The sequence below is a fragment of the Paroedura picta genome, chromosome 6, assembly GCF_049243985.1.
Source record: "Paroedura picta isolate Pp20150507F chromosome 6, Ppicta_v3.0, whole genome shotgun sequence".
Classification (NCBI taxonomy): domain Eukaryota; kingdom Metazoa; phylum Chordata; class Lepidosauria; order Squamata; family Gekkonidae; genus Paroedura; species Paroedura picta.
Window position 1 is genome coordinate 79,409,781 of NC_135374.1, and position 1,153,433 is coordinate 80,563,213.

Here is a 1,153,433-nt window from a genome sequence, read left to right on the forward strand (position 1 = left end):
AATTGCTGTTCTAAAGTCCCTTAGTAATGTTTTCACCTAAGAATACAGGAATGGCTGCCACCTGCTTAGAAATTACTGTGCATGTTATGGCAACCAAAACTGTGACAGCAGTATGTATACTGTTATCACCATAATGAATGTGGCCATCATGTACAGCACTGTGTCCCAAACAGATGGACAAATCCAGGCTGACAGCAGTCATGCTAACTTGTGGCATTGGGGAGGGGGGGGGAAGGGTTGAGGATATGGGCTTTTTACCTTTTTCTCCACCAATTTTTGAGTATTGATAGTGGTTGGGTTTTTAACATTTCTCTTTTATGTGGGGTTTTATCTTTGATTTTAACCCATCACAAGATGGTTCCCCGATAGTGGCGCATAATAAATCCAAACAATAAATGAACAAATAAATGTGTTTGGGGAAAAATATTAGTCCAGATCTTGAACATAGACCATCTACAACAAATGAAAGTCCTGATAAGGTTCCCTTTCAATGCTATTTATTACATTCTATCTCTAGCTAAATGGAACACATATACACAAAGTGCTGTATTTATGGCAAGATATTTTTATTTTTGCAGAATACTTTTCAAATATAAATGACCACAATCATTCAGAAACTGTGACAAACATGAAATGAATACTGAGAAGTACATTATTTTTAACACACTGAAATAGTATTCATTTTGACAGCCAAACTCTTGCTCTCCCTTGACACTGTGGATACTGTCCATTGACCACTGCTACAACCCAGCAACACTTTCTACCAGGAAGCTCCAAAAGTAGGAAGAGTTTCATGAACACCGTTCGACTTAACGTACACAAACAAAAGCTGATGACCATTTTTTTTGCAAGAAATGTAAAAATGTTTACACAAACTGCTGTCATCATTTCACACATGAGTATAATGATGATGAAAACTGCTCTGCATGTGTGCTAATCATATACCTAGACAATGAAAAGCAAAAATAGGAAAGCCTTCTATTGTGGCATTCCAAAAAGAGCATCAGAGCTGCTGAAACTTTACTCCAACAGATCAAGAATTCAATAACTCAAGATTATTTCCTGATGACTGTTGGGAAATACTGACATATAAAATGGCAGCCTTTGTAAACAAATGTTTCTATTCCTCCTAACTACTGAATATAATGTGATTATCCTTTAGGCTTCCATCCCAGTTGCAACAATTTCTTCTTGTTAGCTAGTTTTAATATTCTGGGATCTGAATTCAAAACCGGACACACCAAAGGGATGCTATAGATCAGACACTGATGAGAATGCCAAACATTTTTATTTTCAGTTATGATTATGTTGCAAGTTTTTCAACCAGATGAAGACAGAGATGTGATTTACAAGACCAGATTTCATGTTAATTTAACATGCGTGGACATTATCAGAATTATAATTATCTGCAATATATGTTGCTTAATCACTATTGCAAAATAACAATGAAGATTTACTAGTCTGCATAAAGTTACCTCGATGTGTGTGCACCAAATACTGCAGGGAATGTGGATTTGTTTCTGACACAATGATGACTTTCTTTGGTATCAGGCCTCCTTAAGGCATTCCTAGATTGTAACTAAAACCAAAAGTTCGATATGATGGTGTCCTATATAAAAACTGTATAGCTTTTATAAAAAAAGAAAAGAAGGCTTGCTTTTTTAAGGACATAATTCTTTGGAAAACTGAAGCGGAATATAATAGCATAACATTTTCATACACTTTCAAGACACAAAAAGTGGCACTTTTCGGGAATTTAAGGTGACAGTTCAAAGCTAAGAAGGTTTAACAGAAATGCAAAAGCAAGGGAACTACTTCTACAGCTATACAGCCCCAGAAATCTGTGACATTTGATGACTGGATTCTAGTTCATATTGCCATTATACACATTTTAAAGGAAGTTTAGCAGTAGTGTGCCTCAGCTTGCACCCTCCTTTCCCCCAATACCAATTTTGTTCTGAAACAAGTGAACTTTCAGGGACAACACAAGGACAAAGTGGGAGACTATACTGGTTCCATTTTATACAAAGGCAATTAATCCAGTATTATAACTAGAAAAGTGGCAATGGCCTTAAAAACAGGCATGAAATGCAAGGCCAGAAAAGGCTACCAGTCCAACAGAAGTTAAGATTACAAAGTAAAATCATAAAAAATAGAATAGAAATAAATCAAAACTGAACAAATGAGAGAATTAGCAACAAGTTTAAAATTAAGAAATTCACCACTAACATTTTGTTTTAGATTTTAAAGATTGAAGTAGCATTCCACTTGGCTGAATTTGCATAGCAGCAGATGTGGAATCCTGAAAAGCCCTGGTTTTCATTCCAAGCAAAAACAAAATACCCAGCAGTTTTCTAGTAAAGAAGAATCATAAAAACACTGAAAATATACAGACTGTTTTCTGCCAAGGATCAGAAATGGAAAAGACAGGTAAAATCATAGCCAAAAGCCACACCATTTTTATTTGCTCCTCCAAAAAAGCTGCTTTTAAAGTTGCACCCAGACTGCATGAAATGGGTCCCGCTTCACTGGGAAATTAGGGCTAAATATCAGGTGCAAAAGTTGTTTTTTGTTTTAAATCATACTTTTAAGAAAGCGATATTCTGATGGACACAATAAAGCTTGGAATGTAAGACCTAGGAGGAATTCTAAGTAAATGAATAGTTCTTTGATAACTGGGATGATTTCCTGAATCCAGGTTTAAATGATTTCTGTAACATATGCATTAAAAACCTAATACTATATTACTCATTAATAAAGTAAGCTCACAAGCCCCTTTTTCCTAAAACAGCTAAATAGAGACCTGTCACCTTGTTCCTTCCCTCGTTAAATGGAAAAAAGTCATAAAAGACCTATTTGACACCACTGAAATTAGAACTATTTACTAATGCAGAATTAGAAAACGTGGGTGTACCCATGCAATGTTCAATGGCGTTTTAAAGTGTTTTTTTTAATCAAACATTGCAGGAGATACTTCAATTTCAGACAGTGCCAAAGATACATGTTACATTATACGATACAGACAGCAAAGCTGATTAAAAAGTGACAAATTGAGAACATAGTATTTTCATTTCAGCTATCAGAAACAAAACCAGCTCAATGGTTCCATTCTACTGTATGACAAATACTGAGTAACAAAATTTCAGTCTTTAAAATACATCTTAAAGTAGATATTTTCCTTCAAGGAAAACGAGTTACTATAAATAAATTACAATACAGTGAATTTGCCTGAACTCACTTTGTTTCTGTCTTCCAGCCTTTTAAGTCAAATAAAATGGCATAAAAACTGTACATGCTCTAACAGGATAGTTGATTTTTTTCCCCCATATAAAATAAGTTGTCATCAGAGATGTCATTTTCACAACAAGGAAAAACCAAGCCTTGCTGCAGTCACTATTATAAAATATATATGTATATATTTATATATATATATATATGTTTTTGTTTAATTTTAATTTTTTTTACAAAATGTGTATATTAATAGTCTTTGCACAACAATTTTACAAAATAAACTTAACTAGCCTAGTAACTTCATCTTAAAATAAGAACAAGCAGAGAAATACTTCATGTTTACAAAGTAACATATCATACATCATCAGCTGGCAGAGGAGGTATGTTGATCCTTGGCCTTGTAAAGAATGCCATCTTCTCCCTGCCGGTGGTGATGAGGAGAGAGAACGATTATGTTATGTTAGTTATGAATGATTAATGACAAATTACATAGGTAGCAGATCTCAACCGCACTATTATAACAAATTCAAACAAATCTGCCTAGGAAATTTTGCTTGCATTTTGTCTGTTTTATAAAACATCTATTTAAAGAAATTGCATAACCACCAATCTTATAGCTGTTTGAATTTCATGCTGTTAAAAGGGCCAACAAAGTTTTGCCACACTTGTCAAATCAACCACAGGCCCTCTAAAGATGCGAGGACATTTTTATTTTTACACTCTTCTCTACAGTTGCTTAATACATGTCCATTAAATGTAGGCCACTGGGCGTAGACTTGCAAATGTATCTATAAAATGTACATATATTTGTGCAAAAGGCAAACAACAAAAGGTAGAAACATGGGGCATCAGAAAACCTCACTCCTATATATTGTATCAGCTGCAAAGTAAGTGGTATTGTTCCTATTTTGATATTAAAAGCTTTGTCGTTTTAATGTCTGTGAAAAATCTCAAGCACTTCTTTAAATTCCCTTTTACTGAATGCTCAATACCATTTTTCTTTCATTGTTCTACAGTTTGCAATCCAGTCTTGTTTCGTTGTTTGCTATATGTCTTACCCTAGTTTCTTTGGCACTGTTTTTTAATTCTGGAATTCACCCCGAGTCTCAATGAAAAAGGCAAATATAAATGAAGTCAATAAATAAATATTTTTTAAAAAACATTTTTCCTAGCACTGGATCTCTCAACTCAGCTGACAAATTAAGATGGACCAACTAGAGCCATTCTACCTACATTTCTATCTACAAGGAAAGTTTTGCATAGAAGGATAAGTAGTCTGCAGTGAGTCTATATCAGCAAGAACTAGACTTTAGTCCAGTGTTCTGTGCCATTTATATACGTTGCACTATTCAGAATACATTTTTTAAAAGTACTATAAATCAAAGATCCAAACAGAATCTTATACATATAATGTGATTCATACTTCTGACAACATACTGAAGGTTCCAAGACTCCTATTGATGGAATCTCTCCTCCCCCCAGGGCCAATTGTTGCTCTTGCTCAGGATTCCACTGCCCTTCCTCCCTTCAACCCCTGACTGAGGGGAGGGAGGAGTTTCCAAGAGCAATGCAGGGGAGTCTGTGTGCATATGTGTGCATCCATTGGGGGGGGGGGGAAGCTTTCCCCTTCTGCCTAATCACTGGCTGATAGGGAGGCCACAGAAAAGACCCTTCTCACTTAAAATACTGCTGCAGTCAGCCTCCCTGCTCGAGGGCAGATGCAGCCAAGCCATGCATGTCTCTCCTCCACAACTCTCTGAACATTTGAGGCTTACCACGCAAGGCTGTTGAGTAGATGAAACTGGATCCTATTGCAGGGGTTCTTTTGCCTCCCGTTTCATCTGTACAACAACCCTGTGCAGCAGGCCTCGTTTCATCTCCACAACTACCTGCGTGGAATTTTTCTTCTGCACAGCAGCCCTGTCCAACCTCCAAAGTAGCCATCTTCACTTGGGAAGCTGATATTTATAATCTGGAGATGAGCTGTAATTCCAGGAGCTCTCCAGGGCGCACATGGGTTGGAAATATTCCTGGAGGTTTGGAGGAGGGCCTTGAAATGGTACAACACCATCCTCCAAAGTAGACATTTTTGCCTGCAGAGCTGATCATTATAATCTAGAGATGAGTGGCTGAGACGATGGTAGAGGCTTGCAGGCTGAGGATGCTTTCTTGAGTAGTGCAGGTATGTCCTGCTTGGGATATGGGCTTTGGACAGCCCTTACCAGCCACTGTTTGTATTTTGGGCCGCATGGGTCCTGTGAGTTCAGAAAGTGCAGAAAGATCTAAATAAAGAATATTCACAGCCTGAAACTGTAAATGATGAACAAGTAAATGGCTGGAGAGACATAGGAACTGAAGTGACTCAGTATTTGCCAGGAAGGTCCTACGAAATCAAATGCGGACAACAACAGGAACTGCAGTTGCTAGCAGTAGGCCTCAGGCATCAGAAGGGCAGACATCACCAGCTAAGCAACAGACTGTGCTAGCCAAGGAGTGTGTATGGCCACGTCTATTCCTTTTGAAGGGAAGCATGTGAGGGGAGAGAACTTTTCCATCAGTCTAACTTCCTGGACATGAGCTGTACTTTCAGGGAATCCTCAGACCTCACCTGAAGGCTAGCATTCCTAAGCCTCAATGGGGTACAATGCTACAGAGTCACTCCTCCAAAAGCAGCCATTTTTGCCTGGAGAGCTGATCTTTATAGTCTGGAGAAGAGCGGCAATTCCAGGAGATCTCCAGGCCCCACATGGTCTGGAAATATTCCTAGAGGTTTGGAAGTAGGGCCTCAAAAGGATACAATGCCTCCACAGCCACCTAACCAGCCACATAGCACCCCCTGACCTATTTCAGGTCAAGAAAACATTGCAGAGAGGAGGTAAGGCTGCCATATTGGTATAGGTTCGTATTCTGGAATTCCACACTACCTAGGTGTGCATAAACATGACTAGAGTCAAGACTGCTGTGCACAGAACTCCTCTTAGAGTGGCCAGCTTCTATGTGAGGCATTAAACCCACACCAAATCATGAGCTAGTGCCTGTTGTAACACAGAACGTAATGGGCTTTGCTACTAGTATATAATAAAATATAGCAACAACGAGAGCAAGTCTGAAGATAAGCATCTATAAAAGCTTTCCAAATATCTAAAAATATGCCCATGTGCAATTGTCATCTATATGCAATACATTCAAATGTTGATCAGGTTGGCTTACTGGGGGTGTGGGTATTTATCTTTTTAGTGTTGTTACAGAAGTCTTTTATTAAAGTAAGGGCACAGAGGGTCTGTTTTCATCGATCATTAGTTAATTTCTAGGAGACAGACAAATAGTACATAAAATACTCAATACCCATGAATATCTTTTCCCTCCTAATAAAACAGTAAGGGGTGTTGGGGTGGGCTCAGTCCGTGATGAGGAAGGGCAACAATTGGTCCCATGGCCCTGGACTGACAAGCGGAGGGGCCAATCGGAAGGCGCAAAGCGCCTTCCAATTGGCCCCTCACCAGGGCAGACCAAAATTCCATCTAGCCAGGGGCAATCTGGAGAAATGGCTGCCAGTCTGCTCCTGACCAGCAAAGGGAGAGGTCAGTAGGGCTGCCGAGGGGGATGAGAACAGAGTCTTGGATAGGCTGTGTCAGCCCTTTTCGCCCCAAGGCTGTCCTAACTGTCATGTCCAACTGTAAATTGCCTCAGAACCCTGACAGAGCTGGCAGGAGGCTGGAGAGTGCTCCCCCCCCCTTCAGGCCTGCTGCGAAGGAGCCTCTGACAGGCCCTGACTGAGGCAAGGAGGCCTTTCCAAGAGCAATGCAGGGGAGCCCCAGGGCATTCCTTTTGAGGGGGGGACTTTCCCCTTCTGCCAAACAGTTGCCTGACAGGGAGGCCACAGAAAAGCCCCTTCTCACTTAAAATACTGCTCTGGCCAGGGGTTAGACACAGCCAAGCCATGTGTCTTTCTTCTTTGCAATTCTCTGCAGGTTTGAGGCCACTGCACAGCGTTATTCTGCAGATGAAACTGGTTTTTTCTGTCTCCTGTTTCATCTGCACAACAACCCTGTGCAGTATGCCTCAAGTCTTTCAATTCAACAACAACAACCTGTGTGGGAGGCCTTAAATGTTTCTTCTCTACCACAACCCTCTCCAAAGTAGCCTTTTCTGCCTGGGGAGCTGATCTTTATACTCTGCAGGTGAGCTGTAATTCCAGGAGCTCTCCAGGCTCCACCTGGAGGTTAGCTACCCCTGGGTTGGAAATATTCCTGGAGGTTTGGAGGTAGGACTTCAAAATCGTACAATGCCTCAGAGTCCAGCCTTCAAAGGAGGCATTTTTCCTGCAGTTGGGAGTGAGTGGTGCAGGTGTGTCCCTCCTGGGCTATGGGCTATGGCCAGCCCTTACCAGCAACTGTTTGTATTCTGGGGCGCAGACAGGCAGACCAGCATCAGTCCTGTGAGTCTGGAAAGTGCAGGAAGATCTAAATAAATACTTACAGCCTGAAACTGTAAATAGGGAGAGGAAGAGAAGATGCTTGGAAAATGCTTTGAGACACCTGAGGCCTGTTGGGTTGCTGCGGCCCATTCCCAGTTCTCTCAGACCTCTCACAACCCCACATACCTCACAGGTTAACTATTGTGGCGAGATGAATGGAAAAGGTGTTTGTGAACCGCTTTGAGACTCCTTTGGGTAGTAAGCAATAGGGTACAAAAATCCATTCTTCTAAGGAACAACCATTAAAGAAGCATGTGGGCACATAACATTTTATCAACAGTGAAAAAATGGAAAAGAAGGAACAGGGTGGACACCTGTGTACTGTGACTACCCCATGTGTATTAGGGCAGAGGGGCATTTCGGAGTCTGTGGCTTAATTCACACAAGAAGGGAAATGATGCTGAACTGGGAGGAATTGGTTGCCATGTAATCTTCCCCTAAGAAGAGTCTCCAGTCTGATTTTCCCTTCACATATCTGAAGACATGGCTCTGGAAAGCTCATCTGTAACCACTATGCCACAATTCCAGAAGGTCAGTCTTCTCCCACACTCAACGAACATTCCAAACCACAGGTTCTTGACACCCATATCTCCACACCCATGCCCTCATTTGCCACCATGCCACCACAACCTCCCACAGAACACACACATTCAACCCCATGCTCTTACAGACTGGACAACTACTCCCCTTCCTCTTCCCACTGCCAAGCTCTAGCGCCCGTTGTATTCTTGGATACAACAGGCTTTGCCCCTAGTTCTAATATAAAATTGATATAAATAATTACTTCCAAATTACTGGACAGACCCAAAGTATATGTTTAAGAGCCACACCATGTAAACTATAACATCAGCAATTAGGCACATTACTTAGTCCTCTATTAAAAATGCACTGTGTTGTCTAGTATATTCTAAACATACATTTTTGCTGTATAAGTCATAGCTTTATATCCACATAAGCAACATATATAAAATTTAGGGCTATATTCCATTGCATGGTTTCTAATGTAAGGCTAACTGAGGGCCAATATGCAAAGTTCCCCCATTAATTTAGAATATTTACAAGTGGGGACCTGCAAGAAATCCGCAGGGAGTATGCATTCCATACCCCTTCTCAGGCAATCTTCCAATCCTTCTTTCTCCCCCCTCCCCACATCTGTCAGTCTTACCACTCCACTTTCTCTCTCCCTTTCTCCTCTCTATCTCCACCCTTTCTTTCTCCCCCTTTTTCTGTTAATATTCCCTCATACCTCTCCCCCGATTTACCTTGACTGCAGCATCAAAGCGATTTAACCACCGGATATAATTTTTTAACTTTTAAGGGTTTTTTGCTTATCTGGGGTTTGCAAAAAAACCTCTCTGTCAGTGTGGCCCAATGCATGGATTTAGATATCCATAGATATGCCCGTACTTGAGAAATAGATATATAGATATGTTATTCATCCTTTACAAATATGAGTTTACTATAAATCTCCACTATGGAAGACCTCTGTATATTACATTAATGGTGTTCTATATGACGAACTCATACTAAGTTTGCCAATGGAACATCATCTCAAACCACAGACATGTGTACATATAAACGTTATGTACAGAAGAAAGAAATAAGGTAATGAACAAGGCATGGGATATTAGCAATATAAACATCAGGGAAGATGATGCTCTGAATTAACAACGTATTAGCATATTAGAATCTGTTTGAAAGGATAAACTTCATAAGGGCACCTAACTCCTTACCGGAAGGTCTGCACCTGAATAGGTTCCTTCTGGTTTTGACCACGTAGCTGGTACACTTCTTTGGATGCTTTCTTGAGCAATTTTTCAGCTGCTTGTTGTTGACGATGTTCAAATTTGGTCTGTCTTGTCTAAAGAGAAAATAGAGGACACGTAAAAGCATTAGAATTATTATGAAAGCTTGAAAATACTTCCTAATGGACAGGAAAAAACTCTTGCTAATGAGCTCCACCAAGACACAGGAAAAGCACTTTCTCGTTCCAGTCCATCCACTGAGAGACTCCCAGATAAGGTAGAATATAATACATTACACACACACCCAAACTGAGGAGTAAATAAAATGCCAGTAACTGTTCACTTACTCCACAATTTGGCATGGAGAGATTCCTATCTCTGAAGATGGCAGCCACAGTTACTTGCAAAACTTCAGGTACTAAAACTACCAGACCATGGCCACACAGCTTGGAAAACCCACAACAACCCATTGACTCCAGATGGGAAAGCCTTTGACAATTAATTATGAAAGCTTGTTCTCTCCATTGGAAAGCATCCTGGAGTCATCTATTTTTCACACTCATGCTGAAAGCAGAGCAAAATAAATTCCATCCTAACCTACCAGCCTCCCCCAAATTCCTAACAATGTCACCATCCAGATGTGTGGCACATGTGTTTGAAGAGCTTGGCAATCCAAGGCTGCACAAAGACTGACATCTCTCTCTGACACTGAAATTAAACAGTGGTTCTGTAACTTAATAGTATCACTGTTGTAAAACTCTTGTAAAGCCCAGTTCCTTATCTCAGTTATTTTATATGCCATCACCTAAACCTGAGCAGACTCCATGGTGTCGTACCTGTCTCTCTGCCTCCTTCAGCAAATTTCGGAATCGTTCATCCCGAAGGACCCAGTGAGGCAGATCAGTTTGCCCTCTACGCTGAACATCCTCCAGGCGCTGCTGCAGCTCTCTCAGGATGCATATGTCCTCATTCAGCTGTCTCTGCTTTGTTCTGATGGCCTGGAGATCCAGCTCCAGGTCTAGGGATGTCCTTTCCATAAGGTCAGCTAAAGATGACCTACAGGACTGCTGAAATATTAATATAAAATTGTTACATTGTCAAATCCACTAACAAAAGAACTAACAGTGCTACACAGCTGAATACCAGCTGGATTTCTTCAGATTGTTTTATGTTACAAGACATCATTTAGCCCTCTAAACAAGCTAAATCAAGTCAACAGAAAAAAAAAATTGGTTCACTACTGCAACCATTTTCTTCATCATTATTATAATTCACAATTACTACATTGCAATATCATAATATTAAGAATATTTTAGTGAAGTCAAATCCCACTTTCTTTCCCCCAAATCAATGCTTCAACCATGCCAAACCACAGATGGTAACTTTTATGTTCTGTACCTGCTTATAACGCAGCGTTCGCCTTTCCAAGGTATTTCTGATGAAGGGAGACTTTCTTGGCAGGGTTGAACTGTCACTGTCACTTCGGTATAGCTGATAGAAAATTATATGACACATCAAGTTGTCAGTAATAGTCAATAGGAACAGTCAATAAGAAACGACCCTACTAGAGTCTATGATTCTTTGATTCTAGAGGTAGTATACACTCTAGGCATCCCAGATATCCTTTCTACCTAAAACTCCCCCTGCTCTTCTTCTCCTGAGGAAAGTGAAAACTCAGATTCTGACTGGTAAAGGGACATGAGAGGATTTTCAGCAACTGAAGAGCCTGAAGCAATCAATCGTGTGAAAATACAAATAATTCCTGGGCATCAGAGCTAGAGGAGGAATTTAAAGACAATGGTCCATGATTCTTCTTATAGCTACAGTGATCCCTGTAGTGTCTCTTGCACAATCTTTTCCTTCCTCCTTGCTTAAATGACATTGCATCTTGAACTACGCTAAAAACCAAAGTCCCCCCACTCCCCTGGCCCCTCCTCACCTCGCCCCCCCCACTACTTTGCTTACCTCGGCCGGCAGCAATCCGGCCCTCCTGGCCCTGGCATAAAGCACGTGTGCTACACCAGGGCAGCCTAGCATGCCCCGCCCCCGTGTGTACATGGGGAACGGTGGGGCATCATTCCCCGCCGCAACGGCATGGCGGCAGCGGGGGATAGCTGCTGCCATGCATAAAAGGTCCTTGTGTGTCCTATCCAGATGTATCATGGGGCAAGAATGAAATAGGAAAAAATGTACGCAGACATGCATGCATGCACGCACACAAAAATCAACAGATTGAGTTCTTAGTAGCGCAACTTGCAACCTGCTTCCAAAGCAAGTAGAAACCAATGAACAGACAAGAAATCGTGACAGCTAAAGATCTTCCTACCTACTAGGGAGAGGAGTAATTTTACTATTTACCGCAGGACAAAAATGATGTACAAAATAGCTTTCTGCTTAAAAGATTTTTTCCAGGTAACTTAGAAACACATATTCAGAATGTTCATATGTCCTGAGAATAGTTTTCCAATGTTTCAGACAGAAGATTTTCAGACTGAGATCTAACTTTGTGTCCTCAAACAGGAAAGGCTGTTGCTTTTAGGTAGGATTGTAGCAAATGATACAATATTTTATATATAATTCACTTTTAAGTCACAGTTCAAATTTGCTCATTGGAGGACAATGCCATTAAGTGATTTCTACTCACTCGACAAACATACTGACTTCGTGCACCAGGAGAGAATGTCTGTGAGCGAACAATAGTACTACTGCGAACAAATGCAGACCCTCTGGATCGATGGCCAGTTCTGCTTTTGTGAAGCAAAGCCATTTCTCCTGGGAAGAGATCTTCCGTGTTGGTCTCCTTATCAACCTATATCAGATTCAAAATCAAAACATTCAATTACAATTCTTCCAAATAAAAGTGCCACCCCATTTCATGCTGTTTATAATATCCTTTAATAATAGACTGCCAAACCCCAAAATCAATCACTAATGCACCAATAAAGAAGCATCAGTACAATAACAATAGCAGTGGTGGGAATGCCAGATCTCCAACCCCACTAACATGAAGATAATGGAACATATGCCACAGGTTAACATGAAGATAATGGAACATATGCCACAGGTTAAACAGGTTAACATAACACAGGTTAACATATGCCACAGGCTTCTCACCTAAACCCAAAGAGTCAAGCATCTAGAGAGATGAAAATGAGGCTATATTGCTTGTAAGGCCATACCAGATGACACCAAAACATAGACTGGCAAGATCAGGAAGGTAAAAGATGGAATATGAGAGACATAGTGACATAGGGTATGATTAGGATATGAAGCCCAGAGTTCAAATCTCCACAAGAGTCCCTGTAGAGTTACATTAGGCCAATGACTCTCTTTCAACTTAACCTTCTTTAAATAATTAAATAATATAAAGGAGGGCAGAGTCAAGCTGAATTGCTTGCAGGAAAGGTAGAATCAAAATGCAAGGGACAACTATTTCCAAATGTTATATGCACTTACCTTTAGAGGAGGAGGCTGGACTTTGCCAGAAGTATACTCATCTGCCTTAGCCACAAACATATGCAATGTCTCACCACAATAGGCCTCTGGGTAATAAGGACCGGTCTGCGTGCAATTACTACATCCACTGTCAACTGATTCTGCTTGCCAACTACTGTAGGCAAAAGAATGATAACAGAGCAGCTAAAATTTGTCTGACACAATAATTTGCCCCAAATGACCACAAAGTAGAATAATCAATTTGATAAAGAGGAATACTGCTGTTGCTTTGTTAGTGGTCAGATCCCTCATTACTCCTTACAAACACCCCTAGTTAACATTACCTGCATCCTGTTATTGTATTGCTCTATAACTGCATTTAAGTGTTGGAAATGTGCAAATGTGTCAGTTTCACCAAAGGCTGACCATCAACATCTGCACTCACACAGTAAGTAGGAAAATGTACTTCCCAGACAGATGCCATGCTTTCCAGGAGCTGACTGGATTCCTCAGGTGACATCATCGTCAGCCCACAGGGATACTTAGTCAGTACCCTTCCTCTCCCCTCCTAGGGGCAATCCCTATTTGCTGGTCAATAGTCCAATGAGCCTCTTGTGGCGCAGAGTGGTAAGGCAGCCGTCTGAAAGCTTTGCCCATGAGGCTGGGAGTTCAATCCCAGCAGCCGGCTCAAGGTTGACTCAGCCTTCCATCCTTCCGAGGTCGGTAAAATGAGTACCCAGCTTGCTTGCTGGGGGGTAAAACGGTAATGACTGGGGAAGGCACTGGCAAACCACCCCGTATTGAGTCTGCCATGAAAACGCTAGAGGGTGTCACCCCAAGGGTCAGACATGACTCGGTGCTTGCACAGGGGATACCTTTACCTTTACCTAGTCCAATTAGGACTCACCTACGGATCTCCATTCATCAGAATTAACAACTACCCCACCTGTACCCATTTCCTGTCCTGTAATCTCAGGGATATCAAGACACTATTTCCATTTTTGCAAATTTGGTCGATGTAACCAGGTATTTATCTTTTGCCTGGAAAACTCATCAAGGGTCCACCCAGAATAATCACAGGTATTATCCCTGTACTGGGAAACCTCCCGGACCTCACCTTACACATCACATGCTTCCTAGATAGTGACATTTTTATTTATATATTTATATTTACATTTATATTCTGCCGTTCCAGTACAGCTGGCTCACAGTGCATCACAACAAATGACATAAAACCAATAAACTAGATTTTAAAAACCCTCCAATTCTCCCCTCCCTTTTACTCCCTGCACATATCAGCCACTGACAATCTTTTAAGGGCTGGAGAGTTCAACCTTAGCCTTCAGATACAAATCTGGCTATTTAAGACATACACCAGAACCACTCTGTGTGTGTTTTCTGAATACTGTGCATACACCTGAAGCGCTGGTCACTTTCATAGTTTCTTCTGGACTTTTACACGTCGCAAAGGTTGATATAGTCTTTCTTTTCCCCTGATTATATCCCCCATTGCACCATCTCACCTCTATTTTACCTCTTGTGTGTGTGTTTAGTTTAAATTGCACACAGGTCTGTAAGTTTCATTTTAAACTTGCTTTAAAAAAAAATCATTGTTTATTTAATTTTAAATTGGTCTCTGCAAGTTTCTACGGAAAGGGCACCATTATACACAGATGGTGGATCCTGTTGTTACTCCTGTGTCTCCTAAAATTTGCCAATTCCCCCATCTAAACTCAAGAGACATTCCAATCAAATTTGGGTAATGGCTTTGTTATGAATATGACAAGTAAAATCAGCATGGAAGGTTATGAGATTACGATGCAGCAGCATCTAAGTAGTGACTCAGACACAGAGTACATGAAATACGACTAATTTTATGTCTACTTTTGTTCCAGCACTTCATGCTAACTTAATTATTCTAATACCTTTTATTTCTACTGATGTCCCCCCATAAGCATGTTACTGCTACTGTAAATATCTTTTCCCCTAAACACTTGACTTTGTCACCTCAAATCTGGAATAAAAAATGCTGTTGGCTTCTCTTCTTTTCTTTCAGATGTGTACTATGCAAGATATGACACCCTCTTTATCTGCATGTAATCTCAATCTTCATCTCTGCATGTTCTCTATCAGTTCTATTTTAGAATGTTACCTCTCTGACACAGCTTCAACCCGATCTTCCTTTTGTTCCATCTCTAGTAATTCCTCTTCTGTGTATTCCAGTTTCACTGTTTCCTTTGCTAGTTCTCTTTCTACAGCTTTCAGTTGAGCTTTGGTCTTAGCTAAGAGAGCAGTCACAGCATCCTGGAATGGAAAGTCAGATTCAAAACACATACTACACTCTTTCAGAGACAGAATCATAATGACAGGGAGAGGAAATTCTTCTCTCAACGGGAGAATTCCCAGACAGGCTGAAGGAGGCAGTGGCCCACCCCTTGAAAGCCCCTTGTGGGGGTCACCATAAATCAGCTGCAACTTGATGGCACTTTACAAACTCATAGGGAAGGCAGAGTGTGATCTGCAACAAATCGGTTGTACATAGCAGGATATGTTATTTCAGAGTTTCAATATGGGTATATTACTTTAGCATTTAGATACAGCAATGTGGAACATCTCAGATATTTCAGTAATCTGCTTTATTTAACAGTTTACCATTTTCACTGTAGTTTTGTTTTCAGAACCGTGAGCAGTGCTTTCTTCACACTTTGGATTATCTTTAGTCAATTGACAATCTGAGCCACTGAAGATTTGGATAGGGTACCAGTTAAGTTGCATCTCACTCGAACTCTCGTAGCCTGCAAGGCTGATCTGAGCAATGCCCTGTGAAAGTGATAAAGCAAGATGAGTCAATCAAGTCAATCTGCTGTCATTCGTGAAATTATTTCCCATGTATACAAGACTATTCCATAAAATAGAAAATGCTCATTAGAATGCTAAAAATATGCATTATTTTACAATCAGTACTTATATCCTGTTTACTAAGAGCAATGGTCATCAGCCCTGTGAATAATATAGACTGAGTTAGTTGCCTGCTTTAGACACAATACAAAATAATGATTTATTTTGACAATAGTTAGCTTGTGAAAATAGGATTCATCTCATAGGTCACCCAGTCCTCTACAAATGTTGGTTTCATCAGCTATGCTATTTTCCCACACATCTCTCATGAAGACCCACCACTCAAACCACAGAGTGGTTACTTATGGCAAATGGTAGGCCACAGAAAGACAAAGGTTTCGCCAATCTCACAATGTGCTAGAATGTCACACACACCAGAGGACAGAGGTATGGACAGCCAAATGGCTAGTTTTCTCTTCTTCTTGAGGCAGGAATATCAGAACAACTCAGGGCAAGGAAAGACAATGAGGACACAGGGAGAAAAAAGCTCTTAATGTTGGATGGGCACAAGGCATGAAGGACTAAGGTTTTACTTAGGACTTCACCATGCCCATGTGGACAATGGGAATTTTATCTACTGTAGATTTAAGAACTACTATCCTAATCAACATCACAGGATAAATACCAAATATAGGGTGAGAAGACTGCTTGTTTTTTTACTTTTTCTTTATATCCTTGTATACCCTGATATTTGGACAACCATATGCTATTTTTATTTTTAAGTTTTTTGTATATTATGAATGTTTACAGCCTGATTTTTGTTACACACCACGCCTATTCAGTCTTGATATCCAAAAGGCAGTGATGAGTACAGCTAATGGGCAGGCTTACCATGTCTAGAGCACATTGTAACAGGTCATCCTGGTGCTAACTTGTGGGAGCAAAGTGGCGGCATAGCAACTAGGCAGAGCCTTACATGACAACACAGATTCAGGGCACAAGTCTGTCTAGCAGGCTATACTCTCGGAGTTTCTGGTGGCAGCAATTATTACATTGTTTGTTGTTAGTGACCTGCAAGAGTAAGGGAAGCAGTAGCAGTGCCAAGCAGAAACTTGAGATGGCCATAGGGCTTGTCCAGAAAGGGCCCAGAAGGAATGGGATGTGGGAGTCTGCTCTTTCACCCCTTTCTGACATGTTATATAAAACCAAGACAACAACTAAGTGAAGGATCTCCCAATGAAGTTCAAGGTCCAATATGTTCTAACACATTTTTTTATTATTATACTAGTGAGAAGTAAACTAAGAGAAAAGAAATGAAGAGTTGCCTTTTATATGCTGCTTTTCTCTACCAGGAGTCTCAAAGCACCTTCCCTTTCCTCTCCCCACAACCTGTGAGGTAGGTGAGGCTGAGAGGGCCCTGATATTACTGCCTGGTCAGAACAGCTCTAACAATGCTGTGATGAGCCCAAGGTCACCCAGCTGGCTGCAGGTGGGGGAGCAAGGAATCAAAAACAGCTTGCCAGATTAGAAGCTGCCACTCTTAATCACTACACCAAGCTGGCTCTGTAAAGAAGTACACTCTTAATGTTTGACATATAGATAATGGTAGTCTTGAGTAGGGAAGGGTCTGTTTATAGTTATTTGGATTCAATTTCTAGATGCAAACAGATATTTATTTTTAAAAACTTATTTTCAGTACTATTTACATTCATTCTAATTCTAGTTTTTGTGCTTCCTAACAACAAACCAGTAGGGGGCTCTTTTGCTTTAAAAGCATGCGTATAAATTGGATTTTTTAAAAAAAATCTGAATGGCATGCAACAATTCAGCAGCTGTACAAGGCCATTCAGAAATACTAACTTTATTTCTGCACCCACACCAAAAAAGGTTAGAAAATATGTTAAATATTTGTTTTATTGCATTCATGGAAGAATGCTCTCTGGAGCTGTGTTTAAACAGGTGGATTGAGCATAACACAGAAGTGCTTAAAATAAATATAGAAAACAGTTAAATTATAGCAAATTATTCAAAGAATTCAGTGACAAATGCACATTTATAATCTGCTCTGTATTTTAAAAGAATTTATCAAGCAAAAAAATGTATATCTTTGACATTAATATCCTTCAGGCAGAGGATTATTTTAATGTTTTAAAGATTATTTTAGTATTTTAAGCAGACACATACATTTAGTTTTAATAACCGAAAGTGAATGTGTATCATAACCACACTATTCAAAATACTCCTACTACTAATAATAATACATTAATTATTTCATTTTATTTTGAAAAAAATAAAGAATTTTCTACTTGTACTAAAATTAGCTGTCTTCTTCATTAGTCAGGATACATTATCTGCAAACTGTCAAATTCAGGAAAAAATAGAACACATAGCTATTGCTACCCCTATAAATAAATTTACTTAAGAAAAAGGACCTGAGTAGAAAATTTATCCTTAAGTGGAAGCATGATGAGAACTTATATTTTGTTTCCTGTAGTGAAATTAGCATGGGCATTCCGTCATAATTTAAGGACAACTCTGGGAGGAAAACCACTATTGTACATACATTCTAATGTATTTCAGAGTACTTGAATGTCCCACAAAAATAAATAATCAGTTTTGAGGAGTCAAAGTCACTTTGTTTCACAACTTCCAGAGCTTGTTTCAAATACCTAAACCTAGATATAATTTTCACAGGAGATGTAAATTTCTTTTGTTTATATACCAGGACCTCATATTTAATGCCTCATACCAGTCTCTGAGGAATGCTATCAGGTTGTCTTTCTCTGAAAAGTAGGAGGGGCTGAATCTCTCCAGGGCACTTAATGTTTCCCTGGAGCAGTTTTTCTGAGGAAAAAATATCCTCTTAGGGGTTTTACCTCCAACACCCCCCAATCCATAACACAATCTAAGGAATGTACACCCATTGCAAATTGGGTTGATTTTTCCATGAGTGCTGTATGACAAAGTATTTTTTGTTTGCAAAAGGAACTGCAAGCAGTAAGTGGTTGTACTTTGTGAACAGACAGTGGTCCTAAAAGGAAAGAAAATCATAGAGGCAGTATTCTATGTATTCTGTCAAAACAAAATTCCACCAGAAAATGATTAAAGAAATTATTAATTCTCTTTGAAACACAGTCACACCACAAAGAGCACAAAGTAGTATTGTTGCTGTCAGTCAAGTCCAATTCTTGGGGATCCCGTGGCACAGCTAAACAGGATCAGCCGTGGTCAGTATTTGGTTGGGATTCCATCAAGGAATACTAGAGTCTCTACACAGATGCAGGCAACGGTCAGCGTGTCTGAATATTTTATTTATTTATTTTGATTTTTATACCACCCAGTGAACTGGCTTGGGGAAGTTGTATATAGAATACAATAGTTAAAACAAATATAATTCAGATTTAAAATTAATATAAAATGATTAATAAAAACAGGTTAAAAATATCAGCAACGGCAATTCCCAATCCCAAAAGACAAGCTATGCTATGGGGCTTTTTGCATGAAACAGGAGATATGTATTTACATGTATCTCTATCTTCCCTCTTTTTGCTTTATTGGAATAATATATGAATAATATATTTTACTATTTAGATATTTAGATTGCATTGTATGCTGCTCTGAGCTATAGGAAAGAATGAAAAAAAATGAAAATTGCATTTAAAGTTGTATGGGGGGGGAAGTAATACATCACTCAATTTCAGAAAGACATCACTTACCAACAATTCTTCTTGTTGATTCTGGCCAACTGAACATATGTAAAGCTGCAGTGATTTTAGTTTCAGGATACTTGACTGAACAGGGATCCGGAAAACCTCATTAAATATTAATGGTGTTTGGAATTCCAAAGCTCTAGAACAATAAGTGGTTGGTGTGCCAGACTCAAGAGATGGCAAATATATTCTCACATGTCTGTAAGCAGGAAAATAAAGTCAGCATTTTCAAATGGTCATTTTAAGTAGCTAAGTAAAGTGGTAAAAATATAATTCTCATTAATACATCTCAGAGTTCTCTTAATAGTATAAGAACAAGAACAAAGGTTCTGCAAATATTTGTATACTACAAAGAATGTACACAATTCTATGAATGGTGTTTACAAGTGAATGTGGACAATCCTAGATTAACTTTGTGAATGTCTGAGAGTATACAGGATTTACCTATTTAAAATCACAATCATAGAGTTGGAAGGGGCCATACAGGTTATCTAGTCCAACACCCTGTTCAATGCAGCATCAGCCTAAAGCACCCATGAAAAGTATCTGTACAGCTGCTGCTTAAATACTACAAGTGAAAGGGAGCTCATCACCACCCTAGGCAGCCTATTTTACTGCTTAGCTATTCTGACTTTGAAACCTTTTCCCCCTAATATCTAGCTGGTACCGTTCTACACATAGTTTAAACTCATTACTGCAGATCCTAACCTTGGCTGCCAAGAGGAACTTTCCTGCCCTCTTCTAAGGGACAACGTTTCAAACACTTAAAGAGAGTAATCATGTCCCCTCTCAAATGTTTTAATGTCACCTGTTCAGTCAAATGCTCAAGACGGAACAAAAATAACTGGCTCCAAAGATTCATGGACAGAGATAAAATAGCCATTATTGTTGTTATTTGAGTTCTAACTTGCCTTATGATCCTGAAATACCCTAAGGTAGCTTATACAGAATGATAAAATTGGGATGTTTCCATCCCTTCTGGTATAGCAAAATACCAAAATTGGCATCTCAGCCATACCCTAGTTCTCATGAGGGTCTTCCATTCCCCCCCCCAACTAGTTCTGTCTACCCTGATAACAACTATATGGTCAGTTGCAAGTCCTGTGCTCTATATGCCTTCCTATTTCAGTAAATGAACTGCTATATAACTGAAAAATACACACACAGACATTTAGAATCTGCTTGTTATACTTAGACATTTCAAGAGAGTATAGGTATGAAGCCTGCCACTATGTAGAAAATCAGTTATTACAACATGGAAACATATTTTCTGCTTACATTTTACAGCCTTCTTTCACAGCAAGACCAGTACAATTCATTAGTTGTAGCACGTGAACTAGTAGGCACTCGCTTCCACCATCATGCCTGAGGAAAAAAGTTGCCCGATGAGTTACCTGCCCAACAGGGGCTGCACAGAGACCATGCTGATGAAACATTGCTAAAACCCAAGATCACAGTTGGAGTCAAAATGTTTACTTTGTTCTTTAAATAAACAATAAATAAGCGTTTTTATATCACACCCTTCCTATGGAGCTCAGGGTGGGTATCAATACAACTACTCTATTATTTGAAGATATGCCTTGTACCTGAATCTGATAGCCAGGATACAAGAGGGATGTTGCGAATTTTACCACTAACATTTTTACAATGGAACTTACCACATTCAACAGTGTCAATCAGCATGAGTTTATCATTCAGTCTGTTCGGATCATGTCTAACTGCTGTAAACACCTGCTGAATAAGTTTCCATTGGGTTTTTGCAAAATTACATGTGTGCAACACCCCCCAGAATGTTAGTAAAATAAAGCATTTATGACATTTATACGATTAGTGGCTGATTTAATTATCAATTTAAACTACTGCCTGCTGAACACAGCAGTCAAGCCGCTAGGGTTAGGGGAGAGAACTTATTTGGGTTGTGTGAGATCATAATTGTTCAAAGCACCAATTGTGCTATTCTGGATGGCTACAAAGTAATACAACAAAGCAACCTGAAGGTAATGTCTTTTGGAACATTATAGACAGCCCGAATTATATATATTATCTCTTTCCATAGTCTCTAAAGTCACAACTCTTAATACTAAATATCTCATGTACACTGGCTTCAATTTGCAACTTGGTAATTAAGAGGAGCCTCTTGTGGTGCAGAGTGGTAAGGCAGCTGTCTGTAAGCTTTGCCCATGAGGCTGGGAGTTCAATCCCAGCAGCCGGCTCAAGGTTGACTCAGCCTTCCATCCTTCCGAGGTCGGTAAAATGAGTACCCAGCTTGCTGGGGGGTAAACGGTAATGACTGGGGAAGGCACTGGCAAACCACCCCGTATTGAGTCTGCCATGAAAACGCTGGAGGGCGTAACCCCAAGGGTCAAACATGACTCGGTGCTTGCACAGGGGATACCTTTACCTTTACCTTTAATTAAGAGGAGAATACTCACAGAAATCCAACTTGCATTTTGGGCTCTTCACTGACAGAATCACTGTACAATGATTCTTCAACATCCTCATTCCTAGGATGTAACGGGAAAAACAGATAAGAAATAAAAATCTAATCATAGAACAGCAGTTTGCTACCATTTGTAATGCATACTGTATTACAACAGCCACTCAGAGAACTACTTTATCTGGATAGGAAACGTTATACTGAACTTCCAATAAAGCTTAAATTTAAATTATAAAGCTGTTGAACTAGTGAATAATGAAACGGCCTTAAGAGTGGCAATCAAAATTCATTCACTGTGTCTTTTTTTTAAGAGTAATATATACATATCTAATAGTTATTATTATTTTATTTTTATAACCTGCCCTTCTCTGAGCAGCTTTGGACTAGCAACAAGAGTCTTAAAATTAATCCAAAATCATGTTTCCAAGTTAAAACCACCATGTGTATACATTAAATGAAATAGATTTTTAAAACTTTTAAGAGCCACTTATCTACAATTTAAAGTATATATACTGAGGGCATCACCATGCAGAAAAGGGTTTCATTTTGGTGGATAGGTTTTCTGATAGCCTTTTCAGGCAGAGAAGCTAGGATGTGTTGGTCTTATTTCCTGGCCTCAAACATAGGCCTGGTGGAACAGTTCTGTCTTACAAGCCCTCCAGAACCATTTAAGGTCCCAGAGGACCTCATCAGGAAGGGCTTTTCACTAGGCCGAGATCAGGGCTGAAAAAGCTCTGGCCCTGGCTGAGGCCAGTTTCTTTGGGGCTTCTTTGGGGCTGGACACCCTAAGTAGGTCCTGACTACTCAATGTTAGTGCTTTTGGAGGGTACATATGGGGGGAGGCGATCCTCAAGATACAAGAGACCCAAGGCCATTTAGGGCTTTGAATGTAAGGATCAAGACCTAGAACCTGATTCTGTTCACAATCTGGAGCAAGTTGGGAGAGAACAGGTGTAATATGCAATCTCCATGGCATCCTCGTAAGGACCCGTGCTGCTGTATTCTGGACCATCATCATCAAAATATGGTGCTATTCTACACAAAAGCTTTAACTGAACTTCTATGCTCAAGGATTAAAGGCTGGATTTTTTTTTTCAAATTCCTAAGCACTATCATCAAATTTCTAGGAATCCAAGAAACATGCTGCAGGGGCTGGAGATATCTATACAGAAATATATTTTTTTAATTATTCAGTATAGACGGCCTGAATATTAGATCCTATATTTGCACTTGCTGCATGTCCCCCCCCCCCGTTTCCAACATGACAGTGTTTTACAAATTTTTTGGGGGGGAGAGTTGCATGTAACATCATAGATATCCATTCATTCTTAAACACAGAAGGGGCCTCTCTTTCCAAAATACGGTCATTTTGCACAGCCTTCACAGTTAGCACTAAAATATAATATAGTTAGCACTATATTATTCCTAAACCCTTAAAAATACATCAAGAGAAGAGCTGGTTTTTTATACCTTGCTTTAAACTATCTAAAAGAGTCCCAAAGTGACTTACAAACACCTTTTCTCTAACCAAAAACAGCTCTTAGGGAACTGTGAGTTGTCCAAAGTCATCCAAGTGACTGCATGTGGAAGAGTGGGGAATCAAACCCTGTTCTCCAGATTAAAAATTACTGTTTTTAACCACTACATTGCACGGGCTCTGTGTTTTCAAAGGTAACTGATACTTTTAAAAAATTACTTATATGAAGTGTATTTTTAAATACTCTGATTAAAATGAAATTTGAGTTTAATATAAAACTATTAAAATTGAATTTGCTTTATGCTCCCCCAAAAGTATTAGCCAGCTGCCTGGAAACAGTGACAAGATGGCTCAAGCAGAATTATCTGAAGCTCAATCCTTCAAACGGAGGTCCTATGGCTGGATGGGAAGGGTCCAAGAGAGGAAGTGTGTCTGCCGAATCTCACTCCACCAGGAACCTGGGTATGATCCTGGATGCTTCCCTCTCCATGGAGGCCCTGGTCACAAGAGTAGCATGGCTGGCCTTCTACCACCTTCACCAAGCCAAATTACTAGCGTCCTACTTGGCCCCACAGTGATCCACATGACAGTCCCCTCCAGGCTAGACTTCTGCAACTTGCTCTACACAGGCCTATCCTTAACTTTGATCTGGAAACTGCAACTGGTTCAGAACATGGCAGCTAGGATCCTCACAGCAACACCATGGAGGTCCCACATCTGGCCTGTCCTCAAACAACTGCACTGGTTACCAGTTGAATTTCGTATCAGGCTTTAGGTCTTGGTAATTACCTTCATGGTCATACGCAGTCTGGGCCCAGTGTACTTGAAGTACCGCCTCTCTGCCTACGTCCCTCAAAGAGCTCTGCGTTCCCCCACCTCCAACTGGCTAGTGACCCCTGGCCCCAAGGAAGTCCTCTTGAACTCAAACAAGGCCAAAGCTTTCTCTGTCCTGGCCCCCAACTGGTGGAATGAGCTCCCAGAGGAGATCAGGGCCTTAATGGATCTAAAACAGTTCCGCAGGGCCTGCAAAAGCAACTCCTTCACCAGGCATTTTGTTGAGGTCGACCAAAACTAAATAACATCTACTGGGCCCCAAATCCCCGTCCCTTGAACCCATGCGACAGATCAGACCAAACATGGGCCTCTTAGATTGTTCACTACGTTGAATGTTATTTTCTCTGTTTATTGTTGTTATTACTGTTACTTTTCATTGAATATAATCAGTGAGTTTGATGTATTGCCTTAGGGGAGGGTGGTATACAAATGTCATAAATAAATAAATACTGCAGCTGAATCAATGGACTTCTCAATGGTGTTGCCAAAGCCTCGTTTAATTTGTCAAAAGCTCACATGTAATACATGACCAAAGGTTTTAGAGAAAGCCAGTAGGTAGCATTAAAATGGCTCTATTTAACTGAAAACAAATATGACCTAAGAGCAGCAAATGCATGGGTTGAAAAATGGAAGAGCTGACTAAATCACTGATTTAAATTCTTTTCTCTTGTTGATTTAATGCATTGGTTTAAATTAATTCATCCTGCTTTTTTACAATATTAAGTATTGGTCATGATTTAATAGTAGATATTTAAAAGGCATTTACCAAATATTTTTGTAGCTTACAGTTCCAATTTACAACACAATTATACACCTGACCTTTTGCTTAAAGCTTCAAACACGCCACTGTCACTAGCCAGTGAATAATTGGACAGACATGCTGAGACTCGCCTGGCTCTCCTCTCCAACCTTCTAGCACTGTCTTCACGTAGAGTCACAACTATAATATGGGAAAACAGCAAAGACAAGGTTACACTGAAGGTATTCTCAGCAACAAGCCAAACCTATAAACTCCAGAAAAGCAATCAGTACAAATTAAGCCATATCACAAATATTTTCAAAAATAGGTTTTTAAGCAGATCTCCATAATTAGGGATGGGGTGGGGGTGGGGATTGATTCATCATGCTCAAGCAAAGCACTATTGCTTTTAAGTCCCTCTGATTTCAATATAGCATATATTTCAATATAGCACAGTGAATAATTTTGTTTCAAGTTTATAACTTGAAATAAATACATTTATTTAGAATGTATATACCACATGACCAATCACTCTCATGAGAATTTCACAAACATAAAATCTGTTAGAAGGTATCCTTATACAACCATCAAGATACACGAAACAGCATTCTGAAATTCTCATTCAATAAATGATATAGACTACACATATGAAATGAGAATATTCAAAGATACACAGAAGATAGAGAAACTACTAGCTCCTTTTAACTTTGAATTAATTTTTGGTTATCTTGATTTTGGTTATCTTTAAAGTCTTTTAAAATGCATGAAACTGAAATTACTTGTGGTTTTTTAAAATAAGAATATGACATATGAACAGACAACTGTAACGCCAACAAAAATAGGCAATGCATGCAGCACATATTCTTTGAAGAATTACTCCAGTCTAATTTCAGTGACTTCAGACTAGAATAACTACACAAGAGTTCACTAATAATTTATCAAGGACTATATCTAAAGGCTACAAATTACCCACAAGTTCATATTTGGCAACAATTTACTTATTTTAAAATATATAGACTACAAATCCAGAATTTAAAGTATTGTGAGGATTTATTGAAATGTAATAATGGCCACAGTGTAATCACAATGTAAAATCTTTTACGATTTTATACAAATTGGGGCTAGCATTAATAGACCAAGGGCAGACTACGAGTCAACCAGATTTGTCTAAATACTAATCCTACACAACTCAGCACAACAGCATTTCAACAATAGCATTTCCTCCTCCCCAAACCATTTTGCAGCTGAACTTCCAATTGAGAATTCTATGCTGTATTTACTAATCCAATTTCTTACTATCCTGAGCAGAAATTATGAATACTGTAGGTCAAGCCCTGTTTTCTTAAAAGTGTTAACATAATTCTGCAGAATCATAGCATTTTTGTTAAACTGTGATGGTCAAAGAAAAAAAAAACAGTGAACTTATTCACCCCCCAAAACAAGCAAGCCATCATCTTGTTTCTGCAGAGCTACCATACCTTGGATACGATACATACTTGCATTTTGGTATATAAGGAATCAAGATGCAATATGGAAATGTCACAATTCAGGCATATTATCTGAGGAAAGGCACGGTATAATTGTAAACATAAACAAATGAATAAATAAAATGTTTCATGTGTATCTGACTTGGTGTTTGCTATGGAAATATCTAAACATCAGTGTTGTTAGTTACGAAGTCATGTCCGACCCATCGCGACTCCATGGACAATGATCCACCAGGCATTCCTGTCCTCTACCATTCCCTGGAGTCCATTTAAGCTCGTACCAACTGCTTCAGTGACTCTATCCAGCCACCTCCACCTTCATCCAGCTACCTCATCAGTACAATGGCCCAAACTCCAGTAGGTAGGAAGTAGCAGCTGGTGTATATATATATTTATTTAAAATCCACAGGAAAAGAGCTTAACAAGAACAGATACTACTTGAAATTTCAAGCAAACAGAACCCCCCTCCCCAAAAGCATTTAAACTAAAACACAAAAATGATGCACAAAAAATTGTCCACAGGTTCCCCCCCCCCTTAAGGTAGAATATGCAGAACCCATAAAAAAAGGGGGGGGGGAGAAAGGAGCTGAAATATCTGAGAGACTAGAAGTTTTCAGAATTTAAATAAATGTACAACATCCACTTTTGACATCACTTACTGGACATAAAACGTTATAATAAAAAAAGATACTCAAACTAGATACTCAAACTACACCAACAGATTTATCAGTAAATAGGAAAATATAATGATCCTGACAACATTGCTGTTATCTGTTTTAAATGTTTTGAATCATGTTCTCATCAAAATAATAACTACCTATATACACACAAACGTATACATTTGTATCCTCACCCATAGCTTATCAAGCACATTTAGGATAGCAACTGACACTTCAAAACACAAAACCTTCATTAGTGAATACCAATGAATAATGGCTTGGATCTAGCACAGAATTTCCACTTGTGCTAGACCAGAGTAGCCTCTTGCACAAAATCAAGCATGCATTTCCAGATGCACAAAATCTTGTGCAAGCCAATTTCTGGGTACTACATGGAGTAAAGCGCTAGGTGTTGTACAAGATCCTGTGAGAACTGAACTGCACTGTTGGCACTTGTGCATTGCTTGATCCAAGCCACTGAGTGCAGAGTATTTACATATGAAAACACTTGAAAGGGCTACAAGACTGTATAAATAAAGATACTGAACAAAAGCAATGGAGCAACATTCCTTCCTTCCTACACATGCAGCCAATGTAGAACAAAAAAGCATACAACACACAGGATTTTACAAGCAGAAGCGGGGAGGGGACACACACAATAATGAAGTCTAGGTTCACTTACAGCATATTTTTCTGTGGTGCCACAATGAGAAACAAAGTAAAAAATAATAATTTAAGTACAAAGTACAAACTATGAAATCTATTTTAGTTATACACGCAAGATTATTTAAGAAGTCTCTGAAACTTCCTAACTCAGGAAAAAAATATTAAAAGAGAAAGTTCAGAAAATATGGATATTATTAATAACAGTTCACATTAAAATGTGGCACTTTTCTTTCTTTGGATTTTGTACAATACATGGACTCTTAATAACAAAGGTATTTCTACAAACACAGTCAGTTGGGGGGGGACTTAGTTTCTGTAAGCAGTTCTTTATTTTAAAAACATAATTTATGGAAATTTTAATTTAAAAACCTCTAGACTGTGCTGCTATTTCACATAACCCAATCTTTGGCTTCTAGAAGACCAGCTGCATTCACATCATGTTTGTAAGCAAGGCATGTTTATTTATTTACTTTGCTTCACATATCCTGCCTTTCTGTGTAAAGAGGGCTCAAAGTGCCTTACATATTTATCCTCCATTTAATCTGCACAGAATAGGTAGGTTATGATGAAAGTATGTAAAGGCTTCATGTTTATATGAAGTGGTTCCTAAATAGTTCAGACCAACCAGCAAAGCCCCCCCCCCCCTCATATAACTTGGTCTGAACGACTGTAATAAAGTTTGAATCTAGCAAAGCCCCTCTTTTGGGAAAAGAATTACTGGTATGTTAATATATGAAAAGGATCCAAATCTGTGTATTACTAGCATACATCTAAAATAACTTATAATACATCTAAAATACATCTAAAAGAGCCTCTTGTGGCGCAGAGTGGTAAGGCAGCTGCCTGAAAGCTTTGCCCATGAGGTTGGGAGTTCGATCCCAGCAGCCGGCTCAAGGTTGACTCAGCCTTCCATCCTTCCGAGGTCGGTAAAATGAGTACCCAGCTTGCTGCTGGGGGGTAAACGGTCATGACTGGGGAAGGCACTGGCAAACCACCCCGTATTGAGTCTGCCATGAAAACGCTAGAGGGCGTTACCTCAAGGGTCAGATATGACTCGGTGCTTGCACAGGGGATACCTTTAAAATAACTTAGTGCTGATAACAGCTGAAGAAATGGAACTGTGGAGCAGTTATCCCTATTATATAACTAATACAGACAATAAGTCTATATTATACTTGTCTATTAGGAGGCAGCTATTCTTCATTGTCTACACCAATTTTAAAACAAATGGAATTAGAACATTTCAATTCTGCAACTCAGCGGTTGTACATGGTTTACTGCTCAGCAATTTCAATCCTTCCATCTGCAAGACATAGCTGGTGGTGTGGGGTGCCTCTGGATTGATGGAGTTGCTTCACTGGCTTGAACCAAAAGTTTGGTAGAAGAGCTCCATTTTGCAGGCCCTGTAGAATTGTTTTAACTCTGGCAGGGCCCTGATCCCTTCTGGGAGCTCATTCCACCAGGTGAGGGCCAGGACAGAAAAAGCCCTGGCCTTGGTCAAGGCCAGGCTAGCCTCCCTGGAGCCAGGGGTCACCAGTTTGTTGATGTTTGTGGGGTGTAATGCTCTCCGCAAGGCATAGGCAGAAAGGCAGCCTTTCAAGTACTCAGGGCCAAGACTGTATATGGCCTTGAATGTGATGACAAGAACCTTAAACCTGATCTGGTATTCAGCTGGTAACCAGTCTAAGCATGGGCTGGATGTGAGCCTTCCAAGGTATTCCTGTGAGAACTCTGGCTGATGCATTCTGTACCAGTTGTAGCTTCTGGGTCAGGGATAAGGGTAGACTGGTGTAGAGTGGGTTACAGAAATCCAGCCTAGAGGTGAACATCACCTGGATCACTGTGGTGAGATATCCTGGGTTTGGGTGGGGCACTAGAAGCTTAGCTTGATGCAGGTGTAAGAATGCTAGTTGTGCTACACTTGTGATCTGTTCCACCATAGAGAGGGAGGTGTTGAAGATCATGCCCAAGTTAGTGGCTGACTATGCTACTTGTAGCTGCACGCCATCCAGGTAGGGCAGTCACTTTTCCTTGCCAGGTCCATTCCTGCCAAACCACAGGACCTCCTTCTTTAAAAGACTGAATTTCAGATGGCTCTGCTTCAACCAACCTATTACTGCTTCCAGACATCCGGCTACTGAGTCTGGGAGTGAAAGAGGTGGCCATCCATCAGAAGGAAGAGCTGCATGTCATTGGTGTACTGAAGACTTCACAATCCAAACCTCTGTAACAGCTAAGCAAGAAGGTGCCTGAAGATACAGAATAGGATTCAGGAGCTGGATCTCCCCAATAGCTACTCTCTGTCCACGACTCCTATTTGTTGTAAATATAATGGTTCTGTCAAAATATACTTCCTTTTGTTGACTACAGAACTATTTTATGTCTTCAACTTTTACTTTTTCCTAACTCTCAGAGAGAGAAAAATAATATCCTTGTGCTAGGGTGCAGCAGTTTGGAACTCCTTCTCAAATACTGGGTATACTAGCAATTTCTCTTGCTTTGCAAGTGAGATACCGGTCCCCTCAATAAGGACTGTGGACTCATAACATTTTGGCATGAACTGGCTACAGCCTTTTATCCAACTGAGCGTGGCTTAGCATGGAAGGGAAAGGATCCCGCCCTCTTGTGGTCATCTGACCACAAGGCATGCCAGTCAGCAGGCTCCAACTCAATTCAGCAGGTTCCATTGGCTCTCTCAGCCTTGAACCCCAGACCAAAAGCCTGCTGCCTCATGGGAAATGGCAACTAGGTAAACCTGCTGGGCATACGCCTCTGGTGGCTTCCCCTACCACTCGGAAATGTGAGCCTACTCCAGGGCCCACATCCCCTTATGGGAGGCTCTGAACCTATGGCAGCCAGTGCACAAGCTAAGCCTCCTCCAAAAGATCCACTCCATGCCTATACCCGGAGGCTGTGACAATTAACAAGCAACTGCACTTATTAACCCGTAACAAAAATCCATTAAGAACAGTATAACGAGGGAGGGGGTGGGATACACCTCATGTCGCTGGGCAGGGGAGACAAAGCCAAGCCCTAACAGTCCATCCTTTTAATAGGATGTGAGGCTCAGTAACTCCCATGCCAACACACACTGCCTGGAGGCTGCTGGGAGCAGCAGTCTGTGCTCCTGCCTTCCCGGCCGCTGGCTCCCCCTCGGCGGCAAAATACCCTGCTTGTAAGTCTCTGGAGCTTCCATAGAAAATGGAGACATTCACACTAGGCTTGTGCACTTTGGCTACTTTTTCCTCAAGCCCGAGGTGGCCAGCGCTGCAGTGCTTGGGGATGGGCGGTGATGTAGCGGATCGCCAGTCAGCGCCTGCACACAGGTGCAGAGCTCTGCGCTTGCATTTGTGCACCAACTGGCATGCTGCCACTGCCCCTCCCCCCTATGTTGCTGCGCTGGCCGCCTCAGGCTTGAGGCCAAAGTGGCCGAAGCACGCAGAAGCACATAAGCATAATTCACACTGGCCAACCAGATGCCTCTTAAACACCTGTAAGTGGTACATGAAATCAATAGAGCTTACCATGCTATCAAAGTTAGTGCCCATCTATACATCTTGTGATACTGAAATTTATTTTGTCTGCTTTAAATTTACTTCAAGTTAGTTTTACGGGGGGATTCCAAGTGGGAGAAAAGTTCCCTATCCATTTTCTTCCCACCGGGCATACTGTTTTAAGCCTGTATATTTAACACTCCATCAGTCTTTTGTAAAATCTCCCAGCTTTTACCCTTCCTCATAGGGATGTACTCCACTCTCCCAATCATTTTAGTTGCCTTTTCCCCACTACATTTCTAGTGCTGCAATACTCTTTTTGAAATGGGGTGACCATAATGCTATTCAGTGTTACTAATGTGGCCACACAAGGCTGTTTATGTGGAATTGAGAAGTGTCAGTTATGTTTTACAGCAATAAAAAATTAAGGATGTATGTGAAGAACGATTATCACTCATCTGTCTGTTCAGTTCTAAGAAGTATTCAAACACTGAAAAGAATTTAGAGAAGAACTCCAAGGGATAATAAAACCATTCAGAGGTCAAGCCACAGGAGGAACAACTGAAGGAAAACAGTAAGACTACAGCAAGACAAAGAAGAGATGTAAGTTGGATTTTTAAACGTTTAAGAGAAAGTCAAAAGGAAGACAAGAAACCATTGTTCATTTTATAGACGGAAAACAAGCCTTAACTTATTTCAAAACACACTAAGAACTTAGACACTAAGTGCTTCCTTTATGGCAAGCAATTTAATCAATATAAAGAAACTAGAAAGACGAAAAGGGTTTTTCACTAGAGGTTTTCAAGAAGAATCAGTCCAGTAGTCTATCAAGGTTTTTAGTATGATATACCAGGCATTATGAGGATTGCACTCCTGTCCTTTCCAGCACATGAAAAGTAGAAATGTTATTTTTTGGCTTTGTTGCAAGAAAGCATAATAATGGTATCTCACAAACCACCAAAGAGGTGATCTCCTAATTAGTTGGGGAAATTAGCTTAAAGAGATATAGCAAGAGTCAGGTAACTGGGTTTCTACACCTATGTATAAAGGGATTGTTTCCTCAAGATAACTCTTCAAATAAACCAGGCTATGTTCATCAGAAAGGGTTTTATTTAAAAAATAATAATAATAATAAAAGGGCAAACACACAAACACAAAGCATACAGAAGGCTGGTGAAGAGTAAATCAGGGAGCAGAGGAGAGATAGCAATTTCAGGGAGGCAATATTTACCAGTCTCAAAGATAAGAGGTCCACAGAAGCAGCAGCAAAACAACCAGCGTTTCACAGGGAGAAGATAGGCCCACAAAGAAGAACACACTGGAGCAAAATGCCATATTTTATAGGGCAAGATATTCCCTGAGGCTGTCTGACATATTAGCCTCCAAAACAATGAATTGATGGATCTTCTGGGAGTGTACAATGACTCAGGAAGAATTTTGATGAGTATTCTGGAGAAGGACAATGACTGTGATTTTAAGATCTGTTTGGTTATGTAACCCATGGCCTATTTTATTAGTTTGTTGAAATTTTAAACCCTATTTTTATGTCTTATACATATTTTATGCCAATAAAAGGTTACTGACTGACTGTGATTGCTTTACCTGAGTTAAACTATAGGTGTTACCCTCTGGGTACTGATGGGAAAGCCATCTAGTTTGAGAAAAGGGGAAGTGAGACTGGAAACTGATGTAATTAGTCACAAGTTCTTGGGAGACCTTTTGTTCTAAATTATGTGTCTCTCTCAGGTGGAGAGGAGGTAATTAGCGGGTCACCTGCTCTTTCTCACACATTCTAAACTACATGTCTGACATCCATTTCTGTGTCCCACTGTGCCAGATGGTGTATTTGCACTTATGAGCTGGCTGAAATCTATTTGTGTCATTTTTGGCCAGCCAGTGTATTGTATTTAATATTTGTGCTGGCATTTTCTGAGGGACATCTATGATTGTCTAACTATAAACTACCTCTGAGAGAGAAGCGGGATCTGCCTGCTAACAATTTGAATTTCTCCAAACCTACCTAGCTTCATGCTAATAAACATGATTTATTATAGGTGCACAAGCTGATTAAATTTTATTCCTCCCACCCTCAAAAAGGGGCCTTGTGTCATTAAAATGACCTAAGGGGCTTTTTTGAGACAAGATATTTCATTCTATTAAAAGGATGGACAACTGAGGCTGTTCTCAGACGCACACACAAAAAATACACTCCATGGATGAACAAAGGTAATGCACCCTTTCCACTCTCCCACCAAGTCTGAACACTTCCTAAAGCAATAACCGTTCAATTGAATCACAAATTTTTGTGATATCAGAATTTTTCTACTAACTGGAATTCATTTTGCACCCACAATCTGAAATTCTAAACTGCAGATTAATCCTGATATAGATGTGTGGTAAGAAACAAAACCAAATTTGTTGATGTACTACAATTTTATGCAACTCCAGCAATTGTGCTTTATTTTAAGAAACAACGTGTTTAAGGCTGATAGATTACTTACCTCCTGAGGTTGGAATGTTTGCCAGCTGCAGTCCTTCATTGTCTGGAAAATAGTCATGAGCCTTAGATGACACTGTTTCTTGAGATTTGTCTTCACCCAAAACAGAAGCATGAGCTCGAAGCACTTCTAAGGCCCCTGTGCCCATCATTTCCTCATATCCTTCTGATTTTTGGGCCAATGGGGAATCCCGAGAAGCAGAGAGGAAGGGAGTGTCCAGGGGGGAGCTTGGAGGAGACAATGAGGACAGAGAGGACCGTGATGAGAGGGATGCCAGTGACAGAGGTGTATCCAAAGATCTTCTTTGTTTATTGAAACTAGAAGGTCCAATGGAGTCAACATACTGTATGTCTTTACTGGGACAATCAAATGGAAGTGCATCAAATCGCATGTGTTGCCCGTAGTCCACGATACTATCTGATTTCTCATACTGAGGAAGACCATAGATGTCTGTGAAGCTGACAGAGCTAAGAGAGCCCCTGCTGGAGGCCAGTGATCCACGGCTGGATGCTAATGACCCCCTGCTGCTGCTAGAAGATATTGTCAGAGTGCTGGCAGACAAGCTAGAAGACAGAAACACACATACACCTATTATTTATGGAACCAGTTCAAATAACAAAAATCACTTAATCAATCATTTCAGCAAAAAGAGTTAGCCAAGATTAATTCAGGAAGGTAGAATCATAGAATCATAGACTTGGAAGGGGTCACACAGGCCATCTAGTCCAACCCCCTGCTCAATGTAGGATCAGCCCAGAGCATCCTAAAGCATCCAAGAAAAGTGTGTATCCAACCTTTGCTTGAAGACTGCCAGTGAGGGGGAGTTCACCACCTCCTTAGGCAGCCTATTCCACTGCTGAACTACTCTGACTATGAAATGTTTTTCCTGCTATCTAGCCTATATCGTTGTACTTGTAGTTTAAACCCATTACTGCGCGTCCTTTCCTCTGCAGCCAATGGAAACAGCATCCTGCCTTCCTCCAAGTGACAACCTTTCAAATACTAGCCATGTTTGTCTGAAGTAGCAGAACAAAATTTGAGTCCAGTGGCATTTTTAGGACGAACAAAGTTTTATCAAGGTCTGAGCTTTTGTGTGCATGCACACTTGTCTGAGGAAGTGTGCCTGCACGCAAAAGCTCATGCCTTGAATAAAACTTTGTTGGTCTTAAGGGTGCCATTGGACTCAAATTTTGTTCTAAGATTAATTCATTTGTCTTTATCTTTAAGGCTATAATAACTGACAAAAGTGGCAAAAACACCAGGTAAGATTGGAGGGGGGGGGGAGGCACTTTGCGGTTAATTGTTCTTAGTTTGTGTTCCCACTTTTAAATGCCTGGGGATGAGAGACTTAAAGCATATTAAAATATTTTCAGTTTTTACAGCTTTATTGTCAGTTTAATTGATAAACAATCCTCTATTTGCCCTTGTTCACTATTAGCCTCCTTCTGCAATACCATGTTATATATTTATTAGAAGTAAGGCCATGCACAAGGGGGGTACTGGGTGATTTAACCCCCCCAAAAAAAAAAGATTTAAAAAAATACAAAAAAGCTACTCATTAAATCAATGAAATCTATTAACAATGGCACACGATAGACAAACAATAGAAAAAAGAGTTTAAAAAATCAAGAAAAGGTGTGAAGGAACTAATTTAGAAGTTTCACAGGTGTTCTGGAATGAATTGTTACACACACACACACCCTTTAACAATTCTGCGCATGGGCATGATCAGAAGATTTGTCTTTCTATGTCTTGAAAAGCCAATCAGGAACCTACTAACAATTCATTTTCCCAAGATAAATTCAGTGTATCTTAAATTTCAAAGATGGGCTAATAAAAAACTGAACAAACAGTAAATGTCTACAGTCTCAATGTCTCAATAAATGTTTATAGTAGCAATCATTACTCTAGCTATTCAATTGACATATTGGAAGTATTTTCAAAAGTTGCTGAGATTTGTCAGAAAACTACTCTTCAGCATATGGAGGTCATACATTTTACACCTTTACTTTGTATTGTATATTAAAACTTTTTTCAGGATTTATACACACAAGGGAAAAATGAATATTATTTCTAGCTCACTGAAATTACTTCAACATAGCTTCAACAAAATTTATTACCATAATTAACCATAGTTGCATGCCAATAAAGGTCTTCAGATTCTGAACTAACCATAGTAGAAGTCAGGAAAAAATAGGAATCTCTTCTGTCTTATTTAGGTTACAAAATGCAAAAATATAAAGAATTAAATTTCACTTACACCTCTAGAGTGATAGTTCTTTCTACGGAACTAACCTTTTCAACTGGGACTGTAAATAGGAACTTAAACGAGTTGCTTCTTCCAGCTGCATGAGCAGACAATTAGTCTTCTCCTGTAATAGTATCCTATAAAAGAGGAAAATCATCTTCATGCATTAGAAAAGCAATATCAAAAAAGTTATTTTTCCTTGATATCCCTGACAGTATAATTCCACTATAATTTTCTTAGGGTCTAACGGTGACACTCACATGGGCTTCAATGCTAAGACAATGGGTGATGTCAGTGTCGGGTGTAGTTTCCTCAGTGGTTCACCTGCAACTCACTCAAGCATCACATAACCTTGAGAGTGTTGTTTCAGGAAAGAAAATCTGTTACCTGAACACTCTCCTGCCTACCTCCATGCCCCACTTCCCTTGCCCCAAACTTATAAAGCAGCAGCAAGAAAAGGGTAGCAGAGACTCTTTGGAGGCCACTGCCTGAAGCCTTCCTTTCTCTGCTCAAGGTCCCTACAGTGTCACCAAAGCAGCTTATCTGGCACAAAACTATCAAAACTCCTTGTATCTAGGCTGCTGAGGGAAGGAAGGAAGGGCCTGCAAAGAAACCACAGTAGGGAATTTGTTAATGCTGTTGTGTCACTATCGGGTTAACTGTCAAAAAGGAAAGGGTGTTATGTTAAAGGTTTACTGGGGGATTGGGGGATGTTTGGAATTTGTCACTGTATCATTGGGATTCTGTCAAGAAGTTCTACTGAGGCGGTAACCTATTTTTGCATTTTTTTCTGTAATTGCTAAGTTTTCCACACCCAATTTTACACTGCCTACCCCTTGATAGATGATGTCGCATTTCAATATATCAGCTCATCCCTACCATATTATTCCTATCCCAGAACAGTGGTAGAAGCCAGAATGGGCTCTGAATAGGAGTCTGAAAGTGTTGATTAATAAAATCATTTTGAGTGAAGTGGCCAGAAAGTATATGTGGGGAAAGAGTAAACCTGACAGGCAATAGTGTTCAGTCTTGATATTTCTCTTACTACAGCCTCTATCACAATATCCTAATTTTCAGAAGCAAACAACCTTTAGTGTTTTGCTTTTATTTAAGAAATGTTTCAGAGTCAGACACTGCTGTTGGGGGTTCCTGGGATGCTTTTCATGAGTACGTGACTTCTTGACTTTCAAGGATAATATGAAAGATGACAAAACTGTTGAGTCAGACTAGAGGGATCAATAGTCTGATTAAGATAAACAATCCTTACAACGTTCCTGATATAGTTTGTAAGGAGCCCCAATACTTTCAATTATTTTCAAAAAGATCTGTAATAGCCTTACCAAGCGACCTATGATTGCAACTAGTACCTATATATTTGACGGTGGATTGGGATACAAGCAGCTCAGTTTCTTAAACAGACTTGCATAGTGTATACATTTTAATCTGTACCCTGTTGCATCTATAAAAAGGATCAAATTGCCAGACCTTTCAGCAGCACCATGAGAAGAACTGGCCCTAGCCTGCTGGATCTCAGCCTCCAAACGCCTTTTTTCATCCTCCAGACGTTCAATGTCTTCAGGGGATCGCCGCTGTTGACTGATGAGCTGCAAATCTTGTAGGAGAGCCTCTTTTTCTTTGATGAGCTGAAGACGATCCCTGTCTGCTTCTGCCATCCCTGGCCATGATTCATTATCTAACTGGGCCAGCTGCTGCTGGATATTGGACACCCTTTATTTTAAAGACAAAGAAATAAAGGTTAACAGAAGAAAAATGAACAAGAAAAAGTCCATTATTTTCCTTTCAATTAAAATTTCCACCAGGCGGTGCATTTTCGTAGATTTTTTTGCCATCAGGTCACTGCTGACTTATGGTGACCCTATAGGGCAGCGGTTCTCAACCATCGTATTGCTGTGACCTCAAATGTGCCAGCGGGGCGGTGGGGGCAGTGGACGCAGGTGCGCATGCAGTCACACAACAATCAGGAGATGTGCGTGGAGGCAGCCAGTGCCATGGCTCTGCCGCCGCCTGCCACTGCCTGCCGCCACTGCAGTGGCCACCAACCTGGCGACCTCGCAGAAGGGGCCAGGTGACCCCAATTGTGTTCAGAACCCCAAGGTTGAGAACCACTGCTATAGGATTTCAAGGCAAGAGGCATTCAAGGCGGTTTGCCATTGCCTGTCTCTGTATCCTTATCCTGGGCTTCCTTGGTGGTCTCCCATCCAATCCAAACACTAATAAGGGCCAACTCTAGTTATAGCATATATGGAGGATCCAACTCAGAACCACTAATCTGTGAAATCTGGCCTCAAAATGACCTCCTTACTTCAACATCATTTAAATTTATTGTAATAAATGCTGATTATATTCTTATTTGCTGTCCAGCCAAAAAGGAAGCACCTCTGAGAACACATAAGAAAGCTGCTGTCCAAACAGGTTAACAATCTACAATAGACAAAATTATGCACAAAATAATTAAAAACTAGATGGAATAAAAGGAGATGGCTGAATTAAAACCACAGCAATTTAGACTACCGTATTTGCTGGCGTATAAGATGAATTTTCCCACCTGAAAAACATGCCTCCAAGTGGGGGGGTCGTCTTATACGCCGGGTGCACTTCAGTTGGGATAGACATAGCTGCCCATTGTGGCCTCCCGATGCTCGCCCGGTGCCCATAGTTTGAGGTGACCAGAATTAAGGGACGCTGAGGCAGAGGTGGAGGTGGCAGCGCTCCCCTCCCCACTGGGCTCACCAACTCTGCTACTGTCTTGTGAACTCCTCCCGGCTTGGAACTCGTTGGGCCCGCCAAACTTGTGCATGCCCCACCTCGCCATAGCAGCGATAGGCACTCCCTCCCACAACATACTCTGAAGCGGGAGGGGGGAGAGAGAGAGAGAACTCCCGAAAGGCTGGCCGGGTGAGCCAGTGGCAAAGGAGTGGAAAGGAGGAGGATGCTGGGGGGGAGGTACCAGCCTCGGCCCCTTTTGCAGTTTCTGGTGTTTTGAAGCCGCCCCCATTCAGGAAGAGAGAGAGAGAGAGAGAGAGAGAGAGAGAGAGAAAGAGAGAGAGAGAGAGAGAGAGAGAGAGAGAGAGAGAGTTACCCCTCTCCTCTCGCCTTTTCTGGGGGAAGGGAGGTAATCACTAATCCGAACATAGTTTCTTGCTTTCTTTTCTTTTTTTATGGCTCTCTCTCTTTCTCCCTCTCCCTCCCCACTTCTGATGCTCTTTTACATTTTATTTGGTGTGTGGAAGAGGGGGTAGTCTTATACGTTGAGTATACAACAAACTCTATATTTTGAGTGGAAATGTTGGGGGGTGGTCTTATACGCCCAGTCGTCTTATACGCCGGCAAATACGGTATCTTAAACAGAGACTTGTGGGATGTTTGTTAGATACAGGAAGACAATTAACTTGTCAAACACCAACCTTCAATGAAGCCCATAAACAAGGAACCATAAGGAGAAAAAAAATAATTAGGGTGTGGAATGAAGATTAATAAACAAATCAGAACCAGAACACAATTGCTGATAACAACGCTATGCAAAAATCAAAGATGTAACATAAGTAAGACTGCAGCTGTTGCAATACTGTGGGATCAGGACTGTCAACTAATTGATCCAACCACCTTTATTATATTAGGTGATCATGCCCATGCAATTCCACAAATAGGGTTACTTAAGTTCTGAACCCATTGAGAGGTTAGACTGGAGAACTGCATAGAAGTGCAGCGAGTCTTCTACTACTTAACTCTCTCTACAGTCATTTACATTTAACAAATAAACACTGCATACAATGCATTAATTTTTAGTAAAAAATTTTCCTATTGAAAAAAGATGCTACACCACACACCACATACAAGTTTAACAGTGTAAAATTATTATGTGATGTGCTCATCACCCAGTCATGACACCTATATTTCTCCCTCACACCACTCTGGTTAAAACAAAGAGGCTGATTAAGAATTGTTTCATGTATTGAAGCATTTCAATTTTTTAGCATTTTGTTCATTTTAACCTAATACAGCACATTCCTGCCCCCACGCTGTGCAACTGCACTAGATATTTCATGAGCAAAGCACAAGCTGAACATAGAAATATTTAGTGGAGACAAAAGCCCTACAGAAATGCCAGCAGGCTGAGGGGAAGGAATGCATGATAAATGAAGAATGTGACCACAGAGATAACTGGTAGAGGCAAATGTGCTCTGAGCTATTCTCAAAGTTTTAAAATGTACTACTATTATATTTAATGATAAGAGTAACAATGTTGGGGATTGGGGAGAAAATAAAATCATAGTAATTGCAACTTTTTATTTAATGGAGATTTAGTGAAGATTTGTACATATTCATGGACTGGAAAGTAAATTAAAAGATGATTTAGCTGATTAAATATACCTGGAGTGGGGGGGGGGGCTGCATACTCATGAGAAATCATCTTGCTTTAAAAACTTTAAAAACTGATATATATCCTCTTTGTATATATCCTTTTTGTAAAAGTTGTATATATCCTATTTGTTGTATATACCCTCTTTGTTTGCCCCACCACTAGATTATTTAGATTGTTATTAGTATTATTTAGATCAGGGGTAGTCAAACTGCGGCCCTCCAGATGTCCATGAACTACAATTCCCAGGAGCCCCTGCCAGCGAATGCTGGCAGGGGGCTCCTGGGAATTGTAGTCCATGGACATCTGGAGGGCCGTAGTTTGACTACCCCTGATTTAGATTATTAATCAAGTCCTTTTGTATGTCATGTGCTGTCAGGCCACACACTGGATTCTATCTTGATCACCTGTTTCAAAGGGTGATATAAAGGCTGAATCTGTCATCATGGAAGTGGGGATTAGCCCCTCAGCCATTTGAGCACCCACCTGACCTTTTCCACCCACATGGAATTGGTCCTGGTGAGCACCGCTACAGCCCAGGGAGAAGGGCATTTACATTATTGTGCTATAATGCTCTCCCTTCAGCATGGGAAAATATAATAAGCTTCCACCCTAGAAACGAACTTGCTTATGCCAGGACAGTAACACTGAGAACACCGAGCATGTGGTTTTTGATTGCTGTATTTATAATCAATTGTGTCAGGAATTACTGTTTTCCATCTTTACTGACTTAAGGGCTCCTTCAAGACAAGGCAAATTAAAGGAACTCCTTTCGGATAAAAATAAGAATTTATCCCATATTATTGCCAAACATGCAAGACTAGCAATTAAATGTAGAAGTGCTTGGTTAAATATGTATAAGGGTTAGGACGGATTTACTGAATACATAAAATATTTGGGAACTTTTAATCAATCTTATATAGTGTTTTACTATTTTGTATTTTGTACTGGTCACTGACCGAAATAAATAAATGTATGTACAGCCCAGGACACTATTAAAGGACAGAAAAGCCCTTTCCTTCATGTCAGCTTCCTTTCCTCCTGATATTCACCACTGCAGGACAGGAGGAGAACAAGTCAGCTGGCACATGCAGAACAAGCAAAGAAAAGCTCTTCTTTTCCCACACAAATCTGCAGGCTTATTTTCACCCCAGCCACCACTGCTGCAGTCCAGGAATGGTGCAAGTTGGCTAACAAACACCATAAACAAAAGCTTGCCTATTTCCTTACCTCCTAGGGTAAGTGTGGGGAAAGGCAAGCTCTTTCTGTCCTTTCCCTTTCAAGTTTGAGGACTTCCTCTCAACCCCAGTGCCACTGCTACAGCCTTGGACCATGCTGGCCAGCTTGAATTAGTATGGGGTAGTAAGAGTGGGTAAAGACAGCAGTTGGCAGAAAGGGCAGTGTGCTATGCTGCCTGGGGCATTTCACCATCCTTTCCTTGTATTTTTTTTTAATTCTCCGTTTTTCACTGTGTTTGGGTTTTGTTTTCTTTGTATTTTTTAAAAAATCCCCTTTCCCCCCCTGTGCTTGGATTTCCTTTTTGCTTGTGATCCCTCCCATATTATATTGTTTCTACTGTCTAACTCCCCCTGTTCTCGTGTGTGTGTGCGTGTGTGAGAGAGAGAGAGGAGGGAGGGAGGTTCCTCCACTGGGCTTCCCTTCTCTCTGTTTTTATTCCTCTACATTCCACTCATGACAGAAGGGCTTGGATAAAGGGGACAGCCAGGTAAAGAAGCATTCTTCGGTTTTCCTTTCTCATGTGTACTAAATGCTTGTAAAATAAAGACAGATACAGCACAATCAGAGCCTCTTATTTGGCTCAATATGTATACTTACTTTGTGTGTATGCAAGGAAGTATTCTTAAGCATTCTTAAATCAAGGAAGTATTCTTAAATCATTTTAAAATGATGCATGAGTAATGAAGAACACATCCCAGCAAGATAACGAGATTTGGTCTGTGTTTTCAATAGGACTCTATGATGGCTAAATGTCAGTGGAATTCACTCCCTGACACTCCTGTGGCAGCCATTTTTGGGGTGGCTCTCCAGTGGCAGTCACTTTCTGATTGTGGCTACCACCCAACATAAGAACTTAAAAAGGCACCCAAAGGCTGAAAAGGGTTAGGGACCAGTGGTCTAGAATGGGGGTCCTCATCCCCCGGTCTGCGGCCTGGTACCGGGCTGCAAAGGCCACAGTACCGGGCTGCCGGTGGCCGCGCCTGTCTCCCCCCCCCCCGCAGCGAGAAGCTTGCCAGGCCGCTTCACTCGCGGCCCGGCTAGCTGCTCGCTGAGCGGGAGGGGGAAGAAGCAGGCGCGCCCACCAGCAACGCAAACACGCATGTGCGGAGCTGCCGCACATGCGCATTTGCTCCTCCTGCTGGCAAAAACGCACATGTGCAGCAACTCTGCGCATGCACGTTTACGCACAGCTGCCACGTGTGCGCGGCGCCTGGGCCGCCAGCTTTCCCCCACCCCCAGAGGCAGTCCTCGACCACAAGAAGGTTGGGGACCACTGGTCTAGAATACTCTTGGGAGTCCTTTGGGGGTCCCTGCGCCCTCATCTGGCTGCTCCTTCCTCGGGGTCCTCCTCTGGCCTCCAGTTGTCTCCTTTCTCCCATCTTCTCTCTTTGCCTCCTCCTCAGATTCTCCTCTATTTATTGTGTCAGTTGTTCCTTCTCACCTCCTTAGTCATCAGCTCTCCTCTCTTATATTAGACCCCAATTGCTTCTCTCTGCCTTCCTTTTATTCTCTGCCCCATTCTTACTCCTACCCCAAGCCTCCACCCCAAGATTTCAAGAATCTTCTGCAGCAACTCCATCCTTCCACTCTTCCAGATACCTAGTTGGTCTAGGTTTCCAGCTAGCCAGGCATGCAGCCAAAGCTTTGCCTGCCCCATTTATTTGCCTGCTGGGGCATGAGGCAAGCCTGGGGTTCCAGGGTTTGTGTGCTGGTTATAGCCAGGCTCCTCCATAGCCTGAACCACCCTGGGGCAGCCCCCCATGTTCAGAGGTCTCTCACACTTTTCTGGAACATGAGGGTCCAGTGATTGGGCTGTGACTTGCTGCACCTGTCCTGGCTCTTTTCCAGAAAAAGTCGACTTTACAGTGACTCGGCCCCTTGCAACTTGGGTGGAATAGCAAGGTGGCTCTTCCCCAATGGTTTCGGAGGACAGGACAGGAGAGGCACCAACAGGGTCTTTGTTGGTGCCTAGTGAGTTGGGGTGATGTGACTTCCATCATACAGGGGCCAGATCCTCCCATGGTGGCTGTAAGACGTCTGGGGCTCCCAAGAGAGAACCCAAGCAGACATCTAATTCAAGTTATTGGGAAGAGGACTGGACTGAGCCAGGCTTGCTATTAGACAGGAAATTTTATCAGTAATATTTCTTAAATAATCTGTGTATCTATAATGATATGCAAAATTGGCCAAACCACTAAATAATAATCAGTATTTGTTTCATTTATTTATATCTATAAACCACATCTTCAAAGACCTGTTTACCAATTTAAAGTAATGGCCAATCATGTTATTTCTTTGGATCTAAAATTTACTAACCTCTTTTGGGCCTCTTCATACTGTAGGGCCAATCGTTCTCTATCACCAAGCCTTGTTTTATCATCAAATCCAAACTGTGGTGATGGGAAAAAATGGGGAAATTATCACTGAACATGATTAGAGCAAGAACACTGTGCAGGAAACATTACCCTCAGAACCCCAGGTTGTCCAAAACAGAGTTGTAAGACCTTATTTCAAACTTCAGATAAATTTGGTTAAAGCTACAGAGAATATGAAACTTGTGCTTTCAGAGCCGAAGGTTCCCTAGCACAAATATCTACAGGTAATAACCAATGAAAGATAAGTTGAGCTCAGTAAAATGCTACAGAAAACTATCTGTATATATTAAAAGTTTATATGGTGTGTGTGTGTGTACAATATGAACTCTTAATATATAGATATTTTTCTGTAGCATTTTGCTGCATTTAAAACAGTTAAAATGTTTAGAGTCTCTTATTACCAATTATAATATTGTGGACTTCAATGAGATAAGGCAGGATAGTCAAACACAGAAAAGGTATATTTAGAAGTTTTGGTTAAATTTTTTTTAGATCTTACAAGGATTCCTCCCTCCATATGATTAAGTGCCAAACATATAACTCAGAATCTGAGTTGAAAGAAACAGAAGCATTAATTTAATCTTCCCCTTAAAAATACAACCAATCTGTGCTTACTTCAAACAATTTTTACTGAAGCCCTAAGTAAACTGAAAGAAATCCTCCTTCCTGCACAAAAGAAGATTTTTGGCTACAAGCCTTTTGTTCAATTAAAATAGGTCAAAAGATTTCACATCCTATGTGCCACTTTGTTACAGTGTACATTCTGAGCATAGTTAAGAGGAAAAAATCTCATACAGTAATTCCTACAGGCTCTTAGAACTTAACATGCTTCTTGTCATTGTACATGTACAAAAATTGTACATTTTTATTCCACTATTCTTCCAAGGGGCACAAGACAAGATTGCATTTTATTGCCCAACTACTGTGGAAGTTACTTCAGTTCTAGAACTGGTTCAGAAAGATTGCTATCAATGTAGACTCAAGAAGAGAAATTATAAGCATTTTTTTCTTTTCTAAATTATCAGTTTTATTGGTGCCTTTCACCTTCTGTGTTTACCAATACATATACCAATGTTGGGGTTAAATGCTTTTAAGCTTCAGTAACACTATGTGTGTAAACAGTCATGCAATATTAGTTATCTAGATGAGAATGAACTCAAGAAGGTATGAAAAACTATTCTTTTTATGTGCCCTACCCCTAAGTATATCCTAATAAGCCATCGCTCAAGAGCATGCTACCTTGGGGAAAACATTCTATATGGGACTGGTGGCAATGCAAGAACACCGTGGAAAAGCTCAAAAATGGAATTTGCTCTAATGACAAGATGAACAAAAAGGAATGGCCCAAGGCTGTCAAGGGAGTAATTTGTATCTGAGACTCTCAATCAGTTTAAGAAATAAGGAGTTCATCAATACCTCTTTATGGTAATTAACAAACAGCCACTGGTTGTTTTGTTTTGTTTTTTTAGGTCTCAAATTGAAGCTTCCTCTGGAAACTGTAAATGGGTTACCTACTAATTAGTTACAGAGACGAGATGAAGAAATAATTTTAGATGTATTTGCTAAACTGTTTTATTAATTTGTAAAATGTCTATAGAAATTTAGAGGTACCTGCCTTTAGAAATTTACCATCATTTTTTGCTTTTGTAGAAGATAGACAGGAATTAAATTCCTTTGGAGAATCCATATGTATTTATTCCTCTCTTTAACTGGAAAACTAATTCAAACTATAGTAGTTTATCAAAACACTCTTTTTATAAACTGCACATACCTCCCCAATGATGTCAGTTTGAGAACAAGCATCACATTGTTGCTGAGGTAAACAGGAGTCAGTGTGCAAGCTAGAATTATACTGAAGATCCTGCAGAGATTCTGAAATACAACAACTATTCTTAAATCCCTCTGTCAGCTTGGCCAGACTCTACAAGGAAAAAGAGAGTGAACGGGGTGAAGGGTGAGAAAGAAAAATGATCAGAAGAATCTATTTGTGGTTCAATAAATTCTTCTTTAAAATAGTAGAATTACTAATAGCTCAAAGATTTTTCTTATGACAGGATTATAATTATATAGAATGGGGTCCTTACTTACACACATACAGCAAGTTTTAAAAGTTATTGTACAAAAATAAACAATCTCTACAACTGGTAAATACTGCAAATTGTATTTAGTCTAGACAGATTTACCAAATAGCTCTACTAAAAAAAAGCCCCAAAGTAAACCATAGAACTAAAGGGAACAAAAGTTAAAGAACAAAAATATTATGCTAGAAGTTTCCCTTGCATACTACTGAGATCTGATAATAAGGCAGCTAATTCACCAGGGCAGAATATAATGTCAGGTGGCATCATCAAAAAGATATTTTCACCACTGTGGGTGGTGGGCTAATGTAACCCATACCTATGCAATTTCTCATATTTACCTAAAACTTTCAAAGATAAAGAAATGAGGCTTCTAATTTATCTTTTTTTCTGTTATATTACATCATCATGTCGCACAACACAAAGAGAAGTGACTTTGAATACGTATACCAATATACAGAGATTTCAGTGGAACTGAACCCCTTTACATAATTGGTAAATCGCTGCCACTTAGCATTAAATTCCGTCTCCCTCCTACACATTAGCTTAGTTATATCCATTTATTGCAAACATCTTTCAATGTTCCCATTTGCTGTAATAAAGTAATAATTCAAAAATAAAATCTCCATATGCCAACCATGAGAAAATATGTAGTGGATTCCATAAAAATGGAGTTGACCATAAAACCTAAAGATAAAGATGGAACACTTTGGAATTCGTCTTAGAAGCTTTTATAAATATGCTTCATTTTCAGAAAGCTGTCATTGCTGCATTTGGCAGCATGGTTACATCTTGCCATATTTAGACCTGACTAATCCTTCCTGACATGTCTCAAGACTCCTCTCACCTATATTTCGACCAAGTGTTGTCAAATTTTACAACAGCCCATTTCCCAAACACCCACACCAGAATGAATCATGTCTATCTAGTACAAAGCCACTGCCTACAATGGTCATGCTAAAATTACAAGGTGGTTTCTTTTCTGAAAAACTTTCCATAATATTGGTCTTATAACAGTCAATATATAGGTGACAATACATTTCAATGAGGCACCAAATCAACTCTACATAGTGTTTTAGCATTTTAGTCCAGCATAAAGAATGTATATACTGCAAGACTGTATATAAACTATACATTACTTCAAAGTAAATAAGTCCTTAAATATAGTCTTGCTCAAACACAGACTTGCTCTCTTTTCATGTAAAGTTATCTATCAGAACAATATGAATGTGAGACATTTACCATCTGATAGCAGCGTCCTTTTACAAATGCTGGAACTGTTTTAAATTATCTCCCGAAGCCTTAACATTCTGGAGAGGGGAGACCGAGAGAGACAGCAGTCTGCTTAAGGCTGCAAGGCAAATTTATAGCTGAGCTGATATGGTTAACCTTCTCTGCCTCGTTTAGTTCTATGCCTTACAACTGCTGAGCACACAAGCACCTAAAACCACTACACAAGAAGCGAAAGAAAATCAGTATGGCAGCAGGCAGCACAATCGGCAACCAAACCAGTCACTAATGTCTACAAGCATCTGCACTGACAGAGATAATTTCCCGGAAGCTGTGCCAGTGCTGGGAGCCATGATTGTCTCTTGTTCAGCTCTCTCATCTCTCTGTAAGACTGCTGAAAAGCACAGAGATGGAGGAAAGCAGAGTGAACAGTTAAGAGTTTTTTTGGGAAGTTGGGCACTTTAATATCTGCATTTATTCCTCCTCCCTGGCTGCTTGATACTCTGACAATTGCAGAGTATTTTAATTGTAAGGAAGTAGGTACATGCTTGATTCTCAGCTACTGAATCATGTTCAAATCTGCTCTTAAAAAGTATTTTCCTCTTCTGCATGCAACACCAATAGTAAACAATTCAGTTACAGGAAAGAAGAATGTGCTCAAACGTGTTCCGTTACACTAAGACGAAGCCATTTCCTTGCATTCCAAGGTCACCCTATTGTGCCTGATGTAAGATGGGGAAACTCTGAAGCAGGGTGTAATAGCAGGACAGTCTGGATCTGGGGTCCACATGGCTTGGTAGCATTACAACAACAAAAAAAAAACCAAGCAAACCCCCTGCATCTTGATCAGTGAGTTCTGGCATATTTCTTCCTTTCCCATATTGAGAATGCCCATCTGGGAGAAACCAAGTCCTCTCCTGCCTGACTTTGGTACCTACTGCAGGCATGAACTATGAACCAAGAAACAGTAAAAATCACACATTTCCATCAAGCTAAATAGCTAACAAAAAATATGTGATTATACAAGATACTTGGTGTTGTTAGGTGCGAAGTCATGTCTGACCCATTGCGACCCCATGGACAATGATTCTCCAGGCCTTCCTGTCCTCTACCATTCCCTGGAGTCCATTTAAGATACTAGTCTTGTATAAACAGCAAAACCACAAATATCTGGAGGTTTGAGCTGTAAAAATCTTCACATTTGGTTTTAAACCTTTTTCTCTCTCCTAGCAGAGGGCAGAGGGTAGGCAGAAGGGCAACTGCTTCCAAGCCTCACCCAAGTACTAACAATTTGTGCTTTAGAAATGCTAATAGACATGAAACAGCCAGCTTATTCCTCCATCTGGAAGCTGACTCCTAGAAAGGAAACAGAGATGTGGAAGGTGTAGAATGTACCGTCTTAGAGACTTCAGTTAAAGACCCACAGGGTCAAACACCTATAATAAAATCCCTTGGTATGAAGGATCCATTTTGGCTCATTTCATCCTGGGGAAGGAAATCTCATACCCAAGTTCCCATTGAAGGCCACCACTGCCATACGGAGCACACAAAGGGCTGGCTGCCTGAACTAAAATTCCCAGATAATGTGGTAACTTCTAAGCTAAAAGAGCCTGCTTAGAACAAGACCAGGTATGGCATGTACAGAATGAGAGCCAGAGAAATTGTGAGTTTATATCTTTTGAATGTCTTGCTCAGTCTGTTGCTGTGCTCAGAGTATATATTTGGACATTTTACTTTTTATAAACTCTTTACAGTTTTGAATGCTGGTGACTGTTCTCCATACTGCACAGACTGTCAGGAAAGAAAGGGTTGGCTGGTTGGTAAATTGCTATCTCTGTGCTGGCCCATCTAGGTTTGCTCTGGAGTGCGGTGGTGTTGCCAAACAAGCAAGTCTGAGCTGCTATCAGCCAGACTGAGATCAGAGGCAGGCAGAAAGCAGTCAGAAGACAAGCACCGAGCCAGAACGGGTGGGCGTTCAACAGAGTCATGGAGTAGTCCAAAGGTTGTTCAGGCAGGCAGAGATCCCACATGGTCATGAAACAGTCAGGAGGTTATTCAGGCAGGAGTCAGGCTGGGAAGTTGCACAGGATTCCAGGTGCGCAGACATGGATGTGATGGCAGTCTCATTCATTGCACGCAGATTGAGCTCATGGTGTCTGGGTTTCAAAAAGGGCTGTCTGTGGAACAGGCATGGATCCTGCAACAGCTTATGCAAAGAGATCTTGTCCTTCAGTCCTCATCCTGTGAGTACTATGCTTCCAATTCTTTACCATAATCAGAGAATAGCTGCACACTCCTTCATCTGAGACTTAAGTCGTACTTCTGTCTCTTCCTCCTTTTTTAAGAGGTTTGTTACTCTCCCCTGTATCCTCATCAAGCAGCTGCTCTGCCTCCTTTGGTCCCTCGTTTGCCTTCTATGTCATTTCTGACATAGGGCTGACTCAAGATAATTTCCCTGGGAGTGTGTAAGTACGGTAAGCCTTCCCTGCAGGAATTGGTTGCTGCATAGTGCAAGACACAGGCACTAAATAGAGTCACAGAATAGCAACAGAGTAAGGGAAGCTGGAGGAGCCTCTTGTGGCGCAGAGTGGTAAGGCAGCCGCCTGACAGCTTTGCCCATGAGGTTGGGAGTTCAATCCCAGCAACCGGCTCAAGGTTGACTCAGCCTTCCATCCTTCCGAGGTCGGTAAAATGAGTACCCAGCTTGCTGGGGGGTGAACGGTAATGACTGGGGAAGGCACTGGCAAACCACCCCGTATTGAGTCTGCCATGAAAACGCTGGAGGGCATCACCCCAAGGGTCAGACATGACTCGGTGCTTGCACAGGGGATACCTTTACCTTTACCTTTAAGGGAAGCTGGGAGCACCGGCTTTCTCAGTAGGTAATTCCTAAAATCACTAGCTAGTAGCAACAATATCCAAAGGAGAGAAAACCCCTCCAAGGGTTGGGTGAGCAGAAGCAGCAGCATGTCGTTGGATGGTGACTTGGGCAGCCACTGGCATCTAGATGCCTTGGGAAGGTTGAACAGAGCAGCCCTTGTGGGTCAGTGAGGTGATTCTGTCACAGTCACTATTAAGTAACAGAAAATTTCTTACCTGCATTAGGTCTTGCCTTTCTCTCTCACCCATACAAATAGCCTTTCTGATGGTTCGGAGTTCATTCATTATTGCTTGGGCTTCATCCAATTTATATTTCATATGAGCATTTGATATCTTACGATCAATCCTATCACACAAAACAAGAAACAGGAAATTTGCTAATTGTTGTTACTCCCATGAACAATAGCAAAGAGGGAAGGCTGAAAGAGGAAACGGAAATTGGGCCTGTCTTCCATTTCAAGTAATGGTAGTGACTGCAATATTCAATGGCTTTATGGTGCCTTGCAGGGGTTCTTCACTGTACATTTACCTTTAGTCTCTGGGTAGAGACTTTACCCCAAAACAAAAGGATGACTATGACGAAACCCTTTCAGAAAGTTTGTTACTATTTGTATCAAGTTTTGTATCAAACAAAACATTAATGAAACTATTTTCGAGCACACATGACCAAAACATTTAAGTTTTGTTACTAGAATTACATAAAATATTTAAAATTCTACTACATTTCAACTCACTCTTGCAGTGTCTCCACTCCTTTCTCTTTGTATTGCAGCTCTTGCTTCATCTGTGCTAATTCTCGCTTTAACCTAGAAAGCTTGATTTTAAAAAGAAAGGTCAAGGAGGAAAGTATTTAACTTAACAACAACTGTCTGTATCCCTTTCGCCTTTTAAAAATAAAGTCTTGTCATTTCCTAGATTAGCCACTTCCAACAAGCTAACAGTGAATATGACTGTCCCTCTTTCAATTTTGGTTTATTTTATTTATAGGATTTATACCCCTCTTTTCCCCTCTCATCCGGGCTACCAGATCCACAGATTAGTGACAACTCAGTCCAAATCTCTGGATAACTTCACTCAGTGGTTTCATGTAGACAATGACAAGGATAAAGGACCAGATGGAGCTTTGCAGGGCTCACAACAGCCTAAATGGTTTGATCAGCACCACCTTCTAAAATCTATCTTCTAGGCCTTTGCAAAACAGTACCTCCTAGTCCCAGCTTGGAAAAGCAGTCTAGAAAAAAATCCTGCCATGTTCCAACTGCCTGTGCCACCTCGTCTAGTCACAAGCCAGTATGTTACTAGTATGCAGGTAATACTGTATACAAGAGATATAAAATTTCTAGCAATTTTGAATCTGGGGGAGGAGGGATTCCTTCCCCCCCCCCCCAAAAAATGTTCAGAAAAAAAGAATTTTCGGGGAGGGGGGGATTCCTTTTTTATCAAACCTAAACTTTTTTTCTGACTGAACAACATAATTTATAAAATTGTTAGCATATATAGTTATACTATTTGCCGTATTTATAGACTTTTAAAGTATAAATATATTGCAGATATACACAGCTCTTGAAAAAACTACAATATGATTTGCTACCATACTGCATATATATTAATTTTTTGCCATCTGAGAGGTGGGAAAAATAAGTGGAAGGCAGAAAAATTCTGCAATCAATAAATGAGAGGATTATTTAAAAGGAAACTCATACAATCACAATACAAGAACTTGCAAAAAACTTGTGTTATTACATTTAAGTACAAAGAAAACATATGAAGAAGAAGACAACATAATTTTTCAAAGTAATAAATAGGATTACTCACTCTGTCACGTCGACTTGCTATTTCTGCTTTAATCTGGGATGGGTCATATTTGGTATTGGTTGAAAATCCAGAGAATGCTTGACAGAGGGAAAAAAGGTCTTCATGTTTAAAACAGACACTTGTAAAAGTGATATACAACAATATAATAGGATAAGCAAAAATTTTTAGTAGTTGGATATTATGTGCCACTGTCTTCTGATAAAGCTAAGATTACAACACAGAATCAAATAGAGGATATCTACACATCAGTCTAAACCATTTCACAAGATTCTGTTAAAAGCTATTTCATATTTTAGATGTGATACAAGTTTTCAAACTGTATTTACTTTAAATAAAGCAAAACAAAACTGATTTCTTCTAAACCCTACTTGTTACATCAAGCACTGTTATTATGAAAATAATCTTGTTTTCACACTCCAGAAAGGACTATTTTGCCCCCAAATAAACCAAATTCAGTTGCTCATAAGCATGAACTATCAAACTGAACAAAGCAATACAACAAAATTAAAATTATTTAAACTGTTAAGGTTTAGAAATACTGATTTTGTTGTTTAGAATGAATGCAGTCAAAGTCTACAATATGTGGTGAAAATTGAACAAAGATCCACAACAAGTCAATTCTCTCCATCGTGCTTAAATCACTGAAGCATTACAGCACTGAAACATTGAGAAGGCTTTGAGAAGAGTGAGGTAAAAAACCAACAATTCCCCCCCCCCAATATTCCTTTAATTCACACTGAAGTACGATAGAGTAGCGATCCCCAACCTGTGGTCCGCAGACCACATATGGTCCTTCGACTAATTGGAGGTGGGCCCCAAAGGACGCCTTCTCCCCCCCACCGGCCCTTTACTTCATCCCCCCCAGCCCTTTACAACACACTTCATTGTTGTGGCGTGTCTGTATCTTATTTTGAAGGGATGTTTAAACATTACCATAGCAATCAGAGAGCGTTAGGGCAGTGGTTGAGAGTAGAGGAGTAAACTACCCCCCCCCACCGGGCCTCAATAAAAGGCGTTGAGGGGTCCCCGGTGAGTGGTCCCCGGCGTTGAGTGGTCCCCGGTGATAAAAAGGTTGGGGACCACTGCGATAGAGCACTTATACAATGTGCTCTTGAAGAACTTTGCAGACATAAGATTTTCCTAGTGAGGGGCTTAAAATTATCAGTTACAAAGCACATATTTCCTTGCCATTTTTGAGACGAGCTAATTGCATTTTTGTATGACCATCCTAGATATGAAAATTAAGTTGAGCAATCATGTTGTGGTGACATTCATCTTAAATAGCTGTCAATTAACTGACACAAAACTTTTGCTTATTCCCCCCATCATTTTACTTTGTGAGGAACCTCAGAAATCTTTATTAGTCTATTCTGGGTCAAGGGTAAAAATGTTAATTTTTTAGAAATTTTGAAGACACAGAGGGAAAAAATGGGTTTTTCATTCTCCATCAGGAAAAATATGGAAAATTTAGGAAAAATTGAAATATATGCAATACTTTGTGTCCTATCAAGCCAAAATTAATATGACTGTTTTAACAAAATAGATTGCACCATTTATAATATATTAAAGCACATAAAATCGGAATAGTTGACATTTATGGGATTTAAAAGTTATAAATGCCTTAGTTCTGTACGAGCAAAATTGAAAATATTAATATTTGTGAAAAAAACTGTAAGCTATACTATCTTAGCACATGTACCTTAATTTTTGCTGTCTGGTTAGAGAACGTTAAGTTCTCAATGAAACTTTCAGTTTTCCTCTGAGGCTTTGGGTGAAGTTTCTGCCATATTTCCTGCAAGATAGGCCAATAAGCTACTTTTTACCCAATTTGTGGGTATATGTATCACAGTGGTTTGAGGGAGAGATTAAAAGATCAGCCACAAGTCATGTCAAAAGGACAACAGAATGCATGCAATTGTTGTAGGGCTCTCATTGCTTCCATGCTCCACTCATGAAGATAAGGCTCATTAATACATCTTAGATTAAAGAGTTATATATGTCTGCTCCCCTTGTCTTGAAATAATTCCACTCATTCTAAAACGGTCAATATTTCATAGAAATTTTTTTTCAGTATACCCAAAACTCCCAAATTTTGCATTAAGAAAACTGATGAGAGGGGGACGAGGAAAAAAACATGGTTTTCCCCAAATTTGTCCAGTTTTTATCAGCACATTTACATATTTAGTCAGATATGAGTAGAGTCAATTGGGAATTACCAGTCACTCCTAAGCATTAAAAGTAGCTCCCTATCTCTCCACCAGTGTTGCTGCAATCACTTTGACCGATTATGCATGGTGGCAGCTATGCCGAGCTGCCGCCGTGCCGTTGCGCCAGAGCCGAAAGCTCCGCCATCCCCCGATTATACACAGGGGCAGAGCTTCCAGGGTGCACGCAGGCTGCCCCAGTGCAACAGTCCCGTGCAGGCAACACGGAGCCGAAAGAGCTGGGCACACGCTGAAGCGCAAGCAACGGAGGGGAGATTGGGGGCATAGCCCCCCTGCTTCATGATGGTGGGGAGCAGCATGCTGCTCTCCCACCATGGTAGGAGTGGGAGGATGCCCCTGTCAGCTCCGCGGAGCCATGGAGCTGGCAGGAGCGAGAGGTGTCCCTGCAGAATCGCCGTAGGACAGGGGAGGAGCCCGGTGTGAAGGCCCGACTCCTCCGATTATGCACAGGGTGGCATGAGCCAGCCCTTGCCTGCGCCCGCTGCACTCCCGGGCCTGCGTAAGAACCCACGTTCCTTTAACACGGGTCTTCCGATGGCCTGAGTCGGGCCAGGCCTTGGATGGCAGCAACGTTAGGCATAATCGGGGATTTTCCCCGAAGCCATCGCCACCACGTTGGGCTTTCTGACCCACGCATAATTGGTCATTGTTATCCTTCCATTAAATGCTACCTCTTCTCTTTTGTGCAACGAAGGCAGCATGTGCACACACATACACACACCTTAGCTCAGAATATGACTGCACTGCACCTTTTTCCATCTGCTTCCCGTCCTTCACATATGCATATGCCCCTGCTCTGGACAGGAAAAAAGCATGCTATTGCCACTGTCCTTCAGCATCAAAGCTGCTCTTTGCCTCTTCTAGGGAAATGAATGAAAACTATATTTTTCTAATGATGGAAAAGCTACAATTTGAGGTGTAGAGATATGGGAAAGCAACAAAAGTAAGATTTCCTCACCTTAGGGCTATCAAATATCTCTAAAACTTGTAATTTTTAACAAGCCACCATTTTGTGATTAGATTCAGCTACGAAGTAATCATTTTTTGTGACTGATAGTTCCCAAAGTTCTTGGAAAAAACTGGGTAGAAACATCTTTGAGCCAACAGCTTGCAACTAACATATTTTAAGTTAATTAGCAAGAATAAGATTTGTTCACATCCACATCTTAACACCGCCCGTGGTGCCACGGGCACCACAGACTATATAAAAGGGTAAGGGGTTCTGGGGCGGGATGTGTCCGTGATGAGGAAGGGTCCGGATTGGACCCTTCCTCTGAACAGACAGCCATGTCAACTCCGACAGGACCTTTAGCTCTTATAGAGGCTCATTCCACCAGGTGGGGGCAAGGATTTAAAAGGCTCTGTCCATTCTGGGCAAGCACACTTTCCTACCAAACCACAGGATTAACATCTTGGGAGAGGGTGGGGGGTTGAGTTTCAGCCGGCTTTGCCTGAGGCATACCGTCACCGCTTCCAAACAACTGGCAAATGTTTCTGGGGGACAGTTAGGGCGGCCATCCATCAAGAGATAGAGCTGGGTGTTATCAGCATACTGATTCGGAACCTTAGAGGCTGAGCAGCAGAAGAATATACTTAATATTAAAATACAAATATTTATTCAATTCATGTACACATTTAAAAAATTTAAAATATCAAAATTAGTTGCACTATTGCACAAATCCAGGGCATATTGACTCATGGATAAATGACCCGATATGAAAAACCAAACACATTTCAACCCAACTTGGGGTCTTCCCCAGTGGTCTAATATTTAAATACATTCATGTAATGGAACAATGGGGACTATAAGGTGGAATAAATATTTATATTCTAATATTTAGTATATTCTTCTGCTTACAACCTCTAAGGTTCCTAACTTGTATACACAGGTTGGGTCATTTTGTTCCTCTTTTATTGTTCTCAGCATACTGATGACAACTCAGGGAAAAGCTCCGAACCAGCTGGCCCGGAGGGCACATAAAAATGTTGAAAAGATTGGCCCTGAGTGGGAGATATTCCACCTACAAGAAAAAGTCCAAGGGATCTGCCCAGCAACTGCTGATGAAACCAGACCATTTGTGGAATATTCCCCACTCAGGGCCAACTGCAGCTCTTGCTCCATATTTCACTCCCTCCCCCCCTTTTAGGTCTTCAGTAAATATGCTATTGCAGGGCTGGGGCAGCCCTTAGCAGTGAAACTGTGAAGCTGTGGAATGTTTTTACCCCTGCCAGCAAGAACAGAAGCAATGGAGGAGGTGAAGCTAGTGCTGGGCCAAGGCAGCACAAGAGCTTCCAGCATGGCCTACTCCACAGTCCCAGATGCCAGCGAGGGGCCTTAGCCTGCAACAGCCACCCCGACAGGAAATACAGCTGACTTGGTCATGCCTCACTGACACTGAGGATATTGAGTGCCTCAGCAGCCTTATGTGGCAAATAAACTGGGGTGAAAGGCAGCCAAGAAGGCCAGAGTGCAGGGCAGGAGGGCGCTGTGCATCATCATTGCCAGGATGCCCCGTAAGCAGTGGGTAGGAAGCGCTTTGTATTGAAAACAAGAGTTGCAGCTATTGGGAAAGCCTTTTATAAACTAGGTACCCAAAGCAACTCAGTGTGCTTGAAGGCATTCTTCCGTTGGTATAATAACAACACTTTAAAAGCTCCATGGATGTCCTCAGTCCAGTCAATCTCTTTCAGCCTATCCTATATCACAGAGTTGTTGTGAGAATAGGAGGAGAGACCACATTCCCTACCATATGCTCCTTGAAGAAAACAAGGGAGGGATAATAATTTTAATGAGAAGAAAGGTTCCTGTACACATTCGCACAAGTTAATAGGTAATGCAAAGTGAGAGAAGGAGGCTTTCTAAAACCTAATGGGCATTATTGCTAGTACTTCAATAAACACCTATGCACCTCTTACAAGCAATTCTTTTGGCTCAATTTTTCTTTTTTGGCTCAAAAAGAGTTACAAGCAGACCAAGAAAATTAAGGAAGAATCTTCATTCTCTAATATTATGCCTCATAAATAAAAGTATCCTTGTTCAAGAAACCTGTAATGGCTCAAAACAGAAGTCTCAAGGAACCATTGAAAGTTTTAAAAACTAAGGGAAAATATTTTATAAACAGACTGACTCATACTGTAAAGCATCAATTATAATGAGACTGCTTTTCCCAATTCTATTTCTGTCATCATTGGTGCCTTCTATATCTCGCACCACAAAACAAGGAACTTCACCTTCACAGAAAATTGGTTTGGCAATTGCCCTTGCAACATCAACACTGACAAAATTGAATATATGAATGAGGGAGGAGGAGAAGATGGTAATATAAGTTATTTCAATTAAACAATTGGTACAAAAATACGTACAGTATATAAAAATTATTTTTAAAAATTGGATTTGTTACAAGAATTAGTTACAAGAATTAATACTTTAAACTTTAAAAAAAAATTAATTGCATCTTGAAATACGGACCAACAACTTACAAGTGTGTGACGTTTTCTTTTTAAATATAACTATTTATTAAAGAATTTACAGCACAACATAAAGAGAAAAAGAAAGAAAAAGAAAGGAAAAGTACATAACAAAGATAGGAAACAGAAGAAATAAATGTGTGCCTTTTTCAATATCCATGAGACAGTATTTCTGTTTTTTTCAAAGGAACTCACGTTGGATTGGTGAATGGAAATGGTGCAGACACACAGATCCATTTATACCTGTGGTTCTTCATCCAGCCAGGAATACAAGCACATGAACCTGGAAATTATATATGAATTTAATTTAAGAAAATAAGTAAAACTTACAGCTCGTGTAAGAGCGGCTGTCATCCTCACACATTTTATGCAGTTGCTGGTATTCCTCTTGTGCTAGCTCAAAACGTTGCTGCTTAATTTGGTAAATTTCCTTTTTGGCATTAAGTGCCTCCTGGGCAACAATTAAATATTCTTTTAACATTCGCTCTTGCTCTCTTCTCCATTGCTCTCTTGGGTCCTCAATTTGGGTAAGTTCTGGAGAAAGAATAAATTAAAATATATTGATAAAAGTATCAAACACATGAAACAGCTATGCCAAACTATGCTAATATCCTGTGTGTGAAAAAAGGCCAACCCTTTGTACACAGATTTTTAATATGAATTATTATTTATCACCCTGCTTACTGAAGAGCCATAACAACAGATCCCAAATGTATTTAGTTAGGAAGAAGACTATGGTTTGATTCCATTTGAAACTAAAGTAGTTACTGTTGGACTAGGAGACTTAAGGTGGCCAAACAATGCTTTGAGAATTGCCCTGCAAGAGTTTGACTACTTTGTTCTATGCTTAGGCTACTTCTTTCAAAGAATATTCCTCTGTACTTGGAGGCTTCTCTGCATTACATCTTCTCCTACGTGCTACGTAACCCAGCACAGAATTCTAATTTGTAAAAGAAAGCACCCATATGCTCCCAAATGCTGAGAAAGAATAGAACAACCACATGCTGTATTCTTTTGACCTTGCCATCCTTTACCCTATCATAAGCTCTCACTTAAATCATGCTTGTTTCTTTTCCCAATCTATTCATTATTCGCCAACTTTAGCCATGTCTAATAAATGTTCTTATTCAATCATTCTTTTTTTTATCGTACTGTCCCTATTGAACTCAGGTCTTCAATGTTTTCTTCCAGCCAATCTGACTCCTAGACAATCTTGCTGGTTTCTAAACAACAACCAATACTGTATTCCTTTTGCGACTTAAAGAATCCCAAAGCTGCAAGAAAGAAAAGGAAATGGGAGAGACCCACCTTAAGAAAAATGCATTTTAAGCAAAGGAATTACCTCCAAAAAGAAGCAAAGGAATTATCTCCAGAAAGAATTCAAGATACCTAAACATATTAAGATTGCCAATTATATCTGCTGCCTTGCCTCCCTCAAAATACAGTATACTTTTTACATTAAGCCACACACTAAATGCCTTTAGTTAATAGAAAAATTTTTTTTCTGTATTGCAAGCACTGCACCAAATTTGGAAATTTCACTTATTTATCTTTAGCCAATGCTATAGTGTAAAAATATACAACTATGATTTCAATGAAATTCTCTTCTGTGATCACAGATTGAGAGAAAAACATATACTACTTACGATTTATATGGTCCATGTAATAAATACCAATTTGTTGATCATAAACAGTTTCCCATCCTAAAGGCAGTTCATCACCTACACAGTCAGCAAAGGTTAAAGGCTTCGTAATCCTACAACATAAAAAAAAAAATGAAGATGATCAAAAGTACGGCACTCAACTGAGTGACCACTACTGCTGCTTATGCAATGTGTACATTATGAACAACTGAGAAAAACCATGACTTGTACTTTAAAATAATCATATCTATTAATTACAGTATAAGCTACGTATACATTATAGAGATGCATATACAAAGATTCTTTGGACAGAAAGAGAGACAAGATTCTTTTATTTCCTTTTTCTTTTTCTAGGCTCACCAACTTAATTATTATGGCATGAATTCCTGACAGTTTTTCCTAATTCTAAGGAAAATGTGGTTTCACATCAAAATAATTGCAAGTGAAACCATACTTTTCTTACTTAATCCATTCATGTCGTGTATTGGAATATATCAGAATATATCAGAAATGTATTTCAGAAAATATTTCCAGAAGAGTGACTTAAGATGCCACCATTTCAACAGGGCATGATGTTGAATTTTGACAAAACTGTAACAAAATACCCATTGTTGTTAATAACATCTAGAAAAATAAGAATATTATGCTTATGAATAAAAATGAGAATGTCTTTTATACTTCTGTCACAAACTCTGAACATATTTGAAAATATACATTGAAGCTATTCATTTACATCTTTCTCCCAAAATACCATAGTCACCATCTCAAAAAGTGTATATTATTCATGCCTGAAAATTGCCAACACAAGAAACAGATAGGATAAATTAAATTCCTCTCTCATCAATGAGATCCGCATAAATTAAGATCTTGGATTATTCAGATACAAATTTGGATATTATGATGACCTTCATATTGCACTTTAGTTTGTTTCTGGATTCTGCATTGATCCACCATACAAATATTCAAACACTTGCACTTGAAGAGACACATGAAATCTGGAAAAGCTGTGATTGTAGTTTATCTGATACTAGAACTAAAGCCCATTGTAGCTGATACAATGGGCGCTAGCATGGGGGAAGGGGGAAAATAACAAAGACAGTGAGGTAGAAAGTGATAAAGAGAGGAAAAGAGAGTGATAGCAAGAAATATAGGTAGGAGGTAGAACACTTTAAAGGTGTTTTCTCTCATCAAAGGTGTTTTCTCTTTTAGTGCTGTACAAGATTCATATCTATCAAATGTATGTATTTATTGAGTTGATGATTTAAAAGTATAAAATCACAAGCCAAACTGAATACAGACCTTTTACTCCAAGGCACTCATTCAAGAATACATTGAAAGCCATAAGTGACCATTTTATCAGTTCATTACCAAGTGTCACATACAGTGTTCTATCATGAACTTGTTTTCCTTTTTCAGAAGTTAATTGGCCAAAAATAATGATTCTCTATGATATAATTCTCATTTTACTACTTAATTTTTATTTGTACCCCACCTGGTCAGCTCATGGCAGCTGACAACAAACTTAAAAATAAACATACAATTAAGTATTAAAACATTTTTTAAAATTAAAAAACACCTCCTTCTCCTGATAATTTGGGCCTTTCTGAAGGTTGGCCAGAGTTTGGGGGATTTTTATTGGCAGATGGGTATTCAGGAAGGGGTGGAAGCATCTATGACATTTTCCCTTTCTTGCAGGCTTCTGGAATGGTTTAAGACAAGAAGCTGGACTAGATGGACCACTAGTCTGTTCCAGCAGGGTTCTTCTTAAATTGCTATATTCTTCTATAATGACATAGTTGAAATTGGGTAATTATTTATAGTACTTCTGCATTACTCTTTACTGATACAATCTTCTAAATCTGTTGGATATCAGTTTAAGTGTTTAACAAAATCAAATGTACTTTACCATAAGATAAGCTATGTATATTCAGCCTGATTTCTCCAAGTAATATAAGGAGGATGCATGGAGTTTTGAGGGCTACCACTTACAAATTAGATCCTCACACTGATTAGATAATGAAATCTTGCCAAGGGTTCTTTATGCTAGTATTACGAACTCTTTGGCGTTGACAGAAGATTTCTCCCAATTTGTTATAATGTAGTAATGAAACTACTGTGCAACAGAAGATTAAGGAAAAACTAGTTTGCAAGATTGATCTCGAAGAAACTGTTTTACTTACTCTGGTTGAGTGACACTGTCTTTTATGGCTCATATGAAGATTTTAGGAGTACACTTGTACACAGCCTTTCTGTTACAGAAGCAGGTTAGAATTGTAACACAGCCAGCAGCACATTGTTTCCATTATATCACAAACTGTCTCCCTTTCTACACTCTGCTGACAAAGCTACACTGATTCATGTTGCTTTATCCTCAAGGCTAGCCTAGACTACACTAATATGCTCTGGCTTCTTTTAATTCAACTAATAAGCTTGACTATTAACTGAAGCCAGCCTGTACCAATGCATAACACCTGCTGTAGAATTACCTATTATTTCCAGGCTGGCTCTATATAAGGTGCTGGTTCTTACCTTCAAAGCTCTTCACAGCCTGAGACTTCAGATATGAATCTGAATGATTGTTTTTCACTGTATGTATCTGTATGCTAATTAGGCCCCATTCAATTGCTCATACTGTCTTGAGCTGAGAATATTTTAAATTGATATTGTAACCCTTTGAGTTCATGAATAGTACTGTTCATTTCTTCACAGTCTGGCACTAATCAATACCCGTTCTCTAATGACATCCAAAGATAATCTTGACAAACCACAATTGTCCCAAGAATAGTATGGTGTACAAATGAAAACAGATTATATGGGTCTGCATATTTTTATATTCAAGCATTAGCTAAATATAATAGACTGGTTTTGTGTATATGTTAAGGCCATTTTCTGTTTGTGCCCACCACACTGTTTCAGAATTCTGGAAGTGCTTGCAGGCTCAAAAAGTTTGGAGAATCATGGGCTAGAGCTTTGCTTTTTGTTGTAGTGATGACAATCAGGGTTACCTGTATATTTATGTACTTCAATTGTTACAGTTTTCACACATACTGAATAATGTGCTTTAGGTATACTTTGTGACTAGGATTTACTAAAACTGACCAATGGTGTGAAGATTCATTTTTCATGATTGTATATAAATTGTTTTTCCCCCTGGGGTTTCTCAGTTCAGTTCTGCCTCTTGTCCCACCATGCCAATATCATTCTTTTCCACTGCTCCAAACAGAAAAACACTCTATTTTGATCTAGCCCGCAGGCTGTTGTGTGGATGAAATAGAAGAGGAGTGATGTCGGCCACTTTGGGAGCCCTTTGGACGGAAGGGTAGGGTGTGAACAAAAATTGAGTCCAGTGGCACTTTAAGACCAACAAAGATTTATTCAAGGCGTGAGCTTTTGTGTGCAGGCACCCTCCCTCCGACAAAATTGATTTGGAGACATCAGTAAAGGGATGTAGGCCACCTTGGGTCCCCCTTGGAGAGAAGGGTGCGGAAGAAGCCAAGAAAACCAAGTGCAGGTGTAGCTGGTGCACCCCCCCTGCCCAGCCAAGCTGCTTGCCCTGCTGCAACCCCTGTGAAAGAGTCATTTGACCCCCAAAGGGGTCCCAACCCCCAGGTCAAGAACCACTGCTCTAGAGTTATGTTTCCACCATTGTCTTGAACACCTTGTCCAAGAATAGAATATTGAAGAGTTGGGCAGAAAAGAAAAACTTCACATTAAATTCGAGATGCCTATGAAGCATGCAATAGACTATATTTCATACAAAATATTTACTAGTTATCTCTCCTTGATTAAAAGTCTAAAGAGGATCAAGAAAGTAGAATGTTTGCAGGCACATTAAGAGTCACATAATCCTTTTCTAGGGTAAATTATAATCTTGCTACTTTGGTAAATTGTTTCTCCCTTGTTCTTTATATTCAAATCTGAAAATTCCACACATGCAAAATAGCTAGGTAAAAGTAAGGGATAAGATCAATACAGACAAAACTGAATAGGAACAGTCTGATTAAATCACTTAATTTATTAAAATGGGCTTATCTTCTATCTTTCCCTAAACTACAGTGACTCATCCATTTCAATTATCTGTCACGAGCAAGAGAGTTCTTTGCACGCAGAACTTTTCAGACCAGAATCTTTCCTATTAAATGGATGGTACCAGAGTGCATATATATTCTCTCATACTGATGGATTGGGCAGCCCAGCTAAAATGTAGAAAGAACTCCTGAAATTCCAAGTGTTTCCTGGAACAGATATAAACATGAAAAGAAGATGGGTAGGAGTTCCATTCAAAGTAGCTCCTAAATCCCCCCCCCCAATTTTGCTAGTGCTTGGGCAGCCAAAACTGTGGCTTTCCAAATGTCCAAGGACTACAATTACCATGAACTGCTGCCAATTAGTCATGCTGGCAGGGGTAGTCCATAGATATCTGGAGAGTCAGTCCATAGATATCTGGTAGTCCATAGATATCTGGAGAGTCAGTTTGGCCACCCCTCTGCTGATAGGACATGACTTAAACTGAAGTCCACAGAAATTGCTGCTCAGAAACTTGCACAATGTTATGTGTTATTTTAGTTAACCCTGATAAACAGTACTAAATGGATTTTGTATTTTTGATGACTTTGTATCTCACAAAATTACTGTGTTTGGTTGATTAAGCACCTTTGAATTACCTATGCTAGACAAGCCATGAAATGCTTTTCATTCTGGTTTCTGTGAAGATTCAGTGATTCTAATGCAATGGTATTACTATACTATATCATGTTGGAGTTATTATTGCTGTATTGTTATTGCTGTTGTCACATGTGTTTCCTTATGTTATCTGTACCTGTTTCCTGTTCCCTGTAAACCGCCTTGAGCCTTCGGGGGAGGGCGGTATATAAATATAAATAAATAAAAATACTAAAGGCGGCAAAATCCCACTCAAGGATAACTTGAGTTATTCAAAGATTATTGAGAGAAAAAAATCCAAAGCTATTTCACAGATCATCTATAATGCAATCTTGGACTTATCTCTAGGATATCAAAGAATGTGCAAGTATCATAAGGACTGAGAAGCAAATGCTGTTTGCCCTTTTTGATGTGGAACACATCATCTAGCGTGCCCTCTGAAATGGATGTGACTATGAATGTGACACCTGTAGCCCCAGCCCAGGACCACGCTAGAAGAGGCGGAAGTGGCCAATGCTGGCGGAAGTGGCCAATGCTGTAGCTGAAGTGGCGGCTGCAAAGTTTCCATGGGAAGAGGAGGAGGCCACGATGCCTCCGTGGACAGTGGCAGCAGCCACAAAACCTCTGTGAGTGGTGTTGGCGGACGCAAAGCTTCCATGGGTCTAGGTGGCTTCTGCGAGGCCTCTGTGGGTGGAGGCAGATGCCGCACAGCCTCTGCAGAACTGGGGGGCTGCCGCATAGCCTTTGTGGGCAGAGGTAGTGGCCATGCAGCCTCCGTGGGAAAAGGCGGCTGCCACAAATCCTCTGTGGGTGCAGAAGTGCACCAGCAGGCCCAGCCAGCACCACCGTAAGAGGTAAGGAGAGGGGGGAGGAGGGAGTCTGGATGTGTGTGTGTCTGGGGAGAGGGAGGGACACAGGACTAGGTCAGGGATGCGACTGATAAGGAGTGCAAGGGCAGGGCAGAATGGGGAGAAGGAGTGTGTGTGTGTGTGAGAGAGAGTTGGGCTGTCATTTTTTATAAATTGTAGAAGGCAACTTAAAGACAAAACCAGGGTTTAATAGTTTCCCTTATCCAGTTCCCTCTTAAATGAATATTAATTTCAGTGAATCCAAGGTGCTTACATTAATCATGCTATTGAACACTTTATCTGAAATGCAAGGGAAAGTTAAAATTTATTTTGGAATAAATACAAATACATTAAAGTTATTGGAGACTTCAGACTTGCTATAACTGTTCACTCTCAAAGAAAAATTACCCTCACACAGAAGTGCCATTAAGTAGCTAATGACAAGATTTAGACGCATCTTGCACATAAAATAAAAAATAAAGAGCATATTGTTTGCTTTACCAGTTTTAAAAACTAGTTTTATTTTAAGAAGGGATTAATTAAGAGGCTCCAATGTGACAAATGTGGGCAGACTGTTTGTCAGGATTATATCTGAATGCAGTATCAGGTCTTGACATGTCTTCATATATAGAATTCTGAGTATATTAATGAGTGAGAAATACAGATATAACAAAAACAATGTCAGTCTCCTGAAGTTGTAGCAGTAAAATATGTAACTTTAAAACTACATCTGCAGCATTTTCCAGACAGAAAGTAAGAGGAATAAAGGCCAAAACTGGAATATAGCAATTGTTAGTAAGAGATGAGAATGTATGAGAAGTAAAGGACAAAACTAGATGACGGCAATTGTTAATAATAAATGAATGACCCATTCATTCAAGTTGTTCATGGAAAGGTACCCAAAGCTGTTGAACAACATGCCTTTTGCTAATATTCTGAGTTCATTATTGAACCATAATAGTGTGCATAACACAGCCAAAATAGTGTGCATAAAATGGCCTCGAACTTCAGGTTTGTTTGTCTGACATTTTTTAAATTTTCCACTTATCTCTTTTGAAGCTGGCAAATATACTATCACAAGAAGGAAACATGGGGTAAAAGGTTTCTGTTTGACAAAAACTATTTTTAAAAAAGCTGCTTGCTGTCATTTTTTAAAGTCACATTCCAGAGCTGGAAACATAACAACAGCTTCCTTCACCTTTGTCTCTGCAGCCTGGCTAGGGATATATTCAAGAGTTTGAGGAAGGGCTAACGTACTTAGCCATATCTTTTTGTGTTACTACTACTGCTCATGCTGGAATATCCATTTATCTTCCAATAGAACTTGAATTCACAAACTCAGTGTAACAATCCACCAATTGACATATTCCTAACAAATTAAATTCCTAATTTATTGATATCAGGCATCATATACAGTGGTGACATACTAGGTTGGATCCAAAATGGTTATTTCATTGGCAGGAGCATCCATGATTTCTTGCTTGGTGGAAGCCCTATCCCCAATCGTGCCTCCAATATTGTTCCCAAGGATTTCCTCCCCCGCAACCCTCAGGTGGAACTTTTTTTGATGAGAAACAAAGGGCTGAAGAAAGGAGAAAACATGAGGTATGACAGCTATAGAAGTAATCACTCATCTACTTAACTCAGTGGAGCAAAAACTGCCTACAAGGACCAGACAGAGAAGCATTGATAAACAGGATGAAAGTGTTGTCAGTGTGTGAACACCTTATATTCATTGGCAGTGAGGTAGTAAATTGTATAGTCTTATTCATAATGCTGGACTACATAAGACTACAGTGAGGAACCTACTGTTTCTAGATGCTATTAGGTCCATTTCATCACTTGCATGAAATAGCTTATTGACCGATAAAAATTGCTGGTTATATTGTTTTATACTATGTAAAACTGTGCTAAACCAAAAAAGGAACAAAACCCAACCTTAACAGGTAGGAACTCAAAAGTTGAGCTGAAGAATAAAAATAATGTAAAACTTGTTAATTATTTATTATAGTGCACAATTAAAAACAGAATAAAAACTTCTTAAAAACTATACCGAACTAACAGCACATAGAACCAAGGACCAAACACGTTTCGACCCTTCCGGGTCTTCCTCAGTGGTCAAGATTATGATAATACACTCTATATAGAAATATACCTATATAGAACTCTCTAGAATGTGTAGCTGAATGGTTGAGTGGGATCTGTAAATTATGGCTCCAACCAATATGTGTAAATTTTATCCTTTTTGGAGGCCAATTCCTATGTTATGTCCCTAAAGTCACCACTCTTCGTTATCATTAAGTTCTGTACTCAGAGTGTAATCTCATGTGCGTCAGAAAAAGCTATGTAAAAACCATCTACTGTTCATGGGGTTTTTATATGAAAATGGTTGCAAAACATTGTAACATACATATTTTGTTGTCATATGAAACTATATTTACGTATTTGCAACTTATTTAGTAAAAACTATGGGGGGGGGGAATCATGTAATAACACCCCTTTCCAAGCTATCCTCCAATACTGATTGCTTAATTATAGTAGACCATAATCATTTGTGGCTTTGTCACCTATGGTAGCTTATTTGCAGTTAGTGACTCACAACTTCTAGCCCATTATTACTTCTACTTTGCAATCATCGTAATCATTAAGTATTCTGTTAGCAACCAAGCTATATTCCTGGAAATATTACATCATAATTATTTCTTTAATAATCAATCCTAAAGAAATTATTGCCAAAAGTCAAACTGTGAAGAACAAGTGGTCACTTTACCAGCCATGGAATTTCCGAAGTTTAAAGATTTAAGTCATTGTTTAGAATTTTGTATTAGGTAAGATTCCACTTTCTCCCCATTTACCACTTCCACTCTCTTCACCATCACCAAGTTAAAAATACACACTTCCGTTTCCTCCGATTATTTCCCTTGTAGTTCCCAAGCTCTAGAAGTGTTTATTTGGCATGTCAACTTCCTATGTTTGCATTTATTTTTTAAAAAGATCAGCACCGAGAATATCCTTCAATCAGGACTACCATAGAAATATTCATCCTTGAAATATTTTGTAGGTATTTTCCGCTGAACTTCACAGTACAGCAAGCTTCATAAAGGAAGTAGTTTTATATTGTATCATGTCCAAACACACAGTTAGCTGAAAATGCCTAATCTAACCACTTAAATATAATCCGTTCCAGCCACTATATATGACTCACACAGTGGTTAATAGTCTTTTCCAGAAATATTTTATTTTATTTATATTTAAAACATTTATTAGCCACCTTTTTACCTAGCAGAACTCAAGATGGTTTACAGGAAACATAAAATGCATATAATGTCCAAAAAAATGTATATCATATATGATTATTTAAAAGATCATTTAAAACCTCAGGACAGCCCACAAATAAAAACTACATTAGGCAAATGCAGTCATAAATAAAATGGTGTACAACTGCCTCCTACAGATCAAAAGTTAGGGGATCTGGCACTTCTCCCTGGAGGAGGCTGTCCCATAATTGTGGGCTGCCACTGAAAAGGCCCTTCCTCTCTCCTGCCTCCACTAGATGACCTTCTTCAATTGCTGGGACAATCAGGAGAACCTCTCCTTATTATCTTAATTCATGGAATGTAAGAGTAACCATGTCCTGCTCCAAGATGGGCAAAAATAATATAGTCAATTGGCTCAGGAGTGAATCAACAGCCAGTAGAATTGTTGTATTAGGGTCACATGCTCCCAGTAGCTTACTCCAGTAAGCAGTCTAGCTGCAGCATTCTGCATTACCAGCAGCTTTCGAGCACTCTTCGATGGTAGCCCCAAATAGAGCACATTGCAACAGTCGAGTCTACGTGTTACTTAGCATAGATCACTGTGGCTAGAGATCTGACTGAACCAGGAATGAAAAAACCTGATACACCAAGTGACGTTGGACTCAAGCACTCCAAGCTACAACAGTCACCAATCTAAGGTGTGTTAAACAGTACTCCCAAGATGCAAACGCAGCTTTCAAGAAGAATACCAGAAAGGAGAAATCTCCAGTATGCCTTTCTATTAACCCACAAAACCTTGGACTTGCCAGGATAAATTTTAAGCATGTTAACCCTCAGCAAGCCTAGTACTGTCTCCCAGAACCAGTTCTAGCATCAATAGCCTCTAAGGAACTAGGTGGGGGGAAAAGGCAGAGCTAGCTGTCATTCACATATTGGTGACATTACAGCCCATACTTCCTGACAGCCTGTCCTAGTGGCTTCATAGATACTAAACAGAATGGGAGATAAGAAAAATGTTCTTTGTATTAATCCTTATCCATGGTTCTTCTTAATATTTGTGAAACCAGTCAGGGAGTGGAGCGTGTCCTGGGTGCCTGAGCTGGAATAGGGCCCAGCCCCTACAGCTCACGCCTTCCCTTGCCAGCTGCTTGTTCCTCAACTCAAACATGCCACAAACACAGAAGAACAGACGATGATGCCCACCAGCCTGCCCAGTGCTTTGTGGGACTCTGCACAGTGACGGAGGGGGGAATAGCCACTGCCTTCCCCTGCAAAGCCCTGCGGCTGCCTCTGCAGTGCTCTCCCCCCCAAAGCCCTGCGGCTGCCTCTGCAGTGCTCTGCAGTGCTCTGAAGCATCATAGGAATGGAGGGGGGAATGGCCACCGCCTCTCCCCCTCCCAAAGCCCTGCGGCTGCCTCTGCAGCACTCGGTGGGTCTCTTCAGCATAACAGGGATGGAGGGGGGAATGGCCACCACCTCCCCCCGCTCCCAAAGCCCCACACCTACCTCCACAGCACTCCACGGAGTTCTGAAGTGTCGCCAGAACAGAGGGGAAAATGGCCGGCCCTCCCCGCTTCTAAAGCCAGGTGGCTGCCTTCGCAACACTCCGCAAGGCTCTCCAGCGTTGTTGGAACAGTGGGGAGAATGGCAGCCACCTCCCCCATCCCAAAGCCCCATACCTGCCTCCGTGACACCACACGGCCCTCTCCAGAGGGCCAGAGATGGAGCAGAGAATGCTCGCTTCTTCCCCTCCCCCAATGTCCTGTGGCCACCTGCAAGCTGCTGCAGTGGGGGGTAGAGTCCGTTGTATTTGGCATACAACGGGCTTATCTGCTAGTCTGAAAATAAAGTTATGATTTTATGGCTAATTTTTGCAATGAGGTATAAATTATGTTATAAATACCATAAAGAAAGTCACTTGTGTAAAGCTATTGCTAAATTCAGTGTGTGTTATTTATTGTATAAGTTCTTTCTTTCACATACTTTCTGCTTACTGTACAGAAACATGTAAGGTGATTGACATATGTGTGTTTACCTTCATCTTGTGAAAAGTGTATTACCAGGCATGGTCCCAATTAATGCCAGCTGTTTGGGTGGAAGGGAGGCTATTATAGCTCCCTTTGACCATATTATTCACTTATTTACAATTGGCAGGCTGTGGACCACGCTGGCAAATAGTACTCTGCCTGTGCATAGTGTTGAAATTTGGTGGAAATTTTCAGAATTTCTAGGAAATACACCACCAAAGCTCTAGTCACATCAACTGAAAATATTTGGAGAAACTATATCATCCCCACATGTGTTTTTATTTCTTTATCATTTTTCAAGTTTTTACTGGTTTGCTCCTTAACAACAGTATTAAGTGTGGGAATTATTTTCCTGTGTTCTCAATTGCTGAACAAGTTCATTATGAAATGTGTTCCTTAGCTATATGCCCAATATTAATTCTGCTAGGTATTACAACTCTATTTAGTTCTCACCCTCAGAGGCAAGATTTTCCCTCCATTTTCCCTTCCTGAGTTGCCCTAGTAATGTGTTCTCTTCTTTGTTGAAGAACTTTGACTGCCCCACCCTGTCACAGTATGATATTTTGACTGTTGGCTCAGTCCACGAACCTGAGGGAAGGATCAAGAGACCACTTAAACAGCATTCTAGACATTTTGAAATACAGAAATAACAAAATATTTTATTTAACCTATTGAGGTAACTCAATATAGTTAACTCTGTAAAATGAGTACATGAGCAGACTTTAGTTTATTGAATTTAAAACACGCCACTCCTGACCAGCTGGGTCAAGGCAGTTCAAGCCAAACAGTTAAAACACAAGAAAACGGCCCTACTCATCCTACCCTTACCCATTCCCCTCTCCTGTAAAGCACTGGAGTACATCTGCCACCTCAGATCTCAGGGTGGGGTGCTCAGAGAAGGGACCTGGTCAATGTTCTACCATACAGCCTAAACAAAATGTCTCATGGAAGAGCTCCATTTTACAGGCCATACAGAACTGTGTGAGCTCTGACAGGGCCCTTGGCTCTCCTGGGAGCTCATTCCACCAGGTTGAAGCCAGGCCAAAAAGGGAGAATGTGGTTTGGAAGCAAAGCTATGTTCATGCCCACCTGGGGTCCCTTCCCTCCCCCTTCAGACCCATCACTGACCATTTTGGGAGGGGGTCAACATGACCAGATATGGTCATATCACCCAATAAATGTTTAACACATTTTATATATGGGCTACAAGGTGCCATATGACAGTTGTGTTTTTTGCCACTACAGATTTACATGGCTATCCACCTGGACTTATCAAACGTTACAGTGTTTTCAACTTTTATTTTACTTGACTTTTCAAATAAAAAAAACTGCAAAAACTACCATGCTCTTGTTTAGGTAACATAGGGTATAACAGGTCTCCTTCTGGTCGTGTACATATCTGCAACTGGGTTTGAACAAAACAAAGGTATTTATTCTTATAAATACATAAATATAACAAACAATGGCATTTTCATTTACTATGCTTTGACTTACCCATTTTCTGTTCTTAAACAAGTATGTTTAGATTTGATAAGAAAGCCAATATTGCATATACATTAATTCCCCCCTGATTTTATATTCTCCCCCCAAAGTTCATTTCTGAAAGGTAGGGAAGGGCTAATTTTGGGAAACATGTGCATAATAAATTAACAACATTGCTCCACTTGTCTGCAGCAGGATATAACTTCTGCTGATGCTGCACAAGTCTTGGATTGTACCCTACCAATTAGAGAGACTACGATCAAACTGCCCATAGCAACCAAGTGAGTATCTAATTATTCCAGCAAAAGTACCTTATCCAGTGTGCAAAGGCTCTTTTTGGACTTACAGAAGAAAAAATATTATGATCTGGAAAGGGAAACAGCATGTATAGGACCCTGCCTGGCACACTGGAAATATTCTGCCTCAAGGAGCTAGTGCAAGCATACCATTCATTCCACACCTCATAAATGCCTTCTTGGAGTTTCTTATATCCAAAAACTTTGCTTTAACATTAAAGCTACAGTTTGTTGTAGCTCTATCCAGTTTGTTGTTCAGGAGTAATTTTTGTCTCCACCCCCCCCCCCAAAAAAAAAGCTAAAAACCTTGTTCAATAAAACCTAATAGAAATTCTTAGATAAAATGTTGGTTTAGGCTCCCCCCTCCCTCCCCCAACAAAAACCTATTCTTTTCAACTTACTAGCCAACAAGTTTTTGAAGATCAACATGGGCTGTGTTTCAATTGTGAACAGTACAATGCCACACAAAAATCTGTTTACAGAGTAAGTTTCTTTACAAAACAAATGCTTCCATTTGTTAGTTAGTTACAAAAGCTGAATAGTGGTGACCTTGATCATGAGGGGGAGGTCGTATTCCTACCTTAACTAAAAGATGTCACAAAGCTTTAAAAAAAAAAGATCACGTCTTCCTTTAAATATACATTTGCACCTACTCACAACCAAATCCATAGCCTACAAATTCACAATCCTGCACTTTGAAGGTTTCTATTCATGGAAAAGCAAAGAAAATGTGTTTCCATGGGCAGGGCACATATTTTCCATGGGAACAGAGCCATAATTTATTTTCAAATTTAAAACCATATTTTCATGCTTCAAGTTTCATCATAAAACAGCATTAAGCTGCCTTTACATAAACATAATCCATAATGCTTTAGGTTTTCTAAATCCTTTGAAAAACCTGCAGAACAAAACCCGTAAGAAATAATTATGCAAATTTCAAAACTCCTTGATGTGTTACTAAGCAAAGTTGTACTTATCTCTTGGTATGCTGAATATAAAATTGGTATATGAACAGCTTCCTATGGAGGTTATGGAAAATGTTACCAAAAACTGCAGCATGTGATATAAATGTTTAAGTCAAATTATGAACTTAAAAAAAAAAGTGATCTAAATGTGTTCATATAAACTCAGACAGAGGCCTGTCCTCTCCTCCACTAGCATAATCTTGAAAGGGAACTGATTCACTTCTCAAAAATGGCTACATAACCCCCTGTCCCCATTTATATCATGGAGTGGGACAGAAATGTAGGAGTGGGTATTCTGGTCTACGAAAAGTCCTACATGCATAAGGTTGGAGAGCGGTAAAGCCAAAAGCTGAGGACACAACCTACCCACCAAGCTTTATGTATATCAGTTTTTAACAAAGTCTTCCAATCCAACAAAAACAGAGTAATATGCGCTTAAATTTTGCAAAAGAAAAAACTATTAGATTTTTCTCTCATTTTTTCTGTATTTTACATTCTTTATGTCAAGGAAAAGAAGAAGAGTCAGTTCTTATATGCCGCTTTTCTCTACCCGAAGGAGTCTCAAAGTGGCTGACATTTGCCTTCCCTTTCCTTTCCCCACAACAGACACCCTGTGAGATAGGTGAGGCTGAGAGAGCCCTGATACTACTGCTTGGTCAGAACAGCTTTATCAGTGCAATGGCAAGCCCAAGGTCACCCAGCTGATTGCGTGTGGAGAAGTACGGAGTCAAACCCAGCTCACCAGATTAGAAGTCCGCACTCCTAACCATTACACCAAGTTGGAAAAGAACATTTTCCAAATAGATCAGTGGCAAAGGATAAATCCAGAACAACAGATTTTTTTCACTGAGAAGAAAGGTTACATTTCTGGTACACTGTAGCTCTTAAACACGGTATCAAACATTGACTTGAATCTCAGTTAGATTTCCATGGGTGCAAAGAAGAGGGAATATATGCCAATTCCTTCACGATGGAGCAGCCCAAAACACACCCTGGAATGCTGATCCTGAAGAAGCCCCAGAAATTCTCCGGGGGGGGGGGGGGGGTCAGTAGTCATGCCCAGGAAATCTAAGGTATGATCCAAACCTCTGTTATGTAACTTGCAGTGGAATCCTAGGCATAGACTTAGACTTCAGTCTAAATTCATTTGTGCTAAAGTCACTATGTATAGGATTCAGATGGGTTGTCATTTTGGTCTGAAGAAACAGAACAAAATTTGAGTCCACTGACACCTTTAAGAACAACCACGTTTAATTCAGGATATAAGCTTTTTAATACCCAGAATTAAATGTGCCACCGGACTCAAACTTGGTTATATGTATACGATTGCACTGCAAAGTTTTGCTCAGTCTCAAATTGTTGTAAGGCTTTAGAATTTGTTCATTAATTTCATGCTACTCCAAGATAAAGGCAATTTACGTGGAATGTATAGTATTACAAGCCACATGTTTTTATTTAAAAAACAGAGCTTCCTACTTTTGTTGATTGTCCTTTTAAACCCAGGTGTACTTAAAAGCGCTCTTCCTGATGACTAGCAAGCTCAGCTGTGTTGGCAGTGCTGACTGATTTTGTTCAGCTCTTTCTGCTCATATGGGAATTTGCTGGCCAGCAGTACTCTGAAGTTTTACCCTGTGTTTCAGCACAATTCCTTTATCAAAAACCTCAGCTATAAAGATTAAAATACATTCTGTATTGCACAGTAGAACAAATAAACGTCTAAGAATAATTCAAAAAACTGAGTATGCCAAGGACAAGCCACAGATAAGATAATTAGATCATTAAATGCAAGCAGCACTATTTTAGTTCATAGAAAATGACATTTAAAAATAATCCAACTATACACTCCTTTAGACCTATACTAAAAACTTCAAGATAAAAATAATTAAATCTTGGAAGAAATAACAGGTGCACACCTGTTACAAGCTTCTCCATGCTACTGCAGGGTATCCAAGTTAAGCGACAGGCAAAACCCTTTAAATTAATTACAACTTTCACAAGAAGTTCCCTAACCTGTTTTGTGCCTGAATCATGGAAAGGAACTTCAGAAGTATTCTGCTATAGACAACCATAAATTCATTTCCATTCCAAAATATCTGGAGCTATAATAGCAGCACCTAGAGAACAGAGGGTTTTTTTTTTAAAAAAAACTAATCTATCTAAAACATATCTATGTTAATTAAATAGCATATTTTCACACCTTACCATTATCACCCTATTTCCAATGGATATTAGTATCTTTCTAGCTCATACCATGGTGTTCCAACCATCCACTACAGATGCAATGAACTGATGCAATAAAATGATGATGAAAGGGGGGGAACTGACACTTTGAACATTATGCTGGTAACCTTATTCATGTAGCCTGAAAATTATAAATCTGGCGTTTCTCAGAAGGGAGAGGCAAAAGGATGGCAATCACCTATTCAAGGCTAAGTATATGCACAGCAGGTGTCTGCTCTATTAGTAAGAAAAAACAATAATGTATATAAGCCTAGTTTTTCAGCATCTTTTTTCACATTGAAAAAGCCCTCCTCGGCTTATATGCGAGTATATACAGTAATTGAAACAAAAGCCTGCTCCAGCCAGCCAATCGTTGCATTGCCTTTTGCAAAAGTGTACTGCAAGCTGAGCTTGCTCTGGCAGCTTGTAGGACATCAACGGTTTGACTGAGGGACTCTGATCTTTTTTTTCCTTTTGTCTTCAATGGCAAAAGGAATGGCAATGCTGGATGGGAGAGCCTGTGATGATGGAGCATTTCCCACCCTCGGCTTATATGTGAGTATATGCTGTTGTTAGTTGCGAAGTCGTGTCCGACCCATTGCCACCCCATGGACAATCAGCCTCCAGGCCTAGTATATGTTAGTATATACGGTAATTCAATTAATGTATTTGTGTCAAAGATAGCCATTTGTTTTTTCTTCTTCCCACCATGCCAAAGATGCAACCTGAAATCCACCAGCAATATCCTGTGCCCACTGAAAACAGCTAAGCAACCTACACAGGATGCAGACAAAGTTGCCTTAAGATCCCCCCCCCCCGCTAACACACCTAACCTACCCTTTTAACACATAGTGCAGTGAAGGGTTCTGGAAAACTGTGGTCTTATTTTCACTGATCTTGATAAAAGATTTTGCTATGGACCAGCACAACTGCCTAGGTCCCAATTACACTGGAGCAAGTGGGGGGGGGGAGTGTTCCCTTATGTAAGACAAATCTAAATATAAAACTGCAGTTATTTCTGGTAGAGTATCTTCCTTTGTTCTTTTCAGTGAAAATAATTATTAATTTTCACATTTTAATGGGAAGGATAATTGACAAATCTCATAAAATATTAAAGAATTTCTGAGGTACAGTCAAGACGGCAGCCGTCCATGTGCAATTTTTCTGACAACCCAAGAAAAAAATCTGTCTTATACTGCATCCTGAATTTCTTCCCCTTCCTGCTAAAAAAGCAGTACACAGGGAATATGATTCAAACCTAAGATAGTTTGATAGTGGTAATTAGGCATGAGGACCCCACTGAATGTATTTCTGAGATGTGTGCATCACATGCATCTCTATAAAGTTGCCTTGCCTGGGATTTGTTTTTATAATGGCAAATCTTTTGGTGGGTAGGAGTGGCATTTGATGATTTTGGGTATCTAGTAATGACTTAAAGATCTGAGAGGCCACTGGTATAAGAAAAAAAAACCCTGAAATGTTCTGAGGTCACAGAAGGTTACTGCTATATTTGGCCAAAAATTAAGCAGCCATCTCAATTTATCTATGAAACTGACAATCAACTAACATCACTCAAGTTTGTAAGCAAAGTAGAGGTTTTATTGAAACCAAAGGCAATTTTTATTGAAAAATTTCATCCAAATTTTCATCCAACACTCAATTTTTCAATGTGTGCTAAACATCCTATGCCAGTATTTGCAGTCTTACCTTGCCAAAAACAAGTTAAATAAATTAACAGGCCCAACTGAATACTATTTTAAATATGACATTTATGAAGTTGATCTTTTAAATGAAATTTTAATACTTTTGCATCAACTGATAGTTTAAGCATACTAGGGTGGATTAATTGCTGATTTCAAAGTTATGATGAATTCATTGTATATCCATTTAATCCTTTCCTGCCTTCTGAATACATGTTAACAGTGCACCTCACAGAACTATACAGTAACTTTTTCTTAAACCCTATAATATTAAAAAGTAGTGTCTTGCTCTACAAACTACTAGATGGGTAATTTTTATCCTATTAACAAAAGCTACAGTATAATTAATTAATAAATGCCCATCCTCCTGCATTAGTGTTCCTAACTAAGAGCCACACTAATCATCCTGCTATCATGAAGAAGCATTCAATATCTTAAAACCATCCTGCAAACAGCCATCTTGCAAACAGTGATCAGGCATGGAAACCTTAGTTGAATGGATTTCCCTTACATACAGGTTGTTATCGCACATGGCCAGCAAAGATTAGTGGCCTTGTAGTATTGTAGACTTGATTTGGAAACTTGAACAACGTTTCTTCAACCAGACAATGCCAAAATAAATATTTAAAGTACTTCAAACAATAAGCATCCGGGTATGGACTCCAATTCAATGCATTCTGTGATCCTATGACAGTGCTAATAAATAAGAAAAATCAGTAATGGCTATTTAATTAACAATCCTTAGAAATGTCTAGATTTTCTCCCATCACACCTAAAGTAGCTTGAAAATATATGGGCAACATCCAGTAGCATCTCCTGTTCAGAATAAGACTGAGGAAGATTTCCAGTAGGTGAGGTAGGATCCTTCAAATGCATATATAACTTCTTCACTTTGCCCCTGAGACGAAATGGGGTAAATTACACAATTGCCAACTGCTTTAATCCAACCTTACCTATAATTATCACCCAGTTACTTATGCATCTTGACTCTAACTAGCCAATCCTGTCAACTAACATCCCCCCCACACACACACACCATATGTAAAGCTTAAGGAAGTCTGTTTCTGTGTATCTGAAGAAGTGCAAGCACACAAAAGCTTATAACCAGAATTTAACTTTTTAAAAATCTTAAATGTGCTACTGGACTCAAATTTTGTGACACATATCCAAATGCAGCTTTCATTGGTATAGAATGCACATCACCCTAATACTATTATTCAAAAAAGAAATCCATGAAGTGCACACATCCCATAGCTATGTTCTGGGGTTGTCTTGTACATAAGGGCTGTAACAGAAGCACATTTAAAATACCTTGTAGCATAAATCATATTTCAGAATTAAAGAGCCAGCAAGTATTTCTCAAAGAATGCTACATGGCTATGGGGACTTTAAATTCTGAATGGGTATTGAAAAGAGAGAATTGGTCATTCAAAGCAATGCCCAAGGAACTAATTTGTACAGCTTATAACAAAATAATTTTTTAATGTAAAATTATTGAAAGTTGCCCAAAACTCCCTTCTCTCTTCTTTTTAAAGAGTAGAAACAGCACACACTTTTAACTGCACTTTTAAACAAAGACACAACTTAAACATTTCTAGGTCTTACTTAACATTCCATACATATTTTTGGTAAGGTAGTTCTGGCTGAAATTCAAGCTTCCAAGTTATGAAAGCACAAGTCAGCCATAGAAAACACATACAGATATTTCTTGTTTCATGGGCATGTAAAGTACTGGCAAGTGTTCTCAATCATTTTCTTAGACAAAAGGCTTGTGACCGGATGCACACTTACAAAATTATCACTTGCATGAAACAATGGACTATCAGATAAGGAAAACAGTTGTAATCTCATTGGAGTTGGCCCTAGTTAATATTTATCTATGCGCTTGTCACCATATTTTTAGAGCACACAACTAGTCCCATTTGGAAGCAGTGCAGATTACCAGCCTATGAAAAGCAACCTCACTGTCCATCAAAAGTTCCAAATCCTATCAGTCACTGTTAAAAAAGAATGTGCAGGATGAAGCTCAATTGCTCCTTTGTCAGTACACAACATTCCAACAGCAACTTTTGTGTACTGCAGCACAAACTGCACAACACACAGTACTTGGCAATGTGGAACTGAGAACAACTCACCTTTGTAGCACCCTACAAGAATACCAGCAGCTATAAACCCTGAAAAGCTGATGCAAACCTATATGCCTAATCTTTGGGACAATATTTATAATAAGATAGCAAGAATCAACAGCACATCAAGGAAAACATACCCCATTTGCCATACTACTTTAAGATGTTAGTACAAGCCCTGTGAACCACAGGATGTACAAGTGATTTGTCACTGCACCCATTTCTTCAAATTAATCTCAAACACACAGCAATTGTTCTTATCCCAATCTATTTTTGTTAACATTTCTTTATTCCTGTCATTGCTAGGCAAACTCGTTTATGTTCATCTCAGCAGGGTTCATACCAAAAAATGGAAACTTGGTCTATTACACTGCACAGAAACCATAGCCTCATTCCTAAACCACATTCCCTATGGGAAATCTTCCTGACAGCAGCTACAATCCTAAACAGAGCAGACACTGCTTGTTCTCTTACTGTTATCCTATACAATAATTACAAACAGGAGATAAGATGTTTACACAAAATATAATAAAATTCCTGAATAAATTCACATATCACTTAGCACCATTTCCCAGTCATGCCTGTGAACAACATCTGAGCAAGAGAATTTACACGATTAGCATCAAAGAATGTCTTTTTAAAAAGACTGCATTATCCCATCTATCATAGCATTCCACTCTTGGTGTTTCTTCAAGTAATTTCAATAGCATTTTACAACATGGCTTTACTACAGTTTTAGTCATTCACAACTGTCAAGTATATTTTTGAAAACCTAATTCAGTATACATTGACATCTGTGGGAGCATGTTTTATGGTCCCATTGGACATTACTATGGATAGTGCCTGGATTTAAACATACCTACTTAACGATCCAATTCCATTCATACTTGCTGAGAAGTTAATTCCATCAATTTCAATGAGGCCTATTTAAAATAACTATGCATATGACCACAGCCTCAAATTCTTTTAAAGAATTCTGTGCAAAGTTTGACTCTTACAAAACAGCATCAATATAGCATGACATGCACACAAAGCATTTATCTACCTTGTTATTATTACAAAATAAGACACCAGCAACAGGCACTCAAAAATACTTGTGCATGAAAGGACAGAGGAGTAGTTCGGATACCACCGGTAACTTAAAAGAAATAATTAGCATGAGAATACAAGTTAATGCAAATGATTCTATGTATATTTAGTACATATCCCTAATATCCCTAAAACATAACATATTAAGAGAAGCAGAATGGCTTATAACAAAACCAGTAAAATGAAATCAAAACCATTGTGTTGAACCTCTCCCCCCCACACACACACATTCTATTTCCTGCAGAGACTCAGCACAAAGACATTGAGGTGCTGATAACAAAGGCCCATTAGTTACCAAAGATCAGAGACTGATTCCTCTGCCCCCTCCAAATGTCAAAATTTTGAGAGGCATAAAAGAAGGGTCAGAGATCATGACTGTATAAGAGAGATCTGACCTTCAGAGGGAATTATCAATTTTTAAAGAGAACCTTAGAACTTCCCGAAGTCAGCTGTGGCTTGAGAATCTCTCAGGCGCGTGTCCAGAGCGAACAATGAGGGAAAGGACAACAACCACCCGGATTAACTTTGTTCACAAGGAACAAGATTTGGAGGGCGATATTACAGACTCACTGACTCTGTGGACTCTGCAAGGATTGTGGCACAAGAAGGGGCTCTTGAAACTGCCTCTGGGGAATGCCCCTTCAAGGTAACTGCTAGGCCAAGCCTCCCTGTGTTTTGCAGGAGGCGAAGGAGAACCCTGGGAAGGGCCCGTCAAGCACGCCGAGACAGCTTGTCAGATGCCACACCAGGGATGCTCTTTTCCGGGGCCCAAGGCTTCTCTGGCTCCCAAATGCTAAGCCTACAGGCTTCCTGCCGCCGGGCCGGGCCGGGCCAGTGAGGCAAAGGAAAGGGGAAGAGAGGGGGCAGCCCAGCCGCAAAGCAAGTTTCTGTCCCCCTTTCCCCGCAGCCGCCTAAAGGGCTCGAGGCGCGGGCCTGCGCTTCCTGACCTGTCCCGCGGGTCGATCCACGAAGTCTGCCGCGTATTGTGATCGATGTAGAAGACGCGGCCGTCGTAGTCTCTCGCCTCCTCCCAGCCCGCGGGCAGAGGCAGTTCCGAGCTCTCCCGGCCCCGCGGCCCGCCGCCGCCTCCCGACACGACCGGCGACTGCCCCGTCCCTTGTCCCATCACGGCCGCCTGTTGCTGCTGCTGCTGCTGCTGCTGTTGCTGCTGCTGCTGCTGCTGCCGCCGCCTCCTGCGCCCTCCGCTCAGCCACGGCATGGCCACGCCGCCGCCGCCGCCGCCGCCGCCACTCCCGGGCCGCAGCCTGGGCGGCAAGCGCTCTCCCTCCAGCAGCCCTTCTTCGGCCGCGGGGCCCTGGCAGTCCTGCGCCGCCTCCAGCCCTGACTAGCGAGCGGCCGAGGCTCGTGGAGCGGATCTGGGGCGGCCACGGCTGCAGGAGCGCCGCCGCGCCGGGCGCATCATCCTCTCGCTTTCCCGCCTCCACCCCTGGCCGGGCCCCGGGACCAGCCCAGCTGCAGCCGCTGCCGGCTGCTGTTCCGCGCACAGCCCACCCCGCCTCCGGCCGAGGAAGAGACCGCAACGCCACAGGCCGCCACCGTGAAATTCCCGCCCTTCCTTCCTGCCTGCCTGCCTGCCTGCCTGCCTCTCGCCCTCCCTCGGCAGCTCAGCCTCGCAGCGGCCCCGTCGGCTCCCTCAGCTCCATCCAGGCGGCGCCTGCCCCGCCATCTTCCTTCCTTCCTTTCCTTCCTTCCTTCGGCCAGGGATCCCTACACCCTCCGCCTCCCGCTCCGCCTCTTCGCTTCCCCGGGTGCTCCCAGAGCCGTCTGAAGCCAGCCCCGCTTTTCCCGTTCCAGCGGGAGGGCTGGCTGGCTGGCTGGCTGGGCGAGGCTCTGCCGCGAAGAAAGGCTAGGCAAGAAGACAAAGCGGCCGTAGAAAGTGGCTCCCAGGTCCAGAACTGAAGGAAATGAGGCACAAAATGGAGCTTTAGTTTGTTTTCAAAAGGTAGAATTCGGATTTATTGTAAGAAGCCCATATCTTTCCGCACTGATTCATTCACGTTGACAGTGGCTGATTTCAGAAAGCAGCATTCTGATTTAAGCTTCCTCACAGGAGAGCACCCACATCCTTGTAAGCTGCCTGCAAAGCCTCCAACCTGCCAGATGGTTCTCGTTTAAAGGCACCCTGTGTACCTGGGGGGGGGGGGGCTCAGCCGTTTGTATCTTAGGTACCACCAATTGCTTTATCAAAGAATCAGGGTCCCAACATAGAATCATAGAGTTGGAAGGGGCCATACAGGCCATCTAGTCCAACCCCCCACTCAATGCAGGATCAGCCCAAAGCATCCAAGAAAAGTGTGTATCTAACTTTTGCCAGTGAGGGAGAGCTCACCACCTCCTTAGGCAGCCTATTCCACTCTGTCTGTGATTTTTTCCCCCTGATATCTAGTCTGTATCGGTGTACTTGTAGTTTAAACCCATTACTGCGCATCCTCTCCTCTGGAGCCAACGGAAACAGCATCCTGCCCTCCTCCAAGTGACAACCTTTCAAATACTTAAAGAGGGCTATCATGTCCCCTCTCAATCTCCTTTTCTCCAGGCTGAACATTCCCAAGTCCCTCAACCTATCTTCATAGGGCTTGGTCCCTTGGCCCATTGGCCCCAGATCATCTTCGTCGCTCTCCTCTGTACCCCTTCAATTTTATCTACATCCTTCTTGAAGTGAGGCCTCCAGAACTGCACACAGTACTCCAGGTGTGGTCTGACCAGTGCCGTATACAATGGGACTATGACATCTTGTGATTTTGATGTGATGCCCCTGTTGATACAGCCCAAAATGGCATTTGCCTTTTTTACCGCTGCACAACACTGCCTGCTCATGTTTAGCTTACAATCCACAAGTCTCGTTCACAAACAGTTTTATTTAGAAGCGTATCCCCCATCCAGTAGGCATGCTTTTCATTTTTCTGACCCAGATGCAGAATTTTACACATCTTTATTAAATTGCAATTTGTTCTCATTTGCCTATTTTTCCATTGTGTTTAGATCTCGTTGAACTCTGTCTCTATCTTCCGGAGTATTTGCCAGTCCTCCCAATTTGGTGTCATCTGCAAACTTGATGAGTAGTCACTCCATCATTAATAAATATGTTAAAAAGTACCGGACCGAGCCCTGAGCCCTGAGGTACCCCGCTACTCACCTCCCTCCAGTCTGATGAAACACCATTGACAACAACTCTTTGAGTGCGGTTCTCTAACCAATTTCCTATCTACCTAACTATCTGGAAATCCAGATTGCAGTCCTTCAATTTATCCATCAGAACATCATGGGGAACCTTATCAAAAGCTTTACTAAAATCCAAGTAAACGACATCAACCAAATTTCCACGATCCAGCAAACCTGTTACTTGGTCAAAAAAGGAAACCAGGTTGGTCTGACAGGATCTGTTGGAGACAAATCGATGCTGACTTCCTTAGATCACCAAATTGTCCTCCAGATGTTTGCAGATCTCTCCCTTTAATATCTGCTCCATTATCTTCCCCACAATAGAAGTCAGACTCACTGGTCTGCAGTTTCCCGGGTCATCCTTCCTCCCTTTTTTTACGATCGGAATAATGTTTGCTCTCTTCCAGTCCTCCAGGACATCTCCAGTCCTGAAAGAAGTCCTGAAGATGATGGACAAGGGTTCTGCAAGTTCTCCAGAAAATTCTTTGAGCACTCTTGGGTGCATTTCATCTGGCCCAGGGGATTTGAACTCATCCAGTGCAGCTAAATGCCTCTCGACAGCCTCTCTGTCCATGTCAACCTGCCACCCAGACACTATCCCTCGGCTACTGCCATCTCTAGATGTGCCTAAACCCTTTGACCTGTGAGAAAAAACAGATGTAAAATAGGCGCTGAGCCTTTCTGCTTTCTCTGCATCCTTCGTTAGAGTTTGTCCATCTGCACCCAACAGTGGGCCTATTGCCTCCTTTACTTTACGTTTGCTCCGCACATAACTGAAAAATCTTTTCTTGTTACAATGGGCTTCCCTGGCCAATCTTAGCTCACTCTCAGCTTTGGCCTTTCTGATGATTGACCTACAGTGTCTAGTAACCTGTAAGTACTCATCTTTAGAGCTCTGTCCTTCCCTTCATTTCCTGAACATTTCCCTTTTCTTTCTTAGTTCCTCTTGAAGTTCTCTGTTCATCCAAATAGGCTTCTTAGGGCTCCTGCAGTGTTTTCGCCTTTCTGGGATAGTCATGGATTGAGCATGCAATAGCTCTTGTCTGAGTAGCGCCCACCATTCACATTGCTCCTTTCCCTTCCAGCATTCTCGTCCATGGTATGACACTCATCATATCTCTATTAAAGTTTGCCCTACGAAAATCCAACATCCGCGTCTGGTTACAAGCTTCCTTGCCTCCCCATCTCAAAAGGAATTCTATGAGGACATGGTCACTTCTCCCTAGGGTCCCCACCTCCTTCACCCCATCTACCAACTCTTGCTTGTAGAAACCATTTTTTATTCAAAGGATATTGATATGTTTACAGATATTCAGTTATTATATTTAGCAATTTTAGGACACAAAAAGTTAACTACTAGCAGCCCAAATGGTCACAGAGGGATAATCTGCTGGCAGGTCCTTCACTGAGGGGTTGAGGGAGAGCTAATTAATAATAATTGTTATGAAATCCTAGTATCTCACTGATCGAGAAATGCATTGTAAGGCAGTGTGATTCTCAAACATTTTGAAGCGGGGTCTCTTTCTAAATCATTCTACTTTTGATGATAAATTATATTACCTTAGGCCCAGCTAGGGTTTGAGGGCCCAGAGAGCTGGGTGGTATGAAGGGGGTACAGATAGAATAGCTCAGAAGCCTGTGTAGGGTCTTGGCGTTTTTGGCATCAGGTGCTGCTGGAAACACAAGAACAGGCTTATACTACAAAGCTGCCTTTTTGCTACCAAAGTGTGGCACTTGAATTGGGGGAGCATCTGTGCTGCCTTGCCAGGCTGCACCTACACAACTGGGTGCCGAGGCAGAGAGCCAGCCAGAGGCCATTCCATGAGATCAGGAGCCAAGTTGAGCCGGGTCACAAGCCAGGGACAGAGTCAAAAGCCAAACTGGAATCGGATGTCAGGAACAGAATCAGAAGCCAGGGCATGGTCAGAAGTTGAGCCGAGTGGACTTGGGGCACTGTCAGTATCCGAGCCAAGGGTCTGGAACAAGGAATATAGTCGGAAGTTGAGCTAAGGGTCTGGAACTGGGAGGCAAAGGAGCAGAGCTTCGCTGTGGTAAACCAGAACAGGAGTCATCTGGGAAGACTGGCAGGGAAACACTCCGCACACAGGGTGGAGTAAGCCCTTAACCAGAGGGCTTGCGACTGGAGCTAATCCTCATCGGAGGAAGGAGTTGCAGCTGGGCCCCATCTACCTGCCAAGCATGCTGGGTCTCTGCCTGGCTGGGCGCATGCCATTCATCATCTGGGACCTCCAGGGTTTGGTCTCCTGGCATCTCTGGGAGCATGTTGGACAATACTCTCAGCCCAGCACCCCCTGGTACCAGAGCCAGCAGTGTAGCCAGTATGGGCATTATACCATCCCTGCAGTATAACTGAGTCCTGGCCATCTTTTCCCCATCCTTGATATGACCTTTCCCAAACCTGATTTTCACATACCATTTGGTAAAGAACACCATCAAAGCACATTGTCAGGATGGGAACTTGCACATGACCCTGGGACCTGCCCACATTCTTCTGTTAGCAAGCTCAGCCCCCCCTCCCATGAATGGAGCTGCAAGGAAAATATGGGGATACTGTAGCTGCACCACACACTCTTCTCCTTTTCACGCTCCTGATTCCCGTTCATCAAGCACAATATCTTCATGTGAAAGAACACAGTGACCTCATATTGGAGAGGTCACAAAATATAACTACTTTGTCACTAAACCTTCTGTGAAGAGAATGTATTTGTAAACCAAGAAAAGTCAACTACCATGCTATTTATCCACATGTCTCCCTTGTACTGTTTCTTTGCCTCCACATTGGTAAGCACAATCTTCGTTGGCTGTGAAGAAATGGCTTTGTGAAACCTTCTTCCCTCTCTCCAGAAGCCCATTTTAAGCAGAACACAATGCTTCATCTAATTCCAGAACTCAAGACTCTCATGCAATTTCACTTTGGAACTATGGGGAGTTTTCCAGTCTTTTATCTATCCCTCTGGGTCTCCAGTGTGTATAGTCTGTGAAGCCCAACAAGGCAGGGAAACAGAACCACTCATGCACAAGGTTTCAATTCTCTAAGGCAGGGGTAGTCAAACTGCGGCCCTCCAGATGTCCATGGACTACAATTCCCAGAAGCCCCTGCCAGCATTCGCTGGCAGGGGCTTCTGGGAATTGTAGTCCATGGACATCTGGAGGGCCGCAGTTTGACTACCCCTGCTCTAAGGATTTCCTTAGCAGGCAAGAGGGAAATTATGGCATGTGGACTGGCAGCATGTTGGAGCCATTTGCATAGCATACAAGGACCCTAAGACATGGTCAGCATAGTTGGGAGGGGGGGCAGCAGCATGAAAAAAGACAACCCCCGCCAAGCACTGGCAGAACCACTGGGGGGTGGCTGTGTCCCATGTAATTGACCAAGTACAGCCATGGAATCCACAATCCCACTTTTTTTGCCAACACATAAAATCTCTTTTAGCGATAGTGTTGGAATATTCATCTGTTCTCGTCACTGAAGGAAAACTGAAATGTTATTGTTTGCTACTTTGTATACATTAGCTAGGGTGTTGTGGAATGAGAGATAGCCTGAAACACCCCTACACACACACATGTAGTAAATATTTCACATCCTAGGTCCCAGTATCTGGCCCAAATAGAATAGGTAGAGAAGTAAGGGGGGGATTCCTGCTCATCTTTGTTATAAATCTCGGCATTGTTGTGATACAAACATGCAGGATTAACTGACAAAAGATACTGGCCAAAATAGGAACTCTTTCCTGGATTGAAGCAATTAAGTCCTCAAATTTCAGACTGAGAGCAGATAGTTTTCCTTATGGAGACAAGTTGGCAGGATGAAGATGACCATTTGCTTATCTGCCAGGGAGAAGCACTTTTGGGATAGCCAGAGTAAAGGCTATAAAAACTGAGAACATGTGACTTGTTATAATTGGGTTAAGATTCAGGGCAAAATGTGTGGGAACTCAAACTCTATTTCAGGCGAGGTCAGAAAGGAACCCTCCCAGATGCATCAGCGGGGGTTTAAAAGTTTACTGCATATTGTGAAGAATGGGGAGAAATGGAAAGAAATAAGTGTTGCAGACTGCACTAGACAAGGCATGAGAGTAATATGCTATCAGGTTTTAAGAGCTCTGATCTCTGAGATTAAAGCAGTTCTGAAAAGGGAATCGATTAGGATCAGTACTTCCCGCAAGCCTGGAATAATTGTAATCTACTAAAGATGCTAACTGCCAAGGGGACACATCCCCTAATATCTGATGTTATCCTAGAATGCAGCTTAACATGAGCTACAACTCATTCCACAGTTTTCTCATTCAACACGAAAGAAGAAAAAGTAAAAATCTTACCATGTATCACTCATATATACTGGGCCCAAGATTACAGTCAGATGTGATTTCCATGCTGCCCAATTTGAATCATAACTGTGGCACATGTGGAGGCTGAACTCCCCTTCTCCAGAAGCCAGAGAGCCAGAGTGACATACTGGTTAAGAGCAGCAGACTCTAAGAGCCAGTTTGGTGTAGTGGTTAGGAGTGCGGACTTCTAATCCGGCATGCCGGGTTCGATTCTGCACTCCCCCACATGCAGTCAGATGGGTGACCTTGGGCTTGCCACAGCACTGATAAAGCTGTTCTGACTGAGCAGTAATATCAGGGCTCTCTCAGCCTTACCTACCTCACAGGGTATCTGTTGTGGGGAGAGGAAAGGGGATTGTCAACCACTTTGAAATGCCTTCTGGTCGAGAAAGGCAGCATATAAGAACCAACTCTTCTCTTCTTCTAAGTGGGGGGACTGGGTTTGATTCCCCACTTCTCCACATGAAGCTGATGGATGATGTTGGACCATTCATAGTTCTCTCAGCTTCACCTACCTCAGAAGGTGCCTGCTGTGGACAGAGGAAAGGAAGGTCATTGTAAGCTGCAATAAAACCTAACTCTTCTTCCAGAGATGCCACAATCCAAAACAAGCACACCACACCTGTATATTCTGTAATGTGTAAATCGTCCTTTCCCCAGCACTACTGCTTCAATCAAATTTATAGCGCCCTGAACCAGTTTTAACCTTTAAAAAAGAGGAGGTGCAATCATGGGTCATTGTGATCATCTGATTTGCCCTTCCATATACAGAACAATATGTACTAGAGAACATGTATATACAACTAGAGAGATGGCAGAGAAGCTAAATGAATTATTTGCATCTGTGTTCACAGATAGAAAGTGTAGAACCATGCCGCAGCCATGCTTTGCAGGAAGCAAGTTTGGAGACTTAGAAAGTTCTAGACCTAATGGGAAAATTGAAAGCCAGCAAGTCTCTAGGTCCTGATGGCATACAACCAAGAGTCCTTAGGGGACTCAAATGTGGGATTGTTGACCTACTCAACTGTATATGTAACTCAGCTCTAGAATCAATCACTGCATACTAGTAGACTAGAGAGGAGCAAGTATTAAATTATTTTTTTTTAAGTCTGTCCCAGATAAATTGGTAGAAACTGTAAGCACACAGAGAAACAAAACATGCTAAGGGAAAATCAGCATGGCTTCTGCAAAGGAAAAGCCTGCTTCACCAACCTTTTGGAGCACTTTAAGAAAGTGAACAAACATGTAAATAACATTGACACAGTAGACATTTTATACTTAAACTTTGAGAAGATTTTGGACAATTCACCAAAGACTCTTAAGTAAACTTAGTAATCATGGGATAAGAGGAAAAGTCCTCTTATGGAATAAATATTTGTCAAATGACATGAAGGAGAGAGGAAGAATAAATGTATAGTTCTCACAATGGAGGGAAGTAAGCAGTGGGGTCCTACAAGGATGGGTATGGGACCAATGTTATTAAATTTGTTCATAATTGAACTAGGATGGGAGATGAACAGTGTAGTCACCAAGTTTGCTGATGACACAAAATTATTCAGGATGATGAAAATCAACCCTAACTGAAGAGCTTCAGGATCTCCACAAATTGGGTGAGTGGGCAACAACGTGGCAAATGAAGTTAAATGTAGGTAAATATGTGATACACACCAGAATGGAAAACTTTAACTATATGCTAAAGGGATCTGAACCTGATGAAAGTGAGATGGAAAAGACCTTGGAATCATATCAGATAGTTCAGTGTAGCTCAATGTCAACCCAGTGTGCTACAGAAGGGAAAAGGGCAAATACTATGCATTAGGTTAAATGGATTGAAAAGAAAAAGACAGCCAGTATTATAATACCTTTTTATTGCTCTATGATGAACTCTTAATTGGAATCTGGTGGGTCATTCTGGTCAACACATCTTTAAAAAAGTATTGCAGACCAAGAAAAAGAGAGCCAGTTTGGTGTAGTGGTTAGAAGCACAGACTTCTAATTTGGCATGCCAGATTCGATTCTGCACTCCCCCACATGCAGCCAGCTGGGTGACCTTGGGCTCGCCACGGCACTGATAAAACTGTTCTGACCGAGCAGCCATATCAGGGCTCTCTCAGCCTCACTCACCTCACTGGGTGTCTGTTGTGAGGAGAGGAAAGGCAAGGCGACTATAAGCCGCTTTGAGCCTCCTGAGGGTAGAGAAAAGCGGCATATAAGAACCAAGTCTTCTTCTTCTATACAGAGCTACCAAGATGATCAAAAGGATGGAAGACCATTCCTATGAGGAAAGCCTGAACAGCCTGAAATATTTTCATTTAGAGATGACTTGTGGGGAACATAGTAGAGGGTTATACAATTATACATGGAGTAGAGAGCGCGGACAGAAAGAACTTTTTCTCCTTCTCCCCAATTACTAGAACTTGAGAGTATGAAGTTGATGGACAGTAGATTCAGGATGGGCAAATGGAGACTAGAGATTCATGAATGATGGGTTTATCAGGGGCTACCAGCCCCTTCTCAACATTCAGAGTCAGTAAACCTCTGTATTCTAGTGCCAGGAGGCAACACTGGGAGAAGGCCTCAGCTGCTACACCCTGTTGTTGGCCATCCAAAGAAGCTCATTGACCACTGTGTGAGACAGGATGCTAGACTAGATGAACCATTAGTCTTGTCCAGCAGGATTCTTATATATTAAATCACCTATTTCCCACTGAAATAAGTCCCTAGTTCTCACACACTGTCATTGAGGAGCTCAGTTTGTGACCAGACTGGGAAAGGGATCACATCAGTGAATTTTCATCACAGGTAGCATGTTAGAAGACTGCAAGTCCATAATCGTTATCCCTAATGTCCAATTTCTATATGCAGGGGTTTTAAAAAGACATGTGAAAGAATAGATAACAGGGACCAAGACTTTAGAAACATGGCCAGAATCCCAATTTGTAGAGTCCCATTTTGTCCAGGCGACCATATTTGGACAACTGGCTAATTGGTGTTTTGTTGATACTTCTGAAACCAGTCATGCTCTGTGAGTGAGCAAAGGAAGGAGGGAGCATGTGATAGATGCATTAAGCCACATTCATGTACATTGTGCACAAAAAGATGTTTGTTATGGGGACTGAATGTAGCCAATGACTTGTAATATGATTTTCAGAATAATAATTAGAGTATGTATTTAAAAGCTGGGTAGACAAAGGCCGCTGGATGCATATGATCTGAAAAGTGACCCAGTAGAAAATACAGCTGAAACATCCATCTGATGAAAAACAACAAGAAGTTCTCTCTCAAGGCTTTCTTTCTTGAATGAAATAATTAAATTTAATGTGGGAACATTATGTCATTGTGTATTACCCTTAAAGGTAAAGGTATCCCCTGTGCAAGCACCGAGTCATGTCTGACCCTTGGGGTGACGCCCTCTAGCGTTTTCATGGCAGACTCAATACGGGGTGGTTTGCCAGTGCCTTCCCCAGTCATGACCGTTTACCCCCCAGCAAGCTGGGTACTCATTTTACCGACCTCGGAAGGATGGAAGGCTGAGTCAACCTTGAGCCGGCTGCTGGGATTGAACTCCCAGCCTTATGGGCAAAGCTTTCAGACGGCTGCCTTACCACTCTGCGCCACAAGAGGCTCTGTATATATCAAAGGTATTACCCTTGCTATGATGTAAAGACAGCTTAAACCCTTATCAGTAACTGAAAATTATAAACTTACCCATCAATCATTGTTAACAATTCTGCTAAGAGAAGGATTACTATCATACATACATACATACATAAGACTTTATTGTTTCCAGCCATAGGCCATTACAATGCAATTCAATCAATATCATATCAGTTGATATAAAAACAGTAAAAGAATTAGAACAATACATGCGGTAGTCCATAGATAGGTTCTAGCTCTCTGGTGGCATAAGTTTGGCTCGAATTTTCCTTGCGGCTAATGCAAATACTATCATACAATAACATTCATTCTTTCCAAGTAGACAGTTTCAGTTTTTCCATATAACATGGGTGCTTCTTTCAGACTATTTAAATTTCTTTTTAAAGGCTTACTCAAGATATATTGCCATCCTGATAAGAGGTTTTCACACCCTATTTCACTCCCATAGCATAAAGAATGTATGTTTTACATCAGGCATTGTTCAAGACCAAAGCTTGTCATAACACGTCAGGTAACAACATTGCAATATCTATTTATTCAGATTTCTAAAACATAACAATATAAATCCAGCATGTGGATGAACCAGTCTAGTCGGTAAAACCACTGCCGTGGCTCCTTAGGAACTCGGGAGGGGAGGAGTATGGCATCTGGCTGTGTCTCATGCTCCTTTTTTCTGTGTTGCTCAGCTCTAAAAAAAAAAGTTTGTTTTGAGTGAAGGACTATTTTTCATATTAGAATTCTCAGAGTCCCCCCCCCCCACATTATATCTAACAGGAAAACCAGTCTGATGTGGTGGGTGGAACTTAGACTGGGGGGTGGGGGTGGGGACAGAAGATTAATCTACTCTCAGTTATGACATTGGATGGCTATAGGCAAGATACATATTGCAACAAAAATGATAAAAATAAATACATACACATTTTGCAAATGTGAGCAACATCGTGTGAGACCTGATGCATTTGTTGGGAGTCAACTTGGGTGCAGACAAGTGTAAAAAAATGAAAGTGGTGAACAGTGTAATGTCCAAAAATGCAGTTCTACATAACCTGAACTGTTTGGAAAGCCAGCATGTTGCAATATTCAATGTGCCCAGCTAGGAACAGGGAGGCCTAGATTTAAATCCTGACTTGTCCACAGAAGCTTGCTAAAAGACCTATCTAGGTCCATCTTGTCTCTGCCGCCTTGGCGCAGTTCTCCAGCTAGGGCTGGTGGTGAATACAGTGAAAACAGAAGCAGGGCTCATACCCACAACTTCCAGACAGACCAATCTCTCTTGCACACACAGCCTAACCTACTTCATAGGGTGGGGTGAAGATAATATAAAGAATTATATTAGAGCATGCCACTCTGAGTTCATTGGATGGAAGACCTGATAAAAATGTGATAAATTAAAAGACAGGTGGAACTTGCCCTACAAGGGATTGTGCTGATTCAGGAAGTAGTCATATTAAAGAATGCATATGATTCCTGATTTTTCTGTGTTAATGGAGCAACGTGGGAAGGCCCCATGCTATACCAGCTCCCTGCAATTAAAGTTATATAAGAGGGGCCATTGGAAGCTTATCCATAAGAAACATACCAGCCGTCTAGATTAGGTATTGTTTATTTATTTGGTGCCTTTTTAACCCACCTTCCCAGGAGTTCTCTGAGCACTTGTTTTATCTCCATAGCACCAAGTCAGGTATGTTAGGCCAAGTAAATTTCATGATGGGTAGGGATTTGAATATAGATCTCCCAGTTTCATCCAGAAGCCACTATATCACCAAATCAGAATACCTGAGAAATGTTCCTGCTTGACAACTCCAGAGGGTATTTTTTTCTGTCAGTCATTTCACTTTCCCAGGCATTGGAAAGGATTTCAAATTCTTTATATAAGCTGGTCCTGAACTTATGTGGTATTATTACTTTATTTATTGAGGCAAGCTGGGGCATAGAGACAGAGTGCCCAGGCTTAGTAGTAAATAGGCAGCATACTTGGTCTGTCTTCTTCCATTGCTTGAAGCAGTATTGCTTGAATGCAGAAACTTAGCTGGGTCTGTGAGAAAGCTCAGTGAGAAAAATGCTATCAGTTAATTACAGGAGGAATAGATTTTAGATCCCCTCACTTACAACTCTAGCTTCTGCCCCCCACCGTCTTCAATAAAGGATCCTGAAAAGGAATAAAACAACCATCAGGTCATGTTAGCCAGCCTTCTGGAGTCTCCTGTGCAAGTAAAGTCTATCCATAGCTTATAAAATTGGAACACTTTCTCCTATCTGTCTGGAAATTGTCAGGGAGGATACCAATGGATGACTGGTACAGTCCCTGATAATTTTGTTGCAATCGGATGGAAAATAAACAAAAAATACAATGCAAACAAGAAAACATGAAAATTACTAATGGAAATAAGTTTCTTGTGAAACAAATTAAAATGAGTAACAAGAAACAATAAATGAATGAAAAAAACTGTCTGTATGATAACTGTAATAAATATTAATGAGCAACACAAACTACAATAAACTGAAATACATTTTCTCTGTCATGCAGTGAGCTCAGGAAATATCTAGAAAGGAGAATGATTTTTAAGTTGTTGTTGCTGTTAGTTGTGAAGTCATGTCCAACCCATCACAACCCCATGGACAATGATCCTCCAGGCCTTCCTGTCCTCTACTATTCCCCAGAGTCCATTTAAGCTGATTTTTAAATACAGGTTACCGAATCTCAGTTGCCACCAGAGGCAGGAATCTGATGGTACTTCTGCATATTGAAAAAAAAAATAGCATTATGCCAGAAAAATGGCGTAGTGCTAAATATTATCACACCTCCAGCCATTCCTCACCTTCTTCCTGTCTCCCTTCTGTCTGCCACCTTTTTGTGCCTCTTACCCTCCACATGCCTGCTTTAGGTGGGGGAATAGAGCAACACACTTTCCATGCAACTCTCTTCCGCCTGTCTATCAAGCCAGGCAGCTAATCCCCTTTCTCAGTGTTTTAAAGGGACTGCAATGCCTGCTATTTTCTTAAATTAATACTTCTCCAGTAGATGCATAGTGCTTTTTATAATGCCACCCCTTATGGAATCATGAGCCATGAATCTTTAGAAAATTTGGCTTTGCCTGCATGACCAAATGCCTATTTGTTGCTCCAGGCAGTTTGTTTTTTAAAAAGTCCCTGGGAGAAGGGAGAGGGAGGCGGGTGCAAGGGGGGGACATGGAGGAGGAGATAGCGCTTCTTCATCTCCATACATTTCTTTAGTGTGTGGTCTGCTAGTTGCTCTCCTGTAGCTTGAGCTTTTTAGGTTGAGGAATCCACTTTATGCCATTCCCCAACTCGCGTGTTAAAATGGTCTATGTAGCTTTAAGTTTGCTGGCTGGACACAGGAGGTTGGCGACGTGCAAAATGCCAAAAATATAGCATCTTCATAAGGTAAGTATGATGCTACATTAATGGTGTGAGGAAAGTCCCTGACAGTTCAATATTGTTTGTTCAGTTCTTTCATTCCTGAGTTGTCACAAATTGGATACAGTTCTTGATTTTCCTTTTTTGGTAAATACTTATGCAATCTTTTTCTACAATGTTTTCAAGCTTAAGCTCTTTTCTAAAGAGATTACTACATGGGATTGTACAATTCTCATATTAAATCAAACTAGAATTTAAAACATTTGTCAAGTATCAAATAACTTCCCATTCAAAAAGGGCTCTTTTATGCCTTCTATTTCACATTAACAAATTCAAGATGACACAGTCCAGACTCTACACTAAAACACATTATTAGGACAATTCTGGATGCTACAAAAAGCATGCAAAACCACCAGAGTAGGTCTGTGACTTGAGCAGGGACTAAAGTCTGATAACTGAGAGCCAGCATGGCTCTTAAGTCTTCCACTTAAGAGTGGAAGACATTACCACCATATGCTAATGACACCCAGCTCCTCCTGATGGATGGCTGCCCTTACTCTCCCCCAGAAACGTTCGCCAGTTACCTGGGAGCAGTGATAGTGTGTCTCAAGCAGTCATCTGAAGCTCAGCCCTTCAAAGATGGAGGTCCTGTGGCTGGACAGGAAGGGTCCATCCGAGAAAGTGCGTCTATCCACTCTGGATGGAGTGCAACTATCAGTGGCCCACTCTGCCAGGAACATCCAAAAAGGGTTCAGCATTTCCATATCTGAAAAGATATTAATTTCAGTTGCCCTTTCTTGTACCTTTCCTAGCTCTTTCATACCATTTTTGAAATCACATGACCTCCTGCAAAAAACAGTCCCAAAGGCAGTCACTCCCTACAACTAAGTAAAGAACCTTGATCCAGAGCCTTCGGTATGTTCCATGACATATATGTCACTCCTGCACATAAAGGAAATTTTTTTTCCCCTAAAAATATTTCTTACTCTTGGAATATTGGTCCACCTCTTATATATTTTGAATAATTCTGTATTACCAAGTAGCAGACATGAGTAAACATCATAATAGCCTTGTTCACATGTTACAGTGAGTGTTCTAAAACCCAGCAGTAACAGATAAAAGACAAATTCAAATGGGTAGCCGTGTTGGTCTGAAGTAGCACAACGAAGAGTGCTTGCACTCATAAGTTCACACCCTGAATAAATCTTTGTTGGTCTTAAAGGTGCTACTGGATTCTGATTTTATTGAGATAAAGGACAAGCAAATGAACCAGAAATAAAAAATGTTTAGGTTCAGGAGTGCACAGACTAGATTCCGTGCAAACTAGAAATCTCAAGCTTGCAGGGTATCTCTGGCTGACTCTCCTCCACCTGCCCTATCTGTTTGGTAAGGATTGTAATTATGGGGTCCAGGTTATGGCCCTCCAAGGAGGGTGCCACCAGGAAAGTGCTTTCTGGGGAAATGACAGGTAGTCCTGACAGGTTCAGGGGTGTATAGAATGTATCCTGTGCAAGCTGGATACATCCCATCTTCATGCCCTCCAAGTTCTGCCACCCTGTTGCTTTGAAGTTCAGTAAACGTTTAGACTGAACAGAAACAGTCTGTCCAGTAATGTATCTGTTAATTATTTGAACTGCCATGGACAGCTTGAAAGCTCATGAAAAGTTCATGCCTCACCATGAACTTCACTTTGCAAATCACAAATCGGTCAAAATTTCCCATGAACTTTAGTTTGTAAGCTGATTTGTGCCTATCCTTAATCCCTCCTTTCTGGACTATGTAGTCATTCCAGTTTTTCTGTGCTTTAAAGCAGGGGTAGTCAACCTGTGGTCCTCCAGATGTCCATGGACTACAGTTCCCATGAGCCCCTGCCAGCAAATGCAGGAAACCACAGGTTGACTACCCATGCTTTAAAGTATGTGTTTTGTTTTGTTTTTAATTGTTTTGTGATAATAAGTATTAGCTCTCTCTGATCAAAAATATTTATCCTGAATAAACTATGTTGGTGTATAGCTTGTCTAAAGGCTATTTTGTAAAGATGCTGGATTGCATAAATAAAATAAGATTGTAATTTTGACAATATATGTTTTAGATTATTATTTCTCTGTGGTTAAATAGACTCCCAGTGGTCTCAAAAAAGTTTATTTTACCATTTATCTTGCAAGTAGTTACAAATGAGAAACTACTATATAAGATCAGCCATATTAATTAACAACCTTCTCAGTATGGCACACAATGAAACAATTCATGTGTTTATTTTATAAGTGGTAAAATCTGTGCACAGGGACTGCTATCTCATTTTTATGTGGAGAAAATCTGACAGAAAAATCCCTCATATAAAAATATCTAGAAATATCACATCAGGAAAAAGCCCTTCAAAACTACCAGAACATGGTAAATTTAGCCTTTTATGGATGGATTAGCTGTTTTACACAACCATCTCCTGATGTGAAAATGAGGCTATAAATCCATCACATGCCGATTTTATCACATTTCTAAAAAATCATTTTACTGGACTTCTAGCCTCATACACACATATCGGTATCATAATCACTGCTTAAAAATGCAACGCTGTGGAGATGTTTCAAATGCAAGTAATTCAAATGGCAATATTATGTTATAAACCTTTTTATTTAAGGGGGTATGTTTGTAAATTGCTTGTGAGGTACGAAATGTTTTTATTCAGTTACTTCAAATGTAATGACGAGGATACTGTTTACCTGTTTTATATTTCTCCATTCTCTGAGAATGTGGGAGTTCCCTGCAAGAGCTGGTCCATATTCCAATGTCACACTTTTGATGTTATGTGCTGATTTTCTATGGTCTTCCCTATACAAGACAATCAGTTCAGTACCAGCACTAGAAGTGAATTCAACATTACTTATTTTTGGTCATCAAAAGGGGAGAAAATGTATCCTTTCTTTCTGGACTGTTTCCATAGTTCTTACAGAATATCAGTGCTGCCAGCAGGAGAGCCAATTGCTGAGGCCTAGCCTTAGGATGAAGCAGGCGCAAAGAGGGGCAGTTTGGTGTGTTCTTTTGCATCATTCTGAAGACAGTGATACAGAAGATGGCTCAGTGCCATGATAAAGTTTTAATAATAATATTTATGAATTTTTATCCTGCCCTTTCACATTGCTCATTGAAGTGTTCAAAGCTGTGAATCAAATACATGACTACATAGAGTTGGCTTCTGGAGAAGGGGAGGTGGTTTGTATACCCTGCTTTTAACAGCCTGAATGAATCACAAAGCACTTTACAGTCACCTTCCCTTCCTCTCCCACAACAGACACCTTGTGAAGTAGGTGATGCTGAGAGAGCTCTGACAGGACTGCTGTGACAGAACAGCACTATCAAGGTTGTGACAAGCCCAAAGTCACCCAGCTTGCTGCATGTAGAGGAGCAGGGAATCAAACCTGGCTCGCCAGACAACTACACCATGCTGGTTAGGAGCACTGACTTCTAATCTGGGGAACTAGGTTTGATTCCCCACTTCTCCATGCGCAGCCAGCTGGGTGACCTTGGGCTTGCCACAGCATTGATAAAGTTGTTATGACTGAGCAGTAATATCAGGGCTCTCTCAGTCTCACCTACCTCATAGAATTCCTGTTGTGGGGAGAGCAAAAGGAAAGAGATTGTAAGCCGCTTTGAGACTTCTTCTGTTAGAGAAAAGCGGCATATAAGAACCAACTTCTTATCATCTTATTACAGATCTGTCCAAATCAATTTTGGAATAAGAAAATACTTTCCTGTCACATGAAATATTTTATATGACAGGTTATGCATAAATTAAAATAATACCATTTCAAATGTCTAAAGTCATTACTCCATTGGGAATATCATTTTACTTAATGTATAACAAATTGGCATGTTTTTTCCCCCTGTTACTTTATTATTACTCCACAGGGTAGGAGTCATCATTTATGCTTTGTTTTTAAAAAAATCCAATGGAACATCTGGAAGTAATTCATAAGAAATCAAGAAGACCCAACATGAAATTCAGTCTTTGTCAACTATAGTTACTCTTCTGCCAAAAAGCAGCTTGCTAAACAGGGATGGAATGTTAATATACATAGTCTAATACATACTATAAAAAGTGACAAATTGGAGGAAATGCATGGGGAAAATATTTAAAGGATTATAGGGATCAATATTAGCTTTGTCTGGAATTGTTTCTAGAAACTGCAGGGATAAAACCATATACAAATATCATTTTCTGCTGTCAACACTTGCCAGCTTTCATTACAACTTCTGATGCACTGAAAAAAAATTCCGTCCCATTCTTCTTTTAATTAAAATGAACTTACACTCTGATCTCCTTCCCCTTTGACTACTGCACCCTTCTTTGCTTCCTCTTTCACAATGTAGTCATCTCCCATATCAGGTGCATGCAGGAACCGAATCACTACATATGTGTATTTTAAGAAGAAACAGGGATAACACCACACAGTGCCAGTTGACATTTCATTCATTGCTCAAGTATTTTGCACTTCATGTATTTACATCCAGGTGAGAGCCAGCATGGTGTAGTGGTTCAATTGTTGGGCAAGAACCTGGGACATCCAGGTTTGAATCCCTGTTTTGCCACAGAAACTCACCAGGTGCTCCTAGGCCCATCACAATCTCTAAATCTAATTGACCTCACAAGGAGGTTGGTATGAGGAGAAAGTAGAGGAGGAGGGAATGATGTAATACATCTCTTTGAATCCAAACAAAGGAAAAAATCAGGATATAAATAAAAGCTTAAAAAAATTCCTAGGGCAAAGTCATGCAAGATCTGACCCTGAGCATGTGAGGAAATAAAGGAAACTATACCCATATACATGCTTGGTGATTCTGAGGTTCTGGGCAAATCTAAGTAATAGAGCCCCTTAATCACTGGGGGAACACAGCTGAAATTGGTTGGGGGGGCTGCAGACAGGGGCTGCTTCCTCTTCTGCCCCTGGCCAATTAACAGCATGGCTGTGGGAGGAGACACACTCACTGGATCTACTTTCTGCCTCCTGGGCTTAGCTTACATCTCTACAGCACTGTGTTACTGTGCAGTCTGTGACTGCCAAGTAGAAGTACTGTGGTTGGAAAAGCACAATGAAATGCCTTAAGCACAAAAAGACGGCTGATAGCACAATCCTAACAATAGTCACGCCCATCTGAGTCCACTGACTTCATTGAAAAGTGTAACTTTGTTTAGGATTACAGAATCAGGTCCTTGGAATTTTTGTGAACTTTGAGTGAAATGTGAGATCATTCTAAAATGATAATGGATCATTCAAAAAATCTTTTGTTTCCTCATTGCTGTTAACATTTTAGAACTGAATTCCACTTTATTCTATGTTTTTGCTCTACCTTTCAACATAGAGTGGATTAACTTGTTTTAGCCAACTCTAAAAGTAGCCAAGTGGACATGATTTCTGGAACAATATTTCCAAGTATTTCCAATAATTTGTTATGTGCGAAGTCGTGTCCGACCCATCGCGACCCCATGGACAATGATCCTCCAGGCCTTCCTGTCCTCTACCATTCCCCGGAGTCCATTTAAGTTTGCACCTACTGCTTCAGTGACTCCATCCAGCCACCTCATTCTCTGTCGTCCCCTTCTTCTTTTGCCCTCGATCGCTCCCAGCATTAGGCTCTTCTCCAGGGAGTCCTTCCTTCTCATGAGGTGGCCAAAATATTTGAGTTTCATCTTCAGGATCTGGCCTTCTAAAGAGCAGTCAGGGCTGATCTCCTCTAGGACTGACCGGTTTGTTCGCCTTGCAGTCCAAGGGACTCGCAAGAGTCTTCTCCAGCACCAGAGTTCAAAAGCCTCAATTCTTTGACGCTCGGCCTTCCTTATGGTCCAACTTTCGCAGCCATACATTGCAACTGGGAAGACCATAGCCTTGACTAAACGCACTTTTGTTGGCAGGGTGATGTCTCTGCTTTTTAGGATGCTCTCTAGATTTGCCATAGCTTTCCTCCCCAGGAGCAAGCGTCTTTTAATTTCTTTGCTGCAGTCCCCATCTGCAGTGATCTTGGAGCCCAGGAAAATAAAATCTGTCACTATCTCCATTTCTTCCCCTTCTATTTGCCAGGAATTGAGAAGGCCGGATGCCATGATCTTTGTTTTCTTGATGTTGAGTTTCAAGCCAACTTTTGCACTCTCCTCCTTCACCCGCATCAACAGGCTCTTTAGTTCCTCTTCACTTTCTGCCATTAGAGTGGTATCATCTGCATATCTGAGGTTGTTGATATTTCTCCCTGCAATCTTGATCCCAATTTGTGACTCCTCTAATCCCGCATTTCTCATGATGTGCTCTGCATACAAGTTAAATAGGCAAGGCGACAGTATACAGCCTTGCCGAACTCCTTTCTCAATTTTGAACCAGTCAGTGATTCCCTGTTCAGTTCTCACTGTTGCTTCTTGACCTGCATATAAATTTCTCAAGAGACAAATAAGATGCTCTGGTATTCCCATCTCTTTAAGAACTTGCCACAATTTGTTGTGCTCCACACAATCAAAGGCTTTAGCATAGTCAATGAAGCAGAAGTAGACATTCTTCTGGTACTCCCTAGCTTTCTCCATGATCCAGCGTATGTTGGCAATTTGATCTCTAGTTCCTCTGCCTCTTCGAAATCCTGCCTGTACTTCTGGAAGTTCTCGGTCCACATATTGCTGGAGCCTAGCTTGTAGGATTTTGAGCATAACTTTGCTAGCATGAGAAATTAGTGCAATGGTGCGGTAGTTTGAACATTCTTTGGCATTGCCCTTCTTTGGGATTGGAATGTAAACTGACCTTTTCCAATCCTGTGGCCATTGTTGAGTTTTCCAAATTTGCTGGCATATTGAGTGTAGCACTTTTACTGCATCGTCCTTTAAGATTTTGAATAGTTCAACTGGAATGCTGTCACTACCACTAGCTTTATTGTTGCTCAGACTTCCTAAGGCCCATTTGACTTCACATTCCAGGATGTCTGGCTCCAGGTCAGTAACTACCCCATTGTGGTCATCAGGGATGTTAAGCTCGCTCTTGTATAGTTCTTCTGTATAATTTTGCCACCTTTGTTTAATCTCTTCTGCTTCTGTGAGGTCCCTACCATTTTGGTCCCTTATCATACCCACCTTTGCATGAAACGTTCTCTTCATATCTCCAATTTTCTTGAAAAGATCTCTGGTCCTCCCCATTCTATTGTTTTCTTCTATTTGTTTGCCCTGTTCATTTAAGAAGGCATTCTTATCTCTTCTAGCTTTTCTCTGGAATTCTGCATTCAATTGGGTGTATCTTTCTCTTTCTCCCTTGCCTTTCACTTCCCTTCTCTCCTTAGCTATTTGTAAAGCTTCCTCAGACAGCCATTTTGATTTCTTGCATTTCTTTTTCTTTGGGATGGTTTTAGTTGCTACCTCTTGTACAATGTTGCGAACCTCCGTCCATAGTTCTTCAGGCACTCTGTCTATCAGATCTAATTCCTTAAATCTATTTGTCACCTCCACTGTGTATTCGTCGGGGATATGATTTAGTTCATACCTGAGTGGCCTAGTGCTTTTCCCTACTTTCTTCAATTTAAGCCTAAATTTTGCAACAAGAAGCTCATGATCTGAACCACAATCAGCTCCTGGTCTTGTTTTTATTGACTGGATAGAACTTTTCCATCTTTGGCTGCAGAGGACATAGTCAATCTGATTTCTGTGTTGACCGTCTGGTGATGTCCATGTGTAGAGTCGTCTCTTGGGTTGCTGGAAAAGAGTGTTTGCTATGACCATTGTATTCTCTTGACAAAATTCTACCAGCCTGTGCCCTGCTTCATTTTGTACTCCAAGGCCAAACTTGCCTGTTATCCCGGTTATCTTTTGGCTTCCTACTTTAGCATTCCAATCCCCCATGATGATAAGCACATCATTTTTGGGCGTTGCTTCTAGAAGGTGTTGTAGGGCTTCATAGAACTGATCAACTTCATCCTCTTCAGCAGCAGTGGTTGGGGCGTAGACCTGGATCACTGTGATGTTGAATGGTTTGCCTTGGATTCGAACTGAGATCATTCTGTCATTTTGGGGATTGTATCCCAAGACTGCTTTTCCTACTCTCTTATTGATTATGAAGGCTACTCCATTTCTTCTGCGAGATTCTTGTCCACAGTAGTATACCTGATGGTCATCTGAATTAAATTCACCCATTCCTGTCCATTTTAGTTCACTGATTCCTAAAATGTCGATGTTCAGTCTTCTCATTTCTTGTTTAACCACGTCCAGCTTGCCTTGATTCATGGATCTGACGTTCCAGGTTCCTATGGAATAAAAATCTTTACAGCATCGGACTGTCTTTTCGCCACCAGTTACTTCCACAACTGAGCGTCCTTTCGGCTTTGGCCCAGCCGCTTCATTCATTCTGGCGCTACTCGTACTAGCCGTCTGCTCATCCCCAGTAGCATATTGGACACCTTCCGACCTGAGGGGCTCATCTTCCAGCGTCATATCGTTATGCCTATTGGAACTGTCCATAGAGTTTTCATGGCAAAGATACTGGAGTGGTTTGCCATTTCCTTCTCCAGTGGATCACCTTTTGTCAGAGCTCTCAGCTATGACCTGTCCGTCTTGGGTGGCCCTGCACGGTATAGCTCATAGCTTCACTGAACTACGCAAGCCCCCTTGCCACAACAAGGCAGCGATCCTTGAAGGGGGTTCCAATACTTAAGAAATGTTAACTGCATAGAAAAACAACTGGCAAATCCTTAGACATTAATCACAGAAAACAAGGAAAATTCCATTCCTAAAAGCATACTTGTTATACTTCTCTTCTCCAGTAGGCCACTTTAGCACTTAATATGGGTTTAACTCTGACTGATGTCACAGGTTTCATGAATATTACCATATAGATAACAACTGCTGCCCCCCCCCCACATGCACTTATGAAGATACCTGACATGAATCCCAGAATGATAGTCCCTTCATTTTTGCATAATCAACTCTGGAGCCCAAGCTCTTCCCTGTTCACATGGGCTTGCCATGGCCCCTGCAGCGGTCTGAGGGAACATAGATTCTCCTGCATTCCCTTAGCCTAGGGCAAATGAGGGCCTGATCTGCAGCAGGCTCAGGTAGGGGCCTACCTGGCAGCTGCATCATGTAGAAACAGGGATTAACCCCATTTCCATATATGCGCCCTTCTTGGCCTTTTCCACCTGTGCGGAATCAGCCTGCACAGACATTCCAGCAAACAGGAATTATGACAGAAACAAAAAAAAATATTCGCAAACAATGGTTAACTGTGTCGCTACAACTGTTGTTACTGATCAACTGTTTGTTCATTCTATAACAACAGGTTCTCAGAGAAAAATGTTGCAAGTCATTGCCAGAGTTTCTTCTTTTCAGTATTGGAGAAGGAAATCCTACCATTTTAGCTTCACAGCAGACATGATTAGGAAGTTTGAAACACTTTATTAGTGTTTGTGTAAAAGTAATACCAGAGGACTTTTGCAAATTTAATTGCCACACAGATTGGTTAGGTACCTTTTATTTATTTCAGTTTCTGCATTTCAATGTAACTGTTGAAAGATTTCACCATAAGAAGGGAAGACCAAAATAGTAGTGAATTCCTCTCTTCCATTACTTAATATGCATCATATTTGTATTAGGAGCAACATCCATCAATAGTAAATCATAAGCAAAATCACTCCAAGAAAGATGATATTTTCTCTATAGCAATTATAATAATTTACAATTTTTTTTTCATCCCACCAGTATATAAGAATTTCTACAGCTGGAGATTTGAGGCAGACAGAGACATGCTTGTCTGAGACAGCCTGGTTGATTCATTTTGAAAGCCCCATTTGAAACTCACATCTTACAAGTCCAAGCTCAGGAGACTCATGACATAAATATTGTCTTAATGGGGGACAGGAACATGGAACAGTTGAACTGATATCGAGAAAGTGGGCAGGAAACTTTCTTTCTCTCAGAATTCTAGAATGTGAATTGAACAAAGGAAAATACTTTGGGGCTTTAGGAATTCGTGAGATATGACATTGCATTATACTGAATCAGACCATGGGCACATGAGGGTCGGTGTTGTCTACTCAGACTGGCAGCAATTCTTCAGGGCCTCAGGCAGAGGTTTCTCACATCCTCCAGTACCTGAACCCCAAGTAATTAGACATGCTGGGGAATGAACCTGTGCTGCCCCACCAGGCCGTATGCTGGGATCAAGTAACTACTCCCTTGATCTGGAAGCTGACACCAAGTTGTTGGGCAGAAACAAAGTCCAGTCCAAGGAGTTCAGTCCATGAGGAGAGGCAAAGCAGGAGCAGGGTAGAGTCTGGAGTGGAGAATATGAGGCTGTGAACCAAGATGAAGTACTTAGTCATACCATGGCCAAGAACCGGACAGAAGTCTAAAGCTGAATGAAGGTCAGGAACTGGAGAGAGGTCCAAAGACGAGCCAAGGTTAGGAACCAGAGAGAAATCCAAAAGCCAAGTCGAGGTCAGGAATCAGAGAGCAGACCGACAGACTTTCATTAGATAGTGCAGGAACCAAACGTCCAGGCAGACAGGCAGGAACTGCACGCATTGCACCAATGGAAAAACCTGACTAAGACTTCTCCTTAAGACTCTCAATACCAGGTCCAAAGTGCTTGCAGATGAGCTCAGTTCTCATCAAAGGAAAGGCCTTCAGCTGTGTGCCATCTATTGTGACAGCGAGCTAACAGCCTTGTACTTCACTGGTGAGCTGTCCCGATCCTCAGCTGGATCTTCAGTTGTCAACTCTGCATCTGCCTCCTGCGGTCTAGGATGGCACAGGTCTTGGCATTCTGCATAATGGTGTGCCCAGAGGTGCCAGTGGCACAAGCATGCAAGCACCTGGGACCTTCTACATACCAACCAGTTGCTCTACCTTTAAGCCATGACCCCCCTCTCTTTCCTGTCCTAGACGTAATGATGACTGCTAACTTAGTTTAAAAAGTAGACGTACTTACAGAGGACAGGTCTATGAATAACTGTGAGCCATGATGACAGAGAGATTATAATTTGAGACAATGAGAGACCAAAATCATTAGTGTCATAATCCACTCTGCCTCTTTTAACAGTAGCTCTTTAGCCTTTTGGTATTCAGATCAGAAAATAGCTCAAAATGTAAAGTCTGTTGGATAATGGTTATGTTTTAGAACAGTGGTCCCCAACCTTTTTTTTTCCACTAGGGACTGGTTAACGCTTGACAATTTTACTGAGGCCTCGGGGGGGGGGGGTAGCCTTTTGCTGTGGGACGTTGTCGCCGCCACCGCCAACTGAGCCCCTGCTCCACTTGCTTTCCTGCCTGACTTCCCACTGGCCAACGAGGGGTGCTGCCAGCAGCAGCTGCGCAATGCCACACCAAGGGGGAGCCTCAGCCATGGCAACCACTGAAGAGCACCAAAGGTGAGCCGGTGGCAGAGTGGCAGGGCAGCCCCTGAGGCAGCAGTGGGGAGGAGGACGAGGAGGAGCCATGGCCTGGTACCGACTGATCTACAGACTGGTACCAGTCCCTGGACCAGGGGTTGGGGACCACTCTTCTTGAACAGTGGTTCTCAACCTTCTTAATGCCGTGACCCTTTAATACAGTTCTTCATGTTGTGGTGTCCCCAACCATAAAATAATGCAAGTGTTCTTTCACAGAAATTAAACCAAAAGTGACCAATGTTGTGAAGATCCATTGTTCATGATTGTATATAAATTGTATATAAATTTGTGGGTGCCTTCAGGAGGAGCAGCAACAGTGGTGCCCCCCCCCCCATCAAAGGGGTCCCACTGCCCTGCTGAGCAAAAGGGGTGCCTGTTTTGTTCTGCTTTTTAAGATGGTTATTACTGTTCAACAATACATATTCTAAGATTCCTTGTAGAATGAGCAATTTCCTCAAGGAGAATGTCTTGTATGTAGGAGGGCTGAATCTCAAAATGCTTTGTTGTAAATTTACAGGTTATGTATTACACCGGATATGTCACACCTGGCGTTCTTCTAAAACAGAAGATTGTTTCCTCACAACGCACATGTATTGTTATATACACTGTAATCAAAAATAGAATTGTTAGGCACATAGAGGGACAAAACCTGCTGAGGCAACCTTTTTGGAGTTCTTTGAGAAAGTGAGCAAGCATGTAGACAACACTGACTCAGTAGACATTATATACCTGGACTTTCAAATGGCTTTTGATAAAGCACTTCACCATGAGCCAATTTAGCAGTCATAGGATAAAAGGATGAATTATCATGGATTTTGGTTAAATGACAGGAAGCAGAGTATCAATGGACAGTTCTCACAATGGAAGTAAGTAAGCAGTGGGATCTCACAAGGATTTATATTGAGACCAGTACTATTTACTTTATTAAGGAATTATGTAGAATTAGGGGTTAGTGTAAGTGGCCAAGTATGCAGATGACACGGAAATATTCAGAATGCTGGGAAATAAGGCTAATTATGAAGCGCTCCAAAAGACCCTCCACAGATTAGGTGAGTGGACACCCATGTGGCAAATCAAGTTCAGTGTTGGCAAGTGTAAGGTGATTCACACTGGGACAAAAAATCCCAAATTCAAGTATAGGCTAATGGGGTAAGGGCTGTAGCCACGGGCAGGCATGCCCATCATTCAATCTGACTTGCCCACCTTCCAGGACCCCAGCCCCAGCCTCCACTTCCTACCAGAGGCGACTCAACAGGAAAGATAAAGGCAGTGAGGCAGAAGCTCTGGGAAGGAAGGTGGCCGTGTTGTGTAAGTGCAGCTCTATAAAGGTGGAGCCTGCTGGAGGCCACTGGAGAGAGGGAGGAAGGGTGCCTGGCTCCCACCAGCACCACCTGCATCCTGGTGCATGGGACAGGGTAGCAGGGCCAGACACATCTTCTACTCAGGGAGGCCATCGAAAGACAGGCCTGTGTGCCAGTAAGGGGAGCTACTGAGTCATCACCAGAAATAATAGGTCTACCTGGAGAGGCTATGTTCATATGAATTTTAATATATATAAAGTCCTGATCTCAATCTGAATACATTTAGCGGTGTCATGGCTACATGGAGCATAATACAACTCATTATTCAGCTAGAAAATTTAGATTCATAACGCTCTGTGTTCTGTACAATAAATATGCCCTTTCTATCTGCTTCTTTTATTGGAGCTAAAGCCTTTAATGCTATTTTTCCATGGTGATTTAAATTGGTCCACATGAGTTTGGTGGTTCCCCCCCCCCCAGGGGTCTCTCTAGGTCTTTCAGTAACTTATTTCAAAGACCTGGATGGAAAGCGGAATAGAATCTGGAGGTAAGAAGTGTGATGGGGAATGAACAACAATGAAATAGATGTAATTTTTTCCCCTTTCACATTGTCAGTTTTTCCTGGTTGTTACCCATTGCTGGCCCAAATCCATACAAAGTGATGTGGGGACAGAGGTTTCAAACTGCATTGCTCCCATTTCAACCCCAAGGAATGCCATGCCAATATTAATCTCTTTTCTGTCATTCAGCACATCACAATAGTGTTCTTTACTTTCTTTCTTTTGCAGTTTTTCTTCAGTGCTTCTTCCTGCTGTGTTTCTGCACTCATTCTAATACTCTTCCCATCATGCGCAGAGTACAATTAAAATCCTTCTGATTTGAGAAGTTTTCAACTGAGTTCCAGTTAGCCAAGACTTCTGACTCTCAAGGCCTGGGTAAATCTGGGATTCAAAACCTTGGCTTAACTCCAATTTAGGAATCCGGTTTCTGAGGGGAAGTAATTCCAGTTTGTCGAGATGCCTGTATTCAGACATGCTGGCACACGGCAATACAAAATGTTATAAAAGTGTAATGACGGTCCAGTCTGTGATGATCTGTAGACCACCTCTGAGTCAGTCATTCGTTTAACTGGCACTGTAGGATTGGCAGCTTGCTACCAATGATCATATTCTCATGGCTTTAAAAGTGGACTGGCAGGTATCAAGAATGCTTTTCCAGGCATCCAGCACAACAACCCATCACTAGCTTATTTTCTGCATGACATCCAGTGGGTAACCTCCAGCCTGGAGAAAAAGCTAGATCTTCTATTCAACGCAAACAGAAATGTCCTGGGAGAACTAGCATTTGTTATTCAGGACAGTCCCAATATTGATATCTTTTTATAATAAGCATATTTAAGTATAGTCATTATCATTTATTTGAGTCTCTCTCCCTCTACTGTTTCCTCAATAGCACAACACAAAATATGAATGCTCCAAAGAGAGGGATTTTCTAATTAGTGGTTATATAAAACATTTATCTAATTTAGAAACAACTACTGAATAGTTGAACAAGATGGCTTTTTTGTGATGTTGAGTAACCCATTTCCTGCATTAAAATGAAACTGAAATGAGGCTTTCACAGACTATCATATTCTCTGGAGCCATTTCAGATCAGGAAAATGGTGCATGTGGACAGTTTAAATGTCTTGAGAGTTCCCAGTCAAATTGGCTTGTTTGCTTGGAAATTAAGTTCCCAGTTTGGACTTCCCCCTGCAGCATCCTTGTCACATCATTTCCAGCCCATCCAAAAGAGATGCCATGCTGACACACCATGGAAATTCACTGCGTGATTTTGGGCCAAACACACTATCAGCCTGACCTACCATGCAGGACTGTTGTGAAGACAGAATGGAAGAGAGCCACTCTGGGGCCTTGTTGAGGAGAAAGGCAGGGAATAAGCAAAATAAATGTTTTGAAGATTTTAAATATATATATTTCAGTTTTTAAAAATAAATATTTAGATGGAGTGCTGAGTTCTTTTACTGGAAATTGTAAAACAGGATTGTATTCGTTAGAAATGACCTGGGATATGATTGTGGGTAGGAAGATCCCTTTTAGGACCTCGAGAAAGGAGCAACAGGAGGGATAGCTAAAGAATTGACAGCTGAACAACCGGCAGATGGGAATATGATGTACTGAAGATACTTGGCCAATACTCCAAAATATAGTAAAGAAAAATAGGACCGAATGCTGCTTTCAGTGTTACCCTGAATGACGTCACTGGGCAGAGCCCCTACGAAACAATATTGCAACTGCAGTGAGCTTTGGAACTGGCAAGTGGTGGGAGGAGGGTGGGCCCCTAGGAAATAACAAAAATGAATAAACAGATGACACACTAGTATTTTAAAGAAAAGTTAAAGCAGACACATTTAGATATGAGAAACAATAATAGTAAATAAGTGGATAGAAAGTTATTTCCCCCTTGCAAATATTTATACAATTTCATTTAAAATATTTACCAGAAATGCTCAACATCTCAAGTGATCCTAAATGCTCATGTGTAATGCATTTTATGAACACATCCACATATCAAAGGCTCAAACGCTTAATTTCCTGACTACCTGTTTCAAATACTAGATGCCTAAGTTCACAGTAAACAGAATCTCCCCAAGGTACCGACTTTTCCACCTGAACTGCAACCCGGCTAAACTAAAATAGTCCTTTAAAAGTTGTTTTAATCTCATTGGCTCCAATGGGATTCCACACATTTTATTTCTAGCAGTTTACCTAGTTATGCATTTGTGCACAAAGCTGGAATAATTAGAACTGAAATCTGCATTTCTGTATAATACAAATGGCTTCTATTTATTTTTCAGCCTATCTGGTGCTTCATCTGAAGCAAAATTGGTTCCTAAATTGGCAGGGTCCTATAAAAGAAACAAAAACAGAAGATGCCTTTCAAATACATTCTCTAGCAGTTGTATTTGTCTTCCTTTGATGCCAATCAGATTCAATTGAGTGCAACTTTGACTTGGACTCCACCCTTTAAAAGAAAGCAGGTTCCCCAAAAATACCAATGGGCTTGATGTCAACATGTGCAACCCGCTGATCTGGAATCGGTCCCATAGGGATATGAAATGTCACTTCAGGTTTTGCTGGGCTTTTCTTAGTCTTGCCGCCTTCACAAAAACGTTTGTAGTGGCCAGAATTAAGAATGTTCAGGGAAGAACCACAACGTGGACAGTTTTCTGAGTCTTTGGAAATTCCAGACTTTAAAGGGTGTGTTTTTTGGCGTATGAACAAACATTTATTACTGAGAAAAAGCAATCCACTCACTATCTGTAGAATGGCAGAAATTAATCCAAGGTGAATAGCAATTCCAACAAACTGCTCCTTTGGATGAGAAGGCATTTTAAACGTCTCTGGGAAGATAATATTCTTCTTGTTCATGACCGAAAACATATTCCAAGTAACTGGAATTAAGATCAGTATTCCTGTGGTTAAGCTCAGTAAGCCTCCAATAGTAAAAAAGGTAGAAGTAATTTTATTTTTATTATCACTCTTGATAATATTCCAGAAGGCAAAGAAGAAAAAACCTAAAGCTACTGTCTTCACAACAGAACATAGTGACATCAAGTCCTGAGCAATAAAAATTTCCTTGGGAAGGAAGACGTGTCCCACATCAAATGTCTTACAGTGCACTTCAGCTTCAGGATCAGGGGAATATACTTCATAACAGACATCCCAGATCCCAATCCACATCACCCCAGCCTGATAGTCGATGGAGTCTTCAATGAGCCACTGTCTCCATTTTCCAAGTGTCGTGGCAGAAATGCACAAACCCCAGCCTATAGCTGCAAGCACAAATCCACACAACTGGAAGAAAGAAGCTTGGGCTAGGAAGCTTGCCAACTGGGAATCTTCACCACTGACGCCCATGTAGCCAACTGCAAGTTTACTGAAAGACAGAACATATTTATGGACTTACGCGCATGCATACATGTATGAACATCCAACATAGGTTGAACAAGTAGCAATAGGGCTTCTGAGAGAACTAAAGGGGGAAATCTGCAGGGCACGGGCCACTCAGGGTCATGGAGCCAAGCAAGTAACGTGATTCATTTTCCTATGATGTTTGGCCCTGAGCCTCAAGGCTCAAATGCTTTCATCAACTGTCTCCTAGTGCAAATATCCCTGGCCACTGAAAAGTATAATAATGGAATGTCTGTTTTATCATCAGTGAATAGCTCCAGGAAGAACTGGTCCTCAGCTTTGCCTTGCATTGGAATGCAAAGACTCCTGTGGACAGCAACTTGTAAATGTTATCCTCAGTGGAGTAAAATCTACATTAGCTACAAGGTTCATTCGAGTTCCTTGTCACTGTCTATCCTGCATCAGTGTATGAAAGGGAACATAAAGACACACTAAGCATCACTTATGAGAATCCTTTTTTTGGTGGGAGGGGAGAATAAGCATGTGGCATCTTTGTACAACAGTGTAATACACTTGTTTATATAAACCATGAATAAATGTGTCTGTGCATATGTGTGAAGTGCTATCAAGTCACTTCCAACTTATGGCAACTCTATGATTTAATGTCCTCCAAAACGTTCTGTTGTGAACAGCCTTGCTCAGGCCTTACAAATTGAGGGCCATGGCTTGATTGAGTCAATTCATTTCATGCTGGGTCTTCCTCTATTCCTAATGCGTTCAACTTTACTTAGCTTTATTGTCTTTTCCAGTGATTCTACTAATCCGGGGATTTTACAGTTGCAGCAAAGGGGCTGGCCACAGCTGCACAGAATTACTATATACATTTATTGGCGCCAAGAGGCATGTTTGTTCTCTCAGAACTCATACTGATGTTTTAAAACAAGTTAAAAAATATTCTCAGAGTAGAAGCCACAGGACCGTATTCAGCATCATGTCCTTTTTGTCTTTCCTATGAAACAAATTCACCTGACGTTGAAATGCATTTTCATTGGGTTCTAATGAAGAGTTCACATGGCTGAGAAATGCCTGTTTTGCCTTTCCAAAGGGAACGCTGGATTGGAGGGACATGTTAATACTGAGGTGATTTTGACTGCAAGCTGTCTCAAGCATGATTCTGAAGAAGAGGCACAGAAATATCCTAAATAAATTATAAATACTCCACCTGTGCCCCATCACCCTGATGAGTGCCAAAAATGCTTTCTAGGGAAGTTTAGATGGCATCTAAGCATTCTTAGAGTCAATCAATTCCAAATTTTGCAAAAGGTTGAGTATCAGGCATGAGATTACCAGAACATCAAAAGTGTAGTTATGACTTACAAAGATATGGTAAATAGTTTTATAGGCCTGAGAAGAACACTGTCCATTTGAGCTGCCCCAAAGTCTTATGCTCACTTAAAAGATTCTGTCAGTTCTCGTTTGCTAGCCCTATCGTGATACCCCATCCTAGAACAGTCAAGAAATGTAATCTGAATTTTTTTCTTCAAAAGAAAAACATTTTCCTACACATTTTGGCTTATTCCATAGTCCTCATTTCTCAAAATATAAAACATAGGCCAACAGATTTTCTTATGCTGATGCCCCCTCTCCGGCTATCCTCTGTCTTATGCCCTCTCTGACGTGCTTATATTTTTCCCAAGTGAAAGTGGAAACAATTTTACCTTTGGACCTTTAAAAAATGTAAATTTCTCAGGACAGGAACTAGGGACGTGCATTCAACTAATCTTAGCTGAAAACCTACTCAAAAATGCTTTATTGGTATTTTGGGGGTATTAATTCAGCCAAGTTTTTTTAGTACTATTTTTTTGGCTATCTAAAATGGCCATGCCCGAAGGATTGCCAGATACCCACAGTTGATGTGCATTTAAAGGGTTCTCAGTTCCTTTAAATGCAAAAGGCATTTAAATATTAAAGGGACTACATTCCTTTTAAATTTAAATACCTCCCCCTTCTGGACTCCCAGTCTAATCTTTTTCAAACTTTGGGAGGGCAGGATTGAGGAGAGGCACCAGCAATTATGCTACATACCTCATAAAGCAGCCCCCCTCCAAGACCTAGATACCACTCAGATCAATTCATTATAGTTTCTGGGGATCATTGACTTCAAGTATCCCCAGAGGGTACAATGGCACTGGAAAAATGCTGCAAAAATACCCAAATATTACCAAAGCTAAACATCATATTGGTATTAGAATTCGGGAATATCAGGAAATACCAATTTTGGGGGGTTTACTATACTCAAACCTTTAGAAATACAGGGTGTTTTTTTTTGCACACCTCTAATAAGAATCTTCCCTTTCTTTAGCTTCAGCAATTATTTAACATGCTGTATACATAGATGGCACAATGAGTGAACCAAATCCAAATGGAAACTTGAAAGCTGAATAATCGCCCCCAAGCTACTGAATCTTCCATGAAGTATACTGTGGATAAAGAAATCTGTCAAGCCACTATTACAAAGCTACACTGACTGAAATAATTTCTCCCAGGCCTGATGCAGTCACAAAGTATCTGGCATCTGGCAAGAGTCATAATTGAAAGGGGGTATAAGAACTTCAACATTGTTTGGAACAGGCTGTCGTCCCTTGAGAACTGTTATTATTAAATATGAAAGCCTGCTAAAAATGTCTTTTATTGTATTTGCTTTAGCAATAATGTTGTGAATAAGCTCCTGCCTACTTTTGGCTAAAATAAGGCTGTTCAGCTGAAATCCAGCAATACCTATAAAGAACTGGAAGATCTACATTCAACCCCTCTACTCTGCCCCAGAAACTCACTGGATGTCCATGGATATTTCACTCCTTACGGGAAATAGGAGGTATTTATTAACATATACTTACATATAATAGACTATCAGCCATACAGCAAAGGGTTCCCCCAATCATCCAAATGATCTGGAAGGAGATCTGTAGATGACTGGAGCTGGGTGCCATGGCAACTACTCTACAGAGTTCTGAGCCAGTTAGAAACCTGCCAACAATCAAATGACAATGCCAGGAAACCTGTTTGGTGGATTCTAGGAATTCCAGAATATCTAGAAGAGATTTCATAGTAGACTACCAAAAAGAATAATAGAATCATAGAGTTGGAAGGGGACATACAGGCTATCTAGTCCAACCCCCAGCTCAACGCAGGATCAGCCCTAAGCATCCTAAAGAAAGTGGTAAAATGTTGTCATGGATCAGGACTATGCCCCACTTAAGTAAGTCATGTTGCTAAAAATAATTTATATCGTACAAGTTGTAACATTTCATTTTCCCACATATAGAAAGGTCGACATCAAGATCAGAGACATTGAAAGCCTGTGTCTGTTAGTCATGCTATGGTTATGACGTGCAGAAGCTCAATGCTTTGCTACCTGGTATGCAGCAACCTAAAACTTTGTTTTTAACCTGGTCCTTTCAAGAGGGTTTGGGTTTTATGCCCAAGACTGAAGGAAACAAATATATTCTTGGAATATCATTGTTGTTGTTGTTAGGTGCGAAGTTGTGTCCGACCCATTGCGACCCCATGGACAATGATTCTCTACCATTCCCTGGGGTCCATTTAAGTTCGCACTGACTGCTTCAGTGTCTCCATCCAGCCACATCATTCTCTGTTGTCCCCTTCTTCTTTTGCCCTCAATTGTTCCCAGCATTAGGCTCTTCTCCAGGGAGTCCTTCCTTCTCATGATGTGGCCAAAGTATTTGAGCTTTATCTTCAGGATCTGGCTTTCTAAGGATCAGTCAGGGCTGATCTCCTCTAGGACTGACCGGTTTGTTCGCCTTGCAGTGCAAGGGACTCACAAGAGTTTTCTCCAGCACCAGAGCTCAAAAAAATCTCATAGGTGGTCCTAGAATAATAGAATAATAGAGTTGGAAGGGACATCATGGGTCATCTAGTCCAATCCCCTGCACTATGTAGGACACTCACAACCCTATCGCTCATCCACTGTAACCTGCCACCCCCTTGGACCTTCATAGAATCAGCGTCTCCGTCAGATGGCTATCCAGCCTCTGTTTAAAAATTTCCAAAGATGGAGAACTCACCACCTCCCGAGGAAGCCTGTTCCACTGAGAAACTGCTCTGTCAGGAACTTTTTCCTGGTTTTTCGACAAAATTTCTTTTGAATTTTCATCCCATTGGTTCTGGTCCATCCCTCTGGGGCAAGAGAGAACAACTCTGCTCCATCCTCAATATGGCAGTCTTTTAAATACGTGAAGATGGTTATCAAATCCCCTCTCAGTCGTCTCCTCTCCAGGCTAAACTCCTCTGGTGTTACATTGGAGATTACCAGTGTGATGTTAGCATACTTAGGGGATTTAAAAGAAACAAAAACAAAGCAACCTCCAAAAACACAAGGACACTAAATGCACTTATAGTGCCACTGAACTATGGCAATAGGAAGGCAAAGTACACTCTGAAGAGGTCAGTATGCCAGATGGCCATTAGGGTCAAGATATAGCAGGCAGCTGATGCTTGTCTGGTACCACTAGGGTGTAATGGACAGAGAAGACCCTTGATTCCCTCTTTTCCAGGATTCCATAAACAGAGACTTCTAAAATTCCTCTACAGCACCTCAAATTGTATAGAGCGGGTCAAGTTTTAAATCCAGACTCTAACTGCATTTTTCCCAAAAAGGAAGAAGATGTGGACATCAGAAACCTTTGTTCATTTGTTGCCTTGAACACCCCTATGGGACTGCTGTAATTCAACTGTGAATTGACGGCATTTTCTACCATCATCACCTGAATAATATGATTCAAAGCTTCCACTTAGCAGAAGGATACATTTCTAAAATTGTATCAATTAGACTATCATTCTGAAGTTTTTATGGCTACGAACCTAATATTTCAAGTTTTCAAAATTGGCAAGGCAAACTTTTCATTTTATAAAAGGAAAGGCCAACGTCCTGCTATGGTTTCAGTTCTCTGAAGTTCTGAAGCAGGGTCCATGGGACAAAGTGGTGCAGTTGAAACTGAAAATGGCTTGGAGAAGTGCGTGTGTAGCCTGTGGAATGGTTTCTGCTCACAGCGTCTGACAGCTCTGGCCAAATATTTATCATTTTCTTGTTACTGTTTCACTGAGTCAATACAATCATAACGAGGCAGCTAATTCTTAGTAAATGATATAACAATTTAACAACAACTTCGTAAAGCTCACAGTTGATTATGCAAACATTACATGAGTAAACTGAAAGCATCATATTTTATTAAAGTAAAATTTATGGGAGACAGTGTTCTATCTGAAGGCTGCTTCACACATTCTAGGTTATAAGAGCAGCAATATAGTCACAAAACATAAAGGTATAGTCTTCGTCATTCAATTGGCCATGTCCCCATTGTAGTATTTTAGAAAAAGAGCTGTTTTTTATACCCAAAGGAGTCTCAAAGCAGCTTACAATCACCTTCCCTGCCTCTTCCCACAACAGACACCCTGTGAGGTAGCTGGGAATAAGAGCTCTGTGAAAACAGCTCTAATAAGATGGAGACTAGCCCAATTTCACTCAGCTGGCTGCATGTGGAGGAGTCGGGAATTGAGTCCAGCTCCCCATATCAGAAGCCTCCACACTAAACCACTTCTTGATGATCACACAAAAGGAGCCTTGGGGAAGCTGCGAAAATCAGTTTTCATTTTATTTGAACTATGTACATACTGGACTTTGTCTCTTTACCCATAAATTGCAGGTGTTTGCCAGCTCAGAAGACTGAAGAAACAGCTGAAAGATTGGCTTAGATCATAACAAGTACACCAGACATTTCTTGCCATTGGCTTTGGATTCCATTTCAACCAGATGTTCAAAAGTACTGCATATTCCATATGGAAAGAAGAACTTCCACCCGCAAACATCTTTTTACTTTTCTTGTTTTAGTCCAGCAGCAGAGTTTGATAATGAATCTAACTGTAACTAAAGTAGGAAAACTTTTAACCTAAGTCACCAAAGCCGCATGCTTTTTCTCCTTTAAGAACAAGGTAGATTATTCCATGTACAGAGACAGATAACAGAGCTCACGATATACAGAAAAGTGGAAAATTAATAGCCACTTGGTGCACTGAAACACAATATTCAGTTTATTTTCCTTGGTCAAGCAAGGTAGTTTTATCAATAGATATGTATTTAAGCAACAAGTGAGTAGTGAATATGTACTTTTCCTCAAGGTTGCATATTCCAAAGATACAATGGGGAGGTGGGGCAGAATCTGACAATTATTTTTCACTATACAAAATAAAAGCCTAAAAATTGCAATGTCACATAAAGAAGAATTAAGAAATAAGCCATCACCTATGGATGCCAAAGGCAAGGAGTTAGCACCAGATTCTCTCTCACAAAGCAACAATGGAGCTATTTATAGAGTTATATACAGGACGAGAAGGAATCCATGTGTTGATCCCATCCAGTGAAACATCAAAAATTAATTTTTAAAATAAGAGAGAGCCAGAGACGCAGGCAGGCCAAAGGTGGTGACTAATATCACATTATGAAAAGGATAACATACAGTTATATATCAATCCCATATTGCTATCGTAGTAAGAATTACAGGTGTTAACTTAAAGCACTGTTTACAGATATATTGAAATTATATTTGGAGTCCACATACACAATCAGAACCATTAAAACAGTCTTTTAAAAAAATAATAAAGTCACAGGTAAAAGCTTACAGGCAGAAATCAAAACCCTTATTTTTAGCTTGGCCATATTTTTAAAAATTAGTAAATGAATTCCCAAACAAAATGAGCATAAGTTCAGAGACATGTAGCAGCATCTGGTAATGATAAGGGTCTTCTAAGATGAACAAATAAAAACAGAACTAGCATAAGAACCACCATTAAAAGAATGACATTCATGCAAGCAAATGGCAGAGGGTAGATTGCCTCAATAAACATTGATCAATGAGGAGAAAGCCCTATCAAGGACTGAAAACTGCTGTTTGTGAAATATTATATCTGAGAAGCTGATTATAATAGGACTGTGCATGGCCACCTAGTTTTTATTGAAATGATGAGAAGAACAGAAAGCAAAACCTTGGCTCGCTTTCAAGTCACAAGGCAAGAGTTACAAAAGAGGGATTTCTCATTTCCATGTAGCGTTTGAACTAATCTAATTTCTGAAGGAAGACATTATGGCAGCAGGGTTGAAGAGTGAAGTGTGGGATGAATTAATTTCTCAGCAGAACACAGAACCAGCCCATAAGATTTCAATTTATGCAATGGAAATGAGGCAAAGACAGCGGTAGTCATGTACAGAAAAGTTCCTTACTGTTTGTTACTACCTCCTCCTTATCTTCTATAGGACAGCTGAACAGAACCTCTTACTAATGTTGGAGCACTATTGGCTGGTATGATCAAAAATAAGTTCCGGATGATCCCAAGTTATGAAAGTCCCTTGAAAGGTATAATAGTTACTGAAATACATGTGAAGTGACTAAAAGTAACAGGTGGTATAGTGATTTTTTTAATGGGAGACTTGAGAAAGATGGCAAAAACAGCACTGAAGCAACAAAATGCCCAAAGGGCACAAGCTGCACAAAAAAGAGCTGATTCTGTGAAAATGGGGGGGGGGGGAGAAAGATGGCATGGTCAGCTAGTCATCTGAAGTGTTATCCACTGATTCTCTGGCAAGCAGCACCCAGTGTGGCATAGCAGTCCTACCTAATGGCTTAGATCTTGCACACATTCAGCAGTTGGGACCTTAATACTTTCATACAAGACAGCTAAAATAAATGCAACACTCCCCCTTCCCTCTCCTAACCACTCCCCCCATCCCGGCCCACACAGATATGAAGCAACTAATGAAATGGTAATAATGTTTCCCCACATTAGGACATGAAAAATAACAGCCCCACAAGCACATCCTACCTTAGAGTGTTTGGGCTTAGCTATGACAAATGGATAAGAGGTTTCTTGTAGAAATTATTTTGATCATTTTTGGAGAGACATTTCTTATGAAAGACTGTAAAAATAATCAAACGGACGTGAATGAAAATGTCCGTACATCTTACCAATCTGAATGCGATCAGCATGCATAAAGTTATGTTCTCTGCTGGATATGGCTACATTAAAAGAAAATCTCTCTAAACTCAGAAGTCCTGGATGTTGCTTATTTTGGAGGTTTGCGATGATCTGTAGAGCATCTGAAGAGAACAGAAACTATTCATTTACTTCTTTAACAGCCCTCCTCCGAACTGTTTTTATGCTAAGCTGCAGCAGATTCTACAATGCACTGAACCTTAAACACGGACTTAAACATCTGCATTATTTTCTAAAGACTGTATGCTAGAAAAAGCCATAGAAGATTAAACGTGATTCCAGAAATGCAAATAAAGCCAACGCAGAAACAAACCTCTGACATTATTGCTATTATAACATTTTCTTTTCAAAGGCTCCCCCCAGTGGTCAGAGATGCTGCATACTTGGAATACCACTCTAGTTACCCTGGTTTGCATCATTTAGGCCTTTCCGGCTGGAGGCTATCAGTCAGACATTTGAGCTGCTCGTCACCAAGCTTGATTTTGTCCTCTAACTCTCGCTGCTCAATGATGAGGGCAGATTTCATTTTGACAAAGTGCTCATAATCTGCAAGGTTTTCATCGCTCAGGTAATTGGCCAAAATGTCATAGACAATGCGTTCCCTTCGATCCAGGTTTTCCTTCAGCTCCTTCGCATCTTCATGCTGTTGTGTGAGTAGCTTCTGTTTCTCCACTAGCACCCGCTAGAAGGGGGAAAAACCAAAACCATTTGTTTTGACAGGAAAGCCTACCTCTAAAGAGACAACCCGGCCTTATCTCAGATGCGTACTCCGCAATGTGTCTGGTTACCAAAAAACCAGTGAGGACTGCAAACTTTAAATCTAATGGAAAATTCTTTAAGCCAAACATAATCTATGCAGCACGGGTCAAAATGAACTATATCTATTAATTATAAGATTAGCAATTCATAAAGTAGGGTTTCTTTTACATTTTCATCTATGAATATTGCCATGAATATAGATTCAAATGTGTAAAGATGATCCAGACCAACACTTTCAAGCCCCACTGATTTTAGCACATTCTTAATTTTCCCATTGCAATCAAGGTGAACAACATTCAAAACTTCACCCAGTTTAGGCCTAATCTCAGTTGAAATGTCAAGCCTTAGACTTAAAAAAGGGATATTTTAGCATGCTGTGTGGTAACCCCCCTCCCCGCCCCCCGCGAATGCTCCACTGCATCCACATGGTCCCATCACATCACAACTACTGTTGCTGAAGGTATATGAATAAATTATACCAAATTTTATCTTCAAAGGGCTAAAATATAAATGAAAGCAAAGAAAACGCAGGAAGAACAGCAACAAATATGGATGGGCATGATCCCCACAAAAGTAGTTCAGGGGCACCTCAGTGTTCTCTGTACCTCCCTCCTCACACTATTTCCATCATGCTGGCAGCCCCTATATCCTTTCCTTTTTTATCTCCTTCCCACCCACTAATTGATTTTTTATCTGTCCCCCATCATCAGTTATATTTATTTTTTACTTCATATAAAGTCCACCTCTCCCATGGGGAAGCATTGCAGCTTACATAAGTCTCCTCAATTTTATTTTCACAACAACCCTGTGAAGTAGACTCAAGTGGGTAGCTGTGTTGGTCTGAAGCAGTACAAGAAAATCAGAGTCCAGTGGCACCTTTAAGACCAACAAAGATTTATTCAAGGCCTGAGATTTCTAGTGCAAGCACTCTGAGCAAGTCTGAGGAAGAGTGCTTGCACTTGGAAGCTCACGCCTTGAATAAATCTTTGGTGGTCTTAAGGGTGCCACTGGATTCTGATTTTGTTGTCCTGTGAAGTACGTTAGGCTTAGAGAGTATTTTGGGCCCAAATTCCCAAGTGAGCTTCCATGGCAAAGTGAACTCTCACACCTGGCTCTTCTGGATCCTAATCTGAAACTCTAATCCAGGGGTAGTCAAACTGCGGCCCTCCAGATGTCCACGGACTACAATTCCCACAAGCCCCTGCCAGCGAATGCTGGCAGGGGCTTGTGGGAATTGTAGTCCGTGGACATCTGGAGGGCCGCAGTTTGACTACCCCTGCTCTAACCACTACACCACATTGGCTTTCATGGAGTGACTGCTGCTGAGCAGCTAGGCCTGGATAAGTCATGCAAATTGCATGGTAGCAAAATACCCAGTGGTTATTGCTGGGCCTGATCCTGAGCAGTCTACCTTTAAAGGCCAAAATAACCCTGGACAAAAGGTCCCTGCTCTGCCCTGTATGGACAAAAACCATAAAGGCTGGCAATACTATTGTGATTGCTTAGCAGTGGCCAATGAGGGCATTTGTTTTTAAAGCTACAGGCACTGCTGCCATCATTTTGGAGGGGGTTAAACCCCAATTTTATTAGTAGTAGTATTTTTAGATTTCAGAATTTTCCTGCAAACAGGGCTTTTCTCAGGTTTGTATAAAGATTTATCTTGTCTGTCCACGTCTCTGGATTTAAATATCACATATAGGGCCTCGATCTGGAATAAGCTCCCAGGAGAGCTGACGTCCCTGATGGAGCTCTCGCAGTTCTACAGGGACTGAAAGATGGAGCTCTTCTGCCAAGTCTTTGGTTAAAGCCAGGGCAGGATCTGGCCTCCTCCCTGAGCCAACGAGGTCATCTTGTTGTTCCCTATTAGCCCCCTGAGATGATTATACGTCCTCTGTTGAGCAGGGTTGTGGAAGGGTATTTTCTTCTGCTGCCTGTTTCTTGTAAGGGTTTTTGTGGTTTTATGGGGTTTTATTGTGGGGTTTGAAATGTTACCCACCACCAGCCAGCAATGGGAATGGCAGACTATAAGCCAAATTATGAATGAATGAATGAATGAGACAAAAATCAGACGGTGGCTTCTCAGAACAGAACTATCACAGCACACTGCCTTACCCGTTCTTCAGGAGAAGCATTTCCATCCAAATTGTTCAAGGCATTTTCCACACGGGCCAGCCGACCAGAGAGGGACAGTAAGAGGTTGACCACTTTGTCTAAGTCTCCAATGAACATCCGGAACTTGTCAAACTCATTTGGCTTGCAGACATCTTTCACAATGGCCTCCACTTCATCTCCAAGCAGATTGTTTGCCTGAATGTCTTCTAAGAGTGTCTCCCGAGCTTCTCTCAGCACCTGCAACTTTCGACTTATGCTATCTATAAGTTCTTGCTAAATTAAAAAAGAAAAGAAAATGGGAGGACAAGTCATATAACTATAACATAATACATCTTCTCCCTTGTCTATGTTTTCAAGATACTGTAAAGTTTAGATAGGGATGAGGATAAGAACTTGGTCACTCTGAGCTTGGTATGTATCCAAATATCTTATATTCTAATAGTCATCTATTACCCTCGGCTGTGGCAAGCTACAGCTGTAGATCGGGGCCATGTGGAGGCTCAAGCTAATATGAACACTAAAAGGTAGGGGAAGGGGGAGGAGAAAGCAGGGGGAACTGGCTTGGGAAAGAGAGAAAAAGGGAAGGATGGGGGATTGGCTTGAGGAGAGAAAGGGAGAGAGAAAAGAGAAATGAGGAGAGATTAGCTTGAGGGAAGAGAGAAAGAGAAAATCAGCTTGAGAGTGAAAATGAAAGGGGGGATTGGCTGAGGGGAGTGCAAGAAAGAAGGGCGATTGACTTGAGAGGAGAAAAGAAAGGGGACTAGCTTGGAGGAAAGAGATAGATGGGAGTATTGGCGTGGGAGAGAGAAACAAAAAGCAGGGTATTGGTATAGGGGGAGCAAGAAAGGGAAAGGAGAGGGAAGAAAGCAAGTGTGGTAGAAAGCCCCCTCCCTGCAAATTTTTGACAGGTCACCACTTGTAAGGGAATTTTTCATTAAAAGCTGTATGTGGTATGCCACCTTGGATTCTACAGTATCATCTTAAGCAGAGTTTCACCATTCTAGAATTTCACCCTAGAAGGATGTAGTACATCTGAGGGGTGGCACTAAGAGGGGAGAGGAATGAGGAATCACTGATCAGCTTGGCCTTCTGACGGGCTCTATGCAGATGGTTAACCGTGAAGGTGGAATCCATGAGCCATGGAGTGATTACTACTGATGTTGATGGGGTTGGGTAGGGTGGGAGGACTGTTTCTCTTACTCTACTTTTCTCTTCCCTCCATATTTTCACCTCATCCATTTGTTTGCTTGCAGTATCAAACTAACATATGGAACAATTCGAGGATAAAGTTATGTAACTCTACATGAGCCATACTGAATGTATTTTATTGGTGGAAAAGATTGCAACCCATATTTCTGGCTAACCTTGTTCTTGGCTGACTTATTAAAGACCAGATGAAATAGTTTTTAAATTTCACTGTCACCTTCAAAGTCTAAAATGGTGCAGTATAGCCTTTTGAGTCTCTGCTCTGTATATGAACCTGTAGGTATTTACTATTTATTTCATTTATAATGGGATTTATTAGCTGCTGCTCTTGGCCAGGCCGCCTCGCTGCAGCTTACAATTCTGATAAAACACAGTATTCTAAAACAATTATAAAAACCCAATTAAGAACCTCCACAAACATAACAACAATAATTAAAGATAGTGGCACAATCACAGAAACAACTTTTCTGGGAGGTTATCCTACATAGTTGAACATGTAGTTGAACACTACCACATGGATGAAGTAGCTCCAAGCCACAAGGGGAAAATGGCTTCTATGTGACACCAGCAACATCAAAAAGATAACTCTATTAACCCTATCATCTTTGAGGTAAACTGTAAAATATAGCTGAAACTTCATCCACAGCTTCAGATACTTGATAACAGCCAAAATGGGTTAGGAAGAAGACCATAGATTTGCTTAATTTTTGGACCTATGTACCTAAATCAGCTTTAGCTTACATAAATCAGTTACATTAGTATAACAATCCCTGAAGTCTCTTCTGTGGTTGCTTGTATTTTGAAATGCTGAATCACAGACTGAAAGCATATAAGATTATATCCACAAATCTGGGGGGAGCGGGGAGAAGGGGAAACAATATTCTATGCATCTCTCAGTGAACAGAAAGCTGAGTTGTCATAAGACTGTGTCATACGGTAAGGATAGATGGCTGAAACACCGCAGTTGGCCCTCTGCACCAGGATTAAACAAAACGACTGAGGTTCCTACAGCATCACTTCCAAAATGCTCAGTAAACACACCCGAGAGTCAAAGATTACATCTCAAGCAGATCAAAGGATAAAAAACAGCTTCAAATGACCTAGTGCTGGTCTAACAACAAACAGCAGTCTGTGGGCCAAAAAAAAATGGGACTCTTCATTATTATCTGGTGATTCTTTGGCCAAATACTGAAGCCTTACCAAGGTCCTAATACAACTAACATGTTTGCCTACATACATTTCTTGTAGCAATGAGGACAGATATCTTTCCCACTCTACGTCTTCCCTCCACCCGTTGTGCTGGTCCTGTTCTTCCTGGTGCTCAGTTGCAGGCTCCAGCAGGGTAAAGGCAAAGGGGTGCACTAGGAGTGTGGCACAACCAAAGGGGCTTGATACCAAGATCTGGCACCTGAGGCAATCACTAAGACACCTATACTGTTGGACAGAGCCTGCGTATTCTCCCCTCCCACATGTGCCAGTGTCAGCAAGCTGGCATCTGCTGCTGTATCCATTCTAGCTTGGCCACATTTACTTGCAGTCAGCCTGACTATGGCAAAGAGGCACCAGCACAACCTTCCCTCATAGTATTTGTTTAAAAATGTGAATATGAAGGTATGCTTACCTTTTTCTCAGACAAGTCATGGTCCAGCTCATCCTCAGAATCCTCTTCACTTTGCTGCTGCAGTTGCTGCTGCTGCATATCCTTCATTTTGATCAGGAGTTCTGCCTTGGGAGCAGATGTGCTATAGTAAGTGGAATTGGTTGTCAGAGGGATGGCCAAAGGCAGAGGCTGCTCCTCTTTCCTAAGAGAAAGTTTCAGAGAAAACACACCCGTGTTCGATTACGCATGTATATGTGGTACTTAATATCATTTTTGACAAGTCTGGAGTAGTTCTGAAATACAATTTGCAGGCAGTAAATTATAGGGTTAGAAGACACATGTTTAACGATAGAGATTTCTCAAGCCCTGACGTCTTCAATGAAACATCTGTGCCACTCAGAACCTAGCAACAGAGATGGGCAATTAAATGATTCTACCCAAATGTCTGCTTCAAAGTGCTGGTTCTGCTCCTTTAATTGCTATTCCCTAACTGTATGGTGATCACCACGTGCTACCTTTGATTATACAGGTGTCAGTCAAAAAGCAATGTTTAGGTGTTTGGGGGGGCTTCCATTGGTTCTGGCTACATAATCCCATAAACATACCTCTGAGTGAAAAATACTGCTGTTTGTTTCATTATCCACAGTGTTAATGCTTACAAGCTCTTATTACTGAAGTCAGCCTTCATTCAGCGTCAGGAAGAGCCATTGACAATTGAAATTATAGGAAATAACAGGAGAGGCATATCATAAAAGCAAAAGTACTAGCAATTATTTGACTGTTAAGCATAGCTGTGGTATTAGTGAATTGTAGATGTATAAAATTGGCTAGCTGCCAACTGAGAAAATGGTTTCCCACTTTTTAACAAAAGGTATTTAAACAGCCCTGTGTCATGCCAAGAATTACCATAGTCCAAGGAAAGATTGGATGATGTTCAGTGAAACTTACAACCAGTATCATACATAACAACTAGGTTGCCTCTTAACAAAAACCTTGAAAATGCCATTCTTGGTCAGATTCACAGGTGGAGGAAGCATGAGGTAAGCAAAGAAACTCCTATTTCCATAAGAAAAATCAAGACATTCATAACAGCCTGCTAGGAAACTAACATCAAGGCTTCCATCTTTGATTAGAAAATATTTAGGATCAAAAAACAAAGAAAGACACACCAAAGAAACCATGGAGTTGTAAGCAGATAATGTCTGGATAATCACAACTGCATTTTGATTTCCCATAAATTCTAATACAGCATTTCTAATTTCATGTAGGGTTCTTTTCAAGATCCCCTAAAATCACTATAAATAATAGTTTCCAAATGAATCTCTTCACATTGCTACAATCAGATTATTGGGCAAAACTGAATTATACATCCCCCAGCTACTCTCTTATAAGTGGTGGGGGCATGAGGGCTCACTTGCCATCTCTATCCACACAGCAAGTTCATTCCATCTCTCAATGCCCACATGAAGGTAGACCATTCAATTCACGACCATTCAATTCAATCGACCATTCAATTCACGAAAGCACATTATTGATTCCTGGATTTTATCTAAGAGCTCAGCCATACCTATATTTGAGCATGTACTGATTTGAATGTTAAAACCCCTATGGATGTTCAGAAGTGGGGCAGATAGAGAATACACAGGGAAACCAGGCATGTTTATGCAAGCAAACAAGGAACAGATTGCCTGTCTAGAGGAATATATTTATGAGAATATAATGAAAATGCCCAGTAATTAAGAGTTATCTATTTAATTAAAAAAATTACAAGCTTTTTACAGAAGCTTTTAAGGAGCCAGTGGAATATCAACTTAATAGATAATTATTTTACATTGCTTCCAATATTTTTATATGACAAAACAGCCATGTGACTTGGCCAAGTGGTTCTCAATAAAGACAAGTGGTGCCTTCAGTGACTTGACTTTTTTCCTCATCTAGCTGAGTATGCAATTTTCTCTGCAGTCCACCATCTCCAACTGGCCCCAAGGAAGTCCCTTTGAACTCAACCAGGGCCAAAACCTTCTCTGTCCTGACCCTCACCTGGTAGAATGAGCTCCCAGAGGAGATCAGGGCCCTATTGGAACTGAAACAGTTCCACAGGGCCTGCAAAAGGGCGCTCCTCTGCCAGGCATTTGGTTGAGATCGATCAAAGCTAAACAACATCTACTGGACTCCCAAACCTCCCTCCATTGACCCCGTATGACTGACCTGATCAACTATGGCTCTGTTAGATTGTTTACTTGTTAAAATGCTTTTCTCTGTTTATTGTTATATTATTATTACTGTCTTTTATTTGATATAGTCACTTTTAATGTACTTTTCTTTTTTTCATTCCATGTGAACCACCCTGAGCCTTAGAAGAGAGCGGTATATAAATGTAATAAATTCAAAAAATCATAAACAATGGCTGATGAATTCATGGAGCTGAACTTTCCCCCACTGTATTGAGCAGCAGAAAGAGACCAGTTTTTGTTTGGGACTGCCACTCCTGATGCATGGGAACAGCCACCCTTCAACTTACGGAAAGACATCCTACTTGCTTGAATGACTGTACCGAAACTTCAGTTAAGGATGAGAGCCGGCTGTATAAATCCCACATTATGTTTACTGCCACGGGCATGTTTTGGCTTAATTTCTGGTGTGCACTATGTCATCAACATGCTTTTAGGCCATGTTTGAGTGAAATCAGTATTTCGAGAGCAAAATCCATGTAAGCTTTGAAATATGTCTGGTTTTGTATATGATCTCCACTATGCAGCTTATAGTTAAACCAAATTACTACTTTATCTACCTCTGTGTACTTCATGAACTTGAAGAAAAAAAGTGTCTTGCCTCCTCCAAGATAACTTGCAATATTTTGCATATCTTCTATGTATCTGAATATTACTCATTTATATTTGTGTGTTTGGTTTTAAAATTAATAGAAGGCAGGCTCCTAGTAGCTGTAAGACTTAAATTGAACATCCATGGTTAGGAAGAGATATTTATCAGTTCCAGATGCTAGGCAAAGAGGTCTTCATGCTTTCTAGACTTTCTGGAGGCACTTGGCTAGACACTCTTAAAAATATTACATTGGATTAGATTAGCAGCCTATCTATATATTACAGAATTCCTACAACTGAAATGGTTGAACTTAGACAGATTTACACATGAATAGGACAAAATAAAGAGAATTACCAGTGGTTTGCAGGAAAGAAATCTCTACTTACTTGTCCTCTGCAGCTTTTGGTGAAGGAACTTTTACAAGAAGCTTTCGGCGTTGTTGTGCTTCTTCCAAGAGATGTTCATCTTTTGGAAAGATTCCCATCATTAGGTCCATTGTTGTTCTGATTTTCGCATTAGGGTCCAAAATATCTGCTAATGATTTATCCTTGCCCACAATCTCTCTGGCTAACTCCTCTGACTTCCAATCATCAATTGACTTTTCTTTGGCCCTCACATAGCTACCTGCATGGGCAAGAACATCACTGTCCTTCAAGTTGGTTCCTAGCGCTTCAGCAGACTGTAAATAAGGCAATCTATTCTTTTTCTCAGGTTCTGACTCCACACCTTGCCTTGTATAAGCACAGAAACGTGAGTAGGACTGTTCAGAGGTGCTGAGTGTCTTAATCTGATCTTTCTCCAACCCACTTGGCAAAGCAGGAGGCTCTATTGTGCTTGCAAGATTCTGTCTGCTTTCCTTCTCCGCATGGCTCTCAGAATGTACAATCTTGATAGGGACTATTTTTACCATCGTGTTGTTATCCATCACTCTTTCGATTCTTTGGGGAAGAAAACAATAATTACTGCATAAGAACATATAAAATAATCCAGCATATTAGAATCCTGGTTTATGGAAGAAAAGCATCTAAATTTGCCCACATCCCTGCATGTAGATATCATAGCAAATGGGAATTTGAATGGACAGTCAACTTTCGCCATCCAACATGCTATGGGGATAGTGACTACCACCCACCTAGACAGAATCTGAGATAAGATTACTTTCCATTTGTTTTGCCCTTTAAAAAATACAAACAGGTTCTTGTATTTCCTAAAACTACATGTACATTTTAAATAAAATAACAATGCCCTTTTAAAATCATGTGAGAATGGTCTCCTCTGCATCTATAGAGTTTTGTGAAAAAGACCGATAAGGCATCCTGAGAGACATAAAACTTTTGGCACAAACTCTAGATTTGGACATAGAAAGACCTTATCCTTGTGAAACCCTCAGTTACCTTACATTCCTGGCTGAGGTAATTGCCACCTTAATGGATGAAAAGGAGAATTCACAAGAATCTAGAGGTTAAAAAGGTTTATAAATTATTTGTGAATAGAACCAGGAATAAACTCCATTGAGGAACTGGTGAGATGACGGATGGAAATAGATTATTCAACTTTCTGACAAATTTCTTTGAATGGGGATGGGAGAAGAAAGGAAGTGTGCTCCCAATAGAATAGAAATAAATTAGCTGTCAAGGATTCTCACCCCTTATGTGGAACATCCACATAAGGGGCGAGAATCCTTGTTCCCTGCCCCCTCCCTCCCCCCCAACTTCCCTTACCTGCTGGCACATCTTCTGGAGGCGGGGGGCAACCCAGCGATGTGCAGTGCGTGTCTTGCTGGGCTGGCCCAACCCCCTCCAATCTCCTGAAGCTAACCCCACTCTTCAGACAGCGGGGCAGCCTTGGAAGACTGGCAGCGGCAATGCCAGAGCACTGAGCATACCTCAGTGCTCTGGCACTGCTGCCCATCTACTGCCATGGTCCCTGGGGGCGGGTCTATGGACGTCATGTCCATAGATTTCCATTGGGGGGGACCACACCAATAGATATTCCAAGTCAATAATATTTATTGCTTCTGACAGCCACAACTGTAATTTCAAAAGAAAGGTTTAATCAAAGCTACCATACCTCCTATGTTTCAATGTAAAAATATAAACAATTTATTACAGCTCAAATATTTAAAAAATGTTAAAAGAATATTTGTTGGCACACATTAAACATCTGGGTGAGTAGAAGAAGAAGAAGAAGAAGAAGAAGAAGAAGAAGAAGAAGAAGAAGAAGAAGAGTTGGTTCTTATATGCCACTTTTCTCTACCCGAAGGAGGCTCAAAGCGGTTTACAGTCGCCTTCCCATTCCTCTCCCCACAACAAACACCCTGTGGGGTAGGTGAGGCTGAGAGAGCCCTGATATTACTGCTCGGTCAGAACAGTTTTATCAGTGCCGTGGCAAGCCCAAGGTCACCCAGCTGGTAGCATGTGGGGGAGCGCAGAATCGAACCCGACATGCAAATCCGCGTTCCTAACCACTACACCAAACTGGCTCTCAGAAATAACGCATTTCAATCAAGGTCTAAAACAATTTGGCAAAACTGGTGTACTGACCCAGATGTTTTATGTGTGCCAACAGATACTCTTGTATGGTTTTTAAATATTTGAGCTCTAATAAATTGCTTATAGCTTTCTAAAATTGGTTTCATCCCTAACCTTTTTGGTTCTTGCCTGTTTTTCAGGTTGGGTTTTTGTTTCCCTTTATGTTACTTGTTCAATGTAAAAATAAACACATGATATACAAACATAAAACTACATATATGTATGCATATGCAAGCACAATATTTTGTTTGTCCTTTTCGGTATTGATTCCAGTTCTACAAAAATTCTTTTTGACATGGAATGACCAAAATTGTTTACTGTATTCTAAGTGATGTCATATAACAGATCTCTTCAAAGGCATTATTAGTACCTGCCATTTTTTTTTCAATTTCTTTTCTTATCATCCCTAACATATTTACTCTTGCAAAGCAGATGATTTTGGAACTTTCCAAAGGCCTCTTTCTTTAGTTAGCCACAGCTAGTTTAGATCATCAGTATATAAGAAGTTAGTATTTGGATCTACTCTGTACTTACGTATAATGACCTCATTTTGCTGTGTTGTTACCTGTTCACACAACCATTTTTAGAACTCTTCAGCTACTCTTTCGATTATCATGCTGAATAACTCATTGTCTTTACCAAACTTGGCTATCTGAACTTACCCTCGAGACAAGATGATTTTGGAATTAAATTAAATAGCACACTCATGCTAGAATTCAGCCTTGGGATGTCCCAGTGCTTACCTCCTACCATTATAAAAAACCACTCATTTATACCTACCCTCTCCTTCGTTTTCTTTGACTAGTTACTGATTTGTAGGATAACGCGTCCATAGCCATTTGTTGGTGACTGCTGTAAACACCATTGTTTAAAACACCTATAAAATAACTAAGGAAATTATTCTGAAAGTTGCCCTTCTCAATTTGACTAAAAACAACAAGTTATTTGAACCAACAATTAAGCTGTTAAGAGTTTACAGTCAAATGAATGATGTACTTGGAGAATGAGAAGGCTCAATGGAATTTCCAATGCTCAATTTTGGTTCTCCTTCATGCAAAATTTTACCCTATTATTTAATAACCCCCCCAGGCGGGGGGGGGGGAGGACAAGCAAAACTTTTATAATATTACTTAGTCCTTATTGTAGCACTAGTAAGAAAATGGTAGTCCATGAAATGTGCCCTATCATTTTAAAAATCACACTAGAAAATTTATTGCATAGACTAGATAGAGGTAAGGACAAATAAATATTCTAGCTTTAGATATGCAAAGTTAGGGGGGGTAGGGAGAAATACTTCTTACCTGGTGGTTTTTTGAGGACCCCTTCAATTTTTCCAGTGGAAAAATTGCAAAATTTAGGGGGCACTAAAAAAGCTCATATGAAACACTGAAAAAAAAAACAACACCCTATAATCTTTTGAAATTAATGGAATGAAAGATAATGTTTTTCCTCAAATGTGTAGTATGGAATGTTTAAAAAATAAGCCAGTCTACAGTATGAGATAATGATTTTTCTGTATACTGTAGACATAGGCAACATTTTCAGGAAAAACATTTTTATTTAAATGTAAATAATATTCACAACAATCAATGTGCTGCAATGTGTTTAATGGCTATCCATTATTAATGAGTTTAGAGTTTTTAATGTTATAAACTAGATATCCACAGATGCCGGTACTCCTACGTATTGTGACAAACATTCTCTTGTGTATTTCAGTGCTTGTTTCCTGCCTTCAGCTTTTATTTTGCTCCCTACCTCTTAGATGGCAAACATTAAGATACCTGTGGCATGTATGGCAGGATAAGATGCAGGAAAATAAATAATGCATTTATTTCAATTTCCTCAATTCTCTCCCCCTCCCATGACTTCAGCATTTCCAGATGCATTACATCTCAACTTAATATAGACAAATGTTAGTACCTTGTGGGATTCTCATCCTGGACAGCTACGGGAGGTTTGTCAGTTAACTTCTGTGGAGCAAACTGTGGCGAAGGGGACCTTGATGTTTCCATTCCAGGTTTTTGTAGGTAGCAATATGTCGAAGCCGGCACAGGTTCAGGCTTGATATGTGTTTTTTCTTCTAAGTGCTGACAAGCATTCTCTATGGATACCAGCTGTGGAGCCTCTGGCAGCTCAGTGCTTGTTAGTTTTCCAGAAACCTTCACAGTGTGAGGAGAGAAATGACTGGCAATTACACTGGAAGAAACAGGAGGTACTGACTGAACTGGCCAACTGGTAGCTGTCAGTAAAGACTCTGATGAGTCAGGAACTGATGCTGAAGAACTGTCCTGCCGTCTGTGTTTATTATCTCGTTTGGGTGGGGGAAGCCTCTGAGGTATAGGAGCATGTTTCTTATTCAGATGACCCAGCTCTGCTTGTAGGCTTTCTTCTCCCTTGCCTTGTGATCGATAGAGGTGGTTTTCATCTGTTGATTGCAGCTCAGAAACAGTTGGGGGCAGCACACTGTAATCTTTGCTTTTTTCATTCACATTTTCCTGTGAATACCTGTAATCGCTGGGCAATGTCCCAGATCTACGTCGGCTTCCTTGAGATAAAACAGAGGTCTGCCCTGTGTGTGAGGAGGGCCTGGTTGATGCTTTCCAGTTAATCCCCACACCAAAATCTGGTTGAGACGCTGGTCCTCCAGGATGGCCTTCTGGATATTCTACATCAACTAGTCTAGAAAAAGAAGGAAAAAACACTACATTATTAGGAAACTCTAATGATATTACTTATCAAACTACAGTGACCAGAATCAAGTACTCACACCACCACAACAAGAAAGATGTATTTCTCACGAAATTTGGATAAATCAAACAGTACCAGGTAGATTAAGATTATGCGGTGTTATGTATTGTGACATGGCCTTGAGTTAAACAAGGCACCACACGCCAAATAATAAACAGAGTTATTGGCCTGTATCCTCTCACTCCACCCTAAGAGACCTGCTTCCAATTTAAGTGAATCTTCAATAGGAGAAAGAGCTACTTAAATTGGATGAAGGTTCCATAGGCTGCAAGAATTTCCTGCAGTTTCAGGTAGGATACCAGGTAGGATACCTCCTGGATGCAAGTGAAGAGGAGATTGCTTGAAAGACACTTTTATCTGACGCTATATAATTATACATATCATCAAATTATACACAGATAATTAAAACAAATGATTCCCTTTGTATTTCCCTAAGCACGACATATGAACACTGAAACATATATTTAGATGGCAAGATACGACTCAATAAAGGGAGCCGTGGCCCTTAGCTTGCAAGATCTGAGCAGGATTCTTAACATTTTGGAGGTCATTAATTCACAGGGTCACCATAAGTCACAAACAGCTTGACAGCACTTAACAAAAGCAGATGACAAGATGATGTTATACTGTGAGGCACAAGACAGCTACAGTCTAACATCAATACAAAACCCAGATTTCCTAGAATGGAGACAAGGGAATTGGGTTGGGGAGTATTTTGTGTAGGGGGGAGAGATATGGAAACCTTTAGGGCTCAGGATCCTTTGGCCTTGAACTGAATACGCCTGTGGTTAACAAGAGATCAAAGCTAATCCAGCAACTGTAGGATGTACTCTGGGCTTGAATGTACACATCAGAGGAGAAAGAGCTGTGCAGCAGGAAGTGGCCCATTCATGCCCAGAACATTCTGCTGCACTGAAGTAAATGGGAAAGCACCCATGAGGTTTGTGCTAGCCCTGCAATTACTATCATTTTCCCCTACTCTAAATATATCCTTCAGTAATTCTTACTTAGTATTTTCATGGAAACATGCAGGAAAGAGATCACTCAACTTTCCTATGAACGATTAAGTGCAGATTTGTACTTAAACAAAAATTAAATACCAAACAAATTCTATAGCATGAAGGGTAAATTTGGCAAATTGTATGAATTTAGCGAATTTTCACAGTTGCCTGATTTTGTGTAAATTATCCTGGGTTTGCTAGTAATAGTGAAGAGTAAGGCATTATCAGCTTATTGCCACTGTAAATCTGATGTAGCCGCACTCTAGTTTCTGAATTTTAGCTGCCACTGACCACACTTTCAAGAATATTACAACTGCAATGAGAGAAACTCTTAAAAGTGAAAGCTGAGATAAGTGCATTCTGTGCCAAATATGGTATTTTTTCATTGTCATAAAATTGCACTGCACAGTGCAACCCAACAATGGATCAAACCGCACACTAGGCAAAATTTCTGCTCTGTCCCTGTACTTAGGAGCATTAGAAAAGAGGCATTCTCAATCATGGGGAGGGAAACTTAGTGTGCACAAACTCATGAAGGTATATAAAGCTGGGGAGGGGGAGAAGAAGAAGACCAGGTGTTTTATATCCTTCTTTTTACAACCTGAAAAAGTACCAAAGTGGCTCACCTTTCCTTTCCTCTATCCACACCAGACACCCTGTGAAGTAGGTGGACCTGGGAGAGCTCTGATAGAAGTGCTGTCTAAGGTTGGGCACTTCAGCATCTGAAGCAGCCGTTCACACCCAAAACAGCCAGCGCCGTGCTGCGAGGGGGGGGAGGCACGGGCGTTGGTGGGGGGGGATCCCCCGAGGCGCTGGCTGCTTCGGGTGCAAACAGCCACTTCGGATGCCGAAGAGCCCAACCCTGGTGAGAACAGTGATTAGCCCAAGGCCACCCAGCTGACTGCATGTGAAGCAGTAGGGAATCAAACTCAGTTCTACAGTTAGAGCAGTGGTTCTCAACCTAGGGGTCAGGACCCCCTTGGGGGTTGAATGACCCTTTCATGTGGGTCGCGGCAGGGCAAGCAGCTTGGCTGGAGGAGTACCGCCATTGTTGCTGACCCTCCTGCAGGCACCACACAACAGCCTTACGGGGTAGATCAAGATAGTGTGTTCGTCTATCTGGAGCATCAGAAAAGAGCGAGATCAGCATGCTGGGACAAGAGGCAGAGCTGAACTGAGAAACCCCAGGGGGGGGGGGAAACACAATTTTTATATATATATATATATATATCATGAACAATTGATCTTCAAGCCACTGGTCAGTTTCGGTTTAATTTCTGTGAAAGAACACTTGTATAATTTTATGGCTGGGGGTTACCACAACATGAGGAACTGTATTAAAGGGTCGTGGCATTAGGAGTTAGAGGCTGCTGCTCTTAAACACAACACCATGTGAGCTCTTTAGAGAGTGCTATTGGTCCTGCTTTCTGTATGTGTCCTGGTCCTATATGCAATGCTACACATACATGAATTTAAAAAGAAACAGTAGAAGCATTAGACATTTAAAAGGACATCTGAAAACCTAAATATAGTGACTGCTAATGTTTAAAAAGCTCAAGAACAAAGACAATATGCAACAAGGTCAAATAGTATTTGTGTAAGAAAAGAATGAAAGGCAAATAGAAATACCTCTGAGACTCGGAAAGAAGGCAGACTTGCTCTCTGCTTAGAGGAGGTTGGAGAGACACTGTGAGCTTAGAAAATAAGCTGAAACGGAAGAGCAAAAGTGATATAGGAACTCTGCTTAATCATAGATTAGACATTTTCTAGAGCTAGATCTATATGATGAATTAAGCTTAAATGTTAAAATCTTAGTTCCAAGGATGTAAGAAGTTATATTTTTAACAAATTCAAGGATGTTACGACGTCATTTATAACGTCACTATCATCAATTAATAAGATATAGATTATATGTATACTGATCCTTAATTGAAAGCATCCTTGCTGAAATGGTCCTGTAACTATTACATCGTATGACAAAACAAAGTTGAATCCAGTGGCACCTTTACGATCCACAAAGTTTTATACAAGGTATAAGTTTTCATGTGTATGTACCCATCTTCAGATACCTTATCTGGAAGCTTTATCCTTCTACTACCTGCTAGGGAAAATGTAACCGCTCTTGAAATCTAACCCCCAAAATACCAATTGACTAATGAGTAAAACGGGTGCATATTAGCCCCTTTTTATTTAATCTTTTAAAAAAATGATCTTGCACAGGTTTTAAAACTAGCAGACAGACACAGTCCTAAGATAGGTCCGGACCCATGTTCTTTTACTATTGTATAAGAATGTAAAGGTATCCCTTGTGCAAGCACCGAGTCATGTCTGACCCTTGGGGTGACGCCCTCTAGCGTTTTCATGGCAGACTCAATACGGGGTGGTTTGCCAGTGCCTTCCCCAGTCATGACCGTTTACCCCCCAGCAGCAAGCTGGGTACTCATTTTACCGACCTCGGAAGGATGGAAGGCTGAGTCAACCTTGAGCCGGCTGCTGGGATCGAACTCCCAACCTCATGAGCAAAGCTTTCAGGCGGCTGCCTTACCACTCTGCGCCACAAGAGGCTCATTGTTGTATAAGAATGACGTAGTGCTTTTATCGACCACATGAATTGGGCTAAAACACTTGCTATATCATTGTTTTAGATTATTGTGAGACAAACACTCTTACCTTGAATTGTGAAAAGTCCAAAGTAACGGTTTTTGAAACTAGCCAAATGGTGCATATAAAAAGTAATAATATAGAACAAGGTGAAGTGGTTTAAATATTTGGGAATACATGTTTGTTATAACACGAGATGGTCCACTCATAGGAAATTCCCTATTGAGGATACCAAGATTAGTATATCAGCAATTCTGGGCTTGCATTCTACCAAGGTGGTCAGCACATTCCAGCAGCTCTAAAAATGTTTAAGGCAAAAATGAGTGCCCAGCTCCTTTATGGTACCCCAGTTGGGATTAGCACCTTTAATCAGTCAAACTGTTTTCATAAAATCCTGGATTTATAAAATCCCCAACTGTGTCTCCTATGCCGGGGGTCCCCAACCACCGGGCCGCGAAAGCCCCGGCACCGGGCCGCGGCTCCCTCTCCCCGCAGTGAGAAACTTCCCAGGCCACAAGCTTGTGGTCCGGCAAGCTTATTTTTGCAGGAGGGGGGGAAGCAGGAAGTGCGGCCGCCAGCACAAACAGGCATGTGTGGCAGGTCCACGCATGTGCGTTTGCATCTTTAGTGCATGTGTTTTTATCTTGCTCATTTTATACTGGAATCCATTTTAAATACCTTAGTCCACTGCTTAGTAAATGCCACTCAAGAGGATCAGAAGGTATTCTTCTTAATGTCCAAACAATGCCCTGAGATAATTGAACTTGTGGCAAGATTTTTATTTTTAGCAATAAATTGATTAGAAATAATTGTGCAGGACGGAATATAATATACCCTAATAACTGTTTACATGAGCCTCCTGTGGCCAGAGTGGTAAGGCAGCAGACATGCAGTCTGAAAGCTCTGCCCATGAGGCTGGGAGTTCAATCCCAGCAGCCGGCTCAAGGTAGACTCAGCCTTCCATCCTTCTGAGGTCGGTAAAATGAGTACCCAGATTGCTGGGGGGGGGGGTAAACGGTAATGACTGGGGAAGGCACTGGCAAACCACCCCGTATTGAGTCTGCCATGAAAACGCTAGAGGGCGTCACCCCAAGGGTCAGACATGACTCGGAGCTTGCACAGGGGATACCTTTACCTTTAATCACTGTTACAATTGAATTAACTGAATATGTTAAGCAGATAATATTGAACATCGTTTCTTAATCATAAAGGCTACTGACTGACTGACATCTTCAGATACAATCAGAAATAATGTGCTTGCATATGAAAGTTTACCTTAAATAAGACTTTGTTGGTCTTAAAGGGGTCATTGGTTGTTCTGCTTATTCGGCTCTCCACTTGAATGTCTGACAAAGGAAGCTTTGACTCTTGAAAGCTTAGACCAGGGGTACTCAAACTGCAGCCCTCCAGATGTCCATGGACTACAGCAAACGCTGGCAGGGGCTCATGGGAATTGTAGTCCATGGACATCTGGAGGGCCGCAGTTTGACTACCCCTGGCTTAGACCCTGAAACTCTTGTTGGTCTCTAAGGTGCTACTGGATTTGAATTGTAATTATTATTGCAAAGTTTAACTATTATTGTGATACTATATTGTGAAATTGTGTAACTATTATTGTGATTAGTGCATGGCATTAATAAGTAAACCAAGTGAGAGTTTGCCAAAAACCAGATGGGAGGAAGGAAAGGCTAGGGAGAGGATGAAGGCTAAGGTGAAAGAACCTAATCTGAAGTTCTTCCTTCACTGCTGTCTCCTGTTACTTCTTCCCTTTTCTTCCGTGGTTTCCATTCACTCTTTGCTTCCTCTTTCCTTTCATTTGCATTTGGGCTAGATAGCTAAATGCCCCAACCATTTAAAAAGTTGCTTTCCTGCCTTAGCAGGAAACCTGACTGGAATGACTCATCCTTTCTGTGGGAAGGTCCCCACAACAATTTCAGGAGCTGAGGGCAGAGCTTCTCCTTGTTCCCAAAACAACTGCAGGGTCAAGGAAGCTGCCAGGCAATAGGGCTCTGAAGCAGGTTGGTCTGCTTTCCAAGAACTTTTGTATCTTGATCCCTAGTAGTTAATAAGCTCCCTAGAGTTTCCTGCAGTTGCCAGAGAAAGGGCAATCTCTGCTGGAGCGGAGGAAAATGTGTGACAATCCTTCAGTGGAAAATATTTATGAGTGAGGAATAGCACACTCTCTACTTAACTGACCCCTAATAAATTGTGATTGGACAGACCTAACACCTTGAAAGACTAGACAAGATGCATAGTTGGCTGCTGTCATCCACCACCTCAATTTCCCTTTCTGCAATAGGGTAAAGGAAATTTCTCTACCATCTCCATTTCCTGTTAGAATGAAACAGACTTGATCCAAGAAGAAAAGTGGGTATAAAATAATAAACAAGCAAGTTGTCTAACAGTACTGGGCTTATCCCTGCACTCTGCTATAAATGATGACAGGGTGCTAATACAGTATGCAAGCATTATCCTACTTTTGCAACTTCTGAACTACCCATCTACCACTGATAGACAGATCAAACAGATGAACAGATCAAACTTTTCTACAAAACAGAAAAAGCCTCAAGTTGGCAGGAAAAGATGAGATCTTAAACAAACAATACACTTATACACTTGGAGCTGGGGTTAAAACCCAGTCTCTGTAACTTTAACAAGCAAATGCCCACATTGGCCAATCCTAGGCAGCCATAATGATATATGGTCATAATTCAGGCCCTTGTCAATAAGAGAAGAGGGGCCTAGGCCCATTATGCACGGCCGCTGAAACGGCGATTTCGGGTCACTTGGAAAACGCTGAGGGGGAAGATGCGAATCACACTGGTTATGCACGGGACGGGGCGCGACGGCGGCAAAACCCAGAGTAACCCATTATTCACGCGGCGATTCCGGCACCGCTTCTGGTTGCGCCCCGGTCACCCGGAAGCTGCGTTTTCTTCCGCGTTTTGCTGTTGTGGCTTTTTCGGCGGCATGCACTGAAGCTGTGGCCGGCTGCAGCTGGCACCGTGCGTTATCGATGATTTTAGTCGCTGCCATTCCACTCCGAATGTGCGTTATTCCCCCCGTGCATAATGGGTCCTATAGAGACTTTTCAGGGCTATTTTGGTTTTAGAGGGATAAATCAATAGCAACCACTGGGTGACTTCTACTATGTGATTTCCATACTTCACCCTGGCCACGGAATTTGACCGGATACTACTGGGCCAGTCACACACTCAGGGTTGCTGAGAAGATAAATGGAGGAGTGAATGATGTCAGCTGTTCTTCCACTATGGTGAAAGGTGGGGTACAACAGAAGTAAATAAATAAATAATAAATATAGCTGTAGATGGCGGACAAGATAAAAGATATGTCTTTTGGAGGATGGAAAGTAGGGAATAAAGCAGGGGAAAAGGATATGATAGCAGAAGAAGAGAAAGAGGAAATACTGTGAGGATGGGGATGCATGGGGAAATGAGGTGCTTCCACAAATCTTTGCAGGTTCCCTATCAGGCAACTTACCCTGGACCTAGTAATTGGCATCACACTGCATAGTCAATGTTTTACCAGAGAGAGGCTAACAGAAGAGAGGAAGGAGGGAAAATTGTAGATGGGACATTAAAGGGTAGGCTGACTGATGGGTAGGAAGGAAGCAGAAAAAGGGGAGAGGCTGTGGAGGACTTCATGGAAGGAAAAGATCAGCTCCCTCCCCACAAGGGACTATGGAAAAGCTTTTGGTCCAGATACCCTCAGAAGCTACAGTTGGAAGGAACAGTTGGAAGGACTATCTGGTAAATAGTGTTTTAAAAATTTGGCTGGGTATTGTTTTATGTGGGATTTTAAATGGATGTAAACTGCCATGAGCCAGCTGGAGTTGTGGTCAATAAATCTAAGTAAGTAATAAACAGTGAGAGAGGGAAAATGAGATGTCCCTCACAAATCCTTCTGAGTCCCCAGCTTTTTTCCATCTATCATCTGAATAATTTTCGTCAGCTTTAGAAGATTTAGTCCGGCTTAAATCACTAAACTTAAGGCTTGCACTGCACAGGTTCAGAAACAGTGCTGATTCTGGGTTTTGAGGGGGCCTTGAGTAGAATATGTTCAGGGGCCTCCTTATGCTAATTATCAGCCCCCCTCATGCTTGCCTTTTCAACTACCCACCTACATGTCCCCTCCAAATGAGCATTGTTACCCTACCCACAAGCCATCCTACCACACATACTCACATCGACTGGGGTGCCCAGCTAATAAGAGTTGTGCTGTGTCACTCTGCACCACTTGCATGCACTTTCCCATCAATGCTGGGCTGCACAAGTACAGTTAATGACTTGCAAATGAATGAGCGGACAAGAGCCCAAGGATATGGGGCAGAGGACATGAACAGGTGGGTAGAGTTAGTGACAATGTGCCCTGCCAGAAGCTCTGGGCACCGGGAGCTGCTTCATCTCAGAGTCTGCTGACACCAGTTCTTGTATCATGCCTGCTGAGATTGGTGTATAATGTTTGAACTTCAAAATGTTAGACTATTTTGTTCATCATTCTGGCAAAACATCTTACCTTTAACACAAAAGGTGGTACACCTTCAGCCCAAGACGTTGTTCTCCAACTTAAGTAGCCCTTTTGTTAAAGAAAAGGCCACTTCAAGTTGAGAGGAAGAATCTTTCAGCCTTAAACGTTGCAAAGCAGACTGGGAGAATACAGACCACGCTTTTTATTTATGAGTTCTCAAATATTTGCTATTAACAATTATAAAACCATATTTACTAAAGGTTTTTGTAAGTAGAATACTGTTTGGAGCTTAACATGTATATTGTAAGGAGATTTAAGGATATTGACTCTCAAATCCCATCTTGTCATTACTTTTTATCTTGTTCTCCTCCTGTATGGAATATTATGCCACTGTACAAAGCTATCCCTCCCTATCTTGTCACCAAAGAGAGGAATGTTTTCATGCTTGCTCGGCTAAACTCATTTCCTTCTAATGTCTTCTTAGGTTAATGTCTGAACTGTATCCCTATAGCAGAGAGATTGTGTCTTCATGGACAACCTTCTTCCCCATCTTAATTTGGTCTGTCCTAAATTCTCTGCATATCGCTTTTGATTAACAATATATTGTCCAGTTTTCAATCTGAAGTGCATGAAATAACAATTGTTAATAAACTGCTTGATGGCTCTGTTCCTACACAAACCTCTTGCGGTCTTTTTAGGTAATGTTTCTAAAACTAATTACAAGTTCTTAGCGAAACTGAGTAACACTGTTTTATCATAACTATATTATTATGTATATTTAGCATATATTGTTCTTAAATGCCAATAAAGGCTTCTGTATTTGTACTTCCCCAATAATGAGTGTGCCCACATGGGATTCTGTGGTAGGACAGGTAAAATCAGCAAAAACTGGCCTCTCTTTTCCACTGACATGTATCTTCCATCAGTCTAAGTCACAGCTAGGAATTCTCTTATAAAACTGAAATTTCAGATTTTTCAGGCACCATGAAAGCAGCACAAGTATCCAACAGACAAAACACCACTCTACATTGTTATCAACAGCTGTAGATGCTGTTTTACAGAAAGGTATCATTTGCAGAATTAAAAACAAAGACATTATCTGTCTATCCATCTATCCACCCTTCCTCCAAGGAGCTTGGGGTAAGCATATAGTTTTCCTTTCCTCATTTTATCATCACAACCATCCCTGGGGTAAGTGAGGTGGGCAGACTGAAAACAACTCAGGGACACCAAGTAAATAAAACAGTGGGATGGTAGCCTCAGCAGGTGTCACGTTAGCTTGTTAATATTGCAGATCTAACTATAATAGGCTAGTTAACAAGATGCTGCGCAATGCACAGTCACATTACACTATAGTGCAATGGAATGCTGGACCTAGCTATTATCACACATTAGCTCCTGGGAGGGATTAACTGTGCCCCAGAGGGTTTTTTTTAATATAACCAGCCATGCTTGTGCCAAAGTTAAATACATTGGTTTACTGGAGCAAAGGATTTTGGAATTCTTTGGTGGTATCCTGTGCACAGTTTTAGACTACTGTCATGTCCATATGATCTCCACTTGTGGTTGCATCCAAGGATCAAAAGTATCATAACACTACTCATTCACATACTCATATCCCAGTTTTAGCAGAAATGTGAGGTCAAAACTCTTAATGAACTTTTATAACTGGGCAAAGATGCAGATTTCAGAATAACAGATTTGCAAATAAGGTTACCCTCCTGCTGTCCATGTTATGCAGTGTGAGTGGGATTTGAAGAATATGAAGGTGAGATCGGGGAGGAGGGTAACAACTCACTGTTCCTTCCACTGTAATGAATTAGTCTTGTTAAAAAAATCATATCAGTATACATTTATTTAAATGATACAGACAGATTCTAGGAATGTCTGATGCACATTTGGACTCGTGCTCATGCAAGGAAGACGAAAACAGAATTTGAGAACCATTTCAAACAACTGAAAAAAAAAGAAATATTTTGAAGCTGGATTTGGCATGCAAATCTGAGAAGGGCCTGTAAGGCAGCCTAAAGGACAAGGTGTACTATCAACAATGCATGCTTGAACAAGTGCGTTTGTCTCACCATCTCATCTACAATCTCGTTAAAGATCCTTCATTCAGTTGTCAGGGGCTGTTAAGCAACAGCATGAATGAAATAACGTTACAACTCAGATAGTCTTAAGTGTCCTCCTCTTATTAGCAAATGCTATATATTCAGGAGAATTAACAGTGCCAAGTCCCTTCTACAAAAATGATTAAACCTTATTACACGGACACACAAAATGGTTATAAGGAAAACATGGTTGCATTTGACATTGAAGGTGTTTACATTCTGGGTGGCACATTCTCATGCACACATGCCAATTGTATTACCCCTGAAGAGACTGGATCTTACTGTTCAGAAAGGAGAAAAGAAAGCAAGCTTCAAGCACCAGAAGAAACCAGAGGTAAAACCTGTAAAGTGTTACAGCAATGTTAAATACCAAGAAGTCCACTTTGAGGCCTGCTATTACTTTAATACTATAGCATAAACTTGTGCAGTTAAATATAATTCAGAAATTATTCATGTTTGAGGTCACATCCCCCCAAAGACCAATTCCCACAGTAAAAAAAACCCAAAACAGTTTTTCATAAATATAAAAAAGACAGTCTTATCATAAAGAGGAAGTAAAATAAAGATCTGGATTAAGGTTGCATTTGCACCTCTCATTAAGATGATAACAGAATTTATCAAAACGTTATATGATCATGATTATGACCATGTTTATTAGTTCTCCCGTTTCTTCTAGATATTTACACAAGAGTCTTCTAGATGCTTTCCTCCTATATACAAATTCATCCTAAAATGGAAATCACTTGTATTTTGACTAGCAGTTATCTCAGCCTCCTTCTTGATGGCTTGCTAGCTGTTAAGCTTAGACTGTGTGTTATAGCTCCTTCTTCCTCTGTAATGGGCAGCAATGCAAAACATACAATTCTAACAGCATATAAAACAGCATATTTCACTATTTGTTACTTCTAAGTGCTGGAAAAAATTCAACAGTTTCACGCCACACATTTCGCCAGGGACAGCTCCAGAGATGCAAGGCCAACCTTTGGTTTTGGGGTGCCTTCCCAGACATGCCTTTCTGAGAACCCATATATCTAACATGAACATATCTAATCTAACAAGAAAATAAACAACAGAAGTCACGCTCCTTTCATTTAAGCTTCTTCTCATATTTCTTCTAGTACTGGAAAAAATACATGACTTAAAAAAAAACATGGCATGCCATTATTTGTACTGCTGTAAGATACCACCTCAGAGCTACATTGAAAGAATGCTCCACATGCTGTACAACTGCGTTCCAAGCAGTAACAGTCAACCTTTATATGCCTGTATATCTATACTGTGCATTGTTTTCATGCCTTTCCCCTCCTCCCAATTCCACTTGACATCAACACTATTGTTTGGTCACAGCTACTGACTCAAGCTATTTGCATTAATTATCTCTAACGAGTGGTACACATTAAGTTGAACTGTTCTATGTTGCATAAGGAATAGAAACAGGTAACTCTTAGGGCCCAGGTTTCCAAACCACCACATCTGTGAGTGAGGATGCTGTGTACCAGCAAAGAAAAACAGAGGTGCATGGCCAGGTAAGCTGACAGCAAGCCAAGCCCCAGCAGCACTGCTGGTGCTGCAGAGGTTCACTTTGGACTGGGCTAGCAGTTGCCAGAAGAGTCTAAGACAGGCATAAACCATATACAATTTTTGGTTTACAGCATACACAATTTTCCTCCTGTGGCAAAAGCATGCAAACAAACACAAAGCAGAAGTATGTATAGTAATTAGACAGCCAGTGACCAGATTTTGTTTAAACTTGCTCAAATAATAGCTGCAACCACATAGAGAAACAGAAGCAACATAGGCAGACTCAGAGTTGCCTTTGTTTTGGCATATCAGTGGTACCAGAAAGATCTGTGTGTGTTCATTTACATTTGCAGTCACTCATGCAAATGAACATCTCATTTACTTTGGTGTTTTTGATGTGGGGCACTTCTTCTGGCGTGCCCCCTAGGATGGAAATGGGTACGGACATAATGTCTGTAGTACTGCCCCAGGGAGTGTGTCAGAAGAGGCCAGGAAGCTGGGGGGTGGCCAGGGGCAGCCGTGATGCAGCATGGGAGGAGGCCAGGTCAGTGCTGCCACAAGAGGTAAGGAGAGGAGGGGGGGAGGGAATCTGGGTGTGTGTCTGAGGTAGGGGGAGGGACCAGGGAGGAGTTTGGGGAACTGAGAGGGAAGGGGAGAGGGTCAGGGGGGAATGGGGGTCCAAGGTCACCTAGCTGGCTGCATATGGAGGAGCGGAGAATTGAACCCAGTTTTCCAGATTAGAGTGCAATATATTTAACTACTACACCAAGATGTGGATTCTGTCTCTGGAGATCTCAAACACTTTCCTCATAAACAGTCGTTTCATGAGGAGTTCAAGTCAAGATGACAATATATAAGGGATGCATTTAACAACCCCCTCCACCTGGGCAAACATATAAACAGTCTTAATCTTGCCTTTGCCTAGGCAGGGCAAATAAAATTTCCATATAGTAGTTTCAGATTCAGAAGCCAGTTCAAGAGGGAAAATAAATGTCCCTATCCTCATAACCTTGATCCAAGTAGGGGACCCACATGGCCTCTGTTCACAAAGAAAAGAATATATAGGGGCTCCCTGTATCTCATGCAAGATCTGAGGCTTTGGAGGTACAATTAAAACATACAGTACTTGAGTATTTTATTTTATTTTATGACTGATTATTTGTATACCGTCCATCCTGATAGACCAGCTCACAGTGATCTGATCCAGTATCAAGGAACTTCATATGCTATAGGCAGGTCTATTCATCACATCACACTTCTATATAACTTCTGCAAAGAATCCTAGGGTACTACTAATCCCTGATGTTTCTTCTCAGGCTGAAAACAAAAGTGGAAGAAATGGAAAACCAAGGGAGCACACTGCTAACTATGACACAATTGACATTAGGACTGTGGGTTCAAATTCTATCCTTTCTCATGCCTTGAACGTGCAAATGCATACAATCCTGTCTCATTCTCTAGAGATTTCACTTGAAGGCTCTCAGGTGGTACAGTTGGGAAATACCCTTTCTGACACCTGGAAGAGTCACTGTCCATCAAAACAATTAATGCTGGGATAGAGATGACAGTTATCTGAGTCAATATGTAGTACAAAAAGCTTGTATCTACACCTGGTGAAAGTAAACATTTTGGTCTGGGATAATATTTTTTTTTAAATCAACCTACAGCAGACATGCAGTAATGGGACAAAGCCAGTGAAATGCCTCTGTTTATGTCTAGACACATGACTATGTGGTTTTCCGGGGGGGGGGGGAGAAACCCTCACCAAATCCAGTCCTGCTCACATACACTGAAAATTCTAGCCATAGAAAATTCCACTTTGACTTTTTAAGTGATAAGATGAAAAGATGAAAAAGTACACTTCAGCTCCAAGTCTGAGGTTTCCCACTTCTGCTATTAAATTTGAGGGAGAGAAAACAATGCCAACATATATTGCCTTCAGTCAGTGGTATAAAAATGCCTTTGCTTATACCACGTAGTAATTGGAATTCTAAACTTATCGATTTTTATAAATATTCTCCTAGACTGCAGCTGAGATTTTGCCTGGTGTTAACTGATGAAGGCCACTTTAAGTCCCATCAACTGCAAGGAAGCGAGATACGAATCAACTGCCTGGAAAAACAACCTAATGGACTCAAGACCACACTCTCAAAGCCAGTGAACTAAGTGGTGCACCATCCTATGCTCAATAGTTAGAGAATTATGAGTCCAGTTTTATTTGTGCTGAGTTTTAAGAACTGATCCACAGAGCACAGGAAGTGAACAGCCACTCTGAGATGTGGGAAGGCACATTGTACAGAGCTCTCACAGGCATCTCAGTAGAGTTACTTAGTTACAGGGAAGGGAGAGAGAGTTTCATTTGAAAGCAGCTCCATGTTTTCACTTCCCTCCATATAGAATGCTTATATATTAGCTCACACCCCTTGCCTAAGCATGTTAGCCTTCCACATGAAAATTGGGTTGAGCTTGGAAGTTTCTCCAAACAAACAAGAGCCTGTTAGAATCAAGCTACCTGCACATAGCATTAAGAGGCACAGACCCAAGGATGCTATCAAAGCAGACACAAAAGAAAGTATAAAGTTATACAAGCAAGTTTATTCAATACAGTATCCAAATAAGTTCAAGACAGCTTTGCGCAGAGTACCCTTACAAATCTAGTTAACTTCATCTATACTTATAAGTCAGTTTACATGAAAACCTATGAAGTAGGTATGCTTATGAAGGTCCACATGAAGCAACACAAAACTGAATGTGGGTCTGTAACATACTAGTTCTTATCTGAGGTGTGTGCACACACAACAGATAAACCACACAAGTGAATTTTGTAGCCACACTGAGAACTATTTCATGATTATGATTGGAAGAGGCAGGCATATTAATGAGTGGCAAATTCACTTCAAGAGAAAGGACAGATCTTTCCCCCTGCCCTTGGAATCAGTGCCCTGGAGTTATGGATTTCAAACTTTCATTAACAGAGACATAAAAATAAGACTAGTGAGAACCTACAAGAAACTTGTGGAGAGTATGCATCCCTTCCCTCCTTTGCTTCCTTCCCTTTCCCCCTTCTCTAGCAATCTTCCTCCTCTTTCTATCCCCTGCCCCTTCTGTCAATCTTTCCTACTCCTCTTTCTCCCCCTCTCTGTATTTGTCAACTTACCCCCTTCTCCTTTGACGTACTCCTGTCAATCTCCCTCTCCCCTTCTGACAATCTCCCCTCTTCTCTATTTCTCCCCCTCCATTATCTGTCAACCTACGCCCCTATAACTTTTGCCTCACCCCTTCTCCAATATTCCACAGCCTTTTTGGGAGACAAACATAGTTTGGGAGTGCTAAAAATTAAATAAATTATATATCTAATAATACCAAGAAACATATCATGCCACCAAAACAGTTCCTGTATTTATGTGCATCCAATAGCTAATGTGATAAGAAATTGACACTATAATCCAATAGGACTTACTTAAAATAATGAGTTTATTATCACAGTGTATGGAAACTGGTTACTATAAACACATCCCATCAAATTCAGTAGGATTATACAAGTGTGTGCAAGCTGCAAACCTATACAGGCTGATTTGGAAGTCTGTGTCAGCAAACTCAACGAGATTATTTCCTAGTAAGTGGCTGCTGGTCAAGTCTCCCACATTAAAATTTTTCAGCAGTAATTTACTTGAATACCACCATGCCTGGATGGCTATTATATCAATACCTAAAAACAATTAAAAGGTTGTTTTCTTTCTCTCTTTTTCTTTTACAGGAGTGGGTCTTTTGATTCTTCAAAGAAAACTACAACCAAATACCCTCTACAAACCAGACAATCTTCTAAAGGTTTTGCTGTGTGTTACTCTGTGATAAAAATCAGCACTTGTGACAAATCCCTTGTTTGCATTTCATTATCACATTTCTGCTTAAGGGGAGTATCCTACACATGTGGTTGCCAAAAGATTTTATGCCAGTGGAATAAGCCAAGACAATACACAGCATGCTCTTTCAGTATCTGCAGGTCTCCCCCCCCCTGCAAAGCACCCTCATTTAAAGGAGCCCAGGCACACACTATAAATGGCAACTGCTATAAGGACAAAAGAAAGAAACACTTAGTGCTGCTGGCAATGGAATGTCATTCATAAGGAAAGCCTGGTCAGTAAAGTCAATTACACTCCCGCCCCCTGTTCCCTAAGTGCCAGTCTCCAACCCCCAATTATTAAAAACGACTGCATACATTGCTTCTTAGTCCCACATTTCCTTAGAATCCAAAAGCTCAGTACCTTAGCCTGTAATCATTATACATTGGAAACAGCAACTAAATACAAGTGAATAATGCAACACTAAAGAGGAAAAATATTCTTACTGAAAGCTCAGCCCCTACCCTGGAGGCTGTCAATCTGCAAGCAAGGAAAAATAATGGTTCTGCTTCCCTCTACCCCATGACCTATTTTCATCAAACAAAAACAGCCACACCTCACAATATCAATTTTTCATTCAGACTTGGATTTTCACTCACCGTTTGCTGCCAGCAACCTCCTTTGGCACACCCGTCCTCCTAATGCTTCAGAAAAATAAATCCAGATCTCCACCCGAACCCATACCCACACAGTAACAATTCTGCTCAGAGAGCTGCGAGTACAGAAATCTCATGTTACTAAACACCTAAGAACAGGCTTGCAGCCATGTAAATGAAGAGGGGAAAACACGCTGCAGATTTCGCAGCGGCAAACAAGCGTTTTTGAAAGGCGCTGCCTTCTAATTCCCTGTGCATTATGCTAACTGCAAAAACAAAAGCAGCTGAAAGCTGCGCACACAGTCAAATGCATCTAACTGGAATGGGAGAGTTTTCCAGCCACTGTGCTTATTCACCACCCCCACTCCTACTAAAAACCCTCAGGAACCAGAAGATCCATCTGAAAGAAAATGCTATATCATACAATGCCTCACCCACTGTAATATTTTATAGCAGCTTCCACAGGCAGGGACGTGCAAGCACACCTTGCACGTACAGACAAGGGCTGCAATCCTACCCACACTTAGCTAAAGGTAAGTCCCATTGAGTTCAGCAGGATTTACCTGCATATAATTGCGGGCAAGACTGCAGCCTAGGAGAACAAAAGATATATTGTATGCATGAACAGTGCAAAAAAAAAAATTCAGCTATGATCTTAGAAAAACTCGAATTTATGCACTATGTCAGTACTTCCACAAAACTAAGCCAAGGTTTTTAACTTACCAGGATGAATAAACAATTGCTCATATTTGTTTGGGATCAGAAAAGCTGCATCCTTGAAAATGCATTGCAGGGAGTCAGAACGGACTCTGCTCCAGCCTTTCCTTCACTGTCATACAGATGGTTTTGAAAACCATGCCTCACAACAGCTGGCTTGTTTTGGCCTTCTCATGTGACTGACAAGTTCATACAAGCACTGTCAACTTTAACCTCGGTGACAGAAGGCCCAGCTTGTACTATACATTATGTCATCAGAGATTCTTGACCTTGGAGAGAAAAGGCTGCAGACTTCAAAGCCTTGGCTTCTTTTCTAACCTTCTCAAAAAAGAATTTTGTAGATGCATTGTTTAGAGCTTCAAAAGAAGCATCAAGAGCCCCTAATATATCAGAAATCATATTATAAAGATTTTAAGCAAGCAGATAATATATTATGATATGTCATCTGAACAAGATCAAATAACTAGCTCTTGCTATTCAGTTAGCAGTTTTGAGTTCGTAGGAGATACAGCGGAATATGAAGAATGAATATGTTTTAAGAAAAGTACTTTGTTACCTTCATGATCTGAAAGGCTGATACGTAATCCCCCCCACACACATGCATGCACACACACACATGGATTCTGTCAAGAGAGACATGGAAAGGGTCCAGCAATGTGCAGGTAGAAATATAAGACTTCGTGAAGTTCTGCTTGCACAAGATTTTATACAGTGCCTTCCACTTTCACTCCTGTACATACTATAGTGCTTAGAAATTGGTTGCACAAGATCCTGCACAAACGGAAATGCAAGTGGGGACACAATATGCTGGATTTAGCATTGAACAGCTACAACAATCTTTTCCTTGCCTTTTTGCTTGTGTTGAATATGTATGTATTACAGGGGATAATGGCTTTACCTTGTTGTCTTTACATTCCAGAAAAAGCTATAATCTCCATGCAGTTCTACTTGCCTTTATCCTACCACTCCACTAAGCAAAACCTTCCTTCAACCTAAGGAAAGTTCCACTTCCTTCAGTGGTTCATCCTCCAACAGAAGAGTCACTACACTTGGAGAAAAGCTCTTTCAGCTGAAGACATTTCCTCTAAAGATTGATACCTCCAGCCAGTTGAAAGATTTGAAGGTCAGAGTCAGTTTAAGGATATGTGGGGTCCCTAGAAGAGCACAACTGCAGTGGAGGCAACCAGACTGGGGGTGGATGGGCCCCCCACAGTGAAAAGGGTGGCAGCCCAAGTGTCCTTACAGAGCTCCATCAACCAAGCTCACTTTTTACAAAAGGCCCTTGCCAAGCATATGTTGGAAAGAGTGAAGGAAAGGGGGCCTCCAACTCACTTGCTGCTGCTTCCTTTGTGGTTCCACACAGGAGGGGGCAGTGGAGGCAGAACTGAACATCCTGAGGCAGGGTGAACTTCCTGCTATCCTCCCCTCCAACATTCCATCCACCTCCTGAAGGGTGATTGGATGTTGGAACAGAACTCCCATAGGTTCAAGTGAATGGCTGTTTTTCCCTTCAGAGGTGGGACAGTTCCTGTCCATCAAACCAGGAACTACTCAGGAAGAAGCAGATACAAAGATAACACCACATTCATTCAACCTGGCTCATAAAGAACATTAAAACCCCCAAATATATTTGCAAGATTTGTAGTGGTCCCTGCATTAATATTAATACAGGCTTCCATCATTTTTCAAGATGTTATTAGAGTCGGCAAAAATAGCTGCTATGGGAACCATCGTCATAACTGCCCCATGCTTGGTTGATTTATAGCCTGTGCATCCATGTGCTATATGCACAAGGATCATAGGAGAAAAAGCTATCATAGGAACATTAGCTGGTAAAGTGGCCTAATGGAAAGTTAATAAGTGACCGTATTCCAGAAACTTAGAAAACTGGGGTAGTCAGGGCCCAATTAAGACATGCTGAGTTATGTCAAGCTTTAAGAGGCCTTATAGTGTTACCCCTTTCCCCAAATCTATTTAGTCTGATACCCTAAATTATACTCTACTTAAAAAATACTGTGTGTAAATCCACCTATGTGAGTAGTTTACAGTCTGTCTCAGAAGAGATAGTCTACCAAATGTATTTATCACAATCATAATGACATACACTGATGATGAAAAGAGCAGGCTGTTCATGAAGAAATTACTTCAAAATGAAACAAAAAAGGACTTCTGCATCCTACAATCCTGAGTAGAACACCTGAAGCAATTTAGTGGTATCAAGATATTTTCCAATGTAATTATCTCCCATTACATTCAGATTGAAACAAATCCGAGATTCAAATTTATTTTATAAGGTGGTGGAAAGTGCCATCAAGTCACAGCTGACTTATGTCAACCCCATAGGGTTTTCAAGAGAGGAGACATGATTGCTGTCTTTATTTTATTTATTATTGCATTTTTATATCGCCGTTCCCAGCAAGCTGGCTCGTGGCGGTTCACAGAAAGAAAAAAAAAAACAACCAAATCCGATAAAATATCCTCTTAAAAGCAATCCCCCTAACAACAGATAAGATGGAGGTATACAACATATCTAAAAAATCATTTCCCATACACCAGCCATTGGTCTCAGCATAGATGGAAAGTAAATTACTTGGAGAGATAGAATCGGGCTCCTGGTAAAATCTAGCACTGCAATAGGAGCCAGAGGGAAGAGGGGGATCTGATCATATACCCCAGGGCTCCCACCTGGCCTCAAGTGAACAACTGCCAGAAGAACTCCACTTTGCAGGCCCTGTAGAACTCAGAGAGTCCTGACAGGCCCCACAACTCGTCCAGGAGTTCGTTCCACCAGGTAGGGGCCAGGACCGAAAAGGCCCTGGCCTTGATTGAGGCCAGGTGCGCCTCTCGAGGCCCTGGACCTTCATACCTGCAGAGCGGAGGCATAAGCAGGTAGGCGGTTCCGTAGGTATGTAGGGTCCAAGCCACATAAAGCCTGACAGGTCAAAACCAATAACTTGAACATAATCCAGAAGCAAATAAGTAACTAATGAAGTTGTTTAAGTAGCGGCTGAACATGAGCCCTCCAGGAAGACCTGGTAAAGATCCGTGCCACTGCATTCTGTACCAATTGCAATTTCCAGGCCATGGACAAGGGTAGGCCCGCGTAAAGCAAGTTACAGAAGTCTAACCTGGACATGACCGTTGCATGGATCACAGTGGTCAGGTGCTCTGGGGACAAGTAGGGCGCTAGTAGCTGGGCTTGGCGCAGATGGAAAAAATCACTCCAAATTCCTGGCTTGTGGTACAAATACTGGTGATAACCCAGCCTATAATTTTGGACCAACTGGACAGGAGGGCCCTCCTGCCCAGATGTTAAATAGATGTTAAATAAAGCAGGCTAGAGTACCACCTCTTGTAGCATGCCGCATGGCAGTGCAAAGGGGTCAGATAGTTCATCTCCCACTGCAACCCTCAGTGACCTGTTCTTAAGGAAGGAGGTCAACCATTTAAGAGCTGTTCCTCCTATCCCTGTATCAGCGAGGCGTTTGGCCAAGAGCCTATGGTCGACCACATCAAATGTGGCCGAGAGATCTAACAATACGAGATTATTTGAGCCATATTTGAAAGGTTATCATTTAGAGGAGGGGCAGGGAAACGTTCCTGTTGGCAGCAGGGGACAGGACCCACAGAAATGGCTTTAAACTACATGTAGAACAATATTGGCTAGATATCAGGGGGAAATTTTTCACAGAGTAGTTCAGCAATGGAATCAGCTGCCTAAAGTCGTGGCAAGCTCCCTGGCATTTTTCAAGCAGTGGCTGGATAGATACTTATTGTGTATGCCTTGGGTTGATTCTGCATTGAGCAGGGGGTTGGACTAGAGGGCGTATATGGCCCCTTCCAACTCTATGATTCTATGAGTCTAGATGTTCAGAAATGGTTAGTCTTTGCCTGCCTCCATGTCACAACCCTGGTATTCTTTGGTGGATTCCCATAGTACAGTGGGTTGGACTAAATTCTATGATTCTATGAATGGCCACTAGGCCAGAAACCCTTTTAATGATTTTTATTCAACTGCAAAAGAATAGAAACACAAATTGACACAGCTGGGATCAATCCCCAAAAAGCACCTGTGCAGAGAATACTAAAATTACGTAAGATTAAATACCTTCTAGTTGGACACTAGGAGGGATGATCCCCTTACAAGTCAACCAATAACCTGGGGTCCCCACCCCCTTGGTCATCCCACAGGACCACCCTGCAGCCATGGAGCCAGCCTCCAAAAAGTTGCTGACCAGTTCCAAAAAGCTGCTTCCTTGCCTCCCGCGCCCCCCAGCCCTAAATGGTTTAAATAAACAGCAGCAGCTTCTTCCTTTAGCCTTGAGATTAGCCCTGAGAGAGGATTTTAGGAATTATTACGCCTCCACCTTCCTCTTTATTTCCATTTCAATTTTACTGTTTAAGGGTTTTTTTTTAATGGGCTCTGCATTGTATTTTTATTGGGTTTTATTGTGAACCGACACGAGATGGCTTGTCATGAGTGGCGGTATATAAATCTAAATCTAAATACAAATAGTAGCTGACCCTACTAGCTTCCAAGTTCTGATGATACTGGGCTAGTATTGTATATACTTTTATGTTAGTTTTTGAACCAAAAATAATTTCTCACACAACACTGCACTTTGAAGTAACGACACCTTTCATTTGAGATCATACAAAAATAAAAGCTGAAACATGTCATTTAACTGAATCACTGGTTGTCATTTTTAAAAAACTAAGTCCACCCTGCCAAAAAATAAGCTATTCACCAAAGTTCAAAAACTGACACTTTTTCTATGCTTATATTACTAATGATGATGATCTCACAGGACAAGTTTTTCTGTATTTGCTGAGAAACTCTAAGGACTGTTAATCAGAAGCAATGACTTTAAAAAATCCAGTTCCAATCAAGAATTCTGTTATATCTTCATATAAACTGGTTTGTACATTCTCCACGTAACCACAGGTAATGTCCACAGTGGAAAACATCTCAGATACTTCTTGCAGTCTTGTATTAACTGGGTTCAGGTTAAAGCAACATACATCTAAATTACTTTCCTGTCATATTTCAATGTAATTACAATCTCTTTTGTAAGGAGAGAGAGAACAATCCATCTACACAACTTTCTTACTGCAGCTCAAGTGACAGCATGGATAAGAATTGCCAACAATTTAAGTTCTAGGTGCTTCCCAGAATCTCCAATGTTAGGCACAATAGAAATCTCATAAACTGAGTAGCACTCCGGAATGCTCCTTCACTCCAGCTACTTCAGAACTGCATTCCTAATGACTTTCTTTTGTATTAAATGGACTTCCATGTTCACTCTTGCTTGGGAATGTAAAAAGACCCCAAAACTTGCTGGATAGAATTCAAGGGCCATCTAGACAAAGTTTCTTTGCAAACATTCAGATGCTAGGTGGTCTGCCAGAAACTGTACAGCAATTCACTGAAGGACTACTATCTACCTTCTGCTGATTCTTGCATGGCATAGTAAGAATGCCACGAATATGGCAATATGGCAGCAAAGAATGCTTTCCCTTACAAGATTTTTTCTTAATGGCAAAGATCCAAAACTGCATTAACAATTATTATTGAACATTGTCCATAGTGTTAGTTTAAAAAAACTGGTTTGGGTGAGAGGGGACTCTGGCAGATGAGGACTTTGGAGGGCAGGCTCTCTTCGAGATAAATCTTTAAGAGTTATAGATACTGTATTATTTCTTGTTTGTTGCCATTAAGGGCATTTTTAAACTAGCTGATAAATTCTGGAAAAATCATTGCTCTTAACTGCACACAGATAACACCTGTGGAAGAAATATTTTGGAACTGTTTTAAATTCATTCCAAAAAACCCTCACTTTGATAGCATTTATACATTCCAGAAATACTAATTCCACATTTCATACGGAATTTTTCTTTGAAAATAACCACAACCAAATTTCTAATGAAGAACATTAAAGGCAAACTGGTTTAAAAGTTGCTTCCCCATCAAGTTCATCCCAACCATAATCATTAGTATTCTAGTTAGGCAGAAATATCAGACTAATCTTTTGCTAAAGAATATGCTGTGAAGCCGAGAGTAAGATTGCTTACCTTGAGCTGCAGCTCCTTTCATCAGGTCTTGCTGGAGAAGGATAATGTTCTTCATCTTCACTTGAATTTTCTGTTTGCCTCCTCACTGCAGTGGATACTTCCTGCCAAAGATTTTATAACATGCTAAAGTACCAAATCATCAAATTTCAGTCTCCAGAAAAATATATTATTACACACCCCCTCATTTGTGGGTTGGTTGAAAGTCCATAATGTATCTGGTCTTATGCTGATCTGGCTTAAAACACTGTAGTATTCCACACAGGCTTGATGGCTTTGCAATTCTCGTGCTCAAATTACTAATTCATCTGACTGGTCTCGAAGGAAAGAACTAAAGGATTTGCAATTTCTGTTTGGCAATAACTGTTGGATATGGCACCCTGGACCAGATCAACTTTTGACCTGATCTGCCAGGGTTCTTTTGATGTGCATTTCCTAAATTTAAAAATAAGATCATAGAAAGTTAGGAAAGTATATGTGTCTGAGTAAGACTAATGCTAGACGCCATTTCTTTCTTGGATCCGTTTTCTGTTTCCTTTTTGGGCGGTACACATATGCTCTTAGTTTTGCTGTAATTGCAACATAGCTTCAAAAGTTGTTCCTCCTTTATTGGGCAGCCGTACGTATTACCTTGACTTCAGTGAAAAGACCTAAGTGTTGTTGATTTAAGATAACTAAGACCTTTATGCTCCAACTCTAAACTGTTTTTTAAAGATATGGGAGCTTTCACTCACATTCACAAACATATACATACATTTAATCAGGTCTTGAGTGTCCTAAATTGCTTGCAAGTAACTGAGGTTTTCAGCCACATACTTACAGAAAGCCCCTAACAGGGATTGTAAAGAACTGCCTTGCTGTCAGTTTGCAGCAACTGGTATATAGCAAAGTATGATATTCCACAGGGATCAAAAATCCAGAAGGAGGCAGCCTCACACAGCTATATGCAAGTAGGAATTGAACTCTCCTAGCAATCCACAAGAACTAGAGAGAACAGCTGCTGGAATGGTTGAAGCAGCTGCTCTTAGTCATAACAACAACTACCAAGGTGTAGTCATCTTCAGATAAGAAAAAAAACCCACCCAACCCTGCAACATTTAGTTGTTAGACCTCAATAACACATATCTCATGGTCAAATATTCTACTCTCCAGCAGATTAGAAATTATGCAAGATGGAGAACATGCAGCCAAAGTATGGATAACAAGCCCAAGCCGGTAAGAAAATATGAAAAATTAAAAAAAATGTTAGGGGTCTAAAATAATGCCCCCAATAATATTAGGACTCTTGGTGGCATCTAATGATACCAAGCAACGGAAGAAGATGAGTCAGGAGGACTGTAAGAATGGGAAAAGAGGGAAGGGTGAAATATGGGGTGAGATCAGTTCTGGAAAAGACAGTAGACATCTGAAAGGAGGCAAACAATAACAGTGTGTTTAGAGCAGTGTTTTCACCCTTTTGGCCATGGAAGACTGGAAGGAATGTCAGCTGGCCACACCTCCAGAAGTCATATGCCACTGGAGGTGACATCACCCAGACACTCCCGCTGGATGTGACATTAACAGATCCACTCCCTCACTGCAGGAAGTGGTGTTACCAGGCCTCTTCCTGTGGTATCAGAATTGACATATCTATTAGACCCACCCCATCCCCACCTACATTTGACTTTCACACATTGCTAGAGAAGCCATCTGGGGGGGGGGAGGGCTGACCAAACCCCGGAGGACATCAGGAGGCCAACGAGCAGGGCCAGAACTCCAGAAGTACTTTCCCATTGGTTGTTTTCTGGCACAGGAACTCTGGGGACTTGTAATTCACACAGCCTTCCCTATGTGGTGCAAGGGCTCTTGATGGCCTTTGCGATTTGGCCACTGTGTGAAACAGATTGGTGGACTGGATGGGCTATTGGCTTGATTCAACATGGCTCCTTTTTTGTTCTTATGACTAGTCTTATTCTTGGTACCTGGGGGAGCAACAGTGGGAGGGCTTCTGAAGTTCTGGCCTTGCTGCCGGACCTCTTGATGATCCCTGAGATTTGGTGACTATGTGATACAGAGGGCTGGACTGATCCATCATAGCCTCTATCATGTTCTTATAGTCAGTTGGCAGCCCAACTGGTCAATACCAAGTCAAGAGTGGGGCTGGCTTCTGCAAGGTTACACTGCAGAAAGGTGAGGAAGAAGAAGCTGGATCTGGGCTCTAGGTTTCTGGCAGAGGGAGGACACATCCTGTCCAGAGAGGTCCAGCCCCCTTGCTCAGGCTTTACTTACTGGAATGTGGTAGTTTTTGCAGGATTAGGGATTTGTGGATCATGCCTCTTTTCTGTGATAATGACGGGTTGTTAACATCAGATAAGGTTAAGAAACTCCTGGCAAGCATGGATTTAGGAACTATATTGCTTGTAGCCAATTTTTTTTTGCACATAATTAAATGTAAAAGACCTCAAGCACGATAACTGGTTGCTAATTTAAATTGCTTATTTTTTCTATAGGAAGTGTGACATTGCTCAAATGCTGTAGACCAGTGTTCCCCAACCTTTTTATCACCAGGGACCGGTCAACACTTGACAATTTTATTGAGGCCGGGGGGGGGGTAGTCTTTTGCCAAGGGAGGTCGCTGCCGCCTGAGCCCCTGCTCCACTTGCTTTCCCGCTGGCGCCCTGACTTCCCGCCGCCTGCTGGGGAGCGCTGCCAGCAGCAGCTGCACAGTGCTATTCCAGGGGGGAGCCCCAGCCATGGCAGCCACTGGAGAGCACCAAAGGTGAGCCAGCGGCAGAGTGGCAGGGCAGCCCCTGAGGCAGCAGCCGGGGAGGAGGACAAGGAGCTGCAGCCAGGTACCGACTGATCCACGAACCGGTCCTGGTCCCCAGACCAGGGGTTGGGGACCACTGCTGTAGACTAAATCAGCAACTATTAAAGTTATTAATAACTGATTTTTATAATATGTGTTTTTAAAAAGTTTATTATAATAGTTTCGACTGTTTGCTGCATTGGAGATTCTGAATTGGATGGACAGACAACATAAAGATGACTTAAATAATATTTTTAATTGTTCCAATTCTTCCATTTTGGGATAGATCCTTTTATAGGTATTTAGCTTTCACCTTTATAATAATTTGGTGCCATCGTAATCACACCTACTTTACCATTTACTCCCAAATCCGGATTCTTTATGAATAAACAACAGCACTGGCCCAGTACAAATCACTGGCAGACGCTATGGCTTGCTTCTGCCCATTAAGAGAATGGACCATTTAGTGGCTTCCTGTTCTTTTCAGTTCTCAGTCTGCAAGAGGACCCACACATTTATTCAGAAGCCTTTGTTAAAGGAACTCTGCTAAATGGATTATGGAAGTCCATGTACTTCATAGATAATTTATACCTCTATTCTTATTGACACTATCACCGAACCCCAACAGATTGTTGTGGCAGTAAAGGTAAAGGTATCCCCTGTGCAAGCACTGGGTCATCTCTGACCCTTGGGGTGATGCCCTCTAGCATTTTCATGACAGACTCAATATGGGGTGGTTTGCCAGTGCCTTCCCCAGTCATTACCGTTTACCCCCCAGCAAGCTGGGTACTTATTTTACCGACCTCGGTAGGATGGAAGGCTGAGTTGACCTTGAGCCGGCTGCTGGGATAGAACTCCCAGCCTCGTGGGCAGAGTTTTCAGACTGCATGTCTGCTGCCTTACCACTCTGCGTGTTGTGGCAGTACATTTAAATTTATTTGGCTGTAAAATAACCACTGATTTTCAATAAATTCCTGCAACCAAAAGGCAATCATGGGTGTGGGCTACAGTCAGTACACACCAACATAGTGGCATGGTACAAAGGTGAATTAAACAAATCTGGACTGACCTATGCTTATGATAAGACAGACCTGTGATCTTTTAATTATGACCACGACATTGTTACTCTGCCCATATTTATCCCACAAACTGAACAGTTTTCAGGCAGCATGACATGACTGCAGATAGTGCTGAAACAGTTTAGTATTTATTACTACACTTACATGGTTAAAAAAACATATATCTGCTTCTTGACAATGATAACTCAATTAATTCACAAATCCATATTCATGTCTACAACTGCATTATCATGTATTGACTTCTACATCTGAAACAGTAATCATAGACCAAATATCCCCTCTAAGTGCTACATAATCTAATGGAGGCCATTCTTGTATCCAGCACCAAACTGCAAAATTATGCATATGTGAATAAGCTCTATATACAAAGCAACCTCTGCTTTTACTGCAAAAAACTGATTCTGCAAATTATCACAAGAAATGCTGGAAGAAGAGCATCTATGAAAAGATATACATTTCACAGCAACAAAGGAGTGAACTGCACCCCTAATCAATGCTCATCACTCAGGCTTTGTAGGAAGTATACTAGGCCGGACTTGGTGGTGGGGTGAGGCTGAGAGAGCGCTGATATCACTGCCCGATCAGAACAGCTTTATCAGGGCTATGGTGAGCCCAAGGTCACCCAGCTGGTTGCATGTGGGGGAGCACAGAATCAAACCCGTCTCGCCAGATTAGAAGTCCGCATTCCTAACCACTACACTAAGCTGGCAATAAGTAGAACTTATTGCTGACAAAATTTTAGGATGAATACACAACGGAAGTAGAGACTGCAGTTGTCAATCAAGATAAATTTGTTTGAATTCAGCTCTTAAGTGCAGCTTTTCGTCTATACTTTTTGCATATATTTTCTAAGATCATCAGAAGTAGGAATAAAAGCAGCTCTTACCTGTTTGTGAAAATCAGTAGAAGGGGATGATCTGGATCGCTCATGTGTGTACTGTGGTTTCTCAAGCTGTTCATGACCAGCATCAAGGATGTTGTCCGCTGAATGGTATCTTCCTGAACTCCGAGTCTCTAAAGGTTTCCTCTGCTCTTTCCATGAAGCTTGATACTCTGCAAAAGTTTCTAGCCTATGAGGTTGTCCAGATTTTGTTTTGTGGCCAGTGTTAATGATGCTGTCTTTGGATCTGTTATAAGCACCAAGCGTACTTTCAATTCCAAACGAAGCTGCCCGCATTCTCCTTACATACCATGACCCCTCAGCCTCACTTTCATGAGAATTTCTGCGGCAATTACCAGGCTGTCCTTCGGGTCGACCATAAAGTATGTTTGTCTGTGAAGATTTCTGGTAGGCAGGCTTACTGGTTTCTTCAAAGAATTTCCACCTATCGGCAAAAGAACCTAAGGCTTCCTCAGAAGTGGTTGGACGGCGGCGTGAGTGGTAGCCATCATCTGAGACCCCCACTTCATTTATCTTCTCAGGCTCTGAATAGGATTTCAGCTTTTGTTCTGCTGTGAACCTTTTTCTACCACCAATGCGAGAAATGTGGTGGTTGCTAGCAGGTGAACTCTGTTTAGAAGACTGTGTAGCCTCATGGAAGCCAGATTCATCTTCAGAAACTAGAGCCAACAATGTAGAGTTATAATTATTTGCCTTCCGATCTGGAAAATAATCTGTAGAACTGGGTTCCAAGTCTTTGCGCTGGAAAGAGGTTGCCCTCAACACTCGGGCCTGAGCCTCTTTAAGATGATCTTTATACTCATTAGTAAAAGAATTTTCTGATGAAGGGTTCACCTTTTCTGCAGAATCAGGTTTCCAGTTCTCAGCAAATTCTTCTGTCTCAGCTGATTCCGCTAAGGTAGCTGTGCTTTTACTTTTCTGCAGTTTTGCTCTCCTCATCTGGATCTCATTTCTCAATGTGGTAGCAAAACGATCACTCCTTCGTACATTTTTACTAAGATGAACATCAAACGCAGGCTGTCTGTTAATTCCATTTTCAGCACCTTTGTCAGGCTGGTTTTTCCCTTCCTGGGCTAAGGAATGCAACATTGGGGTCTTCTGAGGTGAAATTTTGTCCTTTTCCTGACCCCATTTGAAATCTTTTGGGGCAGCATTATTACCTGATATTAGGGCACATTCCTGCTCATTAAAACTATTGTGGTTCTCAAAATTCTTAGTCTGTCCTGATTTTTCAGGGTAGCTAAGCTTTCTGGAATCTTCCACCACAGCAGTCCTAACATCCTCTTCTTTACCTACACAATGACTGCTTTTTTCACATGCATCCCGAGAAGGCTCAACAGGTTGCTGAGGTAGATAATATTTTGGGCTTTGGTTCATCATGGCTACAGCAGGATTCTCATGTGGTCTAGCAGAGGACTGAGAACCTATTCCAGAATTCCAACATTCATCTTTGAGCTGTATTGGTTTTGAGTTTCCCTGAGCAGGCTGTTTCATAGCCACACAATAGTAGCGACTTAGCCCAGTGTTGTCCATTTTCTCTTCAGAACTGATGTCAGAAGCAGCAGCAATACTGCCAAATGTCCTAAGTGGGCTAGATGGGAGGTTGTGTTTATTGGCTGGCCTTTCCTGAATGCCAGCGTAAGAGGAGAGGTGCCGCTGCTCTTTAGGCAATGCGGTGCTCTTTGTATTGCGAAAGAAAGTGCTTTCATCACTGTACTGGCGCTGATGGTGATGGCAGTGATGCCCATAAATGGACTGTGCAAACCGAACGTCAGTACTGGACAGGGATGAATGCAGCCTGTTGGCATGACCCACATTATTGTTGATTCTGTCACCTGCACCAGGCAAACTATAATCCAAACCGAGATCGGACCTGTATGCTGGGTTGCTGCTTTGTGTCCCATCTGAGGGCTTCTCGACTACCCTAGCAGATCGTTTTTGTTGTTCTGCAACTTCAGTATTCCAGTCAGTTCTGGGCTGAGGTCTATGCAGGGCTTCAAAGTGCTGGGTGCTCTGAATACCCTCTGAGTAAAGAGGGATATGGGTTCTTTCATGACTTCTTGTGGCAGCAAAACTATCGCTACGGAGGGGTGGCGGTGGGGGTGGAGGAGAGGGTGACTTTTTTTTCTCTGGTACATACCAAACAGGTCCAAAATTGGATCTCCCAGACCCAGAATACTTTGTATCAGAGTGATCTTCCAATCGGGGGCTCTTACTGTTGTTCTCATACTGTGGTGGAGGTGGGAGGCAGGCAGATTTATCCTCTAGTCCTCCATTATCACTTAGGAATGAGGCAGTCTTACTATTCCCTTGTTTGACAGTATCCCAGTGACTTACTTTGTATAGCACATTCTCAGCAGAGGCAACATCTACATTGGATAGCATGTGGTCAGGTGTACTGGAGCTGGTGGAAAAAGAGCCATAGGCTGAATCTCTTTTGCTGGGATTCCCCAAGTGATCAATGCTGCTATTGGATTTTGCAGATGTCATCTGTCCGTACTGATATGTTTGAGGTGTGTGATCCCAGCTGTCCATACTTCCAGCAGAGCTGAATTGATCTGAAGTGCGATGGAGATTTGATTGATCCCATGAGCTTGACAGGTCATGGGAAGACGAGCTGTAGCAAAAAAAAAAGGAAGAACTTTTACATTACACACAAGCAAAAATCCAATTCATTCAACAGCCATATTAAACTAGTAATATAAAACTGTCACCATTACGAAATTAAAATGAATAATAATTTGCTTATACTACCAACTGTATAGTTGCTTCTTTTAAAAGGCATGTAGGGTCATTGTGGAAACCTTACCAGCAGCTGAGCATGTAAACAGGGTTGCACTTACCTGTAACTGTTGTTCATACAGATTCTTCTGTACAGGCCCACATGAACTTGCCTACTATGGAGAGGTTAAAACCGCAAGAGGGTATTGAGTGCTGGAGCTCAACGAGGTCATTCCTGCCCAAAGGTTCATGTGGTCCAGGGACTCTAATGTTCCTACCTTCATTTTTGTAACACCATAGAAGCCAAGATAAAATGTGCAGATGGGCTGGAGAGAGGGTATGTGTGCCTGTACAGAAGATCCTCAATGAACAACTGTTACAGGTAAGCATAACCCTGTTTTCATCATCAATCTTCTGTGCAGCCCAAATGGGGATTCTAACAAACTACTCACCAGTGTCAGTTAATACTCTCATCAACTGAATAACAACTGGAAAACCACTTTGGCAACTTGAACTTCTCTTATGACATGCAGATACAACGTATAGTGGCGCACAAAGGTGTCTGTTGATCATGCTGCAGTACAACAAATTTCTATCAACGGGACTCTATCCAGGAATGAAGCTGAAGAAGCCATCACTCTGGTGGAATGGCCCAGACTCTCAAGAGGCAGGGAAGCTTGGCCTGGATATAACAAGGAATGCCTTATCTCCCCTCTCCCCGATAAGACCATGTTTGTGGGCCGGACAATGCACTGGATGTCCCATCAATAGAACTCTGAAACTGTAAGAAATCTGTTCAGACCACTAAGGGCAAGATGGGCCACCCCCCCCCCAAAAAAAAATCCTAGTTATCCACCAAGAAAAGGTGAGAATATAAGCTTTCCAAAGGTTGAGGTCCAGGGCCTTTTTCAATAGTATCCTTGTCAAGGAGAGTTTGAAGTGAATCCTGGGTACAGAATTATCTATTGCCCTCACGGTGGAAAAAGGGGGCATGTCTCAAAACCAACCTATAACCAAATTGAACTATGGACAGAACTCACTGGTCAGTAGTAATAAATTACTACACAGTTAGGAAATGGGACATCAGGGCTAGGGTCAGTCATAGAAAAGAGGCAGACTCTGAACCAATAGTTCCATTCTTGCTCATCAGTCTGAATCATCTTGGCACCATAATGGGTACGCTTTTTGAACACAACTCTCATCCATGATGACCCAGAAAAAGGAAGAGCATTCACCAGTCAAAGGTGGGGAACGAGGGGTGAGACAGCCCAGGGCTAGCCAAACAAGGAAATGACAGCGGAGCAGCCAGCTCAAAAACCTTTCCTTGCCAATACAAAAGAAACTGAGACTGGGACTCTGAAGCTCTGGAACACATGACCATTTGGGCTGGAATGTCCTCTGTCTCAGGCATTCAGCACACTCTGAAGGCTTTAACTTATAAAGCTTCTATATGGTAGGCCTTGCTCATGGGGTTCCACTGTGGGTCTGCACAGAAGACAATTTGTTCATGTATTAGGTACAACAAAGGGTAAGCAGGAACAGTACAAAATATTATACAAGTGGGACCCCACAAGGACATAAGGGAGGCCATCTCACATAACAATCTCCTACTATTTCCTCTTTCCTGAAAGCCCCATGGCCTCTCTTTCTCCTGCTTCCTTTTCTTCTAGGGTTGCCAACATCCAGGCTGGGAAATTCCTGGAAATTTGGGAGTGTAACCTTGGGAGGGCAACGTTTGGGGAAGAAAGTGAGCCAAGCAGGGTATAATGCGGTATAGTTAACTTTCAAAAGCAGCAATTTTCTCCAGGGTCTCTCTCATCTGGAGAACAATTGTAATTCTGGGTGCTCTCCAGTCACCATCTGGAGGCTGGAAATCTCAGTTCCCCTGGAGGAAATGGCTGCTTTGTTGGGTGGAGTCTACGGCATTAAACCCCTCTGAGAAACCCCCCCTACTTAAACCTCACCTTTTCCAGCTCCCAAGTGTTTAGGAATTCCTAACCTGAAACTGGCAACCCTCTTTCCTTTCCATCCTACTTTGACCTGCCCCTCTGTCTTCAGCTTCTGCCTCCACCTGGCAGCCTCAATCTAGGAAAACTGTAGCCTAATTGTGTGCTAATGACCACTGGACAAGGTCCATGTGGCATGGAGGAACCCTCCAGGACTTGTGAGGTAGCATTTGCCTTTTACCTGTACCCATATTTTTTCTTTCCGCCTTCCTGGCAACCCCCATCTCCTCATTCCTTTACCTGCATCATTCTCTCAATTTCAGACATTTACCAACTTACTTTTATCTGCCTCCCATCTTCAGTCATATTTATTATCTGTTTGCTTCATTTATACTCCACCTTCCTCCACAGTGGGAACCAAAGCAACTCACATTATTCTCTCCTCCTCCTCTTTATTTGCAACAACAACCCTATGAGATAGGTTAAGATGAAAGTATATGACTGGTCCAAAATCAGAGAATGAGTTTCCACAGCAAGATGGGGATTTAAACCTGGGTCTTCCAAAACCTACTCTTGAGCTCTTACCTGCTACACCACACTGGCTTCCATAGGGTACCTATTGTTGAACAGTAACTTTGTCTTTGATCTGGAAATTGCAGCTGGTGCAAAATGCAGCTGCTAGGGTCGTCACAGGAACAGCTTGGGAGGCCCACATCTAGCCTGTGCTGGGGCAGTTGCATTCATTACTGATTGCAGCCAGAATCAGGTTAAAGGTTTTGGTGTTAACCTTTAAAGTTTTCTGTGGCCTGGGCCCCACATATCTGCGGGACCACCTACCTCCTTATGGCCTGTGCAGGGCACTTTGCGCTGCAGGTGCAAAATTTGTTGAAGGTCCCTGGCCTTGACCAGTGCCTGGGTCTTTTCAATCTGGGCCCCAACCTGGTAGAATGAGCTCCCAGGAAGCTGACACCCTGATGGAACTTTCCCAGTTCCACAAGCCTGTAAAACGAAGCTCTTCCACCAGGTCTTCAGTTAAGGCCAGGGTCCCTCCCTGAGCTAGCCAGGTCATCAGGCTACCCCTGTGGTTGTCCTCCTGAGGCAGTTTTTAAGAAGTCTATTGAGCTGAGAGGAGGGAGTTTCTGTCACTGCCAGGGTGGATTTTAATGGGGTTTATGACTATTTTGTGCAATTTTTGTTCTGAGGGATTGCTGTTCTCCACCATGAGCCACTGTGTGGGACTGGTGGGCTATAAATTTAATAATAAACAAACAAATAAATTCATAAGGGATAGACCTAGCTGAGTCATGAAAATCAGGTGGTTGCTGCCAGGTTTAGATTTGCCAGACTTCAGGGAGGACCTGGAAATCTCTGAGAATTACAACTGATCACCATATAACAGAGATCTGTCCCCCCCCCACACCCGCCTCAAGAAAATGGCTGCTTTGGAGGACCAACTCTATGGCACGATATTCATCTGAGGCATCTCCTTTCCCAAACCCTGTCTTCCTCAGGTTCTACCACAAAATCAGGCATTTTCCAGCCTGAAGCTAACAACCTTAGGTTGAGGATACCAATGAAAAGCTATGGAGAAAGGATTCAAAATGGGGTTCAACATAGCACAGCAAATAAATTTATTTTAAAGTTCAATATTGCACTAAAGATAATAGTAACAAGGCTAAAAAGTTTTTAATAAATACATTATGAATCATCTCATTTTTAAAGATAAAAATCAAATAGGAAATATATAATGTACTTGCTAAGTGCTTTGTAAATTAGTTTTTTTACATTTTTTACTATTTCCCATACACTACAAGAAAGCAGACAATTTCAGAACAAATGCTGATAAAGGACGTTTTAAAGAGATTACACCTAGATCATGGTGTACTTGAATGAGAACAGAGAACATTTTTACAGCTCAAAAAAAAGTTTTTTTCTCTCTCCCAAGTCTTGGAAGTATCCTCACATAGGTAGTAATTACTGAGGAAATTTCAATGATCGAAATGGCAATTATGTGCCCTACCCATATCTTATTAATTGCTGTAGCAAGCACAGACAAAATTAGATAAAGTAGCTGTATAACAATTCCTCAGGTGTACAGAAGAAAGACTGTACATATATTATTGCCAAGGAACTGCTCTGGAATAGTGCATTTCAGTTTCTGCCTCCTTAGCCTTACTTTACTGAAGGAGAAAGTATATTTGTAGAAACGTCCACATGACCTTAAAAAGTTTTATGCTTGAAACCTAATACCTACAAGACAGGTCTAAAGAGAAACTGACAGATATCATCTCATCTGCATACAAAAGAATGCTGCGTACCAATGACCGCCAGACACGTGACACAGTGATTGTTCTCATTATGCAAGTTACTTCACACATGAAAAACTAAAAACATATTGCACATTGTTGGCAGTTAAAAGATATGAGCAAAATAAGGCAAATTATGTTCTTTACACTGGAGCTTGAGACAGGAGCTCACCTTGCATGATACCGGGAGTGCCACGAAGCACAGACACTGGTTGAGGACAGTCGTGATGCGGCTGTCTCAGGCTGATTCTCGGTAAATTTGGTTGCATGCCAGGAGTGAGGCCTGCAGGTTAGGTCATTTTTTCTGCAACAAGAAAACATACACATTTCCTTCATAAATGTTTAACCGACACCGATCAAAAACAAATCAACTTCAGATCTAATTAACAGCTACAAGAAGCATAACACAGAATAGTACATACTACTAACAGGTCACATGGGGGGGGGGGAGATGTTAATGTGGTTTTCTCTATCAATGTTTCCTAATGTCTTTGTAGGAACTGAATCACTATTTAGATTAAACCCTGTTCAGCAAATTAATGCAAGACTTCTGCAAACCAATTATGGCTACAACTTTTTAAAAAATTAAGAAAATAATAACACCCTTTAGTTCTGCCCACAATTAACTTTTTGAACAGGTTCTGGCTAGCTGCCAGCTCCGGGTCAGAAAATACTGGGAGATTGGGAGAGGGCAGAGTTTAGGAGGGGAGGGACTTCAGTACGGTATAATGCTACAAAGTTCACCTTCCAAAGCAGCCATTTCCCCCAAGTGAACTGATTTCTGTTACCTGGTGATCAGTTATTTATTTATTTATATATAAAATAAATATAAATTTATAACTATAATTTCCAGCTACCACCATGAGGTTGGTAATCCTAGTTCTAGCAGTAGGTTTATTTTACAGATTGGGTGAATTACCATATTTGATACCTTCACTCTCTCATTTGAGAAACCAAGGACTACCATCACCTTGTTGTGAAGCAAGTTTTTAAAGTTCTTCCTAACCCAGAATATATACAGATAGCTACAGTACTGTAGACTACAGAAGAAGACATGTGATATTTGATAGTGGTATTATCAGGTTACATTGCAAGATCAGCCTACTTCCCCCAAATTCCCAAAGCCCACATTTCCCATGGTGCTGCTCACAACAGCCCTCTTCACATGAAAATTTAGTTTACACAGACAAGCAACCCACTCCACAATCACATGGTGGATAAGGTGATTGTCTAGAGTTAGTTTAACTACCATTTCGTGTGGAATAATCAAGTAGTCTTCACAAGTATACATGGCATAAACAGAATAATAAACTACTGAATACATAAACAATGATGGAAGTACAAGACTAGGAACTGCAAAGTGGCAGCCATAGATTGTAAATAAAAGGTGAATAGAATCAACATACTCCTGGTTCACTGACAAGAGGTATGAAGTTTTCATATTAGAGCAAAATAATAGGGAATTTTAGAACCAATGCCATACCTCATGGAGCTTCTCAAAATCTTCGTAAGATAGCTCCTGGCCACATGAACATCATTTTCAGATGGCATTTCCGGTGTTACAATATCCACCACCAAATTCATCTTCCTGAGCAGCCAAGCAAGCAGAGGGACAGAGCAGACCAGGAATTCTCAGATTTTGCTCTACTGAACCCCCTCCATAAGTCAGAAAAAAGAGTGATATACAGATCCCTAACTGAAGACAGAATGATTAAAGGGAAAGGCAGGAAATATGATTTTGCCAATTTTTTAAGGGTAACTAAAGCTGACAGAATGCTAGAATAGCTTAAAGCTGATAAAAAAGAAGAAATTACCAAACGTATTGGGAAGGATTGATTATATCAAATCCAATCAAACAACAATTCTGCTGAAGGATAAAATATTGGAGAATCCTTCTCTAGCAGTATTCCAATTTCTCCATTCTATTTTTCAATCATAGTATTATGGACCGCTATTTGGGAGAAGATTGGCTTGGTCTTATTGCGTACATATAATGAATATGTTTGTTGGTCACTGCAAATAACACACTTTTTTATACGGAATTGTAAACAGTATGAACTCCTGTGGTCGTTATTTCCTGCTTTTTAAAGGTCATTATAATAGATAAACCTATACGTAAATAAATCCAAACTCTCATGGTGCACACAGAAAAAAAAGTCTGAAAAGAGAAAAAAGCAAGAGGTTAATAAAAATTTCAGAGCAAGATAGAAATATTGTGCAGGCAAGCAAAGTTGTTAATAGAACGGAATAATATACTAGATAATAATTGTGAATGCCAGAAGACGACCACTGGACCCTGCAACATCTTTGTCATTAGTGTCAAGAGTAATAACATAGTCTAAACGAAGATACCTGTGTAGGACCAAGCAGAGCAAACAGAGCTGCTGGCAGGGAAAAGGTAAGTACTGAAATGACAGGATGCAAACAAAATGTTTCGATGTAGTTTTTACACTGAGTAGACTGAAATACCAGCATCTCATGGAAACAGGCTATTTTGGCTAATGTTTGCAAAGTGAAATCAGCTTTGTTAATCTTAAACAGAAATATGCTAAACAGAAAAGAAAGCTAAAACTGCAGCATTGTTAAGTACCTTTAACATGATTACACTGGGTTCCCATCTAGCATTTCAAGTGAAATTCCTCCCTCTACTGGTCAATTTAAAAATTACATTAACAGTCTAAGAAACAAGTAAAAGAACATTATTATATACATCAGAGAAATGGCAGATATCTGAACAATTAATGGATGACATTCTGAAAAGTAGTGCAATACGCAGGTAATCATATAATACACTGCAGCCACAAGATAGATAAATTCTAATTAAGCCAGATGTAAGACTATGTATGTTGAGAACACAGATCAGCATAGTTTTTGAAACATCAGTTTTAATACCACGGGGGATATACCTATAACAGCAGTATTTTTTTCCCCTAAGGCTTTGTTCAGATCTTGTCTTTGCTTCAGTTTTTGTACATCCAATTCTGTTATTTCCTTGTCGCATCCTTGCTTAAGTAATCCTTTACTGACAGACCAGAGAAGATGCTGCACATAATCACTGCCAGTTTGGATAACTGTAGCTAGCAGCCGTCAGCTTTCTGCAACAGGTAAGAATGGTACCAGCAAATCTAACATGGCTCTGTTTTTAGCACTGAAGTCAGGGAGAGAAGAAGCACCTAAAATATCACATGCTCTTTGAAGCTGGAGACAATGCGTGAGTGCATGGCTAGGGCTTTTCAGCCCAAAGAACTAATTAAAATTCCTCTTTGTCTGACAATGCCATTGCTGTGGCTCAACAAGACCTACTAAATCACTCAATAAAACATATCACAGGTCAGTCTAGAAATATTTCTAGTCTAAAATGTTCCCCTTGAAATATATTAATTTCTCTGTAATCTAAATCCCTATTTATGTTCAGAAGCAGACATAACATTTCATAAATGCTTAGGTGACAGACAGGATTATGTTATGTTGCCTGCTCCTTCTCTGATAAAATCCATATTGACAGATCTTTTGCAAGTTACATTCATACTTGATGCTCTTGTTTGTAGTTTATGTACTTGCTTGTCAAAATTAGATATCAGGTATACTGACAAAACTATTCTTTGCTGCATTTTATATGCCCAGCTGTTCAAAGAAAATAGTACACCACTTTTTCCAGACCAATCAAAGAAGAATATGGTGATACCTGAGATACAAAGTACTTACCAAATGGCTTATGCCAGTCACTGCTGGCTGCATCATGGACACTGCAGATTCAGAATACATGATGAGGGGATGGAAGATGGAGAATAAGGGTTGTTGTTGGAATGAATGACAGTGGATGAATAAAAATATTTTGGAGCTTGTCTAAGCCATTCAGCATGAACAGCCCATCCCCCATAATAGGGACTGATGGTGCAAATCCTACCTGCAGAACTGTCAGGTAGCTAACCAAATGTAGCTCTGAACTTCAGGCATGGGAATATTCTGCTATTCTGCATCACTACATGCTTCTCTGTAGTCTTTCATGCACTGGCATGTATAGCAGTGGTTCTCAACCTTCCTAATGCCGCGACCTTTTAATACCTCATGTTGTGGTGAGTGACCCCCAACCGTAAAATTATGCAAGTGTTCTTTTACAGACATTAAACTGAAACTGACCCCATCAGGTGGCAGGAACTCAGGGGCGCCGGTGGGAAAGCAAGTGGAGCAGGGGCTCAGGCAGCGGCGACGTCCCTTGGCAAAAGACCCCCCGGCCTCAGTAAAATTGTCAAGGGTTGACGGGTCCACAGTGATAAAAAGTTTGGGGACCAGTCTTATAGACTGGAAAGTAGTATCATGAATCCTATTATTAAGTAGGTAGGATGCAAGCTGACAAATAACAGCTTGTTTTGAGTGAGGAACCCACAAGTTCAGAAGTTTAACGAGAGACTTGCAGGACAAATCTCATGGAGTAATGAAGCTACGTTCTTCATTCACGTTAAAATAAACATTTTGTATTGAAGTCCAGTAACCTGCAATGAAGTGACTAATTGACATACAAATAAAGGCAAACTCTGTGGGCCTCCTAAACTTGTTTCTCTCTACTACAGAAAACCTAACCAATCTGGATATATCAATCCCTAACCTATTCTGTTGTTCAACTAGTTCTAGGGGAAAAAACACATGTTGCATGAGCATATGTCAATGAAAGCACTAGTTACAAAGTTTTAACACATTTCTCTGCTAAACACTACCACAATATGATAAGATTTTAACAAACAAGAACTCTTAAGCACAGCCCAAAATATATTATTTCCTTGATGGAAGCAAGCTGGGGAAAATCAACCATTTAATTCCATTAAACTCAGCTGCAAACAATTATTTTAACTAATTTAATGTTAGATACTTGATCTGCAACTGCTCAGAGTTTCTTTCCTTCTTTGCTTAATTGAGTGCAAGGGCAAAATGCAGTCAAGCTGTTATTGGTCTCCAAGGTGCTTTTAACAGCAGTGGAGCTATAGCCTTACTGCACAATGTCTTTATATGGTAATAAAACACCTTGACAGATGGGCAGCCGACTGGTGCCTCATGTTTGTCTTCATGTGATACAGAAAATGAGATTCATGGCTGTGTATGGCAGGTCAGGCAGAACGTTTCCATAAACATCAAAAGTGTAAAAAAAAAAATGCGAGTATTTTTATAGTCAAGAAGTTTGTCTTCCTGTAGACTAAATTCAACCTGTCAATTAAATGGTTTAAATCCATGCTATTTGAAGTTTTCCTCAAAAAATAAAGCTGTAAACTCTCCTTGTCACTGATCCCACAGCTTCTACCTAAATAACAAAAAAAGCTGCTGTCCTGAGATGTCTGGTTCTTTGAGTCTCTTGTGAGGTTTATTTTTCAACAAAGCATGGAATTATAAATGAAAAAATATCCCATGAAAAACTGAAACATCTCACAGGACTGCACTTTCTCTTCAATCTCTACCTGATTAAGTAATTTGAAAAGTGGGATAATACCTAATACCCAACTTTATGTCTATTTCCATTACTCCAATGCTAAAGTTTAATTGCATTAATGCCATGAACAAAATAATCAGACCACTTTGTCCTAATCATTTGCAACTCCAGATCTAAAGTGAATTGTCATTCTTACAACTATGCTAGTGTGGTTAGGGACTGGTGCCACACATTAAGCTGAAGGAGGTGAGGGGGGGAAGAGGGAGGAGAGTAATTTCAACTAACAAAAATGAATGTGTAAAGCAACTGGGGACCCAGTTGTGGCTTGAATTATGGGAAAGCAGCACTTGAACAGCCAGTTCAAATTAAAGGAAATATTCATGGAAATAGGCATTAAAAAATCCTGTATCCAGAACACAGAACAATAAAATGTGGGTAGGAATGGCACAAAATGAGGAACAGCAACTACAACAACTTCATTATGCCAGCAAACAACAACTGAAAAGTCTGTTCCACCTCTTGATCATCCAGAAAAGGAGGTGATTGTATTTTATTTAAATACTTGGATTTTAAAATACCTAATATATATTAAAACAGAATATAAATTAACACAGTATCAGATAATAAAATCTGTTAAAACAAACATTGTAAGTCAGCCTCTTTCAGTCGTTAGCCCATGTACACTAATAACCAGAAACAGTATAATGTCTGTGGTAGAGACACACAGCTGGTATGGAATCTCTTTTTCCTGGTACATGAGCATCTCACAACACTGCACCTATTATGCTTCAAGAGAGAAGACCAGTGGCCAAAAGGTAGCGCACTGATGAATACTATGTGCATGGATGTGCATATGCACCTGATGCACAGGAGCTATCATGGGTGAGACAGATGAAGGACACAAAGTAAGACCAATAATTTGGAGACAGCTGTGTTTTCTGCACTTCAGAGTTCTCCAACTGCAGGGTTACTGCCTCAGCAGTCTTAGAATTAATCCATCTGTGTTTGTACAAACCAGCCATTCTACTGGAAACTTCTAATAGTTTCCTCTAAGTATATGAACCTGTAATATTCAAGGAAAAAGCATGTCTCACAACTTGTTGACTGATCTCACTAGAAGAGATCAGTTGAGCCTCACGCATAAAGAATATTGATTGCATTCTAGTGATTATAGACTGAGTGTATTAAGAGTAGCTATCAGTACACAATCCTGATTCACAACAATGCCAGGGTACTTCTATAATAACACAACATTATGAAGTGGCACAGGATATTGTCATGTGTGATAAGACGTAAAGGTGGACAGTATGTAAATACAATAAATAGATAATAAAAATAAAATGACTGCAAATGTATATCTCAGTATGTTTTTGTGTCAGGAGCCCTTGTTTACTTATAACTTTTCAATACAAGAGATGCTATTTGGTGGATGTAGTGAAACAGGTGTGTGAAATCACATTCATCTTAACACTAAAACATGGAATATATACTGTGTTCTAACATAACTGAGTTTGATGTATAGTTCCTTTACATTGTCCACCCTGAGCCTCCGGGGAGGGCAGCACACAAATGCAAATAAATAAATAAACATTTTTTAAAAAAGGAAATGGGGATAATAGCAGTTAGAAACCAACATTAGTCTTCGATCCCAAGCTAAACAAGTTAAATAATCATAATTGCTACTTATGTTTTTATCAAATTACAATCATGACTTGCTCTTTGCCATTCTATACTACAGTGATTTCTCACAGCTGTACATATTTAGATATAAAATTAAAAGAGACTTAAAAAAAAAACCTTTAATGCCTGGTTTAAATTACTCTTGTAATACAGCAATTAGCAGCAACCTCCCGCTAGCTCCCCAGCTTATTGTTTTGTTTTAATCCTCCTGAGTCATTGTATAACGCTTGGATTCTAAGAGCCTCACGTCAATGAATAGTTCACCATACAAAAACACTTGTTTCTTGAATGACCTTCTGTCAAGATAGCAAGGAGAGTGGCATGCTTTGGGGACGTTGGCATTCTGATTTCATAACAATCATTCTTCTCTTTTTCACACGAAGCAGCTGAATATTATGCCCAACACACCACGCTAAGAGACTAGCAGCAGGCATCCTAGAAACCAAGCTACAGGGAGTTTCTTCTGAACTCAATGTACTTCAAACACTCATTTCCTTTGCTATAAGAATCGTAAGAACCCACATGTCAGTAAGAGGAGAAGCATATTTTTGCATGCAAGGAAGAATGCCTTCAGTCCTGCTGTTGTTTTGTTTGGAAAGGAAATATCTGATGTTGCAGCAGACATTAGATAAAAGGCATTTAAAAATCAAATAGAGAGGACCACTTTCCTGTTTTGAAATACATGCTGCCTACTCAGAAACTACTAAACCATTTATCACAGTTTTGTCTTTATGGAACAATTTTAAGTTATTTCTTTAGTTCTTAATTTTTCCCACAATAAAAACTTCCATTGCTATCTCAAGTACAGATACATACCTTCCATCAATACCAAGATCAGCCAATCTAAGGTTGCTTAGATAAAAACAGATTCAACATTAGATACATTTCCTTGAATGCACTGACAGATATTAAAGACTGTGACTAAGGCTTTAGCAGGGCTCTCTCACACATCTGCTCTAATAATCGTTGCTGGCTTGGTGACTACCTTGTCAATGGACTATTCCAAGAGATCCCTCTGGAGGGGAGCAGGTGTAAAGAAGCCTGATGCCTAACTAAACAGCCGCCAGTTTAGAAACAACAGAGAGTGAAAAAAGCAAGTATGTACCACTTTCATAACTTGAATGATGACTGCAAACAGCATAATGAGACTGGACTTCGTTTTGCGTATCAGAAAAAAAGAAGCTGCAACCCAGGAAGAGAACGGAACCCCTGCAGCTCTCTAAACACAGCATGCCCCCTCCTGTTTAATCTGTGCGCCGCCTGCAAGTTAGCTTAGAGGATATAATTAGATTCACAAAGACATGTTACGGGTGCATTAATGTAAAGGGGGTTGCAATGATATTGGTTCTGCTGAGCAAGCACTTTGTAAATAATCCTTGCAGCACTCAGTCAAGGATATCAACAGGACTGAAAAACTGTATTCAATTTTTTCCTAGTGTCAGGAGAACTCCCACACCTCTATCAGTTCACAGAATGTGCAAAACCAAGAAGGTGTTTCGGTAAAAGGACTAGAACTGTGACAATATAGAATAGTCCAGTAAGATGTCTTTATAAAGGAACAATAAGGCAACTCATGAGACTTGCAGGGGAGGGAACCCCCTTGAAGGGGAGGGAACCCCATCCTTTTATCTTGCTTCTCCTGGCTCCCCAGTAGTCTTCTGTTGTTTCCCCTCCCAACCTCTGTCAACGTTCCTGCCTCCCCTCTCTCCCAGCAGGTGCTTTCCCTTTTTGGTCCCCTCTCGTGTCCTATTGGTTGTTCTCCCCCCTGCCTCCTCCTCCTAAGCTCACTTGGTTATATCTCTTCTCTCACCCTTCCCACTGTCTTGCCCACCCACCTGGCTTATGCAGCTACGGTTGCCACGGCTCCTTCTCTATTGATCCACACTAGGGCCAGTTTCAAAATTAGATATGATGATATGATTGTAGTGAACTGCTATCATTATATCATCTTGCTTGTACTGCCTTCCCTCTCTCTGCATTGTTGGAGCATACATGCTCTAAGGCAGTTTCTTGTTGGAAGAGTTTTCTAATTTTGTGACCCTAGTCCTATTTCACTGTATGTTTTATGATATACGATTACATTGGGATTTTTCCCCTTTCTTTTATTCTGCAATTTGTGCTGTTTGCGTTGCCTTCTAATTCTTCCACTCTGGTTCTACAGCATGGACGTCCCAGGTTAGTCTAATCTCACCAGACCTTGGAAACTAAGCAGCATCAGCCCTGGTTAATCCTTGGCTGGGAGACCACCAAGGAAATCCAGAGTTGCCATGTGCAAGCAGGGAATGGCAAACTGCCTCTGTCTCTTGCCTTGGAAAGCCTAAGAGATCACCACCAGTCCTACAGCATTATTCACTTCCTTATGTTCTATTATTGCTCTTATAAAAATTCTGTAATTTGCTCTCAGTCTCTGTGATAAAAGCAGGCTATAAATATACAAAATAAATATGGAAATATACCTCAACCAACATCTGTGCAATGATATAGTGCCAACTCCTCCTATTACTTTTTAAACTGAATACAAGTATTCTGGAAAATAAAAGGGGTTAACTGTTATCAGGAATAGTTTACTTCCTGCCTACTTCATTTCTTTCTCTGCACTGTTAATCTCCTGGAAGCACCATATAGTGCCAGATGGGAAATCTATATTTCTTAGGCTGTTGCCTGGTAACGACTGCAAGGTCAGTTCTTTGTTTCACAATTGCCATGGGACACTTCTGGATGATCATTAAAAATTCTGTTATTCTCTAGAAGCCCCCTTAAGATCAGGCAGTTCAAAGCCTTTTAAAAAATTACAAGTTGTTACTAGGCTCTTCCAAACCCTTTGTTTTTCCTCTCTTTCTTTATTTTGGGATGTGATGGCAGATTTTTATACAGATATCCCCCTCCCTTCTACCATGAAGTTCTTACACAGGAAGTTCACCAATGTAAAAACAAACAAATTTGGAAGTGCTGAGCTGTGGTGATACATTCAAAATACAATCACTGAACTTCTCTTTTAGAAGAGTTCTGCTATTGTACTTTCCCTTCCCACTATGAAAATTCCATTCTATATGGGGGGGAAAATTGCACCAGAAGGCTATGCAAATCAATTATTTTTGAATGCAAGTATGGCAGAATCTGCAATCTACTGCACTTTTGATGGTTTTGACACAACACTAGGGAAAAGGCTAACAAGCAAAATGTTTGGTTAGTCTAGTTACACCCCACCCCACCCTTGCTCAACTAACTGCCCACAGACTACTCACTGTTCCCCAGGTGCTATGCAGTATGAGCACATTGACAATGTAAAAGATACACTGAAGGTCAAGCTGTACTGAATTTCATGTGAGTGAGAGTTTGGGAAACTGTATTGGACATGCAAGACTTGCTATGTTGTGCTTCAACAGAGAACAAGTAGGAAAAAAGCACGGGCTACTGCAGTTTGGGAGTGGGGGCAGGGTTACCAGACCCCTGCTTCTCATTACCACTCCATGAAGTTTTTATGTAGGTGGACTTCATAGTAGGAAAAAAAACAGTTTTAAAAGGCCATTGGGTTGACAGGGCGATGTTACTTCTGGGGATAACCTGGAAATCAGTCAGTCAGAGGCTGTGGGTTCCTCGTCCTCAGACGAGAAGTTGTGCTCCCACCTGCTCAAAGTCATATCGTCAGATAGAGCAGGGAGAAAAAAAAAGGCAAAACAAAATGGTCACCACACCCATGAGCACACAAACTCACCACATGCTCTATCCCCCTCCCCAAAAATTCAGACCCAGGAGCAAACAGGTAAGGAAAGGCAAAAGGAGAGGTGGGGAGGCACAGGCAGCGGGCCCGAGCAGGAAAAGTCTTCTAGTAAGCAGGAGACACCTAGTCTACATACTCTCTCTCTCGAGGCAGGAAGAACACTGGTGAGAGGAGGGCGTTTCCCACCAGGGAGACAGGAAGTCTTCTTTTGACCTGCCTCCCTCAAAGAGAGATGGGAAATCACCCACCAAGCTGTCCTCCTGACCTAGACGGAGTTAAGTAAAGAATCCCATGTACAGCAAAGCTTTATTTCTTCTTTACCATCACAATTGGTGTGAAATGATGTTTTAACGATAGAGGACTGATACATTCATTCTCCAAAGAACTTCTGCTGGCATTCACACTGCCCAGAAATTACCCAATAAAGAGGATGGATAAAGGCTCATGTCATCGTACAAATATCCTTGTTCTGATTTATTTATCTCTCTTACAGGTGGATTGTTTTTAAACTCAGAAAATATAATTTTGTCAATTTCACTGATAAATAGTTACCCTTTCAATGGATAAAAATTACTAATAAATTATAGTATATATACAAAGTTGGACAAATAAAATCACATAACAGCCAATCAATTTAAACTGACGAATTTGAGAAGTACATTTAGCACTTAGAGCCATCAGTTTGACTCCAATATCTGGTTATTAATAGCAAAGAATATTCTTTGCTTTTAATCTGTAACATATCACTTGGCAACTCTGTGTGGCTTACAAAAAAAAGAAGTATGTTAATATTAAACAAATGCTGAAAACATGTGTGAGGGGGAGTGCAAACTGGATAAACAAGAAGAAAATGGGGATAGTGGATATGAAATCTTTAAATATTAGAGCCATCATTATTATCTGAAGGATGATTCCACTGAGCAAAAATTGTGATATGAAAACATTTTTTAGACAGTATATAGAATTAACTAGTGATTTGGTATCCAATTTCTAGTTTGGATCCAACAGAGCGTTTCCATAGATAGAAAGACGGGGAAACCCACTCTTACCCAAATTGTTGTCTGTGCCAGAGGATGTGACTTTGTAAGCTTCCTCCACTTAGGCACAACCAGGCATGTCACCAGGACAATTTATGTTGGGTCTTCTGCCTATGTATTCCAGGGTCTCAACTTGGGGCAGCACTTCAAAAAGATCAAGAAAAAAAATCTTATATAAGAAAAAAAAACCTTATTCCCCTAACAAGATAAATAATGGGAAAACGGGATGATAGGCAGGTAGACTTATACAAAGGTTTTGCATTTGTTCATTGTATGCAGCTGTTTTACTATCCTGCTTTGCTATTTGTGCCACTGTATTTTCCCATTCTCTATCTTGTAAGGGGAATAAAGATTTTTCTTATTTAAGAGCTATTTCCCCCTCCTAATTTTGAAGTTTCCTTTTCTCCAGGATTTTATCCAATAGGCTAACAATAAATTAAGCTGAGGGTGCTTTGGGAGAATAAAGAGGAGAAAGAAAACAGACCAGCTTGATTCTGAACAGAAATGATGGAGAAGAGTCTAGTCTGGAGGTAGGTGATGAAAAGGAAGTATGGAGATGAAATTCCAGGGTGCAAAGAAGAGGAAAGCTCAGTAATTTCAGCCAAAGGGTAAGAGTCTCGGAACTTAACTAACTATAAAGTTAGAGTGAAGGCTTGACTCTGAAACCAGCTACATCAAGACTATTAATCCAAGATCCTGGCACTATATTGCTGAAGCTCACAGAGCTGAAAGTTTCTGGTGGGGAGGCAGAATAATTACCATTAAACACTACCCCAAGCAGCATTTTGGGGGCGTTTTGAGCAGCAGCAGGAAGAAAGCAAGACAACTGCACTGTGTGGAAAGAAATCTTTCCATCCCTGGGAACAGTCTATTGGCTCCAGGGATACAAGTGAACATAACATGTCTATAGAATGCTTCAAACAAGGCATTGTACCAAGATGTTTTCTTCCTCTTTCTCCCTCCTCAGCAATTCCAATTCATAGTTTGGCTGGCACGCCTTACCATAATTTATGAGTTTGTGAATATAAGAAAAATACCAATACTGAGTAAAGCAGATGTTATCCATTTAACATTTACCAGCCATGCCTTTTCTTCAATATTAAGCTCAAGCAGCATAGTCTTAAAAAGGTAAAGGTAAAGGTATCCCCTGTGCAAGCACCGAGTCATGTCTGACCCTTGGGGTGACGCCCTCCAGCGTTTTCATGGCAGACTCAATGCAGGGTGGTTTGCCAGTGCCTTCCCCAGTCATTACCGTTTACCCCCCAGCAAGCTGGGTACTCATTTTACCGACCTCGGAAGGATGGAAGGCTGAGTCAACCTTGAGCTGGCTGCTGGGATTGAACTCCCAGCCTCATGGGCAAAGCTTACAGACAGCTGCCTTACTACTCTGCGCCACAAGAGGCTCTAGCATAGTCTTACTGACAGGCAAAAGGTTAATAAATGGAAATAGCTGGGATTCCCAAAGTATTTCAACATGGGTGCAAGAATTGGGAAATCAATTTTCCCCATTCTTCTCAGAACCCTGGCTCTCAAGCACCTTGCTTACAATCATGCATGTTAACTTTGCGTGTCTTAGAAAAAGTTGCTGAATTCCTTTTTCAAAGCTAACGTACATCAGTTACCTAAGCAGGTAATACTGAATCCAATGGGCGCAAACAGGAAAAGATAGAGCCCATTACAAATCTGTTCTACCTAATATTTCTGGTAAGGACTAGGTGGAGGAGCTGGTCTCACGGCTTAAGTGCCACTCAGTGCTTAATGCCCACTCAGAGCAGCTGTCCTGCCTGAGGGTTTCCTCCTCCAGTCTGCTTGCCTGTCTGTCCAGCCAACTGCCTTCCAGCAGGGGCCAGCCAACTGCCTTCTGTCATCCCCCCCTGACCCCCCTCCCTTCTTTCACTTGGCTCAGAGGTTGCAAATCCCTGCTGCATGAGAGCCGCCCCTGCTGGTGAGTTCCCTACAGCCTTTCCAGGTCCTGGGGGGAGGGAGAGGCCATCTGCAGAGTTTTTCCACCCACCCCCCATTCTAGCACCCACTGTATTCCTGAATGCAATGGGCTTTGTCCCTAGCATACAATAATGCATATAAACATGTTTCCAAGGATCAAGATACACTTCTATTCCATGTCTGCCTCCAGGCACCTGTTCAAAGCCAACATACTCTTTTTAGTAAATATATGCTGTCACAAGGTCTTTTGGAAGCACACCCTATGAGGCCCACTGTTTCCATTAATAACTACTGTTGCAAGACTGCAAGAGCCACATATCCTTAAAAAAATAACAGTACAGTTGATGTTCTTTTAGAATAAAATTGCTTTGAGGGTCATGGTTTTAATTGCATCACAACTGTGAAGAGCGTGTGCCTAAGAATATAATTTTTTTTAAAAAACGTTAACTGGCTCAAGAATGTAACTCTGGCTCAAAAATGTAACAGATGACAAGATTAAGAGTATGTTCTCTTCATGGTTGTTGAGAATTCTGTCACCTGGCTGTGACATGGAACTATGTCTAAGTAAAAACATTGTGTTTATTAATGTGGAAACTTAATGGAAAATTAGGCACATAACAGATGTAAGAACATAAAAATGACATTAAGCCAACATACATCACCTGAGTTTGGATTTAAATAACACCTGTATAACATACTCAGCAACTGTACTGTTTGACCCATGGCCCTTCCTTAATTGTGTGTGGACCTGCAACTTTTCAGCATCTTAGCCTTGTATTATGGTGGCTTCAGTTGTAGTATAATCCTTTCACCACTGTAACATACAGTTTTTGAATATGCCTCAGTTCAGATCCAAAAGCAGTACAGCAGCCTTTTCCATATCTGCTATATTCATCTGACTTACTGGGCCCTTAAAATGCTGGCAAAGTCAAGAATCTTGACAGCTAATACCCTAATCACTGTATCCCCCCACCCACATAATCACATGGCTCCTCTCCAGACAAGATGGTTATCAAAGAATGTGATCCTACTCTAACCAGTCTAGTAACCCCAAGGAACCAATTTACTTCAGGTCTTCTGGTTGCTTCAAATTACCAGAACAAAGTGCAAGACAAAGGAATAATACATGTGAAAGCCATACCATGAGGAGACAGTGTCAAACAATCATACTAATTCGAAATTGAGCTAAGGCAAAATGGACATCAGGATTCACTAAGCCTTGAAAATAATCATACTCATTTGGGCACATCTTCCAAGCAAGGGAGAGGCAAGGCAATTCCTGATCCCCCCTTCCCTCTGCAGACTTTCATGTCACATTTTTTCTACACTACTCTATAGGGTCTGTTTCCAGGAAGCAAACGAGAATGAAAAGAGAGAAGTGGGAATGATCCTGCAAGTGGAAGTCTATTCATACATCTTTGAAACAAACCCACTGAAACAAAGGCACAACTAAGACACACACTGTACTATGATGCACTGTATAGAAGTCTTCTAGTTGGTAGCAGCTGTCTGACCAACGTCCAAAATGACATCCATGCAACTGTAGTAAAAGTTGAGTAATAAATGTTAATGTTTACAAATCTCTTGTAGTTTCATGGACAGCATATGTCCTATCAACCTACCCTCATCTTTCTGTATATGCTGGTGATTTTAACAGGCACTGTGGAAAACAGAGATATATGGTTATTGATAAGAAAGGTTAGGCACTTGTTGACTGGGCTGAAAAACATAGTTTGCATCTGGTTTTTGGTGCTAAAGATAAGGGCACTTTCAGATCAGCAACATGAAATATAGAGACCAACTCAGATTTAACACTTTTTTTCACCTGACTATGGCCCTTGCCTGTATCCAGACATGTTCTTAAGGCTTTCCTACACAGTTGGCATTGACCCGTAATCCTCAAGCTAAGAATCCAAATATCAGTTGTCAGATCTTTTCCAAGACTGCAATGGGAATTTAAGAGGGTGAATTCGAAAGGTTTCAGTGAAGATCTGAATGGATGTTCTTAATGGGACTCTCCAAAACATAATAACTACCGCCGATTCGTTGGAATAGTTATATCTACAGCCAAAAGGCACATTTCTCGACTATCAGAAAGAATGTCTTCCAGGCTGGAGGGGTTGTGTCAAAATTTCGTCAACAGTATAGATCCAGAAGTAGAATATGAACTACTCTATGAACTGGACATGGCATAAAGATAAAAATGGACCAAACTGACTGTGAATATGGATTTCAAGCATGCTAGTGGGAAAGCCTGGAACCTGTTGAAAAAACTATTCAGCACTTGAGCGGGGAGGAGCATTCAATTCACACAGCGTGGGGCTCCTTAAATCTGCCAGCCTGCTGAATTTGGTACATGAGGTCACCTGTGCTCTAAGGAAATCTGGTGGTAACATCACACTCCCTTTCCCTACGTTTCTTCCCCTTTTGCCTCTTCCTTGGGGAGGCATATAGATAGGGCAGCGAGCACATATTTCAAAAGGCTGCATGTACTGAAGTTCCTGCCTCATGTGGAACTTTAAAGGATTCCCAGTATATGTTGCGTTAAGAAGTGAGTTGTTGGGGGGCCACGGTACCCATTTTATTATATGGAAAGATTTTCAAACTTATGACAGGGATGATTTTTTTTTGCAGCTAGCCATGAATTTAATTTGTTTTATTTGTATTTTGGCTTTCTATTGTGGAGACACCTTTCTTTTGTAGGACTGCCCAGTGCTTCCCTGACCAAGACCTGCTTAAGTATCAGTAAAATTACTGTATTATAGGCCTTCAGATCATATCCTTGGTCCTAATTTGGCTCTTTCAAATGAAAAGAACAAGGATAATATTAATTCGTATTATCCTAACTAGTCCAATTTAGCAGCACACTGCTCTTTACATGACAGGTTAACATAGCTACATAGCCATGTTAGCATTTCACAGAGAACCTTTACTTTTACCATAAAGGGGCACTGGCACAACTAGTTCCTTGCCATAGTTTTAGCTAACGATAAAAGTTCATGATTTAGCACCATGTATAAGTAGTCGGAGGTCGGTAAAATGAGTACTCAGCTTGCTGGGGGGTAAAACGGTAATGACTGGGGAAGGCTCTGGCAGGGCCACCCTGTATTGAGTCTGCCAAGAAAACGCTAGAGGACGTCACCCGAAGGGTCAGACATGACTCGGTGCTTGCACAGGGGATACCTTTACCTTTATAAATAGTAGGAGCCTGATTTCTGAGAATTTTGATTCTGAAACAAAAATTGCTAAATCTTCTCTCATAGGAACAGAAACGGACACTGCTGCCTTAATATTGCCTTTGCACCCTTGTTTAATTTCCCCACACTGCCCTAGATCTGCCACTGTGATTCACAACCCATATTTATTTGCTGAGTCTTGTATGAGAATAAACTGGGTGGGCAAGTGTCAGTGGCAGCAGCAGGAAAGAATGAGTAAGAAAAGCAGGAAGGATCAGACCCATCACCAGGCTCCAAAAGTACAATAAGCACAAGACGTAACTACCCTCTGAAGCCGTGGAAGCAAAAAAAAATGACACCTTTCATACCATGAGTAATTCCGCTCATTTAATTTCAGGCTACAAAAACTCTCTTTAGTTCAAAGGGATGCTAAAATTAGGCTAACGCTATGACATTTCCATTACTTTTCACAACTTCCTTTTGACAATCTTACACATGACTTATCCAAAGTACTTTTCAATATGATGTACTTCCCACTTCAATCAAACAATGAGCCTCTAACACATATAAAATGTATAATTTACCAACAACCTTTGAATCATATGCTCCAGTCCACCCAAATGTACCAATTAAATTAGCCTTTTAATAGAGCCTACAATTAGCCAGATGATTTTGGCTTACCTCAACTTCCTTTGATATAACTATAACCACAAAGCAAATACAGAATGTTCAATCCAAATAAGGAAAGGACCAAAATATGAAATAAAAGAAATATGTATTACAAGTATACAAACAGGAAACTCAGCCCCACATGAAACGTTCGTTTTAGAAAGATGTATGCACATACTGAAGTCCAAGTCAACACCTCCCAATGGGGAAGCTTCTGAAAGTAAGCACATCTGTAGATTCTGAAAGGACACAACAATGGGGGCAGATACAACTGCAGCAAGCAAGAGCCCTTAAATTCCTGGCCTATGGTAGGATTGCCAGACCTCCCCTGCCAGCCAATGAGAGACTGAGGGGGCAGGGTTGTCATCAGTAACCATATGACATCACTTCAGGGACACTGTGCCTGTCTAGGAATCACAGCAGCTTCTAGACAGGGGTGACATAATTTCTGAAGAAAACCCAGAAGTGGCACAATGTCTGACAGGCATTTTTAATTTTTCTCCCCCACCACTCTGCCTGATGGTGGGAAACAGAAACTGTGGGATTCCCTGCTCCCACTGAAGGACTGGCAACACTACCGACATGGATGTTGGCGCATGCAAGAAAGCAACATGCATGCTTTTAGCACTGGTGATACAGTACCAATTGCATTCACTCCTACTGAGAAGGTGATCCTGGACAAAAGCACCACAACAGTTATTAGCTGCAGGCAATATTAGGGTGTTTCCCATAAACCAAACTGCTCATAAATTTCTGTAACAACATTCTAATTAATTGGGATATTATGTGGCTGCAATAGTGATCTCCATCAGAGATCCACAACTACAGCATCCACAGCTTCTAAGTAGCCTTACTGATTGAATTGTATTATAATGGTATTCCATACATGATTAATGTAAACCATAAACCTATTCAAATCTCAGTTTAGCAAAAGTATTGGCCCACTTTATATGATTATGCATTTGTGAGGTTAATGTAGGCGAAGCAATTTGGCTACCAAGGTAAAGAAGTATCTTAAAAACTTACAATTAACAATAAATGTGCCTCAGTTTAAGCTTGTTGTGCAAAGCTATAAATGCAATCCTAAGAAACTAGAAGCAAGTTTTCCACTGAACTGTTCATACGAATGCTTACATAATAGCTCCCAGAAATCTTATATTTGATCAAAGGCAGAGAGACCACTGGAACTATTCTTATGCCAGTTTGGGTTTATCTGAGCTCAACTGGAAATTAATCCCAAGTTGTCAGTAAAATGTTTGTTATGTAAATTCAACACACTTTAAATCATTCAGATTATTTCTCAAATAATTTTGACCACATTTTAATTTTAAAAGGAATGAATTTAGGTTTTCTGTAAGATATTACGATGTTGTGAATTAAAAATGGTTTATCATAAAACTGTTAAAAAGGCAAATGTTTGCTTAAAGCCACAGGTTCTATTTTCTCTCCCTCCCCCCATTAGTGCTCAAGGTAGCATTTTAATGTGTGTGAGACAGAGTTTTCTGTCTATGTAAATATATGATTAACCCCAGACCTGTATCTGTTTTTTTCTTACCTAGCTTTAAGGAGGGGGGGTTGTTTGTTTTTTTAGGGGTGGAGAATCAGAGGATCCGTTTTTAAAGGGGGCATTGTTTTAAGTGATAAAAAAGCTATTAAAAGATTTTAAACCAGTAGAATAATGTTTCTTACTTGAAGAACGACAAATCCATGAACAGGGAAGATGATGCAGATAAATTCTGATGCAATGCACAGTAGATCTGTAGGCCTGCAGCATCGAGGAAGGAATGTAGGATATTTGTTCTGTCAGGAAAGTTTATGCCCTTATGTAAACTTCTATCAAAAATGAATGTCTCTAATTCTTCTACTTAGGAACTAAAGGAAATGAACAGAAGTGTTCTATTGTGCTACCAACTGAATTAGCATAAAAACTGCTTGCAACTTCTAATTATTTTGGTCAAAGACTTAAGAATGTTTCAGGTGTTTCTCAACAGTAAAAAAGTTGAGAAAGGCTAGTTTGAGGCACCTGGATACCTTTTTGATCACAGCTTCAATGCAAAAGGACTAATAGTGATTTTATATATAAAAACCAAATTACTTAGGCTCTTGATTATTGCGCCTCTTTGTAGTTCAGGTTATTATTAAGGCTATCAACCAACTAATTTTTGTTTTAGATGACTTCTATTGCTTAGATTGTGATTTTGATGTGATGCCCCTGTTGATACAGCCCAAAATGGCATTTGCCTTTTTTACCGCTGCATCACACTGCCTGCTCATGTTTAGTTTACAATCCACAAGTACCCCAAGGTCTCGTTCACACACAGTGTTACCTAGAAGCGTATCCCCCATCCAGTAGGCATGCTTTTCATTTTTCTGACCTAGATGCAGAACTTTACACTTATCTTTATTAAATTGCATCTTGTTCTCATTTGCCCATTTTTCCATTGTGTTCAGATCTCGTTGAACTCTGTCTCTATCTTCCGGAGTATTTGCCAGTCCTCCCAATTTGGTGTCATCTGCAAACTTGATGAGTAGTCCCTCCACCCCCTCATCTAGATCATTAATAAATATGTTAAAAAGTACCGGGCCGAGCACCGAGCCCTGAGGTACCCAGCTACTCACTTCTCTCCAGTCTGATGAAACACCACTGACAACAACTCTTTGAGTGCGGTTCTCTAACCAATTCCCTATCCACTTAACTATCTGAAAATCCAGATTGCAGTCCTTCAATTTATCCATCAGAACATCATGGGGAACCTTGTCAAAAGCTTTACTAAAATCCAAGTAAATGACATCAACTGAATTTCCCCGATCCAGCAAACCTGTTACTTGGTCAAAAAAGGAAACCAGGTTGGTCTGGCAGGACCTGTTGGAGACAAATCCATGCTGACTTCCTTGGATCACCAAATTGTCCTCCAGATGTTTGCAGATCGCTTCCTTTAATATCTGCTCCATTATCTTCCCCACAACAGAGGTCAGACTCACTGGTCTGTAGTTTCCCGGGTTATCCTTCCTCCCTTTTTTGAAGATCGGAATAACGTTTGCTCTCTTCCAGTCCTCCGGGACATCTCCAGTCCTTAAAGAGGTCCCGAAGATGATGGACAAGGGCTGTGCAAGTTCTCTGGAAAGTTCTTTGAGCACTCTCGGGTGCATTTCATCCGGACTAGGGGATTTGAACTCATCCAGTGCAGCTAAATGCCTCTCGACAACCTCTCTATCCATGTTAACCTGCCACCCAGACACTATCCATTGGCTACAGCCATCTCTAGATGTGCCTAAACCCTTTGACCTGTGGGAAAAAACAGATGTAAAATAGGCACTAAGCCTATCTGCTCTCTCTGCATCTTCCGTTAGAGTTTGTCCATCCGCACCCAACAGTGGGCCTATTGCCTCCTTTACTTTACGTTTGCTCTTCACATAACTGAAAAATCTTTTCTTGTTACAATGGGCTTCCCTGGCCAATCTTAGCTCACTCTCAGCTTTGACCTTTGGCCTTAGGATTGGATCTTGCAATTTATTGTTAAATACACTTGACCATTAATCACCCTGATTTCCCTACTAAACAGAGATAGGGTCATATAAATGATTTACATGAATACGTTATGATTAGTACACCTTGTAAATGGAAAATAAGCAAATAAGAGAGAAGTGTTCAAATTGACATTTCTTTCTTGCATGCTGTCTCCATGCTGGAAGAGCACTGAAATACACATTTACTTGCCTGCCATCTCTTCCACACACTGACAAAATAAAAACAGCAGAAATTGTAAGAAAAGCTGGGTAAAAATATTTGCACACATAGGGATCTTTTAAAAACACAATTTTTAACAACGCGAATGAAGGCTTATCCTTAAACTCTCTACAAAGTTCAGAACTTCCTATAATTCTGGCTTATTTTCTCAGTATGGTTCAACCTACCTTCCTTGGTAGCTACAGAATTGTGTATTACTGCAGATCAATAAAGAGAACTGCAGGAAGAAGAAAACAACAGTTCAACATCTGGGAACTTTCAAAGAACATCTGGTTGTTAAGAAAAAATGTAACAAAAATGTAATATCGTGAGCCAATAGATTTACGGGATCATCTTCAATATAGTACGCCTGGATAAAGACATCAGTACGCATGTTGTTTCACCAAATCAAACCAAGAAAATAGCATTTCAGTTCTGGAAATTGTAGATGGAGGAATGTTAAACTGACATACTGTGAACTTAAGTTTGCAGGCCAACGACTGGTTTGCCAAATGACTGTTTATGGGGCAAATATTTCTAATTGGGAACATTTTAGAAAATCTGTAATACATTAGAATGTAGAATATATATTTAATCTAGCAGTGATTTTTAAGACTTTGGGAATTTACTTAATTTGCCGTGGGGGGGGGGAGTTTACTATAGTTGATTGACAATATTGTCTCAAGGCAGATGCATGAGAACTAATAATATGATGTTAAGTGCCTTTTATGATGTAGTACATCTCACATTTCTATCTGCATTGCATGTACTACTTGTAAAAGCAGATTCACACATCACTATTGAGAATTGAACATCAACTGAGGATTTGGTAAAGCAGGTATCACAGACCAAATGTTCAATAATGAGTAACTGAACAATGTAATAAAGAATGATGTAGAAGTACATGTGTGGTTTGGACATACTGAAGTCATGGAGGGATAGCAAAGTCCACGAATTCCCTTCACCTGCAGCAGTCCAAATCACCCTCCAAACTAATGAGGTAGATCCATCTGTCTCTAATGCAGTTTTTCAGTTTTTCAAATTAGGACCTTTGACCACCCAAAAAACCCTTACACTAGAGACCACAGAAAAAAGCCATGTGAGACAGGTGCTGCAGTAAGAGGGGAATTGGTCAACACTGTGTGAAAAGGTTGGTGGGATCTGCCCCACTATTTCTCAGGGAAGGGTGACCCTCCAGGATAGCTTAGAGATGAACTGGAGGTAAACAGAGAAAAACTGTTTTCAATTCGTAGACTGGGATCCAACCTAATATTTTACCTAAAGTAAAAAATACTACCATGTCCATATGAAGACTAAATTAGTATTTTCTTCTAAAATGAATAGAAGTCTCCTGAGACAACTTACTTTGTCCCAAAAAAGTAAAGTAAGAGCAGTAAACTATTTGGGTACTCATTTATTTTTCTCCTTAGCCGGAGAGATACAGACAGACTAGCCACTTGTCATCCACTGAGCATATAAATTTGAACTCAGGTCTCCCAGGGCCATGTTCAAAATTCTCAGTAGAATGCAAGCATGTTTGATAATAATAATGCACCTTTTTTGCTAATTATCAGAATAATTAAATATACTTTATTATACCTTATAGTAGAATAATGGCTCCTGATATTTCCACAGAGGGCATAACAAATGGAAATGAGCAATGAGTGTTTTTTTTTTTTTTTTAAGAAGGGCATACTGCCACGTGCAGCGCCTCACTTGGATGTGTCTGGAGTCTTGGAAGCTTGACTACCCTACGTTCTCCTACAAATGGACCTTGAGCTTGTTTGGAGGTTCTAGCAGGGGAGTGCAGCTATCGTATACCCTTGACCGAAGAACGGTACACTCCTTCTATCTGGGATGATCGTCCTCTTCCACCGAGCGCGCAGCTTTGGGAGGGACGCACATGGAGCAGTGAGGGAGGTAGGGGACACCCGCCTAGCCAGCCAGATCAGCCGAATCAACCCTGGCGATCAATGGGGTGACAGATGTCGCAGCCAGATCACCCTCACATCCGAAATGAGCAATGAGTGTTGATGTCTAACTATGCAACCCTCTTAGTGTGGTCACCTTTTCTGTTTCTGAATTCCTCACAGATATCTGGAATACATTGCCCCATAAAGCTACACTCCATGACAGAATGTGCATTTTTGAATCACAGAATCAGAGTTGGAAGGGACATCCAGGATCATTTAATCCAACCCCCTGCAGGATGCAGGAAATTCACAAATAGCTGCCCACCCACAGTGACCCCAGATGATACCCCCCAAAAAAAACCCCCAGAATCCCTGGCCAATCTGGCCTGGAGGAAATTCACCTCCTGAACCCAAAGTGGCAACTGGCATTTTCCTGGGTATGCAAGAAAGGACCACAAGAGCCAAGTGCAAACACAATCACTTCCACACACCCATGTACAATTTGCCTATATTCAGCTTCATACTGCTTAAAGGTAAAGGTATCCCCTGTGCAAGCACCGGGTCATGTCTGACCCTTGGGGTGATGCCCTCTAGCGTTTTCATGGCAGACTCAATACGGGGTGGTTTGCCAGTGCCTTCCCCAGTCATTACCGTTTACCCCCCAGCAAGCTGGGTACTCATTTTACCGACCTCGGAAGGATGGAAGGCTGAGTCAACCTTGAGCCGGCTGCTGGGATCGAACTCCCAGCCTCATGGGCAGAGCTTTCAGACTGCATGTCTGCTGCCTTACCACTCTGCACCACAAGAGGCTCTTTCATACTGCTTACACATCTATGGTAATGGTAAAAACCATTAATATAACAAATTCAGTTTGTAGGCTAACATATATCAAGATGCTGAAGCTTCAGCAAATCATGAACAACTGCCAGTGGAGATGAGGTCTAGAATACTTCCCAAGAAATTTCACACATTCCTAATGGAGATTTATGTAAATACCTAAAGGTGATCAATAATCACACTGTGTGAAAGATGTCTGAATAGTTAGAACGAAACTTACCTTATAACAAAAGGTTACACAGCAGTGAGTTATGATGTTATGGAATGTCTAAATCTAATGGGCTGTAAATAAGGAGGTCATGAAAATTTCTCCATCATTTAAAAACAAGATAGATGCATTAAATCTTTTTTTTTTTCCAAAGCAGAAGCCAGGACAGAATCAAATTGATATGGAATGATAATATAGTCCAGATGTAGCTTTTTGCTATAATTTATTGGTTCTTATATGCCTAAATCTTTTGGTAGAGTTACTGAAGGTATTACTAATATGTATTTTAGTGCCATCTGCTTGAGTAATCAGCTTTTTCCATTGATCCTCCTATCTACACAAAAATATTTTGAAAACTTTGTTTCCACTAAAATAAAGAGAAATCAGTACTTTGAACATGGTACACCAACTAAGCGCCACCTTTGGAACGAAACTTACCTCAGAATCAAGTATCTCTGACTATACCATTCAAGAGGTCTTACAAATAATATAAAGCGCCCCCCCTTAAACCTCAAATATCTTTTTCCTAAATGGGGAGTTGATGATGTCCAGAAATTACTGAACCAGTTGGGCTTGGAAAAGGAGCATGAGAGAGAGCTGCTGGGAAGGCGTGTGTCCCCCCCCTTGCTAAAATGCTGGGGAGCATTAACTGAGGTTCTTTTGTGTGATGACAGTATTTGAGGGTGTGCTTGTAGCCTGAAGGTGAGTGATGTTTTGTTTGGGTCTTTATTCTGTTTTGTTGCCGATTGAGGAAGGTCTGCTTGCCTGAGACTGATTGCTAGCTGCCCCCGCTGCGGGTGCTGAATGGTGGAGTCTGTGGGTTTCTTGTCTTTAAGGCTCCTCCTCATTAGAGGTATGAGTCAAAGGATGAGACTTACAGGGTTCTTGGATCTACTGACCCTGCAAGAAGCTAAGAAGTTTTCCATTCTTTAGCACATGGTTTTTCTGGAAGAGGCTTCTGCTTGAATGGGGTGAGCCAGCTGCCTGCTACTCTCACTCCTGGGATGGAGCCGCTACTTTCAGCTATAAAGCACAGCTCAATAGAGGGCTGAGCCTATAAAAGGCACAGAGGATCCTGCTGGGATATGGTCTTGGGGCATACTCACAGTGCTTCAAATGGGGTTAAGCTTGGGAGTTTCAGTGTATGAGATCAAGGGGGAACAGAACCCTTCAAGTCCAAGTTTCCTGAGAAGAGACATACAAGGTCCACATAAGGAAGGAGGGTGGTGTGCAGCTGTATCTTCCCTGCTATGGAAGTCAGTCCTAGGTCAGGTAAGCACCCTACTTCTCTCTGACATCCTTTTACCAGACTAACATGAAATTAAAAAGTCAGCAGGTAAGTAGAATTATCAAGTGTTCTGCAGACAATGTAGGATTACCAACACACTGGATGGCAGTCGCCTGCCCACCTGTCACATTTGAATGGAGGCTGTGGTGCTTTCTCGGTGTGTTTCCTTCCTTCTTTTTTTCTTTGGGGGAGAGTTGACGAATGGGCTGCTTCTTGCCATGGCCTCGGAGTTCTCGGAGAAACCCCCCCAGGGCGGGCGGGCTGATCCATGGCAAGGCAACAGGCGTCCAGAAGTGCAGCCTTGATCCTGATGTGAGCTTTTGAGAGCCAGCGTGTCTGTGAATCCGAGAAGTGGAGCTCTGGATTCAAAAGCTGATGCTTGGTGCAACTCAGTGCAATGAGTGGAGCCAAAGAAATGAAAATGTCGATCACTCCATAGAGTCCTGGACAGCTCCCATTTCAAAACCCCTTCGAAAGCCCAAGTTATTATAGTTATCTTCAGGAACCGATGTTGTCAGGCCCTCATTATTTAAGTCCACATAGTCCTCTTTGACTCCGGGAAAATTTGTGTGGTCTATATATGATATTGCATTAATCAACCCGGTGGAAATTGACTCCAAAGACATCTGCCAGCAGGGTAGATAAAGAGGCAGAAGAAAAAAGACAGAAAGCCATCAAAGAGTTCTTCACCAAAAGCCTGATCGTTCTGTCTCCTTGGATTGACCACAACGGGAAGCAGGATCCTCCGTTTAATTCAACTAGTATTGAACTAATCAGCGCTTCCCCAATTGACAAAGAAGTAGATGGGCGCCTCGAGAAAGCCAACACTACTTGCCAGGCAGTATTATCGCTGCCAGTGGATTTCGACTTGGGAAAAAAAATTAGGTGCTTATTTTATCTCAGGAAAGCCCGAGCACATCCTCACTGAGGAGAAAGCTATTTCTCACTGAGAACAGAAGTCTGTCAGAGAACTTGCCCCCTTCGTCTCAGACCCCACCTGATGTCCTAGCCATGTTTAGGGGGACTCTGATCCACAAACATCTCCCCTGTTCACTGCAGAAGCCCTCTGAATACGCTGAGCTCAGGTTAATTTTCTTCCAGCCCAGTGCAAGGTAATATGAGGACAAGCAGTCTGAAAAGCTTAGCCATTCCCCCATTTCCTGAGAGGAGTCCTGCAAACCTCATTTCTCCATCCATCTCTCCAATTGGCATTCAGATAAGAAAGACACCGTCAGGACAGTTTCCTTTTCACTCTCCTGACATTCCTTCTAAGTCAAATTCTTGCCACCCAACAGAAGTCCTTTGGTGGCATGTTTGCCACTACAAAATTGTTTGCCCATGAGACTTGTGGTGTGCCGTGCCCCCCCCCCAGCATACTAGACTTCCTTTGTCCACCTGCCTTCCACTCCCGAGAGTGTTGATGAAGAACAGGAAGAAGCAAAGGGTTCATCTGGGGATGTCCCTCTCCTGAAAATTCGTCTTTGCCCACTGAACGGGGACAGCTTTGCTCACTGCCAATGCCTGGTGGTGGCCAAGGTGTCCATTTCACCGAACTGTCCTGGAACTCCTGCGCAAGAGTTGACCTTCCCCCATGATCTTGGCAGCTTGAATGAAAACTGCACAGTGGACAGGGCAGATGAGGAGGCGGCCCTGGATGTCCACTTGGTGAAGGGGTCGATGGAGAATGGCAGCCTGCCAGTGGCTGCCTTGAGTGTAGAAGGGTCGTGCATGTGCCTCTCACCACTGGCCAAAAGCAGCACTACACCCTGCGAGGGCAGCAGCATCCAGGTGGACAGCATCCAGCAACATCCAGACTGGTACTAAGTAGCCTTATGGATACAGCAGGAGCCCAGGTCAGTGACAGAGAGAACGATTCTCACATTTCTGACATTCAAGCAAGTGCAGTGTCTTCAAAACAAAGGGTAAACTTGTCCTGGGATACTGGATTGACCCTGACCCTGTGAATCATCCCGGCAGCCATCTTCTGGAAAGTCCTCAGTCAAAATGAGCGTGTGTCATAATTTCTGTTGCGCTTGTCCAGCCTGGACTTGAAATATTGCTGTTGGGAAACCAGTGGAAGTCTAAAATTGACAGAATGACTGATTTTGCCATCAGAGTTGTTGTTAAAGCAGATGACTCCTGTGTGGTTGAGTGGATGCGTTGTTTATGTGTGTGTGTGTAGGGAGGCAGGTTGCTGTCTTTCGTGCACAGGTGCTATTTGTGAGAACACACTACTGCTGTCTTAGCAACTACGCTCATGTAGACCGGAGGTGCTACAAAAACTGTGCCTGGGCAGAAATGGCCCTTCCCGCAAACAGCATCTCTCCCGTGTATGACTGTGTGCAACATGTGAGAGCACAGCATGTGGTGCTGAATAGGGCACCAGGGGCAAAGGAACCCATGCAGTGAAAGCTAGAGGGGCTTCTGTAGTCAACAAATCCATTTGTTCTTTGAATTCTCTTCTGTCATTGTTGGGAGATGGTGCGCAAGAGCGTACTTCAACATTAATATCTTCAGTAGTATCTACTGTATTCTAACATTGTTAAGACTTTTCCTGTTTTGTTTTTAATGAAAAAAATACTATTTTGTCAAGAAGCCTATACTAATGCTTGAAACCACCACAGCATTTACAGAAAGCATCCCACTTTTTAAACTACTGGATGAAACATTCCTTGTGCATAAAAGGTTCCGTAGTCATTTAACTTGGCTGGTTTGTTTAAAAAGATTGAAATGAAAATCTTGATTTACATAATAAATATTTGGATGGCAGCCATAAGAAGTACATGGAGCTCTTGGCTGTCAGGGAAGAGGTTTGTTCCCTTGAGGCTCCAATTACCAACCTGGAGAAGCTGAGGCAAGTTTGGGGAAGAAACTCTTTGGGACTTACCAGAACAGTCCAACTTCGGTACCAACAGCTATTCTACTGTTGTGGAGAGTGAGAGTCTCAAGGTCTCAGTGTTGTGACAGGGAAAAGAATTTAAATTGGTTAGGCACTGGAGACCTGGAGGCCTCTCTGCAGCCTGCTCTGTACCGGAGTGGTTGCAGGAGGCCCTGAAAATGCCATGCACTGGCCCGATTGGGCCCACACCAGCCTCCAGAGGCCTCTCTGCAGCCCACGCTATATTGGGGTGGCTGCAGAAGGCTGCAAAAATGCAGCATGCCAGCCCTCCGGGACTCCACTAGTTTCCAGAGGAACCTGGGATATGGGAAGGAAGGATCCTGGACCAAATGGCCCGATCCCACACAGCAAGGTCTGCTGGCCTGCCACGCCTTGCTTTCCCATTGTCTCGGGATCCCGGGACAGGATTCAGCATCTAATGGCCCAATCCTGTGTGGCTATGCCAGGTGGCCTGCTGCACCTTCCTTCGCCGCCTTCTGGCTCCCTCCCTCCCTCCCTCCCTCCCTCCCTCCCTCCCTCCCACTCTGTCTTTCTGCCTGTCTAATTTTTTCTTTTTTTGTGCCTTTCATACTTCCTCAGTCCCTCCATTTTTCCTGTCTTTTTCTAACTTCCTTTGTCCTTTCTCCTCTCGTCTTCTCTTTTTCCTTTCTACCTTTCTTTCTCTTTTGCCTTTGCCTTCTGCGACCAAGCATCCAATGCATTCCTGGGGGTACCAGGCTTTGCCCCTACTTTTTATAAAAGACTGGCAAATGGCATGATTCCCTTGTTAAAGAAGCTTTTGTTTCTGAAAGTTATTGAGTTAAACATTTTAAACATTCGTTGTCCTTCATCTGGTCAATGTTGTAACTAAAATAGGTATAAAGACTTTGTAATTACCATTATAATTAAGTGTAGGTAAAATTTATCATTAATTTAAAGACTGAGGCAATGTATCTGAGGCAAAGTATTTTATATGGTCAAAGGAAAAAGCTGTTCACTGTAAAAGGGATATAATATTGGAGCTTTTCTGAAAAATAAAACAAATTAGCAAGGAACACGAGAGCCGGGTGTGATTTTCATAACCAGCAACATTCAACAATATCTACTTACCTCAACCACATCTCTATTTCAGTATTATTCAGTATGATGATTCATATGACCTTACCTTCTCACTACAAGTTTCAGCATCTTGTGAGAACCTTTCACCAGACAGATCGCCTCCTGCCTGAACCCAGAGAGCGCCACATCATTGATGCTGACGATTTCGTCACCAGCCAACAACTTATCAACAGCTGCAGCTTTGCTTCCTTCTTCAATCTAAGAAAAAAATAAATTTGAAAAGGTAGTGTTTATCTTATTCTGTTACATACTTGTACCAATATGGCAGGTCACAGAGATAATAAAGGGTATATTTTTAGGGCTACATCTAACCAGCCACCCACCCCCCTGCGAGTTACAGGTGCTCTCTTCTTGTAGCTGTACAGGAGACCGGACAGCAAAGCATGTGCAAATGACTGTTGATATCTCTCTGAAAGATATTCGGGGCAATATATTAAAGCTGTGACGTTACAGCAAAAAAAAAATTTAAGTTAACAAAGACTGAAAGCAGGATATTTATTTCTTCAATCATATTAATCTGCACAACCTCCTAAGAGTCCTAAAACACAGGGTTGTAATCTATGATAAAATGCAAACAACATTAACGAAAAGCAGTTCTGATACATAAGTGTTGTGAGTAAAATTTTCCAAAATATTTTACACACACACACACACACACACACACATATATATATATGTATATATATATATATATAGGATTTATACCCCACTTTTGTTCTCTAAGGGGAACCCAAGCTGCGAAAATCATTCATAACCACCACACTGTGAGGTAGGTTATATTGCGAAACAGTGACAGATCTAAGGTCACTCAGCAAGCTTCCAGGGCACAGTAGTGATTCAAACCATGGGTCTCCCAGATGCAATCGGACACTCTGAACACTGCACCACAGCATGCTCCTTCGTGATACAGTCCTCTCCCCAGAAATACCTTGACTTTCTTATCAGAGCTGTAAGGGCTAGGCAAAACATTTTAGCAGGCTATCATTTCAGAAATCAAACCTTCAAAGACTTCTCACAGTGTTGGTTTAAGAGACCTTCTCGTAGGATTTCAAAGAATGTTCATTGTTACTTGTGAGATTACTTGTTTTGTTTTTTTTTCTTTCAGCCGGGAAGTACACTGACCACAAAGCAAAGAATTCAGTTACCCCCTGCGAGTGTCTTACATTGGCTGAGGGTTATGGCACATTCCACATAGTGCTCACTTCCCAAAGAGACTGGTTACAGGCGTTCAAAACAGTTCTGGAGGAAATAGCCAAGCCTGCTGGAAACCAAGAGCAATTTTTCCTCCCCCACAGAATAAATAAGGATGATAAAGGGACACACTCATGCAGAAGAAGTAAAGAAGTTAAAAGATTGTTTCTAGAGGAACATTATTATTTTTAAAAGATTGCAATAGTAGGGAAATCCAAATGCAACTGTGTAGATAAAAATTCAATCCACTTTTAACTACAAAATTAATCTCTAAAGAAATCTTCACAGAAGGGAAAGAATGCAAGGAATATAATAGATTTATTATATGTTTCTATTGAATCTGATCTTTTCCCCCTGCAGGCATATACACAGACCCTCTGCAATGTCAGATCACTGTTTATACCCAGACACTTTGCCCAAGAGCAAGGAAAAAACACACATTTTGCTTGCTATTGCCAAACGCCATCATGAAAGCTATTGCAACACTGCTTTGGGAGTACTAAAAGGAAAACATATTTCAGAAGAAGTAGTATTTACTCAAAACACACAAAGGAAAGAAACAGGAGGGGAGGGGAGAACAACCATGTTAAAAAAGAACCCACTTTTGATTCATATGGAGAACAGAATCTGGAGTATCTGTTAACAAGCTTGCTGGTTACAGGCAAACTAATTATGAATCAGAAAAACAAAACAATCATGAAGAAATCAGTTTCCTCCTACCATTCAGTTGCTGTTCCTTCAGAATTTCCCCATAATGTGTCTCAGTTATCTAGACCAGCCTGTTTCAACCTTGTGACCATGGAGGAGCCCCTGAAATAATTTTTCACACTTTGAGGAGCCCCAGAAGTAGTGTCAGCTGGGCCCATTATGCACGGCCGCCGAAACGGCGATTTCGGGTCACGTGGAAAACGCGGAGGGGGAAGACGCGACGCATACCGGCTATGCACGGGGCGGGGACGACGGCGGCAAAACCCAGAGTAACCGATTATGCACGCGCCGATCCGGGCGCCGCTTCTGGTTGCGCCCCGCTCACCCGGAAGCTGCGCTTTCTTCCGCGTTTCACTGACGCGGCTTTTTCGGCGGCATGCACCGAAGCTGCAGCCGGTTGCAGCCGGCTCCGTGCGTTATCCGTGATTTTAGTCGCCGCCATTCCACCCCGAATGTGCGCTAAAACCCCCGTGCATAATGGGTCCTGGCGACACCTCCCTGCCACACACCCCAGACGTAATATGTCACCATAATATGTCACCTCCCTGCCACACACCCCAGAAGTAATATGACATCACCGCCTAGGTAAAAAGGCTGGCTTGAGGAGGAATGAGAGGAGAGAGGCAGGAGGCAGTTTAAAACAGGAGTAGGCACGTAGCCTCCATCCCCTTCCAGGCACAGAAACCACAAGAGAACTGACTCACACTTGGGGGTGGGGGGGGGAGAGCAATGGAAGCAGCTGATTCTCCAGCTTGTGGTCAAGTCACTAACTGAGATCCTGCTATCATGCTCGATCTGTCTGGTCTCAACCATGGAGGCAACAGTATAGTATCAGTCGCTGTCGATTACGTCTGGTCTCAACCAAATGCTGGTGGAAGAGCTCCTTTTTGCAGGCCCTGCAGAACTGTTTAAGCTTCGTAAGGGCCCTGATCTCCTCCAGGAGCTCGTTCCACCAGGTGGGGGCCAGAACAGAGAATGCTCTGGCCCTGGTCGAGACCAGGTGGACTTCAGTCTTTAAAACTGAATCTTCAGTCTTTAAGAACTTTCAATATAAAGTCAAGGCCCTGGACACTCATATGAACCTTGGAGCTGCTGTAAGCCCTCTGGGATAGCCAGTGCCTGCGGTTACTCATAAGCCATGTCAGATGAGCATGCAAAATGATCACAAAGCTGGACTGATGTGTTGCTTTGGAACTACTGTACATGCTTGTTGTAGCAGCTGCCATGTTTCTGCATGTTCTTCCTGCTCCTTGTGTTCACAGGCCCTCTTTCTGACCTCAAGAAACAGCCTCAACAATTGTTTTTACCTCCTCTATTATATATTCACAGTTATGACTCCTAATATTATTTTACAAGCTAACCTTACTCAGCATCTTCAATGTATCCTGATATTATTGGCCTTCTAGGCTTCACTATTTGCTTCACTATTCTTCTCCAAATCCTTATTAATATAGTGCCTTAAACCATGTTCTTTAAAGGCATATTTTGGTAGGATGAAGGAGAAAAGTGAAGTAAAACAATTAACACTTAAGGTAAACAGCAAGATTAAGCCCAGTAGGGCTTTAAATACCAACAAGATTTCCCAGGTATATGCTTTCGAGAATCCTATAGGACAGTGGTCCCCAACCTTTTTATCACCAGGGACCGGTCAACGCTTGACAATTTTACTGAGGCCTGGGGGGGGGAGTCTTTTGCCGAGAGACATTGCCCCCACCTGAGCCCCTGCTCCACTTGCTTTCCTGCTGGTGTCTCTGACTTCCCATCGCTCGCTGGGGGGCGCTGCCAGCAGCAGCTGCGCAGTGCCACTCTGAAGGGGAACCCCAGCCATGGCGGCCAGCGGAGAGCACCAAAGGTGAACCGGTGGCAGAGTGGCAAGGCAGCCCCCAAGGCAGCAGCTGGGAAGGAGGACGAGCAGGAGCCATCAGTAGAAGCTTTAGTTTGAATGTACACTTGGATTTTAACGAGGTTATACTTTAACTTGGGTTTTTAATTTTAATAAATATTAATACTGAATTTTATATTGTGTTCTGCCCTATAGAGGCTTGAGCACATTTTCCTTATTTTGACCCTTTTTTGGGGGGTGTTCTTGACTTGAGTCAGGATATTTTCTCCTTTTTGTTGCCGACAATATAGTCTTTAAGCTGCTACTGGACTTGAACTTTGCTCTTCCCCTGCATACCAACATGGAAAGATCTGAAATTAAACTGATGTTAGTATTGTAACTTGCTACAAGACCTTTCTTAGGTTAAACAATACACCTTTTTGGCTTTAAATTTAACATTTCCCCAATCACCTTGACACAGAAAGGTAAGTCTTTTAAAATGCAGTAGTAAAATAAACATCACTTTTCCGTAAAAGCATCGTGGCCACCGGCATTAGAAAGAAAATCAACAGTATAACTATTACCATTTAATAGGTTGCCCATGATGTACAGATGAAAGCCAAGCATGGTCAAATTTCAACATCATATGCAAACCAGCTATGCATGAGTAGTATTCTGAGGAATGGCCACACAGAGAGAGGAGGAAAAAAAATAGCTTGCTGGAAGCAATGTTGCGTTCAGAGATTCAACATCATCTGACAAAATTAAACAGTTGCTCTTGGACACTGAAAAATCTGGTTTAAATATTCATTTAACCATGGCTACACAGAAGCCCTGTTTCACAAGCTACAGAGAATGCAAATACAATCCATTTCTTTTCCATTCATTTTTCTTGATCCATGTTTTGAATAATTCTCTCATTACATTCACTGCATGTAAAGCTGATTGTGCAATTGAAGCAGCTCATTCATCCAGGTACTGGTCCCCAATTTCATTTGTAAACTGAACACAGACCCGTTCATTGTTCCATACAAACAGGTGTACATGCAGGATCTACATGCATTCACTGTAAAATGTGAACAGGGCTTGAGAGAATTCTCCACATAGGATCGCTACTATTTTAATTCTGTGTAATGTGGAGATATAAATCAAAGACGTATAGATAAGGACAAATTAACAGCCGCTTACTTGCAAAAAATGACAATCAGAAAGGTACTTCACAATAGTTGCTAATTACTTTCTAAACAAATAAAACTGGTGGCTATAACATTTGATTGAGTGCCAAGATATTCTTAATTTCTAAACTCATTTTTTTACAAAACTGGAAAATTGCATACTTCCCCTGTTAAAGATGATTTTGATTCTGAAAGTTACTGAGTTAAACACTGTTTTCAACATTTGTTGTACTTTGTCTATTCAATGTTGTGACTTAGAGTACATGTCAAGACTTAGAAATTGCCTTCCTAATTAAGTGTAAGTCATTTTTAAAATTAATTTAAAGATTAATGTTGAGGCAATGTGGCCTGAAAGCTTCATCAATTGCATCTCATACAGCACTAATTATTTTATATGGTCAAAGGAGAAAGCTGCTCCCTGTAAGAGGGGAACTAGCTTAATCCAAAACTGGTAGCATAGCACATTCCAAGAATAGTTACAAGCCTATTTTCTAGGGCTGATAACTCCCAGGAGAGTGGGGTAAAGGGGATCATGTCTGCAGATTTAAAGAGATGAAGGTTGATAATACAAAAGTATCCAAAAAGAGTGAGCTCGAGAACGCCATTAGCTTATCAGCTTTCATTGGGTAAACTCAAATGCCAGCATTCTTCTATAGACACCTGTATAAACAACCAGGGGGCTGGGTGCAGAAGAGCAATGTCACAGACTATCTGGTTTCACAAAGTCTTTGTATCAGGTTCTTGTCCTTGGAGATTTTACTTTTTGTTTATATTAATTATACAGAAAAATAGTTTTAGCTAACAGCAGTCCTTTGGTATAAGCTATGACCTCATACAAAATAAGACAATCTTTCAGCAGCCAAAAAATAGATTTAAGACATCTGTCTTGCAAAAAAAATAAAAATAAAATTCTGTACATGTAAAACCATTTGATGGTCAGAGGTTAAGATCTGTATTATTAGTATTTGCTTGAATCCCACTTTCCCAACACTTTCTTCCCATTTCTGCCAAAGCTCACAGAATAGAATTAGTGTAACCATCTTGTTCTCAATCTAGATGAGGTTTTTGTAATAAAGATGGATGCCTCAGGACATTGTGGTTGACACTAGCAATGGAAACAGACCACACTGCCAGTGGATATGTCCAGCCTGGCTTTGCTGAGCCCTCACTAGGATGAAGATGACAGCATGGTGGATGACTGTCTGGAGGCTGAAGCTCTGACAGACCTGTGGGTCCTGGGCCCTCTAACTTCTAGAGGCTGTTAAGGGAAACACAACTAGCTGCAGCGTCAGGCCAGAAGCCCAGGTGGCCCATGAGCAGAAAGCAAAGGCTGATAAAGAAACCGTTGAAAGGAGTTGCTACTTACCAGGATAACCACAGGAGCTCCAGGAATAGACAAGAAGGAAAGCCTTGACAGAAGCCCATCTCAGATACCAAAGTACAAAGCTATCCTCTCAGGGGTTCCCATTTAGAAACAAGGATTTAGAAGCCCAAGCTTCTATCATGAGGTCTGGCAGGATGCAGGTCCTGTTTCCTGTAAGTTCTTCCAGACTTCAGGCCACTGTTAAAGCTGCAGGCTCTAGGTCCTATAAGTAGCCTCAGTTTGGTGCTGAGGAAGTGCTTGCTATCCCACTGACTCCTAGGGGCCAGTCTTGACTGAGGGCCCATACCTGCCTAGGACCCCATAACACAGGCAAGACAGGACCCCTGGCAAGAAGTAGAAATAGATCTTATATGAAGCCATAAACATTATTTTTTCGTTGCATCTGTTGGCTTACAAATCTGTGAAATGACAAAGTTGAATGATGCTTATAATTAAGAGAAAAATCATCATTACCGGAACTAAAGAGCTATACTGGGCTCCTGCCACTGGAATCCAGTCACTGGGATACAAGGACAGACATCATTGAGCACAAAGATGTCACTGGGATATTTGATTTCTGTTCCTTTTTGGAAATCAGCCGCTTGTCCCACACTTAGTGCTTTAAAAGACCCCTGATCTCAAAAATAGCATTTGAGATGTGGCTTCTGAAGCGGTGAGGCTGCTGATCAAGAGAGGAACAGAACATGGTGACCTCAGGACCAGGGAGATTTTAAGGCACGAGATGAGCAGAGGTGGTTTGCCACTGCAACCTCCTGCCTTCCTTGGTAGTTTCTCATCCTAGTTCTATGGCTAATCATGCTTTGGGAAGTATAACTGTGTACATGCCCACCCAGGGTGTCTCCCCTTCTGGCCCATCCATGAAACCCTTCCAGGGCCACGAAGGAAGTTGAGAAAGTCTGAACTACATGAAACAATCTTAGTGACTCCAGCAATAAGATATGGTACAATAAAATCTAGAATTAAGTTTTAGTTAACTGCCTAGAAGTCTGGAAGGAAGAATTTATATCCAAATTAACTGCTAACAAAACATGTATGAACAACACCAGCCATAACAGTCTAATATAACAGTTCCTTAGACATCTTGCTAATAAGCGTCTTATAATTCCTACTAGATTTAAAGCCCATTGTATCCGTAAATACAATAGGTGCTAGCATTCCCTTTCCTCCCCCTGGGCAGCCCTCCTTCCAGTCCTCCCCCCATCTCCAAGGCTCGGCAGGCATTTATGGGGCAGGGAACTTGGGCTTTGAAGCGGCCGGGGCATGTGCCAGGCCACCCCCCCACTGGCAAGGGTGGCACATTGGCGCAGGCGTCAGAGGTAGGCTGCCGGTGGAGGGGAGAGTGGAGGCAATGGGGCAGGCCGAGGACCCAGGTGCACATCCCTCGCCTACCTGGCTAGACCTCCATGCGGTGAGCTGTTCTCCAGCAGCCCCCCGCCCCAGGGAGGTGGACCCAGCAGCCGGGGCGATCCTGGTCGTGGTATTTGACGCAGGCGGTGAGCTGGAGGATATCTGGAAGGCAGCTGGTGGCAGCAGCCGGCAATTCGGATCTGCCAGCGGCAGCGGCCATGCCAAAGGTGACGAACTTCAGAGCAAGGCAAGCGGCGTCGGGAAGCAGTGTGAGTGTCTCCTGGGAAGCGGGTGAAGAGCAGGAGGGAACGTGGCGAGCGCGGCAGCGGCAAAGGGGGGCGAGGCCCGGCCGAATGGCGGCTCTGTGGTGAGGGCAGGTCCAAGGGGGAATCGGAAGGGCCATTGGGGCAGACCAACAAGTGGAGTGGCCAATCTATTGGCCTCTCCGCTTGTCAGTCTGGGGGCAAGGGGCCAATCGGGCGATTTTGATTCTGGACTCAGCCCACCCCAACCGCCCTTACTGTTTTATAAAGGGGGAAAGATGAAGGCCGATATCCAATTTGGTTTTTGGAACCAGTGATGATGGTGAGCTTTGCAAACAAATTCCTTACACTTATTTTATTAAAACTTGGGTTCCCTTAGTGCAAAGTCATTATTCCATTCATAAGTAATATATGAACATCTGAAGCTCTCTTGCATAAATTCAGACTAACTCAGCACTGTTGACTTTGATAGACAGTATTCTTTGGCATGGAAATGTGTTTCCCAACACCTACTACCTGAGATCTTAATTGTCAAGGCTGATTAAACTGGAACCTTCTGCATGTCAAGCATGGGATCTAGTCTACCACTGAGACACAGTTCCTCCAATGAGGCTGTTCCAGGCTGACTGCTGACTGCTGACTTTAGATCTAATGCTGACATTAGATGAGGTAGGCAAAGCTGCTGCTGCTGCATAATTTGCTCTTCATAAGAAACTGTCCTACCTTTAAGATAGCTAGAACTGATTGTTTTTAAAGCCACTCTTCACAAAACAATTCTCAGATTTCTTCTGCAGTCCAGTAAGTTCTCAAAGCCAACATGGTGGAGTGGTTAAGAGCAGTGGACTCTGCAGAACTCGGCTTGATTCAACTCTCCTCCACATGCAGCCAGTTGGGTGACCTTGGGCCAGTCACAACTGTTCTTGCAGAGCTGTTCTGTAGAGCAGGGGTAGTCAAACCTGTGGTCCTCCAGATGTCCATGGACTACAATTCCCAGGAGCCCCTGCCAGAAAAAGCTGGCAGGGGCTCATGGGAATTGTAGTCCATAGACATCTGGAGGATCACAGGTTGACTACCCCTGCTGTAGAGCTCTCACAGCCCTACCTACATCACAGGGTGTCTATTGTGGAGAGAGGATGGAAAAGGTGTTTGTAAGCAGCTTTGCAAGTCCTTCGGGTAGTGAAAAGTAGGATATTTTTTAAAAAGCTCTTTTCTTCATTACAGTAGCCAGGAAACTTGCTCTAGAGGTAGGTAGGAGGAAAAGGGTCAGGGGCCAGAACATCACGACACATGACACATGAAAAAGGGAAAAGGAATGTTCCTTGAGCAATGAGTTCCTCCCTGCATGGCCTTGCACTTCAATGTCCAAGCAGCATTGCATGAATACCCATGTGCAAGAACAAATCAAATTCAGAACTCTCTGAAAAAGCAACTCCTCCACTCCTCCAAATTTTATCCAACAGAAGCTTGCAATTAGCAAACCAAATTCAATGCAAGTATGGGAGAGGCTTGCCTATCACTATGTCTATGCAGCATACCTCATTCCTTGCCTCTACGCATACCACAGTTGACCCGGCCTTGAAATTAGCTAAACCACACTGCAATATATTTTATGAGGATAAACACTGTTTGCACTTCGCAGAGGCTCTTCAGGAGGGACAGATTACCTATACTTACTATCTTCCTATGTATGCAACTGGAAACTGGATCCAAATTTAGAGCCAAATATATTTAGATTCTACTCTCATGAAACGCATGTTCATGCGAAGAGCAGGGTAGGGCTTGGCAAATGAAGCTGCGAGGGGATGAATTCTTGTTACTCCAGAAAAACAAAAACGTTATGGGTCTCCAAGGCAAGAAAAATGCAAAACTAATTACTTTCTAGGGCTGGGATCTGCAGATCTATTCTGCTAACAGAAGCAGTCCCTCCTCCCATGCAAGAGCTCTCTGATCATGAAACGTGACAAACAGCAAGCTTAGATTCAAGTGAGTAGCTGTGTTGGCAAGCTGTAGCCTAAAGTCTGTGCTGTAAAATAAAGTACTAAAACAGTATGATATTTAAAACTATCTCAATTCCTTTTTTCTCAATTTAGTCACAGGCTGGAAACAATAAATCAGATTAAAATTGTAAATAATTAACACCCATAAATGAAATAACATTATAGAGAATCAACTGGTTTCTTCCTATATTAACAACTTGAACTTTAGTATATACATTGTTTCTATCACTATTCTATTATTTCTCTGGTTTGTATGTGCTCTGAAGACAATATATTTACATTTTTAAGTCCCCATTGTGGAAGAAACCGCTACGCTGGCAGCATAGCCAGGGAGTCACTGGAGCTGCACCAGACAAGCTGTTGAATGCCTCTGTGAGCCCTACTGGAGTAGCTCTGGGTGACCCAGCGAGGGAGGAGAGGCAAGGTCATATGGCTCGCTTAGAGCAGCTCAGGGAGATCTCTTGAGAGCAGGGTAGGCCAAAGCAGTTCCAGGCGAGCCACTAAGAGCAGTGAGTGGAGGAGGGAAGCTTGACTGGTCCATGCAGAGTACGTCTGGGTGAACTGGCAAGGGAGTGGAAGGAAGGAGGGCTGGCTCACCAGGAGCTGCTCCAGGCAAGCTGGCAAGGGAGAAAAAGACTGATGGGGCAGAGAAGCAGATACAATCAGATACAATAATAAGCTTGGGGAGCAAGAAGAAGAGTACTGAGGTGGGAGGCAGAGAGAGACTGGATAGGGGCAGAAACAGCAAGGAAGAGAGTGATGGGGTAGAGGGAAGAGAAAGTGGCAGGCATGGGGAGCCCTCGGAGAGGGCGGTATATAAATGTAAATAAATAAATAGATAAATGGGGGAGAGAATAAGAGAATGGGTGGCAGGATGGAGAAAGTGAGAAGCATAGGAGGAGGGGGAGAGAGGAAGAAAGAATAGTGGAGGGAATGCCTCCTCCCCACAAGTATCTCACGGGTCCCCACTTGTATCAACTAATGTTAAGCCAAGCATATCAATAAAGTTAATTATTTCCAGACTATATATGCTAATAAATAAGTAGTGGTATACAGGATAACGGCATATAAAATGTTTTTGCTCTTCACTCATTCATCCACTTCCCCACTATCATTTGCTGCTATTTACCAGTATGCTCAGTGCCATACATGTGACCCTGCACTACCTTCAACAGCAGCATTTCCTGCATGGACTCCTCCCTTTCTGAGTAAGAAAAAGGCATATAAAACAAGCTTTAAAAAACAACAACACAAAACCATACTTATTCTAACAGCTACTGCTGAACAGCACTGAATGCCTGGATTTCTAAGCTTAGGAACCCCAAGATACACAGTCCATATTTCTATGTACTGCTATGCCATCTCTTCTACAGTCCAGCCATCAATATAGCTGACCCTCAACATTTGTGCGAGTCTATTCCTGAGATCACCATAATACCAAAATCCATTAATATTGGGAAGCAGGTGGAGGGTGTCTGCTGCCTCTAGGAGTAGAGAACTGGCTCTCCTTCCTTCCCCCACCATATTCCCCTTCATGGAAGAAAATCTCTCCCAGGTAGACACCGCTACAAAAGCCACTTGGCTGGCCAGGCAGGCACATGGTGTGGCTCACCCAGTGTACACACTTCCTCCATAGATAAGCACAGTGCTAATGAGGTGGCGATCAACAGAAAGAGGGCCCAGGACAGTGCTCACATGCCTCTTCTTCCCCCCCCCCCAAGAATGTGGAGACATTTTCTCAAAATTATCTGTATCACACAGTTGTGCCATTAACTGCATATGAAAGTGAGATCATGAAACACAAACTGCAACTGGTGAGGATCCCAATTCAGATTTTCCTCATTGTGAATTTCAAAGACTGAGGCAGCAACACAAAACTCTCCATCTTCTTCATCTCTTCTCTTCTACCAGGTAAACAGAACAAATAGGAGGCTCCAAAAAGAGGTTAAAAAGCAAATAACATGATCAGGAGCCGCTGATTATTTTTCTTCTTCTAACACTACTCCTGTTCACCACTGTCATTCCAGTAGCCTATATAAGATGGCAGCAATTTTAGAAGGAAAAAAAACAGATCTAAAAGCCATTACAAATATTAACTACGCTTCCATATATCAGATATTACCTGTGTGACTTTTACTCTGAGAGGCTAAGGGTTCATTCTTTAGGCATTTATGGCTTGATTGCACCTTCTGAGAAATCACCATTGCTTCTTTTGAACTGATATTTTTTTCTGATCCTTCCATGCTTTAAAGAATGTTGATTGACCATGCTTCCAGCAAACCTTAAAATACTTTTGGTCAGAAATCACATTCACCTCCCAAGTTGTAAAATATCATAGCTTTTGAAAATCCATTTATGATGTCCAGGATTTAATTTTGTTTCTATGAACTCCTAGCTCCTGAGCTGAAAAACACTGGCCTAAACGTCATTCATTATTGTGGTTGAAATCTGAGATTTGCGCAATATTTTAACCACTGCATTTTCACTTGTGCTACGTTCATATATCATGGAAATTCATGTTCCTTCCAATCCACCACAGGAAAACCACTGTTACCTTACAACAAGGATTAACTAAAGTTAAAAGATATTACTGATAAAAATGTATTATAAGTGGGTGATGTGGTTTGGCACATGAATTAGATTTCTAAGAATTTGTTGGAGACTTGTAAAAAGAAGGCAACCTAACAAGATTATAAAACAGGGGTTGCCAAGTTAAGCCTCTATGTAAAAGGTGCCAGAGAACCCATGAAGGACACCTTTTAACCTATTCATGTGTGTGTGCTGAATAGGAAAAATACAGGAGAGGATGTATGCCTCCCCTGTCTTGATGGGGTGTAGATAGTAGCTCCACAGACCATCAAGAATCTGGGGGTATTCCTTGATGCCTCCCTTTCCATGAAGGTGCAGGTCACAAAGGTAGCTCGACATGCATTTTCCCATCTACACCAAACAAAGCTACTAGAGCCCTACCTGGCTCCAGAACACCAAGCCATGATGATCCATGCGACAATCCCCTACAGGCCAGATTACTGTAACTGGGCCTTCCCTTGATCTTGACCTGAAAATTACCATTGGTCCAGAATGTGATTGCCCAGGTTCTTACCAGGACCCTCTGAAGAGCCCATATTAGGCCAGTCCTCCAGCAGTTGCATTGGCTGCTAGTGGAGTTCTGGATCAGGTTTAAGGTTCTAGTTATGACTTTTAAGGCCCTGTGCAGTCTGGGGCCTGTGTATCTGAGGGACCATATCTCCAAGTAGGTCCCCTGAAGAGCTCTTAGCTCAGCAAACATGAATCTGCTAGCGGTCCCTGGCCCTAAAGAAGTGCGGCTGGCCTCAACCAGAGCCAGGGCTTTTTCAGCCCTGGCTCCAGCGTGGTGGAATGAGCTGCCAACAGAGTCCCAACTGACAGAGTCCCAAAAGGCCTGTAAAAAGGCACTCTTAAACCAAGTATGTGGTTGAGGCCAATACCAGCACTTGGGGACATTATTTAATGGGCCCACCTGCCTGTACTTTACCCCTTCCATGTAAATCTGGAGATTGTAATTTAATCCAGACCCCAGGTTCAGAGAGTTTTTTTTTTTTGTAATGGAGCAGTTTGCTTCTTGTAAGGATTTTTTAGCAATTGGTAATGGGGTTTTATATTTTTAGGAATTTTAATGATAGGCTCAGAACCATAGTTGGAGTGGTGCAGCCTAAAAATCTCAAAAATAAATAAATAGCCAGATAGAAACAAAAACCTGGTGAGGACCTGGCTGCAGTAGTTACTTTTCAGCAAAATCTTAGAATATATATTTAAAGGGCCAAAAGATGTTGTTATGGGGGAGCATTTGCTTCTATAATAGCTTTTACAAGAACTATCATCATGCTATCTGGCAGAGTCATCATTTTTCTCCTGATACAGAATACTACCTGGGAAACGTGATTTCCTCAAGGAACATATGGAAAAAACAACAAAAGGAAAATTAATGTGGATCTATTATACAGAAAGTTTGGGGTTTTTAAATCGCAATCCTGAACTCACTGATTTGGAATTGTTCTTAGTGGAGGTTCTTTCGAAAAAAGAAAAAGGAAGAGAATAACAAGCATCCAAGATTGACCGAGATAAAACAACATGATTAATCACATTTAGAACTGTAAAACCTGAATTTGAGTTTCAGATTTTGGTAAACCTTGCTTCCATTTCATGTTTTAAAACAATGTTTTAAAAACGAAAGCTCCAGACTAAACTTTTTGATAACTCATTGACTTCCTGCGGTTAAGAAATCAAGACATCACACACCAAAACATAATTAAATGGGCCTTGAACTGGGGACAAGACAGTAGATTAAAAGAAAAGTAATGCAAGACTGCTAATCTCAGGATGTGCATAGTTCTCTTTGGGACTGCATCAGAACAGCAAAAGGCTTTCAAGACTTTGTTAAATTCTTTGCAACAAGAAATTACTTCTTGTATTAAAGTGAGTGGGAGGGTGTGACAGTGACTTCATTTGCCATATTTTAATTCGGTAACTCAAATCAATTTAGCTCACATGACTTCAAGAGACCCACGAGGAGATTGTGACCCAATTCTCAAGATTGCAAAATTCACAGCCTCACATGAGCAGCAGCATCATGTAACATTTCCATGAACTTCTGCCCAACTGGAAACTCTTATCATCTTGTGGGCTAAAGAAAGTATGTGCATACTTCCCTGCATTGTGGAGTGTGAGATTCAGCATGGAGAGAGGTTCCCAAATAATTTAGAATTTAAACCGAAATCTGTGTTCTACAAAACACTTTAATCTCACTGTAAATTGATTAATCTACCTGGTTTCTTGTCATGCTCCGAATTCTAGAAGTACATGAGACTGAGATATTTTTCAATGCTTTTTTGAAGCCGAAAATGTAAAACCACTTGTAACTTTTCTTTATAGTCCTGGCTGTACAAACATTTTCTTCAGGGCTTAGCAATACGATGCTATGCCAGGTGAATTGGTTTAGACAAATTTATAATCCTGTTTGCAAATCCAGTACTTATAATAGGACTTGTGCAAATATTGAAACTGCTATTTCTCAAGCTTTAACTGTTCTCATTAATCTTTGGGTATGATGACAGAGCAAGTTTTAAAGCTGATTAATTTTAATTACTAATAATGGTATATTTTATGTAAGGGTTTTTTAAAGGATGTTCGCCTCCCCAAGACTGCTTTTTAGAGAAGGTGGCCTAAAAATGCAATACATAAATAGATAAGTAATCTCATTTTCTACACTCTGCTTATTATATGTCCAAATCCAAGTTTTAAAAGGTGGTCTTTAAAACTCCTTTATCTTGACATTGTTTTGACAAGCTATTCCTAGTCACTTCACCCACTCCATCTCCTTCTTCCTAAAGCCACCGCAAAAACGTGAGTTACATTTTACTGGGATATTCAGCATTACAATAATTAATGATTGCATTTACAGTACAGTCTTAAACAGAGTTAATACTAAATACAGTCAAGTCAGTGGGCTTAAAACACTGAAGCCTGCAATATTAGAAAAAGAGGCTATAATTAATACTGTTGGTTGATCATCAACCAATGCATGTTGAATCAATTTTTTTATAGTTGTATGTTGTTGTTAGGTGCGAAGTTGTGTCCGACCCATCGCGACGCCATGGACAATGATCCTCCAGGCCTTCCTGTCATCTACCATTCCCCGGAGTCCATTTAAGTTTGCACCTACTGCTTCAGTGACTCCATCCAGCCACCTCATTCTCTGTCATCCCCTTCTTCTTTTGTCCTCAATCGCTCCCAGCATTAGGCTTTTCTCCAGGGAGTCCTTCCTTCTCATGAGATAGCCAAAGTATTTGAATTTTATCTTCAGGATCTGGCCTTCTAAGGAGCAGTCCGGGCTGATCTCCTCTAGGACTGACTGATTTGTTTGCCTTGCAGTCCAAGAGACTCGCAGGAGTCTTCTCCAGCACCAGAGTTCAAAAGCCTCAATTCTTTGACGCTCGGCCTTCCTTATGGTCCAACTTTCGCAGCCATACATTGCAACTGGGAATACCATAGCCTTGACTAAACGCACTTTTGTTGGCAGGGTGATGTATCTGCTTTTTAGGATGCTGTCTAGATTTGCCATAGTTTTCCTCCCCAGGAGCAAGCGTCTTTTCATTTCTTTGCTGCAGTCCCCATCTGCAGTGATCTTGGAGCCCAGGAAAATAAAATCTGTCACTATCTCCATTTCTTCCCCATCTATTTACCAGGAATTGAGAGGGCCGGATGCCATGATCTTTGTTTTCTTGATGTTGAGTTTCAAGCCAACTTTTGCACTCTCCTCCTTCACCCGCATCAACAGGCTCTTTAGTTCCTCTTCACTTTCTGCCATTAGAGTGGTATCATCTGCATATCTGAGGTTGTTGATATTTCTCCCTGCAATCTTGATCCCAATTTGTGTTTCCTCTAATCCCGCCTTTCTCATGATGTGCTCCGCATACAAGTTAAATACGCAAGGCGACAGTATACAGCCCTGCCGAACTCCTTTCTCAATTTTGACCCAATCAGTGATTCCATGTTCAGTTCTCACTGTTGCTTCTTGACCTGCATATAAGTTTCTCAAGAGACAAATAAGATGCTCTGGTATTCCCATCTCTTTAAGAACTTGCCACAATTTGTTATGCTCCACACAATCAAAGGCTTTAGCATAGTCAATGAAGCAGAAGTAGATGTTCTTCTGGAACTCCCTGGCTTTCTCCATGATCCAGCATATGTTGGCAATTTGATCTCTAGTCCCTCTGCCTCTTCGAAATCCTGCCTGTCCTTCTGGAAGTTCCCGGTCCACGTATTTCTGGAGCCTAGCTTGTAGGATTTTGAGCATAACTTTGCTAGCATGAGAAATGAGTGCAATGGTGCGGTAGTTTGAACATTCTTTGGCATTGCCCTTCTTTGGGATTGGAATGTAAACTGACCTTTTCCAATCCTGTGGCCATTGTTGAGTTCTCCAAATTTGCTGGCATATTGAGTGTAGCACTTTTACTGCATCGTCTTTTAAGCTTTTGAATAGTTCAAATGGAATGCTGTCACCACCACTAGCTTTATTGTTGCTCAGACTTCCTAAGGCCAATGGACAAGTTATAGTTATATCTATAACTTCAAATAAACAAAAACAATTAGCAACTTTTAAAATTAAAGAAGATGGAGGAAGACTGGCTCTCCAATGGTCCAAGGTGAGGCAAACTCAATTTATGGGAAGAAACTCCTCCCTGGAGGCAACCAGGGTCACTGAACTTTTTTTTTTATTTTGTCTTATAATTTCTATCTTCATTTCTTTCTTGATCAGCTCTCCCTTTCCTCCTTCTCCACATTTTAATGGGGTAGTAACTATCAGTTTTCCGGAGTATTGCTGCCCCCCCCCCCTTTCCCACTTTGACAGCTACACAAGAGTAGAGAAAAAGCTGTCTTGGTTTCTACAGGGCTTGGTATAGGGATCATTATGGTGATTAACATCCTTTCTCTACTGCTCCAAACGAGAGTTCAGTTCCAGGGCCTCTGGCCTTGAGACAAAGAGGTTTGAATAAAGGTCTAAGCACTAGCACCCTGAAAAGGCAGGTGACACCCATCTCTGCCATAAAGAGTGCTAGGAAAGACACTTTTTTCTTCTTAGGGATATGTCTCTAATTATGTTTACTGGTTCCTCTTCTGGAACCTGAATACATTACTCAAAGCTCTCTCATGGTCTCCATTTAAGCCTATGGCCCCCTGGCCTTCTCAGGGACCATTTTTAAGATAGGTTTTTCTGGTGGGTGTCACCTCAGCCAGGACAGTCTCAGAACTCAGAGCCCTCTCAGTCGACAAAGAGTTCTGTGTTTCCCATAATGATAGGGTGAATGTTCCATCCTGATCCAGTCTTTGTATCAAAGATTAATTCTTCCTTTCATTAAGTCAGAAGAACTAACTGTCCCTTCCTTATCTCACAATCCTAAGCACTCTCAGGAAAAGGAGTTATTTCCAAATGTGGTTTTTTTTAATGCAATCTATTTAGGAACAGCCACAGTTTGTTAAAGCACTTACAAGCGTGAATAAATCTGATGCACTATCTCTAGCGTGATAAAGCCTTTTTGGCTTTACTGTCATCAAGAACACGTGAGATTTCATTATATATCAAATTACGATCAAATAGCCATCCTTCAAGTTGAGCAATCTCCAAACTGAATGCAGTGAACAACTTAGTAACTGAAGACTTCCATGAAACTAAACCATCCACCATTAAATCTCATGTGTGACACACTGCCGTGGCCTTACTTCTTCCAGCCAGGAGACACATTTCTAACAGTCATTACTGCATACACTCGGGGTAGGATCTTCGGAATGAAAAATAGTATCTAAATTGATTCTAAAAGAAAAGTTTTTGGAGAGCATGAGTGAGGTGTACCTCCAATTTAATTCTCCAAATGAGTTCACTTAAGGTATCACAAACATGGGAAACAAGGCTTTCATCAGTGGTACAGAATAGGTGAAGACAGCTACACCTATCCCCACCTCGGGCAATCCAACTTCAAAGTATTACTTTGTTCTTAACCGTAATTCCTGCAACAGAGTGATAATGACTATAGTACAGTGTTGGTAGCTGGTAGCCATATTTTTTAAAGAAAAAATTTGCATATATTTTGCCACTGCAAATTCCAGAAAGCCCCTCTAACCATCATAAGAATGGCAAGCTCAAATACTTGTATTTTTCATAAGAATTCAAAATCTTTTAAAAAATCAATTTAGGAACATTTTTTAAAATCTTGAAATTGCTGGGAGGGAAGTCTTAAACTTTAAAATGTTGCCCATTTTTTAAAACTTATAAAGAATTTTTAAAAATCTATTGGTCAAGTATGACTGAAGCTGAACAAGTTTTGTGGTTAATTTAAAAACTGAAGTGTCTGTATGTTATCCTTCCTTGAATAATCATGATAGTGTCCATGCTGTATTTAAATTCGAATGCCATTAGCTCTAAATACTTCAGTACATAGACCAAGCAAAGTGGTTGGTGGGAGAAATCACAACTGCCTATAGCCAAGAATTATATGTGTGACCATCTTGTTCTAGGATGGGAATGGGGACAGGCAACATGTGGACCACTCACAATCTCACAAACAACATGTCCACGGGGTTTGCCAGAACTCAACTTCATATCTGGCAGAGGGAAGTAGATGTTTACAACTCTCACTTCAAGCTCTATAGTTATTTCCATGGCATGAAAACACTCAGCTTTCTGTAACTGCCTCTACTCTTGATACCATGTCCAAATCTTGGCTAAAATAAACAACTAGAATCCAAGTTATTAGCCAAATTCAACTTCCATTACAGAATGCTCTATGTAGACTCCGTTGATAAATAAGTGTCATAACTGTGCAGTAGACATAAGTGAAATATACTCAGAATTCTACTAGTTGGTTTGATGGGACAAATAGCGTTGCTGGGTTCATGAACACACCAAAGACTAGGATCCTAACAATGCTTTCTCTTTATAAAAATCCAGTTGGAAAAAAAGGGAAATAATTGTTGTGATTTCCCCTCTTAGGCCCATTATGCACGGCCGCCGAAACGGCGATTTTGGGTCACATGGAAAATGCGGAGGGGGAAGACGCGACGCGCACCGGTTATGCATGGGGCGGGGCGCGGCGGCAACAAAACCCAGAGTAACCAATTATGCACGCGGCGATCTGGGCGCCGCTTCTGGTTGCGCCCCGGTCACCCGGAAGCTGTGCTTTCGTCCGCGTTTCACTGACGCGGCTTTTTCGGCGGCATGCACCGAAGCTGCGGCCAGTTGCAGCCGGCTCCGTGCATTATCGGTGATTTTAGTCGCCGCCATTCCACCCCGAATGTGCGTTATTTCCCCCGTGCATAATGGGTCTTACTGTAGATCACCACTTTACAACCTGCCTTTTTGGATGCCAACTGACCTAACCCAGGGAATACTTTTAGAGAACACAACATCCTGCATCAGGAGGAGATAGGAAAAGCTCTTCTCCAAGTGCTGGTTTTGGAGCACTGGATATGACCTAAGTTTAAATGTCATAAACATTAAATCTGCAAAAGGGAAAATAAACCTACCGAATATTCCACCATATGTGGAATATTCATATGTTCATATCAAAATGGAGCGGCGCGGACTTACCCATGCCGCTTGTGGGCTGGGGGAGGGCGGGCAGAGGAAGCGGCGGCTCAGCACCCTTGCTCCGGCTGGGAGCGCACGCTGCGGCTGTAGCGTGTGGGTGACGGGTGGGCGGGGCTACAGCGTCCTGAAGGGATGCTGGGCCATTTCTTTCCCACCTCTTTGCCGGAGCTTGGGTGAGCGATCCCACCCTCCCACCCTCTTTTTCTAATTGTTTGGGTTTGTTTGTAATGTTCTTGTCACAGCGTATGGAACACAGGAGAATGAGCCTATTTGGGGAGCTGGTGTGCAATCGGCCTCCCCTCGAAGACTGGGACCTCCTTAAAGGGGTGGTAGTAACGAGCGCCCAGTCTTCCCAGCGGGGCGGGCAAGGGTAGCTCGTTAATTGACCAGATAGCTCTGGAGGTAATCAAGGTGGTTCGCGCCCTTTGGCCCTCTATCTGGGCTATCTCCTGTGATTATGAAAATCTGATTTTAAGTCCGTATTCCCGGCAGGGAACATTGATGGTCTTATTAGATTTTAGGTGGGTGGGGCAGTTGGTAGACTGCCTAGGTAAGGCTCATTCACCTTCTGTAGTGCCAACCCTCCATGGGAGGTTGTTCTGATTAAAGCTGTGGCCATTTTAAGCCAACACTCGAGTTGCGTCTTCCTTCTGCCAGACTGGCCTCATACCAGCCAATATGCTCAGAACTCTCACCTTTGTGCTGTGCCCATAGTGGACTAAATCACCCCAACATATTATGCATTTAGTCTCTGACATGCTGTATCTTCAACTTCACAGGCCCTTATTTATTTTTATGTGATAAAGTGATTCATAAAAACTGCACAAATATCTACTATTTAGATTTAGATGGAATCATAGATGTACAGCTATCGCTCTTCTGAAATGTGTTGAGTCTTCTAAATAGGTATTTCTGAACTGGCAGAGATATCTGTATTGTCTACTCCAAGACAACGTATAACTGCCTGGTAAAATGACCTTGTTTTCTGATGGCATGCTGTTCCTCCAGCAGCAATGTACTGCTGATAGCTTACATGACTGCCCTTCGAATCAATTCTCTCTTCACATTTGTGTTTTAACTGTTCCAAGGTAAAACTAGGCTTTCGATTTTTGTCTGTCCATTTCTATTGTATTTTGTACTTATTGCTTATTATAGGTAGAAAATAAAATTTACAAAGGCTGGGTTAGATCTTGCTGTCCAAGCTGCATGTGATGACAGAGAATGTGTGTGTGGTTTCGGTCGTATGTGATAAAATCTTTGACGTATTTTCTACATGCTTAATTTCTTGTACAAATGTATGTGGGTGACAAGGGTATTATGCAGCTTTCTTAGATAATCCTCATGCCCAGCAGAAAATTCATTTCCTGCTTTTCCATTGTGGTGCAACCATAACTTGAACTACATTGTCCTTTACAATAGCCTGGTTTCCTATGTGGGAGTGGAAGTGGATTTAAGAAGTACTGCAATAGTGAAACATCTTAGATACACAGAACTGCCTCCTGACCTATCAGGCTCTGCCTTCAGATACCATTCTGATTCAGAATTTATGTGAAGAATTGACAGCTCTACTTTGGAGTGGCTTGTTAGGCAATGCAGACTAGTGTAACAGGGGAGACAAGTAGAGACCTCTGAAGCCCTGCTATACACACTAGCACTTGAGGAACAGCGGGAGCAAAACAGGGGTGGTAATTGGCTCCGACCAGACACTGTGGTGTCACTTCCAAAAACTATTGTTTGGGGTGAATCCCAAGAGTATCACCACACTGCAGGAAGACCACTTCTAGCTGTTCACTATAAGTGATGTTGGAGCATTAGTGAGACTCTGAACATCTAGAGTGTCTCTCCCCCGCATCAACCAGGGGTTGCCAACACTGGGCTGGCAGCCCTCATGCACATGTGGTTTTCCAGCACAGTGCTTTCAACATCTACTGAAGTGAAACTGAAATTTGGGAACCAATTTTTGTCAAGTTCTACACAGCACGGGATCTAGACTTTCAGTTATACCTCCTGTATGAACACAACCTTCTTTCTGCTGCTGGGCTATTAACTGGTAACTCTAATCCTTGATGTTAGAATAGAGTTACACTTGAACCTTTTATTCTTCTCCTGCAGGAAACTGGATATTTTCTTCTTTAGGACAATTAGCTAGATTAGAAACATGGACTAAGCATTTCAATTATATATGAAGTTAAGAATGCATTAACTTAGTCTGCAGTCAAATTTGTCCAATATTGAGTCAGAAGCCCCACTGATTCAATTAACATTCTGCATCTTACCTTGAAACGAGTACCAAAAACTGCTACCACATTTGATGAAAAGCTAACGATATTTCATCAGCCCCTCTACATAACACCTCTATGCTCCTTTCAAAACTTCAGGAAATTGCCACAGATTTTGTTAGTTTTCACGTTGCTACTGGACTCTTGTTCTTTTCTATCTTCAAGGTGTATGTGCCCTATTTGATTTGATACGGTTTCTGTACAAAATGCTTTAAAAATATGTATATACACAGTTTACTTGGCTTTATATCATATTTTGTTAACATACTTACAGACCACCCCATGTTATACCTTAAAAATTGATCAATTGAAAGCAAAATGACCATAATATGCCAAAAGCATTACACTCATTCCCAGTGCTTTTAAGTATACATAGAGAGCCAGCCAGTATAGTGTAGTGGTTAAGAGCGGCAGCTTCTAATCAGGCGAGCCAGGTTTGATTCTTCACTCCTCCACATGCAGCCAGCTGGGTGACCTTAGGCTCATCACAGCACTGATAGTGCTGTTCTGATCCAACAGTCCTGTTAGAACTCTCTCAGCCTCACCTACTTCACAAGTTGTCTGTTGCGGGGAGAGGAGGGGAAGGCAATTGTAAGCCACTTTGGGACTCCTTTGAGCAGTGAAAAGTGGGGTATAAAACCCAACTCTTCTTCTTCGTCTCCTCCCCCCAGAAGCTTCTTCAGAGTAACATGTTAATGAAAAGGCAACTTATGTGACAAAATTTTTGTTCCTGGAATTCATACAGCTGCCCACATATGAAGAACCTTTTTAAATAGCTGATGTGCACAGATCAGGATAACATAGATAAAAATATATATATTTATTTCCAGTCAAATGCAGCACAACTTGCACTGCTTTAGAAAGACCCCAACCCGCCAACACATCAACAATGGCTTTTTGAGTGAAAACATGCCCATTTGAAGCAATTTCCTCTGGAGACCACAAAATATGTTGAAAAAATGTGCACCGCAGGAATATGTAGGATGGCTTGGAGCAGAAAAATAGTACTATGCAGATTTCTACAAAACAAAGACCAGCAATGTAGCACAAAAGTACTACAGAAGATTTTATACTGAAGGCTAATGTAATACAAATATTTGGTTTGGCACGGCTATTATAAAACATTTGTTTAACATGCTAAAACATTCTTTGCTTCCCCATACTGGCTTTAAAATGAATAATTTTTACAAAATGTAAAAAACAAGAGCAGACTCTTTTTCATTAGAAACAGCTGAAAGTTAATTACACATCAGGCATCTCCTTATGAAAACAAACTTGTCAGAATCAAGGAGCGGCTGCAGTAAACTTAGCTCACTTGACAGAAGTGACCTTTCATGTGTAATAACAGCATGCTGAAGGTGGTTAAGGAATGTCCTCACAAGAGCTGGAGGCTTGATTGGAAACGTCAGTACCATACATCATTACATTGGAAAGTTCGCAAACTGTGATGGGGAATGACAGACCAATTAGGTTTCTGTTGTGACTGACCTTCCAAGGACTCACATTCACCAAGATGTACTCAGGGTATATCCAGTATACCCTGAACGCTGTGAGGGAAGACCGATGGAGATGGATAAGGTGAATTTCGGAGAAGCATAGCTGCATTACTGATCTTCTCATGGTGAAACCCATAAGGAATCACAGGATTGCCTGGAGCACAATTTGAAAACCACTGGCTTAATACTATTTTGAAAGCTGTTGAGGGATCCTGAGACTAGCCCTGTGACAATACCACACTATTTCTTACAAAGTTCACATCTGTTCACATGGCCCAGGGTGGTTTACATAGGAATGCTGTGGGATACATAGAACGTCATACATTAATAATGGTCACAACATATCAGTAACAATTCTAACAATAAATATAAGTTTAACAGGTTACCATAATTAACTTGTTGAACAATTTCAATAGAACAACTTTAACAGAACCCCTAGGGAGGTCAGAAACATTCAGATTACGGAGGGTATGACTTGAGGGGGACCGCCGGATGTTTATAGGTTGGATTAACCTCAGTCGAATGCCTGGTGGAGGAGCTGCCTTTTGCAGGCCCTGCAGAATTCTGGGAGTTTGGTCAGAATTTCTCCAACCCTATCTAAAACCAACAACTGTACCACATCTTTGTGGAGGGGAGTCCTCCTCTGATATTTCCACTTCCTCTCTACCAGATTCATGATTAGCTCAGAGTCTGTGAATGAATATTTCCTGTGATCCGCAGGAATTAGAGATGGAACATCTGCTTGAACATCTGTGCTGTGTTTGTAGGCCAGGCAGGGGCTTTGTTGATGTTCAGTATTTCTGCAGCCTTTTAGACTAGCATTGAGGGGATGGCCAGAGGAACTTCCTTACTATCTTCATGATGCCTCTATCTGAAGGGTCTGCTTGGGCTTTTTGCAGGGTTGGTATGTTGTTTTGTTTTTCTCCATTTGTGTGTTAAATTCCTTCAACCAAGACTGGAAGGAAAGAGGGAACATTAATAATCTCTGGTTCGTTCTCTGCTTGATGCCCCCTACAGGAGTCAGGGTCAAAACTTGCCACTCACCCCCCCCCCCCTCTCCAGACACTTTTCTGGAAACCGAGGTCTACTCTAAGGAGTTAGGTCTTCCCCAAGACACTCTACATGGAGCTGGCATTTTCATGCCAATTTCCACTTCATCTACCTTATGAGTTTGCAGCGTTTCATGGATTACAGCTTCGCCCTGGAGCTAAACAATGGTGTGAGATTACGGCAAGTGCTTATCCATGGCCTTCTTGCTAGGTTAGCCAGGCAGAATCATCCCCTGCTCTCCTTCCAAAGATATCACTATATCGGAAACTTCAATGGCTGAATCAACTGAAGACAAAACAAACTGCTAAGAAGGGGTGGAGAGAGGAAAGGACAGTGGGGTACTACAAAGTCTGGACAGTGGGGAAGACAAATGGGTAACAAATAATTTTGACAAGGAAGGTCAGGCACATGAAAAGGAAAAATCTTGCAGTCTTGCTGCTCTGTGAGAACTCTCCAACCTGTTACAAGGTAGTGCTGCAGCAGCTGCATTGGTTGCTAGTTGTGTTCTGGATCAAGATTAAGGTTTTCAAGTTAACCTTTAAGGCCATCCATGGTCAGAGTCCAGCTTATCTGAGGGACCATCTGTCACCCTATGCCCCATGCAGAGCATTACGCTCTGTGAATCTGAACAGACTGGTGGTCCCTGGCCCACATGAAGTAAGCCTGGCCTCAACCAGGGACAGGGTCTTCTTAGTCCTGGCCCCAACCTTGTGGAATGAACACCTGGAAAAGTTGGGGGCCCTGTTGGAGCTTTGAGGCTGGGTAGTGAAACATCAATCAGGTCTCTCCTCTGATTCCCCCTGCATTGGAACATGGGAGACATGTGCAGTCCATCAAGTGCCAGGAGGAGAGAGAGGTGGAGTGTGTAGAACTTGTGGGATTTTAATTGTATTCTATCCAGCTGATGTAAACCACCTCAAGTTGACTGGCCAGGAGTGGCAATAAACAAAAGAAATAAACAAACCAACAAATCATAAATAAGGCAAGACATACAGGAAACAAGATGCTCTACAGATATTTTCTTATACCAGCCATTCAGTATGGGGAGAAACACTGGACAACAGACTGGTTGAGCACACCTGGACCAGCTCAGAATCAAAGATGAACATTAACTACCTGGAACTGAGAGCCCTATGGCTTACTCAGAAGTTTTTTCACCCAGTCATTCTTCACAGGAATGTGCCAAAACCTTTTTCAACAAAGGAGGGTCAAAATCAACCATTCTATACACAGAAGCATTAAAAAATCTTATCCTGGGCTGAGAAAAATACCTGCAGGCAGAAATGATGGACACATTAATTCATCTGTAACCCAAAGAACTGCTCTTTACTTTTCCCAGTTCTTCCAAGAGTACTTGGGAAATTTCAAGGATCAGCAGACAGATATCCTCGTGGTAGTACCTCATTGGCCATGTAGGCCCTGGTTTTCAACACTCCAAGAAATGGATGTCCCTAAATGTGCAGCAAGATGGTCCCATCTAACATGTAGATTATTATTATTATTATTGTTATTGTTATTATTATTAGATTTATAGCCCACCACTCCCTTGCGGCTCGTGGCAGGTAACAATATCACAAATCCCCATTAAAACCCCATAAAAACAATAATAACATTGCCAATATTGCCGGCATGGCAAGAACGGCAGCTCAACTTCCCCCCCCCCCCACTACTAGCGGGTGGAGAGGAGGTCCTGATGATGTTTTGCTTCGGGTCCAGAACCCGAGTCCCCGGGGGAGGCATAGATCTATTATCAGCTCCTGGATCCAGGCTGGCTTCACTTGATGACTTGGAGGTTGGGAGGAGATGCTTCCTATGACTCAGATATGACCTGGAAATGACAGAGACCTTATTGACCTCTCAAAGAAATTCTGCTGACAGGATCTATAATGCCTCTTGGAAGATTTTCTCTGTTGGTGTAGAAGGAAGAACCCTTTGCTTTCTTCATTCTTAACCTTTCTGAATGATGATGTCAAGAGAAAACTCAAGGTGTTGATGTTATAGCAATATGTGGCAGTGGCAGCCTTGGCTATATTTTTTCCACAGTTAAATGGAATTAATATCGCTTAACACACTCATGTCATTCATTTACCCCCAAGGCATAGCATTAAGAAATCTCCTTCAGGGTCCTTTGGGTTTGGAAGCTCCAAACGGTGTTCTCTGTTCCTACTACGCCCACATTCAAGCTGCTTAGAGAAATTTCACTGAAGTGGCTATGCATTGAATACCCTTTATTTTGTGGTATTAGATTTAAGCACATTATCAGTGAGGAAGACAATGCTAAACCTTTCATAAGGACAAAGCCCACATTCATTACAAAGGTTAACTCTACGTTCTGCAAATCTCAGGAATTACGTCTTCTGACCTTCTGTCCAAACCCACAGCACCATAAGAAAGGATTCTGGCATACCTTAGATGTCAGAGAGACACTGAAGGGTTACTTTGAGAGAACCAATGTCTTTCTTAGAAACTCTGATATTTTATTTGTCTCTATATGCCCTCCAAGCAAAGGACAATGAATGTCTACTACTACCATTACAGCATGCATAGTTGGAGCCTATAAAGCACACAGAATTCCTGCTCCTCTGAGCATTATTATCAGCTCTGTCTGGAGCACTGCTACCAATGCAGCCCTAGTGAAACAGGTAACTGTTCAAGAGATCTGCAAAGCAGCAACATAGTCCTCTCTTATCCACCTTTGTTGAACACTACAAGACTAATTCTCATAGTTCAGGCTTTGGTAGAAAGGTGCTGCAAAACAACTCGAGTGACAATGACTCCATTCTGTCCAACTGAAGGCATGCTCTGGGAAGACCCAACCAAGATGTCTTCTGCCTCAGAGGGAGATCAGGGTACTGAATACTCACTGTGAAGATTCCTTCTGAGGTAAGGAGGACATCTTGTTTCTCCTAGAGTCACTGCTAGTAAGATGTCATGCAAGGCTTGACAGTCTTCCTTTCCCTTTTTTCTCTTTGTCTAGAGAATTGATACATCATGATAAATTGCTGATGGAGTCACCAAACTGGGAAGGGTGACTCCCACAAGGTCAGAGATAGGAAGATAAAAATTAGTTTTGCCACCCATAGATGGATGGTGGGAATCACCCAAAATGTTGTTCTTTCCTCAGAGGAGAAGGATCCTTAATGGTAGGTATCCAATGTTCCATTATGTCTGAATGATTTTTTTCTTTTTAAAATCTTAAAAATTTCATCTTCTCTGGATTTACAGCTTTAGACTTTTAAATTGTTGCACGGTACCCTCTCTTATGCCAATAAAGGTACTCTGACTCTGATTCTATTACTGAGATTATAAATGAAATGGTAGATAAATTGTTCTGCTTGGTTGCAACATTCAGCATCTACTTCCAGAATGGTGAATAAATTTTCCTTTAACAAACAAGGCTACTGGACAATGTGTATATACATGTATAAAATTTCATCCAGCATTCAGTTATCTTCATAGAACTTTAATGAATTCTGTCTTTGTACCAGGTCATAAAGAAACTGTTATTTTTTCTTCTACTGAAGTTAATGACAGAAGAGGAAAGGGGGGCAAGGATGGGATCTGAAGAAAAGACCAGTTTTCAAAGACATTACTCGATCTCCCACCCTTATCCTGAAGCTTCAGGCTACTACCCCAAAGTAAATCAAATTTCTGAGTTTATACAGGAATGTTCCGCCTGCATTCCGCATGAACAGCCATCCTTATCACCCAGGAATGTTTTCCTTTTGACTTCATAAATGTATAGGTGGTAGATTGAGGGGGTTTAATTCTGGGGTTTTATAAACAGCAGTGCCAGGAATTATAGAATGTTTTTGAAGCTCAGTATCTTGTGAAAGCATTCAGTCTACTGGGCAAGCAGCCTGTCCCATATGGCTTCACTTTTGACTTAACAAAAAACATCTAATTCCCACCCCCAACCCCATCCCCACCTCCACACCCTCCAGTTGTCTTACTCTTGTGCAAAAAGTAGAATTTGAGAATGATTTGTTAATGCCTTGTAGTACATTTGCTGTCTTACACCACTGCGTGGAAGGCATGCATCAATGGATGAGGGTAAAAAGAGCTTAAATATAATCTGATTTAGTGGGAATGCCTCCCTCTTACCTCACCCTTACCACTTCTGTTGTGTTGCCTGATAACAAGGCCTGTTATAAATGCTTCACCTCCTTTTAAAGAAGTTTATTTTGAAATATTTTTAAATACGAGGCAGGAGATTTGTCAGTAGCAGAACACATGCTTTGCACACTGAAGCTCCCCTGCAATTATAAGCACTGTCATTTAAGACATTTGGACGATTTCTGCCTGAGACCTTGATGAGGCACTGTCAATCAGAGTTGACAGTCAGCATAGATAACCACTGTTTTGACAGGCCAGCTTCAAGTTCACATGGAAATCATCCATCATTCTGTATATGGATTCTGCCGAACTACCTTTCCTCCTGATTCCCTTTCTAACAATATACTCTCACATATGCATGATATAGTTAAAAAACTGTATCATGATGCTGAATTATGGCAGTATATATCCCAAAAGGTTGGAAGCTTATTAGGAGGACTTGGTTTTTATACCCCACTTATCACTGCCCAAAGAGGTCTCAAAATGGCTTACAATCATCTTTCCTTGCTCTCCCCCACAACATACACCCTGTGAGGAAGGTGAGGCTAAGAGAGCCCCGATATTACTGCTCAGTCAAAACAACACTATCAGAGCTATAACTGGCCCAAGGTCACCCAGCTGTCTACATGTGGAGGAGTGGGGAATCAAACTCCGCTCATTAGATTAGAAGCTGCCACTATTAGCCATTACTCCACACTGAAAATAGTATCCAGTCACTACTTGCAGGTCTGCAGGCAATGTGAACTTTAAAAAGGCTGTAGAACACTCCACAAATAAGTTTTCTAGCGCTCCTGGGCAGTTTTAAATGTTACATATAAAAAACACAAGTTTTCCAGGAACTGTGCACTCAACCACTGCAGCTGTCCTAGCAATCTAGTGGATGTATGTTTCTGATAAACATCTCTTTATCAAGGCTTTTAATTTGGGGTCTTAACAACTTTTCAATGGTCTGCTTTGGTTTTATGAATAGGTTTCATGCTCCTTATATCTGAGGGTTTAGTTTTTTTACACTGTATTTTTAAATTGTAAACTGGCTATAGCAGAACTCTGAAGGAGCAGCATAGAAATTGTCTGAAGAGTGCTAAAGCTGAACTCAATGTGACAGCATCTCTGTCTACACCACTGGGTCTTCTTTCAAAATGCCTTGGGGGACTAAGTCAACCTAACCGTGTCCTGGCTGGGTGGATACCAAGACAGGCATCCTGCTATAGCATGTGGAGCCCCAGCGTGCTCCCTGATAGTAAACAGCTGACTCTTGTGTGCTGCATAAATAAACCACTAAGTAGAAATCTACTTAAGGGACTCTCAGAAAGATGCGACTTCGTAAATCAATATAAAGAAAAGCAACAATTTAGAAACCTGCTTGATAAGGATAGCATACAGAATGCTGAAAAACAAAGTTTGAGTCCAGCGTTATCTTTAAGACCAATAACGTTTGAGTCAAGGTATAAGCTTTCATGGGCAAGCTTATACCTTGAATAAAACTTTGTTGTTAAATGTGCAACTGGGCTGAGACTTTGTTCTGCTGCTTCAGACCAAGACAGCTGCCCACCTGAATCTATTTTTATGGAATGCAGTAAGCAGTTGACCTGAGTGATAGTTAAAGGGGAAAAAAGAAACTAACCTGCTACATTTTACCCTCTGAGCATTTCATTTTTTGGAAAGGAAAGCTGCCGAATGGTTTGCCCTTCTGGTGGTTCTGTGGGGTCACCTATCTGTCTGTACAATGCTATTTACATATGTCATTACACAATGAAATAGTATAACTCCAACCCTCCCCCCCCCCAAAAAAAAAGCCAGATTGTATAAACTGTTGTCTTCTTAAGAGCAGGTGGTAAATGACTATCTGAAAATATACATTAACAGTACAAACCTAAGAACACATTTCTGGGCTTAGGTCACATTAAAATACTTGAGCAGATTTCTAAGCAGACTTTCTTGGGATGGCTCTGTAAGTATTTAACTCTGCTAGCCAGTCTTGCTCATCAAGAAATAAGCTGAGAAACCCTAGGATCAAGGGAACATGGATGGATGTCTTCAACTACTTTTTCTGTATTATGGGGTGAAATCCACTGAAGTTGAAGCAACTGGCTTTAATCAGTGTGTAAAAATTGTAACTGGATTCTCTCCATCTTTACTAGTGCTTTTGATCTGAAACGAACGCCATGAGTTGCAAAAAAAAAAAAACTAACCACTCATAGAGCACAAATTCAGTAACCTATTTCATAGGCTTGGAATGTTTTCAAGTAACTTTGTATGTGTCCATTAGTGAACAATGACCTTGAAGTTAAGGTGATTTTTCTAGATAAATTCCAGGCAATTTCATTAGGTCATAGCATTGGCCATGAATATCTGCAGAACCTGTCAAGGATATAAAAGCAAGTTTAAATTTCTTGCAATCTGTCTAATATAAGTTTGTCATTTTTGCCACATATAGGGTGTCTGTGAAATACCTTTTTTGTAAGCAGAGCCTTAAATAGCTTTCTTTATTTTTTCCACATTAAATATTTTATTGTGCAAGGCCTGTAGTATATTAAATGTGACAATTCAGGCTGTGGTCACAAATTTGACCTGGACCAGTTTGCACAGTGCATATTTATCAAATAAAAACATATTTTAACAATTTAATAAAGTAGTAAGAATTTAATAAAGAATTTGATAAAGTCATCTGGTTGTGTGATAACCACTTAGCTATCACACTTAGCTATAACCTTCTCACTTCATAGCACAGGCAAGCATTTGGGTTTACATGTCATGAACTTATATCCTGCCTCTTGTTCTTTTGAAGAGACAATCAACACAAAAAACAATTATAAAGGAAAATACTGTAACTTCAGTACTTATTCTTACTATCCTCTGTCTTTATGCTGTATTCACTTCATAAGATATCTGGAATGCATTTGCTAGCAAGTGAGAACACCAGCATCTAGAGACTGAACATTACAGCTTTCATTTTAGATTCTTGCCAAATTGGTTGTTCAGATGCTGACAGATCTTAATTTTGCATGGCCATGATGTTGTGTTTGAATTGGTCTCTTAGTGGCTTTCATCAGAGACGAGGAGTATATCCCGGCATGTTTTGGGTAAATCTTCTTCCCATCATCCTAGGAAGCAGGAACTAGATTGCTTTTTCCATTCTTGATGGAAAGGAAGGCCTCACCCTCTTCAGATCTTTTGCCTCCTCAGAATGCACAGATTCTTCAAGCCCTGTGGATCACCAGTTTGTCCTTAATTAACAGGAGACTGGTTTTTACCTGGGGTGACATCCATATGGTAGATTGTCTTTTTATTAACTGAAGTTCACAGGTCCAAAGGAGTTGCTGCAGCTGCATTGTTTCGGGGACTCCCTTCCTTTCGTAATCTGCACCCCCCTAGGCCAATATCGCCTGGGGTCATCTATTCTGACACTATAACTGTGAGCAGAAGAGTAGAAGCCCCGCAGGGGAGAGTTGGGTACTGACTGTTGCCGCTACCATACTGTCTTGATTGTATTGGGTGTTAATGTTTTTTTATATTTTTAATGTAAACCACCAAAGCTGACCAGGCCAAAAGTGGCAGTCTATAAATTTAAAAATAAAATGTGCCTATTGCACTACATCCATAAAGGAAATAATCAGTTCTAGTAGCTTTGTCAAGATCATGAGTAGTGTGGATTGATTACAATTGATTTCCTAAGTCCCTTCTTTTATTAGCTTTGATCTGGGACGAGAATAGATGGTTGGATGTTGATAATGACTGCCAGATGTTGTAAGTGCTGAGTGGGAGAGAAGAAGTTCTTTTGAAGGCTGACAAGGAACCCATGAACTGAATAGTGATCCGTGTGTCAAGTTGTACCTTGCTTCTGATGTTAGATCACTAAGTCATCTAGCTAAGAATGTATATGGATCAATTTTTGTATCAGGTGAACAACGGGAGTTATCAGCATCTTGGTAAAGACTTGCATAGCCATAGCAAATCTGAAGGGAAACACTCCAAATTGAAATTGGTCTTCCCAAGACAAAACTGGAGATATTTTGTGTTCTGGGAAAAAAATGGAACATGAAGATAAGTTTCTGTCATGTCAACAGAAGTTACGATTTCCCCTGGCCTTAAGTGATTCAATGATGGATAGAAGGATTTCCACCATGAAACACCCTGACTTGACAAGCATGTTCAGGAACTTCAAGCCCAGAATGGCTCTCCAATCTGTTTCTATTTGGAACTGTAAAGACTAGATAATAACCCAAACTCCTTGGCTCAGGATGTCACCAGCTTTATGGAGAGGTGGTGCTGAACAGTATGGTAAGTTCTTTGACATTTCTCTGGTCTTTTGGAGAATGATGAAAGCTTGAGACATAGGAGAATTCAACTGTATGTACATTGAAGGTCCAAGCATCCACTTGGAACTGAATCCATTTTTCTTTGAAGTGAATTAGCCTTCCACCCATGCAGAATGTCAAAGGAGTCATGCTTTGGATTGCTTCCCTGCCCTGTCAGATCTGTCTGATCTAGGGCCAGGCTGTCTGAAGAATTTTGAAGAATATTACCATGGCTACCAAAGCAGGTCACTTTAGGACCAAGCTGTCCTCAGCAATCTCCTTTGCTGAATGAGGTGAACATTGGTCCTCTCTGACTGAGAAGAAGCTATTGTCTTTCCTATGTTGAGCCATTTATGAAAAAATGCAGCTCCCCTGTGCCCTTCACCACTTGAGAAATCACAGTCCCACAAATCTATGGCTCCCTGCTGTCTCCTCCAAAGACAGTACAGGAGAAGAAGGCTCTTTAAAGGCAGGAAAGGAATTGAAAGTGAAGTCAATGAAATATAAAGGGTAGCTCAAGGTGGAAGTAGTTGAAATAAAGATGAGGACAAGGGGTGCTTCACTCCCTTCTGAGGCAGGAATCAAACGGGGAAGGGTGACTCCCACAGGTCCGAGAATTCAGTAAGCATTGTCATAGGTCACTGAGGCTACTAAAATGTCAGCATTTCTGTTATCAGAATTTCTGAAAGAAATTCAAAATGGCAGATAGGAGTAGAAAATACAAACAGTATATCAAAACAAGTTTGACATATGTCCCTCACTTTGACCATCCTTAAAAGATGCATTCCGATCTATACTCATAATTAAAGTGACCTGAAACATACAAGTTGTGACCCAGCCACAGAATTGTCAGGAAGATATAGCCAGAATAGTAGGTGAGGTGAGACATTTCAAGGAAGAATAAACACATCTCAAAATATTTAGTCCCTACCTGCACTCTCAATTGAGTGACATAAGCCAGTGTGATGTAGTAGAGAAGTGTCAGATTTAGTATCTGGGAGACCCTGGCTTGAATTCTCACTTGTGCCACAGAAGCTTGCTGGGAGACCTTGGGCAACTGTGCATGCACACAGAAGTTTATACTTTGAATAAAATTTTGTTGGCCACTGGACTCAAACCATTCTCTCAGTCTAGCTTACTTCATAGGGTTGTTGTGAGAATAAAATGACATAAGTAACTTTGGGATCCCATTGGGAGAAAGGAATAGTATAAAATGAATGAAATAAATGAAAAAAATAGAGCAGAGAATTAGGAAAACTAACTGAGGAGACAACTAGACAGTCAATCCTACTTCACTGTACTATCTGAAGCACAATATCTGAAAAAGTGTGAATGAACACTAAAACTTATACCTTGAATAAAGCTTTGTCTTAAGGATGCCACTGGGCTCAATTTTTGTTTTATTCCTACTACTGTTAGAACACTGTGCCACACTGAACTGTAGGCAAATTTCATGCAACAAAAGATTCCATGGTCCTGTATAACTATTCCCACTTGCAAAACATATACCATTCACCTCTATGCATGGAACAATCTACTCGCACCAAGTAGCTATGCAGAAAGCGTAACATGCATAACTTACATTGTATTGAGAAAAATGCAAGCACGGAAGGGCTGGAAAACTGAATAATCAGAAAATGCTTGGGGGGTTTTACTCAAACAGCAGCACCATGTACCTCTGAGCTGGATATGTTCTTTTCAATAAATTCTTGATGCTTTCCATTATACTGCACTAGATTCCAATGATTTCAATTGAGCTCTAAAAGCCCTAATAAATACTCCAGGCAACAGGGGAAATGTTGCCTTCATCATGAGAGTAGATATTAAACCCACATATGGTTTTCAAACATTTTATGACACAATTCCAAGTTTATTTAGGTTACTGTTTTACTTCACTGCTATAGAAGTATTGGATTTTAATAGATTCCGGCATCAGGTGTCTTGGTGTGCTATATATTAAACAATGGACTATCATGCTTCAAAAATCCAGAAGAGATTCCTCTACTGAACTGCTTGCGTGCATTTAACAACCTCAGAAACATTATCCTGGTTACTTTAAGCTTCATTAATCTTAATGCAGTCCCACAGAACAAAACAGTTTCCTTTAACAGCCGGATTCTTGACCTTCTGCTGTTCCGGTGTCAAAATGGGGGTTGGGGTGGATGGGATACCAACCAATCACAACCAAGAACTGCAGTATTAAAAACACACACGTGCCACAAAATAGCCAGGAGAAAAGAAAAAGCCTTCCCCCTGCACCACCACCATGGCAACGGGGCCAGCTTGCACTCCTTCAGTTTTATGCCCTTGGTGCATTAGTAATTCAAATGCACAGAAAGTGTCTCCTCCCTTGGCAGTGTTGCTCTGTGACAAAGGAAATTCAGGCACACTACTTACAGATAGAGGCTAACATCAGATTTGCACAAGATTAAAAATTAAATGCAAACAAACAAGTGACAAAAATAAATGGTAATCCGTGCCAACTCTGCTTCTGTAAAACTTTAAATGCTTCTACCCATGGGTGCACATTTGACCGAGTGGAAAAAAACAGACAAAAAACACCTTATTGGTATTTTTGGCCTATTCTTTCAGCTGGAAACAAAGGAGAATATATTTTCAGCGATCAATCACTGGCAATCCTCCCCCCCCAAAATCAGGATTCTCTGGGGAAACAGGATAGCTGAAGTTAAACAGCTTTTAAAGACAGTACACTCCCTTTAAATGTTATTCAGGGTGAAGCTGCAGCTTCACAAACGGAAGGACCATGGCACCTTTAAATACCTTCAGCTCCATTATAACCTATGGGGACCATTATAGTCAATGATCCTCATTGGCTATAAAGGGGAATCTGAATCCCTGTGGGGGCTGTTTTTAAAGGAAGAGGCACCAAATTCTCAGTGTAGTTTCTAGTGGCTCTATTCAAAAGATTCCTCAAGTTTCGAAAAGATTGGACCAGGGCATCCAATTCTATGGCTCCCCAATCCACCACTATCCATCCACCACTATTTCCAATTGAGGGGGGGAAAGTAAAGAAGCAGGGATTGGCATCAAACCAGAAAGTTACTGCAGCAGAAACTGAAGGTGGGGAAGCATTTTTGCTGAACCAGTGCCACCATGGCTGTGCTGGGGGGTGGGGTGGCAAGCCTAGCACAGGGAGTGCATGCATTAACTTCCCAACAGAACCAGTGAATTATTGGATACCCAGCAGATCAAATCCAAGTTGGGGTATGTGTGCACGGATGATCTGCAAGCCTAGCAGTCAGTGCATATATGGAGAGCCCAGGAGAACCAGTGCCGCTGTGGCAATGTCAGCCCAATAACTCCAGGAAAGGAAGGGAGGTTGCAAGCCTAGCTTTGGCAATACATGTACCAAGTGCCCAGCAGAAACAGTGCATATACATAGCACTTAGCATAACTGGTGCAACTATGGCAGTGCCAGTTCAACAAATCCAAAACAGGGGTTTCCAAGACCAGGAAACCTCTTGCTTAGCCATAAAGAGTGCCAAGCAGTACCAGTGCAATGTACTAATGGACAGAAAAACTCAAGTGCCTTTCCTTAAACGCTTTCTTTTTTTTCCTCCATTCAAAACAATAGAGGATAGGAGCACCTTCTTTGGGCACTCTATGCATGCACTGATTCTATGCTCTCTGTACACGTGCTGCCTGTGCTGGGCTTGCAACTTTCCCTTGCTACCTGAAACTCAGCCCCTCAAAGACAGAGGCCCTGTGGACGAGGAAGAGGAGACCAGAAGAGGAAGTATGTCTCTCCAACTTTGATGGGGTGCAATTCACAGCTTCCTGAACCATCAAGAGCTTGGGGATAACCTCTGACATCTCCTTATCAATGGAGGCACAGGTCACAAATTTACCATCTGTGCCAGGTGAGGTTAGTAGCACCCTATCTTGCTCCAAGAGACCTAGCCACAGTGATCCATGGAATGGTTACCTCCAGATAGGATTACTGTAACTTGCTCTACACACGGCTACCCCTTGAACTTGATCTACAGATTACAGCTGGTGAATGCAGCTGCATGAGTCCTCACAGAGAGACCATATCTGACCTGCCATCCAACAGTTGCACTGGTTACCAGTGGAGTTCCAGATCTGGTTCAAGGTTTGGTGTTGACCTTTAACGTCCTATGAGATCTGGGTCCTGTGTATCTGAGCAACCACCTCTCTTCCAATATGTTCCCCAGAGAGTACTGTGCTCTGCCAAAATCAATTTGTTGTTTATCCCTGGCCCCAAAGACATTCATCTGGTCTCAACGAGAGCCAGGGCCTTTTTGGCCTTGGCTCCAACCTGAGGGAATGAGTTGCCAGCTGAGATCCAGGTTCTGACGAGTTGTCAAAGTACTGCATGGCCTGTAAAATGGGACTCTTCATGGTGACAAGTGAGACTATTGAGTCACAGCTGCCAAATGGCAACCCCATAGGGCTTTCAAGGCAAGATACATTCAGTAGTGGTTTGCCATTCCCTGCCTCTACGTCAGAATCCGGGTATTCCCTGGAGGTCTCTCATCCAAATATTTGCCAGGGCTGACCCTGCTTGGTTTCCTGAGCCGGCCTAGCATATATTCCAGGTCAGGGTTAGCTTAACTGGGGAACAATCAAAATAAGTACTCTTTTCATATAAAATCTGTTTAAAGTTTAACTTTTTTCTAAACATTTGTAATGTCTGGCCTCTTGTGGTGTAGTCACTAGAGCATTGGAGAAGGATCTTGGAGACTCAAGTTCAAACCTCAAATCTGCTATAGAAGCCTGCGGGGCTATCTTGGGCCATATGTACACTCGCAGTCTAAAACCTCACACAGTCATCGTATCGTAGGAATAAATATGAATGTTGTTTGGGAAGAAAAGTGGAAAAGTTGCCTTTTTGTACATTTCTAACACTAATGTTCCATGAATAGTAAATGATAAGTTGTTCTGTAACTGTTCATGTTCATTAAAGCAAAACTTAATGGGCACTAAACCTACTTCTGCCACTTCACCACAGCCTTCTCCGTATCTTTCCAACCAGAACCAGATTAACAAAATAATCTAAGGGAAATAACAGAAGGGAATGGACTAAATATGCATGGCATACTGATTTATAAAAATATTTTACAACATTAACTTGTCTTCCATTTTCTTTAAAAAAAAAAACATGTTTTTTTATTATCATCCTCCCAAACAGGAAATCTTCATTACCAATACGCTATATATGATTTTTTTAAACAAAAGCACATGCTGTGGGAGAGGAACACCATCTCACACTTGATGGAAGAATGCCATGGAGAATTTGACCTTAGGAGGGCAACTGGTATTTACTCTGAAAAGTAAACAAGCTTTCAAAACATATGCCTTCATAATGTTATGTACTGTGTAAATTTTATGTACTGTGTGAACGTAAATGTCTCTATAACTGCTTCAACAGCCAAAGCAGTTAAACTGAAATATTGATTAGAGAAAAAATAAAAGGCAATTAATACTGTTATGAATCAGTGATTCTTAGGTAAGGGTAAAGGTATCCCCTGTGCAAGCACTGGGTCATGTTTGACCCTTGGGGTGACGCCCTCTAGCGTTTCTGATTCTTAGCAGGGACCCAAAAACAGGAGATGATCTACACATTTTAGGAAGCATTCAACAGGAACTGGGATCATCTACGACAGGTAGTCAACCTGTGGTCCTCCAGATGCTAATGGACTACAATTCCCATGAGCCCCTGCCAGCAAATGCTTGCAGGGTCTCATGGGAATTGTAGTCCATTGGCATCTGGAGGACCACAGGTTGACTACACCTGATCTACGACATTATTCAGTACCTTCCCCACATTTCTATTTTCTTCTAACCGCAAGTGAAGGAGAGTTGTTCTATTCAGCTCACCTTAAGTTAAAATTCCAGACCCTAGATTTTCCCTGCACGCACATTAAGGATTTGGTTGATGGGCATCAGGAGGGAAATATGTAAGTAATTGTAGGGGGTCATTTCATTCCCCCAATACCCCTTTTTCCTCTTTTCTTGCCAGTCCCCATATCTTCTCTCGTTTCCCTGCTTCCTACTGTCCTATCCACTCAGAAACCAACCTTTTTTTACCCTGCAGCCATCAGCTCTATTTATATTTTACTTGATGATTTGCCTAACTAGCTGTCTCCCTGTGCTGAAGCAGGAAACGAACTGAGCTTTGCGGACTCCTACGAGCACAAACAGGAAGAAGAATTTGATTAAGTCCTGCTTTCCTGAAAGAACAATAGAAATCACCCAGAGGATATCCTTGCCCCCTCAGAGGGAGAAAGACTAACTAGTAGCCTACAGCCACCCACCAAGTTTTCATGGAATGGGGATTTGAGCCTTTCTACAAGATCCTAGTCTGACAATCTAACTCAGGTTTCCCAAAGATGGTACCATGGGACACTACAGTACCACAAAGGCCCTTAAATGGTACAGCGGCATGGGAGGTTTCAAAATAGTGGCTGGGGAGAGCCCTCCAACTCTGGTCCTGCTCCAAGTGAAGAGGAAAGAAAAAGGTTTCTTAATTAAAAAAAAATTCTACCCTTATTTGGGCAGGCTGACCTGCCTCCTCCCAAAGTGGCCAATGATGGGCCTGGAGTTGGTTGGAAGGGGAGGGGCCTTGGGCATTTATACCTTTGCTGGCCAAGCTAAGTTCCATGGATGTGGCAGGGAGGCATGGCCAGCTGACATCATTTCCTGGTACTTCAAAGCCTTTCAGCCACACCTCCACAGTCAAAATGTTGAAAAAAGCAGTCTAACTACTATGCCACACTGGATCTCAGTTTTCCCTCCTACCCTCTTCCTGGTAATCCCTATCTGAGAAAAGGCTAGCAAAGCTGCAAAAGCTATGCACTAGCAAATAGCTCAGGTGAGTTGTATCATCATCTGCCAGGCCCAGCCAAGATCTGTTAAACATCTTCATTATGCTGCATGCTAATTTACTGCCCATTCTCTACCTATCATGCCCCTGCCTCTGGTTCCCATGCAGCCACTGCTGTCAGAGCATGCACCCATACCTTGGGTTCCCGTGACAGCCACTGCCACTGCCTCCAAGAGCATGAGGTGGAGGGGGGAGGGCTGCGCGGTGAGTATCAGGAGCAGAATCAGCAAGATCTGAGCCCTGACAAAAAGGAACAACCAGGGCCCAGCCAGGCTGACACTTTGCTCTTTCCGTTGGCTTTGCCCTAGACTGCTCAAGCTCCGACAGCTCCTCAGAGTGCTTTTGGTGCTCCAATGAATAGATTTCTCAGAGCACCACCAGATGAGGGCACTTCAACAGAAGATGCCTGAAGCTCCAGGTGCATTCATCTAGTTAAGGAAGGTTACACTTAAGCAAGGCAGAAACCACATTTCCTTGTGGATGCAACCTGAGCATTGAGCCTACCCATCTCCCTGAACTCTGGTTCCTGTCTGCCCCTCTCTTCAGCAAAGCTCTGCTGGTTTGCTCTTCAGTTTCAGCTTCTGGACTTTGGCTCTGATACTCAGACTTGACTTTGGACTCAGCTCTTTCGGTGCCTGTACCCAGCTTGCATTACGACTATCTCTTCGGCTCACCCTTCAGATCCAGACTTGCGCGGTTGGTACTAAGACTCAGACTGGACTGGGATTTAGCTTACGGAACTCGATTTGGCCTTGGCTGAAGGTAATAAAACTCAGACTCTTGTCTAGGTGTGGCCGGGTAGGACAGCACAAGCTATGTGTTTGGTCTGATAATTCCCATTTCATTGTAACTAAGAAAGTGTGCACGCGTATGAATACCTTGAATAAAATGCTGTTGGTCTTAAATGTGCTACTGGACTCAAACTTTGTTCTGCTGCTTCAAACCAACTTGGCTACCCACTGAATCAATCTTCTGGAATAGGAAAGCAAATGAGGTGGTACCTATAACATTTAAGCTAAAAGTATTGTTTGTAGTATAGAATATTTCCACATGAAAAGAATATAGTAAGTAATTGGGGAACACATTAGAGCCCTCCTGGATAAGACCAGTTGTCCACCTAGCCCAGTATTCTGTTTCATGCTGTGGCTAAGCAGTTCTTCTGGAGACCCAACAACAACACTGCTGTCTTCCTCTGATTCTGCCATCTGCTGGCACTGGTATTCAGAGGTTTATTGCCTCTGAATGTGGAGGTTCCCTTTCATCATCTTGGGGAGTCCCCACTGATCCTCCATGAATCTGTCTAATCCACCTTTAAGCCATCTATGCCTGTATCCAGCACTACAGGCTGTAAATTCCACACTTCAATCATTCATTGAGTAAAGTAGTATTTCCTTTGTCATGAATCTACTGCCCATCAACTTCAAAAGGCTTGCTTCAAACCCCTGATCTAGCATTTTCTGTATTAAAAGGCTTTATCCTGTTCAGGAAATTAATCAACTATCTAATCTCATACTTGCTATCAGAGTGGTATGCTGAAGCAGTATGGTACACTGGATAAAGCATTAGACTGGAAAGAGAGACCACACTTCAAACGTTCTTACTTAGCTCACTGGCTGACCTTGGGTCGTAACGGCTCAATTTCACCTACCACGGAATTGGGGGGGGGCATATACAACATCCTGTGCTTCATGAAGAAGGGACAAAATTAAAATCTAAGGAATGAGGAAACAAATAGCTTTCCTTGATATTTTTTAAAATTCAACTATAACTGGTCAGAATATTTACCCCTTAAAAAGTCATATATCACAAATTAACGTCAGAAAATCTAAGGATTTTTGTTTTATGAGTGTTGAGTCCCACAAAAAATACTTGCTTATTGCCTATATATCTGTTTAGTGTGCACAAGTCTATACTAATCTTATGTGTAAATATATTTCTATACCCGTTGTCCTAGCATGAACTTTCAAATCATATTAAAACTTGTCTTTAATCTTGGAAAACCAACAACAGAAACAAGGCATATTTGAATAATTAATTTAGGTGCTGAAAGAATCTTTGATGCAAAGTAATATATTGCATCGTCTTCTCATCTACTTGCTACAAGGGGACATGTTTTAAGATCTACAATCTCTTCAAGATATGAATCCCAGTATGGAAGAAAGAACTTTTGCTTCTAGCATTTTATCACTTTCAAAGGAGGATGTATGCACAAAGCGACCACAGACTTTAATGTTTGTCTAAAGATCTCAAAGCAGACAGAGCTACAGCACAACTTAACTGTGTAAACAAGCCATCAAGGCACTTGAAATTCTTAGATTTAAACGGAGCAGTCACTAATAAGAACTACTGGCCTATGTTCCAGGTTAGAACGTATTCAAATCCTTTCACAAATGTCAAAAGCGAAGGAAAAGCAAGAACTATACGTTCTAGAAGAGCTTTAACGCTTTCAAGGAAAACGGCAAACACTCTAAAGATATAAGCAAATTCCCTGATTCACTTATGTCTCTCATAGTCAATTCAAGTATGCTTGTTTTATTCCTGTGCAATAATCTCACAAGGAACCCCCAAACAGCCACAGTGAAGCCAAATCTATCCTAGGTACAGACCAGTTAAGTGAGAGCGCCCCAGGGGTTCAGATGACTGCTGAAATCACTGGAGCCCACTTCCCATGTTGCTCTACAGGCCTAGTCTCTTTCTCCACAATAGAAACAGAAAATGATTGATTGATTGATTGATTGATTGATTGATTGGCTAGCTCCTGCATCTTACTCCTGCGCCCACTTCTCTGAAGGGGTATGGCACCACTTCCAGGGTTCCTGAAAGGCCGAAAAATATTTCAGGAGTTCCTCTACAATCAAAAGGTTGAAAAAAGCTAGTACAGACTGTTTCTGTTCTGATGAACACCACAACTATCTAGAAGTTTAAAAATGAATAGTATATGTCAGCCTTTCTCAACCTTTTTACCATTGAGAAACCCCCAAAACAGTCTTCAGGCTTCAAGAAACCCGAGAAGTGGTGTGATCATGCAGAATATAGTTGGGAAGCATAGCTGTGTAGATGCCCACTCAGGGCTCCTCCCATTTTGGAAGGGGAGGAATTAAATGTTTGACAATTTTTTTAACTCCCATCATTCCGCCTAGCACCCTATGCCCCCCGCAGGGCTCTGTGAGTGAGAATCTTCTGGTCGTTCCCGGCCCTAGGGAAGCACGCCTAGCCTCAACCAGGGCCTGGGCCTTTTCGGTCCTGGACCTCACCTGGTGGAATGAGCTCCCGGGAGAGCTGCGGGCCCTGTGGGACCTTTCAACACTCCACAGGGCTTGCAAGACGGAGCTCTTCCGCCAGGTCTATGGTTGAGGCTGGGGCTGCTGTGGTACATCGACTGCTCTCCCCCGGGCTTCTTCTTGAACATCGTTAACCTCCTTCTCCTCCACCCCCCCTTTTTTAGGAAGGGGGGTAGAAAGGGGATCTCATTATTGTGCCGCCATGTTGTGACATTTTAAAGTCTTTTAATGGGAGTTTTAATGGGGTTTTAGACACTGTAACCCGCCACGAGCCATCTAGGAGTGGCGGGAAATAAATAGAAATAATAATAATAATAATAATAATAATAATAATAATAATAATAATAATAATAATTCAGGAAACCCGTTCAGGGTTTAAAATGTGATAAACCTGTGATTGTGATTGAATTGTTATTACTTACCCTGAACAGATCAGGAGTTTGCTTTGCTGATCCTGTTCTATCTTGAAAGCCTGGATCTGCCTCCAAGAACATCTGCAGGAAGCCACCTCTCTCCCTTCCTTAGAATTCCAACTCCTCAAACCCCACCCTTCTCCACAAAGTCTTAGCACAACTTTTTAGTTCACTCCCATATCAAAACTAAGCCCACGCACAGGAAACATGGGAAACTTTCTCTAACTCAGCCTTTCTCAATGTTTTTTCACTGTTGAGAAACCCCTGAAGCATTATTCAGGCTTCGAGAAACCACAGAAGTGGCATGATTGTGCAGAATATGGTTAGGAAGCATAGCTGTGTACATGTCCACACAGGGGCCCTTCCCCTTCCCACCCCCTCCAAGCCCATCACTGGCCATTTGGGGGGAGAGGGCAGCAAATCAACATGACCATATATGTTTAACAAATTTTAAAAATATATTAAAAATTAATTAATCCCAGACATTCAGGAAACCCATCCAGTCATGGTTGAGAAGCCTGTTCTAACTGCATATCCTTCCTTCTCACTCTCGTATCAAATCTTAGACTACAATTTCCTCCATGCCTGATACTTTGCAAAGTACGCATATGTTGATAGGTCACTGACAGAGCATGCTAGAGAGTTAACTGATTTTTACAGTGCAGGATTTTTACATGGCAGGATAGAACTGTAAATAATAAAGACTGGAATTCAAAGAGCCTCTTTAGGCTTATTACTAGCTAGAATATATTGCATGTTTTTTTCTATTTTTTTCCTTTGATCTGCTTTATCACAAATTGCTGGAAATTAAAAGATTGCCAGATGAGATGAGGACTCTTGCTGGGGAACAAGACTAATGGCTTTTTGGGTTCATAGATTCAGTTTTATGATTTCAAGGGGGACATGACCTAAAACTAAGGGACATCATGCATTCCAAAAATCTCTTTATGTAAAATAGTAACTGAACAGCACAGCTAATGTTATGGAAACATATTGTCTCTCCCATCAAGCACTGAAGGTCTGTTGTGACAATGAAAATATCATGGGTCATGTTACTCTGTGATTTAGCCTTAAAGATATCTACAGGATTTGGTAGAGGCTGTGCATGCTACTGCAAGGCTGAAATGTTACACCTGGTCACTAAAAGATACCGAGATTTTGCATTTACAATGAACTTGTCTTACTTGCTTTTGATGAAATACTGCAAAGACAAGGACATTAACACACTGGAATGTATTTCAAGATTCAGATTTTGCAACACATCTGTCTGAAGGTCAAAGCATTACATCACTGGTATTTCACGTACTTAGTAACAACCTGTCTGTCTGCTTGCCATACCCTAATCTGTAAAAAGGAGGAAGGGAAACTTCTTTTTATTAGGATGACTAAACATGTGTATGAGTTCAAGTAGTTCCCTATTCCTATGGGGAAGAGGTTTTCATTGCTCAATAAGATTTTCAAATTAGCTAATGTTCAATGAAGCATGCTGGGAAGGCAACAGAGGAAATTTCTGAAAAAGGCTGGAGTACTAGAAGTTCCAGATTATATACAGAATTATGAACATATAATACGTACAAATAAAATACAAACTAAAAATTAACTGAATATTCACCCCCCGTGTGTGTATTTATGCACACCTTTTCAAAGCTCCTTTGAATACATAGACCTCCTTTATGTAAATCAGCAACAGCCAACTAATGTACATAGAAACAAAGAACAAGTTTAGATGGAAGAAAGATACAGGAGAATAGAGTGGAAGACCCAGAAAGCACTTTTTAAAAGTCATCTGAAGGCACTAGTAGGATACTGGAATATTTCATACTCTTCAGGTACATGAAGTTTATCTAAGGACTGCTAGTGAAAGCTTTGTGAGTGAATGTTTCTTCATACCAAAAACAAACCTCATAGAAAGAAAACAGGTAGAGCATTCACAATCATACAATCCCCCTACCAACAATATGAAGAGGTTTATGGCTCTATGATCACATTTGCTGCTTGTGAGAACTAAACGTGACATTTTTAACCTCTTATGTTCAAGAACTGTTGTAACTATGGATGGTAATGCCCTGATCCAGGTATGGGATGACCTGGGATTGCCACAAGCAGTTTTTTAGACACTTCTGCCCAAGCACAATTTCCAAGGTCCAACTTTCTTTGCCAATTTAAAAAGTCTGCAGTTATAGCTCAGTGCAATGAAAGCACATATAAATTATCTCATTTAACAAGAAGTTCAAGCTCACTTGAAAACAACTGTGGCGGGAAGAGAAGGAAAAAAACAGTCTCAAAACAACAGATACCTCAGTAAGCTAACACTTATTTCTGAATATTCAACCAGGAAATACACCAGCATCACTTCTGTTTCAATATGCTTGGCTTTCTTGCTTGTCAGAGATTTCTTTGTTTTACACTATCATTAATACGTCAGCAAAGTTTGAACAGCAAACAGTGCAATCCTAAGTAAGTTATATCATTAAGTCCATTGACTTCAATTCACTTAGGAGGGTGTAACTCTGTTTAAGATGGCACATGCCTCCTATACTCCACCCAAAAGCAATTTGAGCAATACAGGAAATAGAACTCCAGTTTGGTGTAGTGGTTAAAAGCAGTAGCTTTTAATCTGGCAAGCCAGGTCTGATTCCCCATGACTCCAAGTACAGCCAGCTGGGTGACCATGGGCCAGTCATAGCTCTGTTACAGGCTGTTCTGACCAAGTTCTCTCAGCCTCAGATACCCCTTTAGAGTATTTGTTGTGGGGAGAGGAAGGGAAGGCAATTATAAGCAGCTTTGAGACTCCTTCAGGTCATGAAGTTATAAAAAACTATTCTTTGTCTCTATATAACGAATAGAGTAAAAAGGTATTATCTCATTAAAAAGAATTAAGCTTTACTTCTTGCATTGCTCAATTTGCTTTCAGGTGAAGCAGTCTTTTTCAACCTTTCTATCATGGAAGAAGCATGAAAAATTTTCTAGGCTTTGGGGAACCCTGGAAGCAGTGACATGGAAGTAATATTAGGGAGCCAGCCAATCAACTGATCACTTACCATTTCCATTGTAGAAAAGGAGACTAGGCCTGTAGAGCAACTGAAGAGGGGTCCAGTCATACCTAAATGATGCCAGTCACCATTTGAACTTCTGGGAAAGGCCACGTAACCCCCGGAGACGCTCTCATGAAACCCCAGTTTTCCCTGGAACCCTGGCTGGGAATCACTGGGGTGGAGTATAAAGGGGTATGTATTACAGTGACATCTTAAGCAAAGTGACATTCTTTCCATGCCTTCAAAAATGCATAGAATCATAGAATAATAGAGTTGGAAGGGACCTCATGGGTTATCTAGTCCAACCCCCTGCACTATGCAGGACACTCACATCCCAATCGCTCATCTACTGTAACCTGCCACCCCTTTGCCTTCACAGAATTAGCCTCTCCGTCAAATGGCTATCTAGCCTCTGTTTAAAAATTTCCAAAGATGGAGAACCCACCACCTCCTGAGGAAGCCTGTTCCACTGAGAAACTGCTCTGTCAGGAACTTCTTCCGGATGTTTAGATGGAATTTCTTTTGAATTAATTTCATCCCATTCGTTCTGGTCTGTCCCTCTGGGCAAGACAGAAATACTTGAAGATGGCTACCATGTTTATGCTCTCAGAAATGATTATTGCTAAATTTTTTCCAGGAATTTGGAGCAGACAGTTGCCTATTTGAGAGATATAGGTAGAAAATTTGTATTCTCACCCAGAGATATAGTCAGCACATCAACACTCATGTAGTGCAGTGTCCTTCATATATTGTATACCCAGGACACAAAGTTAATATCCAGACAGCCACATGGAACCAATGAGCTGCCACCACATGATACTACAGGAAAGAGTTCACTGGTTATAAGTGGTGTCAAGACTAGGACCAAGACATTTAGGGACAGAAAACAAGGCAACACTATGACGGTTTATGCACTGGGAACTTCACTGCCCCAGCTCCTGTACAGGAGCACAAATCGGGTGGATGTGGCACACCAGGCCAAATGCTCCCCCATGTGGGTGCAGGAAGAGGTGGGGCAACCTACCACGACTAAAACTCTGCAGCACAGCATGAAACCTTCAGTGCATAATCAGTAGATGGTGCATTGTGGTTAGAAGCAACTCAGCACTGCTTGTTTTGTGACTATGCTACCTATGAAATTGTCCTTTGCTTTTTCTCTCTTCTTATGTAGCATAGCCTGACATGGTTACCCCAACCAGCTGCTCAATGCTTCTAGCCTATGCCCTTGGCATTACTTTCATTCAGAAAGAATCACTTTTGTGGGAAGAGGGAACAATGCCACAAACAATTATGCAGAACATTGGAGGATTAACTGGCAGGACTAGGGCATGACCAATAATTGTAGAGGTGGAGAGAGAAGGCATGGAAGATCTTTCGTGCGACGGGAGTTGGTCTCTAAACCTGCCTTTGCTAAGAAGTTCTCTATATCACAGAGAATTCTATTGGGGATATGATAGAAAAAATGGGATAATACATGCCACAGAGCTCCTATGTGAACTGGAATCATTCAGGAGAATGTTCCTAGAAACTGAGGAGAGCTATGATATAATGATCATCTAAAGAAGGGACTTCTATTAGGTGGTAGTGATGATGACAATAACATATTGCCACGCTCAGACATTGCCAACTCAGGGTGGTGAACAACAAATTTGATAAATCATAATAAAACCAATAACATTTACATAAAATTAAATCAATAAAGTTTAAAATTACAGATAGAACCACTGTCAGCATCAACCATTACAGAAATTGATAGTAATTTCAGACAGCAAAGATGTTAAAAGTACGGAGGAGTCAGAAGGAAAGGGGAAGAGGTCTAGAATTTATATGTTTTCTAACTAGCTTCAATCATAAGTCTGGGGTACTGCAAAGCTCACCCGGCCATCGCCTCTAACAGGCTTGACAGGGTATCTGGTGGTACAGTCGGCAGATGGCATACCAACCAGATGGCCAAGCTCTCAACCAGGTCCCACCCCAGGCCAACATACTCAATTCCTGGAATCTTTGGTGCTGGAAGGAAGAATCTTCCCAGACAAGAATGGCCTCCCCCCTCCCCAATCTGCAATCTGTGACTGATGTAGAACTGAGAACCCTAGGGAGCAAACTCTTTGAGGATGACTGTTTTGCCCTCTATTACCCATGTCTCCATCATGCACACCAGATCCAACTTTTTATCTACAAAGTAAATGTGTAGAGTTGAGGTCTTGTTATTGATGGACCCAGCATTGCACAACATCAATGATGGAGGTTGATTACAGCCCTTAGCCTCAACCCCTGTGTTTCTTGGGATGGGACAGAGGTTAGAAAGGCAATGAGCCTGCCCGTATTTCGGGTGGCTCCAGGAAGCCTAGGAGTTATCTACTGTATCTCACTGTCCTTCTACTGTCCAGCCTCCTCCCACTGCTACATCTGCTGTTACCCCAGATGCACAGAATACCTATCCCCTCCGGGGAATCCTTTAGTCCCATCCCATCACAAGAGTGCTGTTTCCCTCCAGCATTATTCAACCTGAATCAAAATGCCAGAAAACATCCAGTTTGGGCAGTTTTACTTGGTGGTTAGCCACCTCTTGTCAGATTGTATTAATCTATTTCCTCTACTCAGTTAACAATTATCCCACAATTATTCTCTTCTCATTCTCACAACTCATCCATTTTAACTTGTTTTGTAAACGTGATCTAATCACTTCCTTCCTCTAACACCTCATCTTACCCACATTTCATATAACCTTCTAATATCACACATCTCATCTGCCCAATCTTCATACAATGTCCTAACATCTCACAATACCACTCCCAAATAACCTAGCTGTATCTCACTTACACAGCCCCACCAGCACTTCTTATGGCACTTTCCTATCTCCAACTAGCCTACATTGAATGTCTTATTGCCATTGACAATATGTTTGCATTTTTGTCCAGTTCTTTGTCCCGCTGCATTATTTTGTTTTACTTGGAAACATTTACTGTTAGATTTAAATATTCTGCTTGCTGACTGACTGACTATTTTTTATCATTCCCCTTGAGTCTTAGTGAAAAAGGTAGACTACAAATGAAAAACAATGTTCTTGTTAATAGTTTACAGACCCAATCAGACGCTGTCGGAGTCCCTGCTTGTTTGACCTGTTACCATCCAAGGCTATACTGCCATAAAACATCTCTAATGGCTGAAAATAGAAAATATTATAGAATTTCACATTTTAATAAGCAAAGGTTGGGTCAGGCCTTTGGTATTTTCGTCCTGCCTCCATGTCCACTGCCCCTATAGCTCCCCCAATCCCACCATTTCATTTTCCAGTGCACATGCATGGCACATGCTAGATCATTGGTTATTAGTACACAGATGCCCTTATCAGCCATACAGTTCATGGACACATTAATTTGCTGCAGTCTTCAAAAAATGCTTTGCGTATTTAACACCATATTTCCTGGAAGAAAAAGGTAAAATATCCTTATGGAAAAATATATACAAATTATCATAAACTTTTGCTTATCTAGCTCGTTAGTGGGGGGAGGTATGAGTGTAAGTAGTTTTCTTTTAAGTTAAATGCTGCACTTGGTTTTCCATGGCTTCTAAACTATAAAATAATGAATTCCAGTCTTCATAAGAGAACAGATAGAATAAGCATATTGCCATATGAAAGATAAGACAAAAGCATTTGTGGTTTTACAACTCTTAAAATAATGTAACTCTATGAGTGGGAAGATATTGCGTTTCCTAGATAAAATACTTACGTAATCCAAAGCAAAGGGTCCCCCTCCAAAATAGTAACATATTATTAATCATTCAATTTCTTTCACTCCTAATTCAGAAAACATTGTCCTACAGAGCACTTAATAATATATCCCAAAACAGACTGGAGCAATATTTACACATTAGATTTTGAAATGACGCATGCTTTCAACTCTTGACTACTGGTAGTGACACAAGATATCCATGCTGGCAGAGCATGTCCAACCTGTTCTCAAAGAAGATACCATAGCCTCTTGTGCAGTTTGTTCTTGTCCTAACCCAAAACCTACTTTTCATAAAGGTCAGTGCAGACTACAGTTAATAACTTGAGATATAGCTCAATAATATGCTCGTACATGGATCGAAATCCAACTACTAACATAAGAATGACAAAACAGTTTGACACCTCTGCTGCATCTCAAACAACAGACCACCTTCACATTGCCTGGCTGGACATCATGGCAAGAAGCAGCTCACATTCCAGGCTTGCGTTCCACACCAATATGGCGAAGGCTTCCCATGACAGTGCCCTGTTGATGATTGCAAGTACTTGGCTGCAGATGCTCCTTTTGGCTGCCCTGATTTTGCCGCTGGAGGGCCTTCTGGGACACAGATCATTGGTCCGTGCACTTGAGCACTACATACTGCTTGGCCTTCACGGCAATTTTCTATGAGAGGCTGGTGCGGGTCAGCCTGCAAGACAGAATGCAGGAATCACCTGGATCTCAGGGACTGCATCCATGTTCCTTGGATGGGACGTCATGGCACAAGGCTCTTGTCACTGTCATGGAGATGCTCAACAGGATGGTCCTCCTGTGGCTACCATACTAATGATGCAGGGCTTGCAGCTTATTAAGTTAATATTGGAAGACCAGAGGAGCTTTGGCGCCCAAAGCAGCCAGTCTCTCCTGGCACAGTGAGTGTCGCGCCGTGGGGGGGGGGGGAAGGAGCAGGCGTCAGCACGCCGGTGGGCACACACACACGCAGGCCGCGCCTGTGTGTGTGCACCTGCTGGTGCGCTGACGTCCACACCTCCCCTCCCCACCGCCAGAGGGCCTGTAAGTCAGAGCTGTTCCACCAGGCCTATGGTTGAGGCCAGAAAACAACATCATGGAGATTCTGGCCTCGGTGTTTGAGAAGCCACCTACCTCCACAGATCAGAACACCCAAGCATCAGTAGTCAAACTGTAAGGTTTTAACTATGTTCCTAATGATTTTAAAACCCAACTGGTTTATTTTAGATAGCATTGTACAAAGTATTGTACTTCTTGTCATTTTATTGATGTTACCCGCCCTGTCTATTGAGAAGGGTGCGTTATAAAAGTGCTTACTCTTATTCTTGTAGAACAAGGAAAACAGAATAAAGGAAAGTATTTGATTACTGTATATTCTTACAAGTAGTCACAACAGTATCTGATGCTATTGACATAGTATGCTAGACATTTTGCTATCAGTACATTAAAACTTTTCTAAATTTCAGAATCCAGTGATTTCCTAATAGAGTATCAACAGTGTTAATTATACACACCTGTCAAGTTTCTAAATACATAAACAACCAACCCATACAGCTGCAAGCAATGAACTAGCCGAACATGCAGGGTGATGTATTAGCATTTCCCCAACATGGAAACTATGGATCTTCCACTACATGGTACCTTAAAAATCATTAGCATGTTAGGCAAAAATTCTGCAAGAAGAACCATTACACTAGAATGCTATAAAACACATTTCAAAACACATGCAGACTGACTTAATCCAAGAAATATACCGAATAATTTCAGCCATGGAAGTATGGTGATGCACAAGATACTATCAGAATGCAGAAGAGCAATCAAGCTCATTGTTTCCTGCTAGCAAGTGGATGACCAGCCTCAGTTCTCACTAAGCTATCCTGGCCCACAGGTACAGTTTATCTGCAGTGGCTGACACTCATCAGCCTCACAGGTACACAGAGCAGTGATTACCCCTCTGAAATACCACAGAGTGGCTATCTGCTATTTGTTCACAACTCACATGTTTTTATTTAAGGAGCAGAAGGGTACCTTTCCTAATGCTAGACTGGAGCTGTTGGTTTGGATACAGCCATTCATGCATGAAAGGTAGACGGTAAGCAATTTCCCAACGTTCTACTTCATTCCAGACTAATAAGCTGCAGTGAAAATGGACAAGGAGGAAGAAATGCAAAAGGGAGCTCTTCTGCCAGGCATTTGAGACCAAGCATAACCACCAACAACATCTGCAGGGGCCCTGCTCCCTCCCTCACAGAAATCCATCAATGCGTTCTGCTCCTGGACCTGTTTGCACTGTTACCATTCTAACAATTATCAGTGTTAATAGTTATCTATATGTTAAAGGACTGTTTCTTGTATTGTTGCCAACGTTTTATGTAAATTGCCCTGAGCCTCCAGGGAGGATATAATTAACAAACACATAAACACATTTAAGAACTGGCTGTACAAATAATAAATTGGCCCCAAAGATACCCACCTGGCCTCAACTCATCTGCCTGGTGGAATGACTTGCCGTCTGAGATCAGGGTGCTGACGGAGCTGTCATAGGTCCACAGAACCTGTAAGACACCACTCTTCCACCAGGCCAATGGTTGGCACCATACGGACCTCCCTCTCATTCCGTTGCTTCCATATTTTACCAACCTTACAGGCCACATGGGGGAGGGCTGGGGGGGGGAGGCTTTGTTAGCTGCTGATCATTTAACTGTTTTATTACTGCTACAGTTGCTGTTTCGTTGGTTGTTTTATCCTACTTAGTATACTGGCCCAAGCCCAAGAGGGGCAGTATACAAGTTGAGTAAGTAATAATAATACTAAAGTCCTCAATTGTGCAGAAGATATAAACAGTGAGATGGTACAACACACAAAAGATCAGGGAGAAACAAAGAAGGCTTATGCCTCACTAAATCTGTTAGACTGAAATCACACATGCATTTTGAACAGTGGGAATGTTGGAATGCCAGATCAACCTTTCCATATGGCAAGCACAGATTCAGAAAAACCAGCAAAAGCGCATTTGAACCCACCTTTCTGCTTTTCACACACCAGAAATACATGTACATTTAGAACTGCATTTTTATTCATACACAGAGCAGCAACAGAAAAATGATAGGAAAGTGAGTGCCTTTTATGTAAATGTAGTCTTTGCTTTTGGTAGAAGATTTTTTAATCGCAATGGAAAAACTGGGTTGAATCTTACCAGCTCTCCTCCTTACTATGAAGAAGAAGGGTACTATTGTGACCCCTTTTCCAGCTTTCTCAGAGATCACAGGATGCATGTGGACAAAAAGTTTTGTGAATAGGCTACAGTGAAGAATCGAATTGTGGGAAATAGCCCCTCCATCTTAACACTAGTGAAAAAGCTGGCAAAATCCAACCAAACACTAAACCCAAGTTATGTTTCATGCATGTTTTATTACAATAATGTTCACAGACGATAATACAGAAGATGGGAGGGGCTGACAAAAGGATTGCTGAGATAATGTATGTGATGGACTGTGAACACAGAGAACATAGCTTATAGTATATAGTGTTCATATTCCTGGAACATGATTTCCCTTCCTAAAAGATGCATTTGTACAAAATACACGCCACTCTGAAAAGTCCCTACAGAAGCACTGAGTGGTGTTTAATTCTCACATTGCAAATGCATCTGGCGTCTAGTAAATGCCTCATTTGCACTAATTATACCTGCGCACATTTTTTGTCACTTAGCTGATATGCACCATGTAAGTTAGAACTGTTGTGCTTTCTACAGTTACAATATTGCTTGAATAACTGAGGCTAGTGTTTTTTTATCACCATAGTAACACTTGCCTTGGTTGCTTGCCACCTGCAGTTGCTCCAGGTGCACTGCCCACCATTGTTCACTGAGACATGCCAACTCCACCTACATGTGACAAACCACCGGTTCTCTCTGAAATAGAACAGAGTGAAAACTGGAAACTGACTCTACAGCTCTGGCAAGTACTCCCTTATTAAACATTTATAAATGACTATGATGATAACCCAAAGGTATAATGGAACACATATTTGCCTTGCTCCAAGTTACAGACCCTGAGAAAAGCATTCACATTGCCACCTAAAAAAACAGCCATTAAAAACATACTAATGGCTATAAATGTTGCATGCATTAGCAGTTAAACCTCAATCTGGCTCCCTCCTAAAAAGAAGCAACAACCCTTTAGCCCGGAGATTGACAATCATTTGTGTACATTTATCAAGAACCTCAGGTCTCGTGTTTTACGCCTCAGTTCTAGCATGGGAAGCTTGCAAAAGACAGTATGCTAAAATGCATCATTCTTCCTAATAGTAAACTTTATGATCCAATGCCTACCAGAGGAATAACAGACAGGGACATCCACTCACCAGGTGATGGCTTTTGCAAACTCTGAAGCCTACTCAGGTATGCAGAAAACACTACATTCAATCATTTGAAAAAAAAACAGCCTATGAATATTATTGTTACTGATCCACCAAACAATGTTCTCTCAACAAATTCAGCTCTGGCAGTAGACCTGTAAAAAAAAGATAACCTAAGAACAGACCTTTAATACCCCCCAGCTACTCATCTGGGTATTCAGGCCAAGTTCATATATACCAAGTGATTTTCAGTCCCTCTCTGCTGTTAGTACATACATGTGAAAAACAGAAAAGTGGCTTTAAGTGTATGCTCATCAGATTTTTTATCAGGTATTTTTTTCATAAAGTAGTTCAGCAGTGGAATAGGCTGCCTAGGGAGGTGGTGAGCTCCCCCTCACTGGCAGTGTTCAAGCAGCAGCTGGACAGATACTTATCGTGGATGCTTTAGGCTGATCCTGCATTCAGCAGGGGGTTGGATAAGATGGCCTGCATGGTCCCTTCCAACTCTATGACTCTATGTTTCTAAGGTCGATTTGCATTACAATGTGAACGTATGGGTTCAAGTGGCTAGCTGTGTTGGTCTGAAGCAGCAGAATGAAATCCGAGTCCAGGTCTGAGGCACAGGAAAATGTTTATGCGGTTAAAGCAAGACAGAAAATATTTATCAAGATTACTGAAGTTTAGTTTCACTATCACACCAAATGAATAAATAAAATAAATAAAGTATCTTATTTTTCAGCTGAAAATATTTATGCGCTGCCTTTCCTATTCGGACCAAAGGGGCTGGAAGCATCACGTAAGCACTGATTCACATGGGCTCTGCAGATGAGTCAGCAAACCCACTTCCTCCAACAAATCAAGTTACACCTGGAAGCTCCTCTTGCAAAGTACTGCACCAGACTCAGCTTGACTCATTCACTGTTTATTGCTGTAGGCAGTTTCACTATAGGGCTCCACAGAAAGGAATCTATTTAACAATTCACCAAAACTCTCCAAATATGTACTGTGAACGTTTTACATTGTGTTACCAAGCCAAGTTATCCATTCAATCTTGCCTGCAACTTCAAAATATTTCCAAGTTAACTGGTCTGCTATTCCAAACTCTACTAATACAGTCTCCTATCAGTGAATTTTTAATAAAATTTAGTGTCATTTTAATATGAGAGAGAACAGAATGACTTCTGAAAAAGTTAACGTGAGCTTTAAAAAGAATCAGGTTAAATGTGTTCGTGTTGTTACTTCATGAAGGGGGCAAGATCAGTTACTAAACAAGGTTAATTTTCTTTTCAGAACTGTTTTTTAAGTAGTAAGCTTGTCTTTATTCACAGACGTTCTAAGAATAAATTGTAACACTTTCTGTGATAATACATGGGCAGAAGTCAATTCGACTTTTTCAACAGAATAAAAGCATCACTCCCCCAAAAAACAAGTGGCACTCATTTTTATAATAATCGACAAATACCCACTATTCAAGCTTCGTGTGTCAGAAAAGCAATGTAGCTTTTATTTATTTTAACTGTTCACATCCTGCCATACCTCCTTAAAATCCAGGCTAACAGAGAAACAATACTTTGAAAACACATTTTAAAAAGGTCCCTCAAGACAATAAAAAGAAAGATCCTCTGAAATAAAATAATGTCAAATGTCTTACTAAATGAATCAAGTGGCTTCTGCCTTATCTCTGCTGAGCTTCTCCAAAGAGCTGGACATTACCGTCACCAGACACACAGTTCCAAGGAGGGGGGAGCTCTACAAGGAGATAGCTGTCTGAAAAGTGCAGCTGGTCATGGGGGAGTATATTAGGAACATTAAAATGTCTCACAGAGCTGACACAGCATACACTCCACCACTCAAATAGTTTGCTTATGTTTCTTCAGGGATGTTTTGTTGTGGGGTATAAACAGAATGATCAACCATAAGCCATTTGGCTCTTTCTATTCCTCAGTAAGATACCAACAGGCACAACAACAGAAGTTAGTGGAAGCCAAAGAGAAAAGTTGGAGATCTTGGGTGTTCTCTCATAATCGTTCTTCTTCTGCCCTCACTCCAAGTTGGAAGCCAAACAAGAAACAGATAAATAGGAGGGACCCTCTGTCGTCTTTCTTGCCTAGCAAAACCTTCCTAAACTCTTCAACACTTCCAGGGTAGAAATAGGGTCTGGAGAGATGGGACTAAGGGATGTCAAGAAACTGCAGCCTATCAGCCCACACTTTGACACATCTTCTACACCAACCAAGGACCCAAAGACTACTGAGTAGACCATTTTTCCTAAAAAATTTACTCCATAATATAGGCACTTACAATATAAAGCTACTTGGACTTCCCAGCATTAAGCTTGATAGTTGCATTTTTCTTGCTCATTTTAATTTGCACTGGTCATTTAGTATTTCGTTAAAATAAATAAAGTTAAAACTGATGCAGCAGCTGATTTATGTATTTTCCATAAGAAGTTGCCTCAAAATTACCATGCATATTTAAAAGTATTTTTCAAAATTCTACACAAATTCTAAATCTTAAGATTGCATATTAAAATGTATTTCAACATAGACAGTATTTCCCTGCTGCATCATATAAGAGTGAACTTATTAAACTGTGCACATCCTATAGGCTTCACTGTACACATTTTATTTGTCAGGTAACTTCATTATTCTACAGCCTAAAACTAGTAACTGGAATAATTAGAAGGGGAAACGGCTATATTTTCAATGATGTTCTGTGGAACGGAGTAGTTTCATTTTTCTAATGTGAACTATTCTCAAATTGTGTGCATGCCCCATCTCAAAAACTACTTCACAGTTCTATCGCTGCTGAAAACAATTGTGTAATCTGCATTCAGTCTCAGTGCAAAAGGTGGACTATAAAGAAAATAAATGATTAACCTTTTTCACTCACAAATCATAACAAAGTATGTTGTGTGAGGGATGCAGTTTTTCTGTTCAAATCTCTTTTCTCCTGCTTTGTATCCACTAGGTATAATGTTTCTGAGGTGAATGTTTAAATTCCCAAACTACTATTTTTCTAGACTAGCCATGAATCTCTAGCCCTGTGAGATTTTAAACATTGTGGTGCAAATTTCTGCACTATTGGGAGAGGAGGGAACTAGATTAAACAGATGAAGCTTTTTTTGTACTTTGGTTGGGGCTGTGTCTGCACACATAATAGAAATGGTCCAGCTTAGTCACTCAGTTATGGGTCACTCCACCCCATTATTGGGGTTTAAGACAAAGTGTCTCAGCAACCAACACGATGATGCCAAAACATAGTTTTCTTTCTTCCAGCAGTTAACATCTGCAAACTTTTCCTGTGCATGCTGGTCACAGTGTACTTCCTGACCCTTTTCCTAATTCTGAATTTCTTGTAGACTAGCAAATTGGACTACTAATTCCTTTTAGACTAACAAAGTGGAAGCAAAACTTAAAAGAAACCAAACTGACTGCACTCCACAGTATTAAATATTCAACACAATGAAACTCTTTTTGGCATATCTTTTAAAAGTCAATGTTAGGTTTTACCTTCTATGAAGAATGATGGATTTTCCTGTCAATTGACAACAGATACATTGCTTTTGATGGTACTATTAGGAAAAACAAAAGAGCAAAAAAACCCTATGCAGGATAAAAAATTCTTCTCACATAGCACCATTCTGCCCACAGTTTTTCAGAAGCTGCAGGAAGTTTGAAGCACGTGGTGCACCAGGCCCTGGTCATAAATGAAAGCAGATTGCAGCTTTTCCCATATCAATAACCTGTCCATTCCCATCTACTTTCACCATTGACCCAAATCCTGATCATACAAATGTTAGCAAGACCATTGCTGTAATCAAAGGGAAGCTGAACTAGGATAATCTAAAAGATACATAACATTACTTGAAAGGGGAAAGTGCACTTTAAAGAATTGTATAGCTGCCTTCAACACAAACGTGCACACATATCATGCTGTTCTCATGCTATACCCATATATATATAGGTAATAATTGTCCAAATGGACCTAAAGTGTTTCATGATTAATATTAAACATGCAACAGTCACCAAAGAGAATTTGCACAATATGCAAATGTAGCATTTAATACACCTAATAATATCTACTAGAAAGCCTTCATAATCCCTCAAGCAGTATGTATTTGAAAAAGAAGAGTTAGTTCTTATATGCTGCTTTTCTCTACCGGAAGGAGGCTGAAAGCAGCTTAAAGTCACCTTCCCTTTCCTCTCCCCACAACAGACACCCTGTGAAGTGGGTGAGGCTGAGAGAGCCCTGATATTACTGCTCGGTCAGAACAGTTTTATGAGTGCTGTGTCCAGCCCAAGGTCACCCAGTTGGCTGCATGTGGGGGAGTGCAGAATCGAACCTGGCATGCCAGATTAGAAGTCCACACTCCTAACCACTACACCAAACTGGCTGTCTTTGGCCACTTTCCACAGCAGCTTCCTTTAAACAGATGTACTGCTCGTTATTGACTCTTTGAATAGCGAGAACTCTATGGGCTGAAAAAGTTAGCCTTTGAATTTCGCTATCTTGTGTCATTTACTTAATGCAATAACATTTCCTCTCTTTCATGTCAACTGCATTTTCCCAACAGCATTTTGATCAAAACCAGAGGGAATGCAAACACCTTACAAAGTGGCAGATTACCAACCAAGTGCAACTGACAATCCTATCCTGCTAAATGATTTACAAGGCCAACACTTGGAACAAGCAGGAAACAGGATTCTGGCTCTGCCCTTGTCCACTGGACGTTCATCCAAACAAGGACGCAGCTTCTATGCATGTGGTTTGTGTACGTATATTCCAGACCACATGGACACATACAAGTAACATGTTTCCCTAAGGTGAACACACTGGGGGGGGGGGATCACATGTGTTTCGCTGCAAATGAGGCCAGCAGTGAAAAAATACAAAAGTATTGTTACATAAAAATATGAAAAATATGAAAAACCATGTATTGATGGAAACAAATAATATGCTATCATAGGTAGGGGGAAGGGTTATAACATGTAAAGAAGAAGGGGGAAGGAAACCTCAAGGAAGTTAACTGCAGGGACAGGGAATCAATACATCTTCTAGAACAGTCCATTAACCCAAGTGATAAGATGGCCTATCCATTACTATCGTTCAGACCTTCTTTTCAATCTAGTTCTAATAGAGATGTAAAGGAATTTTGCTACCATGTTAGAAATAAGTGGGTCTTTATCTCTTGGAAAAAACTTAACTAGAGTGAGATGATAAAGATGAATGTCTAGTGTAGTGGGATAGTAAAGGTAGGATTAGATATTCATGGATTCTTTCATAAAAAGGACAATATAAGTTATGTGAAATTGTCTCATGTTGGGCATTATCACAGGGGCATACACTTAGCTCCAGCGGACAATTGAGAAACCTGCCCTCGAGGGAGGCTGAGGAGAATGAGTTAAAACGTGCTCTTGAGAAGGCCCAACGGTATTTTACTATTGAGATGTTTGTGAGATATGGAGCTGGAGTATTTCCTGACAATCCTTTCAGAGTGCTATAGATTCTAGGAAGAATTGAGAATTCCTCCTGAGAATCGAGGCCAGCAGATTTGTGCACTGCTTTTCCTATATGCACTGAGCATCTTGTGGCACAGAGTGGTAAGTCAGCCGTCTGAAAGCTCTGCCCATGAGGCTGGGAGTTCAATCCCAGCAGCTGGCTCAAGGTTGACTCAGCCTTCCATCCTTCCAAGGTCGGTAAAATGAGTACCCAGCTTGCTGCTGGGGGTAAACGGTAATGACTGGGGAAGGCACTGGCAAACCACCTCGTATTGAGTCTGCCATGAAAACGCTAGAGTGGGGTCAACCCCAAGAGTCAGACATGACTCGGTGCTTGCACAGGGGATACTTTTACCTTTAACCTTTCCTATATGCATCGGCATATATACATCATGTTTACCAAACACTTATACAGCTAATGAGGAATCCTAGAGGTCGAAAATGCTTCATCAGATGAAAAATATGACTGTTTTTTGAGCATACTGTGGTAAATTACATGCGTGAAACTGTTATCTGAACTCAGAAAGAGACAGTTTCTTACCAGGCACTGGGACATGCAGGTAGGTGGATTTAATGTGGTAAAGCAGTATGTAGGCCAAGTTGCTTCATACATTATCTTATGCTGCAAGTAATTGTGTAAAGCTGAATTAGGCCTGAAATGGTAAGCATGTTCCTGAGCTGTTTTACAGTGATGAGGAAGAAGGGGTCATATGATTAACGTTTTTCTCCCTATCAAATTCTAAGTAGAAAACAAGTTCTAGTCTAACCTTCTTTCTGACATGCCAGTTTTCTATACATTCTATACTATTCGGTCATGTGACCCACATCTCCAGTTGCAGTGTAGATTTACCAGTTTATTACCACAGCAACAACTAGGCCTAAGTGTCCATTCTGTTTACACAGAAAACTATCTTCTATCAGCCACTAAGTGCTTTTAGTTCTCAAAAAGGAATACTATCAATTCTCATTTCTTAAGAAAATATGCAAATTAATGTTTTTTGGCCAATTAAACTAAGCTAGATCTAGCCTTTGTGGTTACAGGTCATGTGGCTAGGTTCACTGAAAAAGTGGCAAGTAGATAAAAATCCGGGACATTCCAGTTAACAGTGGAGCAAACATGACAAAGCACATAAACTTGCAGAGGCACTCAAGAGTTAGGGAGAAAAGAGAAACAAATCTCCTTTGAAACTTTGACATTTCCCTATATCATAGGTCACAGTATCCCACCAACATGGCCATCCAACTGCCACAGTGACATGTGCAATCCAACCTATCCATATTACCTCAGAAGGCTATCCATGTTACCTCAGAAAGATGACATACTACATTCAATGGGTCTTACTTCTAGGTAAGTATGCATAAGATTGCTGCCGTAGCTCAGGAAAGGTGGGAAGAAAACTCTCTCCAAGAAAACACAACCATCTAATTCAGTATTCATTAAGCAACAATGAAACTAACACCACAAAGAATCAATAGAAGGTATTTCAAAACTTTTCTTTCCCCAGTTTCACTTCCCCAATTAGGCTACAACAACTTAAGTCAGGAAGTTATCTCGAAATGTTCAGTTTTAGATAAAACCTTGATAATCCTTCAATAAAATGTCTGTCTAGCAGGTGCGAAACAAAGACAGAAGCAAAGTGACAGTAAAAAGAGAAACTGTTCTGTGGGGAGAGAGGACTCAGAGGACACAGATCTGTTCCCACAAGAAACTGACCATTTTTAATGGACTACTTTTGTGCGACAATTCAGGAAATCCAGACCGGCAAATTAAGATTCCATATCATGGATTTACTTTCTTGGACACATTTGGATTGCGATTTTGTCCTCAAGAAGTGGATAAAAGGTAGACAGAGTCTCAATATGTATACTACTATCTATTCCAATGTCAGTGGCAAGTAGAAATTAACCAGGAGAGTTCCTGTAGATTAACAAACAGGTGGGTTTTGTGTACACAATCTCTTTACACCATGACTGGAAGTTATCTTAATATCTATGGGATGTATTCCAAGTACGCACTGGACCAGGGAGTATGAAACTAGAAGCATTACCAGTCATAAAATAATAATCCTCAACCATTTCCTTGTTCCCAATAAGGCTGATCTATAATACAGTTTGAGTAAACCAAGCCACTGTCCAATTACTTTTCTATTTACACTCTTTGTTTACACTCCCTTCCCCAACATGCACTGAGCATGTATTTAAGAACAATACTGGACAGTTTGTCAGCAACCGTCATATGTAGCCCTGCAGACAACACTCCTTCGTAACTGTCCTAAGGAAGTCAAAGGAAGTCAAGTACTGGGAAGAATTTCAAAAGTGTTCACCTGAGGGTCGATCCAAGTCCCAACTACGAAGCGTTCCCAGAAAGCCTCTTCGCGCACTCAGGTAACCGAGCAGCATCAGGCTCTGAAACCCACGGTGGCACCGCAGCATTTATTCACCAGTCCGATCATATAAACAAAAGGAGCAGGGAACCATACACGCGAGCGCACACCAGGCGTCACATACATACAACCATCCATCCATAAGGCACGGCGTCTCTCACCTTCGTGATGATGAGCGGCTCCCCGTGCTCTCTTCCTCCTTTTAGAGTAAATCCCCAGGGAGCTCCGCCAGTCAACTGTACTTCCACCAATTTGTACGGATCGACTCCCCTCTGCTCCCCCATCACTAACAGCTGCTGGTGGGCTTGTCCCTGGTCCAAAAACACGGGATTCAGCCTCGGCTCTTTGTCCGGAAATCGCTCCGGGCCGCTTCGAAACTCCACATTCTCCATGACGGCCTGAAATTGTCCCCAAGTTCCTTCCTAGCTCGACCCAGCGTGCCGCTGACCTAGGAACCACATACCTAACAAGACTTTCCAGCCAGCTCCCTTACGGGGAAGGAGGGAGGGCGGGAGGGCGGAGGAGGGGCGGAGGACGGGGGTTGCAAGCCCCGAACGCGCTCTGGCTCCTCCTCCCGAGCCCGTTTTGTTCTTTCAAACGGCAGCCCCCCAGCCATCCAACCCATCCAAAAACGGAGGAGGGCAGCCCACTACAGAACTGCCCGGCAGGAGGAGGAGCAAAGCGGCCCCAGGAAATCCATTTTCGCTTTCCGCACGTGTGCCTGGCTTCGCAGGTTTACCCGCGAGGGAGGAGAAAATGCTCGCCCCCACGGCAGAGGCGCCCGAGCCGCAGAGCGCGTGCAACTTTCCCAGGAGCTGATCCGAGTTTCGTTCCGGAGCTGTGGGCGGAGGAAACAGCCCGAGGGGCTGGGTCGAAAGCGACGGGGGGTTGGACTGCATTGACATTCCAAACAAAGGGCGGCGGGGGAAGAAGCGGCCGGCAGTGGCCCCTCTGCCCAAGACGGGACGAAGGGAGAGCTGTGCTGGGGGCGCCGCTCTCCTCGCCAAGATCCGCCTCTGGGGCGCGTTTCCACGTGGCCGCGGCGTACTGCCAGGCAGGGTTCCTCGGAAGCAGGCGGCTGCGCCCCGACGGCACTTTACACGCACACGAGTCGGCGCCCGCCCCGCGCGAAGGTGTGCGGAGGCATCGTCTCTGCCTGCTGTGCGGCCGCCGGGGCAAGGGGGGCGCGAGGCCACAGAGAGCCCTTGGCAAGCGCCCTCTCGCTTCCAAGTGTAGTGCCCCAAGGGCCACCGCGCTACGGCCAGCCACTTCCTCCCCCCCTCAGGAGGCGGAGCCCGCTGGACCCCCCCCCCCGGGCGCTTCCCAATGGCCGCTCCTTCCGCCGGGCTCGTGTCTGAGAGGAGCCTTGCTCGCCAGCCAACCGGCGGCGCTCCAGAGGTGCGCACCAAGCCACCTTTTATGATGGGGGGGGGGGGGGTCGTGCCGTGCCTGCTTAGCCGCCCAGCCGCAGAGAAAAGAGCAGTGGGGGGGGGTGGGGGTGCCCACCGTGCCCCCGGCAGCGGTTCTAGCGCCCCTGGCCTTGCGGCTTGGCCGCAGCCGCGCACTGAGTGATCCCGCGCGTCCTCTCGCCCTTTGAGCCGCCTGCGACGCAGCCGCCGGTGTCTCTCGGCCGAAAGGCAACCGGGAGTGGACCGCAGAGCCCCTCTAGCGGCTGCTGGAGAGAGGAGCAAGGGACTGGCGGCTCTGACGGGCGTCAAAGGGAGCAGGTTTAATCCCGGAGGGCTTGCTTTAAATGCAGGGATCCATCCGGGGGAATAAGGCGGTAAAACAGGGCATTTAGGAAAACTCTGACCGTTTGGGAAAGAGTGATTAAAATGTGGAATTTGCTGCTGGAGGATGTCGTGATAGCAACGTGAATAAACAACTTTACCAGGGACTACTAGCCATGGTGACAGAGGGGAACCTCCATGTTCAGAGAGGCACTAAACCTCTAAATCTCAGAGCCAGGAGACAACATCAAGAAGCAACATTTTGGCCTCTATGCCCTTCAGAGGAACTCAGCCACTGTGAAAGAGAACGCTGGGTGTCGTAGACCACTGGTTTGATCCAGCAGGACTCCTCTTATGTTCTTTCAGCTATCAGAACAGCTATCAGAAAGTGGAAGATTTTCCCACACTTTCTATTAGCCGGTGTTTGTATGTGAAGCAACTACTGGAATCCATCAACCCTGAAAAATGCATTCCATTCTCTGTTACAATATTATAAATGCAGGGACACCACTGGTCTATGTTGATAGTTTCAGGGGGCAACTGTGTCTAGTGGCACCTTGGAAACCAACAAGATTTTCAGGATAATGTGGGAATCATAGCTTGTGGGAAACACAGCAAAATGGAAAGCAGATGTTTGTCTGCACTTAGAAGAATGGGAAAATAATCTTGCTGAATATGCCATGATGGTGATAATAACTTATTTGAGAAACACATCAGTTACAAGATTTGAGAAGAGATGGGGGATGTTATGCAAATAGGAGTCAAATTTAGCATGAGAAGTAGTGTAAAATACTGTATACAGTTGTAGAATGAGAATCCTAAATATAACATGTTGAATATAAATGTAAGGAAGTGGATCTTGGGGAGAAACATTTTCTGTTTTCAACTAGAAGATATATAATAGTCCTCCCTTCTGTATTTTTGTTATGTTATCTGTTTACCAAAAGTACCAGTGAGTATGCAGAAATTGCAAAACTATGCAGTTTTAAGTATACAGCAATGATTACTAATTTAGTTGAAGAATAGATTAGTTACTAAATTTAAAATGTTGAATATAAATGTATCCCAACAGAAGTAAGTTTTATTGAATTTTATAAGCAGTATCTCAATAACCTATCAATGTAATGAAGGAGATGTTGGGGAAGAATATTTTCTATTTTATATAATCACCTTTTGCTATATCAAATTATATGTAATCCTTTTTCTTCAATTCCCCCCCCCCAAAATTGGTCTATCTCCAAGGGAAAAAGAGCCAGACTGGTTTTAAATAACTTAAATAACTTAGCATTAGGCTAAGAAGTTTTAGGATAATTATAATAGCACAAATGAGAAAACAGAACAACAAAAGTAAGTTCATGAATTAGCATATGTCCTAAAAAGGTAAAGGTATCCCCTGACCCTTGGGGTGACGCCCTCTAGCGTTTTCATGGCAGACTCAATACGGGGTGGTTTGTCAGTGCCTTCTCCAGTCATTACCGTTTACCCCTCAGCAAGCTGGGTACTCATTTTACCAACCTTGGAAGGCTGAGTCAACCTTGAGCCGGCTGCTGGGATTGAACTCCCAGCCTCATGGGCAGAGCTTTCAGACTGCATGTCTGCTGCCTTACCACTCTGCACCACAAGAGGCTCTATAGCATATGTCCTAGCACCCAGGTAATAGGTGACAAATCCAGGAAAGAAACCAGTTTGTTATCTGGTTTGCAGTTCCTGCCAAACCACAGTTCCTATGCAAAGGCAGCTGTTTGAGTTATCAGTATGGGATGGAGGCAGACCTGCCTGCTGCAAGGGCAGAACCTAAATTGATCTGTTACATATTTGGCTCATGCCTCTTCTATGGAGCTTAAGTTGGGCTCATAACAGCCCTGTAATTAGTCTGAGAGTAACCAGCCCAAGATTATACAGTGAAATTGTGGCACTGTGGGGATTTGAATTCTGGTTTTCCACTGAAGTCTAACTTCTACACCACACTGGTCCACAATCTGTACCTGACCAAATACAGACTCCTTACTGGTCAGCAGCTTTTGTTGGAGTTACTGGAACAGAGCTAATGATAAAAGAAGGTAACTCATAACACACGCTTTCCTTCTGCCAGGCCAAACACAGAGCCCCTTTGTGCTATGATATATTTGTCTAAGCATTTATTAGGGTGTTCCTGAAGGGATTGGATTCTCCCATTTCTCTCTTTCAACTTCCTTTTAACTGAACATTACATTTAAAAAAGAAGACTGTATACACACACACACACACACACTTGGGAATAAATCACATTGAACTCAGTAGGATCTAAACTTAAGAGGCTTAAGTTTCATACTTCTTCCAGTTACACATGTGTAGAATTTGATAGTATTTTGACTATTGTTCCCAAGCGGCTTAACATTTTTCATCTTGCACCAGTTCTGAGTGCCATTCAGAATAAATCTCCCTCTTGTGAACTCTGTGAAGGAGGCTACGGTAGTGAGTACACTTACAAGCATATATCCTATTGAATAAAGTGACATTTACTTCCGAGTATGCATGCACGGAACGGAGCTCTGTTCTAAGTTTCAGTTGTTTACCTCACCATGAAAATGTTTGTCATTCTTATTATATGCAAACCCTAAGTTTAAATAAGATTAATCAAAGTCACTTTTCCTTCTTTGGCTGTCTCTTTTGTCTTGCATCAGCAGTACTAAGACCATAAATAAAGTAGTAGTTCTGTAAGAGAATTTTCATGATTGATTATTAGAATGATGATAAATTAGTGTTGAGTGTTATTTGCTTAGCAAGAGGAAGTTGTGTACACATGCCTCATGAATGAGCTTGATGCAGGTATGATGGAAGGAAGGCTGCCTTTTGGTTCTCTCCCCCCACCCTCTGATAATCTGGGTTCTCAGATACAAATGCGTTCAACCTATTCCTTGTGCATCCTCCAAAGGCAATAGGTAAATTAGGAAAGCCAGATAAAAATTATGAAAACACTATTAAATTGCTTATTCTGAAGGGAAATTGGGATTCTGAATGTTAGGAAGCATTTTTCTGAATAGCAAGTCAGTAGTAGTAGTAGTAGAAGAAGAAACTTAATTTTTTAATAGCATGCCCTTCCCAGTTGGTTCAATATGGGTCACAATAAAATAAAACTTACAAATAAGTTTACACAGTTAAAAACAGTTAAAAACAATATTAATAAATTTTAATAAAGTATTTAAAAACGCCTCTAAAATCTTAAAGGTAAAGGTATCCCCTGTGCAAGCACCGAGTCATGTCTGACCCTTGGGGTGACGCCCTCTAGCGTTTTCATGGCAGACTCAATACGGGGTGGTTTGCCAGTGCCTTCCCCAGTCATTACCGTTTACCCCCCAGCAAGCTGGGTACTCATTTTACCGACCTCGGAAGGGTGGAAGGCTGAGTCAACCTTGAGCCGGCTGCTGGGATCGAACTCCCAGCCTCATGGGCAAAGCTTTCAGACGGCTGCCTTACCACTCTGCGCCACAAGAGGCTCTTCTAAAATCTTACTAAGGATGATTCCGTCATGTTGCGTGAGTCAGTATTTTAGAAATGGGGGTTTTATAGGCAGGGAGGACAGATGGACAAATTACTCTTTGCCTTGCTTTGGTTAGCCCTGACCAGCAAATGATATGACAGCGCTGCTATTCAAACTAAAAAGGGAAGGATAATACACTTATTGTTGTTATTCCCTTTTACCCTTTATTGTTGCAAAGGCCCTTTTAAAATTCCCTTAAAGTGTTTACATCTGGGCACTGGATCACAAGCTGGATAAACCTCAATACATGAATTTTAAATAGATAATTCCTTGCATTTGGGAATAGGAAGATGGCTCTTTCCACTGAAGGCTCTTTCCTTCCAATGAAAGCATACCAAATAAACTTAACAAGCAGTCCTAAATAACACAGCTCTAGAAAACACAATAAAAGGGCAATTTAAGTCACAATGCTTTTAGAATCATAGAGTTGGAAGGGGCCATACAGGCCATCTAGTCCAACCCCCTGCTCAACGCAGGATCAGCCGAAAGCATCCAAGAAAAGTGTGTATCCAACCTTTGCTTGAAGACTGCCAGTGAGGGGGAGCTCACCACCTCCTTAGGCAGCCTATTCCACTGCTGAACTACTCTGACTGTGAAAAAAAGGTTTCCTGATATCTAGCCCATATCGTTGTACTTATAGTTTAAACCCATTACTGCGTGTCATATTTGATGAAAACCAAGAACAACAACAATGTTGTGTCCATATTTTGTCCATTATGGCTGTATAATCCAAAATAAGAGTTAGCATTCCCCTATTACAGGGGTCTCTGGCCTCATGGAATCTGTGGACATTCTTGGAATTTTGAGAAGAGATAGTAGGTACTGCAACAAAATGTTAGGAGAGAACAGACACACAATGGCTGTCAGAAGGATCTCATCACAAAAATGCTGGAACAAAGGTGATGACACCTGAGTTATCCAATGTCATTTGGAAAAGCCAAGCTTTCAGGGAAGAAGCAATTGAGCATCAGAAAACACACTGGTAGCTGTCATGGTACCCATGGGCAGCACATTGGCTTGCCAAAAAACTTATTGAATAAAATTGTGTCAGTCTCTCTCTCTCTCTCTCTCTCTCTCTCTCAGAGTTGTGGTGAAGATAAAATGGAAGACAGAAGAACCAAGTAGGCTTCCTTGAGTTTCTTGAAGGAAGGGCAAGAAACATCACATTTTTGCTCCATTGTAGCAGCACCTATCATCAGGAACCAGGTGGAGAGGGGGCAATTACTTATTAACAGCAAGTGGCCTTAACAAAGTGGCATTGGCTGGGAAATAGCTAAATCACCCACAAACATGGATTCCAGTCATATGTTTCTGCTGTAGCTCAGCCATATAGAATTAGCATCTATGTCCCAGTTTGTATCAGTCAAAGCATGCAAAATCAGTGATAAAATTGTAATTAATGTATAATTAAGAGTTAGATAGTTTTGTACACAGAATGAATGTAGCTTTGGGATTATTAATCCAAATATAAAGGCTTATAGTGGGTGTGGAATTTAGCATTCCTTCCTGCTGTAAGCAACCTTTGTTAACTGAAGTTAAATCACTGACTTCATAGCCTATGAGACAACTTGAGTGATTTCTGAATGTAAACCTAACTGCTCAGCTAGCACTGGGCTAATCTCTAGTTAATTTGCAGTCAATTAAACACAATTTGTAGAACAAGCTTTAAACTGGGGCTGAAAAAAAACCCTTTTTCAGAGGATTCCTTCTGTCGGCTTGTGGTGCGTTCAGAGCTTGGACAGGTTTCCCTTTTTAATACATCTGTTGTGCAACTGGCAAGTTCTGAGTGAATGACTACCGATGCCAAGAGCGCAAGGGAACAAAAGAAACATGGTTAGGATTACGCTCTGTCCTAGCGAAGGCTCAAAGCCTGAGCTTGGTAGCTCCAGGGGATTTAGCAGCAGCAGCAGCAGCAGCAGCAGCAGCACATGATCCAGCCATCCCATGACTCTCATCACTGTAAGCTAAAGGGAAATATGAAAAAGTTCTAACTCCCTCCTGGAAACCAGAGGAGCTTCCACTTCATTCTATCTGTGGCCTTCTATTCCTATCCAGACTTTCTATGGCCTCGCCCCGATTAGAGACTTTTTGTTGCCCCAACCGGGATGCAGCTACACGACTGGTCTTGACTTTCCAACCGGAGGTCTTCTGTGGGGTTTGCATTGGCAGTGCATCAGCCAGTTTGCTGCTCAGCATCCTGCAGCTCCTCCCCAAGAAGGGGCAAGGCCCCCGGAAGATGCCTAAAGCCTCCTCTTCTACTACCATCCTCCTCCTCATTTCTGCCTGTGACATGCTCGGCTGCCTAGGTAAGCAGAATCCATGTGCCACACCAGGCCTTCAGCTACACAGTGGGGATTAGGAAGAGAAATGTACAGGATTTTTCTCTTTGATGGGATCTTAGTTTAAACCTTTCTGCTTTTGTGGTAAAGACTATTAGGGAATAACATGCCATTTCGATACTAGTAATCAGTAAGTTTTATTTCTGTAAGACTATTTTACTGAACTCATTCACTTCTCAAAACTATTTAGGACAAGTTTTCATGGGCAGCTGATTCTGTCTCCTGATTCAAAGATGCAAAAACCAATCTGTCTTGAATCTAAAATATGTAAATAGCTATTGCTGCAATCACGACATTTTAATGTTCCTTCTGTTCTTACTCTGCCCATAGTATTTATGTTGTCTCGGAAGGGTATTAGTCCAAATTCTTAGTATGAATGGAATTCTTAAGCTCTTCTACAACTAAAAGTATGACATTGACTGCAGAGAGTTACACACATATTTATACTAGGGACTAAGGATAGTTGCATTCATTAAAAAGGTATTTTTGAGAACATAGTGAGTATTTATTTGAAAGATTTATGTGATCTGAAGAGAAACCAGAATATATTTATTTGAAGATTCAGAAGAAAAATGGCAGCCATGTCACGTTTTAGATGTTTTAAATGTATAGTAAACGTTTAATGATTAGAACATTTATTTATTATTACAATTGTTGTATTTTCTTTTCAGCCAAAATAAATCTTAGAATAGCAACCAAAATGGTATAGAAGAATATATTGTACAGGTACTCTTGCTGGGAAGCTGTGATCAGAGACAGCCCCTGTTGCATGTGCCCTTTGGTTGGCTTCAAGCATACAGGAGACAGATTTGGTATAATTATGATGCAGCAAAGGAGATTTCATGAAAACCGAAAGGCAGCACAGCTAGCAAAGCAAGCAGTGGAACCTTTCTCCCTCCTGTGCTTTCTTTTTTGCATAGTTTTTTTTTGTGAAGAATTCTTCAGGGCTATACTAATTTTTACCTCTTCAGCATTCTGCTACCTAATTCCTACCTCTTACGTCATGGTTATCAAACTCATGCTTATTATATGTGATGTGTGGAATGGCTTTTTTTAAAGTCACTGCGGGAACAAACATCCTTTTAAGTTTCTCAGAGAAGACAGATCTCTCTAGAAGGATGAAATATAGTACTGTTCACAAGTCCTGAATAGCTTGTCAAAGATTGTGTGGACTGCTTGGATTGCCTAGATTGTCAACAGAGAGGTTTGTCTGTTTATACTTTGTCTGGTTCCTTTTTTCTGCCCCCATCTCCAAACCTCTCCTAAGGTTGACTGGTACCTTGCTATATTATTTCATTTCAAATAAGAACATAAGAAGAACCCTATTCAATCACACTGGTGATCTGTCTGGTTCAGCATCCTTTCTCACATAGTGGCCTACCACTTATGCAGCATTTTATCAGAGCTGACAAAATGTAAACAAAGAGGCAGTTCCCTATTTATATGATGGGGGTCTTCATTTGAACCCAAAAGAGAGTGTCAGACAACTGTCTTCCATAAATTAAAACTTCATGAATATTTAACATTATGAAAAACATGTGAAGTCTATCCAGATACGATTTGCTGTGTTCAGATCAGCTTTTGTATTTCCTCGCAACTAAACACAAGCTTATATTGGCTAGGGTAGGATGTACACTGGCTTCAACAGAACTCTAGTTATTTATTTAATTTTAATTTCTATCCCACCCTCTCAGCGAGCCAGCTCAGGGTGGTGTACATCGATGTTTCAATAACTTATAATAAGTTAAAAGAATTATTTAAAATTGAAAATTAAATTAAAAATTAAAAACATATTGAGCAAAAACGTCTGCAACCAGCAGTCCCAGTTCTAGTGCAGTCAGTTCTTCCAGAGCTAGTCTGGGGCATCTTACAAGTAGGGAGAACCCCCATAGCTTCCTGACACCACGCATAGCAAGCACAAGATCGATCCAGACAACAGGTAGCATACAGAAAATGTAAGGTCCAAGCAGCTTCAGCTTCCAGTGCCATATGCATATGTAGGATTGGTTTTTAAGTCTTGAGCTTTTAATCCCTGATTTATCTCAATTAATGAACTAAAGTCATAGTCTTCTCTCTGGTCAGTCATATGACTAAGACTGCAACTTGAAGTGGGGACTTGAAAGCAAACATGTGATTCCTGAGCTGCAGGAGCAACATGCCCTCCCTTTGACTTCTTGTGGACTTAGCACTGATTTCTCTCCTGGGAGGCTCTGCTGGTTTTAAGCAAAAAAGGGGTATTATGTTCACTCAGATTAGGGGTAGTCAAACTGCGGCCCTCCAGATGTCCATGGACTACAATTCCCATGAGCCCCCGCCAGCGCTGGCAGAGGCTCCTGGGAATTGTAGTCCATGGACATCTGGAGGGCCGCAGTTTGACTACCCCTGACTCAGATCATTGGTACAATTAACATTTTACATTGCGCACCACCGAAAGCTGATACAATTCTCAGTCTTCCCTTAAAATATTTCTGAGATCCTTTGGACGGTGCGGTGTCTTGGACCCCTGCTGATGGAAAGATTTGCAACATTTTTACCTGCTCCTTCCTGCAGCACCCATGAATTGCTGCTTCTGGAGGACAGAGGACCTTGCTTCCTGAAGCTGCATGATGGGGGGATTGGAGCTCTGCCCAGAAGGGGGGAAACTGGCAGGAATCCCCCCTCATTCCGTCTGTGGAGATCCTCTATAGGATTCATGCTGTGCCAAAACAGAATTAGCCGGTCATCGCATACTCATACTGATTTCCCCCCCCCCCCCCAATAGGTATAATCTTCAGATCAACTGTCTGGTTGGGGTTTCCAGGCTTCGTAGCAAACATATCTGTGGTGAACGGCACTGACGTGTGGCCTGCTGCCTTTTGTGTGGGAAGCGCGGTAGGTATCAAGCATCACCATGTGTCAGAACGATGAAATGCTACTGTGTGCTGCTAATCATGTCCTGTCCAGTTCAGGCAGTGAGCAGTAGAAATGACACAGTTGATTTGAAGACGTGCTTAAAACACAGTGTCCATTAAGTGGTCCCCAATAAAAAGAAATCTGAACATTATTCGAATATAATAATAATTATTATATATATTATATATTATTCTTATTAAATATATATTCTAATATAAATATAATAATGATAATAATAAATCCCTTTCTGCACCAGGACACAACTGAAGAATAATCAGCCAGAGTATGTGTCCAAACAGTAATTCAGAAGAGAGTCTGATGGTCAAGCTACCTATTGTGTAGGATTTTTATGATTTGATGGCTCTGCTGAGTCTTGCAAAGACCTTCTCTGCACCCAGGCTAGAATGGATTGGCGAACCAGTGGGACAAAATTTAATTAATGGGGGAAATTAATCAATAGGGCTGTGAATTAAGATCACATTTGGTAATTTTTGTTATAGTTATTGGACCTCAAATAAAAGGGGAGAATATTACAAGAGGTCCTTCTTCTATCAATCAGCAACAATTCTGAGATTTTTGTAAAATGAAAAAAACAAAAACACAATTAATCAATTGGCTAAACTGTAGGTGACCAATCAAAATGTCTTTTAAGCAGTTGGCAGCTTTTCTTTGCATTTATCCATTTTTTTCTACACATCATTGATTTTTTGAGATTAGGGAGAAGAAAACCGATGTTTAGGGTTGTAAGCAGTGTGATTAAATTGTGGCTCACCAAGAGCAGGTTGTTTGCCAGGGACAATGACAAATAAGTAAGACAAAATATAACGTAAAACAGAGAACTAAAGAGCAACGGTTGAAGAGAAAACTGGAGGGAGGGGGGAGAAGGTTGCAGGCCAACCGACATAAAAGAAGTATGCAGCAAAAATCCATTTCTTGCAGAGAAAAATGTCAGAACGTAAACACAGACATGAGAGATCAGTTATCTAGTTGTAGGAGGAAATGTGAATTATCCACAGATAAGTGCCATGGAATTCAGTTTCTTTGAAATCTTTATGTTCCAGTTTCCCATCAGTCTTTGCTATGGAAAATACATTGCAGAGTTATGTGGACATTATGGTGGTTACTCTTTACTTTTTATTTTTAGAAAAATCAATAAATATCTTAGATGTAAAAATAATTTCTTTTTTATACAAATGTGCTGATCCAAATAGTGAAGATCTGCTTGAGTATTACCAAGTAGGGTTGCCAACTCAGGATTGGGAGATTCCTGGAGATTTGGGGGTGGATCCTAGGGAGAGTGGGGTTTGGCAAGGCAGGGGAGACTTCAGTGGAGTATAATGCCACACACCCCACCCTTAAAAGCAACCATTTTCTCAAGAGGAACAGATCTCTGCAATTGTAATTCCAATCTCTAGGCCCCACCTGGAAGTTGGTATCACAAATAAAATTGTAGCACAGGCCTACCCATTCCATTGCATGTACCCAACCTCATGACTTGTGAAGCCAAAAAAAAAAAAGTTTATACCTAAAATGACAAAGATGTCATTGCCAGGACCCTGTGAAGCAGGGGTAGTCAACCTGTGGTCCTCCAGATGTCCATGGACTACAATTCCCATGAGCCCCTGCCAGCAAACGCTGGAGTGGGTGGGTGGTGGCAACATCATCCAAGGCTACATAGTCATGGATGCCGGTACCAGTATGCTGGCAGAGGTGGAGTGTCTATGCCTTAAGGGCATCACCTGCCTGGCACACACTTCAGCTGATAGTGAAGGATGCTCTGGGACTGGAGAGCTCTGTGAAGACCACTTGGGACACTGCCCCCTTCAAGATGTGATCCTTGCTCAAAACTTCTCACATTGCAACAAGTCTGCCCATCTGCTGCGCAAAATGCAGGAGGGGAGAGATGAGAAATTCCACCTATGTCATAGTGTGTTAACAGAGTGCCCAAGGCTTACAACACAATAGAGCTTATCTAGTATGCATGTGCAGGTAAGAATCAGAATAACAGACTCTTTATAAGCTAATATGGATCCTTTATTATAACAGTGCCAAGATGGAGAAAGCAGGCAAAGCATGGAGAAACAGTGTCAAAAACAGACGGATGGAAGTGTCCCTAAGTGTAACAATGTACACATCAAAGGGATAGCTGCAGAGCAGTAGAAAGCAACGATGTCACTGTCCTGGCCTATCTATATCTCTGACTCTCTTATAGTCCCCCTCTGAGATGTCTTGAGATGTCCATGGACTATAGTTCCCATGATAGGGGCTGATGGGAACTGTAGTCCATGGACATCTGGTGAGCTATAGTTTGGGCACACCTGCCCTAGTTCAAGGGATGGACCAGGGATTGGCCTCCATACTGAAGCTGGCTGTTCTTCCACATTCTCTCCCTTGGCAGTCAAACTGCAGGTGGGCATCCCCACCAGGATGCATCCTCTCTATATATACTGTAACCCCAGATATACTGTAATCCCATATACTGTATACTGTAACCCCAAATAAAAGGCAACATTGCTCTGCATTCAGGATGTGTGAGCTCTGCAAAGCCTGAGAACAACTTGCCTGCAAAAGTGTTCCTTGTAATTAAAAACAAAAGGGAGTTTATTCACAAGCCTTTCTCCTTTGCCCATGTTGAGCTGAGTCAAAATACCAGCAGCTATAGGCACACCCATACATCCATGATCACATTAAAATTCCCTATACAATTGTAGACCTGCACTTGGCCAAGGTAGAGCCAGTGGCTACTCCAGCTGAAATTTCCCACATGGCTCAGACTTTAAATCAGACTTTACCTCCAATACTGCACAAAGTTGTCCATGTTTAACATTTAAAGCCATATCTGATACTTTGGCTACGTATGTGGTCAAACCAATTTTACATATATCTACAACTTAAATATGTATAGACTATAACAGCTTTAGTATTTATAGAAGTAGCAATTTGGTGAATTAAATGTAGATGAAATTCTGCTATACTCACTTATACATCAGAGAAGGATATAGATGACATACCAATTTTAGTGGCCTTCATGCCTCTTGATGTATAGCTCAACATAGTTCATTAAATCGACCTGAACAAGCCATTTTTGAGTTTTAAAAAATGACGATGATGTAATTTCCAGCAGTGTGATTTGCAGGATATTTTCCCCTTCACAGATGTGGATCCAGCTCTTGTACAGTGCTGGGTTTTGGTGGCTGTTTTGCTATGCTGTAGACTCCTACTTGGTAGTTAGAAGATCAGCAGGACTAAGGTACAAAAATTATGTCATATAATATTTTTTAGGAATAGAACAATTGGTTGAATTCAAACAGTTTTACCATTGTGCTAGAGGGAGGAGGGAATTGTTTAACCTCTCAAAAGTCTCTGTTAGGAATCAGGGGACTCCAAACACACAAGTAGCCATGCAGGATGAGGCTGTAATAAAGAGACTACTTGGATCAATTTTCCCTTTTAGCCCAATAGTTTCAATATGACACAGCACTAGGGATGTCACTTCCAGTTTCAGAAATTCTTAGAGGATTTTTTTTTGAGAGGTAGTGACTAGGGAGAGAGACTTCAACAGGTTTAATATACCCTACAGTGTGCCCTCCAAAGCAAACTTTTTCTCCATCTCTGTAATCTGGAGATTAGTTATTCTGGAAATCTCCAGGCCCCACCTGGGGGTTGGCAACTCTGCAAAGCCCATTCTAGCTTGCAGAAACCAGACCTGTCAGATTTACTTTTCTTGGGCCTTAGTATATCTGTTAGGTTCAACTGTACCATCCTACCATTTTAATTTTTTTTCCATTGAAAGCGGGAACAACCATTTGGTTGGTTTTACTCTGCCTAATTATATTACAAAGTGTTTGGTCCTTGATGAAAGTTTGCCCAATCACATTGTTGACAATATATCTTAAATAAAAATAACATTGTACAAAGTCAGCCGCAAGATTAAACTGGGACTCCTCCTTTCTCTGAAACTGTAAATTATTTTGTCAATCAGTCTGTTGTTCACAAGAAGGAAGAAGAGATGGGTGCAATTTTGAAGATACTTCTAATATGTTTACCGTAATAACCCCATCATTTTGTTTCCTGTGTAATCTTTTTCCAGTACAATTGTGTTGTATCACATGATGACATGGGGCTTGGCAGTCCTGTTGTGTGTGGAGGGAATTGCTATGCTGTACTACCCTTCCGTTTCCAGGTAAGCATAAATTTGTCTAGCTTTTAGGATTGGCATGATATTTCTATAACTTATAAAGGTAAAGGTAAAGGTATCCCCTGTGCAAGCACCGAGTCATGTCTGACCCTTGGGGTGACGCCCTCTAGCGTTTTCTTGGCAGACTCAATACGGGGTGGTTTGCCAGTGCCTTCCCCAGTCATTACCGTTTACCCCCCAGCAAGCTGGGTACTCATTTTACCGACCTCGGAAGGATGGAAGGCTGAGTCAACCTTGAGCCGGCTGCTGGGATTGAACTCCCAGCCTTATGGGCAAAGCTGTCAGACGGCTGCCTTACCACTCTGCGCCACAAGAGGCTATAACTTATAGGCACATGCAATTTGTTTTTGAGGTTGTGTAGTTGCTTGGGTTCAGAAAGTAGCAGCTCAAAGGCCACCCACCTTAACTCTTCCCATGCCTCTTGATTGTGCCCTGCAAATCCTCTCAAGTTATTCCTCTACCTCCACAGCTGACCTCACTTCCGCTTTTGGGAAGGCTACTCAGGACATTTGGCACCCACTCTATTGGCTCTCACTGTCCCTGTCCAGGCACACATCACAAGAGTTCACAAAGTCCTGTTGAACATGCTCACCTTGGAGGATTAGGCCCCAGAAATTTTATTACAGAGGAGTGAGGCATTTCAGAACCAAAGAGACATATTGCTAGATGGGCCCTAGAGAAATGTTGTGAACTCCTCTCCAGGGGCAGGCCCCCAAGCTTTGCCATGACCATCATCTTACCTCTCCTCATTGTAGAGCTGGCCATGGGTTATGACTTAGTAAGGAGTCAGTGAGCAGGGGTTGGCTTCACTCTCTTGGCTCTTGTTGGTGTGGACCCTGTGAAGAAAAAGCATACATACAAAACTCACTGGACTTCTTTGAATTATCTCCAGTCAAACTCCTAAGGGCTAAACAACATACTTAAAGCAAAAGCAAAATTCAAATTCTGTGCTAATGTAAAAAGTATTTAACCCTTTCCCTCTGCAAGTTTCCTGAGTAGCTATCCCAAAAGCAGAAACGGGGCCAGCTGTGGAAGTGGAGGAACAATTTGGGAGGATTTAGAGAGCACAGTGAAGAGGCATGAGAAGGGTTGAGGCAACTCTTCTGCTTCCATAAATGACCTCCTCACCTGTGCATCCTCTGTTATGTCTGCAAATGTCAGAGTGAAACCATGCGCTTGCCAAGATCACCTCTACTTTGGTCAGAAACAAAAACTTTGATATCTGTGAAGCTTATTACGTACCGTAATTTGTCCTGTTGCCATTAGTGTTCATTTTCAGTTGCATTTACAGCCTTCTTCAGACATTTGTCTGCCTATTCAGTGGGCAGTGGGCAGTGGGATTGTATTTGCTGGCCCCACTAACAACAGCCATGCATTAAGTCAAAAAGTCTGCAACAAGGAGGCTGCATTTAGCTGCTTCCATATGATCAAGATCCTGGTTTTTGCAGTTTTACTGATGGTGTGGAGGAGGCCACGTTTGAACACACCCAGGGCTTGCTGGCAGCATTCAGCTAAATGCATAGGCATCTGGAAATGGGGCCAGCAAGAGAATTCCCAGCTCCCTCTATTTACTTTTGTTGAACCCAGAGACAGTAATTTGAAAAAGTTTTTCATATCCATACATTTTGTTAGCCATACACATGTACATTGAGTAAATATTTCGGCCCTTTAAAAAGAACATGAAACAAAATATCATTTTGTTAGCAGTTATTTTCCTTTGATTTGCGAAATTTCTGTTTTTGTTATAATAAAGTTTTTTTTTAAAGAAAATCTTTATTCACATTTCAGTTTAAAGATGGCATGAATAGCTATTTGAAGGGCCAATTCATTCGATCTCTTTCAGAGTCACAGCTCTACCAGGAACAGGAGTGACTCTGAATATACCAGCTAGTCTATAGGCAGCAGCACATGATAGATGTGCAGAAAACTGCTGAGCTGGAAAGTATTGTTATGGTAGAGGTAATGGAAGAGAATTCAGTGCTATTCCGTTCTTTCCTCAGTTGTGAAAACGGTTTGGAACATGCCATTCCTCATTATGTCACAACGTACGTTCCACTGGTACTTGTGTTGCTGGCCAACCCAATTCTTTTCAACAAGACAGTGACAGCAGGTAGGATTCTCAATGACAGTTTGGTTTTACTCATATCAATTCAAAACAAATATTAAAGATACTTACTAATAGATCACAGTTCCTTTTTGGATATGTACGCCATGAAACACAGGTAACTGGAAGAAAGAGATGCACTAGAAAATGAAAACTAAGTCCTGTGTAGCTCATGAATAATAATAAATCCACAGGCTGTTTAGTATGGTTCAAAGGAACAAATTAATTAAAATGTCCTTCACGCCCTTCTCCCAACAGAATGAACATAAAAGGGGTGAGGTGGCAGCAGGAGCACTATCTTTTGTGGGAGCCAAATCAGAAGGAATTCCTAGAAATTATGTGCTAGGCTGGCATGAACCAAGAAAGCACTGTCTATAAGGTCTGTAGAGAAACTAGGACAAGAGGCAGTGATGAGGCCAGAGAAAGGACTAAGGCAGAAGAGACAAGCAGGTTGGTTAGTGGATATTGGGGGTGAGACAAAAGCATTATGGGATGCTAGGAAAGGAGAAGCAACATTGATGAGGGATGGACCAGAACCAATGGGATGAAATTAATTCAAAAGGAATTCTGTCTAAACCTCCGTAAGAAGTTCCTGACAGTTAGAGCGGTTCCTCAGTGGAACACGCTTCCTCAGGAGGGGGTGGGTTCTCCATCTTTGGAAATTTTTAAACAGAGGCTAGATAACCATCTGATGGAGAGGCTGATTCTGTGAAGGTACAAGGGGGTGGCAGGTTACAGTAGATCAGCTATTGGGATGTGAGTGTCCTGCATAGTGCAGGGGGTTTGACTAGATGACCCATGATGTCCCTTCCAACTCTTATTCTATGATTCTATGAAAGCAATCTTTGGACTAGAACAGCCTTTCTCAACTTTTTTACAGGCTTCAAGAAGTTCCAGAAGTAGTGTGATTGTGCAGATATCCTGAGCTAGGGCTATAAAAGTTGAGGAAGTGTATCTTATAACCATTGAATATAGATACAACGCAGCATATGTATTAACTCAAATGCCATTTCCGGATAGTTGAGAAAGAAACCCTTTCAACTGAGAAAGGGTTAATGTGTTACCACATTGCTTGAAAGTACACAAAGGACTGGGAGAAACTGAATGAGGCTCTGTGAGCTTAGCCAGAATAGAAAGCTTCCAATATTCTCTGCATGCACTTTCTACTGTAAATTTGGTACTGCAGATATTGCAAAGTTTAGCAAAGTTTAGCTAAATATCCATTTTGTCCACCTCTAACTTTCTTCTCATCGTCATAATTGTTGCTGGAAGTGAAAAGCTGCCAGAAAATAAGAGCTGGCACATAGACTTTCTCCACTTTGAATTCTATGACAAGAATCCCTTTTCCATTATTCCATAACGAGATCACAATATTTCCTGGATCAGTTGTAATGCTCTCATCTCTCTGCTTGTTATAAGAAGTTTTGACTCGGATTTCATAATTTTTTTAATAGAAACTAGGTACAAATGTAACTTCCTTGGTTGAGTCCCACATCTTCATCAAGACCCACATTTGCTGTGTCACTTGCTCCACAGAACCAATGTACTATGTACCAGGCCAAAGCAATATAATCTCCAGGTGTGTTTTCTTCTGGGAAATCCTTTCAGTAGACAGTCTTTTGACATCAGTCTCTTATCTCTCTCGGAATTTCAATCCATTGGCTTAAACTAGGACAAGGAAATGCCACGATCCATGGAGGGCTTGTGAGGAGAGCAGGTAGAAGAACAAAAAGTCCCTGAGACCGTTTATGCACTGGAGATTTCATGTTGTGCTGCAGGCTGGCGTTTTAGTCGTAGCAGGTTGCTCCACCTCTTCCTGCACCCACATGGGGAGCATTTGGCCTGGTGCACCTCATCCACCCCCTACTTGTGCTCCTGCATGGGAGCTGGGGCAGTGAAGTTCCCAGTGCATAAATCGTCTGATAGAAACCAACATGGGGCTGAGGAAGAAAGGAAGAAAATGAGGACTTAAATTAGGCTGCAGAACAGGAGCTGAGGTAAAATAAGTTGACCCAGTCATCAGCTACACCACCAACAGTCATTGTTAGTTTAATGAACCTAACAGCCAACAAAGAAGCAATGGTAGGAGGAGAAAAGAGGCTAAAATGGGGAGAACCATGTACACTTCCTTGAGTTCCTTGAAGGCAAGATGGAATAAAATATGATACAAACATGTAAGAGTTTAAAACCTCTATGCCTATTCCATAACTAACATGACCAACATATTTTCCTTCTCCTTGCCAGTTGCTTCTTTACTGAAGGGCAGACAAGGGATCTATACCGAGAATGAGAGACGTCTGGGAACAGAGATCAAAGTCCGTTTTTTCAAAATTATGCTGGTCTTTGTTATTTGGTAAGATACATATTTCCAAATTTCAAGCTATATTGTGTAGAATCTCTATATTGTGTAGAATTTACTGCTTGGTTTTGTATCAGCTCCATACATTGGTGAATAGATGCTGCAGTGTTTTGCATATGTTTTGCCTATAAATGGAACAGTTACTTATGGCTTTCTTCCATATGTAATATATAACACAGAATCTCCCCTTCAGATCTGTATCAGAGTATGGCTTGGATATAAATGAGCAAATTTTAATTCAACTGTCTTCCTACAGAAAAGTAGAAAAGAATGGCTTCTTGGCTTTAGATCATACAAATGGGGTCTAATACCATATATCCTGTGTTTGCAGTTAAGAGCGAGTTTGGTGTAGTGGTTAGGAGTGAGGACTTTTAAGCTGGCATACCGGGTTCGATTCTGCACTCTCCCACATGCGGCCAGCTGGGTGACCTTGGGCTCACCACAGCACTGATAAAACTGTTCCGACTGAGCAGTAATATCAGGGCTCTCTCAGCCTCACCCACATCACAGGGTGTCTGCTTGTGGGAGAGGAATGGGAAGATGAATGTAAGCCGCTTTGAACCTCCTTCGGGTAGAGAAAAGCGGCATATAAGAACCAACTCTTCTTCTTCTTGGCCATGAAACTTAAAAATGAATGCAAATGCAATTATGTTTTGACAAACAAGTACAATTATGCTTTAAAAACATCAAATTACCTTTCTACCTTTGTACCCATCACAGCTGGTCATCAAACATTATCAATGAGAGCCTTCTGTTTTACCTGGAAATGCAACCCAATATCAATGGAAGCCCCTTGAAAAGTGTTCGAAATGCTGCACTGATCACCTGGATTATAATGGTAAATAATAACAATCTCATTTTTTAAATGTGCTACATAAACTATTAACATTGATATTATTACTCACCAATAGCATGTTAAAATCTTCATCCAGTTAGATGTTATCAGCCTTCTTTGAGTCTTGTATTGTTCAAAGGAGAAAAGTTGAGGATCTGTATGGTGCACTATGGGATTTGCCAGTCAAAAGGAAACCTCTGGCAGTAAATGGCTGAGCTACCTCAGTGTCACAGACACACAGGGCAGGCATGAGTGTCTTCTGCTGCCAGCAGCTGACTTGTTCTAATTCTAGAGTGACAGAGTATACAGGAAGGAGTAGGAGAGGAAGGAGACAGATGTAGGTGAACTGTCTCTCCCAATATGTCTTTGTGGACCAACAATGACCCCCCAGGTTACCATCTACTGGCTGTTTCCCCAGTTAAAATAGTGCAAAGGGTTTTGCTTTAGCAGTTTCCTGAGGAGATGATGGGGGAGCCAACGTCAGATGTTTTTAAGAGGTGCTGCAAGGCCATTTTATTCCCTGGGGCTTTTCATGTGGTATAGGCTACAGATATTTTGGATGGGGGTTATTTGAGTCTTTATTGTATTTTGTATGCTTTTAAAATTCACATGAAAACAGCCTTGAGCCACCAAGAAAAGGTGGGATATAACGATGGTTGCCCAAAAAATTAATATAAATGTAAAATAAATGAATAATAAATCAGAAATGAGGAGGCAGGATCTGAGGAAACGTCAGGCCAAGAGAAACAGGGCTTAATGGGGGGGGGGAGCCTTATTCTCTCTCTACCTTATGAGGGGGAAGAATGTGGAAGGAGGGTCCAAGGAGTGTCTGCAGAAAGCAGGAAACACACAGTCTCATGGTCTGAAGTAATTATCCCCCCAAATTTGGCAGCAGGCCAGTACTTCTTGCTGCCAGAATGACATGCAGACTTGTTGCTGTTTAATCCTTTGATACCCACGCAGTGACTCATCACTGCGTTTAGACCCAATCAGTCCCATCTATTGCTTTCCCTGGAGTTGTAGCATTTCTCTCTTCTGCATTGTAGCATCTGTCATCCTTATCACCGCCAGTGCTGCTTTCCTCTCATCTGCTTCCTACTCTTTCTTCCACTATCTCTTCTCCTAATGGCACAATAGACCTTCCATTACTTTCTTTACTTTACACGTTATCTGTCTCTGTACCCTTGATGTCACTGGTTCTTTTCCATTGTTTTGGATTATCTCTACTCAACACTCCCGTCTGTTCTCTCACATTCTGTATAGCCCCCCCCCTGCCTGTTTTTGAATTTTTCTCCCTTCACCACCAACACAGTCCTGTGCCTGCTGGATAACTAAGCTACAATCCTTCCACAATCCTATTGCTAGCAATTACACTTTCTCAGAATATGGACAACACTAGACAGTACTGGAGTCAACTTGGGCAGCTTCATCCAATTAAGTTCTTTGGCTTGTATTTCATCTATAATATGCAAGATCTAGCATGATCATGATTCCTACATGCCGTATCCTATCTTCTCTGTCATTCCTGCGTGCCTAGGCCTACAATCTGCTGACCTTCCACTTTATTCAAAGATTTACATGTTATCACCTGTCTGTTCTCATTCCTTTCTGATCTTCTCTAAGGATAGATTCAAATGAGTAGCCATGTTGGTCTGAAGTAGCACAATAAAATCAGAGTCCAATAGCACCTTTAAGACCAACAAAGATTTATTCAAGGCGTGAGCTTTCGAGGGCAAGCACTTGGTCAGTTCATAGTCTGAGGAAGAGTGCTTGCACTCAGAAGCTCACGCCTTGAATAAATCTTTGTTGGTCTTAAAGGTGCCACTGGACTCTGATTTTATTGTGCTTTCTGATCTTCCACAGCCTTCTGGTGTTTTCTGTGAAACACTCGTTCCTGAGGCTGCCCTTGCTGTACCGATGCCAAGACTCAGGGACAGCTCTGGGCAATGTTTTTGGCCCAAGGGAAAGGGAGCAGGCTGCATATTGTATTATATGTCTTTCTAAATGGCCATTCATCTCCTTCCGTGTCTTTTCAGACTTTAATATTTGAGTGTCCTGGTCTCATAGCAAAAAATTTCCTGGTGCCTAATTCTTTCCTGTCTCACTGTTGTAGGACTGACTAAAGTCCTACTTAATATAAGAAAGTTAAAACTGTGTGTCAAAAACAAATCAGGTATTCTTGTGTGAGCAGTGGCAGCCATGGTATCTCCTTCGTTTTTCTTGTCAGATTGTAATTTCCTTATACATCTTCCTATCTTCTCCATGCAACCCCACTTTGTTCTCATCCTGGAGGCTCAAAGCAGCTTATCAAATGAAAAAATACTTCAAGGGTATCCTATTATATTGTCACTGCTAAGTCACAAAGTTGTCAGTGCAGCTGATGGTTCTGCCAGCATGTTCCCTATGAGGACACAGCCGTGAGTCATGGACTAAGAGTAAGCCAGCCTCTGACTAAGCACAAATACCTGAAAGAGTGCATATGTTCAGCCTTGACCTTACTCATCCAGCACAAATTATTTCATGTGGCTGGGGATAAACGTGCTATTGTCTGCTGATAAATCAAAGGGCATGTCCTCTACATTCTAATCCTATTTTCCACATCACCTATACAGGAACTGATTACTTCTGGGTTGGTACTTTAGGATAAATGTAACTTCCAGAATATCTTGCATCGAGCTAGGAGAAGACAGGAATATGTGATGTCATTCCAAAACCTGAAGATTCAGATCCCATCACTAAAGGCTTGCAAGATAAGGAATGACTAGGACCACTATTTTTAACCACTATTCTTCCCTAACTAAAAAGCTCAGGCCACTACCCTGACTTTTTAATGTCATTCCCTGTAACTGATGGTATTTATTGAGGACCCAAAAAGATTATTCTACTTCCTCTGGCACAGTGGTCCCCAACTTTTTTATCACCAGGGACCGGTCAACACTTGACAATTTTACTGAGGCCCGGGGATAGTCTTTTGTCGAGAGACGTTGCCGCCACCGCCTGAGCCCCTGCTCCACTTGCTTTCCCACAGGTGCCCCTGACTTCCCGCTGCCCGCTGGGGGACACTGCCAGCAGCAGTGTCTAGGCAAATATTGGCCATGGGTGCCAACATGGAAAAATGTAATATATATGTCAAACTGCCATGTGGATTCCTGGTATTGCCAGCATTACATGAAGACACCATACCTTTCTCTGTCATTTATGCTTGCTTTGAGGTTCTGCTTCTCTCCTCCTGTATAGGCACATTTCTCACGGAAGCTCCGTGGGCAGGCCACCACTGCCTCAACAATTTCTATATCACTGACTTAAAAATGAAAAGAACTAGTCATCTGAGACAATTTTCTGCAGCTATATAGAATGTAACGCTGCAAAGGCAGAACAAGCTGGAACTCTGCTGCCACATAATCACTGAACTCTGAGCAGTGTCACAACTGTGCCATGCCTTGTACCATTTTTGGCCATGCTCTGTATTTGAACTGTGCTCTTATATACTTTACTTATTTGTGTATTTATCACATTTCTATCCTTTCCTCTCCTAAGGCTCATACGTCATGTGAATACAAAAGTGAATTGTTTCTTTAGGACTATTTCTGCCAAAATCTCGTAAGTTCATAATCATAATGATTTGCCTTCCCTTCCTGAGATAATATCTCCCTGTTATCTGTCCTCTAGGGAGTACTGAATCCAATGCAAGGTTTCCTCTTCACTCTGGCTTTTTACGGATGGACTGGCTGGAAAGTGGACCTGCCGTGGCGAAAAAGTGAAATACCCTGGGAGTCCCTGTCTACATCCAATGCTACTGAAAACACCTATGCGTTGCCGGGTGGGAACTCGGTGAATTTCCATGATTCAAAGAAAGCAGCTATTGCACCTAACCATCAGACAGATGAGACCTTAAGCATGCTGTCTGAAGGAAACCTTGCCAGTGATGATAGGCTAACTAGGAACTCTCCTGTCTACCAAGGCTGGTAATTTGCACAACCACAGGCCTGGTGAAAAATCAGTGTTTTTCAGTATTCAGTTCACATTTCCAGCTGCCAGTCCTCAAGTGTATAGTACTCCACCAGAGAGAAGTAAATATGTGACCCCAGCCACAAAGGAAACCGTTTACTTCTTCCTGTCCCCTTACCTCACTCACTGCCTACATCACTCTGTTTTGATTGGACTCTATTTCTAGCCCTTTTTCTGTACCGCTAGATGCTCTTCTTGAAGTGGGAGGGGATAAAATGCTTTAAAATGTCTGCAGGAACAAAAAGAAACGCAATGTTAATTTTCAAAAGAAAGTTACAGTGTATGGGATTACTGGAAGGTTCTTGAGATAACATAGACATTATTGGCATCACAATCTTTGGTTTAGCTTCTAGTGTAGCCTGTATGTCTAGCAGAATATAGTTTTATTTAACACACACATCACTATGGAATCATCTAATTCTGACTTTCCTGACAAGATGGTAAGGAGACTCTAAATAGCTGTTGCCTTTTATTAGAAATGTATAGAACAATCTGCATTTTATTTGTTGTAGCTTTCCTCTTGTGGTATATGGAAGACCTTGCTTTGTTGGAGCCATCTTATACTTCCCTCTGGACTTTTACTAACTTATATTTATTTTAATAAATACTATGGGCATCTTCTAGTACATGTTTGCCTCTGGGATGATTTGTATAGAAAAATACATGCAAGAAAGTAACATATTTTTAGAGGCTATTTGCAGATGGTAAGTTTAGGCAAAATCCATAACATTGATCCTGTTTTCTCCCCTTAATGCAGACCTTTAATGCGTTCTACAGAATACCATGTGAGAGAAACTCAAGAACCTGGAGTTCATCAATTTATCTCACATGGTATTCTGTAGAGAGGATTAAAGGCCTGCATTTAGGTTCACATATTCATGAAGTTAAATCTCCTGGGTTAGGCACTGGTTATATGCATATACCTTTCACCCTGCCATGGTGGGAGGGGAAATTGTCCAATTATGGTTGTTTGCATGAACCAAATGTTATGCTACATACATGGTGAGAGGCCTGCTCACTGCATTATGATGTGTTCTTTTCGTGATATCAAAAGATCATAGCTCAGTGGCAGAACACATTTTACATGCCAAAAGTCCAGGCTCAATCACTGGCTTATCCAGTTAAACTTAAAGAATATCATGTAGCAGGTTGGAGAAAGCCTCTATCCATTGCCAATCATGGTGACTCGTATGGGCTTAGCTAGACCTATGGTCTGATTCCATATAGAGCAGCATGATATGTAAATATACCAAAGAAAGGGCTATGGTAATTAGCCTTTTAGTGCTGCAGTAAGAAAGTTAAGTAAGTAAATCTGTAACTTTCAGAAAATAAAACTATTCTGTGCTTTTAGTGTGTTTCTATCATTGTTCTATTCCTGCCCAAGAATGAGCCCAGTTGTTACTAAACAAAGCGTCCAGTTTCATAATTTCTTCATGGCATGTATCCGTTGGGCACATTTCACACTCATGTCTCTTTACAAAGGCAAAGGCCTGGCCTCTGGGTTAGCTGTTCGAAATATCCTCCAGCAGACATTCAACAGCCAACAGTATGAGTCAGCAAACAAACAAAATGGACTGAGGAAATCTTGACTGTGTCCTTGCAACTGGTCGTCTCAGTTTCTAGCCTTAGCAAGAGCCAAGATCTATTTATTTCTCAACAAAAAAGGAAAAGCGGGACCAGTCTTATGACCCAGAATTATAGTCCAAATCTAATTCTTAGCCATGGTGCCTTCTAGACTAGCTTGCAATTTTCAAAGTGGATTGAGATAAATGGTAAAAGAACAACAATGACTTCGGAATTCTTTATAGGTGGCCCATGAAAAGACACTTCCACAACTAAAAGCCATGTCAGATAGGCTGAGTTCCCAAGCACAAAGAGTATCTGGTAACAACTAAGTGCAATGGTGGCAGAATCTCCCTCCAGTCCTGCTAACACCCTATAAAACACAAGAGACATGAAAGGATGGTATGAATGAGCAAGGGAAGCAAATCCTTTCCTCTGCCATTATATCTCAATGTGAAAGGTTTCCTTTAAAGCTATTTGTCTTCTAACAGGGCTTATCTATTGTCAAGCAATCTCATCTCATAAAAAAACTTTTTTTAAAGTTTAAAGAAAAAGCGTAGGTTTTGTTTGTTCCCATTATCTTGGCCAGATATGTTACACCTTACTGCTTTTTAGCAAGTGAGGAAAATAATTAGGCCTGATTTAGAAAGGGCCCATCGGATGAAGGAAGTGGGATCTGAGTCTTCCACTTTGTGTGTCCTCCTGATCTTAAACAATGCCATCTACTGCTATTTGTCCCATCAGGGAACACATGGAGTAGATATCAGGTGCTCATCATATGTGTGCTCCAGTGGGGCAGATTGTACCACCTGGGACTATTTCATATTGGGAAAATGGCAACAGAATATCCACTCTGGCCCTTACAGGCAAAAGCAGTTTTGCCCAAAGGCATGCTGCCAACAAATCTAGTTTAACCCTGAGCAACAGGTTAGTGTATGAGCCAATAAACTTCCTGGGTAAGAGTTTGACATGTGGTTGCTGGATGCTGGGGAAAAGTATCCTGAGGCAAAACAGCCAGGCTGCAGTGACATTTTCATTAGGTAAGGACAAGCCACTGGTATGTAGCCAGACTTGAGTTCCTGGGTCACTGAGTTTCCAATCCCAGCTCTGTTCCTGCTTTAATTGTGTCATGTGGCTATGTTGTCAAGACTAATAACGTTGCAGCGAGGGCACTTGGATCCTGGATAGGGGACTGCTAGAAAGTGGTGGACCAAGAGCTGAATATGATTGTAATACATTAATGAATTACATGGCATGCTGGAAATAGTAACAGAAACCACAAACATGTATGAACGTCATGCAATTTCACAGGCTGCTTTTTTGATAGTTACAAAGCTGACACTAAGTAATTAGGAAAAAAAACCCATTTCATTGGAGAGCTGAAAATCCCAAATTCCCAGAAGCAGAGCTAAATCTCATTTACACTTTTCTAGACATCAGTCTATAAAAGCACATTTTGAATAGATAGGGATATCCTGAAGACGAATTCAAGTCTCAACACCTTTGCCACAATTGACATGATTTAAAATAGCAAATAAGATATAACTTGAAAACAATGAGATATCAAAACATAAAATTTGTACATGTAGGTTCTTGTCTTTTCAGGTCAGATTAAGATTGTTCACAAGATCTTTCTGTGATTGAAATTGTGATGCCCCCCCCCCCCAGTTCTCCTCATGTGACAATAGCATAAACCAGGGAATCACAATTATACAGGCCACAATGATCCATGATTGCATCTAGGCCACACTGGTTTCTGCTCCAGGACATCATTGGCCCTCCCACAGCAACTGTAGTGTTCTGGCACACCATGGTGGGAACCCCAGGTACCTCATGGCAAGGGGGTGTGAGGGAAAAAGGAAGATTGTGAGTGATGGGGTTGTGGTTCCGGTCTGTGGGGATGCCCCTCAAGAGCCACATGGAGGCCACATGTTATGCATCCCTGCAGTTTGTCTCAACCTTCAATAGGTTTTCCATCTCATTGTAGTAAAGCGTCTGAATACCTTCAGGAATCCTGAAGACAATGCTTGTAGACTATTAGACTGTGGTATACCCAGTTTCAGGTCAAATACCATAAAGACACCATTAGTTTCAGGTGTCTTCATCTCCAACACAAAGTTTTAATGCAGAAGTTCAAGTTTATCTCTGTAACCTTATAGGCTGAGTTACCAGATCATGAGTATTCAGATGTAAATCAATCTTAAATGTGTAAACTGGGACTAGTGAACATTATTTGCTCTTCCCCTTTAAAAGCGATAGCTATTGTTTGACCTGTGCATATGTTACAATTCCATGGTGGCACTGTGGAAGCACGGAATCCAGCATCCACTTGTGGTGTTTGTTGCTGTTGGGTTTTCCAGGATGTGTGGTCGTGTTCCAGTAAAACCCACAGCAACCAGTTGACTCTGGCTGTGAAAGCCTTTGACAATTCAAGAACCTGTGGTGTTAAAAGCATATAAGTGCCAGGTGACGTTTTCATGGGGTTTGTGCATATGGATATAGATGGGGAGAGAAAATGGAAGGGGATTTCCAGGGATTGAGATAGGGGTTTGAATACTTTTGATCAGGAAAAACAGATTCAGTGCAGAAAAATAAATACGTTAAGCTTTCTTCAGTGGCCTAATAATGTATATCTTTAACCGCTCCTGTGGAGCGGATTAAATAGAAGGGTAAGGGCTGTCTGGGAGGAGTTAGGGTGAAACGCGGCTCCCCATTGGCTGCTTCGCCCGGCCGGGGACTCACCGCACAACTGAACTGGCAGCCTGCGCGGTGAATCCTCCGCCCAGGGTGCTCCTCCTCCTGCTTCTCTCGGCCGCTGGAGCGGCCTCGCCACATTGTAGACATGGCGAGGCCGCTCCTGCAGCCTGGAGAAGCCCTGGCTATGCTACGGGGTGGGGGGGGGGCGGCTCTCCGGCTTCTGTGGCCGGGAGAATCCCTCGGGATGCTTTGGGGTGGGGGGGCCTGTCCTCCCCCCCAAAAAAAAACGGCCCACCGAGCCACGGCCTGGGAAGCCTTCGCCCTGCCACAGTTGCCTAGCGCCCATTTTATCCCTGCCTAAAATGGGCTTTAGTTCTAGTTAATGGTATAACGCTCAGTTATGTTCCCAAGGATCAGGGACTCTTTTGAAAAGTATGAAGGACAAAGTTGGAGTCTACAGCAGAAACATCTTTCTTTTGCCAGGATATCAGTTTTCTAAGCAAACCAAATATACTGTATGACCCTTTGAAAATCCTTAGTGCAATCCTTGGGTGAATGTTATTTACCTTCTCTCACCTGCCATACATTATGGGGGTAGCCCAGGCTGAGAAAGAATGGCTTGGAAAAGTTGACATAATGAATTCATGAAAGGGACACAATTTCAGTGAGGGGGATGCTCTGATACACAGCTTAATCACCTAGCCACAAGAACATATAAACTCTAGTTAATATATGAAAAGGCGAATACCACAAAATGACAACCTCAGAATCTAGAGGTGAAAGCCTCATGAAAACTGAGGAGAAAGAATTGAAGAGCAACTCACACAGAGTTTTCTAATATCAAAATATAGCAATTTATTCAAGACACTGAATATGATCTGTTGATTCTCTCCTTGAAACAAATGAACTACAACACACAGGGTGATCTGCTCAGAGAGAAAGAGAGACAGAAAGAGTGAGTATGAGAGAGGGTGTGTGTGGAGAAAATGGCAGCAGGGAGAAAGGAAGGGAGAGCATATGTAGTTTCAACAGAACCTGGGAAATGCTGAAAAGAGAACCAAGCCTGGCTTCAAGTCTGACACAGACAATAAAAATTTAAGAAGCCAGAATTCAGAATTATCAGGAAGTGGCTGACAGAACAAATTCTGCAACTGACAAAGAACCGCATTTTTAAAAAACAAGGCAAAAAAGAAACAAAGACAAAAGTAACCCCCCCCTCAAAAAAAACCAAAGACGACCCTTATGCTTGACAAAGTGCACTTCACTTGGCTCTAAAGTTAGCTAGTTTGCTTTTTAAAGAACAAAAATAAAAATATCATTTCTAATCTGTGTGAGGGAACTAATACTTGTTGATCCCTTCCATGATCGGGTCATAGGATGCCCCGTAGTGTGACCACATTAAAGATGCAGTTGTCTCCTCTTTGGAAGAGCATGAGGAGCGATTCACAGTGCTGACCATCTCAGATAAATCCAGGTGCCATTTCTATAATATTCCAGAACTGTCAATGATAAAGTTAGCATAAATCCCCATATAAATCCCAATCTTGTCACGCTGGCATATATCTGGGACAGTGGGGCAGTGGTGCAGTCCACTGAAAACACAACAGCTCTGCCACTCTCTAGTATGGTGGCCCTCACATGCCCTGACTTGTAAACACAAAGGGTCAGTAAATGAAATAGTGCTTTTCCCATACACTGTGAATGCTAGACTTTGATCACATTTGAATGCTAGACTTTGAATGCTAGACCTTGATTTTAAAAACATCACTTGGAATAGAATTGCACACCCAGACCAAGGGCCACTTTGGATATATCTCACAGTAGTTACTGGGAGATATGAATCAGAATAGAAATATCACTTAAAAAAAAAGGAAACTAGATTTCTGAAACAAGTAATGATAATTGCCATCACAAAGTCCTGCCAATGAAACTTAAAACACGCAAGTCTTTTGTCTTTTCTCTTGCAGATGGCAGATCAAAAAGAAGCAGCACCTTGACCGTTGTTGTTTTAGCAAAATGCCTTTTATGAGGAGATAAAAGGAATACCGCATCTTTTAATGTGTATCAAGTTCCATCTGCATTGTTCTTTCAAATGACTAACACAATCCTGTCTACATCTGGTGGACATTTTAAGTTTCTAAAATTGTGTTTAACATAAAAATACTTTTTTCTCTCCAAAAATACACTGGGTTCTTTCATTTTTAAAAAAAGTCATTTTTCTCCTGTAAAAAGCTTTCCCGGCCCTGCACTCTTACATAAAGCACTTATTACACAATCTGATGAAAGTGCCCTTGAGACTCTAAGATCTGAAGCATGGAATAATTAAAAAAAGAGAGGAGGAAGAAGAAGCTGGGAGAAGAGGAGAAAGGGAAGAGAAAAAAACAGGAGAGAGGGGCAGTCTCTTACACCTTTTCATTTTACCCACCTGGCTGTATCTACTGAAGGCATAAAGGATGGGGATGGGGGAAGCCCCAGACCCGTCCCAAAAACCAGACTCGAAAAAGAGAAGAAAATATTTAGTTCAAAGCTAAGCCTGTGATCCTCAAGGCCTAATATTCCAGCTGATAGGGAAAAAGTCCACTGAACAAATAAAAGGAGTCTAGAAGTTACAAAGTGTTGTGATTACAAAGTTGCACGCATTGGTGGTACAAACTGGTCTTTTGAATGTCCTTTGGGAGAGCAACTGTAGTGTCCCAATTGGAAGGAAAAAAAATACTACACCACATGGAGGAGGAGGATTCTTCTTCCCATTTTGGTTTAATCAAAGCACTTTAGCTTTATAGGTTTATTATTATTTTATTATTATTTTTGGCACAGCTTCTCTTTTTCTCTTCTCTAGCCATCAGATCGAGTTCTTGGGGACCCAAACCAAACAGGCAGGCTTTTAGCTGGTGATGGTCTTCTTGCTTCCATAGGCTGAAAGTTCCAGGTGGAATCTTTCTCCACACCCTCCCCCCTAAGTGACTGTATGTTACTCGACTCCTTGGTGAATGTTATGGACAAAACATTGCAGGCTTCAGGCATCCAGGAGAGCTGCTTCTGTTCCACACTTCAGCTTCCCCCTCTCATTCCTGTTTGTTTCCCCCCAGTTCTTGGAGTCCTAGAGATGTCAAGAATATTTTTGAAGAATGCTTCTACCCACACATTCAACTGCTGGTCCATTTGCAATGTCGTCTAAAGCATTTACTTTCGCAAGTCTAGAACACAAACCTGAGAAGAAAGAGGAAATGACATGGTAAAAGATAAAAAACATGACTAAAATGTTATATGGTGATGTTACATTGTGTTCTTGGGATCCCTAGTAATAACTGAGAAAGAGAAAATGCTAAAGAAGGCACAATTCTACCTTCTCTAAGGGCTGCTTTATTTTCGCACCTGATGGAAGGTATTCTTTGCCTGGTAGAGAGGCAAAGATAGACAGGTAGAGATATCCATATCCATATGTATAAATAAATGTGTAATTTGGTCATTCTATACCAAGAATTCTAGTAAGATAATCCTTCCCCCTAAAAAAGGAGAGGGGTTGTTCAAGTCAATCCTGTGTGCATGACTGCATATGCAGCTACCGACAACCCATGTGTTGCCACCGCATGAAAAGGCAATAGTGCAGATTCATTTTTAATTATGCCATAAAGCCAGAATTCAACAGAGCATTTGGAAACTTCCCAATTTTTTTTAACATAGCAGGAATACATTTAAGAAAAAATCACTCAGTTTATTCAGTGGCACTAAAAGGGTATACTATGTACCTAGCCTAACCTCTCAGCTATATAAAAATTAGCCAGATATTTCAAACCACTGGAATATAGCCAGCTTCTCGGAACAAGATTTTACTGCTTCACTGTCCTGCTGCAGTATACTGAGCCACTTCCATGCCATTATTTTCCTGGGTTATCAGTGGACACTCAGGAACAACTTAGTGGGCGAACCAGGAGTGGGCGAACCAGGAAATATGTAGGATTTGCCACCCCCTCTTGCAAACAGAAAGACTGATCCAACAGAGGAACTGTGTGATTGGACACATGCTGCTGAATTCAATGGGATGAGTGTTACATTGAATACAACACTTCATACAGCTGCCAAAGTGGGTTCAGGCTCACAAAAACTCAAATCACAAGACCGTTGTTCTGTCTGCAGCAGACTAACATGGGTACCTCTCTGAATTCCGTTTGAAAGGCCCATTATGCACGGCCGCCAAAACGGCGATTTCAGGTCACATGGAAAATGCGGAGGGGGAAGACTCAAAGCAAACCGGTTATGCACGGGACGGGGTGTAACAGCAGCAAAATCCAGAGCGGCGGGCGTCGAGGCGTTGATTCGGAGCCAAGGGGAAGCGAGGCGAGCGTGCCGCTATGTCGGCAAGCGGGCGCCACATTGGAGGCGGACGCCAAGAAGGGCGGCTGCAGCCTGCGCAGGCGCAGCCCTGCCGGGTCCAACAGGCACGGAGGGGGAGGGAGTAAGGGCTGAGCAAGCGGAGGGGGAGGGAGCAAGAGACTCCACTGCTGCCAGATCCTCCTCAGCGCCAATGTGAGCTGCTGCCATGGATGCCGCCGTCCTGAAGCTGGACTTTGGGAGGGTTTCTGGTGTCTGTGCGTTTTCGTCCCCTTAGTTTGCTCTCAGTTCGCCCCTCCCCTTGTTTGCTGCCGGGTTTCCCCTGCCCCCTAGTTCATCCCATTTAATACTGTTTACCCCTCGCGTTTTGAGTTTGTCTTGCAGTTCACACTTGTTTGTATTGCTGTTTTGCACTGTTTTATACTGTTTTACTGTTTTATAAAGTTTGTCTGTTTGCAGACACCCCCTTGCCTGTGCTATCGTTTGTGGTTGGGGGAGGGTTTGGGAATTAGTGGGTGATCGGTGCGGTGGCCTCTGTGCCGTCCCTAGATAGGGACATGCTGCCCTCTGTTCCCCGCCGGTGCTCCCCTGATCCCCCTCCCCTGATCCCCCTCCCCTTTGGGCTCCCCGGCCGCCTTTCTGTCCCCGTTCCCTTTAGTGCCTTCCTGCCTGCCGCGGCATTCCAGCAGCCGCTTCGATTGTGGCTCTGCCGCTCAACTCGGAACTCCCTGGTTATGCACACGACGCCTTCGGCACCGCTTCTGATTGGGCCCTGGTTGCCAGGGAAGCTGTGATTTCTTCCACGTTTCGCTAACGCGGCTTTTTCGGCGGCGTGCATAGAATCTGCAGCCAGTTGCAGCCGGCACCGTGCATTATCGGTGATTTTAGTTGCTGCCATTCCACCCCGAATGCGCGCTATTCCCCCCATGCATAATGGGTCAAACCCAAGCACTCAACTGAGCTTTTTTCAGATGGATAAGTATACTTAAAGTTTGAATCAAAGTTCAATTCTGGGTATTTCTTGTGCATGAACTGGACTCCAACTTTGTTGTATTGCTTCAGACCAACATGGGATACCCGCTGGAAAGTGCACTTAAAAGCCCACATTAACTCAAGATCAGCTTAACAACACATAATTTTTTCTTTTGTGGGTTAAATTTAATAATGCTACATAAAAGCATGTCTACAAAAAGCTCACCGAACCATCAGATGCACTGGCTCCAACTTTATCTCCTCTAGCATTCCAGCAAACTTCAAATATTCCTCCAGTGCCTCTGTAGCTATGTACCAGAGTTCCACTCTAAGTAATAAAAATAAGCACAATAATCATTTAGGAAACAAATGTTTAATATTCATACTTTTACTGCAAGGATCATTAAGCAATAAACAAATTCTCATTTTCAGTCTTGGAGAGATTCTTTTTTATCTGATCAGACTTTTAGGATAGCCCAATCAAAAGGCAGATTCACAGTCTAGTTTCTACTATGCTTTATCATTTCTCTATGGAGCTGGTGGGTAAGATCACTGAAGATTTTTAGATGCTGATCATACCCAAGGCATTAGCTAACGTGAAATATTATCATCATCCTGAAATTTGGCCCATAAAAATGTGAAGTGTTTTTTTTTTAATTAAGCATTTAATATAACACAATGAGATTTACTGGGAAAGATTTTAAAATGCACATACTATTGCAAGGCAAGTTCATTTCAATTAACCTTTTAAATGTTCATGTTACTAAAAATAAAACTACCTTACCTGAGTATTCCATATATGGACACATTTGTCAAAAGACCCGCTTGCTAAGTATTTTCCATCAGGACTAAAAGCTACGCTGTAGACAGGCTCTTGATGTTTGGTTAACGTGTGAGTGCAGACTCCCCTTTCAACGTCCCACAATCGAACAGTAGAGTCAAATGAAGCGCTGTGGGAAACATTTAACACCAAAAGGTTTCCCAAGATACAGCCAAATTTAAATTCCATACAAGTCTCAGCAACATTTCAGAGGGTTAGGAAAAGTGTTTGTAGCTTCCCATAAAAACATATAATTTTGCACACATGCTTCTTGCCTCCCTCTCCTCATCCCATGCCAACAACTGCTGATCAGTGGCACACCAGATAGAATGTTAACTTTGAACTCTAATATCACAGTTCATTACTAGTCGTGGAGCTCAAGAGATAACTCATCAGTATCTCTCAGGGTCACCTGTCCTACAGAACAGTATAAAGAGAATAAAACAGCAGGAAAACCACTTATATGCTATGTAATGCAGAGAGAACAAAACCCAACCAGGAGCCAATGAGATCACGCCTCCAACCTTTAACAGGAACTGTGGACCGGGAAGCAGGGAGTCAGCTTTTAGAGTCGAGTTTCCACCAGTTAGGGAGTAAAGAGCAGAATTGGATGAAAGGCAGAAGAGGGCATTACAGGGCAGTGTTTGGATCAGATTATGATAAAAAGTGTAGCATAACATAAAAGTCAGCTTGGAAAAGGTTCTCTCACTCAAGAGGAATAACTTAAAAACAGGCAACCTATACTTCCATGTGGCACGTTTATATATTTTTTCCTTCCATTTTTGTCTTTTTTTCAATAAACATAATCCTTAATAAGTTTTAAAAAGCAGATTGTTTCTGTCCGGCTTCCTTTGCCCCTCAGTTATCAGCCACATGCTTGGGTTTTATACCAAAGCCAGAATTCTATCCCAGAAATCCCCTGGGATTCCTAGTGCAATGGGGAAGGTAAAATTTAGGGTGGAGATGCCTTCCCAGTAAAACACCTAGTAAAACACAATGGACTTCACATATCCGGGTTTTTTTGGCACATATGCTTCCCTGTGCTGTTTGGAATTAAAACCAAAGACTCACAAGTACACACACACACACACAATACAACATTATCTGATCAAATTGGGATGCGGAACATACATTAATTCATTGAATTTGTTTATAGCTTGGTAGAAGTGACTTGTAGCATTTTTTGCACGTCTTTCCTCCAAGGAGTTTAGAACAACACACGATTTCTTCTCTTCCATTTGAGCTATTATAACAACCTCATGAAGAAGGTTAGGCTGAAAGAATAACCAGCCAAAATTCCCACAGTCCAGCAGTCAAATCATTGCACCACACTGGCTCTTGAAGTTATAATATTGTATATACCTTGCTAACATAACATTGGAGTTTGGGTTGCTGGTGCCTGGTCCCGTCGGACTCCATTTGATAGTATAAATCTCTTTGTTATGTGCCTGAAGGTCATGTACGCAGGTATCTTGCTTCATATTCCATATCTATTAAAATCAGAGGAAAACAACATACTTGCAAGATATAATTTACAGTTTAGCTTACTGCTACTACACTTAATAAATATTTAAACACTGCATTAAAATCATCTAGGTAGAAAAAAGGAAGTATGCAAAAATTAGCAATTGAATTGAAATTGTATGAATTGTGGACCCATTATGCAGGGGGGAAATAACGCACATTCGGGGTGGAATGGCGGCGACTAAAATCACTGATAATGCACGGTGCTGGCTGCAACCGGCCGCAGCTTCGGTGCATGCCGCCGAAAAAGCCGCGTTAGCTAAATGCGGAAGAAAGCTCAGCTTCTGGGTGACCGGGGCGCAACCAGAAGCGGGGCTGGGATCGCCGTGTGCATAATTGGTTACTCTGGGTTTTGCCGCCGTCGTGCCCCGTCCCATGCATAACTGGTGTGCTTCGTGTCTTCCCCCTCCGCATTTTCCATGTGACCCAAAATCGCCGTTTCAGTGGCCGTACATAATGGGCCTTAGTGAATCTTTTACAACAGATTTGTAAAACACAATGCAGACAAAGGCTTCCTAAAAGCCTATTTTACCTTTAATGTCATATCATCTGAGCAAGATGCTAGAAGCATACCAGAAGGATCCCACTTGATTGCATTGACCTCGTTCTGAAATAAAAATTTCTTTCATTAGTAATTACTGCATACAACCAGCTTATCCAGAAGAGGGACCTCAGAATTTATTAGAATGACAAATAAAACAACATTTTACAGTACAAGTTTTCTTGTTCTGTTCATGAAATATAACAAAAATTCAATTCGGTGGCACATCCAAACAAAGTATTTTATATACAAACAGTTCTTTTCTGGCCTTGTCTTCTTAACATGGTATAGTTGAACCATCCATGCTATTTAAATTCCTAATTTTTAAAAAGATTTTCCTTCTGTGATTAAAGCTTCTCACTTGTGGAAATAAAGACTTATTGATGCATGAAGATTCGTGACTTCAAATCAGGTCTTAGAGACCATATATACCACATCAAATCAGGTGCCCCAGTTATCATGAGAAATATTAATAGGACAATTTATAAACTTACTGTATGGCCTTGAAAGGTTTTTACAGGACGATCACAGCCAAGCCTGCATACATGTATGCACATGTCAGTGCTGCAGGATGCAAAAGCAGTGTTATTCTGCCAGTCTACATCCAGAGCAGGGGCTGCAAAAGGAAAACCAAAAACAGACTATTCAGAAATTGGGCAAGGTTAAAGATACCCACGATGACTACTCTTGCTACCAATATCAGAATTGCTAACACGATTCTAAATGCCTGCCATAGCATGTTTCACTGCAAGGCTGAAGTAGCATCCCTCCGACAATAACATAACACTATGACTTGCAGCACTGGGTGGGTGTTCGTGGTACTGCATGCTCAAAGACCCCTAGCAAGCAAAGAGGAAAATTTCCCACCAGGTTACCCTCAACAAGCTATTTGTTTGTTTGTTATATTCCTATGCTGCCAATTCCAGCACAGCTGTTGCAAGGCAGCTCACAACAAATACAATTTACAAAATGAAACAATAAAATCCCCACCCCATGCTTCCAACCCCCATCAGTCCCAAAAAAATTTCCCCCGACCACTTTTACAAACTCCTGCAGGGCCCTCAGCCCATCTGGGAGCTCATTCCACCAGGCCGGGGCTAGGGCTGAAAAGACCCTGGCCCTGGTCGAGGCCAAGTAGACTTTACATGACCCAGGGAATTCCAGCCTGTTTGCCACTGCAGAGTGTGGGGTGTAGGGAGTTAGACAGTCCTTAAGGAACCTAAGTTAAATAATGGATTGTTACAATACAACACAATTTATTGGTATACAAAACCATCATTTCAAATGGATTGTTAGTTTATTAGGAACCCTACCAAGAAGCATCTGCGGAGGTTGCAAAATTATTCTACACTAGAGAGACGTAACTCCCCACCCCCATAAAAGTTATTGACTAAGAACAATTTATCTTTGTTGACCAGGTTGCTGTCAGCCCTACAATGACATACTATGTGTTTAAATGAAGATGTGATAGGAGTCATATCTATTCCACATAATATATTTCTGGTAAGGCCTTGGAAGAGGAGTGTGCCTCTTGTCTTAAATGCCACTCAGCGCTTAACAGCCACTCAGGGTGGTTGTCCCACCTCTGAGTGCCTCCTCTTCCAACCAGCTTGCCGGCTTGTCCAGCAGCCAGCCAATCACCTTCCGTTCCCCCATCCCTGACCCCCCCTTCTTCCAGTTCCCTCTGAGGCTCAGAGGCTGCAGATCCCTGCTGTGTGAAAGCTGCCTCTGCTGGTGAGTTCCCTTCCTGAGGGCCTCCAGCCTGAAGCCTTTCCAAGTCCTGGGGGGAGGGAGAGGCCATCCACAAAGTTCTTCCACCCCCCCCCAATCAAGTGCCTTTTGTATTTCTGAATGCAACAGGTTTGTCCCCTAGTATATACTAAAAAAGCTAAACAGGAAGGGTCATGAGTCAACATTGGAAGTTTGTGTTTCTATTTTCAACTCAAAGCATTTTTTACTAAGAAACCCTTTGCGGATTGATGCCTCCTTAGAAGAATTCGAGTTGGTTCTTATATGCCACTTTCTCTACCAGAAGGAATATCAAAACGGGTTCCAATTGCCTTCCCTTTCCTCTTCCCCCATCAGACACCCTGTGAGGTAGGTGAGGCTGAGAGAGTCCTGAGATTACTGTTTGGTAAGAACAGCTTTATCAGCCCAAAGTCACCCAGTTGGCTGCATGTGGAGGAGGAGCAAGGAATCATGACTGGCTCGCCAGATTAGAAGTCCGCACTCCTAACTACTACACCACACTGGGCGTAGGTAGAATCAGTCAAACTATGAGAGAAAGGCACCCCACTCCACTGCTAAGGAACCAAAGAATCCTACCAAAGGTTGTCTCTGCTGAAGATTAGCAGACTTCTTTTGATCTGCTGTTTTGTTGTGATGGTGTGTTACTTTGTTTAAGAAAACTGTGTGTGTTCTATTAATGTAAGTTTCTTTGTGTTTGGTTGAGATACAATTAGTTTTAAAAAGTTCAAATAAATATATAGGAGGCCAGTTACCTGAGTGGAAAGGAAACTGCTGTTTAGCTTCTCCTGTGTGAGCATCCCAAATTATTGTTGTCTGTATGGGTGAGGGAAGATTGGGGGGGGGGGGAACACACACACAAACATATACATTAGTGCCCGTCCTTTAGGAGAAAGATGGTTTTGCCTTGAAGCACAATGGTAACGACTGAAAACCTGATCTGTTCTAGTCATGTTCCTGATCCGTTCTAGTCATGTTCTATTTACCACCACTAGTCAAATTTAAGATTGGACTCAGTCACTGCAATACAAAAAGAGGTAAGACTGCTATGCACTAAAACAGAATTTTCTGGGTGGATTTGTAATCAGTTATGGAGGCATGGTAATACTTGCCTCATCACATGGTCAAATGCTACAGATACCGTAGTGGTCATGTGAGTTAAGGCACTTTATTATGATCCAAACCAGGTTTATGCTGTGAGAAGACAAAAACACATTGTGATAATAAACACAAACCATAGCTTGGCCATGCATAATGGAAAACTATGGCTGCTAAGAAGAAGTCTGGGAAGTTGCAAGGAAAAGGCAAAACTTAAATGCCTAGATCTGGTTAAAAAATGCCTAGATCTGTTTTTTTGTTAAGTATGAACCAAGGTAACATGTTAACAAACATACGGGTTTCAAATGCACATTTATGCTTAGAAAAAAACACAGATTTCAGGGGGTTTCTCCCATGTACCTTAATAAGATTTCCTACTTAGATCCCCATTAAACGCTGATGATAAAACAGTGCAGTATTCACAATACTCTCCAATGGTCAATCCTTCAGCATTATTTAGGATTCTGAAGTTTTGAGACACTAATTCCTGGCAATTTAGATCAAGAGCCACAACCTACATTCATAATTCTTAATTCAATATTTCATGCTAAATAACAGAATTGTGAAAAGTGATGTTCAAGAGGGATGACATTTTAATTGGTAGGCAGGCAAGAGGAATCAATTGCTTCCTACCGTATATTGTCTGGCCCTGGGATATGAATGTCTGCTAACGCATATAGACACACGCATATAGACACACTTCATTTTTATACCAGCAGTGCTTCTCCAAACCCTTTGATGGAAAATTCACTACACTATACAGCAAACAAGAAATATTCAAAACATGCTGCACATGGCACAGATTTACTATGTCTTAAGCAAGTAATCACTTCACTCGTTTTGATGAAATCAATATTTTTTAAAAATAACCTCGAGCTGAACAGAAAGGAAATTATGCTAAATCCCCCAAGAGCAGTTTCTACAAGAATTCAAGCAGTACTATGTAAAAGTACTCAGTATGCAGTCAGATTTATTCTAGAAAGTTAACATTTTCAACACTCACTTTGTCAACACCAGCACTTAAAATGTAATTCCCCTTTTTGTTCCACTTGAGAGCAAAGATGGGCCCTTTATGTTGACCTAAGGTGCTTGCAAGGTTCCCTGAAATGGACAAAGTTAACAGTTCAACAGAAATCAACCGGCACCACCAAAGCATTTGGATACAGCTTCTTTTGAATCTTACCGTCTTCCGTCCATATTCTTGCAAAGCCATCGTAGGATCCTGTTGCCAATAGCGTTCCATCACTCTGGTGGACATATCCAAGGGGAATCAAGGAAAGTTTTGTATAAGACATATGTCATGTGACTCAGCTGTGATACACAAATACACACGGATGTACCTTTCACATGTGAGTCGTCAAAACTTAACAGAAATCAGAAGCGCAGCCGGAGAAAGTAATAATATTAAACTGCTCCCTAACTAAAGGCAACTGCCTTGTTTAATGAGGAATGTGAGGTGACAGTTGTCCAAAATGAATTTTCTGATCTTCCATACATATATGTCAATGCATACATAGTCCCCATCTATAGTTGCCAGAGCTGTTGCCCTGCAAATTAATTACATTAAATGGGCTAAATGGACAATATGTAGTATGGACTAAAACCCTAATGCTTGTACATGATCCAGGCTTGTAAATGATACGTTTGCTTTTTTTTTGCTAACAGTGTTCAAATTTTGCTGACAATAATTTGAATCTGAAAAATTGCCAGTTAATTACCCAACCCAAATCTTCCCAGAAACAACACTTAATCCCTGGTGGTTTTGCCAATATCAGTTTTCATTCATTGCTCATTACTAATATGTAATTATTAGTAATTAGTATGAGTATACTGGTCTACCCTATAGAGCTGTGGTACGAATTATAACAAAACACATGCGAAGCACTATGAACTCTTAATAAAAACTTTCACTCATAACTGGACACTGCAGAAATCATGGCTTTCCTCCTAAAAATTAAAGTTCCTTATGTTATTTGTTTTCCACAGTAAATCATGCACCATTCCCTTATAAACAAATATAATACATGTTGTCATTCTGCAAAAGCATTTAACAAGCTCTTTATTGTTTGGCCAGTGCAAAATGGAAATTAGCTGTGGCTTTCTGTATGGAAGCTGGAAGAAAAGGTTGTGGGAACAGGCCTGTAGCCAGGGTGGTGTATGAGGCAGAGACAAATCAATCATTTGTCATGCTCCTCCAATCAGCATTAGAGGCTGTTATGAAATCTGTCACAAGTCTTCTGCCAATAAGAGAGAGCATTTATTTCCCTCCTCCCTTCCACGTTTTGCCAATGAAGGAGAGATTTTCCTTTTCTACTCCCACCTCCCTCCCAGGCTTTCCCAACCCTCCTCCCAGGCTTTTGCTTTTCACTTTGCTTCCTGCATAAATAAGTTGCTCCTGCTGTGCTCTGGAGTACACAAACCCAGTCATTTCCCCACCTTAGCCTGGTAGCTCATGCCAGTCATGGATTCTTCTGATCCACAGCAGACATTAATCAGATATTATACCACACACTGTATCCTCTGAAGTAGCCACTTTCTCCAGGGGAAGTAACCGCTCTGGTCTGTGAAAGCTCCAGGCCCCTACTGCATTCCAGCCTGCATATCTGTAGCTATCCTGAAGTCTTCATATAGCAAGTTATGTGGGGCCAAACCTCAGCAGGGTTTGTGGCTTGGGGGGGGGTGAGTGCAAGGGAAGATGATATTATAAATTAGAGCCATCCGCCCAAGGTCTCATTTCATGCTCAGAAGACAAAACAGATACTTTATGTGATACACTGGGGGGAACCCCATTTAGCACACTGCAACACAGGAAAATGAAAGTAGAACAATATGGAGGTGGGGATCTTCGTGCATTTACCAGACGCTGTTCATGAAGTGTAAATAAAAGGGGATATTTGGCTTTAAACAAAATAGATTATCATTTAACCTTTGTAAAATTATCCCTTGTAGTGACTTTTCACTACATCACAGCTCATTCATAATAAAATAAACAAAGTAAATAAGTAACTACTCATTTGCTCCCCTCTAATAAAAGTTTTCTGGCTACAGGCCTGGGTGGGAGCCAACAGCAATGTGAAAGAGGCATTTCAACTTCATGTCAGTTGAATCATGAAGTCTTTGGTTAATTCTGAATAATAATATTATTTAGGCTTTTACCCAAAATTTATGCTGAAAGACCTCTTATTTTGCAAGGGATGTTAAAATATTTTGGAGCTCTAAGGGGAAAGGTCTAAATTAAGGGGGAGAGGTCCAAGTGATTTCCAATTAGTCATTCTACAGATGCAGACCACAAGCAAATTCCAAATATCTCCTGAAATGATACAACCGATGTTTCAGGAGCACACATACGGAAGGCAATAATTTCCAGTGGGTGAGCAGAACTCTGTTCACAGTCTTAATTACCAGACCATTGCGGAATATGCAGATATACTTTCCATATACAGGCCCTCCAATAACGGTCCATCCATCCTAACAATGGTTCTTTTTCAAGTGTAAAATGAAATTGAGTTAGGATGGCAACACCCAACGGCTTTAAACTATTAAATGTTAGAATTAACTCACATTCCAGTCTAACGATGTTACATCCTTATTGCTGGGAACATCATGGCCTCCTTCTCTTATACAATGCCTCAAAACTAGTTGAGTGGAACTACCATTGCTGTTTTCGTTAAGATTCCATATTCGGGCTGTTGAGTCTCCAGACCTAACAGAACAAAATATATGTTAAGCATACAGAAATAGTTAGTTTCTGATAACAATATGTTGACTGTCCAAAAACAAAATGCTCAAACTGGTGTGTGTGTGTGTGTGTGTGTGTGTGTGAAAGCAAGCACATTACAGAATTCGAATCAGTATGACTCTAGTCAGCAACATATATACTCTGAAATCTGTTCTACTCACCCCGATGCTAGCAGATCACTGACAGGATTCCAGGCACAGATAAAGACCTCCGATTCATGGCCACGAAGAACTGTTGCTTTGTTAGGAGGAATTTCAACATCTCCATCAATTTCCATTGGCTTTGAATGATTATCTATAAAACGAAACATTGTAACATTTTATTGGCAGCACAACTTTAGTCTGTTCACTTTCTCAACTATGGTCTTACTTTATTTGATTGGTTTGTACTGGCCACATACAAATACGCTTTCCTTCCACAGTTTAAAGCAAAATTTAAAATGCTAATTTTAAGAAAAGGATTTAAATAAGTTCCACATCACATTCTATTTGGGATAAATTGCCGAGTGGCATGCACTACAAAGAATTTTTAAAATAAGCGACACAGTGATTAGTTTCCTATGCCTTTCTGTGCACTCCAAACCATGGAGTTAATGACACAGAATCTTATGGGGGGAAACCGCAAATGATTGCGTATTCAAGTATTATTTATATATATATGAATAGATATTTATATTTACAAGTTGAGTACTGTCATAGAAAAATATCTAAGAAAATGGCCTATGATTTGAGGCTGCTGGTTCAACAAGCTTCTCATGAGTCGGAGACCAAGTCGGATCACTGCTCTGTTTAGTTCTGAACTGTCCACGCTGACTGGCAGCTGATTTCCAGAAGCCTCTTACATCACCCGTCCTTTTTAAACAGGAGACGCCAGGGACTGAATCAGGGACCTTAACATGCAAAGTATCTGCTCTGCCTCTCAGCCACAGACCCTCATTTAAGTCCTTCTCACTGGGAAAGTTCCTCTTAATCTCAGTCTGGCAACTTTTGTATATTAATACTAGCCTATTTTACACATCCGTTTTAAGTATTGCTGTCATAATGTACATTAAATGGTTTGAATACTGAAAGAGCTTTGCAGAAGATAAATATTATTTGTTACTAAATATACATTTGAACCCTAATACTGGGATCAAAATTGGCAAACTGTAAGAAGAAAAGTAACTGATGTGAAAATAGTAAGCATAAGGGGCTGAAATCACATGCAGTTTGCATGGCATGGCAAATTTGCATGTTTGTATGTTACGTTTTCAAGTATCCATAGAATTCCCCTATAAGTTTAGAGCACTCTTTTCAACTATATTAGAATGAATCTTGCAGAAGGCTACCCAGTTTCAGAGCCAGCTTGGTATAGTAGTTAGAGAGGCAGCTTTTAATCTGATGAGCAGAGTTTGATTCCCCACTCCTCCACATGCAGCCAGCTGGGTGACATTGGGTCAGCCACAGTCCTGATAGAGCTGTTTTCACAGAGTAGTAATATTAGGGCTCTCTCAGCCCCACCTTCCACACATGATGTTTGTTGTGGGGAGAAGGGAAGGTGACTGTAAGCCACTTTAAAACTCCTTCTGGTAGTAAAAATTGGGGTATAATCCCTTTTTCACAGCTCACCAAGACTACCCAAATTCTAAATCCAAAATAGTATCTGGCTCTTTCTCATTGATAAAGCCAATCTTAATGTTTCAGAACAGGAGTAGTCAACCTGTGGTCCTCCAGATGCTGGCAGGGGCTCATGGGAATTGTAGTCCATGGACATCTGGAGGACCACTGGTTGACTACCTCTGTTTTAGAAGACTGTGAAACTGTATGCATTTAGATAATTTAATTTTCACTAGTCACAGAGAAAGTTACGTTTGGTCTAAAATACTGCCCATCGACATTCAGCTTCACTGGGTTTCAATTTGCCAAACTGATCCCAGGCTTTGAAATCAAATTATGCAGTGAAAGACTAGGAACTCAGGGTACTTAAAAAATAGGAACCTGAAGATACTGAATTCTTCTTTCAATAGACAGTTCGGACTGTGCTTTGCATGGAATCCTGTAATACAAACAGCCCTTACTGTGTGTGCGCGTGGAGGGACAGACAAGTCATACCAATCTGCAACATGGTTCAACTCACTTATTGCATGTGCCCCATTCTCCTCTCCATTCACAGTGGCTTCCCCATTCTTTGGTGTGTTCTGCTGCTGAGCAGCTGTTGTCGTTGCCGTCGTTGCCACTGTTGTGGTGGCTGCTATTGTGGTGGCAGTGGCGGCGGCTGCTGCTGCGGCTGCTGCGGCTGCTGCACTGGCTTGCTGCTGAGCTAATTTCTCCCTGAAAGCCTGCTGCCGGGTCTGAACAACATCAGGCATTACTGCGTCGATCAGAGATAGAGACTCTATAGGCCGGCCATCAAACACTGTACCATCCTAAGGAGAATAACGAGAAGAATAAGAACGAGAAGGTGAGACTGTTTCCAGGAAGGCTGAGCAACAAACTTGGAAACACTAAGCAAAATATAATCATACAGCAATGTGTGATGTTACCTTCCATTCAAATCAAATACACACACTGGACAAGGCATGGTATTTATCAGGTGTGTGCAGTGAAGGAAAAAACTCTCTGACAAAAACAATGCTACGTCTAGATGTTCTCAGAAGCACTTTACTAGAAAACATATGTTACTGGAAAACAATCACTTATGTATATTACAGAGATAGGTATACAGAGTTTACTCAGCAATACTGTGAATATATCACTCAAAAGCCTAGTGCAGAACTTAACATAGGCACTAAATAAATTTTATTTAAAATAAGTTTTATAAAATTTAATTCTATAAATTCTGGACAATCCTAACTGTGGGAAACACTGGTTTATCTACTTCACGATCCCAAAGGTACAACTAACAGCAATTAGACCATCTGGAAAAATTAGGAGTCAGTCAACTGATCAATCATGACCCCACATCAGAAAAAATAGGCTAGGTCCAAATATGGTTAGATACAGTCAATAGACATGCAGCCAACCAACTATAAGAAAAGACTAAAGATTCTTGCGCAAGCCACCTTTTAAAATAATCTTCTTGGGAGATGCATTCCTATCACAATTTTGAACCTGGACTATGTATGGCCATCTTTCTTGCCCTTGTTATTACTATAGGTTAGAGATACTCTCAAGACTCAGTCCAAAATACAGAAAGCCCCGAAATTACAGAAAGTTCCTAAGACAATTAACCAAATCTAGGCACATTTCTACAAAATCACATCTGGTTTCAATTAACTGATGCATTCATCTGGCCATTATCTGCAGTTATTAGTTTTGATTCTATACCACAGCAGAAAAACAATTTTGCTTTACAAAAAGACGATATTCCAGACCGTATGTGGGTACTGTAAGAGGGAGGGGCAAAGAGGAAAATCAAGAGGGATAGAAGGAATTGGGAAATGAAATTACCCATCTGCCAGACTCCATTTGTACAGATATATGAATGGCTAGAGATTTTAATTGTACCCTTTGTCATTCTTTTACAGTTGCTTCTTCAATATGGATTGGTAGCATTTGAAATAAAAAGAGTATTAAATCGTTTTATATGGAATGGGAAAAGGTCGATAAGAGTCAAGGTATTACAAGATGATAAAAAGTGTGGAGGACTTGCAGTTCCAAACATTAACCTATACAGGCAAGTAGCAGCAATGGTTTGGATAACAGACTGGATCAATGATGCTCAAGGAAGCAATGTCCAATTAGAGAGAATAGGCTCTAAAGAAGGAATCCAGAATTATTCGTGGTTTAAAACTCGTTGAGAACAATTCAGAAACAAGATGGGAGACATATTATGAGCGATAGTTTGCTAAGGATATGGTTTAAAAGACTAAGGTTATGGTTTAAAAGACCAAATTCATCAATCTCACCACTGACCTCTTTAATATGTCTTCACTATGACTCAAGCTCAAGAAAGAAAATAGACATCTTAAATTTGTGAGAGCATCGAGAACAAAATAATAACAAGTTATCAAAAAAGAAGGAAAGTCTATACCCTGGCTGTTATACTGTCAGTCTCAAAACTGAAAGCACTTAAAATAATAGGTTTAAATTACCAGCAGAAAGGTGGCAGATGGATATTAGGGAAGGAAATTTAATAGGAGTTCAGCAGTGGAATCAGCTGCCTAGGTAGGTGGTGAGCTCCCCCCCCCCACGGCAGTCTTCAAACAGGAGTTAAATGAATACTTGTCAAGGATGCTTTAGATTGATTGTGCATTGAGCAGGGGCTTGGACTAGATGGCCTATATGACACTTCTCAATTCTATGATTGTATGAATCGTAACTTAATTCCTGAAGCAGCATTTCCTGAAGCGGCATTTGGGGTTGAAGGAAGAGATGAGAAAACTGCTTCATAGGTGGAAATTATTGCACCACAAAATAGCTGCTCTGGATCCAAGCCTCTAGGCATTGAACTTGCATATGTGAACTGGTTTCCTCTTCCATATAAATACCGCAATGTAGTGACTGGAGAAATTACTATGCAACCTATTATGCGTGTTGGTATATTCCTTGCTTGGAAATTAGAGACAAAAAAAAAGATTTAATATTTACAGTTACATTTCATAATTAAGCTTTAACATCAAAGCAGCTGCTGGGATTAAAACTGTCAGTTCACATAGCTCTGAATTAATTTAGGCTCTAGTCAGGCAGGAGTATTTGCATCTGCTCAATATTTTGAAGATCATGTTCACGACTACAATCGCTAGAGGGATTAAGTTGATCAAGGATGAAAGCAAGAAGACATGCTTGACTGGCTGCAGTTTTTCTGACTCTGCAGGAACTCTCTGCTTTATAAATGATCCACAATAACAAGCTGTACTTATGGGAAAGGGGGCAAAGCATAGAGCAGATAGGATTTCTAGACCCTCAGACGGGGCAGGGATGGTCTGCCCTCCGATCCTGTTTTCCACCACTCTTCTTAGAAGCAATGTGAGAAAAATACATTTTTGAAAAAGAATTTGGGCTTCTGGTATGACATCATGTCTGGAGAAAAGTAATGTCACACCCCTCTAGGAATCACTAAAACTCTATGGTCATCCTGTAGAGTTTCTAACTGATTCCTAGTCACAATACAGGTCATTTCTGAGTTTTTCCTGGAAGTAACCTCAATCATCTAGGAATTGCTGGTTATTCATAGAGAGAAATAATATCACTTCTGGGTAAACCTGGAAGTTGCAGAACTTCTTGAAACTCCCAGAAGTGATGTCATGTTGTTGATGGTCATCTCCCTCAGTCCCTCACTCATTGCAGGAAGACTTTGGGATTCTTATGCCTTGTTTGCCTTCTAGCAACCTCAATTAGGTTGTGGAGTAGAACCAATTTTGAGATTGTGTCAGGTGTTTTTAGCTGTGAGAGTATGTAGTGAAAGTTGTAATGCTAGCTGATGAAGTTCTGTATGAAACTAACAATACCAGATTTTGTCTTTTGAATCTCTCTTCTGTGAAAACCAATTTCGTTTGTCTTCTGTTCTATGAAAATCAAGTGGTCTGACATTAAAGAATAACACACTGGTGACCTTGGACTTCTGAAGAACATTTATTTTTGCTAACATTCATGGACTGGGTTACCCCTACATACTAATTATAATTTATTCACTATGTTCTCCTTGTTCATTGTTCAGGCCCAACCGAAGAACAGACCATAGCTATAATTAATGCGAGTAAAGTCAACAGTATTTCTATACTATAATTAACACTTTAAATAGAAAGCACGGGGCAGTCTTTCCCTTCCCCCAACAGTCTCCTCAAATCCCTGAAAAAACAATGCTGGGAGTTGGACAACACTCATGAGCAAAATGACATGCAGCATGGAGGTCTACAGTGAAGAGGGGGAATTGGGCAGAACAAGCAAATAAATAATTCAGACTAACCTAAAGCATATTTATCTAGAAGTAACTTACTTTAATAGGATACTTTCTAACAAATATGTTAAGCTACCTAATCTGGAAAAGCTGGGACATCTACAATGGAGAGAAGAAATGTCACAGAAGTAAACCCTTCTGTGCCTACAAACAGAAATTTTAAAAAGTAAAGAAGCACAGCAAGGGTCTTCCTTTGTGACTTTCACATAAAAAAACTTTCCAAAGAAAATCTAGAAGTATAGAGTTCCAAATAAACTAGCCTTTAATTGAGCTGTTATCCATTCTGCTAATGGCAGCATTTTTTGTTTGAGGGGGGAGTATAAGGATCAGTCCACTGATATAAGCAGCTCTTTTTCCTATTGGAGAACACCATTATTAGCCTTAGACATCTGCAAATATTTTTCTTGATCACCATAATATATCATGAATGTCCTATCTGTTAGTATGCCAGGTTCTATTGTCCGGCTGAGTAAGAATATAATTTTTGTATAATTCATCACCATAGTCTGTGTCTGATTATGAAAGCACATTGGCAATACTTCCTTACATCATACTTCAGACAGATCTAAAGCATGTTTATTTGGGAGGTGGTTTCACATAGTGAAGTACCCAATTAAATTCATTTACTTCCAAAATAAGCATGCTTCAGTTCCTCGGGTAAAATGCTGAATCATCTAATACTCTTTAAAAGCTTCCATTAGCACTGCAAAGCTTCCACTACCATCTGAATTATATTTTGTATATTGATCACTCTAATAGTCTACCTGTCTCATGTACATATGTAAACAAGAACAATCCATTAAAAACAGCAGATGGAACTTATCTTACAAATGGGGCTTTATTAAACATAGGCAACATAACAGTAACATTTCCAAATAAATAAAGTAACATGGTTTGGCAAAAAATATTTACAAATCATATTTTCATTTTAGCAGTGAGAAACTAGCATTTAAAATGGACACTTCCTCAATCTCTAAATGTAATTCACTTGATTTTCCATAAGCAATGTCTTGCTTACAAACTAAGACTGTAGTAATTAAAACTACAATAGGACAGTCATCCTAAGCATGGTCACCTTTTAAACATATTGACCATAGTAGATTTAAAAGGGTCTGTTTTGGATTGCACTACAAACCTCTAAACACCAGCAGGCTGTGCTATCTGCATATTATATGCCGAACAGGTTTTAAAAGCAGCAGTGTGCCTGCATTCAAACAGCAGTGTATAAAAAGTTCAAGGAAAAAACTTCTGTTTGTAATGGGATGAATATGTTTTCATGCTTGTATGCTTTTCCTTTCGTCAAAGACTTCCTGGTTTCAGAAGCCAAACTGTGACTGACCATGACACTCAGAAGCAGATACCTGAAGATAACAGAATCTGTCTTCTCCCTACAAACTATGATAGTCACCAGGCAGTCAACTATGGATTAGATTAGTATCCCCGTCTATGGCCAGGATATAAATTCTAAATTGCCCAGGCAACTATATTTAGATGCCATGCAACAGGTGAAGATCCGTCAGCCGTAATATAAGCAGAAGAAAAAAGTCTCAAGCTGGCGATGGCAAAATGACTTGTTCCAATGAAAACAATGTTCAAAAAAATTTCAAAACAGATTCCTAGGTATAGTCTATTTTTGATATCTTTATCAGTGACATTCTCAATATATTGTTAATAACTCAGTCTTCTCTAAATGTATTCTTTTGGGTGAAGAAATTATAGAAAATAACTCAATCTCTAGTAATATTTTGCTTTGTATAGTCCAATCCCCACATGGTCATATATCCAAATTTATAAGTGGGAAAGATATATCCCCTGCTGCAAAATGATAAACCTCCTGATAGTTTAGAAAACATCTATGTCACGACGTTCAATAAAATACCACTGCCCAACAATAACATTCACATTTTAAAGTATTTTTCCACCTTCTGTGGAAGTGTGTTTTCAGGTTCTGGGCACCTGGGTATTGCAAAGCAAAATATCATCTATCACAACTTTTTTTAATTGTCGGACTACTATGCCAAGCTACACTGATATTATGCTTAGGGTATAAATGTCTCATAGAATATGAAAATAATTTTCAGGTTGTTGCCAAAGTATTAACCAGATCGATAACAAAACAGATGTGTTCAAGAATTCCAGATGATCAAATCACAGCACACTTTTTAAAGTTTTAAAGTGCAGCCACTCATGCCAAGACACCTTTGCTTCAATGCCTCCTCCTTGAATTTATCCATCAACACTTACCAGTATCCCACAGTCAGGAGGATCATTCTCAAACAGCAAGTGAGTCTTGGCTAGTAAGTTTGTTTAACCATCTAGAGAATCTGCGGAAACCACACTAGGCCAAATATCAATCTGAAGGCAGATGTCTTATTACTGGCAGAATGCCTCAGAGGCGGTGTTACCTCTTCCAATGGGGATAAAAAAAAATTCACCTCTTACACACAACCAAATTTTTTTATATAACTATCAAAGATGTTTTTGAGGTCAGGTACATGAGGGAATCAGAAGAGTTTGTACTGAGTTCATCTGTGGAAAAACAACCCTTTCAGATGCTCTCAAGGTTTAGCATCATCACCTGATGCTTCCTGTTTTCTTTCTGCACAAGGCAATGAAGATACTTACCTCATTGATGCTGATCTCAGCTTCCACATACTGCAGGCCTTTCTGAAGAATGGAGATGAGGGCAGCAGGTGGCACTAGTGTTCCATTGATGTTGGACTGGCTAATATGACTCTCTATTCCAAATGTAAAGGCAGAATGGGAGAAACCTGAAAGCAGGAAGGAAAGCCGTGATATGAAGTCTAAACACTCCTTAATGTGACAGGCATATATATTAAATAAAAGGCTGCTTAACTGTGACATGCCAACACAAGGATATCAAATTCACCAGATTGGGTCAACTGGCACACAGAACATTGCCTTCTCACCTTTGTTTAATTTGTAAACATACTTTGCAGAAAGGGTGCTGCTGGGAAAAATAATTTGTCATAAAACAAAGCATAAGAAAAACTATACCTTCTTTTAAACAATAGAAAGATGCCTTAAAAGCTTTTTATCACTACACAGGTTGGAGGCATTTGACAAAGGCAAAGGGGATGGAAAGGGGGGTGCCTCTCCACCCATTACTATCCATTTCTACAATAACAGTTTGACAAATGCAAAATCATATCCTTTCTCATTTTTCCCCGGCAACGTTGGCAAACAGCAAACTGAGATGCAAAGCAGGGCTTTTAAGAATCAGCATTAAACTCTTTGGATTATTGGATTGGCATTACAGTCCTTGAAACTAGAGCTCAAGTGTATGTATGTATGTATGTATGTATGTATGTATGTATGTATGTATGTATGTATGTATGTATGTATGTATGTTTATGTTTGTGTGTGTGTGTGTGTGTGTGTGTGTGTGTGAGAGAGAGAGAGAGAGAGAGAGAGAGAGAGAGAGAGAGAGAGAGAGAGATCAAGTGACAGTTGATTTATGGCAATCCCAAAAGGTTTTCAAGGCAAGAGATGTTTAGAGGTGATCTGCCACTTCCTGCCTCTGCATCACAACTCTGGTACTCCCCAGAGCCCTCTTATCCAAATATAAGTCAGTGCTGACCCTGTTTCACTTCTGAGAGATCAGGGCTCAGTTTTTCTATATGTGAAAAGATAAAGAACATGACCAAATTGCATTTCCCTCCCAACTCAACGCCTTCCCGCCAACGTTGAGGCATGTTAAAATGCTGCTAAAAGCTTCTGTTTAGAAATAAAGCAATTTATTTTGCCTCACACATCTGACATAAGAAATATTATGTTGGAATAAGTTGTGTTATTTGTTAAGGTGACATTAGACCATTCACTCACTCACTCACTCACTCACTCACTCTACTGCCTTCGCATAAGGCTCAGGGCAGTTTACATAAAACGTAAAGTTACATATCACAATCAGTCATGATGACAACATCTATAACAGTGGTTATAAACTGAGCAATGGTATTATAATAATTCATGTTACAACAATAACTTTAACTTTCAAATCATGATCCCATGGGAGCTCAGCCTGGGTCCAAATCGTGACAAGGGGTGTCTGAGGGTTAGTGGATATTGTTGGGTTGGCCAGCCTCAACCAAATGCCTGGTGGCGTTTTACAGGCCCTGTGGAACTGTGGGAGTTCAGGAAAGGCCCTGATCTCTTCAGAGAGCTTGTTCTACCAGGCCCTAGTTGAAGCCCAACACTCTTCTTTTGCCACCTATATTAGCAATCACTCCATTATCAATTGTGGAAAAGATCTGCATCTCAACACAAGTCCAGAGAGCCATCTGCACATTATGGAAGTAAGATTCCCCCTTTCTCTAAGGCCAGGGGTGGGTGGATGAGCAGCTAGGCATCCTTTGATCATGCCTGGATTCAGCACAACTGAGAATTCTCTCCCCCAACATTGCCTCTTGCCCTTCAATATTTCTGTTGTGTTTTGGTAACTGTGAGCTCTTTTGCAGGACATCTTACCACTAAGAAGTATAGTTAAAACCAGAATTAAATAAACATCCCCCAATTGTTCTGTCAAGGACTGAAAGTTCATTGCCCATCCAAACAAATCCCCTGAATATACTCTAACTATTAACGGTGTCAGCAAAGGGGTTATTCTAGGTCACTACGCTCCAAACGTTGCAAGCATATAAAGCTGTCTTATACTGTGTCAAGTCATTGGTCTGTACTGCTTGCCCCTGACAGGCAGTAGTTACAAGAAATCCTTTGTTCATAGAATCATAGAGTTGGAAGGGGGCATACAGGCCATCTAGTCCAACCCCCTGCTCTACGCAGAATCAGCCCTAAGCATCCTAAAGCATCCAAGAAAGGTGTGCATCCAACCCTTGCTTGAAGACTGCCAGTGAGGGGGAGCTCACCACCTCCTTAGGCAGCCTATTCCACTGCTGAACTACTCTGACTGTGAAATTTTTTTTCTTGATATCTAGCCTATATCGTTGTACTTGTAGTTTAAACCCATTACTGCGTGTCCTCTCCTCTGCAGCCAACAGAAACAGCATCCTGCCCTCCTCCAAGTGACAAACTTTCAAATACTTAAAGAGGGCTATCATGTCCCCTCTCAACCTCCTTTTCTCCAGGCTGAACATTCCCAATTCCCTCAACCTATCTTCATAGGGCTTGGTCCCTTGGCCCCAGATCATCTTCGTTGCTCTCCTCTGTACCCTTTCAATTTTATCTACATCCTTCTTGAAGTGAGGCCTCCAGAACTGCACACAGTACTCCAGGTGTGGTTTGACCAGTGCCGTATACAATGGAACTATGACATCTTGTGATTTTGATGTGATGCCCCTGTTGATACAGCCCCAAATGGCATTCGCCTTTTTTACCACTGCATCACACTGCCTGCTCATGTTTAGTTTACAATCCACAAGTACCCCAAGGTCTCGTTCACACACAATGTTACCTAGAAGTGTATCCCCCATCCAGTAGGCATGCTTTTCATTTTTCTGACCCAGATGCAGAACTTTACACTTATCTTTATTAAATTGCATCTTGTTCTCATTTGCCCATTTTTCCATTGTGTTCAGATCTCGTTGAACTCTGTCTCTATCTCCCGGAGTATTTGCCAGTCCTCCCAATTTGGTGTCATCTGCAAACTTGATGAGTAGTCCCTTCACCCCCTCATTCCAGATCATTAATAAATATGTTAAAAAGTACCGGGCCAAGTATGTTTGTTCCAAACATCTGGAATGTACTTGAAGAGGTTGAGGAAGCAGTCAATTCTGCCTAGCCCAGCAGAGTTGCTAAGAAATTTCTGTGTGTGAGTGGGGGAATCACTTATGGGTTCTGAGATTCTTGATATTATTTTAGGACCAGCACTGTGTGCTTTTGTGTGTTGCCTCTGGAATGGTGGCAAGAGAAGCAGCTTCAAGGCAGCATCCAGCACTAGGTCTTGACTGTCTGCTGAAACCCCTCCTTGACTTTTGCTCAGGATCCCAGAATAACTAAAATTGTCATGCTTTGTGTATTCACAACATAGACTGTCACACCTTTAAAATACATGCTAAATTAGAATGAGAACATTCAATATTTTAATAAAAATCTCCAAATATTGTTTACACCAAACGTCTATGATTTACCAAGGAAGAGTCAAAACAGTTCTGATAATTAATTTTGTATATATATCTCACACATATGCGTATGACTATTTTCAAATGTACGTAGATGCTGTGTTTACTAAAATACAAATTCATTTCTGAATTCATAGTGTTTTTTCTTTATGTAAAAACAGTGGAATTACTATCACTTAGAGGTTCTAAGGTTGCATACTCAGGAAATTCCTGGAGATTTTAGACTGGAGCCTGGAGTGGAGGGACCTCAGCAGAGTATAAATCCATGAAGTCCACCTTCTAAAACAGCTAGTTTCTCTAAGGAAACAGATCTCTGCCATATTTAAATACATTGAAATTCTGGGAGAACAACAGACACCACATGGTGATTGGCAACCAAAAAGAAGTTTACAACATTTTTTGATGTTGAAGTATTCTTTTGTACCCCGCTTTTTACTACCCAAAGGAGTCTCAAAATGGCTCACAGTAATCTACTCTTCCCCTCCCCACAACAGAGGCCCTGTGAGATAGGAGAGGCTGAGAGTGCTTTGAGAGAACTGTGACTAGCCGAAGGTCACACGTCTGGAAACAAGTGTAAGAATGGGGAATCAAACCCAGGTCTCCAGATTAGAGGCTGCCACTCTTAACCAATATACTGAACTGTCTCTCAAAAGATATCCTCACACATTAAAAAAGTTAGTGAACCACTAGTATATCCTATATGCCATAAATGAACGGGTTAGTTCACAGTCATTTCTGACATCAATTGTTCTTTATGCAATCACATGCACATATATTGCCAATATATGGATAAAGTACTGTGATCTGTGGATAGCGGCATACATTTTAATAGTTTCCATGGTTGTTGGAATATGCAATCACATAAAATTACGACATAATGAACTTAATTATCATATCAAAACTAAAGCTCCCCCCAGAGATCATGTCTGCAATACAGGGAATGTTATAACGATGATTTAGAATAAGAGCTAATAATAAAATATAAGGGATGTGCCTGAGATTTTTTTAAGGGAAACATTGAGTGCTAATTTTCACATTTTATAGTTGTCCAATCATGCGTGGGGACATGTGTATATGTATGTGGGAAGGTAGGATGAAAGAGTGTGAAAAGAACCTAAATAAAATTACTCAATTATCACCATGCTTTCACCAGCAAGTAAAAGCTAACATTACAAAAATAGAAGGGGAACAAATGACCATGCTACAGGGATTCTGACAGAAAGTTGTCAGGTTCTCCACTGGCTTAGAAGGAGGTTAAAAACTCTGAACTGAAAACATGCTCACCTGTCAAAATCTCCATTCATTTATAAGCTATGCCTGTTAATCTTTCCCCCCAGTAATAGTACCTTGTCACACGGTATATTAAATTGCCTTTGAAAGTACATGTAACCTATCCAACTAAGTCAAAGCTTTCTAGAAAATATTTCCCTGTTCTGTGTTGCACAACTTCTACTCCACTTTGAGGGTGGTTGTGGGAGAGATATGGAATCTCACAACATCCACCAAGTGGTCTTTAATATCAATTCACTACGTTATGTATTACTGGATGTTGAGAATCAAATATCTGTCCCTGTTAACCATACCAGCTTGGCCAGCTTGTGTTGTGGTTTGGAGCACTGACTTCTAATCTGGCGAATTGGGTTTGATTCCCTGCTCCCCCATGTGCCGCCAGCTGGGTGACCTTGGGCTCGCCACAGCACTGATAAAGCTGTTCTGACCGAGCGATAATATCAGGGCTCTCTCAGCCTCACCTACCTCACAGGGTGTCTATTGTGGGGAAAAGAAAGGGAAGGTGATTGTAAGTCGTTTTGAGACTCCTTCCGGTAGAGAAAAGCGGCATATAAGAACCAACTCTTCTTCTATTCATCAAAATACAATAGCCTGTACCCTACCTCTCAGCCTTCCTCCATAATAAAGACCTTCCTCCAAACTCACCAGAGAAATAACTACTTAAGAAGGAGGATTTCAAGCTCTGCTCAGTGAAATGGTACCATACAAGCCACCTTTTCCTCATCTGATTATGATCCACGAATCATAGACCTCACGTTTCTAAACTTCCTTGTAAGACTGCTCCTTTCCTAAACAGTATAGCGGCTCCTTCCTGTTTCTAGATCCTGCTGGTCCTGTTCCACTTTCCTCAAAACTGCAGTTTGCAAACATTGGAAATGTTGGAGGGGTGTCCACTATCAAAATTCTATCTTACAACCCAAACTAACAATTGACAAAACTCAAGTGCCATGAATGACCTGCCATTTGTCACTAAAAGTAGCCAACCTGCCTTTCAAGATGGTAGGTGGCTGGTCTATTACAGGCCCTAGTGAGAAAGATCCTCTTGGAGTCTGTGGTGGCTCTTTAGGAACTGGATGATGTGAGCCCAAATGTTTACCTCTATTATTGAACCTGTGCCAGCCCAGTTCCATAGACCCTGGAAAGGGCTACTGTGTAGAGTACTGCAACAAGTAAGGGTGCTGGTACAAGAGCCACGGGGTATGACAACTGTGATTGGTAGGATCTATACATCTGCTGAGACCTGTACAGAGTGGCAGAACTTGCCATGATGCCAAATGAATATGCTGTTTGCTTGTTTTTCTTGATTTGACTGTTGGTTGACAAAGGAAATAGTGTCACTCCCTCCAACAGGTGGTTTTCCACCTTCTGCCGGGTGTTAGGAGGGAGAGCTATGGAATGTGGCCAAGCATTCCTTCTTAGAATAAGTGCTGAAACCATGGCCCTGGAGGAAGGGTCAACAGTGTGTCTGCCTGAATTAGTTACTTGGATATGTGCAATGCTTCTACTTGGAGAAGTTTAGCTAGAGGTTGTTTGTCTTCAGGCAGAAACTCTATATAAGCAGCCATCTTTTCCCAGAGGAACAAGTAGTATCTTCCCATAATTGTACTATACTTGGTAACGCACAGATTGAGTGCAGCAGAAGAGTAAACTTTTCAACTACTTGCATCAATTTTTTGTCCCTCTCTATCAGTTGGTGAGGAATGAGCGCCTGTATGCTGTTTCGGCTGCATCTCCTCAGCTATGCAGGATAGAACCATAGGGTGGCTGAACAGATAGGTTCTTGTTGCACCCTGTATAAATTCTCCATCTTTTTGGATGGGGCAGCCATGCCAGCTGGTTTTAGGCTTGGAAATGTCAGCAAAATCCTACAGGAAACAGAAGACAATTATATCAGGTGACTCTGCATAGAGCTTGCCTAGGATCTTGTCTCAATGTCTTGGGTTGCTGGAGGTCACTTCTATTTCCAACTATTTAGCCATTTGCATCTGCATACAGCTTCAGGTCTTCATTAGGTGACACTGGATCAGGATCCCCCACAGTGTCATCAGGGTCCAATGGTAAGCCTGAGGTCAGACCAGAAGGGGAGTTAGCCTTCAAAACCTTTCTTCTGAATACAAATGTCCCATAAGGATTTGGGGGAGAGACTGCAGGAGGATCTCAAGCTGGCAGATACACAGTGTCACTATTCCATGAAAAGTGGTGACTCAATTCTGGAGGTTATTTTCATGATTGCCAGTTGCTCCATTCTTGAGGTCTAGGAGAAGGAAAAAATACGGGTAGCTTTACCAAGGAGGTGGAGGCACAGAATGCTGCCACAGTCAACTGGCTGCTGGAACTGCCAATACACCCTGGTCAGGCTCCATTTCCTCTCCTGAAAATGAATGTGCAGGTGAAGCATGTGGAGAAGGCGTCTGTGGTGGGGAGACTTCCCTCTGTTCCTTGTAACCAAAGATGGTTTGGCTGGAACCTAAGAGCTAATTGGTTCTGGGAGCAACTTGGAACTGGAACAATGCTTCTCCTTATGTTTTGATTTGGTACAGATGCTTTTAGGCAGGGGTTCCAATGCGTAGCATGCAGCTAGGTGGGCACGTGACTGGACCTGATGCTTTAGTTCTGTTCCCAGAACTGATGGAATCAAGATGTTTGATTGTGGCCTTGCAAGTTGGTTGGTTCTAACTGCTGATTTTGAAGGCAAATGTTCTTACTGGGGCAATGTTTTCACTGCCAGTTATTAAAGCAAGAAAGTTGCTTTCTCCTATAAGCTTGTCTTTTAGCGCACTACTTGATCAGAACAGGCTTTCAGGGTAAATTGGAGGCAAGTCATGCATGTGGCTATATGATGGGCCTCATCCAAAGAGAAAAAGCAGAGAAGGTGTTCATCTGAATGGGTCATTTGTGTACCGCACTGGGTACATTTTTAAAACAAAGCCTTCTGTGACATTTACCAAAGATGAGACAGTCCCCACGGAGCAAGGAAAACTAAAAACAAAACAAAAAAACAACCCTCAGTACAACCAGGGCTGAAGTGGCAATGAAGAAAGAACTGAGGGAAAAGGGGGGCTTCTCTATGCAGACCGTGTGATTGTTAGGTGGGAAGATGGCCTCTAATGAGCTCTGTAGGAGAGGGGCTCCCCTTGGAAATACCGGAGTAGTTGTAAGACAGCCTCCAGTGGCTGGCTGTGCAAGCACAGTCCTAATATGTGCCTGAACAGAAGATGGAAGATGAAAAATGTTTCAGGGTTGTTTTTTTTTAAGATTACGTTCCCCAGAGGATTTTTAGAAAGGAATGAAGAGAAAAAACACTGAACAACTCAATATAATTTAATTTGCATTTCATATTATGAATTTGAATAAGTGAGGACTGACATAAAAGCTTATGCAAAAATAAACTTGGTTAGCTCTTAAAGTTCATGATTTCTATTTTACTTCACTGAAAACAGTCAATCAATTCAATACATGAAGAGACAAGGTTTCATCTATATTGTATTAAGTGACAAATGACACCGCAGAGTCACAAACTCGCAATTGTAATCATAAACGATCTCTGGATATGAGAACATGTATTCCATTTCCTGTTCACATGGTTTCATAAATAGAAGTCAGTTGATGTATCTTTTCAGTTGTCAAGAAAACAGCTCCCTTTTAAATCTCAAGGTTGAGAAGGAACAGTAGCAAAGCCACTTGGCATCATATTTAACCAGTTCAAGTTATCTGTTCTGTGGATCTAGTCCCTAATTTCTGGGTTGTAATTTCCTTTCCCCACAAAATTTATTTTCCCTTTACAAAATACCCAGCAGAAAACACACTAAAAGCAGCAGGGGGTTCTAAGAACCAGAAGGGAGTCTTACAAAAATGGGGTTTGCTTTTATACTGACCTGGGCAGTACTTTGATTTTGAACATTTATTATTTTTTTAAAAAGTAAGTGTGATGATAATTTTTAAATACACTTGAAGTGTGACAATATATAATTGGAATTGTAAACAAGGTACAACTGAAAAAAGGCATAGACTGAAAACTGGAGTGCTATCTGGTTGTTAAAATCTGTGGGTAAGTGAAAGTGTAGGCAGCAGAAACCTATGGGTGTTATTCATTATTTTCAGAAATTGGTCTTGCAGAAGGCCTGAAACACATTAGCTTAGCTGTTTCCCAATACATTGCAAAGGATGCAGAAGAACTTGGGACTGAGGAGAGAAAACTTATCAACATCCTACCTATTTCTTCAGCCCTGAATAGTCTCAATTGCTCGTAATGTTTTTCCAAATAAAGAGGTATTCCTATTGACCAAAATATCTCCCACAGTACATCAGAATCCTGGGAGTGCCTTCTAACACAGAACTGGGGGTGGGGGGAGATGACATATCCTTGAAAACAGTTTCCCAATTCAACTTTTTTTTTTAATGGCAGTGGCAGACCACTTAGTAGATGCCTAACAAGACACACATTTCTGAAATCTTTTCACAACTCTTCAGAATAAAATTGACATAAATCATTTGAAGAGATACACTAATTTTTTTTGCTTGAAACACAAAGAACTTTTTTTTAAGTATTTATCAAACTCCAAAACACTCTAAACATTGTGGTGGCCTTAAAATGGGAGTTCAGTTGCTTGGCATGCCTAAATTTCACAGGTATAAACCTGGTTACTTGCAGACACACAGACTTGGATGGATGGGAATAATTCCAAAAACACTTTCACAAGAAGCTAGATTTGAATCCAAGCAGAACATTTGTATTGTGTGCATCATATTCATTTGGTCCTGAGCTCTGAAAGGAAATAACAGTTTCCCTGGCCAGCAACATTCCTTAAAACTAAGAGGTGTTCTCAAAGACTACCTATTTAACATTTATTTGTTAATAAATGTTAACATTTATTAGACACCTTTCCAAAATTGTCCAAGGCAATGTACAGAAATAAATTACTTGGAATATTAAAACAAACTGACACTATGACCATCATATGATTGCATTCATGAGGAATTTTGGGCAAGATCCGCTAAGGAACTGAATCCGTAGCCCCCTCCCTCAATCTCTTCTTTCACTTACACCTTTCACTGTGGGAAATGTTAAGTAACATCCCTTCCTCTTGTTCCAGATTGATATCTCTGTCTATGCATCTAAATATGAACACAAGAAGAACCATGTGCAGCGAGAAAGGATGGTATAAAAGTATGACACATGTAATTTTTTATAATCCCACCTTTCATGCAAGGAGCTCAGGGTTTTATCCCGTACATCTCCTCACAAATAAGAAGAAGAAGAAGAAGAGTTGGTTCTTATATGCCGCTTTTCTCTACCCGAAGGAGACTCAAAGTGGCTTACAGTCGCCTTCCCTTTCCTCTCCCCACAACAGACACACTGTGAGGTAGGTAAGGCTGAGAGAGCCCTGATATCACTGCTCGGTCAGAACAGTTTTATCAGTGCCGTGGCGAGCCCAAGGTCACCCAGCTGGCTGCATGTCGGGGGAGTGCAGAATAGAACCCGGCATGCCAGATTAGAAGTCCACACTCCTAACCACTACACCAAACTGGCTCAAACCACTACACCAAACTAACATGGTTGTTTCCCCTGTATCTCCTCACAACTACTCCATTAGGTAGATTGGGCTGCATGGCAGATTGAGGATTTGAGCACAGGTTGCCCAAGTCCTTAACCACTACCACACAACCCCATCCATTCCAACTACATGGAGGGACAGAAGAAACCTTCTCCTTTCCAGCTTGGTGTAGTGCTTAAGAGCAGTAGTTTCTAATCTGGCAAAGTAGATTTGATTCCCCGCTCCTCCACATGCAGCCAGCTGGGTGATCTTGGGCTGATAGAGCTGTTCTGACCAAGCAGTAATATCAGGGCTCTCTCAGCTTCACCTACCTCACAGGGTGTCTGTTGTGGGGAGAGGAAAGGGAAGGCGAATGTAAGCTGCTTTGAGACTCCTTTGGGTAAAGAAAAGCTGCATATAAGAACCAACTTTTCTTCTTCATCTCATGTATAGCATATACTATATATAGCATAGTATATAGAACAGCTTTGGCAACTTAACTACACCCCTTGTCTATTACTAAATGCCAACAAAATCAAAGTTCTTCAGTTTTCCTACTACTCCCTACTCCCACCAGCCTGGGAGACTTGGCTGCACCACTTACTTTCAAATAAAAAGGCATGAGGTGAGGTATATGATGCTTTGTGTTTGACAACCTTAATGCGATAAAACCATATAAAATTCTCCAAAGAGGGAAGCCCTAATTTATAAACTGGGTTGTCAAGCTCACTAGTATGATTAATTTAACAGCAACTAATCTCTACCAAATACCAGCAGTCTTTTTGCCTGGACAGTGTCTGCTAAATGGAGCCTTTAATTAATATAAAGAGCTGAATAAAGGCACTTATTCAGCAGGTTCAATCAATATAGTTGAAATAATAAATTTAAATGTGTGTTTTGAAATTCCATTTTAAAAACCAATACAGTATTCTAATCTATGTATTTTATAGATGGCCATACAGAGACCATGATTGCTCAGCCTTACCTCCCTTTCCCCATTTATAGCATACCCCAGTTAATACATAGCCTTATTTAGGCTTTTGACAAACCCACTTGCTTGTGACAGAACTGTAGAAAAATTATAAAGCAACCATTTTACATATTTTGTTTAAGTTAAAATAACATTTGACAAAGAACAACAGCTTACCTCCCCCCCTTCCATTTGACCAAACTACAAAAGCAGGCCAGCAAAATCTTTTTCTATGGTTGGGTACGAAGCAGACCCTCTCTTAGCAACACACCTGAACATTATCTTTCAATTTGTTCCTTGGGGGAAAAGGCTAACTGAGGTAATGGAGACAATACCCAGGTTCATTTTTAAAGCAAGGAAAATCATACTTAGCAGATTTCACCCTAACCAGTGCTCTGCAGTCAGTCATAACAACGCCTGTAAACAGCAGTCATGAATAGTCCGTCACTGTTGACATGCTGTAATAAGGGGTAGCAAGGTTTTCAAACACTGATATTTTCCACAGATGGTCACTGTAGCCTTTTTTAAAATAGTTACCAAGACAGTAAAGGATCCTTTTTTTGAATGCATCCTAATCTGGCATATTGCAGACTACCTTAGTAGGGTATTTAAGTCTTTTTTAAGAGCCAGTTTGGTTTAGTGGTTAGGAGCATGGACTTCTAATCTGGCATGCCAGGTTTGATTCTGCACTCCCCCACATGCAACCAGCTAGGTGACCTTGGGCTTGCCACGGCACTGATAAAACTGTTCTGACCGAGCAGTGATATCAGGGCTCTCTCAGCCTCACCCACCTCACAGGGTGTCCTGTTGTGGGGAGAGAAAAGAGAAGGCAACTGTAAACTGCTTTGAGACTCCTTCGGCTAGAGAAAATTGGCATATAAGAACCAACAACAACGGGCAATCAATCCAGAGCATTGCGAAGGGGGCTGTTTTTTTCGGGAGAAGTACCAAAATTGCAGCATAGCAGCTGGTACTTTTCCTCTAGTCTCTCTGTATTTGAAAACCAATTGGACCAGGGAATCTAATTCTATGGGACCCCATCATCTTCCACATTTAAATTCAAAAAGGAATGCTGTCCTCTTTTAAATTTAAATGCCTTTTGCAAGCCATGATGATGGTCTGAGTGAAATCTGAAGGTATTTAAAAGTCCCTTTAAATGCCTTTCCTATAATGAGAGTTCACTCCAAAGGCATTTAAAGATCGAGAGCCCTTTAAATGAACTTCAGCAGCAAGTATTAAGCAGTACCAAAACATTCCAAATATTTTTATGATTTTTCATGCTCAGCCATTTCAAATAGCCGAAAGATAGCTAAAAAAATCTGTCTTGATTAATACTTGAAAAATACCAATGTGGTATTTTTTCAGCTCAGATTAGCCAAATGCACACCTCTAGTCTGTTTCTTATCTGCAGGAAAAAATATCTAGGAGAAAGCAAGTAAACTACTTCTATTCAAATGAATAATTTAAAACAGTTTCTTCTTCTAAGAGTGCCAGATTTTAAATCCAAGTTCTATATAAAGATACACAGGACATTTAATAGTGTGATTCCATGGATTGTAAATTGACAATTAACTACAAGAACTGAAAGTGTATAGCCACTTTCCAAAATAATCCCTTCATGAGTATGTGCATTGGCTCCACTCATGGGTCACAACTTTGGCACACCTGGAAATGCTATCATGCTCAGCAGAGTAGGACAATTTGTTCCTCAACAAGTTCAAATCTGCAAATATCTTGAGAAGCAAACACAGGCCTTACAATATCACAGACAACAAAGTCTAACTTCACATATTTCATTCCTCCTCCTATTTTCTAATTTTTCAAATAAACGTGAATGGCTATTTTGTAATTCAGTATAATGGTGCAGTAATTTATTTCAGGCAATTTTTGAATAAAACTGGTCTCAAGCTGCTATACACCTATACAAGAAAAGCTGCTTCTGTATGTAGCAGGGGGGAGGGATTAAGGTTACATTCTTATCCATGGTTCCTCTATATATTTGTGAAACAGCCTGGAACATGCCTGGCTGTCCACGTTTGAATAGGGTCAATCAGGGTGCAGCCAGGAATGCAGGGTGCAGCCTGATTGTCCATGCCCCTATAGCTCTCTCCCTCCCTCCCTTTACGCTACTCACGTTCCTCTCAGATGCGCCAGAGACAGAGAGAGACACACAGAGCCCTGCCAGACAGAACACGAGCTCTCATTCCTTCCTATCACTCCTGCTGCAAGGGAGGCAGAGAGAGACACAGAGAGGCCAGCCCCAAGCTGCACACCAGCCCTCCTTCCCTCCTACAAACCAGCCCTAATTACCTGCTATGCCTCCTGCTGCAAGGCACACTGAGAGACACGCAGTGAGAGGGAGACTGAGAGAGACACAGAGAGATCTGCAAGTTATTGGGAGACTGTTGTTCATGTTTCTCCTGCATTATGTTCAGTTAGGCCCAGAAAAGCAAACTTTATGGGGGGGGGGGAGATATAATTGTCTGATCTATAAATGTCCCGCAGAAACTTGTAAATAGTAATATTCATAAACTTTTTAAAAAGCAGTCCTCAGTGGTTTAAACAATAGCCATTTACTAAACCCTTTGTGCAGTTTGCAAAACAGCACTGACCAAACTTGTTTCATTAAAAACTCTTGCAAGGACATTCAAAGCATGTTTGTAATAAAAAGTTACCTGACTCCTGGAGATAGCGATACACCAAGAAATTCACTTCGTCACTGGTTATGCTCATCTTAACCCCACCTCAATATGATGAGGTTTGCAAGAAGTGCAATCCACGCTCTGTTGAAAGGAAAAGTGACAAGCACAGTTCTGTAATGCCAGCATTTATATTGAAATTCATGCTTTTGAAGGAAAAATGGTTTTCTATGTTCACACATTCATTTACATTTGAACTGCAGTGGAAGTTCAGTAATATGAAGTGACTATAAAATTCTGAAGCACCCATAATATTTTTACTGTTCAGCAGAATTGTTAAATTTTTTCTAGATTTCTAGAGTTAGGCAAATGAATACTTAAAATTTCAAAAGAGCTCATACATATTTTCATACATGGCTTTGTTACAATGCTATATGACTATTACACAGAGAGAAAGCAGGCCATAGCAAAACAGGCCCTGGAATTCAAGCACCTGCTACAGAGGTAAATCTGTTGTTCCAACCTGTCTTCTGTGTTTTGCACTCTCGAGTAACCATTTCCTCCCTTGGTTCCTAATGTTTACAGTTCAAACACCTTCAGAGTCAAACTAGATATGATGCAGGAATTCCATAGTAAGTATTCTTCATGGTTATTTTCAATGAGAAAAAAGTAGTGATTGGTCACCAGTTCAGTATTGTGATGGGTATTGCCACAGGCAGGATTTAATTCTTCCTATTTGATTTTTTATAGTTGTATTTATTTTTCCATCCCATCTCCTAAGACTGGGGACAGGCTACATCATGATAAAATACATATATAAAATAATCTACAAATAAAAACAGTTAAAATCTAAAATAGTTTCATTTTCAGCTTCTCAGATCTTATACTTGCTGGAAAAGGAAGAGAGAGGCGATAGGAAGGCCCCAGTTCATACATAAATTGAGGCTATGGCATGGAGGCCAGTATAATTCTGTTGTTTGGGACCTCAACCATAGGCCTGGAGGAACAGGTCTCCTACACCATTTCCCTTTACTTCAGCTATTTCTGGTTCAACGAAAAAAAATACCATATGGGTACATGGAATAAATATCTCATTGCAGGATATATGAGAGGATGCGGGGGGGGGGGGGGTAGAGGGGAACTGAAAGCATCTCAAGGAAAATGGGTAATCTTCTCATGTAGTATCAGGGTTTCCAGATCCCACGGTGGAGGCAAGGGTCCATCAGCTGGCTAAAAGGGGGACTTACCAGTAGAAAGAAGAAAGCCTAAGCCATATTGCCAGAGTTGCACAGAAAGTGACATCATAATGCCAATGATTTCCATTTTGGCAAAAACTCTATGGGAGAAGCCAATTTTACAACACAGTCCTTCCTCTCCGCCCCCCCCCCCCTCCCCAGAAGATCATCATCCAGTTGTTGTTGGCATGATGACTTTAATTCCTGTGTAATGCCAGAAACATGGACTGGGCCTTTCTCTTTCTCCTATTAAGTTCCCCCCTGATTTCCCACCAATTACCTGGTGGGACATGGAAACACTAGATATTGTTGTGGTCCCCATCCAAATTTGATATTCCTTTTGTGGCTGCTTTTAGCTCTTTGAAAAACCATGGTAGAAGCTAATAAGTTATATTTGGCACATCTGATTTATCCCTCATACTACTGTGATGGACAGCAGCTAGAAAATTAGGTTCTGCATCCTGTAACAACAGCTACAGGTAGTGAGGGGTTAAAAATCCTCACAAGATTATATGAACCAGGTTAACAGGCTCTGAACCCTGTCACTGGCTAGCCACATCTGAGTGGGAGTTTTCATACTGGCTGTGAGCAGAAGGAAAGATAGTTTAATCTGGGTTGGATTCTGAGTCTGAGACTGGTCAGAGAGAAGTCTGACAGACTCTTAGCAGAAATACTCCTCAAAGGGGATTCTGTATCAAAAAGAGATTTTGAGTCAGAGATAATTCACACTGTGTTTGGTCAGCAAGAGCAGTCATTTAGTAGAGAAATAATTTGGGTAGACAGGTGTTTGTGCCCAAATTAAGCCAAAGTGGAAGGAGAAACCTAAAAAAGAAAAGAGTTGTTTCTTATATGCCACTTTTCTCTCCCTGAAGGAGTCTCAAAGCGGCTTGCATTCACCTTCCATTTCCTCTCCCCACAACAGACACCCTGTGAGATGTGTGAGACTGAGAGAGCCCTGATATTACTGCTCGGTCAGAACAGCTTTATCAGTGCCATGGTGAGCCCAAGGTCACCCAGCTGACTGCATGTGGGAGAGCGCGGAATCAAACCCGACTCGCCAGATTAGAAGTCCACACTCCTAACCACTACACCAAGAAGGTAAAATGCTGTCTAGATACAAGGGGGAATTGGGTATATCTGAGGAAATACGTATGTGTGAGGGTAGAGCTTTGGTAACCTCAGAAGATAGTGAACTACTAAATCAAATATTTTTGGGATAAACACCAAAGAGAAACCTCTGAATTTAAAAAGAACTTTAGCATCTGAAAGAAAATCCTATAAACATCTGGAAAGCCTTTAAACTGATTTGTGTATATAACCATGATTCCTCGTTCCAACTACCTTTTTCTTTGTAAATAAAATCTTTAAATAGTTTATTAGTAAAAGCATTATAATAAAGGGTGAGTTAAAAAAAGGCAGCTCAATACCTTCACATAAGCTCCCATGGCTGAATGAAGCCAAAGAGATCTACAAGTGACAAGGTGGGACATTAGCCTATTATGCACGGCCACTGAAATGGTGGTTGGCGGTTGCATGGAAAACACGGAGGAGGAAGAAGCGAAGCAAACCGCAAACGCACAGGATGGAACACAACGGTGGCAAAATCCAGAGCAGTGCTGGCTGCGGCCGACGAGGCGCTGATGCGGAGCAAACAGGAAGGGAGGCAAGCATGGTGCTGACCGAGGCTGGGCTGCCACGGCATGTGCAGGCACTGCCAGCGGAACCGAAGGGCACGGAAGGGGAGAAAGGAAGCACACCCAGAAGCCCTGTACACCACGGACCTCCCCGATTATGCACGCAGCCACTCCGGAGCCACTTCTGGTTGTGTCCTGGTCGCCTGGGAAGCTCTACTTTCTTCCACATTTCACTAACGCAGCTTTTTCAGGAGCATATGTCGACTCTGCGCCCGGCTGCCGCCTGCGGCGTGCATTATTGGTGATTTTAGCCACCGCCATTCCACCTCGAATGTGGACATTCCCCTCCGTGCATAATAGGCCAGTGTGAGAAAGCATATAGAGAGGTATTCCCTCATAACTACATTGTAACTGTTCAAGTTAGGTATCTTTTTCAACATTTGCTTCTTTGACTCACTTGGTTAAACACGAAAATATCACATGAAAAAACCCATGCACAAACGCTGAAGAATGAACAGATGATAAATATATAGAACAAAAATTTAAAGAATACTGTATATTTGCTTATTCAGCAACATGACATAGCATTTTGCATAAAGCAGAACCACATTATTCGATACTAGTAATCAAGCCCGCTGCAACTAATACAGTGGGCACTAGGTGAGGGAGCCCCCGGCAGTCGGGCGGAGTGTGGCTGCTAGGGGCTCCCTTGGCCGTTGGCCTGATGCGGCGAGAGGCGCAAAGCGCCTCTCACCGCATCAGGCTGCCGGCAAGGAAGCAACTTTCTTCCTTGTCGGAAGCGCAGGAATCGGCCGGGCCAATCGTCAGGGCTTTGCGCCTGCCGATTGGCCCGGCCGATGGTCTGTCTGGAGGAAGGGGCCAATCAGGCCCCTTCCTCATCACGGACTAATCCCGCCCTAACTCCTCCCACAGAGCGCTTAGCGTGTTAAGGATTGACACTAAAGCACCAAGAATGCTATTTATTTCTTCTTTGCAGCCTGCGAACCATATTGCTATGTCAGTCATGCAGTCAGGGGGATGAGAGACTAAGTAAGAGGGGATAGACACACAATAGGGGGATAGACACACACACACACACACAGCCAGCCCTTTGTGCTGGACTGCTGAAGAATTATTATTGCAATAGGAAATGTAGCAGTCACAGAGAGGTTCTGTATTCTTGGTGCTTGGGGAGATATTGTGGGAGAGCTTTGGACATTCTGGCCCTGCTGGTGGCATTCTGGCCTCCTGATGACACCTGGGTTTTGGCCACTGTGTAACAGTGCTGGACTACACAGGCCATTGGCCCTATCCGGCATGACTTCTCTAAAGTTGTCCTTATGCTTGAAACTACATTTGCTAAAACTTAACAAGATGCTGTTTTAGAAATCAAATAATTCTAATGTAACACAATATTTTTCAAAACAAAGCACAGTTTTCCCAGTTGTCAGACATGGTAGTATTTTCCCATCCTACTTTTTTCTTAATTCATTTTATATTTAAACTAGTAATTAAGCCCGCTGTATGCCGAATACAGCGGGCGCTAGAAACTGACCTTGGGGACCGCCGTCAGTCTGCTGTCTGCTGGGGACCGGCTCGGGCCGCGCCCGGGCCGCGGCCGCGAGCCGCGCCCGGGCCGCGCCCGCGAGCCGCGCGCCGCGCCCGGGCCGCGCCCGCGAGCCGCGGCTGCGCGCCGCGCCCGGGCCGCGGCTGCGCGCCGCGCCCGGGCCGCGCCCGCGCCCGGGCCGCGCCCGCGCGCCGCGCCCGGGCCGCGCCCGCGAGCCGCGCCCGGGCCGCGCCCGCGAGCCGCGCCCGGGCCGCGCCCGCGAGCCGCGCCCGCACATCCGGCCGCTTGCTGGCAGGGCCGCTGGTGGACTGTTTCTTCCTGGAACCTTGTTGGCCGGGAGCGGCTGCGAGGACGGCGGAGACCATTGTAAGTTGGGGGCGAGGGGGTGGTGCGCGGGGGCTGCGGCCTGCGTGGGTTCCCTCGGGCGTCAGGCCAGGAGCAACTGCAAGCCGCGCTGCGCGCGGCTCGCAGTTGCTGGGGCTGGGAATCAGAGGGAGCAATCGGCAGGCGCTTCGCGCCTGCCGATTGTTCCCTCCGATTGTCTGTCATGAGGAAGGGTCCAATCCGGACCCTTCCTCATCCCGGACACATCCCGCCCCAGAACGCCTTACTCTTTTATTTAGTCCGTGGCGCCCGTGGCGCCACGGGCGGTGTTCAGATCATATGTTTTTGAACTATTACGGGAAAATGGTCCATACTTCTTGTCCTTTAGAACAATAATCTCTCTCCTATGTCAGTTTTGCAATACCTATAGATCTCATACCCACAGTGTACTTTATGATTACAATCAAGATCACAATCAAGTACTTTATGATTACAATATTGCATTAAACTATAGAAAAGTAAATGGATAAATAACCAAGTACTTTAATAAATACATGGCATCTTTCTTTTTTTCGGCAACCTGTATAGCCGTTACTCACTGAAACTCTAACAATTCCTGTTGCTTATAGTAGCATCTGCTCCTTTAAGTCAGCTATGCTCATCTACAGGTTCCCTCAAGGCTGAAGGTCATGCATGAGTCTAGCAGATGTCTCTGCATTATTTATGTGAACAGTTCTTTGGAGCTATGCAGTGCTTTTATTTCAGTGCTTGAATATAATTCATCAACAATTCAGATTGATTTTCCTCCAACAGTTTTACAGTCATTGTAATGGATGACTTTTCAAGTCATTAATTTTATTTGTTGTAGTAATTTGTAGATTGTATAATACAGCTAATAACTAAACTTATTTTGCCTTGAGAAATAACAATGTCTTATTTCACCAGAAAATGTACCTTTATATTATTTTATTATATATTTATTTTATTACATGTTAATACCATCCTCCCTTGTGGCTCAGGGCAGTTTACAGTAATCAGGCAGTATTTCTTTGTTTGAAAGGAAACTATGATAATATTCTAATTAAGATTAGGATTACACAAAAATCTAAAAACAGAGAAATCACAACAAACATTTAAAAGCTTAAAAAGGAAATAATGGCTTTTATTCAATGACACAGAATGCTTCAAAGTGGCACAGATATCTGACATTATCTTAAATTACAGGAAAAATAGTTTTCTATTCACAATAATGGTTGTCACAATATAATATTGTGACCTGTGTTGCATTAGTTCAGTGAATCCACTTCAATCATTATATCAGCATACTTATTTTAGCAAGATCTATGCTGCCTTTCTATTTTCAGAAGATACAAAGTCAGCCAACATAAAAACAGCACACTGATCCTAAAAAGTCTTCCCACATAAACTAACACATTCACTAGCTGTGCAGTTGGTCAGGAGAACAAAGTGAATTTTGGCTGTTCATCCTTGAGAGGATTGGTACTAATTAGCAGGTTTTATTCCTTACTCCCCAAGGATGTTCTACCTCCTGGGTGACAACTTTGTACACTATGTTTTTTTAACTTAGAAAACTGATTTTTTTTTTGGTGGAAAAGCCAGTATTGGCATGGAAAATCACCATCTTCTAACATGTTTCCATCAGCTGAAATGCATACATTGAAGTCATTCACATAGCTGGGATGATGGCTATATGGCACCGTTATCTATGATAGTGGAAGAAGGCTGAAACAAAATTCCAGGTCTCCACTGGGGAACTTATTGTATACTGTTTGCCCTCAAGCATTACCGTAACTTATTTCTTGCCTATATTCCCAATAGATAGTATCCAAACAAACACACCTCAAGTTCTGCTTGTGGAATGGAACTTTTCTGCTTCCCTCTTTCCACAACATCCCTTCAAATGTAGTTCAGAGGTCACCCAGGAACACACTGGGCATGATGCTGGACATTACAATTGGAAGGTTGAATTGTTGAAAATTGCCATCTTTCTCTTCCACCAATGGAAAACAACAATTGGGTTCAAGCCAAAGGCGGTAAGAAGAAACATTTCAATTTCATAGCAACAGGATAGTAGATTGTAACCCTATATATGACTCTTAATTTCAGTACAACTGGAATGATTTGCAAGAATATGTATGTCACAAGGGACAGTTCTTGGAACAAGAAGGATTCCTTGACAGGCCAACGATTTTCTGAATCATTGAGATCCACACAATTGTGTCAACAGCCTGTTTCAACAAATCATTTTTACATGTTTGCAACATTCAAAAAGACCTTCCACTTATGAAAGTATGCTACACTGAAGCCAACCAAAACTGATGAGAATACTCCTAAAAGAATTTCAGAAATGCACAAGTACAGGTTTGGATTTTTTTTTTGTTCAATTATAGTTACTAATTTAAATGTGTTTTATAACTGCCATTCAGTCATATAATCTATTTTTGTTCTGCCACCGACAAAAGCTTTGCTAAATTAATTAGCAGGTAAGGGGAAATAAACTACTTAACCATACAAATTTTTATAGAATATCACAAACATCCTCCTTCAAAGCATTTTTTTTCTTTCCTTCTTCTTATTATGTCAATCACCTACAACTCGGGACTTCTGTTGATGATGTATTTGATGGCTATACTAGCCTCAAAGAGGACAGGCTCAGGATGATGTACAACAAGTAATCATAGCAAAACTAATTAAAAGCATATAATAAAAAGAGGTTTCAAATAAATTTACATTGTTTAAGATAAACAATGTCAACATCAGCAGACAAATATATCATTCAGCTATCTTAGAACTAGAATTCAGTCTGGAAGTGGCTTTAATAGATGCCCCAACCAAAAGCCTGGCACAAGAGCTCCACATTACAGGCTCTGTGGAACTGCACTAGTTCTGTCAGGGCCTCGATATCATCTGAAAGCTCATTCCACCCAATGCAGGCAAGGACAAAAAATACCCTGCTCCCAGTTGAGGCCAGATATACTTCCACAGATCACCAACTGCCTGGTATTCAAAGAATGGAGAGTTCTTGGGGGATGGGGTATAGGTAGAAAGGCGATCTTTCACCTATGTAGGGCCCAGACCATGAATGGCCATACAGGTAAGTACTAGAACATTAAACTTGTTCTGGAATATATGAGTCCTTCAAGATGGACTCGACAGCTGCATTCTGGACCAGTTGCAGTTTCTGAAGCAAAAGCAAACCCGTATAGAGCAAGTTACAGAAGTACAGTCTAGGTGCTTTGGGGTTAGGTAAGGTGGTAATTGATATAGGTGGTAGATGATATAACATCAGCCATGCTAGTTTTGTGGTTTGCACCTCCATAGAAAGGGAGGCATCAAAAATCATACCCATATTTCTGGCTGATTGTGCGACTGACAGCCACACCCCATTTGGCAAAACTATTTCAGGGTGATTGTGGCAGCCATCCATTAGTTAGTTCTGAAATCATTAATTTTGTAGACAGCTCAATGCAATAATTTCAAGGAATTTCACAATCAATAGCAAGTAAAAGATGAATTAATTACGTTCATGATAAACCCACACACATTTCACCACTGAGAGCCAAATTTTCCCTCCCTCCATCTCTACTGCCCATTGGACCGTGGTGCCTGCCCGGCCTTGACTCCCCCAATCCCCTCCAGGCCTTCCTGTGTCACTATAAGCAAAATAAAATTAAGAAAAAGACAGCAAGCATGTTTGTTTACTGCCCTGTTTCATACACAGTTTTTCTCTATTGTGTTGGTAATTTGCCACAACACCTACAACACAGCCCAAGGCCTCAGTTTGCTGACATAAATTCCCCTGCACCAACTACTTGCCATTTGCCAGATTACCTGGCAACCCTATTTTTCTGGGATACTTAAGCACGTTAAAATATAACCTTTTAGATTTAAGATAAAAGATTACTTCAGAAAACCCATGTCTCAGCTATGAAAATACTGTCATAAAGCATAAACTGCTGTTCCAGGTAACATTGGTGTGTATTAAAGCAATATTATTTTTCTTGGTTTATTTTTCAACTCTCAGCAGTTTGTTTGTTTTTTTAATAACATCACACTCCAACATTTAAGGTCTGAAAGCACAAGTGGATGTGTTCCAATTCCCTTTGCTCCATGGTGAAAAGAGTTTTTGCTATATTGATCTTCTTTTCTCTTCTCTTCTTGGCACTTTGCTAAGCAAAAAAAAAAAAAGTAATTGTGTTGAATCTACTTCATGACCTAGTTCTGACAGAGATGAGAACTCTATTTTCCTTTTCTTAAAACAACAACAACCTAGTTTTAATGTTTTTATGTACATGTTATATTAAGTAATCAAGCATGGGAGGGATTATATCTAAATTGATTTAGTCTCCGGGACAACAGGAGATTAAAAAAATGATCAGTGGCATCTCTAAAGCTGATTTTAGCCTATCATAGCAGTCTTCCAGCAGTGGCTAAATGTGAAAAGTACTTTCATGGAATAAACCATGATAGCTTGACCCTGCATGCGTTATTTGATTTGTATCACAGTTGAAGTATTCAGCTTTTGATATAAACATGTAAAAAAGATCTCCTGAGTGAGGCCTGTCACAGGCCCAGATAGGGTCATCATATTTCAGTAGTGGTCTTACCAAGGTGTTAAACACGGGACATGCATATGCAGCTGTACTTTCTATTTTTGAAAAGAAGACAACCAAGTGAAGCATTTGACAATTGCTAATTGATCCACCAACTTGGTTAAGTGAATCATATAACAGTGATTAATTCTAAAGTGTGAAACTAGATGTTATCTCATTAAATGTGTATCAGAAATTGTTTACAGAGATAACAAGAATGCAGAAGTAGACTAATAAAAGATGACAGTGCGATAAGCAGTTTGCTTAACTCCTCCCTTGCCTGCCTGTTATTTTTGACAAATTTTCCCTGGCCATTTTATTCTTACCTGAGATTTCTTGCAATTTCTAAAAGATTAAAGAGAAAACAATTAAGTGATAGTCATCTAAGGCTTTCTCCACAGGGGTTTCATAAAACCCTGGGATTTCTTGAGAACCCTGTAAGAGTTGGAAGCATTTCTCTGACTGGGTGGAAGTTAACTCTGAATATGCATATTTTATTTTTTTTAATTATCAGGTAGTATGTCCATATACCTTTCTCAACTTTTTTACTGTTGAGAAATCCCTGAAACATGGTCTCCCATCCAAATATTAACCAGGGCCAACCCTGTTCAACTTCCAAGATCTGAGGAGAAGGGGTAGCCTGGGCCATCCAGACCAGAGCACATCTTTACCTTTTTCAAAGTACTCCTTAGGTAGCAGGGACAAATGCAAAAAAGTATCTGATGAAGTCAAGAAACAGATTAACCAAGTTGCAAGACAGACCCAAAAGAGACAGTAACAGAACACCACTAGTGGTCACTTACTGACTTAATCTATTCTCCAGTTTCTTACGCATGTAACTAGCTCTTGACGGCAATTAATGCCCTCACCCTATCTCTATTTATAAAGTAACTAGTAATCAAGCCCGCTGCGACTAATGCAGCGGGCGCTAGGGCAGGCAGCCCCCGGCAGCCTGACGTGGCGAGAGGGGCTTTGCGCCTCTCACCGTGTCAGGCGGCCGGGCAGGGAGCCCCGGGCAGGACTGTATTTGCCAGTCCTCCCAATTGGTGTCATCTGCAAACTTGATGAGTAGTCCCTCCACCCCCTCATCTAGATCATTAATAAATATGTTAAAAAGTACCGTGCCGAGCACCGAGCCCTGAGGTACCCCGCTACTCACCTCTCTCCAGTCTGATGAAACACCATTGACAACAACTCTTGGAGTGCGGTTCTCTAACCAATTCCCTATCCACCTAACTATCTGAAAATCCAGATTGCAGTCCTTCAACTTATCCATCAGAACAACATGGGGAACCTTATCAATAGCTTTAGTAAAATCCAAGTAAACGACATCAACCGAATTTCCACGATCCAGGAAACCTGTTACTTGGTCAAAAAAGTAAACCAGGTTGGTCTGACAGGACCTGTTGGAGACAAATCCATGCTGTGCCCACCAAGGTACACTCAAGATGGCACATATTCCTCATCTGCCTACCACCCAGGAATCTAAATGACATCACCTATTTTTGAAGGAACTGATAGCCTATCAGGTTCATATTGAACTTCAAATGTATTTGTTAATAGATCCCATTAAAACTTAAAGCATCATGTCTACTTCAAAATAAGGACACACAAAGCAGCTGCAACTAAATGTAAAACAAATGTTGACCAGAAACAGAGCTCTTAACTTCTGTGTCCTTTTAGCATTAGTAAGAAGTGTTGTATCACTAGATCACAGTAAGCCATCTTCTGCTTGAAAATTCTAAAAAGACACAGTTGCTGAAAAGGCAATCTATCTTTTATCTGACCAGGTTGATAATGTAACATATAAAACCGCTCTATTTGCTTTGGTCGCAAGGAAAATAAGGGCCAATGTTACAACTGTTAAGGCAGCCTCTTAATAATCTTGTACTCTGTAATCATGTATACTGTTTCAGTTCTTTGGTCTTAAATTTTATATTTGTATACAGTTCCTTTTATTCTATTTTATTGTTTGTAAATTTGTATTTTATATTTTGTAAAGGCCTATGGCTATATACAAATAAATGTATCTCTCTACTAATGTAACACAACAATTTACCAATCATGTTACCATGTAAACATAGCTTTTGAAATATTCTGTTAATATGTATGCTGCAGAGCAGGGGTCGCCAACCCCCAGGGCCGCAGAACGGTTCCGGGCTGTGAAACCCTTGGTACTGGGCCATGGGGGGAGGGAAGTGCCTCGCCCCCCCCCCCGCAGCGCGGCACTCACTGCGCTGGAAGTGACCGGCCGACAAAGCAGCTGATTTGCTCAAGCCTAGGCTCGCAAGCACCGCGCTCCAGGGGGGTGAGGCACTATCGCGCAGGCGTGGCAGCTCCATGCCTGCGTGTTTGCTGACGCCCGCATTTGCAGGCACCCGGCAGTTCCGCGCATACGCGTTTGCCCCCACTGGTACGCAGGCGCCCAGGCCTCCCTCACCCCCCCCCTCCTGCAGACCTGTCCCCAGCCCGAAAAAGGCTGGGGCCACTGCTGTATAGCATTTGAAGTGATAAGAAACATTAATCCATGCAGATCACCACAAATACTCACACTCCCTTCTATATTCTCAACCTGCCTTGGATAAGCTTGCATGCCCTCATGTAAACTGAGGAACGAGGGAAGGTGCAGCTGTAGCCAACATCTTTGCTTTTAAACCAATCTGTGTCACCTGTTAATTAGCACTGTGGGTTACTGACATGCTCTAAGCAAAAAGATCAAGAACTGGATAATCAGATGCACTGATCTCTGAACTGAGTCTCTCATTACTGGATGCAAAAGAGAAATGGTGGGTAAACTCTGGAGAAGGAATAGATAATCATCCAAAATAAGTGGTATAAATAACAGCAAAACCCACAAAACTGAAACATAGTCTAGGAGCAAATAATATAGTTTGTTAAATATATAGCTTGTTCTGAGCCATATGTTACTCCAGTAATGTGTTAACTAAAATTGACTTTGCCCTTTTGAAACCTATTTACATTCTCATCAGCTTCCATAATAATGGCTGTTGGATAGTACTTTGGATTACTTTTTCTTAAGCAGCCATCTGCTTAATTAGACAATTATTCTGCTTGCTACCAAGCAATTTTATTTTATTTTATATTTTATTTATTTATTGCTACTCCTGGCAAGTGGCTAATGGCGGATTACAGTGTCGATCCTTAAGTACAATTGTTGTTGTTGTTAGGTGCGAAGTCGTGTCCAACCCATCGCAACCCCATGGACAATAATCCTCCAGGCCTTCCTGTCCTCTACCATTCCCTGGAGTCCATTTAAGTTTGCACCGACTGCTTCAGTGACTCCATCCAGCCACCTCATTCTCTGTTGTCCCCTTCTTCTTTTGCCCTCAAACGCTCCCAGCATTAGGCTCTTCTCCAGGGAGTCCTTCCTTCTCATTAGGTGGCCAAAGTATTTCAGTTTCATCTTCAGGATGTGGCCATCTAAGGAGCAGTCAAGGCTGATCTCCTCTAGGACTGACCGGTTTGTTCGCCTTGCAGTCCAAGGGACTCACAAGAGTCTTCTCCAGCACCAGAGTTCAAAAGCCTCAATTCTTTGACGCTCGGCCTTCCTTATGGTCCAAGTTTCGCAGCCATACATTGCAACTGGGAATACCATAGCCTTGACTAAATGCACTTTTGTTGGCAGGGTGATGTCTCTGCTTTTTAGGATGCTGTCTAGATTTGCCATAGCTTTCTTCCCAAGAGCAAGCGCTTTTTAATTTCTTTGCTGCAGTCCCCATCTGCAGTGATCTTGGATTTAAGTACAATAAAACCCTAATAAAAGTCCCATTAAAACATACAACAATATATGATACATGGCAGTAAAAAAATCAATGCTCCCCCCACAATGGCCTAACTGCCAGCCAGGCATCAGGGGGATCAACATCCACTGGTCACACCAATGTTGTTCAATATGGTGGTGGATCTTCCTTCAGGGGGCACATGTGATCTTCTAACTGCACTGGACTCAATCATAAAACTGGCCGAAGAGCTCCATTTTACAAGCCCTGAAGAATGCTGCAAGCTCCTGCAATGCTCACAGCTCTTCCAGGAGCTCTTTTCACCAGGTAGGGGCCAGGACTAAAAATATAACTTTTAAAACATATCTATAACTTTTTAAACATTCCAAGCAAATTCCTGAATTATACAAAAATACTCTTAATTATAAAAAACAGGCTAAATTAAGGCTTTGAAAAAGCCAAGATGGAAGTTTATTAAACATAATTTGTTTTTTTTAATTAATCCATGCATTGTTTCACCATTAGCACAATTTATATTGTACAGTCTCTTTTCAGATTATGATGTACTGACTCTCAACAGAAAGTGCTGGTGGTCGGAGATCTTTTCCATATTCCCTTTCCCACAGAAATATTTTCTGACTCTGGGAAAGATAATACTGGGGTTGCAGGATTCAAATGGATTAACAGTTACAAAAGTCATAAAGCTGTGGTAAAGAGAGGGAAATGGTCAACGTTACCCTTTCTGCCTCTTCCATCTGTGCAGCCCCACTGAGATAACGGGAAGAGGGCTAATTCATCCCCTTTGCCCTCTCTATTGCAGCTTCCTGATTACTTGACTATTAGTCCACATCCACCTGTGACCTTCGTAATAAATTCTCCGAGGTTATGTGAAAGGAAGTGTGGGAACAAAGGCACAATCTTTGTATATGCATATTTCTGGATCCAAGTTTGGCACCATAAAAATAGAATTTCAAAATACCGAAGACATACATGAACACACACACCAATTTTTGCTGCTAAAGGTAAAGATATCCCCTGTGCAAGCAACGAGTCACCTTGGGGTGACACCCTCTAGCGTTTTCATGGCAGACTCAATATGGGGTGGTTTGCCCGTGCCTTCCCCAGTCATTACCATTTACCCCCCAGCAAGCTGGGTACTCATTTAACGACCTCGGAAGGTTGGAAGGCTGAGTCAACCTTGAGCCGGCTGCTGGGATTGAACTCCCAGCCTCATGGGCTGAGCTTTCAGACTTCATGTCTACTGCCTTACCACTGTGCGCCACAAGAGACTCTTTTTGCTGGTACTCAGCCATAAAACCCGTCAGTAAATAGGGATACAGTAAGGATAATAAACACACAGAACAACAAAAACCAAGCACGGCCATCTATATTACTGCTCATTTTCCACATGTTTAAACAATAAGCCAAAGCATCCGCTTGCATGATAAATTGGTTGACCACATATTGGTCAAATAATTAGAATGAACTGGGACATACAGCATATGTTGTATACTTACTACAACAGATGCCAACATGACCATGTGTTCATCCCATATTTGGCCAATTTCCAATATAAATATTGAAATTATTTTCCTTAGAAATGAGAAGTTACGCAGGTCATTGAATAAGGCCAATCTAGTAAAATGGGTGTATGACTTCTTCAAAATACTGATTTAATTGTTTTGGTGCAAAAGAGGTCATGATGAGTTCACTGTTGATTTTTGTAATGCTGTAATTAAATTAAAGGGGGAACTCCTTATAAGCCAAACTTTTAAATACAGGAGCCTGGCTAAATCATTGCATAGCTCTAAAGGAATATTGGACAATTTGAAATGAGGACATTTGTAAGGCAAAGCCAATTTGCCACTTAGATTCTCATGAGGAGAACATTCTTTACTGCTGTAACCATCTGACCTATTTATGCCAAGTCAATGGGAATTTTACAGATCAGGGAAAGCAGACTTAAGGTTGCCTTCAATATTTTTGAAAGTCTCACCCTAGAAATGTTGTGTGGGAAACAGACATAATAAAGGATACCCTACCTAGACATGACTGATCTGTCACTTGCCTCTAATGGAACACTTATAGAATTATATCATTTGTCCCTTCTTTCCTCCAAGGAACATGAGGCAATGTCAGGTTTTTGTATAGTAAAGAAGGAGGCAAATACAACTATTGCAGGATGCCATCAATTTGCTTTGAAGTACATGCCAGACCACAACTTGCAAAACACACCTGATGTGTTGTGTATCAAAGAAAATACAGATAATCAGATATCAATGCAGAAATTAAGACAGTGACTCATCGTGCACTTATTTCCATCATTTTTAAAACTCGGTGTATGCACACTTTGCTGATCATGACTGTTTCTCTTTAATAAAGCATTGCTCAACTATCTTTTTCAACTGCCCCCCTACTTTGGCATTTTTCTTTTTGAAGCTTCTTTACCTAGGGAGGCCAGCTTCTGGGTAACCGATATCTAACCCCATTTTGAAACCTCTTGAAATGATGCAAATATGATGAGGATGGAGAAACTGATGATAATCCCTTTGCTGTGAACACATCATTATTTGCTTGAGTTAAGCCTTAAAACCAAACTAAACTAAACATTTCTGTTTCTCAACTTACATTCCCCACAATCAGGTAGCGGCTGTGGAGAACACCTTCTAAAAGGGGGGGGGGGGGGGAAGAGGCCAGATGGCCTCAGAATGGTATCGTGGGGGAAGGAAGTGTTCCTGCTTCACCAAAGACATTTTCTCTCATGAAAACCATACTGGGAGGGGTTATTTCCTCGACTTTGGAGCATCTATGCAGATGGAGCAGTAACACAGGAAATAATTTCCTCCAGCATGGTTTTCGTGTGTGGAAAATAGATTGGAGAAGGAAGCAGAAGCCCTTGGTACTATCCCCAGTCCATTTGATGGCTCTCTCTGTCTTTTAAAGAAGCTCTTCCATGTAGATTCTGTGTGGCTGAAAGGAACATGAGTTCCCCAGAGCCAACACATTAAAAGCAGGATATCTGAACCCTGTAGGGGTTGAGATCTATTAAATGATTGGCTTTCTTATGGTATTAGGGGATTTCCCTTTTGATAGGGTTAGTGCTCCTGTCAATGACCTAGTTGACCCCCAGTATGAAGAAATGACCTGGGTGGTTTAACAAGATCACCCTCAGGTGCCCAGTTAGCTCCTTTGTTTAATGAGTGATACAAGCAATGAAAAACAAGAAAGGTGGATAGAGCACCAATGGACAATTATTAGATATGAATCCAAAATGACAAAGGCTAAAACTCTAACATTCATTTTAGAAACACATTCCATGGTGGTGATTGTGGCAATTAAAAATACTTTCCAACCACCATTGTGTAAGCTAGCAGAGCTGTTCCAGTTGGTAAGAGGCCTGCTGGGATGGACTGCTCTGTGGGTCACCATGATTATTTTACTCAGTGCTTTGCAGATAAAATCTCTCTCCATACCACTGTGGCCTCTATGTTAGCAGTGACACAGTCAGAGTGTATATATTCCTACTGTCATGATGGTCAGTTCATCGTCTGAGGAACAGTGCTTGTACTCGAAAGCTCACGCCGTGAATAAATCTTTGTTGGTCTTAAAGGTGCTACTGGACTCTGATTTTAGAATGTTCACATGTTTGAGATGCTTTTCAGTTTATGTCATTTAATGATGTGGACAGGATCCTTGGCAGTCTGAGGCATAGCATGTGTTTGTATGATTTTAGTCCTTCCTGAATACTTAAATCTGCCATGGAGACAGCTGGCTGAATGAGGCTGAGCTAGGTAATGCCCTCTTATGAAACAGGCTATCCACGACTAAAGAAGCCTGCCCTGTACATGGGAGATTTCAGAAACTATCAGCCAGTCTGAGATGCACCATTCTTGAGCAAGATGATTCAGTGAGATTCCTTCAGGGATTCCTGGAAGAAGTGGATGCTTTGGATTGTTTCCAATCTGTTTTCAGCCAGGTTATGATCACTCTGACAGCACACTCCTGTGACAGGAAATGTTGGAATGAGCATGACCCCTAATTTTTGTGAACCTCTCAGCAGCTTTTGATACCAATGCTCATGATATCTTTCTGGATTCCTCTCAGGACTGGGACTGCAAGGCACCATTTTGTGATAGTTCTACCTGGATGGAAGATTTCAGAAGGTGATACCGGGGGACTTAAGTTCAGTCCCTTGGCTTTTGGGGACCCTCAAGAGTCTCTAATCTAGAGAACCAGGTTTGATTCCCCACTCCCATGGCACAGTGCCTTCTGTTACTGTTGCTCCCCTTTAAGAGTTCCTTGTCAGACCCTCCAAAAAATAGGGAAGGGGGTTCTGCACACACTTGATCTGCCTCCTCCCATCCATCATTGGATGTGGTTGAGACCTCGTGTGTCTATCCCGACTGCTTTCGAGACACTGTTATTTCTCCTCCATGGACTAGCAACCAGAACTCTTTTTATTTCTCCTGCTGCATCACAGTTTCCCCCTACCTTAGGTTGCTTGTCATGCCATTCCCTCTTCCCCCCATACAATTAGGCTGTCTCCCCTTCCTAGCTTATCATTCTTTGGTGGAGGCTATGTAAGGTCAGATCAGCCCTCAGCAGTACAAGTACTGATGCTGAGTTTCCTGTTGCCTCTGCCACTCCTGTGTTCTGGGTGAGCCCTGCCCCAGTCATCAATGTGCTGTTCAGCTTCCTTCCTGCAACCAGGCTGTGTATCATCCTGCTTGTCCTTCTCCCCACTGTAGTGATTGATGAGATCCCCAAATTGCTCTTTGATCCTGGCAGGCCTTCCATGTTCGGAGCCAATCTGTAAGGTCATCCGGAGATATGGGCTGGGTTGTCACCAATGTGTTGATGGCAGTCAGCTGTAACTTGCACTTCTAACCATTCCTGGGAAGCTTTAGAAACCCTGAACCAGTTCCTGGAGGCAGTTCTGGAGTGGATGTGGGTTAATACACTGGAACTTAATCCTGACAACAGTTTTACTAGTGAGTTGAAAGTCTGACCTAGGACTTAAGGTATTGGAACCTGACAATTCTTCATTAGAGGCTGAGAACACTATAGATGACAAAACCTGACAAACCCCATGTTGTCTGGGCCTTCTGAACCCCAGAGACAGTCAATAAACTTGCAGTGAGCTGTGGCTTCCAAGTCAAAAGCCCAGGAGGCTCAGGGGCAGCAGTCACCACCAAAACATGAAATTGCTAGGGGACCAAGGTTATCAAGAGTAGAGAACACAGAAAAACCAGGCAGAGGCATAGTTCCGACAGATGAATGCCTGACTAATAGTCCCAGAAAGTAAACATCATTGTTAGCTAAAGACTTCTGATCAAACTTAGAATCATAGAATCATAGAATAATAGAGTGGGAAGGGGCCTCATGGGTCATCTAGTCCAACCCCCTGCACTATGCAGGACACTCACATCCCAATCGCTCATCTACTGTAACCTGCCAATCCCTTGAGCATTCAGAGAATCAGCCTCTCCGTCAGATGGCTATCTAGCCTCTGTTTAAAAATTTCCAAAGATGGAAAACCCACCCCCTCCTGAGGAAGCCTGTTCCACTGAGGAAGCCTCTTGTTCTTATTCCACAAGGAACAATATGTGATGAGCTGCAGGCCTTTATCTAATCACCATATACTTGTAGCAGCATCCAAAAATGCTGCTTGAGGAAAAGTACGCGGGTATAACTTGCTGACTCCTTAATGAGACTAATTGAAATCCCAGTGCTATATGTTTTTGACAATCAGGTGTTCTGATTTATTTTAAGAAGAAGATATGTATTGACAAACAGATTTCACAAGGGCAGGTTCCTAGTTAAGTTAAGAAAAATAAAATAAGTAAAATAACACTATTTAGAACACAATAAAATCAGAGTCCAGTAGCACCTTTAAGGCCAACAAAGATTTATTTCGAAAGCAAGCACTCTTCCTCAGACTAAGAATTTCCTTTCTTGGATCCAAGCAGCCAAGACACAGGGTTGATGACATCATGACATTAACCCTGTGTCTTGGCTGTTGGATCCAAGAAAGAAAGTCTGAGGAACAGTGCTTGCATTCGAAAGCTCACGCCTTGAATGAAACTTTGTTGGTCTTAAAGGTGCTACTGGACTCTGATTTTATTGTGCTACTTCAGACCAACACGTCCACCCATTTGAATCTATCACTATTTAGAACAGTCATAATATTTTTATCAATGAGTAACCACACCTAAGAGCCTCTTGTTGCGCACAGTGGTAAGGCAGCAGACATGCAGTCTGAAAGCTCTGCCCATGAGGCTGGGAGTTCAATCCCAGCAGCCGGCTGAAAGTTGACAGCCTTCCATCCTTTCGAGGTCGGTAAAATGAGTACCCAGCTTGCTGGGGGGTAAACGGTAATGACTGGGGAAGGCACTGGCAAACCACCCCGTATTGAGTCTGCCATGAAAACGCTAGAGGGCGTCACCCCAAGGGTCAGACATGACTCGGTGCTTGCACAGGGGATACCTTTACCTTTATCTTTTAACCACACCTAAAAGAATCATCCACCCATAAAGCCTTCAAAAGATGCTACCATGAAATCTGCAAATGTGACAGGAATACTGGCAGTTCAACAACAACCCTTGCATCAGGAGTAACAGCAGCAATTAAAAAAGAAAGAGACATTGGGTTAGATACCAAAGACCAAGAACAAAATTCTGCTCCTTTCCTGCCTCTCTCTTCTTGCTACAGCACATAATAGACCCGTGGGATGATGGGCCCTTATGAACAGAATGGAGTTCAATAAAAGCAGAATCTATTAAAAAGGCACATTCACAAAAGTGGCTATCTGCTTACTTAAATGACACTCTGGATCCACCCAATGGAATAAAATTTCTATCAATGTAATTTAAATAAGAGGAGGTCCACATTACTTTAAAGATTAAAGATGGAGTCAAAAGGTGCAGAGACAGCCAGCTATTCTCTTTCTTTCAGACATCTGTTTGGCCTCATCTTATGAACCCCAAGTGAAGGCTAGAACACTGGGAAATAACCTGGCCCAAATGTAACCCTTGCCAGAACTAGAACAACTGACAATCTGATGAATCCAGATTCTTGCCTGACATTCAGTCTGTAGGAACTTTATTGGCATTAAGGCTTGTTTGGTTCCTCAATACAAGTCTGCCAATACCTGTTTATGCTTAAAATACACAAAAAGGTTCAATCTACTGACTGCTTGAACTTGTTAAGGCCAGAAAAATAGGACAACTTCTTGTACAGTATTTCACATCTCTTAAAGCATTAAAGAATAAAATGTATGAGGCTCTATCTATTGTGAACAGGGTGTGACTATTATGCCCCAGTTATTCCTTTTAAACACAGAGACATGGCAATCTATACTGCTGTCCCACTATTGTTTATTTTAAATGGAAAATTGGGAAATAATTTACCTCCTTCAAAAGAGCTGCAGCTTGTTTCTTACTAAGTTATCTGTTCAACAATCCACAATAACATTGCTTTCTTTTATATAAAAAAAGATAGGACAAGATCCATTATCTGCCATATGCCAGGAGAGCCAATGACAACATACATTCTTATACTGCTGAATTACATACAATTACCAAGTAATTTAAATTTTCAGCTTTTTATGCTAATATTTAAAGGTGAATTCTTCCCTTCGTCACTTATGTTTCTAATACTCTCTGAGACAGTAGTTCTAATTTAGGACTGTGTTAAATGAAAAAGTTATGGGAGGAAACGAAGTGTTACATTCTGTCTTCCGTATAATAAGGAAGGGTAAAAATGCAAATTACAAGTATATCCAGTTCTTCTATGGATCTGCTTACCTGGTCGTGAGACCTCTGAGCTGTTGAAAACTGCTTCTTGCAGGCTGGTGAGAAGAGTCTGGGGGTTTGAGTTACCATGGAGATCTCTACGTTTGACTGAGGAGAAATCTAGAACGAGAGGGCAACACCTGAAGTCAGATCAAGGTTGCACTCAAATATGCCCAACCCTTTCTCCTTCAGTTCAATACTCATTAATATCACATGACAGCATCATTTAAGCAGAATTGCTGGATTTTTACACAATGCCACCTTTTGAAGAATGCCTATTTGGTAACAAAGCCATCAAGCTATGATTGTTCATAGAGGTTCTCTAGTATAGCCAAGTGGTGAAACTAAAGTTCAGCATCTATGGCCAATTCTTGTGTTGCATTCCGCTATGAAAATCATGCATGACTTTGCGCTGCACATCCACAGTAACACCAAGAAGCTCCAGGATATTTAGCAAAGGTCCATTCTCTGGCTTCTTCTCATTTTCCTCAGCTGTTCTTTAATCTCAGGAGGAGATACAGTGTAGGTTCCTCCTATGTGGCCCAGGGACTTTCCGGTTACCCCAGGAATGAAAGGAGCCACAGCACAGTGGCTCACCCTGGATCCAAGGGGCATAGGAAAGGTTGAGGCAGGGCTCACAAAGCAAATCACAGAGATAAATTACTACCCAGACCATTTTTGTCTTCTGCTGAACTTTGTTATGGCTACCATAATTCTGTAGTTTACTGTTTAAAAATCATGGGATTACAGGCCATGCAAAGCAAGTAACCACTGAATTCAATGGAATATACTTCCATGCATTTATCGGTCTGCAGCCTCATCCTGATTAAATGCAAATAAATTACCAGCATCTGGGAACAAAACTAAGTAGTCTCTAAAAATTTAACACTATTTCTGTTTTCAGGGTTTATCGTTGATTTTATTAGAATAAGAAGAGTTGGTTCTTATATGCTGCTTTTCTCTACCCAAAGTGGCTTACAATCACTTTCTCTTTCCTTTACCCACAACAGACACCCTGTGAGGTAGGTCAGAACAGCTTTATCAGTGCTGTGGTGAGCCCAAGGTCACCCAGCTGGCTGTGGAGGAGGAAGCAGGGAATCAGACCCAGCTCGCCAGATTAGAAGTCCGTACTCCTAACCGCTATGCCAAGCTGGCTAAAGCAAATCAAACATGAGAGTATATATGTTTGCTGGAGCTGCAAATTGTTCCAAATATTGTGCGGATGCACATTTAATGTTCTTTAAATGTGCTACATCTACAAATTTTCCCAAAGAGAAATAATGATAAATAATGCCTTCCCCCCCCCAGTGACTTTTAATTAAAGTGGCAACCATCTACATTTTACCAAAGGCAACATTTATTTTCATATTAAGTAGATTTTATTGTCCTTCTAATTTTATATTTATGGCCAACTGACAAACATAACTGTTAATCTAGGAACAATTCCAGATGCACAAGTCATTATCATGCATCACAGATGAACCTGCAGATTGGACCAATCCTGGGATGTATTCACAGTACATAGAAACTTAACTATTAGCTAGTAGATCCATGGTCAGTTAAATTGTCACTACACAATTCTTTACGCAACCATCACAATTTTATGCCATTCTGCCATTAAAGAGCTGTGAAACAGGCTGAGAGAATATGACAGGCCCAAGAGCTTTAAGGTTGGGTAGGAATTTGAACTTGTGTCCCTCCAGTTCTAATCTGGCTCCCACTTCTATACACCACACTGGCCTCGAGTCATAAAAACTGATTAAAGAAACTTTTGGACGGTGAAAGAGATACTTAAGGAGTGTTTTGCCCAGTGCCCCTTCTCAATATATATCTGTCCCACTTGGGTGGGTTAATGTCCACTTACAACTGTCCTGTTCTTCTGCTTCTGCCAGCAGAAAAGCTCATAGGGTCTCTAACTCCTGTTATGCTTTTAACTAAGAACAATGGCTATACAGGCTGGTTTGATGGTTGTTATTGAAATCATGCTGCTCAAGTTATTAGAAACTCAGTCCCATCTGCTAAGCAAGCTAACTGTCAGGAAAATTTCTGCTCACTGATTTCAATTTAATTAGGAGTATCTGAACAATGAAGTGTACCAACAAGGCCCTGTAGAATCCAAGAACTATCCATAGCTCCAGAAATGGGAAATTGCCAAAACTAGCACAATTTCTTAGATTTTTTATTTTTAATTCCCTTCTCCTAAAATGATACAAAGAAGCTTACAAGGAAAGAAATATTCATATATCTCAAATAAGAACGGATAAAACAATGGTTTGTCTCCAGCCATGCAGTATCGAACATTTACAAAGTGGCAGCAATTTCCCCTGAGTCTTTCCCCCCACTTCAGATGCCCATTTTGAGAAATATGAGGGTTTGCTGACCCAGCCACAAAATTGAAGGGGAGCTCAGTGAGAGTTAGGCAATTAATGGAAATTTCTCCTTGGTCCTGTGAAAACTTAATTGACTTTATTGCATGGTAGAACATAGGGCGATATTCCATAATGTATACACAATAAAAACAGTCATTTAGCCTCAAATAAGTCACGAGGGTCTTGCTGTAATATTTAGGTACTGCTTAATTTATTTTTAAAGGCATTGTTTTGGCAGGGTGTGTTTGCATAGATTTTTTACAAAAAGACTGTCACCGAATAGATGAAACAATAAACTAATCCCAAGAATAAGGCGAACAAGTAGTCAGAAGGCAAGGATAAAAAAGAAAATGGGTTATCATTGCAGTAAGGCTTTGGCAGTATGGACAGGGAGTTAATCTGCCAAGCAGCAAGAAAGGCAGTAAGATCCTAGGAAGGATAGCAAGGGAATCAAGTACATAGCTGGGAAAAGCAGAATGGAAAGAATGAAGGGAAGGCAAAAAGATCCAGGAGAAAAGGGCATTCCCCAAGGGTACTATCTCTTAAAGCCAACATGAGAACTACACCTGCCACTGGTCTATTCTAGGGAAGAGGCAGGAAAAATTAGTCATTAGACCAGCTGGTTATCTAAGGCAACAGGTGATCGACAGCCCTATTGTGATGGAACAACTATGAATAGGGGGGAACCCATTCACAGCTGCCAAAGACCTCTAGTGTGATACTCAACACGCCTTCCATGCAGAATTTTATAAGCCCTGTTAACAGAATCGTTAAAAGATTTTTTAAAAATCCAAGTGGATCATTTCTGAATTACATTAACAATTAAAAACAAGTGTCCATACAAAAAGGAAAGGCAGATTAACTAAATTACTCATTGCCTATGCTTGGAATTGATTTTTAAAAATTTCTTTATAGCCTGCCCTTCTCCGCAATGTGGACCCAAAGTGGCTTAGACATTTTTTTCTTTCCCTCTGTTTTATCCTCACAGCGATTCTGTGAATGCGGGCTGGGCTAGGCATGTGTGACTTGCCCAAGGACACACAGCAAACCTCCATGGCCAGAGTGGGAATTAGAACCTGGACCTCATATTCGAGACTCACACCCATTTGAGATACGCAGGAAAAAACTGAACTGCTCCTGAAACCAAGCACAGGAACTAAATACAGTCCAATGATGTACAACGTGGTCTGTGCATGTGGCTGACACAGAGCTGTCTCCAAAGCTGCTGTAATTTCTGAGCGGTTTTAAAGAGCAGACCAAGAAGAAGCACATTAAAGTCAAAATTTTAAAGACGCTTAGGAGACTTTCAGAATTAAATAAAAGGATGGGTATGTACATACACAAGTACACATTCATAAAACGGAATTGTATATAAAAGCATAATCACCCTTTGCGTGCAAGTATGGAAAAAAATCATACAGTTGCTGAATCAGGAAATGGTTCAGAAGCTGAATTAAAATGTCTTCTGGGCTCTCCATTTCACGTCAGCTTCCTAGAATCTATCCAACGCAAGCCTGAAAGGATAATGAGTTTCTGAACACAAGCTCTAATGGGGCACGTTGCATCAAAGCTTTCAGCAATTGCCTGGATGCGGCTTCCCAGCAGTACTAAACAACTTAAATATAATTAGCTGGAAGCCCTATGGGCTACATTTCCCCAGTGGAATACCTCTTACACTAATCCATTTATCAGGCTGACAGATGACTGAATCATTGGTAATAGGGGCCCTATTCCATTAATACTGCTGTAGTCAAAATGCCAGCTTGCTGTTAATGCTTTTTTACAATTGCATCATTCTAGGGCAGGTAAACAAAAGAGATGTACAATACACCTTCCTTCCTTGAGAGCAATAATTATACCCGATTGACTGGCCAGATATACAAAACCATTGGAGAAACACATTACAAAAAATAATTGCTCACTTAACACAGGCTCATTATTCTGAAAATAAAAAGAAATTAGACAAGCTCCCCCCCACAACCCCATTTTTAATTAAAGTATAAGACAAGCTTTCCAGAAGGAAGGTTTCCACAAGTATTGTGCAACTGTATAGCCCAGTTCACTCTCTCTCTCTCTCTCTCTCTCACACACACACACACACACCCCTTCTGGAATAATTTCATGACTTTACTTATTTGAATGATAAGTAAGCTCTGATTTCATTCATACTCCCAATATAATAAAATTCCTATTTGCAGTGCCCCTGCCTTGGCATAGTTCATGTTAGGCATAGGCTTCTGCAAATAGCAAGGAAACACACATTTCTGGTGTGGGCTTTGATTAAATGCACAGATTCTAATAAAATGCACATGCATTTTCATGGAATGAGGTTTCCACCAAATCTGTAGACCTTTTTGGTAGTATTTGCAAAGGTAATTTTATCCATACACAAACAGCCTGTAGAATCAACCAGGAAAACTTAACATGAGCAAACAATTTATATCCAGGACGGGTTGAGATAGTATCCCCTGCATCCAGTGAATCATTAAAGCTGACTGTTTTCTGTAGGTTATGTTAAATATGCTAAGAACAAAATGTGACATTTCCTACATTAGTTCCAGGAGTAAATAGGCAGCAACATGTTTCAAGCGCTGCGTACAGCATTCCACAAATCATAACAGATATATTCTGAAGTGGACCTTTTAAATCCTGCCTGATTCAAGACAGGCCCATACTCTGTCTTGAACTTGGTCTGGCTTGGTGCCTTGTGGTGCCTTTGTGGATTCCAGTGATATATGGACTGTATAGTTGGATGCAACTGTGCGTGTGAATATGATCCTTCACACTGTGGATGTGATCTAGTGAACCTGGTTTGCACAGAAATACCTGGTGGGAGTTTAATATCCCCAAACAGCAACAATACACACCATGACAAAACGTGCTCCTGAACTGAAAAAGACAGGGTCTGCAGTTAAGTCTGAAAGCTGTTGTTAAATCAATGCCATGGAATATGTGCAAGTCCTCCAACTACCCTTGTCTACTCAGCAGACTAACAGTGTTACCCTAAATAAAGTTATAGAATCATAGAATCATAGAGTTGGAAGGGGCCATACAGGCCATCTAGTCCAACCCCCTGCTCAACGCAGGATTAGCCCTAAGCATCCTAAAGCATCCAAGAAAAGTGTGTATCCAACCTTTGCTTGAAGACTTCCAGTGAGGGGGAGCTCACCACCTCCTTAGGCAGCCTATTCCACTGCTGAACTACTCTGTGAAAAACTTTTTCCTGATATCTAGCCTATATCGTTGTACTTGAAGTTTAAAACCATTACTGCGTGTCCTCGCCTCTGCAGCCAGCAGAAACAGCATCCTGCCCTCCTCCAAGTGACAACCTTTCAAATACTTAAAGAGGGCTATCATGTCCCCTCTCAACCTCCTTTTCTCCAGGCTGAACATTCCCAAGTCCCTCAACCTATCTTCATAGGGCTTGGTCTCTTGGCCCCAGATCATCTTCGTCGCTCTCCCCTGTACCCTTTCAATTTGATCGATGTCCTTCTTGAAGTGAGGCCTCCAGAACTGCACACAGTACTCCAGGTGTGGTCTGACCAGCGCCGTATACAATGGGACTATGACATCTTGTGATTTTGATGTGATGCCTCTGTTGATACAGCCCAAAATGGCATTTGCCTTTTTTACCGCTGCATCACACTGCCTGCTCATGTTTAGTTTACAATCCACAAGTACCCCAAGGTCTCGTTCACACACAGTGCTACCTAGAAGCATATCCCCCATCCAGTAGGCATGCTTTTCATTTTTCTGACCCAGATGCAGAACTTTACACTTATCTTTATTAAATTGCATCTTGTTCTCATTTGCCCATTTTTCCATTGTGTTCAGATCTCGTTGAACTCTGTCTCTATCTTCCGGAGTATTTGCCAGTCCTCCCAATTTGGTGTCATCTGCAAACTTGATGAGTACTCCCTCCACCCCCTCATCTAGATCATTAATAAATATGTTAAAAAGTACCGGGCCGAGCACCGAACCCTGAGGTACCCCGCTACTCACCTCTCTCCAGTCTGATGAAACACCATTGACAACAACTCTTTGAGTGCGGTTCTCTAACCAATTCCCTATCCACCTAACGATCTGAAAATCCAGATTGCAGTCCTTCAACTTATCCATCAGAACATCATGGGGAACCTTGTCAAAAGCTTTACTAAAATCCAAGTAAATGACATCAACCGAATTTCCCCGATCCAGCAAACCTGTTACTTGGTCAAAAAAGGAAACTAGGTTGGTCTGGCAGGACCTGTTGGAGACAAATCCATGCTGACTTCCTTGGATCACCAAATTGTCCTCCAGATGTTTGCAGATCGCTCCCTTTAATATCTGCTCCATTATCTTCCCCACAACAGAGGTCAGACTCACTGGTCTGTAGTTTCCCGGGTCATCCTTCCTCCCTTTTTTGAAGATCGGAATAACGTTTGCTCTTTTCCAGTCCTCCGGGACATCTCCAGTCCTTAAAGAGGTTCCAAAGATGATGGACAAGGGTTGTGCAAGTTCTCTGGAAAGTTCTTTGAGTACTCTCGGGTGCATTTCATCTGGACCAGGGGATTTGAACTCATCCAGTGCAGCTAAATGCCTCTCGACAACCTCTCTATCCATGTTAACCTGCCACCCAGACACTATCCTTTGGCTACAGCCATCTCTAGATGTGCCTAAACACTTTGACCTGTGGGAAAAAACAGATGTAAAATAGGCACTAAGCCTTTCTGCTTTCTCTGCATCTTTCGTTAGAGTTTGTCCATCCGCATCCAACAGCGGGCCTATTGCCTCCTTTACTTTACATTTGCTCCTCACCAAATTGCACCCTTATGCACCCTTATTGCACCCTTATGCACCCTTAGAGATCTACTTTGCTTAGGGTTCAGCTGTAACTCTCTGAGATTGACATTTCTTGATGCACCTGAAAGAAATTAGACATTAGAGGCATACAGCACAGGAAATAAAGGACATGTCCGATGCTCAGAGAAGATGGACAACTGGACTGGTATCACTAGAACCATTGTATTTATTTTAGTACACCATTCACAGAGTATACACCTTGTTAGTGGAATAGCAACAATTATTTATTTTTGCTCAAGCTCAGGGCAGCTTACAGAAGTAGTAAAAATACAATTAAACATTAAGAGTTTTGTTATTTTAAAAAATAATAATTAAATATTAAATAATTAAACCAGTTGATTCAAAGCCATAAAAGAAGAGTCATAAAATATTTGCTCAAATGGAATTTAGTTGGATGGGTGGTAGATAGGGAGGTCAGCAAACAACAACAACAACAACAACATTATTCTTATAGCCTGCCCTTCCTGGTAGTCTCAGGGCAAATAACAACAGGAATGTTGTTTCTAGGCCTCAACCACAGGCCTGACAGAACAAATCAAAGACTGTCTGTTGCCCTCACAGAGAGCTAGACTTCTGTCTCATCAAGGGACTATTGAAAAATATTAGTTTTTCCACAACAAAGAAAACACTTGCTACTATCCATCACTGAGGCCCTGGTATAAGGGGGCCTAAGAGTTCCTGTGACAGAGAAGATCAGGTTGACTCCCCCTAACTAGGCTCAAATGCTTATGGAGGCTGAAAGGGTGGGGTGGGATTCATTGGATTATGAGTGAAATATTGTTTTATACGATTCTCAAGACTGTTGCTGGAAGATAGAGATTTCAGTGTGATTGGTCAGAGATTATGAGTTTGGTGCTGAACTCCAGGCAGTAAAGGGGATCATGAGGATGAAATTAGAAAGGGCCCAGCAGGGCTGGGGATTCCAATAACCAGAGGGTATGGCAGATATGGTGGCAGGGGGAGATATTGCAGTTGAAGAGGTAAGAGATGCTTTTTGCTGAATGCTGCCTGCTCTTGGTTTTTCCAGTGCTGAACACCACACAGCTATGCTTGTACCTCTTCTAATCAGCAGCCCCTCCCCAGAGATGCAGAGGCTAGAATTATTAACCCAACTCCAAGGGTGACGCTGTACAACACCAGGTCAATTTACAACAAAATTGGTCCAAATGGAATCGGAACAATAATATTTAATCTAGGGAGGCAAAACGAAAAAAGCCAATGTACTATACTTTGACTTTCCTAGCTTTAAGAGCCAGCATGATATAGTGGATAAGAGCAGCGGACTCTAATCTGGAAAACCAGGCTTGATCCCCCACTCCTCCACATTAAGCTAGCTGGGTGACCTTGGACCAGCTACAGTTCTCTCAGAACTCTCTCGGCCTCATCTACCTCACCAGCAGCCTGCTGTGGGGAGAGAAAGGGAAGGTGATTGTAAGCTGCTTTAATATTCCTTAAGGTAGAGAAAAGTGGGGGATATAAACCACTTCTTTGACAGAAGGTGAGATTGCTATTATGTGTTTACACAGTTCAGGTTCATAAGAGAACAAGGCATAATTATGGTTTACCTTCATAGACAGCAGAGTTAAATAACAGGGGAGAGGCCATTTTTACACGAAGCAGGGAAGTACATTAAAACATGGGATTTTAATAGGTGAATAGTTTCACCTGAACATAATGTGAGAAGTCACTCTTTCTTCCTTCTCCAGATGCTATTTAAGTCAGAGATTGCCAGGGGTGTGGTGAAAGGGACGTAATGAAGAGAAACTGAGTCAGTTACAAATAACTGCTGAGTCATCTGTCCTGACTCTTTCTCCAGGTACTATTTAGAATTGGGCTTGCCTACGTTGTGTGCAAACAGCATGGTGGTTAGACACGATCAAAATGGACACTGGCCAGAGCATTGCACAGATGAGAAAGGCACTTTGCTTAAATGTAAGATATTCCTCCATGGTAATTGATTTAAGGATGTGTGGGCCTTGTAGCACCAGATCAGGGCCCTTGTTACTTGTTGTTGGGTTTTTCTCCACTCCTAATCATGTTCCAGTTAACTCTTTACTATCCGTTTTACTACACTTTCTTTTGCTGATTCAGAGGAAAACAATAGGACAACTAAAGGAAATTCTTCAACACAAATAATGACCATCCAAACAAATGCCTTTGGGGAGGCATTTATCCTGTTTCCAACCCCCAGCACTTCAGCATACAACTTTTGTTCAGTTTCTAGATGTAATTTAGCCCTTAGTCATTACTGCTGGAATTGAGAGTAAAGCACTACAAAGGAAGCAAGGTGAGACAGCAGAACTTGAGTAAGACATTAGCTAATGAGGAGACCTCTGGACTATTTGCTTCCCAAACCAGAACACAGGCTTCTGGCAGCAAAAAAGAAGTGTGGCATGTGGGTGGCCAACTTGGGCTCTTGTTATTGATCCCCAAGTCAGCTCAGATCATAAATGTGTGTGTGTGTGTGTGTGTGTGTGCATGCCACTGTAGAAAGCTTGTGAAGCGCTCAAGTTCTGCTGGCTTCCTTATCTTATCACTGGGTGGTCAATGGCCCTTTTGGTGGGGGCAGGGACACATAGCACATGCCATACCATGTGGATAAACCAGCTATGACTAACAATGACTAAGCTTTCTAGTCAGGAGATCAGTTGTCACTCTGGGAGATTAAAGAACCCCAACCAGAGGTTGGCAACCCTATAAACAATAAGGATTTAACAAAATGAGAATTTTTTAAAAAGAAAATATTTATAGATAGCAAGTTCATACTGAGATGCTTGACAAATGCAGAATGCAAAGGCAACAAATATATTTCTGTTATGCTGCCATTTAAACTGCACTAAGTATATAACTCCATTTTTTTTCTTTTACAAAATGCTTTGCTTAGTTTGCATGGTAAAGTTTGCGAAAGAACATTAAGTTATCAGGAGTTGCAGCTTTGATATTTTTATAGAACAGTTTAGCCTGCGACATTCTAGATTTAATTTATAGGAGGTTCAGACTTTGTTGCAGAACTTCGCAGCTGATGCTCACAGATGTGGAAATTACACAACAGATTTATTTCCAGAATTTAAAACCAAACAAACACATAATTTATCAAAACGGAAACTAGGACTCCATATCTCATATAATCACTTATGTGCCAAAAGTTATGATATAAAGTATCTGAACAGATTGAAAGTACAATCCTAACAACAGTTTCCTGGAAGTATGCCACATGGATGAATCTATGTACAATTCTGAGTAGATGATGCTTAGGAAGGGTCTCTAAATAGAGGTCTTCCATTCAGTTTTCTAACTGAAATGTCTGAAGTGTCTCTTAGGAAGTATACATACACAAGTAAGCTTATACCTTGAATAAACTTTGTTGGTCTTAAAGGTGCAACTGGACTCAAACTTTGTAATGCTGCTTAAGAACAATATGGCTACCCACCTGAATCTATGTGAAATGTTTTTATTTGGCCAAATTGTAATACGGGGATAATGCTCACCTACTTTACAGAGGGGTTGTAAGGATTAGAGTTCCTTATAGATCACACAGACATTGGTTCAAAATCTTGGTGCTGGGTCCAAAGATAACCTTATTCAACTCCTTTTCTGAGTACAAGATTCCTTCTATGCATGCAAGAACATCTGTGGATCTAACCCAAAGCACATAAAGTGCTTTGAACACTATCAAGCATTCCATAAAGACTAGATATCATTACTACATACAGCTAAATGATGGTAGCAAGGTAACCATAGCAACATTCCCTCAGTCCCAGATGCCCTTGCAACCTGGTATTTCCATGCGGCTGTGCAACCAGTAAAAAAGCTACTTAGCAAGATAATGCCCTTTCTGATGTGAAAGCAGGGTTTTGGTCCACGTTTTTTGGTCTTACTTTATATAACAGTCATTTTTTAAGTTTCTTTAGCCATCTCATTCTACTGGTAACAAAAACCACAGAGCTTGTACATGCTCAGAGGAACCTCCTGTCCAGATTCAGCTTATCTGTGCATTGCTGTGAATAATGATAGTTGGAATAATATTTATTTATATGGCATCTGAATCATTAGGCACTGCACTCCACAAGTAGCTTCTTAAAACATAAAAAGCCCTGCCCAAATGTCTACAACCTTAAAAATATAATGATAATTAGATGTAGCTCCACCATTTGTAGATCCTGCGTATAATTCAGTACAATTACATTTATCCAAATGAACTAATCTAAACAAAGCAAATTCCTGCCTACAAGGTGAAAAATGGGAGCTGAGAAAGTCCTTTTAAGTTAGGAGAGACATGCCAAGAAAATAAAGATAAGCAGAATATAATGAGGTTTGTGCAGTCTAGAAGAGGGGTGTGCAGAAGGTCACTCGGGAGTGATCAGTCATTCTTCAAGCAATTAAAAGTAGCTCTCCATCCCTCCTTCAGAGCTGCTGTAATGACTTTCTTATCCTTCTCTTTAATGCTGGTGTTACCAACCCTTCTCCTCTTTCTTTTTCTGAAAAGCAGGTGGCAGTGGCAGACGTATTCATACGAAAATCAATGACAGCACCCGTACCCATCCGCCTCTCCTATTCCTCGTTCGTGCATGTGCATAGAAATCCTTTCTCTAGATGGAAAAGACTGTGTTATTAACTATCCCTTGGGCTTCCGAGCCCTCTCTCTCAAGAGCATTGGGGCCTTTCCCATCACCTGTTGAACTTTGTCCCCTCACCTGGTGAGGTGCCAGGAGAAGCATCAAACGGGCTGATTCAGTAACATTACTCATAGTAAGCAGATAGGAATTAGGAAAGCCAATGCTTCATTCTATTGGCAAAACTCTAGAATATATAGGCTACAGAGGTATGGCATAGAATAAAAGAAATGAAACAGAAAAAGGTTACTAACCTAACTAGGAACTTAAAAATATGAACAACTTATTCCCTTCCTCACTGGAAGATGCAAAAAGGTGTACATTTATAGAGAATGCTATCCTTTGTGTTGCCATGCTACCACCCACAGTCACAAGGACAAAGAAATAACAGCTCCTTTTCAATTTACCCTCCCACATATGAAAAAAGGTCTCAGCTAATCTGGGACAGGTTCTGGCAGCCTGGAACCACCATAAATCATTCAGCAAATAAAGAATTGCTAGCATATCAAAGAGATCATATGTTTTTCCTCCTGACTATGAAAACCATGCCCATCCTGCAAGATGATGTCTTCCCAGATCCGGTGCCACATAGGTACCAATGGTAGAAAACATGATCAAGTCACAAACGTAAAATGTAACAGGGAGATCACAGCGGAGCAACAAGACTTTATCTGCAAAGAAAGCTTGCAAAAGCCTCACAGCCTAAATCCAATTTTCTAGAAATTTGGCGCCCCTCCTCGAGGGTGGTGAGAGACCAAACCACCCTAAACAATTGGGCCGGGCGAGAGCTAACGGACGTAATTTTCATGGCAAAGAAATATAAGAACTCCACTGTGGAGTTCCATTAAGTGCAATTCTCTCCCCAAAGTAATTTAACATCTTTATGCACCCTCTAACCAAACTGGTTTGGAGTCTTGAGCTTGGTTGTAACCAATATGCGGATGAAATCCATTGTATTTCCTAATGTATGGCCAGCCAGGTACTAGTGATCACTGGCCCCAAAGAAGTGTGTCTGCTCTTAAATAGGTGGAATGAGCTCCCAAGTGAGATCAGGGTCCTGTTGGAACTTGAACAGCCCTCAGGGCCTGTAAGATGGAGCTCTTCCACCAAGCCTTTGGTTGAGGCCAGTGTAGATATAATCAAGCAATCATGGGCCTCACACTGTTCCCATGAACACACAGTTTCCACTGTTCCAGCAGAAATTTAAAGTTATGTTTTACTGTTTTAAAGTTTAATGTCATTCAAGATGTATTTTTAACTATGTTGTTAGCCGCCCAAGACTCCAAGTGAGGGGTGAGATATATAATAACAATAATATATATAGTTGGTTTGCCATTTCCTGTATCTGTATAGCAACCTTGATCTTCCTTGGTGGTCTCCTAGCCTAAGACAAATAAAGGTCAATCTCAATAAATGTCAGCCTTTTCTGCACTCATCAATGACAAAAGTGTGATTAGTGTAGAGGATAATTTTCAGCAGAAAGGGAGCTTAACCTGACCTACATCGACTTCCTCCTATACTAATGTGTACATGAATATACCCATCTGCTACCAGGCTATTTACTGTTCAACTAGGCTTACTCATAATAAAGAATCCAGATGAGAAAAAGGGAGATTTAAGGTGAACAAGAAAAATTCCAAGAAGAAACTATTTAATTAAACACAATTCCCAATGTAGTTAGATACATTCCTCGTAAACATGGTCAATATCAACAAATACAAGATAGTCAATATGAACCCAATTCCATCCACTAAAAACATAAACAAAATTATAACATTTTACAAAATTAATAACACTCATTATGAAACAAATGGTTTTGTTACTTCAACATGTTAGTAGGTCAGTCACATTTTTAAAGGAATATGAAAACAAAGTTTAGAGGCTGTTTATTCCACGGGCTCATATACTCCTGACCTGCAGCATATGCATGTGCTCCTAACCAAACTCACAGTGCTACAAGTCCTAACCTTTTCCTAGGAATACATCCTACTGAACAGACCTAAGGATTGCACTGTTGGACTGTAACAAAGCAATCCTAAACCCAGTCAATACTTACTGCCATGAAAGTGTTATTAGGATTGTTCTGTGATTGTGACAAGACCCATCAAAACCACAGCACTCATTAAATAAGCAAAGCACTTAACTAGTTGTGTAAAAGATGTAAATGACCTTTTTCAAAAAAGAATAATCACAAACAGGGTAAAATATTTTCAGTACTAAAATTTAAAAGGGACAGTACTAAAAGAATAAAACTTTAAAATGCCATGATGGGAGCCCCCAAGAAAGCACTGGCATTTGGGAGTCCCAGGTTTCCTTTCAAAGTCACTTCCACTCTTGCTTATCTGAAGACGTGCACACGAAATCTCATGCCTTGAATAAATATTTGTTGGCCTCAAAGGTACCACTGGCCTCACATTTTCTTGTTCCACTCTTACTGTAATCATCCAGGGCATCAGACCATTCACTAGCCTGCAGCTGATACAGTTTATGAGTCAGCCAGAGCCCAATGACACTCTAATTAGCAGCATGGGTCAGCTGGAGTATACTGATGGCAATAAACTTGATGCTATAGTACTGCCAGGTTTAGTACTCATGAGACTTTACAATCTGTGTCAGCTGGATCCTGGCATTGCACTGTGATTTCACCAGAAATCTAATATTGGCAACTCTATTTCTGTGTAATTATATATGATTGTGATGTGATCTTTTGCAAATTGTTACAAATATTTTCAATGATCTCTTTGCTTATAGGGGAGATGTCATACCAATGTTTACAAAATTAGCACCAAATTGACTTGGAAGCTCCTTTTTTGCACTCACTCCCTTTGCTATTGTATTTTTCTCCCCTTGCTAAAACCAAACATTTCTACACTATAATTTATTCTCTATTGGGACAAATACCTCATTTGTGAGCAATTATGTTCCTGTTTTTTACTACACTGCCAGGGAGTGGGGGGAGGAGTGGGGACTTAAGAACTTAAAAAAAATAGCAATACCTTCAAAAGCAGTATCAGGAAATGTAGATGAAGCCTGTTTGTCTAACTCAGGGGTAGTCAAACTGCGGCCCTCCAGATGTCCATGGACTACAATTCCCAGGAGCCCCTGCCAGCAAATGCTGGCAGGGGCTCCTGGGAATTGTAGTCCATGGACATCTGGAGGGCCGCAGTTTGACTACCCCTGGACTGATGGTGGGGACCTATGCTAGCCTGAGGGAGATTCAGCAACTGCTCAACAACACACACCAAGCTGCAACAAAGATTAAATTATGCCTGTCTTGGTGTCCTCAGTCTACCCTGCTATACATATTTGTCAGTACATAAGTAACAAGTAATATTTTCTACTGTTTGGTTAAGCCCCCCAAAGGCAACTCACGTACTCTGCCCAATTTGCACACACTGTGATAAATACAGCACTTTCAATCTGTTCCCTCTTCAGGATTGTATGATTCCAACCTGTGCTAAAGGGACTGCTCTTCTCATTGCCAACATTTAGAAAACTGTTTCTAAAAATGAAATAAAAAGTTTAAAAATAAAATACCCCACCTCTCCAAAGTGAGAATATTAAAACCTAAAACTCTGGAACTGGATCAGAATTGCCTGAACTGAGATATAGGTTAAATTTCAACTAAAAGGCAACGACTCTGAGTAGACCCCTCCCTTAAAAAATAATGTTTTCTTAATAATCTTTTGCTCTCCTTTGAGACTGTTAACCTATTTTAAAGTAAAAGTTCTGCTTAGACTTCAGGGAAACAGATTTCTCCCATTGACTTCAATAGATTCAGAAAGGCTAAACTGTGCTAATGACTGCACTGCTCAACATGTTTTGTCTCAGATTTACCAGTTTCCTAAAATTGGAGAAAAATTATTATCTGGGATAAAGTCAGTTTGGAGAAATCAGCCGGGTACAAAAATACCAAATAATGTCTGATAAAAGAAGTACAAATCTACTTTGTGCTCTTGCTTGAGAAACAACTGTTAAAATACACAGATCAAATGAAAGGTATCAGGAAAGGACCTAAGGGGCTGGATCTTCTATCATAAAGACACAGTAATTGATAGTGGGGCAATTGCTCAATCTAAAGTAGCACCCTTCTTCAAACTATTTAAAAGGGACCACCTCAGATCTGCTTATCTAGCCCAGTGGTCTGCAACATATCTAAGGCTGCGGACCGGTGTGTGGGGGGAGGGCGATCCGGCGGCCGCACATGCACGTATGCGTGGCAGGTCCGCACGTGCGCATTTGCAGCATGCACGGCTGCATGTGTGAAACTGCTGCGCATGCCCGTTTGCGGCCACGCATATGCGTTTGCGCCAGCAGCCCTGCTTCCCTCTCCCCCCCCTCACAAAAAGAAGCTTGCCGGGCCGCAAGCGAATCGGCTGCTTTGGCGGCCGCTTTGCTTGCGGCCTGGGAAATTTCTTACTGCGGGGGGGGGGGGGGAGAGGGAGCCGCAGCCCAGTGGTTGGAGACCACTGATCTAGCCAATATACCAACCTTATGGACGGCATTCATCTATCTGACGATCCAAGCAATTCCAACTGCAATCTGAAGGGGCAGATTTCTTCACTCCCCTGTTTCAGACTGGCTTTGTATCTGTGGCAATATGGCAATTGAGGACCCTACACATTGTCCTGTATTGTCCTTTCTGTGGTGACTGAGAAACAAATTTATTTGGAAACTTTTGCCCTTGCCCTTTCGGTTGTCAGACCAAGATCATGTCTCCACTAGAGTAGCCCTTTTTGCACTGGCTGCCAGGAAAACTAGGGCCAATTTATGCAAACAGCACTTCGAATGTCCGATGGTCCTCTCTTAAAATGCCAATCTTATTTCTGTATTTTATTGATCATACTATCTTAGATTTGATCATTTCATGCATACGGTTACATACCATTTGTTTGGTTATATCTTTTTGTACAATCCTGTTTTCATATGATTGTGACGGCCGATGGCCAATACAATAAAATTTAAACTAACTAAAAAGATAGGGTTGTCAACTCTTGTGCTGGGAAATACCTGGAAAATCAGAAGTCGAGGCTCGGAAGGCAATGGTATGAGGACTACAAGGACCATAGCAGTGTATAAATGTCATAGATTGATTTGGCAGTTGCCAGCATGTTTTCACCACATCAGATTCTGAATGCTGACTTTTAATTTGCACCTGGCTTAATGCATCTGTGGTTTTCTCATGTGGTCAGACCAATCACACCATGTGTTTTGCATTTTCGTCAGGAGAGTGGGTGGGACCACCATGGGTCATGCCCTTTTTTTGGTCTGACCCTGCACAATAATGCATTTGCACTATAATGCAATCAAACATTTTAAAAATCACCCCCCCCATCCCTTGATTCCTGTGGCACTTGAATCACCAAAGCGGAGAGCACAGTTCTTGTACGCTCAATCACCATGCATGCATGCATGCAGAAAAAGCACGCTGGCCACCATTACACAGCTGTTATCCGCACGAAAGTTAAAAACTGTTCCATTGCACCTTAAATCATGAAAGTAAAGTGTTTAGATGCCAGAGGGGGAGGCAGGAGAGGAATATGAACTCCTTGTTTTTGACTTAAAGTTAATGTTCTAGAGCGGGGGTCTCCAACCCCCGGTCCGCGACCCGGTACCGGGCCGCAAAGGCCATCGTACCAGGCCGCCAGTGGCCGCGCCTGCCTCCCCCCCTGCAGCGAGAGGGGGGAAAGAGGCCAGTGCGGCAGCCGGCGCGCCAGCGACACTAACGTGCACGCGCAGAACTGCAGCGCATGCGCGTTTGCGCCCTCGTGGCCAAAATGTGCATGCGCGGCAACTCTGCGCATGCGGGTTAGCGCCACCTGGTGGCCAAAAGGTGCATGTGTGGCAGTTCCGCGCGTGCACATTTTTGAGCAACTGCTGAAGGTTGGGGACCGCTGTTCTAGAGTAGCGATCCCCAACCTGTGGGCCGCGGACTACATGTGGTCCTTCAACTAATTGGAGGTGGGCCCTGAAGGACGCCTTCTCCTTCCCCCCGGCCCTTTACTTCATCCCCCCCAGCCCTTTACAACACACTTCATTGTTGTGGCGTGTCTGTATCTTATTTTGAAGGGATGTTTAAATATTACCATAGCGAAGAGAGAGCGCTAGGGCAGTGGTTGAGAGTAGAGAAGTAAACTACCCCCCCACCAGGCCTCAGTAAAAGGCGTTGAGTGGTCCCCAGTGATAAAAAAGTTGGGGACCACTGTTTTAGAGCAGTGTTCCCCAACCCCTGGGCCGTGGTCCAGTACCACCCCCCCCACTGCGCCGGGAGCCCAAAACTGCCCAGTTTTGTTAGCTGTTGTGGCCCAGAATAATTACTCCCATTGTTTTTCAGTGGAGTTCTGAAATTTGGTTCTTACTGCTTTTTTTAATTGAAAAAATTCAGGAGGTAAGGAAGATGCCATGGAGCAGTGATACTGGTGGTAAATAATACATAATCTAGATTTTAAATCATGGCACTTCCTGTCGAACCAACTTCTGGGATGTTCGTTATCGGATATAGCCACATTTTTAGATTTCTGAGAGAGTTGGTCACAGAAATTGGAGACCGAACTGTCCAGTAATTATACAGCTCCCAATGGGTCATCAACATTCATTAAGGAAAATCTTATCTTGCTAAACAGGTCTGATGCTAAAAGGTTGCTAACCTTTTGAATAATATTATGAGACTGCGTGAACATAACAACTAACTGACTTTATTCTGGTTTGTCTTATTTTTATGCCAATAAAGGTGGTTGTTGTTGCTGCGCTGGGAGCGATCGGCCGCTTCGGCAGCTGATCGCTTGAGCCTAGGGAAGAGGGAGGCCCGGGGACTGGGAAGAGGCCTGCATGTTTGCGCCCATTAGTAAGCGCCATACAGCAAGCGCTGCTCTCCCTCTTCCCCCCCTGGTCTCCGGGTCTCCCTCTCCCCCCCTGGTCCCTGACCTGAAAAAGGTTGAGGACAACTGTTCTAAGGACTTTAGGAAGGCCACTGAGGCATTTTTCACAACTGCAGAAACAGTAACAGCAACCCTACAGAACTGCCATTTTCTCCAAGAGAGCTTATCTTTATAGTCTGATGACCAGCTATAATTTGGAGATATCTCCAGGCCTCACCTAGAAATTGGCTCACTCTATGTAAGTATATCTCATCCCCATTGAAAATAAAACTACTGGTAGCAAATGTGGAAATGGGTTTGGTTGTTTTTTTTAATTAGTTTTTTTACACTGTTGGTGGGTCTTTCATTAAGCTAAAAGAATACTGGACCTTGCTCAGATCCTGCAAACTGAGAGCTATGGCTCCTTGACTAAGGCAATCTATCTCTTCTTGGGTTTTCCTCCTTCCCTGTTGCCTTCAACTTTTCCTGGTGTTATTTTATTTACTGGTGACTCGTCTTCTCATGTGATAAAATGCATGATCTTCAGTTAGTAAGACATTTTAGCTTCTAGAGGAAGTTCAGGATTCATATGATTATTAGAATGCCAAATATGTTAAAACTGGGGTATCCCATTTCTTCCTTTCTAAAACAATTTGAAAATAAGGTACTCTGTGCCCATAAGATATACCAATCTGAAAATAAGATACCCATAAATCACTCAAAAGTTACCTAAATATTGCTTTGGCTGGCTAAATTTGGAAGAAATAGACTACTTTTTCTCAACAAATAACGGGAAATTTCATTAATTGAACTAATAGACTAGATTATGATATAAATTAATGGATATTTGAATATTACTTTTATCTTGCCCAGTAATTGTGTGGCTTCTGTTGGGCTCTTGGAGCACTATCCCCCTGTAGAGATCAGGCCACACACTGTTCCTGTTTAGTAGGTTACTCCAATGACCGCTCTTGGCCTCTGACTGGCCTTGGCTAGCTTGCTTCCACCTCTGGGTACCTGAGTCTTGCTTCCTCTGTTCAAGCTCCTATCTCCTCCAGTATCACTCTCATCCTCCTCCATCCTTCAGTACTCTTTCGCTCTTCCATCCTTCAGCTCGTCTACTCTCCACTCCTTCCTTCGCATTTGACCATGAGTGTCCTTTTTTCCCTTCTTATATCATCCCACTAATTCCCACACCCTCTTCTTCTCCTCCCCCTAAGTTCTTAAAAGGCTCCTTCCTGCAACACCCTTTCCTCCAATACCCAGACCCCATCTGTCTTGCTCATTGGTGAGGTCAGGCTTGCCTAACCAGGGCAAGCCATGCAGCGGGTTTGTTGGGCTGCCTATGACTGGCTGGGATTTGGGGCTACTTGGACTCTGTCAGGGACCCCTTGAGTTCTTGCAGCCCTGAGTCCCGAGCTCCAGATGGGAAGCAAGGCTGTGTGACCATCTCCGCGGTCTTCCCCCTATTGGGGGAGGTTAGCCATAGCATTCTCTGCACCTGCTGGAGCAGAGATGGCCCACTGTGGCTGGGCTTTTTCCGTAGCTCTTGACTCCACAGCATGGCGGCAGCTTCCATGGGCTGCCCAAGCCTCAGATGGGGTGGCAGGGCTTCTGTGGCTTCAAGGTAAGCTGCACTACATTGCTCCCATCCTCAAGTGTTGGGAGGTGCGGTCTCCAGCAGCCCTGAGAGAAGTCCAGGATGTTCCAGATGCATCCCGGACAATAATATTAGTCAAAATACCAAATATTCTGATGTTCTCGTACTGTTAGTTTTTATCAACTTTTTTCTTTTCTTAATCTTTACAAGATAGATTTGAAACGTTTATGGCTTAAAGTAAAAAGGAAACTCAAATAACTAAAAAGAAACACTCTGATTTTAGTGTTCATCCTATAAATGTATTAAATCATTCTTATATCTGTCAATCCTAGAAATAGAAATCCAATATGTTTTTGTGGCTGATATACGAGCAAAGGAAATCATTTATGACCAGGGCACATATAAATATAATGCTAAAATAAGGAATACTATTAGCAAATTAAATCAATGTCTCTCACATTGAAACAAATAAGAGCTATATATTCACTACAACAGACACACACACTACTACCCCCTGCAGTCCTAAAGACAGCCTGTGAACTACTCATTTTTGCAATTAAGACCCAAGTGATAATTCAGTGATAAAATGAAATACAGTCCTTAAAAGGACAAGAATTGGCTACTGCAGGAAGGGCACTGAAGAAGGAATGCAACCTAGTAGGTATACTAAGCCTCCCTTCAGCCAATGTTCTGCCTGTCAGCATCAGTGTAACACTACATGTTACCATTACAGCAGATATTTTCCAAATCCATTATGTCTGGGATTGTTTTTGCAGTTGCAAAAAAATGTTGCAGAGGTCTTCCTAATATCCCACAGAATAACAAACCTTTTGCACAGAAATTAGGCCCTTAAGGATCAGATTCAAATGTAAACCCTGTTTGCCACATCTTTGGGAATCTTCAGAAATTGTGATTTCCCCTTGGAAGGCAATTAACGGCAATCCAGTGAGGATGCTCAGGATTCAAGTCTGCATCTCCCTCCATTCCTGCCTCAAGTTATATAGTCATAGATACATATAAACTCTGCCCCCTATCTCCCTATTCTCCAACCTTCCACTTTCTCCCCTCTGTATTTTTTAAAAAATTGAACATGATTGCATTACAACGCAAATTTTTAATAATAGTGCCCGCTTTCTGGGGAAAGGTCCAGAAAAGTTAATCATACGTCAATTAAACATTCTGCCCCCTGCCCAGCCCCATCTCCCCCTCCAGCATCTAAATGCACATTACTTCCACAAGGACACTTTGTAACTTTCATGCAGATAACCTGTTGTGTAATGACAGCCAACATGCTTTGCCTTCAAGCATGCATGGTTATTGAGTGCACATAAACATCAGACATCACCACTCTGCTTGGCTTATTTGAGTGCCACAGGAATTGAGGGATGTGTGGTGTGATTGAAAATATATATATTGCATTGCAGCATGAATGTTCAGACCAATTGCTGCACTCAATACTCCAGGTGACCAAGGTGGTATATAGCAGGACTATGACATCTTGTGATTTGATGTCATCTGCAAATTTAATGAGGTGTCCCTCCACCCACTTATCCAAGCTCTGTGGCACCCCACTGCTCACCTCCCTGCAATCTGATGAAATACCATTGACAAGTACTTGTCAGTTTTCTAACCAGTTCCCTTTCCATGCTAACCATCTGAAAATGCAGTCTTCAGTCCTCCAGTCCTGCAGTCCTGCAGTCCTCAGAACATCATGGGGAACCTGTCAAAAGCCTTATTGAAATCCAGGTAATCAACATCAACTGAGATTCCACAATCTAATAAACTCATCACTCAGTCAAAGAAGAAAACACTTGACTATGGTAGCTCAATCTAACAAAAAGGAAAACGGAGGGGGAAATTACCATCAAGGGAAGTGCTTAAAGCATCTTTCTTCAGTATGCCTTTCAAATGAAAAAATAATCATTTTTTTCAAGCTTATATTCCCTATCACTGCCTACAAAACACTACACCAAAATCCCTTAAAAGCATACATCTTTGATTTATTACAGCTAGTATAATGGTGCCACTGTACTAATCTAGATGAAAATGGCTTTAGTTTCAACCAACCACCTCTTCAGTGAGTACTTATAAATCTTTTGAAGAGACGGCTCAAAAATATTCATACTGTGCACAGGGGGCAAAAATTACATGCAATTGGCCAAGTGATTTAACAGACACCAACACTGGTGACTGGGTGATGAACTTTCGCCAGAGTTTGAACTCTAATACTCATTCAAAAACGCATACAACCAAACATATTTCTGCTACATTCAGAACCATGCTAATTGACGACTTAGGAGTACCATGGTCAGCTTCAATTCACCTTAATTAACTGCATAAATACCTTATAGCTGAATTTCCATTCTATTGCTGAATCCTGTTGACTCACAGAATGAAGGCTTGGGATAGAAAATAGCTGTAAGTGTGCCAGCAACAAATCAGAGAGTGCAACATTATGCCAGCACTGCATCAGTGTAGCTGATGCAATTCAACTGCACATATGGAGAATAAATAGAATGACCAAAGCATTCAATTTACTCTGAATCCTTGTGTCTCCTCACATTTTCTAGTTATATAGCATGAAATTGCTTATTACTGCTGCAGTCCCAGAGTGTCAATGGGGGACACCTACGAGCAGTTCCCTGCATATATTCTCTATTTTACCCAACTCTTTGATGTTTAAAAACTGCAAATGTTACCACACAATTTGCAACAACTAAACTCGTAAGCAAAAGTCTAGCAAACACTCATCAGTCTTCTCCAATAATTCCCAAAAAACTCTATGGTTTAGGATTATTTTTCTATTAAAAATAACATCAGACTTGTTGCTGTATTTTTTCATTACATGAATCCAGTACTGCAAAACAGAACAGCACAGGTACAGCATACACACCTGCACAATTCTGTATCTAGAGTCCCTGACATTTTGAGATTGTGGCCAAATCTTGAGTTCTGAAACAGTGTGGTAGGTGAAACCACAAAAATGGCTTCTACAGGAGGCAAAACTGACCATGAAATACTAGGAAGTGAGGTTATACCTAATTCTAATAGTAACTCTTCAACATTTCAAACACAACTATTGGACAACTTTTTAACTGAACATATTGTGTTCAGTATTTTGTTGCTTACATACAAGTTTTGGTCAGTCATGCATTGTGCTATGGTGGCAGCTGCTACTGGAGAACTTTTTCCACAGCCAATCAGATATCGAATGGCCAATCATGAGGTCGACTGGAACCAACAACATCTACTGGGCCCCTGAACCTCCCTCCCAGGAACCCATGCATCTGAATTGAACAACTAAGAACCTGTTAGGTTGTTATAGTGTTAAACTGTTATCTTATTACTATTATCATTACCATTCTGTTATTTCTATCCTTATCCATAGTTCCTCTATATATTTGTGAAACAGCCTGGGGAGTGGAACATGTCCGGCTGTCCAAGTTGGAATAGGGCCAATCAATGGTGCAGCCAGTTTTGCCCTGATTGGCCTTCCCCTGCAGCCCCCACCCTCTGTCCCTGGACTCTAGGCTCTTTGCTCTCAGACTTACTTCAGTGCCTGGAGCCGGCAGTAAGTAAGGGGAGAGGGCCCTGGGCAAAGGGTTGTGATGGAGGACCTGCTAACGAGGGCCTCTTGGCCTGCTAGGCTGGGCCTGTTAATGAGGGCCTCTTGGCCTGCTAAGCAGGGCCTGCTAATGAGGGCCTCCCGGTCTGCTGACTGCCTGCTAAGGAGCTCTGTCCCAGGCCTGCTAACGAGCTGACCAACCCTTGCCCGCCCCACTTGATCTGGCAGCGAGCTGCGGCCCAAAGCCATCTTAAGCTGCCTGGCGGGGGGGGGGAGGTATACAAATGTAATAAATACATACATTCATCATCTGACCCCTAAGAGAAAAGGTACCATCAGGTGCCATGGCACCTACAAGTACCACCTTGGGGACACTAGACAATTTCTGTAAACCAGGCCCTCATATGGTGTGGCTGGTCTACCTTAGAATCAAAAAATTGGAAGGCATCTAGTCCAGCCCCCTGCACAATGCAAGAACTCACAACTACCCCCAGTGACCCCCAAATGATCCCACCACCACCAAAAATCTCCAGAATCCAGCCTGGCCTGGAGGAAATCCAACTACCATTCCACAGTGGTGAACATCAATTCCCTGAGTATGCAAGGAAGGGCCACAAGAGACAAACACTGGTACATCCCATACTACCCACTCACTCACAATCTATAAGTTCATAAAATCAGCATTTCTGTCAGATAACTTTATAGCCTCTGCTTAAAAACTTCCAAAGGATAACCGACCACCTCCTTCGGAAGCCTGTTCCACTGAGGAACCACTCTATCAGGAACTTCTTCCAGATGTTTAGCTGGAAATTCTTTTGAATTAATTTAAACTCTCTTGGGCAACTGAAAACAACTATGCTCCATCTTCTATATGACAGCCCTCCAATTATTTGAAGATCAACTATTAGTCATTTTCCCTCCAGGCTAAACAGGCCAAGCTCCCTCAACATTTCCTCATATGACATTTCCTCATTCCTCTCCAAACCTGTGCTGCCCTAGCCTCCTGTACCCAATGGAAGTCTTGATTGTACATCCTTGGCCAAGAAATCAAACTCAAGTCGTCAGCTGAATTGCAAAGTCAATGCCTAGTCCAGGTCTTAGCATTAACCAGGCAAGTCAAAGTCCAGGGGTTAGCTCAGGGGAATGGTCACACAGCGAGATCAGGAACTGGAGAAGCAGAATTCAAAAGCCAAGTCAGTACAGATATCAAAACCGTAGTTTGAGAGCTGAGAACCAGGAGTTAAGAAACCGGGATTTAGTCAAGCAAAGCTTTGCTGAAGCAAGGGCAAGACAGAAACAAAGGTCACGGTGACAGATAAGTTCATTGCACAGGTTGCACCCACAAGGAAATGCTGTTTCAGCCTTGATTAAGTGCAACTTTCCTTAATGAGCTGAAGGACCCCATTTGTCAAAGTGCCCTCACCTGAGCTCCATCAACTTTGACAGCGCACCATGAGCGCATCATCTGTCAAAGTGCCCTCACCTGAGCTCCATCAACTTTGACAGCGCACCATGAGCCAGGTGCTCCTGCAGTGCTCTGGGAAATCTGCCCACTGTTATTGCATACGGTGCTCCAGTGAGCTATCTGGGCAATAGTGGGGTGCTTGTGTGGTCAATGGCAAAGCAGGCGAAGAGGGCAGAGTGTCAATCTGGCTGGAATCCAGTTGTTTTTCTTGTTCAGGACTCAGAACTTGCTGATCATGCTCCTGCACGTCGCCACTTAACCCTTCTCCCTCTTCCTCTGACAGCAGTGGCAGCAGCAGTTGCATGGAAACCAGAGTCAGGAAGGCAGGCTCTGATAGCAGTGGAGGTGGCTCCTACCTTGAGAGTGGCGGCAGCCGTGGTGGGACTGGATGGGGGGCATGACAAAACCTCTCACTATTTTCGCAGCCCTCCTCTGGACACACTCCAGTTTCTCTACCTCTTTCTTTAGTTGTGGTGCCCAAACTAAACACAGTACTCCAGGAGCCCTAACCCTACCAGAGCACAATAAAGTGGTAACATCACCTCATGTGATCTGGACACTATACTTCTATTAATAAAGCCCAAATTCCCTTTTGCCATTTTAGCTACCGAGTCACAGCGTTAACTCATGTTCAGTGTCTAGTCTACTAAGACCCCCAGATCCTTTTCACATGTAATACTGCCAAGACAAGTCTCGCCCATCCTTTACTGATGAATATGATTTTTCCTGTCTAAATGAATAACTTTACATTTATCACTATTGAAATTAATTTTATTCATTTTAGCCTAATTTTTTAGCCTATCTTGTATTCTGATGTGTGTGTTTGCTACCCCTCCCAGTTTAGTGTCATCTGCAAATTTAATAAGTATCTCCTATATTCCTTCATCCAAATCATTTATAAATATTCCCATGATCTAGCAAGGTAGTAACTTTCTCAAAAAAAGACATAAGGTTAGTCTGACATAGCTTGTTCTTGAGAAAGCCACATAGACTGTTAGTAATCCATCCACTCTAGCTGCTCAAGGGCTAACTGTTTGATGATTTGTTCTAAAATTTTGCTAGGTATAGACGTCAAGCCAGGTATAGACGTCAGTAGTTACTCGGATCCTCCGTTTACCCCTTCTTGAAGAATGGGACATTTGCCCACCTCCAATCTTCTGGCCCTTCACCTGTTCTCCAAGAATTTACAAAAATAATGGACATAGGCTCAGAAATTACATTTGCCAAGTTCTTTTAGTACCACTGGATGCAATTCATCTGGCCCAGATTATTTGGTTTCATTTAAAGAAATCAGGTGTTTATCAACTAACCCTACAGTGATTCTAGGCCACAACTCCCATCCCTCATCACATGAAATGATTTTGCCACTTTGAGCATTATTCCCCTCACAAGAGAAGACTGAGAAGTCACTTTCTTGTCCCTATACTTTTCTTACTTTGAATATAACTAAAGAACCCCTTTTGTTGTTTTGAGCATTTCTTGCTAGCCTAAACTCATATTGAGCTTTAGCTTTTGAAACACCCTCCCTACAAGCACTGGCTATCTTTAAACCGCCCGTGGCGCCACGGGCGCCACGGACTATATAAAAGGCTAAGCCGTTCTGAGGCGGGATGTGTCCGTGATGAGGAAGGGTCCGAATTGGACCCTTCCTCAAGACAGACAATCGGAGGGACCAATCGGCAGGCGCGAAGCGCCTGCCGATTGGTCCCTCTGATTCCCAGCCTCAGCAACTGCGAGCCGCGCGCAGCGCGGCTCGCAGTTGCTCCCGGCCTGATGCGGCGAAAGGCGCAAAGCGCCTCTCGCCGCGTCAGCCTGCTGCCCGAGGGAGTCCCCGGCAGTCGCGCGGAGCGCGGCTGCCAGGGACTCCCTGCCCCTTGCGAGCCCCTTGCCCCCGACCTGATCAATTGGGAGGCGCTTGGACCCTGCAGCCCGCCGCCATTACCGCGCTTCCAATCAACAGCGCAGGTCGCCTCCTGCCCGCGGGGAAAGGAGGACCCAGCCGCCGTGACTGTGCCGCCCGTCCCATGCAGCCATCGCAGCCGCCGCCCGCCGCGCCCCCGGCCCCGCCGCGCACTCCAGCCACCCGTCGGCACCTGCATCCTGCTCTACACACCGCCCGCTTCCACTGGCAGCTGCCACTCCACCGCACCAGCTCCAGAGACCCAGGTAGCCCTGCCCCTTGCAAGCCCCTTGCCCCCGAACAGATCAATTGGGAGGCGCGAAACGCCTCCCGATCCGCCCACCTCCACCTTCGCTTCGACCCTGCAGCCCGCCGCCATTACCGCGCTTCCAATCAACTGCGCAGGTCGCTGCCTGCCCGCGGGGAAAGGAGGACCCAGCCGCCGGTCCCATCGCAGCCGCCGCCCGCCGCGCCCCCAATTGGTCCCTCTCAGCAGGACTGACTAATCGGGAGCCGCTCAGCGCCGCCATTTCCTCGATGGCGCTCCGCCCACCCAGTCGTGCCCTTGCGCCGCGCCCTGCGACGCCCAGCCGCCGCACCGCTGCCGGAGCCTCAGCCATGCCTGCAGCCGGCCCACATGGCTGAGAGCCCCCCGCGCCGCCACCTGCCGCGGCCGCAGCTGGACGCAACCGCCATTGCACCACCGGCCTCTGTCCCGCACGCTTACGGGCATGCCGCGCCACGCCCCTATCGCATACTGTGCTGTCGGCAGGCCGCGTCCCCGCTGCGCCGAGGAAGTGAGCTCCAACGACACACCAACCCCGTTCTCTACAGCTCGCCGTGATTCCTCTCCCCATGAGACGGCTGCTTAGGGCTTCCCATTGCTGCGTTTGCAGCGAGAGCAGGTAACTTTACATGGCGAAAACAAACTGCTAACGCGGGACCCCCCCCCCCCCCAAGAACAAAAAGACGTCTTCGCTCCCGTTAGACTCTGCTGCGGTTCTGTCTACTTGGCAACAAAGTCAAGACCGCGGAGAGGGCAGGGACTTCGGTGGAGCCTGCACATCTTCAGGGATTCACACACGCAAGTTCACAAGCACCTTGAAAACAACACAGTCTGCAGCCCCAGGTACCTAGCGCCGTGGGGGGGGGCCATGAGCCACGCCACACCCGACTCGACTCGCGGCTTGCACACTCGCCCGCTCACCAACTCCAATGGCCGCCCCGCCCCTGCTCGCGCCGAATCCCCGCTAGCGCCCGCTGCATTAAACCTGCAGCGGGCTTATTTACTAGTTTGTTTATATTCCTCCTTGGTTATAAGGTCCTCCCATTTTCTAAGTGAGTCTTATTTTTACTGAATGCTTTTGATAGCTGTTTATGGAGCCACCTTGGTTTCTTTAGGTTCCTCCCAGTTTTTCTTCTCAATCTGTGATTGTGCTTTCAGTATTTCACTTTTAAGAAACTCCCAACCTTCTTGGACTTCCATCTCCTTAAGTTTTTCTGACCATGGGATTCTACCCAACATAACTTTTGTTTGTTAAAATTTGCTCTCCTGAAGTCCAGTCTGTATGTGTATCTATGTACAGCTTTTCTCTTCCCCAAATCATGAAGTCCAATATCACATGGTCACTACTATGAAGCACGCCCATGACTTTTACCTCATCAACTAGTTCTTCCCTATTGGTGAGAATTAAGTCTAAAACAGCAGGCCCCCTGGTTGCCCCTTCCACTTTTTGGGAAATGAAGCTGTCAGAAAGACAAGTCAATAATTTATTGGACTTTTCATTTTTAGCAGAGCTGGTCTTCCAACAGATATCTAGATAACTGAAATCTCTCAGGACCACTAGATTCTGCCTCTCTGAGAATTTTGTTATCTGGTCTAAGAGCATCTCATCCAAGTCCTCAGTTTCAAAATGTATCTCCTTATAACAATAAGCTCAGTTCTCAGAAGCTTAATAGGGTCAGCCCTGATCAATATGTGGATGGGAGATCACCAAAGCAACTGCTTCAGTTTCAAACTCAGGATGACAACAGTCTTCCAGACGCAAGGTCCACTGACCATGGGCCCTACTGAGTTGCAACCATGTAACAGGAATTTGTGAGACATTAGTTATATGACAGGAGAGGAAGACACCATCATATGACTTCACTGGAATAAAAGCTAGATAATGAGCTGTGCTCTAAGAGTAGAGTACAAGAAACCCAAGTTAAGCTACTGGTAGTGTACCATACTGAGGATAAAGCTAAGTGGCTAGGAGTCATGGAATACTCTTCATCACCACTAAGCAGTCTTGTGGGCTGCTCCTTGAGGGATGAAGTGGTATGGGTCATTCTGCCCCCTCACCCAATTCTGCTGCATGCAGTTTCTCAGATTTACATGCCACTCTTATGGTAAGAAATTCAGGATGGCAAAAATGGGTGAGGTCATCTGTTTTTTTCCCCCTCATAAAACTCCAATGAGGCTGAGTGTAAATGACTGGCCGAAGATAATCCGGAGAGTTTATGAGGACTTGATCCCAGGTCCATCCCGTCCAAGTATAACACTTTAACCATTACACCACACTGGCTCTTAGATCAAGACTTAAAAAGCTGTTTGCCAAAATAATAACATAAAAATCACTCTCCAAGTAGAAAGTTTATTGCAAGCAGCAAGTTTATTGCACGTAATGGCTTTGCTATCCTGCTGGTTTTCTGAAAGCATGTGCATTTTCAGCACATACAAACTCAGTTGGAGGAGTTAACTTCTTAGTCACATTCTCCAGCTGAATAAGCACTTCTCATTCCATTATTTATTTCCCAACATCTAATTCCTTGACATTTTCCAGGGTTTCAGGTAGCCTCTCAGCATGAAAGCCTTTCAATCCCTCAACTCTCAAACTGTCTAAGATATCAAAAGCAAACCTTTATTTGGTACTCTAAATAACAGAACATAAGAGGAAGAAATACAAATTAGCAATTATTTAAAACCTTAATCTAATCCAAATGTGATAGTGCGGATTAAATTCCCAGTGATTTTAGTGTTTCAAAATCAGCCAGACAGACATTCTATTACTTATTTTAAATGTATTTATAGCTATAACCTATAGGGGCAAATCCTTCAAAATGAAATACCATCCTGGAAATCTACCACATGAATCAGAGTGTTAATGTTCCCTAGGCTGCCCTCTTTAATATAAAAGAGATATTTGTGCTCATCCACATCCTTCTAAGATGAACAACATTCAGCTTTTGCTAATTATGGATTGCAGGGTTTGGGGTTGAATAGCACATATTTTAAGCAAAATTAATGTGGGACTGGAACAGGGAGTGTAGTGAGCCAAAGAGTTTGACTCAGCAGAAATGTACACATTTTAGTTTTTAAAAGCATAATGGCAAATAAGAACAATGCATTTTAAAAACTAGATGTTTCTTCACAATGGACTTTCTTTAGCCTTTACTTTTATGATTGATGTGCTAAAAACTTGTGTGTGTGTGTGTGTACATGTGTTTATAACGTATGTGTGTATGTATGGATGGATGTGTATGTATATATACACGTTTGTGTGTGTATACACATACATGCCATCCATTTTAATCTCTTTCCAAATTATGTGGTATAAAAAGAATCACCATGGTGGCCATTAGAAACTCTAGTAACCTTGAGATCTGAGTCCAGTAGCATCTTAGAGACCAGCAGGGTTTTCAGGATACAAACTTTCAAGAATCAAAACTCCATTTGTCAGATATGCCAAGGAATGGAAATCTCTCAGTCTAAATAAGGGGACATAAATCAAACCTTTAAAAACCACAACACTCAAAAAACAGCAAGAGAACACTTTAATCTTCCAGGTCATTTCACAGCTAATCTAAGAGAGTCAGTCTTCAAACAAAGACAATTCCAGGTGAGATTACAGTGCTAGATTGCTGACCTGCAGTTCATTCACAAGTTCAGAACATTGGACACACACACACACACACACACACACACACGGATGTGTGATTCTTCTCTCACTACAGATGCTAATTTTCTGTCCCCAAGCATTTCCCCTCTGATGTAATCAAGCTGATTAAAATATGAGTTGTACCTTTACTTCCTGAGTTTCACCTTAACAACACCTCCCTCACCTGTGGACTGAGAGAGAAGACTCAGTGATCTCCAGTCCTATTCCTATCAAATACAGAGACCTTTGATTGTTGAAAGCTTATATCCTGAAAATGTTGTTGGTCTCTGAAGGTGCTACTGTACTGCAGCCTATCCAGCAACCTTGTCCTTTTACAACCCATTCACTCTTCATGTTGCTACTAGTGAATGACAGAGCCATATATATCTCTATTTCAGTAGTCCTGTGGATTTAATATCAGGGCTCTCTCAGCCTCACCCACCCCACAGAGTGTCTGTTGTGGGGAGAGGAATGGGAAGGCGACTGTAAGCCGCTTTGAGCCTCCTTCGGGTAGGGAAAAGCGGCATATAAGAACCAACTCTTCTTCTTCTTCTTCTTAACCAGTGAGGGGGGCATCTAATGGGGCTCCCCAACTCGATACCCATAATGCTTGCCAACATCTTTCCTATAACCCACCAAGTGGTTTTAGAAAGTGGATGGAGATGGATGGGGCTTTCCCCAGCAGGGCTTCTGACTGGCGAAACAGATTAAAATAACATAGTTTCATTACCTCTCTTCCCACATGTACTTGGGCTTCCTCTGCTCTGGCTCCACCTATTACAGCAGCTGTTAAACCCATCGTATTCTGCCCTGTAAATGTAGTGTAAGGTGCCCAGAGGCTGATACTCCAAGCTCCCGGAGAAGATCAGGGCCCTGACGGGGCTTAAACAGTTCCGCAGGGACTGCAAGGAGAAGCTCTTCCGCCAGGCATTTGGTTGAGACCAGATATATATAACCAACAGCGACCAAAGGGCCCCTGCTCCCCTCCCCCCCTCAGAACGCCACCTATACACTCTGGACCTGTTTGTATGTTGCAACATTGCATTGTTTATTGGTTAGACAATTATAATGTTATATATGTTTACAATTATCAGTTATTATTGCACGGTTATTCAAATGTTTTATAAACTGTTCCATGTATTGTTCTTATGTTATTATGTAAACCGCCCTGAGCCCCCAGGGAGGGCGGTAAATAAATAAATAAAAAAACAAACAAACAAACAAACAAACACACACACACATATTATTATTATTATTATTATTATTATTATTATATTTATATTTATACCCCGCCTCCCCCCGAAGGCTCGAGGCGGCTTACATAAACCCGTCCCCTAAAACCATAAAATGACAATAAAAACCAATGATTTACAATAATTGTAACAGCGATGGCGTAGCCTACTCATTTGCTCTCCGCATCCTCATCTACGGTGGGGGGTGACGCTCTCTACCACCAGTTTGTGAGGGGGGGGCTGATCTTCTTTCCGCCCGGCCTCAGTTATAAGCCTGGCGGAAGAGCTCCGTCTTACAGGCCCTGCGGAATGCTGGTAATTCTCGCAGGGCCCTCAGCTCTTCCGGGAGCTCATTCCACCAGGTTGGGGCCAGGACCGAAAAGGCCCTGGCCCTAGTCGAGGCCAGGCGGGCTTCCTTGGGGCCGGGAACGACCAGTAGGTTAGCCCCCGCAGAGCGTAAAGCCCTGCGGGGGATATAGGGCAAAAGGCGGTCCCTCATATATGCTGGGCCTAGACCACGGATGGCCTTGAAGGTCAAAACCAAAACCTTGAACCTGATCCGGAAGGCGACCGGTAACCAATGCAGCTGCCTCAGAACTGGCTGGATGTGAGCCCTCCATGGTGTAGCTGTGAGGACTCTAGCAGCCGCATTTTGGACGAGTTGCAGTTTCCGGATCAAGCCCAGAGGCAGGCCGGTGTAGAGCGAGTTACAGAAATCTAGTCTAGAGGTGACCGTCGCATGGATCACTGTGGCCAGGTGTTCAGAGGACAGATAGGGCGCTAGTAGCCGAGCCTGGCGAAGATGGAAAAATGCCCGGCTAGCTACCTGTTTAACCTGTGCCTCGAGTGTTAGTGAGGCATCGATGGTCACCCCTAAATTCCTGGCCTGAGATGCGATATTAAGTTGCGTCCCGGCCAGAAAGGGTAAGCGCGCTTCCTGATCTGCCCCCCTACGGCCCAACCACAGAACCTCCGTCTTGGAGGGGTTGAGTTTCAGGCGACTCTGCTCGAGCCATCCAGCTACGGCTTCCAAACATCTGGCAAATGGATCTGGGGGGGAGTCCGGGTGGCCATCCATGAGGAGAAAGAGCTGGGTGTCATCAGCGTACTGGTGGCAACCCAGCCCATAGCTCCGTACCAGTTGAGCCAGAGGGTGCATAAAGATGTTAAATAATGTAGGAGAGAGCACCGAGCCCTGTGGGACCCCACAAGGGAGCCGGTAAGGGCCCGATACTTCCTCTCCCACGGCTACCCTCTGTGTCCGGTTTTGGAGGAAGGAGCGTATCCAGCGTAACGCTGTACCCCTTATCCCCGTACCGGCAAGGCGGCTCGCTAGCAGCTCGTGATCGACCACGTCAAACGCGGCCGACAGATCTAAAAGAACTAGCACAGCAGAGCCACCTCGGTCAAGCTGCCGACGAAGATCATCCAACAAGGAGACCAACACAGTCTCCACCCCATGACCAGGGCGGAAGCCAGACTGGTATGGATCGAGTGCCGAAGTATCTTCCAGGAACGCTAGGAGCTGGTCCGCCGCAGCCCTTTCCACCACCTTACCCAGGAACGCTAGATGCGCTACTGGGCGGTAGCTTGCAGGGTCATGTGGGTCCAGGGATGGCTTCTTGAGGAGAGGGCACACCATCGCCTCCTTCAGCACCTCAGGAAACTCCCCCAACTGGAGAGAGCAGTTAACAATATCCCTGAGCTGCTCACCTATCCGTCCATCCCTCCCCTTAAGGAGCCAAGACGGACAGGGATCAAGGGGGCAGGTGGTTGCCCTCATCCTCCCCAGCAACCCGTCCACTTCGGATAAAGAGAGCCGCCTGAAGCCATCAAACGTTACCTCCAAAGGCGGCCAACGGGCCTCTAGTTCATTAACTGTATTAACTGTAGCTGGAAGGGAGTGGCGGAGCGACAAGACTTTATCCGCGAAATGGCTCGCAAATGCCTCACAGCTGATGGTCAAATTCCTACTATTTTGGCGCCCATCTTCCAGGGCGGTAAGAGATCTAATAACCCTAAATAGTTGAGCTGGGCGAGAGCTAGCGGATGCAATTTCCGCGGCAAAGAATTCACGTTTAGCCGCTTTCACTGCCATCTCATACGCCCTCATAAACGTGCGATGAGATGTTCTTGTAGCCTCGTCACGGGCCTTCCGCCACACTCGCTCTAGTCGTCTCAATTCCCTCTTCTTCTCCCGGAGCTCCCCAGTATACCAGGGTGCCCGTTTGAGTCGAGGGCAGAGAAGACGTCTAGGAGCAATCTCGTCTATGGCAGCCGACAGGCGGGACTGCCAGTCCTCCACCATGGCCGCTAACGAGATGCCGGGAGGTTTCGGGTCCCGCAGAGCATTCTGGAAACCAATTGGATCCATGAGTCTCCTTGGGCGGGCAAAAATGCGCCCGCCGCCCAACTGGGGAGGGGGTGGGGTCTTGATCCGAGCCCGCAGGGCATAATGGTCTGACCATGGTACGGCCAAAGCTGTATCCAGAACCACCTCTATCCCTGCCCCAAAGATCAGGTCGAGGGTGTGGCCGGCCTGATGGGTGGGCCCAGCAACAAATTGCGAGAGCCCCAGCGTCGCCATGGCCGACACTAGGTCCGAGCCAAGTCCTGGGGGCAGCGCGTCCGCATGGACATTGAAGTCCCCCAAGATTATAAGCCTGGGGTACTGCAAGGCCCAGGCGGCCACCGCCTCCAGCAGGCTCGGCAGGACATCTGGTTGGGCGTTGGGCGGACGGTATACCAACCAGATGGCCAAACTCTCGACTGAGTCCAACCCAATACCGACGCACTCCACTCCCTTGATGTCTGGGGCCGGGAGAGCCCTGTAGGAGAAATCCTCCCGGACCAAGATTGCCACCCCCCCTCCCCTTCTATGGACCCGGGATTGGTGCAGGACCGCAAACCCTGGGGGGGCAAGTTCCTTTAAGGCGACTGTTTCACCACCCCTCGCCCAGGTCTCAGTCACACACGCAAGGTCGGCCCCAGACTCCGCGAAAAATTGTTGCAGAGTTGAGGCCTTGTTGTTGATTGACCTTGCATTGCACAGGACCAAGACCGGGTCCACCCTTGCCTCCTCCCCCGTATATCTGGGGATGGGACGGAGGTTAGAAGGGCAGCGAGCACGCCTCGGGCGTCTGCCGTGTAACCACGGCTTGGCCCAAGGACTAACACAAGTGCTCTCTGACCTTCTCTTGTCTAACCTCCTCCCCCAGCCATATCGCCCTTGACCCATTATGGACGAGATCCCGGCCCCAACTTGGGCCCCCCCTCGTGGTGGTACCCCTCCAATCATACTCCCAGGGGAACAAACCCTCAGCTAACTAGCTGCCCTAGAACCCTAGCACTAATACTCCTAGGTTGCACTGAATATCCCACCCTAGCCCCCCCAACCCAATTCCACCCACTAAACCCACCCAACATACTGGTTGGGGGCCCTGTAGTAGAAAATGTAAGTAGGAACCTGAGAGGGCTTCTGGAAAGGAATCTCATTTTCCCATTTCTTTTTCCCCTCTGCTTCACTCAGTGGTGCTTGAAGCCCCTTCCACCCACCTACTAAACTTCCTTGGTTTTCCCTCTGGTGGCCTCCTCCTTCCATCCCACCTTTTCTGATCCCATCCTCCACGGCAGCTTTTCCTTTTTACTCCAGTTGCTCCAGCTGTACTTCTGTTTCCTCCCTTTAGCTTTTTGAATCTCTCCACACTTGGCACTAAAGCTTGAAATCCTCAATAATGTTGGCTATGGGTTCTTTCAGTGTATGGAAAGTGCTGTCAAATCACAGCTGACTTACGGTGACCCAGCAACAGGCTTCCAAAGCAACTAAAAAGCCAAGGTAAATTGCCTTCCTCTGCAGAGTCTTGGTGGTCTCCCTTCCAAGTACTGACCCTGCTAAAAACCTCCAAAATGACCACTGAGGTTTTCCGATGTATTCTTTACTTAAAGAGGCAAACATTTCTTCTAGGATTAGAATGCTTTTCTAACCACAAGTATTTTTACCCTTTGTATTTTTCGGCAATCTGGCTTCCTACAAGCTTGTAGAAAAATGACATGTCTGTCTGTCCAAGGCCCTATTGTGTGGATTTTTTAAATCACACCACAAAGCAGTTCTTTGGCTGCTTTTGCTTTGCAATCAGATCAGTTCAGTTCAGTTCAGCTTGAACTCAAGTACATGGAGGAAAATCATGTAATTATACGCTAGAAATTGATGGGTATATGCAACAAACTACTCAGGCTGCCATTGTACAACATGAACCAGCTATAATGAAGTTGCCATATTGCTAGAACTGATCTTGTGAATCAGCCTTTAATCCACAGCTCCAAGTTTTCTTCCTTTTAAAAAAATGGAGACCTTCCTACACTGATATTTCTTATTTGCCTTGAGGACTAATGATAGTGACATTTAAACTCAGAAAGAACATGATATACTTTTCTTAGTAGTAACAAAAATCCAATCAATCAACCTGCTCCTAGCAAGACCACAGTGGCAAAGCATTTTAAGGAAACCATAATACATTGAAATGGCACTATTACGGATTCATCAGTTCTACAGTGACTGCTTCTGCACCTCAGGATATATCCAACTGTTAATGCCTTTTAAACCCCCAAATGGCCTGATTCTTTGAATGATAAAGCTTAGTATTGGGAAAAATGATACATTTTCAAGAAAAACACTGAAGCACTCATGTCTGCTTCATGACTATGCTTAATTTTTTTCAATCTCTAGAAAAAAATCCAATTTTGTACCCTTTAGTCTGCTCAATCTACTCCTACTCTGAAACTTATGAGCACTGCTGTAACAGATGTGTATGATTTTCACACAGTTGGAGTGTTTTTATTTATTTTAGGATAGGATACTACTCAGATTTTCTTGTTTGAAATTTGTAGAACTTAGAGTGAGATAATGACAATAAACTTGGGATGCTTTAGCCCAAGATGCTTTTACTAAAAAGCCCTTTCCTATTCTTATGACTCTATATTTTGTAACATGCCCTAACTGGGTTTTTAAAGGCAAAAAAATCCTAGATATGACTCTCAATAATAAAACAATAGCTTATAAGATTTAGGCACAAATTGTTGATTTGCAATAATTCACTGGAGCTCAGACAATCAAAATGTGGGTAACGAATAATTAAAATAAAATTTAAAAATTGCTAAATGTACAGCCCACATTTCCAGGAAAACTTCACATCTTCTGCTACATGTGCGTGCGTGCACACACAGACAGACACACACACACATTTTTATAAAAAGTTTAACAAAAATGAGTACTGCCACAAGAGTGTTAGAAGAGGAAATTACTTCAGGGTAGAGCAGTCTTGCACAATGTCCTGCCATTTCAAGAATAGTTTCTTAGTAAAAAAAAAAAAAATACGGATGTGTACTTTTTTTCTGCATGTTTTTTATGCTTTGCATGTAACGCTTCAGAAAGTCTTGAAGAGGAATCTCTTTCTTTCAAAGAGCTTTGCATATAATAACTCAATACCTAAAATAGATAGCTAACTTTTTAGTTGTTTTCAGCAACCACAACTGATAAATCTATCCTTTCTAACATTTCCGAATACCACTCTCAAACCTTTTCCTCACTTTGAATTAGCCCTGCCTTACCAGTTGCCTGGTGGTGAAGCAAATACCCAATTCCTCTTGACATTGGTGGTGAGTCAGGGCAATCCCAGGCATGGCCCAGTTCAGGCCCTCTGTTGCCCCAAGGCAAGAGAACATGGATATATTTGCATTCCCTTTTGTACCCTGGTGGCAACTTGGCCTATACTGGAAGGGAAGAGTCAGGCTATCTAGACCCACCTCCTCCCCCGACTACAGCATCCTGGAAGGGACAAAAAGTGTCCCAGGTTGATATGCAGTGCTATGCAGCACTGTGGAGCCACCAGGGACATTTTTTTGTTTGTTTAGGACATGGTATTGCATCCCTAGGCAGTACTGCATTTGTAAACAAACAGCCTTCCCTTCCACTCCCCACAATAGACATCCTATGAGGTAGGTGAGGCTGAGAGAGCTCTGAGAGAAACTGCTGTGAGAACAGTTTCTAGAACTGTGACTAGCCCAAGGTGACCCAGCATGTGGAGGAACAGGGAATCAAACCCAGCTCGCCACATTAGAAGCTGCTGCTCTTGACCACTACACCAAGTTGTACAAATTTGCCATTGGCTGACAGAGATGTCGCTAGAGCACAGGCAGAAGAAGCTGTTGCCTGAGGATGGTGTAAGTCTTTTTTGACTTGCTCCTTGACTGTTATGGGATTATTTTACTTTAAATTTGGACCTTCTGGCAAATGGCTTCTCAGAGCAGTCCAAGGAAGAAAAAACTCAGGTATTTTCTACATGGAGAGGTAATTGTGTGGTTAATAAGGTTTGCAATTTCAGAAGAAAGGAATACTTTTGTCTTCTGTGTATTCTCTCTCTCTCTCTCTCTGTGTGTGTGTGTGTGTAGAGGGGAGTGACACACTGTACCCGCCCCCATCCCAAGCAGCCCTTTCATCCAGGGCAACTGATTTCTGCAGTCTGGAGAGGAGCTTTCATTCTGAGGGTTCTCCAGGTCCCACCTGGAGTCTGATGCCCCTGAATAGTGGTGGGGATGCTAGCCTCGAGCTTGGACTTGGGAGTTCCCACTTCTGGAGTTTTTAAAATCTGAAGAATATTTCAGGCATTTCTCAATGGTAAAAAGTTAAGAAACGTTGACATAGCATCCGTAATTGAGAAACCCTCTGTAAGCTCTTTGCCAAGCAATGTTTTCATGTTTGATTGTAACATCCAACTGTTTTTGATTTATTCTGATGTTGAACTGAAGAACGTACTGACTGAAAGGTGATCAGTTCTTTATGCAAATATTGAACCAGGGGGTCCAATTCTATGGGCACCCGAAGAGGGTGCCTCCATCGTTTCCAATGGCAAGAAGAACAAAGACAAGAACTTAGATTTCCCCCCTTGCCACAATAGAGGATGGATGGGGGTACACTCTTTGCTTTGAACCCTCTGGTTCAATCTTTTTGAAACTTGGGGGTGCTTTTGAGAAGAGGCTTCCTCATCTATGCTGCAAATTTGGTGCCTCTAGCTCAGCCTTTCTCAACTTTGTTACCATTGAGAAACCCCCAAAACTTTCTACAGGCTTTGAGAAACCCCAGAATATGGTTGGGAAGCACAACAGTGTACACACCCACCCAGGGCTCCTCCCTTTCCCACACTCTCCAGGCCCATCATTGGCCATTTTGAGAGGGGAGGGTCTACATGAGCATATATGTTTAACAAATTTTAAAAATATAGAAACACTCACCCATTTGAGAAATCCTTTCAGGGCTGTCAAGAAACCCCAGGGTTTCACAAAACTCTGGTTGAGAAAGCCTGCTCTACCTCAACTCCCTGCTCACCCCCCCCCCCAAGACCACACGACAGACAAAAAAGGGAAATTTCCCATTGACTTTAATGACACCATAGGTTATTATATCTAATCAATTTGGCCGAATCTGAGTCAGGAAAGGATGCTTCGGGTGCTTTACCGTCAGGCTAAATCAAATTGGACCAACTCTAAAATGGTTTGAATTTATTTTTGCACATGCCTAGTAGCCACTGAGATATGCTCCCAGATGGTGAAATAACCCTGTTAATCAAAATTATAACTGTTATGTTCTAAAATTTGTGTTTTAAAAGTCTATTCACTGTGCAATAAATGGTGGTTCTTTTTGATAATAGCAGCATTCTGCTCCATCAGTTTTAACCTCTTGCTATAAACTCAGCATTATTCCAAGATGAGATAACTGTCATAAAGAATCCCTTGAAATACAAAAATTGTCTCTACTTTGTTCAGTATTCATACTGATACCTACAGACAGAAGAAATCCTAGGGAAAAACGGAGTGTCTGCCAAAGAAAGTTCCAGCCCAGCTGCAGGCACAGCACTTTATCAGCCTATGTGTCTGATTTTATTTCTAAACTATATCTGATTACATTGCCGTATTCTCAGATGCATCCTTGGAAACTGATAGCATAACTGCCCTCCTATTTTTCCTACAAGGGTTGACCTCTGCTGACCTTATACCAAGACTGTTTGGTGTTTACCATATGTAACCACTATCAGCAAGGGAGGAAATTCCAAGGCCAAGGTTTTACCTACTACACTTGCAAGAAGCTTCTCAAATAAATAACATTCTTTTCGCAGATGTTTCATGTTTCCCTGAAAAGAGATGCCAGAGTCATGGAGTTTGTCTAACCCACCAAGGAGGTGTGACCCTTGGTGAAATTTTAACAAGGATACTCCTTGCAAGGCTTCATAAAAAAAAAATTAAGCCAGAAAAAAACAGAGGTGTCAAGGGGAAAGAAAACACAATACACTTCCTCACACAGCCTTTTATCCAAAATGACCCCCTAAAAAAACAAAACAAAACCAAGCTTGGAGCATTCTGATCCCTGAGCAAAAAATCGTAGCTTTGAATTCCACTGAAGCACCTTTATTTGATAAAACAGTGTGAAGAAATGTTCCAACCTGTTGTGAAACACTGCGCTCTGTGCTAGAAAGGAAGCAAAGGGTATAATGAAAAGTATGCAGGCATTACTGTTTAAAGGTATACAACATAATTTCTCCCTATTATTTTGGAGTTATTTACTGATCATAGAATCATAGAGTTGGAAGGGACCTCATGGGTCATCTAGTCCAACCCCCAACACTATGCAGGACACTCACATCCCAATTGCTCATCTACTGTAATCTGCCACCCCTTTGCCTTCACAGAATCAGCCTCTCCGTCACAAATAGGTTTATCTGCAATTCTTGAGGACTGCTATAAAGCACATCACTTTAAATGACCAATTCTTTCTTTGTGATGCAGGAGTATTTTTCAATTGAACACGGAAAATAAACAATAAAATAAATCCATCTTCAAAATTTTATCTCTGGAGTTTGCAGGATATAAGGCTGTGGAATGGGAATCGACTACATTGTGAAAGGTATGTGTGGGGTGGTTGTACGGGAAGAGACAACATGGTCTGATGGTCTGATGGTTGGAGTGTCAGACTAGGATCTGTAAGACCCTGGTTGAAATACCCTCTCTGCCATGAGAGATTGTCAGGTGGCTTTGAGCTGGTCATAGAAACTTAGCCTAAGCTGGGAGGGTAAAATGGAGGAAAGAAGAATAACAAAAACTGGTTTTGGTCCAGACTGGGGAAATGAATGGAGTTAAATAAATATAAACCAAGTAAATAAATGGTGCCCTATTAAAATAAATTAGTACCTCCAGCTTTGAAATCATTCTCCAATTCCATTAAGAGACAGATGTGAGCAATTATTGCTTGGCAAGAGGGAGGCATTCTGCACATGTTCAGACTGTGGGCATTTAGAGCAGGGTTTACTCTAAAATTTATTATGATTCTCTGTTACCCCCCCCCCCCCCCAGTGAAGGGTAGTAAGGCTTACAAATGATAGATTGTATCCTCTGATCACATTAGCTTTCTGCCAGAATGCTTTTTTCTCCCTGCAGTGAGACATTTTGAGGTACTGTATTTCCATCCTTCCGAGGTCGGTAAAATGAGTACCCAGCTTGCTGCTGGGGGATAAAACGGTAATGACTGCGGAAGGCACTGGCAAGGCCACCCTGTATTGAGTCTGCCATGAAAACGCTAGAGGGCATCACCCGAAGGGTCAGACATGACCCGGCGCTTGCACAGGAGATACCTTTATCTTTATTTACTCAACAGAAAGACAACCCTGCATGTAATATGATCCCTAAAAATGCTATACACATTTTGTTATTGTTGTTGTTTGTTAGTGGACATATCTAACTTGTAACAAACATAAAATGAGCCCCAGCATTTGAATAACTACTGTATAAACTTGCCTGATCCTTATATCCTTTCAGGGCTTTAGCATTAGATTTTTGGGACGGTGAAGCTGGGAGTTTGACAGGTGTTATTCATTAGTGAATGAAAGGTATTTTTCACATGATCAAAGGCACACATTTTTTTCATATAAATTAGTCACAAAAGACCTGGAATGCTCAGGCTAGCCTAAGGTGACCAGATTTTAACATTGGTAAAGCGGGACACCATTGACCGGGGGGGGGGGGGGTCTTGGTTTAAAAATTTGGTCTATATGGAGCAACAAAAAGTTTCATAGAACACATAGAATGCAAAATTAGTAATATATATATATTTAATTTCAACAAAAGTACAATTTGCCAGGTACCCCCAGATGTCCCTCCAAAAGTGGGACAATCTGATCAGCTTAGGCTAGCCAGACATCAGATCTCAGGAGCTTAGTAAGGCTAGCCCTGGTTAGTACTTGGATGGGAGACTGGCAAGCAAGTCCAAGGTTGCTCCTCAGAGGCAGGCAGTGGCAAATCACCTATGAACATCTCCATGTCTTAAAAATCCTATGGTTCACCATAAGTTAGTTGCAACTTGATGGCACTTTACACACACACAGTGTGTGATGAGAGCAAGGCTGAGCTCAGGGCTAGAACTCCCTGGAACACAGGTGAGTAAGGAGACTACCATTTCTCTGAAGGGAAATAACTATACTAAAACAACTATATTGTTTCTGTATTGAGGTAGTTTCCAGAGAGATTTTAAATTATTTTACTATCAATTTAAACACACAGACCTTGTACCTAAACAGAATTACGATGTTTGTAACATTTTTAGGAGTAATCTTTAACCCACTCCTAGCAGAGTGAATTAAATAATCGGTTAAGGGCCCCGAGGGTGGGCCCTGTCCGTGATGAGGAAGGGTGCCCATAGACCCCTTCTTCTGGACTGACACTCGGAGGGCCCAATTGGCAGGTGCAAAGCACCTCCCGAACCACCCCCCTTCCAGCTTCCCTACCTGCCGCCACTCGCCGCCATTTCCTCGATCCGATGCGGCCCGGACGGCCGCTGCCTCGCAATGCGCCCTGCCGCTGCAAGCTGCCGCGGCCTCCGCAATGCCTGGGCCGCCCCCACACCGCTGGGAGTGCACCACCTGCATTAAGCCTGCAGCGGGCTTATTTACTAGTTATAATATATTTTATATAGCAATCATTCAATCTTTGATTTAATTCTGAGCACATTCTGGTAACAGTACAAAATGCTATGGTTTTATTTCTCAGCATGATAAAAATAAAGCTAGTTGTATTTTCTGTAACGGCAATTTAGATCAGTATTTATCTCTGAATGAATAACTAAAAAGAAGATTTTATCAGGTAATGAATTCTATTTCTAACCATTTCAGTGCTGCAGTATATTGTCTTGTATTTCCCATCTCTCTGGTTAATGATCTGAGCCTTATTTCTCAATACAGAAAGCGACTTCGAGTAAAACACCAAAACTGGCAGCAAAAAAGCTTTGCGCACTGAAAACAGTGAGGAACAGAGGGGCTTCCAGCAGTACCCTCATTCCTGCCTCCAAATTAAAGGCTGTTCTTAGAGAAGTAGGAACTAATTCAAATATATATTACAGGTATGTTATACCTCTACATCATACTGCTTTTAGGGTATGATACTAACCAAGGGCATCCAGGCCACTCTAAGTCTTTTCTTCAACTCCTGTTCCTTCTGAGTAGCTTGCTTCAGGAAGTTTGGAGGATGTGGTAGTTGCATGATACCATACAGCAGTGGTCCCCAATCCCCGGTCCGGGGACTGGTACCGGGCCGTGGAGCAGTTGGTACCGGGCCGCGGCTCCTCCTCGTCCTCCTCCCTGGCTGCTGCCTCAGGGGCTGCCCTGCCACTCTGCTGCCAGATCACCTTTGGTGCTCTCCGGGGGTCGTCATGGCTGGGGCTACCCCTTGGAGTGGCACTGCGCAGCTGCTGCTGGCAGTACCCCTAGTGGCTGGTGGGAAGTCAGGGGCGCCGGTGGGAAAGCAAGTGGATCAGGGGCTCAGGCGGCAACAATGTCCCTCGGCAAAAGACTACCCCCCCTTGGGCCTCAGTAAAATTATCAAACATTGACCGGTCCCCGGTGATAAAAAGGTTGGGGACCACTGCCATACAAAACAGCCTTTTCCAACCTTTTGACTGTGTAGTAAGCCCTTAAAGATTTTCCTGGCTTTGAGGTAACTTGGAAATCATGTCAGCTGCTTGCATCTCCCTGCCATCCATGCTGCAGAAGATAAGAGCTAGGTCCCTGTTATCACCCACTCCCAAGTCCCAAAGCTGCCCAGTTTCTACCCACCGACCTGCCCCCAAGCCCCAAAACTGCCCAGTGGCCTGCTCTGCCTGCCACGGAGACTAAAATCCAGGCCACTGCATGCGAGTGGGAGCTATGCCTTTGTTGTGAATTTGCAAACAGGGCTGTCTACATTAGTATTTGAATTATCACTAGAAATCTTTTAAATCCAGCGGCACCTTTAAGACCAGTGACGTTTAATTCTGGGGAACGCTTTTGTGTACATGCACACTTTTTTAGATCTCCTGTTTCTTACAGTGGAACTGAACAAATTAATAATAATCTTTCTTGTTTATCTACAAGAAATCTCTCAAAATATTTTTAAATATATATATATTTGGGATGGCTTCCTTCCTACCCAGGCTCAAAACAAGACATCCTTTTACTAGCTTGGCCAGAATCACTGTTTTGATTAGAAAACCTTCGAAAACTAAGTCATGCAGCATGACTTATGAAGAGATCCTTCATAAAGTATTCACAACAGCTAAATGGGCCAGGAAACAACCTTTCATGCTCAGTTCCTCATTTTCTCCTGCCTGGTCAGCTCAAGGACAGCTCTGGAAAAACAAGACTCTTTTTCTTATATATTAAGCTAAGCAAACCAGATTGAAGTGCTTGATAAGCCACTGTTCTGTTTCATGCCTGCAGGGATCAGAGGGGGAAAACAACCCAGCAGCCACAAACAGGTAGCAACCACATCCACTTTCATACTTCCCTGGTGTGACTCACAATTCAGCTATGGAGAAAGAGGGGGGGAAGAGATCAAGAAACAATGTGAAGCCAAGTTTCAATTTAATATTATCAGCGAATATGTACAGCTAGCTCTTTTTACAATATCATCTCTTGAAAATTTCACTGCACACAGCAAACACTTCAGTAGATGTTACAGCCAATGTGTGCAAACTACTTGGGAGTATGGGTGATTTTATTCCATGGAAAGCACATGGCATGGTGGGACCTGACTCATAGATTGCTGCTCCAACAATACAGTGAATTGTTCCACACAAGCTGCTATGTCTAACAGCCACCATCTGTAGCAATTAAAGTGAACTCCATGGGAGGCAACAAAGCCTAAGCCAGTTCTTATTTGGTCTCTTCATATAAAGGTAAAGGTATCCCCTGTGCAAGCACTGGGTCATGTCTGACCCTTGGGGTGACGCCCTCCAGCGTTTTCATGGCAGACTCAATACGGGGTGGTTTGCCAGTGCCTTCCCCAGTCATTACCGTTTACCCCCCCAGCAAGCAAGCTGGGTACTCATTTTACCGACCTCGGAAGGATGGAAGGCTGAGTCAACCTTGAGCCGGCTGCTGGGATTGAACTCCCAGCCTCATGGGCAAAGCTTTCAGATGGCTGCCTTACCACTCTGCGCCACAAGAGGCTCATGGTATATGAAGAGACTCTTCATATACCATGCGGCTAAACTTAAGTGACTAATAAAGGATTTCTCAATCAGGGTTTGTGAAACCTGGGGATTTCTTGACAGCACTGGAGGGGTTTCCCAAATGGGTGAGAGTTAATTTTTTTGATATTTTTAAAAAATTATTAAAACATTTACCAGGTGATATAACCATATATGGTCATGTCAACCACCACCACCCTGCCAAAATGGTCAATGATGGACCTGAAGGGGTTGGGAAGGGAAGGGGCTCCAAGAATGCATACACACAGCTATGCTTACCAATGAAATTCTGCATGATCGCACCACTCCTGGGGTTTCTCAAAGCCTGAGGAATTTTTCAGGGGTTTCTCAATGAGAAAGGCTGAACTAACATGTGGCAGTGAACCATTCAGTTCCACATGTGGTTCAGGAAGTTTTACAGCTGCCATGTGCAGTAAATTAAAGCAATATCAGTTGAAAATGTTCATGTGTTACCCATCTTTTATTTCATCCCTCAGTATACTTTGTCCTTCACCACAACGTTCAAGCAAAACTATGCCTCCAATCTCAAAGAATCTAGGTCCCCCCCAAGGAGAATGCAGCACAGAATACTTGCCTGTAACTGAAAACATCCTCACCCAGAGCAGATCATGTAGGTGTGCAGATTGCCCACTGCCAGTGATTTCTACTTTGTGGCAATGAAAACCAATTCTGTCATATCTTCAAACATAGCACACACAGGCAAATGTACCTCAGACATGTAATATCCCTCTCTTTTATAAGCAGATGACATGAGTTCTGTTCTCCCTTGAAAACCGTCATACCATGAACTGGTAAAAGTGCCTCAAAGAGATCATCACCACTCATCCCTAAAATTGGAATTTTGTTTTTCAAGATGGAAGGAGGAAGGCAACAAACCACCTGATAAACCTCAAGCAAAATCTGGAATTTTACCCATACATATAACATACATAAGCTCTTACCCCTTTCATTAGTTCCTTGTGTACCCAGCTACTGTCTTTGTAGCTGGCCAGAAAACTAGATAAACATGGAAGTTAAATTAAGCCCAACAACAGCTTTTCTCATATCCAGCCAAATGAGAGATGTTTTGCAGCAGTACACAGACTGAGCACCAAAATAGCAACATCTCAGAGACAGATGTGTAGAACCATTACTGCCCTGCATCAAATTGCATTATGCTACTATCAAATCTGCAAAGCTAATTATGGCAGCATATTAATTGGGCACTTGGCAGTATGAACTGTGTGTTGACTTTTGTTTTGAGAAGCATTAAGGCTTGTTTTATTTTTAAAAAGTGAAATTAATTTTTTTTCCAGAGGATTACAACTCTTTGGTTTTGTCACCTCGGCAGAAAGCTGTATTTACACAAACCAGACACCTTTAATACAGTTCCTCATGTTGTGGTGACCCCCAACCATAAAATTATGCAAGTGTTCTTTCACAGAAACTAAACCAAAACTGTACAATGGCGTTAAGATCCATTGTTCATGATTGTATATAAATTGGTTTGTTTGTTTTTTCTGGGGTTTCTCAGTTCAGTTCTGCCTCTTGTCCCACCACCCCACCAATTTGCTCTTTTCCGCTGCTCCAGACAGATGAATGCTCTATCTCTATCTACCTCGCAAGGCTGTTGTGTGGATGGTACCCCCCCAGCCAAGGGTCACTCGACCCTCAAAGGGGTCCCGACGGGTTGAGAGCCTCTGCACTAGATATTTTGAGGTAGGTTTTCATGGTGACAGGAGTGGCTTAAAGTTTAGAAGCTGAGGATAGTTCTGTGCATAGAAGAGTCTGTGCCCAGTAGGGATTAGGCCAAACCTCCCTTTGTAGGCCTCAACAGCCTTAGTGCTTGGAGGGGAGGGGAGGTATTGTTCAGCCACAAACCTTCTTTATTCCCAGCTCTAACCATAGCCCCGTAAGAGAGGAGCCAACCAGCATATCGACATCCTCCTTACAAAGGGAGCATGTCTGCCCAAAAGGAATCTTCATCTTCTTACAAGCGAAGCAGAGTTGGGAAAGAAGGCAGGTTGCACCTTTCACCAACCTGCCCTCCAAAAGGAATGCCTACTCCCTTCCCTGTGCCACCACCCCATTAAAGGCAAACTGAAGAAAAAATAAGCATCTGAGTATGAGACCAGCTAGCAGCCGCAGTTATTAGAAGCCAGTTAACAGGTAGAAGTCCCAAGCTAGTGAACTGCAGAGGTAGAAATGAGGAACGTGTATACCCAAAGATGCAGAGAATTGGTGGCTGAGGAGGAGGAGCCTGCCCTCTGGGCAACAGCAGTTAACTGAGCATTCTGGATACTTAAGTACCATATAAAAAAGCACTTAATTTCCTCATTACTTTTCCTTATTATAGAGTAGCAGAAGGGTTACTTTTGGATTCCATACTATGTTAATCATAAGAATGTGCCTTTTCTTATCCAGTGCACTCAGCTCATAAACTCTTAAAGTTGATTGAAAAATACATTTTAAAGTTAAAAGATGTTTTAGCAAAGATTCAACAAAAGAGGAAACAAAGTCACCCAACCTGTATACACAAGCTAGGAACCTGAAAGACTGAGCAGCAGCAGAATATATATTAAATATTAAAATGCAAATATTTATTTCAAAATGTATACAAATATACAACATAAAAACATCAACATATATCACGCACTATGCAGAAATCCAAAACATTTTGACACATGGATAATTGGCAAGTCATCAGAAAACCAAACATGTTTGAACCCCTCTTGGGGTCTTCTTCAGTGGTCTAATATTTAAATACACTCATGTGATGTAATAATGGAGACTATATGGTAAACAATATGAATGAAGAGGCTCCCACACTAATAAAATGTATCCAAATATCTCTCTTACGGTCATCCAATTAGAATATTTAGTCTTCAAAGTGCCACACTTATTGAAGCCCTCTTTCAGCCTGAGTGTTGTCATGTGTCTCACAAAAGAAAAAGCATGATAGACCTATACAACAAATGAGGAAAACAGTGTTCCTACTATGGGAAGGAGACCTCCCACTGGCAACCTGCTCTTGCTGCCACCGCTCAGAAAGGTGATAGGAGAAAAACCAAACAGTTCTTCTTGGACTAACTACATGACATCACTTCTGGGGAATCCCAAAAGTGATATCACACCTCTCCAGGAATTGCTGGAAACTCTATAGTAAAACTGACAGTTCCCTCTATTCCCCACCCAGCTGGACTTTCATCAGTTGCCAAGCCATGATTGCGGTTCTAATGAAAACTCTCATATGGACAACCGTTACCAAGGCACCTATGAAGTTAAAGTATAAACAGATGTAGCAGTAAATGTTGCAAACAACTTATACAGTTTGTATGCAAATCAGATGGTAAGTAATATATTCTTTGAGGATCTGAAAGTCCTAAGAAAAGTTATCTTCCCTCTTCTCAAAATCTAAGAACATTATAGAGGACAGGAAGGAATATAATGAGCTAGCTGGCATAATTAAATTCTCACTAAAACACAAATAAATAAAGATGGGGATGACAAAGCTTTCACGCACAGGGATTTTGTGTCCAATACAATTTTGCATAGAGGTCTATCACCCTGTATATTTATTTGGACCCTCAAAACATCTAAGAACTGGCTGATGGGTAGCAACATTGTGCTATAAACTGACATTTAAAGTGAGACTGAACACTCAGATGGTAGGTTTGCAGTTGAGTCTAAGTAATTAACAGCCACAGCTTTGAAAGCAGTGTCAAAAATGAAAATACAACACAGCATTCCATTACTGCTTTTAAACGTACAGGTGTTGCAGTAACCAGATTTCCAGGACTCTTGACTTTTATCTTCCTTCATTTGTTCCCTGTTGGCTCGCTTGTCAAGCAAGCACCAAAGCTGCATGAGAATTATTTCCATTTGGACAGCTGATGCAACCATGGAAGTAAGGGAGGTTGATTCTTCTAAAGAAACTTTCACAGACCTGTGATTAGGTGGCTGCAAAAGCTGCCACGATTCCTGCATGACTACAAAAACTACTTGTTATAAAACCAGCCAAACAGAAGGGAGAGGGAGTTATGTGTTACTGTGGGCCAGTTAACAGTAAGAATCAATAAATCAAACAAGATTCTTATAAATTCTGTCACACAATATGGTCTGATAACACCCACCTCCAATACATGGTAATAGGTTCACTAGATACCTAGAAAAATCCTCCCATGGTTGACAAACTCAACTTTTTGAAATGAGGTCTAAGAACTACTGCTGCTCAGGAATACAAATGCTCCTTTAATCAACAGAGGCAGCTGTGGCCACACAAACCCCACCCTTGTGGTTATTAAAAGGTAAAAGTGATCTAGATAGATTTTCTGGCAAAATTCCACATTGCATTGTTTCAGCTCCTCTTTAAACAAGCAATACAGCCTTCTATAGTCAGAAAACCCTCTGACCTACCCAAACACAGACAAGATGGGACTTTAAAAACACACTTATTCTTTTCAACATTTGTGTTTTCTTTGATCCTTGAATTGGATGGAGGGAAGTCAAAAAATGTGCCTTATTGTTTCAGCAACATCCTACACTTATTCTCTTCATAAACAATTTCAATTTCCTTCCCTTCTCAAAAATATATTTGTGCACAGAAAGGGATAGAGAACAAGTTTAAATTTAAAAACTTCAAAACAAAGCATCATTTACATAAAGGAGTTTGTTTTACTGTAGCCAATTATTAGCATACAGAAATAACAATCTTTTTAGTTAACCTTACTAACTGTGGTCACCTTCAAAATTCCTTAGCGAAATTTAGAATGGAGGTATGTGTGAAAGAGGAAACTCTAGCCCAACTTTTTATAAATTAGAAGAATAAATGAATTTGTTCTCTACATCTCAAACCAGGAAAAGCATACACTGATTTCAAAATTCCCAGAATAAATAATCATAATAAATAATCAACAAATATGGTTTGCCAGACATATTTCTGAATGGTTACCCAGAGATAACCAAATCAAGCAATAAAGGAGCACTATTAATGTTTACGTGTTTCTGCCAACATAATCAAGATATAACTATCCAATGCAGAAGATTTCTAAGAGCACCATAAGCTGTGAAGGTCACATCCAGATGTATAGCCATGGTAATTTTAAAAAATACAGAAGCAATCATTAAATACCTTTGTAAATGTAATACATAAGTGATAATTTTTCAATGAATAACTAGAGATAAGAATTAAAAACTAATCCTGACAAAGTAAAGGACTATATACAATAAAATTATAGCATTACAAATAATTTCTAAGGCCCAAACATAGGTAAGATGTTTGGTGCCTCCATGCGCTTGCGTAAGTTCATGAGTCTGACTCTTCTAGTGATCCCCAATGTATCACAGTCTCTTTTGACATTCTTGCATTCTCAATAACAGTTCATGTAGAAACCACAAATCATTATAATTGCATTATGGTGCTATTTATTCACACATACACAGTTATTTATCATACTAGCTTAGCTAAAATTGTGTGAAGTTCACATGTTATTAAATGGACACATTTCAACATTGTGCCTGGGGCAGCTCCACTCACTATATCGTGCAATTCTTTTTGTTGCTTTTGCTCCAAAGGCCTCACTCAAGAAACAGACCAGACAGAGAGCAATGAATTTACCAAATCAAACTAGAAACCAAAAACATGTTTTAAAACTCTAGTATTATTGTCTTTATGCAAGTGCCCATTCCTTGCATTCATTATGCTGAACCAGCAAGTACAGACACCAGAACCTCCTCCTGCATGCCTCCTTTGAGCTGTAAGGCAGCAGAAAGATTTGAACTACCAATTTAAGCATGCACTTCACATTCCTCTTGAGAGCTAGGGGTGCAGGAGGTCGCTTCTTTGGACCTGGAGCTCAGCAGCTTCATGCAGATCTGCTAAGAAGGAAATAGATTTATCCACCACCTTTCACCTACTGCGTAAGGAAATCTACCTTGTTGGAGGTCATAATGTCTGTTATACAATAAAACAAAGCATTAAGGAAAATTGAGCATAAACTAAAAGAAACGGAAACAACAGAGGTCGAGGAATTGAACCCTTTTCAATTCCTCCACCTCTGTTGTTTCAACCCTTCTGAACCCTTTTCAAGTAACAGACACCCCTCACCAGAAAGGAAGACTAAGTCACCCCTCCGCCCAATACATGGACCATGAAAAAATCTAAATTTGCATGCAGCTTACAATTAAGTACTGTGTGAGGCAAAGCACTCCTGATTCCTCCTAAGGATTAATGTGTGGCAGGCTAATTTGATCTTGCAGGTATTGCTAATTGGGCCTCTCTGCCTACATGGCCCTTATTAACTTCAAGGCCAGAGTTAGAAATGGGATAATTGGTTCATCATGAAAACCTGTGGGAGAAGGAGAATCAAGAGTGATTAGGTGATTTTCTAGAGAGTTCCAGCAACAATATATCCTCATTGGATTGTCATTATCACCTGGTGCAAGTTGGCCCAAAAGCTACAACGGGGCATAGTGCTCAGAGAAGGCTAGTTTGGATTATGATGGACTAAGGGTCTGGTTTTATGACATGCTTCTATTGCAATGGAAAACAGTGAAAAAAATGCTTAACCTACAGCCTTTGACTTTGGGACTGTACGATTGTGTCATCTAACACAGTTTTTAACACAGTTTTTAACTGTGTTAGATAGTTCCGCTAGATTTTCTTTTCTTTTTGCTGTATAGTCTTACAGTGGTGTGTTGCCTAGAGATAAAACCATTTCTGAATATTATTCAAATAAACTATGTATTTTACAAGGATTATTTTCTTGTATACCCTAGCTCTGAAAACCCACAGGACTCAGGCACGGAGCCCTTGACATACTATCATAAAAGAACCCATTATTTATAACTTTTAAAATGGGAGGTCATTTTGCATTCAGGATAGCCTTCCTTTGGGTAAAAATTTTACATTTGTGACATACGCAAACCTGACTTCTTCCCATTCCCTCACACTCCTATTTCCCCTTGCATGCTGAGTACAGTTGAAATGTTTCAGAATTTGTAAACTTGTGTTCAAGCATGTAGGAATCTGGAAAAATTAAAGTTTAATTTCATTTCCCAAAAACCACAGTTCAATTCTGATTTGAAACTGAAACAAGTCCACACATATACATGAAACAGACTATCAGCTCAATAAACTCAGTATTGTCTACCCAGGCTGGCAGAGGCTCTCCATGGCATTTCTGCAGGCAAAGCACAGGCTCTTCATCCGTGCCACTGCACCTACCCAAGAATTAAAGGACGTTGATTGTGCTAGGAGAGCATTAGAAATACTTATGAATGCTTAGAAATAATTATGAATAACCCACACTGCCAGGTTTGAGAGTGTAAGTGTCCCATGCCACAGCAACCTTCAGGAGCGCAAGAGGTAATATTATTACCTATTTTTATTTTCAATAACTGAAGAAGAATATAATGAATGACATGTTGTATGTTAAAGAAAAGGGAGGAAGAAGGACTCAGTAAACTGGACAGAGTCATCAAATAATGTGTCTCCTCCAGCAGATACTTCCATACCTAGACCCCTTTGAAAGATAAAAACAATCCTGATCTTAGCAGCCTACAAGAATAGAACAGGCATGGTTACTGTGGAACAGGTTGTTTCAGATGATTGCAGTCAATGAGTCAAGGCATATGTTATACCTGAGCCCCTATGGTCTCCTTTGAGCACGGGGAGAAGGTAGGAGGACAGTATATACAGTTGTAAAGTATATTGCGTTGGATTATGGTGGTTATCATATTAGATTTATATTTACTTTTTAAAAAAAACTTTGCTTCCACTTCCTTTCAAGAGCTGGGTTTCTTAAGTACTACAGTTTTCAATTTTATCAGGCCAATTTAAAAAAACAGTTCAGTTACTCAGCTGTGTTCCACACATATCTTAAAGGCAACCAACTTTCTGCCTAACTGTGCCAGAACTACATTCCCTCCTGGACTCTCCTAGCATGCACACACACCAAAATCAAAAATGAAAAAGAGCATACCAGGGTTTTGGAATACAAAGGCGTTTTCCCTCCCCTTAATTAACTTGGTTCATTTGTTGGGATCCGTTTAGCCAATCTAATTATTTTGATTCCAATTTCCAGCCTTATCAGGAGCGCAGTGGTGCAAGAAATAAAAGTGCCTGTCTTCGCCATATGTGGTGATCTAAAAGCTAACTGCTTCTCATTTGCTGAGCCATCACTGCATGGCCCAGGGGCCCTGTCACAATACAATTTACACTCAGTCTTCTGGAGCTAGCTGGGGAAGGTTTTCCGCATGTACCAAGGCTGAGCCTTTCATATGTCATTTCAGATATGCTGCTGCTTGTTGCCTCATCTGTCACACCACAGCCTATTCAAGCAAGGAGAAGTGTGCTAGTGGAAAAGGGGATTTAAATGCCTCCAATTTTTTACTACTAAAGGGGGAAGGTATCATCAGACTGCTTGATTTAACATACTTTTGAAACTTGTCAAACTCTGGAAGGGTTCTCATACTGAGGTCAATTTTGGCATTCCCACAAAAATAGAAATTGGGCAGGAGTTAATTTTACACAGGAAAAGCCCAGTGCAAATTTAGCCTGCCAGCTGTCACTTAGCTGCCATATTTACTGGTCCTATGCCTCACATAATTAAGCTCAAAATCTTTTGTTTCATGCACTGTCACAGACACATTTTGTGTAAGACTACCCATTGCCCACAGGATAGTCATGGATCAAAGTGGCTACATTTTGGCTAATGGTTTCAACTTATTTAGTTTCTACACCAATACGGAGCCAGAAGGGCAGGTCCTATCTTCCCTTCCACTGGAGACCTTTGTGCCTCCTGAGGTCAGCAAGCCTCCAGGAATAGTGCATCAGGCAGTCTGCAGTAGAAAGAGAGAAAATCACAAGAGCTGCCCTTCCAATTTCCTCCAAGCAGAAGTGATTTCTGCCAGTGAAAATGGAGAATTGGATGCAATTAAAAAAAACAAACAGAAAATAAAAGGAATAATAATAATAATATAATAGTGGTAGTTATTATTACTCTTATTACATGAAGTTCTACAGTGCTTGCAAACAGAACCACCTGCATTTTGATGCAACTCTTGCGGGCTTTTATTTTTATTATAAAAATATCACATGTTTGGCAAGTTGTCTGGCCTCCCTGGCGATGATGAATGCAGCAACAGACAATTTGCTGTATCTTTAAAGAAATGGTCAATTCAATTACATTGCGCCAGTAGCTCTTCTCTCCTTCTTTGCCAAATGTCTTTGCTGTATCCTGCTACAGACAGCCCATTTGTATTCCAGCACAGTAGGGCACTTGTTTTATTGACGCGTACAGCTCTACTTAGGTGCTATCAACAGAACACTATTTCAGTTTTCTGGCTTTTTACCTGCCTGCTCTCGCTCTCTTCCACTGGTAATTAGGATTTTCAGTATTACTGTTTCTAATGAGTATGTGTTGCTAATTATCTGCCTGAAACCCAGCAGTTATCAACTATGACAACAAACTACATTAGTGTCCAATTTCAGATGTGTGTGTGTGTGTGTTTTTTTGTAGCAGCAGCAGTTTCCATTTTAGAGGATTTAACCATCGCACTTAAAGAGAAGCCTCAGATTCTCCCCTTGAGAGCATGCCACTAATTGCTTCTGTTTTTTCAGCTATTACTAGAGCTGGTTTTGCTCAGAAGGATCAGTAAAGATGCTTTCCATATATCAAGGTACAAAAAAACACAGGCAGAAACAATGTGAGAGCCACGTCAGAAATCAGCCTCTTAAATTCACCTGAAAGTAACATACTCTACTTTCTCTTCCATTCCCCCCTCCCTTTTCTCCGACATTTAGTCAAGGGATACCACTTCAGCAACACAGTAACCACAGTCTTTTTTTAATTTACTTGGTCAGTGAGAAAACAGCACCTGCTCTCTGCTACAAAGCTTCCCTTTGTGCAAAAAGGATAACAAAGTGTGTCTACAGTGTTTGATTGGAGCCAAGCAAGACCCAGAGAAATATAAACCTTATCAATTTATCACAGCCATGGCATCATCATAAAGTGACCCGTCTAGTCTCCAGAAATCACTTAAGACATCCAACTTCTAAACAAGCTTGTAAAACTATATATTGTTCCCTGAAAAACAACATCTACTTCCAAAGCCTTCACTTGTGGTCGTAATCAATTATCGCATTTATGACCTTGTAAAACAGTAGTGTCTATATATTTACACACCAAGGCCAAGCATGGTACTGGCTTCTTTGCCCAAAAGAGCCAACTACTTATGCCTTCATTCTAAGAAATCGTTAACTTGAGTTGCAAGCTTTCACTGATTTAATTGAAAGAATAATCAGTTACAGCAATAGCTAATTAACTGAGAGGTCCAAATGGAATGCGTCCCTCACACAACTAACCAAACTGGAAGGGAAACCAGAAAACAAAGCTTTTGCCAAACAGAATTACACTATTTCAATCTTATACTCAATTGCTTGGGAACAAACCGTCATCAATTCCGCAAGATTTACTTCCAGGATTAGACTGCTCAAGTAATAAATGTCACATTTAACCTAAGCAGCCAAGAACATGGCCATTTGTTTTGAATCCAAGGGATAATAGGCAGCACTCCATAAATTGCACAGAATCACAATACAGTGCAATGCTATGCAGCCTTATTCTAGTCTATATTCATTTCAATTGACATATAATGGATTAATTTTGCATATGACTGTATTGAGAGTCAGCTTGGTATAGTGATTAGGAGTGTGGACTTCTAATCTGGAGAGCGGGGTTTGATTCCATGCTCTTCCACATGCAACCAACTGAGTGACCTTAAGCTCGCCAAAGCAGTGATAAAGCTGTTCTGACAAAGCAGTAATATCTGGACTCTCTCAGCCTCACCTACCTCACAGGGTGTCTGTTGTGGGGAGAGGAGAGGGAAGGCAAATGTAAACCGCTTTGAGACTCTTTCGGGTAGAAAAAAGCGGCATGTAAGAACCAACTCATCTTCGTCTTCGTTGTTTTACAGTTATTGTAATGTTATTCTACGGTGATAGGGATAACATAGTCGTATAAAATATTCTTCCTTGAATTTTACTTCACTATGTTAATCTTACAACCCCATAGTTTTGCACATTTTTGTTCTTTTTGAACAACTGGGCCCAAATTATATCAGAATACATGAGTAACAAAAGTGTCCAGTAGTCATTGATCTATCACAATTGTAATCAATACCACTCACACACCTATCAATGTCAATATAGACAACAAATGAGACCTTAATTACACTATTGCCTACTCCAGGTAAAACATGGAGAACTATGATTTCCTAATTCACTGATAAATGAGCAGTAAATGTTTAAGTGCCCACTTTTATGGAGATACCCCAATTTTTCTTATTTAATAAAAACTGAATTCCATTATGTAGACTAGGAAAGTCAAACCAACCAAAGTTATACAATTTTAATGAGCATTGCTTTTGGTTTATAATGTCCATTTTAGTTACGTAAAAGGAATATAATTTCAACAATGTACTTACTCTGGAAAGGTATGCTGCCAAATTTCCAGATTCCTCCAATTTCCACTTCAGGACAGTTTTCTAATTTTAGATATCCTGGTATAGAAATAAGGGGGAGAAAGTTTTTGAAATATATATAAAGAGAGAAATAGGCTATGAATTAGGATGGTGAATTACACTATATAATTCCACAATGTCAGCTACCATGGTAAAAATATGACTCTTTTCTCCAATATTACACCATAATTCAATTATTCAGACTATAGTAGGTTATAATTATCAGCCAAATGAGAAGGCTGAGTTTAATGTGTGAACGAGTACTGATTGAAATGGAACTGTCTGCACTGCAATCTCCATGGAATTAAAGATATCACAGCTATGTACATTTCATTTTCCTTATACCAGTTCCTTTCATACATCTTAGCAACATGATTTTCAAAGTAGATACTTGACACTGTTTATGATCACCAACACACGCAAAATGGCACTGAGTTAGATCATACAAAGCACACCTACTTGGACTATTTCACCATAGTCCTTCCCATCTTATTTCAACTTGCAAAACGCTTATGGGGTGAAGTGCAGGGTTCCAACATGGACACAATACATGCAACTTCAATAAGGAGGCAGAACAGGATAAAAGCACACATTCTAGCTCTTTTGTTAGCAGAGCTTCCACTGGTGAAATATGAAAAGAAGAAATGTTGCTCATTTTCCCCTACCCTTCATAGCAGCCTACTGTGTCACCAGACTTTTTCATCTATGTATGGATCTCCTGATATCTGGACTCAGCGTTTCACAGGTCAAAAGGGACTGCAGAAGAAGAATGCAGAAGGAACCATCCTTCATTTCCCAAGTGCCTGCAACTCACAGTCTTTGTAGGATACAGTCCATTATGCTCCTTACCCACAATTACCCGCCTCACCGACACCAGAATACAGGGAACGGCTCTCAAATGCTGAATTCCTTCCTCCAAGTCCCACAAGGAACAGTCCTCTCTCCTATCTTATTTAACATCTTTATGCGCCCTCTGGCTCAACTGGTGCGGAAGTTTGGGCTGGGCTGCCACCAATATGCGAATGACACCCAGCTCTTCCTCCTGATGGATGACTGCCCTGACTCCCCCCCCCCCAGAACCCTTAGCCAGATGTTTGGAAGCAGTGACAAGAATCAAGCAGAGTTGCCTGAAGTGCAACCCTACAAATGATGAAGGTCCTTGGTTAGGAAGGGATCATGGGAGGAAGCACAGCTGCCCACCCTGGGCGGTGGAGATCCCACATCCGGCTGGTACTACAATAACTTGGCTGGCTCCCAGTTGAATTCCAGATTAAGCTTAAGGTTCTGGTAATCACCTTTAAGGCCATACACAGTTTGGGACCAGTGTATTTGAGAGACCACCTCCCTGCCTATACCCTCAAAAGAGTCTTACACTTCACCACCTCAAACTGGCTGCGGATCCCTGACCTCAGAGAAGCGCATCGGACCTCAACAAGGGCCTTCTTGGTCCTGGCCCCCACCTGGTGGAGCTCCCTGAGAAGATCAGAGCCCTACCTGAACTTCCACAGTTTCGCAGGGCTTGGGAGCTCTTCTACCAGGCATTCGCTTGAGGCTGACCGACTCAGAACACCTGCTGGTCCCCCAGTCACCCCCCCATGACCGAAAGAATTAACCTCCCAACATTACTGTTAATTGTTATTTATATTATAAATGTGGTTTTGTAATCTTTTGATGCTTTATTGAAAGTTGTTTTGATGTTACAGTCTGTATAACATTCCATGTAAGTTATATAATGTTCAGTGTAAACCGCCCAGAGCTGCAAAGAAATGGGTGGTATAGAAATAAACAAACAAACAAATAAGGATTGCCAGGTTTTCCATGGCCTCCAGCAGGGAACAGAGTGCCAGACCCAGATGGGCAAGCTTCTGGTAATTTGGGAATGGTGCTTGGGGTTGACAGGACTTCAGTGGGGCCCAGAGTCCACTATCCAAATCATCAATTTTTTTCAAGGGAACTGACTTATGTAGTCTAGAGATGTGCTATAATTTCAGGGGATCCTCAGATCTCACCTGGAAGCTGTAATTCCTATCCAAAGATGTGGCTGTACATTCATTTATGCATTAACTTCACAGTAGCTGCCAATACGGGGCTTCAGCAGCTCTTTTCATTCTTATACCATTTAACAGTACTGTTCATTTTGGAAAATACATAATGATTTAGTAAAACCTGAAAGTAAATTCTGGATTATATAAATCTATACATTACATCAGGGCGAGAGAATGATCTCTCACAATATAACTACAACATGGTATAATTTAAAATATAGAAACAAAATTAATGTTGGTGACAAGTGACTGGACATAGGAACATCTAAGTTTTATATTCTGGCCTTTCATTACCCTGGTTTTTCCATGTAATCAGAACAAAAGGCTTTACACAGGCTCTACCATGTGTTTACATGGATTCAATTTTATTTTGGAATGGAGACCAATTCAGTAGTCCTGTTAAATCATCACTATGACCAGCTGCTTTTTTCTGACCGAATAAGGTAACCACTGTCCCCCCCCCCAACAGAAAACAAAGTTATTATTTAAACTGGAATAAAAGTTTTTGATACCAGTGTATCTATGATGAATACAAAATAGTATATTTAGAATGAAACAAAATTACCGCAACTAAAAGAATGAAAACATACATATTTGCATTTTTGCCACAACCAGCCTAAATGAAATACACTACAACACATCGTTGTAAGAATTATTTTTTAAACATTTCGGGAATGTCCATTTTCCAGCTGATTAAACAACACAACCAGTTTTTATTGCAGGTTGATCCAGGGCTCAAAGTAAAGGGCACCGTTTCTAGATGCTATTTTGGTCCAGGTGCACTACTTTAACAGTGATTGGAAAAAATGTTTAGAATCCTTCCCTGTAACAATAAGAACTTTTCCTTATAAAATGATATCTCAAAACTTTCACAGAATCAGACATAAATAAGTTAGATTTCTGCTCTGATAGAGACAATGCTTCTAAATCAGAGTTGGTTCTCCATAAAACCACTAAGGTGTCTCCTTGGAGCTCCTCAATGCCATGCCACATGGCCTTCCCTCTTTCTGCCATTAGAGACATCCCTTCCTGAACCCAGACCCCCTCCCCCACTGGTTGGATCCAAGCCAAATCGCTACAGTAACACTGGAGGGGCTTGGCTTAGAGGTGACCACAAGAATAACATAAATTGATTAAGCATTGGGTATATCTTGTTTGAGCCATCAAAATAACTTGATCTTTCCCTGTTTCCAATCTATTTAACAGATCTGTTTTTAGAAGTGTCAATTATACTTCAGTATCCAAAAGCATAATTGTAAGCCAGACCTAATTAAAGAGAATTTAAAAGGGTATACAATACATTTTCTGGAAGGCAACTTTAATTTAAATATTAGTTGCATTCAATTAAACCAACACATTTTAAAAACTTGATTCATATACTGTGTTCATGCCCTGTTTGTAGGTTTCCCCATTAGGAAACAAAATACTGGACTAGATGAACATTTGGTCTGACACACCGAGGATCTTTTATTACTGTCCTTGTATTTTCATCTTTCAGAAATGGTATTGCAGAGATATTTCCTAAAGAATCTCACATCTAAGATAAGAGCCTTGCATCCAGACAATCCCTCTTAGGATCAAATGCATATATTCTTTTCCTCTAGTTTCACACTACATCAAGCTCCTGTGATTTGTGGTTAAATTCAGGTAAGCCACAAAAGAATTTGGACAGCTGTGAGCTGCAGAGCATCCATGAAAAATATCAGAAGAAACAGCCTAAACCTTCAGGCATTTTAAGGCCAAGGGGTTTTTCCCAGTTCTGGCTAGGGATTTTACTACACATCCTGTCATTACAACTTCCAAGATCTAAGATCAGTAATTTCCCAAGGAAAGCTGCCTGCTATAAAGATCATCAGAAAAGATCAGCAACACTGGCACTATAACCTAATTCTTCATGAAGTGAGCTTTGACTCATGGAAGTTTATACTCTGGAAAATTTTCTTGGACTTTTAAGTTGCTACTGGATACATTTGGTTGTACTACCAAAATGACAGCAACCAAAATCTTGAAGCCTCTCCAATCAAGAGGTTTCATACAGCTGTCCACATTTCAACTATTGCATACCCTAATTCCACTATGCATCTGAAGAGGTTCAGTTTTACACAGGCCATATTTATTCACTAGATTACATCCTACTTCCAATTCCAGTTGGAGTCCTTGCTAGGTGAGTTAAGCTTCCTCTGGTGTGGTTTAAGGCAGTGGTCACCAACCTTTTTATCACCAGGGACCGGTCAATACTTGACAATTTTACTGAGGCCTGGGGAGGGGGTAGTTTACCACTGCCGCCTGAGCCTCTGCTCCACTTGTTTTCCCGCCCGCGCCCCTGACTTCTCGCCGCCCGCTGGGGAGCGCTATCAACAATACCTGCGCAGTGCCACGCCAAGGGGGAGCCCCAGCCATGGTGGCCGCCGGAGAGCACCAAAGGTGAGCTGGCGGCAGAGTGGCAGGGCAGCCCCCAAGGCAGCAGCCGGGGAGGACAAGGAGGAGCTGCGGCCCGGTACCGACTGATCCATGGGCCGGTACCAGTCTCCGGACTGGGGGTTGAGGACCACTGGTTTAAGGTATCTGGTTACCCCAAGCAATGAAAGCCTATTATCATTTCCTTTGTCTCTAGTGGCTGGGAGTAAGCCAATCCCCTGAAGCTTTAACAATGACTTGGGGATTTAGTTTAGATCCAGCCTCGCATTACAAGTAATGACAAATGACGGAATGGATTTGCAAGCCCTTCCGTTCCTTCTGACTAGAACTCTGAGAGTTCAGAACAACCCTGAAGCTTCCACTTAGCAATGTATTCCTTCCCCTCACTTTCCAAGGGTGCCAATAACCAACTGGGTAACTGCCACCAATGACTCCTAAAAGTATCTCCTGTCAGATATGCATCTAACACTCTGTAGTTGTTTTGCTATTCAGAGGCCCTGCCTAATTATTGCTCCTCCCACTATGCTTCTACAAGTACATGCAAGTGAGCTCTATCACAGTTTCATAATCTTGAGCTACTGTGCTCCAGGTATCGTGAGTTTCTCTGCTCCCCCCACCTATTGACATACTTTCAACAGCTAGAACAAATAGGCATGGCAAGATCAGGCACAGAAAGGTCAAAATATAAGCAAGTTTAATAAAGGAATACATGTATTCTGTTCAAGTTATCAAACTTAAGAAATAAAGACAAGGTGCAAACATGCAGTCCTGTTTTCTTTTTAGGACAGGCAAACTTTACTTGAAGTTGCAGTAGGCTAGAATTCATCATTATCTTTGATCTCTAAGCTGGATCTTCTCTCCATTGTCCTGTGCCTCATGGACAAGATGGAGTCCCTAGATGAAAGCTTAATCCATCATGGTTTGTGCTCATCCAAGGCTCTGCTCAAAATATCCTGATAATTTATAATAAACTTTGGCGGAGGAGTCTATTTGGCTGTTAGCAGTCTGTCCCCCTTAGGTGTAACCTGTGAGAAGGACGCACATTAGTAGCCACTGGCCTGTTTCTGTCAGTGTCATTAGCAAAGTTGAGAGCTCCATGGCCCCACTCTTTTTGCCAGCTATGTGGGCAGTCAGGCTCCTAAAAATGGACGCGGCATAGCACAATGAATACAATATTGGAAGGAACTCCCAGGCAGAGAACTTCTAGGTGGTGGTGTTTCTCTGCACCAGTCATATTCTACATTCAGCTTCCTATGCTACCAGCAAGTTGGGTCTGAACTGTCCCTGCTCAGTCACACCCACTGCTTCCTTCCACACTGGCCATACCAAGCTATAGCTTGGGCAGAGAACCAATTCGGCACTTTCTACTGCTGCTTCTCATTTCTGCTTAATTTCTCAAGGTTAGTGAGAAACTGTCTCTTTATCTTATCTAGAGTACCATATATACTCACATATAAGCCGATCCAGATATAAGCCGAGGCACCTAATTTTACCATAAAATCTGGGCAAACTTATTGACTCGCATATAAGTCAAGGGTGGGAAATGCAGCAGTTACTGGTAAATTTACATTAATTGAGGCACCAGTAGGTTAAATGTTTTTGAATATTTATTTCAAAGAAAAACAGTAAACTAGCTCTGTCAGTGCAAAAGAGGGTCAGCAAACCAGAGCAGAACAACAGTACCCAAAGTTGGCAACCTCCTACAACAAGTACAACAGCTACCAAACTGGGAGAATGGGCTACTCTACGTACAGCTACAGTACTCCCCCCCCAGAACGAAACACTGAAATAAAGAACTGTAAAACTCAACACTGAAAGAACTGCAAAAATCAACTTAAAAAAACACAACCCCAAGAAGAAAAGGCAAACAATGCTGCCCCTCAGAAAAAAGAAACATTAGGAGAAACAGTAAATCCCAAAGCAGCCCCAAAACCACCCTCACCCCACCCCACCCACAGAAACCAAAGGAATACTTTGGAAGAAGTAAAGGCAAAAGGAAAAAAAAGATCAGAGTCCCTCAGTCAAACCATTGCTGTCCTACAAGCAGCCAAAGCTAGCAAGCTTCAGCTTGTAGGAGGTTTGCAGAAGCAATGTAACGACTGGCTGGCTGAGAGCAGGCTGTTAGTTCAATTACTGTATATACCCGGACTTTTTCAATGTGAATACTGTGCTGAAAAACTCGGCTTATATACGAGTATATACGGTATGTGCACGACCCTATAAAAGAGCATCCATTTAAGGTAAAATCAGAGTCCAATAGCACTTTTAAGACCAACAAAGATTTATTCAAGGTGTGAGCTTCTGAGTGCAAGCACTCTTCGTCAGACTAAGAACTGGCCATCATAACAGCAGGAATATATAAGCAAAAGTTAATCCTGTTAAATTAGTAAACTGTGTCACAGCATCCAAACACATTCAAGGTAAAGGAGGATGTGTTACTCTTCTCTTCCCCTGCTGCATGCAATGCAACCTTGACACAAATTCTACCTATGCAAACAGCACATGACTTCAGAAACTAATAACTACAAATACAGAATATAATGCATACCATATATCAGTCTTTGCAAACAAAGGAAAATAGTAGCTATAAGCAATTTAACATTCTATAGAAAACATTTTGGGTGTAATAAAGCTTCAGGGAACCTAAACTGTCTCCTTTAAGATTCCCGAAAAAGCCTGTCTTTTTGAATTAGTTTGCTGCTTTTCATACTACCAATCAGTTGTGACTTTGTTGTTATTATGTTCAAAATTGCTGTTATTCTTAGTAATAATGCGACATTGTGACACAGCAAATTATTTTTCTACTTCAGATCAGATCGGAATTGCCTGCCTGACAAAGGCATTGAGGGTATACAAATGCAGCCTTACTGTGGAGAGGCATTAAGGCCTAACAATACACAGTCCACAACAGCATACTAGATTACATCTGGCTGCCAATAGTGGTTGAAACTAGGTTAGTTTGCCTCTGGCAAACAACGCATAGTCTAATTTTACAAGCAATTCAACTTCTTTTTTTGCAAGACATTAGGGTGATTCTGAAGAAAGTGATACTGCTACTGCAACAAATAAAAGTATAAGAAGTTCACAATGGAATATCGCTGCCACATGAATTCCACAAATAGGGTGTCATTAACACATGGAGGGAGGGTCTTCTTTTCTGTCTATGATATCTGTCTTCCCCCTTCGAGGTGCCATTTTGAAAAGAATACATGTCCTGTTTTGCTCTATTCAGTGCAGGTGTGCCTATGTCACCAATTAATTTAACAATGAGTCACCAACTAATTAAACAATTAATTATTAATGAAGGTGCCTTTCTTGTGGTGGTTCTGGCACACCTGGTAACGTTTCATGTGGCCAAAGCTGACAGCATGGTTCTTTCCCACAAAGTCCCTACCCTGGCTTAGGTATTTGCTTCAGAAAGATATGAACAACAAAAGAGGGAACAAAATAACTCAACCTGTTATATAAGCTAGGAACCTAAAAGGTTGAGCAGCAGAAGAATATATTATATATTAAAATGCAAATATTTATTATAATTCATGTACACATAAAATATTAAAACATCAACATTAGTCACACACTATTGCAAAACTCCCCAAAATACTGACACTTGGATAAATAACAAAAAAAAAAACCCACACTGTGTTCAATCCGTCTTGGAGTCTTCTTCAATGGTCTAATATTTAAATACACTCATGTGATGGGGGCTATAAGTCCCAAAGCTCCAAAAGAGAGATTGTGTGGGAGCCTCTTCATTTATATTTTTACCACTATCACTAAGCCTCTATCAGCTTAGCGCATCTAGCTACTGGAATTTTTACCCATTCCTCAAAATAAAATTGCTTCAACTCCTTCAAGTTAGATGGGTAGTGTTGATGTACAGCAATCTTCATGCCACAGATTTTCAATTGGATTGAGGTCTGGGCTTTGACCAGGCTACTTCAGGACATTAACATTCTTCCCTTTAAACCATCTCAATATAGCTTTAGCCTTATGTTTAGGGGCATTGTCCTGCTGAATGTGAAACTTTGTCCCAGTCTCAAATCTCTGGCAGACTGAAACAGGTTTTCCTCAAGACCTCCCTTATACTTAATGTCATCCATCTTTCCTACAATCCTGATCAGTTGTCCTAGCCCTGCTGATGAAAAATGTTGCCACCACCATGCTTCATTGTGGAAATAGTGTTCTTGGGATGATAGTAAGTGTTTGCACCATGCATGGCATTTCCCATGCTGGCCAGTAAGTTCAATGTTTGTCTCATCTGACCACAGAACCTTCTTTCATGTGTTTGGAGAGCCCAACTCCAAATATGTATTCTTATTCTTTTCTTTAAGCTATGGCGTTTTCTCCATTATGCGGAGTATATGGCTTAATGTGGTCCTATGGACAGATACTCCCATCTCTGCTGCAGATCTTTGCAGCGCCAACTTGTCTCTGACCTGTTTGGAGTATTTTTTGGACTTCAGGTTGCTAGTTTAGTGGTGATGCAGAGTCAGGGCCTTTCAGAACAAATACAGATAACTTGTGGTGGATCATGTGTCACTTAGATTGCACTTGGACCCTAATTAACTCATTTTGTGACTTTTGAAGTTGTGGTTGGACCAGATCTTATTTAGGGGTGTGATAGTAAGGGGGAATGAATACTTATGCACATTTGTGATTTCTGTTTTTCTTGTCTTGGGTACTGTTTGCGTTACAATAAAAATGATTTTGTACCTTCAAAGTGGTGGGCATGTTGGGAGAATCAAATGGTGCTAATCAAACCCAACTTAGTTCCATGTTGAAATGCAGCAAAACAAGACAAACACTGAGGGGTGAATATTTTTGCAAGTCATTGTACTGCATAGCGATAAGAATCTTCAAATTAGAAGCATGTATTCATTTTACATGCAAAATATGGTTTCAAGCTTTTGTCACCCGCATGACAAAATTCTACAGAATAACTTCAATACAACATTTACACTTGAAATTGGAATACTAATAAGTATTTTATTGGTATAGGTAAAATAAAACACTGTGTACCTAACTGTCTGCAAACTTTGTGGAGAAGGGACTTTTCCACTCTCACTTCCAGCCTACTGAATCCCTTGGAATGACACTTAATAGCACAAGGGTCAAAATAGGGATCTTCAGGAGGAGAAGAGAAAAAGACAGAAATTGTTATAGAGTTTTCAGAACTGCATGATTGTGTACAGGACAATATAAAATATACAGTATAGAGTAACCATCAATCTTTAAACAGCCCCGTGGCGCTCCGCGCCACGGACTGAATAAAGCAGTAAGGGCACTGTGGGAGGAGTTAGGGCGGTCCCTGTCCGGGATAAAAACTCGGAGGGGCCATCCCACCCCAAGCAGGCAATGGGGAGCCACGCGATTGCCTGCTTCACCCGCACAGACAGCCACGGGTGAGCGGTGGGCCGTGCCGCCTTCTCCCGGCCGGCAGAGTGGCCTTGCCGCGTCGTAGACGTGGCAAGGCCGCTCCACCGGCCGGGAGAAGGCTCGAGAGAGCCTTGGGGGCCGGGTGGGCCAGGAGAATGCTCGAGAGAGTCTCGGGGGGCGTGTGGGCCTGGCCGCCTTCTCCCGGCCACTCCGCTCCGCCGGCCGGGAGAAGGCTCGAGAGAGCCTCGGGTGGGGGGTGGCCCCGCTTCCACGCAATCTAGCGCCCATTTCATTCCTGAGTGAAATGGGCTTTAGATCTAGTATATGTATAATGGCACTGAAAACTCCCAAAGGTAAATGAGAAGACATGTTAACAAGTACTGGCTTCAGGGTCAAAAGCTGATGGATACTGTCTGACCTTTCTAGTTACAATCCAGAGACAAAAGATGAGCATGATGACAGCAAGCTGTAGTTATGGGGGATTCTGGTAGGCCATAAGGGAATTTGTGAACTTGATAGTAAACATTTTGATGTAATATGGCAAGGTCTGCTGGGAGAATGATGTTAGGATTATCAGCTTTCCATGTATACTCTATCTCCATGATCATCATAAAGAATAACAGTTGGTTACAAGAGTTGCAGGAGCCTAAAATTTAACTGGAAATTAGGGCATGTGGTCAAAGGACAGCCCTAAAGTTCCAGAGTGTACTCTGGAAAATCTCATGGTTTCCTTGACCTCATAAAGATTTTAAAATTCCTCTTCTAGATTTGTGGTGTTCATCCCCAATAAGAATTTTTCCATGAAGTATACTGAACTTTCAGGAATAGAAGTTTATCCAGTTAAGTCAGCCAAACTTTGTGTCTCTCATTATAGTGAACGCCAGACTGTATATTCACATAGCATTAGTACTATACGCCAGACCATACATTCCTTTAGTATTTACTATCATTAAATCATGCCCTCGAATATGTAAACTTTCAAGAATGAAAAGATAGCCCTAATTAATGTCAAATGCTTCCCCCAAAATTTGTTGGCCTAGATTGGAAGACTATACATTACAATAACATAAGGGTAGAAACAGGAGTGCCCTGGAATATGTATTAGTAAGTGTGTGCTCACAATTGCTAGGTAAGGGGAGGGAAGTGCAAAAGAATACACAATTAATAGTTGGTTTCCAAAATAAAGGCCACAGCTTTCACTGTTATTCAAATGAGTGAAGTCAAACAAAGAATATGGGGGTGGATCCAACAGACCATTTCCTTCCCATCCTCCAGTCAACCAACCACTTTTTCCTGGGAGGGAAAACTTTACCAGCAGGCCCACCTGCAGAATCCGAGCGAAAAACCTGTCAAGCGCTCCCTATGCAACAGGCCTGTTGGTCCGCCGAAAAGGTGAAGCTTAGGAGAAGCCCACGGTTGTCAGCCTCTATTGTGGTCCTCCTTAGCCACCTCGCCTTGTGCGACAGCCATCTCCCCATTCAGAAAGACACCATTGTCCATGCGCGTACTCAGCCTCATAAGGAGCTTCCCAAAACTAGGCAGAGCCCAGCCCGAAAGCTCAGGCTCAGCCCCAAAGGATTTGACCCCAAACCAAAAACCCGCCAACTGTGACAAAAAAACAAACTTGAATACAGAAAATAAAGTTGAAACTAACAACAGACATAGGGAGGGAGAGAGGAAACAGCTTACTCCCATTGCAGCAAGCTGCAAAGGTAGGCAGGATACAGTCCTGCTCCTCCTTTTAACCCTGCTGTGTTGCCCAGGCCACACCCCCAACCACCTGTGATTACTCAGGGCCTGTCCAGCCTGTTTCCCACTCAGCGAAGCCTCGCAAAAAGAGAGCCCGCCCACCTGGAGCCCTTCCCCCTCTACAACATTGCTCACATGCCCAAGGAAGGTAGTTTGCAGCCATATTATTAATTGATCTGACATGCAACAGAAGCAGCCTGCTAAACTCTGGCAAAACTATTCTTATAAGCTCAATGATTATAAATCCCCAAGTATGTTTTGGAGTAGGAAAATACTTTGAGTCCAAGAATATATAATAATATCTATTACACTGAGCAACTTGCAAACAAGGATGTGGGATGGTATAAGTATTCGATAAACCTCAATGTTGTAATAGTTGACATTTAACCTTCTTTGTACCTAAATTCCAAGCATCAAAGGAAACAAAATTAAACAGATTGCATATCTACATGTGAAATCTGAGCCTAAGCTGGTGTGGCATAGAACTTTCTAACTTTCTGGAATGCTTTTAGCCTCAAGGAAGCACCTCACTGGTTACTTTAAGAATTCTAGGCCTGCAGTGAGAAAAAGCCCCCAAGACTTATCTAAGGGGGTCATTGCTGCTGCGGGGGAGGAACGCCGAAAGGGACCTGGCTGGTTGGAGAGATTGCCCAGCCCTGGCATCCTCTGAGCAGTGTGTGTGTTGGCATGGCAACAGGGGGTGTGGCTGAACTGGGCATCAGTTAAACAGATGGCCTGACATTGCTTGGCCTCTTTCCCCCTTCAGGGTGCCCGAAATCGCAAAACCCACCCTCCCTCCCTGTTTATGAATTGTTTGACTTTTTGTTACATGTTGGGTTATATTATTGATTAATTGTCACAGCCTGCGGAAGTGGAACATGGAAAGGATCAATTCTGGGGAGGCCAAGCTTGCGCACTGTCCTCTCCTAGATTTGGGGGTCTCCTTAAGGGGTTGTGTGGATGCAGAGCCTGATTGAAGGCTAGCATTTCCAGGGGGCAGGAGAACCCAACAGAGGCTGGTGCCCAGAGGGGTCACTCCATGGTGCCTCCCCCCTGTTTCAGCCTGCCATTATGTCCGGGTTTTGGAGCTGGATAGCCAAGGCAAGCCGTTGAGGGGCAGGCTGTGGTGGGCTTCCTTGTGGTAGGGTAACCACTAGATGGCATGATTCTCTTCCCATGCTTGCCACGCTCAATGTTGAATAAAGGCTGTGGCCAAATATTTTATGCCAAATTATGGTTGTCAGTGTCCTCATTAGGCGGTCAATATCCCCCTGCAAGGCAAACAGAATCATCCATAGCTGCACTATTGCAGCCTCTCCACCACAGAGAATCATCAACCTTTCTCAATTATTTTACTATTGAGAAATCCCAAAAACATTATTCAAGCTTCACGAATCCCCAGAATTGGCATGATCATGCAGAATATGATTGGGAAGCATAGCTGTTTATATATCCCCCTGGGTGCCCCCCTTCCCATTCCCTCCAGGCCTATCATTGGCCATTGGGGGGATCATCATGACCATATATGGTCATATAAACCAATAAATTTTTAACAATGTTTTTAAATATATACAATTTAATTAACTCCCACCCATTTGGGAAACCCATCCAAGGCTGTCAGGAAACTCCAAGGTTTCACAAAACCCTGGTTGAGAAAGTCTGCTCTAAGTCAACTTATTATGGATGGAACTATGGAAGCCTATTTCTTCTTTCTGGATAGATTTGGGTTATCAGCTGCCAAGCAGTGGATTTTAAGAGCTGTCATACAAATTGACTTCATTTTTCATACTTCATGGGGCAGCCTTTTGATTCTTCTTTTGCATTCATTCTATAGTGACTGATAAATGTTGCCAGGCAGATCAAGTAGTAACCATCATATCTCAAAGATATTACTGATTCCACTAAGTGCTAATCCATCTCAGGCAGACATGGCACGTTACCCAATTCATAAGTAGAATTGCAACTGTGACAACATCATGTGGGGACTGTCACTGGAGATAAATTGCTGCCCTCTCTAGAAGTCTTTGTCTTGACAATACAAAAGTTATTGCTTTTTGCATATCTAAGGTTGAGGCACCTTCTCAATTGCCACAAGTACAAAGGGGTAGAAAAACGAGTCATTATCAAGCAATTAACTTAGAAAAACATCAATATAAGAATCCAGTCCAGGCCATTTTAATTGGAGGAATAGATGAACAAATAACTTCAGTATGGCTCAGATGACAACCTTGTACATTAACTGAACATGTGAGGGGAAACAGCTGGCACATTATGGTGGACCCACCTCATTGCATCTGATTTTATTGTGCCACCTCATTACTACACAATTACCTTGTCACTTACAGTGTGCAACTACATGAATAAAGTGGCCAAGCTAATGCTGTTACTCTGTGATGAGGAATGCAGTGTTGATGATCATGGGAAGAAGGCATTCTCACAGCCGCCTCCTCCACGTGGTCACATCCTGCAGATAACCTGCAAGCCCATAGAGGCAGGGGGCAGGGCCACAGTGCTCCTGCCCACTGTGGCATCTGCACTGGGCTTATGTAACATTGCTAGTGAACGCTGGTAGCAATATTGCACAGATGAGACTGAGGATACCTTACCAGACAGCATCTTAACTCACATGCCATTTAAGATAATGTATGAAACAGCTGGGAGATATTGTCTGGAGATAAAACCAAGATCCATTTCTCCCTTATAACAGAATCTGCCAGTTCTATAAAAATCCTAGAAAAATGCATTAAATGTACAAAGCCTAATAAATTAAAACTTCGTCCAGACAAGGGTAAGATAGTATTGCCAACGATAAAACTACTCAATGCCTGAGGAGGTACACTCCCCCTAAAACCCAAGCTGGAGGAAGATACGCTGAGGTCCTAAAATGCAGGTTTAGGAGGCCTCATAGTGGTACCAAAGATGATAATTATTTGGTGGGTTTTGTATTTGAGTACCCCAATTCTAAGGCCCTAAGTTAGTAGTTTGAACATAAATTCCTGTCTGCCTGATTCATAAGCAGATTCATAAACTTGGAGTTGCTACTAGATCCTTGCCTTTTAACAGCTTTGGTCATGCTAAAGATATTAAACATTTTTCTGACCCCAGATTTAATCTTCTTTCACATCATCTCAACTTTCTTATTGGATGCTTGTTCACTTTAAATAGTGTGATTGTGGTTTGGGACTTTTGTTTTTCAATAAAAATCTTTTTGAGTTAATTTCAAAGTCTGTGTCTGTCCGAGATTTATTTCTAGGATCTTCCTCTTGTATACATAGGTAGATGGAAACATCTCACACATTACTCCCCTCTCTCAGCAAATATCCTAGAATCAAAAATTCAGGAGACAAGTTTATTTTAGGCAACAATAGGGTAGGGAGCATTGGAGATGAGTTTATGGAATCCAAGGGAGCAGCAGCCCCAAAAATTTGGAAAGGACTGCCTTAGTCTTAAGACAGTTGTCAAAGCAATTCCAAGCTTCACACACACAAAACAACAATGTTTTTTTTTAAATACAACTGTTAAAAATGAATAAAATAGCCCAGCCTGCCAAACCTGCTTTCTCTCCACCAACAGTCCTCTGAAATTAAATCCTTTTACAGGGCATCTTGTAGGGATGGTATCTTGATGTTGGAGAGCCAAAACTCTATATGAGATGTATGCAGGCACTATGAATCCCAGTTTGTGCATCGGAGGCCACAAAGGATAAGCTTAGTTATACTTTGTTGCAAATATAGAAAACAAGGTTCAGAAGTTGGGGGTAAAGTCTATGAAGCACTATCATTACAGTTGCTTCCAAATAATTAAGATTTTTGTTTAAATGGGCTTTGCAGTTTATTATTTTACTGCTGGTGATCTTAAAATTCTTTTGTGCTGACCTTTTGAAAATGGCATCAAATAAAGCTAATGAATAAATAAAAACAAATGCAGAGTCTGGGAAACGCATATTCTAATAGAAGAATGGGGCATGACAGGTGGAAAAGGAGTTTAAAGGACCAGGAAGCAGGTGATGTGAATGGCCTCTACATGAGACCCTGGAGAACGGCTGCCAGTCTGAGTAGACAATGCTGATTTTGATGGAAGAAGGGTCTGATTAATGTGTTCAAGGCAACTTCATGTGCTCAAAGGAAAGGCTATCATGCCGATTCAGAGCACAACTGCTGAAGTTACATCTTAAAACTAGGGTGTGATTGTTCCTACAAAACATTTTGCACCTGCATTTTAAAGACAAACAGGGATAATATATCCAAGCATACTTAATATTTAACATAAATACTACCTCAAGATACTGTGACTACATATTAGTGCATGTTAGGAAAAGTCTTGTTTCTACCTGGGATCCTTAGAACAGTAATTTTCAACTAGGGCTACCAGTAACCCCAGGATTACTTCATAGCCCTAGAGGGGTTACTCAAGTTGTGCGGTGGGGGGGGGGTTACTGTCAGGAGGACAGAGTGTCTTTCTGTTCAGCTGTCTGGTCTGTGATGGCCTTGTTGAATTCACAAACAATGGAAAAGGAATGGGAGGGATGAGCTGAATCTACTGAACTTCCAACATTGGCGCCTCTCAGCTCCCGCCCCCTTTAGAAAGTCTTTCTTCTCAGAGCCCGTAGGTAGAAATTGACTGGAGGAAGGCTGCTGTGAGCAAAAGGATTAAGATATTCAAGCATGAAAGGACTGTGTTCCAGGAAGGACAGCTCCATTTTACAGCCCTGCAAAAAGCTGGTAAATCCCACTGGGCCCGCAGCTATTCCGGGAGCTCGTTCCACCAAGTGGGGGCAAGGACCAAAAAGGCCCTGGCCCTGGTCGAGGCCAGACGCACCTCCCAGGAACCAGGTATGACCATCAAATTTGTGCCTGCAGAGCACAAAGCCCTGTGGGGAGCATAGGGCGCAAGGCGGGTCCCAGACCACGGAGGGCCTTAAAGATTAAAACCAAAACCTTGAATCTGATCTGGGCAGCAATCGGTAGCCAATGCAGCTGCCTCAGCACAGGCTGGATATGGGTCCTGCATAATGTCCTGGTGAGAACCCTAGCATTTTGTACCAGCTATAATTTCCGGATCAGGCGCAAGGGCAGGCCCGCGTAGAGCGAGTTACAGAAATCTATTCTGGAGGTGACCGTTGCATGGATCACTGTGGCTAGGTGGTCAGAAGACAGGTAGGGCGCTAGTAGCCAAGCCTGGCAAAGATGGAAAAATGCCTGGCCCGCTACTTTTTTGTCCTGAGCCTCCAGAGTTAGTGAGGCATCTAAGGTCACTCCCAAATTTCTGGCTTGGGACGCGATGGGCAGTTGAGTCCCGGCCAAAGTGGGCAAGCGTGCTTCCTGAGATGCTTTTATGACAGCTGAGATGTGGTGGATACTTCCTTGTTTTGCTCAGGCAAGATACTGCATCCACAAAAATGAAACTTTCTTGTTTACCAAGCATTTTATTTTATTAGTGAAGTGATGATGCCATGTACACTGTAAACATGTGACTTCCAGGTGCATGACAGGGAGATGTAGCCAGCTGGCATCACTTCTGGAGTTACCTGAAGCCTGAAGAATATTTCAGAGGTTACTCCATGGTCAACAGGTTGAAAAAGCCTGCCTAGAAAGTATATTCCAGGCTGACAGTACTAAGCTAGATGGACTCAAGATCTCAAACTGCGTAAGATAGCTTTTATATGTGGGAAGGATCACATAGGAAGCTAATTCTCAAATAGCTAAGATGTCATACTAGCTAAGCCAGTACAGTGGCAACTGGAGATAACTAATATGTACTCTGATTCCAGGAAGGAAAAAAAAAAGATGTATTCCAAGAGAACCAGAATCAAATTACATACTATTTCAGGCCCTAAAAAGACTGAGAGAAATCCTGATCCACAAGCTCTACTACAGATTTCCAGGAAGGAACACTAACATGCAAAATGTGATTTTATACATTTTATCAGGAAAGAAGTTTGATGGATGGGTCTTGCTCTTCAATATGCATAGCATACGAATTGTAGCCCAGTCAAAACTGCACATGCTACAACACTTGAACTCTGGGAGCAGCTGTGTTCCCAGATCCCTTTCCCTGATACAGGAAATAAACCTAGAAATAAAAATAAGACAGGGATGCTTCTGTACAAGCAGATGTTCTTGGTTGCTTCCCTTTGTGCGAACAAACTGGGGAGGGGGGGTTAATGTTTCAAAGACTGCTTTAAAACACTGAAAGTTCCTTGATGGTATAAATAAGCAGGAAAACCATCCTTCATTCGTGCTTGTCAAAACAAGCTCTTTATACCTTTGTAGTTATCATCCACTGTTTATACTGCAAAAGTTTGGTACTAGTCTTATAATTGTAGAGCCACGCCATAGGGTTCTTCTAAATCAAAAGAAACTAGATAACTGAAGCATTCAACTCTCCTGGCATCTCCGAAGTGTTTTATTAAAAATGGAATTTTGAAAAGCATAATCCACCAAGTACAATAAATTGTTTAAAAGTTATCTTTATTAAGCAATTATCTAATAATTATATGCCTGAGAAGAACTTTTCACTTCTTGCCAAAAGAACATGTGGCCACATACACAAATCACAGTACTCTTAACTACAAATTAAAGCCATGTTATCACTTGTCTTATTAGGATCTTGGCTTTCATTCACATAAATTTCATTTTGGGAGAAAGGTTGGGTGATGGACAGCTATGAGGTAACATCAGGCGAAGGATGCTACAGAAGCCAAACTCTCCATTTGTCCTAAATAATGTTTTTTTGATTTTGGCAGGAATAAATTCCTGAGAATGTTATGCTCTGCTAAGCTCAGCCAAGAAACAAACTTGTGTTTCAACACTCAATATATACCTTATAGCCTAATGGAAACTTTAAAAGACCACATTTTCCTTCTCAAGGCAAAAATTTCAAAACAGATGTGATAAAGATCTTAACAGCAGGGGAATAATATAAAATCTGAATCCCTTATCCTTGCTGGAAATGATCTTGTCCTCCACAGTAATAGCCTTCCTTGTTACTAGCAAAACAACTGTTGTGCCTTTCCCCAACTCAAGTTTTTTCCTATGAAATCCGCATTTCACTTTTCCACAGTGAAGAGAGACAGACAGACAGACAGACAGAGGCAGAGAGAGACAGGTCAGTGACCACATATGAGGCTGGATCTAGACAAAATGTTTCAATGGGAGAATGAAACTTTCCTGCCTCCCCACTGTCACTGCAGCCCACTGATCTCCACAAAAATGCTGCTCCTATGGGAAGGGACAATTGGTAGAAACTGCCAACTTAGTCTGGATCCGGCCCATTGAGAGTAATATGTTAAATCTAAAATGCATTACAAAATGTCCCAATTTCACTGTATTTACAGATTCAAGCGGACAGCCGTGTTGGTCTGAAGCAGTACAAGAAAACAAAATCAGATTCCTGTGGCACCTTTAAGACCAACAATGATTTATTCAAGCTGTGAGCTTTCGAGTGCAAGCACTGAAGAGTGCTTGCACTTCAAAGTTCACACCTTGAAAAAATCTTTGTTGGTCTTTAAGGTGCTACTGGACTCTGATTTTGTTTTGTCACTGTATTTATGTTAGTCTTCTATAGCAATACACAAAAAAGAATATTGTAGCACATTGAAGATCAGTAGTATTGAAGAACGAACTTTTGTCAGACTCTAAACTACTTAACTGATTCCAAAGTTTTTTATTCTGCTCTTTCAAAGACTCCCTAGAAACCAAATCTGACAGTCTCAAACCAACACAACCAAAGAAATTACGTACACTTGATTCAAGTGCATCAATAAATAGGGCATGACTTAGTCAACGAACCCTCTATTTTAGCCTGATTTTACTTGTACACATTTCATCTTTTAAAGCAATCAGTAAGCATAAGGCAGTTCATCCATTTCCCATAATCTCCCTCTCCATGGGAAAAGACTCATAAACCTGTCTAAAGTTTGAAGAAACAAGTTTTCTCAGTTAGCATATTATAAAAATTCATGTGGCACATAGGCTTGCTAAAAGACTCAAATGTGCGTTCAGTTGCCATACCAGCAAATAAATTCATCTCAAAATTGAGTTTCATGTTTTAGTAGAGTTACCACACTGAGTGGTAAAGCATGTGATAGAAAGGTATGTGACATTTAGAGTGACATGATACAAAGAAGCCAGGCAGTTATGATATAATTAATGCCCCGGTTAAGATTGTGGACAAAAGACCAAGAATACTAGAAACAAGAAGCAACCCAAATTGGGGAAGGTATACATATATATTAGAGCCTCTTGTGGTGCAGGGTAGTCAGGCAGCAGAAATGCTGTCTGAAGCTGTCTGCCCATGAGGCTGGGAGTTCAATCCCAGCAGCTGGCTCAAGGTTGACTCAGCCTTCCATCCTTCCGAGGTCGGTAAAATGAGTACCCAGCTTGCTTGCTGGGGGGTAAACGGTAATGACTGGGGAAGGCACTGGCAAACCACCCCGTATTGAGTCTGCCATGAAAACGCTCGAGGGCGTCACCCCAAGGGTCAGACATGACCTGGTGCTTGCACAGAGGATACCTTTACCTTTTATACATATATCGGCGGAATCCTAGATTCAAGTTCAGTAGCACCTTAGAGATCAATAAGATTTTTTGTGTATGTTATTTTTATTTTTCAATTTATACCCTCCCCTCCCAATGTGCTGGCTTAGGGAAGCATTTGGTTTTTATAACATGGATAATAAATACAAATTTTATTATTAAATATTAAAATTTAATATTAAAATTTAATATTGAATATTAAAACTGTACAATCTGAAAACAATCTTGTCAACTGTTTGGCCCACTGGTTTATTTGGAGCATTTAATTTCAGGGGGGTATCTATGTAGACCAGGCTTTCTCAGGGTTTCTTGAAGGCCCTGGAAGGATTTCCCGAAAGGGTAGGAATTAATTTTTATATATATATATATATATATATATATATATATATATATATATATATATATATATATATATATATATATATATATATATATATATATATATATATATATATATATATATATATATATATATTAAAAAAATTGTTAAACATATGGGTGATATGGCCATATATGATCATGTCAACCTGCTTTCCCCTCCCCCACATGGCTAATTAGGATGTGGGAAGTGGAGAGGCCCTGGTGAGCATGTACCCAGCTATGCTTCCCAGCCATATTCTGCATGATCACTTCACTTCTGGGGGTTCTCAAAGATTGAAGAATGTTTCAGGGGTTTCTCAATAGTAACAGGGTGATGTAGAGGGAGCCCAATCAATGTTTAACCAAGTTGTCTTTGTGTTCATTGGCTCCAACCAAATAAATGACTCACGAAAGAGCTCCATCTTACATGCCCTGCAGAACTGATCTATAGTTCCATCAGGGCCCTTAGCTCTTCCGGGAAATCATTCCACCAGGTCAAGGCCAGAACCAAAAAGGCCCTGGCTCTAGTTGAGGTCAGAGGTACTTCTTTTGGGCCAAACATCACCAGTTTCGTCAAACTGGATAATTTGATGTCCTTTGTGGTACACAGTCAGTCAAGTGGTCCCTCACGTACGCTGGGTCCTGACCACATATGGCCTTGAATGTTAGCACCAATACCTCAAAGTGGATTCAGAATTAATTGGGCTAGTGCAGCTGACTCAAAGCATGCTGGATGCTGCTCCTCCATTGTGTATGAGTGGAGTCATGGCACTGGGTTCTGCACTAAATGTAAGAATGTAGTTCACGTGCTGCCAGGTGCAATCCATGTAGCACATGTGGCATTTCCAGGGGCTTTGCACAGTGTCTTCACCCCCATGGATAAGGGACATCATCAAACTTGTACTATATTTGGCCCCACAAATCCTTAAACCACTCCTATGTACAGCAGTTAGCAGAAACGGGCATACATATTAGATGTTATCAGCAATTCATAGTGCTGTCACCTTTAATCAAAAAAATGGCTGTAACTAAACCTGATAATTCAATTAAATGTGCAATGGATCAAATCTGCAGATTTGGAGTATACTCTGGATACAAAATAAACAAAAACAAGACTAAGATAATGTCATTAAACATGACAAAGGAAAAAGACCAAATGCAAAGAATCATTGAGATGACTGCGTTAAAAAACGAATTAAATAGTCAGGTGTGAATTCTACACACAAGACATACAGAGATGAGAAAAAAATAAAAATCTCTTGGTTAGGACAGATATCAACAGTTAAAATTAATATATTACCTAAGGTGAATTTTTTTGTTTCAAATATTACTGATACATATTAAAGACACATTTATTAAATCTTGGCAAAGAAAGATAGGCAAATATATATGGAATGGGAAAAGACCAAGGGTAAGACTCAAGGTATTACAAGATGAAAAAAACCATGGTGGTCTTGCACTTCCAAGTATTTTTCTATACAAACAAGCAGCAGCATTGGTCAGGATAACAAACTGGATTGTTGATCCTAAAGGAAGCCATCTAAATGTAGAGACAATGGACACCAAAGAGTGAATTCACAATTACCTATGGGAAAAGAAATCCTTACAAATGTTCCAAATACAAAGTGGCAGACATAAAACAATAGCTTGCTAGTTTTTATACCCACTTCTCACTACACAAGAGAGTCTCAAAGTGGCTTACAATCACCTTTCCTTACTTTCCCCACAACAGACACCAGGTGAGGTAGGTGGGGCTGAGAGAGCTCTGAGAGAACTGTGACCGACCCAAGGTCACCCAGCTCGCTTCATGTGGGAGAGTGGGGAATCAAATTCTCCAGATTAGAGTACACTGCTCTTAACCACTAAACTGCACTCGCTCTCAAGATAAGTGTGCTCCTCTCCAGCTGTCCCCAAAATAAAAACGACTCTTAATGGTGTTTCAGAGTTCCTATCACCTTTTTGGTGTGCAGTATTTGCTTTCCTACCCATGTAATCCTGTTCGCATGTTTTTTAATTAGACACAATGGGAATATTTTATTTGTGCATTGTGGGTATCCAGCATGCCATCAAATCAACTTTCTGGTCACTCAAAAGCAGAAAAACCTAAGGTTTTAAAGCATACTTATAAAAGCAACTTATCACTGAACCATCTTTTAAAAATCTATTTTTCTCATGTTAAACTAAACATGGCAAAGGATTACTGACATTAATTATGAATTAATTATGAATTAACTATTCTGTAAATTTGCTCCATGACAAAATAAATAATGAGGGACAGGTAGCAAATTCCATATAAATACAAAGGGAAGTCCATCAAAGACGTGTATTTGCTCCACACCTAAATGATTTCGCTCCAGGCCTACAACACATAATCATACACATATCATGTTTGACTACTCGGCCAATATCTGCTTTATATATGCTGCTGATGATGATGACCTTATTTTGTTGCCAGGAACTAAGACCAGTCTAAAATGTTCCATTAGAGCAGGCTTTCTCAACCAGGGTTTCATGAAGGGGATATTAAATATCTTAAAACAGAAAGTTACCTCAAATAGCACTAAAAAAGTGTTTCTGCGTTCAAGGAGCCCAGTATATCCCAGCACTTTTAAAAGCTTAAAAGATCCTAATAATACCACAAATCTTATACGGATCCCAAATTTGATTCCTGGGCCCAAAAGAACAACTTGAGAAACTTCAATCTATCATTTTCCAAAAAATATTAACTCTGTCACCATGTATCTATCGCCTCTGCTAGCTGTAATGATGTGTTGTCATGCCATCTGCTAGCTGTAATGAAAAGTTTGCAATGCACCTTAGAGTGTGGGAATTATCTTGTGCAAGAACTGTGTAATTAATAGCTACCACTCATTGTATCTGAATGGCAATTTAACTAGTAAATGTGAAAAATCTGGGTTTTCCCCCGAGCATTTATCTTTCTCTGGTGACTAAAACAGAGTTCAGAAAACATTCTACGAAACATTTATGCAATTTCACATTGCCTAGATCTCAAGCAGTAATACCAGTCCAGTAATACCAGATTGTCGTAAACAAATGTCAGCGGAGTCAAAAGAGGGTGGGGATTGCAGTATCCTTATCCAGGCAGTTATGCTATAGACTTTCAGTCTATACATTTCCAAAGGAGAGCACTGTTTGATTGCACTGGTTCTGTCAGAATGGTTCCGGAAGCAGTAACAATTCTGAGTGTGTAGACATAGAGGATTATTTGAATTTGCTGCCAAATGTATGAATGCAAAATGTAACAATACTTCAGCTCAATGCCAAAGCCTCACAAACTTACTTTTCTGAAAGCTTTACTGATATGTGGAAACTCTTTCCACTCAATAACTAGGAAGCAAAATTCAAAACACATACACAAAGTCAGGTAAGGATCCTATAGCAGGGGCAAACAAAATACAAGGTTTCCAGTGTTACAAGGCTCTTCCATTTATATTGCTCATTTCTAATCCAGAATTCTTATTGGAGCTTCCCATCTTTAGTATTACTGTGTAAGAAGAAACCCCTTTATTTGGCCTGTTTCAAGTCTAGAAAAATGTATACTAATTTGGTATACAATTAACAACCATCATAGTGTTAGAATCCAACTGGCACAAGAATGTAGACACTTGCATCAACTATGCATTATTAAAAGATTAATAACATTGTCTTACCATCATAACAAACTTGTGAGGCAGTTTAATATACCTAATAGTAAACTGACTTGCTCTACATGGATCTTGATAATAGCAAAATCTGGCCAGCCACAAAAGTACAGTACATTTTATGTGCTGATTTATATACCGTCCTTCCCAGTAAACTGTCTCAGGGCAGTTTACACATAATAATTTAATAAGCAAACAGTACAGTCAATGTATATAAAATTTTAAGATAATTGCAGTACTTGTCTTCTCAGCCACTAGCACCTTTACATGTGCAAGATCATTTCAGGGAGAGAAGCACAAAAGGGACAATGTCATAGGACCCGCAAACAGCAGAGCAGAGATTTCACCATTATAGTAACTTCCACAGACCTACATCTTGTTGAATGTTCAGAGTCCTATACCTAGTTGCAATTTTTTAAAACAAGCTAAAAGCCACCAAGTGTCTAGAATATAACCATTCACAAGATAAGTTATGTAAAAAAATACACTTCCAATCCCAATATATATTCTTTTACAAAAAGAATATTTCTCCCTGCCTCCAAGAATGCAGGTGTTATGATTTGTTTAACACTGTAGTCTCAAACAGACTTGTATCCTTACAAATCCACCAAAGCCAAGAGGCCTAGAAGGGCATAACTCTGTTTAGGATTGTGCTGCAAGTCATGTGACTTAAAAGCAAACAGATATCTCATAGATTTAGGACCTATCAGATTCTATTTCACTTTCCCCATAAAAACAATACACCAAAACAAATCACAAAACAAAAAAGAATAAGATAGCTTGGGTACTGATATGCCTTTGTTCTCTCAGCACCACCACTGTTTTTATCACTTATACTAAAAACTGAGAAATGCACTAAGCATCTGAATGCCATCTTCCCTATGTGCTCCGCACTAAATCTGGCCGGTTTAATAAATTCTTCATCTGAATAAGTATTTTTCAGAAAAGCTATACCAGCCAAGCAGAAAATAAGTTTAAGCAAAAAGCAATGTCAGCTTCTGCTTGTTCAATGCTAGCTTTAATAAAGAAAACTGAAAATTCGAATCTCTCACATTAAATCAGGGGTAGTCAAACTGCGGCCCTCCAGATGTCCATGGACTACAATTCCCATGAGCCCCTGTCAGCAAATGCAGTTTGACTACCCCTCCATTAAATTGTATGTGCATGAATGATAGAATACCATCCCAAAGTTTATACTTCTTTAACATCTCATTAATAATATCTTTGCTATTCTAGAAACCTCCTGGGGATTTTAGAGGACTAAACTGCAATTAACACAAGGTGCATAAATGAAACCTATTAAGACCTTCTCAGTCAATAAAAACTAATTGGATCAAATAATAGCAGTGAACCAGGGATAACCTTTGCTTGTGAACAGCAGAGGTCATGATGGGATATTGTATCAGCAATTCAGTGAGTGCAAAATGACAATTTTGCACCATCTTCAAAATTAGGAAAATGTGACTCAATCATAGGGTGTTTGCAGAAATTCAGTACTGTTGTCTGTCTTGTGGTTTTAGCATTGCCCTTGGGTAAATCTGTATGTTGCTTGGAAAGATATTTATAAATATTTCTATGTAACTAACATCATACACTTGAACAACATAGGACATCAACAGTCACCACATTTTAAAAGACAACAGCACCTTTCTTTTAAGGGCATTTTCTAAGACTAGAAAACTTGACTAAATTTTAAGTGTCAGCACTACTTCCTAACCACAATGTCCATCAATAGGAATATTTAGACCAACTACATGTACTCTTAAGATCTTTCTCCAGCCAGAATTGTGATTTTTTTCTTTTTCTCCCCTACACAATGCATAGACAATTTTATGATCAGTTCCATCACTTGTCCAGAGATAACTCGTAATACATAACACTTTGCAGCATTTCATTAAACCTTTAAGAGGACTTTTATTTTTATTTTAATATAATCCACAATATGGGGGGAGGGCCTTAGGCTCAGCGGAAGAGCCTCTGCTTACCATGCAGAAAGTTCTAGGTTCAATCCCCAGCATCTCCATTTGAAAGGACTAGGAAACAAGCAATGTGAAAAACCTCTGCCTGAGTCCATGAAGAGCTGCCGCCAGTCTGTGTGAACACTACTGACCTGGATGGACCAATGGTCAATCAGAAGATCAGTAGATCTTAGAAGCATTACCTGCTATTACTAATCTTCTAATTGAGGTGGCCCTAATGTATAACTATGGAACCCAATAATTTTCCAGATGAAAGTTTGAAAACCACTGTTCCCATTATGTATATTCTACAACCAAAGATTACCAATTAGCTTAAAATTATTGATTTCCCCCCCTAGTTGTTACATATTGGGTCAATAATTTCCATGGACTCATCCATGTTCACGTGTGCCAGCCAACATCTTTCTTGGCTCCCATTTGGTTCTTGAGTTTTGAGAATAAAATTCAATTTCAATTCAATGGAACAAAACAAATAACAATAAAAAGTAGGAATCTTACTATCTGACTTGCAGTGTGCTTAGCTCATCCTGGACACTACATACAGTTTGGCTACAGCCGGTGATTTCCTTATGTCTCCTGACTTAGAAAATGTTTTGCAAAGCGAACAAACTCGCCCGTTTGTTTGTTTTTAAGTGAAACCACAAAAGGTCTCTCTTACCTCAAAGTAAAGAAATCTTTATTGTATAATCTCAACTTCCTTCCACCTTCACGGACCAGGATGTACCTCACAAGAATCCAAGAGAAACTGCCTTTGAATCTGTAGGCACCACCTACTCCAAAGCCTGGCAACATGCAACATTTTGTGAGTGGCACCATCCTGTAGCAGTGATTCCATGGTGGTGCTCACAACACTTTCCCGAAGTTCCAAAAGTAGTCACCCGTGCAACAGGGTTGGAGATCCCTGTCCTAATATGTCAGGGGGGAGGAAATCAATAATTTTAAGATAATGGCATGCCTTGGTCATAGCATATACATAAATCCATATTAATAAGAACAGTGGTTTTCAAATTATCATGTGGGAAACCATTGGGTTACCTCAATTGGAAGATTGGTAATAACAGACAGCCTTTCTGAGATCTACTGATCTTCTGCTGAAGCATGCAACCAGAGGAGAGAGCTGCATATGTTCCAAGGCACACTTTCTTGCAGACATTGCGGAGGTCAGGTTTATGCTTCACATGAACTGATGCGAAAGATACAGATGTAACATTTATAAAGTTATGTGGCTAGTTGGGAAGCTCTCCCACTTTTCATACAAATGTATTCCTCTTCCCTAGTCTCTAGCTCTAAAGAAATAAGGAAAACTCACCTTTCCCCCCCTAGTCTTTGGAATATTGTTTAAGGTGTCATAGACTCAGTGGTGTTAATGCAAAGCTTCCAGTTACATTCTTCATAGTATTTCAACCCTGCATATAGCCACAGTGATTTGGAAAATGAAAGTATTCTTATAGCTCCACTGAGTATGTGATCACAGATATGGGAATCCGTGTAAACATATGTAAATATTTAAGTGATGAAACCGGATGTCATGGCAACACCTGCTGCACCTCTGGCTGAGCCTCCAGAGGGCGCTCCAGAGGTCACAGCCAATTCAGATCCAGCACTTTCCAGGCACCACCTGGAGATCTGGCCAGTGAAGATCAGGTTGGGGATTGGGGCCAGACCCAAGCCCCATAGGATGAGCAACCTGGTCTCAGCCAGGCTGCCACCCAGCCCTACCAGCCACCAAGGACTCCACTCCTACTCTCCAAATCTTGTCTGGTCTCGGTCTCTCTCGGTCTCGGTCTCTGTCTCTATGTGTGTGTCTCTCTCTCTGCCCTTCAACCCCGGCTCAGCTTATCTATGCTTCCCACCCTGCTTACTGTAAACTTTGTCTGCCCTCGCTCCTGACCTCCCAGATTGGACTTTTCACATGATTACTGCACCTGGGAGGGGGGAGGAGCCTGGATGTCTACCTCTGGCTCCTTTTCCCCTCCAGTCTTCCTTGGGTGTGGCAGGGAGGCGTGGCCAGCTAATATCACTTCTGGCCCAGTTCCGGAACTCCTCAAAGCCTGAAAAATATTGCAGGGGCTCCTCTCCAACCAGAATGTTGAAAAAAGCTGGCATATACCCTACAACAGTACTGCAGAAACCCCTGCAATTCGTAGAAATTCTGAGCCAGACAAACATCAAAAATGTTATCCCTGATGGTAGCAGAAAGCTCAAAACCCACTAATTTTAAACATTAGCAAGTAAACAGAATTAAATTGTCAAAATATGGAAAGCTGGCTATCAAAACTTTCTAAATAATTACCATGGTCTAACTGAATGGTTGCTTTACACATCTATTTACTTAAAATAGCTTTATACTTTCTTCACACTTGTTATTGGGAAGATTCAAATTTAGAAATAAATGATACATCAGTCTAAAGTGAACAGAATCTTTTGCCAGCAAATTTTACCCTGGTACTTATATAGTAAGAGAACAAACACCACACTTTGAATTCAGTAAAATATTAAAGAGTCATTACTTCAAAGTAGCATTGTAAAGCCTAAATAATTCTATTCTCAGTTGAATAGTCCCATAATAAGATAAAATAGAATTATTCAAAAATATAGGATTTTAATGTTTGTGCATTCAGTATTGAGGACTAGTGAAACCCATTGCACCCAGAAAGACAATGATGCTAGCCCAGAGGCCTACACTGGGGGATGCCTTTTATCTGGGCTCAGCTCATCAGTCCATCATATTGTCACACAGAGGTCTGGACTGGAGTGACTGGACTGGAGCTGTTGATCAGGGCTGCCAGGCCTGGTCTACAGCCTGTGGTGCCACCAAGCATGGCCTTCCCTCCCCTTGCTGTCCTGCATGCAGTGGAACCAGAGTAGCCGAGCCAACAGTGTGTTCAGATAGTGTTGAACTCTGCCTTCTGGGGTGTTATGATATGGCACAGATGCAGTTTAGTTCCCTAAGAAATATGAGTAGCAAACCGACATACCTAGCACATCCTTGGAGAATGCTCCATGACTTTCTTTTTTCTTTCTTTTGAAGGGGAGGGGAATTTTTGAAGGGGAGGTGAATTATTATAGCAAGCTCATACATATTATAGCAAGCTCATTATAGCAAGCTTCATAAGTGAAGAACCCATAAACACTTGCAGATTTCACTTTGTTTCCTCTACATCCTCTCCCCTTGTTCTGCTTCCTTCTTTCCTTCCTACTCACCAACCAACATTTTATTTGTTCCCCTAGTCTTCAGCTTTAATTATAGTCCACCATGGGTATTCAAAGCCATTTATACCATTCATCATTATTTTATCCTAACAACCCTGTAGAGTAGATTAGATTGAGAGAATGGCTAGCACAAGGTTACTCAGGCAGCTTGCATAACAGAGTGGAGATTTTAAATCTATACCACAATGACCCTCAGCTTTCCAGGGTTTTTTTTTTTAAGGGGCTACCAATATTTACACAGGTTTGTAGAAAGAGCTGTTTTGATTGATCATGGCTCCCATCCCTGGATATAATATTCACATGTTGAAAATTAGATATATTGATGGTGGCTTACCATCACATTTCCAGAAAATGTTCATGCTATGTGTAATGAACTGCAAAAATATAAAATATTCTGGCCAGGATTTAAAAAAAAAACAACTTTCAATGTGCCCATGGCCTCATTTTTGAACTTCTTCTCTTTTGAATAACAGGCCTCTCTGACTTATCACAAGCTGCTTATGAAACAGCTTCGGAAGTAGTTTGCCATGCAGATTGGAAGGATGATGTTTGAAAATCACAAATCCAATCTGCCTTTGGTTGCAGCTTTCAAACAGCAAGTAAAATTGCGAGCTACTGTAATTTGACACTGTACATGGGTATTGGGATGTGAACAATCTGACAGCACAGTAGGAGCCAGTTTGGTGTAGTGGTTAGGAGTGCGGACTTCTAATTTGGCATGCCAGGTGCGATTCTGCGCTCCCCCACATGCAACCAGCTGGGTGACCTTGGGCTCGCCACGGCACTGATAAAACTGTTCTGACTGGGCAGTGATATCAGGGCTCTCTCAGCCTCACCCACCTCACTGTGTGTCTGTTGTGGGGAGAGGAATGGGAAGGCGATTGTAAGCCGCTTTGAGCCTCCTTTGAGTAGGGAAAAGTGGCATATAAGAACCAACTCTTCTTATTTACTATCAGACACAGAAGTATAATTACAGTCTCAGTTTCATTGTTTATCTTATAAAAAACAAATTTTCTAGTCCTCATTGTTAAAAAAGGGAGCAATGCATTTTTCCTTAACCCTGCCATGACTATTCGGAAAAAACAAACGTGTTAAAATTAAAATTAAACAGGTAAAGGCCCCCAACTTTGCTGTCACAGTATCCTGACAACATACTCCAGTCTTTTTCAACTTTTTGATCATGGGACATCCCCTGAAATATATTTTCAGGCTTCGAGGACTGCTTGATGTCAGCTGGCCATGCCTCCCTGCCACACCCTTCAGAAGTTACATGTCACCTTAAGTGACATCACCATCCATACCCTTCTCCTTCCTTTCACTCCCTCCCCGCACCTTTATACTACTATGGTGGCTCTTCCTCATATAGGCCAGAAAGAAGGGCAGGAGCTAAGAATTTAGCTCAGATCTCCCATACCATGCCACAAATGTTTCTTTCCCTTTGATATACCCACTACCTACCCATCAAGCCCTATGGGCAGAGGCAACCAGTTCCCTAGCTTGTGGCCAAATCCATTCAGGCAGGAGGGGAAAGGCTGTGGATCCCCTTCAGAGCTCCCGTGTATCCCTGGGGGTCCATGGACTCCTGCTTGGGAATCCCTGCCATATCCAGTCATGTCTTACCTTCTAAAGAATATTTAAACATAGTCCTGAATGTTCAGAATTACTCCCCACTACTAAATATTTCCACATCCTTTCTCCATCAGGCCCACTGTGCTATTCTTACATATAGCAGTGACCTCTTGTGGCGCAGAGTGGTAAGGCAGCAGACATGCAGTCTGAAAGCTCTGCCCATGAAGCTGGGAGTTCAATACCAGCAGCCAGCTCAAAGTTGACTCAGTCTTCCATCCTTCCGAGGTTGGTAAAATGAGTACCCAGCTTGCTGGGGGGTAAATGGTTATGACTGGGGAAGGCACTGGCAAACCACCGTGTATTGAGTCTGCCAAGAAAATGCTAGAGGGCATCAACCCAAGATTCAGACATGACCCTTGCACAGGGGATACCTTTACCTTTACCTTTATAATCGATACAGCCTGCTGGGAGATAGTTCTGTAGGACAGGGAACAAGAAATAAGAGGGTGTAGTTCTTGTCTGAGCCTAACTTGTCTTACTGAATGATGCAGCAGTGTTGTGTCTAAAATATACAATACAATTTGTTTGGAAACTAAATTGTACTAAGTTGCCTAAGATAACACCCATTTTGCAAACATTTAAAACACTTTTTTTTTTGCTCAGCAAGTATGCCCTGATTGCTCTTGCCCATTCCAATCATCCATTCTCTTTCATTTTGCTCCATTACCTTTTATTCAGTTCTGACCTTTATTTACCAAGAAGATTTCCTGCCTAACCTTCTTTGGAAACAGTACTCAAGGTGGTGCACAAAAAAATTCAAGTTTAAGTAGAAGGCAAAAATTAAGCATCTAAAAAAGACAACTAATAGTGCAAATATAAACAACAGGCAACTGTAAAAATGGACAGTGATAAATCATCTGCACAAAAGTACTTCAGGAAGCCAATACGAATTTTTGAAAGGTTAAAAATACAAGGACAAAACATCCATTGGAGCAGGGAGTTCATGGAAGCAACAGCCAGAAAAGTCTACATACCTACCGATATGATCTCCATTAGGCCTGGCACACAGAGTATAGTACAGGAATCTGAAAGATTATGGTAAGTGCTTTATAGCAGTGGTCCCCAACCATTTTATCATCGGGGACCACTCAACGCCGGGGACCACTCACCGGAGACCACTCAATGCCTTTTGCTGAGGCCCGGTGGGGGGGGGTAGTTTACTCCTCTACTCTCAACCACTGCCCTAGCGCTCTCTGATCACTATGGTAATGTTTAAACATCCCTTCAAAATAAGATACAGACACGCCACAACAATGAAGTGTGTTGTCAAGGGCTGGGGGGGGGATGAAGTAAAGGGCCGGGGGGGAAGGCGTCCTTCGGGGCCCACCTCCAATTAGTCGAAGGACCACATGTGGTCCGCTGCCCACAGATTGGGGATTGCTACTTTATAGTACAGTCCTTAGAGAACTGTCAGAAGAATAAGCTCCCCTGAGTTAAAAAGGGGTGACTTCTGAGTAGATCTACTTAAGATTTGTTCCCAAACATCCACTTCTCCACTCCCAATAATACCGGGAGTTGGCAGGATTTAGGGTGGAGGGGGACCTCAGTGGAGAAGAATGCTGTGGAGTCTACCTTCCAAAGCAGCCATTTTCTCCAGGGGAACTGATTAGTCTGGAGATGAGCTCTAATTTCAGGGAATCCCCAGGCCTGACCTGGGGATTGGCATCCTTAGTTCCAGTCATGTTTCTTCAGGCTTTCAATCCAATTCACATACTCCTTGTCCTGTTATGTTTGCAGTTCATGTTTTCTGCAGACTGAGATATACAATATACAAACAACACATGTTGCTGCAAGGTGACACAGGCACAGAGGGAAGAGCATCAGTCATACTAGCTCCATTCCAGCTTAGAATGAGCATGCGGGTACCTTTGCATGTTTGCCATGACATACAGAAAGCCTCTAAGCCAAGGCCTTATTTAGGACCAAATCTTACAATATGATTTTTAATAATGCAACAGGATTTTTAACTAGTTGGGTTCAGGTTCTCTCAATAGGACTCATCAAACCAATTTTCTCCACAGCCATAAAACAACTGGAAGGAATGGCTTCTTTAAAAACAACAACTGTGGAAGCCCTTTTTGATTCAGACCCACATCATGGGGGAGGGGCTCCTGCCTTCCTCACATCCCGTTTTCCTACAATGAAATGGTCTGGGTGGGGAGTGTTGGCCTATTTTGGAGCTGAACATGTACCCTGGACTAGACTTCTTAAAAACTGTATAATGCTGTTTGGCCCTGCATATCAATGCCAGCTTGAACTAGAACTGTTCCTGGTTTGATGTTTTTAAATCTTCACTCTAAAATGAAGAGCCTTATATGCAAGTTTACACAAAAGAATTACACATGGAAATTATCAAAACAAGTTGGGAGTGAGAGAGAAGGAAGCCTTAGTACAGGCTTGACTACATAATACATTGAATGTCAAAACTGTACCACACATTGTTGCTCAACACTTATTTGAGTGGAGTCAGACAGGATTGGAAAACTAACTGAAAATATAGAAAGATATGATGTTGCTTGCAATTCCTTTAGCATGATGGCTCTCTAGTATATATATTTTAAATAAATCACACTTCTGAAGGTACTTTTTCAGGCCACTTACAAAGTAATTCTACACTATTCCCTCCTGGCCCTGTCTGCTCCAATAAATCCTATAATCGTATTTCACTGAATGTTTTAAGTGTTTATAAATATACAGCATTACTGAGCAACAGTAATGGCCATTTCACATTATGGAGAGGTTAACCCATATTTACTATCAAGATTCCAGAGTTTCCTGTCCCAGTTCACTCTGTTCCTTTTCTTCCTTCTGGTTCCTTGACTCCCTTATGAAAGAATGAAAGCCTGCTTTAGAGTCTCACAGTTCAGAACTACTAATTTAGATCCACTCTACATTTATGTATCTAACATGCTGTAAGCCCACCTTATTCCTAACAACTCATGAGGCAGGGGAGATAATAATAATAAACACAGAATACAATTTAAAACTACATTAAAAGGTCAAATGTGCACACAAGCATGTACAGCATTCCATGTTCCCATGAAAATAAGCTCAGGATTCAGGTGAAGAAACCTTCCTGTTCAACATCTGAGGGAAACTTAATGTCAGGGATCATAGCCTTGTCTTCTCTACATTGTACTAGTTTTTTTTGTACAAAGAATTTTGGGCATGCAGAAATGGTACAACTCCAGAATATCCTGGAAACAAACAGAAACTAAGTCAGGCCCATCGTCAAACCATGGAATCAGTAGCAAAATTAATGGTGCTAATAAATTCAAGTATGGGGTAAGGGCTTAGAGGCCTGTTTATATGGACAATTTTGCATTCATATTTTTCTACTTATTAAACCAGCACTAATTATTACTTACTTCAAGTCTTCCCAAACATTAATTAATGATCTTACTACCCCATAAGAAAAAAATGTCTCTTTACCTATATCAAGATATGAAAACAAGCACCAGCGTAACTGTCATACAAAAATTACATGATGCCTTTTCCCACTTTGCTATACAGATCTATTCAAATTTTTTTAAATAACCAAAAGTATTAGAACAACAAAACAATAGAATTATTAGCAAACCTTTTATTACCATTTTATGTTTATACTAGCAAGAAAGCCCATTGCAACCAGGAATTCAATGGGCGCTAGGACCCAGGGGACACTGGCGGATGCAGATCTCTCTTTCTCAGCAGGAGCCATAGCGGGCTGGTATGTAGCAGGGAATGAGGGCTCATTTGCAGTTTGGGGCGGCTCTCTGTCTGTCTCTCTCACAGCAGGAGACATAGCAGGCAATCAGGGCTCAGTTTGGAAGAACTCTCTGTGTCTCTCACTCTCAGGCGCTGGCTAGCATCCAGGAAGTGGCTAGCATCCAGGAAGTGGCTAGCATCCAGGAAGGGAGGGCGGGAGCTGTAGGTGCAGGGCCAATCAGGGTGCAGCCAGCTTTGCTGACCTGCCTTTATCCAGCTGGCAGCGGAGGTCGTCCGTCAGGGCGACTAGCACTGTCTCTACCCCATGACCAATCTGGAAACCTGACTAAAATAGGTCAAGGGCTGAAGTTTCTCCCAGGAACGCTGATATTTGGTCCACATCAGCCTTTTCAACCAACTTCCCCAGAAACGCTAGATGTGAGATGGGACAGTAGTAGAGAGCCAGTTTGGTGTAGTGGTTAGGAGTGCGGACTTCTAATCTGGCATGCCAGGTTCGATTCTGCGTTCCCCCACATGCAACCAGCTGGGTGACCTTGGGCTCGCCACGGCACTGATAAAACTGTTCTGACTGAGCAGTGATATCAGGGCTCTCTCAGCCTCACCCACCCCACAGGATGTCTGTTGTGGGGAGAGGAATGGGAAGGCGACTGTAAGCCACTTTGAGCCTCCTTCAGGTAGGGAAAAGCGGCATATAAGACCCAACTCTTCTTCTTCTTCTTCTTCTTGTTATGGTCCTGTGGATCCAAGGATGGTTTTTGGGTACTAGGCGTACCATTGCCTCTTTTAGTTGTTCCATGAATTCTCCGGTTGAAAGGGAGAGATTGATTATTTCCCAGAATTATTTCCCAGAATTGTCAGTGCAGGGAAAGCCCTAAAGGAGATCTTATCATGGATCAGGATTGCCACTCCTCTTCCCCGCCCCTCAGTCCACGATTGATGGTGGACGGAGAACTCGATAAGTAAGAGAGAATGTTAGAATAATCTACAAATTTAATTTGCCACTGAACCGTGGTAATCCATCTAAAGTTAGCTTCACCCCATTAAAAAATTCTAAATTATTCTAAGCATGTACACAAAAATCCATGAAGTTTTTCCACACAAACACAGATTAAACTACCATACTAAAACTATTGTCCCTATACCTAGCACAAGGTTTGTCCAAACTATACCTAAGGAAAATCAAGAAGCAAAATCCAGTAATATGAGGGTTCTTATTCTGTAAATCTACTAGGTCACCTACACGCTTTGGTTCCCAACTTTCTCTTCAGCCAAACCAGCCATTAGCACAAAAGCTTACGTCTCTGTTGCTTGCGCCAAGATATTTGTTTGACTGGGCCAACTCTATAAAGAGTAGCAGAGGCAATCTAGCAAAAGACATAGGTCCTCAACAGTAACATTGTTCCTAGTACTTGTTAAGCTTTCTGAGTTTGCAGTTTCACTCTTCCAAGCTATAAGAAAGGTATAGTTGGGATGACTTACTATTTGCCGGCGTATAAGACGACTGGGCATATAAGACGACCCCCCAACATTTCCACTCAAAATATAGAGTTTGTTACATTACATTACAGTACTATGGGCCACTATGGGCAGCTATGTCTATCCCAACTGAAGTGCACCCGGAGTATAGGACGACCCCCCGACTTGGAGGCATGTTTTTCAGGGGGGGAAAGTAGTCTTATACGCCAGCAAATACTGTATATGTTACAGGTAGAGCCTAGAGATCTCCCAGAATGAAAACTGTCCACGCTGCAGAGATCAGTTTCCCTGGAGAAAACGGCTGCTTTGGAGAGTGGACTATGGCATTATATGATGCTGAGGTCCCACCGCTTTCTAGGCTCCACACCAAGAGTCTCCAGGAATTTCCCAACCCTGAGTTGACAACCCTATTAAACACTGATCAGCACCCTTGCAAGATGCTCCATCTTGCCTTCAGCTCTTGTAGAGTGTCGCTATAAGAACATTCCCCTTACACTGAGACAATGTTTTTGTGGGAGTGGCGAAACTGATACAAGAGAGCATATATTGTTCAACTGCCCTGCTTATGTAGACATTCGTAACAACTTGATTGAACCACTCCTTAAAAAGTTGCCAGACCATCATGATGTAGATCGAGCAAAGAAGCTGCTAAGTGATGAGTCCCCCCAGGGGACAACTCAGCTGGCTAAATTTTGTGCCGCCGCCATAAAAATCCGATGCTCTAAAGTAGCATAATTTTAAGTTCTATTTTATGATCTGTTTTAAATTGCATTATATCAAATGACCATATTCTTTTGGTCTTTTATGTATTAACTTCATACAACTTGGTCTGAATGACTGTAATAAAGTTTGAACTGAACTGAACTGAACACCGATCAGCATCTTTGTTATTTTGGACCATGTCAGAAGATTAATGTTGAGCTAGATGACTTACTGGTATGACTCGGAAAGCAATGCTTACAATCTTGTAGGGAAAAATATCACACAATCGAGTGACTCAACATTTGACCTTTCTAATGAAGATGTTAACAACAGTTTTAATTATGTGCAGCCTGCATACATAATCCATTTGTGAGTTCATACTATGTGGGCTGCTTTTTTCCTAACAGCCTACTTATAGAAATTAGGTTACAGAGACACTGGGGGCTAGGTAGATGGATTAACATTAGACATGCATCCAGTCCCTAAAAATGTCAAGCAGAAACAAAAAAAGAAAACAAGAGAGCCAAAGAGCTGCTTAGGCAAAAACCTACTGGCAAGGTAGAAATAAAATTAATAGATCTTTATTATAAACAATTGAGGCCCATATTTTCACTCTAAACAAAATCTGCTGCATACATTTCATTGTGAAGCTCATGGCTTTTGGCAGGACTTTGCAAATCAATGTGCTTCAGGCTACTGGAATGTGTTAAAATCAGCATAAATTCATCACATCCCTTTTCCAAGCACAACTCTTATGTAAGAGTGGTACATGTGCTAATCAAGATAGCACAATAGCCCCTTTCATCAGTGCCATCAAAGCACAAAATTATTCATTTCCCAAACGCTGAATTGTAAAAGCGTGGATTTTTGTTTTGAATTCAGAAGTGCAGTACTCTGCAAAGTGATGCGCTTTGGGGACAGGATTAATGAATTGCTGATAATGCCACATTGGAAAAGTGAGTACATTGTAGTATGCATCATTCATTTGCTCCTCAGACAACAAAACATCTAATTCTTTGGGTCTGGAACAAGGCAGGAATCTCATGCTACTTTCTGCTCTTGTTTTCCCATTTTACAGGTTGTCCTGAGTTAATATGCAGCCAAAAAGGATGTAAATTTTACTTAATGAAGCAACCATTGAAAGAATAAATAATAATGTCAATATTTAAGCCTTAAAAAGCTCACAATTAGCTAGCACAGATATTTTAAATGTATTATCAGCTCTGTCGCTAGTTTTTGTTAAGGAAAAATATCATATGCTGTGGTGTCACACCTGTGCAGAGTAAGCAGTGGAACACACACATTGCACAGGAACAGACAATCCAGGACAGCACAGGTAATGCTTGGCCAGTTTTCCAACCATTGGAAAAGAGCTAAATGTTTTATTTTTAAAAAATAGTTATGCCTCACCTTTCCATTATAGCTCTGGGCTGTTTAGAATTCCAAGATTAAAAACACACAAAATACCATAAACCCTCATTAAAAACTCCTCCCCTCAAGAAAATGCCTATAGCTTAATGCCCATTAAACACCCTCACAAATAAAACAGTCATGCAACACCTCTTAAAAGCTTCTAAAGACAACATCTTCCCTCACCTCTTCAGGAAGCACATTCCACAAGGTGGGAACTACCACAAAAAGGAGCAGGCTCTAGTAGTTGCCAAGTGGTCAGCCACAAAGGAGGAAACCAAAAGACTGCAGTTGGTGCACAGGGCCAAATGAAGAGATGCTTGTTTAGATATGTGGGTCTTAAGCCATGAAGGCCTTTCAAAGTTATAACTAGCACCTGGGACTGAACTTGGAAACAAGTTGGCAGATAATGTTGCTGCTTTAGAAGTGGGCCTGACAATAGTCGGGTTGCAGGGCTCTAAACCGGTTGTCCTTTCACAATTGACATCAAGGGGAACTCAACAATGAAATTACAAATGCACAGATCAGCATTATAAGATATCTATACTTATTGTTGACTCATTTAAACATTTTAATATATTTTATTCCTAGCATTACTCTCTAACTAGCAGAACAAGTTATGGTAATGGAAAATATATATATATATATTATAATAATATATAAAATATATATTAAGCATGCTTCTCTGTTGAATAGATATCAAATGTTAATTAAAATTCCCATAAAATGACTGGAATAAAATACAAGACTCTATTTGTCAAGATCAGCTGCCTAATCACTTGAGAGGATTTTGTTTTAATTTCTTTGGCAACCAGCACAGTTAAAACTGTGATCTTCTGTAATTGCCATATCTCCCATATAAAAGTAGATAATTTTAATTTACAGAGATGAATGTAATTGTACAATTTTAATGCCCACCTCTTAGCAGTAAGCCCTAGATAAAATAAATGACCAACATTGAAATCTTTCCTCCTTCTCTTTTGCCCTCCGTTTCTTTCTCCACCCCCCTCCAACTGGGGTGTTTGCTGCACAAAAGCATATTACAACAGTTGAGTGTATCTGAGAGAAAGAGGATTACAACATCAAACCACATCCAACTTTATTAGCTACAGAACTGCAAGAAAATAGTTATGCTGATTTTTTAAGGGTTTTAATTGCCTGGGGAAACCCAAGTCTCACAGCCTATGTATCTGTGTAAGGCTGTATCATCAAACAGGCGCATTCCAAGATGTTTGCTTGTGTCATACATTATTAGATACTAAAAAGGTAAAGGTAAAGGTATCCCCCTGTGCAAGCACCGAGTCATGTCTGACCCTTGGGGTGACGCCCTCTAGTGTTTTCATGGCAGACTCAATACGGGGTGATTTGCCAGTGCCTTCCCCAGTCATTACCTTTTACCCCCCAGCAAGCTGGGTACTCAATTTTACCAACCTCGGAAGGATGGAGGCTGAGTCCACCTTGAGCCGGCTGCTGGGATCGAACGCCCAGCCTCATGGGCAGAGCTTCAGACATCATGTCTGCTGCCTTACCACTCTGCGCCACAAGAGGCTCAATTATATACTAGCAACTAGCAATAAAGTCCATTGTGCAAAAAAACAGGACCACTCTAGAAAACTGCTGTTAAGGTCTACCCAGAGCCCACTGCCCAGGTGAGACACATCCACACCACTCTGCCTCTACCTCAGCCTGCAAGGCTACCCTTTGTCTCTGCCATCGCTGCTCATCTCCATATTATAAAGGTTAACCCCCCCCCCAAGTGACAATGGCTGCTTAGGAGTGTGGGCTCTGAGGCATTGCACCTTTTGAGGTCCCACATCCAAACCTCAAAGAATATTTCCAACTCAAGAGTTGCCAACCTCCAGGTCGGGCCTGGAGCTCTCCTGGAATTATAGCTCATTTCCAGGCTATAAAGATCAGCCCCCCCCCCCAGGAAAAAAGGCTGCTTTTCCTGAAGGGGGGGATTCTGTGGCATTGTAACCCACTGAGGTTTAGGAATGCCAGTCTTCAAGTGGGATCTGGGGATCCCCAAAATTACAGCTCATCTCCAGGCAACAGAGATCAGTTCACTTGGATAAAATTGTTTCTTTGGAAGGTGGACTCTGGGACATTGTACCCTTTTTGAGGATCCACCCCCAAATCTCCTGCTTGGTGGGGTCTTCAAATGCTCACCCATAACTGCCTAAAGCTGCAGAGAAGGCCATGCTTTCTGCCCTGGCTCCTCCAAAGAATCTCCTGGTCTCTGCATAGCTTGGTATTCTGCAGCACGCCCTTTTTGTAGCAAACAGTTTGTTTTACTTTCACCAGGTCTGTAGCTTGGTCTGTAGCTTGGCCGGTGATGTCTGCCCTTCTGAAGCCTGAGGCCTACTGCTGACAACTAAAGTTACTGTTCTTGTTTGCAAGGCCAAGGTTTTGCCTAATAAAATCAGAACACCTTGTTTCCCACAAACTTCTAGTGCCTTTCTTGTAAAGCCTTTGTATTTGAACTCCTAAGCTAACTCCACTTGAAAGTCAGGGCCACCTATGCCTTTCACCTTCTGGTAAATACTGATTTTTATTTACCAGGCCGGGCTTTATTTATATTTTTATTTATTTACTTATATTTATATTTTTATACCGCCCTTCCCTACGGCTCTGGGCGGTTTACATAAAACATTTTTGAACATTCACATAGAACACTATCAAAATCAATATCAAAATCAATATAACAATATAACAATAACAACATATCAACTGGAACAATTAGAACGGCACTTCAACAATAACTTGACAATCCCTCAGTCGGTTCGTTCCCTCAGTCTGGGGGGCACCTGTAGGTGTTATGGCTCAGTCGGCCCCACCAAATGCCTGGTGGAAGAGCTCCTTTTTGCAGACCTTGTGGAATTGTGGAAGTTCCAGCAGGGCCCTGATCTCTTCGGGGAGCACATTCCACCAGGTGGGGGCCAGGACCGAGAAGGCTCTGGCCCTTGTCGAGGCCTGACTTGCCTCTTTAGGGCCAGGGATCTGTAGCCAGTTGGAGGTGGCGGAGCGTAGAGCTCTTCTGGGGGTATAGGCTGGTAGGCGGTCTCTCAGATACACTGGGCCCAGACCGCGTATGGCCTTAAAGGTGATTACCAAAACCTTAAGCTTAATCCGGAATTCAACTGGGAGCCAACCAAGTTCTTGAAGTACCGGCCGGATATGTGATCTCCATGATGTCTTAGTGAGAATCCTGGCTGCGGCATTCTGCACCAGTTGTAGTTTCCGGATCAAGGATAAGGGTAGGCCTGCATAGAGCAAGTTGCAGAAGTCCAGCCTGGAGGTGACCATCACATGGATCACTGTGGCTAGGTGCTCTGGTTTCAGGTAGGTAGTTCGGCTAGTAGTTTGGCTTGGCGGAGGTGGTAAAATGCCAGCCGTGCTACCTTCATGACCTGGGCTTCCATTGTAAGGGAAGCATCCAGGATCACATCCAGGTTCCTGGCGGAGTGAGTCGCTAGGAGCTGCACACCATCCAGGATGGGCAGGCGCGCTTCCTCCCATGGTCCCTTCCTACCCAAACACAGGACCTCCGTCTTTGCAGGATTGAGCTTCAGACGATTCTGCTTGATCCATTTTGTCACTGCTTCCAGGCATCTGGCTAAAGATTCTGGGGGGGAGTCAGGACAGTCATCCATCAGGAGGAAGAGCTGGGTGTCATCTGCGTATTGGTGGCAACTTAGCCCAAACCTCTGCACCAGCCGAGCAAGAGGGCGCATGAAGGTATTAAATAGGATAGGAGAGAGGACTGCTCCTTGTGGACTCCATATGTGAGCTGGTGACAGCTAGATACTCTCTCTCCTATTGCTACCCTCTGTCCGCGACTCTGGAGGAAGGAGATCAGCCATTTGAGGGCTGTCCCCCGTATCCCAGCGTTGGCAAGGCGGTGAGCTAGGAGCTCATGATTGACTGTGTCAAACGCTGCCGACAGGTCTAATAGTATCAGCAGCGCTGACCCGCCTCGGTCCAGTTGGCGACGGAGGTCATCCGTCAGGGCAACTAGCACTGTCTCCACCCCATGGCCAGGCCGGAAGCCCGACTGAAATGGATCAAGGGCTGAAGTTTCTTCCAGGAATGCTGATATTTGGCCCGCAGCAGCCCTTTCAACCAAAGTCACTTCAACCCCTGTATCTCTCTTGCCAGTTACTTGTTTACCATTTACAATTACAGGCTTTAAATATTCCTTACTTAAATTAGATATCCTTGCATTTTTCAGATGTGCATGACCCTTGCTGGTCTGTCTGTGCTTTCACTGGCTCAGATCCTGTGCTAGAGATTACTTAGCTTGTACATAAATTCAGTTCTATTCAATGGAGAAGCTCATGCTCTCAGACTGGGATCTACTTTAGTAAATTATGTGCACTTTGGCCTTTATTAGAGGTGTGGAAGGACTTTCTATAAGGAGCACACTGCTGTTGGTGTGGCCCAATGTGCACTTGGTCAAAGGTCATGGAGGATGGCTATATAATGTCTTAAGAGCTGGCTTCAACAGTATTTTGACAAACAGATATGTTATCAGCATTTCATTCAGTTTAATAGCCAGCAAACCCATGTTCTTGTCCTGTCACAAAGCAGGTATCATGCTCTGGTGAAGCAGAAGAAAATCTGGATGTCAGAGGAAAATTGATTTTCTTCAAATAGAGAAGGCAGAAACAAAGGACTTATAGTCTTTAGGGATAATCAGAAAAGGACACAACAGGATAGGAGAAGTGAAGGAGGAAGTAGGAAGCATGTGCTCCTGGTGCTCCACTACTCATCAGCTGCAAAGAGACCCTCATGTACATTGGTCTGGTATACCAACAGTTAACTGAATATGCCAGGGATTGAACCTGGGATCTTCTAAATGCCAAGCAAAGGCTTTACCACTGAGCCGCAATCCCTCTCCAAGGAAAAATCCCTGTTGTATAGCAAACCAAACCTATGTGATCTTGGCTATATTTTGTGTGCATGGAAAGTGCCCTCAAGTTGTAGCCAACTTAGGGCGATCCTGTGGGGGTTTCAAGGCAAGAGAGGAATAGTATGCCATCATCTTCATCTGCATAGCGATCCTGGATTTCATTGATGGGCTCCCATCTAAATATTAACCAGGGCAAACCCTGCTTCATGTCTGAAGTCTGATGAGATTAGGCTACCTCCTTGGCCCATTCTGGTCAGGGCTGCTAGATTCGATAGCAGGCTTTCTCAAACAGGGTTTCATGAAAAAACTGGGCTTTCTTGATAGCCCTGGAAGGGTTTTCCAAATGGGTAGGAGTTAATTATATATTTAATATATTTTTAGATTTGTTAAACATTATCAGGTGATATAACCATGTATGGTCATGCCAGCCCACCTGCCCCACTCGCAAAGTGGCCAGTGATGGGCCTGGAAGGGGTGGAAAGGGAAGGGGTCCCAGGATGGCTGTGTACACAGTTATGCTTCCCAATCATATTCTACATGATTGCATCACTTCTGAGGTTTCCTCGGAGCCAGAAGAATGTTTTAGGGTTTTCTCAATGGCAAAAAAGTTGAGAAAGCCTGTGCTATTAATAATCATGTCCCATGCTGCTTCTTTCCCTTCTTTCCCTCCTGCCCATGCTACAACATACATAAGGTTCCCCTGGCAATAACGTATTCCATTTCTGTTCACTATGAATTGTGTGCAAGGAAGGCTGCATACTCCCATCTAATCATTGCCATATGTTATTCATCCTCAGTAAATGCACAAGTGAAGGGTTCCAAATGAGAAGAACCTTGGAGATTCCTGATAAAGAGTAGTGTGGTAATTCTAAAATTACCTCATTGGCAACTAGACAAACTGAAATCTGTGGGACTTCCTTCTGAATAAACATGGTTAGAATAGGGTTCCAATTAATACAGTGAAATCATGATAATCTAAATTAAGGATAGTATTAAAAGTTCATAATGAACTTTGCTCTCCTTTGCATATTTGGAAGGTAACTTGATATAATTTGAAATAGAAATAACAATAAAGCAACTCTTAAGCTTCTAGTGCCATATTTTTAACACACTCAGGTACAGAAGAAAACCCCCAGAAAATTCATATTTACCCTTAATACATATTCCTCTGAGAAAGTTAAAATACCATATCTTGTATTTGCAGGCATAGCCACCTGTTCTTACTGCAGAGATCTCCAGTTCCACAACTGTTGTTGTGCTAATTCTACCAAGTTGTCCAAGTAGGCCATTTGATAGAAACCTATAAATTGGTCCCAGAGGACTTGGGTCTTGCAGTAAAGAGGTCAGTTATTTCCTTCTAACTAAAAATAGTCAAGGGAGAAAAGGAAGCTTAATTTACCAGCTGAAAAATAGTTTACAAAATTACTTCCATCTTGCCTCATGATAAAAAATACGGAAAAAATTACTTCTGCTCCCCCGCACTTCAAATAAGCCTGGAACATAACCAGAAATTACATTAAAATAGTAATGAAAGCTTGGAAAAGCCAAAAAACTTACAAGGGAAAATGCCAGAAAAAAGTATCTCTTTCCCAGGGAATGAAATCTTGGCAATAACAGAATTCCAATGAGAATTTCACCACCACTCCCACAAAAATAGCAAGGCAATATGATGTGGGCATGAGATTGTTGCACAAAACATGTGTTATGTTTCCTGTTTAATTACATCACTAGACAGCAGTTGCTATACTGAGCTAAAAGGATATTGGTTACAGTGTAGATTAGCTATTATTGAATCTACTGGTACAAGAGTAGGACAGCTTTAGGTCCAACAAAAGGTATATTTTGAGGTCAACACAACAATCACTGTCTACTGATATTAATGCAGACCATGTTGCAGTTTGATGTCTGAAGTACATTCACTGCCAGACTGAAAAGTGATTTCTCTATATGGTTTTGAACTTTGATGGGAACAGTGGAAGGGGGAGCAGCAAGTAAGGAAAGAGTTAAAAACTGCTTTGCACATCTTTTCCCTGCTCCCTCTTGCTGGGAAGGAAGAGGGATGAAAACTACATCATTAAAGAATTAATATCAGCAAAGTCTAACTTGCTAAGAAGAGGCCCTGGTAGGGCAACTTATTTGCATGAAGACCTTTGGTTCAATTATTATATCTCCAGTTAAAAGATCTCAATAGCACATGTTGTGGAAAAGCCTCTAAAGAGACACTACCAGACCAAATTGACCATACAGAGACAAGATGGCTCAGTATTCTTAATGTATAAGGCTGCTACATCTATCTAAAAATAATTGTATTTAACAATTTTTCTAAAAGGCTCGCATGAGCAAGCTGCTCCAATAAACTGAAAAGATTTCACTTTCAGTCACATATACAACTTCTTGAACTAAAGGAACACTAAGGGCCTATAGTGGATAAGTCTAATGAAGGCAAAAGATCTGACTCAGATATATTTTACACAGAATATAAAGGCCTTTGTACATAAAAACAAAACCTTGAACTATCCCAGAAGTGAACTGTAAGCAAGTGCAGCTGCTATCCTACAAATGAAATAAAATCCAAAATGGAGGGACAATGCAGCGCATTCCATAAACTGTATTTCTAACAAAGAGAGCCTTGCTTGAAGCACATTGCTCTAAAAGTGCAGTTCTAACCAAAGTTATAGCCTCCTAAACCCATTGATCTAATGAATTTAGAAGGGCATCACTTCTGCACTATAAGAAATGACAGAGGTGCAGATGATGACAGCTGGATCCTGCCAATACCTCTGTGTTCTTAAGGGAAATAAAGTGTCACAAATTTACTCAATTTGAATAATTCATCATCATTGTAAATCTGTAGTAAGCAGATCCGTAGTAAGCGCCTATGTTTTTTCACAGGTTTGTTGTTTTTTTTAAAACATGGAACATGATCAGTCCTGGAAACATAGATCTATCTAAGCCACTGAAACAGAAATCCTTCAGGTTGCCCTTGTACAAACAGTCGCTCTGGGAAATTGACCTGATTTTACAACCTTTAGGCCTTCTATCAACCTTGATACCAGATAAAACACACACAAGGAAAATACAAAGGAAAATAATGGGAGAACTAGAGTATCACAGATTAACGGCATAAATCAACCTTTGTCCTCCCCCCCCAACAGAAGTTACAAATAATGAACATTCCTCAAGATATAGGGATGCTTATTGGTATGGTAAACAATTTACTATTTACATTGCTTTTGTTGTATTTCTAATTTTGTAAGCCTAGTCCTATTGCATTGTTTACTGATTGCTGTCAAATTACTTTTTTATATTTTGTAATCCCCCTGAGTGTCAACAACAAAATTGGGCTATAAATAAACAATTTCCTTAAAAATTATGGCAGAGAGTAACTAGGCCCAGATAAATCTTGTCCTGAGGACACCAGGGAGCTATACTCATTGATCTTTCAGTATTAAACTGATTTCACTACCACTGTAACTGCTAATACCATATTTACAGAGTGTTTACCATAGAGACACAGAGGTAGAAGATTATCACTATAATTAGCCATAGAAATAGGTCTGTAACTTGACTCTATGGAGACTGTAAGGGGCTCTGGGCAGCTGCTGCTGCATAGTCCAGAAGATGAATGTTTAACTTTTAACTTTAAAAATCGTGGGTTTTTCCCCTTTAATTAACATTTTCAACATAGGCAAACAGGTTACAAGCTTAAAGGTACAATGAAAATAATCTTCTAATAAAAATAGTTTCTAAGAGATAACTGAGGAACATTATAGTTGATCTGTTTAAATTAACTGCCTTTACTGTCTTTTTTAAAAAAGGAGTACTAAAAAAAGCTCTATTGTATATAATGTTCCATGTAAAGAATTTCATAACTGTTCCATGTAAACCGCCCAGAGCTGTAAAGAATGGGCGGTATAAAAATCCAAATAAATAAATAATAAATAAATAAAATACACTTTGGATAGGGACCCCCTATACACATTTTTGCTGTAGCTCTTTTCACACTTACTCCCTTAAATTGTTTATTACACACAAGCACGTGCGTTATCATGGACCTCTTTACTGATGATGAAATAACAACACCTTCATTTACTTTGCAATATATTTGTTTACATGAGTGAAATATATGTTCAACCAAGAAATGAGTTAAAATATGGTACTTTATACAGGGTACTGTTTTGTTCAAACACTATTTATTGAAACATGGTAATATTTACATGATTATTTTAAAAGCTCAACATTTCTGATTTGCCACACAAGCTCTCTTCAGCCATAGACCAGCATCAATCAGCCATACGACTTCAAGATTAAATAAACTAGGGAATGGCCACCTCAGGATATGAGACCATAACATTACCAAAGCACTCTCAGATGGGTGGAGTTTGATCAAGCCATTCATACCAAACACTAGCAGTGACTCAAAGAAGCTTGAAAAATGCTACAGCTGGAAGGCCACTGGGATTCACCTAACATGTAAACAAACCTGCAGTAAACTTGCTGTTTGGAATAACCCCACTGATATTCCTGGACTGTGAAAGTAAATCCTCTGTTTTAAGATGCATAATTTTTGGTATCATACAAAGGTAGATTATAGACTCAAGCCAGTAATTGTGTTAGTCTAATGCAATAGAACAATGTTTGAATCCAGTGGCATCTTTAATACCAATTTAGTTTATATCAAGAATTAAACTTTGTTGGTCTTAAAGATGCCAGTGGAGTCAAACTTTGTTCTAAAGGTAGATTATATCCACAATGAACAAAATGTGATAACCTACTAACTTAAAAAATGTACATTTGGGCATATGACAAAAAGACCATCATATACAGTCAAGTGTAAGGACTTCTGCTGTATCAAAAGACTTTGTTTACAGTTAACCAACAATGGGTCAAGGCATGAAGATCCAGCATGAAAAAGCACAGAAATAGTACTTGAAGATTTCCTGATTTTACAACAAAACAAGGAATGTTAAGGAACCCATCAACTGAAAATTATCAAATAGAAAAATTATTTCATGTTTAGCATTTATTACATTCTCAGTACAAGTGTCTTTTTTTTTTTTGCACCCAATCTTTTTAGTTTCATGAACAACTAATGTACCGGGAAGAAAGCACACAATATTTTATAAACAATTTTAAAGGGTTCCTGCAGCTAAGCTATCTTTAAGAGGCTTTGTAACCTACCTGCTTCAGTTCTAAAGCTCCAGCAAAACTTTCAGAAGGTGGGGGAGGGGCACTGGCTTTTTAAGAATCCAGTAGGCAATTCAGTAAAGGGTCGTTATTATGAGCATCAGTCTGAACCCTGAAACAATAATTTGTCCTCGCACCCAATCAAAGCAATAGGTCAGCAGCAGAGATTTAAGACCAAGAAGGGAATAAAACAAGGTAAATCGCTTCAACCAGCCATCCTGGTGTGCTGGTGGTTTTAGTAGGGCAAAGAGGAAGGGGAAACTCCCGACTTCCAAACTTGCAGTCAACAGGTTGCCATGTTGTCCTTTTACAAAACATGTGTTTAACTGATGATGGAACACCCTGATTTTCTGCTACAATCCAGAGAAGGGGAGGGAGACCAAAAGAGGCCGTGTGGCAGCGAAACTTAACGCTTCGCCCCAGCCATGAGTTCCCAGAGCTTGCTGATTCAAGCCTTGTACATGAATGGGATCCCCCTCCCCCACGCCGAGGGTTATGCAAACTCTACACCATTTTACAGGGCGAATCTCTCACGTCCCCTCCCCCACCCCCCTCCACACACGCACATTTGGACTTTAAAATACAGTCTAAGCGTCCAAGTTCGTTCCTCATAGTCAGCAACACCCTTCCTGCCCATCCTCCACCCAACCGACATGATAAATGCCAGCGATCAGAAAGCGAGGCGGCGCGGCTCTCCTCCCCTCCCCCATGCCAAGCCAACACTTCTACAGCACATTTTTTTAAAAACACCAGTTTTAAGTAGAAGTGCACATGGCAAGCTAGCAAATAACTAAATATGTCGCACATTTTTTTAAAGGACTTTGCAGCCGATTTCAGGAACTTTGTCGTTTAAGCACACAAATATAAACTCAAGTCACACTTTAAAGAAACGCAGGGAAAATGGGGGGGGGGTGGAAATCACAAGGGCGGCCCATCCTTAAAGCCTGCTGGATACGAGGCACCAATATAGCTATTTCTATATTAATAACAATAGCAACAAGCCCAGCAACACGGGAAGGGAAGCACGAGGAAGTTGGAAGTCATTACACCGGGGGGAGGGGGGGATGGCAAAGCAACGCCGTTTCAGACTCAGAACTGCATTTGTCACATTTCACAGACAAGACACACAAAAAAGGTCCCACACTGCTGAAGAAAAAGAGCCTTTCCGAACTCACCTCCCTCAACGTGAGATAAGGACACCACTTACACTTCGGCAAGCGACAGAGAAAAAAGCCTCAACTTCTGCAAAAACCACATATACACACAAGACAGACTTCCTTTCACTTGCAGTCCATGGTTCAGGTGGGGAGCCGTGTTGGTCTGCAGCAGCGGAACAAAGTTGGAGTCCAGTGGCACCTTTAAGACCAACAAAGTTTTATTCAAGGTGTATAAGCTTTCGTGTGCACGCACACTTCGGAACTCTTCGTTTCCTAGGTCCCCAAAGCGTGAAGGCAGATTGTAAATCTCCGGCAACCCTCACACACTCGTTGCTCCCCGTCTTCCTCTGCACAGACATACACACACGAGGGGGCTGGGGGGGGGGAGGGGATCAAAAGGAAGTCCCAGAGAGTGGGAACAGGAAAATGGAAAGTTTTTTTGGGTGCGGAATGGCGGTCAGGAGGTGCTGCTGCTACTCAGTACTTCATTAGTTAATGTGCTTGGGGTGTGTAAAGGAGAGCCTTCCTCCAGAGACTCCAACAGCAGCAACCCAGAGAGATAGAGCACATAAACATACATACAGATAGATCCATAGAGACAGTCAGCGAGGATGGGGAAGGAGAGGGATAGATCAGCCACACTGATCTTCAGTAATGGCAGAAAGCAGAAATTACACGGAATTTCCAACGTTGGCATATGCTTTGCAGTATTTCATCTGCCCCACCTTCCATATCAGATTAATCCCCCCCCTCTTCCCAAGTGGTGTGTCCTGAAATAACTCCTTAGTCACTTTTGTGGATTACTGAAATGTTTTCTTCTATTAAACAAAATATCCACCTCTCTCCCCTCCTCCATATAAATGAAATTTTAACCCTGGCCAGTTAAGCAAAAGGGGATCATAAGGGAATAACCTCCCTTTATTTATTGCCACAGTTTCTGTGCTTATTTTTATATGTCTATTATAAAACCTATTTCTAGAAAACAGGGCAGGGATGGGAAAAGGGATTAATAAACATGGTATTGATGACAGACACATAGAATAAATACTATAACTACTGTTTAAGCAACTAGACAATCAGATCCACCTTCTATGTTTCTTTTCTTTTCCAATGTCTAAAAAGTTATTTCCCCTCTGGTGAGCAAAGAGAGTCCTAAACCAGTTATGTGTCATTTGAAACATAACCTAGTAATGGTAATAACACAACGCCTGCTTTTAAAAGAAACAAAATTATATAAGTGGGAGTTCACCTTTTAAAAACAGGACACAACCCATAATAGTTATATTTATATACCCTATATATTTCATGAGTGATTTAAAACCAATGCTTCTATGCAATAATTATAGCACATGAAAATATAGACTTACACTGTCTCCATAATTGTGATTCAGCAGAATAGCTTTTATTACATATGAGTTGCCATTCAGCACTCAAAACAGATGTTGACCTTCTTTTGTCTTGAATGAGCCCTCCTCCTTATTTTCCTCTAGATTTGTCCAGCTTCACACTGAGCTATAACATTCTATCGAGAAAAGCAGGGAGCAATACAACAAGCGATGCAAGTAAATGATGCAACATTGCCCTGGTTACATGTGCCTCCCATCCCCCAACCTCTTACTGGTGAGAGAGCTGTGTTTTTTCCGCCTGCAGGGTCACATTGTGGCTGATTGATTCTCCTTTCGCCTTGCTCAGTCATTCAGATTTGGAAAGTAAATAACAAGTTGACATCATTACAGCTCTCTGCATTACTGTGACACATTCCTCAGCTACCACACACTCTCTATTAGCTGCGCAGAAAGAAAAAAAGGGCTTGTGCTCAATTTTAAACATGAGAAGTCAGCTTGATTGTGTGGATTACTGTGGAAAGCACTGATATTTAAAAACTGCACTGGCATTAAAGTTAAAATTATTGTATAGCTGTCAAGTGTGTATTAAAATCAACAAGGAACCTTAGTCATCAGTAGTAAAAATATTTACTTGGAAGTGAGTCCCATTGATTTCAGTTCATTTGACTCTCAATAAAAAGCACAATGACTGTAACATATTGATACTGGCCTTTGGCCTAATGCATGCATTCTAATACAGATGAAATCATTCTGAATCTGATGCTGCATGAAGGACCTAGTATATGAGTGGGCTGGATTATACAGTGAAAATCTGTGACAATCTGCACAAACATTTTTTTTACATTCTTACAAATCACTATGAAGATGCAGTGAAGACCTTGTACTCATTTATTACTTTCTCCACAAGGCTACAGAACCAAGACCATTCAATGTGAGGAATTTTACTATGTTTGAACTAGATAGATTCATTGGGGAGAAGTCTTATCAGTAGATACTAGTCATGACAATTAAAGTTAATGAGTGAATCAAGATATACTGAGGCCTCAAGCAATGCCAGGTTTAAGAGGCCATATTTATTATTATTATTATTATTATTATTATTATTATTATTATTATTATTATTATTATTATTATTAACCACAGGCAACAGGCTTTGAGTGGCTAACATCAATAAAAAGAGTAGGTATAAAACATTTATAAGGAGCAATTTAAAATTTTAAACTACAAACCAAGCTGAGTGCCATATAAGTTAAAGTAATTCTGGGATTGATGTTATAACCTGCTTTCAGAGGGAGGGGGAGCTTTCTGATGTCATATTGTGCTTGTGTTGGCCTTGTGGAAGAGTGTGGTCTTGCATGCCCTTCATAACTTTGTCAGCTCCAATAGGCCTGGATCTCCGCTGGCAACTCATTCCACCAGGGTGGAGCCACAGCCAAAAAAAGCCCTAGCTCTGGTCAAGGCCAATTGTACTTCTTTAGGGCCAGAGACTACCAACAGTTTGGAATTTGCAGAACACAATGCCCTTGGGGGGCATACTTGGCGAGGTATGCAGGCAGAGCATACCCCAAACAAGCTGAGCTATAGGGTGCATAAAAATGTTAAATAGTATTGGGGAGAGAATTGCAACTGGGGTACTCCACATTAGAGCTGGCAGCGATACAACTGCTCTTCCCTGGTAGGAACCCTCTATCCCCAACTGTGGAGAAAGAAGACCAGCCACTGCAAAGCTGGCACCCATATCCCTGCATTGGTGTGGCATCTACTAAGCCAAATGCTACCATGAGGTCTAATAACATGAGCAGTGCCAACCCATCTCAGTCTGCCTTTAGGGATAATCTGTCAGAGTGACCAGTGCTGTTTCCACTCTATAGGTCAGAAGGTGGACTGGAATGGATCCAGAAACATAGTAATATGGGAGGAAACTGTATAATAATATCACTTTTAATGCACTGACCTGGATAGCCCAAGCTAACCTGATCTAGTCAGATCTTGGCTGCTAAGCAGGGTTGGCCCTGTTACTTATTTGGATGGGAGACCTCCATGGAATAGGACTATTACAAAGAAGAAGGCAATGGCAAACCTCCTAAGAATGTTTCTTGCCATGAAACCCTTATGGGATCACCATAAGTATGCAGTGATTTGACAGCAATAGTAACAACAACGTCATGTATCCTGCCTAATTTGTGTTAATGGAAAGAAAATGTAATTTCCATCTATTCTTCCTTTCTACTATACACCCCTGATTCGCCCCATAGTATTCCTGAGGGTTTCGTTTCCTAAAAGACCCATGGCACTGAAATGAAAGCTACCTTTAGAATATTTCATTCTTACATTTATGTTATCCAAAATTAGTATAATCAACGGGGCCCTATTCTTTTTTTTTACTTCGAAAACTTGTGTACCACCTCTTCAAAATGAAGGAAAGAAGAATGATGTAAGACACTTTAGGTCTCCACTGGGAGAGGAAGGAGAGCTGGGTTCTTCATACCCTGTTTGTCATTACTCAGAGGAGTCCCAAAGTGGCATACAAACACCTTTCTCTTTCTCTCCCCAGAACAGAAACCCTGTGAGACAGGTAGGCCTGAGACAGTACTAATAGAACTCCTCTGCAAGAACAGTCCTAAGAGAACTGTGACCACTCCAAGGTCACCCAGCTATATGCATTTGGAGGAGTGGATTATCAAACCAAGTTCTCTAGATGAGATTCTGCTGCTCTTAACGACTATAGCTGCTTGTTCTCCAAGGCAAGGCATAAACAAAGTAAATGAATAAATAAAAGACCTGAGCAAAAAAAACAATACACCAAAGCAAAGGAGCCATTTAAAATAAGCTAGGATATTAAAACAGTACAAGTAATCACTGAACAACCTGAAATTATATTCCGCCTGGTTCTTTTGACTGTAGAAGATGGGGATTGAACCTGGCACCTTCATGTAAATTAGAGGCTCTGAGCCACAGCCCATCCTCTAGATCCGCGAGATTTCAATGATTTTCTTTTCTTTCAGCAAAGCCTCTATTGATGATCTCACTGTCCTATATGATTCTGTTAGTTAAATGGTAAAGCAATACAGTGGCATCCAGCCACGGAGAAGCCACAACCATGCTTCACTGGTGGAGGTTAATCTAGAATGGTTGACTCAAAAGGTACACTTTGATTGATGTTAGTGATATCTAGTCATAGACTCCAGGCTGAAACCTATGAATACAGCTGACATAAGGTTGGCAGCAATGCAAACCCACTATATACATGGTCAGCAGTGGAATCTGTAACCGACACATTATTTAAAATTAGATTATTAAAAACTCTTAATATGTCTCTTTGTGTTTTGGGTTAGAAACATGACCTTAGCTCAGGCTTTCTCAACCAGGGTTTCATGAATCATAGAGTTGGAAGGAGCCATACAGGCCATCTAGTCCAACCCCCTGCTCAACGCAGGATCAGCCCAAAGCATTCTAAAGCAGAAACCCTTGGGTTTCTTGACAGACCTGGAAGGGTTTTCCAAATGGGTGGGAGTTAATTCATTTTTATATATGTTTAAAATTTGTTAAGCATTTATCAGGTGACATGACCATAGATGACCAATGATGGGCCTGGAGGGAATAGGAAGGGGAGGGCCTCTGGGTGGGCATGTACACAGCTATGCTTTCCAACCATATTCTGTACAATTATGCCAGTTTTAGGGTTTATCAAAGCCTGACAAATGTTTCAGGGGTTTCTGAATGGTAAAAAAAGTTGAGAAAGGCTGCCTTAGCTCTATGTTCATTATGGTTGTATAGGCTTTTTTTCTTCTTCTAAGAATTAGCTTTTCACTGAAAACAAACTGTCTAAGTTGCAGGAAGCAACAAGGAGAAAGGGGATTGTATGCTTCGTCATTACAGACTGCATTTCCGAAAGAGCAGAGAGGAATGCAAAGAAAGCTTGTGAACTTACTGCCAATAACAAATTGTCATGACATAACACAGAGGCAGCCAATAACGTAGGAAGCCAAAGCTGTCAAGGTTGATTATTGTGAAATACTCAGTATCTACATGGTTAAATTAGCAGGCACATTAGGGAGGCCTTCAAGAAGATGGCTGGCTAGGGGGCACCATGGGAATATCCTAATCTCCTATTATCTTCCCCAGATGTATGTTTCTAATATATACATTAAAGCAACTGCCTCTACTGCCTGACTAAAAACTACTGGAAATTTCTTTCAAACTAAACGTCTCTCATGTAGGAGAGTCTATATTCTAAAAAGTGTAAAAGTCGAAGAGGACACCAATGCCATAATTACATTGGGTTCACTTTTAATGTTCCTGTCATACTAAGTAACAGTGACAGAAAAAACAAACCTCCAGAAAACCCTTGATTTGCTTTTTTTTCAGAACCACTTTTCTTCTAGTAGAGATTTGAAGTACTTTACTAAATAGGTCCCATGTTTCCATCTCTCTTAGTTGTACACATCCTGTCTTATGCAGTCAGCTCCATGTAAGCAGGCAGATTCACACTTGCAATTTTATTATTTCTAGTAATTGAGGGTTTTTTTTTTCCTGTTGTTGAGACTTTAGTGGGTATCTAAAGGTCAAGGCAACACTAAGAGCCACTTAAACTGCCCAGAAATTTTTGTCTGCTTTCTTGGAGGTTTTGCGTCTCAGAAGTTATTCCAAAACTGTTCAGCAAACTCCGCCCTGTGTACTTTAAAATTTACATGGGGATTTGGCAGCAGAACTTTAAAAGAGAGAAAATATACTCTTAATGCTGTTCCCACCACCACCACCACCACCATATTCTTTTTTTAAAGATTTGTACAGAATTGTCAAATTACTTTGTCTACTCAAAGGAGGTTGGGAGTTCTTTGGACATTCTGCCTCAAAGAGAAATTTTTAGAACAATTTGCAAACACTCCCCTTAGGGATTGTAGACATTGCATAATTACTATTACTGATTTAAGGGATTACCTGACAAAAGCAACAGGAATGGGACATGTCCATGACCATAAAGAAAGAAACACTGTCTAGTGCTGACAACAAGACAGCAGAACTGGGGTAACGCCTAGCTTCAAGCTACTGTGCCAGTTACTAGTCTGAAAGTTGTTACAACAGTGATATGTTTGTAATATCCATAGACCACCAGGGATAGTCACAGGACCAGCCACACAGCTGTTTTTCAGTGTGGGTGTGCGCTGAAATGAAATGTATTAATATAACACTAGGATACCCTGGGAAATTGGTAATGTTCTCCTGAATTGTGAGACAGCAATTTAAGGAGTCAAGGAATACTTACTGACTAGTTTCATTTGCTATTGACTAGCAGGTTGGTGTTCTGGGCAATGAAGACGCAACTCCATATTTTGGCATTAACATGGCCAGAGCTTTATTTTAAAGATCCCCAACCCCTTTCTTGAGGGTTGGCGTGACATGAGGACAGGGGCCTGGGATCAGCCGTCCAGCTGGTCATGTAGGTGCCCTGGAGCCTGCCACAGTCCCAGCCCAGGAGAGCGGGCTCCTTGCCTTCCTTCTGTGGGATGCCAACTTGAAATAGGGGCCAACAGGTACCCACCTCACTTGACTGCCTACATCCACCCGGCCAATGAGCCCCTGGCCTCCCCAGCTGAGTCAGCCACACTCATTACAGCCAGCCTCTTAATGAGGCTCCCTGTAAGGCTCCCTGTCATGCCCAGAACCGCAGTTATCAGTATTATTATCTTATTTATGTGTCCATGAAGGTGCCACACATAGTGAGATGATATTATTTTATTTATTTAAAACATTTCTGTTTTTCATTTCCACCCAGTTTATAGTTTCCAAGGCACAGAATGTTAACAGTGTTTAAAATGTGTTTAAAATACAAATATATATGAAACAATTAACTAAAACATAATATAAAAATCTCTTGTCGCGCAGAGAGGTAAGGCAGCCGTCTGAAACTTTGCCCATGAGGCTGGGAGTTCAATCCCAGCAGCCGGCTCAAGGTTGACTCAGCCTTCCATCCTTCCAAGGTTGGTAAAATGAGTACCCAGCTTGCTGGGGGGTAAACGGTAATGACTGGGGAAGGCACTGGCAAACCATCCCGCATTGAGTCTGCCATGAAAATGCTAGAGGGCGTCACCCCAAAGGTCAGACATGACTCGGTGCTTGCACAGGGGATACCTTTACCTTTACCTTAATATAAAAACACACCCACTCTCAGAGCAGCTCACTTATGAACTGCTGTGAAAGCTACAGAGGTCCAAGACCAACCAATAATTTTATTATTTATTTATTTCAGGTATGTATCAACTTTCTTCCTTGAAGCTTAAGGATGCTTGCCGTTGCATGTTGAAATGGTCAGAGCTGCCACGCAAACTTATTCCTAGATACATTAGAAGAAGAGAAAGCCTCCTTAAATTCAGTGACTTAGATCAGGTTGGCTCGTTTATCAGAGAACCACTAAAATATAAAGTTATTTTTTAAATATTTATATGGATATATAGAAGAGTTTAGAACAAGAATAAGGAGTTTAGATCACATAAAACCACAATTTCTTTCAACTATGGTTTATTTGTAAAACCAGGAAATCCTGGTTTCATTGCCTTCTTTTGCAACCTAGGAAAGTTTTGCCAGAGGACAAGCCTCATAAACCAAGTTCAGATCCTGGCTTAACAAATCCTAACTCTGTGCACTTAGTGGTGTGGACTGCATTCAACCAATCACATGAACCATAACTTAATGAAATGACCGATTCAAGTGGGTAGCCATGTTGGTCTGAAGTAATACAACAAAGTTTGAATCCAGTGTCATCTTTACGACTGACAAAGTTGAATACTGGATATAATACTGGATAAAACACATGCATACAAAAACTTATACCCAGAACTAAATGTTGTTGGTTTTAAACAATGTCAATGGACTCAAACTTTGTTTTTATTACACATGATTTGGAACAACATATTAAGTATGCCAAAGAATATGGCGGCTTCCTCATAGGTATGAGATTGTTATGGTTTCCCTAGTGCTGGTGTGGCTGCAGATAATGCTCAATAGCAATTTCCGTGTCCAAATTCCCGAGAATTGGTCCCTCCCTTTCCCTGGGCTACCAAATCTTCTTTAATCTTTTAAACATTATAAAATATTGAAACATTAGTTGTAGCAGGGTCTCTGAATCCCCAGATTTCATTTTTTTTGGAAAGTCCCAGGTTTCATTTTTTGGAAAGTCTCTATTTCCCTACTCCCTTGTGAAGAGTACCTGTTATCCCTATTGTTACAATGGTATAATAATATTCTAGTTTTTATTTAAAATAAATAAATAAATAAATAAATAAAATCCTCCTGGTGGCAGGAGGAGAAATGGCTGCTGGAGGGACAGGGTCAGGAAAAACGGCTACCACATGGGCTGGAAAACCCCAATTTTCCCACTTAAGCTGCAGCTATCGAGGGTATAAATGTGATCTTTCAGAAAAATCTGAAGCAAAGCCAAGACTGAGAAACACTGGATAAAATCCAAATCAACCACTGGAAATTGATGAATGCACTATGACGCCGTGGCTAAGCAGCGAGGAAAAAAACACATTTCTTCCTAAAAGTGTTGAACTAGAGGCAGGTAACCCACATGAAAATGGCCTATGTCTGTTTGTCTCAGTATAAAAACTAAAATGAAAGTGAAGCTAGCAGAAAGAAAGCTACATTTCTAATCAGCTTAGGCTTTTTCAACCTAATTTGAAAAAGCATTAAAAATTATTGTTGCTTATAAATGGAGTTATGTGGGAGACTCATATTCACAGCATGATTTTGAGTAACCTTCTTCCTTTTTCTTGCTGTGTTAAACATTCATAGAATAAAACAAAATCCTTACACTAATGAAGAACTACAAACGAATAATAATGGCAAGTAGATACATATCCGTGTGGTTCCATTCAACACCTACGCATAATCAATGGATCCTCACTTTCCTTTAAGTGGTAAATGGTAAATAAATTATCTGAGTTGTCAAACAAAGTGAACAGAAGCAGAGGGTTGAGAATGATCCTTAAACATGTTTATCCAAAAGTTCTGTTTAAGATACATAAAGTATTACACATGGATTCCAGCCCAGTTTTTTCTGTGTAATTTTGTCCTCAGTCTTCTAGATTGCCTCTCCTGTTACCCAGAAGTGAAAGCAGTTTTAAGAATCTCTCCGTACAAATTCAAAATGCATGTTCTGCCTTAAATGGACCAATCAGGAGGGACTGCAGCACAATTTCAGAAGTGGAGGCATGGCCAGGATGGGGAAATCTGATGGAATATTTCTGCTAGTGAATTTTTCTTCACCATGAGAGCCAAGAAAGGGGAAAAATGGGGCAATAGAACTTTAAAAAAAAACCCTGCATGTACAGTGAATGGAAAATGAACTGAGACCTGAAAGGAGATAAATTCATGCAGAAGGAAAATTAAAGCCTGAACCACCAACAAAGTGAAAATGAGTTGGCATGCAGAAGAGAAAAATACACCTACAGGGAATACATGGTAAAAGCAAAGGGAAACACCAGTGCATAAAAGCCCTAAGTAAGGTCTAGCTGCATCAGTGAAGGCCATACTGAGGGTTAGCCCCTAGAACAGTGGTTCTCAACCTGGGGTTCGAATGACCCTTTCACAGGGGTTGCAGCAGGGCGAGCAGCTTGGCTGCGGGGGGGGGGGTGCAGCTACTGTTGCTGCTTCTCCTGCAGGTCTTAAAGGTGCCCCTGGACTCAATTTTTGTTATTTCAAAGTGCTTCTGGAGTTCTGGCTCTGCTGATGGGCCTCCTGATGGTTCCTGGATTTAGGCTAGCCCCCCCCCTCCGGCTGGCATCTCTAGCAATGTGTGAATGTCAAATGTAGGTGGGAGTGGGGTAGATATAATAGATATAAGATATAATAGATATGTCAATTCTGATGCCACAGGAGGAGGCCTGGTAACACCACTTCCTTTGATGTGGGAGTGGTCTGTTAATGTCACATCCAGAGGGAGTATCTGGGTCCAGTGGCACATGACTTCTGGAATGTGTATCACTTCCGGGGGTCCCCAAAGCCTGAAAAATACTTCAGGGGGTCCTTCATGGTCTCAAAGGTTGAAAAACACTGCTCTGCACCAAGCTGGTAAGGTGCTACAAGTATATTGCTAAGCAGAGTTACACTTCAGTTACTTAGAAGGGTATAACTCTGATCCAAATCAGACTTCTAAAGCCTCTAAGAAGAATTTTTGAGCTCTGAAAGTTCAATGATCTTTTACCAATCTTAGGAATGGCCCTGAAAAATCAGTATTATCATCCTCGTATTACGGATTAGGGAGTTTTGTTTTTTTTTTGCGGGGGGGGGGGAGGGTGGTTTGCTTAAGGTCACCTATGTGCTGAAATGAGATTTGAGCTCAGAACTTCTCAGATCATAGCTGCAGCCATGATTGTGAATGAAGATCTATCATGTTGTAATTTGCATTTGAATGCAGAGAAGGAGACTCATCTGAGAACATGATGATTCTACACATGCAAGTTAAGGAGCACTACAGGACAAAACAATTTAACACAGATCTAAATTTGATAAAGTTATAAAGATATCAGAAATTCAATAAGGTTGGAAAATAAATCATACAGCTTAGTATCATACAGCTTGGAAAAGCACAGTGTTGTGGAAAATATTACAATGTTGTAGAAGAAATAGTTTATTAAACCCATGTACTGCAAAACTGGAATTATTCTTCAAAGCCATCTATCCCAGTAACCCCAAAATGTTCAGCAAACTTATAGTTCACAGCAGATCTGTAAATGAATGTACCTTGATGAGCACCACAGTCAAGGTGAGTTAAGGAAAACGTGTTTTTATTGTCTTTCAAATGTATATTATAGCTGCTTAGGTCTGCAAGCAGAATAATATTGAGAATAAACATGCTATCTTCATACAGGTGCAGTATTCCCTTCACATTTATTCTGTTATCCCAGAAAGTTAGTCCATATATTACAAAGTACTCAGTAGATTCAAGTGGATACTGCCTGACAAACATACCTGCATGCCTCGAGCTATTATCCTAAACATGCCAAATGATCCATTGTATACAGACGGGCTCTACATAACAACCACATCTGCTCCAATCCCACAGACAGAGATTCTCATCTGAAGGATCTACAAAAATCCTTCTTGGAACTAAAGTACCCACTCAATAAGGTCAAGAAACAGATTGACAAAGCCAGAATGCATACCCAGGGAAACCTGTTGGAAGACAGGCCCAAAAAAGACAATAACAGAACACCACTAGTGGTTACTTAAGCTCTCAATTCAAAACAGTTTAGTGCATCATCAGTGACTTACAGCCTCTACTGGAAAAGTTGTCTTTCCCAAGTTCTGAGGGAACTGATCAACGCTGATCCTGCATTGAGCAGGGGGTTGGACTAGATGGCCTGTATGGCCCCTTCCAACTCTATGATTCTATGATTCTAGGGGCAAACCTTTTCTTGCACAAAGATAACCTCCTAATCTCAAACAACTCCCACAACAATACAACATCTAATTTGAACAGAGTTTGCAACAAACCCAGATGCCAACTTTGCAGCCATCACCGACACCACATGTTCATCTTCTAACATTGTATGTGCCATTAAATGCCAACAATGCCTCTCTGTTCTCTACATAGGACAAACAGGTAAAACCGTCTGCCAAAGCATAAATAGACACAAGTCTGTCATAAAAAATCATAGGACTGAGACACCTGTAGAGGAACACTTCAGCCTTTCAGGACATTCAATAAGGGACCTCAAAGTAACTGTTTTATTGCCAAGGATCATCAAGAACAGACTAAAAAGGGAGATTACAAAAATTCAAGTTATTACAACACTCAAAAACAATGGAATCCCCAGGATTCAATAAGGATATCGGTTTCTTATCTCACTACATATGCTAACCTCATTCAACCCTTAAATTCACATTCCTTACAATTTCCTTTTTATTTTATTTGGGACAATGAGACTGTTATGAGATGTAAGTAAGTATGTAATGCTATTTAGAATCTAACTCTCTATACTCAGGACAGGATAATAAACTCAGCACGACTTGTCACTTATGGGAATGTCTCCATGCTTGGGTGGAGATCGATGGGGCTAACAAAACGTCGCTTTCAATTTTTTCTTTTCACAACTGGGAAAGCGTCTACCATTAATCACAAACTTTACATTTTTATTGCCACAATGTTTTTGTGAACAACAATTGAACCCAAAGGACTGACTTGCTTTTCTAGCAAATAATTATCATACTTGGACTCATGATGCTGTTTACTAATTTGCTACTAATTTACTTTCTTCTTAGATCAGTACTCTTATGATCCCTATTCCATTATCTGAGGAAGTGGGCATGCACACGAAAGCTCACGCCTTGAATAAATCTTTGTTCGTCTTAAAGGTGCTACTGGACTCAAATTTAGTTAAAATATTCAGTATTTATCCAAAGGAGAAAAACAATGTTCTTATATTGCAAGTAGCTGTGTTAACTTACAGGTCCTACCACAGTGTAAGACCTTACAAGTCTTACATGCATACATATACGTATTATAGTTATGTCAACCACATACGAGCAACACGGGGAACAGAACCCAATCAATTTGAAAACAAAAAGCAAAGAAATTTCCAAGTAGCAACTTCTAACTTACCTCCCATCTAAAATTCATGGTTCTACAAACAGTTTAAGTGGCATAAACTGCAATACTGGAACAGTTGTTTTCATTTACGCTCTGGAGTACAAAAGCTTCTAAAACCTTGAGGACACATACAAGCAGTGTTACTGGACACAGCTAACCCTTTCTGCCAGAAAGCGACAGTAGAGGAAGAAATGGGGAAACCATTCTGGCAATGACTGAATCTCATGGGGCTATATTTGTTTCTCTTCTGCTCATAGTTATTTAGTCTGGGCATGGACACAAGTGGGACCTGGACTTCTACTGGAATTACGACATACCTCTAGAATACAGACCTCAGTTCCCCAAGAGGAACTGGCAGTTTGGAGGGATGCCTTCTTTTACTTTGGTTAAAACAAAGACAGCAGTCAAGTTGTCAATGGAATGTTCAGTTTTTGAAATAGAAAATATTATTTAGCCATGTTGGAAAAAATTCCAAGTGTTGCTTTGACTGGCCATGTGAAGGGAGAAATATGCATTTTTATGATGGAGCTTCCACTCTGAGATTTCTGTGTACCTTCCTCTATCTTTCTTCCCTGATTTTTCTCTTCCTCACAGGTAAGATCAGGCTGCTTGCAGCTTTTGAGCCTCCTATCTGTAATAAAAATTTAAATGATGACCTGTTATGGCCCTAGATAACCAATGCTGATTTCTCCACACCTACTACCCCTCTGCATACCTCACCTAATCCATTCATGCCAACTACTGTCATTTGCCTGCTAATGTCATTTGGCATCTGAAATTACTTCAAAATAGAGGACAGATGGACTCTGGGAATCTGAAAAGGTGTAACATTGCTTAGGATTGTGCTGTTATATCTGGATTAGCTTTTATAACATCTGAAAGACAGTGTTTGGAAATAAATACCATTTGCTGCAGTTCTTATTCTAGCTCTTGAACCATTAAAAACTCATTTGTATTCCATGCTTCTAGTTATGTGTGAATCATTTCTAAATAAATAATGTTATTTATTTTGTACACTGCCTACCAAGATTTTAACAAGTCTTGAATTAGCCTCACCGTGCTGTTCACCTTTCAGCTAAGGTCTGTACGATGCCGTCTCAAGGAATTATCCCTGAGGATAGCAAATAGAACAATTTCTAATTTCAGTAATTCTATGATTCATATGCTTTGGGCTGATCCTGCGTTGAGCAGGGGGTTGGACTAGATGGCCTGTATGACCCCTTCCAACTCTATGATTCTATGATTCTATATCCTTATACTAGCAGAGGCAGGAAGTAAAAGATTACTTTAAAGTGTTACATTTCCAGTTATATAATTATAATGTGGTTTGTGGATGATCAGAAAGATGATCAGAAAAATTCACTGCAAGTTCATTTAATAACTCCTTTCTGTAGATACATTTGTTATTACCAGAGACATTTTCACAAAAGAACCCTACATACCAAAATTATGCCAAGCATGGAAATTTAAAAAGAATAAATAGGCTGCATCTGTTCAGTTTTTATCCTTTCTGTCTTCTAGCGATTTCAGGTTGATTTATATGATTCTAGTATCTCCCATTTTTTCTTCCAACAACCTTGTGAGGTAGGCTTGGCTGACAAAGGACTCACTTTGTTACTTGGCAAGCTTTACAGCTGAATGGGCATTTGTACCTAGATACCTCCTGTTCTAGACTAACACTAATTGCTAAATGAGCTGACTTTCTGCATGAGCTGACAAATTTATGCACACTATAGCTTTTGGATTGCAAAAGTGGGCGAAATACAATGGTTTACTTTATGTGAACATTAAGATAATATACTATCAGTGGCCCTTCATAAGAAAGATATGCTCATAATCTATAATCCTTTGGCTTTCTCAGTATCCCTGGAATGGGAAACAGAGGGATTTTCTACACTGGTGTTTTTCATCATTTCTGGCTTCAAGCTGCTTCAACTTAGTCCGTGATTTCCCTATGCATTTTTGCGCCTTTAGTTTTTAGGATTTTTTTAACATTTTATTTTCTGGTTCTTTTGAAACCACCTTTACCTCAATCTTTTTCTGGAAGCTAGTTTTGAGTCTCCTTTTTCTTCCTGTCTAATGTTTATTTCAGTATTCTTTGTGTCACCCACCTCTAGCCCAGTTTTTGATGACTGGATTTTTGTCATTGTCAAACCATTCATTTCACTGCCCCCACCCATGCCCTGAAGACAAGTAGTTTCATTTTTGATTTTTTAAAAAGGCACTGAAATACTGATATATCTAAATAAGCATGCAGAAAGGAGGATGTATCATGACACTCATTACAACAGCACCCTCCTTTGAAAGGAAAGGCGGGGAAAGGAACTCTTAATATAGATAACCAAATGCCCATGGATTGATCTAGATAAGGGTATAACAAATTCAATAAATGTTGAAATAAAGAAGAATATTCTTAAACTTAAGTATCACTGTTATTTGACACTAGATGGATTAGCGAAAATATCACCCTCTATAACAAATTTATGTTGGAAACATAAAAGGCACATGTGTTTATTCATATTAGTATTTTAATTAGTAACAAAAATTACACACATAAAATTACAATTGGACCTTGGTACCTATATTATGCAAAAAAAAAAAAGGTTTCAGTTAATAATTTATTTGACATTTAATTTATTTACCTTTGCCAAAGTGTTAATTACACAAGCTTAAGGGCAACAACAATAGATAAAGGATTAAGGAAAATACGATGGGATTTAAAAAAATTTTTAAATACAAGACATCTTTGGACAGAGCAAGGCAATCACAATATAAATATACTAAAATTTGGTTTCTCCTTCAATGAATACAGGAACAAAGTTTAACCAAAAATTAGTAAAAATGGAAATACTGAAAATTGTTTAGATTCCATTTTTCTTGCTATGAACGGGCTGTTTATAGGCTTCAATTGATTGTTTATAGGTTTATAGCTCATAGTCTAAAACAGTTTGTAGTATAGACTACAAAAACTACTACTATACATTTCGTATAATACAGTGTACAGTACAAAAACTAATTGCAGTTACTACCAGTATTCTTCTCTGCATCATTATTTTAAAATGATTATTTTGCATGTGTTGAGAAGCCATTTAGTCAGCTCAGAGATTTATTTATAACCAACTACTTCTGCTATTACAATTTATTAGGAAGAAAGCTGGTTTTGATTGTGTTCGAAACACTTCAGATAATAAGACATGTCATCCGCATTCTGAGCTGGCTTGTATTTTGACAGATTTGCCACTTGTTATATCGCTTCTCATCAGGAAGCAACCAGGGATAAGCCCTGTAGCATTGTCCCACCCTCGCTCCCACCCTCCCCTCTCCATTTCCTGCTCCAATATATATATATATATATATATATATATATATATAATATATATATATATTTAATGGCGTGGTCCGCATTGCTGTGGGATCGCAAAACTACTTGCAAAAAGTAAAATAAAATCTTATGTAAAGTATTCATGGTCTTTTTGGGATCAGGCAGGCAAAACACAGTCCCATTTATGTTTTCTGGCAGTGGGGAATGAATTAGGAAAGAGGGGAGGGACGTGATTAAGTAATCCTCTCCCAATCACCCAGGCCTCTGTGCGCTTTATTTTTAAGCCACATTTTACACAAAAATCACTCTTCAAGGTCCAGCCTCTCACAAATCTACTCAGACATAAATAGAGTCTGAAACATGAATCCCTGAAAGGGGGGAATGCTGTATTGTTCTGGTGTTTCTCCATAGCAACGCGGAAGTGTTAATTAAAAAAAAAAGAATGGTTCTATGTTGTGGCATTACCACATAGCAACATGGAAATGCCTTTTTTAAATAAAAAAATTGGAGGGCTCGGGGGGGGAACAAAGTTGCACTCCGTGGGAGAACCACTGTGTTATGACTGGCGGCTTGCTGTGATTGACAACCCAAAAAGCGGGAAGCAGGAGGGAAGGGGAGGAGAAGTTCAGCTTGTTTACCCTTGCAGTTCCATTGGGAAGCAAAAAGCCGTGATGAGGCAGAGAGAAAATGCGGGAAGGGTCTTCCGTGAAGAGGCGTGCAAACATGTGGCTTACAACCTTGCGTTTGCAAGCAGGAGACAGTGCGAGGTTTCTGCCTTCGTGCGGAAACCATTTAAGAATTGACTTCTCTAACCCATTTCATCTAAAATAACTAAGGTGTATGTGTGGTCTTTAGGGCACAGTTTGTTCCCATTAAAATCAATGAAGTTTAAGGGTACACCAGCTTTGTGGCTAAGATCAGTGGCTTCTGATCTGGAGAACTGGATTTCATTCCCTACTCCTCCACCTGTAGCCAGCTAAGTGAATTTGGGCTAGTCCCCCCTGTGGGATGCAGCTGTAGAGGCAATAGACTTCTTTATTTTGCAGAAAGGTGGGATTGTGTGGGAATGCAATCCCATCTTCCTGCAAAATAAAAAACCCCATGAATTCTCCCACGTTCCCTTAGCATGTGCCAAATGAGGGCCTGATCTGCAGCAGGCCCTGGAGAGGGCTGTAATGGGAGGAATGTCACGTAGACATAGGGATTAGTCCCGCATCCATACTGACGCCAACCTAGGCTTTTCCCCTTGTATGGAATTGCCCTGTGGGAGTCCAGCAGTAAACTGAGGGAGTCCAGCAGTAAACAGGCAATTAAAAAAAATTATCTACCGACATACAGTAGCAAAAATGACAAAATAACTATCTTCTACTAGTCCGTTCTTTGGCTTATTAGGCCACCCTTACAGTTGTGTATTAGGCAAGAATTTGATGGAGGTTCCTTCTATGTTCTTTTATGAAGGGCACTCCAACTTTACCAGCTGGCCGTTTGGCCTGGAATCTGGATACATTTACGGTAGTGGTCGGCAAGAGTTGCCTCAGTTTAGAAACCTAAGTAGAAACACGCTTCTAAGCTCATTGATGTCCACTGTTAGTTTCTTATCTATCTTTCTTTACAGATGATAGCTATTACAGATTTTGCTTCAGCATGGGCTAATTACAAATTGGTTTCTATTTGCTGCCTGTTTAAGACCCCCTTTGTAGATGAAAATTAATTAATTTGACTACATCACACATTCTGGAATTAACAAAGCTGATATTTTCTGTACAAAATTAATCACCACAATGTAGCAAGAGTAAGGAAGTCTATGTTGCTTAATCAGTCACAAATAGTTCAAGAGAATGCAATAAGCAAGCGAAATGGGTAACTAGAACAGATATAATGAAATGACTACATTAAGAATAGATTTCCCAAATGCTATGTACTGACACAGGTTAACATGCATATTCAAAGCTAGAATATGAATTTGGACATTTTGAATACAAGATCCAGATCTGTTCCCTCCTAGAAAATAGGCAGGAATTCACTAAAACAGAATGCCATCATTAATATGGTGGAAAGGTCAATCAATAATAGGCAGCTTTGACAGCAAAACAGGACAGCCATGTGTAAGCCTGTGCATCTCTGAATACTGCATGCTGGGGGCAAACAATGGAAGAATTTCTACCCTTAATAGCTTGCTTGTGAACTTCTTGGACATGCTCAATTGACTTTTGGTGGCAACAGGAAACTGGAATAAAGTATGTTCTGGGAGAACTTTTCTTATGTTATTAACATCACTGACAAAACTAGTAATTCATTTCCATCACTATCTACTTTGATATACTATGCAATGAGGGGGAAAACCCATTATGACTATAGGTACATTATAGATGGAAGTGCTAAGAGTTCCTTAGTCTGCTTACAAATAATTCTCTTAACTACTGCAGTTTGTTAGCTTTCATTCAAAGTAGAGATTTTTACTTTCCTTTCTGAAGAAAATGTCTACCTCATCTTAGATGTTGGTTAAGAGATGCTAATCTTTTCCTATGCAGTCTTCTAAAAATCTGCTAGAAGACTTAACCATGCCATTCGATACAGGTCTATTCAGAAGCCTTCTTGGGAGTATTCAATAGGACTTACTCACAGGAAAATATTTTTAGGATTACACTATAGTTCCTTTAAGAGATGAAGGGAATGATAATGAAGAACCCATAATCCATTATTCCTTCTTTGTTTTTGATAGATTTTGTTTACAATTTTAAGCTTTGGTTTACACATTGTTTATGTGCTATATTTCAGTTTTTAACTCACTCCCATAAACTTTGCTCTTCATTAAAATACTTTCAGTGTTCCACATAGCTTCTTCCTGACAGTTCATTTCTACAGTACCTCATTACTATTTGTGCATTCATTTTCCTTGCTATCAATAGTACCCGACCTAACAACTGTCAAAGCTGCCAGTGTTCATTCACATTTGAGGCGAGAACAGACAAAGATGTCTTTTTTCTGACTGAGTACACCTGTGGTCTGAGACATTAATGGTGGCTTTCTACAGCCAACACCTGCCAAGTGTTCGCCCTTTACTGTAATGTAAATGCATCCCCTTCTATGCAAAACACTTTGCCAAGTTTTGAGCGTTCATTTGTCTACTACGTCACCAACAATTTGAAACATCATTAATTTTTTAAAAACTCAACCACCACCAATTGCAATCAAAATTTTCAGATGTCCAAATTTCGTGTCCTAAAGTACATGGGACAATTTTATGCAAAACATATATATTTGAATATATATGCCAAAATTCCAGAGCTACTCCCCTTTTTAGAATTTCCTTTCTTCAGTCAGTGGAGCCTGGAGATTGTTCACTGGGGCCCAGCAAGGGCTGGGGGGTGTATTGTCATCATTTTAATGATCTATTCACATTTCAAGAGTATTTAAAACGAGAAGGTAGACCATAATTTTTGAATAAAAAATTGAATGCTTAAACCACCTTCAATCAGTCCTGCCTTCAGTTGCTAAAAAAAATTTTGGGAGGGAAAATTATTTTGAAGACAGAAAAAAGCAGTATCTGTGCAAATGGAGTTCATATAACTATATTGTTTGTTAAACCCTATCTGAAAACTGAAACTGCAATGGAGAAAAATAAGGTGTTATGATAGTAGAGGTTGGCTTTCCAACTTCATACTTTAAATTTAGATGGGAATCTTGAACAAAAGAAAAGCATACCCTTTCTTACCACCCTTCCACTCTTATGTTACCCTGATTGTGTAAGGCTTGCTTGCTTGAGTGATTATTTAGGAAAGTGAAGGCTGAACATGGAAACAAATTTCTGTCTCTATAGAGAACCTAGAGACTGTGGGCCTGGAGAGTTAAGATTAATGGCTTAAGTGTGCCTAAATGAAAGTGTTCGGATTCTGGTTGTTATGTGTGTCAGCTGCGCAAACTATAAACTCCACGGAGAGGAGACACAGATTAATGAGGAATAATAAAGAGCATATACACTGGTATAAACACATTCGTACACTAAAAAAGAATGAAGACGCTACCATTTCGCTGTAGGTCAGTTAAGACATACTGTGAAACCACGGTTCGTCTTAATTGGGGTTAATTAGTTAATTCATAATTTGGTAGCCAACAATCATTTAATTTTTGTTTTCATAAATTCTGAATTCAGTAATCTTATTCTTTTCCCTACCCTTTCATTCTACCAGGGATCTCCCTGATCTTACCATTAGTAACATGGAGGAGAGGTGCACTGCAGCACCTCTTGACATGCTAGGCAGAAGGTTGGTTTTTACTCCACTTTTTACTACTCTAAGGAGTGAAATAAAGAAACCCCAAAGGAGTAGTTAAAAGCAACTTAAGAGTCACCTTCCCTTCCTCTCCCCACAAGAGACACTATGTGAGTTAGGTGAGGCTGAGAGAGCTTTGACAGAATTGTTCTGTGAGAAGATTCAGTTTATTGATATGATCAAAAACTAGCAATGTGAATTTGATTATTTGATTATTAATATACATCAGATAAAAATGGAAAACATCAATGATAGAATATAAAAATATGGCAATAATGAAATTACTCGTTTTGCTTAAATAGAGCTTTTCTTTTTCTAAATGCTCTGTGAGAACAGCTCTAACAGGGCTATGACTAGTGGAGAATCAAACATGACTCTTCAGATTAGAAGCCCCTGCTCTTAACCACTACGCCAAGCAGCCACTGAGTTATTCTACCCCCTTACCGAAGCTGAGGAAAATAATTCCCTGCACAAATGCTGCATAGTCCCCTACGAGCAAGCCTTTCAGCACTTTTTTTGTACCAAAACTGGATGGCTGGGAAGTTATGTTTCCCATGTCTGCTACTTCAAGCCAATTGCTTTTCTCCCCACTGTGGTGGTGTTCTGAGCCCATTTGGGGCTCTCATTTATGTTTTTGAAGGCAATCCTGAACCTTCTGTTTGGCTGTGGGGAACCTGAGTTGGGTCCAATAAATTCAGATCCAGTTCTTTAAAAACATGAATGACTAGTAAAGGAAACTGTGGAATAGGGAGCCTAAGGGTAAGTGTACCATTTCAGGGGCACTTGGAAACAAGGGACAAATGGACCCAACCTGATTCACAAAAACCACAGAGAGGAGAAAGCAGGAGCCTCCCTCCTGCCATTGTACCAATGTGAATTGAGCCTCTACTGCACTTTGACACAGGAACTGCCACCAGAGACTTGCAGCTGCAGGTACCAGAGGGACCATTTAACTCTTCAGTTTGGTGTAGTGGTTAGGAGTGCAGACTTCTAATCTGGCATGCCAGATTTGATTCTGCACTCCCCCACATGCAACCAGCTGGGTGACCATGGGCTCGCCGTGGCACTGATAAAACTGTTCTGACCGAGCAGTGATATCAGCGCTCTCTCAGCCTCACCCACCCCACAGGGTGTCTGTTGTGGGGAGAGGAATGGGAAGGCGACTGTAAGCCGCTTTGAGCCTCCTTCGGGTAGGGAAAAGCGGCATATAAGAACCAACTCTTCTTCTTCTTCATGCCCCTTGCAGAACCTTCCACGCTGGTGATTCCCAGCCCAGATGAGGTATGCCTGGCCTTCACCAGGGCCAGGGCCTTTTTGGACCTGGCCCCTAGCTGGTAGAATGAGTTCCTGGAAGAGCTGATGGCCCTGTTGGAGCCATCACAGTTCCTCAGGTCCTGCAAGCTGGAGCTCTTCCACCAGGCATTTGGTTGAGGCCAGGGTATGGAAGATCTATCTGGGCATTCCTTCAAACTTTCTGAATTTTCATATGCTGGAACATTGACCCATCATATCCAGAACAGCTCACCATCAGAACATCTTTGGCATGGTATTTCGTTGGGTCTAATGGGGCTGCATGGAGAGGGTTGGAATTTCTTAACTGTTGTTGGGTGATTTTATTGTGCTTTATCCTTTTGTTGTGAATAGCCAGTCCGGGAGCGGAGGGTAATGTGAAATAAATAAATATGTTGACAATTTGTGCCACTTGTGCCACTTGGCCTGTGGGATTTGCCACAGCACCCACATGTCATTTGTCCAGTTCTGAAGCATCTCCCTTAGCAATGGCAGGTTTTAGCATACTGTCATTGTAATCAGTGAGATCGCAGTGTAATAGAATAACCTGAAAATATCAAAAAATATAAATGAACCCATACAAACTGGTTGGATCGTGAACTAACCTCCAAATTTGTATGGAGTCATGGTTCAGTTTGTCATGGTTCACCCATGAACCACAAACAGAACAAAAAATGCAGTTTATGTCCATAGCTTTGTACCAAGAAAAAAATTCTGTAGCCAATTATGGTAGCTGTATTTTTTCTAGATTTCTTCATATGTCTGAACTTTCCCCAACTCTGACCCCATAAGGCAAAGGACATTGCCTTGAATATACTTAGTAAAGCAGCAATATACAAAGTTTTGAAAGGCTGATAGACACCTAGACAGATGTACAAAGGAACAGTGATCTGAATATAAACTTTATTATTAGCAAAGCTGAAAGTGTAATTATTAAAGGTAATGTACCTTCTCTAGACATTACTTCAAGTCAGGCCAGGAAATGCACAGCTGTTAGCAGTTTTATTTCAAAATATAGCCACTTTAAAGAGCCAACGCACCATAAAATTCAGTTTTCAGCTCCTAGACTAAAATATTCAGGTGACTTACGTTATCCAAAATTCTTTTTTTTTTAATCGGTAAGGATCTGAACATTTAGTACATCCATTTCACAATAGCTTCTCTTAAAAGTCACCTCTAGCTCTGCCAAAAAGAATTTTGATATATAAGCAATTGATTCCCCTCCCCCAATATGTTTTGACATATTTCATGGTTATTCCTCCTTAATGAGTATGGGGGGTTACGGGAAGAATACTTCCTCAGATTTACTGGACACAAGCCATAATCATCAAGCTCAGTCCCCAGTGTCTTTCCAGAAGATTTATATAATTGCATTATTTTAACTTAAATTGTAAGTATTTTTAACAGGATCCAGTTCTTCTCTGCTAAGCAGGTATCACTTCTGTTGTGCCTAAAGGGTTGTGTATTTCAGCTAGATGGTGCTTCTTGTGGCAGCCATTTTATGGTGACTGTACCTACCAGCCTGTGTCAGAAATCCAAAGGTACATGTAGGGTCAAAATGTTGGGGAAACAATATTTCAATCATCCCATTACTATTCCCAGCTGGAAATGAAGGAATTATGTTGACCTGACTAAAATTCATTGCTGAAGTGAAGTACGAACCAAACACTTCAACAATCAAACTTACTGTCCAATCATCTACGAAGTTACTCCAGTATTAAGTAAATAGGCTTAAAATGGAATAACTGCATAAAATTCCCCTGATGCTATATCCAGTGGCCTAACAGTCCAATTCTAAATATAGTTTTATACTTCTGAGCCCACTAAATGGTAAAACTTGGCTCAGTACTACACTGTCTCATAACTATTATTCTGGAAGTATCCGCCCACATAGATTTCTTCCTACGTATATTTCAGCAGATTTAGAATTTATGTTAAGGTGTGAAAACCTTCCCTCCCCATTTTTATAAAGCCTATATTATCTCTCTACACACTCTGGTTTTATAGTATGATGTTATTATACAATAAAACAGTTGACTGCATTATCCAGCAATGTTCAGACAATAAAGTTGGAGCCCTTGAATATCTCCTTTCAAAGGGTTACCTCTGGCTTCTAAGAAATATTCTTGCTGCAATCAATCAACAGTTTTCAGCCAAGGGTAAGAAAAGTTCTCATGAACATAATGTATCAAGCCATCCTTATCCATTGTTGTTCCTCTATATAGGGGGGTGGCACGTGTCCGGCTGTCCAAGTTGGAATAGGGCCAATCAGGGTGCAGCCAGCTTTGCCCTGATTGGCCCTGCCCCTGCAGCTCCCGCCTTCTGTCCCTGGACTCTAGTCTCTTTGCTCTCAGACGCCTCAGTACCTGGAGCCAGCAGCAGGTAAGAGGAGAGGCCCTGGGCAAAGGATCGTGGTGGAGGGCTTCCTAACGAGGGCTTCTTGGCCTGCTAGGCTGGGCGTGCTGACGAGGACCTCCTGGCCTGATGATTGCTTGTTAAGGACTGCTAAGGAGCTCTGTCAGCCCTGCTAACAAGCTGCCCAGCCTGCGCCCACCCCACTTGATTTGGCTGTGAGCTGCCGCCCAAGGCCACCTTAAGCTGCCTGGCCAGGGGCCAGGGAGGAGACCCTTTCAAGGCCCAGTTTTAGGAATGGGCTTTGAAACTAGTTAAGGAAATAATTTTTAAACTTGCAAAGAAATGCTTTGGAATTTGGAGGTTTGGGCTTTACAAACTCATCACATTTTGTTTTTAAATGTTTTTATCTTGTTTAGCAGGTAGGAGGGGGGAGGTCTCAAGCCTCACTCAAGTCCTGACCTGACAGTTCTTTAGAAATGCTAATCGACTTTCTGGCTGGAAATACTTATCAGCTAAGACCTCTATCTGGGATTAAGAGAGGCTCCATATGACATAAATATGCACTTTTTGGACATTATTTAAAAGGGGTGCCAGCAAAGGAAGAAAAAGAGTCAGATAGTAAATCACTAATTCCAGAAGTGCACAAGTGCAGCAAGCTGTTCCTGTGGTAACCAGCTGGATAGTTGGGAGTGCTGGTCCTTCCAGTAGGTAATTCCTAAAATGGCTGGTTGGTCGCAGTGGTACTAAGAGGAAGATACCCTCTGAGGGTCAGGGAGGCTGGGAGACTAGTGTGCTGCCGGGGAAAAACTCAGATGGCTTTGGTATGCATCAGAGACAGGACAGAGAATTAGCGGGACTGTTCTGCTACAAACTGCATCACACAAGGCATTGGTCCAATTGTAATTAAGAAGAATAACAACAGAAAAAAGAGAACTCTAGAGATAGCATATCAAAGATGCCTCTTATTTGTGAATGAGGTACTTGCCTGGTTCAAAGGCTACCAACACAACTTTCACATCAACGTGTTTTCTTGTGAAAACGCCTGAGACATTCAATTCTAATCGCCATTTTCAGAAGAAACAGAGAAGTCAATGTGAACAAAGGGAAGGGGGCACACTGGTCTTTCATACTGTAGCTATATGTGATCATCAGGTTTTGAGCATGGTTTCTATGAATGTAAGCTCCATTATTGGGAATGCTTTTTTGAATGTTTATAAACACTGGGGCAGTGCATACACATACACTTTGAACATGCACAGGTGCCATGCTCCCATTATGGCAATAGAGATGCAAGAGCCGAACATTTATTCCTATAAACCTTCTTGGTTCACTATTGTTCTCGAAGGTGTGTAGCCTGAAAAGGACTCAAGTGTTGAATGATCAAGTGATGAGAAGTCACAAATGTACATATGGTTGGTACAAGGGAAAATGAGGGACTATTAGGTGTCTGGTAAAGTTATTTAAAAGGAAGAAAAATGCTTGCACAAAAGAAAATTTAAATATTAGACTTTGTCCATTTGGTAAGTATTATGTCTTGACTTGTTCAAAAAGCAGATTACCCAGTCCCCAACATTTTAAAAGTGATCCTTGACAATTGGGAAGGGTTCAAGAAGAAAAAACAAGATTTCTTTTTAGTTTGTGGGTGATCTTGGCCTTGTTGATGGGCTGGAATTTTAACAGAGAAGACATTTGCTTCCAACTTGCCTCCCTAGGGATCTTAAGGGAACAAATGTCACTTTTTTCAGGTCACTGTACATGTAGTGGAAACTTCATATATTTACATTAGATGCAATTCCTCTCATGACTCCCATGACTCCCTTGGCTAGGGCCATATCCTCAGCAACCTCATTCACCCACATTTACCAAATGTAGGCTTACGTAAGGGAAAGATAAATACAAATCACAGATCATCAGACCAACAAGAGGGCTACACAGCCTCTCATCCTTATCTAATTACGCACAACATTGGAACTAAGGATGAATCTACATGATTATTCATAATAGGTTATAATAAGGTAACTTGTCTTGTTATTCTCCTCTAATGAAGCTCTCTTATGTGTTCACCAGCTCAGTGTGAGCTGAAAAGCACTATTATTCAACAGTTACTCAAGATATAATTATGAATCTTTAGAGTATATTTTCTGGAAATTTTTAGCATGCAAAAATTAATATGTAAACTCGTTTTCATGAATAGTGTGCAAATCCAGTTTATAAGATTATTCTAGTGCCTTTCAGAATGTCTTGTAAGATAAGCACAATTTTCTGAACTGAGCATTCCTGGGATGGAAAAAAAAGTGAATAACATTTTGTAGCTCTTGAAAATACAGGAGCTCAGTTTGTCAGTCTTAACTCTAATATGTTTTCAAAAGTAAGTCTTTGTATAGACTTGGCTATACTGTCGGTGTTGAGATGTATCAAATATAACTGTTGAGGATATAATCTTCTTTGATGTCCCAACTGCAGCACAACTTGAAAACCACTAAGCAATCCAGGACCACACATGTCATCTTGTTTCTGCATATGAATTTCCTTTACCGGATCAGAATATTTTGTGGTAAAAAATTGCTTTGCCTTTTGGCAGTATGATAAAATATAATAAAGTTTTAAAAGCCTATTTTGAGAGGGAAGCCAATATGAGATGACAGTATAGATTTTTGTAGTTAAAAGAGGAAAAAAAGACCAGGTAAAATGTTTGCAAAGTATTCTGAAACATACCCTCTAAACTTAAGTATTTGTGTATACTGCCATGTTGTTTTAACAGATATCAGAAAACTGAAAACAAATAAATCTTGCTTTAGTTAAAATAAAGGTTGCTGGAAAACATTCAATTGGCTTTTGACCAGACCCAGCATGTTACTTGTGTCTGTTGATTTGTCCGTGTGTGTTTTGTCAGGTCTTTTTTTTTCCTTTTCAGAGCAGAGAATTTTTGTTTATTCACCACATTCATATAGAAAATATTACTAATTTCTATCTATGCAAATCAACTATACCCAACCGCCAAAAGTTTTAAATAAGATGGGTATTCTCTAAACCAAAAGTGAATATAAGATTTCAAAAAATAAATAAATGTAAAAGTTTATAAATGTGGCAGTCTATAAATGTGCACATCCCATTTAAATTGCAGAATAAACATAAGTTTTTCCCACAGAACAGTTTCATTCTGGTTTGGCATTTTTTAAAGCAACATATTTTCCTGGTTTTCCCAAGCCTGCTGTGATCTATATGAAACCTGGATTGATCTTTTGACAACGATTGCAATCTGAGAGCATTTGCACATTGCATGTAAATGATGGCTCACAGTTCTGATTATCATCATAAGTAATAATTTATTTTCTCAATCACCTACAGCCATTCTCCACTTTAAATGCCACTTAGAAAAAAGAAATTCCTGTATCATTATAGTCATAAAACAATTGCTGATATATATCCTTATCCATGGTTCCTCTTAATATTTGTGAAAAAAGCTCAGAGGGAGAAACGGTCCGGGATGGAATAGGGAAGGGGCATCTCTGCTGCCCCTTAGCCTGGGAGGGTGGGCCAATGGGCAGCTCTCCGCCAGTGCGTCCGGCAGGGAGAGGCCTCTCCACTGCCCCTCGCGCCAAGGGCCTGCTCTCCGCCAGCGCTGCTCTCCGGGATGCAATGACAAGGTGTTGGGGGGGTCCACCCTTCCCCTTCCCTTCCTCTTATCCCTTCTCCCCTTTCAAATCCCATTTTTTAAAAATGGGCTTTGAAGCTAGTATAGATTTAAAAGCCTAATAGCCCTCACATCACTTGAGGTGGGAATGGAGATGGCATGTATAAGAGGCTGAGTCAAGAAAGTACAGAGAAGAAAAAGAATTGATTCTTATATGCTGCTTGTCTCTACCCAAAGGAGTCTCAAAGCAGTTTACACTCGCCTTCCCTTTCCTGTCCCCGCAACAGACACCCTGTGAGATTTGTGAGGCTGAGAGAGCCCTGAGATTACTGCTTAATCAGAACAACTTTATCAGTGCCGTGGCGAGCCCAAGGTCACCCAGCTGGCTGCATGTTGGGGAGTGCACAACTGAACCCAGCTCGCCAGATTAGACGTCCGCACTCCTAACCACTACACCAAACTGGCTCTCAGTTGCCATATGGATATTCTGTTGCCACTTGTAGGGATGCCAGTTCCCATGTAGGACCTGGGGATCTCCCGGTTTTACAGCTCATCTCCAGGTGACAGAGATCAGTTTCCCTGAAGAAAATGACTGATTGCGAGAGTAGAAGCCATAGCATTATACTCCATTACCCTCCCCATGCCAAATCCCAACCACTCCTGGCTCCACCCCCAAAATCTCCAGGTGTTTCCCAACCCAGAGCTGGCAACCCTATTTAGGAAAATCTTATAAGTATGTATTCAGACCTGGGGTGCGTGGATTCCTCCCCACACACACTCCAGTCGCTTATTTTCAAGCAGGAAATTACTGGCTTGGGATTCAAACCCATATGGTTGTTTTGGTTCCTAAGTCTGAGATCATTATTTTCAATAGGCAATATATATATAAGGGTCTGGGGCAGGTATTTATGAAGATATTGGCACCAAATTTGCACAGAATGCAGTCTTCCTCCTAATCTAAAGGCGCCTAAGTTTCACGTAAATTGAACAAAGTGGTTCAGTTTTACAGTAGATGACTTACTGTGTGGCTGCATTTCTCCCTACTGATTCCTAAACTGCTGGTCAAAAGGTCGACTAGCAGGGGCATTCTGGCTGGCCACAGCATTAAAAAACAACAACCCTTGTCTTAATAAATTCATTTTCCTACTCTTACAGTGACTATCTATATATATGGCTCAGTAATAGAACTTAGCATTTAGAAGTTTCCATGTTCAGTCCTCAGTATCTCCAATTAAAAGATCTGGCAGTAAATGATATGAAAGACTGCCTGAGAACTTGGAGAGCTGCTGCAAGTCTGAGTAGGCAACACCAAGTGTTTGATTCAGTATGAAGCAGTTTTAGGTGTTTCATTGCTCTGCCATTATTCTCTGTGGAGGATTTGGTTGCATTGCATCACACTAGCGTTGCCTGTCCACTAAAGAGTCCCCAAGTTTCAAGCAAATTAGATTAAGGGATTTAATTATACAGGCCCCTGAACGAGATACCTTATCTCTCTATGTTCTTAGCCATAATACTTCCGAAGAACAAAAGGGCCCTGCACCAACAAAGGAGGGAGGATATGGGAACTGCAGCTTGCCATGGCTTGTCTGGCTGGAAACACTCTGTGCTCATCCTTGGCAAGTATTCAGTTGTATGGAATGAATTACATTGCCTGGGAAATTGGTAAAATCAAAGAAAAATGGGAACCAATGATGTAACCACATGGATTGTTCCAGGGGTGGGCTTTTCCTAACACTGACAAAGCTTGGATTTAAATTATCATTGTAGAAAATCATGCTAATGACCTGAACCAGTGCTTTCTGAATCTTTAGTTTGGAAATTTTGTAAGGTACATGCCTAATTGCCATTAAAATACCTCTAAATTCATGGAGACAGCAGAGTTTTATGGACAATCAGAGCAATAGTAGGGTTGGGTGCTTTGGCATCTGAAGCAGCTCTTTGTGCCTGAAGCATCCAGCACTGCGCCATGGAAGGGGGGATGGGAGGCATGGGAAGTGGCGCATCAGTGGGCACACATGCAGGTGCAGAGCTCTGTTCCTGAGTGTGTGCGCCCACCGGCGAGCCAACACCCGCGCCTTCCCCCTCCCACAGTGCTGGCTGATTCGGGTGCCAATGGCCTCTTTGGATCCCGAAGTGCCCAACCCTAGTATAGAGGCACCCATGAATAGGCTGCTTGAATGAATCTATAGTTGTTGTTGTTGTTGTTGTTGTTGTTGTTAGGTGCAAAGTCGTGTCCGACCTATTGCGACCCCATGGGCAATGATCCTCCAGGCCTTCCTGTCCTCTACCATTCCCCGGAGTCCATTTAAGTTTGCATCTACTGCTTCAGTGACTCCATCCAGCCACCTCCTTCTCTGTCGTCCCCTTCTTCTTTTGCCCTCAATCGCTCCCAGCATTAGGCTCTTCTCCAGGGAGTCCTTCCTTCTCATGAGGTGGCCAAAGTATTTCAGTTTCATCTTCAGGATCTGGCCTTCTAAGGAGCAGTCAAGGCTGATCTCCTCTAGGACTGACCGGTTTGTTCGCCTTGCAGTCCAAGGGATTCACATTCCAGCACCAGAGTTCAAAAGCCTCAATTCTTTGACGCTCAGCCTTCCTTATGGTCCAACTTTTGCAGCCATACATTGCAACTGGGAATACCATAGCCTTGACTAAACACCCTTTTGTTGGCAGGGTGATGTCTCTGCTTTTTAGGATGCTATCTAGATTTGCCATAGCTTTCCTCCCCAGGAGCAAGCGTCTTTTCATTTCTTTGCTACAGTCCCCACCTGCAATGATCTTGGAGCCCAGGAAAATAAAATCTGTCACTATCTCCATTTCTTCCCCATCTATTTGCCAGGAATTGAGAGGGCCGGATGCCATGATCTTTGTTTTCTTGATGTTGAGTTTCAAGCCAACTTTTGCACTCTCCTCCTTCACCGGCATCAACAGGCTCTTTAGTTCCTCTTCACTTTCTGCCATTAGAGTGGTATCATCTGCATATCTGAGGTTGTTGATATTTCTTCCTGCAATCTTGATCCCAATTTGTGTTTCCTCTAATCCCGCCTTTCTCATGATGTGCTCCACATACAAGTTAAATAGGCAAGGCGACAGTATACAGCCTTGCCAAACTCCTTTCTTAATTTTGAACCAATCAGTGATTCCATGCCTGGTTTTCACTGTTGCTTCTTGACCTGCATATAAGTTTCTCAAGAGACAAATAAGATGCTCTGGTATTCCCATCTCTTTAAGAACTTGCCACAATTTGTTGTGCTCCACACAATCAAAGGCTTTAGCATAGTCAATGAAGCAGAAGTAGATGTTCTCCTGGAACTCCCCAGCTTTCTCCATGATCCAGCGTATGTTGGCAATTTGATCTCTATTTCCTTTGCCTCTTCGAAATCCTGCCTGTACTCCTGGATGTTCTCGGTCCACATATTGCTGGAGCCTAGCTTGTAAAATTTTGAGCATAACTTTGCTAGCATGAGAAATTAGTGCAACAGTGCAGTAGTTTGAACATTCTTTGGCATTGCCCTTCTTTGGGATTGGAATGTAAACTGACCTTTTCCAATCCTGTGGCCATTGTTGAGTTTTCCAAATTTGCTGGCATATTGAGTGTAGCACGTTTACTGCATCATCTTTTAAGATTTTGAATAGTTCAAGTAGTGCCTTTTAAAGAACAGCAATGTTATTGAGACTGAAAGCAACTGTGACTATATTGCCTTCCCAATATATTAGCTATCAAGTGATTCGGTTCTCTAAAAAACCTGAAACTAGAGTTTCTTATGTAAGCTAACATAATAATTGCCAGAAAATCTAGGGTAAGATATATTGTTTGCCATTTTTCTCCCCAGTATCCCAGTACAAATAGTTTAATTCTCGTCCCGTAGGCCTCAGCATTGACTCTATCATGAAATGGTTTAGAATCTACTCAGAACCAATTAAGGTAACATGTGAATATCAGAAAGAGAGAAAATTCCCGTAAATAGAGAGTTTAAAATTCCCAGTATCAGTTTGGAGGGTAGGCAATTCAAGCAAATAAGATGCTCCACAATTGTTTTCCTTGACCTTTTCACCCAATGGTTTGTCTAAGCAGAAGACCAAAGGTCAAGAATCACTTTCCAGTTTATCACCTCTTCCTCTCTTCTGTCTCATACAATCTGAAGCTTTCAGTACACCAAGCTGTTGAATAGGAGAGAAATTAACCTGTGTCACAAAAAGATATCTTCGCACCTGAAAATGAAGTAGTAGAGGAGGGAAGGTGTAGGAAGTGAGAAAATGTGTTGATGTTTATTGATTAAAGAGTTCGAAGCAGGAGGCAAAAAAGACTGTAATGTCACTGATGCGGGGAAGGATAGATGCCTTATTTTATTTTTTGCTCACTGTGTGTAGAAGGACTGTCACTGTGTTACTGCTTAACAAACTAAGAAATGAGTAGGAGTAGAAGTCACACTATCCATATGAACATTACTGTGGAGATTTACTATTAAACAATATGAGTTTAAGGACAAACTACAAATTATACCAAATATAACCCCTTAAAATGGCATGCTATATAATGTGTCATAAAAAGCTACCTCTCCAACATTCTCATTCTCTGTGTTTCCCCACCATGATAAGTGTACACCGAAGTTTACTGCAGAATTCGGAGTGACAGAACTCAACCTTACCAACTTATGACATGCCTGTATAGCATCACCCTTAAAAGATGTTTAAACGTCACTTCTTCATGCACAAGCAAATTGTTGTAGTGTTTCTTTCTAATATGTGACTTGAATTAGGCAAGTTGATTTATTTATTTTATTTACATCAGTTTTTATTAACTGCTACTCCTGGATCCTGCCAGCTCGTGGTGGTTTACAATAAAATCATTAAAACAAATAAAACTACAACAATAATGATGGCACAATATAATTCTATAACCTCCCTCACACCCCCTCCATGCCCGGTAAAAATGACACACCACTAGCCTTGGGAGAGATAGTCCTTGCCAGATGTCCGGCATGTGGGCTACTGCAGGGTGGGACCCGATCTTCCTTAGCCCAGCCAAATGCCTGGCAGAAGAGCTCTCTTACAAGCCCTGGAGAATTGTGTTAGCTCTGTCAGGGCCTTCAGCTCTTAACCCAAGTTAAGCACTTGGGTGACATTAAGCTGCTCTGAGACTCTGGGGAAGTGTACAAGTACATGAACAGCAGAAAATAATAGATATGGTCTATAGACATTCCATTATGTTTGACCACATAATGCGGCTACAAGGGTCCTAACTGGAACATCCTGGAGGGCCCATATTCAGCCGGTGCTACACCATCCGCATTGGTTACCAGTCTGCTTCCGGATCAAGTTTAACATTCTGGTTTTAACCTTTAAGGCTATATGCGGCCTGGGTCCGGCTTATCTGAGGGACTGCTTATTTATTTATTTAGATTTTTATACCACCCTTCCCTACGGCTCTGGGCGGTTATCTGCTTATGCCCCCCACAGGGCTCGTCACTCTGCGAGTATGAATATACTGGTGGTCCCGGGCCCGCAGGACATATGCCTGGCCTCGACCAGGGCCAGGGCTTTTTCAGCCCTGGCCCCAACCTGGTGGAACAAACTCTTGGAAGAGCTATGGGCCCTGCAGGATTTGTCAGCTTTCCACAGGGCCTGCAAGATGGAGCTCTTCCGCCAAGCATAAGGTTGAGGCCAGGGCGGCTCCCGGTGTCAGCTGTGGATCTCTAGCTGAAACCAACTAAGTCCCTCACTCCCAGATAGAGAATAATAGACCTTTGCTGGATGAGGGGAGGGGAGTGGGTTATATATTCATTATCCACCACCATGATATTGTGTTTTAATTATGTTTTTAATGGGTTTTATGGGATTTTATTGTTTTTATGAATTCTGTAAACCGCCGTGAGACATTTGAGAGTGGCGGTATATAAATATAAAATAATAAAATAATATAAAATATATCAATATGAGCATAATTATAAAGCAATGCTTGGTGGAATTTTTTCTGCCATCAGATAGGAAAATATTACATAGGTTGAAATAGCGTGTGAACAGCATCAAACTAGGGGAAATGACACATGGTAGGGGTAGCAGCACAAACATGGGGGAAGCTGCAGGGCAAGGTCTGAGTCCAGTGGCAGCTTTAAGAACAACATAGTTTTATTCATTGTATACAAGCTTCCGTGTGCATGGACACTTCTTCAGATACAATGAAATAAAACTTTTGCAACAATTACATATAGGTAGAGAGAATTGAGTAAATCGGGTTAAAAAGTTGTCTCCCAACATGGTGTACTTTCCTATCTACTAAATTTTAGGACGTGGTAAAAGCCAGAATATCCTGGAACGGGCGAGAACAGGCATTAAGCTAACAAGATACCCCCCACAATAAAAAACCAGTGGGATGCATTAAAGACACTTAAGAACAATATTTTAGAAATGAAAAAGTGGAACTCTCACCCCCTTATTAACTCGTTTTGGGTCAAAATGTCTCCATAGCCCCCAGAATGGGCATTAAACAAACAAGAGTACCAAACTCCCCACAAAAAAACAGAGGGATGCATTAGAAACACTCAGAACAATAATTTAGAAATGACCCTGGAAAGCTCCTACTAGTCTGAGTAGACAATACCGACCCGGAAGGACCAAGAGCCGATTCAGTAGAAGGCAGCTTCATAAGTTCAGTATTCCATCACGGCAAATGACTTCATATGTTCACATAGACTGAGACACAGAATTCCTATATCTCCACAACCTTGATATAGTTATAATTATCATGTATAAATAGTGTTATGAATATAAAACTGCTAGTTTTATCTCAGGCCTATAGTAATAATGAAATTACACAAACATGGGGGAAGGTTTCACAGGAAACATTGCTCAGAAGAGCCACAGATGGCATGTCGAAATGCCAAACATGGCTTCCAAGGAACTCAGTATAACTGTTTTACATTGTGGCAGACACCTGAGATGTAGCTGTTCAGATCAATATCATTTGCAAGCACAGTGATGTTCTCTTCTCCCTTGAAGTCATCAATGTTTTGAAACCTACTGAATCATAACTTTCCTTGTTATATTATATAATAATTACTCTTCTGTGAATAACTTTGTAAATTAAGGATAAACATTTGTTAAAATCACATATGTATTTGTGTTGTTATCTACCTGATAGCCATGTTAATCTGAGAAAAGGAAAAGGAGTGTTATTTAAGTTTGCTTCCCTTTCTTTCCTTCCATTTTGACATTGTTCAGAAAGCATGGTTATTTCTTAACATAAGGTAAAAGCATTTTGAACAATAGTGCTGTTATTTCTCTCAGAGTTCTCTCAGCCCCACCTAACTCACGGGGTGTCTGTGGTGCAGAAAGGAAGGGAAGGTAATTGTAAGCCACTCTGAGACTACTTGGGTAGTATAAAATCCAACACTTCTTCTCCTGTTTCTTTTCTTCTAAGAAGAGCTAAGACCAGATAGATCCTATCCTATGACTTGCTCTTTAATTGCTAGCTAAATCCCTCTTTCCAAAACAATTATTTTGCATTTTCTTCATGACTAACCAAGTTCAACCAGTAAATTATTTTGACACAAACCCACTCTTTGCACAATTTTTTCACATCACATTCATTCTTACTACAGTCCTGAGAAGCTGTCTTTCCAGACAGAGAACTAAAACAGCACACACAGCCAGATGCATTTATATTCTAACCTGGGACAAACTTTGTTTTTGTGCTTCTAACAACCTCCCATCCTCCCTCATGTCCAACCACATGGATCTGAATTGACCATCTTCCAGGCTCCACTTCATCATGATATTCAAATAAAGGTGCTACAGTGAACTGGCCCATGTTTATTCCACACAATGCCAGTCAGCCTCTTTCAGCCTTTTGACCATGGACTTTTCAGGCTTCTAGGAGCCCCGGAAGTGATGTCATCTGGCCCCCAGAATAAAGTTGTGTCCAGAACTGACACCACCACCTGTGTTGGCAGGCCTGAGGAGGGGAGAGACAGGAGGCAGTTTAAGCCAGGAGTAAGCGTGCAGGCTCTGCCCCTTCCCAGATGCAGAAACTACAAGAGAATTCACTCGTGCTTGGGAGGGGAAGCAATGGAAGTGGACAGCTTCCTAGCTTGTGGCTGAGTCCTTTAAGTCAGGAGGGGAAAGGCTGTGGACCTCCTCCAGAGCTCCTACACACCCCTCGTTGGGAATCCCTGCTCTAGAGGGTAAAAGGCAGCATGAACCGAAACAGGCATTAAACAAACAAGAGTACTGCAAAAAACAGAAGCAGTCCTCAACGAGGAAAAGGTTGGGGACCGCTGCACATAGTAACGTATTAGGGGCTAAAATATCTCAGGAAGACCCCAGAACTGGCTGGAATAGGCATTCAACCATAGTACCTCAAAAGATCAGTAGGAAGCATTAAATGAACTCCAGAATAATATTTTGAAAAGCAAAACACAGAAATATTGTCCAGATTAACTCTTTCCAGGACAAAATGCCTCAAGAATAGGGGGAAGGAGAGGAAGAGGAGAAAGTATTCCACAGTTAAGTGGCTGCATTCCAACCTGAGCAGAGGTTTCCTGAGAGGTGCTGGATAGTTGTTGCTCACAGGTTCAGGAATGGGCAGAACAAACCCTGAGCCATCTAGAACAGTGGTCCCCAACCTTTTTATCACTGGTGACTGGTCAACGCTTGACAATTTTACTGAGGCCCGGGGGGGTAGTCTTTTGCCAAGGGACATCGCCATTGCCACCTGAGCCCCTGACTAAAACATTGTCCTTGAGTGTCTGTAAAACATCCCACTGTTTTTTTTTTTTTTGCAGTACTCTTGTTTATTAAATGCCCGCTCTGGCCTATTTCAGGAGCATTTTGGTCTGGAACAGGTTAAAAAAGGTGTGAGAGTTCTGCTTTTTTCATTTCTGAAATATTGTCTTCAGGTATCTGTAACACATCCCACTGCTTTTTTTGCGGTTCTCCTGTTTGTTTGTTGCCTGTTCCAGGGTGTTACAGAGTCATTTTGCGCCAGAATGGGTTAATAAAGGGGTAAGAGTTGCACTTCTTCATTTCTAAAATATTGTTCTCAAGTGTCTGTAATTCATCTCAGATATTTTTTACGGTACCCTTTTTTCTTTAATGCCTGTTCTGGCCTGTTCCAGAGGCTTTTTGGCCTAGTAATGGTTAATAACGGTGCAGGATTTCTACCTTTTCCTTTCTAAAATATTGTTTTGAGTGTCTGTAGTGCATCCGACTGTTTTTTTTTTTTTTTGCTGTACACTTGTTTGTTTAATGCCTGTTCCAGGCCATTCTGGGCCATTCAGGCTTTTACCCTGTCCCACATTTTTAAAATCCTACCATACCCCCTAATAAGCAGACATAAGCCCCATACATGGTTCTTCATAAGAGTGTGTGGCTGGTCCAAAGTCACTGAGCAAACTTCATGGCAAAATAGGATTTGAACCTGCACTTTTGAGGTCCTAGTCTGCCATTTTAACTACTGCATCATGCTGGGTGCTTATTATTATTATTAATATGAGATGTGTCCTGTTTTTATTCCAAGAAGCCCAAGGGAGCATAGTTGAGGGGTTTGTATGCTGGAGATTCTTAACTATAGGATCATGCTACATCTGTAACAGCACATTGTTTACGCTTGTGCTAAGATCAGCCAGTCAGCCATTGTAATGATCAGTGGTGTTCTTTCCATGTCTTTGAGATCATGACAGTAAATAGAGACATTTTTTCTGCATCTGATTCTTTGCAAAATTCTGTACAATCTCAGAATGTGAAACAGTTTTTATTAGAATTGCAACTATAAGTTGGCAAACCTCCCCACTCTCCTACATATGACTGGGACAACGCATCCACTTTTAACAACAACAACAAATCGTCCAACCTATTATTTAAATCAAGCTTGTAGATTACATACCCAGCTGGGAAACACTATTAGCTGAGCCTCTCTGAATGTGCCGTTTTCTTACTCTCCGGTTTAAAATTATGGATCCTCTTAAGGTTAGAAAAATGTCTTGTACAGAGCATCAAGTCAGAGGGAGAGCGCGATCAGAGTACTAAATAAATCCTCCTCCAGGAAACAGAGCCATTCAGTGGCAGCCGAGAGAGGCAAAAAGAGTGCCCAGCTATTCGCGAGTTGGTGGTAATTCTTCCTCTACTCCGGGAGCTGGCGTTGACCTCTTAACAAAGAACAGGTTCAATCTGCTTCCCCTCCTCCACCCCGGGAGACTGATGAGGGTCACATGACCTTTCTAGACAGCACAGAATTTGGATGGTAATGTGTGCGAGCGGGGGAAGGGAGGACGCGGCTCACACACTGCGCGGCTGTACTGAAACCTTCCCCGGGAAAGCGTGGGGGAAGGGAAGAGCCCAGACTAGCTTCATTCCACAGACTTATTAAGATGCAAATGCCAAATATTTTTACCAGACTGTATAAAATTTACAGTTTCCTTTCCAGCTCAGGCAGACAACATTAACACACATTACGTTTTTTTGGTTACTGCAAAAGAAATGTAGTCAATGGCTTGGGGAGGCCTCATTAAGCGCTCAATAAAAAAATACGAAGAGGAAAGACTTTTTAAAAACAGGATCCCTAGCCAAAAGCCTCCATCTTTGATAATATTAGTGCGTTATTTGGGGAATTTCGTTATGAACATGAAGAGACGCAGAAAGACTCACGGTTTTATGAAGCAGATTTTAATTTCAGGAAATCAACATTTAAGAAAATTATTTGCAGCTGAAAAGTAGTATACAGAGCAGACCAAGAAAATATTAGTAAACATGATTGTTTACTAATTTCAACTTGTAATGCCATTTTGTGATCCTAATAGCATCAAACCCAGCCCCCCCTTCAATGAACAGATTCACTACTGTTTTAACAGAAGTCCACAATGGGATACTAATACTGTAATGATATGGATTTACATGTATTTTATTGTGGAAATGTGGATCCTGTTATTTCCATTTTTCCTTTTTTGGATCTGAGTATGAAACCAGGATCGCTTCAAGGATCGCTGCCTTGTTGTGCCGAAGGGGCTTGTGTAGCTTAGTGAAGCTATGAGCTATGCCGTGCACCGTGTGCAGGACCACCCAAGACAGACAGGTCATAGCTGAGAGCTCTGACAAAAGGTGATCCACTGGAGAAGGAAATGGCAAACCACTCCAGTATCTTTGCCATGAAAACTCTACGGACAGGTTCAAGAGGCAAAACAATATGAAGCCAGAAGGTGAGCCCCTCAGGTCGGAAGGTATCCAATATTCTACTGGGGATGAACAGACGGCTAGTATGAGTAGCACCAGTATGAATGAAGTGACTGGGCCAAAGCCGAAAGGACGTTCATGGCATCCGGCGCTCTCAATTCCTGGCAAATAGATGGGGAAGAAATGGAGGTAGTGACAGATTTTATTTTCCTAGGCAGATGGGGACTGCAGCAAAGAAATTAAAAGACGCTTGCTCCTGGGCAGGAAAGCTATGGCAAATCTAGACAGCATCCTAAAAAGCAGAGACATCAACCTGCCAACGAAAGTGCATATAGTCAAGGCCATGGTCTTCCCAGTTGCAATGTATGGCTGTGAAAGTTGGACCATAAGGAAGGCCGAGCATAAAAGAATTGAGGCTTTTGAACTCTGGTGCTGGAGAAGACTCTTGCGAGTCCCTTGGACTGCAAACCAGTCAGTCCTAGAGGAGATCGGGCACCAGTCAGGCACCAGACCGTGCTGGGCAGACCAGGTATGGAGCTGACAGCCACTGCAGCAGCAACACTGGCCTCAGCTCGGCCCTCCCTCTTCTGTCATGTCCTGCTCCTTCTGCACTCATGGTGGATTCTTCTGCACCTCCTTCTCGTTCTCCTTCTCCTGCTGTCGCCATCTCTGGAAAAAGATTACAGACAAGAAGTGGTGAGATGAGGAGATTGCGGCGATATTGATTTATTGGTGTGTTTTTAATTTTTATGCTGATGGTACATTCTTTGCAGTCAAAGGGTGGTGGGGTGAGCAGATGTGGGGGGGCTGTTTTTTAATTTTCTTTGCAGGGAAATTACAGCCATGGCATGGTGGGGTGAGGAGATGGGGGGGTTGGCTTTTATTTTTAGTTGCATATTTTAATTTTATTTTTATTTGCATGTGGGGACATGGTAGGGGGCATGGCCATCTGGCATCACTTCTGTACCTTGAAGCCTGAAAAATATTCATTCATTCATTCATTCATTCATTCATTCATTCATTCATTCAATTAATATACTGCCCCTCACTGCAACATCTCAGGGTGGTGGGGTATCTCCAGGGTAAAAGGTTGAAAAAAGCTATACAGTGTTATTATAATTTAAGCTTATTGAAACTAATGTGCTTTAGTTTGGGGTAATTCAGCACAGGATTGTACTTTTAAGGTTACATGTCCTATGGGGATAGGCATCCACATGGGAATACCCATAAGGCAGGGGTCCTCAGGAGGGTGCCTGTGAACATCATGGTGCCCCCAGTATCTTTCCTGGCACTTACGAAGTGCTTTTAGAAAATAGGCAGGGCCAGGTGGGGCTTTTGTGTGACAGTTTCTGATTGGCTGAGTATATTAAAAGAAAAACAAAACTGCCTTCAACAGCAGCTCCCAGCATAGGACAAGGATCTTCAATGCATGACTGAAGGTAAATTGTATTTATGCCAGCAAGTATCTTTAAATAGTATCTTTGTTTTTGTTAAGCAGAGCTTATTTATTTATTTATTTATTTATTTATTTATTTATTTATTTACCGCCTTCCCCTGAAATGATGAAGTATCATTATTACGGTTACACAAAACCTCACTTTCGACATTTTATGTTCACTCTGCTTTCTGTGGCAGCCATTTTGTGGTTGCATCCACTACTCTATGCCAGAATTCTAAAGGCATTCACAGGCTCAAAAAGGTTGGGGACACTTGCTATATGAAATACAATAGATAGTAATAACATTCCCTGCTGAAGCTGAACCTTAACTAATTTCATTTTCCCTACCCCTATGAGCAGCTGCTTGTGAAGTACTATAATACATGATAGGATCTGATTTACATGGAAAGTGTCGACATATATTAAGCCTGTGTACATGCATTTGTGTATAACAAAGGGTGTAAGCATGAGCATAGACAAGTGAGTCACTGGCCAACATAGATGTGTGACTAAAGTGGAAGGTTTCATCTGAAGTATGGTTCTGTGCTGCCAATCACAAGTGGAGTGCCACTCTAAGTATACTAGGAATATAGTTCTTTGACTATGTTCTATAGTTTCCTCTGTACATTTTTCATCTTCTATTTAGGAATTACCTTTTAAAGAAGCCACTTCATGCATCTGATGAAAGGGCACAATTCCACAAAAGCTTATGCTCACTGCATCTGTCAAGAGGAAGATGCCACAGGATTCTTTGTTAGAAATGTTATACAAATTTTAGTAATCTCACAGAAAATGGTCCTTTTGTGTAATTTTCTTTTTTAAAAACCCTGGCTTGCTTTTGTAAATTAAAAAAAAAGTCAGCTGGGACAAATCCGCTGACTATTTGTATAAAATATCCACTGGAGAAAGCTGGAATCATTATTACATTTTTTCAGGTTTCCATTTTTACAGTACATCTGATCTATTGAATATCTGGAAGAGTATTACTGAAGTTGTGCCTAGGAGAAACTTATGATAAATGGGCGAAGTGACAGAAAAATAATATCTAGTCACTGAACTTAACCACAAGGAAAAACTGAGGTACAGCCTAGATTAAGGTGACCAGATTTCAACATTGGTAAAGCAGGACACTATTGACCGGGGGGGGGGGGGTCTTGATTAAAGATTTGGTCTATATGGAGCAACAATATTTTTCATAGAATGCAAAAATAGTTTTGTAATATATATATTTTTAATTTCAACATAAGTACAATTTGCCAGGTGCCTCCAGATGTCCCTCCAAAAGTAGGAAAATCTGGTCACCTTAGCCTAGATGAGAGTCCACCAGAAACTTTAGATGGTTTCAAGTACTATCTTTCATTTGAAATAGATATAAACTAAAAAACTAACAAAAAATAGAATTGAAAATTCTTGGGTCTCCAATAGTATTCTATGGGCCATTCCGCACGAGTTCAAAGTAGCAGGAGTGTGGCAAATTGTAATTGCTACTAATTTGCAGTTATGTATGACGTCGCACACAATCTGCCACACTCCTGCAAACGATCAGCTAAAAGCGTTTCTTTGTAGCGCTTAAAGGGAAATCCCAAAAGGTGGATTCACCCTCCGAAAAGCGCTACACTCTTGCAAGCAATCTGCAACAGTTCCAAAAAAGACCTGTGCGTTCCCATTGTTGCGATTTCAGCAAAGTCTCTCCCCCTGGCTCTCTCCTCTGAACTTCCGCCATTTTTTTTTCTCGGAGCGAGCGGAGAGCAATGAATCTTAAAGGCAAAGGGGCTTTTTCGGAGCATGGTAACAACCGCCCATTGGCTGCTCGCCAGGGGCGGGACAAAGCACGGCAAATATCGCTTACTTCCTAGCGATTTTTGCCAAGACCGGAAACCTGTGGGAAACGATTGAAACGCAACTGGATTCCACTACAAAAGCAGGTATGCATAACGACAAATTTCACTATTTAAAATTGCGTTTTTTCTTTCCGAAACCAATTTGCCACATTGATCCTGGTGCGGAATGGGCCTATGTCTTCAGAATAAGTTCAAGTTCATTAACATCGAGGGGCTTTGTGATAACACACCTAAGACCAGCTTTTTATATAAGGAGAAAATATATACATACTATGATGGTTGTAAATTGCATTCAGATGTATTATTTGCAACATTTTGTTTTTTAAATACTTTAAGGCAGTGCCTCAGTTCCTTCCTAGCTGCCACTTCAATGGATTTTAAAGGGGGGAAAGAAATTAATAATATTAATACACTTCACAACTGATGTGGTGCCCGTATAATATGCATTTTGCTCATACAAAAGATACCACAAAACAAAATCACCACAATCTATTATATGAGCCAAACTGTAACTTCGCAAGGGTGCCAAAACAGCAAGTTGAAGCATTTATTTCATTTACCATAGTATTGGTAATACTGGACCAAGACTGGAAACATGAAGGGACTGATGTATAATTTCATGGTGGTTAAAGTAAAAAATAAGGTGGAAAGTGATTAAATGTCAAACAGAAGACTGAACAATTGCCACCACAAAATTTTGCCAGTTTTCTTCAGGTTTATATATTTTGTGCTGCATACAGTCCACAGAGTCCCTGTGATGGGACGATGCTAAGCCAACTATCAGAGGTGTGAAAGTACAGTTAAATGTAAATGTCAATTGAATAAATACTGCAGAGAAAACAGAGTCATGCCTATAAAGATTCTTTCAGAATAATAAAAGGAAAAGGACAAACGAAAACAAGTGTGCCCAATTGCAGTTGTAATTAAATGGATCAAATTTTCTGTAAGCCAATGTATCCCATTCATTCCAATTTTCCAGAGAGATCTAGCATGCCATGACACAACTGATAAATTGCTGAACATCTTTTGATGGAAAATCATACAAACTTTGTTGCTGAACATTTTGTAATGGCAAGAACTTGAAAGTGGCAATTCAGGCTCTCTGGTTACATCTCAACTGTGTGTATTTGTTACCCATATGGATGGTTTCTTCATTTGTTTTTGGAAATTAGCTTTTAATCAGAGATTTAGCAAGGAAGGTAATTTGGGATCTCTACCCATGGTTAAGGGGATGGTTCAGAATAAATCAGAATAACTTGTTGTTATTGTTAGGTGCAAAGTCATGTCCGACCCATCGCGACCCCATGGACAATGATTCTCGAGGCCCTCCTGTCCTCTACCATTCCCATTTAAGTTTGCACCGACTGCTTCAGTTACTCCATCCAGCCACCTCATTCTCTGTTGTCCCCTTCTTCTTTTGCCTTCAATTGCTCCCAGCATTAGGCTCTTCTCCAGGGAATCCTTCCTTCTCATGAGGTGGCCAAAGTATTTCAGTTTCATCTTCAGGATCTGGCCTTCTAAGGAGCAGGCAGGGCTGATCTCCTCTAGGACTGACTGGTTTGCAGTCCAAGGGACTCGCAAGAGTCTTCTCCAGCACCAGAGTTCAAAAGCCTCAAGTCTTTGACGCTCGGCCTTCCTTATGGTCCAACTTTCGCAGCCATACATTGCAACTGGGAATACCATAGCCTTGACTTTTGTTGGCAGTTGATGTCTCTGCTTTTTAGGATGCTGTCTAGATTTGCCATAGCTTATGTTGGCAATTTGATCTCTAGTTCCTCTGCCTCTTCGAAATCCTGCCTGTACTTCTGTAAGTTCTCGGTCCACATATCGCTGGAGCCTAGCTTGTAAAATTTTGAGCATAACTTTGCTAGCATGAGAAATGAGTGCAATGGTGTGGTAGTTTGAACATTCTTTGGCATTGCCCTTCTTTGGGATTGGAAAGTAAACTGACCTTTTCCAATCCTGTGGCCATTGTTGAGTTTTCCAGATTTGCTGGCATATTGAGTGTAGCACTTTTACTGCATCGTCTTTTAAGATTTTGAATAGTTCAACTGGAATGCTGTCACCACCACTCGCTTTATTTTTGCTCAGACTTCCTAAGGCCCATTTGACTTCACATTCCAGGATGTCTGGCTCCAGGTCAGTAACTACCCCATTGTGGTTATCAGGGATGTTAAGCTCGCTCTTGTATAGTTCTTCTGTATAATTTTGCCACCTTTTAAAAATCTCTTCTGCTTCTGTGAAGTCCCTACCATTTTGGTCCCTTATCATACCCATCTTTGCATGAAACGTTCGCTTCATATCTCCAATTTTCTTGAAAAGATCTCTGGTCCTCCCCATTCTATTGTTTTCTTCTATTTGTTTGCACTGTTCATTTAAGAAGGCATTCTTATTTCTTCTAGCTTTTCTCTGGAATTCTGCATTCAATTGGGTGTATCTTTCTCTTTCTCCCTTGCCTTTCACTTCCCTTCTCTCCTTAGCTATTTGTAAAGCTTCCTCAGACAGCCATTTTGATTTCTTGCATTTCTTTTTCTTTGGGATGGTTTTAGTTGCTACCTCTTGTACAATGTTGCAAACCTCCGTTCATAGTTCTTCAGGCACTCTCTACTTTGTCACCTCTACTGTATATTCGTCAGGGATATGATTTAGCTCATACCTGAGTGGCCTAGTGCTTTTCCCTACTTTCTTCAATTTAAGCCTAAATTTTGCAACAAGAAGCTGATGATCTGAACCACAATCAGCTCCTGGTCTTGATTTTACTGACTGTCTAGAACTTCTCCATCTTTGGCTGCAGAGCACATAGTCAATCTAATTTCTGTGTTGACTGTCTCAGAATAACTAGCCAGTGGTAAAACTGGAGTGTATTTTATTAAGAGGAATTTAAAAGGGGGACAGCAAGCAAGGTTGATTAAGGAAATGACAGGTAAAAAAAGGAAAAGTGTGTTTAGAAAAGGTGATATTTACTAATCAATATGTGAAGAGAGGTCCGTAGATTCAGCAGTAAAACCACTTTCATTTCATGGAGAGAAGGAGGACCTACACACAAATAGGGGTGCATGTATGATGGCCAGAACATACACAGGACTGGGGCATATTTTATAGGAAAAATATTCCCTAGAGCAATGCTGACGTTAGCCCCTAAATCAATGTGTAGATGAACTTGTCACTGCTTTACAAGAACCTTAGAAGGCACCTGAGCCCCCGGGGAGGGTGGTATATAAATATAAAAAATAAAATAAAAAAATTAATGCGATGGGTTGATCCACAGAAGAAAATGCTCAGTGAGGAATCTTGATGGGTTCCCAGAACTCAAACACAATGACTATAATTGCTTTACCTGAAGTAAATTCTAGGTGTAAAAGGTTTCTTGACAACCCTTTGATTATTGGACAGGACGCTATTAAGTTTGGGAAGGGTCTTAGGAACTGCTAACAGAGGTGAGCAGTTGTCTGGAAAGTGGAATTGGGAAATTGACAAGATCCTATTGTTCTATTGTCCCAAGGTATGCATCTTTCTGGGACATGGAGGAGGGTAATTAGTGAGCCAACCTCTCATTTCCCATGATCTAAACTATATGTCAAGATTTCTCCTAGAGCAGTGGTCCCCAACCTGCGGGCCGCAGCCCAGTGCCGGGCCGCGAAGGCCATGGCGCCGGGCTGCGGCTCCCTCTCCCCGCCCCCCCGCAGCAAAAAACTTCCCAGGCCGCAAGCTTGCGGCCCGGGAAGCTTCTTACTGCGGGAGGGCGGGGAGAGGGAATCAGGGCCGTCCGCGCCCATGTGGGCGTGGCCCGATGCGTGGGCGCGGCACGCGGGCTGCGCCCCAATGCCCTGTCGGTCCCCAACCTCAGAAAGGTTGGGGACCACTGTCCTAGAGACTGGCATCTATGCTGGTGTCTGGCTTGGGATAAACTGTATTTTATTCTTAAGACCTGGCTGACAGCTATTTTAAAGTCATTTTGGCCATTAAATAATACTTTCCATGATATTACAGAAGGGTGTTCATGGGTGTTTGTCTATAAACTGTCCCTCAGTGAGAGGAGTGGTCTGCCTGTTAACACTCTGGCATTATATGCAGAATCCAACTATTTAAAAAATAATAAGATGTTCCAATAACTTTGAGCAAATATTTGAAAAGTTCTTATTTTGGCAGGTGTGCATGATCAGTTTCCCAAAGACTAGGGAAGCACCATGCCCAGACTTTATAAGTAATTTTCCTAATCACAGTATATTCAGTAGCATTATTTGTATAGGAGAATGTTTTGCCTGTTTTTGATAAATGTGCCTGTTGAGAAACAAAAAGAAACTGCAACTTATAATTCCAGATTTATGAGTGCACAAAATAAATACAACCACTTTTCAGGCATAAACAAGGGAACACTCATAAAGACATCTATGTGACTATTAACATTCATCATTTTAATTTTTAAACATTCATAATATGTTTTAAAGTCACCACATTTTTTGCTACTTTTAGAAGACATACTTGCATGTAATATGCACACATTCATACATACAATGTCTGAATCATATGAGTCAATGAAACATAATTCTTGCAAGTCTCCCATTCTCCTCTTAACTTATTGGAATCCTGGTTAGTAAACTGAAATTTTTTGGTTTATAAATGGGGCCTCCCTACAAAAAACAGCCTCCCTTGAATACATCACTGATAAGAGGCCATGCTAGGAATATATTTAAACTGATGTTCCTGCTAGATTATAGAATGTGTTTTAAAATGGTTTTGGCATTACATCTGTATACAGTAATTATGTATATACTAGGCGCAAAGCCCGTTGTATCCAGGAATACAACGGGCGCTAGAGCTTGGCGGTGGGAAGAGGAAGGAGAAGGGGAGGAGTTGTCCAGTCTGTAAGGGCATGGGGTTGAATGTGTATGTTGTGTGGGAGGTTGTGGTGGCATGGAGACAAATGAGGGCATGAGTGTGGAGATATGGGTTTCAAGAACCTGTGGTTTGGAATGTTTGTTGAATATGGGAAAAGACTGCCCTTTAGGAATTGTGGCAGAGTGATTATAGATGAGATTTCCAGAGCCATATCTTGAGATATGTGAAGGGACTGGAGACTCTTCTTAGGGGGAGATTACATGGCAACCAATTCCTCCCAGTTCTGCATTCAACATCATTTCCCTTCTTGTCCCCCTGGGCTAGTCACAGTACACAAGTGTTCACCCTGCTTCTTCTGTTATGTGCCCAAATGCTTCTTTCACGGTTGCTCCTTAGAAGAAGAAGAAGAGCTGGATTTTAGTACTGTTTACTACCCAAAGGAGTCTCAAAGTGGTTTACAAACACCTTTTCCCTTCATCTTCCCACAATAGACAACTTGTGAAAGATGTGGGGCTGTGAGAGGTCTGAGAGAACTGGGAATGGGCCACAGTCACTCAGCATGCCTCAGGTGTCTCAAAGCAGTTTCCAATCGCCTTCCCTTCCTCTCCCCATAGCAGACGCACCGTGAAGGAGGTGGGGTAGAGAGCCTCAGTTGGAAGATGCCAACCCTAAGAGGAGGTCCCTCTGTGCCAGCAGTCTTGACTTTAGTCAGGTTTATGCACACCTAGGTAGTGTGGAATTCCAGAAGATAAACCTACACCAATCTGACAACCTCACCTCCTCTCTGCAACGTTTTCTTGACATGAAATAGGCCAGGGGGTGCTAGGTAGCTGCGAGGACATTACACAGTGTTGAGGTCCCACTTTCAGACTTCAAAGAATATGTTCAGGCCAGGGACAGCCAACCTCCAGATGGGGCCTGGAATTGCTGCTCATCTTCAGACTATACAGACCAGCTCCGCATTAAAAATGGCTACCTTGAAGGGGTGAATGTGTAGCATTGTATCCCCCTGTGGTTTAGGGATGCCAGCCTCCAAGTGGGGTCTGAGAATCCCCTGGAAGAACAGCTCATCTCTAGGCAGTTAGGCTGTAGGGAAAGCTCTCTCCCCTCACATGCATCCCTTCAAAAGGAATGCATGTGGCCCCAGAATCCACTTGGTTGCTTGACTGGTGATGTCTGCCCTTCTAAAGCCTGAGACGTACTGCTGGCAACTGCAGTTCCTGTTGTTGTCTGCAAGGCCAAGTCGTTGCCTAATAAAAGTGGATCACCCAGTTTCCCCCAAAGTCTCACTGTCTACTTTCCCGTAAAGCTAACTATACCTGAAATTCTAGGCCACTTATGCCTTTGAGTTCATAGGAGTTTTTATTTACCAGGCCAAGCTTGAAAAAAGTCACTTCAGTTCCCATGTCTCTCCAGCCATTTACTTGTTCACTATTTACAGTTTTAAGCTGTAAATATTCTTTATTTAGATCTTCCTGAACTTTCCAGACTTGCAGGATTGATATTGGTCTGTCTGTTTGTCTCTCTGCACCCCAAAATACAAACAGTTAGTGGTAAGGGCTGGCCAAAGCCCATAGCCCAGAAGGGACACACCTGCAACCACTCCACCCCAACCACAGTCTGTGAGCCTCTACCATCCCCTCTAGATCCCTGATCATCTCTAGATTATAATGATCAGCTCTGCAGGCAAAGATTTGCAGGCTACTTTGCCTACTTTGCAGGCCAGACTCTGAGGCATTGCACAATTTTAAGGCCCTCCTCCAAATCTCCAGGAATATCTCCAACCCAGGGGTAGCCAACCTCCAGGTAGGGCCTGGAGAGCTCCTGGAATTACAGCTTATCTGCAAAGTATAAAGATCAGTTCCCCAGGCAGAAAGGGCTGCTATGGAGTTTGGACAGGGTTGAGGAGAGGAAACATTTAAGCTCTCCCATGCATGTTGTTGTGGAGTTGAAACACTTGAGGCCTACTGCACAGTGTCGTTCTATAGATGAAACAGGAGGCAAAAGAACCTCTGCAACAGCTTTCAGTTTCACCTGCACAACAACCCTGTGTGGTATGTATCAAATCTGCAGAGAGTTCCTTGGTTGTTTCTTCCCTCCAGCAGCATGGCCAGCAGTATTTTAAGTGAGAAGAAGCTTTTCTGTGGCCTCCCTGTCAGCCAATTGTTTGGCAAAAGGGGAAAGTTCCCCACCCTCAAAAGGAATGCTGTCAGGCTCCCCTGCATTGCTCTTGGAAATACCTTCCTCCCCTCAGTCAGGGGCTGTTAAAGACCTTCCCAGCAGGCCTGAAGGGAGGGGGGAGGGAACACACTCACCAGCCTCCTGCTAGCTCTGTCAGGGTTCTGAGGCAAAGTTACAGTTGGACATGACAGTTAGGACAGCCTTGGGGCGAAAAGGGCTGGTACAGCCTGTCCAAGCTTCCGTTCTCATCCCCCTTGGCAGCCCTACTGACCTCCTCTCCCTGCGGGGGTCAGGGGCAGACTGGCAGCGATGTCTGCAGATTGCCCCTGGCCGGGCTGGGTGGGCAAGCCCTGTCAGAACTTTGGCTGTGTGCCTTCCGAGTCTGTCCTGATGAGGGCCCAATCGGAAGGCGTGAAGACCTCACCCGGACTGAGCCCTCACCCAGACTGGCCCCGCCCACTGTCCACCCACTCACCGCCCACTTAGGCCTTAGTCTTTTATGTTCATACAGTGACAACTGTATAAAGATAGAAAGAACTTTGTTTAGAATGATGCGGGGGGGGGGTGTTGGGCAGTATAAGAGATAGGAATGAAAGCAGCAAGAGTTTTTCTAGGTGTTCACATCATATATGATTTCTGCGTTTTGCATTTAGAATACACAAGGAAGAGAGGTCATACAAAACTACATTTGTTCTCAATCACACATTATGGATTGGGTCCATTTCTGTGTGCTAGAGTGCTTGTGCAAGCAGGTGTAAAAAACAAAAACCAAGGCTGTCCCATTTACACCAATTTAAGCATAAGATATCCTAAATCACTTGTGCCAGATGTTTTACATGCAAGTTCTAGGCACAGTAAGAGACAGAAACTAAAGCACTAAGTATAGCATAGGATCTTGAGTACGTGGAAGTGTGTGAAGTCTCTTTCCCTTGTGCACTGCTGCATCCATTCGAGTGATTTCATTTATTTTAACCTTCTTAATGCCCTCCCTCATTAGAACTTATTGAGCTCAGCTGATTTGAAGTGAGAAGGGGAATTACATCTGCAGACAGAAATAGACAGACATGTTTATGAATATACATGCATGTTTGACTTTTCTGGTCCTATACCTACCGAGTTTGATTTATTCTTTGCTATGTTCATTGTATAAGCACTATATTTATAATCCCCTGTGCAGATATTTCTGTTTTATTAGAATAAAAATATAGTTTTAATGTCTTCATGTGCTTCTTCTCCCCACTCCCCTTTACCAAAAAAGCCATCTGTTGCCTAGGTCAAATAAATTTTCATTTCCCACCTGTGTTTCAAATCCCATAGGTATTTATATGCTACATATTGTAAATCTTCCCTGTCAGGGCTCTTTCTAGCAGGATGATTTAGTGTGAGGTTCATCTTTCCATTGCACAGTTCTTACCTTACATGGTCAAAAAAGGGGATTCCCTCTTCACGTCTATGGAAGGCATCTATGGAAACATCTATAGAAGGTTGTTATTCTTTTCTATGCATATTGTAACCAGTGGGCAAAACAGCAGCAATCTTAATCCTTATTATTTATATAATAGGATCTGGGGATATTTTAAGTTTGCAATATTTTCATCAGTTTCCAGAGAAAAAATAAGCTATATTGAGCCAAAATACTCTTGCTAGGTGGTAAAAGAACAAAATGAAATCCATTCATAACAAATTTAATCCCAAAAAGAGAATCCAATTACTGATAGGTTGGTGCTAAACACTGTTTATCTTGTACCTATCCATCGGCATATGAAATAATGTAAAATCTAAACCAAGTAATGTTTTTGTATTATATTTCTGTGTCTTGATGATGTGTGGCATCATCAAGGCATAGTGGTTAGGACCACCGATTTGTAACCTGGTAAACTGGGTCTGATTCCCTGCTTCCTCCTTCACATGCAGCCAGCTGGGTGACCTTGGGGTCACCACAGCACTGGTAAAGCTGTTCTGACCGAGCAGTGATATCAGGGCTCTCTCAGCCTCACCCATAGGGTGTCTGTAGTGGGGAGAGGAAGGAAAGGTGATTTGGCTTCTTCTGGTAGAAAAAGGTGGCATATAAGAACCAACTCTTCTTCATCTTCTAAAACAAATTTACTTTTTCCCCTTTCTGTTTACATTTCTGCTAACTGCTGATAAAAAAGAAAAATGTGCTATTGCTAAACAATCCTTTGAGTAATCATTTCTCTATAGATAGTCTTCTCTCCTTTCTATACCAACCTTTTTTCTGCCCCCCCCCCCATCAGAAACAAAAGAGATACAATGAATACCAAAAGTGGGTAAGAGGAAAATCAAATTAAATTTAAAAATTGTTTTGGCTTCCGATTTCATCTTTGTGTCTTCAGTGGTGTTTTATTTTTATTTATAAATAAATCAGGACAGAGGTTCTTTAGCTGGGTAAAACTGGACAGGATCAGGAAGTGCGTCTCCCCTCCCTGGATGGGGTGCAACTTACGTCCGCACCAATGGCCAGGAATTTGGGGGTGATCTTCGATGCCTCTTTATCTGTGGAGGCCCAGGTCACAAAGGTAGCCTGGATGGTGTTTTTCCATCTGCGCCAAGCATGGCTACTAGTGCCCTAACTGTCTGTAGAACACGTGGCCACAGTAATCCATGCAATGGTCACTTCCAGATTAGATTTCTGTAACTCGCTGTACATGGGCCTACCCTTGTCCCTGACCCAGAAATTACAACTGGTACAGAATGCGGCTGTACAGGTCCTCACTAGGTCACCTTAGACGGCCCATGTCCACCCACTGCTGAGGCAGCTGCATTGGTTGCCAGTTTGCTTCTGGATCAAGTTCAAAGTTTTGACCATCAAGGCTATATGTGGCCTTGGTCCTACCTATCTGTGGAGCTACATATCTTCTTATGTTCCCTGCAGAGCCCTTCCTCCTGTGGGTATGAATTTGCTGGTGGTCCCGAGCCCCTGGGAAGCATACCTGGCCTTGACCAGGACCAGGGCTTTTTCACCTGGTGGAATGAGCTCTCAGAAGATTTGAGGGCCCTGACGGAACTCTCTGGGTTCTACAGGGCCTGCAAGATGGAGCTCTTCCACCAAGCATTTGGTTGAGGCTGGGCTGGGGACTGGGGTAATAAGATCACGTTCCCTTCCTTTTACTTGAGCAATTGGTACCCTTCTAGGACAACATTAGTAGAATATCGTGACTGTAAATGGAGAGCTGAGATGCTGTGGGATGGCTGGAATAGGGATTGTTTTAGCTGCCATCTGTCGTGGACTGGATACTGGATTTTTAAATGTATTTTTGTGTTTTCATTGTAAACTGCCACGAGCCGGCTGGGCTGAGAATGGCAGTATATACAGTATTTGCTGGCGTATAAGACTACTTCCCCGCCCTGAAAAACATGCCTCCAAGTGGGGGGGTCGTCCTATACGCCAGGTGCACTTCAGTTGGGATAGACATAGCTGCCCATAGTGGCCCATAGTACCGTAATGTAATGTAACAAACTATATTTTTAGTGGAAATGTTGGGGGGTCGTCTTATACGCCCAGTCATCTTATACGCCAGCAAATACGGTAAGCCTAAGAAATACGTAAATAATTTAAAAACTACATGATATATAACAGAATTGTTCAAGTAGTTCATAACAGGTTGAAATAAAATAACTCATAACAGTAGTTATAGAATTACTATAGGAACAGTTTGTGGTTGATTTCACACATCCTAGTTGCCATAAGATACATTAATTCATCATCCTAGTTGCCATAAGATACATTAATTCAATGCATGTATAAACTGACTGAATGCTATTCCTTGACAAATTTTCCCTTCTCCTTTAAATACTGTTGGAAGGTGTATTTTATATTCTCTTAAATGTGATCACTCCTCATCAAAATAGGAACATCTCCTAGGTCTTTCATTAGTGCTTTTTCTTTTTAATTCTGCCACGAAATGTATGTCATTAGGGAAGTCTGTTAAGATAACACATGATAGCTTTCCTAGCTGTTTGAGCCAATTAGGGAATCCAGCTTTTGGAGGTGCTGAAAGCAGGAGCTGTAAATACAACAGGCATGTGAGCACATCCCTAACACAGCTGCACAATGAACAAGTACTTTGGCATCAAAGAGGTGCGGAGGTTAGCAGTAATCAGATCCATTTGTTACAAAGATCTACCTGTTACTCTGCTGTGTGGATAATTTTATATATTCTTGTAAATGATTCAGAGGATGCTATTGATTCATCTATAGACAGCACGGAGTGCCTGTTCCATACCAGGAAGGAATCATGGAGCTATGGGACAAATGAATCTAGTTTATTTTTATTTATTTTATTTATTATTTCAATTTATATCCCACCACTATCCATGGACTCATGGTGGGTCACACAACCCCCCAGTAAAACCAATCAGATCCCCTAATAACATTAAATACAAGAAGCGGCATAATCTCGTTCCTCTCCTCTCCTCTCCACAGTCAGTCATCACAGGAATTTGCAAGGTGGCATAGCATTGACCGGAGGAGGGGCTTCAGCTGTTCCTGATCCTGGCTTCAGCCAAACACCTGGCGGAAGAGCTCCATTTTGCAGGCCCTGGGAACTGAAACAGCTCCATCAGGGCCCTTAGCTCTTCCAGGAGCTCATTCCATCAGGTCAGGGCCAGGACCGAAAAAGCCCTGAATCGGGTCAAGGCCAGGCATTCTTCTTTGGGGACAGGGACCACAAGCAGATTAGCAACTGCAGAGTGAAGGGCCCTGTGGGGAGCATAAGGAGACAAGCAGTCCCTCAGATAGGTAGTGCCCAGGCTGTGGATGGTCTTAAAGGTTAACACCAAAACCTTGAATTTGATGCGGGCTACACCTGGCAACCAGTGCAGCTGCCTCAGCACAGGCTGGCTATGGACCCTCCAAGATCTATCACTGAGGTCCCTAGCAGCTACATTTTGCACCAGCTGTAATTTATGGGTCACAGGCAAGGGTAGGCCCACATAGAGTGAGTTACAGAAGTCTAATCTGGAGGTGACCGTTGCTATAGGTGACTGTAACTAGGCAGTCCGAGGGCAGGTAGGGCGCTTGGTAAATTAGTCACTGGATTTATGTGGTAAGAAGTTGAAATATATTTAGAGATATACTGGAGCGAAAAAAAGGAAGTTTAATGCATTGAATATATTAAAGAATATAGAAAAACAGTGAGAGCTACCCACTCCTCTAAAGGGGACAATGCCAGGATCAGTAGCTGTCTACCCCAAGTTTCTTTTGCCTTCTGTGGCATTCCTCCCCACTTTGGCTTTGTCAGTAATGAGTTGTATTGGACCTGAGTCCAGAGATGAAGTCAGTTTGGGACAGGCCAGATCTTGATACTCTTCAGGTTGGTAAAGATTAGAGGAACACCTGTGATATGTCATAGTTTCTAGAATAGGGGAGGGTGGAATATATGTTAATAAGTATTTGCATTTTTTCAAGAGCATTCAATGCCATCTATCATAAAAAATTAGGCAACCTGGGGAGCCAGTCACAAAATGGTAGTTAAACAGGTGGAAACATACAATGTCAGGTGGTGAAACTTTTCCTCTACCATTTTCTCACTACCTAATTTTTTCAAATTTTATACCACCCCAATTTGTACATTGCAGGGGAAAATATCCAATTACTATGTTCTCCTTGGAAGAGACAAATAGCACTATCCAGCAATAGCCTCAGGATCCCTGTACTTACCAGAGGTAAAAAGGAGAGGGCAGGCTGGAACAATCTGCCTGGCAATAGCCTGTATACAACAGAATTCAGCTCTCCATTGGTCAACTCAGCAGAGCAGTCTGCCCTCAGATGGTTGGTCAACAGAAGCAGGGACTGCCCCCAAAGCCAGTACTACCACAGAATTATGCATAGGGTGACCTTGAGTCTTAATATACCAGTACCAACAGCATCTGGCTGGGGGTGGGGGCAGACAGAACACCTATTTAAAGGAAGTGGAGAGCAAGGCTGGAAGCCATCCTGGCTCAGTCACACCCAGTTGGCAATAGCTCCTGCCAATCAGTTCAGGGGATGGGGCAATACTCAGGGAGGTAAGAAATGGCAGGCATATGACAGAGAGCCTCCCTTATAAAGTTCAAGGACTCATACCTGGAATGAGAGGTTAGCCTACTTGCTAGCTAAAAAGCTACAGAGTAGAGCAATAGAAATAAAGGAGGAAGACCTTGAGTGTTATTAATGCTTTCTCCTCTATCATTTGAGACCTGCTGAGTTCTCCAAGAGGAACTCTGGAAGGTCTTGCCCAGTGCTGAAGATGGGGTAGATACAGGCATCTTTGATAAGGAAATAGTTAATAGTAGAGTTGTGTGAGGCGGCGGCCAAATTGGCCGTTCCAGGCTGATGCAGCCAGTGCTGGGGGGGGGGGAGGCGCAGGCGCCAGTGCGTAACACAGTGCACACACGCCTGCTCTGTGTGATGTGTTACGCATCGGTGCTTGTGCCTCCCCTTTCCCCTGCGGCGTGGCACAGGCTGCGTCGGCCTGGAATGGCCAATTAGGACGCCACTGCGCACAACCCCATGTGTCAAGAAGGAGGAGTGGCCAGAGGAGAAAGGATGCTGGTCCTGTTATTTTCCTATCCAGAGCAAAAATGCATATGTTCATGACCTTCTGCCTTCTCACAAAAGACAAAAAGAGAAGCTGCTATAATAGTTTTAAAGGGAAGAATTAAAAAGTGATTAAAGCAACATTAGAGGAGGAGTGGAGAGTTACTTTTAATTGGAGAATGATTGGTCACTCCCAAGTGAGCCTTTGATTAAAAATATGATCAAAAGTAAGGCTGCCTTCAGAAGATCTCATGAGTAGTATTACAATTCAGAAGGTCCCTTTACATTACAGTATCATCCTGTGGGTCTATTTACAGTCTTACTAAGGTCTTTTCAATAGGGCTTGCTCCTAGGAAAGTGTTCTCAGAATTTCACTGTTAGAAGTTCAATCCCTGGCTTTTCCAGATAAAACCACCTCTAGTTGCAGAAGGAGACTTTTGCTAACATTTTTCAGCCACAACAGACAACACTGGACAAGTCTTGGAATAAGGAAGCTGCCTATGCAGAATCTGAAAAAGTCAAGCAATTTCTGTATAAAGCACAGCTTTAATTTCAAATTTTTCTGTTTTGACAGGTCATTTAGGCAATAAGAAGAACATTTTATCTGTTTTAGAATGTTGTTAGCCAACTGCCAGTTATGCAACTTAAATGAAAATCCATTAGTTAATGATTGGATTTGTTTCCTGGAACTAATTGAGAACTCTTTCATAAGCAATGTATTAGAGGTGAACCAATTAAAAATAAAGGAGCATGGTCAGTGTGGCCTTTTCATTAAGTTTATGGATGCAGGAAATCCAAGTAGTAATTTCAGTCACCTCTGAGACCATTTTTGAGTAGTAATATTGCATAGAGTTATAGAAATACGTATCTCACAGCTTCAGGTCTGAATAGAATTCCAAGAGCAAAGTTTCTGGAGCACAGGCCAGGGTCAGAGACATGGAAATCAGTCCAGAATTCAAGCAGCAGGATCAGTAGCTAACAGACATGCTGCTTCTGCACAACCACTCCCTTGTTTGCTGCTTTTAAGCATCTTAGATGCACCTGCCAGCTGCCTTAGACCTGCTCGTTCAAGCACTCATCCTTGTAGCTGATGCTAAGCTGGCGCTGTGCCACTAGATGTGAAACAGCTTCTGTGCAAACACAATGACATCAAGTTTGCCTCTTAACAGAAGGCAACTTCTCAAATAGATTGTGTTGCTACTTAACTACCAAGCATGTATAGGACAGGTACATCTGTGTCTGCCTTATAAAGCACACATTAGTAAGTGGGCAAGGCTTATATAGTATCCAGTATATTTTAAAGGAGACAGAACAGCCACACATTTAACAAGTGTGTATCTTAATAATTGGCTCAACTATGCATATACCTCATAGCTGAGTACTTTACCTAAATATATAATACTTTAAGAACAAAAGACTTTAGAAAATTATCCGCATATGGTTGATATTTAATGGCATGAACAGTCTAAAGTGCAAAAAAATGCACTTGATAACTGAAGAATCAGGAAACTGGAAAAGCCCTATTCTTTCCCCCAGTTGGTATTGAAGCAGCTGATAACACATAAAAGTGGAAGTTGAGGAGGATTTCCAGATAGGAATGTGGAATCTTATGGTTGTGGGATGCCTTTTTTATTTTAAGGAGTCAGATCTTTGCAGTACCATGGAATCCCACAACTTTATATTCACAGTCAGGTTTTTAAAGGTAGCAACAATATAATCTCGCTTGCATTTATAAAATGTTATAGAATACATAAATGAGTACCATAGACTTCAGTAGCCTTAGAAGGATATAACTTGAAAGAGTCTGTATTGACTCCAATGATATATATAAATGGTTAGTGCCCCCTAAGTTCTTGACCTGGACATTTTTTTTAATGAGGTGAAAATGACTTGGACGTTGTAAGAAACCATAATGTATGTTGTGACTGGCAAGACAACATGTACACTTATGTCACTATGTGTGGATCAAGCTATCAGTTCCACATAATATATTTCTGGTAAGGCCTTGGAGGAGGAGCATGTCTCATGGCTTAAATGCCACTCAGAGCTTAACAGCAACTCAGGGTGGCTGTCCTGCCCCTGAGTGCCTCCTCCTCCAGCCAGCCAATCGCCTTCTGTCCCCCACCCCTGACAACCCCCTTCTCCCACTTTGAGGCTCAGAGGCTGCAGATCCCTGCTGTGTGAGAGCTGCCCCTGCCAGTGAGTTCCCTGCCTGGGGGCCTCCAGCCTGCAGCCTTTCCAGGTCCTGGGGGGAGGGAGAGGCCATCCACAGAGTTCTTCCACACACAACCCCCCCCCCTAATCTAATGCCCATTGTATTCCTGAATGCAATGGGCTAGTTATTTATATAAAGACTAGAAATAAAGCCCATTTTATTTTTAAATAAAATGGGCGCTAGGAGCCGGCCTTCTCTCGGCCCCGGGAGCAGCCTCACAGCAGCAAGGCAGCTACCGGGGCCAAGAGAAGGCCAGCTGCCACCCCCCACCCTCCCTGAAGCCGAAAACGACGTTCTCTCGGCCCCGGGAGCGGGCTCGATCCCGGGGTGGAGAGGCCGCTCCCGGGGTGGAGAGAAGGCCGGCTCCCGCCCCCCCTCCCCAAAGCCGCAAACGGCATTCCCTCGACCCCGAGAGCGTCCTCACCATGGCGAGGCCGCTCCTGGGGCCGAGAGAAGGCCGGCTCCTGCCCCCCCACCGTTGCCAGGAGAAGGTGGCGCAGCCCCCCAGAGGACTCACCGCATCGGCTGGCAGTCCAGTCTATGCAGTGATTCCCTGGCCGGGCGAAGCTGCTTGGGCCGGGATGGACACTCGGAGGGGCCAATCAGGAGCTGCTTTGCGGCTCCTGATTGGCCCCTCCGAGTTTTTATCCCGGACAGGGCCCGCCCTAACTCCTCCCAGACAGCCCTTACTTTATTATTCAATTGGTGCGCCGCGGAGCTGTTTAAAGATATTGCACTAGCGTGAAATTAACCAATGGTGAGTTGCCTTCTTTTGCGTTTTATCATGTTCTTATCTTCTTGATCAACATGAACCCTTTGGGACTAAAAGTGCATGACATGGCCAAAAACATAATGCACCAATTGCACATATACTTATTTGCGAGTAAACTTCATTGAACACAATAGGCTTACTTCCAACTTACTTAAAGCTGGGCTTCACATAAAATATCAGGATATTCTAGCTGATAACCAGCTGCTTCTCCAGTCCTTTTGTTAGCCAGAGAGTATATTTTTCCACGCGTATTCTGAACAGTGAAATAGAAACCTTATGCTTAGGCATTTCTCACAAAGCAGAGAGGGCCTCTCAAAGATGATTTACTGTTCATGTGTGAACAAATAATCCCCCCAGAAGTCTGTAGTTTCAAGCAGAGTGCCCCAGCTTCATCCTGCAGCCCTGTGGCATGCAGATGAGGTCATTCACATTACAGAGCTAGCAATGCCTGTAGGAGTGCTGCCTAAAGCTTCCAGACAGCTTGAAACAGGAAGAGAAAGAATGTGGGGAGGACCGAACAAGTCATATTTTGCTTATGATAGAAATTTGATCATTGTGAGTCAGAAAGGTTTGTTTTTGTATACATTTCCCTTCAACATTCAACCTAATAATCTGTGTGCCTATCTAAAGCGCTGAAGACATTATGTTTTTTTTAATGTGCTTGTAAAATGTTTTAGGTATATATTTTCAAGAAAGTATGGCAGTGCCAAACATGGGCTTGGAATCCTGTGGATCATGAAGATCCAGATGACCAGTGCTTGAGATCGCCCACAGCGTGGCATGTTGTCATCATCATCATATTTATAACTCTCCATTCCCTGAAGGCTCAGGGTGGGTAACAACATATATATATATATATACATACATACATACATACATACATACATACATACATACATACATACATACATACATACATACATACATACATACATACATACATATATATATATATATATATATATATATATATATAACAATAAAAATTGCATTAAAATATATATTAACTTATCCTAACAAACCAAAGTATGTAGCCTTGCCACTACATAGTTTGAGAAGCTAACTTTGTCCAAGAGGAAACACTACAGCAATTAAACTTAATTCAAGTCCAGCAACATCTTAGAGACTAATAAGATTTTGAGAGTCAAAGCTCTCTTTGGCAGAACTCTTTTATTGCAGACCAACCTCGCTGCCCTCTGAAGCTAATTAAACTAATTAAACTTGTGAAACAACAGCCTTTCCCACATCTTACTTCAATTAGTAATAATTGTTTCCATGTATGCGGTATGTGTTTATGCAGGAGTCATTCTCACAATCATAAATGCATTCATTCAATGCATATATATTAGTATTTATTATCTGGATTTTTTTTTTACAATTCTCAGGTACTTTGTTTATATTTCCACTGTATAAATACACATGCAGACATTCACACAAACATTTAGTACATATAATGGAACACATTAAAAACTATAATCTTAACATGTTTGTTCCCTCCATTGAAATAGATTCCATGTTATTATTAGTAATCATGTCTGATTCTATACCAGGTATTTCCCATGTGTCAGCCATCCGACTGGTATGCTCTTTCTATGTTTCCATATGTCATCATCCTCTATCTATACCCTTGTAAACCTGTAAGAGATACCTATTTCCCCGGCAGGATGCTATTTGTGAAAGCAGTTTCTTCTATCAGAAGAGGAACCTGTGTAATCGCAGGACTTACACTAGTTAGTTAAATCTTTTTTTTAACTTGTTCATGATGACATAATCCCTGGCTACAATGATCATAGCACAACCATGTGGTTTTTTTTTAAGGGTGTTAAAAGTATTGCTGTGTTCCTACCCAGAGTTACTCATACTCACTTTTAAAAAGAGAAGAGAATCAGCCTGTCTTTAAGGGAGGGGATACAGGATCTTTGGAGGTGTCTGCAAATATGTGGTGGGCTTTTTAAACAAAAGATTTGTTAAGATGTTGTGTTATTGCAGAGCAGTATTACCCATGTATTACCCATGTTCCTTAAAAAATAAATAAAAAGATGGGCAGAGAATCTGGAGAGGCACATGGAAATACAATGAGGAAGGGTTTGCAATGAATATCAGGTATGAAAGGGAAACCAGTGCTAAAAACAGAGAGAATGATAATCATGGAGTGTCTGGAATCTCTACTGCAAGAGCCGTTTCATACAGAACCACATCAACTATGGAGAATTACCCTGGAATATATTCTCCTGATGTTGGTTCATGAAAGATATTTGGTGGTTCATATTGACCATGCAATCAACAAGGGGGAAAGTACAGAAATAATTTGTTGTTGATGTACAGCTAGTTACAGTTTTTGGCATAGAGTGCTCTGAACATATATGAGGTTTCAACAGTGGTCCTTAAAACAAGTAATGGGATAGCGTTTTCTTACAGTTCCCTTCATCAAGAGTGTGATGGCTATTGAGGAGGGACACAAGATTGGAAAGATGATAGGCCTGGAGGGGCACATGGCCTCATTCTATCACGATGGCCTCATTCTATCAATGCAGCATTTGCTGGAGAGGGGGTGTGTGGTTGTAAAGTGAAAATAGTTATACCATTTTCAATAACATTTTGTGTGTTATCAGTGTTTGTGGTTTGCATCTTTGGTTACTGATTTGATTCTTTTTGTGCTACTGGTCACTTATTAAATTCACTAAGAAACATCTGGTATTGTAGGACTTTTAAATTACACATTTTCAACTTGGTGGCTTTGATAGCAGTCACCATACGGTATCACTAACAGCATTGCTTGTTTGTGGGGGTCAGTTTGTGCTCTTTGTTTGTATTGATGAAAATGATACTTGCCTTTCATAAAATTGCAGAGCAAACCAAGATTTGCCCAGCAAAAACAGAAGACAAGGAGTGTTGGGGAGTGGTCAAATGATGCAGTTGCTTCTTTGAAAGTATTTGGTTGTGGGGCTGTCAGCTCAATTATATAATCTTACTTATCCATCGGGTTGAGCTGGGGGAGGGAGAGTAGGATACCACTGTCTAGGATTGGTTATGTTTTTTTAGATATAAGGGGTTTTATGGTGGGCTTTAATATGGGGTTTTATAATTTGTTAGCTGCCACTAGTCAGTTCATGGGAGCAGTGGGATAGAAGCTGAATTATAAAAAAATTAAATGCAAAGGAAATCCGGGGTTTTGATGAAGACGCAGGCAATTGCAAACAAACTCTGCAAGGTGAGTTTTTCTATATCTGCGACACTGCTACAGAAAAGGTCATTTTATGAGTTCTTACAATATTGGCTATCCATTTAAAAAGGGGTTCACAGTATGTATTTTCAAAGGATCTTTGTCACAAAATGCAAGTCATGGTGAAATTATGAATGTTCCCATGAGAATATGTACTTCTTCCAAAGTTGGCTAGCCAAAGTTCTTACAGAAGGCACACCATTGTGGGACAAAAAAGAAAGATGAAAAAGTATGCAAAGCTAGGTTTGTAGCTTGTTGTGCTACTTAAAAAGCAGTCACCTTGGAGATCCAGATGTCTTCGACCCAGCATTGACAGCTGCATCAGCTGCATTTCATCCTGGTTTAGTTAGATCTAGCCAGTGATCGATGCCTTAGTTCCATCTAGACTGGCCTATTGTAATGCACTCTATGTGGAGCTGCCCTTAAAGAGTGCAGAATGCTACAGGTAGATTCCTGGTCAGGGCCAGCTGTTAGGAGCATATGACTCCTATACTCCTATATAGCAATTACAGTGACTAATGATCCATGCTAAAGCCCAATATAAGTTGTTTTTGATCTTTAAAGAAATACATGGCATGGGACCAGAAAAGGCCTGTCTTCTCCCCTGTCTTCCTGCCTGGGAATTAAAATCACAGGGAGAGGCTGTCCTGAGATGAAATGGCCTTTTTAGTGACAGCCCCTGATTATGAAGCAACCTCCCCAGGAAAGTACACCCGATCTTTTGTTTTCTGGAGTGTTAGTATTCACTACAAGGAACACAAACACAAAAATCATCCTGCCTTGTGTTATGTTTCTAGCTTTATCCATCTAGCTTTATCCATGGCAGAGTTCTCAAAGATACTGAGCCATGGGAACACAGTGTGTTGTTGTATGCCTTGCTCTGTGGACTTGGGTTCTCATTCTCATTAGAAAGGGAAGAGACTTATACATCTTTGACTCCTCCTGCAAGCACACATGGGTCAACACTCATAATAAAACAGCAGCTCTTCCCAAATCAAGTATGTATAATAAGATGGAGAGAAATACCAATGCTGAACAATCTCAGAATGAGAGAAGGGCACCGCAAGCTTGCGGCCTGGGAAGTTTCTTACTGCGGGGGGAGCTGCAGCCCAGTGCCAGGGCCCTCGCAGCCCGGCACCGGACTACGGCCCAGTGGTTGGGGACCACCGCCCTAGATGACATATAAATGGGGGCTTTGTTGGGGAGGCCAGCATTCAGAAGTTATTTTGGACCTTCATAGGCCTGGTGGAACAGCTCTATTTTACAAGCCCTGGAAAAGGGAACTTTAGACTAATCTTAAATACAGATGCAACAATTCTCAAAAAACTGAGGGAACCATCAGGAGGTTAAATTGCCTGCTTTCCCTGTTAAATTGTTTTTGTTTCAAACTTTGGTTGCCATTTGTTGTTATCTCAGACTTATAAAAATGAGTCCAAAACTTTGTAGGGAAAGACTGCCAAGTGAGGATAGAATCCAGGGGAAAAACAACTCTTAGGGAAAGGGTTAAATTGCGTGTTCCCAGTCTTGTATAACATATGGGAAGTTTGGGGATTCTGAAAATAAGGAATGGGCACCAACACAGACATGCTGCTATGGAGGGGGGGGGCAAGGCTAATTTCAAGCTATTGGGTGATAGCAACCCAAGCATGGATGCAGTTGTCTCTAAATGGGTTTCTCATGAGAGAACTGATATATTTTTCTAAAGCCTCCAATGAAGTTAAAGAAAACCAAGGTGTAGTCTGCATGGGGCTTTTTACCTACTCTCAGTCCGAATAAATCCCTGCTGTCTACACTGAATTCAATTTCCATTTTGATTTTGGGCGCTTTAAATTTTCCCTCTGCAACATGCATGATTGAAGCAATTTTGCTTCATCCTTTAGATAGCTTTAAAAAATCGTCATGCTTTGAATATGTACATCAGAAAATGCTTTACATTATTACAAATTAAGTTTACAGTATGGATGTAGAACAATCTGTGAAATGGTAATAATTCAGGGCCAAATCAGAAAAATGAAAGAAGCCAAATTAGATCACATTACAAAAAAGGATTAAGGATTACTTGATAAAAATACCTTGTAGAACAACACCATCATGTTATCAAGACACGGGGGTCACTCTAGGGAAGAGCAGCGACATCCTTATCCATGGTTCCTCTATATATTTGTGAAACAGCCTGGGGGGTGGAATGTGTCTGGCTGTCCGTTGGAATAGGGCCAACTTGGGCCTAATTGGCCCTGCCCCTGCAGCTCCTGCCCTCCGTCCCTGAATTCTAGCCTCTTTGCTCTCAGACACACCTCAGTGCCTGGAACTAGCAGCAGGTAAGGGGAGAGAGGGCCCTGGGCAAAGGGTCATGGTGGAGGGCCTGCTAGGCTGGGCCTGCTAATGAGGGCCTCCTGGCCTGCCAAGCAGGGCCTGCTAATGAGAGCCTCTGTCCTGCTAGGCTGGGCCTACTAACGACGGCCGCCCAGGAGCTAAAGAGTTCTGTCCCAGCCCTGCTAACGAGCTGGCCAGCCCCCGGCCACCTCACTTGATCTAGCTGCGAGCTGCTCTGGAGTCTGAGTGTCCCAAAGCTACCTTAAGCTGCCTGGCCGGGGGCCAGAGGAGGGGACCCTTTGAAGGCCTGTTCTTAGGAATGGGCTTTGAAGCTACTACTGATATAAAGATCATAAGAACATCAGAGCTACCCTGCTGGATCAGACAAATCTAACTGATTCAATTGATTCATCCAACTGATGAGGCACCAGTTCATATATAACTGATGGTCATCAACAAGTCTGAATGACCAAATGTCACCTTTAAATCTGCAGTTGGTTGTACATTATATGTTTATCTGCTGCTGTTCTGATTGGAAGTTGATCTGCTTATGTCCTAAGGATCTCTCTTACAATAGCAAGGCACCATTCCTTTAGAAAGTCTACCTTTTTTAGCAGCTCATTTAGACATGATGCTACTTTGTCCAAAGCTCAGTTAGTATTCCATATGACCAACAATATATTTTAAATTCATTTATGCACACTGTTTGTTACATATGTCACTGCAAGGTTGAGCCGGAAGTAGATGCCATATTAATCCTGCACATGTAAATCAGGTAACTGTCCCTTCTAGTTTGACACCAGACATTTGGGACACATGCATTGTGATCTCATGTAAATTAGTTTTAATAATGAATCTGTAGAAGATAAGCCTGATTTTTGGATGATACATAGCATTTCATTTATTTTATTTTGGAACTTAAAAAAAATAAATACCCAATGTAGGTTTAAGTATTAATATACCTTCTCTAGTATATATTAAAGTCAGAGCATGCAGACATTCGAAAAGGATTCTTGCCAAGAGTACACTTGAAAGCATTTCAGAAGTATTACACTTAAAAGGTTACTATTTATACAGTCCATATACTGATGCATAAAATAACATGTCAGACAAATAAAGTAGCAGTTGGTACGGGGACTCATTACTGGAATGTCAGCTGTAGACTCTATCAAAAGAACTTCAGCCAAATATTCTGCAGAATATTTAATCATAACGAAAGGTGAGGAAATCTTCGCAATGTTCTTACTACTCACAACAAAGACCATTTAGAATTCCTTGTATAAATTGCAGATGTGTTTGTGAGGACTAAAGCTCGAGTAATTAACTTTGGAATTTAGTCTGCTATTGCATATATGAAGAAAGAAGAAGAAAATTTGATTCTTATATGCTGCTTTTCTCTACCAGAAGGAGTTTCAAAGCAGCTTACAATCGCCTTCCCTTTCCTCTCCCCACAACGCACACCATGTGAGGGAGGTGAGACTGAGAGAGCCCTGATGTTACTGCTTGGTCAGAACAGCTTTATCAGTGCTGCGGTGAGCCCAAGGTCCTTCAGTTGGCTGCATGTGGGCAAGCGGGGAAACATACCCGGCTCGCCAGATTAGAAGTCCATAATCCTGATGACTGCACTAAGCTGGCCACCATCACCACCACAAAACATACTATTTGTGGGGTAATAAGAAAGGTGGCAGAAGGTGGCAACAGGAGAAAGGTGAGTCTCTCTGGAGAGGGTGTTTTGGTACTATGAGTGAAAATGCCCTCTTCTGTCTGCCTAAGCAGGGCCTCAGAAGGTATAATGGAGCAGGTGGCCTTCATGTTTGCTGGTTCCAAGCCATATCGGACTTTGAAAATCAAGACTAGGGTTGGGTGCTTTGGCGTCTGAAGCGACTGTTCGCACCTGAAGCAGCCAGCGCTGCGCTGCGAGGGGGAAAAGAGGTGCACACCGGCGGGAGGTGCTGGAACACTGGCGGGTGCACACACACAGGTGCAGAGCTCTGCACCTGTGTGTGTGTACCTGCCGGTGTGCTGGCACCTGCGCCCCCCCTCCACAGCGCAGTACTAGCTGCTTCAGTCGTGAACAGCCACTTCGGATGCCGAAGCACCCAACCCTAATTCCGCACAAGGACCAATGTTGCCAGTTGCTTTCACAAAGCAGAAATGCTATTTTAAATAGTGGAATCTCGGCGTTCTGCATACCTTAAGAGAGCCAGTTTGGTGTAGTGGTTAGGAGTGTGGACTTCTAATCTGGCATGCCAGGTTCGATTCTGCGCTCCCCCACATGCAACCAGCTGGGTGACCTTGGGCTTGCCACAGCTTTGATAAAACTGTTCTGACTGGGCAGTGATATCAGGGCTCTCTCAGCCTCACCCACCCCACAGGGTGTCTGTTGTAGGGAGAGGAATGGGAAGGCGACTGTAAGCCGCTTTGAGCCTCCTTCGGGTAGGGAAAAGCGGCATATAAGAACCAACTCTTCTTCTTCTTCTTCTTAATTTGTAGTGGAATCCAGTAGTGTTTCATTCGTTCCCCACAGGTTTCCGGTCTCGCAGGAATCGCTAGAAAGGAAGCGATTTTTTTCTGTGCTTGTTCCTGCCCCTGGTCATCAATCAAACGGAACAGCCAATGGGCGGTTGTTATCATGCTCCCAAAAAGCCCCTTTCCCTATAAGCACAGGTTTAAAAAACACACACACACACACACACATTGCAACGAATATGCGTTGATTCGTTGCAATGGAGAGACTCATCTAGCTGGCTTGTGAGCTGGCGATTCATTGTTACCACGCTCCCCCGAGTGGAAAAAAACATCCCCCATGGCATGATTTTTGGCCGAAATTAAAGGGAACTGGCGAACGGGGCTGTGTTGTGCTTGGGGTCTTAAGGGAGCTTTAAAGCACTTCTGTGGAGAGACTGTAGCTGGAGAAGCCTCGCTGGGTGGATGAAGCCTCGCTGGTTCGTTGCTTTCCCCGCTCCGAGGGAGAAAAAATGGCGATCACTTCGCCAGAAGTTCGGAGGAGAGAGCCAACTCCAGTCAACACCTTGGCTGCAGCATTCTGCATCAACTGACATTTCTGAACACTTTTCAAGGGCAGCCCCATGTATGATATGTCCCCCTGAATGTCCCTCAAAGAGCTTTAAGAAAGAGTGAGTAAAACTTGTTCAAGATCCCTGGCCCAAGGAAATCAGATTAGCCTCAGGGCCAGGGCCTGGTGAAATGCTCTTCCAAATGAGATCAGAACCCTGTAGAATCTTGAATAATTCTACATGACTTGGAAAACAGCTGTTCTATGAGGCCTACAGTTGAAGCTTAAAACAACATCTGACTTATGCTGACTTCTCTATAAAAGCCCCTAGTTAATATACCTACTAATGCTAGTATGACCTTCCCACCTCCTCTCTCCTCTGTCTCCAGTAGCAGAAGAGCTGTCAATTGAGATTTGATTTTTTATATTTAAATTTTAACTGTACTTATTTAGTCATTTAATATTTTATCTGTATTTTATCCTAAATGTGATTTTATTGTAATGGAACCTACCCTGAGTCTCAGGAGATTGGACAAACAAGCAAAGAAATAATTACTGTACCCGGTTCTAGATGTAGATAGGGGGTGCACAACAGTGGCTAGGTTTTTTTTTCAACCCAGGGAAGGTTGGAGCTGGTAACCATTTCAAGCTCATAAAACGCATTCCTGGCCATACTGCTGCCTGCTTATCCAGCAGTAGGCCTAGATTGAAGAGAACCCTCAAACAATGAACCTGTTCTTTCAAGGGGAGGGCAACTCCATCCAGAAGAAATGACACCTGCAGTCTCAGGCCAAACTTTCCACTCAGCAGTACCACTTCCATCTTGTCTGTATTAAGCTAAACATCTGGAAGGAGTTCCTGACTGAGCAGTTCCTCAATGGAACAGTTCTAAACTGTCAGTAATTGGCTGCTTTACAGTCCTTCATTTGTATGTCACTGTAGTTAATGTCAATGTCCACATACATAACACTAACAGTACTGCAAATGCAAAAACAAGAGGTTCCAGTGCTAATGAGAACACATGTAGTATGCTTGCTAATTATTGTATTTATGTACTCAGTTCCAGAATCTCCATGAGGTGCAAGGGACCTTTGAAATGGCTGCAACAATGCTCCCCACCCCCGATACATCCAGACCTTTTATTTTAAAAAGTAATGAAGTTTTAACATTGTACATATACAACAAAAGGCAGTTCTGTCGATGATGAAGTACATGAGGACACATTTAGCATGCTTCATAGTTATTGAACTGGTGTATCCAGTTCCACTACTGCCAGCCATTTTCATAAATGGTGACTAAGGAGGAATGGCAGCAACCATGCTGTTCCCCACAATACATCCAGCCTTTTCTTTTTAACAGTGTTTTATAATATGACTGCACATGCACACTAAAAAAGGAGATTCTGTTACTGATGAACTATGTGATGACATGGCTGCACAACCCCCTTTTAAAGGAAGTGTGGAACACATGGGGAGGACTGGATCTGGATCCAAGGGAAAACTCCCTGAATTAAATGCCTCTCTGTGGGAGGGGTGCTACAAAGTTGGAGCATCAGCTGGGATTCAGCTTGCCAGTAAACAGCAGCAAAACTGATGTGCGGAAAAGGTCTCAGTGACAACAAATCTCATTACAATTAAAATAGGAAGGAAACTATTGCATAATGGAAGAAAACTCCTTTCGGCCGAGAATACTAAAAGAATCCCCATAATTTAATACGGAAATTTAATACGTAGAATATATCTTAAATCAAGATAACCCCTGAATGTCCTTTTAGAGCTCCTGGAAGGCTAGAGCCAGAAAAGCAAAATAAGCAATGTTACTTTTTTAGCACAGTTGGGTTGAGGATATTGCTTGTCTCTCATGAATAAATTTAACAGGCATGATTTCAGGCTAGATAGCCTATTTGTAGAAGTATGTCAGGGGAAAATTGGGTCCAGAATTTAGTTCTGCTTGAGAACTGCTGTCAATTTTGGTTTCTGGAGAAGTTTTTATATAGAAAAAGAAAGAAAATGGCTCACAAATGTCACTGTTTATAACTCTGGGAACTCTTTCAAGTTTGAAGATCGTTGTAGCAGAAATGTTATTTTTACAGTATACAGCTGTTCACTTTCAAGCAGAGTAAACCAAGTAGAAACAAATTAAGCATTCTCTCAATTTGGAGGAAACAAGTCAATGGTCCAAGGTCCTATTTAAGCCAATCTCTAGAATCAAGAAAAAAAAAACAAGCATTTTTTTATGTTTCAAAATACCCTTCCCATGTGATCTGCTGCCAGCAAGTTTCAAACAGATCCCACACCTACTACTTCTGGAATCCTTTCCAGTGATGAAATACATGAGGAATCTCAAAGGGAGGTGAACTCTGGACTCATTTCCATCAGTACTTGACCATGTATAAAACATTTGCTAGCAAGCAAAAAAAAATTAGAAAACATATACTAATTAAAATTAGAAAATTAAGCTGCTTGAAAAAGTAGAAGGACTATTTGCAAAATTATTAGTGCTGCAAAATACCTCTTGGATTAAGTTTTCTAAATATTTGCCTGAATAAAAATAGACAACTAAGCAAACTTTGTTCTTTCCAATTTATAGAAGTACTAGGGGCCACGCACGTACTTGTAAATACAACGGATGCTAGGTGTTCTTTTAGGGCTGGGGGAAAGGCTTCCTTCCCCCCCCCAGGCACAGAAGTGCACCCGCGGCCTCCTCGAAGGCTGGACTCTGAGGCATTGTACAATTTTGAAGTCCCACCTCCAAAACTCGAGGAATATTTCCAACGCAGGGGTAGCCAACCTCCAGGTGGGGCCTGGAGAGCTCCTGGAATTACGGCTCATCTTCATAGTACAACGATCAGCTCCCCCAGGCAGAAAGGGCTACTTTGGACAGGGTTGTGGTAGAGAAGAAAAATGTAAGGCCTTCCACACAGGTTGTTATTGAATTGAAAGACTTGAGGCCTACTGCACAGGGTTGTTGTACAGATGAAACAGGAGACAAATATATGAGGAATCTCAAAGGGAGGTGAACTCTGGACTAATTTCCATTACTTGACCATTTATAAAACATTTGCTAAACGTAAAGGTAAAGGTATCCCCTGTGCAAGCACCGAGTCATGTCTGACCCTTGGGGTGACGCCCTCTAGCGTTTTCATGGCAGACTCAATACGGGGTGGTTTGCCAGTGCCTTCCCCAGTCATTACCGTTTACCCCCCAGCAAGCTGGGTACTCATTTTACCGACCTCGGAAGGATGGAAGGCTGAGTCAACCTTGATCCGGCTGCTGGGATTGAACTCCCAGCCTCATGGGCAGAGCTTTCAGACTGCATGTCTGCTGCCTTGCCACTCTGCGCCACAAGAGGCTCTTTTAAACATTTGCTAGCAAGCAAAAAAAAGTGAGAAAACATATACTAATTGCAATTAGAAAATTAAGCTGCCTGAAAAAGTTGAAAAGTGGACTATTTGCAAAATTATTAGTGCTGCAAAACCTACACAACAGCATCCAGTTTCATCTGCAGAATAATGCTGTGCAGTGGCCTCAAATCTGCAGAGAGTTGCAAAGAAGAAAGACACATGGCTTGGCTGTGTCTAACCCCTGGGCAGAGCCGTATTTTAAGAGAGAAGAGGTTTTTCCGTGGACTCCCTGTCAGCCGTTTGGCAGAAGGAGAAATTTCCCCCCTCAAAAGGAATGCCCATCCCCATGCTTTGAGGCACCCCTGCATTGCTCTTGGAAATGCCTCAGTCAGGGGCTGTTAAAGGCTCCTTTGCAGCAGGCCTGAAGGGAGGGGGAGGGAGTGCAGTCACCAGCCTCCTGCCAGCTCTGTCAGTGGTCTGAGGCAATTTACAGTTGGACATGACAGTTAGGAGAGCCTTGGGGTGAAAAGGGCTGGCGCATCTTGTCCAAGCCTCTGATCTCATCCCCCTTGGCAGCCCTACTGACCTCCTCTCCCTGTGGTGGTCAGAAGCAGACTGGGAGCGATGTCTCCAGATTGCCCCTGGGTGGGCGGGTTGGGAGGCGCTTTGTGCCTTCTGACTGGATGGAACTCTGGCATGTCCTGGTGAGGGCCCAATTGGAAGGTGCTTCGCACCTTCCAACTGGCTCCTCACCTGACTGGCTGGAATTCTTGTCAGCCCAGGGGCCAGGGGCCAATCGTTGGCCCCTGTTTCCTATCCTGGACTCAGCCTACCCCCCTTTGCCTTACTGTTTTATTTATACCGCTCCCTGAGCGGTTTATACATGTCTTGACAGTTTCTGTGCAAATGTAGCTGAACATCTTGGGCATTAAACTCTGCTCTTACAGACTGATACCTCTGTGGAAAGCCCCTCAGTTTAGTTCTCTTTGTCACAAATAAGTAAGTGAAGTAGTTACAGTGAACAGCTGGTGCTTGGAACACCGGTTCAAATCACTGCTCATCTATGAAACTCACTGAATAATCTTGGAACAAAAACACTTTCTGACTAATCTAGCTTCCATGGTTGTTGTGAATATAAAATGGAGGAGAAAATTATTCATATGAGCTGTCCTAACTAAGGATGCTAGGACAAAAATGGCTTTGTTTCAAAAACACATTGTTTCAACATTGCATGGAGAAGACTACAGTGGTGAGGTTTCCAAATGAGCAAGAGGAGAAAAACCCTGATTTTAAAGTCAACTGGACAAGTTGACACGTTTTTGAGCACAAAACCCAGATTATTTTTGTAGCACATTTGCCAGGAATTTAAAAATAAAAGTCAGCAGGATCAATGCAGCAGAAGTTGATAATGATCTCTGTACTCAGATTTTGACAGCAATGTGGCCACCACATTTTGGACCATCTGGCATCTCCAGACAGTATTCAAATGCAGTTACATGTAGAATGCTTTACAGAAATCCATCCCAGATATAATCAGAGCATTTGTAGACGTCACAAGAATTGGGAGACACTGAAAATCCAAAGGAATCAAACTGTAGCAAAAAGAAGCCTTAGTAAACAGACTCCTTGAGTTCAGGGTGCCATAGGAACCCAAAATGCCATGCAGAAAGTTGTGGTGGTGGGCTGTCAGGGATCAGGAGCTAGCAGTGATGAGGAAAGAAGTCCCAGTGAGTTGAAGGGAAAAACAGAATTTCCTCTTCCTTGTGATTTGCCACTTATTTATAATTAACTCAGGGCCTGGTCATACAAGCCTGTATCTTTTGTAATTTCTTATAACTTGAATACTTCATACTTGGACATTCTTAGTGAAATATGTAGAGTGGTTCTGTAGATTTCTGGTGCTGTGAATATTTCATCCATAGTAATTCACATGTGTAAATAACCTCTTGAAGTTGCAAGTCATAACAAATAACAAACATGTACATGTGACGAGCCAGTAACATGTTCTACATTTTATGTGATCTAATTCTTTTATTTATGTTCACTGTAACTGTTTTTTGGCCCAATCTGCTTATACATGGTGTGGAAGTGTACTGCTGCAAAAATAATTCTTATTTCTGAACCATCCCAAGCAGCTTGCAAACTCTAATTTACTCCTCAGTAATAAGAACATGAAGATTACAGGTACTGTATATCAACATCGGTTTGTGCTATTGTAAATTGACATTTGGCAACATCCTTTGGACCAAATACAATTTTTAGAGCATAGTAAACAAGTCAAGCAGTCAACTTGCATAGCAGATATTAAAACACCTCCATTCTCCTTTGGCTACACTTTTGTTTCTGGAGACACCATTGACGTCAAACAGTGCAACCTAGGTTGTGAAGAGCAGGCAAACTGCTTGTTTGTTCTATTTTTGATGCAATCTGTAGCATCCCCCAATAGAGATAATTTGATTTTTAAAAATATAGAATCCAGTAGTTAAAAAGAGCTTAGTAAATTTTAATCTACCTCTTGAAGGAATAGGAAAGGCTAAGATCAAAACCACATGTGTAATTTCAAGTGATTTAATGATCACTTAGGGGATGTACCAGGTCTTGAACTTGTTTAGTGCTTGAATATCTGTGGTTTGGATCCATTGATACACAAGCGGAAACCTATCTGGGCTATATTTGTATGGAAATTGGAAGCATGACATTAGAGGAGAATTTGCTCACAATATTCTATGTTTAACTTGGTGCAAGGATCTAGCATGAAGGTTTTTACACTTCAGCGTGTAGAAGAACTATAGTGTATGGGGGAATTTTGTGATGGATTCTAGCCAATGACCTAAGCATTTGGAATGTCAATACTTGGGAATTCCCCTCTCCTCCACTGCACCATTTCCAAATTATGCTTTTCTATTTGTAGGACACCTCATTTCACTTCAATCAAGTAAAGGACAAGGCACTCCATCATGACAAGGATGGTGACAATAGACTACATTATCTATCTTACTGCTAATTTCCTCACTGTAACTCACAAATTTCCTGTAAAGCTGACATGATTGGCAACACTTTCTCATGAAACTGGCACATGTGGAGGATGGGAAGACCTTTTATTTTCACTGATGCTAATTTCCTTTTCTACTCATAACATGCATAGGTTTGGAGGGGACATGCATGGGGACAATTTAAGGGATGACTGTGAAATTAACAAGGTTAATTTGTCTTAGGCATTATTTGTCTTAGGCCATTTTCAAGCAGCAAATGGATTTTCCTTGTCATTTCAGAAAGACCCATTTAAATAACCAGCTGTTACGGGAATTCATTTAACTGTTCATACAAAACCACTTGCATGGTTGAGGCACTTTTGAGGGCAACTGCTTTCTTCCATCTTTTAGATGTTTTAACCCTCTATGGTGTCACTATAGCAGCGAAATGTTATATTGATTTAGTGCTATAGTGCTCCACTTAGAACATTAAAAAACCCACCAAGGAAAATTGTACCGGGGCAAGAGAAGCAGTATGTTTGAAATGGCCATAGTGCTTCAGAGATGGCTAATTTACTGAAGGAAATCCACTGTATGAAATTTGTATCACTATCACTTTACTTGAATTTGGGCCAACAAAAAATTACATCGGGTTTAGAGTGGTAATGTGAAAATTTTGTCACTGGAGATGAGCAAGAGTGTTATCTGAAATGGATACCACAAGGGGAATTCTGGAGAATTTAAATATATAGCACAAGGTTGGGGGAATTTAAATATATAGCAAGAAGTTGGGTAACTGCAAGATTTTTTTCTGTCAGTGTTTATAGAGTCCTTTTCCCAGATGTAAACCCTTTTAAGTAAAGATGGCAGATTAATTTAGGAATTAATAGAAAGGATTTTTATTGAAAATGGTTCCTAAAAATATACACTCTACTTAAGCTAAACACATACATGTAGATGAAAACAAAGAGGTTAAGTTTGGGTCAAATAAAATTAGAGTTACCGTTTAACAAGTAGGAAAGAATCCAGAAGGATCAGCAGCAGCCTGGCTGCAAGCTGGTTTTCATACAAGGAAGAACCAAACATGAGAACAAGTGTGGTTTGACTCTGTTCTCTTTTTATAGAAATGTTTGTACCTTGGGGGGTAGGGGCAGGGCATGGAAGTCCTAAGACAAAGTCTGACAGGATTAATTGAGCAATGTCAAAGAAACAGGGGGGTTGTTAATGAGCAAACCAGACTTTGATGAAGAAACCTTAATTGGCTTATTGTGGAACCTCCGAAGCTGACGTAAGACTCCGGGTGAGTCCTAGGTGTTGGCCACATCTACAAATATTGTCCCCATCTTCAAGAAGGAGAAAAAGGAGGGTAACTACTGATCTGACAGCTTGACATTTATAACTGGTAAAATTTTAGAACAAATCATCCAACAGTTGGCCCTTGAGCAGCTACAGCGGATGGCTGTAATTACTAAGAGTCAGCAGGGGTTTCTCAAGAACAAGTCATGTCAGATAAAACCTCTTTTTCTGAGAAAGTTACTACCTCGTTTGATCATCAGAATGCTGTGGACATTGTTTACCTTGATTTCAGTAAGGTTTTTTGATAAGATTCTGCATGATATTCTTATTGGCAAGTTGGCAAAATGGCAAAAAATTGGCAAGTTGGCGGTATGGATCCTATTACTGTTAGGTGTATCGAGAACTGGTTGACAGATCACACTGAAAGGGTGCTTATTTAATTTATTTATTTATTAAATTTATATCCCATCATCCACGGCAAGCCATCTTGTGGCGGGAAAACCCCACATAAAACATAAAAATATCCCATTAAAACCCCTTACATACAACAAAACTGGCAGTACAAAAATTCTTATCTCTCTTTCCAACGGAATGGCCGCATCATGGTGTGCCACAAGGCTTCCATATGCCAGTAGCAAATAATGTGATGGTCTGCAGGTAAGGCTGAAGTATCTTCCAGGACCCATAGATCTTTCATATTCCAACTTCAACCATAGACCTGGCAGAAGAGCTTCATCTTACAGGCTCTGCAGAACGCTGACAAATCCTGCAGGGCCCGCAGCTCTTCTGGGAGTTCATTTTACCAAAATGGCCCTAGCCCTTGTTGAGGCCGGTAAATTTCCTGGGAGCCTGGCATGATCAGCAAGTTGGTACCCACAGAGAATAGAGCCCTACAGTGATCATAGGGCAACAGGTGGTCCTTCAGATATGTGGGTCCCTGACAGCAAAGGGCCTTAAAGGTCAGAAGCAAAATCTTGAACATGATCTGGGCTGCAACAAGCAGCCAATGCAGTTGTCTCAGCACAGCCTGGATATGGCCCCTCCAAGGTGTTCAATATCACTCAATATTTATTTTGCAGTTATAGACCAATAAAATACAAGAGTAAACTGAGACATAATAGCAGTAAGACAATTAAAATATATAAACTAAATCCCAGCGCCTTTCTGCATGCCATAAATATAGTGAAATGCTTACCTGCTGAAGACACTATATTTTTGGCATTTCGCATGAGATCGCCAACATCCAGCGTACAAGCAGCAACCCACTAGCAACATCCTCCATTTTAAAGCACTAGCTGGGGAATCGTATAAAGTGGATTCCCCAAGCTAAAAAGTGCCAATTAGAGGAGAGCAACCAGCAGGACACACGCTAAAGAACTGTATGGAGGTGAAAAATTGCTATCTTCAATTCCAATGTCCTGCCCTCACACCGGCCTCCCTGTCCCGGGGATATTTTTTTAAAAGAGCAAACTGTCTGGAGCAACGAATAGGTGTACAAGTGTGTAGGCAAGGCAAAAAAAAATTTCCCCCCAAGTAGTCACACAAAGTTCCTCCCCAATAAGGAACAAGATTTTTTTTCAGTATTAAGCCTAGTGAGTCCATAATGGCCTGAATTTAAAAAGCACTATGCACCTATGTTTAGATGCATAGGTGATTCAACGGAGAAGGTTTGATTAAAAAAAAATTAGCAGGCATTGTGGGCCCTTTAAAATACTGAGAAAGGGGATCGATTGACAGGCAGAAGAGAGTCATGTATAAAGCGCGTTGCTCTCTTCCGCCATTTCAAGCAGGCATGCAGAGTGCAAGGAGCGTGAAAAGGCGGCAGACAGAAGTGAGATAGGCAGAAGGTGAGGAATGGCTGGAGGTGTGATTATTTTTTGTATTACACCATTACTCTTTTTAAGATGTATGGAAAAGCTCCAAGATTAAGAAAAACATCATAAAAGCTACTAGCCTAAAAGCATAAATAGTTCTACAAACCTATCAGGATGCTTAGAATGGCTATACATTAGTGAATCAATCTAATTCTGGAAGCTAGCCAAGCAAATCTTGCTGTTTTGCTAGTTAGGAGACTGTTTAAATCTGATAACAGTTGCAGCCGATGTTTTCTCAGGCCGCGAGGGCGTTCTATAAGCATTGGTACTAATACACGTGTGAATATGATTATATAATTTGCACTCAAATAAGATATGTTCTGTAGTCTCAAAGATATGTTCTGTAGTATCAACTTCACCTTCATTGCAAATACAGTGCCATTCCTTGACTGGGAGTCCATCAAATTTCCCACTCAGGTATGTAGAGGGTAAGGCTTTGTAACGAAGGAGGGTGAAGGATCTGTGCTCAGGGCTTACAGCTTTCATTTAGGTATTGCATCAAGGTATTCCTGATTAAAAGATCTTTCCTAAAAAGTGGATCCTCAATATTGTTGAGGTCATGTTATCTACGGCCATACCACCCTGAACACGCCTGATCTCATCTGATCTCCAAGTGTGAGGACCCTAGCAGCCACATCTTGTACTAGCTGTAATGTCTGGGTCAGAGACTAGGACAGGCCCGTGTAGAGCAAATTACGGAAATCAATTCTGGAGGTGACTGTTGCATAGCTAGGAGTTCTGAGGACAGGTAGAGGGCTAGTAACTTTGCCTGGTGTATGTGTTAAACCACCTGGTGAGCTGCCTTTGTGACTCCATGGTCAGTGAGGGATCCAGGATCACCCCCAGTTTTCTGGCCTGGGGTGCGGTGGTAAGTTGCATCCCAGCCAGAATGGGCAGCCGCACTTCCTGTCCTGCCCTCTTCCTCCCCGGCCATAGAAACCCTGTCTTGGAGGGATTGAGCTTCAGGTGACTTTGCTCAAGCCATCCAGCTACAGCTTCCAAACAATTCTTTGGTGGAGGGTTTGAAGAGAACAGAGGGGCATTATTGGCATTTAATGTCATATACAGTGGTAGAAGATGAGCAAGTGAATAAGCCTTTGATGGTGTAGGTGATGTTGTTAGGTCCAGTGACTGTGTTATTGGAGTGTATGGAGTAGCAAAGTTAGCATCTGGGTTTGTTACAAGCTCCAGTACCAGTGTCCTTGTTCAAATTAGATGTTGCATTGTTGTGGGTGAGTTGTTTGGGATTGGGGGGGGGTTGTCTGTGCTCAAGAAAAGGTTTGCCCCCCAGTACTAGGGAAAGAGAACTGTCATTATCCAGTAGAGGTTGTAGGTCACTGATTATGCACTGAACTGTTTAGAGTTGAGAGCTATATGTAATCACTAGTGGTATTCTTTTATTGTTTCCTTTGGGTATGTCTTCCAACAGATCTTCTCTTAGTATCCCCTCTGACTTTGTTAATCTATTTCATGACCTCATTGATGGGTGGGTGCTTTAGTTCCAAGGTTTGTTGTAGATCCTTCAAGTGGGAATCTCTGTCTGTGGGATTGGAGCAGATGCAATTGTAACATAGAGCCTAGCTGTATATGTTAAAATTAATTAACTCCCACCCATTTGCGAAACCTTTCCAGGACCATCAAGAAACCCAAGGGTTTCACAAACCTTGTGGGAGGGCTCGGCTTGGGGGAGGAGAAGAATGATGTTGTAGGCTGCTTTGGAGGAGAAAAGTTGGTTATCAGTATTTAAAGAAATTAAGAAGCTGTGTTAAGTTAAAGAAATTAAGTTAACTGCGACTGTTTCATTTCTAAATAAATATTAAAATGTGGGAATAGCCATTCCCCAAAGCATACAGCTCCATGGAAAAATAATATGGGTGGAAAAAATAAAAATGCACTCTGTACAGAATGTAACTGTTAACAGATGGCACAAAAATGTTAGGAAGGTTTTAATACATTTGTAAATCTGATTTTTTTTAACCTGGCCATCAGTTGTTTTTAATCCCTCGTGCAATTGCATTTAACATTGAATTTCTGTCTTTCACACAATTGCAGGAGAAAGGCTAAAAAATCCAGTGAAAACAGTATAAAGAAAAGAATTAAGTTTTCCCCCTGAGCAACTTATGTTGTAAAGAAATGGAGTAAAACAAACAACAACAAAAAAACAGTTCCCTATTCTGGTTTGAAACAGGAACACATAGTTCCCACAAGCAAGCATTTTAATACTTTAATGAAAATAGCAAGGCACAATGACATCTAACTTTTAAGATATACTCTCTCATGATGACCTTTTGTGTGTTTGGCAGGGGTCAGTAATTCTTGGATTACATAGTGGTGTTTTTACAAAAACTGCAAACTTATTGTGTGTTCCTGGGCAACCACAGTTTCTAGATGTCTAGAAAAGATTAATTTCCAAGATTATATCGTCATGGTAGATGGAAAAACATGCCTACCAGGTACAATCTTGACTTTTCCCGCAGCTGCTGTGTACATAACTTATTGTGGTGATAACGGCATGGACCATTGTAGGGCTTGTACTTTGTCTGGAAGCTCAGCTGAGGACACTGTGTTCTAGTTGTCCTGTATTAGAACAATGGCTTCTCCACTTGCAAGGCAGACATTTCAAATCTTTTCAAATGAAGAAGAGGGATGAGGTTGTAGTGGCCTCTAGTGGCGGGTTTGCTGTTTACTTGAAAGGAAGACTATTTCCCCCCCCCCCTCAGGAATGCTATCAAGAAAAATAGGGGATCCTCTAACATTTGTATACAAGTGTATATGGGAACTGTATACATTTTCATGGGTAGGGGCAAGATTTAAGATTTAAGCACCCTAGAGACCAAAATTTGTTATTTTTTTGGGGGGGGAAGGAGTGAGCTTTTGACGGTCAAAGTTCCCTTTGTGAGTTTTTTGTGAGTGGTTGTTTTTATTTCTCAGGTAATACAGGTAGCAAAATATGGTGGAACCTTTCAGTGAAAAAAGAAAGCTGATTTAACTGTTTTATCGAAAAGTTCAAAAAGGAATTGTTTTAGTTTATGTATGAATCACATGAAATGGAGGGAATTGAGCTTTCCCAATTTATATATATCTACTATTGTTCAAATGAATTTTTATAATACATTACAGATAGTAGTGTAACCAAGGAACAAGAATGTAAAAATAAATATACTGGCTACTTTTAACACCTAAGAAGCTCAAGTTGCCATTCACCTCCTAAATCAAGAATTCTACAAACTATCATTTTTGTTGCAGGCTTTTTTATTTTGTTGAAGATGCAAGGATTTTGTACCTGTTGTTAGCAGAGTGCTAGATGTAAAAAAACAATCTCCTCCCCTCTTTGTTAAAGGTAACTGCAATCTGCAATATATAATTCATTTTGCCAGCACTACTACTTCTTTTTGCTAAACTTCTCATCCCCAGGAGAAATTGTAAATTAAAAGTTTCCAGTGGTTGTTGTGTGGGAGGGGATTTTGTAGATATGAAGGCATGTAGTTATAAAGGCAAGTGTGGGGTGACAGTGGATGGCATCAATTATATTATCTCAGTCTCGTAATTAATATGTCTAATTTACCACTTATGGCCTTAAAAGCCATGACAAACAAGCATGCACTGCAGTACCTGAAGAAATTCAAGGATGGGGCTTGCCTCACCTCTAAGGCCAGACAGACCATTCTTAGTGGTTGGATAGCCAACACACAGCTGCCTGAAGACTATTGCTGGTCCACAGTGACATATGGAAAGAGACAGTCCGAGGTTGGGAAGGGCTTTAAAAGTCATCACCAGCACCTTGAATTGAACTTCAGAACAGATTGGTAGCCAATGTAGCTGTTGCAACATAGAAATTGGCAAAATATGAACAATATAGGTTCCCCCTGACAATAGTTGGGCTGCTACATTTTGTACTAGCTGTAGTTTCTGGTTTGTGTTCAAGGGCAGCCCTACATAGAGTTTGTTGCAGTAATCCAACTATGAGGTTACAAAAGCATGGAGCAGTTTGGCCAGATAAACCGGCTAATAGCCTAGGCAATAAATAAATAAATCTTTATTCTTGTATCTCACTGTTCCCATAAGGCTCCAGGCAAGTAACATCAGTCAATAAATAACATTAAACATATTTTACATTAAACCCACATTTCAATTTCCCAATCCATCTGCCAACTATCTGAGCACTGAGGAGGCTATCAGTTGGGGGGCAGGTATTCCAGAGGATATTTCCACAGGGGAGGCCAGCCAATTAGATGTTGTAGATGTTATATTCCCAGCCACAGCCATAGGCCTGACAATACAAACAACTCGGCAGTTACTAAGTAAATGTGAATTAATCGAAATAAAACATGACAAGAATTGAGAGTCTTTTTTATACAACATTGTCTCGAATTCAAATATTTCCACCGAATAATCAACAATGGCTAGAAAATACATGAAAGTATAATTAATACAATTCAAAAATCCCATTGATTCAAGCTAGTTTTCAGCCACAGCCTTCCTCAGAAATTTTGAAACAGAAAATAACAGCATGAAAACCTAGTGCATATAGTTAAAAATCAAACCTCCAAATACACATGCCCATCAATGAAACCAAACTAGAAAAATTCTTTTTACGCATCAGTGAAACCAAGAGCTGTCATGAGCTTGGTTCCTGACAGGAGCTCCAAATGGCTGCCAAGGCTCTTGACTGGCCCCAAGCTTAACTAAGAACAACATAACAATTATAAATCTTTTGGCTAAGTTTATAAGCACTAAATATAATTCCCAGACTCCTGATAAATTGATATTTTCACTGTCTATTTACTGTGGCTCTGTTGATATTTTGTCAACCATAACCCTGGCAGAATAACTCTGCATTGCTGGCCCTGTGGAACTGATAAAGGTCCTGCAGGGCCCTGATTACAGTTGGAAGAGTGTTCCACCAGGTTACGGCCAGAGCTAGAAAAGTCCTGGCACTCGCTGAGAACAGTTTAACTTCTGTGAGGCCAGGCACCCTGAGCAAATTTTGGTCCATTGACCATAGTGCTTTCGGGGGGGGGGGGGGGATGCAAAATGGAAAAGGTAATCCCACAGATATGCTGATTGCCGACCATTTAGAGATTTAAAAGTCAGCACCAAAACCTTGAATCTAATCCAGTCTTCAGTCTGGAGCCAGTGCCGTCGGACAAGCACCTGTGTCATGTACACCCTCCATTGGGTCCCTGTAAGGACTTGCACCTCTTTTGTTTTTGACCAGTTGGAGTCTCCAGGTCAGTCTCAAGGGAAGCCCTGTATAAAGCAACTTGCAGAAGTCTAACCTAGTGGTGACCGTTGCATGGATTACCCTGACTAGGTCAGGAGCCAAGTGGTTGTGTGCTAGATATCACACCTGGCATAGATGGAAGAATGCCAGGCAGGTGACTTTTGCTGTCTGGACCTCCATTGAAAAGGAGTCCAGAATCACACCCAGGCTCTTGGTGGATGTTACTAATGTCAGTTGGACCCCTTCCAGAGCCAGGATCTTCTTGGCATATGCAGATGACACTCAGACATACCTGGGTGTCATCTGCATACTAGTGACAACCCAGCCTGAAACTCTGAATCAGCTGGACAAGGGAGTATATATAGATTTAAAACAACATCAGGGGGAGCATTACTCCTTGCATGACTTTACAGTTTAGGGCCGGCCATAAGGATATGCTTTCCCATATTGCTAATCTCTGTTTCCCGGCCATGGTGAAAGAACTGCAACCACTGGAATCCCCATGTTGACTAGGAAGTGAACCAACAGCCCATTGTTTACTGTGTTGAATGCTGCCATCAGATCTAATAAAAACAGCAGTGCTGACCCATGTAGGTTCAGCTTTCTCTTGAGATCATCTGTCAGCATGACCAGAGCTGTCTCTACCTCATGGCCATGCCAGAAGTCAGATTGGAATTAGTCAGGTGCCAATGTATCTTCCAAGAAATGTTGCAGTTGTCCTGTAACCACCTGTTCACCCACCTTACCCAGGAATACCAGATGCAATACTTGGCTGTAGTTGGCCAGGACAGAAGGATCCATCCCTTGTTTTTCAGAAATGGCCTGACCAAGGGCTCTTTTAGTTTCTCTGAAAATGTCCCTGAAGATAGGGAAAAGAGGGAAGGACCTAGATCTTCTTACCACCTGTTTTCATCTGTCATGAGAGACACAGGTCTAGAGGACATGTGATTGGCTGGACAATTGCAAGGGTGTTGTCCATATCAGCCAAGAAGAACAGACTGAAGTGGTCCAAATTAGAACAACACAATTGATCAGGAAGAGTAAGAATGTATTTATGCTATGTACATAAAATTGGACTACGTCAGGTTTACATTAAAACATTAAATGGTTTTTATGTAAATCAGGCCTATTAATAACACAGATAAAAATTTAACAAAGTCATTGTATTCCATCATGGAGTGGCAAAATTGGACCAATACCATTACACACAAACCACTCAAACTTTTAAAATGCATGAAAAACAAATCCAGATTCCAACTAAAATTGCTAATGGGAAATGATTTCATTTGTTCACTACAAAACAGCTGCAGAATGTGCCAAACCATACGTTTGGCCAGGAAAGCAAAACAAAATGCCAAGAGAAAAAGGATTTTCTCGGTAATAAAATGTGTTTCCAAGGCAAGAGGTTACTTTGATTTACAATTAGCCTTTCTTTTAGGAGTCATATATATGCTTAGAATACCAAGAAAATTTATGTCTTGTTTCTAAGCTAACGTTTTCCAAAAAGGGCTATCAGAATAATATGTTTGGAATTTCAGGTAGCTGTGTTGATTCAAAGCAAAAGCCAAAAACAAAAGCCAAAACAATGTAATACCAAAAGCCAAAAACAATGTAATACCATTTATTAGGACCAATCAAAATAACAGAAAACGTTGAGTAAACATTGACATTCAATTTAACTCTTCATCAGGCTGGTAGGTAAGCTCAGAAGAAAACAGATGTTCCTCATCCAGTCTGAGGGCCATTCTGCCCCGGGATCCATGTAGCAAATTGTTTGCTGATCGAAAAATCGCCATTTTAAATAGTGGAATTCGGCGTAACGCATACCTGCCTTTGTAGTGGAATCCAGTTGCGTTTCTATCGTTTCCCACAGGGTTCCGGTCTCTGCAAAAATCGCTAGCCAGGAAGCGCTATTGCTAAGCTGTGTCCCGCCCCTGGCCATCAAGCAGCCAATGGGCGGCCGTTATCATGCTCCCAAACAGCCCCTTTCCCTTTAAGGAAGGTTTTTCAAAAAAAAAAAAAAAACACCCGTTGCAACGAATATGCATTGATTCGTTGCAACGGAGAGACCCATCCAGCTAGCTGGTGGTGTTTGAGCTGCCGTTTCATCGTTGCCACGCTCCCCCCGAGTGAACCCCCCCCCCCTCACGGGTGCGATGTTCGGCCGAAAGCAGTGTGAAAAATAAAGTGAAAATAAACCATCAAACGGGCCTCTGCGATGCTTGTGCTTGGCGACTTTAAACAGAGGTGCTGCAGCCAGGGAAGCCTCGTTGGGTAAACGAAGGCTCGCTGGTGCGTTGATCTCTGCTCGCTCGGAGAAAAAAAAATGGCGATCGCTTCGCCAGAAGATCAGAGGAGAGAGCCAGGGGGAGGGACTTTGCAGAAACCGCAACAATGGTAACACACAGAACTTTCCCGCTAGTGTTGCAGATTGGTTGCAGGAGTGTAGCGCTTTCCAGAGGGTGAATCCACTTTTTGGGATTTCCCTGAAAGCGCTACAACGAAGCTCTTTTTTGCAGATCGGTTTCAGGAGTGTTGCAGATTGTCAACGATGTTGTGCATAATGGCAAAACTGTAGCAATTTCAATTAGTAACCATTGTGCTATTTTGGACGAATGCGGAACGGCCCTAAGAATTCCAGACAACAGAAATGCTTGCACAATGTTTGGTAAAACATTGTCAGGGCATCAGCTCCACCCCCAGTTGGTGGCTTCTCCAGAAGCCTCGTGCATTGGCACCAGTGCCAGGATCCAAAGTAAGTGTGAATTGTGTTAGGTTGCATCTGATCCTTACTCCATGGCAGATGCATTGGCACAACATTGGTCATGGCAGAAGCAGTGACAGGAACCCAACCCCATCCGACCCTGAGGGCCCTGAGGGAGCTATCAGTGTTCTGCAGGGCCTGCAAGATGGAGCTCTTCTACCAGGCGTTTGGTTGAGGCCGGGCTGGGAACATTGTGTCCCTCCCTCTATAGTCCCCTAGGCCAGACATCACCAGTGAACATCCTCCATGGCAACAGTGACTGCTATGGCAGCATTAAAAATATGGCATGGGGGACGCTGTAGATTGTTGTGGTAGGTTTTTTGCCACCATTATGGGTTTATGTACTGGGCTTTTATGTGGTTTTAATGTTTTTATGTAAACCGTCATGAGTTGGCTGGGCTGAGAGTTACAGTCTATGAATATGAATATGAATATCAAATCAGGCACCATCCTGTTACTAAAATCAGTATCAGGCCTGCCACATAACCGCCTAATTCTTATGTGTCTTTTTATGTGGCTCATCCAAACTAAACCAAGCTGAACAGGAGAGACCGGAAGATGTGGTGGAATGAAAAGGGGGGAAATTTCATATAGGAAGGAAAAATCTCTGACCAAGAAAGGGTATGTCTGTGCTTGAAAAGGTAATAAATGCTGTATAAACATGTGATGGACTGTGAAGGATTAATGCCTCACAGAGCCTACGTCAACCACACGTTGGATAACATTGGATAGCATCAGTTGAGAAGAAAGAATTGAGAACTAACTGCTGAAACGAATTCAGTTATATCACTGGCTGAAGACTGGTAAGGTTGGCAAGGGAGAGTGGGAGGATCACTTAAGACCCTCATTCAGGCCAGAAAAAGGGATAGATCTTTTAGTTTAGAGAAGTAATTCCCTACCCAATTGAAAAGGGAGATAGCTCAAAAAGAAAAGTCTAGTAGACATTGAAACCAAAGCCTCTCATCTCAAAGATTCTAACCTTTGTGAAAAGCTTGAAACTCTTGCTTGTTGGAAATATATGAATTGGAATTTGTGAAATTACTAAGTTACCTTAAAGCTATTGTTGAGTCACCTGAGACATTTTACACTTGACTTCACTTGATCGTTCTCTCTCTACAGTGAATAAAATATATTGTTTATATTGTTGCCACTTTCAGAGGTACAAGTGAAGGAGGTGGCCTTGTCTTTTCCCTCAAGTTCTTGGTCTGAGCCAGAATCAAAATAGAATAACGTGGCAGGGTGGGACAGCCGTAAACCTTCAAACAAGAAAAAAATATAGATAGAAGGGGCTGCTCAGCCAGAAAGGAAGGAAAACTGGAGGGAAAATTCTGCTTATGAGGAAGGGGAGATTATTGCCATAAAGGAATTCCATGTGGAAACTGGCTAGCTGTATGGCAGTCTGGTCTAAGATGAGAGGTAGGTGAACTAAGTAATGGGGAGAGGGTAGAAAAATGTGAAAAACAAGTGAGACTTGTTTCCTAAAGAAAAAGAAGGGAGAAGGGAGAGGGAGGCGGGGCATGGGTGGGCACTTAACATGGAGATCTCGCTACTTTGTTTGCTTTGGTTATGCACAGACATTTCGCTAGTGCTTGCTGGTTGCTGTCCTGCTGCTCTTGCTACAAAGCTGTGGGAATCCAGTTTTCAGGATTTCCCAGCTAGCTCGTTAAATTGGAGAATATAGCTGTCAGTTTGCTGCTGGGAAGCTGGATGCAGACAATGCTGTTTGAAACGCCAAAAATATGGCATCTGCAAATGGTAAGTGACTCACTATATTTTCTGGGTGCGGAATGGCCCTGGAAGTTCCTGAGCCTTTTATAAAAATGCTAGGGGGGTGTTTGTTGCTATATCACTTCTTCTTTGTACATGATTGTTCCCAGGTCCAGTCAATAAATCCAGTGCAGGACATATCCATTGTCCCATTAGTAACCATGCTGGGGACCACTCATTGTTTAATAGAGTGCTATGGCATGCCAGTAATGCATTATACGTTGTTGTTGTTGTTGTTGTTGTTGTTGTTAGGTGCAAAGTCGTGTCCAACCCATCGTGACTCCGTGGACAATGAGCCTCCAGGCTTTCCTGTCCTCTACCATTCCCCAGAGTTGGCACTGACTGCTTCAGGGACTCCATCCAGCCACCTCATTCTCTGTCATCCCCTTCTTCTTTCGCCCTCAATCCCTCCCAGCATATAATGCATTATATATGTCCCCTTAAATGTTGGTTGCTTTTTCCAGCAGGGCTATACTGTTTCTAATTTATTCCACAAAGCCATTGGATTGAGGATAATAAGGATCAGTGGTGTTGTGTTGAGGGTCCCATTCTGCTCTGGAAAACTGAAGGCCATTGTCACTGAGCAGTTCACTTGAAATTCCATGCCTCGAAAACACTGTTTTCACACTGCTTATCACTGATGCTTTCATTGTACAGCTCAGAGAGCAAATTTCCAGATATAGGTAACATTAATTCAACAACAACAATAAACTATATTTGTAAGCAACCCCAGTTGGCTCAGGGTTGGTAAAACATAAACATACATTAATAAAATTACATCTATCGAGTATGTTTGTGAATTCCAGATAAAAAGATCAGTGTCTGCCTTCTCATATGCTTTAGGAGTACAGAATCTGTGGTTCTACCTGCTGCCATGGTTGAACCTTTAAAAAAGTGAGATGATTTTCCACAGTAATATAATGACTAATATGTGGCGAATACATGACCTCCTGTATTATCATTTTACATTTTGAGTCCCTAAATGGCCCATTTAATGGGTTCTCAATAAGGCTGTCAGAGTTTATGATTAGTTTCCACTTGTCTAACCATAAATAAATCAACTAGGAAACAAGATGCCCAGCAGCTCCTTTTAAATATGGTCATATCTTAAGTTTTATCTCTATCAATGGCTTAGATGCATATGCCACTAGTTGCCAGTGATCCTTCAGTTCTGCAGAATCACTGCACCAAGCCCAGACTGTGATGCATTCAGTGGAATCTTGAGTGGCCAACATATGGGCTGTAATAAATTCTCATTTTAGGACAGTCCATACTTCCCCTTGTTGCATTCTCAGCAGCACTTATATTTATTTTCAAGAAGCTTCCAAGGGGGAGTTTTAGATGACAGGTTTGGTGGAAATTCTTCTAAGCAATTAATCATCTGCAGGAACTACTGCTCATCTTTTTTGAACTGAACATGGCACCATCTCCACAGTCTCAGCTTTTCTGTGGTTGAGTCTTACCCCCACTGTGGAGGAGACATCAATCAAACATGTCAATTCAGATATTTCAACCACATATTTTGCTTTATTTAATCTTAAATTTGCTGCTCTGAATATGTATTTCTAAAGCCTTAGCCTCAGATCACGAACCTTTCTGTTAAAGCTACAGGCAGTAATATCATGCACTGAGGTGCTAGCTCCCTCATGTGTGTTCATATATCACGTGAATAGTATTATGGTAGACTCTGGGAGCTGAAGAGATGCTGAATGGAAGTAGCAACAAAGATACCCTAGAAAAGGAGTATTAAATGTGCTGAGTTTTTAACATTCCCCTGTAAGTCGTAACTGCTCCCACAACAGAGGAAGCATCTAATTTGCTGAAAAAGGGGCATTTGCAAATTATGCCATGATTTCTTCACTAATAGGGAGTATCAAATTGTCCCACTTGTTAGCCTTGTTGAGGCTTCTGAGATCAAGACATATTCCCGAAAATTATGTGGGTTCCTGAATTTTCAGTAAACTACAGAATGAGTGAGTTTCTTAATAAGATCTGGCTTTCTGCTAATGAAGTTGAACTTTTGGTGAGCAAAAGATGAAAGTTAAGTTGTAAAGAGGAGGAGAATGGGTACTAGGTGAGAAATTGGAGCAAGGCAGAATGATTGAATTGCAGTGGGTGGCATATTTTGCCCATAGCTATCAACAGTGGCCAGAGACAATACATGAAATGTGACCTTCCTGCTCAAAATATGAGTCTGCTCAGAATAACAGCTAATCCATTGTCCCTCTTAACACCTCTCTCACTAGACAGAGAGAGAAGGTAGCTTAAAAGATCTATTGTAATCTAAATTCTGAACTATAATGATTTTAATGTTCATTATAGTTCATTTTAGTGTTCAGTTTTGGGCACCCCAATTGAAGAAGGATGTTGACAAACTGGAACGTGTCTAGAGGAGGGCAACAAAGATGGTGAGGGGTTTGGAGACCCCGACATATGAAGAAAGGTTGGGGGAGCTTGGTCTGTTTAGCCTAGAGAGGAGACGACTGAGGGGGGATCTGATAACCATCTTCAAGTATTTAAAAGGGTGCCATATGGAGGATGGAGCAGAATAGTTCTCTCTTGCCCCAGAGGGACAGACCAGAACAAATGGGATGAGATTAATTCAAAAGAAATTCCATCTAAACATCTGGAAGAAGTTCCTGACAGAACGTTTTCTCAGTGGAACTGTCTTCCTTGGGAGGTGGTGGGTCCTCCATCTTTGGAAATTTTTAAACAGAGGCTAGATAGCCATCTGACAGAGAGGCTGATTTTTTGAAGGCAAAGGGGTGGCAGGATACAGTAGATAAGCGATTGGGATGTGAGTGTCCTGCATAGTGCAGGGGGTTGGACTAGATGACCCATGATGTTCCTTCCAACACTATGATTCTATAATTAATGATTCTATGATTCTATGATTAATGTTTAAATCAAATTGGAATACATTACTATTTATTTACATGTCGTTACCCAACTTGAGCTTTTGGAGAAAAGTGAGTTATAAAGTATGATGATGATGATGATGATGATGATGATGTCTTCTCTTGGGCCCTTGACTTACTTTTTTCCATCCAGAGGGTCAATTCCATAATATCTCCATTTTACTTAACATTGAATCTGATGAAAAATTCTGAAAAGTTCATAAGCTTGTACACTATAGTAATGATATTTGATTGGGCCTAATAAATGTATTGCGATATAGAAACTTTGGGTTTTTACTAATTTTTTTAAGCTATTTATTCACTCATTCATTGCACATCACATTGGATTGATGTGTAGTGATACTCTGTGAGTAGTCACTTGTTTTTGTTTTGTTTTTTGTTCTACTTCTGAGAAGGCGTCACATCAGTGAGCATGATACATTATATGGATAAATTATTTTTTCTTGCTCATAGAAACACATCAGAAATGCATTTTCTATAACAACTATTTTAATTAAGGTCCTCCATGGAAATTGCACCAACAGTGTTCTTGCTTTGCTCTACTTTGTTACCAGCAACATGAAAGCCTACAACAGGAATATGAGAAGCTGGAATTAAATGCTTTGCTAATTCCAAGAACATATGAATGAATAATTATTATAGTCCCAGGGGAAATGAATTAAAATTTTCTGATTATTTAGCAGCTGATGCAAAAATACATTTTGCATCATTTATAGTAAGTGGTTTATAGTATGATGAGAACAGCTTCAGTTGACTGGTTTAATTGAGGATTCTATTTCATTTCTCTGATTCAAAAATATTTCTAGAAACTTCCAGCATATTGCTCACTAACCAAGTAGTAAAATTAAGAAGAAGACTTGGTTCTTATATGCCACTTTTCTATACCTGAAGGAGTCTCTAAGCAGTTTACATAGTTTCAAAGAGGATAGCCTGGACTGAGAGTAGGTTGCCCTGTTGCATATCTGATAGCAATGCTGTGAAGAGTTGCTCCATTCTAAGTCAATTGAAATAAGTAGATTTGGGAACCTGCGAGGATTTATGATGCCCCCCCCTGTCCAGACCAATAGATCTGCCCTCCACTGTCTTTTCTAGATCACCCAAGAGGGCTCCCTAGGCCTCAGAATGGGAAGAGGAGGGAGTTGCATCACCTTGTTTATCTCTCTTCCCTTGTTTATCTCTCTTCCTCATGCATTCTCTACTTTAGGGATGGGTGAACATTTCTCAACCTGTTGTCAAGGCCATCTTAAATGGAACTTCTAACCACCTGAATGTCCACTCTTCCCCCACCCATGTCTGACTCACCCAATCCTCCTAGCTGTCCTATGAGCAAGTGCACATGCTGGAGGAGCATGCTCCTTCTCCTTATCACACTTGCAGTTGTCTGCCTGCTCCACCATTCAATGGCACTTACTTGGCAGGTCTGACGGGCAGACTGGGCCAATCTCAATTTGGGCTATTTGTAGCAATGGGACCTTCTGTGCTGGGGCTTCTCTCACTGCTGCCATCACTTTCTCTTCCCAGCCGAACTTCTGAGGCTACTGAAATTGCCAGGATAAGTCTGGGTCCAGCTCCATGACTGGACAGGATTGCATTGTAAGTCTTCTATTTGTTACTTTTTAGATAGCAGAGCTTAATTCATTATACAAAACATAGGAATGAATGAAAAATGATTTAGTTGATCAGCTGGCCATTTAATTGTATGAATGAGGCTTTACAAAAGGCAAATATGCAACATTATGCACTACCAAATAGAACACTCAAAGAGTTGCTGGAAGATACTGAAGGCTAAAAGATCTGAGGTAGGTATTTGGAGATTCCTTCTATATGATGTAAATTACACACTGGGGTAACACTGCACATTTCCTAGCCAGAGTTTTCCCTATTTGATGTAGTGGTGGCATGAACAATTTGCAATTTTCTTACTAGAGAAGCTTGTCTTCTGAGTTTTCAGATAACTGCTCAAGACAACTCTGTTCTAGAGGGCAATTGATTCTTAGGTTCAAATTGTTCTGTTTTATTGCTGTTAATTATTTTTCGCCTGGACTATGTGCTTACAAAAATAAAGCTAATACTGATATAATTAGAAACATGTGTTTTAGATTTCATTGTGACAGAAAACAACCAGCATCACCCAAGATCACTAAGTGGAGAACAAATAATCAACTTATGTCACAAGCCCAACACAACAACAACCATGTATATTGAACACTAGAATGTCATCAATGAAAGTTCCATATGAATTTCAATGGGGAGAGAGAATACCATCGCTGTTTTGTACTGGCCATCTAATAAAAACCATCCTTCCCAATCTCATTTGCAATTTAAACAAATCAGTTCCTGCTATTAAAGCAGCACATTGTGGCTCCAGAATTGGGACTGGTAAAATCATTACCAGCAGCTTGTGTAAAACCAGAAGGCTGCACATAAGTGACAACAGTATCAGCTGTAGCAGCTTATACACAACACTGCTGACCTGAATTATTTTCGGTGGATTAATAAGAGTACTATGTTATATAATTATTTCAAAAATAATAGCATTCCTAGTTACTTAAGATTTTATAGCAGCTGAAATATGTGAGCTGTGGAACTATTGCTTTTAACTTAGACATTAACATTTCATGTAGTTGGATTCAGCTATCTGTAGTATAATGCTCAGATCCAACAGTTCAGGCAAAAGAATCACATAGCAGAGTCGATGCAAAAATAAATAAATAAATAAAATTAAATGGCATTATGAAAAAGAAGTGACTTTCCATGGCTTTGGATAGAGGGAAGTCTTTCTTTCAACAAGACATGTAGGGAGTTGAACCTGGGGAGCATCTAGAGAGATATACACAACAGCTGAGCTACAGCCTCACACCAAAGATCAGGGTTTATCTACTGATTCCACTGGAAAAATGTGAGAGGATGTAGAGATTTGTTTTCAGTGTTTTTTTTAAATTATAAAGCTACACCAGAGGACACCCATGCCTGAAACAACTCTATTCATCTTTTAATGACCTCCTCAAATGAGAACATAAATGTGTCAACATTGATCTGATGCACACAGTCTGCTATTTCTTTAAAATCATTATTTAAGCGTGCACAGTATGGTAATGCCTGGAGCAGCCAGTAGATCGTTTTGCAGCTGCAGCAAGTTCAAAGGTCTGTGGGTGGTAAATGTCAAGGCTCTTGTGGCTTTTTAAAAGGTCTAGATGTAATAGGATAGGATGCAAAACACACCTCAAGGGTAAAAGCTTAATCCTAAGGAGAACTAAGACTGTCCTATCTACTGTAGAAGGCACAGTTTTGTATAGGTCACAACTGAGAAACTCAATTACATCTACATTAATCATGCTTGATAATAAAGGATAGGAATAACAGTTATTCTCATCCAGCTGAGTAGGCAGAAGTAGTTTATGTTTAAAAGTGCTAACAACAGTAAAGCTATTCTTTACATCCCAGTTAAAAGTTCCAAAGAAATATGAGAAATGCAAGCCCTTGGTGATTATATCAAATGTCCAAAATACTTGCTTGCATCATGGCCAGCGATGGCCCTTTATGTTGGGATTTCAAAGATGAAGCCATCTTTAAACGACTAAATAAAATCGTAAGAGGTGGTGGGAAGGAGTTAGGGCGGGACCCGTCCGGGATAAAAACTTGGAGGGGTCCAATCAGGAGCTGCAGAGCGGCTCCTGATTGGGCCCCTCCGAGTGTCACTCGAGGGCCAAGTGGCCAATTGGGAGGTGCGCATAGCGCGCCTCCCTATTGGCCACTTGCCCCGCCCTGGACTGGCCATCCAGAACCGCCATTTCCCCATTTGCCGCTGAGCTGGACGCATCTCCAGCAGGACCAGCGCCTCCTCCTGTTGCCAGCGGCCCACCTACGGCCCCCAGCAGCCCACCTTGCCGCCGTCCCAACCTGCTTCTTGTCGCCCGCCGACACACTCGGCCGCTGCCCACCCGCCGCCGCTTTCCCCTGCCCCAGTGACCCTGATGCCAGCCGCACTGGCGCCAGAGGCGCAAAGCGCCTCCCTACGCGTCAGCCCGCTGCAGAAGCCGCCCGAGGCCCGGGAGCCGCCTGGCAGCCTTGCTCCCTTTGCCAGGGCGGGAATCGCGCCCAGAAGCCACCGCCGCCGCCCGAGGGAGTCTCAAAGTGGCTAACAACTGCCTTCCCTTTTTCTCCCCACAACAGACATCAAGTGAGGTAGGTGGGGGTGAGAGAGCTCTGAAATAAACTGCCCTTTGAGAACAGCTCTAATATGTATAGCTTTAATTCAGATACTGTGACTGCATTCTGTAGGTTTGTTTTTCTCCCTCCAACTTTGTCTTGTTATCAGAAACCAACCATTCTCCTCTTCTCAGCAACAAAGCTCAGCAACAGAATAATCTACAAAATGGACGGCTTTTATATACCTTGAGTTATCTGGGTACAACCAAGGGAAACAATGTCATTAGTCCAAATTGGTTTAGAATTAGTATCCATAATGGAATTTGACCCCAATTCAGGATTTGGTTACTCATTGGTGAACTTCAAGTTGTGCTGTATGAGGCACTGCCAGCTTGTCACAAGACGGTTTGTATTCCACTATCTTGCTTGTTGCAAGGAGGGAGGTCCCCCAGGCTTCAGAATGGGAAAGGAGGGGTTTGCATCACCTTGTTTCTCCTCTTCCCAGCTGCTTGTGACCTCCTTGCAGCTTAAGGTTGCCAAACTTTGATTCCTCCCCAACCTGTTTCCTGTGTTCTCTCCTGCACCATCTATCCCTGTGTGCCCTTTCCTTCCCCACCTATCTTCAGTCTGGCTCATCCACTAATCCACAAAAGAATTCCAAATATGTTCTAATCTAGATGACTCCTGCAGGCCTTCTAAGTATCCTTGCAATTTGATCATGTAAAGTGGAATTTCTGGCATTAAAGCTGACGATCATTTAGCACTGGCACCATAACTTCAAAAAGGCACAAGGCTCAATTGTGTAACCCATATTGGGTCTAACCAATGGAGAGCTACAGTTTCTGAGTATACTAACCACACTGCTTTGCTTTTGCTTTTGGCTGCTGATCCATCCACCCTCCCTGGACATTATGGGATTAGCTATAGGAGACCTCTTTTTCACCTGCTTTATAATGCCATAGTTAAAAAGGTAAAGGTAAAGGTATCCCCTGTGCAAGCACCGAGTCATGTCTGACCCTTGGGGTGACGCCCTCTAGCGTTTTCATGGCAGACTCAAACCGGGGTGGTTTGCCAGTGCCTTCCCCAGTCATTACCGGAGGGGCAGGATGCCATAGTTGATACTGGCTAAATAGGCCTGGTCTTTTGACTGCTTATGACATAGAATCATAGAGTTGGAAGGGGCCATACAGGCCATCTAGTCCAACCCCCTGCTCAACGCAGGATCAGCCCTAAGCATCCTAAAGCATCCAAGAAAAGTGTGCATCCAACCTTTGCTTGAAGACTGCCAGTGAGGGGGAGTTCACCATCTCCTTAGGCAGCCTATTCCACTGCTGTACTCTGTGTAAATTTTTTTTCCTGATATCTAGCCTATATCGTTGTACTGGAAGTTTAAACCCATAACTGCGTGTCCTCTCCTCTGCAGCCAACAGAAACAGCATCCTGCCCTCCTCCAAGTGACAACCTTTCAAATACTTAAAGAGGGCTATCATGTCCCCTCTCAACCTCCTTTTCTCCAGGCTGAACATTCCCAAGTCCCTCAACCTATCTTCATAGGGTTTGATCCCTTGGCCCCAGATCATCCCTGTCGCTCTCCTCTGTACCCTTTCAACTTTATCTACGTCCTTCTTGAAATGAGGCCTTCAGAACTACACACAGTACTCCAGGTGTGGTCTGACCAGTGCCGTATACAATGGGACTATGACATCTTGTGATTTTGATGTGATGCCCCTGTTGATACAGCCCAAAATGGCATTCACCTTTTTTACCGCTGCATCACACTGCCTGCTCATGTTTAGTTTACAATCCACAAGTACCCCAAGGTCTCGTTCACACACAGTGTTACCTAGAAGCGTATCCCCCATACAGTAGGCATGTTTTTCATTTTTCTGAACCAGATGCAGAACTTTATACTTATCTTTATTAAATTGCATCTTGTTCTCATTTGCCCATTTTTCCATTGTGTTCAGATCTCGTTGAACTCTGTCTCTATCTTCCAGAGTATTTGCCAGTCCTCCCAATTTGGTGTCATCTGCAAACTTGATGAGTAGTCCCTCCACCCCCTCATCTAGATCATTAATAAATATGTTAAAAGGTACCGGGCCGAGCACCGAGCCCTGAGGTACCCCGCTACTCACCTCTCTCCAGTCTGATGAAACACCATTGACATCAACTCTTTGAGTGCGGTTCTCTAACCAATTCCCTATCCACCTACCTATCTGAAAATCCAGATTGCAGTCCTTCAACTTATCCATCAGAACATCATGGGGAACCTTGTCAAAAGCTTTACTAAAATCCAAGTAAATGACATCAACCGAATTTCCACGATCCAGCAAACCTGTTACTTGATCAAAAAAGGAAACCAGGTTGGTCTGGCAGGACCTGTTGGAGACAAATCCATGCTGACTTCCTTGGATCACCAAATTGTCCTCCAGATGTTTGCAGATCGCTCCCTTTAATATCTGCTCCATTATCTTTCCTACAACAGAGGTCAGACTCACTGGTCTGTAGTTTCCCGGGTCATCCTTCCTCCCTTTTTTGAAGATCGGAATAACGTTTGCTCTCTTCCAGTCCTCCGGGACATCTCCAGTCCTTAAAGAGGTCCCGAAGATGATGGACAAGGGCTGTGCAAGTTCTCTGGAAAGTTCTTTGAGCACTCTCGGGTGCATTTCATCCGGCCCAGGGGATTTGAACTCATCCAGTGCAGCTAAATGCCTCTCGACAACCTCTCTATCCATGTTAACCTGCCACCCAGACACTATCCTTTGGCTACTGCCATCTCTAGATGTGCCTAAACCCTTTGACCTGTGGGGAAAAAACAGATGTAAAATAGGCACTAAGCCTTTCTGCTTTCTCTGCATCTTCCGTTAGAGTTTGTCCATCCGCACCCAACAGTGGGCCTATTGCGTCCTTTATTTTACGTTTGCTTCTCACATAACTGAAAAAGCTTTTCTTGTTACAATGGGCTTCCCTGGCCAATCTTAGCTCACTCTCAGCTTTGGCCTTTCTGATGATTGATCTACAGTGCCTAGTAACCTGTAGGTCCTCTTCTTTAGAGCTCTGTCCTTCCCGCCACTTCCTGAACTTTTTCCTTTTCTTTCTTAGTTCCTCTTGAAGTTCTCTGTTCATCCAAATAGCTTCTTAGAGCTCCTGCAGGGTTTTCGTCTTTCTGGGATAGTCATTGATTGAGCATGCAATAGCTCGTTTGAGTAGCGCCCACCCATCACATGCTCCCTTCCCTTCCAGCATTCTCATCCATGGTATGACACTCATCATGTCTCTGAGTTCATTAAATTTCTGATGACATAACTAATTTGGCAGGGATAAGATCACAACAGGGAGGAATGATCAGCAAGCTCCCTGAAGCATCAGCAGTAATGGAGGTGTGTCCAGAAGGTGCTAATATCTTGGTGCTAAGCAACATCTTTCTGAGCCTGATAGTGACTATGAGGTGCATAATGGAAGGGGTCTGGGACTGGCTGCCTCGTGGCACATCATGTGCAGAGGATGATAAACAAGGCCAGCAAAAGATGCTGGACAAGTTGGAGTAAGGATGGGTCTACCCAATGAAAACAGCCCTGGTAAACTGTCTAGCACAGTCCACCTATTTAAATACATTAGCATATTTAATATTATGATGTAGATTAGCTTATTTAAATAAACTGATTAAACACAAGTCGTTTGTGTTTCATGTATGGGGTGCGAGCTTCTGAACCCAAAGCAAAATATACATGATTTTAAAGCTACAGAATCAATACTATTTTGTTTTGTCAATTATAATTTGTTGTGATATGATATGAAGCCTCTGCAGAGAAAATCAGAACCCATCAGCATTTATTTCAACCCAAAGATGGCACAGTTCACATTGTAGCCTTGAGATGCTTTAAATGTCACTTATTATCACCTCTCATGAACTACACTCTTTCCAGACATTGTTGTATTTTAATAGCATATTTAAAATCTAAGAAGCTGTGGCCGCAGTTGAGTAATTAGTAGACAGATAATGAATTCCGCTTTATGTCTGCAAGTGATGGGTTTCTAATTTCAGGGTCTTAGAATAAACGGAGTGCATTATGGTGTTGTGTCACATCTAATTCTAAGAACCAGAGGGAAAATAACTTCATTTATTAATGATTGGTAGAATGAGAGAAATTCATTAGCTCTATCATTTTCTGCAAGATAAAATGATTTTTATTCCAAGTTTAAAGGGGAGACTCAGCCTTCTGAATGGAAGCTGGATATCACAATGAATTTGAAATGAAGTATGAGTTGGAATTTTGGAAAATGATTAACAAGGTGGTACAAAAATACATTAGTAAGCATACATTTGGCAGTGAATTTTCTATCAGTTAAACAAGGGCATCCCATATATATCAGAAACTTTTAAAAGAAGGGTGTGGCAAATATATGTCCATATTTTAGCATTATAAATCTGAAAACCAAAACAGCTGAATAACCATCTGATCCTATTTAGAAATTGATCCTATATTCCCAAGTATGTACTCTGACCTTCAATTGTCTGTAGTGGAATAAGTCCATTACACTGATGTGAGGTCTGAATGCAATAATGAAAAATGGTATACAGTGATTTTTGCCTTAAAATCCAGGTTGACCTGGATGGAACAGTATATTACATACATCAGAAATTGAACTAAATAAATAATTACTACTATTGTTCAATGAAGGGGCTCAGGATCCCTAAGAGGGGACATTTTGTATGCTCATTTAGCTACCATTCTCCAAGTTCTTTGAAGGTGCTATAATAGTTAAATTGATACTGGAGAGGGCAGTAAATTAATGTCATGCTCCACTGTATCCCAGATTGGAATGTGAACAGCATGTTGTCTGCACAAGCACATGTGATGTTCCTCTGAGTTTTTTTTTAATTCGTCTTTTTAAATCATTCATATTTTTCTGCAAACCTGGGAATCCCCCAAGTTGACAGAGGTATCTCTTTTCTCTCTGATGAACTTAAGTATGTGCAGATGTGGTCATGTTGAGAATTATATACATACTAGTAGGAAAGCCCATTTATAAAAGTGGGCTGTTCCAGGGCCCAGCAGAAGGCTGTGGCTTGTGGAAGCCGTGCAGCCGGGGCCCCCCCCCCACACCTCGGGGAAGGTGGCTGCCTCGGCGGCGGCATAAGAGCTCCTGGGGCTCTTTCACCACCAGTCCCTTCCCCGGGCAAGGTCCCTGGCTCGGGGGTGGGAAAGGAGCAGGGCCGCTGCGTCTTTGGCCACCCCCTCCCCGGCCAAGGTCCCTGGCTGGCTGGCGGGAAAGGAGCAGGGCTGCTGTGTCTTTGATGTGGCAGCCCTGCTCCTTTCCCGCTGGCGAAGCCTGTTCCCGCAGGCAACTTACCGGTCCCAGAGTGCAAAGGTGAAGACGACCGACTCTCCGGAGCGCACAGCCAAGGACGGGCCAAGTAGCCAATGGGGAGCCGCACTGCACCCGGCTCCCCATTGTCCACTTAGCCCCGGAGTGAGACTCGGAAGGGCCAATCAGGAGCTGCTTCATGGCTCCTGATTGGCCCCTCTGAGTTTTTATCACAGACTCAGCCCACCCTTTTCTCCTCCCAGTTTGCCCTTACTGCTTTATTTATACCGCCCCACAGGAGCAGTTTAAAGATAGGGGCAAAGCATTCAGGAATACAATGGGTGCAAGATTGGGATGGGTGGGGTGGAAGAACTCTGGAAAGGCTGCAGCCTGGAGGTCCCTGGGAAGGGAACTCACTGGCAGGGGCAGCTCTCACGGAGGAGGAATCTACAGCCTCCAAGCCTTGGAGGGAAGTGGAAGGAGGAGGGGTGGTTAGGGGTGGAGAATGGAAGGTGATTGGCTGGCTGCTGGACAGACAGGCAAGCTGGTTGGAGGAGGAGACACTCAAGGGCAAGACAGCCACCTTGAGTGGGTATTAAGAGCTGAGTGGCACTTAAGCCATGAGACACGCTCCTCCTCCTAGGCCTATCAAAAATATTAAATGAAACAGATATACATTGATAATGATATGCGATGAAATAAAGGGCACATTCTGGACCTGTGCAATCAATTAATAGACCATTTTTCAAGAACTGACCCATATTTTCTTACACTTTAGTCTCATAATTTCTCCAGTGAGTAAAGGAACTAATAAATAGTGGGGGCAAAGCCATCTTTTATTTATCTGTTAACACATTTCTTTGCAACAAGTTCTGCTGGTAGTTCTCCTTCAAGTGAGTGGCAACCATCATTACTGCAGGTATTTCAGTTAGGGTTTCACTTCATGGCTAAATCTTTGCAGCAGTTTATTTAGTAACTGGCTTCAGGCAGATTTAAACAAAACATTTATTTATTTATTTATTTATTTGGTACAAAAATGTAGTAAATGTAGAACAGAAGATTGAAAAGAAATATAATCAACAAACAACCAGACAATAATTTTTGTAATGTTTGAAATCTAATAGCTATGGAACATTTATAGTATTATATGGTACAGCCACTAGACAGTTTTGCCTTTAGACATGTTTTATTCAGTCAGTGAAAAATCAGATGAATTATTAAGCTCTGTGCCGTGTCTTCAGTGCTAAAAATAACTCCGTTATGGGAGGATGACATGCCTAAAGCTTTATGTGGAAGCATTTGTTCAGGCCAGTTATTCTCTGCTTCCCTTGCAGTTGCAGACACTGGAGCAAAAGCAACATTTATGTCATTCTGGAAATGTGCTAGTATGACAGTCACAGAAAGAACAGATCAAAGGAGTCTACTGGAAAATGGCAGGGAAATGCACTTGAAATAGAATGGTCTGTTCTCTCACCACAGGATTTCACCTCTTAATTCTGCTTCAGTTGTATGTTCCATTACATTTTAGGTGGTAGAAGTAAAGGACCTGGAAGGATTTGGGGTGCATCTAATCCCCCTACTACTTTGTCTTCCTGTGTCTTGAAAGTCTCTATTGTCTCTCCCCTTTTCCTGATACTTTATCTCCTTTCTACCTACCAGCCAAGCTACCTTTATCTGCGCTCCTGTCATCCTTTCTGTCATCACTACCCCATCATGGACCTGCAAATGGGTTCTGTGGTGTACTCTGCGTGATGTAGCCTGAGTATTCCACCAATGTTACCAAAGCCCAGTCTGCTTCATGTTGCCCAGGTCTCTGGTAAACCAAGGAACACGAAAAGAGGATGTTAAGCAAAAACTCTGTTTATAGTTCCATCATTCCATGCAGCAGGGCCACTGTTGCATCTAAGGCTAAGCCTGGTGTTTACCAGCACAAAATGCACTCAGGCAACATTATTTAATCAAATGCCATGTTAAGGTCCAAGCTTGGTGCTTTTTACATTACCCAGGAGTTCTGGGATACACAGAGGCAAACACAAGGAATTAATGCAAGAAACAAAACAGAATTAGCAAAATAGTCCACAGGTCTGGTAGCCAGGTGTTCCATCTAAGGTTAAGAAAACAGAGGGGACTGGTATCTAGGGTCCCAGTCAGGAAACCAAAGTATAGGTTTCTTTCTGGAAAGAAAGCACAAGCATAAAGCAGAATTCTGTTACCAAGAGACTCGGATTACAGAATGGTGTGAGCAAAGTTCTCCCACACCTGGCTCTGTTCAGCATTTACCTTTTATTAGCCTAATTAGCCGATTCAACTGTCACTGTGCCAACAAGTGCACATTTCTTCATCTCTCCTAAGCTGTCTATTTCTCCCTCAATCTTCAAAACGCTGCTGGATAACAAGATACTACTTGTTTATGCCAGAGTGGTGAGCGACAACCTAATTTCTGTCCCTTTGTCTCCTGCCAGAATGAGCAGCCCTCATTCCCCGAAATTTCTTTTGCTCAGCTCCTCAGATGGGCATTCCACAGGTACAGGTCCTGATTCTTTCATCTCTTCATTCTCGCAGGAAGGCACAACTGGCTGACTCATGACATCCACCACAGAGTCACCAGGGAGGATCTCCAGGGTCTATTATGCATGACAAGAAACCTTGCAAAAAGTCTGTCCCAAAAGCTGTTCTTTTTATTTCTGCACATGGTACTGTTTTCACTGTGGAAAACCCACCATATTATTTTTTGATTCTGCATGGCACTCCCTCCTCATAGCAGCAACTGCATCTTTTCAGCGCAGTATTTAAAACTAGTTTTCAAATGACTTTTCTTTTATAATGTCGAGGGCACCCTTTTTCATGCATAAATGTTAGCTTGTTTTTGGTTGCCTCCCCTTTGCCCCTGTGACAGCACCTTTTCTACTCACAGTTCCTTGTCCACCAATGGGAGCTCTAGGCACCTGCTGCTCATTCTCTGCTGAAGGGCCTGCCTCCTCAGTGTCAGGAATCATGTGAACATGCCATTTGCTTCTGATCTCCCTGGCAACCAAGCCAACTGTATTGCCATGTAAATGAGGATTACTCCTCTGGTATGCATGGTATGCATTTCCTTTAGCACAGCTTTCTGAGCTTTATATGCAAATGCTCCCGAGACTACAAAAATGCAGCTGCTCTGCAATTATGTGAGCAGCAGAGTCTACCTCTGATCAGTGACTATGGTGGGTGGGAGCTTTGTTCGACAGTTTATCAAGACGGCAAAGCAGAGGGGCCTTCCCTGTGCTACATTGTTCTCAGTGGCTGTCTGTAATACTGGTTCCCTCATGCAGGAGAATGAGGAAACAGCTGCTTTAGGCTATGGGTGGAGGCTCTCATTTTGGGCTCATCAGTGATTTAAATATGCTTCATGGGGGTAAGGTATAGAATCATAGAATCATAGAATCATAGAGTTGGAAGGGGCCATACAGGCCATCTAGTCCAACCCCCTGCTCAACACAGGATTAGCCCTAAGCATCCTAAAGCATCCAAGAAAAGTGTGTATCCAACCTTTGCTTGAAGACTTCCAGTGAGGGGGAGCTCACCACCTCCTTAGGGGGCTTTATGCTCAAATGGGAATCTGTGGTCTGCTGTGGGGTCTCTCTACAAGGAACAGTATATCTCTGAGGGGAAAGGTGATAGTTTTGGCATTCAAAAGTATGTGTATCCCCACAGAAATCTCTTGTTAAAAGTCTCCATGTTCATGAGATACAATTATCATGAGGCCCTGCCAGCAGCATGTACCAAAGTGGCAGTCAGGTGATAATGCAGAACAACCAAGCAAGTTCACCCTCCCACTTGAAGAATTACCACCATAACAGTTTCAAATGAATAATCTCTGCAAAACAAGAATGCAGTATCAGAGTACATGCACAAATAGGAATGTTTTAAAATGTTTTTTTTAAAGGACTATTTAAAAAGGTCAACAAACTGACTGCAGTGAAAACTGGAATGTGCATAATAGCCCCAGATTCACAAGAACCACCTGGAAGCCAACAAGATCCAATAATTTCCCAGGGTGTTCCATTTGAATTGGTCCATCCCCCTGTAGGGAGGAGGCAGCAAGCTCATCATAAAAATATAAGAATAGCTCTGAAGATTAGACCAGGGTTTATCGTTACAATTATAGCCATAGTCCCTAACATCACCATCACCATCTAGTTCAGCATCCTGCTTCACATAGTGGCAAACCAGCTTTTCTGTAGTCCAAACGTTAGGGCATGGAGGCTAAGGACTTTCCATGATGTTGCCTCCTAATGTTGGTATTCAACCTTCAGAAGAAAGTGATCTGACCAGGACAACAGCCCAAACTCCAGCACACTAAGAAGATCACCAGTATTATTTATGGGAGTTTGACCAAGCAATATTATGCCCATTGTTATCAGTCTGCTTGACACACTATTGATGCAATCTCTGCCATCCATACCAATTTGGATTTCAGTACAGTTGATCATGATATACTTTCTGTCCATTTTTTGTAGTTAGGACTGGGAGACACTATTGTGAAATTGCTTTGGTCATACCTGGAAGGTAGGTTTCAGAATCATTATGGTACATGTACTAGCAGATCACTGGCATCCTATCTCTTGGCAACTCAATAAATTAAAATTAAACTTTTATGATAAGATATAATGGTTTAAGGCTTAAAGCTAAAGCTCATGGTAAGGAATTGCTGCTTTACCAGAAATTTGGCCTGGGTTGTCACCAATACATGATTAATACTCCATGCTACCTTGTGATTCTCAAAGATCTCATGTAGGATAGGTTTGATTCTGGGCCTGGAAGCAATTTTGTGATGGATTGGGGGGGGGTAATAAACAAACATAAAACAAGATAATAAACCAAAGCTTAAAACAAGATAGTAAACCGAAACATAAAGCAAAGGTGTAATAATTGACCTGAGTACTGAAACGTCTCCTGTTCTGGATGGGGTTGCACTTGCCATAAAGTGATGGTGCTGGGCTTTCATTTGGATAAACAGAGGTGATAATATTTAGGAATGCCTTTCACCAACTTCAGTTCTTGCCCCTGTGGTACATGACCTGATAACATCCAAATTTGGTACAGATATACTACAGCAGCAGTCCCCAACCTTTTTCTGGTTCAGGACTGCCTCCGGTGATGGGGGAGAGCTACCAGCCCGGGCTGTGCATTTTCGCCAGCAGGTGGCGCTAATGTGCATGCACAGAGTAGCCGCGCCTGCGTGTTTTTGCCAGCAGGGGCACTAACGTGCATGCACAGCAGCTCCAGTGCATGCGCATTTGTGTCTGCTGGCGTGCCAGAGGCCGCATCTGCCTCTTTCCCCCCTCAAAGCAAGAAGCTAGCCAGGCCGTGAGCAAAGCGGCCGCTTTGGTGGCCGCTTCGCTCGAGGCCTGGCAAGCTTCTCGCTGGGGGGGGGAGGCAGGCGCGGCTGCCGGCGGCCTGGTTCCGAGGCCTTCGTGGCCCGGTAGCAGGCCAAGGACCGGTGGTTGACGACCCCTGTACTACAGTATATTCTATATGGGGCTGCCCTTGAAGCATATCTGGAAACTATGGTACTGTGGTACAGAATGATGACACAAGAACATTGCCTATGGTGGAACCATAGTTCCATATACATACTTAGATGACACTAGAAGGAGATGCCAGAGTGGATTTTCCCTTTGGAGTGCTCCTCTAGTGGGGAACTCTGGCATCTGACAGAAACTAAAAATAAATACTCCATTAACTATCAGCTGCATGTTTGCAAGTTACAATTAACTGCAGTAATGAAATGTAATTTGGGATAGGAGAAGAAACGGGGAAAGCAAAGGGGCAGGGGCTAAATAAGATAAGTGGCCTCAATATAAGGAGGCAGCAAAAGCCAGATTGAAGGTCAGATGACCCAGGCACTGGGTTTCAGTTCTAAGGGTAGGCCTGTCATAAACAATCTGCTCAGCTATTTTCTCAGTTGCTGAAATAATAAAAATTCAAGGAACAGGAAGAGCATCCTTTGACTGTCACACACTTTTCCTCTGAATGAAGTGTACTAGCACCTAGAAGGTGAACTATGAACTAATATGAGTTTCAGGATGTTGGAACTTTTCATTCACTCTAAAAATTAAATTGGATAAAGAAAATAATTTTATCGGAGTATATATGACATGAATAAATACAGATTTATCAATACTACTGTGAAAATCTTCTAAGCATCAATAAACAAAGAGATTAGAGATCAGAACAGCTTTATTGATATAATGAGATCTCACCCTAAGATGACTGGTTCAAGAGGGGCAGACTATAAATGCAAATATAAACTAAAGAAAGAATGAACTCTTAAATAAATACAGTTTCCATAAAAGATCAGTTGTCTTTTAAAATAGTCAACAAGAAATGGTTGGACTGTAAGCAGTCTCCTGATCCAGCGTTCAAGGTAGAGGATTTGATATTTATTTCGACCAAGTATTTGAAAAAAAATCAACTGTACAAGCAAAAAAATTTATCATGAGAGTCCGACTATCACAGGGTATGTGGAATACATACCTGCTGTGGGACTTCATGATCCTGGCCCCCTCCCTCTCTCTCGGACACAGACACACAAACACAAATCGTTCAGCTCCCCTCTTGTCTTCCCCCACCAACCTGTCCTTCCTGGTCCTTCCCCCCTCAATCCCTCCCTCCTGCCCCCAAAGAAACCTTTCCCCCTTGCCTCTCCCACCTACCTCTCCTTCCTGGTCCACACAGCAAAATTTCTTCCTCCACCAGCGAACCTGTTGTCTCCCCACTTCCCAGGCCTGCCCAGCTCTGCAGAGGGTGGGACAGTGAGGCCACGTGCTGCAGAGGCTCCCCAGCCAGCCCCATTATCCATTGGACAGAACAGGCCAGCAAGGTTGGGGGCCACAGCAGCGGAGTTTCCCCGGCCTTCCCCACTCTCCAAAGGGCAGGCCAGGCCAGTAAGGCCAGGTGCTGTAGTGTTTCCCTGACCTGCCCCACTCTGGAGGGCGGTATAGGCCAGCAAGGCCGGGAGCCACAGCAGCAGAGACTCCCCGGCCTGCTTTAGGGGCAGCACAGCAGCCCCAGCTGGCTTTAAAGGCCCTTCCTCTGCCGGCTTTGCAGCCTCCCCACATTTTCTGGCATGCTCCTTGTGGTGGGGCTATGGACATTATATCCATACCCATTTCTGTCCCAGGGGGTACGCTAGCAAATGTGCTCCACATCAAAAATGGTACACAGCACAACTTAGGTAATAACATTTCCTTCATTGTGTCACATATGAGATTTAATAACTGTGGTTTGTTTCAAAATTTTTCTGTCCTGCTCTGATTGCATTGCTTATTGGATGTTCCATTCTATTGATTGCATTCTTAAAATGTGTAATCCATCCTGAGTCTAGAGAGAAATGTAGACAACAACAACAATGATGAAGAAGAAACAATAATTGGGAAGTTGGATGGAATTAGAATAATAGAGTTGGAAGGGACCTCCTGGTTCATCTAGTCCAACCCCCTGCTCTATGCCGGACACTCACAACCCTATTGCTCACCCACTGTAACCTGCCTCCCCCTTGAATCTTCACAGAATCAGCCTTTCTGTCAGATGGCTATCCAGCCTCTGTTTAAAAATCTCCAAAGTTGGAGAACCCACCACCTCCTGTTCCACTGAAAAATCGGTCTGACTGTCAGGACCTTCTTCTGAATGTTTAGACAGAATTTCTTTTGAATTAATTTAATCCCATTGGATCTGGCCCATTCTCCGGGGCGAGAGAGAACAACTCTGCTCCATCCTCTAAATGGCAGCCTTTTAAATACTTGAAGATGGCTATCATCCCCCCTCAGTCGTCTCCTCTCCAGGCTAAACAGACCAAGCTCCCCCAATGTGCCTATTCATTTTTGTTCATTCTGGGGTTTGTTATTTAACTCCTGGGCTGGAGGTGTACTCTTCCAGTCTGCCCCTCTCCTTAGGTGTCTTTGTTTTTTACGCCTGGCCTTCTAGAGTGGCGGCCTTGCCTTTGTTATGTGAATGACTATCTCATTGTTCCTGCTCTGAATGTAAACAAGCTATAAGTTCTCTGTGAAGATTTTTTTCACACCTGCAATCAAGTAAGATTCACTGGCTCAGACTTTCACACTTTTCTCGATCAAACTAGTTGCCTGTGGGAATGGACTTCCCTATGCTGTTGGATGGGTGGGGGCTTGCCTTGTCTTGCCTGGGGTCAGTGTTTTTGACACTCATCTTGCCTGTACAATGACTTCTTTTCTATGCTTCCGATTTCCTTCAAATAAAGACTAGCTGCAGTTTTTTTTCCTAATGCCTTGGATTCCTGTCTGTTAGTGCTGCGCTGGGACTGCATTTCTTGGGTCATGACACCTGGGACATTCCAGGATTATATGCAAGAGTGTATCAAGGACATTACACCCATAAAAACAAAGCCTCTCAGAGGGGAAGATATTCAGACAAGCTAGCTGAAAGGCTCTTTTAAAAGGATATGCATCCAAGATTTGAAGATATATTGGCATGATTTTATATACTAAAGGAATATCCCAAAATCGAGGACAGCATGTTAACAGAGGATCCTAATAGTTGGGCTTTTATGTCTTCTAGTCTCTGTGTTATTAGTTTTAAAATTAGCACTTAGTCTTGAGCAATATGAGATGCAATATCCAGGCCAATTTTCTGCAGTTACCGTGTAATTCTTTTAGTGTATTTAAGAGAGTAAGAGTCACCCAATAGATTGACTAATGAACTATTTGGCTGAGCATGGAAATAGATCTTTAACCAGAATTTAAAGGTTTGCAGCCAAGCTCTTTTTTCTCATAACTTTTGATCAAGCTCTGCAGCTGACATGTGGTTCATCACACGATTCAGAACTTTCCGTAAAGTGCAGTCAAGACTGGGCCTGGCTCATCTCTATGATGATGATTCTGCAGTTGGAGAACGCATCAGCTTCTCCACACAAAGCTGGTACCTTCTGATTATGAATAAACAGAATTTAGCTGTAAAAAATACATTAGGAACCAAGCTATCATGACAAAACCCTGAGGCTGAAACACTGAAGCACCAAGTGCGTTAAGTGAAAATAGAAGCAGTTTTCCATCCAGGCAGACAAAATCTTTATAAGCTAAAGCAAACAAAACGAGTGTTTTTAAAACCATCAGACTTGCCATTCTGTTTCATTTCTAGGTCCAGATCTTGGGCTGCAGGACGGAAGGTGTCGAATATTGACTTCAGCCCAGGACTCTCCCCCTTGTCCAGTGGGTCTCCCTATGGCATCCAAGCACTGGGGCCAATTTCCTAATCCAAGGAGGTGCTGGCAGGCAAACCCAATATAATAATAGATTGACTAACTCAGTATTCTGCCTTCTGACCAAAGACAGCCAAATGGTACAACCAAGTTCACAGGTATGGCTGAACTATTTCCCCGAGGCGACCAGCGGAGGGGAGGGGAGGGAGAGGAAGAGTGGTGCTGGCACCAGAGTTCCAGCCAGCACCTGCACATGGGCGCAGAGCTCTGCACCTGAGTGCAGGTGCCGGCTGGTGCACCGCGAGCATCAGCACCCCTCCCCTTCGTGCTGTGGTACTGGCTGCCCCAGTCTCTCTCACCCCACACTAACATCTTTGTTGGTGGCACCGACATTTCTAAATACCAATAAGACAGCCCCTGAAAATAAGCCATAGTGTGTCTTCTTAAGGAAAAATAAATGTAAGACAGTGTTTTTTTCTCGGGGAAACACGGTAATTCCCTCCAACCTTCTATCCACCTACTGAAATGTGCTAGGATACTGGAGCAGCACTTCCATAGGATCTGCATGCCTGTCCTCACAGCTAGCTACTGAGATTGAGTATATAGGAGGAACTATTCCTCCAACTGTGAAAAGGTTTTCCCAGTTTGTGAGGATTATTTATTACAATTATATACCACCTTCCCCTAAGGCTCATGGCAGTTCACATGGAACATAAACAAGAACAATATATCAGATTCCGTGGCTATATCGAATAAAAGGTAACAGTAATATGTAACAGCGGGCTCACTGTTAAAATAACTCGCTAAGGGCTAAGTGGATGGCACATCCCAATTGGACCCTGGCTCGGACTGGCCACACCCACTCTCCACCCACCCAGCTGGGAAGGGGCAGTCTGGTGGCATCACCGCCAGTTTGCCCCTGGCTGCTTACAGTACCATTGGTAAGTACTGTGAAGGGACCAAGAGGGGAAGGCTTCCATCCCTCGGGGAGATCGGGGCGGGGGAGGGAAGCCACCCTACTCCCGCTTGCACTTTAATGTTGTTTAAAAATTGTGCCACTGCTGGGGACCCGTTCCTGGTAGCAGGGCTATTTTAAAACACTAGTACAGTCCGGGGGGGGGGGAGAAGCCTCCCTACTGCTCTCACTTTACTGTCCCACTCACACTTTACCATTCCTGATGCCAGGGCCATTTTAGAACGGCAGTACACTCCAGGGGGGGGGCAAGAAACCTCCCTACTCCCACTCGCACTCTACTATAATTTTAAAATGGCCCAACGCTCCACTTTCCTGTGAGTGGGGGGGGATTCCTTGTAGCTCCCATGCCTCGCCAGGGCTGACGCACACTGAAGGCAAGCCAGTGCCTCGCCTTCAGTCTGCGCCGTCCCAGCCGAGCCATGGAAACCATGTGGTTCCCAAGCCTCGGCTGGAACGGTTCTCTGCTTCCCTGCCTGCGGGGGTGGGATTACCAGCACCAGCCCAGCCGAGCACCCAGAGCCCTGTGGCTACCTTCCCTCACATTGTTATATGGATGCATACCCTACGGTAGCCTTGGCCGGTTGCTTTCCTGACAGCCTGATCAATTTGGGAGTGGGGGAGGTGGGTGGAGCTGACCTGGCTCCTCCGTGCCCTTTCCTAGCTTAGTACAATGGCTGTGCGCCCTACAGCAGCCTCAGCTGGAACATCATCCCAAAGAGTTGGGATGCTTGCTTTATAATACTTCTGAGGAGCTCACTGAGAGCCTCAAAAGTACCCCTACGTGTCCTTTTACAATAGAGATGCCTTTGTGTACCACTGGAATCAAACTGTGTTCTGTTGTTTCAGACCAACACGGATCACAGTCCCACTTGGCAGTCTAAGTGTCCATTTTCCCTCCCCGAGCCCACCTTCAGTGCTAAAACAAACACCCTCCTTCATCAGTTCCAGGAATTATAATTTCTATCCTTCTACCTGTCATCAACTCATCCCAAGGAGTTGGGATGCTTGCCTTATATTACTTCTGAGGAGCTCTCTGAGAGCCTCAAAAAGATTAAACCCACTTGGGAGGAATGGGTTGCCATGTAATCTCCCCCTAAGAAGAGGGGATCTTCAATGCTCATGTTACAACTATGCCACGATTCCCAAGGTTCACTCCTCTTTTTCCCCTGGAGAGCTGATCTCTATATTCTGCAGACCACCTCCAGTTCCAGGGGTTTCCCAGGCCAAAGCTGAAGGTTAGTGACCCCTCAGTCACCAATATCCCTTGAAGTTTGGAGGTGGGATCTCAAGAGTCCAAGCACCTTCTCCCTCAAACACCACATGCATTCAGAGACACCAAGAGTTCCAAACATCAAACTCTACCCTACCGCCATATTAGCACCCATTGTATTTACAGCTACAATGGGCTTTAATTCTAGTAATAACAATAAACAGAGAACACAACATTCTAACAGAGTAAACCATCTAACAGACCCATGGTTGGTCAGTTCAGGCATATGGGTTCAAGGGAGGGAGGTTCAGGGGCCCAGCAGATGTTGTTTAGCTTCGATCGACCTCAACCAAATGCCTGGCACAGGAGCTCGCTTTTGCAGGCCCTGCAGAACTGTTTTAGTTCATCTTAATTGTCATCTTAATTGTTTGACCACTACACCAAGCTGGCTCCATAAAGACAAGTGTACTGTAGTGGTTAAGAACAGGGTCCTCTAACCTGGAAACCCAAATTTGATACCCCATTCTTCCACATGATACCTGCTGTGTGATCTTGGACCGGTCACAGTTCTCTCAGGGCCATTTCGCACGGCTTCAAAATAGCACAATGGTTGCTAATTGAAAACGCTACTAATTTGCCTTAACGCACGACGTCGCAGACAATCTGCAACACTCCTGAAACCAATCAGCAAAAAGCGCTTCTTTGTAGCGCTTTTAGGGGAATCCAGAAAAGTGGATTCACCCTCCGGATAGCGATACACTCCTGCAACCAATCTGCAACACTAGCGCTAAAGACCTGTGCGTTACCATTGTTGCGGGTTCTTCAAAGTCCCTCCTCCTGAGCCTGTCCTCCAAACTTCCGGCGAAGCGATCGCCATTTTTTTTTCTCCGAGCAAGCGGGGATAAACGCACCAGCGAGCCTCTTTCTGTTTAGAGGCTTCCCTGGCTTCAGTCCTTCACCTTTAGTCACTAAGCACAAACCACATAAAAGCCCGTTTGCTGAAATAAAGTCCCTTTATTTTTTACACATTAATTCAGCCGAAAATCGGGCCCGTGAGAAGGGGGGGGGATTTTTTTTTTATCACTCGAGGCAGCGTGCCAACGATCATACAATCAAACAATAGCTCACATTAGGCAGCTGGATGGGTCTCTCCGTTGCAACGAATCTACCTAGATTCGTTGCTATGGGTCTGTTTTTTTTTTAAAAAAACCTTTCTTAAAGGGAAAGGGGCTGTTTGGGAGCATGCTAACGGCTGCCCATTGGCTGCTTGACGGCCAGGGGCGGGACGAGCTTGGCAATAGCGCTTCCTTTCTAGCGATTTCTGCCGAGACCGGAAGCCTGTGGGAAACGCTAAAAAACGCAACTGATTCCACTACAAAGGCAGGTATGCATAACGACGAATTCCACTATTTTAAATGGCGATTTTTCATTCCGCAAACAATTTGCAACAAAGATCCCCGTGCGTAAAGGCCCTCAGTGTTCTCCTAGCCCCACCTACCTCACAAGGTGCCCAGTTCTGAGAAGAAGCTAAGGTAATTGTAAGCTGCTTAAAGATGCCTTTGAATAGTGAAAAGCAGGGTATAAAAACCAACTATTCTTTTGATAGACTTCTTAATTTGATTTTTTCCCCTCTTCCTTTTAAGTAGTGAAAAGCTGGGTATAAAAACCAACATTCTCCTGGTAGACTTCTTAATTTGACATTTATTTATTTATTTATTGTTCTTTTTCTCATTTTTATATGTCTTTGTGTCTAGACTGAGTGGAGAAAAGTGGAATATAATATCTTTTATTTCATCCCATATTTCCAGACTTTCAAGAAGGAATAAATCCCATATTTTCCAAAGGGAGGGATGCATTATTCACATTTTCAAGCTTTGAGATGTACGACTGGAAACCCAGATTTATTCTGAGTATGTGTTTACAGTGCACTGAAGCTTGAAAATATGCACATTGCCCTATTCACAAATGATGACCCTGTGTCCTGGAAGGATCACTCTTTTCAAGTGCATGAAGTAAAAGTACCAAAAATATAACAACTGAAAAACTATAGACAAGAGTCCAGTTACGAGACCCTAGAAATACAGAAAAGAAAATGCAAGTGTAATCCTAAACAGAGCTATTCCCTTCTAAATTCATTGAAGTAATTTGGTTTGGAAGGGTGTTAATTGTGCTTAGGCTAGCACTGTAATTTGTGCAACCTTTGCTCTTTCCCCCTCATTGCACATGAAGCACCAGTGAGCTTCACTGATTAAACAGTTTATGAACTACACTTACATTTACAAAAGCTGTGTATTGAAAGCAAAGGGGTCAAGAAGGGATCCAGCATCATTCAGTTTGCTGGGTAAGAACAGAGATCTTTAATGGTTCTAAATTAACGTAATGTTTTTATTGCCCCTGCTTTAATGTCTTGCTTACATTTTGCTTCTGTGCTTTATAATTACTGCAAATAATATGCCTTGAATCACTTAGGCGTAGGCTAATTTTCTGTAATTTATCTGTTTCTATAACTTTTTACTTAAGGCTGAGGTAACAAGAAACAAATATTATACTGTCGTTTAGAGCTATGAGTGGTTGAATAGGGTTTTGTATAGAGGTTATTTTTTTTTAAAGCTGTCCATAAAAATTGATCTAGGGGCCTAACTGTGTGTGGTGTTAGGCCTATTGTTCTTGTTCTGCCTATGCATTTCTCTTTGTAAATTGCTGCTGTCTGGGTCAATTTGGCTTGTGACATAGAAGAGGAAGGCTTTAACCCTTTCTCTGGTGCAGGTTTTCCAACCAGAGATCACCCTGCAGAGCTACAGGGATATCATACAGGCACCGGCATGAAATGACTTCATTTTTGTTTTCATGTGTTAAGCTGTTCCTATTCAGGTATGTGAAGAGGAACTAAAGAGCCTGTTGATGCGGGTGAAGGAGGAGAGTGCAAAAGTTGGCTTGAAACTCAACATCAAGAAAACAAAGATCATGGCATCCGGCCCTCTCAATTCCTGGCAAATAGATGGGGAAGAAATGGAGATAGTGACAGATTTTATTTTCCTGGGCTCCAAGATCACTGCAGATGGGGATTGCAGCAAAGAAATTAAAAGACGCTTGCTCCTGGGGAGGAAAGCTATGGCAAATTTACAACACAGCATCCTAAAAAGCAGAGACATCACCCTGCCAACAAAAGTGCGTTTAGTCAAGGCTATGGTATTCCCAGTTGCAATGTATGGCTGCGAAAGTTGGACCATAAGGAAGGCTGAGCATCAAAGAATTGAGGCTTTTGAACTCTGGTGCTGGAGAAGACTCTTGTGAGTCCCTTGGACTGCAAGGCGAAGAAACTGGTCAGTCCTAGGGGAGATCAGCCCTGCCTGCTCCTTAGAAGGCCAGATCCTGAAGATGAAACTCAAATACTTTGGCCACCCTATGAGAAGGAAGGACTCCCTGGAGAAGAGCCTAATGCTGGGAGCGATTGAGGGCAAAAGAAGAAGGGGACAACAGAGAATGAGGTGTCTGGATGGAGTCTCTGAAGCAGTAGGTACAAACTTAAATGGACTCTGGGGAATGGTAGAGGACAGGAAAGCTTGGAGGATCATTGTCCATGGGGTCGCGATGGGTCAGACACGACTTCGCACCTAACAACAACAATTCAGGTATGCTAACAAAGCCTTTCTTTTGGAATAAGAGGCCTGTACTCAGTCAAAATTAGTCATAACTTGCTGGATAATTGAGCTGAAATTTTGAAAGCAACACAAAAGCTTCGAAAATGTTGCCTTCTGTTATTTCCTCTCAGAGATGTATTTTGACAGTATGCATAGTGTTTAAGTTCCATGTCTGTTTACCTGAGTTAGAAAATACTTAACAGGAGTCAGCTGTGGATTGAGTAAGGGTATGGAATCTGTTATGGAATGACAGACCAAAAGAAGCATGTCAGACTAGTCAATAACTAAACATAAGAAAAGCCCTGCTGGATCAGACCAATAGTCCATCCAGTCCAGCACACAGTGGCCAATCAGTTCCTCTGAATGGCAAAAAAGGGCATAGAGGCTGAGATTAGTGCCTCTGAAAGTGAAGGTTCCCTTCAGTCACCATGGCTAGTAGCCGCTGATAGACTTGTCCTTCATGAATCTATTTAATCCCCTCTCAAAGCTGTTTATTCCTATGGCCATCATTACCACTTTGGTGTAGTGGTTAGGAGTGCAGACTTCAAATCTGGCATGCTGGGTTTGATTTTGCACTCCCCCACATGCAGCCAGCTGGGTAACCTTGGGCTCGCCACAGCACTGATAAAACTATTCTGAAACTGTTCTGACCGAGCAGTGGTATCAGGGCTCTCTCAGCCTCACCTCCCTTACAGGGTGTCTGTTGTGGGGAGAGGAAAGGGAAGGCGACTGTAAGCCACTTTGAACCTCCTTTGGGTAGAGAAGAGCAGCATATAAGAACCAACTCTTCTTCTACATCCTCTGGCAATGAATTCTACATTTTAATCACCCTCTGTGATTTAATTTTTCTCTCCTGAACCTAGGGTCCATCAGCTTTATTGGATGAGAATTTTTTGAGTGTGAAGGAGAAAAATTGCTGTCTGTAAGCTCTCTCCACTCTGATCTTTATTTTATAAGCTTCTATCCTAGACTCTTCATTTCCACATAGAGAAAGTGCTCCAACCCCCGAATCATCTTGGTTGCCCTCCTCTGCACTTTTTCCAGCTTTGCAGTTTTCTGCAATTCTCTCTTGGGCTCTTAGAGACTAGTTAAAAATTGCATTCAGTCTTGGGGAGGTCTAGCTGGGGCCAGATGTCATTGTCTGCTGCAGAGTTTTATTGTTTCTGTCTGATCTTTTAAGGTTTGATGTCTTATGACAATTTAATGTTTTGATATTAGCTGTCTAGGAAGCCTTGCTATGTTGAAAAACATGGAAAAGAAAATTAACACATATAAAGATTGTGCAAAAGACTAGCATAAAACAATTCTATAAATATTAAGATAGTTGGAGATTCCTTTTACATGGTGCAGACAACCAAACTACCTCCAGGTGAGGTTTCATATAACCAAGATAAAGTTGGCTATATTATCCTCCAAAGTGGTATGGATGGTTTTACAACATATATAATGCAGATGGGTAATAAAATGGTCATCTGCATAAGTTTGTTTTGACTGTGGGATAGGAACTCAAAGCCAGGATCCCAAACAGACAATAGTACAATGCTGATCTGCATCTTCATGATAATTCTGGGATTAACCTATATTGCAGACAGGTAATTGAAAACTAAATAAGATGAGCTTGAAGTTGCTTAAGTGTAGGCCTATAGGGCAGCCATTGTGGATGAGATGAACACAGATGACTATTTGCTAAATGAAAGTGTGGCTTGGTCCACAGGCAACCACTTTTACAAGATGGTTGTCTTCACTGTTTTTCAGCGTAATAAAAGAACTAGTCATGGGTCTTTACCTGATCAAGAATCCTGTGAAAAAAGGCTGTGTTTACCACCTGAAAAAAACAACACACACACACAAACAATACCAATACTCAGTGTACCAACAGCTTACATGCATACTGTGGTGAATTACCACTTGAAAAATGATTTTCTGTATTCATGCAGTACATGGAATATTTGGAGGTTCACCAATGTCTTGGTGTCTTACAAAATCATGTGGGTCCCCATGTAGTGTGTGTGTGCCTGTGTGTGTGTGGGGGGCGGGTAATGGATATTCATGTGTGAAGGAGAACTGAAATCATTCTTCCATGTCTTTGTTGCATGCCTGCTATTCTTCAGTTTATGAGAGTTTTAAATCTGAATAAGTTATGTGTGTTCTCTATGGGAAAACAACAGCAATGTAGGGAATAAAATAATAATGTTTTTTTCCCTTCTGGTTCCATATGGCTTAAATGACTGACTACCACTGTAGAGAAACATTTTTAGAATTCTGCTTCACAACCATGCCAATAAAATCCTAGACCCTACTCTTTTCTCTGTTGTAAAGAGGCCCGTCTGCAGGTGGGACCTGGGGATGTCCTGGAATTATAGCGTAAATCCAGGCAACAGAGATCAGTTCCCCTGGAGAAAGTGGCTGCTTTGGAGGGTGGACATCACAGCATTATGCTCCACTCAGGTCCCTCCCTGCCCCAAATTTGTTTTCTCCAGCGGAACTGATCTGTGTTGAAATATGGAAGATCTGGAGTGTGCATGATTGAACAGAATATGAAGAGTATAGTGTCCTACAGGAGGCATTGGAGGAGCTATGTATTTAACATAGTTCGATTAGGAACTTTCTGGAATTTTTCAAATACTCTCCTCCAGTGTCCTGATTGGTTCATTGGAACACACTTCTTCCCTGCTTGCATCCAAAAAATAATGAATGCAGAACACAAAATTTAGACAACTAGTCTTTTCTCTTCTTTATATACAAAGTTTGTTTCTCTTTGCTCCTCTCTTGTATATTTAACCTCTGCAACATTCTGTAGTCCGAAGATGAGCTGTAATTCTAGGGGATCCCCTGGTCCTACCTGGAAGCTGGCATCCGTAATAGGTAGAATGTATTGTGCCATATATGAGTACATCTAGATAGATATGAATCAACACAATATGATCAAATACTGAATTACCTGTATTCAGCTGGAATTGATATTGTCCAGACTCTGGCTGAACTGGTGATAACAGGAATTTTTTTAAAAAGCAGAAAATGCCAATAAATATCTTGCATTGTAGGAATCTGACATTATTATTTAGCTTTCAAGACTACCTGATGCAAAACGGCTGTTGGAACAATTTTTCACATCCTTAAACCTGACAAATATATAAGACCCAAAGAAAAGCGAAATATTTTCCAAATGTGACCCAGTTACTGTCGGGAACCCTTAAACCTGTCACCATCCGGTAAGGAAGAAAACATAGTTTATGTGAAGTCAGCAGAGAAAGAAATATCAGTTCAGTTTTCTCAATTGCACTGGCAGACACGGTTTTTGTGGTTATTATTTTGCAGAACTAAAAATGGGACATGCTAGTTTTCAAAATGAAGCCATTCATCTCCTGCAGCTGCCTACAGTAAAAATCAAAAGTCTTATTCATCTCCCTTAACCTAGAGGTGCTGCCAGCTTTTAAAAAGAAAGTATTGGTTGTAGAGGGAGTGATAATCTATTTGCTGCTGATTTTGTCAACCCCAGGTAGCCACTTGAACTATGACACCAGAATTTAAGGCAATACAGTTCAATAAGAAAAACCTACCAATTCTGAAAAGATACTGTGGTTTAAGCAAAACCTATAGGCATCAGTTTCGCTAATGGACAACAACTCTAATATTATGTGAAATAGCAACAAACTTTTTTCCATCTACCTTACTCAGTATAAATTCGTTTTCCTACTGCTTTTTTTTTAAAGTTTCAGGAACTCTTTCAGCTCTCTACCTCGTATTTGTCGAACAGGCATTTTTTAAATAGTGTATTGTCCAGAAATCCAGTATTGAATTCAGTGGGTTCCTAGAGAAGGTGTGCAAAAGAAAACTAATTATAAATTTTTTTTGGCAACACACATCTCTACAGCAAAGAAAACAAGAAAACCAGCTCAACTAATCCATTCCCAATCTGCATTATATGGCACTATCTCACAGAAGCTTTAGCTCAACTCCTGTCAATTTGCAAATTAAGTTGGCAGAGTTTAAACATGCAAAGAGCAGTATCATGCTGCTTAAAAGAATAAAATAGTTTTGTCTAGAAGAGAAACAACTTTTTATAGAAAGGAGAGGGAGAGAGAGAGAACAAGAGACCTAACTAATTGTCTAACTGTTCTATTATCTTTATTCAGTCATTCTGTCAGGAGAGGAAGCAAGTAGTGCTCAGAGGAGCAGGAAGTCTCCATTTGAGCCAATCAGGACACAGAGATTATTTGGAAAAGATCAGGAAGTTCCCAACCTAAATATGCTAATTACACATCTCCCCCAATGCCCCCTGCAGGACATTCCTCACATTCTGTTCAGTCATGCACAATACAGATCTTACATATTTCAGTAAATTAAGCATGTCATAGTCAAGGCTTTTTGTCCATCAGAATCCAAGCTAGCTTCCTTCTCAAAGCCTTCAGCCCAATTATAATTTTCAGGTGATGGTGAAAATCCAATCAGGGCATGTTCTTGCTAGAACCCTCTAGAAAATTACCTCGTTGCTCCTGATTCTCCCCCTCCCATCCTGCAACTCACAGGTTCTCATGATGAGCCAATTAGCCCCTTCCTTAGTCTGGTGAAGATAAGAGCCATTTAGGTCAAGAGGTCCAATTAGTAACACCTGCAAGATGGAATGAGTCAGTCACTATACACTTGGGAGGAATCATGGGTGTTTTGCCTCACATGTATCCTTTACTTTTTTGGAAATCTTTTCTGTAATTTTTTTAAACGCCCTGTCCTGGCAAGAATGAGATCACATATAAATGATTTTGTGCCATCAGAATAACATTACTTATCACAGCACACAAATGGTGCCAGGGTACTTTAAATATCCCATGGGTTGGATCCTGCCAGTTTATTCCCCTAGTGGTAGTGCTTTTCTCCAATGGAAAGAGTTAAACTCAAAACAAAATTAAACAGTCAACTTATAGGTCTATGTATGAACAAGCAATACACTGGCTGGTTTCAAGCATATATGTAAGGATCAATAACATTTAAAACCATACCTTCTGACCAGTTGTTGTTATTGTTGTTATGTGCGAAGTCGTGTCCGACCCATTGCGACCCCATGGACAATGATCCTCCAGACCTTCCTGTCCTCTACCATTCCCCGGAGTCCATTTAAGTTTGCACCGATCTGACCAGTACTACTGTCAATAATGCACGTGTGTATAACCTTGGAAAGTGAAATGGGATTCATTTTACTATATTAATAGTCCACCTTTCTCACCGAGACGCAAAGTAGTTGAATTTAACTTGGAGCTATCAAATGTGTACAGCCTGAATGCTACAGTTTGGATCCAAAGCTCCACGAATGGAGTAAAGCTGGAAAAATTGGACTTTTCATTCCTGGTGCAGCCTAATGACCCCCCCCCCCCCGTAACTGTGGTCTGAGGGAGTGTGTAGTGGTCAAGGGACTACCACAAACAGCGTAGGACAAAGAGGGGGGGGTCTATTTTGAAAGAAGGAAATGGCGAAAAATTACATTCTCTCACCAATAGCAGTACCACTTTGTTGGTATAACTACAGTTAGTGGCTGGATTCAGCCCTCCTCTTACCATTATTTCTATCCTGAATGTTGTGGTGTAGCTGGCAGCAGTTTGCAAACAGTTTATATTTCATTTCATTTTGCCTAGATATCCTTTCTCTGATTAAATATCATACACGGATTTGTTGGTGTTTTTTTTTAAACCTGTTGCAACAATTTAAAACAAATTAGGCATGTTAACCAGTTAGTGTTTTGGCTTATTGGCAATGAGAATCAATTAAATTTAATATTATGAAATGTACTTGTTGAACCAGACAGAATAACATGTGCTGTTGTATTAATTGGCTACAAGAAAGTGATTTGCATCAGGAAAACAGCAGAGGGTGGCTGGGAATGGTTAAAACTGTGCCATTTATCTGACATTAGTACAGTCAACTGGGATACTAATTACTAAAAAAAGGAACTGGTGACCTGATCTAATGATAGTAGAACTTCTGATTACCTGCTGAAAACTGATTCAAGATGCCCTGACCAGGACAGCCCAGGCTAGTCTGATCTTGTCAGATCACAGCAGGTAAACCGGGTCAGCTTTGATCAGTATTTGGAAGGTTGACCACCAAGGAATACCAGCATTGCTACACAGAGACAATGGCAAACAACCTCTAAACATCTTTTTCTTGAAAAATCTATGGTATCCTTTCTTGACCTATTTACTTTTGAGAAACCCGTGAAGCATTCTTCAAGCTTTGTGAAACCCTGGAAGTGATGTCAGCATGCCACATCACCCTGCCATGCCCCCAGAAGTCACATGTCACCAGAAGTGACATCATCCAGACACTCCCACTGGATATGACATCAAGGTCCATTATTTCCTATCCTCCCAATGCCAGAAATGGTCCAGTGGCCTACTCCACTGGGATGGTAACAGGGCTGGGATAGGCATCCACCATTCCATTGCCCCCTGCCACCATCCCAATGCAATTAATTTACAATGAGTTCTCTCTAGACTCCAGCCATTACCACGTGCAATGAGCCATGGCCAGCAAGGGTTTTTTTTTATAACCCAGCCCCCTTTCCAACCCCTCCAGGCTCATTATTGGCCATTTGGGGTGGGGGGATTGATATAACCATTCCAGGGCCATTGAAAAATCTCAGAGTCTCATGAAACCCCTGTTGAGAAAGCCTGACCTATGGGGTTGCCACAGTCAACTGTGACCTGACAACCCCCCTCAAATGATACATAAAAGATGTATCTTCATAACATAAGAATTAGTTCATAGAGGTGAGTGTCCCAAAGCTGGCAACTGTGTTAGATGAACTCACTGGGCGACTTGTATGTAAAGAATTGACATTGCTCATTTAGAACTCAGTTTTGAAAATTTGACCTATCTATATTAAGGAGTATCTATGCTAAAAAAATTAGCTGTTTATTGATAAAACTATTTTTATATCTTTCACTAGTTTATATTTCATAACCTGTCTAATTGTAACTGGATTTATATTTAACTTCTACATTATTCTATTACCACAGTAAATGATGAACAATAAAGGATGATTTTGAAAGATTCTGTGATTTATATGCGGTGCTTTCAATTTATTTCCTCCAATAGTTCAATGGAATAAAAATAAAAGTCAGTTGGAAGACAGTTTTCCATTATTTCTAAGAGAGAAATATTAACTCAATATTGACATCAATAATTAATATGTAAAATTATTGATACAACACTGTGAAAACAATTCTGCTCTTTGTGTGGTTTGCTTTTCAGAGACAAAGTAGCTATATTGTTTTATTAGACCATGGGGGGAAATGAAGCAATTAGGCATTAATTACTCCTGTTGCAATCTAAGCATTTTTTTCATAATGATAATTACTTATTTTTGTTTTTATGTAACTTGTTTGGCATTTCTTCATTGCAAGGGAGTTCAGACCAGTCACATTCAGTGATATTCCTAAATGTCTGTATCTTTCTAAATGCATTGACTTCAGTGGAATTGAACAGCATAACTTTGTTTAGGATCACATTGCAAAACTTTGACTTGATAAGAAGAGCAGATTCAAAAACTAACATTTTTTTACCACCAATATGTGCCATTATATTTACTGGCCTGTCTTAACAGCAGATAGAAGGGGAAATAGAAGGGGCAAATAGAAGGGGAAGAAATGGAGATAGTGACAGATTTTATTTTCCTGGGCTCCAAGATCACTGCAGATGGGGACTGCAGCAAAGAAATTAAAAGACGCTTGCTCCTGGGGAGGAAAGCTATGGCAAATCTAGACAGCATCCTAAAAAGCAGAGACATCACCCTGCCAACAAAAGTGCGTTTGGTCAAGGCTATGGTCTTCCCAGTTGCAATGTATGGCTGCGAAAGTTGGACCATAAGGAAGGCCGAGCGTCAAAGAATTGAGGCTTTTGAACTCTGGTGCTGGAGAAGACTCTTGCGAGTCCCTTGGACTGCAAGGCGAACAAACCGGTCAGTCCTAGAGGAGATCAGCCCTGACTGCTCTTTAGAAGGCCAGATCCTGAAGATGAAACTCAAGTATTTTGGCCACCTCATGAGAAGGAAGGACTCCCTTGAGAAGAGCCTAATGCTGGGAGCGATCGAGGGCAAAAGAAGAAGGGGACGACAGAGAATGAGGTGGCTGGATGGAGTCACTGAAGCAGTAGGTGCAAACTTAAATGGACTCCGGGGAATGGTAGAGGACAGGAAGGCCTGGAGGATCATTGTCCATGGGGTCGCGATGGGTCGGACACGACTTCGCACATAACAACAACTTAACAGCAGCTTAAGTATGCCTACCTTCTTGTTTACTGAATCATTTGTACCTTAGCAGCTCAAAGGTATTCTTTGATCTATTTTAAAATGGTAAATCTTCGCTGTATAATTTGATTTTAATTTTACTGAACTTTTTCCCAACTACTGTTTTAAATGGGTATTCTACATTTCAGTTTAGAAATTTTACTGTTTTGCTCCTTGATTTTGTATCTCTTAAATTAACCAAAAATAGCTATCACATTTCTCACTTTCAAATAATATGCTTATGTTCTAAAATAAGAAGATATTAACCTGCTCTTCTCTAGAACAGTGGTCCCCAACCTTTTTCCGACTGGGGACCGGCGGGGCAACTGCCCCGCCCACGCATGCGCGATGCGCGGCGTGGCCCTGATTCCCTCTCCCCCCCTCCCACAGTAAGGAGCTTCCCGGACCGCAAGCTTGCGGCCCGGGGAAGTTTTTTACTGCGGGGGGGGGGCGGGGAGAGGGAACCGCGGCCCGGTGCCCTGGCCTTTGCGGCCCGGCACCAGGCCGCGGACCGCAGGTTGGGGACCACTGCTCTAGACCTTCCAGAATACATGTCCATTTAATATGGACCCATCTGTATCATTATTTGGGAATTTTCCCTACCTTGGCTGCTGACAATTCTGTCAAGGCCCTGATTGCTCTCCAGCATAGGGAAATGACCTGGGCTGTTGACACAATCACCCCTAAACACCCCTCCCCTGAACAGAGCAAAGCACTTTCCTTGGTTTACCAGGAAACTGATGGCAATGAAACAGGAGAGATGCTTTTCTCAAGCACTGCTGGCCAAAAAGTTGCAGCAAGACTGATTGAACATGGCATATAAAGCCCATATTAAAATCTATCCCATGATGTTGAAAAGGCAAGATTTATCTGCCACCATTGCATCTGTACATAATCACTCAGCTGAGCTGTTTGATGTGGTCCAGAGGCTTTTACATCATAGTCCCAGGGAAGTAGATTCCAAACAAGACCTTGCACTAGGGGATAGAATCTCAAAATTAGCAATCTTTGATTGTTTTGTTTCTGGAATGTATTTTAGGCATTAAGGTTTGATCCACACAATATGTGAACAGATTGGCAGATTAATCCAACATAATATTACTGCTTTCCCCCCTAGTTTAAATATGAATTTTGAGCATAGTAAATACAGTATGAATGATGACGCACTGTACAAACCATTATCTAACAGGGAGTAAATCTTACAAATACAATCCTGACAGGCTAAATTAGTATGTTATTATTCTTGTTAACATTACCCATGTCTGCTGGTATCTACATTTTATTACATTTTTATGTATGTGTTCAAAAACAATAAGAGAAATTTCTTTATATTAATTTATTCAGCCGACCTAGTGTGACAATGATAGCTGCAAAACTCAAAGTAATATCTGAACACTATCACTCAACTGCAAATATAATCCTGTAATATTCATAGTTTGCAGATATTTCAAATATAATTAGTACCAGGAAATATAATAATCAAATATGTGCAAGCAGCATGCATCTTAAAACTGCTGCTAATTAATTTAAAGTCATAACATAATTCAGAACTATACTTAATGAATTTCAACGTTTTTTTCAACTGAACAGGAATACGGAAAACACGCAGAAACAAGATTATTCCATATGACTATCTATTCTATCAACGGAAAACACGCAGAAACAAGATTATTCCATATGACTATCTATTCTATCAACTTAATATTGAGAACATGGCACAGACAATTAGATCTACTGTGGTCGTAGTGGCTAAGCGTATAAGTCTAGATGGGAGAGATCCCAGTTCAACTAGCCAGTATGACATAACACTGGCTGAACCTCTTTATTACCTTAATCTATTCCACATAGTTGTTCATGAGAATAAAATAGTGTCATGTGATGCAGTGATTAGGGGTGAACAAGAATGTAGGAGACCCAGATTTGAATGCCCACTTGCCATGGAAGTTTGCTGGGTGACCCTGGGCCAGTTTCACATGCTCATCCCATCCTACACCCACAGGGACATTACAATGATAAAATGGAGGAGAGGAGAACAACATAAGATCTCTGTCTCCATTATAGAAATGGAGGGTATAAATTAGGTAAATAAAGAAATAAATAATAAACCATGATGGACACCCTAATCTTCTTGGTGTAAGGGCGAGATAAACTTATGCTAAGTAGACAAGATAGGTATTAATATAGACTATAGACTTGGCAAAAGCCACTAAAACTACAGTCCCTTGCAGAAAACCCAAAAAACAGCTGGGCAGCATGGAGGTGCTCTCTGCTGCTTTTGCATGTTTTGTTGTGAACAGAAAGCAGGGTTTAAAGTGACTGTTCCTTTAAACCCCTGTTTTTTGCTGTATCCATGAACTACCATGAACATCCATTAGCAAAACACAAACAGGGCAAATTCATAATGAAAAAATGGCTTATAGTAATATGGATTGAACATATCTGGATGGAAATATGCTTTTGGGAAAATGGTTATAGGAATATTTCATTATAAGCACAGATTAATAATTCACTCCGGTTGGGATGTGATCATATGCCCACACTATGTCATGAGAATGCATGCATATAAGATATAAATAATTCATGAATGATAGAGAAACAAATCTGCCTTTCACTGTAATTAATGTAAGGCTAGATCTTGTGCCAGCAGACTGACTAGTCCAACTTTGCATCAGATGGCAAAGGACTCTGAGTTTAGCTCAGCCCCCCTAATTGGAGAGTTGACGCTAGAAAAAGTCAAGAGTAAGGAGCTTTCGAATTTGCACTACTGTTCATTTTACTGCTGGCTTTACCTTAGTTAAAGCTGTAAGTAAAAAAGAAAAGCCATTTTCACAGTTCCTAACTCTTAATATAAAGACATGACCTTGAAAATGTGGACTCAAACAATCATTATGGTAATAAGTGAAACTGAGAGGAAAATGTATTATTCAAAGCAGAAAGGCAGTGAGGTTTTGCTTCGTATGGTACTGCTTTTCTACATAGTCAGTGAAATTGTAGCAAGTGGCATTTTGCCTGTAATGAATGTTGTTTTTCTGCATCTGGTTGAGATTTTGCAAAGCTCCTGCAATTTGGGTACAGCTTAACAGGCCAGATGGGCCAGTGGTCTTTCCCTACATCTTTCATATTTTCAAGGAAAGGCAGTTATCATAGAATCATAGAATCATAGAGTTGGAAGGGGCCATATAGGCCGTCTAGTCCAACCCCCTGCTCAACACAGGATCAGCCAAAAGCATCCTAAAGCATCCAAGAAAAGTGTGTATCCAACCTTTGCTTGAAGACTGCGAGTGAGGGGGAGCTCACCACCTCCTTAGGCAGCCTATTCCACTGCTGAACTACTCTGACTGTGAAATTTCCCCCCCTGATATCTAGCCTATATCATTGTACTTGTAGTTTAAACCCATGATGTTGTTTCTAGTAGAATAGCCTTATGATGGAACTGGTCTAATTTCATGAAATGTATTGAGCTGCAAGAGAGCAAGAAAAGCTTGAATTGCTTACTCACTCAATAGTTTTATGAGGCAAATTTAATCAACCAGGCATTATTTCATCCCCATGTATTTATTATTTATTTAATGCAAGCAACTCAAGATTGAAAATGTACAGGAGCACTGTGGGCAAAGTCCCTACTCACGTCTTTCTCTGTGAGCCATTTTCTATACATGACATTCTAATCCCCAAAGAAACCAATAAAATATGTGTCAGATAATTGTTAAACTGAAATAGTATGATATGTGGGAGAAAAACGTGTTTTGTTTTTCAGTTTCTTTTCAAAATGTTGTGTGGGAGGAATATATTACATACTAATTTCCCTGTTAAGTGCCAGTTAACTGCAAGCGATTGAAGCACTGAACATTTTTCTTAGGGAGCTATTCAGCAGAGATGAGTTGAAGAGATGATTGAAGTAATCTTTTAGTACCCACACCTTTAGTAATGTTTAGAGCCTGACATAGTTTACACCATTATAGAGCAAGTCAAATTACGCCTGCTGGGTGAGGATAGGCTTGCTACTCACTTCCATTGTGCCAACAGTACAATTTTCATTTCACCATTACATTGGCAACATACAGCAGTTAAGTCACTGGTGGCAAATCACCAAGTTGCTACTCTGTATGGATCCTATATACAGATACCATATTGATTGTGCAGAATCCTTGGCATCTCAGCAGGACACAAAGAAGTTTGTTATTTATAGGTTGGTGGCCCAACCTGGCCCAAAAGAAGTATGTCTGGCCTTGACACCTTTTTGGCCCTGGCTCCCGTCTGGTGGAATCAGTTGCTAGTCAAGACCTGGGTCCAGACAGAACTCTTCAAGTTCCGCAGGGCCTGCAAGATGGAACTTTACCACCAGGCGTATAGTTGTGGCTAGAACAAGCAAACATAATCATATGGGCCTGCCTTCTTCCCTCTCCCGAATGACCGGCTGTGTGTTACCGTGGGTGTCGGTTCACGAAGCGGCTGGCTGGGCTGAGGAGGATGCAGCGACTCCTTTGTGCAGCTGTGTGTGCACCAGCATGTTCGGGTGTTGTGTGGGTGGAGAGGCGGGGCTCAGGCGGCTATATAGCTGCTACGTGCGCTTGGTCTGCCTCTCCGTATGAGAAGCTGTAGGAACAGCTTATTCTCCCTCCCACCCTGTAATGTTTAGTTTTATTGACACTGTCAGCTAATCAGCTAAGTCAGCTAATCTTTTATGATTGTTAAGGATTACAGTTATTTGTCATAGCTGCGATTTTGGGCACAAGGGGGACCCTGTTTACAGGGAGTCCTGTTTGCATATTGGACTCCTTGAGGATTGGGGAGGCTCTTTAAGAAGCTGGCTATAGGGCAATGGCTGATCCAGCTGGGAGGCCAGGGGCTCATTGGCTGGGTAGCTGGTGGACAGCCAAATGAGGTGGGCACCCGTTGGCTCCCTCTTCATGCCCGCCACCCCATGGTATGTAAGGATTTCAGGAGGCAAGGCGCCCACTCTCCCGATGGGATTGTGGCAGGTTCCAGAGCACCTTCTGGATCCTTCCTTGAGCAGCCAGATGGCTGATTTCAGGCCCCTATCCTTGTACCAGGCCAACCCTCCAATGTGGGATTGGGTTTGCTTGTTTGATTAAAGCTGTGGCCATATTAATGCCAAAATAAGGATTTGTATCTTCATTGCCCCACAATGCCAGCCTGCTAGTCAATAAAATCCCACCACTGAATGCATGGAGATGTGGCGGATAAATCAGAGCATTCGGCATATTTATTGTTTTTATTGTATTTTAAAGCAATTTTAACTTGTTGTAAACTGCCCCGAGACTGTCCATAGAGAAGGTCTTTCTCCCAGACACTGAGTTATGGATCTATTTGGTGTGACTGGATTAGCTGTCCTTTGATTTTATGTTTTCCCAGCCAAAAGACCTCTCCTGCTACTACTGTATGTGCTTGCAGTGTTATGAAATGTAAACTCCTTCAATGCTGCTGCTACCCTTCTAAACAATGAGCAATGTCATCTGCTGTGGTATTGGGGATTCTTCTTGGCAGCATACTTGAGAGTTGTGTGGCAGGGCAGGGCATATGTAAAGTGACCTAATTGTGATATTGCTGGCATCACCACCTCTGATTGGTGCCTTTAATGCACAGCTAGCTTGGCATTTTGGTCAGAGACATTGAGATTAGTGGATGGCGACAGTTTCTGGGAATTTTTGGAATGACTGTCTATGGTACTTCCTTGCCTCAGTGTTGTTATGCTTTTGATGTTGCTTTTGGGTGGTGGGGTATAGGATACAGACTAATCGTGCTAGGGAAAATTGTGGCACAGACAGAGAATTAGCCCTGCCTAGTGCTAAGGGATCTATAGGAAGTTTCGTCAGACTTGATTCGCAGAGCAATTTACAAACTGAAAGGTACTTAAGAGAGCCAACTTGGTGTCTTGGTTAACAGAGACAGCCTCTAATCTGGAGAATGGGTTTGATTCTTCTCTCCTCCCCATGCAGTCAGCTGGGTGACCTTGGGGCAATCACAGTCCTCTCAGAGCTCTCTCAGCCTCACCTACCTCACAGGGTGTCTGTTGCAGGGAAAGGAAGGGTAGGCAATTCTAAGTCTCTTTGAGGTTGTAAAAAGTGGGGCACAAAAAATAGCTCTTATTTTTATTGGTTTGTTTAGTCATCAGATACTTGTGTTCATGGAGACTGAATCACACATGGGAGTCTTTAGTTGCGATGTGACTGGTGATACCCAGTTTACAACCCATTGACTAAGCCTGCTGCAAGTTGTGTCTAAGACTTCCAAATAACTGGAGAAAAATGTTCTGTCCCTTTAACAGAGGCATGGGGGAATATATTGTATAATGTTATTTGCCTCAATGCCATAAGAAGCTTCAGCTACTCACTTCCACACATTAAAATCCTATGTAAAAGACAATACTCCCCCCCCCCAGCCTGTTTGCAGTCCTATTTATGATACCTATCTATATGATAAAGTTCAAGATTCACCAGGTAAGTAAAAAAACAGCTCTATGTTGGAATGAACAGAATATTAAAGGTTAACTGCTGAAATAAGACAAAAACCTAATGCTTGCTATCCTTAAGATCTGATTTCAACTGAATACTAAATTAATATAGTATAAGAGTGACATATTACTTTTAAGGCCATTAACTATTTCAATTTTTTTTAAATGCTGGATAGCTCCAGCCTTTATTTTGTTTTAGAAAGAAAATAACAGAAAAAAGAAAGAACAAAAGATTATAGTTCAATAACAAGTCAGTTCACCCTACTAATATATTTGTTAATGCACATATACCTATCTGGCTAAATATTAATACATATTTAGTTAATACATATATACCTATCTAGCTAAATATTGTGAAAAATACCCCCAATGTTCTTCAAATTCTTCTACTGGTCTTCCATTAACTAGTCTAGTAAGCTTTGCCATTTTGGTCAGTTCTCCCAACTTTTCGATGCAGTCTTCTATTTTTGGTATATCTTCTTGCCTCCATCTTCTTGCGAACACCATCCTTGCTGCAGTTCATAGAATCATAGAATCATAGAGTTGGAAGGGGCCATACAGGCCATCTAGTCCAACCCCCTGCTCAACGCAGGATCAGCCCAAAGCATCCTAAAGCATGGAAGAAAAAACACCTGCTTTATGAGGAAGGTTGTCTGGGGGCCATTAACTGTTTCAGAGGCTGATTGTGCCACTTTTTCAGCATAACTACTTGTTTCCTAAACAGCTTAGTTTTGCCTTATATTCTTTTATTAACCTTGTTTATTTACTGATTCTTTTTTCTTTGATGGTTATACTCCACATTCCACCTAAGTGGAGTGTGGTTGGAAAGATTGGGAATAGCCCTAAGACCCTTTATGCACAGTGGTGGCTACTCTGCACAGCCGCCATGCCATTGAACGCACGGGGGCGGGGTGTGTGGGACTGCCCCAGCATAGGGCACGCACATGCACTTTACACTGGGGCCAGCAGGGTAAGCGGCAGCGGCCAATGAGTGGGGAGATGGGGAGGGGCCGGGGAAGTGGGGGAGCCAGGCCTCCTCAACATGCTTTGGCAGGTCAGGGGGATGCCCCTGCCGGCTCCGTGGTTCCATGGAGCCCGCAGGGGTGATCGGTGTCCCTACAGGGGACATGGGGGGAGGGGGCCAGAGGCTTCGGGGAGGGCACAGGAATTTGGCCGCTGCATTTGAGACGTGGCACCCAGGCTCCTTCGACTTCTCTGAAGCCTCCGAGGCAACAGGGAGGGGGCAGGGGGAAAGGCTTCGGGGAGGGCGAAGGAGCCCAGCCTCCTTTGCCTTCCCCAAAGCCTCTGAGGCAACGGGAAAGGGGGAGGGGAAAAAGGTTTCAGGGAGGGTGAAGGAGCCCGGCCTTCTTTGCCTTCCCCGAAGACTCTGAGGGGACTGGGAAGGGGCCGAGGGAAAGGCAAAGAACAGGCCGAGTTCATCCCCCCTCTTCCCAAACTCCGGCTGGGGAGTTGCCACTCCAAGTAAGAAGCCGTCCCCGAAGGTAAGTCCCCCGGCTGGCTTCCCCTCACCCTCGGGAAAGGAGCAGGGACGCCTGTTGAAGACGCAGCATCCCTGCTCCTTTCCCGGCCCGGGTCCCTTCACACTGGGGGAAAGGAGCAGGGATGGGCCTGCTCCTTTCCCTGGAACGAAGCCACGGCCTTGGGTGGCCCATAAAGGCTTCATTCCGGGGAAAGGAGCAGGCCCGCCGCGTCACCGACACGCCGGACCTCCTCCTTTCCCAAGGAGCTAGTGCCCGCTGTATTGGGACTACAGCAGGCTTTAAATCTAGTTCCTGTATAATATTCTCCCTAGTTCCTGTATAATTACTAGGTGACTGGAGATTGCACTGCCAGAGTTAACCTTACACATACCATTTGATTTTCCTATCTGCTCTTCATTTCTTCCTATCCCTTACAAACTCTGATGAAAATCTCTCTAATCACTTCCCTCCCAGCATGTGCTACAATTTTCTCTAAATATAGCATATAGAATAAAAATGCAGCCCTCAAGGAGATAATTACATCTTAAAATACCTGTTAACTGTATGTTGGGCATTTTGAATCAGCATCACTATACTGACCTATTTTCTCATGCCAGTTAACAATATCTTTACACCTTTCCAGCGGACTGGTATAAATAAAGGCTAAGGGCTAAAGGAGAGGAGAGGGGGCAGGGGCTGTCCGTGATAAAAACTCGGAGGAGCAAATCAGGAGCTGTGAAGGGGCTCTTTATTCGCTCCCCTGAGTGGCACTCCAGGGCCAAGTGGCCAATAGGGAGCTGCGCTTTGCACGGCTCCCCACTGGCTACTTGGCCCGTCCTTGGAACAGCGCTCCACCGAATTGCCCGTCCTCCCATGCAGTCTTCCTCGCCTCTCCGGTCTCTGAACGGTGAGTCCTCTCTGCTGGGAAAAAAGCAGGGCCCTTTTCCCGCCGCCCACCTAGGGCCTTCGGCCGGGGACAGGGGTGGCCACTGGGGAGGAGGGTCATGCCATGGTGCCGCACCCTGGGAAAGCAGCAGGGCCGCCGCATCACAGACGCCCTGCTGCTTTCCCTCCACCCATCGAGAGCCCTTGCCCGGGGAGGACCTCCCCGCTACCCAGGGACTTCACCCGCCGCTAACAATGCCACCATGGCCGCACACGTGGTTATGGCGTGGCCGCCCCCCCGCTTATCGCCGCCAATGAACAACCCTTCCCTGCTACCTCCACGCTCCTGCCGTCCTCTTTCGATGCCGCCCATGCCACCACCTCGCCGGCATAGGTGGCGGCTCTCTGTGCAGCCGCCGCCACCCACGCCCTTTGCACGCCGAGCCCTCTTGTCATTTCGGGGACCCACCCATGCTTCTCTCCAGCCTGTGGTTTGCCCATTTTTATAAGTGGGCTTTAATTCTAGTTTTAACATATATCGCTATATTCAGGCAAATCCATTTCCTCCTCCCCCGCTATATTGCATATAATATATAATATTATAATATCTTTATTATTTGCTTATAGTTTTTTTTTTAAAGTAAAGAAAAGCATGTCCTGCTCTGTAGGCTCAAGCTGGCATTGACTATATCACCCTGCATTTTGGGGAAGAAAGGTTTATTATAACGGAAGTGAAAATACACAGTTGGAACAGAAGCTGTATTTATGGAAGTTTGAACTGAAGAAATTACTTTTTACCAGAGATTGCTATCCCTTTGAAACTAGTTGTTACATGCAATAAGGGAAAATGTGCATGAACCCAGCTTTCTGCCAGACTTGCACATGCAGCACTGCCGAGACTTACCATAGGCCCAACTATCCCATCTGGACCCCACCCTGTATGTCCCCAATCCAAATCAAACATTGTAACAAAACAAATCATTTTGCTTGCTGTAACTGTGAATCTGTAGCAATAAAAACATTGACCTGTCTCTTCGTGGCAGTCTTAACTTATCATAAAATAAAGCTGGGAGATTCATAATTAGCCACCCGCTTCAGGAAGACTGTGGGAATTCCAGAGCCAAAAATGAAAGATGTGGGAATACCATGACCCAGGTTATCCCCAAACACGGAGAGTGATATTTGCAGTGGGAGCTAAAGGCTCTTTTTTAAATCAGGCATAACTCATCAAAAAATAATGCTAGATTTCCGAAAACTAGCCACCAACCCCAGAATGATGATCGAAGTGGTAGAGAAGTGAATCAGAACACCTTGGATCAGGTTAGCTTCCCTATAGGCAATGTGTAATAGGAAGGCTTTTCAGGACTCGGATACTGAATCTGCCGTATAAGGTTTTTGGTAACACATTGTCATCCTGCCCTCCCACACAAGATTGTTGGTAGGGTAAAATGGAGGACAAGAAAACAATACAGCTTTGGGTCTGCACCAGGAAGAAAGACTGGGTATGATGTTTATTATAATCTAATTTCTAATGACATTTGTCATATATAAAGCAGCCTTTTAAAAGAGCTATTAAATCTTCCACCAACACAATATTAATGATAACAACACGGTGCCTGAACTGGGAGTTCTAACTTCTGTTCCACGTGTATAGCTACTAAAACAGATTAATGTTCTGTAACCATGGGTGGAGGGGGGGAACATAGTTTTTCTACTGTTACTGGGTGGAGGAGGGGAGGAAGCATAATTTTTATACTTCATTAAATTGTTGGAAAATATTAACTCTCACCCTTCTGTTCCTAATAGTAACAAAGGTTTGCTACTGCCGAGCAGGATCGGGATTAGAAGAAACTGAGAGTAAAAACTGAAAATAGGGGGTAACAGCAAAAATTGGATGGAGAGAGAAATGAGTAAGAAGTGTGGACAAGAAATAGAGAAATTAAGAAAAAGAAAGGAAAAATGTTGTTTTGTCTTACTGCAACACACTAATTTTGTAAGATCTGGTTGAATTGTGTGCAAGGCAAAGAGAGAAAAGCTAGAATACTGGAAAAAACGACCTTGTTAGCAGGCTGCAGGCTGGCAATTATTGTATCAGCCAACAATATACAGTCTTGTCCTGCTCCAGTGCTGGATTGGTTCATAGGTTTAGCATGGTCTATTAAGCAAGTTGGCTTCAATCTTGCAGAAAGGTGAGTCTAGCTGATAGCCAGAATACCTTTTAATTTGCTCACCCTTCCCTGTGCCCCTGCAGCCAGACCTGCATTTTAAATATTGCTGCAGCCAGACCTGTATTTTAAGGGCCATTCCGTACCAGGATCTATGTGGCAAATTGGTTGCGGGACGAAAAAAACGCCATTTTAAATAGTGGAATTCGTCGTTATGCATACCTGGCTTTGTAGTGGAATCCAGTTGCGTTTCTATCGTTTCCCACAGGTTTCCGGTCTCTGCAAAAATTGCTAGCCAGGAAGCGATATTGCCAAGCTCGTCCCACCCCTGGCCGTCAAGCAGCCAATGGGCTGCCGTTATCATGCTCCCAAAAAGCCCCTTTCCCTTTAAGGAAGTTAAAAAAAAACATGTTGCAACGAATCTGCGTTGATTTGTTGCAAGGGAGATACCCATCTAGGTAGCAGGTGGTGTTTGAGCTGCTGTTTCATCATTGCCACGCTCCCCCCGAGTGAAAAAAAAAATACCCCCCCCCTGGCATGGGCGCGATTTTCGGCCGAAAATACAGTAAAAAATAAAGGGAAAATAAACCAGCAAACGGGGCTGTGTGTTGTTTCGTGCTTAGTGACTTAAAACAGCTCTGCAGCCAGGGAAGCTTCGCTGGGTAAACGAAGGCTCGCCGGTGCGTTTATCTCCGCTCGCTCGGAGAAAAAAAAATAGCGATCGCTTCACCGGAAGATCAGAGCTGAGAGCTAGGGACTTTGCAGAAACTGCAACAATGGTAACGCACAGAACTTTTCCGCTAGTGTTGCTGATTGGTTGCAAGAGTGTAGCGCTTTCTGGAGGGTGAATCCACTTTTTGGGATTTCCCTGAAAGTGCTACAACGAAGCGCTTTTTGCAGATCAGTTTCAGGAGTGTTGCAGATTGTCAACGACGTTGTGCATAATGGCAAACTGTAGCGATTTCAATTTGTAACCATTGTGCTATTTTGGACGAGTGCGAAATGGCCCTAAATATTGAAGGACACTAAGCTGGGTGCAGCATGAGGAGCCTTCAGGAGCCTTCCAGCTGCCCCCAGTTTTGTCCCTCCATGTCCCCTCTCAACGGCCCTATGCACATGCACATTGCTCTTTCTTCCACCTTTCTCAGACAGACAAATGCTACCATTACCTGTGCTGTATGAGTGCAGGTAACTCGTTACCTCCACTCTCATTTGACTCTCATTCTGATGGGTCGGAGAGAACAAGGAGGCATGCACCCTAGTCTGGCCACAAAGCAGGTTCAGTGCAGACAATGTGTGGCCTTGAGACTTGCTAGGATGACACTGTCTTTAGCTCTTTGGAGGAAGAGTGGGGAATAATTACAATGAAGATTGGCTGCCTCTCGAAAAGATTGGTTGCATTTCAGAGTTTTAAGCATGCTGAAGGTTCCTGCTTAATGTGTGATTTACTATTAGTGAGGACAGACAGGACCAAAAGTAACATTTCTTAACCTGCAAGGAAGCTCACTTTCATCCCTAGACCGTTATGGACTGAACTTAGAAACGAACATGTATCCTGTTCTGAAAGCATCTTATTTCCTGCTCCTTCACTATGGAGATGTATCTATGGGAGACAGGGTGGATAATCAGTGGCAGTCCCTGCTGTTCTAATTAGTCAATAGCCAAATAAGGTACAGGGTTCTTTCATAACATTAGTTATTGTTTAACTGTTGGTTAAACAGCCTGAGTGCTGTGACATTGGATGATGGAACATTCTGTACAAATGCCCCACCCCTCCACCAACCCAGGAGATAAGAGGAAGGGTTTGTACTCTCAATAGTCCTGGATAAAATATGACCAAATTATAAATCAGAAACTTTACCTTGTTCTGGTGGGGAAGATGCTAAGCATATTTATAACTGCAGAAGGTTAAAACAGACTGTTCCAGAATCTCTCCAGACACTTCAGAATTAATAACAGCTGTAAGTCTGAACACAGCTGAGTTTCACTTTCTGATACACAGCTCAGCACTGAAAGGTGGCAGCATGCTAAGTTTATCCCTCATTTATCTTTCTGTCCCCGCTGTCTTTCTGTAGTCCTCCCTCCCTTTGACAATGGTGAGGCTGAAAGTACACAGTGTTGCTGACAAAAATAATTGAGATATCTAAAATACTGATGAAACTTTTATCAGGCTGAATGAATCATGGCCCAGGAATGTGAAGGCATGATGACTTAAGAAAAACAGATCATGGAAATCCCCCTCCCTAAAGCCAAAAGGATGATCCTAAAAAGCGAAAAGAATCCATAAGTCTAAAATCAGAATAGGGAGTCTTACGTTTATGGACAGTTAGAATTGCACTTAGGATCAAATTAAGCATTAACAGATAACCTTTTTGTTCCTCTTTATTTTTACATCTTGATGTGTTTTTGTTTTTTCATTTTACCCATTCATGTGGACCTACAGAGAGCACACATGCAGCCTTGCACCACACGGACAGGGCACCTAGCTCTGCTGGGTGAGCACCTGTGGGGCATATATCCCAAGGAAAGCAAACTCAACACCTTGTGGCTGACCTCTCCCAGATTTGGGCCTGAAGAGGTAAATGAGGCTCCCAGTCCTCATCCCCCAAACGTCCCCTGAGCCTATCATGGTGGCACCAAGCCATATTCGACACAGCATCTCCCCACCCAAACCTGGCAGTCATGGGGGGTGAATCGCAGGCCCCTAGATTCACATGGATGCCACATTCCAGGTGGTTAGATGTGTTGGAGCCCATCAAAGGCTGCTTACCTAGGCAGCTGGTAATCCCCCCCCCCCCCGGCTAAAACTTTGTTGCTGCTGGCAAGCACCACGAGCCTATATGCTGGTTGATTCCACATGATAGCCTTACCCTTTCCCGTCCAGGAGAAGTATGCCTAAAGGAGTTAATGCCATGCCTCTTCCATGACAGGGATGAACTGACATGATACTGATTCATGTGAGGAAGGTGCAGAAGCTTCCCCTTGTGGCATCAGAGTGCCAGATGCAGTGCCCATTTTGCCAAGTGGAGGCTGCTGTGGGACTACTTTGGCCTTTCATTCTGCTATGATAGAATGTTGCTGGCTGCTCCTGCATCTCTTTTGGCCATACACAGGTGCTGATCCAACAGGGAGAGGCAACACCCTGATATTGCAGCTGAAATATCATCTAGTGCTCACATCGCTGCAAAAGTCACCCTTTCCTCCATTTGCCAACTGGAGATTGCCCTAGTAACAGACCAAGTAAGGATGATGATGATGTTCTCCATTCAGTTGTGTCCGACCCTCGGCAATTATATAGGAAAGCCTTCGCCATGTGTTCCTGCCTCTGACAGCTTCTTTTAGTTGGTTCATAGTCATCCCTGTATCGGCTTTGATCGTGTCGAGCCAGCGGATCCTTTGCCGACCATGTTTCGTTTTGCCGCTGACCATGCCGAGCATTAATGATTTTTCTAGCGAGTTTGATCACATGATGTATCCAAAGTAAGTGAGATTTAGCTGTAATATCTTCTAATGACATAGTTGGTTTGCTCCTCTTTAAAACTATCTTGTTGGTAACTTTGGCTGTCCATGGTATTCACAGAATTCGTCTCCAACACCATAATTCGAAAGCATCTATTCTCCTCCTGTCTTCCTTCTTCAGGGTCCAGCTTTCACATCCATAGGTTGTTATGGGGAAGACAACGGCGTTGACTAGCCAGCACTTTGTATTAAGGCTGATATCCTTACTCTTCCATATCGGTTCATGCCTAACATTGCGTTCCGGCCCAGTCTCATTCACCGTTTGATTTCACGGCTGCATCCACCACTTTGATTGATCATAGAGCCAAGAAAGATGAAATCATCATTTGATGTTCTCGTTGTCAGTCGTGAATTTGGTGCTACTGCCAGTAGTTGTCATGATCTTGGTCTTTTTGATATTTAGGCATAGTCCCATCTTTTCAATTTCTTCTTTTAGTCTCTTCATCAGATCACGCTCCGATTCAGCAAGGAGTGTTGTATCATCTGCATAGCGGAGATTATTGATGTTACGACCAAGCTTATCCCATCAATCAAAGAAGCTCATTTAGTAGGCATACAAGAGAAGGCCTTTCCTTGACAACTCCATAGTTATTGAACAACCTCCCGAGGACCCATCATTCTCAATCTTTAGGAGGCAGCTGAGGACAATTTTATTTAGGATTGCATTTGATTTATTTTTTATTGTTGGTAGTCCTAATCTGAGTTTTTAAATTGTGGCTTTTTGTTGGTTTTACAATTGTCTTTTTAATATAATATTTTATTTATGTTGTAAGCTGCCTTGAGTTCCACAAGGGAAAAGCCACTTAATGTTCTAAACAATTTTGTTGCTATATTACACTATCCTGAATTTATTCAAACAGCGATCTTATTACAGCCTGAGAATGTGTAATTCACACATTCCAGTGTTACAGGTTGAATCTCAGTTCCCCACGTTGTGGTCAGTGCAGCAGTCATAGAAGAGCAGCAGATTCCTGTTTGTGTGGCTCCTCCCCTTTTCTGGGCTGAGATGTTCTAGGGACTGCTGTTTGGTTTGCTGGGGAAAGCCAGGAGTGGGCACATGAGTTTACCCAATGACCCAAGTAGGACATCCTTGTGACTGTTGCAAGTTGGGAAAATGCTGTTTGAAGGGCTGAATTCCCTTTCCCACATCAGCACAATTGCTATCCAAATCAGTTCCTACATATGTCCTGAAGAGAACATGCAGCTAGTGTGGGCCTGTTACACAGAGCACACGATGGGGCCCTAAACCCACGTGTGTGTAGGAAAATGTGTAAATTGACATGTATAACTGTTGTTGTTGCCCACTATAGTCCTTTGTGTTGTAAGGAGGAATAAGTTGATGGCAAGAAACGGCAAAAATTCTGCAAACAGTTGCAAGGCTAGAACAGCATGTAGGAAAATTATAACCTCTCACATCAAAGTTACATATTTCAGAATTTCCTTTCAAGCTAAATTTAATTCTTTAATAAGGAGTGATGCAGAATGAGAAAAGGTCAAAGAAAGGAGTGATAGGAAAATCCAAGGTTATTCTTGCTGAAAGGGAATAGCAGAAAGATACAATAGGACGGGCTGTCAGCATATCATAGCTAGCTGTTCAAGACAGAGTCCTCTTTTTATACCTTGAAAAAGTGTTAGAATAGGTCAGTCAGCTGCTCCCGGTAGCACCACCAGGAGCTTAAATGTCAGTGATTAAGCGTTTCCATGGAGATCTCTCTGAGTTCCACAAATGGCCCATTATTTACACCCACACTTCTCAGGATAAGTGATAATGACAGTGTGTTTTGTTGTGCCCTATGATATCTGAAGCAGGCAGTGCAGATGGACTATGAAACACAATATCAGAGGACAGGGCCAGGTCTCTCAAAAGCAAAGCAATTTTGCTATTTCACTTGTTTTCCCCAAAGATTTGTAGCCATTGATCCCCCTCCCCACCGTCGCTATCTAAGTTTGGACCAATGATAGCCACAGCATTTTAACAACATATATTCTCCTAAGATAGGTGGCACATTAGCGCTGTGTATATAAAAGCACATGTTATGCATGTATGTGGGGCTAATGTTATCTTTGTCTTGTATTTCAGAATGTTCAGAGGTATTTTCAATTTTTCAGTACTGAAATATAGAAAACTCTGACTTTGTGTATTTAAAAGAGCTTATTTAATGGTTTCTACTATTTTGACTGATGGGACTATTTCGATTACAAGGGGCTGTCAGGACACCAGTCCCAGTCGACACCCGAAATAACATTTACCTGCTAAGAGAACATCTACAAAAAGTGCACTCCAAAATCACACAAATCCAGAAGCCAGCAAATAACAAATTGAAGCCCCAACAAATGTCAAGAAACAGTATTTATTATATGGCATGTGTAGTGTAGCCAGGAGATCCAAGCTTTGTCTATCAGCTAGATAAGGGACATTTAAATATTTATATTTATGATTCAATTTCTAAATCACCCTTCCCTGGTTGACAGATATATACATTTAATGCTATCTCTATACATAAAATGTATTTCATACTTCTGATAACATGCTGAAGGTCCTAAAGACTCCTATTGGTAGAAACTCCTCTCCCCCAGGACTAATTGCTGCCCTTGCTCAGGATTCTGCGCCTTCAGGCCTGCTGTAAAGGAAGCCTCTAACAGCCCCTGACTGAGGCAAGGGAGGCATTTCCAAGAGCAAAACAGAAGGGTCTGAGGGCATGGGTGTGCTCTCCTTTTTTTTGGGGGGGGGGGAAGCTTCTGCCTAACTGTTGGCTGACAGAGACCTCACAGAAAAGCCTCCCTCTCACTTACAATACTGGTATGGCTGATCTCTCTGCTGGAGGGAAGATGCAGCCAAGCCATGTGTAATTCTTTTCTGCAACTCTCTGTAGATTTAAGGCCTACCACTCAGGGTTGTTGCACAGATGAAACTGGATGCTGTTGCAGAGGTTCTTTTGCCTCCTATTTCATCTGCACAACAACCCTGTCCACCCTCCAAAGCAGCTGTTTCTACCTGGGGAGCTGATCTTTATAGTCTGATCTGTAATTCTAGGAGCTCTCCAGGTCCCACCTGGAGGTTGACTACCCCAGGGTTGAAAATATTCCTGGAGGTTTGGAGGAAGGCTTTAAAATGGTACAATGCCTCAGAGTCTTTACTTTACATAGATTGTAAAGATTGTACTTTACATAGTGTGTACTGTATCCCAGAGGGAATTTTCTCACCCACCAAACTATTTATGTTTTATACCACCAGACTAGCTGTCTCAGGGCTGTGTACAACAGGATCTAACATTGGTTACAAGGTAAAAAATTTTTTAATATAAATTTAATAAGATTAAAAATGCTAAAATATCAGCACTGATGGTTATTAGTTTCTGGTTTTGCTGGTAGTTACAAGGCAGTAGAGGCCCAATCAGCTGTTTTGATGTACTTTCTGCTGTCCTCAACCTTATGCCTGGCAGAAGAGCTCCATCTTGCCAGCCCTGTGGAACTCAGTATGTTCCACCAGGGCCCAATCTCTTGTCAGAACTCGTTCTATCAGTTGGAAGTCAGGGCCAAAGTTAATTTATTCTTGCTTCTTACCACTTACTCATTTCCTCCATTGCATTGTTGCTGGAATACAAAATTATTTTTAAAAATTTGAATGAACAACACATTAATTTTGCCCAGTTTGTGTATATGAGAGCTACTACAGAACTGTCTTGAGAAACAATCTGTGAGGCTAAGAGATGGCTTTAAGACCAGCTGAGATTTGTATGGAATCTACATTTTATGAGCTGGAATCTCCAAATGTACATAATGCACCTACTGTGTGTCAGAAAAGGCCCTTGCCTACTTGTGCTGTTTATGGATAGACTAGGGTAGGAAGCTACTCTTTGCATGTTCCTAAAAATGATTCCATTTGGCTAAATCTGGCCGGCGAGTTCATAGGAATATAGGAACATATATAAATCAGTACAAATTGTATGTAATTCTAAGCAAATTTCTCCTGCAGACTTGTGTTATGTTAAATTTGAATTCTTCATGAGCCCTGTTTCAATTTGAAAATGCTGAGTGACTATGTATGTATTTAACACATGTATATTCTTTCCCTCCACCAAGAACTGGTTCCTTGGGTGGTTCCAATATAAAAGTATTTAAAGTCAATACTATCAAAATGTAAAATCTCAATTCCCTAAGTATTAAAACAGAAACATAAAACTTTAGATAGTTTACAAAAATGAAACCAAATTCAGAACCACAAGAAACATTAAAACAATAGATCATAAGCTTTAAAATATGCCAGCCAGCACGACTGAAATAGAAAATACAAACAGATGAAACAATGGTGTAGACAGGGAAACGAATATTCAGTAGAGGACATAGTGGTTGCAAGCTGTGATCCAAGATATGCTAATTCACATCCCTTTGTGAAGAGTATAATCTCAAACAAAGTTATACCCTTCCAAGCCCACTGAAATCAGGGAGTTAAAGCAAAATTTATCTCTGCTTAGGGTTGTACTGGCAACATATGTGTTTATTGACAAACTTACATGCATACAATGTTGACACATATAGGCCTCATTCACACACCTAGCAAAGGTGTGGTTTGGAGCTACAGTTCCCTTAAAACTCAGTTTTCCTACATTTAATGTATTGTGAGTACAGTAGCAAGTGTGCAACAAATGTAGCTGGAAGGTTTAGGGAAAAGCTCAGAATGTGCAAAGAAATTAGAGAACGTTTTGTCTATTTCCAGCTTGGTCTTTGGAGTAAGCTTGTTTTTAAGCTTTGAAATGGAACAGCAATATCTGAAAACTAGAAATACCTTTTTTGAATCACAAAACTGCAAAACTACTGTAAAGCATAGTGCTTGAAAAAGTGGCAAGAGATAACACATTTGTCCTCTGAAAACTGTCTGCATGTAGCAGAAAGACGTCTTGATGTCAGCACAGGTTTATCAGGCAATGCCTGGCAACTTGCAGGGGAGTTGTGTGTGAGAAGAAATGCTACTGATTCTTAGAGCTATCGAAGAGTGAAAAGGTGGTGGTGGTGGGCATTGGTGTGACAACCCCTTGGACAGTAGGGTCTCCTTTTATTTCCCTGTGATAGTGTGTGCAAAGACACACAGAAATATTCATATGTTGAAGGTGTAATCTCTGTGCAGACAGCCCTACCATATTGATCAATTTGGCTACTTGGTAGACTAATTATATGACTGTCCTGATCTTTGTTTCATGCATGTCCAACAGACCCCAAAGACAGATATTTCTTGTTTGATGTCAGGTAGGTACACTACAATAACAACATACACTCTCTGACTGCTATATTATAATCTCTGCCCATGGGCAGATCCCATTTCTACTAGTGGTGTTTGGGTTAGTAGAATTGTTATTCAAGCAAGTATTCTATATACTTGGTGAAAAGAAAGCTGTACATAGACATTTCTCTGTTGTAATTAATTTAGTTGTTTTCTATTCTGAACTTCACTAACCTAACAGCTAGGGCTAGGACCATATACTATGATACAGTTCCTGGAATTATGATTCTAAATGCCAGCATTTCTGGGAATGAAGTTTCAGTGCTATAAACTCTGATTTAGTGTTCTGCTTAAATGAAATCTTTCCTGGAAGCCAGGCTTAACCTTCCGAAGATGTATCTGTCAAATGTTCACCAGGCTCTCGCATGTCTAATCTACCAAAGTTATTTGTTTGTAATTCTGCAAAAGAGATACCCCTGTGGTGACGGCAGGCCCTCCTGAATCTAGCCTTCCTGACATTCATTTCATCCAGATGAGCTGAGAGTGCCAAATGGAATAGTGCTAGCCCTGCTGTATGTACTGTGAGATCCTGTGCAAGACATGCAGGCAGGTATACTTTTATCAGATTTTGAATGAATGCCAAGCTGAGTAGCTCTCCAAACAGTTGTTAAACAAATTAGATTGGAACTGACTGTATGATGAATCTGCTCACATTAGGAAGAAGGCAAATAGCGCTGTCGGTTGGAAAGGAAAGTAGAAGCAATGCTGTGCTTCCATTCCCAAGGCTCAAAAGCAGAATGCTAATCAGCCATGTTGAGGGTAAGGGAAGACAGCGCTCTGTTCACAGAGATAAGAAATCCTCTTTTATGGGACCTTGGAGAAACTATTCTAGGCTAGTTGGACAACCAGTCTAAAGGTGTAAAACACCTTTATGTATATATCTGTAAACTGCGTTCCGCAGTATAAATAAAAGGCTAAGTGGTGTGTGGGTGGGGTCAGTACGTGATGGGGAGGACCAACAATTAGCCTCTTGGCCCTGGACTGACATGCGGAGGGGTCAAGCTCTAGCGCCCGTTGTATTCCTGGATACAACGGGCTTTGCCTCTAGTGTATATATACTATGCCAGTTTTGTGTAGTGGTTAGGAGTGTGGACTTTCTAATCTGGTGAGCCAATTTGATTCTGTACTCCCCGACATGCAGCCAGCTGGGTGACCTTGGGTTCACCACAGCACTGATAAAGCTATTTTAACCGAGCAGGAATATCAGGGCTCTCACAGCCTCACCTACCTCACAGGGTGTCTGTTGTGGGGAGAGGAAAGGGAAGGTGAATGTAAGCTGCTTTGAGACTCCTTCAGGTAGAGAAAAGTGGCATATAAAACCAACTCTTCTTCTTCTATTATGTATATACTAGTAATCAAGCCCGCTGCAGCTAAATGCAGCAGGCGCTAGACCACGGAGCCCCCGGCATTCGCGCAGAGCGCGGCTGCCGGGGCTCCGTGTGTCAGGGGGCTGACAGGCCGTTGGGCAGGGAGCCCCCGGCAGCCGCGCTCTGCGCGGCTGCTGGGGGTTCCCTTGCCGGCGGCCTGATGCGTCGGAGGCGCTTCACGCCTCCCGACGCGTCAGGCCGCCCTCAAGGAAGCAACTGCGAGCCGCGCTCTGCACAGCTCGCAGTTGCTTCCTTCAGCAGCCTAGGAATCGGGCGGGCCAATCGGAAGGCACTTCGTGCCTGCCAATTGGCCCGGCTGATGGTCTGTCAGGAGGAAGGGGCCTGATTGGCCCCTTCCTCATCACGGACAAAGCCCTCCACCTGAGGGCTTAACTAATTATTTAGTCCGCGGCGTCCGCGGCGCTGCGGGCGTGTTAAGGATTATATTATAAATTTATATATACATGCACACTTAAATTTCTCCCCATGCTGCAGCTGCAATACAGTCTTCTGTAGGATGAGACAGCCTAAGTGCTATGTTGACTTCTAAATTAATTTATTTCTAGAGAGCATATTCATGTTTTCTTTCTTACTGGGTCATGCCTTTTCACAGCTGTCATGCAGCTCCACTGCCACTTTTCTTGTTGGTGTTAACCTCATAGCTCCTCATGGATATGTTTCTTGTAGCATGGCCATTGAGGTGGCAGTGTGGTGTGGCATTCAGATTAATTGTGAATGTGGTTCCACATCTTGTCAGTATCCCTTTGAAATTGGCATAGGCTGGATCATTCAAGCTCCTTTAAGGATCTGGGTTGAAAAGGAACAATGCCCCCGCCCCCTCGCCTGTGCAGTTCAATGAAGAATATGGCCCCAAGAGATTAGCAGGTGAAACACAGGCAGTGAAGTCAGTCTTGGCAAGTCCAGCATGGTTACATTTCACCTTGTACTTCCAACATATCTTGGCCCTGCTGTTTGTTTTTTTCATACTTACCTACCATGACTGCGGCGTAAGGCTCAGCTCACTGAATCTGACAAGTGGACTCTTGTCCATGAAGTCTTGGGCTAGAATAACATTCTGTCAATCTTTTAATGTGCTGTAATGTTCTTGTCAGTTTTGCTGCAACAGACTAACATGGCTATCCCACTAGGACTGATGAATGAGGGGAGCTGCTGATGTTCGTTGCAAGGCCAGTGGTGTATGAATTATACCAGTGCAAGCTGGGGGACTGCAAGGAATCAAGGGGGCCAATTTGGATACCCTATTCCAAAACTATGCCCATTATATCCAGCCAACTGTCATGCGCTTAAGCAGGCTAATTTCCCCTCCTCCTTTCTTCCTATTAACTGTCACTTTACTGTTCCTAAAGATTCAATATCTCACAGTGCATAGCTATTATTCACCCACCTGTTTTCAGGGTTATGTCTATCAGCATACCTGGAGAGTACCCTAAAGCAGTAGAAATCCTTTTCTTGTCTCTGGGTTGGCTGGGTTTGTTGCTTTTGTAACTGACATGTGGGCCAGCAGCTTCTAAATATAGCAATTAACATTTTAATAAAATTAAATAATATAAACGACCTACTATGAAAATGCTAAAGTAGAGTTTTTTATTGTGGGAAAACTATTTTCCCAAAAATATCAATTTGTAACTGGTAGGTCACTAGCATAAACTCTTACCTTCTTAAATGCTGATAAATGAATTTGCTTCTCCAAGCCCCAGAAGCAATTAAGGAGCTCCCAATGTGACATTTAATTAGCTCTAGGGTTTGATATTTTCTAAAGCAACGTGAAGCTTCCTAAACCTTGATATCTTATTTTCCAGCAAGATCCTAGAATGGTCCTGTTTGCCTGGCTTCTTTTTTTCTTCAAGGGATAAATCTGCACACCTGACGCTCAGGCTTTAGCTGAAGGTTTTTTCCCTTCTTTTTCCGACCCTGCTGAAAAAGTAGATTGTGTCTGTGTGCTGTGTAAACTGATAGCTTTCTTGACTCTAATTCATGCTAGATAAATATAGACAATATTTTACAGGTTTACAAAGGAGCTTGCTCAGAGATTTAATGATGCCACACAGGTTTTGAAAGACTTTGTGGGAATGATGTGTGCTTTTAGCACCCTGGAGAAAATACATCCCATTGGAATGCATGTGACTATCAAAAAGATCACAAACAAACTTCTTACGGTTTAGGAATCTTTACTAGACAGATCCTTCTATGAAAATCATAAAATCACACGAATTTTCTAGGCACACCCTGAGCTTGGCAAGTTTTCCAAAGCCCATTAGAGCAGGGGTAGTCAACCTGTGGTCTTCCAGATGTTCATGGACTACGATTCCCATGAGCCCCTGCCAGCATTTGCTGGCAGGGGCTCATGGGAATTGTAGTCCATGAACATCTGGAGGACCACAGGTTGACTACCCCTGCATTAGAGAACATAGTGATGAAAATTATTATATTACTAAAATGGATACTGAGTCATCAGATTAACTTTCATCTGAAAGGGGAAGACCAGCATATAGGAATCACATATATTTAGACAAAAGGTATAACTATTCTCCAAGTCTTTTCAAGAATCAAAAACAAGCAGGGGCTGGGTTTTGTTCCTGAGGGAACCCATTGGGAGAGCCAGGAGTCTGAGAGCAGTCCTTCAAATGGCAGCGGCTTTGAGATCATAGTGCAGTGGTTAAAGTGTGGCAGACTCTAATCTGGAGAAATGGGTTTGATTCCCTACTCTGTGACATGCAGCCAGCTAGGTGACCATGGGATTACAGCTGTTCTTGCAGAGCAGTTATTTTAGAGCTCTCTCAGCCCCATTGACATCACAGGGTGTCTATTGTAAGCCATTTTTGGACTGTTGGGTAGTGAAAAGCAGGGTATAAAAAACCAGCTCGTCTTCTTATGCTGGCCTGAAGCAAGCAGCTCCTCCCTTGTCTGCTAAAAGCAGGGGCAGTCAACCTGTGGTCCTCCAGATGTTCATGGACTACAATTCCCATGAGCCCCTGCCAGCAAATGGCAGGGGCTCATGGGAATTCTTCCTTCCTTCACCTGTTGACTACCCCTGTGCTAAAGGATTCTGGAGAGGAAGAATTTATTTATGAGCATTTTATATATCCTGCCTTCCTACAAAAAAAAAAAAAGCCATACTTCCCCAAAGCCAAACTAACCGTATAGATCCGCAGTTCTCAAAATGAAGCCTGGAGAGCCTTGGGTGTTTGAAAATACTTTGTAAAGACAGATGCAAAGCCTCCTCTCGTGCCCATCTAAAACAGAACCCTCACCGTTTTCTAGGAAGGGAAATCTACAACTCAGGAAAGAATCAGCTTCCTTGTTGAAATGGCTAGATTCACTCATAGTCACCTAGGTTTCAGATCACCTCAGGACACAAGACAGAAAATGCAGCAGTCAGTCAGGAGGAGCCTATAACTCAGTCCAAAGAATTCTAATTGACTGTGTGGTACCAAATGGACCTGGTTTTCACTCTGTCTTTCTATGGATTGCGAGAAAACTTTCTGCATCTGTAGAGCTCTGTCAAGGCCTAATGTTTTCTGGGAGCTCATTCAAGTGTTCTCTTTTGCAAGGCTGAGCACTGTTTCCCTTGCAACATAAGACTGAGGCAAACATGGAATTGAACATTTCTTCCTTCCTTCACCTGTTAAATTTTCATTTTCCTTTCCTATCACTTCTGGTTTCTTATTCTTTCTCTGAACAGAAGAACCCTTTTTTGTTTTGCTTAGCATCTTTAACTAGCTTAAGTTCATGTCTTCCTACAAGCACTGTATTCATCCTTGGTTATATGGACCGCCTTCCATTTCCTGAATTAGTCTTTTTAAATTCTCAGATTTTTAGAATGCTGTTTATGGAGCCAACCTACCTTCTTTAGGCTTTGCCCATTTTTCATTCACATTGGAATAATTTGTGATTGTACCTTCAGTAATCTTGTTTTTAAATCTCTTCTCCTTAAGTAATTCTGACCAGATTCTACCCAGCATAACTTTGTTGAAGTTAGCCTTTTAAATGTCTGGCTATGTACAGCTTTCCCCTTCCACAAGACCTTAAATTCCAAAGTTACATGGTCACTACTATGTAGGGTGGCCACAATGTTCACCTCCTCAACCATTTCTTCCTTGTTGGATGGAATCAAGACCCAAATAGCAGAGTAGTTGGCAAGAAGAGAAGGAGGAAGAAGCAACGAGATGTGAAGCCACTGGGAGGCTGCACCTGACAGAATAAACTTTATAGCTCGAGCAAATAATTTCAGGAATTTGTAGATACATACCTGCCAGGACTTGCCTCCTAATGGGATTGGTCAGGTATGATACCTGCTTACTCTATTTTTTCCACTGGTTGCATCTCTGCCATGTTTCTGGATTTAGTCAGCTAATATAGCTGCACCCTTCTTCCTTGGCAAAGCAAGTAGACTATATATGAGAGGCAGTGGTGGTCGCCTCATTGCCAGTCAAACCTTCTCATAAATAGGCAATGATGTAAGGCTATCTACTGACCTTGTGCCTGGACCATTCACCTTGTTGGCCGAGTTCAGGAAATAATCCAATCCATGCTTCAAATCAATTTAAATGAATTTATTCAGGGATTTTGCAAAAAGACAATAACTGTCAGCAGGCCATAAATGCAAAAGAGATACCTTCAGAGTTCAAGCACTAACAAACACACAGCAGAGACAGCAAAGAGGTTGGCTGAACTATAACAGAAAACATTCAATAAACCCTACACCAGTGGTTCTCAAACTTGGGATCCCAACCCCATTTGGGGTCGCTTGGCCCCTTCTGTGGGGTTGCCAGGTTGCTGGCTGCCATGGCAGCGGCACCAGTGGTGGGCAGGCGGCGGGCAGAGACAGTGGAGCCATGGCACTGTCCGCCTCCATGCCGCCTTGATTGTTGTGCATCTCGCCTGCATGCCATCCCCACCGAAGTTGGGGTTGCAGCGGTTAAAAGGTTTAGAACCGCTGCCCTAAAAACTATAGAACGCACCACAGCTCACCCTAGAGTTCAAGTGCACTAAACCAGTGGTCCCCAACCCCTGGTCTGGGGACCAGGACCGGTCCATGGATCAGCCAGTACTGGGCTGTGGCTCCTCCTCCTCCCTGGCTGCTGCCTTGGGGGCTGCCCTACCACTATGCCACCGTCTCACCTTTGGTGCTCTCCAGCGGCCGCCATGGCTGGGGCTCCCCCGCATTATGGCACAGCGCAGCTGCTGTTGGCAGCACCCCCAGCGGACGACGAGAAGTCAGGGGTGCCGGTGGGAAAGCAACTGTAGCAGGGGCTCAGGCGGTGGCAGTGACCCTCGGCAAAATACTACCCCCCCCGGGCCTCAGTAAAATTGTCAAGCATTGACTGGCCCCCGGTGATAAAAAGTTTGGGGACCACTGCACTAAACTATTTCCATTAATTAGACCAGCCTTTCTCAGCTTTTTTACCATTGAGAAGCCCCTAAACAATTCTTCAGGCTTCTAGAAAGTGGTGTGATTGTGCAGAATATGATTGGGAAGCATAGCTGTGTATATATCCACCTGGGTCCCCTTCCCTTCCCACCCCATCCAGGGCCATCACTGGCCATTTGAGGGGAGGGCAGGTCAACATGACCATATGTAGCCATGTCGCCCAATACATGTTTAACAAATTTGAAATATATATAAAACTTAAAACTTAATTAACTCCCACCCATTTGGGAAACCCTTCCAGGCCATTAAGAAGCCCCAGGTTGAGAAAGCCTGAACTAGACTCTTAGCAAGCTATTACTTGTCCAACATATCTTACAAGGAAGAACAGGCAGCAGCTACTATCATCTCATCACAAAGACAGTATTCCAGATGTGGCCGTGACAGCCTCCTCCCCCACTGCAGAGAGGCTTATTTCTCCTTAGAACTGGCCAGTGATGATTAGATCGTATTAATAGTATTTATTAATAGTATTTATTCAATTTCTATACCACGCTCCCAAGAACTGGCTCACGGTGGTGTACAGCAGACAATTAACAATGTAATTAAAATAGCAGTAACATGATAAAACTTTTAAAAGAGTTAAAACATTTAGCAGCATCAATTATAGTCCTACTTCACCAGAGATTGGTCACTATCAATGGATCCCTTTCAGGCTCAGATGTATTTGTAGGAAGAGTTTAGTCAGGGAAGGCCCATAGATGTTACAAGGTCACATCTCAACAAAAGGCTTGGTGGAAGAGTTCCATATTGCTTGCCATGCAGAACTGTGCTAGTTCCGACAGGGCCTGGACCTCCTTTGGGAGTTCATTCCACCAACTAGGAGCCAGGACTGAAAATGTTCTGGCTCTGGTTGAGGCGAGATGTACTTCCTTGGGACCAGGGGCCACCAACCAGTGGGAATTTGCAGAGCGAAGTGCTCTTCATGGGACATAGGCAGAGAGGCGGATGCCTCTTTCAGTCCTTCTGCTGGCTGGGGCAAGCATGGACTGGGCCATTAGCATCTTTTGTCTGCCCTCCAGATTGGTGGCCTTTCAGAATATTTCCCAGTAAGTTAAATTGCCAATCTGATCCTCCACATTTGACTACACTTTTGCAAAACTAGCAACATTTCTAGAAAAATGTATATACTAGTATTCTGGAAAGAACCATAGAAAGATTGTGACTGTAAAACTGAAACCTTTCTGCCTGGTGAAAACATAGCACTTGAAAACAGTGATGCAAATTTATTTCGTAAAAATAATTCTGAAGCACCTCGGTGAACTTTTGTTCTAAATCTTGCTTAAGGAATGCATAAAATCTAAGTGTGTGCTGTACTTTTTCTGTAGTCAAGGGAAAATGTACCTTGTTTGGAGCACCTGCTTTACTGCCTAGGGCAAAGAAAGTAAAATAAAAAAATAAACAGCTTGCATTGCATTACTAAGGTTAGAATAGATATACTTACAGGAAGAAAGGCCCATTGAATTCATTTCAGTGCCTCCCACTAAACAGATTTAGAACTAGAAAGTAAAAACTGAATTTGTCTGTTTTGAATGTCAAGGATTCAGAAATGAATGGACTGAAAATCAGTTTTTTCAAACCTGTACCATTATGTCTCACAGAGGGTCAAAAGTACAACCAGTGCTCTACAGAAGTTCTGATTTTCTCCAATATTCTTTTTGTAACAGAGGGATAGATGCCTTTTAATGAAGCTTTTGTTTTGATTCAATTTTGTATTCTAGTACTCTAAAAGCAATTCAATTTTGAGTTGCGGATTTATTATCTAGGATAGCGTTGCTTATTTTTCTTTGGTGCTTTTTTCTTCAATATTGATCAGACAGAAGAAAAACAACATGAGTAGAAATGAAAAGATGGTTCCCTGCCTGAGAAAATGCATAATGGAGAAAGACCATTAAGAAATTTCTTCCTATCGATGAACAGATTGCTTACAGTAATTGTTCAAGGCCTGCTGTATTCTTGGCCAAAGCATTAGTCATTCCCTCATTTCTCTCTGCCTCTTTGATACGAGGAACTTCCTAACAGCAGGGTCCTTTTTACAAGGGGCTAATTTTCTGCCTTTGAAACTTAAGTGCTGCAATTTTTCTTTCTTGTAGAGTGTTTTTTCAAAAGAGTTTGGCTGTTTGCAGCATGGGTAAACAATTGCATATCTACATGTATTTGACAATTATAGGATTTTTTTTACAAAGTGTTCACTGCAAAAAGAATTGACAAGGTTTAAAATGCATTACTGCATGGTAACTAAATACATCCAGGAATTTATATGTGTGTGCACATTAAATGAATACTTGCATATTACATATAGGTCATAAAATCTGAAAATGCAGCTTAGGGAACATTATAGTCCTAGGAAACTGGATGCTGAACTGTATGGTTATTTGAATTGCTCAATGTGCCTAAATTCTCTAAAGGGAAGCAATCATTTGAAGAACTTGTTTGAAAAGTATACTTTGGAACTAAGATTTTCCTAAATAAATAGATTTTCCTAAATACAAATATTTCATTCATTATATTTATTTTTATGGATAAAATGTATGGGAATATTGCATTTTAGGAAGAACAATAAACATTATTTGGGAGCTTTGGAGCTAGACAATCTAGGCATGCCATGTGAAAATTTCATGTAAAATGATATGCACACAATTATTTGAGGTGTATAATACATATTGCCGTGGAGAAAAATGTGACATTTTACTTAAGCCTAGGTCTGGTTTTAATGTAAGAGTTTGGCAATTTCCACACATCAGTAAAAACAGCGTTACGCCAGCTGTTTAGCAAAGTGCTAAATTTTATCGAGCATCCCAGCTCCTCCTCACCTTTTCTTCTGTCTCGCCTTTCCAATATGAAATCTGCCTTAAGTCCCAGTGAGAAAGCAGGACTAGAAATGATAACTGAAGAAGTGAGCAGTGCCTTACAAAAGTTCATACTCTATCACTAATTTTGTTAGTCTTTAAGGTGCTAATGGGCTCTTACTCTTTTCTATACATAAAGGCATAAACTAAGAACCTACTAGCAAATTAATTCTCCACCACATATCCTTACCCATTGTTGTTCCTCTATATATTTATGAAACAGCCTAGGGGGTGAGATGTGTCCAGCTGTCCGAGTTGGAATAGGGCCAATCAGGGTGCAGCCAGCTTTGCCCTGATTGGCCCTGCCCCTGCAGCTCCCACCCTCCATCCGTGGACTCTAGCTTTGCTCTCAGATGCCTCAGTGCCTGGAGCCAGCAGCAGGTAAGGGGAGAGGCCCTGGGCAAAGGGTGGAAGGCCTCCTAACGAGGGTCTCGTGCCCTGCTAGGCTGGGCCTGCTGGCAAGGGCCTCCCAGCCTGCTGACTACTCATTAAGGACTACTAAGGAGCTGTGTCCCGACCCTGCTAACGAGCTGCCCAGCCCCCACTGCCCCACTTGATCAGGCTGTGAGCTGCCGCCCAAGGCCACCTTAAGCTGCCTGGCCAGGGGAGGGGACTTTTTCAAGGCCTGTTCTTAGGAATGGGCTTTGAAGTTAGTAAAATATAAATAAATTTGTAAAGCTGGAATTGCTGAATTAACAAGAATCATAGAATCATACAGTTGGAAGGGATCTCCTGGGTCATCTAGTCCAACCCCCTGTACAATGCAAGACACTCACAACCCTATTGCTCATCCACTGTAACCTCCCCACCCCCTCGAACCATCCCAGAATCAGCCTCTCCGTCAGTTGGTTATCCAGCCTTTGTTTAAAAATTCCCAAAGGTGGAGAACCCACCACCTCCTGAGGAAGCCTGTTCCACTGAGAAACCATACTAACTACCCCTTTCCTATGACTCCCAGGCTCTGGCCAGGTCAGACGATCAGTTTAAACTTTTAATTAAGTCTGCATTCAAATGATAGTTAATTTTTGAATTAGCTTCCTGGAGGCAAATATTTGGAATGTTCATCCATCTTTCACAAAAAGACAAGAACATTTACAAAAAATTAAAGTCAGATGAAAGATATCAAAGACATTTGGTATTAATATAGTAACAATTAATTCACAACCGGAGATCCATATAGTAGTATGATAGTGACACAGATTAAGGAACAGACCATATAGAACTATCCTTATTTCTATCAATTTGTCCATAGAAATCAAGATATTGATTAATATAAGTGAATAGTGTATGGTTTCATTAGTCTCAGTTTAGTGAAAAATAACATTTTTCTCATCTTTGTATTTTATTTAACATAATAATAATAAAAAGAACCTCTGTGGCTTGGATCCCTGAAATGCATCTTAGAGGAATGGAGTCTTCTGTGCCTGAGTAATATTTATGGGAGTTTATTACATCAAGTCAGCAAAGCTAAATTCAGCAACAAAGCTGCTCCAGGATTGTTTCATTTTGCAGTGGTGGACAAATAATGTTGCTTAGTATGCTGGCGAGATGGTGGGAGATCGGTAAGGAGTGATCTCATTTCTATGAATACATTCCTTTCCATGGCTCCAAAACAGATGGGGATTTAACACCTGTTCTCATTTCCTGAAGAACTTAGCAGTGGTGACTTCTAAACAGACTGCATTGGATTCGGTTACTCTAAACTTCAGTGCCTACAGCTGGGGTCTTCTTGGCAGTTTGTTTTGCCAGTGACCATTTGCTCTTGGTATTCCTTTCAGAAGCTGGGAGGGAAGAACTGTTGGAGGCTAAATGGATTCTGGAATAAGCTGGTTTAAATTCACCAAAACTCATCTGGTTTGCAAAACAGGGTGTTCACTCTCTTTGTGAATGTGTACTGCAGTTTGGGAACATCTCAAAGGCAGGCTAGGAGAATTGGAGGATTTATATTATAATCCATTCTGTGCAGCACCATGGCTGACATAATGACATGATAGAAGGCCTCTTTTGAGGCTCCTTCTCAGGTCACTCTGTTCTCTGCCCTAAGCCCCAGTTAGCTTCTGCCTTGTCTTTTCTCCTTTGAAATCTTTTTTTCCCCTCGGCATATGCTTTCCTCACTGTCCTTTCTCTCAGAACTCCTCTACGGCTCCCAGAGGGGGAAAATATCCTTCCCCACCAAACTCTAATTGAGGACAAAACTCATAAGCTTATATCCAAACAGAGGACATATTCTGTTCTGAAACACACACACAGACATTTGTTTCTTGCTCATACTCCAGAAGATCTTCACAAAAATACATTTGTTCATAACACTGCTAGGATTACCAGCCATGTGTCCTGTCCCTTTAACAGAATGGGCAGCTGAAGCTTTTTATGGCAAAGGTAAATTAAACCACCTGGATAGTTAAGCTTCTGTTAAACGGACAGGGCATTATTCTCCTGAAGACCTTTTAGTAATCCCTATCTGTCCCCTCACGCTTTTCATATACATGCATGCATATTTTGGCACATCCACACTCTTGAGTTAAGGAATCAGGTACTTCTGTGTGCGTGTTCAGTCCAGGTTGCTCCCCCCCCCCCCCAGCTTCCATTCCATTAAAAATGCATAAACATCCGCCCACTTCACAACTTTCAAAGTAAAGAAAGCATTTATTGTAGTCCTTGCTGCTATTAAACAGTTTCCTGAAAGCAGCAGCTGGGGAGTGGTTGAAGCTTGTTGAATCTTTCTCTTTTGCACTAGTTACTTTAGTCTGGTGCCAATGTAATCCCAGGAGTGGAGGCTGGCACAATATGTAAGAGAACTGTGGTAAATATTGACAATGTTCAACACATTGTGAGACCAGTTTTGTATATAAGACCTCCTTATTGTAAGTTGTGAATATGAAAGAAAGATGCCAAGACAAAGATGCTAGATGAAAAATGCAGTTATTTTCAATTAGAAGACCACAGAATCCCCATCTCTCAGGGTGTCATGTGAATTACCTCAGTGGCAAGCACAACAGAGGCTCGTTATACTTAATCAGGGATTAATTCACAAAAAAACATTAAGCACAGACACCATTCCAATCAATAGGGTTCTTTCTGTGGGCTTTTTGGCAGGTAAATTTTCATATTTAGATGAGAGTTATAACTGATAGCTCTCTGGGAACAGCAATACTGAATCCTGTCCTTGTGCATATTATAAATAACATACACTTCTCGTCCTAACGTCCGTTCTATCATATAGTGTGATGATTTTGGTTCAAGTGATGAAAATAGTCAATGTTGAATTGGCCATGCCAATTTATTTTAAGTCTAGCCAGGAAAATAAGTAGGGAGACAGCCATGTTGTCAACTCAAGTAACAGCCCCAGACAAAACGCGCATGCGTGAAGCTGCCGCGCATGCGCGTTAGTGCCCCTGGTGGTGAAAACGTGCATGCACGGCAGCTCCACGCATGCACATTTTCACCACCAGGGGGCGCTAATGTGCATGCACGGCGCCCGGGCTGCCGGCTCTTCCCCACCTCCGGAGCCGGTCCTCAACAATAAAAAGGTTGGGGACCGCTGTTATATATGATAGGTGGCTCTGCAAATTATTGCTCTATGTTTTCACATTCAGTTTCTCATCATTGCTGAGAAGTCCCTAAAATTCAATATTAGAAACACAAGAAATTTTCCTGGCACTAGACCACTTTCCTGTTTTTAAGTAGTGGCCAATATTTGTTATATCTGATTTTTAAAAAGAGACCAAAAGCTTGTTTAAGCTACCTTGATCTATATGTAGACCTCAAGCATAGTTATGTGTATAGAGGTGACTTCTTTGCTCAATACATATCCTTGAATCTTTGAAACTTAAATACACTCTGGCAGATAGACCTTTAAAATAACATTATGAATAGCAATGTCCTCCCTAGGAACTGGCACAAGCTCTACATCTGGGCAGTGGGCCATGTCCAGAATTTGGTATTCAAAGTATGGATCCTATCCAGGCCAATGCAATTTACTCAGTGTCTGCTGGATTACCTTACATAAGCATGTCCTTTGCCTACCAAAGGGATTTATTTTTGTTTTAATCTTCTATTGAGCATACAAATGACCTTTGAAAGGCTCAGGGATAAGTTTGACTTCTGAAGTATTCAATGCCTAGAGATGGCTATGAACATTTAAAGGCAGTTCATTTCATTTTGGGGTTCAGCACAGCCCCCCTCCCCAAACCGAGCCAAATGAGCCCCACCCAAACCAAACCAGGCTTAGGAAGTTCGGTTTCCTTGATACACCCCAGATATGCCCTTCACATGAAAGGGGGAAAACTTATTCTATTTTACTATAAGCAAGTATGGCTAATGCAGGAATGCCTATCAGAATGTTTTGCATGTCAGAAATAAGTCAAAAGCAGAATCTATGTTTAAAGCCAGGGCTCCAGCAAGAGATTTCCTGACTGTCACAGGAAGGCTGTCATTATCTGCACATAAGAATTAGGTAGTATGATCTCTCTCCCACTCAAGCACAACAGGAACAAAGGAATAGGGCAACACCTGGATCAGTGGCGAGTCCCTCAGCAACCTTGTATTGAATCACCTTTATATTCTTTCCTGGAGGCAAAGTATTTCTGGAAGCTTTTTTCTGCCCCACAGTGGCTCCTACATCAGTGGTCTATTGACACAAAGAGTCTGTCACCTCTGGCAGTTCTTGAAATATTCCAGTTCCAGAGATTTCTCCAGAAAAACAATCATAATTTCATTGCCTCAGCCTGGTTTTGCCCTTCCTTCCTTCCTACTCCTAGAGCCTGCTAGCTCATGATGGCTTACAATAAGATTTAAAACCCACATAAAAACATACAATATCATAAGACCATACTGGTGGCAAAAAAACACTCCATAAACTCCCCCCATCTCCACCCTTTAATAATAGCAACCATCACACCCACACCCAGGGGGAGAACTTCTAGTGATGTCCAGCCTATGGGGAGCTATACTAGGAGGGACTCTGAGCCATTTAAACCAAACAGCTGTGAGGTGGGGAGTTCTCAGCCCCTCAGCTGACTTTCACAAAGGATCACAGACCACCATGAATTGCCCCCTAAATTTCGCAGAAGTTTGTTGTGGCTTGTCAGTTCATAAACTCCAAGCAAGCTAAACTTCATGATAAACTTTGGTTTGTCAGCCAGGTCATGCCAGTTCCCATCCCTAGTAACAACTAAACTGGAAGAATTTCTGGAAAGAGAATCTAAAGAGGTGATTGAACTGAATAAGAAAAGACTACTGTGTTAGATTGTCTTTTTCCGCAAGCACAGCACACAATAAATCACTGAGGAAAGGTTGAAAAGAAATATTCTTCTTGCTATTGCCTTAAGGGCATTTCACACATTACACAGAATCAAGATCCAAGTTTTTTAGTGTGTGTACAGTCACCTAAAAACCTGAACAGTGCCTTTCTTTAGACCAGATAATCATGGCAAGAAGATGACCAAGGGCCATCAAGACAGTGTTTGTGGCTCTTTACTGTGCTAGACCATCTTTTTTCTTCTTTAGCCAGTCAGCAGCTCCACATCACTATGAAGCCAGCATGGTAAAAGGTAAAGGTAAAGGTATCCCCTGTGCAAGCACCGAGTCATGTCTGACCCTTGGGGTGACGCCCTCTAGCGTTTTCATGGCAGACTCAATACGGGGTGGTTTGCCAGTGCCTTCCCCAGTCATGACCGTTTACCCCCCAGCAGCAAGCTGGGTACTCATTTTACCGACCTCGGAAGGATGGAAGGCTGAGTCAACCTTGAGCCGGCTGCTGGGATCGAACTCCCAACCTCATGAGCAAAGCTTTCAGGCGGCTGCCTTACCACTCTGCGTCACAAGAGGCTCATCGCCAGCATGGTACATAGTGGTTAACATGTTGGAGTAGGATGTGAGACCGAGGTTCAAATCCTCACTCAACCATAGATGATTGTTGGGTGACCTTTGGCCAGTCACATACTCTCAGCCTAAGCTACTTCACAGGCTTGTTTTGAGAACAATGCATGTTGCTTTGGGACCATATTGAAGAGAAAGTAAATGAAGTAAAATAAAAATAAATAATTGCCATACCTTCCATGAGGCAGTCTGGATACATGCATTTATGGGACAAAACAGCTGACTCTGATTTGACTGGTCTTCTGGTTCAGAGCAAACAAAAATTCCTATCTTGCAATTATTAGATACCCCTCCCACCCTAAAATCCATTTAATTTACCAATATCCAAGGCCACTTAACTTACAGGTTAAATGTCTGGCTGGCTGTTGCCCTAGGGTCTGTTGGTGAGCAGGAGCAAGCAGAGCCAAACCCCAGTAAATTGCTGGCACTTAACTCAGATCTTTACCAGAAATGATGATTAGTGTCAGCTCACAAATTACTTCCTCCTGCACTGCTGTGAGTTTGCAGGCTTGGGAAATGATTGAGTCTGATGGACACAAGTCCATCCCCCTTTTCTTATTTGCTAATCCCCTTTGTAGTCTGGAAGGAAAGCCAGCAATACCCAATCAGAACCCTGATAACACTTGGCAGGAGAAAGGAGGGGGAGGAGCGGAGTAAACCAAGAACAGTTTTACTGATGTTTGGGTCAGCAATCATTTAGAGGTTCCTTAGGCAGGTGAGGGATTTTGCCCTCTTTCTAGTCATTTCATATAGAAATGGACTATTCAGTGTGATCACCTAGGATTGCACACGCTGGTTTATGGTTTTTATTTGTACCCTTCAGGGTTATTTGTAAGCTACAAGAAAGGTTGAGGTATGCTACTTAGAAAGGTCCTAGTCAAGGGACTCAAAAGTTAGGAAACCTGAGGAAAAAGTGCCAGCCTTCACAGTCCTACATAGCCTGGCATTAACTAATCTCTCCAACTGTATATAATATCCTCACCAATATAATTCTCAATGTGGCCTCATCTGTGGATACTTAAATCCAGAGACTGGAGCCATAAACAGACAAGACATCTTTCTACAAACCTGGGAAACCTCCAAGTTGGCCCCAAAAATCTGCGATCTAAAAACATACAAACAACCCAAAACATGGTGGATTAACCATTCCCAAATAATAGCAGTGTCTGTGGCGTTGAGGACCAATGATCTCAGTGGCTGTAGCTAGGCTGCTACAATAATAATACCAAGCCTTTCTGTTTTGGTTTTTGTCAGTAAAAAACATGGGGAGGTTTAGGGACCCTTTCCAGAATTGTTTTGGCATTAGCTAAGGTGACCAGATTGTCCCACTTTCGGAGGGACATCTGGAGGCACCTGGCAAATTGCACTTACGTTGAAATTAAAATATATATATTACAATACAATTTTTTCATTCTATGTGTTCTGTGAAAATTTTTGTTGCTCCATGTAGACCAAATTTTAAATCAAGACCCCCCCCCCCCGGTCAATGGTGTCCCACTATACTAATGTTAAAATATGGTCACCTTAGCATTAGCACATGACTTGATACCATGCAAACTGCATGACTCACCCAAGACTGGCTTCTTGTTACTGTTCTACAGCAGCCACCCCGTGAAAGTCAATGTACAGTAGTGGCAGGTTAGACTTTCATAATAGAATCAGAGAGACCCAGATTCTAATGCTGACTCTGTCATGGAAGCTCACTACATAACCTTGGACCAATCACACATGCTAAGCCTAACCTACCTCACTGGGCTGTTCCGTGAGGATAAAAGGGAAGAGAGGAGAATGATGCAAGCTATTTAGGGTCCCCATTGTGAAAAAAGATAGGGTAGGAATGACGTAATAAAAATATAGCTGAAGCTGGGGAGGCAGATAAAAGGCTAGTTAGTGTGTATATGGGTCAGAAGGAAGAAAGGAAGCATGGAAAGGTGAGGATATGGGAGATGACAAGATGAGAGAGAAAAGAAAATTGTAGGGAGAAGGTTACTCCTGCCACCAACAACCTGTCACAGTGAACTAATACTCATTATTGGTCCCACTTAGCTGGCTATCCTGGCTTGTATATACTTGCAGGCTAGCCTCATTTCATGGAGAGCACGGCATTACATGGATTAAAACATACATTGACAACTAGGGGTAAAGGACTTGTACCTGGAAGTATTTCACACAAACATCAGATATAATGTACTTGTCATGTGAAGCAGTACATTCAGAAAAAAATCCTTTCAAATAATAAGCAAGTGGTGAATGATTATGTTTAGCCTGGAGGGAAGGCAACTAAGAGGTGATATGATAACCATCTTCAAATACTTGAGGGGCTGTCATATAGAAGATGGAGCAGAGTTGTTTTATGTTGCCCCGGAAGGGTGGACCAGAACTAATGGGTAGAAATTAATTCAAAAGAATTTTCAGCTAAACATCCGGAAGAAGTTCCTGACAGAGCAGTTCCTCAGCGGAACAGGCTTCCTTGGGAGATGGTGGGTTCTCCTTCTATTGAAGGTTTTAAACAGAGGCTAGATAGTCATATGACAGAAATGCTGATTTTATGAACTTAGGCAGATGGTGAGTGGGTGGGCAGGAAGGGATGTGCCGGTGCTTATCTTTTGTGGCCATTCCTTGCATACCTAGGGAATTGCTAATTGCCATTGTGGGTTGGTGAATTTCCTCCAGGCCAGGCTGGATTCTGGTGATTTTTGGTGGAGGGATCCCTTGGGAATGAAATTGGGTCACTGTGAGGGGCAGACAGCCCTCCATGGAGCCAGGAGCAGAGCTGGTGGTTGAACTAGCATGTAAATTATGCACCAACATATAAATGGTCCAGCTTGCAGACCAAGTCCATTTATACTTGATACATGATATGTGTCTTTAACCATGATTGCTACTATGTCTATTTCATGTTAGGATGGCAAAAGGGTACAGTCACTGACTGATGTCTGTTTCAAAGACTTCTGTCTGATAAATGCATGTAGATTGAACCTAAGCTGGTAATGAGATGCACTTTGAAAGAGATATCACCAGAAACAGGACAACATTTGCCAAGATTAATTTTTTAAAACTTCTATTATAGAGACTATATTTTCATTTCTCCCACCCCCACATTTTAGTAATACAATGCATTATACTGCCATCTAGTGTGTAGATTGGAATGTTATAGTAAACAGAAAGAAAAAAGGAGATGTGAACCCATCTTTAATCCCTCTCACTGTTATTCATGGCAGAGAAATCAAGTATAATGCAAATAGTCATATTTTTCTTTAAATGGAAGCTTTTGGTATTGGGATTCGCCCAGCTATCTTTTATTTGTAAATGCACTGTATTTATGCTGCTATAACTGTAATTTTATTTTATCATTTCTGCCTGATTATAAGAAACCACAGTACTGTCACAAATAACGAAGATGGATGAATACGAACTTTAAACAAGAAAGGCTGAAATTACATCCCTGCAATGATATTCTTTCTCCAAGTGGGGCACAATATTCCTATGAAGTGGGTTAAACTGAAGGAAATGGCAGCAAGGTAATATCGCTCAGGAACATCATGGGCATTTGAGCCCATGTCTTTATTCCTGTAACAAACCTATGAGATAGGTGAGGCTGAGAGAGAGAGACGGTGACTTGACTAATGAATTAATGACTGAATGGGGATCCAAACCCTTGACTCTCTCATCCTGGTCTTTCAAATTAATATACTACACCAGCTGGCAACTAAATAATACTTTTCCAGGCATCAGTACCTTAGATTAGCGATCCCCAACCTGTGGGCCACGGACCACATGTGGTCCGTCAACTAATTGGAAGTGGGCCACGAAAGACGCCTCCCCCCCCGGCCCTTTACTTCGTCCCCCTGGCCCTTTGCAACACACTTTGGGTGTCATTGTCTCCCATCACTCCCAGATGGGACTATCTCATTGCAGAGAAACAAGCTCAGGGTTCCCATTGATTTGTCATTGTCATGAGTTAAAATTTCCATGAAAATAAAATGTTCCTTATGTTCATTGTTGTGGTGTGTCTGTATCTTATTTTGAAGGGATGTTTAAACATTACCATAGCGATCAGAGAGCGTTAGGGCAGTGGTTGAGAGTAGAGGAGTAAACTACCCCCCCCACGGGCCTCAGTAAAATTGTCAAGCGTTGAGTGGTCCCCGGTGATAAAAAGGTTGGGGACCACTGCCTTAAATCACAACTACAGCTGTTTCTCATTGGCTTTATTATGGAACAGTGAGCAGATATCCCTATTATTAGATGTACTAGCTTCAAAGCCCGTTCATAAGAATGGGCCTTGAAAGGGTCCCCTCCCCTGGCCAGGCAGCTTAAGGTGAGTTTTGGGCTGCAGCTTGCAGCCAAATCAAGTGGGGCGGGCAGAGGCTGGGCAGGTCATTATCAGGGTTGGGACAGAGCTCCTTAGCAGGTAGTCAGCAGGCTGGGAGGCCGTCATCAGAGGCCAAGAGGCCTCGTTAGCAAGCCCTCCACCATGACCCTTTGCGCAGGGCCCTCTCCCCTTACCTGCTGCTGGCTCCAGGCACTGAGGCGTCTGAAAGCAAAGAGGCTAGAGTCCAGGGACAGTGGGTGGGAGCTGCAGAGGCAGGACCAATCAGGGCAAAGCTGGCTGCACCTTGATTGGCCCTATTCTAACTTGGACAGCCAGACATGTCGCACCCCCAGGCTGTTTCATAAATATATAGAGGAGCAACAATGGATAAGGATATGTGGTGGAGAATTAATTTGCTAGTAGATTCTTAGTTTATGACTTTATGTATAGATAAGAGTAAGAGCCCATTAGCACCTTAAAGACTAACAAAATTAGTGATAGAGTATGAATTTTTGTAAGGCACTGCTCACTTCTTCAGTTATCATTTCTAGTCCTGCTTTCTCACTGGGACTTAAGGCAACTTAGATTTCATATTGGAAAGTTTCAAACATACAGCTTGAAATTTACAGTCTTCTTGGACCAAGATAGTTTTGACTGACCACATCCAGGATACTGGAATTATCAGGGCCAATAAAACTCCTGAATTTTGAACTGTTTGTTTTCATTTCTTGTGCCACACAACTTAACACTAGATGGCACTAGTATGCCAAGCTAATTTCTAAACTGTTGCTAGGCTGGCAACAGTTCTTGTTAAATTTGTAACATTAATTCTTAAGTTCATTTTAGGCATCATGGTTTAATTAAAGTAACTATGATTAGCGTGATCATTTAGACATGGGCCACACCATTAAATATGGTTAATTACAGTATCTCAAACCAGGATTTGAAACCAAGGTTTAAAGGTGATAAAGTAACTACAGTTAGTCTTATGTTAGTCTTAACAGTTAGTCTTTTACACTTAGACTTAACTGTGGGAGCCAGTGTAGTACAATGGTTAGAATTTTGGACGAGTACACATGAAACCTGGGTTCAGATTCCCCACTTAGCCATGCAGCTTACTGGATGACTGGGTTACTAATTCTGTCTCAGCCTGATCTTTCTCACAAGGTTATTATAAAGAGAAAGTGGAGGAGACAAACATCCCTCAAACATCTTGGAGGAAGATCAAAACGTGATAGACTGAGATTGATACTTATCCTGGATGCTTATAGCTGACTCTGCATTGAGCAGGGGTTTGGACTAGATGTCCTCTATGGCCCCTTCCAACTCTAGGATTCTAGGATTCTATGCGATTTATTAATACAGCTGTTCTAGCTTAATTTTTGCTCATCCCCTGCTATCACCCTCTCACATTCCCCAGACTACAGATCTATCTGGCAAGAGCAACTTGAATTGAAATTGAGTTCCCGTGGTAAAATTTGAAACTATGCCAACTTTTATCGTTTCTTGCTAACAGTCTCCTTCACAGTGAGGAACCCTAATTTGAATGAGCATCAGCAAGCTGAGAGTTCCAGTGGGCTCAATGGATCAGTGTGTGGTATTTAAAAGGCAGTAGGACAGAAGACAGCACTGAGGTGGTTGTGAGTTCAAGTGCGAACTGCAGCATTTTCTTAGGGATGGAGCCACGGTTCAGTGGTCAGCCATCTGCTCTGCATGAAAAAGGTTAAATATTTTAAGAGTTAGAATAGATAGATAAAATACAGCAACTATTAACCCAATGGCAATTTGTTATATCCGTGTATATATTTCCATGTATCATGGAAAACTTGCCCTTGGCATTATCTTGCTATGGAGTGAGGGGGAAAATGTTTTGTGGAGAGGAATTCGTTATTGTTTAATCTTTTTATGTTTATTTCCGACTTACCTTTAAAAGTTAAGTAAGATGAAGAATGTGAAATCTGACCCAATTAAAAATTGGCTGCTAAATACTTTTTATTCAGCTATATGATAGTTGAGGAAGGCAAATTTTTAAGAACATAAAATTAATTATTTCTAAGGCTTTGTACCTTAGTATATGGTTAAAAATATGGTATTTTCCTGTCTCTCTGTGTGCAATGAGGTAAATATCCAAAAGAGTATAAGATTAGTGTTTTCTTAATAAAATTGTCTTTAAAACACCAATGGCAAAATGTAGAGATTTCTATGGTTGCTTTCTACCTATGGTGATTTTCTGTTTACATAAATCAGACTATAGGTGGTTAGTGGCAAGACTACATCAGGCAATGCCCAGAGAGGATTTCTACTTCTTGAGAGAGAAACTGAGGAAGAAATCTCACCCTAAGGCAGTGGTGGCCAAACTGTGGCTCTCCACATGTCCATGGACTACACTTACCATGAGCCCCTGCAGCATCTCCAAGGTTCAGAGAGATGACGGACTGGGTTAAATGAATATCCATATTTGAAAACAGGCCACTAAAGGTCTTTTTCCGGCTTATATAGAAATAGAATAGTTTGGACAGCATTCAAGACTGTTATAGATGTTCTTTTATTATAGAAGTGGCTGTGCAAAGATAATTGAAAGAATCATGCTAACATTTTCATCAATAAGCAGCAAAATACGATAAACATGATGTATAGAACAGTAAACATTGGAATGAATAAACTGAAATGTTGATGAATTACCGTGTGAATCCCTGAAATAAAATAATCACTTCATTTGTCATGGAAATAAGGGACATAAATAGGGAGTACTTCTAATGAATTTCTTCTGTCTGCAAACTGCAATTCATTCAGCACCCAATAGATCATTGTTGAGTTTGTTTTCATCTATCATGCCATTAAAAAACCCTTGAGTATATTTAAAATAAAAGTGTAAACAAATTATTCCTGTTATTGCTACAAAAACAAGTGCATATTCTTTGGAATATGAGTCACCAACATGAACAATAAAATACACTTAACTAAACTGTACTTGATTTAGAAAGCAAACTAAAGCAAATCTGCTCAGAAGTACATCCCATTTTATTTAATGAGGCTAACTTCTAGGAATATGGTTTTAGAATTGCAGCCTTAAATGGTCATTGGAAAATTCACTTTATTATGGAGAGAATTCCTACTGAAGGAAGACTCAAAAGAAATTAAGTGGTAGAGGACATTTTTCACATCCTAAGTGGTATTGATATTTATTGTTATAAATGTGAATAAATATAATACTTAGGGTCTAAGTTTTATTCTGAATATTAGGATGAAGAATACTGTTGACCTGACATGTAGTACTGACATGCAGTTCGACAGGATTCAGAGACTTCCACATTTTTCAGTGAAGAAGCAGGCCAGACTTGGTGGCTTTGAACAGAGGTTCATCTTAGGTTATTAGTCTTGTTGCTCCGCTGGGACCTACCTGCTGTGTTTGATACAGAAAAGGAGCTGAAGGACCATTAACCATCACAGGATGTGAGGTTGGATGGCTTCAGGTGGCTCTCATTAACCGAAGTAGTCAAATGATAGGGTCAGTGAGGGTGACTACTTGCCTCCTGGATCCCTGTCCATCCTGGCCACACCGAGGGAGTGACTAGCGGATAGGAGGCCCTCTTATAGATATTAGCAACCTCTCCCTGTCTATTGGGGAGTTTCCTGAGGTGCTGAAACCATCACTTGATTCGCGGGGCATGATAACTCATCCTCAACTTCAACCCTCTGTGTCCAGTTCTGTAGGAAGGAGAACAGCCATTGAAGGGCTGTCCCCCATATCCCAGGCCCAGCGAGGTGGTGGGCTAAAGGCTCATAGTCAACCATGTGAAACACACCCAACAGATCTATCATCACAATAATAGCCAAACTGCTCACATGGGAGTTCCTCAGGGGGCAGTTCTCTTCTCCGTGCTTTAAAAAATCTTTATGTGCCCTCTGGCCCAGCTGGTCTGGAGTTTTGTGCTGTGATATCATCAGTAAACAGATGGCACCCAGCTCTTTCTCCTCATGGACAGCCACCCAGACACATTTGGCAGATGTTTGGAAGCTGTAGCTGGGTCACCTATCTGATTCCACTACAGCTAAACTGGACAATAAAAATATCCAGCTCCTCAGCGCAAAGAGGGAGGTTAATGTGGCAAGGAGAAGGCATATATGCACACACATTCTCCTTTTCTCCCACTTGACATTACCTGCTTCTGTGTAGTAACTCTGGGGGGCTTTTCGCACGCCTTCAAAATCGCACAATGGTTGCCAATTGAAAATGCTATTGATTTGCCATTATGCACAACGTCGTTGACAATCTGCCACACACCTGAAACCGATCCGCAAAAAGCGCTTCCTTGTAGCGCTTTCAGGGAAATCCCCAAAAGTGGATTCACCCTCTGGAAAGCGATACACTCCTGCAACCAATCTGCAACACTAGTGAAAAAGACCTGTGCGTTAACATTGTTGCGGTTTCTACAAAGTCCCTCCCCCTGGCTCTCTCCTCTGATCTTCCGGCGAAGCGATCGCCATTTTTTTTTTCTCCGAGCGAGCGGGGATAAACGCACCAGCGAGCCTCTTTCTGTTTAGAGGCTTCCCCGGCTTCAGTCCCTCCCCAGAGTCACTAAGCACAAACAACACTTTGGACACAAACAACAGAGAAGCCCGTTTGCTGATGTATTTTCCCTTCATTTTTTACACGAAAATCGGGCCCATGAGAGGGGGGGGGGATTTTTTTTTTTTCACTCGGAGGGAGCGTGGCAACGATCAAACGACAGCTCAAACACACCGGGCAGCTGGATGGGTCTCTCAGTTGCAACGAATCAACACAGATTCGTTGCAATGGGTGTGTTTTAAAAAAAAAAACTTTCTTAAAGGGAAAGGGGCTGTTTGGGAGCATGCTAACGGCTGCCCATTGGCTGCTTGACGGCCAGGGGCAGGACGAGCTTGGCAAGAGCGCTTCCTTTCTAGCGATTTTTGCCGAGACCGGAAGCCTGTGGGAAACGCTACAAAACGCAACTGGATTCCACTACAAAGGCAGGTATGCATAACGACGAATTCCACTATTTTAAATGGCGATTTTTCATTCAGCAACCAATTTGCTACAAAGATCCCGGTGCGGAAAGCCCCTGGATTTCCTTGGAGGCCTCTGAACCAAATACTAGTCAGGGATAACCCTGCTACGCTTTTGAAATCTGATGCAATCAGGATAGCCTGGGCAATCCAGCTCAGGGACATTTCCACCTAACTTTAATTTACTATCCTTGGATTTTCTATAATCGTAGTACAAAGAAAACCATACTAGCAAGGCTGCCATTGTGGAGCCATAACGTGTACCAAACCCATGCCCACAATCAAACATCCTTTAATTGAAATTTTATGAGGGGGGGGGAAATTGCCAATACAGTTTTGAGTGAACCCTATATTTAAAAAGTTATAGACATCAGCCTCAGGTTTTTTTGCCATCAGGAGAACCTAAACCAGTGTAAGTTTGCAAAGAATTTCTGGTACTTTGTAAGTCTCCATTTAAAACATTTTCATATTTAAGAAGGGAAGAGCTTTCCCAGTGGAAAAATTGCAAGTAAAATGTTTCCAGGGCAGCTCATTTTCAACATGCCACATTTACTGTACCTTTTCTATAGAAACTTAAAGAAGTATAATGCATGTTGGTTTTAAATAGCTCAGGTTTGTTATGCAAAGTGGTCTGAGAAGGGTTAACTTGGTATAGGATGGCACCATCAGGCAACATGTAAAAATTATCTCTTTTTCACCCTCTTTCAAAATACTGGAACTCAAGAGCATCCAATGAAACTGATGGGTAGTAGGTTCAGGTAGGACACAAGGAAATACTACTTTACTCAGAGAGTGACTGAAATGTGAACTTTGCTGGCAGATGGTATAATGATGACCTCAGGCATAAGCAGCTTAAAAGGGGATTATATTCATGGAGGCTAGCCATGGTGACTGAAGGGAATCTCCACATCCAGAGGCAATAAACTTCTGAATCCCAGAGCCAGGAGACAATGTCAGGGATGGTTTTGTTATCTATGTCCTGTTGTTGGCTCTCTAGAGCAGTGGTCCCCAACCTGCGGGCCGCGGCCCGGCACCGGGCCGCAAAGGCCATGGCGCCGGGCCGCGGCTCCCTCTCCCCGCCCCCCCCGCAGTAAAAAACTTCCCAGGCCGCAAGCTTGCGGCCCGGGAAGCTACTTACTGCGGGAGGGCGGGGAGAGGGAATCAGGGCCGGGCCGCGCCCGTGCAGGCCGCGCCCGCTCGGCCCGATCCGTGGGCGCGGCCCGCGGGTGCGGCCCAATCCGTGGGTGCGGCCCGCGGGGCGCGGCCGGGCGTGGCTCGCGGGTGCGGCCCGCGGGCGCGGCCGGGCGCGGCTCGCGGGTGCGGCCCGCGGGCGCGGCGCGGCCCGTGGGCGCGGCCCGAAGCATGGGCGTGGCCCGCGCGGGCGCGGTCCCTGCAGGCGTGACCCGATGTCCTGCCGGTCCCCAGCCTAATAAAGGTTGGGGACCACTGCTCTAGAGGGACTAGTTGGCCATTGTGTGAGACATGGATTGTTGGTCTGATGCAGCAGGATGGGAGATACACTTCTGGGTAGCAGCATTTGTGAATGGGATCTTGGGTACTGCAAGTTAAATACAAGCAGTGTGAGGTGGCAGTAAAGAAGGTGAATGCGGTCTTGGGCTGCATCAACAGAGGCATCACATCTAAATTGCAAGATGTCATAGTCCTGCTGTATACTGCATTGGTCAGAGCCCACCTGGGGTGTGCAGTTCTGGAAGCCTCACTTTTAAAAGGATGTGGACAAAATTGAGAGGGCTCAGAGGAGAGTGACAAGGATAATCTGGGGCCTGGGGACCAAGCCATATGAGGAAAGGCTGAGGGACTTGGGAATATTCAGCCTTGACAAAGGACAGAAGTACTGTCTTTAAGTAAGTGAAAGGTTGTCAGAGGAGGGCTGATCCTGCATTGAACAGGGTTTGGACTAGATGATCTGTATGGCCTGTTCCAACTCTATTATTCTATGTGCAAAATTCCTATTTTCTCTAATCAGTGCATAATCCCCTGTTAGATGCTTAGTGTCTTATGTATGTATTTTTAGCAAGTGCTGTCTACAAGAAATAGAAATTTGATTTTTAAAAACGTCACAACTGGAGAAAAACAACAACAAATGATGGCTTTCATTTGGAACATTATCTACATGTATCTCATCGTTTTCTGCAGCACCTTTTTCTGATTCTGCTGTCCTCTTTATGGAAGAGAAATACTTCATGTGTCAGACAGAATGAACTTTCCTTGCTTTGCTTTCCTATTAGAACCATGGAAGTACTGCCATCTGGTGTCTAAACCGGTACAGCCTGCTTTCCTGCTATTTTTGTGAAGCGGCAATAAATTACATGAACAATAATGACCTATGTTATGTGTTAGTATAACATATAATGTATTTCTTATATTCATCAGTATAATATGATTGTTACGGAACTGAGATTATTAAAGACCACTATAGGCTAAAAATATAGCTTCCTTTCCTCAAAAGTGCAGCTTGGATCTCACAATGTAAATGTAACCCCCTGGGTTTGGCTTCTGTTGGAGTTTGGAGGGGAAAAGGTATTTTGTCAACCATAGGACAGGGATGAGGAAAATGGGCCTCGGGGGGGGGGAGTCAGCTGGGTCAAAGGGCAGAGAAGTGATTATAGCAGGCTGCCTATCCGTTTTTGTGAAGAGACAATAAATTAAATGAATAAAGGTAAAGGTAAAGGTAAAGGTATCCCCTGTGCAAGCACCGAGTCATGTCTGACCCTTGGGGTGACGCCCTCTAGCGTTTTCATGGCAGACTCAATACGGGGTGGTTTGCCAGTGCCTTCCCCAGTCATTACTGTTTACCCCCCAGCAAGCTGGGTACTCATTTTACCGACCTCGGAAGGATGGAAGGCTGAGTCAACCTTGAGCCGGCTGCTGGGATCGAACTCCCAGCCTCATGGGCAAAGCTTTCAGACAGCTGCCTTACCACTCTGCGCCACAAGAGGCTCTTCAAAAAAACGGTAATGACTGGGGAAGGCACTGGCAAACCACCCCGTATTGAGTCTGCCATGAAAACGCTAGAGGGTGTCACCCCAAGGGTCAGACATGACTCGGTGCTTGCACAGGGGATACCTTTACCTTTAAATTAAATGAATAACAATGAGCTAAGTTAAACGTTCTGGGTTTGATCCTATCAAAAGTCAGTGCCTTGAATTTAGATCTTTCCCCCTGTCCTGTTTATCCACAGTTATCTGTGATATCTTTGTTGGGTAGATTAAAGTGAGTAGCTGGGTTGGTCTGAAACAGCAGAACAATTTTTGAGTCCAGTGACAACTTTAAGACCAACAAAGTTTTATTCAAGGTATGAGCTTTGGTGTGCACACACACATCCATGATATTGTATCTGAGGAAGTCTGTGTGCACATGAAAGCTCGTACCTTGAATATTCAAACTTTATTACAGTCGTTCAGACCAAGTTATATGAAGTTAATACATAAAAGACCAAAAGAATATGGTCATTAATATAATACAATTTAGGTCATAAAATAGAACTTAAAATCGGATTTTTTGGCAGCGGCAAGCTGAGTTGTCACCTGGGGGGACTCATCACTTAGCAGCCTCTTTGCTCAATCTACAACATGATGTTCTGGCAACGTTTTAAGGAGTGGTTCAATCAAGTTTCTATAAGCAGGGCAGTAAGCTTGTGCGATTCGGCTGCCGAAGCGGCCGTTCCCTCTGGGTGCAGCCAGTGTTGCGCCGCGCCGCGGGGAGGGAGGGCAGTGCCGGCAGCGGCATGACAGTGGGCGCAACCACGCAGGTGCATGGTTGCGCCTGCTGTCACGCCACTGCCGGCACTGCCCTCCCCCCTAGCGGCACGGCGCTGGCTGCGCCTGGAGGGAATGGCCGCTTTGGCGGCCGAATCGCACAAGCCTACAGGGCAGTGGAACAATATTTGTTCTCTTGTATCAATTTCACCACTCCCACAAAAACATTGTCTCAGTGTAGGGGAAAGTTCTTATAGCGACCCTCTACAAGAGCCTTGAATAAATATACCTTGAATAAAATGTTGTTGATCTTAAAGATGTCATTGGACTAAAAAATTGTTCTGCTGTTTCAGTCGGTGGATCCAAGCTTTGTTGGGATGACCGTTTACGTTCTGGAGGTTTCATGCTGCGCTGGAGTTTTAGTTGTAGCAGGTTGCCCCACCTCTTCCTGTACATGAGGGGAGCATTTGGCCTGGTGCGCCTCGTCTACCTCCAATTTGTGCTCCTGCATGGGAGCTAGGGCAGTGAAATTCCCAGTGCATAAACGGTCGATGAGTGACTCAGCATGCGTGGACACTGGGGGTGCTTCATCACTGTAAGTGTGTGTAGGCATTGTCTCCTTGAATGGGATGCCCTCTGCTCCCTCTGTGCTCTTCTCATTCTCTACATGGCTTTTCATGAAGTCACATGCTGCTACAGTTTTCTCCTGTAGAAACAATGCCCTCAGTACTTGCATACGTACGATGCCAAATTAGACTTGGCGGAAGAGCTCCTTTCTACAGGCCCTGCGGAAAGCTGATTTTTTTTTTAGAAATCACAAGGGAATGCTGAGGAAAGTGGAAGGTGAATAAGAAACAAACTTCCAATGCTGGTGGCTCAAAGGAGTCAACCCCCTGTCTTTGTTCTTTAGAAGAACACTTTCAATATATCTCTTTTTCCAGAAATTTAAATGTCTGTGATTACAAAGAGGGAATTTCAATGGTGGAAAACTAGATTACTTATCTAGTGTTCCAAATGTGAGTATAAGTGAAAGGTATGTCATGAAAACTGCACTATGCTGGGGTGTGGCTAAAGATGTCGTCCTGAGAGGGTGGCAGGGCATCTGCTCTGCTATCTCTGAAGCCTGACAGGGGTCAATTGTGCAAGCAATCGGCAGAAAAGAGGAGGGGTACGCAAACCCCACCTCACCTTTCTACCCAGGAAGTTCTTGGGGCCGTCTCCAATCCTTTAGGGAGTATATCTCCCTGGATTATAGGCTGTCAGCGTTCCAGGTCCAGAGGACGACTGCCATTTTCTACCTCGGACTTTCTTTTCTTTCTTTAATCTTAAAGTATCTGCTTCAACCCTACATGATGATTTACCACAAATGAACGCTTTGAACTGAGGGGAGGACATCGGCTGAGTTCCAAAACATCATTTACTGCAAGTATCTCTCGTTTTTTTTTTCTTCGTCTTTCTTCCTGCATCAAAGCCCTTTGTTTCCCCCCTCCTCTTACTCTGCTCTGCCCGAAGCCACCTCGTTATGAGGCAGGCTAATTCTCCTAACTAAGCAGAAGAAGGACTCAAATCAACTCGAATTAATTGGCAAAAGCTCTTATTGTAATTGTTTTGGTTTTCGAAGATAAGAAGATAAGAGCTGTGAATGGGAAAATCTCACGAGGACTCTGTGCCAGTACGAGAATCTATGCCTTAACTGACTTCAATACGTCACATGCCTGTGCCGGAACATTAGAGGATAAAACAGAGGACCTCTACTGGCCACTTGTAAAATTGTTTGAGGCCGTTTTTTTTTAAAGTCAAAATCATGTCTATGTTAAAAAGATTGGCTCATCTAATAGAGATACAAACCCAAGATTACAAAGTATTCTTAGATGGATTGATCAAAAATATCTCCAAGGAGATCCAAGATGGCAAGGAAGAAGTCTTCAATAGGAATGATGGATTAATAACAGTGACTGATGACAGCTTTAAACAAGGTGGAAAACCAACAGCAGAAGAGAAATCTGAAATTCATATCTTCAAGGGGATCCAAGATGCCAAGGAAGACGTCTTTAACAGGAATAATGGATCAATAACAGTGGCTGATGACAGCTCTAAACAAGGTGGAAAACCAACAGTAGAAGAGAAATCTGAAATTCTGGAGACGGAAAATGGGATGCCGGAGTTCTGCAGCCCAGATAAGGACACCCTTTTTAAAAAGACATACAGCCATCTCAAAGCAACAGTGTACAAAAATCAATCAAAAGAAATATGGATCTGCAGTGAAAGTAACCGATTTAAAGGATCTCTCTGGGGAAAAAATTGTATTGATACTGGAGTCCAGGAGGTGCAACGGCCTCAAGATTTATCGATGCATACTCTGTGGGAAAGAGTACAACTGCACTTTCTACGCCAAAGGCCAATGGGACAGAATATAATTTTACGGGAACGACAAGATGTAGCAAGCCTCGAGATGAGACCCCCTTAAGAAGACCGAAAGCTCATATTGTTTTATGTTTAATGTTATACTGTATTCTATATTTCCATTTTTATGAAAAAGGGGAAGTAGTGTCTCTTTCTCTCTTGTTTTTTTGTCTCTTTTCTTTTGTAGGCATATAGGTAATATAATCATTAGTGCTGAAAATGTAAAATGGGGTTCTTCCCCCCTTATTTTTTCTTTCTTCTATTAGTGTATTGTCCTAGGACTAAAGCCTACACTGACTTGTAGAAAATGTTTAATGTTAAGCTTTCAACTCAAATCTGGAAATATATCTGTTAGGATGGTTCTTAGAATGGGTCAAGCATAAATTGTTTTGTAGATGTATCAGAACCAAGGATAAGGAGAAGCTATAGAAGACTGAAAGCTTATATTGTTTTATGTTTAATGTTAAGCATTTAATCTAAACCTGGAAATCTTATTATTCTCTGTATTAACAACATATACTGTATTCTACATTGCTATTTTTATGAAAAAGGGGAAGCAGTGCCTTTTTTCTCTCTTGTTTCTTTTTCTTAGTAGGCATATAGGTAATATAATCGTTAGCGTTGGAAATATAAAATGGGGCTTTCCCCCCTTATTATTTTTTTTTATTGGTGTATTGTTATAGGGCCAAAGCCCATATTGATCTGTAGAAAATGCAAAGCTCTCAACTTATACCTGTCAGGATGGCTCTTAGAATGGGTCAAGTATAAATGGTTTGTAGATGTATCTGTATTAAGGATAAGGAGAAATTATGAAATCCTTTTGTAATTTTTTTTCTTTGTACATCTTTAAGGCAAAGCCCTACTTTCCTCTCCCTTCATCAGGGTATTGATACAGGGCCAAAACTCATACTGTGCTATAAGAAATGTTTAATGTTAAGTATCTAACTCAAACCTAGAAATATCTGCTAGGATAGCTCTTAGATTGTATCAAGCAGTTAATGTGAGGTCTACGATCTCTCAAGTAAGTTGACTAATAATAACTTTTCTTTTGTATATCTAAAAAAAAAACAAAACTGCACTATGCCAATCACAGAAGAAACATATTTTCATGTAATAACTCCAGATAAAGACCTAGGCCACAATCCCTAACAGAGCAACCACATTTAAGCCTATTGAATTCAGTGAATGTAAGCATGCTTAACTATATTGGATTGTGGCCCTAATAACAAAATCTTTAGATCTTTTCTTGGCACTGTTGCACATTGCTGGTTTTGATCATTTGTAAATTAACGGTTATGAATCACTTAAAGCTCAACATTTATATAAATTATACTTGACATTTGGCCATCATGAAAATGATGGCTAATATGTTTCTTCCTTATGGAAAAAATAGTTGACCTCTATCCAAGAATAATTTGTCATATTTTAAGGCTAGGATGCCAAGTCTGCTTCTTGAACAAATTTCTGCCTTAAATTTAGTTGGCATACACAAGTTTGGGTCATTTTTGTCTGTGTTTATGTCAGGAACAATTCTACAAATGCAAAAGCATCAATGGCCATCAGCTAAGAGTGGCTGTTTCAGTTCGGATTCAGCACAGTTCAGAAATGAAAGGTTCCCCATACCAAACTGTTGGGAAACGTACTGTGGGAAAGGGGTGAGGCTGTGTTTGCCTCACTACGGAATTCTGCAATGAAAGTTATTTGATGTGGCATGTATACTATATTTTGTGCTAAGATAACACTTTAAAATATTTTGGACTCGTGGCATACTTGCCAAAAGTTAGTCACAATTCTTCTGATATAGGGACACTCTTTTGATTCAGTGCTGTATTTGTCGAGCTTCTGAGACAAACAGGAAGAATCATACAATTGCATGATTAAACCTAATTCAATAATTGCCCTGAGGGTTGTCAGTTTACATGGTGCTAGGATTATTTGCTTTGATTCTAAAAATTATTCTGTTTTTGTTCTCTTTTAGTAAAGCTCTGAAAATAGGTGTCAAAGGGCTCAGCCATAAATAAGAAATAAATGAAACTGGTTTAATGTTATTTCTTTAATTTGTTTATTTTTCCTTACATCATTTTCCTCTTCCTTACTTTATACTCACAACGACCCTGTGAGGTAGATTGGACCCTAAGTTAGGAGTTTGACTGGCCCAATATCACCATGGCACAAGTGAGAATTAGATCCATTTGTGGTCAGGGCTCTGGGTACCTGAGAAGTTGCCTTTCTATCTACACCCCCAAAAGAACACTCACCTCTGCTTATACCAAGCAGTTGGTGATCCTTGGCCACAGAGAAGTATGTCTGGCTTCAATCAGGGCCAGGACATCCTGGACCTCACCTGGTTGAATGAGCTCCTGGAATACATCTGGGCCCTGATAGAACTTAGTACAGTTTCACTGGGGTTGCAAGATGGAACTCTTCTGCCTGGCTTGTGGTTGGGGCCAGCGAAATTATTACTATTCCTAGGAGCCCTTCTTGTATGTAAGATGCCCATACAGTACTCCAGCACTGGAAAAATTGAATGTGTTTTACAGCTAGTTGCAGATATTCTTGCCAAATTTGTTTTTATTGTTTTAATTTCTAACTTGTAGAGAGATTTAGCCTTTTCCAGTATGTGGACACCCATATGGGACACCCATGGTTTTTGCTGGGGTAACTTTCTGCTGGGGCAGCTTAGGGAACTGATTAACTCTTGCCACATTCCTGGGCCTGCTGATTGCCTCCAATGGTGTTCCCTCCACACCCGGCATCCTGTCCACCCCCGATGTCGTGAACCCTGTGTCTGGGCTGCTTGGATCCAAGAAAGGTGCAGTATCTTGAACTTGTCCTCCTGTAGAACTTTGTGTATGTATGTGTTTGCTTCTGTGTGTGTTTTGAATGTACCCTGATATTTTCCCCAAATAAATCCCCTGAGTGTAAGCTTAATTGTCTTCTTCATTTAAGAAGGGTTTCTTCCAGGGAAAGGACCCCGTAAAAATTGGTAGTAAAGATCCTGTGTTACCCAGCCTCTTGCTGGGTAATTCATAATTCCCCAGCAATTTGGGTAACAATGGTGCAGCAGTTTGCCCTGGTGCCATTACCACACTTGTGCCCGACTGATCACAGAACCAACTGGATGCTGAGTTGGCATATTGTTGACAGATTGTGCTGTCCATATTGTTTCCAGGCTTACACATTAAATTCTAATGAAATTCATCATTGTGCTTTTCAGAATACTGACCTCTTATGGTGATGATTTCAGATTTCAAGCTTCATTTTTGACTGTGCAGGCTGTATAATGACAGGTTATTTATCAATATAGATTCAATTTTTTTTAAGATAGTGGTATTCTTTTTCTTTTTCCTACAATGTTTGCAAGTCATAGAATAGAATCATAGAATAATAGAGTTGGAAGGGACCTCATGGGTCATCTAGTCCAACTCCCTGCACTATGCAGGACACTCACATACCAATCGCTCATCTACTGTAACCTGCCACCCCTTTGCCTTCACAGAATCAGCCTCTCCATCAGATGGCTATCTAGCCTCTGTTTAAAAATTTCCAAAGATGGAGAACCCACCAACTCCTGAGGAAGCCTGTTCCACTGAGAAACCACTCTAACTGTCAGGAACTTCTTCCGGATGTTTAGATGGAATCTCTTTTGAATTAATTTCATCCCATTCATTCTGGTCTGTCCCTCTGGGGCAAAAGAGAACAATTCTGCTCCATCCTCCATATGGCACCCTTTTAAAATACTTGAAGATGATTATCAGATCCCCTCTCAGTCGTCTCCTTTCTAGGCTAAACAGACCAAGCTCCCCCAACCTTTCTTCATATGTCTTGTCTCCAAACTCCTCACCACCTTTGTTGCCCTCCTCTGGACATGTTCCAGTTTGTCAACATCCCTCTTCAACTGGGGTGTCCAAAACTGAACACAGGTTTCCAAGTGAGGCCAAACCAGAACAGAGTAAAGTGGTACCATCACCTCACGTGATCTGGACATGATACTCCATTTGTTACAGCCCAAAAATCCCATTTACCTTTGTAGCCACTGAGTCACATTGCTGACTCATGTTCAATGTATGGTCTACTAAGACTCCTAGATCCTTTTCATATATGCCAAGACAAGTCTCTCCCATCTTATATTGGTGTATTTGGTTTTTCCTTCCTAAATGTAGAACTTTACATTTGTCTCTATGGAATTTCATTTTATTCAGTTTAGCCCACTTCTTGAGCCTATCAAGATCATCCTGTATTCTGTTGCTGTCTTCAGTTGTGTTTGCTACCCCACCCAGTTAAGTATAATCTGCAAATTTAATAAGTATCCCCTCTAATCCCTCATCCAAATCATTTATAAATATGTTGAACAACACAGGCCCCAGGACAGATCCTTGGGGTACTCCACTTGTCACTCTTTTCCAAGAAGATGCTGAACCATTAACAAGTACCTTCTGATTTGTTATTGATCCACCTGACAGAATTAGGATCCATACCACATTTTACCAACTTGTGAACAAGAATATCATGTGGAAACTTATCAAAAGCTTTACTAAAATCCAGATAAACTATGTCCACGGCATTCCCCTGATCCAGCAAATGTAGTCACTTTTTCGAAAAAAGAGATAAGTTTGGTCTGACATAACTTATTCTTGCAAAACTCTTACTGAGTCTTAGAAATCACAGCTCTCAGTTCCAGCTGCTCAAGGACTGAGTGTTTGATTATTTGTTCCAAAATTTTGCCAGCTACAGATGTCAAGCTGACGGGTCGATAATTAAGTGGATCCTCCTTTTTCCCTTTCTTGAAGATGGGGACAACATTTGCCCGCCTCCAATGGTCTGGCACCTCACCTGTTCTCCAAGAAGTGTCAAAAATAATGGATAGAGGTTCAGAGATGACATATGCAAGTTCTTTTAGTACCCTTGGATGCAGTTCATCTGGCCCAGAAGTCTTTGTTTCATTTAAAGAAACTAGGTGTTTGTGGACTGCTCCAATAGTGATCCTAGGCCACCATTCCCTTCCCCCGTGTTGTGTTACGTTTTTGCCACATTGATCACTTTTTTATTCCTCAAATCTTTTGACAACTGCTTATGGAGCCAACTTGGCTTCCTTAGGCTCCTTCCATCTTTTCTTCTCAAGGGAATTGTGATTGAGCCTTCAGTATTTCACTTTTAAGAAACTCCCAGTCCTCTTGGACTCCCATCTCTTTAAGTCTTTCTGACCATGGGACTCTACGCAACATACCTTTAAGTCTGTGAAAATCAGCTTTCCTGAAGTCCAGTCTATATGTATGACAACGTAAAGGTTTTCTCTTTCCCACAATTGAAAATTCCAAAAGCACATGGTCATTGCTACCAATTGTGCCCACTACTTCCACCTCATCTACCAGTACTTCCCTATTGATGAGAATCAAGTCTAAAATAGCAGAGCCCCTGATTCTCCTCTCTACTTTCTGGGAAATGAAGCTGTTGGCAAGACAAGTTAAGAATTTAACGGAGTTTGCATTTTTAGCAGAGTTGGTCTTCCAACAGGTATCTGGGTAATTGAAGTCACCCATGACAACTGTTTCCCCCATTTTTGAAAATTGTGTAATTTGGTCTAGCAGTATCTCATTCAAATCATTGTTTTTAGATTTGTCATGGTTCAAGTGAAGATAATCACATGAATTTACATGTTGTTCCACTGGGGGAAAATAGCATATAAATGATATTAAAATACAATTTAACAGTCTTCCTTCCTTCCTTCCTTCCTTCCTTCCTTCCTTCCTTCCTTCCTTCCTTCCTTCCTTCCTTCCTTCCTTCCTTCCTTCCTTCCTTCCTTCCTTTACTACTTCCCCTAAGGCTCAGGGCAGTTCACATGAAATGTAAACAAGAACAATACATCAAACTCAGTGATTCTAACAAATGAAAGGCAACAATAATAATAACAATAAACAGAGAACACAACATTCTAACAGAGTAAACAATCTAACAGACCCATGGTTGGTCAGTCATATGGGTTCGACGGAGGGAGGTTCAGGGGCCCAGTAGATGTTTTGGTGAACCTCAAACAAATGCCTGGTGGAGGAGCTCCCTTTTGTCGGCCCTGCGGAACTTCCTAAAGAGCTGTTCATCATGGTTAGTAATTCCTCTGTAGTAGCATCATGATAGAGTATCACTGGAAAGGGATAATGACCGTTCCCTTTCTCCATGTGGACCAGAGTTAGGCTCACCAAATCCCAATTAATGGTACATAGACTTTCCTGCTTAACATCAACACTCTGGTACACATGTGCTCCAAAAAACTTATATGTGCTTGGGAGGAAAATTCCCTAGATCATTTCCAGAGTGCTCATGATGTTTCTATGTTATAATGATATCATACCATCAATAATCCAGTCCTGTTGGTCATGGATGTATAATAATGTGAACAGCAGCCACAGTCTGGGTTTTATGGATGGCCCTCATACTAGCAGCAATACATAGAAGTGTATTGTATTTGCTGTAGCTACAGAATGACTTAAAATCAGAATAAGGCAAATATTTTTTGCTTGCACTAGTTGAAGCTATGCATCAGTGGTTTTGGTGGCTATTGTGATTTCATGTTGGCATATATTTGGGAGCAAACCCAGTGAAACCAGATATGAATAAACATGAATTTGATTCGGCTGCATATCGTCTCGTTTTACTTAAGAGTGCAGCAGGAACTGCAAGTAGGCTTACTCTGAGCATGACAGAGTGGTATGGATACCCATTATCTTTCTGCTCTGACATTTTGTGTGGATTCCTCTGTGAATAACCTGAAGAAGACAAAAATCTTTTGAAGAAAACAAAAGTGAGACATGGCTGACATATGGTAACTAGAACTACTACTTCAATGTCACCTTTAGTTTTGAGTTTAAAAAGGCTGCCAGTGTCAAAATAGATGAAATAATGTTCTCTTTCCTCCTTTGGGGATTTCTTTTTTCCCCCAATACACTCTTGCCAGAATTTGACATTTACATGTTTATAGAAGGTCACCTCTCCCCATAGGCTAAGAATTTTTATGACATTGATTTTCCTATTAAAGGAACCCAATACTTGAAGAGGCTGGCTACCAAATATGACATCTTTTTGCTTACCGACTGCTAAAATAAGGTGGGTGGTGGTGGTGGTACAATGATGAATTGGAATAATCATAATTTGTTCTTTAACTGCTATTTGTGAAACTATCTTGAAGCTGATAAATTAGAATACAAAGAATTCATTTTGTTACCCCATTTCTTATGTCAGTTCTCACTTTGACGATAACAGCACTGATGATAACAGCATCAAGTATAACAGCATAAACAGCTTTCCTTTCCACCCACCTTATGTTTCCCAGAATAGAAAACATGAATAATACATCCCAGGACATTTTGCAAAATGGTTGTTGACTGGTTAAAGAATTTTAAGTGGTTGATCATATGCTTTTATCATTTGCTTGATTAATAAATTAAATGTAAATAAATATGCACATCACTAACACAGTAATCTAATTGAATTTTTGACATAGTGATAGCAGTTTAATAAACTTACATTTTGATTAGGAGAAAAGGTCATCAGCTGTAATTCCCAGAGAATTACAGGCCTCATCTGTAGGTTGCCATCCCAAACCCAAATCCTACATCCCTATCAAACACCTAAAGTCCCTGCTGGACTTCCTGCCAAATCAGGATACCTTCTAGTCCCTCTCCTACCAGATTATCCTGTTTTTCTCCCCATCACTCCAATCTTCCCCCTTCCCATTCAACAGTGATTCACTGTAGCTGTAGAAGGCAAACTCTCCCCTGGCCATGCAGCATCTTCTAAAAACTAGTCCTTTCCTTTGAAAAACATTTCTTTGTCATAGGCCATTACTCCATTCCCTTTGGGCCAAAATATTCACAGTAATCAGGCAGCAAATCTATACCAACACTAGTCCTGTTTACAAGTTAAAGCAAACACATGTACAATCTGTGTACAATGTATGCTTGATTTTGTTTTATGCATGTGTTGAATAGTTGTTATTATATTTATATACCGCCCTCCCCTCGCAGCTCAGAGCAGTTTACCTGTTCTCAAATATGTGATTGAAATGCCCCACAGTCCTTAGTTTCAATTAAAAAGAGATAGTTTGTAACTTATCTCTTTACATCAAGTAACTTTCATGTTATATTCAACACACATACAGCTTTACTTGTAATTGAAATGACAAATTTTCCCGGGTGAACTTGAGTTTACTCTTTCTTATTAATAGATTTATACTTACTAATAATAGATTTACCCACATAATGTAAATGCCTGCACTGTAACGTGAACAGAGCTACTGACTGCAGTATAAATGATTTGACAGGAATGAGTAGGATACGATTCTTTGGTAAAAGATTCTTTATTCTTACCATGCATCTATTTGCTTAATTCTATTAGGTCCGTGGTGAAAGGAAATCATAGCTGGTAGCCACAACACCAGGATCCTACTTACAACATGGCTTCCAACCTTTTTTGAGCCCATGGGTGTCTTTGGAATCTGGACATATGGTGACTGCCCAGTAGCTTTTGGGCAGCCTTTTAACTGACCGCCAGATGGGAGTAATATGTAAGCTCCACCTTATTTCTGATAGTAGCCTAGCTGTGGCATTCTGCACCAACTGAAGTCTCCAAGCTGACTTTGAGGGGGAGACCTATGTAGAATGCATTATGGTAGTTTAGCCTCTATGTTTACCATGGTGTGGTGCAAAGATGCTCCCTGCTAGACTAGGAAAAACGAAACCCTGAGACTGACTGAGTGAAATTAATTTGAGGTTCCTAGTTAAAAAAAAAATATTAGTAACAGGTGAACAGAACTGTCTAATTCTTATTTTGTTGGACCAGATGGCCTACCCTGGATTTGAGATGCCTGACGGATGTTACAAATGCAAGCTAAAAATATGTCGTTATAGTGAAAACAAGCTTCCTGTTTTGAATATTGTCAGCTTTTTACTAAAACAGATTCATATAAACATTAATGAAAACATAAGGAAGGTAGGTTGGATTTTTTTAAAGTGTAGCTTTTAAGTTCATTTTTATGGTTCATGTTGCATTATTATATAGGAATACATAGCTGACATCTGTGTAGTTAAGAACATTCTGTGGTGTGTTGATATGCTGATTTAGAAAGCTGAGGCCATAGTTCTCAAATAACTTTTATTTTGCTATACTATTTATTTTCATCTATCTGGTACTGGTTCAGTTAAGGACTGGACAGTACTTTTACCAAAATGTAGCTTTACTGTGTTTGTATAAGAAGGTATTGGTATGAAATTAATTTGTCTCATGAAAATTGTTCTGTGATTTGTTTTGCATTTGGTAGCATGCTGACTTTTTGTATTTGTTTATGAGTGCCGGATTTTCAAAACAATCCTATCCTTGAGTTTATTTGGGTGAGATGTGACAATTTCTTAGTAACCCTGAATCAAGGAAACATAGGGCAAACACTGGGATGAAGGACAGGGGCTTATAGTAGTAATCTTATGATTCCTTGGGGCTTCTACCTCCTATGATGGCATAGTGTTTCCATATGGATGCATCGAAGAGAGAAGTGAGACAGTGAAGCCCTGTACATGGGCCAGTTTGGGATTGGCCGCTGTTTGATATCTATCCTTCCTCTATGTCTTCTGTAGAGGACATTCCATCTGGTCCTTATGTAACAGCTATACAGTTATCAAAGAGCTTATACTTGAATTTGCCTATTTTTCCTTTACAAAAGCAATATATATTTAAAAACTAAATGAAAATATTCCCCTGAAGTCAATGGAATATGTCTGAAGACTTCCATCTCATCTCCTTTCTTTCTATCTTCAGAACTGCAATGAAGGTAAGAGTCTCTCATAGTGTACAGGCAGGGATATATGATATCAAGCCAGTTCAGCTGGACTGTTTTGGGCAGGTCTTGCTACAATAGTGTATCTTTTTGGTGTATTGATTGATTGATTGTTGTTAATATCTGGTGATTTTTCCACCAAGTCAGTGCCCATAAGATAGTGAATATAAAACATTAAAACATTTAAATTAGTAACATATAAATGAGTAAGAGTTATCCCTAAATTATGCAATGCTTATGCTCAGCTATGACTGGTTGCAATAGACAGAATGTAGGGATGGGCATGAACTGGCTCATGAACTAAAGTCCGTGATGAATTTTGGTCATTTTATGGTTCACAAACTTTCCACAAACTTCATGGAGATTGGTGTTGGTTTGTAAATGGTTATATTTTTACACAGACTGTCTCTGCTCAAACATAATGTTTACCTATCTTCAAAGCAACTTTAACAGGGAGTTGGAATTCTCTAGCCTTGGAAACACCAAAAGGTTCCCTGTATGTTGGATATGTATAACTTGAACTTGACATTCCCTCCAAAAGCACTTTCCTGGGGGCATTTTCTTTGGAGAGCCATAACCTGGACTCCCTAAGTCCATTTTGTATACACTTTGGAGGGCATGAAGAAGACCATCAACGGGAGGTCTCTTGAGATTGGTGCCTCTAACTTGCACAGGATCCATTCTGTATTTTCATGAACCTGTGTCTGTCAAAATGACCACCTGTAATTTTCCAAGATAACACTTTCCTGGAGGGAACCTTCTTTGGGGGAGCCATTACTCAGACCACATAAATTCAATCCTCCCCAAACTTGGGGGACAGGTAGAGGAGTGTCAGCCAAAGATTCCCTGCAAGTTTAGTGTCCAGGGAGAGGTTCTACCATTTCATGAACCTCATGAACTAAACTGGTTTGTTTGGCAACTAAAAGTTTGACAGTTCATGGCTTGTGAATTATGAACTGAACCACATTTTCCTGGTTCTTTCCCATCCCTATTAGAATGCTTTCCTTCTGCAAGTAAAATATCATGCCTTCAGGTATGAAGAAGAATAAAGTTTGAGTGCAGTGGCACCTTGGCTTGTTGTTGTTGTTGTTAGGTGCAAAGTCATGTCCGACCCATCGCGACCCCATGGACAATGATCCTCGAGGCCTTCCTGTCCTCTACCATTTCTTGAAGTCCATTTAAGTTTGCACCGACTGCTTCAGGGACTCCTTCCAGCCACCTCATTCTCTGTCGTCCCCTTCTTCTTTTGCCCTCAATCGCTCCCAGCATTAGGCTCTTCTCCAGGGAGTCCTTCCTTCTCATGAGGTGGCCAAAGTATTTCAGTTTCATCTTCAGGATCTGGCCTTCTAAGGAGCAGGCAGAGCTGATCTCCTCTAGGACTGACCGGTTTGTTCGCCTTGCAGTCCAAGAGACTCAGAAGAGTCTTCTCCAGCACCAGAGTTCAAAAGCCTCAATTCTTTGACGGCCTTCCTTATGGTCCAACTTTCACAGCCATACATTACAACTGGGAATACCATAGCCTTGACTAAACACACTTTTGTTGGCAGGGTGATGTCTCTGCTTTTTAGGATGCTGTCTAGATTTGTCATAGCTTTCCTCCCCAGGAGCAAGTGTCTTTAATTTCTTTGCTGCAGTCCCCATCTGCAGTGATCTTGGAGCCCAGGAAAATAAAATCTGTCACTACCTCCATTTCTTCACCATCTATTTGCCAGGAACTGATAGGATCGGATGCCATGATCTTTATTTTCTTGATATTCAGTTTCAAGCCAACTTTTGCACTCTCCTCCTTCACCCGCATCAACAGGCTCTTTAGTTCACTTTCTGCCATTAGAGTGGTATCATCTGCATATCTGAGGCTGTTGATATTTCTCCCTGTAATCTTGATGCCAATTTGTGACTCATCTAACCCCGCCTTTCTCATGATGTGCTCTGCATACAAGTTAAGTAGGCAAGGCGACAGTATACAGCCTTGCCAAACTCCTTTCTCAATTTTGAACCAATCAGTGATTCCATGTCTTCAGGTATGAAGAAGAATAAAGTTTGAGTGCAGTGGCACCTTGGCTAACAAAGTTTAATTCTGGATATAAGTTTTTTTTGTAAGCTTTCTTATTTTATTGTTATTAGCTTGATGACACTACTGAATAATGTTATATTTTAGTAATTTAATAATATTAAAAATGTTTAGTTTATTGCATGAATATTCCAGTTTAAGAACTCCCAGGTAAACTTGGCTGGTAAGTTTTCAGGGGTTCCAGGAGTGGGAGCTGGGAACAACAGTTCAGTGGGGGAGCTGGTATATCCCTAGGTATACCAGGTGCAAAATCCAGTTAAGCATAAAGGGCCTTTCTTCAAGGTTATACCCATATCAGTCATGTATTAAGAGCTACAAAATCCAGCAAAACCCAGAACGTGAAATGATTAACTTGTGTTTGTGAATAGCTCTTTTGTAGAACAAGAAGCCTACTTTTTAGAAGAGAGTAGTAAATATCAAACCACAAGCTATTTGTTTATCTTTCAAATCAACCTTAACTTTTAATGATGGTATCATATTCTAAGTCTGCTGAATATGCACAATATACAAGAGGCACATGTACCTGTGGTGTTCACTGCATGCATGAGCCATGACTGTCTTGTTTTGACCATACCAACAGCCGGTCTATACCACAAGGACTCAGGAACAAGATAACTGTTTATTCTTTTTATTACAAAATTCAGCAGTTGCTGCAGTGATTTAAAGGAAGAGCAAGGTGGAGAGGAGAGAATGCATAATTTTAAAATCTTTTTCCCTTTGGTCATTTTCCTCTGAAAATCCACACTTTCAATCTGTTTGAGTCTCTGAGGCAAACTTCTAGGTAATCAAGTTTTCCCCTCCAGAATAAAATCAGTTCAGGGCAAGTTGGAGAAACTGGATTGAGAAAAACAAATTCAAAGGTCCCTCCAGAAGAGAAAAGTGGGTTGTAAATATCCAATCCAAATCAATAAATAAATTGTAAATCCATTTAGGCTGAATTTCTTTTAAAGAAAGAGAGAATCAGTAAAGCATGGTGTTGCATGATATTTTTTCTATAGCGCATGCATAGCAAAAGGTAAGCATGGCTATCATGAAAAACAGCACAATATCAAATGCCTCATAAGAGAACCCTAACTCAAGATAATTAAGTGAAATGTACATATCTACCATAGGATGCCCACATTCTTCATGTACTGGAAATTCATGGTTTTCTTTAATAGAACAGATAATGAAGTTTGATGTAAACATGAAAACCAAGGGAGCACAAGTCATTTAAAGTTCTGCATTTCACCAGTTGTAGTTTCCTGTGCAGATCTAAAATATGAAAGTCTTCATATTCATATATGAAAGAATAGTCCTTGCCCACAGTAACTCTTGCTAATTCCTGTGATGGTATAGATTCTGAAAGCCAGCATGCTGTACAAACTGATGTAATGAAGTAAACTCAGGATTTTGATAAGGTGCTTAACCACTCTGATGCTTTGTCATGGGCCAGACATGTCTGTGGTGTGTCAAATGATTAGAAAATAATGAATCCTTCCAAAGGTATATCGCCATCCGAGCTGCCATTTTAGATGTATTAATCATAGTGACCTAAAGTTACAGAAATCTCATTTGTTTCTGGCAGTAAATACACTGCAATTCTAGAAGTCAGTAGGATTACTTAAGAGTAAAATTAGTAGACAATAGTACTGTCAATACTCTATCAGCAGTCTAGCCTGAATTCTTTCTCTTGTTCACATCTGAACTGAACACCTATTTTTTTTCTAAGTAATCTACGTTACTGTGGTATTTGTATGAGGTAGTTTCAACCTGTCTAGAGATATCAGAATCTATGCCAAAGAAAGCAGCTACATGGGGAACAAAGCACTTTTTGAGAAGGTGTCATTTTCATGGCGGCGTTTATACTGAAAAAACCTACACATTAATTGGGCACTTGCAAAGCAAGACTAAATTAGATCCAGCAGCTGTGTTTTGGTTGCAGACAGGTGTGCACACAGAACTATAGTCACTCAGACAGCCTCTCCACTTCACAACAGGCAAGACACTGGAAAATATATGCACATGCTTTGGTGAACATCTTTGTACTGTTTCTTTGCCAGTTCATCATTGCAAAACAGAAACAAAAATAATTCAGTCCTGATTTCAAAGAAACTTCACCCCTATCGACATGATTTCTGGTCTGGCTATGAATACCCAAAGTTGGTATTTTTGTGGGTATAGATACATTTCCTAGATCTTTCAGATACAGTATTTCCAGGCAACTTATTAAATTAGAAATATATATTTTAATAACTAACTAGTTGGGAAGATGCTTAGTCTTTAAAATACTGTCTATGTTGATGACATTTGTTTGTTCCTTTGCTTTGCCTTATTGTGTTTTGTTTTTGGCTCTGAGACATATTGGGTCCCTACTTGGGGGAAAAGGTGGAATTAAAATGATTAAATGACATGATTATGTATTATTAAATGACATTATAATGTATTCTTGTGATGAAGTAACATCCCGAGTAACTCCCTGAGACAGCCAAATGACAATTGGCTATAGTCCTCAGGGTAATCCTTATCCATGGTTCCTCTTAACAGCCTGGGGGGAAGAGTGGGTCTGGGGAGTCCAAGATGGAATAGGGCCAATCAGGGTGATCACCCTGACTGTCCCACCCCTACTTGGCCAGCCTTCGACAGACCACTGGCAGCTGTGAGAGCAAGCAGGAAGATGGCGGACGCAACGCTAGGACTCTGCGGCCCCACAGAACGCCACCAGACCTGTTTGGCCAGCCCTCCCCAGACCCGGAGCCTACTTTGAGACAGAGGAGGTGGCAGCAGCGGCCCTCACCACAAGGATGCTATGCAGGGCGATGCTGCACCAACCAGCCAATCCACCGATGGAACAGCATGACCCTGGTGGGCAGCCGCCATCAGCCACTATGGGCCGTGAGGAACTCAGCCACGGGACAAGCACCATGCCGGCCAACATGGCCAATATACTGCAGTCAGGCACCCACACTGCTGCGATAGAGATGCCTCAGAGAATGCCATGCAGCCACAAGATGTCCACCACTGACAAAGCTGCAGCCCCCAGGGAGCGTCTCTGGTGGCGGCAGGACATCTGTGGCTGTGCTGCCAGCAAGGAGCCCTCACTGACACAGGAAACAAAGTGCCAGAGATGTGGCCTCAGGTACCTATACTGCCGCATCCAGCCACCTGGGGGTCCAGGTCCTTCCTTCCCCAAGGTCTGCCATGCCTGCATATGGTCCCCCCACACCACAACCGCCTGGGCTGCAAGCCACCCTGCTTCCGGTGCTGCACTCTGCTATTACAGTAGCATGGAGCTCTCCAGGGCTGGCAGTGTTTGAAATGGCTCCTTGCGCCACCAGTATGCTGTGCCTTGCTGCACCCCAGCCCCCGCTGTCCTCATTCTTGCACATGACCATGCCACGTCCTGAAGGTCCCGTACCATCCCCCACCCCTCCCCCTGCACTCTTTGCTGCCTACCCACCTCCGTCCTGCGCTCTCTGCTCCTATGTCGACCCCGACGTGCCGCCAGAACTCTCTGCCTTTCTGATGCTCTCCCCACTAGCGGCCACTGCACCCCCGCCCTGTCGCTTGATCCGGCTGTGAGCACCATGGCTGCAGGGGCTAGGGGGGGGGGGTCCCTTTCAATGCCCGTTCTTATGAACGGGCTTTGCAGCTAGTAATACGTAAACATGTAAATGGTAATGGTTACTTGCAGCCAGGGGAAACTTTATACTCATAGTAAACACAGGCATTGCTTCTGTTCACACAACATGATTATCAAGCATATTAGAAGGATCTTTATGCAGTTGATAGGCTCCTAGAACACTTGTAACGTATGACAAAAATGAAAGTAATATAAAATTCAAGAGGGAAAGGCCACTATGCAAGGGGACAGGAGCAATTGTATACATCCATACATGTAAATTAAAGTTATGCAGCAAATCTGTGTTGTGCTGTAATAGGAACGAGGCTTTGGGTGGGGAATTGACAGAAAAATTGGCTGCAACTCTTCTAAGCAAATATTCCTTCTCTGTCTGGGGGAGGGACAATAGAAGGAAAGGAAGGGTTAAGCACTCCCACATGCTACCATTTCTTCCTTGCAAATGCCTCTCTCCCTGAAATGTCATTAACTGGTAGCAACTGAACAATATTTGCCAACATAAAGGTTAGTTCTGCACTAAGCAAAATCTAGGCTTCGTTTCTCTGGGCACAGTGTACACCTGTAATCTGCCCCTTGCCAGCCTCAGACATAGCTTAAGTATGCAACCATAAAACAAAACAAAAACTATTTTATTTCTGAAATGACATATACAGACCAAATAGAAATGAATTTGCAGCCCAGCTCAGATCTTGTTGGATTCCTAGGCCTCGGTAAATTTATATCCTGCCTCTTCATAGCCATAAAATATGATTGGGCACGTAGGCAACAGGAAAAAGTGAAACATTATAGATAAAACAGAGCTTTAGGGCTGTTAGGAGAAGCCGGCCCTCCACTGTAACCGAGTGCAACTTGGAGAAAAGGCAGTAATTCCCGAACATGATGGAATAAAGCCGCTGGTACTCAGTTGTTCTTCTACAGTTCCTCTTCAGAGAGAATCCCACAGCACTAGAGAGTCTTTAGAGCAGCACAATGGGTGTTCTAGAGGCTGTGTTTGAAGAGGTTTCCTGCACTGGCAGTCTCAGTGCTGAGGGATGAACTTCTCCACAGACTCTGCTTGCACAAGCCGTGAGCTGTATGCGGATTGAGCATGCAGCAATTAACTTCCCTCTTTTGTCCTTGGGATGTTCTGTGGATTTGGGATGATGTAGTATTAAAAATAAATGATATTTAATCCACTAAGAACACTGTTTATTTTAAATACATTCCTCAAAAGCTGCCACCTGTCCATCTGAGCAGCTAAGCCATTGCTGTCTTTTAGTCTCAAGAATGTATTGATTGAATATGCATATTTTTCTCAGTTGTTCAAATGTACCATCATACTGAGTAGTTTGACCATATATTTCATTCAATAAAGAAGAAAGCAGTAAAAAGGGGATATAAAGTGGGGGGAGGAGGGGGGAGAAAAGTGCTTCCTAGCATTTCTACTGTTCAGGGTATGTTTCCTGCACCTCTGTTAGGATGTCCAAAGATAAAACTTATATCTTTAATCACTTTGTACAAAGAAGTAATTTTAGTAGACACAGCACATGACAAAAGCAGCCCCTTTGCAGATTTACTCTCCTACATAATTATTAAGGTTGCAGAGAAGACATTGTATCCATGATGACTCTAAAATTTGCCCTTTTATTACAAATAACCTTTTTGTCAGGTTCAGCTAATAGATTATGCTGATTGCATCAATATTTTCCCCAAGGAATAAGCACCACCAAATTCTAAGTGGTATGTTTCTGCTTAGGATCAATCTGTCCCTTGAAAGTTTTGGTCTAGCATTAAACTACACAAAATTTTAATTATAAGAGCATTTGATTTCTGGCATAAACTGTATGGATTTACTGATTCCCTGTAAAGATAATATTGCCTTAGGCACATTTGCAGTTACGTTTTCAAACTTCAATTAGAGTTCCTTTTGAATAATATAGATTGTAGAAACAGTTAATTTCTCTGTATTGCCAGTGTGTGGCACTGTTTTCTGTAGAAAAACAAACTTTTGTAAAGCTGGTTTTCTCAGAAAAACTCAGTTTTACTCATTCAGAAGCAAATAGAGAAGTAGTTTCTAGTGCTAGAGATTGGTCTCATACTTTGAATGGCATCAGGACACTCTTCTCACTTTTAACTTTGGCCTGGCTATTATTTTATTGGCATACTGTCCCAAAATAAACACTCTCAATCTTAGAAGTATGTATAAATAAGAACATAATTGGAATGTCTTATCACAATACTATTAAAAACACTATCCAGTTAAAACAGATGGCTGACAAGAAAGAGAATTTTTTTTTTTTGGTAAACCATCCGCTTTAACTCAAAAATAAGTGTCTAAACACTTAATCCAAAAGGATAGTTAATGAATCATTAATATTATCACTTGTTAATTCAAAAGATCCAATACACCTCTGTGAGAAATTCAAACAACCTGTCTGCTTAGGACTGCAAAAAATGTGCAAACTGTACATTTGCCTTACTTTCAGACCTGTGTTCTTTGACTCAAATCCTTTAATCCCCTTCCCTGCAATGTAAGTATACACTGATACCTTTAAATGTGTCTTTGTGTTGAACAGGGTGCTTCTCTGCATGCCTTATTTACTGAGTGATTGTAAAGAGAGCTATAATCCTAAACCTGCTTGCTGGTAATGCATGGCTTCATTTCTAAAAGGACGGATTCCAGATCTCCAGGTAACCTTTGAAATCACATTCAAACACCATGACATACTATGGTTTTGGCATAATATCTGAACTGACAAAGCATAATTAAAACTAAATGGAAGCTGCTCCTTTTAGAAACAGGAGTGCTAAGCTGATAGAAAACAATAACATAACATGATGATCAACCACAAGTTGTTAGTCTACCACCTTGCCAGAACTGGGATTCATGGGACAGCCCTTAAATGGCTGGCCTCTTTTCTCCAGAACTGGACACAGAGGGTGGCGTTGGGGGGAGAATTTCTCACGCCCTTACCAACACCTTTGCAGAACAACACAGGGTGCAATTCTCTCCCCCACATTGTTTAACATCATGTGGCCTCTGACCCAACTGATCTAGAGTTATGGGCTGGGTTGTTATCAGTATGTTGATGACACCAAGCTCTCTCCTGATGGATGGCCAGCCTGACTCCCCCCCCCCTGAAGCATTTGCCTGATGTTTGGAAACAGTGATGGTTTGGCTCAGACAGAGGTCCTGTGGCTGGGTCGTAAAGGGTCAGATCAGGAAGAGCATCTCCCCAGTCTGGACAGAGATCGCATTCTTGGCCAGGAGATCTCACCCTTGGCCAGGAATCTGGGGGTGATTTTTGATGCCTCCTTGTCAATGGATGCACAGGTCACCAGAGTAGCCCAACCAGCATTTTTCCATCTGCACCAGGCAAAGCTACTAGTGCTCCATCTCAGTGGTCCCCAACCTTTTTATCACCGGGGACCGGTCAATGCTTGAAAATTTTACTGAGGCCCGGGGTAGTCTTTTGCCGAGGGACGTCACTGCTGCCTGAGCCCCTGCTCTGTTTGCTTTCCCGCTGGTGCCCCTGACTTCCCGCCACCCACTGGGGGGTGCTGCCAGCAGTAGCTGTGTAGGGCCACGCTGACGGGAAGCCCCAGCCATGGCAGCCACCAGAGAGCACCAAAGGTGAGCTGGTGGCAGAGTGGCAGGGCAGCCCCCAAGGCAGCATCTGGGAAGGAGGACGAGGAGGAGCTGCGGACCGGTACCACTCCACGGACCGGGGGTTGGGGACAGCTGCTCTATCTGGCTCCAGAACACCTGGCTACAGTAATCCATGCAATGGTCACCTCCAGACTGGATTTCTGTACCTCACTCTAAGTGGGCCTTCCCTTGGACTTGACCTGGAAGTTACAGCTAATACAGAATGTGGCTGCCAGGATCCTCACCAGAACATGTTGGAGGGCCCACATTCAGCCAGTTCTGATGCTGCTGCATTGGTTACTAGTGGTGTTTTGGATCAAGTTCAAGCTTTTGGTACTGACCTTTGAGCCCCTTTGTGGTCTGCGCCCTGCATATCTGAGGGACTGCCTATCTCCCCCCACCCAGGGCTGTTCGCTCAGTGGGTACTAATAGGCTGGTGGTTCCTAGCCCACATGAAGTGTACTTGGCTTTCACGAGGGCCTGGGCCTTTTTGGTCTTACCCCGGCCTAGTGGAATGAGCTCCCAGATGAGCTAAGGGCCCTGAAAGAGCTGTCACAGTTCCACATGGCCTGTAAAATGGAGCTCTTCCACAAGGCATTTGGTTGAGGCTAGGACTGGAAGAACCTGGATCCCTCTCTTTCCCCTCTCACAAATGATATAACATTTCAATATCACAACTCTCACCTGCCTGATACATAGGATCTGATGGGGGAGGTGGCTTCATGTTCGGGAGCCATCATTGGGAGGAAGGGGACATGGAGTGAATCTGTTGGTCATCATTGTGGTCAATATTTTTAATTGATGTTATTAAATCGGGGTTAGTTATATATTTTTAATGTATATTGTATCCCTTTTTGAATTGTAAGTCACAGTGAGCCAGCTCTGGCTGAGAACAGTGAACTAATTTGAACGAATGAATAAATAGCAAGATAGATAGATAGATAGATAGATAGATAGATAGAGAGAGAGAGAGAGAGAGAGAGAGAGAGAGAGAGAGAGAGAGAGAGAGAGAGAGAGAGAGAGAGAGCAACTTTTGCTTTTTATTTAATTTCCTGCTCCTTTGAAGCTTAAGTAAAATGGAAGCTTTCTTTGTATACTGAGTTTTTATTTAGAGTATAAATCTGTGGGTAGGTACTGTTTGTTTTTGCTTTTTGTTAGGTTGCTATTTTTCCCCCTAGGCATTCCATAAATATTTACTTGGTAAGCTGGTTACCGCTAATATTCTCCTGCCAAATGGTAAAGGATAATTTGACTATGTCTCTAATTTTTCTGACTGGGTGAAGAGACTTCAATAAAGTTTCTTAATTTCATGCCAGGATTTCAGAGATGGACTAGCTTACCAAGACTCAAATGCAGAATGATAAATTACTACTTGTTAAATGATTGTAGAGTACACATTATTATGGAAATATGTTTCTCACAGTTCGTATTGCTAAGAAGGTATTCCCAACTCCAGTTGCCTGATACATACTTTTGTTCTACACTTGTTAGACCCATTATGCAAGGAGCTGGAAATCCAGGATGGCAGCAGCAGGGCAGCCCCAATTATGCACCATGCTGCCACCATCCCAGCCGTGGTTTGGTGCAGTGCCCCAGAACACCTGCGACAAGGGAACGTGGAATCTTCTGCATTCCCTGGGATACCGCGGGTGCCAGCGGGGGCTGGGTCGGGCCAGTCCTGTGCATAAGTGGAAGAGCTGGGCCTTTTGGCCTGGCCCTTCCTTCAACCTACGGTATCCCTGGATGGACACTGCACGCTACTGTTGCCTACATGGAGCCGCGGAGCTGATCAGGGAGTCCCCCCACCCCCAGCAGCATGCCACTCCCCGCCATTGTGTGGTGGGGGCCCCATTCCCCCCACTCACCTTCTTGTTGATGCTGCCTCCAGGCAGTGAGTCAGGCTTTCCAGCACCGGTGTTGTGCGCGCGTGCATGTGCGTACACCCGCACTACGCTGGGGCAGCCCACATACTCCAGGGGATTCCTCTCCCATGATTATGAGGGGCGCCTGGCAGCAGTCCAGCATGGCTGCTGCCGTGCATAATGGGTCTTAGCCAGCATGTTTTCTCACAACTACTTCACAAAAATCCCATTACCACTTCAAGCCACTTCACATATTACATGTTCTGGTCTGCTGTTTATGATGGCACAGGACTTCTGTGTTACAGTTGTAATTATTATGTACATGTGCATGTATTAATGCATAATTTTGTCTACTTTGAATCTACTATGTGAGAAAAAAGTGGTTTATAACTATAATTATAAAAAATGTCACAGATAAATTATACTCTGCCAAGGTACTCTAGTATCTGTTTTTAACAATAAAACCTGATATAAATTTATTGCAGTCTAAGCCAATCAAAATAAACAGAATAGTAGAGTAACTACACAGGATTACACTGTTATTAGTACTGCTCCTTTTACAAGACTGAGCCACTTTTGGACATTTAAAATACATGTCCTGCTCTGTAAGTGATTTCCATTAGAATCAAAGAGATCTGTTCTTAAGGAAAGGTGTATAGGATTTGGGTAGAAGTAGTTTTCACCATTTCTCACAATCTGATCCTAAACACATCACACAAGAATGTGTTCAGTGGAAATCAATAGGACTTATTTCCATGCAAATGTGCTTTAGGTCTGGGTGTTACTTCTCTTTGGGAGGCAACATTTTATGTGGGAATCCAATTTTACTGGCATTGAACAGCCAGTCTTTTGTGTTTGAACAGCCAAGCTATTACTTAAAAGGAATTCAAAGCAAGACTGATGATCTTGGGTAACTGTGACCTTTGCAACACAACCAACGCCATAAGCTCTGTATGCCTGCAGTGTAAAATGAATAAAAGCCCTTTGCTTTTTCTCCAGATTTTTATCTATTTATTATTTGATATCCCACTTTTCTGTCCTCAACAAGATTCACTTAAACTTGTAAAATACTGTTACTGTTCCATTCTAGCCTTAGCTATGCTATGAAGCAACTGCAGAAATATTTCTGTGAATCTATAATTTTGAGTGATAGCATGATGTATTCCAAGACTGGGTAATAGAAATGTCATAAAGCATGATATTATTTTATCCTTCAGAATAGAACACCAGAAAAAATGTTAAAACACCTTCCCTGTAATGAAACTACTTATATGTCTAAACTTATCTCAGGTTGCAGATACCCCCTCCCCCTACTGCACAGACAAGATACAAAGGATATTTCGGTGAACTTGGAAAAGTTTAAAAATAAAGAGAGTTTAAAAGCCCAAAATAGATAAGCAATGTCTCAGCGTGCACAAGTCATAACAAATATCAGAGTTCTTTGCTGAGCAAGGTCTTAGAGACTGTTCTGGGTTGCCTAACCTTAAAAAATAAGAATCTGCTAGTACTGCCATGCTGGTGGTGAGGGGAGGGGAGAAATGGAGGCATAAGAAGAAATAGCGGTAGATGCAATATGGAGATGAGGCAGATGGTACAGAAGACAGAAATCAGTCTTGGATTGCCCATGGGCCAAATGCTGACTCTACGTAGATGCACCTGCAGCATACCTATAAAATTTGCCACACTGTTGTATTACCTTATGCATGGCTAAGAAGGACAAGAAATAAGAAAACAGCACCCTGTAATCTAGTGTCTAAATTGATTTTCATTGCTTCATGATAAAGCAAGGACATACCAGACATCAGTTGTGGCCATCTGAAAACAAGTATCAAATCTTAACAGGACTAGGGGATCTGTAGATTAGAGGCCAGAGATATTCCTTTGGAGGAAGGACTGTGATTTGAATTTGACTTTAAATAAATGTATTCGCCATTTTAATTGTTAGGTTCAAACTTCTCTTTCTCATTCCTTCCCAATAATTACCGAACAGAGTCATTTGTGCTAAGATTAAGCTAGAAAGGAGACGTGAGCCAAAACCAACCAGGAAGCAATTTTGCAGTTAGTCAGGGGGGTTTGCTGGTGTCAATGGACCAGATCACAGGAGAAGAACTCATTTGTTACTGGCAACTTTAAAATGTGTAAAAAAATAAGCAATTTTTTATGGGCCACAGAACTCATTATGTAAGATCTTTCAGGAGCCAAATCCTCATAGAAATTATTATTAGTTTGTTGGTAATTTCATTTTTCAAAAGACCCTTAAATAAGGTAATGGTTGCAATCAAATTAGCCTTCTGTGAATTCATTATTGATACCTCAGGCAAAAGGGCCTGTAATACAGCTTGCATTCTATCTGCATGTAGTGACCAGCATTCTCTCTACTCAGCCAATAAAATTCAGCACAAAGTTTTATATTAGCCATACTTATCAGACCTCTTCCCATAGCATAATATATTCCACTATGTTTCTGTTTGTCACTTCCAGACTCAGTGCATGTCTACCAGGTGTTGGCCTCACTTAGGTGTTCAGAAATTTGGAAATCAGTTCTAAAAGTCACAAATAGACACAGTGGAGTGAACTAGCCTTGGAACTGCCTGGAGATGGGTGAAAATGACTTCATAAACATGTGTTTGAGAATGGCAGTTACTTTCATCACTGTAAGAGTGGCAACCTGGGCAATTTGAATTTGAATCCCATGAATATTTGCTTTTGGGGGGGGGGGAACCACAAGCAGGCTGAGAATCCGGAATAACAGAAATACTACAGTTGCACTTACTGTGAAGTAAATATGCATAAGAACATAGCAAAAATGAGACATTTCAATATAAATGTTTTTTCTTTTGCTTATTTTCATGGCATGTTTTAAGTTTTATTAAAATTTCTCAGGTAGGGAAAGCTATTTGCATAATAGCTTCTATACTGTGTAGCCCTTGACATGTTTACATAGTAGTGTCTCCATGTTGTTCTGTGTATGTGCAGCTTTTTAGCAAGTTTCATCTTCTTTACGTGAAGGTACTAGGTTTCATTACTCCCACTATTTCCAGACAGGGTGGTGCTTCTGGGAAGAATGGGTTGGTATGCGAGTTTCCTGAATGTTGTGAGACAATTCAGTATGCAGAAAAATCAGATGTGTCCACATTCTGGCAACAGATACTGGCAGCAGTGAGCAACATGCCGATCTGACATGTCAAAGACTCTGGGGATTAGCTGTCAGGATTTTGCATCCTTTCTGGCAAGGGCACCAAAAGAAAAACAGAACTAGGTTTAAGGATGCACAAAGACCAGTCTAAATACCCCCCTCCCAAGTTTAAACTGGAATACATTCTGAGAATGGGGAAAGAGGGAAGAAGTCATGGGTCCTCCTTCTGGACTGCTCTATGGAGCTGACAAGCAGGAAGAGAGTCTGCAAGTGGAAGAGAGTTATTTGAGCTGCCTGAAGGTGTCCTGTAAGACAGCGATCCCCAACCTGTGGGCCGCGGACCACATGTGGTCCTTCGACTAATTGGAGGTGGGCCCCGAAGGATGCCTTCTCTCCCCCCCCCCCCGTCATGAGTTAAACGGTCAGTTTAACTGTCATGAGTTAAGGAGGAGAGCCAGTTTGGTGTAGTGGTTAGGAGTGCGGACTTCTAATCTGGCATGCCGGGTTCGATTCTGTGCTCCCCCACATGCAGCCAGCTGGGTGACCTTGGGCTCGCCATGGCACTGATAAAACTGTTCTGACCGAGCAGTGATATCAGGACTCTCTCAGCCTCACCCACCCCACAGGGTGTCTGTTGTGGGGAGAGGAATGGGAAGGCGATTGTAAGCCGCTTTGAGCCTCCTTCGGGTAGGGAAAAGCGGCATATAAGAACCAACTCTTCTTCTTCTTCTTCTTAAAATTTCTATGAAAATAAAATGTTCCTTATGTTCATTGTTGTGGCGTGTCTGTATCTTATTTTGAAGGGATGTTTAAACATTACCATAGTGATCAGAGAACGTTAGGGCAGTGGTTGAGAGTAGAGGAGTAAACTACCCCCCCCCCTCACCGGGCCTCAGTAAAAGGCGTTGAGTGGTCCCCGTTGAGTGGTCCCCGGTGATAAAAAGGTTGGGGACCACTGCTGTAACAGCCTTAAATGATCACTACTAGGGACGCCAAAATAGCCTCCAAGGATTGCACCAGGTATTTCAGGTCTAATATTGCCTCATGTAGAAGACACAGGACAAATGGAATGAGCTACTTGATTTTCAAAGAAATGCACAACCAATGTTTTTCACGGAAAACAATGCAATGAAGCTCCTCCCCCACCCCATTTTATTATCCCTGTGAGATAGGTTAGGCTGGAAGTATGCAACTGGCCCAAGGTCACCCAGCAAGTTTCCATGGTGTGTAGATGGCAGTATCTTTAATACTCTACTGACTCTATAAGGGCAAAAGATCTACTATTATTTATACCCACCCCGGCAAATCCAAAGGCTGCCTGCTAATCATAGCAGCTGATAGCAGGTTTGCTCCTTGCACAAGCCAATAGCTTTGAGGCTCAATCACAGTTCCAGATCATCTGAGCACCAGATTTGGGGGGGGGGGGAGAGCTAAAAATGGGCTTGGATCCTAAGAATCAGGATTGGAATGGACTTCACAGAAGGGATCTTTGAAAGTGCGGGGACCCCTGAAAGTGAGGGAGACCCCCTTACCCTTAGAGCTGTAACTGGAGATCTGCTCCCTTTTGTGAGAGCTCTCACTCCATTGGACCAATTATTGTAGAGATGGTGATTCCTGTCAATTCTTCGTGTAGCTCAGCCAGTCCACCCATTTTCAAAGGTCCTCCAACCTGCAGGAGCTGTTTTTTTAATGGGGATCCAGAAGGAAGGGGAGGCAGCAAACCTTTCCTTCATAAACTCCATTCTTTTCACAGTTCTAAGGATCCAATCCATTCTCTCTGCCAACTTTTATCAGCTCAAGATGTTTGGCATTTTACACACTGCTGTTTTTACCCAAGGGCACTGGACTTAATGATTTCCAAACTTCATGTTTAAACAACACACTGAGATTTTCTACAAGTTTCACCTGCTACATTCAGCATGAAATTGGGATAAGCATACTTACTGGAAGTAAGTCTCACTAAAATCAATAGGGCTTAGTTCCAAATAAATATGTTTTAAGATCAGATTGCTGAGCTCCTATTTCTCCATAGTTCTTTTTTTTTTAGTGGTCTTAGAAAAAATAAGATCTGTAGCTCAATCCTACTAAACTATGATGGGTGGGGTGCAAAAGCAATGGCTGCAACTGCTGTTGCTGCAATTGCAAAACTGCTGGAAGCTTACCTTTTAGGCTAAGTATATACACAACCTTCCAAGAGCCTCTTGTGGCGCACAGTGGTAAGGCAGCAGACATGCAGTCTGAAAGCTCTGTCCATGAGGCTGGGAGTTCAATCCCAGCAGCCGGCTCAAGGTTGACTCAGCCTTCCATCCTTCCGAGGTTGGTAAAATGAGTACCCAGCTTGCTGGGGGGTAAACGGTAATGACTGGGGAAGGCACTGGCAAACCACCCCGTATTGAGTTTGCTATGAAAATACTAGAGGGCGTCACCCCAAGGGTCAGACATGACCTGGTGCTTGCACAGGGGATACCTTTGCCTTTTATACACAACCTTCCAGAAGCTTTTGTAGCTGGAAGGTCCTTTATGATGGTATAGAGAGAGTTCTTGCTCAACCTGCTTTCATCTCCCAGTGACAATGCACACATTTCAGGATGGCATTCATTCTGGCAATGGTTCTTGCATCCATGCTGTATGGATATGACAGATCCCAGGATGGAATGAATGAGAGGGTTTGCTTTTCTGAATTGCATGAGTGTGCCGATTTGCAAGTCAATCATAGAAATGGGGGATTAGGTCAAAGAAAATGTAACAGGGTATATTAAATGCTGCTCCAGAATGAATCCCTTTGAACACACTGGGACGCAGTCGGAATATGCTCTGGCTGCTTGATTTCCGCATTTGCTATTATAAGCATTTCATGTATCCAAACTAATTATGTATGAAAACATATAGTTTTATTACATTTATCATATATACAACATTTATATAAAGTGCCCTAGAAGGGCAACTGATGGCAATCCCAGAGAAAGACTTTCAAGTGGGAAGCAGAAATGGTTTGCCATTGCTTTCATCTGAAAAATCTTCCTTGGTGGTCTCCCATCCAAATACCAACCCTACTTTGTTTCTGAAATCTGAAGAACTGGGATATATCTTACTATTTTCCCTCCCAAATACAACATTTACAGTATTTTTAAAGAAAAGATAGGCCAACACTGCAGTCATAAGCATACTGCTTGTGCATCTGTGTTCGTTATAAATTCTCATGAGTACCCATGAAGCTGCCTCCAAGTGGGTAGCCTTGTTGGTCTGAAGTAGCACAACAAAATCTGAGTCCAGTGGCACCTTTAAGACCAACAAAGATTTATTCATGGCCTGAGCTTTCGAGTGCTTTGTTGGTCTTAAAGGTGCTACTGGACTCTGATTTTGACATGAAGCTGCTTTGTAATGAATCAGAGCACTGGTCCACCAATGTTAGTTTCGCCTTCTCAGACTGGCAACAGTTCTGTGATCTTTTACACCACCTACTGCCTGGTCCTTTTCACTGGAAATACAAGGGATTGAACTGGAGGATCTTCTGCATGCAGAGATTATTCGACTGAGCCACAGTTCCCTCTCAGGAACACATGCTCTTCAATTTTAAATGTACATTAAACCAGCTTACAAACACACAGTGCCATCCCAAACAGGTCTACTCAGAATCCTAATGAAATCTACTTAATAGAAAGACACTGTTACACTTCAATGGCTTTTGGAAGCTCTTTGTCTAGGATAGCACTGATAATCTTTTCCAGGCTATAACCCTTTGCACATTTACATGGAGGTCAACACCAAAACGTTAGATTACTTTCCACATAAATAAGTGTAGATTCAAGCTTCATGTGTTGAATAGGGTTCTGCATATACAGTCCCATGCGTATGTTGCAAATTACAATAATCACAGATGCTTGTGACTGAATGGAGTTTATGCAGATATTATTTTGTAATATGTCTGAATGGCAATGGCTGTGTTCAGCCCCCCCCCTTTTTTTTGCAGTTCACTGACTAAGAATTCATAGCTCACTACTTTTCATTCTGACCCGCTTCTGCTCTCCAAGGCCCCAGAAAGAAGACCATTTCAGATCAGGAGCTGACACTTGTAAAAGCAGGCAAATTAAAGCTTCATGTGCTGCAGCTCCACCCGACATTCCGATGTAGGCCAGGGTGTTTTATCAAATAATTACAGTTTTTAAATGGCTGGGTGTGTCTATTCAGAATTTGCATCTAAAGGAATGCAAGGCCGGGTGTGAAAGCAATATTATTACAGGTCTGGGGGGAAAGGGTGGCTTCCACTGGATTTCCAGGACGTCTCTCCCATGCAGGGAATCATAAACCCTCGGACAATCCCTTGGGGCGGCCTCAGTGCAGTCCCCTGCTAGGCAGAGTCTGAAGCCTTCAAAGAGCTGCACCGCAGCATCGCGCCCCGTCCTAGCACCCCTCCCCTAGCACCCCTCCCCAGGACCCCTCCCCTAGCACCCCTCCCCAGGACCTGCACGTGTAGGGCAGGTGTCAGGATCCCCTCCTGTGCAGGCGCGACTGGGAGGAAGGCGGGAGGCGCAGCGCCCACGTGAGCGCCAGTTCTTCCCACGAGCCCCCCGGCTGCCCTCGCCCTCAGCTCGCGCGACCTGCTCGCCGTCAGCCCGGCTCGCCCGCCCGCCTTCCTCGGCCCGCCCTGTCACTCTAGCCTCCCGCAGCCAATCGCGCGGCCCTCTGTCACCTTCTGCCCACCCCCTCCTGGGCGGGCGGGGAGCCGGAGACTGGCAGGGGGTGAAGGGAGTTGAATGATTGAACTTTTTCTGGCGGAGTTTGAGCCGCGCGGCCAGGCTTCGTCGGCGTCTCCCTCCGCTCCCTGCGTGGAGGTGAAGCGGCACGTCCTGAGGACGGCTCGGGTGGGCTCCCTGCCTTTCTGCCGGCGGAGGCTGCAGACACACGCGCGCGGGCACACACACACACGCACACAGGCGCACACAAAGCCATGGGGTTTCGGGAGCCTGGCGCGCCGGTGACCCTGCTCCTCTGGACGGCGGCTGCCTGGGGCTGCCTGCTGGGCGCTGCTGTTGCGGCGGGCGGCGGGGCAGGAGAGACGGCCGCTGGGGCTGCCCGCAGGCAGGAGGAGTCCTTCTCGGCGGCCAGCGTGTACGGAGCCAGATGCGCCTCCAGGTGCCTCAGCTTGCAGATCACGCGCATCTCCGCCTTCTTCAAACATTTCCAGGTAGGGGGACAGCAACAACGCCGCCCGGCAGGGCTCTCGCCTGCGGGAAAGAGGTCACGCGTGCCCCGCGCTTCCAGCACAGAGTCCGGGGGGGGGGGGCTGGAAATGGCCAGTACCTGCCATCCTAACCAAGGGCGCGGGTTTCTTTTTGGTTTGTTTGAAAGAGAGCGCAGAGTATGGCTTACTCCCGAGTAATCGTGCTGTGCAGTTCTGCCTGCACGTGCTGGGGGAGAAGTTTGAGGGAACTATCTCGGCGGCGGTGTAGCCTTGGGACGAGAGTGATAAGCCTCAGCGTGCTGCGTGGGAAGCGAAGCGGCCCCACTGAATCGGCGCAGAGGGAAAGCAGCCGGGCAGTTCGGGCCAGAGCGAAGCGGCCCCACGGCTGGCGGGGGCATCCCACAGGCGCTCTGGCGGACCGCGCTGCTCTTCACGCGAGGATGGCCTCGCACCTTAACGCTGGTCGTAATGCCGCCCGCAGCCGCCCTAGCGCCATCGTTCCCGGTTAATTTACGCTGACTTCAAAGTTATTTGCCTCGGTGTGACTTTCGGGCAAAGTGGGCTTTGACGTTATTGGTTTGCAAACGGAAAATGATAGTAAGCCGAGTGAGAGCAGCAACCATATGAATATGAGCACACTAAGCATAGGAAGCTCCAGCAAGTGGGTAGGGATGCTATCTGCACATAGGTTTTGTTCCAGAGCCTGGATGTTAGGTATGGTAGTCCCTACAGAATTGGTGACACTTCCTGGCTTTAGCCATACTTGCTGTCATTTAACCACCGTTTGTCTGTAGCTTTTGTTCCTGTTGGTGGTAAAGAGGTCAGTACTCTTCCTCAGTCTGTTGGTTAATGCTTATGTGATTATTCACTCTCCGGATTAATGATGGTGATAGTTATTCTGGGTTCATTGGTTAGAGATGAGAATGTAGTTTCGGATAAGCATCTTAGATGGATAGACAGTGTGATGTTGGGTTTCTCAGGGAGATATGTGGATGTTGCCTGGATTTATAAGACCACTGAAATGATAAGTGGTACGTGGGGGGGGGGTCCCCCTGCCCCAAGAGGTTTTTTACTGGTTCCTTTTCAGTGGAAAGGTGTTTGTCTGAAGGGGAGGAAGCAAGACAGAAAAAGAGGGAGAAAGAGAGTGAGCAGACAGATGTGTAGTTTTTCAATATCCTTTAGCTGAATGTAGTCTTGATCTAAGTTGTATATTTTTAATAAGACTTGCAAAGATCAGTTTTCTTGGTTTGGCCAAGACCTGTAACTTCATAGTCTTTCTACAGAGTTCTATTGAAACCAATGAGTTTTGTTGTATCAGACTGCCTAACTCTGCATGTGATCAGGATGGATGAAAATAATGTTTTTTAAATCACTGAAATGTGGTCAGTGAAGAGAGATTAGTTTTTCATCAGTGGGTCTTTGCAGATGCCCCAGTTTGCATTTCTCTTTGGAAGTTATTACAGTAATACAGGGTGTGTAGTATGGCTTTTGTGTTTTCTGCCATGGGCAAGATGTTGGAGTCGTTCTCTTTGAACATTCGTGTGTTTACTAGGTTTTTATGTTGGAGACTGTCTGTGAGGCAAGGCGAGGAAAATGAAGCAGGAAAAGATATGGATCTGTTCTCTTTGGTGTTTTAAAGTCTGGACGAGGAGCTGCTTATGGAGACTGGTTGTCAGTAATGGGAGCTTTCTGATAGCTCCTTCCCCCTAATTTTATAGCAGGTGGTAAGTTTTATTTGTAGGAGGTCATGCCGGTATTTGTACAGCGAAAAAGTAGGTCAGTGGATGATCTCCTTTTGTACCCCTTCCAAAGGTGAAATGGTAACATAGTATGTATGAAGAGCTACTGTGGTAGAGAGGTTAGAGTTTCAGACCATGATTTGGGAAACCCAGGTTCGATTCCCCACTCTGTCTTGAAAGCTTGCTGCATGACCTTGTGTCATTCCCACATTCACTCAGCTGACCTATATTTCAAGGCTGCTGTGAGGATTAAATGCTAGAGTAGAGAGTGGTGATACAAGCTGCTGTGTAAGAGAAATAGAATGAAACACCTGTGCAGAACACGAACAAGATACTGTTAGGATCATCAGTGCAAGTAACTGTTCCCACAAGTCTACTATCTAGAAAACAGAATTAATACTCTACTGTGGGCGTGTCTTGTAAGTCACAAGATGGTGACATTAGAAAGTTATGCATTCCTTGCTGTCTCTCTCCATGACACATCCTGTCCTCCCACTTTCAGCTGTACACAACTATAAAAATCTGGAGTAGTACATGAGAGACTGGTGATACTGTCGGTATTGAAAATCTGCTGCGTTTCTGTAAGGATTGGGTTTATTTGATGCATATATAGAGCTGAGTGCTGCTTGGTCATCTTTGCTTCCTGGCTGTCTGTTCTGTAGAAGATAATCAGTCATGTGTCAGTTCTGCTTGTGCAGCTTGCATGACCAGCTCTGTGATAACTAAGATGAGAATAAAGGTACCTTGTTCAACAAGGTGGTTCTTTCTTTTTATGTGAGCTTCCTGTGCTTATCACAAAATGCTCAATCAACAGTGTAAGGAGCTGACATGGTGTGTGTGTGCCCCAAGGCTGCAACATCCAGTTAAGCATACACAAGCCCTGTTGGAAATAGCTCAGGTGTATATTGAAGGGTATGAAATTGTAGCCTAGATGTAACTGCCTGTTACATTACTACAAATGTGGCTTGTCCAGTTTGTACAAGTGGCATATTTTATGCTGCAGCATCCTAACACATTTGGATAGAGTCAGTGATAAAAAAGAATACTTTCTCATAAAATAATTGTAGTATTTATCATATCAGTTTCTGAAGGCATTTTGATTTTGGTGATACTGAATTCCAATTTAATGTAAAAAGAGTGCTTTAGTTCTGTGACTTGTTGGAAAATGTACCCCCCTTAAATACATGTCATAAATGTTTACCCCTCTCACTAGTAATATATTACTCTTTTGTGGAATATAATTAAAATATTCAAACATGATATATGTTTCTAAGTTGAAGAGATTGGATGAAAAAATACCTATGATGTGATGAGGTATTGTAGATAATAAAATGTGTGGGCCCTGGTTGACTGATGTGTCAAAAATAGTAGGTTACTTGCCTGTAAGCTAGAGCTTCCAATTGTGGTATATACCCAAAGCCATTTTTGCTTCCTATCAACCACAAAGCATTCAAGGATTCAGGTCAGGTAGTGAAAACAAGAGAAAATAAAATGACTCTAGAATTGCTGTCTATATCTGTCTATGTCTGCTCTCTAGGAGCTATACTCTGTTGTATTTAGTGGAATTTGATACTTACTAAATGTACTGAAGTTTGAGTTGTATCTTTTTAGGGGGGTGAGTTGGTCAAAAAACCTGTAGAAACTACAGAATTTCTATTTATTCATCTTTTTTTTTAAACATCTTTTCATGATTGATTTTGGTCACTGTGATATTCTCATGTACTTTTTAAAATTCTGAGTGGGTCAAATTAAAAAATGAAGACTCAGCATGGGGCAATCATAAATTGATTGAACCAAAACATCCCCTTTTCCCCTGCCAGTGTATTTCCATCTCAACTGAAATTAGAACTAAGTTAAAATTATTGAGGAACTTGTCATGGAAATACAGAATGTACCATATTTGCCAGCGTATAAGACGACTCTCCAACATTTCCACTCAAAATATAGAGTTTGTTATATACCCAGCCCACCCCTGCATCTCCCTGTGACCGGCACTAGTGCGTAAGTGTGCATGTGCGATCTCTGCGTAGACAAGGGGTGGGCTGGAGCACCGCTGCTTCCCGCCGAACAGAACGGGCAGGTCACGCCAAAAAGGCTGGTACCCCTGTCTCGCTGCTGATGCTCGCTGCAGCCATGCTGATGACCCACCTCAGCCGCGCTGGATACCGCACGATACTGGATGGTATGTAGAATGAGGTGGCTGGGCATCGGGAGGCCACTATGGACACCGGGCGAGCTTTGGGAGGCCACTATGGGCAGCTATGTCTATCCCAACTCAAGTGGATCCAGCATATAGGGCGACCCACCCACTTGGAGGCATGTTTTTCAGGGGGGAAAAGTACTCTTATATGCCAGCAAATACAGTAAGTGATAATTCCAAAGTGCCTGAATATATGGCAGGGATTTTCTGTTAAGCTTTCATCACTCCTGCAAAGGCACTGCATTCACAATGCACTTTTCACAGGTGGACATTGCCTTTTCCCTCCCCTATGTGCTCCACAGAGACTTCTCTTTGAGTCTTGGGGTGCTGTTTAAAAAACACAACGTAGATTAAGCATTTGTGTTTGTGTGCATGGCTATACACTTGCTCCTTTTGCCTGCCTGCCTGTACTGCCCTCCCTTGTGGCTCAGGGTGATTCACAGGGAGCATGAAAACCATATAACAGACACAACATAAGTTCAGTAAGTGCATCAATTAACAGTAACAACAACATTAACAACAATTGTACTGTTTAACTGTTAACATTTTGACCATAATCCCACAGATTTTTCCCCCCTTCAGATCTGGATTGCCCCATGATGTGCTTAATGGGCAAATCTGAATGGGTGGGGGTTCTGGGGGGCCCATAGATGTCAATTCACTGACCTCAACCAAATGCTTGGCAGAAGAGGTCTATTTTGCAGGCCCTGTGGAAATGTGCTCGCTCCAACAGGGCCCAGAACTCATTCAGCCAGGTGGGGGCCAGGACAGAAAATGACCTGCTTCCTTGGGGCCAGGATCACCAGCCAGTTGGAGTTGGCTGAATGTCCCTCTTTGAGGGGCATAGGCAGAGAGTCATTAATGACTTAATGATTTATGGGGGGGGGTGTGTCTCGAAGTCCAGTTTGATTCTGAATTTATTCAGGTTCAAGATTAGTCCCCTCTCCAGGTGTGCCAAAATAGAATCATCATATATAGGATACAAATTATAACTATGAACAGTAATTAAAGAACAGTGTGCATAATTTTTAAAGGGGTGGTCATTTTACCTTCTGAGTTGTCTTCTTTTCAAATAAATATGGTAAATCCTTGATGTCTTGTTTCTTAAAACCAAAAATTGCCTGCCTATGAACATGTCTTTTCTTCAGAAGATATATCAAAAGCAGGAAATCGTTAAACCCAATTAATTATCTTGAAAGGGGATTAGTTTTTTTTAAAAAAACTGTTGTCAGTTGGTTGTAACTCTCTTTGTTTTACAGTTTCACTGGCTAAAGGAGGCAATTTACACCAGCCAGTTCCTAGTGAAAGGCCTTTTTATGTGTGTGCTTTCTTGGCATGATTTCTTTCTGAAGTAAAAACTGCTGACAGAATGCACATTGCCAAACAATAGTGATTACATTTTAATTAGCTTGGGTGAAATAAGCTGCAAATTACTCAGTTAAGACTTAATAACTGGCCTTTTTTTTGTTTTTTGCAATCATTTGCAAGTTGCTGACTTTTGCCAGTAACAACACAATACCATCGATCTAAATTACGAGGGATTAAATACTTCTAAAATTAAAAATCCTGCAGTAATGTACACAAATGATATGATTCTAGTGAATGTTAAGGTCTATGTACTCTTTTAAACGGAGAAATAGAAGGAATCAGGGAGAGAAGGGTGGTAAACATAACATGCCCCTCCCTCTTTGAGAGTCACAAGCGATGACAAGGTCAAGCAGGTGTATGTCTCATTGTTCTGTCATGGAAACCCTTTTCACTGTTGCTATTTCACCACAGAAGTTTCAAAAGGTCTTTGCAGTGTAAATGATGCCACTTGATGATAATAATTCATTATCTGTCTCAGATCTTAAATAAATCCAAACATTGGCACAACTGAAACTGAAAGAGCAGCAGCCTTTTGCTAAGAAGGACAAAACCTGCATGTCCTAAGAGATGTCTGATTCATCCTCACTAGTCTTTGATTTGACATATTTGTTTTGATGACATTTGGCCAGCTAGTCCCAAATGAAGTAAAGTTGGTTAAATGATGCTTTTTACTGGGCCAACATCTACTGGGAGTCGTATACAAACTTCAAGGCTGTTATTGAAACTTTAAAAACTTGCACACTTTTAATGGTATTTTACTCTCTGTATGAATGCACATGCAGCAGGGATCAGAAGAACAGTAGAGTAGCAAAGGAAGCCTTTTTCAGATGAAACACTCATGGTGCTATGAATGCACATATGGAATGGACATGCTACATGAGGCTTTCATGAGCTATGTGATCATTGTTTCTTCTGAAAAGGTCAACACATGTTTATAGCTTCAGTACATCCATGGAAGACAACAGAATAATCTGGCACCTGGAATTTATGTATGAAGACAGAAAATTCACATATAGCCCTGTTCAAAAGAACTTGTAACTTCACCTATAGTCATGGTTATGCATTGTATATCCAACATGTATGCGTGTTTACAGCAGCATGAACATAACATCTGAAAAGGGTTGCAGTCTTGTTCGGTTACATTTGGAAGTGAAGATCTTGAAACTTGGCAAGGGCGGGCAGAGACAACCAAATATCCTAAAATTCTCATTTTAACTAGGAATACATGGGTCCTCTATGGAGGATGCTTCAATACCAGTTGGTCTACTGCAGGGGTAGTCAAACTGCGGCCCTCCAGATGTCCATGGACTACAATTCCCATGAGCCCCTGCCAGCGAATGCTGGCAGGGGCTCCTGGGAATTGTAGTCCATGGACATCTGGAGGGCCGCAGTTTGACTACCCCTGGTCTACTGTGTTATGTTTGGAATACTTATTCTCAGTAATTATAAATAAATGTATGCTAAATTAACGTGTAATGAGTATTTTGAAGAAATCCAGTTGCTAGGACATACTGGTGCCTTAAAACTTGACTGGCAGAGGTGAGGTAGATTACCTCTTATGTTTTGTCCTTGATCCCAGGGACCTAATTAAAGTAATTCCTTGTCCCTTGCATATAGGAGAATTTAGAAGCAAACTTACTTTTGCACGCAAGCCAAACTAATCTCCCTGTTTAAATACAGATTACTTAGGTGATTAAAAAGCATTCTGCAACACATTTTAAAGAGTATTTGGTTTAATAAGTACCTCAGAGGGGGAACCCCAATAAACTTGGAAGACAGCTTGAAAACCAGTCTGATTTCCCAGATGTTGTTCAGTTATAATTTCCTTGAAGTGAGTGCTGGGATTTGCAGGTCTATAAGAATGTTATTTGAAGGCTTGTTCAACATTTAATCTTTTATGGAACAGTGTTAATTTCAGTTTCTTCACTGCCTCCTTTTTATACTGAGAAAATAATCCCTACCAGAAAAAAAAACAAAATAGCATCACAGCCTCTCTTTATTGAATGGTGGTGAATATTATATAGAAAACAAGAATTAAAATCCTGTATAACAGAATAAGATACTACATTTATGTATGTAAAAGTTTATATCCCATCTTCGTTATTTGATTTCAGGGTAATTAACAATATAAAAGCAAATTGCAAGGATAGAAAACATCATAAGAACTGATCACAGGATTATTAACAAAAAGAACATAGAAATTAAAAACGCAGACAAATCTGTGCCAAAGCAATTTCCTCTTGAATACATATTCGAAGCCTTCCTGAATGCTGGAAGTGAAGGCCATCTCTGTACCCATTCTAATAGGGATGCTTAATTATAGGAAGTTCTAGAGCAGGGGTAGTCAACCTGTGGTCCTCCAGATATTCATATGCGTTTGCTGGCAGGGGCTCATGGGAATTGTAGTCCATGAACATCTGGAGGACCACAGGTTGACTACTCCTGTTCTAGAGGACATTAATTCATATCAATAAGTCAGGTGTCACTTGGTGCCATGTCACGCAGAGAGAGAGCGCCTGTGATCAGACTCATGCCACAGTCCCTGGCTAACTGTGTCTTCAAAGACTATAGGTAACATTTCTGCAACATTGACATATGTTTACATTTTGACCCTTCAAAGAGCTTTGTACGCCTCCACCTCCAACTGGCTGGTGATCCCTGGCCCCAAGGAAGCCCGCTTGACCTCAACTATGGCCAGAACCTTCTCTGTCCTCGCCCTCACATGGTGGAATGAACTCCCAGAGGAAATAAGGGCCCTAACAGAATTAAAACAATTCTGCAGAGCCTGCAAAAAGAATCTCTTCTGCCAGGCATTACTTTGAGGTTGACCATAACTAACAACATCCACTAGGCCCCTGGACCTCCCTCCCATGAATTCATATGCCTGAACTTGACCAACCATGATCAGTGTTATTCTGTTAGATTTTTATTCTGATTGTTATTCTCTGTTTATTGTTACTATTATTACTGTTATTATCCATTTGACATAGCTATTGAGTTTGAGTTATTGTCCTTCCCTACATTTCATATGAACTGCTCTGAGCCTCGGGGGACAATGGTATATAAATGTAATAATAAAATAAAACCATAAATAAATTCTGGACTTGACCATGATAAACCAAGGGCGGAAAAGCACATTGCAAAGCTCTTCCTTCCCACTATTTTTACATTGTATGTGGATTCAACAGATCAGACAGATAAGCAAAAAATCACTCTGTCCTCCTCCTGATGCCTCATTTTCTTCTGCCCCCAGGAATGCCAGTCTCCAATTGGGACCTAGGGATCCCCAGGAATTATGCCACATATTTCCAGTCTACGATTCCCCTGGAGAACATGGCTGTTTTGGAGGGTAGACTCTCTGGTATTGTACCCCACTGAAGTCCCTGTACTATCTCTTTATGTGAGTGAACTCTCACTGGTGTGTGAAGAAGTGATAACATATTTCTGAACTGTCCTACAAGGAGACCTGGGACCTGAATGAACAACTTCCTGAACCAGACCCACTTTGTTGCCTGGTAATCCATGAGTGGGTTTCAGGCATACTGACATAATATTAAAATACTAGTAATCAAGCCCGCTGTAATCAAAATACAGCGGGCGCTAGGCAAGGGAGCCCCCGGCAGTCGCTTTGCGCCTCTCGCCACATCAGGCCGCCGGCAAGGGAGCAACTGTGAGCCACGCTATGTGCGGCTCGCAGTTGCTCCCTTTTCGCCAGGGCGGGAATCAGTGAGGCCAATCGGCAGGCGCAAAGCGCCTGCAGATTGGCCCCACCGATGGTCTGTCCAGCGGAAGGGGCCAATCGGCACCCTTCCTCATCCCGGATAGAGCCCGCCCTAACTCCTCCCCCTAAGCCCTTACGGCTTTATTTAGTCTGCGGCGCCGCGGGCTGTGTTAAGATGTGACAATTCAATAAGACAGGAAATGGAAGAATATAGTAGCTCATAACTAAATCCATTCTTCCAAGACATTTAGATTGTTATTCCATATTTTTCATTTAAGTCTAGTCATTGAAGAACATTAAGTGCTTGAAACCCATTAGAATGGCTTGTTGTTTGTTTGTACAGTAAATTGTTCTGCCTGCCATTCTTTTCTTTTAACTGTGGATGATGCATCCTCTCCATCTGAAGCAATCAATTTTGTCAAATTGCATCAAATCATCATGTGCTTGTAAAAAGCATTGATCGTTAACTTCCCGAGTTTCCAATTTAAATCTCAGTCCTTGAGCACAGTGATGAAAGAAAACATAAGATGAGAATGATGTTTGTTGTTCAAGAAACTTTCTTCCATATTGCCGAGTATGGATTTCCTGTCATTCTTGGTTATGAAAGACAGGCATTAAAGAAGACCTTGACTGCATTCTTTAATAGTGTATTTCCTAGAAGTGTTTGCTTGTGTATGTATGCACACAACCCTTTGAGCAAGCCACCCCCAAATACATCAGAGTTTTTGTGACTGTGGATGGGCTTTTGAATGGACAATTTTCCTTCAGAAGTTAGGATTGCCACCAGTTGTCTATAACATTGTATTAGTAAATATAGACCATAAGAAGAACTCGAAAGGATCAGATCAGTAGTCCATCTCACACAGAGGCCAGACTAGGGAGAACCGACAACAAAGCATAGAAAAAGAGTTGGGTTTTATATCCCACTTTTCACTACCTAAAGGAGTCTCAAAGTGGCTTATAGAGGCCTTCCCCTTAAGTTGTTTTCTGGCACTGGTATCCATCCAGGGTTTTACTGCCTCTGAATTTTGAGGTTCCTTTTACTCACCATGATAGTAGCCACTGATAGATCTATCTTCCAGGAATCAATGGCCTGGGACCATTGCGACATCTATCAAGAAACTGGCTTTCCTAGCCATTTTGTGGCCTTTCAAATTTTGCTTTGGCATAGCAAAATCTTGGCTTCTATTTGTGATCTTAATGAGCTTGCAATTTCAGAGAGCGAGAGAGGATAGCCTGAAATAGGTAGAGGTGAGATATTAAGGCCTATCAGCTTCTAGGTGAGAACCAGGAAAACATTTCAACTCTACATTCCACCTTATTAATGCAAAAAACCTTGGATGGAAGAAAGTGGCTTGCTTAACTGTGCTGCGTGCATCTGCAGAGTACATGGTCACATGCCTAACAACACATCTGATTGGCCAGAACTATAGTAGGAAAAGGCAAACTTATTATTTATTCTAGTTTACTAAAATCCTGCTTCAGGACTGTATCCCAACTAAGCCCAAAACTCAGATGCAGCTTTAAAACTATGTTACCTATCAATGCTGGGTAGATTTGGCCTTGAGTGAACCCCTGCAGTGTGAAGTCAACAGCTAGTTAAGGACCTTCTCCTGCTTTTGCCAATTAACTTTTGTCCTTGCCTGCATGAGAACATGACCCTCAGGTCAAAGGATGTCAGTTTTTCAGCCTAGGCCCTGATTGGTTATTCATAGTAACTTGCCATTTTGGCTCAAAAGATTTAATTGGTTCATTCCTAAATTAATACATGATTTGATTGGATTTTGTTAATGAATCCCATGTGGGAATTTGTCCTTCCTGTGGCCTCTTAACCTTGGCAGCCAGTATTGTTTGTCCCCTTCTCAGGGGCCAGTCATAACCCATTTCCCTCCACAATGAGCCACTCTGAACCAGAGACATTTCATCTCCTGTCAGCTTCCCCCCTCCCCCGCAATTTAGTTTGAAAACTGCTCTGCAACCTTTTTGAGTTTTAAGTGCCAGCAGCCTGGTTCTTTCTCGGGACAAATGGAAACGGTCTTGCTCATTCAAAAAAGCATCCTAGTGCTGAAGAAACTAGCACACTTCCTCCCTACATCATCTTCTCATCCACAGATTGAGACTCTTAATTTGTGCCTGTCTAGCTGGCCCTGTGCATGGAGTAGGCAGTACTTCTGAGAAGGCTACTCTGTGGATCCTGGTCTTCAGGCTCCTGCATAGCAGGCTAAATTTTTCCTTCAGGACTACATTTTCCCACGTCGCTGGTGCCAACATGTACCATGACCATAACTCCTGTCTAGCACTGTCTATCAGCACAGTCTAGGTATTGATTAATATCTGAGAGGGCTCAGTACTCTAGCATTGGTCTTTGGCTGCTGGTCAGTAAAGGAACTGGTGATGGCTAGTTAGCCTGGGCGTGTGAGACTCCCCAAGATTTTGTGTTTAGCTTTATCTTAACCACAGGTTCTGTTAAAGGAACTTATGACAATATCCTCTGGAAATAAATTCCACATTTAATCATTTGTTTAGCAAATAATTTTTTCACAGGAGTGATCCAGAGAGAATGCAGATTTAAATTTTCAACAAATGGGGCTAGAGCAAAAAAGTAGTTGCTGGCTAGTTGATGGGGGAAGGGGGCTTGATGGGGAATAAGGTGAACTGGTTCCTCTCTGGGAGTCTGAATCCGTCTGTTTATATGATTGCATTTGCCTTTTCCAAGCTCTGCGTTGTATATTTGTAAATGGAGTAAATATTGCATCATAAGTATCCACTGTGCACCCTCTTCCAAAAATTACTTACAAAAGCTTGTAGTGTTGCCTCTGGAAATTTTCTTCAGTTGGAAGTGGTAAGTGTAACTTTGAGGTTAGGGTGGAATATATTTGTTTAGTTGAAGGGAAACTGAGCTGGTGACTAAGGAGAACAAAATAATCGCACTTCTGTAAGAAATGGAAGCACTGCATAGCAGTTTACAGAAGAAATTACAGCAATTGTTAATAAGGGGTTCTGCATGAAGGGGTAGTTCCCTGGTATTAGATACAGTGGGTGAAGAATGATCCATGCTCAGGTGCAAAACACCTAATTGGAAACAAGATGAGTGATCTTTGAAAATGAGCGCCTTATACGCTCTGAATTTTGTAGTTAGTAGTTCAGAACAAAGACATTTTGGCTCTCAATATGAGAATGAAAAAAAACTGGGGCAAAAGACCTGTGTAGTTGGAAAAGAATCTGTAAGACTGAAGCAGGATGAAGTGTTTGTCCTCAATGAGTAATTTGCATGGAGAGGAATGGCGGCCAGTATGCACAATAATGGGTGGGAAGCTTCTTACCAACTTTTCTACTCCATGATGGTCTTAGTAGATGCGATCAGACTTCCTGTAGTTGGCACTTCTAGGAACAGGCCCTGAGTAGTATTAATCTAGAAGCTTGAGAGTAATTGGGCAAATCTAGTAGGAAAACAGACTTCATTCTCAGTCGGCTTCATTCTCAAATTAGGTCCTATCTAAGCAGCTTGAGTACCCAGTTTGGTGGGGGGTAAATGGTAATGACTGGGGAAGGCACTGGCAAACCACCCCATATTGAGTCTGCCATGAAAATGCTAGAGGGCGTCACCCCAAGGGTCAGACATGACTCAGTGCTTGCACAGGGGATACCTTTACCTTTTTAAAAGCAGCTTGACAGATTTATTAAAATTTTTATTTAAACCCTGACTTTTACCTCATTGTGATATAAAAGTCTTTGCATCATTTTCCTTTCCTCCATTTTATATATCCAAGATCAACTGAAAAGGATTTTTAATGGCAGTAAGAGAATGATGAACAGAAAGAGAATATGTGAATCAACTGTGGAGAACATTCATGTCCTTGAATAAAGGCTTGTTGTGAACCTTCATTTAGGATCTAGCTCTGTGTTGGCATAGTTCAGAAATCAGTTCAGGAGGAGCAAGCAGAAAGAGAATGATGGACTTTCTGTACAAGAATGCAAGGCCAAGTGGAAGATCTTGTTAAAGAACTACTGCACCAAGAAATAACCTTCATAAGGTATTATTTTTGATCTTCAAAGCAATAGAAATTGCATGGTATTCTGCTCATGTTCATGACAATGAGAAGTATAGCTCATCTAGAGCTCATATATGTACTCATGTATTTGCAGGTAGTGGTTTGGAATGCTTGGAATAATTATAAGGTAGTCCATCGCAGGCTTTATGCTGGATTAAGCAGACAGCAGACATATTGTCTAATCCAAAAAACACTAAATCCCAGAGTGCTATAGCTCACCATACTCAGAAATTTAGTGTGATTAACAATACATTATCCACTGTACTCAGTAAAAAGTAGATGTATATCAGCCAAAGTATTACAACTGTTTAATCATCTGTTAATGTGATAGATGGCTTCAAGTTCTGCCCTCCATGCATCCCTGTTTCCCTTTTATGTATGAAAGTCTCTTGATTTTCCAGCCAATGAGAGGCTGTAGATTTCTCCAGAGGGAAAGTGAGTTGGAAAAACAGTCAATAATGGGAAAGGAAAAAAACCTTTCAGATAGGGCTGAGACATTAATAGAGGTATGTGGTTAGGTCTCAAGTTCCTATACAGAGTCAGGATTAGGTTAGGTATCCTGTGATAGGCAGCTTATCTCACAGAAGCAGCATAATAGTGACTTGTGAGGGAACAGAGGGGAAAAAATCTTGAGAGGCAAGCTAACATTATTTCAAGAGTCTGAAATTCCTAGGTTTAGTGAGCCATTCCATATCTCTCTCTCTCTCTCTCTCTCTCTCTCTCTCTCTCTCTCTCTCTCTCTCACTCTCTCTCTCCCCCCACCCCCCATCAGTCTGTCATTTCTGTAATCTTGAGTGTGGGTTTTGATAACCCATGTAAAGCAGATCTTCAGCTGCAAATAATTACTAAATTGGTACACCCCTGTTCTTCTGCACCTGCTCTTTGTAAGCTCTTGTAAAGAAATGACATTAAACATATTTTTCCCATTTCAGTAGATTTTTAATGAAAATCACCAAGAAGTCTATTTTATTCTTGCATCTTTTCAATGGCTTCTTCCTTGTATTTAACCTTCTCCATCCCAACTTGGCGAGACTTTCATTTACATGCCATGATCTTTTTATAATCCTTATCCAGCTTTAGTCATGTGATGACCATCTTGCTAGGATGGATACCCACATGAAGAGCTGTGAAATTGGTCTTCTCACACTGTACATGTTTAGTGTAGATGTCTACTTTCTATATATCTGTACTACTTATTTGATCTGCTGTCTTTTGTAATGACTTTGAACGACCTGAATTTCATCCACTATTTCGATGAGCATCCTTATGGTTGAGATCAGGGTGAAGAGAAGATCTATGGGCCTCCCCAAAGGAGGAGTACCCCACCATATGTCAGTTGTGTTGGTCATCTTCTCCCCTGATTTCCCAGCGAGGTGGGTGGGTGGGTTGGTAGCCGCCGGTTGTTGGTAGTTCATTCTAATTGTTGGTTCTAAGGGAAAATCAGGGTTTGGGGGGATTGTATTGTTTTATTTTGTAACCCGTCACGAGCCGGCCTTTCTGAGAGTGGTGGGTAATAAATTTAACAATAACAATAACAAAGCATACAATGAGCATTGTATTTCTGCCTCAATTCCTTGGAAAGGGGAGAAGACATGATCTTTTTTCAAATGTCAGATGGTACATTGAAGTTTCATTTGCAGTTCTTGCTGCGATCCGAGGTCACAAATTGATTGAACTAATTTTGACCAGTGTCACCTTGGCAATGGCTGCTCTGAAAGGGGACAATAAATGAATAGAAGGTGTCAGTGTGCATCACTCCAGGGATGGGGAGGGGAAAATGGAGTAGAAATTCTCAGTTACTTGTTCTGCCTGCCCACCCATGTACCACCTGTAACTGCAAGGTCATCTAGCATGGTTGTTTTCATACTTTTGTTGGTGACTACACCTTCACCCCCCAAATCACCAGTATTTTCTAAGTGGGAGTTGGAAGCCCTAACTGTTTGGTCCCTACTACTGGAGGTGTGTGTGTGTGTGTGGGGGGGGGGGATGTGAAGTAACATCCTACTGTCAGAGGTAGCATAAATAATGTAGAAATTTCTAAGCATATTTTATTTAAAAAATAGAAACTTGGAATTATGACATGCAGTGTTAACAATATTGAGTTACATATTTCATGTTCCATGCTTGCTTTAATTGTTTAATTCTCCAAGGCTGCATTTCAGGAACATAACATAATAATATGGAAGTCTCATCCCTGTTTGTGGGCAAATTAATTTGAAAGAAGCAGAGCAACCTGTTCACAGGGAGAGGAATGCTTTATTTAAAACTCAGCAGGTTTCAAAAGGAAGAAAACTAATTATCAGAATGGTCTGAGGCATGCTTGTTGGGGTAGGTATGTAGGGTTAGGGTGAGCTACCTAGTACTGATTTATGAGACTAGTAATCAAGCCCGCTGTACTTAAAATACAGTGGGCGCTAGGCAAGGGAGCCCCCGGCAGTCGCGCGGAGCTTCGCACCTCTCGCCACGTCAGGCCGGCGGGCAGAGAGCCCCCGGCAGCTGCGCTCGGCGCGACTGCTGGGGGCTCCCTTGCCGGCAGCCTGACGGGCTTCAGTAATAGGCGTTGAGTGGTCCCCGGAGAGTGGTCCCCGGCGTTGAGTGGTCCCCGGTGATAAAAAGGTTGGGGACCACTGCTTTAAAAGATTCTGCAGCCAATTATAATGAATATTATATTTATATTATAATTTTTATATAGTCCAGCCTCTATTAGTTTAAAAAAGGATAATGGGACAGTAGATGAATACCAGCATCATAGCAAAGGCTCAGTAACCTGCCAACTTGCAGTGTAATGTTCTGTAGGTTTATTGAATCTATTCCCTGATTCTTGACAGTAATCCAAAGTAATTTGAATAATTATAGGTTAGTCCATCCCAAACGTTATACTGGACTAAGATAAGAAGACATTGGGTATTCCAGGAAGAAACATTTTGGAGTAGCTGTTGGACTGTAGGCCTCTTTGGGTCTGGCTAGAATCTGAATTATTATAGAATCTGTTTTCTGCCTCTGAGTCCCAGGCCTTGGTGTTTCTAATATTCTAGGTTTTTTCATTGCTTGGGAACATGATGTATTTTTGAATAAATGTAGGCCTGAGCACAGACAGCAACATCCTCATACATAGTACTGGGGCTGATGAGGCTTGAAGTGTTGTATGAGTGCTTCATTGGTTCTGGATTGAATATACCGTTGATTGTTTATATAATTTATTTGTTTTAAATCATTTCAATATACATCCATTAAGAATGTCACATAATCTGGTAGCAAATTTGATTAATCATAGTCGTTTAAGCAAATTTACATTCAAGAGGTAATACCAGAAGTATTTTCAATGTGTAATAACAGATTACCATTGTTTATCTGAAGCACAAACTTTTTAATAAGCCTCATAAAGATAATGAGCTTTTGCTTTCTCAAGAAGATCCTACCAGTCGCAAATACAGGTATGCCATTATGACTTTTTGATCAAACCAGATCAAAAGTAATTACTGTTTTGTATTAAACTAAATCACACCAATGGTCAATAATAATTGACAATACCCATTGAACTACACTACTTTAAACATATATAGGCTTTATAGCCAAGTTATTTTACCCTTTTACCGGCAGACTAATGTTGATGCTAAAGTTGTTGTGTATACCAACATAGGCTCAACAACATGGTAGTCAGTTACAATGAAGACAAAGTGACGCATATCAGAACAAGAAACAAAAAACATTAAACATGTGTTGATGGGATCTCAACGAGTCAGGATTGAAATGCAAGGAGATCTTGAGATTGTAGATAATTATCAAATTGTCAACTCACTGTGCAGAAGCAGAAAAAAGGCATGTTGTGGGTTATTAGAAGGGGATTGAAAATAAAATAATTGATATAATACTCCTATATAAGTTTGTAATGACCTTGCATACCCTGTGGTATGGCTTTATAGTTTTCTGCATACGGGTCTGGTCAACTTGTCTCCAAAAAATAATTCAAGCTGCTTAAAAAAAGGTAAAGGTATCCCCTGTTCAAGCACCGAGTCATGTCTGACCCTTGGGGTGATGCCCTCTAGCGTTTTCATGGCAGGCTCAATACGGGGTGGTTTGCCAGTGCCTTCCCCAGTCATTACCGTTTACCCCCCAGCAAAGTTGTTCCTCATTTTACCGACCTCGTAAGGATGGAAGGCTGAGTCAACCTTGAGCCGGCTGCTGGGATTGAACTCCCAACATCATGGACAGACAGCTTCAGCCAGCATTTTTGCCACTTACCACTCTGTGCCACAAGAGGCTCTCCTCCAAAAAGATATTGCAGAGCAAAAAAAGTGTGGAAGAGGGCAAACAAATTATTTTAACATGTTGAAACACCTTTCCTGTGAAAATTCTGGGACGTAGCATTCGTGATCACACAGCAAATCTGCGCTGGGTTTTGGAAAAGTCACGGGAATATCAGAAGGATGTCTACATCTGCTTTATTGACTACAAGAAAGCTTTTGATTGTGTGGATCACAACAAATTGTGAGAAGCCTGGCAAAATTTGGGATATCAGTGCATTTGATCAAACTGATGCAGTCGCTGTACGCAAACCAAGAAGCCATTGTACATACACAATTTGGTGACATTGATTGGTTCAGAATAGAGAAAGGAGTGTGCCAGGGTTGTATTCTTTCTCCCTTCTTGTTTAGCTTGTATGCTGAAAACATTATGAGATTGAACTCAAAGTATCAAACACCTGGAAACAGGATTAAATGTAAATAAATGACTTCAATGCCCTTCTTGATTGAGCAAAAAAAGGGAAAAAATTAACCAAGAGTTGGTTAATCAAATAGCAATTTGCTTGGATTGAGCAGACCTATGGGATATGCCAGGATACTTCAGTGTCTAAGTCTTTGGTTACTGGGAATTAAATGAAGGTTTATTATTATTGAGAAATCAGAACTTGGGGAGATAGCATTTAGTCAGTTTGTAATACCAGCACACCTAACCTCTTTCCTGAGCCTTTGTGTCTGTACTCAGGTGCCTTTATGAGATTCCTTAAGTTTTATATTCCTTGGCACCTAGAATCTAAAAGGGGGGTACCTATTAAAACAACTAAAGTCCAAAATAAGAGGAGAATCTCATTGACCAAAGGAGTTTTGTCGAGAGTGGAGTTCTTACAACCCAGATGTCTCAAGCTAGCCTGACCTCATCAGAACTCAGAAGCTAAACAGGGTTGCCCTGGATAGTACTTGGATGAAAGACCACCAAGGAAGTCAACGGTCACTATGCAGAGGCAGGCAATGACAAACCATCTCTGTACAACTCTTGCCTTGAAAATCCTATGGGGTTGCCATAAGACAAATGTGACTCGATGGCACATTTCACCAGAGAAAGTATACTGACAACTTTTTCCTTTTCCCATAGTATTAAAACTTGGGGACATTCAGTGAAGTTTATGGACAGTAAGTTCAGGCTGAATAAATGAAATACATATTTACCGAATGGATAATTAAATTGTGGACTACACTGCCAGTGATTGTAGCAATAGCTGTAAGAATAAAAGGCTTTAACAGGGAATCATAAGATTCAAGGAAGATAAGTTCATCATTGGCCACTATCCATGGTGCCTAATGGAAATCTTCAGAGGCTGCAAACCTCTGAATGCCAGTGCTAGATTCAGCATCAAGGGACCACCTTGGCCTTTATGTTTTGTTTATATTATATTTACTGGCCCTCCAGGGCAATTGGTTGGTCACTGTTTGGAACAGAATGCAGGAGCAGATGGACCTCTGGTCTGATGTAGCAATCTGGTTTGTATGCGCTTGCCATAAAGTTTATACTTCTCAGGTTTTGGCATATCAAATAGGCTTGTAAAGTTCTTTTGTAGCCACAAATGATGGTGCACCTAGGATTTGATAAAAAATAACATTATTTTTAAGCTATATTTATGAACATATATTGTACATTAAAATCATTGTGTTTAACATTTTCCACATACTAGCTTTCAGTAGGAGAAATAGCAGTTTAGTGGCTATTTATTATGGTATTGTTCCAGGTAACAGGAATAAATTCAGAAGGAGTAGTGTTTAATCTGATTTAGTGAAAAGAAAACTAAAAAGCTGTAAAATAATGCAGCCAGTTACAAGTAATCTGCTGTTGCAATCATTGCTTTCTTCTGTCATTCCTGATTTTAAGAAGAAAGGAGTAAGAAATAGAAAGTGGCACATGAAATATTACTTCAACATTACTACTGGCTAGGTTTGAAAAAGGAAATAATAAATTCTTGGCTGGCACTGAAACTGCTAAAGTAGTCCTGTTAAGAGTATGTTATTTATGGCATCCTCCTAAACTTTTATTTCTTCTGTGCCTGTCCTATTCATAAGCATTTGTAGGTCTTATGTTTCACATCTACTTAAATATGTGCTTTAATACATTGTAAATAAATTCCAGATTAGTCTCTGTCAACCATAAGAACATTAAGAATATTTAAAACTGCCACAGCTTAATAGTTAAAATATAGTGTGCTTATGAGAAAAAAAAGTATCTGGGTAGGCAGAATGATCATTGTTTGTAAATAGTTGAAAACAATTAATTACATATCCACAGGCTAATGCACAGCTCAGAAATTAACTAGTTCTGCATTTATGACAAACCATAGCTTGTTTTTCAAATTGCAGACTGTAATTAAGATCAAAGAAATAATTGATTTCTAAGCCACACATCAGGAGTAGGGGAGAATTGTTCAAGAATTGCTAGTGACAAACTATGGTTTGCAGTAATAAGTGAGTGTGAATTACCAGACTGACTAATTTGTGAATTGGCTCCCAAGTGATATTAATACTCTTTTATACAGTAGAGTAGTGATAGTGATTGTGAGTAACCTTTTGAAAGGTGCTCCCAGCATAAACATTTAGAGAAGTGGATAAGTAGTTGCCTTGATTATGGCAGCTATACCTTCCTTGACCTAGGATATGGAGAAGGCAGGGAAGCAAAGACTTTAGCACTACTATGCCTATCAAGGTAGACCATGCTTTTGTTCTCTGAGCATTTTGTTCTGACGAGAGAAAGAAGCTTCAGGTCTGGGTATATGTGTCTTTTTGCTGCTTTCCCAACAGCAGAAGATGAGACAAGCCATCCTACAAATAAGATCAGATAGCACCATGGCTGGCCAATGCCAGTTTTAATCTTACTGATGATTCAGGCCTTACGCTCTGCAGGGGAAAACCTACTGGTCGTTCCCGGCCCCAGAGAAGCACGCCTAGCCTCAACCAGGGCCAGGGCTTTCTCTGTCCTGGCCCCTACCTGGTGGAATGAGCGCCTGGGTGAGCTGCGGGCCCTGCAGGAGCTGTCAGCGTTCCACAGGGCCTGTAAAACGGAGCTCTTCCGCCAGGTCTATGGTTGAGGCTGGGATTGGCGAGGAAGAACATTCCCCCCCCCCGGGGGTTTGAAGTATTCATCATTACCCTCTATCCCCCAATACCCTTGCTCGGGTAGGGGAGAGTGGTATTTACCGCCATGTTGGGTATTTTTATAGTCTTTTAGTGGGGGGTTTAATGGGGGATTTTAAGACTACTGTTACCCGCCACGAGCCTGTAGGGAGCGGCGGGAAATAAATTGAATAATAATAATAATAATAATAATAATAATAATAATTCTCAACATTGAAAACAGATCATAGCTGTTACTTGAAGATATCACTAATGCTTTTGATTTCTTTCTTTTCCAGAATAATGGATCTTTGGTCTGGTGTCAGAATCACAAACAATGTTCTAAGGTATGGAGTTAATTTTTGTTTATAGGAAGTTCATTAGTACTGGACATTTTTCTTCAGTGTTTATTTATCTGTTGTCTTCGGTGGCACAAATATATTTTGTGCCACCGTATATTGCTATGATTCAATTAAAGTAATTAAAAGTTTATTATAAAGTTAAACAGATTGCTTAAATCTAGATTAAGTTCTTTTAAATCCTATTGCCTTCAGTGGAAGAGTTTAGTAGGTAGTTAACTTTCTCCCATACAAATCAGTGGCCTTAAAAAGGTTGGCTCATGGCCATTAATTTTGCAAACAATGTACTTAATATGTACTTAATAAAAGAGATGGTGCCTTTGAATGAGGTGATTTGAATGAGGTGGTTTACAAAATAAAACATAATAAAAACTTAAAATACTGAAAAGAATGTTAATTAATGTCGAGCATTAGAGAGTTGAACATGAAGTGAAAGCATATCTAATGGTATTTACTGCTTTTCACATGGAAAGAGAATGGCTGATTTTGTTAAAACAACTTTAGGCATATACTTTGATATACAATATTTTATTTCTTTTTGCTAACTTAATATTTAACATTAAATTTCTTTTCAGAATTCAAGTAGTCTTTCTGTTGCTTTTCTGTGTGTATGGACTCCTTGACCCTCCAAAGATTAGTGCATAAATGAGCTAATATCCATTTGATTCCACTGGACAGCAACCTGCTAAGTTGCCTATAGAGTAATAACAATGATTCCTCAGCGTTAGGGGGTATAAGTGGCACTACAAGGCTTAGTCACTGACTGCTCTTTTCATTCATTTACAAAGTGTTTATTCCCCTCTTTAGAATTTCACCTGAAGAAAATTATGTAGTAAGAAATGGTGGGGAGATGTAAATTAAGTCCCTGCATGATTATGTAGTACTTCAATAATATTCATTGTAATATGTTAGAATTTAATTTGAATAGGAGGCTTTCTGAGCAATCTATCATATCTGGGGCAAAATCAACTCTGTAAGAGTATGAGTAATACTTGGTGGTACAGTGCATTATTCAATGACGGGAGATTAAAAAGATATAAACACAGTAACCAAATAAATATACTATCCTGGAAATATTCTGTCTGACTTTGCTCTGTAAAATTTTTCCTGTGAGCTCCTTCAGGGCTCCTTGCTGAGTTCTTCCTTGTGTGAATGCAGGTGGAAAGATGAATGAATGATCTCCATAATTAGAGGTTTGCTGCACCCTTCCATCTGTCAAAGCCACTAAAATAACTGTATAGTTCTCACTTGTGCTTCTAGCACTAAACTCAGCCTGGAATCCTCTAATGAGTTGCCCCACCCACGGCAGTGGCATTCTTATGGTAAATGTTCTGTTTTCATACTGAGATGTGTTATCAAACTGATTAGTGTGCATTTGAGATCATTACCTTGTAGTAGTGGGAATATTGCATGGTTGTGACTTTTTTAAGTACAAGGAACCACCATCAGTGCAGGGAAGTATGATGGGTCACTGTCATCTGTAGAGCTACATCACAATGGAAAAACTGTTAAGAAATATAACTTGATGATGATAGGGGAAAGTTCTATCAAGTTGACACTGATTTATGGCAAACTAATAGGATTTTCAAAGCAAGAGACACAGGTGGTTTTCCATTGACTGTGTCTTTGTGGCAACCCTTCCCTTCTGACTTCCCATCCCAGGACCAGCAGTGCTGATCCTACTTACCTTTTGCGATCCGATGGGCTATCCAGCTCAGAGTTTAAATAGAGTTTTCAGGGTCACCTACAACAGTGCTCCTCAACCCCCAGTCTGCGGCCTGGTGTGGGGAGAACTTCGGCAGCAGGCCACGGCTCCCTCTCCCGCCCCCCCCCCCCTGCAGTGAGAAGCTCACCAGTCTGAGAGCAAATCTGCCACCGTAGCGGGCGATTAGCTTACAGCCTGGCAAGCTTCTTGCTGTGGGGGGAGGGGGAGAGGCGGCACAAATGCGCATGCGCGGACCTGCCACGCATAAGCATTTGCTCCCGACGCGGGTGCAAACACACAAACATGGTAGTTTTGCGCATGCGTGCACGCGCAGCTCTGTGATGCATGCACAGCAGCCCCCGGCGGGAGCAGAAATGTGCATGCGTGACAGCTCCCAGCGCATGTGTGCATGTGCAAAACTGCCGCGCATGCGCGTTTACGCCTGTCAGGTGCAAACACACATGTTTGGCTGGTCCGTGCAACTGCGTTTGCCCGGGGCTGCCGTGCATGCGTGCGGTCCTGGGTCGCCCTCTCCCCCCATCCCTTGGCAATGGGCTGCAACCTGGAAAAGGTTGTGGACAACTGACCTACCAGAAAGCAGGGCAAAGGATGTTTTAAAATTGCTCTTTAAACCAATTGAGGATAAGAATATCTTGGTTGATCATTTGGTCAATTGAAGAAAAATACAGATTTTTATTTTTATATGTATGATGTATGAAGTGATTGTTAATAGATGACAGTATTGGGCTGTATGTTTTTAAAACTATGTTTTAGCTGTGAACATATACCCACTGAAGTTGTTTGGTATACCAGTCAGTGCAGCTATGATGATTGTATCACTGCAGCATTTGTGCTGTTGTTAGCTGCTTTGCTTTAGGTTATTTGTGGCAAAAACTCAATTGCACTAAGTTTTATAAACCTTTCCTAACTGGGACTGTGAGGCAGATTGAAGAATGTTTAATCCTCTATCAATTATTTAAACCCTACCCATCCATATTCAGATTAAAAAAGGGATACACACAAGCTTTGATTAAAGGTTTGTTAATGTGTAAGCTGTTTGCTCCCTATCTTATCTGAGAACTTTCTAGACCAAGGTTGTAATTATTTATATAGTAAGTAGAAATCGCTTTTTCATAGATAATTGACACTAGACAGACAAGATACAGATGGACATGAACAAATGTTTACTTAACAGAAAGTAAAATATTTAATAGGATAAGGATTTTGTATGGAAATGGTTCAGTATATAAAGTGAACTGTTTCACAAGTTCACCTCCATTGATAAATAAACCGTGAGGGAAAATTTGATTCCCTTTTTCCTGGACAGGCTACCTTAGCGTACAAGGTTCACTGGAATCAATTTGCATATGCAAATGGATCCAGGTTCAGTACTGTTCTTTTAACAGACAGAACTCCTGTACACATAAGTGAGGAATGTAGGGCCCTTAACAGGATTCTTATTTGTCTCTCTAAAACAAACTTTCTTTCCTAATCTGACCCTAAACCTGAACTAAAAGACAAATAAAATCCTAAATGGATGCTTTTATCACTAACCACAAAATCTCCTGTTTGAGGGGGGAAATTCCCTCTCCCTCACTAAGGTTAGGCTGGTTCACCCCCTCTTATCCAGTGAAGTTCCATGGTCTGTGACTGGCTCCCAGTCATGGATTTGAATGAGGCCAAAAATGTCAAGGATTGATTCAGAGACATGGAAGAAAGGTGGGACTTTTATGGATGATTGCAATAATAAAGGTAAAGGTATCCCCTGTGCAAGCACCGGGTCATGCCTGACCTTGGGGTGACGCCCTCTAGCGTTTTCATGGCAGACTTAATACGGGGTGGTTTGCTAGTGCCTTCCCCAGTCATTACCGTTTACCCCCCAGCAAGCTGGGTACTCATTTTACCGACCCTGGAAGGATGGAAGGCTGAGTCAACCTTGAGCCGGCTGCTGGGATTGAACTCCCAGCCTCATGGGCAGACAGCTTCAGACAGCATTTCTGCTGCCTTACCACCCTGCGCCACAAGAGACTCTTGATTGCAATAATAGACCTTGTCAATTAGAGTTAAAATCTGGGATTAACATCAGGGCCCTCAGCTCTCCCAGGAGCTCATTCTGCCAGGTTGGGATCAGGACTGAAAAGGCCCTGGGCCTGGCTGAGGCCAGGCGAATCTCCTTTGGGTCCCTGGACCTCTGTCTTGGAGGCATTGATTTTCAGGCGACTCTGCTCCAACAATCCAGCTACAGCTTCCAAACATTTGGTGAATGTATCTGCGGGGGAGTCCGGCTGCCCATCAGGACATAGAGCTGGTTGTCTTCTGCATATTGGTGACATCCCAGCCCAAAACTCCAGGCCAGCTGAGCCAGAGGGCGCATGAAGATGTCAAACTATGTGGGGAGGAGTACCGCCCCCTGAGGTATTCCACAAGAGAGTAGATAAGGATGTGACAAACTCTTCCCCCACTGCCAATCACCGTGTTTTGTTCCGGAGAAAGAAGTGTACTTACACTGTAAGACAGCACTGTAAGACAGCCCTGAATCACAGCACTGGCGAGATGGCAGGCTAACAGCTCATGGCTGACCATGGGGCACTTTAACATGTGGGACTGTATTGGAGGTGCAGATTCAGCTCACTGCTTGGAAAAATTAGGGGAAAAGATTCTTCAAGAAAGCAGCGTTTGTAATTTTACAAACAGGAAAATCCAGAATAATTGATATAATGTGGCAAATCAGCACTGAATGAAATATGCAGACTAGAAATGCAGTATTATGAAACAACAATAAAAACACAAAATCTTTCTCTAAAATGGCTGCCTGCATAAGACCCATTATGCACGGGGGTTTTAGCGCACATTCGGGGTGGAATGGCGGCGACTAAAATCACCGATAACGCACTGAGCCGGCTGCAACCGGCCGCAGCTTCGGTGCATGCCGCCGAAAAAGCCGCGTCAGTGAAACGCGGAAGAAAGCGCAGCTTCCGGGTGACCGGGGCGCAACCAGAAGCGGCGCCCGGATCGCCGCGTGCATAATCGGTTACTCTGGGTTTTGCCGCCGTCGCGCCCCGCCCCGTACATAACCGGTATGCGTCGCGTCTTCCCCCTCCGCGTTTTCCATGTGACCCGAAATCGCCGTTTCGGCGGCCGTGCATAATGGGCCTATGGGGAAAAAATCTTCAAGAGAAAATTTAAAAACATACACGCCTGTCCAATGAGAAGAGGGGTATGGGAGCATCCACAGAGACAAGAAGATGAGTTGGGAGCTGAAACTAATCATGTAATGGTAGAAAGTTTTGTGCCATGTCAGTGGAGCAGAGATTAGGGATCTAGGAGAAATGATGGACCAGCTGTGAGGCTGGGTAACAGGGTGACTCTAAACTGTCTACAAAGGTCAGGGCGTGAGGGTGTGTGTGACTTTGTATGCCCTTTAGCCTTGGATACCATAGTATTTCTAATTCAGAAATTATGTAGGTAGTATTATGCAATGCTGCAGATTATTGTTACTGAATTTTGTCTATTGTTTCATAAAAGTAGTTATGCAATTACTCTGTTCTCAGTATTGAACTTGGTTAGCCATGGATGAAATGCCTATTTACTCATTGTGGTGTTTTTTTTCTTCCTCAAAATATTCCTCAAAAAGTATCCTTATCAGTTTCTCAATTATTTTATTGCTCAGGAGCAAGGTTTGTAGAACTTTCCTGAAGAAACGTTTGAGGCTTGGATTTATATCACTGGCTATGTCATGTGTGCTCCTACTCAATAAAGAGAGGGAAGAAAGAAGCTAAGCACCAAAGCTTTTTAAGAAGTGCACACAAAAAGATACTTATTAAGGCTGGCATTTTGAAGCACTAAATGCTTCTTTAACATGGCTTTATCTGCTTCAGTGAACACTGTGTTGAGAATCCAAGATATTCAATCTGCAGACTCTGAGCAAGCCCTTCTTTTCTTTAGAGTTATTTGGGCACAAAAATAATCCTTTCCTAGAACTTTTAGCTGAAGCAACTGAACTATGCAGACTAATCAGCTGTAAATCTTTGCCATCTAGAAAGCAGTTGATTAAGTGGCATCTAACAGTAGTACAATCGGCAGTGAAGCCGAGTTGATCAAACACTTTAAAGACAGACAGGGCTTTTTGAGACAAACTAACAGTTAAGTCTGTTTCAAAGTAACTGATTTATTGCATAAAAATTTTACACAACTTTCCCATTTCCCCAGACACCAAATTCTAGCCTTTGTAAGTATTTATCATTTTCTACCATTTATTCTCTCCAAAGTTGGGAGCATGCAGAATCTAGAAAGTTAGTATTTTGTAGAAAAATATGGAAAATTTAGATTAATAAAAATGGCTTTGCTGACTTTATCCCCCCCCCCCCCCCAAAAAGAAAACAATCTCATGGGAAAAACTGAAATGTGTACTTATGAGTGGTTGTATGCTGCCATTATGCTCAGTGAATGCATTATGCTTTGGTGCAAGGAGACTTCCCACAAGCATCGTGCATTGGAAGAAAATCCCTTGTGCCACCATTTTCTGAACAGCATACAATCCATACGATCCAATGTGTGTTATATGATTTTAAAAAAATGGAATGGTTTGTATACTTATATTGTTCAGCAATGGAGCCTGCCCTGGAATTGCAGGGGCAACTCACCTTGGTTGAGGAAAGCCATATGCAAGTGGCAGCTGCAGCAGCCGGGCCAGACCATGGCCAGAATAGGCAAGGTGGGGCTGCAGACTCTAAGTTCAGTTTGGCAGTCAAGTGGAGCTAGTCATATAATCAAACCCTACTTAGGGAAGGGAAAACCTGAAGAGGCAGCTGAAACAGAGCTCCAGAAGACTTCTGGTTGGATAAGAAGGAATAAGCTGGGGAGAGGACTGGAAGAGCGATCTACTCAAGAAGAATCTGTAGCAGGCCAGGGAGGAAGAAGTATTCCTGCTTAAGCAGTATATAAGAGGGGAAGATATAGAGAGGAGGAGGAACAAAGTGGTGCAGCCCCGTTACCTCTCTGCTGAGGCCTGGTAAGTCCTTCCCTGCAGGGAAGTGGAGCAAGAGCAAGGCAGAGGGAGTGTTCACATATACAGAGTAATGGAAATTTTAATCACAGTGATAAAAATACCAGTAAATGTATCAGCTGTTGTGAGAATCCCACAGTTACAGTGAAAATGTATTTCAAGAAATAAAATAAAAGTTGAAATCAAAAAAGTTGATTTTGTAAACTGGAATTAGGAAGTTTGTCTTAGATCTTGAAAACAGTGCAGCTAGCTGTTTCCACATCCAGGAGAAGCTCTAGGTTTATGTTTATTAAACAGTGGACTTCTGTGCTTTATCACAGACTGTTTTATTGCTCTATGACAGACTGTGATTTTTTATTTACTTCATTTATACCCCATTTTTCTGTCCAGTGGGAACCTAAAGAAGGATACTTCATTCTGTTTACTTCATTTTATCCTCACAAAATCCTTGTGAGGTAGGTTGTGCTAAGACTCTGTGGCTGGCCCAAGATCACCCAGAAGGCTTTCATTATAGAGTAGGAAGTTGAATCTGTTCCCCCATTCCTTTTCTGATACTCTTAACTGCTATTAGTATTAGTAAACGATAATTTTTTTCAAAAGGACAGGTCACTTGCTACCTGATTGGTCCTTCCTGGGGGTGTGCCACCAATAGAGACAGAGCACTCTGCCAATGAGGACCAATCAGTTCAAATTGCACTCTGTCAACCAGGGCTAATCAGCTCAAATTGCATACAGATGACTCACTCTCTACCTGATTGCCCCCCACCAATATTCTCCCATTAGGAGATGGTCTTCAGCCAGGAATGACCCGCCCTGGTAGTTTAGCTACTAATCAGGAGAGAGCCCTCAGCATGAAGGGCTAATAAGTAGTCAGCTCTCCACCTCTGGTTTTCTGCAAGTTTCAGACGTTTGCTGGGTGGAAGAGGAGCCAGCCTCAGAGCATGCCTTATGGCCATTAAGCTGCCCTGGCCTCCTGGCATCTTTCAACTCAGAGGGTGGGGGAGAAAGCTGCATATAGGGGTTTATTAAAGAGCAGGATAGATTGCATGTGATAAAACACTTTCTTTTTGCAGAATGATACAGATGACTAACTGACATTAAGGTGAGAAAATTCTATTCCATGATAGTGCGATTATTTGTAGGGAGTTTAGTGTTTTATGAAAACTACTCAACACTCTCCCTTTTTTCTTAAAAGATGGGCTTTTCACTGACTGTTATGTACGCTAGCTATTCTGTTCTTGGGTGGCAAATGTGCTGATGTGAGGCTTGGCTGTGCTCAGCAGGAAGGCATTGGTCTGCTTAACGGTTGTTAATATTTGTTTGGTTCTGGACGGTAATGCTGTCTGATATCTGTAATTGTCATTATTCACTCACTGGGTGGTAGATACAGATGTGAAGGGCTTTAAATGCTGAGTGCAAATGTTGGCAAGTCAAAAGTAACTGGGGGGGGACACAGGACAAAGACAGCTAACACCATATGATTTTAAATCTCTGAAAATACATTAATTAGGTTTTCTTACCTTAACACTTGCCGCTGTGAACATCTGCATGACCATAATGTAAAATCTGTCAGCTGCCTGTTGCACATTTCCAAACAGAAATCATTAAAATTTCTTTCTGATTGTAAGAGTTGCAGCTCTGGATTTTTAAAAGACCCAAGCGTATAAAACTTGCTACTGAAATAGAAATTTAATATAGATACAGGAGGGGAAAAAAGATATAGTGCAGTGGTGTTCCTCCTTCTCATAACAATTTATTTCTAAAGGTAAAAGCTTTATTCCCTGCCGCATTTGGACCATGGCAACTGCAAAGGTGAAAGGTTTATGAAGTGATAGTCATACATATATCTACTTTGAGCAAATTCTGTAGCATTGGTTGTAAACTTTTGATACTTTGTGTTGCTTATTTGTAGACCAGTGTTATGGAAAATATACAACCTCACACATTTTTATTGATTAACTTTGCCAACAAAACTGCATATATGTTTTGTTTACTTACATCACTAAAATTGTACAACAAAATTGGAGTCCAATAGCACCTTTAAGACCAACAAAGGTTTATTCAAGGCGTGAGCTTTTGAGTGCATGCACTCAAAACAACGCAATTTTAGTATTTAGTATTTAGCTCATGCCTTGAATAAATCTTTATTGGTTTTAAAGGTGCTATTGGACTCCAATTTTGTTGTGCTACTTCAGACCAATACGGGCACCCCCTTGAATTACTAAAATTGCGTTGTTCATCTACAATAAATGTATGTTGCATAATTGACTGTTCTATCAGCAGAGATAATTATCAGAAGATAAAATAGCAGCAAAAAGGCATGGCTGTCAAATCAGAAAATCTGCAGTATATTAACAAAATTGATCTTATGGAAGACACAGTTCTGTAAATCTTCCTATTTGCAACATGTGGATGATAATGCTAATCTGCTTTACAGAACTGCTGAAGAGTGCAAACAGATAATTTTATTACGTTTGCATTCTGCCGTTCTCTGTATCCCTGAGCTAGATATTTGGGTTTGTCCCATTTTATTCTTGCAACATTCTTAGGGCTTCATCCAAGGCCACCCAGTGTGTGGTAGATGGCTGAGTTCACAGCCATTGTAACATATTTTCCCTGTAACAATACTGTGGTCATGTATTCAAGTTTTAAACTGTAAAATGTGCAAAAGATATCGGTATTGTAAACAAAATTCAGTATAGTATTTCCTGCAGAACTAGTCAATGTCTGTTTCCAGCTTCCTGTCATGCAAAATTGAAGTATACCAGTAAATCATACTAGCGTAGCATCATTAAATAGTAAATTATACAATGTTACATAATTTTTTTGTTGATGTCATTGTTGCTATTTTCACTTGAAGGATGGCATATTATTGGACAGTATGGAACAGTTTCAAACTTTAAGAAACTTGTGTCACGTGAAACAAGGAACTCTGTGTGTTTGCCACATCTGTCAAGAGACAGGCAACACTGTAAAAGTGTCAGACCTCCTTAGACCTTTTAGCTCCTGTGTTTAATTGACCTAATTTAGTTCAACAAGTTTCAACCTTTGGTATTTAAATTTGTACACAATTGCAGCCTTGTTATCAAGCAGAAGAGCAGACGTTCTGGAACAGTATCTTTATATTTACTTAAGGGTCATACCTTCTAAATTGTGTGTGCCTATCTGTTCTATTAAGTTTCTTTGCTTTGACACTGGGAATTTTTATGTATGTAAGGGGGAGTAGATTTTTTGCTGACATTTCCTTGCAAACTATTCTTGGAAGCCCACTGTCTCCAGGAGTAGCTTTTCAGAGGGTGTTAGACTACTGAAAGGGAGGGAAATCTGCAAATGTTCCTTCCCCTCTCCTCCTTGTATGCGTGGATATTCTAGGTGGGATCCAAGCCAAAGTATTTTTGTTGTTGATAAAATGGAAGTTGACAGTCAGTCAGTGAGATAAATACTTCCACAGGGTCTGGTATGGTTGCAATGAAGTGTATCTTGTATGCTAGTAGTTATTTGAGTTCCATTGTTGTACCCAGTTTGCACAGTAACTTTGGGTTTCTTTTGTGTATGTGGATAACATGATACTGTACCCTTGTTTGATTATGGATCAGAGGTACCCTGAATGCAGCAGGAACAATAAACAGAAAGCCTGTCAAGTTTTTCTGTGCTGTGACTTTTTGAAGCAGTGACATATAATATTATCTGCCTTGACATCTTTCCCTCATTGTAAGAAAACCTTTAACATTGATTTTTTTAAAATCACTTGCTACCTAAAAATGCCACTTGCTGTCAACACAGCGAAAGAAACAACACTTTATTTAGTATATTGGAACAAATAGAAAGGCAGCTGAAACAGCTGACACCTGTGCAGAAAAGCTAATCTGTTCTCTTTTTGTTGATTTTCATGTATTCATAATTACTAGTTTTCTCATGCTAGTTTTTCAACATATGTGTGATATTCATTTATGTGTGATGCAGTGTGTTTACATTCAAATTTTCCTGCACCCTGTAGTAGAATTAGGGTTGCCAGCCTCAAGGTGATGGCTGTAGTTCTCCCACTTGAACAACCCATCTCCAGGCAACAGACATCAGTTCACCTGGACAAAACAGCCACTCTAGACAGTGTCCTTTTAAGGCTACATCCCCAAAATCTCCAGGTATTTCCCAACCTGTCCGCCCCTGCCCTAAGCTGGCCCCATGGTATACATTGGAGCTGCATACAAGGAAATGGGAGCTGAGTTGACTAGAGGGAGTTTGGTGGAAAAGTCAGGATGAAGCCTCAAGAACATCTTACAAGATGCTTATGAGATGGCTGTAAAAGCCACAAGAAGAAGTTATTTTACAGCTCCTGTTGCCTCCACTAGCTCATGCCCAGTGCAGTTATTTAAAACAATTTGGTCTTTGACATCCTTAAAGGTTTGTCTGAAATTTCTCAATTGGATATTAGCTGTGAGGCTTTTGAAAGCTTTTTTACAGAGTAAATTTAGTTGCTTCATCAGGACATATCTGCCTACTTTGATACAGTTAGGAAACTGGAGGCCCCTGGGTCATATGTGGCTGAAGTTCAATCCAGCTAAGATGCCAATCCAGCTAGATCCAGCTAAGATGCCACAGAAGAGGTGGTATGACTCTTGGCTCATTTAATTTAATACCTTCAGCCACAGCCAAGAGCCTGGGAGCGATTCTGGATGCCGCCCTGTCTATAGAAGTCCAGAACACAAATGTCGCTTATCAGGCATTCTGTAAACTCCACCAGGCATGGCAACTTGCACTCTACTCATTGGCTTCAAATCTTGTCATTGTGATTCATGCAATTGTCACCTTTAGACTAGACTACTATAATTTCCTCTATGGAGGGCTACCCTTGAAATTCCAACTGGTCCAGAATGCCGCTGCTTGAGTCCTTATAGGGACCGAATGGACAGCAAATATCCAGCTGATGCTCTCCTAACGGCACTGACTCCAGATTGGAGGTTCAAAATTTTGATGTAACCTTTAAAGCCCTAAACAGTCTGAGACCTTCATATTTTTGGGATCATCTCTCATTATACCCCCCAAAGACTTGTGTTTTGTTTGGCATACCCTTCCTGACCTGCCTTATTTTTTATTTTTTATTGATTTATTCATATTTTTAAAAGTTGATTTTAATGTATTTATTCCCCTCCTTGACAGCCCCATCAATGCAGAAAGGCCACATAAAAACTTTAAAAATAAATATATAAAATACAAGGGTCCTACTTTCCATTATTAGTATATCTTACATTTAAAGACAAAGCAGTAGAGTTTTCTTGATATGTGAAATGAATATGTAAAAGTAAGTTTGTTAGGTAGCAATGTTTCTGTTACTAGTGTAACATGATAAGCATTCCTCCTTATTGCTTTTTCTTTTAATTTATAACATAGTTAATTAGCATTGTTAATTATCTTAGTTAATTCATTAACTATTACTATCTCTTTTTGTGTGTGTAGAGGAAATCACCTTATGTTTCACCCAACTGTGGAAGGATATAAACTTCCATATATCCATCCCCCTAACAGTTTCAAAACACAGAGGAGCTTATAAATGAATGACTCCTGTATAGGGTGGAACAAATGCATCATTGGTAGCCAACAGAGATAATAACATTGACCTCTGGTCATTTACAAGAATACTCTGTTCTCACCATTTTTAAACCAAACATAAATGGACTGTTCTTGGAGAGCAGGACAGAGCCAGAGATTTATATGCACAAGTACAGGCATGAGCAGCAGGGTTTGTTCACTCTAGGACGTAAGAAGCAGTTTAAGTAATCTGACCTTGACTATCCTTTTAAAGTTAACTTTATTCACAGATTTAAAAAAAGCTATTTGAAAATTCTGTACTACTTCTTGCATTGAAACGTGTTTGTTTTCATTAAAATAGTGAGACTCCCTGCAGTTTCACAAAGCAGAGTATTTTGAAAGAGAAAAAAATGGTGACATTTGGGAATCAGGCTTACAAATGTACATATTGTTTTGTAACAAGATAGTGTGTGCAGTATGCTTGGCCTTATTACAGTACAATGAAAATAATCAGCACTCCCAATCCCAAACAAGTGTTCTTAGAAGTAAGCACCACTAACTACAATGGGATTTGTATCCAGGTTGATATTGTTAAGCTTTATCTTATTGTGATTTATTGGCAGGGTATAAATAAGTTAATCTTTATAAGCCACTTTTATACAGTAATTAGTATAAGAATCTGAAAAGGTGGAAGAACTTTAGTCAGAACCAGTTCTATAAAATCTTTGTATCTGTTGGAACAGTGAAGTTGTCTCCCTCCATGCATCCTGTTGGTATGTTTTCAATCTCTCCCCATGGAAAGAGCTGGGTTGCTCTGTGTCTAAGGGCTCTGCATGAGTCAGGGGAACAGAATCCAGACATAAGTAGAGCGCTGTAGTGTTAAACCAGTATAGCTCTTCAGTGCTAAAGCCACTCCACTGAGATACCTTGACTCCATTGGGTCAGTGGAATCAAGGCATTCAGTAGTGCCGCTATAGTACTGAAGTGCTATATTGCTTTAGCACTATAGTGTTCAACTTAGAAAGTTTAAAAAAGTCCCAAGGAAGATAGTGCAGCAAAAAAGGGCAGGAAGAAAAAGCAGCATTGTTTCGATTGACTATATCCCTTCAAAGACGGCTCATTGATAGAAGGAAATACTCAGGGCCATTTTGCACGGCTTCAAAATAGCACAATGGTTACTAATTGGAAACGCTACTAATTTGCCATAACCCACGACATCGTAGACAATCTGCAACAATCCTGAAACCGACCCGCAAAAAGCGCTTCGTTGTAGCGCTTTCAGGGGAATCCAGAAAAGTGGATTCACCCTCCGGATAGCGATACACTCCTGCAACCAATCTGCAACAGTAGCGCTAAAGACCTGTGCGTTACCATTGTTGCTGGTTCTTCAAAGTCTCTCCTCCTGAGCCTGTCCTCCAAACTTCCGGCGAAGCGATCGCCATTTTTTTTTCTCCGAGCGAGCGGGGATAAACGCACCAGCGAGCCTCTTTCTGTTTAGAGGCTTCCCTGGCTTCAGTCCTTCACCTTTAGTCACTAAGCACAAACCACATAAAAGCCCGTTTGCTGAAATAAAGTCCCTTTATTTTTTACACATAAATTCAGCCGAAAATCGGGCCCGTGAGAGGGGGGGGGATTTTTTTTTTATCACTCGAGGCAGCGTGCCAACGATCATACAATCAAACGACAGCTCACATTAGGCAGCTGGATGGGTCTCTCCGTTGCAACGAATCTACCTAGATTCGTTGCTATGGGTCTGTTTTTTTTTTTTTTTTAAACCTTTCTTAAAGGGAAAGGGGCTGTTTGGGAGCATGCTAACGGCTGCCCATTGGCTGCTTGACGGCCAGGGGCGGGACGAGCTTGGCAATAGCGCTTCCTTTCTAGCGATTTCTGCCGAGACCGGAAGCCTGTGGGAAACGCTAAAAAACGCAACTGATTCCACTACAAAGGCAGGTATGCATAACGACGAATTCCACTATTTTAAATGGCGATTTTTCATTCCGCAAACAATTTGCAACAAAGATCCCCGTGCGAAAAGGCCCACATTTGGAGAAAAAAAATCTCAATAATGCCTGTATAGCCCCAATCCATGGATTAAGATATTTGCATTTGTCCTGTTTCATCTGCATGCCTCTATGATTATCCAAGCAAGCTTTTCTCAAACAGCAAATTATTCTCAGAGGCTCAGGAGTGCTTGAAAAGCAGGTGTTTAAATATTCACATCTCTCCCTCACCTATGTTAGCTTATGGATTCCACACTCGTGCAGAAGGTTGGGGTGTGTGTCTATGTGTGTGAAACTTTACAACGTCATCTTGAAAGTTTGACTAGTGAGTGGATTAACAAAACCAGTAGCACCTGCTTGCAAAAAGCAGAGGGTTTGCCTCCATTTCTATAGAGTGCAATAAACATGATGAAGAAACTAAGTATTTTCATCAAAGGACAGTAACAGATCCTGGTAGAGTACAGTATTCACTACCTTGTTACAAAATAATATGTACGTTTGTAATCCTGATTCCAAAATTTTACCATTTCCTCGTTTCACAATACTCTATGTTGGTAAACTGCAGGGTCTCACTGTTTTTATGAAAACAAACAAGAAAGAAAGCTGATTGTGTCACAAACAAGGCAACAGGCTGCCCTGGGGTTGGCTTTGTTGCTAGATACTGTGGCAGAGAAAATGCCCCAGAGACCTGACGGTGCTCTGCCTTCAAAGGTAAATTTGGGAGGCAAAAACCTGCTGTTGAGGCAGTCACAGGAAACTGGATATATATCCTCATATTTAAACCAGTCTTGTAAAAAACTGTAATTTTTCAGTTTTTTGGAATAATTCCTTTGTTAAAAGTTTATTACAGAAAAATGCATTTGTACTTCATGAGAACTTCCCTTTGTGTATAAATATATAAATTTAAATTTTGCTGAGTCATAAAAGTAAGGAATAATAATTGATTTGCTGTGCAACAGCTGGAATAACCATTGTGCTGTCTCGCAGACTCAGAGGATTCATAGGACAAAATTAATGAAGAGCAAAATTCCTAAAAACTTTATTCTGTCCTTGCAGCAAATCTTCCATTAAAGTCAGCAGAGCTTTTCAGTTGGTATGAAAAGGAAATTATTGTTTGGAAAATATAGAAATTGTGATCCAGATTGCGATGCAGCTACTATAATGGATTCAATTTCTTTCAGTGCATGTGGATGAAGTATTTCAGTAAGAAATAAAATCAGTTTAGAAGCCTATAAGAAATTAAGTAGATCTTACTCAGTGTTTTTTAAAATTTATTCTTTGATTCCCAGCTTGATTAGAACATGCTGAATCCTGCAGGTCCTGATTATCTAAACACCGCCTGCGGCGCCGCAGGCACCACGGACTAAATAAAGCACTAAGGGGTTCTGGGGTGGGATGTGTCCGTGATAAGTAAGGGTCCCGATTGGACCCTTCCTCTGGACAGACAATCGGAGGGACCAATTGGCAGGTGCAATATTTTCAATGTGTTTTGAACATGGTTCCTATATGGGAAGAATGGAGATTAAGATTGGATGGTAGAATCCAAGCTTGAATAGAAGACACCTGAAGTGGACTTCAACCTCAGCCCTCAAAGCAGGAAGGCTGAATTAAAGTCACCATGGGAAGTCCCAATAGTAGGGAAGTCCCAGTAGGAAGCCTGAGAGATAAGGTTGCCAACTCCAGGTTGGGAAATTCCTGTTGATCTGGAGGTTTAGAATGGGAGGGTAGGGTTTGTGAGGGAACTCTGCAGAGTATAATACCACCCTCTGTATAGAGTCCACCCTCTGAAGCTACCATTTTCTCTTGGGGATTGTGTACTGAAGATAAATACTAGTTCTGGTATTTCTCCAGGCTCCACATGATGATCGTCATTCATTCATTCATTCATTCATTCATTCATTCATTCATTCATTCATTCATTCATTCATTCATTCATTCATTCATTCATTCATTCATTCATTCATTCATTCTATATTCCGCCCCTCATTATGACATCTTGGAGTGATGCACATAGAACCAGTAAAGTTAGAAACATACATCAGAATTGTTCTAACAGTATAAAAAAAGATCAAGTCAAACAGTCATGGTATCAACATTCATGATTTTGAAACATTGAAAAAGTAACTGTGGTAATTTTGATAGGAAGAGACCATGAGCTGAGGTAGTTTGTTGGAGTTGCCTGACATAGGTGTATCTGGTTGCAGGGAGATCTTCTATTGTGGGGTTCAGCCAAAGCCTGGAGGAAAAGCTCCATTTTGCAGGCCCTATAAAACTGTTTAAGTTTTGTTAGGGCTTTGATCTCATTGGGGAGCTCATTCCACCAGGTTGGTGCCACCATTGAAAAGGCTCTGGCTCTTGCTGAGGCCAGGAGTACTTCTCTGGGGCTAGGGATCACAATCTTTTTGAGTGCATAGAGCATGTTGGTCTTCAGGAGATATGGTCAAGCAGACGGTTTTTGAGGTACGGAGGATGCAGACCATGTATGACCTTGAAGAGAACTTAGCAGGGTTCTTAATAATTATTTTTAAAAACTTTTTCATACCAACATGTATTCTGAAAAAGGATTTGGCCATTCAGACATAAGTAGAAGCGGGAAAGATATATTATCCATCCTTTGAATCTCTTTCTGACCCTCGCCTTCATCTCCTGCCCTCTATTTTACTTTCTAATAGGATGGGAGGAGATATGTAAATGTCATTGTATGACATGTCACCAGACTTTGCGGGAGTGGCTCCCTTGGTTTGCCTTACAATAGTTTTATCAGCCTATTTGCTTAATGTAAAATCTTTTAACTTTTTGTTATATGTGTGTGTGTATGTATATGTGAATGCATGTATGTATGTGTATATATATGTATATGTGTATGCATATATGTGTGTGTGTGTATACGCACACACATATAAACATATTTCCATGCATATCACAAGGTAAAATTGTGTGATGAACCAAATGTGTGAACTCAGCAAAAGTCTCTGTGTATGCAAATCTGGATCTTGTTATATTTATTTGAAGCAGCAGTTTGAGGCTTTTTGGTTACTGATAAATTTTGGACACAATTTTTATAAGAATAGAAACTGGATATACAGTTTCATACATATAAAATTTGCAGCCCGTGGAAGAACATTACTTCAGATTACTGTTTCTGGTTGGTGGGTTTTCGTTATGCAGTTTTTCCAAATATTGATGCCTGGCAGAAGATTGTCAACCTTCATCTTAAAAAAAATTATCAACGTTTCTTTGTTTCTAAAATGGGTTAGCATTACAGTAAGTAAGTAAGAAAGAAAGATTAATAGTCTTGAGCGAGTTCAAGGGAGTATGAGATTTCTTGCAGGAAAATCACTGTTTTGTAAATATGTGCAGTTATTTACATGCCTCAAAAATAGAGATATAGAGGTCTTAATCTGTTCCTTTGTACCTGCCATAGATTGTTATTCTGTGGCTATATGCACAAGAACCCTGCCAGTATCCATGAGTGGGAAGGAGACCTGTGTGGTTATCTAGTAAAGAAAATGTTGGGAAAGTTTGTGATGTGGTTTTTGTACAGCAATGCTCTTTGTGGATAGGAAGTCTTCTGCTATGTTGTGGTATGTTCACTTCTTATGTAGTGGATATATCGATTCCATTTCAGTAGTATACTCACAGTATATTCCTGGGAGATTGGTAATTTAAATCCCTTATTGCCTTATGCACTTTATGTTTTGTGTTTCTAAGCATTCAGCAAAACTAGTCCAATGAAGGGGAGTTGTTAGATATGAAGAAACATACAGTATTTGCTGGCGTACAAGACTACTTTTTTCCTCTGAAAAACATGACTCCAAGTGGGAGGATCGTCTTATATGCCGGGTGCACTTCAGTTGGGATAGACATATCTGCCCATAGTGGTCCATAGTACTGTAATGTAATGTAACAAACTCTATATTTTGAGTGGAAATGTTGGGGGGTTGTCTTATACGCCCAGTTGTCTTATATGCCGGCTAATACGGTAATATGAATTTTCATTCTCTTCCTTCTGTCCTCGTTTCACATTTAGGTTGCCAACTCTGGGTTAGGAAATTCCTTGAGATTCCTGGAGATTTATGGATGATATGTTTTATATATTTTATTGTATGGTTTTACTGGGGTTTTTATATGTTTGTAACTTGCCTCGGGCCACCGGGGAGAGGGGAGGAATAAATCTAATAAATCTAATAATAAATAAATAAATAAATAAATAAATAAATAAATAAATAAATAGTATTCTAACTTGGGCAAAATTTTAGAAGTTATTCTTCAATTACTATATCTTGGGAAGCTAATCCCAGTCAGACCTGGCATGTATTTGAATGGGAAATCATCAAGAAATACCAGGAATATGCAGAGCCTGTCAGTGGCACCTCTGAATGTCTTGACTTGAATCCCTATGCGGTTGTCATAAGTCGGTTGTGACTTGATGACAAAAGAGGCCAGTTATTGTGTTTTATTCTTAGTAAGTGACAGTAGATTATATACTTCCTTTTTGTATCACAGATGAGTGAAATGGAATGAGATTGATGAAATCATGGAGTAAATGAACCTAAATGAGGAGTAAGTGACAGTGTACAGATTTTGTACCTATGTGTGTCTATTGGTATTGTGTCTACAGGGAACTTAGAGGCATGTGCATACAGTTTATTTATGTATTTATTTATTATATATTTATATACCTCCCTCCTCTGAGGTTGAGGGCAGTTTACATAAAACATAGAAAATAGTACTTGGTTTTCTATAACAACAATAATATTAACATTAGTAATATTAATAACTTTAACAGGTCCAGGGAAGAATGCATGGATGGATTATGCATTCTACAAGCAATTTTGGTATGAATTTCCCTGCTGATTTTTTGGAGAAATTTATTATTTCTTGTTTTATAGTGAGATTGCTAAATCTTTGGCAATATCAGTTTTTTGAAAATATATTACACTAATTATAATTAAGTAAGCTAATTTTAGAGAACTAGGTGCATCAGGATTACAGTTAGAAACAGAGATGATGTGTTTCGTGGTTCTTTGTTTAATTTGATTTCATTCAAACTTGGAAGAGAACTGCATCCATCTTAATCTAACCTTTGTATCAGCCATTTATTTAGTGCTTGTTCTTCACAGTGAAAATGAGTGTGGCACCACCATTCAATTAGGGAGTATCATTATTAGTTTCTGTATTGAGCTATTTTAATAATTGACGGGAGTTGCAGAAGTCTAGTGGGAAAGCTGCTCAGTAAACATTTGCACTGCTTAGCTCTGACTGATCACGGTTACCATCACTGATGCTTTGCGGGGTGGAAAAATAATATCTTTGTTATGAACAACTAAAAATATAAAAATTTTCAAGTTCACCAGATGCTTCCTAAGGCTAAATTAAACATCTTTTTTTTAAAAAGAAAAGAAGATGCTGCCAATGAGACTTCTAGTTGGAAACCCCAGTATTCAGGAGGCCTAATGTGTTATAAATAAATATACCATAAAATAGAGACCTAAATGCACAACTCATGGTACAACACATATTTTGCTGTATGTACTAGAACTGCTTGTAATTACATATCTATCAATATTAGTAACTGTGTGTTTCCAGAATATAGTTATGACCTATCCACTCATAAAGCCCGACTGGGGTGGTGGTAGGAGTTGGGACTCATCCCGTACCTCAGTGGTCCCCAACCTTTTTATCACCAGGGACCACTCAACGCTTGACAATTTTACTGAGGCCCACTGCCCTAACGCTCTCTGAGTGGTCGCCATGGTAATGTTTAAACATCCCTTCAAAATAAGATACAGACACGCCACAACAATGAACATAAGGAACATTTTATTTTCATGGAAATTTTAACTCATGACAATGACAAATCAATGGGAACCCTGAGCTTGTTTCTCTGCAACGAGATAGACCCATGTGCACCTGCCGGATCGTGGATGAAGTAAAGGGCCGGGGGGGGGAGGCGTCCTTTGCGGCCCACCTCCAGTTAGTCGACGGACCACATGTGGTCCGCGGCTCACAGGTTGGGGATCGCTACCATACCTGATTTCCCATTCATCCAATGAACAGCCCATCAGGTAGGCTGTCCCACCCCTAGCTGCATTCCCCTCCAACTTCTTCCATGTGGAAGAAGTGCCAGCCCGGGCTACTGGACTGACTGTAAGCCAGTCAGCTGTAGCTGGGAGGGAGGGCATAGGACTGCAGGCCTAGGTTGGGAGGGAGAAATGGAGCCCCCACCAGCCCTCACTAGTCCTTGATGGGGCTGCCCAGGTTGGGGTGGGGCGAAGGCTAGTGTCCATTGTATTTTCCCTACAATAGGCTTTCCCCCCAGTTAACAAATATAAATAGCTAAAATCATTAGTCTATGGAAGAGGCCTAGGGTTGCAAACCTTCAGTTATCATCTGGAGATCTCCCACTATTACAGTTGATCTCCAGGTAACCAAGATCAGGTCCCCTGGAGAAAATGGCTGCTTTGGACATTGAACTCTATGGCATTTTGTCCTGCTGAGATCACTCCCCAAATTCAAACTGCACCTTCCCCAGCTCCAAAATCTCCAAATATTTCCCAACCCATAGCTGGCAACCCTAAAGAAAGCACAGGGAAAGTTTTTCACAAATCCATGTATTGTATTTTCTGAATATAGACTCAATGTATTGTAGCACTTCTGCCGAGAAGCACTTCGTTTCATTCAAGTAGGTTGTATTGTATTGGCCTGAACAGCCAGACAGTATCACTTATGGCCATACTGGATTCAGTAGTAGCAGACATGGATTTCTTGTCATGTGTTTACTCAATTCACAAATAAGGTGGGGGGGGGAGGATAAGCAGAAAAATAATTGGTTCTTATACCCCTTTTCTCTTAAAGTGGCTTACAATTGCCTTCCCTTTCCTCTGCCCACAATAGACACCCTGAGAGAACCCTGATATCACTGCTCAGTCACAACAGCTTTATCAGTGCCATGGCGAGCCCAAGGTCACCCAGCTAGTTGCATGTGGGGGAGCGCAGATTCAAATCTGGCTCGCCAGATTAGAAGTCTGTGCTCCTAACCACTACAGCAAGCTGGCTCTGATGCCACCAAGCTGGCTCTAAACCAAGCTGGATATGTTATTTATACTCTACCTATAAGTCCAGTCCAGAAGGGGACGACAGAGAATGAGGTGGCTGGATGGAGTTACTGAAGCAGTCGGTGCGAACTTAAATTAACTCTGGGGAATGGTAGAGGACAGGAAGGCCTGGAGGATCATTGTCCATGGGGTCGCGATGGGTCGGACATGACTTCGCACCTAACAACAACACCTTTCTATGTGAGACTCAAGGCAGATTAAGTATAAACAATAGGATGAAGAGACATGTTTTTTTTTTTCTGCATGGGGGATCTCCATTCCTTCTGGCCCCATGCGGCTTTGGTTTTTTGCTGATTGCCAGACTTCTTTTGGTGTCTACTTTGGTTTTTCTCTGGGTTTTCTCCGTTTTTTATGACGGCATTTTTACCATAATCTGTTTTTCAAATTTATTTTTTATATTTGGATTTTTAAAATTGGTTTGGAACCTCCTTTATTCTTCATTCATACCAATTTAATTTTTTTGTTTCACTTTTGATGCCCATTAGAGCCCACCTCCCTTGGTCAAACCATGCCCCCTCTCTGTCCTAATTTTATTTTCTTTTATTTTAAAATTTCAAAACTATGTATAGGGCAATATAAAAATAGAACTGCACCCCTATTTTTATATTGCTGTGGAACGTCACCACATCCACTTTCCTACTCATAGAAAGAGCATTTAGAATTTAGAAAAAATAATAAATCATTATTACGTGCTTGCAACTGGCAACAAATGTTTCCTGGGTTTTTTTTAAGCATTCAACACTTATGTCAATATAAAAAGGAAGGCACAGCCTCCAAAACCAACTTCCCACCCTAGTAATAGACTTTCATCCCTTTAGAATAGATTGAAAAGAGTTCTCTTCAGGAGGGAAACTACCAGTGTGCTGCGTGTCCACAGCACTATAAATGCTGGAACTTCAGGGTTTGTTTTGTTTGTTTGTTTTGTAAGTAGCTTTCCTTAAGAGATTTGTTTCATTAATTAATATTACTTAGAATTTAGTGTTGTCAAATGCTGATTCTCACACATATGTGCAACATTGTTTTATTTTCAGAAACTTTCTATTGCTTTCTGTTTTTCTGTGGTAGAAGATGGCAGTTCTTGCATATACATGTAGGCCAAACATATGGCCGATCAGAGTATGGCCTTCACCCAGTCATTGTTGGGTGTGAAAATAACTATCCAATGGAACACATTTCATTGTGAGCAGTAACTTTGAATACTGGAAAAAAATTTTTTCCATGGCACCAAGACTGCCATTTCTCAGTTTTACTTTTACAACTGGGGGATTATCTCATCTCAAAATAGCTACCAGAAGAAATCAGCAAAGCAAAGAATATCCTGCCAGTGAACTGTTTTTAAGACCTCTGCCTAATTACACAGGGTGGGGGGAAGGAAGAGGAGATTTCTCAACCAGGATTTTGTGAAACTCTGGGGCTTCTTGGTCATGGAAAAGTTTCCCAAATGGCTGGGAGTTAATTAATTTTGATATATTTTCAAAATTTGTTAAACATTTATTGGGTGATAGGACCATATATGATCATGTCGACCAGCCCCCCCCCTCCCAAAATGGCCAATAATAGGCCTGGAGGGGACGGGAAGGGAAGGGACCCTGGGTGGGCTATGCTTCCCAACCATATTCTGCAAGTTCATGTCACTTCTGGGATTTCTTGAAGCCTGAAGGATGTTTCAGGGCTTTCTCAATGGTAAAAAAGTCGAGAAAGGCTGTATTACAGCAGTACATTGGCATATCAGTATAGTGCATTCACATTTTAATTTTAAAAAGGGTTTGGTGCTGTGATGTTACCAGTGTTGCCACTTAAGTTAATTGCTCCCTTGCTTACTGAAGTTAATTGCTCTGTATTTCTAATTATTTTGGAATATCTGGAAGAAACAAGCTTACTCTGTGACTGAAATAATGCAGAGAAAGGGCATACCCAAGCTAATGCTGATGTTTGGGATTGACCGCTAAGAAAACGTGTACTTAGTTGAGCATGCAGCAAAACTCAGTTAGGACAATCTCTTACCCACTCTTACACATAGTGGGACCTTATACTTTCCTGTCTTTTTCCTTCTCCCACATACATGCTACATATAAATCAGGCCCAATGACTGTATGCTTCATGCCTCTAAAGTAATTTCTGTCTCATGAAAGTTTATGCGAAAATAAAATTTTATTAGTCTTTAAAGTGCCACTTTGCTCCTGCATAATTTTCTTATAGTGGTTTTACTGGAATACATCAAGAGATTTTAGCAATGAGGACAAGCAGTGAAACATCTATTGGTGTGAAAGATGATATTACATATATGGGGCAGTTTTTCAAGTAGGGTGAATACTTTGCAAAATCTGTTAACTGGTAATTACCAAGTCTTATCCTAAATAGTTTTTCCTTGGAAATTAGCAGTGTTGATGTCTTGTAAGGGGTTTTAATTTTAAAATCTGCAGAAGAATATTCTGTATAATGAACAGCCATGTCATTCAATGATGAGTTGTCATCAAAAATCTACTTAGGCAAAAGTGATACCATCTAATTAGCACGCATGAGTTCACTGCCTGATTAATTCCTCACTTCTTTTAGATAGTACTGCAGTTTTAATTGTTTTCCACTCAGAGGGGGAAAGAAAACATAAACTAATACTTTGTGTGTTCAACAGGTCTTGGTCTTCCTAAGAGCAAAACATGTTTCACATGCTCAGTCTGTTGACCGGAGGCCTTTTTTGAATTACAAATTATTTGCAGCTTGAAAGCCTGTTGTTAGTGAAATACAAGCTGTGAATGCTAATTTGATTCTGTTTAAGCAATTAAGAGCTGTAGATTGAGCAGCATGCCCCCCTCCTTTATCATCCTCTTATAACATTGGTACATATATGACAATTACACACTATAGAGTGGGCAATCTTAAATCCTTTTAATGGGCAAAACATAATTATACACAGTGTTTTTTTGAGGCTTCAGTATTGCCTAGCCAAATAACTGCTTGTGTCTACTTGTGCCTGGAACATAATTTGCTTGAGCAAAGAAGCTTTCTTTATTCTTATGCAAATTACTGAGCTACTGTTACCCGTGACCATCCTGTAACTTCTTCGGGAGACTGGTGTGTGCCACAGTACTGTAGCCGTTTCTACCCCAGGGATAGTAGAGGCAGTGATGTAAAGTTATTTCCCACTCTCTGTTGAATGCTTCTACTAATTTGAGATGGATCTTGTTCCATCTCAAACAGGTGGTACATCTTCAGTGTAAAAGGCAAAGGATCTTTAGGTTCTGTGTTGCAAGTTTTTGCTGCCCCTCCCAACCCAGCAAGTTCTGCAGGTGTTTTCAGATTCTTGTAATTTGCCATTGCTATTAATCCAAACTTAAGGTCAGTTTCAATGACATCTCTATAAGCCATCTCCAAAGTTTCCCGGATATGATGGATATAAATATTTTCTACAAAATCTTCCAGGATCTGATTTAAAATGTACTTGCAATAGCTTATGTGTGTTGGTTCTTTACCCCATGATAAGCCTCCACTGTGTGCACATACTTTTGGATATTATGCTATTATTCTAGTACAGCAATTGTTTTTGACTGGATTAGGTTGTCCCCATAGGAGAATCCAGTTATGAATTATTTCTATTGCGCAACAGTATTGCATAGTCCAATGATATGTGGATGCAGTGGGAATTATATGTGTAGTGCCTGGTGATTGATATGAGTTTTGCAATAACGTTGCAAAAAGTCTATGGTAGGCTGAAAGCATGGCCCTGTGTGTGGCGACTGTCCGGACATTTACAGAGAAAGGAATGTATGAAATGATTTAAGACCACACACTCATGGGGTTATGTGAGCTGATCCTTATTGTTTAAACAATTATTAGAAATTAGAATTGTACTAATTACTATTAAGATGAAAAACTATGTCTAGTTACAAGGTTAAGATACTCCTAGAAAACAGGAATCTACATTTTGAGGAACCTCTCCCTGTTAGTTACTCATTTCAATTTCTCAGCTACTCTGTCTTCTGTTGGAAGAATATAAAATCCCCACCCTTTTACTGTTTGTTTTAAATTAAGTAAAGTGATACCATTTTTCTGTAGCGACTAAATGAAATGGTAATTGAATACTTGGTCAGTCATTTATTAGGAAACTCTTTGCAATAAGAAGAACATTAGTCACATTCAGTTGTGCAGTTCAGGTTTCTGACAGTTTTGTTATCCAGAGAAAGGTGGTCAGCTACTATGGCAGCAGTTTCATTATTCTTAAGACAGCAGTTCTAACCTTCTAGGTATGGTGACTTACAAGTCCAAATTCATTTGGTATGATACATACAGGGCTAGACCAACATGTATGATACATACAGGGCTAGACCAAGGAATCTGGGGGCCTTAGGTAAACTAAGACCTTGGCACCTATCTATTTTGCATCTAATTTTCTACAGGACGTAAACAGATAGCTTTGAAAAACCAATAGGTATCTCACAGAAGATGCAGCTACCATCACTGTGAATCCAAGCAAGTGACATTCCAATTAGTCTTTTTATACAGAATCATAGAATCATAGAGTTGGAAGGAGCCATACAGGCCATCTAGTCCAACCCCCTGCTCAACGCAGGATCAGCCCTAACCATCCTAAAGCATCCAAGAAAAGTGTGTATCCAACCTTTGCTTGAAGACTGCCAGTGAGGGGGCGCTCACCACCTCCTTAGGCAGCCTATTCCACTGCTGAACTACTCTGACTGTGAAAAACTTTCCTGATATCTAGCCTATATCGTTGTACTTGAAGTTTAAACCCATTACTGCGTGTCCTGGAAGGTACATTCCTGGAAGGTACATTCCAGGATTTCATAACCCTCTCCTCCATTGCTCCCTCTAATCTGACCTAAGATTCTCACTCACTGTAGAGACTAGAATACTTTTTATTTGATCTTGACAGCCCTGGAAGGGTTTCCTGGATGGGTGAGAGTTAATAATTTAAAATATATTTTAAAAAATTGTTAAACATTTATTGGGTAATACAACCAATCAGTCAATCAAACTTTATTACAGTTGTTCAGACCAAGTTATATGAAGTCAATACATAAAAGACCAAAAGAATATGGTAATTTAATGCAATACAATTTAAAACAGATAATAAAATAGAACTTAAAATTATGCTACTTTAGAGTGATACAACCATATACAGTCATATTGACCTCTCCCCCTCCTAAAATGGTCAATGATGGGCCTGTAGAGGGTGGGAAGAGGAGGGGCCTCGGGTGGACGTGTATACAGCTATTCTTCCCAACCGTATTCTTCATGATCATACCACTTCTGGGATTTCTCAAAGCCTGAAAAATGTTTCAATGTTTTCTCAATGGAAAAAGGGAAAGGTTGATCTACATACATATACAGTGAAGTAAAACTACTTCCAAGGTTAGATCTTGGTTTCCAAGATACAATAGAGAGCAAGGGAAAGGACAGCCATTGGGGAATCAACTTGTAGTGGCATATTTTGAAATGGTAATAATTCCTGAAATATTGTCAAGATGTTTCATGTGTTATATGAGGTGATATGAATAATATAATGATTCATGTGTTGATACTCTGGATTAATTCTCTAGGAATTTTCAGGGGCAATGCTTCCACATTGTAAAGGTAATATCAGAAGCTTTGGGTCATACCCAAGGAGTCTGGGACATGGCTACTTTGCCATTGTTACTGTAGTTTCAGGAAGGTCATCATTGAAGTAGGAAGGAGCTGCATTGTGATTTCTTTCTTGTGGGGTTCTGGCATTGTCTTCACGGTGCTTGGTGAAGTTATGTTTGAAAGTGATCCTGTACTGCAAAGATAATGTGTGAAAGAACCCTTAGTAAAGGATTGAGCAACTTTCATAGCTGCTACTTTTATCTCCTAGGTAAGGCACCGAGATGTAAAGGTTAAATCCTGAATATTACACTTGGCAATCATGCAGCGTCAATGGTACATTGAACAATTTGTCAGTCATAGCAACAATGATTACAAAAGGCCACACCCTAGTACTATATACTTAAGTCATCTGTAGGTCTACTAAGGAGAGAGCAATTTGATGTTTGTTCACTGACAAATTAGTGTGCTGAAACTGATGAAGACTTGCTTTCTTTAACTGGGAAGATTATTACCTTTTTTCTTTCTTTTTTATACTATTCCATCCTCCCCCCCCCTGCCCCTCCCTGGAAAAACACAGATGTCTGCTGCCAGAATGTGGTACTTAACTTGACCATCAAATAGGCCTGACAAAGAGAGGCCTTTCAGGGTTCACAATGAAGCAACCACTGCATCTTATTATACCGTGAAATTTGAAGTGAAAAGCTCCATGGATCTTGCTATTTGGTGATGCGGAATATGTCGCCCTGGATGGCTGTGATACTGTTAGAAGGGAAAAGAGAAGCCAAATAGAGAAACCTTGTCACTGAGTAGACAAAGACTGCTCCCCATTCCATTTCTTATTGTTTGGCTTGTAAAACCATAGTGCTACAGTTTGCAAAACGATGTATGAGAAGATTCGTTTGTTGTCTATGGAAATGGTTTGGTTAACCCGTAAAGCAATGGCTCCACCACTTCCATTTTATTAAAGAAGTAAGTACCATAACAAGATGGTGTTTCAGTTACATTTTGTGTTATCTGAAGCTACTTTGCAACAGCTTGGAATAGAAAACCCATCATGTTAGCATGACATTGGATTTTTAAATAAAATGGTTTAATCTTAATGACATGTCACAATATCCAGGATCAGCTTCCATTTTCAAGGGGAAACAAACATTAAACAAACCTAATTGCTTTTGATTGTATTATGCCAAGCACATGTCCTAGGGACTTAACTGTACCAGTAAATTATTATGGCTAAAAATAAATTGAAAAAGTACCTAAAATTCTTTGAGAAATTGAGTGGTGGAGGGCAGTGCTGGGAAATGATTGTATGAGCGATCCATATATTTTTATATTAGGCCTGGAGATCACAATGATGTATTGGAAATGTTTTAAATGTAATCACTTAGTAAAGAAACAGTAGGTAAAATCAAGCCATAAGGCTTATTATTCCTGAAGCTTCTATTTATTTTTGGAACCAATAAATGTTTTTTGTTCTTGTTCATTTGATAATTCAAGATTGAATAAGGAGGTGCCTTACTGCTGAATTTTGAATTTGAGCACAAAAAATTGAAAGCTGTGAAATAGTTGGTTTGATTAGTACAACATTTAGGGGATCTGTTGGAGACCTGGCTTGTGGTTGCAGTAAGAAGTGGATGGATAGGGTATCGTAAGTTGGCGAACTCACAGCAACTGATACCTTTTCCAGGAGATACCTTTGTGATACCTTTTTGCACTAGTACTCCTACTTAGACTACAGCACCAATTTCAAGATCCAGCAGCCTGGGGGAAACTGTGCTATCTTCTTCCTGACAGAACTCTTTCTCAGGCCTTCTACTATTTCTTCCTCTCCCTAAACATAAAGAATGGCTTTGTTGATACTACTACCTTATGCAGAACTTGCATAGCTGGGGCATATGTTGTAATTGTGTTTTACTTTGGCATGAATTAGTACCTTTGGACATATGAACAGGTTGAGAAGTATTAAAACTATATTTGGTTGTGTATAGTGGTTGTAACAAAGTACCCAGCCTGTAGAATACATGCTGTACATATGCTTTCTCTCTTTCTGTATTATATTTTGTAGGATAGGATACTTGCATTATTTGCCTAACCTATTAACAAAGTAACTTAAATCATATCTTCATATCTTCATCTACAAACATAGTGACCATTAAAGATTCAGGGTCTGTATTTCTTTCAAAAGTGGTTTTGCGTTATTTGGTCCTTTCAGTTTGCATCATCTCATTTCCTACTATAAGTTGTAGTGTTGCCAAATCTTAACTGGAACAAATAGAATTAAGGCTCTGGGCTTCTAGTATAGAACTTCTTCTTTTCACCAAAGGGTGGTGCTCACCAATCAACAGTAGCTAAAACATCAGCAGAACAAATTTACATCACTGATTGTCATATAGGTCAATTTTTTCCCTTCAAAAGAACTCTTAGTATTGGTTTTTCCTTTAAGAAAGTCTTTCAGTAACTAGAAGCTGGAAAACTTTGCATCTAATTAGAAGAAGAGTTGGTTCTTATATGCTGCGTTCCCTTTCCTCTCCCCACAGCAGACACCCTATGAAGTAGGTGAGGCTGAGAGAGCCCTGATTTTAGTGCTCAGTCAGAACAGCTTTATCAGTGCTGTGACGAGCTGAAGGTCACCTTGGTGGCTGCACGTTGAAGAGGAGCAGGGAATCAGACCGGGCTCACCAGATCAAAAGTCGGCACTCCTAATCCCTACAATACCACTATAATAACAAATAGGATACTCCTGAAACTGTCAAGAATATTTAGGTAATATACCTAAGGCATATTTATGTTGTGCACAGAGCAGAAAAGTTGAGTGCAGAAAAGTTGAAGCTTAGGAGCTTGGCTGCAGGATTGTAAAGTGATTGTAGGAGTCATCCTAGTTTTTGCTGCTTACCATCTAATCTTGACTTCAAAAACTATAAATTAACAACACGTATTGAAGAATTGGGACAAATTGATATTGTATCCCTGGGTAGTATGATCTAGAGATTGTTTCTGTACCTTTTCCTTTGCTCACCTGAGAAACATTTAGGGTTGTCAACCTCCTGGTGATTTTTGGAGTTCTTCCAGACTTACAGCTGATTCCAGAATAAAATTATAAGTTCTCTTGGAGAAAGGGGCAGCATCATACCCCTGCTCACCTCCCTTTACCTCCTCCCCTTGAGTCTGTCTTTCTTAGGCTCTGCCAAGAATTGGCAGCCCTAAGAACAAGAGTTTTGGTACAAAATGATGGCCGTTGGACATCCTGCCAGCAGGGGGAATCAATGATTGTTAATGTGAATAACGTGAATACCATTTCAAGGTTTTTGCTAATATAGAACTTTGATACCAGATGATAAACAAAGCAGTTTTATTATAAAGTACATGCAAAGTGTTATTACATTATCTTATCTGCTTTGCAAAAAGAAATTCCCATGATGTTTCTGGGCTGTATGGAGCAATCAAGTAAAAAGGAGCTATAATTGGAAACTTGATTAAACAAGTATGTTGATGGAACTTACCATAAGAAACAGATGCTTCTGTAGAGTAGGAAAATCCTGGGAACGTTAATCTAATCATGGATCAGAGTGACTTGGGTTTAGCACAAATGTAATATGCAATTTGGAGTGCAGTCTGTCTTTACATCTAAGTTTAACTTTTGTTTCATGCAGCTATTGCACATTTTTAGTCTTCCAAAGGAACTGCATATAAACATTCTATTATTATTGCCATTGGTCCAAGCAAATATCCAATGCCTGGTATGTTGAACAGGATGTGAATGTGATCTCCTTTTCCTCCTGACTCTGTTTATGGTTTTTTACAGTGTCTGGAGCCTTGCAAAGAGTCTTGGGACTTGAAGAAAAATCATTGCCAAAGTTTCTGTGAGGTACGTCATCTCTGTCTCAAGGTTCTGTTCTGTGTAGTTGATGGTTGATGATGACAGCCAGTTAATAGATCTTTACTTTATTATTCTGTATTACAAATTACAAAGAAACTATATAACAGAATAAAATTATGTCAAATGAGAAGTTTGTTATTAAGCTGGTGTATGTGAGGAGCTAGAGCTCTTCTGTCACAGTAAGAGCCATATTACTTTTCTTTTTTAATTAATGGAAGTGCTTTGTGGATTGCTTCTTGTACAGTCTTGATGAACTACCTTGAGTCTCAGTGAGAAAGACTGAGACTCTTACTGAGTCTCAGTGAGAAAGACATAGCAAAAATACAATAAATAAGCTAAATGATTCAAAACATACAAGCAGGTCCATTGTACATGTAGCTAGGTGAGTACATAATGCTGAAGATAGTTCTAAAGCATGCCTTCCTAAACTAGATGCCTTTTTAATGATCTGTTAAACTTTCTACACACAGAAGAGACTCTATTATGAATATGATTTCATACAAGAGTTCCCTACTTGCTTTCTGATTGTTTTGGGCTCATGGCTGTGACATTTCTGAGACAGCAATGCATATTTTTCTGGGGGAAAAATATATATATTTACAATTTTGCATTGGTATCAACGTGTCATCTCTGTGTGTTCAAATTCTCTTTTAGCAAAACTTTTGTGTGTAGCCCTAATAATACTTTACTTTAACAATAAATTATTTGCTTTTTAATGACTGCCTAGCATATTGATTACTAGCTTATGAGACAGCCATTCCACATTGTCTGTTTATGATGGACATACACTTCTTGTTGCATGAATACTATCAATGTTGGGGAAGCAAGGTGGAATATCACAAGTTTATTCACCATATAGATTTTAAATTCATTTACTGCATGCTTCCATTTAGCGTAGAAGTATTATGCTGGGTTGTTCATTGTTTCCATCCTTCTTTGTTTGAGACTAGATAGTAGTATAGATGGTTAATCTAGCTCTAGTTTTGTCTTGTAAGCAAACTAGCAACAGTTTAGTAATTCTTGTTGCCATCTCACTCTTTGGGTTTTAAGGTTTAAGAATATGTGTCTACTTATATAAAGAATAAGGAACCCTCTTTGTATATTATATGTAGGGTGTAAATCCAGGGGAGTGAGTAGAGGTGCCGGACCCTGTCATGTTTATGCTTCATCCCCATGCTTTCTCGAACATTCCCAGTCATGAGGATGGAACCTATGTATAGGTGCTTTGGTTAGGTTTCAGTGTTGATACATAACTGGTCATGGAGCATCTGAAGAGATTTATAAAGCAACAACCAAAATCAGTCAGCAATGGAACTCACATTTTGAACAGCTCTTATATTCATATGTTAGAAGTATATAATAATATAGATGTCAAACAAGAAGGTCATCTGCTTTTGTGGAGATTTTTCTGCTCTACTTTCAGTTTACTTATATTTCTTTAAAACGTCTGAAGACTGTTCTCCTCCCTGGGAGATGTAACAAACAACTTGGCAAGGAAGCCTATTTCTTCAATCTATAAATATAAAATAAAACTATTAAGCTTGTGCACAAGCTGTGCAGCAATAGAGTTGGCTGAATGGAGAGAATTAACTTTTCCCTATTGTAGTTGGGATCTTCTAGCGTCCTTGTTTAATTAGCTCCAAGCTCAAAGTTGCTAAACTTGGAACTTAAAAGGGTGGTAATAAGAGGCTGCACATTGAACAGCTTGCTGAAAAAATGAGCTGTGAACTAGGGTGAAGAAGAGAAACTTCAAAGGAATGTTATGCCTCAAGGGACTATAAAAGATTTTTAATTAACTAGCTGCAAATTTGTGATGTTTTATATAGGCCCATACCCAGACATGTACACCTGCTCATCTGTCACCCCAAACATAAATCACAAATATCAGATACATTTTGTTTTGATTAGCCTCTGCCCTTGTCAGCTGCAATCACAAATTGCCAGTGTCATTTTATTCGGCATTATGTCTATAGATTAGCAGTTTAGCCAAGAAACTGGAAATGGAAATTAAGCAAGCCTAAGAATGCTTGCATAGTTTGGTACTTTATTGTGAGACTTGCACAAAAAATCCATAGTGCTGCTGTTGCCACATAATGCTGTGACTCAGAGCAACAGTGGAGGATCTGAACTCAATCCGTGATGCAGATGTGCTTCTGATACATGTGCAGAAATGAAAAACAGGGAAGCTCTGAGCCATTCTGAAATAATGAAATAGAACTAGAAGAGCATCTTATTACCCCTTCAAGTGGTCGCAACAGGCCACCTGGAATCAGAGGTATTAGGTGCTACATATTTCTTGAATGACTGCAGAATACAGTTTCATTGTAAAGAACCAAATTATGAGTATTTTGAAAGATAGTTCGGTGTGGTAAATGATAAAATGTATACACAAAACATCTAAAGTTTTGTGCTAAAAATTTAACAGCACATTAACCTAAATGCTTTTTCCTAATGAAACGTTGCTTCAAGAGAAGGTTTTGGAACAGAGGGAAAAAGGGCAGTGGCCTGTCATTGCCTGCTGTAGACTTTTCCCTGCTTCCTTGTTTATCGCCTATATCCTACCTCCCTTTCTGTTTCTTTTTTGTCTGTAACTTTCCCCATCCTTCCATTCCTGTTACTTTCAGTTTCAAAGTGCAACTGTGTCAACCATTTTGGATTTGCCTAGGCATCTACAATTGCTTAGGTGAGGGGTGGCCAAACTATGGCTCTCCATGTGTCCATAGACTACAATTACCATGAGCTTCTGCCAGCATGTAAGCTCATGGTAATTGTAGTTCATGGGCCACCCTGCCCTAGGATAACTAATGAGGTTGCCAAAATTTGATGCGGTGATGTTGCAGTGTCTTGGATTTTAGTTTTCTTTTGCCCTTTTCATTGCAAAATTTAAGATTTTTATTGCAACCTGTGAACTTCTCCAGGTTTGCAGGAATACTTCTGAGTCTGTACCTAGCCACTCTGTTTTGAAATTTTCTTTTAAAAATACACCCTCTGGAATAAATTTCAGAACTAATATATAGATACCTGATATTATATCACTGTTTTGCTCTTGCCTTGAATTGCCAGCTATCAACAGTGGGGGCCGTGAAGTGTACAAGATAACAATTTGTGTCATGCCAGGTGGAAAGGTGCTAGTATGTTTCTCAACCTAATACATTTCCTTTTTTTCTTTAATTCTGAGCAAATTTCTAGGAACCATATAGAAAAGGAAAATGGAAGCAAATTAAAAGCTACAAAGACTGATAGATCATTAGCTTATGATCCATTTTCATCTTTGTGCATGGTACTAACTGTATGTAGAAGCTAAACAACTCTATGAATCACGACAGCTGGAAATCTGACATTTCTTTCCAGAAATATTTTGACAGTATTTCATTATTCTACTAAATGCTTTGTAATTTCCTCCCCTCAGCCTCTTTTCCCCAAGAAGAACTATGAATGCCTAACTAGTTGTGAATTTCTGAAATACATCCTGTCCGTGAAGCAAGGAGACTGCCCAGCTCCTGAGAAGGCCAGTGGCTTTGCGGCTGCCTGTGTTGAAAGCTGTGAGGCTGACAGTGAATGCTCTGGCGTGAAAAAATGCTGCTCCAACGGATGTGGACATACGTGCCAAGTACCAAAGAATCTGTACAAAGGTAGAGATTGTTGGGAGGTATTCTTCTTAGAGCTTGCTAGAAATAAAGCAGCTTTCATTTTAGAGCAGGATTATGCGCTGCGTTGGATTGTGAAAAAGAAAGGAAAGAGAAAAAACAAAGCCTTCCTGTGCTGCCTGTCCTACAACTAGTTTGTGGATGAGGACTTGGGAGCAGGTTCTTGGACTCTTGTGCTCCTTCATCCATCTATACTCATGGATCTGTTTTCCCACATTCTTTCCAGTTGAACCTCTTGGGCACAAAAAAGACGGGTAGCTGCTTAAACCAAGATGCTTGTGCAAGATATTGTGCAGGAAATTTATGGGCACTATGATATAGAGAAAGGAAAGACCTTGCTAAAGATCTTGAGCAACAAAACATGTCCAACAAAACAAAATCCTGAGGAAGAATGCTTGTACTCAAAAGCTCATGCCTTGAATAAATCTTTGTTGGTCTTAAAGGTGGCATTGGATTCTGATTTTGTTTTGTTGTGCACCCACTTTTGCGAAGTCCGTTTATTTTTCTGCATCTGTCTTTCTAAGCCTGCGTATGCCAGTGTTAACTGAGGTTACTGTCAACTTGTGGTTCGTCTTAAACAGAAATGGTTGTAAATGATAAAGAACTTCTGAGTAGTAGTGAACCCTAGTTACTATTTAACCATAAAATTAATGTTAAATATGTTTTGATATTGGTAATGGGGAAGAGTGTAGCCTAATGTTTGATCTAATCTCTTAACCATTGTTGGAAGAAGACTGCTGCCCATTCTTTTTAGGAGTATATCCCAGAATAATCAGTTCTCGGTAAGGGAGTGGGAACAAGTGTCTATGCAGCAACTCTAACTGTGTAATTCTAGCACAGTGCTTATGTCTGTACACGGTGTGTACCTATATGTTCCATTTCCATTATTAGGGATAGTGCTAGAGATCTAGCCAGAACACATACACTGTGTACATATATCTTGATTTTTCTCTTGCTTGTGTCACCAGAATATGGCCCATGTTCACAAAATGAAATAACTGCTATTATTTTTGTAGGAAGGTATTAGCAACAAACCACTATAAAATGGGTGTGATAATATACATGCCAGAAATACATTTTATTAATCTCTTCTGAGCTTTATCTAAAGGTGACCCTGAATGGATTGCATATTCTATAAGAGAAGTATTTGGATTATTTTTAATAAAAGCAAGAGCACAAAATATTTTTAATTTTGGTATATGTGTCTAATTTAAATTCATCATTTGGGTTGAAAAGCACCAACTGATTTGGAATTAGAGCTTGAGCTCTCTGGTTTTAGTGAGCATGGGATTAAGCCCTCTGTAATCATGAGAAGATGATTACTGGTTGTTCATTTTACTTGATTAAAATGAGTTTTGATAAGACATCTTATGCACATAATCAAAACGCCATAAAATATGGAGTTGTCATACTGCACAAACTGGAATTGTCACACAGCTCTCTAAAGCGGTACAGTGTCAGCCACACTAATTGCACTTATATAATCACTTTAATATAGTAAATTCTACCATGTGTTGACATAGATTAAGGCTTGGAGGCATTTTCATTTTTTGCTTGCCCTGACAATGCTGTAAGAGGCAGTACAGAGCAGACAATAAACAGGGAGACAAGTACCATGCATCCTTCAGATATAGTCCTTGTAGGACAGATCCTCACTGCTAGAGAAAGAGAAGCTTAAACATAGAACAATGCAAGTACATAACACAGTTTTGCCTGCATTTCAATCTGTATTGCAGTCATGCTGATTATACTTTTTCTAATTCTGTCAAATATCACTAGTAAGTTTGTGGCTGTTAAGTAACACCTTAAGGAAAGGCCAAATGTACACCAAGACGTACCTAAGACGATTTGATTCAATAATGTAAAATATATAACATAAATATGTTATTTATATGTTATATCACAGTGGTCCCCAACTCCTGGTGCGAGGATAGGTACCGGTCCATGGATCTGTTGGTACTGGGCCGCAGCTCCTCCTCGTCCTCCTTCCTGGCTGCTGCCTTTGGGGCTTCCCTGCCACTCTGCTGCCAGCTCACATTTGGTGCTCTCCAACGGCCGCCATGGCTGGGGCTCCCCCTCGGTGTGGCACTGTGCAGCCGCTGCTGGCAGCGACCTCCAGAGGGCAGCGGGAAGTCAGGTTGGGGACCACTGTTATATCACATATATGCCCCCTGCAGTGCACTTTGCTCTGCGGGTAAGAATCTGCTGATGATCCCAGGACCTCAGGAGGCACACCTGGCCTCGACAAGGGCTAGGGCCTTTTCGGTCCTGGCTCCTACCTGGTGGAATGAGCTCCCTGAAGAGCTGTGGGCCCTGTCGGAGTTCTGCAGGGCCTACAAAATGGAGCTCTTCCACCAGGCGTTTGTCTGAGATCGTGGTGGCTTGGGGGCTAGGATCGGGCCACCCCAGGGGGGGGGGAAACCAGTATTAGACCGGCCTGGTTCCCCAGATTCTTCCACCAATGCCCAATTATCCATCTACTCTCTTCTGCTCATCAAGTGGGTCTGTGTGGGAATAGTTATTAATCACCATCGTTATGATTGCGTCATTGTTTATGGGGAATTTTAATGGTTTTAATGTTATTGTAGTGAATTACTGTGAACTGCCATGAGCCGGTCTCCGAGAGTGGCAGTCAGACAAAACGAATAAATAATAATATTTTTAGCAGTTTTAAAAGGATTTAAAATTCCATTAGCTTCAAAATATCATCAGAGGGCCAAATCTATGTAATGCTTCTTTCCAATTCACTAATTTTATCAAACAAGATTCTTTAATCTTTCAAAAGTTCAGACTTGTTTTTTCTTCCTTCTAGGGCAGATAATTGCTTTCCCTTTAGAATACGGAAGACACTGGCCAGTTTGCCTCATATTCCACTGGTGGACAGACATCAAATTAATCAACCTGTTTGTGTCTGTTTTCCAGCCCAGGCTGCTGCACTCATCAGAAGCAGACACCCAGCTGATGAGGGATCAGCTGAAATTTGGCTTCTGATATCCCACTGGGCACATTTCACTCTGTACACAGCAAAGAGCTTGAAGGGTTTGAATCACAAGCCAGCTCCTAGTAAATGGGCACCTGAAAGTTGGGGATTTCTGATCTTACATCCTGGAAATTTTGCTGCCTCTTAGAATTAATCTCCCTTTGGACTTGAGCTACAGAGAAAAATAAATTCCAGCTCTTTTTTGTTTGTTTGTAATGTAGAAGGCAAAAACATTGCTTCTGTTCCTACCCAGCTTGGAGGGGAGGATAGAGGTCTCTTTTGTTGCCAGACTTCTGGAAATGACCCAATATACACTTTGTAGTTTGCTTTCAATGACTTTTACCGCAACAGGGTAAAAACCATAACTGACTGCAGGCCTGCAGAAAGACCATAACTGATGACAGGATGCTAATATAACAGCCGGGCCTTCAGAGTACAAGGACTAACAAATACTAATACAAATACTAATACAAGCAGGAGAAAAACAATAGGAGGTAGGCTGAACTACAACGGGAAACACTCAATAAACCCTGAACACTAGAAAATGTACCACAGCCCCCTCTAGCGTACAAGTGGGCTAAACAACTCTTTCACCAATATTTACAGTAACTAGACACTCAGCTGGCAGTCATGTCTTCAGCACCTTTGCAACTTCACTATGTAACTATTTTACTGAGGGATGAGGTAGATAAGAACCCAAATCCCAGCTGATCTCCCCTCTCAACTCAATTGCAGTTTGGCTTCTGCCCAAGAGATTGCTGAAAACTCTTAGTGAAACAGCTAAGATAGATTGAACAACCACTAGAGGTAGCAAAATACATGTGGAAAAGAAAAGATGTAGTAGGGGCACCCACCTGATTAAATAATGTGCAGAAAATCTCACAGGCCTGGATGGTGAATAAAGAGGCTATCCATGAAAGCCCAAAAGCTTTACATTTTCATAAGTGAGCATGTGGAGTTTGGAAGACTTATTTGTACTACAATCAAGAATGATACTGAATTGTTTTACCCAACAAAAATCACATTTCTGAATGACTGTAAGAACATATCTGGACATAAAATTAATTATTCTGGTGGCACTGGAATCTTCCAAAATACACTGTTGATATGCTCTATCTCTTAGTGATAGAGCCTCTTGTGGCACAGGATGGTAAGGCAGCAGAAATGCTGTCTGAAGCTGTCTGCCCATGAGGCTGGGAGTTCAATCCCAGCAGCCGGCTCGAGGTTGACTCAGCCTTCCATCCTTCCGAGGTCTGTAAAATGAGTACCCAGATTGCGGGGGGGTAAACGGTAATGACTGGGGAAGGCACTGGCAAACCACCCCGCATTGAGTCTGCCATGAAAAAGCTAGAGGGCGTCACCCCAAGGGTCAGACATGACTCGGTGCTTGCACAGGGGATATCTTTACCTTTTACCTTTATCTCTTAGTGTCTATGAGATTCATCTGCACATCATTACTACCATCAGAGTGGCTGAGTTATTTTCAATCAAGTGAATCCAACTGACCCTAATGAAAAGCAGATGGAACTTTTTTTAGCCTGCAAATTGGGGAAAACAACCCTTATACATAACAATTAAAGAAGAATGTTAAAAAGCTGAAATATGAGCTGATTTTAACAGTTCTTTTTACAGTACATGAAGGCTTCGGTATCTATGGTTAAAGTTGTGTGCTAATAGGGGCTTGCATACTGGTTTTTATTCTTGGTGATGTAGAATTGTTCATTACATATATATGTTGGTTTATTATAATAGATTTGTGTAATTGGAACACTTCGGGGAACGGTTTATTTTAGATCTCTAGAAAAGGCAGTTTGTTTATTCAAGAAAGTGTAGGAGCTGCAAAGATAAACCTCAGATTTTGCAAATTTATAAATCATGTTGGGAGTGAGTCAAGTGAATCAAACTCATGTCTAACACAAATCCCAGCAGGACTGGAGTTGTTTGAAAAAATGGAGATATACACTTGCATATAGTCTATGGGAGAAAATACAGTTCCAGAAAATGAAACTGCAAGTTGCAATAAACAAGGACTTGCTGCTAAACCGGATAGTATTGTATTGAGACCACCATTTCTGTATTTCCAAGGTGCAGTAAACTTATCCACATCCTAATACTGCAACCTTGTGTACTTCCCTCCAGTGCCAGCCAGGTGATGTTGAGCAGGGACAAAGAAATATTCATTGTGTTGTCGGGGTATATAATTTTGCATATGTTGGCGGATTTGAAATGGGATTCTGTTTTCAGTGGCAGTCCCATCTTTGGAATAAGTTATGGAGCAGTTATTTCAAAGTGAAGGCTGAATTTTTCCGTCTTTTTTATTGTTCAGCTCACACCTTTTAAAAGGATAAAATGGAAATACAGGTTAAAAAGAGTGAGCAGCTGTTCCAGGATTACACCATGGCAGAACAAGGATTCGAATCCAGTTCTCCCAGAATATAGTTTGACTCTATAGACATGACACAATACTAGCTTTAATTTCTTCAAAACTTAATTGTGAAATTTGTTAAAAATTTTAACCCTTTCTTGAGTGAGGACTGATCATTACAAATCTTTATTTCTATTGAATTATTAATAAGAGTCAGTGTGGTAGAATAGCTGAGCCAGAGCCAGCCAACTCTGAAAACTGGTTCATCTATGAAGCTCAATGGGTGACTTTGGGCAATTGATTCACTCTCAGCATAACCCACTTCTCACAGCTTTTGGGAGAATAAAATGAAGGTGGGGAAGAGAAGAATAAAATATTATAGGCAAGGCAATGTATATCATTTGCTAAAATTACCCTGTGTACATTATGCAAAGACTTCTTGCTTTTATGTATTGCTATATTTCAGGTGTCCCTTTGAAGCCCAGAAAGGAATTAAAGTTTGCTGAACTTCAGACTGGACAGTTGGAAGTTAAATGGTCATCAAAATTCAATATTTCAATTGAACCTGTGCTCTATGTAGTACAAAGGAGATGGAACTATGGGATTCATCCCAGTGAAGATGATGCTACCAGTTGGCAAACTGTGGCACAGGTCAGTTTTTCCTAATCACCTTTTATTTTAAGTTTTCCTTTGTTAATATATTTGATTATTTATTTATTATTTAAGCTTATATTCCTCCTTTCCACACCGTGGCACTGGCCTCCTATGCACCGCCTCGGTTCTCCTACCTAAAGCAATGCAAAGTATGATCACTATAAATGTGTCTCTCAACAGACCACAGATGAAAGGGTGCAATTGTCTGATATTAGGCCTAGCAGGTGGTATCAGTTTCGGGTGGCAGCCATTAATGTGCATGGAACAAGAGGTTTCACCGCTCCAAGCAAACATTTCCGCTCTTCAAAAGGTTTGTGCTAATTTCCTGCATTTGATTTTCTAGATTCCCCAAGAAGTACAAGCTAATTTTTAAAGTATTTTTGGACCTGCTGATTTATTGCAGGATTTTCTGTGCTCAATAGTATGAATGGCCTCATAGTTTTGAAATTGCTATGTACCTTGAAGATGCTACTAAAATTTTATTCCACACTGGATGTCAGAATGAATGACTCACCTTTCAGTTTCTCTCAGCATTAATAACAACACATCTGAAGGACCACCTATTGTCCTATGCCCCGTGCAGGGCTTTATGCTCTGTGGGTTAGTTACCTGTTGGTGGTCCCTGGCCCCCGAGAAGCTTGCCTGGCCTTGGCCAGAGCCAGGGCTTTTTTGATCCTGGTCCCAGTGTGGTGGAATGATCTCCCAGAAGAGCTGAGGGCCTTGTGGGACCTTTCAACATTCCTCAAGGCTTGCAAGATGGAGCTTTTCCACCAGGTCTATGGTTGAGGCTAGGGCATGGAAGATCATACCCCTAGAAGAGATTGTCACCGGGCCAGATCATTGGTGCTGGCAGACTGCTGGCGTTCATAGTCCCCTATGGCTCACCGAGAGGCAGTCTGTAGTGGCTGAGGGGGTGGGAGATAGTATTGCTGCCGGGGTATATATTTTAACAGGGATATTATACAATGTTTTATGTGGGGTTTTATTGTGTAACCTGCTGTGAGATGGTTTGCCGAGAGCGATGGGAAATAAATCGAATAATAACAACAACAATTGGGGTTCTATTTATGACACTGAACAGAAAAGTAACTGAGAGTTTTTGAACATGTTGCTTTGATCCAGAAGATCTGTTTTGATCTGTGATATGCAGGGCTGGGCTGTGTTGATTAGGTAGTGTGTGGTTAGTCATTCTAGCATCCTGCCTGCTGCAATGATGGGTCCCTGCTACTCCACTTATTGCCTCTCCTGCTGCTGCTCCCACACAACCACCACAGCAGTAACCTGAAGGCAGTGGTGGTGGAAGGGCCTGCTGCACTGAAGCCAGGCTGGCTGCCATCTGTGGGTTGCTGCTACTGTGGTTGTGCATGGGCTCTGCCATGGGCTGCGGGAGAGGCGGCAAGAGGAACACTCACCATTGCAGTGGGTGGTAGCTGGTCACTGGCCTGAGGTGATGGCATCTCCCCACTGCTCCGCAGTACTTCAATTACTACTTCTGATGCCTAGGGTATTGCTGAAGATGTTTTCACATCAAAAAATCAGTTCACAAACTTGGGTTTTGCTTGAGAAATACAGGGTTTTAAATATATGACTTTTTAGTTGTAAATGTACTAGAATGACTTTGATGGCTCAGATCAGAAGACTTTCTGGGTGAGTCTCTGAACAAAAGCCCATCAATCTTTTGATAAATTCACAAGCAAGATACATGATAACAGTGTATTTAAATATTTAATGTTTACAAATATATTAAAATCTAGATATGCTCATAAAAGCTATTCATGCTCTGTACTGTTTTGTTATAGAGTACAAAATAGCCCTCATATGCAAAATTTCATATGCTTCAATATTCTTGTTGGCTTCTCTTACCCAACTAGATACTATGTTGGTCCCTTTGGGTTTCTTTTTAGTTAATCCACTGTGTTCCTGCTTGATTCTGAGAACCTGTCTACTTATCACATTTCATATGCAGGCTTGTACATGAGCATTAGGAAAATCCCACAAGGACCAAACAGCTGCTCTTAAAGTCACAATCATAAACACAGTTACAATGTCTGTAAAACTCTTATATTTTAACATTTACAATAAATTGTTAAAAACATATAAAACGTTTCATTAAAAATATTCAGTTATGAATCAAACTAGATGTGATAGCATCCATTGGGTCTGACCTACATATACCACCACCATTTTAAAACGATTTAAAAATCCTGCGAGGGCCTGATCCTGACTGAGCTCTTTGTGCTACAGGCTGAGATGCTCTTGCTTTACCTCTGCCTTTTCATGTGCTGGAATGGTCTCAGAGGGGCATTTTGGCACTTGAAATGTCTTGGGGCAAATGAATGCTTCAGCCCGCCACACTGTAGCTCTCACCACATTTTAAAATCTCTTTAAAATGGTGATGGTGTTCATAGGTCAGACTCAGGAAAGGGATTGCCTAGTTTGGCCCTTAGATGAATAGTTCTTGTTCATTTTTATTCCTCGTGAAGGAAAACAGCTTATCCTCCATAGCTTTAACATTCTGTGAAATAATGATATCTCTAGCAGGAGGCTAAGTCATGATACACGATCCTATAGGCCAATTAAGAAACCACAAATGGTTTTAATTTTGTTAATATGCTTATTCAGAAAAATTGGTGCCAAAACTATTTAGAGAGAGACATTTTGTCTAGCTTTTGTAGGTTATCTGTTTCCTGTTTTTTTCAACTATAGTAAGATTTCTTAAAAGTAAAAAAGCATGATCCTGTGGACTTGGAAACAGGCATACTACAGAATGTGATGTTCTGTTTGATCACTACAGCATACCGGAGCAGCATATCTGATGACGTAATATATAATTGCTCTATAAAGGATCATAAGTGTTGGAACAAAGTGCCCTCTTTTGCAATAAAATAATATTGTTAAGAAAATAAAGTTTAACCTCTGTATTAACATATGGATATGCAAATCATAAGAGAAATTTTGGGTAAACATAACTGCGAGATACCTCAAATTTCTTTCCGTCTCAACTGAGTTTCCTTGCAAGGATAGCAAAGATGTACCTTTTAGTTTAGATACGGCAAAGGTTAGCATTGTTTTATTGAGGTTTATTTCTCAATATTTAATGCAAAAATCATAAAACTTGTTTAATATTTTCACTAATTTGAGAGAGTAGAAGCTGATAAAACTAGGTAGTTTGCAGGTACTAAATAAGGTACAGGCTGAGCACTTACCGTAGCTGAGGAGAACTAACCTGGCTAGGGGTGAAAATCATCTTTAACCGCACCTGCGGAGCGGATTAAATAATCGACTAAGGGCACCCAAGGCGGGCCCTGTCCGTGATGAGGAAGGGTGCCGCGCCTGCCGATTGGGCCATCCCATTGTTAGTCCAGCGGCAATGGACCAATTGCGAGCCGTACACAGTGCGGCTCGCGATTGGTCCGTTGCCGTCGGACTGACGAATCAGTCGGACTGACGAATCCGCCCCACCAACTCGCCACCATGCGCCTGCCCGCCATTACGTCCCCAGCCCCCGACACGATGCTCCACCACTGACTCCCCGCCCACCAACTCCCGCCTCCAGCCCCAGCCGGGAGCGCAACTCTGACCGGCCACCAAACATGGCTCCCGTGACCCCCGCGTCTACCTTGCCTAGAACGCCCGAGCCGCTCCGGCCTTCCCCCACCAAGAGCGCCGCCACCAACAATTCCTGCCTGCTTCCAGGGTCCCGCACCCACGAACTCCCGCCGCCAGCCCCAGCCGTGAGCGCGACTCCTCCCGGCCACCCCACACAGCTCCCACGACCCCGCGCCCACCCCGCCAAGAATGGCCAAGCCGCTCCGCTCTTCCCCCAACAAGAGCGCCGCCACCAACAACTCCTGCCTGGCTTCCAGGGCGCGCCCGTGCGGCCTGACTGCCCACACAACATCACCTATGACCCGCTCCCCCCAACGCCACAGCGGCAGAACAACCTCCAGCTGCCCCCGCAACAGCCCTGCCCAGACAGAATTCTCCCGCAACACGCAGCCCCAGCAGCGCTGCCACCCAACCGGCACCCGGGACAACGCTCTCCTCTCCTTCACGACATCCACGCCTCCGGTAGGTCCACGCCGCAAGAGCTACACAGCCCGCCCCATACCCCTCCTCCGGTGTGTGCCCTCCCCGCCCCCAGCTCGCACAGTCACCCTGCCCAACTCCATCACCTCCCTAGCGCCCGCTGCATTTAGACGGCAGCAGGCTTAGTTTCTAGTTTATATATATAAATATATGTGGGACCAAGATACAGCTTGCCTAACATTTCTTCTTAACTTGACTGAGTTTGAGAGGGTGGAGCTACTTAGTATATGAAAATGTAAAATATGTTTGGATTCCTAATAAGTTCCAACAATCTGTCAGTCTTACCTACATATAAAAGCTTTCCCCAACATCTAACGAAAGAGAGCCAGCTTGGCGTGCAGGTTAGGAGTGCAGACCTCTGGTGAGCCACATGTAACCAGCTGGGTGAACTTGGGCTCGCCACAGCACTGAGAAAGCTGCTCTGACTGAGCAGTAATATCAGGGTTCTCTCAGTCTCATCCACCTCACAGGGTGTCTGTTGTGGGGAGAGGAAAGGGAAGGCGAATGTAAGCTGCTTTGAGACTCCTTCGGGTGGAGAAAAGCGGCATATAAGAACCAACTCTTCTTCATATAGAATTGAATGCACCATAGAGATCAATAAATGAAGAGTAAAGTACACCACTTGCACCTTTCATATATTTATTTGCTAGTGAAGATAAGGTATAGCAATGATGCAAGCAGGAATGTTTTTTTCCTAAATCCATATTGGGCATTGTTTAAGATGTTTGAATCCAACATCTGTACTTTCAGCCTTCTGGCTAAATGGCTAGCATAAAACTTGCCTATAACCGAGACAAAGCTTTACAGGGTGATAGTTAGCTGGATCATCTTTTGTTCCCTTTTTGAAAAATGGGACCACAATTGCTCATTTCCATCAGGTATTTCTCCAGTCTGATTTACATTAGTAAAGAATGGTGCCAGGAAGGAAGCCCATCTATTTGAGTCAAGTTTACCTAATTCAGGTGGAATATAATCATAACCTGGTAACTTTCCAGATTTTAAAGATTCTATTAGATTACTTTCATTTTTGAAACATCTGGTCAGCTTGGAAATGTTGAAATCTGTAGATTGAGTGGGATATTGAGTTTATCCCTAGCTGTAGCACAATGCTGTTCCCACTAAGAGGAGGAATTGGAGTTGTAGGATCCACTGGAGGCTATAAGACTTATGTTCATACTTAGAAGTCTGTAAGAATCCACTTTTTTAAAGCAAGCGATATTATCATTGCCTGTTCTTTCTTACAGAATTCTGTCTTTCTAGTTTTGTGTAGACAGTTATAGTATAGCCTGCTTGGAAAAATCTTTGATAGTTGTGAGGAATAGAATACTTCTTATTTTTTTGGTATTTTTTTTCTTTGGTATTTTTTCTTTTTGTGTGGGGTGTTGAATACAGGACTTGGCCTTACTAAGTCATACTGTTTTCTCTTCAGTGAAGCTTGTTCTTCAATTTATTTAATTATTTTGTTATTAACACTTTAGATTTTTATTTTATTTTATTTCTATACCACCTTCCCAGCAAGCTGGCTCATGGTTAAAGTAATGATATCCCTATTCTAAGTTGGGATAAATTAAAAAGCATCACAATTGATGGTGCAAGAAATATGGTGGGAAGTAAAACTGGTATAGTTGCAAAAATCAGTAAAGAGATATTGAAATTAAATAGTACACTTCTCATGCAATTTCACAGCATCATCTATCAGCAAGCTCTGTGTAGTAAGATTCTTCATTGGGAAAGCGTGATGTGTATTGTTGTATCCAGGATTAATTACATCAGGCATCATGGCCTTGCTCATCGTCAGTTTCAAACTTTTCTCTGAGAGATAGATGCAGAATATGAGGATGTATTGTACCATGCAGAAATCAGGTGGCTTAGCAGAGGCAAAATCCTCAAAGGTTTTTTCAGTCTTTATCATGAAATAGATGTCTTTCTTAAGGATAAAGGAAAAGGTCAAGAAGCACTTTCTGACCCTGAATGGATTTTTGATTTGGCTTTCTTAACGGATACCACAGAGCATTGAACACATTGAATCTTAGGTTGCAGGGGAAACAAAAGCTTGTGTGTGAGCTGTGTACTGAATTGAAAGCTTTTGAAGCAAAACTAAACATTTTTGTGAAGCAAGTTAGTGAAGATAACTTTTCAAACTTCTCATGCTGCAATGGAGTCAAATCTGATAAGAATGGGAATTTACAATTCAATATTGAGAGACATATCAAAACACCAAACTTATTGCAGGTGGCATTTCCGAACAGATTCACTGACTGCCATAAGCTTGGAAAGGAAATAAGAATGATTCAGAATCTATTTGAAGTAGCACCAGAAGATTCAAGTAACTTTTTCAGATGGAACTAATTGATTTGCAAGCCAGTGATTATCACAGAGCCATTACAAAGAAAATAGTCCATTAGATTTCTATTCTGATATATTTATCAACCTAAAGAAATTTGCTGCAGGCACATTCACAGTCTTTGGCGCCACTTACATCTGTGAACAAACGTTTTCCTAAATGAAAACTGTGAAATCGAAGTGTAGATCAAGGCTTACAGATGAACTTCTACACGACATTTTAGAGTCCCTATCAGAAACCTTGACTTGGACATCAGTGTCTTGGTTAACAGAAAACAGCCACAAAAATCACACTAACTAGGAAAGCATGTGAAGCTAAATAAAAGGATTCCACAGTAAAATGTTGTTCCAAAATGGATTGCATTCAAGTTAATATTTCTTCATTTACCTTTGAATATTTCCTTTTGATCCAAATTAGGTTAATAATTTTGTTACATTTTATTTTATGATGTGGCCTCCTTTAGCCAGTGGATGTGCTAATGTGGCATCCATGTGCCAAAAGGTTGGGCACCCCTGCAATACATGATGTGAAAATAATTTAAAATTATTTTAAAATAATTTTCACAGGCCCACACTAGCAATTATGCTCAGCGCTGGCCCTCCGCATCCCCTACAGGTTCCTGCAGCATCCAGGAAGCTGCAGAAGTTCCCACGTTTGTATAACATGGACCTTCTGTGGTGGGTTGGGCCAGGCCCTGGATGGCAGCAACGTCAGGCATAATTGGGGATTTTCCCCGAAGCCCTGTCGCCGCCACTGCGGGCATTCTGGCCCGTGCATAATTGGTCTGTGAGAGCCTGTTAATGACCCTTTGAATGAAGCTTTCAGTCATGCAGATGTAAGTGTAGAACTACTGCTTTTATAAAATAAGGATGGTGAAAATATAATGAAGATAATGTATAATAGCCAGCTCTCACAAGACTTGTGTCATTCTACTTTCCGAATAAAAATAAAATTGCAAGTACCTTAATGTATCAATTGGTCATAACTGTAATAAAAAAGCTGCTGCTGATATGGAAAAATAAACCCATCACAAGGATCAGGCCTTAGTTTTGATATAATCATTTTGCTACATGAAAAGATAAGGAATGGCCAGACACCTCTGATAATTTGGGTGCACTGGATAATTAGCTGTATGTTTAAACCTTGTCCTTAATATCTATTTTGTTTTCTCTTCTGGCCAACTTTTCTGCAATTCTGTTGTGTTGAAAGTTATAACAGTCTGCATTAAAATAGGCATTGTTGTACAAATTCTGAAGCATCCACCACAATTTTTATTGCTTTCCTCATTTAAGCTGAAATGTTACTATCCGCAATATAAGTTTCAAGAATGAACGAAGCAGAATGTATTGTTTTTACAGGCCATAACTGCCCATGCTGGATATAATTTCATGTATACACCTAAACTGAATGTTAGTGAAATCTGAACAGACACCCACTTGTAGTAATAAAAATTTCTCTGTGGCTCCTTTGGGCTTTCTCTGTGGCTCCTTTGGGAACAGTTATGTTTTTTATATTGCTAAATATCCGGGTTATATGAGATTGCAGTAAATGACCACAAAGAAATGAATATTTTGCAGCCTCTATTACCACCACTAGTTCACGCCTGGCCCAATTATTTAAAATAATTTGATCTCTGACATCCTTAAAATGATCATCTGAAATTGCTCAGTTGGACGTTAGCTGCAAGCACTTTGCAAGCTGCTTTGCAGAGAAAACCTTGTCTCTCTGCCAGGACTTGCCTGCTGAGTTTGAAACACATTGTAAACTGGGGGCCCCTTGGCTGTCTCAAGGTCCTACTTTGGACCACATCAGCCTACTTTCTTTGGCCAATGTGGACAAAACTCTGGCAGCTGTTCAACCAACCACATGCTTACTAGACCTGTGTCCCTCATGGCTGGTGAAAGCTGTTAGTGGAGACATATGGATCTCACTCTGGGAAATGACAACCTGTCCCTAGATTCAGGGACTTTCCTGGAGAGACTAAAGAAGTCCACTTTTGCTGGCCTGGACCTATCTGACCCAGCTAACTACTGTCCAGTTTCATACCTACGGTTTCTGGGTAAAGTAGTTAAGTGTGTGGATCACAGGACAGCTACAGCATTTTCTGGAGGAAACATCATCGCTTAATCCATTCCGGTCTGGCTTCTGGCCTGGTCATGAGGCGCTGGTCACCCTCAAAGATGATCTCTGGACAAAACTGGATTTAGGCAGATCATGCAAGACAGAGTTGTTCCACCAGGTCTTTGGCTGAAGCCAGGAATAATAATATGAAAATGATGTCTCCTTGCTTGAGAACCATCTACTCTTTACTGATTAAACACTGCCCAACCCTCAGAAGTTCTGAAAATTCCTTATCTCTGAAATAAAATTCAGTTTGTATTTAAGATGCTAGAGGACTTCTGGTTCATAAACTGCACAATACGTTTCCTTGAATGTGTTTCTGTGAAAAAAAAACATTTTAAAAAAATATAGCCTATCCCTTGGTCTCAAAACAAGACCTGGATAGGATTTGGCTTACCACTTGGGAAATCTTATCTTTATCCAGGTTTAACAGCATCTGCGAACCACAGAGCATTTCTTTTCGTCTCTTGGTTGGAAAGGAAGATAATGATTCTCCATAAATTTTATTTTAAGCCATGCTGGTTCTTCCTGTTTAAGGATAGACAAACAATCCATGAACATTGTCAGCAGGGTATTTCTTGGCCAGATAGGATGTATGGAAATGCTGTATTTGCAGTGAGTATGTCAGTCTTGATCTAAAGGCATCTTCTTTTCTGCCAGTGAGATTTTATTTAGACCAAAGCTTGTTCACAGTAAAGATCAATCCTTGTGTTCATTGTTTGCTTTAGCTACATAACTGGACACCAAGAACAAGATTATAATTTACAGATATCCCTCTGTATCTTATCTTGTGTTTTCTTCACCTAGGAGACGGTTTCAAATGACTACAAAACTAGTCAATAATGAACCAGAAGCAGCACAAATTATGTTAATACTTCCCTTCCTTTCAGCTCAATTTTTGAATGTAAAGGTAGTAAGTAATGATTATGCATACCTTGCCCAGCCTTGCCGTTATGCTCTGTGAGAGGAAGAAAATAAAACACATACTGTAAAGAGATACTGGCATGCTAGGTCCTAAGGAAGGGAAATGACATACAGGTAGCCATTGCCTTCCACAGCACATGCGTAAAAAACTGAAAGGAAGATAGAGATAAGACGTAATGAGCTCTTGTTTCTGCTTTGAAAAACTAAAGGAAAGTTATGTCCTGCCTCTCTAGTTTCAGTACACAGACGTGCACTATGACACGTAAGGGTTGCCGTTCTTGGATTATTAAAAGTATCATATGAAAGAAAAGAATGCTTCAGTACACTAGCTGCTGTGACTCCACACAGGGACGTACAGGAAAAAAACTCCGTTTTTCCAGTGTCATCTATTTGATATTGTTTGGAGTGTCTCCTAACAATTCTGCCATACACTTTGATGTTAAACATTGTTGTTGTTGTTGTTAGGTGCGAAGTCGTGTCCGACCCATTGTGACCCCATGGACAATGATCCTCCAGGCCTTCCTGTCCTCTACCACAGTGGTCCCCAACCTTTCTGAGGTTGGGGACCGGCAGGGCATCAGGGCGCGGCCTGCGGCCCGCCCGGGCCACGCCCACGCATTGGGCCGCGCCCGCGCATTGGGCCGCGCCCGCGCATGTGCATCGGGCCGCGCCCGCGCATCCGGCCGCGCCCACACGGGCACGGCCGGCCCTGATTCCCTCTCCCCGCCCTCCCGCAGTAAGAAACTTCCCAGGCCGCAAGCTTGTGGCCTGGGAAGTTTTTTACTGCGGGGGGGGGGGGGGGGGCGGCGAGAGGGAGCCACGGCCCGGCACCGGGCCGCGGCCCGCAGGTTGGGGACCACTGCTCTACCATTCCCCAGAGTGCATTTAAGTTTGCACCTACTGCTCCAGCCACCTCATTCTCTGTTGTCCCCTTCTTCTTTTGTCCTCAATCGCTCCCAGCATTAGGCTCTTCTCCAGGGAGTCCTTCCTCCTCATGAGGTGGCCAAAGTATTTGAGTTTCATCTCAAACATAGATGTGTTTAATTTCCTCAAAAAGTGGAATCCCTTTTTATAACGGTCTGAAATTTGGCAATGTTGGGGGTATTTGGGGAATACTGCCCCTACCCAGTTTTTTCCAGTTTAAATGAAAACCATGAAGGTAAAGATCCAAGAAATGGGATGGGTAGTTTCTTCTATTTAAATAAATAGGAAATAATAGCACAATATAGTTACATGTTGAAACAAAAATTACAAAAGAAACAATGACGAAACAAAGCCATACAAAACAACCCAATAACAATTCAGTTACTTTTGGAATTAATAACAAAAATAAAAAACACATTCCTTTTTCGCTTTTTATTTATCATCAGACCCATCAGCTCCACCTGCCCCCTCCAATCTCCGGATTGCCAACTCAAGTGCCAACAGTGATGGGAGTATTAATGCAAAGATTGCCTGGGATCTCCCTGAGGAACCTGATATCCCAGTCCATCATTACAAAGTGTTCTGGAGCTGGACAGTTAACAGCAAGTCTCTTGTTCCTGCTAAAAAGAAGAAAAGGAAGACAACGGATGGGGTAATTAATGTACATTTGTGTGGTGTTTGTTTGGTTTTTTTAATCGCTGTAGATTTCTTGTTGGCATTCCCCAGAGGAGATAGATATATTGTTAGTCAGACAATTCTAGGTGATGAATGAGATGTATATAAGCCTGTTAACAGTTTCTGTTTAGTTTTTGTTTAATATGTCATTTGATTTCATATTATTTGTCTTATAGAGATAACAGCTATGCTCAAGTCCTTTGCTGAGCTAGGTGAATGCAACATTTCTTTAGATATGGGCCCCTATCAAACAGTCATTATTATCCATTTTAGCAGCCAGGTGCAAATTGATTTTTTGTGTTGTTTCAGACACAACTGTTTTAGCTCCCAGCTGCAAACATTGTCCTTAACATTTCAATAGAAAAGTGGAAACCCCTGGACTTAACAGAGATATCAGTTTCTTATCTCACTGCATACTCAGTCACTCAGTTTTCACTTATACTCAGAAACTGAACTTTGTTGGTCTTAAAGGGACCACTGGTCTCAAACTTAGTTCTCACATCTGTTGTTAATTCCTTTATTATCTATATATGTGACAATGTGTTGCTATTTACATGTCTTACAAAATGTGCTATAGCAATCTAGCTGCATTTATTGCTCAATTACTTGTGTATCTTGACTCTAACATTTCTTGGCAACTAAACATCCTACCTGTGTATAACATTTAAAATATCTATTTCTATGTAACTGAAGGAGCGCACATCTACTCATGTTAAGTTCCTTGGCTACTATACTCTGCCTATACCCAGAATTTAAGTATGTTGGTCTTCGGGGTGCCACCGGACTCAAACTTTATTCTCACATTCTCAGCAGATTTGTATGCAAATGTACTGCCACTTACTTGTACCTGTATCCTTATTTATTGCCATTCACAGATCTCTATGCTAATATGCGATATGCTAATTCACTGGTCTGTATCCTAATTTACTGCCATTCAGGGATCTTAAATGCCTTAATCCATTCAAAGCTATAAACACGCAATTTCTTATGCATGCAACTAGCCCTTCATTGCAATTAAACCTTCCACTTTCTCTCTACCTCTATGCAAAGGTTGAAGTAATTTTATTTCATTATATCTGAAGAAGTGTGCATGCACACAAAAGCTTAGATACCTTGAATAAAACTTGGTTGGTCTTAAAGGTGCCACTAGATTCAAACTTGGTTCTGTTTCTGGCACTGTTTTTGACACAAGTACAATAGATTCAAATATACCATAGTTTTCCATAGACAAATTTGCTATGGCATGTATGCGCATGTCTAATATAAATGCCTTAAATATTTATCACCTATGCAAATGTTGTGCATTCACTTGTAACTTACAATGAACAGTAGATGCTCTAGTATGATTCGGGTGCTTTTTCTATCAGAATTCTGTGCATACAAAAGCTTGAAGTTCAGTAAAAAGTTCACTTTACACATTCTCAAATCTGTTCAATTGTAGTCCCAGAATTATGTAGTCCTGGAAGGACTCCAGCCCAACAGTAACTACATGGTTGAACTTCAGGCAGTTACATATTGGGGTCAAGTTCGCCTGAAAAGTGCCAAGGTTTCTCTCTACTTCAGTTCTACCCAGACAGCTGTTAACAGCAGTAAGTTATATGTTCCAAAATGCTGAATGTTTTAACTTGTATTTAGAAAGAAATATTCAGATAGGAATGCCATAAATGACATTTGCTGCATACTTGAATTACATTTAAATTGCTTACTTGCTTTTATGTATTTTCTTTTTCTTTTAAAGACTTTGGCTAGTATAGATATACATTCAGATGTGTGTTGTATGATTCAGAAAAAGAAGAATAAAAGTTGGTTTACTGTATATAGAAGGTGAATTGAAAGATCTTTAAGAACACATCACCTGATTAAAGTGTCATTAAAGAAATTTTCCAGCCATGTTTACAGTTCATAAAATGTCTTCATCAGAAATATAGTTTATTTATTTTGCCTAATATTGTGACAGAAAGTGTCAGAATCTCATAGGTAGAGATCCGTGTCAGGTTTCCCCTGAACCTTAACTTACAAATCCCATAAAGCAGATCCAGATAGGGTATGGTACTAGATGTTTATTTTAGACTAGTGAAAAGGTCAGACCAAAAACCAACTTAGGTTGTCAGAGCTGACTTTAACATACAGAACACTCTATCTCAGGCTTTCTCAACCATGGTTTTGTGAAACCCTGGGGTTTCTTGATGGCCTTTGAAGGGTTTTCCAAATGGATGGGAGTTGTTTAACATTGTGATATGACCATATAATGTCATGTCGACACCCTCAAAGGCCAATGATAGGCCTGGAGAGTTTGGAAAAGGGATGGGCATGTACGCTGCTATGCTTCCCAACCATTTTTGGCACAACCATACCACTTATGGGGCTTCTTGAAGCATTGCATAAAGTTCCAGAGGTTTCTCAATGGTAAAAAAGTTAAGAAAGGCTGCTCTGTCTTATAGGTCATTTGACCACACTTCTACCAAGCATCATTTGATAAGCGTATACATAAGGGCTACCTCACACATACATCACTAGTTAGGTGGTGCTAAAGCATTTATCATGATTAACATAAACATTCTATCCTATGATTAACATATACATCCTGGCTCTCACCCATCTATAACTTTGCTATTCAGTTGACTCAAGCCCAAATATATGGCCATATATTGTCATGTCACCTGATAAATGTTTAACAAATTTTTAAAACTAAAAAAAACCCCACACACCCACTTATCCGGGACACCCTTCAAGGGCTGTCAAGAAATCCCAGGATTTCATGAAACCCTAGATGAGAAAGCCAGTACTAGAGTAAAACATATTAAGATATTTGGTAAAACAATGAACCATTAATCCAACATAATGTAACAGTATTAAACTTATGTAAGATACTTTCCAACACATTTCACCCCCACAGGCAAGATCAAGCCTGTGAGTTATTTCTCATAACAATGTGCTTGCACAAACATGTCATGCAAACTTTCTGAAATCAATATACAGCAGCCCCTTCTCTGAGCAAGGCTGTGGCTCATAGACTTATCAACAAGGGTTAGAGCCATAGTCCCAATTTTGATGAGGAAAAATTGTATCCTGTGATTTCTCTGCCTATACCTATTTTTTCACCCTAACTTGTGGGTATTCAAAACATATGCTATGGACTTAGAAGGATATCCTGGCAAAAAATTATAACTTTAAAAACTATTTAGAATCCCTCAGAAGAAGATGGAGAATGGGCCCTATAAAAGGTTTCTGAAATATCTATTATACACCTTCTTTAAAAAAAAGTCAAGAACAAATGAACAGACCTTTAACAGAATTTGACCAGTTGGTGGAAAACATAGAAATGATAGATGATAAATTAATATTATATATAGGGCAGTCAATCTATCCTTTAAAAAGGTATGGGAATCAGAACTTCATTTGAGTAATAAAGAAGAGGAATGGCATAAAATATTTAAGCAAGTTCCCTTTAACTCAATATTTAGGGATGTTCAAGAACATGGTATAAAATTGATACAGAAATGGTATTATACACCAATTCGATTATCTTAATTAAATTACCCAAGACAAAAATTGTTGTAGAGGGTGTGGTCAGTTGGGGACATATTCATGTGTAGTGGGAGTGTCCATTCATTAGAAGACTTCTTGGGGAAATCTTTAAGGAAATAGAAAAATTATAAAATAAAAGTTAGAACTGAGAGCACCTGTAGCCCTTCTTAATTTATTTTTTAATCATAATGTATGTTGCAAACAAAAAAACCCTGGTGAATTTTATTATTGTTGCTGCTAGAATGATTATTGCTAACAATTGGGGAAATGCTGTAGATTTGGTAATAGATAAATGGTGGACTAAAATTAAGCAATTTTTGATTCTAGAAAAAAAAATCAAAATGATCCAAGGTGGTAAAAGGGATGACTGTAATTCAGTCTTGGAAAATTTAGTAAAATATATTAAGCAGTCTTTTCCCCTGTTTATCCTGATATAATCAATGTTGGCTATATTGTTATTGATTTAATAATTTAAAAAAACAAACCAAGGCTTGGAGCCCAGATGAAATTTTAAATGAAATAACACAAAAATGCACTTTCCCTGCAAGCAAAGAGAAGAAAAATATGAACTTAAAAGCAATTCTTACAGTGCATGAAGCTTTATGGTAGTCTTGTCAAATGAAAAGCAATGAACCAGATCAGAGCATTGCTGAGGCTCCTGTGGGCCTAGTTGGGGGGACTCCCCCAGGTTATGGCATGAGAAGGGCTTCTCAAAACATGTGCTATGGATTTTAAAGGATATCCTGGCAAACAATTCTACCTTAAAATATTACATTTCATTAGAAGAAGCCAGAGAAAGGCCCCTATTCCTTAAATCTGTTATCCAAGTTACTGTAGCCAGAGAGTTGGGATCAAATTTGGAAACTTCAGCAAGTTAAACTTATGATTACTGTCAAGCAATCACTCCTTTGCTCATCTATTAGCAGTTCCCCTGTAAGAACCTTCAAATTATATTATTATTTATTTATTTATTAGATTTCTATACTGCCACTCCCAGACCAGCTGGCTCATGGCAGTATACAATAAAAGCATAGCAATAAAAACACTAACTCCCCACAAGACGGCAAGTGTATGCCATCTTGCCGACAAAATAACAATACAGAAAAGAAGTCGGAATGAAATATCATAAATGGCAACAATAACTATCCTTTACTAGACCCACTACTCCTCAACTCATCCATTCCCAGTTGTATTATCAAACAGATGTTAATTGAGTGGTATGTTTGTCAGAGATTGACCAAGGTTCAATCTTCACTGTGCTATTAAAGCTTGCCTGGAGTCCTTGCTTGATGACAGACTGAACTTACCTATGTCACAGGACTATTGTGAGGGCAAAGTGGAGAAGAGGAGAATGGTTCCACTTCAGGTCCCAATGGGGAGAAAGGCAGGCTATAATGAAATAATTAAATAAACAATTGCCTGTTGCATGAAATGGTTACTGTATATTTTTAATATAATGGTATTTATTTAATAGTGTGTTTAGGTATAGTATATAGTTAAACTTATACAGTATCTGTGTTGGACTATTTTGACATAAATCCTTACTTTGTGCTAATACTATTGTTCTTAATAGTTTTAGTAAAAGGCACACAGAAGACAAAGCATCCAAAATATTGTTTCTCTTGCTGTTTTAAAATGTTTACTAGGAATACAAGAAATGTAGAGAACTTTTAAACACTTAGTTCTGATAATAAGGTTCATAACTTCATGCTTTTTTCCAATCATTCTGTAGAGCAGAAAGGGAAGAAATCCCTTTTTATATACTTAGGAGTTTCCAGTCTCAGTTGCTAGTGATATTTTATTTACCATTTGCAAGTCTAGAATTGATTACATTAATCTTCTCATGAGAATTTTCATCAGTTTATTTTCACTTCAAGGGCATCGTTTCTTTCCATTACCATAACAACTAAATTGGGGCACAGTCTAATCTTTTCTTAACTCTTATCCTCTTATCATTCCCTCCCCCTGAGTAAACAGCCTGAATTCTGTTTCAATGAAATATGCTATCTGCTTCATCTTGATTGCCTTTTCCTTACTGTTAGTTGATTTTTATTTTTCGATTTAGGTGGGTAATTGAGAAGCAAAACACAAGATCACCGAAAAATCTGATACCTATTTAACTCATTTCTGCTTTGGTTAGCTCTAAATACATTTCCCTGTACCAGACAGCCAAATACTGCCAATTTGAATATTTTCTGTTCTTTTTGAATCCCTGTCAGAAAGTAAAAATGTAACTCATAGGATATATGGCAGAATGAACTTGCAAACATGGTCAAATATATTATCTCCTAAGATTAGCATCCCAAGGACACTCCAGAGGGATATGTGCTATCTTGTCGATCTTACCTTATTATTACTAAGAACAGATTTGTTCTTAGTAATAATAATAACAAAAATAAATTTTTATTTGTACCCTGCCCTTCCCTGGTTGGGTCAGGGCAGCTGACAACAAATACAAAAACAATCATACAATTTAGATATTAAAACAGATAAGGTAAACTGATAAACCTACCTTCATGATTGCTGAGGAGTGAGCATTTACTTTGGCCAGAATGAACACCTTTAATAGGCTTTGGGAAGGCAACAGATAAGTATAGGAGGGGATAGATTTTAGAGGTGGAATACCACTAAATTTGGATGAACAGGTGCAGTGTGCTCTGAAGGCGGAATTTTGGTGATCAATTGATTTTACATAGTTTCTCACGAAAGCAAATAGTGTCCAAGTTAATATCAAGAGCCAGTATTTTCTCAAATACAGTCTTAAATCTTATAAAAGTCTTCTTTCAGGAGTGCCAGGTAGGCCTTGCTTCTCAAGTAAGACTTAATGAACAGTCTTAATTTTGTAACAGAGCCCTTGCTTCAAGGGAGGTTTGGCTGAATTTTGAATGGATAGCCACACCATTGAGCCGCACAGTGAGGGATGTTAGATCATTTTCTCAGAAAACATAAAATAAAATAGTCAGTGTTTTCATTTACTGAGACAATCCTTATGGCAACTTCATAAAGTATAATAGGAATGATTTTTAGGTTAAAGACTTGAACAGAAAGTCATTCAATCTCTCCTGAGATCTACGGTAATATAATTATGTAATAAATTCAGCATATAAATACATTTATATAGAATCGGCAGTATTATTTGTTGCTTTTGGTCCTCAAAATGAAGTAACTAAATAAATACAGTTGAAAGAATTTGCAGACTGTTTAGTGAATTGCCTAATGTTAAAGAATAGCCTTAAATCTGTGTGTATAGAAAACTTCCTGAATATGTTTGTCTTACAGAAGACTAACTGATGCTCTTCCATCCTTCAAAGGAAGAAGACCCACTCGTCTTCTTGAAGTTGGAGTACCTTTCTATCAAGATGAGCAACTTCAGGTGAAAGTTTATTGGAAGAAGACAGAAGGTTTGTGAAAACTCTCATCTGACAAGCACAAATATGCCTTGTTGGGATGACAATGCACCTTGTTGGGGTGAAAATCTTCCTAGTCTCAGTGGGAACCAAGTAGGAATATCTGTGAAGATTCTTGGATAATTCCACAGCACAGATTTTAGTGACAGAATCACATTTGAAGCAAACTTTTGGGGATTAAGATGCTACATTTCCATAAAATCCTCTTTATGAGGATGGGTTTAACTTGTCATGCTTCCTAAAAGTTTCATGAAAGCTTGATAGTGTACAACTGTTCCACTTCTACTGAAACCATTCTAATTCTTTATGTCAACAAGTATATAAGCATATAAATTAAAAAGTTTGGGTACTGAAGAAGTGTGTATACACACGTGAGTTTATACCCAGAATTAAACATTGTTGGTCTTAAAAGTTCCACTGGACTCTTTGTTTTGCTGCTTCAGACCAACACGGCTACCTACCTCAGGATCTGGTGAGAGATATAATCCTCCTTTGAAGGATTACACCTTCAGCAATGCATAGGCAGACTAATTGCTTCTCTCAATCAAGTTTTGAGAATTACAGCAAATGTAACAGGGTAACATCCTCAAGAGCTTCGGTCCTGTTACCTCTTTTGCCCATATAAGCAGCAGTCCTGAATGTTCTCTTGCAAAGGGATGAGTATCCTGCAAGGTTTCAGAAGGGGAATGTCACCTACAAACCAAAGAATCTGTTCCTTTGTCAGCAGACTGCTTTTCTGTGTGGGAGGTGGAATCGAGCATCGAAAGTAGATTCACCAATTGAGGAATAAGTTATCATTTTGGAAGCCAGCATAATTGCTGTTGCAAGATAAGACAGACAAAATGAGGCTGTCTTGTCCAAATCTCCCACTTTATACAGTATGTCATGTTGAATGAATTTGAGGAATAGCTGTTGAAAATGTCTGAAAAATAAAATGTTAGAATAAAATTATTTTTCTGTGATAGACCATTTATGCACTGGGAACTTCAGTGCACCACCCCCCTGTCAGGAGCACAGATCGGGGGTGGATGAAGTGCACCAGGCCAAATGCTCCCCCATGTGGGTGCAGAAAGAGGTGGGGCAACCTGCCACGACTAAAACTCCAGCCTGCAGCCCAGCATGAAATCTCCAGTGCATAAATGGCCAAAGTAAAACCACATGAACTTCTAAATGTGTATTACAGTGAATATACTCAAGATAGTAGAAAGTAAGTTCAAATACTCTAACTTAGCGATCCCCAACCTGTGGGCCATGGACCACATGTGGTCCTTCGACTAATTGGAGGTGGGCCCCGAAGGATGCCTTCTCCCCCCCTCCCGGCCCTTTACTTCATCCCCCCGATCCTTTACAACACACTTCGGGTGTCATTGTCTCCCATCACTCCCAGAGGGGACTGTCTCGTTGCAGAGAAACAAGCTCAGGGTTCCCATTGATTTGTCATTGTCATGAGTTAAAATTTCCATGAAAATAAAATGTTCCTTATGTTCATTGTTGTGGCGTGTCTGTATCTTATTTTGAAGGGATGTTTAAACATTACCATAGCGATCAGAGAGCGTTAGGGCAGTGGTTGAGAGTAGAGAAGTAAACTACCCCCCTCCACCGGGCCTCAGTAAAAGGCGGTGAGTGGTCCCGGTGATAAAAAGGTTGGGGACCACTGCTCTAACTGGTCTGTATAGCATTTAGATGGAAATGACTACTTTCGTCTTTCATTTGATCCTTTTGATCCAGGGCTGGGGTTAGAGAAAGTCTGTACATCTTACAATAAGCATGAATTCAAGTTTTGTCAATGAAGAAGGAAAATTACTTGTGCCTGGATTTTTTGGGGGATTTTAGCTGTTTTAAAATTATATACTATTTATGCAGTTCAGTTTAACTTATTCAGACAAATCATCTTTAATTCCCTGGTGCTGACAATGGTATGCATAAGAGTCTATTGCCAAAAATAGATGTATACTCAAACAAGATTAACTGCATGTGACAACTGGGATCATGTTATAGAACTAAAACTGATAAAGGTTTCTCATAGCACCCTCCCTTTCCTGCCATTTGATGAATGGAGAACTGAGGCTATTGCTCTTGCATGCAAAGTTTTAAAGACTTTTCTGTGTTAATATCCTCATGGTTTTAAAATGGAAAATTGCTTCCCCTGTTTTTTAATGGTTTTTATTTGGGTGTAGTTAGGAATTGTAATACATTTGTTAATTTAAAAGGCAGAGTAGGATTCTGGAACACTTGACCCCAAAGAAACTGAGGTGACATGTAGGCTGCACCGTGTAAAGTGGGATGTCTTGTGGGCACAAAAATTATAAGGTATTGGGACAAGTCCATGGAAATATGTAGCTTACAGTTGCCAGCAACAAAGTTAGCTTGAAAGTATCCAGCTGTGTTGGGCTGTTGTAATGAAAGTCCTCTTCAAAGGAAATGCTTTTCTTCAGAGGAGTGCATTGGAAATTATTACCATAGAGGACTTTGTAGAAAATATTATTTTGGGAATGAAAGACTTCCCATGCATTATTAATAGTGCCTTCCTATAAAGCTGAGAAATCTTATTGAGCCCAGATTGTTGCTGCTCCAGACTTAGGAATAGTTTGCAGTGGTGAATGGGTTGGGCTTCTAACTGAACAACTGTTCATGAAATTATGCAAGCTAAACTGTTTAAATGAGCCACAGGCAGTGTTTAATTATCGCTGACCAAGGTGGTCTGGCAGTTTGTTACACAATATGTTGGGTTCTCAAGTGTAGCCTTCATAGAAAAGTTAAGCATAGTTTAAAAAACAAACAAAAAAACAGTAGTGAGGATGAGGGATTCTGTTTCCGAGTTCACAGGTCTTCCCTAAGAAATTGATAGAGATTTTCAATTCTAATGTAAAATTCATCCCTGTGCATAATACTACATTAAAATTGAAGGCATGAGACTTGACAGATTCCTGACTGTGTAAGCGGGTTTGGTAATAGCCTTCCATCTTTGAAAACTGAGAAGTGGCATTTTGGTGAACTGGCAAAATACAATTGCGACTTAAGTCCTAAAGTTTTTATTTTGAATGGCTTAAATATTTAAGGAATAATATAAAACTCTTTGCATTCCAGCTGAGCTAGGATTCTGTTTGAAAATAAATATTATACATTCTTGCTAAATAATTTAACAAGAATCACTACTTTGCCTCAGGTAAAGAAAAATTATTAGTGAAACATGCTCTTTTATTTGCATTAATATGTTTACAGATTATAAAGAAAAAATATTTTGTGCAATATAAGAAGAAGAAATCTTAAATTGAAATCAAGGGGCTTAGGCTGAAGGAATTCTGAATAGGTATGCACTTTTATCTTCCTAGGCAATCCTGTCTGGCTTCTTTACAATGAGTTTGTACTGGAGGCATTCTTTAAAGCAGGGATGGCCAAACGGTGGCTCTCCAGATTTCCATGAACTACAATAGCAGCGGCTCAGGAGAGTTATAGTCCATGGACATCTGGAGAACCACAGTTTTGTCACCCTGCTCTAAAGGATCACACTATGTGAGAGAAGTGGGGGCCAGAATAGAAGAAAACAAACTAAACAGATGTGTTAAAAGAAATATCTTTGTGTTTGTGGCAAGGTTATTAAAAGCGTCCTTTCCTCTTCTGTCACTACTTACTTAGGTAAAACAGTTAAACAAAGAGAATTGGATTCAGATACTGCATTTACTATAAATATTATCCTGGCTGTCCTTAGACAAGTATAAAATAATGTGTCATTGGCTGGTAGCATATCCTGTGATTGTAACAGCTGGAAAAACACTTCTATGGTATCACAAAAAAGCATGCAAATCAATAATGATATGATATTTGTGCTTAGATGTGTAGTGTGAAAACCCAGGGTGCTTTGTACCCACATTAATGTATCAACAAACAAGCACTCTGTGGCTGCCTTTAATGTTTGTGTATTGTGAGATACTTGAGATGTTCCTGGATTTGTTTTGATTTCAACGGCTATTGGTCCTATGTACAAACATCCATGCTGAAGCCAGTCACAAGTAGCTGTTAATTGGTGGTATTTAGGGATTGAGGAATCAGTCTGCAGGAACAAGCTTGTAGTTTGTGGCACTAAGTAGGGATGGGCATGAACCAGTTCACAACCTTAAATCTGTCACAAATCTTGCCAAATCATGCCCCACCCCAGGTTCAGAGGAGGCATCTAGACCTTTTTATCCAGTTAGGTTCAGGCCATTTAAACCCTCACTTTACCCCCCTTCTAACCAGAAAGAAGTGAAATGTTTTTTTTTTAATGGCTGGCAGCCATTTCAGCACTTGGTTTTACTTTCCCTGCTTCTAAATGGGGGAAAGTGAAAAGGACCAGCCCAAACCCTTATGGTTCATTTTGGGGGCCCGTGGAAACTTATGGATCCATATGGTTTCCTAAATGCTCTGTGGGACCCAATGCCTCCCAGTGACTCATTCGCAGTACTAGTGAGGGACTGGCAGTCCTGCTTGATGGCCGCCATTGACGAGATTACTCAATCTCATAATAATATTATAATGTATATAAGTATATAATGTATATAAGTACTTAGAAGCAGGGGTATAATGACCATACATGAAAAGCTAAAATTAATAAAATAAGTATAAATCACAAGGAATTAAAATATAGCTTTTTATTGCCTATTGTGCTTTAGAAGGGCAAAAAGTTGGATTTTCAGGAACCTGCAGGCTCTGCAGTGTTAGAGGACAAATATGTTGCCTATTTTGTACAACTGAGCTTAATTAGACCATTCCATTCATTAAGGATTGCTGCCTCAGTCCTTCTAAACAAATATTTTGATGTTATTATAGAAACAATAGAATTGCTTATTCATTCATTTTTTCCTTTGTTAATGAGATCAAAGCCATATTCATTCTAAGCAGAGGAACATTATGTTGAGTTTTTAACTCTCTTTCTAAATAAGTAATACCTGCATTTCTTGGGACTGCATGAAAACACAGGCATGCCCGTTTTGAGCAGGAGTCAGGTGGATAAAGATACAGATACTGGTAGATGCATAGAATCAAATTTTAAAAGTTGAAAGGGGATTAAAGACATCCAGACCAACACCCAGCACTATGCAGGATGATCTAAAATGTCCATGACAAAATATTTGTTCAATATTAATTTCAACACCTCCAAGGAGGCAAAACCAACAACATCTTTGGGCAACCACTGAGCTACTCTGATTGTTAAAAGTTTTTCCTAACATCCTGCCCATCCATAATTTAAACCTATTATTACATCCTATCCTCACTACCAACTGAAACAGCATCCTGCCCTCATCCAAATGACAGCCCTTCAAAAAAGCCCTTTAAAAGATTAATCATATCCTGAGGGACAGTCTTACTGTGGCTGGTCTCTTTTCTCCAGAACTGCAGACAGAGTTGGGGAGGAACAATTGCAAGGTTGCCATCTCTGCTGTGGGGTTCCACAGGGTGCGATTCTCTCCCCCACACTGTTCAACAACTTTGGACTGGCTTGCCATCAGTATGCTGATGACACCCAGTTCTACCTCCTGACTCTCCCTCAGAAACATTTGCTAGATGTTTGGGAAGCAGTGACAGTTTTCTGCCTATGCTCCCCCGGAGAGCACTTTGCTCTTCGAATACCAACAGGTTGGTAGTCCCTGACCTGAAGGAAGTCTGCAGGATTCAATAAGGGCTAGAGCCTTTTCAGTCTTGGCCCCTGGGTGGTGGAATGAACCCAGAAGATCTGAGGGCCCTGACAGAGATGACTCAGTTTCACAGGGTCTATAAGACGAAGCTGTTCTGCCAGGCATTTGGTTGAGGCCAGGATTGTCATTTTGGGCTCCTTCTTTAAACCTATAAATCTGAAACTTCTAATTATAACATTCCTCTGCTGTTAGAGAGTTGGTTGCGGACTGTTATTAATGCTGTTGGGATGTGGCATTTGGGCTATGTTAAGGTTTTAATGTTGGTTTAATGTTGAAAGCTGCCACAAGTCATCTCTGCTGTGAGTTGCAGGTTAGAAATCAATCAAACAAATGTTCTTTTCTCCAGGCTGAATATTGACCATTCCCGTAGCTTTAGTAAGGCCTAGTTTCCAAAGCCCTTGTCACTCTTGTTGCTCTCTTCTGTACTTGCTCTAATGTTTTTATAGTCTAAAATGTCCACTGGAACGGGACATAATACTCAAAATGGGTTCTGACCAGTGTTAGTTTACTATTACAACTTGTCCTAGACACTACATATCTGTTGATTGCATTTGCCTTGTTTGTTGCTACATCACACTGGTTATTCATACTCAATTTGTAGTACCCTCAAAACCCAGGAACCTGTTCACACACCACCACTAGCCAGAAGAGTATCCTCCATCCAGCAAGTGTGAAGAGCATTTTCACTACATAGATGCAAAACCTTACATTTATCTCTATTAAATATCATTGCTCATATTTTCCAAAGTATCCAAGTCAGATTGTATTTTATCTCTCATCTAGAGTGTTCACTACCCCACCCAATTTGCTGTCATTTGTAAATTTACTAAGTGGTCCCTTCACATCTTCATCTAGATTGCTGATAAAAATATTAAGGAATATGGGGCCCAAAACTGAGCCCTGCAGCATCCTACTAGATACTAGTGTCCGACAATCAAGAAACCATTAACTACCACTTTTTGGGTGCACACATACTACCAGTTCCTTATTTACCTAACTAAATCTCCAATTTTGCAGGCACCTTGTCAAATGGGCTACCTTGTCAAATATACAGTAACCACAGCATCACCACAATCTACCAAACCTGTCACCCAATCAAAAAAGGAAAGGAGATTAGTCTGACATGACATATTAGGGAAAAAATCTGTGCTAACAACTACTTAACCCCAAGTTATCTTTATATGTTCAGTAATCAGCCCTTTTAAAATCTGTTTTAAGATTTTTCCCTTGGGCAGAGGTTAAATAAAGTGGCCTACATTTTCCCAGATCATCCTTCCTCCTATTTTTAAAAACTGGGAGTCCTTCAATAAATTGGCACATCACGCATCCTCAAAGAGGTCTTGAAGATACTGGATAGTGCTTGTGCCAATTAGGGATTCTCATGATTTGCATTTTTACTGAATTACAAATTGAGCCATGAACCTGTTTGTAGCAGTTTGTGATCCCTGCTTTCTGCTCCCTGATGCTCTGGGTTTTCTGCAAAGAGCAGAAAGCAGGGGTATAAATGGCTCCTATTTCTGCTCTTCGCAATCCACCATAAACTGCCTTAAAATTTATGGAAGCTCATAGTAGCTCTTCAGTTTGCAAATCCCAAACTGGCCACAATTCATTATGAACTCATGTTCATGAGGTGATTCATGCCTATCCCTAGTGCCAATTTACCAGCTAGTTCTTTAAGCACTCATCTGGCTCTTATACCAGTCCAAAGGATCCAGATGTTTCTGAACAAGTCTCTGTAGCTATATCTATTTCCAGATCGTCTCCAGTGGATCTCTATTGTTCTTCCGAGAGAAGACTGGAGCAAAGCAGGCTTTAAGATTATCAGCCTTTGCTTTATCTTCCATCAGGTTTTCTCCATTTTCATCCTGTAGCTGACTTACTTCCCTCACCTTCCATTTAATCCTCACAAATAGAAAAACAAAAATGAAAAGAAATCTTATTATTATTACTAGCTTCAAAGCCCGTTCCTAAGAATGGGCCTTGAAAGGGTCCCCTCCCCTGGCCTCTGGCCAGGCAGCTTAAGGTGGCTTTGGTCTACAGCTCACAGCCAGATCAAGTGAGACAGGTGGGGACTGGCCAGCTCATTAGCAGGCAGTCAGCAGGCCCTCCACCACAACCCTTTGCCCAGGGCCCTCTCCCCTTACCTGCTGCTGGATCCAGGCACTGAGGCACATTTGAGAGCAAAGAGGCTAGAGTCCAGGGATGGAGGGTGGGAGCTGCAGGGGCAGGGCTTTGCTGGCTGCACCCTGATTGGCCCTGTTCCAACTTGGACAGCCAGTCATGTCCCACCCCCCAGGCTGTTTCACAAATATATAGAAGAGCCATGGATAAGGATTATTATTATGAGCTTACCTGGTCAATCTTAAATTCATTCTGAGCTGTGGCCTCGTTAGTATCCACCCTACAGCATTTAGTAATCTGTAGAGACTTTCCCTTGGAAAGTTGCCTTTCCTTCCATTCTCTTTTCTTTCAGCCCATCGTAGACCTCTCTATAATTTTTTTAAAAAACAACTCTACTGTCATATTCTGGTCATGAGAATCTTCCTGTCAAGTCTCCATAATGCCATGTCTCCATAATATCCTTGCATCCAGGTTATAAAATCATCCACTTCCTACTTATTCCCATATTTTGGACATTAGAATACAAGCTTCACAAGTCTTCTGCTGCCATACCATTGTCATTTTGGGTTTTTCGTTCACTTCGCAAATGCCTTCTTATTATAAATCTCTCTCCAAAGCCCTCTAGCCAACATCTTCATTCCCCTTCAACATCAATATAAAGCCCTCCCAAAATTCAACCGAAAACTTTCTTCCCCACCCTCACAAGTAGACCATCCTCAAGGAATCCTAATCCATGATACCTGAAAGCAGGGACCACAGTCTCAATCAATTTACCTTCAAAAACTGCTATGCCCTCTACCTTTCTCTTCTTCTACAGGAAGAGTTGAAGAAAATGCAATCTGAATTCCCAGCTTCTTTAATTGTCTCCCCAAAAGGTGATATTCCATTTTAACATGCTCAATGGAGATCAGCTACATCATTCATTCTCACATAAATCATAATAAGGGAAGACAATCAGTGCAATTAATAAACCTCATTCTCCTATACATGATGTTCCTAATCTTCACAAAAAAGCAATACAGCTGCTTAGATCTTTACTTAAGTATTATGTCATTTGCTGAAACCATAATTGCTATATTTTTATGGTGAGAAATGGGAATTAATCTCACCCTCATTCAATTACTATAACTAGTGCCCACTTTTGTTTATTTGCTCAGGGACATTCAAGCAGAATGAACATGTCCCTTGCAATGCTTCTATTAAAGTTGTATTCACAGAAATGCAGTTCCAGCATTCCTTTGGGGGGAAATAACATCAATTGCATGAATGTCTAGTAGTCTGCAGGTTCTAGATAAAGAATAGTATGAGTCTGTTATACATAGTCATAGCCCCACTTAAGTAAGTAAGCCTGTTAGGAGAGGCGGGAAATAAATATAATAATAAATATAATAATAAATATAATAATAAATATAATAATAAATATAATAATAAATATAATAATAAATATAATAATAAATATAATAATAAATATAATAATAAATATAATAATAATAATAATAATAATAATAATAATAATAATAATAATAATAATAATAATAATAATAATAATAATAAATGGGGAGTGATGTTTGAGAATTTTGACCTCCTGCATATGTTTTTCTTTTATGATGATTTTCCTAGTCTCAAATATAGATGTGTTCTGCTATAACAGAAATAACTATTTTTTTTAATGGAGAATAGCTAAATGCATTTCAGACTCTTCTCTACTGTACTGGCAATCATTGTTTGCTTTCAGTAAAAGCTTATAAAGTACAAAGTATTTTAATGTTTATATTAAAGATCAAATAGAGTGCTGAGTGAGTGCAGATGAAAAATTCAGGCTTTGAATAGATCCCATTTGTAAATAGAGAATTGTACAAAGCAGTTGAATATTGTTGCTGATGATGGATGTAGATTGTCTGACAGGTATGAAAATTATTTTTTGACAAATTGATAGTTACGCAAGAAATGAAAGCCATTGTTGCCAACTATTGAACTACTTGATTCAGCAACATGTTCTAGTTCCCACTTATACTGTTCACACTTATTGCAAATAAGTTCTTGATTCCTCTTTTTCTGAGACTGTTAGCATATGGAGAAACTTCAAAGCCAAACTTGAATAAAAATGATGTAGTTTTTGTTATCACTGCTGTTGCCATATACAAAATTAACTCCATACAGAATCACCTTATAGTTATTTTGTATAGTTCTTCATTGAATTTTATATACACGTGTGTGCTTACACGTGTAAGGTCGCTTACACGTGTAAGGTCACGTCACATCACATACTAGCAAAAAAGCCCATTGCATCCAGGAATGCAATGGGCACTAACGGGATGTGTGAGTAAGAATGGGCAGTGTGGGGGGGAACGTACCTGAAGCGTTGGCTGCATCTAGCCGTCGTGGTGGCAGGATGGCCATGTAGTTGGTGGGGCAGCATGCAGGGGTGGCGGCAGCAGGGAAATGGAGGTGGCAGGTGGCGGGCTGTCCGGCAGATGGGGCAGTCTCGGTGCTTGCATGAAGGTGAAGGGGCAGCGTCGCATCAGAGGTGGTGGGCGCTCAGGTCTGTTGGCCTAGGGGCTTGGCGCAATTTGGGGCAGGGCGGGCACTGGTGGGCAGGTGGAGACACCATGTGCCACCACAGCATGGTGTGGAGGCGTGTGGGGCAGTGGCCGGGGCTGCATGCAAGATGCGCAGGCTGCTGGCAGCCAGCCCCAGCTTGGGGTAGTGCAGTGAGGAGAGGGAGAGACATCTTTGGCACTCAGCCAGCCTGTGGTGTCGAAGCAGGGCAAGTGGCTCGCTGATGACCGAGGTGGTGGTGAGCAGCTCTAGCGGCGGTGGGTTGTCATAGTTTGAAGGTCTGCAGTGGTGTGGGCCGACGGGCCAGGCTTCGTGTGGGATGGGCTGGCAGCCAGGTACAGGCTCAGGGAAGGGCGTGAGCCATGGGAGTGTCCTCCTCGCCATCCAGGAAGTGTCTGGTGGTAAGGCTGGGCACATAGCTCATGGAGGTGGTTGCTCCAGGGGCCAGCTGATCCGGATTGGCCCGCTGGAGAGGGAACACTGGCCGGATAGCAGGTTCCTCTGTCCCAGACAGTGCTGCCCAGATGGTCATTTTGGAAATATTAAGTGGAACTAATATATAATATATACGTGAATATATAATTTGTTTGAGCACATCTGTGGTCTTTCTCCTTAGTCCAGCATTTCTCAACTTTTTTACCACTTACAAACCCGTGAAACATTCTTCAGGCTTCAAGATACCCCAGAAGTAGTTTGACCATGCAGAATATGGTTGGGAAGCATAGCTATATATATATATGTATTCTTTTTTTGTTCATTGGTTCATATGTATTATATCCACTATCATTGTAAATACCATGTTCAATATGATTTTGTTTGCCTAAGTTGTACTTTTGTATTTATACTGCCTCAAAGGTGGTATAAAATTTAGGCTTAAAACCCCAACTAAGAAAACAGTCTTCTAAGATCTTCTTAAGCATTTAACCTCAGTAAAACATCACTGGGCTGGGAGATAGCTGGAGATTTGGGAGGAGGAGTATAGGGAGGATGTGATCTGGGGAGGGAATTTAGTTTAGCTTTCCAAGGAGTCCACTATCCAAGGAAGCCATTTTCTCTGTCATCTGGAGACCATTGTAATTCTGGGAGATTTCCAGCAATTATCTGAAGGTTGGCAAGCCTAAACAGCACACTCCTAGACATTAACTTTCTCAAGTGGTGTCATATTGCTTAACTCTGTACAATACATAACTGATAATTGGTGCAGTTTCTCATCTGTCATCTTTGTTTTGTGAAGTGTGCTTGGCCCTCTTACTGGAAATAATGTGATGTTTCAGTTTCAGCTTGTCTAATGTATATTGGATTCCTGTGCTATTTTTGCTTGATCATATAAATATGGTCTCCTTTTATTGTGTAAGAATGGAATTCTTATGCATACTAAGTGTGCTTCAGGTGTCAATGGTATCCTGCATTTAAATCAGAGGCCATTAAAAGTTGTTAGCATCTTTAGCACATAAGACTATTCTATGTGTATTTTTTATTTGACTTAGATGCTGCCGGGAGGAGTAGATACCATGTCCAGTGGTTCCCAGAATCTTGTACACACAATGAGACAAAAGGGCCTGAAAAATCCAGTGGTATCACATATGTAAGTGGATATTTAGTCTTCTAACTTGAAAACTGAAAATGCAAGCAAAGTAACCATCAAAAAAGCACACGCAAGGAAGGAAAATAGTCCTTTTTAAATCTAATTGAGAATCTCCTATTAGCTTCCATTCTCAATTGTTTTCAGGGGAAAGGTAGCATAGTATATTTTGTGCTGTATTCACAACAGGGGCCCAGTTATGGTCCAGAGGAGATGGGCAGATTTCAAAGCTTGTTTGTTTAAAATAATTATATACCTCCTTTCCACTAACAGGCCCAAGGCAGAGTACAATTCATAAAACAAAAGTTAACTATGATTCATCTCCAAAATTAATGGAAGTGATGTATGATCATGGCTTATAGGGACAAATAGAACTGGAGAAGACAACTTAATCAAATGATAAACAACTATTTTACAAAAATATTGTAATGAATCTTTTTTCTTGTTTTCTTAATTAAGATCATTTTGGGGCTGAGGGTAATTTGATCAGACTATGATAGAGTTGGGGCTGAGGGTAATTTGAAACCCGATTTATCCTAGGGGAAAGTAAAAGGTTTCCTAGATGTCATTTATCTATAAATTTGCTAAACCTTATTGAAAATCTCCTATTATCTTCCATTTTTGCTTGTAGGAAAATTATATAATTCTTCAGAATCTGTTGTTTTCATGCAAATACAAAGTTACAGTTCAACCAGCAAGGTCCAAAGGTCGGTTGAAGGCTGAGAGTATTTTCTTTAGTACTCCATCTTGTTCTGATCTTAAAGGAAAAAAACACAAGCAGATGAGCTGTCCTACTGAAGGAGGTAAGTAGACCTCTGACAACCATTGAGTTCATTTGTAGGCAGTCATGTTCTCTAAAACGTGCTGACAAATTCAGAATAATTATGGAGGAGTTATTCATATAACTGCATATCCAAATACCAGTGTCTAAAATTTATGCCATTGTAACATCAATATGAAGATTTCATATGATCTTTTCTACCTTACTTCTTCAAAATATAGCTAATAGAGAGGACACTTGTACAAGTAAAACCATTCATGTTGTGATAGCATAGTATTATGTTAGAATTTAGGAATGCAACCATATTTACCACTTTCCAGTTCCTATGTAGTCATAGAAATGCATTTTACAACATTTATTTGTAGCATAAAAGCCCTGTCTGAATGTTACAGTGAACACACACATATCCTGCATGTGTCCAGTATATCTTTTTTCTTTCTCGGGGGAGGACACACCAATGCATGCTCACTTTAGAAATGAAATTAGGAAACAGTACTTTGACCAGTGTGGGGTTGAAACAACACATTGAACTATACATGCATTAAATGTAACCATAATTATTCAGTGTACATTTAAAGGAAAAATATATGAGGATTGTCTGTGTGTTTCTGTAACTTGTAAACAGGGCTAGAGACAGGTATCACATAGGACTACTGACTTTTTGACTATATACATTTCACAGTTGTGTGATAGAAATTTAACCAGTTGTCATACACCACCTCAGGCATTCAGCTGAAAAAAAAGACAGTCATTATTACACAGTTTATTATCTGTATACAATATGAATAACTTCACATATCAATTTAATAATGTGTTATAATGAATACAACAATGGATACACTTATTCAACAGAATATGAAAAACAGGAAACAGGTGACTGCTAGGGGGAGGAGAAAACAATTGTCTGTTTCGGGATTACCTCTGCCCAGGGGACTGCTGCCCGAGACTACCATGGAAAGAGGAAGAAGAGATTTAGCAGGGTCTCAGAATGGGGGGGGGGGCAATAGCAGCTGCTTTTCCTCAACCCCTTGGCCATGGAGTTCTGCTCACTAACTCCACACCCTGCTTCCTTCCTGACCTGACTTGCCATCTCCCCTTTATCCCTTCCCTGCCTGCCCTGCATGCCCCCAAGTTTTCTAGATAGCCTTCCGCTGTGCCCCACTCTCCTCCTGATGGAGGCCTGGTTCCCTGGGCTATACTTCTCCCGAGGTTGCTCTGTCTCTTCACCATGCTGCATGTGCCTGCACCCCCTTCTTATGTGGCTGGAGGTGTAATACACTGTTCTTAGTTTCCCCAGGTCCTCCTCCTACCTGGTGGCCTACTGTTCATGCCCCAGCATCTCTTGGGACTGTCCTGTTATGCTCCTTGTGTGCAGCAGCCCCAGCTGCTTCCTCAGGGCTGGCATCACTGCTGCCCCTGTACAGCCTGCAGCCTTCTGTGGCTCTTTCTCCTTCAGGGTCACCATTAGCAGTAATGGGGAACTGCTGGCATCTCTCCCATCCTCCTGGGCTGGAGGTCCTCAACTCATTTGGATCACCTGGATCCCACCAACAGTCAATTGCACAAAACTGTATTAGGGATTACCATAAACAAGATTTAATCCAGAGGTTTATCTAGAAGCAAGAAATAAATAAAATGTACTGAAAAAGAGATGGGTTTAAGATATTTCTTTGCCTCCTTTTTGGACCCATGCTTGAAACAGCTTGCAGTTAAAGCAATGTAACAATAGAAGCCATTTATAGACAAGCCACTAGACATAAACAATATAGTAACTCTGCATGAAACAGAAGCAGGCCATTTAAAAAGCTGTTTTCTCTTTAAAATGCTAGAAGGAACACAAATATGATGGCTCAGTGCGGCAAAGACAACTGCAAAACAGATTTGAGTAATATATGAAGGAATGTTTCCTCATTTGAAGAAATGTAAAGCAAAGTAAACTGAACTAAGATAAGATTTCTTAAGAGGAAATGGATGAAAAGTGATAATGTATTCAGGAAGGAAAGAGAGGAAGAGATTGTCGTTCTACTTCATTACATGTTTCAAATGCAAACTGAAATGATTTTTTAAAAATCCAGATTAAGTCCACAGATCCAGATTCATCATCTGCTAGTAAAAGATCTTATGTAGCATGTGTCAAGAAAGATCTTTTTTCTAGACACCAATTGCCAATTAGAATAGACCAGGCAGGGGGCTCATGGGAATTGTAGTCCATGGGCATCTGGAGGGCCGCAGTTTGACTACCTCTGATCTAAATCCATGGAAAGGATATATTGAGAAAAAGGACACAGTAGTAGGAATTCCACAAGCCATTTTAGCAAAGTTTGAAGACTTCTTCCAAGTTAAATGGCTGTTCCTCTATCAGATTTGTAGGATCTGATCAAGCAGGAGATTTTGGTCTGGTAAAGGAAAAATGTAGACTGAAACAGCACAAGTCAAAAGAAAAAAAAAAGGTCCAAACTGAATAGAACAGTGGCGAGAATGGAATTACCTTCATTACTAAATTATGTATTCTTAGACAACAGGGAGGAAAAATAGCTAGAAAATTAGGCAAAATTGCAAACTTAAAAGTTTAAGATGTCACATTACTATTTGTGTATTTGTTTTTAAAAACTGTTTTTTAAACCTTGACAGAAATACTAACGTCTTATGACTTGCTGTTTGTTTCAGCTTCAATTGTCTCCAAAGTGTTGGCAAAACCTGAGAATCTCTCCGCCTCTTTCATTGTTCAGGCAGTAAATATTACAGGCCACTTTTCCTGGAAAATATCAAAGGAAAATCTTCACCAACCCATGACAGGTTTCCAAGTCACTTGGGCAGAGGTCACAACAGAAAGCAGGCAAAATAGTTTGCCCAACAGTATTATTTCCCAGTCACAAATATTGCCAGTAGTAAGTGTCTGTTGTGTTACAGATATGGGGGAGGATTGGACACTTGTGTTAGATCAATGATGATGACATTTTTGATCTCTTCAGTACCCTTTTCCTCTTGCCATAATAGCTTCTATTTTCCTTTAAGGATCACTATGTTCTGACTGTGCCCAATCTGAGGCCATCAACTCTTTACCGATTAGAAGTCCAGGTGCTGACAACAAATGGAGAGGGACCAGCCATAATCAAATCATTCCGAACACCTGATTTGCTGACATCTCCACACAGTGAGTGTTGACCAGCCACAGCTCTTGACTGAGTCATGTGCATGCAAAAGGAGACGTTGTTTCCTTCCTTTGCACAAACAAAAATAGGTAACATATCAATCTGTATGTTACTGCTTAATTTTTGAATATAAGATGTACCTGAAAACCTCAGCACTTAATAGTGGCTATGCTATAGAAATTTTTACCTAATTTCCCTGTGTAATCAGCCATCTCTTTTACACACCCCAGTGAGCAGCAATAAGACTGTTCAGATTGGAATAGCCTGAAAGGGCAGCTCCCTCTCTCCCCGGTATCTGCAAGCCATAGTGAGCCTAGGCCCAGTCCTAATGGCAAAAAAGAACTGGGGTCCCTTAAGTCATTACAGATTGACATCAGATCCTTCCAAAAACCCACTTAAATTCATAATTAGTCTAGTTTCTGGTCACCGCTCCTTATTCCTCACAAACTTATTTGGTGACATCAGAAATGCAAAAGAACTGACTCTTGATCTTGGGTTGGATCTTAAGCAACATGAATGGCCTTCAATCATACCTGACTCCTCTTCCATTACATTACAGGAAGTGCTATTGCACCAATACTATAACACCTTAGGAGCTAAACCCAACTGTACTCCTACTACTGCTGCTGCTACTAGTATTTCTTCTGGTAGTGAAATACAGCATTACTTTTTTCCTACAAACATTAATATAACGTTTGGATTTATTAAAAAAAACTTATAGTTACTTCAGCAACTTGTTCATTTTTAGGGCCGCATCTGAAACAGCACCATCCACATCACTACAAGCCACCACCTGAAAAATATTAATATTCATTGGATCAGCTGGAAAAATTATAAACTGAGCTCTTGCAAGAAGATCAGAAAAATGCACATATATTGAAGTACAGAATGACATATGCTTCTGGTGGATGAATTGTTTAGATACATCTGCATCATATGGACTAAAAGAAACATGCTTGTACTAATGCCAGGCTGAAGTGTCATGAAAGGATCAACTGTATCCATGTAAGAAAAGACGTGTCATCTGTGAAAAAAAGTATCTTAAGCATAGTGATTTATTGTCATCATAGGCTACAATGTGTGACACAGTCTTTTCAAATATGCTTGTCCCCACCCCAATTATTCAGAATTTTTAAACTTGATGTTATTCAAAATTTCACAGTTAAATCCTTATTAGTTGACGAAATCCAATCTGGTGTAAGTTGCAGTGACAAACAAAACTTGTATCTAATGATTTATAAAATCCAAATCAATCCATGACGGCAGAATAGAATTTTTTCTCCTCAAAATATGGCATCTGTCAGCTTTCATATGTGACATTCATGTGTGAATGTTAACATTTCCAGATAACATTTGCAGAAAGCCAGTGCATTAAGAGAAAGGTGGTATGTAGTGGTTTCGCTTAAGTGGGGTGTGGATCATGATCTTTAAATGTCATCTAGACAAATCTGTGAAAAAGATAAGTTTAAGTTCAAAGTTGCAGTTGATTCCTGGCAAAATATTCCCTCTCCATTGCTTAATAATCAGCCAGTTAACCAAAAAATAGAGAAATTCACATGTGTTCTTAAAAATATGTGTTGTGCATCCCAGCAGGCCATGGCTTATCCATTCATTTCTGTTGTCGTGGAAGCATTGCATAAATAAAAACATGCACAGATCATTTCCTTGGAAGCCCCCACATTGGGAAGAGCTTCATATGGAAGTGAACACTTTTGTACGTATAGTGCTCAGATCAGGATGGTAGAATTTGGAATGTTCTTAAATATTCAGAGATCTGTACCATTTATTATGTGAGCAACTCCTTTGAGCAAACCAAGTACCTTATTAGCCCAATTAATCCCACATATTTTCTGTAATGCAATACTTGTATTAGATCCAGCCAGCTTTTTTACTCAGTTCTTAATTATATTCCTCCTTGCTATGGTCCCCATACTTTGTGATTTTTCTTTGTGCAAGTCTGCATAATTCTCAGTCTATTTTGGTGGCCCAATTCTCCTTATTATTTTTAAATCAGTAGAAAAGGTGGTTGGATCCAACCCATGGTTACACTTATTTCCCCTCCCCCCCATTATTTTGTAAACATCATTTAACATGGACAATAGAAAGTTTCTTATCTATCCAGCATCTTTGTATCCTCTATGGTACACAGTCATGAACAATTTAGCTGTTCTGTCCCAGAAGAAACAGTGGTCCTTCCCCACCCTAATTGGTGAATAACAGGGTTGTACCACATTTCCATGTTTATGTATTTCTTTACAGCTTAAAAAGAGGCTTTTGGTAATTTTAAGATTTTTTGAGAGATGAGAGGAAACTTTTTTCTAAAAGGGCAAGAAAAGTCATAGTAGTATTTACAGGCTTTGTTATGGAGACAGAAAAGCAAGGACAGAGTTATTCCCTAAGTATTAGTGAAATTTGAGAGCAGCCCATCCCATAGTTACTGCATGGAAACATTGTAAAGACTAAAATGTATGAAATACTATCAGGATTTGACATCACTTGACATGTCAAACTCTGTGGAGTTAGAACATTAAGTTGCAGGTATAGAGTAACAGAAAGAAATAGTAAGGGATATATGCATTCACATCTCAGCAAAAAAAATCTTACTGATAGAACTGGAGACAAAATAGAAATGCACATGGAACTTCTCACTCTGTGTATCATTCAATGGTTGTAACTTGCATCATTACACTTTATTGATGTACATTGCTGATAAAATGCCCACAGATAGAACTTGCTTCCAATACAATGGCAAGCAATCAGGTTTTGAGTAATCAAGGTGTATAGGTATACGTGTAAATCTGCTCATACACAACCCATTCATAAACCCTAAGAGGCACACTTCCATATATTTCTGTTTTACATCCCCTACTTTTTCATATAGGCAAACAGATGCTAAAATTGTATTTGAGTCACTGAAATGTATGTCTGTGATTTTTTTGTACAGAAACAGGGTTTAAGATGGTTATATGTCTTCAATCAGAGCTCAAAAATATAGGACAGGGACCAAGTGGCTTCATTCCAGTGTATTATCCCTTAAAAAAAAAAGTGCTTCCCTCATTATTCTTTAAAAGCTGTTGAGATACTAACTTATTTATTTTTAAGTATCCTTTCTTTGCCAAGTGTTCTTAAATCTTTTTATCAGAACCTGTGGATGCACAAGTTAATATAAATGTCATACACATTTGTGTATTATAATCCAGGAATATGATGCTTATAAATTGCATGTTTTTTTTAAATTTCAAAACTTTATTTAAAAAAAATAAATGAATACCTACAGATGTTGATGGAGCTATATGGTTTTGCATGCCAGAACTCATAACTCAGTTATAGGCATGAAGTGTATGACTGTATCATCTCTATTGAATATATTAGTAAAGTACAATTTACAAAGTAATTAACAGAGGTTCTATATGTAAAAATATTTTTCTTTTCTATGTAATTATATTGTAGTGCAGAGAGAAAAGAATTACTTATCTTTGAACTAAATTGGCTGTAGAAATCATGTTCTTATAATGATCCGTTAAAAATTAAAATTCCATATTTATTTATATATGTTATAAAGGAGAAGGTTGATTTGTGTGTGTGTGTCATGGTACTTAGAGAATAATGATTCTTGTAAAAACAATTTGTAAAAAAAATATTGTAAATAGTATGCTGTACGGTTTCTCCTTATTTTCCAGTTTAGATTTTGTACATATGTTTAACTAATAAATTACCCTTCTATATAGAAACGTGGACTCATGCAGTTTGCATTGGAATCATGATTAAGTTGAGGTGTTTTCACAGTAATGTAGCTCTCTGTAGAGTGGTTTGGGACAGAGACACTGTGTACACACAGAACTGTAGATACATATGCTTAGCCCCAGGAAGTTTCTCATTGTCCATGAAAGAAGAGTGATATGCAGGAAAAGTATCACTTTTCCTTTGAGAAATGTATGGAAGTTCATTGTGTCATGGATGCTGCTGTACAGAGGGCCAGCTTGGTGTAGTGATTAGGAGCAACAGGCTCTAATCTGGACAGTTGGGTTTAATTCCCTGCTCTTCCACATGCAGCCAGCTGGGTGACCTTGGGTTAGTCACAGTCACGTTAGAGCTATTCTCACAGAGCAGTTCTGTAAGGGCTCACAGGGTATCTGTTGAAGGAAGAGAAGGAAGAGAAAGGGAAGGTGATTATAAGCCACTTTGAAACTACTTTGCGTAGTTAAAAGTGGAGTATAAAAACCAACTCTCCTTTTTCATATATGTAAATACTCAAGTAGACATCTTTGGTATATATATATATATATATATATATATATATATATATATATATATATATATATATATATATATATATATATATATATATATATATATATATATATATATATATATATATATATAGAAAGAGAGAGAGAGAGAGAGAAATCGGGTTAGAAGCTATTGGATGTTGTTAAAGGCATATAAATATTGACATTCAAATATGTATGTTTCCATGTTCTCAGATTTTCCATGCCATTTTGCATTATAAATATTTTATTTCCACATGAATCATGATAGCTGCTTACTTAGCAAATGACATTTCTAACCATGATTAGGTTGAAAGCTACAATCCTTTCCGTTGAACACAGTAGGGAATCAGTTCCAATGAAATATGCATAAGATTATGCATTGGTTTTAATCTGTTGTATTATGGTATACTTTGAGGTTTCCCAAAAAAAGAAGTTTATCATCAATAACCCTGCCATCTCTTTTCAGCAGCTCAGAATTCTGAGACAATGGAGGGATGGTGATAATGACCAATTGAATCAACTCAAAGAACCTCATGGCACTTAAGTACGGAAACTCTTGCTGGTCCAGGAACAGATACCACTTTATCACTTTATATGTCTCAGTGTTAGTAGTAATGCTTTATGCATGTTAATCCCCTAAATAACATAGGCAATGTTGTCTTGCACCAATCCAAATAGAATTACCATGGTGAAAGCAAAGAATATTGCTACAGCTAGTTCTTCAGGTATTTCAGGTCAGCTTTTGGTACTGCATCTCTGAGTAGTGGGGGAAGGGAAGAAATTTTTAGTTACTTCATTTACAGGTGTAATATTTTTATTACCTGAAAAAAAAACACAGGCTCCCCAAGGAAAGCCTAAAGGCAAAATACTGGCTTCTGTCCAATAACAATTCAAGAGAAGTAAAATCAAAGGAAACAGATTGTGAATTGTTGATGGACACAAGTTTTATTGTAGAACTAATATGTATAATTCCAGGTGATGTGACAGGTGTCAGATTTCCTAACCAGCAGCCAGACAGCTAGAAAAAAATTAGGCAACAGGTAACACTACTTAATCTCCTGGTCATACTTTAGAGGTGACTTATTGCAACTTGAGGACTACATAGAGTTCAAAATTGTGCACAGAATACCTTCCTATAGATAACATCCTAAGGTTTTTTTCCCCTCACAAGTCAGGGTTTGTTACAGGAAAAGGAGAGAGGACAATTTCCATTTTAAAATGGTTTGGTTTTCTAGGCACTGGAACAGCATGATAGAAGTCCAATGGGGAAAAAGAGATTAATATGTATTATTTATCTATAGTCTGCTTATCTCAATTGGACTTGAGACAGATTACACAGTATAAAGAGGTATAATCAACAGGATGAACGTGCAATAGGATTGGGACTGCAGAAATCTGAAACCAAGAATAAATAATAAAATCCTTAAAATTAGCAATCAGTTAAAAATACCGCTGATATAAAGAATTTCTTTTTCCTGAAATTTACTTTTTTGTTGTTATGAATTAACCATTGATTCCTATCAGGTTATTTTGTTCTGATATTTTTTAATCTCTTTAATTTCTCTTTTATTTTTCTTTGTAAAGCAATGCACTCTTTTGTAATTTTAGTCTTTGCAATTGTTTTCAGGCACACACCACAGAGGGTGTACTTTAGCTGGAGGATATTCAACAGAAGTCTAAAATAAATCTGAAACAAAATATGTTGGTATTAATATGTTTGAAACAATGCAGAAATGACATAGAATACATACAGCAACATATAATACATATTATAGCAGTATAGTCCACAGTCCATTACCCTTTATTAAAGCATTCTTATGAACTATTCTGTTACCTATGTAAAACTGCCCTTGTGAATAATTCAGATATGCATAGTTTGTGGATTTCCAATAGAGTTGGAACCTTTCTGAGCTCATCAGGCAGGCCATACCATAAAGTGCTGGGGGACACAGAGAAAGCATCTATGTACAGGCAACTGGCGAACATGCCCATTTGCAGGATGGAATCTGCAGAAGGGCCTGCACTGATTAATGAAGCTATTATGATAGGGGGAAGGCAGTCCTACAGACATGAGGGTCCAAGGTTATAAAGGGCCAATACCTTGAAGTGAAACTCAAATATTTTGGCCACCTCATGAGAAGGAAGGACTCCCTGGAGAAGAGCCTAATGCTGGGAGAGATCGAGGGCAAAAGAAGAAGGGGACGACAGAGAATGAGGTGGATGGATGGAGTCACTGAAGCAGTAGGTGCAAACTTAAATGGACTCCGGGGAATGGTAGAGGACAGGAAGGCCTGGAGGATCATTGTCCATGGGGTCGCGATGGGTCGGACACGACTTCGCACCTAACAACAACAACAACCTTGAAGTGAACTGGTAAATGATGGGCAGCCAAGAAGTGGCTGCAGCACAGGAGTAATAGGCATGCTCCATCTAGGTCTTGATAATAAGTTATCTGTGACATTCTGCACAATGGGAATTCTCCTGCTATAGCGGGAGATGTCCTTGCTGCAGTCTCCAAACTCATATTGCCACTCAGCCAAACAAGGGAAAGTAATAGTGTAAAAATCACATTTGCATTGACAGTGTGACATAGTTTATGGAGCATATCTGAATTTCCACTGAATCCTAGAGCAGCGAAATATCTCTTCTGGGTTTGCCCTGAAAAGACATAGTCATGGTCCTTCTGGGTGCAAACCATAAGGGGAGACCCATGCCTAGAGTGCATTACAATAGTCTCAGAATTACCATGGTATGGATTTAGGAGGCAAGTTAGAAGTATTCAAAATCAGGAGCCTTTTTGTAAGCTAAAATGAATTGCGGGCTAAAGCTTTCTTTGAGAGCCAGTTTGGTGCAGTGGTTAGGAGTGTGGACTTCTAATCTGGTATGCCCGGTTCGATTTTGCACTCCCCCACACTTCACAGGGTGTCTGTTGTGAGGAGAAGAATAGGAAGGCGACCGCTTTGAGCTTCCTTCGGGTAGAGAAAAGTGACATATAAGAACCAACTTCTTCTTTCTTCTTTCTTCTTCTCTCCATTAAATTCTTCTTTGCAGCTTCTTTTCAGCTCCATTAAATTGCTTCTCCAGTAGTACAGTAATGTTGGATCCAATCTGGGCTCTTAACCAAATCTGTAAGGGTTAGCTGAACCCAGTCAAAGGTAGGAAACAAAATGTCTTTCAAGAGCTGTACATTCATAACCTGCGTTCTGCCTTCTCAGGACTGAGTTTCACTATAATTGACAAGTTCACTGAAAGATAATTTTCCAATGGACGAATCACAGTATAGTCAACAAACTAGGATGTACTGAAAAGAAACTCAGTGTTCCACTGAGCATGCAGACTAGCTTTCAATATAATTTACTGCAACAACAAAATTTGCAAAAACAAAAAAACATCAGTGGACTATTCAAAGGCAGAGACTGAGGTACCCTCAAAATACAAGAATTAACATACAGATGCAAGGGAGGGGAGAGAAGCATCCAGTAACCTCTGAACAGTAGAAAGAATACACTATTACTCTCTCTATAGTTTCATTGTACTAGATATGCTTTGTGTCAGTATTTATGTTAATAAAATTGCTCACATGCTGCCACCTCCCCAACAATAACAGCAATTGAATATGTCACAAAATGAATTGAATATGTATTCTGGAATGCTATTCAGAAGCCACTGCAATGTAATGAGTTTCCTTATGTAGGGTTCCTTGGCTGGACCATTTGGAAAATCACCGCTGTAAAGGAATAGGCTGATCCTTCACTTTTTGATATGTTCCTGTGAGTGAGCCATGTCATCTCTGATACTACAATTAGTCCTAGCTTCTTTGTAGAGCTATTCATTAAATACTTTAATTTGGAGGGAGGGAAATTGTACCAAAGATTTGGAGGGACAATCTGAGATTTCTCACAGATGTTTGTTTTCAGCACGGTATGTGAACACTTGTATTTTTCTTTATTAGTGATCACTCAGACATGTAGAAGAAAAGGAGGGATGGCCTATCATCTCGCTTTTAATAATCTTGGCCACTTCACAGCCAGACATTCTTGCTGGATTACTTTTGAGGGGGGGATTGGTCTGCATCAAATACATGTCATGTTTGGGAATATTTGGCTATATTTCACAAGATTTTATAATGTTGTTTAACTGCACTCTGTATTGTCACTTTTGCAAATGCATTGGTTCAAACCTGTCAGCCAAATACTTTTGCAACTACCTTATAATCTACAGACGTTAAAAAAACACTAAAGAATCAATAACTAATTTGTTTTCCAGGTGTGCATGGGCTCATTGGGGAAATGTATTAGTAATAAAGTCCTGTTAGAAAATAAACTTCATGGATTTTTACCAGAACATTTTAGGAAGCATATAATAAGTTGGTTAAGCACTTAACATACTATTTTACTGCTGGGGTCAGAACATAATGTTCTTCCTTTTATAAAGGTTGGTATGTGACCCACAAGTTTGTGAATAAGGTTGAAAAGCTATTTTTCTGGTAGGTATCATTGTCACCTATATCTTGGCAAACGCTGTAAGACCTAAGAATTATTCTTGGGTTATGTGAGTTGGATTGTGGACCATTCTCTTTTAACTGGCTTAACAGACGTGAATGAATAACAGAGGCAGTTAGATGGATAGATACCCAGAAAAGAGCAATTTAAACTCCCTGTGTCTGGATAATATCATACAACACAAAGTTGATGCTACTTTAAATCATTGCTATACGGTTGTCCCTAAGGAACTACAAATGTGAACTCAGTCATTTCATACCTTTTTGAAATGTCTCATGAATAATTTGCATTTTGTTTTCATACATTGTGTCACAAGTGAGAAGAGGGGACTAGTTGTTTCAGAGTGTTTTCATAATAATTACCTCAAAATTGCTTTGGGAATTAAGCAATTGCAAGGGTGTATGCTGAATACCAAATGCTGCTGAAGAAGGGAGTGTCTTAAATTCCATTCTTTACTTTGCCTTGGGATTCTCCAAACTTCAGCTGTATTAAAAATATTTTAGTTCTTGGAACCTCTCAAGCATTTTACCAGTCATGGTTGGTTGAAGCCTTTATTAGATTATTTAAACAAAATATTTTTGTAGCTTATTATTGTCAAAATTCTTTGAGGATGTTTATATTCATGGTAGGTTATCTCTAGGGCTGTAAAATTATGCTTTGCCCACAAAATGATCATACACATTGACTTTTTAAAAAAGCAAAATAACATCCTGATATTAATAATGAATGTTTGCTTGTACAACTGGCCAATAGAAACCTCATGTGAAAACTGTTAACATGCCGTGGATAAACTAGGTTGTGTTACAGACAAATTGAATAATATAGAAGTCAAAACTGCCTTTGCATAAATATATTGCATTTGCAAACATGAACTTGAATAACAATTGATTTAATAAGAATTTGCTCTGGGGAGAGGCTTGTGCTCTTCTGTGGCTTGCAATGTATGTGGATAACCCAGGGTTCAAAGTTCTCATGTAGCATGACAGGATCTATATTCTGAGCTTGCATGACTCCCCATTAGGGTGTACATGGAAATTATAACTCCTCTCCACCCACTTACTCTAACTGATAATCAACTATCAGTTCTATTCACCAAACTCATAACTTCTTAAATGCCTTTTGCATAACTCAGGAAAGCCCATCAAACCTCCTACCTTTTCTGTCCATCTCTGGAAAGCCCACCAAGTTATTGTTTTGGAGGCATTATATGAGCTTGCCCCTGAGGACCTGTTTTACCCAGTATCAAGATCACCTGGCTACCAATGCTCTGTGCACATTCTTGACCACACACCCACTCAGTGAATTTTTTTCTCTTTGATGATTCTGTACCAGTGGCGTCAGTCTGGGCTGCTGCCAGGGCATTGCTGCAGGGCTGCATGCTGTATCCTTATGGGGGACACATTTCATCTCCAGCACTGAACTGTGTCCCCCTGGGAAACACAGTAACAGCAGGAAGGTTTTGCTGCACTGGAGGGCATTTTTATTTTTGCTGAAAGGTGAGATTGCGTGGAAGCTGTCCATAGCATTTGTTCCCTGCAGGCCGCCATAGGGCAGGGAGGAGCAAGATCCAGAAGGCCCAGCTCTTCCAATCCAGATGGGCCTGTTGGTCCCCCTTCCCCACATGCAGCCAGCTGAGTGACCCTGGTTTCGCCACAGCACTAATAAAGCTGTTCTGACTGAGCAGCAATATCAGGGCTCTCTCAGCCTCATCTACCTCACAAGGTGTCTGTTATGGGGAGAGAAAGGGAAGGCAATTGTAAGCTGCTTTGAGACTCCTTCAAGTATAGAAAAATGGCATATAAAACCAACTCTTCTAGTTTACCCCCTCTTGCTCTGTCTCTTTGAAGTTAATTCTCCCAACTAATTAGAAGATCACTCATTTGGAGATCTGAATACAGTTGATCTCCAGATAATCAAAATGAGTACAATGATATAGGCTAGATATCAGGGGAAAAAATTGTCACAGTCAGAGTAGTTCAGCAGTGGAATAGGCTGCCTAAGGAGGTGGTGAGCTCCCCCTCACTGGCAGTCTTCAAGCAAAGGCTGGATACACACTTTTCTTGGATGCTTTAGGATGCTTAGTGCTGATCCTGCGTTGAGCAGGGGGTTGGACTAGATGGCCTGTATGGCCCCTTCCAACTCTATGATTCTTTAAGCCATGGTCTCTCTCGCTCTGCAGGCCAGAAGAACTCAAGTAGGGGAGCCCCTAAAAGGAAATTCTAAAATAGAATTTGTTCTCTGGTTATTAGGCCAATTACATACCATCAAATAAATTAATGGTTAAAAGTCCTGACCTTCTCTGCCTTTCTGCAGACCAGAATAACTGAGGGGGTGAGACTCATGCAGCTTCAAGGGATGGAGCCCATGCTCCATCACTTTTTCCACCCAAATTCTACCTGTTTAATAGAAATCAAACATAAATGAAAATGACATGAGTTACATTAACATACAAGCAAAGCCAAAGCAAAAACTAACTTTACAGCAAGCATGTGCCTTTTATTTAAAAATGGACAAAATTGCCCATTTTTATTAAAATGATGGGATGACTGGGAAATGTGCTGACAGACCTGACAACTCTAGGAACAGAGTTGTCATAACACCACACAGGTAAAAACCCACTGTTAAAACATTGTACAAGTGCAAAGTGCCCAGAGATGTTTTTGCTTTTGCTAACATTGTGTTTAAATCAGCCAGAGAGAGCAAGTGAGAGCACCATCTTTACATGTTTCTTTTTTGTGTAGAGATGTAAGAAAGCAGTGAACAGGCAATTCTCCATATGTATCCTCTTGGAACTGTGGGCCCAACCCACACTTCTACAGAGTTGAATCAATTGGCAACTTTTGCATGGGAGAAATCTGAATGGGTGAGTTCAGGCTTCCGGGATAGAATGGCATCTTGTTGCCATAAAAGTAAATGGCAAAAATCAAGATTATGCATTTAATAAAGCTCCTCTAAGAAACGATGTAATAGCATTACCACCATTCCTTCCTGAATGAAGTAAAAATGGCAGGAGATAGTATTATTTTGCTAGTGTAGATACAATATTTAGAGGAACTATAAACTTCTCTCTCGTATTACTGCTATCTGAAACAAACAGGGCTTGTGTTTTAATGAGATAAGAAAACACAACATTCATTCTGAGAACATTCTTCAGTTTTCTATAATGTGATGATATATTCAGCTTTGGTTATCATGGAGTGATTTCATGCCCTAATATGGCATCTGATACTTCTGGAAACTTCATACGTTTGATATCAGTAACTGGTTGCTCTACAACTGGACCAGATAGAATTGCTACTATATCTTTTTGCACTTAAAGTACAACATTGTGGTAATGGCACAATATGGTAAACAATCAACACAAAGGTGGGGGTGAGGTGAAAGTTTGAGAGATGGTGGTAGGAAAGCAGAGCTTAATCAGAGAGTATGCTTATTTGGAGATCTAACTCATAACTTGCCTAATGATATACAAAAACATACTATGATTGGGAGATGGTAGAAATGAGGCCTCTTTGCCCCTTGTAACACTAGAAGACAGAGATACCGCAGAACTGAAAACAGGCTCTTAATGCACTTTTTCCATGGTTGTAGTAGACATTTTTATTACAAGTGGAGCCTTCTTGGACTGATAATTTTGTTTTTTTACAAATAATTTTCAGATTCTTTAATTTATAAAAGATTATTTTCAGTATATGTGCAGTTCTCGTATTTGCTCAGGCTAGGGACTGAGCCCAGTAGCTGTTTTTGGTGCATGACTAGAAGAGAGAGCCTTGGGCCCCACTTGGAAGATGGCAACTCCAGCCAATAGAAATGTCCAATTGACAGACCTAGTTTATCTTATCGTTGGCTTTGCCTGATTGCTGGACTTGTGAGCCTTTTATAAATGAAAATGTTATTTCTTTCTAGAACAAAACCCAGAAGTTTTTATAACCCAAGCCACCTTTAAATTTACAATTTCTGCCTTTATGTTTGTAGCAGTGCCTCCACAAGTGGCTCACAGAGTAAGCGTGTTGTTTGCAATATGGAGACCATGTTGTCTGCAAATGCATGTAAGCCTTGTAAGGAGGTTCCCACTATGAATACGGAAATGAAAGGGATATTAGCTGTCTTTGTAACAAGAAAGCAGGCACTCTTTTCCACCCTTTGATACAGCTAACTAAACAACTGAAACACAGTCTTTGTTACAGGATCAGGGACTGGGCACTAAGAATTACACTTAGAAGGATGGTTTTTAAAAATACAACTGCGTGGGTGCAAAAGTGCCTTAATAACTTTCTCTCTAACAATGTAAATAACATAAATTTGCCACTGTGGTAACTACCAGGTGAACATACATTCAGTCGCTGAGACATTTGGCATAAGCACTTATGTGGCACCAACCTTTAATTACCCATTCAATTACCACACAACCATAGGTTTTGGCTGTCACAATTCCTCCCCACTGCACATCAATCAACCCCATGTTTCACTTGCCTTTTCTTAGGCAGCCTGAGAATGCTCTCTATTGAATAGTGGGTTCAATAAGGCCCAGAATTGCTTGTGGAGGGAAACATCAGCTCTTTATTTCGATCACACCAGAAAACTGAACTTCACAGCCCACCACCTGAAGCAACTCCCCCTCCTCCTTCTTCTTTAAGGTGCCACAGGCCTCTCTGACCTTATGGATATGGTAAACCTGGGACTAGACTTTCAGATTCACAATGGAACACTCTTTCATACTCAAATGGAAACAACAAAGCTGGATTCAGAAAGAGCCTTAGCACCACTGACCAATGTCAGATACTTCAGCAATTGGTATATTCAGGGGTAAATGGCCCTAAGAAAGAGTTGTACGTGGCATTCGTTGACTTGGCTGCAGCTTTTGATTCTATAGATAGGCAATGCCTATGGCAAAAATTAGCAAACTTGAATATTGATAGGCGGCTCCTATTTCTGCTGTGGAAGTTGCACTTGGAGACTTATGCTCAAATTTGTATTTTATATATTGTAAAGGCCTATGGCTATATAGAAATAAATGTATCACTAATAAGAACATAAGATAAACCATGATGGATAAGTCCAGTGGCTCATCTAGTTTAACTTTCTGTGTCTCACAGTCTCCAAAACCCACCAGGAGGTCCAGCATAGGGACCAGAACTCCAGAAGACCACCCACTGCTGCCCTCCAAGCAGCAAGAATACAGAGCATCCCTGCCCCAGGATGGTCTTATGTTGATGGTTTCTTATACCCTCAAAGGTTGAATTAATTTGGGATTCGGAGGGACAATATGAAAGAGTTTGAGAAATACTGACCTGAATGAACAGCCATGGCAAAACAAGTGCAATACTTAAATATTTACTTTTTATTGTCCTCTGGAGATTATAATATGATCAGGAATTTAGTGATGTTGCTTTTCAGAAGCTATAAACTAGTAGTATAAATAAAATAATGTACTAGTGGTTTTATCTGTTGAATCTCTACCCACTGTCAAATTATATAAAATCCAGAAATCCCTGTATGTATATGTATCAAATGAGGACAATTTATGGTATAGTAGGGTTTATCATGTCAGACTTGGATTGGATACATCCTGGATAAAAAATGTCTTATCCCTTTAAAAGAAACAACTTATTTCCACTTGCAAGCCTCTATTAAAGGAACAGGATATTTTTCTTTTTTTATCATGTGTACGTACATGTGTGCACTGGTCAACATATTTTTATCAAGTATGTCCAATGTTTTGGTTAAAACCATCTGACAGCCCTAATTCTATTGTACCACATGCTCCCTAAACTCTTCCCTCTCCAGGCTGTGCCCCAAGGAATTTCCCATTCCAAAGCTGGCATCTTAGGTATCTTAGGAGCTAAGCTGTCACTTAGGTATCTCTTGCTGTATGGTGATAGAAACATTACTGTTTTAGAAAGCTGCTTGAGGAGAAAAGAAAATTTCTAAGCAGAAGGAACACAAGTTCTGATAATTAAGGGGAAGCGTTTCTCTAGGAAAAGGAGCCAATGTTCCTTCTGTAGAGAACTATGAAACTTTGTGAACAGTGTAAAAGAAAAAGAGCTCTTGAAACCTACAGCAGTGGCACCAGAGAAAGCTAGCCAACTTCCAGGAAAAGCTTAGAGAATTTTGGAAGGCCTAACAGAAAAAAGAGAAAGACTCTGGCTTTAGTTTCCATTGTGTCACATAAGTCTAAGTCTGTTTATTTTTTCTATCTTGATTTCCAAGCCATCTTTGTTCAATAAACCTTGCTGTATTTTAAGTACTGATTTTATTTGTGAACTTGGTGTGTGTGTGGGGGGGGAGGGAAGGGAGGCAGTGGAGTACTTAAGAATCACATATTTATTTTATTTGATAGTAAGCCCATGTTTTTAGAAGCAGCGGAAGCCAGCAAGCTGAAGGCACTACTGTTGTGTCTCCTTCATCACCTCCTTCCATTAATTTCTTCCTTTAAATAGCATTGGCAGCGAAACGTGGGAAGATGGCCCACCAGGCTAAGCCAAGGATGCCATTTTGGATTTCAGTCATGGGGAGCAAAGAGGTTTTCAGTTGGGAAGAGGAGTAGATTCACGGTAAGATGCAAAGTGTCGTGCTAAGGAAAATTCAAGATTAAATATATAAGGAGCATGTGTCATAGTTGCTTTGTTATATCTGATAAAAACACGAGAAGTTCCTTGGGACTGCATTTTCTCAATCAATCAATCAATCAATCAATCAATCAATCAATCAATCAATCAATCAATCAATCAATCAATCAATCAATCAATCAATCAATCAATCAATCAATCTCTTTAATGGCATATAAAATATTTTAAAAACTACTTTTTGTGTAAGAACATGTGCGAAGGAAGGACAAACACTCATTTCTAAAGGGACTTCTGAGAAGATCTCTTATCTGAAGACTTTGATGCTTCATAGTACAGAACAGATGTTCCTTATCCTAAAACTCGGAGGATTAATAATGTTGGATTCTGAAATGTTGGATTCTTCCACTCCATAATGTCTTTTTTAAGGAATCCAGAGTGGGATATGTGTAAAGTAATTACTGGCACAACATAATGCTTCCCCTCAGGGCAAGCATGATATAAAATGCAGTGTTTCTTTGAACACTGTTGAATACACTCAGTATGTCATTTCAAATTCCCCCAAAAGGCCCAAGTATGTTCTTGGATAGATTTCAGATTAAACTGCAAAATAAATGGAGGGGCTGAGAAATGTCTGGGAATAAATGTACCCATTGCAGGGCCAGATGGCCCACGCTAGTCTGATCTTGTCTAATCTCAGGAGCTAAGCAGGGTTGGTTCTGGCTAGTTCTTGGTTGGGAGATGACCAAGGAATTCTGGGGTCGCTATGAAGAGGAAGGCATTATTATTCTCTTGCCTTGAAAACCGTAAGGGATTGCCACAAGTCAGCTGTAACTTGGTGGTACTTCACACACACATGCACATACAGTTACATAGGATGCAAGAGGGGAGTGATGCATTGGAGGCTGCCATGTCAACAGCAGTCCCAAGTGGTATCCCTTGACTTAGTGTTGGCCTACAGCAAGACTGCCCCTTTCTTCTCTCTTCCAGGGTAGGGGTGAACTCTCTTTCTCTATTCATCTCTCCAGTGTTCAGGGGACAGGGCAGTGGTAAGGCTGTTAGAAAGGACCTTTTTACCTCCTAATCCTTTTCCAAAGTCTTTTTGCTTGTTGGTAGATGTGACTCCATGACAAGCCATAACCCTGGCCCCAGTTAGGGCAGTATGAGTTGGGGTGACTTTCCAGAGGTATGGAGGAAGAAGGTGTTAGCGTGGGATGCCAACAATTCTTGGGTCAACTCTAACCAGTGCCAAGCAATCTCCCATTAATGTACCCCATGTAAATCTCAAAATTATTGAAATGTGAACATAATTATTGCTATGGGTGTCATTGAGCCAACATTATGACCAGAGTTAATGTACAGAATATATAACATAAGTTTACACTAACTTTGTATAGAATATTATTAGCAGAAAAGCAGCAGCACATCATGTTGCAGTACTTCTTCAGTATGTTTTTATTGTACATATTTAAAACATATTGAAATATCTTGGCCAACTAAATTTTGTATCCACTGATAAAAGGGCTATTAAATACACAGGTGTTTTTGATAATATTGTGGGTACAAGAATAACTGAGAATGGGTGGTTTGAGATTTTATTTGAATTCTAAAAGCTCTGTCTCCAGCAGCAAAGTAGCGTGTGTGTGTGTGTGTGTGTGTGTGTGAGAGAGAGAGAGAGAGAGAGAGAGAGAGAGGAGAGTATGCCTTGGGCTTAATTTATTACTATAGTGGAAGCTTTCCCCTTACTATAAATTCACTACATGAAAATCATACCTAAATCATACCATACTTTTGGTAAGAGTCTGAATCAACGGCCCTGTTGGAGAAGCTATAAAGCATTTAAGACAGGCAACTTACATTTTATAGACTTCCTTCTTGTGGTTGCAAATGTATTTATTGCTACAACAATCCAGAGTGCTCCCAACCCATGCCAATGACTTTCCTTTAAACAACTGGCCCAATACTACAAACTGCTTTTTCATACTTCCCTGACTTTCAAGAGTGGCTTCCTACTTGATGATAGTGTGCTTGTAATGGAGACACTTTGCACGTGGGGTGTTTGTGCATGTGTGAGTGTGAGAAGTAGAAATGCTCACTGGGAATGGTTGTGCAATTTTCTAGACCTTGACCATAGCCTACTTATAAACTGATACTTAATCCCATGCATAGCTTGAGTGGCTGGAGTATATCTCAGATGCCTTCATGTCAAAATTAAAGGTACTTATAGTCAGGAGAAAAATATTTTGTCCCTTTAATAGAGGCTTAATGTGTGGAACAGAATGAAAGAAGAAGAAAGATAGTTAGACTACTAGGCTTTTCTTTCTCCTCTTTCCTTAAATATTTGCTTTTCTTCATAATAAAACTATTTTATTATTTTAAATGTCCTGGATGTTTACCAAGCTGGCGGCACAACATCAGGCTGCTGCTGGGTATTTGTGACAGGGCACTTTGCTCTGCCACTTCCTGTGTCCCCACGGGGGACCATTTTTGGTGGCAAACCCTGTCTACCCTGGATTTCTTCCTCCAGATGAGATAGCTGAGCTGGAAAATTTCTGCCTTGCAGGAGGGGCAGCAGAGACCATTATTTTATGTAGCCCCAGATGGTTCAACGGCACTACACAGTGCTGCAGGGCTGGCTGGGCATTTTTGTCCCTTCCAGGACACCATAGTCTGAGAAGGAGCTGGGCCTGGATGACCTGAGACTTCCCCTGCAGCACAGGTCTGCCCCAACCAAGGCTCTGTTGCTGCCTACAAATATATCTGTATTCCCTTGCTGCGGGGCAAGAAAGGGCCTCAGTTGGGCCTTGCATGGGACAGGCCTGGATCACTGCCAACATCATACAGGACTGGGAATTAGCCCCGCCACCAGACAAGCAGTAAGGCAGGGCTAATTCCTGTGTGAAAAAGGTCCTAGTGCTTTACACCTCTTTGCAGATTTACGTTCTGCCAACAAAACTGAGGTTTCACATATCCCAAACTGATATAGATGCCCACTGATATCTCAGCTGGTACGCAGCCAAGTTGCTTGACACAGGGTTGGTTTTCCATGTGGTAGTTTGTTACAATGTTACAGCAGTACCACTTGCCACATATTGTTTCTTTCTTTACTTGGTCCTTGCTGGATTGTGGCATTTATATTCACACTGATATCAGTGTGACTTAGATACTGAATTGTGACCATGCAATTACTCAGACTTCTCCATGTCATGTTTTTGATGTTGCTTCTAACATTGCAAAATATTTTAAACTAAAGTTTTCTTCAATAGAATCTATTTTCAATTTCCACTATATGACACTTCAAAGAAATACTTTCTCTAAGCAGAAAGTCCAAGAATGTCAAATAAATATAAATTGAAGACAAATTAATTAGCACATGCATTTCAAAGGCAGACTGAAAGCTGTTCTTGTTAGTCATTCTCTTGTCAAAATGAAAGGGCAGCTTTGGAGTCTGACCCAACAAAGACTCTCTCTTCATAGTTAATCCGCTATTTCTTGTGTATCACATGGACCATAATCTTGTTTCTTTTGACATTTTTTCCTCACCCATTAATCTTGCTCACCCTGTGACATGTAAAACCTTTAAAATGTATTTGGCATTTCAAGAACATGAGGACATTCACCTGCAATTGTGTACATTCACCATTGTAATTTATTCATTGGCACTGGGGCAAGAAAGGCAACCTGACCAAGGAAAGGTCTAAGTAAACTGACTGTATTTGCATTGATGTGTTAAAGAATTTAGTCTTTAACATGATCAAATCACATTAAGGCAATAGTGTTCGCATAAAAATCTCCATATGATAAACTGTACCATTACCATTTTTGAGAAAATAACTTTCATGAACATCTAAGTATGAATGAATTTTGGCCTTTACAGTGAAATCCTAAACTGATTCATACCCTTCAAAATTCATTGAAGTTAATTGGTTTAGGACAGGCTTTCTCCACAGGAGTTTCGTGAAACCCTGGGATTTCTTGTAGGGTTTCCCGAATTGGCTGGGGGTTAATTAATTTTTCATATATATATATGTATATATATATAAATTATCAGGTCATATGATCATCATATGGTAGCGACTGGAGTCCAAAGAGGTAAGTACTCTCATTTTAACTTAACTTAGGAGGTGACAGAGTGCTGGATGCCTGCCTTAGCCTTATTTCTGGTCCAGTGGAGCAGGCCTCTGAGCTGTTTCTGGCATTGAGGGAGGGGGGTGGCAATGCATGATATCACATCTAGTGGGAGTGCCTGAATGATGTCACTGCTAGTGACAGTTGACTTCCAAGGGCATGGAAGGGAGTTGTGGCCTGCTTATATCACTTCTCGGGTTACTTGAAGCCTGAAGAATGTTTAAGGGGTTTCTCAATGGTAAAAAGATTGAGAAAGGCTGGCTTAGAACAGTGTAACCTTTATTAACTTCACATTGTTAAAGGCCTAAAGGACTGGGATTTTGTGCTGACCTACCCGGTAGTTACAGCACTTTTTACATTATATTCTTATCTCTGGAGTCTCAACCTTCTACTGCTATGCACCAGTCCCTTTCAAATCATATGCTCCGGAACTCTTTCCATAGACTTGATCACTTTTTAAACATTTCTGGTTTTTATTATTATTACAAAATAATGCTTAAACAACTTGAGGTCCAAAAGAAAAGAGTAGAAATCTCAATAGAATGTACCCTACCCTAACCCTAACCCTAACCAGCTATGTATATATAGAGTACATTTTTGTCCTCTTGTTCCTCCAAGGAGCTCAGGGTGGCATATGGTGCCCTCCTCCATTTTAACCTCATAATAACCCTGTCAGATTGGTTAGGCTGAAAATGTGTCTGGCTCAAGTTCTGTTCGCAAACTTCATGGCTGAATCCTAAGTGTGCCAGATCTCTATAGTCACTTGACCCATTATGCATGGTGGTGGCTGGACCGGGCTGCTGCTGATTCCTAATGATGGGGCTGCAAGCCATGCCACTTCCTGAGAACGCATGGGCAAAGGAATGCCCTGGCACGCATGGTCTGCCCCAGAGCTTTGTGTGTGCATGCACAATTCCAGGGTGGGTGAGGTCCACTATGCCTTGCGGCATCCCTGCTTTCCTATAATTGTGGGGGAGGGTGACAATGCCCCGTTCAACTCTGCAACACTGTGAAGCCAGATGGGGTGTTTAGTGTCCATGCAGGGACACTGTAGGTGGCGGGACCTGGTCTGGCCGGTAGGGATGGGATCGACTTAATGGGTAAGAGGAGATAAGTTCTGCTTTCTTCCTCCCACCCATCTGGATCATGTGGCAGCAGGCAGCTGTTTCTCTTTTCTCCAAAATAGTAGTAGAGACCTTAGTCTTTTCATTAAAAATGTTAAATTTTATTTACTTTTTTTTACCCCGGGTTATTACCGATTGATACCCACTACAAGTCACCTGGTGAAAGTTGCATCATGTAAATCGAAGTAAAAAATTTTAAAAAATATTTTAATTAGTATTGCAACTGTGAAGTTTTAATTCTCTATGTAATTATGGTTCTGTTGTTAACCACACTCAGCCAGCTTGCTGGGAGAAGTGGCATATAAGTCTAAAGAATAAATAAATAAATAAATAAATAAATAAATAAATAAATAAATAAATAAATAAATAAATAAATAAATAGTGAGAACAATTAATTCAGGCAACAGAAAGAGATAACTCAAGACAATTTGGGACATTAGTATCAGGATTATTTAAAAACAAATCTATCCTACGCTCAACTATACCATCATACACTTGGTATGAATATTATATAAATGTATTTCATTTATGCACAGATAGTCAAGATTTTATTCTTGATGGTGTTCCTGACTGGTCACCAGTATCACCAGAGACAGTCAGACCTTTAATTGATCTGTTAAAACTTAAGATAGCAGCAGGCCTGGATACAAGGCCCCAAGAAATCTTTAAGGCATTTCCAGACACTTCTTGCAGATTATTTACAGTGATGATGATCAATAGGTCCAGTCTTTTCACCTGTGTCATCTCTTATCCCTTAGAGCTACCTGTGTCTCCCTTATCTTCTGTGGGTGAACCCTGTCAGTGACTAGCAGCATCTTCTTTTGCCTTTCCCAAGGATTTTCTTACAGTAACTGCCTCCCATCTAACAGCCAACAGCTGAATGCTGCTTAACTGATCCAAATTGTTTCTCTGACCTCCCAGCTACCAGTTTCCTTTTTCCTGACCTGCCACTGGGCTTGGCCAAGCCTGTAGTAGAGTAAGAAAAGTCTCACCCAAGTCTTACACCACTAATGCAAGTCAACAATTAGGGTGTTGGCCATCACTTCCAGGTCACCAGTGTTTATAGATGGATGAGATGGCCACAACCTTTGGGAGCCTGAGTCAATGGCAAATAGTATCAAAGATCTTCACTGGAATCACTTTTATGTTTATTGATTTTATTTCTTAGTGAATTGTCTTCTTATTGATATGTAAAGATTTTGAGAAGCTTTTGAAATGAAAAGTCAGCTTAGAAATATAACTATATAACTATAACTATAACTATAACTATAACTATAACTATAACTATAACTATAACTATAACTATAACTATATATATATACTCATCAGATATAATCTGATGAGTTTACCAAACTCTGCCATAAAGTAGCATGTTTCTGTGGTGATTTGGCATTTGGAGAGGCCTATATAGACCTATTACTCCTGCCACGTGTGTGACTGATTGTTTCCAGAAAGTATAAAACATCCAGCAGCATCATTAAGCTTGCTAGATGTGGTCCATGCACCAAACTGGGAGCTTGTTTTCATAAATTAGTCAAATGGTTTCTAAAGAATTAGGCACTCAGTTTAAAAAAGTGTTTGGGCCATACTTCTCTTAAAAGAAAGATAAAAGGGATCTCAGAGTACTTCCATATGGAGTCTTTTGGTTTCAATTTTTTTTAAAAGACACGCTGTTCACCTGGAAAATAGCTATACAAATGTTAATGTGACAGTGTAAAATGTTGGCAATTATTTTAGGTTATTTTGATTACCAGAGTGGATTTACATTTTTTTTGTTTTAAGTATTGTTTATCATAAGTTTACAGAAAGTCCAAAAAGTAACATGATAATGAATTCATTTATTACCAATGAGATGTGTAAGACCCTGATTCAAGGCCACCCAGCAGATATGATACCTTTCCAGAAATCTTTGAATACACAAATTACAAAAAAATGAGTTATGTAAGCTACTAGGTTTGGGTTATCATGCAAATTTATAAAAGTGGGATTTCAGTACTATTACTGTACTAGTTTCAAAGCCTGTTACTAAGAAGAATATGGACTTTTTGATTTATTCTCCTTCCGTGTTAATATTAAAGGATATCAAGAAAAAAAAGTCAATAGGGGTTGCCTGGGTCAGAAATACAGGTGTAAAATACTGGCTAGGGGCACATGACCAGACAGCAATTCAGTGCCTCTACAATGGTAACAGAATACAACTGTTTGTATCAGAATCTTGCAATATCTACAAGTACGGGTCAATAATTAGTGGCAGAGGCCTTCTTACTTGCCATATCATTTCTCCAACTACTGCTGAAAACATCAGAAAACCCACTGAATTTGTGTTTTTTAATGCAGGTTTTCTCCATTTGATTCAGATACATCCATACATAACAATGAAATTACTATCTGTTGAATTGAGAATTAGTAATGTTTGCATGTTGAGATCTAGTGTGTGGGTGTGGACATAACTCTCAAAACATTTGTTAGCCAAGAAAAGAATTAAATTTATAATCTCCAAAAGCAACTGCACCTGGAGAATGTTGGTGATATTGGAAACAGATGGCTATTCCCAGAACTATGAAATGATGGTCTTTAACTCCTTCAGAGGGCCATGGAGAGCCATTCCCAGTCCCAAATGAGCTGCAATATGTCAGAACCAAATGTTTAATTCTATAGGAAGTATTGCATTTGGATATCTCTGTGTGAATATAACTTGCATCTTGTAATCTGTATGACTGAAAAAATGCAATGGCAATAAATATAAGAGCAAGTAAAACAGAAGATAACATTAAAATACCTCTCTTACTGGATTATGATTTTTTAAAAAGTTAGCAATGAGAATCTTTAATGTGAAAAATGATTAAAGAATTTGTATCACAACTAAAACTAAAACTTTGAGACTCCTTCAGGTAAAGAAAAGCAGCATATAAGAACCAACTCCCCCTCCTCCCCCTCCTCCTACATAAAATCTTGAAAGTGCATGGAAGTACTCATGCACTACAAAGTTTGCAATAGGCACCAGCAATAATTGCTGGTCCCACCCACAATGTTGTGCCACTTTTTTGCTGATGGGAACAGAGCCATCCCTTTTAAACATTCCAATCAGATATGGATATCTCAAATTTACATGGAAGACAAGGGTGTGTGTAAGACTCTAGCATTTATCTCTGTGTTTGCTCCCACTGACCAATTATGCCCGGGCTGGAATGCCTGTAATGGTGGCAACAGGGTTTCGGGGGAAATCCCCAATTATGCATGACATCGCCACCATCCAAGGCCTGGCTCGACCCAGGCCCTCGGAAGACTCATGTTAAGAAAATGCAGATTCTTCCGTGGGCTGGGATGTGCTGCAGACACAGGAGAGGGCTAGGTCGGGCTAGCCCTATGCATAATCGGACAAGCCGGACTTTTGGGCCTGGTTCCTCCCGTGACCCACGGCGTCTCTGCAGGAATGCCTCTCACCCATGCCGGCTCCACAGAGCTGGCAGAGGTGTCCACCCCCACCATGGTGGGAGAGCAGCATGCTGCTCCCCATCATCATGCAGAGAGGGCCCCATGCTCCCAATCCCCCGTCACTTCCAGCCCCATGATGTATGCGCAGGGCCATTGTGTTGGGGCAACTAGCATGCACCGGGGGAGCCCCTCCCCTGTGCATACCTGGGAAACGTGGGGCTTTTTGCCCTTCCTCTATGGAATGGCGGCAGCTGTCTCCATGCATAACAGTTTACTGTATCCTAACCTGGATGTGGCACCAAAACTTTGGAACGCCTTCCCCAGGGAGATGAATCTATCTCCCTCAATTAAAGACTTCTTTTGTTCTGTTGTTAGCCTCTACTCTCTTTTTGACTATAATGTCTGTTTGTATGTATGGCAACCCTGCCCACTTCCTTCCCTCTGAGGAAGGATTTTATGTTTTTTCTTCCATTCTGACTGAATAGCCCTGTTCTTTATTTTCTTCTTTCCTGAAGATCTACGACTCTCGCACCCTGTCACATTATTTTATTTTGATGTTGGCTCAGCCCAGGAACTTGGGAGAAGAGGCAAGATCACCCTCTTAAAATTCTGAAAATGGCACATGAGATGCTTTTCAAGGTTCCAAAATAAACAAGATTGGTCATTCAATATAGAGGGAAGAAGGTCAAGTGAAATCAGGGGTAAAATGTCTGAGATAGTTCACCAAGACATCTTGCGGTAACTTAGAATAGGCACAAACTCCAGTTAACATATTTCCAGCAACTGAGAGTTTTAAAGCTTTTCACACAGAATTGTTGAAATTTGGTTTCAGTGTTTTCAAAACACTCCAGTATACTTTCTTGAGTTTAACTAACTCTTTTTGTTTCAAGGAATACACAACCAAGTGACAAATTCCTTTTCCAAAAACAGCAGACCAGGGAGCACTCCATTCTTCAGAGCCATTCAATTGGTTCTGAAGATTTATCCCATTTCCTGACCTGAATGTGGGTCTTCAGAGATTCATCCACTCCTCCCTGTCAACGTTTCCAGTTTTCTGTCAAACTTTCTTCAGTCAAAGCTAAACTCTTTTCAGTCAGTACTTAACTCCAAATCAGTCAGTACTAAACTGAACTCTCTTCAACAGTCAGTTCCCAAGTGTTTGTGCTCAACTGACACTAATCAATCAATTCCCTTTGATCAGTCTGTCACTCAAAAGCATCTCTGTCTCTGTGAGGCATGAACACTTCATAGTCCTTCACAAATTTAAGCAGCACTTATGAACTTTTAAAGTGCAGTCCATCACAGTATGTTTTATTTTAAATATTTTTAAATGATGAAATATTTTAATTCTTGATGATTGCTGCCTCAGAGAGCCTATTTGATTGGAAAGGCAGCACAAAAATGTTTTAAATAAATAAATAGAAAAAATATTTTCAATTTTTTAATTTTCTTCTCTCTGTTTTTAAAGGAAAAATCCATTAGATTTTCCATGCAAAATTCTTCTTCAGTAAAGAGCATTTAAATAAAGCTATCATATCTCCTGCTAGTTATTTAAAAGGTGGATAAAGAGAAAATGTGACTAATTTAAGAGCCAATTCACACATGTAACAGAATTATATGGTTTTGTTGGACTGTATACCATCTTCATTATCTTATTTTTGATAGGTTAACATATCTCTGTAACTACAGCAGCTTGTAGAATCAATACTCTTTCAATCTGACTTTTAATGGCTTGCCAGTATCTGATAGCTTTTAATCTTTTAGTGGGATAAGCAAATAATGCAAATTTTGTGCAATGTTTAACATATGTATTTAATTTGCTTTAAAATTTTCTCATTTAATATTTCACAAAGCTGTGTTAAGGTGTTGTTTCTTCATTTGCAAGGAGGTATAATTTATGCAATTTTTATCAGTAAGTTAAAGATAACAATTTCTGCAGATGGTTATATGTATTTTTCAGCAATTGCTGTAGAAGAAGTTGAATTTTGTCAGCATGAGATGTTTTTGCTAAATATGTTGTCTTTTGCTAAAAATATTTTAGAAAGAAAAAATGTGACATGAAAATTTTAAAAAACGGAAATATTTAACATGTTCTTAATACTTTCCATTGTGATCAGCTGCTCTGTATGGTTAGAATCCTGTTAGTTGATCTCTAAAGAGCCTGCAAACTCATAAGAACTTTCAAGAGTCTGTTTAGCCTAACGTTTCATTGCCAACATCAGTTGCTTTGGGGATGCTCTCAAGCACACACATGCACACAGACACCTTCCCACTCCTTCCTTCCCACTTGCTTCCTCAACCTCCTCCCTGGGCCCTACCTCCTTCCTCTCAGACAAAGACACCCAGACACTCCTTCCCCCCTACCCCAGTTTCCTCCCTGTTATGGCAGAAGCACCCCAACCTCCTCTGGCTGCATGGGTGGTGCCTTGAGGGCTGCACAGATCATGGGGCAGCCCCAGCCAGCAGAAGTCACACTGGTTATGGGATCGCCCAGCCAGTTTCAGGGCAGTGCCCCACCCTGTAGCACTCATGTAGGATATGGGATGATCCCAGCTGGCTTCAGGGTCAGTGCCTTACCCCACAGTGGTCATGCAGGTTGCAGGGTAGTCCCAGCCAGCAGCGGTTATATGTGTCACAGGATGACCCCGGCCAGCTTCAGTGGCAGTGCCCCACCCCACAGCATTCATGCAGCAGTCCCAGACAGCTTCAGGGGTGGTGCCTCACCCCAGAACAGTCCCATAGCAGCCCCAGCTGTCAGCTCACCCCACAGCAGTCCCATGGGTTGCAGGTGACTCTCAGCAGCTTCAGAGACCCCACTTCCACCTATGCCAGCTTTGCCAGCACCTCGGCCATAGCCTCGGTCTTTTCTGCTGGTGTACTTCCCATGTCTTCTGGCATGCTCCCAGGTGCAGAACTCCAGACGTTATGTCCATACCCAGGGGATTTGCTAGAAGATATGTTCCACATCAAAAGGCTAGCTAATTAAAGTTTTTATTGTTACTATAATAACAAAATCTTCAAAATGCATTTTTTTCTGATTTAAAGAAGCATATGAGAGAGAGCACATTCATTTTAATATGTTTTCTGACACCAGCTATTTCACACTTACTGCTTTGTACTTCATATATGAAACAGAAGCACGGCTGCTTCAAAAATCTAAGAAAGAAAATTAAGGTGAGGTTTCTCCCAATCAATACTTAAACATTATAATTTATAATCCTATAAATCCAATTCATGCAAAATTTAAACAGACCACTATTTAATGACATAATTTATAAAAGAGATCACTAAATATTTTGCAGGTGTACAATTTGTAGACATTGTCAAACTTCATATTTTATATTTGTAAAGACAGCAAGTCAAGGCATTTCTGCCTGGACCCCGTTGGTTTCCAGGGCAAGAGTTCCCAGGGCAAGAGTTTTATTTTATTAAAAATACTTTATTTTTTAATACTTTAATTTATTAGAAGAAGTTTTAGAAATATTAATTTAGCAAAATACATTAGGTACAGTATAAAATTCAAAAACCAGCAACACAGGAAATAATAACAGTTAGCTTATGATCTAACTCTTTGAGACGTGCATTAGGCAGTTCAGTCTTACTCTCTTGTAATTGCAGGCTATGGTTCAAGTGTTCTCTCTGTGATGATACAGAAGTCCATAGATGTAGGTCTCTGAAAATTCAAGCTCCCTGATTGGTACAGGTACCGGGTACAGTTTTTGCCTACCTGAGTCAGGTGATGATAAGAACCAATCAGAAGAATATCCATGTAAGAGCCCTCTGGAAAATTACCTCATAGCTCTAATTGCCCCCCTCCCATTCTGAGACACTCTGATTCTCATGTAACCAATTATCCCATACCATGCCTTACTCTTCAAGATGATCAGAGATCCATGGGTAGTTGTGCCCAAGTAGGAAACCTGTGAAATGGAACCAGCTTGACTTTGCACTTATTAACCCTTGGGAGGAAGGACTGAAGTTGCTTTGCCTGGCATAGTGTACTCTCTTTGTTTTAAAAATGTTGATACTTGTCACAAGCTTATTACTTTCATAATACTTAAAGTTTCTATTACCATGTCTGCTTTCTAAATATAATGGACACAATGGAATATATGGTCAAGCATGCCAGAATATATTACTTCAGTGGCTTAAGCTTGCTTAAAATTGTCTTGGATTTTGGCCAGTGAATTTATTCTGACATGCTAAAATAGCTTTATCTAGTAACAGCAGTTTCTTTTCACTTTGTGATATAAACTCAACTATGTCACAAAACACAGTGCAACATAATTGGAGATTTCTCAACTCCTAAAACAAGCAAAAATGCTGAATTTAGTTCATTTAAACTGGTTAAGTAAACTATTCATTCAGTGGTTCAGTACCATCTACTGTACCTTACTGACCTCTTCACTGGAATGGTTTTGATTCGGGAGATCAGTGCTATCCAGCTGTGCTGTATTGGACTCTTCATTATTATGGTTTTGATTATAGTTACATGATTCTCAAAGCCTACATGGATGTTTGACTCAAAACTGTAGCTTGTGAACTAGCAGACTCTATGAGCAGCTACAGCAACAACAGTACTTCTTAAGCTGAACAGTTTCAAACAGCCAGGCAAACGGATGAACCTCACTTGGAAGGACAGTTATTTAAAGGGCATTCTATCTTGTGGCTATCCACCAATGTCCTAGAGTGATGTGTCTAATTATAGTTTCAATGTCTGGATAAGCCAACACACAAGAGAAGGCAATCCTTAAGGCTTTAAAGGTCAAGACACTTCTATGAATTAATGAGAACTGGTCAGCCAACAGCTTGGACAAAAAAAGTCCTTTCCCAAGAGCCAGCTTGGTGCAGTGGTTAAGAGTGCGGACTTCTAATCATGCTCCCCCACATGCAGTTAGCTGTGTGGCCTTGGGCTCACCACAGCACTAACAAAGCTGTTCTGACTGAGCAGTAATATCAGGGCCCTCCCAGCCTCACCAGGGTGTTTGTTGTGGGGAGAAGAAAGGGAAGGCGACTGTAAGCCACTTTAGGTAGAGAAAAGTGGCATATAAGAACTCTTCTTCTCTTTTAATAGATGTTTAATGGAAAGTTGTTTTGTCAGTTGTTGTTATTTACCTCCAAGCCATGAAAAGTTTCCAATATACATTTCCACACATTTCTATTAAAGGAGTGGGGCCTTTCTTCTCCAGGCAACCTGAGTCTTAAGCTAACTGTGAGGTTTATATATGCTAGAAGAGACCCGCTATTAGTAGTTTGACTGTAGCAACCTAGCAGTCACATTTTGGACTAGTAGAGGGAGTGAATGAACATCACTAGAGAGTTTGGGTTGTCATGAAGATAAAAACAATGAGCTCTCTTCTAACAAAGTATGTGCCTTGCAGCACAATTGTTAAAGTCTGCTAAAATCCAGAAATACAAAGATATTTTAAACAATCCCTTCATTTCACTTGGAGCAGACACAGCTTTATAAAGGAGGTTCTACGCACAGATGACACCTTAATAACATCAGAAAGAGTGCTCAGTCATCCAAAGATAGAGCTGAATGGAATTATAGGTCATGGCAGAGGCCTCTGTACTAGTTAAGATATCTTGCTGGAGTAATGTATTGTATTTAAAGTTGTTTTGTTACTAATATGAATATTCTAATTTAAACCATGCAATAATTCATGCAATAAACCATGCATCAGTTTCCTCATAGTAGGATTCATAGGGGAAATGACCTGATAACTATGATTAATCTCTGCAATAAGAGCAGCCATGTTTTTGACCAAAGAAAACATCAGCACGGCACATTATAAATGGCCATGTTTTAAAAACATGCCAGGACTGTATGATTTAACAGCACGGACATACCAATGAAACACATTTTGTAAAAAATATAATCAACAATGTAGGCTTTCAAAAATGTTTTCACTACAGCTATGGTACTTTTAATGTTATATTGCTTTGTAGCACTACAGAAAATGTGTTAAGGCATAAATGGTGATAAGACAAATAAACATTAATTTGATCTAGGGATAATTCTGAATTTATTTTCCTTGCTGTTTCATCCTGAACATCCCTGTTCCAATTCTGCTTCCCATGATTTGTTTCCACAACATTTGGTTGTATAGATTTTCCCATTAAAATTATACATTTTTCAATATTAATTGTGCACTAATAAATCACCCTCATATCTTCTTATATTGTACTTATATATTTAAAATGTTTTTACATGTATATATGCATATTTTGCAATAATATACAAAATCTATACAACATGTTTAGACAGTTCTTATGAATCTACACAGCCAATAGTGATAATAATATGTTGGTTCTTATATGTCGCTTTTCACTGTAAGTTGTCTGCGACATAACCTTATCTTTATGAATAGCAATACGAATAGATTTAACACAGATACATTACTCAGCTGTACTGATATTATTTTTTTCTTGGTTTTCATTTGCATTTAACATTATAGTTATTGAAAGATGACTAAGGATAGCTATTAAAATAATTAAGGTCTGACTTGAGGTAGCTGATATTCTAAAGTTACAGAGAATGCCCTTTAAAATATATGCTAATCCTTTGTTTTTCACAGAGAATTCTTTCTTGAAGACTGTGTGTTATATCATAGCTGAAGAATGCCGCTAGGGAGTAGTTGATGTTTCACCTTTGCCCCTTTGCTTATAGTAATGATGATAGGATGGCTATTTGACCTCTTCAGGATTTACTTTTCCTAATAAGACCCCAGTCTTGGGCCAAGCTTTCTGAGAATGAAATTACCTGTGATTGAAAAATGTAGAACAAAAATCTGTTTTATGCAGTATATGATATATGGATTAGCATCCAAAACCCATGCTTCAAGCCGAACAAAGTAGTATATGTGTGTATGTTCACACAATGGCTGGTCTTTATGCCATGAATTAACTTAATGAGAGAAAGAACTTTGTTATTGAATATGCTGGGAAAATATAAGATACAGATGACAAAGCTGGGAATGTTGTGTGTGTGGGGAAAATGATATAAATTGGATAAGTCTACAACAAAGACGTCATTGGGTTTACGCTCATCTCCCTTTGCTGGGAAGTCTATGTACATCTTTCTACTTGCTCTTTATCCTTTGACTAATGATAGAGACTGAATTGAAATGTCTTTCCCTCACCTTTGCAGTCATAAGAAAAAAAAACAGTAATAAAATAGGCCTAAAATTTAATGTATTATCTCATGAGATAATGTCTTCACTTACGAAGGGGAAGTCACATGTTAAAGACAACTGTCAGATAAACAGTTTGCAACTTACATTTTCAAAATTACATATGGTATACCCTTGTCCTTAGATTATTTTAAAAGTTGTTTAAAATATTCTAACCTAGGTATTTTTAATATACTATATGCTGGGACAGCTCATAACTTTAAATCAACTAGTACCTTTGATTATTTTAAAATTTGAAGGATGCAATTAGTTCTAATATGAATGACATTGGAGGAAAAACTGAGACATATTTATCTGTAAAATGAAAATCTTCTGAACTTCAGATTTACACACAACTCTCTTTAAGCAGGAATTTCACATTGTTTGTAAAGTTGGGGAATGTTGCCTTTGAAGGAAATTAACCAGTCCTTGTTTGCACTGAACTTAGCGGTTCATTTCCTACATTGCATTGTTGCTCCTGCAGAATTGCTTCCTTTATGTTTTGCATCCTTAGGTTACTTGGGCCAATGGAATTATCCCTCTCCTCTCCCCTCCTCTTCTCCAATGGAGCTGTTGTCTGTACCATACCTTATCAATACATTGTGGTTAGGTACATCCATGCACTAACAATATATTGTGGAAAACATGGGAAAATGGTTTCATGGACACAAGGAAGACACAAATATAGTATATGAATGAGGTGTCCAAATAGCGCAGTAGCACAGATAGAATAATCCTATGCCAAGGTGAAAACTACGAGCTTAGTAACTGCTTGAGACTGCACTGGGAAAGTCACTTTCTGCAGAACACAGAATATATATACAAACAAAACAAAATGACTGCTGGTTTATATTTCTCATTTCTTTCATCTCAATTGGGATTAATTTTGCGATTGCCTTCCGGGCCCCCATGCCCAGATGGTACGATGAGACAAAAATGATCAAGTTCATTTTGAGAAGATTAATCAGATATAATGGATTGAGAATTTAAAACTAATACTGTTTTAGTGCTTAATTTCAATTTTGCCTGTCAGATTTACGGATATAATTCTGTTCTTGAACATGTAGGTCATGTCATATGCCAGGCTTTCCAAAGGGCTAAAGCTGAATATAATGAATTCAAAAGAAGTGCCTCCAGTCTCAAACTTAAATCTGGTTATTGTTTTTATTTTTCATGTAACAATAGATGTCTAGAAATCATGCCATTAATAGTGAGTGCAGAGAAACCTGATTGGGAGCTGAAGCCATTCACATAATAGTCTTGAGCCTTGTGAAAATATACAAGTATTGCTGCTGCTCTGTTCATTAATGGATCCTTTTAAAATGTGATTAGATACTTAGTATATGATATTTCTTGGAATACAAAGTGTTCATTAATAGATACTTTAAAAATATGATTAGATATTTAGTATGTTAAAATGATATCTCTTGGAAGACAAAGTGGGGGGAAATAGATCCCATTCAGTACTGGAAGTGTAGAAAAAAAACTTTAGTGACAGTCCAACTCTCACAGGGTATGTAGAACACGTCTGCTCTGGGGCTCCTTGATCCTGGCCATCTTCCTCTCTGCCAGAAATACGCACAAGCAGACACAGTGTCCTTCCTTTCCATACACCCCTGGCCTGTCCTTACATTTCACTTCCCTGATGTCCTTCCTGGTCCCTCCCCCTCCTTCTTTCTCACACACACACACACACACACAAGGACATAGACACCTTCCCCCACTCCCCCATGGCCTCTTCCTCTTACCCCTTGCTTCCCTGATGTCCTTCCTGGTCCCTCCCCTCCCTCCCTTTCAGACACACACACACACACACATGCAGACACACTCATTCCCCCACACCCCTCCTAGCCTCTCCCCCTTACCTCTCAGTTCCCTGATGTCCCTCCCCCTTCCTCTCTCTTGGATACACACATGCATACCTTCTCTTTAGTTCCTCTCCCTTCCTCTCTTGCAAACACACACAGACCCTCTCCTCCCTCCCCTTCCCATCTCCCTCCTTACCTTTGAGCCTCCACCACCACTGCCAACAGTGGTATGGTTGCTGTCTGGGAATCTAGCAGCACAGTGCTCCCTTGGCCTCTGGCTGTGGCATGGGCACTGGCTGAGCCTCTGGCAGTGGTGCAGCACTGACTCCACCTCTGGCTGTAGCCTAGGTCTGGCTAGGCCTCTGGTAGTACTGTGGCATTGCCTCAACCTTTGGCTGCAGCATGGCTGCTGGCTGGGCTTTTGGCTGTGGTGCGGGCAACCTTGGCCTCCGGTTGTGGCATGGCCACTGGCTGGGCCTCTGGCAGCAGCATGGTGCTACCTTGGCCACCTTGGCTTCAACCGCCTCAGCCTCCTCTACTGCCCAACCTCCCTGCCTCTTCTGGCACCCAACCTGGGGTGGGACAACATATGTCACTTCTGTAGTCACATCTGTTTCAGGGGGTGTACCAGAAGATGAAATCCACATCAAAAATAGCATTAGGATGGTTTCATTTTGAATTAAACTAGGGCCACAAAACTCCTTGAGTTTTTGTCAGGTTGTGGAAGTTTGTGGGCAGAACTTCTCCCTGCAGAAGCCACCAAGGTAGCTGAGTGGCAGGAGCAGGCTACTCCTGGATACTGAGCTGTTTAGATTGGAAACAGCTGAGCAATGGGGACTGAGCCAGCTCTCATGGCTGAGTTATTTTGGGCTCTAAATAGCTGTCCTTCTCCTGCTTCTCAGCTGTTTAAAGGGGCTTTCTTGGGCAGCCAGTCCCTAGGACTTATTGCCCAGGAACATCCCTTTAAACAACTGAGCTCTGTAGAGCAGCTTGCTCTGCACAGCTCAGCTGTTTAAAGGGGCTATTTTGGATTCAGCTTTGAGCCATTTAAACCTGTTGAGTGGCACAGCACTGCTCAACTGCTTGGTTTAAATGGCTTGGAGCTATTTCTATCCCTGCTTTCTGTTCCCCATGATACGTGGTAGGAAACAGAAAGCTGGGGGCATGAACTCATACAAACTGGTTTGGTTCACGAACCAATCTTCTGGTTTGTATAGGTTCGTGTTTTGGTTTGCAGTTCATCTAGAAACCACAAACCTAACCACAAAAAATGCAGTTCATGTCCATCCTTTTATATAACTACTATGTAGAGTATGTGGTTTTATTCATACTTTGATGCTGGTCAATAACCGTAAATAAAATAATCTATGTAGAGAAGAAGAACCTCTTGTGGTGCATAGTGGTAAGGCAGCAGAAATGTTGTCTGAAAGCTCTGCCCATGAGGCTGGGAGTTCAATCCCAGCAGTCGGCTCAAGGTTGACTCAGCCTTCCATCCTTCCGAGGTCGGTAAAATGAGTACCCAGCTTGCCCAGGGGGGTAAACAGTAATGACTAGGAAAGGCACTGCTAAACCACCCTGTATTGAGTCCTCCATGAAAACGCTAGAGGGCGTCACCCCAAGGGTCAGACATGACTCGGTGCTTGCACAGGGGGTACCTTTACCTTTTTATGTAGAGAAGAGTTGGGTTTTATGCACTACTTTTCACTACCTGACGGAGTCTTAAAGTGGCTTACAATAGTTTGCCCCTCCTCACCCCACAACAAACACCCTGTGAGGTCATGAGACTGAGGGAGCTCTGACAGGACTTCTCTGCGAGAACAGCGAGAACAGGATAATGACTGGCCCAGCTGGCTGTGTGTGGAGGAGTGGGGAATCAAACCCAGTTCTTCAGATTAGAGGCTGTACTCTTGGCCACTACACCCAGCTGGCTCTTGTATTTAGGTATTTATTCTTTATAATCATAACAGTCATCTCAACAAACATTATGAATAATAGCGTTACTTTTAAAGTACCCAAACATCTTATAGAACATCGAATGTGGCATCATAATTACATTGAAGAAGGCAACTAATTTCACTCCTGACACTCCCCCCTAGACTGGACAATAATTGACTAGCTGCAAAGATTTGCTTTTGGAACAAGATGTTCATTGGGTGATAGTACTTAGCTTAAACATTCCTGAAAGCAACTGATTAACTAGACATATTTGAGCCTGCTCAATCACCAGTCTTAATCCAATCTGTGAAAAATGTTATAGCTCAGAATATAGCTATGTGCTGTTAATACTGTATAGGCTGAATCTGCATTGAGGGGGCTGGACTAGATGGCATCTGGCCTCTATGGCACCTTCCAACTCCTGGATTTTATTATTCTAATAGATCTCTTGCCAGCTCCATTCCATACAGTTTGTAGAATAAGAAAGCATACATTAATGCAACTTTCTCTCATTGTATGTATAAGTTATGATATACAAAAAGAGATAGATCTGTAGCTTTTGACATTAAAAGCATATAACTGGGTGATTAACTAGAGTGCAATGCTAAACTAAGTTTAGAAAACTAATTGTGTTTAGAACTGTTTTGTAGGTAGCGTGGAATGGTTCATTGCTAGAATATACATCATTATATTTGGGCACTACATTTCCTAGCATGAGAGAAATTAGGATCAAATATTTTAATTTAAGCCTAACCTAAATTATCACATATTGCTCATTGGGGGAGATTGGCTTGCTGTCTTGAGAATTATATCTCTCTGTGTTAATACTTAAAGAAGATGAGAACTTAATAAGCTAAGAAATATTTAGCTAGGAATTAAATTGACTAGCTGTCCAAAGATAATTAACTGTTGATAGACGTTCTAGGATTATTTTACAACACATGAGGTCTCCAGAACTTTAGAATTCCTTAGCAGATGGATTTTCAGCTAAGCTAACAACTCATAATCACTATGCATAATCAATGTACATTTTAAATAGAAAGCATTTAGAATTTGTTTTTTTTTAATTTATATCTGTATAAATTAGAATACCTGTGCTTTTGAAGAAAGCTAACCACATTTTGTTTGTATATGCCTAACAATACTATTGTTGAAGATCCAAATGGACTTCTGCTGGTACCACGTTTACCAGGGGCAGAAGAGGAATAAGGAGAGATGTAGAAGGTTTTCTTACCCATAACATATTGGTCTATGTCGTTTCCAACACTCAGCACTCTGGTCTTCTATTGTTCATAAAACTCAATTTTCCATTGGTAACTGTGATGCAGAGAGCTCTCTAAATCACATGAGAAATGCCTCCAAAGACTTACTGGCATACAAGCCTTCATGAGGTTATGGTGATGTCTACTATTTCTACTCCCATCAGAGGAAAATGTGAGGGTCCTCAGGATGCTGCAATGAGAGAAGGAAATGGAAAGTCCAGCTCCATGAACTCTGTAAATGGTTGGTTATATACTATTATCTGCTCTGTCCCATCCTGGGAGGAGATGTGCTGCTGCAAAGATAGTGTATTCAGAAAATGCAGGACTTTTGTTGTGCTAATACATGCTGATAGGGTGTAGTGGCACTTCTTTCCGGCTGGCCTCTTTGCACAGAGGTTGGCAGAGAAGGCAGCAGATGGGACTGTAGAGAGTGCATGAATGAGTATATCAACTGCCCTGCCTTCTTGGCAATCCCACCTACTGCCTTCCTTGCTGGCTTATTTTCAAAGAAGATGGCACAAAAGGCAGCAGATCAGACTATAGAGAAGGTGAAAAGAGAGACAGGATACTCTGTCATACCCACTGATGATGTTATCAGAGGGTGTGACAGGCTGCCACATTACCTTCTTGTGGGCCTCCATTTTGCAGAATAAGGACAAATTGAGAAAATGTATTATTCATCAGAAAAAACATAGTTTATGGGCTGATAAAGTAGAATTACACAGGGGAAAGGCTGTTGTATTGGTCTACAGCCAACTTTTACTATCTCAAGTCCTGTGTAGCTGAATGCAGCTTATAAATGCTGTATCACTGGCTGCTCAGTAAACCTGGTTTTATTGTATGTGCTTAAGATGGAAAAAACAGAACAGAAATAGCTGTCCACACATTGTGGAAATGGCCAGGAATGCTTTTTGTCAGCTTAAACAATTTTCCAACTGTTGCTTCTTCTGGAAAGATTGGCCATGGTTATACATGCTTTAGTAGTATTCAGATTGGACTATTTAATTATTATTATTCAGTCAATTTATAGCTTTTGATTTAGTTCAAAAATGCCCAGAGTAGCTAGCATGTTCCATGTGGGTCCTCTGTTTAGAAGAAGAAATAATTCAGCAGCAATTGTTGTAACAGGAACTTGCCAAAGGAAATATCTAACCTTAATATTGTGCCAGTTTGTTTCCTAGCATTGTGCTGATGGGGACTATTGATTTCAGTGGATTTAGTCTGGAATAACGCTTTGCAGGATTACACTGAAAATTGATTAGGATCATGGCACCATATAGTATGGCCCTATTGGCACAATTGCTTAAGAGCAGGATATCAAATGCTCCTGCCTGCACATTTAAATATTTTTGCTGGGGCCTAGCCATGCTTGCTTCACAAATGTGCAGCAGGGCTGTGCAATGCTTTCCTGCAATTGTGCTCATTTGGTCTTCTTACCTTCAGAGGACTGGTCAACACATTTATATTTGAGAAAAGATTTAGGGTTGAGTGAAGTTTTATCAATCTGTTGCTATTATGATTATGCTTGCTACTAGCAATTGTTATTTTAAATAGCTAAGTTTAGTATTTTGTTCTATTAATCATTTCAAAGCCATTTTGTTTTTTTGTTTTTGTTTTTTTTTATAATAATTTTATTGTTTATTATTATATAAAGCATTTACAGAGAAGTTGTAAAGAAAAAGCGACCAGTTGATATGGTTTGCCATCTCTTTTAACATAGATATTTAGTTCCCATCACATATTATTCCTAGTCTAGAAGTTTTTACCATTTTTCTTAGCCAAGTGATTGTTAATACATATGAGAGTATGATCTGTTATAGGAATACATTCTGTTATTATCTTAAATGATATTAGGTCAGTCTCCTTCATAAATTGGCCCTGACCCAAGAATTACTACTGTCGTCTTGTTAATGCCTATAAAATATGGTTTGTCATCCTCTTTTGGCATACATGTTAACATACATATTCAATTCCCATCGCATATTAATCCTGATCTAGGAGTTATTACCATCTTTCTTAACAAAGTAGTTGTTGATACATAGGAGGGTATAATCTATTATAAGGATATATTCTATTATTGTCTTAAATGATATAAAGTCAGTTCCCTTCATATATTGGACCTGTCCTAAAGGTTGCTACTGCTATTTTTCTCACAGGAAGCCAGGAGAATATTCCATTGTTCAGCTCATCTTTCAGGTGGTCGCAGAAAATGAAATTGTGTTTTTTTCCATAGTAGAGTGTTTCTGATTGTCCTTCTGTCAGGGCCAAAGAAATCTCTTACTTGATTCTTGCTTGTAATCGCCTTTGAGGGGGCTCTGAATCCTTTGTCAATCTGGATCTCTTCCTCTGGTCGCACAGAAATATCTCCTGATAGCTTCCTAGTTGCTGTCGCTTTTGAATAGACTCTTTTTATTTTGCTGATCCAAGTCATTTCCTGCTCTGAATAGACTTCCAGGTTTTTGGTACTTTCCTTCCGTGAATCTGTTTTCCCAGGTTCTTTGAAGATACTTTGGGTTTTTACATCTCTGGCACTCTCTCCCTCCAGTTGATTAACTTCCAGACATTGAAGTTTCACTTGATTTACTGTTAGCTGAGCTACGTCATCAGCTGGTCTCTCCGGACCTTGGGCTCCATCCAAAAGCTCCCCCTTAGTCCCACGAATTTCCTTTTCCAGCTTATTGACTGCTTTCAGTATCTCTGAGTTTCCTTTGCATAACAAATGGAAAAGCTGTGCCTTAGTTAATTCTTCCATAGTTCTAGGCAGTCACAAACTATAAACAGAAAGTCTCGTGAGGTCTCGCGGGAGCATGAGCGATCCCAAATTATCAGTTTGTCGATCTCCGTATCAAGTCAAATTCCCCCACTGAACTTTCACCCATAAATCTTCAAAGCACTCTCTTTGTTTGGTTAATGGGTATAATTAGCTGGGAGTCTCTCACTCGGCGAAAGAAGGAATTCGCTTGTGAATTGGTTGAGGGGGGGGGAGGGAAGAGCTTGTGGGAGAAGAGAGAGAGAAGCCAGAAAGCTTTCAATTCTTACTGTTGCAGATTCCAGCTTCTATCAGCTTCTGCTCCTGTCGATCTGGTAAATGATGGTCTGGGAAGAATGTAAGGTCGGCTGGTCATTTCAAGCTTGTAAAGTTGTTTGCGACAAAGACGCCATCGTGACCTTGAGCACAAGCCGCTATTAATCCAGGGAGGTCTTCCTATCTCCCCACGGATCTGTAGGACCCTCAGGATGCCGTTCCCGGTTCCTGGGGCGACCGGTGAGCAGATTTGCGTATCTGTTCAGGTCAGCCAGGTGCAGAAGCCCCTGACCCTCGGCATGGCTTAAGAGCTGAACAGAAGTCCAGCTTTCTTTATGGCGCCATCTTCAGTTCCCATTTCAAAGCCATTTTGAACGTGAATCTAAAGGTCCTAATTAAATGAATGGATAACATTAGGAACACTGTTTATTATTACAGCCCCTCCCCTGTGTGTGGTGTTCTCTAAGCCTTTAGCTTACTGTTCTGCTTGCAATATTATTTCATAGGGGATACGCCACTGTATATGTAACTCTTAGTCTAACGGAATGAACTAGGAAAGGGGTGGAGCTTCTGGTTACGGAATGTTGCAGACTGTGAAAAACAAAGGAGGGAAGTAAGGGGAAAACCTGATCTTTACAAATTAAGATACATATGATTTATGGACAGGAATTGTTGTTGCAGGGCTGTATTTGTCTAATGGGAAGTCCAGTGGGGACTTTTAACTTGGAAGCCAGTACAGAGAGCATCTAACTGGAGAGCATCTTCTTGTTGGGCTACCAACAAGAAGAAAGAGAAGGACTTTAAGACTGAAAAACTGTAAAGGAAGAAAACTGTTTAGACTATAAGAGAACATACTTCAGTTGTGTTATTAAGTTCTGTCTTGTTCCCATGATGTGATGTTTAGTGAAAAGTAAAATGTTTTATTTTCTTTAAAGCATTGCAAGATTCATGTCAAGTCCTGCTCTGCAGAACTCACCAGCTGAGGTTATATATGCTCCATGTGCTAATACCAAAAGCAACATTTGGCCCCCTTTTTCTCTTATAATGAAAAATATCATACATACTTTTTGAACATTTAGAACATCTGAATGCAAACATATAAAGCATTTGAATTTTAATCAGTATTAGAAACCAGTAAGTTGTACCTGTGTACTTTTTCTCAAGCAGCATACTCCAAATGAATTTTTATTTGATGAAGGCCTGGGAATTGCCCAGAATTGTACATTATCTCCCCACTACAGAGAACTGCTCCCCTGCTGAAAATGGATGCTTTGGAGGGTGGACTATATGTCATTGTACACCACTGAGGTCTCTGTCTTCCCTGGGCTTCATCCCAAATCTCCCAGAGTTTCGCAACCTGGCTTTGGCAGCCTTACCTCCACTGGTGGCAAGGAGCAAACTGGAAACCCTAAGATCTGCAGTTCATCAGCTTTAGTTCCTTGTTGAATAACTGGAAGCATTGTTTGGAAGTCCCCAGCTAATATGAGACTACTGCCATAGTTATTTCTACTGAAATCCTGCAATGTGTGGTCTAAAGTTGCTCCCATAGCACTGTGAGACATGGTACACTCAAGTCATACTATGAGTCAACACTCTTGGAAAATTTCCACTTTCCCTGTTCCTGAACCAATATTGTGCATTGTTTAGTTAGCCATTACCATATTTGACTGTTGCAGCTATAGGAAAATGTTTGTCACAGTCACTTCTTTTTTGGTTTTTTTACAGACCGTTCCAATATCCCGCTTTCTTCTCAATCTGCATAGCTGTGGGCTGAAGCATCGTTTCAGCTAGACAGAAGACTTTGATATATATATATATATATATATATATATATATATATATATATATATATATATATATATATATATATATATATATATATATATATATATATATATATATAATCAGTAAGATACAGATCTCCAAATCATACTGTCTGATATAGCATTATCACAAATACAGCTACCAACATTTATATGTCAGCGTTATCTGATCATTAAACACAGTCTCTGGTTAGAAACATCTTCACAGCTCCTACAATGTTAATTTGATGAGAACCGATTTATTTAAGTCACACTGTGTTTCAGTAAACATTTCTTTTCAAAATAATAGTTTTCATTGCTGAAGTGCTAAAAAGCACTGGCCAGCTGCCAGTGCCTAAAGGGAATGTGTATGGGTGGGGACAAGATAAATGTCTTGGTAGATGGATTGCTTTGTTTTCAACTGCACAAGCATACCAAAGAAAATTATTGCAACTTCAAGATATCACAAAGGTGTTGCAGTGAACCTGAGATGGACAAGGGGAAACCAACAAATCACATGGTGGCAGTCATGGGGATCAAACCCTAGGGTCACGGGAGCAGGGGCTAAGCCTGAGGCCATGAACTGCTGGGCCAAGTCCATGACCATGGTATTCACTTCATCTTCTTTAACACACAGGCTAGAGGCGGCACAAAAGAAAGGAGAAGGGGAGGGCATCACTCAGCACATTGGGAGCAGTCCTAGGAAAAGGCACCAAAGAATTAGCCCTGCTTAAAGAAATGGAGTAACCACTAATACAACCATGGAGCAACCATAGAGAAAGTACAAGGAATTGGAACAGCCATGAGTGCCCACTGGTTACTGATAGGGATGCCTTTTGGGACTGCTGGTGGCGAAGAGACTGCAAGAGCAGGGACAGGCATGAGGCTGTGGACCATTGCTGATAGGTCTGAGAGAAGGTGGTTTGTGTCATTTGCTTGACCATATCCTAACACCAGCCAACACCTGCTTGAGATACCCAGGAGCTGCCTCCTGATCCACTATGAGGTCCTTCAAGCACTGTTGTCCCTAGCCCATAACAACTTTCCATTTGCACGGAGATTTCAGCCACTCCTTCTTGATGAGAGGTGCTGTGCTGTCTGTGGCTCTGTGCCCAGGATTTTGGCAGTGGCGTCAAATGCCGAGGCCCACTGGCATAATCTGGAGCCTGACCATGGTGCACCATGACCCTGGTAAATTCCCTCACAGCCTACAATTCACTCAAGGACAGATAATCTGCTCACTGCGTTTCCTCATCAAGAACAATTCATCTCAAGGCGTCCCCAATGCCCAAGGCCTGAAGGACAATCACCAGCCCATATAACCATAACAAACAGGTGAGACTATAAAGATGCTCCATGAAGTTAAAGGAGCCTGGGGGTAGAATGGAGAGCAACACATCAGTTGGTGGGTCTGCTGAAGCTTCAGGACTACATCCACATCACCTCTGTCCTCATCTGCCCCTGTAATTGCCACAGTGGGAGTGACAGCTCTGTTGTGAACCCTCAGTTCTTCTAGGCTCACCACTGCAGCATGGATGGTAACACAACCTGGCATCATTTGGTGATTGTGGGGAAATGATCTTAAGCTTAAATGACTTTTCCTGTAGAATTATTGCCCTTGCCTAATGTGTTTTCAATATAGATAAGCTTTAATATTTGGCTCTCAGTTGAGAGAGACAGACCGAGAGAGGGAGAGGGAGAGAGAGACAGAGAGGAATAAAAGGCCAGGAAAGGGAAATATTTAAATTTAGAATGAAAAAAGGATGGGAATGGGCTTGTGAGAAATAGCTAGCTATCTTGCTATCTTGCTTGTTGCTCACACATTCCCTGGAGACTCTGTGCAGGTCAGCAAAGCCCTGAAATGTTGGGTGAGACATCTGGCAAGCCTATGGAATAACATCAGAAATCTAAGGAGTATGAGTTTGTGAATTGCATAAAAGTTCTTAATACAAGGTATTTTATTAATAACAGGATTCATTAAAAGCCATTACATGACTTTATAATTTTGCTTTAAACCAACATAGCGACATGCAACCAAAAGGTTGTTCTTGGAAAAATAAACATTGCACAACTGTTAAAAAGGAAAGAGAAAATGAATACAGTATAAAATTCATTCTGCGCATGCACCTCTTAAAAGCTTCCCTTTTTCTTTTCTGACCACTGCTATTGTATCAATTTTCTCATTTTTCCCAACAAGAATTAGTAGGAGAAAATATGTAAAAATGGCTGAAGACTCTCATAAATCATATTCACCTTTGCATATACAACCAGACATACTCTATCTTTCTTCTTATCTGTTTCAATTACATCATCATCTGTATTTTTTTTCTGTTTGGTTTTGGGGGGATATTTTGTGAAAATTATTAGCGATGTAATTTTTCAGATTCCATTTCTTTCTCAACATCTGTAGACCAGAGTGTGGTGGTGGATTAATCTTATCTTTAACATATGATTGATGATGAGGAATGACTACCAAAGCATGGCTTTCCTAATTTAAATGTATATAAAGAAGGGGGCAACCTCCTTGACTTTATATTCAATTTGGGGGACACAAATATCATATTATGAAGACTGTATTTTGGAACTCCATGAACAAGTTTCTGAATGAATAAAGATGACATGATCAAATTGCTTGACTTTAAAAATTAACATGAAAGTGGCCTTAAAAATAATGTTTAGTAGAGGGGATAGTTTTCTGGTGATAAGCTTATCGGTTTACTAGCTTGCTTGCTTCCCTTGATGTTCATTCAATCTGTCAGTGAAAGTTGATCTGCAATAGCTTTTTCACACAACTAAGCTATCTCAAAATGGTTATTTTACAGTTACTGGGTGTTGAAATGGATTGGAGAAATCAATCCTTGGGGAAATACTAGATTCCGTGGTATCATGGAAAGCATCTGTGCTCTGCAGCAATGAGCCAAAATGTTTCTCAACAATATAACTTCCTTGTACTTTCCGGTTTCCTTGAAAGCAGGAAAGTAATTGAGATTCCTTGGATGATGTGTTTGCCCTCTGTTGCTGCAATCCTTCACCGCCTGGTGGCTACAAATCAGATTCTGTGTACATTATTGATGAGGCATCTGCTAATATTTCATTTGTGAGCTGTGTTATTTTTGTGGCATTGGAGTGAAAACCTGAATCCCATTTCTCATTCCTGTCAACAGCTGATGATGCTTTGGTGGTGTTAACTTATTATTATTCATAAGTCCACACATAATTTTGTCATGAGCTCCAAAAAATTATACATGCACAAGGTAAGTAAGTCTTGAATTTTGACTATGGAAAAGAGAACAATTTATTGCCAGCTGTGGTTGTAAGCATGCCTCCCTCTCTGAAGGGCTTAGAGAACCTCTAGGTTCTGAACTCTGAAATAAATGTAAGTTCTAAAAGCAGCTTGGAGATGTGATAAAGGAGCCCAATAAAAATCAAGGGAAAACAGCACATATGGGATTGGTACATAACACTCTCTTTTTTCAGCAATCTGGATATAAATTAGCACTGTTCTAACTGTCCAGAACTTCCCTACTTGCCACAACATGACTTCCATTTACACAACCGTCTACCCAGTGTTGCGAGCTGCATGTCCAGAGGCACCCACTGGTTTTAGCCTGAAAAAAATTCTGCTGCTATAATTCAAAATCACAACCAGGAAACACAGAGAACATGCTGAGAGATACTGGTCGCACGTTATACTCTCACATCATGGTGGGGTATCAGCATGGCTTTTTGCACATTGGGACTCATTTCTTACAAAAAAAAATAGTTTTAGAGTTCAAAGCTCTTGGGAAGAATAAATTGCCAAGGAGAACTAATGTCACTGACAATATATCACTCCGTTTCCTTTATACTCCCTTTTCACTTCTCTCTCATTTCCAGTGATTTAAACCGAGCCATGATTTGCACGGTGACCCTGAAGGGTGGTTTCCCTGAGGAGAAGGTAAACCACAATATTTAAGAGGTTGTGTGATATGAGCCTGAGCCAAGCCTCACCTTTTAGAGTTGGAAAAGGAGCAATCACAAGAGACTTAGGACTTCATTTTAACACTTGTGCTAATTGCCAGATTTGGTGGTGTTGTTGAATGCCTGAGACAGGTCTCAGCATTTGAAAGCTATAAAAAGAAGAAAACACAGGAGACCTAACCAGGTGTGTGTTACTTGATCACCCTCCAGAAGTGGGTTGTGCATCTCATTTTACAACTGCTTGCATTCACCGTCTGATCTCTTTCCATTGACGTGTGCTGCATTCTGTTTTGCATTTCTTTCTTTGTGTTTTTTAATCCTGTTTTATATTGTGTGCATTCAGTTTCAGTTATTGAAATAGCCAAGCTGAAGCTTGTACAATTCTAGTTTTACATTTTTAAGTACTTCTGAAGTTTTCACCTGCACAGAAATGATATACTGGTCACTAAAGCTAGCAGTAGGAGTTTGATGAATTGTGCCTTAAAGACGTTTTGTCACCCAGTTTGCAAAAGACTCCTAGTACAATGCCAAGGAAAACTATACACTCCTAAGTCTTGATTATTATGGTAGCCAGCAATGCCCTAATTCTAACCAATGGGGCTCTTAGAAAAGCTCATGTACTGGGTGAGTAGTATTTTCCCTCCATTCTCTAAGCAACTCTCTTGTTGTGTATGTGGACATGCGGGCAACCCTACAGAGCACCAAGCACATGGTCTGCAGTAGTATCAGGTAGACCTGGCCTCTAATTGTTGTGGCCACCGTGACAGCCAAACAGTTTAAATTAATCAAGGGGTCTCAGATAATGGTTCACCTCCATGGCCAGCCCCATTGTTCTCTGTATGTATATATATATGTATATATGTATATATGTATATGTATATGTATGTATGTATGTATGTATGTATGTATATATATATATATATGTATATGTATATGTATATGTATATGTATATGTATATGTATATGTGTCCCCCTTCAAGGATCGCTGCCTTGTTGTGGCAAGGGGGCTTGCGTAGTTCAGTGAAGCTATGAGCTATACCGTGCAGGGCCACCCAAGACGGACAGGTCATAGCTGAGAGCTCTGACAAAAGGTGATCCACTGGAGAAGGAAATGGCAAACCACTCCAGTATCTTTGCCATGAAAACTCTATGGACAGTTCCAATAGGCATAACGATATGACGCTGGAAGATGAGCCCCTCAGGTCGGAAGGTGTCCAATATGCTACTGGGGATGAGCAGACGGCTAGTACGAGTAGCGCCAGAATGAATGAAGCGGCTGGGCCAAAGCCGAAAGGACGCTCAGTTGTGGAAGTAACTGGTGGCGAAAAGACAGTCCGATGCTGTAAAGATTTTTATTCCATAGGAACCTGGAACGTCAGATCCATGAATCAAGGCAAGCTGGACGTGGTTAAACAAGAAATGAGAAGACTGAACATCGACATTTTAGGAATCAGTGAACTAAAATGGACAGGAATGGGTGAATTTAATTCAGATGACCATCAGGTATACTACTGTGGACAAGAATCTTGCAGAAGAAATGGAGTAGCCTTCATAATCAATAAGAGAGTAGGAAAAGCAGTCTTGGGATACAATCCCCAAAATGACAGAATGATCTCAGTTCGAATCCAAGGCAAACCATTCAACATCACAGTGATCCAGGTCTACGCCCCAACCACTGCTGCTGAAGAGGATGAAGTTGATCAGTTCTATGAAGCCCTACAACACCTTCTAGAAGCAACGCCCAAAAATGATGTGCTTATCATCATGGGGGATTGGAATGCTAAAGTAGGAAGCCAAAAGATAACCGGGATAACAGGCAAGTTTGGCCTTGGAGTACAAAATGAAGCAGGGCACAGGCTGGTAGAATTTTGTCAAGAGAATACAATGGTCATAGCAAACACTCTTTTCCAGCAACCCAAGAGACGACTCTACACATGGACATCACCAGACGGTCAACACAGAAATCAGATTGACTATGTGCTCTGCAGCCAAAGATGGAAAAGTTCTATCAAGTCAATAAAAACAAGACCAGGAGCTGATTGTGGTTCAGATCATGAGCTTCTTGTTGCAAAATTTAGGCTTAAATTGAAGAAAGTAGGGAAAAGCACTAGGCCACTCAGGTATGAACTAAATCATATCCCCGACGAATACACAGTGGAGGTGACAAATAGATTTAAGGAATTAGATCTGATAGACAGAGTGCCTGAAGAACTATGGACGGAGGTTCGCAACATTGTACAAGAGGTAGCAACTAAAACCATCCCAAAGAAAAAGAAATGCAAGAAATCAAAATGGCTGTCTGAGGAAGCTTTACAAATAGCTAAGGAGAGAAGGGAAGTGAAAGGCAAGGGAGAAAGAGAAAGATACACCCAATTGAATGCAGAATTCCAGAGAAAAGCTAGAAGAGATAAGAATGCCTTCTTAAATGAACAGTGCAAACAAATAGAAGAAAACAATAGAATCGGGAGGACCAGAGATCTTTTCAAGAAAATTGGAGATATGAAGAGAACGTTTCATGCAAAGGTGGGTATGATAAGGGACCAAAATGGTAGGGACCTCACAGAAGCAGAAGAGATTAAACAAAGGTGGCAAAATTATACAGAAGAACTATACAAGAGCGAGCTTAACATCCCTGATGACCACAGTGGGGTAGTTACTGACCTGGAGCCAGACATCCTGGAATGTGAAGTCAAATGGGCCTTAGGAAGTCTGAGCAACAATAAAGCTAGTGGTAGTGACAGCATTCCAGTTGAACTATTCAAAATCTTAAAGGACGATGCAGTAAAAGTGCTACACTCAATATGCCAGCAAATTTGGAAAACTCAACAATGGCCACAGGATTGGAAAAGGTCAGTTTACATTCCAATCCCAAAGAAGGGCAATGCCAAAGAATGTTCAAACTACCGCACCATTGCACTCATTTCTCATGCTAGCAAAGTTATGCTCAAAATCCTACAAGCTAGGCTCCAGCAATATGTGGACCGAGAACTTCCAGAAGTACAGGCAGGATTTCGAAGAGGCAGAGGAACTAGAGATCAAATTGCTAACATACGCTGGATCATGGAGAAAGCTAGGGAGTACCAGAAGAACGTCTACTTCTGCTTCATTGACTATGCTAAAGCCTTTGATTGTGTGGAGCACAACAAATTGTGGCAAGTTCTTAAAGAGATGGGAATACCAGAGCATCTTATTTGTCTCTTGAGAAATTTATATGCAGGTCAAGAAGCAACAGTGAGAACTGAACATGGAATCACTGACTGGTTCAAAATTGAGAAAGGAGTTCGGCAAGGCTGTATACTGTCGCCTTGCCTATTTAACTTGTATGCAGAGCACATCATGAGAAATGCGGGATTAGAGGAGTCACAAATTGGGATCAAGATTGCAGGGAGAAATATCAACAACCTCAGATATGCAGATGATACCACTCTAATGGCAGAAAGTGAAGAGGAACTAAAGAGCCTGTTGATGCGGGTGAAGGAGGAGAGTGCAAAAGTTGGCTTGAAACTCAACATCAAGAAAACAAAGATCATGGCATCCGGCCCTCTCAATTCCTGGCAAATAGAAGGGGAAGAAATGGAGATAGTGACAGATTTTATTTTCCTGGGCTCCAAGATCACTGCAGATGGGGACTGCAGCAAAGAAATTAAAAGACGCTTGCTCCTGGGGAGGAAAGCTATGGCAAATCTAGAGAGCATCCTAAAAAGCAGAGACATCACCCTGCCAACAAAAGTGCGTTTAGTCAAGGCTATGGTCTTCCCAGTTGCAATGTATGGCTGCGAAAGTTGGACCATAAGGAAGGCCGAGCGTCAAAGAATTGAGGCTTTTGAACTCTGGTGCTGGAGAAGACTCTTGCGAGTCCCTTGGACTGCAAGGCGAACAAACCGGTCAGTCCTAGAGGAGATCAGCCCTGACTGCTCTTTAGAAGGCCAGATCCTGAAGATGAAACTCAAATACTTTGGCCACCTCATGAGAAGGAAGGACTCCCTGGAGAAGAGCCTAATGCTGGGAGCGATCGAGGGCAAAAGAAGAAGGGGACGACAGAGAATGAGGTGGCTGGATGGAGTCACTGAAGCAGTAGGTGCAAACTTAAATGGACTCCGGGGAATGGTAGAGGACAGGAAGGCCTGGAGGATCATTGTCCATGGGGTCGCGATGGGTCGGACACGACTTCGCACATAACAACAATGTATATGTGTGTGTGTATATATATATATATATATGTATATGTGTGTGTGTGTGTGTGTGTGTGTGTGTATATGTATATATATATATATATATATATATATATATATATATATATATATATATATATATATATATATATATATATATATTATTTAGATTATATACCGCCCTCCCCGAAGGATCAGGGCGGTTTACATTAAAACTAGTCAACGATACATGAAACAGTCTTCATATGTTGGGATCTTGCATGGGGGGTTGCAGAGAGTGAAGTCTTGGTGCTGTTGTATCATGTACCTTCACAATTAAAGAGAGCTGCAATGATTCCAGTGTCATGTGGTTCTTGAACCCACATATTTTACACTCTTCGGAGGAATACGTGTCTCAATGGATTGCAGGGATGATGGGGAATAAAAATTGCCTCATTTCCCCCTTCCGGTGGCTTGGATCAGTGAAAGAGGGGAAAGAGACCATTTTATCTGATGCCCTCTAATCCCTGTAGTTACTTTTTCTGTGGCACATTTTGATTCCTGATCCTGACGTTTCAGGACAAACAGCAAGTTGCTAGGAGAAGGAGGTGGGGGAATATCAACTCCACCCACATATTTCAGGAATTCCACTGAATCCAACCCATTCCATGCCTACTGGATGGGGGATACGCTTCTAGGTAACACTGTGTGTGAACAAGACCTTGGGGTACTTGCGGATTGTAAACTAAACATGAGCAGGCAGTGTGATGCAGCAGTAAAAAAGGTGAATGCCATTTGGGGCTGTATCAACAGGGGCATCACATCAAAATCACAAGATGTCATAGTCTTATTGCATACGGCACTGGTCAGACCACACCTGGAGTACTGTGTGCAGTTCTGGAGGCCTCACTTCAAGAAGGACGTAGATAAAATTGAAAGGGTACAGAGGAGAACGACGAGGATGATATGGGGCCAAGAGATCAAGCCCTATGAAGATAGGTTGAGGGAGTTGGGAATGTTCAGCCTGGAGAAAAGAAGGCTGAGAGGGGACATGATAGCCCTCTTTAAGTATCTGAAAGGTTGTCACTTGGAGGAGGGCAGGATGCTGTTTCCGTTGGCTGCAGAGGAAACGACGCGCAGTAATAGCCTTAAACTACAACGATATAGGCTAGGTATCAGGAAAAAATTTTTCACAGTCAGAGTAGTTCAGCAGTAGAATAGGCTGCCTAAGGAGGTGGTGAGCTCCCCCTCACTGGCAGTCTTCAAGCAAAGGTTGGATACACACTTTTCTTGGATGCTTTAGGATGCTTAGGGCTGATCCTGTGTTGAACAGGGGGTTGGACTAGATGGCCTGTATGGCCCCTTCCAACTCTATGATTATGTGATTCTGTGATAGTTGGATGGAATAACGATATTTATGACATTATAATTCAACTTTCTCTTTTGAGAGACTAAAACTACCATCCATTTCCAAAGGTATAACCTGCTTTTTCTGCTTATCTTACCCAATCTAGGAGGAGATTGTGAGTCTATCCACTTTTTCCTCTTCTCTAAATGCTAATAAGCCATGCTTCTAAGTAGAACTAGCTACCCAAACAAAGTTCCTTTACCATGAGGAAATCCCTGATTAGTTTCTATCTCTTACCTTCTTAGTGACAGGTTCATATCTCAAGGGGTTTGTGCTGCTAGCTTTTGATTGTTAAATGGCAAGATCCTACATCTGGGAACATTCTGATGCACATTTTTAGAGTACATAGCAGTGGCGTAAACTCCCCCCCCCCATTTTTTGTTTATTTTTATTTTTGCATTCCAAGTAAATCCAGTTTCTTAATTTAAAATTAATATATATATAGGCTAATAAACACACAAATGTAAATGTTTTATACCTAGACATTCTAAATACATCAGCACTATGCTGAGACACTCTGTTGTTTTTTTTTGCTGTAGTGCTGAACAGATTCTGTGACAAAGCAATGTATTCCCAAATGCAATGTAAAAGAAAACTTTCATGTAGTGGTGATTTGTGATTGTTTGCATTTTAATTGGGAGCTGTTGGAATGTGGAAAGTAAAGATGTGATTAAAGCCCCTTGCTTGATCCATGCTATTACATAGCTGTGAGCAACAGGAGATAGGCCATCCAACTCCATTCTTCAGCAGATTCAGAGTGATGCTGCCAATTAAACTCCTAGGCCACACATAGCCTCTTTTATGCTAGGAAGAATGCTGAGAGCCATCTCTGATTCTGCCAATGCTAAGTGACTTCCCTCATATTATTATGTTATCATGTTCCATATGTTAACATGGAAAAGACAATGTGCCAAACATGTGCCCATGTACTATGAAAAGAATCTTTAAAAACAAATCCTTTATGTTCTGGATATAAAAAGGTATAACATTGGCCAAGCTATTAGAATATGCTAGAGGGGGTTTGATAAAAATTCACATGGAAAGAAACATTCATTTTTCTCCCTTCTATTTGGTACCACTTTCTCCTCTCCTCCTAGTCACCATTTCCTTTCCCTTCTTTCAATCACCTCTCCCCTATTACTGTTGCACCCTCACACCACTCACCATCACCGTGTGCTCCCCCTTTTCTTGTTCATATCTGAGGCCCTATACCGAGCCAAGAGTTGTGGATGCTATAGCAAAAAAATGGCCAGGATTTCTTGTTGTTGTTATGTGCGAAGTCGTGTCCGACCCATCGCGACCCCATGGACAATGATCCTCCAGGCCTTCCTGTCCTCTACCATTCCCCGGAGTCCATTTAAGTTTGCACCTACTGCTTCAGTGACTCCATCCAGCCACCTCATTCTCTGTCGTCCCCTTCTTCTTTTGCCCTCGATCGCTCCCAGCATTAGGCTCTTCTCCAGGGAGTCCTTCCTTCTCATGAGGTGGCCAAAATATTTGAGTTTCATCTTCAGGATCTGGCCTTCTAAAGAGCAGTCAGGGCTGATCTCCTCTAGGACTGACCGGTTTGTTCGCCTTGCAGTCCAAGGGACTCGCAAGAGTCTTCTCCAGCACCAGAGTTCAAAAGCCTCAATTCTTTGACGCTCGGCCTTCCTTATGGTCCAACTTTCGCAGCCATACATTGCAACTGGGAAGACCATAGCCTTGACTAAACGCACTTTTGTTGGCAGGGTGATGTCTCTGCTTTTTAGGATGCTGTCTAGATTTGCCATAGCTTTCCTCCCCAGGAGCAAGCGTCTTTTAATTTCTTTGCTGCAGTCCCCATCTGCAGTGATCTTGGAGCCCAGGAAAATAAAATCTGTCACTATCTCCATTTCTTCCCCTTCTATTTGCCAGGAATTGAGAGGGCCGGATGCCATGATCTTTGTTTTCTTGATGTTGAGTTTCAAGCCAACTTTTGCACTCTCCTCCTTCACCCGCATCAACAGGCTCTTTAGTTCCTCTTCACGTTCTGCCATTAGAGTGGTATCATCTGCATATCTGAGGTTGTTGATATTTCTCCCTGCAATCCTGATCCCAATTTGTGACTCCTCTAATCCCGCATTTCTCATGATGTGCTCTGCATACAAGTTAAATAGGCAAGGCGACAGTATACAGCCTTGCCGAACTCCTTTCTCAATTTTGAACCAGTCAGTGATTCCATGTTCAGTTCTCACTGTTGCTTCTTGACCTGCATATAAATTTCTCAAGAGACAAATAAGATGCTCTGGTATTCCCATCTCTTTAAGAACTTGCCACAATTTGTTGTGCTCCACACAATCAAAGGCTTTAGCATAGTCAATGAAGCAGAAGTAGACGTTCTTCTGGTACTCCCTAGCTTTCTCCATGATCCAGCGTATGTTGGCAATTTGATCTCTAGTTCCTCTGCCTCTTCGAAATCCTGCCTGTACTTCTGGAAGTTCTCGGTCCACATATTGCTGGAGCCTAGCTTGTAGGATTTTGAGCATAACTTTGCTAGCATGAGAAATGAGTGCAATGGTGCGGTAGTTTGAACATTCTTTGGCATTGCCCTTCTTTGGGATTGGAATGTAAACTGACCTTTTCCAATCCTGTGGCCATTGTTGAGTTTTCCAAATTTGCTGGCATATTGAGTGTAGCACTTTTACTGCATCGTCCTTTAAGATTTTGAATAGTTCAACTGGAATGCTGTCACTACCACTAGCTTTATTGTTGCTCAGACTTCCTAGGGCCCATTTGACTTCACATTCCAGGATGTCTGGCTCCAGGTCAGTAACTACCCCATTGTGGTCATCAGGGATGTTAAGCTCGCTCTTGTATAGTTCTTCTGTATAATTTTGCCACCTTTGTTTAATCTCTTCTGCTTCTGTGAGGTCCCTACCATTTTGGTCCCTTATCATACCCATCTTTGCATGAAACGTTCTCTTCATATCTCCAATTTTCTTGAAAAGATCTCTGGTCCTCCCCATTCTATTGTTTTCTTCTATTTGTTTGCACTGTTCATTTAAGAAGGCATTCTTATCTCTTCTAGCTTTTCTCTGGAATTCTGCATTCAATTGGGTGTATCTTTCTCTTTCTCCCTTGCCTTTCACTTCCCTTCTCTCCTTAGCTATTTCTTAAACATATTTTTCTTAAACAGGATTTCTTAAACATATGCATATGTGGGGACAGTGCAATTAAAGGTTTTGTTGTTTTTTTACCACCTGTTTTTTTTAAATACAGTTATCGTTTTCTGCAAACCTGAGGGTTTCCATGGATTTGAGAGCATAAATGGCAATCATGATCATCCCAATTTAATAAATGTTGATGTGAGACTTTAGCTGTTGAATATATTGATTTAATTTTTATTTAAATAATTTAGCTGCATTTTTTACAAAAAAACATTAAATGATGAGTTTCATTTAATTATAGCTGTAACATATGTCAGCAGATTATTGTGTGGCTTCTGTATACATTATCATTCCTCTCACTGAATCAGAGTATATAATGCCATCTAATATTTCTATCACCTGAAATGAAAGTAAAATCTGTGTTCATAGTTTTTCAAAATCCCAGCCTTAATTTAATCAACAGAGTAAAAAAGTACGTACTATAATATGCTAAGGTCAATTGTTCAGATACTCACATTTTTAAAAGGATGGCATGAGAGCAGCTGAAAGAAATTATTAAAAAAAAACAAGTAAAGGCAAAAATCAATATCCTATATGGAATTTAGCTAGTTCTGAACACTGAATCAGACGCTCCTCAAATATTTGGCTATAACAAGATGTTGTGTGAGTTTGTGGTTTGGAAGGCAGATAAAAATTCCTGACTTATTTTATCCATACTTACCACCTAATCCAACAATGCCTGAGATAGGGAGAAAGAATTTTTTTTTAGTGCTGGATCATCAAAGATGAATAAAAGGATAATATGCATGGCTTAAATGAGCAAGTATGGCTTGGAAAAACATTACAAATGTGGGGTCTGTTCTATTATTCTTTACCAAAAAAACTCCCGCATAAGCTTGGATTTCTTATCCAAGAAGACAGAAAGTCTCAGAGCTGTGCAAGCTCCTCAACATAAAAATGGCACGAAGGATTGCATGCTAAATTATTGTTTATTGTCATCATATCATCATCATCATTGTTTATTATATAATTTTTCTTGCAGTCTTTTCAAGTCCATTTCACAACAAAATACCCACTCCAGACATATCCTGCTTCTTAGCATAACTTCCATCACGTTAAATAAGAACATATTTCAGTGTTCTGATTTGCTGAAGGGAGGTTTCCTTTAAACCTTGGCAGGTTAATGAATCCTGTTGGTGGTTCTTTCCAGACCACCGTCCTCTGTAGGTGAAGGGTGGGAGTCAAAATCAAAACCACAGTCTTTCAAGATGGGAGGGAAAGCCCACATCCTGTTATGGCTATGTAGCTGAATGTTAACCTAATGATCAGTAGAAACACTTTGATCTTTCTGCATATAAGAATAGTAGCATAAACCACTTCCTATACTAATATATAGTCTCTGCATTGCTAGAGCCAATGGAGGGAAACTTCATTATGGTGCAAAATATCTAAGGAAGCAGATGGAAAGGAGACAGCTACAATTTAAGGTAGTTCTAATAAATCATAGACTGTCCTAGAGGATTAATGTTGAATACTTATTTTATATGGAAAAAAATAGACAGATACAGAAACTATCTCAGGCTCGTAAATACTTGATCATTTTTTTAAAAACCTTTTACTTAAAGCTAAGTCTTGCAAAAAAAACTTGTAATTTTTGCATTATATAAATAGTAGAAATATTGGATTGGATCCAGTGGAGAATGGAAGCAAGGGAGGATTTCTGTCAATTTCTCCCTCCTGCTGTAGATCTCCGATGCCCCCTTCATGCTAAAGGTCTTCTGCCCCCCAAGAAGTAAGAGGGGCAAAACAGGCAAGTTGCAGTCAGGGATACAAATCTGTTCTGTGTTTACGCTCTGCAGATTCTGATTTAGAGTACCTTTATTGGCATAAAAATAAAAATCTGCAGGTGAGAATTTACTGGTCGTTCCTGGCCCCAGAGAGGCATGCCTGTCCTCGACCAGGGCCAGGGTCTTTTCGGTTCTGGCCCTGACCTGGTGGAATGAGCTCCCGGGTGAGCTGCAGGCCCTGCAGGCCCTTTCAGCCTTCCGCAGGCCTTCAAAATGGAGCTCTTCCGCCAGGTCTACGGTTGAGGCTGGGATAGTGCAGGAAGAACAACTGGGATTCCTCTGATGTCAACAATGAATGCCACCTCTGAGTTGTCTCTCTTTACTCCTCTCTCTCATAGAAGGGTTCTGCCATGTTAATTGCTGCTGTTGTTTTTTGAAGTTGTGAGTGTCCATTTTAATTGGGGTTTTAGTTGGACTTTGTAAACCACCATGAGCCTCTCGGGAGTGGCGGTTAATAAATATTATAATAATAATAATAATAATAATAATAATAATAATAATAATAATAATAATAATAATAATAATAATATATATATATATACACCACCTTTTCCCCCCCTCCACTGAAGAACATGGGAACACCAAACAAAACACCAGCAGGAAAAGTAATACGTCTTGCAGTTTGTATTGGAGAGGTACAAATATATCTAAAGTGTAGATTGGGATCAGGGGAGAACTTGGCTATCTGGGTGGCTTACCCTTCGTCCAGTGCTCCCCCAGTGAGCCAGTCAAGCCTTCTGGAGGTGGTGATGGCTCGGGTGCTACAGTACCCTCCGATTTTAATGCTGGGGGATTTTAATGTTCATGCTGATTTGCCTGTCTCTGGATCTGGTTTGGATCTCATGTTGACCATGGTGATTCTAGGGTTCTCTCAATTTGTTGCTGACATCAGGGCAGCCACACACTCAGTTTCGTCTTCGGTGCCAAGGCAGAGGTGGATCTGATGGTGGTTGATCCCGTCCCATGGTTAGACCACTATGCCCTGAAATCCGGGTTTAGGATACCACTGGCTTGAGAGCCAGCTTGGTGTAGTAGTTAGGAGTGTGGACTTCTAACCTGGTGATCCAGGTTCGATTCCATGCTCCCCCACATTCAACCTTGGGCTTACCACAGCACTGATAAAGCTGTTCTGACCAAGCAGTAATATCAGGGCTCTCTCAGCCTCACCAACCTCACAGGATGTCTATTGTGGGGAGAGGAAAGGGAAGTTGAATCTAAGCTGCTTTCAGACTCCTTCAGGCTCCTTCAGGTAGAGGTCAGGCCAGGGATCACTAGTTGATTGGTATTGGCAGAGTATAGTGCTCCCTGTGGAGCATAGGCAGTGAGGCCATCCGTTAAATACTCAGGGCCCAGACAGCATATGGTCTGGGATGACTGCTGGGATGGTGAACACAGAAAATATATGATTTGGTTAATTTTTGTTTGCAGAAGTTAAACTCCAACCACACCTGAACACATACCTCCATAAAGCCACTTACCATTAATAAGGCTAATTTTATTTGCATAATTAATTGCTTCGAGCTTAGGACAACATAATACACTAACAAGGTAAGAAATTCATGGAATAGCTGCTGCATAGCTGACGGGCCAGCTTTTGACTTTTGCTAAAATAATTTACGGTAGCCAGGATTCAAACAATTGTGAGCATATTATCATTTCACACGATAGTTTGATCCCGCTGATATTTTTTCCTAACAGGGAAAATACTGAGCAGCCATCTTTTGTCTGAGATGTACCTAATTGTTTCATGGTGCTTGTTGGTGACAAGTGAAGTATTTGTGAAGTTTTCTTCAAGTTTATTCAAAACAGCTTTTCAACTAGAACATCAAGGCAGGGCAAGCATGCGTCATCCAACACTTCATGATGAAAATTATTAAACCGTTGCTCTAATTTGATTAAAATTTACTGACAAGCATGGGTTTGAAGATGCTTTGAAGAGTACTGTCAGTGTTTGTTTGTTTTTTAAAAAAAAGAAATACCACATTTAACATGAAAAATTGTTCATTACATTCAGTTGTAGTGAACACGTATCTTAATGGGAAGCATATGCCCTGGTTTTTTTGCTTATCATAATGCTGTATTCAAGCATATAATAAGCAAGTCATCATGAAGTCCATAACTTTAGTTATATTAGAACAAACATACCTAAAGTATTCTACATCTGATAGAGACTTATTTATACTATAACCCTTAATGCCTTGGAAATTCCATTGAAATTATCCAAACCACTTCAAGGTTTGAATGTAATGGACATGTGGTAATTTGACAATGAGCAATAACCAGAAACGATCAAAGCCATACGATACTCTTTGCTGATGATTGAAGTTTGCTATATTTAGATGAGTTAAGATTTAGCCAACCAATCTAATTGTTCAAAGTTCAGGTTTGAATCACATCACAATTTATTTTCCCTCTCATACTCTATGACTGGATATTCAGAGCAGCCTTTACAAAGAGGGCTGACTGTCAGGTGGATTTCTGCTCCAACTGGAACCTGTTCATGTCTGGCTAACTTTTTGTGCAATACAGGTTTCTCTAACTATTTTCTACTTTGCCCCTCTGAGGAGAAGCTGAAGCTGAGCAGTCCTTTTTCCAGTTCTTTAAAGAATCTCTCTCTGTCTCTTTAAGATATAGATATATCCTAGGAAATTGGGGAACTGACAAAATATCCTTCCTTTGGGTCTGACTGATAATGATATATGAAATGCTGATGGTAATTCAAACCAAACAAAATACTTTATTTCAATGATGTCAAAAGCTTTTACAGCTGGAGTCAACTGGCTGTTGTGGGTTTTCTGGCTGTGTAGCCGTGGTATGTTAATTTGAGTCCCTGATGTTTTGCCAGTAAATGTGGCTGGCATCTTCCAAGGTAGGACATGCTAGATGGGAATCTCTCTGTGCTAAAGCATGGAGTGTGTAAACAGTTAGTACACATTTTATTTACTTCTCAAGGGTTTTTAGTTTATTTACTTTATTTACTTCTCAACGCATCACATCCCTGTTTTACCTGAGAGACTTCCATGGGATGAAGTGGAACTAGGAAGTGTTTTTTCCTGTGTCTGGTTGGAGTTCATTAGAAGTCCATTAGTCAAAGTCTTGTATTTGTTATCTGATGAACTGTTGTGAAGCATTACTGGAGTCCCATTTTTTTATTCTAGTGTTTTTAGAGCTGTTATCCAGGTTTATTGGTTTTCAGACTGTCTCCTTTTTTGTTGAAACTCATAGAATTGGAAGGAACCATACAGTTCAACCTCCTGTTAAATGCAGGATCAGCCTAAAGCATCTGTCCAGCCACTGCTTGAGGATTGCCAGTGAGGGGGAGCGCACTACCTCCTTAGGCAACCGATTCTACTGCTGAACTACTCTGATATCATTCTACACATAGTTTAAACCTATTACTGCAGGCCCTATCTTCTGTTGCCAACAGGAACCTTTCCGTGCCCTCCTCTGACAACATTTCAAATACTTAAATATGGCAATCATGTCCCTGCTCAACCTCCTCTTCTCCAGGCTGAACATTCCCAAGTCCCCCAGCCTTTCCTCATAGGGCTTGGTCCCCAGGTCCTGGATCATTCTCATCACTCTCCTCGGAGCCCTCTCAAATTTGTCCACATCCTTTTTGAACTGAGGCCTCCAGAACTGCACACAATGCTCCAGGTGGGGTCTGATCGATATTATATACAATGGGGCTATGATTTTGAAGCAATGCTTCTATTGATGCAGCCCAAGACTGTGTTTGCCTTCTTTACCACCACATCGCACTGTCTGCTCATGTTTAGCTTCGAATCCACAAGTACTCCAAGATCTTGTTCACATACATTGCTACCCAGAAGTGTAGCACCCATCCAGTATGCATTCTTCTCATTTGTGGAACCAAGATGTAGAACTATGTACTTCTTATTGAATTGCATCTTGTTTTCATTTGCCCACTTTTCCAGCATGTTCAGATCTCATTGAACTCTATCTATATTTTGCTACTCCTCCCAATTTGTTCTCATCTGCAAATTTAATGGAGAGTCCTTCCACCTCCTCATCCAGACCTTTGATGAAAATATCATGCTGGTGTTGGTATTAATGTTCAATAGGTTATTTTTTCTCTTTGCTGATGTGTAAAATATTAAAAGATAAAAATATTTAAAAGTACCAGACTTAGTACTGAGTCCTCTGGCACCCATCTTCCTCCAATCTGATGAAATTGACAGGCCCTCTTTGGGTGCGGTTTTCAAGCCTGATCCTTATCTATCCTTATTTACCCATCCAAACATTGATGATTGTGAATTTCAGTGACTTCTCTGTATAATCTAACATAGCAACTGTTGTTGTCCAGTATTTCTATATCTTTAAATAGGATGCCATATCCATATTGGTTTAGAGCATGTTCAGCTACTGCTGATTTCTCCAGATCTTTTTAGTCTGCAGTGTCTTTCATGTTCTTTTATTCCTACCTGAATGGTGTGTTTTATAGCCCCAATGTATACTTGTCCATAGCTGCATGGTATGCAATAGATCCTGTGGAGGTGAGAGGGTTTCTCTTGTCTTTTGCTGATTGTAGCATTTGTTGAATTTTTCTGGTGGGTCATTAATTTTCCCAATTGGTCAGTGATTCCCTTGATGTATGGTAGAAGTAGTTTCCATATGGGAACTGTTTACACACTCCACACTTAGTCACAGATTCCCATTTTGCATGTCCTGCCTCTGAAGATGCCCGCCACAGTTACTGGTGAAACATCAGGGACTAAGAACAGATACTACACTTGATCTTAGCCAAAAGGCCGAGAAGCGATAAATCACCCGGGCCTGATGGCATCCCCCCAGAGCTCATTATTGATAATGCTCACTGGTGGGCCTCTATCCTGGCAAAGGTATTTTCTGCAACTGACTCTACTGGTCAAATTCCCGAAGCATGGTTAAACTCCATCATTTTGCCCTTTTACAAAAAAGGAGAAGTTACCCGGCCTATGAATTACCGCCCTATAAGCTTACTCTCTATAATTGGTAAACTCTACAGTAAGCACCTGTCCTTGAAACTATCTAACTGGGTACTCAGCAAGAACATTATAGGGCCCGAGCAAATTGGCTTTAAAAAAGGCTGTTCAACATTAGACCATTGCGCCGTTCTATCCTTCCTATGTGACAAGTATATAAAGCCTCCAAGAGGCAAACTATTTGTAGCATTCATAGATTTGAAGATGGCTTTTGACTCTATCCTTAGATCGTCTCTGTGGAGCAAACTTGCCAGTCTCAATATTGACCTTCACCTCTTATCCTTGCTAAAAAGTTTGCACTCCAATAACTTTTGTCAAATAAAATTTTCCCAGCAGGGGAATCTAACAAACAAAATACCTGTAAGGATGGGTGTTAAGCAGGGCTGTATTTTGGCTCCTCAGTTATTTAACCTATTCCTACATGACCTCCCTGGGTATCTGGAGGAGGTGAATGGTCATCCGCCTATGTTAGGGTCAAGACCTACCCCCCTACTACTGTATGCTGACGACACAGTGTTATTATCCAGAACAAGAATTGGTCTTAAGCGTTATCTTAGTAAATTTACTGAGTATTGTCAGGAAACAATTTAATATCAGGGACTAAGACTACCAGACAATGGTCATGGGGCCCAGAAAACCCACAACAACCAGTATTTTATTTTATTTCACTTTTATGGGGAAATGGTCAGATAGGTATCAGGTTTATATTTGGCAATAGGATTGAGGCAACTTTGTATAACCTTATGCAACTAATAGTTAGTCACAACATAGTAGCTGTTTTGTTATACAGAAAGAATAACATACTCTGCCCTGAACTTCTTTGAAAAAGAATGGGATACAATTGCACTGGAAAAAAAGAATGTTGGTAAATAATATTTGGAATGGTAACAGGGAAATAGGTAGAAAAGACCTTTATGACCAAAAGTCTATGCTGGGAGTCATGATACTGACATATTGGAAAGAGGGCTTTAGTATGGAGGACAATTTGGCAAGACTAACAAAATAGCAGGTTGGATCCTACCCAATGTGCATTAGACAGGATTTAGACAGCAGTCAACTTATTTTATGATTTTATTCTTGAGTATCTGAAACTCTTCCAATACAAAAATGTCCTTTCAGACTTGCTTACTTTCAGTTTAAATCTATAATGTAGTTTTGGGTAATATTTTGTGAAGAAGACATTTGCAAAACATTAATAAGCCATAAATTATGGATTTATTCTCAATTTATACATTGGCAAAATATACTATGGAAGAGTCAGACTTTTATCTGTACAATGAGTACAAAGAATTTTATGTCTTTTTCAAACCATATTCCAGACTTCAAAATATGCTTGCTTGCACCAGCATTGGATTTCCAATAATTTACTTTAGACAGCTGGAACATTTTGTCACATGTATATCTTCCATGACTGATGCATCTCTTGATTTTATAATATCATACAAAAAATGTACTAGCTGTCCTGTAATATTATTCACAGTCTTTGCACTTCATTTGTTCAGAAGACAGTCTCATTCAAAGCTGCTACTTGAAATTAAGTCTTTTGCTCAAGAATAATTTTACATATGTCCTGCTAGGTAATCTGCTTTAGTTATATCCAAATGTTCCTTCTGCTTGTGCAAGTTATATTTTATTTATGTTAAAAGAGATATATGCCAATGGCGTCCTCCTTTTCAGACCTCCATGTTGCCCTTCATGTAGTTCATGAGGGTTTGGCATACCCTAGTGACTACATTGTAGAGTCTACAGCAGTGGGAGAAGGAAGAGAAATGGGAAAATTCCATTCTTTGTGTGTTTAAGTTTCACCCACTTATGAATATGTCTAGAAGTGATACAACATAAGACAAATGTATTATAGCTAATGCATGAAGTGTTATCTTTAGTTGACATATACATATTTGCAGGCAAAAACAGAAGATGAATAGAGGGAAAGATGTTAGGCTAAGTTAGGCTAGGATTAACCCATTAACCAAAGAAATAGGTGTGTTAGATTACTATGTAGAGCACAACTGAGAGCAATATGCAGACAAAAATGTAAAAGTATGTCTGGTTCTTTTCCAACTGGAGATGCTTTGCTGGTTAATTACAATTGAGTATATATCCCACTCACACTGACTAGCTTTTGTAGAATCATGGAGTTGTAAGATACCACCATGGTAATCTAGTCCAACCCCCTGCGCAATGCAGGAAACTCACAACTACCTGCCCACCCACAATGGCTCCAATTTCATGCCCAGATGATATACCCCCAAGAAAACCAGAATCCCTGGCCAGTCTGGTCTGGAAGAAATTCGCCTCCTGACCCCAAAGTGGTGATCGGCATTTCCCTGGGCATGCAAGAAAGGGCCATAAAAGCAATCACTGACACAATCCTTCCAGCTCACCCACTCAGAATCTGTCTAATTTGTTATTTTTGTAATCATTGGTACTTTCCATAGTAATGTAACACATTATATTTTATTTGACAAAGGAAACTTTGGCCTTTGAAAATTTGTGCCACAATACATCTATTAGCCTTTTCTACTGTTTCCATTTAAAAAAGAACTTTAAAGGGTACTCTATTTTGTTGTTTGAACCAGGAACAATAGAACTCACAAAGGCTTACTTGATGTATTCCTTGCCACTAATTGTTTCTTTGCTTATCTTTCTTCAGATGTTCTTCTAAGCCACGAAAATCACAATAATGAATGAAGAACAAAGCCAAATAAAGCAAGTATATTTAAGACACACCTGGTACATTCTCTGTTGAACTGATCTTGTAAATCAGTAGAGGCATAGATCAGTACTACCCAAACCAAACAAAAAAAAAACTGAAAGTAATGGATATCTTAAATCATCTTGAAAGCAGACTTGCCAATACACAAGAAAGCATCAGAGACTTTACAAGGTTAAGTAACATCCTTGTAAAGTTTCTGATGTCCTTGTTATGAATGAGAAAGAAAATCTCATCATAATTGATAGCAGTGATAGAGGATGATAGTCATATATACTTTATAGTGATTGAGGTGTAGTAGTTTTTTAAAAGGTATATTTGATCTGATATCAAGATAAAAGAACACATCAATACACTCAATAGAGTGCTTTACTCTGCAAAATAGCAAAAAGACAGGTCCCCATCCCCCAAAGCAGTCTAAGATTGAATTCACATAAGAGTACTTCTCAGTCACTTGTGCACTTTACAGATGCACTTATGAAAATCACAAAGGTGTTGATGAAAGCTTTGTAGTGGAACTGATAGATGGTCAAACAGGGAAATTGATTTATAGAGAGTATAACTTTTATAGAGATTTATAACTTTGCTCACCATATCAGCATCTGTTAGATATCCTGAATACTGCAAAGGTATATATAATTGCTGAAGTTTGTGGTGATTCTTGTAATTTAGGTAGACATCCTGATAGGAACAGAGAGGATGGGGATTTATTGAGGATCCCTGCTGGCTAGATAGGAGAAGCGGCAGGAATAGGATTCAGAAAACATTAAGTAAACCTATGAAATATTGTCTTTGTCAATAAACTGATATTTACATTGACTTTGGTGTGTCCCCATATGACTAAACCCTAAATTACTACAAGGTTTACTGGTAAAGCATTTGATTTGCATGCAGACCATCCCAGATTAAGTCCCCAGGATCTTCAGTTAAAAGGATCAGGTAATATGAAAGACCTCAACTTGACAACTTAGATAGCCACTGTTGGTAATATTAGACAATACCATAATTATGTGATTGAGGATAAGGCTGCTTCATGCATTCTTTGTAGCCACTTCAACTCTAAGGAATAATCCATCAAAAGAAATTAGAAGGCCCTCATATCCAAGAGAGCCAGCTTGGTGTAGCGGTTAGAAATGCAGACTGCAAATCTGGTGAGCCAGGTTTGATTCAGCACTCTCCCACATGCAACCAGCTGGGTGACTTTGGGCTCACCTCAGCACTGATAAACCTGTTCTGACTGAGCAGTGATATCAGGGCTCTCTCAGTCTCACCTACCTCACAGGGTGTCTCTTGTGGGGACAGGAAAGGGAAGGTGATTGTAAGCTGCTTTGAGACTCCTTCAGGTAGAGAAATGTGGCATATAAGAACCAACTTCTTCTTCTTCTTCTTCTTCTTCTTCTTCTTCTTCTTCTTCTTCTTCTTCTTCTTCTTCTTCTTCTTCTTCTTCTTCTTCTTCTTCTTCTTCTCATTATGAGAGCCTATGACTCCTGTGATGTCTTTTATAGTCTGCTGGTACTTATCACTGATGTTATTGATAAGATTTTTTTTTACTATATTGATAGTGTGATATTTTAGTGACAGATTTTATTTTCCTGGGCTCCAAGATCACTGAGATCGGGGCTGCATCAAATAAATTAAAAGACGCTTGCTCCTGGGGAGGACAGCTATGGCAAATCTAGACAGCATTCTAAAAAGCAGAGACATCACCCTGACAACGAAAGTGCGTCTAGTCAAGGCTATGGTCTTCCCGGTTGCAATGTATGGCTGTGAAAGTTGGACCGTAAGGAAGGCAGAGAGTCAAACAATTGAGGCTTTTGAACTCTGGTGCTGGAGAAGACTTTTGCGAGTCCCTAGGACTGCAGGGTGAACAAATCGGTCAGTCCTAGAGGAGGTCAGCCCTGCCTGCTCCTTAGAAGGCCAGATCCTGAAGATGATCTGGCCACCTCATGAGAAGGAAGACTCCCTGGATAAGAGCCTACTGCTAGAAGAGATTGAGGGCAAAAGAAGAAGGGGACGACAGAGAGTGAGGTGGCTGGATGGAGTCACTGAAGCAGTAGGTGCAAACTTAAATGGACTTCGAGGAATGGTAGAGGAGAGGAAGGCCTGGAGGATCATTGTCCATGGGGTCACAATGGGTTGGACACGACTTAGCATCTAACAACAACAACATAATGCATGTCAACACATGCATGGGGAAATGTTTTACAGAGACAAGCCTAAAATTGAAGTTAATGGCATATCCAAGTACTTCTGAAGACATTTCCCCCCTCAAACCAGTGAAAGCAACAAATAAGCGAGGCTTCTTCAGCTGAGGTCCCTCCACAGAAGTGCTTAACAGTAAAACAAAGCTCCCTTCTGCAATTGTCTTTAAAGTTTCTGAGCACAATGCAGCCCTCTGTTCGACACTGCCCGTAATTTTGGAGCATGTAAACAATTAAGCGCCAGCTCCTACGCCAGCAAAAAAGTTCATTCTGAGACAATGAATGAACAAATATTCGTTGCTACTGGCATACTGCAAACATTTAGCAACATTGGTCTTTGTGCAGAACGGCTGTCAGTTTATACTTGAGAAGGCTGTGAAAATAAGAATTGATAAATTTCTGATATGAAAATAATCTCCAATACAACTCGCTTATTTTCAGAGTTGGAACATTTTAAGATTGCCTGGAGACCCCATCAACAGGTGGGTGAAAATTTAATAAATATGTATAAATAAGTATTTGTTTCATTTATATTCATTTTTACATTTTTAATATCAAGGCAGCATGTGTAGTTTTGCCAATGGAACTTCCATCTAGGTATTAGCCAGAATCAGAAACACTTCACATCACCATGGTTTCTATATCAGATCTTACCATGGATCCATATAGGAATATAGACACTACACTAGTTATTAGGCAAGATGCCTATCACTCCACTGTTTATGGTTTACTTGTCACCTGTAGAGATTGGGCACAAATGGCCAGAAAAGGTTGTGAATTAATATTTCCAGGTTGACCTATAATATTATCTTCAAAATCTTTCAAAACCCATCACTGTTACAGGTAATATACCAAACTTCTTGTCTGATACAAAATGGCTGTTCTTAAAAACAGGGGAGATAGGCTTTAGGTAAATTATTTGTTCTGAATAGTCTTTTCAAAGGACATATGTTTGGATTAGACAAACATGAAAAACTTAAAAGTCAGATTATGATAAAACATCATGTTTGGTTTTTTGTTTTGTTTTTCGATTACTACCCCCATCCCAACACATGACTCATCCTTTTGAACACAATATTTCTGTTTAATATTCTAACATATTGAATGAACTCCACAGTAGATTTCCAAAGAAACTGTAGGGCTTCAAATACCTTAAATCAGCTTTTCTGCTCAGAGAATTCACATAGGTATCACTTAAAATGGGAAGAACAATAGGGAGGAAATGGTTATGTAGAGGAACAGAAAGAGTGGAATCATGGGTCTATACTCCCAATTCAATGGTTACATCTAGTACAAATGGAAGAAGAAAAAAATGTTCACTTTGCAAAGCTGTAATAATTGCCAGATAGTTATAACATTGGCATAGAGATTTCCCAGGAAATAGGATTGACCCTTCTGGTAAGCAGTTTAAAATTTCACAATACCCTTGTGGGTAAAATATTACAATACCCTTCCCTCCACCGAAGGACTATAATTTTTGCACTATGAGACATGGGGGAAATGTAAATTGAGAGGTAGAGATTTCTTTCTTGTGCTGATGTGTTTGGTTTAGGATACAATGTTAATTGCATAGTTTAGGGTTGTCTCACCAAAACCAAGGGATACTTCTTAAAAGTCTGGGCAATCACTCTGAGGGCAATCAGTTGCTGAAATCATAATATGATTTGGGCTGCAATCACTTTCAGGGTTAATGGGTTTGTGTATGATAAACAAGTTGATGCTATGAAGCAGTTAACATAGAATCCTTCTTGCAATTCTCTGCTTATAAGGAAAAAACTGGACATGTAAACCAGTTCTTTGAGTGAGTGTATGGCCATTCAATATTTTGATTCATCCAGGTATTTTCAATAATCATTTCATTTCTCAGTCAATGGCCTTTTATAAAGTCAGACTACAACTGCTGAATAAACATTCCTCCCCTGACAATGATTTCTCCTGCATGTCCACACCATCAGACTAGAATCAAATATGGTCTGAAAACCCTGTACCTCTAGACTGGACTTTTGTAACTCGCTCTACGCAGGCCTGCCCTTAGTCTTGACCTGGAAACTACAGCTGGTTCAAAATGCAACGGCCAGGATCCTCACTGCAACACCGTGGAGGTCCCACATCCGGTCCATTCTCCATCAACTGCAATGGTTGCCAGTTGAATTCCGGATCAGACTAAAGTTTCTGGTAATTACCTTCAAGGCCATACACGGTCAGGGTCCAGTGTTCCTGAGGGATCGCCTCCCTGCCTACTTCCCCAAAAGAGCCCTGCGCTCCACTGCTACCAACCAGCTAAGGGTCCCTGGCCATAAAGAAGTTTGCTTGGTCTCGACCAGGGCCAGAGCATTCTCTACTCTGACCCCCACCTGGTGGAATGAGCTCCTGGAGGAGATCAGGGCCCTGACGGAACTTAAACAGTTCTGCAGGGCCTGCAAGGAGGAGCTCTTCCGCCAGGCATTTGGTTGAGACCAGATATAACCAACAACGACCAAAGGGCCCCTGCTCCCCCCCGCCCCCCTCAGAACACCACCTATACACTCTGGACCTGTTTATATTGTTGCACTGTTGTATTGTTTATTGGTTATACTATTATAATGTTATATGTTTACAATATCAGTTATTATTGCACAGTTATTCAAATGTTTTATAGACTGTTCTATGTATTGTTCTTATGTTATTATGTAAACTGCCCTGAGCTTCCGGGGAGAGTGGTATATAAATATAATAAATAGAAAATATAATAAATAAACAAATCACATGATGTGTACAGTTGAATGAGTTTCTAGGGTGTTTGGAACTCCTATAATTCCCTACCCCACTCTCACTCTCTTGGCAGACATGTGTCAGACAGCAACACAAGAATAAGATTTAAGTTGGCTGGATGTTGTGATTGTTTATCACCATGAAATTCACAGGCACCTTGGTACTAAATCTGGGACAACAACAAAAAAAAAATCCAAAAAAAGAAGATATATTTTGTTATGGTAGAAGCCCACATCAACATGCTAACTTACCCATTCCTGCTTCTGGGGCATGGTGGTTTTGATATTAGGAAAATGAGAAGAGAGAAAATTCTCACTGCTTCCATCTTTCCTTCCCTTCCCTTCATCCTGAGCTCCTGTCTCTTAATATCCATAGCACCTGTTGCATTCTGAAATTGGAATCCCAGAAAACCTTATATACATCCAAGGATTGGGGACAAGGCACTACAGATGACATAAGTATTACACTGTGGTGTCCCTGTTTCTAATTCCGCATATCAAACTCAGATTAACTAAGCTATAAGTAAATTTTATATAAATAATATTATATAAATAATATGTTTGAATTGGTTGACACTATAGGCTTTTCTCAATGGGCGGTAGTTAATTAATTTTTAAAATTTGTTAAACACTTATTGGGTCAGATGACCATATATGCTCATGTCAACCTTCCTCCCCTTCCCCAAATGGCCAGTGATGGACCTGGAGGGGTGGGAAGGAGAGGAACTCTGGGTGGGCATGTATGCAGCTATGCTTCCCAACCATATTCTATATGATTGTGCCACTTCGGGGGTTTCTCAAAGCCAGAGGAATGTTTCATAAGTTTCTCAAATGTAAAACAATTGAGAAAGACTCCTATAGGAGAAAGGTTGCCTATTTCTTGTTAAAAATCACTATGCCCTGAAGAGTTGGCTAAGGTTGCCACCTCCCCCTCAGTTGGGCGCCAAGCAGATTTCAGCTCACTCATGGAGATTTAGGGATCCAAACAAATTCCTGAATGCTCTGTGGGACTCAATGCCTCATGGCACTTCTCTAGATGGACTGGTCAGTGACTGGTATGACAGAATGTTGGCCACCATCGATGATATAGCTCCCAGACTTCCTCTATGCCCCTGTACCAAGTGAGCCCTCTGGAATACTGAGGAGCTCCACAGGAAGAAATGGGAACTGAGACAACTAGAGCAAGTTTGGAGGAAGTCTCACAATGAAGAAATGCAAACATCTAGCCAGGCGCATATGTAGTCCAGCACGGCCACATGTTTCCTGAGTTGCCTTCCTGTAGCGCCAACAGCCAGCCTTCTTTCAACTGCAGCCACTCATTGTTCAAAGTTTTTGGAGAATGGTCCCTTTAGTATTATCTTGTGTTAGCCCATGTAAATTATGCTTTAAAACAGAATTGTCTTTATTAAATAATGTGTTGTTGATTCCAAGTAATCAACATTCATACTACTTTGTAAATGCAGCTAGACTGGTTTACACAAAAATCTAAGAATGCAATTTTTTAAAATCCACAAAAATGACTAAATAGAGTTAAAAATATTTATATTCTATTTCTACATGTCATTTATCAAAATAGCAGTGAATAGCATTCATGGTAAAATAGCATTCATGGACAAAGAATGTAAAAAATATGGATTTTTTTTAGATGAGGTGTAATTAATTGCTAAATAAGAATAATTGGTGATGTTAATGACTTTCTTAACACATGTATGAACTTGATATTGATTCTTTTAAATTTCTTTGTCTATGATTTGTGTATCCTGATGTGTAAGGAGACTTCGTGGTCCTAGCCCTAGGCAAATAAACACAGGTTCCCTTGTTCCTGGTATTTCTCAATAAGGGAAGAGAAGAGCACATAAAAATATGAATGGCATGAACACAAAACATACACAGAGAATGTTCTTCATTTTCAGATAACTCAGAAGAAGTTGCTTCCAGTCAAAATGAAGCAATGTACAAACAATGTCTGGAAAATCTTGGTTTTATTAGCACTGATACATTTTTGGAGGAGAACAGCAAATGTTGCTTAATTCCAACAGAAAACCTCTGGAACTTGGGAACTACATTGAATTTGATCTGTGATAAAGCTTGCTTTGAAATAAGGACATATTTGTGACTATTAAATTTCCTCAAAAGATTGGAAGGTTCTGTTCTAGAACATTCTTGTCTATAATTTTGCATGATCTACAAAGCTGGAATAAGCCTATAAAATTTGCGTTACCCTTGTTTACCCACATCATGGTTTTATTAAGAATCAGAAATTCCATTACTATTATATATTTGACAAATCTGCCTCAAGGATACTTTTAATATAAAAAGCTTACGATTGCAAGCTTTTTGCTTTGCTTTCTGTAAGACAATGTCATAGAAAGCTACAAATGGAAGTTAGAGTTTGATGCTATCATGGAAGACATCAGCATAGATAATGCTATTTTTAATGTCCCAGCAATTAAAAAACAAAACTAGCATAGTAGGAAGAAACTTCAGTAAGTTTCTACTAGTGGGAAATTATATTTCATGTATACAGAAAATCATCTGCACTCTGAAATGGTACAGCATCAGGTATCACCTCAGAAATGTTTATGCTTTCTCTGTGTATGGACCATGTGCCAAGGAGTCCAACCCTGAGGGTTCCCAGAGTCAGTGTGGACAGGAAAACAATCCTTGTAAATACATATTAAAAATTTGAATAATATTTCAGAAATAGTCTTATCTTTAGGCAACATACAAATCTAAAATCATACAGCAAGGAAAATGTAAAATCTGGCTTAACTATCTAATACATTTGAAATAAAAGCAGATGGCACAACGTTACAGTCCCAAAGCCAAGCATTCTCCACAATGCAGTTTATTGCAATCTCAGTACAGGCCTTTAGTCCTTCAGAATCCAAGCCAGACTTTTCTCCATGTCCCTACCTCATTTACATATTTTGGCCAATTAGCCTCTGGTGATAGAACAATCCAATCAGGACATGTTCCTGCTGGAACATTTAAGAAAATCATCTCCTACTCCTGTAGGAAGGAGGTTTTCCCTCCTCCCATCCTGTAGGCTGCAGGTTCTCATGAAGAGCCAATTAACCCATTCATGTCTGTGGCCTTGAAGATGATAAGGGCCAAGTAGGCAAAGAGGCCCAATTAGCAACACCTGTTACAATACACATTACACATTTTGGGTGAAATCAGGAGTGCTCTGCCTCACACCATATCTTTCTAAGTGCTTGTGGAAATGTATCAATGCTAAACTGAATCTAATGATATATGTAAAACTGGCTTTCCCAGCCAATTGAATCCATACTGTATGGGTTTAAAAAACTGGCATCGGGTAAAGAACTAGTTAAGCTGCCAGAAGGCTTATATCAAAAAGCAGAAAAAGGGACCGATACTTGCCATGAAATAAGATTTCTGAGAAAAGTCTCTTTTTATTATTATGCATCAGCCAGGTAAAAATACAAAAACGAGTTTCTGGAGTAACAAAATGCTTATTTTCAAATGCTTCCTCAGTGGTGTTACCTTTCAAAAGTGATTTCAAATGTTCTCAAAGTTGAATTCTTATCTTTAACACTTTTAGCTCCCTTTTACAAATTGGAAATGGCCTCCTGGGAAGAGACTGTCCAGTGCATCTCTCCTGATTGGCCAGTGACCATACAGCCCACCCTCCACAAAGCCCGCAAGGCCAGTAGCCACCGTTTGGCCACTGGACATTGCCGGAGACAGAGGTCAGAGTCAGGGCCACTGGTGTGGAGAGTGGGTGACTGAGGGGACTGCCTGCTGCTGCCTTCGCTGCCAGAAAACTTCTGCTGCTTGCTCAGGGTCGGGGGCCGAGTGACTGCTTGCTGCCCCTCAAAGCTCTCAGCCCCACTTCTCTCATAGGGTGTCTGTTCTGGGGAGAGGGAGAAAAGGCTATTTTAAACTGCTTAGAGACACCTGAGGCCTGCTAGGTGACTGTGGGCCATCCCTAGTTCTCTCAGAGCTCTCAGCCCCACTTCACACACAGGGTGTCTGTTATGGGGAGAGGAAGGAAAGGTGACTTTAAACCATTTAGAGACATCTGAGGCCTGCTGGGTGACTCCGAGCCATTCCTAGTTCTCTCATAGCTCTCACAGCCCCACATCCCTCACAGATTGTCTATTTTGGGGAGATGAAGGGAAAATGTTCGTAAACTGCTTTGTGATTTTGGTAGTAAACAGCACTGTACAAAAATCCATCTTCTAAGGGGCAACAGTGAAAGTAGCATGTGGAGACATAACATTATATCAACAATTAAAAAAATGGAGACAGAAGGAGTAGGGCCACAGAACTGGGAGGAATTGGTTGCCATGTAACCTTCCCCTAAGAATAGTATCCAGTCTGATTTTCCCTTCACATATCTGAAGACATGGCTCTTGAAAGCTCATCTGTAACCACTATGCAACAATTCCGAAAGGTCAGTCCTCTCCCACACTCAACTAACATTCCAAACCACAGGTTCTTGACATCCATATCTCCACTTCCACGCCCTCATTTGTCACCACGCCACCACAACCCTCCACACAATGCACATATTCAACCTCATGCCCTTACAGACTGGACAACCCCACCCCTTCCTCTTCCCAATGCCAAGCTCTCTATCTTAATCACTCTCTTCCTTTCTACCTCCCTCGCTCTCTGCTATTTTCCTCCCTCCCCCTGCTAGCACCCATTGTATCAGCTGCAACGGGCTTTAATTCTAGTGTAATAATAAGTCTCTCTTAGAATCCCCTTGGTCAGAGGCTTATCACAGTATTGGAAGTCTCACATCGTTGAACTGCCAGGAATTCATATAAGTCTTATATCAGCTATTTGAATATGCCTCTGCATTAGATTGTGGATATGTATTCTGAAGGTTTTTTTCCAGGAACCATCTTGGAACCATCTGAATCTGTCTAATCACCATGACATCGAACTAAATGGGACGGGTTGAAAAATCATTATAATGTATGTTGTTCTAAATTATGTTGTCTTTTTGGTATTCAAAAAATCCCGTAAAACTTTTGCCACACAAATATTTTCCATAACTTAGATAGTGCCAGGGACTTAACAAACTGTTTTTTAAATCAAGAAGGGAGAGTCCATTTTAAACATTGCTTTAATTAAGCAAATCTTCTAGTCTTTTGAATGTTTTCTGATTAAAAGACTAAAGAGATAATTTCATTTTGAAACCTGCATATGATTTCTTTGAGCATGACTCACACAAGTACTTAGATTGTATTAAACTGATGTCAGCTAATAGTTGTCATAGACAGTTGAAAATAATTTTATTTAGGTCTGCATTTGATTGATTTCGTTTTTATAACTGCCAGTCCTCACTGGAATTTTAAAATTGTGACTTTTTACAGTTTGTTGTTTATATCAAGTTTTTAATGTTTTATTTATATTGTAAACCACTTTGAATCCCACGAGTGAGCAAAGCAGTTAATAAATGTTTTAAATAAATAAATAAATGATACATGCAGTTTTATAGGATAATGTGCCCAGATAGTATTCACAATTGATTGGAAGCATTATTAAAGAAATGTGTTCTCCATGAAAACCAATAGAAATGACTGAAAACATAATAACAACTCAAATGATAAAATATAAAGAACAAAGTTGTCGGATCCCACAGTGAACAAAAATTGTATATAACGTCATTTAGGGACAAGCAAATATAATTTTCTTCTGGAATTCAACAAGGGGATTTACCATCTGGCTCCAGGATATGAGAAAAATTATGTCCTGAGATAGCCTCAGAAACTATCTTTATATAGTATGAACAACCTTACCTACCTGTGTAGAACCCTTAAACACACAACTGAATTGAGACTGATTTTATTAGAAACCCCATTTTCAAAATTTACACTGATGTAAGATTCAAATTGGATAGATCAATAGGGAATTTAATAGCTGTTGTAAATTTTATACCTGATTTAGACTGAAGTCTATTTCTCAATCACTTAGAACTTGAGGCATTTCAAATCAGAAAGTATTTTTGAGAATTTGTCATTCTGGTTCTATGTTCAAACTTTTATGGGAGAAACAAATATAAAATATTCTATTTTATTATTAGAATAATATTTTCCTCTCTTTAAACTCCAGTTTTAAAATTATCTTTAGCGTAGGGAATATGTCTTTTGTTTCAGTGCAAAAAGTTTAATGAACAAGGAAAGGAGGAAATACATACAGTTTAAAAAGTTTATTTATCCTGGAAGTCTCTATAATACAGAACAGATATGTTTAAATCTCTTTTGATTTAAATTTCCCCCAGATTTTTTTAGAAGTGTATATTTTTAATATGGCACTATTTTATGTATTTTACTTTCTTGAAACTATTTGTCATTTTTAGGTAATTACAAATTAAATATTAAATTCTTAATTTATTAGACATTCCTTAGCCTAAAAAAGGAAGAAAAAAGTGAGTTTTTTGTACTCTGCTTTTTACTACCCAAAGGAGTCTCAAAGTTGTTTACAATCACCTACCCTTCATCTCCCCACAATAGACACCAAATGAGGTAGGTGAGGCTGAATCACCCAGGGCCAACTGAGGTGTTTTAGCCAGGTTGTCATTAAAATACAAACCAGGCATTATTACGAGGAACATATCAAGCTATACTGATCAGCTCGGGCCATGGGAGCTGAGAGCTAATGCCTCATAGGTCTGCATGCCCTGGCGAAAGAGACCTACCCACAGCCGGCAGATCCTGGAAGCTGGTCTTAATCTGATCCTGAGGAGAGGTCTCTTCACAGGATCAGCTCTTTGTTGTGCTCTGTTGGGCAGGATGATTTGGATAGTAGACTGAAACTCCAAGTCAGGCCAAACAAAATGAGTCAGAGGAAATTTGTATCCAGGACTCTACATCATAGCTCAACACTCCGAATACCATAAACCAGCTTTCAACTGTAAGATGTACTGATTTTTTTGAAACCTGATAAAGAAATTCTTACTAAGCTGGACTTTCAGGGGAATTGGGATGTATTTAAACTTAAATAAGACCAAAAGTGTTTTTATTTTTAAATGGTTATCTAAAAATAATAAATGTTTGGTAACTGACTCAATGGTTATCTTTCCTAAAATGACAGTCCACAAAGGTTTCCAGTATGATGGAAAAATATATTTGGCAGTTTTTAGATACCTACTATTTTGCCTCAGGACTAAAACTGTATAAAGCATAAAATCTTCTACTGATGCCAGAAAGATCTTGGCTTACACAAATCTCTGCTCTGAAGGTGTGAGCATTTCAAAAGTTACAATAGATGAAGTATACAGACTTTCAGGCACAATCTCCGAATATGAATGAGTCTTGTTAAGTAGTCCACTGAGATCCTATCTACCTCAGGATAGTATTACAAGTCATATCTCTGTTATAAAATATTAAGTCCAAAGAAGCTATTTAATATTTTTTGGTCAAAAGAGTAAGCCTGGGGAAAAAGCACACTTAGTTGAATGTTTAGTTATTTATCAAAAGCTTTTTTTGAGGGAAGGAAATTGGGGAATGGCTGCTAAGTCAGATAATATGAATTTGAAGAAATGAGGAGCATTAAGGTGACCTATAATTTTATTATATATGCACTACACTGCATTCAAACATCATTCTTATCCATGGACAAGTAACAATGGGCAAAAAAACTGGCTTGTTTCTGGGCTTGTATGCATGTTTCTCTCCTTCCCATTTCTTACCTGTGTTGAGGAATCATGATTAAAATTCATTCTGATTATCAGAGATGTATGAATGTAAGTAAGAGCCTCTTGTGGCGCAGAGTAGTAAGGCAGCTGTCTGAAAGCTTTGCCCACGAGGCTGGGAGTTCAATCCCAGCAGCCGGCTCAAGGTTGACTCAGCCTTCCATCCTTCCGAGGTCGGTAAAATGAGTACCCAGCTTGCTGGGGGGTAAACGGTAATGACTGGGGAAGGCACTGGCAAACCACCCCGTATTGAGTCTGCCATGAAAACGCTAGAGGGCGTCACCCCAAGGGTCAGACATGACTCGGTGCTTGCACAGGGGAAACCTTATGAATGCAAGTTAACTCCTGTTAACTGAAGTTAGTATTCCACAATAATTGTAGTCTTAACAATGTAGTTCCATATACTTTATTCTATCAACAATTTCACATTTTGGTTCCTTGAGAACTTTCAGATGCTTGCCATCAGGACTATAGTTGTATTAATTTTTAATTTGTCCAGTAGTCCTATAAGCCTCATTAACTTGACTAATTTCTCCAGCTATCCATTACCAAAGCAGCAGTCTCCATATTCCTTACATTTTCCACAGTGAAAACAGATTCTGAATAATCCATTCAATTTCTTGGCTATCTCTCAATACTCCTTAAGCAATCCTTTCATTCTACAATCATAACAACTAAGATTAACTGAAAGCATGCATGGCTTCACTTGTAGCCAGACTTTTAACAAAAATGTTTAAGGAGAGAAACCAAAAGTTGGGAGGAAATCATAAAATTATAGAATGCACTAAGTATAGAAAGTTAATTAAGAACCTCATACATGTTTTTCTTTCATTTCCCTTCATTCTCACACAGTAAATATGCTAAAACCAAATTCTGTAACTCATTATATATTAATGCAGATGTGTGTATTTTTCTCAATGCATTGTAAGACTCCTTTTTAAAAACTGGTGTGAGCCAGTATGGTATAATGGTTAAGAGCAGCAGTTTCTAATCTGGTGAAGCAGGCTTGATTCCCCACTCCTCCACATGCAGCCAGCTGGGTGACCTTGGGCTAACTACAGTCCTGATAGTTCTGTTCTCACAGAACAGGTCCTGTCAGAGCTCTCTCAGCCTCATCTACCTCATAGGATGCATATTGTGGGAAAGGGAAGGAGGTTGTCTGGGGGTTTATTGTCACTAAAATGGGCCCCCAAACACCTGAACTGGGAAGTTGAAAAGAAGAAGAGTTTGTTTCCCCTTCCCTCTGCTTTTTCTCTACCCAAAGGAGTCTCCTAGGGGCTTACAACCACCTTTCCAGTTTTTAAAAAAGTGTTTAGAGTGATCCTGGAATATCCAAGAAAATTAGTAGAATTATTATTAGAGATACAATTATAAGCATATAGAGGGAAAACAGCATTCTGTGAGAAAAAAAAATCTGTGACTTCAGCAATGGGAAGTCCTACCTTTTGGAGTTCTTTGAGGTTAACAAGTTTTTTGATAATGATGATCTGTCAAACTGCATATACTTTGTTTTCTGATAAGGACCTTCACCAAAGACTCTTGAATAAATTTAGTAGCCATGGAATACAAGAATGGATTCTTAAAATTGGTCAAGTAGCATTGAGTAGGAATAAACATTGAGTAGTAATAAATGGACAACTTTCACTATTATTATTATTATTATTATTATTATTATTATTATTATTATTATTATTATTATTACTCTTATTATTATTATTAGATTTATTTCCCGCCACTCCCTTGCGGCTCATGGCGGGTAACAGTATCCCAAAATCCCCATTAAAAGCCCATTAAAACAATAATAACATTACCAATATTACCGGCATGGCAAGAACGGCGGCTCAACTTCCCCACCCCTCCCACTACTAGCGGGTGGAGAGGAGGTCCTGATGATGTTTTGCTTTGGGTCCGGAACCCGAGTCCCCGGGGGGGCATAGATCTATATTATCAGCCCTGGCCTCAACCATAAACCTGGCAGAATAGCTCCGTCTTGCAGGCCCTGCGGAACGTTGAAAGATCCCGCAGGGCCCGCAGCTCTCCCGGGAGCTCATTCCACCAGGTCGGGGCCAGGACCGAAAAGGCCCTGGCCCTGGTCGGGGCCAGGCGTGCTTCCCTAGGGCCAGGAACGACCAGCATATTTTCACCCGCAGAGCGTAAGGCCTTGCGAGGGGCATAGGGCGATAAGCGGTCCCTCAGATATGTGGGTTCCAACTCGCGTAAACCCTTGAAGGTTAGAACCAGAACCTTGAACCGGATCCGGGCAGCAATTGGCAACCAGTGCAGCTGCCTCAGCACTGGCTGGATGTGGGCCCTCCAAGGTGTGCCAGTGAGGACCCTAGCAGCTGTGTTTTGCACTAGCTGAAGTTTCCGGATCAAAGACAAGGGAAGGCCCGCGTAGAGCGAGTTATAGAAATCTATTCTGGAGGTGACCGTTGCATGGATCACTGTGGCTAAGTGTTCGGGGGACAGGTAGGGCACTAGTAGTCGGGCCTGGTGAAGGTGGAAAAACACCTGGCCTGCTACTTTTTTGACCTGCGTCTCCAAAGTGAGGGAGGCGTCAATGGTCACACCCAAGTTCCTGGCCTGGGACGTGATGGTGAGTTGTGTCCCTGCCAGGGTGGGTAAGCGCACTTCCTGGTCCCGCCCCCTACGTCCCAGCCACAGGACCTCCGTCTTGGAGGGGTTGAGTTTCAGGCGACTCTTCTCAAACCATTCTGTCACTGTTTCCAAACATCTGGCGAATGGTTCCGGGGGGGGGGGGAGTCCGGGCGGCCGTCCATGAGGAGATAGAGCTGGGTGTCATCAGCTTACTGGTGGCAACCCAGTCCAAAACTCCGTACCAGCTGGGCCAGAGGGCGCATAAAGATGTTGAATAATGTGGGGGAGAGGACCGCACCCTGGGGGACCTCACAAGGGACCCCACAATGGAAGGGAGTAAGCACTGGAAAGCCCCAAGTATTCACACACACAAAGGATTGAATTGGCATAGATTGATAGGGAAAGGAATCTTGAGATTGTAATGGATAGATAAATGAAAATGTTGATTAAATGTAAAGCAGCAGTAAAACAGGCAAGTGGCACGCAGTCTGTTCTTAAACCTGAAGGTGTTGCCCTATATCTTAGCTTACCTGAGTTACCTCCTTGGTGGAAGCATTTTTTTCCTGCCTTGCTCTGATAGAGAGTTAGTCTGGGAGAAAAAAAATCTGACAAAAATAAGTGCAGCAAGGTAGAATTGGGGATATAAACTGAGAGGACTTTTCCCTTTGGGGCAATGTCTAATCAATGAGAATGTCATCCCAGTTTTGGCAGATACTTAATAGTTGCAGAAATGTGTTTCCCGTTAAAAATATAAATGAAATGAGGGATAGAAAAAAGATCCTGATATGTAAAGTATGAAAGAAAATATATAAAAATGCTGGTGAAAGAAATGCTGTAAATAATATTATTGTGGAGACTGGGGATGTTAAAAGGATCTATTGAGCCCTACATGATTTTTTTTTGTAATATATGCTATTGCAAACCTATCTGACTTATTCTGATAGTCAGCCCATAACTCTTTACCTGAGAAGGAAAAAACAAAACAAAACAAAAAAAAGCAGAGGAAAGTGATGTGGAATGGATTCAACAAGGGCAAATCTGAAGTCTGACCACATTACTGACTGGGAATTTAATCCATAGCCGTCAGTTATCATTCACAAATCCACTGAAATTGCTCAGACAGTATAAAAGGGATTTATATGTCAGTAGCCTGAAGGTCTCAGTTGCAGTGCATTTCAAGAGTTCATTAAAGAACCATTTCATATTCCTGTCAATCTGTCATTTATTTCAGGTGATTGCCATACAGTGAGGTTAATCCAAATGGATATAAGGCCCATGTAAGAAGATTTAAGTCATCTCTATAGCTCATCGGCTTGAAGATTTATTCTTTGAGTAATGTAAAGCATTATAAAAGGGGAATATTAAAAGGGTACTGATCCAGAGCCTTTTAAAATCAATAGTTTATAGAGCCAGTATTTTAAAAATAATATATTATTCAACTGAGACCTCAATTTCCCCCTTTTCCTATAATGCTTGCTGCCAGATACCACAGTTTTTCTTTCTCGTCACTGAGATAACCATTCTTCTGAATTCTTACATCCAAACTATACAATGGAATTAAAAATTGATAACAATGAAATTATTTGTTATTTCAGGAAACATTATATACAAACTTTAGGGGCAAACTGTATTTCTATATTTCGCCTTTTTTCAGTATCCATACCAGTTGGGCTTCCATCCTGGCCATAGGGTGGAAACTGTGCTGGTCACCTTGAGAGATGATCTCCAGTGCTAGCTGGATTGGGGCGGTTCGGCTATCTTTATAGTGTTAGATCTGTTGGCCGTGTTTGACATGGTTAAGCACCAGTTGTTAGCATTGCCAAGATGGGGATTCAATGGACCACGTAATGGTTGCCATAGAAGGTGGAGCCAGAAAATAGCTGCAACAGGAATGGGAACCAACAACAAAATATCAAGGAGTAACGATATGCATAACTTTGACCTTCAGCATTTCTTATTTCCATAAGCTCTGCTTATTGGGACAATTTTAAAATTAATGTATTATTTAAAATATATTTTATGGTATCCAAACAAATTATACATATTGCACTACCTAAGAAATCCTCATGTGGAAGTATCTGTCTTCATTTTACAGGCATCTAATACAGATATGCCAAAAGAAAAGACTCAGCTAATTGCTGTCAGCAATTGACTATATATTTACCAATTATTTTCCTTATGTAGATGTTTGCATTTTTTAAATTGTGGCCATATGTTTCCCATGTGATTCAATCTCAGGTGAATGCAAACAAATCCTAATTGCTGTGTTTTCCTAAGTATCTATGTAACCTGGGCATTTTTATTATGCTTTATATTAATTTGCCCTCTATCTATGTCTGAACTGAGTATTTTCATTCCATGATATTGTATCTGAGGAAGTGTGCGTGCACACGAAAGCTCATACCATGAATAAAACTTTGTTGGACTTAAAGATGCCACTGGACTCTAAATTGGTTCTGCTGCTTCAGACCAACACAGCTACCCACTTGAATCTGTCATGAGCCCAGATATTTTCAGTCTGTACTTTCTTATATGAGTTGGTAATTTAAATTTTTTTTACCAAAACTTGATGTAGTGATATTATCATTAGCTTCTACCAGAAGTGTAAACATATATTCAAACTGGAAAGTACTGTCTATTTTCTAAAAACATCTGATGGCATATATGGGACTCCCTGCCTATTGTAAGACACTTCCTATTCCTTCTCCCTCCAAAACCCAACTCATTTTTTTAAAGTTGGTCATTGAATGTTAAACCCCCTCAAGGTTCTCTCTCCTTCAACATTCCAGTCACAGTTACAGATCTGATTGGTCTGACCTTAATGGGAAAGAAAAGAAGGCAGAATATTTATTTATTGCACTTTTATGCCCACAGCTCCCAACTAGAGCCTCGTGGCAGTTAACAACAATAAAACAATCTTAACACACCCCGCGGCGCCGCGGGCGCCACGGACTAAATAATGCCATAAGGGCTGGGTGGGAGGAGTTAGGGCGGGCTGTGTCCGGGATGAGGAAGGGTGCCGATTGGCCCTTCCTCCGGACTGACAATCGGAGGGCCCAATCGGCAGGCGCTTCGCGCCTCTGACGCGTCAGGCTGCCGGCAAGGGAGCCCCGCACTGGCCCGCTCGAACTCAAAAATGGCTGCTGACAACAAGAACCTGCCAAGGAGGCGCCGCCGCGCACAGCACCAAGCCGCCAGGGAGCTGCCGCACAAAGCCACGGCCTCCCTTCTCCACTTCTTTCCCGGGCCGCCGCCGAGACAAGGACGCCGCGCCGCCACTGCCCGCCCTCGAAAATGCCTCCTCTTTCAGGTACGCTTCCTTCCCTCACGCTGCCCTCGCCTGTCCCTCCCTCTGCCCCCGCCTGCTAGCGCCCATTGTATTTTTATACAATGGGCTTTTTCCCTAGTAAAAACATAAAAGCCTTACAAACCCATCCCTAACAGTCATAGCCAAACTCTCTCTCTCTCCCCAGTCTCCAATGATCTTCAGAAGTGATTACTATTGGGGGGACCGTAGAAGAGGGGCAAAATCTTCTGTCAATCCATCTCAACCAAAAGCCTGGTGAAAGAGGCCCTGCAGAACTTTAATAGCTCATTCTGCCAGGCAGGGTGGCCAACCTCCTTTGGGCCTGGGATCACCAACTTATTCAGACCCACAGAGCACATATCCTTGCAGGGGGGCATAGAGAGAGAGAGACAGTCCAGCAGGTACACTGGACCCAGACTGCAAATGGTCTTGGAGGTTAACACCAAAACCTTGAATCTGATCTGGTATTCAACTGGAATTAAATGCAATTGCCTCAGCACCAGCTGGATATAGGCTCTCCTAGGCATTCTAGTGAGGACCCTAATATTTGAATTCTGCACCAACTGCAGTTCCTGGGCCAGGGACAAGGGAAATCCTGCATAGAGTTACAGAAGTCTAGCCTGGAGATGACCATTGCTTGTATCACTGTGGCCAGGTGTTTTGGGGGCATATAGGGTGCTAGTAGATGGTAAAGCATCAGCTGGGTTACTTTAGTGACCTGAGCCTCTATTGTAAGGGAGGCATCAAGAATCACCCCCAGATTCCGGGCAGAGTATGAGGTCTTCAATTCAGGCTGGTTAAGCACGCTTCCTTATCTGACCCTTTCCCACCAAACCACAGGACTTCTGTCTTGGAAGGGTTGAGTTTCAGCTGGCTTTGCCTGAACCATAATGTCACTGCTTCCAAACAGTTTTCTGACTGTCACAGTTGCAATAGAACATTTTTTTCAGAGATAAAAAAATACAAAATATACAGGAGTTAGTCTACATAACCCTTTTTCATATGACCTCCTTTAAACATATGATGATCAATTGCATAAATGTGTAAACGGTGATGACTGGGGAAGGCACTGGCAAACCACCCCGTATTGAGTCTGCCATGAAAACGCTGGAGGGTGTCACCCCAAGGGTCAGACATGACTCGGTGCTTGCACAGGGGATACCTTTACCTATAACAGCTGAATGAAACAATTGCCAATATGGACTACAGTGAGCATTTGTGTGATTGTGGCAGCACTTTCTTTTGAGCTGTGGTCATGAAATGTTTTTAATGCATTTCTGAGGACAATCTGGATTTCTCATGAAAAGAAAACTAATAAATTCCTGAAACAGACTTGTTTCTCTTTGCCCTGAAATTTCTAGCTATATTAAAATGTCATACATGTGGGCCAGGGCCCCTTGAAAAAAGAGTATATGTAGTGTGGAGGGTGCCATACAGATTCACAGATATCACCACTTCCCTTTGCAAGCTCTTGTTCCATTTGCAGAAGGGCAGAAGGGCTGGGTAGGTTGATTCCTACTGTTTCCACATCAAACTGCACCCCCCCCCCGTAATTTTTTTGAGGGCCACTAACTCAGGAGATACAGGAGTCTGCAGTGATGAACAGTATGTGACAGTTAGGCAGCCGTAGCCTTTCCAGGTCTCAGCCTCTGACAGACTCACTTTACTCTTCAGTTTGATTCAGCCTCGAGAACTATACCTGCATTTCTGATGAAGACATCGATATAATATGTTGAGTCAGGATGCTCTTTTGTGAGAACGGACCTTGCTGCAAAATTGTTTTGCCAGTTTAGAAGCAAAAACAATTTTTTTTGTTCTTGCTTAGAAAAATAGACTATTTTGGAGTGATACAGAGAACCTAAATGAAGCCATAGAAACTGTTCTGACTGTGTTTGTTCATGTTTGTTCCACATTTTGCCATTTTTATTTTGTTTAATTGTTAATAAAATATTAAAAGGACACACTGCTTTGAACCTTCTTGATTTTTCCATTGGAAGATTAATAAATCAAAAGATTTATTTCCGTTTTAGAAGGAAAAAACTGGGTGACTAACAATTCACAGTTACCTTAAGTTGAGAGTTGCAGACCTCCTGAAATGGGATCCTGGTGACAGGTAGCCATCTGTTTCATGCATTAGTTCCCTTCACAATTCATTAAATCCAACCCATATGAACCATAAAGGAAAATTTTAGTTCAGAAGTCTTCTTTTCTTTTGCAGATCCTGCAGATCTTTAACCGGTTCACATCCATACACAGAAATGCCTTGCCTGCTCAAATATTGTGCGGATACTGAATATGCAAGCATGCAACTAGAAGTTTTAAATCCTAATGAGTTGATTTGAAGTTACAGTTTAGCAGAGATATTCCATATAAATTAATAGAGAATACAAAGAATCCTCAACAGTTTAATGTACCAGAAGAGAAAAATAGGAAGCAAGTGTCCAAAGCACCAGCTCTTTTTTTTTTAACCTGCCCATTCTTCCACCCCAGTTGTTTCTCTTCTCATTAAATTTCAGCAGTCTAGGTGGCATGTTAATGGATCTTCCCTTCAGCCCCCCCCCCCCAGGAATGAAATCCAGCCAATTTTTTGAGTTTCAGAATAGGTCTATGCATACAGACAACTTGTGGCAGATATTGTGCCACTTGGACTGCATACTGGTAGACCCTAATTAACTAATTATGTGACTTCTGAAGTTAAGTGGTTGGATCAGATCTTATTTAGGGGTGTCATTGCAAGGGGGAAAATATGTCTTGTTTTTCTTGTCTTGAGAACTGTTCTCACAATAAAAAAGATTCTTCTCCTTCAAATGTGGTGAGAATCAAATGGTACTAAAAACTTACTTCCATGTTGTAATTTGACAAAACAGGACAAACGCTGAGGGGGGTGAATTCTTTTGTAAGCTACTACAAGTCTTTGGCTTTCACCATAGTCCTTTCTGCACTATTTACAGTGCTGCCCCAAACAAAATTTCACCTTTCTAAATCCATTGAGGTCAATAAGTTCAGAAGCATGCAACTTTGTTTGGGATTGCATTGTCAAGGTATCTGGCACATATAATATTGAGCTACATCAGTAGTGAATTTTAGTGCTTTATCCTCTAAAATGAACACTTAATATAGTGGATAATCCAAACATTTCCAAGGAGGTATTAATGCTGCATGGAGTAAGGAGAAATGTGCAGTGTTCTCATGCATAATTATAAGGCGGCATGTTGCCGAGACACAGCTGAGCACTGCAGCTCTTTCACACAAGATCAGGCAAGGTTGTTAAATCACAGTTTATTTTTCTGTGAACTAAAATCATCCCTTGGGCTGTTCTGGCTACAGTCTTGGTTTATTTTTACCTTTGAAGTTTAAATCCTCCCATTTCTGACATATGAAAAATGTCTAGAGAAATGGAATATTTTAAATTGCAGAGAACTGAAATTAGAATAGCAGCTAAACAATAAATAAACAGTGGCCCATCTATACATAGAGAAGATATAGATGCCAGTGTTCATTGTGCCTTTTGGTTTAGGGAGCTTCTCCTTTTCTTAACATCAAATAGGTTTTCAGAAAAATCCTTTGAAAAACAATGCCTTCCTTGTTCTCTCAGTAACTATGAACCACTTTCTGACTTGATTCGATGTACATTGTATGAAATAGGGATGCTTAAAATGACTGGATCAACTGCTTGTCATGACTATTTGAAGGGAGTTTAACTGTTTCTTCCTAGTGTTGCTGTAGAATTCAGTTGGCTTTTCCTGCAAACATTAGGGATATTTCTGGGCTGAATATATATCTGAGTGTCATCTGAATATTAGTGACAACAAATGTCCAGTTGATTTCACCAAGCAGTTTTATGTAGATTTTAAAGAGCATAGTGGACAAGATTGGGCCTTGCAGGACTCCACAGGTCAAAGTTTAATGGACTGAATAGCATTCCCTGGCACTACATTTTGAACTCTACTCTCCATTTAGTATTAGGAACGACTGCAAAACAGTACTGTCGCTGGTCTGCCTGTATATGTCCCCCAGTTGATGAGGAGGTAAAAGAATGCAGCTTCCCTCCCATGGATGCTACTGGCAAGGAAGAGACTTTGCCAGGTGCAGAATACTCTCAGGCTGAAGCCAGTGTGCCTCACCCCCAGATCCACAACCCAGGAATGGAAGCAGAAGAAGATGTCCTATAGCCAGAACCCTTGGAATGCCAGAGAAAGCAGAGCCAGAGACTCAGGAACAGTGTCATAGCATGTGGTTGGCAGTTCAGATGGTCATTAGCTATATTTTTGCAGTTCATAGTTTGTGACTGAACTACAAATCGAACCACAAAGCTATATGAACTGGGAGGTTGGTTCATAAACCAAATTAGTTAGTATGGGTTTGTGACCCCTGCTTTCTGCTCCCCACCACTTAAGCCATTTAAACCAAACAGCTGAGTTTAGCTTCAGTGGCTGCCAAAGGAAGCCCCTCTAAACAGCAGAGGTGTAGAGCAGTTTGCTCTGTGCCTCTCAGCTGTTTAAAGGAGCTTTCTTGGGCAGCAAGTCTCAGAGGCTAACTGCCAAAGAAAGCACTTTAAACACTTGAGTCATGTGGACCAGTTTAGACCTTAAAAGGACAGCACAAGTAAGTTAAACTTCAGTGAGCTAAAAGTACAATAATAAAGTAAAATAATAAATAATAAATTAATTCCAAAACAGCCAAGCAGCAGTCACTCAGCTATTTTTGCAGCTTTCTGCTGGAGCAGAAAGCAGGGATTTAAATAGACTCAAGGTCCGTTTAATTTCCTGATTTCTCCTCAGACCAGGATCAAGCACAAACCCCTCAAACTCCCTTAAAAGTTTGTGGAAATCTATGACAGTAGACTCATCATAGGCTTTGGTTCCCAAACCACAATCAGGTCGAAATTCATCATGAATTTTGCTTTGTAGTTCAGTTTGTGTCCATCCATGTTTAGTACTGAACAATCTCAGGCTGTGTAGCTATTGATGAGATGCATTCATTCCTGGACGACTCAACAGGATTTTTCTGATAAAAGCAGCCATAAAAAGGATGAATCAGCATCAAAACAACTCTTCAACAACCTTTGGGTGGCTGCCACTGGTTCTTGCCTTGTTCTGGTCCTCTGTGAGTCTGACCTTCTGGACTGTTATGTGGCTTGTGCCTTTTTGGATTTACCCTTCTGGTTTTTACACTTGGACTATTGGATACCTGTGCTTTGAACTTGGGATGTATTTAATTACCTGCCTGAACTCAGATGTGTTTTCCTATTCCAGCCCAGAAAGTTGGTCAGGAAGGACATCAAGATTGTATAGGGATGGGTTTTTTAAAATGTTGTGGATGGATGACCACCTGCTTGGGTATTTTCCCCAAAGTGCCCTGGATTAGTGACTGATTTATGAAAAGGGGCTATTTATGTGCTTTTTACATGATTTTAGCACTCAGGAAGGGAAAGGGTCCAGTGCATATGCGGCAGCCTTCATTTACTCCAGTATCCTGTCAATATCCATAGTAAGTGGGCCAGAAAGGTCCATAATCTAACCAGGTGCCACCTGGTTGTTTTATCCCCAAAGGTGTTGCGGCTTATCGTCAGTTCCCAGTTCCGTATAGATTCAAATTTAGGTGTAAGCAAGTGATGGGACACTTTACACAGTTCAGAGGGTCCTGAGCTAGCTGATGCAATGGTACTTAAAATCATCTCTGACTTTCGGAGAATTATGGGATATATTCCAGAGTGCACACTTTGTAAAGCAATAACTACTTCTTTGACCTCCCTGTTGGCTCCCTGTATTCTGGAATACTGCAGCTGCAAATTTCATAAGGAGTAGTGGGCAAGCCATACTTCAGTGAAGCCTGTCTGTTCTTACTGATCTTCTTATTAAGGAACGTGTGTAGAGTTTCCAAGGAGCCTAAGGGCATCCCAGAACACAAAATGAGATAAGCGTGGATTATATTTGGTCATGTTTAATTGAGATTCTTCTAATCTTCAGAAAGGTACACAGATAGTTATTAGATGAACTGCCAGTTAGCAGTTCTTTATCTATTTTGCTGTTCGAAGATATTATTCCAAAAAGTCCTCAGGTGATTCAGAATTGGAATCTTAGCAAAACAGACAATTTTACAGGCAAGGTAAGCTATCTAGACTGTCAGCCAATGATTGATTCTGATCCAGAACACATCACTCCTACAAACAGTGAGAAAACTGCTAAAATTTGGATAAGCAGGTGGCAGCTGTGACAAGAATGCTTTTGACTGGTTAGCCAGCTACAATCTTTTCCTGGGCAGAAAATATCTGGCTAATGTGGTGTAACTCTGTAACTCTGGTTTCAGTTTTACTAGTACACACTACATAGATCTGCCCTTGAGAAGTGTTTGTTTGGCACAGACCATTGCAGTTTGTTGTTTGAAGTAGGTCATATGGACCATATCAGTTCAGTTCTGGCCTACTACACTGGATTCCAATGAGTTTCCAGGCACAGTTCAGGGTGCTTTTCTTGCACTCTAGAGCCCTATATGGTTTGGGACAAACATACATGAAGGACAAACTATTTCTTTATAAACCCACTCAACTATGATGGTTATCTTTGGGTGCCCCTGCCTTGTGAGATCATGTGGGGAGCAATTTGGGAAAGAGCATTCTTGGTTATGACACCAATGCTCTGTAATTCTGCCTGCGGAAAGAATCAGTAGCAGACTCCAATCTGGAGAACTTGGTGTAAACTGCACAGAGCTTTTATTCCAACCCCAGGTCGATTCAGTCCCTGCCCTCTACACAGAATGCAATTTCGTTTGGATTTGGGGTGATTTAAATTTTCCTTCTGCAGCAAGAAGGATTGATCCAGAGTGACCCTACCTTTATTGTGGGATATCTCAGACTGCTAATAATCCTGAATATATTCAGAAAATCGCATTGTTTTGAATCTGGGCTCTCCTCCGTGGTAGAGGACCCGTGGTTGGCTACAGGTGGTCATGTGACAAGGAGAAGCCTTCAAGGAGAAGCCCCTAATTTCTCTCAACTTCTGTTGGCCTTGGATTTTTTTTTTGTGCCTTCTTCGTCCCCCCCCACCTTCAAGAAAAGAAAGGATTTTTTCCTCCCTCCTCTGACTTCTTTGATCCTCTCCCCCCCTTCAAGAAAACAAAGAAAGAGTCTCCAGTTGCCCCCCCTCTTCTGAGCCTCCCTAACCATGTGCTTTCCTGTTTCAATCGGGAGGGGGGGGGAGAGGAAGACCCGAGTTCAAAGCGATTTGAATTCAACAGGATTGACAATGGAATAAACAAAGTAAATGCAGACACTGCCCTGGATTAATTCCTTAGTCCTCCTTCACATGAAACCTGTTGGGTGACTTTGGGCCATGAACTGTTCTTTCATAGTTCTATCATCTTGACCTGCCTCACAAGGTGACTGTTAAGGGGAGAAAGAAAGACAATTGTAAGCCACTTTGGGGTATAAAAACCTAATCTTCTTCATCTGTCCCCTTTTGTTTTCATAGTGGGGGAAAACTTTTTTGTTTTGTTTGGCGTTCTTTCAATGATCCCTCCTTCCTAATCATAGTTATAATGTTGTATAAATATTTTAACTCTTTTAAAAATATTTTAACGATGTATATTTGGCAGAGGGAGTTATTTAAATGGTTTTATAATGTAATTTCATCTTGTATGTTTTAAATTGTTAGCAGCCTTGGCAGCCCTTGGAATGATAGAAAGGTGAGATATATATTTTGTAAATTAAAAAACTTAGTAAAATACAAAGTATGATGCAGAACTGCTTTCTAGCCTGCTCTTGCCTGAGAGACACCTTGGTGTAGTGGTTAGGAGTGCAGACTTCTGATCTGGCAAACCAGGTTTGATTTCCCGCTCCTCTACATGCAACCAGCTGGGTGACCTTGGGCTTGCCACAGCACTGATAAAGCTATTCTGATTATTGAGTAGTAATATCAGGGCTCTCTCAGCCTCATCTACCTCAGAGGGTGTCTGTTGTGGGAAGAGGAAAGGGAAAGCAAATGTAAGCCACTCTGAGACTCCTTCAGGTAGAGAAAAGCAGCATATAAGAACCAATTCTCCTCCTCCTCCTCCTCTCCTCCTCCTCATATGGGATTGAAATATGGTATTGCTGGAGGTTGCTGGCCTAGCACAATGTGGCTTCTTCATTCACAAAGGTATCTAATGGGAATGGAGGCCACACATAAGGCCTTGGCTAAAAAAATGCATTGCTTAAGGAATTAAACTCACATTGATCACATAGCCTGTATTTCCACAAGGCTTTGGACAGAAATAAATTCCACTGAGTAAAATAGAACAATCTTCTGTGTAATTGTCAATATTGTCTGATATAAGTCCAGTTGTACATTTAGCTCAGTTGTAATTTCACATAAGCTAGGGTAGAGACTGAAGAACTGCCAGTTTCTAGCTTAAAAGCTAAGTCATTTTAAAAAGGTCTGCTGCCAGACTTGGTGCTGAAGCTTGGAAGAACATCTTTCAGTTTAATATTCCCAAAGCCACATATGTGTAAGTATCACAGAGAACAGCAGAACAGTCCTTGATTTTATATGGGCAGATATATATTTCAAGAATACTGATGTGACCAACATTTTCTAAATGAGGGAACAAAATTATTGACATTTTACACCTAGCCTTTCAAAATGTCCTTCAAAAAAGGCTCCTGAATATGCTTAGGACCCATGGGATAAGAGGGTCCTTTTATGAACAGGAAGCAGACTGTTGGAAAATTCTTGCAATGGAAAAAAATAAGCTGTGGGGCTACCCCAAGGATAAATTCTGGGACTGGTGTTATTAAATTACTTTAAAAATGAATTGGTGGGGAATTACAACTGAGCCTTTGGACACTTGGAAAACAAGAAATGTACAACATATTGGAAAACATCAAAAGTCATTTCTGTGTGCATCCCATTTTGTAATTTTGTGGCTAGATCAGGCTTGAGCATGTCTGAGCAGTTTAACTATGAGGAAAGTACTTGCTGGTGTGATTTCTGAGGTAGGCTACTACTGAGAACCTCAAACTTCTCCTTGCCTGCCAACATTGCAATAAGACTGGGAAAGAATTTCTGAACATTCTGAATACCCTTTCAGATAATGTCTTGCTCAGATAAGGTGAGCTGTTTTAGTGGTTTGTAAAGGATCCCCAAAGAAAGACCTAAGTCACAAACATTCAACTGCAACTTAACTTTGGTAGGAGTCACCATAGGATTAGCATGGGACTCAAAGAGGTACTAAAACTGGTGAGCTACAGGCCTTCCCAAAATAATCATACATTTAGAGTATGCAGATTGAAAAATACTGCTTGAGGGAAAGAATGCAGGAACAGCTTGTGGGTTTAGGAAAAAAATGATGGGTTTAGAAAAAAAATGATTCAAATGTAAATGCTGCATGTTTTTACATTCAGGTCTTCTAACTGATTTCTCTGAAACAAGTTATTTCTTATCAAACAAAATGTATTGAGAGTGCTCTTATTATAGGAGAAACATGGGGATAAATTATGCTTCTATTGCTAATGCAGAGCCTCTATAAAATAGGTTTGGCAGGCCTGGCAATCAGAGGGAAACGGGGGGGGGGGGGTCAGCAGCAGCATGATGTCACTTCTTTAGGAATTGGGTGAAACTTTGTGGTATCACCATAAAAGTTTTGAAAATTCCTAGAGAAGACTGAAATCACTTCCAGGTTTTACCATAAAGTTTTCAACAATTCCTAAAGAGCTTGGAAGTCACGTTCAGTTTTTTACTGGAAATGACAATTTTAATTGTTTTTCTCCAATCCCTATTCCTAATGGAAGGGGGATATAAGTAGTAGGTCAGAGATCCTTTGAACCTGCTGGGGGTCTGGCAACCCTCTTATTAAAAAGTATTATTAAGTGCAATGAGCTATGAGGTCGGTGAGTGGAGTAAGTGTTGTTATTAATTCGGCATCTCCTTCTTTAGAATTCACTAAAAATCCATTATGTATACCCAATACATTTTAAAAACCAGAATAGCCAGGACAGGAAGGGAGATAAATGGCAAGGTTAGAAGACATGCTTATATGAAGCTCCAATCCTGTAGGGCAGGGGTAGTCAACCTGTGGTCTTCCAGATGTTCATGGACTACAATTCCCATGAGCCCCTGTGATATAGAATTCCAATAAAATCAGAGTCCAGTAGCATCTTTAAGACCAACAAAGATTTATTCAGGCCATGAGCTTTTGAGTGCAAGCACTCTTCGTCAGACTATGATCTTCTTACATGACAGGGAATATATAGGAAATATCAATTTTGTTACATCAGTAGACTGTGTCACAACCAAATATAGCCAATGATAATCCTTTGTCAAACCAGCCAGTCAATCCCCTAGAATTCAGCATACTTTACAGAGAGAAACCAAAATTCTGTTAACCGAGATCAAAGGCTATCACCTCCCCATATGTTGCTTGCTCCATACAACTGTGAGACATTCCTCCTAGTGAATTGCTGGTATTCCAAGGCCAGAATTCCAGTCTGTGATGAGAAAGACTGAGGCACATCCTATTTGTACAAAACAGAATAAGTTTAGTGAGTTTGATTTTACTCCATGACATGAGTCTAGTCACTTCAGCTTGTTCACCGGGCCATATATTTATATTAGTAAGAACAGCCAGAGAGTTCATATGAGATTTATTCCCAGCTTTTATCTTTTGGGTCAATTCTGTGTTATAAAGCAGTGTTCCTGAACCCCCGGTCTGGAGACCAGTACCGGTCCATAGATCAGTCAGTACCGGGCTGCGGCTCCTCCTCGTCCTCCTCCCCAGCTGCTCCCTTGTGGGCTGCCCTGCCACTTTGCCGCCAGTTCACCTTTGGTGCTTTCCAGTGGCCGCCATGGCTGGGTCTCCCCCTCAGTGTGGCACTGCGCGGCTGCTGCTGGCAGCTCCCCCCAGCGGGTGGCGGTAAGTCAGGGGCGCTGGTGGGAAAGCAAGTGGAGCAGGGGCTCAAGCGGCGATGTCCCTTGGCAAAAGACTACGCCCCTCCGGGCCTCAGTAAAATTGTCAAGCGTTGACCGGTCCCCGGTGATAAAAAGGTTGGGCACCACTGTAAAGGATTTCATTATTAATAATACGATAGGAGGTCCTGCAGATTCAATTTTATACTCCAGAGACTGATGCAGGAAATGCAAATTCAGGGCATTGAATGTGTAAAGTTTGTTACTATAGTTTTCTCTGTACTTGAATAGTCAGCTAAACACATAACATTTGTTGCCTTGGTTTAAAACAGGCTTTTGTTTCAATGCATCAGCATTTATTTTTTTCAGAACATATTAAATTCAGCATATTTAACAATACTGATAAAAAGGAGGACACAGCTGGTTGTACTCATTCTGTCAATTCTATTCCCAAATGGTAGGATAAATAATACTCTTTACAACTGCTTGCATCTTAAGAAAATAGGATTCCATGGACAGCTAAAGCAACAAACATAAAGCCCGATATATCACTGAAAGGCAAAATCACAAAACTTGGGTTCACTTATTTTGTCTGTACCCTGTGGTGCAACTCATTGGAGAAAGCAATTATGTTTGGATTGGTCAGTGGTAAAAGAAAACCAGGCTGACAAAGAACATGATGGTTAGACATGATCAAAATAAACACTTACCAGAGCACTATACAACTAAAAGAAGTGGTGCAAAATTGAAAGACGTTGCAACCGTTGAACCATAGGACTGCCAAGAGTCAGATATGACTGAATGACTAACATCATTGTCATAAGAAAATATCTCTCTACATTATTTATATGAGATCTGTGGGCATGAAATGATACAGACCATTCAAACATCTGGATTTCTACCTCATTGTGCTTCATGGGTATTCAAGGCCTTATGCAACTGGATTTATGCCAAAAGACCAGTTCATACAAGCAGGACTGATGTTATTGGACATGTCTACACAAACCAGTTAAGTGATTCAACTTCTCTGTATAATTGTTTGTGTGCTGAGTTCTCTACCAGAGAATTTTGAGTAGTACTATTAAATATGACTTTTATATTGATATAAAACTAAGTTTATGACATATGCCCTTTGGTGTTCCAAAATATTATTTCTTATACATAGAAGGGAAACACTGGAATATTACATGAATGCATGCTATGACTTTCCATTGCTGTCTACCAATGGAGATGTCTGGAATGACAAAAAAAAATTCTCATAAAAGACCTTTTTAAAAACCCTGACAGAACTTCATGTTGTAGAACGTATACATTTGCAACTGAAAATAACAGGTCCAGATTTCCTCCTCTTTTCTCACCAGTTGTGCTAAAAAAGCACATGTGACATGACATTATTTAATATACTCTTCCACTTAAAGTAAGTTCAACAGGCGGTTTTGATGTTTGAAAGGCAAAATTATTTGTACAGACTATTTTCTTCTTTTTCTTTCCATATTTTACAAAAGGGACACAAATTTCTGTCAGACAGCCAACTAACAGAAAAAAAAAATCAGACTTCAGTCAGCTTCAGCATTTTTAGATTTATTTTATACTCTTACATTTAGCTTTGTTTTAAGCATTCAGATAACTTTTTATAGCTGATATTGTTACTATCTGTTCTGTTAGGAAAACTGGCTTTTTGCTCCTTTGTTATACCCAACTTTGCACCCTCTTTAAGCTAGCAAGCTCTTTGAGTAGCTTCTCTTTTCAAAATCAGAATCAGAAGACCTTTACGGCATACATTCTTTTCTTGAATTCATGTTGAAAACATGAAAAAGGTGTCAGAAAAGCTATCATTACTTCCTACATAGTTTGAGAATTTCAAGGTGCTTTCAGAAAAACAAACGTCTAAGAATGGAATTACATGTTGCATTAGTGATTGCTGCAATTTCCATAGTTGCTCTTAGATACTTGGTGATGCTCACCGAATGAGTGACAGCAACAAATGAACGTTCTATACCCATGTCATTTAGATAAGAGTGAAAGAAAGGTCCAGTTATCCTTAAAATGATGAGTGGCACATGAATTCTTAGGACCAAGTGCATATTTTGTATAGTCAGTTTTCCTGTAGAATGTACAGCAGCTTTATACAGACAGTTTTAAAAATAGTTTATACCAGTGTTCTCAACTGTTTTACCATTGAGAACCCCATGAAACATTCTTCAGAAGTAGTGCAGTCATGCAGAATACGGTTGGGAAGCATAGCTTTGTACATGCCCACCTGGGGCCCCTCTACTTCCCACCTCCTCCAGGCCCATCATTGGCCATTTTGGGAGGAAGGCGCAGGTCATCCAATAAATGTCTGGCAAATTTTAAAACTATATTTAAAAACTAACTCATGAAACTCTGGTTGAGGAAGCCTGGTTTATAGAGAATTGCTACCTGCTTATTACATAAATCTCTGGTGTCTTTCCTTAATGCCTTGCTTATTAGATGGAGATAGCATTTTTGTGAATTATTTTTATTTCTTGTCTAAAACCACTGACATGCCTTGTGTATTTGACACCTGAGCAGATCATTTCTAACACCCCCCTCTTCTATGTGACAAAATTATTTTCAGTAATAAACATGAAATGAAATGAATAATAATGGAGAAAAATGCAGACAGTGAAAATGGTCTTTTTATACAATAATATCTGAGCCTCTGCCAAATGCCTCCATTGGATTGGGTCCACACCAAATTTTCCAGTGGTAGAATTGGACCTTTTCACTTTGCCCCTTCTACTGCAACCATCTGGTCCCCAAGGAGTTGGACTATGATTCCCAGCTTTCTCTGGGCATGAGGGTGGGGAAAAACTCCATCAGCGGTGGCTGAGGAAATGAGGCTTTATGCTGTGGTGCACATTTTCCTGGCTGGCTTGTAAGTGGCTGCTGCTGCTATTAATCCCCAGGATGTGCTTTACAGGAACTGTGAACTATGGAGATGAAGCAGGTGTACGCTGCATTCTAAGGCGATTGCAGCAGACTGCTCATGTTGCATCAAGTGACTCCTCTGAAGTTATTGGGAAGTTTATGAGTATGGAAGGGATGGAGGTAATGTTTAGTACCTTCTCAGCATGTGGAATGAACCATTCCGTACCTCTCTGCCCTTGGTATGCCTATGTCCTTGGAGACTGCACATTTCCCCATTATTCTAGTGCCCCTTCAATCTTAGATTTTAAAAAAAACAACAACCATGAAAAGCACAACAGATACTTTGGCCCCAAGACTGAGATTTCAGCTTTGCATCCAAATACCAAACTATATTAAATAGATTTTATATGGTATTTTGTTGTTTTTTTACAGAACAGTGTATGAGGGCAGAAATCACTAGAGAGGACCTCTGGTATTCATGATACAAAAGACATCCAGGCACCGGTGCCAGTTAGTCAGGAGTTTTTTCCCCCTACATGGGTGTTCTACTAATCAAGGCCCAGATGTTGGTTCCATCAATCTGATTCATGGTCCAAGATTTTGAAATATTAGTCCTTTACATATTCTGGTTTCAGGGAAGTTAGTTCACTTCAAGAAGTCATAAGCCAATTTTGTTACTTGTGGAATTTTCCAAGAAACTGTCTTCAGATATGGAAATGAGAAGAGAGTCCTCAAAAATATTTTTTTCAGTGCATGATAGAATTATACATATACTAGCTTCAAAGCCCGTACCTTGAAAGGTCCCCTCCCCTTGCCCCTGGTCAGGCAACTTAAGGTGGCTTTGGGCCGCAGCTCCCAGCCAGATCAAGTGGGGTGGGGGCTGGGCAGCTCATTAGCAGGGCCAAGAAAGAGCTCCTTAGCAGGCAGTCAGCAGGCCGGGAGGCCCTCGTTAGCAGGCCTTCCACCATGATCCTTTGCCCAGGGCCCTCTCCCCTTACCTGCTTCTGGCTCCAGGCACTGAGGCATCTGAGAACAAAGAGTCCAGGGACGGAGGGCAGGAGCTGCAGGGACAGGGCTGATCAGGGCAAAGCTGGCTGCACCCTGATTGGCCCTATTCTAACTTGGACAGCTGGACACGTCCCACCCCCTAGGCTGTTTCACAAATATATAGAAGAATAACAATGGATAAGGATAGCTTAAGGAAACATGGCAATACATCTGTTTAGTATCATGAATTATTTCCAACACTATTTTCCACAAAACCTCATTTGTTTGATGTTATTTGTTTGGGTTTTTGTAAATAACAGGAGCTATAGAGATGTATCTAAGAAATATTTTGTGCAAAGATATAGAAATTGAAGAGCCAATATCTCTCTACCTATATTTCCACTGATCTGTCCTCAGAAATTGTTAAGAGATCTAGCAGAGACCATATAGAATCTTTTCAAATCTTAGTATGACAATGGAAGTGAATATTCCAAAATACCCTGTAGCTGAGAAAAAGTTACCTTTAGTCCAAAATATAACAGTTGATAGTTGAGAAGTTCATTCCTCACATGCTTGCCATTTCTCAAATGGTGTTAAATGGGGTTGTTCAGGAGAACTTTTCCATTCAATAAAGTGCTTTATAAAGGGAAAGGGGCTGTAGATTAAACCCCTGTATATAGAATATATAATCAGTATGCTGCGTGTATTACCCTGTTGTAATTTCATTGTTTTCTGCTGATGTCATACCATTTTCCTTTGTTATACCCTGTGGAGAAATGTATTTTACATCAGAGGTTTTGACTGTACAAAGCCTTCTCCTTTAGTTTTAAAAGTATCTCTTTCCTTTAGTAGAAAATTGACAGGAGGGGGAAGTCAAGTTGATTGCTCTCCATCCTTGTCCAATTATGCTTTAGAAATGCTAAAACTCCCTGCTGGAAACAATAAAATAGCCATTTCACACCTCCAGCTAGAAGCTTACACCTAGAGGGGAAGAGAGTTGAAAAGTTAAAGATTGTTGAAGATATCTTTACAAAGATAACAGAAAAGGTTTCTTTGACCCACAGAATGACCGGCAAACTGTTGCTTTGCTGAAATACACATGTGGAAATTTTATTTTTTTTTAAATGCTGTATATTTTTGAATGCTGGTAGTTGTTCTCTATACCACCTAGACCTTCACCGTTCAAGTATGCTATTTTAAATGGGCATCAGGAGAAGGGGGAGATCATCTGGGAGACTGCTAATCCCACAGAGGTGCACAAGTTCAGTAAATTGTCTCTGTGGTAACAAGGTGCTAGGTAGCAAGAGATGTAGACATGAGGTAGGGCCTTTGAATGGCAATGCAGGGAAGGGAAGCAGGAAGCTAATTCCTACAAAGACCAATTGGTGGCATTTGTTACCCAAATGAAATATTAAATAATTGATTTGGGGAATTTAGTGATGTGAGAGGGGTACTAATAGGATTTCTACCAGTGTATACCAGGAATAACAGCCTCTTGTGGCGCAGAGTGGTAAGGCAGCAGATATGCAGTCTGAAAGCTTTGCCCATGAGGCTGGGAGTTTGATCCCAGCAGCCGGGTCAAGGTTGACTCAGCCTTCCATCCTTCCAAGGTCGGTAAAATGAGTACCCAGCTTGCTGGGGGGTAAACGGTAATGACTGGGGAAGGCACTGGCAAACCACCCCGTATTGAGTCTGCCATGAAAACGCTGGAAGGCGTCACCCCAAGGGTCAGACATGACTCAGTGCTTGCACAGGGGATATCTTTACCTTTACCTTTTTATACCAGGAATATTCCTTTAGAAACTCTCAATGAACCAAAAAATGTATCTGGCTTTTATTAAGAAAAATTTAAAACAACTAACAAACTAGCACACAAAATGAAAACATCACACGTACAAAATTAGAAAAGCAGGACTGAGATGGTGCAATAGTGGAATACAAGGGGGAAAGTGTAAAGTGTAGCTACCATCAAAATGTGGAGAAGTACATGGGAGTAATGACCAACAACTTTAGAAAGAAAGTGAAGTCTACAATCTTACATATTGGATCCAAAGCATACAAACACACAGAGGGTTTCTGGTGTGTGGATTAAGTAGCAGGATTTGCATCCTATGGCTAACAGTGGGCACTGTAGCCCTTAAAACAATGCAGTTGAAGTGATTATGTGGTATGATAAAGAAACTGGAAACCATGTTAGTTTGGTACCTAGACACCTCAGAGACAGGACAAAGTAGTGTCAGTGGAGCTGTTCTTCAACATACCACATTCAGATGTTGGTAATCTCAGTTCTCGTACAATGTTCATTCAATGTCTCTTCAATGTAGTGACCTATGCTGGAAGTGTCTTTAATTCTATACACATACACACACCAAAAATTTCATTTACATTAAAGTTCTTTCTGAAAACAACAAATGTTCTTGGCCAATAAAGCTTCATTCATCTGGGTTTACACTTTAGTCTCTTTATTGCAGTGCTCTTCACAATTTTCTTTTCCAATATACACCTTGTCAGTTTGGTGTAGTGGTTAGGAGTATGGACTTCTAATCTGGCGAGCCAGGTTCGATTCTGCACTCCCCTACATAGAGCCAGCTGGGTGACATTGGGTGCTGATAAAGCTGTTCTGACTGAGCAGTGATTTCAGGGGGCTCTCAGCCTTACTCATCTCATAGGGTGTCTGTGGTGGGGAGAGAAAGGGAAGGCAACTGTAAGCCACTTTGAGACTCCTTCAGGTAGAGAAAAGTGGCATATAAGAACCAACTCCTTCTTCTTCTTCTTCTTCTTCTTCTTCTTCTTCTTCTTCTTCTTCTTCTTGAGAGTAAAGCCTAATTATACAAGCAGATCATTATTTGATTCATACAGTCTCATACAATAAACAATATCCTTTCTTTGACACGTGACTTCCAACTCAGTCTTAAAACTACAGTTCAGCATGTTCAGCATGAGATTCTAGATGTTATAAAGTACTACAAAAATCTTGCATCCCTTTCTAATGAATTTCTGGCTCATACACGAAGTACACACACCTCACAAAAAGATTGAATTCTCAGCTGTTGTCTCTTGGGGGGGGGGAACACTTTGGATCCGAATAATGGCTCTTTAAAAAAAACGAAGAAACAAATATGTTGAATGAATCAATTAGTATGTATCACAAAAATGGTTTAAGGCAGACTGGGGTCCTCAGAGTTTAACCATTTCAGTATTAACATGAAAGGAAAAAAATGTCCTCCTGACAACCTCTACCTGAAAAAATTGTGGCCCAGTTGCATCATAATATTCAACAATTTATAGGCCAGACCCAGTTGCTCAGTGGGGAGCCTGCAAAGACTTGTGGGAATACTTTTGTAATTACAGGTTGTGGACTGACAAGGGCTTATTTATTTTCTTTCACCATTTCTTTCCTTTCTCTGAAATCCTCACAATGTTTCCTTTCTCTCTGCTTCCTTGTCTTTCACACCCACAAACCAACCTAACTTTTTCTGCCTTCTTGTTTTCAGCTGTCTCTCCTCCCGACAACCTTCACCCGGAAAAACTATGGTCCAGTTGCATCATACCAGTCAATAGGCCCATCCCAATTGTGTGGTATCAGCTGATGGACCAGACCGAGTTGTACAGTGGGGAGCATGCAAAGACTTGTGGGGGCATCTAATATTTCTCCTCTTTTTCTTCTCTTTTCCATATTCTCAGATTTCCGTGCTAACTTCTCTACTTTCCACTGAACAATGAACCTAGGTGTAAACTGCACGGAGCTTTTATTCCAACCCCAAATCGATTCAGTCCCTGCCCTCTACACAGAATGTGATTTCTGTTTGGATTTGGGGCGATTTGAAATTTCCTTCTGCAACAAGAAGAATTGATCCAGAGTGACCCTAGCTTTATTGTGCGAATCTTAGAGTGCATTTAACCCTCAATATTTAAAGGCTGTTTTGAATCTGGGCTCTCCTCCGTGGTAGAGGACCTGTGATTGGCCACACCTGGTCATGTGACAAACTTGCCTTAAAGAAGAAGCCCTTAATTTCTCGCAACTTCTGTTGGTCCTTTTTCTCCCTTCTCTGCCTTTTTTGATCCTCTCCCACCCACCCCCCCTCCAAGAAAAGAAAGAGGCTCCCTGCTTTGCTCCTCTCCCCCCACCCTTCAAGAAAACAAAGAAAGAGGCTTGGCTCCCCCCTGTTCTGAACTACCCTAACCACATGCAGAACACTTTCCTGTTTCAATGGGGGGGGGGGGAGGAAGATCCGAGTTCAAAGCGATCTGAATTCAACAGGATTGACAATGGAATAAACAAAGTAAATGCAGACTCTGCCCTACACACTTATCTTTAGCTCTTTCAGCATTCTGTCACCATGTTACAACACAGCAGGAAGCATGCTCAATCATTCTACTCATTCCAGGTGGTATCAACGTGAGATGGGGTGCTTCCTACTGGGTAGCCCCACTGGGTCCAAGGTGGGATGCATAGGCCATGCCATGGGGGCTATATACAGAAAGTTATCCTACCCCTAACAGACCTCTTCCACAGACTAGTGAACAAGAATGGAACTGATTTTTTTTGGTAACTTGTTGGACAGGAGTGACTGGAAATAGTTACTGACATCATCTTCGAAGTGCTTTTCTGTAATATATCTGAGACATTTTAGCAAATTATTTAAGAAACCGCCCAAGGTTTTAACCAAGGCTGTTATATTAGTTCCATGTGTAACCATGAAGGAATCATTAATAAAATTGCAATCAGTTGATTTTTATATGAGACCACAAATTATATATGGGGTTTCTAGTTACTGTTTTGGAAGAATCTTTATATGATCCAATGCTGATTGCTTAACAAGGCTCTAATTTTTAGCTAACAAAAGTAAACAAGAACTATTTGAAAGAAAAACAGAGTTATAGGGATTTGGGGTGGTAATCAGATAATAGTTTTTTTTTTAAATAAACATTAACACTAACAATGGGAATATTAATCAGTGACTTTAGAAATGCTACTATTATTATTTGTTTTATATACGTCATAAAAACATTACATAAAATTTATCAATAATCGGGCCAACATCCATTTTAGAATGGTAATGTGAACATGTTCATAGTGAAGCAACTGCAGGACACCAACTGCCACACAGGTAAACTAATCAAACTAATGGTCAGAACTCAGATCCCTCTTTGCAGTTGGCTGTACTGCATTTCTAAAAATCCCACTGGAATAAAATACAATTACGGACCTCCAAATCCAAGGAAATAGTTCTCTGAATGGAAAATGTAAGCAGGGCCTTCAACAGAGGTGCGTAAGTGTGCTTTCACCTTATCTCAGAGGCTGTCATTGATTGTGCTTTATTACACTAGACCTTTCCCAGACTGCCACGTATCACATAGGGAAGAAGAATGAAAACAGTTTTCATTTATAAATGCACAAAGATTTGAAGAAACACAGGATTCCCAACACAAACATTCTGTTTGTTTCATAATAAAATACTTTGCATAAGTCACATACCAAAATGTTTGGTTTGGATGTACAAGATGAGAAAATTGTGCAGGGTGTGCCCCTGTAAAGACGAGTCTGCAGGAAGGACCCACCACTGGGTATCGTTAACTCAGCTGGCAGAAAATAAAGTTACGGTGAAGACAGAAACTGTCAAGCAAAACTGCAGCTCTGTTACATGCTCAAACATTTCAGAGTTATCTTCATACTGTTTCCAGCTGACATCCTGCCAGTCATGTACTTTGTTGTAAAAACAGGCTGTGAGCGGTTCCAAAACTTCTTTCCCTTTGACACTGCCAGTGTCCCAGGTACATAGTTTCCAGATACTGCACAGATACGTTCTGGTAGGAACTCAATCCAGCCAGTCAGATTATGAAGGGTTTGTTCCATTGCATTTAACAGACAAGATCAACCCGGCGGCGGCAGGGGGGGGGGGATCATGTGAAAAGGAAACAATCACAAATTTAAACTACATTACTTAGAAAAACCTGCGTTAAATATGACATTTTATAAAATTCCTACATTATGGAAATTACCCATTTGACAGACTATCCTTGATTTTCGGATTGGTTGTGTTTTTGGCCTCTCTTCTTTAATATATACCATTTGGAATGTGAAGCAGTTTTCAATATTGCTTTTTCTAATAAGAAGAATGCTAGACATTTGGGGTGTTTCTGCCTCTGTCTACTTTCCCCTGTACATTCTCAAGATTCAGAACATTTCCACAATTGCACCTTAAGGGAACTCATTCCTGGGAACACTTTGAATTAAACTTTATTGGTCTTAAAGGTGTCACTGGATTCAAACTTTGTTCTGCTGCTTCAGACCAACATGGCTACCCACCTGAATCTGGGAACACAGTTACTCCAGTAGCAGACACTGAACCCCATGTACTGTGATACGTTTTCTGAAATCAGTGAGGTTTAAAAATACTTAACTTTGCTTGAATCATTTCCTGTTCTAAAATTCCCCAAGAAAAGTCAGAAAGAAAGCTGAGATTTGAACCACAGTCATATGAACTATTGAGCTTATGCTAATTATATTATAGTTTATTGTATAAAATTTACTTTTATTTACTACTGGGAAAATAGTACTCTTCCCAATAAGTTTAAATGCATTGTTCTAAATGAATAATTTCTTCTGTTTTCAGGAGAATATGCAGTAGATTATGACAAGCTTTTAACAAACAATGGTCCATTCCACACATCTGCCAATGTTGCTGGATGTCCACAGCAGCCTGAATCGTGACAATTTGTAGTGGAATTTGGACATTTTGGGCAGTGAAAATTGTAGTGTGATATTCATGCACCTGTAGTGATTTTTTTTTTTTGGCAATGTACATGTTTCCGGTTTTGCAGAAATTGCAAACAAGGCATTCTAAATTTGTGGTGCTTCTGTCTGCCTCAGCCCATCAATCAAATGGAGAGCCAATCAACCGGATCACCCTTGTGGCTCCAAAATGCCACTTTCCCTTTAAATTTTATTTTTAAAAACTCTGAAAACACACTTGGCAACGAATATGTGTTAATTCATTGCTTCTTTGCTTCAAACGGAACTGTATTTCGTTGTAATTTCCCTCCAAAAATGGCTTTTTACACAAGGCTAAACCAGGGGGGGAGGTATTCATTGGAGATGGAAAAAAGCTCACTGAGGGAGCTTTCACAGCTCCTCCATCCACACTAATTAATACAGCCTGCTGGCAGACATGCATGTAATCCTAGAAAAAAATAATAACATACAATGCATTTTAGTGCAAGCAGGGCAACATTTGGGTACACGGTGAGCAAGGAACTCTGTGATGTTATGACACTCACTTTGGAAGTTTAAAGTTTAAAACACTGGAAGTTCCCCCCCACTGGAAGTCTTCAAGCAAAGGTTGGATACACACTTTTCTTGGATGCTTTAGGATGCTTAGGGCTGATCCTGCATTGAACAGGCGGTTGGACTAGATGGCCTGTATGGCCCCTTCCAACTCTATGATTCTATGATTCCGTCGAATAAACAGCGTACTTGCTTGTTCGTTGCTTGAAAATGTTTGTAGGAAAAAAAGGCATTCCCATCTCCCAGAAGCTTGGGGATGAGAACACTATTTTGAGAATGCACATGTCTTTTGCTGATTTGTTGCTGGTTGTTCTCAGGAGTCAAGTGCTTTTTAAAGAGGGAATCTATTTTTTACGATTCTCCCCAAAGCGCTATTAAAAAGTGAATGTTGCTGGAGTGCTGTTGGCATGTTGTGGTTTGTGTACGACATCATGCAGAATGTTAAAAATGTAGCATTTATAAACTGTTAAACTTCAGCTACAGTTATGTTGTGCGGAATGGACCATTTTTTAATCTGTGATTAGGTTAAAACAGTTGTTGCATGTCCAATGTTCGAAGTTACCTTAACAAAGGACTGTAAGAATAGAAGGACTACCTATTTTACATAGGTAGATTACATAGATGGTTTGGCATTGGACACTTTCCACTGCAGAATGCAAACACCCACAGCAGTTATCTTATTGTCTTCAGAACAATCAGCTATATTCAACTGAAAAATAGCTGAAAATACAGATGATCATGTATGGGATCATGTAAAAGGATGATCATGGATAATCCATTTAAGACACTGGGAAAATATCTGCTATGCAAACATAACATTTATTCTATCCAGCACAGTAATCTGCAGAATTCTGACATGAACATATGAGTGGGAGGTTGGCACTGGTGAGGTATGCTCCATTCTTTGGAAAAAAACACTGTATACTTCCGCTACTGAATGAGAATTGTTCTTGATGACATTGTAATTAATTGTTCTTGATGACATTGTAATTAATGGGTCAGCAGCACAGCCTTTGGCAGAACTTGTGTTCAGGAGAAGAGTTCTTGTGTATGCTGCAGAACTGCTTGATCAGAGTGACTACTGTTTAAGAAGTAGGCTTAATAAAAACAGTTGCACCATGAAGTCTCAGATTTTATCGAAACAATATTTTACGTGATGGAAGATAGAGGAATGCTGCTTCTCAAGGTGGTGATTATGGGGTGTTGTGGATGTTTATATTGCTTCTGAAGGTTGGGATCTGAACCATTCCAACAGTAAATGTAAGTTTCACTTCTTGAGGCAGGGTGGTCAGAATGTCAAATACGTTTTTCAGTTTTCATTGCCAGTCCTGGTTTAGTAGGTTTTTGTTTTGTGCTATTTTTTTCTATTAGATAAATTGCATTTGATGGAAGGGAACTCGTACTCATTATATTAAATCATTTTGTGAGTCAGTTCTGAAACTTACAGTGGAAAAATAAAAGTTCCTTCTGAAGCAATGATTTCATATTTCAGGAGGGAAAACATGCATCAATAATTAAAACGATTTCCAGGCTATCTACAGCTTGAAAGCTAAATGAGAAGGAACCTTAACTGCACATAAGAATAGATAGTGAGCCGCATTTACATTGACAGAATGATGACAGGCTTTGAATTAAAGCACCATCCATTTTTTTAAATGTTTAGCTTGCTAGAATAGTATGATTGCAATGTGACCTAAGCTGGTATTAATTTATCGGAGCATCCTCTAGATCAAGGGTAGTCAAACTGCGGCCCTCCAGATGTCCATAGACTACAATTCCCAGGAGCCCCCTGCCAGCAAATGCTGGCAGGGGCTCCTGGGAATTGTAGTCCATGGACATCTGGAGGGCCGCAGTTTGACTACCCCTGCTCTAGATGGCTATAGAAGAATATGAATTTTAAAATTAGTTTTAGAAATATAATTAGGGACTGTTTCTGGGTTAGGAAGAAAGTATGGCATGTTGAACTAGACTGGAAGCTGTGGCCATTATATTGATTTTATTTTAAACTCTTTGTTGTTGGTAGGTGTGAAGTCATGTCCGACCCATCGCAACCCCATGGACAATGATCCTCCAGGCCTTCCTGTCCTCTACCATTCCCCAGAGTCCATTTAAGTTCTCACCAACTGCTTCAGTGACTCCATCCAGCCACCTCATTCTCTGTCGTGGTATGCCTTTACCTGCAAAATGTAGCTTGATGAAGAAAAGCAATGAAAAGGAAATATATGTGCATGTGTATATGGAGGGGGAGCAGAGTCTTTGTCTGAGTTGGGACCTGAATGGGGGCTGCCTTTGGGAATGAGTAAGAACTAATGGAGGTGAGATTGCTTATAGGGCAGCTGGAAATCAGCCAAATATTAGGAAGAAGGCTTGGGACTGTAGATCGGAAATGACTTGGGGGAGAGACTTACATAAATATTTTCCTTTTAAAAAAAATAAAGGTTTTCTATGAGAGAATCAGGGATTATCATCAGTGTGTGAGTTCAAATCCTATTTGATTTTCTTTGGTTCAGTCAAGGTTTCAGCTTCATCAGAAACTGACTAAGCTAAACTCCTAGCACTGGCCTAGGAAGAAGATGACTCCCTGGTGTAGCATAGTGAATGATTGTGCATCATCAATTAAAAAACAAGCAGGAAAACAATTTAAACGCAGAATTTCAATAGGAATTCCTAGCCGTATTCTGAAACAACCCTACTTCCTTTTATGTAACAAATTGTTTCTGTCAAAAGATCATAGAATAATAGAATCATAGAATCATAGAGTTGGAAGGGGCCATACAGGCCATCTAGTCCAACCCTCTGCTCAACGCAGGATCAGCCCAAAGCATCCTAAAGCATCCAAGAGAAGTGTGTATCCAACCTTTGCTTGAAGACTGCGAGTGAGTGGGAGCTCACCACATCCTTAGGCAGCCTATTCCACTGCTGAACTACTCTGTGAATTTTTTTTCCTGATATCTAGCCTATATCGTTGTACTTGTAGTTTAAACCAGTGGTCCCCAACCTGCGGGCTGCGGCCCGGTGCCAGGCCACGAAGGCCACGGCGCCGGGCCACGGTTTCCTCTCCCTGCCCCCCCCCTGCGGGAGGGGGTGGAGAGGGAATCAGGGCCGCGCCCGCGTATTGCACATGAGCGGCCTGGCCGCGCATGCGCAATGCGCGGGCGCGGCCGTGCATGCGCGATGCGCGGGTGGGGCAGTTGCCCTGCCGGTCCCCAGCCTAAAAAAGGTTGGGGACCACTGGTTTAAACACATTACTGCATGTCCTTTCCTCTGCAGCCAATGGGAACAGCATCCTTCCTCCTCCAAATGACAACCTTTCAAATACTTGAAGAGGGCTATCATGTCCCCTCTCAACCTCCTTTTCTCCAGGCTGAACATTCCCAAGTCCCTCAATCTATTTTCAGAGGGCCTGGTCCCTTGGCCCCAGATCATCCTCGTTGCTCTCCTCTGTACCCTTTCAATTTTATCTATGTCCTTCTTGAAGTGAGGCCTCCAGAACTGCACACAGTACTCCAGGTATGGTCTGACCAGTGCCGTATATAATGGGACTATGACATCTTGTGATTTTGATGTGATGCCCCTGTTGATACAGCCCAGAATGGCATTTGCCTTTTTTACCGCTGCATCACACTGCCAGCTCAGGTTTAGTTTACAATCCATAAGTACCCCAAGGTCTCGTTCACACAGTGTTACCTAGAAGCGTATCCCCTATCCAGTAGGTATGCTTTTCATTTTTCTGACCCAGATGCAGAACCTTACACATCTTTATTAAATTGTATCTTGTCCTCATTTGCCCATTTTTCCATTGTGTTGAGATCTCGTTGAACTCTGTCTCTATCTTCTGGAGTATTTGCCAGTCCAATTTGGTGTCATCTGCAAACTTGATGAGTAGTTCCTCCACCCCCTCATCTAGATCATTAATAAATATGTTAAAAAGTACTGGACCGAGCCCCGAGCCCTGAGGTACCCCGCTACTCACCTCCCTCCAGTCTGATGAAACACCATTGACAACAACTCTTTGAGTGCGGTTCTCTAACCAATTCCCTATCCACCTAACTATCTGAAAATCCAGTTTGCAGTCCTTCAATTTATCCATCAGAACATCATGGGGAACCTTATTAAAAGCTTTACTAAAATCCAAGTAAACAACATCAACCGAATTTCCACGATCCAGCAAACTTGGTCAAAAAAGGAAACCAGGTTGGTCTGGCAGGACCTGTTGGAGACAAATCCATGCTGACTTCCTTGGATCACCAAATTGTCCTCCAGATGTTTGCAGATCTCTCCCTTTAATATCTGCTCCATTATCTCCCCCAAAACAGAGGTCAGACTCACTGGTCTGTAGTTTCCCGCGTCATCCTTCCTCCCTTTTTTGAAGATGGGAATAACGTTTGCTCTCTTCCAGTCCTCCGGGACATCTACAGTCCTTAAAGAGATCCCGAAGATGATGGACAAGGATTCTGCAAGTTCTCTGAAAAGTTCTTTGAGCACTCTTGGGTGCATTTCATCTGGCCCAGGGGATTTGAACTCATCTAATGCAGCTAAACGCCTCTCGACAACCTCTCTGTCCATGTCAATCTGCCACCCAGACACTATCTCTTGGCTACTGCAATCTCTAGATGTGCCTAAACCCTTTGACCTGTGGGAAAAAACAGATGTAAAATAGGCGCTGAGCCTTTCTGCTTTCTCTGCATCCTCCGTTAGAGTTTGTCCATCCGCACCCAACAGTGGGCCTATTGCCTCCTTTACTTTATGTTTGCTCCTCATATAACTGAAAAATCTTTTCTTGTTACAGTGGGCTTCCCTGGCCAATCTTAGCTCACTCTCAGCTTTGGCCTTTCTAATGACTGATCTACAGTGCCTAGTAACCTGTAGGTACTCTTCTTTAGAGCTCTGTCCTTCCCTCCATTTCCTGAACATTTTCCTTTTCTTTCTTAGTTCCTCTTGAAGTTCTCTGTTCATCCAAATAGGCTCCTGCAGTGTTTTCGTCTTTCTGGGATAGTCATTGATTGAGCATGCAATAGCTCTTGTTTGAGTAGCACCCACCCTTCACATGCTCCCTTCCCTTCCAGCATTCTCGTCCATGGTATGACACTCATCATGTCTCTGAGTTTATTAAAGTTTGCCCTACGAAAATCCAACATCCGTGTCTGGCTACAAGCTTCCTTGGCTCCCCATCTCAAAAGGAATTCTATGAGGACATGGTCACTTCCCCCTAGGGTCCCCACCTCCTTCACCTCATCCACCAACTCTTGCCTGTTGGTCCGTATTGTCCAGTATGGCTGAACCTCATGGAGAAAGACCTTGCACAGAGTTATTACACAGTCAATGATAAATTTAACAAGCTAAACAAATAAAAAACAATAGCTATCCATATGTAGTTGCCATGAGTCTGGGTCCTGTGTGCCTGAGGGACCACCTCTCTGTTTACGCCCCTGAGGAGTCCTGAGGTCAGCAAATTCTAACCTGCTGGCAATTCCTGGCCCCAAAGAGATGCGTCTGGCCTTGATCAGAGCCAGAGCCTTTTTGGCCCTGGCTCCAGCCTGACAGAAATGTTGCCCCTCACAGAGCTGTCAAAGTTCTGGAGGGCCTGCAAAATAGTATTCTTCCCCAGGCATTTGGTTTGAGGACAGGCTGCAACTCAATTATCCATTTCGAACCCCTGCCTACCCCCACTTTGGGGGTGTTTCCTCTGGATGGGCTCCCCACACCAGGCTAGGCATCTCAGATGCACATTCCAACCTGTTACCTGGCACTTTGATATACTTTGTCTATAGAGAAGCAGGACAGTAGGAGCAAATGGTTAGTTTTTAGTCAAATATTTAGAATTTTATTTAGATTTCTATGTAATATATTGTAATTTGTATTTTTACTGATGTACCCAACCGTCAGACTAATTTTGGAGAGGAGCAGATTAGAAATCTACAAAATAAACAAGCAAAGAAACAAACACTTAAAGTGTACTTCAGTGCAGTTGTTTTTGGCAGATTTGAGAAGGAAGGCCAGCAGTATTTTGATGTTCAATTTTAGGACTCAACCCTAAGTATGGCAGAACAGCTCTGTTTTTCAAATGACCTAAGTTCCCACAGGGCCCTGATCTTGCCAGGTAGAGGCTATTATAGGCTTTCAGTGGAATCCTATTCACTCCAGTGCCATGATATAACTTCCAGTCAATGAGGGTGTATATAACCTACATTTTCTTACCTGTTCTGTATTAAGTGGCAGTGGGGACCAGGATCTGCCAAGATGAGGTCTCTGTGGTTGAACCCTAACAGCCCTAGATGAGTCTATTTCAGCAATATACATAGTAGTCTTGTTTTCCTTTGATATTTCACCATTACATTTTTTCTTAATGCATTATCTCTTTTCATTATAACATTAGTTGTGTTATTGGCATATCCATCAACTGTTTTAAAATATTATAGTAATGAACTACTCATCTGGGACAGGATGAGGCAAATACAAACCATTCTGATAATTATTCTGTGGTAGAGCACTGTGTTTCCCCCCCGTTTAGTCCGTTTTGCTCTCTGGTGCTCTGGTTTGAACTTCAGTTTCTTTGTGTTCTTGGAAACCAGCTTGCCTTGGCTGAGGCTTGCTTTTCACTTCAGAAGGGTTCCATTCTATGTGGCGTAGATCATGTTGCACTTCTGGGGATAGAGAAATATAAAAATTAGCAAGAAATCTGAAAGCACTTACTCAAAATGAAAAATGTGTCTCGTATCAAAATATTTGCAGAGGGGATGTAAAGCCGAGAGTGTATTAAGATTCAGAGATACTGGAGATGTGGCTTTTATAGTTTAACTTCATTTGCTTTTAATCTGCTATCAAATATCATGACTGCATATTTTATGGTGAACTATGTCAGCTTGAACTGTGTCGTATATATTGAGGAGCAATGAGGACAGATAAGCCTGATCCTATAAATCTCCAGTGCTAATAGAAACACATGGCTAGTGACAAGCATCCAAATTATAATGCTAAACACTGAAAGAAAAATATGGCCCAAGCAGATTTCTGCCAGAAAGCTTCCCAATCTAGCCATTCCCAACTTTTCATTTAATCTTTTCCCTCCATTTGATCATTATTCACACGGCCTTCTCCTGTGTTTGTTACTCACCAGTCTATTCAATATCAGCAGCCTATATAAAATCACACACACACACACACACACACACACACACACACACACATATATATATGTATATATGTATATATGTATATATGTATATATGTATATATGTATATATGTATATATGTATATATGTATATATGTATATATGTATATATGTATATGTAGATGTGTGTGTATGTGTGTATATATATATACACACATATATATGTGTATATATATATATACACAAGTTTGCCGCTTTTCTTTACCCGAAGGAGTCTCAAAGTGGCGTAACAGTTGCCTTCCTTTTCCTCTTCCCATAACAGACACCCTGTGAGGTGGGTAAGGCTGAGAGAGCCTTGATATCACTGCTTGGTCAGAACAGCTTTATCAGCACCATGGCGAGCCTAAGGTCACCCAGCTGGCTGCATGTGGGGGAGTGCAGAATCGAACCTGGCTCACTCCTAACCACTACCACCAAACTGGCTCTTAGGAAGCACTCTGTGTAGCCAATCAAATAGGGCTTTGTTATAACCAAGAGCAAACAAAGGCAGACTGAAAGCAGTCCTATATGCATTGCTCATATAAATGACAATCAAGATTAGTAAAATTATGTCAGAATTTTGGCTCCTACTGCTGACATCCTTGCCTCAAGGAAGGGCTGTGGCTCAGTTTTAGTCATTTGCTTCCAAATGACTTCTGAATAAATTACCTGTATCTTGCTGAGGGGCATATGCACATTCTAATGTTGCCAAATCAAAAGCTGTGAGCAGTACTTGCATCTGAGCCCTGGTTACAACTGTCAATATTTCAGTAATTCTCTCTGGCTTTCCCTTTAAGAAAGTTTCTAAAGCACATGTCAAAATCTTCAGTAAAACAGGCACCTCCTAAACGGAGGTAATTTCTAAAGCACTTTAAACATTGGTGCCAGGCATTTGCTTTCACACTGATCAGTGTATGATTGCTGAGTTAAAACGTAGACAATGTTTTCAAGAGAAGAGTTTGAAGAAGGCAACTATTTTGACACCTGAGAAAAAAAAACCCTGAAACCGCAATAGCCATTTCACTGATTCTTCATTTGATCTAGGATTCATCCTACAGTAAGAAAGTTCCTAATGGAGATTTTATAAGCCTTTTTGGGAGCTTACTTCATAAAGGAATACCAATTTCATTATAATTCCTTTGAAGTCAACTTCAGTCTTTCAACTGACTTTAATGAAAAACTACTTTTTCTTGGAATTCCAATGAACCAGTCTTTCAGACGTTTCTTCTGTACACAATCTCCATCCACTAAGTGGATATTAAACATGATGTTGGGACCTGCATGCTTGAGGAAGCTTATGCATATGGAAGTAATACCAGAGTAGAATGAAATGATCAGTTTTCACATGAATTGAAATGTGCATATTCTTGAGATTCCCATCAGTCTACATATCAAAAAAGACACATGGTTCCCTGTATTAATATGGATTCTCTATAGATTCTGTTAATTAAAAACAGAATGTTGGGGTGGAGGGAGAATAACTATTTAAGCAAATATGGTTTGGGCAAGGTCAAACTTGGATTTTGTGAAAAATACCAGACAATATTTAAGACAATGTCAATCTACTTGCCCAGGAGAGTTAACTAATGAAGAAGCTTGTAATAATTCCAGTTCCCTCAAGTGTATGTAATTAAACACAATGATATACATGTAAGAGAGTTATTTCATTCTTCATCATAGTAGTCTAGTAATGTGGTGGCAATGATAAGCCAGAAGAGTTTCCTTTAGTTTGGGGAATGCATGCAACACAGAAATGATTTGACAGGGCTTAATGATGTTCTTGCGAAGCAGGGGGTGGGTAGGAAGCATTGGCGGGGACCGGGCTCCTCCCACTGCCGACTGCAAAACAGCCAGCAAGCCTGGTTGTGGGGGCTGTTTTCCCCAAAACATGCTGGGGGACAGGCCAGCCCTCCTCCCACAGCCCTGAGCAGCTCTGGTCCCCTGGACCTCCGCAGTTGGCAGCTAGCAGCCCAGGGACTTTCAGTCCACAGCCAGCCGTGGCAGCTCACTAACCTGGTGACAGACTTCTGAGCAGCCAGAGACTTCAACCAAGTGGAAACAATGTGAAGAGACTGCCAGGGATGGGACATACTAGCTGATTGGGTGGCTAATTTGTGAATGGACAGTCAGGCTGGAGAAGAACACAGGCAGGAGCCATACAGACAACCTCATTGGCCTGTAAACGTTAACACCAAACTCCTCCCAGGAACCCTTAACACTTTTATTTATATGCTTATGGTTGCAGATAATTTTAGATTTAACAAACAGGTAGATCACATTTGTCACATATATATGCTGCATTCTTATCTGATTGCTCTGGCACTACCACAAGCTATAACTTTAATTTTCAAACACACATTCAAAATCAACTATCATAAGAATTGATTGGACTTTTGGACTTGGCTCGGTCTTGAGTCCCACCAGAGAAATAGAACTTCAGAGTAACAGCATTTTGAAAGTATACAGTTACGAGTTACCTTTGTGGATGAGACATAGAACTGGATTCATAGCACTTTGAGGCTTAAAAAGAGATAATTTTTGCTGGGAAAGATTATTTACAATATATATATCATATTCATCTGCTTCAGTCTCCTTACTGAAGCAGAGTACAAAAGCAGCACATTGCAAGCCTCTTGTGACTAAGCCACAGGCATACTACATGCCACACATCAGCAGAGGGAGAGAAAGCAGAACCTAATGGCATTTGCTGATTGCAATTCCAACAAGAATAAATATATGAATTAAGACTCAGTGGTTGGTTTCATTTTTATTTTATCTTATTTTTATTAGATTTTTATGCCACCCTTCCATACCGCTCAGATCGGTTATAAGTTGTGGCCCATTATATATGTGTCAGACAAGACTACTTTGGAGTTTCTATTTCTTTTCTGAAATGGAAACTCAGAATATTTATGAATAGCATGTGGTTCTGACCACTTGTGATGCTTTTACTGGGATGTTTAAGGTGGCAGAGATAATTTATTGTATGACTATTAAATGTTTTGCTTTTGATGAACAAGACATTTCCATAATTATCACAATTCCATGATAATTCCATCGACTTATCCGTATTTGAACTGTTGAAGTATTCAAGACAAAGGTAAGCACAAATGCAAACAGAAATAATTTGTTGTCACAATTGTAGTAGAATTTAAAACCGAACAGCACCCATGCCTTTTTGATCATAAAAGGAAACAAGTGAAAGTCATGATGGTGTGGGAGGCCTTTATAGGGAAATAGGTTCAATAGGCTATTCCTAAAAACATTTCAAAATGGCAGGATCAAAAAGGGTTAGCTAAGCTATTAATCTCAGTTCAAAGAGCCATCAAGTAAACTCCCCACTGTGCTCAGAATTAGATTGAATCCTTATGAACATACCAACCTGTTGGCTCTGGGCCTCGTAGAGCAAGAGAAAACAACTGAAGGATACGGAAAAATAATTGCATTTTTTCCACTGACTTTTCAAGCATGCAGGTTTTATTTCAGCCTCAATTGTGTTAAACAGTTCAGCCTATTTCCTTCAAATATCTATTTTTCTTGCAATAAATAGAAAAGAAAATATTACGAAGAAATGTGCAGAAGTTTTATCTCTAAATGTGGCAGGAGTTTCTATTTGTGATGTCAGAGGAGTTGTAATTACGATACACAAGGACAGAACTGCCAGAACTTGTGAGGGGTGGTGGAGGATATCAGGGCCCTGACAGAGCTAAAGCAGTTCCACAGGGGCTGCAAAAGGGAGCTCCTCCACCATGCATTTGGCTGAGGTTGGCCAAAATCAACAACACCTACTGGACCCCTGAACCACCCCTCCCTGGAATCCATGTATCTTAATGTACTCCATGGACCTGTTTGAGTACTAGTTTGTTAAACTGTTATCTTCTGTTACTACTGTTATTGTTACCATTGTTATATTCTAGTTCACTGGCAAAACTGAGTTCAATATATAATTCCTTACGTTCCATGTAAACCGCCCTGAGCCCCAGGGGAGGGTGGTATACAAATGTAACAAAATAAATAAATAAAACAAATGTAATGTTTCCTTCTCTTTTTCCTGCCTACCAGCCAACCTAGCTTTATCTGTCTTCTAACCTTCAGCTTTCCCCCTTTCCTTCTTGATGGCAGTCACTATCCATGAACCTATGGTTGAGATGTGTGATGCTGGCTGCAGCTCCAGTTGAGGATCCGGGAAGGACTATTCCCTTGTATTGTCCGCCCTACACTGTTTCCTTTTTTCCTTCTCCTGGCAACCCCCATATCCTCGCCTTCTCCTTCTTTTCTCCTGTTCTCACCCACCATTTTTTAAAATAAAGACTTATTTCACTTTACACTGTAAAATCAACACCATAGATAGAGTTATTTCTACTTATTCTTCCTGTTTAAACACACACACACACACACTTTTCCACTATTGGCACATTTTTCTTCCAGTGAAAGGAGAATATGTACTGTTATTTGTTAAAAGCTGCTAATGTATTTAAAAAAAACTATTGTTCTGTGGCAACAAATATTACCATCTGTAATTTTGAAAATGCTAGCGCATAGTGTAAGTACCAGAAATTTGATCAAGATCGAATTCAGACCATTCTTAAACAATCACCAGTAAATGAAACTGAATCAAAAATTGTGTTTTTCGGGTTTTTAAAAAAATAACAAATGATGTTTAATATTTTTTTAAAAAGAAATCAGCTGCAGACAATGTTGAAATGTGATGGTTCAATGGAAACAGAAATAGATATTCTAAATAACCTAGGGGAAACATGGTGGTTAACATTTGGAAAAAAGCTTTACCTCCCTTTGGTGTGTGAGTTAAACCCATATTTAAATTTCTTCCATTGATACTAATTCAAAATTTTAAAACTTTTGATGGTTCTTTCTGTCACTTTTCTACACTGAATTTCCACAAGGTTCTAAGTAAATGGCTAAGAATTCAATGTGTGAGACTGGATTTCACATGATATGTGAAGAAACCAAATCACATCTATGAACATTTGTGTGATTTTTCCTGTTACATAAAAGTTCTTAAATGTACAGATTAATTTCTATGGATTATTGATAACCAGCTATAGCACAAAATGTTTCCAACATACAGATTGCTGAAATCAGACAACTTCATTCAATTTTAAACAATATTTATATTCCACTTTTTAAAAAAAAATAGCTCAAGAATGCTGTCAACAAATCGGATGACCACTTTATAATATACACATCAAAGCAAATTAGAATGTAATTCCTGTGTGAATCTCAGATGTTTGCAGTTTATACCGAAACTTTCATAGAAGAATCACAGAACACTTTGTAGTGTTGTACAATATTCTCGTATCTAATCATGATCTAATAACTTTGAGGAGAATGCCTTCTGAAATAGCGGCTTTGTACAGCCCTTTCTGAAAGCTAAGAGGATCAGCATTTGGAATGAAAGTGATGAAATCTACAGAAATGTTCCTGTATAAAATATACTATAGCCATGCACAAGGGGGGTTTACCCCCCCCAAGAAATTAAATAAAAGAAATAATATAAAAAGCTACTAATTGAATTAATTAATGTTATAAGATAGAAAAATAGTTTAAAAATTTAAGAAAAAGTGAGAAAAAATAATTAAGAAGTTTCATGAACTTAAAAATTTTGTGCATGGTCTTTTGTAGTTCATTATGAAAATACTTGGAAATCTTGCTGGTTGAAAGGCAAATTTCTATAGCCCTCAATTCTTCTTGAATTTTTGTATTAATTTATTTAGATATTTATACTTTATGTTTTTCTTGTTGTGTTCTTAATGTTAGGCAATAGAATGCGGAGGCAGCACAGTTTTAAATGGGAACACAGGTTAGTAAATCTATCCCTATGTGGTGCTGCCGTATCAATAACTTCAATTTTCCCCCTTTTCTAACCAACCCCAAGACCTTGAATTGCAAACCACAACATGTGGTCTGGAGCTCTCCCTGAATTACAAGTCATTTCCAGTCAACAGAGAAATCAGATCCCCAAGAGATTATGACATCTTGGAGGCATTGCACCCTGCTGTGTCCTCCCCTCCCTAAACTACCTACCCCCAAGGCTTCACCTCCAAATCTCCAGGAATTTTCCAGTTTTCTAAAACACTGGCTTGGTTTAAAGGAAGAGACTTGTTACCTGCAGCCACAGACTAAGGTGACTATAACCACACTTCAATAAATCCAGACTAGCAAGGAGGAAACTATGCAGAGGGAAATAGTAGAATGGCAATCATCATATGATTTATCATATGGCTCTCTCTCCATAGTTCGGATCTGGACAGCCCAGAATAGCCAGATGTCTTCAGATCTCAGAAGGAAATTCAGGGTTGTTATGCAGAGGCAAGCAATGGCCTATTCTTCTGATGTCTTGAAAACTCCATGAGGGGTTACCAAGTTGTGTGCAACGTTGGCATTTAACACCATCATCTCTTCACATGACAGACATAATACACATTATGTTTAAAATTATGTTTGTTTTTAAAACCCAGTTAAATTATGTGCAGTTCTGAATATTTCAGGCAACTTTCATACAGGAATTTCCCCCACAGGCAGACAAAAGCCAGAGGCATATAGAGGTTAGAGTATCGGACTACGATATGGGAGCTTCTACCATGGAAGCTTGCTGGGTCAGATGGTTGGATGGTTTGAACACAAATACTGCAAACAATTGATACCATTTTGACAACGTGAGGGCCAAGTGGTTTGGCAAGATAGCCTGCTCAGCAGGAGGCAGAACAGTAAGCATGGCCTGAAGAACCACTACTGCTGCACATGCTTCATGGAACAACAATGTGGTACGGCTATCCAACAAGAGCCCTGGACAAAAGTCAAGGATGCCCCCGCCTTTATTTTTCTCTGCTTTTAAAATGGCCATTTATCACTGCAGATGGGGACTTCAGCAAAGAAATTAAAAGATGCTTGCTCCTGGGGAGCAAAGCTATGGCAAATCTAGACAGCATCCTAAAAAGCAGAGATATCACCCTGCCAACAAAAGTGTGTTTGGTCAAGGCTATGGTCTTCCCGAGCCTCTTGTGGCACAGAGTGTTAAGGCAGCGACATGCTATCTGAAGCTCTGCCCATGAGGCTGGGAGTTCGATCCCAGCAGCCGGCTCAAGGTTGACTCAGCCTTCCATCCTTCCGAGGTCGGTAAAATGAGTACCCAGCTTGCTGGGGGGTAAATGGTCATGACTGGGGAAGGCACTGGCAAACCACCCCGTATTGAGTCTGCCATGAAAATGCTAGAGGGCGTCAACCCAAGGGTCAGACATGACCCGGTGTTTGCACAGGGGATACCTTTTATGGTCTTCCCAGTCGCAATGTATGGCTGTGAAAGTTGAACCTTAAGGAAGGCCGAGCGTCAAAGAATTGAGGCTTTTGAACTCTGGTGCTGGAGAAGACTCCTGCGAGTCTCTTGGACTGCAAGGCGAACAAACTGGTAAGTCCTAGAGGAGATCAGCTCTGACTGCTCCTTAGAAGGCCGGATCCTGAAGATGAAACTCAAATACTTTGGCCACCTCATGAGAAGGAAGGACTCCCTGGAGAAGAGCCTAATGCTGGGAGCGATTGAGGGCAAAAGAAGAAGGCGACGACAGAGAATGAGGTGGCTGGATGGAGTCACTGAAGAAGTAGGTGCAAACTTAAATGGACTTTGAGGAATGGTAGAGGACAGGAAGGCCTGGAGGATCATTGTCCATGGGGTCACGATGGGTCGGACATGACTTTGCACCTAACAACAACAACATTATGCATGTCAACATATGCATGGGGAAATGTTTTACAGAGAGAAGCCTAAAATTGAAGTTAATGGCAAATCCCAGTACTTTAAAACAGAAGTGTATCTACAACTGAGATATATTTTCCTGATGGACTTTGCTAGACATTATAATTTTCTTTTCCTCTGCCAAAACAATATTGGACAAGAAAACTGGTGCCCATTCATGCTAATCTAGAAATGAAACACCTATAGCCATTGTTCCCAAATTATATTAATGACTTCCATCTGATTTTCAGTTTTGTTCTCAATATACAGTGACATTGGCAAAAAAGCTAAGTTCTCCCTTTCAGCCCAATGAAAAGCACACATTCTTAGATGAACAAAAATAAACCCAAGAAGCAAGCAGATATTTTATATAATATTTTAAAATATTTTCTCTTGCCAGATTGTTTGCAATGTGATAGTTTCCCAAAGCAGATTCCAGACAGCTCACTGAATAAAAAGAGCATTATTCTCCGCTAAGCAGACTTCTGACCTGAAATAATGGCTAAATGTTTCACCTTCTCCTTGACACTTGTCACTCTTTAGCTGAAGTAAATTAAAGTTATTCCATTTCTCAGATTTTCCTAGACCTGCTTGTTGTCAAGGTAATAAAACAAAACTCTTAATTTTCTTTTAACAAAATCAGAGGGAAGTTTGTAAATCCTTTACATTTTTCAAAGTTTTTGAAAGCTTTGTCGTAGCTTCTAGAAAAATAAGCTCAAGATTAAAATGAATGGAAATAAAATTTCTCTCTGAATTTGATTGCTAGGTGATTCAGTGGCATGTTGGCACCGGGTAATGGAAGATTGCTGGTGTTTTGAATGTTTGTCTTCGGTTTCTAGCACTGACAATGAAGGTTTGTTATAGTTAAGTAGATGATGAGATGGTATCATTTTATGTAAAGAAGTGCTATATTGTAATAACTTCTAAATACAATGATGAGGGAATCTATTGTTTAGCTTGATGATAGTGAAGTTTAAATATAATAGCAGGTTTTATCAGAGCAGCAGCATTCGAACTTCCGTTCTCCATGCTATACTTGGCATGTGTTTGTGCATAGATACAGAATCGCTGTGTGTATAAAGGGCTACACCCTCATTAAACCTATAATAAGGATTCTCAGTAGACAGTACTGAACTGTTACAACGTGGGGTCCCCTAGCTTGTTGAACCTGGGAGCACTTTTGGAATTTTGAGAACACTGAGTTGGCACCACCACAAAATGGCTACCATGCAAGGGGCATGGCCAGCAAAAATATGGCTGCCAGAGGTGCAGGGGTCTGATTGGAAGGTTTCAAGCTTTCCTATGATCTTCCCATGATGGAAGCAGCCATTTCCAAATGATGCACCATTAAGCAGCTACCAGGTTAAGGAAGATGTTGCTCAGCACCAAACGTGCTCCTTCTTAAGAAACGTGCTATTTTGAAGCATCTACTGCTCCAGTGAAGTAAAATGGCTGTTCCTAAGGTTATGCCACTAAAATAAGTTTGCCTTGACTTTACAGCCATTTTTAAAATATGAGCCTTTCAAAAACAAAAAAATGTAAATGGAATCATCCAGAATTGGCAATCAGAAATTGGAAGGTTGAAGGGAAGAGGGAAGGGGTGAGGTTTTATTTATTTATTTATTTATTTGGCTCAGGGTGGTTTACATACAGCATCATAGGGGGATACATGGAACTCAACATACAACATACTCAAATACAACAATGGTTCTAAACAACACAACTTTAGTAGTCCCAACAACTATATAACAAGAACAGAAATTTAGCTAGAACCCTTAGAGAGGTCAGACTGGTTCATGCCATGGAGGGGAAGTCTCAGGCAAATACCTGGTGGAGGAGCTCCCTTTTGCAGGCCCTGCAGACATGTGGGAGTTCAAGCAATTCAGTTTTGCCAATTCAGTGATAGAAAAAAAATTCTGACCAAAAGCCAGAATTGAATTCCTAACCTCTGGGTCTAGGCTGCTTCCCTCCTGAAGAGGCTGAAAGCTAGTTCAGAAAAACACCATCTAAAGCTTTTCCTGTTTTTTTTTAAACCAGGAAGGTGAGCCTTTTGCTCCCTCATTGGGAGTGGAAGGGGGACAGGAAGAGAAGACTACATACTATGAACCTGGGATAAAAACAAGACATTAAATGCATTGCAAATTTGTATGGTGAGGTTGATCTGCGAGAACTGTCACCCGAGAGTAAACGTAGCAACTTGAGGAAACACCTTCCTGTTAACATAAACACATCCATTGCTAATTAGAACAATTGGGAAGTTTATTCAAAATGCTCCTTCCAGACCTGTCAGGCAAAAAACTCATTGTTTTCTTTTGGGATGCTGCACCAGAGATTATACTCTACAAACACAGGAGGAAAAAAAAAAACAGAAGAAAATGTTTCTGTGCAAAGTTGTTCACACAACTACTGGATTAACCCAAGCTACATCCAACACTGTGAAAATCGAGAGTAAACAGTAAGTGCAGAAAGGGTCTTGTTTAGTTTCTGAGATCTGATGGGATTGGCTAGCCTGGGCTTTGGGTGAAAATAACCAAATGGAAGCAAAGCTGACAAGTACATAGCAGTCTTTAACAAAGTGTATGTTGGGTCACACACTAGTTCAGGTCATGGCCTGCTTGAAAGTCACAATGATCACAATAAAATATGATAAGAATAAAACAATTATGTTGTGCATTTTTTTCAGTGTTTGACTATCTCAAGCATGTTTATGAGAAAATAATAACTGCACATGTGCAAATACGTGTACGTTTTATGCATTCTCACCTCTCTACCAATGTATTTGTCACTTCCTCCAATTATAAGAAGGCATATTTTAAAAGCAAATAAATAAATAAATTCAGTGTTTTATATGAGACTTCCTAGTCAGGTGACTCTCTGCCTCACTGTTTATGGAACTCTTTTACAAAGTTTCATACTTTGAAAAGATTTGGTCTCAAACCTCTTTTACTGCAGCAAAAAAATTCTCTTGTAAGCAAAATTATCCCTCTGTTAAGGAGGGAATTGAGGTATATGGATGAAGTGGACAGAAGTGGCTGTATCTAGGAAAAAAATCATGTTGAGCTTGAAAAATGTCACATAGCATTTTTTTTCACTTCAGAATATTGCTGCCAATAAAAAGACATCATAAAACTCTGAACAGGTTGCAGAGGCAGTTTGAAATGTACTTTATTACAAGGTTTCCTGATGCAAATTAATCTCAGTATAAACAATTCAAAGTATTAAAATCAGAGAACATAAAGCAACTGGCATAGTGATGAAAGAAAAAAATGAATATATTGAACTATAATGTCATGTTTTTTTTTTCAAATTCTTTCTGGAAATTTAGCTGCCCAGCAGCAATAAAGATGCTGTTGAAGTTTGTAGTTCACTAGCTCAGAATATAAACTTCTACAACCCAGAATGATTACCTTCTACAAAGAATGTGTATCCTCTCTTCCTTTGGTTGGAATAAGTATTGCAATTTGGTGAGATTGAATGAAATATACTGAACCTGAAGCCAGACATGAGAGCAAAGGGATAGGATCAAACCACTGTCTTCTGTTTTCCATTGTAAATATATTGCTAATATTAAATTTCTGCAATGTTTAATGGGTCATGTTTAAAGTATTTTTTTGGGTGGGGGGGAATCCACCTGAACTTTTATTGTTTCCAAAATCAAAACATAGCTCTGTTGGATAAAATGTGGAGATGCTCTGAATTGGAAGGGAGGGCACATGTAGTCTTGCTTAGAGGGGGGTGGAATCGAAGGGGAGGAGCCTGGGCTGGAGGGGAAGGGGCAGCGCCAGAAATCTCTCTACCCTGTAGGCTTTGGAAGGGCAAGGAAGGAGGAGGAGGAGGAGGAGGAGGAGGAGGAGGAAGGGGGTGCCGTGGGACATGCAGCTCATTCCGCCTGTGGGGCTCGCTCATTGAACTGCTTGCTCATTAGCGCTGCTGCTGGAGTCCTGGGGTTTCATCACGTTGGGGAGCTCGGGAGGGCTGGAGAAGGGCTCGATGCAGAGGGTCATGTTTAAATTATTATGATTAGTTTCAGGTTTGTTTCAGCTCAGTTTCAGATTTCAACTTGTTTTCAAATTTCTACAGTCCAAACTGTCCTGTTGCACTGTGTCCTGGATGTCCCATCCTGTTGGTTGTATTTGACTTACAAGATGTAACATACCTGAGTCTCAGCGAGAAAGGTGAATTATAAATAATCTAGATAATAAATATAATCATGTTTGCCTAAGTTTTTTTTTTAAGTTAGACATCTAAAAATGTCATGTATGAGTGAGTAAAAAACACATTTGGCAATGCTTGGATAGACATTTTGTAGCAATTCAGGTTTGTTGTCAAGTATTAATATAAGTGATGAGAATGAGGCAGCATTGAAAGTGTATCATTTATGTGTGTATATTCCATCACTAAATGTAAACTACATTTTTCTCCTTATGAATTGGATGATCAAATTGTTTGGCACATTGCGTCACAATGATGAGATTAAACACTTAAATAATATTTGTCTAAAGTTTCTGTATTTCTGCTTAAGAGGTATAGACTAATGACGATACTACATTCAGACAAGAAGATTACCCAACATGTAACCAGAGCAACTGGGTGTGAAAAGGTATCATAAACATCAAAAGCCTTTTCTGAAGTGGAAATGGAGCCATCCCAATAGGTCTGACCTTGCTATCCATTTCAAACAAATATAACATTCCTTTCTAGTACTGTTGATGGGCTTCTCAAAAGAATTCTCTGTTAGATAGATAAACAGTTGGTTGATGCCATGGCTCTGCTTATCCACATATGTGTTCAAGCTTCCTGCTATTTTACGTGTCTCTTCCACACAATGATGCATGAGATCCCTGACCATAAAAGCTACTTTGGTCACCATTGCACTATGCATACTTTCATTTTATAATATGGAACATGTGTTGCTCTATAAAAATTGTTCATGTGACTATAAATGCCACCTAAGCCTAGCAAATATAAGTTCTTTAGAATCTTTGAACTAGGTGAATTTCGACATTTATTACTTCTATATTACTTACCATGTATATAGTATGTGATTAAAGGAAAATAATAATGATTACTTTAAATCCTCCTCCTCTGTAATCTGTAGTTGATGAATACCCTTCTATTATGGGATGTTATGCTAATAGAATGCATTTAGGATTAACAGTGAGGGTCTAGGGAAGGGGGAAATGCTTAAATAGTTAATAGACTCAGCAATGATATATTAGCAGAGAAGCTAAACTGAAAAATGAGATTGGATTTAAACATGTTTGTGTTATTTAATATGCTTCTTTATAAGACTTAGATCCTTTTGTGCAATTCAGATGTGAAAATCAAGTAACCAAGCTAAGATGCTGTAACTGCACAAAAACTAGGAGTTAGGGGAGCACCTAATTTATTAACCTTATTTATTTATTTATTTATTTATTTATTTATTTATTTATTTATTTATTTATTTATTTATTTATTTATATACCGTCCTCCCCGGAGGCTCAGTATGGTTTACATAAAACAGTCTATAAACATGTGAATAACCTTACAATAATAATAACTAATAGTTGTAACCATATAACAATGTAACAGTTTAAACAATATAAACAATACAACAGTGCAACGAAACAAACAGGTCCAGAGCATATTGGTGGAATTTTGAGGGGCGTCAGGGGGGCCAGGGGCCCTTCAGTCGCTGTTGATTATGTCTGGACCCAACCAAATGCCTGGCGGAAGAGCTTCTCCTTGCAGGCCCTGCAGAACTGTTTAAGCTCTGTCGGGGCTCTGATCTCCTCCGGGAGCTCATTCCACCAGGTGGGGGCAAGAGCAGATAATGCTCTGGCCCTGGTTGAGAACAGGCAGACTTCTTTAGGGCCAGGGATCCTTAGCTGGTTGGTGGCGGTGGAGCGCAGAGCTCTTTTGGGGGCATAGGCAGGGAGGCGATCCCTCAGGTACACTGGGCCCTGACCACGTATGGCCTTGAAGATAATTACCAGAACCTTTAATCTGATCCATAATTCAACTGGCAACCATTGCAGCTGGTGGAGAATAGGCTGGATCTGAGACCTCCATGGTGATGTTTTGAGGATCCTGGCCACTGCATTTTGAACCAGCTGTAGTTTCCGTGTCAAGGCTAAGGGCAGACCTGCATAGAGTGAGTTACAGAAGTCCAGTCTAGAGGTGACTGTCGCATGGATCACTGTGGCTAGGTGTTCCGGGGCCAGGTAGGGTGCTAGTAGTTTGGCTTGGCGGAGATGGTAGAATGCCTTTGTGATCTGGGCTTCCAGTGTGAGGGAAGCATCCAGAATCACACCTAGATTTCAGGCTTGATTGGCCCACACTTTTTGGAAATTTGATCTGAATATCTTTAATTGAAGTTCATGAACTGTTGTGGAAACAGAGAGGGAATTGTCTAGCCATTTCTTCTTAGTCACCTTTTGCTTATCCTCCCCCCCCCCCGGCTAGATAGGGACAATAGTGAAAAACACCTTCCCTATAATGGGAATTATGGGCAAACCACACATTTTACCCACATCTTCCCTGGGTCTATATTACCCATGTGCACTTACGAATCCTTTACTGGCAATGCAATTCCCAAGTGAACAAGATAATGCAGATTGGGACAAGCCAGACCTCCAGAGCAGTCTAGATGGTGATTTTCTAGGGGTTGAGAATAAAACAGCCCACAGACTAAAGTTTATGATGAATTTTAGCTGGTTTGTGGTTCGCGAAGTGAAGTTCATGGCAGGTCAACTAGCATGAACTTTCCATGAACTTTCCACCAGTTCACAGCAGTTAATGAATGGAAACATTTCTAGACAGACTGTGCCAACATTAAATGCTTGCAAAACTTTGAAACAATGGAATGTGGTAGAACATGGAGGTCATGTAGAACAACATCCATGGGACATCCCCTGTGACTTTGATGTCTCTAGCTTGCACAAAATCATGTGGCTATTTTAATGGTTCAGGAAGTTCAGGGCTGTATAGATTGGATCTTGTGCAAGCTAGAGACACCAAACTTGCAGGGGATCTCCAGTTTGTTGGTGTGGAAATATGTACCCTTAGTTGTAAAAAAATGAAAAACTAAAGTCCTGGTATCTTCCTGCTGTGGATTCCACAAAAATAGAAACAAAACACGTACATTTTGTTGTGCCATAATTTAATCCATTGAGTAGGCAAAAAGTGGAAAACCTGATTCAATGATAAAATGTAATTAGGCAGACTTTTGAGATCACCCCTAATAAAAAGCAGAGAAGACCTCCACATTAGGCTGGTGGAAAAGGAAAGAGTACTGGATTCGGACCTATGGCCTGAGATTTCCCATTTTTGCTATAAAGTTCTCTCCTTTGAGGACATGGGCTTGCCAGTTGAAGAATGCCCTTTCATATTTCATTTAATAATTCAGTGACAGTGTTTGGATTACTTTGTTCACAATTTTGGAATGGAATGTATGTCTTTGGGATTCCATTCAAATTATCCGCTTAGTTTAAGCCATGTTTAAACCCCAGGATTTAAGGACCTATTAAAATGTTTTCATTAACAAGGATGTTATCTTATGCCTGTTTGTTTCCCAGTTAGAAAAGTGAGTCCGTCGTTAATCCACCAAATTGTGCTTTCAAGCAGACTGTACTATTTTCAGCATTTAAAGTCTAAGATTTCTTTGGTTCCCCCAAAGATTATTCAGGTATTTAATCTCATTAGACAAGGCCAGCAAGGAGGCTGATAATTTCATCTGCCCTCAACTATGCCAGTTAACTTTTAAAAAGCACAAATTATGCTGGATAGCTTTCCTAATACTTTGGACATATGATGTTTACACAATACATAATTTGTTCCAATAGGATATCCCAATGGATTATTGTTGCTAATGAAGTACAAATAATTAAACAAAATAATGATATAAGCCCCCACATTTTTTCATATTCTTTCATTTTATTTTGAACCTTGTGGTATTAGTTGACAACTTTCAGGAAGATTAATGAAGATACTGTTTACATGTGTCTAGTCGCCAGTGAAAACCAAGAATATATTCAGTTATTGATCTATATTATAAGAAGTTTCTTGAGTTCTTAATTTATGAAAGTCTGACCAAAAATTATCTCTACCTTTTCATTCGAATACTCTAAATATCAATTGATCACTGTATGTGGATTATTACATTTGAATTATAGTATAAGACTGATCATCCACAACCTGCTGGTAACTAGACAGGTATTCATGTTTTATGTTTATGTAAAAATATATGGCAAAGACGTTCTAAAGGCATGAAGATATCTATTAAAATCTTTCAACCAGTACCATCTGGTAAACCAATTGCTAGTAGTTTATAGTCCACATTTGCTTGAAGTTAAAGTTTATTGCATGCAATGTGTGGTAAAAGAATTGTGTCACTTCTCCCCCCACTTGTTGCCATGCTATATAGAGAGGGTGTGTTGCATCCATCATCACCACGGGAAGCACTTCTTAAAATATATATCTGGGATTTGTGATTTGCCTAAAGGTATGAAGGTGCTGAAGAGTGAATGAAAGCAGATACACTCTAAAATGTTAATAGTGGTTCAACAGGAATAAAGGAGCAGGAATTTTGGAGGGTGTATGTATGTTTGTGTGCATATTAAATAGAATTGCACAATAAATGATAACCTCACTCAGCAGACTTTGCAATACTGTATTATCTTATTGTTAAATGAAAAGTTATTATAAATTAATATCATAAAATTCATTTGTTAAAATACAATGTTATGAAGGACTGGATTGTATCCACAAAAGCTGGCCAGCATGGACATGTATTAAAAGGAATCTGCAGTTTATCAACAGAGTTAGTCTATTACTGTTTCTTGCTCTTAGGATACTTTTTCTGAATGTTTATCTTCTAGGTACACTCTTTCAGGGTGAAAATATAATTCAGAATTTGAACCTTTATTTAATCTGAGAAACATACCCATTCCTCGGTTAGCAACTTTAAAGGGGACACAGTAAGGGTAAAGGTTTTGAGAAAAGAGGCATTTGTGACCATTGGAGCCATACTTAGGCCCAGCCCAACTTCAAAGGAAGCTGGAGAGTGGATTGGCTAGCTACAATGCAGCCATCCAATATGAAGGGAGGCAGGAGGATAGGTTATTCATCTCTCAAATTGTGCTTCAGCTTTTGCTGTTTGCTGCCCACCCACCCACTGAAACCTACTAACCCACCATTGTGGGACTAGCATCCATATGGGTTGTAGGAGGGGTTATAGTTTTTACTGAGAGGAATTAAGCTGATGCAATTATTTTAATTGGTTTAATATGTTAATGTAACCCACCACGAGATGATTCCCATGAGTGGCAGGATAAAATCTAATGAACGAACGAACGAACGAATGGCTGGTCGCCATTTGAGACCAAGCAGGAATATAGAAGCTTGTCTATATTTGGTGCTGGGGCAGGGCTCTTTTTCACCTGCTTCCTAATGTCCAGGCTGGTAGTAGTAATGATTAAGAATTACAAGAATACTGGGTTTTCTGGGTCACGTGGCTATGGTCTGGTAGTTTTAGTTCCTGATGTTTTATAAGTAATTTTGCCTGGCATCTTCACAGGTAGAACATGGCAAGATGGGAATCTCTTTGTGCCAAAGTGTGGAATGTGTGAACAGCTGATGGGCATTTTTATTTACTTCTTAATATTTTATTTTATTTACTTCTTAATGACAATAATTTAATTTAGAATTAAGTAGTCTTGGTTTTTGACTTTTTAGACCATAACTAGTTTACCATAACTAGGGATAGAGTGGGTTGTTCATTTAGGTAAGGATAAGCAGTAAACAGCCTGAGCCATCAGGCATGATCTCTCTCTCTCTCTGTATGCGTGTGTGAGTGTGAGTATGAACTGGCCATCACTTGCTGGATAACAGTATGGGGCTTAAGAAGGAGCATGTTTCGTGCTAAGCAACATCTTCCTTAACCTGGTAGCTGTTTAATGGTGCATCAGGGGGGACTCTCAGCACTCTATGGTTGGGGAGAGGATAAACAAGTATGGTGGTAACTGGTGGACAAATCTGGAGCTTGAGTGGGTTTGCCAGAATAAAAGCAACCAAGACAGGCTGCCTAGTGTAACCTGCTCTCAATTAAATATTAGCATCATCAGGTTTTAATGAATTTAAATAGACTAGTTAGACCCACACTGTTTTCTCAAGACTTAATTTGGGTGACGAGGCAAATGCTGCTACATATAGAAAATGATGTGTACGTAATTTTGACAAGACACAGTCATTGACAGAAAGAAGACAATGTTTATTGAAGAAAACTATTACTAAAGCACATACACAAATATCACATTTATGTAAAGTTCTGTTATAAACATGGCATGGTTTTATTTTGATCCCTTTGGTGTAGTGGTTAGGAGTGTGGACATCTAATCTGGCGAGCCGGGTTTGATTCCGCTCTCCTCCACATGCAACCAGCTGGGTGACCTTGGGCTCACCACGGCACTGTTAAAGCTGTTATGACTGAGCAGTAATATCAGGGCTCCCTCAGCCTCACCTACCTCACCTACCTGTCTGTTGTGGGGAGAGGAAAGAGAATGCGACTGTAAACCACTTTGGACTCCTTCGGGTAGACAAAAGTGACACATAAGAACCAACTCTTCTTCTTCTAAATGTTTCAAGTAAAACCAACCAACAAACTGAAGGTTTAACACTGAGAACAGTTATTATTCTCCCTACCAACTTAAAAAAATTCTGAAGCATCTTTGATCTGCAGCTGTCTGAAATTTAGATTAGGAGTAGGTGGTCTGGGATTATTTTAAATTGAGATAAAGAACCATATTATTCTACAAGAGAACACTATAACATTAATGATAATGAACCAAAAGCATGCATAAGAGTATCAGCTGTCTGAATAACTAAGGTACTGACATATTTTAACATCAAAGCTGTGAGTAATTTATCCTTATTATTGCTAGTTAATAAAGAAGTACATCGTGCATCTGCTTTAGCTAGGAAATTATGCACCCCTACTTTTATCTGTTCACACCACATTAGTGGGGTGTAACTACTTTAAAATTCATATAACACTTTCTTTGCTAAATTTATGCATCAGTAAGAAAGGAATATTTAACACATTCAACATAATTATTATCCCGATTAATCTGTTGTGCTGTCTGCATTGAAACTGGAAGTTACTCAGATTTTACTGTCAAAAGCTCAAGATAACAGCTATTCCTTTATTCCTAAGCAAAGACTTGGAAAATTAAAGTAAATGTTTACATTTCAGTGCACCTTCAGTGGGAACAATGGAATGACATTTGAGTAGCTCCAGCCACTATTCTTGTCATGGCCCCTTCATTCAAAAAAACACCTTATGTTGAGATTTATTTTACCGTGAGTGGAAGCAGGCACTATGACTAGTAAAGAGATGCTACTGAAACTAAGATTACTTTTTTCTTGGCTGGTTCCACATTGGCAGAAAAGGCCAGAAGGGCGCTCATATGGAAGCCGGGCTAATCCCCACTTCCATATGACATTGCCAATGGGCCAGCCCCCTCCCAGGCCTGATGTACATTAGGCTGCCATCGCCCCACTTTAAAGGATCATGGATATTTTCTCTGTTCCCTTAAGTTCCCTGGGGACTAACAGAGCCCAGTCTGGCAGTGGCCCATGTGGATGGGAAGAGCTGGGCCTCCCCATCCTATCGTGGCCCAGAAGAGACAAATAAAACTAGTGACAGTTTGACTCTCACAGGTATGTAGAACACATAACTGTTCTGGGGCTCCTTCGTCCCTCCCCCTCCCTCCCTCTCAGACACACACATACGAACACATATACAAACTCCTTTCCCTCCACTTCCCCCTCACGTCTCCCTCTTTCTGTCTTGCTTCCCAGGCCTTCTCCCTGGTCCCTGGTTCTCAGACACATACACACACACAAACATGGACACACAGACTCCTGCCCCCTCCACTTCTTGTGGTAGGAGTGCTCTTGTCTCTGCTGGCTTTATGACTACTGCCTTGGCCTCCTATGGCTTCCACCAACTTTGCAGACACTGCCCCATTCTTGGCTTCCTCCACTGGCTGCTTCCCTGCCTCTTCTGATGCACTCCCTTGGGCAGGACTACAGATGTCACGTCCATGCCCACTTCCATCCAAGGAGGTGTGCTAGAAGATGTGTTCCACATATATAAAATGCCCCAGTTTCGCATAGATTTGGAACACCATGGAACCCATTGGGACATTTTTTAGTTTTTTTTCTGGAAGGCGGAGTTGTGTTCTATTGCAAGCCCAACTTCCTGCAACCTCTCTGCCACCACCCATATGGCAGAAACTTCCCTACATCTGCTAGATCTCATAAAATCTTGGAAGCTAGGCAGGATTGTCCCTGGTTAGCATTTGAATGGGGGAGCACCAAAGTAGTCCAGGATTGCTATGCAGAGCAAGCAGTAGCAAACTACCTGTGCAAATCTCTTGCCTTGAAAACCTTATGGAATAGCCATACATCAGTTGCAACTTGAGGCCAAAAAAAAAAAAGAAGTATGTCTGCAGCCCAGATTTCCAGGTCTATGGCCTTCTCATCTGTTTAGCATACTAACTTGTAAAAGAGATTTATGAAATAAACGGGGTTGTCTTTTTATGCTATTTACAACCACAGGATCCACAAACTCTGTTCACATCATCTGCAGAATATTAGGTGTAAAATTGGACAGCTTTATACTAAGTGTCCATACAACCTTGCGATTGTACCACCTACCGATACAATATGTAAAACATCACCACAACAGCATCCTCACAAAAAATAAAAGAGAAACAGTAAAAACAGTATAACATAGTATGAGAAACAGTAAGTTATATCATACTATGACTGTTGTTGACATTATGATTGTTGATATAGATACCAAACTTGCCTTATTATGTTATATCTGTTGTTATAATTATTGCTAAAATTCATGTTAAAACTGTTGACAATTACCAAATTTACTTGTACACTGTTATCCATTCTTTGTAAACTGCCCTGAGATAACAGGGGAGGGTGGTTTATAAATGCAAACAAACAAGCAATCTGCTTGCAATATAGGCAGACTCTACAAATGTCTCTGTATAGCTGTACTTGATTGTGATCTATATGTTTGTCTGTCTGTCTGTTCTGGATAATGGACTGCATCCATTTTACCCATCAGTATTATATTTTACCTTTTCATATTTTGGATGTCCATGTGGCACATGTGAAAAACAAAATCTATACTTGATATGTGTGCTGAAGGAGCAAGTGAGTAGGTATGTTATTATTATTATTATTATTATTATTATTCTTTAATTTATATCCCGCCTCCCCCTGGAGGCTCGAGGCAAGTCACATAAAAACCAATCCCCTAAAACAATAAAAGCACAATAAAACATAATACAATTAATACAAATGTTAAGACACGAATAGTGGCAAAATCAATATAACTAACCCAATTCGACACCCACTAAGAAGGGAAAGGAAGGGGAAAGATGACAGATGCAACCATCACATTTGTGAGGAGGGCTAGATCTTCTTGCTGCCTGGCCTCAACCGAAAGCCTGGAGGAAGAGCTCCATCTTGCAGGCCCTGCAGAATGATGACAATTCCTGCAGGGCCCGCAGCTCTTCCAGGAGCATTCCACCAGGTTGGGGCCAGAACTGAAAAGGCCCTGACCCTGGTCGAGGCCAGGCGAGCTTCCTTGGGACCTGGAATGACCAATAGGTTAGCCCCCGCAGAGCATAAGGCCCTGCAGGGGGGGCATAAGGCGATAGGCAATCCCTCATATACACTGGGCCCAAACCACAGATGGCCTTGAAGGTCAAAACCAAAACCTTGAACCTGATCCAGAAAATAACCGGTAGCCAATGTAGCTGCCTCAGCACTGGCTGGATATATGCCCTCCAAAATGTAGCTGTGAGGACCCTAGCAGCTGCATTTTGGACCAGTTGCAGTTTCCGGATCAAGCCCAAAGGCAGGCCAGTGTAGAGCGAGTTACAGAAATCTAATCTGGAGGTGACCGTCGCATGGATCACTGTGGCTAAGTGTTCAGAGGACCGATAGGGCGCTAGTAGCCAAGCCTAGAGGAGATGGAAAAATGCCTGGCCAGTTACCTGTTTGACTTGTGCCTCGAGTGTTAGTGATGCATCTATGGTCACCCCCAGGTTTCTGGCCTGAGACGTGATCTTAAGTTGCATCCCAGTCAGAAAGATCTTAAGTTGCATCCCAGTCAGAAAGGTCAAGTGCGCTTCCTGGTCTGCTCCCCTGCTCCGTCATGGAGGGGTTGAGTTTCAGGCGACTCTGCTCAAGCCATCCAGCCACTGCTTCCAAACATCTGGTGAATGGTTCTGGGGGAGAGTCCGGGTGGCCATCCATGAGGAGAAAGAGCTGAGTGTCATCAGCATACTGATGGCAGCCCAGCCCATAACTCCGCACCAGTTGAGCCAGAGGGCGCATAAAGATGTTGAATAATGAGGGAGAGAGCCCCGAGCCCCATGGGACACCACAAGGTAGCCGATAAGGGCCCGATAATTCCTCTCCCACAGCTACCTTCTGTTTCCGGTTTTGGACAAAGGAGCATATCCAGCGCAAGGCTGTACCACTTATCCCCGTGCCAGCGAGATGGCTCGCTAGCAGCTCATGATCGACCACGTCAAACACGGCCAACAGATCTAAGAGAACTAGCACAGCAGAGCTGCCTTGGTCAAGCTGGCGATGGAGGTCATCCAGCAAGGAGACCAACACCGTCTCAACCCCATGACCAGGACGGAAGCCAGACTGGTATGGATCGAGCGCCGAAGTATCTTCCAGGAACGCTAGGAGCTGGTCCGCCACAGCCCTTTCCACCACCTTACCAAGGAACGCTAAGTGCGCTACCGGGCAGTAGCTTGCCGGGGACATGTGGATCCAGAGATGGTTTCTTGAGGAGAGGGCACACCACAGGTGTGGTTTGTGTGTCCTAAATTTAGAGTGATTGAATTCGGTCATGAATATTTAGACAAAATTGAACAGTTTGATTCTAAATAGGAAAAAAAAATCAGCAGTTCATGCCTATCTTTATGTTTAAATAAGTTATTGTAATTCTTGACATTGTTTTCAGGCTTTAAAAGCTGTTATGTTATAATTTCACAAACCCAGGTGTTCTCTCTTCACTTTTCAGATGCTATAAATGTCTTAGATGCTACCTCAGGGAGATGTTTCTGTCTATTCAAGGCCTGTAATGTTGGTTTTGCACTGCAACCTCCTTTGCTTTCAAGTTGCTTTTATAGCAGATGTTTCCTGAATTAATCATTTTTTACATGAGGGACTTTCTTCAATGCTTTCATCAGATAACACTCCCTCATGAAGGCTATTAGCTTTCTTTGGCATTAGTACCGAAACTGTATGTAATATATAATTTACTCATCATTGTCCTTTCTGTATGTTATAATGTTAGAAGTATTACAGGCCCGTAAATGTTGGTTTGTTTGACTTTTTACATAATAGCTTCGCCATTAAGATTAAAGAAGGATCATTACATTCTTACTCTCCCCTCCTAAAACATAAATACTGCATCTGAAAATACTTAATGTTTAGAATTTCCTTGTTTCTTTTAATTTGTGCATAAACTAAGCTAAAGTCACCTTCTCAGTTTTGCCATTCAATTTGTAAGCTGAGAGAAACCTTATTTTGCTGATTTTTAGGGTGGAGGCCCTGCTGATGGTGATGAATTAGTTCCTGATATTCTGCTACTTCTGGGAACAAATATATGAGTAATATTAGACATATTGCAAACACATATTGCAGACACAAACACAACTGCCAAATGAGTTAGCTTGTTATACTTTCCTGATTAGTTGTGAGGCAAGCTAAAGAGATACCTAGATGGCATTTTAGGACATTTTCAGAAAACTAAACCCTACTGAAGAACAAACTTCAGAGCAGATCAGTTTATGGTTGGCCCCCTAAGCAGTAAATCTCAATTCAAACTGAACTTTCTCCTTTAATTACAGTTACTCCAATAAATCCCTGTTTCAGGTCTCATACTCAAAGAACATCCTCTACACTTAAAAACACGAAACAGGAGCTCTGGGGTTTAGAGGGATCTTTTAAAGTTGTTATTTGCTCTACACATCGCAATAAGGACTTGGACACCAATATTTGACATAAAATGGCGACAGCTTTATTCAATAGAGTGTGGCATAGCATGAACATCTGCCAACTAGCAGCTGTTTGACCGCAACGGCAGTCAGACATCAGGCCACCGTCCCAGTCCTGCTGGTGAGCCCACCAAACATTCAAAACCCACAAGGCCTGCTATCTTGAGGGAGGCAGTTCTTTCAGGCTCCATATCTGCCTGGAAATGTGAGCCAACTCTTAGCCCTCTCACCCATGTGAGAGTGCCGCATATCTCACAGCCACTTATGGGGCCCCCCACACCCTGGAGAGGCCAGCGCTCAAGCCTTTGGCCACCCCCTAATAATACTTCCCATGCCTAATCCTGTAAACTGTGAAAATAATTGAAGCAAGCAAACCTCGCTAACTCATAACAATTAACAAAGCAAACTAAACATATTGGATGGGTGGGAGGGTTTATACTGGCAGGCAGCAAAGGAGGGAAGAGGCAGACCATTGCTGGACACTCCCTTATAAAGGAAAGTGCCTGGTCCCCTTGCTTGCACTCCAGCAAGTGTCCCACCTGCTGATACAGGGGGGAAGCTGGGGCTGGAGCTCTGGCTTGCGAGTAGGAGTCTGCCTCGCACAGCAAATCCCCCACAATGGCAAAAGCTGCCTGGGTGAGTCTGGGTTGCTCATACAAGGGTCCATATACTTTTGGAAGAGAAAGATGAAAGGGAGACAAGTACTCGACCAGCAAGTAACTTCGTTGCCCTATCCAAGATATCTGAAGAAGGAGAAATAGGACAATGAGTAATTGCAATAGTACCTGTTCTCATTCAGGCAGGTGTCAGCATCCCTAGAGAAGCTCAATCAGATTACAGTGCTAGTTATCAAAGGCCAGAGTTTAAAAACCAGAGTCCTGGTATTACAAGAGTAGTCTGAGCAATCCAAGGCCAGTTTTCCAAAACAAATCTGATATAGCAGCAGCAAGAGTCTCTCAAGGAGAGTGCTGAAGCCACATTAGAGCCCTCTTGCTTTTATCTGCTTTAAGCCCTATGTCATACCCACAACAGCTGCTTCAAATATCTGTTGACATGTCTCTCTCCTCTGCCACTTATTTCCGGTGCTGTGCTCTGAGGTGTGCTGACCTGTGACACAACTGTAAATCTCTGCTAAGCCTGTGCCAATATTGCTCTTGTGGACCTGGGGGACTTGGAGGAGACAGGTCAGCTGGCTGACCCTGAACTGTCAGTTCCAGGTGAGGAGGGGGGGGATGAAAGCTGGAGAGTTACATTTGGGGTGGAGATCATGATGGGAGAAAATAAAACTCTGCATGTCTTGAAGGGTGATTTTGTATTCATGGTCCTGAAACTGGGTTTTAGAGCAGAAGCACCTACAAAAAATGAAGGCATGGAATATTCTTCTTATATAGCCCAAATTTATCTGGGACCCAATGGGGAAACTTTGCTATTGGCCAAATTAGTACATAGTGTGGATATGAAATGATATTTGTCCAAACATGCAACATTGATCTTCCTATTGGTGAAATTTGGGCTGTACTTTGAGTATCATGGGTTTGGCTGATGGGAGAGTTCAGACTTTCTGTAGCCTAGGATGTACAAGAGTGAAGTAAGAGGACACCAGATAGATCTAGTTGCTAAGGATCGATTTAAGGAAGGGTGGAAGGCTTGGCTCAGACCTGCCAACTGTAGACACAAGATGGGATGATGTCTCTTCCTGGATCTAAAATAGAATTACATAAGGGGCAAACTAGTCGACACCCATTTGACAAAAGCCAGAATATGGCTTGATGGCTCAGGAAAGTTTATAATATGAAGTAAGTTCTGGAAACTTGATCATTGTCATATAAACTTACTGACTTATGACTATGGGTGTTCTATAAGGTCAAACCACAAAGACTTGGCTAATGTTCTGTGGGATTGTTCAGACAGTAAGACTACTTCCTCTCAAAAGTGCCTATGGAGGGAGAGGCTTTCTGCCTTAATTAAGAGCCCCTGCTTTCACATAAAACTGGCCAGATTTTCCCTATTTCTGGTATCTGAAGGCTAAAGCATCTTGGGGTGCATACACCACACAGGTCTCGGTGAGGGATATGAGGTCACACCATGGAACATTTTGTAGCTTTTAAAATTGGAAGCAACAGCAGATTAAGGAGGGGCCCCAAACATGCAAATTGGTGATTTAACGCTCAAACAATGACATAAACAACTGGACACATTTAGAGTATACTTTCTACCCCAAGACAGATACTAATGTATTTTGCAAATGCTCACAAAACTAATAATGTCTGCAGTAGCAGAAGTCATTGAGTATGACAATACTAAAACAGAGCTTGAAAACACACTTTGAGATGAGGCAGATTTTTTAAGTTGAGGATATGCATGCCTCCCTCTTGCACATTGAATAATTCATACCACTTTTTCTCCTTTATAAAGCTGTGATTTCTATTTTTAGTTTGGGTATTTTTATACTCCAATATAGGTACCAGAGTCCAGTGGAGACCCAAACTCACAGCTGAGTCTCATATAACTCAATAACTCTTAATCAAATCAGCTGAATCCCATCTGAAATGGAAGGCACAACATTTAGGAACTTAGATTTCTAAACTAGCATTACTTCCATCTTGTCTGCGTTCAGTTTCACTTTGTTTACTTTGAGCCATTGTCCCATTTAACCCTAGCAATGTGGCTGAAATGGCTCAAAACATCTATTGTATTACCAGTAGATTTGGATAGAAAAATATAGAGTTGGATAGCATAAGATTGATGACATTCAGCTCCAAAGCTATGACGATTTTCTCCTAATGGATTTACATAAACATGAGTAACTTGGGGGATAAGACTGCACTCTGTGGCTATCAGCAGCAATGTTAAACTGTCAAGACACCATAAAAGGCAACTGTGGACTTTATTCATTAAATGTTATCAGATCAGGCTATTAAACATTAGCTTGCTAAAGGCACCTTCAAATGACCTTCCTGACATTATCAATCCTATCAATACCGCAGCCTGTTGTCCAATGCTAAGCCTGGTGCTTGCCAATGAAGTCTGCAGAATGCACACAGTCTGCAGAATGCACACAGAATGCACACAGGAAATGGTAATAAATCTAATAAATACAGGTCAGGATCTTATGCTTTTCCTGGGAACTTCCGAAACGCACAGAGGCAATTACGAGGTATTTAGGCGATAAATAAAACGGCAAACCGGTCCAAAAATATCTGGGAGCCAGGGGCTCCATCCAAGAATATGGAAGCAAGAGGACTGGTGTGCAAAATCTACAGGCAGGGCTCCTCTCTAAAAAATAAGCACAAAGTTATCATACAAGGTGCAAGTGAAACTATGTTTGCCAAGTGACTTGGACTACTGAGCAGTGTGTGCAAGTGGCTTCCATATAGACTGTCCTTCTCATCTCCCTTTTATCAGCCGAATTAACTGGCTCGTGGCTGAAACCCAGTGTTCTGACTCACCAAGGCCTTGGTCCTACATCAACACTGTATTAGAGATCAAGGCCAATCCTAACCATCCTAACCTTGCACTCCTCCATTCTTGAGCCATCAATCTCTACTTGCAACTTCAATGCTCTGGTGGTTCAGAAGACCTGGGAGTTGAAAGGAAAAACTGATTTATGTCCCTTTGTCCCTTGCTAGAATGAGCAGTCCACATCCCCTGAAACTTATTTTGCTGGTTCTGACTCTAAATCCAGCAGCTCAGACATATATTCTACTGGTGTAGCTCTTGATTCCTCCATCTCCTCAGCTGGCTAACTCATGACACAGCCTCACCTATTAACCCCTGATTAAATGATAATTAATCAATACTTAAATATTTACAATTCTCCATCCTGTACTTGTAGATTCATCAAGCCTCTTTCACCTCTTTATCTACTTCTGGTGATACCACTGAGTCTTTGTTTTCTGTTAAGGATGTCATTGCCATCTAAGGGTATGTTTTGCCCTATAACAAGGATACCCTGCTACCCAGAAGTGTGTATGCCCTAGATTCCCCCCCCCCATACCCCTATTTGCCTGTGCAACTATTCTTTCACTTACCCAAACACTGGCTGTTTTACTTGCTGCTACATGGAAGAGGGGGAAAAACACAGGAAAGGGGGTCTTCAACTACTAAAAAGCATGCCTGGAATTCAAAATATTGTTGTTATAAGTTAATAAAGTGGAACGAAGTGGAATAAGTTTCAACAAGATGCATTTAAAGTGTATACATAAATATAATGATGAAACACACAAATACAGAATGAGAAGTAATTGGCTAGAAAGGATGCATACTGTATTACATCTAAATTCAAATAACCCTCTCTTGACATCCCATTCTGGAACATGTAATCAAGAAGACAGTGACTTAGACATGGTAGGATTTCTAAGTGGGGAAATATTACTTAGACCCATATGAGTCAGTCTTGACAAGGCTTAGTGTATGAGTGAAACGTGGGGACAATTCTGCACATTTAAAAAAACAGCATTATTCTGCACATAAAAAAAAAGGCATTAGCTAAAAATAATTGCGCCTCCGGCCATTCCTCACCTTATGGCTCTTTTGCTTTCGTCTGCTGCCTTCTCACACTCCTTGCACTCTGTATGCCTGCTTGAAATGGTGGAAGAGAGCATTGCACTTTAGACATGACTCTCTTTTGCCTGTCAATCAAGCCAGGCAGCCAATCCCTTTCTCCATGCTTTAAAGCAGTGGTCCCCAACCTTTTTATCACCGGGGACCACTCAACGCCGGGGACCACTTACCGGGGACCACTCAACGCCTTTTGAGACCTGGTGGTGGGGGGGGGGTAGTTTACTCCTCTACTCTCAACCACTGCCCGGAGCATCGTAACAACCGCCCATTGGCTGCTTGTTTGATTGACGGCCAGGGGCGGGACAAAGCACGAAAAAAATCGCTTCCTTTCTAGCGATTTTTGGCGAGACCGGAAACCTGTGGGAAACGATTGAAACGCAACTGGATTCCACTACAAAGGCAGGTATGCATTACGCCGAATTCCACTATTTTAAATTCCGTTATTTCTTTCTGTAAGCAATTTGCCACATTGATCCTTGTGCGGAATGGGCCTATTTATTTGCTAAATTTAAGCAGACACGTTTTAAACAGAGTGCGTGTATCCCTGCACTGTACCTCTGAGTTCAGCTTTCCCTTTCCTTTTCAGTCTCTGTGGAAGTTACATCACCACAGTTTGTTTTAGAGTTCAAAAATACAGTACAGGAGAAGGAGGCTTAATTTCTTTGGACAACTTAAACATGCATCAAGAGGTTTATAGACTTTTGACATTTGGCTGTGAGCAGAGATTACTGTGAATTTGAAATCAATACTTCACTGAAGAAAGAAATTACCACTGGTTTATTTTGGCTGTATCAGATATTGAGGCAACATGCCATTCACTTAATATGGTGTTGATCATTAGATTTATTGGAACATGTCTTCCCTAACCACCTGTGTGAAAGTCATTTCAGACAATCTAGAGAAATTGTAAGTGAGGAACATGAGTATTTTGTGCTTCCTGTTTCCAAATTTCTTGGTCTCATAGAAAGATGTATATTTTCTTCAAGAGGAACTGAGGAAAACAGTACAACCCTATGCAGAAATGTTCCAGTCCAAGCCCATTAAAATATAGGATTGCACTATTAGTACTTGCATTGGCTGGATGCACATATCCATCCTTTTGGATGGGACATGGAACTTTGGGGAAGAAGAAGCAAAAATTTTTTAAAGATTTTTGTTTTAGGCAAAATTTAACAGATTTTCATGGGCACTACATTTTCATTCTTTTTTATACAAGAAAAAAATAAGTACTTTCTTTGAAGAAGAGTTGCTTTGTATGTGCTGCTTTTCTCTACCAAAAGGAGTCTCAATGCATCTTATAATTGCCTTCCCTTTCCTTTCCCCACAACAGACACCCTGTGGGGTGGGTGAGGCTGAGAGAGCCCTGATATTACTGCTTGGTCAGAACAGCTCTATCAGTGCTGTGGAGAGTCCAAGGTCACCCAGCTGTGGTTGCATGTGGGGGAGCACGGAATCAAACCCAGCTTGCCTGATTAGAAGCCAATGCTCTCAACCACTACACCAAAGTGGCTCTCTAAAAGTTAATGTTTTCATTCTGATTTTAAAAGAGATCAAAACGTTTTTGTAAGCTCCTAAAAGTAGGAGCTTAGGCACTGTGTCTAATGGATAAGTTGGTCCTGCTTACATACTCAGTCTAACCTAAATCTTGCAGTTATTTTAAGGATAAAATGGGGCAAAGAAAAATTATGTACGTGAGTTTGGGTCTCCACTGGACAGAAAAACAGGGTATAAATGTAGTAATGAGAAGTTTATGCTTTCATTTCTTCAATATACATTTCATTGCATTTTCCTTTTAGTAACATTCTGAGAAGTGAGAAGGATCTGAACATTTCAGATGTCTGGTACTTTTGTTCTGCTTTTTCCTTCTTGCATGTGCTACTTTTAATAGTTCTAACTCCTGGCACATAAACAGGCAGAACTGGAACATGGGGTCTAAAAGGGAAAGAGTTACCTACAGCCAACATGGATGTTTCACTGATTTCGGTTCTCTCTAGTGTTTTCCCAACCTTTGTTTTTAGTTCAGGAAATTATTAACTACACTCCATCCTTCTTGATTTCATCAAGCTAAAGTTTTTGGAGTGAATGCCACTCCTTTGATGAAATAAAATTTTCCTTTTCCTTCTAGATAAAGATTATGACTCCAGGTCAGTTTAGGTTACATTGCTGTGCAAATAACCGCTGCTATGGGGATGCATTTTAGAAGAGAATATTTTTGTGAGATATAAATCAACCTTACTTACTTCAACATTTTTTTCTTGTGACATTGGCTCCTATAAATCCAAGTGTGATTTTATTCCTGCCCTTTGGCTAATATTTAATATTGGATAGATCTGTCTAGGTTTCACGGCAGGTTAGGGGCACTGAAGATTAAGTTAAAGGCCTCAGGACAGTCTGGTCTTTTGAGTAATACCATCATATTTTATCCTGTAAGACTAGACATGTGCATGGGAACACACACAAAGGTAATACAAACTCAGCTAAGTTAACTTCAAATACGTAGGCCGTCTTGTGGCAACAAGGTATTTGTTTTGCTTACCAAAGCTACCTGTGGTTGTCACTCAAAGTGCCCGGAATTGCAGAGGTTTTTCAGTTCTTTCTTCAATAAAAACACCATATAGTTTGGAATTCCCTAGGTCTGTATTTTCTTGAGTAAGCCCATAGAGGATCTGGGACTATTTCTAGCAGTAGACATCCCCCTCTCATGTTCATACAAAACACATTTCACTCGTGCACATGTACATTGGCCAGTGATTCTTTGCTTATTGCATAGGACTGTATAATTCATATACAAGTTATTATGTTGTTATGTGATGCCATCTGAGATGCTTCCTAACTAAAATTCAGCTGCATCTGTACTGTAGTGAATGCAACAAGTAGTTTAATGACATAATGGACAGTCATCCATGGATGTGTGCATGCTCTATGGGATGATTAATTTCTGAAACTAATCCGTGTAGGGATGGGCACAAACTGGGTCACAAGTCAAAATTCAGGCCAAACTTGGGCCAGGTCGGGGCTCAGGAAGCACTGTTTGAGGAATGTGTGCTCTCTAGACATTTGCCAAACATTGGCCTGTTTAGTTTGGCTTGGGGATGGGGGGTGTCGAATCTCTCTGCTGGTTCAGCTGCTTCAGGCTCCGTTACCCCTACCCTTTAAGGAGGTCTTGTGTCAGCAAAGCATACTGTAGCAAACCAACATTATTTAACTGTCAATGTAGATGATGAAATATCAAAGCATTTAAAAGAATATACAATTAAGCTTGCAGTAAGAAGATATTTTGAGTCTCTTTTACTGTACTCTTTTCACCCTTATTGTGCAGACAGTTTCTGCACAAGGAATATGCCTCTAGACATCCTCTGGTTGCTGGCGGGCTTTAGAGCCCCTTCCACATGATGTTGTCTGCATCCTGGGGCTGTCCAGGGGCTGGGTTGAGATTTGCCTCGGGAGGAGGGAAATTGCAAAAAGGATGCTAATTTTTTGTCTTGCATGCCAGTAGTGAACAACCAGAGGCAACCTGATATGGAGGGGGAAACACGCGACAGTCTTGCTAGCAGTCTCTCCATATCTTGATCCAAGATTTTTTTTTAATGGCGCAGTCTGCGGGACCACAAAGGTAAAATAAACTCTTCTTTAAAGTTTCCACAGAGGATCAGCCAAACAAAACACTACCCTTTTGTCTTTTTTGGATGTGGGGAATGAATGGGGGAAAGGGTATGTGTGATATGAAGCATCCCTCTCCCAATTATCCAGACGTGCGTGCGCCTTGTTTTAAAGCCTACCATTCACACAAAATTACTCTTCAGGCTCCAGTTACCATGTTCAGCTTCTCACAAATCAGGCAGGGAAAACATAGTCCTGTTTGTCTTTTCTGGAGGTGGGGAAAGGGGGGGGGAGTGCAGTATGAATCAGGCTTTTCCCGATCATCCAGGGGTGCATGCACTTTGTTTTTAAGCGGGCTATGCAGTAATGCCTCAACACAGAAGCATCTTTAAATAGGACAGGGTCCTATTAAATAAAAGAGTAAGGCCACCTGGAGAGGAGTTAGGGCGGGCCCTGTCCAGGATAAAAACTCAGAGGGCCCAATCAGGAGCCGCGAAGCGGCTCCTGATTAGGCCCTCCGAGTGTCCATCCAGGGCCAAGCAGCCAATGGGGAGGTGCGCAAAGTGCCTTCCTATTGGCCCCTCACCAGGACAGACCAAAATTCCATTCACCCAGCCCAGTCTGGCTGCCAGTCTGCTCTTGACCACCAAAGGGAGAGGAGGTCAGCAGGGCTGCCAAGGGGGATGAGAACAGAGGCTGCACCAGCCCTTTTTGTCCCAAGGCTGTCCTAACTGTCATGTCCAACTGTAAATTGCCTCAGAACCCTGACAGAGCTGGCAGGAGGCTGCAGAGTTCTCCCCCTCCCCCCCTTCAGGCCTGCTGCGAAGGAGCCTCTGACAGGCCCTGACTGAGGGGAAGGAGGCCTTTCCAAGAGCAACACAGGGGAGCCTGAGGGCCTTCCTTTTGAGGGGGGGGACTTTCCCCTTCTGCCAAACAGTTGGCTGACAGGGAGGCCACAGAAAAGCCCCTTCTCACTTAAAATACTGCTCTGGCCGTGGGTTAGACATAGCCAAGCCATGTGTCTTTCTTCTTTGCAACTCTCTGCAGATTTGAGGCCACTGCACAGTGTTATTCTGCAGAGGAAGCTGGCTCTTTTGTCTCCTGTTTCATCTGCACAACAACCCTGTGCAGTAGGCGTCAAGTCTTTCAATTCAACAACAACCTGTGTGGGAAGCCTTAAATGTTTCTTCTCTACCACAGCTCTGTCCAAAGTAGCCCTTTCTGCCTGGGGAGCTGATCTTTATACTCTGCAGGTGAGCTGTAATTCCAGGAGCTCTCCAGGCCACACCTGGAGGTTGGCTACCCCTGGGTTGGAAATATTCCTGGAGGTTTGGAGGTGGGACTTCAAAATCGTACAATGCCTCAGAGTCCAGCCTTCAAATGAGCCATTTTTGCCTGCAGTTGGTAGGGAGTGGTGAAGGAGTGTCCCTCCTGGCCTATGGGTTACGGCCAGCCCTTACCAGCAACTGTTTGTATTCTGGGGCGCAGACAGGCAGACCAGCATCAGTCCTGTGAGTCTGGAAAGTGCAGGAAGATCTAAATAAATATTTACAGCCTGAAACTAAATAGAGAACAAGTAAATGTCTGGAGACACATCGTCACTGAAATAGTAACTGGCAAATAACCTTGGCCTGGCAAATAAAAAAACAGTATTAAAAACCTTACTAAGATCAAGACTGCTGTGCACAGACAGTCTTCCTCTTAGGGTTGCCAGCTTCCCTGTGAGGCTCGCTACCCCACCTCCCTCATGGGGAGTCTGCTATGGGGAGAGAAGGGAAAGACGATTGGAAAATGCTTTGAGACACCTGAGGCCTGCTGGGTCACTGCGGCCCATTCCCAGTTCTCTCGGATCTCTCACAACCCTACATACCTCACAGGTTGACTATTGTGGAGAGACAAATGGAAAAGGTGTTTGTAAACCTCTTTGAGACTCCTTTGGGTAGTAAGCAATAGGGTACAAAAATCCGTTCTTCTAAGGGGCAACCATGAAAGAAGCATGTGGGCACATAACATTTTACCAACAGTGAAAATATGGGAGACAGAAGGAACAGGGTGGACACCTGTGTACTGTGACTACCCTATGTGTATTAGAGCAGAGGGGCATTTCGGTGAATGTGGCCTAATTCACACAAGAAGGGAAATGACGCAAAACTGGGGGGAATTGGTTGCCATGTAATCTTCCCCTAAGAAGAGTCTCCAGTCTGATTTTCCCTTCACATATCTGAGGACATGGCTCTGGAAAGCTCATCTGTAACCACTATGCCACAATTCCCAAAGGTCAGTTCCTTCCCACACACAATGAACATTCCACACCACAGGTTCTTGACACCCATATCTCCACACCCATGCGCTCATTTGTCACCATGCCACTACAACCTCCCACACAACACACATGACAACCCCATGCCCTTACAGACTGGATAACTCCTCCCCTTCCTCTTCCCACTGCCAAGCTCTAGCGCCCGTTGTTTTCTTGGAGACAACGGGCTTTGCCCCTAGTTTTAAATAAAGAATTAACACTTCCATGTGGCTATGAAGAAACATCAAAATGATACTGCATCCCCCCCCCTTTAGGATTTGTGGTGTTTCAGACTCTATTTACATCAGGGTAGATGTGTGAGAGGCTGGAAATGGTAACTGGACCCCGATGAGTGATTGTATGTTACCATTTCCGGCCTCTCACACATCTACCCTGATGTAAATAGAGTCTGAAACACCACAAATCCTAAAGGGGGGGGGATGCAGTATCATTTTGGTGTTTCTTCATAGCAACATGGAAGTGTTAATTCTTTATTAAAAATGCTTCTGTGTTGAGGCATTACTGCATAGCAATGAGGAAGTACCTTTTTATTTAAGGGCTCGGGGTGGGGGGGGGAAGTTTTATTCCGTGAGATAATTGCTGTGCTGTGATTGGTGGCTTGATGTGATTGAGGAGCCGAGGGGGGGAAAGTTTGGCTTGTTTTCCCTTGCAACCTCGTTGGGAGGCAAAAAGCTGTGATGGATCAGAGGGCAAATGTGGGAGGGATTTCCCATATGGCTGCTAATGCAAGGTTTACCATCTCGGATTTGCAAGCAGGAAGCCACGTGGATTATACTAACCCATGCAGAAATGGTCTCGATATTTGTAGTCACCTTTGGGAAATCCAAAGTAATTTATAACATTCTCCGTTCTTCTATTTTATACACATAACAATTGTGAGACTGGTGGGCTTGACAGAAAGCTTTGATAGATACAAAACAGTCCACCACGCTGGCAGAGTAGGGACTCAGAATTGAGTCTGCCATTTTCTAGTCCAACAACTATATCATACTAGCTTCAATTCATCTTTTAACTCATATGCAAGTACCTTTATTAATAAAAGAGGAGAGAAGCCCATTTTTTTAAATGGACTTTGGAAGGCCAGCGGGCAATCTCTGGAGGTGCCGGATGGGCTGCGAAGGGCTCTCACCATGGTGAGAGTCCTTCGTGGGCCAAGCGGGGAGGGAAAGCCCCTCCCACTGGCGGAGCTCCTCGGGAGTCGCCACTTGGCCCGGGAAGGGCTCTCGTGGTGGCGAGAGTCCTTTGTGGGCCAAGTGGCATCAGAAAGCCCCCCCCGCCATCCGGGCACCTCCAGAGCTGGCTGTTAGCACGCAAACTGTCAAAGCACCATTCTCGCTGGCCAGGAACCTTCTGGCTGCAAGGCTGGGTGAGTGGCTCGCATTTGGCTCATGGAGACAGTTGCTCCAGGGACCAGGCCAATATTTTGGCCTGCTGGAGTGGAAGAGCTAGCCAGACTGGCAGAACAAACTGACTTGTTAAAAATGAGTTGAAATAATTAATAGCACCGGTGTTTAATAGAATTGGACTCTAATCTGGAAAACCAGGTTTGATTCCACTTTTCTGCACATGAAGCCTGCTGGGTGACCTGGGGCCAGTTATAGTTCTCTCAGAATTCTCTCAGCCCCGCCTACCTTACAAGGTGCCTGTTGTGGGGAGCGGAAGGTAATTGTAAGCCTCATTGAGACTCCTTAGGGTAGAGAAAAGCAGGAAATAAAAATAAACTCTTTGGAGCACACACACACTTTTAGTTTAAATCTGTCAGAGGACATGAACTGAAGGAAGCTGAGACACTCTCATCCATGTATTTCTGGAAATTGATTCCATTAAATTCAGTAGGAGCTACTCCAAGTATGTGTGCACATGATTGCAATCTTAGGTACATAAAAATGGAAATACCTCTTCCTGAAAAAGGAAAAGGAAACAACCAATGGTTAATATGGAGCCAACCAGCCTAAGCAATTGAAACATGCAAGGGTCTATGCTACCTAGCAAGTCTTGGTGAATACTGTAATAAAATGATGCTATTTATAACTAGCTTCATAAATGCTACTTCTGACTGTGAAAAATCTGAGACCCAAGAGGAATATTTTTAACAGCAGGAAAAGTTCCAGTGTTATTTTAAAACTGGAGCTGGGGGAGGTTGAGAGAAATTCCCTGCCAAGAAAACATATAATGTTTTGGAGAACTTAGCAAACCACAAAGGAACTGTTAAAAAATTAATGCAGTAACTAGAGATTTCAAAAAGAAACAAAAGTGAGCTCTAGTCTTTTTTGTCAAAATTTGATAATGCAAACTTGAACGTTAGGGGTCTCAAAACAGCACAACTTGTTGCTGAGATAAGGTTGCTTTAACAATGAAATAAACACTCATAATAGGATTTGCAGCAATTCAGACATAGGTTTCTTTGCAAATCACCCTGTTATACCAGGTTATCCAGGCCTTTCTGTGTTAATGACAAGAGACTGCAGGATAATTTACAAGTACAACGATATAGGCTAGATATCAGGAAAAAATTTTCACAGTCAGAGTAGTTCAGCAGTGGAATAGGCTGCCTAAGGAGGTGGTGAGCTCCCCCTCACTGGCAGTCTTCAAGCAAAGGTTGGATACACACTTTTCTTGGATGCTTTAGGATGCTTTTGGCTGATCCTGAGTTGAGCAGGGGGTTGGATTAGATGGCCTGTATGGCCCCTTCCAACTCTATGATTCTATGATTCTATAATTTAGATGTCAGAGGATTCACTCCCATACAAGTGCCAATAACTTTCTCCCCTGGTTTCTGGAGCCCAAGATGACCACACATTGAAAATTATGGCCTTTTAAAATTTAAGTGGTGTTTAAAAGGGCCAATGTGCCTTAGACTAGCTAGGGCATGTTCCCTGCTCCCTGGCTGCTCCTGTTGCCAGTACAGAACCCAACATATGCTCCAACTTCTAGGAGATAAATTTGTATCAACTTGGTATTTTCAGAGTTTCAGGTTATTTTAGATATAACCAGTCCACAATTGTACTCAATAGACCTTGAAACCAGAAGCACATTCTTGAAAGACAGAACTGTGAACCTCAACATTCCCTTCCCCTTAAAGAGAAACTTCTAGAAATTAAAGGGAAGAAATACAGGGGAGGAAACTGTTGGGGGGAGGGGGAGATGGGACAATGGACTCAAAACAGAGAGGAAGAAGAATCTAAACCAAGAGCCCCTCCACACATACACCAGACCAAAGGAGGAAAGTAGAGGAAACAAGCAACAAAGTCTCACCCCTGACTCCCAAATACAGAGAAAAAGAAGAAAAAAACAGCAAAGAATGGTGAAGGATATAGAGGCTGTCAATATATCAGGTGGGATCTGGAAACCTATTTAAGGATCACAAACATGATCTGAAGACTACTGCTGTAAAACAATGTCCTTCTCTGAAAGCTGTGTTCAGTATACGGGACTCACCTTTTGTGAGTTGAGTTGTTTAGTTTGTACCAGTGTAAAAATTTTGTAAGGCAACTGTTGTATGGTAAAATAAAACAAGCAGTCTAAGGACAGGTGGACACAATCTAGTCCGTGGATTGACACCCACTTCAAAGAAATACTTGCTAGGCTGTACTACTCACTCTGTCTGAATGTGCCTGAATAAAAAGTCAATGCCTCAGTATCACGTTCCCTAGATCCTTCATTAAAAGGAGGGAAAACCTAGCAATGGACTTCCTTTCTATCCTTAAAACTACTATAATCTCAATCTCTGCCATTCCTTTTACAGTCATTGGCTTCCACACTCTATTGTCAGAGGTGGTCTTGGCAAACTGGATATATAGCTTCCTTTACTGCTATTGGCTTAGCTTTATGACATCAAAGGGCAACTAACTGGCATCAGTTCCAAGCTGACTGGAAAACAATTTAATTTGAAACCTTTAACATTTTAGCTGGAAAGTCCTTAAGCAGTTTTTAAAAATGTAACTCTGTAGATTAATGGGAAGAATGGATGTTGCCTGGAGTTTCCAAAAGTGAGATAAAATGTAGTTATTTTTTTTAATACATAATATAAAATACCTCTATAGTGGTGTGCTTTTAAGTCAGAGCATCCTAAAGTAAACTGGTTGAATGTTTTTGTTGTGTTAAGTACTGAGAAAAGAGGCAATGATCCAATAGGTTTTTTAACAGAACTGGACTATTGCTGCATAACATGTGCAAATCACATGGCTACTTCAGGAAGAAAACTACTGTAGTCTAATAGATCCTTCCCTCTAATTTTTAACCCTAGCACTAGTTTGTATACTAGGTTAGGGACCTTTGCATGATAATGACCCTTTGCCTTTTGCCATAAAATTGTTCATGTTTTAAAAATATCTATCCTGATTTTTTTGGCTAAATTAATCCCAAAGGGGCAACCAATAAACCAATTTAAAATTATATCTAAAACACAGCAATTCAAAATAACAGCATCATTAAACAAAATCACCAATAAATCTTTTCTAAAGTCTGGAAAAAATCAAAAGAACCTCAGATACAGTTTGAGTTAAATAAAATGCAGACAAAAGAGGATAGGTTTGAAGAGCTGGAGACGCCTTACTTAGAAGAATAGAGATTCTGTTGTTATGCACATTTATGCAAACAAATCAGTGACTTCTTCCATTTGTTGGTAAAGAACATTCTTACATGACTACAAGTAAACTATACAGATAAGATGGTCACTCAAGAGAGGGTAATAAAAAGATAAAAGGCAACAATATTACATTTTACAAAATATACAGGAACATAAAATTTCAGATCTCAGATACTGTAACAGATGTCTCTGCTTAAGAAAGTAGACATATTTAATCGATAGCTGTTCTCTAGCATTCTTTTATAGAGTTAAGGAGAATCATCTCAGAATACTAGACCTGTCTACGAATTCAAGTGTCTCAGCATGCTCTGGCTTCATGTGACCTTTGTATGGAATAGAAGCCAGCTGTCTCTTGACATGCTTGAACAAGAGAGGACCATAAGCATCAAATTTGAAAGGATGAAAAATTAGGTAGAAAACAGAAGTCGAGAAATCAAGTATGAGGTGGCATAAATGAAAACCAGAGAGAAATTGAGGTGATGTGGGACATACTTTATCCTTCTCTAATCATTAGTGTGTGTGTGTGTGGGGGGGGGGGTTCATAATGATATTTCCAAATTGAAAATATATGTGAAATCACTGGTCCAGGGGAGTATAATGATTCCTTGGAACTAGGATGAAATCCAAAGTTGTTAATATAATGAAACCCCTTTCCCTGAAACAATCCATCCCCCCTCCAGTTCATATGTTAACAACCACTGCACCATGCACTCATAGTTCAAACTTTATTACAGTTGTTCAGACCAAGTTGTATGAAGTTAATACATAAAAGACCAAAAGAATATGGTCATTTGATATAATGCAATTTAAAACAGATCATAAAATAGAACTTAAAATTATGCTACTTTAGAGCATCAGATTTTTATGGTGGCGGCACAAAACTTAGCCAGCTGAGTTGTCCCCTGGGGGGACTCATCACTTAGCAGACTCTTTGCTCGATCTAAATCATGATGTTCTGGCAACTTTTTAAGGAGTGGTTCAATCAAGTTGCAACGAATGTCTACATAAGCAGGGCAGTGGAACAATATATGCTCTCTTGTATCAATTTCGCCACTCCCACAAAAACATTGTCTCAGTGTAAGGGGAAAGTTCTTATAGCGACCCTCTATAAGAGCTGAAGGCAAGACGGAGCATCTTGCAAGGGTAAATGCCCTTCTTTGCTTACTTATTACCAGCTGAGACAGATAAGTGGCAGGGGCCAGAACATATCTTATTTTAACTGGGGCTATGCACTCATATTTTTCATTGATTCCACTGATTTTCTGGCCAATGGCATTTCTTCATTCCATTCAGCTCCTGGCAAGCTAGGTATACTGAGCACTCCCAGCCAATCATTTTTGGAGACAAGATGCAGAAAGCCCTCTCCTTTGTGGAGGCAGGACCCTTTCCCCCTCTGCAGCTAAGATGCCTAGGGACCCATAAAATTAGAACCCTGTTCGAATTCTTTTGAAACTTGTGTGGTCTTGTGTGGACAGGCATTCACATTCTCCAGCAATTTTGGTGTCATTTGGATGATACTCCAGCTCCCCATGAAAATCATCCATTGGCAATAATGGCAAAACATCCAACTAGCCTCTCACCCTTCGTTTTAGGATCAGGGATGTTTTCTCTCTGAAAGTACTGTGCCTGGGGGAACCTTGCTTGAAGGCCATTGCTTCAACTTACTTGAAACTTGAAGGGTCTTGACAAGCTCCCTTCTGTCCTTTGCAATTTTCTATATTTTACTTAACATTCATTGAATGTTGTAATTGTTTTCAAGGTATGTAACTCCATGTACTTTTCTTTGTATGCTTGAATGTATTGCATTTAACTTCAAATGAATGTCTCTTTATTGTTATACAGGACAGAATCATTTGTATTAGGAATACAGCTCCTTTTGAAAGCTATTATAAAAAGATTGTAAGTAGGCTTAATTTATTTACTTATTGTACATAAATTATCTTTGTTAATTAAGCTTACTATTATTCATTTAGAATTCTCACTGAAGAAATTTATGTCTGAAAGCACTTATAGAACAGGGGAATGCTCTGACAAGTCTTCTAGCATTAAAAGAAAATGAAGAAATTCTAATGGAACAACCTTATGTTCCAGAATTTTTATTTTTTACTTAGTATAACTTTTGTACTGGACAGTCTTTGTTTGTGTATCTTATTATTAATCTCCAGGTGAAGCCTAGAGATCTCCAGAAATTACAATTCATATACAGACTACAGAACAATGGTCCCTGGAGAAAATGGATGTTTTGGATGGTGGACTCTCTGGCATCATGCTTCATTGATGCCCCTTAGCTCCCCAAATCCCACCATTCACAGGCTTCAACCCCAGCATGTAATGGTAAGGAGTGTGGACTTCTAATCTGGCGAGCTGGGTTTGATTCCGTGCTCCCCCACATGCAATCAGCTGGGTAACCTTGGGCTCACCATAGCACTGATAAAGCTGTTCTGGCTGAGCAGTAAAATCAAGGCTCTCTCAGCCTCACCTACCTTACAGGGTGTCTGTTTTGGAGAGAGGAGCGGGAAGGCAATTGTAAGCCACTTTGGTAGAGAAAAGCACCATATAAGAACCAATCTCCACAAATTTCTCAAGTTCAAATTGCTGACCTTAAGCGTACCTATGTGCAAGTTGGATTTTTTTCTACACAGAAATTGAGTACAAGCACTGATACCTTCATTAATATTCTCTTATGCTGATTGGCCATATTTAAAGTAATATTTCTCCACATACATGAAAATGGATTTTGAATGATGCAAGAAAATGGTTTTCCTTAGAAGGCTCAGAGGGACTTACCTAAGGTCCTTCAGTTAACTTCATAGTTGAGTGGGGTTTGAACAGGCATGAATATTTCCTGCTTTTAAATATATTACCCTAAATATATTAAATATATATCACAGTCCCCCCCCCCCCCCCATATCTCAGCAATGGAGGAGATAGAACTGAATAAGAAGGCCTAATGTTTGGAACAAATACTGATCTGAATCAACTTTTGGGTGCCATTGTCCACATTTTGTTTTCCCATACTTGTTATATTGTTCTAGACCAGGGGTAGTAAAACTGCGGCCCTCCAGATGTCCATGGACTACAATTCCCATGAGCCCCTGCCAGCAAATGCTGGCAGGGGCTCATGGGAATTGTAGTCCATGGACATCTGGAGGGCCACAGTTTGACTACCCCTGGTCTAGACAACTGAATCATCTGTTTAAAAAGAGAACATAAAACCAGCTAAGCGCTACTAGTTAATAAAGTAACATGGAAGGCTTTTTTGTTGCAAATATAACATAGAATAATTATTTTAAAATCCTTTTATACAAAATAACATGGTTTTGGCTTACTTGCTAAGTATACTGGGCATAATACCATAGAACCAGCTCAATATTTTTGCAATGTTCTTTTATTTAATTGCATACAAATGTGATACATTGTTCAGCAGAAGAGTGTGGAATTTCATGTTTCATGTGGAAGTAGCAGGAACGTCTAGAACAATGGTACTATGATTCTACTACTTTTGGTCTGGCCACCATGAAGCTTCTCTCCCTCCAGTCTTACATGTGAGACAGAACATCTTCTATCTTATTTCTAGTATTTTCTCTGAAAACAACTGGAAACTGTGGGTCTATTAAACACAGATGTTTGAGTGCCAAGGCAAAGGAGCTGTCTGCAAACTAGCTCAAACAAATTTTCAGAACTTATAGTTTGAAAAAAAACTGCAGCAGAAAGCCACTGTAATAAATCTCTATTTGTGAAGTTTATGAGCTCTCATTTGAGTTTTACTTATTTTCTGCTGTTTAATCTTACTTTTGATTTGAAAAGAATTAACAGCATTGTGGATCCGCCCAGAAGAAAGACTCAAACCCCAGAGGTTCCAAAGCATTTGACAATAACAGACAAAATAATGGTCTTTGGGCTACATTGTTTACCATAATTTATGTGAAGGCCTGCATGGTTTCACCCAAACAGGTAAATAGCCTGTGCTATGGTAACTGTCTGTCATTTATCTGCAAGTACAATCTTTACAGAAGTAGAATTGCTGGAAAGAAAATTTTCTCTGAAATAATAAATTATTCCCTTTCTTTCTGTGACTGGGCTACATAAAAAGTAATAACTCTGTCATTGCTATGTCAATTAAAATGTGATGGTTATATTAAAGGTTAGAAGCAGGGCCAAAATTCACCTGGGGCATCATCTGCAGTACAGGAGGGATAAGAGGCTGGAAGGAAGGCAGTCTGGCTGCCTCCTGCTGCTCTCAGGCTAGGCATGGGCGGGACTGTCTGCTGCTTTGTCAGCACACCGTGTTGTTCGTGCCAGTCTGCTGGGGGCAAGAGCAGGATGCCCCAGCAGCTATTTAAAAAACCTCCTCTGCATCTTCCCCTCATGAACTCCTTTTAATTTGAACTCCTGAAGGATCATCATTTCAACCACATGTTTTTGGACAAGGTCAGGAAGTTCCTTTGGCAAATATTTAAATGACCATCAGCTGTTCATCAGCCCCATCAGCTACTGGGCTGTAGGCATCTAAAGATCCAGACCCACTTCCTTGCCTGCTTGTAGCTAGTCAATTTCTTTTTATTTTCTTTCTGCTGGCAGCTTGATATTAGTGTTTTTTGCAAATGGTGGAGGAGTGCTCTGGTGGGGACTTTTGTTTCAGTGGTGCTTTCCAGTTAACTGCAAAGGCTTGCACTGGCAGGGCCCTCTCTTGTGTGTTGCAGTTTTGGAGATTCTTTTGTGAGAGATTGGAGGTGGCTCACTTGAATCTTTACAGGCTTCATTTCAGGGAGGCATCTGGCATTGCTGAGGGCTGCATTCTTGCCAGGGCTGGCTATGTCATGGGAAAATCAATACTGACTTGCTTTAAGCTCTCAGTCTTCAGCATTCTTTGACCACTATTTTGTGTTGCCACAGCTTTAATTCATAGCAGTGTATTCTATAATCATCTTTGATATTGTACTGATATTAGTTTGTCACTGCATACAACCAGTTAATTATTAGACTTAATAAACACAATAAAAGTTGCATACAATTTTTAAATCTATATTTATAGTTGATTTAATATAAGTTTGATCTTGAGGTTTTAATATGCATGGTTAGCACTTAGACCCTTTGTGCATGGCAGCAGCTACTCTGTGCTGCCACCGTGCCATTGCGTTGGGGCACCCCCATGTATGCACAGGGGCGGGGCATGCAGGGCTGCCCCGGCATAGCACGCGCGTTTTGAGCCGGAGGCATGGGACGTTGCTGGCCAAGGTAAGCAGCAGCGGCCAGAGGGGAGGTGAGGAGGAAGAGTGGGGGGCAGCCCCCCTCCACACGCTCTGGTAGGGCAAGGGGTTGCCCCTGCCAGTTCCACAGCTCCGTGGAGCCCACAGGGGCGTGTGATGCCCCTACAGGGACACCATAGGTTGGAGCCAGGTGGGCCGAAAGGCCTGGCACTGTCAATTATGCACAGCGCTGGCCTCCCCAGCCCCTGCCGCCTCCCGGCATAAACAGGAAGCTGCGGAAGTTCCTGCGTTTACTTAATGTGGGCCTTCCATGGCTCTGGAAGCGGCGACGAGCGTTATTCGGGATTTTCCCCGAAGCCCTGCCGCTGCCAGTGTGGGCGTTCTGGCCCGTGCATAATGGGTCATTGTGTTACTAATCACATGTGGGTAATGGTATCTTATTTCTTGAGCACTTGCTATACCTAGCTTGTACTGTCTTCTTGCCATGCCTCCAAATAAGGACATAAAAGGGCTAAGCTTTATATCAGCCCAAGATTGTTGAGCATCCCACAGCCCTGTTGGGGGAGATTTGCACCACCCCTACAGCTTCATAAGACAATGCTCATGCCCCTTGTGGTACTTGAAGTGCATCACTGCAAGCTAGGGCTTCTGGTGCTACCTCTAGGGCTACTGGATCATGGTCTCCATGCAACCGTCACAAGTTGCCCCTTTACTTACCATGGCTATTTTGCAAAGCATTTCTCGAATCATAGTGCACTTGATGGAGAGGATAGAAAAAACTAGGGTCCTGTTTGCTACCCCTCAAAATAATTGTGCTGCACAATTTTAGAAACATTGTCTTCACATGCATGCTCTATCACAGCTTTTTTTTGGATGGTTTGGGCATTGGGCCAGATGCCGTTTCTTTGGTGGGTGGGGAGGCTGAGTCTGTGTGCCTGGAGACCGCAATATGGAATTTTGCAGGTGTTCCTATTCACTGATATTTCCAGTACAGTGGCTGTCATGTGGCCCTCACCCTCAAATGGCAGAGAACCATGCAGAGACTTGTGCTTATATGGGACCTGTGGATTTGCCATCCCATGTTGTTCTCCCAGCATATAGTCTGATTGGATGACTGGTGCAATTGGTCTACAGGCAGGTAGCCTGATGTTGGATCTGTGCCTCATGCTGTGCAAAAGTTCCTGTTGTTGTTTCCTTTAAAAGCTGTGGTCACCCTTTTTTCAGTTACATGTTTGTGTTCATAATTCCCCTTTATGCCCTAGTTTCCTTCCTTGCCCCCAGGCCACAAAGTGTGAATCAAAATGCTGCTTTAGAAATAAAAGTTGTTTCTCTTCATTTGTGAACATGACAGATTTTTACTCTGGTGAAATTACATGTTACCGTAAATTCAAGATCCTTTTCTAAATGTACCTATGGAATGGCATTACCATGTTGACCTGGCTTGTGGTAAGTCTTGTTATGACTCTTTCAGTCATTATTTCAATGGTGAAGAGAGAAATACAAAAGAGGGACAGATACAGATACAGAAGCCTTTATTGGCATAATTAAAGAGGGACATTTGGAATGTTATTAACTTGAAAACTTACAAAAAGAGGAAGGGAAAATGTTGTATGATGCTTGGATGAAATCAGAGAGCTAAGCAAACTAAGAAAGAAACTATTCAGTTTTCTGATGTATGAACCATATGGTCTTCTGTAGCTCAAACTTGAAAGTATCTCAACTATAAACATCAGATAAATCCTAGTTAAAAAGAAATCACAAGATGACTTTTCATGTATCTGTTTATAGATGAATTCAAATTATGTTTGCCAAGCTATTTCTAATTTATTATAACTAATATGTCAAGACCACCCAAGCTGATCACCTTAAGATCTCAGCTTTGTAAGCTCAAAACTGCAGCTAACCTAGTTCTCTATGAATTACTTTGTGTTGTTGTGTTCTTTATTACTTTTGCAGCATTACTGCTGAATTTTTAGGTGACTTCTTGATTGATACTAGCAGCTCAGCTTTGTATCCTTTATTATATCAACAATATTTGTTGGTAGCATGACTAGTGGTAAATAAACTTGGTATGTTGATGATGTATATTGATGAAACACTGATATATTCAGGGTATCACAAGAGTTTTATGTGCATTTCCAGCAAGTAAGACATTAAGAACATAAGAAGAGCCCTGCTGGATCAAAGCAATAGTCTATCTAGTTCAACATTTTTTCCTATACAGTGACCAAACAGGTCCTCTGGACAGCCAACAACAGTGTATGGAGGCCAGGGCCTTCCTCTGATGTTGCCTCTTGGTTCTGGTTCAGGGTGCCTCTGAATTTGAAGGTCCCTCTCAGTAACCATGGCTAGTAGCTTCCTGTACTTTCGAATCTAAAGGTACATATATCTCCTAAGAGTTACAATTGTGAACACTGACTACATCTAAGTCCATTGGGGCAGCGGTCCCCAACATTTCTGAGGTCAGGGACCGCCTCCGGGGATGAGGGGAAAACTGATGGCTCGGGTGCCGTGCACATGCGCGGCAGCTGCACGCAAACGTGCACATGCAGTTGCCGCACATGTGCTTTTTCGCCACCAGATGGCGCTAACGCACATGCGCACAGTTGCCGCACATGCATGTTTTCGCCACCAGGGGGTGCAAACGCGCATGTGCGGCAACTGCACGCATGCGCGTTTGCGTCGCCGGCATGCCAGCAGCCGCACCTGCTTCTTCCCTTCCTTCTCACTGTGGGGGGGAGGCAGGCATGGCTGCCCAGTACCGTGGCCTTCGCGGCCCGGTACCAGGCCATGGTGCTTTCAAGCATGTCTTTCCCCCGTGTATGTTGTCATTGAAACAGGGCCAGTGGGATCAATCAGCCACAGAACCCATTCACTGGACTGCTGACTGATCCAATCCTTCTTTTTGGCTTCCCTCCATAACCACTGTACAGGGAAGGGTAAGGCCATGTCACCATATATAAATAGCATTTCATTTGTGAGATGTTTTGTGCATTTGCATACTCTTTTAATTTTGAAACTCCACTTTGTGACATGTATTTTCCTTCTACAGGGAAATTACAATCATCCTTCTGCCTAATTAGTGTAACTAAGTTTAATAGAAATATTAAAAGTGATGTCTGTTTGTTCATAAATAGCATAATATTGCATTAACTTGACATCCATCTAAAGAAGGGGTGGGAAAAGCACCAAAGAGCACAGATGGGACAAAATGCTTCCAACGAATATCTATGAATCCTAAAGTAGCATATTGCTTCTATAATTAATTCCAAATTTGGTTTTACTGTGTGGTTCAAAAATAAAATCTGTTGAGTGTGGCAACATAGGGATCAAGGATATGTTCCCATGTAACTGCAGGGATCCAAAAAGTTATATTGAAAACTACCCCAAATTGGAGTACTTATATCAGCTAAGAAGTTATTACAATACTATTACAAGGGCTTTCTAAAAAAGAGTCAAGATCAGCAATGATGAAGTAGGGAATGCATGAGCAGGAAGGTTGGAGAGAGGAAAGAAAGAAAGAAAGGCTGGAATAGCAGAGCTGAGACTGAGAGATTTAGTAAAGTCTATACCGCCATTGATTGCTTATGGTTTTTATAATTTTTATTGGGGGATTATGGGGTTTTATTGGGATTTTTTGGTTTTATATTGTAAAGTGCCATGAGACTGCAACTGCCATGAGTGGCGGTATATAAGTCAAAGTAAGGCCTTACCCCATCTCCTTTATGGTATCAAAGTCTGGGGATGGAGAGATCACCTGATTTCCAGTTTGGAAGCAATTCAGAATCACTTCCTTAGACGTATTTTGGGCTTACCCAGAGGAACTCCTGCCGCACATATGTATGCAGAGTTAGGGCTTCCATCGATCAGGGCTCGAGTCCACTTAGCTTTGTTAAGATTTTGGACAAAACATGGGAAAAACACTACCAATTTAATATTCAAGCAATGTTTTGAGCTAACCTTGAATATTGATCCTTTTCAACTTGCCTGCTATGATAAAATACGATCATGGTATTCCATCCCAGATGATTTATTAAGAGGACAAGTTGATGAGTTTAATCTGAGAGACTGGATCTTTAATAGTGATGCCATATTGGATAGAAAAACAATAATAGAATCTAATATTTCCCCTTTGAATCATAAAATCATAGAGTTGGAAGGGGCCATACAGGCCATCTATTCCAACCCCCTGCTCAACGCAGGATCAGCCCTAAGCATCCTAAAGCTTTAAACTATTCAAAAAAAGTCCTTCTCAGATCTGACTATTTAGTAACCATTTCTGTGGCAAAACTTCAAATGGCTTTTGCCCATTTACGCTTTCAAGCTATGCCATCAGCCCTACTCTCAGGCCGTTTTTCTGGTGTACCCTTTGCCCTCCGCCTATGTATCTGTGGAAAACTTCTACTGTCGAAGACCTCTATCATTATGTTGTCCACTATACTTGGAGCCTAGAACTAAATATATCAAAAGATTTTTGAATGGCCAGAACTTCCCTGCAAATTTAGACAAAATGGTCTTTTTATTATTGTATACCAACTCTCTAATCACTTATAATGTCTCATTATTTGCACTAGCAGCAAGGAAATTCGAGCCAAATTTACACCACCAGAGAGCTAGAGACCTGAATTCTTATCATCTTTTATTATCTATGAACCACTGCATATATTGTTTTAATTGTTTTACTGATCTTTGATATTAACTGCTATAATTGCTAACATAATAATGGCTTACGGCTGGAAACAATAAAGTCTTATACATACATACATACATACATACATACATACATACATACATACATACATACATACATATCAAAGTATTAAATAAATAAACAAACAAATAAATAAAAACATGAAAAGAAAAAAGAAATGGGAGGGTTAAGGGCTAGAGAAAGAAGAGAGGAAGTGGGTACTTATGGTGGGATAAGAGTTCCCACAATTTATGACATGAGGCTCAACCACTTTATAATCCCTATTCTATTACACAAGTCTTTTAGAACAAATATTTGAATTAAATCATGTTCACTCCATTTTTTCCAGGTCAGGGATTAAGTTGAAAAGCTGTGCCAAATCAAGGCTATTTATAGTGATTTGAAACAGGGTGTATATTTCTTTAAAATACTCTTTTAAACTAGCTATATGAACAAGGGCTGAACACTTAAACAAGAAAAAGGGCCATTCCACACCCGTGAAATATAGTGAAACATAGTGAAATGCTTACCTTATGAAGACACCATATTTTTGGCATTTTGCATGATGTCGCCTAAATCCAGAATCCAAGCAGCAAACGGGTAGCTACATCCTCCATTTTAAAGCGCTAGCTGGGGAATCGCTTATAGTGGATTCCCCAGTCTAAAAAGTGCGAGCTACAGGAGAGCAACCAGCAAGCTACACACTAAGGATATGTATGGAGGTGAAGTAGTGCTATCTCCGCCTTCAATGTCCCACCCTTGCATCCGCTTCCCTCTCCCTTCTCCCAGGGACAGGATTTTTTTTTAAAGCAAACTTTATGGAACAACAAATAGGTGTTCAATAATGCAGCCCCCCCCAAAAAAATCCCCACAGTTTAAACACAAAGCATGTCTCTCTAAAATCCCCCCAATTAGAAATGAGATTAATTTTTTTAAAGATTACAGATTTGTGATTCCATAAAGGATAGCATTATAAAAAGCATTATGTACGTATGATTAGATGCAATAGGTGCTTCAATAGTCTTACCTAAAAAAATAGCTGGCACCGTGGGCCCTTTAAAGCATGGTGAAGGGGGATTGGCTGCCTGGCTTGATTGACAGGTGGAAGAGAGTCATGTGTAAAGCGCGCTGCTCACTTCTGCCATTCCAAGCAGGCATGCAGAATGTAAGGAGCACGAGAAGGTGGCAGACGAAAGTAAGAGAGCCAGAAGGTGAGGAATGGCCGAAGGTGTAATTATTTTTAGGGCCACGCCATTTAGTTGGCATAACACTGTTTTTTTAAATATGTGGAATTGCCCAAAATTTACATGGTTTGAATTCACTTTTGTCAAGTATAGAAATGTCCTCTGCAGGAAGCCATCTCCAGTGCAATAAGAGCAGCCCGGACTCACCCTGGTGGCTTTTGCTGGTGTGGGGGATTTGTGGTGTGAGATGGACTCCTGCACTCAATCTGGAGCTCCAGCCACGGCTTCCCCCTTTCTTGGCCAATGGGATGCACACTTTGCTGCCTGTCCATTTCATTTGTTGTCACAGCTTGTGGGATTAAGCATGGGAAGTATTATTTAGAGGATGGCCAACAGCTTGCATGCTGGCCTTGTCACATGAGGCATTTTTACATGGGTGAGAGGGCTAATAGTTGGCTTGCATTTCCAGGCAGATTTGGAGCCTGACAGAGGCTGATGCCCACCAGGCTCCATTTCAGCCACCATCCACAACGTAGCAGGCCTTGTGAGTCCTGAAAAGAGAAAGGTTTTGAGTAAGTAGGGGAAAGGTCAATATGAATTAATGGGCTGAAGGTAATAAACTATTATTTGACAAGGTAGCCTAATTCACTATGGCATCTGCCAAAACCTGATTTGACTTTATGCAAAGCAGTGCAGTTTATTGTCATAAAGCTTGTTTGGCAGATACGTTTGTCTGATCTTTTTTGTTTCTTAACCATCATTATGATATTAGAGTTTATGAAACTGAGAAGCTCTGTACTGTTAATGTGGAGGTTTTCTCACAAGCCATTTACTGGGTTTTCCTGTCCTTGGCAGGGCACGAGTGACAAGCTGATCAAAAAGACCAACCTGGCCTTGGTTGTTGGGATGCATTCCTGGTGGGACCAGTTCATAGAAGCCATTACTGTCAGCTTTCCTTGCAGAGATGGCTGCCAGGGTTGTGTTCTGAAATCCCAGCCTTTAGCAACATCCAATGTGTCTCACGGCAGGCTTGCTTGCCAGCAGAACTGCAATGGTGGCCTGCAGTCTGACTGCCATTGTGGTCGGCGGTATCTAGTTGGTAGATGTCCTTCCCATGCAATGCCACACTCCATGTTGAATAAAAGCTGAATTTGGCCATGTTATGCCAGATTTGGCGTATGGGTCCTTATTGAGACGTGAATAACATCCTCCTGCTTAAGCAAGACTCTTTCTACTAGAGCCCTTACTGAGTGGAAATGAGTCATTGGATTGAGCTGAAAATAATGTTTTCCATGTTCATTTCAAAGAGTAAGAGGCATTTATAGGTTATTCCTTGTTCTGTTGTTTGGCTACCAAGGTATAAGTATGTGCTTGGTCAAATTCTGGTATTATTAATAATATTGGCTTAAATCTTCATATTTAAAACATTCCTTCAATACATGGTAATAAATAATTAATGGAAAAGAGGATTATATTTACTGTCCGTGTTGATTAACTTGTCAAATATCTGGATTGATCAGTGACATAATCAGAAAAATCTCAACATACCCAATGTGTTGGAAATTTTACTATTCATGATAAGGGGCCACCACTTTAATGTCATCTGGATTTTCAGTACATCAAGAGGTCAAAGAGATGAAATAACTTTACCCAAGGATGCTGGCGAGTCAAATCAACAAATAAAGCATTCTTAAATATAATAATTTCTCCATGGTAGCCTCTTTTTTCCAAAGACAGGACAGGAGTATAGTAAAATGAGAGCATTATGTAGAGGCTGCAGAAGTAATTTAATTTCCAGACCTTCTTGCTCAGAAACAATTGTATGCCAGGCTCATGACGGTTTCATTTCATTTCAACCCTGTTTCTGTTTTGAGCTTCTTTTGTGTAATTAGATCTGATTTACAGATCATATTCGCTGGTACAGAACTTGCTTCTGGTAATGTTCATATCTACCTACATTAGCAGTCCTACATAGTTGGCTTTGAAGATCTGAGAAGGGGAGGGGTGATTCTAACCCTCTCCTCCTATAGCTCTTAAATTATTTCTACAAGCGTTCTGCAGATGCAATTAACTTTGGATGATAAAAAGGCAATTGCAATACTAGTACCTGTTTGTTTTCCTTTCATGGAACTCAATGCCATTTCAGATAGATTATTATTTAAATAATTGAACTACCATGGGAGTAAAGCATTTTACAGCCTTAGTGATCCTTCCCTGATCTTTATTGTAGCGTTATGGGGCTACTAAGTAGTCACCGTCATGGCCCCAAACACCTCAAATAAGAGAACAGAGGAAAGAAGTAGTACAGTCTCCTGCTACCACTGCACCTGCCCCATTTGGTGAACAGGAACCGTGGTTCTAACAGTGATTGCTGCCTCTTGCTTGGTACCCATTCTGGATTTCTGCCTCACATTACTAAGACCACACCGCGAGAGCTGTTATTGATATTTCAAACCACTTGACCATAACATAGGAAACTTATTAATATGGAATGCATTATTGTTATTTTCGCTAGGAGTGATTATTTGAATTCTAGAATGACAAAATCTGACCATGCCATAGAAAACAATGTAATTTTATGCATGAATTAATTTGGGGGTCAAGGCAGAGTATGATAAGAACAGTTCAATTAAAGCCAATTAAAGCCTAAATACCTCCTCACTCCAAGAGGTGTTTGCAGTTTATATTATACTACCATTCCTGGCAAGTAAAATGGCCTTGTAATGTCTACAAAACATTTTTAATGAGGGTGGCCTCCTCATAACCCCAGGGATTTTTTAAAATTTAAATACCTTTATTGGCATAATCATAACGAAACATCTATATAAAAGACAAGGCGATTCAAATCCCAGATCACTTGGAGAAAATCCCGTGGAGGAATTTTGCAATGCCTTCGGTTACTTGAGGGTTATGATCCAATAAAAGAAAGTATTGAAGTAAGGAGGTATTTAGGCTTTAATTGGATTTAATTGAACTGTTTTAATCCAGCGATAGTGTTCTGATAGTCAATATCCAGATTCGTTGCCTGATGATATTCATAGAATAGAATCATAGAATCATAGAGTTGGAAGGGGCCATACAGGCCATCTAGTCCAACCCCCTGCTCAATGCAGGATTAGCCCTAAGCATCCTAAAGCATCCAAGAAAAGTGTGTATCCAACCTTTGCTTGAAGACTTCCAGTGAGGGGGCACTCACCACCTCCTTAGGCAGCCTATTCCACTGCTGAACGACTCTGACTGAGAAAAACTTTTTCCTGATATCTAGCCTATATCGTTGTACTTGAAGTTTAAACCCATTACTGCGTGTCCTTTCCTCTGCAGCCAGCAGAAACAGCATCCTGCCCTCCTCCAAGTGACAACCTTTCAAATACTTAAAGAGGGCTATCATGTCCCCTCTCAACCTCCTTTTCTCCAGGCTGAACATTCCCAAGTCCCTCAACCTATCTTCATAGGGCTTGGTCCCTTGGCCCCAGATCATCTTCGTCGCTCTCCTCTGTACCCTTTCAATTTTATCGATGTCCTTCTTGAAGTGAGGCCTCCAGAACTGCACACAGTACTCCAGGTGTGGTCTGACCAGTGCCGTATACAATGGGACTATGACATCTTGTGATTTTGATGTGATGCCTCTGTTGATACAGCCCAAAATGGCATTTGCCTTTTTTACCGCTGCATCACACTGCCTGCTCATGTTTAGTTTACAATCCACAAGTACCCCAAGGTCTCGTTCACACACAGAAGCGTATCCCCCATCCAGTAGGCATGCTTTTCATTTTTCTGACCCAGATGCAGAACTTTACACTTATCTTTATTAAATTGCATCTTGTTCTCATTTGCCCATTTTTCCATTGTGTTCAGATCTCGTTGAACTCTGTCTTTATCTTCCGGAGTATTTGCCAGTCCTCCCAATTTGGTGTCATCTGCAAACTTGATGAGTAGTCCCTCCACCCCCTCATCTAGATCATTAATAAATATGTTAAAAAGTACCGGGCCGAGCACCGAACCCTGAGGTACCCCGCTACTCACCTCTCTCCAGTCTGATGAAACACCATTGACAACAACTCTTTGAGTGCGGTTCTCTAACCAATTCCCTATCCACCTAACGATCTGAAAATCCAGATTGCAGTCCTTCAACTTATCCATCAGAACATCATGGGGAACCTTGTCAAAAGCTTTACTAAAATGCAAGTAAATGACATCAACCAAATTTCCCCGATCCAGCAAACCTGTTACTTGGTCAAAAAAGGAAACTAGGTTGGTCTGGCAGGACCTGTTGGAGACAAATCCATGCTGACTTCCTTGGATCACCAAATTGTCCTCCAGATGTTTGCAGATCGCTCCCTTTAATATCTGCTCCATTATCTTCCCCACAACAGAGGTCAGACTCACTGGTCTGTAGTTTCCCGGGTCATCCTTCCTCCCTTTTTTGAAGATCGGAATAACGTTTGCTCTTTTCCAGTCCTCCGGGACATCTCCAGTCCTTAAAGAGGTTCTGAAGATGATGGACAAGGGCTGTGCAAGTTCTCTGGAAAGTTCTTTGAGTACTCTCGGGTGCATTTCATCTGGACCAGGGGATTTGAACTCATCCAGTGCAGCTAAATGCCTCTCGACCACGTCTCTATCCATGTTAACCTGCCACCCAGACACTATCCTTTGGCTACAGCCATCTCTAGATGTGCCTAAACACTTAGACCTGTGGGAAAAAAACAGATGTAAAATAGGCACTAAGCCTTTCTGCTTTCTCTGCATCTTTCGTTAGAGTTTGTCCATCCGCACCCAACAGCGGGCCTATTGCCTCCTTTACTTTACGTTTGCTCCTCACGTAACTGAAAAATTGTAAGCTTGGTTCTTCCAAAAGCTCAATAGATGGGCCTATAAACTTCAGTTTGTTGTTAATCTTCACGAACCAGAGTGATACTCTGGTAAACTGAGGAATCCTCCCCCTCTGAATCTCACTCTTTAAGAAACTAGAACTGAGTTTGCTCTGGGTGCTTGATTCAAGTTTTTTCAGGAACAGTATTTTAAAAGATTTTACCTTGATAACTTTTAAATTTATCTTGTTGGATTGCTTTTGTTGACATTTTCCCTGAAGACTGCTTTCCTTTTTCTAATTAGTAGGCTTACAGCTTGTAAGTGGGTGTTGGCTGGTATATAACTGATAGGACACAGCTGTAGAGCCTCGGAAAAGGAAAAGAAAAATTTCTTTCTAGTATCAAACCATCAGGGCTTGCCAAATCAACCTCACTGAATTATTAGAGGGCTTACACCCTCCTTTTCATTGAGTATTATCTACACAAATGGGAAAAAAGAAAAAAACGCTTGGGGGAGACTTTAGAAGCAGGTTTAAACCAAAAAGCCTTCAAACAGCCACACATTAAAGAGCTTCTATTCCAGCCAATACAGAACAAAATTTTAATCCCCACTCTAACTCCAATTAGAGGTCAAACTCAGAGTCCATTAGAACTTGAGACTGACCAGCAAATGTCTGACCCATCAAGTTCCTCCTCAAGGGTCCTCTCAGAGGCGCCAGAGGCTTCTGCAAGTTTGCAGCCCCCTACAAAACAGCTCCCTCGGGAGACCAATTTTTCAACATCACAAGCAACATCCTCCTCACAACATCTGCCCAGATGGCCATCGGGCTTAAATAAATCAGAGTGGGATTTCTTTGCTAAACAATCTGGGGTACCTGAATGGCCACGAGAACGCAGTCCCCCCTGCCTTCCCCTCAGACCCTCCCCCCAAAAATGGTCATTCTGGGAATTGCAAGAAGCAAACAGCAGAAGCCAACTCACAACGAGAACAGTGGTCTCTATTAGCAAATTTGGCTATCATAATGGGAGAAACAATCAAAATTTTATTTTCACAATCCAACGAGATTTGATCACAACTAAACCAAATAGACCGGCATATCCAAAGCATGGATCCCCAGTCCAATTCAAACAAGGCACAGCCATGTGTGGGGGGTTGTCAACAACAGCTAAAGCCTCATTACCCAATTTTCAGGAACTATAATTTCAAATATGAAAAGAATAAAATTGTTCTGGAAATTCACAATTATCCCTGGAACAGAGGAAGATGGGAAAATAGGCCCCAGGTAATCACTGCGATCAGTCAACTCACTAAGAGATATAAGGAAAGATCCCTGGAAAATAAAGGTTTTGCTCACCTATAGCCCAGAAATTCCAGACATTCTCTGGGCCAAAAGTCATTATTTAGCATCTTTCACTATTTATATACACCAAGCTTTTACAGAGACAAATTTGCATGCACTGGCATACAGAAGGAACCTCCCATCAAGTCCCACTAAAGACAGGTCAAACTCCCCAGGGGTTTTGATATACAAAGTGAACACTGCAATGGAAATGGCATGGGCTCTGGCTGATGATATGTCAAAAAAAGTCGCACATACTGTCATTTCAGACAAACCTGTTTTACTTATTGGCTGATAACAGCATGTATCTGTTCATACAGACCTGCTTGTGTGGTTGAGCTGCTTTTGAGGAAAATGGCTTTATTCCATTTTCGACCAATTTGTTGCACTTCTGAATCACTGCGGTGTGCTGCTTAAAATGTCCATAGTGTTTCCTACAATTTCTCTTTCCCCTGCTCTTTTTTGTCAGAGGCTTTTTAAAAATGTTCTGAGTATTATAATGCTAAACCAATATAGCACTTCAGTGCTATAGCAGCACCATTGAGATGCCTTGACTCAGAGCACTCAACTTAGAATGTTCAAAAAATCACTGAGGAAGATCACATGGTGAAAAAGAGTGGGGATGGGGAAGGCAGCACTGTTTGAAACTATTATAGCACTTCCAAAGTGGCTCATTCCTGGAAGGAAATTTGCTGTATGAAACCCCTATTCCTGGATCACTTTATTTGAAATCATGCCAACAACTAATAATATCCAGTTTAGAACATTAATGTAAAAATATTTGGACGGTTGGCTATGGCTAATATTTAGCTGGGAGATGGCTCCATGAGATCTCCATAAGTCAACTGTGACTTGATGGCCCTTTCCATCACTGCTAAAACTTTTAAGGTTCTAATGTTCATTCTCATGGATTCTGTGCTTCTTCTGTAATGCATGCAGTAGAAAATGGTCTTTTCTAACAATTGTTGACCGATAACAACCTGAGAAAAGACTGAATCTGAAAAATTTGACATGAAAATCATGTGTTCTGCCACTGATTTAGGACCCATAACTTTTGGAGTCAACATTTATTTTCTATCAAAACATAAAACCTAATAATTTGATCTCTCTCAAACAAAGATATAGGACAGGCTTTCTCAACCAGTGTTTCATGAATCACTGGGGTTTTTTTCCTGATTCTTCCAGAGTTCATTATTTTCACTGAATGATAAGAATATCATCTGGATACAAATGTGATGAAGCTTTTTGATTAAATAGTTGGCTTTCATTCTTCTGTTGGAATTCTAAGTATTAGACAGTCAGTTTAATCAGACATAAATCCTTATACAATAGTGATCAAGTGAGAGGCCTGTAAGACTTTGTCTAATAGTTTAAATATGACAATCAAGGGAAATATTTGTCATAACAAGCAAAACCACATCTTACAGTGTCTGACTCTGTCCAGGGATTCTGTGTTCCCCCCTGGAATCAATTGATTTTCCTTTGTTTTGAATTGGTAATGTGCCTGACAAGGCAGTTATGACTATTCCTGTGACCCAATACGTATGCAGTGACCACAATCATGCATGCAAGGACCTGGGTGGGATATTTTCTTTGGGACATTTGGTTTGTAGTTCAGCCAGTCAGAATCCCCATGATTAATTGGTTGTACCATCTAAGCCTGGATAGTGAAATGTAAGCTTTCTCCTGACTAATACCTTATTGTCTTCAAGCAATAGTTCTAGGGTCATTCCAATTCTAGGGCCATCTCAAATCCTGAACTGGACTGGAATTCTGAGGGTTGTACCTATCCCTACAATGAGAATGCCCAACATTTTGTTAGGTTGTATCCATGAAATGGAAGTTTCCATGTGTACTCTACAGGTCTCATGTTTCAGATGAAAATTATTTTGTCTGCATTGATTGAAGTGGCTGAATTGTGCTTATTCCTACTCATGTTTGTTACACAGCTGGTATCATCATTCCTCTTCACATCATGGAGAAATAGGCATACTATCACTCCAGTATGCAGTTTAACTGGGAAATTAACCTGCTCCTTTCATGTAATACAGAGCATGCAATCTGCCACTTCTACCCCCCCCCCCCACACACACACAGAAAGCAAGATCAGAAGGCATGAGCACATTTTACAAGAGATATGTGCCAATAAAGGTACAGGCAAACATTTTGAGTCATTTTCTTAAACAAGCTCAACTCTCATACAAACAAGAGATGGGAACAAACACCCACATGCCAGCTATTCTGCACTGCATATACAAGGTGAGATGCAATGCAAGGGATGCCAACCTGTAGCTGGTGACTAGCGATCTGTTGGGGTGACAATTTATCTCCAGGCTAAAGCAAGCAGTTCACCTGGAGAAAATAGCTGCTTTGTAGGATAGAGTTTATGGCATTATACCACATTGAATCTCCTTCCTTCCTCAAACTCTGCCTTCTTCTGACTCCACATTGTAAATCTCTAAATATTTCCTAATCTGGAGCTGGCAACATTAGGCAATGTGGATATTACTCATATATGAAAAAAATGAATGGCAAGTACACAAATGCTGGTTTATGAGTTTAATATCCACATGTACTGCTTCATCTATGGAGTGAGACACACAAGTAGTGTGTCTGCCTTACCATGTTTAGACGTTCCCCAGAGGGTGAATATATGAATTATAATGGTACTGGAAGACCTCCCAACACTCCCTTCCCCAATCAACTTGAAAGCAGGGTCAGCATGATAGGCTGTTTGGCTGTCTTTGGTTATACATTAACTCAGCAATCAGTACAAAGCTGCTCAGCTAATATGAAAAAGAAAGTTGAATAATGCCACGAATAATAATCACCAAGTAACTACAGGATAATCAAACCTGATCAGATATGTAAATTTCAGCTTTTTCAGCTTGGTGAAAGAGACCGTCATTTTCTGAAGATTTTAAGATAAAAGTTAAATTGTAAAGGAAGTTGAAACAGGAAAACACTGGAGGAACAGCTGTCGGCAAGGAAATTATGTACACAGAAGGTGGTTTTGACCTAAGGTAAAATAATTCTGAAGATTTTTCTCTCAAGCTTTTAAGGAAATAACAGGCATTACGGTGCAAGGGGATTTGATAATAATTTGCCAAGTTATCTAATGTTGGTAATCATCAGTAGCTGTTGTATTTCTTGCTTTAGCACCCATATAGTTATAGCAAAAGACAGGAAAAAGGGATTATTATCTGTTTAGAGTGAAAAAAAATATTGTTTGATGACCTATTCCACTTAGTTATCACTCTTTCTAAGCCTATTACTCTTTGTTGAGAAATCTGTTTCTTTAAAAAAAATTATATGTAGGAGTGTTGCAATTTGATCAGAGTAATGAAATTAGAATAAATTAAAAGAAATCTTGACAGATAATACATTATAAATAAGAATACTAAATTGCAAAATATTATTGTCATTTTTGTCATTAAGTGAACAGTCTTGCAATATGGACAGTAAGGTAAAGGTAAAGGTATCCCCTGTGCAAGCACCGAGTCATGTCTGACCCTTGGGGTGACGCCCTCTAGCGTTTTCATGGCAGACTCAATACGGGGTGGTTTGCCAGTGCCTTCCCCAGTCATGACCGTTTACCCCCCAGCAGCAAGCTGGGTACTCATTTTACCGACCTCGGAAGGATGGAAGGCTGAGTCAACCTTGAGCCGGCTGCTGGGATCGAACTCCCAACCTCATGAGCAAAGCTTTCAGGCGGCTGCCTTACCACTCTGCGCCACAAGAGGCTCTTTTTGATTTAATATGGACAGTAGAGAAGTAATTTAATTTTCTTTAAATGTAAATGTAAAAAACAGATGCATGCTTTATTCAGTCAGTCAGTCAGTCAGTAACCTTTTATTGGCATAAAAAGTATAAGACATATAAAAATAGGGTTTAAAATTTCAACAAAATAATAAAATGGGGTTACATGACCAAACAGATCTTAAAATGATTAAATAAACTATAAGAGATAAAATACAAGGTAGGCAGCATATTATAAAAGCATCTTAGTTAAAACTCTGGCAACTAAAATGGTTATCTCTGGGTCTTTGTCAGAGAGCAGAAATTGCAAGGTCATAGATTTACTTACAGAAGGCTTGTTTCCCAGCAAGGCAACAAAGCTGTCATCCCGACACTGCTCATATAAGGGGCAATCTAACAAAATGTGTGAGACAGAGTCAGGGCAACCAGAACCACACGGACAGAGTCTCGCATGGTATGGGATATGGTGGAATCTTCCCTCTAAGACCTTTGAGGGGAAAGCATTCATTCGTGCGAGGAGAAAAGCTCTTCTCAGGGGTGGGACATCAAGGAGATGCAAATATGAAGGCATAATATTTCTCTGCATAATGATGCCAAAGAATGCTGGTGAGCAGACTTGAGGCTGGGTAGGTATGAGTTCCTGCTGCTCATGGTCTAAAATTCTCTGTTTAATAATCCGGAAGATACATTTTTCTTCCAGAGGTAGTAGGGAGTTCAGATCGATGCCAATGGAGACTAATTTTTGTTCAATAGCCTGGAACCATTGAAATTTAAGAGGGTCACTTTTTAGACAAGTTAAAAGGCTGCCAGTTTCTATTCTAAAAAACAGTCTGACCCAAAATTTAAAAGTAGCTATCCAGGCCCTTGTCTCTACCCTAATTTGGCCAAATTCTGCGCAAATGGCATGGTAGGAGACACAGTTGGGAACCCCTGCAATTTGCCTATAGAAAGCAGATTGAACACCCTCAATAGATTTATTAAAGGCAGGAACCCATAAGGGGCATCCAAACAGGAGCTGGGACATTACTTTGGCATTAAAAATTTTAATTGCTGCTTTATTTATAAGACTAGATTCAAAGCCCGTTTATGAGAACGGGCTTTGAAAGGCCCCCCCCCGCCATGGCCGCCCATCAGACACATTGCCCCAGGGTGCAGCATTTCTGGGCCTGGTGGGAAGGCCTCCTCCCACCGCCAGCGGCGCAGCCTTCCTCTGGGGCCTAGAAGCACACCCGGTGCTTCTAGGCCCGGGGGGAAGGCCTCCTTCTGTACTCACGGTGTCCTGCTACTTCCCTGTTGCTTTCTGGCCTGTCCTGATGAGGGCCTAGATTGTGCCCTCACCCGATTGACTAAAACTGCTGTCTGTCCTGGTGAGGGGCCAATTGGTAGGCGCTTCACCCACTCTGTGTCCACTTACCCACTAGCGAAATATGAAGGTGGAAAGATAAAGAGGCAATATAAAAAGAAAACACATTAGGGACTGTTTCTACAATTCTCTATCAAAGGTAAGGTTGCCAACAGCTGGTGGCTGATTTGAAGATTGAGGATGTTATGCATGTAGATTCTCTGATGCTAAAATAATATAAATAATGATACAAGTTTGGTGGAATGCGTAATCAGATCCCTAGCTGCTTCGAGGCCAGAGTATAATTTTTAGTTTGAAAATGGAAAAATCTAGGTAGTGAACAAAGCATCCCAAAGCTGTCACTTCTCCTCCAGTGAAATATCAGGCTCTCACCTCAAAGGTGCCAAGAAGCAATTTGCCCAAACACCAAATGGAGGAGGAGGATACAGAAACCCTCTGATTTGCAAGTGGAATATTATTGGCAAATTGGTTTGTCAGGAGTGGGAGACTAACTCCACCCCAATTGTCAATGATCTGAATTCTTTAGCCTGCCTTCCAAGTAGAGGTGCACAGCAATGAGTTCCTTTGTCATTCTAGTCTTTGTCTGGTCCTGAAATGCTGGGTGAATGAGCCTCTGTAGGGCAGAAACTAGTCCAATTTTAACATAAAGAATATGGGAAATGTTCAGTGCATCATAAATGAACTCTTGCTAGCACTGTTTGATGTTTTTTGTATCTTCTGTAAAATATTTCATAACTGTTTGTGTTTCCTGGTTTAATTAGATACTTAGTGGAATAAAACTCCTTTAGAAACCAGTTTATTTAAACCCATCGAAAATTAAACCACAGAAAGGCATTTGATAGTTTGGGGAGGACAACCATGGGGGATGCTGCTTGCCAAACCCTGCTCTTCTGGTGCCCATGTTATTCAGATTGGAGGTCTTCTAAATTTAGTTGTAGAAATTAGCAAATTAATTGGCGACTTAGTGAGAGGTGGGCAACTATGTGATGTCCACCTGTGTATGCCAGGATATTCCCTCTAAATAAACCAGCCAAGTATAAACTGGAAAATTGTTTTTAATAAGAAGACTTTAAAAGGGAGTAAAAGCAAGTGTGCCAAAATGCATAAAATATACAAAAACAATTCTCTAAGAAAGGTAGTGATGAAAGGGAACAGAATTTGGAAAAGTCTTGGGGTAACAGTTATGAATTGAAGAGACTAGTCTACAGATTTCAGCAAAATGACCAGTGATTCATGGAAGGAAGGAAGACAGCCTATATGCAAGTAGGCAGTGTATGCAGGGTATCTAAGGAACATACACGCACACTGAATGGTGTTAGGTCTTCTATTTTTATATGGAAAATTTAACCTCAGACTGTGGTTGATATGCTAGCCTCTAAAACAATGTACTGATGAAATTGTCTGTGCTTAACAAAGGACCTAGAAGTTATGTAATGGATTTAGAAGAAGAAGGGCATTTTTCTCTACCCGGAGTCTTAAAGTGTCTTACATTCGCCTTCCCTTTCCTCTCCTCACAACAGACACTCTGTCATGTAGGTGAGGCTGAGAGAGCTCTGATATTACTGCTCAGTCAGAACAGCTTATCAATGTTGTGGCGAGCCCAGGGTCACCTAGCTGGTTGCATGTGGGGGAGCGTGGAATCAAACCTGGTTTACCAGATTAGAAGTCTGCACTCCTAACCACTACACCAAGCTGGGACCCCAATGGATTCCCAGGTCATAGACAATAACCAGGATTGCTCTATCAGAGTAGAACTGGTGATCCTTTGATTGTTGGATGGGAAATTGCCAACATGAGGTGAGTTAGGAATTATTAATGGGTGTGAGAAGAAGAACAAATTTAGAAACTGATGAGATTAATATCAGTTCCTTGGAAAACATATTGTCCCAAAGGCATGCATCTGCTTTGGGTGGGAAGAGAAAGCCATTAGTGAGTCAGGCCCTGTAATCTCACATAATATAATCTAATCTAATTGTCCAGGTGTGTCCTGGAAATTAACATCTGGCAGGCATCCATGTTTTCTATACCTTCTTGGGAGTGCATTTTGGCTGTTGAAACGCAACTGACATCTATCCCAGGGTCTATTTCAGCTAAGTAGTGTGTTGCAAATTAATATCTGATGCAGGATGAGAAAAAAGTGTTAATGGATTGGTGATAAAGGCAATGATTACAGCCTTCTAATTAATCATACAGTTATTGGAAATTGGCTTTGGTTCCATATTGGAGACTGAGTTCTGATCTCTATTTCTTCTCTATATCAAGAAAAGTTGCTTGCTTGGCTAGGTTTTACCTACAATGGAATATAGGGAAAATAATTTATAAGTGCTTTTCAGCCATGCTAAGGAATTATGTTATGACTAAAATTAACAGTTGTTTTAAATTTTATTTCTAATAGCTTGGCACAAGCTGGTGCCAGAAGTAGGGAGCTGTTTAGTATAAGCTTGAAGGATAAGTGCTGACCTGGTGGCCCTTCCATGTCAGAGGTATGAGGTCAAGGCTCCACGGCTAGCTTGAAGACTTTGGGCATGGAACTGTGAATGACTCTGAAGGGGTGACAGTATTACATTGGTTCAAGTTGAGACAGCCATAGGAGGGAGACACATACAGTTCTATGCAACTCTTAGTTCTTTGCACAGGTTTTTTTGGACATTAGACCCCTGTCTCTAATTTTTGTTGCAGCTAAAACAGTTTTCCAGTCTGCCATGCCTTTGGGTGAGCTCACATCAGGCAAAGGACCCTATCGGAGGCCTATAGGGCTAGGCTATCAGTGATTCTCCCTATCATCTACCCCTCAGTGTGAGGAGAGGTCTGGCTATTAACACCCAAATAATTGACAAGGGTTGCCTAGGGGACAGGTAACCCACCCCGCAGAAATTTGAAACATATTGGAGTTCAATAAGTGAGCAAAATGTACTCCATTTGTACTCTAGAAAATCCTTGGATATAAAAAGTTCTCTACATTTCCATAACAATGGACTTCCTTTGTATATGCGACAAATTATTCCATATTCTGATGAGCTCTTTCCACCTCAAACTGAAACTAATTACCTGCACTTTAACACCTCTTTAACAGTTTAACATCCGTAACATCTCATTAACACCGATTTACAATCTCCAGGCTCTCTCTTGTCAAACCATTTTATTCTATGAACTCACAAAAATGTAGGGCCTTTTAATACTTAGTTAAATCTCATATACACACAAATCCCTTCCTATAAACCAGCATGCTTTAGGAGTTCATGTCTTTCAATGTCCACCAGAAGGCTTTCTTTTTCTTTATTTCTGATTGGAGAATGTAATTGTCAATTCAGTTTGTAGAAAGAAAACAACACTGAGAAACAGGACTTCTAAATAAAGGACAAGTGAAAAGTCATTCATTTACTCATGCTTTTCAGCAGGCCTTTTGTGGTTTTGTTTGTTATGGTACTCACTAATATTGAGTACTGGCACCTTTTTCAGGGCTCTCTCATGTCCTGATCCTTATATACCGGCACACCTCATGCTGACTGAGAAAGAGTGAGTGGACCCTCACGAATAGCCTCAATGGGATCTGTAGAAGGAAGGGGTAATTGGCGGAAATTGACACAACCTGAAATAATGAATGCTGACACTCAGGCAGAGTGAGTTTTCCTTTTATATTGCCTCTTTATCTTTCCATCAGTGACTTTGACATGCTTTACAACCTTCCCCCCTTCCATTGTATTGCTAATTAAGAGGCCAGCAGAGTCAGAGGGTACACCCAGGGTTATCTAGTCCAATCCTATGTACAATGCATGAACTAGCAACTATCTGCCTACCCACAATGACCCCAATTTCATGCCCAAGTGATCCCTCTGACAAAAATCTCCAGAATCCAGCCTGGTCTAGAGGGAATTCACCTACCATTCCACAGTGGCATCAGCAATTCCCTGGGTGTGCAAGGAAGGTTCATAAGAGACAAACACTGGCACATCCCTTCCTGCCCACCCACTCATAACCTGACTAAGTTTATAAAATCAGCATTTCAGCCAGATGACTATCCAGCCTCTGCTTTAAAACTTCAAAAGAAGGAGAACCTCCCACCTCCCAAGGAAACCTTTTCCACTGAGGAACTGCTCTAACTGTCAGGAACTTCTTCTAGATGTTTAGCTGAAAATACTTTTTGAATTGATTTCATCCTGTTGGTTCTGGTCTGACCCTCTGGGGCAACAGAAAACAACTCTGGTCCATCTTTTATATGCCAGCCCTTCAAGTATTTGAAGATGGTTATCATGTCACCTCTTAGTTGTCTTCTCTCCAGGCTATACAGACCAAGCTCCCTCAACCTTTTCTTATACAACTTGGTCTTCAAACCTTTCACCATCTTTGTAGCCCTCCTCTGGACATGTTCCAGTTTCTCCACATCTTTCTTCAGTTGTGGTGTCCAAAACTGAACACAGAGAAGGCTCTTCCAGGACAGGCACTGAATAACACAAAGGGGATCATCTGTCAAAAAGGCCTAGCCCCAGTGGTAATTCATCTTCCAGTCTCCAACACACCATTTAAACAAACAAAAATGCACTTTCACTCTCCAGGTGCCCATGGCACTTGACTGACCAAAGTAATGAAGATTCAGGACCCAAATGGTCCATGCCAGCAATATCTTCATTTCATATTTGAGAGTGAGTGAACTAGTGAAAACAATGATAAATATATCACAAGAATTAAATTTAAGCTGTGGTAATACAATTGCAGAATTAATAAATCTGAAGATAGAAATAAGTTCTCTCAAGTTGTTCTATGGGCTAGAAGGGTACTGGATGCTATAACTGCTGAACACGGAAGGGCATGATGGGAAATATCAGTAATGCCATAGATAAAATCACGAAGAGTATCAAAGGTGTTCCATCAGATTGTGGAATATAAAGCTTTGGGTTTATGAGCATGGCTATTTTGGTAAATATCTGATATTGCGGGATGGCTAATTAAAGTATTGTTAATCATATAATCAATTTCAATACGAATTAAGACTAGGTTTTAAAAGGCTAACATATTTATCTCCCTATGCAGTTGGCAACAGTTATTTCTAGTTCAGAAGCTTAGCAAGCAGGATGAAGAAATAGACTGTGGTCACGCCTGTGGTTAATACATGAGACTAGTGGCAAACAAAGCTGGCAGAGTCTGAGAAAAAAGAAGTTGGGGGAAAGCCCTTCTTGCAAAAGTATTGACCACAAGGTGTTGCTGATACAGCTGTTTTAATGTCATGGTGGTAAAAATGTATTTTTTTACAAAATTTATATAATATGAAACATTTATCCATGTCCAAAATGATGTATGTATGATGTAAGTCAAAGAACCTTTGATTCCTTGAAGTGTCCAAGCAAAAGAATAAGGAAACCTTGATTAATAAATAAGTGCCCGTTTTCAACAGGAATGCTTCCTCAGTTCATGGGAATTGTAGTCCATGGATATCTGGAGAGTCACAGTTTGCCTAACCTCATATCTTTAAACACAGCCCCACGGCGCCGCGGCGCCGCGGACTAAATAAAAGAGTAAGGGCCCCGAAGGCGGGCCCTGTCCGGGATGAGGAAGGGTGCCGATAGGCCCCTTCCCCTGGACTGACCAGCGAAGGGCCCAATCGGGAGGTGCGAAGCGCCTCCCGATTGGCCCCTCCGCTGGTCAGTCCACCCCCAAGCTGCCAATCGGCTGCTTGCCCGGCCACAAACCAATTGGGAGGCGCAAAGCGCCTCCCAACCCACCCCCCACCAGAGCTTCCCTTCGCTCCGGCGGCCATTACTTTGCTGGCCGCCAAGAGCGAAGGTAGGCTCCCTGGCCCCTGCCCCGAAAACGGCTCCCCAGACCTTCCCCGGGGCTTGGGCAGCATTTTAAAGCATCCACACCGCCTTTAAAATGCTCCCCAAGCCCCGGGGCCTGGGGAACATTTTGCTACATGGGCGGGAGGGGAAGCAAACCCTCCCCTAGGGCCCGCTGTATTTTTTTTTACAGCGGGCTCTTCTCCTAGTCATCTAATAAATGTTTAACAAATTTTAAAAATATATTAAAATTAATTATCTCCCACCAATTTGGGAAACCTTTCCAGGACTGTCAAGAAAGCCAAGGGTTTCAGGAAACCCTGTTTAAGAACACCTAGATTAATGGAAGGAGTAACTGGCCGAGAGAAAGGGAATGACACTCAAGCATCGAGAGGTATAGGTGATTAATTGTGGTAGGATCTTCACATGAAGACAACCTGGAAACTACATCTGGTCCAGAATGTGGCAGCCTGACTGCTGTCAGAGGCTAGCCACTGGGAAATTGTGTTGACCATCTTGAAACAGCTTCATTTGGCTGCCAGTCTATCCCTAAATTCAATTCAAGGTGCCTATTATCACATTTTAAAACCAAATAGAAAAAGGAAACATGGATACTTTAACAGGAAGGGCAAAGGGCACACCAATGTAATACAGCTCAATGGAAAAAAGGAATGCAATGGGAACAAGATGTGTTTAAAGATGGCTCGTGAGTGACATAACCCCATACTTCATAAAACAAAGTTTGGCTTTGTGACTGGGGACAATAACTTTAGATGCAAAAAGAAGAGTCAGGAGGTATATTGTAGCTACCTATTCCAAAGAGTAACACCTTAAGCACACAGCCTGTGGTATAGTCAGACAAAAAATGTCTGGGCCCTTGGTAGACTCTCAGAACCCAGTCTGCTCCAGCCTGCTCTCAGAGCCCAACCTGCTCATTCTTTGTTCTACAGACTTAATCCTAGCATGCATAAAGGGAAGTAGGGTAGATATTCAGGAATCTGGAGAAAAAAACATTACTTCCCCAAAGTGGCATCTAGGGGATATAATACCAAAGTTCAGGCCAGCATAGTGAGGATGATGCCTATATTGTTTTAAAACCTTTAATGCGGGGTTGAAACCCCAAACAATATCACTGTTCCTAAGACAACAAAAGATGGATACCTAATTAAACCTCAACATTCTATATATAGGAACTAGAAGGAGGATAAATATTGCTCATGTAATTTCTGATGATGTTGATACAAGAATGAATGGATGGAAATTCCAAAAATTCTGGAGCAGATGGAAGAAATTACAGACAACAAGAAATTAATACGGATTATTGAGTTTAAGAGTCAGAAATTAAGTGACCCAAACAACAAGGCCCCAGCAAACACAATTAATTTGCTGAAATATGAAAATAGAGGGGGGGGGGAAACTACATCCAAAGATGTTCTAAATTTTGAAGGGTTGTACTGTGCTTATAATTTTCAGACTTTTAAACTGTCTTTAGATTTGTTTGTTCTCAAACAACCCTTTGACGTAGGTCACTATTTGTTCCCATTTTTAGATGGGGGAACTGAGGCCACACAGGATGCTGTTGTAAAAGTTACTCATTAATGTGGCCACCACCTCAAATCACTTCCACATGATCTGGGCTCCATATGGCTGTGGTAACCTTTAAATCTGCTTCCTATGTAGCTCTGCTGAATTCTGTGGAAATTCCTCCTACGAGGTACAACCGATGTGAGTGCTTGCCATTTGATCTTGTTGGCAAGTAGGAAAGAGATTCAAAGCTAGTAGCTTTACAACAGTCAACCTACTGGGGTAGTATCCCAAAAATTCATGCATTGTAATTTAAGACTAGGTTTCACTGATGAAATAAAAACAAAATCAATTTAATCTCACTGGGCCTATCAAGATTGGCTATTAATCCATATGCATTCAAAGAGATGAAACTATGGTAGATGGCAAGGCAGACTAATACCTGTGCCTTTGGAAAATTCACTGAGTGACCTTGGGATAGTCACTCATCTCTATTTACTTTCTAGTGTTTCTTCAAAGATATAGACTTCCTTCCTTAGAATCATAGAATCATAGAGTTGGAAGGAGCCATACAGGCCATCTAGTCCAACCCCCTGCTCAACGCAGGATCAGCCCTAAGCATCCTAAAGCATCCAAGAAAAGTGCATATCCAACCTTTGCTTGAAGACTGCCAGTGATACAAATTGTCCTCCAGATGTTTGCAGATCGCTCCCTTTAATATCTGCTCCATTATCTTACTCACAACAGAGGTCAGACTCACTGGTCTGTAGTTTCCCAGGTCATCCTTCCTCCCTTTTTTGAATGAGAATGAGAAAAGAACATAATTCTGATTGTGTATGGAACAAGAGGAGACAAGCTCTTTCACTTGATTGCCTTCTTCACTGTCTTTCGCCCATGTTTGTTTGTTACTCCTCTTAAAAGCTCCAGTCCCTGGAATCACTTACTTTACTTATTTTTATTTTAATAAACATTTTATTTGTTCCAGTATAACAAGAGATCACAGTAAACTCTTTCCTACAAAAAAGGAGAGGTAGAAAATCACCAAAACAAAAAATAGAACAAGGTATAAGAAGGTTAGAGCCAAATAATCTATCATAATATTACTTTAAATTAAAATACATGTAGCTATTGCTAAGAAGATAAGGAGAGTCAGCTTGGTATAATGGTTAGGATTGTGGACTTCTAATCTGGTGAGCCGCACTCCCCTACATGCAACCAGCTGATTGATCTTGGGTTTACCACAACACTGATAAAGCTGTTCTGACCGAGCAGTATTAACAGGGCTCTCTCAACCTCACCCACCTCACAGGGTGTCTGTTGTGGGGAGAGGAAAGGGATGGTGAATGTAAGCTGCTTTAAGACTCCTTCGGGTAGAGAAAAGCGGCATATGAGAACCAACTCTTCTTCTTATACAAAAGTTGATTTCATATGTTTCAGCAGTTCTTTCGATTGTATATGTATTTTATTAGCATTCTTCTGAAAAACTGTAAGCCAGAGAACAGCATAGAAATGTTTTGCCTTTGTGAAAAAGCACTTGCTATGGAAAAAAAAAATTTGTCTCCAAAGTCTAGCAAAAGTTACTTTACTTAGATATAGAAAAAGAGGAGACGAGCTGGGGTTTTATACCCTGCTTTTCACAACCGAAAGGAGTCCCGAAGTGGCTTACAAATGCCTTTCCCTTCCTCTCCCCTTATGATTTGAGAAGTGGGGAGGGAGTGCACTCACTTTCCTCTCTGTTTATTAGAAGAAAAATAATCATTTCTATTTTTCTAGCCAGCCACTCACCTTTCCCACCCCCACTGCTCTCCAGCATATTGATTGCATTGCATTTCGGTGCTAAGGCAACAGGAGGGTGGTGATTTCACACTCTTTCACTGCAGACTTCTCCCACCCCAGCAACACCTGCTGCCTGGATCATCCCAGTGCATTTTACGAGGTCTCAGCACAAGCACACACCCTTCAGCAGAGATTTTGCATTCCAAGAGGCCAGACACATGTTTTAGGTTGGCAAATAAAAAACAGAAAGCCCTGCTGGTGCTTGGCAACACATTCTGTCCTAGATCACAAATCTTTGCAATACACCAGTCTTTTCTCAGCCTGATGCATTTTCCTCCACTGCCTGGGGCCTTCTGCATTAGTTCCCCAGGGTATCCTCACACAAGCAAGGAGCTGGTTCATGCATCTGAAAGGAATTTGTGCATTATGCTTTACTGGCATATATATATAGTTGGAAAACAAAACACACCCACAGTGCCTTCCCCATTCTGGCCTCAGCAATTTTGTTCAAATGGAAATATCCAAATATCAAGGTGGGAAGGAAACACTTTTTATTATTTTCTGTTAAGTATAGGATTACAGAAAGGAAAACAGAAGATAATAGCTACGTTTAAAAGTCATTTCAAGAATTCATCCCAATGTCTTTGAGATTCTTTACTTGGTCTCTGGTTTATAATACTAATTTGTTAGTTTGGCCAGTTCTCTTATCTTCTCATACCATAGATCCATCTGCGATTCTTGCTGCTGTTTCCATCCAGGATACATCTCTTTTACACCCTGATTTTAATGATTATTACTGGGGAGATAAGTTGGCTATAGATTCTTGCCTAAGGTGTACACATGTACATTTCTAAACCTAGGAGTATGTTCATTTGGTTGGACAACCATACAACTATAACTCAAAGCGGATGTTTGTTTTATTCAGCATCACAATTTAAACAGTCCAGTAAATTAGAAAATACATACCTGATCCTCTGTGTCATCTCAAACTGAGCATATCTGGTCTCCTTGGCTAGGAGATACAGCCCTTGAACTACTCTCCCTGTTCTGCAAAGGTACATTACTCAGGCACGTGTTTGTGTGCCTCTTTATGCTTGACCATTTTTGTGGTTAAGTTTGTAATTCGTGGCTTGACCAAGCCATGAACCCATGTAGACTGGAAGGCTGATTTGTGAACTGCCATGGTTCATGAGCCATTTAAAGTTTTAAATCCCTGCTTTTTGCTCCTGTGAAAAGCCATAGGGAGCAGAAAGCACAGGTTTCCAAACAGCTGAGGAGCAGGGGCCCCTGCTCTCTGCTTCGCACAGCCTTTCATGGGGAACAGAAAGTAGGGCTTATATGGCTGTTTTTCATGAACCTCTGCTTTCTACTCTTCATCTACTACCATGAACTGCAGCAAAAATTGTGGAAATGCATTCTTCAGCTTGATAACATTGCTTCACAAACCAGGAGCTGGCCAAAATTCATAATGAACACTATTTCATCAGCCAGTTCATATTTATCCCTATTGGCAATAGGCATATCAATATGTCTGAGCACCACAGAGCAAAAGATTTCTTTTATTTTGACTCAATAGGGAGTGCTAGTGAGGCGATAGCAAAACTAGTATCTTTCAATCCTTTCATCTTAAACTTTCCCACGAATAAAGGAAAAGAAGAAGGAACATTTAAAATCAGTATTGCTTATGGACCTGCTGATTTCAGAGGTGGTACCAGAACCACAGCGATCTGGGATTGTACACATGGTGCTAGTTTCATTGAGGCAAATAAGCATTCTATTAAGGGCCTTACATTTCTAACTAGCTTCCTCCCATCTTAGAGAATCCTTTTTATGTCAGACAGCTCTGATGGCTAGGGGCTATTATGCTTGCAAAGTTTGTCATTGAAGTAAGCACACTGACCCTTTCATCATTTAAAAAATGATCATTTCTGCAAGGATTATGCATTTGAAAGATGGACTTACAACAGCAAATAAAGGTGGTGGTGGGGGGTTAATTTCTCTGTTGTGCTAGATGATCATTGACAAGCCATGGTCAGCTGCAATGTCACATGACCACCAGTCTGGCACATGCTACTGGCAGGGACTTATGGGAATTGCAGTTCCTGGACATGGAAACCTCAATTAAAAATTTCAGCCTTTTGGAAACACTACAACTTTTCCCCCTCAGAGGTATGCTGTTCCACATAAAGAGTAGATTTAAATGCTTGCAAATGCCTCTGTGGGAATGAATAAATTAACTTCTGCTGGTGTAATGTGGTCATAGAGGTGGGAAGGTCTGTGATGAACAAGGAGGCACCTCAAGTTAACCATTATTGGATGACGGAATAGAGACAGTTTCCCCCACTGGTGTATGGTGGCACAGGGGAGGGGATCAAAAACAAGCTAGCATTTATGCATACAAAACCAGGTGCTTTCATGACCGTTGTATAAGAAAAATCATTTTAAAGCTAGTTTTAAATACTGCACTGAAAAGATGCAATGGCTGCTATGGGGGGAATGCTATGTATAATCAAAATACTATGGTGGCTTTTCTGTGGTGAAACCAGCTCCACATGCAGAAATTTTTTAAAATGTCTTTTTGGGCAGACCTTTTGCAAGGTTTCCTGCCATGCATAATTCACCAAGTTCTCTTCATGCTGCTGCTAAATGTATGACTTAAGGAGCCAGTTTACTCCTAGGCCAGTTTTACAATTCATGAAGCAGTTGTTATCATAATATCTCTCCATTTTAAATCACTGAAGCATTAACCAGGTCTTCAGAGTTGTTAATACAGAGTTTTTTTTCTAACAAGGCTCAGTCTAATACCATGTATCCTTTCTCCCTAGGTATTTTCTTCTTCTACTTGCATAAGTTATTTAACTTCTGCCATCAATATCTGAATTAACTTTTGGGGAACAAAAGTCCTTGTTCTTGCACAAGGAAAACGGATCAAGATACTTTTTTCTTCTCTCTTCCATGTATGAAAAGAATGCAAGTAAAACGTGTTTATTGTGGTTTGACAAAATACTTGATAGCCTGGACCATGCTCAACATATCTAATGAATTATATTTGTTTTATCATGGCCATAACCAATTAATGATAAGATGGAGCACTTTTTACCCTGTAGGCCATTTATTTTGTGGAAGAAGCAAATGTTCAGGCAAGAGTGAATTTTACAGTATGAAAAATCCAACATATTCTTTATCTTTGAAATGATTGCATATCCTAGAGAAACTAAACACATCCCTACCTATTCAAAGGAATGATTATAGATGGCTCCCGATTCACTTCTTGATCTTACACCCAAATAGTGTGTCATTTATTGCTGATCTTTATATGCATAAAGAATTGCCCTGGCCTGTTACACTTCAGGTTTCCTTTGAATATATTTCCCTCTCACCCCAGAGAGCATCATTCACTTTGGCAGTATGTTGGCTAGTAGAAATTTTGGCTGCAAACAGCTACAGAGTTTAAATGTTATGATTACCATTCTCTGTATCTACTTATAACTTATTTCTCCATTAACCACCCTTTAAACATTGGTAATGAAAACCTTATGTTTGGTTATTGAGTATTTTTTTGCTGGCAACAGTCATCATATTCACTAACCTTTGTAAAACTTCCTTATATAAAGGTTGGCTTTAATGCTCTATAGGACACTTAAAATAAAACAGTTTTGTGTACATTATGCAATTTTCCAAGCAGACAACTCAGTTTCTGCCTTTGGTCCAAAGAGTCACTCAGAGTGCTGCTACAAACAGCCATTCTTGATCTGACTGATGATTTTCAGATCCTAATGAGACCTCCTGAGTGCAGTAGGCCCTAAAAGCTCCAGGCTAATGGAATTGTAACAGCAATGTATAAAAGTAATGTTCAATCTAGAAAGTGCCAGAATTTTTGTAAAACAACTCCTACTTGGGAAAAAAAATTCAAAATATAAAGCTAAATGTAGACTAAAGGACACTAAAAGGCTACAAATAAGGAAAAAGAAAATCCATAAATGATGCTCTGGCAAAGCTATACAAATAATTGTCAGGAAGGAAAGTAAGATGACAGAACTGAATGACTGGCTAATTCTAAGAAGTTTGAGAACATATGGTCACAACTTTTAAGCATGAGCTGTTCTATTAATTTGATGCAAAGCAGACCCATGCCTAAGAGGAGACACCTTATAAATGGCTTTGCCCCCTGAAGGAATACAATATGTTCCAGATTTTGATCCAGTTTCTTAAGCCTGAATATTTCTTTCCTGTTAGATCATTTTCATTGGATTATCTCAGCGAAAATGGCACCAAAAATGACATTTTGACACTATTTTTTTCCAAATACATGTGGTCCCATGATGGCTCCTAGCATTCAATCTATAAGCATGAGTTTGCTCAGAACTGACGAACAGCATTTGTGAAATGGGAAAAATAGAAACATTTGATACTTTATAGTTTCGTTTTTGAAATTTCTCCTGTTGAACACAGTGATTGCAAATCCAGATCCGTGTGCTGGGTACTATTAGGCTCATAAATATAATGAGTAACAGAGTGGATCAGCTGTTGGATGAGAAAAAAAAAACAGTAAGGAAAACGACATTCAATTCTCTTCTGTTCTAGCTGCTTCCAGTGATTTGAATGGAGTCACAATTAGACAGTTATGATTTCAAAGGAATCCTAATCCAACTAGGGATACTCGGGAAAAAGTTCACAAATGTACATGTATGCCCTTGTCTGAATTGGGTGTACATATTATGTATTCTTATCAAATATATATATCTTATCAAGAAAAACAAAACAATTTAGAAAACTAAAATTGTACATAAGTCTTCTAACCAAAGGTGCAACTCTCTAAGAATTCCCCATGATGAAATTAATCTGAACTAGTTCAAGCCAGCAGATATGATTTCATCACTTTGAAAATCTTTTCATTTTAGTTTCCAAATATACACAGGAAATTGCTTCAGATTCTGAAGCAGTAACAGAATTTGAGAGAGGCATTTTAACTTGTTTTAACTGTTTTAACTAATTAATTTGCTATTTTTAGATTGTTACATGTTTTATTTACTATGTTGTTAACCACCCCTAGCCAGCTTGCTGGGAGGGCTGGTCATAGAAATCCAAATAATAGATGAATGAATAAATTAATAAATAAATACATGTCTGTAAAATCAGCTGTTGTATTCAGAAAGGAATTAAGTTAGTGATATAGCATGTGAGCTGGGAAGCTCCCTGGCCAAATGTCATGATCTTTTTACATAGTGAGTCCTATAGTGAGCTATCATTACTCAGGCTCTGCCATTCTATTTTACCAAATAGAAATATTACTTCTTAACCTATACTAATCAAATAATGCATGTAAAACTAGTTAAACATTCTGAAGTAGCAAGTGATCAGAGTAGTGGGTTAAATCCTTTTTCTGCTCTTCAAAAAGGAGAAAGGGATTATTATGACTCCCGAAAAGGCTAAGTTGGGACTCATGTAGAATGATGACTGCAGTGAGGGAAAAGGTTGTTCTCTTTTATACTAGTGCTAAATTTGGTAGGATACACACATTAGAACACAGAGAACTGCTTGTCAATGACTGTAATTAACTGTTTGACTTTGAATAGAACATGGAGCATGCTTGACCCAGCAAACCATAGTCCAGCTTCCATATATTATGGGTGTTCAAAGTATATGAATCTTTTACCCATGCTCCCAAAAGTGAATTAAAAAAATAGAAGCATTATCAGTCCCAGTCACTTGCCCTGGAACCCGTCAAACAAAGAAATGAGACACCAACTATCAACTATTTAACTGTTTTCAGCTTGTGGAAATAGCTGGTCTATGGAATTGCTTGTTTCAATAGCTGACAATTTTGGGGTAGACTGTACTAATATCACTTATTTTTTGGATCAGCTGTAATCACCAACCTAACAGAGCTGCAGAGGATAGAATAAAAGGAGAAATTGTCCTGTATGTAGCAGAAAATGTATCTAAGTCTCATGGTATTTTCACACTTTTCAACATCTGCCCAGAATTACTGGCACAGCACATATATTTTAGTGCATTTTAGCAGGCACTCATTCAAGCTTTTTTTCTTTCTTGGGGTCAAAGTTTGCAACGACAAATAGTGACTGAGATTTGACATATCAGTCTAGATACTATTGCAGACTACAAATCTCAAATTTTGTGTCTTAGAGTTGTTGTCAGGTTTGGTAAAGTTGTTTACAACTCATGATTACTTTCTTTACAAAGGCCCACCATTCAATTCTGTCTGTAGTCATTTCTTTACATTTTTGCAAGGTTAATCCACTTATGCCTTTGATTCCATCAATCCATCTTGTTCTTTGTCTATATCTTCTTCTGCTTCCTTTAATCTTAAGAAGCATAGCCCAGTTGAAATCAAATCCAATGGGAGTAAGAATGATTATTAGCTCTCTTCAAGATGCATGAGGGATGTACAATGTTATTCCTCTGCAGGCAATATGAATAATCTGACTTAGTCAGCTATGAATGCCAGGTTCCACCACTTGGTATTTTGGGGATGATGCACCTCAGGCCTTAGGGTTTAGCTCGAGCCCACACACTCACAAAACCTGAACTGAAAAAATGTACTAATGCTGAGATGAAATATGGGAGTGATTTACAAATTTCTCTCCCAATGAAACTTTCATTTTGGCTGAGAAGTTTGCTTCTGTTTGAAATAAGAGTCAAAATGGTCGCAAGAAGGGTAATCATAGAATCATAGACTTGGAAGGGGCCATACAGGCCATCTAGTCCAACCCCCTGCTCATGTAATGTTATAGAGAATATCTCTATACAACACCACTGCAGAGGCTAGAGTGCTGATACTGCCATGGTCTAATCCAGATGTGCATAATTGACTACTTGAAGTTGAAACTTTAAAGGATTCACGTTCCCGGAGAATGTCCGTCACATCCAAAGTAATGTGATCCAGGTGACAACAACTGTATTCAGAGGCCTATCCACATTCTGCTCCAGCTTGTCTGCCTGCAAATGGAGTTGGTGGCCTTACCCTGGAGCTGTAAAACTGCCAGTGCAAATCTGGCAAGTCAGTGAGCATCATCTTTCTTTCCTTCCTGAATATCCAGATAATTGATCAATAAACCACTTGAAAAAGTACTGAACAACAGTGAAAGGCTGTTAGACAGTGTCATTTAATAGTTACTAAAGATACTAGGAACCTTTCTTTCCTGCCAGGGGATAAAACTTTGAAATGTCAGCAGAACGTAAGATGTTGAATGTCAAGAATGAATGTCAGCCTCTTTCCTTAGATAAGGTTAGCTACTCATCTTTTGTAGGTCTTCAGCTTATACTTGGACCAGGGTGCCATTATACAAAGTGCTGCGTTTCAGAGATTTGTGCTGCACACAAATGAACAAACCATTATGTTACACAAAATGGATATATGTATGGTACACCTTTTGACATTTTGCTCTGTGGGATCACATTTATGAATTATCCAGTGAGCAATTTAAGCTTGATGAAGTTACCTCAGAATTATTGTTTTTTCTTTGCAGTTAATCTAGTTAGCTGTGACAGAAATCTAGCCTTCATATCATGATTGTTGCATTTCACTTATATGGGAACCTATTTCTTTTTGTGTGTTATCTATGGTTTTTTATAATAAACAGTACTGTATTACAAACTCAGAAACAAATCCTGTACATTTTTTAAAAGGCTCATTAGCCAGAGGATTCACAGATATCACTTCAGACATATCTTGAGAAGTTTTACAAGGCTATTTCAACCAGATTTGTGTTCATCTAAGCCAACTGAAGTAGAATCATGGAATCATAGAATTAGAATCATATAATACAGGCTATCTAGTCCAACACCCTGCTCAATGCAGAATCATTGTAAAGCATCCGGGATAAGTATTTATCCAGTTGCTGCTTGAAAACAGCCAGTGAGGCTCCTTAGGCAGTGAGGCTCTACTGCTGAAGTACTCTGATTTTTTCCCTGATGTCAAGCTGATATTGTTTTACACGTAGTTTAAACTCATTACTGTGTGTCCTATCCTCCGCTGCCAACAGGAACTGTTCCCTGCTCTACTCTGACCACCTTTCTAACACTTGAAGACAGCAGTCATGTCTCAACCTCCTCTTCTCCAGGCTGAACATTCCTCAGTCTCTCAGCGTTTCCTCATAGGGCTTGGTCCCCATGTCCTGGATCATTCTTGTCACTCTCCTCTGAACCCCCTAAATTTTGCCCATGTCCTTTTTGGAGTAAGGACTCCAGAACTGCACACAATACTCCAGGTGGGATCTGACCAATACAGTTGGACTATGACACCTTGTCATTTTAATGTGATGCCTCTGTTGACATAGCACAAGGCCACATTTGCCTTCTTTACAGCCACATCACACTGACCAGTTATTTTATCTTACAGTCCACAAGTACCCCAAGTTCATGTTCACAGACACTGCTATCCAGAAGTGTATCTCCCATCCAGTATGCATGTTTCTCATTATTGTGTCCCAGATTTTGTGACCAGTGTTTTCTAGTTCTAGTAAACTATTGGTTGGAGCTGAAGCATCTGTATCTTCTCTGAACCCATGGATTTAATACCTTGTTTGAGATATATGTGACAAAAAGAAAAGACTTCATCACAAATGACTCACATGAAATCCCATTTCTGTCAGAGAGCTTAAAAAGGTAGCATAAGCAGTGCAGACAAAGACCAGAATCTTTGATGTCCTTTGTGTGATGCTTTGCCAAGTGGCTTGCATGTTTAACTCTTACATTTTATGGGTGTCATTTTTTTAAAGTTATATGGAGAAGATTGGAGTGAAGGATGAATTTAAGGAACCCCAAACCAGTTTTTTTTTTAATTTGATGTGGTTTTCTAAATAAAAGCCTCTTTGTTACAGGATGAATGGATTGTTTTGTCTTGATTGTTTAATTCTAAACTTCATGAAATGAAATGTTTTAAATAACAACAAATAAGGAAATAGACTAATTAGATTTCCTTTCCCTTTCTTTGAGATTCTCCCTTTGTAATGTGTAATTTAAAGGATATGTAAACTATTAAACATCCACCTTAAAAGAATACAAGTTGATTTTCTCTAACCCAAGTATGAGCAAAAGTAATTGCTCTGGACCACAGAAAACTGAACTTTCTTGCTTCCACGTTTTTATCAGCAAGATTCAGCCCTATGAGGGATCCAATCTTAAACTGACAATGGCTGAATTTGCAAACATTTTTTTGCCATCTTTGAAAAGCAATTCCACATTTTAAGGAAAGTATTAAAATTTCCATGTTTAGCACTGCAACTGTCAGGGTGTGGAAAAGCTATCAGCCTTCATGTTGCACATCTATACTATAGTGCTCTCATAGTTGGATGCACATTGGGATGAACATTCTAGAGTTCTCATGTGCTTTCTGGCACATCTCATAGGGATCAGGCCTTCAGCATGAAGGCCATGTGCTATTGTATAATTCAATTTGACTACTCTGTGATATCACCATGTTTGGTGAGTGATTTCTGACTGGCTGGAATAATGTAGTGAAAGAGAACGAAACTATAAAAGATAAAAAGGCCATTGAAGCAGTAGCTAACATAGGAAACAATGGTTAGAAACATGTCTAAAAGCCATGTGGAAAACTGAAACAAGCTTTTTTAAACTTCTCAAACATACTTTTTAACTTCAAAAATGTGAAAATTCAAGCCCATCTTGAATCACTTCCAGATAGGTCGTTCAAAGTTACAAAAAAAGAAAAAACCCAACTTATTTCAGCACTGAGTGAAAAGTTCATTTTGCATTGGGCTCATATACATTTGCATATTAAATACTTGATGACTGCAGAACCAAGTGTAAATGTACCATCTTAGATGGGATACTAAAGATACAGGTTTCCAGAAAACTATGTGAGTAATCTTAAGCTTCTCATGTTGTTCAATAGAGCATATGCTCAAGAACATGTCCTTATGATCACAGCCAATGTCCAGTGATTCTGGCTGCTGAGACCTCCAGTTGGGATGAAGAAAAGCAAGGACAAACATCTATATCCATGAAAAAAAATGACAACAGAAAATTCTTATTCCTCTTGACACAGGGTCACTTTTATAGAGTGGGTTGCCACTAGTGGTGGCATCAGAAGTGTTTGTCATCTTGTCAGGAATACAAAGCAAAGAGCAAGTTGGAAAAAGAGCTGCTGAGGTGAGAGGCTGGTAAAAGCCCTATTAGAGATCTGAACATGTGTGCCTCATTACAGTGTTAGCTTTTGAATCAGGCTTGAATGTCATTGTGAAGCTGAAGTTCCGTACAATTTACAAATCAGGAGTGGGTGATTTAATGGTCAGTTACGATGAGCCCTGGTGAACTAGTAAATTGTCATAACACAAGGACATTAAATGTTGAATAATAGGACATAGTGTACTCACAAAGAGGTGATTGATATTAAAGCACACTCATAATTTCTCTCCAATATTTCTTCTTTCTGGTCTGCTGTTTTTTTATAATGAATCAAGGATGGTTGGCTGACCACTTTCTGCAAAGTGGTTGACCATTTTCTGTGAATGCCAGGAAAGAAATGACAAAAAAACTCCAGTTTATTAACTAATAAAGTTCAATATTTTGTTCAAATCAATGCACTTTCAATCCAAAATGAGTAGTTTCTTTCTCTATTCTGTAATATGGTTGAAATTAAATGTATCGAGAGCCAAAACGGGGACCGTTTTTTCATTTGCCCATTTTCTAATTAAAAAACATTTTTCTCAGTGGCTATTCCCTCTCTAAATTTCAGTATTCACTTGAAGCAATTTCTATTTCTGCCAAAATGTTGAAAATCACCTCTGAATATATGTAGGCTATGTGTGCTTGAATGTTCTGGAGGATCCTTCTTTCATTAACTATGTCTCCTGACTTCTAGAAGCACAGCTGGCCTTAGAAAATCTGAATGCAAACCAGAAGCAGGTGGCAAGTAATCTATCCAAACCTTGGTACGACAGGGAATGTAGACAGAGCACTCTGAGAGCTAAATATGGAGAACATAGACACAATCCAACACAAAGCTTGTGGGAAGAGCTAAAGGAAAAGAAATCTCATTACAAACCTTTAATCAAACGCAAAAAGCTGGAAGATACATACAGGGCCTGGGACCAGTTATGGCAAGCAATCAAGCTAAATAACAAATCCCAATGTTGGAGACTGGTCTCTGGCTGTACAAGTTAGTTTAATCTGAGTTCAGATATTTTGCCAGAGATTTGGGAAAACATTTCCAAGAACTTTATGTGGCCCTGGACATTTCTGAAGGGTGTCAGGGAAACTTGCAAAGTTTGGATTCTTTCCCCTTATGGTCTCCCGTTCAACTTATTCAAATAATAAATTCAATAGATACATTGAGGTCAGAAAAGGCAGTGGGTTTTGATTTAATTCCCGCAAATTTAATTAAGAGAAATGTGGAATGGTGGGATCTGGTACTGACCAATTTATTCACAATAATAGATAAAATGGACAGAATTTCTAGGGGTTGGGAGATAGCAAACATTATCCCCATACACAAAAAAGGAAATCTTAATGACCCAGCCAATTACGGTCTGAAAAGTCTGTTAAGTGTTATAAGCAAAATTTATGCAAAACATCTTCAGGACTGGCTTCATCATAGTAATTTTTTTGGCAGCTGGGCAGGGAGGAGTTAGAGAGGGCTGCTTAATACTTGATTAGTATGCAATTCTTGACTACCTAGTAAATACTCTTCTAGCTCTTCGACAACCCTGTATGCAGCTTTTGTAGACTTAAAATTGGCCTCTGACTCTGTTTCAAGGAGAATTTTATGGGAAAAGTTAGCTAAGATGGATATTGATAGACGCCTTTTATTTCTGATAGATGTTTTTATGATAATACCATTATGAGAAGTAAGTGTAACAATCAAGGTTACTTGACAAATTCCAGTAAAGCAGTGAGGGGAGTTAAGCAGGGTTGCATTTTAGCACCCTTACTGGTTTAACTTCTATAATAATGAAATGGTAGAACATTTTCAGAATAGGGATTTCTACATTTTCTCAAGTGCGAATTCAAAATGAGCCATCAGAGGAGTTCACCATCCAGACTGGGGTGCATCAAGGAGATGGGTCTCTCCCCTAATTTTCAACATCATAGTTGATGCCATTATGAGAAAAATATTCAAGAATAGACATGAAGTTCAATATGGCCAAAATAACTTCCAGACAGGTCTAATGTTTGCAGATGATCGTGCCATATTTGCCAATACAGATGCAGAGGCTACTAACGTCCTCTATGACATTGCCTTCATCACCATATCTTACAGCTTAAAAATAAATGTGAACAAAACCAAAGTCATAACCACAGATGGATCACTGACAAATGTATACCTCAATGGAGCACAAATTTAAAGACTTAGGTTCATTGGTGCAAGAAAAGAAAGTGTCATCTACCACTATAGCCCACAATAGGATTGGCCAAGCAATATCAGCATTTGCCACACTCAAATGGTATCTCTGGAAGAAGATGAACATGTCTCGCAAGACCAAAGTTTGTCTCTTCCGGACACTAATCTTGCCAATCCCCCTACATGGATCAGAAACATTGACTTTACTAAAACTTGATGTGATACCTGCAACAGATTCTGGGCATCTATCTAAGTGATCATAATCAAAATGAGACAATTCAGACAAAATGTGACAACCAGCCACAAATTAAAGAACAAATCTAAAAGCGCAGACTGCAATAGTTCGGCCATGTCTGCAGAATGAATACCCACAGATTTCCTCATCAACTCCTCTGGCAAGAATGACCAATGGAATGAAAGATCTAACGACTGGCATGGCTTACATGGCTTATGCAGATCAAGGAAACCTTGGAAACTATCCATATGGCCAAACCTACTGCCACCAATCACCAAGAGTGGAAACATATTCTTAACAAGGCAAAAGATCCAGTGGTGTCTACAGCAGTGTATTGGTTGAGTGGATAACCTGCTCCATCAATCGCTAGCTAAAGGATAAAAAGAAAGAAAAATAAAGATAGCCTCCTAAATTAGCTAACAAACATATTTCAGTACAATTATACTGAAATACTTTAGTAGCCATTATACATCCCTGTTACAATTGTGAATACTGACATGGATGGAAGAGAAGGTGGTAGAGGAGGCAAGAGAAGAGAGGAGGCAAGTATTAGCTCTATTTTGCTTTGGGTTCTACCCTTAAAATACATACCTATTGCACTCAACATAAGTATTCTAGTTCAGTAATTGAGAAAGTAGAAGACTCATAAGCTTTGAATTTAAACATAATTCATAATTTTTAGAGGCAATAGTCAATTTAAAAAAATGTCATGCTTTCTCAAAGCCAGAAGCGCATGCTTGGCAGTAGTGGTTTATGCACAATTGTTTATTGTTCACCTTAAGCTTCAACTCACAAAGAGGTTTCAAAAATGTAGGCCCAATTACAAGTCTGAATTGTAAGATGTTCTCATCATACTGGCTTCAACTATATTTGAACTTACTTTGACCTTGAAGTTTACAAGCTAAAGAGTTTGGTTTTGTAAGTGAGAACATATAAATATGAAAGAAACAGCCAACTAACTTCATGTGTCTCTGGCAGACCAAGTTCCGTGAGATGTATAAAGATTTTTTGACATTAGGTTACATGTAAAATATGTATTATTTCTGTATTTATTTTACACAGTCTGTGTGTGGCAGCCATTGATACCCACTCCCTCCAAGGCCTGTGTCTCAACTAGCCAGCTTAATGGTGGGTGTACCCTCCTGTCTCCTCTGGCACTCAGAGACTGGGGGACAGGATGTTAGACTGGCTATAAGAGAAATAGTGTTTACCTTTTTAGAAAAATATCTAATGAGGTAGAACAAATATGTACCAAAGAATATGAAAAGAATTGAAATTGCATTGGGGGAGGGGTGATTTAACCACATTTAATCACACACTGAATTTCCTTGTGTTGTGGTTGGAATGGTTGATGCAACCTTCTAAATATCTGCATAGCCAATTAAATCTCCAGTGGCTAGTCAGAAGCCCTGCCAGGCAAAAATCCCACATGGCACTGCCAACTTCCTGAAAAATCTACTGACAGTCTGACTCTCAGAAGGTATGCGGGACACATACCTGCTCTGGGGCTAAGTGGTCAGGTCCCCCACCCTCCCTAGCAAATATACATGCATAAACACATGAAGAGAGACAGACAGACAGACAGATATGCTCTTCTCTTCCCCTCCCCTTTCCCCCTTTACCTCTTGGTTTCCCAACCTCCTCCTTGATTCCTTTCCTCTCCCTCACTTGCAAACACAAACAATGCATACAGGCACACAGAGATTCCCTTCCCCTTCCCACTTCCCCCCTTTATCTGTTGGTTTCCCAACCTCCCTCCCTCCCAAGCAAACACCCGTCCCCACTCTTCTCTCCCCCTCCCCCTTCCTGCTTACATTTCTGTCACTGTCTTGGCCCCTGCTGGTCACGCAATGGCTGCCTAGGCCCCCAGGGCCAGCACAGTTGCTGTCAAGGCTTCGGGGGCAGGGCAGCCACTGCTAAGGCTCCCACTGGTTGCACAGCAGCTGCCTAGGTCCCCATAGCTAGGGTGGCCCCTGCCAAGGCCTCGGGGGCATGACAACTGCTCAACCCGTTGTGGGAATGCACAGGGCTGGCATGGCTGGCATGGCTGGGTCCTCTTCATCTCCTGGCATGCTTTATGGATGTCATGTCTGTATTAATTTCCATTTGATGAGGCACCAGAAGATGTGTCCCACATCAAAAAGATCTGGTGGTCTCTGGAAAAATTGTCAGTGGTACCCATATACCCATATATTAGGGGCCCCTGACTTACAGTATCCAATTATCATAACATATTAAATTGTGTCCATACTTTTGACATATTTACCATTCCAAAGCCACCAGGCAGACAGAGCCCCACCTACACCAGGAGGCTTTTGAAAGTTCAAACACAAACCCCCTCACCTTCACAGGCAAAGTTTTACCTGCAAAGATGGGGGAGTATTTAAAGGAAGTCCACTGCCACTTTATTATTTATTTATTTATTTATAATTTGCTTTGTATTTGTATAGAGTCCATATAATAAAATAAATCCCATTAAACCTGTTGAAAACATTCTAAAACTCAACCCAAACAATAGCAAAGTACAATTTAATTTACATCCCACACAAGCCCATTGGGTGGACCAAAGATGGCTGATGGAGTTTGGAATGTTGTCATTGGGGACTTGTCAAGTTAGGCCAATCACATACTGGCCCAGACCCTAAGGGGAGAGGGGAACCCGATCTTAATCCCCAGAACTGCTACCTGGCCTCAGACAAACACCTGGCAGAAGAGCTCCATTTTGCAGGCCCTGCGGAACTCAGAGAGCTCCGACAGGGCCCGGAGCTCTTTGGGGAGCTCATTCCACCAGGTAGGGGCCAGGACTGAAAAGGCCCTGGCCCTTTTTGAGGCCAGCCATGCCTCCTGGGATCATCAGCAGATTCCTACCCTCACAGCGAAGAGCTCTGCGGGGGGCATAAGGAGGTAAGCGGTCCCTCAAGTATGTAAGACCCAAGCCTCATATAGTTTTGAAGGTTAAACCCAGAACCTTGAACCAGCTGCTTCAGCAAAGGCTGAACATGGTCCCTCCAAGCTGATCTAGTGAGGACCTGCGCAGGTGTGTTCTGAACCCCCTGTAACTTTCAGATCACAGACAAGGGTAGACCCACATAGAGCGAGTTACAGAAATCTAGCAGTGACCGTTGCAGTGTTTGTTGGCAGGGGCTCATGGGAATTGTAGTCCATGGACATCTGGAGAACCACAGGTTGACTATCCCTGCCATAGAACTATCATGATCAAGTGTAATGCAAGGCTCCCTCTCCTTTTAAATGCTTCCCCCCTGCCTTGGCAAGCTGGTGGGGATTGTTTAAAGGGCCCTGCATTACAATTGATTATGACAGCCCACAGCTGTCATGATCAGCTGTTACATGGACCACACTCCTTTTCAATACCACCCCTCTACCTTTGCAGGTTCAGGGAAAATATTGAAAGGAAGTATAGGTGGCCTAGAGCCCATTGTAATTTTTGTGCAACAGTCTTTTCTGCTAGTAGTTTCTATATGGCAATGTGAGAACAAATAAATCTTTGGAGATCAAACCTACCCTGTTAGCCAAGCGTGTAATACAAGCCAGGCTGAAATGTTAGAGAATCAAGGCATGCAGCTTCCTTTCTATCATCAAAACAGAAGCGGGTCAGGAGATCAGGCAAAATGTTCTGAGAATATGCATACAGAGTTTGGTTCCAATCATGAACACTTTGAAAAATGATCATTCTTTAGAGTGCTTACAATCTGCAAACAAACTAAGATTGTAGGATATAACCAAGCATTTGTTTTAAAGCTGGCATAAAATAAACCTCTCCAAGTGTAATTTAAATTCAACATTGTAAGTTTTGAATAAGAATCCTGAAACACAACTTTCTGTCTATTTTGTATAATTACTTGTTTGCAGAGGTTTAAACAAAAATATCTGTGAAAACAATAAATTGTTGTTGTTAGTTGTGAAGTCGTGTCTGACCCATCATGACCCCATGGACAATGATCCTCCAGGCCTTCCTGTCCTCTACCATTCCCCGGAGTCCATTTAAGCTTGAACCGACTGCTTCAGTGACTCCATCCAGCCACCTCATTCTCTGTAGTCCCCTTCTTCTTTTGCCCTCAGTCGCTCCCAGCATTAGGCTCTTCTCCAGGGAGTCCTTCCTTCTCATGAGGTGGCCAAAGTATTTGAGTTTCATCTTCAGGATCTGGCCTTCTAAGGAGCAGTCAGGGCTGATCTCCTCTAGGACTGACCGGTTTGTTCGCCTTGCAGTCCAAGGGACTCGCAAGAGTCTTTTCTAGCACCTGCGTTCAAAAGCCTCAATTCTTTTATGCTTGGCCTTCCTTATGGTCCAACTTTCACAGCCATACATTGCAACTGGGAAGACCACAGCCTTGACTAGACGCACTTTTGTTGGCAGGGTGATGTCTCTGCTTTTTAGGATGCTGTCTAGATTTGTTTGCAGAGGTTAAACAAAATAACAGTGAAAATAATAAATTAGGAATAAGATAACCAACTACTTCAGGGCAAAATTGTCTGATTATGGCACTCTTGCAGACTGCACCAGACCAATCTGTATCCCTACCCCAATGATCAAATCTGGGGTGTAACCTACTTGATGTGTGGGACCAGTAACAAACAGAGAGTCCTAGTGCTGCCATGGCTGACACTAGGTCCAAATCCTGCAAGGTGCCATTCCCCCCCCCCCCCACGGATGCTGAATTTCCTTGGGATCATTATCCTGAAGCCTTTGTAGATGAAGGGCCATTTCTAATACAGATCATCATTGGTAAGAGTGGCTGGGTTGCCTTTATTGCTGAGAAGAACCAATTAAATCACTTTAACAGCAAGTGAGGCGAGGGAGATATACTCTCAGAACATTTTAAAATATACAACATGAGATTAATGAAACTGGCTGTATTTCCGGACAAAGCTGGAACCGTAGTGGATTTACCCACTGATGCTAATCAGAGATTACCTGGTAGCCACAACTTACACTTAACAGTAGGATTTTATTGATTTTTTAATAACATAGATCTTTCAAGAACAAATCTAGTTGAGTCTATATATTGTATTTCAAGTTTTCATTTGGATGTGTTTCAATACAACAATGAATGTCATTCATTCAGTTCATTTCCCTGTGCTTTGACTTTAATTGCCATGTGTTTTGTTTTACAGTGCTTATAAAATTGGGTCCCCCTCTATTAACTGTCTGATCTTTGGCAGGGAGGATTGGTTGGATGAGAGATACAGTCCCAGAAAATTTAATCCAAATTGGATGGAAAACAAAGACATTGAAGTTGGATGTGTTTTGCCTTTAATTGCCTATAAAGCTGGGACATTTGCATTTGTACAAAATTTGGCAGAAGGATCCCTTGCCTTCTCTTTTGAACCATCTATACTAATTCTCCAAATTTATATCACATTTGCTCGGGCAATGCTTTATCTTTGTTCTCCTGATGCCTCTGTTACTCTTCCTTTCTCTTTGTTCTCTATCGGTTCTGCTTTCCATGTATCTGCTTCTGTGCTTTTTTAAAGGTGATGCTCAGGGCAGTTTGACCACATATACACCATCTTCCTTTTGTTTTTGGCTGTTCTTCAGCCTTAGATTTACTGGCACATTTGACTAAGTTGACTCTCAGTATTCTTCAGCTGTAACACGAGTAACTGTTTCATAAATTGTTTACTATATGTTTTTGACTTGAGCTGTGGCGTGGGGTTGCTCACTTTGGAATTGCATGCTATTTGTTCTTATCTCTCTGTCATAATTTCAGTAATTGTCCTTGGGAACAGACTTCTAAGTCCATTGAATTCAATGGGTTGTGAAGGATGTGTCTTCAGTTAGGGCTGATCTGTCAGTGACACTGTTCTCCACCTATATAATGGGTACATGGTTTCCATATGCTGAATTCCTTGTTCATATAACATGCATGTATCACTTAGCATCTTCTCTTCAGTTTGGCTCACATTGTTTTTTCTCACTGTTGCATAACCGCATTGAACTCTGATACACAGTAGCCAAGCATCATGTATGTTTATTTTGCGACTTAATTGTTATGCCACTTTTCTGACTTGGGGAGGGGGGGAATACTTGAAGTAGCATAGAAGTAGTATCATAAAACGTATAAATCAATTAAAACAAATCAATAAGCACAGTTCTGTGGATATGATTGTAATCATGTTGTGCTAGTGCTCTAAAGTCTCTGCTAGTTTCCCATTGCCTTCTGGGCAAATCTGGGTCAAGGTTTTGATGTACAAATTTCTTAACAAGATAATATATAGTATGGCAAATTGTAAGTGCAGTAAGGCTGCTTCCACCTCCCCCACCATCCCCTGGCTCAAGGCTCTTAAACTAATAGTGCATTTGAACTCTGTGAGGAATCAGGTTATTTTTAGAGGAATGTAAGATTGAGATCCCATCACTGGTGTGATTTTCTACACTCGCTAAAAATAAGTGAGACTGAAAAGAAAATTAATGCTATCAACTGAACGCTGCAAATCCAAAATGATTCTCAACCTCCTCTAAAGATTACTTTTCAGATATTTGTTTAATATCAAAACAGCTTTTGACCCTGAACAAATGAAGAAAATGTATGCTTGAAAATTTCTAGTTTAGATAGAACAGGACCAGAATTTATAGCAGCACTTTACAAACTGAGGATCACCTGAGGCTATAAATATTATAACAAACTGGAAGAATTGTAATGCTAGGAAATCTCTTGCTCCAAAGAGGTTTTGGCAAGACTTGTTGCTTACACATCTTGAGGTTCCTGAAAGAGGTGGAGTTTCTTGGCTTGAAGCTTTTCTGGTCCTTACTAGAAGCATTAATTAAATGGGCCATGTACCAGCCCAGACTTCAGACCATGCCTTCCATACAATTGCTTGGCAGAACAAGAAGCAAATGAATACATCTGTCATCCTCATATACACAAAAAGGATAAAGGACTTAAAGTCATCCAAGGGTAAAAACTAAACAACATATCCAAGGGTCTGTTTCAGACATCTCCAGACGTTGTGGGTGGATGCACAAAGACCTTTGCCAAAATGTAATTGTGAGGCAATCATAATGATTAGAAATGTAACTTCCTTTACTGGCCTAGAAAATCCAGGTGAACAAGAGTCCTGCTACAAATGTTCAAAGGTGACTTCAAGGGAAAGGATAGTTCAGAGGACAAAGTGCAAGAGAAAATGCCAAATCTGGACTGATTGGCTTTGCACCTTATGCAACTTTCTAAACTGAACTCCTAAATTAAGATAAAGACTAACGATAGTTTTCTGTGATCTTTTCCAAAAAGGGATTTAAAATCTCACTGGTTAAGTAATTAGACACAATTGTTGGAATTTGTTAGAGCCTATGGAGTTCAATTGTTTTCTTAGCACTCGCCCAAACGGGCAAGCCAGTGTGATTCAAAGCAGCATGGCTTGGACTCACCCTCATGACTTTTCTCTTTTTACATATTTTCAATTTACTTAAAGCATCAGCCCTTATGAAGAGTTCTAGTGAAATTGGAAGCTTGGATATTTTTATATGTCATAAGGTTGAGTGTATGCAAAATGCAGTCCAATTGCTGAGAACTTATTGTGATCCTGTAGGATTTTCAAGGCTTTTTCGATAACACAACTGGGAATGGATGACCTGAGGAGCAATGGGTCTAGTAAAGGATAGCTATTGTCGCCATCTATGCTATTTTATTCTATCTTCTTTCCTGTATTGCTATCTTGTCGGCAGGATAGCATAGCCTTGCCATCTTATGGGGATTTAATGTTTTTATTCCTATGCTTTTATTGTAAACCACCATAAGCTGGCTGGTCCGGGAATTGCAGTATAGAAATCTAATTTATAAATAAAAACTAAATAAGAGACATTCAGAGGTGGTTTGCCGTTGCCAGCCTCTGTGTAGTGGCCCTGGGCTTCCCTGGTGGTCTCCCACTGAAATACTAATCATCATTTCCAAGATTAGACAAAATCAGACTAGCCTGGCCCATCCATAATGTAATAATATTAGCTGCTTTACATTGACCTGATATTCTTTAAATATAATTTTTATACTTGTGTCTTGTATATATGCATATAAAATATACAAATGATCCTTTAAAACAATCACTTAAGGTATCAACCAAAAAAAAAATCATTGCTATAGTACCCTCAGAACTGCATCCTCTGCACATCAAAAGGTTTTGGAGACACATAACCTCTTCAACTCCTGGAAGGACTGAATCTAACATTCCACCCTAAGAATGAATGCTAGGTCCACCACAGAAAAGAGTTCCCCCTTGTAGATAACTATCTGACCTCCAGTTTCTCTAGAGAACCTATGGTAAGATTTCAGATCTCCTGGACCGAAGTATTAATTGCCGTTTAGTTCAATTTGTTTACGTATGACAATAGCACCAATTTTGTCTGGGTCGTGTCATGTCACATATATCAGTTTCATCAAAGACAAATATATACATTTGGACTATAGTTTTATTTTGCCAGCTTTAACCTCAGCAGGCATCATGTGGAATGGATGAGGTTTCTTTGGGAAGGAATTTAACTACCAAATGAAAATTGTGGATAGACTGAAATGATATTAAAAAAACAAGACACAGATCTATAGCTTGTCTTATAGAAATGTTTAATTATATCTAATTACTTCTGAGATCACATCTTCCACAGGCTTTCTATCCATCTGACACCACAAATGTATCTCCATCAACAGAGAGGATGGTATTGCAATGGTGGGGCAAGCTCTGACACCTAGTGGTCAGATCAATATACTGCATATTCAGGATTCTGTGGGTTGTCTGGACTCATTCATTTTCCAGGATTTTAGTAAACGGGAAAAAATGTAGTAAATGTAGTAAAAATAGTAAATGGAAAAAAATGGATTTTTTTTTTACAAAATTGCAATAACTTCAGGGCTTCTCTGAGACTTGAAAGAAGAAACTAGGCTCTAATAACTAAATCTTAGCCCAAGCCCCATTTATCAAAAGTTAAAATTCCAGACTGCCAACAACTTTCGTCATAAATCCAGATGAACCAGGTGTATGCTGATCACCAGAGACTGATCTAGCAGCTACACCCAATTCAGCAAAAGAGATCTGTATGTAGAAACAGATGACCCCAGAGGTAGTTGTTGCAGATGCATGTCTTGATAGGCACCCATGGGAGGCTTAGAAGCAGCTTTGTATGCTGCATTTATAGTGTTAGCCCATCTTTGGAAAACATAATGTGCTTTCAGCTAAGGCAGGAATCACAGATGTTAGTGTGAAGACCTGGTCCCCCATGGAAGGGCCCAACTGAACTTAGCCCTGGTGATCTTAGCCTTGGCCTTACCCAAAGACCTGGTGGAAGAGCTCCATCTCACAGGCCCTGCAGAATTGTGAACTCCGACAGTGTCCTCAGTTCTTCCCGGAGCTCATTCCACCAGGTAGGGGCCACAACCTAGAAGGGCCTGGCCTGGGTTGAGGCCAGGTGAACTGCCTTGGGGCCAGGGACCTCCAGCAGCTTAGCACACACAGAGCCAAGAAACCTATGGGGGTTTAAAGAGACAAGCGGCCCATCAGTTAGATAGGGCCGTGAATGGCCTTAAAGGTTAAAACCCAAACTTTGAACTTGATCTGGGCCAAGGCAGGTAACAAATGCAGCTGCCTCAGCATAGGGAGGTGTCCCAGTTAGGAGCCCATCAGGTGCATTCTGCACCAGCTGGAGTTTCTGGCTCAAGGACAAGGGCAGGCCAGCACAGAGTGAGTTACAAAAATTGAACTGGGAGGTGACAGTTGCATGGATACCTGTGGCAGACAGTGCGGGGGCAAGCAGGGCACTAGTAGTCTCACTTGGCAAAGTTGGAAAAATGCTGTGCGGGCTACTCCTGTGACCTGGGCCTCTATGGAAAGGGAGGCATCTAGGATCCCCCCCCCCCAAATTCCTTGCTGAAGGCGAATGTAAAGCTGCATCCTGGCCAAGGTGGGCAGGTACACTTCCTGACCTATCCTTTTCCTGCTCAACCACAGGACTCCCATCTTGGAGGGGTTGAGTTTCAGGCGACTCTGCTCTAACCATCCAACTACATCTTCCAAACAACTGGCAAATGTATCCAAGAGGGAGTCTGGGTGGCCCTCCATGAGGAAATAGAACTGTGTATCATCCACATATTGGTGACAACCCAGCCCCTAACTCCAACAACTCATGGTTAACCACATCAAACACGGCAACAGATCGAGCATCAAAGAATTACATAAGAGTGATAAGGCAGGATTTTCCTTTGCAGGAGATATGCTGATTTTCCCACATCAAGCTTCATTTCTCTATGTGCCTAACAATTCTACCTGTGATTACAGCTTTTGCTAATTTGCCTGAGAAAAAAATGTTAGGCCAGCTGGCCTGCAATTCCCTCATTCACCTCTAGACCCCTTTTAAAAAATTGGTGTAACATCTGTTACTCTCCAGTCCACTGGTGCAGTGGAAATAATGCTGTGTGGGGATTTAGAAATAAACTCTAATGTATTTGGCAGCTCAAACTGGAGCAAGAAGCCTGTATGTCTGTGTTTGTCTCTGTGTGAGCGCACACATTGAGATTAAAAGAACACCTTTTGGATATTCTGCCCTGGAATGTCTTGTCCTTGAAGTCTTTGCATTGCCAGCTATAACATTAATATTTAGATCTCTTTTCCTCATTAGACCTCATTCATTTTAAAATAGGTTATGATTGATCCTTGTTTTTCAAGATCCTGCAGGATAAACAGAATATTAACAAATGAATCAATAGGGGCTTCAAGCCCTTGCAGCTTCACAGAAAACAGAAGTCTAGCGGAACAACAGATATATTTATATTTCTAAGTTCAATACAAGGATTGTGTGAGAAGGAAGCTGAACTCGTTTTATTTGCAAATGGGGTACATATTTAGCAAGCAAAGTGAGGAGGCTGACTGACAATGCAGTGGAGAGATTTGGTTGACAAGACTCCAATTAGTGTAATCCACATCTGTGTTCAAACGAAAAAGGGTTTTTTTTAATTTAAAAAATGTCAGTTTTATTTGTTCTGGAAAGAAATTTAATTTGCTATGCACAGAGGAATGTAAATTTTATTTCAGTGTGAGCTTGACATCGTAGAAGTTTTGGATCAAGGTATATAAAAAGAGGCAGTGAAACAACCAGCATGTGACAGTTTTAGACTAGATGTATATTTTATGTGTGAGGAGTTCAGCATTTGGGAGCTTTGTTTAGGAGAAATACAAACAGAAGGATGAACTTTAGCTATGTAAGTGTCTTATGTTAGCAAGTTGGAAAAAATTACGCTCTTCAGGTTTAGACTGATAATTATAGAACTCAGGGAATTATGTTACTGATTATTATGTCTTTTCGTAAAATCTAATCCATTGCAGTTCAGAAAAAGGGATCTTTTCCAGTAAGAACCAGATTACAAACAATAAGGATTAACCATGTGGGTTTTGTCCTTTGAATTCTTGCTTTAATTTCCATGACTCAAAGTTTCATTTTTGGCATTTTTATATGATTCTAATGAGTAAAGAAATTTACAGTGCAATCCTAAATAGAGTTATACTCCGTTTGAAGTCAATGGGCTTTGAAAGAAAAGGAAGAATAGGATTTTATATCTCGCTTTTCTCTCATTTAAGGAATCCTACAATCACCTTCCCTTTAGTGGCTTATAATCACTGGCTTACCATAACCTTCCCTTACACCAGTGGTCCCCAACCTTTCTGAGGTTGGGGACCGGCAGGGCATCGGGGCGCGGCCCGCGGGCCACGCCCACGCATTGGCCGTGCCCGCGCATCGGGCCGCGCCCACGGGCCGCGCCCACGCATCGGCCCGCACTCGCGGGCCGCGCCCGCGGGTCGCGCCCACGCATCTGGCCGCACCCGCAGGCTGCTTCCCTCTCCCTGCTTCCCTCTCCCTGCCCTCCCGCAGTAAGAAGCTTCCCGGGCCGCAAGCTTGCGGCCTGGGAAGTTTTTTTACTGCGGGGGGGGCAGGGAGAGGGGGCCGCGGCCCGGCGCCATGGCCTTCGCGGCCCGGCTTCCCTCTCCCTGCTTTTAGGGTACATTAGGAATAAGAGGTTGCTGACAGCCTATATTAACTTGAGGCTGGGCGTCCTGGGTTGTGGACACAACCTGTGACTTGCTTTTTGTGCGGATGCCCTTGGACTGCCTGAAGGAATCCTTGATTCACTGGACTAAGTTAAGACATTCATTGCATTCTGTCTGTTCCTTGGCATTCTGTTTATGAAATACCGAATCTCTCTGCTTCCCTGGCAGCTCATCTATGCTTTTTTGCCAGCAGGGATCTGAAACCTGAGGCCAGCACAGGAGGCAAAAGAAGCAGCTGGCTTCCTTCCCTTGCCTGGGGGAGGTGGAGGATAGGAAGACGCTGAGGATGGAGCAACTTACGTGAAGCAGGACCTTTCAGAGAAGCCAGCACCTCTTCTACCTGGCAAACTGGAGGAAGGGGAAGAAGCAGGCAAGGAAGAGTACTCTCTCCCTATTGTCAGTGCACTTCTAGGAAGGGCCAATCAGGTAGGGAGTGCCAATTTGAACTAATTGGCAGTTTGCAATTGAACTGATTGGCCCTCGTTGGCAGAGTGCAATTTGAATTCATTGCTCTTCATTGGCAGAGTGCGCTCTCCCTGTTGGCAGCACATCCCCAGGGAAAGCCAATCAGGTAGGGAGTAAGTTATTTGCATACAATTTGAACTTATTAGCAGATTGCAATTTGAACTGATTGACCCTCATTAGTAAAGTACAATTTGAGCTCATTGGCCCTCACTGGGAGTGTGCAGTTTGAACTGATTGGCAATGTGCTCTGTCCTTATTTGTGGCACATCCCAGGAGGGCCAGTCAGGTAGGGAGTGAGATGGATGGATGCAACTTTAACTATGTTTAGTAATTGGTGAAGTGATATGTGATTTTCATTGTGGGAGTCTATGTTGTGTAGCAGAATCAGATGCTGTTGTTTTGGGGAAGAGTCTTTTTCATGCTGCCAGCTGTATGAAACAGAGGCATTGTAGAGGAAGTTATCACATAGGGAATGCTGGTCTTGCCTGGGGTACCCTTTGAGTAATAGAATAGCACACTACAGTCTATGGTACAAGGAATACCATGCTTCAGTCTGCTGCCTCCTCCTGCTGTCATTTCATAATGCCTGGCACTGAATATGGGTGTTGTTGTGAGCACTTGTTGCATCATCTCAACTTTTTGAGGTTGGTGTAGGCCAGGGGTAGTCAAACTGCGGCCCTCCAGATGTCCATGGACTACAATTCCCAGAAGCCCCTGCCAGCGAATGCTGGCAGGGGCTTCTGGGAATTGTAGTCCATGGACATCTGGAGGGCCGCAGTTGGACTACCCCTGGTGTAGGCTCTGGGAAAAGGCCAGACGATTAACAAAAATGGCTGAGCTTCATGTATCGGTAAAGGCCTATTTTTTTCATGGTTCAAATGATACACATTATTTATTTATTATTTATTTAAAATGTTTTTACGCTGCCTCTTCAGAGACTTGCTTGAAGCAGCTTCCAATTTGTTTGTTTACTTATTTATCCTGTCCTTCTCCAGGCAATATTACCAATATTAGAAACATCAGTGTTAAACATAAGCCATTAAAAAACATTCATTGGACATTAGCAGCATAAAAACTATCCATAAAATTAAAGCATACCATTAAGAAGCTGATAAAACCCCTAATTAAAAGTCTGAATAAAAATATGTGTTTTCACTTGGCACTTAAAGGAACAGAAAGTAGACACCAGGCAAGCCTCAGGGGGGAGGGCAACCTGCCAAAACTGAAAATGCCTAGTGTCTAGTCTGGAGATGGCAAACAGAGAGCAGCGCTACAAAGGCAGGTATGAATTGACAGGATGGCCAGTGTGAGAGGAGGGCATCCTTCAGATAAACACTTGCAACTGATTTAGACCCATAAAGGTAAGAACCAATATTCTGAATTCTTCCCAGACGCCAGCATTTTGAAATTTTCCTTTCAATTGGAGAGGACCAATGTGAAAGAACAGATGGATAACCAATGCAGTTCAGCAGAGGGGTGGTTTGATTCCTGTAACCAGCCCCTGACAATAGCCTGGCTGCCATATTTTGGACCAACTGCAGTTTCAAATCTGTTTTTAAAGTGACCCTTGTGCTGACTGCATTACTATAATGTAATTTGGATGTGATCAGAGCATGGATCACTGTGACACATTACCATGTTCCAGCATTGGATGTAGTTGCAAAACCAGCCCGCGATGGAGGGGACCTGAGCCTCCAGCATAGGTTTGGATACAGTAGCATCTTTCAACGGTGAACATGCTCTTTCAGAAGGAAGTGCAATCTCTTCCAAGACAGGCTGACTCCACAGTCCCCTAGCAGCTTCTCCATTGACCAAAATCACCTTAGTATGGATCTCTTGGACATTTTCCTGGTTTCAAAAGAAAACATGGCTGAGACTTACCCAAATGGGCTGTATAAAGTATGGGCTTAGGAGGGGTCTGTAGGAGGCTTTCCTGCCCTTGACCAAAGGCTAGCAAAGGTGAGAACCCCAGGCTACTAGGCTGGCTGGACCCATGTCATCTGGGCCCATCTCTAGTTAAGCACAGGAAGTTTTGAATGGCTATGCAGGAGTGATGTAGAGCCAACTCAACTTTATTCAAACAACTCATATTTTTTCCTGGATCTTTTGTCTCAACTTGTCAGCTCCTCTTTGTTTGTTTTTCCCCTGGATCCCTAAGCTCAACAGATTGGTTCCTCTTCTGCATTTTGCAGATCCCCCTGGCTCAGCTCCTTGGTGCCCAGCCGGAGCACCCAACTGCTTATTCAGCTTTCGCAGGCTTTATATTTTGCCAGGAAAGTTTGACTCTGCTGTAGCTTCAGACGGATCTTCTGCTTCAGCATGCCAGAGCTTCTAGGTTTCCTGCTTCTAATTTGACTAGAGACTGCCTCCTGGGCTGGGTGCCTCATTCTCAAAGCTTCAGGGACCCAAAGAAATCCAGCCATTGGAGCACAGCCATGGGCTGAATTCTCCACTCCTATCCTTTTGGGGGTTGAGCCTTTTTTTCTATTAGAGTTTTAAAATATGCTTAAATTTTAGTAAAACTGATTAACTAATTTAATAGAATTAAAGGTTAATGTTTAAAGAATGTAGATCAGTTTTAGTTAAATTGATTAAGTTAATAAAACAATTCAATAGAATTTTATTTATATTTAAGGGAAGCTATACTTAGGATTTGGCAGGTTTGTTTAGCCACAGTTGGGTTGGTATTTTGGGGTGCTGCAACTGTGTTTTGCAATAGGTGTTATGCTTACTGGTATTTAGTCCAGGGCCTAGTCTGCATACAATAGATAATGCACTTTCAATGTGCTTTCGCGGCTGGATTTCCCTGTGCGGAACAGGAAAATCTACTTCTAAAGTACATTGAAAGTGCATTATCTATTGTGTGCAGACTAGGCACTGGTTTGATTGCTTCTGTTCTCCAGTTGCCAACCCTCACTGCTGCCTGCCCTAGAATACTGCTTATCTCAAACTTTAACAGGATCAGTTGTGCTCCCATTGCCCTGCAGGTTCTGCAATAGGTTTACCATTTGCAGTTACCATTTGCATTAATAGATTCATCTGGGTTTATTTATGCTCCATTTACAGCTACTGTAATTAGATCAGCTTTAGCTAAGCTGTGAATTTCCTGCAGGCAATTTTCAGTATTCCACAGGTGGAGACATATTTTCTTTACTACGTTCTAACTTAGTTGTTTGAATTTGTGCAACATTCACTGGGTGAGGTGACTTCAAAGCTTTCTTCTTCCACTAGCAAAGCCAGGGAATTGAGAGCCAGGTACCCCCTGCAATAAATAAAAAAATAAAATAAAGGCCAGTATAGGCAAGTGCAAAGCCACCACAACCAAACCAATTAGAAGATCAGCTAGGAACCTGCCCCATGCTAAGCCTAGCCCTTCTTCAGCCTTGGCTGATAACAGGAAAGCACACCAATCCTTCTGAATCCCCCATTTCTGGCCATCAATCTAATTTTTGCCTTTTGGGTTTTAAGCTTTTAAGTTTAAGGTTTATTATACGTGGATAAAGCCATGGCCATGGGTTGTTCTGTGACCTGTGCTACTTTTGAAGACTCTGGTTGCCCCTTTTTTGGAGACTGTAGTAAAGAATAGCTCTAACAGCCACCGTGTTACCCAATTCTTAGATCATTTCCTGTTCACTTATACATCTTGTTTCCTAAACTGTGTTTTTTGCTTGACTACCTTCCATCTTTGGCATTTGAATTGGGTGTTCCCCTTGCTGAACGTAAAACAGAAAGTCCAATGACTCAATTTACAGATTTAGGCATATTACTGGATTATAAATTGGGCATTTCATGGCTTCCACTTTTTATTCCTTATCGCAAAATTATTGGCTTCTAAAAAAGGAAGGAGATGCATCTCAATTGTGCATGTCATGTAGTTACACTTGGCAGGGCTTTTGTGCATGTTCACTCCTCATTAGACTTCAAAGCTATTATCTTGGTGTTTGGCATCAATTTTTGGGGAAAAAAATCAAAAGGGTATCTATTTGACAATGTTCCCTTTCACCTAGAGATTCTTTACAGGTCCACTATGATGCAGCCATGAGTGTTTGAGTCACTACATGGTATGCCAAGCTCAGGGGCTGTTCCCAAGCTTACCCTAAGTGTCAAATGGTACCTCTTAGCAGAAGCCATCCTTACAATATGACTAATATTTGTTATTCCTGGGTTTTCCCAAACAGGTGGGCCATGGGATGTGTTACTAAGCAGCAAGCAGGTTGCTCAGTTGAGAATCCACCCCTGTGCTTTGCCAATTCTCCATGGTCTGTAAACAAATGTTGCAGCCTACTTTTTAAATTCTAAATTGTTGTTGTGTGTTTTGTATCTCTCTGCAAGGCCTCTCATTATTAAGCCCTGGGCTTGCAATACATATGGATTTGAGAATAAGTTGCTGCTGCAATACCATGTGTCCCCCTATCAGTCTTCTCAGAACGTGGTGTGGAAAAGAAATCATACGACCATCTTCCTACAGGCTCTTTATCTGTATATAGGGAGAAGAAATCACTACTCTGCTTTCTTTTTTTTCATGCAAAAACATACATGAGACTTTACATGTGAGCAGTGAGTTAAACTCATGCATAAGGCAAAGCAGATCTGTGGATTCATTTTTTGCTGAAGAGATCATATATTATATTTATTATTTATTTATGTTTTAAGTTATATATCATCACTCTCAAAGACTAGTGGTGGTTTACAACAAAAGAATAAAACAATCCAACCCATAATACAATGGAAATAGATATGGTTGTTTCTGAATGAGCATTTTCATCGATAAAGAACATGAATGTGTATCCACATCATGTACTGGTACTATGTGTGGCACTAATAATTAATTCCCAGTGCTCTTCTGGACTTGGTGATCTCTGGTTCAAACTTTTTATTTTATATTTTCTTATAGTCAATTACCCAGTTTCCCGCTCTGATTTTCTAACTAATGAATTGGCTGGCCATAGCATTTCAAAATAGGAATTAGATTTTCAAGGCTTTCTCAATATTAGGCAGGATATTTTTATCAACTGGAAATACTGAAAAAAAATTAAATTTCATATTTTATAGTTGAAAATGTTGGCCATGATCCACAAGAGTATTTTAAGAGTATAGTGGGTATTGTTGTATTTTATTATATCATTTACTTTGTGAGACTGGTCCAGTATTTCAAAATCAATATGCCTGTATATTGTGGGAAAACCATTTTTTTTAAAGTAAAAAGGAAAAAAGTGTACCGTAATTCTGAAGATACATGGGAAATAATCAGACATATCTCTAGATTGTGTCCATATACAGGACTTTTATGATTGTCATGTTATTTATTCAACAGTGTGGAATTTAGAGATGTTGTGAATTTTGCATTGAACATATTTGACAGCTGAACATACTATGACCTCCTGTCAGAAACACAAATGAACTGATCCCTAGATCTGTTCAGTTTGTGCCGAACAATTTGGAACAGTTTCTGAACAGAAGCTATCTTTCAAACTTCACAGTGTGTGGTGACCTTGCAATGACCCACAATAAGCTTGAAATGGGGAAGGGGAGAATGGAAGCTAGGAGTTGGCTTTTCATTTCCCACCCCAAGCTTCTTCCTTGAGCTGGAACACAGCTACAAGCCTCCTATTTAGGCCTAATAGGCTTAAATACAGGAGAGAGCAGAGTTCATTGAAAAAAATTGGTTCCCCTGATTACAACTAGTGATGGAACGTGAGCTCAACCAGCAGGTGTATGAGTATCCATAAAGGAAGAAAAACACAGGTTCAAAATACACATTATGTTGATATGTGTTAGGACATGGTGCCCAATCAGACTTACAGTGAAATGTTAGTGTGGGGATTAATTTCTAAAAATGTATTCACTGGCCTGCATGGCTCCAAAAGCTGTGAGGGCTTCACGTTTTCTTTTTGTGCCATTTTTGCCAGCACAGATGGTGCATGATGGAAACACGAAGGCCTTAGTGGTAGGAGTGTGGACTTCTAATCTGGCATGCAAGGTTTGATTCTGCGCTCCCCAATATGCAGCCAGCCATGGCACTGAGAAAACTGTTCTGACCGAGCGGTAATATTAGGGCTCTCTAAGCCTCACCCACCTCGCAGGGTGTCTTTTGTGGAGAGAGGAAAGGGAAGGTGACTGTAAGCCGCTTTGAGCCTCCTTCGGGTAGAGAAAAGCGGCGTATAAGAACCAACTCTTCTTCTTTTTTCTTCTCCTTCACAGCACTTGGAGCCATTTTGGAACAGATACCCAAGTTTGACAGATCTGTCTGTCTGTAAGTCCATCTACACCAGATCAGAAGGAAAGCAACTGTCTAGGAACAAGTACACACAGGCTGAGGCATGGAAAGGGAATATTGGTGTTCATCTTCTACTCTCATCACAAGGAAACAGTAATGTATTGAGCAAAAGCCTAGTAATGCACATTCAAAGATCTGAGAGATACTAAGTCATTATTTAGCAAGGCAATATGTTTTATGTTTTAGGGGGATACATGGAACGAATCAACATAGTCAAATACAACAATAACAATCCAACAGTGGTTCTAAACAACACACCTTCAGTGATCCCGACAACAACTATATAACAAGAACAGAAACTTAGCGAAAACCTCTAGAGAGGTCAGACTGGTTCAGGCCATGGAGGGAATGTCTGAGGGGGACCTGTGGTCGGTCTCAGACAAATGCTATAATTAACTATATTATGTTTGAAACACAGAAAAGGAGAGTAATAAATAAACCCCCAGGGAACTAGTTCCATGTACCTCCTAGGTGACTATATCAGAAGATGTAAATGGTAAAGATGGTTTGTGAGCTACTCTAAAAAACAAAGTATCGCTTTTTAAAAATCATCTGAATGTGTTCCTTCTTAGAAGTCCAATTGAAGCTCAAATAACTCTCTTTGAAGATTATAAAGCCTAAAGTGAAAACACAATAATAGCTGCCATTTGGACTGCTGAGTGAGTATTTAAAAACAGGCTTCGTTTGCTTCTTATCTTTGTCTTATCTTTCTATACTATGAAAAGTAATTATAAGACCTCTGAATGAGTTTCTATATGCTAAAGTCATGCCACATTCCTAGACCTGGGTTATAACAGATTCCAGTTTAAAGCACATATTGCGTGTAAAAGGTTCATGATTGAGTTTCCTCTTACTGGAACTACATCATCGTTAATGCGTACTCTGATGAATTCTAGTCAGTGTATATAACACAACAGCTAGATGCGGGTGAATGAACACTAAAAACTGTGGCCTTGTTTACTCAAGCACATCATTAAAATATACACCATCCTGACAGCTGAAAAACCTATGTTCTCCCACTGGCTGAAAGCAGGAAATTTAGGTTTCCATTCACCCACCGCAGGGAGGTTGCTGTTATGCATCGGCACATCCCAGTTTGAAAGATCTGGGTTAAAGTCTAATAGAACACAAAAGTCTGATAATCCATCTTCTTGAAATGGGATGGATGAAAGAATGACAAGTTGAACAGAGTCAGTTGGAGGTTCTTTATCATTCTTGGCTGTTCGTCTGATCAGCTAGCCAAGTTACCAAAGCAAAACAAAATATTCCTTGCCAATTCTAAACTCTTTATGTGTGTTTAGAGACAAAAAAAGATTACACAGTGAAAAGAATACCTGAATATTGTTCAGCACGGAGTGATATTCAGAGACTTAATGCTGTGTAAATTGGAATGCTTAACTTGAATCTAAATCATATTCCACAGTTTTACTTACATATCACAAGACTTTGGGAAAGCAGTTACTGAAGTTTGAATTCTAATGTTCTGCTGATTTGGATAATGTCTTCATGCAATGCTAGAGACAGGCCATTTTATACAAGAATTACTGGCACTTAGACAATGCTATTGTGAGATCATAAATCCTACACTGCAGGAGAAATGGATCATATATATTATGTGGACATTAGCAAAATGTCTTTTGAGGGAGCTTTTAATAAAATGCATTTAAAGTTTTAGGAGTTTAATTTAACAGTACCACAAAGGAATAGAGTAAATTGCATATGGAAGGTGCATTGTGGTGTGATTTATTTTGTACAGAAATGAGCTGCTTAGTTATGCAAAAGCTCACAGTTCTATAAAGTTAAGATTCACAACATGTCAAACTCATAATTTCAATACACAATGTACCAGAAAGCCAGTACAACTAGTGAAATAAAGAAACCATAAAAGACATTGTCCCTGATGATATATTGGAAAGGTTGTCTCAGAAGCCAAAATACTGGGAAACAATGGATCCCAAGGTGTCCTTCTATACATGAAGATATATTCCAGTTACAGAAGGAACAACTCATTTCCTGGGCAGAAGGACCCCTTCCATCAGAGGAAGATATTTTCAGTGAGCATCAGTTTCGTCCATGAGCAGAAAGAAGGCAACTTTAGATCTAACATTAGTGATTTAGAATTATTTACAGTGAAATATATCATGGATGAGATTGTATCTTTTGGTTACCCTAATACCAGCACAGCAAATCAATTACAGAGTGATCCTGGGGAAGGGGGAATAGAAATAAGGAGCTAACTGGCAATGGCACTTGTGTAACTTGGATTTAGTATAAAAATGTAATTAATAAATAATAAATAATAAATCAATCAATTTAAGCTGGAAAAAGGGGCAGTTATGCTGATGCAGGACACAAACTCTGCTGCATCATGCACTTTCACCAGCACAGCTGCATTGCAGCCACATACTGGCAGTGTGACAGTGCAAACCCTTGCACTAGTTAAAATGTGTGTGGTGCCAGAAAGCTGGGTGCCAAAGCATTTCCAGTGTGGGAACATCCTTCAGAACAGAAGCAAAACTGAGCTGGCAAAAATGCTGGAGCAGCCCATTGGTGGCCACAGTAACTGTTAATTCAATCCAACTCACTCATCTGTGTCCATGCCCTTGGGAACCCAAGCAGCTCAGGATATTGCACACCCAGTTAGCAGAGGCACCCCTTCACCAGCCCTAACCTCTCCTGACTGATAGTACTGATTCAATATGGCCACTGATCCACCCTAAAAATCATTCCAGGAGGTTACCCACAACTCCAAAAGAATGGTTTGTGGCACTGTGTGCTGTCGGACAGCTCCCTGCCACACAGACTTAAAGCTAGCACACACACATCTCGCTGGCAGGCAAAACACAAAGCACCTAGTACTGGTAGGTGAGCATTTGTGTGTGTGTGTGTGTGTGTGGGGGGGGGAAGGCAGAATCCCTATGCCATTGGAGTCCCAAGGAACAGCCACCCATGAACAGGTCAACAAAACACCCCTTTCCCAACCCTCTTTCCTCTCCCTTGACCAACAACAGTGACATCAAGCAGCACTGGACACAGTGTCTCCTGCTCTTGAACCCAGCAGCCTAGTGTTCCAGGAACTCTGCTCCAGACAAGCATGCATCTCATGCACAAGGACTGAATGTAGATCTGTATCAGTGCAGCAATCCCAGCCTTACTACTCTGTCATCTCAGGTTCCCACATTGAAGCTCATCCATTGCATGTGTTCCAGTTGTTTTTTGGGAGATATTGGGAGATTGTACCGTGTGGAGGGGGTGCCATGCAAGCCACAGGATCCTTGCAGACACAGAGGCAGCATGGCCCCCATCCTGACAATGCTGCCACGCTAGCAACCACAGACAGGTGGGAGGGAAAGGCTATGGAACAGGCTGCCATTCTCACAGAAACACAGATCTCACACCCCAAAACTACAGAGGTCCCCTTAAGCTTCTTGAATCAGGGGAGCACCCTGGGGGAGATGGAAATGCCATTGGTGCTCCTTAATGTACAGTCCTGACTATGGTCCCTAGGCGCAGGGACTGATGACTCTTCTAGGAACCATTGTGCTGCCACTACTAAGCAGAGATAGTCAATTTCCTGTAGATATTTGTAAGTGTGGAGCTTGGATGGCACATACCAGTGGCCACTGAGCAGCCTTGGCTGTCAAAGGCAAAATGTAAGGATGCTATGGTTGATATGTATGTCACCTTTCCTGATGGCTCCCTTGAAGGATGGTTACCACGAGAGTAAATATTGTTGCTATATGTACCAAGCCACCCACAACCTGTCAGGAGTCAGGCTGAGCCAAGCCTGCAGAGTCCATGATAGACACATCCAAGATCCAACAGTCAGTTGAAATCCAAAGAGAGCTTCATTGAACAGAGTCCACAAAATGCTAAAGCAAGCCAAGATCTTCCTAAGCAAATATCTTGATAATAACATAGCGCAATAGTAAGTACAGAGTAGATATAGAATCCTCTCCATAAGGGAGGGACACTAAGGCATTTCCGTGGGGGAGTGAAAGGGCACCAGAGGTGCCAGGGTTCACAGGCTTGCCAGATGGCCAGGAATCTAATCTATACTGTTACAGCTTTGTTGAGACTAGGCTGTCTAAGCAAGGCCACTAAAAGGGAGATTGATAAGGCAACAGAAGAAAACTCCCGCTGGGAAAGAAGGGGAGGCTTGGAGCCTGAGGAAAGATTTACAGGTTTACAACCCTCGACCTTGCCCACCTTCCAGAAACGAAACCAACGGGCATGACACAACCATCCTGGGGCCCAGTGCCCACAGAGCTAGGACACCAATCTGTTGTAAGGTTCACAGGGTCTGCACCATAAAGGGATAGCCATCTGCACAGATGTGCATAGCCTCCCAAGACCAATTGCTTGCAGAAATTACAAGTTGACCAATTGCCCACTCATGTGATTGGTACAGGACCGAACCCTATCTAATGGTGGAAATTTCTAGCTCTGCAGACACTAATGCCCCTTCCTCTTTTCCGAAGAGGAAACCATTGTAAAAATCAGAATGGGAGTACGATGTTCTCTCCTGGTTGACACCTTAATCATTACAATGATACCCTGGAAAGGTCTAGTGGCCAGGAACCCTAGGCAGAGTAGGATTTTCTGCAAGATTGGGATAGCACAGGCTATGGGAGATCAGTTCTAGAGGGCTGGCCCAGGGCCTGAATGGCAGTACTGTCTAGGCAAAACTGATAGTGTGCTGTCCAAAAGATGAAGGGCACTGATGTGAGCCTCCTCCGCAGTCGCGGTGCCACTCAGACATAGAGTGCTGGTAGAAAGTGAATGTGAATGTGGCACACTCCAAACAAGGGAAGGAAGCATGGGGGGGGGTACCTGGGCTGGTCCTACAGAAAAATGGGGACATCAATCATGAAGTTGGCGGGCAGCCAGAGCCACACTAATTCATGTGACTGCCACCCTTTCCCCATAGATGCTAAGTCCTCCTTCTGCAAGTGACTCCTTGGCTGTTTGCATCCTGGTGGGTGATGGGCATGGCATGATCATGGGGCATCAGCAGGCAAAAGGAATTGGTACCTTTCCATGATGGGATGGCCGCCTCTAAATTACCCTTTAGCCTTTTGAGAGTACCCATCCTTTAGGCAGCTGACTAGTGGCACTGTGACTACACCATAGATGGCCACCACAGCAGATGCACATCACAAGATTACTCTGCCACCTTGTAATCTTTGCTCTTAATATTAGTTTTAAAAAAGTAATGGAATCCTGCAGTTTACAAGATTAGGCTATGCATGAGTTCAGTCTACATGCAGTGAACCTTACAAAATAGGAATAGTATGAACATCCATTTCAGGGGCCATTCCGCACAAGGACCAATGTTGCCAATTGCTTTCACAAAGTGGAAACGCTATTTTAAATAGGGAAACTCGGTGTTCTGCATACCTTCATTTGTAGTGGAATCCAGTAGCATTTCATTCGTTCCCCACAGCAATTTTTTTCTGTGCTTGTTCCCACCCCTGGCCATCAATCAAACGGAACAGCTAATGGGCGGTTGTTATCATGCTCCCGAAAAGCCTCTTTCCCTTTAAGCACAGTTAAAACAAAACAAAACAAAAAACATGTTTCAACGAATATGCCTTGATTCTTTGCAATGGAGAGATCCATCTAGCTGGTGTGTGAGCTGATCACTCATCGTTACCATGCTCCCACAAGTGGGAAAAAAAATTCCCCCCCGCACGGGCGCGATTTTTGGCCGAAATTAAAGGGAACTGGCAAACAGGGGGCTGTGTTGTGCTTGGGGACTTAGGGGAGCTTTAAAGCACTTCTGTGGAGGGACTGCAGCCAGAGAAGCCTCGCTGGGTGAATGAAACCTTGCTGTTTCATTGCTTTCCCCGTTATAAGGGAAATAAAATGGCAATCGCTTCACCGGAAGTTCGGAGGAAAGAGCCAGGGCGATGCACATTCTAAAATATGTGCATCCCCTGCAACCGCTACATTGAGAACGCACATGTCTTTTTCACAAGTGTTGCAGGTTGTTGGCAAGAGTGTAGCGATTTTCTGAGGGTGAATCCACTTTTCCCAATTCCCCGAAAATAGCTACAATGAAGCGATTTTGGCGCTAGTGTTGCAGATTGCTCACGACATCATGCGGAACGTAGTTTTAGTGGCAAAAACAAAATGCAAGACTAGTGCTATATTAAAGTTGTGCGGAATGGCCCCAGGTATCACAGAGATGCATGAAAGAAAGAACTACAGATGACTCCTCCTTTCTGATCCCCTGCTTGTTCAGAGCAAAAAGAAAAAAGGTAAAGTGGTGCAATAGGAAGAAAGAAATATTTAATTATAGCACCCCCATGTGTTTCACATACACTCATTCAAGGGGATGTATGAGAACACAAATAAAAACAAGAGAAAAATATAAATGACCATTTTCAAGCAATTAAAATACTTGGTAAAAATGCAGTAAACACTGAGCATAAATGAAATCTTCTTGAATTCATAGTGAGTGTAAAAGCCAGTACAACATATTGATTGTAGAAGGAGATAGAAGCCAAATACTCTGGTCAGCACTCTGGTTTCCTGGGCAACCATTTTGAGAAGGAAGTAAGAAAAAATGGTAAGGTCTGCATCTTAATTCCACCTGTCCGGGCAACTAGGAAAACAGTCTATTCCACTGACGGAGCTGCCCAAATTCCACTTTGCTTTCAAGGTTGATTATAGCAGCAGATTAGGCACAGAGGACTAGATTTCACTTTGGTGCATACAAAAGCAGACTCCTAGCCTTCAGATATGTATGTGCATAAAGGTATAGCAAGAATCAAATTCAGGACATTGTGAGCATTATTTTAGAATGTGCATCCAAAATCTTTCAAACTTAAAAAAAAATTAGGATATTTACGTATTCTCAAATAAATGTGTTTTTTTTTTTTTTAGCGCAGAATGCTTGCTTTTATGGATTTCTTTTTAAACCACTCCAGTCTTAAGCACTTTCTGGGAGATATTCCTACCTCTGTGAAATGCAATAGCTTGTCAGCAAAATGCCTGAACTTCTCCAAAACCTAATGGCCTTATTTTGTAGTTCCATGATATTTTGTCACTAAGCCATTGCAATAGGTGAAAAGTCACAAAAATGTCAAACTAGCTATTAAATGAATGAAAGCTTTCCAATTCTGACCTTCTTTTAGGAGTTTATAATTCATTCTATGTTGGTGCCAAGGAATTGTTTTTTTTTCTCCTTTATGTTTTTTCCAGACTTTCTTGAAATGTCTCCCAGTGTTTCTCTAAATAAATATTTACCCATTTGATCTACTGAAGAAATCTCAGGATCTGAAACTCTTATCTAGAAGCAATCTTCAGTTCATAATTCTGTTTTATTATGGTAGGATAATGCAGTGCTGGGCTCCATCATCATAGTTGTTTGTGTAAACATACTGTAGAAGTTCAGATACTGCTATTGGGTATGTACTTATAAATAGTTAGGACCCACTTAGATCTTCTTTTCTCTCTGTTTATGCATTCTTACTCCCTGTTCTAACTACATACCAAGTTAGCAATTAATTTAGCAATTGTTTATTTGTCCAAACTTCCTTTCAACAATCCCATAGTATACCACTTGGGGGTTATCTCATTCTATTTTTACCTAAGTAGTCAGAGCTCAAAAACTAAGCAAAGAGACCACCAAAGGAGACTGCGACTGCCACATCGAGAAAGGCAATTGTAAACCGCCTCTGCTTGCCTTGAAAAACTTACAAGGTGGATACTTCATGGGGTTGCATTAGGTTGGTAAAGCACACTTTACCTCACTTTAGATTTGAGCAAAACAGACAGCAACAATACCAAAGTCATCAAATATGCTTGCAATCAAAACATGAATAGAAGTCAGAGACAGTTTTAATTATAGTTAATATTTGTTGCAAATTAATATGACTGTTGTTTAAGTCATACACTGGTGTCTTCCTTCTGTGGTGTGTGTATTTCATATATGCTCTAGAGCAGGTTTTCTCAACCAGGGTTTCATGAAACACTGGGATTTCTTTACAGTCCTAGAAGGGTTTCCCAAATGGGTGGGAGTACAAATATTTTTGTTGAACTTATAAAATTTTATTGAATTTGTTAAACATTTATTAGATAATATGACTATATATGGTCACGTCAATCTCCCCTCCCAAAATGACCAATGATGGGCCTGGAAGGGGTGGGAAAAGGAGGGGACCCAGGTGGGCATGTGCACAATCCCACCACTTTTGGGATTTCTTGAAGCCTGAAAAATATTTCAGAGATTTTTCAATGGTAAAAAAGTTGAGAAAGGCTGCTCGAGTGCCAAAACTTAAGAAAAGTTCAGTAATCTTTTTGCATGTGTATGGTACACACAAGGTCAAAACCCAAAGATCTACAAAGCACATGAAATGTTTGGACTTACTGAGTCACCTTTAGAAGCACAAGCTCTTGTGTTAAGGCTTTGCAGACTACTACAGAAAGAAAAAAAATAAACACCTTCCTCAAGAAATTCCAAATTAGCTATTTGTATGTCCAATTACTGTATTAAAATGAAAGGGCAACTTTTGAAATATAATGGCAAAAGATTTGCATGTCATTTAAAAATTCCTACATTAAATGGGTGAAAGATCTGAGTGTCATGAAAACAAAGTTGGAAATGAAAACAAAGAAGAAGCTTGAATATTTGATTAGTTCATTGTTGGAATGTTTCTCCTCTTTCTGCTCTACTGTCAGGAACACAAGCAGTTGAAATAAATCTGTCCCAATTGGGACAGAAGGTTTAAGATTTCTTAAAAATGGTTTCATTTGACTCATAAATGGCAGCAATGAGTAAGACAGTTATATTTCCCAATAAATGAAAATGGTAATCAGTAATTTGAATTGTGTTATAGGGTTCCCGGCTTCCAGGTAGGACCTGGAGATCTCCCAGAAATAGCCCCGAAGACTTACCTCAAGGGGCCGTTGCTGCAGCGGAAGAAGGAGCGTCAGAGGACACGCAGGGTGGGAGAAAACTCCCATTCCCAGCACATCTCGGGCGAGGCTGGGCGAAGCGCGGCGTTTGGAGGCGGAGCTGATCGGGCGTCTTTTTAAGGGACAGCCCCTAGCGCTTCGGCCTCTTTCCTCTCCTCGCAGCCTTGGAGATCGCGTCGCTGGACAGCAGGAGCTCTTGCGCCCGCCTCCATCGCGACGTGTGGGAAAGAGTTAGGCGGCTTCGGGCGGCTGCGAGTGAGCTCAACGCAAAAAAAAAAAAAAAAAAAAAAAGCCGAATTCGGCTTGTTGCGGCCCGCGTCGGCGTTCGGCTCTATTCGCCCCCCCCACCCGAGTATTGCCCCCCCCTTTTTCTTTATAGCGGCGTCTGCTCTGTCACTCAGGATGGGGCCAAAACGGGCGTCTCAAGGGGGAAAAAAGGCGGGAAAAAAGCAGGCCGAGTCGGGGGTGCCCCGTTCGGGCGGGACTCAGGCCTCTCATGCGGACGGGCCTAGGGCAGCGCATGGGACTCGAGGAGCGTCACGGCGCGCTGCGCAGGCCTCTGCTGTGGCTAGTCAGATGAGAGGGGAAGGGGACAGAGGGAACAATATGCCCTCTTCTCTCCTGAATACCGGTCTGTTGACACCTGACCGGGCTGTGAGCCTTCCCCCCGCGGGAATTGGGAGGGGGCAAGGAACGCCTTGTAACCTCCCAATGGCTGGGCACCCTATTGCCTCCGAGAGTTTTCCCATGCCACATTTAGGAGGATTGGGGAGGGGTGAGATTCATTCAGTCAACACCCCCCAATTTTCTAATCCCATGTTGGGAAGGGGCTTTAGTTCGCCTTCTAGGGGCATGTTGGGAAGGACAACCCCCTCTAGTGGCCTTGGTGGGAATTTCAGTACGGGGGAACAAAGACAAAATGTAGCAGGTGCCCTCTGGTGGCCAACACCTCATGTTGCAGCCACTTCTTATCAGGCACCCTTAGCCAGTTTTTCTCCACATATGGGCAACGGGGTGGGTATGGCTCCACCTCCTTTTGTTTTTGACAGACCTCAGGGTCAGTTTGGTTTTTATTCAAGCACCAATAGCTATCAGCCACCGGGGCAGGTGGGTCAGGATTTAGGTGCTCAGGTGTCAGGTCAGCAGGTGATTGGCAATTTGGCCCCCCTTTTTTCTGCACCAGCTTCTGCATATAATTACCAACCGGCTGGTTCTCGTTTGGGGGCACAACAGGTGTTGCCCCTGGGAGCGGATGCCCGACGGTCTGCTGACTTTCAGTCATGGGGGACACTTTCCAATCAAAGGGGAAGTACGTCAGGTACTTGGCCTGCAGTCATACAAGGGTCCAGCGGATGGGCGGAGATACCTGGGTCCGGCTGGCAACCGCAAGGTGGGCCGGTATCCATTGCTTTGCCACAAGGGTCGTATGGGGATCGGCAAGCCAATATGATTTGGCCTGACACACGCAGTGGGTCTAACACAGTCCGAGACAATGCTATCGGAACTGTTTTAGTTGCGGCTTCACAGCAGCCTCCGAACATTATAGGGGCTACCGTAGGAGCTGGCTCTAATTCACAGGTGCAGCCGGTTACTCCGGGCTCAGTAGTCGTTGGCGGTTCTGCCAGTTCAGTCGGGGCTGATATAAATACAGTTAATGCTGTCCCCTCGGCCAGCCAAGCTGCTATTACCAGTACGGCTACTGCCACTCCAGCATGTACTGTGACTAGTCCGGTGGTTACACAGCCGGACCAGGTCGTGGGTAGTGCACCCAGACCTCTGGGTTCCTCTGGTGAGACACGACAAGGTGGAGCGGAACAACAAGATACAAGTGGGCATAAGACCACCAAAAAGCGAGGCAGAAAGCGGTCCAGGGCCCGTCATGTAGGCAGTACCTCGGGTGAGTCTACCTCATCAGAAGATGAGACTTCTGTTGGGCAACGAGATGGGTCCTATTGGTTGCAGGGTTCCCTGGTTCCTGGAATTCCTAGCTGGTTAATGAGCCGGAGAGAGTCGGCTGACACCTACTATAGGGAAAAAGAGGGAGTTGGGCCATCGCCTAAGCCCCCCCTGGGTTATCCTGCAGGGGAGCACCCACCTGGGGTTCACCTTCCCAGAAAAATTCACGAAAGGGCCCTTGATGGGTACTACGTAGACGTGTTTGACATGGTGCCTCCTGAGGGGGACCCCCCACGAACGGGTCCTAAAAAAGATAAAAAGGGGGCAAATCAAGTGGATCGATCGTTCACCAATTGGATGCGGGGCTATACTGAATTCTCCCGCCTGATTACCGGTGCGTATCCGGAAAGGGCATGGCATTTGTCCAGCCACCTGGCCAACGTATTAGAAGCAAAGTCCCTTTCGGGGGACTCAGCGGCCATAGCTTACGATCTTTTAGCTCGTGAGCGGGCGTCTAGTAACATCCAGGCACGATGGGATTTGAAAGACCATGATGCCTGGATAGTCAAGGTGGGCCCTTTCGTCCGAAAAACAGACTATGAGCGGCGCCGACCAGGTGGTCGGAGAGAAGCGCGAGGCACATGCTGGGAATATAACAGGGGGAGCTGCCAGCGCCGCAGGTGCCGCTTTGACCATTGTTGCGAGACCTGCGGAGGGGCTCATCCCAGGAGGGATTGTGAAAAGTCAGGAGGGACCGCAGGAGGCCAGTGTCTCTGCAGGTTTTAAAAGGAATGTTGACTGAACTCCCATCCATTTGTGATTCAGAGTTCGAGACTTTGCTATTTTCTGCCGTTTTCACAGTTACATTCTTCGGGGCTTTCAGATGCAGTGAGGTGGTGTCTGCTTCAAAGGCGTCGCCCGGGGATCGGGCCCTGACTCTGCAAGACGTACAAGTCGTTGAGAATGGCCTTTACATTTGTTTGCGGCATTCAAAAACCGATCAGTTGGGAAAGGGAGCTCATGTATTCTTACCTGTAACGTCTGAAGGGACCCCTTGTCCGGTGCGCTATACGAGAGAGTACTTGCGAGTGAGGCCGGCGGTTGAAGGGCCTTTTTTCATACATGAAAATGGGTCATGCCTATCCCGTTTTCAACTGATCGCCGTCATGAGGGCCGCATTGGACAAGCTTGGTCTTCCCGCAGAGCAATACGGGATACATTCTTTTCGTATTGGCGCCGCAACACAAGCGGACGTATCAGGGGTCTCAGGCGATGGTATAAAGTCGTTGGGGCGTTGGCGGTCTGCGACATACAAGCAGTACGTTAGGAAGGATCTCCTTCTCTGAATTTTATCTTGCAGGTTTGGCACCTCCTGTACCGGTCGTATGGGTGATTGGACACAGCATAGTGTTCTGGGCATCCGCCTATGCCTCCGCTTCCGGATGGGATGATTGTCTGGGTCTCAGAGATTTCGTGCGGATCGTTTGGAAAGGATATCGGGGGATGCGTTGGAGGTCGTTGTTGTATACACTGTGGAAGACGGTGCAGCGCGAAGGATCGCCGGACCTGCTAGTGATACAACTGGGAGAGAACGATATCCCCGAGACCATGGGCCATATCCTGAAGAAAACGATCCTGCAAGATTTGTCTGTCATCCGGGCACAACTTCCTCATACTATGCTGTGTTGGTCTTCGCTGCTGGAGCGTCGTGTCTGGCGAGCAGCAGTTAACCCCGACCGGGTCGATCTTGCCAGGAGGCGTGTGAACAAAGCTGTAATACAGTGTGTTTCCAGTTTGGGGGGTTTAGTTGTTTCCCATCCCGATTTATCGTATCGGCAGTATGCCCTCTACAGGAGCGACGGTGTCCACCTATCTGAATGGGGAATGGACATTTGGCTTCACGGGATTCGGCACAGTATTTTGCAGTGGCTACAAGGTTGAGCATTGGCGGAAGCCCATTAAGGCAGTTGCCTTTGGGCTTAGTGGCGGAATGGGAGCATGGGGAAAGGTTAAGTTCGGGGTGGCCAAGCTTGCGCGCTGGCCTCCCCTAGGTTGGGGGTCCCCTTAAGGGACCGGGTGGATGCGAAGCCTGATTGAAGGCTCGCATTTCCGGGAGGCAGGATAACCCAACAGAGGCGGACGCCCAGTAGGGTAATTCCATTTGCCTCCTCCCTTTAATTGGCCTGCCTTGCGTCCGGGTTGAAGTAGGCTATACAGCCGAAGTGACCCGTTGAGGAGCAGGCCATGCTGGGCTGCCTTGTGGTCGGCTGACCACAAGAGGGCAGAACCTTGTTCCCCATGCTTTCCAAAGCTCACCATGCTATTAAAGGCTGTGGCCAGATTTATGCCAATCTCGTGTCAGTGTCCTCATTAGTGATATTAATTCCTGCAAAGCAAATAGCCCCGAAGACTTACCTCAAGGGGCCGTTGCTGCAGCGGAAGAAGGAGCGTCAGAGGACACGCAGGGTGGGAGAAAACTCCCATTCCCAGCACATCTCGGGCGAGGCTGGGCGAAGCGCGGCGTTTGGAGGCGGAGCTGATCGGGCGTCTTTTTAAGGGACAGCCCCTAGCGCTTCGGCCTCTTTCCTCTCCTCGCAGCCTTGGAGATCGCGTATCCCACCCGCCCACCCTCTCTTTTTGTTAAATTAAATAATAAATTGTTACTTCATTGTGTTATATTGCATTTCATTGTCACAGTCTGCGGAATGGGAGCATGGGGAAAGGTTAAGTTCGGGGTGGCCAAGCTTGCGCGCTGGCCTCCCCTAGGTTGGGGGTCCCCTTAAGGGACCGGGTGGATGCGAAGCCTGATTGAAGGCTCGCATTTCCGGGAGGCAGGATAACCCAACAGAGGCGGACGCCCAGTAGGGTAATTCCATTTGCCTCCTCCCTTTAATTGGCCTGCCTTGCGTCCGGGTTGAAGTAGGCTATGCAGCCGAAGTGACCCGTTGAGGAGCAGGCCATGCTGGGCTGCCTTGTGGTCGGCTGACCACAAGAGGGCAGAACCTTGTTCCCCATGCTTTCCAAAGCTCACCATGCTATTAAAGGCTGTGGCCAGATTTATGCCAATCTCGTGTCAGTGTCCTCATTAGTGATATTAATTCCTGCAAAGCAATTACAACCTATCTCAGAAAATGACTGCTAGAGCTTGCCCTTCACAGAATCTACCCCCCTCCCTCAATACCTCCAGGTATTTTGCAACTCAGAGTTTACAACCCTATGTTAAAAGGGAACTGGAAGTTAACATAAATGATGACAGTTATGATCCGTTCTTTAATAACTGAGTGACCACATTCTGGACAAATTTTCAAGCTTTTGAAAACTGAGCTAGTCAAATTAGAAGAAGATCCTGAAAATCTGAGAAATAAATACTAGATTGGTCCAGGAAGAAATCTTCATTCCTGTATTGCTAAGCATGCTGTGGTTTCCCCTACTTCTACTAAAACATTGTAGTGGAACATTAGCAAGCAGACTGCAACTTTTAAAAATCTCTGTGTTTTCTTAGTTGAAAACTGAAGAGCTCACATTTCACTTATGGGATTGTTATATTGGTAAAAACTGAAGGTTAGCAGAGCAGTACACTTCTCTATTTTTGAAAAGAGATTGCCAACATCAACATTACTGATACTTTTAAAAAGTAGTATTTTGGCAGTTTTGATAAGCAAGCTGAGTACTGAATTCCAGCCTTTTGTGCAACGTTATAGAAGATCTTGAGTTTCATTTCTAGGAGATGTCTACAAGGACTGTCTGTAGGAGATTTCCTTGTCCATTTCATTTTAAGAACATGTTGTCCTTAAACATTTGGTTCTTCAAGTGCATGCCTATTTGAAATGTACACCAAAACTTTTGGTCCAGCATTTTTTAAATGAAGGTAGACAAGGATAGTAGTCAAACCGAAAACTGAGTGCCCCTCCTGTTTTTCATCAGCAAGTAGATTTTTTTTTGCAGATTATGGAGGAATTATTGGTGGTTTAGTTAGGAGCCCATGTATATTCTGGCTGTAAGAATTGTTTAATCCATATATCCATTTATGTCCATTGAAATAAATGAAGACATTCTGTTAGATCCCCAAAACTCACAGACCTGGACTCACACTTTCAGAATTGTGTATCAGTAATATTCTATTAGCATCATAGATTTCTAGCATACCACTGTGGAATGAAAGACCAGTTATACCTTTGCATCGTATGTACAGACTACTGCTTTTATATTTTTCAGGTTCAGAGCCTTAGTATTCTACAGTGCTATATTGACCATAGTGAGATTCTATGGGGCAAAATCCTGTTAAGTCCCATTGATTTCCTACAGAGAGATTCAAACAGGAGCTTAGCTTTTCTAATCAGATGAGTCCCTTTAACCAGTATATAGTTGTTTTCTGTTTAATTAATTAATTAAATTACAGTTCAGACTTGCTTTAAAATACTATTTAAAATATACACATATATAAAGTATGAATTATATTTACTAAATATGTATATTTTAATGTATATATATAATGTATACAATAATGTGTGTGTATGTGTGTATACACACACACACACACTCACACTCACATATGATCATTATATAGATAACATGCCAAATTAACTTTTGTTGACAAGCTGTTGTTATTTTGATGTTGATGTTATTTTTTCTAATCAGTAAGAATTCTTGCAATGGTACATTCATGAAGCTGAAAAAAAGTGGTTTGTATTTCCTGAATGAATGTAGTTTTATTAGTACAAATTGTAAATGACCCTCCAATTTAATCTTGTTTTTAAAAGCAGCTTAAAGAGACACAGATGTCAAGCTCCTACAGTGTTCAAAAGAAAAAACAGTTGTGCACAAAATTATTCGTGTCAGATCATTTGACCTTGAAACTAATGAGAATTTGAGTGGCAGGTTAGACACAGTAATTTGGGCAGCTTCCTTAAAACTTGTAATCCTTGAAACATTTCTTATGGACACCTACACAATATGACTAGGAAACTGCTTGAATCCTGAAAATCAGAACTTTAAGTAGCTCATTTTGGGTGTGTGCTCTGAGAAACAAGATGAAGAAAAACTTCAAAAGTTAAACTCTTGTCTTGTTGAACTTTCATTTTACAATTAAACTTTAGCACTCAACATTTACAGTTTGCAGCTGAGGCTAAGCAAAAATGTATTCATGGAAAATTCATTATTTTAAAAAGATACCTCTATTCTAAAAGGACAAAAGATAAAGTGAGTCCACATGATGATTTTTGTAATTATTCAAAGAGATTTGGGCATCTGTATGAAAAATCAGTCTGTAAACCTAGTAGTAAATATAATGGGGTGAATGTAACTATACAGTCCTGTTGACTTGCAGGTCTACTGTCTTGGTCAGAAAGACGCGGACACCGGTATGGCATTACAACAGGCCACAGCTTTATTAAACACAACATAACCCATGGTGTTGGCAGGCCAAGGAGAGGACTCCCCCCTTTTGTGGTCACTGACCACACACCCCCTACCCATCAACTCCAGTTGTCTGCATTTCCTCATGCAGCCCTGAGCCTGGCCGATGGGCGATTCTCTGAGGGAGATGATCCCCTCAGGGTGCCGAAGGAGGCGTAAACCTTCTTCGGCCCACCCTGAGCCATCTGGCCCTGCGAGCCGTGCTAGCCTTCCCCAGCCGGGTCAGGCTTAACTCACAGTTTTTAGCCACCTCAATGAAGGTCCCTCTCCGGTACAGGTGCCCCTGACCTGATTCCGCCTCAAATTGGGTCCTCTCCTTGTGCCTCCCCGCCAGCTGTGACAGAAATTAAACAAACCAGAAATTAGCCTTGTTAACCCATAAAATGAAAAAGAGGGAGGGGGGGTGGGATACGCTGACTCGGCTCCGGGCGAAAAGGGGCGAGCAGCGCGCACGAGGCCGCTTAAATAGCCCCGCGCTTGAGCCCCACCCCAGTCCGGCACACGTGCGTGCGTGCGCACGCCACCTCCGCCGCTGCCGCTCTTTTTCTTCCCCACCCGACCGCCGCGTCAACAGCGGCTTGGGTGATATTCTCAGCCGCCTTTTGACTTGCAGGTCTACTGTCTTGGTCAGAAAGACGCGGACACCGGTATGGCATTACAACAGGCCACAGCTTTATTAAACACAACATAACCCATGGTGTTGGCAGGCCAAGGAGAGGACTCCCCCCTTTTGTGGTCACTGACCACACACCCCCTACCCATCAACTCCAGTTGTCTGCATTTCCTCATGCAGCCCTGAGCCTGGCCGATGGGCGATTCTCTGAGGGAGATGATCCCCTCAGGGTGCCGAAGGAGGCGTAAACCTTCTTCGGCCCACCCTGAGCCATCTGGCCCTGCGAGCCGTGCTAGCCTTCCCCAGCCGGGTCAGGCTTAACTCACAGTTTTTAGCCACCTCAATGAAGGTCCCTCTCCGGTACAGGTGCCCCTGACCTGATTCCGCCTCAAATTGGGTCCTCTCCTTGTGCCTCCCCGCCACTAGAGCAGGGCCAACTGGCCCTGCTCCCGCCAACACCTTCTAACCATGCCGCAAGTGTGGCCCTCACGTCGTGGAGCCAAACTTCCATTCCCCAGTCCGATAAATGTACACCATCCGGCCTGTAAAAAGTCTCGTCCTCCTTGACGATGCCGAAGTGGTGTATTACCCTGGCCCCACTGACCGCAGCCCATTTCCCTATCGCCCTGTTGATCTTCCTGGCGGATCGGTTAACTTTGCCCACAGAGCTCGCCCCACGCCAGGCACGTCTCTGGACAATGTCCGACCAAATCAGATGCGTGTTCGGCAGCAACTGCTGCAGCGCCGCCAGGTCCGTTTTTATGAGGAACTTCAGGTCCACTCTTGTCATCTTGGTCAGGTCGTTGCCTCCCAAGTGTAGCACCAGCACTGCAGGGGGTCCAGTCAGGGACAACCGCCGACGCACCGTCTCCAGAAGGGCCGTCCATAGCATGCCCCGGCGCCCGATCCAGTCAATGTGCACTCCATCTCCCAGGCCGAGATTCTCTCCCCAGCCTGCCCGACCGGCATATCTTCCAGCCCAGAAAACGTAGCTGTGCCCCAAGATCCAAACGGCCACAGCCCGCCCGGGTCCTGCAACATATTAAAAATCAAAGCGAACATAAGTCTTGTAGGCCTTGGACCGCCAGCGGCCCAGGGCCATGATCTGCCCTTGAGACGCCCCCTGCAGGTGGGCCTGAGTAGCTGCCCCGATCCTGAAAGAGTGTACCCCGTACCATTCCTCCCGAACCCCCATTCGCCGCAGACACTGCCGTAGCACCGCAATAAACTGGTATCTAGACAGGCACCTGCCATCAGCATGAATCAGCAATTGCCCTTGTGTTTTTGGGCGAAGTGCTAAGTAAGCCCTCATGCTGGTAACCGGGCAGGGTTCAACCTTCTGCGGTGATAGGTGCAGGCATGTCCCCATGCCCCTCTGATCCGTCTTGGACCTTCTCAACCTGACCTTATAACCTGTGCCAACTGGCACCACCTCGTGTCGACCCAGGGAATAACACCTTCCTGCCCGCCTGGAAGGAGCCAGAAACTCGCTGCTTCGCAATGCTCCAAAGAATGCCAGCGTAAATGCAGCGGAAAACAGCTGTAACTCATAAGAGCTGGAGCAAACCCGTGGCAATTGAGCCATCAAGCCCTTCAGCGTTGTCAGGGTTATGGGGCGCCGTTTGTCCCTTCTGGGCGGGTCCGCCCGCCGCCATCCCTCGACGGCCCTGCGGGCCAGGAATGACGTGCCAGGGTCCCAAGACCCGAACACTCTGCTAAAAAATGCTAGGCCAGCCATGTGGACCCGCATCGTCCCCGGGGCGATGCCCCTGTTTTGAAGCCAGGCCAAGTAGCGAAGCAATGTTTGCTCCCTCATGGGCCAGGCCCCCTCCAGCCCTTCTCTCTGAGCAAAGGTCAGGAAGCTCTTTGCCGCTCCGTTGTAAGCCCTGCATGTAGACGGTGCCAGGGACCCCAAAATCCCTCTCAAGATTATTCCTCTCCAAGCGTCCACAGCTCTTCCGGGAACTCTTCCGGATCCTGGTTGGCCCCCGGCGCGAGTTGGCGAAATTTTTCGATCTGCAGGCGAGAAAGGGAGTCCGCTAATGCGTTATTCACACCCGCCACATGCTTTGCTCTGAATGAAATGTTGCCCGTCAGACACAACAGGACCAACCGTCTTACGAGCCGCATGACCCTCGCCGACTTGGAAGATTGCCTGTTAACCACCTGGACAACTGCAAGGTTATCACACCAAAACAGGACCTTGTGATTAGAAAAAACCCCCTTCCAAATATGAGCGGCCACCAGGATTGGGAAGAGCTCCAGGAACGTAAGGTCCCTGCGCACTGCCTCCCCCCATTGTTCTGGCCATGGTTTGCAGCACCATCTAGAGTTGTAATAAACCCCAAATCCCAAGCTGCCCGCTGCATCGGAGTGAACTTGCAGCAAGTCGCCCAGCTGCAAAGGATTCTGCCATATCGCTACCCCATTAAAGCCTTGGAGGAAAACCTGCCAAACCCGCAGGTCGTCCTTAATCCCTTGAATCAGCCGTATGTGGTGATGCGGTGCCTTTATACCCGCCGTGGCCCTTGCCAAGCGGGCACAAAAGGCCCGACCTGGCCCCACAACTCGACAAGCGAAGTTGAGGTGCCCCAATAATGCCTGTAACTCCCTCAAGGTACATTTTGATCTTTTTAGCATGCCCTGGATCATTCCTTCTATAGTGTCCAGCTTCTCCCGGGGGAGCCTGGATGTGCCTTGTATCGTGTCCAGTTCCACCCCCAAAAATGTTAACCGGGTTGTTGGACCTTCCGTTTTTTCGTGCGCCAATGGCACCCCCAGTTCCGCAGCCATCTGCTGAAATACCTGCAGGCGTGCTGCGCACTTGCCGGACCCCGCTGGCCCCGCCACCAAATAATCATCCAAATAATGAATGAGTTCCTTAAATTGCCCCTTCTCCCTGGCCCCCCATTCCAAAAAGGTGCTGAATCTCTCAAAGGCGGCACATGCCACCGAACAGCCCATGGGCATGGCCTTGTCGAAATACCAATTCCCCCCGAACTTGAAACCCAGCAGGCAAAAATCCTTCGGATGTACCGGCAGGAGGCGAAATGCTGACTGAATGTCGCATTTTGCCATCAGGGCCCCTTTTCCGCAGCTGCGCACCATCGCCACCGCCTGGTCAAATGATGCGTAGCGGACCGAGCAAAGCTCAGCCGGGATGCCATCGTTAACCGAAGTCCCTGCCGGGTAGGACAGGTGATGTATCAACCTGAACTGACCAGGGGTCTTCTTAGGCACCACCCCTAGCGGGGAAACCCTCAAGTTGCTGATCGGAGGCGTTTTGAAGGGGCCCGCCATCCTCCCTGCCCTGCACTCCTTGTCAATCTTACTTGCCAAAATGTGCGGGAGCTCTCTAGCGGAACGCAAGTTACCGCTGCATGTGGCCACCCTCTCGCCCTCAAATGGGATACGAAATCCTTGTTCGAAACCGGACAGCAAGTAGTCCGCCGCCGCCCTGTCCGGATACCTCTCTAACCAGGGGCGGAGGGCACTTACCTGCACAGGGGTCGGAGCCAAGCCCTCGGTGCTACCGGGTTGGCCCTCAGGCAACTTATGCGTTGGCGGAAGCTCCTCCCGTGCCCGGTCCCCCATCCTTCCGAGCGGGGGGCCGGGCCGCCCGAAAGGGCTGCTGACTCCCTGCGGCCTTACTGCAAGACTGGCCAGTATGGCCCCCCCCACAGTGTTCACAAACGTGATTGTACCTGCACTGGGGCCGTTTACAAGACTTTCGATTATAATCCCAGCACGGCAGGCCTGTCCCCTTTCGCATCGGCAGGAACCGGCGTTCGCGCTCCCTTGCCGGGCGAACGCTGGGTCCCACCTTCACCAGCCATGCGTCGCTATTCCGCAAATCCCACCTTGCCAGGGAATTATATGATGCCCTCTCCCTAAAAAGGTGATCATATTCGAGAGCTGCTTCCTCGCCTGCCACTTCCCTGGCTTCCAGCACGTGAGACAAATGTCTCGCTAAGTGCCACCCCCTCTCTGGGTAAGCCGCGGCTAGCAGCGCCAGGTATTCCACGTAACCCCGAAGCCAATTGGCGAAATTGCGCTCACACCTGGGGAGGTCCCTACTGCGCTTTTCTTTGCGCTTGCCCGTATCCCCCCCTTTATGCCCTGTCCTAACCATGGCATATATGTCCACAAAGTACCCGTCCAGGGCCCTGTCACGCAGCCTGCGCGGCAGATGGATCCCCGGCGGGGCCTCCGTGTCGATATAATGGCCTGGGGGCTCGGCCGCACCCCCCGCCGCTCTTTTTCGCTCAATTTGGCGCTTGGCCTCCGCCCGCCGCTTTTGCAGCCATGCGGGCAGCCCAGGAACGAAAGCCCCTTCGAGCCAGTAACGGCCCTCCCTGTGTGCGCTGTCAGCCTCCTCGCTGGAGGTTGACTCACCAGAGGGAGAAGAAGAACGCGCCCTGCAGCGTTTCCTGCGTCCCGCCTTCCTCCTCCGCTTTCGCCTCGCTGGGCCCCCTGACCTGTCCGTGTCCACGGCGGCAGAGCTCTCGCCCCAGGAGCTGTCTTCCATTGTACTCGTCACACTGTCCTCCCTCAAGGGAGCACTCGGCCCGGAAAATTGCGCCACCGCCCTGGCGTACCCTCTCCAGTACGCTGACGTGCTGCTGTCGGGCGTGCTGGGGCCTTCGCTTGGACTCAGTTCCCTGAGGCCGACCCTGGAGGCCGGAGACCTGCGTCCCCTTGTAAGGGGTCTAAGATCTTGTGGGCTTCCCAGCGCCGCGCCCGACGGCCCGCCCACACTCGGCTGCCTCCCGCCGGTCGCGGCTGCCTCCACCCCCAAGTCCATCCGAGCCGCCGCTCGCGTCCTAGGCCTGCCCCTGGACTCCCCTGATGAACCCTCTCGGGGCCTCCCGCCCCTCTCCCGCGCCCTGCTGGTGGACGGGGCTCGAGCCCTTGCTGTGCGAGCTGCGCTGCGCCGCCCTCCACCCCGTGGCGCGGGCGTCGCGGCCGACTCTTGCCGCTCCGCCTCGCCTTCCCAGCCTTGCCGCCGCCCACGTGCCCGACTGGGGCGGTCTGCTGCCGTGCGGGCCGAAGCCGGCAAAGCCGAGGCCCATGCGGCCCTCGCCCTTGCTGCGCTCGCCCGCCTGCCCCCAACCCTCTGGGCTGACACCCTGCTCCCAGGGGAACCTCCGTCTCCTTCGCCTTCCCGCCCGCCAGATGAGGTAGGCCCGCTCCGAGACCCAGCTGTCGAAGCCCGGTTGCCCCGGCGTTCGTGCGCCATCGTTGCAACCGGACCCGAGCAGCTCACAATATTAAAGTAGGGGGGGGGGGGATGAGCCGCGCACGAGGCCCAACCGCCTGACGAACCCGTCCTCGACGCAGCCAAGTCACGCTGACTCGGCTCCGGGCGAAAAGGGGCGAGCAGCGCGCACGAGGCCGCTTAAATAGCCCCGCGCTTGAGCCCCACCCCAGTCCGGCACACGTGCGTGCGTGCGCACGCCACCTCCGCCGCTGCCGCTCTTTTTCTTCCCCACCCGACCGCCGCGTCAACAGCGGCTTGGGTGATATTCTCAGCCGCCTTTTATCAAGATAAAAGCCAAGAATAATAAAAACCCATAGGAAGTATAATTCAGTAATTAGTTTGAAATAGAACAGAAAGAAGCAATACTGTTTCTTATATTAATGGGAAACATGCACAGTTATAAAAGTGCACCCATGATAACTATATGATTCATTTAGACCGCTTCTGCACCAGAAATTTGGCCTGACTCACTGCTCATCTAGGATCGGGCTAAATTCATGCTTCCTGATGACATCAGCGCTGGGCATCTCAGGACTTCAGTTTGTCTACTTTGTCATGGGCCTCATCAGGGCATATGTCAGGCCTTGGCCGTCCAGAAGTGGAAATATCAGGCCATCCTGGCCCAGCTTCTTTCTACCTCCACCTGCAATACCACATTCTTAAAAATAAAAATAAATGCCCCAAGTGGCTCTGACGTACTGCACAGCACAGCACATCAACCCGGAGCATTTCTTTTTAATTGTAAGATCATGGTATTGCACTGTGACACAAAAAATAAAAAATAAAAGGTCCATGCCACCCCACAATGTGGTGGAACCTCGCTGCCCCAGCTAACGCTAACATTAATGCTGACCATAACCCAGGTAAGGACATGTGCTCAGTGAGCTCCTATGACTAAAGAGCAATTTTGGTTTCTTCAGGTGTTCAGTGACTTGTAAATGTTTCAAAGTTCCTAGGGGTGTTGTTAAAGTGGTCTAAATAAAGGGGGTGGAAGGCGAAAAGACAAGTTGGCAATGGAGGCAACAGAAACATAGGGGTGGGTTCCAGAAGAATAGAAGGGGGGAGTGGGGATAAGGACAGAAAAATTAAGGATTGACTGGTTGGTAGTTGTTCTAGTGTGAGCACAAAGGAAGAATCTGGAATGGAACATTGGATAAGGGACAAGGTCAAGCTGGGCAACAAAAGCAAGCAGAGCAAGGGTTTCTTGAGGTATGGTATCTGTTACAAGATACCACTATGATGGGAAAGGGTGCAACATATGCTGCAGAAAGCCGCAAAAACCCAAGTCCAAGCAACTGGATGAAAATCAGAGGATAGGAGAAGTTTCCAACATGAATTGCGAGCAAGCACCCAGAGAGGACACTGGATGTTGCTTGAGAATGAGGAAATGCTGGAGGCCTACTGTAATGCCATGAAACAAGATGAGAAAGAGGATGATGAGAGAAAGCATATGATTAGGCTAAGATATAAAGGGCTTAGCTCTGATAAGATGACTAGGGATTTCATAGTAAAAGAACTGTTGCTTGACAATTTCAGAATGGACAAGGACATCTTTAGAGCAGTGAGCATCATCCCAGAAATTAGTGAAGCTGACATAATATTCAGGACTGAGAAAGCCTATCAATTGTTTTGAGATCGGTGTTGAGCAGTAATGTGGCATGTTTCTTATGTGGGGATTATTCTCATATGAGGAAAGACTGCTGCTATTATCTCTGCTCCAAGTGTGGAATCAGGGGCCAACAGAATACTGTGACTGAGATGTTACCTGTAGCCTATGCAGACAGGAAGGATATCCATACAGATGGTGTTCCAGGAGTTACCGTAACACTAAAGACCCAGAGAAATTTCACCGAGAAAGGAAAGAAGAGCAGCAGACAGAGTAATGCTGTTTAGAAGACCTGCAGATACTATAATGATTATGCACGGGGCAGAATGCTGGCGGCGGTGACAGGGCTATGGAGATTATCCCCGATTATGCCTGACATTGCCACCATCCTGGGTGCCACCAAGCCTTGGCCTGACTCAGGCCCTCGGATGCCTTGTGGTAATGGAACGCAGAGCCTAGGGGCCTAGGGTGGGCCAGCTCTGTGTGTAATCTTCCCCTGAACTACGAATCTCTGCAGGGACACCACATGCCCCTGCCAGCTCCATGGAGCTGCAGAACTGCACGTTGTGCATTCATGGCTGTTATGGTGGGGCAGGCCGCATATGACAGGGGAGCCTCTCACACGTGCATACGCGAGGAATGGCGGAGCATCCCACTCTGCTGCAATGGCACGGTGGCAGCCCAGCATGGCTGCCACCATGCATAATTGGTCAAAGAGTGGAAGAAGAATGGAGACAAAGAGCCAAAATGGCATAAAAAGAGAAAAGGAAAGAAAGAGAGAAACAGGATCAAGAGTGGGAAAGCATATCAAGGAAGAAGTAAAAAAATCAAATGGAAGATTTAAAATGACACAGACTAACATTAACAGGTATCAAGTGATAACAGAAGAGACAGAGAAAGTACTGGGGAAAACAGAAGTATCTGAAGATACATCATCCGCAAAATGGACAAGGGAGGGAAAAAGTGAAAAAATGTTGAGACGAAGAGAAACCAAAAGAGGTATATAATGTAAAGAAGGATATAAACAAAAGACACCTCAGTCACTCAAACTAAGTAATTCAAAGGCTTTAAGAAAAGAGACTGTTAGGGAACATATCATACAAGAAATACCACAAGAGATACTGAAAGTACAGGAGCTACAATTTCAGTCATTGCCAGAAGTAGACAAGTTATTCTTTTCACAGTGCCTGCAGCAGATGCCAGTACACTCCAAAATGGTAGAGTTTAGTCTGTTCCCATTGCTTTCATGTGAGCTGTCAGAAGGACATCCTTATTCACCATTACTTTTTAGCCCGATGGACTCTTATACCCAGAAAAACTTGGAAAATAGGGCTGTACCTCCCCAGGAAGGGGGGAGGGGGCAGAGATGGATTTGCTAGAACAAGGAGACTACCAAAAAGAGGAGGAAAATTCTAAAGGGGAAGAGCTTCAGGCAGAAAAAATGGAAGAACAAGGTGTAGAACAAATGGAAGAAGGTGAGTTGTGGCAGTCATTGGGCACCATTGGTGAAAAAAAAAATATTTTTTGAGAAACCTCCCTGAAGAATCAATATTGATGTATTCAATTGATTATGGCCACTATTCAAAATAGATTTGATTTGAGTTCAGGACACATATCAATAGAGCAAACAGCAATATCAGATATGCAAAATGGAATCAAAACTTTCAATCGAAAGTGGCCACATGAAATACAGAGGGGTTGAGAGAGGTTACTCGTAGAGAATAGATTTTTCAGGCTCTTATATTGAATTTATATGTCATAGTTCTACAACAAAGCCATTTTAAAACATAGAAGGATAGGTCAGCAGGTCAGAAAGCTTGGAATCTGGGTCCATCTTATTTGGACAATGAATGGAGAGATGGAGTGGCAGTTCTCTTGTCAAGATCAAGAAAGTGGAAACTGGCAGGGATGATCTTGTTCAATGCCAGGCCCCCTACTAATTGCGGATTTGGAATTAACACCAAGTGAAGTACCAGGACAGATGACCAGATGGTAAATTTGTGCTACCTATGTACCCATTGATGGGAAACATTGAGCCTTATTGGCTACATTAAAGGATTTCACCATGAGTACATCAATGAACTATTTAGTCTTAGAAAACTTTAATAATAGAGCAATAAAGACCGACAGAATGGTTTTAGAGTTGCATGGAAGAAAATTCAGCAGAAGATCATCAGCAAGACAGAAATATCTTACAAACAAATAAGAGACCAACAGGTGGTTGGAACAAAAGTTGGGGCTTGAGGACAAACGAAGACTATTTGAGTCTCACCTTGATTATTGTCCAACAGTAGGCAGGAGATGCTTTGTAGAAGAAAATATGAGATCAAACACTATCAAATATACTTGTTTTTACTCAAAAGGCCATAACCGAATTGACCGTATTTGGCCAGAGAAAAGTTATTGTATATAGCTGTTTGTTGTTAACACTGTGGTCAGACCACAGACTTTTAGAGATGGAGTTGATCCAGAAAAAGGGATCATTAGAAGGAAAAGGTTCCTGGAGGTTGCCCAAGGGTTTTTCGATATAGATGTCCATACAGCAGAAGTCAAAAATTTAATCCAGGACTGGAAAAATACAGGTCAGCCTCAGCTGATAGAATGGAAAATGCATTGAGAGATTTTAAAGAAAAAGATTAAGACCAAATGTATCAACTTGAGAAGGGCTGAGACACCCAAAGAATTTAAAGACCATCACAAAACATTGTACAGGGCCTTAAAAGCCGAAGATGTTATTTCAAAAGGAGGACAGCAGGGAGGCATATGCTTAAAAAGGGATTGAGAGACTATCTTTAACCGCTCCTGTGGAGCGGATAAAATAAAGCACTAAGCCCTAAGGGGGAGGAGATAGGGCGGGCTCAGTCCATGATAAAAACTTGGAGGGCCCAATCAGGAGCCGCAAAGCAGCTCCTGATTGGGCTCTCCGAGTGTCACTCCAGGGCCAAGCAGCCAATTGGTTTTCAAGTTTTCCACATCTGCATGGATCAGGCCTGACATGTACCTCATTGCATCCTGCTGTGTTCTCTTAAAGTGGGGCAACTGAGGGCCTGTGTTGGGTACTGCCCGAGACCTGGCCTTATTCCATCTGGAAGCAAAATGTGGCCCGAGACCCAAATGAGTGGTAATCCTAGCCTAATTCCTCATGCCAAAGCAGTCACACTGCTCAGCACCTCCTCTCCATGGGGACATTTCACTGCCTTATGCACTCCTGGAGGAATAGCTGCTTGCCAACTGCTGGTCTTTCCCAGCACCCCTTTTACAATAGCAAATCTAAGATAGTGGAGGTCTATGTGGCATAGACAACCAGTACCAGCATCAAAACTGATAAAGAATATATTTAAAAGAAAATGTTCACAAATATACATTTGTGTATACAAGTATACACAAATTGAGCAAGGGATTAAAAAGCAATAGGTAAAATGCTATTCCTCTGTCCCACTGCTCCTCTGTCCATAAATGCTGTATCTGAAGTTAAAATATATGACAGGCTCCTTAGCTTAGGAAGTTACAGGTTTTTGAACAGTTTTCATTACCTTGAAGCTTCCTTCAGTTGTCCAATCTCTGTTCCCTGCTTAGAGTGTGTGTGTGTGGGGGGGGCGGATCTTGCCTATTTCATTTTTAGACAAAATAACATTTGTCAAATGCTAGAGGGCGTCACCCCAAGGGTCAGACATGACATGACCCGGTGCTTGCATAGGGGATACCACCTTATGAAGGTGGAATAAGGTAAGTCTGGAAAGCACTGAAATGACTTCTCCCCTTTCTGCCTATTCTCTGCCCAGTGAGGGGGAAAAAACTTTTAAGAACTCAAAGTGAAGGTTTTGCTCATTTCAAGCCTCTTAAAAATGCATTTCTCCACAAAGATATCGAAGTCCAGTTCTCCATTACACTTCTAGCTCTTAACAGTGTGATGTTCCTAAGGGATTGTCAAGTGTTGCCAATTATATCCGCCCTTCTCAAGCTTAAGGTTAAGTGACTATAGTAATTGAGAATTAAAAACCTGCAAGCTGTTTCCTTTCTTAGTGATCCAATGTAGTTCCTCCTTTCCCCCTGCCACTTCTCAGCCTCTTGTCATTGCCTCTATCATCATTCTGCAATAATTTAGTCAAGAATTTACCAATTTTGCTTCTATTAAATCCCATGCAGTGTCTATTGCCTTTAATGCTTCAGTATCTATTCTACAAAATAAAGCATTGAATGTTAATAAACAAGTCTCGATGAGGCACTTAACAATAGCATGGAAATGCAGACCTTTCTTTCTTAAAGAAATTTAATGTAATTAGCATGGAGGAATATTTTAAACATAAAATATAGAGCTTTCTGGAAGTGTAATCTACAATGTATGCCTGACCAAAGTTAAGTATAATCCAGAGGTGGGTTTAGGAGAGTATTTGACATGCAGATGGTCCTGGGTTGAGTCCCTAGCATTTGTTAACCAGTTTGGTAATGTGAAAGACATTTGCCTGATGCCCTGCAGAATTTCTGTCAGTCGGATCAGACAGTTCTAATCTGGGTCAATCTTAGAAGTTCTGCTTTAGTAGGGATACTGTGATAGACTACAATTTTAAAAGCCTAGAATTACTGGGTAAACAGATAAAGGACAGTGAAGGGTTAATTCATCACATAGCCAGAGAGCCTTGAAGGACAGGCTGTCCAAAGAGATTTGAATGGTTAGCGTGAGTTGAACAAGGGAAGACTTATGATGCTGAAGAGGATTCAGCCTAGTTTCATACCTGAAGAGTTGAATACTGACAGTTTTGAAATTCAGCCCTGATTGAGAAGAGTTGAACACAGGCAGAAGAACTGGGGAAATTTAGCAAGGATGAGGGGATGGTGAGATGGAGACCCCAATTTGGGTCGAGGAAAGGGGATCTTTTAGAGAGAGAAGGCATTTCCCTATGCAGTCAAACTCTGAAGTGGGAAGGGATCCCTGGTATGCTGTGGTTTGAAACTGCCAATCGAAAACTTTAGAGGCGGTTAAAAACTCAAAATAAATACTGGTGTTTCAAGATGATGGTTTGGGCACTGGAACAAGTGTACTAGCCTTCTGAAAACTAAGAGAGTCAATGATTACTTGAAGAAGGTATATTGGAGGTTTGGAACAAAAGCTTCTCAACATAAAAAAACTGAATAGCTTAAGAAACAATATTTAGCCTGAAACAGAAGAGTTAAAGTTTATACATGTACTGGTTTTACCTCAGCAATTTCATCTCCTGATTTCATTGGCCCTTTCCCCTCTATATTAAATAAAATATTTTGTTATTTTTGAATGTCAAAACTCCATGAGTTTCATTTAAGTTGATCCTTCCCTCAGGTTCCTGCCAGGGGTGGGGTGCGCAGGGTGGGGGAATGGAAGGAGATTGGCTGGCCACTGGACAGACAGGCAAGCCAGTTGGAGGAAGAGGCTCTCGGGGATGGGACAGCCACCCTTAGTGGGTGTTAAGCACTTAGTGGCACTTAAGCCATGAGACACACTCGTCCTCCAAGGCCTTACCAGAAATATTGTATGTGAAACAGATAAGACCCAAAATGTTTGTTTTGCAGTTATGTTCCTCTGCTTTTCAGGTGAGATTTCATAGCTCATCTGACATAAATCTATACTTCTGTGGTGAATCAGCCCATTAGCCTTCATTCTTCCATTTTCTGAGGAAAACGAAAGCAGGGACAAATATTCACAAGGCATAAATCATATATAATTAAAGCCAAAGCAAGATACTTGTTTTGGTTGTCAAAGAGAAATTTTATTCCCAGCAATAAATTCTACAAAACTTGTGGGAATCCTACTACAGCACACATCTTTGACTATCCATCCTTTTACGAGTCATGTTTAACTAGCAACTTCTAATGCACTTAGAAGAAATTTCGCTCTGTTTTTTTAGGCATTTGCTTCCTAGTAAATGTGCAATAAACACTAAAGAAAATGGCAGTGTAAGTAACCAGTATGGAATTAAGCAACAAACTACATTTGTACTGCTCAAATTATAATACATTTCCAAAGAAGTCTGTTAAATTTATGACAGTGTGGATGATAGTGGTAGGGTAAATGAGGGGCACAAGTTGTTGCAAGCCATGTATGGCAGTATGCTCTGTCCTGAAACAACAAAAGAGATAATAAAGTAACACAACCTGTATACACAAGCTAGGAACCTGAAAGGTTGAGCAGCAGCAAAATGTATATTAAATTTTAAATAAAAATATTTATTTCAATGCATGTGCACATATAAAATTTTAAAACAACATATATCATGCCTATTGCACAAATCCAAAACATATTGACACATGGATAATTGCAAGAAACCAGAAAAACAAATACATTTCAACCTCTCTTGGGGTCTTCTTCAGTGATCTAATATTTAAATATACTCATAAGGTGGTAAACAATATCAAAGGAGAGACTCCCACACTAATAAAATGTATCCAAATATATCTCTTGGGGTCCCCAGTTAGAATATTCTTCAAAGTGCCACCCTTGTTGATGCTCTCTCAGCCTGAGTGTATTCTCAAGTGTCTCATTCTATGAGGGCTTCAACAAGTAGAAACTGGATTGAAAATGATACGGAGTGATAGACATGTTGATCCCGACTCAAAACATTCAATGTTAGTTTGTAATCTCTACAAATCATTTCAAGATAAAGCTTCCTTGGTTTCTGCTTTTGCTAAACTTCCGCTAAATACAAACTCTCATTGGCTGTCTCCATCTTTATCTTCAAGCTTCTGATCACAACCTTTGCAAATAACTCCCCAGTCGAGTTGTAGTTGCAAATCAGTCTCAAATGGGTTTAAATCAGACAGGAGGATAAAAGTAAACCAAGATGAGACTCTTCCCTATGATTAATACTTCCTGCTGGTTTCACAGAAGCTGATGTCCCAGTATGCAAGCAGCTGTAGTAATTAGACATGACAAGACATTCTCTACATACTGTTTTGTCTAATGAACTGTCAGACAGTGCCATTCTCATGACTTTTAATTACCGCACCACCCACAGTTAGAACATGCTCACCAGCCTCTACTGTTTGAGAACTAATCCATCTTTGCTTCAAATATATAGCTATTAAAAGCAGTAGGCTCCTATCTAGACTTGTGCGTCTATAGTACAACACAAAAAGATTGTTTGGTTAAATAATCTTCACTGAGGGGGCACTTCATCACTCTTATGAGGAGAGTCTTTGAACTTGAAATGAAATCTACATAGGTCAATCAAGGTTTTTTTTTTACTGTCAAATTTAGTGGGAATAAAATTAAGAACTACATGTTAACTTAGAAATTAATTGCACAACTAGTAGACAGTTAAATAAAATAGAAAGACCTACAATGGTAGATCAGGATAAACCAGCACAATCCAAAAATGTAGCATTTCCAGGTTGAAGCTTCTAGTCTATACTGGAATGACTGGAGTAAATGAAAGTGAAATATATTATTTATTTTTCTACCACAGAGTTTAACTATACTTGTATGGACTTATCTTGGTATAGATGTAGTAGATATGCAGCCTGATTCCATGCTATTTTTTCTTGAAACCAAGGCATAGCTATTTCTCATCATAAAGACAATGACTATTTTGTCACAGGCATTTCCAAGGGGGCCATTACTGCCAAAAGTCAACAGTGCAAGATCATTGAGGAAAGCCTGGAATTTTGTGCCTGCTGTTAATGAAATGACACATATCATCTATATAAAACATGTATTATTTGTCACAAAAGACAGTAAATAGTGAATAATTCAAAGTAAAAATTTATACGTGTAGGGATTTTGTCTACAGATAAATGGCAGACACATACTTAAGCCTAGCATAATTCTAATTTTTAATATATATATATATATATATATATATATATATATATATATATATATATATATATATATATATATATATATATATATATATATATATATATATATATATATATATATATATATATATATATATATATATATATATATATATATATATATATATATATATATATATATATATATATATATATATATATATATATATATATATATATATATATATATATATATATTGAAATATTATACCCTTAGGAAAAGATGCATGATGAGCCATTTCCTCTGTTAAATTATTGAACTAAAACAAGAATGTAAGCACCATTTTAATTACTGTTTACTGGATATAAGTTCTTCCTTGGGTTCATGCAGATTTCCCCCCACTATAACCTTTTAACTTGTGTTTTTAATTTTCTGTTAGGGAGTTGGTCCATTGTTTAGTCCATTGTTTAGTGAAATTTCCTATCTTGAATCAAGAAAAACAGATGCTTCTCCATTCCCAGGTAGACTAGTTTATTTGGTAGAAATGGTCTGTTGATAGAATCAAAGGCTCCTCATCTGTAAACTGCTCTGCGGGAGCGGCAGTAATAAAGCGGTAAGAGCAATGTGGGAGGAGAAAGGGGCTCTTCCCGGGATAAAAACTTGATTGGTCCCTCCAAGTGTCAGTCCGGGAGGTTAGGGGCCCAGGGGAAGAGCCTTTGCTGCCAGGAAAGAAGCAGGGCCACTGCATCAAAGACGTGGCAGCCCTGCTCCTTTCCCACCACCGAAGCCAGGACATCGGGAGGAGGGTGGGAAAAGGCTTCTGCACAGTGAAAGGACCAGGCCTGCCATGTCAGAGACATGGAGGCTCTGCTCCTTTCGCTGTGCCGAAGCTGGGACCTTGTGGGAGGAAGAGGGGGAAGGCTTCGCCACAGCAGACTTTGGGGACTCGGGGGGGAGGGGATTGGGAGGAAAGGCTTCATCTCGGGGAAAGGAGTAGGCCCACTGTGTCTCTGATGCGGCGGGTCTGCTCCTTTCCCTGGGATGAACCCGGGGCCTCAGGGACAGAGGGGGTGGGGGGAAAGGCTTTGTTCCTGGAAGGAGCAGCCCCGCCGCATCTCTGATGTGAAGGGCCTGCGCCTTTCCCCAGGATGAAGCCGGGGCCTCGGAGGCGGAGGGGGTGGGGTGAAAGGCTTCCCAGGACAAAGCCAGGGCTTTGGGGGGGAGGGGGTGCCCAATCCAGAGGGAGGGGCCCTGAGGGAGGGGGGCCATAGGGTTCCTCCTGCACGGAGCCGCCTGCCCGCTAGCGCCCTCTGTATTTGGACTACAACGGGCCTTAAACCTAGTAAATCAATAAAGGCCATGTATAATTTGCCTCTTAGATAATGGGAGTACTTCTCCACCAAGTAGAGCAGTGTATGACAATGAAGTGTGGTCAGGTTTAAATCCCACTTGTTCCCTCCCAGATAGATTGTGGATGGTGATCCATGCTAGTAATTATCGCTGAAGAGGTTTGTAATTCCCTATCCTTATCTTTAACCTTCCCATTCTTATAAAGTAAACATGGCAATAAATGAACCAGATATGTTCCTTACATCAGTATTACAATTCCACACCATTTTTGTGCTTGAAATAGCTTTTCACAAACTAGCATATACATGGATGCTTACTGACCACTTATATGCATGTTGACCATTTTTTCACTAGGATTGCAGTGACATAAGGGGTCATTTTACCCAAATCACATTAAAGGTAAAGGTAGAGGTATCCCCTGTGCAAGCACCGGGTCATGTCTGACCCTTGGGGTGACGCCCTCTAGCGTTTTCATGGCAGACTCAATATGGGGTGGTTTGCCAGTGCCTTCCCCAGTCATTACCCTTTACCCCCCAGCAAGCTGAGTACTCATTTTATCGACCTCAGAAGAATGGACGCTGAGTCAACCTTGAGCCGGCTGCTGGGATTGGACTCCCAGCCTCATGGGCAGACAGCTTCAGACAGCATGTTGCTGCCTTACCACTCTGAGCCACAAGGAGCTCTGAAATCACATTATAAGAACACAAAACAGCCAAGAAGGACAAAAGAATTCTTAATGAAATTGTATATAGTCCTTTTTAAAGGCCTTTTCTCCTGAGAATCACACATCATATTTTCTCCTAAATAAGCAAAATCCAGGATTTCTGCCAACAACGATTGTAACAGATGTCATAGCATGTCTCTAAGTCGACTCATTTTTTACATCATAGTAATAGATTAAAATCAGAATGTGTGTTGGGTATAGAGCATTGTGGATCATTAACCAGATTCCAGAAACACATTTCAACGATAACTCATGGTAGACTCATAATCTGACAGAAGTGGTGCAGTTTCTTCGATTCCCCCCACCATTTCCTCTTTTGCTTTTTTCTGCCTTTACACCACAGCATGAAATGAACTGCTGGGAACAATTAAATTGCTGTTGCCTCACTGTCAGCATAACTCATGGACAGCACAAGGAGAATGTCACCCTTAAAATTTCCCCCCTATCATATCATATTATCATCTGCCACTGGAAAAAAGAATAAATTTTCTTGGTGGATATTTGATTATATATGCATGTGTGTATACAATTTGCATAGGTATCAGCAAAAGTAACTAATGTCGTTAGTTTGATGGATGTACTCAAAATTCCCTTGCCTAATAAAAAGTAATGTTCCTTTTTGTATTGTTTCTAGGAGAGCATGAGTTTCCTTTAAAGGAAATGTAGCTCTCAGGATGTAACTATCCTTTAGGCCAGGGGTTCCCAAACTTTTGGCTCCCAGGCCACCTAGTGCCCCATCACAGATGAACAAACACCTCTTTTCTGCAAATTCAAAACACACTATATTGCCTATTCTTTATCGCTTGTTGGGCAACAACCATATTTAAGTATGGAAAAAGTGTATCTTTGTAAACATCATTTGTAAAAACCACTTTGGGCCCACATAGGAGTAATGTCAAGTAATGTGTCAAGTAATGGAAAATCCCATGGCCAGAAGCAACAGGAGAAGGCTTCTCCAGCCGCCCAAAGATGGAGACTTTTGGGGGAGGGTTGCCAATCCTGGGTTAGGAAATTCCAGAAGATCTGAGGTGGAGCCTGGGAAGACTGAATCTGAGGAGAGGAAGGAGCTCAGCAGGAATATGATCCCACCTAACCCACCATGTGAAGCTATCATTTTCTTCAAGGAAGCCCAGGATTGCTACTACCCAGAAGCAGGCAGTGGCAAGCCACCTTGGAATTTCTCTTGCTAGGAAAACGCAGCTGCAGCACGATGAGTCAGTTTGCTGCCCCCCTGCTGCCTCAAAGTTCCACACTCTACCTCTGTATGCTTCCACCACCCCTGGGGCATATTGCCATCTTGGGAACCCCTACTTTAGGCCAACCTATGCACTAATATCATATGAGAGTATTGCTGCATTAGAAGTCATTTCAATCCTAGGAGCATGAATAAATGTATATTTTTATATTTAAGCTATTTATACCCCACTCTTCTCCGTTTCTATGTAAACATCTAGCCAACAGCCTTATATCATTTAAAAATAATTACAAATAAAACTGTGGTATATAACACTTGAAGAGGATCAGACTAACAAAGAAACAAATCAAGCAAACTCCCCTTCACAATTCTGTTATTTTCTCTATCTTTATTTCTTCTGATTTTATAAAGAGTCTGGCTATAATAGGAACAGCTAGAAGGGTGCAAATTCCAATAAACTCAGTGAGGCTTATTCTTGAGGAAAATATGCATATTTTCCGGCTATAATTGAATACACTTATTTAAAACATTGGAGTGTTAATAAACTAAAGGAACTGGAAGCTGTATAAAACTATGAATGTTCCATTTCTAGAAATTATTCTAGTAAATCTGAATTTAAGGAGAACTGAAATGCAATACAGCTCAAATTATGGGAAAACAAATAGAACATGAAAAATCAACAAAATTATTATTCATTTACTGTAGGTATATTTCATATTTCTTCCAAAAAGGACAGTTTTTATAGGGTTTCCTGTATTTTATCAACACTATTTTGTGAAGATGTATAGGTTGGGGATGATTTGCCTAAGAAATCTTGTAAATTTATTGTGGCTGATCAGAATTTCAACCTAGGTATTCCTCATCCAGATCGAACATTGTCCTCACACATGTTGACATCACCATTGAGTTGTGCAAAGGTGAAGTAATAATTAGATAAGCAGTTTGGTAAAAATGGAGAAGAAATAAACTTAAATCAAGGGCTAGGGTTTTATCTTTGAGTATCAAGTCACTATATGCTTCTACAACAATTGCAAAATATGTTACATTAAGATATTATTTATGACTGCTGCAGTCAAAACATACCTGGTATAGAAATGAAAACATTCATAGTTCAAATGCATGGAATCATAGGTGTAAAGTGCCCCCCCCCCTTATGGGGTCACGGATCCTTTGATACATTTAAAAATTAATATTGTTCCTGATTTGGGAGGGGGAGAAAACTTTTGAGAGGAACGCTTTGTGTTACAATTTTGAAAAAAATATTGTTTTATTTCTGGTATTGCCTACACATGTGTCTGCCTATTCATTGCTCCAGGCATGTCACCATTTTTACAAAGCAATTCCTGTCCCCGGGAACAAGGGAAAGGGAGGTGGGTGCGAAGGCAGGATGAAGCAGGTGACTTTAGCATGTTTGAGCCTCCATACCTTCCTTCTGCTGGTTGCCTGCTGATTGCTTTCTGGTATATAGCGCTTTTTAGATTAGTGAATCCACTTTATGCAATTCCCCAACTTGTGCTTTAAAATGGAGGATAAAGCGAGATGTTAGCTGGCCAGATGCTGGATGTGGGTGACATCACATGGAGTAGCCTGAATATAACACCTACATTAGATAAGTATTTCACTATATTTATCATATGCAAAATAGCCCTAGATATTGGCAGTAGAGGAGAGAGATATTTGTGTATGTGTGTAAAGCTTACTATCCACTCCCTTACTTTATGGTGTTACATACTGGGGGACAAACAGGTCCTCAACCAAAAATACAAATAATCACAAGAAGGATTTAATTCTTCCTAGCAGATAAAATAAATGACTACAATCAACCCCAATGAAAATGATAGTTAACTGTATCATATTCATTTTTATTACTATTTATTCAATCTGTCCTTTCCCCTGTCCAGCTACATTTCAGTTTATATATTTATGGGAGAATCTTTGGGGGGGTGTCTTAACTGTAGCCTTGCTTTGCTTCCCATCAGTGGAAAAAGTTGATAAAGGAAGTGGGAATTTTTTCCTAGGCAATAATAGCATAAAGAACTTGCACAGATATACAAAGGTTGTTGGGAAAGTTACCGTGTTACGGAAGAGAGGAAAACCAATACTCACATAACATTGTCCCTTTACTGTAAGACATGCTATAATGTCAGCTTTGAAACAATATCATGAGAAATGAAAGAACTGTGCCATTGTGCATTTCATAAAGGCTTATAAAAAGTAAACAGAGGTAAGTTCCATCACTGAATGTTTCCCCCCAATTATTATGCTCTCTATTAAATATTTATTAACTTACATTTTATTTTGCCTTCCAAGCTAACTATAATAGAGTTTGCTCTCCAACAAATGTCTTTGCACTTTTCATGCTGAGAAGAGAGCAGAAAAACCTGGTTACTGAAATATTCATTCTCTCCCACTCACTCCAAGTATACAGTTATTGAAAGGAAGTGACGACCATCAGAGAAGCTCTGACAAGAGCCTCTATACCAGGAGTAGTCAAACTGCAGCCCTCCAGATGTCCATGGACTACAATTCCCATGAGCCCCTGCCAGAAAACGCTGGCAGGGGCTCCTGGGAATTGTAGTCTATGGACATCTGGAGGGCCGCAGTTTGACTACCCCTGCTCTATATTATTCAGTGTAGCCCTATTCATATTTTTTATGAAGTCCTTCATGCCTTGAGATGAATTAGTAGAGTTAAGGTCATGGTGGACAAGAGTAGTGCTTAGACTGTGCTTCAACAAATGTTAGCTCGATCTCCAATGACCATGTAACATCATGCCTGCAAAATAGATGGTAAAAGTTAAAACACCATCATAACATTCTATGGGAAGCCCACAATGACTTCATCCATCACCTTCTATCTGTCCACATCCACCATGAACGGTAGGCTTCTGACTTTCCATCAGTGATGTCATGCCAGACATTAATCTGCATCTAATTAACTGCACCATAAGAGTGTATTGTAGTCCACCGAAAAGAAACGTAAGGAGAGAGATGGGGGCTTGCAGGCTAAGCAAATGAGAAGTGTCAGTAAATACTGGACTGCCAGAAAAGAGATGAAATTTCAGGCAAAGTAGAATGTTATAATAAGCTTTGGCAGGCAAAGTTAAAGAGCAAACAATGACTGTGTGCTGTGAAATGACAAACCAAACCGTTATTGTGGCTGTTGGTGCTGCTGTGTTAACTCTTGTTCTGCTATATTTGTGATGTTGGAAGTGCAGAGGATCCTGACTGTCAGAAAATATAGCAGCAGCTGGCATAGAGGGACTGCTCATGGCTTTTCAGAGATGCCCTGGGCATTTTGCATTCATCTTTTTCCTGGGACTGAAGCTGCATGCTCTTGCCATTTTGCCTGAAATGGTGCCTCTTAACAGAGCCTAGAGTTCCAAACTTTCTACAAAAAGTTTGAGCTGGAATAAGAAATACTGTATCAATTATATTTCTGAGAACCAGCATCATCAATTTAAAAGATATTTAGAAGATCTAATTGCAAAATGATTGCATTGTCTCTATAGCTTTTACATTCTTTCTCTCTTATCAGAAGCATTTTGTATGGCTTTCTGTAATGGGTGAGATTCAGCCTGGCAGCTGGCTCACCGTTTACTGGCTTTCTTGATTTATGTATGGCCCAGGGCCATCATAAGTAGGTCATGCATCATTGAACATTAGCTACACTTTGAGCATGGGTTAGGTTCTGCTCATAATTTTTATGAAAGGAAGGCCCTTCCATTGGTCAAATGAAACTTCTCTGCTTGCCCAGTTCTGCTGCATTCCACAGATTTCCCTATATGCTGCTTCCAGGGACAAGGAGACCCTTGAAGAAAAGCATGAGAGGTGAACTGGAAATCTGCAGTGGAGAATTTTTGGAAATCCCTCTTCTGTTAGAGGAAATGATCGGTATTATCCAACCCTGTATTTTGAAGGCATTTGTGGAATTCATCAGGTTGTACTCAGAACTTAATGGATTAATTTACAGTTGAAAGGTATCGGTGCAAGGTTGCACAAAAGGATATGGAATACAAATAGACATTCAAGTAGGAAAAAGTGGGAGTCTGAAGTCCTGTAGAGATAAGATCCCCGGCCACTTTAGCAGGCTTGAGAGAGCTGAGAGAAGCATTTTTTTGTTTTGTTTTATAGATCACTATTTTAGGGAGAGTGGATGTCTGGAGGAGGAAGAGAGCTTGTACAACCATATGAAAGCAACGCTTTCAGGAAACATTTACAAGTTAAAACCATTTGAAGCATTCCATAGAAATGGGATTTTTAATGTTTAATGCTGTTTATGATTTGCCATCAAGCTGTAATTTATACAGAGGAAAGTTCACCCATCAACAATGATAAATTTAGGATAATATTGCATTGTTAATCTCCATGGAAATCAATGGATTAAAATTGTTTCAAGCCAAACTAATTAGCCAATTGGGTGGAAGGCATCCTGACAACTAAAATAAAACAAAAGTTGTAGAGAAAGAGAAAGTTTTAATTATATATGGTAAAATTATATATCTTTTTTATTATAATGAAATATCTAAGCACAAAAATTGAAACAATGTCCTGCCTCTCTATCTACATGCTACTGAAAATATAGCTGTATTTCCTGCTTCTTGGCACTCACTTTTCACACTGTGCATAATATACCTCTTACAGTCCTTTTTTTTAAGGCTGCAATTGATTTCCCTCAGAAACAAGTATGTGATGCATGTTGTGACTAGTTGTATTTTAAAATGATATTCATACAGATGTAATATCCACATGGGGACCAGGTCATTGTTTAAAAGATCTTTGTTTATACATAAATTTATAATCCATCATCATATAAATCCTAAACATCTACAATACTAAATTCTTCAAAATATATTAAATGATGATTCATGCCATTAAACATAGATGTGAGATTACACAGGAACAGACATAGTGAAGATCATTCTCCTAGAGACCCTGAAACTTATTAAAGTGGACAATGGAAAGAATCCACCAGTTTCTAGAATAAGCCCTAGCACCATTCCCAAATTCTCCCACTGAGCTTATCTTAATATGGTTATGATTCATTTCTCAGTTATTTCCTGCTATTTAGAGAACATGCTTTTGTATTTTAAAAACTACCCCTTTTACTGTGAAGTTATTTCGTGTACAAGAAAACGAAGATTAATTTGATGTTCATTTTAAGTCCCTCAGCTGCATCAATTGACTTGCAGGCTTGTCTTGCGGGGTTGAAGAAGGACACCGACACTTGGCTGGCTTTTGAACACGGCCTCAGCTTTTTATTTAACATACGCCAAGGTTGGCAACAAAATAGGCCACGGTTGAAGGAGCTTACCCTGCGGTCTAAGACAAAGCCGCACCTTATGGCCCAGCGTTTGTAGATGCCCCCTGCTCCCTTCCCGGGCGGCAGGTCACCCCAGAAACGCTGAGCCCCTACCAAGGGGAAGTGTTCCAACCTATTATGCCAGAGAGAGGCGCAGACCTCCTCTGACATATAGGCCACCTGGCTCAGCGAGCATCCAGCCTTCCCTTTTGGGTTGGCCTAGCTCGCTCCAAGCCGCCTCACCTTTGAAGCCCCCTCATTTTAAGTCCGATGCCCTCATCGAACTGCTCTAAGCTGCTCCTTCACCGTGCCATTTCCGCCCATAAAAGCTGTGACAAAGATGATAAACAAATCATTAATGTTAACATAACATCCAAATCATATACAACAGGGTGGGTGGGTGGGTTCCGACCGCTCGCTGCCTCGGCGCTGAGAGGGGGAAAGAGGGCGGGCCGATGCCCCGCCGCACCTTAAATAGGCGTGACGAGCACGCCGGCGTTCCCCCAGCCCGCGCACGCTTCGCGCCTCTCTCCCCCGCCCCTCCTTGCCTGCCGAGGACGCTGAGCGTCCTTCTTCCCCCTCCCCGCCGCCTCGTCAACAGAGGCTCTGGGGCCAAGGTAAGTCCCCAGCCTCATTTGACTTGCAGGCTTGTCTTGCGGGGTTGAAGAAGGACACCGACACTTGGCTGGCTTTTGAACACGGCCACAGCTTTTTATTTAACATACGCCAAGGTTGGCAACAAAATAGGCCACGGTTGAAGGAGCTTACCCTGCGGTCTAAGACAAAGCCGCACCTTATGGCCCAGCGTTTGTAGATGCCCCCTGCTCCCTTCCCGGGCGGCAGGTCACCCCAGAAACGCTGAGCCCCTACCAAGGGGAAGTGTTCCAACCTATTATGCCAGAGAGAGGCGCAGACCTCCTCTGACATATAGGCCACCTGGCTCAGCGAGCATCCAGCCTTCCCTTTTGGGTTGGCCTAGCTCGCTCCAAGCCGCCTCACCTTTGAAGCCCCCTCATTTTAAGTCCGATGCCCTCATCGAACTGCTCTAAGCTGCTCCTTCACCGTGCCATTTCCGCCACCAGAATGCAGGCCTCCCCAGGCCTCGTTCCCGCCAACCGAGCGCCACCGCAACCAATCTTGAAGCTGGGCCTGAATCCTTGCCAGCCATCTATCGATCCCTTTGGAAGACAAATGCACACCATCATTCCTGTATAACTCTGAACTCAAACTTGTAATGTCCCCATGATCCACCACCAAACACCCCCACCGTTGAACATATCTGGCCACGGATTTGTTGATTTTTCGCACCATCTTGTTCACACGCCCGACGTGCTGGGCTCCACGCCAGGACAGCCGCTCTATAATACTTGACCAGATGAATTGTGTCCTCGGTAGACGCAGGTGTAAGGCCTCCAGATCCTGAACGATGAGCTTTATCAGCTGCAAGCCCTTGATATCCGGCAAATCATTGCCCCCCAAATGAACGATAACAGCAGCGGGAGTTCCGAGCTCGAAAACTGCTCCAGAAACAACATCCCATAAGGCAGGCCATCGTAGTCCCCGATAACCGAGCCAACGAAGTGTCACATGTTCCTCCAGGCCCAACTGGTCAGTCCAACCGGAATCCTCTGCGTAGCGCCGTGCCCAGTATACATAACTGTGGCCCACAATCAGCACCAGCAGGTGGGAAGACAGCAGCCCTGAAACAAGTCAGAGGTTATTACCCTGTATTGGGCGAACGTATCCCTTATATGCCCCCGACTTCCACCTGCCCAGTCTCATAATCTGCCCGGGGGAAGCCCCTTGCCTGTAGGCCTGCGTGGCAGCCCCAATACGAAACGAATGGGCACTGTACTGCTTGTTGTGCACACCTGCTCTGCGCAGGCAGGCTTTCAGCACAGCCCGAAACTGATACTTTGAAAAGTTCGTGCCATCCTGGTGAACAAGCAGGCATCCCGGCACTGTAGGGCGTCGCGCTAAATAGGCTTTCAAACTGCGTACCGGGCAAACCTCTTTGTGCCTTGACCTGTGTAAGGTTACACGTGACCCCCTACCCATCTGGTCAGACTTAGAGCGCCGCAGTGTAATGACTATCTGATCCCCGGACACTGTCAGGTCATTAAGGGCCACCGCAGGACCCCTTAAGGCCTGCCGTGTAGGTGCAAAAAGCTCGCTGCACCGAAAGGCCCCAAAAAAGGCCACCGTGAATGCAGCTTTGGCCAATACGGCTTCAAAGTCGTTGAAGCAAACTCCTGGAATTTGGCGCACCAACTGCCGCAGCAACCCAGGGGTGACTGGCAGCCTGCTGTCCCTCCTTGGAGGAGCCATTCGCTTCCACCCTTCCACTGCCCTGCGGGCCAGGAAAGAGGTGCCCGGATCCCACCTCCCCAGGGCTTTGCTGAAAAAAGAGAGGCTGGACAGATGCACTCTCATGGTACCAGGGGCTACCCCTTTGTTCTTTAAATGCGCCAAGTATCTAAGGAGAATCGTTTCCCTCATGGGCCAAGCAGAATAGTGCCCACAGGCAGTAGCGAAGGCCAGGAAACCCCTGGCTACCCCTTCGTAGGCCCGTCGCGTCGAGGAGGCCATCGAGCCCATGACGGCCCGCAGGATCACTCGTCTCCAAGCCCCCAAAGGTCGACCGGGAACTCCTCTGGCTCCTTTCGTGCCCCGGGGGCGAGCCGCCAAAACCTGTCGAACTGAAGACGAGATAAAGAATCTGCCACCTCATTCTGAACCCCAGCCACATGTTGGGCCGTGAATTTAATATTATATTCTAAGCAGGTTAGCACGAGCCGCCGCACTAAGCGCATGACCCTTTCTGATTTAGAACTCTGTTTGTTAACCACCTGCACTACAGCCTGGTTGTCGCACCAAAATAAAACCTTTTTGTTGGCGAAGACTTCCTTCCAAAGAACCACTGCCAACAGAATCGGAAATAATTCCAGAAACGTCAAATCCCTTCGAACTCCTTCCCCCCAATGAACTGGCCAGCTCTGCGCACACCACCTGTTATCATAGAACAGGCCAAACCCCATGCTGCCAGATGCATCAGAATGTACCTGCAGCAAGTTTCCCACTGCCAAGGGGGTCTGCCAAATGGCCACCCCATTGAAGCGAGTTAAAAAATGTTGCCACACCCGGAGGTCTTCCTTCAACCCCTTTGTGAGACGGATATGGTGCCTTGGTCCCCGGACCCCCGCAGTTGACCTGGCCAGGCGCGCACAAAATGCCCTACCTGCCGTAACCACCCGGCAAGCAAAATTTAAATGGCCAAGTAGGGCTTGCAGCTCCTTAAGCGTGGCCTTGGGCTTGCCCAGGGCTCCCTGCAGGAGGACCCGCAGCGTTGTCAGCTTGTCCACTGGCAAGCTAGAACACCCTTGAATGGAGTCCAGCTGAATCCCCAAAAAAGTGATTCTGGATGCTGGCCCCTCAGTCTTGTCAGGGGCCAAAGGAACCCCCAGCTCGGCTGCTAATCGTTGAAACTGTGCCAACCGCGCTGCACACACCTGCGACCCGTGGGGCCCCGCAAAGAGGAAGTCATCAAGGTAATGAGTGACCTCCCAAAACTGCCCTGCATCCCTGACGGCCCACTCTAGGAATGTGCTGAAGGCCTCGAAGGCTGCGCAAGCAATTGCGCAGCCCATCGGCATGGCCTTGTCTACATACCAGCTTCCCTCGAACTTGAAGCCCAACAAGTTAAAATCATCGGGGTGGACTGGGAGGAGTCGAAAGGCCGCTTGAACATCACACTTGGTCATCAGGGCCCCATACCCACAGGCCCTGATTATCTCCACTGCCCTGTCAAAGGAAGCATACCGCACCGAGCAAAGCTCTGGAGCGATGCCATCGTTGACAGATGCCCCCCGAGGGTAAGATAGGTGATGTATCAGACGAAATTGGCCAGCAGCCTTCTTTGGCACAACCCCCAAAGGTGACACCCTAAGATTGCCCAGGGGAGGCCTGCTAAAGGGACCCGCTATGCACCCCGCTAGCCTTTCCTTGTTGATCTTATCCCTCACGACTTGAGGAGCTGCCCTGGCAGATTTCAAATTTGCACAGGAGGTGGCAACCCTTTCCCCAGTGAAGGGAATCCGAAAACCCCTGGTAAACCCAGCCAAAAGATAGCGTGCTGCATCCTGATTCGGGTACCTGGTAAGAACTGCTCTCAACGCCTCCACCTTGACTGGCGACCGTGCCATGCACAGCAGCTCCGCCGTGGTGGCCTCAGGCAGATTTTCCGGTGGCAGAAGGGCCGCTTTGTCCCGGTCCCCCATCCTTCTTGTTGGAAGACCGGGTCCCTCGAAAGGGCTGCAGACCCCCTCCTCCCCTGGAGCAGGCCAGGGCTGTATGATTTCCCCCGCACACCTCACAGGTGTGGCTGTAACGGCATGGCTGACGCTTGCATAGCCTCCTGTTGAAGTCCCAACAGGGAAGAGCAGAGGCCCGACGAGCAGGCACACCCCTTCTCTCCTTCTCTCTATGAGACCGCACGCTAGGGCCCACCTTTACCAACCAGGTGTCCTGATGCCTCAGATCCCACCTGGCCGAGGAATTATAAGAGGCCAATTCCCGGAAATCCTGATCGTAGTCGAGGGCAGCTTCATCCCCCCCATGTTCCCTGGCTTCTAGCACATGGGCAAGGTACCGAGCCAGGTGCCACCCCCTCTCTGGGTACGCGGCTGTAATCAAAGCCATAAACTCCGCAAACCCTCGAACCCAGTTGTTAAACGTCCTATCACATTTAGGTTGATCAGCTTTCTTCCGTTCACGCTTCTTTCCTGAATCCCCCCCCCTTTTCCCAGTCCTTACAAAGTCAAACATATCAATAAAATACCCTTCCAGTGCCCTTTCCCTCACTCGTTTTGGAAGGTGAATCCCAGGAGGGGCATCAGAATCTGTATATTTTGCCGGAGGCTCCCTAACGGTGCCAACCACTTCCCCAGATTCTATCAGGCGTTTGGCTGCCATGCGCCTCTTGTGGAGCCAAGCTGGCAAACCAGGTACAAAGGCTCCCTCTAGCCAATAACGCCCATCCCTACGGGCTTCCCCCCCGTCATCACTAGAGGAGGACCCACCCGAGGAACTTGACTGATGCCTGTCCCGACGCCGCTTGTGCCCAGACTTCCGTCCTCTCCTCCTGTGGGCCGACCTGGGGGACTCACTGCTGCTGGAGCTGCGCCTGTTGCCAGCCTCAGAGGAAGAGCTGGGACTGCTAAAGCGCCCCCGCCTGCCTCTTGTTCCTGAAAACTGCGCTATGGCCTGTGCGTATCCTTGCCAGTAGGCTGAGGATCCCTCTGTTCGGGACCCCCTTTCCCCTTGTTGCCCACCCCGCTGGCTCTCCATGGAGGACTCACTCATGGAACTGCTTCCAGCAGCCACCGCCAGCGAGGAAGAGGTTTTTGGATTAGCCTTCCGGTGCCCCTGAGCCCCTTTTCTGCCACCCTGCTCTCTGGCTCTCCGTTCCTTGGACCTGCTGCCCCTGGCACGAGCTCTGGGTGCCCTGGCCCCCTTCTGCCTCTTCAAGGAGCGCCCCCTGGCACCCGCAGCCGGGCCTGACTCATCCCCCCCCTCCCCTCCAGTAGATAAGGAATCCGTCCTGGGAGGCCTGGGGGTTGATCCCCTTCCCCCGGAGCTAGGCCCAGCCCTGGGTTGGCGGACACCAGAGGCCCCCGCCGAAGAAGATGCCGCCCTGCGACCCACAGGTACCGCTGGGGCCCAGCGAGCCCTCGCCCGTTTGGCGCTGGCTCGCGTCGTCCGCCTCCCCCCTGAAGGCGTTTCGGGCGAGGCGCCCCCGATGGAGCCGCTCCCCGTTCCCTCTTCTCCCGATGCGGGCCCCCGCCCCCTCTTCCCGGGCGCCATCCCTCCTTCCCCGTTCCCTCTCCCGGTTCTGCCTCGAGTTTGAGGAGTTTTTTGCCCTCCCTGTTCGATTTTTTTTTTTTTTTTAAACCGCTGGCAGCTCTGTCCCTAATGCAGCGAGCGAGGAGGTCGCGAGGCAGCTCGTAGTCTGCTTCCCGGCCTCTCCGCTCGCCACGTGCTCACCAATCCAGCAGCGAGCCGACCGCTCGCTGCCTCGGCGCTGAGAGGGGGAAAGAGGGCGGGCCGATGCCCCGCCGCACCTTAAATAGGCGCGACGAGCACGCCGGCGTTCCCCCAGCCCGCGCACGCTTCGCGCCTCTCTCCCCCGCCCCTCCTTGCCTGCCGAGGACGCTGAGCGTCCTTCTTCCCCCTCCCCGCCGCCTCGTCAACAGAGGCTCTGGGGCCAAGGTAAGTCCCCAGCCTCATTTGTTTCCATTGTGCCTCTAAATACTTCTATAAAGAGAAGCCTCATGAATCCATAGCATTAGCATTCATCTAACTGATTACCAGAATGGCTGTTCTCAGCCATTCAGTTGGGTCCGACTCTTGGTGATCCCAGTAAACAAACCAGTACTCCTAGCTGAAAAAAGGAGCAAAGGTGGCTACTAAATGTTTTAAATAAATAAATAGTATGGCATTCTGTTTCAAGCAGTGACGAGCCAAACACATCTGTGGTCTAAAAGTTGGATGTAAAAACAACAGGCCTCCCCTGTAAGCTATCCTATAGCAACAAGCATGCTATTCAGAAACTGTTACAGAAAGAACCTAAAGAAATTTGTGACCTATCTACAGCACTGGCTGAAATTCTACTATCAGAAATCTCTCCTCTTCATTGTCCTATCTTCGAATGCAAATGGTTTTGTTTTAATTTTTGTTTTAATAATTTCCATCAAACAGTCTAGGATTTAGGCAGAGGGAGCCAAAGGGAGCATGAGCAGTAAGTTAAGTTGCTCATATATTAGTTGCAAAAGCCCCAAGTCTGGCCCTGCAGCAGGAGTGAGAAGGCCCCAAGCTTGACTGAGGAAAACTGCTATTTCCTTTGCAGCCCAAGTCAGGGAACAAAGTGAGCAGCAGCAGAAAGTGAACCCTTGAAGCAGCAGATGAAAAATATTGTCATCAGTGTGCTAGTATATCGGTATATTGCAGAAGTTAGAACTCCAGAATAGAGTTAACTAGAAAGGAAGGGAGGTAGATGACACTTTCAGAAGTGCTGCAGAATTTCTAACTTCACACTGCAGTGAATCAGAAGTGCACAGAACACTTGAGAACAGAAGGAAAAAGGTGTTTAAAAAAAAAAACCAAACTCAACGCTGCTTTGCAAGAGGAATACAAGCAGTTTTTTGTGAAAAGTTGTTTTTAATCCATTAGCAACCAGGAACCAAAAGAGTTGTGTCTGAAATGGCACAAAATTTGTTAGCAATTGGGAGCCAAAATAATTTACAAAGACCATGTGAAAGGGCTCTTTATGTGAAAAGGTAAAAAAAAACCCCAAAAGAATAATCCACCAGAAACCAGGAGCCAAACTAGTTTACAAAAGTTGAAAAATGACCATCTGTTAGGATTTCCAGTCTTTCTTCGCTTCCAGCCTCCCAACAGCCCCTCTCAAATGACTCAGAATAATTGTCCAATTTTAGAGCTTCTTGAAATGCCTTGAAGACACTTGAACTTCTCATTGGTTCCTTCACCTTAACTTAGGAGTCAATGCCTACTCATCTTGCTTGGTCCATTTTCTTCTGTATCGGTTTATATTTAATTTTACTGATTCTTCCTGGACCTGTCTTTTGGCCTATAATCTGATGCCCTATAGTCTGTCCTTCCATTATAACATAATTTTTACAACAGATTGTTGTTGTTGTTATGTGCGAAGTCGTGTCCAACCCATCGCGACCCCATGGACAATGATCCTCCAGGCCTTCCTGTCCTCTACCATTCCCCAGAGTCCATTTAAGTTTGCACCTACTGCTTCAGTGACTCCATCCAGACACCTCATTCTCTGTCGTCCCCTTCTTCTTTTGCCCTCGATTGCTCCCAGCATTAGGCTCTTCTCCAGGGAGTCCTTCCTTCTCATGAGGTGGCCAAAGTATTTGAGTTTCATCTTCAGGATTAACAGATTACAATAGATTTAAAGCAATATAAATATGTAATTATCATGTAAAATCACATTATTTACAAAAGAAAAAGCAACAATATCTATAACAGAACAACTAACTGTTGTTAAAAGTTAAAAGAAGTTAAAAGAAAGCCAGGAATCCAGCTATCCATATCCCAGACTGGGGCTTTAATTTATTGTGAAAATATGTTAAGGTCTGCTGAGGTCAGGAGCAAGTCAGATTGAACCAACTCAGATTGAAACCAGCAGTTCTAGCAATGCTGTAAGGGCCATTTCCATTCAGATTTGACCGGTCAAAATAACAACTTGTGTATTCTTCCTACACCATCACGAGAGCCAGTTTGGTGTAGTGGTTAGGAGTCCGGACTACTAATCAGGCATGCTGGGTTCGATTCTGCACTCCCCCACATGCAGCCAGCTGGGTGACCTTGGGCTCACCACAGCACTGATAAAACTGTTCTGACCAAGCAGGAATATCAGGGCTCTCTCAGCCTCACCCACCTCACAGGGTGTCTGTTGTGGGGAGAGGTAAGGGAAGGCGACTGTAAGCCGCTTTGAGCCTCCTTTGGGTAGAGAAAAGCAGCATATAAGAACCAACTCTTCTTCTTCTTCTTCTTCTTCTTCTTCTTCTTCTTCTTCTTCTTCTTCTTCTTCTTCTTCTTCTTCTTCTTCTTCTTCTTCTTCTTCTTCTTCTTCTACAAGCCAGACCTTGGATCTTTTATTTGAGAGGGAGGACTCTTCTACATGGTGAATAGAGTTGCAATGTAAGGAATTATTCACAAAATATTAAATGGTCCACAAAGTCACTTGGATAAAGTATTAGGGATCATGGTCTATACTGGTGTGGAGGCCTCGGTACTAGGCCATGGCGGGGGGAGGTGCTGGTGCTGGCGCTGGCGCCTCCCAGCACAGCGAGCACCACACTGCGGGGGGGAGGCGCGGTCACCGGTGTGCTCGTGGTGTTTGCATGTGTGTTTGCAGGCGCTGATGCCTCCCCCTGCAACATGGCACTCGCTGCGCCAGGAGGCGGCCGATCGCTCCTGGCGCAGCAAGTGCTGTGCCGCGGGGGGGAAGGGAGGCATGCCTACTGGTTTGCAGGCACCGGCATGCCGGCGCCCACGCCTCTCTTTCCCCCCTGGTCCCCAGGCCTCCCTCTCCTCCCCCCCCGGTCCCCAGTCTGGTTGGGGACTACTGCTGAATATAGCTTGCTGAAACTAGGATCCAGCCATAATTTTTGCTTTATTTAATATGTCATCTTCGTACCAATTCTTCACTTCAGTTCTGTTTTTAGACTTATGGTTGGATCTGCAACTGTAATCCTATTGCAATGTTTATTGAATGTCCCTTCTATCGATTGTGTTGACTCACACTGTGTAATCCACCTTGATTCTACCAAGAAAGATGGACTATAAATAGTGTAAATAAAGTATTTTTTTTTAAATTCCAATGTTCAATCCATGGTGAAACAATATATCTGCAAGCCCCACTAGTTATATGTAATCTATGTGTTCTTTTCATCTTGCTTTCACGCCTAATGGCTTGGTGCATCAACTAAGCACAGAATCTGATTCCAGTTATTTGATTGTTTGGCCTTTACACAGGCTGTATTTGTAGCTTTCTGCTGTGTAGGCATTTGCACTTTCACCTGTCAGCTCATGATAGTCAAAAGGGCTACAGCTTGACTACAAGATGTCCCAGCTGTAAAGATTTTAATTATTATTGCTTTCCCTTTAGTAATCCTAGAAATTGATATTCTTCATCTAACTAGACAAGGTCATCTGGTCAGGCCACTGCCTGTGATATATTAGACCACTATTTTTACAACTAACCTGCTTAACAAGGTTAACTGGAATGGGATGCGGAAAGCCAGGCACATGGCATTCATTATTTGGTTTAGAAATCAAGACATTTTGGCTGAAGAACTTCTACAGTACATAAACACATTCAAATACTATTTTGACTATAACTTGGCAACTCAGTCCTGTAAAATCATCAGCATATAAGAGATTCACCAGTCTCTTCCTGTTTTGCAGGTGATACATCTGGAAATGGTATAATTCAATCAGTGTAATTCTTTTTTAAAAAAGAATTAAAATATTTCTGTACTTATTCTAATTGCAAAAACTGCCCAAAGCAGCCAACAGCATGTTATTAAAACAACAAAATCACAGCCAATTTAATAGCAGTTAACTAATTAAAGCCACAGCAAGCAAGCTCATCAGAAGTTGAACATGCATAAATCATAGAAAATCAGCTTGCCAATACTGAAAAATGGATTCTCAAGACACTTCAGTATGACTAGTACTAAATAGCAAATAGGATGAGGAGTTACATTTCGACTCAGCTCCACGCCAGTCACATTCAGGAAAACAACGGGTGCTAGATTAGGGGGGGGCCTTTCCCTCCCCCCAGGACCTGGAAAGGCTGCAGGCTGATGTTGAGGAACTCACCGGCAGGAGCAGCTCTCACATAGCAGGGATCTGTAGCCACTAAACCTCAGAGGAAAATGGAAGGAGGAGGGGTGGTCAGGGGGTGGGGGACAGAAGACAATTGGCTGGCCGCTGGACAGCCAGGCAAGCCGGTTAGAGGAGGAGGCACTCAGGGGCAGGACAGCCGCCCTGATTGGGTGTTAAGTGCTGAGTAGCACTTAAGCCATGAAACAAGCTCCTCTTCCAAGCCCTTACTAGAAATATTAAGTGGAACAGATTTCGGTATTATCTCTTCCGCTGTCTCCTGGGATTGTAGTGTCAGTGATACAAATCTTATTTCTCATGTTTTCTACAATCATGATATCAGGGGTGTTATGTTCCAGGTGTTTCTGTTTGCAATATGGAATCTCATAGAATCTTTGTTTCATCATGCTCCATGATCTCATTGCCTGGTTTGTACTCCAATGAATTTTTGGCTGATGGTAAGCCATACTTCTTGCAAAGATGTTCTATATAGGCAGATTTCGCACTGAACTTTAATATCACTCTGAACAGGTGGCATGGGTTTTGGCCCTGTTTATGGATAGCCATCTAAAAGTTGGCAATCAACTCCACTGCTCTTTTCTAGCAACAGTGGGGGAAGCCTTTCTGTTTTGAACCTGTCATGCTCTCTGCTTTTCCAGGATGTTACCTGCTGAGGGGAAGTGCTGTGCTGATCAACGAGGTTAGCAGCCCCTGACAGGCTATCATTCACAGGCCTCACTCAGTCAGACTGACTTTTATAAGAAAAGGCAAAGGCTCAGCAGGAGAAAACAGACAAATGAGAGAATGAGGGGTCAAATATTTATAGCTGAGCACAAGAAGGCTGAACTCCCATGGCAAAATGGAACATGGTAGTAAAGAAAACATAATATGGAAAAATGTGTAAACATAACACTATTCAGTCCAGAGATCAAGTGAACAGAGTATCAAATGGCAGAATTAGCAATGCTAATGGTGGATGGCATGAAAGACACAGTGTCCATGGCTTCAGAGCTTTGTGGTTTACAGAAATTGGCCTTAAATCTGACAGGATCTTCCACAACTTCTCGGCACCAGGAACTGGCTTGCATTCTACCATTCAAACGTTTGAATGGCTATTCATTGATGGGAAAAAACTATCATAGAGGAATTCACAATGGATGTGTATAGTGATCTGTGTGAAACTGGCCAAGTTACAAGTCACATTATATTTTCCACGAACAGCATTTTGTATACCAGAATAATAAAATTCCCAATTACTGACTATGCTTCCCAGATACATGGCACCTTCTATGTCATCTTTTAGGTGCCAGATCAATTCTATTTTGTGATCCCAAGCCTAGCGGAAAGATTACACAATTCTTTTTTTATTATTTTACTATTTTGTAGTCTATTTAACTGGTGTTTTATCTTTTCAAAATTCTCTTTTAATTTAGTTTCATATTTTATTCTTGCCTTTTAAAAATGTTCAAATGTAAGCCTCCTTGCACAGTATTAAGAGGACAGCCATGATATAAATATTCAAAGTTATAAATAAATACCTTGTAAAGAAATGTGCAGCTTTTGGGTTCAAGCCAGATGCTCCAGGGCAATAAGGAGCGTCTTAATACAGGAAAAGGGACAGAAGGTCAGACTAAATGGAAGAATGCTTTTAAAAGCTTATCACAGGTAATTCTGTGTTTTCTCTTCTGTAAGACAGCAAAATCTGGGAGATAAACAAGCAGCAATTTTCAAAGTTGGTCTTTGTTATGTATAACATCTGGGAGTTTTTCTATGCTTTCACATCTCATATGAAGGGGCAAAAATATGAATCTTCTCCATGGGAGACGTGTGACTTTCTAGAAGAGAGAAAGAATTTTACCATAAAGTTTCTGATGCTTATTAGAGTAGTGTGACATCACTTTCAGCCCCCCCAATGATGTAACACCATTGTACTGATGGTAACTCCTGTCCCCGTCCTTCCAGACTCACATATGGCATCTTCACAGATTAAAGAATGGATTGGTATGTGTGGGTTTTTTTTTGGGGGGGGGGGAACAAGCTGCCACCCATTGGATTAATTCATTGCTCTTTATGGGAATGGGCCTACTCCATAAATCCGTGTTCTTCTCTTTCAGTATAAGAGAAACAAGTCTGTATATGGAATGCTATGGCTATACAGTCCAAATACAGGCAATATTAATTGAGCTTTTGTGCAAGATTACCAGCCCAATGTTACAGAAACTGAACAAGAAATATCTATTATAGGACTAAGTTTCTTCTTCACTTTTAATCTGGAAAGAAACTGTGTCTGAGGTATCAAGAATCTAGGGCACATTGGTTTATACAAATGAGTTTAGAGTCTAGACATCATAAGCTTCACAAATGAATAATATACCAGTTCAAGCAATAAAATCAAGCACAGTTTCCATAGCTAAGCTACACAATCTCTCCAAACACCAAACTATTATAATATCATAGTTGCTATTTTTTATTTTAAAATGCTTACAAACAATAACACAATACAGAACAAAATATCAGGTCACCTATGTAGAATATATATTATATAACTGGAAAAGGAAGAACTATTTTCTTGCAGTGTGTGTGTGTGTGTGTAGGCATAATATTTAGCTACAACATTGTAATATTTAGCATCATTATTAACACAATTCAATATGATTTATATTACAGTCATAAGTGGGGGCAACCTTACCTTATCTAGAAACTTTTACAAGTCCAAAGGCTCCCTTCCAGAATTTAAAATTTTTTATAAGTTCTATTTAACAATCATTCATGGGTTTTAATATTTGAACTGATTATGGATTACTGGATTTGTTCCAGCATTTTTGGATGACAGGCTATTTTATACTGTAATATTTTATGGTTGTATGTGACTTTGAACACATGTGATAAAGAAAGTTATAAATTATATTGGATCCAACCCAATGTTGTTATTACAGTTAGGCAGCTGACAATCTGATCCTGTAAACAGCCTTTCGCCTACAAGACAATAAAGTAAATGTTATTGTTTAGTTTATGATTAAATATCCCCTGCATACCTTATATCCACTCGCTGATCCATAACTTATAGAATTTAGAATAAAGATTACATTAACACCAAAAAACAAAAACAACATCCCTGAATGTGACTATTATTGAATATGCTAGTGCAGAAGAAATGGCCTTTTTGTTACGGGTCCTTTGTACCTCTTACTAATAATTTCAAACACAATGGATCACTCCAGAAGGAGAGATTGTTATCAATACTGATGTGATCATTGCTCGATTATCTGCCTTGATCTCCTGAATAAGATGGCTTTGCTGAAAGATCAAGGTTGTAATTTCAGTTTCAGCAAGAACAGAATTCTTATGAGCCAAAGAATGTTTATCTATGCATAGGAGTTGCCACATATATCTCCTTCATGTTTGAGAAATTGGGGGGGGACCAGATCTATATAGGGTATACAAGGACCCAACATCAAAAATGTATTTTAAATCAGACTGTAACTTTAACATGTCTAGAATGCATGAAATAACCCTTGCCTTTCATCTTATAGGCCACAGAAGAAAATAGTGATAAATGGATGTTAAAAGGTGGGCAATATCCATAATGCTAGCCTATTTTATCTCCATAACAAACCTCTGAGACTAATGGCAGCAACTTCCTCAAGGCCATCCAATGAGATTCTTAGACAAGCAAATATTAATATCTAGATATTCAGGATGAAAGCCAACATCCAATATAATACACTGCATGTCCTGGCATATAGCACTACAGTAAATTATCGGAGTTATCATAGTATGCATGAGAATTCTTATCAGCACAACAGCATCAGCTGGACTTTCCACAAACTTGTAATATTGTAATTAGATAAGCACCTCTAAGGAAGGGTTTTATTGAAATCATGAGATTTTCATTTGATTTTATGTTGTTATTTCTTTAAAAGTAGGCTATGAATGTACACTGTCACTTTATTTATAAATCTGTGTTTTTCTTGCAAGACTCTTTCATGGCTTGCCACTGTCTAAAATATCCTCTCCACATTTATACAAATTTCGCTGGGCAGGTTCACCTTCGTTTAAATTATCACTTAGGATGAGAGGAGCATTATGAGAGAGCTCTATCACAATAGCCTTCTTAAAACACGTTAGTATTTGAAGCTCTCTTATATTATATCTTTACTCTTTATTATAACTCTTGTTTTCCCTTCATAATTAAAGATCAAGAAGAAATTTAATGTCATTTAGGCACTTTTCCATGTTATTTATGTCCAGTTAACACAATCTCACATCTATCAGAACTCTATGAAACTTGTACAAAATTTAATATTAAGAATCCAGGGATTTCTCGTCATTTATATACTGTTCACCACCTGAGGCCCCCATCTACAGATAGCTACATCCACGGATTGGGGCCTCACACAGGCTAAGCAGATTTTCCAGAAAACTTGGGGCACTCCCCAGGTTCTCAGAAAAATCTGAAATGTTTAAATTTCCCTCAATTTTTTAACAAATGGCATGCATAGAGAATACTTTTTTTCTTCTGCAGCAGCAGATGCCAGGAGATGCTCTGGACTGAGTCACAGCAGCAGATGCTGGGGGGAACTGAGGGCTCAGCTGAGGCAGTGAACACTGGGAGCTGCTTAGGGCCTGACTGTGGCACCAGAATCACTCAGGGCCCTGCCACAGTATCAAAGAAGGCCAGTGTTAACAGTGTGGATGCCTGGAGTTGTTCAGGCATATATTTGAAGCTGCTCGGGGCTGGTCTCGGTGGCAGCAAGTGCAGGAAGAACCTCAGGGATCAGGGTGGCTCCCAGACACTGCTATTGCTGTGGCCACAGTCTAAGTTGAGTATCCTGGGCACACAAGAGAATACACTTTCCATGCACTTTAGAAGTAGATTTTCCTGTTCCGCACAGGAAAATCCACCCGCGAAAGCACATTGAAAGTGCATTATCTATTGTATGCAGACTAGGCCCTGGTCTGGGCATGCTGGTTCATCAGTGGGTAGTAAGATGGAATTCCCTGCAAGTTTTGCATGCCACTTGTGTCATACTATTGTCCCCTTACTTGGTTTAAATTTGCTTTGGTAGCCAGATCAAGTATGTTTAAAGTAAGCTTGTAGACATCCCTTTAAAAATGTTATTCTTAAAATAGTTTTCAGTAAGAATTACAATCTGTAAAGTGCATGCCACAGGATGTTTTTCAGTCCTTATCCGTGAAGTAAGGCTTCATAGTCCAGACTTTAAGATCAGAGAACAAGTAAGCCAGATTTGGAGAGGCCTAATATTATAATATTATTCATAAAATGGTAATGACTGGGGAAGGAAATGGCAAACCACCCTGTATTGAGTCTGCCAAGAAAATGCTAGAGGGTCTCACCCCAAGGGTCAGACATGACTCGGTGCTTGCACAGGGGATACCTTTACCTTTACCTTTAATATTATTCATATTGACAAAAAATGTACAAAATTATTCAACTTAAAATATGAAACTGTGACAATTGTAAACAACATATATATAAGAGAAGAAGGATCAGGGAATTTCTTTTTTCCACAAAAATGCATTATTGTATACTTATTTTTGTACATTTATTATTTATTTATTATTAGATTTATTACCCCCCCACTCTTCTAAAATGTCTCACAGTAGATTACAGAAAAATCCCACATCAAATTAAAAAAAACATTAAACATTGACATTACAAGATAACAACTCTGGCAGCGGAAAAAATCAGCTCATCCTGTATCTCCCTCCACCCCCCCCCGCCCCCGTTGTGATAAATTCTTTTCATTCTGTATTCGACAGATAAATACATAGAAGATAAACCTATTGGTGTCACTGCCTTTATTTTGGTATATTTTGATATTAACAGTTCAGTTTTGACTGAAGTTCATGAGAAAATGTCAGAACAATTTTCTCTTGTAGTCTGTAACCTTTCAAGTCTTTACTCTTCTTCTGGAGCCACAGTCACCCTTACCAATAACAATTCACTTTGATTCTCTTTTCTCTGTATTCAGTTCACTATAGTGAGATGTGTCTGTGTCATAAACATTAATTTGGAGGGTTTCATTATTCCTTTTACTGTAGTACACTGCCCCCCGCAGGAAGAAGCCAACTTCTATGTCTCTGCAAAGACTGCTGTTTCTGCAGAATCAGACTAATTTTCCTTGCATTTATTTTTTTTAAAGGATGTGATAGCAGCTATATTTTCTTTGCAACATGTGCATTTCTCTGTTATCATGGCTCACATCCCTAGTTATTACTCATAAGAATGCACAATAGGAAGCATAAAAAATAAAACATAGGAAGGAGGAAAAATAGGAATGAATCAAATTATATCAGGAGTGCTGGTTTATAACAGGTTTTCTGGAGATAGCAGAAATCACTGTTCTCAGAAGAGTATGATATTTTCTGTTTTCATCAAAATAGTGTTGAGGGACTAAATCTGAGGACTATTTACCACCATCATGGTGCAAAAATTTGAGTGCCAGAGCTGGAGTCCAGGTCCAAATATCCACTCTGACATGGAAGCTTGCTGGGTGACCTTCGGCCTGTGACCTTCTCTTAGTCTAGCTCACAGGTTGCTTGTTGTGGAGATAAAAGGAGGGGAAAGTGAACACTGATATAAGCTGGTTTGGGTCTCCCTTGAAGAAAAACATGGGATATAAATGAAGAAAATAAACATTCACAAAGATAAAGTGCAATAATAGCAAAAGATTTAATCAACATAGTTGTTTGCAACTTGCTTGTCCATACGGTAGTTGCGAATGATTGTTATAGTACAATAATAGTGCGGAATACAGCAATTACTTGGTACAGCTGTGGACGGGCATTTGCTTTATCTTTGTATAAAGCAGGAAATGGGATGATCATTAATAGAAAAAGAAGGGATATCGCTAAGATGGCTCTTCCTCCCTTGTTCTCCTCCTTGCTTGCTTGATTTTTTTCTCAGTAGCCCAATTCCCATGTTACATGAATTCCCATGTTACATGAAGCCACATGTATCCTACCTATACATCTGTTTGTAAGAAACAGTCAACACATGTTCATTTTTCAAATGAAACAATACTGGGTGTGTGTGTATCATACATTCAGTTGTACATACACTGCCTGTAACATGAACAATATGAAAAATAAATCTAGTGTGCACTGTACAGAGATTGAATGTGCATTCACTGTAATTCTATATACAAGGCTAGATGTCTGCTCCATTCATTCTCTGTACTGCGGGAACAAAAGTACTCTGAGAAGGGGAGATTTAGGGGCCCTATCCTACATACAGCCAGGCACAGGTCTGCCATTGCAGTGATGCCGAGTCAGTGGTAATTTACTCCAAAAGCTGCAGTGGCCCTCAGCATGCTGCAGCCATTGCTGGGCTGGGGGCTTGGCAGCAACAAGAGCATGGCAGCACTCAGGCATTGAGTGTGCCATCTGCGTGCTCCAGCGCATGCAAACTACATGTTGTGGGAGCGGGGGTGGCACAGAGTGGTAGGTTTAAACGCAGGCTGGCCAACAACATGGTCTATGCATTGCCTGTCATATTGGCTGCTTGCTGCTTAAGTGCTACCGCTTCTCCCTGCTGCTGCTGCCTGCTCACCTTTGCCTACTTACCAGGCTAAGTCACATTTAAAGAGACATCAAATCTTTATATACATACATACAAACAAATAAACAAACAAAAGGAACATTTATGAGCAGAAGGGGGGAGAAAGTTTGAGGATCCTCAGTTTTGCAGGATCCTGAAGCCTTTGGATGGCACCAGAAGTGAAGGGTAGCCGTGGTGGGTGCCCCAGGCCTGAGTTCTGCAGGCCCATTGGAGGTGCAAGGAGGGCCCATGCATGGAACTTGGGCAGCCTTTTGGAGGGCATTGGCTGTTGGGTGATGGGTGGTAGCCTCCAGGGAGCCTCTGGGGAGCCGGGGTCAGGGCTTTTGGCCTGATGGGGGCCCATTCATAGGGAGTCTCCCATCTCTCGGGCACCTGCCCCATAGGATGTGTGATGTATGTAAGCAGAGACAGCCTGCAAAGGGGTGCCTGGGTGCTCCTTCCACTGGGGAGGATGGGTCCAGTGGGTCTGAGGAATGCTCCCTTGGGGCATTCTTGGTTTCACTGCAGTTGGCCACTGACTGTGAAGTGGAGTGGAGCTACCCAGTCTGGGGGATTGCAGTTCACCTGGGGAGGGTTTATCTACTTCTGTGAAGCTCAGGACTTGGAGTCTTGGTGTCACCGCCTGTCAGGGAGGGCCAGGGGCCATGGGGGTACAGTGGGATCCATTGAAAAGTGGGCCTCACCACTGGCCTCCCTCTGCTTCTTTCTATCCCTGATCTCATGGATACCCTTTCCGCCATGGGGATGGCATCTGCCCTGCAGCCTTCTCCCTGGCTCTGTGACTGGGGAGAGGGTTTTTTCCAGTTTTCCCCTGTCTCCCTCCAGAAATGGGGACTTGGGGCTTTGGGGCAGGATTGGGGCTCTTCCCTCTCCTGACTGCACCTGGTATCACCCTCGGGGGGGGGGCTTGAGTGCTCTGTGCTCTGACACTGTGGGGGCTGCCTGGAGACCACCAATAGGACATCTCCTGGGAAGATTGACTTGTCTAGGGTGGGGCAGCAGAACCCTTGCTCAGAGACTGGCTGCCATAAGGAAACGGGGGCATCCAAAGCACCAGGGAGAGGGGGGGGGCATGCTTCTCTTGGATCTGCAGGCAGACCGGATCAACATTTCAGTGTCAAAGTGGGGGCGCGAGTCCTTCCACAGGTGCAGCATGGACCATGAACAATGTTTAGGATGCAGTGCCTAGTCAGTGGAGCACTGAGCAAGGCTCGAGGGAAGAAACGGTCCAGGAAGGATCAGTTGTGATGCTCATTGGAGGAGTTATCTGGTGAGTCCTCCTTGTCAGAGGATGACAATAGGGTTGGTCCTTGAGATCTGAACTACTGAAACAGGGGGACATTTGAGCCAGGGATTCCTTTGTGGCTGTTGAAGTGCAGAAGGGAGGCCATATAATATCGGAAGAAGTCTGACAGTCTGGCCAGGATGGTGGACCTGCCTGAGGGATGTGACAATAGCGATGAGCCTCCGGAGACTCACATGTCTCCAAAGCTTCATGGCAAGGCCCTCAGTGGGTGCTTTTTTTGACATGCTCAAGTTTGTCAAAACTCTTGAGCTGGCTGCTAGGGCACCAAACTATGAGGGTGAACTGAATTTGCTGGTCTGGCTACGCGGCTTTGCCAAATACCTGGATCTGGTGACCAGATCTTCTCAGAGAGAGGGTGGCATTTGGCATACATCTGTCCAATGCTTTGGAGGCCAAGGTTACCAGGAGTGAAGCAGCTGCCTTACGGTATGATGAGTTTTTCCAAAAACGGGCATCCAGCAATTTGTGTGCTTGCTGGGACAGGTGGAACACTGATATCTGGCTGCTCATCTTTGGCTCCCGCTAAAAGAATGGCAGCAGCTTTGACAGGGCTCGCTTTCACTCGGAGGGAGCCTTGTGGGTACTGTTGGGAGTATAATTAAGGGGGCTTTACCGGGAAGAAGTGCATGGGTGCTACTTGCATGGGTGCTAAGGATGTGGGGAGTCCCATTCAAAGACTGATTGCAAGCGGCAGCCTCTTTGAAAAGGCCTTTCTCTTTCATGAAGATGGTACATGATTGTCCCGCTTTCAATTTTTGGCCGTATTGTGTCTTTGCATAGGGAAGTTTGGGCCGTCATGCAGGTGGCAGGTGAGGGCTTGGGCAGGGATTGCATTAAGGCCCTTGGGCGCTGGCATTCTGGTGGCTTCAGGTTGACTGCGCATACTGTGATTCTGTGATTCCTGCAGTTGCAGTGTTCGTGGGGCTATGGAGATGTGTTTTCATCATCAGGCACAGCATCATGTTTTGGGCCTTGAGATATACTGCAGAGTCGGGATGGGGAGTGGACCTGGCTTAGGTGACAATTTTGTTCTCTGCTAGTATGGGATTTGGGACAGGTGCTGGTCTGCACTGCTCTCTTCTGTCAAACAGCCGATCCTATAGCATGGGCACCTGGATGTTATTGTTATACAGCTGGGCAATTGTTATACAGCTGCCTACCACCTCCGGTTTGGATCTGACCCCCTCAATCATGTGAGACCTGCTCCTTCAGAAGCATTGCCTCAGGACTTCCATATGGTGGTCGGACATTCTGGAGCATCGGATTTGGTAGGGGGAGATGGCCTCCAGGAAGATGGACCTGGTGAGATGCAAGATTTGTAGGGCAGTGGCAAGAACTTCCGTGTCTAGCAGCTGTGAGGTTTTGCCTCATCTGGATATTTTTTTTTAGAAGCCCTGTTTAGGGTGGATGGAGTTCATCTGTTGGACTATGGTCATGATCTTTGGCTGGATGATGTCAGGGTGGCTTTGTTAGGGCTCAGGAGGGCATGATCATTGGCTGGAGTGGAGTTGGGGTTGGGAGCATCCCTCCTCTGCTCAGTGGCAGTTAGTATGGGGGTGGATCCTATCGAGCACAACCTGCACCTGCGTGCCAGGTTTGGCTGGTTTTGGGGAGCTTCCTTAAGTGGCACATGTGATAGGGCGGCAATTTCCCAGCTGGGGAGTCATCAATCTCACATGGCAGGGTAGCTGGAAAAGTTTCAATAGAACTTGACGCCCATGGGGCTTTTCTTGGCTTATCTTCCCAGGGCCCAGCAGGCCTGATGGTTAGGAGGAGCTGAATTGGATGGTTGCTTCTCTCTGCTGGCAGGCCTGCTGATGGTTCTCCTCCCTGGGGCTGTGGTCTGCTGGATGCAGCAGGGTAAGGGTTGTTTTGCGGTATCCAAAGCAGCTTACAATTTTCCTCCCTTTCCCCACAACATCCTGTGAGGTAGGTGGGGCTAAGACCCTGACAGGACTATGTGGAAACAGCACTATCAGGGCTGTGGTGAACCCAAGGTTATCCAGCCAGCTGCATGTGGAGGATCTGGGAATCAAACCTGGCTTGCCAGATTAGTAGCAGCTGTTCTTAACCACTATACCAATTCCTAATTCAGGCACTGGATTATTATTATTACTGATCTAACTATAGTTTCTAAAGGATACGTTGCTATATGTCAAGTATCCACAAAATCAAACTCAGTGGTCCTTGTTCTTCTCGTCCAGCAACACTACAAAACTCAGCTTGCCCTTCCTTTTGTACTTGATAGTTACAGGGGCAAACTGAAAGAAGTTTCTTACTGATTTACTGATGAAGTTTTTGTGAGCTAGAGCCCACTTCATCAGATGTAAAAAGTGTATCCTATATGGGTAGACCTATATGTGTGTGTAAATATAAAATTACAAAATCAGACACTTGTCTATAGAGAGTAATGCAGAGAGGCACAAACTGTACAAGTAGTAGTTATGGGGGGCATTTTTGGCAGGCACCACTTTTCTGGAAAGAGGGAGGAAAACTGCTCTTGCTTTTTTTATGGTGGCTTCTGTAGAAACAAGGGGCCAGCCCCTGATCACTGTGCCCATAGTATATAATGGTAGCTTGAACCGTGAATGATCAGTTCCCTCACCCACCAAAAGCAGTGCAGTAATACTTGAGAAGCAACAGTAATAGCTATCATCCTAAGGGTACCCAAGTAGAATATTTGTCCAGGGCATGGAGCCTCTCAGCAGTGCTGAGTGTATATCAGCTATCTCCAAAGTTGCCATGTGCTGAGCTTAGAGCTTGTAAGCATTATTTTTCCATGGGCTCAAATCAATGAAAAGATTTTTCCTTCATTGAAAGTGCATTTCAAGTTTGAAATTCAAACACACCTAAAACCAAATATATATATACTGCAGCAGAAATGCAGTCTGAAAACTCTGCCCATGAGGCTGGGAGTTCGATCCCAGCAGCCGGCTCAAGGTTGACTCAGCCTTCCATCTTTCCGAGGTCGGTAAAATGAGTACCCAGCTTGCTGGGGGGCAAATGGTAATGACTGGGGAAGGCACCAACCCCGTATTGAGTCTGCCATGAAAACGCTAGAAGGTGTCACCCCAAGAGTCAGACATGACCCAGTGCTTGCACAGGGGATACCTTTACCTTTTAGATAGATAGATAGATAGATAGATAGATAGATAGATAGATAGATAGATAGATAGATAGATAGATAGATAGATAGATAGATAGATAGATCTAATATTTACTAGTGCTGATGTGATCACTCTATGATTTAGCACAGCCAGACATAAGATTGAGTTCTGGGACTGCCTGCTACTATCTCTCCCCACTCCTTTCCTTTGGGTCCTGTAGGCACTAGAATCTTGAATCAGCACTAATACACAGCTACAGCTCAATAGTATCTGAGGAGAGATGGGGGTTTCCCCAGGGTTTTAATTTGTCTGTTAAACAACAACACGCTTGGCAGCAGCAACTGTAGCCTTTTAATCTATGTTTCCCTTGGTACCAAAGGAAGTGTTAAAATTAGATTTTTTTTTTACATCTAAAAAGCCAACAGCCCTTGACTTCAAACTTGTGAATAAGTGGTAATTAGTATGACGCCAAGCTGAATTCCTAGGAGGATGTTATAATTTTAATTCACCATGCTAATTTTAAAGTTCTTTTTTGAACTCCCATATTGAGTCAGTGTAAACAACTAATTTGGAAACTTGGTTTTCAACAACAGCACTGGTGCTAGTGTATAGATAGTATCTTGCTGATGTATGGAATGTTCAGTTGTCTTTTGGCTGATGTTTCTCTTCAGTTTTTATCATGGGATCAGATGGCCCTACTGATTAGGCAGCCACCCCCTCAGACAGCATAAGCTTGTTACATTTGTTTTACTTAAAACATTTCATGCTATCTTTTCTCAGAAATACAGCCTTCAGGGATGCAAACATCAAACCTTTAAATATGAAGATATTTAAAAAAATAATCTGTACCATAAATAAAATGCGAAAGGGAAGGTGGGAGGAGTTGGGACTCATCACATGTTTGATTGGCCATCTGTTCAATGAACAGCCAATCAGGTAAGCTGTCCTGCCCCTGGCCACATCCTCCTCCACTGCCAGCCTGCTCTACTTGACAGTCTGTGAGAGGTAAGGCAGCCAGCAAGTTGCCATGGAGTCCTCAGAGACCCCAGCATCACTGGGAGCTAGAGTTGCCAGATCTGGGTTAGGAAATACCTGAAGATTTTGATGGTGGAGACTGGGATGGGATTTAAGGAAGGGAAATATCACAGTAGGGTACAATGTCATAGACTCCACTCTCCATTTTCTATTCTCTGGAAATCAGTTGTAATAGTGGGCCCCACCTGGAGGCTGGCAACCCTATTGCTCCTTCTGCTCACAGTGGCTTATCATTGGTTGTCACAAATTTAATCCCAGCTACATCCATTTCCCTTTGATTTAGAGTTGGATACTAATTATGGATACAGCTTTTTTTCAGAACTTGAATCTAACAGCATTGACATTTCCCAGCCATCAATATTCTCATTCCCACAGTAGTAGATGCCTGGTTTGTACTTCACCAGGACCATTCTTTTGGTGCTGATGGTGGCTCTCTAGCCTCATCAAGTTTTAAATCAATGTTGGAAGAGAAGATGCAAGAAAAATGTCGCATTTTATAAGATACAGATGATCGTATAAAGCACCTTACACCTGGATCAGTAGGAATTTTAAATATATATATTTGATGGATTGAATTCATTGGTCCATCATTCCTTTGCTTGGACAATTTTGCTTCCAATGACATTCGCATTGTTGGCATGCATCATTTGGCCTATGGTTCCCTTGTAGAACTATAGATGCTTTATGTTTCTAAGATTGCTAATGATTGCTTACAAGAGGGCCCTTAGCTACCGCTGTGGCAAGATGTTCCTGGACAGCTGCTGATGGCATGAAAGAATCACTACAATCTACAGCAGATAACATTATGAACAGATTCATTAATGCTTCAACACTTTGCACTCTGTGAACAATATTGTTCATTGGTTTGTCTAAAATGGCAACTTCTTTGATAAACAGGCTATGTGGCTCCCCTGTTGATATGTTTCTAAACTTTTAAAAATTATTTAAATTATCCTCAACACAGCCAGGACAGCAGGTTACCCCAACTTTAAGTCTCCTGAGTCACAGGGGATGGGGAGGTTGTTGAGTAGTGTGTGTGAGGAGAAGATCTGGGATTAGTGTTTCCTGTCAGGGTTCCCTGTCGACTACAAAGCTCTGATCAGTGACCATAGCAGGCAAGGGGGGGGGGTTGTTTGACAGTTTATCAGTTTGGCGAAGTGGGGGGGGGTCTTCCTTGTGCCACTTTGCATTGGCTCAGCGGCTGTCTGAAATGCCAGTTCCCAGGAAAAATAAAGAAGCAGAGCTGCTTTAGGCTATTGGCAGAGGCTCCCATTTTGGGCTTGCCAATGATTTTTAAAAACCTTCACAGAGGAGGGGATGGCTTTAAGTTTGCATGGGGACCTGTTGTCTGCTGTGGTGCATCCTGCCCACTATCTGCGAGGAACAGTATACCTCAGAGGGGGAAAGGTATTAATTTTGGCATTCAAAAGCCAGTGAGTCCCCAAGGAAATGTCTTGTTCTATAGTCTCCATGTCCATGAAATACAATTCCCATGAGGCCCTGCCAGCAGCATGTGCCAGTGTGGAGGTCAGGTGACATTGCAGCACAATGGGGGAAGTTTCCCCTTTCAAATGCATAATTGGTGTCCATAAAAGCAATGCAGTATCAGAGCACATGCATAAATGGGAATGTTTTTTAAAAGGACAATTTAAAAAGGTTGCTGAACTTACTATGTAAAAAAACAGTACATGCATAATAGCCCCTAGAATCAATGCAAAACTAGCCCAAGCACTAAAATGTGCAATAACATTATGCACTGGTAGGGATGATTATATAATAATTACATTACATAATAAAGATGATATATTTTGTTTAATTTTCTTGGTCTGACATACATTTTATTTTTATGTAATTTAAATAAATCAATCCAATTTTTATTACAATAAAATTATTTTCATTCTTCTCAATTATTTTATTGTGTCACATTAAGAATGTATTGAAGTCTCTTGACAAACATGGGAAAAGTGGGAGACTTTCCATTTGGAAAGAATACTAGTAAATAATAGATTGAAAAATACAGATATAATTCCAAGCAAAACACAGTATTATTAACATGGACAGGCAAAATGTAAGAGCAAGCAATGACAGGTATTAAACGATGACACAGTAATAGTGAATTGCCCTCTCCTGAAATTGGTAAGGAACAGGATAAATTAAATAGAAGTCAATAGAGGTACCCATCAAAGACAGAACAGAGGAAAAGCTGGCAAATGTCACAAGCATACATTTATTTAGATATGTATATCACATGTTCTCTCCAATAAGGACACAAAAAAGTGACTTCAACAGGCCTTCCTACATGTCATACTTATAACATCAACACAGTGAGGTAGTGTTAGTCTGAGAGTGTCTGGGCGACCAGATATAGCACCTGATTCTTAACTCCTCACTTCATTCTCACAACCTTGTGAAGTCTGCTAGCCTGGGACTGAGTTACCCCAAGCCACAAAGACCGATTATGCAAGGTGGTTGCTGTGCCAGGTGGCCAGTGGTTTCTAGGAGCAGGGCAGCATGCCCCACTGCTTCCCCTGTACAAATGGAGGAAGAATTCCACCAGCACACACAGTCTGCCCCAGAGTTGTCCATGCATATGAAGAACTCCAAGACAGAAAGGTTCCGCTATGCCGCATGCTCCTATCCCAGTGCGGGGGGGGGGGACCTGTTCAGCTCTGTGGCACTCCAAAGTGCCGTGGAGTCAAATGGGGCATTTTGTGTTCCTGCTGGGACACTGTAGTTGAGGGGGAGGAGCTGGGCCTGGAAGGTAGTTGTGAGTTCCTGTCTTGTGCAGGGAGTTGGACTGTATGACCCTGGAGGTATCTCCCAACTCTATGATTCAATGATTCCCTATATGCATGGACCTGGCCCAGCATAGGCACTGATGTTGCCCACATTAGAAAAGGGAAAGCTTAAGTTTCATCATTTCCTTACCACAGGGCATTGGAGGCCCGAAATCAGGCCAGGGCCAGGAAGGAGCCAGGGTAGCGGTGATGTCGTATATCAGTGGGCATTTGAGGGGGGATTTGCCTGAACTGTCAGCATGACCCTTGTATATACTAGGCTAAATGTTTTAGATGGAGGTATGCTTTTTATGTGCAACTCTGCTGTGTGATCTCTAAATAAATCAACAAATGGTAGATAGGTAGGTGAATAGGCTGGTGAGCTCTGTTTTAATATTTTAATTTTTGCACAAATTCTATGAGGTGAGTTGGCTTGAGTCTGCTGTGCAAGGAAGGGCAGCCTAGTCATTTAATACTAATAGACAGCCTTCTTTTGCCCACCAAAGGCCTCCTGTGATATACATGAGGCTAAGAGAGCTCTGAGAGAACACTGCTTGGTGCTTAACATTAACCTATACTGGAGTCCAGAGAACCACTTTCAGTACGTTTAACGCCTGGCATTTAGTGTGTTTTGAAGGGAAGCTATTGACAGGCAACTTTTATATAAATGCTTTTTATATTTTCTAAAACTGATCAGTTTTTTGGAATTTCTGAAAATAATTTTTCATTCAGTCAGTTTCTTCTGAACAAAAGCAACAATACTTAGAATGCGTACAGCATTTTCCAGTTCAAAATGTTTAACGTACATGTCTAGGACTGGGGGAATGCCCAGACGGTATAGTGGAGGTAAGAGACTGGCCTGTGGCTGCCCTCCTTTAAAAGCATGTCAGCACCTTCCCAGCTGAACAGCTAAATTCCAGAGCAACTTGGGGGATGGAATGAAATAGTGGGAAAAGCTAAATTGTCACAGTGCCTCTAAAAGTAGACAAGATACAAGCTGATGAAGCTGCAGGCCCTGTTGCTTATGGACAGTCTCTGTGAGTGGAGGATCGAGGTAATGCCATTTCCCACTGTCTGTTCTGTGGCTATTGCTGGGCCTAGGTGACTATGATTATTCCCACAGGGCAGGTATGTGCATGTGGTCTGCGAGTTTGATTTATGAGAGATCCAAACAGGGCCATCCTGATTCATAGCTCAGTCTTTTAGCAGCAGTGCTGTGTTATAATCTGACATGAAGGTCAAACTACATTTGTTTGATTTAACTGGTTGCCAGGCAGTGTTTCCCACTATTTAACTCGGGAAAGAAGAAAAATGTTTTGGGGTAGTGGTTTACTTGTCAAGTCCTGAAGTATACAAGTTAATATGTGATGGCTCTGCTCTTAAGTACCTTTTTGTACAGTCAAGTCTTAATGGCGTTAAATAGGGCAGCAGACAGTTAAGATTTTCTGCTTTTCCTCCCACCATAACATCTAGATATTATCACTACAAAAAGTAAAAGAAGGTGGTATTTTAAAGTTTCTGGATCCTGCAGGAAGTGCTGTTATACATTTTCTGCAAATTTCTGTAGTAGTGCTTATTGTATGGCATAGTCAGGAGATCCTGGGGTTGTCTGGCAGTCAGGCAATAGACATTCAGCTATGGTTTGCCATTGCCTGCCTGTCCATGTCATGACCCTAGTGTTCCTTGGAGGGCTCCCATCCAGCCAGGTAGGCTCTGCTTTTCCTATTCCCTTTTAATAGACATATATTTATTGTTATGGTCAGTGACTGAAACTGTCCTTAAAACAATTTACAATATTTTTGTTATTAAATCAATTATGTTCCTGTAGAAGTCAATAAAAGGAAAAATACATATAAATTTTCAAATATGTAAAATCCTATATGTAAAATTAACTCAGTTTAATAGAATACAACAACTTAACTACTCTTATGAAGCCCAGATTCTCACTGCCTTGGGAAACTCTAATTAGCCTCAGTTGAAGACAAATATTCCATGAACAAGGGTCAAGTGATCTTTGACCTTTCTCAGTTCAGACTGTTTGGTCTGAGTTATTGTTTGTCTGCACTTGTTGCAGTTCTAGTAACTAAATAAATATTCTTTTGAAAATAGATATTTTCTTCTGATGAGTAGTCGAAGCAATTGTAGTTTAGATTTATTTATTTATTGCTCATCCTCTCCTTTCATCATCATCATCTAGCTATAATTTATTAAGCAAACATGGCAGGTAATAGGTTCTGAAGTATTTATTGGACAGATGATGGACACAGTTTAGCTTTTGTTGTTGTTGTTTGGTGAGAAGTCGTGTCCGATCCATCGCGACCCCATGGACAATGATCCTCCAGGCCTTCCCCCTTCAAGGATCGCTGCCTTGCCGTGGCAAGGGGGCTTGAGTAGCTCAGTGAAGCTATGAGCTATGCCATGCAGGGCCACCCAAGACGGACAGATCATAGCAGAGAGCTCTGACAAAAGGTGATCCACTGGAGAAGGAAACGGCAAACCATTCCAGTATCTTTGCCATGAAAACCCAATGGACAAGTTCAAAAGTTTAGCTTTAGCACATGTTATTTAACCATGTGTTTAATTTCTGTTTGTTAAACAATGAAAAGAAACTGTAATCTGAAGCATACTTACTAGGAAATAAGCTGCATTAAAATTATTTCCAAGTTGGTATAAAATCATCAACTAAGTAAAAGAATAACTACATCTAGAAATCACGGACATCATGGTTTTTTTCATGATTTTATCATAGAATAATAGAGTTGGAAGGGGCCATACAGTCCATCTAGTCCATCTATCAAGATCTGGGGAGGAAGCTCAAGACTATCAAGATCTGGGGAGGAAGCTCAAGCAAATGGGGGCACAAGTGGTATTCTCTTCAATCTTGCCTGTCAAGGGAAGAGGAATGCGTCGGGAGAGGAAGATAATGGAGGTGAATCACTGGCTGCGTAGTTGGTGCCGGTAGGAGAGATTTGGTTTCTGGGACCATGGGATAGGCTTTCTTGAGGAAGGCCTACTAGCACCTGATGGACTGCACTTATCGAAACTGGGGAAGAATGTGTTTGGCAGGAACCTGGGGAGATTCATCAGGAGAGCTTTAAACTAAAGCCACTAGGGGAAGGAGACGATCAACATAGGGAGTGTATGGAAGGAAAACGATCGGAGGCAGCCCAACCGGCAAGGCCAGCTCATAGGGAACCAAAAGTAAAAGGATTCAGATGTCTTTATACTAACGCCCGAAGCATGGGCAATAAAAAGGAAGAGCTGGAACTTCTCATGCTGATGGAAAGGTATGATCTAGTAGGCATCACAGAAACTTGGTGGAATGATTCTCATGACTGGAATATAATGGTGGATGGATATGAACTGTTCAGAAAAAACAGAATAGATCGAAGAGGTGGAGGAGTGGCACTGTGAGAAAAGGGCTTACCTGTCAGGAAATTCTAGTGAAGGACAGCATATCTACAGTGGAAAGCATCTGGGTGAAAATAAGCGAGGGGAAAACAAACAGTGTGGTGGTTGGTGTCTGCTACCGACCGCCTGACCAATGAGAGGATGTGGATGCTGCACTTTGTGAGCAGCTTGAGAAAATATCCAAGCGGCAGGACCTTGTCATCATGGGTGACTTCAATTTCCCAGATGTGTGCTGGGAAACAAACTCTGCGAAGCGTCCTCAATCATGCAACTTTCTGACCTGCCTGGCTGACAATTTCATTTATCAAATGGTAGATGAACCCACAAGAGGTTCAGCCATACTGGACTTAATACTGACCAACAGGCAAGAGTTGGTGGATGAGGTGAAGGAGGTGGGGACCCTAGGGGGAAGTGACCATGTCCTCATAGAATTCCTTTTGAGATGGGGAGCCAAGGAAGCTTGTAGCCAGACGCGGATGTTGGATTTTCGTAGGGCAAATTTTAATAAACTCAGAGACATGATGAGTGTCATACCATGGACGAGAATGCTGGAAGGGGAGCATGTGAAGGGTGGGCGCTACTCAAACAGGAGCTATTGCATGCTCAATCAATGACTATCCCAGAAAGACGAAAACACTGCAGGAGCTCTAAGAAGCCTATTTGGATGAACAGAGAACTTCAAGAGGAACTAAGAAAGAAAAGGAAAATGTTCAGGAAATGGAGGGAAGGACAGAGCTCTAAAGAAGAGTACCTACAGGTTACTAGGCACTGTAGATCAATCATAAGAAAGGCCAAAGCTGAGAGTGAGCTAAGATTGGCCAGGGAAGCCCATTGTAACAAGAAAAGATTTTTCAGTTATGTGAGGAGCAAACGTAAAGTAAAGGAGGCAATAGGCCCACTGTTGGGTGCGGATGGACAAACTCTAACGGAAGATGCAGAGAAAGCAGAAAGGCTTAGTGCCTATATTACATCTGTTTTTTCCCCACAGGTCAAAGTGTTTAGGCACATCTAGAGATGGCCATAGCCAAAGGACAGTGTCTGGGTGGCAGGTTAACATGGATAGAGGTTGTCGAGAGGCATTTAGCTGCACTGGATGAGTTCAAATCCCCTGGTCCGGATGAAATGCACCCGAGAGTACTCAAAGAACTTTCCAGAGAACTTGCACAGCCCTTGTCCATCATCTTCGGAACCTCTTTAAGGACTGGAGATGTCCCAGAGGACTGGAAGAGAGCAAATGTTATTCGATCTTCAAAAAAGGGAGGAAGGATGACCCGGGAAACTACAGACCAGTGAGTCTGACCTCTGTTGTGGGGAAGATAATGGAGCAGATATTAAAGGGAGCGATCTGCACACATCTGGAGGACAATTTGGTGATCCAAGGAAGTTAGCATGGATTTGTCTCCAACAGGTCCTGCGAGACCAACCTGGTTTCCTTTTTTGACCAAGTAACAGGTTTGCTGGATCGGGGAAATTCGGTTGATGTCATTTACTTGGATTTTAGTAAAGCTTTTGACAAGGTTCCCCATGATGTTCTGATGGATAAATTGAAGGACTGCAATCTGGATTTTCAGATAGTCAGGTGGATAGGGAATTGGTTAGAGAACCGCACTCAAAGAGTTGTTGTCAATGGTGTTTCATCAGACTGGAGAGAGGTGAGTAGCGGGGTACCTCAGGGCTCGGTGCTCGGCCCGGTACTTTTTGACATATTTATTAATGATCTAGATGAGGGGGTGGAGGGACTACTCATCAAGTTTGCAGATGACACCAAATTGGGAGGACTGGCAAATACTCCGGAAGATAGAGACAGAGTTCAACGAGATCTGAACACAATGGAAAAATGGGCAAAGGAGAACAAGATGCAATTTAATAAAGATAAGTGTAAAGTTCTGCATCTGGGTCAGAAAAATGAAAAGCATGCCTACTGGATGGGGGATACGCTTCTAGGTAGCACTGTGTGTGAACGAGACCTTGGGGTACTTGTGGATTGTAAACTAAACATGAGCAGGCAGTGTGATGCAGCGGTAAAAAAGGCAAATGCCATTTTGGGCTGTATCAACAGAGGCATCACATCAAAATCACAAGATGTCATAGTCCCATTGTATATGGCACTGGTCAGACCACACCTGGAGTACTGTGTGCAGTTCTGGAGGCCTCACTTCAAGAAGGACGTCGATAAAATTGAAAGGGTACAGAGGAGAGTGACGAAGATGATCTGGGGCCAAGGGACCAAGCCCTATGAAGATAGGTTGAGGGACTTGGGAATGTTCAGCCTGGAGAAAAGGAGGTTGAGAGGGGACATGATAGCCCTCTTTAAGTATTTGAAAGGTTGTCACTTGGAGGAGGGCAGGATGCTGTTTCTGCTGGCTGCAGAGGAGAGGACACGCGGTAATGGGTTTAAACTTCAAGTACAACGATAATAGGCTAGATATCAGGAAAAAGTTTTTCACAGTCAGAGTAGTTCAGCAGTGGAATAGGCTGCCTAAGGAGGTGGTGAGCTCCCCCTCACTGGAAGTCTTCAAGCAAAGGTTGGATACACACTTTTCTTGGATGCTTTAGGATGCTTAGGGCTAATCCTGCGTTGAGCAGGGGGTTGGACAAGATGGCCTGTATGGCCCCTTCCAACTCTATGATTCTATGATTCTAGATTCTATGATTCTAGAAACATAAATGTTTAAGTTTATTCCATGAATGCATTTAGTTACTTCATTTATACTCTGCTTTCCCCCAGTGGGGACTCAGTGTGATTTATATCACTCTCCTATCTTCTATTTTATTCTCACAACAGCCTTGCTAGGCTAACTGTGAATTACTGTCCTGAAGTTATCCAGTACACTTCCTTAAACTGACACCCTAATCACTACCACTATACTAGCACTATTTGTGTCCACCTTGCTGCTATTCTTCTGGTTTCTCCATGCTTCCCTGCTACAGATTCTGAGGCCAGTTTGTATGTACGCACAGCAGAACACAAGTCTTCCTCTGTATCATTGGTAGTAGGCTTGTGATACATCCACAGAACCTACCAAATTATATTTTTGTAGTCACTGAGAAGATATAGAAATGTTTTTTAAGGAGGGAAAAGACTGTTTCACAATGTTAGATTCTACCCAAGTAAGGATTCTACATCATTAAACACCAGAACCCAGAGCAAAACTTTCATGGTTATTCCTAGATCTGAAAGGAGCCAACTGGCCATACAAGTACTTTTTCAAGAGCCTGCATGCCTACTTCTCTCCTCTTACTTATGTACTTTCATAGCATCATAGTATAATAGAGTTGGAAGGGACCTCATGGATCATCTAGTCCAACCCCCTGCACTATGCAGGGCACTCACATTCCTTTCACTCATCTACTGTAACCTGCCAATCCCTTGAGCCTTCAGAGAATCAGCCTCTCCGTCAGATGGCTATCTAGCTTCTGTTTAAAAGTTTCTGAAGATGGAGAACCCACCACCTCCCGAGGAAGCCTGTTCCTGTCACATGAGAACGGGATTTGTGCCTTTATATTGTGTCACTTGTGCATTATATTCATTCCACCAGTTTTCAGTAGGGGAAATGATGCTTCACACATTGGTTGCTTTCAGTTGGGGACAACTCCCGGCTTCGCTCTCATTGTCACCACAAATATAAAGACATTCCCAGCAGCAATGCACAGGTAATTCACTGTCCATGTGTCAGTCCTTTGTACCCTCCTTCAGCTGTAAAAAGGAGAAGATGTGATAAGGCTTGTAGTGCTTTTTTACATCATAAACAAGGACCAGACGGGTACTTTATGTTATCATATTACAGTGCTGTTACATTCCAAGTCAGGAATACTGTTGCCATCAATCCTCCATTTGGGAATTAGCTAGAAATCTCATTGCATTTTCTGAGGTTTATGGCACCTTCAGGAACGCATCAGCCTTGTATGTAGCTCAGCCTTTTACAACTTTTTACCATTGTGAAACCTTGGTAACATTCTTCAGGCTTCAAAAGAACCCCAGAAGAAACCCTAGAATATGGTTGAAAAGCATAGCTGTGTACATGCCCATCTTGGGCCTCTCCCCTTCCCCACTCCAAGTCCATCATTGGGCATTTTTTTTGGGGGGGGTAGGTCAACATGACTATATATGGTCATATCAGTTGATAAAAGTTTAACAAATATAAAAAATATATTAAAATTGCTATCCATTTGGGAAACCCTTTCAGAGCCCTCATGGAACCCTGGTTGAGAAACCCTGCTTTAGGATGCTTTGGGCTGATCCTGCGTTGAGCAGGGGGTTGGACTAGATGGCCTGTATGGCCCCTTCCAACTCTATGGTTCTATGATTCTGTGAGCGAACTATTTGATCATTCTCAAGACTTCTCAGTAGTAAATCAGATCTCCTAGCAATGAAAGATTTCTACCATATTATTCCGCTGTCATAGTTATTTACCCCTTTTCTTAGGGGTTCTTGAGTTAGTTTGATCTAGTGTTGGTTCCTTCCTAAACCCCAGCTCAATGAGGCCACCAAGGTACTTCCATATAACTTCCATTCTCTCACCTTTTCTTAAAAAAAAATGTTTCCAGAGCCTTGAAGCTCATTTATTTTCACTTCAGTCAGTGTGGTGATGCCAGCTAGTTCCTGTTACCCCACCCTTTTTCTAAACCCTGAAGGGAAATAAATTTTTAAATTGAGTATTATCTAGCTCTGTAACTGGTGCTAGAAAGTGTCCCCAAAGTTTACTTTGACTGACTCTAAGTCAGTTGCTTTGAGGCATGTACTCAGTAGGCATAAAAATGTCTTTACTTATCTTCCCAATTGCATTACTTTGGATTATTTACAACCTGCATATTCAAACTTCTGCCTTGGGGATTGAGGCTTTGCCTAGATTACACAGATAAGATAAAGCAGGAGCTATAGCGATCCTTTGTTCTTCCTCTTTTGTACCTTTTTGAATGGAAAATATTGCATACTGTGTGACTATTTGTAACATTTGGCTCTTAATGAAGGAATTCTTGTATGTTATTATTTTTATATGTTTTATATTATTTTGACTTCTTGAGCTTCATCATTCTTCTGAGTGGTTCAATGGTTGCTTGTGTTATTCTGCTCAATAAATTCTGGTTCTGATTTCACTCTGTCCAGGTTATCAATATCCCTTTTAAGCTAGTAAAGAAGCTTTGGGACTTCTTTAGCAAATCTCTGTGGCTGTTGTATATTTTGCTGCCCAAACTGGGAGTGCTTATTTAAACTGGGTGTTTCATTTAAGGCAGCAGGTTTGTTAGGTTAGGAGTAAGAGATGGCAGACGGAGCCTTTCTTCTTACACTCAGATTATTTTATTGTGTATTTGGGCCAAATGCATAAGAGGATCATGTGACAGAAGAATGGAAGCGAAAAGATGAAGGGGGAGAGAGGGAGATCTTGAGTCTGGTTGTCTTTGCATAAGTTAAATGGGCTTTAAGCATAGACCCCCCAACAATCCTTAGGGACAGCTCCTCTTCTGTATGTCAGGCATTACTGCCACCACCAATTTTATTAAGTATGGGAAGTTTTCTTTGCTTGCTGAGATTACTTTTCTTTGGTACTGTGTGGAAGTTCATGGGGGGGGGGGAGGAGTCACAGTGTCTCAACAAGAGAAGATCCAGTTATAAATGGTTTCTTTTTAAGCACACAGGAAAAAAAACAGTTTGTTGTCAAGTCCCCTCATGGGATTTTCAAGGAAAGAAACGAGCAGAGATGGTTTGCTATTGCCTTCCTATACATAGCAATCCAGGTCTTCCTTGGTAATATCCCATCCAAGAAAGATGGGGAGAAAAGCTGTGCTTTTCAGAAATTCAGGTTTTTTTGTCCAGGCCACATTCAAAATGAGCATGCATTACTTGCTGTGAATGAGGTTCCTGCAGAGTTCATTCTGTCTCAACAAACTGAGATGTGTTTATTTTTATTTTTATTTATAGCCCACCCCTCTTGATCCAGCCATCTCAGGAGGTATCAAATAAAAAATAGCAAAACATAGTAAACACATAAAATAAATATAAATTTAAAATTCAATAAAATAACTTCTACAATCCATTTAAGTTAAATGGACAACTCAGACCTGTTCTCTTGGCATATATACCAAGACAGTTTTCTGATGAGTCCTACCCCTAGGAGGGGAACCAAGAGAGGATAGCATGGTGGCAGGGGAAGCCCACATGATGTTTAGATTTTCCATTTGTAACCATAAGCCTGGCTAAAGAGCTACATCATAAAGGACCTGCAGAACTGTACCAGTTTTGTCAGGGCCCTGTTGTTCTCTAGGAATTCATTCCACAAGGCAGGGGCAAGGGTCTGCCGTACATCTTTGAGGCTGGGGATCACGTTTGATGTAGCCAACTGAAGCATACTCTGGGGGGGGGGTGTAAAAAGAAAAAACAAAACAGGCAGAACATCATCACAGTCTTAGTGAATATTTGAAAATTCCAAGAGCTTTTATATTTTTTCACACCTCAGCAATGCTCATCATTTATGATGGTGTTTGAGCACCTTTGCTAACCACCTGTACATTTGTGAGACTGTTTTAAATGTTTTAGCCTGAAAGTATCTTCTTGCATGTGGGCTAAACATTTATATATTTTATTAAGTGATTTATCCCCCCCCCCCCGCCTCTATGTGGTTTCTAACATTTCATCCTTATCCATTGTTGTTCCTCTATATATTTATGAAACAGCCTAGGGGATGGGACATGTCCGGCTATCCAAGTTGGAATAGGGACAATCAGGGTGCAGCCAGCTTTGCTCTGATTGGCCCTGCCCATGCAGCTCCTGCCCTCCATCCCTGGACTCTAGCCTCTTTGCTCTCAGATGCTTCAGTGCCTAGAGCCAGCAGCAGGTAAGGGGAGAGGCCCTGGGCAAAGGATCATGCTAGAGGGCCTGCTGATGAGGGCCTCCCGGCCTGCTGACTACTCATTGCTAAGGAGCTGACTAGCTGACTGCCAAGGAGCTCTGTCGGCCCTGCTAACGAGCTGCCCAGCCCCCGCCCGCCCCAATTGATCTGGCCTTACTTGATATGGCTGTGAGCTGCTGCCCAAAGCCACCTTAAGCTTCCTGGCAAGGGGCCAGGGGAGGGCACCCTTCAAGGCCCATTCTTAGGAATGGACTTTGAAGTTAGTCATATATATTACAATTGAATTCATAAGAATGCAACACAATTACAATATGAGTTTAATATAATATGAAATAATATAATATGATATCCTTACCTATGGTTCCACTATATATTTGTGAAACAGCTTGGGGGGTGGGACATGTCCGGCTGTCCAAGTTGGAATAGGGCCAATCAGGTTGGCCCTGCCCCTGCAGCTCCTGTCCTCCATCCCTGGACTCTAGCCTCTTTGCTCTCAGACATGCCTCAGTGCCTGGAGCCAGCAGCAGGTAAGGGGAGAGGGCCCTGGGCAAAGTGTCGTGGTTGAGGGCTTACTAACGAGGGCCTGCTAACAAGAGCCTCCCGGCCTGCTGACTGCCTGCTAAGGAGCTCAGTCCCGGGCCTGCTAATGAGCTGGCCAGCCCCCGCCCACCCCACTTGATCCGGCTGCGAGCTGCGGCCTAAAGCCACCTTAAGCTTCCTGGCTGGGGGCCAGGGGACGAGGCCATTTCAAGGCCCATTCTTAGGAATAGGCTTTGAAGCTAGTAATATAATATAATAATAAAATGTTAAAACAGTCAAGCCATCTATTGGCTAATAAAACTCATCCAATGCCATTGATGTAGCATTATTACTTCTAAATATTTTGTAATTGCCTGACCTCATGATGTTGTGGTTTCAGGGTTTGAAGTTGAACCATGTTTCAAACTTGTGCTTTCAACTGTATGGTTCAGCCACTGTGAAAGCAACAGCCCTGCACTATCCTGTTCCTCCTTGTAATGTTTAGTAATGCAGAATGTGTGATGTGAAAACATTGTATTGAAAATTTCCACTTAATGGGCTGCTGCTTATAGGAATTTCACAATATAATGACATCATGTCACACACTTGGCATTGCTAAGTGTTACTGAGAATTAGATGAGAACACACAGGTCTACAGCTTTCGGTGGCGAATCATGTGTCAGCTGCAATTACTAGTTCTGGCCTATAATCTCACTGTCTGTTTCCCACCGAGATCTGTTGTCTATTCATCACTGTTACAATTCCAAGTCTTATGTGATAATGTAGTATACAAGCAGATGCAATGGCATCACAAAACTGCATGCTTTTCGTACATACTTTTTTGGAAAACGCTTTGTCATTATACCTAATTCTCAGCGTGGCCAAATCTATGGATACTTATTTGCAGAGACTGGAGCCATAAACAGACAAGACTGATATTTCTACAAACCTGACAAAGGCCACAGTTTTACAGAAAAAAATAATATGAAATCTTAGAAAGGGATGGGTTTAATCCCCCTTTCAAATAGCATCCTGTACCTTTCTGAAATGAATGCCTTCAGTGGCTTGCTAAGTAACCTCTGACAGCTTTGGTTTTCTCTCAGTAAAAGGTAGGGTGAGGGAGCAGGGCCCTTTCCAGAGTGGCTTTGGCCTTTGACAGAGGACTCAGAGGGGCAGGCCTGGCAGCTTGCTTGACTAACTCCGGCCCAGCTACTTGCTACTATTCAACAACAGTCACTTCACAGATGCCAAAGTAGTGATGAGAGATCTGTATTGAGATTTGGGAGACCTAGAATTCCCATTCTACTATGGAAGCCTGCAAGGATTCCTGTAAGGATAAAATGAAGCAAAAGAAAATGCTGTAAGCTGGAAAGGCCTAGTAACTGGAACCTCATAGAATTTTCTGAGGGAGAATCTGCCAGAGTGAGGGAAAATTGAGGGCCAGAGGTGGTACATGAAGTTATTAGTTGGTGGGTGGGAAGGACAGAAGGAAGCAGGAAAAAGTCATGGGAAAAAGGAAATAGTGGGGGAGGGGGAAAATGAGATACACCCAGCAAGTCCTTGCGGGCCTTTTGCTTGTACTATCTTATTCTGTTTCATGTTCTTTCTTGATACAAACCTCTACATGCCTCTAAATGTGAAGGCCATTATTACTTTGACTGTGTAAGGTGCTAGATTGTTTGTATTAAATGAAATGATTGGCCTGTGGGTCATGAGAAGGAAGTCAGGGACTTTATGTTCAACATTCACATTAGAAGGGAAAATACTGTTCAGATGTAGTGATTAGGACTCAGATGTGGGTTAAAATACTGGCTCATAAAAGAAACTGGATAGTCTTGGGTGAGTCACTCCCTCTCAGTCTAAGATATGTCATAGGGGTATTACAAGGATAAAACGGAAGGAGGGAAAACGTGCATGCCACCCTAAGGTTCCTCAGCAGAATGAAATTTGATGGACAGAAATGTTTGCTAGACCATTTGTTAGGCTCTGCAAATGTCTATCAAAAATGACTTTGGAAAATTATCCAGAATTGTTTCTTAAACAACAACAACTTGCTTGAATAAGCAGCCAATTTGTAGGTGATGCCAATAATAATTTAATTCATTTTGAGATTTAAAAAAAATAGATGAAAGTAAAGGTGTGCTTAAGTTAATTGATAGAAATGGGAATTTTTGCTCACATTTCACCGGAACTTAGCCTGACATGAAAAGTTTTGCATTTATTCCTCTCCAATTATTTAGGCATGTCAAAATCAAACCTGATGAGCTTAAGCTTTTGTTATATATGTCACAAGGGAGAGCATGTTGAAAGGGGGGGGGGGGAAATGACACATTCCATGATGGCAGCCTTTCTTTTCACAGCCAAAATGAAGCATCTCAACTTGTCATTTGCAGCCTGTGGGTTTCTGGGGATCTACCACTTGGGGGCAGCAACTGCTCTCTGCAGACATGGTAAGAAGTTACTGAATTCTGTGAAAGCCTTTGCCGGTGCTTCTGCAGGAGCTTTGATTGCCACCCTTCTTTTGACAGTGCCCGAAAACATAGAGGTAATTGGGAAAATACTTGTAATTTTATTTGAAAAATTAACTTTAAATCTATTATTTTTGATATTGTCTGTGGCAGTTGATAGACACAGAATCAGAGCTTTTGTTGGCTTGTTCCAGAGATAAATGTAATGTTGAAAAGACAGATTTGTGCAAAGCATGTTTCAGATTTATTGGAAAACTTGTGAATATCTTGTGGTTAGCATTCTGCAAGATTATACATGGAGAGGTAGATCATGCTGGTAGAGATATCTGACACTTGTTCACACAGTTTATCATTTTCACTGAATTACTTTATCATTCAAGCTGGAAAGTATGCATATTAGTTGACAAGGGTCGGTTATGCTCAACAGGAAAACTCAAAAAAAGTCTGCAAAAAAGACGTTTCATTTTTTGATTCTGCATGTGGCAGTGGTTTCACCATGGAAAAGCCATCAGAGAATTTTTGTTTATGAATTGCACTTACCCTTCATGGCATTTTCTGCATCATTTCCTTGCAGTATTATAAGCTTGCTATGCCAGGATTCTTTCCTTTAAGTTGCTTCCAGGGACACTGCTTCTGGTGTGCATAAATGTTATTGTGTTTTTTGTCTCCTCCCCAAGCTGCTTTATACCAATGGCTGAATGGAAAGCCCATGAACTACAATTCCCATGAGGCTCTGCCAGCAGTATTTGTCGGTCAGGTGATATTGCTGCTGACTACAGCCTACCAATGAGCTCCGAGAACAATGGATGAAGTACTCTCCCACTTGAGGAAAGCTCTCTCAAGTGCGTTTTTAAAAGGGGCTATTTAACAGCATCAGTGATCTGACGACAATTAAAAACTGTGAATGCATAACCCACTAAGGAGTCCAGTAGTTCCACATTCAAATTTCAAATTTCAAAAAACCTTTAATGGCATATAAAAACATCATGAAAATAGGGATAATTCATAATTAATTGATAAAAATTGCATAGTCTATATTAAAAAAAAGCAGCAACCAACAATAGATTCCTCCAGAATGACCAGCAATCAGTAATTTCCACCTACTGTAGATGCCCCTAGTCTAGAACTGATTCTTGCCTGGGCAACTGCCCCTTTGTTTCACAGTAGCCAAGAATTTGGCCACAGCTAACAAATGTCTAATGATTCTGTCCATAGAGCCAGAAAGGTCCACAATAATAGGAACAATAAGTCATTGTCTAAGCATAGAATGCAATGGGCAATAAAGTAAAATATGTGGCACTGAATCAGGCTCTAATTGGCAAAATTTACAAAATCTGTTCCCAATCGGTACATTGCTATATCTGCCTGCTAGAATAGCTGAGGGGAAGATGCTTAATCTAGCAAACATATCATGATGAAGCAAGCATAAAAGCATGATGATAGAGCAGGTTAATAAGACTTTGCATATAAGTAGCTCCCTGACCTGTATTGGAAGTCAGGCCGAAAAAGCGGGGGGAACAAGTCCGACTGATTCCTAATTCGATGGTCTGTATCTCTGTCTAATAATATTGTATATTTGAGACTCCTCAAAACCATGAATGCATAACCCACCAAGGAGTCTAGTAATTCCCTAGGAAAATCTGGCTGGGCAGCTATAACATGTCTCACTAGTAAGGAAACCGATGAGTCAGCACATCTCCCCACTGTTTGGGCTGCTCACACTGCCAGGAATTTGGGAGTGACCTTTGATGGGGCTTCCTCATGGTTAACTGGCCATGAGATGGCAGGATCTGCCCATGCTGCATTGACTCTTCTTGAGAAAGGAATTGTATGGCCTCTTTCTCCAGTGGTCCCCAACCCCCAGTTCGGAGACCGGTACCGGTCTGTAGATCAGTCGGTACCGGGCCGCGGTTCCTTCTCATCCTCCTCCCCGGCTGTGGCCTCGTGAGCTGCCCTGCCACTCTGCCGCCAGCTCATCTTTGGTGCTCTCCAGCAGCCGCTATGACTGGGGCTCCCCTTCGGCGTGACACTGCGCAGCTGCTGCTGGCAGCACCCCCCATTGGGCAGCGGGAAGTCAGGGGCACCGGCAGAAAAGCAAGTGGAGCAGGGGCTCAAGCGGTGGCAGTGACGTTCCTCAGCAAAAGACTACCACTCCCTGAGCCTCAGTAAAATTGTCAAGCGTTGACTGGTCCCCGGTGATAAAAAGGTTGGGGTCTACTGCTTTAGACCTCCAGCTATGACCATTTGACATGCAGTTTTCATTCACAGGTGCTATACTCTTGAATATTTTGGGCAATTCTGACTTTGATATCCTTGCCTTTAAGAACTGCAAATTAAGCAGGTACATAGCCAACCATGGTTCTTTACTTATAAAGGGATGACTATACACTGTTTTAATTCTTAAACTTTCCTTCCCATTTTTTCTTGTAAGAACATAAATATGATCAAGTTGGACAGAAGTTGAGGTGGAAATAATTGTCTACAGTTGTGGAATAAAAATTTCCCCTTCAGAAATAGAACTTGCTGATTACAAGATCATCCCTGATTAACTATGTACTGCAGTATAGCTTTGAACGCTAACAACTTTTATGACTAGACAATTCAGAATAATTGTCATCTTGTTTAAGATACTACCCAGCAATGTTCTTTTCCATTAGTTCCTGCCGACTGAACTGAATCCTAGTTCTTCCAGTGTAGTTCTAATCAAACATCATCTCTCATTTGATGCTAAAAAAACCTCCAGTCTAGCACAGTTGATCCCAGTGTGTTGTTTCCTCCTAGTATCACTATCAATAGCATTCTTCAACCCACACACACCAAAAGCCTTTGTAAGTCACTGGATAGGAATCAATCTTGTTCATCTAATATTTTCTCTTAAATTTCAGTGCTGTAGATATTGCCCATATGCTATCTGCAGCTGTTTAAGCTGATTTTGCATTTTTATGAGCATTAAAGCAGTCTTAGTAAATTACAACTTCTAGCCTGTGACATTAAAAATAACTGAAAATTGCCACCCACAGTTTCCTGTGATTTAAACCGGCATGGTTCTTTCAATATATTCTAGGGTTTCATTGCTTGTGAAGGGTCTGCTCAGCTTCTGTGCTTTCATTATGTAGAATTTTAGGTGTAAAAATAGTGATTCTTATAAGTAAGAATATTATTAGGATTACTTTTAAGAAAGTCTATTGTGAAAGACCTAATGGCAGAACTGTATGATGATGAAGCAAATGGGCCCACTCATTGGAAATACTTTGTCCCGTATATTCCATTCCTACAGATTTTACAATGTGAGAAGTCTTTGTTCTTTGTTGGGTTTACTCTAGTCAAGGTAGGCATAGCTGATTCTGTTCTACATGTAATGGCCAGCTGCAATATATGTATGCAAAGCCCCAAGAAACAGGGCTTCCTGTTGTGTTTATCAGTGGGAAATATTTTGTGTATGTAATAGGAAGTATTTATGAAAGTACACATATAAGACACTTACAGAAAACACTGGGAAATCCCTGTGCCAAAACACTTCTGGGCCACAGCCAAGAAATGTGAGCTCGTTATAAAAGGTTGGTATTCTGAAAAAGGTGCTACTGGGCCATTTCTGTAAGGTTTTGTTTATAGATAGACTTCTAATCCATATGGTGGTTGTAGTTTCTTAATAAGTGCATTCGGTATGGGGATGCTGAAAATTTCTCTAGAAATATGATTCACTGCTGAATGACTGTCATGAGTGTCTCAGATAGACTTGTATCAGGTTTTTCAGATCTGCCCATGTGCAGTGTCACTGGTGATTTAAATTGATTAGCAGCCCTTTGGACATCATTAGCGGCTCCTTAGATGAACACCAAAGGGTTGGATTTTATGTAAACACAGCATTTATTTATGACTGATTTACAGGATTTGTGACTGATTGGTCTATTTAAACAACTGGCTGCTTAGTGCAGTAGTTGCTCAGCAAGAACAAGAGAGTAGTAGAACTTAAAAGGCCTGTGTGAGAAGGAGAATGCATGGAAAGCCAGTTGCTCCATATTGCACAGTGAAGCAAAAAGCCAATCAGCCATGAATGGGTCGATAAACAGTCAAACCGAGCACTGAAAAATCAGCTCCCTGTGTGCTGCTGATAAACAGAATGTGGGCCTCACAGATGGCTATTCAAGCATCCCTACTACTCTGTAAGTTGCAAGTAATGATAGAGGAGGGGAGTTTAAACAAATCCCTTTTGTCAGTTGTTTCAGTTCTCATATTTTCCTTTTTATTCTGATTTTATTCCAGTTCTGTTAGTGACTAGGCAGTGGCTAAAACAGGAACATGCATTGGCCATTAGGTGTCTCAGAGTGCACAAGGGAGGCAATTAAGTATATAGCTGTGTTAGTCTGCTGCATCCAGAGAGTCTTTTGACACCATTAAAGCCAAAAGATTTATTCTGTCAGGAAGCCGCAGTCCACTTCTTCAGATGCACAGTAGACAGGGAGATTTATCTTGACAGCAGAAGGTCAGGGATGGGTATGATATTTCTGTGACTTATCCCCCCGCCCCCAATTTACAAGTAATCATTTTAACATATTTTAAACAAGCATGTGTCTAGCTGAGATAAACATTTCTGCATGTATGTATACATTCCAGGAATGTGTAAAATTTACGCATTCGTTTGCAGAAGAAACTAGGAAACAATATTTGGGAGCACTAACACCAGGCTATGATCTTATGACAAAACTTAGGTAAGTTTTGGTAAGTACTCTCTTGAAATTAATTTTGGGTAAAAATTCCAATAAATGCTGCTGAGGAGATTCTGTATGGATGGCTCTTCGCAATGAGGGTGAGAAGATGGAGCATTCTTTCCCTCCTAAATTATTGAGAAGTTGTTAAATTATTAAGGCTGACTAATGTTTATCGTTCTCTTTTTCTGTAGGGGCAGCATTGATTCAATTCTCCCTCCCAATGCTCATGAGATAGCAGAAAATCGCCTCTTTATATCAGTCACTAGTGCTAAAAATGGAAGAAATCATTTGCTTTCAAATTTTGCCTCCAGGGAGGATCTTGTTAAGGTGGGAGACTCGCATATCACTTCTATAAATGAAAATGCATGAGTGTCTCCAGGGTCCAAGAATTTGGATTTTATTAACTGTGGCCTGAGCACTCTTAGTTTTATTCACCCGAACAACTGTGTTACTGTAGAAGGACTGCTGATATGTTTAAATTGCAAACAGAATCACCTAATATTTCTGTGAACCTTTATAACTAGGGGCCTTTTTTATTCCTTGAGAAATAATAGTTCCTTGTCCATTTTATGCATGCATGTGTAAGTAAACAGGACATTTCCCCCCCAGACCATATGCCAAGGCAGAGGTTCATATATTAGGCAGAATAAAAGGAATAAAGAGTTGTAGGAAGTCATCATTTCAGTCTGGTCAAGGAGAGCCATGTGGTGAAGGGGCTTCCACCTGAACTGTCAGTACAGATTTGCATCAACATCAAAGTTTTTGGCCAGGTTCCTTTGAACTATCTGGTTGTATTTATTTATTTTTGGTTGATGGCATTGTGCATCCCTGTTTGGATCACAGGTATGGTGCAATGACTCATTGATCTGAAAACTGTGTCAGGATCAATAGGAAATGTATGTGAAGCCTAGCCATATTTCTTTCCTGCTCTCTGTCCACAAAGAAAAGGATACATCATACTAAATCATGAGCAGGAGGATTTAGATTGTTACAAGAGAATCTACCTTTGTTCAAAACAGATAGCATACAACTGTTTTTTATTTACTTTGATATTCAACTGAACTGAAGAATGTACAGACTGAAAGGTTTTCAGTCCCTCTAGCAAAGTTTGCTATTAATTCAATATTTTCATTGAAGGAAAGGAGTAGTCTTTTTCTACAGGGAGACTGATCTCTGCAGCCTGGAAATAACCTGCAATTCCAGCAGATCCCAACTGGAGATTCACATCCCTCAACCTCTCTGGGGCCCAGCTTCCCAGCATGGGACCCAGCTTGGCCTCTGCATTCTGTCTGTTTTTCTTTTTTTTCTCCTCTCTTGCTATCTCTCTCCCCCTCCCTCTTATGATCTATGCTTTTGCCATGTTGCTAGCCCCCAGGAAGGCCACAGTGCAGGTGTGTCCATTATTTCCTTGGGTGCAATGGGCTTTACCTCTAGTATTAGATTGTTGTTGTTGTTAGGTGCGAAGTTGTGTCCAACCCATCGCAACCTCATGGACAATGATCTTCTAGGCCTTCCTGTCCTCTACCATTCCCCGGAGTCCATTTAAGTTTGCACCTACTGCTTCAGTGACTCCATCCAGCCACCTCATTCTCTGTCGTTCCCTTCTTCTTTTGCCCTCAATTGCTCCCAGCATTAGACTCTTCTCCAGAAAGTCCTTCCTTCTCATGAGGTGGCCAAAGTATTTTAGTTTCATCTTCAGGATCTGGCCGTCTAGGGAGCAGGCAGGGCTGATCTCCTATAGGACTGACCGGTTTGTTCGAGTTCAAAAGCCTCAATTCTTTGACGCTCGGCCTTCTTTATGGTCCAACTTTCACAGCCATGCATTGCAACTGGGAATACCATAGCCTTGACTAAACACACTTTTGTTGTCAGGGTGATGTCTCTACTTTTTAGGATGCTGCTTAGATTTGCCATAGCTTTCCTCCCCAGGAGCAAGTATCTTTTAATTTCTTTGCTGCAGTCCCCATCTGCAGTGATCTTGGAGCCCAGGAAAATAAAATCTGTCACTACCTCAAATTCTTCCCCATCTATTTGCCAGGATTTGAGAGGGCTGGATGCCATGATCTTCGTTTTCTTGATGTTGAGTTTCAAGCCAACTTTTGCACTCTCCTCCTTCACCCGCATAAACAGGCTCTTTAGTTCCTCTTTGCTTTCTGCCATTAGAGTGGTATCATCTGCATATCTGAGGTTGTTGATATTTCTCCCTGCAATCTTGATCCCAATTTGTGACTCCTCTAATCCCGCCTTTCTCATGATGTGCTCCGCATACAAGTTAAATAGGCAAGGAGACAGTATACAGCCTTGCCGAACCCCTTTCTCAATTTTGAACCAATCAGTGTTTCCATGCCCGGTTTTCACTGTTGCTTCTTGACCTGCATATAAGTTTCTCAAGAGACAAATAAGATGCTCTGGTATTCCCATCTCTTTAAGAACTTGCCACAATTTGTTGTGCTCCACACAATCAAAGGCTTTAGCATAGTCAATGAAGCAGAAGTAGATGTTCTTCTGGAACTCCCTAGCTTTCTCCATGATCCAGCGTATGTTAGCTATTTGATCTCTAGTTCCTCTGCCTCTTCGAAATCCTGCCTGTACTTCTGGTAGTTCTCGGTCCACATATTGTTGGAGCCTAGCTTGTAGGATTTTGAGAATAACTTTGCTAGCATGAGAAATTAGTGCAATGGTGCGGTAGTTTGAACATTCTTTGTCATTGCCCTTCTTTGGGATTGGAATGTAAACTGACCTTTTCCAATCCTGTGGCCATTGTTGAGTTTTCCAAATTTGCTAGCATATTGAGTGTAGTATTAGATAATTCTAGTTTATCTAGCCATTCTGTTACTTTTGGTGAATCCTGTTCTTTCTTAGTTATTAGCTATAATTATTCTTCTCGCTGTGATTGCATGGAAAAAACAGCCTTCCGAGGAATATTAACTGGTATTACTTAATAGCAGTCATGATACATCGAAAATTTAATATTTAACATCTTTTCTAAAATAAATGCGGCACAGACTTACCTGGAGCCCGCCCATTGACGCTGCAGAGTAGTGGGCGCAAAGGAGACACGCTTCCGGTGTTGCTCCAGCAGCTGGGCAGGCAAGCGTGGCACGCAAAGCGACACGCAGAGGAGAGAGGGGCAGGCTCCTGGTGCCCTTATAAGGATGCCATGTGCAGGAGCCCAGCTCTCTCTTCCCCCGCAGCAACCGAGCGGAGAAGCTTCCCACCCACCCACCCTGTTATGTACTGGTTGTGTTGAATTATTTCAGAAACAGTTATGTTGGCCTGGGGTGGCAGGCTTTCTTGTATGAATTCATCACAGCTGGGGGGAAGGTTTCGGCATGGGATAGAGCCTGTTTTGGGGGGAGTTCATTTGAGGGCATCTAACTCCCCATGGTTAGGGGCCCCCATAAGGGGTGGCTGGCTGCGAGCAGGGCCAACCCAGCGGGGGAAGGCAAATGGCTTGCAGGGCCAGGTGGCCTGGGGTGGGTGCACTGGAGGCTTGCGCCTCTCTTTGGCACCCCAGGTGGGTACACCTCCCTTGGATGGGACTCAGCAGCAAGGGGACCCATGTTCCCAGGGGTGGAACTGGGTGGCTCCCATGGTGCTGCTGTGGTCAGGGTTCTCGTGGTCTGTTGATCACATACACAAACCTTTATAATTATTTTACATGACCACCACATATGATAAAAAGATCCAACCTGATCCTTATGTCTCCAACATTTATTATCACTTTCTTTAGACATTTTGCTAATTAATTTGGGTGTAACATACAATCTATAAAACACTTTGTACCAATTTTCTCTTAATAGCTGACATTTTGTATGTTTTAGTATTTTGCCCGACAATAATTCCCACTCGTCTAATGGAATGTTTTGTTTCAAATTCTGCATCCATTTGTTCATACAATTTTTTATGTTCGGTTTCATATTTTAACAACAGCTTATAAATTTGCCCTTGTAAATGAGGTTTAGAATGGAATATATTTTCAAACTTGAGTAGGACAAGAACAATGTCTATTTGCTCTTTAAATTCTGCCTTAAACCTAGCTGTGATCTGATGATATTCAAGCCATCGAATATTTATCCCGTCTTTGTTGAGTGACTTTTCCCGTTGCCATCAGCAGTTCTAAAGAACCTATTCTCTTCTGTTGTGCTTTGTCATAATAGGCCTCAATTGGAGATTTAAACAAAGATGAATTTTCAGTTATTTATTCCTGATACTTATTAGCATAAGGGCCCAAGGATTTAGGTCCGTTTTTTTCTTGACCTTTTGTGTGAGCCATAAAAGATTATGTAAACTATCTTCTAACCCACACTTTTCAAATAATAGGCTTCTTGAACTCGGCTCAGCGATCCAGTCTGTGAGCCCTGATAATGCAGTCGAATGTAAATAAAGTTTTAAAAAATCATTATGGAACTGGCTGGAATGGGCATTAAACAAATAATAGTACCTCAAAAAGCAGTGGGATGTGTTTAAGGCGTGCCAGAACAATATTTTGGAAATAAAAACACAGAAATATTGTGCATAGATTAACCCTTTTCAGGCCAAAATGCCTCCAGAATGGGGGAAAAGGGAAGAAGTATTCCACAGTTGCTGCATTTCATACTGAACAGAGGTTTTCAGTGCAGTGATGGGTAGTTGTTACCATGGGCATTTCCACACATCTAAAAAATAGCGTTATGCCAGCATAATGGCATAGTGCTAAAAATAATCGCACCTCCAGCCATTCCTCACCTTTTTCCTGTCTATAATTCATCCCACTGTTTTTTTTTTTTTTTGTGGTATTCTTGTCTGTTCCAGCAGCATTTTGGCCCAGAACAGGTTAATAAAGGGGTAAGAGTTCAACTTTTTAATTTCTAAAATATTATTCTCAAATGCATGTAATTCATCCCACTGTTTTTTGCAGTATTCTTGTTTGTTTAATGCCCATTCCAGCCTATTCCAGGTAATTCTGGCTTTTATCCTGTCCCATTATGGTGTGCAGCAAGATAAGATAACATTTCCCTTTTTTGATTTCTCTCTTTACCACATGTTTCTCATTAATTTCCATCTCCCTTCACTTAATTTTTCTTTACTGCCCGCTTTATTTTCACTTCTTGGTCTGAAGACCTTTTCATCCCTATTCTGCATAGTGAAGAATGTACTTAAAATAGTATAGTGGCAAACCATTAATATTATGAACAGAAGTGGGGAGAACAGTTAATATTTCTCCATATTCTAACAAAGTAATACAATGATATTTTTCCCTAGGGATGTTAGCCTCCATGTGGGACCTGGGGGTCTCCTGGAATTACAGTTTATTTCCAGATTAGAGATTAGTTGCCCTGAAGAGGGTGGATTCTATGACATCGTACTCCACGGAGATCCATGTCCTTCCCAGGCTCTGTCTCCAGGACTTTCCTAATCTGGATATGACAACCCTATTCCTGCTTCCTCCATCCCTTACATACATGATAATGAAGCATTTATCTGTTTTAGTCAATATACATGTGGAACAGAAGTTATAACACCCAGTTCAGGCACTGGATTATTAATCATTATTGTGCTGGTGGAAAATCTGATAGCCCTTTGTAAAAGATGTGTTGTTATATGACAAATTATATAGTTTAAAAATATTATTAAAATAGATTTATAACACAGATTATACCCAGTATTTTCCCCCAGTGGGGGCCCAAAGCTGCACTGTTCTCTTATCTTCCATTTTACCCACACAACTGCCTTGTGTAGGAGATCTGGTTGAAAATGTGTTCATTGTAGGTTGGGGATCTGAATATTAGTGAAACATGGCAGGTTGCTTAAAAGATCTCTTATTCCATGTTGTCTATCATGAAGATAACCTGGATCAGAGTGTTCCAGGTTCCTTGCTTCATTATTGGCATTGTAACTTCCATTATTCTGAGGTTATTGGACGGTTTTTAAACATGTAGCATCATTTTCTGAGTTATTTTTGCTACAGAGACCCTTACCTTCAATTCCTAATAGCACTGGGTGGTAGTAGTTTGTCTCATTTAGGCCAGGATTTTCCAATCCCTTTCCGTTTTGGTGATAAAACTCCCAGAATCATCCTGAAACTTGTGGCCTATTTTGAATTTCCTAGTTTCATTCCCTTTTGAGTTACACCTGCCAGTTTGGTGTAGTGGTTAAGGTGTAAGGAAAGCATCTGGGAAATCCAGGTTCAAATACTAACCTGATTTATTCATATTTCAGAAGCTAAGCAGAGCCAAGCAGAGGTAGGCAAATGTCTCTTGTCTTGAAAACCCTATAGGGTCGCCATTAGTCAGCTGTGACTTGATGGCAAAAAATAAAAACAAAAAAATAGAGGAATTGTTAAAATATTATCTCCTCTGGGAGCCAAATAGGCTAGGTATGTCACTGGTTCCTATGGCTTTCCTTGAAGTGGTTTAAACCATCCAATGTATTATTTTCAGAAAAGAATTTTGCTGAAAATTAAGCTATATTCAAGAGCTGTTTTAAGGCCTTATTTATTATCTAGTGCTAAAAAGACACATTTTCAAATGACTGAAGATGAAACAAGATGTCCAGAGGGCCATTGTTCATTAGACAAGGCAAGTAACTGGGGTTATAGATCTGACCTTTTCTTGAGAGGCAACAGATTCACGAGACACATATTTCTTAATATATTATATCAAAAAATGAGATCCAGGCCAGAACTGGTAGGCTAAGTCAACATAATTAACACATATAATTACCCAACATGGTCTGTCAAAGTTGTAGAGGGAAGATGGTATAGCAGTATATGAGGATCTTACTGTCAAAAATGTTTAGCGTGGCCAATTAGAAGTGCATATTTGAAAATGGGTTAAAATGAATAATCTATTAATGAAAGCATGAAGCTCTTTGTATGTTTGATTGTTTTTGTGCCCTTCTTCTGTAGGCTCTACTAGCCAGCAGTTTTATTCCTTTGTATGCAGGAATCAATGCAGTGGATTGTAATGGAGAGGTCTGTGATTCTGTTTCCTGGCTTTTACAAGTTATATTGCATTTGCAAATGCTGAAACTTTAGTAATCAGATGAAATATCAGAGAATGCTTCTATACCTGTAACAAGCTCAATTTATACATCTTTATAGAACAGGAGGCTTAAAAACTTGTTTTGCTGTGATTGGCACCCATTTCATCCATAATATACAAAAGCACTGCTGTCACGGAAATTAATTTTTTTGTGAGAATCAGATTGTCACAGATTATGTGGAAACATGCGCTGTCCTCTTACTGTCCTGGGTGTGCCTGAAGCTGTGCCATAGTCCTGAGGCCATTGAGGTCACAACACTGCATTACGTCTGCAGCAGCCTCTCTGAGACATGCCCCAGCCTCCAGCCCATTTCTGGGAGACCTCCAATGGGACGCAACTATGATTGAGATATCTGCAGTACACATAGCCATATCCAAGCAGGAGTCTCACAGCCGTGCCCAGTCTCCTGCCACCAGCCCCATAGTCCACGAGAGCAGTGTGTGTGGTAGGGCCGGGGCACAGTGAGAACCTGGCTTCCCGCCACTTGGGCCATAGTGTAGGTCAGTTCTGAGACAAAGATGCCACATTCATTCCACTCCATGGTAGAGCATGCACCTGACTTTCTATCACTTGGACCAGAGTGTAACTCAGCTCCCAGGCACAGGTACCACATTCACTCCCCTCCTGCACTCTGACACATACCCAAGTGATGTACCAGAAGAGGGTCAGCTTCTTGATGGGTTAAAAAAAGTGCCATTGTGTTCGTTATTCCAGGGGTAGTCAATCTTTGGTCCTCCAGATGTTCATGGACTACAATTCCCATGAGCCCCTGGCAGCATTTGCACTTTATTCCATTAACTAAAACATCTCACTAGAGTTAGCCCTGTAAGCTCACTAGAGTTAGCCCTTTTAGTATGACGGAACTGAATAGGACTTTCTAGTCCTCCACACATAACCTGTATTCACATTGAATCAACACAGAGGAGAAATGAGCACCATTGTGCTGGTCCTGGCCCTTGCCAATGGATGTCTGGCTTGTGAACACAGTATCTACATACAGAAAACATGTACAAATATGTGCACACTCCCTTTGATCATGAATGTTTTAAAAACAGCACTTCCATTTGTGGAGACTTAAGTTATGGGTATAAATTCCCTGTAAATACAAGCCCTGTTGATAGTCATGAATATGCTGAAGGTGGGGCCAGCTTGTTTGTACCTGACCCCTTTTTATATTTGTTGATTCAGAGAATGAAGAGCTAAAGAAAAGCTCTCTCCAGAACTTTTGTGCGAAGATATGTATGATAGGTTTTACATAGCTGAGATACCTTATTATACAAAACTCATTGTTGCCATAATATTGTCCAGAAAATATCAATATATAATATCTGAGGGACTGCCTAGCAGGGCTTTGCATTCAGTGGGTATGAATCTGTTGGTGGTCCCTGGCCCACAAGAAGTATTCCTGAACTCGACCAGGGCCTGGGCTCTAATTGAGCTTGCACAGTTCTGCAGAGCTTGCAATATGGGCCCTGGGAATTTGGTTGAGGCCAGGTGTCAGCTAAGATCAGTGGCCCCTCCTCAGACTGTCTGGGACATTAGGCCTTTCCCCCTTTGTTGTTGTTGTTATGTGCGAAGTCATGTCCGACCCATCGCGACCCCATGGACAATGATCCTCCAGGCCTTCCTGTCCTCTACCATTCCCTGGAGTCCTTTTAAGTTTGCACCTACTGCTTCAGTGACTCCATCCAGCCACCTCATTCTCTGTCGTCCCCTTCTTCTTTTGCCCTCGATCACTCCCAGCATTAGGCTCTTCTCCAGGGAGTCCTTCCTTCTCATGAGGTGGCCAAAGTATTTCAGTTTCATCTTCAGGATCTGGCCTTCTAAAGAGCAGTCAGGGCTGATCTCCTCTAGGACTGACCGGTTTGTTCGCCTTGCAGTCCAAGGGACTCGCAAGAGTCTTCTCCAGCACCAGAGATCAAAAGCCTCAATTCTTTGACGCTCGGCCTTCCTTATAGTCCAACTTTCGCAGCCATACATTGCAACTGGGAAGACCATAGCCTTGACTAAACGCACTTTTGTTGTCAGGGTGATGTCTCTGCTTTTTAGGATGCTGTCTAGATTTGCCATAGCTTTCCTCCCTAGGAGCAAGCGTCTTTTAATTTCTTTGCTGCAGTCCCCATCTGCAGTGATCTTGGAGCCGAGGAAAATAAAATCTGTCACTATCTCTATTTCTTCCCCATCTATTTGCCAGGAATTGAGAGGGCCGGCTGCCATGATCTTTGTTTTCTTGATGTTGAGTTTCAAGCCAACTTTTGCACTCTCCTCCTTCACCCGCATCAACAGGCTCTTTAGTTCCTCTTCACTTTCTGCCATTACAGTGGTATCATCTGCATATCTGAGGTTGTTGATATTTCTCCCTGCAATCTTGATCCCAATTTGTGACTCCTCTAATCCCGCCTTTCTCATGATGTGCTCCGCATACAAGTTAAACAGGCAAGGTGACAGTATACAGCCTTGCCGAACTCCTTTCTCAATTTTGAACCAATCCGTGATTCCATGTTCAGTTCTCACTGTTGCTTCTTGACCTGCATATAAATTTCTCAAGAGACAAATAAGATGCTCTGGTATTCCCATCTCTTTAAGAACTTGCCACAATTTGTTGTGCTCCACACAATCAAAGGCTTTAGCATAGTCAATGAAGCAGAAGTATATGTTCTTCTGGAACTCCCTAGCTTTTTCCATGATCCAGCGTATATTGGCAATTTGATCTCTAGTTCCTCTGCCTCTTCGAAATCCTGCCTGTACTTCTGGAAGTTCTCGGTCCACATATTGTTGGAGCCTAGCTTGTAGGATTTTGAGCATAACTTTGCTAGCATGAGAAATGAGTGCAATGGTGCGATAGTTTGAACATTCTTTGGCATTGCCCTTCTTTGGGATTGGAATGTAAACTGACCTTTTCCAATCCTGTGGCCATTGCTGAGTTTTCCAAATTTGCTGGCATATTGAGTGTAGCACTTTTACTGCATCGTCCTTTAAGATTTTGAATAGTTCAACTGGAATGCTGTCACCACCACTAGCTTTATTGTTGCTCAGACTTCCTAAGGCCCATTTGACTTCACATTCCAGGATGTCTGGCTCCAGGTCAGTAACTACCCCATTGTAGTCATCAGGGATGTTAAGCTCGCTCTTGTATAGTTCTTCTGTATAATTTTGCTACCTTTGCTTAATCTCTTCTGCTTCTGTGAAGTCCCTACCATTTTGGTCCCTTATCATACCCATCTTTGCATGAAACGTTCTCTTCATATCTCCAATTTTCTTGAAAAGATCTCTGGTCCTCCCCATTCTATTGTTTTCTTCTATTTGTTTGCACTGTTCATTTAAGAAGGAATTCTTATCTCTTCTAGCTTTTCTCTGGAATTCTGCATTCAATTGGGTGTATCTTTCTCTTTCTCCCTTGCCTTTCACTTCCCTTCTCTCCTTAGCTATTTGTAAAGCTTCCTCAGACAGCCATTTTGATTTCTTGCATTTCTTTTTCTTTGGGATGGTTTTAGTTGCTACCTCTTGTACAATGTTGCGAACCTCCGTCCATAGTTCTTCAGGCACTCTGTCTGTCAGATCTAATTCCTTAAATCTATTTGTCACCTCTACTGTATATTCGTCGGGGATATGATTTAGTTCGTACCTGAGTGGCCTAGTGCTTTTCCCTACTTTCTTCAATTTAAGCCTAAATTTTACAATAAGCAGCTCATGATCTGAACCACAATCAGCTCCTGGTCTTGTTTTTATTGCCTGTATAGAACTTTTCCATCTTTGGCTGCAGAGCATATAGTCAATCTGATTTCTGTGTTGACCGTCTGGTGATGTCCATATGTAGAGTCGTCTCTTGGGTTGTTGGAAAAGAGTGTTTGCTATGACCATTGTATTCTCTTGACAAAATTCTACCAGCTTGTGCCCTGCTTCATTTTGTACTCCAAGGCCAAACTTGCCTGTTATCCCGGTTATCTTTTGGCTTCCTACTTTAGCATTTCAATCCCCCATGATTATAAGCACATCATTTTTTGGCGTTGCTTCTATAAGGTGTTGTAGGGCTTCATAGAACTGATCAATTTCATCCTCTTCAGCAGCAGTGGTTGGGGCATAGACCTGGATCACTGTGATGTTGAATGTTTTGCCTTGGATTCGAACTGAGATCATTCTGTCATTTTGGGGATTGTATCCCAAGACTGCTTTTCCTACTCTCTTATTGATTATGAAGGCTACTCCATTTCTTCTGCGAGATTCTTGTCCACAGTAGTATACCTGATGGTCATCTGAATTAAATTCACCCATTCCTGTCCATTTTAGTTCACTGATTCCTAAAATGTCGATGTTCAGTCTTCTCATTTCTTGTTTAACCACATCCAGCTTGCCTTGATTCATGGATCTGACGTTCCAGGTTCCTATGGAATAAAAATCTTTACAGCATCGGACTGTCTTTTCACCACCAGTTACTTCCACAACTGAGCGTCCTTTCGGCTTTGGCCCAGCCGCTTCATTCATTCTGGCGCTACTCGTACTAGCCGTCTGCTCATCCCCAGTAGCATATTGGACACCTTCCGACCTGAGGGGCTCATCTTCCGGCGTCATATCGTTATGCCTATTGGAACTGTCCATAGAGTTTTCATGGCAAAGATACTGGAGTGGTTTGCCATTTCCTTCTCCAGTGGATTACCTTTTGTCAGAGCTCTCAGCTATGACCTGTCCGTCTTGGGTGGCCCTGCACGGCATAGCTCATAGCTTCACTGAGCTACGCAAGCCCCCTTGCCACAACAAGGCAGCGATCCTTGAAGGGGGCCTTTCCCCCTAATACATCTTAATTCCCTGAGGCACTGGATGGGGATGGAGACTCAGAACAGATTGGGGGGGGGGGAATAGTACTGGCATTGAATGAAGAATGAGTTTTAATGTAGGGATTGTTTTATGTTTTGTTGTGGGGGTTTTAATGTTGTAACCCACCGCCAGCCAGCTTGCTGGGAGTGATGGGTAAAAAGCCTAATGAATAAATAAAACAGTTTTTCCTCAGAAAAGAAAACTAGTTCTGGAATTTTATGGTAAATTGTGTATTAAGAATAATTAAGCTAGACTTTTCATCTGAGAAGAGATTACAGTTTATTATGAATTGTCACAGTCAAATATTTGACTGGAGTTCGAGACCTAGCCAAGTTCTTGGGAATTGCAGATATATATTCCCAGAATTCTTATTGTTCCAAGCAACACTGTCTTCTGGAGATTAGATGGTGCTATTTTTTCAATGTCCAGTGTTTCTTTAGACTTTTAGGCACTGCTCTAAGGGCTCCAATGAAAACTGGCATGATGGTCTTCTTCTACCAGAAACGCTCTGACTCGTTAACTCTTGGCATTTTGTGATCTTCTCCTTTCGTTTCTATTCTGCTGTCTCCAGGCTATGTCAACAATCCAACTCCCATTTCTCAATTTAAAATTATGATATCAGGAGTGTTATACTTCAAGTGAAATTCCCTGGCCTGTCTTTCCAATCTACTTACAACTGGAAGTCCAAAAGAATCTTTGTTTCATCATTCTTCATTATCTTGTCCGGTTTGTGTTCCCGTGAATTTCTGGCTAATACTTCTTAACAGAGCTGCAACTTCATTGAGATGTTCTTTATGGAACGTTTGAGAAATTTTGCTACAGGCACTGACCATGTGATTAATTGTTTCATCCTTTGAAAAAAAAAACAATAATTGCTGTTATTGCTGATCTTCTGAATCTTGGCTTTCATACTGTTCATTTTGAGTGACTGTTCTTGTCCAGATGGCATGAGACCTATTTCTTTCTTTAAGTGCCAATTTTGGAGTACTTTCCAGGTGTTTTAATTATAAACTTAGTTTTCTGTTGTCTTTCAAATATTGCCCATGCAAGTGCGTTTCTTTCCAATTGCCAAAGTGAGTTTTGATTCCAGTCTTTTCTGTTATTTTGGGGTTCTGTAAGCTTTAATGTCTGCCTTGTGAACTTCAACTAGAAGCTTCTCTTTGCTTTTCTTAGTGTAGTCATTCAGTTCTCATTTTTCTTCAACTGCTTCCTTTAACTTACAGGAGACCTCTTCCACCTAATTTTCTTGGTAAGTAAATAAGATGAACCTCACTTCTGTCATTTAGTGAGTGATGCATCATTATCTCACAAGTTTTTCTTCCATTGTCTCTAATTCTGCTTATTTCCAATTGATAATGCCAGCTGTGTATTTTAGAACTGGGATTGCCCATGTGTTAATTGTCTTTACCTTATTGCCTCTATTTAATTTATTTGATGAGGTCTCTTTAGGTCTTAAGCAGTGCTCCTTGGGTATTTTGCTTAACAAAGGTATGTTTGATGCTGTCAGCTTCCATAATCTAATATATTTGTTTTGTATCTTAATTTCTTCTTGTTCAATGATCTTTCCTCTTTTCAGTGCTAATGCTGTGCATTTGTCAAGCCAAATATGCCTATATTTTTTACTGAATAGTCAAACCATATTTAGTATAGAATCAATGTTATTGTTACTTTATCACTACTTATTCTATGCTACATATGTCATCTTTTCCACATACCACGAGTTTAAAAGAAATACAACTCACAATGAAAGGTACAACTTTTCAAACATTTTAAAGTCACCCATATATAACAAGTGTGAAATTTCCTGGCCTGTCTTTGAAATCTGGAATCCTAGGCCTGCGCTGTTGAGAATAATTGTGAGTGGTATTAGGACAAAGACAAAGAGCATGGTGATAATGAGTCTCCTTGGGAAATTCCTCATATGATATTAACTGTTCCAGTTTCTTCATTCACTGTTACTCGTGATGTTTTTGATAAAAGTTATTACAGTTCTGTCTACAATTTCTAGTGTTTTCAGGATATGTATTTGAGGAAGTGAATCAAATGCCTTCTTGTAATCAATCTAAGTAACATTTAAGTTGATTTTCTAAGACCATTTCATCAATCAGTTTCTTTAATGCTTCAGGATTCGTCGAGAATTCCTTTTTTTCCAAGGAATTGGAAATTCCAAGGAATTTCCTGAAGGAAATTGAATTGAGTTGTAGATATTCTAGAATGTGAAATGTCCTTCCAGCTGTTATCCAATTTTTTGTTTTCCATTATTTCTTGTTGGTTGACCAATCTTCTGCTGCTTTTGAACAGAGCACATTATTAAGCCTTTGCACAAATCTTGGATGAAGATGTTAGGTTTTTTAATGCCTGTAGCCATGGACTTCATCTCTTTCAGGTGCTGTCCAACTTTTCCCTTTCTTCAGCTTTTTCTGTAGGCTTTCCAGGGTTATTATAAGATCCTGCATTTGGTTTCCTTTCTGGATGTGGTCCAGATGGCGTTTTTACTGTATTTTACTGTATTTACTGTGCATTGTCATTTAGTAGGTCATAAGCTTTGAGGAGCGTCACAAGAATTGTGAAGAATTAAGAATGGAATATGACCACATATGTTTTGGAAAAGTCAGTGAATTAGTTGAGGACTTACTGTGCAAGTCAGGAAAAAGAAGTTCATTCTCAAAATTGAATGCTTAAAGTATAGCACAAGATTGCTTTTGGTCACTATCCCCGGAACATAGCATTTGTTTTGAATATTTGTAGCAGGATGTTATACTTCCATACATTTCTTAGGACATTTCTTCTTTCTGTTGCATGCAGCATGAAAGTATATTGGTGTAAGTCATACAAAACCAGAATAGATTCAAATGGGTAGCCGTGTTGGTCTGAAGTAGCACAATAAAATCAGAGTCCAGTAGCACCTTTAAGACCAACAAAGATTTATTCAAGACGTGAGCTTTCGAGTGCAAGCACTCTTCTTAAGACTAGAATAATGAGCTATGTTGAATACTGATGCAGCATCAACCAAATTGAGTTTTACTTTCCACTAGAAATGGATTGATGGTGGGTTAACTAATGGCCTCCCCATCCTGCCAGTGGGCCGGACGGTGACAATTTCACCCTTTTGTGGCCGTCTGGACATCTGCCCACAAGACAGAGGACGTATAGATGTCTATGTCAAAGTGCCAAAGCAAGATTTAATGGTAAGAAAACAAGATAACAGCCAATAATAACCTTTCCAGGCAGAAAGTTATTGTGTATCCAAGCCTACTCTCCCAACACTCAGGCCTGTTATTTCATTTATGGGCAATACAAAGGGTTGTTATTGAAGAAAACATGTTTTTTAATGTTAAGCTCTGGAGGTTTTACAAGTTACTTTTGGGGCATGGACTGTCTTTTTGCTGTTTAGCTCAATGACTTTCATAATTCACAACTCCAAGTGCTTTTTATGTATTTCAAATGACCAAGTGCTTCCAGTTTTTATGTATTTTGATTATTTCTATATAAACGAACCAAATTCTACAACATTTCACATAATTAAAACCAGATTTCACTGAGGGAACAAACCAAACAAAAAGGTCTTTATTTACTGGTCAAGGCAGCGGAAAGGTACAGAAGAATTTTCTTGGGAAGAGAATTCTACAGTTAAGGGGCATGAGTTAGAAGGCCCTCTCCTGGGGTGCCACTGCCTAATCTCATGCCCTCCCCACTCCAAATGGCCAATGAAGGGCCTAGAGAGGGTGGGAAGGTAAGGGGCCCATGTGAGTGTATACATGCCTATGCTTCCCAACCATATTCTGCATGATCATGTATGGGGGTTATTGAAGCCTGAAGAATGTTTCAGGGGTTTCTCAGTGGTAAAAATGATGAGAGAGGCTGAGTTAAGGTAATTAATATGGGCTTGTATGTATGTATGTGTATATATATATATGTATGTACAAATACAAATGGGTAGCCATGTTGGTCTGAAGTAGCACAATAAAATCAGAGTCCAGTAGCATGAGCTTTCAAGTGCAAGAACTCTTCCTCAGACGAAGAACTCCCTGCAGTGGGACTATATAGCAAAAAAATAATACAGAATATATAGAAAGAAATATTCCCACTGTTATGTAGGGAGTTCTCAGTTTGAGGAAGAGTGCTTGCACTCGAAAGCTCATGCCTTGAATAAATCTTTGTTGGTTTTAAAGGTGCTACTGAACTCTGATTTTATTATGTGTATGTATGTTTTGATTTTATCCCGCAAAATGGCAAAACACTGGTCCAAAGGCCAATGCATCTATGAAGCTCACTGTACGTTCCTCAGTAAGCAGTTTTTTAAAAAGGTTGTTCTTGGGACATGCCATGGTTGTTCTTGGGACAAAATGGAATAATCTTTAAAAGCTGTCAAGAAAGTTAAAGATAGAAAGATGATAAAGGATAGTAATAAATAGCAAATGTTGAATGTCAGAACTTGTCACTGATGAAGCCTGAATCGTTGTATTTGATCATATAGAAATAAATAACCAAAGAAAATGTGATGTCATTATAATTAAGAATACACACTTCTGCTGTGTATATATTTATGCTGTGTTCATGTGTCTTGCTTCTTGGTTCCAGTTATCCATAGCCAACTTCATAAGACTACATCAGTCTCTATTTCCACCAAGCCAGAAAAAAATGGAATCACTGTTTCAAGATGGATATGATGATGCCATACTGTTTTTACTGAAGGAAAACTGGTTTGAATAGATTCTGTGAATTGAAAATTAACAAAGTCTGAAGGCTGTCATAGCAAAGCTACACTGCGTGGAGCCCAAGGGATTGCTGTCACATTTTCTGTTTATCTGAAATGACTACCATAGGAACTGCATCTGTCGCTGTCAAGAAAGTGTTATATATAGGTGTGTCGGCTAGAATTGTAAACATATTTGTATGTAATGGATTTGTACTTATGCAGTAAGTAATTGTTTGGGGGCAGAATAATAAGCACAAGAGTTTGTTGGAGGGGTGTAGAATGCTTATTACCGCACTCAGTGATAATTCGAGAAATTCTAAAATATGATTGCCAGCATTAATTAGCTTTGAGATATCTGTTCATGAAAATCCACAGCAAGCCGTGTATTTCTGCTCTTTCAAAGTAATCCCATCTTTGCTTCCATTAATTGAGTTGTTCTTTTTTTTTGTTTTTAAATCTGCTGCATGGGGTTTTTTTTAGTGTACTCTCAAGCATGAACTCTGATTACAAAGAAACTGTGGGAAACAAAACAGCTTAATTGCCTATCTTTTAATTGTTACACATATATGTTTTGCCATTAGTGCATCTTGTTCTTCAAATAAATTGCAGAATTTTTTGTATACTTTTATTTGCATAAGTCTTATAACTTTGTTTCCATATGCAAAATAGTTTGCGAAATTACAGTTTTAAAGGAATCCTAATGGACTTATTCTGTGATGATATCTTGTGAGATTTTTTTTTCTGTGAAAATTTGCAATATTCTAGATCAAGCAAGCCCTGACTGGGATGGCTCAGGCTCGCTCAGTCTCATCAGATCTCAGAAGCTAAGCAGGGTCAGCCCTGGTTAGTAAGGTTGGGTGCCTCGGTGTCTGAAGCGGCTACTCACGCCAGAAGCAGCCAGCACTGCGGCGCAGGGTGGGGGAAGGGAGACAATGCGCCCAATCCTACAGGTTAGTTTTTGGATAGGAAACCCATAAAGAAATCTAAGGCAGGCAATGGCAAACCACTTCTGAAAGTCTCTTGCCTGGAAAACCCAATGGGGTTGCCATAGGTCAGCTGTGGCTCGAGGGCACTTTCCACTGCCACCAAATCAAGTAAAGAAACATTTTTCAGGATGCAAATGGAGTCATCTGGCAGAAGAAGATGGGCAAATAGAAGGGCTGAAATCTGAAAATAAATCCTCAAAGAAGGCACAAAGTATTGCATGGAGTCACAAAGAGGGAGCTTTAGGAAAGAGACTATAGTATTCCAGAACTTGTGATAAAAAGAACAGAGGCTGTGGGAAAGCCCAGGATCCATACTGATACTATACCATGGGCCTTCCCATATGCACAGTCACATTCCGAACACACAATATTACGAGAATGAGAGAAGTTTCTATTCTATGGCTAAAATTCTGTAAATTGGTTGTTTCAGCTAATGGCCTTGCAACCCCCTGCTTCCCGAGTAACTCAGTTTACTGTGATTTTCTATACCAGGGTGTTAACATGGCCTTTCCTCTAGAAGAAAACAAACTGATGCCCTACCAGCCAGAAGAAGGGGTTAAAAATGCTGCCTAATGCAACTAATGCAAGATGGTTTCAGAGGATAGCCATATTGGACTGTACTAGCAGTTGGATTTGAGTCCAGCAGCACCCTAGATTCTATGGATGTTTGCTCTCATGTCTGTCAGGCTTTCTTTGTTGTTCTGCATTGATTTTTCTTCATTGCTCAGTTTGCTTTCTGGTTGCTGTTTCCCTGGGTTTTTGAGAGTGTTTTTATGTTGTTGTCCCCTTGTTTCATTCCCAAGTTGGAGGTAATTCAAAAGCATACAGATTCCCTTGGATTTTCCCCTCACACCTTTTGCTTCAAAGATCATTCCCTTTCAAGATCACCCCCTATGGATTAATTATTCCCTTGTTTAAAATGTAATGTTTTTTTGACAAGTGGCACCTCTCAGATTGCTGAATTTAAAAAAGAGGGAAAATGTAAAAGGACCATTGGGAGGTTTAGTTTCCTGCTGCTATTGCCTTGAAAAGGGGATTGGAGAAGAGCAAAAGGCAGTGTCCTCAGTGCAAAAGAAAAATGACTTCAGTCCTGCATATGAATAAAATAAGGGGGGGGGGAGGATATTGTGAGCATGGAATGAAATTGGCATGAGATGTACAGTGAGAGAGACATTGGGATGGGAAGCCCAAAGCTTGAAAAACATTTTTACTTTTAATGCCTTAGTAAACAAAGTTTTTGGGGAGAAATCATTTTGGCAGTCTCTGGAAGCCTAACATTAAAATGGTGGCTGAGCCACATGAACCTTCGGCAAGGTGCCAAGAATTGCTTGGAATCAATTTATTTGGAGCACAGAGTGAAATCTGCACAAGAGCCAGTTTGGCATAGTGGTTAGAAGTGCGGACTTCTAATCTGGCGAGCTGGGTTCGATTCTGCACTCCCCCCACATGCAGCCAGCTGGGTGACCTTGGGCTCACCACAGCACTGATAAAGCTGTTCTGACCAAGCAATAATATCAGGGCTCTCTCAGCCTCACCCACCCCACAGGGTGTCTGTTGTGGGGAGAGGAAAGGGAAGGCGACTGTAAGCCGCTTTGAGCCTCCTTCGGGTAGAGAAAAGCGGCATATAAGAACCAACTCTTCTCCTCCTCCTCTTCTAAAAAACTGTTAAGATAATGATTGAGGTGCAGGATTAGAGAATCATAAAGAGAGATAAATGATAGAATCATAAAGAGAAAATCACACAATTTTGCAAGGAAGGCAGGAAATTAACACTATACAGCTACACTGTTCCCAAGCAATGCCAAAAAGCTCTCCAAAGTTTCTGCCAGAGAACCTCTCCACCATACACATTGCAGCTCTGTACAAAATATGGTATTGTTGCAGCTGACTTTGTACACACGCATACACATGCACACATATGTTGCCTGCCAATGATCAAATCTTGCCATGCCAGTGTCAGTAGGTTCTTCATGCATTATGTATACTCAATGTGTTCCCTCATATTATGAGATTGTGTGACTCTTTTCCATTTTTCTCAGTGGCTGATAATGCTGCTTGGCAATATGGAAAATACAACTTCGCAGCTGCATGTCAGTTTCAGTACTGGGTTTTCCCCCTTTGCCTCCATTCCTTTTAGTTTCCTTACATTCCACAGACTAATGCTAAATTGCATGTGCAAAGCCTGAATCATGAGGATTTAAATGGAAGGCATTTGCTGGACAATCCTGTGCAGCTGCTAAAGGGCAATCATGATTTAGAAAAGTATGTTTTTAAAATTAAAATAGAATAATTGTTCCAGAAAGACTGCAGTCCAAACAGATTACTATACTGTCTGGATAGGAATGTGTGATTCTTTTTAACAGCCTACCCTAACTGGTGCCATCTTACTACCTTTGTTCCCTTGTGGGCTCCATTTAGCCTCCTTCACAATCAGATGGGGTTTTTTTGAAGCTTTAAAAAAGCAGGCCGGATGTCCGACCCATCACGACCCCATGGACAATGATCCACCAGGCCTTCCTGTCCTCTACCATTCCCCGGAGTCCATTTAAGTTTGCACTTACTGCTTCAGTGACTCCAGGCAGCCACCTCATTCTCTGTCGTCCCCTTCTTCTTTTGCCCTCGATCGCTCCCAGCATTAGGCTCTTCTCCAGGGAGTCCTTCCTTCTCATGAGGTGGCCAAAGTATTTGAGTTTCATCTTCAGGATCTGGCCTTCTAAGGAGCAGGCAGGGCTGATGTCCTCTAGGACTGACCGGTTTGTTCGCCCTGCAGTCCAAGGGACTTGCAAGAGTCTTCTCCAGCACCAGAGTTCAAAAGCCTCAAGTCTTTGACACTCGGCCTTCCTTATGGTCCAACTTTCACAGCCATACATTACAACTGGGAAGACCATAGCTTTGACTAGATGCACTTTTGTTGGCAGGGTGATGTCTCTACTTTTTAGGATGCTGTCTAGATTTGCCATAGCTTTCCTCCCCAGGAGCAAGTGTCTTTTAATTTCTTTGCTGCAGTCCCTATCTGCAATGATCTTGGAGCCCATGAAAATAAAATCTGTCACTACCCCCATTTCTTCCTCATCTATTTGCCAGGAATTGAGAGGGCTGTATGCCATGATCTTCGTTTTCTTGATGATATAGCAACAACTATAATTGCTGCTGCAGCAAATTTTGCTGAATTCGCCAGTGCAAAGTATTTATGATGATGTGTGATGGATGGGAAGATATAGCCTGATCTTGTCAGGACTCAGGTTTGCAAGTCTGGATGGGAGACCATTGAAGACCTGGCGATGATGTCATTAGCTGGTCAACTGTTTCTTGACACTGGCTGATATCAATTGGGGTTAGGAGAAGGCTTCCTTTTTTAAAGAACAAAATTCAAATATAGAACTCCTTGTTCAAACATGTGTTTTCTTAGCCAAGTGACTTTAACAGTGAACATGACAGCATTTATATACATTTCCACTTATATATCTCCCTTTCAGTGTAGGGGTGCTTTTTCCCAGGATGCCTGAGTAAGAATTCTGAAGATGCCTTCTGAGCATTCTAAAAACTCTTATTCCAAAGTGGGTTCCCATTCATGAAAGCAAAAATAATACCTTGTTTGTTTTAAAGTACTACTTTATTAATTTGCCAGCCCTTGGAGTAATTGCATAATAAATATTAAAGTTTTTAGGGTCAGACAGCTTAGAAATTCCATACATGCTATCATCTCAGGTCAAATGGATGGCAACCTGAGAATGGGCCTTCTCAGTTGTGGCATTGAAATTATGGAATTCCTTCGCTGTGGAGTCCTAAAATCAAGTTCAGGAGCACTTTAACCTACAAGATTTTGGGGGTATGAGATTCCAAGATTCAAAACTCCCTTTGTCAGATGAGAGTCAGAATGAAGATTTCTGAATCCTTATATCCCAGTGAGAGATTTCCCTTCTGACCCATATCTAGCAAAGGCAGTTTTGCTGGAGAGCCAGCATGGTGTAGTGGTTAAGAGCACTGGCCTTGAATTTGGTGAACTAGATTTGATTCCACATTTCTCCACATGCAGCCAGCTGTGTGACTTTGGACCAGTCACACTTCTGTCAGAGTTTTCTCAGCTTCACCTACCTCCTGTTGTGGGGATCAGGGTAGGTAGTTATAAGCTGCTTCAAAACTCCTTCAGAAGCCCAAAACTATTTAAAAAGGGGGGGGGGGAAGCAAACAGTCCAAGCTAAAACTGGATTCAATGTATAAAGAATATTTCAAAAACAATTTTATAGTATGAAAGTCTTCTTATTGATAATTTTAGGCACTGGCAAACCACCCCGTATTGAGTCTGCCATGAAAACGCTGGAGGGCGTCACCCCAAGGGTCAGTCATGACCCGGTGCTTGCTCAGGGGATACCTTTACCTTTACCTTACAATTTTACCAGACTTTGTAAAGCTAATGGAAATTATACATAATAATTCCAATAGATACAGTCAAAAAATGAAATAAAAAGTATGATATACTGTACATCCAACCTGGACCTACTGGCATCCATGGCTTTCACAATTTGTTGCTGGCCCCACCCATCAAGCAGGTCACACCTTGGATTTGATCTTTGGCAGTGGGGCAGAGGTGGATGTGGTAGCAGTAAATGCAGTGCCATTGTCAGACCACTATGCTTTGAAGGCCTGACTACAGATTCTCCCCCCTCCCCCCAGAGTCAGAGTGCAGATTTTCACCCATTCACGGAGACTTATGAATCCAGAAGGATTCCTGAACATGGAGCCTCCCTGGTATACAGAGGAGCTGCATGCAAAGAAACAGGAGCTGAGATGTCTCAGTTGTCTCTGACTGGGGAGGAAGAGACCAGATCAGGAAGTATGCCTTCCCAGACTGGATGGGCTCCTGCTTACAGCTGCACAGTCAGCCAGGAACCTGAGAGTATCTTTGATGCCTCCTTAATGATGAAGGTTCAAGTCCCAAGGGTAGCTCAGCTGGCATCTTTCCACCTGTGCCAAGCTAAGTTACTAGCATCCTACCTGGTCCCAGAACATCTAGCCACTGTGATCCATGCAATGGCCACTTCCAGACTTGATTACTGTAACTCGCTCTGTGTGGGCTTACCCTGGGTTCCTGCTCCAGAAACTGCATCTTGTCCAAAATGCAGCTGCCCAGGTTCTCACATGGACACCATGGAAAGCCCATATAAGGCCAATACTGTGGCAGCTGCATTGGCTTCCGGTAGAGTTCTGGATCTAGTTCAAGGTTCTGGTTTTAACCTTTAAGACTTTACTCCAATTGGGCCCTGCACATCTGAGAGACTGTCTCCCTGAATATGTATCCCAGAGAGCACTGCAATCTATTAATGGCAACCAGCTAAGGTATATAAATCATCAATTCATAAATTAAATAAATAAAAAACGAAAAAGAAAAATGCACTTTTACATGCCAACTTCTTTCATATATCTAACTAAAACAATACACTGAAATTTTATGGGAGCATAGTGAAACAATATTTGATTGGAGAATTCATAGTAAAGTTCATAGTAGCATGGCGACAAAAGCAGGCCAGCTATATAAACCCATTTCATCATAATCTTTTTCAACCCACTATTGTCAAATAACAGATATAACTACTCATGTAAATTCAAAATCAACCAGTGCGACATTCAAATGCAATCTTTATCCATTGTTGTTCCTCTATATATTTGTGAAACAGCCTAGGGGGTGGGACGTGTCCGGCTGTCCAAGTTGGAATCAGGGTGCAGCCAGCTTTGCCCTGACTGGCCCTGCCCCTGCAGCTCCCGCCCTCCATCCCTGGACTCTAGCCTCTTGCTCTCAGATGCCTCAGTGCCTGGAGCCAGCAACAGGTAAAGGGAGAGGGCCCTGGGCAAAAGGTCATGGTGGAGGGCTTGCTAATGAGGGCCTCTTGGCCTGCTAAGCAGGGCCTGCTGACGAGCACCTCCCAGCCTGCTGACAGCCTGCTAAGGAGCTCTGTCCTGGCCCTACTAATGAGCTGCTCAGCCCCCGCCCGGCCCACTTGTGAGCTGCGGCCCAAAGACACCTTAAACTGCCTGGCTTTGAAGCTAGTGTTTTATATAATCATGAAATCCACAATGTGTCTAAGTTTAAATGTTCAAATTTCTCTAAAAACAAAAAATATAGCGATTTTGCCTCAGTCGCTCCCAGCATTAGGCTCTTCTCCAGGAAGTCCTTCCTTCTCATGAGGTGGCCAAAGTATTTGAGTTTCATCTTCAGGATCTGGCCTTCTAAGGAGCAGGCAGGGCTGATCTCCTCTAGGACTGACCGGTTTGTTCGCCTTGCAGTCCAAGGGACTTATGGCCCAATTGTTAGCATTATAGAGGCTGTTACCTCTAGGTTTGACAGCCAATGGTGTGAATTTCTCTGTGGAGGAAATTTGTAAGCTTCAGAAGCTGGACTGTTGTTCTTTGCCCTGAGTTGTGACTCTTTCAGTCAAAATTAAAGGCAACATTGGCTCCTGTCTCTGGAGAAGCTATCTGAATCAAAGAAAGCTGACCCAGAAAAGAATTTTCTCATGTAGTCAAAATGCTCAAATTGCAGTGGGAACTGCTTAGTGTACATGGTTTTCTAGATAATTGGAAACGCATAGAGTTTTAAATTTCCATTGACAATTATACTACCATTATAATATAACAGCGGGACCATTTCTACTTAGGTTGAATGTTACTGGATTGGATTTGGTAATACTTTGCATGAATGTTTATTGTAAATCTCATGCAGTGTTTTGGGTTATTATTTCAGTAACATGTTACTGCTTTGCTATCATCTCTAAAAAGTTATATATGTATGCATACAGGATGTGTCTGAGCAAGAGAGTTCAACTGAGAGTCTCTGTGTAAAAATAAAAGGAGTAGGTAATAATAGTGGCATTATGGTGGGGGTCTGCTGTAGACTGCCAGGCCAGGCGGAGGACTTGGATGAGATGTTCCTAGACCAAAGTTCTCAAAGAAATGGGACCTAGTAGTCATGAGATATTTCAATTACCTAGATATCTGTTGGAAGATCAGCTTTGCTAAAAATGAAAAGTCCAATAAATTCTTGACTTGTTTTGCTGACAGTTTCATTTCCCAGAAAGGAAGGAGAAACCAGGGGGTTTGCAGTTTTAGAGTTGATTCTTACCAATAGGGAAGAACTGGTTGACGAGGTGAATACACTTGTATTTTCTACATATAAATATCAGTTCCAAATAATAAATAAAAAGAGTCCATCAGTAAACAAAAAGTCTTTTTTGTTTCAGTATACAGTTGCTTCAACATTAAGATTTTATCCATTAGCATTACCAAGCAGATTCAATACTTATTGCATACCATGCTTCCTATTCTTTGTGATTAACGTTTTTGCAGCTAAAAGTAAATACCTCAGTGGTGTAAACTCCATATTTTTATTAATAATATATCTGTACCCCATTTTCTGAATCATGGTCTAATAGTTTTTATGGTATAGTTATAAAGGTAATATCCTTGATTTTTCCAGCATCACTAACACAATTCTGTATTGGGAACATTTTTACTAACTCACTTGGTGTGTGGCAATATCTGTAAATTACTTTCAAACATTTTGTTCTGTCTATATAGATATCTATTTTTTGATGGCCCATACATATTCTTTCAAAATGTTTACCCAAATTTTATCTGACAGATCCAATTTTAGCAGTTCTCCCCAATGTTTTTGAAAGGCTTTTCTTTCAGATTTTTTTTTCTGAAGAAAATAATTTTTCTGCCAACTGATGAGAGTCACACAACCTCTTGGTGTGGTGAGCCCGCTTGGCATAGTGGTTAAGAGCAGTGGCCTCTAGCTAGAGAACTGGGTTTGATTTTCCACTCCTCCACAGGCAGCCAGCTGGGTCACCTTGGGCAAGTCACAGTTTGCAGAGCTCTCTCAACTTCACCAATTTTTTAAGCGTGTCAGTTGTGGAGAGAGGAAGGGGAGGCGATTGTAAACTACTTTGAGACTCCTTTGAGTAGTAAAAAGCAGGGCACAAAAAAACAAATCTTCCATCTCTCTCTTCTTATGATTTTGGGCAACCAGGATTGTTCTACTTTTAGTTAAATTTAACATTGAATTTCTATCCTGCCCTTCCCCAAAGGCCTCAAGGTGGGTCACAGCATACCCCCAAAAATAAATATTAAATCATAAATTAAAAAATGCAGACATTTTAAAATTCTACAAAAAAGTTTAAATACACAAATACTAATATTAAAATTACAGTTTCTCCAAATTTTTCAGAAAACCTACTTTGCTATATGGTGTATCCTTACTGTAGAGGAGAGAGGAGAGAGGCTGTAAGAGAAAATGTATTTCTCAGATGGAAATTAAGCAGAAATTAAGCAGGCCTGCTAGAGTATCATTGTGCATTCCACATCATGGTACACCTCCTGTAGCTCTGTCTCCCCTCCCCATTCCTTTTTGTCTGCTGTGCATGGCAGGTGAGGTCATAATCTCAGCTGCCCTCCTTTCTGAAACATGTCTCTCCAATGTCGCATCAGCATGGGTTCCAGTGCTTTAAGCTCATTAGGTCTGGAAAGATGGAAGTGTCCACCACACCATCCTTCAAGATGGAGAAAAACCACAGCCCACTTCAGGCTATCAGAAACATTAGAAGCCTACAAGAAGAGGTCCCAGCGGTCTGCACCAGCCACTTGTTTGGAAAATGTCTTCCTGCAGCTACCGTGTGTCCGGCCTCTGGCCGGGCTGTTTGCAGACAAGCCAGACATCACTGCTGGCAGCTTCTTGCTTGCCCTACCACTTTCAGCTTTGCCCTGCCCACTTTAGTGGGTGAAAGGGCTGTTGCTCAGTACAGCTGGGGATGGAGGCATAAACCTTTAAACAGTAAACCTTCCCCTCATCGGGTTCACTGCCAAAAAGTAAATTTTGTGACAAGTAGAATGTGGAGGTCATTGACACAGGCATTATTATAGTATATAAATAACAAGGAAGAATTATTTATTTACAGGTTTTAATGAACAAATGAGCAGCACTGGTTTCCAGACAGTTCAAAGGAGAAGCCTGGCTACTTATGCCTTCAGAGTATGGTCTGAATTCTCTTTAATGCTTGCCGGTTCCATTGCAAAGAAATTCCCCTTGATGCAAAAGGTTCTCCTAAAATTTGGCAGCAGCAGGAGAAGGTATCTAGCACTGGAAGAAGGTACCACTGCTAGTGAAACAGATTCTTGGGATCTAACTCATCCATTGTATATTGGGATCCATCCTCCACCACCCTGGTTGAATGGTTAGCTTGATATATGCTTAGAATATCTTTGATTTAAATTAATGGGTCACCATAGCCAGTATAATATCTGGGCCTCTCCATTTGTCTTGTTTGGGACTTGGTCGTGGCTTATTCTCATTAAATACTTCATTGTTATTGTTTTTTATGGTAGCTCCAAGTTCAATTAGTGTGCCTTTCCAATATGTCCTGGTCCAAATTCTCTCATTCTGGCATGCAGACATGAAAACTGTTCAATCACACATGCTGTAGGAGTGCTGGTAATCTAAAAGTGTGAAAGCCATGCCCTAATATTCCAGGGGCCTCTGCCTCAAAGATATCAGTGGCTGATCTCTTGGAACTCTGTCAGCTGGCCAACCATGCCATCCCTGTACGTGTGTATATTTACAATGCAGGTCAATGTTTATTTTAGAAATGCAATTGAAAATGCCTTTAGGACAGTACTGCACATTACTGCTAAACGTTTTTTTAAAGGATATTCATTGTGCTGGTACGATACCTTAGAGCTGTTTGTGATCCTTACACAATACCATAGAATCAGAGTTCAGTAGCACCTTTAAGACCTTTAATAAAAGGCATAAGCTTTCGAGTGCAAGCACTCTTCCTCAGACTTGCCCTCGAAAGCTCACGCCTTGAATACATCTTTGTTGGTCTTAAAGGTGCCACTGGACTCGAGTTTTGTTGTGCTACTTCAGACCAACACGGCTACCCATTTGAAACAGTGCCATAGAGAATCACGCCAAAGTTGATGAACTGGAATTACACCTTTGGGCTTAATTATTTCAAGCAACTAAACATTGAGCTGATTCACATGTGCCTGTGTCACAGTTGGCTGTCAGCCACAGGTTGGTGGGTGCTGATTGTGTGCCTTGATTATGGTGATAACAGTGTACTGTCTATGGTGACTCTTTTCATACATACAAACTAGCATTTCTGTTTCATTCATCAAACAACAAACATGTACTGGTGAATCAGACCAGTTTTCCTAAAGAATAAAGAAAAAGGTATATAATAGTCATTGATAGGAATGACAAACATGTCCCTAACAAGAGATAAGGGAATCTTTACATATTGTTATTTCAAATTAGTATATAATGTGTTATAGATACTTATGCCCTGACCTGGGTAGCTTGGGCTAGCTTGATTTCATCAGATGTAGCCCATGGATGAGGGACCTGTAAGGAATACCAGGATCGTGAAGTGGAAGCAAACCACCTCTGAATGTCTCTTACCTTGAAAACCCTATGACATCACCATAAGTCAACTTTGACTTGATGGGATTTCCACCATAGATATGTACGTTAAAAATAAATTATTGATTTCCTTTATATCAAATTAATCAATAATCTATTTTTGGCATACATATCTATGGTGGAAAGTTGATGAATATATGGTGGAAAGCTGATTATATATATATATATATATATATATATATATATATATATTGCTAAGCAGCTTGTTTACTGAGCAGTCAACAATACCTCAAGCTTTGCTCTCCCAGATTTCTGTTATGTGCTTGATACTATCATAATCTCTGACAAATGGAACTTATGTAGCTAGTCAAGATTTCAGTGAGCAACCTTCTTTTTAAGCTGTTTTTCTTTAAGGATCTTCAATTGGAGATAGATAGCAATGCAAGATCACTGAGGTCATGCATGCTTGGTGACCTCTATTATTGGCAAGGTGACAACTACAATAGAAAGCAATGTTTTTCCAAGGCCAGGGCATTAGTTCCCAGACAGAATGCAGTGAAATCCTCATGTCTGGAAAGCTCTGATGAATCATTGATATATCAATGCATTCTCTCATTTCCGAGGAGTGGCTTCATCAGTTTCCATTATCATAACAAAGAATAAATAGCAGCATACAACGGATTTCCGCCCACCCCCCGACTTCCATATGCAATTATATTGATTGGTATGATGATTTTGTTCTTTTGAGAAACAGACATTATTGGGTTAAATAATTTTAAAGAATCATTTTTTTAGGGAGCAGCACTGAAACTTTATGCAATATCGCTGATCCTGCAATTTTCCTGGTCAAGAGAAAAATACTGTTCAAACAAATTATAAAGATGATCTGACTGCAATAGTAACAAGAGAAAGCTCATAGAATCATAGGACTGGAAGGAGGCATACAGGCCATCTAGTCCAACCCCCTGCTGAATGCAGGATCAGCCTAAATAATCCATCTGTCCAAATGCTGCTTGAAGACTACCCATGAGGGAGACCTCAGCCCCTACCAAAGCAGCCTATTCCACTGTTGAACCACCGTGATTTTTTTGCCCACCTTCTGGGACTCAGCATTTTCTTCAGGAAGCTAAGCAGGATTGGCCCTGATCAGCCTTGGGATGGGAGGCCACCAAGGAAGTCTAGAATTGCTACTACCCAGAAGCAGACAGTGGCAAGCCATCTTGGAATGTTTCTTGCTAGGAAAACACAGCTGCAGCAGGAAGAGTCAGACTGCTGCCCTCCCTACTGCAACCCACACCCTTTTAGCTCCAAAATTTCTCATCAGACCCTTGGATCCTTCCACTGCCCCTGCAGGGGTGTTCCTCGCAGCAGGGGAACCCCTATAACCGAATTAGAACTGAATAGTTTCCCTTCCCTCTTTGTACATAAAATATTTTATTTGCTTGTTTACAAAAGCATCTCAGTGTCATTAGAGAAAGGGGTTTTAGAGAAAAGGCCAGAAGCTCCTGGGGTTGAACAAAACCAAAGAGATCTACAACCCTAGAGGGTCCAATGGAGCTTCATTTTGGAGGGAAATTTTATCTCAGTGTAGGGAAGGGTATTGAGAGATATTCCCTCCTAGTGACCTTGGGCTCATCACAATCCAGTTAGAGCTGTTCTCACAGAGGAGTTCTGTCAGAGCTTTCCCAGCCCCACCTACCTCACAGTGTGTCTGTTGTGGGGAGAGGAAGACTCCTTTGTATAGTGAAATGTGGGATATAAAAACCAACTCTTCTTCTTTATCTTGTACACACAGCATTTGGATTGTGGTCTTCAGCTATTAATCATTACCCTTATCTAGAAAACTCCCTCTGACTGAAAAACAATCTATTGTACACACTGCCATTGCAACCTTTGTCTAAACCTAACCCTCAATTCAGCATATATGATAATTATATCTAGCAATAAGCAGCTGGCACTTCATTTGACTTCCTTGTCATTTTTATTTGGGAAGTGGGGATTTATTTGCCACTTTTGTCTCTTAAAGTGAGCAAAACAGCAGAGGTTTAGGCTGAGATCTTTTATATGACCAGTTTACTAGTTGAAACTCTTGAGGTTCACACTGAATGATTCTTCAGAAAGAAAATGTTGATATGAAATGCCAAAGAGCAGGCTATCAAGTCTTTTCAGGATTGGGAATGGGAAGGAAAAAACACAAAGCTCAAATCAGAAAGCACTTTGATGAAATAAGAATATAACAGAATTAGGAACACATTATCTTATATTCCATTTTTGCCAACTTGAAATGAATCCTTTGCTTTCCTGCAGGAAATGATTTAGATTTTAGCAAACTGGGAAAGGCCTTTAAGGATAAGAATAAATAATCCAGGCATGAGGCCTATGAATACCATCTGCTACTTTAATGTAGGATTTGATTTTTTTATGGCATTTGCATTTAAAAATGTGTTTGACAGTAGCAGTGCCAAAAAGGGGAACAAATTAAAGAAGCAAGACAATTACAGAAGTCTTGTTTTAAAAAAAATAAATATGTGTAAAACTGCAGATAGTGTTGAAGGAAGAAAAAAGAAAATTGATGGAAAGGAATATAGTTCTTATGTACGTATTTAATTATATCCACAACTGTATTTTATATGCATTCAAGATCCATTTGCATTAATGAAGCTATGATTTAATTTATCCTTTTTCTCACTAAAGCAAATATTATCCTTGGATGCCAAATAAAAGACATAGATTTAATCCAGGGATTGGGAAGTTTTTTATTCCTATAGCATTATTGAATAGTCATCTTATGCCAATGGATTTAAGCTCACATTGTGCTCCTATGTAGGGTTGCCAACCTCCATATTACATAGATCAGTTCCTTTGGAGAACATGGCTGCTTCACTGGGCAGACTATATGGCATTATACCTTACTGAGATCTTTCCCCATGCATTCAGCTGCCTTATTAGCCTTCAGGATCTGAATTGCCTATTTAGATTGGCAGTGGCTCTTTTGGGTCTAAGGTAGAGAGGAGCTTTGACTTTTGAAAGCTTATACCCCCAAAATCTCGTTGGTCACCAAGGTGCTAGTGGGCTTGAATCTATCTGTTCTTCTGTAGACCACTGTGGCTATCCTCTGAAACTATCAGATAGAGGTCTTTAACATCACCTACTACTGATCAATTTTTACTGGAGATGCTGTGTTTCCGACATGGGGATATCTGGATGCCAAACAGATGCTCCACCACTGAGCTACAATGCTGCTCCAAATTACACAATTCCAAGGCTCCACTCTAGGACTTTCCTAACCCAGAACTGGTAACTGGTAAAAATACGAATAAATAAAAAAATTAAAATAACCATATTCTTTGAATTTAGCAGGCTGCCAGATTACAGTTGGCATAGGTGCCATGGAGATGGGTTGAAGGAAAACTTGCCAGCTAATTCTGGAAAGTCTTGCCTACATTTTCTCCAATGGACATTTACTGATTGCCCAGGTAGGATTCAGTGTCACCGAAGAGCCTTACTTATCATGGGAGATGGGAAGCTTCATTTCAGCCAAATTTCAGCAAATGGGATGGCTGCTGCACCATTTTTCTCTCTTGTAAAGGTAATTTGATAATTCCCAGTGCAGCTTGCCTTGACTTACTGGGAGAATCACGTCGGTATCTAAGCAAAAACAAAGTGAGTGTGGAGGAAGACTCGCAATGAGGCAGCAAGAACATCTCATCACACACTTATGAATGTGTATGAGATGACTGTGAAGGCAGCTAAATGTGAGTGCTATGCTGCTGCTATTGCCTCCACAAGCTCTCACCAGGCACAATTATTTAGGGTAGTTCGGGCACTTACTGCCCTCGAGGAAGAGCACCAAAATTCTAGTCAATTGGAATTAGGCTGTGGGGCATTAACAAGCTTTTTTCATGGATTAAATCTTGTCACTCTGACGTGACCTCCCTGCCATGATTGAGAAAGAAAGAAAACTAGAGGCCCCTTAGATGTCTTGGGGGGATACATTTGATGACTTCAGTTGGCTCTCGGAAACCAAAGTGGAAAAGCTGCCGGAGTCAGTGTGGGTGGCCACTTGCCCCCTTGATCCTTGTTTGTCCTGGATGCTCAAAACGAGCTATCAATGGATAGGAGGCCTTCTGGAAGGTATTGTCAACCTCTCCCTGTCTACCAGGGAGTTCCAAGAGGTGCTGATAGGGGCAGTGATCCATCCCTTGCTGAAGAAACCATTTTTGAATCCACATGACATGGCCACCTCTCAACTTGAATTTATGGATAAGATGGTTGAAAGAGCTACTGCGGACCACGTCCTAGCATTCTTGGAGGAAACTTCAGCACTTGACCCATACCTGTTGGGCTTTCATCCTGGCCACATGGTGGAGACAGTACTGGTAACCTTGACGGATGATCTCTGGCACTAGCTGGATAGGGGTGGCTTGGCTGTCTTTCTGATGTTAGGTTTGTTGGCCACATTTAACGTGGTCAGCTGCTTTTGTTAGCCTGCCATCTCACTGGGGATGGGATTGTACTTCTGTAACTTGCTTAATTGCACAGGTGTTACCAATTAGTGCAGTTTAAAGGACAAGTCAGTTTGTCTACTCAGCTACTAGGCTTGGCTATTAAACTAAAATCAAATCATTTTTGGAACTGAATAGAAATGTATCATATTCCCAGTAATGGTTAATGACACACCTTCTAAAGTTGTTTATTGCTGTATCTTCAATAGAATTCTATAATTTTGAATGAATTTTTAATTGCTCATTTTTTAATGTTTTCTACTTTATGGACCTTGATTAGGTGGAAAGGCAGCATTAAAGCATTTTAAATAAAGTTCTAATTTAGAACATAGAAATCACTGGATTTTGCATCTCAGACTTCCCATCGACAGATACTTAAAATTCTATATGTTAACTGTTACAGGGAAGTACAATTAATCATTACACAGAGTGTGTTCACCCTTTGTTTTCTTTGATGTACTTGTTTCTTTGTCCTAGAGGAATCTTTGTACTAGCACTCAGCACAAACACATTTGCATTTTAATCAGCAAGATGCCCTCATACAAAAATATTTTTAAAACAAAAAGGCCGTAATGAATTGTTTGATTCTACACAGTGTGTGAGGAAAAGAGTCAGACAAATCTAAATCTTCCTGGCCCCAGTCCAGACACAGTTACCGTCTTCTGACAAGCGGAGCTTTCCTGCTTTGCGATTCAAAATATAATTTCTGTCACCGTTTTATGCTGCTTGAACTCACTGTAGGCCTTTACAAAGCTTTTAGAAGGCCCATTTCATGTAGCTTTTTAGGTGACTGGTCATGTTTGTCTTGTCAAATTTGTAGAAGAAACACATAGAATATTAATGAGTGCTTTGAAGAAGAAAATTAACCTCTCTCAGTTTGTGAGTATATAAGTACAAAGCAAAAATAGCAAATTATTTTTCTCAATGCCAGATGTCCTTAAGCTATTGTCAGTCAACTGAAGCTACACAAAAGGCCCACAGTATAGGAACCCTTAGGGAGCAAAGGGCCACTGAAGGTTTAGGATTGGTTCTGAAACACAGTGTTGAAAATACTCACAACCATATCTCAAGACAACGATGCCAGAGATAGGACATCTAGAATGGGAAAATATTATTCTAGAGCCTACATAATACAAAAAGCAAAAACATTGTTCTGCTGCTGTGTAATATACGGTGTTATCATAAACTAACTTACACTCTTCTAAGCACATTAATCAGAGATTTCATGCACATTCTCCCCAGCGACTCCTCCAACTAAGGGCTATCAGCTGGGACAGAAGGTGGACAGCATGAGACAGAAGTGATGCACTATGGCTATTCCTTACACTAATCAAGCGGCCCTGGCCCTCCCTGGGCCCTGGGGAGCATTCTACCCAGGGCAGGGGGAGTTCAGAGGGTCCCAGCCCTTCCCAACCGCCCAGGCAGCTCTGCCACGGCGGTTGGGGATGGCTAGCGCCCGCTGTATTTATTTTACAGTGGGCTTTATTACTAGTACTCTATAATAAAACACATTAACACATGCATCTTTTTGCTCTGGAATGAAACCACTTACCTTGTTATTTTTTCATTCCACAAGGATTTTTTCCCCAGGGATTGGAAAAAAATTCCATTTATAATTGTTACAGAGCAAAGAAGGAGGAGGAGGAGGAGGAGGAGGAGTTGGTTTTTATACCCAGCTTTTCACTGCATGAAGGAGTCTCAAAGTAGCTTACAATTCCCTTCCCTCCCTTTCCCCACAACAGACACCCTGTGAGGTAGGTGAGGAGGAGAGAGCTCCAACAGGACTGCTCGGTCAGAACAGCACTATCAGCTCTCTCAGTCCCACCTACGTTGTAGGATTTCTGTGGTGGAGAAAGGAAGGGAAGGTGATTTTGTAAGCCACTTTGAAACTCCTTTGGATTGTGAAAAGCAGGGCACAAAAAATTAACTCTTCTCCTCTTCCCTGGTGCTCCAGAAGCTTGGTAAGCCTGTGATTTGACTGTCTAACTGAAACAGAGAATCCAGTCCTGCTCTTTATAGTACTTGATTGTCATTTGGGTTTGACTATCTTCCTTTTTACTCTTTTTTATTAATGCCCATGCACTGTAACTCATTTATTGTCTCGTGCCCCAAAAGACCTGTGTGCAATTTGAAACCAGCATTTGATTCAGTTGTGCATATCAATAGATACAGACTTGACCAGACTTCACCATTATGGCCTGCAGAATTTTCCTTTCTCTTTTATTTTTAATTTTACTTTGGGACACACGTGGCTGCTAACAGTTTTTTCCTTCCTGAACCAAAATGACATTCACTGGTGATTTTAGGTCCTTAGATACCCTGCCATTGCCTTAGATAGAAAGGATGTTTGAAAGCAGATGGTGAAAAACTGTCTACTTGACTCTAGAGTTCCCACAGCCAGTGCAGGCAGGGATTCTTGGAGTGTGACAGGAGACTGTAACGGGCGGGCAACAGGCTGCCAGAAGTCCTTGAGTATAAACAGGAGCTACATTATTTATTCATTAGAAACACTTACATGCTATCTTTCTCTTTAGATTCAGTGTGACAACAGCAATTTAAAACAGCAACCTGGCAGAGTTAAAATACTAACATACAAAAATTTTAGCCATCCACCCAACAACATGTTCTTAAAACAAAATATTCCAAGGTACCAGCCTCTCAACAGATTCTAGAAGTCACCAAATGATCCCTACGGAGAGCACTGTAAGAAGGTCACTTGAAGAGTCATATTCCCCACCCTTAGAAGGGTGTGGGGGATGCAATCGAATAACTGCAAATGCCCATTAAGCATATTTTAGTGTTTTACAGATATGTCACCAGAAATACAAGCAGTTTGAGATATATCATAGTGATGTTTACCCATCACTGCAACAGAGCCCGTGAACAAAAATACCATGGGAATATTTCCCATTGACTTTTTTTTTTTTTTGCAGTTTAGAATAGATATAACTTTAGTGTTTGTTACACTTTAAATATTTGTTGTTGAAGTTGTTTTCCTAATATGAAAATACATTATATCTTATGGATATGGCATCCCCCCCCCTGCATTGTCTCAAAAAATGGTGTAAATGACCTTGTGGAGACATTTCCCACACTATAAGCTGGTATACTAGTGTGCAACGGACAAATACAGAGTCATTCACAAATTCTACTATATTTCATCAGTAACTTCATGTAAACTAGTGCATGTGCTGATATTCTTTTAAGAAACTTGATCATTTTTATTTTGATCCTTCAGCAATAGTTCCATCACTGTGCAAGCATAGCATTAATCACTATGAAAATATCCAAACGGCAGGACCTTGTCATCATGGGTGACTTCAATTTCCCAGATGTGTGCTGGGAAACAAACTCTGCGAAGTGTCCTCAGTCATGCAAGTTTCTGACCTGCCTGGCTGACAATTTCATTTATCAAATGGTAGATGAACCCACAAGAGGTTCAGCCATACTGGACTTAATACTGAACAACAGGCAAGAGTTGGTGGATGAGGTGAAGGAGGTGGGGACCCTAGGGGGTAGTGACCATGTCCTCATAGAATTCCTTTTGAGATGGGGAGCCAAGGAAGCTTGTAGCCAGACGCGGATGTTGGATTTTCGTAGGGCAAACTTTAATAAACTCAGAGACATGATGAGTGTCATACCATGGACGAGAATGCTGGAAGGGAAGGGAGCATGTGAAGGGTGGGCGCTACTCAAACAAGAGCTATTGCATGCTCAATCAATGACTATTCCAGAAATACAAAAACACTGCAGGAGCTCTAAGAAGCCTATTTGGATGAACAGAGAACTTCAAGAGGAACTAAGAAAGAAAAGGAAAATGTTCAGGAAATGGAGGGAAGGACAGAGCTCTAAAGAAGAGTACCTACAGGTTACTAGGCACTGTAGATCAATCATCAGAAAGGCCAAAGCTGAGAGTGAGCTAAGATTGGCCAGGGAAGCCCATTGTAACAAGAAAAGATTTTTCAGTTACGTGAGGAGCAAACGTAAAGTAAAGGAGGCAATAGGCCCGCTGTTGGGTGCGGATGGACAAACTCTAACGAAAGATGCAGAGAAAGCAGAAAGGCTTAGTGCCTATTTTACATCTGTTTTTTCCCACAGGTCAAAGTGTTTAGGCACATCTAGAGATGGCTGTAGCCAAAGGATAGTGTCTGGGTGGCAGGTTAACATGGATAGAGAGGTTGTCGAGAGGCATTTAGCTGCACTGGATGAGTTCAAATCCCCTGGTCCAGATGAAATACACCCGAGAGTACTCAAAGAACTTTCCAGAGAACTTGCACAGCCCTTGTCCATCATCTTCGGAACCTCTTTAAGGACTGGAGATGTCCCGGAGGACTGGAAAAGAGCAAACGTTATTCCGATCTTCAAAAAAGGGAGGAAGGATGACCCGGGAAACTACAGACCAGTGAGTCTGACCTCTGTTGTTGGGAAGATAATGGAGCAGATATTAAAGGGAGCGATCTGCAAACATCTGGAGGACAATTTGGTGATCCAAGGAAGTCAGCATGGATTTGTCTCCAACAGGTCCTGCCAGACCAACCTAGTTTCCTTTTTTGACCAAGTAACAGGTTTGCTGGATCGGGGAAATTTGGTTGATGTCATTTACTTGGATTTTAGTAAAGCTTTTGACAAGGTTCCCCATGATGTTCTGATGGATAAGTTGAAGGACTGCAATCTGGATTTTCAGATCGTTAGGTGGATAGGGAATTGGTTAGAGAACCGCACTCAAAGAGTTGTTGTCAATGGTGTTTCATCAGACTGGAGAGAGGTGAGTAGCGGGGTACCTCAGGGTTCGGTGCTCGGCCCGGTACTTTTTAACATATTTATTAATGATCTAGATGAGGGGGTGGGGGGACTACTCATCAAGTTTGCAGATGACACCAAATTGGGAGGACTGGCAAATACTCCGGAAGATAGAGACAGAGTTCAACGAGATCTGAACACAATGGGAAAATGGGCAAATGAGAACAAGATGCAATTTAATAAAGATAAGTGTAAAGTTCTGCATCTGGGTCAGAAAAATGAAAAGCATGCCTACTGGATGGGGGATACGCTTCTAGGTAGCACTGTGTGTGAACGAGACCTTGGGGTACTTGTGGATTGTAAACTAAACATGAGCAGGCAGTGTGATGCAGCGGTAAAAAAGGCAAATGCCATTTTGGGCTGTATCAACAGAGGCATCACATCAAAATCACAAGATGTCATAGTCCCATTGTATACGGCACTGGTCAGACCACACCTGGAGTACTGTGTGCAGTTCTGGAGGCCTCACTTCAAGAAAAATTGAAAGGGTACAGAGGAGAGCGACGAAGATGATCTGGGGCCAAGGGACCAAGCCCTATGAAGATAGGTTGAGGGACTTGGGAATGTTCAGCCTGGAGAAAAGGAGGTTGAGAGGGGACATGATAGCCCTCTTTAAGTATTTGAAAGGTTGTCACTTGGAGGAGGGCAGGATGCTGTTTCTGCTGGCTGCAGAGGAGAGGACACGCAGTAATGGGTTTAAACTTCAAGTACAACGATATAGGCTAGATATCAGGAAAAAGTTTTTCACAGTCAGAGTAGTTCAGCAGTGGAATAGGCTGCCTAAGGAGGTGGTGAGCGCCCCCTCACTGGAAGTCTTCAAGCAAAGGTTGGATACACACTTTTCTTGGATGCTTTAGGATGCTTAGGGCTAATCCTGCGTTGAGCAGGGGGTTGGACTAGATGGCCTGTATGGCCCCTTCCAACTCTATGATTCTATGATTCTATGATTCTATGATTCTATGATTCTATTCTATGATTCTATGAAATGAATAATGAAAATGTGGAGTTTGAGAGATGAATGTATATTCATTGCTACTTGTGTGTGAATAAGTCTACATAAACAAGCTGGAAAAGAATATACGGTTAAATTTACCATTAAAACCAGTCATTAATGGATTAAAGTACAAAGCAGGATAATCTTTAACTTCTAGATTTTGAATTGTCCATTAAAGGAGAAATTAGTGAGAACAAAGTTTGTCTTGCCTTGGAAATTCCTAAATGTTCTCCCATCCGTTATAACCATATTTGGATTTTTATCCTAAGTCTTCTTCTAATTCACCCACATCATTTCTTTTTCTATCACTTGTAAGCTGGTGAAAAACATATTAATGCTTTCTATTTAAAAAAGAGAGAGAGAGAGATGAAACATGCTGTACCTCAACTCAAGGCTACAGTTTTGACCATATAAAATGAATTAAATGAGACTTTAATAAAAATATTATTATATATGTCTCCATGGCTCTATATCTAAGTCAGTATTAATTTCAGGTGCTTGCCAGTTATCCAGAGTTCATGGCAATAACTAGTGTCTGATTCATGCATTTGAAAAAATAAGGGATTCTGACCAATTAAAATAAGTTCCTACCTTGTTTCTGCCACATCAGGGGAAGCAAAAGGATATAGTTTTGTTGCTGCTAACCTATCACCTTTCTTAGCACTAAATTCAGTTTTAAAGAAATTAAGTGTTGGAGAACTAGTGTCTTCCATGCCTCCAGTTCCATAAATATGTCTTCAGCTTCTGGCAAAATCACAGATGTTCGGGTATACCAACTGATTATCTTGCTTTTCTCACTGAAAACAATCCAAGGAGGAATCTAAGAAACAGACGGGCCTGGAGGGAATGTAATTTAGATTCTTTAACATATGTCAGAGTTAAGTCAACTGAAAATAACTCTTTTTTCCTTGATTATATATATACCTGTGTAAACAGAAAACTTGTTACAATTGCTTAGTCATGAGCAAAACACTGGCTCTTTCCCTTTAACTAAAATTTCCTCTGTTTCAAGAAATTTCAAATCATACAACTTCATTATAAGAATAGTTTAATACAGCCATAAAGCTTTTGTCCTTGATTTTGATTAAGTCCAGTTTTGCACATCCGGAGGAATGAGGTGGTAAAATGCTGACATGTCAGAATGAATTCACACCATCAGATTACACTTTGGAGCATCATGCAAGATTGCATTTGGAATGGACTTGGATATTAAAAAATACCTGGAGATATGCACAACAAAGACTCACGGCAGCCGCTAGTTGATGCTACAGAGGTTGATGCAACTGTCCCAGTGACTCGCTGTGGTGCGTGCTGTGTGTAGCAGCATGCACAGCATCATCGGAGGCAGGTTTGACCACTGCATCTATAAAAGCGCCACATGCACAGGTCCTGGCCTCTTTGCCCAGCATACTGCAGAACAGCTTCACGCCCTCCCACCCTATGTTGATATGAAAACAGCCTTTTGTGGTGTTTAAAGTGGATGTTTCACAGTTGACATTTATTCACGGCTGCAGGTTTGCATGGGATGGAGCCTGTTGACAGGGAGTCCAGTGTGCGATCAGACTCTCTGAGGATCAGGGCCTCCATAAGAGGTGGCACATAAATAAGCATGGCTTACCCTGCTGGGTGGTCAGGGGCTGACTTGCCAGGTGGTCTGGGGGTAGGTGCCCTTTGGCTCCCCCACATAGGTTGCTACCCTTAGTGGTGGACTTCGGGGGTCGACTTCGGACCTCTTGGAGAGCAAGGGGAACTGTTCTCCAAGTAGGGAATGGTGCAGATCCACAGGCGTCTCTGCTCCATGGGATGTTGGTGCAGTCTGCTGACTGTTAGGTCTGTCTCCCTCTCCAAGCTGTGCCAACGCTTCCTTGGGGAGGTAATGAAGCTGTGGCCTTGTTTATACCCAATAATGGTGTGTCGTGTCTTACGCCAGCCAAAAATGCCCTCCTGTGAGTCAATCAAATCAGCACAGCAAACAAAGAGAGAGGGCAGAACTTTACCAGTATTATTTGTGTGGATTTTTTATGTAGAAAAAATTTCAACATTAGAGTATATCAGATTATTTTCTAAGGTCTGGTAAGAATATTTTAAAACTTTATATTTATTGAGAAGGGTTTGGAGAGTATGTCAAATGCAATAGAATTAGGATTACAAACTAGAAAACAATACAAACTGAAAAATATGAGGCCTTACTTATTGACCCCTGCTGTCATGCTTATGTCATCCCCCTGTCTCTTTAGCTGGGTTGCTTATTCCTGTAGCCAGACCTAGGTTGGCCTCTCCCTTGTCCTTCTAACCTGATGTTCTCAGCTTGACAGTCCTGTTCCTCCTCATATCCAACTCAGTCATTCCAGGCCACTTCTTTTTCATAGGAGTCCAGGGTAGAATCCTGGGCCAATGCCAGCCCACACAGAATTCACTATGCCAATTCATTTTAACAGTTCACTTAAACATTTAAACAGAACACTTAAAAAGTTCCGTGGGGGCTGCAAAAAGGAGCTCTTCCGCCAGGCATTTGGTGGGGGCCAGGCATAACCAACAGTGATGGAAGGGCCCCTGCTCCCCTCCCTCTCAGAACTCCACCAGAGTGCTCTGGACCTGTTTGCACTGTTGCATTGTTTACACTGTTTATATTGTTACAACTATCAGTTATTAATATTATTGTACAATTATTCATATGTTATAGATTGTTTCATGTATTGTTCATATGTAAATAAAATAAATAAAATAAATAAAATTTTCTTTTGTTGTTTTTGTTGTTGAAAACATGGAATAACTATTTTAAAAACATGAGCTTTTCAAAAGCAAAAAAGAAAGTAAACTGAATCAGCATGGTGGATTCTGTGTGTGGGAAGAAACCAAACATCCATGGGTAGCTTTGAACCCACAACATTCTGATCTTCACGCTGGCACCTTAATGATTGAACTTTTCAGCCATGGTTGAAATCTTGAGCTGATAAACAGCATATGAAGAAATAACCAAATGGGTTTTAAAAAACCCAGCAATGCAATGCCTTGTTAGAATATCTTTAAACCCCCCCCCCGCTCCGGAACAGCGGGAGAATAAAAGAGTAAGGGCAAGTGGGGAGGAGTTAGGGCAGGCCCTGTCCGGGATAAAAACTCAGAGGGCCCAATCAGGAGCCGCAAAGCTGGTTGGCTGGTTGGCCCAGCCTCGCCTGGGCCGGCCGGGGAGTTGCCGCTCAGAGGAAGAAGCCTTCCCCAGCGGTAAGTCCTCCGGCCGGCTTCCCCTCGCCCAGGGAGCCTTCTGCTGGGCCCTGGGGCAGGCTCGCCTGCCCTTGGGCCCGCCAGAAGGCCACAAAGCCCACACCCTAAGTCCCGAGCCTTCTGCCAGGCCCTGGAGCAACCGAGCCTGCTCCTAGGCCTGGCAGTAGGCCACGGAGCCCACCGCCCCCCTCCCGAGACTTCTGCCAGGCCCTGGAGCAGCCGAGCCTGCTCCTAGGCCTGGCAGTAGGCCGCGGAGCCCACCGCCCCCCTCCCGAACCTTCTGCCAGGCCCTGGAGCAGCCGAGCCTGCTCCTAGGCCTGGCAGTAGGCCGCGGAGCCCACCGCCCCCCTCCCGAACCTTCTGCCAGGCCCTGGAGCAGCCGAGCCTGCTCCTAGGCCTGGCAGTAGGCCGCGGAGCCCACCGCCCCCCTCCCGAGCCTTCTGCCAGGCCCTGGAGCAGCCGAGCCTGCTCCTAGGCCTGGCAGTAGGCCGCGGAGTCCACCGCCCCCCTCCCGAACCTTCTGCCAGGCCCTGGAGCAGTCGAGCCTGCTCCTAGGCCTGGCAGTAGGCCGCGGAGCCCACCGCCCCCCTCCCGAGCCTTCTGCCAGGCCCTGGAGCAGCCGAGCCTGCTCCTAGGCCTGGCAGTAGGCCGCGGAGCCCACCGCCCCCCTCCCGAGCCCAGCAGAAGGTCCCAAGCCCACCTACCTTACTCTGTTCCTTCCTTCCTCCCAGCATTCCCTTTCTCCCTCCCTTCCTCCCAGCATTCCCTTTGTTTTTCCCTTTCTCCCTTCCTCCCTCTCTTCCAACTGCCTCTTTCTGGTTACCTGTTTCTTTCCCTCTTCTTCTGTCTCTATCTTCCTCCCTTTCTTTCTGTCTTTCTGTCTCCTTTTCCTCCTTCCTTCGCCCCATTCCTCCACCCACCCATCATGCTAGGGCCGGTTGTATTTTGCCCACAGCGGGCTTAATATCTAGTATATATATATATATTGATATTGACAAGATGGGAGGGGAAGGGAGAAGAGAGGGCAGACAGCAACATGAGACACATGTCAGGAGAGGATACACGACTATAGACTTTATCGTCTATAGCAGGGGTAGTCAAACTGCGGCCCTCCAGATGTCCATGGACTACAATTCCCAGGAGCCCCTGCCAGGGAATGCCAGCGAATGCTGGCAGGGGCTCCTGGGAATTGTAGTCCACGGACATCTGGAGGGCCGCAGTTTGACTACCCCTGGTCTATAGTTCTGACATTAGCACTGAACCCTGATTTGAGCAAGGCTTAAGGAGGCTTGTTAAAAAATTAAAGATTTAAGCAGTACTGGAGCTTAAACAAGATGGAGAGAAAACCTTCTACTAAGATAGGAAACTGGAACTGAAATAAGCTTTAGAAATTTCTCTGTACAATTTCAAAGGGCACCTCCTGCCTGAAACTGAACAATGAGCAGAGACCAACCAGCAACACACACACACAAAACCCTCCCCCCAGATTGCTTATTTTTTTCCTTAGTTCACAGTTATTCTCTGCAATTTGGAGGAGAAAAATCAGAGAAAGAAGAAATGTGCAGAGTATAAGAAAAGGATGCTAATTAAAGGGATACCAGCTTAAACTGATTATTGAAATTAAGTTGTATATGCAGAAAGTTTTGTCTATGTGCAGATGGCAAATGGGTATGTACACCAAATAGTCAATAAGGTGGCTCAATCTGGGCCTAAAAATCTTACCTACCTCACTTAATAGTCCATGAAGAGCTATAACAATATTACATTGTCAACTCAGAAATTCTCTTTCATTTTCTGATTAAAATGACTACCTTATGCTTTCTCAAATATGTGCCTGATAATTTCCCAAATTAATAAGTATCTGCTAGCAACAAAATGTTGTGTAATAACACATGTCCAGAGCACATATTAATGACTACATTAGTCTCCTCCCCCCTGCCCCGACTTCCATTTGTCGTTATTTTTTTAATGGAATATCTTGGGTCTTAAAGTTAATGCTAATAGCAGGGTTAAAAACAAGGTCTTCTGGCATGATGAATGGAACAAAGGTTTCCATTCATTGTACCCAAAATATTGGACCTGATCAACTACGGCACCTGGCATAATGATGCATCAGCAGTTTAATACTCCCAGGTGAATAGCTCAAATGTGTGGCAGATGGTGCCTAAACTGACTGTCACAATCCACGAAACAAAGGTCAGATTAACATCTGCCTTGGCTACTGCGCTCTCGCTGCCACACAATGGAGATCATTTAAGTTTTTTGTTGCTCCATGATATAAATCAAAATAATTCATGGTAGATCATCAATTCTGAGAACACATAGTGTTTGTCATTGAATTTATATGGTTTATATGGTTTAAAAGATAGTACTGTGGATCCTGTTGCCATTTGTTTGTATTTAACACATCCTTCGGTTTGGTTTTTGCTTAGCATTCTTTAAGAATGTGACAAAAATGCCACCATTTAGACTAGGCCATGGGGACAATTCTCTCTTCTTCACTTTGGCCTTTTATGCACTGTGTCGTGCTATTGCGGCGGAGCACAATGCCCCAGCGTTTCCTGTGAACATATGGGAGCGGGGCATGCTGGGTTGCCCCGGCATAGCACGTGCACGCTTTACGCCAGGGCTAGGAGGCCCGGCCGAGGTAAGTGCAGCGGTGTGGGTGGGGGGGGATGGGGAAGGGCCAGGGGCAGCGGGGGGGGCAGGGGGTCGCCCATGCCAGCTCCGTCCTGCCATGCCCGCAGGGGCGTGCAGTGTCCCTTAAGGGACACTGCAGGTCGAGGCTGGGTGGCCTAACAGGCCCGGCATTGGCGATTCTGCACAGCGCCGGGCCACTGAAGCCCCGGCTTACCCGGGAAGCTCGAGAAGATCCCACGTTTGCTTAACGCAGGTCTTCCAGAGCCCTGGGCCGGGAGGCGCTTGTGCTGGTGGCGGCAGCGAGCGTTCTTGGTGATTTTAACCAAAGCACTGCCGCAGCCAGCGCAGGCCTTATGGCCCGTGCATAATGGGCCTTTGAGATTACATGGCACCACAAAAGCCAAACACATTAAATGCTTTTAAGTGCATTGAATTCTTAAATATATCAATTAGTGAGGCCTTGTTGTTATTGTTGTTAGTTACAAAGTCGTGTCCGACCCATCGCAACTGAGGTTCAGGAAAGGTGGTTCTTAATTGTTGCTTTGAAGTTATGCAAACTTTTCAATTAAGCAGAAAATCTGTCTTGAAATGTTGCCTCTCATTGAACTGGCACAAACTTCCGCAAGCAGTGTGGATGTTTATGGAAAGTTCATTTTGGCTGATCTGCCATGAATATTAACTAAGAACAACCAAAAATTCATCACAAATTTTAGTTCATGAGTTGGTTCATGCCGTTCCATAGTCCTAATAATAAATCCCAACTTACATATGGATCTACACATACAGAGTATACTAGTGCTATGAACATAAACAAAAACTTCAAATAATTTCATTTCTGTTATGCTAACTTTCTTGACTCTCTTGGTGATATTTTGAGGAATTTTTGACAGGTCTTGAAGTTTCAGGATTAGCCATTTACCAGTGTCAATTAAGGCAAGCATAATAAATTCATAATAAAATTAATGCTTTTTTAAAAGACCTTTAGAACCATAACTGTAAATGGTGCTACCAAAAACGTTAATGAAAAGCAGACTGTCATTTCAACTCAGTTAAAAGGATTCAGATAATGTAGGGATCCACTTCTCACTGGTGTGATACCTATGAAGCTAATTGCTTCTGATTTCCATTGTATATTCAGGTGATGATGTACAAGTTGGAATTTATGCTAGCTATATGAAGTACTGGCTGCTCCTTCAATATAATTCCCAGTAGGTTGGCACTTGGCACCTCTTTTAAGTGGACACATGGAAGCTGGTTTGTTTTTTCTCCCTTCAAAATAGCCATCAATAAATGTCCAGTGTATTAAATGGGCAACTATCTTATTCACTAATTGAATGTTTTAAACAATTTCCTCTGCCCAAAGTTACATAATATAATTAATATAATATAATTATATTGTTCTTCATTGTAAAATGCTATTTCAGGCACTGAAAACATTGAGCATCTGTTTCTCTGGGAAGGTTCCGTACTATTCTCCAGTTAATTGCACATCAAATATTTATTTCTCAACCAATAAATTAATGAAGCACAATTGCAGTGAGGAAAGAAAAGTCACTGGCAAACGTCTATAATTATATATTGGTGTGCTATAGCATCGCGGCAGGAATCCTTTAACGCAGGATGGCTGTGTTTCACTGGGAAGAAGGTAATTGTTTAATTGCAAAATTATTTTAAAAAATTATTTCATTTTGCATTATCACCTTGTCTAAATATGCTCATGACTTACTGAAGGACAGAATTTTTTTTTTAAATTATATGAACTTCAGAATGCAATCAGTTGACCACTGGATTTGGGAATGATGACCTATATTTTTCTGATGGACAAATACTACACTACATGGTCTTGATTTTGACTTGTAGCCTAGAAAACAGTCAATATTCTTTTCATATTGACTTCACTGATTATTTGCCATTTTAGCAATATGCTATATGGACTGGTGGTTTAATTAGACATTTGCTTTAATAAAATGCGGTGCAACTCCCAGATATGTGCATTTTTGAAATGTCTTCAGTGTGGACACTTCTGTACAGACTCTGCTACCTTCATGCATCTCTTGTTCTTTTCATATCTTGTAAAACAATGTTAATATATGGCAGCAGGTTAGAGAAACAGAAATAAAAACAGTTAATCTGAAAAATCTATGGAAGAGATTGCAATATTATGGGTAATTAGCTAAAAGTGTTTATGCATATCAGTTGCTCATTTTCAAAAATTCTTTCTGCTCACTGATCAGCTGAGATGCCATAATTGATATGAATTGTTCCTGAGCTCAGCTTCTGGGCATTAGCCATTTCATTCAGATTCAAAAGCTGGTCACAACCGAATACGACTCCTTACTTTTCCCAGGATGGGTTTTTCTGCCACATCGCAGAGATAGAATGCCTCAGGTGGTGTCTCATGTATAGCCCATCAGAGGCAGGCTAGAAGCAACTATAGTGGGAGGTCAAGACTCACCTCCAGTCTCTTTCGAAAAGGAGATAGTGTAGGTTACACTCCTACTTCAACAACCTCAGATATGCAGATGATACCACTCTAATGGCAGAAAGTGAAGAGGAACTAAAGAGCCTGTTGATGCGGGTGAAGGAGGAGAGTGCAAATGTTGGCTTGAAACTCAACATCAAGAAAACGAAGATCATGACATCCAGCCCTCTCAATTCCTGGCAAATAGATGGGGAAGAAATGGAGATAGTGACAGATTTTATTTTCCTGGGCTCCAAGATCACTGCAGATGGGTACTGCAGCAAAGAAATTAAAAGACGCTTGCTCCTGGGGAGGAAAGCTATGGCAAATCTAGACAGCATCCTAAAGAGCAAAGACATTACCCTGCCAGCAAAAGTGCGTTTAGTCAAGGCTATGGTCTTCCCAGTTGCAATGCATGGCTGTGAAAGTTGGACCATAAGGAAGGCCGAGCATCAAAGAATTGAGGCTTTTGAACTTGGTGCAAGAGAAGACTCTTGTGAGTCCCTTGGATTGCAAGGCGAACAAACCGGTCAGTCCTAGAGGAGATCAGCCCTGCCTGCTCCTTAGAAGGCCAGATCCTGAAGATGGCACTCAAATGCTTTGGCCACCTCATGAGAAGGAAGGACTCCCTGGAAAAGAGCCTAATGCTGGGAGCGATTGAGGGCAAAAGAAGAAGGGGACGACAGAGGATGAGGTGGCTGGATGGAGTCACTGAAGCAGTGGGTGGGAATTTAAATGGACTCCGGGGAATGGTAGAGGACAGCTAGGCCTGGAGGATCATTTGCCCAGAATTATCCAGAATTATCTAACCCAAAGCAGGCAACATCTGGCCACCTATCCACACACAATTGCATTATTTTATCAAAGGAATGCTCCCCATCCCTAAACCTTCTCTAATATGGAAATATTTTCCATCTGTATGCTGTCCATAAGACACTGAATAATCTTTCCCATGTTAGATCTTTTCTATACATAAACCTCCACATAGCTCACATTTGGAAAGTGGTATAATGTCAGAGGAAGTACAAGTTTCTTATATTAGAATAGATGTGTTTGGCTTTACATTATGATATATAGCATATGTCCTGATTTCTGAGATGGCAGAGAAGGGGAAGGGCCAAATGCATTGAATTTAGAAATTAAGAACTTTTATGTTGAAAGGCTACCTCAGGTCACTTTTGGCAGTCTATTAGTTTTCATTTCCCCTTTTCTGTGCAGGAACGATAATGTTAAGTAAAGCATTTGGCTTTACAGGCCAAAGTATGCCTAATAAAATGGTTTCAATAAAACCTGAGGCATGTCTCTGGGGCTTCCTTAATGGAATATTATGACTATTCTAAAATCACCACAGTGAAGCTTCTGAATACAACATAGCTTATAGGGTATATGTGGGTCCAGGAATGGGGAGTATAGTCAGTATACATATCTCTAAGTATATAATACCTTCCAATGGAAAACTAGAAACTTTGTTTTTCTTGAGATGAAAAGAGGTTAATATGTGAGTCTTTTGCAGAGATGCTACTCATGAATCTCACTTCCTTTGCCCTCTGTTGTCATGGTGACAAACTTATGAGATCTGCAGCTAGGATCTTATTCAGATACATGAAAAATCACTAATGTAAGCTGGCATTCAAGGAAAGGTAAAGGGTATGAAAAGCAAACCAAGGCAGGTAAATATGGATTTTAAAAAATAGTCAAATTCTGTACAGAGGAAAATGTTTTGATTATAAGAAAGGTTTTCCTAAATCAGGAAGTTGACAAAAGCAATTTGCACCTTCCTATGCTAAAATAGGAGTTAAGTACTGCATGTATGTTTTAACAGCATACTTTTTGTTGTGTTTATTTGTATGACTTGGGAAATTCAAGGTCTAAATAGCATGCATTTCATATATGTTTAAAGTATCCGGGGCGGGGGGACACATGTTTGTGGCATTGTAATCATGCCCTCATCTCTCCCCCCCTATCTGACCCATTATGCACGGGGGGAATAACACACATTCGGGGTGGAATGGCGGTGACTAAAATCACCGATAACGCACGGTGCCGGCTGCAACCAACCGCAGCTTCGGTGCATGCCGCCGAAAAAGCCGCATTAGCGAAATGCGGAAGAAAGTGCAGCTTCCGAGTGACTGGGGCACAACCAGAAGCGGCGCCGGGATCGCCGCGTGCATAATCGGTTACTCTGGGTTTTGCTGCCGTCATGCCCCGTCCCGTGCTTCGTGTCTTCCCCCTCTGCGTTCTCCTTGTGACCCGAAATCGCTGTTTCGGAGGCCGTGCATAATGGGCCTATCTGAAGCCATTGTGCTTGGCTGTCGCGAAGAAGCAAGTATCTCATCTACAGGGATATTACAACATTTAGCAGCACACATTCTTTTTACACAGCCCACTTTCTAACATAGACTGTTTTAGGTTGAAATGACACTGCAGTAGCCTTTACCGCCCAACCATATTTGTAAGGAAGTCATTGATGGCAGTAGGCTTAAAAGGATGAATCTCTTTTTGAAAATGCACTGTAAATCTATTCCCTGTGATAGTGCTATCATTGCTTCAATCTGCACTGCAAACCAGTGAGGGAAAACTTTTTTTAATGTACAAACTTTTCCTTAGTACACAAATTTACATTAGTTTTGGAGCTCTGCAGGTTTATGTTGAATGATAGCAAATAGGAATCACTGCTAAAAACAGAGCTACTGGAAATTTACCCCATTGAAGTGAACATGAATCTTTTCCGAAGAAAGAAGAATGATAGATTGCTAATACTAGTCTCTCCCAGGCACTTTGCAGTTCCATTGATTTTAATTACAGAAGTTTAAGCACTTGTTTAACTCCATCTAGTAAAACCAATGGGACTTAAAATTGCTCAAGTCTATCCAGAGGTTCCAATGAACTAAATGTTTAAACATTGGTAAGATCAGTCTGAAAATGGGGGAAATAGTAGGACTGAAATAGTGTTGACTAATATAAAATAAGAAACTGTTTTGCTAGTATCTATAAATTATTTATTTCCTAGCCTATTTGGTGCCAGAGCGGATATTTTTTAGCACTCCCCTACTCCATTTCCCCCCCACAGCTGAGTTCTGTTGGTCCTGTAGGGTTTCCAAGGCAAGAGGCAATTGGAGGTGGTTTGCCATTGCCTGCCTCTGTGTTAGCCCTGCTTCGCTTCTGAGATCTGAGGAGATCATGTTAGGATGAGGCTATCCAGGTCAGAATCTGTCTTCTGTACAACACAATTCTTTTCTGTAATAATCATTAAATAAAATGATTACTAACAATGGCCAGAGAACAGATTCAGGTGGGTAGCCATGTTGGGTCAAAGCAGCAGAACCAAGTTCAATCTTAAAGGTGCAGAAGGACTCAAATTTTGTTTCAGTAGCTAGAAAAGAAGTGCAGACAGTGAAACAATGATGTTAAATAGAATCATAGAGTTGGAAAGGCCCATTCTGGCCATTCTAGTCCAACCCCCTGCTCAATGCAGGATCAACGTAAAGCATCCATGATAAGTATCTGTCCAGCCGCTGCTTGAAGTCTGCCAGTGTGGGGGAGCTCACCACTTCCTTAGAAAGTCTACTCCACTGCTGAACTACTCTGACTGTAAAATTCTCCCCCCTCCCCGATATCTAGCCTGTATTGTTCTACCCATAATACTGCGGGTCCTATCCTCTGCTGCCAACAGTTCTCCTCTAAGTGACAACCTTTATTTAACTTTGTAACTGAAAGTTAAGAGACTTGTGGAACTTCTGGAGTAAGGAAAGCATGCAAGCTATGTGTTTATAACCCATATAGAAAAGTAAATTATATCAACTAAATTCTTGGTCTCTCCTTGGATTGCAAAGGTAGGTTTTTGTTCAATATGTACATGGCAACAACAGTTCTTATTGCCTCCTTGGCTTTCATCATTCTGGTTTTGCCAAGCTGCACTGCCTCCCATGTGAGGTGACATCCAAGTTTTAGACTACAACTTTTGGGGAAGGAAGGAAGGGAGGAACTGCAATATCAGACCAATATCTTCTGACAGGAAACATAATTTTGTTTTACATATTAAGTGCCTTTTTCTTTTTTCTTTTTGTTTTCTTTGCTGGTCAACCAGAGTGTATTAAGATTTATGAAAAGAAGATTAACAGAAAAGAATAATATAAATTAGCATGGGTTACAATATACCTTGCTGTTCCACTAATACATTTACTACTTGTCTAAATAGTCAATATAGTAGCTCTGGAGTCCCGGAAACTCCTCTGTGGGCCAATTGTTCATTAGGCTTGTTAACTTCGCCATTCTAACCAGCTCCCCCAATGTTTGAAACTAGTCAGAGACTTTTGGAGTATCTTGAAGTTTATGCTTGTAACATTGGCATAAAAATCTAATGTCAGTAATCTCCCCCCCCACACACACACACACACACACATCCCGCTTCCTCCAAACTCCTCAAGTGCACAGCGGTAAGCAGTTGCTTGAACAACAAATATTGGATGGGCTGGGAAGGGAGCAGGGATGGAAGGGAGATTAACTCAACCCGACCTCATCTTCTTTAACTTGACTTCAGGCAAACAAATAAATATTAAGATTAAAAGACAAATAGTATTCCAATCCTCTGTGGTTTTGTGTTGAATTTATTTATGGTATAAAACAGAACAGAAAATATATCCACTTCCCTCGAAGAATAAGATCTCTGTGCACATTTTTAGTGTGCAAAAGATGAGATAGATAATTCATTGTTAAAAGCAGATATGTGGAATATTAATGGCTTTAATAACTCTGTCAAGTGGAAGATTGTGATGCCATATGTCAAAATATAGGGACTGTTTTCTTCTGTCTTTAAGAAGTGAAACTAAAGTACATTAGTAAAGAGACAGCTGGGGGAAACAATATATACCAGTATTTCCTATTCAGGGTCAGATTATAAGGAGGCCTTAAATTATACTTAATTTACAAAACAAACAAAAAAGTAGTCTAGTTATTTTATTAGTAGAAATATTTAAAGGCTCATTATAATCAGAAGCATAAAATAGGATTGCCAGCTCTGGGTTGGGAAATTCCTGAATTTGAGGGTGGAGCATGTGAAGGCCATGGTGGGGAAGGGGAGAGCCCTCAGCATGATATAATATCATAGAGTCCACCAGCACAGCTTAATACTGTAGAGTATAATGCCACAGTTTAGTAGCCCCACCTTGGCTTGGAGGCTTCTAGCATTGGCATACAGACATCGATAATGTGCTTTTCTCTCCATCACTCCTCATCTCCCTCAGCCTCTTAGTTGCCAGACATGGCTCTCAGTTGCCCTCCTGCCCTCAGCCACAAACTCTATTATGCTCTTATCAATATTACCCTATTACACAATCATCCCTTTAAACTGACTTGTTCCAAACAGGAGGTTCCCCAGTTCCTGTCAGCTTTCTCCTCTTAGTTTAAAAGCTGCTCTGCCACCTTTTTGATATAAATAACAAGGAGCCTGGTTCCCTTTTGATTCAAGTGAAGCCCATCTGTTTTGTAGCGCTTCAGCTTGTCCCAGAAAGTTCCCCATTGCCTAACAAATATAAATCCTTTCTCCTGGCACCATTTTCTCATCCATGCATTGAGACCCTAGATCTGTGTCTATTCAAGCTGACCCTATGGGTAGAACCAGTTAGAGAATGCTACCTTTGAGCCTCTGGCCTTTAATTTTTTTCTTAGTAACCTCAATTTTTCCTCCAGGACCACATGACTGCATTCCCAATACCTTTGCTGACAATGTACACCATGACTATTGCCTCCTCACCAGCACTATCTATCAGTCTATTTAGACAGTGTGTGATGTCTTCAACCCTCACATCAGGAAAGCAAGACACTACGCAGTCAAAATGCCTGTGAGAAGCCCCACTGTCTATATTCCAAATGATCAAATCATCCACTACCAGAAGCCCAACTCCCCCCCAGGGGTGTCCTTTGCACAATAGAATATTGGTCCATCATCCAAGGAAGGGGCCCCTTCTAAAGGGTCACAACCTTACTGATGCCCTTCGACTTTGAGATTCTCACTTTCCATAATGTATGTTAACTTTTCTTGGTGAAACTATGGGGCAAGGGTAGAAGTGATCCTAATCTGAGTCTTGGATCATATCGTCAAGCCTTTAAAATCATGATTCCCCCAGCATCATATCTGTTCTGCCCATTAGATTATTTGTAAAACAGGATAAGAGTATGGCTGATTCATTCCAATCTATCATGTGCAGACAGGATATAGTAAAATTGTCAGTTGTGGGAATATTGTTCACTCAGTGAAAAGTTCTAGCACCCTTTCAGAAATTATGCAGACAAGCTGTAAATTGTGTAACAGATGCGTCTCCATAGTAGCAGTGCTACACTGTAAATCTGAAAGGACATGATGCACACTGGGACTTTATCAATTCAAGCAGAGCTTTGGCTAGCTGAGTTCAGATACGAAAGGTTCTATTGTGTGATATGTATATTTGGTACTTCTTAGAGCTAGATTTATTGTGAAAGTCTTTCAGGGAATATAAATAGCTCTTGAAGAGCCATTTTCAGTTCTTCTTTGAAACTTGAGGGGGGGGGGAGAGGAATTTAAAACAGTTCTGCATGTTCCGCTGTGAATCTCTTGATGCCTATGGGTCACAGTAGCAATCCCCTGTCATATTATGATGCACTAATTATTCTGCTTTTTAAGCTGTATTTATCATTGAGAAATGGAGCTGCAGGCATAGATGATCATAAAATAGCATTTTCAGTGTGGTTTATAGATTAAATGCAGCACAAGTGTTATTTCTAATGGCAGTTGCTGAACAACTCTTTAGGGGAGGAGAAGTGCTGGGTTAAATTTATGCCAGAGGGTTAGCATGTAAATCCTAATGCTTCCAAGGACTGCATCTTGTGCCTTGGTACTGCTAATTGAATGTTGCAGCTCTGCCAGCAGACATGTTTGCAAATATTTGTGCTTCCAGTCAGTGTGGTAGGTCTGAAGGTTGGAAGAGGTAATGGCAGAGCTTCAGTGATCCTGTAGTACAGAACCATCATGTTATTCAAAAACACACAGGTAAGGCATTGATGAAGAGGCTCCTGTAAGAGCTAGGCTAAAAGCCAAATGTTCAGTTCTTTGTTATATATGAGCAATATGTTAGCTGAACATAAGGAAGGCCCCCATGCTCCTGTCAACTGGTAGAAATGTTTGGGAAGGCATTTTTGTACAGTTATTAGATTTGCTTATAAGAAAGTAGATCAGGAGATTGCTTTATAAGGGATAGGGCTAGATTCAGGTTGGTGTGAGCGCCAGCTTGGTGTACTGGGCTGATTCTGCAATTACTTTGTTTATTCTGTTGTGGATCCTGCTGAATACAGATCGATTTGAACTTGGGTCTTCCTCTATGCCCCCCACATTGAAACAGAAAACTGTTCTGCAGATGATTAGGGAAGCTCAGAAGGGAGGGAGCCAAGCACAGCAGGCGCCTCTTTCTTTTCTTGAAGGGGGGAGAGGATTGGAGACAGCAGAGGAGGGGGAATAAATCCAAGAGGAAAATCTCTGCCTAGAGAAGTTAAGGTTTCTGGAACTTCTGCTGAGAGAAGTTTGGGCTTCCCCTTTAAGGGAAGCCTTTGCAACCTGGGAAAGAGGAAACTTTGAACTGAAGCCCTGGCCAATCAGGGCTTTTCTACAGTGTTGGAGGCTTGAGGCAGCAAATTAGTTCGGGAAAAGCAGAAAGCTGCACCTTTACTCATGCTGATTTTTCAAATATTGAGGGATATATCCACTCCAGGATATCACGGGGGGAAGGTAGTGTCACTCTGGATCAGTCATGCTAGTTGCAGAGGGAAAATTTAAACTGCCCCAAATCAAAATGGAAATCACAATCAGTATAGATGGTAGGGACTGAATCGACCTGGGATTGTAATAAAAGCTCTATGCAGATTCAGCCCTGTTTAAGAGCAGCAACCTCTAATATTTAATTCCCCACTCATCCACATGTGGCCAGCTGGGAGACCTTGGGCCAGTCACAGTTCTCTGAGAGCTCTCTCAGTCTCACCTACCTCACTGGGTAATGGTGTGGGCAGAGTAAGGGTGGGAAATTGTAAGCCGCTTTGAGATTTCTTTAGGTAGTTAACTGTGGAGTAAAAAAACCTAGTCTACTGCAAACAATTTTTGTCTATGCCCTGCCTTTTATTGCAATGTGACCTTCTCACTTTGTTGCCCATTTTCTGTATCATGATATATCATGAGTGAAAAAGTGGGTTACAAAGGAAGCAAATAAGATGAATGAATGAATGAATTAATTAATTAATTAATTGATGTGCATAGCTGCAGGTTGACCCTTGATGACCCTTCCAACTCTATCATTCTATAGGTGATTCTATGGTGAACATTCACCTGAGCATCACGACCTATATACATTGTAAGCATAATTTTATGACCACTGCAAGTTCTCTGAACTGAACTTATCCCTGAATGCTTTCTGAATTAGCATTTCCACCTTTATCTTGAACATTTTTATCCCACTCTTATGACAAGGAGCTTTATGTAGTGTTAATTTTCGTCTTTCCCATGTTGACCTCACAACAACGCTGTGCAGTCTGTTAGGCTGAGTGAGAGTGATTGGCCCATGATTACTAACGAGTTTCATGGCAATGTGGGCACAGAAGCCAGGTCTGCCAACTCATAGTCTGATATTTTAAGCATTATGCTACACTGGCTCTTGTAGAAAGCAAACACCAAAGTATTTCTTAGAGGTAACAGGAGAAAAGAGAAGTGAGATCTTAGGCTGACCTTTTGTAGCAGTGAATTCTGGAGTGATACACTATGCATTTACTCTTCTTTGTTCTGTTTAGAACCAGAAAATAAATGTCTCTGGGTACTTTGTAAAAGCAGGAACATCACTTCAGCTTTCATTTCTTGATTACTGATTCTTTAATGGCACTAAACAAATAAAAATTATTATGATTCATGTCGACATCAGTTGAGATGAAAGTTCTGTCTGTGGTGATTAATCTCATAAGCACAGTCACAATTTGATGCTGAGGTCAACTGGTGATGAACCTGCATTTGTGACCAACACAATGCCAGGTAATAAGAATGAACAAAGAATGAAACAGAAACAATGTAAGAGTATGTGGCCATGCACATACAAATTGGTCTGGAATGGATCATTTCTGTACACACTCTATCTTCATTTGGAAAGAAGAGAGGATATATTTATTTGTGTTTTTGACCACTTAATGTAATATTCTGAACTAAATTAATTACTGGCCTGTTTTGTTTATTCCAAATATATTCCAGTAATCTATAAATTTACTGATAAACTCTGTCTATCATGACAAATGGTTCTGCTGATAAAGACTTCAATAAACATGAATGAAGTAATTACATCTTTTATACCCAAGCCAGTTTTTAGTCATGCTATTATAATACCCAAAATTCCCATGCTATGAATTCATCAGGTTTCTGAAGGAATCATTTATGAGTTGTCAGTGTTAAGCTCAATTGCTAATTAACATGGTTACAGCAGTATATTATCCATTTCTTTATTATTCATTATCAAGAGCTGTGGGAAGACCTAGGAAAGCCAAAAGTTCAGAGATAGTTACCTCTTCTGGAAAATGAAACAATATTCTAATTGCTCAAGTTACTTTAAAGAATTTGTTGCCAGAGAAACACAGTTCTCTTCATATTAATGAGCAGCGCACACACCGCCAACTGCTGCTAGAAGATGACATTAGATGCTTATGCAATTACACACTATTTAGGTCTCATTCATGTTTGCTTCTCACCCTGAGGGAGTGCCATCTGCCATCCTTGCCTTGCTGAAAAGTAGCCACATTAGTGCTATTCAAAACAGAAAGTTTACAGTACCTGTTTTCTCTAGTCTCACTCTTGTTTTTCTTTTTGAGATCTAACCAGGGCAGAGTGGACATCACAGTTACAGAGAAAATCCCCTGGGAGCCACTGCCCTGAAGGCTCCCTGCCATCCAGGAGCTGGCATAGCCAGGCCCCCCAAAATCTGCTAGTGCCTCAGCGGCAACGTGGCTCAGACCCTTCATTGATGATCACTGTCCAGAGTGATGGCCTTCTCAGAAATTGCTGACATTTTGCAGGAGGGAGCAACAGAAGAAGGAGGAGGAGGAGTTGGTCTTTATATCCTGCTTTTCACTGTCCGAAGGAGTCTTAAAGCACCTTACAATTATTGTTAGCACAATTTACACAGCTAGCAAAGCTCATTGCTTGCCCCAGCTTGGTACAGATTCAGAGAATATTCAGCCTTGACTATAGTCTCGCTTTACAGACTGCTAAAACTATCCAAATCCTTGGAATTTCAAGAGCAATTTTAGAATTGCCTAATTAGCTCAATTATATCTGAAATAATCAGTCTCCACTTCTGGTTTCTCTGCATCATATACAGGTAGATTGGGGGTTGGGGTTGGCAGTTATTCATGTACTGCTCACCCAGCAATAGCTAAGTATATATTGGTTGCTTAGTTAAGGGCAAAAATTGAGAATAAAATTGGTGTATATTGGTTTACTGCCTCTGACATTCCTTTTCTTATACACTGATAGATTTCTTCCCTTTTAATATTTGTAAACCAATGTACCCCATATCTTTAGTTGTTGGAGAAAGAGCACAAGGGGAAAGTAGCAGCACCCCTTCCCATGCTATAGCAATCCTGACCAGAATTCATACTTTTAAAGGGAGTTACCTAGTGGGAATTCAGTCTACAAAATGGTTTCTCTTTGTCAAACTCAGCTATGTCTACATTTTCTTGTTTGGCCTGAGAGTTCCTGTGCCAGAGGAACTTTATTTATACAAATTTTACATATGGAAGTAATTCTCCAGCTCTTTTATCTGCAAACCATTAATATGCATTATGGCACAGTCCTTTTTACCAGTGCATGAGACAAAGTATGTCCTTATCAATGAGAACTCTTAATATTTGGGAAACTGGCCAGGGGGTGAGCATGTCCAGCTCCCGATGAGTGTTGAAGCTCAAATACAGCCCAATCAGGGTGCAGCCAGCTGCCCTCCAGTGCTCCTGGCTGCCAGTGTGTCTGCCACAGTCTGCTGTTCCACCCACGCAGCAGCAGCAGAGCGCAGAAGATGGCTGCAGCAGCGAAGATGGCTGCAGCAGCCTGTGTCAACACCACCAAAGATGGCAACCTGACCTGAAGACAAGGCCATGGTGGCCGATCCAGCCAGCATGGTCATGAGGCAGTGGCACCACCTGCAGAGAACAGCTGGTGCCTCCGCATGCCCTCTGGAGGCAACCACCGTGGAGAGCCCTCAGAGGAGCCACCACAGAGGGCACTGTGGGCCTGCCACAGCTGCCTAACAGGTAGGGCAGTTCCTGCCTGCAGCCCCCACAGGGCTCGCCAGCCCCGACACCAATACATCTCCACCCCACCGCCTTCAGAGGTGAGAGGTGGGCGGGAGAGCGGGAGCTAGGCCACCAGAGGCGCTGCATTTAAGACTGCTGCGGGCTTCGGGGCTAGTATACTATAAAGTACAAACATATTTTCTTTTTCAGTAGGTTGGCCTACATTATGAAACAGCAAACACTGGCTAGCCATTCATATTGGTATAATTTCTCCCTCCCACAAGCATGAAAAGTATAATAGAATCAGTAATACTAAACAGATTCTGACACTGATTGGGAGAAAGGGAGGAAAAGTGACCTGAACTGAAATATAGTCTCAGAGCTGAAGAAAGGTTAACTGAGAAGCAGGATTGTTGATCAGTTAAAGAGCTGTTCAGCCATCATTTACTCCTTCATCAATATTTATGAGGTGAGATTATAGTTATTCTCCAGCAACATAATTGTCATTTAACACTAATCTCCCCTTGTAGTTTTTTTAAAGATGTCAAATACACAGAACAGCAAAAATGCACAGCATTTAATTGCCCATAATGTACTTAGCAGAGGGAGAGTCAGGATACTTAGCCATTCACCTGCCTTCATAGATGCTTATTTGTCAAAATTATCTATGACAATGGACCTTGCGTGGAGAATTTGTCAGTGATCCAGCCAGCTAAAACTGCCTTCTGCACAAAGCTGATATATTGATAGGAGGCAGTATTGTAATCTTCAGAATTTTCAAAATATTTAAGGTAAAAGTACTATGGGTTAGTTTGAATTGAAGCAGCATCTCATAATGCACATCCTGTTCCTGTACTCTGTGCCTATCTTCCTCCTCAGATTTTGTCCTGCAAATCACAATCTAACTCTGCACGCTAATAAGAAAACCCAGATTGCGGAGATTTTTTTTCTCCCCGCCTTTTTTTGAACTGTTGATTGGTCTCTATTGATTGGTTTCTGACAGGAGCAGGGCTTTCACTTCTGGGCTTCATATTTGACTGCTGCTTTCATTATGCTATGAAAGCTTTTTCTGTCCAGCACTATAATCCCCATAAGTAATATGATGAGCATTAATGTCTGAAGAAGTGAAAATGAACTGACCTTGCCTCAAGCTGCTTCCTCCTCCCTTCTCCCAGACTGTTTCCTCATTAGGATACATACCTCATTTTGACCTTGCTTTGGACATCGATTGGATGATGCAAGTAGGCGCTCTGACCATTTCCAATTTCCACATCTGGGCTTTCCTCCCCTCATTTTCCAGGCTGGAATTCACCATATGTTTTCTGCAGTGGGTGGGAAAGAGGCAGTGTGCATTTAGGTTTTTGTGGCACCCACTATTTGGCCACATCCCTTTGCTCATCGAGGTCTTCCCTCCCCACCCCTCCCATGGGAAAGGCGCCATGGCACTTTACCTCTTCCACATGCCCTGCATTTAACTCATGCACCCCAGTAGCACCCCTTCCTTTCTTGTGCCTTTGATCGCCTTCCCCTAACCCCAAGGTGTTTTTTTTAATTAAAAACAAAGTTATTATGTTACCATACAGCTCCATTGTGACAAGCATCCCCCCCCCCACGAGGATTGAAGGCAGGCAAGTTTCCTCGGCCTTCCTTCCCCATAGCCGGCTTCTGAAGGACAAGGAGAGGCATGCTCAGAGACATCCACAGGTGCCTTCCCCCATACAGGCTACAGCTAGCTTCTGAAGGACAGGGGAGACAAGCCGGCAGGACTCATGGCCTCTTCACCCTGATCCCAGTCCACAGCTGCTTCAGACTGCCTCATACCACCTCACTCAGATCACATTGTCTCCTCACCCTGATCCCAGACCACAGTCACCACAGACCGCCTGATGCCGCCTTACCCAGATCACATTGTGGAGGTCCCACTGCCTCCTCACCCTGATCCCAGACCACAGCCACCTCAGACCGCCTCATGCTACCTCACTCAGATCACGTTGGGGAGATGAATGTGGAGATCTTGCTGCTTCATCACCCCGATCCCAGTCCATAGCTGCCTCATGCCACTTCTCTGAGATGGCACAAGGGCTCAACTCACCTCAGGGAAGCAAATGTAGAAGACCTACTGCCTCCTCAGTAGGATCCGAGACTGCAGCCAACTCATACCGCCTCAGAGCCAAGACAGCATGATGCAGCTGTGGTCTGGGATCAGGGTAGGGAGGCAGTGAGACCTGTGTGCTTGCCTCCCCCTATCCTTCAGAAGCCAGCTGTTGGTTGTGATCTGGGGAAGGAAGGCAGCAGGATCTCGCCTGCCCATTTTTTGATCCTCCAGGGACAACCCCCCCCCCTGCTTGTTACAATGGAGCTGCGTGGTAATGCAATAACTTTGTTTTTGATTTTTTAAAATACCTTGTTAGGGAGGAATGCAATCAAGTGCACAAGAGAGAAAGGGGAAGATGCAGGGCATATGGAAGAAGGGACCTTTCCCATGAGAGAGGGGAGGAGGGAGGAGGGCAATAATGAAAGGGACATGCCCAAACACTCAAAATGGAGAGTGAATGCAAGCATTTCTGTATTGGCCAGCCTCAAAAGAGACCATGCTAGACCCCGCATCAAAAAATGTAATGTGGATTTGTATGCATTCAATTGATGTGGGGCAAATGAGGGGGCAATTCGGGTCCATGCAGGAAAATTCGGGTCCATGCACCTGAAAGGGCACTCAATGCAGAAATGGATGAAAAATTTGAATCTTAACAAATGAGCCAAATCCCTAGTGTGGAAATGTGCCAGTCTGCAAGTGCTTCACACAGCAGGGGGGGGGGGAATGCTCATCAGGGCTGCCTTTCTGTGGTCTCTTCTCCTACCTTCTACCCCCTCCCCCCCGCCTGGCAATTTCTTTTTTAAAGTGATGGGGATGCTTTACAGTGGAATTCCGTTCTTTAAAGAATGGGGAGAAGGGGCAAGCGCTTTGGTGCGATTCAGTGTTCAGCCCAAGGTGTCCAGTGCTGCAGAGGGGAGGGGTGGCGTTGGCACACCAGCTGGCACAGAGCCTGCATGTGAGTGCCAGCTGTCATGGTGGCACCACCCCTCCATGCCATGGCACTGGCCACCTCAGGCTTTGGTGATTGCAGAGGTGGCCGAACCGCACCAAAGTGCTCACCCCTACTAAAGAGCCATTTCATTCTTTTTTAAAAATAAAAAAACCATCAATGAACTTTGTGAATAGGGCCCACAGGCAATCAACTAACAAAGCACAGGTGTCTCAGTCAGTAAACTGCTTGCCCTGAAACCATAACTTTATAAGTTGAAGTCTGGTTGTAGGAATTATTATTTTTTCCATGCAGTTTTTATTTTTTTATTTTTGAAAAGTTCATATTTTAAAAATACACCATTTTAAACTTTTGACCATTGTTTTACTTTTGAATTTTTAAAAAAGATTTATTTTGAACTAGTACCTAAAGGAAAAGAAAATAGGCACCAGGTGAGTTTCAAGGGGAAAGATGTCCTTATCTGTTCAATTGGGTGTATACTGAATCACATACAACAGCATGGGCATACCCTTAACCTACCATTAAATGTCCAGGTTTTTATTTTGTTTTGTCATTTAGATTTGTCACAAACCCAGAAAAATATCACTTAAGCAAAGGATAATGTTCCTTGACTGGACAGCTTATAGAACTTGGATTTTCCTGCATTTCTTGTTTTGTTATCTTGCTAAGAAGTTCTTGGAAGGTACAAATGTACGATGCATAAATAAAATATGAAAGTAACATTAAAGTACAGTTTTCATTTTTGATCACTTCCGTTATTTTGCCTAAACGCACATGCACACACACAAGTAGACAAAAGGGGAAAGGTGCCAGTGTAATACACATAAAACAACTTTGCAATTCCATCCAAAGGACTTGCAGTTCTAGCTTTTTACATTTTTATTTTGTTGCATTGCCAGCAGGCACAATATAACATTGAACTTGTGGCTGAACCCTATCATATACAAATTGCTTTGAAAGAGGAAAAAAGAACCCCCTGTATTAATGTTTTCTACTTGTGGTGCTTCTTTGCAAATAGAAGCATCAAACAGGAGACCCAAAGGCCAGCATTCCCACGCTGCCTTTGTTTTCACTGCTACCCCTGTTGTTATCCGACTATCATAACTTCTTTGGCTTCCATGACATTTCTTGTGATCTATGCCTCGGAGAGAAAGAGGAAGCAAGGATTGAATTGCAAATTAAAAATCATTTGAAGAGGAGAAACGTGAAGCAGTTCATGCTGGATTCAGTCTGCCCGTTGTGCTCGCATGTCAAAAATAAACACTATCTGTGCTACAGTTCAAAATAAAAGCAGGCTGCTAAAACATTCTGTTGCAGATGGATACTGTGTGTGAATTCCCAGCCATCTGCGGATATTTAGGTTACAACATGGAATTGTTTAAGCAATTAACAGCCTCCTTCCCCCCAGGATCCTTTCCAGATCCTTTAAACACCTTTCCGTCCTGTCTCCCCTTTGTGTAAGTCTCTTGTAATGGGGGATTCAGCCCTGCTGTTCTCATGCTGACCTGATCTCATTTAATAGGAGACACTAGCCTTGCTTCAAGGAAGAAAAGTGTTCTTCTTGCCATCATTCGATTTGGAGACATATATCCTCCTCCACATTTGGGCAATGCCTTCCTCACTGTGTGTAAACTGGACAATAATGGTTTGTCATCTTCAACACAAGAAGTAGAATACCAGCAATTGCACAGATGCTGTGTTTCCTCTATGTAGGCATAAGCTCCATGCAAGAAACACAGTGTGTACTATCATGCATAAATGAGATCACAGAATTTATTTAGCCAGAAATGCAGGTGTTAAGAAGCCAGTGGAATGCCATGTGTGCAGTGGTCCTAAGGCCATGATAGTAAACAGTCTGGACATCTCCATACATGTTATGTACTTTGGGTATCTCCTAATTGCTCTCGGGCAGAATTTAATACCATACCAAGCTCCCTAACACTTTGTTCCATCTGTTTACTAAGCTTAAATTTAGCAACTTATATTAAATTATCTCTTGATGTAGATAGAAATGAATTGCTGACATCTCAGCAAGAAAAATACACAATCTAATAAAACAGTTTTGTAGGCTGCTGCCCTGCAGGAAAAAAGACAAACAGAAAAAAGGCAAAGGTACAGCATGCATTTCTAGACCTGAATGTGATCATATTGAAGGTCCAAGCCACATTTTTCCAAATAAGCAATGATGGTTAACTGCAGTTCTTTTATACTAAAGAACATTTACAAAAAACATTTGTTGATCATCTCCAGCCCAGGAATGTATAGCTACTGCATTTGGATGTTGCTTGGTATTCCTAAACATGTCTGTATTCGTGAACCACGAATATTGCCAGCAAAGCTATGTTGGCCATTGAGTGCCTCATAGCTTGTGGTAAAAACCCCCATCCTCTGTGTTCTGAATACTTTTGGGTAGTCATACAAAAACACCCGCTGGCATGGCTCATAGCTGAGCAAGGAGCTGACCCCTTGATGGGCTACTCCACTACGCATCAGAGGCTCTGTTTCTTGAACCACTTGCATACAATGACCCAACACTCCACACATGGAATCCTTTATGCAGTCCCCATCAGCTCAGTTTGATTGTGAGTGTCAAACAAGGTAAGTTCAACTCCCAAACAGGTTAACAAAGAAAGTAATGGCATCCCTATTGTTTGAAAGCTGTCAAATGCTGACTGTAAGGAGGCATGGAGAAGTGAGGTTCCTCCACTGTGCGCTTGTCTCCTTAACCTGCTAATTGTGAGGTTTCCAGTATCCCTGTCCCAAGCATGCTTTCCACTTCCACCAATACTGGCTCTGTAATGCTCAAATTGCCCATCTTCAGCAGTGAACTGTTCCTGAAATAAAAGATGGGTCCACACAGAAAGCACTGGGTGTTCCAAGGATGATATGGACCATTAGGGGTGTTGATTTGCCATACTCCACAAATATCTTGGGGTCTGCAATGAGCCTCCCCTTCTAGTGGTTCTGTTTAAATCCAGCTGTGGGAATGAGCTCATACTAACAATATCCTGCCCATCAAATATTTATTTCAGAGTTTTCTAGACTACAATAATTGCTCCAGAGCATTGCAGTTCCCTCAAAGACAACAGAGCAAAGCCTATAGTTATAACACATGCATTTTAGCTTTGAAAGGATAACAACAAATAATAGCAATAAATACTGATGGCACTGAATAAATATATATGTTACTAATAGGGTTTTTTTCAAGGCACAATGCTATATCTCCTAATGCTGCTGTCTATCTGATTAAAACTTATGAGCATAACTAGAGTCATTAAAAACAATGAATGGTTTTCCATTCAGTTCAGTGGAATGTGGATTTTATTCTGCAGCTATTATCTCTCTTTCCTATGTATGACATGTGAAAAGAGCTGCCTTGAATTGATTTCATTCAATTTACTTCTTTTGATCGGCGGCATTAAGGAGCCCTGGTTCTTTATTAGGCTGGCCAAGAAAATGAAACGGTACATCATGTGTGGGTGAGTACATATGAATAAGGGAATAATTTGTACTGTGGAATGGGGTATAAAGCACAAATAGAGAAATTAATTCAGTGTTATTTATAGATTCCTTCTCCCATAATTGTAGTGTATTGTAGCTAATAAACAATTTATTTTAAAGAAACTTTTACACTGGATTCAAATATCAGGTCTTTTATTGTGTCACACCGTTTGAGGAATTTGAACAGCTTGGGCAAATCAATAATTTAGGGCACTGTAAATTTAGCCATTCTCTAGACATCTACAGAAGTAGATGTCTTCTACTTCTGCACGCTGGCTGGAGGTGGTGAAGAGAAATTTGGAATAATTATTTTGTACTCATGATTTGTCCAGGGTCAACTTGAAGAATGGCCAATGACTCTAGGGTGTGTGAATGAGTATGTGTGTATGGGGAGGGGGTGTTCCCTTTCTCTCTAGAGTTCTCTAATTCTTCACAATTTGCAATCCTCATGAGCTCTTAACCAACTTTCCCTTCTACCACTCTCATAAGCATTACAATTATACCAGACTGTGCTAACCTTGTGAATACTGCTTATTATGGCTGATAAGCTGCCAAACACAAAGGGATCTGGTAGAAGCAGCTTTTCTCCTCTTCATGAGTGTATCCAGAGACCCAAGGCATGTTTGAGGAATGAAGTCCTTAGTGTGCCTGACATCTAATGCTGGTGTTCAAGGATTTTGGATAAGGCTTGGCTACCATCCCCTTGCACGGATCACATGATTCCCCCACGGCAAAGAGTTGCTTCCCCACTGCACTAAGCCAGCTGGTGGGAGGAGTAGGTGTAAGGCAATGGGGGAATATTGATGGCATCACTCCTTGTGTTCCTTGAGCTGACATCAGGAGATTGGCGTGGGGTGCTGGGGACGCTCTAGCATCAAGCTTTCCGGTTAAACCAAACTACCTGCTGATGTCCATAAGGCTGGGAGTTTGATCCCAGCAGCCGGCTCAAGGTTGACTCAGCCTTCCATCCTTCCGAGGTCGGTAAAATGAGTACCCAGCTTGCTGGGGGGTAAACGGTAATGACTGGGGAAGGCACTGGCAAACCACCCCGTATTGAGTCTGCCATGAAAACGCTAGAGGGCGTCACCCCAAGGGTCAGACATGACTCGGTGCTTGCACAGGGGATACCTTTACCTTTACCTTTACCTGCTGATGTAATTCCCAAGTGCATGGGGAATAATATTAGCATGTCACTAGTAAAGTTAGTACATAGTTGCTAAGGGCCCTTGCCTGGCAATGCTAAAAGGGGAAAAAGGAAGCACAAGGAGGGAAGCCTTCTGCTCACTTATTTCCTTGCTGCTGGAGGGTTAACTCTGCTGGCCAGCGATTACTGCATTGCAAGTGGGTTTCAAAAGGGAGAAGACATGCAGTGCAAGGGAAATAGGGTTGCTAACCTCTTTGTAGGCCCTAGCATCTTGCTGGAATTACAGCAGATCTCCAGACTACAAAAATCAGTTACATTGGAATAAATAACAGCTTCAGAGACCAAATGCTTTGGTATACCTAAAATTCTAAGTAAAATTTCTCCCCAAATTCAACCCTAAACAGCCACTGCCCCCAAATCTCCAGGAATTTCCCAGTTTGGAGTTGGCAACCCTTGAGGATGATGAGGAAGGAAGGGAAGGGTTACATATTCTGCCACAGCCTGAAAGGCAGAATCATCAAGCCCGTTTAAGTGGCAGTATGGCAACATGGACTTTTGTGAGGAAAGCAGGACATTATCAAACTCAAATGCTTCCACTTGCTAACTCTTCCTAAATGTCCTACAAATATTTGTCTAATTCAGTTCCACCATTAAACCTGATAGGCTGATGTTCACCTTCTCGCCTTTTTGTCACCTGTGCTAATTGTTACATTGTTGTTGTTTGTTGCGAAGTCGTGTCTTCTACCATTCCCCAGAGTCCATTTTAGTTCGCACTGACTGCTTCAGTGACTCCATCCAGCCACCTCATTCTCTGTAGTCCCCTTCTTCTTTTGCCCTCAATCCCTCCCAGCATTAGGCTCTTCTCCAGGGAGTCCTTCCTTCTCATGAGATGGCCGATGTATTTGAGTTTCAAACTGCTACATATACCGTGTTTGCCGGCATATAAGACGACTGGGCGTATAAGACGACCCCCCAACATTTCAACTCAAAATATAGAGTTTGTTACATTACATTACAGTACTATGGGCCACTATGGGCAGCTATGTCTATCCCAACTGAAGTGCACCCGGCGTATAAGACGACCACACCACTTGGAGGCATGTTTTTCAGGGGGGGGGAAGTAGTCTTATACGCCAGCAAATACTGTAACTCCTGTTATGCTCTTTTTCTTTTGTTGCTGGAACTATCTTGACTCCTCCACATAAAACCAGCTGGGTAACCTTGGGTCAGTCACAGTTCTCTCAGAGCTGTCTCAGCCCCACCTACCTCACAGGGTGTCTGTTGTGGGGAGAGGAAGGCTAGGCAATTGTAAGCCATTTTGAGATTCCTCCAGATAGTGAAAAGCAGAGTATAAAAAAAAACTTTCCTCCTCCTCTTAACTGACCCCTAAACTTTCTGCTTTGGAATGATCTTTCTTTGGACCCTTTGTAATTTTCTAGGCTTAGAATCTGGATAATGACTTTTGTTACTTTTTTTTTCTTGTGCTACATTAAATCATCCCAATGCAGTTAGCAAGACTGCTATTCTTCATTATTTATGTATTTCTTTTCTTGTTTTGCTTTTGCTGAGACCTAGATTCTACCATCCTGCAAACATGCCAGCTGTTCTTGCACTGCCTGTGTGGGTCTTTCTTGCTGACTTCAGTTTGCTGAATGGGTGAATGATGTATGTTTTCCCCCCTTGCCCCACATTACTTTATGTCATTTTCCCTTTTCATGTACCATGATCCTCTGTGTTTAAGCATCACAACTTTTGTAGCTATTTTGCTAATATTTTTTCCTCGGTGGCATTTGTCATCTCATTTTCTATCTGTTTTAAACTTTGGCTATCTTACTTGCTGAGTTTTTCTTTTCTTTTTCAGATCTTAAATTAGATGTTTTTAAATATACATACCCATCAATCTGGTAAAACTAGTCTTTTCTTGTTTACATTGAGTTAGAACTCTTTTGAATTCTGTTCATGGTCAGATCCTTGATTTAATGATAACTTTTCCTTGTTCTAATTGATTTTTTAAACTCTCCTTTGTCATTGGCACTAAAAACTGGCCAGCCACCAGCCAGTTTATAAGTTATTGATAGGGCTGCCCAGTGGCCTGGAAGATAATGTCCTGTCCCTTTAATAGAGGTATAATGTGTGAAACTGGGCAGTTGAAACTTTTTGTGAAATGGAGGTAAAAAACAACATTGATTAAATATCACCTCATTATTTATTAAAGGAGCAGGACATTTTTCACCAGGACTGTTAGCAACCCTAATTATTGAAAGAAATGTTTCAAAGTACATAAATGTGTCTGTTTTCAATGCATGTAAGTTGCTTCTGAAAGACAAGGAAGGGTCCTCTAGACCTTAGCAGGAAATGCCTGCTTGGTTGTAAGAATAAAGGGAGGGGAAAAGACCCTCTGACATGACTGATGGGCAACAGCATTGTGGGGTGGGGACATGTGCCATCTACCCAAGACCTGAAATGGTTATGTGTTCTTACAGCTGCTGGTGTATTCTGATATGAAGAGAGCTGAAATATTGTATTTAATTGATGAAGCAAATTAAAAGGCACCTCCCACATTAAGACTGTGTCAGGACATCATTTGCCAGGTTTAGTCCTCTCAATTTGTCATTGGATTAGAAGCTGCACTGGTAGAACGTTGATCTCCCCCAGCTGATTCAGAGAAATACACTTTTGGAATATGGCTATCTGTTAGGTAGATATTAATGGTGCTAGTGAAACCCTCCGCTCTCTGTCAATTTACATTTACATTTGCTCTGTGATGTGTGGAGTCAAGTGACAAAAGAGGCCCATGTTTTGACAGGTACAAGAGGTCTTTGTGCAAGTCGTGTGTGAAAATATCTTCAAGACTAAACGGCCTCTCAGATGACACACACTGTGACCTTTGTGGGCAGAGATTGTTCTTTGTGTTTTATGTCCTTGAAACAGATAATCTGTGTCCAGACAGGCATGGTTTAGGATTGATTTTCTGTAGTACAAACATGGCCACTGTGATAAATTTGGGCATGCCGGAATGCACCCTGGAGTGACCATTCCAACTGACTGGCTTTGTGAAATACTTCATTAAGTATCAAATTGCCTGTTTCAAACCAAAGAACCTTTCTAAGCTTTGGGAGTTTGTTTCCCCTCTTGGGTGATTTCTGATCACATTATAAGTATGCTCACTGAGCTACAACAACGTAGATTAGATTGGCCTCTGACTGCCAATACAAAATAGAGGATAATGCAATACCGGAAAGTTCTCTTTTTAAATTTGGAACAAAAGTGGCAGGATTTCTTAGAATGTGGGATATTTCTCCTATTTAAATAGGCAATTTAATCTTGACCAGTGTCGTTTAATTGGCAGAGAGAGATCAATATAGCTCAAATAATTACAGATAATATAAATAAGTACTGTAATCCTGGTTAACGGCCCTCCAATGTACTTGTGTGTTGCACAAATTCATAAGTCACAGCTGACATAGCAACCCCATAAGGGTTTCAAGGCAAGTGAGGTGGTGTTCAGTGCCGCCTTCTTCCTTGGTAGTCCTCCCATCCCATTATCAAAACTGACACTTTTTCTTTGGGGAATATATTTGTATAAGACACATCCCACATTCATACTTTGCCTGTAAAAACACAATGTGTGATTTGCTCTCAGTTTTGAGGATACTATATGACTACTAATGATGTGGTTATACAGAGAGCCATATATATCTATACAGCATAAGCTTTAAAGCATATCTTTTGTCCCGCTATATTGTGAACTAACAGTCCACTTTGCCACAAAGGCTGATGTAATAATCTTGATTCTTCCATGTAAATCTTCAACAGGTATTTTTTTTTTGCACATGTAGGCTTTCTTAATTGCTAGTTTCTTATAGGCATTTTCTCCTATAGGGAGAGACATTTTAACCAGATGTTTATCCTGTTTCATCTTAAGCCTTTTCTTTTACATGCTTTCTTCCTGCTTGCTATCCTCTGAAGAAAATCTTCTATTAGTTTAAAATGAAATTCCCCTGCTCTGTGTTTGAGGATCTAGAAGTCCTTAATGTTACACACATTGCTATTTAAATAGGGTTCAACTATCCTAGAAAGAGGTTTTTTCCCCCACTCATGATGGTGGGCTAAATTAGAAATCAACATTGTGATGATCTGTGATCAGATCTCCCAATAGGATTGCCAAATCTGGATTACGAAGTCCCTGTGGATTTGGGCCGGACCCTGGAGAGAACAGGGTTTAGGTAGGGGAAGAAACACAGGGGGGTATAATGCCACAGATTCCATTTTCCATAGTTTCCTTTTTCTTCAGGGAACTGATCTCTGTCATCTGTCAATCAGTGGTAATTCCAGGAAGTCTCCAGCTCCCACCTGTCCCCCTTCTTGGCAACCAATATGTATGAACTCAGATCCTTTTACTCAGTCACTGCCAGCTATTATCCACACGCACTGTGGGACGACAGCCAGCATATTTATTACGTTTATTGATACTGGAGAGACTTTCAGGTATATTCATGCACACAAACACAAGCACAGCTCAAAATAGCAGCAAACTATGCTGTTGTGTGTATGTGTGTGTGTATGTGGAAGACAGATGTTTATTACCAGAATCAGAAGCCATATCCTGTAATGTAAACTTTTCCACTGCTAATTTGTGTGACTGTATTGATAGCTGCTATACATCCATTACACTTTCTGAAGGATAAATGGCAAGAGAATCTTCCAAGCACATTTCATCATTCTGGTGGCTGCTGATCTATCTCTCCCATTGGTTTCCTGTTGCTGTAGCTGCAACCGTTTGTTTTCTTTTCCCTTCTGCAGCCTAGGTGTCTTTTCCCATACAATAATGTAGACATCATGTCAGAGATGTCTAAGTGAAGCAGTCCCAGTTTAACCGTCCAAAACAGTATTGACTCAGCTAGTGTCAAATACTTACTGCAGGGCTCAAAACACTGTAGATATTTCTTCCAGTAAATGCCAAAATTAAGCCAGTTAAGGTTCTGTCAAGACACTGGAGAAATATCATCTATTTTATGAGCATTCCATGCCTGAAATTAGCGATGCTGAAGACAGTGCAAAGACGACTTTCAAAAATGAAATTTATCATGCAATTGCTGGTTCTTTTGAGTTGAGCACAGTGTTCACTCACAGTCATAATTCATTCACAATTTAAAACAAGCAGTATTTTGAGTCCCTTTGCATCTGCATACTGGGAAACAGATTTTCACATGCATCTTGGGGTGACTGTATGTGGCATTGCTCCCCTCATGTAATGGATCATCTCCCCCAAATCTGAGACAAATAGGAGAATATATAAAATAATTAACATTATCCTGTGGAATGGGAATAAGGGAACTCCGTGCAGTCTTAGTCCTGTTTTGTTTTTGTTTTTTAACCATTCTAGAGAGACATTGCATTGCTGGGTTTTTTTTTAAAGGAGAAACCTTTATCTACTGCTGATCAGATCCAGATTCTCATAGACTGCTTAGCTTAATCAGTAAGATAGAAACCTGGGAGTTATAGCTCTGGGTGTTTACTTTTTTCTCACTTTTTAAACTCTTCCCCCCCTCTGATTTGAAAACATGGCACAGCGATTTCTAACACACAAGCTTTTCAAAAGCAAAAAAACATAAAATCAGCAATGCAATGCCTTGCTAGAATGGGTTTCTTGGTAAAATAATCAGGAGCCAGAGTATATGAAATTCCCTTAATTTTTTGTTTAAATAAAGAAAAGGGCAGAATGGGCAGGGAAGAGCAGACACCATCATTGGGAGTGATTCAAATGGGTAGCCTGTCATGTAGAAGATCATAGTCTGAGGAAGAGTGCTTGCACTCCAAAGTTCATGCGTTGAATAAATCTTTGTTGGTCTTAAAGGTGCTACTGGACTCTGATTTTATTGTGCATCATTGGGAGTGTTTCTCAGATCTCCCGATGTTTGAAGCACATGTCAGGAGGAAGAAGGGAAAAAGTGGCTACAGACAGGAAAGTCTCATCTATAATTCTGATACTAACACTGAACCCTCATTATTACAAGACTCATTCTCACAAAAAATGTTTATTCAGAACTTCAGCTTAGGCAAGATGAAGTCAGGAAAACCTTCCATTAGAATGGAAACTCAGAAGTGAAAGAAGCTTTAAGACTTTCTCCTTACAATTTCAAAAGTCATCCCCTGCCTGAAGCTGACCAATGAGCAGAGACCAACCGGTGGCACAAAAATCGGGAAGAAAAAGTCTTGGCCATCCAGTTTTTCTCAGTATGCACAATTAAATTCTGCAATCTGGAAGAGAAAAATATGAGATAAAAGATCGGTGCGGACTGTAGGTACAGGATGCTTACAGGATGTGAATTAAAGAGAGACCTGTTTCAATTCTGTGATAACCAAAATTGTGCATGCAAAATAGGCCCTGATCCTTTTAACTGAGATGTCAGGGATTGGGCTAGGATCTTCTGCATGCAAAGAAAATACCGAACATGACCCTTCTGCAACAACACTGGGATAACAGCTAAGCAAGTGTGATGATATTAATACAACAATTAATAGTGTGTGTGTGTGTGGGGGGGGAGTTCTCAGCCACAATGATTCAGTGCACCTGATATGGGCAAAGTATTCTGGAGACTGGGGAACTGTGTTCCTACATACTAGGCAAACCAAAATCCATGCAACACACCAGTAGTACAATCTGCAAGATAAACGTCTGCACAGAAGCACCTTTTTAATGGTATCTTTCTCCGCATTTATGATATAGCACAATGTAATGCCAGGTCAGCCATGGAAAAAAAATCTGATGTATCTTCTCAACTGATGTTTGCCTGCAAAGGACGTAATTGACCATTTCTGAAGCGGCTGGGATGTTGACCCACTAAGCAAGCGTCTGCCAGAATACAGATATATGTTCATAGCTCAGCCAGTTTAGTCATAAATGCCCCAAGTGGTAATGCCTTCAACATTTACTTAGTGTTGGTTATTCCAGTTTATTTCCATAAGAACAACAACAGTTCAAGGCCTGGAAGTTTTCATAAGAGAAAGTCATTGCACGCCAAGAACAAATAAAGCATGCTAAACTGAGAGCATGACTAACAATGCTGCATAAATTATTCACAAATGGCATTCCTGTAAGGAGGCTTGTACTTTATTGCATTTTTAATTTCCAAGCTTTTTCACTTTTTGGCTCTATAACTTTGTTTAAAAGATTTTTAAAAACTTTTGATGATCTTCATAACTAGCAATTAAATAATGTGTCATGGGAATAGAAGAAAATCATCATAAACTGCCACTAATAATATCCAAAAATGAAATGGTAGGTTTGGGGAAGAACATAAAACACATGTAGATTTGAATGCTGCATCCAGGAAAGATTGTTTCATTCCAAAAGCAATGCTACTCTTGATTCTTTTATCTCTGGCTACATTCACAGAGAGGTGATAAATCTGTGTTTGGGCTATACCACTTTAAACTGCAGGGGGGAGCGCAAAGGAATGAATGGATGAATTTAAAGCATACCTCTACAAAGAAAACTAAATGTCAGGGAGAAAGCTATGCTAGAACTCTTGCCTACCATTTAGTTTTTTATGCACAAGATTTCTTTTTCATGAAAAAATGTTCAGTCATATTAGTCATTTTCTAAATGCAGTCAGAAGAGACCTGGATGAGGACAATTTTCAGTAGAGATGGGCATGAACCAGTTCACGAGCCAAAATTCAGCATGATCTTGGCCCCACTTGGAGCCCCTGAACCAATGTTTGGGGAAGGCACCCTCACTCAACATTTACTGGACTTTTGTCCAGTTCAGCTGTTTGAGCCATTTAATCATAACACCTGGACCACACAGGTCTACAGCTCACCTGTTTGGGTTTAAATGGCTGCCAATGATGTAACTGGTTGATTTCACTTATCTCTGCTTTGATGCAGGAACATGCAAAATAGACCAGTGAAATGGCTGCCAGCCATTTCAGCCTAATTGCTGATGAGTATAGCCACCCCATTGGACATTGTTATTAAATGGCTGCAAGCCATATCTCTGTTTGGTTTTGCTTCTCCTGCTTCCAAGCAGGGGAACACAAAGCTATCATGTGAAATGGCTGCCAGCCATTTAAACCTAACAGCTGGCTTGGTCCACCCATCAGCTGTTAGGTTTAAATGACAATAAGCCAATAAACCCATCAGTTTTGCTTCCTCTGCTTTTTAGGTTTGCGCCCCTTCCTAATCCTCAGCAGTATAAATCTGAAAGGCATATATTTTGTAAGGAAGTTAAAAAAAAATGTATATGCATTTAAGGATGCCACCATGTTGTGTGGCTACTCTGGTTTGATTTCACAGTGTTTTCCCTGTTTCTCCACATACAGAATGCAGTTGCAGCCATTTTTTTTATTTCATTTACAAAATCAATAGAAGTATCAGCCATAAAATAGGGCACTTGTTTGGGAGTCAGCATCATAGTGACATACAAATTTAGTATAAATGGAGTGCCAAAGAAAATTGGCAAAGTGGAAATAGCCTTCTCAACCACACATGAAAATTAAAAGAAATCTTTAAAAACCCCAACATATCTGTATCCCTAAATGTTCTCTGAGGCTAAATGTGCTGCCAATATGCCAAGTGATGTTGAGAAAAGACAAAACGAGACAAAACATCAGGGGGAAACTGATGGATGAGTGGGGGGAGGCCCAGAACTGCAGCTCCATCACTGAGTTTCTTCTTGCACTCAACTGTTCCCTTGTCAAAAGGTCCAAAAGCTGGCACAAGGTGTTGCAGTGGGCATATTATGTACTACTTTCTGCCCTCTACTCTCCCAGTGGTCCTGCTCCACTGCTTTGCATACCCACATTAAAGTTTTGTTTCCGCACTTCCATTAAGTGCTGATAAAGCATTCCACAAGTCGCAATAGACTCATGGCAACCTCGTGATGCCCCACTTCATGTGTTTATCAAGGACAGAGGTGAGCAAAGGTAGTTTGCCATTGTTTTCCTCTGTGTAACAGCCCAGTTCTTTCTTGTCAGCCTCCTGTCCAAGTACCAACCATGTTTAGCTTCTGCTCTTGATGAAATCAGCCTGCTCTGAGCTAGCCCTCTGATCTCTTTAGTTTCCTAGTGATCAGCCTCAAATAACAGCTGAACAGCTTTGCACTGTCCAGTGGCTGTGGTGTTTTAGCTTTCCTTTCAAACTCACTTTTGCATCTGCAAAGTAGGCAGAATTGAATCAGCCCAGAGTTCATGAATAGCTGAGTGTGACTCCTAAAATGTTGTGTGAAGATGTATTCCATGAAATAGCCTCAACAATAACACAGGTTTAAATTAATACCAATATGTAAGGGCTTTTTTAAAACTACAGTTCTAATTTGACTGGCAGGAGGGCCTGTGGGTAAGCAAGACGTGGCTCGGATTGGCAGTAACAGGCCACAGCTTTTTTATACGTAAGCCTCCAGTTGGAGGCTTGGCCTGCATGAGATGAAGGGATTTCCTCAGCTGTCCAGCTGCTCATGCCATGGCTCTGGGGGGGGGGCGCCCTGGTATCCACTTCCATCCCAGCCGGGATGATGGGTTCCTTTCCCCCAGAGGCCTACCCCCAGGGAAGTGGCTTGATGGATGACTGACAGGTGCCCACCTCATTCAGCCACCCAGCCAGCTGTCTCAGAGCCCCTGGCCCACCCAGCTGGGTAGGCTGTGCTTTTGCATGAGCTGGTCTCTTACGGAGACCCCCCCCCCACTCAGGGTTTCAGTATGCAAACTGAAGTCCTTAAACAACAGGCTCTTATCTCGTGCCCCCTTTTAAACCACTGTGACCAAAGAACAATAACAAAACTGTAAACCATTAAACATAGGGCGGGCGATTAGGAAGATGTCCCTACAGCTTCTGGCAGAAAAGAGGCCAAGCCCTGCACTTGGCACTGAGCCCAGCACATGGTGCCAGCTTGGTGTAGTGGTTAGGAGTGCGGACTTCTAATCTGGCAAGTTGGGTTTGATTCCGTACTCCCCCACATGCAGCCAGCTGGGGGACCTTGGGCTTTCCACAGCACTGATAAAACTGTTCTGACCGAGTAGTAATATCAGGTCTCTCTCAGCCTCACCTACCTCTCAGAGTGTCTGTTGTGGGGAGAGGAAAGGGAAGGCAAATGCAAACCGCTTTGAGACTCCTTCTGGTAGAGAAATACTCTTTTTCTTCTAATGGTGCCCTGGGCCCACCTCTGCCGCCACTGCCAGGTCGCCACCAGACATGCCCACTGCAGCCTCTGCTGTGCTGGAATGTCCAGCTTTGGCCCGCCCACTGCTTTGTCAATTAGCGGCCGCGGTCAGTCGCAGCTGCTCTTTTAATATCGCTGGTTGACCCATTAATTTGCTCACTGTTTACGTAGGTGACTGACTGCTGAGCAAGGAGCAACAACAGGCCTATAAAAGAGGGGGAAACTCGGCTTTTTCACTCGGCTCTGTGAGAACAGCAAGTCTATGAAAAGCTGCCAACTCCATTGTGTTTTATTGTATTGTTGGAATACATGAAAAGCAACTTGCTAAACAGTCTTAAACCATTTAAGAACAACCCCAAAACCGGCTGACTGTTTGCCACTTGTGATCCAAATGTGAGTAGATCTAGCAGGTGTTCAGGAGTCTCTAGTTGTGCCTTCCTACTTAGGTACAGCTCTGATTTTCATGAGTTTTTTGTTTGTTTGCTTGAAAGTATGGACTAATAAAATGGGGTTGCCTCCATGTCCCCAAAGTGGTCTGTGGCTTTTATTTCTGTGTTTTAAACTCCTGCTTTCTTAGAGTGCTACCCCTGGGTTCAGAAGCATCATTATTCCAGCCTTCTTTCTCCAAATATCTCCAGACAGATGACTTTAAAAAGCCATAAAGTAGACTTGTTTTGCTTGATCTCAAGCTGTTTCATGGCTACAGCCTTTCCTCAGCATTTCCCCAGTAAGGTCCGCATACTGCAGGCTGGATTTCCGTCTCTGATCGGATGGCATATCTGTGTGTCTCCACCAGTGGGCAATAACAGACTTGTTATACCTATCTTGGGATCAGAAGCATTAAATGTGCAGTGAGAAAAGGTGGGGGAAAGACAGACTGAATGCTGCGGGCACCTTTGCAGTTTTATAACTGATTGACTCCATGAGTGAAATGAGCTGCGTTCTCGCCCTTCAGTGGTGCCTGGCTGCAGCATTGCCCACACTTTGTGTCTCATGATCCAGCATTAGATTGCACTAATATGTATCCGTTCCTTCCTAAAGCCCTCCTCCCGCTGCCAGACAGAAGAAAAAGCTGGCATCTGAGTGCTCTGATTGTTAGCATGAATAGAATTTCTAGAGAATAATTATGCGACAAGATCTGCTAGGCAATGCAGGAGAGCCAGGAGCTTTGAACAAAGATAGTTGCAGAGGTGTGAAATGAAATATTAAGCCTGAATAATGTAGAAGGGTGTTACATTAAAGGCAAAGAGCTGAAACTCAGCTTTGATTGTCTTGTGGGTATGAACACAGGGAGAAGCCACTGACATAAAGAAGCAACTTTGAGAGGGACTGATTGTAATCAGGCAGAAGCCGGCTTTCTCTCTCCACTCAGCTCAGAAAATGTGACTCTGTCTGTTTTTACAGTTGCAAGGTCAGCCTGGTTTACAACACAACCGGCTTGGCAATGAAACCGAAAACATTCAGTAAACTGTGCAGGAAGGGAGCAGGGCAGGGAGATGAGAAAGAGGAGGAGGAGGGGACAGCTACACATGCAGCATTGTGGGGGCCTGTGAATACATGAGTATTGGCACCTCTGTGACTCCATGGAAGAGGCAGAGGAAGAGCTATTCATAGCAAATCATGCAGACCTGGGTTGTTCCTTCCCACATGTCAAGAGCAAGATGCCATTTCATTGCAGCATTTCCTGGGTAGGAGCAGCTAAAACTGCTTCAGGGATTAGGATGCTCCAGGCATCATTGTCACAATAGACCGGGCTACCCGTCTCTGCATCCCAGAATGAGATAAGTGTTTCTGTATTCATGTCCTCTCTGCAGCCTTCCTATATATTCTGGCTGGTTGAACACAGGATGCTGGGCTCAATGGACCGAGGGAGCCCCAACAGGGCTCTTCCTGTGTTCTTAACTTTCAAGAACAGACTAAGATTTGACCAAGCGCAAGCTATCAGTCTATGAACTACAGATGACATATCCCCCTCCACACACACTTATACAATACACGCCACACACTGCAACAAGACGGCTCCGCTATTCCTGCACTGCTTTTCGGATAATCACAACAGGTTCCTCTGAGCTTTGAATGTGCCCCAGACAAAACAAAGGGGCTGTGAACAAGGCATGCATAATAATAGGTTAAAAGAAACAAGCAAACAAACAAACAAAAACCATCAGTTTTGATACGTGTGTTCATATACCTTGTTGTTTAGAATGGTCAGACCTGAAGTCTATTCATTCAATGACAATAGGTCTTGAGGAAAATTGACAAAATGGATTGAAGCTGTTGTTCTATAGAGCTCTCTTTCTTTTGCATCACACAAAAATACAAGAAATCCTTCACTGTCTCTATTTTTTTTTCTGGGCAATGTTTGGGTCCAGTGGCACCTTCAAGACCAAACTTTGTTCTGCTGCTGCAGACCAACATGGCCACCTATTTTCTCACTATAATTATTGACTTGAAGACCAGAAAATTCAGGGCTGATAAAAAATTATCTACCCCAGGCACAAAATATGCTAGGTTCACCACTGAATGCTTCTCTACTTGGTAAGTCTGAAGTTCAAACTACATGTTGCATCTACCATGTGATCTTCATAGCAACTGTCAGCCATATGAGAGAGCTCCCCATTAGGGTTAGGTGCTCCGTCAGCCAAAATGGCCATTCACGCCCGAAGCAGCCAGCACTTCAGCATGGGGGGGGGGAGGCGCCAGCGCACCTACAAGCGAACACATGCAGGTGCAGTGCACTGGCCAGCACACCAGCACCCACACCTCCCCTCCCCTCCCACTCCGTGGCACTGGCTGCTTCAGGTCCTAATGGCCATTTCGGACGCCGAAGCACCTAACCCTATAGGAACTCAATTCAGAAGTCTAGGAAAGCCCCAATCTAGATCATGACTGTGGCATTGGAGGAGAAGAGCTCTCACATTACTCCAACATTTTCCCAGCCCAAAACATCCTAAAGAGCCATTATTTGCTCCATCAGGAGGGTTACACCTGCATTGAACTTGCATGTGCACTACCCACTGGACAAATCACCTCCTAGGACCGTTTCATGTCAAGAAGATGACCTGGAAGCAAGGCAGGAGCCCCTGCTCATCCTGCACCAAGATTCTGGCTGAACTGGGTCCATGCAGCACTTCTAAATTGAGTCCCCATCAAGGACTTGCAGCTGGTTATCCTGCTGCAATACCCTGTATGGATCACATGGTAGACAAAACATGCAGTTTGGCCTGAGTTGTTCCCAAACTCACCTGTCAGAAAACAATTGAGGTTGCAAACACATATAGGAGTATTTAGGGAAATTGTCCACCACAAATAACTATAACCTGGACAAAACCTATAATTAGAACTATAGTCTGGATATGATACCAAAAAAGAATGCCCCTTTTTTGTCCCTTTTCTCCATGGGCATTCCTATGGGCAGAGATGTCCCAGTCCCATGCAGAATTGCTCTAGTATAAGCCCTCTGGGTTTTGGATTATACTCTCAGTGCCCTCCGTGGTGACAGAATGTATTAATACATTCCCTCAATGCTCTGTATTGAATTCCAGATATTATATGAACACTAAGGGCCAAGCTCGTTGCATTCAGGAATTCAATGGGCACTAGATTAGTTGCGTGTGTGGAAGAATTCTGTGAATGGCCTCATCCTCCCTTCAGGACCTGGAAAGGCTTCAGGCTGGAGGCCCCCGGGAAGGGAACTCACTGGCAGGGGCAGCTCTCAGGCTGCAGGGATCTGCAGGCTCTGAGCCTCAGAGGGAAATGGAAGGAGGACGGGGAGGTCAGGGGCGGAGAATGGAAGGCGATTGGCTAGCTGCTGGACAAACAGGCAAGCCGGTTGGAGGAGGAGGCACTCGGGGGTGGGACAGCCGCCCTGAGTAGGTGTTAAGCGCTGAATGGCACTTAAGCCATGAGACATGCTCCTCCTCCAAGCCCTTACCAGAAACATATTATGTGGGGTAATCAGCAGTCAATTGTCATTGTGATCCTCTTTATTTCCCTGTAGTGTTTTTTTTTGGGGGGGGGATTGGGGGATGTTTTACTGCCATGTTGTTCTGTTTTTATTGTAATTTTTGCTGTCCGTTTTAATGGGGTTTTACTGGACATTTGTAACCCACTATGAGCTGGTTCTGGGAGTGGCGGGCAATAATAATAATAATAATAATAATAATAATAATAATAATAATAATAATAATTATTATTATTATTATTATTATTATTATTATTATTATTATTATTATTATTATTATTATTATTATTCTAAACATTGATACATTTTTCTGGCCAAAACATATACAACTGCTTGAGATTTTTATTCTGTTTTTATTAGTTCACCCTGACCTTCTCAGTTCTTGCATGTGAATTGTTTCTATCTGACTGCTGCAAGCTACTCCAGGAGTGAAATATGAAAGTAGCCTGACTTGGTGACAGTGAAAACAGGCAGAGCAGCATTTAATCCATCAATTGACAATCTATAGCAGTTGACAATTCCTGATATTGCAGAACCTGCCTGCTGAAGCTGGCCCCTACCGAATAATAGAGCCTGATCTGCTTTCTAATGCAGAGGAAGTGTAATAAATTATGCTGATATGAAGATCTTAAAACCAAGGTGATTCACCAATCTTTTTCAACATCTGGAACATCTTACCTCTCTCAACAGTCTGCATCGAGCAGTTGACACCCCAGCATGGCTGCTTTGGAGGTGAGATGGGAATGATCACCCTTCATGTCCAATAGCGTCTATCACTGTGTGTGTGCCAGCTATGCCAGAGCCCTCCTCTGAGTCCTGCTGAGAGCAAGGAAAGCAATGGTTCTCTTGTCTCGGTTGTAGCCTCGTTTGATCTGATGTATTGTGGCACAACACTTTCTCTGGATTAAGAGAAATGCCACTTTGAAATGAAAATGTTTGATCACCTGCTAAATATGTTTGCCTTTTTATCTGTGCCTCTGGAATCCAAAGCAGGTGACAGAGATTATCCTTAGCATCTCTAATAGCAAGTACGTTTTGTGGGCTAAACCTCATTTGCATTCTGGTGACTGGGGCAGATAACACTGCAGGAAAGTCAAAATTTCAAAGCTCTATAAAGAAGCAAAGAAAGGTATTATTACCTAAGTGACATTGGTGGTGAAAATTTGATTTTTAAAAAATTAATAACAAAAGCTTTGGTGTTCCTGCTGAAGTAACTCTTGACTACATTTCCATACATCTGAGGAGAAGAGACTTCCTAGGAAATCTTATCTGATAGCTAGTTTTGGAAATGGCGCAGAAACGTTATCAGAAGTAGCTGAACTAACCAACATTGAAATGGAATAATGGCATTGAACTCTTGATTCAGGTGCCACCTCTGGTCTTGGGAACAACAGAAAATCTTTCCATATCAAAGCCATACTATTGCTTATAAGAATGATTTTGTACCTTAGTAGTGAATCATCCTGAGTTGTGCTTATTCATGTCATGCCAAAATAGAAAGAACTTCATACTCTTCCATTTTAAGGAGCCTTCCTCCTTCTTAAGTATTTCTTCCAATAAAGGAAGAGACATCTGATGTTGGAGGGAGGCAGGAAGATTTCAGTCTTTGCTGAACAGAGCAGTAGGATTCAGGACATGTGGGCTAACTCTACCTGAAATGGATCTGAAATCCTGTTCAACCACATTTCAGGGCTTTTCAGCATATGATAAATAAAGTGAAACGTTAACCTAATGCAGGTGTTATATTCCGGGCACTCCGCATGACGTCACCCACATCCAGTGTCCGGCCAACTGAAAACTCACTACATCCTCCATTTTAAAGTGCAAGTTGGGGAATCGCATAAAGTGGATTCACCAACCTAAAAAGTGCTAGCTACCGGAGAGCAACTAGCAGACAACCTGCAGAAGGAAGGTATGGAGGCTAAAACACACTAAAGCTTGCAGGGGCTCATAGGAATTTTAATCCATGGACTTCTGGAGGGCCGCAGTTTGACTATCCCTGCACTAAAGTCACCTACTTTGTCCTGCCCTCGCACCCGGCTCCCTCTCCCTTGTTCCCGGGGACAGGAATTTCTTTTTAAAAATGGTGACATGCCTGGAGTAACTAATAGACAGACATGTATATAGGTGATGCCAGAAATAAAAGAATCTTTTTTTTCAAAGTTGTAACACAAAGCATGCCTCTCAAAAGTTTTCTCTCCCAACCCCTGCAAAATGAGGAAAGATATTATTTTTTAAATGTATCAAAGGACTCGTGATCCCATAATGGGTGGTGTTAAGAAAGCACTATGCATCTATGATTCCATGCATAGGCATTGCAATAAATAACTATCATTTTTTTATAAGTTAACGGGCATTGAGGGACCTTTAAGCTGTGTCAAAATATGAAGGAAGGGGATTGGTTGCTTTAATTGATTGACAGGCACGTATAAAGTGTGTTGGCGTTGTGCTCTTCTGCCATTTCCAGCAGCAGATGTGGAGGCTGAGACGCACGAAAAGGCAGCAGACAAAGGCAAGGAGGAACTGGGAAGCGCAATAAAATTTGGCACTTTGCCATTCAGCTGGTGTAATGCTATTTTTACTGATGTGCGGAAATGCCCTCAGTATTTCAGTACATGGTGTCAGTATACAGGTTGATTCAAGTGGGTAGCTGGGTTGGTCTGAAGTAGCAGAACAAATTTACAGTCCAGTAGCGCCTTTGAGAACAAAGTGTGTATGCACACACTTTTGTGTGTATGCACACTTCCTCAGATACAATAAGCACTTGCATGTTCAGTACCACTGGACAAATCACCTCCATTCCATGACATTGTATCTGAGGGAGTGTGCATGCATATGAAAGTTCATATAGTGTGCAGGTTGATCAGTGATGACTGTGGATAAGTGCTAAAGGTGAAAGGTAAAGGTATCCCCTGTGCAAGCACTGGGTCATGTCTGACCCTTGGGGTGACGCCTTGTAGCGTTTTCATGGCAGACTCAATACGGGGTAGTTTGCCAGTGCCTTCCCCAGTCATTACTGTTTATCCCCCAGCAAGCTGGGTACTCATTTTATCGACCTCGGAAAGATAGAAGGCTGAGTCAACCTTGAGCCGGCTGCTGGGATTAAACTCCCAGCCTCATGGGCAGAGCTTTCAGACTGCATGTCTGCTGCCTTACCACCCTGCCCCACAAAAGGCTCGTCTGCTAGCCCACCTGAAACCCAACTAACAAACCAGTAATAGTAGATCAAAGCTAACATAATAAAGGCAGTAGCAACAACACAACCACATGGCTATAAAACTTGATTTAAGTCATATTTAATTTAATTCCACATTTCAGTCACTTTCAGTATTGTTTAACTGTTTGCATTTGTATTTCTTAGAATAATGGACTCTAAGTTCCAACCAGTTGAAACCAGCTGCGTGACAACATGACTATTTACAGATCAACAACCCAACTTTACAGATTAGATGCCTGCAGACAAACATTTGTCTGCCTTATAGTCAATAAATACAATTTATTCTCAGTTTCCTAATAACTTTCCTGTTCCCCTTTTTGTGTTCTGGTCCAGAATCTCCAAAGTTTTCCTGGTATGTCCATCTCACTCCATTTATACTAACACCAGAGGATTTTTCGGATGCACATGCCAACATATTCTAGCAATTTATACCTCCACTTTTCTTGCCAATGAAGTCCTTAAGCAGCTCTTCTTCTTTCCTCCCTTTTATCCATTTTATTTTCCCATATGTGTCAACCATCTTATTTTCATGTTTGTATGCCTTGCTTTTCCCTCTGTCTTTTTGATGGATCCAGCTAGTCCAAAACTGTTCCCAGCTTCCTGCCCTGACGCTAGAAAAAATGATAGAGGAAATGGCTAGATGTGTTTTGTTTCCAGTTAGGCCAGTGTACTAGGCACAGCTCTTCCTGGAAATGACTGGCCTAGACTTTAATTACACATCTCTAGTAAACATCCAGGTTATATTACTGTAATATGCTCAAAGTAGACATGTCTCTGAAAATAGATCACAGAGTTTTGTTTTAGCCAAAATATGTCAGTTCTTCATAAATCATACATCTCCAATTTTACATTAATGACATTGGCTTCAAGTTGGTTTTTAGCTCAACTTAAAATGTTGGGTGCTGACCTCTAAAACCCTAAATTAACCTGTACTGGATTACAGCATCAAACAATGATCAGCAGGCAAATTCACCATGCTCAAACTTTCACAATTACATGAGATAATCTGATCAGAACACCCTAACATTTTTAATATAAAAGAACTGACTATAAAACCAGTGAAGCTAATAAATTTACAAAGGAGTTATCTGAGATATATGGAAACAGGTGTATGGGTTAACTAGAATGAATTTTCCCTTTATGAACTGGGATTTTCAATTTGGATTTAATCCGTTGTAATTCTAATAGTTTGCGCTGCAGGTGGCTAAGTAGATTTAACAGTTTGAGCTTCTCATTAACCATGAGATGAATTGGCCTCAGAGAGGTGTGTCAGTGTAAATTTTAGGAAGTTCTTTCAAAGTTTAGGCTTGACTGTCCCTGGCCTTGGGCGAAGGTGGGGGCATCCTTACACCCTGGTCAAAAGCTGTTCTAAAGCTGTGTGTGATGTTCTTCTCCAGCCTTGCTCTCATGCTCCCTAACCTGATCAAACACAGAGATGCAATAAATCAATTACATTGAAATCATGGTGGTGGGACCTGATATTGCGATTCACTGACAATTCCATATAATCAGAGATAAATACATTCACATGCCACACAATTCCATTCATGCTTTCCTCCCATTTTGGTAAATCAGGAAAATTATCATATTTGATTTCTCATCACAAATGTTACATTTGGCATGCAAAAATGGTAGGTGGTTTGTATTTTGAATACAGAATGAGCAGTTAATGTCTCTGAGCCATTCCCAAGCCCAAAGAAATGGAAACAATGTGTAGTTACTTCTCAGAAGTGAAGGAGAAGGTTTCCCAGTATTAGAATATTTCTATTTATGTCTCAATATATTAACCAGTTGTCCACAGAATGAACAAAACATGTTAACCATTCGACAGTGTGTGGCAAAGACTCACTGCAGCCGCTGGTTGACATTGTGGAGGACTTCCTGGAGGCAGATGTGACCAACCCAGTGGCTTGCTGCAGCGCGAACTTTGTACATGAAGCATGTGCAGCATCAAACAGGGGCAGGCAGGACCCACAATTCCTAAAAAGGCACCAAGTGCCTGGGTTCCGGCCTCTCTGCTCAGCACACTGTGGAGAGATTTCCACCCACCCACCCACCCTATGTTGATCTGGTAAAAGCCTTTTGGTGGTGTTTGAGGTGGATGTTTCACAGTTAAGATTTCGTCATAGCTGTGGGTTTGCATGGGATGGAGCCTGTTGGCAGGGAGTCCAGTGTAAGATCGGACTCCCTGGGGTTCGGGGCCTTCATAAGAGGTGGCACATAAACGAGCGTGGCTGACCTGGCGGGGAGGCCAGAGGCTTGTTTTGCTAGGTGACCTGGGGGCAGCCAACTGAGATTTGCACCCCTTTGGCTCCCCTGCATAGCTCACTTCCCTTAGCGGCAGACTTCAGTAGACAAGAGGATCCATTCTTCCAGCGGGGAACAGTGTGGATCCCCAGGGTGCCTCTGGACTCTGTTGGGTGTTGGTGCAGTCTGCCTGACTGCTAGGTGAGGCTCCCTCTCCCATGCTGTGCCAACCCTCCTGTGGGGAGGTAATAAAGTTGTGGCCTTGTTTATACCCAACAATGGTGTGTTGTGTCTTATTCCAGCTCAAAAATGCCCTCCTGTGAGTCAATGCAAGGGATGTTTGATTGCTGCAGTAAAGGTAAAATTTCCCTCCAAAATGAAATGTTTCATCACAGCCTGAGCTGGCCTAGTGGCATGGTTTCTTTTTTGATTTTTTAAAAAACGGTCTGTTTTCTCACCTTGTCCCTGTTGGATACTTGGGCTCTAACTTGGCCTTGGAACCTTTTGGAGTAGTATAGATCCTTCTTTCTTATAACTCTTTATCAGAAAGTCACTGAGGCATTTTAGACAACAAAACAATAAAATATTTTATTTTACAAAAGAGGGAAAGGTTAGTTGGAATGAGAAATAATTCTTTTCATACAAATCAGCTATTTTCCAGTTTCAAGTTCTTTGTTACAGACTTTTTAGATGTTCATAGTTTTTTCTTTCAGATGTTAAGATTTCTTTTAACCTGAGAGGTTTTGTAACTGTGTTCATCCTAAAACAGTATCTTTTATCTTTATCGTTTTAAGTTCCCTAGAACTCCCCTGACTCCTAGAAGGTAGATACTGTTTCCTAGCACTTCAACTATCTCCCCTCCTAGATGAGCCAGTATCCTGTTGCCTATTTCAGAGTCTGAAGACCTTTCTCACACATCAGTCTGAGGAAATATACATATATTTCCCTTTTCTAACTTGCTAGGGATTCTCCTTCTTTTCTTAGAAGAATTTTCCTTGCAATTTTGCCCAGATTGGGAATTAACACCTCGCTACCCAACATCTCACTGCCAAATCTGCTCTAGTTGTCCAGACACTGTGTAGAAGACTCAGTTCTGTAACTAGAACAACTTTTGTCAATGTTATGACTGTGGAGTAACTCCTGAAAATTTGTGTAGGCTTCAAGGTAAGTGATGTCAACTGGTCACACCTCCCTGCCATTTTCTGAAAGTGACATTGCCAGGCTGCAATGGAAGGTGGGAAGTGGTAACTGTAAATCCAGGTCTGACCTCAATTAATCCTCCCTCATAATCTGCTCCCTCTCCCTTGCCTTTTACTTAGATTGTCGCTTGCCTGGCAACAGTCACCAAGGGAATCCATTAAAAAAAACCTACATATACTTTTTATCATGTTTAAATATTTAAAATACGCCCAATGTATTTTATTTTATATTTCATATTTATCTATACCTGGGCCTCTTTGTGGGTTTGTAGAAAGATTTGTCTTTCTACAAAGCTCCAGTCACCAGATTAAGCATCCCAAAACTGGCCAACTTTGCTTGTCTCTGTGTCCTACAAGGATAAACTACCAATGTAAGTTTGGGGGATTTCTTTCTAAAATACTTCATGTGCCCAATCTGGAAAGCCAACATTCTGGATCCCAGCTGGGTGGAGGCCTGAAAACAATGCAGTAAAAGAAAGTGAGGAGTTCTGGTGGCAGTGAAGGTGAAAGGCAACAATTGTTAAGCATTGCAGTTATCCCTGCATCTACACCGGCTGCTCTCTCATCACACAGCACACCCATCCTCATCTCCATTGCCACTGGGAATCCTGCCTCTTGCATCTGCACCATTTTTTTCAAACCCCCTTTAGGGGAAACCTGGGTTTTGTTCTCAGCCAGGGTACTGATCAGTTGGTTTTCAGAATCATGCCCCATCCAAGCCTTAAAAATGGCTGCATATTCCTATGGCGGACAGAGGGATGCCATTTGGCTTACAGTTTGGCTCAGAGGAAGATGTAACTCACATAAATACACAGCTCTTCCATAGTATACACAGTTCATCCATAGTTCTTTTGGCATAGTAATCTCCAGGGTGATCAATTCTGTTTACTGTCCCAGTACTTGAAAGAGTCCAAAATGGCACGTTCTGAATTATTGATCTGCAACTCTTTTGCTCTCTCTTCCTAAAGCATAAAAAATGTGGAGTTTATTAAATGGATCTCAGATCACTTTTCTTCTATATTTGGCAACTCTGCTAAGATGCAGGAACTAGACTGTTCTCTGCTGTGTGCCAACAGGCCTGAAAGGGTTGGGGTGTGTGTGTGTGTGTGTGTGTGTGTGTGTGTGTTCTGTCCCTTTAATAGAGGCTTCATGTAAGGTCATTAACCTTCATAAGATAAAAAGTTTCAAATGTCACATTAAGCCTCTATTCAAGGAGCAGGATTTTCCTCCCAGGTCCATTGGCAGTCCTATTATCTACTCTGAATTCTGCCATTTCACTCATATACATGCTTGTGTGCAAATAAACACCCACAACAAGAAAATTAAAGTACAAACACAGCCTTTCTAAAAGGCACCAAACATTTGTCAATCCACCAAGTCCTTACAAAATAACCTTAATGTATTTTTACAACTAGGCTGTCTCCTGTTTGTTCATTTCCAGTTTCAAGTGTTTCATTTTCAGTTTACTTGAGTAATGGCTATATTTAACACACTTCATGAAAGAGAGAGGCTATTTGCCTGGTGATATTTTTACACTGTAATGATAATTTTAAACTCTGGCAATAAGTGAAGAATATTAGCACCCAGAACTGCAAAAAAACTTGAGTTCTGCACAGTTTCACAATTTAAACAGCTTTTTGCATTATGTTCTCTCCAAGATGGCTTGTTAAGATTGGTACTTTAATTGGCATTTGTGCCATTTCCTGTATCTGCACCCATTTCAGTTTCCCCAAACCTTCCTCTTTGGATGCTCCAATTAAGTATATTTTAAAGATACCTTTTTCTTTGTTACCTTCCCATCCTGTGTATTATCTTATTGCTTAGTACAATATCAAGTAGTGGAGCCCTGACTAATGCACAACCATGTTTACAGCCACACAACTGAAAAGCAAGCAAAGGGGGAAACTTTGCTGAGTTTGCTCCCTGTGGCTGAGCAGGGAGCCATAGTGATTGGCCCCAACTGCAGCAGTAGCAATCAATAGAGTGCCTGGGACCTCTGAGAAAGGCAGGGCATCCATGTGGACCTGGAAACCAAAGTTGTTATGCTGGCCCCTCAACTTGCATATACTGGGCTGCTACTGCAGTCAGCATTGTTAACTGGCTCCTGCTTCCCTGTCCATCCTTCCTTGGTTTAGTGTTTTGTGGTAGTTTGTGGATTTGGTTATCTTTTATGTTCTTGCCACAACTTTTGGCAGTTTAGGCATTGGTCTGGATACAATTTTGGAGAAGGCTGAGCCTGCATGCCTACCTCCTCTGGACTGGGGGCCACAGTAAAGGGTTGTGGGAGTTGGGCCAATCAGCAATATTCCTGGCTTGGGGCTGCCACCCAGCTCTAAACCTCAGATGGCTAGGGAACTATATACTGGCTTGTGATCCATGCAATGGTCACCTCTAGACTGGACCACTGTAACTTGCTCTACATGGGCCTATCCTTGACTATGATCCAGAAATTACAACTTGTACACAATGCAGCTGCTCGGATCCTGATAGGTATCCGATGGAAGGCTAATATTTGACCTGCCCTCCACCAGCTGCATTGGACACCAGTGGAGTTCCAAATCATGTTCACGGTGTTGGCATTAACTTTTAAGGCCTTATGTGGTCTGGGCCCTGTGTACCTATGGGCCTATCTCTCCCAGTATGTTCCCTGAAGACTGCTATGACAAATACAGATTTTTCTGGTGATCCCTGGCCCCAAATAAATTTATTTGGTGTTGACCAAAGCCCAGGGGTCCATTTTACAGGCACCCAAAGAGGTGCCCCATCCGACCTCCATTGTTTCCAATGGTGAGTGGGGGGGGAATACAAAAACAGAGTGCCCATAGAACTGGACCCCATGGCCTAATATTTTTAAAGCTTTTGAGGAGTTCCTTTGAGGAAGTGGCACTTTTGAGGAGATGCATCTACAGCTACACTGCATATTTGGTGCCTCTACCTGAACCCCCATCCCACCAGAGCATGGAATAAAGAGAATGGAAAATTTTCCCGTTGACTTTAATGGCATCAAATCACTGGATTTGGCTGAATCAATTTGGTCAAATCCAGCACAGGGAAAAGTGCTTCAAGTGCTTTGGATTTGGGCTGAATTTATTTGGGCCGAATTTGAAACAGTTCCTCCACCTCCTTTTTTTTTCTTTTTTGCACATGCCTACTTCTCACTCCTTGCCTCTGCCATTTAAACATAGGACTAATTTCTTCCTGCTAGACTCAGCAGACAAAGTAAACAAATTTCTAGCCATTATCCCATCAAAAATATCAGAATAATTCATTAAAACAAAGGTAGTCATGTCTTATCAGTGGCAATGCCCTGCTTGTGGACCCTCATGAGGCACTCTTGGTTCTTCTCCCTTTTGGATTAATTAGGATTATTTGCTGCCTTGGGAACAAACATTGTTTGAACCAGCTTGGATAGATTACTATAGCCCCTGCTTTACCCTTACACACTATTTATTTGGCCTCTTGCTGAACCTCCATCCCAAGTTTAATGTGTTTCACTATCTGAGGATGTTTTGAATACTTTACTCCTATTGAGCTTTCTAGTGTGGTATTTTTATTGCTTAAATTAGCTCGGCAAAGCTATTGTATTATGCCCCTCCCAAATTGTCGATAAAAGGATGACTGCAAGTACAAACTAATGCCCCGCCCAGCTGAGAGACATTTCTTTAAACTGGATATAGAACCTAACTACAGTAAACTTCTAGCATAAGACTAAGAAGAGGTGAGAGGGTTCTCTTTTGTATAATCAGGGTATTTTAGAGGGATGTGGGCTGAATTGGAAAATGGGACCCATTTACACAGACATTCTTCTAGAATATCTTCTTTACTACACATGGTAAGATTATGTCGTACACAATGTCGCAACACTCCTGCAACATTCCCGCAAAAAGCGCTTCGATGTAGTGCTTTTCGGGAAATCGCTTCACTCCTGAGAACAACCTGCAACACATCCAAAAAAGACATGTGTATTCTCAATACAGCAGTAGAAAGAATGTTCCTCCCTAGCTCTCGCCCCCGAGCTTCTGGAGACACGATCACCATTTTTTCCCCCTTAAACTGGCAAAAGCATGAATAAGCGAGACTTCTTCGGCTGAAGTCCCTCCACAGAAGTGCTTAACAGTAAAACAAATCTCCGTTCTGCAATTGGCTTTAAACTTTCCAAGCACAATACAGCCCCCTGTTCGACACTGCCTGTTATTTTCGGCTAGAAATTGCACCCATCAAGGGGAAAAATTTGATTTTACTTGAAGAGCATGTAAACGATTAAGTGCCAGCTCCTACACCAATGAAAAGGTCTTTCTGAAACATCAGATGAACAAATATTTGTTGCTACTGGTGTTTTTGAGTTTTTAAAAAGCAGATTTTAAAGGGAAAGGGGCTTTCTGGGAGCATGAATACAACCGTTCATTTGGCTGTTCTGTTTGATTGATGGCCAGGGGCAGGAAGAAGCATGGAAAAATATTGCCTCCTTTGTTGCAATTATGGCGAGACCGGAAACTTGTGGGTAATGAAAACAGCGCTAGTGGGAGAGCCTTTTTTTCTGCTAGAAACAGCTGTGTGCATTGTCAAGACCTGCCGCTATTTATTGTAGCGCTTTACAATAGCGCTTACATTTGGCTACATTGGCGGTTGTGCAGAATGGCCCTAAGTTAATACCATATCTCCTTAGAGGGCTCTTGGAATTATAGCTGTGTGACAATACAGGCCTGGAGTGATGCATTTCCCAGTCAGTACAGGTTTATCTGTGTAGCACTTACAGCACATGCTATGAACCCCACGGTTCAAGGGGCCCTGCCCCTCCTTGTCGAAACAGCCACTGAACTGAGTGACAGCTTGAAAGAGAGTGCAGGCACAGAGAGCTTATATGTATTCTTCTGGAGCTCTTTTGCCTCATGGGCTTTGACTGGGGCAAGGAGCCTCATTGCCTGGATCATCAAGCTGCAGAGGAGGAGTTGGAGAGGAGATGGCAGTGGCAGGTGTGTGTGTGTGGGGGGGGGAAGTCAGCTAGCCAGACCTGGGGCAGTTTTTGGATTCCATCCTGTTAACCATTTTGTTCATTGCAATGTTGCAGAAGATGGGCAAGAAGTCCTCCATCCCCCATCTTTTCCCGCCCTTTCACCTCAGCCCTGTAGGAAAGTCCAGTTTCAGATAAGATCCAAGAAGAATCTCAGAGGTTCACTTTTGTAATGGGGGGAGGGAATAAATATACATACTAACAGGAGCTTCCAAACATGTTTTATTGCAACTCAATGCCAACTAACATAGGAACTGAAAGCAAAGGAAAAAGAACAAATTTAGGGGGTGGAGTTTCCCTGCACTCCTAATCAGGTTTCAGTTAACTCTTAGCTATCCATTTTACTACATTCACACACACAGGCACAAAGCGCAACAGGAGAAAATGGAAAGGAATGCTCTGGTTGCGGCACGTGCTGTATTTGATGGTCATCTCCACAGCCTGCCAAGGCCACCCACCTTCAAAGAAACAGACTCCCCCACAAGAAGACCTTTGAAGGGAATGCCAGAGCCTCCCCCCCCCCCGCAAACTGGAATAGCCACTGAAGGACAAAGCTGAAGGCGTTGCTGGGGGGGGGGGTTGCTTGGAGCTGCTGGGGGCAGCTGAGGCAGGAAGGTGCCCTCTGAGAGGATGACAGTCTCTGAGTGTACTCAATTTTTTAAAAAGGTTGTTTTCTTTTTTATGCTAAGGAGGTTTAGAGTTCAGTTTTTATTAAATGTTGTCAGCAAAGTGAAGGGATCAGTTGCTTCCAGAGTTCCAAACTATCCCTGGGAAGGTGCCGCACTGTTACTTGTGCCGCATAAAGAACAGCGCCAGTTGTGGTCTGCTAGGGCCCTGCTGGTTCTGCTGCTATGAGCCCTGCAAATCCTTAAACCGGGCCTGTTCCCAGTGGCATTTCTCGGCACTTCCACAAGTTTAGTTATCTGTGTTTCAAGAAGTCCATAATGTGTAAATCTGTTTCAAACCTATTGTAGATGTCCACCTCCCTGTCCCTAGCAATAAATATGGCTTAGTTCACATAAATGCCAAACAATGTCTGGCAGTAATGGATCAAAACCTTAGGACATAAACCTCCTCCCCCTTCTTCCTTCTCAAGGCTGCCACCTCTGGCTTAGGAAATTCCTGAATATTTTGGGGTGGAGTCTGGGGAAGGTGGAGTTTAAGAACAGGAGGAAGTTTGGTAGGGATGCTATGCCATAGAGGCCACTCCCTGAAACTGCCATTTCCTCCAGAAGACTTGCTATCTGGAGGTCTGTTGTAGTTCCAAGAGAACTCCCGTCCCACATGCAGGTCAGTAACCTGATTTGTATGCTGTGATTCCCATCTCCTGTCTCAATTTTCCAGTAATTTAGATCTCAAATTATACAGGAAAATATGGGTTATGTTTCAGTGAAACCCACAGGCCTCCTTAATGAAATCTAGCAGAGTTCCACTAATTTCCCCTTCTTGTAGGTTTCGAGGAAAAGATAGGTAAGTGGGCAGTAACAACAAGGAACTGGAACACATTACTAAATCCAAACCAAGTTTATGCTCAAAAATCAGCCTGAAAATCTGTCAAATCTCTGGCATTCAAATTTAAACCCTAACTTCCTGGCTGAAATATGATGACAAATAGGGTTGCAAGCTCTGGGTTGGGAAATACCTGGAGATTTTGGGGATGGATCCTAAGGAGGGCAGAGTTTGGGGAGGGTGGAACTGCATTGGGTTTAATATGATGGAATCTATTTTCCAAAGTGGCTATTTTCTCCAAGTGAACTGATCTATGTCATCTGGAGATCAGGTGTAGCAGTGGGCAATCTCTAGCCATGACCTGAAGCCTGGCAACCCTAATTTACAATGGTTTGCCTCAAATCAGGAACAGAAGAAACTACAATATACAGCTGGAGGGAGGGAAATCTAAATTCCTTGCTTATGAATATATTAATATATAACATGAAGCTGCTTCTGTTCAGTCAGACCCTTGGTCAGACTGGTAGTGGCTCTCTAATAACTCAGATGCAGAAAGGACCTTTCTATTTCCTTGAGTTTCATTAACAGAATTGGCTAGCAAATGCAGGTGGTACCTTTGTTATACAAAACCTCTTTGATACTAAAGGTAAACCTTGCTCATGTTCTTAGATCAACTGTGATGGAATTCTTCTTTATATATGCTTACTAGAGTGCTTAAATTATGTTTCATTCTGAATCTTCTTCAGGAAACCAGTGGCAATATAATGAAGAAAGGTGCTATTAAAATAGCAGAATGCTTGAGTTAATTTCAAATAACCTGCTAAAAGGACCACTGATGAAATCCTTGATTCACCCCCCTCCCGGCTTCAATGCTCCCAGAGTTGGCTGCTACCTGCTTAAAGCAAAATACCTAATAATATAGTTACCACTCAGGAGATCAATCCTCCTTCTATTACACCTCATGATGATCCCACTGAAATCAATGAGTGCCTAGGGAGTGTGAAATAATCCACAGAATCTGAAATAATTAGAAATGCTATTTATCAGTCATGCAGCTTAGAAAAATAAATATATGGGGGGGAAGCAGATGGGTTTTTTCTTCAGCAATCATATATTCTTATTCTGTGACATTCCACATTTATTATAGAAAGCACAATGCAAGACCAGAAACTAAATGGGTTTTGGGGAGAGTAAAAGTAGCCTAACAATATAAAATCTCCACACCAACCTATGTGGTCTTTTAGTTATCATTGATTAACAAGCTTTAAATAATGGGTTTGTTAACAGAACCATGTAAGCACACACAATCCTGGCTAGTAATTCAATTTACTTTGCAGAATGGGATAGGAATCAAACATAGAGTTGGACAAGTGTATAAAATGCCAAGCCTCTATTTTTTAAGATAGTGTATCAAGTGTAAAGACAAAATATCAAGGCCACATGACAAACTCTACCATCGCTACGATCAGAATAGCCTCAATACAGTAAGGAAGCATCAACAGCATTTCAGTTATACTCTGATTTCCACCCACCTCCCTCCAATCAAGGGTTCAAAATGGCTTGCCTTGTTTTCCTTTCCTGCACTCTGGCTTCACAACAGCCCTTGGAACTGGTTTGGCTGAAAATGTGTGACTGGCTCAAGCTTCTTTGGCAGTCTGGCCATCTGAACTTGTGCCTCCCAGTCCTAATTACCCTACACCTGCACCAGAGTAAGGTGATCTTTTATCAAAAAGATTAGATGATACATTAAATGTGAGATGGGTCAGTGGACAGTGTGACCCAGGGACTCACCTTTAAAAGAGTGGGAGAGGTCATCTTCTGAGCCCAGTGTGGCAGCAAGGAGGGGCCTCATCACGCCTTTCACCCTGTGCACTTTCACTGGATTAGCGATCCCCAACCTGTGGGCTGCAGACCACATGTGGTCCGTCGACTAACTGTAGGTGTGTCGCGAAGGACGCCTTCTCTCCCCTCCCCCCCGGCCCTTTACTTCATCCACAATCCGGCAGGCGCACATGGGATTGTTGCAGAGAAACAAGCTCAGGGTTCCCATTGATTTGTCATTCTCATGAGTTAAAATTTCCATGAAAATACAATGTTCCTTATGTTCATTGTTGTGGCGTGTCTGTATCTTATTTTGAAGGGATGTTTAAACATTACCATAGCGACCAGAGTCAGAGAGCGTTAGGGCAGTGGGCCTCAGTAAAAATGTCAAGCGTTGAGAGGTCCCCGGTGATAAAAAGGTTGGGGACCACTGCACTAGATAACACATTGATGAGGAACCATTATCTCTTTTTAATTTTTTTGCGTGGTGTCCTGGTTAAATTTCCAAATGAAGTTCAGAAATGTTTCTCCACAAATCAAAACATCTCTACCAAAAACTAGTTTTTGAAGTACCATGGAACTGCTTTGCAATATTTAGCACTTCATTCCTGTTATGAAGAATGCAATTAGATGCTTCCTTTTTTACTAAGTGTAATAAAAGGCTTTTGTGAACACAGGAGTGGGTGGTGGGAGAAATCAACATCCTCTAGTTATTGCCACTGTTCACATTTTGTAAGATCCCACCTAGCATGTTAACATTTTTGTATATTTCAATCAGCAGCGGCTTCACCTTTAATTAAAGTAGGTATTGCAAATGATCTGACCTCTTTGCCATTGAGCTTTTTAATCTTATTCCACGTCTTTTCTACTGAAGTGCTATGATTAATACTGCTACAGAAGTTATGCCAGCATGAGTTCTCAGATCTTCTAATAACCCTCTAAGCATGAATGTGCTTCCTTTTATAATCCATCAAATCTGGAATTTTAACGAATGTCTAGCCTTATTCAAGGCCTTTCTTCTTGCTCTGACTAGTGTGTAACAATTTTCCCCCTTTGCTTATGAGGACACCAGAGGGTTGCTTTTCTTCCCAGTTGGTTTAGAAAGGTTGGCATTGAAAAAGAAATCAACAGGAGCTCCTATGCCACCAGCAACATTTCTACAAATCTACACAGGTGACTGAAGATGAAATTTACCTGGCTGCATTAGAAAAAAAGTTCCCTGTTACCCTCAGAGGCTTCTTTGATGCAGTTCAGAAATCAGGTAACAGAACAGTCCATCTCATAACTACATTGCTGTTTGGGCTCAGTTGTATCTTGCAGATTTTAACTTTATTATGGATTTTAGCAGCAAGAAAGAGTCACAAAGGATGAATTCACTATTGTCTGAGAAAACTGGATGATGAATAATACTCGAGCATCGCTGAGTGTATTTATGAAAGTGTTTGACTGCATCAGGATAAGATTAATAGATACTGGTTTTGTTTCATTCAGACATAGCTTTAGAGCCAGCTTGGTGTAGTGATTAAGAGCAACAGACTTTAATCTGGAGAACCAGGTTTGATTCCTCACTCCTCCACATGGAGTCAGCTGGGTAGCCTTGAGCAAATCATAGTTCTCTTTAGTGTTGTTCTTGCAGAGCAGTTCTGATAGAGCTCTCTCAGTCCCACCTACCGCAAAGGCAGGAGTGGTTTAAGGATTTTTGAGGACTGTAGCACCAGAATCAGTTAAAGGATTCATGGGGCCCTAGCAGAGAAACCTCTTGTGGCGCAGAGTGGTAAGGCAGCAGACATGCAGTCTGAAAGCTCTGCCCATGAGGCTGGGAGTTCAATCCCAGCAGCCGGCTCAAGGTTGACTCAGCCTTCCATCCTTCCAATGTCAGTAAAATGAGTACCCAGCTTGCTGGGGGGTAAACGGTAGTGACTGGGGAAGGCACTGGCAAGGCCACCCTGTATTGAGTCTGCCATGAAAACGCTAGAGGGCGTCACCCCAAGGGTTAGATATGACTCAGTGCTTGCACAGGGGGTACCTTTACCTTTTACCTTTAGCAGAGGAAAATTAGAGTGAGAGCAGCCAGACTGGAAATGGGTATCATTCTGAGAGTCATTAAAGAAGGAAAAGGGGGAAGGAGAGAGTTTACAGCCCTGTTCCATGGGGGGAAGGCACAGTGTGGGGCCCCTGGAAGTGCAAGGTCTATAACATGTGCTACATGGGCTGCATGGATGAACCGGCCCTGCTCACAGGGTGTCTGTTGTAGGGAGAAGGAGGGAAAGGGATTTGTAAACTGCTTTTGGTCTCCTTTGGGTATGTAAAATGCAGGGTATAAAAATCAGTTCTTCGTGATGGACATGCTGAGCAACTATATCCTACTGTACAAAAATTCACGTTAATATGTGAATATTCTTTCCTTTGGACCTGCGACCCACCAATGACAGTAAGTGGTTATCAAGTTCCTTTGGATACCCTGAGATGACAGACAAATATTCTTGCAAAATGTCACTGAATGTTTTCCAGACTCTAGAAACAATGCAGAGCTACAGCATCAAGTTAGATTAAATCTTTTCTACCATTCTGGAAGTCCCAGAAATAATAACATTACAATAAATTATCAGAATCAGAGGTGACCTCCATGGCTGGCTGAAGGAATGATGAACCAGTCCCATGAGAAGGGTTACCCCCTCTCTTTTACAAGGTGTCTGGTATATTCCATGAAATATTTCCTGAAGGTGCATTTTAGGTTTTCATATGGGGTTAAATGCTCTCTCACATGAATGGTAGATAGTACAGAGACTTAGGCTTTCCAGACTCTGAGAGCTGGTGGTTTCAGCTTCTCCATAAAACAAAAAAGCCACAAAACTTCAAACTTATCTATCTAGCTTCACATTCATAATACTCTACAGCAGGGGTAGTCAAACTGCGGCCCGCCAGATGCCCATGGACTACAATTCCCATGAGCCCCCTGCCAGCATTTGCTGGCAGGGGGCTCCTGGGAATTGTAGTCCATGGGCATCTGGAGGGTCGCAGTTTGACTACCCCTGCTCTACAGAATTGGTCCTAAAAAGAGTTATAGAGCTAAAATATAATTACATACATTTCAGTTAGAAACATAATAAGCAGCATTTTCCCAAGAAGTCAGACTTTAATCCATAGCCATGCAAGCCTCTTTTAAAAAGGGGGTGCCAAGATATAAGTGGCTTATCTTCTGAGGAAGCAGTCCAATTAACTTCTAGGGGGGTTGAAGTAATTTGCTAATTTGGGATTAGCCCATGTTAATAAGGCTTCCATGGTCAGGTGAATTGAGAGTACTTCTTTCAAAGCTAGACATCATTTAATATACTAAAGAGAAGCAGCTGTGGGTCACTGTAAAAATTAAATAGGATAGACTAGCAGAATCCCAAAACAAAAGCCATGCAACATTTTTTAAAAAAAATTAAGATAAACCAGTTGGTCTTTAAAAGATACATTACTTGGCTTTTGTGTCTGGATTTTAGTATGGATGAGCTTGGCTATCTAAATTCTACCAGAGTTTATCTCTTCAAAAGTATGGATGTGCCATTAAGATAAGGAAAGGGAAATTCATTCTCAAGGGACATTAGGATTTGATTGACACCACCAACTAGTAAGTTTCAGACCAAAGGACTGGATGATAATTACTTTGTGATCCACATTTGTTATAATTCACACTAAAATTGGCATGTTTACAACAAAAGGACATAGTATAAGTTCCCACTTCATCTAGTCCTTAGATGCTGATTGGGTTCATAGAGAATTTATCGATGGCCCAAGAAAGGTCATTTCTATCACATCTGCTTATATTCGAAACAATCTCACATGACACTGCAAGTCATTTGGTCATCATCATCATGGATCCCAAAGTTTTGAAAATAAGTGATGTTATTGACTGCAAAGAAGATGGATCTGAGTCCTTAAATTACAGGGACCTAAAGATTACTTGTGACTCTATTGTAATTATTTTACGGCTACAATTTGGGTAACATTTTCATTTGGGTAATCTCAGGCAGTACAAGGGTATAATGAACCATATGCTCTATTAATGGATCATTTTAGTTTCATACCGTGATAGATATCAACAGGATCTTGGGAACTGTGAATGCCCCTATTTATATTCTGGATCCCTGTGCGTCCTCATTACTTAAATCTTGTAAGAATCACATCAACAAGTTCCTGATTTTCATCATAAAGCAATGACTGACTCATGATATTTTCTCTCAGTTATTCGAAGAATAAGTTATCCATCCACTACATGAATATTGATGCTATAGAAGAATGTTCTGGGCATGGAGACTGAAACAGTGGTTGCAAAAGAGCTCCAGGTCTCCCTGGATGACTCATCTATTTTGCACCCCTTTAGGTCTAGATTCAGAACAGGACATGGGACAGAGACAACTCTAATGGTTTTAGTTGATCTCTGTTTACACATAGTCAAGGGTTGAACTTCCTTGTTACTCGTATTGATGTGCTGTGTTTGGGTGAACAATGGCATCTTGCTGATGTGTTTCGAAGTTGAAGTAGGTATTGGAGGAAGTGCTTTGGAATGGTTTAAACATTTCTTCAGGGATTGGACTTGTTGTAGACTAGTTTTCATCAGTGTGGGACTTGTCCCATGGGGCTATTTAAACTCTATATAAAACCTATAGAACAAATCAGTCTGTGGTCTTGGAGTTGGGGCTAATCAATACCCTGCTCTATAGAAGAATCATAGAATCATAGAGTTGGAAGGGGCCATATAGGCCATCTAGTCCAACCCCCTGCTCAATGCAGGATCAGCCCAAAGAATCCTAAAACATCCAAGAGAAGTGTGTATCCAACCTTTGCTTTAAGACTGCCAATAAGGGGGAGCTCACCACCTCCTTAGGCAGCCTATTCCACTGCTGAACTACTCTGACTGTGAACATTTTTTCCTGATATCTAGCCTATATCGTTGTAGTTTAAACCCATTACTGCGCGTCCTTTCCTCTACAGCCAATGGAAACAGCATCCTGCCCTCTTCCAAGTGACAACCTTTCAAATACTTAAAGAGGGCTATCATGTCCCCTCTCAACCTCCTTTTCTCCAGGCTGAACATTCCCAAGTCCCTCAACCTATCTTCATAGGGCTTGGTCCCTTGGCCCCAGATCATCCTCGTCGCTCTCCTCTGTACCCTTTCAATTTTATCTATGCCCTTCTTGAAGTGAGGCCTCCAGAACTGCCACAGTACTCCAGGTGTGGTCTGACCAGTGCCGTATATTAGCGATCCCCAACCTGTGGGCCGCAGACCATATGTGGTCCTTCGATTAATTGGAGGTGGGCCCCGAAGGATGCCTTCTCCCCCCCTCTGTCCCTTTACTTCATCCCCCCCCCTTTACAACACACTTCGGGTGTCATTGTCTCCCATCACTCCCAGTCTGGACTATCTCGTTGCAGAGAAACAAGCTCAGGGTTCCCATTGATTTGTCATTGTCATGAGTTAAAATTTCCATGAAAATAAAATGTTCTTTGTGTTCATTGTTGTGGCGTGTCTGTATCTTATTTTGAAGGGATGTTTAAACATTACCATAGCGATCAGAGAGCGTTAGGGCAGTGGTTGAGAGTAGAGGAGTAAACTAACCCCCCCCCCACCAGGCCTCAGTAAAAGGCGTTGAGTGGTCCCTGGTGATAAAATGGTTGGGGACCACTGCCGTATACAATGGGACTATAACATCTTGTGATTTTGATGTGATGCCCCTGTTGATACAGCCCAAAATGGCATTTGCCTTTTTTTACTGCTGTATCACACTGCCTGCTCAGGTTTAGCTTATAATCCACAAGTACCCCAAGGTCTCATTCACACATAGTGTTACCTAGAAGCGTATCCCCCATCCAGTAGGAATGATTTTCATTTTTCTGACCCAGATGCAGAACTTTACACTTAAATTGCATCTTGTTCTCATTTGCCCATTTTTCCATTGTGTTCAGATCTTGTTGAACTCTGTCTCTATCTTCCAGAGTATTTGCCAGTCCTCCCAATTTGGTGTCATCTGCAAACTCTATATATCTTTGTCCAAATCATCCAGTACTGCCGTAAAGGTCCCGAGCCAGTAGAATTGCAACTAATTTCCAGACTACAAAGATAGTCATTCTGAAGAAAACGTCTGTTTTGGAGGATGGACTGCATGACATTATATTCTGCTGAAGTCCCTCCCTAAAATATTAAACTCATTCAGTAGACTGAAAGATCAAAAGATAAAACCTGACAAGATACTAAAATGTTAACTTCTTTGGTAGCTTAGGAGGTATTATCCAAGAACAAAGGATTCAACTGTTCCCATTAAGGAAATAGCCACTTATGCTACTTCTTCAGTTTCTTCTTACTGGCACAAAAGTTGAGGAGAAAAGAAAAGCATTGAAAAAGAAAATATACCAGTCAGTATTTTTGACAATGGGGAAACATGCTACTTAGCTTTGATTACAAACTCTTCTTCAAACCAGTTCTTCACTGGCAAAGAATAAAACTCCTATTTTATTTATTCATTGCAAGCCAGGGACTTCTGTCCAACTGAGCTCTGAGTCATGAACTTCGGAGGGCCCATCTCTGCGTTGTTTGAATTGACAGCACTGCATGGATAAGTCATATTCCCTCTCCCTACTCCTTATGAGTTGCTATGTTTAAAGCCTTCTGACACCAAGGCTGGCTCTGCATTTTCTTTGTTTTTTCCATAGTTGATCCTACTGAATTCAGATTGATTTGAATCCAGATTAGAAGTCGACGCTCCTAATCACTACACCAAGCTGCAACATTTTGTCCTCTAATTTTCTGTTACTGTCCTTTACTTTTATCCAAGACTCCATTGCCTCCTTGAGGAGTTTGGAACAGCCTCTTACACTGCAATCATATGCAAGGTTGCTACAGTCAAAGCCCACAGGAAAAAAATTAGACTGGAGCAACCCTACTTTTGACTGCATAATAAGCTCCTTCTCCCAGTTGAAATTAACCCTAAATACTTGCTGTTGAACAAACAGATGTTTTTTCAAAGTCATCTTAATTCTGTATCTTTTCTCTTCATTAAACCTCTTATCTCATAGTTCAAAGTTGTAAGCACCTTAGGGCAAGGACCTAAATTCTTGTACTCTAAACAGCACCATGCATATCTAATACATGAATAATAAGCAAAGCTGGAAATTTCTCTGCTTGGCATTTTCTCCCCCAAGAGTATCACTTGTGACATATAAATTAAGTGGAGATGATGCAACTGGAGTCTAGCCTCCAGAACATTATAGTTTGCTACAAAAAATTATTTTTGATTAATGTACTACAGCATGAAGCTTCTTATCAATCTTCATCCTATAGAAGAATATTACCTCAAGTGGTAATGACCACTTAACAATGACAAATGCCATTTATCACTTATGATATATGATTCCATTATGCTGAAAATGCATTGTGAAGCCATCTATGAACTTCAATTCAAATCAAAGGCACATAATGCATTGTTATTTCAGTCCTGGCTTCTCTGGAGGGAAAAAAGCTTCTATTCCTAAATCAGTAGAAAATAATAAGAGCCCAGTAGCACCTTACAAAAATTGTGGTAGGGTATGAGCTTTCATGAGTCACTGCTCACTTTTTCAGAAACAGCTAGAATGTGAGTCCATCATCCTAGATACTGAAAAGTGGAATGATTTCAGATGCCAAATGGTGTGAGCAGGCAAGTGACATTAGCAGATATGACTGGATTAAGTGTGACATGCAGAGTTGTAGTAGGCATGGTGAAAGCAGCATTGCTAATGAGACAAAAAACCTAGGTCTCTATTTAGTCCAGGTGGACTATCTTGAGCTTTGTTATCAGCTGCAGTTTAGCAGTCTCTTGATCTATTCCTAAACTAGGTGTAATTCCTGTTGTTATAAAGAAGTACGTGGTTAATATAAAAATGGATAAAAATTAGTGTGTTTTTCCAAAGGTTTTGTTTCTTACCACTCTAAACAAATATCTATGCATTTCTTTGTACCCCACAATTTAATTATTTTGCATTCATTTGAATCTATATATTGATTGCACACTATGGGCATGTAAGGTCTACATTTCTGTGGCAAGTAATATTCATGAATTATGAAATAGACATTTTGGGTTAAAATTCCATCTTAAGCCTGAAAGCACTTGATGTCCTTGACCAACCTCAAGACCCTTTATACCTGAGGCTAATACTATTTGACATGCTTTGGAAGCCCAGCTATGAATTTCACAACTGGATCACATTTCGATCTCCTTGTGAAGAGCAGTGGCACAAAGGAGAAAATGTTGAAATGGAATCCATTTGACAAATGAAAGAGTTATCCAGTGGTCTTCTCCACATGGAACCTGGACTATGTGAAATGGCCCTTATGACAGTACTAATATAATTCATAATCCGTTCCACTATATATTTCTGGTAAGGCCTTGAAGGAGGAGCATGTCTCATGGCTTAAGTGCCACTCAGCGCTTAACACCTATTCAGGGTGACTGTCCCGCCCCTGAGTGCCTCCTCCTCCAACTGGCTTGCCTGTCTGTCCAGTGGCCAGCCAATCGCCTTCTGTCCCCCACCCCTGAGTGCTCCCTTCTCCTTCCACTTCCCTCTGTGGCTTGCAGGCTGCAGATCCCTGCCGTGTGAGATCCATAACAGCTGTCTGCAGCCTTTCCAGGTCCTGAGGGGGAGGGGAAGGCTATTTGCAGAGTTCTTCCACTCCACACCCCTAATCTAGCACTCGTTGTACTCCTGAATGCAATGGGCTTAGCCTGTAGTCATAATATAATAAAATAAGCTATTGCTTCTCAGTTCAATGTCAAAAAAGTGATGCATCATTTTGCACAATGTACAATATAATTATTCCTTGCCTCTAAGAATATTTTACACTAATACAGAAAGCGATTATTTAACAGCAGAGAGAGGAAGAAGGTAAAAGCTATGGTTCTTTACTCCTTGGCAATATCCTCCCAGATATAAATATGGGAATTGACAATATGGTTAGAGAGATAATGATGGGGCTTCAGACATTGGTGGTAAAACATACGGGGAAAGATGGCTGATATTGATTTGTAATAATGTGTCCTATTATGTATGTAATTTCATGGATATGGGATCCTGAATATTGGGCCAACTGCACATCCTAGATGGAATCAATTGTTATCACTCAATTGATTTCAGCTGAACGAAGCAAAAACCTCTTCCATGTTATTTTATTATGTATTTAATGTTGACAATGTTTAATGTATTTTATGATTGTCAGTGTGATACACAATCAATTTCTGACTTTTGGAATATTGCAAATAGTTTTCCAAAACAAAAGGGAGTATGATAGAAGAAAAGAGGAAAATGCAAACATGAAAAGTAAGACAGAAAACACATAGAGAACCTTTGTGCTAAAGTCAGAGTATCAGTCAAACACTGACTGTGGTTCAAACTCCCATTCTGCTGTGAACCTGTGGGCCATTTACACATTCCCTGGCAAACTTATTTCACACTGTAGTTAGAATCATAGAATTATAGAACTGGAATGGACCTCCAGGGTTATCTAGTCCAACCTCCTGCACAATACAGGAATTCACAACTACCTGCCCACCCATGGTGACCCCAGTTTCATGCCCAAATGATCCCCACCGCCACCAAAAATCTCCAGAATCCAGCCTGGCTTCACCTACCATCCCACAGCAGCAATTAGCAATTCCCTGAGTATGGAAGGAAGGGCCACAAGAGACAAACACTGGCAGATCCCTTTCTGCCCACCCGCTCACAGTCTGCCTTAGTTGTAAAGATAAAATAGAGAATGGAACATAATGTATGCAATTTCATCCTGAGCTCCAGAAGTAGAAGAACAGGATAAAGATGTACTAGATAGTGATAGCAATCCAAAATCCCAAGAAATTATCTCTTGAAGAAACAGTAGATATTTTATCTAGACATGTGTTATAAAATCTCAGGTCTTCCAGTGGATATGGACTGAAAAAATAGTTATTTCCTTTCTAGTTTCACTTATTTTAACATAGCCGCCTCATAAATGCTCATTCTAGTATGTTTAGAGAATTGTCATGACGTGTTAGTGCTATGAGTTTTCTTTTTAAAATAATCTAGCATTTCATAGTTTGCTCGGAAAAGAAGCAGTTTTTAAAAAACGAATAGTTATTGGAATGGAAAGACATTTCAGGCTAGTTCTGGAAACATGCGCATATATAAATATGTATGTTAATGCCTAGGAAATGCCAGCTGTCTGTGCAAGCAATGCTGTCTCAATAGAATTTTATCTCTTTAAAATGAGCAGTTGGCTGTACTATTTTTAGATTTTCAGGAGTAAGTATTAAGTTTAACCTCAATTTTTTGCTTCCCTACTAACATCAGTGATTTGATCTCATGGTTTAAGTTACAAAAAAGTGTTATGCAAAATATCAAGAACATTAAAATATATTTCATGCTGTGGATCTCTTGTAATTCTACACTCAACTTTAGGTACCAACTTTCTCTGCCACCACAACAGATGATTGTGATTAAGTGACATAATGATGTCGTTCTCAATTACCCTGACCCTAACCCTTGCACTGGTTTTCAGACTTCACCTGGCAACCCTAAGTCATAATACGATCCAGCAAGAGTCATGAGGCGAGGTGTTAATGTGCAGGTTGACTTGCAGAACAGCGTATTGGGCTGGAATGAGACGTGACACTGAGTTTTGACTTGAAAACATGGCCACAGCTTTTATTACCCCCCACACCAGAGGGTTGGTATAGCATGACCTAGCAGTCAACACACTGATCTGTGCCTCAAATTCCAGAGGCTGGGGACACAGCAGGGAACATGTATCCCCTTGTCTACTGGAATCCTACTACCAATGGGAAGCGACCTTGGGGCGGAAGCCAAAGGGCACCAACCTTAGCTGGCTGTCCCCAGATTGC

General features: G+C 41.6%; 7 protein-coding genes, 1 long non-coding RNA gene and 4 pseudogenes across 40 annotated transcripts; 4 read left to right on the forward strand and 8 right to left on the reverse strand.

Moving 5' to 3' along the window:
• Nucleotides 1–549: 549 nt before the first annotated feature.
• WWC3 (WWC family member 3) lies at nt 550–81,782 on the reverse strand. Of its 4 annotated transcripts, XM_077343263.1 has the most exons (24): nt 80,929–81,775; nt 59,313–59,422; nt 57,997–58,200; nt 51,974–52,050; nt 50,893–50,972; nt 50,375–50,504; nt 45,742–45,891; nt 43,912–43,985; nt 37,461–37,703; nt 36,023–36,112; nt 34,072–34,290; nt 33,731–33,954; nt 25,004–25,124; nt 21,869–21,940; nt 20,715–20,801; nt 19,443–19,635; nt 15,541–15,708; nt 15,041–15,192; nt 12,910–13,063; nt 12,098–12,262; nt 10,852–10,944; nt 10,290–10,520; nt 9,442–9,569; nt 550–3,652 (listed from the first exon to the last, which is right to left on the reverse strand). In XM_077343263.1, exons 1-24 carry the CDS (start codon nt 81,198–81,200, stop codon nt 3,586–3,588), a joined length of 3,504 nt encoding a protein of 1,167 aa, XP_077199378.1. In that variant the 5' UTR covers nt 81,201–81,775; the 3' UTR covers nt 550–3,585. The 4 variants fall into 4 exon arrangements, with proteins under 4 accessions (XP_077199378.1, XP_077199375.1, XP_077199377.1 ...); XM_077343260.1 differs by having other exon boundaries at nt 12,910–13,060; nt 33,731–34,290; nt 80,929–81,782; XM_077343262.1 differs by having other exon boundaries at nt 25,076–25,124; nt 33,731–34,290; nt 80,929–81,778.
• A 26,072-nt stretch (nt 81,783–107,854) lies between these two features.
• On the reverse strand, nt 107,855–116,668 carry CLDN34 (claudin 34). The gene is made up of 2 exons (XM_077343274.1): nt 114,064–116,668; nt 107,855–111,191 (listed from the first exon to the last, which is right to left on the reverse strand). The coding sequence occupies exon 2, from the start codon at nt 111,170–111,172 to the stop codon at nt 110,279–110,281; it is 894 nt and encodes a 297-aa protein (XP_077199389.1). The 5' UTR covers nt 111,173–111,191; nt 114,064–116,668; the 3' UTR covers nt 107,855–110,278.
• Nucleotides 116,669–117,251: 583 nt separating this feature from the next.
• On the reverse strand, nt 117,252–261,138 carry SHROOM2 (shroom family member 2). Of its 7 annotated transcripts, XM_077343264.1 has the most exons (13): nt 260,370–261,138; nt 197,419–197,570; nt 169,240–169,344; nt 167,929–168,060; nt 160,769–163,400; nt 156,019–156,119; nt 143,471–143,551; nt 135,640–135,717; nt 132,182–132,940; nt 128,117–128,668; nt 124,929–125,109; nt 122,102–122,374; nt 117,252–119,912 (listed from the first exon to the last, which is right to left on the reverse strand). In XM_077343264.1, the coding sequence occupies exons 1-13, from the start codon at nt 260,598–260,600 to the stop codon at nt 119,646–119,648; spliced, it is 5,544 nt and encodes a 1,847-aa protein (XP_077199379.1). In that variant the 5' UTR covers nt 260,601–261,138; the 3' UTR covers nt 117,252–119,645. The 7 variants fall into 7 exon arrangements, with proteins under 7 accessions (XP_077199379.1, XP_077199381.1, XP_077199380.1 ...); XM_077343266.1 differs by lacking the exon at nt 169,240–169,344; XM_077343265.1 differs by lacking the exon at nt 143,471–143,551.
• Nucleotides 193,773–195,490, forward strand: LOC143840138 (protein aurora borealis pseudogene; annotated as a pseudogene).
• A 352-nt stretch (nt 261,139–261,490) lies between the features above and the next one.
• On the forward strand, nt 261,491–285,532 carry GPR143 (G protein-coupled receptor 143). 2 transcript variants are annotated; one of them, XM_077343273.1, is made up of 10 exons: nt 261,491–261,606; nt 266,542–266,664; nt 267,514–267,764; nt 270,559–270,668; nt 273,845–273,939; nt 274,780–274,872; nt 276,888–276,997; nt 279,236–279,344; nt 280,071–280,188; nt 283,855–285,532. In XM_077343273.1, the coding sequence occupies exons 3-10, from the start codon at nt 267,521–267,523 to the stop codon at nt 284,152–284,154; spliced, it is 1,179 nt and encodes a 392-aa protein (XP_077199388.1). In that variant the 5' UTR covers nt 261,491–261,606; nt 266,542–266,664; nt 267,514–267,520; the 3' UTR covers nt 284,155–285,532. The 2 variants fall into 2 exon arrangements, with proteins under 2 accessions (XP_077199388.1, XP_077199387.1); XM_077343272.1 differs by lacking the exons at nt 261,491–261,606; nt 266,542–266,664 and having other exon boundaries at nt 266,687–267,764.
• Nucleotides 277,814–279,033, reverse strand: LOC143840513 (DNA topoisomerase 2-alpha pseudogene; annotated as a pseudogene).
• A 3,751-nt stretch (nt 285,533–289,283) lies between the features above and the next one.
• Nucleotides 289,284–491,386, reverse strand: TBL1X (transducin beta like 1 X-linked). Of its 15 annotated transcripts, none has more exons than XM_077343283.1 (17): nt 491,183–491,386; nt 403,933–404,007; nt 346,552–346,659; nt 325,670–325,777; nt 311,728–311,873; nt 305,341–305,629; nt 303,387–303,519; nt 303,048–303,189; nt 300,670–300,733; nt 300,490–300,587; nt 299,144–299,204; nt 297,137–297,258; nt 296,634–296,708; nt 295,940–296,067; nt 294,542–294,707; nt 293,984–294,085; nt 289,284–291,663 (listed from the first exon to the last, which is right to left on the reverse strand). In XM_077343283.1, the coding sequence occupies exons 4-17, from the start codon at nt 325,725–325,727 to the stop codon at nt 291,637–291,639; spliced, it is 1,611 nt and encodes a 536-aa protein (XP_077199398.1). In that variant the 5' UTR covers nt 325,728–325,777; nt 346,552–346,659; nt 403,933–404,007; nt 491,183–491,386; the 3' UTR covers nt 289,284–291,636. The 15 variants fall into 15 exon arrangements, with proteins under 15 accessions (XP_077199398.1, XP_077199397.1, XP_077199396.1 ...); XM_077343282.1 differs by lacking the exon at nt 491,183–491,386 and adding an exon at nt 455,110–455,236; XM_077343281.1 differs by lacking the exon at nt 491,183–491,386 and adding an exon at nt 454,859–455,079.
• Nucleotides 491,387–491,424: 38 nt separating this feature from the next.
• On the forward strand, nt 491,425–754,796 carry ANOS1 (anosmin 1). Of its 4 annotated transcripts, none has more exons than XM_077343277.1 (14): nt 491,425–493,161; nt 676,664–676,711; nt 707,460–707,522; nt 710,944–711,166; nt 716,993–717,177; nt 717,361–717,490; nt 728,029–728,234; nt 729,699–729,846; nt 735,097–735,186; nt 747,032–747,129; nt 747,758–747,929; nt 750,575–750,795; nt 750,923–751,061; nt 751,808–754,796. In XM_077343277.1, exons 1-14 carry the CDS (start codon nt 492,997–492,999, stop codon nt 751,864–751,866), a joined length of 1,947 nt encoding a protein of 648 aa, XP_077199392.1. In that variant the 5' UTR covers nt 491,425–492,996; the 3' UTR covers nt 751,867–754,796. The 4 variants fall into 4 exon arrangements, with proteins under 4 accessions (XP_077199392.1, XP_077199393.1, XP_077199391.1 ...); XM_077343275.1 differs by lacking the exon at nt 491,425–493,161 and adding an exon at nt 655,433–655,911; XM_077343278.1 differs by lacking the exons at nt 491,425–493,161; nt 750,575–750,795 and adding an exon at nt 655,410–655,911.
• On the reverse strand, nt 572,053–588,781 carry LOC143840144 (uncharacterized). The gene is made up of 3 exons (XR_013232042.1): nt 588,648–588,781; nt 572,500–572,669; nt 572,053–572,114 (listed from the first exon to the last, which is right to left on the reverse strand). It is a non-coding gene; the product is annotated as an uncharacterized LOC143840144 (long non-coding RNA).
• Nucleotides 669,955–672,033, reverse strand: LOC143840514 (large ribosomal subunit protein uL24 pseudogene; annotated as a pseudogene).
• Nucleotides 754,797–811,282: 56,486 nt separating the features above from the next.
• Nucleotides 811,283–811,370, reverse strand: LOC143840845 (U2 spliceosomal RNA; annotated as a pseudogene).
• Nucleotides 811,371–1,041,936: 230,566 nt separating this feature from the next.
• PNPLA4 (patatin like domain 4, phospholipase and triacylglycerol lipase) lies at nt 1,041,937–1,065,029 on the forward strand. 6 transcript variants are annotated; one of them, XM_077344255.1, is made up of 7 exons: nt 1,041,937–1,042,089; nt 1,043,121–1,043,305; nt 1,047,843–1,047,937; nt 1,048,129–1,048,264; nt 1,054,827–1,054,892; nt 1,062,811–1,062,963; nt 1,064,357–1,065,029. In XM_077344255.1, exons 1-7 carry the CDS (start codon nt 1,042,068–1,042,070, stop codon nt 1,064,486–1,064,488), a joined length of 789 nt encoding a protein of 262 aa, XP_077200370.1. In that variant the 5' UTR covers nt 1,041,937–1,042,067; the 3' UTR covers nt 1,064,489–1,065,029. The 6 variants fall into 6 exon arrangements, with proteins under 6 accessions (XP_077200370.1, XP_077200371.1, XP_077200375.1 ...); XM_077344256.1 differs by having other exon boundaries at nt 1,041,937–1,042,077; XM_077344260.1 differs by having other exon boundaries at nt 1,041,937–1,042,077; nt 1,043,121–1,043,210.
• Nucleotides 1,065,030–1,153,433: the final 88,404 nt, after the last annotated feature.

Excerpts from the sequence above, each read along its gene's own strand:
- GPR143 (XM_077343273.1), top strand. The coding sequence starts at position 267,521 with ATGGCCTCGCCCCGATTAGAGACTTTTTGTTGCCCCAACCGGGATGCA. Across the intron at positions 276,998-279,235 it reads CAACAAGACAGTGACAGCAG|TTGCTTCTTTACTGAAGGGC; the intron begins GTAGGATTCTCA and ends TCTCCTTGCCAG. Across the intron at positions 279,345-280,070 it reads ATGCTGGTCTTTGTTATTTG|CTGGTCATCAAACATTATCA; the intron begins GTAAGATACATA and ends TACCCATCACAG.
- WWC3 (XM_077343259.1), bottom strand. The coding sequence starts at position 81,200 with ATGCCGTGGCTGAGCGGAGGGCGCAGGAGGCGGCGGCAGCAGCAGCAG. Across the intron at positions 50,505-50,892 it reads GGAGTGGAGACACTGCAAGA|GATTGATCGTAAGATATCAA; the intron begins GTGAGTTGAAAT and ends TTTGTGTGATAG. Across the intron at positions 10,521-10,851 it reads GAACGCTGCGTTATAAGCAG|CAGTCCTGTAGGTCATCTTT; the intron begins GTACAGAACATA and ends TTAATATTTCAG.
- CLDN34 (XM_077343274.1), bottom strand. The coding sequence starts at position 111,172 with ATGGGCGTCAGTGGTGAAGATTCCCAGTTGGCAAGCTTCCTAGCCCAA.
- TBL1X (XM_077343283.1), bottom strand. The coding sequence starts at position 325,727 with ATGAGCATAACCAGTGACGAAGTGAATTTCTTGGTGTATCGCTATCTC. Across the intron at positions 300,588-300,669 it reads AAGAATATGGACGGAAGACG|GGAACCTTGCAAGCACCTTA; the intron begins GTAAGATTCAAA and ends TGTCCATTTCAG. Across the intron at positions 297,259-299,143 it reads GCAGTTTCCTTTCCACTCAG|CCCCTGCTCTGGATGTAGAC; the intron begins GTAACTGGCCTC and ends TTCCTTTTGCAG.
- PNPLA4 (XM_077344255.1), top strand. The coding sequence starts at position 1,042,068 with ATGGAAGCCTGCAAGGATTCCT. Across the intron at positions 1,047,938-1,048,128 it reads GATCTTATGACAAAACTTAG|GGGCAGCATTGATTCAATTC; the intron begins GTAAGTTTTGGT and ends CTTTTTCTGTAG. Across the intron at positions 1,048,265-1,054,826 it reads CCAGGGAGGATCTTGTTAAG|GCTCTACTAGCCAGCAGTTT; the intron begins GTGGGAGACTCG and ends CTTCTTCTGTAG.
- ANOS1 (XM_077343275.1), top strand. The coding sequence starts at position 655,675 with ATGGGGTTTCGGGAGCCTGGCGCGCCGGTGACCCTGCTCCTCTGGACG. Across the intron at positions 717,491-728,028 it reads ACATTTCCGCTCTTCAAAAG|ACCCATCAGCTCCACCTGCC; the intron begins GTTTGTGCTAAT and ends ATTTATCATCAG. Across the intron at positions 747,130-747,757 it reads AATCCAGTGGTATCACATAT|GAAAATTATATAATTCTTCA; the intron begins GTAAGTGGATAT and ends TTTTGCTTGTAG.
- SHROOM2 (XM_077343264.1), bottom strand. The coding sequence starts at position 260,600 with ATGGAGAATGTGGAGTTTCGAAGCGGCCCGGAGCGATTTCCGGACAAA. Across the intron at positions 197,571-260,369 it reads AGCCGCTCATCATCACGAAG|ATTGAAGAAGGAAGCAAAGC; the intron begins GTGAGAGACGCC and ends TTTTTTTCTTAG. Across the intron at positions 169,345-197,418 it reads CTGAAACTTGTAGTGAGAAG|GAAGATGAATTTGGTGGTGG; the intron begins GTAAGGTCATAT and ends TTGGCTGCTCAG.